At 37.0% G+C, this 924,415-nt stretch overlaps 2 protein-coding genes and 1 pseudogene across 6 annotated transcripts; all 3 read right to left on the reverse strand.

Moving 5' to 3' along the window:
* Positions 1–46,185: 46,185 nt before the first annotated feature.
* ETV1 (ETS variant transcription factor 1) lies at positions 46,186–132,910 on the reverse strand (the record flags this gene model as incomplete). Of its 4 annotated transcripts, XM_081101918.1 has the most annotated exons (13): positions 46,186–47,906; positions 53,938–54,039; positions 58,890–59,059; positions 62,308–62,376; positions 64,176–64,244; positions 80,052–80,299; positions 84,822–85,010; positions 87,575–87,704; positions 120,294–120,347; positions 129,467–129,514; positions 130,927–131,014; positions 131,814–131,945; positions 132,377–132,910. In XM_081101918.1, the coding sequence occupies 12 exons, from the start codon at positions 131,856–131,858 to the stop codon at positions 47,685–47,687; spliced, it is 1,434 nt and encodes a 477-aa protein (XP_080958044.1). In that variant the 3' UTR covers positions 46,186–47,684. The 4 variants fall into 4 exon arrangements, with proteins under 4 accessions (XP_080958044.1, XP_080958042.1, XP_080958043.1 ...); XM_081101916.1 differs by lacking the exons at positions 64,176–64,244; positions 132,377–132,910 and adding an exon at positions 132,081–132,202; XM_081101917.1 differs by lacking the exons at positions 131,814–131,945; positions 132,377–132,910 and adding an exon at positions 131,487–131,573.
* Positions 132,911–217,437: 84,527 nt separating this feature from the next.
* DGKB (diacylglycerol kinase beta) lies at positions 217,438–748,130 on the reverse strand. The gene is made up of 26 exons (XM_081101920.1): positions 747,728–748,130; positions 690,927–691,166; positions 643,517–643,593; positions 639,636–639,656; positions 627,961–628,114; positions 620,720–620,860; positions 610,501–610,550; positions 606,282–606,356; positions 602,699–602,818; positions 594,200–594,317; positions 591,632–591,720; positions 591,425–591,541; positions 583,766–583,864; positions 562,830–562,862; positions 552,724–552,840; positions 543,812–543,885; positions 540,482–540,556; positions 531,737–531,822; positions 526,629–526,718; positions 525,330–525,490; positions 462,903–462,967; positions 371,451–371,541; positions 361,894–362,089; positions 256,828–256,948; positions 256,554–256,614; positions 217,438–219,510 (listed from the first exon to the last, which is right to left on the reverse strand). The coding sequence occupies exons 2-26, from the start codon at positions 690,994–690,996 to the stop codon at positions 219,403–219,405; spliced, it is 2,409 nt and encodes an 802-aa protein (XP_080958046.1). The 5' UTR covers positions 690,997–691,166; positions 747,728–748,130; the 3' UTR covers positions 217,438–219,402.
* On the reverse strand, positions 281,872–295,843 carry LOC308527273 (NFATC2-interacting protein-like; annotated as a pseudogene). The gene is made up of 3 exons: positions 295,802–295,843; positions 292,874–292,972; positions 281,872–282,747 (listed from the first exon to the last, which is right to left on the reverse strand). The product of its transcript is annotated as an NFATC2-interacting protein-like (transcript).
* Positions 748,131–924,415: the final 176,285 nt, after the last annotated feature.

Genomic DNA, 924,415 nt, shown 5'->3' on the forward strand with positions numbered 1-924,415 from the left:
AGTACTTGCTCTGTCCTGTGGGGAACAGGAGATAGTTCGCAATAAAAAGCTTCTGGAAGAAAGGGGCACCAAAGTGAGTTTTCAGAATTAGCAAGGTCAAGGGGAGAAAAGAAGAGGGTCTTCTCAATAGTACGAGCAAAGACGCAGAGCAGAGGGACTAAATGGTATCTACACAAATGCAAGCAGTGTGGCTTTGCTAAATAAAAAAGGGCAAAACAGTGGGTAGCTAGAGGCGTGACTGGAGGTATAGGCAAGGACTAAAGGAGAGAGCTTTTGTCCTCAATTAAGAAGCTTAGGCTGTAGCTCTTAAATTATAAGAAGAAATTGAGAAAGTCTTTAAGCAGAGAGTGTTATATTTTTAATCTGCATTTCTGAAGGATCATCTAGTAGCTGGGATGAAGATAGATTTGATGGGTATAAGAATGGTGAAATGAGACCAATTAAGACTCTAATAAAGAGCCCTAGCTGGTTTGGCTCAGTGGATAGAGCATCAGCCTGCGGACTGAAAGGTCTCAGGTTTGATTCCGGTCAAGGGCATGTACCTTGGTTGCGGGCACATCCCCAGTAGGGAGTGTGCAAGAGGCAGCTGATTGATGTTTCTCTCCCATTGATGTTTCTAACTCTCTATCCCTCTCCCTTCCTCTCTGTAAAAAAAAAATCAATAAAATATATTTTAAAATAAATAAATAAATAATAAAATATGTGTGTGTGTGTGTGTGTGTGTGTGTTTTTTAAAGAATATAATAAAGAGAAATAGCCAGATTAAAGATGATGAGGGTGTGAACCCAGGGGATGGCCATAGGGATGGAATAGAGAGGACAAAAATCAGCAGTGTTCTATAATTAATTATATATAAACGGTTGGTAAAGGGAAGGAGTAAGTTACAAATTTCTATCCAAGTTACCCGAAGGATCTAGAAAGTATAGGATGAGGAGAGAGATTTGGTAGAGGGAGGCAAATTTACTTTCTGACATAGTACAGGTCAGTTTTCCATGGGGCAATCACTTCGTGGTGCCCAGTGGGCTATGGGATATGTTAATCTAGGGAGAGGTTTGAACTTCAGTTTGGGAGAGATGAAACGATGTGAGTAGATGAGATACTCCAACAAGCATGAGAAACTGAGGTGAAAGAGGAGATGAATAAGAAGGCAAAGAAGCAGCAGTTAGAAAGATAGAGAAAACCCAGGAAAATGCCGAATCACAAAAGCCAAACAAATAGGCCATCGAAGGATTATAATGGCAAAGATAACAGATAGGATCAAAACATAAACAGTAGGAAAGGCTTCAGTTAGTCAGTAGGAATAATTAGAGGTCATATCATAGTGGATCAATGATTAAACAGGATGTAAACATGGAGCACTATTATGATTGGGCAAATTCTCAAATATCACTAAAAAGAAAATAACCCCAACATCATTTTTAGTTATTTTTGTCAGAGAACATGGTCTGTGTGATACCCTGCTAACAGGTACTATGTTGTATTTTTCCCAAACCTCTGACTCTATGCTTAATGCATCGTTGGGTACAAGAAAAGGAGTTTTGAATGACAGAGAGGTAACAACATTAGGAGGGAGATAATCTTGCTACTTAGAAGAGATGGCATCTAAGACAATGGGAGTAAAAAGGAAAACTGAGCTAGGTAGATCAGGGCTTGGAGTGTGGTTAATGTCCACATTATTATTCTTGAGTCCTTTGGAAACACTCCTCCATGAGGACATTCTCACAAAGGGCCAGTTTCTGTTCATCCTCCACATTAGCAGGAAGTGCTTATTTCTAAACTAGGTCAAGGCCAGCACACTGCTTGCACTGGGGACATGTGGCATTCTGAATGAAAAGGGCAACAGTGATCAAGCCACAATATGTTCTAAACAAAAATGTCCTCTAAAATGTGACCGTAAATTATGAGTCACCATGCATTCTCCCATTTCTATATTTTATCAAAGAATAATAGAAGACAATAATAGTTTAAAATCTTATTCATAGGCAAAAATAGCTTCCTTCTAAAAGAATCAATTTCACAAAGCCACTGATGAAGTTCAGATGATTCAATCACCAACTCAAACCTTACTGTAAAACTCATACTTTTCCCCTCACTTTGCCCAGAATAGATTACTACTGCAAAGCAATTTGCACTTTGCAATTTTAAAGTGAGCCGAAAGGACTAGACTTGCCAGAAGGCACTTGGGCGATTGTCACAGGCAGATTGTTTATTCTACCTAGAAGTTTATTATTATTTTCATAGTATTCTGCAAAGATCAAGCAAAAGTGCTAACAGGCTCTGGTGGGTTTTTTAAAAGGTGGCATTTAAAGTATTAGAAAGCAATAAACCATCAAGTTGCTTGGCAGATCATACACATAGATAGTTCATGTATCAGCAGGAAATACACTTAATTGTCATTCATTCCAGAACCCTGTGGCCCAGCCCACAGAACAATCTGCAGGGATTTTCTTAAACTATTCCCCAGATTTTTGGGAGAGCTGTGCAAGTGATTCAGTGCTGAGCTGTGGTAAACCAATAACATCTGAAACAGGAATCAATATTGACACTAGAAATCATGATTCTGTCCTTTTTCAACTTCAAATAAATTGGTAAGGATAGGAAAAGTTCACTAATGAAAACAGCAGTCTCAGAACTCAAGCAAGAGAAAAAACAGGAGCTTCTTTCTTCATGACACATAATGAGACAAAATCAAGTTCATGTTTCTTACTAGAAAATAAAATTACTCAAACTAGGAACCTGAGAAACATCTATATTAGTTTCCTGCGGCTGCTGTAACAAAGTACCACAAACTGGGTTGTTTAAGCCACCCAGAAATTTATTCTGTCACAGCCCTGGAGCTAGAAGTCTAAAATCAAAGTGTTAGAAGGGCTGGCTCCTATTGAAGGCGTGTGGAAAAATCTATTCCAGGCCTCTCTGCCAGCTTTAGGTGGTTTGTTGCCAGTCTTTGGTTGTCCATTGGCTTGTGGACAAATCACCTTGCTCTCTGCCTTCATGTTCACATGGCGTTCTCCCTGCGTGCATGTGTCCAAATTTGTCCTTTTCATAAGGACACCAATCATATTGGATTAGATGTCCACCCTACTCTCGTCTGACCTCATTTTAACTATTTCCAAAGTAAGAGCACATTCTTAGGTTACTGCAGATAGGATTTCAACAAATTAATTTGGGAGAGGTACAATTCAACTCATAACAACATCCTAGATGTCTCTATCCTCCCACATATTATTGTCTCAATGTACAGTTCACACACTTTCAATCTTCCGCAGAGAAGATTCAACTCATTTTTCTCCAGCTCTGCTCTTGCCCTTGTCGTATTGTATTTCATCCTCATCGAACTGCGAATCCATTAAGGCAACCCCTGGCCACGATTCTCCTCCATAGATGCACAGTGACTCTTGTGCGCTGGCTTGCTCTTAAAATAATATATTTAATGAGTTTCAAGTGAAAGACTTGTCATTGATTTTTTAAAATTTATTTCTCATTAGAGTTCCTGTTTTTTAAACTTACTCTCCACTTCAACCTGTTCCCTTCACTGTTAACAGAAACATCTTTGAAATCGTTTTACCATGCTCCAAAATTTTCAATGGTTTCTCATGATTTACAAGATCAAAATCGAAACTCCTTAGCGGCACATAAGGAATTTAGTCCTTGCTTCAGTTTACCCCTTCAGTCTTATTTCCTCAAATTCCTCTTCTACCCCTTATCCAATAAAAGCAATAATTGTAGTTCTTTGAAAACCATATATATACTCTCTTAGGCCTCCAAGGAGAAAATTTGTAAATCATCTTTGCCTAGAATATGTTCCTGATCCCATCAGCTCAAACACAACCTCCTGTGTGAATTCTTCATCAAACCCTCTAGAATACCTATATGTACATTTATGTTAGAATGATTTATATATTGTCCACTTAAATACTTTAGTGTCTTACTTTCCACAACACTCTGAATTCCTTTTGCTTTATTGAGGACCAGACACAAGGCATTGTTTTCATCACTGTATTCTTAACATATAACACAGGGTAAGGGCAGGCACTGAATAAACATTTGCAGAAAAAATAAACACAAATGCATAGCAGAAAAACTCTATGTGTCCAGTGTTCATTTATAGAGCTTACGTGGGACCCTTTTGTTGGAAATAGGATATGAAAGTGATTGTAGCTCTTCCAAATCAGGAGCCAGAGTCAATAGAACACACGCTTCACCAATGACCTCAATGTTAGCATTCTACCTGTCATGCCCAGCCAGGCAAGCCAGCAAAGGCAGAGCAGTTTAGAAGTCCCTTTTGTTCCTAATACTTTGCAAATGTTTCCTGAGACTGAGGCAGGGAAAAAAGCTCAATATTCTTTGGCTTATAATCTAAGAATGTCAAATAGAGACCATGACTCTAAAAAATAATATGGAGATGTGGGCTATATTCGATTTTTCTTTCTTAAACCAGATTGAGTCAGTAATTACTGACTCTTGACTCGGATAATAAAACCAAATTAAAACGACTAAAATTAGCAATAGAGAGGAAAGTTTTCAGTGTGTGTGTGTGGGGGGGGGGTGGGGGGGTAGAAGTAGTCTGATCATGGGCCATAGAGGTATTTCTGTTTCGTACCAATTTTCAGATGTAGAGGTTTGAGTTTACTAAGGAATACAGTGGACTTCCTTACATGTAAAGGAAGCAATGACATTAGAAAAACATTTCAAGGGGGTTGGAAAATCTGAAGGTGTGTAGCTATGAAACACAGGAAATTGCTACCATGGACGTTTAGCCTTCTGTTTCTAGCTTGTGTCATTCAGGCATCATTTAATTATGGGAAATGGTGAATTAATTTTTCATACTTCTCTGTGGTATATACAAGATGATAGGGTAGCCATTGCAAATGAAAAGATGGCTTCCCCCCTCAGGAAGATCACAACCTATTGAGGAAGGCATATCTTCAAATAAATAATTATGACCAAGCATGAAAAACTTTTGCAGAAAGTATATTGTAATCTCAGAACAAAAAGTAAGTGATGTTATCTCCACTGCACATAAACAGATCAGAATTCCATGAACATCCCTTATTTCTGCACTGTACCACTGGCAACCTTCCCCAATGTGGGAGAGAAGGAACTGGGCAGAGTAAACAGGTGCTGCTTCTGGCTGATATTGATCCAGCTGCTTGATCAGTGAACAGTGGACAGTGGGAGACTGGAGAGCAGAAGGAAGACAAAAGCCCAGTTATCTTCAGCAGTGACTCTGTCTCCCCGTAGCTCTACACAGGCCATGCAGTCCTGCCATGTTTTCTAAATTCCACATTTCCTGGCCCTCCTGCTGGTACTGTTCTCTGGGTAAGGAAAGTATTTGGCTTCTTAGCTCATCCATCAGCTATGTAAATTATTCTGTATATTTAATTTTCTTTTTAAAAAAATACTTTGTGATTTCTATTTGTTTCTGCACTTACATCGATGTTTCTCTCTCCTTCCCCCTTCCTCTCTCTCTCTCTCAACAACAACAAAAAAAAATCAATAAAATGCATCATGATTTCTACTTTTCTGTTGGACTTTGGTTGATATACATAATACAAAACAAAACAAAATCAGAATGGAAAATGTGTGCTTCTTTCTCCAAGTCTGGGATATTCTATGTACAAAGAATTAAATAGTCAAAGAGGTTACTAATAATTATCTTATTTCACACTTATATTCTTTAGAATCAGCGTTTGAGAGCAAATTACTAATATATTTTGTGAAAAATCAATGCCGGAAAATTTGAGATATTTAAAAAATATGGGATGGCACAAGTCAGTAAAAAAATAAATGGGATTCAAAGGCTATGTGAAAAAGCTAGCAAAATATCACCACAGAAATAAACAACAGTTGTCGTAAATGTTTCCTTCCACGTCCCGCGTGGTTCAGGGTTCAGTATCTGGAAGAGGAGCCACACGCAAATGAAATAGAAAAGACAAGAGATAATCTGGAAATATTGGGGGACCTGGCGGGTAAGTCCAACTCAAGAGGAAGGACTTCCACCCGTGCTCAGTCCGCACCAACCTTTTATAGTCTGAGGTAAACAATGCAGTGGTTACCATAGTTACAGTTCTTGTGAGTTTCACCTGTTTTGATCATGTTTACACTCCCTGAACTTCCCTCAGCCCATTAGCTTCCCAGGTAAGATCTGGGGAGTGTTGTAAGGTCAAGCCTAATTATGCTAAGCGGACTGAGACCTCTAAGCTGGGACTTGTTTGTGACTTTGCCAGCAGGTCAGTCCGAGGCTCAACCCTATATCAGTTTCCCACAAACAGTTTAGTCTTCATTAATAAAAAATGCTAAAAATTTATCTTCTAATTTCAAATTTTGCTATAACTTTGATATTAATAATAATCACCAAGTTACCCTAAGAAGAGGTACTGAATTATCTTTATTATCCCAGTTTAATAATAACAGAAATAATATGCAACAAAAGTATAATACTAAGATCAATAATAAAAAATAATGATGAAAACCCACTTATGTCGTTAACAATAGCAGTACAAAACAAATATTTATGAGCTATTTTTTATGCTAACATTTACCTTTAAACAGTCAGCTAAGGCATCACTCTTTGTGCCTGAGTTTTCTCGTGGGGAAACTGAAGGATTTGGATGAGACTAGTTTGGCTCAACCATTGATGGGTTCACAGGTCTAACAGGTTGCTATCATTAAATATGATATTGATCTCTATTGCAATTCCTATTACTTTAATAAAAATACAATAATTATTTGAGAAATGTTTTCTTTAAAAATAAGTAGTTTAAGACCCTCCATGTGTCCTCAAGTGAGCATATTTGGTGCTCAGTGGAGGTCAGATGAGCTGGCTCATGATTCAGTCACTTAATTTCTTACTCAGTTGGTAATCCTAGCTGGTACATTGGTTTTAAACAGCACATTGCTTTTTAAAATTCTCAAATATTGTTTAACTTATATCCATAATTGTCTATTTGTTAAAGGTAGGAAGCACAAGGAACACTGATATGAAATGCAAGAGGAAACTAGGAGCATAGTGATATAATTCTGCAAATTTTGTTCAATTTTTTCTTCATCAGATCAAAATTTGTGTGCATGTTTGGTACTTCAAAAATCAATTGTAAAAGCATAAACTAATCTAATGATATTAAAATATGGCTTATAATTATGGGAAATAAAAGATTACACTGCATACAACATGTTATTTAGACTTTTTCAAAGAACAGCTTGAACCTCCTCTCTTATAATCCAGTTAGAAACAAAAAGTAAAAGATATTTTAAAAGTCAATTATTTTTCAAAGTAAATAATTCTACATATATGAACACAACTATATTTTTTCATATTATAACATGCATTTTAAATATATTTTTATATTTATTCACAAAACCAAATGTGATACATTATTAAATTTTTAAATTTATTTTTCAACAAATGATGTTTAAATTGAAATTTAAATTAAAAACATTTATTTTTACTAAAAAGATTAAAATTTATTTTTTAAATATTATTTCTCCTGTTAAGATTGTATTAAAATATTTTATATTGTGGGGTAATGTATGAATCCAAAACTGTGTGTGTGTGTGTGTGTGTGTGTGTGTGTGTGTGTGTAAACAGAAAAAATTAAGAACCTTATGATTTCATTCATATGTGGGATATAAAACTGAAAGCAACAATTGAACAAACAAGAAAAACAAACAAACCAAAACCTCATAGACACAGAGAACACTATGATGGTTACTAGAGGGAAGGGGGTACGAGGGTATTAAAGGGTAAGGGACCAAATATATTGTGACAGAAGATGATTTGACTTTGGGTGGTAGGCACACAATGCAATATACAGATCATGTATCATAGAAATGTACAATTGAAACCAATATAATCTTATTAACCAATGTCACCCCAATAGATTTAATAAAAAGAAAAGAACATACATTTTTCAAATTAAAAAAAAATAATAATTCATTTGTAAAGGAACCAACCCTTGAAAATCTCTGTCTTCCACTTGCATCTCCTTTTTCTCTCTCACTGTGCTGCCTTTCCGGACTGTGTGATCAAGTTTTATACAGCCTGACACAGTCTTATGAAAACATTCATGCCATCCAACTTTTTTTACAGAAACTTATTTTTTTCATATTCAGAAGAAGGATTTTTGTTTGAGATATTTGAGAATCTGGTACCTGTTATTTACGATGGCCATTTGCTCTTTTTCACTTTCATTTCTAACTGTGCAAAATGCAGAGACCAAAGGAAACTGAGTCCTAATCCTTAGTTACAATGGGACTGAACTAGAGGATGGTCTATATCAGCGGTTCTCAACCTGTGGGTCGCGACCCCTTTGGGGGTTGAATGACCCTTTCACAGGGGTCGCCTTAGACCATCGGAAAACACATATATAATTACATATTGTTTTTGTGATTAATCACTATGCTTTAATTATGTTCAATTTGTAACAATGAAATTGGGGGTCACTACAACATGAGGAACTGTATTAAAGGGTCGCGGCATTAGGAAGGTTGAGAACCACTGGTCCATATAGAAAGATGTTAAATGTTCTTGACTTGAATGTTTATACGGAATTCATTTACATGAAAAAAAGAAGATAATTCTCACAAGCAACATGCTCACTCTTTGGATTTCAATCATTGTGTGTTAATTAGAGAAAAAATATCAATGAATATATAATTGAAATTTTTCTGCTTGCTAATACCATTCATCTATGCATCCTGCAAAAAATTAAAATGAATTTTTTTTAATATTGTGCTTCTAATGCTGATGACCCTTGTACCTTGAGATCACAGTTTAAATCATGACTCTAATGTAAAATTGCCACTCTTAGAGTTGAGTGGAGATTTGCTCTGTCACCTTCTTGGAGAATGACAGGAAAACAGCTGTGTACCAGAACTATTACCCGTGTAGTTGAGACAGTAGTTTGGTTTCACATTTTTGCATTTAACATGTTTTACATGTAATAATCATTACAGCATCTAATCTGCAGCGTTTATTTTTTAGTAAATGGCAATTAGGGCAATAGTGTGCTTCAAGAGATGGCTGGAGATGTTTGTGTTATCCCCAAAATTATGTATTGAAGTCTAATCCCCAGGGTGATGATAGTTGGAGCAGGGTTGCTAGGAAGTTATTAGGTTTTGATGAGATCATAAGGGTGGAACCCCCATGATGGGATCAGTGGCTTTCTGAGAAGAGGATGAAACCAGAGCTCTCTCTCAGCCATGTGAGAACACAACCAGAAGGCATCCAACAGAATCAAGGACCAGGGTTCTTTCTAGAACCTGGCCATCTGGCACTCGGATATTGGACTTCTCAGCCTCTAAAACTGTGAAAAAAAATATATATGTTGGTTATGCCATACAATCTATGGTATTTTGTTATAGCAGCCCAAATAAAGACAGGCTACATAGAGATGAATTATTCTTTGAAAATGAGTCTCTGCTCAAAACATATTAACATTCTTCTGATGAATCTTAGTGAGATTTCAAAATGTATAAAAATAATGACACTGTATAAGGGTATAGGACCTTCTTGTTATGCAAATACCAAGAAGAGAGCATCCATTCCACTAATGAGGAAGTGACATCAAAGTATCTGGGAGAAATAAAATGCATTTAGTGCTGATGCTATATTGAACTGCTTCTAAAACTTGCAGGACCCAGAGTCATCATGAGTATATATAGTACCACTCTACTGATTTACAGAATTTATTGTATTTGTTATATCCTATATTCATCATAAAGAGGATCTTTTGTAGTAATCATTTGATTAGTTCAATACTAAGTAATCCACATATAGCTATACTTGGAAATAATAGATCAGGAAAATACTGTAATATAGGCAATATTTTTGCAGAGATATAATTCTTTGGATATTTGAAATCCCTACATTCCTTCAATCTTTATACTTTAGCTTTACCTAACATTTAATGTATACCTATTTATTCTAAAGTAGACAAAGCCATGAATTGATGTTTATATAAACATCATTTAATTTATTCTTCATAACACTCATAGAGCAGGAACCATAACATTTTTTTTTCAGAAAGCTTAATACTTAGGAGGAAAGCGATAAACGTTCTCTAAAGTTCTAGCCTTATATTGTTCTTACTGCTGGCAATTTCCTAGAAAGGAGTGTATTTTCCCAAGTGTTCCCTCTGATTTTCCAGATATAACTCGAATCACTTTGTTTGAGTACTTATATCCATTCCCGAACCATTTGCTGTTGGAGGGGATATACGCTTCCCTAGATGAGCCTAGGTCTTTTACTCCTGCTTCGAACTGGAGGAGGGGAGGGGATTGACAGTCTACATAAACTCCATGGGCTAAGAAGAGGAAAGGGGTTTTCCCCACAGAGATTCTGGGCAGCAGATCGAAATAAAAATATGTCTTCATTATGTTCTGCTCCTTGATTGTCAGTATCTATGCATGTTATTATCTTAAAATAAACACTCAAAGTTATCTGGCCCTCCCTGATACAACTACCCCATATATGACCAAGAGAGTCTCACTCTATCCCACCAGGAGAAAACTCAAAATTGTCCAGTTATTACATCCTGATATCTCATGAACAAACAATGAAAATGATTAATTTAACCACCCCAACCTAATCAATATACCATGGTGGAAGGTAAATAGGGTATCTTTGTTAACAGCCATCTTGGAAGGGGAAACAAGGAAACCATAATTACAAGTCCAAAGTGGAGGCTATAATCTTGGCATGGAGAGCAATGATTCTCTGTCCTGACAATGAATAAGTTGCTCAATTAATTGGGTTTCTCAAAATTCTCTTCCCTGGTAAAATCTCCCGTGACCTAGGTTTTTCTTGACCAAATATAAGCTGTTTATTGGAGAAAGATTTTCTTTTTGGAGGTTGGACTAGATCCTATTGAGCTTTATTTAAATGCAGAGCAATAACATGCTTTGCTTGACAGTTTTGGGATTTTTTTCACAATATAATCTCGTTAATTTCTTAACTCTTTAATTGCTTATTTTCAAATTCCTTATAAGTGCTATTTATTTAAGCTTATTCAATAGGATCAAACACACATGCTAAGTCTATATAGTGCATTACACATAAGAACACATAAATATATTCTAGCCACAAATATTTAATCTTGTTCAAATACTGTTTAGTTTTTCTATCTATAATAATATCAATATTGCCTAATCCAAGTTGCTAAATGTTACTTTTTAAAATGTGAGATCTATGAATAGAAAGTGTTACTTCTCATTCTACTTTGTATAAAATGTAAGATCTATGAATGGAAAGTATTACTTCCACTATACTTTGTACTATCAGCTGATTATTTCCATAAGTTTAGCTATTTTTATTGTCATATTATTTCTCTCCAGCCTTGTTCTTTCATTGTCACCGATAAAACATGCTCTTCAATATGTCTTAGAAAAACTGCTGTTTTTGAAATATTAACACTACTGATTATTTTTAAAGAAATAAATCAGCAAATTTGAGTTGACATCTCCTTAGTAACTGGAAGGAAGCTCCAAGGTTCCTAAAAGATGGCATTCCTCATCAAAACAAACTTCTAGAATGAGCCTGTTGAAAACAATAGTGAGAAAAGAAACAAAATGTCTAAGAACAAGAATCATCTACAGGGACTAGCTTTTTAAAAATAAGAATAAAAAGCTGTAAAGACCAGCTGGTGTGACTCAATGGTTGAGCATCGTTGACCCATGAACCAAGAGGTCACTGGTTTGATTCCTGGTCAGGGCACATGCCTGGGTTGAGGGCTTGATCCTTAGCATGGGGCGTGCATGAGGCAGCTGATCTAATTTTCTCTCTCACAAGTGTTTCTATCTCTCTATCCCTCTCCTTTCCCCTCTCTCTAATATCAATAAAAACACATTTTTAAAAAGAAAAACTTTTAAAAGTCTAATATGCCAAGAAGTTTACCCTTTAGAAGGATAATTTAAACATCTTTTCTATTAAAAGTAGGCCATGTTCATGAAGTGATTAACTTGTACTTCTAAACCCTGTTATGTCTTTCCCTGGCCTTTGTTTTTCTTTATTGTCTCAGTCTTCATCCTGGACTTGTAAACATTCTACAATGAGCTTTAAAACTTCAATTTTGGCATCAAAGCACAATGTTCTCTCCTATACCTGAAACTGTTGTCTTTGTGAGAAGGCGCTGAGGGAGAGCTCAGCCCAGGAAAAGACAGAACAACCTCAAGCTGGCCAGAGACCCTGGCTCCCACAGAGCCACTGGGGTGTACAGTCAGACAGGGGACTCCACTGTGGTTTCCCAACAGCAGGGTGTTATTTATAAGGTTTTCAACTTAATCTGTTTATCGCATATATGATTTTTCACGTATTAGTCAATGAAACGTCAGCTGTATGATCATATTGCCTCCCTTAAGCTCCCACTCCATTCTACTTGCTCTGGCTTTTCTCACTGAAATTCCCTGTTTACAGGGACACAAAGAGCTGTTTTAAATAGGAAGCCAACATTCGGGTGCCAGACAGCATGCTGGTGCCACATAGCACGCATTCCGTAGTGAAACTGCAAACCAAGACCTTTCTGTGCTAAATTGCACCGTATCTCCCATCCTACTTCATTAGAGTAGATTTCCTCACAGTGCCAGCTGCTTTTCTGGCACCAGACATGAAGACTCGGGCTAAATGATTCCACTCAAACTACTGCCGGTGCCCTTGTGCCAGACGTGCCACTCCGACCAGCCTTCCACCAGGCTATGTTGGAAGGCACATCTCCTCCAGGCCTGGATTTTTTCTAGATTTCCCTGGATTTTGTACTTTTGCATCCTTTTTGTGGGCGCCGGGTTAGATAAACGTGTTGATTGCTGTTTTGATTGCTGTTACTCACCAAAGTAGTTCACAGATTTTCATGCAGAGACTTGCTTCCTTTTCTTCCCGCCTTCCCCGTAATGAGAATACTATTGTTCAAAGAACCACAAAGAAATAGGGAATTCATAGTTTCCATTCAAGGTGAGATAAAAGTTGTTGTGTTGCAGGGAATCTAGCTCTTTGCAAGGGCGTATTTCTATGAATGATTTTGAACCAGTCTTCAGTGTAAATTACTGGTATACTGAGGTTACTTGAACTGTTTTGAGAGTATATTATAACCCATTTCCCACAGGTGGAAGTATTTCATCATGTTCACTTTTTTAAATTTCAGCATTATTGATGTATAATTGACAAATAATAATAATAATGTTTACTTCTTTACCCAACTTAAAAAATGTAATCCCTTCACTGTTCCACAATGGTAAGATAAGGGCAAAGAGTAAGAATGACCATCCATCACCAAAGTTGGACACAGGAAAGAGTACAGACTCAATGATGGCAAAAGACACACTATATCTAAAAACCAGTCCTCACCTAAAAACTCTTTATTTTGAGATAGAAAATCAAAATTAAAATGATTTAAGCAAAAAAAAGAATCTGCTGATTTATATATGTGGATGAGGCAGAGGTGGTGGACGAGGCAGAGGTAGTGGCAGAGCTCAAGGAGATCATTAAGACGCTTCCTTTTCCCTATTGCTTCCCCAACTTCCTTCGTGTCCTTATTCAAAGACCATCTAAATCACTGCCACAGTTCCCTTCCCAAATCCATAGCCACATATCATACCATCCAGAAATTCAGAAAGAGGTAGCTGCAGCCAATCCATCCTCAGTCACTAATCAACATCCATCATGTTTTGTTGGCCCAGATCACCCATTCCTAACCCAGTTTCATTGACACATGGATATCTCTGGAAGCTAGACTTAAAACAGAGCTCTCTGAAACCATCAGCATGGCAGAAGGGAGGACATTTTCATGATAGGATCAATAAGGGCACAGGTATAGGTAGGATGCAAAAGAGGGACCTCCACCCCACTCCAATTCTTTGCTCCTCTATCAATGGAGAATTATGGGAGGGGAACATGAGACAATTGCAAGCTTAATACTTCTAGCAACTACTAACAACACATCATCTTCCCTAGAATCCCTTTCCAGGGCTGCTTTGTAGGAATGTGCTTGACCTAAAGACTATGCAAATCCTACTTTTAGCAGTGAGCTCTCTCAGAACTGAGGAAACTAAGCTTCTGTTCCATACTCAGGGCATTTTTGAAATGAAATCAAAAATTACCTTTAAATATTTTGTTACCTTTAATGTACACAATATCCCCTAAACAAGTTGACAAACACAAAATTCCCTATTTGAGGAACTATCTTGAGTCAAGAAATATTTAAAAAGAAATATATCTACATATATATACACACATATATGCACTCACATATACATATATACTCATACCCACATATATGCATGTATCTACACTAATATAAAAAACAAACATGCAAATTGAGCATACCTTCTCTATGCCTTAAGCCATGCCCACCAACCAATAAGAGCAAATGTATTCAAATTAACCCAACCAAGATAGTGGCCAGCAGCCACGGAGCTAGAGCGAGCAGGAGGCTTGGGTTGCCCCTGGAGATGGAGGAAGCCAAGCTTCCCGCCTGCCCTGGCCAGCTCTGAGCTCCACTCAAGGCTACAAAGTTTCAATTATAGAAGGTAAATAAATCCCAGAATAAAAAAAAAAAATGAAAAAAGGAGAGGGTGGGAGCTTCCATTGCTGAGGGCCCTGGTCAGCCTGAAAACCGCCCTCAGCCCCTCACCTAGGCTGGCCAAACCTCCATGGGGTGAGGGTCCCCACTGCGGGTGGGGGGGCTTGACCAGCCTGCAAACAGCCATCAGCCCCTCACCCAGGCTGGCCAGGCACCCCAGTAAGACCCCCACCCTGATCCAGGACACCCTTCAGGGCAAGCCAGCTGGCCCCCACCCATGCACCAGGCCTCTATCCTATATAGTAAAAGGGTAATATGCAAATTGACCCTAACAGCAGAACGACTGGGAATGACTGGTCACTATGACACTCACTGACCATCAGGGGGCAAATGCTCAATGCAGGAGCTGTCCCCTGGTGGTCAGTGCGCTCCCACAGGGGGAGCTCTGCTCAGCCACAAGCAAAGCTGATGGCTGCCAGCACAGCGGTGGTGCAGGAGCCTCTCCTGCCTCCTCAGCAGCACTAAGGATGTCCGACTCAGCTTAGGTCTGCTCCCTGCAGGTAAGTGGATATCCCCCGAGGGCTGCCGGGCTGCCAGAGGGATGTCTGAATGCCAGCTTGGGCCCTATCCCCCAGGGAGCGGGCCTAAGCAGGCAGGTGGACTTCCTCTGAGGGGTCCCAGACTGCAAGAGGGCATAGGCCAGGCTGAGGGACTCCCGCCCCCCCTCCCCCCCCACACCAAGTGCACAAATTTTTGTGCATCCGGCCTCTAGTAAATAGATAAATGCATATATGAGCATATATGTGACAATGCATATGTAAAAGCACATATGTGTGTATATAGATATATACATGCATACCCATACACTTTAATCATTAGCTACATTTGTCTTTATAAAGAAATAAATCTTAAAAGTCTCCTTTAACTATTGTGACTCTCAATAAATTATTGTTTTAGTGCAAGTATCCATCAGAGATTATAAACTGAATGTGGCCCACAAAAATGGCCTGTTTGATGCCTATCTAGGCAAGTCAGCCTTTCTCCTCTTTGATCAAAGGCCACAACTCCCTGCCTTACACCTGGCCCAATTCACGATTCGCTGTTAATCCAGCTGCTACAGATGTTAGCCTTTATCCATTAGAGTTGGGATCAAGATGTGGTCACAGCCTGTCTTAACATGGGTATCAAAGTTAAATTAATAGTCAGGCAACTCCTTGGTAAGCAAGAAAAAAGAAATAGGATTGAGTGTTCAGGCCAAAATGAGGAAATTCAAAACTAACAGATATTTTTGTTGTCACTCTACTTTTTTAAGTGCTCTTATAATGACAGACTTTTTTATTTTTAACAGATATGGTCAAGTAAAATTGAGTACGTGATAGCTTTAGCCATGCTAAGACAGTCATCCAATAATTGAGTCATGGAAATTTGTTGTTAGGTGTTTCTTGTCACGGATTATTACTTTAGATCAGTTATTTCTATAGCTGACTGATCTCAGTTGTTTCATGATTATTGTGTCTAATTTCATTCTCAGAGGGAAACTTTAATTCCAAGAGCCCAGATTACCTAGCTGTTACCTCCAAGGTACTCACTACAATTTTCACTATGGGTGTTAAAGTCAAGATTTAAAATATTGGTTCAGTATCACGACATGTTATTAAATTGATACTGAATTCTTTTCACTCTGTTAAACATTTTCCTAGTTTTTTTCTCTCTGTAAGGTCATGTTTACTCTTCAGATGAAGTATGATAACATTTTTAGAATTTCCATGCATCATACTGTGTCTGACAGTCTTGGCATTAAAACAATCAGCATTGGGTACATGCAGCATTTGAATACTGCCTCACTTGCAATGCTACATTCAGGGGTATGACAAAGTGCAAAAATCTATACACCTTTATCAGTTAAATAATGGCATAAAGTTTTGTGGGCCAAAAAGGACTGAACTACATTTCTTCACAACACTTTCTTATTCAACTTTTTATTCTCAGTACCTAGGACAGCGTTTGGCACATACAAAGGGTTTAATAAATACTTTTGAATTAATTAATCAACCACAAAGGTTGGAAAACAAGCTCAAAGAAAATATATTTTCCTGCTAAGTTACTTAACATGCAGGGAGATTTCTTATAGAATATCTTAACCAAGATGAAGATACAGATCCCAGCAAAACAATGAAGTAACAACTGTTTCCTCTATTTGAACTGATACTTCCAAATTATTATTTAATAACTAATACTACATTTCAAAATTATAGAAATACTTGTTTTCTATAATTTGTCCTAAAACAAAGTTAAATATTTTTGTTTAAGGAATCCACATCGTTAGGAAAAGCTTTTTGTGAACTTAGCCACTAAAATATTTTTCTTCTTATAGACTATCTTCTTAAGAGAAGGGAGCTCAGTGATGAAAGTAAAACATATTTCTGAAAGTAGAGATTGACACTGAAGTGTTCCAAGATTTACCCATGCGGTTATTAAGTTCTTTAGATTTCTTTTGCTGTGGCATACATGTGGGAGAGGACATTTTACTCTACAAACTTTAAGCATACTCTTAAATACATGGGGAAATTAAAATAAAAGCTAATGATATTAGCTATTACATAATTAGATTATTTAGGATTTTGGTCCATTCACCTGTTTCAACTCAAAGAGATTATAAAAATCCAGTAAATCCAGTAAATCTTTTTTCAGGGTAATGAAAGTTAGTTGAACAATAATTGGACCAGAGCAACATGACAAAATAGATGGCAGGCCAACACCAATACCACCTGTAACTTTCCTGGGTGTAAGCAATGCAACTTTATTTTACTTCTAATAATACAACTTTATTCTACTTCTAATTCCAGCTTGAATCAAAGCATCTACTACCCCAAGCATCAATGCTCTTCAATATCTAATTTCACAGTTTTCTTAACACGTATCTCATGTTATTTATTATAGTCAGAGGAATCCCAACACCTTTGACTATCCTTGTTACCTTTTAAATGGCTTATCTGGCAAACCATCAATCACAAATCATGAAACATTTTAACTCAAGGAAGATCAGCTAAGAAAGAAAACAAGGCTTGTACAGCCTAATTGGAAACATGACTCACATCAATAAGTGATAAATGCTTGTTCTGAGGAAGAATAGCTCCCCCTCAGATCTGTCTGTAATGTACAACATGGACAAGATTCTCTAATCACCTTCTAACTTGAGGCCATAAAGATATTGATAAAAACAATCCAAAGTTTTGTAAAGATAAAAGTTTCAAAAACTCAATTTCAGGTTCAGAAGATTGCTTATGTTACCTAACAAGTGAGAATATGTATTTTGTTTATGATTCATTACCTGATTAAAATTAGAGCTCACAAACAACTTGAAAAAATTGCTCCATCAATATATGCAAATGTTTTAGTTATGTTACCAAAGCCTTGATAAATTGGCTTTATCCTGCATGTCATGGGCTAGAAATTTTCAATAATCTCTTATTTGATATCTAAACTATTCATGTAAGTTTTATTAATGATATTATAAAATGTCTAATTCAAATTTTTTAAATATTACATATAATATTTTTGTATCTTGTGGAGGAAGTATTAAATATGTCCAAGTAAACATTCTCAAAATAGAAAAAGTCATATCATTTCTTTTATAAAATTTTAATTTAAAGAACATAGATGAGCTCACTTATTCCATGATGTCAATTGCACTACCACAACCACAGTAACCAGGTGATGTTCACTTCACTTTCCAGGTAATTTATTATAACTGCAGCACTGTCACAGGGATGGTTCACACAAATGATTTAACTTAAGTAAATACCATTTTCCAGTAATGATAGGACAAAACAAACTTTGGAAGCGTTTATGAACAGTAACATCTTATTCTCAGTACACATTTGCCCACTGATCTATGTTGTTTGCAAATGAATTAACGATGGGTTGGAAAATCATTAGAGCCATCTGCTTTGAGGGTAAGGAAGAACTGCTGGGATCATTTTAATATAGGAGGAGAGGCTAGGTATTATTTTAGCATGCTTTTAGCATCATTTACTCTAAATTTCACATACAATCTAAAAAAAATTACCAGGATTATCCTTTCTCGGTGAGGCTCCTTATAAATCCATTTACTGAGAAACCACTTTTTTTTTTTTTATAAATGTTGAACATGGGAAATATCTTTTCTCCCCCTATTAAAATCAATCATTATGGTTACCAAAAGGCTTGACTTTCCATATGTTTTAATCTCTCAAGTAAGCACTGATGAAAGAAATAAAATCAGATTAACAAATTAGTTCCTCTGGTTGTTTTGAGTCAATGGATTCAAAAGGTACTTTTGTTCAATGTATTTGCTTGTGCAAACAACTTACATGAATGTTACTTTCGATGCTACCAACATTTGAATACCTTTCACTTGCTTGAAAATCATCTATCTATCTTTACTTTCCTATGGATATTTGATTCAGGAACATGTTTGTAATGTAACTTTGAGTATTTGCTTGTATTTGTCAGGTCTATAAACACAATGGGAATCACATGTCCATACACACATGCAGACATACAAATTAAACTCATTATTGTGTATGTGACTCTCAAGGAAACATGTATTTTTCAAAAGAAAGAATAAAGTAAGAACAAAGGTGGGGTTAGAGAGAGGGAAGGGAGGAGGGAAAGAGAAAAAGTTCACTGATGTTTATCCCTGATGGACATTTTGCAATAACCACCAAGTTTGAATCATGTTTGATGCATAATATTAAGATACATGCTTTATCTTAAGAATCTTTTTTTTTTCTCTTAGGGTGGTGGTGGTAGAGAGATGACTGTAAACGAGGACCTGCCCATTTTTAAATGCACTTAAATTCAGTAGACATTCAATAACTAAATATATGTTGAACAATGATGGATGGATGGATAGATGGAAAGATACATCAAATGGTATACTATCTAAAGCACAATTAAAAGTTAGAGGGAATTGTTTATTGCTTACCATAAAAAAAGTTAGAGGGAAAAATCTGCCTATGTATTACGAAGCAGTTCTCTTCAACTTAGAAGAGCATCTTTTCCCATCTGTGTCTGCATTAAGAAGGGGACAAATAAATATATGGCCATAATTCATCAGATTTGCTGATTCAAGACTGAATCTGTGGGGTGAGAAATACTCTGAATATATCTTCATCATAACTTCATTTAGAATTGTCTTTTTCAGTAGGATATAAAAACTGGTAAGCAGGTAAATTACACAAGTTTCTCATGATCCTAAAAGTAGTTAACAAAATGGCAGATATACTTGATTATGAGAGTGAATATTAAAGCATCTTAAAACTTAGGTTTATTTATTCAAATTGTAATTTCACAATCTGGTAACTGACTATTTTTTTCTCTTTTTACATTATTGAGAAAGCTAGCATTACACTACTGTGGATGTTTAAGTCAGTGAAGCCAAGAGCTGGCCATAGACTGGTAGTAACTGTCTGGTTTCTTCCTCTCACTGGACAAACAATGAGAGTGAGAGCAAGAGAGGAGGCCCAAGATGGGAGCCACTGTCTTTTCACAACCTAATTTTGGAAGTAACACCCCATTACTTCTGGGATATTCATTACAAGCTAGACACTAGGTCCTGCCCATACTCAAAGGAAGGAAATAACTCAAGGAAGTAAGTATCAGGAGATGAAGATAACTGGGGGCCATTTTAGAAGCTGACTACCCTTGCTCCTTAAATCACAGTCAGCCCCTTCTCCATTGGTTCATTCCAAGGTAACACTCATTTTAAAATTGGAACCATTTATTTTAAATCCAAACCTGATGCCAATTAACCTAACTGGAGATAAGCCATCCCTTCATCTTTTTCCTAGATCTTAGAAAAAGATCTTATCCTATCTACCCTATAGGATTATTGAAAATATGAACTATGATAATGAATAAATCATCGGCTAGAGCACCTATGATATATAGTAGCACTTACTTGGATATCTTCCCTCCCGCTACATTATTGCTCAATATTAATTTCTAAGCCTCTATTCTGGATCTTATTTCTACAAGTTCTTTCAACCCCTCTGTGAATGAATGGTGATAAAGAAACCAATGACTGCTAGTACTACTTGGTGCCAAGGACTTTAGTCGTGCTAAGACACCAGAAATTTTATCCACCATTGTTTGTCTATCATAAAGTTTTCAATGCAGTGAAAATAAGTGGATAACAGATAACCTATTACTGTTATTTAAAAATTTTTTGACTTTGCAAACTTCCTGAAAGTATCTCAGGGATTACCGCCATCACCCTAAGGACTCTACAGACAATGCTTAGCAAATAGCCAATCTAAGCATTGTGTCTGCAAACCTCATGCCCCTATTTTTACACTCACTGTCCTCTCCCTTTTGAACAGTTGTTATGGTGGAGTTGCTAGAATGGTGAGAAAAGCAATACAGAGTTGCCTAATTATAGTAGATAGAGGTAAAGGTTAGTAAAGAGAAATAAAGATCCAGAAAGATTAAACATTATTTGTTTAATCAAAGGTGTGGACAAAAAAAGGTGCTTAATAAATCTAATAAATGTTACCTCACAGGGAGATCTGTTCATAAATTCCTAACTGGGCAGGTCATGGTAGCTAATCAGGCCCCACATATATAATTTCTTTAGTAAAAGGTTTATCTTTACCGTAATCAAGCCCTGTCTATTGTTTCTGTGCATCTAGGTTAGCATGCCTATGAAACCCTATTTTTAAGAGTAATCACCTGCCCTGGCTGGTATGGCTCAGTTGGTTGGAATTTTAGCCCAAGCAAAGGGTTGCAATTTTGATCATCAGTCTGGGTACTTATGAGAGCCAACCAATTGATGTGATGTTTCTCTCTCTCCCTCTCTCATATCAACAATAAGTAAATAAGTAAGTAAATAAATAAATAAATAAATAAGTGAGTGAGTAAAACAAAGGCTATATAAGAAGAGATAAAGAAGCACGCAGAAATACCCATTTCTGGGTATTTATCTGAAGAAACCCCAAACACTAATTCAAAAAGGCATGCATCACTTATTTCATTGCAGCATTATTTACAATAGCCAAGATATGGAAGCAACCTAAGTGTCCATCAATATATAAATGGATAAAGAAAAAGTGATACATATACACAATGGAATATTACTCAGCCATAAAGAAAGAAATCTTGCCATCTGCAACAACATGGATAGACCTAGAGCAGCGGTTCTCAACCTGTGGGTTGCGACCCCTTTGGGGGTCGAATGACCCTTTCACAGGGACCGCCTAAGACCATTGGAAAACACATATATAATTACATATTGTTTTTGTGACTAATCACTATGCTTTAATTATGTTCAATTTGTAACAATGAAAATACATCCTGCATATCAGATATTTACATTACGATTCATAACAGTAGCAAAATTACAGTTATGAAGTAGCAACGAAAATAATTTTATGGTTGGGGGTCACCACAACATGAGGAACTGTGTTAAAGGGTCGCGGCATTAGGAAGGCTGAGAACCAGTGACCTAGAGGATATGCTAAGTGAAATAAGTCACACAGAGAAAAGACAAGTACAAAATGATTTCATGTATGTGTGGAATCTAAAAAATATAAAAAGAAACAAACAAAACAGAAACGAAATCAAAGATACATTTTGATGGTCCCCAAATGGGAAGGAAGTTGCGGGGATATGCAAAAATGGGAATTAATTAGTCGTGGAGATGTAAAGTACAGCATAGGAAATATAGTCAATAATATTGTAATAATGATACATGGTGTTAGAAAACTAGATTTATTGGGGTGATCACTCTGTAAGTTATAAAAATGTCTAATCATCCTATATAATAATTGCCTAATATGCTAAGTGTCCAGTCAATGGTCGACCATTCAACCAATCAAAGCACAATATGCTAATGATATGCTAAGGTTGCTCAACTGCCCCCTATGAAGTGCACTGACCGCCCAGGGGGAAGACTCTCTGACCGGTAGATAAGCTTGCTGCTGGGGTCTGCCCAATCAGGACTGAGCAAGACAGGGCAGACATGCCCTGGAGCCCTCCCGCAGTCCCTCTCCGGCTGATCAGCCTCCCATGTCCCTCCCCGGCTGGCTGGCCCTGATCAGCCCTGATTGAGACTGGGCAAGATGGGCTGGAATTCCCTGCAGCCCTCCTGTGGTCCCTCCCGCAATCCTTCCCCAGCCACCAGCCTTGATTGGCCCCAGTCAGGACTGGGCAAGATGGCGCTGACTGGCCCAGATCACCAGCCAGGAGGAGGAACCCCACCCATGCACAAATTTTGTGCACCAGGCCTCTAGTCCTATATAATAAAACCCTAATATGCAAATAGACCAAACAGTGGAATGACCAGTCACTATGATTCGCACTGACTACCAGGGGGCAGACACTCAACACAGGAGCTGCCCCTGGTAGTCAGTGTGCTCCCCCAGGGGGAGCGCCGCTCAGCCAGAAGCTGGGCTCACAGCTGGTGAGTGCAGCGGCGGTGACGGGAGCCTCTCCCACCTCCACAGCAGTGCTAAGGACCCCTCGGGGAATGTCCACCTGCTGGCTTTGTAAGAGGGTGCAGGACCCACCCCCATCCAGTACACAAATGTTGTGCACCGGGCCTCTAGTTATGTTATACACTTGAAACTAATATAAAATTGTATATCAACTATAATTGAATAATAAAATTATTCCAAGTGTATAAAAAAACTATAAAACTGTCACTCTCCAGAGCATTTGAGATCTTGCTTCCCAGCACTTGTCCTCAGTTTGGCTCAAATAAACTCATAAAAATTCTCTACAGGTTTGGGTGTTTCTTAATTGACACAGGACTGCAAAAGCAAACAAACATAAAACAAAACCTTGTGAAAAAATCAAAGTAGGGAAGTAATGTTCAGTGGGATTTGACATTGACTCTTGCCAATCTTAAATACATACAACACATATACACACACACACACACATACACTAACATACTCTCACACATATTCAAGCATCTCTAATATTCTTCAGGATATTCAACTGAGGCTTTGCGTGTCACAACCACACCTGGTCTCAACTGACATTTCCTATGGGGAATTCCTATGTGCAAGATGATCCATGGAGTATGGGTAGAAAAAGATAAAACATAGATTTATACCTGAATTTTCTCAATAATGAGAAAGGGTTAATAAAGCACCTATTGTATAGGGTTGCTTCCAAGCATATATAAGTTAATTCACAAAAAGCATGAAGAATTACTTGGGAGAAAGTCCCTTGATCAAAAAATGATAGCACTTATTGTTGTAACCATTATTGTTGTTGATTTTTTATTGAATTTACTGGGGTGACATTGATCATTAAAATTCTCTAGGTTTCAGATGCACAATTCTATAATACATCATCTGTATACTGTATTGTGTGTTCAGCACCCCAAGTCAAGTCTCCTTCCATCACCATTTATCCCTCCTTTACTCTCTTCTAATTCCCTTCAGCCCTCTTTCCCTCTGGTAACCACCATGCTGTTGTCTGTCTATGAGGGGTTTTTTGTTTGTGTTTTGCTTAATCCCTTCACCAGTTTCACATAAGCTGAGCTATACCTATATTTACAGAATGGAACAATAGTGATAACTACAAAAATACATATATTTGGATATTCATATTCCAAAATATTTACTGATGGGTTTCACAATAAAATTTTTGGAGATTATTGACATACGGAAAGAAGACCAAACAAAATCTCACCTCTATCCAAAATGTGCCTAAATTCAGCCAACTTGACAAGGTGTTACAGGAGAACAAAACATACACACACAAATCTAAAGGGCAAATCTACCTATTGTATTTGGTATGTATTTACATTATATTTTTGTCTCCTATAGTATATAGGTATGTGTATATTATATATATTTACTCTCTTTAGTTTTATTTATTTATTTAGTTAGTTAGTTAGTTATTTAGTTAGTTAGATGTTTCTCCCAGATCTTAGAATATTAAAATCTGGTCAGAGATTGATTTCCTAATATCTATCTCCCTGGAGATGAAGACCTTACTTTTCCTTCACTTCTGCCTGACTTTGATGTCTAAGCAAGATGCTCAAACTGCTAACCTGGCTAAGGATCCTAGGAAGGTCACATGGTGGTGGTGGTGGTGGTGGGGGGGTAATAGATATACTTTACAGTCATAGGAAAACCTCAGTTTGTATGTTGGCTCTACTACTTGGGAAAATTTGTCCTTCCTTTATTTCACTATTTTAAAAGGAAATTATAGCCCTGGCCAGTGTGTCTCAGTTGGTTGGAACATCATCCAATACACATGAAAGATTGTGGGTTTGATTCCCAGGCACATATCTAGGTTGCAGGTTTGATCCTCAGTTGGGCCAAGTGTGAGAGGCAACCGATTGATGTTTCTCACATCAATGGTTTTTATCTCTCTCCCCCCCCACTTCCTCTCTCTAAAGTCAATTTAAAAATATCTTTGAGTAATGGTTGAAAAAAAAAGAAAGAAACATAAAGTTTAACCCATAGCTTGCTTTAAATTTTCTTTTTTCTTTTAAGAATTTAACATCCCAGGCACACTACCTGGCATAGATTAGTTTCCTTATACACTGGAGATATCACTGACACCCTGAAATACAATCACTCTCTCCTAAAATGGAACTTTTAAATTATTTTTAATGTTAAATGATTACCTCATTTCTTTAATATAGTGATCTCCTTGATGACAGACTCAATCTCTTCCTCCTCTTTATTATTTTTCAATGCTAAACCTGGGACAGAGCTTACTGAATCAATATTTGTTCCTTGAATTGAACTGAGCTGGGTGGTAAGATTTTCCTCCCGTTTTGGTTATTTTCAATGTGTGCTAATGTAAGTTGGAGTCTGGATGATCCATTCCCTCAAATATACAGTACATGTGCCCTTGCTCAGCCTGCCAGGCTGTGATCACCAGCCAATTTTCAGCTGCAAGACCACATTTTTTTTTTTTTATTCTGGGAAGTTATAAAAATAACAATTCTGCCATCACTTTCTAATTCACAGAGTGACTTGAGTCCCTGCTTTCTAATTCTTTTCATTCTCCTTTATAGGGCTGCCAGGAGCCTTGGCCTTTGCTGGCCTCACACACTTAATCAGAGTAACCAATGCTGATGATTTTTACAGGGAATTAAGTTTGATTTGTTTTGAAACATTTATTTATTCCATATGGCATTTGAAGTGACTGAATTATTTTTGGTGTTGGAATGAGGTTGCATGAACTAGATTAGAATGTTCTAAAAAGAAAAAGAAAAGTGGGGGGGACACAACCCCAAAGCCCAGGAATTTTGTAGAAAACATCCTCTGTAAAAGAAATTAACATACTACACAGGGATCAGATCAGGGATTTGGCAAAATCACAAAGGTAATTTGGCAAAACCTAAATCCCCAACATAAAATCTCAGGCCGAAACCTGGTCCCACAGTACAGAGAGCATTGTGGACTGGCCCTGGGAGCACCCTGCGTTCCCTGCTGCTGTCCTCTGCAATGTCAGTGGCACTGGAAGTGACGCTCTCTTAGCTCTGAGGGTGAGGGGCGAGGGCCAAGCAGCCCAGTCCAGTCAGTGCAGTGCCTTCGTTCTTACGCAGCTTCAGGAGAGCCAGGGGCCCAGGCCTAAGCCCCAGCATTGTGCACAGTGACTGATGGTTGGGTCAGACTTAGGGATGTGACCTAATTTTGTCCGCTCAGCAAAGCCTAGTATTTTTATTCAATGCTTGGGGAAAGATAAACACTGTTATTACAGATCCTGAGGTTAGAAGACGGGCATCCTGACGCTCCTGCAGCCATTGTCCTACCAGGACCCGACCAACTTAGAAAAATTAAAGAAGCAGAGTCCGAGCCTGATCTTCAAGCACTGCCTAGAGTTCACTAACCTGGATGGGGACCAAAATATTGTCTTTGTTGTTCAAGCCAATGTGAGTTGACTTCTTTGTTTGCATTTCCAAAACAATAAATGATCCTGATGTCCAAGTAGAGATGCAGACTAATACATACATAGTTCGTAAGTCCTTGTGCTGGGGTTCTTCTGCTGGGGGCCAGTAAAACATGGTGTGTTATTTTACACATTCCCAACTGAGGGAGGCAAGACTGCCCTTCAGCCCGTCGCCATGCTCCAGGGGAAAAGCTGTGCTGGGAAGACCACCGTTCCTAATGTATGCTACAGGGTGATGCTAACAAGCATTTTAAACCAGTTACGTGCATCACTGCTGTTTCCCTTCGTTTGCAGTTAGAGGTGTGAGTCATGCTTCCTGTTAAACCCAAAGACAGTGCCTCTGTTTGAGGTTTTATTATTTGGTAACAAAATGGAAAGCACACTGGGGCTGTGTCAGTGAGCTGGAAGCAATCAACATTGACTGGGCTTACACACATGAAAAATGCAAATATGTTCATTTGCAGGGCTATGGGTTGGTGGCTAGACTCAAACAGTTTACACCCCCAGGAAAAAGGAAGTTAAACCACAGGCTTAATCCTTGACTAAATCTTGAGGCATTTCGAACCACAAATTAGAAAATTAAAACCAAAATGTGTCCTGCCATTCCAAAGCTGAAGAGCTAAGCTCTTACTTTAGAGGCTGGTAAACCCCACCACCTTGGCCCATTTCACTGGATTCTTACCCATGGGTTTATTTTACGGTCTACTGCCAGCCTCTGTAACACAGAGCTATGGAACCATCACTCTCAGCTACGGAACCAGAGGCTGGGTTGCAAGTAGGCCTGAGAGGTCACCAAAAGCTTCCAGTGAGACTTGCTGAATTTCTAAGGTCAGCTACAGTAGGCCTCTGGGCTATCTTGAAAAAAATACTTTAACCCGAGCAATTGGATTTCCAGAGTTGAGAATTTCCTAAAATGCATGTTAAAAACCCTCTAGAGCAGAGTTTGGGGGTCTTTTTCTGTAAAAGACCAGATAATACCTATTTTCAGCTTTAGAAGCTTAATGATCTCCATCACAACTCTGACTTTGCCATTGCAATGCAAAAGAAGCCAGGAATGATATGTATCCACAGGGGCACGGATGTGTGCCAGTAAAAGCTTATTTCCAAAAACAGGAGTCAGCTAGATTTGGCTGACAGGATGTAGTTGACTGACCCCTGACTCCTTTAACTGCTGTGGCAAATGATTTGTTCAGTCACGAAAACCTGGCATTTAAACCACACCACCTCTCTGTCCTCCTTTGCTCTTAACCCCTGTAAAACTGCTAGATGTTACTAATCAGCACTGATTTGTTTCACTTAGTGAGCTTAGTCCCATTTGCTAGAATCAGATGCTTGATGTGAATTTTCCACAATAAATTTTTGCACCTCCTCGGTTGCACCTGTTCATCGCCTGTATGCTGCTGGCCTACATTTCCCCTCATCTTTTCCTCCACCTGCACTAGCCATCTCCTTTTTCCCTTTACTTCTAAGCTAACTTCTACTTATGTTTCTGCACTTGACAGTTTTTCTTTAAATCCATGACTTTATTTTTCCATTTATGTCTCTACTCCCTATATAAAGACACCATGTAAATTCCATAAAGACGAAATGATTAGAGAATTAGCACTGAGTGGGGGCAGCTTAAGAGTTCAATGTTATTCAAAAGTTTGTGTTAATATAGCCTAAAGGCTGAGAAAGAAATACAAGATGTAACAAACAGAAAATAATCTAATGTGAAAATAAAGTCATCACATTCCTTAAAGAGACTCTACTACAGCTGAAAGGGACATGACTGTCTCCACCACTTTCTAAAACAAAAACACTGAAATCAAGAAATTTAGAGAAATTTATTGAGCTGGTAACAGAGTTTATCGAGGAGCTGACTCTTAAACCCAAGTCTTCTAATTCACCATTTAGGCTTCGTTCTAGTTACATAAGACCTGAAGAGGTGAAGAGAGAAAAAGCACTTCTGAAATGTTCCTCCTTGCACTGATCTAACATATTGCATCATTATTCCTGGTTCCAGTTCCTCGGGGAGAATGACTGAGGCTCCTTCCCTCCCCTACAAAGATAAAGGTCAAAGTTGGTTACATCTTTTTTTTTCTTAAGACTTGCCACTTTCTATTTATTTTCTTTTTGTCAACCCTCAGTTGAGGATATTTTTCCATTGATTTTTAGAGAGAGTAGAAGGAATAGAGTCAGAAAGAGAGAGAAACATCATTTGGCTGCCTCCTGCAAACACCCCGACCAGGGTCAGCATCAAGTCTGCAACCGAGGTTCATGCCCCTGCCCGGAATTGAACCTGGGACCTTTCTGTCTGTGGGCTGACACTCTATCTACTGAGCCAAACTGGCTAGACCAGAGTTGGTTATATCTTTAAAGAAAGTTCAGTTTGAAATCCTCATTGCAAATCAAGCATCCATCTCTCCTTTCTTGATGACTTCCACCTGCAAAAAATTCCAGGCTGTGGGAGATCTGTCCTTCTTTCCTACTTCCGGGCTGAGTCCCTTAGTGACAATTCCGTCCCCCTACTTTATGGCAAATTTCTTGATTTCTTGAAATCAGGGATTTTTTTTTCTCAACTTGCTACTTTATCCCCAAAATCTGTCATGCTGCGTGACCTAAAATAGAACTGCCCCTCCCCCCCGAAATGTTTGCTGAACTGAGGAGATGGTTTGTACCCATAGGGTGACAGGAATGTGTGTGTAGTTGGGACCCTACTACACATTTACCCCGGTGCTGAGACAGCACAGCATTGTGGGTAAGAAGATGGACTCAGTTCAAATACCGACTTTGTCACCTAGGTTTGTATGTAACCTAATGGTGTTACCCTTTTGCAAATTTCCCTCAGATTTCCACATTTCGAAAACATGACCTGTATTCCATACCTTGAAAGATTTGACTGAAAGTCAAGAGCATACGTGCAGCCTCCTAAATAGTGGCAGCTAATAATACTGCTGGGTAGGCCGGCCGCAAGCTTCAAGTGCTGACACATTTTAAAGACTGCAAGCAGTTTTTAAAGAATTTAAAGAATGTAGCATGGCTATAGTTCACATACAGTCATAGGAACACTTTTTGAGCCAGATTCGTGAAGAGGAAAACAAAAAAAGAGCCACTTTGTACAATATTAAGGAAATAGTAGTCACTACTAGTCAAGGAGAACAGACAGTAACTGTGCCGAATAAAGCTATAGATCCTACCTTTGACTTTTCTTCACACCACACAACCAGAGGAGCCATTTTCAAATATCAAGGGCAATACAAACAGAGTTATTCTCATCACTCACTCTTCAAAGCAGTGACCTTTACTTTGGGCTAGTTTCTTTGGCAAGGAGGTCTGGCACGAAGCTGCTACAGTAACCTTAAACAGCAGAAATCTATTCTTGTAACTACGCTCCTTAATGGCAATTTAACAAAAAACACCTAACGTCAGTCTCCGTGGTCAAAATACTTAAGATAACTCACCTGAGGCCCTCAGGCAGCCTATTTATCAAAACAAGTTAAAGTCACCTTCTGAGTAATTGCTCTGGAGGTCTTTGAACACAGCACACAGGCACATTTTCTGAGGGTTGAGCAATTGATCAGTAAGTTCTAGGAACAGGTGCATCTTGCTTCTAGGGCCCTGAAACATGACAGCCTGGAGAAAGGCTATAAAAATCACTTTGCTAACAAAGAAAAATCAATTGTTCTCCACAAGGCGGTGCCTGTCGGCACAATCAATGTACAATCGCACAGTGCTGGGCGGTAAAGAATGTGAACAGATTTAAGCTTTTGATTAGGTGAAAGGTATAAAGGGTCGCTGTTTTTCGTCTCCCCGATGGACTGAGACAGATAAATGCTGCAAGTGGCATTCAGGTTTTCTTCAGTTGATCCACTTGGTAAGAAGGCATTTTTTTGGATTTTTTTTTCTGTCTTTTTAGTGCATTTTTTTAAAAATTTTTTACTTGTTTTTAGTACAAAGTTTTTGGGAGAGCGTCAGAGTCAATAAGAGATATACCCAAGTCTGAGACGAATCCAAGAGTAAAGATGGAGAGACAAATGGGAACAGTGACACTATCAATTCCATTGCTAAGACCTCTAGTTAGAAAAGGACATATTTGTGATTTTTTTTTCTGCTAAATGTAAGAAATATATGAGTTGAGGTGTCAGTAAGGTTTTGGTACTTTTTGTGCATTTTTTTTTTTTACCAACAAATTAAAAATCATTTATCAAGAATAGAAAATGGCATTTTCAAGCTCCGTGTATTTTCATAAAGCTTTACCCGGGTGCCAACAATCTTTGAAGCAGGTACAAAACTCAAAATAAAACTCAATTCAGGCTTTTCAGATGGGGGAAGCATATTCACAATAACAAAAGAACTTTATTCTGAGAACATGAAGTGCTTTTTACTCAAAGGGATGCGACAGTTGAATAGTGCAGACAAAAACCATGGAACGATTGTCAGGAACTTTTTATACTTAGAGTGTGTATATGTTAACAGATTTGAAATTTAACGTCAAAAATGTTAAATGGTCTTGATTTTACAAAATCAGTAACATAATTCAGTATTTTCATAGAAAATTATATGCACTGATTGAGCCTAAAACAGAAATGTTGTCATTTAGCTAGTGTTGGGAATTATGCATTATATAGAGGGTAATTTTGTTCAACATATATCAGCTAATAAGTATCGTACACTAAAACTTCCAACCTCATGAGTTTGAGTTTAACCAGGTTAATCTCTTATTTATCTCTCTGGGAAGCTGTTTAGCCCTAGAGAAGTCAAATAGATGGCCAGACAGAAAACCATGTGGTTCTCGGTCTATGAATCCAAAGTCAAGACCTGGAAGTGTGAAGGGGAGTGTTAGGAAGTGAGACCAAAATGGAAAGACAGCAGAGAGCTGTGGCGTCAAACACCAGGAGCGGCCTGTGGAAGTATTTGCTCTAACAGCCACATGGATCACTGCTGCCAACTTTCAGCTGGAATGAACTAGACAGAGCTATGAAGTATCCCTGATCTGCATCTCCAGAGGAAAGCTGGATTCATCCCGGAGCAGATACTCCCATTGTTCACATTCAAACGTCCTCAGTTGTTTCAATGTCTTTAACCAGGTTTCCACACTTGGATATTTAGGTTCCTCTTTCTTTCCATACCCATTTCGGTCCTCTACTTACTGTGCCAGTGTACCATAACAGACTACCTTCTGTCTCCTGTGTCTTGTTGCCCGCTGTTATTTTCTCCTCCTTCCTTCTCTGTGTTGCCTCCATGAGATCCAAAGGAGGGTGTCCCCTCCTTTCTCCTGCTGCCCAATAGCCATGCCACTGTGTTTATCCCTTCTGATACCAACAGTTATGCCCAGCAAGTACTTTGGAATTCTATGATTCTATGGACATGAGATGTTATTCATCCTAAGAATTTTTTTTCTTTATAAGTAGAAAGAAGACAATGCCCTCGAATCTTTATCAATATTCCTAAGTCCAGAGTATATTCACATCTTCTTATAGCTAGAAAGAAGTCAACTATGCTAATATTTAATAAACCACCCTGAACTTCCAGTCACTTACCTTAACTGAAAAAGTTCATTGATTTCTTTTTGCATGGTTACCTTTTGCTCAGGAATATGGCTTTGTTATTTTCTCTAAAATGACCTTGGTATGATTTTTCTGCCGGTTGATTAAACTTCAGCAAAAGTTAAAACAGTGGCACAAAAGCATACCCTGTGACCCAGCACTTTCACTTCTAAACAGGTAGCAATAATAAGACAAATCCTGTAAGATCAAACTACAAAGATAAATCTAGCTGAAATTTATAATAATGCAAAACAAACAAACAACTAGAAGCAACTAAATGTCTAAATTGGGAAAGTAAGTGTTGCCTGAGGTTGTTTGTTTTACCACTGTCCTTTGGTTGGATAGCTAGAGCTGAAGTGATGGGTTAAAGAAGAGGAATATAAACTGTATACACTACTGAGACAGTCTGGTCCTCCCGCTGAGCGTGGTAAGGTCCTGAGTGGAATCTCTGTGGCAAGCACAGAAGCTCAATTAGGGAAGCTCTGAATCTGACAGTCAAGTGGTCATGAGGAAGCTAGCCTTAAAAATGTATAGTTTTATGGAAGGGTCTTAATATATAAGACACTGTATCAAGACTGACAATATTCTCTCTTCCTCTCGCCTGCCCGTCCTTATTATTGGCCTCAAATTGTCTTCCAAATTTATATGCAAGGGTCATCTATTATTTTATCTATAAAGATGTCTCCATATCCACATTCAAACATGATTGACTGCTCTTATAACTGTACTCAGCTATGTGTCAGATATTCATAATACAAAATTTCACAAACTGAATTACAGTCAGGGATCTGTGTCTTTCTTGCATACTAGCCTAAGCTCCTCAAGATCAGGGGCGGTGTCTTCCTTATTTCTGTCATCTCCAGAGCTAGTTCAATAAATATTGAAGTAATCAAGAATCACACATTTTATAAACACAAAATCACAAAGATCTCAGTAACAGTAATAGGGAAGTCAGTGAGACAAGCTCTCGTGCTGTCTGTCATTTTGACCCTCTCTTCTCCAGACAACTCTACATGGCCAGATGCAAAGCAGTTATGTTCCGTGTTTTCCTAATGTTTTTATTCTGAATGTCAGCGTAGTGATCATAATTTCCATTAAGTGGTACCATTTCCACTTTGGGAAACTTTGTGATGAAGTTCAATATGCTGTTCCTTGAAATTCAAAAAGACTATTAAATGACAAAGTGAGTTTATTTATTCATATTAAATGCCCCTCCCCGCAGAAAGGTTACACATGCCCACTCTCTGGAACTTGAGCTGCCGATTGCATTCTGGGCCAGTGGCAATGAGCAGAAGCAACAGAAGCAGCTCCAAGAGCCAGCAGACAGATACCATGTCCTTTTTCCCTATGTCATTATGACCATCAGCGTTCTGGCTTGAGAGTGTACCATCAGAACAGAATCTGAAGCAGGAGTATAGCTGACTCATGGCGAATATGTAGAGAGATAAAGAAATAAACTTTTTTGTAAGCCCCTTAGTATAATCTTGTCTATCCTGATACAAGGCTCTCGTGACATGGGACTGTTAAACAAGCATAGGTGTCTTAGAATTCCCAAGCTGGTGTGACAATTAGCCTGACTATGGAAACCTTAACTATTGAGCTGACTTTGGTGAGTATGTTTACAATTTCTCCGCCCCCCGTGCCCCAAGCTTATCGAGATAGGGGATGCCTTGAGGAGCACTTAGAAAAGTGTGTATGGTATTATACATCCTGGAAGATGTGCTGGCATGTAGTGTCTGGGGGCTACAGATGCTATACAAGCACAGAGAGTCTTGTTCAAAAATCATCTGGCCTACATGCCCGCTGCTCTGGTGAAGAGACACTGGACCACACCAACCACTTGAAAACAGGTGGGTTAATTATATCTAAAAAAAAAAAAAAAGAAAAAGAAAAAGAGGGAGAGAAAAAGAGAGATAGAGAACATGCAGATTCAATAGTTATATTTATAATGAACATATGAAAAGTGTATATTGGGATTTGAATTTTTATTCAAATAAGTTATTGAATCCGTTAGTTTGTTAAGATTATTCTTGGAAAATAAAGGCTGTCCCAAAATTCACACAAGAAGTAATTTTGATAGAAAACACAGGTTTATTTTTTTTTAATTTTTATAATTAAAAATTGTAAATTGTTTATTGATTCATAAAGCATACAGGATAGGGTTATGTTTGGAATAGTATATAGGGTAAATTGCCTCCACGGCTTTGCTGGCACACACACACTCTTTTGTTGAAATTTTCCATGACCGTTTTGCATAAATGTGGCTGAATTTCGATGAGGCTCATTTTCATCTTGATGGCTTGGTTAATCGACAAAATTGTCGCATGTGGGGTTCAGAAAATCCACAAGTGATTGTTGATAAACAAATGCATCCACAACGTGTCACTGTTTGGTGCGGATTTTGGGCTGGAGGCATCATCGGACCATTCTTCTTCGAAAATGCGGCTGCTCAGGCAATAACAAAAGAGAATGTGCCAGCAAAGCTGTGGAGGCCATTTACCCAAAATGCTATTTCATACATAACCCTATACTGTATATTTTATGAATCAATAAAAAATTTTACAACTTTTAATTATAAACCTGTGTTTTCTATCAAAATTACTTCTTGCGTGAATTTTGGGACAGCCTTTACTTGTTCAGAAAGCCATCACATTTCTAATTTTAAGGCATATTTTTGAGTCAATTCTTTAATCAAAGGGTGAAATTTGAAGACTCATTCTCAGATGTATACTCTACCCCTCCCAGGATGTTAATGTTTACTGTGAGTATAAATTCATTCATTCTCAGTTTTTCCAGTTAAGTGTTTTTCCTGCACTTTAGAAAATATTTTCTGTTGCTTCTTACCTTAACAGGTGTTACACACCTACCTGCAGACTAACTTTATTGTCTCTTTCCCGTTTATTTTTATTTTTATTTTTTTGCTTTTTTTTTATTGCTTAAAGTATTACAAAGGGTATTACATATGTGTCCATTTATCCCCCCGCCCTAGACAGTCCCCCAGCCTCCCCTATCCCCCAGTGTCTTATGTCCATTGGTTATGCTTATATGCATGCATACAAGTCCTTAGGTTCATCTCTTACCCCCCTACCTCCTGCCCCCCAACCCTCCCCGGCCTTCCCGCTGCAGTTTGACAATCTGTTTGAGGCAGCTCTGCCTCTGTATCTATTATTGTTCAAAAGTTTATAATGGTCTCTATTATCCATGAATGAGTGAGATCATGTGGTATTTTTCCTTCATTGACTGGCTTATTTCACTTAGCATAATGCTCTCCAGTTCCATCCATGACGTTGCAAATGGTAAGAGTTCCTTCCTTTTTAGAGCAGCATAGTATTCCATCGTGTAGATGTACCACAGTTTTCTAATCCATTCATCTACTGATGGGCACTTAGGCTGTTTCCAGATCTTAGCTATGGTGAATTGTGCTGCTATGAACATAGGGGTGCATATATCCTTTCTGATTGGTGTTTCTGGTTTCTTGGGATATATTCCTAGAAGTGGGATCACAGGGTCAAATGGGAGTTCCATTTTCAGTTTTTTAAGGAAACTCCATACTGTCTTCCATAGTGGCTGCACCAGTCTGCATTCCCACCAGCAGTGCACAAGTGTTCCTTTTTCTCCACATCCTCTCCAGCACTTGTCGTTTGTTGATTTGTTGATGATAGCCAGTCTGACAGGTGTGAGATGGTACCTCATTGTTGTTTTGATTTGCATCTCTCGGATGATTAGTGACTTTGAGCATGTTTTCATATGTCTCTTGGCTTTCTGAATGTCCTCTTTTGAAAGGTGTCTATTTAGGTCCTTTGCCCATTTTTTGATTGGATTGTTTATCTTCCTTTTGTTAAGTTGTATGAGTTCCCTATAAATTTTGGAGATTAGGCCCTTATCAGATATGACATTGGCAAATATGTTTTCCCACACAGTGGGTTTTCTCGTTGTTTTGTTGATGGTTTCTTTTGCTGTGCAGAAGCTTTTTTTTTAAATATATATTATTAATTTTTTACAGAGAGGAAGGGAGAGGGATAGAGAGTTAGAAACATAGATGACAGAGAAACATCGATCAGCTGCCTCCTGCACACTCCCTACTGGGGATGTGCCCACAACCAAGGTACATGCCCTTGGCCGGAATTGAACCTGGGACCTTTCAGTCCCCAGGCCAATGCTCTACCCACTGAGCCAAACCGATTAGGGCTCTTTCCCTTTTAATAATACTTTGATCTTTCTTCATGAGTCGAACCTGCCACTTCATAATCATTCCTTGTTGCTTCCAGAAGGGACATGAGCAGTATATTCTGAAATTAATAAATCGTTTTCAACTCATCTAATAGATTAAACATCCTGTTACATCTCTTGGGTGATAGCTGACATTGCAAACTCATATACGAGTTGTGGTTTTCTGCCACTGTCACCTTGTTGCATCCTCTGGCGTGACTGCTGAAGGCTTTTCTCCTTTCCAAGTTACTCTTGTGCTTTTCATTCCATATATGCATTTCTCAGTTGTGCCAGGGTTCTATCATTTTACTGGCCTCCTTACTTTTAGTAGAATCTCACAATTTAGTTTTAACTGTGAAATTTGTCGGAATGCTTCTACCTTTCCTATTTATTGAATTAGGTATATTTAACTTGCCCCTTGAGGACAGTGTCTAACATGAAGTCCACACACTGTAGTGGAATTCAAGTTTCCTGAACATGAAAAAGTCAGGCCACCAAGAGAGCTTGTGCTACTTTCTTCATGAATCATTAGCATAAGGCCAGGTAGATTGGGGGACTTAAAGAATTGGCTTGTCATCTGACACAGAAAAAGATGAAATAACAGCAGCATGACAGACTCTTAGAGCATTAAATGAATTAAATGATTCAGTGGTAGAAGTAACTATTTGCAAAATCATTAAAAATGTTTGAGGCCAAATCTATTTTCTTCTTCCTCTAAATCTGAATGGACTGTATAGAATGTCTGAAATCATGGGGTGCATTCTGAATCCTTTATTACGTTTCTTTTATCAAGTCTGAGAAAGCTGTGTGAATGTTAATACGTGCTGAATAAATCCTGTGATCACTGTAGCACCTTATAATGATGTGTTTCCAAGCTGCCATATCACGGTTGATTATTACTTCTTTTTCTTTGCAATCCTTCATTTAATTTCCATTCCTCACCCTGGTGTTAATATTCCTGACGATTTGAATTCATTTTAGAGTTCATGAGATGCTGTATCAAATGTTTTGCTAAAATCCAAATGTATTACATTTTCCACATTGCAATTCATCCACTAATCTTGTAATTCAATAAAAAAAGCAATCAGATTTGTTTGGCATGATTTGTTCTGTGTAAACCCATGCTGCTTATTGCTCAATGGTGCTTAAATGATAAGTAGTGCTCAATGCAAATTTCCTCATCTAACTTCTCATTTAAGCTCAGAAAAGTCTATAATGTTTTTGTTCATAGATTTTCTTCTGGCTTATAGCTAGCTTCTGGTCCTAAAAACCAGAGAACAGAAAGAACACACTAGTTGTTTTTTTTTTTTTTTATGATAACATTTTTCTCTTTATGCTTTTGTATTACTTGTTTTTCCCATTTATTACCCATACATTTTTAAATTTAGATTTTCATTAAGTTTATGATGGGTTTAATCCCTCTATTCCTATTTTCCTAGTTAATTGATGGAGGGACAAGAAGACTATGAGAATAAAATTTATTTCAAACATCACTATTGAGAATATAGGGCAATGCCTTGGTTATATTTATACAAAATATATATATATATATATATATATATATATATATATATATATATATCTCAAATATACAAAGTGTCCCCTTGGGACTTCGACCAACCAACCAGGAGTTTGATCACTTGCTATGACATGAGCTGACCACCAGGGGGTGGCATGCGCTGACCACCAGGGGCAGCCGGCAGCCGGCAGCCACTAGGACTCCACCCGTACACGAATTTCCTGCACTGGGCCTCTAGTATAATATAATAAAGAAGTAGTTATAATTTACCTCTTACATCTGAATCTCTCATGTAACAGATGAGACATTTCATTTTAATAGATTCTTTCACTCTCATATGATCATAATATAAACTCCTATTTTGGGTTGAGTTGTGTCCTCACCCCATGTAGAGTCTTAACTGCAGCACCTCAGAATGAGACCTTATTTGGAGAAAGGATCTTTACCGAGGTAAGTTAACACGAGGTCATGAGAGTGAGCCCTAATCCAATGAGACTGGTGTTATCCTGAAAAGAGAAATTGGATACAGAGGCAGATGCAGTGGGAAGAGGATGTAAAAACATAAGCGGAAAAGAAGGCCAACAGTAAACTAAGGAGAGAGGGCTGGAATCAATCCAGCTCTCAGAAGGTACAAGCCCTGTCAACACCTTGATTTTGGACTTCTAGTCTCCAAATTTGAGATAATAAATTCTGCTGTTCAACCGCCATGTTCAACTTCATGAGGACATATCTAAAGTTCATAAACCTTAAAGTCTAGCCACTTCAGCCTCATAAAAACTCAGATAGATGCCCATGTCCCTTATAACTGTCCACCATTCGTTGAGTGATAAAATATGATACAGGAATATATAAAATAAAATTTACGAAAAATATTGTGGACCACCACAGATGCAGAGGAGGCGGGAACGGCGAATTGTATGAGGTCTAGGCAATTTTCCCTCTCAAGGATATCTGTCCTGAAGGGAAGTTTTGATGTTTCCATTTGGGAAAGCTACCATTCGAGGCAAACTGAGGAGAGCATTTTAACCAGGCTTTCTTATCGAGGGTGCAGGTAAAGAATGAATTTATTTTCCAAACATTGAGAGTAAAATTGGGCACAATTAATAATATGCAGAGACAAAATAGGTGAATTGGCCAAGGCCACCAGGGACTCTCCCATGCAAACTGGGATACTTAGGCAAGTATAAACGTATGAGCTTCCTGCTGTGAGAGTCACAACAATAGACTATTGAGTGGGATGGGTCAAGAACTGGAATAACTCAGAAGTATCCTATAACACCTATTGCCCTTTTTGAACACCATTAGGAGGTTTGCAACAGAGGTGCAGCTGTTAGGGTGTGTACCAAGGGTAGCTATAGTGTCTACAAAATGGGGCCCCTTTGGCTCTGAAAGCCTTCTAACCAGTTGGTTATTGTTGCTTGGAACCATCAAACACTAATACAATGTTCCTTTCATAATACAGTGAGGAATCCCACTATGTATACTAGTACATACATAGCAAGTGGGTGTTTGATAAATGTTTTCACTCACGATGCTCAGAATCAAGGCAGTCTAGAAGTTACTGACTGGGTAGTCTGCCCTGCCTTGATTTTTAGCTACATTTTTAACATCCTCCTGTATTATGGGCCACGTAGACAAATGCTTCACTTTATAGTACATGGTTGAAGTGAAACAATCATCATAGTTGAATAAAAGTATCCCTGCTTCCCACTGTCACTAGCATTCTTAAGGCTACATGTTTACCATATTTCTTTTGCATAGAGTCTATGTACTATATGATAAAATATTGCAGCTTAATAAGTATACCACATTATATAGTTCTCTAAGTATGTGTTAAATTCACAATGGCTAGTCTACCTATTGGGAGGGAGAATAATTTAGATGCAGAACATATATAATCAACTGATTTTAAAGCAATATTTAATAACAAATTGTAGAAGACTCATATATGGAGATGTTAAAAGATTAAATCAATGAATTTCCCAACATAAAACAAATGAATAATCCAAAGTCTGTCTACTACGAGTGACTTAATAAATCTATGTGGAGCCGAAACCGGTTTGGCTCAGTGGATAGAGCGTCGGCCTGCGGACTGAGAGGTCCCAGGTTCGATTCTGGTCAAGGGCATGTACCTGGGTTGCGGGCATATCCCCAGTAGGAGATGTGCAGGAGGCAACTGATCGATGTTTCTCTCTCATCGATGTTTCTGGCTCTCTACTTCTCTCCCTTCCTCTCTGTAAAAAATCAATAAAATATATTTAAAAAAAAATAAATAAATCTCTGTGGAGTGTATTTCTTCTTTGGGAATCTAAATTATCATAATATTTATTTTCATATTTTTCCTTGTTTTAGTTTTAGAAACACTGCCTCAGGGTTTCTACATAATCACAATTTTTTTGGTGAAAATAAACAGTAAATTCTGGTGAAGTCTTTTTTTCAATTGATTCTATTTCTTAATATTCTTGATACTGAATTTCAGAGGTAAGCATGTGAAATAATTAAAATGACAATTTTATGGGTTATTTGTAACAATTCCTATTTACACCTGCAAAACCAGCTCCTCATGTGGCAAACACGTAAAAAGCCAACAAATAAATTTGGAATGTATGACATTTGGGCCTGGTATTTCTATCTGAAAAAAATTAAATAATAGAAACTTACTTCTTCAGATGCTGCCTTTTCAATAACAAATCATAATTTACTCAGTAAAATGATTCTTACAAAAGGCACCTTAATCTATATGTGATTAAGTACCATCTTTCAAGGAACAAACTTTGAAAGGAACCTATAAGAGACTTGAAAAGTCACAAAAAATATTTGGTTTATTTTAATCTAGCAAGTTCTTAGACTAAACATATGGGCAGGGGGTGGTGGAGAGTTGCCCGATTTATCTTGATAGACTAATTTCACATTGATTAAATACTGTTATTAAAACTAGCATGTTTCTGTTTGGGAATTTTTGCCATAAACTATATCTGAAATTACCACCGTGTTAAAGAATTTAAGCATAGCTTCAGTATGCTTGTGTCTTTATGACACATTAACCAAATTCTTCAATTCAAACTAAAGAAACAGGAGTGCAAAAGATCAGTTCACTTTCATGAAGCTTGTTTTAAGGGGCTATTTTTATTTTTTAATACATTTAAATAACTGAGTTATTTTAAAAACATCCAATAAGGTGGTTACCTAAATGAACTTTTTCCCCTGCAACAATCATTGGGGCTTTGCAGAAATAGTGCTTATACATAATGTTTATTTTTCTTAAATAAAACTATTAAACTCCACTATAAAATTAAGGCCAACCATTAATAAAGAAACCACAAGTAATGTAAATTATTAGAAAGTATAGTTACCTTTTTTACATTTCTAATTCTAATATACTTCAGTATCTCCTGTAGTATTTTTAATAACACTTTAAGAATAAAAGAATCTAAATGTGTTAGAAGTAGTAGCCATAGTTGTACAACATTTTGAATATAATTAACTAGAGGCCTGGTGCACAAATTCATGCACAGGTGGGGTCCGCTGGCCTGCCCCAATCGAGGCTGATCAGACTGGGCCAGCCAGGTGGGGGGCTGAGGGTGGTTGGCAGGGGTGGGGGGAACCAATCAGGGGTGGGGCCGGACAGGGGAAGGGTCTGCAGGCAGTTGGCTGGCAGGTCCCACTCCCTGGTTGAACTCTCGGTGGAATTCCCAGTTGAGGGGACAATTTGCATATGTATTAGCCTTTTATTATATAGGATGCCACTGAACTATACACTTAAAATGACTTAAATGGCAAATTTTAAGTTATAAATATTTTACTATATTTTAAAGTAGAAAACATGTAAACAATTTTATTAGGAGTATTTTTAAGTATAAAGTAAAATATTTCTGTAGTGTTAAAAGGACAGAATTTTTCAGTTTCAAAAGTAGTGCCACATGCATTATCATTTTTCTTCTGCCAATTAAATTTACATTAAACTTTCTATAGGGCAATATAGAAAGTTTTACTGGCTATACAGGAAATTAAAAAGGTGTGTAAGATGTCACAGTCCCCTTTGCAGCAATGTGACAAGTTTTAAAAATTAAAATTTCATTATAAAATAGTTCCTATGCTTTCAGTTCTACTTTCTACTTTGAAAATCTATCTGTTACTCCTTCCGAATCACATGACTTTGAATCTACTATGCTTTAAACGTTTTCTTGGAAATCTATTCCAAGGGCAGTGTTTACAACTTTCCAAAGAATTTGATCAGGACATCTGTCTTTTGGGAAACCACTAAGTTATTTCCCTCCCCAAGAGGAAAACAAAGTGGACTTCAATCCTTTTCACTTCTAGATTCTGAAATGCTCAAAGTAAGTAACTACATACACAGATACTTACTATGGTTTGACTTTGGTGTTAAGTAGCACTTCAGTTCTTTTTCAGATTTTTCTATAGACTATTCAAAAATGGTCAAAAAATAAATTTTAAGTAAGACTTTGTTTAAGCAAAATGTGAGTCATTGTTACATACATTTTTAAGTCGTTAAAAACCTACAATAAGAACGTAGCAAGGTCCAGGTTACACGAAAGAGTAAGGTTTATGAGTTTGCCGGTGATCACATGACATCAACACAATGACATTTTGGTGTTGCCATTTGCCTCAGCTCCTCAGACTAAGCCAATTCAAGTGATGGGGTTGGAAGCATATGTCATGTTGGCTGGCACATGGGAGTCAGTGACATAATTTAGATAGTTCCTTCAACAAATTTCTTCCTGACACAGTTACCGAAGAGATTCATTTTCTCAGAAAAGTTTAAATGATTAGATCATAGAACTAAAATAAGTTTTATCAGGTGTCTTGGGACCTGTTACCAGAAAGAGAATAATACCTGGGAATTGATAGGAGTAAAGACATTACTTAAGTGCCTTGATCGTAAATTAAATGATTAAGATCTTTTAGATAATTAGAAGCAAGTCAAAATTAGACTACATTTACCAGTTTTAAAATGCGCCACATTCCAGAGTGATCACGATAGTCCAATATTTTCCATTTCTGGGCTTTTATTTTAGATTTAAGTTTTGAGCATATTTATTTTGCTATAATTACATAAATTTCATAGCATGTTTCTCAAACCATAAGTATAATTTTAATACATCCAAGTGAACTAAAAATCTTTCCCATGAAAACATAAATATAATTTTAGAATGGAAGTAAATAAGAATATTAGAGCCTATCTGCCAAAAAGCCTACCTTACATGTACATTCATAAACCATAGCTATTGTAGATATCTTTTTTAATTGAACACTCTAAAATTATCAATATTTCTATAAAGGCATCACTACTCTCATCAAATTCTCTCTTCTTAAACTATATTCTTCCATAAACTGATGTTTTTTGTAAATAAATCTTTATTTTTAAAAAAAAACGTTAAAAAAAAGTCAAGTCCTAAATGTACCAGTTGCATTGAGTAAACTGGGCCACATTCTTCAGTATTATGCCCCACACTGATACCTCATGGAAACTTAGCTATTATGCAATTCTTATCACAATTGCTCAGTGTGTCCATTTGCCTTAACTTCCTTCTATTATTTTTATCCAAATTCTATTTTTTTTACACCTCCATTTTTACCCTCCTTCATATCAAACTGCAACTGGAAAATGGCTCACACTCACTTCTTATTTTTAAATTTTAGTTTTTCTCTTTTAAGATACCAGGTCAGAAACATTCAAATGGTCTTCTCTGTGATGTTTTGTCATTATAAGCTCTGAAAATGCAAATAGACAATGACTCATTCTTGTAACTACTATGATCTAGCCAAATGGTATATTATTGAGTAATATATTTCTTCCTTATCATATAATGATAAGTTGACTCATATTTCAGAATTGTTATCTTAGTATCAGAGATATTCTATACTAGAGGCCTGGTGCATGGATTCATGCACCGTGGGGTCCCTCAGCATGGCCTGCAGGGATTGGACCAAAACTGGCAGTTCAACGCTGCCTGCCGGTCCCACTCACCCAGGCCCGGCTGCGCCTGCTGCGAGCTCGTGCTGTCAGTTCCGACTGGGAAAGGCTGACGCAGCCTGTGTCTGGCGCCTGTTGGTCAGCTGAGCAGTGCTCCTGCTGTGGCAGCACAATGACCACCAGGGGGCAGCTTTTGTGTTGAGCATCTGCCTGTCACTGGTGGTCAGTGTGCATCATAGTGACTGGTCATTTGTTTTTTTTAGGTTTTTATATATATAGATATCAGTCAGACCTAATAGTTAGTTGCAGATATTATGATTGCATAGTAACAACTCAACCTAGCACCAAAATAAGTTTATTTTTAAAAATACCTGGCTTGGACAACAGAATTGTGCTACTATGCTGTAATTATCATGAAAGGGAATTAAATAATCTAAAAGCTTGCTTCAATTATCATTTACTTTGACAGAACAGGTGAATTTTAATAAAGAAGGCTTTCAGTACCATTTATGCAGAGTAAAGTGAGACTATCTCAATGATGATCAAAAATGTTCTTTAATAATTTCTAATCATAGCTCATTCAGTAAAACGTATTTGTCCATCACTAAGTCAATAAGTATTTTTACTATACAGTGTCTTCATCTGTGTGGTAAACAACCTCCCTCCCCTCCATTTCCATGTTCTAATCCCAGGAACCTGTGACTGATAACTGATCTGGCAGAAGGGACTTTGAAGAGGTGATTAAAGATTTTGAGATGGGGAGATGACCCAGGTTTGTCTGGGTGGACCCTAAATGTAATCATAAGTGTCCTTATAAGAGGGAGGCAGAGCAAGATTTGTCTGTAGTAAAGGAGAAAGGAATATGGCCACAGAAGTAGAGATTGAAGTGATGGAGCCAGAAGCCAGGCAGGTCAGCAATCTCTAAAAGTGGAAGATGCTAAAATGGGGTTCACCCCAGGAGCCTCCGGAAGAAACAAGCCAGGTGGACATCTTAATTTTAGCCCCTTTAGACTTATTTTTGACTTCTGATCTCCAGAATGATCATAGGATAAATCTGTCTTGCAGCCAATGAATTTGTGGTAATATGTTACAGCATCTATAGGAAACTAATACTGGCATACCTCAGAGATATTGCAGGTTCCATTCCAGACCACCGTAATAAAGCCAGTATCTCAATAAAGCGAGGTGTAATCTTTTTGCTGGTGGAGGGTCCTGCCTTCAGTTTGTAAGAAATGCAACACCTGTGAAGCACAATAAAGCGAAGCCCAATAAAACGAGGTATGCCTGCACAATCTATAAAAAGGTTTAATTAAATAATCTCTGAGATCCTCTATGACTTGAGAAAACTGCTCTGCACTGTCAGACTTATGAATTTTTATTTTAAGCTTTTTTAATAGGCATAACAAGAAAAAATATTTTTCATTAACTATTTGGGACGTAACGTTCTTTGCTATTATTAGTCTGTTGGGTATCAGCATGTCATCAACAAGAGGCAGCAAACACTAGGGGAGATTTTTTTTTTATTTACTCTTACTAAGTTGAAGGAAAATGTTATATGACTGATTTTTATGTTTGAGTAGCCAATTCCGTTAGAAATTCAGAACACAAAATCTTACAGAAATCAGCTGCCAGATTTATTAATCTATCTGAAAATAAAAATACAACCAAACAAAATTAGAATAAGAACAGAACTTAAAAATAAAACTTTAGATTCATTTCCCAAAAGTTCATAATGCAATGTTTTAAATCCTTCTGTCTTAGAAATATCCTTAATGTTGGCCAATTACTTATTTCATTCAGTGAGTCACTACCTTAAACAGCAAAATATATAGTTTGTCCTTAAATAGTATATAATTAAAACCAATTCTTCCATTGATTCCTTAAGATAACTCATAGCCCAATCCTCCCCACTGGCAAACTATAGAATTTTACAAAGAAAATAAATGAAAAATGAAAAGAGAAATTAAAAAAAAAACAATCCTTAATACAATTTTCATTTACATCATATTTTAAAGATCCATTTTCAATTTCTCCAAATATGTCAATTCTCTTTCCAATAAAACTTTAGCTGAGTATTTTAAAATCTGTTTTTATTAAATGGCGGGGGGGAGGGAGGTTTCTGATTTTTAAGGCATATTTATTAGCCCACAACGGGTCTAACGATATATAATGTATGTGTAGAACAATCACTGAAATCACAGGTTACATACATATGTTGAATTAGAATTTTTTGTAGGATTAAATGTAAATAATATCGATTCAGAGATGTGTGGGAAAATGGGTAGCCAGGAGATTATCTTTCCCAATCTTTCCTGTGCTCGGCAAAATGCTTTCAGAGGTTGATTTTGGATTTTGTGTAAGAATTTTTTTTAACATTTTGATATAGACTCTAAAATGGTTGTTCCTCTGGGATATGGATGGATTGAACAAAATTTATGTTTCTTGCTTGAATTGTTTAGCAAGCTATTCAGAGATGATATAAAACCACTTACTTATGGTTTTTTCAAGGCGAATGGTACAACACAACCTGCTTTAAATGTTTTCCCCAAATGCAAAAACAAAAACAAAACAAAAACCTTTGGAACTTTAAATCTTTAAATCTTCTTTCAAATAATCCAATCACATTTACACAAGTGTCCAAAACAAGAGGAGGGACAGATATCAGTGCCAGCACTATGTCATACAGCAACTTCCTCAGATACTTTTTGACAGTTTGTAAATCATATTCCATTTCACCAAAGTTACAAAAGTTTCCACAGTTTCCCTTAGCAAGCTGAAGCTTACTCTTCATTTGTCAATGTGCATAAAAGCTGCTTATAGCATAGCATGGCGTAAGCTATTTTTTAAGCAATAAATGGTTTGAGTCATCTATTTTGTCCTGAAATGCTATCTGTAGTTAACTGCATTGCTTATAAATGGTCATAGTAAATTCAGCATGAAAGAGAATATTACAGAAAAGACAGCAGCAGAAGCATTAGCATTATCTAATATTTATATATGTTATCAACATAACACAGCAGTAAAAGGTTTAAATGCATATCAATGGGTACCATCTCTAAAAATTACTATAGTACCTATTTAGTGTACTGGATATTTTTCTTAAGGAGTGCCTGCCTTATCTAGAACAGCATAATAAGTGATTTAGTACAGTTAATTCTTACTGATTAAATAATGTTTTCATGTACTAAAATAAGTGAAAAGACAGATTTTTTTTTTTTTTTGCTTCATTGTGATCCCAGATTTAATATTTAAATGCAAGTCCCAAGGCCCGCGATGGATCATTATTTAACTGAAGTGGGCTTCAACGTATTGGGACAACAGTATGATTTGTATCTAAATAGCAAGGTGGCACCAGATACATGTAATGCTACTGGCCTGGGACTCGGTTTGGAGCCAGAGTCCAAAATCGTGCCCCTCACTTACAGTCATGGTGATTGCTCAACTGCAGAGAGAATTACCCATATTATGGTCACCCTCTGGGTGTCCTCTATAAAGCAAAACAAAGCAAAACAACAGCGAACGCAATCTCTACACACCTTTCTATAAGAGGTGCAAATACAGTCATTTCTAACATGAAACTGCCATGTACAGTAGATTTCTTTGTACACCTTGCAGAGACTCCGAAACGATAGGGGAAGATGCCCAAGGCAAATAGACTCCAAGTGGATATTTACACAATGTGAACTAACTGTACCATAGATACCCAGAGGAAATGAACATCCTCTTATGCTGTTATCAAAGGAACATGATGTAGTTTCATCAAACTTAAAACCTGTAGGACCCCCTCCCGAGCCTAAGTAAAAAGTAATTCCCCGCTCCCCCCGCCCATTCACCCTCTATCTTCCTGTTACACAGAACAAGTGTTTAGATTACTCCCACCCACCCACAAATAAAGTGCGCAGTCCATGACAGACCATAGAATAATGCAACAGGAAAAGCCCCTTTTGTGTATTATTATTTAAAAATAAAATACAAACAACAAAAATCGAACAAAGACTGGAGAGAATGCAGAGATTCTCTGCATCTTCCAAAGAGAGGGCCAGTGCGAGAAGGCCCTGCTGGACTGTCCCGAGTGCTAGTTAGTACACATAGCCTTCGTTGTAGGGGTGGGGGTTGCAGCAGCCCCCTTCGGGCATGTAGGCCATGCTCTCGTCAAAGTGGGACAGGGGCACCGTGTCCTCCTCGTTGATGTGACGTTCCATGTCCGTCTTCAGCAGCGGGCGCTGGTTATCTGGGAAGGCCATGGAGAAGAGGGCTTCTGGATCACACACAAATTTGTAGACATATCTCTCGCCGGCCACCTGATGAGAACATGGAAGAGAAACACCCAACCTTATGTATGTGGTACCGAATATTAACCAGATTTACTTTGGTGACTGCACAATATTTACCAATATCGAATCTTTGTGTTGTATGCCTGAGACTAATATAATATTAAATGTCAATCATATCTCAATAAACACACACACACACACACACACACACACACACACCTTCACTATCCCAGATGGAGGACAGGGAAGGAAAAAAAAGAAACATGGTTTCATACATCAGAATGGATGTATAACAAAAGAAAAAGCCACCAAGTATACGTAGATACACATAAAAGACCAAAAAAAGTTTTTACTTGGTGGGATAAATTATAGTTCGATCGGAAGAAATGCAAAGTGTTGACCCTGAATAATATTTGCATTCATTCCAGATATAGCTAGAAAGCTGAGCTGGTTTTAATATAAAGGTAAGCTTATATTGTCATTTAGAGGTTTGAAAAAAATCAGTGATTGCATGCAGGCATCTCACATGAAGGGTGTTTTTTTTTTCTGTTTTAAAAAGTAATATCTCTAATTGTAACTTAACTGGACCTTTAAGGTGCTATGTCTCCCTCTTAATACTACATTTGTGAAACTGCAGAGAAAGTAAACTTCCAAACGTAAGAAAAATGTGTTGTGTTCCTAATAAGATGAGACTAGTGATTCACTGATTCATAGGGTGAAATGTGGTGGTTTTTTTGTTTGTTTGTTTTCTCCCTGCTGTGTATTCTCATTGAAAAAGAAAAAAAAAAAAGACACATAGCCTTATTTAAATGAAAGATGGATCAGGAGGACAGCATTATCCTGGGTACATCACTTTAAAAAATGAAGGCGAGATGCATTAGACAGAAGTTAAGGATGTGTGTAAAGTGTCAGATTGAAGCAGGAGGTGTAAAAAAGTGAAAGGAATTTAAAATACACAATGCATAAGGAGGAAATGAGAGCAAAAAATGTGACAGCTGTTCGAAATAAAGGAGCAGCATAATTTGTAGGGAATGAAATGTCCCAAACTTAAATTCTGAAGAGTGATGCTTCTCTAGGAAATTATAAACAATTGAGTGAAACAAATATGGCCCTCCACCCCCTTCCGCTATTAATAAAGAATGCCAAGGTTCTCAAAACCGGGGTGATGAGTGGTGTAGAGATCAATACAATTCATTACATGAACTTTGGTAGTAACTTTCTGTGTGTGTATCCAGAGTTCAGTAATTTTCAAAAGGTGAAAATTAATCACCTCTGAGTTTCTATGCATCGGAAAGGCACTGCTGGTTGCTTTGTGATCTGGGGAACGGTGAGTTCATGGTTTGTGAACTATCTATATGTTTGGAAATAAAGAACTAACTAAGCAAAGAGAAATGCTGTTCTGGACCCAGATTTAGAATAATTTTACCCTGATTTTTTGTCTTGCAAGGAAAAACACTTTGCAGTGGTTCTCAACCTTCTGGCCCTTTAAATACAGTTCCTCATGTTGTGACCCAACCATAAAATTATTTTCGTTGCTACTTCATAACTGTAATGTTGCTACCGTTATGTGCCGGGAGCTGGTCCATGCTTGCTGTTTCAAGGGACCTGGCATATATGGCATACTGTTCTTAATATGTTTGCTCACCTTCTTGGCACTATGTGTTTTAACCAAGGTCACCTCTCTGAGAAAGGTTGTTTCCCCAGGTAGGGATTTTCCCCTGAAGTTAGGGAGGGAATAAAACCTGTTAACTAAGTGCCAGGCGGGTAATTAATCACTTTAACTATGAACAATCATGCTTAAGCTACATAATCTTTACTCCCTGGAATAGAGATAAGAAATGCCCTAACCTTTGTAATAGAGATTGATAGGATTGAATCAACTGGTATAAATACAGATGTAACAAGACAGCAAGAGACACAGAGAGAGAGACAGAAATTGGCACAGAACCTACACAGAGGTTCTCTAGAGACAGAAGAACTTCGCTGGAGAGAACATGGCAAAAGATCCTGGACAGAAACTGGCCTCAGAACCTAGAGACAGAACCTAGCGAGAGAACATGGCAAAAGATCCTGGACTGAACCTGACTACAGAAATTGGCAAGAGAACCTGACTAGAACCTGGTGACTGAACCTGGCTGGAGAACCTGGACAGAACCTGGCTGGAGAACCTAGCGAGGGAACATGGCTACAGAACCTGACTGGAGAACCTGGAGAACCTAGCAAGACAACTGGACACAGAACCTGGCTGGAGATCCTAAGCAGAACCCCTCTGGAGATCCAGACCAGAACTTGGCTGGAGATCCTGGCTAGAGGTCCTGGCTAGGCTGCTGATCAACTGAACGCTGTCTCCGTGTCATTCCTTCTTCGCCGACTCCGTCTACGCCTTTGGGAACCCCTGGACCTGCTGGGGTTGGACCCCGGCAGTTATGAATCATAATGTAAATATCTGATATGCAGGATGGTGTTAGGCAACCCCTCTGAAAGGGTGGTTCGACCGCCAAAGCGGTCGCGACCCACAGGTTGAGAACCGCTGCTTTAGAGAATTCTAATAATCTGAATATTCTTAGGTTTGAAAAGGGTCAATGCTCAATTCGTATGAATTTGGATACATTTCTTAAATGGCTCTCAGCTCCCCCTTTTTGGGAGTAAATGGAGGAAGTCGGTTGTATGTAAGAGTGAGATGGAGGTCTATGGTACCCAGCAAGGCAAACTGAGGAGCCTGCATAAATGCATTCACTCTAGTCCTTCAGGAAAAGGAAATTACGTTCATAAAGGTGAAACTGTAGAAATAAAAATAGGCAATATCAGAAACAAAGCTAAGATACTAGGTCCTTTTGTTGTTGTTGTCATTTTTGTTCAAAGAATTTTGAGTAAAAAAAAAAAAAAAAGTAAAATAAATGGCTTTCATATCTCCGAGCGTTTTATCACCTGCTTTGTTTTGTTTGGGGCCGTGGAGAAAAAGGTCTCTGCTTTTGGCTACTAGAGCTTTTTTGTCCAACCTGTTGCTATTGGTTATAATTAGAAATAACGTAAATCAGTGTGGGGAATTAAACTGTATACCATGCAATCAAGATTATAAAATCTGTTAAGGACTTTGCCTTGATTCACTACTCCTTCTAGTTTTCTTTTGAATAAACATTTCTAGAGCTCGTACTATATTTATTAGACGACGTTAAGTGCGCAGAGCTTACAATAAGGGCTGATAACCAATGTAAGGAAATTATACTTTCCATTATTAGTAATACAATTACAATATGGAAATTGCTATACTTTAAGTGTACTCAAATTGTAATGCTGAGATAAATAAAACATGAATTTTGCAGGAGAGATCAATCAGAATTAAATAGAAAGTTCCTTTGGAACTATGCTTTTTTTTGGAAGAGTAGATATTTAAATTATGTGTTAACTTAAAATTTCAGAAGTAACACAGGGATCCTGGAGGAAAATTAAAAAGTATAGATTAAGCCAAAAGAAATAATGATCTATCATTTATATCATCCAGAAGTAACCACTATTAAAACATTTGTATATACTTTTCTAGGCATTTCTAAATGTTGAAATAGAAGTATATGCATATACTCTCTGGGGTATAATCATCATTACTCCACTGTTTCTTATTTCTTTCATAACTACTGAAATAATCAGTTAATTTTTACCTGTTTACATCCACTTGGTTATTTTTATTTTCAAATCTTTCCAAACTTGTTTAAACTTAAAACTGTATGTCTATATTTCCCATATACACATATAGTTTTAAGTTTAAACAAGTTTGGTCATATAAGAATTTTCCTACACATCGAAATACACAATTCTACATCATAGTGTTTTTTTTAAAGACCAGCATAATTTTCCTCTGAATAACTGTACTAAAATGTGCTTACCCATTAGAATGGTACATATTTTAATAGATCAAGAGGAGAAGGCAGGACATTCTAAAAAGTGGGAACAAAAGTAGAGCAGTGAGGGAGTCACAGGGGTGAGAAGAATGTCAAGTAGGATGGCTCAACACGTGTGAGGAAGAGTAAATTCAGAAGAACTGTACAAAGCCTCGAATGTGCTGATTACAAGTACACATTGACTTTTGCATGCTTCATCATTAAATGCCCTACCCTTCCTTACATTATACAATGACACCCCAAAAGGCCTGTCATACTTGCCACTTGCTATCTCATATTAGCTGATGATGAATAAAGAGTTGCAAATAATTTTCTCTGACAACTACAGCCTAAAAGGAGGAAATGTGAGGAGCAACATTTTTATCTGTATTTCAGCACCTATGCCATTATTTGATTACTTGATAGCATATCGCCCTTATTAATTTATTAAAATAAAATACGGGATATGGATAACTGGATGAATAAATATGAACATGGAAGTGCTTATAACAGCAATAAGTTTAAGTTTGAACACCGTTGAGAATATTTAAGACCAGGCATGACAGCCTGCCAAATACTGTGTCTAAAAGCTGAGGTCTGATGAGAGATCTTACAATACGTTTTGGCTCTCTGTGAATGCTCCCTTTAACAAGGGGCACAGGGATCAAGACACAAAACCCAGATATGCCCTGGATCACACTGGCTTCCGGGTGTGAGATGCATTCAGAGCTCCATGTGTTGACAACTTTTATTGTGCCAGGTACAATGCCAGTGTCTCAGATCATTAATTTTCATTTAAAAACTGCGCTGAGTCTATGAGGTCAGAGTGCACCATTTAGTAGGAGAACCTAGCAAACCTAGATCATGACTGCATTTTCTTTTACTGCTGATCAACACTGCCCAGGGGAACTGCTGAGCACCTCTGTGCAGCCCACCACATGTGCAGGAACTGGGGAGACGGTGATGAAAATGAAAGGAATGCAATGTATCTGAAAGGATGTGGCTGTCAATGGGAGTGGTGAGTAAAAGGCAGGAATTAAAAATGAACTGAGGGTTGTGATCAAATAAAAGGAACAGGTAGTAAACGGTTATACATTCTGAAGGTGAGGTTCAGGGACCGAGGAAGCAATGGAGAATCTAATCCAGCCTTATCTTTTAAGGATCTTGGAAGTTTAACTTCTAAGCTGGCAAACTCTGGAGCCCTGACTTGCTTTTGTCCAGCAAACTCCATAATGCTGTTCCCCTCTCTTCTAGTAAGTTTCATGCAGCAGCTGGCCTCGCTTTACTTGGCATAACTACGGGGACAAACATATGCCACAATCTGTAATAAATAACTATGTTCACGTCCTCCCAAAGCATGCATAATAAAACTGCAATGTTCACAATGGGTAAATTGTGAACTTAGTTCAGTAAAGACAATTGAATTGAATACACATGTGAGGCTGAAAATGTAATAATAGCAAATATCCAAATATTTTATCTTTATTTGCTCATGTATTCATTTCCTTCTTCAAAAATTATATATCATGTTCTAAATGTAATTTATTTGTTTTATCTCATTCTTTTTTTTTTTTTTTAAAAAAGCTACTTTCAAATATTAAGGGAAACTCATTTGAAAGAAAATAAATTTAACTTCATTCTACCAATAAGTAAGATCAAATACTTATTTTTAATAAATGGTTTAGGATGCTAAGCTGTCTGATAATGAAAGCCGGCGAGGTTTCAGGCAATAAAAGAATGTTTTCCAGAATGAGAACAAGAAATATCCTGAATGCTTTAAGAATCCGAATAAGGAATAAAAGTAAGAATTGGGTTAGTATTAGAATCTAAAAGCAAGGGGATTCAAATTTATATAATTCTTGAGACTATAGTTGAATATCAACAACTTTTTTGGGATGTATACATGCAATATTAGTGTACGGAAACAACATTTTTACCAAACACAGTGAAATAGGAACTTCCAGAAAGTCTACTATTTTCTACATGATATTATTATATATTTGTCTATGATGCCCATAAATTTATACATAGAAAGTCTTATAATACCCAAACCAAGAACTACGCATATGTTAAAGTGAGTGAAAACCCTACTTCAGTAATGCAATGTGTGGCTTTTAAAGTATGACAATGCACATTTTATGGGCAACATTTCAATGAATCTTAATGTTCTATTAACTACTCACCTTTTGCATGATACCTTTCTCATAATAATAGCGGAGTGAACGGCTAAGTTTATCATAGTTCATAGCTGGCCTGTTTTTCTGAATGCCCCAACGCCGGGCCACCTGCCACCAAAACAGAATTACATTGTAGTGTTTAGGTATTAACTTATCAAAATATTTCACTAAAAACATAGCTAATTGATTAATTACTTCCAACCCCTCCAAAACACATACAAATGAAAGAGGCAAAAGCCACTGTCATCTGCATTTCCTGTGTCCTGGTTTGGTTTTTAAACCAGGCGTGCAGTAAGCCTGAGCCATCACAATAGAATTCTTTGTCACCATTGTTTTGGATACAAAATTAAATGGAAATATGGGGATGTGTTTACAACTGGAATGAACAGGCTGCAATTCACTAAAATGAGGCAAGTTTCCCATTCTGAGAGACACTGCGGTTTTTTCCTTCTCCGTTTCCAGATAAACACTATAGATTAGGAGCAGCTTAGTGATCTCTCTGTGAAGGTGTCTTCTGAGGTTATGATACACCAAAGGAAAAAAGATACCCTATGATCAAAAGATATCCTACTCTTTTAAAGAAAAAAGACTGAACAGTGGCACTGTGTGTGTGTAGCAGAGGAAACAGTATACAAATTAGTAATCTGGACTGCAAATAATTTTTATTGCCTGAAGCAGCATCACAATAAAATTGTAGCCAGTACTAACTGGGGAATTAAACATTCATTTAGAGAACAGTAATTGGATGCTCAAAATAAAAAGGAAGTGGAAAAGGTCAGCATGTATATCAGTTCACAAACAAAAATCTCTAAAGCAGAATGTCCACTTTGTTGTTCAGTGAAAAATCATCACAGCTCTTTATAATGTGGCCTTGGAGGAGCAACTTCTCCGGCAAAGACAGTCTCCAGTGGAGCTTTAAGAAAACCCCCTTCCTCAATGTGTAGGTATCCCCCACCGCACCCCCACACTGGGCTAGCTAAAGCATTATACGGAACAGTGCCGCCAAAGTCACGTTCTCATTAATTTCCACTTTTTAACTAGTCTGAGCAGAAACTACAGCTGCCATTCATACTTCGCCAACCCCAAGAGAGTATTATGTAATGGGGACGGTGTTTTCTTTCGTGGCCATGAAATTCCAAGTTGTTGCCATGTCACATATACTAAAATGCAATACTTTCTGGAGAGATCGTTCTGTCTCTGCACTTCATTAGATTAACCGTTCTCCAGGGTGTTCTGTTTTTTTCTTTTCTTTTCTTTTTAAAATACTGATCCTTGCTAATTTCCCTCTCACCAATTTGTATTCCCTGAGGAAGATATGATGTAATCTAGTTGCATGCATCAGTATACTTTTTTTAAGGCACAGGACTGTGGTGTAACAGGAACAGGACTATATATCCAAGCAGACAGTCACAGTGGCAGGTACATCTTAATTTTCCAAAGAGAAACTGCATATTGATGTAAATGTTCTGAGCAATAGTGGAATGGGAAGGTGGCAATAAGAAAGTAAAGCAATACTTTCTAAACAGAATGTGTTTTAAGAACCTAACAATGGGCATCTGTACATTCTTAATAGGCAAGGCAACTCAACTGCATGCAAACCTGGATGAGACGTGGAAATAAAGTACTAATATCTCGTTAAATTAAACTAAAACTTCTGGATATTTATTCATTTATAAATGATTCCTTTCTAGAACTCAGCAGGATGCACCTGGAAAGTAAAATATTTGCAGCAACAAACTTTAAGATGATATTGTGGGAGAGAAAGATAATTTTGTTGTTGTTAATCCTCACCTGAGGTTATTTTTCCTCCCATTGGTTTTCAGAGAGTGGAAGGGAGGGGGAAACACACAGACAGAGAGAAACATCGATGTGAGAGAGACCCATCAATTGGTTGCCTGACTGGGTGGGGATCCAGGCAGGTATTCAGCCTGCAACTGAGGTATGGGTCCCTGACTGGAATCAAACCCAAGAGCCTTCATTCCAAGTGCTGACACTCTAACCACTGAGCAAAACCAGCTAGGGCAAAGATGACTTTTTTTTTTTATGCTATAATCAGAGTTTAATTTTTAGGATACCAATGAAGTCTCAGCACTGTGGGTATTAGTAAAGCACATTCATCATAGAGTTGAGGGAAATGGGACATATCAATATGCCTCTGTGATACAGACAAGTTCTAGAAGCCAACTGTACAACACAGTGACCAGAATCGAACCTGGGACCCTTCCGTCTGCAGGCTGATGCTCTACCCACTGAGCCACACCAGCTAGGGCCAATATCATTTTAAACTGCAAGAAGAAATATAAAGAAATGGAACCCCTGAGTACTTCCAACAAGGATGGCTTCACAGCCATCTTTCATAAGTGTGCTAACACAGACTGCCCAAGATCTGCTGTGTAACAGAGGGAGGAGCGTGATCACAGGCCACACAAGCTGAATAAATTTCACTAACACTTTCCAAAGAAATTTGAACATAAACAGTAAAGTCATGGCCTGATGGAAGCAATTGCAAAAGTGAACAATACAGCAATCAGAAATGGGATGTTTCATTCTGAACAAAGGCCTTAGGACACATTTAGTGCTTATTGCACAACTGCCATTCAGTTGCTTACTATTTGGACATGGCCTGCTGGCTCTGAATTACCCAGCCCCTTTTGACTTTATGTGTCTGCTACAGACAAGGAGTCTAAATGTCGGTTTGCTGTATGGAACACATGTAACTGTATTGCTTCCTTGTGTTTAAAAAAACACACACAGAAATTCAGAATTTAATGGATCTTAATGCTCCTCTGGTCAAGTCTTCTACTTAATTTAAAGCTGATTATCATAAAAGTCAACAGCTGCTATATAAAGAAAGTAACACTTGCCTATGAATTTTTACTTTCCTGAAAGGATCAATAATTACTGACATAATTCAACAATTCTCCTAACTTAACAAATATATAGAAAGAAATTTAATAAGCTGTTTCTCCTCAACTTTGTTTTAATTTCACATGGAGGGGAATAACTGATATAAATTCCGGTTGAACATATTCAGTTGTAACATGAACCAACTCTTGCAATTATTATTAACATCTTTCATGAGGTGGAGAACACATATTCCCATCAAGTTAATGGGCTTTCAGATTACTTTAGGTTAAGTGTTCTCAGTCTCGGTTTATTTCACATTTTTATAATTCTTATTATAATTTAAGCATATCTACATAAAAACTAATTTCCTTTGACAAATTTAGCTTTAGACACATTACAAACTTCAAACACCCAATCATCTAGCCCATTCTACATAATGGGCACTTTCACATGGTGATGCTGAGCCCTCTGTCTGCGTGTGTAGGGCGTGGGCAAAGATAATGTTGCCAGGCTCACACTCTAGTGTCACTACTTTTGACTTGGAGTAGACTTAGTTGTGCTAACCAACTCCTCTCTTTCATACTTCTCTTAATACATATTTGAATCAGATAATCTCCTAAATCTTAATGTGTGAACTAATCTCCTGGCTAACAAGTTAGAGCATGTTATCTTATTATGACTGAGTACATGATATCCTAGCGTAGAAATTTTAAGATATATAGATGCATTAGCCTAGATTATAGATGTCCAGTCTATATGAAACTAATCACTGTAGGTGTAAAACCAGCTGGATATCTTACTGAATTTTTTGACCTTTCTGAGGTGTTTAACATGCTATAGTCAAATGATCAGTCACAGATAGGTATGCTAGCTACAAGTCTTCTATTGCTTTCTTGGCTAATGTAAACCAAAGTCAGTTTTTTTTTAATATATTTTTATTTATTTCAGAGAGGAAGGGAGAGAGAGATGGAAACATCAATGATGAGAGAGAATCACTGATCAGCCGCCTCCTGCACGCCCTCTACTGGGGAGACCGTGCAACCCGGGAATGTGCCCTTGACTGGAATCAAACCCCCGGGACCCTTCAGTCTGCAGGCCGATGCTCTATCCACCGAGCAAAACTGGCTAGGGCCCAAAGTCAGTTTTAATGGTAGCAGAGCAAGCAACTTTAATAAGACAAACATTTCATAGAACAGTCACCTTTCCATACCGGGTCCAAAATGCTATTCCTGAGTTACACTGTAGTAACAACAGTAAACTTCAGCCTAAATCTAGAGCTGGGAAGGAGGCGGGGGAGGGGTGTGTGTGTGTGTGGAATTAACTGAGAAGTTCTTCAAGAAAATACTCCATTTGTATAGGGGTGGGGACCAGTGGGGAACAGCGACAGCTGAACAGTTAGTTGAATGTGTTTTGCATTTATGCATATTATCTCTATCCAGAGTCCCCTCATTTTGTTAATTTCTATGCATTATGGTGAGTTTTAAACTTCATCCCTACCTTCCAACGGAGTGTGCCAGGGCCCAGCTGACTTGAAACAAATATCACCAACAATCAAAGGGAAATAATGTTCCTACAGGCCTGTGTCTCCTAAGAAACATTTAAGAAGTGACAATGCCCCACTGCGGCTCTTGCATGTGGCTATCTCCCACTGCTGTTTTTCCTCCATCCCCTATTGCAGACACTTTGGTCTATAAATATTCCTCTCCAACTCGCTCCATAACATCAAGATTGTACAAATAATAATTGCCAATTAGCAACAACAACTCCTCCTACTTCAAACCAGTTGAGCCTCACAGATATCCCCTTTCTGCCCTAAAGACCATCCAACACCCACACACTTAGATGCTCCCTTAGAGATTCCTAAAACCCTGCGTCCTCGAATAAACACGTCTGCTTATGATGCTCTGGTTGATTTTCTTCACTATCCACGTGGTAGGATGGTATTCACCAGGAACCATCATGCAACATGTTTTATCTTAAATGTACACCTGCTTCCCCCCAACACTTTATAATTTGGAAGGATTCCCTAAATTTTAAAAGTTAAAAAAATCCTCATATCTGGCATATTGATCACATATGTTTCTTTATATGATAAGATCGACTAAACCCACCTCTTCAGGCTCAATCAGTTTGAATTCCATGCCGCGCCCAGTCCAGGCAATGAAATGGGAATTGGAGGGGTCATCCAGGAGAGCTACCAAAAACTGCCAGAGCTGAAGGGATCCCCGCCGCTGGTATGTGGGTCCTTCCCTATACATTCCTGGTTCTTGCTTGATGTCCCCTAAATTAAAAGGAAATTAGGTGTCTATTATTAGCAACATGATATTTGCATACATTTACATTAAACCAGTGTTCCATGGCTAAACCACAGACACTTTATGGGTTTCTACGACATGTGTTACCATTAAGTAGGGCTTTAAAATACTTAGGGGATTGAATGTAAACCACAAAATCTATCCAAACTCACAGAAAAATGTATACAACACATAAGGGTCAAAATAACTGCATATAGGTGTGGAATAACCGTATGGCTGTCATTTACTTATAAAAAGTGTGTATTGCTATTTTTTTCATTGATTTCTTTAAAAACCGTAGCATATAATCACACTTCTTTGCTGTTATTGTTAATATCATTACTCACTGCTCTAAGCAACGCTGAAGATGGAGGAATCAATTTTCAGCTTTTGGGCTTTTTATTTGTAGAAATTAAATCCTGCAAACTACAATTTATAAATATCTCATTGACCTGGACATGACGAACTTGCATATTTTAATGCAAACATGTCAAAGCAAATTTAATAGCATCTTAAACTCTGAGTTAAGTAATCTGCACTTTATACAATTAGGCAAATCTCAGGGGCAATTAAGGGCAAGCTGGTTACCATCATAGCATCTTTCGTCCACCTCTTCAAACAGGCACTAACACTTTTGCAACTGGCAACAAATGAAAATTCTTTCTCATTTTTCTTTTACTTGCGTTTCACTCACTTAAATTTAGCTTGCTTCTCTTTTCGTAAAAGTCCAACTTAAAAATGTATATACCAGAGCTTTCAGTAAATTTATATTTTTAAGCAAGAAAGGTTTGTTACATTTATTTGGCAGTCATACATAGTGCAATAACCACTGAAGCAGATTACAGCAATAACAATGTTATTATTGAAATGCTTCTGGTATAAGATCAGATGTCTTGGTTTTTGCAAAAACACAAAAACAAAGTAAAAACAAATAAAAAACTACTGATTATTTACTTCTTTTTCCAACCAACTGTCTTTAAAATATATAGAATAGAAGAGAATAGAATGCCTAATGCCCCACGAGTATATCATTGTTAATGGATGAATTTCTCTTCTCCACTAAAGGAACAATTTAGACAGAATATATTCCAGCTGATCTACTCACACTAAATGTGAATTATAAAACAGACCAAATCACAAGCTTTTAAAAAACTTTCCTTTGATCAGTAAACAGAGATACACCTCTTAAAATAATTACAGCAAGAACACCACTTTAAAAACCTAAACCAAAGTCAAATGATTGTCAGTAGCTGCTAAAAATCATTATGTTGTCTTGGTCTAAGCTAGGTAATATAGGAGTGCCACTCTCTTCATATTGATTCCATGACAGTTTTATTTATCGTTTTTTTTCCTTCTGATATTTACAAATTGTTCATGGGGGCAACTGAGTAATTATGCAGACAGAGTGAAAAACTGTCAAATTTTATAATCTTTAGATTGCTTCTGCCTATAAATGTTACTGACTGTACTGGCCTGGTACAGTGAAAAATAAACAACCTTTTGTTATTCTTTCTTCTTGTTCTCTACTTCCTATAAAATGTAAGACTCTTACTATCTTCCAGAAAATATTTTCTACTATAAAACTGACTAATATTTAAAAGTCAAAGGGAATAATCAAGACAGACAGCTGCCCTGAACATTAGTCTGATATTGGCCTGTTGGATTATATCATAATCCTGTCCATAGTTTTGAGCTATTTTTCTTCCTTATATGCCCACACTGACTACCAATATTTCTTAAAATGTTAAGCTTGCTAATACTGAACAAAACTGTAAAGGTCATTCCAAGAAGTAAAGGACTCTCAGGGGAAAAAGTTGTATTTTAAGAATGGTGATGCTCTACTAAATGGTTAAAAATAACACAGATCATGCCTCTGAGACTCAATGCTTAAAACAAACATCTATTGTAAAATAAAGCCAAAAAAGTGACCCCATTAGAGTTTTAACCCTGTGACCTTGAATGAACTTAACAATTTAAAGGAAGGCAAAGGAAACAGACCTTCTCAAGACTTGGCATCCCATCCCTTCTGAGAGGCGTAAGAGTAGCAGAAACCTTGAGAACAGAGGAGTCTAAGGCAACTAATTAGAGATTGAGAAGCAATCTGAGCATGACTTTGCTGTTTAAATAATGACAATTAAAAACTTCTGAGAGCTACCAAGTCATTATGGCCACGATCCCCAAAGTTTGTGCAATCAGCTAATCAGAGGGCCCCTGCTCGTTTCCTGTTAAACAATCCAAGCAGGAAACATGGAGACCACTCTGAAGGGCCACTAAGTCAATTAAGTGTTCAATTTTTACCCAAGCTTCCTCTGTCTGGACCAGTGGTTCTCAACCTTGGCTGCACATGAGAATCACCTGGGAATCTTTTTAAACTCCTGATTTCTGGGCCTCATCCTCTGGAAATTCTGTTTCTTTGTTACTAATGTTGTGGCCCCACCCCATAACAAAGAAACAGAATTTCCGGAGGATGAGGCCCAGAAATCAGGGTTTTAAAAAGATTCCCAGGCGATTCTAATGTGCAGCCAAGGTTGAGAACCACTGCTCTAGATGCTGACTTCTGCCACCCTTGTCAAGAAAAGAAGATTCTATCTAACTGGCACTCCTTTCTAACACCTGGAACCTTCTCCCGGGAGCAGTGAATGATGTTAAAAAGGTAATGCTTTCCCAACTCCTTTTCAAGCAATTACAAAGTAATGCCTCTAGTAATGAACATCTTCCCAGAAAAAAAAAAAAAAAAAAAAAACACCAAAAAGGAAGGACTAGCAATCACTAACCAAATGGGCAGCTATGCTGGTCCCATGTTCCATAATGCATCTTTTCATGAACAATAAAAGGAAAGAGGCCGCATTAGTCATCTGTGCATCCACAGTAGCATGCTTTCTGTTCTGCTTTGTTAATTACGGGATCAGCTTTCAATAAATCTCCAACAACAAGCTGCATGAGCTCAGCAGGGCAATGGAAAGCCCCTCTTACTCTACGCAGAGCTTAGCAAGAAAGGCACTCTGGCTATAGCTCTAAGAATGAGATCTCTTATGGGACAAAAGAAAAAAAGCCTCTTAATGGAGACAGGAAAGAGAATTTATAAAAGGTAAAAGTTTAGCAAGAATTGAGTGCATCATAAATGACGCGTTCAGAAATGTTTACATAGGGATGTTGACTGTTTTCAAGAGAAGCTAGAGTGATCTCTAGACTCCCACTACAAAAAGCAAAACTTGAAGCACAATGAGAAACCTACCATCGAATTTCTCAGGGACAACACAGGTGTCATCATAAAACTGCCTGGGGCCCTTTTCAAACATACAGCCTGTGGGAGAAAATGAGACACATTTAATCATGATAGAAACGAAGCTCACAAGCAATTTAAAATAGAACCATGAACACAGAAACTGAGGTAGAACATAACTGCCATTTTTCAGCGCTGTGACCCTGGGCACATGATTTAAGTCACGAGCCTTAGTGTCCTCGTCTATAAAATGAGAACAATAAACCATCTATCTTTTAGGTATTTTGGGAAGATTAAATGATTTAAAATATACAAGTTTAGACTAGTGTTTAATACACGGTGATATATGAGAATTAGCTATTGATGTTATTACTAACCAAGCATAGCGTTCCCATAAACACTGGGGAACCTAGGGTTTATAACAGCCGTGGGCAAACTACGGCCCGCGGGCCGGATCTGGCCGGTTTGAAATGAATAAAACTAAAAAAAAAAAAAAAGAGACCGTACCCTTTTATGTAATGATGTTTACTTTGAATTTATATTAGTTCACACAAACACTCCATCCATGCTTTTGTTCCGGCCCTCCGGTCCAGTTTAAGAACCCATTGTGGCCCTTGAGTCAAAAAGTTTGCCCACCCCTGGTTTATAACCTATCATCTCCTTTCCCATTTTCTTCCGAATTTTGTTACTCAATGAGACGACAGGGAAATCAAAATAAGTTACTGATATTTGCTTTGCATTACTGCCCTAATGAACTAGTCCGAGAGTCTAGCCTAGATATTTCCTTCCGTGGAGAAATATCTAGGCCAGTCTCTTCATGTTTTCATCTTTAATAGCCAAGGTAGTTAAATAAAAATTTTTAAACTTTCCTTTTTTTGCTGTAAGGCCACACACACACACACACAGTGCAAACTAAAGTGACAGCTTTTCACAATCATTTTGTCCTCCAAATAGTCTTAACTGTGGACCTTTATTTAATTGTTATATTTAATCACCAGGAAGAGATTTCACATAGTCATGGTTTTATTTCCAAAATGTATTAGTCTCTATTGTGGATACATAAGATTAACAACAGTAGCAACAATAATTTCATTGCATTTGTGCGGACTTTTGTTCTCAAATATTTTGGACATACTAGCTCATTAAACTATCTTCTAAACACAGGAATTTACGTCTACTAATATAATTTATATTAAACAACCAATATTAGCCCAAACCTAGCAGGATACACCTGCATCATGTCACTGAAAATACATATACTGTCACATCAAGAACCATGTGACATAAATATTTTAATGTGAATGATATCCAGATAAAATCATTTTTATTCTTTCTTTCAATATCAAAGTCCTTTAGATCAACGCTTTTCCACCATGGTTACCATAAACATATCCACAATAAAAACTCTACCTCTAGTCCTCTTGTGCGAATTTCTATTCTTAATAACTTGTCCAAAAATGTAAAATCCCAGATTTTTAAAAGTAAATACCGTGTTTTATTTTTAAGAGATTAACTTAGGTCTGTAAAGCAAAACTGAAAATTCCTCGAAGATACATTTCAGTAGAGAGCAGCAAGGCGGGGTAATCTATAAAGCACATGTTCTGTTTAAAAAGGATGTGGTTGTTGGCAAAAAAAGAACACAGAAATCCACGTTTCAGCTGCTTATGTGCACATGACTCATGTTAACAACCAAATGCAGGATAGCATGACCTGAAAAATCATTCTTTTACTTTAAAAAGATAAAGTTGAAAAGTAATGGTTTAGGGAACATCAGTTCTTTTCCCCGTAAAACATCGTGATTAATTAAGTGACTGCATCCTTGGGATGTCTGATGATTGTGACAGGTATTTGCCAGGAATTTCAGTAAATGGAAAACTTAACTTCTGTTCTGCTGGGATGAGCCAGGAAGCCTTCTTGCCTCATATAAATGGAGTGGCAGCTAGGCACTTCTGAAAGAGGAAACAACATCGGTCAGGGAGCAGCCTGGAGCTGAAACCTGCTGTTATCAGTGGACACAGTGCAGATAAGAAAGTAACAGGAATGGACACGAGTCTCCATGAGGGGAGCTTGTCAGCACAGTTAACATTTCAGGCGGCCACACACAAGAAATGGGAGAAGCATGTTGAACCAATTCCCTTGAACACATATGGGAATTCCGAGTTTTATCCACATTAATCTTGCTAAAGGCTGGCTCTACCTGCAAGTCCCCACGTGAATGTGATGGTGTCCCTGAATCAGTGCTATGAATGAAAATAAGTGTCAGGCTCTTTATGGAATAAATGTATATATCCCATGGCAGTCACAGCAAAAATCAACAAAAACTAATTCATAGCTTATTTCATGAACACTGGATAGAACTTCCTATGACAAGATGAAATTGCTACATCTCCTAAAGTTACTCCATCCCTTTAAGGTAACTGCTATTTTTTCTCCCCAGATAAAAGCATGACTGGCTTTTCATTTTGTTAAGCGCACAGATCACATTCAAGACCAATGAGGCTATAAAACAGACATCCAAAAATTTCATAGCAAACACTATTATTACCCAAAGAGTGAAGCCTTTACTGTGCGCCCAAATTAACTCATCACCAAACTTGGTTAATGGTTAAACTTGAATCATACTGTGTATTTAATATGTTAAGTAGCTTAGACAGGGAGAAAAGGAAAGAAATGTGGATTATGAGACAGATTAAAATTCCAAGTCCTTCATTTACTACTAATTAAGCTACATACTTTAGACACACCATTTTGTGCTTGTATTTCTGTAAAATAAAGGGTTGAGTCAGATGTCATCTAAACCCTATTATAGTCCCAAGTTCTCTGATTCTGAATATAGAAGTTCACTTACATAACCAGAGGGGGATTCAGATGAAACCAGTGAAGTTTAAACTGTAGAACCCTGTACTTTCAAATGTCTTCTGAGCCCTGAACCTAATGTTTGTCTATGCAGTTTCATTTTCTTTTCCTTTAAGAAGATTCACCAAATTTTTTAAGTTTTAGTTCCCACAAACCTGAGCCCAATGCTGCACTATATATATATATATATATATATATATATATATATATATATATTATAAGAAGGTATAAATATAAGTGATTAAATTAATTCTATCTTCTGTATGCATTACTAAAGTGTTTTGAAACAACATATACAAAAGTAAATTTAGAAAATGCACGCAAGTGTGCTATTTAATATAATAATATGTCCTCTTTTCTACCACTTGCAGTAGGCCCATCACCTAACAAGTAATAAAGAACATTTAAATGAATTGGAATCTAAGGGCCACGTCTCCTTTTAATGACCCATCTATAGACTTTCATGTGATAAATAAGTAGCACTCGGTGGCCCAAATGTCATCATTGGCCTGGAATGTTCCATTTTTAAAGTCTATCTGATTTATTTTTAAATCGTTGTAGTGATGAATGGCAACCAAAATATGAGGATTTTTTTTTCACAGAAAAAAGGTTTATTGTATATGGTCTCGGTAAAATATATTTTAATGGCAACCCATCATAGCAATCTATAATAATAAAAGTGTAATATGCTAATTAGACTGGACAGCCTTCCGAAGTTGTGGTGGCGGGGGCCGAGGCAGAGGCAGCCGCATGGCGGTCGGAGGCTGAGCCCCTTGCATGAATTTCGTGCACTGGGCCTCTAGTAACATATATAAGTATGTAGGAGTCAATAGCTTACAAGTTGAAAACAGCAAGAAACTCCTCATCAAACATCTTATTACACCATGCCTTCTTTATATAAAGTATTACATGGTAGACAATTCTGATCCTACAAAAGAGAGTTAACCTTGTTCCCTGCTATCAGATTTATAACAGGGTGGCGATGTAGTTGATCTTTTGGGTTGCCAAATTCAGCAATACATTTTATTCCAACTTTTTAACCAATGGAGCCTGAACATACTAGTAATTTTTAACGTTATTTTGATTTATTGCCAGGTATAAAGTCCCTCCAAGCAGCTGGGCCTGGAGGGGATGGTGTTAGAGACTCTGCCGTCAGCTCAGCAGCTGCTTGGAGGCAAGCATTTTGTCCTACCAATGTTGACACCCGGCCACAAAATACTTTTACTGACGCTGCCCAGCTGGAGTGTGGCTGCTAAAACAGCTGGCTGGCTCTGGAGGCAGCGAGAGGAAAACATATAGGCAAACTCTATTACATATAAGTGTGTGACTAAATGCAGGTTTTCCTCCCCAGCAGAGGAAAAAAGAGTGAGAGAGGAAAAACACAAGCATTTCTAAGAAAACTACTATTCAAAGTTGAAGGAACATCTTATGAAAGTGCTCTTAAATAATACAAAATAAGCATAATCCTTGAAAACTAGACACTTAACAACATCAAAGATAGTATTTGATAGAAAATTTCATAATACTCATGTATCTACTGAATTGGCTGCTTTCATTTTTTTAAAAAAATTCTTTATTGTTTAAAGTATTACATATGTCTTCTTTTTCGCCCATTGACCTGTTCCCACTCCCCAGCACATGCCCTCACCCCTCTACTGTCTGTGTTATGGGTATACATGGGTTATGCTCATATGTATGCATACAAGTCCTTTGGTTGATCTCTTACTCCCTCCTCCCTGCCTTTCCTCTGAGGTTGGACATCTATTCCATGCTTCTTTCTTGATTCTGTTGTTATTATTCTGTAATATTTATTAATCTTTGATATTTAAAATATTCTGATTTAAAATGTAATAAATTAATGACATAATAAAGGCAATGCCAGGCCCTCTGTTACATTTCAAAAGACCCAACTTGTGACGTAATTTCTAAGGGGGAAAGAAAACAGCACTGAATGGCAATTTAGAAAAAAATTTTCATATGATAATATAATTGTGTTTTTGTCAGCCCTTAATACTATTTATTATACCCTAGAGTGAATAAAATTAGCATCTAGCTCTTAGAATTCAGACACTTGGCTAGCACTGTTTAAATCCAATCTATCTTTAAAATCGGTGTTCTTTATAAGGTCCAGGGAAGCCTAAAAAAGCTAAGAGGAGTTTATTCCCCTAAAGTAACTAAAGTCATGTTATCCTAAAGTGATATCAGTTAATTTATGACTGTCAGAGTAGGTCAGACTCTAATCAAATTGTAGAAACATTTCCAAAGTGATTATTCAATCAAATGACTAACATGGTTAATTAGGAGCCATAAACATTGCTCTGAAGTTCATCAAAGTAATGACTTGCCCAGAAAAATTACTGCTAATTAAATTGCCTGCTGCTTTCATTTCTACCTTATCTAATAAAAAATCCAGCCAATGAAGTTTGGCATTACATTTTAACTTCTGCTAAATGCTCATCTAAGATCTCAACTAGCTATGCGGTGACTTCAAAGGCAAATGTTTCGTGGCAGGGAAGAGAGGCATTGCATATACATTCACTTGTGTTTTTCTATGAAATAAAAGTTACAAAATTCAGCAATAATAATGAGCTGTCGTTTAAGCTATGTACAAATGTTAAGGTGACAGCATTTTTACACTGTCCTTGTCCATGATTATACTTTTAAGATTAGTACAGCACAGTGATTACAAATATGTACCTTGTCATCTAATAGAACTGGTTCTGAATCTTAGTTCTGACATTTCAGGGTAGTATGACATTTTATTAGTCCTTTAGTATGTCTAACTCTCAACCTCTACATCTGTAAAATGAGAATAATAGTGATATCACCAAAGGGTTGTTGGGAAGATCATATGGGATAAGTTTGGGGCAACATTTCACCCAATATCTGCAAAAGGTGACGATTCAATATATAGTACTTATTACTAATAAAATAACCAATTTTTAAGTGAACTTCACAAGTATGTAAACTGAGTGAACTACAGTACCTGAAACTAGAATTATGTATCAAAACAGTTTATATCTTAATTTGCTATGCTTAAATCATATATCTATTGAAATAGTTGGTTTGTTGCTTATTACTGTACTTATTCGGTAATAGTCTTCACAAATCTATCTAGTAACCTATGATATTTAAAATATATTGATTATAAATTCACTATAAATTTATTATTTATAAGGTTTAGGTGAGAATTCCCAATACATTTGAAAACTATTTGGAGGAACCTCATTTGAACTTCTTTTTACAGTAATACCTCTTGATATTGGGTACTAAATAACTTTGGTATTCAAGTTTTCAATTCAATATGTAAACTGAATTATGCAAATTTAACTTAAGACAAAGGATTTTTTTTATTACTTAGAAACTTATGTATCAAAGAGCTCTACAACATGGCATTAGTACTGGGCCAAATCAGCTTGCAGAAACTAAATTGCCTGTAATTTGTCACTGATGAGTTCATGGTGATGAAAGCTGATCTAACAGGCTGCAAACATTCAAAGCAGAAAAATACTGCTGTCATTTGAATGTACTCGTCAGTAGAGGGGAAATCAAGAAGAATAGTAAACTAACACTACAAATGGCCCGTTTTGATTATTCTTCATCTGCAGTGACTTTGTTAAAATTCTCTTTAAATTAAGATGTGCAGGTATGAAACGAAAAAGTGGTTTTCTCTGTCTCTTGACCTGCATTGTAAGGCTGTTTTGTGAACCATAATACTGCTTTGGGAAGCTGCCCCAAGTGTTTGACCACAATGTGTAGTTTTGAGTTTGCACACGTATTATTGTTAGGTGCTGTTCTGATTTGCTTATTTGCTATCCAGTAGTTCAGAATGAAGGATTCCCTTCAGGGCATGGTTTGCTTAAAGTTTCTAGGAGCAAATCAGGCCAGGTCAGAGAGAAAATATTTGTCACAACCACCTGAGATATGCCTGTAATCTGTTGAAATTTCTTATTATAGAAACCTGGAAATACTCCAGATTGTAAACTCAGAACAAGGGGGGAAAACACCTCTTTCATTTGATATTTCTGCTTACATTCTTGTAGCAATAATCAGTGTGATAACTTAAGAGTAAGTCTGTTGTAAACTGTAACTGAAAAATAAAATTTTAAATAAGTAAGTAAGTAAATAAATAAATAAATATGCTATTTTTTTTTAAAGAGTAAGTCTGTGAAAGTGAATGAGAACCCCCAGCAAAACAGAAAGAACTGTAACGTATTTTAATGAGATTTTGCTTTCATATGTGTGTGAAAAGCAAAGATAGAGGAAGTATACACTTGACTAACTCTTTGAGGTGACAAAATCAATACCTAAACTTGTGTTTTGTACATTGGTGGTGGAGGAAAACTTCGCACATTAAATGCCCAGAGGCAAAAATGTGTGTGTTGACATATACCTAAATTATCGGGTACTTGGTGAAAAATGAGTGTATGTGCATGTGGGCATGTGTGTGTGTATTTTGATGTATATATAGGAGCTTTAACAAGTTTTTCAAAAACGTATCTATTATCTAAAGAAATATTAAGTTGCATCTAGAACTAATTAATGACACCAATCTCATTCAAGATGGGCATTATGGCATAATGTGCCAAAGTTTTATTTGTTAAACTTTATACTTCACAGTTTTGTTTTTCTCATTTCCTGGTAATCTCACAGCTTACTATTCAAAATCCAAAGGTTTTCTAGAGTACATAAATAAAATGAGCTTTATGAAGATAAGTTTCAATGAAATGCATTCATAGACATTCTGGTATAGCAAGCATCCTTTCACTCTGCATTTCTACTTGCCACGGGAGTAGATTTCATGTAGCTAATCGAGAGGACTTTATTTTATTATGTTTCCTGAAAAGGATGCTAATGGGAGGTAATTTTCTATACCATATGATCCCTCTATTATAAAAATCCAACTAAAAGGAAATAACCCTACAAATAAGGCCCAGTATTATATGTCTGGATTTGCTTGAGAAATAAAACAAGTGTGACACCAAAAAAGTCAAATTTTATGAGGCCTATGTGTTGTCAGTCACAAATGCATTAAGTGAATATAATAGTTTATCTCACGGGCAGAAGCCAAAAGGTTGGAGTGGGCTGAAATCTCCAGAGAGTGATGACTATAGTATTACCTCATTCACACTTAGATGAGATGGTTCTCATTAGGATTTTCAGTAAACTGTGAATATAGATATGTAAAATCTGGAGAGATATCACTTCCACCACAGCTCACATGTACTGCCTCTACCATTGATTGATAGCCCAGAGGACAGAGAGAGAACTACAATAGTCTGTGTATGCTTAGCATAGCTTTTGCAAAATCTAAAAAAAAGAAAAAGGAACGCATCTGCAATTCAGATGCTTTTAAAACTTCAAGACTACCTAACGTGAAATAAGTGTAGAATTTTATTTACAAAACCGCAAGTTTTTGTAAGGATCTGGGTTCCTATCCAAATAATGACCAGATTCAAGTAAGATTAGTTTATATGATCTAATAGGCTCACAGTTTTACAAGTTTGACATGCTTGTGAAGGTTTTATTAAGTTAGAGTTAAAAATAAAGTTGAAGTGGTAGGAAACATAAGCACAACCGTTATGCTGACTATTTATTAGATAGTGGTGTACTCTGAGAATTAACATGAGTTTCAAATAAAATATGAGGAAAGATGCTATGAGCTGCCAAAATAGGCCACACAAAAAATTAAAGAGAAGGAAGTTTTAATGTTGAGCTTTAATACTAAATTGTTCACCTTCTAGAATCTACATGATTTGAAACAACTATATCATGGATTGCTCTGTCTTCTCACTCTCATCTCTCCTTGGATCATCACAATATTCTACTTGCTTCCTACATGAATAATACCAGCAAGAAGTTCAGTAGTAGTACAAGATCTTGTTTGCCTTGCACAATGATTGTTCTTACTTTAAGAATATGTCTCTCATTTTGCCTTATCTCCTTTAGTCCCCCACCCCCAAACGTGTTTGTAAATATTAAATGTAAGAATGGCATGTTATTTAAGGACTAGCAGTCTGAGGATATCTCTAGAAATTGAAATAAATCATAACAGAAATCCTTTATTATTGCCTCTATCCCTAACACTATATTAGTAACTTTCCAAACATATTTAATCATATTTAAGTCATAGTTAATCCTTACAGAAACAGAAAAGTAGGAGAATTACTTGGTCCTTTTCATAAATAAGGACACTGAGGACAAAAGAGGTAACAAAACATGCCCACTATGACCCAGTAAACAGACGGCAGGCCCAGTCTGTTATTACCCTGTATAATATTGCTAGTGTCATTCAAAGTGGGTGGTTTTATTTTTTAATGCTAAGAATAACAAAAACATGTGGATAAGGCAGTATAATGGTGCCAGCCCGCTGAATGGAGCATTCAGAGATACTTTCCCAAATTTGAGAGAATGAGAATAGTAAATAAATCACAATAATACATGCTTGTCAGTCTTCCGGTTTTGTTTTGTTTGTTTTTCACATGTGTGAGATATTAGAATTAGAAACATTTAACTGGAAAATTCACATACACTCAAACAACACATGATAAAAATAATATCATCTAATTAACAAAAATTTCTTGAAAAAGGTTTAAGTTTTTCATATGTAAGGTTAAAGTATGTTATTAAATAAAGTCTCCCTTTTTCTCTAAACTATTAAGTAGTTAACTCAAGTAGAGAAATAGTTTAAGTGTAGAAAATTCTCTAACAATTTTCTAAATCTGAAATATATCCTTTTAAAAATAAATAATATTTATCTCTCCACTCCTGTTCACATTCAAAACACACACACAGACACACACACACACACACACACGGAGGAAAAGATCCAAATATGCACCCTTAAACTGTTTTATTTTATTTCAAATCTTACTTGCACGTATAAAAACAGTTGTATGCTCATTGGATCCATGAGCAATAAACAGTTCTGGGCCTAAGCATCCTAGTCGTTTTCTTTAAAAAGAAACTAAAATTCTCACACTATAAAGTACACTCCCTTCCCCCTTCTAATCCCCTTTTTTTCAAGCCAGTACAACTCACAAGCAGATTAGCTCCCCCTTCCCCCTTTCCTGCCTGTAAAATCCAAGTTAGACAAACACTGGGCGGCTGAAATGACATATTTGAATGGAATTCAGACCCACCAGTTCCTGTTTATGTTTCTGATTTGAGAATGTTGTCTTCTCATTCACTATACATTAGGAACCCTGCAAGGCCATAAATAGTGTCGGGTTACATGCAGGCAGGGCCAATGAGCATTAATCATTACTTCCAGTCAACTGGCAAAAGCAGCAGCTGATGGAACACTACACCCTTCAGCTCTGTATAAATGAACATTCCAGAGAAAGAGAGTGAGTGAGTGTGTGTTTCCTTTCAGTCTCCATTTTATGAATGAAACTCCAGGCTCTATAGAGTCCATTCATGTAAGAGAAATGCTTACAGGGCTCTGCCCCTAGGGATCAATCCGTCATGGGTAAAACTGATGTGATTGGTTTAAGACAGCCCTCAGCCTTCCATTACTGACTTAAATGCAGTCCCTGTCCATTTGACCTGTGTTAATGCATAAAGAGTAAATCCAGACCGTAGTCTCAATTCTCAAATCAAATCACTAGCCAATGCCACTTACTGTAACTGTAGATTTAGAGCATATTTAAGTATTTCTTAGAAAAAAACTGATATACTAGACCAGAGTACTGTTTGGGGATATTTGCTATTTTAACTCAAAAAAAGAATAAGGAAAACCCGTCTGAGATAGGCTAAGCAATAAAAAAACAAAAGTTAAATTGTAAGGCCAATCCATGGCCTCTATTACCATAATAAAATCAATTACAAAGACATCACTATCACTTTTTACAATTGAAGCACCTAAAAATCAGAGATTAAGTGATCTGCTAGTCCACAAATCACTGGCTGAGTAAAAGAAAATTATCTTTAGATGTTAGAGAAATAGATAAGATGTTAACATTTTCTGAAGGATCAATTCCTTTAAATTCCCAAGTGATCTTCCACTTGACTTTCTTGAAGCAACAGTTGTAAAGTTAGAAGAGAGAAAAATGAGCTGCCATGTTTCAGGAGAAAATGTGTCCATAAGCAAATGACGCTTAGTAATTTCATGAGACGGGGCCAGGGCTCAGCACTTGGGAATGCTATATACCAGGCACAAAGAGCCACAGTTCACGGAAACATAAACATCACTGTCTTAGAAATTACTAATATCTAGAGTTTTGGGGAGGGAAAAATGCTATTTCTGAGCAATTATGGGAATGATTTGTGGACAGTGATATAATAAGTGTTATCAGCCATCTGTAACTTGATCCTTGACTACAGAGGAAAGAAAACACTTCTCTTCCAGTGACCTGAAGCCTTACGGGAAAACAGATGCAGTAAAAATCCCAGTGTATATCTCTGTCTACACTGCTTCTCATGGGATCTTTACCATGCCCATAGCAAAAGGAATAAATAGAAACATGAAAAATGTCTGGGCTTTTGGTTTTAAACCTGTGAAGGACTGTCTACAATGGTGTTATGGCAATTTAAACTTTTCTTCCAATTTCTAATATCTGGTAAATAAAATGGCAGAGCATAAAGTTACCATCATATTTTGCTTTTGTTCAAAATTAAAACGTTTGGCCCAGCCAGGTGGGGAGATGGTAAGGAATCCGAGACTCTAGTATCCAGAGACGATATGGAACTGAGCAAGACCACTGAAGAGTGAACATATATTGGATTACTGATTCCCAAATGCCATTCTTTTCTCAAGGCTTAAGAAAAACTTCAGTATTCTATTAGGGGTTCCTTTCGTAAGGCGGTTTGAAGACAGGTAGTAAAAAATGATAAGGCAGAATGTTTTCAAATATAATATTTCATATTTTTAAAATTATAATGATCAATTATTGGGGCCTTCCATTTTGAAATGTATAAGCTGTTAGTTATTACAGACCTCACATTCAAAATAAATATCAGTAGCGTCTCCTTCTACTCCCTTTGTTCCATCTGGGTTTAATTAGCATTTTTTAACAGTTGCCTTTTGTAATCACTGCATTCCTTGTGCTTCTTGAACAACATTTTTGGTTGATTATGCACGTATAACTCAATTGTTCAGAAAGGATGTAAGAAAATATATTAGAAAAAATATATAATTTACCTACAATATATCTCTTCATAAATTAATAAGTAGAAATCATTTTTAAACATAATATACCCCGATGACAGAATTTCTGAGCTATTACATAGTAATAGTAACTAACTATCATAATCGTTTAGAGATTAACTACTGGGTGATTTCAGCCTTCTGAATTTTGTTGTATGTTTTAATTTTGTGCAAGCTGAGCCAGCTGCATGAGACCCTAATAAATCATCCCCAAACACATAAAGCACTGCTTATTCATATTCCTGTGTGGCTAATTCCTATGTGAATAATCATGTTCTTCCTGATCTGTCATCCACTGATCACATCCTAAAACTTTCACTTTAAAACCATATTATAAACCCTATAAGGAGAATCCCAGGCAATGCTTACTAGAAGCAACATTAGAAATTACTTCCCGGCTCTCCCCACTATATGCCTAAGTTGAGTACCCACCAACACAGCAAAACACAGAGTGGCATTTACAAAAAGTTCCCCTCTTGCCTTTTAGAAAGCCACAACTATGTAACTCTCCTGACTGAAGTGCCAGCTTGGGCCTATGTGAGTACCGGATACAGTAGTGAAGAATACATTAATTTAAAAATGGAGGATAGGAAAGGCCCATCTTATTCTTCCAAGTGTAAAAATTCCTTCCTTTTCTTTTATATACTGCAGTCCCTCTTAAGCTTTCTGGTGAAAAAAAAATGGATTTGCTGACACATGTTTGAAAATGACTGCTCTAGTTTAAATTTTAAGCCATCAAACTTAAAGACTGAAGTCCCATAGAAGGCTCAGACAAACTCAAAGCTCATTTCATCACGGAATTTTAGAGCTGGATGCCATTAATTTGCCACTTTTCCTTCCAATTATTAATTCAGACTTTTCCAGAAGAACTATTGGTAAAAGTTACTTCCTTAACAATCTCACCTCTTGTGCAGATTTATAAAAAAAAGAAATAGAATGTATTCTAAGCCTAAATATCACCTGAGGTCCTCTATTTTCTTATCTCACATCAGTGAACACCTAACAGGATAAATTTGAGGACTACTAATGTGAAATGTACACCTCCAGATTAGAAAAAGCTTAGCTCTGGTAATAATACAAACACGTGTATTTCCCTGAATAATGTAGAGCTTTTAAACCTCATAGAAACGTATTTAGTCCAAAAATTAGAGAAAAGGATCAATGATATATGTAGCTAATTATGGATTAAAGTGTTTATTTTGCACAATTACCTAGAAAGATACACTGTTGAACGTGCACTGAACTAAGAAGAAGAAAACCTTGGTTCTAATTTTGGCTGCTTCAGAAATCATCTGTGTAACTGACCAGTGACCTCGGATGAGCCTTGGACAGATGACACGTTCAACTGGGACGTGGCGAAGGAATCTGAATGAGGTGATCTCCAAGAGCTCTTGAGTGTAAATATTTATAATTCTATGAAACAGCCACTTGTGTCAATTTCCCAGTCTAAAATCGTGCTGACAACATTTGCGATCACATAAATGTTACAGGCCTTCAAATTGAAAGAAGACCTCATCAGTACCAGCAGGAGTGGCTCAGAAAGCACACTTTAAAAAAATACAAAAAACATTTTCTTCTGGAAACATATGTCAACTTTTCCCCCACACCCTCCACTTTATCCTCCTCCCCTAGAGCTCAAGCTACGTCCTTTCCTGTACCTTCTCATTTCAGCCAACTTCTTCATGTCCCTGAAAGTTCTCCTTCCTTGTCTTCAACCCCAGCGCTTATGTTATAACTCTAATCAGTTAGAAAGATGCCACCCCGTCATGAAACTTTAGTTTCATCTGCCTATCACCCCTTAAAAGTACTACCCTAGGCTAATAAAAGAATAAGAAATGAAACAAAATGCCAAACAACGAAAACAACTCTAACAAAATTTTGTGATGAAATATCTAAAATATCTGTTTCAGTGAGTATTCGAACCAGCAAAGCCTCATAGATAAGCATGAAAATGGGAAAATAACTCTGATTCTATGAAAATGGGTACTGCATAAGCCACGCCAAACGAGGCACTCAGTGTATATTCCACTATTTGGCCATAGAGGAAGAAAGAGAAAATCATGTAAAATTCAGAAAAAACCAACCAACCAACCAACCATAAGCTTGTATATTGCTTTGTGCAGCGCCATTCAAATAGAGATTAAGAGAAGGAAAACAATAATAGATGTAATCGGACTATTTAGAATTTAATATAATATAATCATGATCACATTGTACTGGTTCACCAAATTGGCCCTAAATATCAATTGCTTATCCCCTCAGTGTCTTCTGCTCCAAGCTTTTCTCTTTTCTCCTGAATAAAAATTTCTACTCTACTATTGTGCATTTTTTAGCTTAAATACTCTGCCGTTGAAATTGCACTCCTGTAATTACAATTATAACTAATAGACCTTCCATTTCCCATGTCATAATTAATGTCAGGTTTTATTAGAAGTATAATCATGCAGCCTTTTCACTTGTAAAGCTTACTTTATATTCACAACATTTACGTTATTTTGAATTAAGCAATAAAGAGTTCTAGAGGCCTTCTGAAAAGATATCCTTTGAGCACAGACCCTGAGTAAACTGACTATGAAACATTTTTTACATTGTTTGTAAATCACATAAGATATTTTCTAATGTGTATGTGTTCACCATTAGTAAGTGGACCAAGAAATCAATGGTTCAGGGATAAATACGTTAGATTTCCTATAAAGGTTATTTAATGTGTTCTCTGCAAGGACGGAAGAACTACTGACAACAAAACAAATATCTGGACATCATACTTATTGACTGTAATGTATGAAATATACAGATGTGTCAACTTACTTTCAGCAATTCCATAGCCAGTGGAATACTTTGATTCCCACTGATTAATTTTTCATCGGCTCCGGTTACACTGCTGCTACAGTTCTTTTTAGAGCATATCCAGAAGATAAACCCTTGCTAGTCAATGCTTCAAGCCAAACACAACTGTATCCTATTGGCAATGTTGCAATTAGAATTCAAAGGTGGTGTTGTTTAGCAATTGGAAATGTAACTTAGAGGGGAGAAAGTAACATAAATTAACTGCTTCTCAAATATTAAACAGATATTTTACCTGTACTTTACAAGGTGTATGGTCTACTTATAAGAGATACCCTAGGTATCTTTAAAATAGGATACTGTTATGGACTGAATCATTGTGTCCTCCACAATCCATTGCAAAAGACATAGTGCCCCATGGGTAGTATTTTGAGGTGTGGCCAATGAAAGGCCATTAGTTACATTAGCTCTTCAGGTAGGTGCCCATGGTGGGACTGGGGTTCTCACGAGAAGAGGAAGAGAGACCAGAGCTCACCCACTGACTCTCCTCGCCATGTGAGGACACAGTGGGAAAGCAGCCATCTGCAAGCCAGGAAGAGGGCCCTCACCGGGAACCAAACCTGCTGGCATCTTGACCTTGCACTTCCCAGCCTGCAGAACTGTGAGAAATAGATGTCTGTTGTTTAAGCTTCCCAATGGATGGTATTTTATTTAGTATAACAATCTGAGCTAAGGCATGGACTACGCTTTTTAGATTATAAGTGACTAAATCTGTGCTTTGAGAGTCAGACAGTGACTAACTCTGAAGTTCATATCATGTATGGCCCATAAGTAATGCAATTAAATCTTATAGCACCGGCTCCTATTTTTGCCCTCTTTGGATTATTTAAATTGTTTCCTTGTTTGGTTCACATCTTCTCAACACTATGTTACATATACTATAATATACAAAATCAATATACAAAATCAATAAAATTGTTTCAGTGTTAACCTTGCTAGGATTAGACAAAAAAACAACACCACCACAATCTATAACACACAAAGGAACTTTTCAATGTTATGCTCTACAGTGCTTTTGAACCATTTATTTGAGCTATTTTATATGATTTCCACGTAAAATTTCTGGAAACCATGGTGAATTCAAAAACTATGCAGCAAATTAAAATGTCATTTGGAATAAAGATAACATCAGTTAACAGGATTTGAAATTTACAGAGAAAAATGAATCCTATCTGTAATAAAGTCCATTGTATTGCAGAGTTCTTAATTATGGATGTAAAGCATGGACAAATAAGAAAGATTCTAAACTGAACACATTATGGTACATTTTGGGATATTCTCCAAATTATAAGGTCTGGGCAAGAATTCAAATAAAAGCCTTCCCACCATATGTTTAATTTTTTTTAAATAACTGAACCAAATAAACTGATAAGTAATTAAGCGTATTTATCTCCTCTCATTCCTTGAAAATATACGACCATTACAACCTGGAAAGCTAGGTTTAACCTGAAACTTGGGAAAATGTCTAAGATTAGCCCTAGAATAGTATGATTGGGAGCCATCTTCCAGTCTTCAGACCCCCAACTCACCCCACTTCTTGCTTCTCTTCCTATTCCTCAAGCCCACATTTTGCAACAAACACCATGGGGCCTCACATGTAAACATAAGGGCTAACCCAAGCTCCATCTTCATCCCCCTACAAACAGCTGCCTTTTGGCCACCTCCTTAGACTTAGGGGTACACACAGGAGCACTGTGCTCTGCCTTCAGAGAACTAGGCCTGGGAGGGCTGATGGGCAGAGAATTCATGGGTCTTGGGTAGCTGGTGCACTGCCTGGAAATGGAGGCATGGCCTCTGAGTGGGCAGTTCCTCTTGTTAAGTTTCTTTTTGAGTTTCCTGCTCAATGAGGAAGGGTGGCCAGAGGCCAGGGGGAGATCCTCAGTTATAGGGCTCCCTCTTGCCAAGCTTTTAGGGTAGTTTATAACAAAGCAAGTGGTTTTATGCAAGTTGGAAACTCAAGACTCAGACACAATGTTCTTTCCTTGAACAGAACTGAAAAAACTCAGCAATTATTCCTAGAGAAGCAATCGTTCCTTCACAAAGAACTTCCATAATTTAGCACCCTAACAAAAGAAAATCATTTTGTTTTCAAACATTTCCAAGCCCACAACCATCTAATGACCACGTTTCAATGTTAATAATAAATATCTTGCAAATTCATATAAGCAATGGCCTTTATTTTATGCTTTTTTAAAAAAAGTTCCTGAGATGTCTGAAAAGCAGATGTCCTGATTTCGAGGAGAAACTACACACAAATGAGTTAAGTAATTCTTCTAAAGTCTCAAGGTCAAATTTAGTGGTTAACATCTGCAAAAGATTCAAAAGCTCCTTATTTTTAGGAAAACCCCTTCTCTATCTTGATATACTACTTTGTAAGGTCTTTCTGCTTCAGGAAGACTAAAGCTAAGCTCTATGAATAACTCAGAAATCTGTATTTCTGTATTCCTCTCCTAGCATGTAAGAATCTTTCATTCTGGGCCCTTGGAATCTTGCCACCAATAAAGGAAAAAACAAACAAAAAGCTATAAGCAATAAGTGACCCAGTGCAGAACATTACTCTCTGTAAACACTGTTAACTAGATAGTGCTTGAGTAGCAAACAGAAAAGAAGCCCAGAATCCAGAAAAGAATTACAAGGTTACTTACTCTCTTGGGCTGAGAATGTGTCTAATTTTACAAATTGTATTCTTCTTCGTACTGGTTTCACATCTAGACACTATTTCAACCATCAGTTCATGACAAAATGGTTTGATTGCCCCATCCTTCACATATAAAGATTCAAAGAAGTGGTAAAATCAGAAAGATCCCACCCAGAAATGGTCAGGAGCCGCCCAGTCTAATGCCAACACTACTCCAAGGAGCAAGCCAGTGAAAATGTGTCTTAAATGTAACGTAAAACATGGGCCTACCTGAATCATATGCAAAATCTCTGGGTTCCTGTTTAATCATCAGAGGTGGGGGGAAGCTTTGGCTGGGCGCACCACCAACCATGGTGTTGTGTTCATACACTGGGTCGTGGTACTCCTGCTTAAAGCCTTGAGGTGGGAAGGGGATGTTGGGCTCAGACATCTGCCGTTGGTACATAGGACGTCCTTCCCTTGGCATTGTTGGCAAAGGAGGAAAGGAATTACAGGGTTCAGAAAGCTGGCGGCGAAACCTGGGAAATCAGAGAGCATGTTTCAAATAAAACAATAAGAAGAAATACTCTTTAAAATACTGCACAATTTTTAACTGTATAATGAACATGATACCAACTGATCTAAGACATAAATGTTTAATAATTACTTCATTTCTCCCTCCTGGGTCAGTGGCACTGTGCGTTTTAATCTTAATATGACAGGTGCTCCCCTTCTAATTAGTCACTAGCAGCATCATTTTGGTCCAATACAATACGTTAAAGGTGTGCTCTGAGTAGGCCTAGGAGAACAGTTTATTACTTTGAGAACATACATACCCTTAGAGTAAAAATACCCAATCCTAAATCAATTGGATCATTTACCAGATTTTTATATTAAGAGGGCCTCAAATAATTATATACTAGGGAAAAAACAGGAAAATTTTAAAGAATCTGATCTCAAACTACATCCTCTACCTTTTAATTCTGTTACCTAACTAATCCACAAACAAATAAAAGTAACCAAATAAAAAGCTACCTACTGGTTTTCCTTCCTCCTCCATCAGTTACTGAGGAAGCAAAAAAGGAATGACTGTCTTCTCAAGTGGGCAGCGCTCTTAAATCTTCAACTATGTCCTAAAGAATACTATATCTACTGGTAAATAAAACTAGACCATGTAGAGACTAAACCAAGCTTATTTTTAAAAGACCATCTCTTTACTATCAAACAGTAACACAACACATTGGCTTCTAATAACTTCTAATGAAATCTCAAGTTGATCAAGATAAGCATACAATATACAGCAGAGCTCCAAAGATGGAAATAGCGTGGTGCATTGCATAGGTTGAGGATTGGTTGTGCTGTTAGACCCTGAAGAAGTTTGGAGGTCTTAGAAGGAGGCTGAGAGTGAGTCTCTGCTCCTTCCTGCTTGGTAAACTCTATAATGATTGGCTAATCTTGTGCTCGGTCAGTTCCGTGTATCTCATCCATAATATCATTGACCCACCACAAAGATGTGGATTAATTAAAGTTTTAAAAGTGCTCTAAAAATGCCCAGGAGTGCTTAAAAATAACCTACCCAACATTACTATGAGCAAATAGAAGCCTATTAAATAACTCCCTTCTTCCCCCTCACTCCACTAAAAGCATTTTAGAGACTTTAATTTGGAAAGTTAACATTTAATTTTGGTAACGTTAAATGAAAATAAGGTAAAAGCTAAAGAATTACAAAGCAGTTGCTTTAGCATTTCTAAGAAGCCTGAACCCTGGTAAGTACCAGAATCCCACCTACACCTACAGAAAATAAACTTAGAATCCCCGATATTGCAAAAACCATGAGGCTGACTGGCAATGCACTCATTTCCCTTTCCTTGCTTATTTCATTAGTCAAAAAAAAGAAAGAAAGAAAGAAACAGAAATTATCATTAAGAATTGTCAAGGAGTGAATCAGAAAATTGTAACTTGAAGTTAAAATAAGAACCCAGCTCACCCGGGAAGCCTTGAAAGGAAGTTAATAACACTTGTGCTAAAAGCTTTGTAAGGAATCAAGCCATTTATTTTTAGGAATGAACCTGATTCCAGTTGGTACATTCCGAGGACCACGTCTTCTATCACACACATGCTTCATAGGGAGCTAGCTACCAGTTAGTGGTGCCTGGGGATGAAAAGGGGACACATGCTAACTGACTAGCTCAGGGAAGGTCTGCATGGAGGTCTGGCAAACTCAGAGCCGAAAGGGTGGCCCGGAAATAAAACTTTTTAAACTAAAAGCAGTTTATGGTGGGTAGTCATATCATAAGTCGGTATCTTCCCTGACAAAGGTCAATCTTTACCTTAACTAAGCCTGTCTATTGTCTTTTGCATATATGATAACATTCCTTGGGAATGTCAGGGTAACTCTCCTTTTCCAGACCCCTCAGGGCACAACCAATATACCAGGGCCAAGACCATAAATTATCTTTGTTTTATCATGTTCATTGTTGACGTAACTATCCTGAACCCATCTAGGTAAAAGATGTATTGTCTATCGTTTGACTTTTCATCCAATTCCACTCTCCCCTTCTGCTTTGCTTCCTCCCACCTCCCTAGTCTATCACCAGTGGATTTCACGTAACTCACTTGTGTCATCTCTTTTGATTGCAATGTATAAAATAAGATGTAAAACTGCCACTCTCCAAGCATGATCTCAGAGATTTCACTTCCTGGCAATTGTGAACAGTTTGGCTCAAACTCACAAAAATTCTTCATAGGTTCGAATGTTTCTTACGTTGACATGGCATTCTTATGAGCAGCTGACCTACTATAAAGAGAAGGTGACTCAAGAAGCTTCTGGAAGAGTGTGAATAGGTAAGGGCAACATGGTGAGGAACTCTTGGATAAAGGAAAACAGTCTATAACGGGTGGGAAAGAGTGAGAAGAGAGACCAGGCTCCTTCGCAGCGGGTTCAGAAAAAAGAGCCAAAGGGCTGACCTGAAGAGCCGAATGAGCCATGCAAAGAACGCAGGGGGCAGCCCAGAGTGAGGCGAGGTGCCCAGGCTGGAGGGGGCTATTTGGGGAAAGGATCTGTTCCCAGAGAAAAGTTGCCATTTATAACTGAGGGACTGTCATTTGTTGGCTCGAGCCCTCCAAGAAATCCTCCTCAGAAACATACGGCTTCAGAGATTTTCCTGGGATTGGCCAGCTGGTACTGTCCTCAGAACACGATGGGGGGCAGTGGGAAAAGACCCTGAGCTTCCCTCTGGTAGTTCCGGACCGGCTGTTCTCAGTCTCAGGTATTTGACTTCAAGTAGAGAAACTCAAATGGATTTGGCTAAAGCATTTCAAGTTAGGTCACCTGAAAACAGGCACAGTACTTGTTCACGACTCACCTTCCATAGAAATAGCTTTTCTGCACAAAGAGCCAACTCTACAACCTAGAATTCTGGCACGCGTTTGGAGAGCGAGAGACTCAGGTACGAAGAATTCTGGGAAGTCATCAGAAGTGGACAAAATACAACTGGCTTCTTTTTCCCTCTTAGCCCTGCACAATGTGCATCTGTTTAATGGCCCACCCTGCAGTGGGATTTCTTTCATCTGTATTTACGAAACTGTTTACACAGATGCACATACCACTGCGCTCTGACAAGGTCTCAAGTCTATCGGGTGAGAAGGCAAAGATCACTGGGAGCATTTGGTAACGAAAGCAAGAGAGGGCTGCGTGATGGAAACAAAGGTAGAAACGATGCGTTTCGCATTGGAAAGAATGCTTTCATCGTAGCCCTTCACACCAACAGAGTTTGACTGAATGTGAGACTGAGTTGGTTTAAATAACCTAGAAAAAGCAGATCTGAGTAGTCCCTTCTTTTCAGCGCGTTGCACATCTGCTGATACAGAGGATGACTTTGGCTGAGTTATTTTCCTAATGGTGTCAGAGCCAGTTTGTCCTGGCTTATTATTACATTTTCAGAAATTCTGTAAGTCAATTGTTAAAGACAGCCATTATGAAGAAACTTATGTAAATTTATATTTTTTTAAAAAATTACATTACAAAGGCTATTCATATTCAAACCTCATCACTCCCTAATTAATAGTGTTACTATTAATTTTGTTCTTGAGGTTATGACTAGAGTATCTATATGGTAGAAATACTATAAAATGGAGTGCTACTGCGCCTCTCTTTCCAATTCTACAGCCAAGGTTGTCATATTGATAGCTTGCAGTCAGCCATGGGGGGATATTTGTATCAAATGCCTACAGATCAGGTCTTTTGGGTTTTCTCCCATAGAGCCTGTTGTTCAATATTTACCAGCATACCACTGGCTCTATACAAGTACAAGGTAGAAGGGGAAGGAAAAATGAAGTACATAATCAACCTGTGTTTTAAGTTGTATTAAGACCTTTAAAAGTCTCCTAACGTTTTATTCAAATGTAAATTTCCTCATCTCTAGGAGTCAGGAATAATCTACCACAACATTCTTCCTAGTTCCATGCTCTGGTCCTTGCTTTCTCCTTTCTAAGTAATAATAATTTGACCTCTATCTCTTTAACTTTACATTCTCAGTGTCCAGGGTCATGTGTCTGCTGGCATTAAATATTCATAATATGGAAAGTATGGAAAATGATTTAATCAAATAAGTTCTGCTCTGCAAAACTGTGTACAGCTACGCTATCCAAACTAAGGTAAAGAACCTAATTCCATAAGCCACCTACTAAAATTAGTCTCCCAACTTTATAGAACAAGTACACACATATGCTCATAAAAAAAATGCCATGATCTGATTTAAAGTGTAAGTGAAGCAATTTAATTCAGGCAAAGCAAAGGGGAGGTGTTCAAATGTCAGTACATAGATTAATTTCCCATCTTAGCAACAAATTTAAATATTTATAAAAGGACTCTTTATAAGTGACCTTCTTCACAAATTATTTATAACTATAGAGAGGCAAGCTCTTTCTAAAAATATTTTGCCCAGATGCGCAAAATTTATATGTTCACCCTAAATCTACTATAGGTCTTAGGAATTGGTAACAGAGGCTCTTCCACGAATACTAAAAACAATTTTGACAAAAACAGTATTTGCAATATACCTGTGATCCATGGGGTATCTGCTGTCTTGCATGGACTGTGATGGAGGGAGGTGAGCTGGGAAGGCGTGGTCAGGTTTTGGAGTGTGAGTTGAGTTTGGAGATGCATGATGTAGTGGGGACACTGGAGTGCTGGATGGGGTCGGGGGGTTGGAGGGCCTCATTCCCACTTGTGGCTTCTGATCATAGGCACTATCCAAGGCATAAGAAAAAAAAGAGAAAATATTTGTTTCTTTGGAGAACTTTAAAAAAAATTCTAACCTAAGGAAACAACAAAACATTTTAGGTGTAAGTCATAAAGGAGTTAGAATTTCATGTCTTTTGGTGTTTGTAATTCTAGAACATGTAATCTTCAAAACTGGAACACACTTTAACAGAAAACAGAATAAGTAATAAATTGGTAACAGCATACATATAAAATGTATATGTTTAATATATATAAAAACAACTTAATATGAGGAAAAGCACTATCTATGAAAGCAGTGGCATAATTTCCATCTATTTTTGATATGTCTCTTGGAGCAAGTTTCATAGATCTTTTCAACTTCATTAAATTACCCTGATATTATAATTCTTCTATATTACATTAGATTTCAGAACAAGAACATCAGTTTAATAAGATGGAGACCATACCTGGCTTGACTTTATTTGTGGTAGAATTTTAAGAAGGCAATGCTTTGGCTTATTTTCATTTTTTATATAAAATAAATGATGCTTGCTATTAACTTCCTCATATGGGATAATAAAGATTAATGGAGCAAATTAAAATCTCTCTGATATATTTAAACTTTCTTAGAGTATAAGAACAAAAGGATGTTCTTAGGAATAACATTCTATTGTCATAATCTAAATTCTAAACACTTGCAAAGGAATAAAATGAGTAAGCTTGTTTATGAATTTCAGTTGCTTTTCCTAGGTATGCCTTTCAAGGATGTGATCTAACTAATTTTTGTGATCTAAAAATATTTTACTAAAAACAAATTTTACTTATATTTCCAAATTAAGAAGATATTTCCAGGTTAAAATACTGTATTTCCTTGTAACAAAAAGAATTCATCAATACATATTTTTATTTTAAAACAAAAACATTTCTTTTAGCATTGATTTATGAAATAATTTATTCTGTTGCTTCATCTATACAAGAGAATTACAACCAAATGTAAAAATACTTTTCAGAAGCGAAGTTGTATATGCTGTTTAAGTCTGTACTTGCCTAAAAGTACAGCTAATGGTACTCACCATGTTCGGTTCTGCTTGTTTTCTTTACCAATATTTCTAAATGAGAATCTACTTTTATAAAATCACCTAACTCTTTCCCATGTAAAAAGAAAAAAATGATATCTCCTTTGTTCTAGGATATTACTTTTCCCCCATGAAATGTTATATTTACAGTTTGTATATAGAAGGAAGTACCAGAATTTAATCCATAGATCCCTGTGGGAATTATTGGTCCCCAGGAAGAACCTCAAAATAGTCAGGCAGTTCCTCTACTGTTGATTTAAGGATATTAAGCAGTGGTTATTTCATAGGCACACTTTTGATCAATGCTGAAATTCAATGACAATTCTGTATCTTTTGGGCTCATTAATTAAACATTCTTCAATATGTTAAATAATTATTCTGTGAATACATAACACTCTTGAAAAAATGTAAACATGAGAAACACTATAAAATGAAACTCGGATCAATACTGTTTTATCTAAACTGAGTATGCTTCAATAGTTAGCTTCAACGGGACATCTTTTTTATAACAGCTTTGTAGTTTTAATTGAACTGGTTCATTATTTCAGGCTCTGGTAACTCCTAGAAAAGCATATATAAAAGACAAGTTTGAGTGTGCAAGCATAAATAGTAATAGAATATGTAAGCATTGGTCAGCTGCTGAGCGATTACACAAATCTAAGTTTCTTGAATCTTACATACCCTGGTATAGAGTATAAGTAGTAAACATATAAGAAAATGTAAGATCCACTTAGATCATAACGTATTATGAACTTGAATCAACCTAACTTATAAAACTGCAAATATTTATAATTATTTTTTAAGTCTCCAGCCTAACTCCTTTTAAGAACCAAGTTTCTACTATAATTGAGAGTAATAATACTCCATACACAGAGCCAAACTTCTTCCTTATGCAATTAGAGGCCAATGTGAAAAGTAGCAGAATGCAATTTACTGTGAAGGGTTTTTAATGAACATGTATGTTATCAAATTTTCTAACAAATGAACAATGTACTTTTATTGCTCCACCCTTTATTATCATCAGAAGGAACAACTGGCTTTTTAATAGATAATAGCCTCTGCGAGGCCTTATAAAATTCTAACTTTATTACAATTGTCCATAAACACATCTTATAGATCATCTGCAAAGCCTGTCAGATAACTAATGTACTGCGGAGACATGCCAAATGTTTCTTTTCTTTCTACAAACTCTAAAGTGCATAATGCACTCATTCTAATAAGAACTTTCAATAGCTGCTTAGGCCAAGTAAGACCCTCTTTTCCCACCCAGGATACATCACTGAGTAGGAAAAGCAACCAATAATGTGGATGAAAATTATTGCTAAAAAATTATTCTAAAAGTGTGTGACTGGATGGTAAATGGTTTTTTGGTGTTCTTCTAAACACATTACTTAATTAGCTTGTTATATGCTGACGAGATGACTCATAAAAGTTGACTTGAGATTTTATATTAGGTTCTGGACTTTTTGTTTTGATAAGAACCACCATCCTATATATACACCTGATTGCTTTACCTGACATTGTACAGGCACTTTTCTCCATAGCTGAATTTAAAGGGGTGTTCTTGACTGCAGGCTGAGCCGAGTTCTGAACATGGACTGTGGGGTTCTTTCTTGATTTTCAGTGGTAGGCCATGAAAAGCCACTAGAAAACAAAACAAAACAAAAATACAAAAATGAAATGCAGTTAAGAATTAAGTGTATTAACCTGCTCTACTTCTCTTGGTTAAAATGTCACTAACATTACATATTAACTGCCCTAGAAAAGAAAAATCACATTTCATTAATTTCACCGAAGAAGATTCTGGAGAATCTCTGTATCCTCCTTTTCTATTTATTGTCTAACAAAATTCATGCTTGAACTCTCCTCACTTTAAGGGAATCACTTGTAATTTGCTTAGCTGATATTAATTTAAAAAGCTCTGCTTTCAGAAAGTATGTTTTGAAAACAGTTCAGGAAGGTTTCCAAGGATTAAAACAGAAAAAAAAAAATAGGAAGGAATTAACTGAAGACTGGAACATAAAAAAATACGAAAGAATTAACGGAAGACTGAAACATAATTTTAAGCATTATTGAAAGGAAAATAGCTCAAATCCATCATTAGTAATGGGTTAGTAGAATGGCAACTATGAGAAAGAAAATTTAGGTGCAGGTCCACTGGAAACTGGTGATAATTGGAGCAAAAATCTCCACATCTTTGAAGGGAATGCTCATCTGTAAAATAGAGATAAAGTGTCTGCCTATCTACTTACCAGAATTGTGAGGATGACATATGAAAGATATGTGACAGTTATTTGGCATTTGTAATCCACCATAAAACAATTATTCTCTATCACGTTTTCTCTTTCTTCATACGACAACATATGGCGATGCTTATATTCATTGTTTTATACAAATACAAAGATCACATAAAATATGAAGGCTAGCAGACATGTATATTTGAAGGAAACCATAGCTTTAAAAACAATTCTTAACACTACATATTTTTTATTCTTTTATATGAAATATTAAAATTACCTATGAGAGATCCTGTCAGACAACTGAAGTTTTAGTATACGTGGAAAATTGGTAAAAAGAGAAAACATAGACATGAGAATGGAAAGGGCACCTGTTGCAGTGCTGGAAATATTTTATATCTTGCTCTGTATGGTGCTTATTTGATAATATACATCTGCAAAATCACAATAAATGCATATCTCAACAAAAAGCTTAAAAATGTGAGGGACATCAAGCAATGCTATACAAATGAAGCTATTTCAATGCGCCTGGCTTCCTGTTTCAGCAGACACCTGAGAATGTGCTTCAATGCACAAGATAAATAATTCCTGATGAGGAAAGGGAGGAATGACAAGTTTGGGGCACCATCAGGAGTGGTTGCTAGCATGCCAGTAGCCTCCTATCAAAATGCCCAATAGTATCAAACTAGAAGCGTCTTGGTGGTGATCATCCCACTGTCTGTCTTGAGCTCTAGGGCTTTCAGAAGCTTTCAGGCACCTCCTGAATTGACTTTAGAAGAAAGGATATAAAGATTCCCCGCTTGCTGCACCCCCCTCCCCGCCACCACCAAGTGCTATCAGAGGCAAGTTGATACATACACTCAGAATTCCAAATCAGGCCAACAATCTAATTACCCAGGTAACACATAAAAAAAAAAACCCAAATAACGCAAAACAGAGATTTCCAGCCTCCATATTATAGGTTGAATTGTATTCCCCTAAAAATTCATATACTGAAGTCCTAACCCTAGTACCGCACCTGTGCCCTTATTAGGTAGATAAATGAAGATGAGGTCATTAGGGTGAGATCTAATCCAATACGATCAATGTCCTTACAAAAAGGGGGAATTAGGATACAGACACACTCACAGGAGGACACCATATGAAGATGAAGGCGGAGTTCAGAGACTGATGCTTCTCCAAGCCAAGGCCAAGAGATTGCCAGCAAACCACCACGAGCTAGGAGAAAGGTCCAGAATAGACTCTCCCACAGCACCCAGAACCCTGCCCACACCTCCACCTCAGACTTCTCGCCTCTAGAACTCTGAAACAATACACGGGTGTTGTTTAAGCCACCCAGTTGGTGGTAGTTTGTTATGGCAGCCCTAGCAAACTAATGTACCATTCCCAGAAATTCTGATTCACCGAAGCTAGGATATATATCAGGCTTCTGTATGTTATAAAATTTCTAGGCGATCGTCATAACTGGGTTAACTTCAAACCCATTGTGATACTCGACACCACCTGGATCCAGTGTGAGCGGCACTGAAATGGGTCCAGTACTTGAAAAGACTTAAACAAAAACAAAAACAATGTCTTCCTTTTCGTTAGATGCCAACACTCAAGAATTCTCACAGGTTCTCTACTTCCGGAACTTGAGGGTTTCCCTACCCTCTGGATAACACATTCAACGTGTGTGGGCCTCTTAATCATTGTGGGCTCTTGGAACTGTGATTCTATTTTTCTAATCGTAAGCCAAAGAAGTAATCCAATGAATCTGAGTTGGCTAGGATTTTTTTTTTAATTGCTGCGTGTGAGAAAAACAAAGAGAAGCTACCCTAAAGAACTTCAACATTTTACACAAGGACCACATGCTGCTTTACTGTCCTCATTGTCACTTTCCTGCTCCCTGGAGAGTCTATATCACAAAAGTGACTTATTTATTCTTAAATCAGGGTAGTATAGAGACTCCCACGAAAGGGGGCCGAGCTGAGTGTGTGTTGGGTATTTCATCACGGGCCTGAGAGCCTGAGCGTCTGCTAACAGGCAGTTTTCCAGCTCACTGGCACGGGCACAGGCAAAGCAGCATATTCATTTTGTGCAATTTGCTTTACCTTGCCACATGGAGTTGGTGCATGTAAAAGGCTGTTAAGTACTAAATTATTCCTTATCAAATCACCATCATCTGGAGTCATGATCAACACTAATTAAATTAACTTGCGCTGAACACGGCTCCAGCCTGCTGCCGAGGCTGCTAGACATTTCATTTCGCTTACTGTGCCGTCCGTGCTGGGTCTGGAACACAGAGCCCCCGGCATCTGCATTGTTTGTAGTCTTAATTAAAGTGAATCATTCCTCCTTCAAGTGTATCAAATCAAGGGAGTTAACTCCTTCATTTCATTGACAAAGAAGTGACGGTTCAAAGGGATGTTCCATTACGTCTGGATCCCTGACTTCAGACTGTTCAGAATCATTTCGGCAGCTTTCCTCAGGCATCCCTCAAACATGTTTCCAAGCAAACTTGAATGACCCACAACTCCTCTGGCCGGCGAGATCTTTACGAGAAAGAAGCAGAAAGAGCACTGGAGAGCTAGCTGCCTCTTGCATTTCCCTTTGATGGCTGCTGGACCTTTAAAACCACATCTTAAGGCTGACTAGTGATGACTGTGTTCTCCTAATGGTTAAATCTAAGAACTCCAGAATACCAGGGCTTTTAAAAATGCACTTCCAAAATAAACTTAACCACTTCTTAATTCAAAACGTTTACTTGGGGTTATGGTATTCATCGCAAACTATTTGTTAAATCAGTAAATGTTTCGGTTTTAGATTTATGAACTATGAGGCATCATCTTGCTCCCATTTATTTCCGCTGACATTTTAGGACGCAGGCACAAGCCTGTCCTCATTCCCCCGGAGCAGAGACATGCCCTGCGCTTTCCAAGTGCAACAGTGCTGGTATAGGACCACATCCTTGGTTGCGGCTAGACAGATATTAAATCACATTTAAACACCTAAAAAGACAGATGAAGATCATGTATTTTTAAATTTGCACATAGCAAAATAATTTCCTAAACAAACATGGCGCAAGAGCATTTTTTCGTACCATTACCATTAGAATGAAAACAGACCATGTTTGTTATAGCTGACTGGTTCATGTTTAGCCCAAAGACTAAACAATGAAATCTATGAATCAAATTTTGGTTTATATTTCTTACTGTATTTTTTTTTTTATTTTTTTTTTAGAGAGAGAGGAAGGGAGAGGGACAGAGAGAGAAACATCAATGATAGAGAAACATCATCGATTGGCTGCCTCCTACACGCCCCCTACTGGGAATCGAACCTGCAACCTGGGCATGTGCCCTGACATAGAGTCAAACCCATGACCTCTTGGTTCCTGGGTCTATGCTCAACCACTAGGCAACACCGGCTCAGCTCAGTTTATATTTCTATAGTGAAGTTGATGGATGCCTTGTAAATTTAAGAAAGATAGTATGTCTAACTATGGGTGTTGACTTAATGAACTGTGGTTGAGTTTGGAACTGTGATAGAAAGCAGTGGCTATGATGCTTTAAAAGGAAAAAAAAAAACCCTCAAATTTACATAGTATAACATTTTCAATCATCTTTACCTATTGCATTTTATTCTCATCATTTAAAACAAGGATATTTATTTTCATCTCCCCATTTTGCAAATATCATTAAAGCATTAAGAAACTAAGCTTCATGTCAAACCAAAGACCTAGAACTTACAATGGGTTAAGAATTAAGAACTCTGAGCTTTTGGCTGCAACTCTTGAACCCTTAGCATATAATTCAAATAAACATCCTTATGATTTATTTCTTACATGAACACCACTATAACATTATATCAGATGTTTCTTTATCCCATCCTTTTCTTCATTAATCCATTCATTTGCTATTGGCCCAGATACTGTGCCAGGTACTAGAGGGGGCGGGCAGTGAATATGGAACTACAGAGAGAACACGTAAAGATACAGTCTTACCATCAAGAGCTCACAGAAGTTCAGAGTTTTACTTAGGTTTTTCAAAAAAGAGGTTTTCTCTAAAAAGCATAGAGGCAAGTCTTCTTTAAGTTTGATTAATTTGTATGTATGAATGCATAGTTCTGTATACATGACCTTAATAATACATCCTTGGCACCTGTATCTAAATGCAAACAACTTTGCAGCGCATTTGTTCTTGCTTTTAGGCATTCTGCCTTCTTTCAATTTGTCACTGTGACCAACACCATTTAAAATTTCACACCAGTCAGATTCCACTGAAGGAAATTTGTGGCTATCTAACATCTACAGCCTCCCCTGGACTCCAGTACCTAAATGTCACAAGTGATGGTCCCCTTTTCCATGTGGACAGTGAACGTAAATACAATGATAAGTTTTCTTGGGGCTGACCTTTCACTCTGCTTTCAACTCATCATAAAATTGAAATAGAGTAGCAATTTCTGTGAGTATAAAACAATTATCAAGGGATGAGAAACATACCACATTTTTAATTGCCTCTCTAAATAGAACCAGGTCTCTGAATCAAATCTGTAGGTTTTCTTTGTTTGTTTTTTTAAATCAAATCTAGCTAGGAATACAGAACCTTGCTGGCAGTCTCCTGATTTTGACTTTGAGATGTCTGGTCTGCTTAAAAATTCTGTTTTAGAATAGTCTACTGTACAAGCTTCTAGAACAGAGGTTTGCAAATTACAGCTCAGGGCCAAATCCGGCTTCCCACCTCTCTTGGTAAATGAAGTTTTATTGGAACACTGCCCACCCATTTGTTTAAGGATAGTCTTGGGGCTCTTTGAGTATCAATGGAGTACAGGCAGTCCTCGGGTTCTGTCGGATTCGACATACGTCATTTCATGGTTATGTTACCATCTCCCTTTTATTTATTAAAAAAAAAAAAGTTCCGTCATTTCGACGTACGTACATATGTGCTGTTTTTTATTATTTATTTACCACAAGTAAAGGTCAGGAACTGTTATCTTTCTTTTAAATGTTTTTTACTGTTTCACTTCATTACTGCTGTGTATGTGCGCCATGTGAGTGATGTAGGTGCTTATGTAGGTGGGTTCCCTCTTAGGGCAAGAATCGCGTTACGTCGCCGTAGGAACGGATCTCCCACGTAACCTGAGGACCTACTGTATATGTGACAGAAATTCTGTGCCAGTAAAGCCTAAAATACTTATTATCTGACCCTTTGCAGAAGAAACTTTGCTGATCCTTGTAGGTTGTGGTCTAGAATGAAAAAGGAGAAAGAAAACACTGAAGTGGAGGAATGGTAGAGTGACATCTGCTAGTGACAGGGCACAGCTACATTCACTAGCAAAGGACATTTAACTGTGTTTTATTAACTCTTTACTCTGACTCTCAAAAGCTAGTGTGTGGACTTGTGTAGCCAGTCTATGAGGATAGACACAAAAAGATGATGAGAAACATACACAATATTGAGGCTCTAAAACATTACAAATGTATGTGCTTTGAGGAATTTCAAGGCATGTACTTAGAACATGGTTATGTATAATGTGGAGAATTTTTTACACTTGTCTGCAAACTATAACTAAGAAAGTCAAAACAAATCATTCTGTGGACACTGAAGTGCTTATAAAAAATTTTTCACTTGGCTAAAGCAGTGCATTTTTTAAAAAAAATCTCTGTAAAAAGATATAAAAGTAAATGGTATACATAAATTAGATTATTTAAGACCAGATACAAGCATGGCCTGAAAAATGCATGCAGCCTTCCATGTAAATATATGTTGTCAGGAATACACTCTCTAGATGAAAGGCATTCACTTTACGTTAATATCACTTCAATTTCAGGTGATAAATGGAGAGCCGTGACCTCAATTAGTACTCAGTTAAATTCCGGAAGCAAAGGGGAAGGCTTGTTTACAAATAAGAACAATCGTGTCACATCCTCTTCCAAGACACAAAAAAAGGAGCACGCACGGCTGCTGCCTCTATCAGAGCCGCTCACAGGTCCTTTTCCAGTACATTTACCTCTTCTAAGCCTCCCCACCCCCACTGCACACACACCACTCACACATGCACACACCCAACATCCATTACTAAAGGGCCTAATCTCAGCCATCAGCAGAGTGCCTTTATGGGGCCATTAAACCATTTCTCTTGTTTACAGTGCCTGAAGAAAGATGTGAATTATGTCTGTGACAAAACAAGCGATAACATTTCTAAACTGCTATCAAAATGCAAACTGAAACACATGCAAGGCCAGAGACCCTGATTCAAGTTTTCGCGATTTCCCATTATTTAAGCATCTGGAAATACATTCGCCAATACTATTTCTGAGACAAATGTAGACCCTAGCACCGCAAGTTGATATTTATTTTTTCCTTAAATAATATTATGCAAGTAGGGCATTTAGAATATAATCATGTTTTTAAAGGACTGTTATCAGTTGGGATAAATACCATGCCTGGTTTGCCCTTTGATGTTATGCTGGCAACACATTATAGGCAGTCATCGCAAAGGCAGACTAAGGGAGGCTCTCCCCTTGTAGTGAACCTCTGAATTTTTGTATTGAAGAGGACATTAGAAATGAACAAGTTTTAGGGGCTGAGTTAGGTACACAGGAGCCTTTGTACTAAAGGAGTCAAAAGTGAAAGCCTGAAGGCTAAAAAGATAGAAAGGAAAAGCTACTTTTATCAGAAGGGAGTCATCCACCCACCCCTACACCTTGCTTCTGAAAGTAAACACTCAGCATCTGTAAGGAACTTCCTGGGCTGTTGAGAAACCAAAACCGAGTGTCGGAGAAATCATGCATTTCTCAGAAGAGGATATCAATTTTTTTTTTTCTGATGCCAAATTCCTATCAGTAATAGCAGATGCACACTCTATGCGGGGACTCCTGAACAGTCTTGCCAGGGGCATGCCTGAATGAAGGTGGGGGCGGGGAGAGCTTGAAAAAGTCTGAGGTCAGCCCACGCGGCACAGCCCCATTCAGGACCAGGTGTCCACAGACTGGGATGCCAGGGCGGAGGACACACTGAAATCAGAAGCCAGGACTCCTTACAGTCCAGAGTCAAGCCTCCTGGTTACGTTACAGCCTCACCAGACAGTTATTTCTTAAAAGTACACGTAATAATTCAACTTTCTCTACACTGCAAAGGACCATGATGCCCCCTTAATAGGCAGAATGGACCAGGAAGACAAAGGTTGGGCCTTTCTTCTCTTTAAAAATAGTGGTGCTTTAAAATACCAACGGCATACTTCAGAGATCTAGAACGAACTCTCCAAAAATTCATCTGGAATAAAAAAAGACCCCGAATAGCTGCAGCAATCCTGAAAAAGAACAAAGTAGGTGGGATCTCAATACCAGATATCAAGTTGTATTACAAAGCCACTGTTCTCAAAACTGCCTGGTACTGGCACAAGAATAGGCATATAGATCAATGGAATAGAATAGAGAGCCCAGAAATCGGCCCGAACCAATATGCTCAATTAATATTTGACAAAGGAGGCAAGAACATACAATGGAGCCAAGATAGTCTCTTCAATAAATGGTGTTGGGAAAATTGGACAGATATATGCAAGAAAATGAAACTAGACCACCAACTTACACCATACACAAAAATAAACTCAAAATGGATAAAGGACTTAAATGTACGACAGGAAACCATAAAAATTCTAGAAGAATCCAAAGGCAACAAAATCTCAGACATATGCCGAAGCAATTTCTTCACTGACACAGCTCCTAGGGCACTTGAAACTAAAGAGAAAATAAACAAATGGGACTTCATCAAAATAAAAAGCTTCTGCACAGCAAAAGAAACCATCAACAAAACAACAAGAAAACCCACTGTGTGGGAAAACATATTTGCCAATGTCATATCTGATAAGGGCCTAATCTCCAAAATTTATAGGGAACTCATACAACTCAACAAAAGGAAGATAAACAATCCAATCAAAAAGTGGGCAAAGGACCTAAATAGACACCTTTCAAAAGAGGACATTCAGAAAGCCAAGAGACACATGAAAACATGCTCAAAGTCACTAATCATCCGAGAGATGCAAATCAAAACAACAATGAGGTATCATCTCACACCTGTCAGACTGGCTATCATCAACAAATCAACAAACGACAAGTGCTGGAGAGGATGTGGAGAAAAAGGATCACTTGTGCACTGCTGGTGGGAATGCAGACTGGTGCAGCCACTATGGAAGACAGTATGGAGTTTCCTTAAAAAACTGAAAATGGAACTCCCATTTGACCCTGTGATCCCACTTCTAGGAATATATCCCAAGAAACCAGAAACACCAATCAGAAAGGATATATGCACCCCTATGTTCATAGCAGCACAATTCAGCATAGCTAAGATCTGGAAACAGCCTACGTGCCCATCAGTAGATGAATGGATTAGAAAACTGTGGTACATCTACACGATGGAATACTATGCTGCTCTAAAAAGGAAGGAACTCTTACCATTTGCAACGGCATGGATGGAACTGGAGAGCATTATGCTAAGTGAAATAAGCCAGTCAATGAAGGAAAAATACCACATGATCTCACTCATTCATGGATAATAGAGACCATTATAAACTTTTGAACAATAATAGATACAGAGGCAGAGCAGCCTCAAACAGATTGTCAAACTGCAGCAGGAAGGCAGGGGAGGGTTGGGGGGCAGGAGGTAGGGGGGTAAGAGATCAACTAAAGGACTTGTATGCATGCATATAAGCATAACCAATGGACATAAGACACTGGGGGATAGGGGAGGCTAGGGGACTGTCTAGGGCGGGGTGATAAAATGGACACATATGTAATACCCTTTGTAATACTTTAAGCAATAAAAAAAAAAAATAGTGGTGCTAACAACAGTTTGCCAATGTCTCTGATTGGTTCACAGTGTGGTTTGAAATTACTGGTTCAAATAGTTTTAATTAGTTATGATGATTTAAAAATCAGCTCTGAAACACTTTTCTGGTTTTAAAAATCTAAACTTCTGGTTTCTCTAGAAAAATGCAGCAGCACTGAGTCCATTTTCCAGACTGAAGAGCAAGGCAGCAGTTGGCCGAGCCCAGTCCATGATCAGCTACCCCTTTGGTCAGGGCCTGTGTTTTCCTGTTTGCCATAGTCTCCACCATCCCCAGTTCACGCCTCATTATCTCCTGCAATAAATTCACTTCTCTCGTGTATATGCTTGGAATGAGTGTTGACCCCTCATCTAACACAGCTAAGAAATCATTAGGAGTGTGTTTCCACATGTGAACATGTATGTCTACAGTAGGGAGTATGTACACACACACACACACACACACACACACACAATCTCTAGTCAGAAAAAATAAATGTTACCAAACTCACATTACACTGTGGTACAGATACTCGAGTACTCATTCTTGGGCAACAAGGCATAGTGGCAAAGCTGGCAGCCACTTAGATCGGCCTGGTTTCTCATCTTTCTACTGCCACTCACCAGCTGTAAGACTGGGGGAGCCACTCAGCCTCTCTCTGCGTTTCAGTTTCATCTATAAACTGAGGTTGATAATAGCTCCTGCCTCCTGATAGGATTAAATGAGACACTATTGTGTGGTATGTAGTAAGTGCTCAAAAATCTAGCTCTTGGTTACCACTCAAACCCAAAATCTTCAGGCTTTACAGCTAAAGAGAGCAGGTAGATCATCCAGAAAAGAGAGTAGACAAGAGCATGGATACCGAATCTTGACTCTGCTACTTGCTAGCTAAAGGACTTCTGGTAAATTAGGTCACTGGTGTGATTTAGTTTTTCCCACGTAATATGAGGCTTATCACCCAGATCTTCCTCATGGGGTTTGTGTGAGAATTAAATAAGGTAATTCACATCAGAACTTAGAATAGTCCCTGGCACATGGTAAGTACTCAGTAAATGTTAGTTATTACCATTATTCATCCAACCACATCCTTTCACAAAAGGTAAACTGAGGCTCAAGGAAGTAAAGTGACTTATGATAGTAGCAGGACTTCCAGTCATCAGACTGTTAGTTCACGTCTGTTTATTTCATCTTGCTCTCAATATATCTTTATGTCTGTCAACTACACATTAAGAGCAAAAAATTTACCCTAGCCTGTTTGGCTCAGGGATAGAGTGTCAGCCTGCGGACTGAAGAGCCCCGGGTTCAACACTGGTCAAGGGCATATACGTTGGTTGCAGACTCCTCCTCGGCCCAGACCTTGGTCAGGGTTCGTGTAGGAGGCAACCAATCGATGTATTTCTCTCACATCAATATTTCTGTCTTTCCCTTTCTCTTCCACTCACTCTAAAAATCAGTAGAAAAATATCCTTGGGTGAAGATTAAAAAAAAAAAATTACACAAGAAGAAGAATCTGTAGGTAAACAGGTCTGGTAGAATGACCACTGGATTGGGAGTAAATTAACCTTTACCTAGTTCCTACCCCAACCCTAACTAGCTGTGTGATCATGGGCAAGCAGTGCAACCTCTCTGGGCTACCATCCCTAAACTATAAAATGAAGGCATTAGACTAAGCAATCTTTCCTTATAGCTCTAAAATTTAATGTCTGGATCTAAGTACCAGCCAACTTACTAGTATGTCAGAGAGGAGAAAAGTGGAAAGAGCTAATATAAGAATGTAGAGGGCATAACATTCTGAGGCCATACTGAGCTCTATGCCTCTCAATAACAGCGGAGGGCATTACTGCATTTTAGCAAACAGTGGTCGCTGAAATTTACAATAATGAGCCTTAATCATCATGAAAAAGCAAAATTGGGTATAAGCTACTGTATTCAAGAAGGGAGGGTACCTAATGCACATTAGAAAGGTGTACATGCAATATGGTGAACATTTAAACACATTTGGTGCAATAAAGGTGTTCCAGGGACCACCTACTTCCCAGCTGAGGGCAGAAAGTAATGTTCTAGCAATAAAACAAAAAGCAGAATGAAAGAGAGTTATTTCCTCATTTTAAAAGCATCGCACAAACCATTAATTGAAAAATAAAGAAACCAAGGACAGAATGCGTTGATTCATTCCTCTAAATTTTAAAGCCCAATCCTACTATCATAGTACTTCAGCATTTGTGGTACTAAACGATCCTCGTCTTCACAGTCTAATTGCTAGAAGAAAGTGCTCTGGGAGGAAACTGGTTCTTCCATCTGGAAAAGGTTAAGAACAGGGAAAGAAAGGCCTAATGTATGAACAATCCAAATCTAATCAGTTTTGCATTTTGCATTGGCTTCAAATCAGATCTTCCTACCCCTACTGGTCCAGTAGATGGAAAGCAGCACGACACTGTTTTTTTGGAAACGAATTCTGTACAGTGAGCCCAAACATACAGTACTTCATATCCAACTGGCAGGAATAAGCCCTGAACAAGCTGCAGCTATGTGGGAAACAGACCTAGTAAATCGAAATGAAGTCTGAGTCAAGATGCCCACCCAAACCTACACCTTTCAAAAACTGCTCTACTTAATAAATTACCTACTTGTGACTTTTATGAATATGGAAAACACCTTTCCTGCAGAAGTTATTCCACTTCGCTTTAATATAAATAGACTTTGTAGCTCTATAAAATTACAAAAATAAATATTGCTTCTCTGCCTAGTGATTCTGTTAATTTCTTTCAAATAATGGACAACACTTTTTGGAAAAGACATCAAAGTAACTATTATTATTCCCAGCTGAGGAGGGGCTGGAAGATCCCATCACTATCTGGTGTTTCTCAGTCTAACTCGAAGAAGTTCTGAGGAATGCTATGATGGGGGGCAGGGAGGAAGGACAGGGGCGCAGAATACTGAGACACCAAGGTGCTCAGTCGACATACTGTGTCATCATGTAGACAGTCCTTTCCATAGTTAGAACATGCTAAAAGTGGGCTTCCCCTGCCTCCTCCAACTGTCTAGCTAGAACAAACCCCAGAGCTCTATCCTCTCTACACATCTGTATGGATCGCTAACAAATGGTTCAGAAAAATAAGTGGTAAAAATATTATTTGAAATCCCCTGACATAAGAAAAGAAGGCAGATAATAGACCATAGAGAAGAGTCAATGATATTTTGGTTACAAGCAGTAAACAATAAATGTGACCTTTAATTTTCCTTCTTTCTTGAATCTCAAACACAGGAGCTCCAACCTAAAGTTTTACATTAGTTACTCTATAGGCCATAGTAAGATTAAAAACTAAATAAATAAAACATGAAACGAAGATAATATTTCATTGTCAAAGAAGAATGCCAATTCTGCCATCACTTTGGAAAAATAATTACTAAAAGGACCAGCAGTTCCTATGATGTATAAATTTAGTCACCAAGAGCAAGTAGGCAAATACATAAGATTTTATGAAATAAAGTATAACCATTTTCTCCAGTATTGTTTTTAAAGCAATGAGCTTTAAAATAAGTAATGTAGATATTTAAGTTTATTTATTCTTGTGAACTTCAGAATTAGAGCAGTATAATTTGAAATTGAGACTGCAGCTCAATGCATTAGCATGATTTTGAAAAGTCTTTAAATAAGCCCAGAAATAAGAGAAATGATTGATACATGGCCTACAGAGTCAATACCACTTTCAGAACAACTGAAACTCCAAACCTACCTACCACACTCACAATTCTAATAAAACCTTATTGTTCCATTTCTTCAAATGTTTATGCTTTGCTTATTTTAATATTTACCCCTGAATAGGATTGTTCAGTGCTGATTTAGTGAATCTGTACTGCTTGAAAAATTCTATTTTCTTCAAATTAGTGAATCCTGACTTTTGATTCAACATGTCAACATACCTTTTTTTCTAGCCTGTATATGAAAAGAGCCTATAATTTGCATGGTCTTAAATTGACCACTTTAGCACCAAAATGACACCTAGCATCAATAGGAAGCAACACCTGCAGGGCTAAAGTCACCTGTAGCATTCCAAGTCATTCTACTGAAGACACCATTGAGCCAATTCAGACTTTATTAGCCTCTTGGCTCCTTGTTCAAAAAGAAGCCATTGGTAGACAATCAAAGTTGAAAATATGTTCTTAATACCAGAGCTAGAAAAGTTTGCCCCAAAAAAGAAAGCCAGCTGGCTAGGCAAAAAAAAAAAAAAAAAATAGTGCCTTTCAGTAAATGCCAATAAAACTTTACATGCTGCCAAAATAACAAAGACAGAGTAATTACAAAGGAAACTTTGAAATTTTCCTGACAATAAACACCTTCTTAAAAAGAAATTATCTGTCACCTGGCCTCAATTGTTATAGCTGTTAAAACTAGCTAGGGTAAATGCTGCAGACACATTTTATTGAAACCAACTACTAATCTGACATAACATTTTTATAATTTCTTCCCCAAAATAAATGTATAGATTTTTCTTTAAAAATGGCTTGTAATCTTTAATATAATGTACTTTAGAGCAGTTTCCACAAGGAATTACTGCTCTAACAGAAAAACTTTTAGCGAAAGTATTTTGCTTGTCTTGAAAAATAGTCATCTAACTCTATTAGATTAAAAATTCCTTCAAAGGAAAAGGGACATGCATGAGATATAAAAGTAAAACAAAACAAAACAAAAAAACCCACTATGACTTGAGAGCCACATTTTTAATCCCAAAATAGCCTTTGTGGAGAAAAAAAAAAGCCATCGTTATTATGTGGAAACATTTTTAAAAGTGCACTATTCTTCATACAGCAGACAATATTGATGTTGGCCAAAATCTCTTATGAAAATCCATGAGCCTTTCTTAAAAAGTAAGACTCATAGCTAAGTAACAGTGTTTGCGTCCTAAACTGTTACAATACCACCAACACACTGCCAGATACAAGCCAACCGTTCTGTCATTTCTTAACAATAAACACTGACTTAAAAACATCGATAGCACAAGAATATCAGAATGATGAAGCATAAAACATCTCTTCTGACACAAGCCCCGCCTTCACCAATAAAACAAGAAGCAAACGAGCTGAACACTGACAACGAAAACCAGCCAAGAAAGCCCTGGACAAGCTTAACCAAGGCCATGAAATAAACAGTCAAGAGATACCATGTCAGATACATTACAGAAGGAACTGATTTTCCTGTGTGTGTCCTAGGAAGCCAATGTAAATGATCGGTGTGTACATATCACATTTCCATAGCTAAAAGACACAATCCCAAGGATTATGTCTAGAATTATATTAGCATTTTTAAAGTAATTGTATGATTTCTTAACATACTCATGTTTAATAAATTATTTCCTTTATAAACCTTTTTTTTTTTAAATGTGTACTCTGTACAGGAACACATCTTCAATTTTTCATTGGCATAACAGTGGGAATTATGAATAGCAAATAAACCAAGTCAGATTGCAGCATTTCATAAGGAGTTGAAGAGATTATTCTTGTCTACCGTTAACATCCTTTTACAACGAGCAGCTATTGAGAAGGACTTTAATCATGGAAGTACATACAACCTGTTAAATCTGACTTCTAGACCCTGCAGCCCAAATTGTTTTAAGACATTCAAACGAAGTTGCAATTCTATCTGACCTAGTTGATATGATATAGGGATATATAATTGTTAGAATATCTGAAAAGAAAGAAAAATCAAGTATGATGCAAGTATTCATTAGTTATATACACTTGTAAACTCTTTCTCCATTTTCATCCTATTTACAATATTCCAGAAGGGTTTCTTAAATGTGTAGAAAATTATCCTTAAATTTTAATTACGCATTACAGTTTTGATAAAACATCATAGCTGCTAGTTCAAAGGATGTCTGTTTGTTCTGTTTTTTGTTTTGTTTTGTCTTTTCCTACTCCATAGCCTTCCTACTGCACTGTCCCACCAGGGCATCCTTGAAACTACATTCCAGGGAAAAGCTCCATAGTAAGATCATTCAGCTCCTCCAGGAACCAGGCGGGCCCTGCCTGCGAGGAACCAAGACACTCACCAGTTACTAAATTTGGCTCCACAGCAATAGTATCATGGCAACATTCCAATGTATATTTTTTTACTTCAACTTGCTAACTGCAAATAAGGGGAAATTAGATTACCACATTAAACATAAAATGTAGAGCACAACTAGATAGCAGTGCTGTACAGGTGTTATTGGAAATAGAAAATTGCAGCACGGAGGCAATAATATTTGAAGTTATAATTTTTTTTTTATATCTATCTTAGAGCATTTCGTGGTAACATCAAAATACAAATCAAATCATAGTAACTAATCATAACTAACCAATAAAAGTGTTTAATGAATTCTTTCCTTCCCCTCCCCAGGCCTTCCCAGCACTATTGTCTTTCCAGGGGCTATGCATTTATGCATACAAGTCCATTGATTAATCTCTTCCTGCAAACCCCCACCTCCTTTCCTCTGAAATATGGCAGTCTGTTGCATGTTTCGATATCTCTAGATCTTTTTTGTTCTTCAGTTTATTTTGTTTATTAGATTCACATATAAGTGAGATCATGTGATACATTTACTTCTTTCTCAATCTAAAGTACATATTTAAATTTAATCTCTTGAGACTCTTGGATGTTAACAGCATGTCCATATAAATGCACAGATATTACAATGGCTGTTATAAATTACAGATTATACAGGAATAATCATTTATCAATAACTTCGTGACCAAAGAGGATGATACACAATGATGGCAAACAGCATTGTTTCAAGCCCCTTAATGGTTTACCAACACAACACACTGTAGGAAACTCGGCTGTAAAATGGATTTCTTTTTTCTATTTCCATTTTATTTTATAGTCTAAAATATAATCTAATTCTTTAGAACACAGAGCCCTGACAATGCATTACCTATAACTCCAGGTGTAAGGTGACTACTAGGTGTGTCAAATACTGTAGCTAGCTGATATATTCAGCAGCTTAGATTAGCACTTCAACAGACAAAGAAGATTTATACAGACCTCCTTTGTAACTGATAGTTCCAAGAAACTAGAAAACTATGAAGATAAAAGAGTACTTTGCTCTCCTTCCATGTGTGCAAATAGAAAAGATAAGCTTTGCAGAAACACATGGATACCACCTGCAAAACAACTGTATGAGCACAAACATAATAGATCTGGTGTGATGATCCTCCTTGCCCCTTTGAAGTTAATAGGAGCTTTGTAAATTGAGGGTGTGCATAGGGATAAACATTAAGTCAGATAAAGCTTGATTCTCCTCCCCTTACAATGCATTCGCAAGTTCTTAGCCAGTGTACATTTCTTTGAATTGCCACATTAGATTCCACTGGCATAATTATAATGCCTGATATATATGCATTATTTAATGTCTGTTCTAAATATGGTTTAGTACAGTTTGCCTATATGCTAAAATACCTTTACAAAAAAAATGCTATGCCCTTTTGTTTTTTTCTCTCTACTGTCTCTTCTTCAATAACGTGCGATCTAATTTTTCACACTGAGAAATTTCTAGGCTGGGGCATTTATTCTTGGAAATAAACCCCAAATATATCTGTTTGACTTTTGCAGAGTCACAAAATTTGACTGATTTTAACCTTTCAAACTTCATCTCTAGCACTATCCAATGCACACCTCTATCTCCAAACACTGTCTCTACCTGTGGACAGGAAATAAATCCTCATGCTCTCTTCAGAGCAATTAACACCTGGTCTTCATCTCAAACCATACTAATCTTAAAGAGACAAATGAGTGTAGTTAACAGAGGTACTGACCATTAGGTACCAAGAAAGATTAAGTTCCACTTCTGTCATTACAGTACCTGTCACGTTGGCAAACCTGTTTTGCCCCGACCACCTTTCTTAGCACATAGCTCTACCTAAAACAGTGTAGAATCGTGGTTAAAGTGTAAAATCCAGATTCAGATCTGCAACTTGGTCACTGCATGACTAGAAACAATCCATTTAGCTACTCCGTGTCTCACTTTTCTCATCTGACAAAGGGAGATAACAGTACCCACTACACAAGTTTGTTGCGAAGACTGGATACATAAAGGCATAAAGTGCTTAAAGGAGTGCTTAGCACCCTGTGAAACTATGCAAGTATCAGTTATTACTGTCCATTAATGGTAGATCATCTCTAGGTTCATTTCATTTCTAATTATTTCATGAGCCTGGGTTTCTAGTTTCAGGTTAGATTTCATTTTCTTCATGAGGCCATTCTCAACTATTCCAATCTATATTGACCTCTTAATTAAAAAAACAAAACACAAAACCAACAACTATAAACTTTACTGTCTGTAACATTCATCTAAGTTGTAGTCATATAATATTTTTATTGTCAATATTATGAAAGTAATGGTGTTAATAATTACGACCCTCGCTTATTTTATCCTTGTTCCACACCTATGACATCCTCATTATCGGGAGCCCCTTGTAAGCTGAAAAAAATGGAAGTATTGGAAGATTAAGTGACTTACCAAGGTCACCCCCTAAAAAGCAGTAGACAGGGGCATGTGCCTAACTTGTGGAAGCTGTTCTCTGGGCTGCTATGCTAACTCCTCACTCTACTGTAGCTTAACTGTCCTCGGCATGGTTTTCCCTTCTCTTCCAAACTTCACAGTGTGCTTTGTGAAAACAGGGACAGTGGGTCTTTTTTTAAAAAAAACAAAACAAAAACACACACATATTTTATGCATGCAAACTTTATCCTATATAAATACTTAAATATTTGTCTGTATTTATCTTGACATTATAACTATGCAAGTAATACAATTCCTAAAATAAAATGACTCTGAGCCATGTGTTTCCCCCCCAGCCGGCTGCCTCCCCTCCCCAGCCCCATAGGCCTTGATCGCCGGCCAGCTGACGCCACCTGTGCACGAATTCGTGCACCAGGCCTCTAGTATTAAACAGATATTGACATTTTCTTACTTCCATAGAGCTACTGAGTTATTAAATACTAAACTGTGTGACAAAATCTTGACATAAAATATCTTATTCAATCGTTACATCAACCCATTTACTCTCTCCCTTTACTTGCAAGTATTAAAGACATTAGAGAATTAGTTCAAGATCACAAATATGGCAATGGAGGAACTAAGATTTGAACTTACACATATTGGGATCTAAAGCTGACATGTTGCCTTGAAGGTTATAGCTACTTTAAGATCTTTACTTCGGTGCTGAACAAGCCTCTGATGTTAGTAATTCTAGCTTTATGGTGTTGTTGTTGTTGTTTTAGGGACAGTTAGAATCTACTTTTCTTAAATGTAGCATGCAGAGTCCAATTGTTGGGTCAAACATACCTGGTGTGGTAGAAGCTCAGGCACTGTCTAATAATTCATTCATTGGAGTAGTAGCTATTTTATAAGGATGATCTTAGGTCATTCACAATATAAGTAGCCAATTACTTTTAAATGAGCTTCCAGAGTCCATCTCTAAAGCGGAATACAATTTCATTGCAAGTAGTGTTACAGCAAAGGTCCCATCAATTAATTTTTATTATTTAAATAAGAGATGAACATAAAATTAGCACCCTTCTACTCTAGTTCTCATCTTGATTATTGCTATTTAGTGAAAATTTTTCTTCAGGCTGAGTGAACACTGTAATCATTATTGCTTTCCATTGTAAAATTGCATCTTAGTTAAAAAAATCAACATGTTTAGCCTTTCAATGAATACATCAGCTTCAAAATCAACAAAAACATTGAAGATGCAGGCAATTTTGCTAGAACCACAAATTCAGGTGTCCTTGATCAACCAGAATTCATAACCCGTAATCTTAAACATAAGATGTTAACTGATTCTGTAACCAAACCTATACTTCAACTTCCAAATATTTTCAGCTCAACTTTCTGTTCATGAATCCTTCTTGTCAAAAATGACAGTTGGTTTGAACAAATAACACTTCGGAGTGTCTTCTGACAGTATTACTAAGGACGTGCACCAAAATGCTTAGTGTTGTCAACAGTAAAAGGTCAAATTAGTCAAACCATTTTACAGTATGTGCAGAAACAGCCTATAAGTTGATACCAACACATATAATTTCTGAGCATGGAAAAAAAATACACCACAGTAAGTTAAGGTGATCGAAATGAATGCATTTATGATACATTGTATAAATTATTTATTTTATACATATTTCATGCATATTTGTGTACACATAGAATAAAAGTTTATATATAGTGCTTTCTATGTGCCAGACATATATGTATATTTCATATAAATATACACGTTACCTTAATTCTTAAATTGCTCTAGAGCAGCGATTTTCAACCTTTTTCATCTCATGGCACATATAAACTAATTACTAAAATTCTTTGGCACACCAAAAAAATTTATATTTTGCCAATCTGACAAAAAATAGGTATAATTTTGATTGATTTACAAAAAATAATAATAGTAATTACCTACCCTTCTTGCTCCAAATTGACTTAAAAAAAATCATATGCCTATACTTGTATATAAGGATTTCTGGTACCAAGAATTAACCAATCAAACATAACCTTATTATGTGACATGACCAATAAGATGCAACTCTATTATATGACCCATATATTTCTGGTTCAAGACAGGGCATTCATACCAGAAAGCTATTGTTATGTTGGCTGTTGTCATTTTTTTTATTTGACAATCTAAGGGAAAAGCAGTCAGTGCCCCTGACTAAATAAACACCAGCTGAAAATCACTGCCCTAGAGGAAGGTAGCATTATTATTCCTGTCTTAAGCAGGAGGGAACTGAGGCACAATGACCTTAACTTGCTTAAACACGGTCACACACCTAGTAAACAACAGAAATTTGAATTCAGCTGTCCTAGTCCAATGCTTTGCTCTTATGTACTACACTGACTATTCAGTCCCCTGAAAGAATCACATCATGTTTATATGATATGGCTTTCGTTTTTGCAGCATTAATACTACAAAATACCATGGATAGATATTTAAAAAGTAGCATCAGACAAAATGCCAAAGGCGATGTTCAATCAATCTCAGTATAATCTTAGCAAATGTTTCTGGTCAAATTATACAATGCCCAAAGCTAAAGTGTCCTAAACCAAAATTTAAAAATCTTCTCTTGAGAGCATTATTTTTTTTTTACATAAACATTCAGGATTCCTGAAGCTCAAAGCATGAAGATTTTCATAGACTAATAGCGAACTTACCAGGCTGTCTACTCCAACCTTACTTTATATGTGTGTTATTTTGAACAATATATTATAAATTAGAAAAACTTTAATAATAAATATTATTAAATAATAAATATTTTGAAGTTTTCCATTTTTCCTTGATTTATTATCTATCTATACAAAAGCCTAGCAACCAGAACGGCAGAATGACCAGAACAACCAGAACAACCAGTGGCTATGATGTGCACTGCAGCAGCCAACCAGCCTGATCTGGGCCCTGATCAGCCCTCTGCCCCCAGCTGACCGGGCCCCCAATGGACCCCCCTGCCTCCACTGGGGGAGAGGCCCACCGGCCAACTGCCCATGGCCCTCCCCACTGCCAGCCCAGTCCAATGGGCCCCCATCGGGGCGGGCCGGATGGACCCCACCAGTGCACAAACTCATGCACCAGGCCTCTAATATTCTATAAACATACAAACTTATGTATGTGTATAGGCAGGTGGCCAAAATACTTAAATGTTAGCCTTAACATGACTGATTAGCACATTTTGTTGGGATGCAAACAAGAGGAAATGTTACATGCTGAATCTCGATTCTGCCATTCACTACGTACCTGTGAAACTTTGAGAGTCTCAATAAACCTATATGAGCCTTGTTTGCCCTGCCTACATCCCAGGGTCACTATGAGAAGTAAATGAGATGTGGGACGTGAAAATGAACCCCAAATTCCAAATTGCTAAACAAATATAAGGGATTAGTATTATCACGAATATTGTTTTTATCATCTAGCATAATGCCTGGCACTATGCATGCTTGGTAACTAAACTTATTTTTTGTTATGGAAAAAAAAATCACTGTAGGCATTTAACCAAAAGAGCAAACTACGTTTTTCCAAAATAAAAATGTCCATCTTCCGAGTCTAAAACTATTATGCATTTTACTATAAAGTTAATATGAAAATAAAAGCAGGTTTTTTTCCTGATTTCATAATCACAGCATTTGTGTTTATTTTTCACTAAGTTTACAATAATTGAAATTTTATATTAGGCATTTAGGAGGCATTTAATACCAGTCCTAACAAAAAAAGGTTTTAAGTATTTAGAGAGAAAGGGGTTTGCTGATGATTAGAAACTGACAAAAATGTTAAATGAGAAAACATTATTTTATATAAAATAGAGACGAAGCCACTTGTATATATGGATCTGCTTCCATATACACCGTACACATAAATTCCTATGACTCCCTCTAAATGTACATTAGAGGCTAGGTCTATACAGTCCATAAGCACATTATCCAAACCTTCAGAAAATGCCATGTAAAAGCTAAGGGCCTAAATTCCCACTTTGATCAATGGTACAGCTTTATCACAAGAGGGGATGACTGAAGTTTATTGATTAGCTGATAACCTTCTAATGCACCAGCCTTTAATCTACAATAAAACGGTGAGTGGAAGGAGAGCTTTCAGAAAGGCCAATGGGGCTTGATTATCCTAGAAGAAAACAAAAACGTGGAGAGGCTCAGGAAGGCAAAAACATCCAGAAAACCAGAGCAATGGCATCCAGTTACTGGGCTCCCCCCGCAGCCCCGTGAGTGGTGATAACTGTCACCTGACATTCTCGCCCCAGTGCCAAGGCCTAGGCTAGAGAGTCACATCAAATCAGCATAATGAGGCCGTTGTGTCCAGGAGGACGAAGAAAAACAACCTGGAACAGCAGTACAAGTTCATTTCGCAGCATGACTGCCATTTCAAAGGCAAAGCTAATGCTATTGAAGGGTTTATGTCAACATTATCCATACATCTTGATAGGAATGAGTGGCTTTTAACCACGGCCAGTGGCCTTGATAGCATCTGACAGAACTTTTGCTGACAACTCTGTGGCTGGAAGAAAATCTAAGAGCATCTTATGGTTAAGGACTAAAGTCAGTGTTGAAAAGTTCAGGGGGAAAAGCAGCCAAAGGGGGTATACATTTCTCTCTGGTCAAAATGTATCCAGAATTTTGTACTGACTTACAAAACTGGATCATACTTAATCTGAAAAAATGAAATCACGGTACACTAAGAATTACGTAGAGACACACTGAAATTGGTAAAGTAGATAAAAGCCTGGCATAAAGATGTGTCAAACTGAACTCATTCCTTCACCCAGCAAATATGCATTTATGCTAGTGAGGCGGCAAAGTTTAAAAGCACTTCTTTAATGAGAATATGGTTGGAAAATTATTTCTTATTCTGGTATTACAAATAGAGATTAGATAAAAGGTCACTAGTAAGTGCAATTATCTTGGTTCATATCATTCTTATTTGCTAGTTTCCCAACACACAAGTAAGAACATACAATCTTTCTTTGAAAATCAGAGAGCCCAGTAACCACTATGAATTTAACTTTTTCATCTTAAAAATAAAAGTTTTGGTGTTATTAATCTACAATGTCTCTTCAAACTGCAGCTTTGGAATTTCCGTGAATACTTACTACTATTGAGGAATTCCATGATACTACTGCTTTAAATAGCAACTAGTACTCAACTAACTTCTGCTGCTACAACTATTACTGTCTTTATCACCCAAACAGATCTTCCCCCAGTGAGGAAAATGTGCCATGCCTGAAACATTTCTGAGGTCAAAGACTGCACATAAACAACATGCAAATATACAGTGTAGTCATAAATCTCTCAATCCCTGGATAAGATAAAATAGTTGAGACAATGTAGCCTAGATGAGAGTTGGCGTAGTTCCCAAGTTCTCCCCTTTTGCTTTTCTACAACTACTATCTTGAACAAGTCCACAAAACATCGCTTTTCAGACAAACACTTAGTCATCTGATTATTTTATGTCCTAGATTTCTCTCTATATAAATGGAAACAATACCAAGTTATCTCAGAGTAGTTGTATTAAATAGAGATTACTGAGACATGTACTGTGAATCTCAAATAATATTTAATAGAGAACCCTAATCTGATAACTGATACTAAGCTCTAATGTTACATAAATGCAAACAGTTTTCCATTACCCTTCAAAAAAAAAAAAAGGAAACATGGGAAAATAAAAGCAGATATGTGAATTAGATTTCAGACAACTTAAACCATGTGTACATGAATAAGTGTTGTTATTTTTTAAAAAGATTCTAAAAACCCAATAAACTATTCATTCAATTCAATTCAATTCAATTCAATTCAATTCAATTCAATATTCACTGAATACCTACAACATGTGAATTATACAAGCATGAGTAGGACATGATCCATCCCCTACAAGCCAATTGGAATAGAATTAAAATTGAGATGTATATAAAGCACTTATGGGCACACTAAGAATTATGTAAAATTAATTCTGACCAAAATAATCTAGGAGTAATAACATGGCTCACAAGCATTCCAGGTTTTATTTGTTTGTTTGATTTGAATCCTCACCTGAGGATAGGTTTATTGATGAGAGAGAGAGAGAGAGAGAGAGAGAGAGAGAGAGAGAGAGAGAGAGAGAAAGGGAGAAAGGGAGGGAGGAAGGAAGGAAGGGAGAGAGAGGGGAGAGAGAGAGAGACATCAATGTGAGAGAGAAACATGGATCAGTTGCCTCCCCTATGTGCCCTGACCAGGGATTGAACCTGCAACCTTTTAGTGTATGGATGACACTCCAACCAGCTGAGCTACCTAGCCAAGGCATTCCAGTTTTGCAAACAGAAATATAAATATAAGATTTCTCTACAATAAGACATAAATAAAGGAACAATCACAAGTTAAGCCTCTCTTCCTGGATCTAAAAATCACTCCTAAGAGGACTGTAAAGCCAAAACTAGGAGTAATTGTGAAACCTCTGAATGAGTTAACAATGTGGCATCTATAGCAAAATGGACTTCTTTGCTAAGCCTTAGATTTAAATAACATTCAAATAAGATCGCATACAAAATGATTACGCAAACTTATTTTTAAAGTTTAATCAGACGTTAAACTCAATTATTGACAATTTATCCATGATAAATTGAGAAAATGGTTAAGAAGGTAACATCGCTCTCAGCTAATGTCAAATGCTAGTAATTGTTGAGGAATAATTTATTAGATTTAAAAAAACAACCACATTAAACTGACCATTTTTACTTAATAAGACACAGCATAAGCTCTCATTAGGAGAAAATTCAATAACAGACAGAAGCAAATATGTCCTGTCCATATTAAGTACATGTTCAATGTTATAAAAGAAAAAATGGGAAAAGACTTATCTAAAAACTCCTAAAAACACTAAACATACAATCATGACATAAAGATTCAGTTTAGCTCAGATTTTTTCTTCTTTACATTTGATTTCATGAAATTTACATATTCTATGAAATGGTGTCCCCAAAAGGTACTTATTTTCATGACTGCTGTGGCTTTATTTGCAAAAACTAACAAATGTGTTTGCTTTTTTTATTCATCACTATACGTAAGCGTATATATTAAAAATACTTGGTTCTGCAAATAATGTTCTACCTTCATCCCTTAGCAAATTTTCCAACAAACACTGTTTGGCTATTAGGCTAATGAGTCCAGTTACTGCATAACAACATGCTTATTTAATATTGAGTAAAGTTCAACCAAAGATGGCACAGATCGCTTTTCTCAAAATAATTTGTTACTAATTATAGGCAGGGTGAGTGGAAAGTATTTGTTGACTTACTTCCTTTGAGCATGTTTCTGGAGTCAATTTGTAGGATTATTTGTTTTGCTAACGGCAACATTAAAGAGGGTACAAAAAAATAGGAAAGAATAAACTAAAAACTTAGGTGAGATATATATCACTTTAGTTTTCAGCTTTAAATGGACCAACAAAGCCCAGCTTTGCAGAAAGGTTTTGTTTTGCTGTTGTTGTTTTGTTTTGGTGTTTACTTGGCAATTACATCTGAACTATCTATCTGAGGAAGAATGAGCTAGTAAAACCAAAAAAAAAAATTGACAGGATCTACTAAAGCAGACTTCCTTAAAATTGATGTAATTTTCTAGCTGTAAGTATCTTGTCATTTATAATGATTTCTATTTCCCCATTCTGTTTTTTTCTAAAGTCCACTTTTAAATTAGAGCAAGAATTCACCATAATTAGAGGTTATCCTTTTTGTGTGTGTTTTGTCAGAGTGTTGAAAAAGTGTCCTGGGAAATCATAATGAGTCTTGAGCCTAGAGATAGTTTCCTTGTCATCAATAAATGAAGGATAGCTGACATGCCCAAGGTATCGGCATCAGACTTGGTTTCTTCTCTTTAAGCGATCGATTTCAGAGAGGTGGCCTAAAACAAAATTCCTTGCAAGATGTAGCTTTTTCCCCCTCTGAGTTTCTATTTTGATTTGAAAAATATGTCGCTTGTGAAACAAGCAAGCGCAACCTAAAATGTCTGTTTTGTTGAAAAGGTGGCCGCTGGACTCGGCGACAGGCCCAAGGCAGATGTGTACCAACCGCAGAAGAGCCAACTATCTGATGACAAGACTCCCTGCTGGATGCCCCTGGAACAGGGTGGGGCACCCAGGGCTTGAGTCTAACCCACAATGACAAGAGTCACAGTTTCCCAGGTGTCCTCCTAAACTAGAATCGATTCTGGCTGGGCAGAATCAACAGGCTGCAGTGACCTTCTCACAGCTGCTTGTCAGAGAACACAAGCAGGAAAATAGTCTGTGCAAGTGGAAAATACACATAACTCTAGCAGAGGCGCCCAAAACAAAGAAACTATTTTTATATGAACTTCATTTTTAATTCTCTGGTATATTTAAGTAGTAAAATGACAACATATTACTTATAGAAAAAATTTCAGAAAATCTATTGCATAATGAATTGTAAATAACAGTGTCCATCATACCAATTCATTGCAAAAGAGTGACAGCGCCATCTTTATTCTACAAATGAGCACAATGCCTAACCCTGTGCTCCATGGAAGGCCAGCAGCAGAACCACCTCCCAGCGCCTTAGACATCCCGAGGCCAATTCCAGACCCGAAAAGTTAAACTCTCACAGGATCGGGAACGTGAAGCTGCATCCGAACAAACCCCCCAAATGCTCTTCATTCATTCTCAAGTGTGAGTAGGAGTATAATGACACAGCTGATTACTTTCAGAAAAATCATTAAAACGTATCCAAAATGCATCCTTCTCTGAAAAGAGCAACAGACAACATCTAAAACTGACAAATCAAGATGTTGTAGCTCAAACATATTGTTTAGTATAAGAGATAAAAGGGAGAAAAAGTGGCTGTATCTAGAGAACCAGGCTGTATGGATTGGAAATGATCTGTGTGTTTTCTGACTCTATGAATGTATTGCTTTAATAAATTATTTAAACTGCAGAAAAGAAAAAAAACACACACAAAGCATCAAACAAACCAAAAACCACCAAAACGATAATAAAAAGCATATAAAAAGACACAGAACCTTCAAGAGCTAACTATTGCTTGAATCTCAGGTGTACTACCTCAGATGATGAAGGCGGCAGACAGTTCATCCTTGAATAAATTTGTGTCTGACCACATTGACATGTTTAAATACGCCTCAATTTTTTAAAAAAATAAAGGAATCAAAACACAGTAACAAATTTATGTTCTCAAATCCCAGAAATGGACTTCCTCTTTCAATGTGTGCTCCACTTCTGGTAAATACAATCAGAGAAATAAAAGACCAAGTCTTTCTAGCCAGTCCTGTCTACAAATTTAATCAGGCAAGAAAGGTTTCCAAATCAGTATTGAAAAGTAAACTTTTGTAAAGTACTTAGATGTGCAGAAAGGAGCAGAGGGCAGGAAGGTGGGTTAGTAGAAAGTCAGAAAACTAAGAAACACATCAGAAATGGAACTTTTCTCTCTCGGGCAAGTACATGTTCCTATAACAGAAATCGTTCAGTCAGGGTCCACATAGACCTGTCTGATTTTCAGCTTTTTAAGGAGATTTGTAACAGTAACCTCACATATTTTCCCCCACTTCACTGCTAAAAAAAGACCCCAAATGCGATTCTTTTGTAAAACTTAATGCCTAATAAAATAAAGCATAGAAATAACATATATTTACTTGGACAAAGTATCACTGGGTAATAGTGGCTTTAAACATCTGAGTCCCCACACACCAATTTGTCTTGATTATTTTCAGATGGGTCACTAGGATTGCATTACAAAGTTCAGTTCAAGTACAGAAATTTGCAAACTTTAAATATTTAATTTCATAAACATATCAGAGCCAAGGTTATTATTCCTTTAATGACATTCTCATTGACTTGCATTCCCGTGTTCTATCTTGATGTTAAGAGAAAGGAGAAAAGTTACAAGGATCTATCCTGCTGGGCATTTTGCAAAACCCTGGCTCTACCTCTGGGATGCACTGTGTGAATCACGGTAAACATCGAAAAGTATAAATGGGAATAAACTAGTTAGAAAAATCATAACACATAACTTTGTAATGAAGAAATGAGAAGTGGGAGATTGAAAAACAGTAGTGATATAATTAAATTTAAAGCATATCATTTAAAATATGCACTTATTGGTGTATTAAATTTAAAACAAGATTTAGAAAAAATCAGTTTGTATATAAATCTGTATCGACCTAGGAAAAACAATGCTCATGTTATGTTCCAAATACTTTTAAAATTCTCTTTTCTGAAGATATGTAACTTTACTTTCTCTGGACTAAAGCATATCCTGAAGTAATTCTTTATTTTTCTGCAGAGTGTCTGATTTCTGAAAAGATTTGTTTGTCAAGAAACTATTTACCAGAGCCACTTAATTGTCTCTCTTAACCTTCACTCATATCCTAGGAGACACTTATAGGGAGTTTTTTTGTTTGCTTGTTTTCAATTCTCTGTATGTGCTTTAAAAGTCCACATCTTTCAAAGGTTAGCAAGCTACAGTATACATCCTTAAATTCTAGATTTCCAGTTGATATATTTTTTTCAATAAAAATAATGAATGCTTGGGAATGTTTTTAGAGGGTACCCAACTCTTGTGGCTTAGTCTCACTTTCACAATTTCTGAATGCTCTATTCTCTACTTTGCTACGCATACTTATCCATGTTAAAGTCAAATGGATGTTCTATAATCCAGTATTGAGCAGAATCTTGCAGTTCATTCTCCTAACCTACATTTTACCAAAGGGCTAAAGCAATAAAAGCCAAAACAGAAGCATTTTATTTGATTGAGGTATGTAAGGAAATCTGATTATTCAGGTTTGAAAAGATAGCCCCATAGAATTTATAGACAGGCCACACAGGGGGGATGGAGTTTCTTTCTATTCCTAGAGATAGGATCCCTCTGCCCCACTAAGCATTCCCAGACGAGAATCAAACATTTGTAAAGGGTATTTAGGAGACAATATAAGCTTTCAGTTCCAATATTTGATAACCTTCTCCATCCAGAAATCCTCCTTAGAATCTAATCCATATACCCTATTCCTCTTTTTAAACCATTTCCCTCTTGTTCCGTCCGGAATGAAGACTGAAACTGCTGGTCACCATCATCAGAACAACAGTCCTTTATGTCAGCAAAAACTTGAAATAAAACCTCCCCTTTCTTTTCATTAAACTATTTCATATTTCTTTTTACCTTTGTTTATAAGTTGCCGTTAAATTGAGGTGTTTATTCACAGTCCCAGAGCCACATTTGTTAAACTGTAAATATCCACTAATTGAAGTAAAATAAAATTTCAGCATTCTGAAAATGTTTAGCTAAACATTCATGGTTTCAGCATATTTTTTCCAGAACGAGACCATATATATCTATATATCTCTATATATATCTATATATATCTATATATCTCTCTATATAAATATATAAATATATAGAGAGATATATAGAGATATAGATATATATTGCTTTAAAGCATGGTAATATGTTTCTACCTTAAGAAGGGAATTAGGACTTAGAAAATACCTCAGAGAAGCTGATCGTGATTGTGATGACAATTTTACTTATTGTGCTTTTAGAACAAGCAAGGCATGACTACGACACACTATTGATCCTTAAGAGTTCACAGTCTTATTGAAGAAAGACAAGTATCTAAAATATTATAATATAACAAACACAAGAGACAAGATGTTAGAGTCTAAGTCAGCAGGGTAAGGATGGCAAAGAAGAGGTCAAGAAAGATTTCAATGAGATGAAGTCTAAACTGAGTCGGGAGTAGGAGTAGGCGGCTCACCAGACTGCAAAGAAAAAGTAAAAACTGCTAAAGCAAAATGAGCATGTGCAAAGGCAAAGAGGCATAAAAGAACTCACTGTGGGGAACTGAAAGATTGGAAGGGCTCAAGCTCAGAGAATGGGGAGGGACAGGGTGCTGGGATGGCAGGAGTTAAACTGAAACAGTCAGTAGTCCAGGGCTCAGGTTATAGAAGGATGCTCTGGACAGCTAAAGCATTAGGACTTTGCACTGAAGGAAGTTGCAGCGTTGGAAGTAACAAGGTCAGGTGGCTGTGCTTTGATGCCTCTGCAGAGAGTGGACTGAAGGGAGGGGAAACTAAAGGCAAGGATGCCAATCAAATGGCTGGTTCACCAGTTCCTTTGAGGCAGAATGTGAGTGTGAACTAAGGAAGTAAATAGGGATGAACAAAGCCACGAAATCAAGATAATTTTAAAAGGTAGAATTGGCAACTTGGTAAGCAATTTGAAGTTAATGGTAAAGAACTGGGAGGACTGAAGATAAATCAAACGTTTTTTCCACTTGGGTGATGATGCCATCAACTTAGAAAGGCAAGAGGAGTGGGAGAGAAAGGCAAGAGAAGCAGGAGAGAAAAACAATGATGTCAACACTGGTCTTACTGAAAGTCAACTGTCTGTGGGCCACCACACTGCAGACCGGGGTTGCTGTGTAAATGCTATTTAATGCCGACAATCAGCTGAGGGCTGAGGGGGTGAGTCCAGAGGGGCCGCATTTTTCTAATTGCATAAGGACCCAGCGGTGTATGAGGGAAGAAGCCCAGCAGACAGGGCAGAGGGGAGACCCCGGCTAGAAATCACAACGTTGGAGACCTCGCTATACAGAACTGCGCTGGCCACCACAGTAGCCAATAGCTACATGTCTATATAAAGTCACAATAATTAAATTTAAAAATCCATTTCGTTAGCCACAGTTATGTGCTCAGTGACCAATGTGATCAGCGGCTCCTACATCAAATGTACATACAGATTTTCCCTTCATCACGGAATGTTCTATGGGATTGTGTTGCCTTAACACATGGAAGATAAGAGGAAAGGTTTGGGGACAGAACCTCAGGAAAGAGAAAGTGAGGAAGATGAGTAGAGTGAGAGGGAGGATTCAAAGGCATATGAAGACAAAGGGAAAATCATACCACTGTGACCAAGAGAGGATACTTCAAGGAGACAAATAGTGAAGAATAAGAAAAACTAAAAAGAGATCAATTAAGAAAAGGAGCAAAAAAAATGACGTTAGGGTAGTTATTTTACCCTGGCATTTGGCATAGTGTGTTGGAATCATTACCAATTTTTCAGATGTGAAATGACTCAATGAGAGGAATTCTCCCACTCAGATGACACGTTTAGCTTTTAGAAAAAAAACTCAGAAGCCCAGAGGAAGGGAAATGTTGGAAATATGACCATTCTCTTCCCACACTTTAATGAAGGGGAGGCTTTCCTTGCTTAGCCATCATCCAGCTATCATCCTTCTGGGAGTTTCTAAGAGTCTCTAATTAAGGTCTACAACATTGCCATATAGGTTTCTTGAAATAGAATATCTAATAATTATACTCAGACATCAAGCAACACAATTCTCTTTTCATATCAAAAAACCAAGCTGATAGAACAGCAGTTACCAGGGGCTGTGGGCAGACTTTTCTTTGTGAAGCTATTTTTTTAGTAAGTACGGAGCTTCCCTCTGGGATGGTGAGAAAGTTCTGGAGATGGGCAGTGTTGATGTTTGCACAGCAATGGGAGTGCCGCTGAACTGCACACTTAACGATGGTTAAAAGGCAAATTTTCTGTTACATAGATTTTACCGCAATAGGAAAGAGATTTTTAGTGAAGCTGAACTAAAACGCAATATGGGAGAGAATCTGGAAGAAACCTCTTACAACTCTTGACCCATGGGACAGTGAAGATACCAAACATAAAAGCTGAAAACAATGCTGGCAAACACCTGTTACTTGAAGCAACATGGGGATCTGCGTTAGATTTATGATATTAGGTGGGAAAACATGGGTTTGTAGGCTGTAAGGTATTAAGCATACTTGGTTGCTGCGGATGATACAGCCTCCTGTGGAAATGTCAATGGTCTGGAAAAATGGAAGTTGGAGTTTTAAAGGGTGCTAACAAAATAACAATGTATTGGGTCAGTTTCATCAGCAAGATGGCATTTATACCCCTTTCTTTACTATTTGCACCTCAGGTCAAGGCAAAGCATAAATATCAGAGGTAAATCCCAAGGCAACCATGTTTGCACAGGCGAAATGCTCACTCTGCAGTCATAGGAGGGAGAAGGAGGGAGAAGAACCGAGAATCACTCGCCACGCAGCCTCTGACAGTCCGGCCTTGCAGCAAGACTCGCGGAAAGAAACACTGAAGGGATCCTAAGACAAACTATCAGGTGCTCCCATTTCTGTTACTGCAACCAGGAACAGACTGTGAGGCTAAAAACTCAATCCAAGCAGGTCAAAGTTCATCAGGGCAAAAACTACAATAAGCCAATGAATGTTTGGCCCAGAATTTTTATAAGCTATATAATAATCGTCTCATGGATTTTCACTACTGACTGTCTTCCATCAGCATCCAGACTTGTCTTGGTGAAGATATTGAAAGACTGGAAGTAAACACTTGCATGCCCTGGGCCTCCCCATTCCTTCATCCAGGATATTGACCAAACATAGAGAACAGGACCATCTTTTAATCCAATCAGTTTTCCTGAGCTACTATTCAGAGCTCTGCACAAATCACACGGGGATTCTGCTGATGCCACAATGTGACAAATCACATCACCTCGGGACTGCAAGCTAAAAAGGCATTAACACAATGCAAGAACAGACACTGGAAGTGGAAACAAACCAAAGAGAAAGAATGGAAGAAGGAAGGAAGACAGAGAAAAATTTAAGAGATGAGTCAAACTATACTTACAACTTTCAGCCTGATAGTCTGGCACAAACTGCTCATCATTGTCAGGTACCTGAGCTGAAGGGAAAAAAGAAAATTAAAAAAAATAATTAAGAGAAAAACTGCCAAGACTTAAGGAATGTCAAGTAAGATCTTCCATGCCAGATATTTTTAGGCTGGGATAAAATTTATGATTATTTGCCAATTAGCTTCTATTTAAAGTGGCATTGGCAGCAATACTTGAGAGGGGAAATTTCAGCAGCATCATTGTTGTCAACTAGAAAACATGTATGTCAGAAATATAATGGTGGCAGTCCCTCTGAATTTCACCTGCCAGATGGAAATAAAAGAGACATGCAAAGTAAAAGAAGCCATAGGATTTCTGTTAGCTGCAGTGTTTCTTTATGCAAGTAAAATATATGCTTTTGGAGTAGAGGGTATTCCATTTACCCACTGCCAGTGCTTAAGGGGCCCGTTTGAAGTAACCACATAATTCTTTCAAATAATATGCAGTTATTACATCTCTCAGGGATTCTGCTTTCTAGAAATCATCTGATTTTGGTAAGTTCCATCTATTGCAAATTAGACTACCATAATTAAAAATGTTTGCCCTAAATTTGGCCAGAATATGCAACTAAGTTTCTTAAATTATTGTCATCTATCTTGGCCCTATATTATAAAATGTTACAATTCAATGACTATGGTCATATTAATGCAAATAAACTCCATCTTTTCATGCAAAATATTTTCCTGGTTACTAGTGAGAATTAACAAAAAGAACATCATTATTTCATCAGTCTTAATGTCAAACAACTTCCCTATTTTTAGTAAGGGAAAAATTACCGAATAGCAAGGACTTTATGCATTCAGCAGCAATTAAAACACAAGTAAACTTTTTCAGTTCTATAATATTTTCATCATGGTTGATTGAGACATCAAAATAGGCTGCTCCAAATTGACAGAATATTACAAAAACAAGTTTTCACATGCACACTAATGTGCACACTCACACATATATAACTACCTAAAATAGAAGTTAGGTTACTTTTAATTTGGTAAAAATGTAATGAACTATCATCCTAATTAACATTAGTTGTGATCTGATTAGCTAGTATTACTTTACTAATATTATGTAATACTGAACCTTTTTATCCAATCAAGTCATATTTAAACAGATGTCAACTGATTTTTTTTTAAAGAGCCTATTCTGTATGGGGGAATGCTTACTAAAATAATCAGTCTGTTGAAAAAGTTTTGTGTTGGTAATTCAATTGAGTTAAGACAAATTAAACATAAAAAATAAATTCTATATTTTAAAAGTTTAATAAAAAGAGGTTTACAACATACATATAATTAAAGGTTTTTTTTATCAGCTTATTTAGTAATATTTTTAAAAACAGAATTATTTGGTTAAATAAAATGTATATTATTAAGAACAGAACCAATGGTAATTTTGCCTATTATCAAAATATATGGAGCCTGACACCCATTTTATAACAACTTTCTTCTGGACACCAATATTTAAACTTATTAAATACAAACCCCATTCTCTGCCACAAAATGAAACCAAACAAATTAAGGGCATTTTCCAGATTATAACTGATGCCTATTTCTTCAGCCTATATTTGAAGAATGGTATTCTCTTCATATTCCACTAATATCTGATACCTAACTAACAAAAGTCGTACAAACTTCAAATCACAGTTTTGTAACTTGCTAGCAATGTAAACTGTGTAACATTATTTAACCTGAGTGAACTCCATTTTACTCACCGGTTTCATAGCGATAATAGAGATTTCTGGTGCGGATTAAATGAAATAGTCTAAATAAAATGCCAGACAATGCCAGATACTCAAGAAATGTTGTTTTCGTCTTTCCACCACCCACTCATTTTTTTTTTCATTTCACTCACAATAAAACTGCTTCAATCATTACAATGCAGGTTTAATATCTTGATTTCTAATGAATTATATTAGACATGGAAAAAATTAACAGCTGAAATTTGTACATTGGCATTCTCTTAGCTACAAACATTTTTCTTGCATTGTAGGCAGCTTGGGTTTTCTTATAGACTCACAAATTATAACTAGAAGAGTACCCTTTAAAATAAGTCTCTACACCAAAAAAATTACAAGAATGTTTTTGATATCTATTTAATAACTAACAGCAGGTAGACAGAATCAAATCCTACATATTTTTCCAATCATATCCACATGTTTTGGTTTTCCTTCTAAATTAACAGCTAAATAGACATAACTATTGAGACGCAAAAATTATCAACCACAACAATTATTATGCTTTTAAAAAGCCTATACTTACAAGAATTTAATAAAAATGTAATATCGCTTTACAGGAATACTAGTTAAAAAAGTATATTTGCAACTGAAAATGCTGGTATGAATGTCCTAAAGGCCAGACTTTTTTTTTTTTTGTTTTACTACGATAAGACAAAGTTGCAACTCCATAATATGTATCACTTCAAGAAAGGCACAAAAATCTCTGATGAATGTGAGTTGTGTGATGGGAAATGTATGCAAAGAAAAAGGCAAAACTTTAGGAGCAGAAGGAACTAGAAGTATACAGAAAATAGCTGCATACTAGTAATTTGTAAAAAGAATAAAACTTGCTATTTCTGTTCTAACTCTTTAACATACTGAATAAATACTTCACACTTACGCTTGAACATATTACAGAATTTTAACAAAAAACATATGACTCACATATTTCACAGAAGCTAATCTTCAGAAACTGAATGGACCCAATGAAATAGCAGGCTACTTAAATAGACAAAGGCTTAAGTCTACCTCTAATATGAAGTTAGAGTAAAAGGAAAGCAGTTAACGAAAAACACAAGTTGGATCTGGACAAGGAAAATATGACAAAGTATTGCCACACTCGTAGAATACATTTCATTTCTTCCTCTCAATTCATGGGAATTCTGGGAAGCAGCACACTATAGCTGCTAAAAATTCGTGACAAGTCATACTAACTCCAAAGTGGAAAGTTAACAACAGAGGCCAACCTAAAAAAAATTTTTAAGAAGGGTTATTTTTTCCCAACTATCTATTATAACTACGCTTGGAATAATCACCTTCGAGGAATGAAAATGTTTCCACACACTCCGTAATTAAAGAGGAAGGGGCAGAGTAGGACATAAGGGGAAAGTAGATACTCAAAGACCAATAAAAGGCTTTCAAGAAGATTGAGCATGTGGATTTTATTGGTAATAGCTGCAGCGGCTCTATCAGATCATTGCACGTTAATAGACAAGTTGCCATCAAGTCTCAGGACTTCTGCTTTCAAAGGAGAGTATCTGCACCCTCAGCTATTTGCTTTACCTCGATTATTATCCAAAGGTGCGTTTCTCTCTCTCTCTCTCTCTCTCTCTCTCTCTCTCTCTCTCTCTCTCTCTCTCTCTCCTACATAGCAACACAACACATATCATGCTAAAGAAACTGATGAAAACAGTCATGATGCCACAGAATCACTAACCCTAATGCTTAATTTTAATGTATTTTCTTAACATTTCACGGGGAGGATGGGGGGCAGGGCAGTTTTTAGTTTGCCTTTATTTTATGCATATTTTAACCTTGCAAATGGAATAATAATCATTACTTAAGAAAAGGTGAGCATTTACATATTTTCCAAGGTTGGCTGCAGGCAAGGAAAAAAAAAGCCACACCTTTTACTTACAAACTAGGAGCCTGTAGGGTTTCTCTTAAAGCAAGAGAGAAAAGTGGAAACATTACAAATGAAACAAATGTCAAGTATCAAAGGGGTTAATATTTAATTAAAACCAGTTCTATCCACTGTAACAATGACCTGGAGCCAAACAAGGCGGAAGATGTATGAGTCATTCTTTCTGCCCGTGAATGAGACAGCTGATCTCCTCAGCAATTCCTCCAGACAAGCAGGCAGAGCTGGAGTTCTGCCTCCATTCACAAAAACACAGTCCAGCATGAGCCATGCGGCCCAACCACAATCTTTTCATGTCACACCCTTCTGTGGGCCGAAAGCTAGTCAACTTGAACTTACAGTATAAACACTGTTTTCCAGCTCTATCTCCAATACAGTGCAGATCCAGGAAGGTACACGTTTAAAGAAATGACAAGTTTAAAACATGAATCCCATAGATATATTCTCCCTACTTCATAGGGAACTTGCCACAGATACGTAAATGTACAAAACTAAAAAGCAAGGAAGGAAAGAGGCAAAGGAAAAAAAGGACGAAAGGAGGGAAGGAGAGAGAAAAACCATTTTGAAAAATGCTCTTTTTTTTTTTTTTGCCTGTTATTCAAAGTTTCTCTATCCTAAGATTTTAACAGAGTGCTGCTGACTTTGTAGCGTTTCACTTTGAACAAAGGGTTAAAAACAACTTTCTTCAAAGAAAGTGAAATTCTAAGTAAAAGCAAAACAACAAGAAAATCAACCTTCGCACAGTGGTATTCTGTTAAATGCTAAAATGAAGCTGCAGGCCATGGAATAAAATAATCATGAGGCCACTAAGCCTGGCTTTATACCACATCCGCTTTTAACATTAAAATGATTGCACCAGTGTGTAAGCATTAATTAATGCAGAAGTATAAACATATTCAAACAGATAAATAAAGGGGCTATTTCCCCAGGATAGAAACATCATTCATCCTTGCTAAAGACATTCTGTATGTTCTAAAAGAAAGAAAACAGTAAGTTTTAGTTGTCTTTAGTCTAAAATTAGCTTCAATTTCTAACTCTAAATTGACCTGTAGTGACTTAAAAACTTAAGGATAGCTCAGAGCTGTTTCTTGCCAAATATTTTCTCTACAGAGGTCTGATGGTGATGATGATGATGGTGATGGTGATGATGATGGTGATGATTTTCTTAACTACAAGTTTATACACAGGTCAAATGGAATCAAGTCATATTACAAACTCTAAGAAATTACACATTTTCAGTAACTGAACTGGAAAAGCTTAGCTATATTTCAAAAACATTTACTACAGCCCTCTGGAAAACTATATTATGCTACAACATAACCAAATTCTACTCTTGAAAAACATTATTTTGCAAGTAGACCTTAGATGAAAGGTATTTATTTAATTCCAAAGAATACTTAAAAATATAATCCATTACTCTACCTGCTCTACCTGCTCTCTTTTAATCAAGTACAAAAGATAAATCTTTCTTTCACATTTTAGAGAATTTCCTGGTACAATGCAAAGAGGAGTGGTAGCCCTCCTAAAAACAAAAAAAAACACTCTTGTTCAATTATAATAAATAATATAGACTTCCATGCTTTAATGCTTAAATTCTCAATTCCTTTTTTTTTTGTAAACCTCATAAAAAAATAATGCCATTTTAAAGCTTTTACTTCTTACTGCCTCACCTGAAAACAAAAAACATTCAAGAGCACCTCCAATTTGTTCCATTTTAAAAAGTTACAGTATAATTTTTTAAAAATGAAAATGAGTACATTATGATGGAATATTATTGCATGACAATATGTATAACATATTATTTAAGAAACTTCATAATAAATGTCTCTACTTTTAAGTCAACCTGATTATTTGAAGGTCAAGTAGTAATCAAAAGAAAAGAAAGAAAAAGAAAAACAGCCTTATCTGCATGATGTAAGGACCTCTGGTGTAGAAAGGTTGTTCTTGAAGATAAAACTCTGACTCAAGTGTGGTGGCAGCATGAAACCTGACTTACTACAATACCACTGGAAAACATTTTACCCTGATGGCAGCGAATCACTGTTGGCTTTTTTCCTTAATATTACTGATGAAAGGGAATCTCAAGAGCATCTAACAGCAAAAATAACATTCAAAAGTTGCTATGTATTTACATTTAATATGCGTGAAGTGTATGAGGTCTTTCTGGTGTGTTAGTAGGTAAGCTTTAATAACAAACTTTAGAGGAATGCAATCCTTTTAAAACTTAGTTTTACATCCTTCTCTTTCTGTCAACCCCGCCCCCCGCTCCCCCCCCACCCCCCTACACACAAAAGGGTCCATTTAACTATGAATTTCTAGGACACCATTCGCTGAGGCACCACTTAAAGCAGGTTGTGAAGAATAAGACATGACCATGATGTTGACAGGATTGATACTTGAACTCATTATTTCATGGGATCAAATAATTGAAATTGCCTTTCTGTCAGTAGCAATCTAATTCAAAAGACAAAGGATCAATAAATAATTGTACATAGTTACAATTACAATAGAAAGTAGCTATAGCAAAATTTAAAAGTAGGCACATTCTTTTTTTAACTGTTACTGTGTCACTGGAAACATTGCCTTTTCAGTTTTTTTCAGAATGAAATGTGATTATTTTAAATCGTGGGATATATGTTAAAAATCTTTCAACTGTAGTGTTAACGGCAGTGTTAGTACTTTGAAAGTGATACTAATATAAAGTTATAGTCTCCACAAAAATATTTTTGATCTCTGGAAATGAATTTATTTGAGAATGGAATTCTATTTTTAGAGATAACTAGTGAATTGAAAACAACTGGTTCCAACCCCACCCTCAAATAGTCCTGCCTTATCCCAATTTCTCCTTCGACATAAAACACATTTCTTACTCCATAATAATTTACCTATGACTAAGCCATATATTGCTCTTTGAGTCTAATTTAGAAAATTCTTACAGGGAAAAACAAACATGCTAGGATATATCATCTTCCAAGTATTTAAGGGCTTTGATAATTTCTTAAAATGATTTTCACATGACAACTAACTCGACTCTCAGGTCCAATAAGATTTTTGGACCTGTTTAACTTCCCAGTGGAATTCTAACTCATGGAAGAAACTGGTTAATTGCCAATGATCTTTTTTAAAAGGGTCAAGATGCTTTAAAATTCCATGGTCAGTTTCTTGGCTACAAAGCATTATAAAAAGAAATATGTAAATGGTTCATGTCAGCCAATTTGGCAATGTTTTATTTTCTGGATGTCCAGAGGGACATAAATGGACAAATCCAGCTACGAAAAAACTAGTGTAATTTTGAGAATCTCTTCTTAGCTAATATTTTTCAAGATGACAATAAATCAAGTTAAAATGCTAATGCAAATGTAAATTTATATATATAATTTTATATATATATTTGTTAAAAATAAAAATATGCAGTCTACTAACAAATAGTGTTAAAAAAGATATATCTCCTCACTCTTCTATTCAATAAATCAGATTAACCACTTTTTTGCTTATATCATGATAGGGTAAATTAATGTGAACTACTTTGAAAAAACTGTATCCATAGTTTGTTAATAGAAGCCCACCCTGGTATTCAGTACAACAGTCTGAGGACTAATTCCTGAACTTACTTAACCTTATGAATTCTTTTCTAAGTAAAAGTCCATGTACCTCCAAATACATGAGTCATTTTCTAGGTTTATTTTATATAAATAACTGAGTAAGAATAGTCAGTGAAAAGATAAACTCAGATAAATTATGCAAATTACTTATCGAGTGACAAACAAAACAAGTTGAAAGGAAAAAACTGTACTAAAACTGATTATAAAATGGTAGGAGTCTGTCACAGATTCCACATTTTAAAATTCCAGGAACAGAGTTGCTATGCACATTCAAAATCAGCCAGCAAGTGCACTGACTTGGAATCAATGAGACTTAAACATCTTAAAGAACAAACCTACCTTCCCGGACAATTTAAATAGATATTTTTAATTATTTTGGATAAGTGAATAAATTCCTTCATAAATATAATGGTCTTGCAAGCTTCAACTTTGCAAACTAACAGTAAAAAGTTAATACAAGAACCTCTGTGCAATATTTTCTTTAAAAAGTTACATTGAAATATATGGCTTATGTTGCAATAATAAGTAGTCTATTGCAATAAGTTTCATTTACAGAGACAAGCAGAATGACCTTTAAATATAACTAAAACTTTTATTAATACTTACCTTTCATTAATATACAAATACAATCACCCTTTTGGATGGGCTACCAGGAAAGCTATTTAACTTAAAAGGTTAAAAATATAGCAAAAAGCTCTTTGGAGAACTAGAATATCAGCAAAACAAAGAAACTTATTTTACATGCTAACAGCAACTTGATCAACTGAAAGCAAGACTACTGATAAAACACAGCAGTCAGCCCCAAATAGCAACAGAAAGACTCGGCTTCCACTTAAAGAGACCCTCTCTCTTCTTTTAACCATCTTAAAAATCTGTTCCAAAAAGTGCATGTATCCCATATAATGTAAAGACAGAACAAAAGAAAAAAAAAACACAATTATACACAATACTTAAGTACCTATAATTGTCTTTGTTTCCCACCAAGTAGATCACAGGATAAACTTAGTATTTCACAAAGCCAAAAGAAAAATTTCAAATTATGAATACCAGCAAAAAATCCCTCAACATTAGGCATTTCTCAAGTTGTATCAAGCTGTACTGAAGCACTATCTCACTGTTCCTATAAAGTTTACACAATAAAAGGTACAACAGATTGCAACACAGATTTTTAGCAAAAAGTAATAAAAAATAAAAGTCATGCCTTTAAAGGGCCCCTTGCTATCTTAAATAAATCCTCATAAAAGTAACAGAACAACAAAGGTCAATTTCAACAAACATCACATAACAGTAACAAATAGAAAACAGTTTAAAATTCCTCAAAGCCACAAAGATTTATTTTAAAGCCATAGATTTCCTCAGTATTGGATACACACCTATCGTTCTGTGTTGCGAACAAGGTGGGAAGAAGACACTTGCACTTAAATCCTGAAGCATCCCGTCCTGATGAACCCAGAGAAACTAATTTCTGCCATCAGAAAAGTCCTCCACCAGAACACCAAATAATGACATGCGCTGCTCTAAAGGAAACAGCTAGCCGGGTTCTGGCTCTAGGAGGTCTCTGGAGGTACAAGAATATAAACCTGATCAATTGCAATTAAAATCTGAACAGAGGCTGAGAACTTGAAGTCTTGGTGCATTAGTTCTTGCCAAAAGCAGATGTGATTGTGAGCTGGAAGCAATTTCTCCTGGTAATTTGTGATGACACTGGGTAGTGCAGCCCCAGATTCCCCAAAGACAAACTCATCAGAGGCTCTAATGTATGCATGACACATGAGGTGGCTCTTTTAGAGCTCAATTAATTGGGCTGAACATTAAGACAGCAAGTTCAGGTCTCTCCCCCCCCCCCCCTTCTAGAGGTGCGTTCCCCTCCTTTTAAAGCATTTTTTTTTTTTTACTTACCTTCTGCAAGCCATGTTTCCTGTAATTGACTTAGGTCTTGAAAGAGTTCTAAAAAAAAAAAAAGTCAAAGAAATAAACAAAAGATTTGCAAACCTTTAGGTTTCATTAAATGGAAATGTTTGTCATAAAACTTTCATATATCAACTTAATTTGGGGAAGGGGTCAATAAAAAAAGAAAATATAATTCATAACTAACAGATCTCAATAATCCTGCTCATTTTGGTGGTTATTAAGCAATACTTCTTTTAAAAATTCTTCTGGTCAACTACATAATAAAGTCAGTATCTACCCCCCCCCCCCCACACACACACACTTTTTTTTTTTTTTTTAACAAATAGCTTAAAAAGCTCAGGAACACCAAATAGCATATATACAATAGGATTCCAAAAAAAGCTTAGGTAAAGGTATGTCCACAGAAACCTTTTCTAAACATATTCAACTTTTGTAAAATAGGGATAAGTTTAGAAAGACTGAAAACTATTGTATTTATATCTTCTGAATTTTATATCAGAGCTATAACAACACATGGTATAAATCTCAAAGTACTATATGTTTTCAGGTTCAATGCCTCAAAGAAAAAAGGAACAACTTATAAATGCAAGTGTTTAGAGGAAAGTTTCTCTATTAACAGGTTTACAAAAGTCAAAGAAAGATAATTCCCTCGCACCTATTTATTATCAAGTCCAAAATTTTGTATTCTGTCACAGTGGGGCGAGAGGTGTCCTACAATTATGAGGATTTGAGGAAGTTTCAGAATTCACTATACTTTATCTAAATGGCCAACTGAATTTTTTAAATTAAATCTAAGTATATTAAGTCTATTATTAATGCTCCCATATGGCTGGAATAATTTATAACCGATTGACTTCCTATGAACAGTTCATAAAAAGAATCTGGAACCTAATTTTCCAAACAAGTATTATAATTATTAATTAGGCCTTAATTATAATTCAGTGAACACTTTAAGACCTATAGAACAAGATATAGGACCTCACCATGGAGTCATCAAAATCATCCATGAAAAGTTTTATAACTTTATATGGTTTTCATCTAAAGGGGATGGAAAAATTAAATAATCATCTACATTGTTTAACTTCTAATGAAGAAAGTGGAAATTAAGCACTTTGCATAGTTGCTTAATTTGTCCCACTGGGTTGGATTTTTAAAATTGTTGCCCTAGTGTGTGGGTTACTTATATGCCATATGCACAAGAGTTTTTAAACATAAAAGGATGCCTCTGTTAACTTTTTATTTTCTTCTTTCATTAGTTTGTGACGGGGCCATAAAATATCCTCCAGTGCAAACTGTCACACTATGTTAAATGCTCAAAGTAAAAGTCTTAGTTAAATACAGTCATTTGAATTTGTATTATTTTTAAGGTAAGATTGAACTGCTGCTCTTCTTTATGAGGGCAGGGAATACAGGTAAAGAGAGGGATTCACCCCCAAATCAAACCTCACCTTCTGAATCATGAGCCAGATCTCTGTTAATGAATTTTCTTTTCCTGACATTTGTTGGTTTCTCGTTACAATTTCTCCCACGCTGATTCTACAAAGGGAAAGACAAAATCCTTTAAAAGAAGGTAAACCTCAAAAGTCACACACAAAAATACACATGCATACATACATTTGTGAGGACCCTCTCTCTACATAAAAAAATTAAAGTCTATGGCATCAATTCTAATATTCATTTTCTATATTCATTTCACAGTGAAAGGTTATGCTGAAAATTCGACAGCCGGGAAGAGTAGCTTCCCAGCGCCGATCCTAGCATACTATTTGCTAGTCATATATTCATGGTATCTCAGCATCAAAACAACATGAAGCAGTTATATTTAAAGTCGATTTTAGGCTGGATCAAAGCTAGATTAAAATACAATGGATTTTATTCTGATACTCCCCACTGGAAACCAAAGAAGAAGAAGAAGAGTGGAGAAATAAAAGATATAAGAGAAAATGAGAGGGGGGAGGAGAAACAAAAACACCCCATGTAAACAAAAAGTGTCAGCATTTGTCTCAACTTCATTCTTTTCAATGTGGCAGACAAACCCAGCCAAAAACTTTGAGTGCAGCAGCTGCTGCTGCCCTCCATCTCCTCTTCCACTCATCTTGGGCCCTTTAATCAGAAAAGGAGGTCTTAAAAACAAAACTATGCCTTATCCAAATCACTGAAAGGTAAGCTCATTTTGAAGACTGGGCTTCTAGAAGCAGAGTCGCCCTACAGTGGCAACAAAGCAGATAAAGTATCTGCAATCCCAACCTCCTTGCCCCCTCCTTCTCCACCGCCCCCCCCCCCCCCCCCCCCGCCATCAAGTTTATAAACAGCAACTCTCGAACTGATCACTCACGTTGGTGACCATGTAAGGCACTTGCTGGTCATAAAATCCATCCATTCCGCTGCTCTTCGCAAATCTCAGCCCAGTGTTTTATATTTTGAGCATTTAGCTGCAGATTTCCTCGGGATCTGGACGTCTATCAACCTAGAGGGGAACAAGATGGCTTTTAGGCTAAAAGGAAAAAAAAAACCATGAATGAAGCTCTTGAATTTGCATAGCTAATTACCCTCCGACTGTCCCATTCACAAAAATAACCCTCGGTACACCAGCCTCCTTCACCTGGATCAAAAAAGAGCCTAGAGAGTTCACGATTTACATATTTTCGGCTGTAGCAAAAATCCGAACTAGAGGAGATGTATTTATTTACACTCTCGCTGTTTCCCTTCGCGGTCGGTTGCACCCCGGGCAGCTCTGATTCGCAAACGTGTGCAAAACTAGCAATGGCGATCAGCGAGACTAGCTTTGCACCTAACGGGACTAAGGAGACGGAGACACCTCTTTCATAAGGGTAGTTTTTGCAACCCACAACCATGCAATTATCTGGAGAGAGAGAAAAAGTTGCTGGAAAGACCCACCTGAAGGCCACGCTGGGCGAACTGCGGCAAAAAATTCCCTCCAAATTTAATAAAAACATTAATTATTGCCCAGCACTTCCCCTTGGAAGCCGAAAGCGCCTCTGACAGAGCTCAATTCGGTGGTTTTTCCTCTACTTCTCCTCCAGGGGCCTCCAAGCCAAACTGATGGATCGCTGCCTCCCATTGGCTCCGCGTCTCTTTCACAAGATCAGATTTCGGGCTGTCAATCAGGCGGCTGGCTGCCCCTTCTCGGGGATCTCCCGCGCCCCTCTGCCCAGGCGGGTGCTCGGAGGGCTGGCGCAGGGTCCACAGCCTGGAAACGCCACACAGGAAACCCGACCGCCTTCCTAACCCGCTGCTTATTGTTCAGGCTCCCGGGGAATGAATCCATGTGTACCCAGTCGCCGGTTCTCCTGACTGATGTGTTAGGTCCATTCTTGGGCTGATTTCCTAAAGCACGTTTTATTCGGTTCAGGTAGATACCTTGAAGCGTGATCCACTAAACCCTTGCCTCCTTAAACTCCCCTTCCCCCCAAGATCGCCAGCCTCCTACCCCCCACTTTTAACCTGATAGGGAGCCCACTAGCTCTATAGCTTCGTCCCCGCTAAGTTTTTGGCCCAAACTCTTTTGCCGTGTTTTTTTTTTTTTTTTGTGTGTGTGTGTGTGTGTGTTTTTAACACCCACCACCGTAATTATGGTTTATCAAAAACATTTTTTAACGGCCTTGCTCAAGTAAGACAAGATCCAACTCCTTCGTGGGACAGTAAAATAAAGAATCTATGGGGTCAGTGCCTGAGAAAAGCAGAGAAATTGCTTGTTAGGAGGGGAATTGGGAAGGCGACGGGACAATCTAGGTGAGAAAGAGTATAAAAGTCAAATTTATCCCAAGTGCACACTGGGACAAGGTGCTTCCAGTCCACCTTGCAGGTGGGGCGGAGCAGGGAGGGGTGTGGGGGCTCAGATATCCTAGGGACCCGCACATTTCCTGAGCTTTTGTTATGTATACACGGAGACAGAGGGTGTCACTTACTGTACTTGATGCTTCCACTTCCTCTTCTGCTTTTACACAGCCACAGCCCAGAGTTGGGGAGCGAGCGGAGAGGATGCTCGAGTTTCAAGGACAATGACTGAGGCTTTAAAAAGTGAGGGCTTCAGCTCTGAAATCACTTGCCCTGACCCTCCTGTGGGGCTTGGAGCTGTAGGGTCACTTAAGAAGCCTCGGCCCAACAGGATATGGGAGGCCGCGGGGATGGGACCAAGGACTCCGAAGTGCTGAAACTCACTGGTGATCCGTATGGCGACCAGAGCTAGAGACCAAAGGATCCGAGCTAGAGACCAAAGGACGCTTCCGGCAGCTGTTGCTTCAGTTCTCAATTTCTATTTGGAAGTTTCCTTCCTTAAATGGAACGGTATGGCGACGCATTAAACTGGAGTGTGAGCACACAAGACTCCACAGGAACTAGGAGAAAGATCAATGTTTACATTTTTTTTTCTTAAATAAGTTTTAGAAAAACGTATTACTAGAGAAATCATTGTAGACAGCAAGGACCTAAGTGCAGTCTCTGAAACTCGTAAATCAGAGTAGCTGGTGCTAACGCGCACCTACAAGCATTTTGAGCGGGAACTGCACTTTAACCCCAGCCAGGGAGGCTGCAGGTCGCAGCCCGGACCCGGAGGCTGGGATAGTGAGGCTCCTGGGGACTTTCTGGGGGTGCAATCAGGCAGAGAGCCAATAGCAAGGGTGTCCGGCCGCCCAGCACTCCGGGGATAACCCAGCCTCTGTAATCTGAGCAACAGTTTCCAAAGACCTTCTCTGCAGCTGGAGCCTGACAGGTATCCAGGGTAACCGGGAAGGGGCGGAGCTTAGGCTCAGCCGGCGCTCCCCCCAACCCTGGGGTCCTCGCCTCAGCCAATTACACGCCGTTTGTTCCCAACCCATTGTTGTTTATTGCTGACCCCGCAGCGCTCCGCTAAGAGATTGGCCACTTTAAGGAAGGAGGCGGAGCCTCCCCCGCCCCTGCAGCCCCCTTTCAGCTCCATTCACAAAATTCCGGCCTCTCCTGGTCACGTGGTTGGGGGAGTGGCGGGCAAGGGAAATGACACAACAAAGGCCCAAGTTTCCCAAACCACAAAACTTTTTTTCTGACTTGCAACCTTTTCTCCGTCCTGTCCCAGGACAAATTCTAGGAGATGAGAAAAAGGAGCCTGAGGTCTGGGAGCAACAAGAAAGGGAAGAAAAATCGAAATTAAAGGAAGGCTCACAAAAGGGGGATGATTCCAGGGGGCACTGCACACGAGAAAAGCTGCGAAAGGAGAAAGGAAGAGAATTAAGGAGAGCTGGGCGAAAGCCTTAAGAACAAACTAGTTAACTTCTGATTCATGCTTTTGGACGCGCAAACAATAGATTGGATTTCTATTTTTCTCATTTAATGTTTTCCAGTTTTCAGTTCTACCTTTGCTTTATCCCACAGGCCCTTGTTAACTTTTCAAAGCTTTTAGGAATAGTGCAGGTTCGCGGGCTGACAGTTTTAGTTTCCATTTCCCAAACCCACACACACACAGGCCTCAGAGCACTCCTCCTCCCCACCAACTGGCAAACCGCAGCAGTGCACCAAGCCTCCGATTTACTACATATTGCAGCGGCTCCATATTCCCCTTTGGATCCACGCAGCCTTTAACTATTTGATCTTAACAGTAATAGAAAAGTCTGTTATAGGAATTACCAGACAGCCAGTCTCACTGCAGCTCAGCTTTGTTCAAACAGCGTGAAATTTTGAGACAAATGAGCCCTTCTAGCAAATACACTATTGGACTAAGCCCTCCTTTCTCTCCCACTTTCTCTTCTGTCTTCTATTTTTGTCTTGTTTGTACCGTGATACTTAATGAGACACTAACTTTTAGTTTGGTTGTCGCTTATCTTCTATGCTTGGCACTGGGAAAACCAATAGATCTCGAGAGGATGGGCTGAAAATTCATTTTTCAGAAAACGTTGCCATTGTGAAAAAAATCTCTACAGAAGAGGCTGTCCGTCCCCTCAGAGGGACATCAAAAGTTGTACAAAGTTTCCACTACTTTTGAAAGTGAGTCCCTAAAAAAGCAGCTTAGTAAATGCCAGTTCCATCTTGAATGGAAAATTTCTTTTTGGCAGGATTTCAGGCCTAGAATGGCAGAGCAGAGGCCAGGAGGCTTTGACATTTATTTACTTGTATTTTGAAATCCCATTTGGGTTTTGAAATAAGAGCTCTTGAGAGAAAGCCTCCCCCCACCGTCCAAAAAAAATCATTTCTGAGTTTGGAAAGTTTTAACCTTGCATATAAAGCTATTTAACTCTTTATAGTTCCTTTGCTGTTATGTAATAAGGTAAAATAAAATTCATTAGTGGCTTTTCTGCAGTTAATTTGTATTGAAACATTATATTAAAAATGCATGTGTTAAACCACTCAAATTTCTAAAAGCTGCAAAAAAGGGGAAGAAACCTAAAGTTAAAATAGTATTATTTGTTTAAATGGTTAATATGATTAAAATTTAATAAAATTCATTCAGATTGGATTAATTATTAAGTAAAGTAGTAACTTTTATAACCTATATTTTTTTAAAAATACTATGGAAAGCAAATTGCTAATGGCCTAATTTGCACTGAACTACATCAAATAGAGAAGGAAAAGGTAGACTATTAAATAGCCAAATGGGTAAAGGAAATGAACAGGTGAATATAACTCCAAAGGAGAAGTTAGAGGCCTGCCAGAATGGTAAGGAATAATTAATGGTTTCAGGGAGTTCCCTTTGGGAAGAGAAGCAGAGACTTGAGAGGAGGATAGAGCTTAAGAAAGAGGTAAGGATAACAAGGAAACTGACACTATGCGGGTATTGGCTCCCACTTTCAAGCCTGCCATTGTCAGCTGGGGAACACCCACAAATTCCCAAGGAGAGGAAATGCAAACATGTGATAAAAAAAGAAAAAAATTCTTAACTGCACTAGAAGTCAAGATATACATTAAAAAATATAAAGAACATTTTTATAGCATCAGGTTGGAAAAACATTTTTAATACCCAGGATTGCCAGTGCTGTGATAAGGGCACTCAGAAACTGCTGGTTAGAATGTGACTTTCTGCTACCTTTTAAAGTAAGTTTACAATATCAGCTTGATTTCTTGACCATGATTAAAACAATTTCCTAACATTCCAACTATATGGGAGTCAATTCCTGGTCCCCAGTACCTATCCTGCTCAGGCAGGGGACTGACACTGGTGGTCAGCTGGCTTGATGCCTGACACAACCAGCCAATTTATCTTGCAGTTCAGATCTCCCTACTGAGTTCAAAAAGTTACCAGAGGGGATGGGGTGGGAGGCAGTAAAGGGTAAAGAGAGCCAAATATATGGTGACAGAGGATGATTTGACTTTGGGTAGTAGGCACACAATGTGACAGACCGACCACGCATCATATACATCTACATAAACTTATATAATCTTATTAACCAATGTCACCCCAATAAATTTAATTTAAAAAATTTCTAAAAATAAGTAAATAAAGGTAAAAAGAAAAAATAGTCTAGCATAGCCATTCAAGGAGCAGAGAAAATGGTGTTTGAGGAGAATGCCCAACAGATGAATTAGTCTCAAGAAAGTGAAGCAGAATAATGGTCCAAAACAGCAGTTTCTGAAAAGGGGGCAAAAAAAATGGCCTCACATCCATCACTTCCGTAAGAGCCAGAGCGTCCTCCCTGAATGAGGGTCACCAAAGCTACTTAAGTCAGTTTCTTGGTATTTGAAGAAAAATATGTCTTTGAACTTTGTAATAATGATTTCACTTCTTTGTGATCTTCCTGAGGTCCCTTTTATATTTAAAATGTTCCTTTTGTCCCGAATTTCTTCTCAACTTTAAAAATAACCATTTGACTACAAGCATTTCATGTGAGCACATCAAAGAAAGCTACAAATCTTTGTATCTGCATGACACATCCTAAATAAAACTCAGGTTTTCATTCTTGATTCCCTTTTGTATTCTAAATTAAAATTACTCCCTGTTTCTATTGTATTAAATAATATTAATGATCATTGGTTTGTCAAATATATTTGGGAGCAACATAGTCTGACCAGAAAATAAATTATTTATGAATGAGTTTTAACCTTTGTTATGAAAGCATTGTATCTCACACTCCTGACTAGAAAGCCATTCCGGAAGAACTCCATTGTTTCAGATATGTGTAGGGTTGAAACCTAAAATAATCTTTGCATTTAGAGTTAAAGATATCCTTTCCTATTTATACATCTATATTCTCACACCCACTCCTACTGAAATCTACTCAGAATTCTTAAAATAATAAGCATTATCGTTAAAATCGAGGAAAAGGCCATGACATTCATTATAAATAGCTTGTTATTTGAATCATTTATGAAGTAATGGGAGCTATCAGTGCTTAGATTCTGGATAACTTCATCTTACAGCAGGAAGAGGCATCAATAGTTCATCTATTTTGTTATCAATGCCTTAACCACTCTTCTTATTTTCTACCACATGGAGCCATACTTAATAAGACTTGTCAATTCTTAATTAAGCCTTCAATATCTGACCATTGATCAAGAATACTCTAGATCATTGTTTCTCAAACTATCTGCAGTCAACAATGCAATGGAACAGCTTAAATCATTCCACATTTATTATCTCACTGCTTCAGTCAATCAAGCATCTAGGAGCACCCTGGCCGGTTTCTCTCAGTGGTTAGTGTGTTGACCTGCAGACCAAAGGATCATGGTTAGATTCCAGGTCAAAGGCATATACCTCAGTTGGGGGTTCCATCTCCCTCCGGAGATGCAGGAGGCAACCAAGTGATGTGTCTCTCATTTGGTGATGTTGCTCTTTCCCTCTCTCTCTCTCTTTCCTCCCTTCCACTCTCTCTCTAAAAACCAATGGAAAAGTAAAGATTTAAAAGGAGAGAGAGAGAGAGAATCTAGGAGCAAGGTAGGTATTTCTAACTCAGGGTCTCTAGAGCAAGCGTGTCAAACTTGCAGCCCACACCAAATATTTTTGCAGCCCAGCCAATATAATGACATGTCAGAAACATTTTAGTAAAATTTCGTAACTGAATTTTTACAATATCCTGTTATACATAATTATTAATAACGAGCTACAATGTTCGCTAATGACTGATGACTATAATCGTGTTGCATTCATTTCCCTACGCTCCATACATGCAGGCGCACCATTTCTCTCCACTAATACCAGCAGTGAATATTTCAGCAGCCGATTGCCACGTCATTCATCTTGTACTGACTTGTTTGGGGTGCGCAACAAGAAATATTTCGCTTTCAGAAAACAGGAAAAATAGGTTTATTTGTGTTACGCTTATTAATCTGTGCAATTATTCAGTGTCTGGTAAGTTAATGTTCAAGAAAAAAATAGTAATTTTTATTAAAATGTTCTACTCTTTTATGTTAACTATTACTCATTTATTTCAGCCCTTTGTATTCAACATGTCTCTATCTAAATAAACCTACGTTTCTATCAAAATTGGAGCTTTTGTTTTTTTGCGGCCCACATGAACTTAAAGCTTGTGTATTTGGCCGTGTTAGCCTTTGAGTTTGACATGCTTGCTCGCCATGGTCAGCAAACTACAGCTCACGAGCCACATGAGGCTCTTTGGCCCTTTGAGTGTGGCTCTTCCTAAGCCTTAGGAGTACCCTAATTAAGTTAATAACAATGTACCTACCTATATAGTTTAAGTTTAAAAAATTTGGCTCTCAAAAGAAATTTCAATCGTTGTACTTGATATTTGGCTCTGTTGACTAATGAGTTTGCCGACCACTGCTAGAGCAGTGGTTCTCAACCTTCCTAATGCTGCGACCCTTTAATACAGTTCCTCATGTTGTGGTGACCCCCAACCATAAAATTATTTTTGTTGCTACTTCATACCTGTAATTTTGCTACTGTTATGAATTGTAATGTAAATATCTGATATGCAGGATGCATTTTCATTGTTACAAATTGAACATAATTAAAGCATAGTGATTAACTACAAAAACAATATGTAATTATATATTCAATATGTGTTTTCCAATGGTCTTAGGCAACCCCTGTGAAAGGGTCGTTTGACCCCCAAAGGGGTCGCGACCCACAGGTTAAGAACTGCTGCTCTAGAGGTTTTACTCAAGCTGCAAGCGAGAGCTGCAGTCATCCAGAGCTGGAAAATCTGCCTCGGGCTCACTCATGTGGTGGTTGGCTATCTCAGTTCCTTGTGGCCACTGGTCATAGTGCTTTATTTTTTACCATATGGTTTCTCCAAGGGCTTTCCGGTGCATATAATCCAAAAGGGACAGAGCCCAAGATGGAGGCCACAGTCTCTTATAATCTAATCCCAGAAGTGGCAAACCATCAATTCCACCATACATTGTTCCCAAAGACCATTATAATGTGATCGAAAAAGATGTGAATACAAGGAGGCTGGGATCAGTAAGTCCATTTTAGAGACTGAATATAAGAATTTTTTAAATGTCCATCACAGATTGCACAGATTTGCCTTTCTAATTTATGCAAAATGGCTCCCACAATTCAACCTAAGGCTTCAGGAGAACAGAGACTATATCAATGGTTGTATCCCCATCGCCTAGCTGAGTGATAACCATTGAAGGAATTAGTTAACGTACCCTATATTTAAAGCTGCTATAAAGAAAGTGTTATGAACTGATTGTGCTCTCCCTGCCCCCAACCCCACCAAATTCATATGTTGAAGCCCTACTCCCCAATATGATGGTATTGAGAGATGACACCTTTGGGAAGTCATTAGGGTTAAATTTGGGGCTCTCATGATAGGTTTTGTGGCCTTACAAGAAGAAGAAGGAGGAGGAGGAAGAGGAGGAGGAGGAGAAGGGATCTTCCCCCCACCCACCTTTCCTCTGTCTCTCTGTCTCCTTCTCCTCTCTCTCTCCATCATGAATGCCATGTGAACACACAATGAAAAGCCAGGGTGGGAAGAGAGCTCTCACCAGAACATGGCCTTGCTGGCACCCCGATCTTGAATTTCCAATCTTCCAAACCAATACATTTCAGTTGTATAAGTTGCCCAGTCTGTGATATTTTGTTATGGCAGCCAAAGCAGACTAAGACACAAAGAAACTCCAGAACTTTAAGTTAAAATACCATTTAGGGATTTAACACTTCAGGATTGCTATGTGTTTAGTAATAACTAAACTAAATTCCTTATGTTGCAGTTTAAATTATTTTCTCATATTAAATTATTAATTCCTCATTCATCATCACAGTGTACCAGGCATTGTGTTATGTTAGGGGCACACAAATAGTACAGTACCCCCCACAAAATGAAAAGCATAAACTACAAGTAGAGATATAATCACAGCAAAACACCCCGTTAGAAAGGCCTTCTGTGACCATCCCTAACTCTCTCTCTCTAGCATATTAACTGGTTTTATTTTCATCATAGTGTTAACATAAAAACATTCAAACCTGTAAAGAATTTTTGTGAGTTTATTTGAGCCAGTCTGTCGACAATTGCTGGGAAATAGAATCTCAACGGATTGGGATATTGCTCAGGAGAATGGCGGTTACATCTATATTCATACATTGCAATCAAAGGAAGGGACATCTGTGGATTACATGAAATCCATTGGTGATATACCAGAGGGGCGGGGGGGGGGGGGAGAGGGAGGGGGGGAAAGCAAAGCGGGAGGAGGGGCGGGGAATGACCCCTGGGAGTGGATAAGAAGCAAAATGATAGACACATTCTTAGGTGGTGCAGGAACAATTAACATGATAACAATGAAGGAATTTGTGGTATCTGTCCTGGCACCCAGGCATATTAAGGTGTGCCCCAAGGAGTCCAGAAAAAGGGAAGTTACAAGTTACTCAGACATTTCAAGGGTATGTTATTATAGATGCAAAAAGACAGATAGGCTCAGTTAAGGTAAAGGTTGACATTGTCAGTGAAGATACCAGCCTAGGATATAACTACCCACCATAACTGTGTCTAGTTAAAGCTTAATTACAGACCATTCTTTGTGGTTACTTTAAGTCTCGGAGTTTGCAAGACCGTCATGCAGGCCTTCCCTGAGCTTTTCAGGTCAGCCTGTGGCCCCTTTCCTCCACAATAGGTTTTAACTTGTTTAAACTTTTCTTGTTTACATATATGCTCCTGGTTTTTTATCATTTCCTGACCCTTTCTTCCTCCTCTTACCCCACTATAAAACATAAGCTCTAGGGATGTAGAGTTGATCCTGGTGGTCTTATTCATTATTTAATTTACAAGCCTACATAGAACTGAAATTGGCTCCAACTAAGCATTCACCAATCACACATAGAATGAATACAGTTAACTAGAGGTATGTTCATGGCAAGATGGAACCTATTGTCCTAACCAGTTTGGCTCAGTGGATAGAACGCTGGCCTTCAGACTAAAAGGTCCCAGGTTTGATTCCGGTCAATGGTATGTACTGTGGTTGCGGGCACATCCCCTGTAGGAGGTGGGCAGGAAGCAGTTGATCGATGTGTCTCTCTCATCAATGTTTCTAACTCTCTCTTCCTCTCTGTAAAAAAAATCAATAAAATATATTTTTTTAAAAAAAGATGGAACCTATTACTCTTTTCAGTAAATCCTGTCTCAGACTATCCTGAAGTTCTCCTTTTTCATTTATGCTTTCATTTAAGGATCTTGCCTTTCAACTGTTTTGATCAAATTTTTTTTTTGTTCCTCCACTGAATTCTCTTCTCCCAGCTTTATAAGCCGTGGAGCTACAACATGAGCACAGTATTCTTGTGCCTGTTCAGTGGCCCTGCTTTTATCCTTTATATTACCTAATTTAGTTTGGAACTAAGTGATGTCGATGGGAGTTTTGCATGAATGAGGACTGCAAACACATCTGTTCAAGTTAAATGAAAATTAAAGAGACACTTTCAAGGACATTTGCTCTAAAAATTGATCTGCTTTGCAATTAGACTCATGTAAAGTTATTTTTCAGTAGCCATGGAAATCGCAGGTAGCCCACAATCTCAAGATGAGTAAAACAGATAATTTCTTCAGAATTTATTAAAAACTTGAATGGAAAAAAAAATTTTAATTAGATTTTTAAAAATATTTAACTATTTACTTGCAAAATGTAGAGGGGAGAAACGGCTGAGAAAAAAAAAAATCATTTATTGAGTTTTCTGTGCCAAGCTGTGCACTGGGCCCTTAAGCAGCATGGATGCTCTGATTTGGATCTTTAGAACATTGCACCAGCAGTCCTGGTGTGAGGGAAACGGATACTCAAGAAAGGGGACGGATTCTCCTTTACCCAAAGTCAGAGAGACAGTGAGTGGAGGAACAGCCAAGAACCTCACTGCATTTGACTCCACTTCTCCCGCAACACCGTGAATAATTGCTAATCGCTCAAGTCTGATTTTAAGCACTTTCCGATGTGTAGTCTGAACAACTGTGGTTGCAAAATAATAAACAACAGCAACAATAGTTTCCCAAAGTTAGTCTTGATGGAAGGACATGAATACTAAGAGGTGTCATCCTGGAAAAGAAATGGAAACAGTTACCAGGGTAGGCTTGAAAGTTTGAGAAATGCTGAGTTGAACTGAACACAATAAAATCAATGTAAAACAAAACAAAAAGAATAACTGCTGGCCGTTATCAGAGGCTCCCATGTGCTAATGTTCCCTAACAATTAAATTGAGGTGGGGGTGGGTTAGTGCCTCCTACAGATGGGGATAATGAGAGGGTTACTGAGAGAGTACACTAAACTTTCCAATAATATTTGACCATCTAACATTTTTCCCCCCAGGTAGAGTATTTTGTAGTAGTAAAACTCTATGGATTATAGGTTGTGAAATACTTTTGAAAATTATTAGAGCAAAATCAAAACAGCAATTTGAAGCAGTTTATTACTAGGGCTGCTAATTATGCTGATTCAATATTACCATGTGGACATAAAAGGTGTTCTTCCCTAAGAAAAGGTTGTAATAAGGACAGTAGAAAATGCTATCAATTAATGTTATCTGAAGTCGTAGTTGGAGGGGCCCACCCCCTGCCTTTTCCCCATCTCCATTTCTGTTTTTCTTCTGTGCTGCCCTAAGTCTATCAGGCAACTATCTATAGCCTTGATGAGCTCACCTAGGAAAATGGGGAAATTGTTTCATTGTTTCTCACTTAAACATGGCAGATGGACCACAAGAATTCCCGTGTTTTTATATTACACAGTGTTTTACAAAGTATCATACTTTAAAAAGATATGAGCTTGTAAAAACATGTAATAAATAACTTCAAAAATGCAATGGGTATTTAATTTTAAGGCATGCCTTTAACATTTATGTAAAATGTTTTTTGTACTCATTCAATAGAAACTCATCTGGCCACTGGGTAAAGCTAGCAATAAAACTACTGGTCCACAATGTGTTAAAATACCAGGGAATGTCCTTTATAGAGATTTGATGTGTGTTTTCTTTTATTTATTGACTTTTAGAGAGAAAGGAAAGGAAAGGAGAGAAGGAGAGAGTAAAACATTGATTGTTACACTTACTTATTCATGCATTGGTTGATTCTTGCTTGTGCCTGACCAGAGATTGACCCACAACCTTGATGAATTAGGACAACACTGTAATCAACTGCCACCTTCCCTCCCCAAGATTTGATAGTTCTTGAGTATCTCCTCAGATTTTGAAATGATAAAATTTAAAATAAAAAAACCACCTATTTAAGCTAATAGCTCTTTATTTTGCCAGATAAGAACACAAAAACAACAACAAAGGCAAGGTGCACTAGGTGTGGTTGTCAGGGGAGATGTAATGGGAACACCACATATAGGGGAGTCATATGCCTATGAATTGCCTACCTCCCCTTCTTGATTGAGGAAGACAAATGTACCTCATTTTGCCTCACTGTCTTTGGAATGTTCATGCTTATGTTAATTCCCTGTGCTTACCTATTAAAATTTGATTTTCTCCTATAAGTGTGCTGTATGTTGTTTGAATAATTCGACCCTAAGAACTAAAGTCATAGGGAAAAATTTCTTAGCCCCCCAAAAGTTTTTCACCTTCGCATATTCCCTTCTATTCCCCCACACTTTGGAGAAAAAGAAAAAAAAGAGGTGGAATGTATACCTATACTTGGTATTTGTAATCTCATTCTAATGGTTGGTTTTGTTCACAAAAAGTTCCTACTTTAATGAAGCAGCCCATCTCTCATGGAAGAATAACAAAAAAGGGGGACTTGCATGTTCTGTTTGGTAAAGTGAATACAGCATATGGGATTTAGTAAGTGGCTGCTAATATTATCAGCAGGTGGGTTATATAATGTTACAAAATATTTGCTTTCCAACTGAAGTTCTATAAATGGTCTTAATTTGGGGGTCTCTAAAGGAAAGAGTTGAGAATTTAAAAACATGGTTACTTTAGGGTGTGTGCATACACATAAATATAAAAACATTTTTAAATATAGAGGGGGAGAGAAAAATATGTATGACATTATTTGTTCATATAAGATTTTCCTACAGTTTGACTGCTTAGCTTATTTTATACTAGGGGCTCGGTGCATGAAATTCGTGCACTGGGGGTGGGTCCCTCAGCCCGACCTGCACCCTCTCCAATCTGGGAGCCCTCAGGGGAGCCCTCTCCAATCTGGGAGTTTCTGTCTGTCTTAGCAATCATATGAGCGAATTGTCTGAGACCCCCAACCCAGTTTGGTTTGGTGCTCACAGAATAATAGAGGTCTTTTTTTCTTCTTTGCTCCATTGGTGGAGATTTCCTAGAAGATACAGGATATCTTCCTTTTAATTTTCTTTGACACTCTGACTTTCCTTATGTCTCTCACCTTTGCTTTTCCCCCTCCCCCACCTGCAACAGTAACTTGCTCCAGGCTCACTTTGCTCTAATGTCTAGGAGATCCCACAATGCATCTGCCACCAGAACTATGATTCCCAGCATTCCTGCTGTTCCCTGTGCTCTGGGCTTCCACTTCCAGTCCAGGGGCTGCCACCAGAACTACGATTCCCAGAATTCCTGGTGTTCCCCGTGCTCTTGGTTTCTGCTTCTGGCACAGGGGCTACAGAAACCAAAAGGACTGGGAACTTCAGCTGCCCTAGGCTGGGCTGATAGGACCTGACACTCCACTGGCCACAGAGAGCTGTCTGACCAATGGCTGATTCTGTGGGGGTGGGACTTCCTCCTCCCTGCTGTCAGTCTCCACAGCAGCAATGAGGAAGCTGGGGCAACTGAGGGAGCCAAGCCCCTCAAGCTGCCCGCTCTCTGCCCGCTCTCCTACTCTGCTCTCCATCTGGCAGCTTGGGGGGCTTGGCTCACTCGGTTGCTGGGAGCAGCCAAGGGAGCCAAGACTCCCAAGCCACCTGCTCTCTGTCCGCCCCATCCCACCCCATCCCTGGCTGTTTGGCACCTGCATGCATGCGTGCTGCCCACAGGCCCACCATCTTTGTTGGGTTAATTTGCATACTCACTCCTGATTGGCTGTGGGTATCACAGAGGGACAGTCAATTTACATATTTGTCTATTATTTGTCTAGATCAGGGGTGGGCAAACTTTTTGACTCGAGGCCCACAGTGGGTTCTTAAACTGGACCGGAGGGCCGGAACAAAAGCATGGATGGAGTGTTTGTGTGAACTAATATAAATTCAAGTATACATCATTACATAAAAGGGTACGGTCTTTTTTTTCAATAGTTTTATTCATTTCAAATGGGCCGGATCCGGCCCGCAGGCTGTAGTTTGCCCACAGCTGGTGTAGATGGTTAAGAAAACCAAAGATATAATTTCTTTGGTGATTAGATGGAAAAATTTCATAGATATTTCATAAGACAGGCTATATTCCCACCTCTATGGTATTATCTATTTTGTGTCTATTGTTTTGTATTATTTCTTTAGAAGTGGGCATGAACTTGCTTTATTGGTTAAATATTCTTGCCCCTAAGTAAGTACAAAATACAGAGAGACATTTTACTGAGATAATGAATTTATCTGATTTTACCTATTTTCATCGAATGAAAGATAATTGGCTTCAGATTCTTCATGTTCTAGACTTAACATTACTACTTCATGACTTTGTGGAAGTCAGTTAATGATATTCCTGCTTCAGTTTTCTTAAATATAAAATGGAATTACTACCTTTCTCTTTCATTCCTGCCCTTAAATCCTGAGACAAAGTCCAAGTATTCCAACTTCAAATGAATGCCTTTATTTAGTCCCATTAAAATATTGCAAACAATTCCTAATGATGAAGGCTATTGTGCAAAACATTTCTATGCATGCTGAAATTGTACAGTTACTGAGCTGATTTCCAGCAAACATTCCAGATCTTTAAATTCAAAAGCATGCTGGCACTTTGATATTCTGGGTCTTTGGTTAGCAGTGAGCACATGTCTAACAGATGTCTCTAAAAAAGGGATCTTCTTTAAGAAAATCATAAATAAGACAAACATTCCCTGTGTTTAGTGAATGAATATAATATATAGACTAAAGGATGATGCTTATTTCAAAGACACTGCCATTGTGTGAAACACTTTCAGATCTCATCCTTTGTAGCTGGCATCAATGCTGGCAGCATATTCTTATTGAATAATTTTAATATAAGGGAGTCTTTGTGGATTTTCTTTGAAACAAACCATTTGGAGAGAATCCTGTGAATAAAACAAGGTAGTTAATGTTGCCTTTGTTCAAATATTGGTGTAAGTTTAATGTAGTAGTACTGAACTTACTTTGTTGTGTAATTTAAATGGACTCTGAAGATGATAAGAACAGGAAACCATTATAGTAACTTCTCCGTCATCTAAGTACATGAATGACAATCAAGATGGCAGTTCATAGGATATTTGACTGGAGCCCAGGGAAATAAAGTATTTTCAAAATCCTATATAATAAAACCCTAATATGCAAATAGACTAAACAGAACAAACGGTCGCTATCATGCGCACTGACCACCAGGGGGCAGACACTCAATTCAGGAGCTTCCCCTGGTTGGGGGCAGCTTCTGTGTTGAGCATCTGCCCCCTGCCAAGGGGAGGTGACTGGCAGTGGCAGCAGGGGGAGGGGGAAAAGGAGTCAAGGCTGACCAGTGGGAGGCACCAGGCCACCAGCCAAGGCAGGTTCCAGAGGGGACCCCCTAATCACCCTGCCCACTGGTCACCCCACAGATGGCCCTGATCGCCAGCCAGGCCTAGGGACCCTACCCTATATATTGGGAAACAGTCTCTTTGATTTAAAAATTAAAACCTGGCAAGGCTACTCTAACACTGAAAAAACAGGATGATTCAGCAATGACATGCATGGACTCCGGTTTGCACATTTTGTGGTCAGCCCTGATTCTGACACTTATAACTGTGTGACAAAGCCAATTACTTAACTTCTCTCTGCTTCAGTTTTTCCACCCATAAGATGGGGAAAACAGTACTACTGCCTCAGAAGGATCATGTTATGTACTACTTTTTATAATCAGGGCAAAAAAATGTAGCTGCCCATACAACAGCAAGATGCCACCTGTATGAAAAGTATGGTGACTGGTGCATGCAGTGTCCCAGATTGCGAGAGGGATGTCCAACTGCCAGTTTAGGCCCAACATTCCCCAAGGAGTCCTGGATGGTGAGAGGACGCAGGCTGGGCTGAGGGACACCTCCACCCCCGGGTGCATGAATTTTGTGCACCGGGACTCTAGTTATGAATTCAAGTTGGCTGAAACTTTGGAATCTCTTATTACAACCTTTTAAATTTATAAATGATACCATTGAGTTAAGCAATTTAACCCAGTGCACAGAATGGAGATCAGAAATTGGGACTTGAGTCAGGATACTTAACACACAGTACAATGTTTTCCCATCACTATATCATAAATGGTGACAAGTTCACCGGGCTGTCTTTTGAAATAACTAAGCTTCATAGAGGCAAATCTCTGGAATGTGTAGTGATGTACAGAAATAAGTGGTAAAGAATGCTGTACTTTGTTTTAAATTTAGGTTTTATCCCTTGTGTTTATAAAAGCAAATTTGAGAGCTTTAAATTTTTTTGTGCATTGAAAAATTCTGAGAATTTGTATCTACAATGATGCATTCTAACACACTACACACTATTTTCACTGTATTGCAACATATACGTACATTTGACATACATAATTTAAACTACAAAAACATGTTTATAGAAGGAAATAATTCTAACTTAATTGTTCAAAATTCTGTTCATAGTTCATCTGCAGAAGAATTTTTATTGCTCAATACTTGCTGCCATTATAATTGTCTGTTCCTAAACACACAAGCAAGAAATGTCACATTATCTCTCTTGTCATCAAATTCAACTGAACCTAATTCCCAGCCTCTTCTTGCTTGGCTGATTAAGAAATTCAGCTTCGGTCATTTTGGCACCATTCATCTGCCTCTCTAGGACCACACAGGAAGCCAGAAGTTTTACAGGATGACTGGAAAACGGGGGAAGCCTCACTTCTTCAGCCAAGAATGATGCTGATGTTATGCCCAATAAACCTAAGCCAATCTTCTTGAAGATAGGTAGTGCCAGTCAAAGGGATCTTTGTCAAGTCTTTCTAGATCAGCCTTCCTAGAAGAGCCAGGGACTTAACCATCCTCCCCCAGGTTCTTTCTTACTCTTGGGGGTTCAGTGAAGACTAAGGCATGGATTCCTGTTAATCATGGGTCTAGCCAGCCCTTCATCCCCTCCCTACTTAAGACAATCTCCTCTCTTTACTTCAAGGCTTCTGCATCCCTGCATCTTCCCGCACTCCTCTGCCTTTCTCTTCAGCCTCCAGCATAACCCCTCAATAAATGGGGGCTTTAATAAAAACAAAATCTAGGGAGAGATTTTATCTGTGGGTAAAAAAGGAATACAAATTCTGACTACTTTTTGTACTGAGAAAGGGAGTAAGATAGAGATGGCAAAAGTAAGTAGCTCTTGTTTTTCTAATTCTTTCATAGCAGTGAAAATGAAACAGAAATTAACATCTCAATAAATATCCTGACCCATGCTCTATACTTAAGACTGCCATGAATATACTCTGTATTTTCATCATTATGAATACTGGTATATAAAAATAATGACTTAGTACAATCCTTTATTACTATAATATCCTATTATCAGAGGGGACCTGGAAACTGATCTAGTACCATTCCTCATTCTGTAGGATGTTAAATTTAAATACTTTTCCTTGTAATTAGGAATGAATAATTCTAAGAAAAGCCAATGATTTTTTTAAAAGCACTAATATCACCAAAGTTGACAACAGTTTCAGAGTAATTTGCACATAGCTCTTGCATGATACAGACCTGAACCCTAGTTAAAATCAATCAATAAAACATTGGGTAATTATATGAACAACTTATATTCATTGCAAATTTTTATAAATTAGAACATTCTTCCCACCTCTCCACCTCACCTACGAGAGACAGCCGAAAATCAAAATGTTAAGACAGGAATAAATGACTATTGGTGTTTCTTCTTAAATGACACAATGATAGTTTTGGTGGCCCATTTCCCAATGGGATCTCTCTTACCTCTGCTCCAGCCATGGCAACTGCAGGCAGATAACACACTTCATGGGTCACCCGCTTCAGAACTTCTGGAAAAAAGAGAGAGAACCAGCAGTTATTAGGCTGTATGTGGTAAAAGAAAAACAAAGTCACAAAGTAGGCTACGGATTTTGATAGCCAGGACAAACAGATATAAAATAGCAGAGATCATTCAAGAGTAAGTCATTCAATTTACTACAATAATACACTTTAACATACTCTTCATTTTGAGTTTTCAGACCTGAGTTCTTATATGACCTTTTTACAACAGTTACTAGTTACATATTCATTTTCAAGAAAGAAAGAAAAAACAAAGAAATAGTTAAGCTCTAAATTTTGCTTTTTATTTTGAACTTCCTAAAATGGTTCCATCTTGTGTATAAGGGGATTGAAAGGATTTTAAGGATTTGACCCTTCTAGTATTATTAACAATAAGTAGAGCTAAATGTATAGTTATAGATTTTATTAAGTATCATGGTGAGTAGTCAAACCGGCTAGGATAGTAGTGAACTTTTTGAAATAAGGTTGGATAATGTAGCCTAACACAGTGTTCTTATATAATATTTTGCACAGACTATGACAGTTCCTGGCAAACACTGAGAGAGGCAAAGATTTGGTAAATTAATAAACCTTGAATATTCTACTTAATAATGCCATTTTTTTACATGGAAGTCAATTTACATACATATGTTCCAGGAAGTTTTTATTAAGGAGCTTTTTTCAGAAACTGATTTTGGGCAACAGGCATCAGAGTCAACCACTGATATTCTTCAAAGTTCAGATCTTATGCAATTTTCTTACGAATTTTATTACAGCAGATTAAATGTTATACATTTTCATTCTTCTGTGTCGCTCAAATAGAAAAAAAAATCAAAATCCTTTAATAGTTTTAAACATAGTTTTACTCATTTAAATTACTAGCATGGGTGAAATCATTATAATTTCTTACACTAGTAGAAAATGAGTATTAAAGAATAGCATAGATCACTCATAAACATTTTGTTAAATCTGAAGATAAAATTGAATATATATTTTTCCAGTTTTATAATGACAATATAGAAACTAAAATTCTACATTGGTTAAGTTGCACCTGTTATAAGAAATATCTATAATTATATCTTTATACATTATTCTGACATATGTTCATATTTCAAATATCAAATATAAATATACACATAATAAAAACTAATTATAAAGTCACATATTGTAGGCAGATCATTGTTCTCAATTCTTTACATTCTTTTTACACATTTATGCACTTCCCCATGTGCCTTTGAAGTCCCCCTATTAGAAACATTGATATTGGGCCTGGCCAATAGAATGTGAGCAGAAATGATAGTGTGACAGTCAGTCTATTTCTTGAGGTCCAGTGACATACCAAGAGGAAATAAAACAACAACAAACAACTCCCCAGTTAGCTGCTGCCCCTATTAGTTTGGCCCCAGAAAGGAAACACACCAAGACAACCTGAATCCAACTGTGTTGCTAAGCCCAGATGGCCCAAAGCAGTACTGAACATAGTTCAGCTGAAGCACAAAGACAGTCTCCTAAGCCTGAAGATCAATGCTTCTTGTTTATACAATATGCTTATCCAAATGTGAGAAATAAACACACTTAATTCATAATGAAATAAATGTATAAATCATTTGGACAGAGAATTAGTCCAGCATACTTCTGGACCTATGTCATCCTTAACAGTATGATTTGGGCAAGTCATTGTGATTCTCAGATTGCCCAACTGTAATGCTAATGTTGGATGGGGTGGTTTCTAAGATCCAAATACATTCCATAAAGTAAGAACACCTCTGCATTCCAAGAACAATTACAAGGGCCAAAAGAGAAATAGTTCATAAGTTGAGTGTCTCTAAAAACCATTATTGCAACTTATGTGTTACTATCATTTATTCATATAGGGGTTACTATAAAATAATAATATTGAGTCCAGATTTTATGCCAGGCACTATAAGGGATGAAGATGAGATGGTATTTTGTAGGAAATGAAAAATCTAGTAGGGGTCATAACACAAAAAGAAAAATTTAAGTGTTGTAAAAATGTGACTAAGGGCTTTAAGAAGGTAATCTCTTCCAGCTGGCGAGATTAGGGAAAAGCTCTTTGGAGGAAGTGGCCTTCAAACTGGATCATGGAAGAAATGTAAAGTCATTTGTTGACTAAAGGAAGGACATTGAAGCAGGGCAGAACTTGTTATTTGAAATGGTGAATTTTGCTCTCTCAGTGGAGTTTACTCTGTCAGGGACAGAATGGAGATAGGCTAGAAAGAGTTAGGGGCCTATTTTTGAACATAGGTTTCTATGTTCAGGAACTTAGAATTTATTATTATGTAGAGAATGATTAAAAACTAAAAAAAAAAAAAAAAAAAAAAAGAATGAAAACAAGAGTGTCTAATGAGCTTTAGAAAGATCCAACTGGTAATCCTCAAGGGAGAAAAGAGATAGAGAAGATTCAAAGAAAGCTGGAGGCAGTTTTGAAGGGGCCTGAGCTAAGTTGGGTGGGAGAGGGCATTAGCACTTTAAATACAAACCCCAGCAGAGTGCATTCATTTTGAGCACACTGATAAGATAAAATGATGGAGTGAAGACTGATTTAACTGCTAGATGATAAGAAAGTAGCTTTTTTAAAAAATAAAATTTAATTATTTAAGGAATGTTCTGAAATTTTCAATGTGTATAAACATCATCTAAAGTTCTTGTGAGATATACAGATTTCTCAGCTTCAACCCTAGAGAACATGGAACAGTTGGTGCTGAGAGAGACCCAGAATTTGTGTTTTGGTAAGTGCCTCAATGATCTTGATACGGGTGGCTTGCAAATCATTCTTTGACACTGGTTGGAAAATATTTTTTAGATTAGAATTATTGTTAGCTTTAGTTTAGGATAAGGGTTAGGATGAGCTTTAGTTTCAGGGATAGGGTTTGGGTTGAAGTTACAGTTAGGGTTAGGGTTGGAAAACAGCAACAATAGAAGGAAATATTTATTGCCCACTTCCCATGTGAGATATTTGGCTAAAGGCATGCATACAGTATCCTTTTTCAAACTCATCGTAAGCTTAAAATATTGCTATTAATATTATCTTCCAACTTACAGAAAACCAAGAATTAGAGGGGTTCCACAGCACTTTGAAAATCATAGAGCCAGTAAGTGATGAATTCAGAGTATAAATCAAAGACTGTCTTATTTTAGAACTCATATTGGAGAAATTCATGATATTAAAGGCTGTTGCTTTTGTCTTTATTCCTTTACTTTCCCTTTTCAAAACTTTCATCGAATTGGGACCAGTGCCACATTTAACAAGATTGTCTGATTAAATTTACGCCAGTAAAAAATTTCATTCCTAAGTAGAGAAAGACCAGCTGGAACATAATCAGTCATCACAGTGGGATGCCCTAGATATGAAGATGCCCATCCTACCAAGAATAATACATATGCACATAGCAGTAATTTTAAAATAAATATAGAAAATTTCTACAGCATGTGTTATTATAACCATTTAAGTAGACTCACAAGAACTTTAAATTGGGACAATATCATTGCCTTGAACATGTTTCCCCGTCTTAAATTGACATTTCAAAATAAATTTATGATCCTAAAGGCTAAGCATTAATTGTCTAATGGAAGACATCATATTTAACTTTATTCTTCTTAACTATCTTTTAGTTCAAGCTATTTTATTTTTTTAGATTGAAGGACTAGTCACTTATTTACATTTCCTATGACAATGGAAGCAGTGGTAGCTTATGTTGCTTCCAGGAAAGGAAATGAGTTAAATATGTTATGGGCCATATTCAAAGTCCAATTATCCCAGCACAGATATTAATCCTCCCCACTTCGAGAAACAGGACTAAAGAGGGAACAATTAATAGTTTTTTCCCCTCCTAAAACTTAAGAACAAATGCACAAAAACAACTTCTAGAGTTGGAGTAGCAATTCATATGTCATCAGTTGTAATTTTCCAATTTTAAACTCTGTTCATTGTTACTTTTTCTTGAAGATGTTGACTGAGCAAGAGGTAATGGTATTATGCTGTCACTTTAAACTGATAGCAGAGTTTTTTGTTTTTTTTTTAAATATATTTTATTGATTTTTTACAGAGAGGAAGGGAGAGAGATAGAGAGTTAGAAACATCGATGAGAGAGAAACATCGATCAGCTGCCTCCTGCACATCTCCCACTGGGAATGTGCCTGCAACCCAGGTACATGCCCTTGGCCGGAATCAAACCTGGGACCCTTCAGTCCGCAGGCCGACGCTCCATCCACTGAGCCAAACCGGTTTCGGCGATAGCAGAGTTTTTATTTGCTTTTTTTTTTTTTAATCAGTGACATTCTTTCACATAGTGCCTTTTCTCTTTTGCTCCTAGAAGATGATAATGTTAGAAAAAGTTCCTTTTAATTTAAGAGTTCATAGTCAAAGTCAATTTACAAAGCTTTAATTATTATTTTCTAGGCCTTTATGAAGTGGCTTTTATTTCAAGTTTATTCTGAACTGACTGCATCCCAGACACTATGCTAAACTATATGCAGGGCACCAGTAGGTACTGATTTCTCTGCTTTTCTTTCCTTATGAATACACCTTGCTGTATATCTTATGTCCTCAAGGAACTTATTACCCTTTAAAAAATAAGGAAAAAATAAAAACCTACGCAGTACCATTAGCAGAAAGTTGGATGTATGATAAAGAATATATACTTCAAATGAGAGTTGCATAATTCCTATAATTCCCTTGAAAGAATCATTTATCACAGATGCTAGGCATTTGGTCCTGAGAGGAGGTACATTAGATAACCCTCTTAGGTCACATTTCACATATGTCCTCTGGTCTCCACTCCAGTATAAACTTTTTGATTGCTTGATAGAGTGGAGAGAGCCAGGTAGTTGTCTATAGAAATGGGAGACCAAAGAGTGTGCAAAAATTATTTATTTAGGATATGGTTATTTATTGGAACACCAAAGAGAATCAACTGAAACTATTTAAAGCCAATGTATAAATACAAAATGTATAAACAAAATAAATCCACCTAAATCAATAATAATCTTGCATTTAATAAAAATACTTTGAGAATATCCCACTCCTAATAAAAATAAAATATGCAGTAATAAACTTTAAAAAATGGACAGAACTTGTATAAAAAATCTATAGAAAATTAGTGTCTTTTTATATAACTAGTTTGCATAAATGGAGAGATAACAGATGTGAATACTCAATATTGCAAGGATGTCGATCCATTCCAAGTAAATCTATAAATTTAGCACAATTCCACTCAATATCCCAATTAGATTTTTCTTATAAGAATATGTCCAATTTTTCTGTGTGAAGAAGAGCATTTGAGGTAAAATTTAAAACACATTTTATATTATTAATTAATACATCACCATATGAACACACATAACCTAACATATATAGTAACTCAGTTTATTGAAGTATTACTTGAAGTAGAAGAAAATATAATCAAATATTTGGTATTGAGATAATTGACTAATCATTTAGAAAAGCATACATCAATAGTTCCCAATCTCATGCCTTATACCAAAATAAATATAGATTAAATAAAATAAAATCAATATATAACAACTATTTTTTTCTATTAATGAAATTTGACAAAAAAATAGAAGAGATGGCAAATATAAATTTGTTGAAAATTTTGAGTAAGGACTTTAGTGACATATATCAAAAACTTTAAATCACACACAGAAACTAATAATTAAATTTTTAAGAATTTATGTCAAGGTAAGAATGATAGGTGTTATATATGTAAATGGATGCCCAGTGTGGGTGCCATTAGGAGGTGAGGTCTTTGTGAGGTGCTTAGGTGATGAGGGTGGAGCCCTCATAAATGGGATTAATGCTTTTATAAAAGAGAGCCTAAGAGTCCCAAAGCCCCTTCTACCGGATGAGGATACAAGAAGAAGCAAATCTGCAACCCTAAACCAGTCACAGGAACCTGACTATGCTGGCACCCTGACTTAGACTTCCAGATTCCAGAACTCTGAGCAATACATTTTTTCTGTTTATAACCAGTCTATGCTATTTTTAAAAAACAATTTCTTTTGGGGAAAGAGACGGAGAGGGATAGGGAGAGGGAGAGGGAGATATAGAAATGTATTGTTCCACTTATTCATTGGTTGGTTCTTGCATGTGCCCTGACCGGGGATTGAACCCAAAACCTTGATGTATCAGGGTGATGCTCTAACCAACTAAGTGACTCAGCCAGGACCCAGTCTCTGCTATTTTGTTAGAGCAGCCTGAAAGGATTAAAACTCTTCTTGCTTATGTCGTGATTCCCCTACAACCATTCCCCATGCGGCACGAGTAATCCTTTTAAAATGTTAAGTCATAACTCCTCTCCCTGAAACTTTCTAATAGCCTTCCATCTCATCTAGAAAGAAGAACCGTAATCATAATGACCTAGAAGATCTCAAATGTTTTCATATCAACTTCCCAGGAATCCCTTAGCTTAAATTCAGTAGCATGTTTAGTCTTGTTGCTGAGAGTGGGGTATGTAACATATTACCATTAATTTATAGGATTGTGCATGATGAAGAATGTCTGAGGAGTCGGATAGAGTTGACTTTGTGAACAAAAGGATTCTAGTTTCAATTTCATCAGTAAGTAGAAGTGCATCTCAACTATCCTAGATCTTGTTCATTACTTAAGATAAGAATGTTGTGGTGGCTGCAATGGACAGAATGATCAGAAGAGAAATGCTATGTAAAGAGTCAAAGTAGAAATTCAGATAGAAAACAAAACACTTTTAAGGCTAGACATAAAAAGAAAACAACAACAAGAAAAAAACTACTGTAAAAGTTAACTAAATTGAGCTTCACCTGAACTTAAAGGGAAAGCTATAGACAACTAAGAAAATGTTTATAAATGAAGGGAAAGCTTGGTATGAGAGGATATGGGTAAAATGTGCCATTAATATAAAAGCAAGGCCAGAAATATGGCCCTAAATTGTGACTGTAAATCAATATACACAATCAATCTGTTTTGATGGAACAGTGATACAAGTAAAGAAATTCTAAAGGACAAAAATAGTATAAAAAGATGTCCATTTTAATAAAATAGTTGCTTTTGCACTCCCAGATCTTTCACTTTCATTAGACATTTCTTCCTAAGGTTGGCTATGTTAGCATGCACTCCTTCAGACAAAGAGCAGTTCACTTCATAGACGCCTTGTAACAAATGATTAATTTCAGCTCAGGGAACAATGATAGGGTCGTCAAGAACAGCACTAATTTTTCTGACCATCATACAGGCGTTGGCAAAGGTATGTTTACAGTTGTTCATATGGAAAAATATAAAATACAAGAATAAATAGTGATGCAAGAATAAACTCTGTTTTTTTAACTCACAACTGCAAACCTACTTTTGCCAACCCCTGTATCATACACAGATAAGTGGATTTCTAAAAAAAAAACTACTGACTACTATGTTTATTTAGAGTATTTTTCATTAATATACTGTCTCCCACATTTAAGCTCATTTAATGTAAAAATCATCTTTTCTACTTAAATATCAAGATAAAATTTGAGTATTATAATTACTAATATAAGTCATCAAACACTAAGAAAGAATATTTAAAAAGAAGTAATTTTACCATATTATTGAAAGGTCCAGACCTTTTAAAATTCTTATTATGTAAAACTTTTACTCTAAGTTAGATTACTAAGGCAAACATTCCCAATTGCTATATAGTGCATAAATAGTAAGGTTTTTAATATTATATATTAATAGGAAGGAAATCATGGCTTTGATTAAATGTATTTAATACTTACTAATCATATCTGGAGTTCTCTTTACCTAACATTGTTTACCTGACATTTAAAAATTAAATAGGAAGAAATGCATCTAAACCTATGCTACACATTCGAAATGGTTAGTTTATATTTGGTATAAAAGGGATAAAATTTATAGTCCTGAGTGACAATTTTATGTAACAAGGCATGAGAATGTAAAATTCCATTCAAATTCCTTTCTTATCACTATTCATGAAAACGGCATTTCTCAGCTGGGAAAGCTAACAGTGATATTACATGGTGACATTATTTCAGAAGAGTTGTCTACGATGCAGAATATCTAATTTTTTCACACATGAGCAAGGACTATGCAAAATTTAGCATTTAATTTGCATTCTATATGCAATATTTTAAAGGGCAAGATTAGGTATTTTTTTGAAATATTATAAAAACCTCAACTTAATCTAAAACCGAAAATTTTGTATTTATATACCTCTTTGATCCCAAGTGTTTCCAAATAGTGCAACCCCTCCCCCCCAAAAAGAGTATATTTTGATATACTAAGATACAAATGCTATTATTGCTGCTTTAGTAAAAAGGAAACTGGAGCATGGAATTGCATAAATGATTTTCCTAAGGCAACCCAAATAAAGTAGAGAAGCAGAGAAATCATAACATAGCCACAGATTCAGTATTCCTCATTTTAGTGCTTGACACTGTTCTTTTAAATATTAAAACTAGCGGAACAGCCTAATAATAGTATGTGCAAGGGGCCAAACTGTTAACTGCACTGTTTTCACAACCTTATAGAATCACAGTCCATGCAAGACCACGCAATTTAATCACCTGTCTTTATGGACAAGGAAACTTACATCTAGAGAGATTGTGACTTGCCCAAGGCCATAGAGTATATTAATAGCAAGATGACTCAAATTGAGGTATCCTTTATTCCCTGCAGAGTGTTGTGTCCACAATGATTAAAGCGAATGAAGATAATCAGGTAGCCAGATACTTTGATTCTTTATGTAACTAGATTAATGATATAACAAGTTTAGCCCATGTATGAATTTTGACTTTAATATGTTTCAAATATGACCTGTAAATAAGGCATTGTTTTTTTTTTAATTGATTAAGATATTACATATGTGTACCCTCTACCCCCCCCCCCCCGCTCATCCCCTCCTGCCCCCCCCCCCCCCCCCCGTTGTCCGTGTCCATTGGTTAGTCCTATATGCTTGCATATAAGTCCTTTGGTTGATTCTTCCCCCTTGCCCCCACCCTCCCCTACCTTCCCTCCAAGGCCCGCCAGTCCAATCAAAGCCTCTCCGTCTCTGGATCAGTCCTTGTTCATCAGTTTATGTTGTTCATTATATTCCACAAATAAGTGAGATCTTGTGGTATTTATCCGCTCTCCAGTTCCATCGATGCTGTGGCAAATGGTAAGAGTTCCTTTTTCTTCTTCCTCTTCTTAAAGAATACCTTTCAGCATTCCATATAATGCTGGTTTGGTGGTGATGAACTCCTTTAGCTTTTCCTTATCTGTGAAGCTCTTTATCTGACCTTCAATTCTGAATGATAACTTTGCTGGATAAAGTAATCTTGGTTGTAGGTTCTTGGTATTCATCACTTTGAATATTTCTTGCCACTCTCTTCTGGCCTGCATGGTTTCTGTTGAGAAATCAGCTGACAGTCAGATGGGTACTCCCTTGTAGGTAACTGACTGTCTTTCTCTTGCTGCTTTTAAGATTCTCACCTTATCTTTTGCTCTTGGCATTTTAATTATGATGTGTCTTGGTGTGGTCCTCTTTGGATTCCTTTTGTTTGGGGTTCTCTGTGCTTCCTGGACTTGTAAGTCCATTTCTTTCACCAGGTGGGGGAAGTTTTCTGTCATTATTTCTTCAAAAAGGTTTTCAATATCTTGCCCTCTCTCTCCTTCTGGTACCCCTATAATTCTGATGTTGGTACGCTTGAAGTTGTCCCAGAGGTTCCTTACACTATCTTCATACTTTTTGAATCTCTTTTCTTTTTTCTTTTTCGGTTGGGTATTTTTTGTTTCTTTGTATTGCAAATCTTTGACTTGATTCTTGGGATCCTCTTGTCTGCTGTTGGATCTCTGTAAATTATTCTTTATTTCAGTCAGTGTATGCTTAATTTCTAGTTGGTCCTTTTTCATGTCCTCCATGGTCTCACTATACTCCTTGAGGGATTCATTAAATTTATCGGCGGTTTCCATAAAATTCTTGAAAAACCTTATAAACGTGGCCTTGAACTCTATATCCAGTCGTCTGTCCTCCGTTTCTGCCAATTGTGACCTGTTTCTCTGTCTCCGCATTTTGGCTGCTTCCCTGTGTTGATAGAGTGGCCCTGCGCGCCAGGTGTCCTGTAGGGCCCAGTAGCTCAGCCTCCCCAGTTACCTGGGGTGGACACTCTTGGTGCACTCTTGGTGCCTTGGTTGATGTAGGATCACTGGGAGGAATTGACCTCCAGGCCAATTGGCTGTGGGAAGCAGCTGTGTCTGAAGTGGGAGAATGGTCCCCCTCTGACCACTGGGTACAGTGGCTCCTGGATCTAAGGAGGTGCTAATTCAGCCCCTGCCTGAGGCCTCACAGCCAGGCCATGAAGAGGCTCAGCTGTGAAGCAATGCAAGCCGCTGCGGGGCCTTGGGCCTTCTCTTGGAAGTTCCGGGTCTGGCTGGCCCGGCTGCAGTTAGGTAATTATCAGGTTGCAAAGGGCCGGGGCATTCACATGCAAAAGCCTCTGCCGCAGCCCGGGTGGGGCGGGGTCTCAGGGAGGCAAAAGGCCGGAGAAAGAAGCAATGGCTGATTCTCCACGCCCGGAGTTGCGCGTCTCAGTGTCCCGGTAATGGCTGCAAGCACCTCTGAGGGAAATCCGCCCTCAAGTTCGCCCGCTGCCGCCTGAGAGAGCAGCCTCTCCCCGTATGTGTCCTGAGTCCCCAGAGACTTCCCAGAACCCAAGATCAGAGCAGTCGGGAGCTTGTGATTCAAAAAGACAGCCGCGTCCTCAGGTGCCACCCCCTTTCCGCGTGCGCGAGCCGCCGCCGTACCTCTGCACTCAGCCTCCGAGGCTCCTCTGGCTCTCAGCGTGCTTTTCTTGTCTTCTAGTTGTAGAAATTACACTCAGCCAGCCTTCCTGTTTTTCTGGACGATGTTTGCTCCGTCCTTTGGGATAATTTTCAATTGCTGTGGGAGGCGACTATTTCCCGGTGTTTATCTATGCCGCCATCTTAGTTTCTCCCTAAGGCATTGTTTTTACTTGCCTTTTATACGTAAGAGGCAACATAATTTAATAATCTCTTTTACTTAATTCAGAAATAAAGATAAAATGTTTGCTACTCTTCACATATGATTCTCCACTTATTTATTTTTAACAAAATAGCCATTAACTCTTATATCTCTGCAGCTTAGCCATCTAAAGCAGATGTCAGTAAACATTTTATGTAAAAGACCAGGTAGTACATGTATATTAATAGGAAGGAAATCTGGCTTTGATTAAATGTACATGTAACTCCACAATTCCAGTGTAACTAACAGTGTTTGTAGCACCCAAGCAGCCACAGACAATAAGTGAGGGGATGGAAGTATCTGTGTTCCAATAAAACTTTGTTTACAAAAACAGGCAATTGACACATGGTCTCTCATTTGTTGATCTTGATCTAAATCACAGTGACTGCACATGAAGGCCCAAGATAATGACATACTGTGGCATTTCAGTTCATGAATATTTCAGTTCTGTAATAAAAATCAAAGTTTTAGTTTTTCTAAGTGATATCTATAGACCTGCTGAGTTGCCATATCTCTTTAAAAATAAAACTTATCTCAACCTTTCTCAGACTTCTTTCTTGCTTTTTAAAAAATGTTGTTTTGCCCTAAATGGTTTGGCTCAGTGGATAGAGGGTCGGCCTGCGGACTCAAGGGTCCCAGGTTTTATTCCGGTCAAGGGCGTGTGCCTTGGTTGCGGGCACATACCCAGTGGGGAGTGTGCAGGAGGCAGCTGATCGATATTTCTCTCTCATCGATGTTTCTAACTCTTTGTCCTTCTCCCTTCCTCTCTGTAAAAAATCAAGAAAATATATTTAAAAAAAATGTTGTCTTAGTGTTATCATTGACATCATTATTTTTAGGAAAGAAAATTGAAGAATTAGACAATATATCGAGTTTAAAGAGCATGCACGTTATAAGCTTTCTTAATGTAAACACAAATATTTCCATAACTTTGACCCCCGCATCCATTTTTCTCATTACTCATTTTTGTCTCTTGAGAATCCTGCTGATATGCCAATAAAGGAATTTAAAAAGGTATAAACCCACAAGGTTGAGAGAAAACTGGAGAAGAGAAATCGATGGGCTAGAATTCTTAGCCCATGTTTGGAGGATAGGAAGCAGGAGTGGAGGTAACTTACTAGATTAGTGGAGGAGGCTAAGTGTTTACGTATCTGCTGAAGATAGCACAGATAAGAAATCGACCAATCCAAACTCCAAACTGAAAATCTGGGGGAGACTCAGCGCTTGAAGTTAATAGGAAGTTAAGATGTGAGGCATGGCAGTGAAGATAGGGATATTGGTTTAAAGTCTGCACAAAAAATGTGTAGCTGCCTCCTCCCCATCCCGGATTTCCAACTCTCTAACAGCCCTGCATCCCTTCAATGCCTCCATAATCAGTAGTACCGGAAGTTTACTCTAAAGAAACTGTGCTAGGGAAGTTCAGGGCTTGGGGTCACCAGTCCGATGGGGAGCTGGAGTGAGGAATGAATGAAAAGCAAGATCAAGTTTCAGTCAGCACTCGAGGCTTTGTCTCCTACCTTGCTCCCAGAACACCAGCCATAAAGCCCTAAGAGATTTCTCTTTGAGAATCCAACAGTCCTGGAGAAAAAATAGGAAACACAGAAACACTATGTAATGATGGATGAGGCTCCCAATTAGCCAACTTAAGCACTCAGACTTCTTTCTTCCTGCCTCTACTCTCCAAACTACCATTTGCTTGGGATGTGGCAGAAGGGATCTGTGTACAGAATGACTGAAGGCTACATGGCCTTTTCTGCTTCTTCCAGTGCTGGACCTCCAGGAATCTTTACAATTTGTAGGAAGTGTAAGAGAGTGATTGGGACTAGATGTTGTATTTGAGAGTAGCCTGTGAAGAAATGACTTAACTCAGTAAGTTTATGAACAGGGAGAAGAGTAAAAGAGAGGAGCAACAGAACCTTGGGAGACACTGAAACCCCAGGGGGGGGGGGGGGGGGGGGAAGAAGCAGTGCCAAGGAAAGAAGACAAGTATCAGAATCATTGATTTGCGTAGTATGTCACCTCCGCATTTATCTCCACATGTACAATTTTGTATTGTATTCGGAATATCTATTTCATCTTCTGCCCCTCTGATGCATGTCTTTTTCATCTGAAATTCCTATTTGTAAAGTTATTACTTGGTTTCAGAGTTATTCCGGCTCAGATGGTTCCCATCCCTCAGAGTTTTCAATTTATCACAGCAACCTAACTAGTATATCTTTCCTGGGAGAATAAATTACTGTAGCTGTGGGTTTAAAATCTATGGTTACCTTCCAACCTCCTGCATTTTTAACTGAGTTTATATATCTGACTCTTCAGAGAGAAATATGAGTAAACAACCAGGAGAAGTTTGCATTACCTAATTCAATTGCACATTAGTGGCAGGATAAAGATGAACTCTAGGCCCCATAAGCAAGGTAGACAATTTCCTGGAGACTATTGTGTCTCCTGCTTTTCTATTTAGTTTTTATCTGGGACCAACTCGAGTATAATAATGGTGACAGTTACTAATAGAGAGATATCCCATTTTTATAAAATGTGAAGACCCTACTAATATAGTAACAATGTTTGTATTATAAATTTAGTAGATGGAAGACCACAAAAAGAATAAAAAAACTATCAATAGAAGATGAATTGTAAGGAAGCATTTTTCAAATGGAATCATGAAGCCTGCAGGTAAATCAGGTTAATGCAAAAAAGATGACTTTAGTATAAGAAACATTATGAGCAAACAACTTCTGAATGGGGTTCCTACTAAATCAGATTATTCCTTGGATATCGTGTCACTTAACTGGGGTGGGTTGAGCAAGGAGGAGGGAACTGCTGGGGCTTGGGAAGAGTGCTTGGCTTAGTCCCATGTATCCCTCTAGCTTTACTGGAGACGAGGCCATGATGTAACAGTGTGCCTGCCTGCCTGCCGGCCTGCCGGCCTGCCTTGGTTTCCCTACATAGAAATCACCTACTTGACACAATTGGCAATTATTTCCTTGAGAAAGTTCTAATAATGCAGAAATATGTCATAATATACCCAATACTAATATTTTTCTATATTCTCCAACCTGGACACTCTGTCTAAAGTATTTACAGTCTTCTGAATTCTTAGAGGAATCTTTTGTGACAAGGTAACCCATTCAGTGCTCTTTTCCATTAACTTTTTAAGTGAATCTGTAAGATAAGAATTTATATATAGATTAATCAAATTTTATTTGTATATTACATATTATTTTTGTATAAAAAGTGATGTAGACGTGTAAGCATTTGGCTATATAATCACACACACACACACACACACACACACACACACACATTCACACATGCACACATTTCTAATTTATTTTTATACTTTAGGAGGTTTTGGAAAATCATTTCTCTCCTGGCTGCTTTTGCCTTTGGCATTTGCCTCAGTGGTCAATAGTCAAAATGCCCAGCAATTTTTTCATGTTAACAATACAGACAAAATATTAGAATTAAAGAAAGATGATGATATTTCAATAACTCCCCCCGCCGATGTATGCAATTTTTTAAACACTTGAGTAAGCCATGCTTGAATACTTATGCATATTTTTCAGAATCAGCAAGCATACTTCTCACTTATTTGAGAAGCCACTAATTATTATTTTTGTTTGCCCATGTTTTAATGTATCATTACTTAAGGTGAACAACTATTCACCTTCCAAATTTTAGAAAAATATATCAAGTGAAAAGTAAAAATTCCCTACATTCTTCTTCTAACTCCGAGCATTAAAGACAATCACAGTTAACTATCTCATGTCTACCATAATTTCCAACCCCCACCACTGTTTTCTATCCCTCTCACTAACTGGCATTATTCAATATATTTTGAGTTTGATAACTATATCACTGACATTATTCCAGATCAACATAAATAAATGATTCTATCTCCTTATTTTTAATATTTAATAGCTTACAAAATATTCCCCTATTTAATTTATTTATTGATAGAATTGTATATTTTTAATATTATTAATAGAACTTCCTTGTGTTTATTACTTTCATCCTTTATGATATCCCTGGTTATGTCCTGTTTCCAAATTGTTTTTTTTTCTTTTTTATTCATCTTTTATACTTTATTCTTTTTTAATCTTCCTTATTGGAAGATTATATATTTCATTAGTTTTTTCCCACAGGATAAAACTAATGAAATATATAAAAGAAATATTGTTTTTTGTTGAGCCTCCTTTGCACTTCTGTTTTTATTTCAATAAGTTCTGTTTGTATCTTAGTATGGTATTTCTCCTACGTTACTTAGTTTTTATCTGCTTTTAAATAAATTTATTCCTGGTTTATTTTATAATAAAGTTTTAAAAAAAATTTATCAATAAATTTTATGATTTCTGAATTGTGTGTTATTTAAAGGAAGCTGTTTCACACACACGGTAATAAAAGTTTCATCAAATATTTTCTTCTACTACTTTTATCATTTATCTGTTGTTGCTACTCATGTATTAAATCACTTGGCATTTACTTTTGTTATGGTGTGTATTATTTTTTTTTCCAAACTGATAGTGAATTGTCCCAACATGTGATAGTAAATGTTTTCAATCCTCTTTTGGAAACCATATATTAAATTCCCACCTCTATCTGGATTTATTTCTGGATCCTTTTCCCATTCCACCTAGCTAGTTATCAATTTGTCTTATGATAATACACTGTCTTAATTACAGTAGCTTTATAGATTTTAATATTTTATAACACAAGTTTCTTCCCATTATTCTTGTCATTTTACTAAAATTTTCTTAGCTATATTCACACACTTACTTTTTGATGAATTTTATTTCTTTTAAGATTTGATAATATGTGCATATATTCAACATTTACAAAAGGAAAAACAAAGAAAAGTAAGTTTCTTTGTAAACTGCTCCCCTAGCTCCTTAAACATCAGACAACTCCTTTTATCAGAGACATTCTATGCCATAACAAAACAAATATATTTTCCTTTTGTTCTCATGAAATAATATCATTTATAATGTGCTTTGCCTTATTTCACTTGCTATCTTGGGCATTTTGTCAACATCAGACATAAGGAGTTATACCTGATGAACTTCAGAAATAAAATGGCAAATTTTCAACAAAGTTTATATCATTGAAAATTCAAACATATGACCAAATGCCATTTTCAAATGCTGTTTCTAGCAACTTAAGTCATCACATTGTATTGAGGATATGGTCACTTAAAATACCTTTTCCCCCATAAATTTGGGCAAAGTTCTTATTTCCTCTCCGCTTCAGTTCCTCCCCTTTAAAGGCAGTTTTGAATGAAATAACTGAGATCACTGTTAGTTCTTTAAAAAGTCTACTATTTTATTATATTCTCAAAGTAATTATAGTTTTTGAATTGATTTTTAGTGAGAGAGGAAAATGAAAAGAAAGGGAGAGAGAGAGATGGGGGAGAAAGAAAGAGAAACATATACTTGATAGAGAAACACGTCAATTGCCTCCCGCAAATACTCTCAGTAGTGATCAAACCCACAACCTGGGTATGTGCCCTGACCGGGAATCAAACCTGCCCCCTTTTGGTGTGCAGGATTTTGCTCCAACCAACTGAGCCACCCGGCCAGGGCCCAGAGTAATTCTTTCTTGTTAACCCAAACATGAAAGGCAATGTATTGGAAGGATCAGGTAATATATCTTTGACTTCCTAGAAGAAGTGAGTAATTGATACTTAAAAAATTTTGTGATTATGGAAGCTTCAGTGGCCTCAGCCATAGCCAGCCATGAGTGCTCTACAAAGTATTGCCATTATTATGATTCAAGCCTCTAAACCCCCCTTTCCACGTTTCGGGGTTCAAATTCCTATGTTTTGGACTGACTTGACTTGAATCTCCAGCCACCTCTGGAACAAGGTAGCAAGATATATAGAATAGCTCCCATTGCTGAAGTACTTCACTGTGAAGTAGGACACCATTGTCATGACCTTAGCAGCTATACCAAGAGGTGTTTATTCATCCAACATGAAGGGTACTCTGAGTATAATTCAGCATACTGAGCATATTCCAACTTGTATTACATTAGGGCACTGTTATTAAGAAAACATGTCGATTTCACAAAGGGAATTTGGTAAACTAAATTTGCAGATATATATAATATATATATGTTATATATATATTATATATACAAAATTCTTGATTTTTCTTTTGAATTTATCTCTTTCTTGTTTTGGTGTGGGATTATTGCCAAATGTACATTTGATTCCTTAAAAGGATATTGGAGTAAGTAGTATTGATTCCACTAGGAACTCAAAACTTATAATTTCTAAGATAACGCACTTATGTTTGTTATACAACTATTTGTGTAATGGATATGGCTTTGGGATTGAAAATCATGGCAATGTTATTTATGTATGAATGACGACTAGTAATGTTGACCTATGAAAAGAGAGACTGTGAGGATTTAAGTAATGTATTTAGAGGAATTTAGGAATAAAAAAATGTTAAAAACCTGACATAGTTTTACCAGATAATTACTAGGCTGTGAGCTCCCTATGTACATGCATCGAATGCTTATCACTTGTTATCCATAAGAAATTGTGGCAAATGATCAACGCCTGTGTATTTGACAGAAGGAAAGAGTCTTAGGGCCGAGGGCGGGGGGGGGGGGGGGGGGGGAAGGAAGAGAAATGGAATTACAATACAAAATATACTTACAACGAGACTAATAAAACCATAATTGTAAAGGTGACCTGGCAAAGAACCCGAACAGGAATGCACACACAGAGGAACCGGAGTTGGGAATATGAATGTCAGAGCCGGGCTGACCCAGATAACAGGCACTTGGAGAAAGACTTGACTAGCCCTCAAACTCCACAATCCCAGGCACACTCTATCTTTCTCTTGTTCTTGTGCCAGCCTGTCACTCTCCTCTGATTCTTTGAGACCATATAGATCCTACAACAGCCCAAAGAATATTTCTTTTTCATGGCCTTGAATCTTTAAATCATATTCGGTTGATATTTGACATACTTGTCGACAGCCTAAATGGATTTTTTAATAGTGTAGCTTAGATAAATCTTTCTTCTGTTGTAGGGCAGCCAAAAATGTTTTTATGGCTAACTCTAGCTTAATAAGCAGCCAGAGTTTTAAAAAACTGCAACCATTTAATTTTTAATATGGATTGGTTCCTTTTGGTAATTAAAAACAAACATTTTGTAAAACTGCCAACACGTTAATCAAAATTATATAGGGTTATGTGCGTCAGGCACTTAAACATGTTTTAAACCTTTCTGAGACAGAATCATGAAGTAAAATTAAAACAGATTGAAACAATGTTCTTTATGGCTTATGTCTGGTATAGACCAAAGGTCATAAATAAAGTTTAGCTAGGGCCATATTAAATTTCAGTAGATTCTAAGGTTTACTTGGTAATACATTATCTAAATGTGTGTGTGTGTGTGTGTGTGTGTGTGTGTGTCACTATACTAACACGTAGTACCAAGAACTAAAAGGCGTATGTATCACCTTGGTTATGTAGGCCTCAAAGTTTTTGCCACTGGTCAAGTTTGGTCAATAATGATCAAAATCTCTTGTGCTTTTCACATTAATAACAATGCTAATATGCTGCTCTTCAGTCAGGATAATAATGTAGCTAGACCTTTCTTGGCAACATAGAGAAAAAATGTCTCTATTTTATCCAGAGAGCAAATAAAAGAGCCCGAAAGGTGAAATTTCTTTCTTTTATGCCTAGATGGATATGTTGTTAGTAAGCCCCCAGACAAAGGGTTATCTCTCATTTCAAGGCCCTTGAAGTGGTTATACTTTGCACAGTTCTCTATAGTATACTGGCATTTCATTCAGTTCTATTATTTTTGTAAAGCCTGGGATATTCCAGAATTTCTTTTGCCATCATAGCCATTATATTAGTAAAACAAAAATTAAATACTAGTTATCTTATATTGGTTTGTAATAAAAAATCAATATATTGACATTTAATATTAAATATTATATATTTTACTCTTTTAATAATAACTTACTAATTTTCCAACATCAACTTCTAATACATAAATGTACAGGATGTCGCAAGAAATGTATACACACCTTAACAGGTGATAGCTCAGTTTTGAAAATCAAATGTATTTTATTAAATACTGTCTTTATAATTATCCTAAGTGTGTATACTTTTGGACACCATGTGTTTGTGTGTGTGTTATTATGCTACCCTGGCAGCTCTTTGTTTAATTAAAATCTTAGAGTATAAGGACATTAAGAATGATCAGACATTGTACAGAACCACTGAAGATTCCAAACAGCCAAAGCAATCTTGAGAAAGAAGTAAAAGCAGGAGGCATCACACTTTCTGATTTCAAAGTATATTTAAAGATATAGTAATCAAAATAGGATGCTCTTATCATAAAACAGACAGGTAATCAATAGAACAGAATATAGGGCCTAGAAATAAATCCACACTTATATGGCCAGTTGATTTTCCACAAAAGAATCCAGGATATACAATGGGGAAAGAATAGTCTCTTCAGTAAATAGTGTTTGGAAAACTAGATAGCTAAATGGAAAAGAATAAAACTGGATCCTCATCTTACTCCAAAGCAAAAATAAACTCAAAATGTTTGACTAAAGACTTGAACATAAAGCCTAAAACTGTAAAACTCCTAGAAGAAAACTGTAGATAAGCTCCTTGATGTTGGTCTGGGAATGATTTTCTGAATTTGACACCTAAACCAAAGGCAACCAAAAGGAAAAATAAACAAGTGGTACTATATCAAATTAAAAACTTCTGTACAGCAAAGGAAACTGTGATAGTCATTGCCAGAAAAAAAAGATAGTCAATGTCAAAAAAACCAAACAACTCAATTACAAAAATGGACAAAGGGCCTGAATAGATCTTTGTCTGAAGAAGATATGAAAAGGGTCAACAGGTACAGGAAAAGGTGGTCTACATCACTGATCATCAGGGAAATGCCAATCAAAACCATGAGATATCACCTCACACCTGTCATAATGGCTTCATCCATAAATTAACAAACATGTTAGAGAAGATATGGAAAAAAAAGGAACCCTGGTACACTGTTGGTGGGAATGTAAACTAGTACAGCCACTATAGAAAACAGTGTAGAGGTTCCTCAAGATATTAAAAATAAGAACTATCATATGATCCAGCAATCCCACTTCTGGATATATATCCACAGAAATTGCAATCACTATCTTAAAGAAATGTTTCTACTCCCATGTTTATTTCAGGCAAGATATGGAAACACCCCAACTGTCTGTCCACAGATGAATGGGTAAAGAAAATGTGATATATTATTCAGCCTTTAAAAAACAAGGAAAGAAAAATAAAATAAATAACAAAGAAGGAAAGCCTACCATTTGCAACAACATGAATGAAACCGAGGTTATTATGCTAAGTCAAAAAGCCAGCCAGAGAAAGACAATACTATATGGTATCACTTATATGTGGAATCTTTAAAAAAAAAAAAAGTCACACTTATAGAAACAGAGAGTAGAATGATGATTGCCAGGGGATGGGGTGTAGGGAAATAAGGAGAGGCTCGTAAAAACTTTTAAGATGAATTAGACAAGAGGATCTAATATATAATATGGGGATTATAGTTGATAACACTGTATTGTATAACTGAAATTTGCTAAAAGCTTAAGGTTTCTCCTACATTAAAAGGAAAGTTAACTATGTCAGGTGATGTGCTAATTTGTTAGTGGAAATCCTTTCACAATGTATATAAATAGCAAATCACCATGTTGTGCGTGAAATATACAATGATTTTGTCAATTATACCCGCATAAAGCTGAAAAAAAAAAGAACGAGACAATTCTGACGACGTCAATCTCATGCTTTCAAAAGCTTAAGCGGAGAATGTGATAAAGTTCTTGATTCTGAACTTAATTTTCCTCAGTAAGTAAAACCAGTTTAATACTATTACATGATGACCACCCAGGAAATAATGAACTCAGTGAAGTTAGTTTAACAAACTGAACTGGAAAGGACATTCCCTCCGCTCAAAGACAATGCAGTATCATTCATTTTGAGAGAAGAAATCCGTTCCAAGTGTTAATAGTTTGGCCCACATAACACTTAGAAGTTTAAAGCACTTTGCAATGTGAAAGTGTATGTGGAGATGGACTTGGTCTGAAACTTGAACTACCGTATAGATCTGTCTGCTTCCTCTGATTGTTAGTTTTCCCGTGTGTTTTTGCAGGGGTATGAAGGTGAAGATCACTAGACTCTCATTTTCTTTATGTTGACGGAGCCACGGAAAGCCCCAAACTGCCGCAAAGCCAGGAAATGCAGAGTGTGGTCACTCTCCACAACCTATTAGGAGACAGAATTGCTTAGCATTCTTGCGTTATGAGAGGTTTCAGTTATCGACCCAGAGCATAGATCATCAACAGTGAATGTGGCTGTCTTTCCCCCCTTTATTCTCTAGAAAGAACCAGCCTGATATTGTAGCCAACCACAAACCTCTCGGCCCCCTAAAAGATTAGTGTACATGCATTATGAAAAGCAACAATTAATGCTTTTTTTATTATTGTGTATTATTAATGTGTAGTTTATTTTGGTGATGAGAGTCTAAAATTACTTCTGAAAGAATGGTTTCCTGTAGTTCTGTGTTTGGAAAATAAAAGTAGCAACATTAAGAAATACTTCAGCTAAAATAGAATGTACTGAGTTTTTGGCCTTTAGAGTAGAAGGCTAAGATGACTTACATTTTGCCTATTAATGCAGCTTTCCAAGTAAAAAATATGTCCTGTATCAACGACTAGATGATAAACCTGTTGAAGTCAGGATCTATGTTTCTTAGCTCCCCACAGCCCAGCACAGTGAATAAATTCAACCCCATCATGTTGTGTTCATTGTCATCATCATCATCATCATCATCATCATCATCATCATCATCATCACCATGTCAATAGCATTTATACAGCTACCATTTATTGATCACCTACTATCTTGCCAGTAACTGAGAATGGTACATGCCATATATTATCTCATTTAATATTCTCAAGACCTGTGCCAAATAGATATTCACCTATTTAAAGAAGATAAAATGGCTGCTGAAAGAGAAGAGCAGATTATTAAAGTTCCCACAGTTGGTGGGAGAGGGGAATTAAACACATTTCTTTGTCTCTGCAGTTAGGGCCTCGGTGATAATGTAAATGTGCTTTTGTAAAGCTTTTCTAATTTGTAGCTGCTATACATTCCAGGATCTCATCTATCTTCGGAGTTATCCAAAATGCCCTTACACTTTTCTGTGGGAACTGTGTTATCCTATTATATGTTTAGTGATTAGATTAGTAATACTGATAGCTCTCTCTTTTCCTCTCTTTCTCCTTTCACCTCTTCATACCCTCTCCCCTTCTCCACTCCTCTCTCTTAAGGTTAGGTGAAATGAAGTTACTACTTTTTCAATACTATGTAAAATTAAACTTTCAAAAATAAATGTTCATGAATTGGATGATTTAGGCATTAGCCATTTTTATAATTTCCAGAACAAAATAAGGGCTCCCTTAGAAACCATCGGGGCAACCTTGACTTCCTTTCAGTCTCAACTATGAACTAAAGCTGCTCTGTCATTGTTTCCTCAGAAAATGCTCCTTTTATTTCCCACACTAAATCAATGTTCACTTTACATATTGGAGTAGTACCATGCCCTTAAATCTTTTGTAGCAGTTATTATTAATTTTTTGAAAACTAGTTTGTATGACTCTCCATTACTCTGTAAATGTCATGAGGGTATTACAACTTCAACTTTTATGTTCACTACTGTGTCCCCGGTGACTAGTTCAATGCCTGGTAGGTAAGTATTATTCTGAAAATCGAATAAATGGATGAACAAATGACCCTATGCGCACAGTCCCTCACTTCTTTCAACCTTCCTTCTCTTTAGACTCTGTATAATTTGAGCAATTGAAATCACATTGAACAATCTCATAGATTTCAAAGTCTGTATGAACTTGTAGGAGAAAAAAAATCTTTATTTTCATCAGCCTCCAACTGAAATTAAGTATTTCCTCCTTTTAAAAGCTATCTTTATTGTCGAAAGTATTACAGATTCCCCCTCCTCCCTTCCTTTTGACCTGTCCACCTTGCACCCTTCCCTCCAGCATTTTCTTTAATTAGGAATATAGGCAACTACCAATAATTTAATCACAAGAAGAAATCAGAGACATTTTAAAATCACATTACAGTTGTTGGTAACATCACAGACTATTGTTAACACTCATTGCTGCTTTGATAGTTATTTTACATAGTGCTAGGTCCTGTTATGTAATGTGTTACTAGAATCACACCATTAAATAACTGCATTTCGACATAATTGGTTATATTTATAAGACTATATGTTTTGTTTTGTGAATTTAAAATATCATTCTGAAAACTTAATCAACTACCAAAAAGGACCGTGGCAAAAAAAAAGATTAAGAATATCTCATAGGTTGATATTTTGTATTAAATTAATATTATATGCTAAGATCTGTCTATTAAACCACTTACAGGGCAAAATAAAAATAACTATTAGAATAACCATTTTCTTAAAATCATAAAAATGTGTAATGCAGTCAATATAAAAAAAGCAATATTGCTAAGGATATAAATTAAACCTAGAAATTGATATATTATAAAATGGTGAAAGGGTCACTCTCTCTCAATAAGGTATACCAATATAATCCGGAAAACTGAACCTGCACCAAAAAGGAAAACTTTATGACTTCTCTTAAGCAATTTCTGTATGAATATTTCCCTTCCAGAGAACATAAGCATTCTATTCACTTGACATAGGCCTTAAAGTTACATGTGTAAAAATTACCTAATGGATGATTAGATATTTTTATATGTTTAACATCAATGCCTATAAGATTTGTACATGTTTGTTAAAACATTTCTTGGACAATATTGCCCTTGTGACAGGTTTTCTTTTATAAATTAAAAAAGTTTTAATTTTAACACTGGATGTGGAGCACCATAAATATGACTTCTATCAATCTCTATTTTTAGGGCCATCTCTACTTCTAGAAAGAGATAATTTAGATTTTTTTCATTTACCTTTTTAATTTCTGAGGAATTATTATGTTATTGTTTCTTTCCCTGAGTTTTGCTTTTTAAAGTGGAGGTAAAATGTGTTTTATGTTACCATTGCATTTTATTTATTTATTTATTTATTTATTTATTTATTTTAACCTTGCATTTTAAAAAGCTCTCTAGGCAGTGAGAAATCACCAGATTGGTTCTGAAGATGAAAAGAAAGCACATTGACAAGCAAATATAAGCCCCAACATCAATAACAGAAGTGACTGAATAGGTCAAATAGTTACGAAGCTAATTAAAAATAACCCCACACTGGCTTAAAAATAGGGTTAATAAATATTATTTATTTTAGAAAAGTCATACTGTGTTACTAAGTGATTTGCTTATTAGTTGTTATTTGTACATGAATGTGACCCCAAGGTCCTCATTTCTTGTTTTCTACATTGATCTTTCTTGAACTTGTGGGGTGGAATGAGGGCTGAGGAGGACTGATGACGAGATATTTTAAAAGGTCTCTTGGCTCTTACTTGAAAAGTTTAGGAAACAGTGGACAGCATCTCTTTTAACCTTAATTGATATACCAAAATAGATATTATGATAACCTTTAATCTCTCCCTAGGGATTTTTAAGAAGTACCTTTTATGGGAGGTCAAACTTGAAATAAATATTCCCTTTTAAATAATAGGGTAAATATATTTAGAAATTATACAATGAAAGTCACATGTTTTAAACAACCATCTTCTAGCCTATATTTATTTCTCCACTTTGGTAAACAACACATGAACCATAATATGATAAAATTCATAGAATTCACCAATATGGGTTACTATCTATGCAAAGTGAAAAAAGATGTCACTTTTTGAAGTGTTAGTAGTTAACTCTTTTTCACCATATCTCTTATTACCAAATAGAAAGAAGTCTTAATGTTAAATGCTACCCAATATTCCAAAAATAACTGATTTACAACTTAAAGGATTCTTTTAGAACTTTTTTAGTTGGTCCTTCAATCTAAGAGAAAAGCATATTTAAACAGTAAAGTTACAAAACAGAAAGATTAGACCTTGACTGCAAAAATAGTTAGTCTTTCTCCATTTTTTATGATCACAAAGTCTTTTCTCTATCTCATCTAAGTGGAAATTTAACTTCTTGTTCATTAACTTGTTAATCATTCTCTGTTTGAGGACACCTGGCAAATTCCAACACAAATAAGTCTGGAACTGTACCTTTTGCTTTTCTTACTTCCTCTTAAACACCTCAAGGTAATAATACTTGGCATCTGTATAGATCTTTAGCAAATTTAAGCTCTGCCTCCTACACATTTTTATTCAACCCTTACTAAAGTGTAGGATTAGATACAGTGCTATCTTAGAGCTAGCTTGCTTCAGCTTCTATTACATTTTCAGAAATAAGTTGAATAAAATGAAATATTAAGTAATATAAATGTATCAATACATAAATTGTATTAGATACAAAGGTACTCAAGACTCATCCTTTTCTAATTACTTTACCATAAATTCTATCACTCTTTCTCTCTCCACTAAGTAGCTAATATTACCCTAAATTTACTAAGGAGAAATGAAACCTTAAAGAATGGAGGAAATAAATGACTTAGTTATCATGGTAGGGACTAGAATGGGGCCTCTGACTCATAGCTACTCTCTCTTTTTTTATCAGATACATAGTCAACACCCACTGAGTACCTACAACGGGAAAGCCATCATAACTGGAATTTTATAGTCAAAACCTAACACCTTCATCTCCATCCTCACTCTCAGCTGATGACTTTGCTCTCTATTCCACAAAGAAAACAGAAACTCTCAGAACTTTCTCAAGCTCCCTCAACTATATTGGATCATCTTTTCAACATCTGCCCCTCATCTTAGGTGATTTATTAGCATCTGTTAGTATAGATTGTTCTTCTTTGAAACCCTTTCTTCTCTGAGATTCCAGGATATCACCGTGGGCTAGTTTTCCTCACCAACTTTCTGATGCCTCAACTCATTTACTTTCCTTCTCATCTCACTGGCCTCTAAATAGAGGATCTCGTCATGTCTCATGGCTTTATAATCTTTCCATCTGTCTATTTATTTGTCTTTCTGACAATCTCTCAGATGTATATATCACCATCCCAGAAATTTCTAGATCTCAGTCTCTCTTACTCTGACTTGTTTGAAATTTCTGCTTAGAATTCTAATAAGCATCTCAAATTCAACATGTCCTAAGCTTAAAACTGAGCCCCTGGGGTACCTGCCCTTGCCTAATCCCACATCAGCTCCTCCCACAGTCTTCCTGTTTCATGCCCCAAATATGAATTCCTGACTTTTTCTCACTCCCCAAATTCATCTAAAAGCAAATTTTTTCACGGAAACTTATTTTAATAATTTTTAAAATTTATTATTTTAAAAATGCATAATTTGATTGTTTCTCCACACCACCAGTGCCACCACCCTAGTCTAAAGCAATCATTCACTTTCTACTTCCAATATAGTAATAGCCTCTTAACTCATCTTCCTTCTCTTCCTTTAGGCACTTGTAGTCTGTTACCAACATTGTCACCAGAGTGATCCTATTAAAACTTGTTGGAATCTGACACTTCTCTGTTCAGAACCTCTCAGTGGCAACCCATCTCATTTAGAAAAGAAGCCACAGTCTGTGCTCTGCCTGAGAAGGCTCATCCTGCTCTGTACCTCCTCATCTCACCTTGGCCTCTGACCTCCTGTCCCAATCCTTCACCTTTTCTTTAAACGGACCTGTTCTTTCCCAGCAGTGGGCCTCTGTGTTTGTTTTCCCCTCTACCTAGAATTTTCCACGTATGCTTATCGGAATGCTCTCGTTTTCCTAAAGCCTTAATTCAAAAGCAGCCGTGTCCCTGTGACCTTCCCTGGCCATCTTACAAAAAATTCAACCCTCCTTTTCCCCTTCATTATTTCATATCGCTTTAATTTTTTCAGTGCCCTTTTCTTTTTAGTATTACTATTGTGTAGGTATGTTTAATGTATTCATCTTCTTTATGGCATCTCCATTTCTTTTTTTTTTCTTTTTTTTAATTTATTTTATTGCTTAAAGTATTACAAAGGGTATTACATATGTGTCCATTTTTTCCCCCCGCCCTAGACAGTCTCCATTTCTATTAGATAAGTTTCAGGAGACCAGAAACTTGTTTTTGTTCAGCATCTTATCCTAAAACACAGAAGGGTGCCTAATGCATAGCCATTGCTAAATAAGTATTTGCTGAATAAAAGATTAAATGACAAGGTAAAATATGGAAATTGGAAGACTGAACCATCTAGTTAGTCTGATATTGGTATAAAGAAAGGAAATCTAGCCACGCTTCTGCAAGTTATGAGGACGTGATTATGAATACATACACCTAGGAAAGCAGGAATTTTGAGGTTTATTACCAGGTAATTCCAGGTCAGTTAATTATAATTTTGTTTGGAAAGAAATTGCTTTTTTTCTAACCAAGAACATAAATTCCAAACTTATACCAAAGTAAAGAGTAATATCATAAATCATTGTGTTTCTAATATTCACTTCAACAATGATCAACACATGTCCCAACTTGTTTCACCATAGTCCCACTTACATTCCCTTCAGCATCCAGGTTATACTGAAGCAAATCCCAATCAATATATCTTTTAACCTGTAAATATTTTAGCAAGTATCCCCGATTCTGGGGTGCTGCATTTTATCTTGTGTTTTATATTTTGCTTCTGTTGTACTTTCAGTGTTGGGTGTGTAGGGTCATCCATTGGCTCTCTGTCCCACTTGTGCCCCAGAACATACAGCCCCTCAGTCACCTTGTAACCATGGTCCTCTCTCCTAGAATACCACCTCCACACTCCGTGTGCCTGCCCACCAACCTGTGCTCTGGACAGTTGTCACCTACAGCCAACCCCATAAACACTGAGCATTCCAGAACTTGCAGTAGTACTCTGACCCTCTGTACACCTGCCCGGTTGTTTGCACACCTGTAAGGTTTGTTTCCATGGGCCCTCTTTACATGTACACCATAAGCCCCAGTTCTCCAGTGAAAGCCCCGGCCCTGTACATACTCTCTTAGGAACTTGGCTAGCTGTAACCTTAATTCCTGCTTAGGTAGCCACTGTAGACTAGCTCTGACCTAAGTAACCAAGCAAAGTTATTGGGGGATGCAACCACACCTTTCCTAACAAGGTCTAAAGCTCACCTTGGAATCCCCCTTCCAGTCATGTCTTTCATTGCATACTTTTCCTCAGCCTTGAGTAATCTGTAGAGTTCTCTTCACATCCTTATGATTGATCTCTTGTCATAATTTAATAATTTTATACTAAAATTTTCCTGTTCAAATTGATGTCACTTATTGTCCTAATAGAACTTGGATGGATATAAATTATTTATAATAAATTCCATTTCTCTTGGACTAACTTGAGTAAATTTCTTCTTGTGATCACAAGATCTGGATTCAAACAGCGAGGACACACCAAGTGATTTTTCTCTCCATTTGAGATTTAGATATTTCTGCCCTTGTCCTTTGACTTCCACGAATTTTCATGAAACTGACCTCAAGGTTTAGATCTGACTGCCCATGCCAAGGTGCAGTACACTTAGGTCAGTTTTGATGGACACAAGGTTTGACATATTTGTCAATAGCACCAGGAATAGTTTCCATACTATAATATTTAATAACCACAGGAGAAGGGCAAACCAATATAATTAAGGTTAAGGGTATATGGAATAACCAACTCAGAAAAGCTTAATGTGTCCCTATTTCTATTTTAACTCTATTCAAGCTCATGAATCAATGAGCCAGAGCAAAGATATATAAAAAGAGTAAATATCCTGAGTTTCCCCAAATGGATTGTTAGTCATTCAGGTTAATTTTTCCTTTGAGAAAGCATGTCATTTTCCTGATATACCCATATGCTTTGGGGCTGCTAGTCAATACTCTCCTTTAAGAAAAAAAATCACAAAATATCTTCAATGGTTATTTAATGATTGCTTTCATTAAGATATGTGCCCAACAAATTTCTGGAAGATTAGATTTATCGATGTTGGTCCACTTTGGCACAGAAAACTAAAAAAAAATAAAGGACAATAGAAATGAAGCTACTATAATATCTCAACCCATTCTGTATTTAAATGTTTTGGCCATTAATTACATCACTATTAGGCTACAAATTGGCTATACAATCTCCATGTGCTTTTTTTTTTTATGAGCATTGATATAAAAATATTGAGTAGAATTAGAAAAAAAGGTAATGAATAGAACGCAATAAATTTCTGGAATTTTAATATAAGTATTTTTTTAAATTGTCTATATTAACGAGAGAGAATTAAAAGTAGTCTGACAATCAATAATTATGCTTAATGCTGGAGAAAGCAAAGTACAATGATTTTCAGTATAGCTGACTCTTTAATTACAGATACACCATCTTATAGAAAATGAAAAGAAGCATTCTGCTTAGGAAAGCTGATTAAACATTAGTGTGCAATCAATATGGTATTTTCAGATCATCAAAAATTAGTAACTAAATATTAACCACTCAAAGAAAATTATGGCTAGGTAATGGCACATTAGAGAGTGTCACTGAAAGAGGGCATAAAAAATATCCTCCTGAATTATTTACTGTTGTAGTTGAAAATTATAAGATTAAAAAATAAATTCCACATTGAAAACAAAAGAAAATCAAATTTAATCTTGTGCACACAAGAACCCCACATACATGAGAGGCTCAGAGAAAGAAAAGGGGCTTTAGGTACATAAGACATCCTGAGCTAGGGATGAGCACGGTGCCTTGGAAGTGGGAAGCATCGAGCAGATATTTAGTGAATAGACTGAAAGAATTTCTCTCTGATAATCTCTTATGGGCAAGGCCCCTGATTGAAGTTCTTCCAGGTAGTTTAAAAGGAGGGGCAGAAGTTTCTCTTGAGCCTGAAGCTAAATTGCCTTTAGCTCAAAGTAATCCGCAGACCACTGAGGCACATCTTGGGGTGGCTCATTTCCACAGGGGAAAGGGAAACCAGCAAAGTGTTTAACAACCGTAGTCTTAAGTTATGGATTGATACTTGAAGGATTCCAAATGCCTGGCCAGTTTACAGTTTGGGATATTTGCTGACGTGGGTGGGGTGGGCACCTGGGACTGGGCTGGCAGCATTATCAAGGTAGAGTGAAACAGTCTGGCTTTGTGGTACTTAAAGTTCTGCTAGGGACTGCTTCAAAGTCATGGTCATCTCTGAACCATTCATATGCCATATTTTAGATCTCAAGGATTTGAAGGTTAAAAACCTAAGCTGAAAACCTATTAATGGTGGAAATTAATCCCCACAGTGTTCAGGGCCAAAAAAGCAGAGTTCTGCCAGGCTCTCAATCAAAACCCAGATGAAGGTGTGGCTGAAACACAAGCTCACCCAGACTCACTTTAAAAAAAAATTTATATATATATATATATATATATATATATATATATATATATATATTGAATTCAGAGAAGAAGGGAGAGGGAGATAGAAAGATCAATGATGAAAACAATTGAATGGCTGCCTCTTGCATGCCCCACACGGAGACCGAGCCCACAACCCAGGCGGGTGCCCTCGACTAGAATTGAACCTGGGACCCTTCAGTCCACAGGCTGATACTCTATCTACTGAGCCAAACCAGCTAGGGCCAGATTCACTTTTTTAAAATACTTTTTTAAAAAAATCCTTACCAGAGAATATTTTTCCATTGATCTTTAGAGAGAGTGAAAGGGAGGATGGGGGGGGGGGGCGGGGTTGAAGAGAAAGGGAAGCGGGGGGGGGGGGAGAGGGGGAGAGAGAGAGAGAAACATCAATGTGTCTGACACATGGACTGGTTGCCTCCTGCATGTGTCCCCACTGAGGATGGGGAGCGAACTCACAACCGATGTACATGCCCGTAATTGGGAATCGAACCTCAACCCTATGGTCCACCGGCTGATGCTCTAACCACTGAACAACCAGCCAGGGCTCAACATTCTTTTCTTACTAGAATGGTTTCTGAATTGAAATCTAAGGTAAATCATGTCATGTACCTATATAGGTAAGCAATATTTTCCCTTCTGTCTTCTTTCAAGATTTTCTTTCCCCCCCCTCTTTATTAAGGTATTACATGTGTGTCCTTATCCTCCCATTGCCCCCCCCCCCCCCCACTCATGCCCTCACCCCCCTTGTGTCTGTGTCCATTGGCTAGGCTTATATGCATGCATGCAAGTCCTTTGGTTGACCTCTCCCCCTTACCCCAATTCTTTCAAGATTTTCTGTTTGTCCTTGGTTTCCACAGTGTGAATATGATATGCTTAAATTTTCTTTTTCATTTTCACTTGACTTCTCAGTTGTAATAAGAAGGCTGATGTCAATTTTATTTTCATTTTTTTAAGGTAGTACATGCTATTTATTTTTAAAAAGACTTTAGAACTTCCTTCTTATCTTTATACTTTTTTAACCTTAACACTAAGTATGTATATAAATACATAAATATATTTTTCCTATATTCAAATTTTGTCTTTGATATTTCCATTTTATGTTGAGACTTAAGTCTTTCTTCAGCCCACGAAATGTTATTTAGTCTTTCACTCTCAGTCCTTTCTTTCTTCTGTTAAAAAATTTCTTCCTTTTATTCTTCCTCTTGGCATCCTCTGGGGATAAGATGCTGGAGTTTCTGAAAAGATTAGGTCTTTCAACTTGACATTATATATATATATATATATATATATATATATATATATATATATATATATATATATATATTTGCCCTTTACTCTAAAAATGTCTTTGCCTTTACTTTCAATAGTAATGATTTGTTCTTCATCTACTTATTCTATGATTTCACTCGAGTAAATTTTTACATTGGCAATGATATTGTAACTCTCTTTTATTTATACATTGATTCTTTTCTTTATCCCATCTTTGCTTTTTAATTTTATAGTTCCAGTAACTTCTCAAATGACTATGAAAATATAATCCTTGAATTTTTATTTCTCAAATTAGATCTGAATTATGAGCTTAATTGTTTTATTTTGGCATCTTGTTCCTTCTCTTTCCTGTTGCTGATATTTCATAAAAATAATCTTAATCATCTATGTATTTTTGCATAAGCAACACATGGAATACCTTGACTTTCAAAAAAGGAAAGTCTAGGAGTGATTAAGCATGCTAAAACAAGAACTCTCCCTACCATTTCTAAACTCCATTTTCTTATAGTTTTTTTAATTTTCAAGCAACAATCATTTACTAGAGAGATACCACAACAATTCCAGGCTAATATAATACCACCTGCAAAACTCCAGCTTGACTTTTGAAAACTTCAGCAAATGCCCCAGAAAATAATCTGCTTAGCCTAATTTAGATCACATGCCATTTTTGAAGACTTACCAAAGAAATACATGTTAATTATAACACATTTCAATCTTAAATCAAACATACTTTTTAAAAATAGACCTCACACTCTTATTCCAAACTATAAGACATATTTTTTTCACAGTTTTGGGTTATATGATGTCAATCATTTCTTTCCAATGAGATTTAAAAACAATTCTTTTAAAATTGCTGTCACTCTTTCTCATGTAACTAAAGATTTTAGAATTCTGCCTTTTGAGATATTATAAAGTTATAAGGAAGCTTTTAATCTTATTAGAATAAACATCAAGAGGTGACACAGCTATCTTGGTGAACACAGACAAAAGGGCACCACCCTGTGAAAATACGGGGTGATACTGTTTATTTACATCTTCTAAATCTGAGTTTATTTTTGAACATAGATGAAACATTAGAGCAAATATAGAATGAATGAAATTGTAAGATATAATTATTTTTTTTACTACAATTGGTGTGTAAGCTCACATTTATCATAGGGATTAGTTTGAGATCTATACATTCAAAAAGATTACATATAACTTATGACCACAAAGAAAAGCTATTTTGCATGATCTAATCCACATACTACCAAATTTGTAAATTACCCAAAGTTCTAAAAACCAATACAGTTATAGATTAAATTGTATTGATAGAGCATGGGAGGACTAGCCTACTGGCAAGAGAAATATTTTCAGTACAAAGACATCACTACTAACCAGTGAGAAGGAGAGGAAAGAACCTTGAAGATCAGCATGAATCTGGGACAATTGTGTAAGAATTTGGAGAGAAGACCTGTAACTTAGAGATAAAAAAAGAGCCTGTTTTAGAAAAGGATCAAAACCCGAACAACAGAGAGAAAAATTGCAAAAGAAAAATTTTTGGAGGTGATCATAGGAATAAGCTCTCTTTTTTGGGGAATGAATTTAGCTGAAATTTTGTTGCGTCATTTAAAAAAAGACTTTGAATACATCACTGAAGTGTTTCTTCAGAGACTCTCACAGCTAAAAGTTCCTTAGTTGCAAGAGGCAGAAGTAAGGGTTTTGTTATGTAATATGCTACGCTTGATTTAGAACACTTCGCAGGCCTTGAGATGTCTATTGTGCATATATACAGGCTAGAAAAGGTCCACAGAAACACACCCTGTCATCAAATAATACTAAGTCAGTTTCCACCTGTGAGATTCTGAGGTGCAGGATAGAAGATGGAAATAGTAAGGTTACAGGATACTCTTAATATGGCCGATTTAACACACAGCCTTCGATGATTTCTGAGACATGTTGACCACCTACATTACACAGCAATAGGGAGTTTTGCTAGTTGTGATACGAAGCAACTCACAGCACAGAGCTTGAGGGTAGGAATGGGCATTAGTGAGTGAGATGACCACCGAGCGTTCACATTTCATTGTGGCTTTGTGTTCTGTCTCACATTTATAGCAGATAAAATCCCAGCAAAGTGCTGCAAAACTATGTTTCTTTCTAAAAAATGACTTTGGAAAGAAACCCAGCTGCTAGTGGTAGAGAGTCATTAAAAGTATTAACGTTTTTATCCAGAAATTACACTTTGGATAAATTAAAAATGGATTGTCAAATTATATGTTGGCTTGGAAATTTGAAGTTGTCAAGCCCACCATGAGTTCTATGTGAAGACAAGAAAAAGTGATTTGTGAATCTGATTCAGCAAATGTTCTAAATAGTCCAAAATTTGTTCTTATTGTGAAAGATAAAACTTTAGTAAAATCTGCAAAAGCAATTAACTTGTAGAATGAAACATGTAACGTTAGAAGGAAATGTGCTTTTGGAGGCATTTATCGTAATGGCTGCATAAATAAACCAAAGTCCCATATTATAGATGCATTAAAAGACTGAAGGTGTCATTGGCATTTTTCAGTTATACTTTATTGCATTTGAAAGAACAAAATATGTGCTCAGAGCTGTATTCTTGAATTTGAGAAGTTCTCAGAAAATACTTTACTACAATATAAAGGCTCTACTGTAGTTCACTTAGAATTCTCAGGAAGGTTTCCTGATATAATACAAATAAAAAAATGATTAGAATCCAACAAATCTGGAATCTAGCCTTGATTTTAGTACCAGATAGATGTGTGATTTTGTTCAGGGCATTTGATCTTTCCAATGTTTGGGTCCTTTCTCTTTTAACTCACAAGGGTGAGGGGTAGATTAATAAATCCAGGTGTGCCCCTTCTAACTCTAAGCTGCCCTGTTTCCTCTGATGTTCTTTGGGATATTGATATTTTGTGGACAAAGTGCCTGCAGATAATTATACATCACTTCAGCTGCTCCTACTTTATATGTTGGCAGCACTACAATTCAAAAGACTTTCTGCCATGAGATGAGTATGAGATTGGGATCCATCTACTCTTTGAGCAGACTGGCTTCTCTCCACCACATGTCCTCGGAGTGAGTGAGATGTCACTGCCAAGCCAAACCTGATGACACTGTGGATTTGCACATTAGGCTAAAATATAGAAAAAGTTAAATGCTATTACAACTGTCTATGGTTTCAGGTACCCTTCAATTAAATATTCACTGATCTGGCTGTGCCATTTATATACATTTTCGTATTCAAGTATTTCTGTAGCTTTTCCTCCTCATTGTTTTACCTGTGAAAATAATGCTTGTGGCATTTTATCTGTGAAGAAATGTAAGAAGGGGGAAATGACGGGTTTGTTCATACAAAAATCACTTATGTGCTGTATCGCCTGTGACTTTTGTTAGAATTAAAGAAGAGTAAGGCATCCAAAGCTGGTGTGAACTCCATGTCTCCAGCTAAAATCATGACAGAGAGGTTAAGATGAAGTGCCATTATAAATTTCATTTTAAAAGGCAGACATGTTTATCATACTTCTTGATAGATGAGATGTTAATTACTGAAATAGGCTGGGGTTTTCAGTCGGGCTTCAAGGCGTATTCAGTTCTGCCCCACTCTATGAGCTTGGCCTGCCTCCATTGAGTGGACCCTTCCGCTCTTCGCCCTCTTCTCTCTCTCTGTAGTCCATGTGGCACATATGCATCCTAGCACCCACCCGTCACTTTTTAATGCAATCTACCTTTTTTACATGTCTGCAAATATGATAGACCAGTCTTTGAGGACAGACTTGTTCACTTTTTCTACATGAGATACTAGGAGCTACCAAACACATAATAGGTAACTTAATAAATGCTTGTTGAATAAATGTGTGAGTTATGCTCCCCAGATTCTACTTGTATGCTCTGAAATTTCTTTGCCAGAAGTTTTGCAATAGGCCATGGTGGAGCTTTTCTCAATAAATTGCCACATTTTAAAAGTTGTCATTTCAAAAATTAGAGAAAAAGATTTTCTTCTAGCTAATGTTTATTCCAGTTAATATTTAGACAGAGCTTAATTCATGCCAGGCTCTGTCCTAAATTCTTTACAGACTAATTTAATCCTTACTCAACAATAAGTAAAAGATATTTTACAGGTGAAGCAACAGAGGCACAGAGATGCTAAGTAAGTCCACCAAAGTCCTACAGACATTGGCAGAGCCAGGATTCAAAGCCAAGCAGGATCGAGGCAATGTTCATCTTAACTAGTATATTATTGTTCCTTGGAACCATAATTTAAAAACACACACAAAAAATCTGATTTAATTAATTAGGATTGCACGATATCATCCAGAGGAATCTTTAATCAGCTTTACTAGTAAAAATATCCCCTTTGGTCTTATTTTTATAATTTTTTAAAAGTAATTAGCTCTGTAAGATAAATGTAAAGGATTGCCCCATTTAAAAAGGTAATGGGTTTAAAATATTTTTTTTGACATTGACTTTGGTTACTAAGTCTGAGGAAGTGTGCTACTCAGCTCTCCAACACAGATCTATTGCAGCTAAATTTGTTGAGACAATAAGCAACTCAAGGAAACTTTACAAATTCTCATATGGCTGACCAGTGTAAATTTTGATTTTTATATTTCCTTACTGACCTCCCAATACTGTTTGATGATGTATGTATGTATGTATGTATGTATGTAAAGTATAATGATGCAGATTTTTGTGGTACTGGAATTGAAAATAACCTGGAGTCTGATTATCTTTTCTTTTATTTTTAAGAGAGAGGAAAGAAGAGGGAGAGAAACCTCAGCTTCCTCCTGCATGCCCCCCACTGGATATTGAGCCCAAAACCCTGGCATGTGCCCTGACTGGGAATCAAACTTGCAACCTCTCAGTGCATGGGATGATGCTAAATTAACTGAGCCACACTGGCAAGGGATGGATGGTCTTAATTGAGAGCTAGTATCTGGGCTTCCCTGTGACACACACAAGCAGATTGCCGCACTGCGTCTCAGCAGTGGGATAAATATATTATAGGGAGAAAGGCAAAAAGCAGATGTACTTGGCATCAGGTTCTTCATTGTAAAACACATTTTGAATGTGCTGTGTCCAGAAGTCTTACGGTACTGAACAAATAATGAATATGCATTTGTGCTGTAATTTTTGTTTGAAAAAGAAAAGTAGTGTTAATAAAGCTGTCAGACTTGAGAGAGACATTTCCTAAATTGTCAGAGGATTTCCTATTGCTTCAGCTTCTCTTTGGTAAATTCTGATTATTGTTAACCAGTACATGAGGGTCTGACTGAATCAATAGTAGTTTAAAGCCAAATTCCTTCTGGTTAATAAGTTCTACTTTCTTTACTTTAGTGGCACTTTTGTTGTAGTTTTTGAAAAAATATAATCACTTAAGATGTGTTTACTATATTATAATAATTGTGTTTTATTAGGAAATGAAAATTTATATTACTAACCCAGAAAGTTTTATACTCATTTTTCAAAGATTCTACATTTTACATAGAAGCTGCATGAGGACCTTCTGTGGTATATTATTGTAGTTTATAAATGATTGGTGAGTATTTAGAATATACTTCAAATATTTGAACTAATATCTGTACTACAAATGCCATTTGCAGAGGTTAATATATTAGTTTTTAAGCTAGTATAATTAAATACTATCTAATAGTACTGTTATTTAATTTACTATACTGATACAAACAATACGCACCCCTATGTTCAGAGCAGCACAATTTACCATTGCTAAGATTTGGAAACAGCCTAAGTGCCCATCAGCAGATGAGTGGATTAAAAAACTGTGGTACATCTACACAATGGAATACTACGCTGCTATAAAAAAGAAGGAATTCTTACCATTTGCAACAGCATGGATGGAACTGGAGAGCATTATGCTAAACGAAATAAGCCAGTCAGAGAAAGATAAATATCACATGATATCACTCATTTGTGGAATATAATGAACAACATAAACTGATGAACAAAAACAGATCCAGAGACAGAGAAGCATCGATCAGACCATCAAACCTCAGAGGGAAGTTAGGTGAGGGTGGGGGTAAAGGAGAGAGATCAACAAAGGACTTGTAAGCATGCATATAAGCCTAACCAATGGACACAGACACCAAGGGGGTGAGGGCATGATCGGGGGTGGGGTGGGGTGGGGAGGGCAATGGGGGGATAAGGACACATATGTAATATCTTAATCAATAAAGAAAAAACTGGGCAAAAGAAGATAAAAAACCAATATTTTAAAAATAGGTTATGCACTCAGTAGTGAGATTAAGGTATACCTGAGTATAATAGAACAACTTAAAGAAAAAAAAATCTAGTAGGGTTTTAGTCCAGAAATTTCTATGTAATTACCGAAGTAGGAAATACTTGTGTCTCAAATCATACAAACTAACTGACACTTTTGAATCTTCTTTCCTATTTAGCTGTCATCTTTTCACCCTACTGATTTCTCTCTCTTTCTTGCAGTATGACTCTTATAACACAAATCTATTTCTCTGGCTGCTTCTTCTGTCACTTTTGCCTTCCCCTTCAACCTAAATCATAAGTGATGATGTTCCTCTATAGCTATAGCCCACACATCTCTCCCAAACTTCTTTGCAGATATTTAACTCCACATCTCCACCCACATTGGAGTGACTAATTTATCCTTTCCTCCTTCAAAAACAAAAACAGACCATAATATCTATGCTCCTTAGGCAATGTTCCCTGTATTTGATGATTATACCAATAGCCATTCCATTGCTTAAATCAGAAATAAGAAAGTCATACTTTTTGTTCTTCTTGCCTCTTACAACCAATCACCAATAATTCTATATTCTATCCTTTAAATATTCTCAAATCTGTCTTATTTTAAAAACTTTCCTCCGTGTTCTCTACTCATGCTAGAAGCAGCTTAGAAGAATCCAGAAGAATGCTAAGAGTATTACTTCCGTACAATCCCATAATTGTACCATACTTTCTATCTCTAATAACCCCATTCAAACAAGATGTTGGATCTTCCAGGTTATGCATTATAATTCTAGCCCCATATCCATATGACTGTAGACGTCTACTAATCTGACCATAGCACCCATACACCCTCCTCACAAATCCTCCCACAGCAACTGCTAGATAACATACTCTATTATCAGAAAAATCCCCAGTATTTTACCTGTTCTTGGAATATTCTCTCATCCTTCCCCTAAATGAAACCCAGATATCTAAAGGAGTAACTTTTTTTCTTTTCTTAATGTAAGGTTGTTTCATTTCTCACTCATCACTGTGTATAGATATATTGCTTAGAATTTCTTACTTAACATGATTTCTTACAACCCACTTACTTCAAACCACATTTTTCAGATTCATTTCTGTGGATAAATTACCTTATTCTTCTCATTCATGCTGTCATCTAACAATCTCTGTTTTCAGGCAGCTCATTCACTGATGGCTAGAATTTACAGCTAATATTTTTGTTCCCTAGTCATGTCATTTTCTTTATTACTTTGATATGTACAAATTCTGCCCCCTGGCCTTTCAGATTTCTCCTTTTTAATGACCTTTTTATCATTCTATTACTGCCATTCTTATGATAATATATATAAGACCTGTTATCACCAAAATCTTTTAAAATAGAGATTTAAAGCAATTCTCCCTGAGATAAACAACTTTATTTTTATATCTTTTCTATCAAATATTTTTATGGCTGCATATACCTGACTTTACTGAGATCCCTATGTGCTAACTCCAATACCCATCTCAATATTCATCTGCTTCCTAGATCATTCCCCAGATCAGCCTTGTTTCTCTGGACCATAAATAATTCTGGACCATTTCTCTTTTGAAAATATTTTCAGTTAGTTGTTTAACTCTCCCTCTATTTTACTCACTTAGGAAAATAGTAGGGCTGGGTGAACCCTACCATCTCTCTTTTCTGTGTCTAAACTAAGCTGCAGAGTAACTATGGAGGAAATAACCCAACTGAGTCAAAGAGTTTTTGCTATAGATTTTTGATTAGTACATTGACATTATTAATTTTAAATTTTTTGACTTGCACTCAGTGTGGCCCAACAATCATATTACATTTCCAATAGGCCAATTTCCACACTACCTCAAATTATTTTATGCAGTTGTCTTGAATGCAGAAACTGCTTAGCTTCTCTCCTAATAGTTTCTTGTTTCAGCTGGACTTACAAAAGCTGATTGTATTTCCCAGCTTCTTTTGCAATTAGATCCAGCCAAATTCCTGAGTTCTGCCCAATCAAATGTAGGCAAAAGTTATATCTGTCACTTTCATACCTATCCCATAAAAAAAATCTACACACAATCCTTCTCTTCCTTGGTCTTCTGGTTGAATAGAAAACCACTAGGAGGACCCAGAAAATGGTAAAGCCACCAGTTGGAAAGACCGTGGCTCATGAGTGACTATAAGAAGGTAACTTTCTCCTCCTCTGCCTTTTAGTTCTGTTCTCAATGGTTGGATGACGCCCATCCACATTGGTGAAGGCAGATCTTACTTACTGAATCTATTGATTCAAGTGCACTCTCACAGATGCACACAGACATAATGTTTTACCAGAACCTGGATATACCTTAGCCTAGTCAAGTTGACAGCTAAAATTAATCATCGGGGGGGGTGATGAGATCCATGCTTTTTCCCTTTACTCTGCTATACAGTCCTATACTTTTACTGTTTCCAGTTTACTGATCTAGGTTATGATTGCCTGTTTGACTACTACTTGTAAGTTTTATTGTGGGTTTTACTATCTGAAGAGACAACAGATAGGTTTTATAAGGAATTTCTCAGATGCATGTCCTTCCTACCTTCTCCATGTAATCACAATCCTGAATTCTTTTGATTTTCATTATGGTTATTGCATATACTATTACATATGTATCTGAATATAATTGTATAATTACATGCGTACTCTTTCTTTCTCTCTCATATATAGGTATATATATGCATATATGTATATATATATACACATACATACATACATATGCATACATATATACACACTTTTTTTTTAATCCTTAGAAGAAAAAACTTAGTTGGTTTCTCTACTTGAAGTCTCCAAAGTTTTGAGGTTGTTTTCAAGTACAAATAAAACCCATGCCTTCCTCAGGAAGTTTTTTTACAGTTTATTAAGCATCATGTATATATATATATATATACTTTTTTAATTTCTTTTTTTTTTGTTAATCCTCACCTGAGGATACTTTTCCATTCATCTTTTTAGAGAGAGTAGAAGAGGGAGGGAAAGAAAAAACATTCATGTGAGAGAGAAACACATTGATTGGTTGCCTCCTGCACATACCCTGACCAGAACCTAGGCAGAGAAGGGGCCTGCAACCAAGATACATGCCCTTGACCAGAATCAAACCCGGGACCCTTTGGTATGCAGGCTGATGCTCTATCCACTGAGCCAAACTAGCCAAGGCCATATATTTAATGGGTATTTGGTCCTCAACACTCAGGAGCATGAAGTACCATATTATTAAGATTTAACTTCAAGTTAAGGTTGACTGATATTCCCAACCATGAGAGGTTTGGATCTCGCTGTTGCTCTAACACAGACTCTTTGAAGTTTACAAGGTGCGTGAACACAGGAGGGTTTGCTCCTTAAACCATGGTAAATCCCATCATGCTGTCTCTCCTTGCAATACGCAAGCCCTGAACATATTGCTCTCATGCTATGGTGCCTCTGAGAGGCTCAGACTAAACCTCTCTCAGAGCAGGCATCGCCATAGAGAAACATTTCTGTTCTTGTCAAGGGCGCCCGTTTAGGAGCTAGGGTCCATGGGCATCACGCCTCCACCTCCCCTCAGGCCTGCTGAGAACAAACAGGAGCTGTATGTCACCAATGAAGGAACTACACTATCCCACAAACCCCTCATCCCTTCTAGGCTCAGGTAAGAATAAGAGTGCTGCCTTTCAAGCCTGCCACCTATGTGAGTCTAGTAGCATCTGTATAATGTCTCTCCACTTTCTGCATACACATAAGTTATATATATTTAACCTAAATGAAGGAGAATTGCTGTCTCAGAAGTTAAATATCTTCTCAATGGGTCCTAGAAAAACAAAACTATTGACCTTCCTCAAAAAACGGCATAAAATAAAGACAAAAACACACCTTTCATTCCTTCCATCTCTTTCTGTGGTGAAATCAACAGCTGAAGGAGGCGTCTATGTAAACATGATAGTCTTACCAGAATCCCTCTTGTATTTCTCCCTAGTTTTGTGCTATTGACCAGTCCAACTTTGTGTCTCTCCGTGCCAGTGTTCCATGGCAGCATATTTCTGCAAGTGCTGAGACCGGTCACCTGTATTTCTATCGTTCCAGCTGCTCTGGACACTATTGGATTAGTGACACCATCCACTCCTTCAGCGTGTACTCTGCTAAAAATTCTCCTGGCTTTTACCCTTGGGAAGTATAAGGTCCTTTCTCCTTGTCTGCCTGTGTCTTTTCTTTGAATTTTTTTCTTTGCTCTCTTCTATCCTCTTCTCCTACTCAGAAGAAAAAAAAAAAAAAGGGAGGAATAGTATGGTCTGGCCTGCCTTTTAGATGAAAGAAAGTAGCTTTCAGGTTGACTTTGACCCTAAGTCTCCTTTCACACTTCTTGAATTGCCATATCAAAAAGCATCTCTGTTCTCCACTCTACTTTAAATGGTACAAAACTTTCCAGCATAACTATTTTCTGCTCACTTTGCTGTCGGCTACATCAGTAGGTCCTAGCGTCCTTCCATACGCTTCCAAATCTTGAAAAAATTTTAATTAGAAACTTACACTCATCAAGAAAAGCTTCCATTTTTATTATCTGGCCCTGTTCTCTTTGTGAAAAACAAATGAAAAGCAATGTTTTCGGTTAGCGATGGACTCAGCTCTCAGTCTGACAAAACTCAGGTAGGGCTTCTCTGGTCTTTATTGTATCATCTATTCTTAGGTTTTTCATTGTTCTATGTTAGAAAAAGGACTGAGGAGGAAAAAAGCAATGGCATTTAGATCCTGGTGTTTTAGAAATTATCTAAAAATTGAAAATTGTTTTTATGCTAGAATAATTTTCTGGGTGCCTAAATTATCATTTAATTCCAGTATTATTTTCTCCCGAAGAATTTTTACACTATCTAAAATCTGCCTTCTGGCAAATGCTTAAAATTAAACTCAGTGATACCTTCCTATCAATAGTTTGTTCTAGCCCTCTGCTCCAAGAGACTACAATTCTTTTATTCTTTAGAAACATTTGAGTGAACCTCTGCAATTTCTTCACAACCTTCTTAAAATCTAGATCCCTAAAAAGGAGGATGAGTCTAAAAATCAATTATCTGTGGTAATTTACTTTGCATAAATCACAAAATTATTACATTAAAACATTTAATATGAGGATGTACTATGCTGTAACACAAAGTTTGTGCTGCTTTCATGCTTACAGGCCATTCTTATTTTTTATAAATTGCATAGAATAAATACAATCATGTTGCTTTTCAGCAATTGGAATTCTTAAACATTAATGTTTAAGAATTAAATGTTTCCTGCCGAAACCGGTTTGGCTCAGTGGATAGAGCGTCGGCCTGCGGACTGAAAGGTCCCAGGTTCGATTCCGGTCAAGGGCATGTACCTGGGTTGCGGGCACATCCCCAGTGGGAGATGTGCAGGAGGCAGCTGATCGATGTTTCTCTCTCATCGATGTTTCTAACTCTCTATCTCTCTCCCTTCCTCTCTGTAAAAAATCAATAAAATATATTAAAAAAAAGAATTAAATGTTTCCCAATGTAAATTGGGATGATAATATCTACTTTATAATTAAACTATGATTAAACTATGGGGAAATGACTCAGCTGTCTGGATGTATACTATACGTAGACATTCCTGGATAACACCTTTCTGTTATTTCTTATTCTATTAGCATTATTTTTGAAGTTTCTGATTTTTACTCTCAAAAAAAGTTCTCTTGAAACCAGTCTTTGATCCATGTGCACTAAAATTCAGGAGGAAAGTGCAGCTGATCTTGGCTAAACATTTAAGCTTTCTAATCACATTTACAAGAATTCAAGTATAAAATATGTTAATAACAGATATTGTAATTATAAAGGATGACTGTATTATATACTTCGCTAGGCTATGATATTCTCTGAGCTTCTGAAGTAATATTTTTTCTTTGCTCTGTTTGGTTACATAAAGAGAATGACTCTCAATATCTGCTTCTGCCCACTATATAATTTTACCCCCTTATCTCAAAAAATATGACATGACATCATCTCTTTGCATAAGATAAAAATGTGTTCTATTGTTACAGAGAGGTTCAAGAAGCTAGCCACACTGTATACGATTTTGGTTTTTATTGCATAACAAATGCCACAACCTGTATTGACAGCATAGTCCCATCTCTGCCCTGCAGAAGGAAAATGAGAGAACTGGAACTCGCTGTGCTAACTGCTGAGATCACCATCATACATTATTAATTAAAATAAATAAGAAATAAAAGAAAAAAATGACTTTTGCTCCTGCTGTTTGAAAGGTCTATAGTGCATTATCTAGTTACCAATTCAATTTCTTTTACCACATCATGCATCCAGGCTTAAACTATGTGGGTGAGAAAGTTCTCTCGATGACCTTGTCACTTGATGTTTTCATAAATCCCCCCCCTCATTACCCTTCTTGTATTCACTGGAAACTCACTTCCCTGAACCTTATGGGCATGATCACAACACTTGGAATAAAAGTAAAGCTGCGGTCATGGATGGGTTATTTCAAAAGAACTGAAAATATTGTGAGTGGATCTGTCACTTGGAAAACTTAAACTGAGTTCCACATTTTGGTAGGTGACCTAGGCAGAAATATCTGGGCTGTATGAAATATTAAGACTGTATCTACTAGATTTCAAAGCAGATAACTCAGAGGGTCTATTGATCAAAAGAGCAGATTTTTTTAAGGAAGAGGAGGAGGATTAAGAGGAGGAGACAGAAGGAAGGAAGGAGGGAAGGAAGGAAGGAAGGAAGGAAGGAAGGAAGGAAGGAAGGAAGGAAGGAAGGAAAGCTAATTATGTTTTAGTGAATTTACCAGCTAGTATACTAAAATAAATAGTCTTTTAAGTAAAAAAAAAATAGGAAAATCATAATCTCCTATGTATATTTGGTGATTTAAAAATATTTCTGCAAACTCACTGACATTCTTTTCTTTAAAAGGAGGAGCCTAATTTCCTGCCATTCACTGTTAGCTGGACTTGTGAACCATTTTTAATAAACAAAATGTGGTGAAAATCAAGGATAGGCCAGACAAAGGACACCTGGCCCTTCCTCTTTTATATCACTTCTAGGAGAAGCCAGTTGCCATAATATGATTACACTCAAGGAGCCCTGTGAAAGGTTCATGTGGGGAGCTGAGGCCTTTTGACAACAGGCGTCATCATCATGCCTGCCACGTGAGCGAGCCACCTTGGAATGAAACAATTCAGCTCCAGCCCGGAATTCAGATGACCATGTTTGACCAATATCTGACTGTAACATCATGAGAAACCTCAAGCCAGAATTGCTCATTCAAGCTGTTCCTGCATTTATGACCCATCATAGAAACTCGAAGAAATTAAAAATATGTATTGACCTTTTGAGACAAAGTTTTGGAGTAACCAGAAATGGACACTACAAGAAAAGAAAACTACAGGATAATATAGTTGATGAACATAGATGCAAAAATCCTCAACAAAGTTTTAAACTGAATTCAACAATACATCAAAAGGATCATTCATACACCACAACCAAGTGGGATTTATTCCAGGGATGCCAGCGTGGGTCAACATCCACAAATCAATCAGTGTGATACACCATATTGATAAAATGAAGGCTAAAAAGCATATATAATGATCTAAATAGATAAAGAAAAAGCACTTTACAAAATATGGCATTATTTCATGATAAAAACTCTTAACAAATAGGGAGGGAATAGAGGGAACGTACCTCCCCATATTAAAGGCTATATATGACAAGGCTGCGGCTAACATCATACTCAATGGTAAAAAGCTGAAACCTTTTCCTCTAAGAAACAAGGCAATGACCACTCTCAACATGTTTATTCAACATAGCACTGAAAGTCCTAGCAACAGCAATAGACCATTAATGCCTAGTCATGATAACATTTTTATTCTTGAGCATCTACACTTTGAGTTAACAATAGAGATAAATTTCTATTTTATATGTATTCTTTACAAACTTGGTTCTTCTCTTTCTCTGCTTAAATTGCAAAAGAAAAACTGTAATTGAATCAAATAGGAGTTCATATGAAAGATGGCTTTTGTATATGGTGGAGTAAGCAGTCTCAAGAATAGTGCTTATTTCTTTTTTTTTTAAACAAAATTATTCATTCAACAGACATTAATTAAAGGACATCTCTGTGCCAGGTATGGGGGATCTAGCAGTGAATACAATGGACATTATGGAGTTTACAGAGAAGTTAATCTATATTAGTAGTTAATTTATGAAGAACTTGGAGTGATGAAGCATGTTCACATTGTAGCAAGTAGAGAGGCCCTCTGCACTTAATTTCTTAGCCTGTGCTATTCAAAGTTCTTGTCCACGAGGAGGTCCATGAGCGTGCCTGAATGCGAATAAACACACTGCTGCCTTCTTTGAAAAAACTCAGCTTCAATTCTTCAGGAAGCTTGGCCAGATCAGTGTAAGAGTAGAATAGAGAGAAGACAGAATCTCTCAACTCACATAATAATAAAACATCTATTTCTGGCACTCCAAGAGTAGTAATGGTTGCATCATTCTCGTTAATTTAACATTAAATATTCAGCAAGCATTACCTCATCATATAGGTTCAGTTGCTATAGAATTATCAGCTCAACTGTGTTCTAATCTATTTAAATGTATTTTTTTTGAGCAGAAACAATGGTGAAACCCAAGTAATTTGTAGATATATAATGTTATTTTAAGGTTGGAGAAAAAAAGCCACATGATTAATTTAATGTAATTGATTAGGCTAAATTTCATTACTCTCAGGGAGTAAATTTTGTTCTTGTTAACAAATATGAATAAAATTAGTAAAACAATTTGATCAACATTGAACAATAAAAATACAAAATCACATAAAGTTAAAAATAACCTAGCCCAGCATTTAACACAATAATGTCCCCTTCAATTTGAATAGCAGGTGGCCATCGATCAGCACTCAACAAACTTTTTTTTCTGTAAGGAGCCCAATAGTAAATGTTTTAGATCTGAGGGCCACACACTCTTCCACAAGTACTTAAATTTGCTTTTGTAGTGTGAAGACAGCCATACACAATACCTAAATTAATGAGCATGTCTTTGTTCCAACATAACTTTATTTATAAAAACAGGCAGCTACCTGGTGTTTACCCATGAGCCATAATAAGTGTTCTGACCTCCGATTTAGACTATGGCTCAGATACAGCAATCCAGACCTTGTTCACAGGACAATAGTTTTCTTTGATTAGTACTGAAGCCATGTTTTCAAAGGATGAAATGCATTAAACAGGTTCTTGGAAATACAACCACCTTAGACTTTGTTTCAAAATCAGTCTGCTTTGAAACAATAGTGTTTGCTATACACGTCCAAATGTACTTGAGTCTAACTCATATTTGGCTCGAATGCCTTCTGTGCTTGGTATCTCAGTATTTCTCCAGGTAAGTCATTAACTGATTGACTATATTTAAAGTAGAGGCCTGGTGCATGAAATTGGTGCACAGGGTGGCGGGGGAGGGGGTGTGTCCCTCAGCCCGGCCTGCACCCTCTTTAATCCAGGACATCCCTCTCGAAATCCAGGACCACTGGTTCCTAACCACTCAATGCCTGCCTGCCTAATGCCCTCAACTGCCCTCCCCTGCCGGCCTGGTCACCCGCAACAGCCCTCCCTTGCAGTCCTGGTTGCCCCCAACTGCCCTCCCCTGCAGGCCTGGTCACGCCCAACTACCCTCCCCTGTCAGCCCAATTGCCCCTAATTGCCTCTGCCTCAGCCCCAACCACTATGGTTTTGCCTGGAAGGAAGTTGGACATCCGGAAGATGGCCGGTCGAGCCTGTCTAATTAGCATATTACCCTTTTATTAGTATAGATGAATTAATCACCACAGTCTCTGTTTGTATTACTTTATCACATGTTAATTTTATAGGTATTAAAGTACATAATACAGTATTGTTCATTATAATCACCATTCTGTACATTAGATCCCCAAAATTTACTGATCTTATAACTAGAAGTTTGTACCCTTTGGCCAACAAGAGCTAAAACTAGTTAAAACAGCCAGTGCCCTCTTTTAGGGTCCTCATCTATTTTTGACTTAAATTCAGGCTGGCAAATGAGTTTGTCAGATGCTACTGGGACTCCTCTGGAATACAAATGAAGTAAGATTCATTCATCTGTAACACATATAACTGACAGAAGATTACTTTTCAGGATATGTAAAAATAATGTCTACAGATCCATAAAAAAGAACTAACAATCAGATTGACTATAAGATTTTAATGACGATGACTATAAAATTCACAGAAGAGGAAATCTGCATGGTCAATAAACCTTAGTGAGAAGGGAAGCCCTGTGACACTGATGTGGGCATACATAGTCACTTACGGTAACATTTCACGTTCATCTTATTTCTCACTTCCTAGGTATTTGTGTGTAAGAACCTCATACTAACATTTGTGTTTCTGACAATCTTTTGAGTTATTTCCATAATAGTTACTCTGTGTTTTTCTTTCTTCTGTGTCTTTTTTTTCCTGTGAATTTTTACTCCAGCCATCAACTTTTAATTTTTTTCTAATTATATATACAATTTCTAATTTCTCATTTCTGTATTTTCCTTCTAACCCCCCATTTTTCCCCAACAAAAAAGTTTGAAAGCATCAACAGTGCCCACATCTCAATTTTTAATCATTAAGAGATGTAAGATGTTCTCTTCTGAAAACATTCCAGCCTTCAGGATTGTGGAAATACAATAAATATTTGTCAAAATCAATTGAGATACACTATAAACATTTTATCTTCACATGATATCACAAAAGGAGATGGCAGCAAGTGTACACAGGGATAGAGAACACTTTCCTACTACCTATCCTTGGCCTCTTGAGGACCCTTCATCCGTGGGTATTTTACAGAGTTCTCTAATTAATGAGAATCTTTCACCTCTACCATAACCTAAGAGTCAAGCTTCTCATTTGGATTCCCCTTCTTCCCAAGGTTGAGATGGCTGTTTTCACAAATTACTAGTTGGATCTTACTCTGTGCCAGGTATTGTCCTCAGCTCTTTACATTAATATTTTATTTCTTATAATGTATGAACTATTATGATTCTCATTTCATAGATTTAACAAAACCAAGGGTACTAAGAACTTAGAAGTCCAGTGTCAAACTGTTAGTAAGTGGAGGAGCTGGGGTTCAGAAGAGAAGTAAGTGTGAGGAAGTACCAAAGAAATGAAATCCTTTATTCACCTTACTCTTCCCACGCAAAGCCCTCTAGCCACGAGTCCCATCATGTGGACTTCAGAGCCGTCCTCTGGAGGGCATGGTGTGGACAATCAGAGAATTTGGCCACAGAGGACAAGTCCTTAAATGTTATCACTTATTTTTTTTTTAACTTTTTGGTTCTATTATTACATTTACATTCTCTTCAATTACAGAGTCTTCAGATTTCCAAGGAGGGAAAGTCTTAGGTTTCTTGAGAATGGAATCTGTTGGATTCTGTATATTTACTGAGGTGTTTCTACAAACAGCGAGCTTCTGTTTGATACCAGTGTGAAAACATTCATGTATGCTCCCAGAATCATGCGCACCTAATCATCTCAAACATTACTCAGAGCCCGTGCCAGGGAGGTGGTCCTATGAGACTGCCTCACTTAGGATGCCCTTTTGAAGGGGAGAGGTATTTTACCAACTTTGTTTTTTCATTTTGTTCACTCTCCTGACGAACTTGCTTTTCCGAATATTCTCTAAGGACAGGAGAAATTAATAGTAATGAGCTCATTGGGAAAGAAATGGGCTCCTGATCATTCTGGCTGTGTTCGCTCTGCTGCAACGGCTCCCGCTTGTTTTATTTTAAGGGATTCTGCTTAGGCAAGGATGCTGAGTGCAGTAAGGAGGTGTTCACTAAATAAAACTTATTGAATTTTGGTGAGTCTCTGGGACAAAAAAGGAAAGACAATTGACTATAAAACTCGGAACTGTTATCTCTTGGCAAAGATCAGTAGGTGTAGGCAGCCTCTAAGTAATAAACGTGTGCGCTTCTAACTTCACTTGTACACCTGCCAAGTCTCCCCAGCAGCTGTCTTCCTTACAGCCATCTGAGTGCTAACAGAACAAGTCCCAATTTCCCAAACAACATGCATCATAAGTAAAATTTTAAAAGGTTTTTATGTCATCAGCTGGAAGGTTTCTGACGGTATGTATAGTAAATTTGAGGGTGTAAAGTTTGTGGAGATTTTTATTTCTTTTGTTTTACATAAACACTATGGTTTCAAAGGAGAGCAGGTTTAATCAATGAGAATAAAAATGGCAACAGCTTTTCTCATGTAATGGAGTATCTGTTATTGGTAACACTATCTTGACCTAACAGTCTAAGAAAATGACCCAATCATATCACATATCACACAAAAATAGGATCCTATTTTTGATGCACACAGCTCTGAGTACCTGCTTCCTTGTTTTCTTGTAGGGAAAAGTTGAGGAACATGGAAGGCAGAAAATATTCCGTTTCTTGGGATTCTTCAAGGTGATGATCCTAGGCTCACATTGGACTAGCTCAGGGGTATGCTTAGCCAATGGAAGCATTATAAGGTAGAACGTGGAAAGATCCTTACTGGGGAGGCAATCCTACTGGTTGTCATCCTGGATCTTATCCTAACTCCATTTCTTTGTGTATTTCTCTTTGCCTCTGAGTTTGCCCATTTGAAATATGGATGACGGCCAGCATCTATTGCATACAGTTAGTAGAACTGTTAATATAGTTAATACAGTTAGATAATACAGTCTGTGCAAAGTGCTTAGCATATCACCTGACACATATTGCTAAATGAAGGAATTAATCAGCTCACTCATGTGAAAACTGAAGAAATTTTTTTCTTAAATTGATTCTCAGTGTTTGAACATTAGGACTCATATGAGTAGGTCTTAACAAAAGGACTGAGAAAGTGTCCTTAAAAGGGACTTGGTAGAAGATCTGGCCATGTTGCATAGTGAGGTGTGATTCTTACTTATCATAGAAGGAAAGCTCTAGCCTCTCGAGAAGGAAATGAGGTAGATGGATCTGTGTGTGTGTGTGTGTGTGTGTGTGTTTGTGTGTGTATGTGGTATAATGTAGTGTAGTGTAGTGCAGTGTAGTGTAGTGTTTGAATCTGGCATTTGATTGGGGGAAAGGGAATACAAAATCATGCAAAGGTATAACAGCCAGAAACTCTAAAGCCCTAAGTCCTACTTCATAATGTATAGTCCAGCAAAGTTGGGAACAATGGTTAGAAAATGATTCTCAGTCTGTTGTTCACTGATGTTACATGACATATTGGGGTTAAGTTGTATGTGAATTAAACAAAACTTGTTTTTCTACCAGAAGAGTAAGTAAAACAGTCCCTTTTATTTTTTATTTTTTTAAATATATTTTATTAATTTTTTACAGAGAGGAAGGGAGAGGGATAGAGAGTTAGAAACATCGATGAGAAAGAAACAATCAGCTGCCTCCTGCACGCCCCCTACTGGGTATGTGCCCGCAACATAGGTACATGCCCTTGACCGGAATCGAACCTGGGACCCTTCAGTCTGCAGGCCGACGCTCTATCCACTGAGCCAAAATGGTTAGGGCTATTTTTTTATTTTTAAAGTTGCATGATCTTTTGGATTTTGAAGTTACCTGATAGACTAGAAAATGTATGGACTTCTAATGCAGCCAAGTTCAAATTTAGCTCTCATATTGCTAAGGAGTTTTAGTCAAGTCACTGGCTTTGAATTGAGTTTCCAAGCTTAGACAATGGGGTGGGGGGTTGGGGGTTAATATATCCCTGAGAGGATTCTTATGAGAATCAAAGTGAAAAATATATGAAATACCTATGACAGTGCTTGCCTTATTCCAGGTGTTTGAGATATGTCTTTCTCCCTTTAATAACAGTGTTAGTTATCAATGTTAACTAGGGAGATGTGGCAGCCAAAACATTTATGGAACTGAACAAGACATTTCATGTAGCCCTGACCAGTGTAGCTTAGTGGTCAGAGCGTCTACCTAAGCACCTGAGGATTGCAGGTTCAATTCCAGATCAAAGGCACCGTTCTGGGTTGCAGGTTCCACCCCTGGTAGGGGTGACTGCGGGAGGCAACCAACCAATGTATCACTCTTACATCAATGTTTCTCTCTGTCTCTTCCCCTCCCTCCCTTTCACTCTCTCTAAATATACTTTAGATTCATTTATCTAATTAAATTATTCAGATTACCTATAATTTCCTTTTAAGATTTCTCTCCACGATTCTTCTATATTTTTCACAAATCTTATTCATTTAGCTTTGGAACAACTTACTTTCCTTTTCCCTTAAAAAATGCATCTCCATACCTCATGCCTTCTATTACCAAAACCATATACTTTTTTTTCCAATTAGTTAGAATTTTTAACTTTTTAGAAACCTTAAATTTTAGGTGGCAAGTAAGTACTTAATATTTTTTTCAAATTAGCAATACACTCACATTTTAAGAAATGTATTTCAGATAAAATACAAGACATATTCATTAACAGATTCAAATATATTCTCTAGATTCTCTGTATTAGGAAGCCCAAAGTAGACAAACTCAGATTAATATTTCAGTATCCTGTTACTTCAAAATACCTAGATATTAAATATTTTTACTATTTAAACCAGCAAACTCCAAAGTTTTAAATGACCAAAGACTTTGGAAAACTATGTTTAGGCATATATAATTATCACTGAAAAGCTTTATCAGAAATCCTTCATTTTAGTTATATTTATTTTGCCTAAACAATTTCGAGATTTTAAAGCCCATTATCATTACCCAAGGCATTTTCTTGGCAAATCTGTAACAGATATAACTCAACGACTTTCAGTGGCTTTAATGTGAAAGTACTATTTTCTTTTCTTTTTCCTTACAAAAATGGGAGTGGCCCCCACTGCTATTTCCGCAGCCTGCTAGAGGGCACTTATGCAGATCGGGTCCTCCAGGATAAAGATTTGGGGACTTAGAAAGTTTTATTTCCCATATTTTTCTTTCTGCGTAGACTGTAACAATATGAAATCTTGGATATAAGAGATCTTAAAAACAGAAACGACAACAACAAATCCTACAGTATATAAATGAGTATTCTCAAAAGGAGGGACTGGGAAGTTATCCTTAGACTCTTACCTCACACTAACCCAGCACAGCAAATGACCTTTGGCTCTGAGTGGCACAAAACTCACATAGCAGAGACAGAGGATTCTCTGTGTTCATGAATCGGTGAAGAGCAAACTAAGTCTCCAAAAGATAGAAAGCAAGCAAAGAACACCAGTGACCAAAGGTACATTACAGGCAGACAAGAGCTTCACTAGCTAAGAGTTTCCAGTGGCTGATGCCTTGACAGGAAGAGCAGGAAGGGTCCCCAAGATTAAGAAAGTTTGGCAGCTGCTGGGAAGTTGCTGCAATCTCTGCCACAGGTTCAGCCTGCCACAAGCAGCTAGGCCCCCAGCAAAGTGGGATGTGCCCCATCTTTAAATAAATTAAACCAAACAACAAAGAGACACAAGACAACGATCAACAGAGACACCCTTACATACAATATTTACAGCTGCACACCAACTCCAGACAAGAACTTCACACCAAGCTCCTTGTCTGTCCAGCCACAGATACCACAGAATGCCCTGCATAGAAACACCCACCGAAGCAGGGCAAGGCCTCACATCCCAGAGTGGATCAGACTAAGGGCTTGGAGACCAGGCTAAGGACCACTGGAGGTCTCTTGTCACCCGGAGCTGATCAGGCTTGCCCAGAGGAGAGGCAGTAAAATGCCTCCCATGCCATACACAGTACATGGTTCCTTATAAAGAAGCCCAGACAGAAAGCAGCACATGCTTCTCGTGCCATACAAATATTCTTGGTTCCTCCTCCTGGCATACAAAAATGCTTGATTCAACTTAGGTCTCAGGTGAGACGACGGGGATTGATGAGGCTGCAGCTGGGACTCAAAAAAGGAAAATTCCTGGCAGTGCTGCAAATAAGAATCCAGGCCTCAGTTCCGGGAACCCCCAGTGCAGGCAGCAAGTGGAATCCCTGGTACTCACCCCAGAAGAGTCCCTCACTTACTTATTGGTGGCCAGAATATGTAACTGAACAATCAGTGGGTCCATGCTGCCTGTCACGACTTGAGCCAGTTAAGCAGAGACAAGGGTTGAATAATATCTGAGTATTTATTCCAATACTCCACAATCAATTCATATATATATATATATATATATATATATATATATATATATATGTAATTGATTTTTTACAGAGAGGAAGAGAGAGGGATAGAGAGTTAGAAACATTGATGAGAGAGAAACATCGATCAGCTGCCTCCTGCACACCCCCTACTGGGGATGTGCCTGCAACCAAGGCACATGCCCTTGACCAGAATTGAACCTGGGACCTTTCTGTCCACAGGCCGACGCTCTATCCACTGAGCCAAACCGGTCAGGGCTCCACAATCAATTCTTACTAGAATTTGATTTACTCTTCTACCACCTGACAAAAGAAGGCTTAGACTTGGCATACCCATTATAAGAAGACTTTTGTTTAAAATTAGAGGGCACGTGGACTGGTCTCAGATTTTGGTTGTATGAGGGAAACATGAACAAATGAAATAAATGTGATTTGGAGCTTTCTAGCACCTAATGGCCTAGTTCACTCTAAGTTATGGCCCAAAAACAGACACTTGGTAAATAACAGGAAAGGGATAGAAATCAAATGCAGATTGTGGTATTTGCTCACTTTAATATTGAATTAGCAAAACTCACACCTGATGGCTATTTGTTCTGAATTACTTCCCAAAGAATAGTTATATTTCTGATGGAAAAAGTAAATCAGGTCATTAACAAATGTCTAAAAAAATTTCACAAGGAAAACAAAAATAATCTTTCTGATCTGATGTTAAACCGAATTGTAGAACACTGCCAAGAATCTGAAAATCTTTTTTCTTAGAACTGATGAATGTTTGATAAATAGCCAGTCTTATTTCAGTGTAAGTTAATATGTGTTTGTAGATGAAATATACTACTACCAGATCAGTAAATAAGTAAATACAGGAAATTTGGAAATCTATGTGTGTATATAAATTATTAAATATCTAAGTAAATAAATATATATGTATGTATAAAACATAAATTTGAGAAAGCTACTGACACACACAAAAAAGAGAAGAGAATCAAACACTGTGTAAACTACCATGAATTACAGTCCATCTATTCCAAACCAAATTGGAGTTACAGAAAATTTGAACTCCTGAATTATCTCTTTCATTTAATGCATGTCAATCTCCTTTATGATATGCAAATATTCTTGTTTTTAGGCATTTTCTTGTAGTATTCAAGAGATTCTCTTTTTATTTACATTGATTTCTACTCCTGGATTGAACCTCAGACACCATGAGCTTGAATCCCAAGGATCTGGGCAGCCTCCTTTTTCATGGAAGGAAACGGTCATAGGTGATGATTCATTCTATTGCATTCAGCAGTGAACCCTTTCATTGAGATCCACTCCATTTGCTTTATTTGCTATGTAACTGACATATTTACTTTGTAAAAAGGATGAAGTCATAATAATTTTTTCCCTAGAATTTTCCTTAATGTTTTACTATGCATACTTTCCTAAAAATTTAGTATTCACTATTTATACATCTCAAGTTCATGGCAAACTCCTTTTAAATATAAATACCACATCATTCGTTTCAGTTTCCAAGTGGTAGAATCCAAAAATAATAGTAACTAGAGCATAAGTTCACCTTTTACTTCTTTTCTCATTCATCATAGCACATTTATTGTTACCGCTTTTCCTTCTCTCATTATTTTCTTTTTCTCAGGATTTTGGAATTGGGTCAGGTTGACCAGAAACCCACTGAGTTTTCTGCTACCTAAGTGCTCAAAGAAAGCACTTGGTAAAAACGAAATCTATAACTATATAAAAAAATCTAGTTACAAATATTTAGTTTAATCATTATCAATTTCTTGATCCCAAGACAATAAGATCTGTTTCAATGGAAGACATTAGGCATTTTTGATAGAATGCAACCATTTATAATTGGCATTGGCAAGGAAACCCTGGAAGAAGATGAGAAACACTGAAGGAAGCTAAGCTTTGCTGATTTTTCACTTTGGCCAAGGTCAGAGCAGTATATATCTACTGATTTAAAAGGTACTTGATCAGGCAGGCCGTATGTACATGTGCATTCTCCAAGAAAGGCTGCAGCAAGTAGACACATACATTATGGAATGTATAGAGGAGATGCCGAGAAGGGCAGAAAACTTTCAAAAGTACCTGTGACTTCCTCATGACTTATTTTCTGAGGTTGTTGCTCTTCCTCACTGGTCACAGGTAATAAGAATAATGCAACTGGCATAAGAGTGGGAGATTGCACAGAAATCTCAACCCCTTCAGATTTAAAGGTAAAGGGACCAGGGTAGAAGAGATGTTTTTATGAAGATCTACTGACAGGGCAAGGAAACCTGGCTCCTAAAAATAAATATCATTGAGAGAAAGTAGAGTCTAAGCTGGTGTTTAAACTTAAGAGATAGGTCTAAGCAGTAACGAAGGAAGGTTGTTGTGAGCACAGCATTCACCTGAAGGAGAAAACCCATCCCAAATACAGTATACTGTTATTTTTTTTTTTTTGGGGGGGGGGAATGACAAAACACTGTGTATGAAGAAAGAGAAATATAACTTTAGAACCTATGTTTGGGGTGCGGTTAACACTACAGCATCCACAAGAGTCTAGACCAGCATAGGCATCACCACCAGCTTGTTGACAACTTTTAATGATGTCATCACGTGGCCACATCATACAATGGCACAGCTGTATGTGTCAAGATTAATTTTGCTGCCAGGTGGGTTCTGGAAATATCAGAGAGGATGTTTGTAAAGTCTATGAATGTCTAACCACTGTGCTGTGAACCTAAAACTAATACAAAATATTGAATGCAAACTATAATTACAATTTTTTTTAAAGATGTATATACTTCAAAACACACAAAAAAGATTAATTTTGGTCTCTTTCTGCACCTTCCCCCTACATCCCACTTCTTCTCATACTACAGTGTCCTGGTGATTGATTCCTGCATCAGAAGATATCAGTTAGTTTCTGTGCCAACAGGAACTGTGAAATCATGAGCAATCAATTGTAAAAATAAATATGTGACTATATTTGAATCATGAGTTGATGGAGAAGGTCAAAGATTAAACACATACCCATTTTCTTCCCCATCTGCCATAAGACTCTGCTAGTCCACTGAGAGCACACTAGCAAGTCGTCCAGACACTGTGAGCAGAAGAAAAGAGTAGGACCATATAGAGCATAGGCAATGATGTAATAGAATCTTTCTGTCATTTCCATGCAAAACTAAAGGTTGAAAAAGAGTCTTGTGATGGATTTTTACTACAATTTAAATTTCATGTGAAGTTGGTAGAAAAAAAGCTAGAAGTGAGTGAACATATTCAAAACATATGAGATATTTTACTCTTTAAGTGAACTAAGGAGCTCTGTATTATTGCTAAAATTGCTCAAATCCATCTATATATATAAAAGCCAAGCAACACAAATGCTGGAATGCTGGAACAACCAATTGGGGTTGGGTCCAGCCAACCTCCCATGGCCCCTACCCCTGGCTGGTCTAGCCCTGATCGGCCCCCATTGAGGCGGCTGGCTGGACCCCACCTGTGCACAAATTTGTGCACTAGGCCTCTAGTTTTTAAATAAGTAAACTTGTTTTTCTATTAAAATAAAGAAAAATATCATCCTTTTTATCTAAAATTAAATTGTAATACAACTTTAGCCACTTTTTCAGATCACTGTGGCTAGATAACATTATACCTGGCTATACTGTTGCTTAACCAAGGTTTCTAAACCAAGACCTTGAAGGAATCTGAGAGCCTTAACTTTTAAAATACTATTTCAATAGTGAATATGTGTGTACATGATCAGGTTTCTTGTTATTTTTAAATATTTCGATTTGAACTTTCAATTACCTACATGATTTGCAGTTTCACATTTTACTCAAGGCATGTATTATTATAATTCTATAAAACTTGCTAACTCCTGTCAATCCCACTCTTCAATTATCTCTATTATCATCAGGCATTGTTTCTTTAGGAGAAGCAAAGTAATTTTAATATTTGCCTAATAAAACACAATTATGGAAATTGCCTCTAAAATTAAATGTTCTCTAAAACCAAATATTGTGGAAATAAATATTCTATCATACATATGCTTTTTATTGGATAATTCAGATTTGATGATAATTTTTTTATTTTAATCTCACAGTATTATTTTTATTTATTTATTTATTTTTTACCATTTTGAACTACTTATGGAGCAGGCGTGGTGCTGGAGTATATGGGTGGTCTAATTCTAGTTGACTGTGAGAATGTGGACAAAGAGCTTAAGCTACGCAGGCATAATTTTTCAAAATATATATTTAATGAGGAGTTCTTTAAAGTTCTAATAAATATTTATTCAAAGTGTTACTGAACTAATTTAGAGAAATTAAAAATATGATAGAAAATAAATAATACTTTTGTTCAGATATAAAGATACCAGAGAATGAGGATCATCTTCAGATATTTGAAATATACATTTCCAAGATATAGAAAAGGAATACATAATTTAAAAATTAAAATGGGATATTGTTCACATTTGAAAAAGTCAAATTTGTAATAGCTCTAAAATGAAGGGGACATTCCAATATTTTAAAAATAGTTACAAAATCAGAGGTTATTATGCTTTTCAAGAAAAATAAATTAAAAACCACATGAATGAGAAACAAATGAAAGATTGAGCTCTAGGAAGGAGCATTGCTATTATTTTCTATTTTCAAATTTCATTGGTCCTTTTCTAAATTTGACAGAGAGGGTTAGTTAAGCACTTATAAACTAGGAGAATAAAATCAACATATGATCAAAGACCTAAGAATTCACAAATTTGAACTTATAATTTCACTCTTATAAAAAGCTAATGTTATGTGGTTGGCAGCAAATATAAAAGGTATTTGAAATCAAAGGATCAATTAAAAACTGTAATTGGTGCATTATTAAGCAGGAAAATATTTTTAACTAAGGGTCACCATCCTTCTGCAACATGAATAAATAGGAACCTCTACTTTGCTTTTGTGTTTTCTTAAATGAAAATAAAATAATATATAAATTAACAATCAAATGAGCAGTTTAAATAATATTTTAAATTCCTTTCCATAATATATATTGTAATGCCTTAAAATTAATATAGGCTATATGTTACTCTTCTATCCTTCAAAAAGTTTATTTTGCCAAGTTGTATGTGATGTGTCATGTGTGATGTGAATAAATGAGAGACAAAAATTGTATTTTTCTCTAAAACATGTCTAAGATAGAATACACATGCTAAGAACAAGAAGAAAACATATCTATGATGTAAAAAACTTTAAAAGAAATGTCAGATATTAGAACTACATATGTTAAAGTAATATAAAATATCACAAGCCAAAATCCAACTAATTCTTCATGGATGTGAAAATAGTACTTGCAGTCTGTAATTACTAGAGAGCACAGACAAAATTACAAATATGTACACATATTTTGAAAATATTTCTTAGCCCATCTGCAGAGCTTTATAGATGCTAAGAACTTCAATGCCTATTTTATCCCTTATTCTTTACATCAAAATTTAATGACTGGATAAAGTGAAACAACCTTTGAATGAACAAGTTCTCCACTAAACAATGTGATATTAAAAGCCATGTATTTTTGAAGATTGCAAAGATATTAGAGGGTAAAGGAAATAGGAGGGCTGTGGCCTTAGAATTCCTTGAAGTGCTCTGAGTTGTTCTGTAAGTCTTCAAGGTCAATATCATTCAATACCTTTCTCTATTGATGTGGTGGATATGGCCCAGGCAGCATCATCACACAGCTAACTTGATGCTAGACTGTGGTTTGGATAAAATATTGTTGGTGTGTGTTTCTATTATTCTTGTCCTTTCTTCTCTCACTCAAAATAGCTCCATTTTAATGCAAGAGAGTAAAGGCATTATCACAAAAGTTTTGAAGCCATTCACATTTACACAAAAATTAATATTTTACCTTATTCAGTCTTTGATCATTTTTAGAATATATTAATAGTAAATTAGTAATATATTTGCATTTTAGAAAAATTTCTTACATCATGTGTTAGGATCAACCGAAATCAGTACAAACTGAGAGCAGATAGATCATTTAGGTTATTATTGAAAAAGTTCAAATGAGAGAGAAAAAAACAAATATTAGAGAATAGCAGTGGGGACAGAAGTAGAAGATGAATGAAAAATACAGTGGGGCCTTGACTTACGAGTGTTCTGACTAACGAGTTTTTCGAGATACGAGCCGTCTCTTGGCCAATTTTTTGCTTTGAGTTGCAAGCTAAAATTCGGGTTACGAGCCAGCTTCAGATACCCCACCACTAGTTGGTGCAGCGAATGTCACAGTGATTTGACATATGAGTAATTTGAGTTACGAGCTCCGTCACAGAACGAATTAAACTTGTAAGTCAAGGCCCCACTGTATATGAAATAAATTGAATGGAAAAGAGGTGTGACCCATCTATATATATAATAGCTTAAGCGACCGGAACGACTGGTCGTTATGATGCACACTGACCACCAGGGGGCAGACACTGAACACAGGAGCTGCCCCCTGGTGGTCAGTGTGCTCCCACAGCCAACCTCTCCCCGCTGGCCAATCTCCTGGGACAGGCCTCCTGTCCATGGCCTGGGACAGGGAACTGGGGGTGGTGGCAGATGTTGCCCCTTTCCCAGGGGGGCCAAGGGCCGGCTCCCTCATCAGGGCTGGTGGCCAACCTCTTGCGCCCCATTCCTCTGCCCAGCTGGCAGGCCCTGATTGGCCCTGATCGCCGGCCAGGCCTAGGGATATCACCTGTGCACAAATTTCATGCATCGGGCCTCTAGGTTTCTATAAAAGACTGGGTCATGCCTCATTACATGAAAAGCAGATAACAGACAGGAGAGCAGTTTGTCATGTGAGAATGTGAATGAGTGGAGTTTCAGGCACATCGAACCCATGATGCAAATAGATACCAGTGGGCAGTTAGACACAGGTCTGCAGCTTAGAAATGAGATCCAGGCTGTTGGTAAAGATTGGAGTATGGGGCAGTGCTTTCTCCAAAGCACCTTCCAATGTTCCAATTGCATAAACCTGGGAGCTTGGGCAAACATTTTGTGAGTTATGGCAAATCTGAGGTTTCACTTTAATGTTTGAGTCCTTTTACGTAGACATATATATGGATTTGTGTTGGATTTTACATAAAATGTATTTTTTCCAAATTGTAGATAAATATGGGGATCCAAGAAGATATTCTGACTGTTACCTAACCCAACCCCCCATGCCGGGAGCCGGTCCATCCTTGCTGTTTCAAGGGACCTGGCATATATGGCATACTGTTCTTAATATGTTTGCTCACCTTCTTGGCACTATGTGTTTTAACCAAGGTCACCTCTCTGAGAAAGGTTGTTTCCCCAGGTAGGGATTTTCCCCTGAAGTTAGGGAGGGAATAAAACCTCTTAACTAAGTGCCAAGTGGGTAATTAATCACTTTAACTATGAACAATCATGCTTAAGCTACATAATCTTTACTCCCTGGGATGGAGATAAGAAACGCCCTAACCTTTGTAATAGAGATTGATAGGACTGAGTCAACTGGTATAAATACAGATATAACAAGACAGCAACACACAGAACCTAGAAGACAGAACCTACACAGAACCTAGAGACAGAAGAACTTCGCTGGAGAGAACATGGCAAAAGATCCTGGACAGAAACTGGCAACAGAACCTAGAGAACCTGGCTACAGAACCTGGATAGAACATGGCAAGAGAACCTGACTAGAACCTGGTGACTGAACCTGGCTGGAGAACCTGGACAGAACCTGGCTGGAGAACCTAGTGAGGGAACATGGCTACAGAACCTGGCTGGAGAATCTAGCAAGAGAACATGGACACAGAACCTGGCTGGAGATCCTAACCAGAACTTCGCTGGAGATTGTGGCTAGAGATCCTGGCAAGGCTGCTGATCAACTGAACGCTGTCTCCATGTCATTCCTTCTTCGCCGACTCCGTCCACACCTTTGGGGACCCCTGGACCCGCTGGGGTTGGACCCCAGCACCCCCATTAAGAGGCACACATGCAGTGGGTAGCAAAAAGTACTTTGTAGAAGGTAAGCCTCTATGCAATCCCTAGTATTTAGCTCTGTGACCCTGAGATTATTGTCAGCTCCACTATTAACGAAGGCATCAACATATAATATAAATAAGCCACCTACCACTTTTTATCCATTTCCTTTTAGTACATGGTAGTAAAAGTTCTGAGTAAGTCAATGAAATTTGATAAAGAAAATTAAGTAGAAAGCAAAGAATAAAAAAAATTCCAGACCTCATACTATATGAAAGTGATTTCTTCTGCTGTAAAAAGACTTGACTGTAAGCTTCCCAAGTATAGAATAGCCTCATGAATGTCTTGAATTGTAAGTTTGAGATATTTCCCTTTTAAATGGCTTACAGAGATGGTTTAATGATGACATCAGCTAGAATAATACCCACCTGAGGACAATGGACTTTGTTTTATTCATGGATGTTTTCTGAGCTCCTAAGCATTTAACAAACACGTACTAAATTTGTTAAAGGAATCAATAAGAGATAAACAACATTTTTGTCCCTTCAGTGTTCTGGCACATTCAATCTTATTGAAATAATTCACAATAACTATTATTTCTAACCAGGGAAATGGAGGATGATAAGGCAGTAGTGCACTTTATCATTGTCAGACTGTCTTTTACAGAGGAAAAAGTTTCTCAATTAAAGATGGTGAGAACTTCAGGCCCACTGGCTGGGTGATATTTACAGAAGTGTTCTTGCTTGCTTGTTAGACACAGTACTTTAAAGTTAAAAGACTTCATATAAAAATCTTAGTTTGCCACTTCTCTTGAAGAGTGGAAGAAATGACATATCAGTAACTTTCTCATGTAGCAGCACGTGGTTTGCTCTGGGTGGTCACAGACCTCTATACACCAGGTAGGTGTGAGTTGGCTAGTCCAAACATAGTTCTCACCATCATCTAATCGTACCCGTGTTAAAAAAAACAAAACAACACACACACACACACCACCACCACCAAAAACTAACATTAAATAAAAAGTAGTAAATGACATCATAAGGAAAACTTTATTCAAGGAGGGACTATTGTGATAAATTATAGGGACCACTAGAGTGGAATTTTGCAGTAGGGGAGTAAGGTTGGGATCAACTTAAATACAGCTAAAGAGCAGGAGAGGGGTCAGTGGATGAAAAATTACTAAGAGGAAACCATAGGGGCAAGAGGGGATTCTTGCTAAAGGCAGATCGGGGGGAATCAGACATCACCTGGGAGGTGGTGGAAGGTGAGAAGTCAGATTAGATCCTGAGGGTGATCAGATATGCAGAGTGGGGGGTTCTGGCTAACCTGATTGAGCAGGATTCTTGCTAAAAATGTAACAATGCAGAGAGAAACACGAAGTCCAAAATGAAGGCTTATTTGATAAACAGTTCAGAGGAGACTGAGTAGAGCGTAGTTGAGGAGAGAATCTTTGTCACTAAACTGTACCAAACAAACCACTGAATCGATTAATTTCTCCCGTGTGTGTGAAAGACAATGGAGTCTCTGGTAGCAACATAAACTCGGTTACAAGAGTGAAGGCTCTAGAACAGGAAAAGGACTCAAGTTATAGACAGACATGCTCAGTTTTCATGTGACTGACAACCTTCCTTGGACTCGGGAAATTCTGATCTAAAAACCAAAAAGTCTTTACACTCTAAAGTATCTCCGAAGTACTTTGATTTTCCCTTTCAAGCACCTAGTAATTGAAACATAAACCAGTTTAAATCCATTAGCATTTGCAAAGCACACTCTGGTTCAAGAACTTCAAATTGGGATAGTGAACCAAAGGCAGGCAGGGCTTTGACCCAGCAGGTAGGGGCCTCTTCATTAGCTTCCTCTGCTCAGCTAAACTTAAATCAAATTAACTTAAGAGGCGTATTCCAAACCTCCCCTGCACTGTCACCTTTTGTTATTCTCTTATCCCTACAGACCAAAATAGAAAGTGTTCCAAGAAAGGAAAACAAGCATTATTATTCTGCAAATTTCCAAATAACTAAAACCGGGATTAAATATATCACTGAAAAATGTTATTGAGATCATTGTCTCCCACGAAATAGATTTTATCATGACAAACGCTTTTATTTTTTTCCTTTTTAAAGTGATATCAAAAATGAATGAACTAGGAAATAACCTCTTCCCCTCCCCCCATCAATTTATCAACATTAGGGTGAGAATATGTACACTGGATTTGAGGAATCCACATGCTGTTTAAAGAAGATTAAGCAATTCAAATGCATTAAGGTTTAAAGAGAGGACTTTTGCTCTATGTTTTAATCCTCACCCAAGGATATTTTCCATTGATTTTTAGAGAGAGTAGAAGAGAGAGGAAAAGACAGATAGTGATGTGAGAGAAACACATTGGTTAGTTGCCTCCCGGGAGCCCAACCAGGGCCTGGGCCTGGGAGGAGCCTGCAACCCTTTGGTCTGCAGGCTAATGCTCTATTCACTGAGCCAAACTGGCTAGGGCCTTTTGCTCTATTTGAAAAGGCATCTAAATGCAGCCACAGGTCCAAATGTGGATAGTCCACCTTCCTACCCACCTATATTTGCTTCCTATTCCTGCCTGAACAAATTACCACTCATGTAGTCACTTAAAACAACAGAAATTTCTTATAGTGCCATGGGTCAGGAGTCCACAATGGGTCTCAGGGGGCTAAAACAAAAATGGTGTGATCCTACTGGAGACAATGTTCCCTTACCTTTCGCAATACCCAGAGGCACCGAGTCTGTGGCCTGTGGCCTCCCTTCCGCCATCTTCAGAGGCAGCAGCAAAGCACTTCCACACTCCCTCCGATTCTGACCACCTGTTCCACCTCCCGCCTTCATTTTAAAGACCCTTGAGATGACATTGGGCCCAGCTGGATAATCCAGGCTACTCACTTAAAGCCCGCTGATTAGCATCCTTTATCTATCAGTAGTCTTAATTCCCTGCTGCCAGGTAACACAAACTACTTACAGGTATCAAAGTTTAGTGTGTACAGTTTTGCGGGGGCAGGAGTTATTCTACCTACCAACCTACCAGCATTCCTTAGAGAATAGAAGACACGTGACCACGTATCCACTACCCCCAGTCCCTTCGGAAATGTAGACCCTGTGCTGGACTAACCATAGCCTTGAGTTGAGTTTTAAACATTTCTGTGCCTCAGTTTTATCGTGAGTCAATTGAGCATGGCCTTGATAATTATAGGACTCAAATGAGTTATTCATTTATGTATAGAACTAGAGGCCTGGTGCATGAAATTTGTGCATAGTGTGTGTATGTGTCCCTCAGCCCAGCCTGCACCCTCTCCAATCTGGGATGCCTCAAGGGATGTCTGACTGCCCATTTAGGCCTGATCCTACTAATTGCTGCAGCTTCTTCATAAAATATCTTGTACCTATCAGTGCCCATGAGATATGTGTTTAAGTCTGTTATACAAAATAAAATTAGAAATTGGTTTAATCCAGAAAATTTTGCTTAAGTCCTCACAGACCCCCTGACGTAGTCATTCAATCCCCATCCTGGAATCTCTGAAATTGCTAGAATAATGTTCATAGCAGCAACTTGGGCCAAAGTACCACAAAGTAGAATGATCTGGCTCTTAACAACACAGACTTCAGTCCCCAAATACTCATACTCCTTCCTCCCCAACAAAAAGAAGGGTTTCTGGCTGGCCTGGTGGATATTCTTTATATGCTTGAAAAGTTCATATATGGACAGAATATGACCAAAATGGCAGTAAAGAATGACACTTATCTGAGCAGTTAACATTTTTATTTCAAAAACAGAATACTATATATAACACTTTCTGAGAAAATAAGATATTATAATTAAATGAATAGCACATTCTTAAACACAATAAGGATGTACAGAATCCTTCCAATGTGGGTTTATCCAAAGTTTATTTAAATAGAATGCAATTTAACTGGGGGATTTAAGAAGTGATTGCTGCCTTTCACAAAATAAAAGCTCTTTTGAAGATTTCTGTTTGCTTTATTTATTTAAACTTTACATTTCAATATATAAGGGCTCAATCTTTTTAAATTTAGAATATATGTACTGGATTTGAATAACTATTTGGGGCTATATGTACCATGAAAATTACATTTTTCTTTTTGTAAGTAATAAGCAGCGGAACTAACTTTGACACAAAAAATGAATGGAGCCATTTAAAAGTTTTGTCTCATTCAAGTACAATATAGTCCAAGATTAAAAACAGATTCTTTCTTGAAAATTGCAATTGCTTCCCATCCCACTAAATAAAGGGGAAAATAACAAGATACAAAACCATAAACATGATTTATTAATTCTCATTGGATTTCAATTTCTGCCTATGGTAGGGTCGCTAAACATCTGAGCCTTTTGCTTTATTCTGGTTATATTCACGATAACCTGTTTAAAAAATAAAATTTTTAAATGTTATTTTTTCTCTTCCTACCATATATCTTCTTCCTCCATAATAAGCTGACATGCACTTTTTGAATCAAATATACATGATATATATATCTAAGTAGAAAAATACATCCTTTAAAATTTCTGGCTCTACATAGAGACCTCATTCCCATTAGAAGCATGGCCATTCAGGTTTATTTTGGAATGTCTTTCTCTGTTTATCAGCTAACTGTATGACAATGCTTCGCAAAGTGCATGTCTCTTTTTCCCTTTTCCTTCAACCCTTATAAACTCAGGGCTTACTTAAGAGCTTCATCCACTTAAAACTTTATATCACTATGTCTAGCCAACAACTCAAACAGTCACCCACACACATAAGAAAAAATTGTATCTTGTAAAGCTAACATTCATTATTCAATATTTTAATATACCATAGAACTTTCTGTTTTGAAATTTTTTTTAAGTAAACATTCTTCCCTTGAAGCTATCATAAAAATGGGAAGAATATTTTAAAACCATCAAAGTGGGCTTTTATAAACTGCTTCCGAAAGCCCAGGAGTAGTGTACTTGAGGGGCAAGCAAATGAGTATCTTTAGAAAATGAGTTTTGAAATGTAAAATTTGATCACTATTTGAATATCTATTATTGATACCAGTGCTTCCCATTGACTGAAAATGTAACTACTAGTAACAGTAATTATAGTTGTGTAGCTACATTGAAGTAAATCTGCATCCCATTATTTCAATTATTGAAGTCTTATGGGCCGGTTGTTTGATTTGTCTCATCCCACTGTCTTTTCAACAGCTTTCCACTGCACAGATTGTTAAGAATGATTCACAAAGTGTTGCTGCCTTCAAACTATATACTCTAAAACGTGGCCAGGAAATAATTGCATGTTGTACTGAACATAAAATAATTTGTGGCTTCAGAATACGTATTTGACACAAAGCTTGCCTGACCATTGTACACAATTTTCTCAGTTTATGTGAAAATATTTATTACCTGCAACCGTACATACCACACACAAAATGTGTGTGTTATGTAACATTGTATCAGTACTGCATTTTTTACTGTTTTGAAATTTCTTTTGGTGTAATTTACTGTTCTGCCAAATACCATTTAAAAATATATGTACTAGCGAAAGGGATTTCTGTGCTATATTTGCAACTGTAATAATAATTTTCCTGGGAATGCTAAATTATGTATTAATTTTATTCAAAAGCTTTTATTTTCAAAGCAATTAAAGTTATTGTTGATTGATATTTACCACCTAATGTTCCTGGAACACAAAAAAGAATATGTTTTATACATAATCTTCCATCACAACACAGTGCTTGAGACTAGCTATTTCATACAACAGCTATTTCATTCACATGAGTTTTCAAACCAAAGAACGAAAATTATAGCAATTTTACTTGAAATCCATAAATCCATGCACAGGATTGTGTTCAACAGAATCACTAAATGCTATTTGTTATGCAAAGATGAATGAATCAATAAAAAAAACAGAACTGATAAATCATTAGTACTTTAATGCCGAGCGTTGAGAGAAACTAATAAATCATGCATTTCAAACACTTGTTTTTCTTATGGCATGTTTGAAAACATAACACATGCAAAGATGAGACGCAGGTCAATGTGAATGAACAACACTGAACTGCTCAGAATAGCATTTCACTTATATCATAGGTTAAATGAAACACTAAGAAAGTACTATTCCAGAATTTCCTTAGACACTCAGAAAATCCAACAATGCCATGAGTATATTAAACAACAATCTAGACCATTATTTCCAAACACACATTTAAAACATCATAGAGATGGGTGTGGAGTAGGTGAGGAGGCTAATTGCATGCATGTTTTTCTTCAGTGAGCTCAATATTATTACAGGTATCAATTTATATTAGAAAGAAACTGATACAACCATATACTTTCTCAAATGGACTTAACTGATCCATGAAAAATTACAGACACTTATACTTACAAAGGACCCACAAAAGCAAGAAATCAGCTTTTTGTATATAACTTCTGTTAAGTTAATAATATTGAGCTTTGATTATGTTGTATTGTCCCACTGTCTCTGAACGGTGAGAATTTTAATTATAATTAATGGGTAATTCACTCTCTTCCACAGTTTTAGTCATCACAAAATTAATCATAAGAACCATAAATTTTCTCCACAATTAATTATTAAAACATTTCTCTCAGGCATCGCTTTGTGAATCTTTGGTGGGAAACACAGCTTGTTAGGCACATAGTTTAAAACACCTATTTGGTTACTGATGTGGTTATGAATAATCTCCTAGATTCACATGCAGAAAGGAATAAGGCTTGTCATATTACCACACTTCACTGCCAAGTAACATGTTTTCACTTATTTCTGGAATAAAAAACAAAATTAAAACAAAATAAAAAACCACTTTCTCTTTTCAGCACAAGAAAATTTTATGCCTGACATTTTGAATTCCATTCAGAAGCATTAAAAGTTAAAGAAAAAAATAGATACAGCAGGTATCATATACCACTATTTAATAAAATCCTTCAATGAAAAGTTTCTTCTCAAGTCATAGGTCAAAGACTATTGATACACTGATTCTAAAAGGGAAAAACTAGAGCAATCTGCAACTTTGATCAGTGTAGCATTACTGATCAGTGCTTATTGATGACTGAAATCACACTGAGAGTCACATTTTCTGTGATATTTCCTTTTTTATGTTTAAACTTGTTTTTGTTGTTGTTGTTTTAATCACAGATTAGGAAACAGAACTTGAGGAGGAATGGATGTAGTCATAAAAACCTATGGGAATGCATGCAACAAAAATATGCAGTATCACTTCACGTAAACTTCTGCTTTCTTCATGCAATGATGCCCATAAAAACTGAGACAAATTTTCTAATAGATGAATTTTACATGAACTCAGTAACAGAAACCGTTAAACCAATTCCATGAGTTTGCATGAGTAGGAGACTTGAAAGGATTCAAAGATTTCCAGCATAAGTTTTCCATGGCCCAATTATGATAATTAGATCTCTAAGAATGAAACGACACAGGGATTATTCCTTGCTTCGGTTTCTTGTTCTTTGGACGAGGGAGCAGAACAACCCAGTTTTTGGAGGAGGGCCCATCAGCATTGGGGCTTGGTTCTTGTGTGTAATTTTTATCTAGGAAAAAAGAAAGAAAGAAAGAGTAATCTCTAGATATCATATCATAGTATTCTCAGTTTCTGAGAATCTGAAATGAATTACTAAAACACCACAAGTATAACAATGTAGTTTCTGAGTTTCTATTATTTTTTAAAAAAATATTTCTAAGAGAGATAAAGCTATGCATTTGAACCATATTCCAATGTTCAAGGTATAAACAAAACATTAAAGTTAACTGAGATTTCCTTTTAATTATCACATTACTTCTAACCTCGCTTGTAATGATAATCCCAAATCCCTTGTTTAGGTTACACAATTATCTAGTATAATTTATTAACCACTAGTTATGTATCATTTATTTAAGGCAGGAAAGGATGCATGATTATAGTGTTCGGAGTCCCAACTATAGCCAAACATCAAGATGCACTTGGTATCAAGGCAAGCTTTATTTATCTTACTAATCAGATTGTTTCTCTCTTTCAACACGAACTGCAAGGCTTAATTTCCAAACAATCATTAGAACTGCAAGTCGCAAGCTAACATGCATAAAAGGTCAGGAATGATGAACTACTTTTCTAATTTGTTAATTAATTGGTAATAGAATAAAATCAAATATTGAAAAGCCTGCTTAAAACACTTCGAGGAACTGTTCTAAAGCTGCTCATTTTGATTTCTTTGATATAAAACTACGAATCACCTTAAATGAGACAAGCTTAAAGTAGATTATGTCTGCAATTTTCTCTAATTCAAGTCTAAATTAGAGAAGACATTTTGTGACTATACGCTATGCTCAAAGCTAATTGAAAGCAATTATCAAAGTGGCATTTTGTCTGTGACTTTAAGATACATTGGGAGATAATAAATGATTATCATTATGTAATAAAAAGGTCACATCTTGCTTTGGGCTAGTGATGCTAAGAGTTTTTCAAAAGCAATCTGAGACATTTTCTTTAGAGAACTGTGACTAATACAAGAGCCATCGCTTATTAAATATCAGTTGTCACACCTGCATAGCACCTACATCAGAGATGAGTATTTCTTTCAAAAAGAAACACCACCTCATTAAAAGCTGCAAAAATATATCTCTTAAAGTGCATACCTGACATTTTCAAGTTAAAATGAATATCCTTCACTTGTCATTCACTAATAGCAATGAAATAAAAAAAAAATGTATGTCACGTGGACAGGATCATTAAAATCAGTACAGGGGCTTTTGGGAAATAGAGATTTACTTCACAGTCTCCAAAGACAGAAATATGTCAAAACCCTGGAAAAATGAACAACTTTATTTAACTCTGTTGGAATCAGGTTATTCTGGGAAGATTCAGTGTTCTTCTCTTCACTGTAAAAATAAATTGCACCTGTTAAAGGCCACCAGGCTAACCCAGCCCCTAACTCTCTGGATATACAATTTTACTTTATTTTTATCTTATGAACTGGGAAGTTGATAACCATGTAGTAAAAATATAAGAGTGCACTTATATATGTAGGTTCTAAGATATCTCTATCAGATTTTCTCTTAATAATTCAGCTTTGGATTACCATATGCTATTGATTTTATTTTATTTAAAATGTTTTTATTTGTTTGTTTATATATTTTTTTTTTTGAGCAAGAGGAAGGGAGAGGGAGAGAGAGATAGAAACAGTGATAGAGGGAAACATCAATCGGCTGCCTCCTGCACACCCGCTACTGGGGATCAAGCTCGCAACCCGGGCATGTGCCCTGATTGGGAATTGAACCAGGGACCTCTTGGTTCATGGGTCGATGCTCAACCACTGAGCAACATTGGCTGGGAATGCTACTGATTTTAAACTCCTCTGAATCTTAGCTTTATACATCATAGCTAATACTACATCATTCATTCATTTACTCATTTCACAAAGTTGTTTGAGTCCCTACTATGCTTCAGGGACTTAAAAAAATACACAATACACATTCTCTGCCTCCAAAAAGTTACAGTCAAGTAGGAAAGAGAAATTTAACAAGCACAGCAATAATGATTTAGATGCTGAAATAGGAAGCTAAGCAATTTCTTAATGTTGAACTTGAACATGAATCTTTTTACACAAAAATGTCATGTTTTAGATAAGTTCCTTGGGAAGAAGTTGTCACATATTACTTCTATAATAACCTTCGCTTCCAATAGAACATTAGCAGTTAAAGTAAGAAGGTATACCTTCTGATTCACAGTTGCTGTTCTAAATCCTTTGGAGGGTACAATGGTATTAGGACATGTTGGAAACAAGATCATTATTATCAATGGAAGAAATATACCATCGTAGTCAAAGCATAGCCAAAATACCACAAATGATTGTGTGCGAGGTTTTGTTTGGTTTTTAGGTACTTGAATTTTGTTTGATTATGGCTATCTTTACATTGGCAATCCTTTTTTTTTTAAAGGGATCACAGGGTGTTCTGCCTTCAAAAATAGCACAGTATCTCATTCAGTGCTCTTGGCACAATGGGACACTTAGTCCATGTTACTGATGAATAGGGAGTTCTAGTTTTTAGTTTCTAAGCAGGAGAGCACCAGTCCTATTTTTAAAATTATCCATAACCTGTCCTCTTTGTTGTTGAATCAATCCTATGGTCAAAGTGCACAACCCTTTCTCTTTATTTCTGTAAAAAATTAAATTTCCACCTTTTATGTCTGTTATTTATGGAAATGAGAAACAATTGGTTGTTACTTAGGGGAGTAACATGGAGGAAACTAGCATCCATGAAATGTCTATTATGTATCTGGGCTCTTTGCATATGATATTACATTGTAAAATTACATGTCTTTTCTATTTGGGCAGAAGGAAAAACCATCCCATTAAGGTGACAATCATTCCAGTCCAGATGAACTGTTGCTGTAGTAATCACAGAAAGTCCAGGTGTAGCCTTCAGAAAACTGTAATGACTTAAGTGTAGCTTCAGGTTGGGGGTAAACCTGGTTAAGGGAGCCTCAGCAGGCTGGAAGAATGACTCAGATGCCTGTTTTGTATATATTCCATTCTTTCCATACTCTTACTTTTTTTTTTTTTTTTAGAACGTGCTATCTACTAGAAAAGCAATGGGTAAGGAGCAGATTCCAAAGACTTCAGAATGTATTGTTTCAGCAATCTGAAGACTTGAACCGATCATCAGGCTACCTTTGAGCACTTCCTTCTTTTAAGATGCAGGTAGTTATTTCTTAGTTGTTCCTCAATACATCAGATATTTATTGGGCACCAGCTATGGGCAAGGCATTTTGCAACTTGATTTTGATTATTGAGTTTGGAAGAGAATCTGAGATGATAAATGAGAGAGAACTGCAGGCAAACATAAGCAACGGTGATGGGGCGCCTAGAAGCTGAGTGGCTGCATGGAGGTAGAAAAGCACTGCTGAAGAGAGCCAAGGCAAATATTGTCAGTAACAGAATGGTGTCCTCATATAAAACAACTCTCCATTTCTACATGTCACCCACTCCCTTGGAAAGCTACAGAGGCAGAAGAGAGTCACTTCTGTCCCACGACTCTTTCTAATTCCATCTTCTTATGTCTAATTAAGATGAGCACATCAAAAACTGTAAACATGCAAACATTTGATTTCAGTTTTATAATTAGTCAATATGAAATAAAGGCGTACCAGTATAAATCAGATCAAGAAGCAGTTTTCCTGTTTCTATGACATTGTCAGGGTTGTATACTTTTATAGTTCCATCTCATAATTATAATGTTAATAATAATGACATGAATAAAAAGTAACAAGTTTTGGCTCTGGCTGTGGGCTGACCATTATGCTACTAGTGTTTTACACATGTTATCCAGATGCTACCTGTTTCAGCCATTTCTTTGAGTGGCTCTCAGCAAAGTATACTCCCATAAAAGTATTTTTATCAGAGTGTAGAATTGAAGTATTATTTCATAAAATAGATTGAAGAGAGAGGATTTATGTCTGGCACCAGACAGTGTCTATTCCCATTAGGCATTTAGGTGATCTCCAAAGACCTTCTTTAGCTCAAATAAAATCGAGGGAAGAGAAGTGGGTCTTCCCTGATTCACACTCCAGGCAGGTTTGGCTCACCTCATTTTCTTTTTTAAAAATTTATCTTTATTGCTGAAAGTATTACAGATGTCTTCTTTTTTTGGGTGTTTTTTTCCTCATTGACCCCCTCTATCTTGCACCCACCCCTCCCAAGCCTTTACCACACTATTTATTGTCTGTGTCCAAGGGCTATGCATATATGCATAGAAGTTCCCCAGTTAATCACTGGTATTTTCTTTCCTAGCCCCCTGTTTCCCAGCATTGAATATTCCCATCACCCTTTATTGTTAAGGGCAGAATGTCTCTCCCTCAGGTTATCAGAGGGAAAGACACAGCTCAATTTCCAGTCCCTAGAGACCACCTCTACCCACCTAAGGGCCTAGCAAAGCATTCTGATAAGATTAAAATAGAGGGTGGAGCTATTCTCTCTTCAGGGAGTTCTACCAGCTTCCAAAAGAATAATTTTCCCATTTTTAAATTTTTATTTCATCTAATTTTATTATCTCAACAACTCTGGGAGGTAGGTGTCAACATCCTTAATTTTCAATATAAGACAGAATGTATACAGGTTCTGTAACCTGCCATTACACAGCACAAGTTGGTAAGTTCTAGAAGAGGCCTGATAGCTGACTCAGATCTCCTTATTTCCCACCCCTGTGCCAGTTATTGCCCTGGAGAACAGTCCCCCTCTTTTCTGCCAATCAAACTTCTGTCTAGCCCAGCTCAAATCACACATTACTGTGAAATTTCAAAGTACGAGGATACAAAGAAGATTCTAAATGCCCTCGGAAAGGAAAAACAGGTCATTTACAGAAAAAATAAAAATCAGCATGGCACCAGGCTTCTCAAAAACATTAGAGCTAAAAGAATATGGAGAAACACCTTCAAACCCCAGAGGCAAAGTTAATTTTATCCCAGACTTCTATACTTAGCCAGTGTATTGATTAGATGCAAGGGTACAATGAAGGCATTTTCAGTCAGAAAAGGATCTAGAGAGTGTACCTTTTCTATGCCCTTTAAAACACGTCTGGGGGTGTTCTCCAGCAAAACAAATGAGTGAGCTAAGAAAGAGATTCAAAAGCCACAGGGCCACACTGGCAACACCAAAGGCTGGTGAGGCTGTAGAGCAACAGTCCCGCACACTGCTGCTAGAAACGCCAAAGGACACACACAGCCACTTTGGAAGACAGTTTGGACCAATGGCGATAACACGTGCAATGAACGCTACAATGTGCTACAGAGATTTTCCCAGGGTGCAATGGGAGCACAAAGCATGACATTCAGATCACGGTGGAAGGACAGGGCAGAATTAAACCTGATTTTAGCGACATCACTCTGGAAGCATAGATTAGGGGCTGGGTGCCATGCCAGAGACAGGAGAGCAGATGGAAAGTTAATAAAACCCAGAAAAGCCTGCAGTGGACTTCAGTTATGGCAGTGGCAGAGTGGAGAGTTCCCAGGGAGGCATAATTACAGGATATGGTCCTAGTTGATGGGCTCTGTGGAGTATGGGAAAAGGAAACAGTTCTAGTATGCTTTACATGCTTTCAGCTTTATTTGTTGCTGGGAGCCGGTCCATCCTTGCTGATTCAAGGGACCTGGCATATATGGCATACTGTTCTTAATATGTTTGCTCCCCTTAGCGCTATGTGTTTTAACCAAGGTCACCTCTCTGAGAAAGGTTGTTTCCCCAGGTAGGGATTTTCCCCTGAAGTTAGGGAGGGAATAAAACCCCTTAACTAGGTGCCAGGCGGGTAATTAATCACTTTAACTATGAACAATCATGCTTAAGCTACATAATCTTTACTCCCTGGAATGAAGATAAGAAACCCCCTAATCTTTGGAATAGAGATTGATAGGATTGGAATCAACTGGTATAAATACGGATGTAACAAGACAACAATACACAGAACCTACACACAGGAACCTACACAGAACCTAGACACAGAACCTAGACACAGAACCTACACAGAACCTAGAGACAGAAGAACTTCGCTGGAGAGAACATGGCAAAAGATCCTGGACAGAAACTGGCCACAGAACCTAGAGACAGAACCTAGCGAGAGAACATGGCAAAAGATCCTGGACAGAAACTGGCCACAGAACCTTGAGACAGAACCTAGCGAGAGAACCTGGCTGAAGAACCTAGAGACAGAACCTGGCTACCGAACCTGGATAGAACATGGCAAGAGAACCTGACTAGAACCTGGTGACTGAACCTGGCTGGAGAACCTGGACAGAACCTGGCTGGAGAACCTAGCGAGGGAACATGGCTACAGAATCTGGTAACCAAACCAGGCTGGGGAACCTGGAGAACCTAGCAAGAGAACATGGACACAGAACCTGGCTGGAGATCCTAACCAGAACTTCGCTGGAGATCCTGGCTAGGCTGCTGATCAACTGAACTCTGTCTCCGTGTTATTCCTTCTTCGCCGACTCCGTCCACACCTTTGGGGACCCCTGGACCCGCTGGGGTTGGACCCCAGCAATTTGTGATGTGTGTGTTAATAATCTTACTAGAAAGAGATGCACTTTTGGCAGGGGTAGGAGCCAGGAAGGTGGTGAACGCAGTTTGAGAGTGACTCAGTGCTGGTGAAGGAGCTGTTCAGTCTAGGTCTGGTGTTCGTTCAGAAGGGAGAACAAGTCTTGAGGCAGGTTTAGGTGTGTGATGAGCTTATAATGATATCCACTGAGAAGAGGCTACCCGGCAGTGTGACAAATCCACCTCCCAGCGGTTAGACTATGAAACTGAGGAAACAGACATTTTAGGGGGAAGTGGGGAATGATGTCCTGTGAAGGAATCTAAGCACCAGGAGCCCGAGAAGTGGGAGAAAAGCTAGAAGGAAGCACCAGCATATAAACCTTGCAAATCAGTCCTCACTGGGGCTATGCCTCTTCTATTAATGAGGTTGAAACCATCAAATTGCATGTGTACAAGCTAGATGTGACTCAATTTGCCACAATGTTTTGCATAAAAGTGATTAAGTTACTGGTGTAAGTTCTTACACCATTTCTAATTTCTTACTGGTATAAGTTCTTACTGGTGTAAGTTCTTACACCATTTCTAAATATAGGAATCATTATATCTGAGAGACATATATTACAGGATGGTTAAGTAGTTGCTCATGTAATTCAGAGGTTGCCAAGCATTTTCTGTAAAGGGCTAAATGGTAGATATTTGGGCTTTCTGGGCTAGAGGGTCTCTGTAACTACTCCACTTGGCCACTGTGCCAGGAAGTATCCACAGACTATACATAAGTGACTGGGAGTGGCTGTGCTCTAGTTCAACTATGGATGGCATCTAAAATTTGAATTTTAGCATTCTTATTTTGACATTTTCAGCCACTTAAAATGTAAAAATAAATTCTTAACTCTTTGGTTATACACAAACAGGCAGCTGTTCCGATTTGGCCCAAAGAACATAACTTGCTGATCCCTGATGTAATTACAGTCAAATATTGAAAATTACATCTAAGATTATTAGGCATATGGTGGAAGCAATACATTTTAATTTAAAATTACAACCTAGTAGGTCAGTAGTTAAAAAATGGGTGAAAGTGCAAGTAATTTAATTTGCTACGCTGAGTGCCACCATTCAGAATTCATTTGGTGAAAATTCTGAATTGGAATATATACTAGCTTTCCCAGTTTTGATAATGAATGCATCAACTGATCAAATTTGGCTTAAATGCATAATCTCTTTATTGCTTTGCACCAGGGTGGGCTTAATAATATTGTAATTCTTAGAAAGCACCTCAGCAGGTAGCATTTTTCTTTTTAAATATTCTCCCTGAATCTAGCCAATATTTTTCCCTTGCTTCATCTCTCTTTAAGAGTTCATTATCACTGGATTTATTCAGCTACCTTAAAAATGAATGGGGTTTTCAGAGCAAAATAAATGCCATAAAATATCTGTGGGAGAGCTTAATTTAGCAATTATCTGGAACATTAACGGTTACCTCGCTTGATTCTGGAATAAGATTATCTCCTTCCAATAATGGAAACCATTTTGAATTCATGCATGTAGCTGAGCCATATGACAGTAGGAATAAAGAGCATGCTAAATTTTTCAGGTCCATAACTGCCAAAAAGCAAAGCAATGAAACATAACAATTTTCAAAAACTTCGGTGCCAGCTTCTTTATGATTCCAGCCATTATTTTCTGAAATGATAGTACTTTCCAAGTTTAATGTTATAGACTTTGATCTAACATCAAATCCAGAGAAATCATTGAGAAGAATTTACGATAAATCTTTAAAATATGGGTTTGAGAGGTTTACTTGCTGATGAAATTCACAGGAATTTTAAATATGAATCATAATGAGAAAAGAGAAACTTTTCCCTAAAAGTGGAGGGCTATTTGGCCACACTGCAGGGGAAATACTAGTACTCATACCTGGATCTGAAATCTCTTTAAAGATAAAAATTTGGTTCTCCCTTCCAAAATATTTTATGTTGTAAGTTGGTTGCCAGGGAAGGTCAACATTTTTTAAAAACTACTTTTTTATAATGCCCATGTCTCTGCAGAAAAATTTAACCCACAACTTTAACCCAGTCGTTGTTTTTCTTTTCCCAGGGCCTTCCCAAAAAACAAAACAAACAAAAACACAAAAAAACAAAACAAAAACAAAACACATACACACACAAAAACAAACAAAAAAACAAACTCAAAATACCACAAAGAAATTCTCATCCTTGACTATAACTGGAGAATATTCACAATATTTACTACTTACTGAATGACATTACAGACATCTTTTGCTTTACGGGGTTAAGATCATGAACTTGAGAAATGAAGCAAGGGTTTGAGTGCCAGCTTGGCCATCGGACAAAGTAGCTCGCATTTTTGAGCCTCACTCTCTATTTACTAACGGAAGATAACAATGCACCTACTTTACAGGACTACTGCAAGTACCAAATGAGACTATGCATGTTACCTACTATTTTTAGTGGAATTATGTTTAGTCCAGTGGAGAGCACATTTTGCTCACCCCTCTCCTAGCTGAGACAACCAGGCTTTCAGGATTCCTTGGGTGACATTGGGAGATGGCTTATTACGGCCATCTGCCTTCTCTCTGAGGAGGCCAGAAGCACCTGGTAGCATTCCAGCCACAGGCCTGGTTCCACCTCTACCCAAATAAAAGAGTAGAAAATAGACCCATATGCGACATTTATTAACTCACAGAAAGAATGGGTTTTTAAAAGCAATGGAGACCAATAAGCACATACTGACATATTATGAAAAGAAAGTTCCTTAATGAGCCAGTTGCTAGACTCAGCTATACCCTTGGCTGTTTGGAACAGCATATCACTGATCTTAAAGATATTCTATCAATGTTAAAGTATTTAATGGTAATCCAGTAAACATTTTACATGCTATCCATAAAAAATTGCCGTCACAGAGTGTAGTAATGATTGACTTTCGTAACAATATGCCTAGGACATTGATCAGGGAACATAATTTAGTTGGGTTAAATTAGAATGGAGAAAAAAAATAACCTACATATTATCCAGATTCTCCTCTTCCAAAGAATTGTTCCATCACTTATTCAATTGTTCAAGTCAGAAATCTGGATCATCCTTGGCACCTCCTCCTTACCTCACATAAACAATCTAGCAATTTTATCCTTCAAAAATTTTCCGTATCTCTTGGGTTTTTTTTTTTTTTTTTTTTTTTTTTTTTTTTTTTTTTTTTTTTTTTTGTCTTTCTACTACTACCGTTCTCAAGCCTCAATAAATTTACAAAAATCCTAAACCTTCAACTCATTTGAATTTAAGATCATTCTTGCCAGCTAGGGAAATGTAATCTACTTCACATCAAATCATTGACTGTGCATTGTATTTATTCATTAAAGTGATCATTCAGTGGAAATACATTTTAAAAATATATTAAATAGTAAAAGTGATGGGTTCTAAAAGAAAAAAAGGAGTCTCCTAAATGGTTTAATCCATTCCCCACCAGGAATGATTTTATCATCATGCAAATCTGATCACATCACCCTCCCTCCTTCTTAAACTCTCTTTAGTCCCATATACCTCTTAAACTAAAGCTAAAAATCCTTCCGTGAGCTTCCAGACCCTGCAGCTCTGATACCCACTAAATCACCTGCCTTACCCCACACCACCTGTCCTTCTGGTCCATATCTATCACATCAGCTTTCAGGTCCTTGTGCACACCATGCCCCTCCCCTCCACATGCTGTTCCCTTTGCATAGGACAGTCTTCCCTCCCTTGGGTTCTCAGGTCTGTTTTGAGTTCCTTTGAAAGTCTTCTTAGACTTCCTTTGAGGTGGTCAAATTCCTGTATTACACCCTTTCATGATACCACAGCACCATATTACCACAGTGCCACAGTGTCTCAGTACCATGAACATATGTTCACAGAACTTATATCATTACTGGAATTTTATATTTGTGTGACTCTGGGGAATGTATATCTTCACCGAGTTCAGAGGTCATGTCTGTTTTTGCTTTGTTTCCATCTAGCACTGTAAGGCAAAATGTCAGCACCTTTGTCGAGCAGGAATTCAGTAAGTATTTGTTGAAGGAATGACAAAATGAATCTGGCATTCCTGACTAAACTTGGATAACACAGTTGTATTCTATTCTAATTTTAACCTATGGACTTGAAAATCATGTCAAATGATATCTATTTTGTTCACTCCATGGGACTATCATATGGATAAAACAATGTGATATGTAAAATTCTTCAAACTTTTTGTCTCCTCAAATAAAATATGTGCAAATATGTTCTGGATATTCCAGGAAATAAAAACAATGAATGACTAAATTCTATTCAGTGTTTTTTTATTAATAGTTTTTTTAATTCAAATTTTTATTTGAAGTTGGTAACTCACCCTGGGAATCTCTCTATGAAAACATGGAACCCCGTTCTCTGCTGGTGGATAAGAATGCTTATTCTTTTTTTTTTAATATATTTTATTGATTTTTTTACAGAGAGGAAGGGAGAGAGATAGAGAGTTAGAAACATCGATGAGAGAGAAACATTGATCAGCTGCCTCCTGCACATCTCCCACAGGGGATGTGCCCGCAACCCAGGTACATGCCCTTGACCAGAATCGAACCTGGGACCTTTCAGTCCGCAGGCCGATGCTCTATCCACTGAGCCAAACCGGTTTCGGCAAGAACGCTTATTCTTTACAACTTACAACAACTCAGGTTGTTGCTCTTAGAGAAAAAGCTTAGAATGTGTTGGCCATAGTTTCTTATTTTAATCCACAAAATCAGATGAAATGACAAACTAGATAAAGTATGACCACAAGGCAAATGTGGGAAGAAAGTCGGGCTCAGGTCTTGTGATTCTATAGTTTTCATCCCAGGAGAGAGACTTCTAACCGCTCTGGAAGAAAAGACATCAAACCTACTGCTATTAGTCTGACGGTGCCCATAGACTAGGAGACCACCCATTCTAGAGCAATATATTCCTCTTGAACTAGGTATAAATATTTTTAAAATTGCTCTTTTTGAAAGCTAATGACACAATTCTGTTAAGCGCATACAATTTTACCACATTTAGACTGTGTGACAGTCCTGGATCAAATCAATATAAATGCATAAAATATTACATACTTGGTACACTTTTCATTTCAATTTTTGCCCTTTTGTATTTTTGGACATTGTGTTCAGTTTGGGTTAGGAGCGCCTATCAACGAATACTAAGATGAGACACACTATTATATATTTTAGCTGACATGAGACAAATTTTTCTAAATTAAAACTAATGACTAAATTCTTTTGATTTTCAAAATGGATAAAAGAACAATTTAGATTGAATTTGCAGTATTTAATTAGAATGTATTAAAGAAAAGAATGGTACAAAGGTAAGTCTATCTGCAAACATAACAAGTTTGGATTAACTCTTTTCAATATAGTATATTAAAAAGATTTTAAAAACATTTTTTTGTGTGTGCAAAATGCAATCAAATTTAATCAGTTTGGCATTAATTATGCTCTAATAATGTACTTCAGTGTTTTTCCTAAGTAGTGTGATCCGTTTCCCCATCATCCAGGTCGATTTGTGCACATTATGGTGTCATCATAATTTTAAAACATACTGAGAAAATGACAGAGCTGCAGAATTAAAATAAATGATTAATGGTATTTTTTTTCATGTTTTGTACTAATAGGTATTACTGAGCCTTTAAATTAATAGAGCTGTCAAGCTCACGGGTGATACAGATCCAGCAATGAACCAAAATGGAAATTATATATTCCACAGACACCTAAAGATGACACTTCGGAATATTTTAAATTTTAATTAGTAGGTGCAATTGTTTTGTTCCCCACAACCAGTGCAAATTAATTGGAAATTAGTCACAACCAATCCCTTTTTTAACAGTCTGAAATGAAAGAGTTTGGTGCTTTATACCTTAACATACTTGTTTGGGGTCCAGAAAGCACACAGGCAGTAAATTGCATTGTCAATTACAAAACAACAACTGTTGTGAAATTAGGAAAAATTATGCACAGGTAAACAAAACTAATTAATGCATAAGTAACTGGGGAACACACAAGATAACGTCCAACTAAACACTAAAGTGCCAGTCTTTGAAAAAAAAAATGATGGCTTTAGAAATGCAAATTTATGCACAGCATTTACCAATAAAGTCTTAGGTAAAAGGATGTTTTTAGTTTATGTTTTATTTAATTGCTTTTGGAGTCTCACTACCACTCACACTTTAAAAAATATACCCATCAGAACAGCAGTCTGCTTATTCAAATATGTGTCAAGATGGCAAAAGACTGTTAATTTTCTATTCCTCAAATATCAAGATAAGACTCATTGAATAACAAATGATGGTATTTCCTTCCTTAAGATGTATCCTTATTCTTTATTTAAATAGTAGGCAAAATGCAATTTCTACGCACATCAGGAAAATATTTATTATCTACACAAAGCATTTTCCAACTGATAATTTTTTGGTTACTCTTTGTCTTTCATCACTAAAAATACAAATGTTCCTTTGCTGGAACATTGGTACGGCTTAGGATTACTTGAAAATGGTATGTCTACAAAGATAGCAAGTGCCAAGTTAAAATAGCTGTGTAACTTCTAATGAGAAAATAATAGTCGCATCAAACTTTCAAAACAAGACCAATTTCCAGGAAATCAGCCAAGTGTATTCAATATTATTTCATACTATTTAAAGGTAATCGATTTAATGAAAGGACCTTGGGAAATTCAAGAGATAGATAAACCTGCAGGTAACTTTCACAGCACGGCTATTTCCTTTGCATAGTAATTTTCCTTAAGCTGTTTTTCCCTCCCTCTTTATGAAAATGCCATAAAACATGGCTTTTATGGAGTGAAAAATATTTTAACTTCAGACTTTATTGAATGTTTACAAAAGTGCTAAAAATGTTGACTATTTCACAAAAAGCTGATATATGAAAGTTGTAATAAATTGGTTGAGATTTTATAATAAAACAGTTGTAAGGCTGTATAATTTCTAATCTGTCTTCAATTCCCCAGTCTGTGATCAGTTAATTTAGGTAATAAGTATAGAAATGCCCACCTATCATATAGATAAGCAAATTCCAACTATTTTCTTACTTCTCAAATTCCCCCTATTCTCCCCATAAATCTTCCCATGTACTATTTATGTTTAGGTTTTGGTAGCTTCTTGTCAGGAAACATAGTTCTCTTCACAATTTCCCTTTAAAATTGTCTCATATCTTTAGTAATCAAGAGAGATATAAACATATATACTATGAAAAAAAAATCCATCTGACACCTTTGCAGTTTCCAACACAATATTATGTGAAATGTTCATTTAAATGATATACCTGAGTAGAAAGGATTTTCATGGTAGTTAACTCTAGAAGTGTGTTGAAAGGGGCATTAAAACAATCTCAGTTTATTTTGATTCTCAACTGTAAGTGCCCTATACTGCGTGTGCTCTAGTTAGATCTGCTAAAGTGCCAAGAAGTCTCATTGGCCTGGCAACTTGTTTTACATTTTTGCTCTTGTACTTAATACTGTGCATCACAGAAAGTTTCAGTCATTGTATTTTGCCCTCTGAACTTTTATCTGTAAGAAAACAAGCTTAATGGAGAGATGGCATGTTTGGGAGTAGAAAAACAAGTTAGGAACAGCTAAAGTCTAATAACTTCTTTGCCTAATGACCTTGGACATTCATTTAAAGTCACTGCCACAGTCTAAAAGCCTCCCCTATGATTATGTAACTCACTTGCAAAGTCTTAAAATATGTTTGCTTATAGACAAAGTAATCCAAAAAACAAACTCATGCAATCATCTGTGTCATTACCAGTCTAGAGAAATATCTGAAACTTAACATTATCCTCATAGGTGAGCAGAAAAACTATGCCTTTTTGGTTAATTATTTTCATTCAAACTGAAAGGTAAATGTTGTCTCAACTGCTTAAATGAAGGACACAAGAATGGGGAAAACATTTAAAGAAGTTATCTCAAAATGTATAAGATGCAAGATTCAAGGTTTAGGGCAGTGCTTGGCAAACTGTGACTCATGAGACACATGTGGCTCTTTGGCCCCTTGAGTGTGGCCACGAAGTTTCAATCGCACTGTACATGCGTGCCCGCACGTGGTATTTTGTGGAAGAGCCACTCTCAAGGGGCCTCAGTTTGCCAACTACTGGTTTAGGACATTTCTAAGACTTATTTAGTACTAGAGGCCCAGTGTACGAAAATTTGTGCACTCGGGTGGGGAGGGTCCCTCAGTCCTACCTGCACCCCCTCTCAGTCTGCGACCCCTCAGAGGATGTCCACCTGCTGGCTTAGGCCCGCTCCCCAGGGGATTGGGCCTAAGCTGGCAGTCAGACATCCCTCTGGCAGCCCCGGATCCTTCGGGGGATGTCTGACTGTGGGGAGTTGGCCTAAGCCATTAGCCAGACATCCTTAGTGCTGCTGAGCAGGTGGGAGAGGCTCCCACCACCACTGCTGCGCTAGCAGCTGTCAGCCTGGCTTGTGGCTGAGCAGAGCTCCCCCTGTGGGAGCGCACTTACCACTAGGGGGCAGCCCCTGCATTGAGCATCTGTCCCCTGGTGGTCAGTTTGCATCATAGCAACCCGTCATTCCGGTTGTTCCACCCTTAGGGTCAATTTGCATATTACCCTTTTATTATATAGGTTTTTAAAAATATATTTTATTGATTTTTTTACAGAGAGGAAGGGAGAGGGATAGAGAGTTAGAAACATCAATGAGAGAGGAACATCGATCAGCTGCTTCCTGCATGCCTCCCACTGGGGATGTGCTTGCAACCAAGGTAGATGCCCTTGACCGGAATCGAACCTGGGACCCTTCAGTCCTCAGGCTGACACTCTATTCACTGAGCCAAACCAGCCAGGGCTACTATATAAGATTTTTGTAAGAGATATGAAAATGCGGACTATACAGTGAAGTCTCAAAGTTGGCAGATAAGCAATTTGCCTAATAACATGCCAACTCAATGGGGACAATTCAGGCAGATCTCAAAGTAGCCACACACAACAAAACTAAGGAGAGTGGTGATGTTTTCAGTTCTGGTTAAAAAGAAGTAAGCGCACTCCACCTGGTCCTTCACACTGAAAGCCACCACAAACCCTGCACATGGAGCAGCTACTAGAGGATGCTGAAAAGAGATGCAGGCAGACTGGGGAAGGAAACCAGTGCAAGAAGTACCACTGAACCAGTGATGCATTTCATAGGTTTCTCCCATCTCGTATTTCCTAGCCTGACTTAAATGCAGCCCCAAACCTGAAACTGCACACCAAGTACAGAGTTCTATGAAAAGCCTGGTCTTTCTGTTTTGAGGGGTAGAAAATTATAGCCCCAAAAGTCAGAGAGAGTGGGAAAATATTTTGTCCTATTTAGCCTACCAATCTCTTCCATCAGAGTCCCCTGCAATTTCTTAGTAGTAGGTGCCTCCAACTACAATGAAGGAAAGCCTTTCTCCCTGATCAGTGCAACTGTGGTCCCAAAAGCATGGGTGAATGCCTGATAATTTTTCTTTCTCTATCCGCTTTCTAGATGGCCCTGGAGGCAGGTACTATATCAGGAAGTACAGGGAAACTAAGGCCTTAGATTTCTAGCCAACAGAGCAATATGAAAGCCTTGGGAGGCAAGCAAATAAACAAACAAACAAAACAACAACAACAACAAAATACACACACAAATACTTCCAGGAGATTCTGGAGTGAAGGGAGACATAAGAAAGCTATCTCTAAAGTTGTATATGATCTCCTCAGTATATCTCTGAGCCTGATATGCATAGGTTTGACCTTGAGAAGCATACTAAAAATTTAGAGAACTGAATTAGGGGGTAGCCCACAACCCAGGTTCCAGACAGGTCTATGGATTGTGTATATGTAAGATAAATCTGATAAACATTGCAAAGACTTTGAAAACTGAACTGATATCAGAACCACAACTCACAGGAAGCAGATCAGAATTTGTGATCTGAACCCAACTGGGTCAATTACCTACTGAAAGAACAACAACAAGAAGAAATCAACATTCCCTACAAGAATTAAAAAGCACCCAGAGTAAATGTGATATTTAATATATTCAGGATATAATCTAAAATGTCTCAGCATGTGCTGATCCAGGAAAATCTCAAATACTTCTAAGAGGAAAGATAGCCAATGATGTGACCCCTGAGATGATACAAGTGTTGAAATTATCAGACAAGGATTTTGCAACAGCAATGATAACCAAGCTCCAATAAGTAATGGCAGAACCTCTTGAAAGAAAAGATAGAGACTATTGGCTGAGAAATAGAGGATTTAAAAATGGAACCAATTAAATATTTTACAACTAAAAAATACAATGAAAATTTTAAAAAAGGACTGGCCCAGCCTATGTGGCTCAGTGGTTGAGCATCGATCTGTGAACCAGGAGGTCATGGTTCATTTCCCGGTCAGGGCACATGCCCGGGTTGTGAGCTCAATCCCCCATGTGGAGCATGCATGAGGCAGCCAATGAATGATTCTCTCTCATCACTGATGTTTCTATCTCTCTCTCTCTCTCCCTTCCTCTCTAAAGTCAATTATATATATATAATTATATATATATATAATTTGGCTCAGTGGACCTTTATTTTTTAAAGGACTGGATGAGCTCAAGAACAGAATGGAAATGACAGAGGAAAAAGTCAGTGAACTTGAATATAGATGAAGATATTATCCAATTTGAACAATAGAAAGATAAAAAGAGGGAAAATTAATAAAGACTCAGAGATCTATGAGATAATACTCAAAATATCTAAAATATCATCAGAGCTTTAAAAGGAATGGAGAATGAGTGTAATGCTAAAATAAATAGTTGAAGAAATAATGTATGAAAACTTCACAATTTGGCAAAACATAAACCAACATATTCATGAAGCTCAGAGAAACTAAAACAAAATAAGCTCAAGGAAATTCATGCCAAGACTCATCAAAATCAAATGACTGAACACTAAAGACAAAGAAAAAATCTTGAAAGCAGCCTGAAGTGATGCATTACATATTGTGGAGCAAAGATTCAAATGACTGGATTTCTCATCAGAAACCACATTATGTAAGACAGTATGCGAGGTATGAAGGGGAATTAAGGATGACTCTTAAGATGCTTAAAATGAAGTCAGAAGAGCTGGATGCATATATGCATAGCCAAAACACAGGGCCCTGCATTGGGATGCCATTAAGACAATACCAACAGAAAGTCACAGGAGTACAAAGGACCAGGCAAATATTTCAGACAGATGGAGAGTTAAAAAGACTTCATGAGGAAATTGCTGCTAAGCTTAGCATTGAGGGAAGGGATTTCATTTTATTTTTAGTATATATGTATTTATATCCCATAGTCTTTCAGAAAGATTTTGAAGTCACTTACAACATATATATATATATATATATATATATATATATATATATATATATATATATAGTGTGAAATGAGTTTTGAGTCCTAGCCAGTTTGGCTCAGTGGATAGAGAGTCATCTGAAGGGTCCCAGGTTCAATTCTAGTCAAGGGCACTTACTTCAGTTACAGGCTCCTCACTGGCCCAGTCCCTGGTTGGGGCTCGTGCAGGAGGCAACCAATTGATGTGTTTTTCTCACATCAATATTTCTCTCTGTCTTTCCCTCTCTCTTCCACTCTCTCTAAAAACCAATGGACGATTTGGCTCAGTGGATAGAGCATTGGCCTGCGGACTGAAGGGTCCCAGTTTCGATTTCAGGCAAGGGCATGTACCTTGGTTGCGGGCACATCCCCAGTAGGGGGTGTGCAAGAGGCAGCTGATTGATGTTTCTCTCTAATCAATGTTTCTAACTCTCTATCCCTCTCCCTTCCTCTTTGTAAAAAAATCAATAAACTATATTTAGAAAAATGGAAAAATATCTTATGGTGAGGATTTAAAAGAAATGAATTTTGACATCAGGGAGAAAGGTAATCATAGTAGTGTTATTCATAAATAATTCTGGCAGTAGTGTGATGGATGGCTTTGACTACTGGGAAGCAAAAAATAATGTATTAAAGAGGAAAATATATGTCTTTTGGCCACCTGTATATCTTTTTTGGAGAAGTGTCTATTCATATCTTCTGATCATCACTAATCATCAGAGAAACCACAATGATATACTATTTCACACTTGTCAGAATTACTATCATCAATAAATCAATAAATAACAAATGTTGGCAAGGATGAGGAGGAAAGGGAACCCTTGTGCACTGTTGGTGGAAATGCAGATTGGTGCAGCCACTATGGAAAACAGTGAGGAGGTTCCTCAAAAAATTAAAGAATGGAAGTGCCTTATGACCCAGCATTTCCTCTTCCGGAATATATCTAATGAAACCTAAAACACTAATTCAAAAAAGTATATGCATTCCCAAGATATGGAAGCAACCCAAGTGCTCATCAATAGATGAGTGGGTAAAAAAGCTGTACTAAAAGGAGCACTACTTGGCCATTAAAAAGAATGAAACCTTACCTTTTGTGACAGCATGGATGGACCTAGAGGGTATTATGCTAAGTGAAATATGTCAGGCAGACAAAGACAAATACCATATGATTCTACTTAGTATGGAATCTAAAACACAAATCAAAACAAACAAAAAAAGAAACAGACTTATAAATAACAGACTGACAGTTGACAGAAGGGAGGGGGGTTCGGAGACTGGATGAAAATGGTGAAGAGATTAATAAGTATAAATTGGTAGTTAACAGAATTGTCACAGAGATGTAAGTTATAGCATAGACAATATAATTAATAATATTGTAATAATTATCTATGGGGCCAGGTGGGTACTGGAGAGTATATGATTTTCTAACCACTACACTGTACATCTGAAACTAATGCAGAATAATATTTAATGTAAACTGTAGTTAAAAATAAAAACTAAAAAAGTTGCTCCCTTATAATACCTTGCTACAGAAATCAATCAATCTTTCCCTTTTTGACATGTCTATACCTCCAAAAAAAGAGAAATATATAAATACACTTAAAAATGAATTATGTTATAAAAGTTGTAATTAATCACTAACATTAGAGGTACAATAGAAGCCCTGAGGAGTGACTGAATGAGGCAGTAAAGCATTATAATTAAGAGAAGTGCATTAGAGTCCCTGGTCTGCTCTACCTCTGAGTGGCCTTGCCAAGTTGCTACATTTACCTGGCTTCAGTTTTTATTTATTTATTTTTAAAAATGTATGATATGTGGATTATAATAATGTCACTGACCTCTCAGGGCTGGTTGTTGTAAGGATTACATAAAGAGTGAATATGAATACACAGTACAGAAACTGGCACATGGTAAACCCTCAATAAACAATAGGCATTATTACTATGGTTTCCTCCAAACATCTCCAGGACATACAAATGTCTTGAAAATTCAATCAGCCTTCATTTAGATAACATTAAATATCTGGGACTGAAAATATTTAAATTTATAATTTTTTTCATTTTCTGTGTCAATGGCATGAGATTAATTTGTAATTAGCAAATGATTGAATAGTAACTTACACTTTAAATTTATGATTACTTAAAATACAATAACAACAAACACACAAATCAACATTTAATAGGACTCAGAACACTATTCCTCTTCATAAAGAATTTGCATTTCAAAGTTGTGCTGGAAATCCTCTCTTTGCAAAAACAGTTGACAAAATGAAGTTAACTCTAGATAACGGCAGTGTCTTTGGGCAATGAGAAAAAGATCTGGTCTTCACAGGAGAGGGTACAAGCAAAGGTGAGGCAAGTAGCCAGTGTCTGAGTCCAGAGGATGCTAGTGCCAAGGAATTAACCTGGCATTCAAGTCAGAAAATAACACGTTAGAGAATGGCCCACCCAGTGGAAATGGGGATAGCAGGAGACAGGTACTCTCAGGGCACGAAATGATCAAGTATCTGCCATTGAAATACCAGGGATCAAGCATAAGGCAGCAAGACAGCCAGTACCAGGGATTGGCTCGGTACCAGGTCAGACCACAGTTGCATGTTGAAGGTATTTAATGTTCGAAGCTAAGAATGGGCAAATGGATTCAGGGTTCTGAAAGGTATTGTACCAAGGAAGGTATAAAAAAGGCAAAGCTCATGTATATGCTTTCCAGAAGTTGCCTTGACATAAGTTATATGTAATATAGTTAGCTATTTGATAGCTATTTGATATGGCTATGAAGTACCCAGGCTGAACTATTGGATTAATTGAGGTCAGGAAGGAGGTGGAAGAGTGGAGAAAATGATGTTCAGTTATGGAGGGAGGGCAGCATGAAATAAGTCTCAAAAGATAAGTTGTGTTACTCAACTAAAGAATAAAGTTTATTTTGAGAAGAGGAAAGTGCATGACGAAATGCAAAAGAAGTAAGAGGAGGAGAGAGGAAGAAAATGGCGGAGGTTTAGACAGACGTGTCGGTGCCTTGTCCCAGAGCAGATAAGGGCGGGCAGCTGAAACGGGTAGCATACAGCCCGAATAAGCAGAGGAGATTCAGCTGAGACAGTCTGCAGCCAGGAAAGACAGAGAAATCCTAGATAAAGGGAACGGTTAGAGGCTGAGGCTGAAACCTCTCCAGGTGCGCCGGCACAGCCGCGGAGACCGTGCCATCTTGGGTGACTGTCACCTGCATCCAGAGACCAGCTACTAACCCGGCAACAACGGCTCTCAAGCAGCGCGACTATGTGAACTCAGAGGAACCCTGCTTCTCCCCACAGAAAGGTTAGACTTTCCCCAAAGGTGCGGTTTGCAGTTTAGGTTGGAGAGTGGAACGCGCGCAGGGGGGTGGGGGCTCTGTGCCCCACAAAGACCGCGGCCGTTGGAGCCAGCGTGACCCACGAGTGTGGAAGGGCACCCCCAGGGCTGCTGGCAGAAGGGAACGCTATAAATAAGCCCACAGTTGGACGGGACACAAACGGGCAGCCTCAGATTACGCCAGTTTGCCGGCTACTCGGTGCCAGGAGCCAGAGCGTGCGCAGAGACTTCGCGCAGATTTGGAAGGTGAAGCGTTGCGAGTTCGCACAACTTCCCAGGCTCTTAAATCTGTGCGTTTGATTGTTGAACCCAGTGCAAGGGACTACCCAGTTGGGGTCAGTCACAGAGCTTGTAAGGGAAGGCTGTTTTGGGGGAGCCTGGGAAACAGAGCGGAGAGTGACTACTGGAAAACCAGCTCTGGGCAGAGGACATTCCAAACCAGCTTCCAGTACAATAGAGAACACCTGGTCAGAGAGGTCCTATACCCTCAGAGGTCAATCCCGATGCACTGCCACCCAGAGGCAGAGCCATGAACTGACTCTTCTGTAAATACAGATAAGGGCTGTCTGGGAAACCAATGTAGCCTGCCTTAAAATCAGGACTGTGGCTTACAACACGGAGGAACAGTGTATCAGAGGGAAATTCAACATTCTCCTGAATACCTGGGGTGCCAAAAAGAGGAGCAGAAGATCTGAAGCACCTTCATTACAGCCCATTTTTTTAAATTATTTTTTTTAATTATTGTTTCACCTTTTAACTAAGAAACCATTTATTTTCTTTTTTCATCACCTGATTTTACCCTTTTAATTACTACATTTTTATTTTTAACCAGTATTATTACTGCTGCCATTTTACCATTTTTTTTTAAAGTGTCATTTTATTTTCTCTTTATTTTATTTTGAGACTAAGGTTCTCCATTCTATTTTCATCGTTCCTTTAGCATCATTTTCCTCTACCTCAATTGTGCTGCCGTGCTAAAACTCTCTTCCCCACTTTTCCCCTTTTGCTGTCCTGTTTCTCTTACCCTATTCCTGCTTTAGATTTTCCCTATTCTTCATACGCCCTGTCTAAATTTCACCCCACTTATATATCCCTTTTCCAATCACCTGCTCTAAATCCTTATCCACCTTTCCCTTATCTTTCTTCACTATCCAAATTTTTTATTCTCTCCTTTTCTCTATTGTTCTGTTGTTGCTTGCTCGATTGTTGAGTATATTGGGGTTTTTTTTCTTTTCTTTTCTTTAAGGATTGTATGTGAGGTTGTTCTGCTTTTTCTTTTTCTGTCTCCCATTCCCCCCCCCCCCCCCCCGGCCAGTTATTTTTGTGCTTCTGCTTTCCCTTGCCTCACTTGATATTATTGGCTGTTTGTAGTTTGTATTCACTCCAGGGATCCGTTGCTGGAATTTGTTCGGATTAGTGGCGGTTTTATCGGAGTTTTCTCCTCATATGAACAGTCTCCTCCCCTCTTCTACTTCATTCTATTTTTCTTTTTTTTCTTTTTCTTCTTTTTTTTTCTTCTCTTTTTTCTGTTTTTCTCTCTATCTTTTTCTCTTCTTTCTTCCTTACCCCCCAACTCTCTTAGCTCGGGTGGCCATCTTTATTTGGGGTTATTAATACCGTAATTCATTTGTGTTCAGTACCTGGTACGTTGTGCCTTGTTGTGTTGTATTTTGTGCCTTTAAATCAACGCAGCAGATCCAAGCAACAGCGGCCTCCTGATCTCCACACGCTCTGTCTGAGGAACAGCTGCTGTGGGTGAAGCCTCCCTCCACCAGCCAGAAGAGCCACAACAGCTGTGAACAGCACCCATCAGAAGACCCGCTAACAACAGAGGAGCAGCTGCTACCACAACCGCCCAAGGAGCAACCACAGCCCGAGGAGCCACTGCCACCTAGGGAGCAGCCACTGAACGACTCAATATCTATATACGTCAGTGAGATCAAACATGGGTAGACAAAGAAATCCCCAAAGGAAAGAAAAGGAGAACTCACCAGAAAAGCAGCTAAGTGATACAGAGGCATACAACATGACAGAAAAAGAATTCAGAATAAGGGTCCTAGAGTGCATACACCGGATGGAGGAAAAAATCGACAACTTATCCAAGGAGCAAGAAGAAACAGATGAAAAAATCGACAACTTAAGTAAGACCCAAGAAGAAATGAAGTGCGATATAGCTGCAATAAAGAACACCATCGAAAGTATCAACAGTAGACTAGGAGAAGCGGAAGACCGAATTAGTGAATTAGAAGACAGGGAAGCAAAACACACCCAAACTGTACTTCAGTTGGAGAAAAAAATTAAGAGACAGGAGGAGAGCCTAAGGGAGCTTTGGGACAACATGGAACGAAACAACATACGAATAATAGGGGTGCCAGAACAACAGAAAGAGGAACAAGGATTAAAAAACCTATTGGAAGAAATAATATCAGAAAACTTCCCTGAGGTGGGGAAGAAAAAAGTCACACAAGCCCAGAGAGTCCCAAACAAGGTGAACCCGAAAAGACCCACACCAAGACACATCATAATTACCATGGCAAATATTCAGGACAAAGAGAGAATCTTACAGGCTGCAAGAGAGAGACGGAAAGTTACATACAAGGGATCTCCCATTAGATTATCAAATGATTTCTCAACAGAAACACATCAGGCCAGAAAAGAATGGACGGAAATTTACAAAGTGATGCAAAGCAAAGGACTGAATCCAAGAATACTCTATCCAGCAAGGCTATCATTCAAAATTGAAGGGGAAATAAGAAGCTTCACAGACAAAAAAAGGCTAAGGGAGTTTATCACCACCAAGCCAGCAATGCAAGAAATGCTAAAGGGACTGGTGTAAAAAGAAGAAATAAAAATCCCAGAAAGAAAACAGCCACACAAAAAAAAGAAATGGCTACAAACAAGTACCTTTCAATAATAACTTTAAATGTAAACGGGCTAAATGCTCCAACCAAAAGATATCGAGTGGCTGAATGGATAAAAAATCATGACCCATACATTTGCTGTCTACAAGAGACCCACCTCATTAGAAAGGACTCACACAGACTGAAAGTGAAGGGATGGAAAAATATCTTTCAGGCTAATGGAAAAGAAAAGAAAGCTGGGGTAGCAATACTTATATCGGACAAAATAGACCTCAAAGTGAAGGCCATAACAAGAGATACGGAAGGCCACTTCATAATACTAAAAGGATCAATACAACAAGAAGATATAACCCTGATAAACATATATGCACCCAATGCAGGAGCACCCAAATACATAAAAAATCTTCTGGAAGATATCAAAGGAGAGATCAACAACAATACAATCATAGTAGGGGACTTTAATACACCACTGTCATCACTGGATAAGTCCTCTAGACAAACAATCAGCAAAGATACAGCAATACTAAATGACTCACTAGATCAGATGGACTTAATAGACATCTTCAGAACACTTCACCCCAGTGCCACGGAATATACATTCTACTCAAGTGCTCATGACACATATTCAAAAATAGACCATATATTGGGTCACAAGCAAAGTATCCCCAAATTCAAGAAGATTGAAATCATAAAAAGCGTCTTCGCAGACCACGATGGCATAATATTAGAAATAAACTACAATAAAAACAACCCAAAATACTCAAACACCTGGAAGATGAATAGCATGCTATTAAATATTGATTGGGTTACCAATGAAATCAAAGAAGAAATTAAAAACATCCTGGAAACTAATGACAATGAAAACACAACAATCCAAAACCTATGGGACACAATGGAAGCAGTCCTGAGAGGGAAGTTTATAGCTCTACAGGCCTATCTCAAAAAACAAGAAAAAATGGTAGTAAATCAGCTAACTCTACAACTCAAAAAATTAGAAAGAGAGCAACAAGAAAACCCCAGAGTGAGCAGAAGGAAGGAGATAATAAAGATTAGAGCAGAAATAAATAACATAGAGACCAAAAAAATAATACAGAAAATCAATGAAACCAAGAGCTGGTTCTTCGAAAGGATAAACAAGATTGACAAACCTCTAGCCAGACTCACCAAGAAGCAAAGAGAGAGGACCCAAATAAACAAAATCAGAAACGATAGAGGCGAAATAACAACAGACCCCACAGAAATACAAATGATTGTTAAAAAATACTATGGACAGCTCTACTCCAGCAAACTAGACAACCTGGAGGAAATGGACAAATTCCTAGAAAAATACAACATTCCAAAACTCAATCAGGAAGAATCTAAAAATCTCAACAGGCCAATGACTATGGAAGAAATTGAAGCAGTCATCAAAAAGCTTCCAGCAAACAAAAGCCCAGGACCAGACGGCTTCACAGGGGAGTTTTACCAAACATTCAAGGAAGAACTAAAACCTATCCTCCTCAGACTACTACAAAAAATTCAAGAGGAAGGAACACTTCCAAGCTCATTCTATGAAGCCAGCATCACCCTAATACCAAAACCAGGTAAAGACAACACAATGAAAGAGAATTATAGGCCAATATCCCTCATGAACATAGATGCCAAAATCCTCAACAAAATCTTAGCAAATCGGATTCAGCAGTACATCAGAAAGATCATACACCATGACCAAGTAGGATTTATCCCAGGGATGCAAGGATGGTACAATATCCGCAAATCAATAAACGTGATACATCACATAAACAAATTGAAAGAAAAAAACCACATGGTCATATCAATTGATGCAGAAAAAGCATTTGACAAAATTCAACACCCATTTTTGATAAAAACTCTCAGCAAGGTGGGAGTAGAAGGATCATACCTCAACATAATAAAAGCCATATATGACAGGCCCACAGCCAACATCATACTCAATGGACAAAAACTTACACCATTTCCCCTAAGAACAGGAACAAGACAGGGATGCCCCCTCTCACCACTCCTGTTCAACATAGTACTGGAAGTGTTAGCCATTGCAATTCGGCAAGAAGAAGAAATGAAAGGCATCCAAATTGGAAAAGAGGAAGTAAAACTGTCCTTATTTGCAGATGACATGATATTATACATACAAAACCCTAGAGACTCCATCAAAAAGCTACTAGACTTAATACATGAATTTGGCAATGTAGCAGGATACAAAATTAACCCGAAGAAATCTGAGGCATTTCTATACACCAATAGTGAACTTTCAGAAAGAGAGATTATAAAAACAATCCCGTTTACCATTGCACCAAAAAAACTAAGCTACCTAGGAATAATCTTAACTAAAGAGGTAAAAGACCTCTACTCAGAAAACTACAGGACGTTGAAAAAAGATATAGAGGAAGACATAAACAGATGGAAGAACATACCGTGTTCATGGATTGGTAGAATCAACATCATTAAAATGTCCATACTACCCAAAGCAATCTATAAATTCAACGCACTTCCCATTAAAATACCAACAGCATACTTCACAGATCTAGAACGAACTCTCCAACAATTCATCTGGAATAAAAAAAGACCCCGAATAGCTGCAGCAATCCTGAAAAAGAACAAAGTAGGTGGGATCTCAATACCAGATATCAAGTTGTATTACAAAGCCACTGTTCTCAAAACTGCCTGGTACTGGCACAAGAATAGGCATATAGATCAATGGAATAGAATAGAGAGCCCAGAAATCGGCCCGAACCAATATGGTCAATTAATATTTGACAAAGGAGGCAAGAACATACAATGGAGCCAAGATAGTCTCTTCAATAAATGGTGTTGGGAAAATTGGACAGATATATGCAAGAAAATGAAACTAGACCACCAACTTACACCATACACAAAAATAAACTCAAAATGGATAAAGGACTTAAATGTACGACAGGAAACCATAAAAATTCTAGAAGAATCCAAAGGCAACAAAATCTCAGACATATGCCGAAGCAATTTCTTCACTGATACAGCTCCTAGGGCACTTGAAACTAAAGAGAAAATGAACAAATGGGACTACATCAAAATAAAAAGCTTCTTCACAGCAAAAGAAACCATCAACAAAACAATGAGAAAACCCACTGTGTGGGAAAACATATTTGCCAATGTCATATCTGATAAGGGCCTAATCTCCAAAATCTATAGGGAACTCATACAACTTAACAAAAGGAAGATAAACAATCCAATCAAAAAATGGGCAAAGGACTTAAATAGACACCTTTCAAAAGAGGACATTCAGAAAGCCAAGAGACATATGAAAACATGCTCAAAGTCACTAATCATCCGAGAGATGCAAATCAAAACAACAATGAGGTACCATCTCACACCTGTCAGACTGGCTATCATCAACAAATCAACAAACGACAAGTGCTGGAGAGGATGTGGAGAAAAAGGAACACTTGTGCACTGCTGGTGGGAATGCAGACTGGTGCAGCCACTATGGAAGACAGTATGGAGTTTCCTTAAAAAACTGACAATGGAACTCCCATTTGACCCTGTGATCCCACTTCTAGGAATATATCCCAAGAAACCAGAAACACCAATCAGAAAAGATATATGCACCCCTATGTTCATAGCAGCACAATTCACCATAGCTAAGATCTGGAAACAGCCTAAGTGTCCATCAGTAGATGAATGGATTAGAAAACTGTGGTACATCTACACGATGGAATACTATGCTGCTCTAAAAAGGAAGGAACTCTTACCATTTGCAACGTCATGGATGGAACTGGAGAGCATTATGCTAAGTGAAAGAAGCCAGTCAATGAAGGAAACATACCACATGATCTCACTCATTCATGGATAATAGAGACCATTATAAACTTTTGAACAATAATAGATACAGAGGCAGAGCTGCCTCAAACAGATTGTCAAACTGCAGCGGGAAGGCCGGGGAGGGTTGGGGGGCAGGAGGTAGGGGGGTAAGAGATCAACTAAAGGACTTATATGCATGCATATAAGCATAACCAATGGACATAAGACACTGGGGGATAGGGGAGGCTGGGGGACTGTCTAGGGCGGGGGGATAAAATGGACACATATGTAATACCCTTTGTAATACTTTAAGCAATAAAAAAAAAGAAGTAAGAGGAGATATTGAAGAAACAGGAATTATATTGGTGTTTCGAGTTACATTTTATCAGATTGAAAAAGTAAATGATTTTCAGTAGAAAAGTGTCATGGTGCAATTAGTATTTTATGTGATCATTCTGGCAGAAAAGTGAAAGATGAATTTAGATTAAAAATCAAGATAGGGAAGATTGATGTGGTTATTGTTAGGAATGAGAAAGAAGTAAAATGGGAGTGAGAGAAAAATAAAATCTAGAATAGTGGTATTTGGGATGAAAAAAAGGAAAGGATTTCAGAAATATGTCATATCACTAGGTAGGCATGGTCATTGAATGTGAGGCTATGGAGAAGAATAATGACTCAGATTTTTAGCTTAGGGAACATTATATACCTAAAGGTAGCTAATTCAATATGGTAAAGGGAGGAGCAGGAGTTTGGGGGGAGGAGGTATAGGGGGTTAGGTGATGAGCCCAGTTTGGTTATACTGAACTTAAGGTTTAGTGTGGTCATTCTCACTTAACAAAACTTTACCAGGCACCCATCACTTGTAATATTGGGGTGAAAGGGCCGCATATGCATTTGCTAAATATAACCTGACCTTGTTTATGACCTCTTATATCTTACTGTCACCTGCTCCTCCCAAAGCTGCTCTTTCCACCTCCAGCCATGAAAGAAACATATTGACAACAGAGTCAGTATGTTGATGTGCTCAGGAGGAAGGATTGTGAAGGAAGAAGAGAGAGAGGGGAAAATAGTTAGGCTCTGGAGTCCAGCCTAAAGAAAGGCTCTTGAATTATTTCAGTATGAAGTCTTCTAGAATTACATGGCCAAAATTTATTCTCTGTTAACTCAGTGACTACTAGAAAACAATAAACACCAGAATACTTAACACATTTCTTGGCTACTTTAATGTAAAATAATTTAAAAGATCATAAAAATTATGCTAAGCAAAATAAACCAGTCAGATAAAGACAACTATCACATGATCTCACTCATTTGTGGAATCTAATGAACAAAATAGATCAAGAGACATAGACACATGGAACAGACTATTAAATCTCAGAGAGAGAGGGAGGTGGGTGGGTGGGTGGGTAGAAAGAGACCAACCAAAGAACTTGTATGCATAACCCATCGTCATAGACAACAGTGTGGTGAAGGTCTGGGGTGGGGGCTGGGGCAGGCTAAAAGGGGTCAATGGGGAAAAGGAGGGGACATATATAATACTTTCAACAATAAAGATTAAAAAACACAAAGTATCTATTTGAAGAGTTAATTTTAAGTTCTTTGATTTTTGTTTTTCATGATATTTGAACTCAGGATTTATGAAATTTGTAAGTAAATATTACTTCAAATTTTTTAAGTTACTTTTTTTTAAAATACATTTTATTGATTTTTTACAGAGAGGAAGGGAGAGAGACAGAGAGCCAGAAACATCGATGAGAGAGAAACATCGATCAGCTGCCTCCTGCACATCTTCCACTGGGGATGTGTCCGCAACCCAGGTACATGCTCTTGACCGGAATCGAACCTGGGACCCTTCAGTCCGCAAGCCGACGCTCTATCCACTGAGCCAAACCGGTTTCGGCAAGTTACTTTTTTATTGTGATAAAATATAAGTAACATTGTACGATTTTCTATTTTAACTATAATCACACAGATCAATGGCATAAAGTAATTCACATTGCTGGACAAACATCACTGCCATCAATTTCCAAAACTTAGGATACTTTGATTTTTTAAGGTATTACTTTTTATAAAAATCAAGACCCATTTTATCACCTGTCTTTCCATTTTACATACTCCACTTAAAAAATGGAATTTCTGCTGTGCTCTAAAATTATATCTAGAGCAATTCCTGCATAAATTGAAGATCAGCTTACGGATATTTAAATTCGGCAAAGAATTTTAACATTCTACCAATTCTTATGTTCTATAAGAAAAATACTGTCTTATTGAATCGAGGCAAAGAACACTTTCTATTTAAACCATGCCAATGTTATGAATGCTAAACATTTTCACCAGTTGAAGTGAAATTTAAAGTTCAGAACTCCATGTGGTTCTAGGAAAAGTAGAGTATGCCAGAATGTGAAATAACAATAATAAGCCATAGTCTAGTATACTTCTTGGCCTTCTGTAGACTGTAATAAATGTTTTATATGAATAAAAGTATTTACAAGGAGAGAAAATTAAATATGTTATTTAAAATGTATTATTAATTCAACAATTGTATAGATTATGATAATTAATAGGTGAAATGAATGTCCAATTACTAATTGAAAGGAAACAACAAATGTATTACAAGTACTCGTGTGAAATAAGCTAAAGTTATTCTAAAACATTAATTAGATTTTAATAGACATAGACTTTTAAAAGCTGGAGCAAAGCAGTAGGTGGTTTCCAAAGGTCACCCTGGAGGGACTGTGTCCTGAGGATGGACTGGACCTTTCCAGGTTGAGAGCCACAGCGGGGAGTAGCTGCAGCGAGTGCAGACAGTGGGGCCAGGCCACCTGTGTTTCAGCCTGTACTTTGCCATTTATTATCTGCGTGGAACAAGGCGAACTATTTAACCTTTGTCTGCCTCAATTGCTTTATCCATAAAATGAAACCAATCATAAGTTTTGTGAGCATTAAGCGTGTCAGTACAGGCCAAGTGTCTAAAACTGTACATGGAACAAATTAAAAACTTAATAATTGTTATATATTATTATTGCCATTCATCCTGCATGATTTAAAACAGCACGAAAGCTAAATTCCCCTTTTCCCTGAGAAGAGTCCAAAGTCATACAGAGTACTAATGAAAGGTGCTTGTTTTCATGGTCTTTTATTTATTCTCTTATTACTCAGGCTGATGAAAAGTGACCTTTTATGCAAGACAAGAACAATGCTATTACCACCACCACTACCATCCTATATTACAAACACCATCACCACGAGCATTGCAACCACCATCACCATTGTCACTGACAGCATCTTCTTAGCTTTTCATGACCACCCTCGTTGCCGCCACCACCATCATGATTGTCACAACTGTCATCATCACCATAACCAAAGTTTCTCCACAATTTCCATCATCACAGTCATCAGCACTGTTACTCCAACGCCATAATCCTAACCATCACCACCAGCACTGCCACCACCACCGCCACCACCATTGCCACTACCACCACCATCGCCACCACAACCACCACGGCCACCATCACCACCACCACCACTCTACCACTCGCAACAGCAACAACACCTTTAACCTCCATATGAGTATAAATGTAAACTTAAAAATGTCATTGGGAAATGAACAATAACAGACAAGATCTAAGTGTATATATGCTGGTAAAGGGAGAGGAACAGGAAATTCAGAGGGAGGGAGGGGGGGAGAGAGAGAGAGAGAGAGAGAGAGAGAGAGAGAGAGAGAGAGAGAGAGAGAGAGAGAGAGAACATTAATGTGAGAGTTACATAGATTGGTTGCCTCCCATACGCCCAGACCAGGGATGGAACCTACAACCTAGGCATGTGCCCTGACTGGGAATTGACCCTGTTACCTTCTGGCATATGGGACTATGCTCCAACCAACTGAGCCACACCAGCCAGGGCAGGAACAGGAAAATTTTAAAAGGGTGTTTGGTCCCATGTACAGAGATAGTAAAAGGCATAAGAAGTAGCCAGTCTAGAGTAACTTTTCATATGTTTGTTTTACACCATTATTACAGAACTAATGTATTTCACAAACTTGGGGTTCAAGTAGCTAAAAGGACTATCTTAGGAATAAACAAAGAGTTATATGGATGTGCTGTGAACAACGACTGAGCCAATAATTTCCGAGTAAAACCCCTAGAGAGGTATGATTAAAACTTCCCTCCTTTATGCTAAGTTATACTGTTTGGAATCTGTAGCTAAAATTGTTCAAACTAGTGGTTAATCAAAAAGAAACCTGGATTTGAGTTCCATATCTGCTTCATATCTGACCTTGAGTAGATTATTTAACCTTCCAAAGCATCAGTTTTCTCCATCTGAAAAGTGGTGATAACCATTACTTAGAGTTTGTGTAAATATTTATTAAATACTAATATAATGTACTATGTCAATTATTCCTCAATTAAAAAAAAAACATGCACTGCCAGCACTTAGCAAAATGCTAATACTAACCTAATATTAAAACCTCCCCAATAACTCTCTAAACAGTGTTGCACCCAATCTTAAGGCAAGAGTGAACATCGATTCATTTCTTTTGCTCATCCCTTATCCCTCACCCCAAGGGAACTCATTAGCAAATTCTTTCTGCTTCAGTTCCAGAAGGTAGCTCAAATCCATCCACTTCCCTGCCACTATCCTTGCCCGGCCCCAGACTACTTTGATAGATCCTGTCTCCCAGCTGCAAGTCAGAACAATCTATTCTCCACGTAGCAGCCAAGGTGAACTTTAAACATATCAATCAGATGATGCTCAAAGCCTCAAGAGTTTCCTATTATACTTACAATCAGATGCTAACACTTTACCATCATTTTTCTACCTGACCTGACCCCTGTCCATCTTTTACTTTATCTCTCACCACTTGCCCCCTACTTCTAGAAACTTTGGTCATACCACCCTTCTTACTGTTTCTTTAACACCCTGAGCTTCGACTCTTCTTTCAAAGAAGCCTCCCAGATCCACCCATACAGTAGTATTCTCCATACTTTACCCAGTTCCTCTTCATTTTTTGCCTTGTTTTTTCATAACTCTTGTAATCTGAGGTTATGTTATATTTCTATTTATATTTATTCAATCTCATATTATCAGAAGTAAGTTCCTTGAAGACAATTAAATTATTGATCATGGTCTATTCTGTTTCATTATTTCAATGTTCTATAATTGATCATGATTATGTTTCCATTCTTAGGGCCAACAGCAGTGCCTAGCATGTTTTTGAAATGTAACAAAATGTTCACTATTCAGATGAAAATAGAAATTTTGGGGGGTATAAATGTCTGACTTAACTAATATCTCATTATGGAGAAAAGCATAGGGGGAGTTTTTCTAGAGAGAAGGGAGCCCTCAAATCCCCAAATGGAGGCAAAAGAACAGATGGGAGACTTTCGTCTGAAGGTCTCATATATAATTTCCTCAAAGCTAGTCTGAAGCACGTTTAAGAAAGGTACAAGAAAGTTTATCGATTTTGTTTAGTTTCAGAGTATATAATTGATCTGTGGGGTTTAAAGTTTACACCTAGGCTAACACAAACATTCCAAAGCTAAATCACTGTAAAGGGAATATAATGCTTAAAACCGGAATGCAATTGCTTTACCACATAACTAAGAAAATAAATGGTACATCTTAGATATTATGATTATTTAGTTGTAGATATATGTGATTAGTTAGTTATAGGAGGATATAATACCTAGTAAGCAGAAATGAAAGTGACTAGAATTTCAACTACTCTACTCACAGTGCATGGGGTCTGCATCCATGGTTCCCCATCGATCTGCATTGGCAAAGACTTGCTAGTCCTGGAAGAAAATATTTCCTTTTAAGTATATCACTGAAATACTTTACCCAACAGACTACATATGTAAGACATAAGCTAATGAGACCAGAAAATGCAAATATGATAACTTGAGATACAAATAAGACAAATGTCGTTATCAGAGTCCTGCGTACTTTTAATTAGTTTGTAGTGATGCCAGGTCAACCCCCATTTTCAATTAGAGAGCTAGAACTACCTGATGACCACGGAGGAGCACTGAGCCAGCCGCCGCCCAGCACTTTTCAGTCCTGTGTATATTTGCCCCATCTCCATGGCTCCTTCCAAGCCAACCACCTCCAGCAGCTGATCACTCAGATCTGAAAGGAAACAGAAGCCTTGTAAGTTACAGTGCACAGGCATGTGTGTACAATGTAATGACATTAGATATGGAGCTGGAAAATCAAAGCTACTTCACAAAGAAAGCTTCCCTGTCTTGGATACTGTCAGTAATGAAATGATGGCCTATTTAAGACATTCTCAGTTTAACTAAACCTTGAGGTGCTGTGGGAAAAGATTTGCTGTCAGCTTATTCTAAAACAAAATGGGAAGAAGGGATTGCGAGCCAAATAATGCCAAAAAATATACCAGTCGTTTTTAACATCAACAAACTTAATGTTATTCCACATGTATATGTGGAACATTATACATCCCACATCAGACATTTGGCAGCAAACACACATTTCAGCACTATAAATAAAGTATGAGGCTATGCTGTCAAATATGATTTTGTTAACTTACTCCAACAAAAGACCTAAGAGATCATGCAATTACAGTTCTCATTTTAGACAAAAGAAGACTGAGTCTCTAAATCACTGAGAGACTTGTCCAGAGTCATAGGTAACTCTGTGCAGAAGTTCAAGAAACAACATTAATTTCTTGCAATGCTTTCCTGATAATAGGAATATGCTGCAGAAGTAGAATAGATAATTAGCACAGTGCAATCATTTTTTTTTAACAGGAAGACAGCAGAGAGAGTCCAATTGTAATAGGCATTGCTTGTTGAGTGTTTACAAAGTGCCTGCCACTGGACTAATCTCTTTCTATATATTATCTCATTTATTCTGCCTGAAAACCACTTTAAGGCAAATATGATTATCCTCATTTTTAGACAAAGAAACTGAAAATTAGAGAATTTATTCATATCCACATACCTAGGAAGTGACAAAGCCAAAGTTTAAACCCAACTACATTTTGTTTCATAACCACTATGTTATATTTGATAAATCAGCCATATCAGAAATGTTTCTTACATAGGAAGAGAGGTTTTTTCTTACATAGGAAGAGAGGTTGGGAGGGACTTTAAAAATATGTATATTTTTATTGTTTTCAGAGAGGAAGGGAGAGGGAGAGAGAGAGAGAGAGAGAGAGAGAGAGAGAGAGAGAGAGAGAGAGAAACATTAATGTGAGAGTTACATAGATTGGTTGCCTCCCATACGCCCAGACCAGGGATGGAACCTACAACCTAGGCATGTGCCCTGACTGGGAATTGACCCTGTTACCTTCTGGCATATGGGACTATGCTCCAACCAACTGAGCCACACCAGCCAGGGCAGGAACAGGAAAATTTTAAAAGGGTGTTTGGTCCCATGTACAGAGATAGTAAAAGGCATAAGAAGTAGCCAGTCTAGAGTAACTTTTCATATGTTTGTTTTACACCATTATTACAGAACTAATGTATTTCACAAACTTGGGGTTCAAGTAGCTAAAAGGACTATCTTAGGAATAAACAAAGAGTTATATGGATGTGCTGTGAACAACGACTGAGCCAATAATTTCCGAGTAAAACCCCTAGAGAGGTATGATTAAAACTTCCCTCCTTTATGCTAAGTTATACTGTTTGGAATCTGTAGCTAAAATTGTTCAAACTAGTGGTTAATCAAAAAGAAACCTGGATTTGAGTTCCATATCTGCTTCATATCTGACCTTGAGTAGATTATTTAACCTTCCAAAGCATCAGTTTTCTCCATCTGAAAAGTGGTGATAACCATTACTTAGAGTTTGTGTAAATATTTATTAAATACTAATATAATGTACTATGTCAATTATTCCTCAATTAAAAAAAAAACATGCACTGCCAGCACTTAGCAAAATGCTAATACTAACCTAATATTAAAACCTCCCCAATAACTCTCTAAACAGTGTTGCACCCAATCTTAAGGCAAGAGTGAACATCGATTCATTTCTTTTGCTCATCCCTTATCCCTCACCCCAAGGGAACTCATTAGCAAATTCTTTCTGCTTCAGTTCCAGAAGGTAGCTCAAATCCATCCACTTCCCTGCCACTATCCTTGCCCGGCCCCAGACTACTTTGATAGATCCTGTCTCCCAGCTGCAAGTCAGAACAATCTATTCTCCACGTAGCAGCCAAGGTGAACTTTAAACATATCAATCAGATGATGCTCAAAGCCTCAAGAGTTTCCTATTATACTTACAATCAGATGCTAACACTTTACCATCATTTTTCTACCTGACCTGACCCCTGTCCATCTTTTACTTTATCTCTCACCACTTGCCCCCTACTTCTAGAAACTTTGGTCATACCACCCTTCTTACTGTTTCTTTAACACCCTGAGCTTCGACTCTTCTTTCAAAGAAGCCTCCCAGATCCACCCATACAGTAGTATTCTCCATACTTTACCCAGTTCCTCTTCATTTTTTGCCTTGTTTTTTCATAACTCTTGTAATCTGAGGTTATGTTATATTTCTATTTATATTTATTCAATCTCATATTATCAGAAGTAAGTTCCTTGAAGACAATTAAATTATTGATCATGGTCTATTCTGTTTCATTATTTCAATGTTCTATAATTGATCATGATTATGTTTCCATTCTTAGGGCCAACAGCAGTGCCTAGCATGTTTTTGAAATGTAACAAAATGTTCACTATTCAGATGAAAATAGAAATTTTGGGGGGTATAAATGTCTGACTTAACTAATATCTCATTATGGAGAAAAGCATAGGGGGAGTTTTTCTAGAGAGAAGGGAGCCCTCAAATCCCCAAATGGAGGCAAAAGAACAGATGGGAGACTTTCGTCTGAAGGTCTCATATATAATTTCCTCAAAGCTAGTCTGAAGCACGTTTAAGAAAGGTACAAGAAAGTTTATCGATTTTGTTTAGTTTCAGAGTATATAATTGATCTGTGGGGTTTAAAGTTTACACCTAGGCTAACACAAACATTCCAAAGCTAAATCACTGTAAAGGGAATATAATGCTTAAAACCGGAATGCAATTGCTTTACCACATAACTAAGAAAATAAATGGTACATCTTAGATATTATGATTATTTAGTTGTAGATATATGTGATTAGTTAGTTATAGGAGGATATAATACCTAGTAAGCAGAAATGAAAGTGACTAGAATTTCAACTACTCTACTCACAGTGCATGGGGTCTGCATCCATGGTTCCCCATCGATCTGCATTGGCAAAGACTTGCTAGTCCTGGAAGAAAATATTTCCTTTTAAGTATATCACTGAAATACTTTACCCAACAGACTACATATGTAAGACATAAGCTAATGAGACCAGAAAATGCAAATATGATAACTTGAGATACAAATAAGACAAATGTCGTTATCAGAGTCCTGCGTACTTTTAATTAGTTTGTAGTGATGCCAGGTCAACCCCCATTTTCAATTAGAGAGCTAGAACTACCTGATGACCACGGAGGAGCACTGAGCCAGCCGCCGCCCAGCACTTTTCAGTCCTGTGTATATTTGCCCCATCTCCATGGCTCCTTCCAAGCCAACCACCTCCAGCAGCTGATCACTCAGATCTGAAAGGAAACAGAAGCCTTGTAAGTTACAGTGCACAGGCATGTGTGTACAATGTAATGACATTAGATATGGAGCTGGAAAATCAAAGCTACTTCACAAAGAAAGCTTCCCTGTCTTGGATACTGTCAGTAATGAAATGATGGCCTATTTAAGACATTCTCAGTTTAACTAAACCTTGAGGTGCTGTGGGAAAAGATTTGCTGTCAGCTTATTCTAAAACAAAATGGGAAGAAGGGATTGCGAGCCAAATAATGCCAAAAAATATACCAGTCGTTTTTAACATCAACAAACTTAATGTTATTCCACATGTATATGTGGAACATTATACATCCCACATCAGACATTTGGCAGCAAACACACATTTCAGCACTATAAATAAAGTATGAGGCTATGCTGTCAAATATGATTTTGTTAACTTACTCCAACAAAAGACCTAAGAGATCATGCAATTACAGTTCTCATTTTAGACAAAAGAAGACTGAGTCTCTAAATCACTGAGAGACTTGTCCAGAGTCATAGGTAACTCTGTGCAGAAGTTCAAGAAACAACATTAATTTCTTGCAATGCTTTCCTGATAATAGGAATATGCTGCAGAAGTAGAATAGATAATTAGCACAGTGCAATCATTTTTTTTTAACAGGAAGACAGCAGAGAGAGTCCAATTGTAATAGGCATTGCTTGTTGAGTGTTTACAAAGTGCCTGCCACTGGACTAATCTCTTTCTATATATTATCTCATTTATTCTGCCTGAAAACCACTTTAAGGCAAATATGATTATCCTCATTTTTAGACAAAGAAACTGAAAATTAGAGAATTTATTCATATCCACATACCTAGGAAGTGACAAAGCCAAAGTTTAAACCCAACTACATTTTGTTTCATAACCACTATGTTATATTTGATAAATCAGCCATATCAGAAATGTTTCTTACATAGGAAGAGAGGTTTTTTCTTACATAGGAAGAGAGGTTGGGAGGGACTTTAAAAATATGTATATTTTTATTGTTTTCAGAGAGGAAGGGAGAGGGAGAGAGAGATAGAAACATCAACGATGACAGAGAATCATTGATTGCCTGCCTCCTACATGCCCTCAACTGGGGATCGAGCCCACAGCCAGGGCATGTGCCCTGACCAGGAATCGAACTGTGACTTCCTGGTTCATAGGTCCATGCTCAACCACTGAGCCACACTGGCCAGGTGGGAGGCACTTTTTACTCAGCTAGAAAACAAAAAGTGCACTCACTTCAGTAGAATCCTGCAGAACTAGCTCTGACATATAACCTATCAGCTTTCTTATTGAGCAAAGAATGCTTGAACCTTTGATTTGGAGGTGAAACTCTAGGTGCATATATAGGGTCCTTTTATTTTAATACTAGAGGCCCAGTGCACGGATTCGCAATCTGATCCCCTCGGGGGATGTTGGAGAGCCGGTTTTGGCCTGATCCCTGCAGGCCAGGCCGAGAGACCCCACTGGTGCACAAATCTGGGCACTGGGCCTCTAGTATGCTTTTAAGATCTTTGGTTAATCTCTTCCCACCCTTCCCCCTTCCCTTTGAGATTCATTAGTCTGTTCCATGTTTCCATGCCTGTGCATTGAGCGTCTGCCCCCTGGTGGTCAGTCTGTGTCATAGCTACCGGCCGGTTGGCCCATTGCTTAGGCTTTTATAGATATAGGTTCTCATGAGTTTTCAAATGTAAATAGTTTAATATTGTTTTAGTAGCAGAATGCTGGACGTTGTGTCAGATTGGGAGGTATGATGATTATATAAGGTAATCATGTAATAGCTGGTCATAGCTAAAGTTCTATTTGAAGGAAAACAAGCAAATGTGTTTCATATGGACTTCATTTTGTATGGAAAACCTTTATTCTCTGCTAAGAAATCAATTTGAGCATGCAGTTCAGAGATGTAGATGATACATTTCCAGTATAGTTCAAGTGTGTGGCAAATAACACTTTGAAATCCCCAAGTTTGTTAGGCTCATGATCACTGGCAAATTTAATAACCTTTGAAACAGAAAGTGTGACAAAGTATTTCTTAAGCGAACTGATAAAAAAATCTGTATTTTCAAACTTTAAGCTATAGCTGCAGCATGTTTTTATTCTCTAAATAAAAACAACCTTCCAGCCACAAAGTCAAATGTTAACAAGTCATAATAATTTAGAGCATTCACCTTGCTGTTCTAAACCCTAGTTAGACTTATTTTTCATGAAACTTACTGTTTCTAGTTTAAATTTATGTCGCCAAGAACAGATGGACAAGGAATGGAAACATATTCTTTCAGCTGTAGCCTGCACTAAAATGTGCTTGGCTCTATCGCCTGGGTGTTATACACATTTCTTAGATATGTCAACCAGAAAACTACATTGTGGCAAGCACTAAAACCCCAGATGTGTGTCTGGTGGTATTTATAAAACAACCACTACCACAACAAGATTGAAGTTCATATTTAGTATTATACACTTTGCACTGCCTGGTTCGTAAACAGGTGAAATTTTATACCAATTTCTGTAAAGATCTGGTTAATAGGAACTATACTACAAGAATTGAAACACTTTCTCACAAGAGTTAATCTGTGAGCCCTAACTTTTCCATGAATCACGGGGACTTTCTACACCCACGCCATATTGCTACTGTCTACCACTCTCCTCATTTTTCCCTTCTTTTAATTTGTCTTCATTTTTCTCCCAGAAAAAAATGCCCTGATACTCAATTTTACCATTAATCATCATTAATGAAGCTTTCTTATAGATTTAGATTGGGAGGGTATGATGATTATATAAGTTAATAATGGAATAGCTGGTCATAGCTAAAGTTCTATTTGAAGAAAACAAGCAAATGTGTTTCATATGGACACTTTCAAACTTTCACGTTCTTGCTAACACAAAAAACTGAGTAGAAATACTGGAAACTTTACAAACTCTGGTAAAGGTAAATTAATACATATTCCTTTTAATTAGGTGTACACAAAAATAAAAAAGAAACGCTAAATTTGTGCTGCACAAATTTGCTTCTATAACACACTCACATTATTTGATGCAATAGTCTGCAATGTCTGTGTACAACTGATGCCTCTTACACATTGTCTTTGAGATCAGGGTCCTGATTGATTTCAGACTAAGATAGTTTCTGTCTTATAAAACTCTGAACTGTTCCTATATGTGGTAACATCTAAAAATATAAAAGACTTGTCGCTTCACAGTCTAGTTAAAATTTCTTTTAAGTGAAAGACCCCTTGGGATGTCATAACCAACCAGATGAACCTACTTAATTGGTTTGCTACCTGGCTGTTGATTTCATACTTAACCGTAGGAGTAGCAAACTACAGCCTATGAATAAAATCTGGCTCAACGCCTATTTCTATATGGCTTGTGAGCTAAAAATGGTTTTTACATGTTTACAAAGTGGAAAAAATTTTAAAAGATTAATATATTGTGACATCTGAGGATTACATCAAATTCCAAGTTCAGTGTTCATAAGTTAGTTTTTATTGGAACACAGCTACACTCATCCACTTAGGTGTTGTCTATGTTTGCTTTCACACTACAATAGCAGGGTAGTTGCAACAGAGACCAGTAGGCCCTGCAAAGCCTGAAACACTGATTACCTGGATCTTTAGAGAAAAAGTGCCCAACTCTGCTTAAGAGAAACATGAACTCTTCCAGGTCAATGAGGTTTTCACTTTAGTACTGCCACTACAACTATTAAGTGGCATTAAGGTGGCCTGGAAGTCCAAATTCCTCAGTGTATGTCTTTCTGCATAGAATAGCTGTTCTCAACCATGGAGTCTTCTCACCACACGCATGTGCTGTGAGATTTCTCACTATCAGTTTGTTATTAATCACGAAATACCCCAGTTTCCATAAACTTTGTGACAAAAGAAATTAGAGCAGCTTCACATTTAATATTCAACTCGGCCATTGCATCCTGGTTAGCTCTCTTGAGTGTGAGAAAAAGTAGAGTCATAGGTAGGAAGGCAGAAGTTGCATCCAGACTGAACATCAAGGTGAGAGTTGGCTGCATCTGTGCGTTACCTACCAAATATTGAGAAATCCAACATCTTGATAGCTGAAGTATTTGTCTACCCCATGGAAGACACTGCTTTTGTTCAGGGAAAATAGTGCATTTCTGAAAGAGTTAACATGTCTTTCCCAATGGCTCCATAGGGATAACAGAGGCAAGAGAATCTGCCAAATTTGATATTTTCATGTTTAAAATATGAATGTCTAGAATAAGTGCTTCTGAAGGAAGAAACTTAAGGAAATAACCCAAGTTAGATTATATTAGAGCAAGAGTCTCAACACAGTATCAGTGACTCTGAATGCAGGAAAACACAATTTTTTTAAATATAGTTTTATTGATTTCAGAGAGGAAGGGAGAGGGAGGGAGAAATAGAAACATCAATGATGAGAGAAAATTATTGATTGGCTGCCTCCTGCCCGCACCACATTGGGGATTGAGCTCGCAACCTGGGCATGTGCCTTGACCAGTAATCTAACATTGACCTCCTGGTCCATAAGTCCATGCTCAACCACTGAGCCATGCTGCCAGGAAAACAAAATTTTATTCATACCAACATGTAATTGAAGATAAGCATTTCTTTCAAGTACAAATTTAGGGAAGAAACCATCATTGTAGTAAAAACACCCATGTTTTTCTCACTGACAGATTTTCAACCTTTTTCATCTCATGGCACATATAAACTAATTACTAAAATTCTGCAGCACACAAAAATATATATTTGCTGATTTAACAAAAAATAGGTATTATTTATATTGACTTACGAAAAAGAAAAATAGTAATTACCTACCTTTTTATTTTTTTTTCTCCAAAGTGACTTTAAAAAAACAACAACACACAAACAAACTCAGGTGCCTATACTAGTATACAAGGATTTCTGGTACCAAGAATTAACCAATCAGGCACAACCTTATTGTGTGACGTGACCAATAAGAAGCAACTCTATTATATGACCTACATATTTATAGTTCAAGACAGGGCATCCACACAGAAAGGCTATTGTTGTGTTGGCTACAGTCATTTCCTTCATTTGACAATCTAAGGGGAAAGAGTAAGTGCCTCTGACTAAAGAGTCAGGTATTGCATGCTTTGAAAGTTCTTACTGTAGTTGTGATAGTGTTTCCAAATGCTATTTATACTAATTATTACTTTTAAACCTTAACACTTATTGATGCTCTGTTAATATTTTTTTTGCCTTATATTTCAGAAGTTTATTTTATCTTATTTTTGCAATTTGCAAATGGTCCTCTCAAGGCCACATGGACCACCAACATCTCTTTTTTTAAAAAATTTTGTTTTATTGCTTAAAATATTACAAAGAGTAGTACATAAGTCTCCTTCCCCCCCCCCCCCTTGACCTTCCCCCGGCCTCCCCTACCCTCCAGTGTCTTGTGTCCATTGGTTATGCTTATATGCATGCACACAAGTCCTTTGGTTGATCTCTTACCCACCCCCCCAACCCTCCCCGGCCTGTTAAATTTTTAAGTTTATTTATTAATAAAGAAGCTCATATATTACTAAATCAAAATTTTAACAGCATTTCAACACAATTGGTTTTTTAACCAGTAAAACTGTTAGTCTGTGTATATTTTTATGAATTTTAAAATATTGCTCCCAGAAGTGTCTGTAGATTTTGCCAGATTTGCAAAAGAGGACTTTAGCACAAAAATGCTAAGAAACCTTACCTTAGAGTTGAATTTGCCTTTGACATTGTAAATCTTTCTTGAATGTTGTTAGTGCCGCATTACTTTGTATACACAGGTACTCGGAGATATGAATGTAAAAATCTGAAAGTCAGGCGTAAGGGATAGATTCAAGAGCATAGGAGCAGCATAGCTAATAAGCGGGTAGTATTTATTCAGAGCTTAATCTCATTGTTTTGACAGTTATGCCCTGTTAATATGTCTCATTATGTAATTGGTTCAGACTGCCATATGTGAGGGAACGGAAGAGGATGCTTCACAAACACAGCCCGACTGTGGGCTGAAGCATTTCAGCATTTCATGGAATAGAGTGTGCACTGAAGTGAGAGGTAGGGGGCAGGGCAGGACATGCTCCTTTGTGCCTGGTGTCCAGCAACATGCCACGCCACTGTGGGAGGCCGTGTCCTGGAGTCCACTCTTTGACTCAGGGGGGACACTTTGTAATAACTATAAATTGCTAATTACCTAGCAATTCGTTTAGTGAGTCCTTAGTTGGCAGCATGAGACCAAGCTAGCTATGGAGCTGTACCTTCAAGTGTGGGTAGACTGTCTGCCTTCCAGTGCTGTTTCACTTGTCTAGCAACCTTGGAAACATGCTTAAGGATCTAGAATAAACTTTTAAGAAGCCAAGGTATATATGAAATCCACCCACCAAAGTGAATGCTTCTAGGATTCTTCCTTAACATGTCCATTTATTGCCCTTGATTTAGAGGATTTCCCACAAACATCAATAGCTGTTTCCCTGGACTTCCATAAACTAGAAAAGGGAGTGAGTGGAGAGAGCTAAAGCAAAATTGTATTAATATGGAATCTGTGTTTCACAGTACATGTATGCAAACATTAATACAGACATATTATGCAATTATAGGTATCTCAAGAAAATGGGAAGGGTATATATATATATATATATATATATATATATATATATACCTTGCAAATGCCTGTTACATATATATATATATATATATATATATATATATATATATATGGACTTACAGGCATTTTTCCATTTAAGACTCATTACAATCATTTAAGCCTGGTATTAATCTCCTCTTTTTATTAACGAGAAGACTATGTTACTTATCCAAGTCTTCACATATAGTTGAAAATCTGGTTTTCCAACTACGTATGCTTGACTCCAAATTCTGTGCCACTATATATACAGACAATAACAAGAACTAACCAATTAAATGTTATCAATGATGAAAGAGAAAAGAACACTACAAAGAAATGTATATATAACACCTTGAAATGATATCCTACCACCAAATAGTTTCAGATGTCACCAAATTAAAATATAGTATAAAACACTCTTTTACAGTGTCTACTGAGATCATGTATGAATTATACTCTGAAGAATCTCTATAAGACGGCTATGAAAAGCAAAATACTTTTTGGAAAAATTTCCATCCCAAATGGTCTGGAACAAAAATGGATTAACTAGAGTTATTTGGAAAATGTAGCAGTGCGAAATATCCCACTTCCTGTTGAAATCTAAAAGATAAGGGGTTAAGGTACATACACAGAAAAAAAAAAAAATATATATATATATATATATATATATATATATATATATATATATATATATGTCAGAATCACATGCCTGCCTTTAAAAATAACTTTTAAAGAATGGATTTGATCATCTCTTTTAAAGCCATCTGGTTTATGAAAACAACTAGCTAGTTCATTCTAAAAATTCTGAACTTCCCCAAATGAATCCAAAAAAACATAAAGACCAGAAATCACAGTATGGCATATTGTCAACAACCTCCCTCATTGTGAGCAAAGGGATTCAGGGCCTTCAAGTCACTTCGTTACCGTGTGCTTGCAGAGTGACCGTCACCCTGGGAACACACAGCCCCAGGAGCACGAGCATTTCATTCACAAGGCTCAGCAAGAACCAGCTTAAAGACCCCCGCAGCCACGACTGCTGCAACTGGCAGTGCCTGTGGAGGTAAATGCAGGCAGAGTTTACGAGCACACGCTAGCAGTGAATCTGAGCACTGCCACTTCTGGATGCTTGAGTCCGTTTGTTCTTGTTAGCTTTGTGGAGGGACTGAAGGCTGTGGCTTGTTTTTGTGTGAATGAGCTATTAGTGTGTGTAGGGATGTTTTCACAAATCAAGCCATTCCTGTCCTCTTCCAAAAACCAAACTATTTCCCTCGTCTCCTCATATCAGCACAGTTAGTAAAAACAAGTGCCCATGAACGATGGCCATGTCAGCAAATCCTGAAGAGCTCCTGAAAGGGCTCCCTGCACCCCAACACTGATGCCTGTTAAGAGGGTGAAGTGCCCAGGGAGATCAGCTACCCTTATTCTTCAAAGAATTAAGTAGTTTCAACAATATAATACAACAACACCTAAATTAAACTAGGCAGTTTATTAGGGAGCAGTGCCATATTACTTTATGTATGACTGTGTAGTCTTTACATTCCATTTTCAGAAACACTGTGACAGTTTAAAATACAGTATAAAACTATATTTTGTTATATAATGACACATTTTACTATCCCCTTATTTTGGTTTCAATGAAATATGAAACACACTTGAGGAAAAAACAGTAACATTGTTTTTGGTAATGGATTTAAACTCATGGTGATGGATTTAAACCCACTTATAAACATAATGCTAAAAATTAAAGGACAACATAATGATAAAAAATAGTGATTTACACTAAAAATTTCCTTGTATAACAGATCTGGTTTTTATATCCCGTTTGTCCCGGTAACATAAATATTGTGTTCCTAGCAAGAGATGGAGCAATTCTATATTGGGGTCACTGTGCTTTCTCAGACCTCTTGCATAAAAGCACACTGCTGGTGAGAAGTCGGTCTCTCTCTCCCAGCAGTATGTCTTCAGAACAGAGGCTACATGACTAAATCGAGTTAAATTCCCAGTAACCTTCATTTAGAACTTTTTGGTATCAGTAAAATCTAGAGTTATATCCCGAAACCTGGTGTCTTGCCAGAGAACCCTTGAAAACCTGCTGAGTTCAAGGCTTTTGCACAGCAGGAATGCTAACTTCCGGTTAGAACAGTGTGTGGGTTTAAGGAGTTTGCCATAACGAAGGACTGAGGACCTCCATGAACAGAAAACAGGACACGAGAACAGAACGGAGACAGGAATGATTATTGTCTCAAGCACCAAGGACACAATATCATTATTGCTTCATCGTTAAAAGATGAGCGGTTTGTGAATGAATCATCAATGCCTCTAGGAAAAAATTATTCAAGTTGGAGAAGACTCTGCTTAATGTGTTTTTCCTTTTTTTTTTCCCAGCTAATAATACATTGTAGACGGATGGACCGTCATACCTAATAGGCTAATGCTAACAAGTTAGTACAGCTTAACATACACCTGGATGCTTCTATTTTGTGTGTCCCCTTCCTTTTTTGCCTTTCTTTTGAGGTAAGATAATTTTATTTTATGACTTTATGGCCACAGAAAAAGAATCATATTACATTTTGGATTACTAAATTGAATTAATGTTGACATAAGTAGTTTTATTTGGATGGGATTTTAAATTAATCCCATTTGTAAATACTTATAAGAAATACAATATCCTTTGTCATGCCAATTACAAAGTTAGCAGACAAACCCATTCAACACATGAAATCACTTAGAGGAGAGAACTTGCAACCTACGGCTGTAGAGGAGATTTTCAGTATCTATTCACCTCATGATGCTTATTAATCATGTACTGACAAGTTTCCAAAGAGCTTGGATTTTTTTTTTTAAATAAAGAATAAGCCCTTGTATATAGACATGTTGAGGGATTCAGATAAGCACAAAAGGTCTCTGTGAAAGTTTTCCTTTACATTTTAAAAAGCATGTCATTTTATCTTTATAAAAGAACTGCCCTGATATTAATCCAGCTTTTAGAAAATACAGAAACATTCATGAATGACAGTAATGTGAAAAGTAGGAATGGGACATTCAAAGCGCCTTCGTCCCTAACAACCCTGGTGAACACGTGAAGTTCAATGCAAACTTTCAGATTTCCAACACTGAGAAACCAAGCATTTATCTTCCCTTTCAAGAAGTTGCTTTGGGGGTTGGGGAAGCCAAAACCTCTGTTATAGCACAAACTTTACTAATATAGCTCATTCTTCTCCTACCTCCTCTTAGAAGAGATCTATCCTTTTCAAAGCTAGTTTATAATACTTCCACATTGATACTCTTGGTACAAAGAAAAATTATTCTATTTAGCCGTATTCTTTTAAAATTTATTTGTTTAAAAGGGCTTCACTGTATTGGTCTTGTAGCCCTTCATACAACAGAACAAAAGCAGTTCTATGAAAGAAGTCTAAACTTGGACAAACCGTAAAAAAAAAAAAAAAAAAAAAAAAAAAAGCAAAGTTCCTCTCTGTTTTTATCAAATTTGATTGCTGCAGCTGTTCCCAGTTTCCGTATTTTAAAAATAGCCTTATTCAGGGCCTTGTTGGCTAAAGGCCAGAGTGCCATTAGAACATGCTGTACGGAAAACCTCTATTCAGTTACAGATACAGAAATATACTTAAGATCAGTGGGGGTCATCTGCAGCAAACAGTTGTAAAGGAAAATAGAATTTTAATGTGTTTGGACCGATCGCCACTTGTACCAGACGGTTTAAAGTTCCTGGGCAGAAACTTCCTATTAACTTTTCTCTCTTAGGTGAAAATGCAGAATGGCTATCAATTTCTTTGGAAAAATATTGTTAGAAAGGTTTGTTTCTCCAATAGCAGTGGTTTAACAGAGATAACACATTTCAAAGAATACCTACCAGTGGTTTCTGTTAGACAAGTTCACAGGTATACATCCATCCACTGAGCAAATGAAATCACATATTCTCTCTGATATAGGACACCTAACTAAGGTCATCATATGTGAAATAGACCAATGTGCCCAAGGAAAATGAGTTGCAGGACTCATTTTGGTCCCTATATAGACTTTGAAATGTCCAACTCAACTATACAACTGCTATTTGAGAAACACTGATAAATTCATACCTTTGGACTTGACATGTGTGGGTATAGGTCAAATAATTAAATTTTTTTAGTACAGTCTCAGAGTTGTACTCGACATCAGTTCTTCCCTTTTTCCTTGACACAGGGTTATAATGAGCATTTGGGACTAAACAGATTTATAAAGAAATGCTAATTTGAGTTGCAAGTTGAAAAAAGCCTGTTTTGCATGGATCATCAATAAAAAGAAAAGGAATCTGAAGCCAGGAAATGTGAACAGTGAGAAAGAACCAGAAAGCAGGGGCCTAGGGAAACCCTAGGTGAGAAGAGTTTGGCTTTATGGACACTTGCATTGTTGTTAAGAAGTGAAGCATCTGAAATTCTACCTTTTTTGAAAGCTAACAAGTTAGCCTCCACAGTTTTGGGGAGGTTGGCAGAAGACATGAATCTCTGGAGTTGGAGATCCGAGATTTTATTACCCACAGCATTTATGTCAGTCCGACAAACCCCAGTTTCCATAGGGTGAAGCAAAGAGCATTTCTACAATGGAATTCAAGGGGACTAGTAGGTCAGGACTCTGTAGGCTTCTTGAGACAGGATTTGGCTCCTTGTGAAGCTAAAGATAGAAATAAGGCCCTGATAGGTTTTCTTTCTACAAGGAAATGGGATGAAGAGAAGATGTCCAGGTGTCCTAGGCCCAAGGTGTCGTAGAACCAAAAGCTCAGTGGGACTGAATTGGCAAGAGAAACAAAACTGCACTAGAACCAGGGCTGGTGGCAGCACACTGCAAGGAGGTTTCTTTTTTAAAAATACAATTAGTTTACTAGGTTATTACTTAATGGTTTTGGAAATAATAGTGAAAATCTCTCTCTCTCTCTCTCTCTCTCTCTCTCTCTCTCTCTCTCTCTCTCCCTTCCTCTTTTCTAAGCATTTTCTGGTGAGGATTCAGAAAAAGTGATGTAGTATAATTAGTGCTACAATAGACATATATTCAAAATATATATTGCCAAAAATGGAAAGTGTTTAATTCTATGAATGATAGTTGGGGGGTGGGGACTTGGGGTGGGAAGAATTTTGGGAAAGTCTTTCTGTAACTGATGATATTGAAGGCAAATTAGGCAATGAGGACTCAGTCATAAAGGGCCTTATAAACCTTGTTTAGGAGTTTGGATTTTCCCTGTAGTTGACAAGATGGGGCAGGGAGGTTGTGGTGGGAGAGGCAGTTAAGATTTCTAAGCTTAAGTAGAGAAGTGATTAGATTGCATTTTAAAAAGAACATTTATCGAGTAGTGTGGAAGATGGATTGTAAGGAAATGAGTTTAGAAGGAGGGTGATCAATTAGAGAAGCACAGAAATAATCTAGTGAGAAATGACAAGGAGTTAAAGTAATGCGGTGACCATGTGCATAAAAGGAAGAGTTGTTTAAGAGGTAGAACTGATGGGATCATGACCTGGGGGATGGGGAGTGTTAGAAGGCACAATGATGCCCAGAGTCAGACTTGGGAAAAAGCTGATGGCAATGTCACCAAGATAAGGAAAATAGAGGGAAAAACAAGTGAAGAGGCAGAGAACATGGGGAATTTGGTGTAGGATATACTGATATGTGCTCATTCACAGAGCATGTTGAAAGTCCACATAGTGAATAACTTGGAGAAACCTTACCTATGGATACGAATATTACTTTCAAATTAATGTACAATGTTTGTGGGTAAGAAACTTATGTCATGTTGCTTTGATGTTTGTTGTTTTGTTTTTAGATTCCCAAATGCACTACCTGGCACAGAACAGATAATCAATAAGTATATGTTGAATTAGTAATAATGCACTATATTAAGTACACTTGAAATATTCCTGATAGCCTTATATAATTGTCACAGAAAGAAAGACAGACTCACCTTTGAATTTGTTTTACAATGAGTAATAGCTGTGGGGGCGGGGGGGGGGGAGGGGGAGGTGGTGTGCCGAGAAGAGGAAAGGCTCATTATTTCAGAAGAAACTTCTTGAAGTGACAAAGGTATTCCTTTCATTAAAAGTAAGCATTGGCCCTTGCCAGGTTTGCTCAGTGGTTAGAAGGTTGGCCCTTGGACTGAAGGGTCACAGGTTTGATTCCAGTCAAGGGCATAGTCCTTGGTTGCAGGCTTGATACCCGGCCATGGTCCCGTCATGGTCAGGGTGCATGTGGGAGGCAACCAATCAATGTGTCTCTCTCACATGGATGTTCCTTTCTCTCTATTTTCTCCCATCCCTTCTACTTTCTCTAAAAATCAATGAGGAAAAATATATTTGTGTGAGGACTAACAATAACTAAGTAAACATTAATAGATTATCTTTTATATAAGAATTATCCTATATAGTAAAGAGCTAATATGCTAATTAGACTGAACAGCAGAACGACCATCCAGACAACCTTCCAGACGAAGCTGGGGCTGCAAGGGGCTGTGAGAGCCGAGCCCCTTGCATGAATTTCGTGCATCAGGCCTCTAGTTTTTTATATGTTTCTGGCACTACTTACTCGTAGTACTTAAAAACTATGCTTAATCCATTGTTAGATGGCTTTTTAAAAAAAATTTGCATCTCAAAGCATTCTTTCCTGATACAATTTTACAGATGGGGATAAGAAGACAGACAAGATGAATTTTGTGTCCACAGTTATACAGCGAGTGTCTAGAGTTTTATTCTCACAATAGTACCATTCCTCCCTGCATTACAAGGACACTGATAGAAAGATTCGTAGATAATTGTCATTAAACAATAATATCTCACCAAGGTGGTTTTCAAAGGCAAATGCTGTTGTTTAGTCATTTTGTTTGTTGGAAACTCCTTTGTCATAATTAATTCTGCTTAATCTCATAATAATTTAAGAATATTGATAACTTCATTGTTTTTACTGAGTGATCTAAAGATTGAACTCAATTCACCACATTCATTTATATCTTTTAAATAGCATACACAAGTTTGAAGTGTGTAGCAATATAATATAGCTGTCTGCTAAGTGCTTTGTTTTCAAATGTTTCCAAAGGTGATTAAAATCTGATAGCATTTTTAAAATTTAAAAGTTTTTTTCTTTAAATCAGAAATAGCCAGGTGCTCTGTGTCATTGTAAAATGCTAATTGTATTATAACATTGTTAGTTGTTAGAAGTATTTTATGAATTTTAAATCCTATTAAATGATGATTTACTTTTCCCAGATAAGTCACCATGCAAGAGACACTTACTTATTACACATGTTTTTCAGCATATGTTGCAAGTTTATTTTAATGCTGAAGAGGCATATTATGATCAAAGCCGAATTCTGCCCAATTTAAACTGTTCCAAGCTATTTTCATACATTCACTTGTGTAATACTGTAAGATTTACATTAAAATGAACACTCCTCTACAATTAAGTGATTCAGTCAACATTAAAAAAAAAAGGTGCAAATGTGTGCACCATGAAAAAAAATCAACAGATGTGCGAATAATCTCTGCGTGGGTGCCAGTATCAGAAAGAATAGTAGCCGGGGTGGGGGGTAGGGGGGGTGGGGAAATCAACTTTTATTCTTCCTATACTCTAACGTTTTTCTGTACCCATGTCAAAGAATACATACAAGACAATCATAAGATTTTCCCTGGTGATGATAATGGATTAGCCAATAATAAATTAGAGTAAGAAACAAAAAAGTAAACTATAAAATCAACAAGCACCCTTAGAGATGGATGGATATATATCTTGATTTTGCCTCATTCTTGTACTTCTCTATTTGAATAATGAATATATTCCAAGGGCAGCAAATTTTCACCCATGTTATAGAAGGTTTCTATTTACAAACCAGAATATTTAGCATAAAAGCACTGACATGGAAGTTAGTCAACTAGGATCCAACAATGACAAGAAAAGCTTCTTTTCCTCACGGTCCCTGAGCCTGCAGGCCAAAGCATGATGTGACACAGGTGGTATGTATAACACGTAACTGTTGGGTCACTATTCACGTCTAAGTGAAGCGAATGGCATCTCCTCCAATTTTACACAGCACATACTGTACAATCATATACATGGGGGCCTAGAGAACACCACTAGGTTTATTTAGTTGAAAAACATGAGATCTAAACGCTTCACACACCATCATTTCTATTTCTATGAGGCATATATTATGACTATGGTGGTGGGCCAAAGAAAAACTTAATGTATCACTGGGCAATCAGAAATCTATACTAATAAAAGGGTAATATGCTAAGTAGATGGGGAGACCTTCCGGACAAAGCCATGGTGGTGAGGCCAAGGCAGAGGCAGTTAGGGGTGATCAGGCCAGTGGGGGGGGGGCATTTGGGGGCAAACAGGCCAGCAGGGGTCAGTTAAGGATGATCAGGCTGGCAGGGGGGGAAGTTGGGGGCAAGCTGGCTGGCAGGGGGTGGCAGTTGTGGGTGATCAGGCTGGCAGGGGGGCAGTTAGGGGTGATTAGGCCAGAAGGGGGGGCAGTTGGGGGCAATCAGGCTGGTAGGCAAAGTGGTTGGGGACAATCAGGCAGGCAGACAGGTGAGCGGTTAGGAGCCAGCAATCACGAATTGTGAGAGGGATCAGGCCTAAAATGGCAGTCAGACACCCCCCCAAGGTGTCCCAGTTTGGAGAGGGTGCAGGCCAGGCTGAGGGACAACCCCCCCCCATGCATGAATTTCATGCACCAGGCCACTAGTATTTAGATAATCGGTAACTTCTGATAAAATAACACCAACAACAGGCATTTCAGTGTTGTTCCTATTCCCTCCTTCCCAGGGATCAGCAGGATATTTATGATCCTGTCATTTTACCTGAGCTTCCCTGTGCCATCACATGAGTGGGGAAATGGTACTCATTGACATGCATACTTCTAAATAGGAGGAAAATGAGTTAATGTCATTGTACTTAAATATTAACATTAATGTTTTTTTTAAATAATGAACATTTCTAGAAGTTGTTGACATATATTAAGCCACATACTTTAAAATGAGGACAGTACTTTGTTTAGAAAAGCCAACATGCTCTGCAATAGTAGATGGAATTTTAACACATGGACACTTGTATACTGTGGTCTAATATACGCATTCATGTTAAATCCTGAGATGACCCAAAGCTTTAGTTGTTCTGATATAGTCTATGTCTTCTACACATTTGTATAAGTATCCTTGGTGAACCCAACCTTCTAAGTGTGTTTATATATGTGTCTATCTAGATAAATATGAGTGAGAAAATGATTAGCCTAAGCTTTCTGGTTAAGTCACTGACCATCCTTCAATCCATTACATGAGATCACTGCTCCCTCCTCCTCTTTAAATTGAGAAATAGAAAACTTCTGAGAAAACATAGGGTTTATGATTTGGTGAGGAGTTTATATTACCAACATTATCTCACAAAAAATCTTCATCAGCTCTTTGCCCATGAGAACTAAAAGATTCAAGTTTTTAGTCAACTGGCTGAAAAGAAGTTAGAGTGTTTGGGAACACTGTGAAACAGCCAACACTCCTATTGTAACAACACAACAGTAATTATTTTCCACACAAGAAAGAATATTGACTGCAGGGTCATGGGTATGGGATTGAAACATATGCTCAAGTGGATTAACTCAAGGAGAGGAAGAACTATTACTATGGATATTTTCTGTTCTTTATATCAGTTATTTTCATGCAATTCTTTAAAATAAGGGGTTATGCTTTTATTTAGAGAAACTTCAAACATTTGAATAAGCTGTGTGTGTGTGTGCATGTGGTGTGTACCAGCCAAATCATTAGGTGTTCAAAAATACTTTTATCTCCTGTTAATCAACTTTATTCTGCCTCCATGTTCCCAATAATCCAGCTTATCAGCAAATTAGATCTCAGCTATGTTACAGGCTGACTTCCTTTCTAAAGATTGTATAAGACCCAGGAAAATTTGAAAACAGCCTCTCATTCTTAGTGTGCCATTGCTACTGTTATTCTTGTTATATAAGCTTGCATTCTGATACTCTGCACTTGTGGGACTGAGGAAACTTGTCAAGATTTGACCTATGACCTGGCCAATGTGGCTCAGTGGTTGAGCATCAACCTATGAAGCAGGAGGTCATGGTTCAATTCCAGGTCAGGGCACATGCTGGGGTTGCACACTCAATCTCCACTGGGGAGCTTGTAGGAAGCAGCCAATCAATGATAATCTCTCATCATTGATGTTTCTGTGTCTCTCTCTGAAATCAATAAAAATATATTTTAAAAAAAGATTTGCCCTGGGGCTGCTACCAGCTCTTCTTCCATCTGAGGGTCTTCCCAAGAAGACTCTTCCATGGAGACAGTTGTGGTTGCCCGCTGTTCTGGGAACCCAGCCATAGCAGACCTTTCCCTTGCCACCCCAGCAGAAACTCTTCTTTTTCTGACCTTACCCCTATATAAGCTTCATTTCCTTTGGGAACAATTTGACTCACACCATATTTTATTATAGAGATACAGACAGATCGATGGATGGATAAATGTAAGCAAGAAAATCTATAGACTTTGAATAGATCATTTCTGATATGTAATACTAACCAGGTGATAATTTCCTAATGCACATGTTCAAAAGAAAAAAAAATGTATCCTAACTATAAGCTCTCAAGTTCTTAGAGAGTTCCTGTTACTGAGATAAGTTAGAAAGACGTGTCCTCAGAGAAATTCCCATCTAATAAAGAGAGGAGGTGGTGTGTGGAATCAACAGAGGCCAATATTAACTCACCAACTGAAAAAAGGGGGTAGCAGTCATAACTGAGGTAAATAAAAGGTGCTAGGTCATTTGTAGGAAGGGAAATTAAACCAACTTTATGGAAAATTTTCTCAGAGTATGTCATGTGTCAGCAACAACCTGAGGAATCTGTCAGGCAGCCATGGTGGTTTCAGGCAGAGAAACAGCATGTGCAAAGGCACAACAAAAAACGGGATAAATCCTGATGCTTACACTGACTTAGGAGTTGTTCGAAATGGCTGTAGTATGGATTTTCAGGGGGTAAGGAAAGGGCAGAGTAGGCTCAAAAAAGTAATCAAGTGCATGAATATATAATTTTATAAAACATGAAAGAGTTTAGACTTACCTGACGGACTGTTTCCCCTCCCCCCACCATTGAAATCTTTTATTGTGGACAACATAATCAGATTTTTGGTGTTGAGAAATCACATGATCCTTATGAAATCTAGTTTCTTTATCTATAAAGCAGAAACAATGTAACATTTCGCTTTTTTTCTTTGGATTATTGTGAAGATCAAGTAATAAATAGATATTAAAGTTAAGCAAACTCTAAGACACAAGGAAACTTTATATTAAAATTCATTTAATGTTTCAACTACTCTCATAGGTGAGTGATCAGGATCTCTGATAAATAAATTTTATTATATAAGGCAATAGTAGTAAAATACAACATATGTCAGTTACTAGCAAATATTCGATTAAGAGAAAGATAAATATGATATAGAAAACAAGTGTTAGTGTAAAAATATGAAATGGAGGCTATAGGTGTTGAAAATAACTTTCAGTTAACCTCTTTTTAAAAATTGTATTATTTATCTTTTTGGGTGTTAAAGACACATGCCATGTTTTCTTGCGGCCCAGTACGTTTGAAGCTACCTCCCTATGGTTCAGGAATATAAATTCTGCCTTTAGCAGAAGGCAGCGCTCACTCCCCCTGCCCGCCTTGGGGTCAGCATGTGATCTACCAGAATATGATCCATCAGAGTGTGATCTGTCAGAGGGTGGTCCACCAGCATGGGACTAGGCTGCACCAATCAGGTGCACCAACGTGAGACTTCAGTTTGGAAAGCAGTGGCTTGAAAAAGAAGGTGACAGAGACAATTCTTGCCAGGACAGCATGAAGACATTCTATTCTCTAGAGATGTAGTGTCAGGGGTCCTAGGGGTAGCATCCTGTGTCCAGTTTCTCTACAGTAGGTTCTATACTCATGCACAGAAGCAATGGTGGTCAAGTTCCCTGTGGAAAAGTCAGGTGATGGACTTTGCATGACTCCTGCCTTCATGGATTTTAAGCCTGATTCTTTATCCTTTGGAGAGCCGCTAAGGCTGCTAATATCATTAAACAAACTACTTTTTTCTTATACCAGGAGGCTGGATCCTGTTGTTTGCAACTAAAATTCCTGACTGATTCTTGTGTCAAAGTAAAACTATGCTTTTTATCCTGAGAGGGCAACCTCTTTAGTTCCATTCTTTACTGTACTTGGGAAGTAGGGCATGAAAACAGTGATGGTGAGAGAGTAAATGTAGAACAAAAGAGGAGAAATAAAAGGCTCCAATACTATATCTTCAAAGAAAAGTAAAATAGACTTTTAAAAATTAACAACCCCAAAACAAAAATATGACTTAACGTAATCGATCCTTAAGTTTTGTTTGTAAATTTCTGTTTTACTCCACGATACTCTCAGCAAATTTTTGTTGCAATAAAATATATAGGCTTATGATAGGAGTCTGGGTCCAGATAGTTGCTCCTTAAGTTATCAATTGTGTGACCTTGAAAAAAATAATCTTTGTGAGCACCTGTCCCTTCCTCTATACAATGAAATACAAATGCCTACTGAGAGAATATATTCAACACATCATAGTACTTAGCACAGGGAAGGAACTCAATAGTTGCTGCTAATATAATAAACAGTAAAAAAATTCTGCCTGGTTGGTGTGGTGTGGGGGTTGAGCATGGACCCATGAACCAGGAGGTCACAGTTAGGCTACTAGTCAGGGCACATGCCCAGGTTGCGGGCTTGATCCCCAGTAGGGGACGTGCAGGAGGCAGCAATCAATGATTTTCTCATATGATTGATGTTTCTATCCTTCTTCCCCTCTTTTTTCCTGTCTCTGAAATCGATAAAAAACAGAAAACAAAATAAAACAAACAAAGAAGCATTCTGTTGAACTAGAAATAGAAAGTATTCTAAGGATGAGAAGCGGAATAGTGGGTACCACTATGCTGGATTCTTGAGCTGTGGCAGGAGTACAGTATTAGAAGGCCTTAAAAACTCAAAAAGAACAAAGACTAGTCTAGGATAAAATATATTCTATTTAATCCTCACATTTGAAGTAGGAGGCAGGAAGGGTTAATTAGGGTTCAAGTTCTACTTCAATAGCCCCCTGGATGCCAGCGATTGTACATGTTCTTCCTCTCTCTTTCTTCAAAGTTATGGAATAATGTTTCTTTGTGTCTGTGTATATACCTATACTTGTATTTGTTTATTTATTGAGCAACAGAGTCAAAAATGAAAATAGTTGCATTAATTTTAGGTCATTTAAAGAAACTGCCTTTTCTTGGCTTCTTTATTTTTCTGTGTTCTTGCTTTATGTCTTTACTTTCAGAATATAGGAGTACATACTAGGTAGCCTCTGCCGTTAGCTTTCCTCTCTAACTATTCACTGAACACACTGCTAGTGTTTGTTCAGCCCTATCCTAGTGCTGGAAGAGTGGTCAGAAATCAACAAAAGGACATTCACAGCCTCCTGGATATTTCTTCATTTATCCTCTTTTCTTGTTCATTCTTCCTTTTGGATTCTATTCTTCCCCTAATTAGCTGGCTTCATGGTAGTCTCTAATTCTACACAATGAATTACTAAATTTCTGGAGTAATATTGATATAATGGCACACACTGTTTCTCTTTTCTCTATGGGATGCATGTATAAATCTCCAACATAATACAATTGTGGGTATATGCAGAGTGGAAAATGAGCAGGACATTGAGTTTAAACCTGGGAAACTATTACTACTGATGAGAAAAAAGAACTTTACAAACCATCACCACTCATCAATTTTTAAAATGTAGCTCATGTTTAAACATTTATTTGTTTCAAATGAATAATGAAAGGCAGTTCTATCTCCCCCAAACCAAAATTAAGTAGCACTGAAATTCCTTTTCATAGAGAGATGTATTTCAAAATTAGTATTTGGAAAGATACAGGCACTGCTTGCAACTATAAAAACAAGATGGAAACATTTTGATGCCCTTTCCCCACTTCAGTAGGACAGCACTACACAAGGCTATTCTCTAGAGTAATGATCTTGCCTCCCTCCCAAGGCTTTTTCATCCCAGATGCAGGAGGTCATACCCAGTCTACAGCTGCACAGAGCTCCACTCCTATTAATTTAAAATGGGGTTTCAGAGGTTCACACACAGGAAAATCTGCTCCTTAAGAGGTAAGCTCTACCAAAATCCTATTTCGAGAATATAGCTTTGCGAAAAATAATCTACTTATATAACCCATCTTCTTCACTAATAAAAAATAAATAAAGAAAAGCTCAGAACACAAGTTAATAAAACATATTTTGCTCAACATAGTTCAGGTTATCTCCATGTATCAGTAACAGTATTTTTTAAATCTGGTATTGTTATTTTTATCATCAGTATCATCATCATTTTGTTAAGCTATCTGGCAGACACAAAAGGTTATTCACCCTGTAGCTGTGCCGTTTTTTAGAAAAACGTTGAGCATTCATTGAAGAGAATGAAAGAAATCTGGTTGAAGATGCAGGTGCACTAATAAATGGGTGATCTTTGGATTACAGTATTTATGTGTACGATGGCAAAGCTAAACAGAAACCTAAATGTTATACAGACGAAGTGGTACAACAAGAACATCTGTGTTGGGGGGATTGAACTGGCATGGCTAACACCTCCAGTGCCAGGTGCAAAGGAAATTTCAATACAGCTTGAGTAATCTTGACTGCTAGCATCTGCCTGCATCAGATTATCTCCTATGTTGCTAGTCCACCACTATCCATTAGAATATTTATATGATACATCTGGTGATGCAATGGCCAAACAAGAGACAGCAATGCCTCGATTACTGGGGGCAAATGCCTGGCTCTTTTACTCAATACAAAGGCAAAAAGGAATTCTTTTCAAGCCCAGGGCAGCCAGCCAACTCGATGAGACCAAGTAGCAGATAGCACTCTAGCAAGATGGCTGCTTTGTCCTTTCCAATTAGATCCATACCCATGTGCACAATCTGGAGAAAGCGAACTCTTCAGCTTAAATTCTGTCTATAAATTTCATTGCCAGGAAAATCACTAATTTTTAATGTGTGTCAAGAATCGTCACAAAGTTCCAATGTGAATTGGCTTGATCCAAAGTCTCAACATACATCTGATTTTCAGAATCAATTAGTGCAGTAGGTGAGGATGGTGGAGATCTCCATCCTAATTCTATGCGATGGATGACTAAATCACTGGACTAATATTGATATAATTAATATATTTAATCCTCACATTCGAAGTAGAAGGCAGGAAGGGTTACTCTCCATAACATGAAGCTTCACAGATCACTTCCCTTTCTTCTCATCTCCCTTGCCCTCCACAAATGACAATGCCACCTGGAGCAGAGAAACTAGAAGTCACCCACTTCAACATCCCACCATCTGGGAAGCTACACAAACCAGCACCCGTCCTTTTCCCTTTGCTTCTGCTTCCTGGTACAATAGATCGGAGGGCTCTTTATCTTTATAAAGCAAGCCCATCTCCTCCTGCTTTACTCGTATAGCCTCACATTTTCTTGAGGTTTCATGCCCTCTTCCTCTCCATTGGATTCTTGCCATCTAAATTTCACTAATAAAAAATAAAGATTTTTTTTTAATTAAAGAGAATCAGGATTCTCTCCTTAAAAGAAAGCCTCGACAGATGCTGTGTTCTCTTACAATGGACACCTTCACCATTGTCCTCTTTCAACAAAACATCTTTTGTTCATCTCTGATACCACTGTCAGTCCAACAGAACTGGAAATAGCTTCCTAACGGTCATCCCACACCTTCTCAGGCTCTCTCAAATGCAGATCTGATCACATCCTTCCCTGTTTAAACGCATGCAGTATTTCTGATTATCCCTGGGAGAAAACGCCAAATCCTTCACAGGGTCTACATGGCTGCATTATCTCATCTCTGCTCACCTCTCCATCTCTATCTGTTGCTGTTCTTTTCTTCATTCTCTACAGTGAACATAGCCTTTCACTTTTTTGACTATGTCATACTCTTCTTTTGGGGATGTTCATTCATTTTATAAACTCAAATTCCATGTGTCATTTCAAATTCTTGTTTTCAAGAAATTCATTATGATTTAATGTTTTGAAAATAATTTTTTAAAAACCCGTATGTTTTGCTTGTACATTTCAGCACAAATAAAAGAAAAAGCATAGCAAGAAAATATATGGCAATGTTACATGGCAGTTATTTCAGGGTCATGGGATGCATACATATTTCTCATTACAGTTACTTTAATTTTCCCCTTTTCTGCAACAAACATTTTATGTTTTTAGGTAGAATTGTTTTTCTAAGAAAGTTCCTTTTTGTTTCTACTATGTTCTCCTCTATCACATAATTATAACAAAACATAAATAAAGTTTCAAATGTAGGGCCTGATACTACCTACAGGAAGGTAGACAATTTTGAAAACATCAAGAGAAGATTAAGTACATGAACTGCTTCCTTGTCCTCACCTAAAACAACTTCAAATCAGTAAAAACGAAGGAAATATGTCGCTGAGCTGAGAGGAAATTTTGTTGACTGTTTCACAGGTTTTAGTCACACAGTGCTGTCTAGACTTCCATTTGTCTCCCTCCTTCTCCCCACCCTTTGCTCCTCCGCACACTCTACACTTAATTAGCACTAGCTGTGTGCCAGGATGTCGCTGGGAGAATTGAAGGAGTTCATGGTGACATGGAGGAGTTGATCTACCCTCATCCCAAATGCAAATGATAAGACAAACCATGAGGCAATGGTAGCATTTGAGTGGAGTCTTGAAAATGTGAACATTTGCTTGGTGATTGAGGGAACAGTGAGTTGAATTTTTTGAATCAGGGAAAACAAGAAGAATATTGAAAGTTAGGGCAAATATAAACAATGCCAAAAGAAAGGAATCTACTGTAGCTATGCATGTGTGACAAGATGGTTAATGACAACCTGGGAGAAAATTAGTTTTTCAGCCTCATTTTTCTCAAGGGTAATACAATGAAACTATATTAAAAGCACCTCACAAAGTGCAGGGCCCCACGATAAGCACAGATATTAGTCCTTCTCCCTCTCCCACCTCTTATATGCACATACCCTTTCTCTCAAATTTCAGAACAGTCTATGCATGCAGATGAGTGCAGAATAAAAATAAAAATAAAGACAGTAAAAACAAAGTAATAATCACTAATACTTTCAATTTTCAATAAGTGCAGTTGGTATACAGGTGTTTTATCTCTAATCCTCAACAGTCCCATATGATGGCTACTAGTATTATTTCCATTTTATTTATTTATTTATTCATTTATTTATTTCATAAGAAGGATAGTCACATGTACAGCACTGCGTTTTACAAGGATACACTCATATTCAGACTTGTAATCCCATCCCAGAGTGGATGCGTATGGGAGTGGCTGGCGTGGAGGGGAGAGAAGCCATGAAACTGGGGCCTTGCATGAGATCCTTGCATGGACTAGGACCTGAGATCCAAAAGGCCTCCTGTGCTCAGTTGTGCCCTCAACAATGTGCGCCTCAGGATGGGGCTCTACAGATCCTGAGTGAGCTGGACTCCAAGGCAGAGAGCCTTCGAGATCCTTCAATGAGCGGCCCCGGCGTCTGCCTGCGCGTAAGCTCCGGCCTGCGTGATGCCTCCGTGCCTCAAGCAAACCTCACCACCTATCCCCAAAAAGGCCACGGCTGTCCTAGCACATTGTTTGCGGGTAGTTTTTATCGCGCGCTAACAGGTGGCGCGGGCCATTTTTGCTAATTTTTTGCGTAGACGGCAACGTTCAGTAAAATTACGATAACTTTAGTTTACGTATTTATACGTTACCGGCATTCTACTGCTAGTCTATAAAAAAAACATATTAATACGTGTCCCGCGCTCTACTACACTGGTAGAACGTATAAATTCGTTTCCTGCATACAATGTGCTAGATGTGGCGTCAATCCCAGGGCTGGAATCCCATTCTCAGCCCCCATTTATTCCCACTCCCTCTTCAAAGTGAAGGCCACGGTGGTGGTGGAAGTGAAAAGGAGGGGGTGGGGAATGGCCCAGGGTGCCGCAGAGCTCAGCACACCATGGGAATGGAGCCACAGTCCACCCCGGGCAGCAATGACAAACACAACTAACCAGGGCACTAACAGTCTGAAACTAAAGTGAGCGGGAGAGGGTCAGATACCAAGCCTTGGTTTGGCTTCAGCTTGACGATAAGTTCCACCTCAGCTTCGGCTAGCCCTTCGGGGCCAAAGGGGACAGCTGGTCTCCAAGTCCGGTAGTGCGGGTCCCATGAGGGCCTTCCAACAGGGAGTGGGGTTTCAGCCCCAGACCTCAATGAGGTCCCCGGAGTCCATGCCCAGATCAGCCGGCAGCTCCTTGCCCGAAAGCTGTGTCCCATAAAGAAGGAGAGCTTGCGGCCGGAGGGTTCCAGGGCCTCCGCAGAGTGGGACATGAGGGTCTTGAGGGGAGAATCCCGGGACAGCGAGCCTTGCAGCGCCTGGTGCTTCTCCTTCCCCTGCAGGCGCAGCTGGAGCCGGTGGGAGGCCTGTGCCGCCCCGGGGGGTGCTAGCCCGCACCACACAGCCAAAGATGCAGCCGCTCCAAGCTGCAGGATCCTGGGGGTGGCGGTAGGGGACAGCCCTGTCTCTCCAAAGAGCAAGAGGATCCTGCCTGGGGACACCCCGAGAAGGGTGGCCATGGGGCCCACCACACCCTGTAGGGCTCCGACATTGGGACGGGCAATCTGATCGGGCCAGCCCGGCGGGCTGGGAGCTGGAAGAGCCGAGGGCTCCTGGGGGGAATGGGCCTCTCCGCAAGGGCCGCCTCCTCATCTCGGCTCAGGTGGCCGGGCGGAAACCAAGGTGCTGGAGGCGCGTGCTCACCTCCCTGACCTTCTGCATGGAGAGCGCCCGCGTGTTTTCTGCTCTTGGTCCCCGGCAGAGGCGAGGGCAAAGGAGAGGTGTCCTGAGACAGAGACGCCGCCTTGCTCCTCAGCTGCTGCTTCCAGGGAGGGTCTGGGCCGGGAGGTCCCCAGCGTGGGGACTGCCAGAGTCCCCATGTCCCCTCTGCCCCAGCCCTGGGGGGCAGAGTGTCAGGAGGGGAAGGTGATCTGGGATGAGCTGGCGGCTGCTCTTGACCTTCTCGGGGTGCACCGCCGGTGCGGTGCCTTCCCCGGTTCCAGCAGCCGCCGCCACCTGGCAAGGGTCGGAGGGGCTCAGCCGCCCTGCGTCCGCCTGTCGCTGTCACTGTCACTGTCATCCTGGTTGGGGGTGGGGGTGGAGGGCGCGACCCGCACGGGGGACTCCGTGAGCTGGACTTGGACCACTCATCGCTGTCGCTGACCAAGTCCACAAGCACCGACGCCACGGAGCGCCGGGCTGGACACCGCTGGGCGCCAGGTCGCCGGCGCCGTTTCCTCACCAGCTCCTCCTGCCATGGCACTGACCCCACCACTGAAGTCCGGTTATTTCCACCTTAAAGATGAAGACACTGAGACACAGAGTTAACTGGCCTAATTCACTGTGAAGCTGGAATTTGCAAGCAACCATTATGGTTTAGGAATTGAGTTCTCATCTAATAAGATTATGTAAGACTATGACAAAGTTACTTCTTTTTAAAAAAATGATTTGTATTGATTTCAGAGAGGAAGAGGAGAGAGGGAGGGAGGGAGGGAGAGAGGGAGGGAGGGAGAGGAGAGGAGAGAGAGAGAGAGAGAGAGAGAGAGAGAGAGAGAGAGAGAGAGAGAGAGAGAATGATACTCCTGGACTGGCTGCCTCCTGCACACCCCCTACTGGGATGGAGCCCGCAACCCAGGCATGTGCCCTTGGCCTGGAATCAAACCTGGGACCCTTCAGACCCAGGCCGGTGCTCTATCCACTGAGCCAAACGGGCTAGGCAAGGGCGACAATGTTACTTCTTTGTTCACTGAAATCATATGTATGTGAAAAGACTCAAAAGGCACGCACCTTATTCACAAAAGCCACGCATTTTCACATGTATTTGTTTATATGATGTAAAGCTTGTGTCCTTTTATCCGTGCCCCACTGTGTACATCTGGTCTGTATACTATTTCTTTAAGCAGATTGATTTGCAGATTCACTGACAAATAGTTACCAAGCTCTTACAATGTGTCACTAGGACGTTAAAGGGTTGAGCAAGTAGATACCATTCTCAGCTTCTTGGGGTTTACTGGCTAATGAGGAAAACCAGTTTAAAACAAAAATTAAGATACAAAATTGCAAATTATAATGAAATCTATGAAAGAAAATAAAATATGCTATGATGAAAAAGAATAAAAAGAGCTAATATATATATATATATCTCCCACGTTCAAAGGCTGTTAAATCGCGTTGTTTACCCATATCTTCAGAAAAAAATCACTTCTGTCGTGGTAAACAACCTATTTATAATGGTCTGGCCATCTAGCAACTTCAGCACGAAATTATAGCTAATTTGCCTACAAACGTTAGATGGTCATAATAATCTGGAGAATATATATATATATATATATATATATATATATATATATAATCTTTTAAAATTCGTCAGAAACTAGAAGTAAGGAATGTGCTTTTTAAAATATAAATTTAATGGGTAACCCTACCCAGTTTGGCTCAGTGGACAGTGTCAGCCTGCGAACCAAAGGGTCCTGGGTTTGATTCTGGTCACGGTCACGTAACTCAGTTGCAGGCTCCTCCCTGGCCCGGGCTCTGGTTGGGGCTCCTGCAGGAGGCAACCAATCAATATGTTTTCTCACATTGATATCTCTCTATGTCTGTCCCTCTTCCACTCTCTCTAAAAACCAATGGGAAAGTATCCCCAGGTGAGGATTTAAAAAAAAAAAAAGAAAACGGTAAAATATGGGTGAATATTATTTAAATATCAGCCATGCCTAAATTTTGTTTTGGTTTTCTTTCTTCTTTCTTTCTTTCTTTCTTTCTTTCTTTCTTTCTTTCTTTCTTTCTTTATTTTTACTTATCAAAGCCACACTAGTGTATTGTTGTCATGAGTAATAAATTTGGTGTAAAATATTATTACAGACCCAAACTATAGAATAAAAAATGGGTATGGCCTTTGACAGCAAGTTATGCTCCTCTGAAGGCAGCTGGATCTCCGCCTCTCTCCCTTTATTCCACTTCCTTTTTCCTTCCTTCATTCATGAGATCCAGGTGTGACAAGTCCATTGTATAGCCCCCCTCCACCCCATCCTGCCCCTACTTTTGTAATAAGTCCCTTTGTAAATAAAGGCTTCTCAAGTTACCCTAACTTGAGGGTTTAATCTGTTTCCTATTAGGACTTTTATTTAAATGTTAAATTTCTTTTGGCTTTGAAATAAACTAAATTTTTTTTTAGTAGGATAGATTCATGTAAACACAGATACACCCACCAGACATAGCTTTGTGTTCATGATACTGCAGTCTTCAAAAAGAATTTGAGCAAAAAAATTATTTGCTCAATAATATGAAGTATTCTAATATTAATCTGTTCAAAATAGAGAACAGAAAAAGAAATGTACTGGTTTACTCAGAGGAAATGGAGAAGGAATTTGAAATCTTTTCCAAATAGATAATAAATTTGAGCTGTAGCCTAACTTGGCCATGACACTTGAAGTTATATTTACAAGGGCATGGTTTAAAACAGAGTTATCAATCTTGATCAAGATTACTCTATGTGGCTCAACATAAAAACATCTTGCAAAGGCACTTAATAGTTAAATAAAAATATCACTCTAATAAAAAAAATAATAAAAACCACAATTGTATTTGCTCAACTTCATAGGTGAATTTGTTGGTGGTCTGAAGACCTTGCCAACAAAAGCTCTTTTTTTAATGCTGTGAATTGACCAAAGGCCAAATGCTAATGGGAATTAAGACCTCATCTGCTTTGGAAGTGGCTCTTGCCCATAATGAATAAGAGATGGCTGGAAGGAAGAGAAGGGAAAGCTAATCATACTTTTGTCCATTTATGGACTTTCAAGACTAAAATATTATATTATAATGTATGAGGAAGAAGCTAACCCACCATTCCTGGGACAAAGATTTTTTTTTACAGCTTTATAAAAATATGATTCATATGCCATATAATTCACCCATTTAAAGTGTACAACTCAAGGTTTTTCAGTATATTCATAGACATGTGCACCATCACCACAGTAAATTTCAGAAGATTTTCTTTCCCTCCATAAGATACTTGATATCCTTTAGATATTGTGCTCTCATTAGTGCTCAATCCTCTAATCCCCCAGTCCTACTGTCTTCATAGCAACTACTCATCTACTTCTCATACCTATAAGTTTACCTATTCTGGATATTTCATATGAATAGAATTATATAATACTAGAGGCCTGGTGTATGAAAATCATGCACTCAAGCGGGGGCATCCCTCAGCCCAGCCTGCGCCCTCACGCAGTCCGGGAGCCCTTGGGGGATGTCCAACTGATGGCTCCAGCCACCACCACTGCACTCGCCAGCTGTGAGCCCAGATGCACTCCCCCTGTGGGAGCTCACTGATCACCAGGGGGCAGCTCCTGGGTTGAGCATCTGCCCCCTGGTGGTCAATGCGCATCATAGTGACCGATCATTCTGCTGTTCAGTTGATTTGCATATTAGCCTTTTATTACATAGGATGTGGCCTTTTGTGATTTGCTTCTTTCACCTAAGGTAATGCTTTTAGGGTTCATCCATGTTGTAGCATGTTATTAATACTTTATTCTTTTTGATGGCTTAATCATATTCCATTGTATAAACATACTATATTTTATCTATTCACCCATTTATGGAAATTTTGTTTCACACCATTTGACTATTATAAATGATGTTTCTATAAACGTTAATGTACAAGTCTTCGTGTGGACATGTGTTTCCATTTCCCTTGGACATTTACCTAGGTGTGGAATTGCTGGGTCATATGCAAACTCTATGCTTAACCATTTGAGAAACTGCCAGACTGTTTTCCAAAGACACAGTGCCATTTTCCAGTCCAACCAGAAGGGTGTAAGGGTTAGGATTTTTCTATATTCTCATCAACACTTACCTGACTTTTTGATTCTAGCTATCCTAGTGGGTGTGGAGTGGCATTTGCATTTTCTTGATGAGTAATGATTGCAAGTACCTCTGCATGTGCTTAATGGCTATTTGTATTTTTTCTTTGGAGAAATATCCTTTTAGAAATTTGCCCATTGTTGAATTGAGTTATTTATCTTTCTGTTATTGAGATGTAAGAGTTCTTTATATATTGTAGATATGAGTCCCTTATCAGATATATGATTCACAATTATTTCCTCTCATCTGTGTGCTGTTTCTTCATTTTCTTGATAGTGTCTGCTGAAGCACATTTTTAACTTTGATGAAGTCCAATTTACACACACACACACACACACACACACACACACACACACACACACTAGAGGCCTAGTGCATGAAATTTGTGCATGGGGGTGGGAGGGGGTGTCCTTCAGCCAGCCTGCACCCTCTTGCAATCCAGGACTGCTGGCTCCTAAATGCTTACCTGCCTGCCTGATTGCCCCTAACCCCTCTGCCTGACTTCCTGATTGCCCCTAACCACCTCTGCCTGCCTGCCTGATGCCCCTAACTGCTCCCTTGCTGGCCCGACTGTTCCTAACTGCTCTCCCCTGCCTACCTGATCTCCTATAACCTCTTTCCCCTGCTGGCCTGATCGCCCCTAACTGCCTCTTCCTTGACCCCCGCCACCATGGCGTGGTCCAGAAGGACGTCCGGTCTATCCAGTCTAATTAGCATACTACCCTTTTATTAGTATAGATACTTGTGTCTCATGTTATTGATGCCATATATAAAAATCCAGCACTGAATTGAGTAATCAAGATTCACTTCTAGCCTGAGCTGGTTTGGCTCAGTAGATAGAGTGTTAGCCTGCGGACCCAGGCCAAAGAGTCCTGAGTTTGATTCTGGTCAAGGGCATGTACCTCAGTTGGTTGGGGTACGTGCAGGAGGCAACCAATCAATGTGGTTATATAATTAATTTTTATGTTAATCTTTCATTTGATAAGCATGATGAATGCATTGATCAGTTCTAATACTAATTTAAGGGATTCCTTAAGATTTCTATATACAAGATTATGCTATATGAGAATAGAGAGATTTTTACCTCCTTTCCAATTTGAGTGACTTTTATTTATTTTTGTTTTTTTAATTGTCCTAGCAGAAACATCCAGTACAATATTGAATAACACCTATATTACTTAAAGGGTTATACTCTATTTTATAGATTAGATGCAGTCAAGGCCACAGAACCCAACAAATATTTTATACAGACATTAAAAAGACAGTGAGCCTGGCTGGCATCACTCAGTGGTTGAGCATTGCCTTATGTGCCAGGAGGTCAAGGTTCAATTCCTTGTCAGGGCATATGCAGTGAGGGACATGCAGGAAGCAGTCAATCAATGATTCTCTCTCATCACTGATGTATCTCTCTCTCCTTTCTCTTTAAAATCAATAAAAACATATTTTTAAAAACGTAAAAAAAACAGTGAACAGTATATTGTGATGAATTAGCTTGAATCAGATTAGCTAATGACATGTAATCTAAAAGGAGGGATGGATAGAAATGAAGACAATAAAAACGAGTGGACTAACTAAGAGTATAATTTTTTGCATTTCTAAAATACAAAGGCCGAAATTTATTCTATAAAGTCAGCCAGGTTTATGCATATGCAATGTACTATTGGTATATAAAGAGAATTTATGTTTTATATTAGCAGACGAATTCAGGCTATTCAATCTTATAATTAGTGTCTGTAAAATGAATTTAAAAAAGATTATTCTTTTTCATAGTTAATTGAATTTTAATTTATTTTTCCCTCCCTATAAGTCATTGATTTTTTAGTTCCTAGACTCGTTACTAAGTTTCAGTTTGAAATATCTGAATGTCAAATTATTACCTGGCTATAGGGTTCCAAAGATTGAGAAAATATCTAATCACATCATAAATAAGCTTTCAGAATTCCAATAAGGTATAAGAGAAATGAAATAAGAAAAATAAATCCACATCCACAGACAGAAACATATCAAAATTATTACAAATGGTTGCATTTCAGAGAAAAATACTATTACAAATATGTAACCCCTAGTTACTCATTTTTCCCCAGATTCTTAGATTGAAAGCCAGATTCCTTCATCATTTCTGACCTGATATGAAACACCATCTGGCATGTACATGTTAAGAGGATTACATAGCAAAATAGATATTTTCTCTCTTTCTAACTTTAAGACTTTTCAAAGCATGCACGTTATTTATGTTTAAAATGTGGATTATAACCAAACTGAGAAAGACAAAGGATGGTTTTTAGTATCTATTTTTTAAATTAAGGAAATTATACATTTAACTATTTTTACTGGCATTCTGTAGTTTCTGTGTTAAATTTTAGTCTCATGACTAGTCCTTGAAGAAAGATTTTAAAGAGACTTTATAAAGGAAATGTTTTCATAATTATGATATATGCACATGTCAACCTGAATCGCATAGTTCACCAAATCTATGTTGTCCAAATTTTCCAGATAACTAGCAAATATTTATCAATATTCAGTATAAGTTGTTTTACTACATGAAATACTACATGAAATGAATCATATATGAAAAATATAATATGGTATTGGTATCAAAGTCTATGATCGCTTTTTCCCACATTTACTGGTTTATTATGAAGGATACAGCTGAAGAAGTACATAGGAGGAGGTCTGGAGGGGTCTCCCATCCTGTGGAGTTGGGGGACAGCACCCTCCTACTACATGGATCTGTTCACCAACCAGAAACTCTCTGAATCTTATTGTTTTGAGGTTTTTATGAAAGTTTCATTACATATACACAGTTGTTTAATTGGCCATTGGTGATTAGACTCAAGTCCCTGGTTCCTCTCCCTCACCAAAGATTTGGAGGATGGGGCTGAAAGTTCCAAGCTTTTAATCAGACACTGGTCTTTATGGAGATCAGCCCCCTGAAGGGATTTAGGGGCACCCAGCCATCAGTCCTCTCATTACCATACAAAAGACACTCATCCCTCCAGAGATTCCAAGGGTTATTATAGGAGCAATGTGCCAAGAACTGGGGACAAAGACCAAATACTTTTTATCATATCACAACCACCATCAGGAAATTACAAGGAAAGTGTTACATGATTAGGAGAAAAGAAAGATCAGATGCATTTTTTCAGATCTCCTATTGTGATATCACAGCATCACTTAATGTGGAAGAACATGGATTCTGGAATCCAGATTTGACTTTTGGGGAAAGTCTCATAGCCATTCCCCTGCCTCTTTATTGGTATTTTCAATCACAAAATAGAACAATGTCAATCCCCCTGGAAAGAGTGTGAATTACCTCAGATCTCTCACAGGACAGGGACTTCTTGCTATACAGTGTTGTTTTGTTTGCTTGTCTGTTTAGTACTTTATAGAACTTAATTATGTTGCCTTTCTACTCCCCTGCACCCCAGAAAGCACAATAAAATAAGGAGATTACTGCTTGAAACCTGCAATCCCATTATCTGTCAGCCTATAAAAGATAGAAAGTGCCACCAGCGTATACAGAATGTCAGTTTTCAGTAGCCATAGGTGACAATAATTACATTTCTTAACCAGGACATCTTTTTTTAAAAAATTGTTTTATTGCTTAAAGTATTACAAAGAGTATTATATATGTCTCCTTTTTTTATTTTCTTCCCTTGACCTTCCTCTAGACTCCCATACCCCCCAGTGTCTTGTGTCCATTGGTTATGCTTATATGCATGCATACAAGTCCTTCGGTTGATCTCTTACCCACCCCCCCAACCCTCCCCGACCTTCCCGCAATAGTTTGACAGTCTGTTCGATGTTGCTCTGTATCTATTTTTGTTCATCAGTTTATAATGGTCTTAATTATCCATAAATGAGTAAGATCATGTGGTATTTTTCTTTCATTGACTGGCTTATTTCACTTAGCATAATGCTCTCCAGTTCCATCCATGCTGTTATAAATGGTAAGAATTCCTTCTTTTTTACAGCAGCATATTATTCCATCATGTAGATGTACCACAGTTTTCTAATCCATTCATCTGCTGATGGGCACTTAGGCTGTTTCCAGATCTTAGCTATGGTGAATTGTGCTGCTATGAGCATAGGGGTGCATATATCATTTCTGATTGGTGTTTCTGTTTTCTTGGAATATATTCCTAGAAGTGGGATCACTGGGTCAAATGGGAGTTCCATTTTTAACTTTTTGAGGAAACTCCATACTGTCTTCCATAGTGGCTGCACCAGTCTGCATTCCCACCAGCAGTGCACGAGTGTTCCTTTTTCTTCACATCCTCTCCAACACTTGTCATTTGTTGATGTGTTGATGATAGCCATTCTGACAAGTGTGAGATGGTACCTCATTGTTGTTTTGATTTGCATCTCTCGGATGATTAGTGACTTTGAGCATGTTTTTATATGTCTCTTGGCTTTCTGAATGTCCTCTTTTGAAAAGTGCCTATTTAGGTCCTTTGCCTATTTTTTGATTGGATTGTTTATCTTCCTTTCGTTAAGTTGTATGAGTTCCCTATAAATGTTGGAGATTAAACCCTTATTGGTGATAACAATGGCAAATATGTTCTCCCATGCAGAGGGCTTTCTTGTTGTTTTGTTGATGGTTTCTTTTTCTGTGCAGAAGCTTTTTATTTTGATGTAGTCCCATTTGTTTATTTTCTCTTTAGTTTCCAATGCCCTAGGAGCTGTGTAGGTGAAGAAATTGCTTCGGCATATGTCTGAGATTTTGTTGCCTTTGGATTCCTCTAGTATTTTTATGGTTTCCCATCTTACATTTAAGTCCTTTATCCATTTTGAGTTTATTTTTGTGTATGGTGTTAGTTGTTGGTCTAGTTTCATTTTTTTGCATGTATCTGTCCAATTTTCCCAACACCATTTATTGAAGAGACTGTCTTGACTCCATTGTATGTTCTTGCCTCCTTTGTTAAATATTAATTGAGCATATTGGTATGATCACTTTTTTAGATAAGGAGTTTCTACTGTTTTTAATACTTATTTAGAATCATAGCTAATAGGCCATGTGGTTAAATTTTTTTCATTTTATATATAAGAAAGTTGAGGTAAAAAAAGGTTATATAACATATCTATGGGCCTATAGCTAGTTATTGAGAAGTCCAGGGTTAGACTGAAGGTTGCCAAAGTCTTGATCCATCCTACTTTGGAACCTACTGTGCTTCTTTCATAATCCGATGAACTTCTCTCTAGAAAAATCTTACTTTGGAGAGTCTGTCCACTACACTGGACACTGAAACTAGATTAACATTTTGGAAAGTTCCTTTTTGTTAAATTTTTACTCAAACAATCATAGTGGCTAAGTGTTTGAGTTTCAAAGCACTCCCAAATGTGCAAGTTATAGAGAAATCTGTGAGAAAATTGCCCGACAAAATTAGCCAATGCAATTAAAAAGAATAAACCATCATAAATAAAACCAATAAGCATTGTCTAAGGTCAATTACCAGGAAATAAGAACCAACTAAATTTCCATTTCCAATATGGAATTACTAAGGCTCATTGGGTTCTATCTTGACAAAATTATACAAGAAGGGAGGGAGAGAAAGAAGGAGGTACAGAAGAGGAAAAGAATAAGTGATCTTGTTTATTGATCTAATCCTTTACACTGAAATATATGAAAAAAGAAAATGTGCAAATACTAAAAGTATGGGACAAAGGTATATAATTATATATACATTTCACATATATCTATGTTACATTTACCTATCATTCCATTAAAACAAAAAAAAAAACACAGCAGGAAAAATAATAAAACACTTAAAACTTGAAGTTCTATTAAAGTTTGATCTGCTCTCTTTCATCTCTTGCACACAAAGTCACATCTGTCTTCAGAATTCTGGATGACTATGTGTGCCACTGGAAAATATGAAATAAAACCGTTTAGCAAAGGTCATTTGTTGTTGTTAGGTTGTGCCTGCCAAAAATATGATCAATTAAGCATTTATTAAGCCAGTGTTTATATTGAACTAGCTACTGAACAGAGTGGTTTAACCCCTCTTATTCTTTAGGCTCAGAGAACTCGATTTCAGCATCATAGAGAATTTCTGGCTTTGAAGACAAAGGTTATTATGTCATTAGCGTCTGTGGCTCATTAATTCCAGTGAAGACAGAATTATTTGTAATTTATTTTAATTTTACAACTGATGCTATTTGCCTTATAGACCACAGAATAGAAACAGCTGCAATACATGCTACTGATTATTTACTCAATTTGAAGGAAATAGAAGTTGATAACACTGAAGGACAAAGACTAAGTCGCTGCTGGACGTACTCTCACATAGAGGCCACTTCCCGTTGTAATCTTCTGAAGTGGACGGTCTGTTGTGATAGGGGGTTCTACCTCATTATTGTTTTTGTAAAAACAAAGACTCTGTTTGGAAAAGACACTGAGTAGTCCAAAAACATCTACAGGGTCACGTTGATAGGACAAGAAAGAAAGGAACAGATGAAATATTTAAAATAATGACTGAGAATTTTCCTAAGTTAATAGTAGACACCAAACCACAAATCCAGGAACCTCAGAGGACATCGAGAAGAATAAGTGCCACAAACAATATACCCAGGTATTTTCATATTACAGAAAATCAAAGACAAAGAAAAAATGTGAAAGAAGGTAGAAGAAAAGAACATCTTACCTATGGAGTAACTAAGGTTTAAGTATTACATCCAACTTTTTTCTCAGAAGCCATGCTAGCAAAAAGATACCGGATACAACATTTAAAGTGTTGAGAGAAGAAACCCACTAACCTAGAATTTTGTACCCTGCAAAGTTACCATTCAAAAGTGAAGGGGAACTAAGGACTTATTTGGACAAATAAAAATGTAAAGAATTTGTTGCCAATACAACTGCCTTGCAAGAAATGTCTTTAAAAAAGTATTTATAGGGAAGGAAAATAATATGTCAGAAACTCAGAACTACATAAAGAAAAACCACTGAAGAAGGAATAAGGGAAAGTGACAGCAAACTTTTAGTTTTCTAATTTTTACTTGGTCTAACAGATAATAGTTTATTCAAAATAATAATAGGCATTCTGTACTTAATTATGTATGCTTAAGAATATATCATATACACACAGTTACACTACCTGTGAGTCATTTGACAGTGGACTTTTAGCAACCACTAAATATTACATTTAAAAAGAAGTCTAACTAATACGCTAAGAAAGGAGAGAAAATGAAAAAAATGTAAAATGCTCAATTAAAACCACAAAAGGCAGAAAGAGTAGAAGACAAAAATAGGAACACAGATCAAACAAAGAGCTTATAAGCATGTATGTATAACCTATGGAGACAGACAATAGTGTGGTGACAGCCTGGGGTGGGTTAGGAGGGAAAATGGGATGTGGGGGAGTGGGCAGTTGGGGATATATGCAATACTTTCAACAATAAAGATTAAAAAAATAGGAACAAAGAATAAGAGCAAGTAGAAAACAGTAATGACTATGGTAGATGTTAACCTAATATCATTAATCACTTTAAATGTCAAGGATCTAAATGCACGAATTAAAACACAAAGAACACTAGCTGGCTTGGCTCAGTGGATAGAGTGTCGACCTGCGAAAGGCCCCGGGTTCAATTCCTGGTCAAGGGCATGTACCTCATTGCAGACTCCTCCCTGGCCCAGGGTCTGGTCGGGCCACATGCACGAGGCAACCAATAGATGTGTTTCTCTCACATCGACATTTCTCTCTGTCTTCCACTCTCTCTATAAATCATTGGAAATATCCTCAGATGAGAATTAAACAAAAAATAAAACAGATTGACAGAGTGAATAAAAAAACCACAATGCAACTATATGTTGTCTACAAGAAATCCACTTTAAATATGAAGACACATTTAGATTACTAGTAAATGGATAGAGAAAAATACACTATGCAAACATTAATCAAAAGAGTAGCTAGATTGATATCAGAGTAGACTTCAAAACAAGAAAAGTTTTCAGGGATAAAGTGCATCACACAATGATAAAGGGATCAATTTCCCATGAAGACATAACGAATTGTAATGTGTGTGCATGTAACAACAGAGCATCAAACTACACGAGGCAAAAACTGATGGAAACTGCATGCAGAAATAGATGAATCCACTATCATAGTTGAAAACTTTAATCTCTCTCTTTCAGAAGTGAGCAGATCTAGCGAGCAGACATTCAGCAAGAATATAGTTAAACTGAACAATTCCATTAATCAACTGGATATAATTGGCATCTCTAGAGGGCTTCATTGAACAATAGGATAATCCATATTTTCCTCAAGCTTACATGCAATATTCACTAAGATGAAAATTTGGTGCAATAAAACACAGCTTAAAAAAATCTTAATAATATAATTTCTGCTCTCAGGTCCCAATGAAATTAAACCAAAAATCAATAACAGAAAGACAAGTGATATGTTCCAAAATACATGAAAATTAAACACTACACTTCTAAATAACACGTGGGACTAAGAAAAACTAAACTGAAAGGAAATCACAACTTATAATTTGTGGAATTCAGCAAAAGTTATGTTTAGATAGAGATTTATAGCATCAAAAGCATGAATTACAAAAGAAAGATGTAAAAATCAATAATATGAGTTTCCACCTTAACCAACTAGGAAAAAAAGAGCAAGTTAAATCAAAGTAAGTCAAAGAAAATAAATAATAAGAATTAGAGCAGAAATCAATGAAATTAAAAATAGCAAATCAAATAGGGAAAAATTAATGAAACCAAAAGCTGGTTCTTTGAAAAGATCAATAAAATCAATAAACCTCTAGTCAGGCTAACAAAGGGAAAAAGAGAGAGGTTACACATTACTAATATGAGTAAATGAAAGAGTGTACATCACTGCAGGTGGCATATAAATGGAAAGAATACTATCAACAACTCTGTGCCCACACATTTGATGAAATAAACCAATTCTTGAAAAACAGAAGACTAAATTCTGCCAAACATTTAAGAGAGAAGTTATACCAATTTTCTACAATTTCTTTCAAAGGATAGAAGCAGAGGGAATACTTCCTAACTCATTTGATGAGAACAAGATTACTCTAATACCCATACTAGACAAAGACATTAAAAGAAAACTATGGACCACTATCTCTCATAAACTCTGGTGAACAAATGCTCAACAAAGTATAAGCAAATTGAATAAAACAAAAAACAAAAAACACCTATGGAAAAAATTATACATCATGACCAAATGGGATTTATCTAACTTACGCAATACTGGTTTAACATCCGAAAATCAATAATATACTCCATCACATCAACATACAAATAAATATGTCACATGATCATATTAACAGATGCAGAAAAATAATATGATAACACTCAACACCTATTCTTGATAAAAATTTTTAGTAAACTAGGAATAGAGGAAAATTTTCACACCTTGATGAAGACAATGTACAAAAACCTATAGCTAATATCATCCTATATAATAAAAGGGTAATATGCAAATTGACCCTAACAGCAGAACGACTGAGAATGACTGGTCACTATGATGCACACTGACCACCAGGGGGCAGATGCTCAATGCAGGAGCTGCCCCCTGGTGGTCAGTGCGCTCCCACAGGGGGAGCTCTGCTCAGCCACAAGCCAGGCCAACGGCTGCCATCACAGCAGTGATGGTGGGAGCCTCTCCTGCCTCCTCAGCAGCACTAAGGATGTCCGACTGCAGCTTAGGCCTGGTCCCTGCTGGCAAGTGGACATCCCCCGAAGGCTCCTTGGCTGCCAGAGGAATGTCTGATTGCCAGCTTAGGCACAATCCCCCGGGGAGTGGGCCTAAGCCAGCAGGTGGTCATCCCCTGAGGGTTCCCAGACTGCGAGAGGGCATAGGCTAGGCTGAGGGGCCCCCCCCAAGTGCACACATTTTTGTGCACCAGGCCTCTAGTACTTAATGGTGAGAAATCCACAACTTTCCCACTAAGATTAGGTACAAGGCAAGGATGTCTTTTCACCACTCCTTATCAACATCATACTGAAAGTGGAGACAATAGTTTTATTAGAGAAGAAGGGTTAGAGGGGAGCGGGGGATGAATAGGTGGAGCACAGCGTATTTTGGGGGCCATGAAAATACTTTGTATGGTGCTATAAAGGAGGACACATGTCACTATACATTTGTTGAAACACATAGAATACACAATACCAAGACAAAACTTAATGTAGCCCTAGCTGGTTTGGCGCAGTGGATAGAGCGTTTCCTGTGGACTGAAGGGTCCCAGGTTCGATTCTGGTCAAGGACACATGCCCAGGTTGCGGGCTCGATCCCCAGTGGGGGGCATGCAGGAGGCAGCTGATCAATGATTCTCTCTCATCATTGATGTTTCTATCTCTCCTTTTCTCTCTGAAATCAATAAGAATATATTTTAAAAATACTTAATGTAAACTATGGACTTTGGGTAATTATGCTGTATCAGTGTAAGTTCATCACTTATATGAGATGTACCAATCTGGTGGGGGATATTGATAATGGGAGAGGTTCTGCATGTGTGTTAGCCTCAGGGGACATGGAAAATTTCTGTATCTTCTCCTCACTTTTGTTGTAAACATAAAACTGCACTAATAATATTTTAAAAAAATAAAGTAATAGACCAAGAGCCAGGACAAAACAAATGTTTAACACAAGACTGCTTAGAAACAGGAGGATTAGATTAAAGTGCTATAAAAAAAAAGTAGTCCTCTTTAATCCCTCACTTGGCAAATTCACACTATTCAAATTTATTTCATATGACTTATTTTATTAGAAAATGTGACTTCCCATAAATTGGTGAATGCATTTTTGCTTAAAACAGTAATGTCAATATAATACTTCTTATGGTCTAGACACTGAGAGTATTTTTGGGGAAAAAGTCATTTCACTGGGAGAAAAAGAAATCTTATCTGAAAAAGAAGTATGTATTTTCAAAAGCTGTTCTGATGAAAAGTCATTACAGGAGAATTATTATGTGAGGTAATCTGTAAAGTCAAAAATCCTTCATAAAAGAAAAAGGATTGTAAATTAATGACATCAAGATAAGATGGGGCAATAAGTAAACTATGCCCAGTGAAAAAATGGCATAACCAGAGAATTAATGTAACATTAACAACTTTGCCACAATTTATTAAAGCAATACAGGTTCAAAAGTATTTAAATATGTTACATTTCAGACTAAACTTGCTAGATCAGCAGATTACCCACATGAGTTTTATCTCTTTTTATTCTCTTTGCTGTTCACTTTCCTATTCTCACACATGCTATTTTATCTGTCTGGAAAACTACCCTCTTCCTATATTCTTCTAAGATCAAATACCTGAGTGCAGTCTTTCTTCCTCTACTACCAGATGAGTTATGTCCCTGACATCTACGTCTGTTATACATTTCTTCACAACAGTTAACTAATTGCTATAAAATTATTTGTATCGTCATCTATAATAATGAAAGTATAATATGCTAATTAGACCAGATGTCCTTCTGGATGTCCTTCTGGGATGAAGCCGGGGCTGCAGCCGTGGGATTGAGGCAGCCTTGAGGTAGCCGCTGCGTTGCAGGGAGGGATCCAGGCAGCTGTGGCTGCGAAGGCCTACTCTTGCACGAATTTCATGCATCAGGCCTCTAGTTATTACTATAATCCTTCTGGAGGTTAAGTGTGGAGTTTGTTGGTCATTTTTAGTTGACAAACTGGATAAAGCAAGAATCTACTTTTAAATGACTATTCAGATGCTGCTGTATTTTTTCATAATATTCTTTAAAGCTATTCAATATTAATCTATTAACACATTGAGGAACTGACTATATCAGCAATTCATGAAAGATCTGTAAAATATAGGCTATTGTAAAATTAAATTTTAGGTGTTTGTGTGTAGATTTCTGTAAATATGTATGTTGGTATGGAATAGAAGGTAATTTTCTTCTATCCAGGGAAAACATTGCTTAGAACAAATTACTGTCTTATATTCCCTACTAATGCCTGAAGTTTCACTACACTGTGATTGTAATTAAAGATAATTATGTTCATAATTTTCAAAGAGAAAAAAGAAAAGTCTAGTGATGTCCAATTTTGACATTTCTAAGAAAAAATAGTGTTGGCAGCATATCAACAATATTATTCAAATATCCCAAACTTATCAAGTATGTCTAACAATGTTCAATTTGGCCTATGCCCCAACCTAAGGATTTGAGAGAAGTTTTATTGAAATTTTTTGCTAGGACTTCTGAAAATTCCGAGGGCTGCTTTCATGGCACACAATTCTGCCTGGTGCTTATCACCTGCAGACCAGATTCTTCTACTGGTCCACCCCAGCCAGCTCAGGATCACTTCAGATTGTGTACTCCTGCATCCTTCTGCTTTTCTGTTAATTCCCCTCCCATATGACGAAATTAAATATTTAAGAGCATGGAAATAAATGAAGAAAAATAAAAGGTTAAAGTGGATATAAGGTGTCCCTCCTCTAGAAGCCATAGCCAACACTCTTTATCCTCAGTCCTTCAATGCTTTGGTGTTTCCGAAACCACGTGTCTTATGTAGACAAATGACCTCTCAAAATTCCCTCCCTTCAAGGTGCAGAGAAAGTTTGAGAGAAAGAGAAAACAACAACAATTTAATCCTCCTTGGGTATCCAGGGTTGACTTATTTTTACTTGAACTTAGATGATTGGCAGTGAGATCATGCATTTTCTTCCAGAGAAAACTCCTATCCCATTATATAGAGTGATCCAGACCCTGGAGACAAAGGCAAGGGCATCTTTAAAGCAGACCAAATGCTTCTTCTCAATATCTGTGTGAGTCAGTCTTACCCTACCTGGCATAACACGCACCAAGAGAGAACCTCCTCAAAACTCTAATTTGAAAAGCAAGAAACTAACTGCTTCAAGGGCATAGTCCAGCCAAGGAAGCACTCAAAATACATAACTAAATAGAACAGTTAATATTTAGGGTACATTGTCTGATTATTTTATGAGTTCAAGGTTTATCTCAAAGCCAGGAAGAGGTACTTGTAAGACTAAAAAGTGCTCACTAAAGAACAACTCCCAGAATGATGGGTGTGCCTGCTTTAAGGACAAATTCCAGGCTCCACCTTAGAAGCAAACATTCTTTACAAGCCCTAGGGTGTCAGTTTCCAAGCTCCAACATTTTTAAGATCTAGACCACATCCAGAGCAACAGGACTAATCTGCTGGCCACTTTAAAATAGCATTTTGTCTTTGTTGCACAAAGACCACTCACGCTGGTTATCCATGCTTGATATTTTGCCTGTATGGTTGCAAAAAGGAGAAATCATTTCTTGAGGTGTCTTGGCTACAGTGGAAGACAGAGGGGAACACATGAAGCCCTTGGGACAATGCAAACTTATGTATCAAAAGAGGCTTGCCTTCAGCTATGTGCAGGAAAGAGAAAAGAAAAGGCACATGGGAAGGAAGTGGTGGGGACATGATTTTTTCCAGACAATTCTCCACACTAGTCTGGTTGGCTAAGGACAAGTGGGACCATCGGAAGGGGCTGAGTGGAAAGAAGTGTAAAAGTCTCTCTGTCTGTCTTTTTCTTTGTAATTCCTAGCTTAGCCAAGGGAGGATGTGCCTATTTTTTAAAGCCAGAATTTATGCCAATGCCCTTTTTTCTTTCCCCTTGAGTCTCAGAATTTTCTTTTTGATGTCCCTTTGAGCCGCAGGCCTAATTTTTCATTGCTCCGAGTGGAAAACTTAGTGAGATAAAAGCTCTTCCTAGCTCCTTTTGTTTTCTTAGCTGTGAGAGGGTGTGATTAGAGAAAGTCCTCCCCCATCAAAGGTCCCTACAGCTCAGTAATGACTAGTCTCTTAGTCAGAGGTGCTGTGATTAATTTCCTGCTGTAATAAAGTAGGAATGCATTTGTATCTATTGAAATGAATACTCTATACACCTGTATAAATCACTTAAAGATGATGATGATCTAAGAATATGAAATATAAGCTATACAGAGGTGAGGGGGAAGGGCAGATAGTTCCGAGGCAAATGATCTAAATGTCAAGAATTTGGAACTAGAGTAGGGAGAGTGAGTAGGGCACATCCACAGGTAGATGGAAAGTGCCTACCCCTCTCCATGTTCTGCCCACTCATACCCCCAGGAAGGGAAAGAAAACCAAAAAGAAGGCTCTTTCAACTCCCGAGATCACAACTGAACTCAACTGTGATCCTTTGGTTGAGAAGTGCACCTATTTTGGGTTCAACACAAGAAACTAAAAATGCTAGAAAGCATGGCATCTTCATGATACTCCTTGCTAAGCAAGTAGCAATCATTTTACTAAGAGTTTGTCCTTCTGTCTCTCCTTGGGATGAAACTGTCCAGTGTGAAGAAAAAGTCAATTAAAGAAAATAAGGACCCCCACCTCACCTCACAAACACCTTTACTTACGCCTTTGTCATGCTAACTGATTGGCTAATGAAGGATTAGGCATTAACTACAAATTTAAAAGGAAAAAGCATGGCTGGTGTGGCTCAGTGGTTGAGCATGGACCTATGAACCAGGAAGTCATGGTTCGATTACCGGTCTGGGCACATGCCCAGGTTGAGGGCTGGATCCCCAATGAGGGTCGTGCAGGAGGCAACAGATCAATGCAGGAGGCAGCTGTTCAATGATTCTCTCTCATCATTGATGTTTCTATGTCTCTCTAAATTTCCTCTCTAAAATCAATAAAAAATATATTAAAAATAAAAATAAAAGGAAAAAGAAATTTTATATACTAGTCACCAAAAGTAAGTGGGATTTATGAATATTGCAAATACACATATACATTGTTTTGGTTCTTAAAGTTCTTGTCCCTACCTTAGCAATATCTCCTCAATACAATATCCCTCTTCTGAAAAACATGAACCACACAATATTAAGTGAAATGCTTATTACAAATATTGTTTTCAGTGACTTAAGTGCTCCAAATGCCAAATTAATTGTTAGGAATAAAGATGATCTTTTTGAAAATGGTGTCATGTGAATGGGTTGTTTATGCAAACATAGATTTAATCATCTGAATTCAAACAATAAAAATAAGTCCAAAGAATACTCATAATATATCATCCTAAACAGTTTTTATCCAATCTATGCCCTTGAAGAGTTGCTTCTTATTAATACTTTTCCATTAACAACAGTAAAATCCCAAGGGATTTAGAAAAGGTGATAGAGCGTGTATATTACCAATCGTATATCATTGCAGTATTCACTTTAAAGCAAAGTAATCCTTTTCTGTTTCTGCCCCAACATTTCATAATTATGTCATTTTACAAGAATTGTGTAATTTACATAACCACCTAAATTGTCATAATTACTAGAAAGTGCTGAAAAAGCATACGTTAGGCGTTTCAGATTCATTTCTGCTCTGTTTTAAACTCATTTGAAATGCTTTTTGCATAAAAATTCTTTTGGTCAACAAAAAAGTAACTTTGATTTTGAAGGAAACCTCTTTCCTCCGCTCAGACTGACTTTTCCTCCAGGAAGCTTCTCCCAGGTGGATGCTGAGGTTCTACTGGGTACCAGTGGGCCACCAGGTAAACAAGCCCCTCCTCTTCACTTTACAGAAGAGGAAAATGAGACCCACAGAGGTCAACGACTGGATCTGAGGCCATCTCCACAGAGTCAAGGGGAGAACTCACTTTTTTGACTTGCATGTTTTGTTCATTGTCCCATACCTTTATTTACTGCATTTGGAAAGAGGAAACAGGAAAGAAAAAAGAATGGAATGGTCTCTCCACAGTTTTCTCAGCATGCCATTTCCATTATAATTATCTTAACCATCTGTTTTACTTGGAACAGCCAAAAGAATTTGATATTAAGAAACTAAACTGTTATTCTGTACAACGGAGAAGGGCTTCAGAAATCAGCATTGGAACCTTATTTTATATCAATTTTATCAGGATTTCATCAGCATCAGTGAATTTGAATGCCAATATATGGTCATTATTTTGGAAAATAATACTGGCTCATGTAATTTTACAACCATAAATCATTGCAGCATGGTATATATGGTAATTGTTAAAAGTGTAATCAGAAAACATGCGAATTAAAGAATAACTAAAGAGTTAAGTGTATTTGAAAATGCCAACTAATTTTCTTTAACTCTACTTCCATTTCTCCTCTAAAAAGCTAATCTACCCTGCATACTTAAAAGACGATATATTAATGTTTAGCTTCCTGTAGCTAATTTGGCTGTTATGTGAAGCTATAAAATTTTGTGGCAATGTAAATGATATGTATGAATAGCAAACCCCATTTCTGCAGTATTTACCTCTCCATGTGCACCCATATACTATATGGTCACACACTGCAGACAATACACACACAATTTATGATACTACTAATTCAGGCTAGATTTTGAAATGACATTTAAAAACGAGTTTATTCACTTATTTGGTAATTTTTATAAAAAATTTTAATCCTAATTTAAATATATAATTTAAAGAGTGGTGTATGTATTTTGCAGCTGTAGACTTTTCAAATTATAATTATAATTTGAAAGAACAAATAATACTTCATATTCATCATTTAAAATGAATTATAATTGTTTAACTTGAACCAAGCACTAGAAGAAGTAATTATCAACAGAAAAATCAAATTATCACTTCTCAAATAAGCCTGAACAATTTTCCTAGGAAAACTGAAGAGAGTATCCAACTCAATTAAAGAAAAGGAGAAATAATATAATTATTATTTCTGCCAAAAGTTTTGGAAAATATTAGCAAAGCCAAGAGGAACCAGCGATCCTTTCAATAAATAATTTCTTCCAAAACTTATAATTTATCATAATGACACTGAAAAAAAAGGGAAAAAGAAATAATATACATATTCAGAATTTAATATTAAGTCCTTTTTTCCCCTTTTGGCCTCTTTTAATTTTTTTCTTTCTTAAGTCTTGTTGTAATATTTACTCAAAATTTTTCTTAAATTTTTGGCAGTGTGGTAGAAGACCAATAAACCAATCTGGAGCACTTACTAAACCCAGTAATAAGTTTAGAGTATGAGAAACATCTTTCAGAGATTTTTTTCCTGTTTATACTTTTCTTGTAAACAAGATTCATTTTAAAGTCACAGGTAATACCTTGCAGCTCAGCATTACATTTGCCTAATGCTTTTCTATATTAATCACTCATAATAACCAGTCACTCTGTTAAACATATATATACCTATACAGTATATTCACATATATTACTTATGTATAAATATAAAATAAAACTGAAATGGACTTCACAGAAATGAACAGAACAACATAGTTATGAATGGTATGCTCAGTTTATTCATAGATTACTTCTCCCTCCTTCTTCCCTCCCTCCCTTTCTAAAATTATTTTATTACTTTCTGGTTTATGTATTGCCTCCCCCACACCCTTCAAGAAGCTGGCTGTGAAATTGCTAATAAATGAGGCATTTATTCTTTAATGTAGTATGTTCAACCTATTAATGTGACAGTGTACCACCAAATAGCCAATAGTATGAGAAAATATTGATTTTAGTAAGTGTAATAAATATATATACTTTATTTTTTCCTAATACTTGACAATTTATTCAAGATAATTTAATGCTATTTGAATATTAATTCATAGAACATTTATGCAACTTATCCAAGCCCTAGCCAGTTTGGCTCAGTGGATAGAGCATTGGCCCACGGACTAAAGGGTCCTAGGTTCGATTCCCATCAAGGACACGTACCTGGGTTGCAGTCTCAATCCCCTGCCCTGGTATGGGTGCATGTGGGAGGCAACCAATTGATATGTCGCATTCATATCAATATTTTTCTGTCTCTGTGTCTCTCCCCCTCCTTTCCACTCTCTCTAAAAATCAATGGGAAAATATCCTCAGCTGAGGATTAAAAAAATAATAACAAAGCCAAGGTGTTTTCAATAAGAATCGGAAATGAGTCTGATAGCAACAAAATTGTTTCTGTGGAGGAATAAATCATGTAATAATCTGAGATATGAAAATATGCATTACTAACTAATTTGGCAACAAATATTAAAAATTATCATTTTAAGTTTACCTACTTAAGATGATATAAACAGTAAGTTTTTTTCTTTTCACCTGTATATTATAATCTTTGCAGTGCTCAGTGAATGTTATTCATTCAATACTAATTTGAACATAAAACATAACTCTGTAGTCTCAATACAATTTATAATTATTGAAAGCACTTTTATTACTATATATATCACTGAAACCTGAGTCATTTTCATGTTAACACATTAAAAAAAAATTTTTTTAGCAGTTTCCATGTTAGGCCCTATTCTTTTTTTTTCCCCTCTAAAAAAATTGATTTCAGAGAGGGAGGAATAGGGGGGAGGAGAGAGAGAGAGAGAGAGAGAGAGAGAGAGAGAGAGAGAGAGAGAGAGAGAGAAAGAGAGAGAAAGAGAGAGGGAGAGGAGAAGGGAGGAGAGGAGAGGAGAGGAGGGGAGGGGAGGGGAGGGGAGGGGAGGGGAGGGGAGGGGAGGGGAGGGAAGGGAAGGAAATATTGACCAAGAATCGAACCTGAGACCCTCTGGTGCAGATAACGCTCCAACTAACTGAGCCACACTGGCCAGGGCAATGTTAACACATTTTGAACATGTCTATTAAGTTGGTTGTAGTCTCTCTATATAGAACCATACAATAAAGATCTGTCAGAAGTTGGTGAAAGTAACATGTTTTTCTTAAACCCATGAACTTCCTTTTATAAAAAGTAAGAAGTAATGAAAAGTTATTTTTTTTGCCTTGCTTTCCACTAATCCCAGGGCTAAATATTTGACTCTACTAAAATATTCTTTTTTTTAAAGTATATTTTCTGAATTAATAAGAATGAAACTCATTAATGCCTATAGCAAATACTCATTCTCAAAATAGTACAGGACAGAGGGTTAAAGCTTTTATCTTCTGTGGGGAACAGAGAAGTAGAGATGAAATTTCTAGGCAGGGAAGTTTCAGGCAGTATTCTCTATGTTGGATGTCTGTGGGGTAGTGGGTCCTCCCCTAGCTTCTCAGCCCAATTTCCCTGGATCAGGCTGGCGGGCGGGAATATTCTTGGCATCTTTGCTACTGGCCCAGAAGTGCCAGTGCATCACAAGACCTGTGCCAACCCTACTGATTTTAAACCGGACTAGACCACTGTCTCCACCTGCCAAACCCAACTGAGTTATAAGAAGACAAGGATGGTGTACCCACACCTGTGAATCTCCCATATGTGTGGCTATACCGAAGCACCCAAAGTCATTTAACTTCACAATAATATCACTCTAAATTTTTGAAATTAGATTCACCACATTATGGTGCAAGCTTACAGAATTTTTCCTTATTCTCAACTCTACCGTTTTAACTGTTCACTTTGATCTCTTTATTCCTACTTAAAAGATTTTAAATTGTATTGCACCTGTATCTTTTATTGTAAAGCTTGAAAATCTTATATTAACAATTATAATCTAAATTCAGGTATTATGAGGACTCTAAAACTCAAACTATTAAACTAGTCAAAGATCTTATAGTAGATGAAAAGAGAAAAATCTATGTTAACTGCACATGATATTCAGTAAATGATAAACATATCTATTACTCAGAATAAAATCAGAATTTTACAGATTTTTGAAAAATTAAAGAATAGGTGAATTCAGTTAACCAATTCAGGTAATTCATAGTAAGAACATAATCCAAGTAGCAGTTTTGCACTATTTGAAGAAAGTATTAGTTGATATGCTACATATTTTATGTATGTACACATGGTAATCAATTTCCAGATGCCTGTTGAAGTATCATAGGAGTTCAGCTTATAAAAGTTAGCATGCTTTGCTTAAGGTCTTAACATTTTTTAATTTCTTTCTTTTTAACTGTCAAAAGGAGATAGAGACATAAAGCAATGATTATATTACAGTGAAGAGAGATTTTGTAATGTCAGCAATAGAGCATCTTCCCAGGGAGATGAATGCCCACTCCCAATGCCTAACTTTGTAACTGCTTTTGCTGTTTGATTCCTCTCATTCATTTTGCATCCGTGTTAGGCTTGCATCTGTTTATGTACTTGTCTATTATTCATCTACAGGATAACTGCTCAGCAGTCGTTACTTCCTTTCATATCTTTTCTGCATCTTTTGTTTCCGTGCGTTGTTTTGGCAATAAAACCAAGAAAAGGGTACAAAGCTTATAAAAAAGTGCAGTTGGAACATGGTGCTTTTATAGCTCTAGGAACATTAGTGCTGATTTTGAAAAGTTTTAAAAAATGTTAAAATGTATTCGGCAAAGTTTAAAGCTCAAAGGTATGATAAATTTGAAAATTTGAGAAAGTGGAATTTAAAAAGTGTTTCCTAAAACAGCTCACTACTGTTTGACTGCCTTGTGCAATTTTCTGTAGACTGTACCTTTTAATAGCAAAATCTCAAGCAACACAGTCACAGTAATTCCTTACATTTATATAGCATTTCATAATTTTATTATGTGTTTACTCATTCATTATGTCCTATGATCTTTGTAGGTAGATAATTAGCATCATCATTTTATGAATTTTAAAAAAAGAGTAACTATGTTAAATGATGCGCTAAGGTCAAAAGGTCAATGAGTCTGTGAGCCTAGACTAGAATCTACATTTACCTGACACCCACCCTGCTTGGTGTGGGCCAGAAGAATCTTCATAATATATAGCTGCCTCAGACATCCTGTGTGAGGAAAGGGTAAAATAGAATTTGGACTCCTGGATTATATAAGCACTAGTGACCTGGCGCATGGATTCGTGCACATTGAAATTAAATTAATTAGAAGGTGGCTGGCAGGGCAGGACTGGGTGAGACAGGCTGGACATGCCCTGGAGCCAACCTCCCGCTGTCCCTCCCTAGCTGGCTGCACCTGGGGTGGAGCCATGGCTCGAAAGGTATCTGTGGAATGAGCAGGGTCCCTCCGGCAGGTGGGATCCCTTGGCCTGGCCTGTGGGGATTGGGCTGAAACCAGTTCTCTGACATCCCCCGAGGGGTCCCGGAGTGCGAGAGGGCGCTCTGCAAAGTTGCTGTCATAAAGGGTGTGGAACACAAATGCAAGGGTGCAGTAAAGCAGCTTCAGGGCCGACAGTGCCCCTGCAACAAGACAGCCCATGGCCAAGGTGGAATCGTGCAGCCCTGTGAGGAGTCTGGCTCCCTCCTCTCTGTTTTCTGCCAAGTCACTGCAGCTCGGCAGCTACTGCATTGAGCATCTTCCCCCTGGTGGTCAGTGTGTGTCATAGCAACTGGACGGAAGGAGGGACACTTAGCATATTAGCCTTTTATATATATAGATTGTCCCAAGTGTGATTTTAAATTATTTTTGTGTTTTCAAATCCATTAAGTCTCTACTTGTAATTAAGGTCCATTACCATAGAACACAAAAAAATCTGTCTTCTATACAATAGTGCTCATGGGTTCTCTGAAGTCCTTCCATTCACTCCAGAATGAAAACTTCTATTCTGTATGATTAATTTGGTTTCCTCAAGCTATATTGTTTCTAAATATGTGATTCAACATGCTAGGTTGGGCTCCAAGTCTAATTCTTAGGTTATTTTTGGCAAAAAACAAAAACAAACCCTAAATGTACATATAACAAATTCTAAGAATAAAAAGCAGGACACTTGTATAAGCTTATGTATTCAGAATATGCTTATACTTGTTTCTTTGTGAAATCTTCATATATTTACATAAGATACTTTGTACATTATTAGGAATAATTGCTACTTTCCTTAGACATTTGTTAAGTTTTGCAATGTCTTCATAACTATGAAAAATATAAACCAAAGGCAACTGCAATGTAATTCATTAAAATGTAAGGCCCATTAATCATGAAAAAGTAAAATTCCTTAAATTTTGATAAGCACAATAAAAGAAGCAATCAAAATCATGATGAAGTCCTGTACTATTTAGGCTTGGTTAAGTTGAAATTGACATGTAAGGCAGGGATTTTTATCTGAATAACAAAACTATTCCAGAGTTTTGGAAGCCTAAGGAACTTCTCAGATTTAAAGCTGCACTAATTCTGTCATTAAATGTACTTGAGCCTATTAAGATAGGTTATGATTCCCTAAATAAGGAAGAGTTGGGGTCATTGGTGATGAGACCATCCCTCTAGCTGGTCTGATTTTTTTGGGATTGAAGCTTAGTTGGTATAGGGCAGGGGTGGGCAAACTTTTTGACTCGAGGGCCACAATGGGTTCTTAAACTAGACCGGAGGGCTGGAACAAAAGCATGGATGGAGTGTTTGTGTGAACGAATATAAATTCAAAGTAAACATCATTACATAAAAGGGTACGGTCTTTTTTTTTTTTTTTTTAGTTTTATTCATTTCAAACTGGCCGAATCCGGCCCGCGGGCCATAGTTTGCCCACGGCTGGTATAGGGGATTAATATGGGACTGTATTTTGTCATAGCAATATTTACAGACACTAGGGAAATCATTTTGGGTGTAAATGTAGACAAGTAGATATAATTAAAAAATAGTTTGATCCTGTAACCTTACCAGCCACCATACATAAGTTTCGTTTAAAACATTAATAGAAAGGAAAAAGTAGAGAAATGTAGAAGATACTACAGCAGAGGTCACCTTTGTCCTATATCCTCTCTCTCTAACTACATATTGACAATACAGTGCCATTAACCAGAATAAAAAAAAGAAAAGAAAAAAAGGAGCAGTTGGGAGCTTCAGTCACCCTCAGCCTGAAAACAGCCCTCAGCTCCTCACCCAGACTGGCCAGGAACCCCAGTGGGGACCCCCATCCTGAAGGGTGTGTGACCAGCTGCAAACAGCCATCATCCCCTCACCCAGGCTGGCCAGGCACCCCAGTGGGGACCCCCACCCTGATCCAGGACAGCCTTCAGGGCAAACCAGCCAGCCCCACCCATGCACCAGGCCTCTACCCTATATAGTAAAAGGGTAATATGCCTCCCAGCACCAGGATCAGCAGAGTCGAGAGGCCTCCCGGCACCAGGATCAGCGTGACAGGGGGTAGCTCCCCAACCCCCTGATCGCCCTGCGGCTCTGTGTGTGACAGGGGGCGTGGCCACAACCTCCCTATCCGCCCTGCTCTGTTCCTGACAGGGGAAGGTGCCCCAATCTCCTGATCAGCCCTGTTCTGTGCCTGATAGGGGGGAGCTCCCCAACCCCATGATCGCCCTGCGGCTCTGTGCGTGACAGGGTGCAGTGCCCCAACCCCCTGATCGGCCCTGCTCTGTGTGTGACAGGGTAGAGCCATAACCTCCACATTGGCCCTGCCCTGAGTGTGAGAGTGGCAGCGCCCCAACCCCCTGATTGGCCCTGCTCTGTGGGTGATAGAGGGCAGCGCCCCAACCCTCCCCCCCCCCCCGGGCCCTGCTCTGTGTGTGATGGGGTAGAGCCATAACCTCCCATCGGCCCTGCCCTGAGTGTGACAGTGGCGGTGCCCCAACCCCCTGATAGACCCTGCTCTGTGTGTGACAGGGGGCGGTGCCCCAACTCCCCTATCAGCCCTACTCTGTGAGTGACAGGGTGGAGCTCCCCAACCCCCTGATCGACCCTGCTCTGTGCATGACAGGGTATGGAGCCCCAACCCCCCTGATGGGCCCTGCTCTGTGTGTGACAGGGGGCAGCGCCCCAACCCCCTGATTGGCCCTTCTCTGTGCATGACAGGGTATGGAGCCCCAACCCCCCTGATGGGCCCTGCTCTGTGTGTGACAGGGGACAGTGCCCCAAACCCCTGATTGGCCCTGCTCTGTGCGTGACAGGGGGTGGTGCCGCAACCTCCCCATCAACCCTGCCTTCAGTGTGACAGGGGGCGGTGCCCCAACCCCCTGATTGGCCCTACCCTGAGCATGACTGAGGGTGGCATCGCAACCTCCCAATCCGCCCTGCTCTGTGCATGACAGGGGGTGGAGCCCCAACTCCCCAATCGGCCCTGCTCTGAGCCCGACCAGGGGCTGCACCTAGGGATTGGGCCTGCCCTCTGCCACCAGGGAGCAGGCCTAAGCCAGCAGGGCGTTATCTCTCAAGGGGTCCCAGACTGCAAGAGGGCACAGGCCGGGCTGAGGGAACCCCCCTTCCCTCCCGAGTGCACAAATTTTTGTGCACCGGGCCTCTAGTGTAAATATAATATAATAAAAACAATTGGTAGCTTTTCATTTAGTAGTTCAAACACATGATTTCTCCTATCTAATATTTTTACTTTAGCATTTTCTTCTATGGAGATTCATAATTCTATAAAGGTTATCAAAATTCTGCATACATTGATCATGTGAAGAAGGATCCAACATAATACTAATGTAATAAAATTAAATATGTGGTTGTTGTTACTAAACCCAACTCACATGGCTTTCGAAAAATGATGTAAGTAATATCCTATAGCACTTAATACATGTCTTAAATTTGTTATTAAGAAATAGCTGACAAAAGACTTTTAAAATTTTAATTAAATCTGAAAATGTTTTGTTTTAACTAATTGCCTTTTACCTAAGAGTAGGAAAGCAAATTAAAATGAATGAATAAAAGTGATTTGCCTGAATTCCAGGGAATGTTTAAATACATCATGGGAACATGTATGTACACCTAAGAAGAGAAAAGAGAAGAATGCTAGAGATATAATCTGCCAAGTGCAGTGGAAAATATTATAAACAAGTGAACAATTTTACACTTATAAAATCACTGCAAATTAAAGGTTAAATAATAAAGCATAAACAAAACTCCTTGCAATAAATTATTTTTAGAAGCAATGAAATAAAATAACTACTTAGGATAATTGGGTAAACTGCATTAGGTTACTGACCTGCAGTAATTCATATATTTCAACACACCTATATAACCAGGCTAATGGGAAGCAAATCAACATTTTTTAATCCATATTTATTACACAGATGATGACCCTAAATTCAAAAACCTAAGCCGATTTCATTTGATGCCCTCAGTCCCTGACCTGCCTGTGGCTGACATAATTTCCTTCACAGGAACCAGTCTCCGGTGGCTCCCAGTCTTGATCTCATCCAGTGTCGGATGAGTTGTCTTTGAATTACGGGAGCAGGGCATATGCTCGGACGGATAAATCAGCCAACAGAAAGGCCTACCAGGGCAAAGAAGCAGGAGGGCACCTGTCCTCGCATTGTCCTGAAAGTGACCTCTGGAGTGACTTTCCTTGAGGTAAGAGGTAATTCTGTCTGCTTTGGCTCAGCTTCTATCACTCACAGTGAAGGTCACAAATCGTGACAGCTTTCTGTGCTTAAGGATCAGATTTCTGTTTGTCTGAGAGGGAGCGGCGAGCAGTGGTCCTGCTTGTCTTAGGAATCTAGGTCAGGACTCATCCAAGTAATGCTACCCAGGCCTTTCAAAGCAACTTCTTACATTGTGGAAATACCTTGAGAAAATCCTGACGGTTGTTCATGAATTATATTACAACCTGAAGGGAGAAAAAGTTATGCTGTCCTTTGTGTGACTCCAGTTTTTCATAAGGTAAGTCATAACATTTGATTAGTGACCTCAGAGAAAGGTCAGAGTTCTTCAATTCAACTATATCCTTTATAACTTCCAAGTCAATCATCACTGAAGATGATGTTAGTGCTTCTAAATTCAATAGAAGTGTCAGCAGCAGTAAATATACAAGAAGAAAATCCAAATATATGGGAGTTTAACACATGAAGCTTTCTGGGTATCACTGAGATACTGCAAATAATTTGGAGTTCACGCAAATCGGAAGCTTTTGCACATTTCTTAAGAGAGGTGGGCAACATGAAGATTAGAGATTGGAAGAGGGTATGACAATGGGAGAGAATTACAGCGACAGAATAATCTTTTATTTTATTTACTTTTTAAAATATATTTTTATTTATTTCAGAGAAATAGAAACACCAATGATGAGAGAGATCACTAATTGGCTGCCTCCTACTGGGGATTGAGCCTGCGACCTGGGTGTGTGCCCTGACCGGGAATTGAATCATGACCTCCTGGTTCATAGGTCGATGCTCAACCACTGAGCCATGCTGGCCAGGCAAATAATCTATTCTTTTAAAAAATTTTTATAGACATGCAATGTAAATAAATGAGAAGGGCCATAAGCAAGAGCATTAAGCCTATTTTTAGAAGATTTACATTTTATGAGACAAAAAAAGAAAGAAAAAATAAAATGGAAAAGGAAAGACAAAGAAAAATGTGCTTGTTGCTCTGAGTTTATATAATAATGTTTCTGAAATTATACCCAGCACTGACGCTTAAAGTGTTGAGGAAATGTGACTCCCAAGTCTGGAAGCCTGTTGCCAGTGTGAATGGCACTGAACTTCTAGTTTCCTTAAGAGGCAGGCAAATCAAAGGTGAATAAGTGATAAAAATTGGTAGTGAGAAAAAAGCAGTGCTGAGACATTTTAAAATTCCTAGAACCAGATGGATGCTAATATATTAGTTTTCAATATTAACTAACTCAAATATCCTAATTTTTTTTATATTTCTTATTTTTTGTATTAAGATATTACATATGTGTCCTTATCCCCACGTTATCCCCTACCCTCCCCCGCCCCGCCCTGCTCATGCCCTCAACCACCCCCACCTCTTGTCCATGTCCATTGGTTAGGCCTATATGCTTGCATATAAGTCCTTTGGTTGAACTCTTCCCCATACCCCCACCCTCCCCTACCTTCCCTCCAAGGTCCGACAGTCCAATCAATGCCTGTCTGTCTCTGGATCAGTCCTTGTTCATGAGTTTATGCTGTTCATTATATTCCACAAATGAGTGAGATCATGTGGTATTTATCCCTTAAAGAATATCCTTCAGCATTTCATATAATCCTGGTTTGGTGGTGATGAACTCCTTTAGCTTTTTCTTGTCTGTGAAGCTCTTTATCTGACCTTCAATTCTACATGATAGCTTTGCTGGGTAGAGTAGTCTTGGTTGTAGGTTCTTGCTATTCATCACTTTGAATATTTCTTGCCACTCCCTTCTGGCCTGCATGGTTTCTGTTGAGAAATCAGCTGACAATCGTATGGTTACTCCCTTGTAAGTAACTAACTGTTTTTCTCTTGCTGCTTTTAAGATTCTCTCTTTGTCTTTAGCCCTTGGCATTTTAATTATGATGTGTCTTGGTGTGGTCCTCTTTGGATTCCTTTTGTTTGGGGTTCTCTGTGCTTCCTGGACTTGTAAGTCTATTTCTTTCATCAGGTAGGGGAAGTTTTCTGTCATGATTTCTTCAAATAGGCTTTCAGTATCTTGCTCTCTCTCTTCTTCTGGCACCCTGATAATTCGGATGTTGGTACGCTTGAAATTGTCCCAGAGGCTCCTTACACTATCTTCATATTTTTGGATTATTTTTTCGTTTTGCTTTTCTGGATGGGTGTTTTTTGCTTCTTCATATTTCAGATCTTTGACCTGATTCTTGGGATCCTCTCATCTGCTGTTGGATATCTGTATATTATTCTTTATTTCAGCCAGTGTATGTTTAATTTCTGACTGGTCCTTTTCCATTTGTTTGGCATTCTCATTAAGGTCCTTGAAGGTCTCACTAAGTTCTTCAGAGGTCTCACTAAGTTCCTCGGAGGTTCGTAGAAGATTCTTGAGTAATCTTATAACTGTGGTTCTGAACTCTATGTCCTCCATTCGTTCGCTTTCCTCCATTTCTTTCATTTGTGACATGTTTCTTTGTCTTCACATTTTTGGCTGACTGCGAGGACCCACTGTGTCTATAAGAAGAACTGCTACAGTGATATCAACAGATTTCTCTGCTTTGTTTATAGTTTGGAAGTTTTGGAGCTCTCTGATCCAGCTGCAGTTTGTTCAGTTGCAGAAACGCAGGTGCCTCCTTTGTGCCACCGAATACAGCTTGGGAGGGGATGTGAATTGAATGGGGCGGGGTCTCAGGGAGACACCAGGGCAGAGCAAACAATGGTGTTGTCATGTCTCTGCGACTTGGACTCCGCGTTTCCTTGATTCCCCGAGTGCCGCGTGCCCCCACCGCCACAATGATCCCTGAGAGCAGCTCTGTGAGGAAGTCACCCTCACTTTCTGACTTGCTGCAGGACAGTCCCGTTTCTCCCCATAGGAGCCTGGGACCCCAGCGTCTCGCCGTAAATGAGTTCAGTGCACTCGAGAGCTTGTATCCCCTTCAGATACTGCGCACCCAGGTGCAGCTGCCTCACGCACCTCTATACCTCTGTTCTTGGCGCCTCTCCCCTCCTATTCAGTCTCAATGCGCTTTTTTATTTCCTTCTAGTTGTAGAACTTCCACTCGGTCAGCTTTCCCGTGGTTCTGGATGATAGCTGTTTTGTCTTATAGTTGTGGTTTTAATGTTGTTGTGGGGGGCAGCACGTACAGGTTTGTACCTTATGCCACCATTTTGGTTCTCCAAATATCCTAATTTTTATCTTTAAAAGTCAAGGTCATATGCTGAAACCACCAATGTTTGGTCCATCTGAGACACTATTGGAAATAGAGGAAATGCACTTTTAGATCCCAGTAAGACATTTCCTTTTCCAAAACAAATGTATCAAGAAATGTCTTTTGAAGCTTTGGGATATCAAAGCACACTGCTTTTCAAATATTTTATTCACAGACAAAATGTTCAAGTTGGATTATTTCCCTAGCATGCTTTATCTGATAAGTAAAACCTCTCTTCTTAATATGACCACTATTCTCTCAATAAAGTTGATTCTACAGTCACTTTTGACTGTAGCCTCTTCCTCAAATTAGTCTACGATATTGATAATTCTTCCTTCAAAATGATTCTCACTCTTCTTTTTATTTTTATAGCCCTTGCTATAATTTGAAACTAAACATGGACCCATGATACCCGAATTTCATAAGGTAATATGAGAGTTGTTTTTTTTTTTTTTTTGTGTGTGTGTGTGTGTGTGAGAGAGAGAGAGAGAGAGAGAGAGAGAGAGAGAGAGAGAGAGAATGTGTGTTGTGTGTGTGTGGGGAAGGTTTATCTACAAAAGAGAGTTATGTTTGGGGAAATGAGAAAGATCAGGGGAGACATAAAGAGAAGCTAGAACTTGACTCCGGCTTTGAATTATAAGAAGAATGTTTAAAAGTTAGAGGAGAGGGGAGTAAAAATGAATTTTCCCACCATCATTGTTTTTGTTAACAGTTTTAAAAAAATTCATTATTTTTATAATTCCTTCCAGCACAAATTCATTAAATAGCAGCCACTCTGTTTTTTTTGTTTTTTTTTTTTTTTTAAATACATATTTTTATTGATTTCAGAGAGGAAGGGAGAGGGAGAGAGCGAAACATCAATGATAAGAATCATTGATTGGCTGCCTCCTGCCCGCCGTCTAATGGGGATCAAGCCTGAAACCTGGGCATGTGCCCTTGACCAGAATTGAACCTTGGACCCTTTAGTCTGCAGGCTGAGGCTCTATACACTGAGCCAGACCAGCCAGGACAATATCACACTCTTATCATACCACAACTCTTATTGCTTTTACTTTCTGTATCTCGTTTGTGGAGAGGGAGACATATAGAGAGTGATTTTTGAATGGAAGGAGGAATAAGAGTCATGGAGACCTCATAGAGGACTGAGTAAGCAGAAACATAGAAATCCTGGCATGCTTAATGACATCACACTCTGTGGGAGAAAGACCCAGGGACTGAAAAACAAGAGAGTTGAATTAGCCAGGTAAGAAAAGGAAAAGGGACATCCTCGAGGTAGGTGCTGGCCAAGGGGTGAGGAGCCTGCCCATATGGCTTCTAACATTCAAACACTGTGATTTTCATGGCAAGACTAATGCTATCACAGAAACAAGCACCTCCAGCTATTTTGACTAAGGGACAAGTTTACCAACAAAAATGATAATAATTTTACCCCCCATTTAACATGTCTTCATGAAGAAAATGTGCTGGCTAGATCAACGTGGAAGCAGATTTACTTGACAATTATATCTCATGGCAAGTAAGAACTGACATTCTGGCATAAGTTGGCTTTCTACAGAGAGAGACTTCTTAAGGGTAATTAGCTGGTTTGTCTGCAATGTTTATGAAGGTTACAATCGAGCCCAGGGCTCTATAGATCACACTGCTTAAATTTTTGTATATCAGTGTATGATTAAAAATGAAACCTAAGTTAATGGCTAATATTTACTGGGTGGTGATTATTTGAAAGCTGCTGCTCTAAGTGCTTCACATGTAATCTCGACAATCACTTTATGTTATGCATTTAAAAATTAATCCCCTCTTATGGGTGAGGAGACTGAGGAATGGAAATATCAAGTACCTTGTTTAATATCACACAGTTAGAAAAGGGAGTGGCCCAGATTCATCTAGGCCAGGGGCCCTCAAACTACGGCCCGCGGGCCACATGCAAATACAAATATTGTATTTGTTCCCGTTTTGTTTTTTTCACTTCAAAATAAGATACGTGCAGTGTGCATAGGAATTTGTTCATAGTTTTTTTTTTTTAAACTATAGTCTGGCCCTCCAACGGTCTGAGGGACAGTGAACTGGCCCCATGTTTAAAAAGTTTGAGGACCCCTGATCTAAGCTCTGCAGCCACATTCTTAACCAATGTGTCATAGTGCCTGTCAGATTGTGTTGAAAATGCCTACATCCATCCGCATGGTAAGAATGGCATATGATTCTCTAAAACCCGTACAACAAATTATAATTCTAAAGAGTGCACCCAGTAGCTTTTGAAATCAAGTTCTGGTTTTATTATTTTTTAGCTTAGTCCCTGGGAATAGCACAGAGATTAGTTCCTTGAGCTGAGTTCTGGGTCTGTTTCCTCCTCTGGGTCCCCAGCTGTGCAGCCCCAAGCATCCAGCACTGGATTTTTCTAACATTTCCTTGAGGGCTCTTACTACCACCTATTCTTAATAATTGATTATTAACCACTGAAATAGCTCCAGCTCCCTGTTTCTCTGTCCTTAATGTTCTTATGTCTGAAGTCTCTCTGGCAACCAATTTTTTTTTTTTTGTCTCCTGTGGGATTAGAGTTTTGAATACTGTTATGAGGATGAAATTTTTAAATACGTCAATAAAACATTTTTCTGCTTGAAGTTGGAAATTTAAATGACTCCCCTCTCCTTTGTTCTCCCAGAAATATGTACCTATTCTGTGGATGCAATCTCACTCTGGTACTCATGACTCAACTTCTCTCACTCTCTTCTTTCTGCCTTTCCTTCTTCTCTTCCCTCCCTCTCAAAGAAAAGATCCACTTGGGTAAATTAGCTTCTGAAGTGGACACCTCCTTGTGTTCGGCTGCTTCCACAGCCCACTGGTCTTTCAAACATACAGTGTACAGATATGTGCCTTGGGTTTAAATGCTAATGCTCATCCCATATAAATTATGATCAATTTAATAGGATCACATAAAAAAAAGGTATTTTATACTCAGAAAACAAAGTGTGGCTGCTAAACTCATGAGGATTATGGGTAAAAAGTTCTTGAATTATGGACTAGCCAGTATAACTATTAAACACTTCTCTAACAATAAGCTATTTAGACTCAATAACTTGTGAGTTTCACTTTCATTTATGTAAACTCCTGAAGAAGGAGAAGGAGGAGGAGGAGGAGGAAATGAACAATCTCAACTACAACTGCATTTTATAGATGCAATATTTGAAGTACAGAGAGAAGGAATAACTTTTCTGAGGCTACGGAACTAACAAGGAGCAGAACTATGATATGAACTAAAAACATGATGCTTGCCTTGTACTATCATGCTGAGTCCCAGATGAGATCCCAGGTTCTTTTCAATAGGACTTCTTAACACTCTTGTGCTTCTCTATATTCTCTCTCTCAATAGTACATATATTTCAATTATTAGTATTTTAAGCTACTTTTAGATATTTAAAAACTTTTTCTAAATGTCAAAATTTGTGTCTCTTTCTTTGCTTCCATGGCTTTTTTCCAGGGCAAATACAACAGCATGTTATCAAGTTTATCCTAAAAATAAATAAGAAATTAAAACTAAAACTCAACCGAGTCCTCCCCTTTTTTTAACCCTATCTCAAACCCGTTAGACCTCTTGAAGAATTCTTCCTTCCCTGGGTATTCAGAGATACTGATGATCTCCCTAACGTGATCAATGTTCCTTAGCACTGAGCATGGTGAATGATAGGGCTTCTCTCTTCTACTTGGTAAGGCAGCCAATAGAAGCTGGAGGAAGTCTCACATTCAATTTTATTACATTAACCTAACATGAAAAATTCTCAGGTTTTTTAAAGCAAAGAATGAGTTATGGCAGGAAAGAGTATTACAACAAAACAACAATAGACAAATATGGAGGTCAATGTGATGAAGTCTAAGTGTGGTATCAACCCTATTAAGTTAAGCCTTCTCTTAAAACTATTCCCCCCTTGCCTGGCCAAGAATTATTTGCAATCAACAAACTTGAAAAGCCTTATTGAGAGATAGACGTAAATGTAGCAAGAAAAATGAGAACATTCCCATATTAAGCTTTGGAAAAAAAGAAAATAAATTAATTAGAAGTGTTTTAATGATTAAAATATTTTAATATTAATCACCCACCTATTGCTACTACACATAATGCAATCAGCAGAGCCAATATGTGGATACTTTTATGATGATAAAGACCAAGCCACAGAATTCAATTAAAGACATTTCACTCTACTCAAAGTGTCTCCCTTGGACCCTAATTAAGTGGGAAGTAGGAAAAAAGTATAAAGACTTCTTGAAAAATTTTTAAAGAACTCTAAACAGAAAGTGCATATAGAGGTTACTAGATCTTTATGCTGTTGCAGGTAAGAGTGCAAAGCAAGACTCACATAATGAAAGCTCTTGCCAAAGACTTGCACACACACAAAGAAAGACTATGGGTACCTATTCCCATCAATTACCTCTCTCCCCATGATTCCTGTAGTTTGTGAAAAAAGCCTTTCATCTTTATTGTACCGTCCTTCCAGTTTTTTTGTCTTCTTTTCCTTTCACATCTAAGCTTTTCTGTCACATCGATGTTTCTCTCTGTCTTTCCCTCTCTCTTCCACTCTCTCTAAAAAAAAAAAATCAATGGAAAAATATTGTCAGGTGAGGATTAATTTTTTTTTTTAAGTGGGAGAGTGTAGTGATCGGCTGTATGTATTTTAAAAGATTACTCTATTTTTTTGTGGTGATATTGGCTGGAATATGGTCAAAGTGGATGTTGGGAGACAAATTGCAGGTTATTACAGTAGGTCATTTGGGAGAGAATGATGGTCTCATTAGGATATTCATAGTAGAGGTAAAGAAAGGGTAAACTAATATAAAATATACCTTGAAGGTAACATGTGTTTTCATGACAAACATTAATAAAAAAGAGTGAGTGAAGGGTGACCAACGGTCAGGAGCACACAGCTTCTATCTGATTTCTCTATGTGTGCCTCTCCTAATTAAATAATGAGAACGACTCATTCGGTCTAGGCTTTAAGGTATCTGAGCCCTAACAGTACTCAGGATTTCCACATTTAACAAAAACATAGATATGATATTTTCAGTTAACTTAGTACTCAGATTTTCAAATGAGGTCAATACACAATAATGAAATTCTTTATTTGGAAGTGTCTCTGAGGAGGATAAACAAATGAACCAAAGGGCTATGCTGAGTAGAAGTAGACAAACATAATTGTAAAAATCTTTCTTTTAAGTGTGAAAGGCTTAATATAAATCCCATTCACCATTCACTTTTTTTGGTAAACCAATAGGATTTTGTGATACCATTTGTCCAATATATTAGCCTTTAATGGGCCAGGCACTTAGTTTTTAATGGGCACACAGAATAAGAAGACCTTGTGTGTGTTAGGAGCAGGAAGAACTGTGCTTGGGGAAAGTACTTTGGATGAGAAATGAAATACAGATTCTTTCTGTTGGTGCATTAAGATTTTTTTGCATAGTCAAGAATGAATAATAGTCTGACTATTACAAATACATTTTGGATTCGCTGCCTGGAGGAATAACTAAAGATACATTTTCAAAGACTACAGATAAAATTTGCAGACAGCTGAAATTAGGGTGAAATACAACAGGACCTTCTCTGTCGCTTTGTCCTATAGCCTCCTTGCATCACCCAAGAACATTTAATCAGTTCAAATTTGCCTGAATGGAAGAGAACAAAAATTGCTGGAGGGTGAAAGGGATGGGAGGGAACAACCCAGGGATGGCAACTGCAGCTGTAGCTCTCCAGTGGCAACAAGTGTTATGGAAATACCCGCACACACAATCAAGTCTATGTACAGCGGGGACTTGGTCTTTGGTGCAAAGAGGAACAAACTTTTCACAGTTGATTTAATTTGCCCATGTTACAAAATGGAATAATGACTTTGTAAGGAAATAAAAAAATCCATAGCTCTAGGTTAAGTGTGTTGCCTCAAATAGGGCCTGCTCCTTGAAAAAAAAAAAAAAAAGTCTCATGAAAATCTGCAGTTTTAAAATTACTAAGTTACTATTGGGAGACATTTATTTTAAACCAATGTAATTTAGATTCTTAAAGCCTGGTTCATGTCCTGCTCTAATTTGTAATGCACATGTCTGATGTATTTGTCTATGAAACATGTTCAATAGGTTTAATGCAACTAACCTATCGCACAACATTTTTTTTTAAAAAAAAACTCTACACAATTCCCTATTGAATGTGGTTTTAAAAAGTCCCCCTGATACCTCTTTTTTTACCTGGATTCACTAATATGCATCGACTGTTTCTGTCCTACATAATGATTTTATTTTTTTTAGAAAGACAGGAGTTAAACACAAACAAAAGAGAAAAGTATAACTATGTCCAATAATATTTGACATCTAAGGCCATTTTATGTATTTACCCATAAGGATTATTCTTTAAAAAAATGCAACACTGGCAATGTAACAAGGTCTATTAAATTAACTTCAATGAGAATTTTTGCATTTCAAAATATAGTAGATGTTTCTCTAGTGAAGTGAGTATATTTAAAATGTTCACTGTCATTGGAGTTGTCTTATAATTATGGGCTATAAGGGATTGCCAGTGGCTAGATATGGATTCCTCTTTTTTTCCTAAGTAACAGGAAAATGTCTCATATTGTCATTGAAATTAAATTACAGAAATTTTTCATTGCATTTCCTCTCATTTCTCTTTTCACCTTTGATTTAATGTTAAATGGCATTTCTTAATTTTACAAGCATCTTATTATGTAAAATAAACACACTTCAAATTGTTAAGCTCTCCTGTCTTCTAGGTTTTTAATTATGCACATCCTGACTTCAAAACTTTATTGCAGATTAAAAACATATTAAAACGTGTGTGCACACGTGTGTGTGCATGCGCGCGCATGCACATACACCCACACACACACCTTAAATTTGCTTAGGAAATAAATCCATCAAAATAAATAATTCATGTTGGGATGGACTGAAATCTAGTCTTTTAGGAGGTGCCAACAGATGGTTTACAATTATAGAATGCACACTTGCTGACTTCCAAACAGAAATTAAAATTCATAAAGTGTATCATTAGTACTCCTATAAGCAGCATTATGTTTATGATATGAATTTGGATTTTCCCAGGTGAACAGTTTTCTATCATAATTTGACTAAGAAAACAAGTGAGACAAATTGCTCTCCAGTTACTATTCTGTGTTAGCAAGTTTAAAATTAAACCCTGCTGATGGTCACCCAGAAACAAAAGCCAATGGGCTCAGTGCTAGATGAGGCTTTGTGTTAATGTTCAAGCTTTTATAAGATTTCTTAGACATTTGTCAGCATTAATCCAATAGGCATTGTCATAATGAATAAAATAAGGCAGCTTGCCTACCTTATAGTTCTCATGACATCAGTGAGGTTAGGAATACTCAACCAATATAATTAAGAGTGAGACTTCAGCTTATTAAAGGTCAGCTAACTAAGCCATTTTTAGTTAATTTTAGCAAATCTTTGGCTGAAGCGTGGCTACTTAATACCATGAAATTACAGTAACATTTCATTTTTAGTGAACCTTGCTACTAACTAAAATGTTAACATTCAACTCGGGTAAGGTTATAATTAAAACTTGCTTTAAGCCCACAAAAAGAGATAAGTTATTGCTCATTAAGATTTTGTCTACACAGTAGAAAGGGTAATATTGTCAATTAGATCCTTAATGCAATCAGAAAGTCAAGAAAACCATTTTCAAAAATAAGCCCAGGACCTTACTCACTGAATGTTGGTAGTGGCTTACTTGATTAAATTAGCCAATAAATGGCAAAACCTCTTCAGAATGGCTGTATTTATAAATGTAGGCTTTAAGATGATTAACTAAATGAACTGGTCAATTGCTTGATGCCCTTAATCATGTTTTAACTGCCTTAAATTATACAGGGAATTGTTTTCCTTGTCTTCCATGTTTGCTAAAATAATGTAGACAAACATTACAATGGCAGAAATTTGTCATTTCAGCAAAAAAGTCAAATATAAATATTTTGGTATCATAAAAATAAAACAACCAGTGCTTAGGTTGGATTTGTTGCTTTTCAAGCAATAGTTTTAATAACATGTGGATAGTTCTTCCACATTTGTATGCATAAATACTAAGTGCTGGCATGAATCATTCCAGGGCAAACATAACATTCTGCGTCTGTAAACTTTAAATACCATACACCCTGTGGTGAAGGATGAGGGATAAAAGTTTTATACATATCTGTTCAAGAATATATAGAGTTAAGTGGATACTTTTGCCTTTTCAGTGATTAACTTGATGTGCTAAATTAGGGGTGAAAATAAACATTATATTTTGATTCAACAACTCAAAATTTCCCTTCCCATCATGAGATGGTTTAGGCCATACTCCTCTCACCACACAAGAACTCCGAGGAGTTCTTGCACGAATTATGTTAGAATGACTGAGCATTACGGCAAGAGATTCATTAACTGTCTTAACAAGCACATTTTAAAATAGATAAGACTATACTTTGTTTTTCTCCCCTGCTATTCAGCAGATGGTGGTAAATTAGACTCAATTAATTATTGATAAAATAAACTTAAATGTTTTCTACATACCTGAGTAAACTGTGAGTGAATTTGCAACCCTACAAAACAGATAGTGTTATGACTATTATGTTCTTTATTGTGTGATATCCTATATTACATCCAGGTGAAGGAGGAAAAACAACTTTTTAGTTAATACACATTTTGTAAGAAATTTCTCTGAAATAGCCAATACCACACACTCTCGAGCTGGCCTTGATTTCTACGTTAAGTAAACCCAAAGATAGCCCTAGCTGGTTTGGCTCGGTGGATAGGGCATTGGCCTGCGCACCAAAGCGTCCCGGGTTCCATTCTGGTCAAGGGCACGTACCTTGGTTTCAGGCCCTGGCCGGGGCTCCTGCAGGAAGCAACCAATCGATGTGTGTTTTCTCTCACATCGATGTTTCTCTCTCTGTCTTTCCCTCTCTCTTCCACTCTCCCTAAAAACCAATGGAAAAATATCCTAAGAGTGAGGATTAACAATAAATAAATACATAAATACATACATACAAACATACATACATACATACATACATACAAAAGAAACCCAAAGGTAAAGGAAAACACCTGCTTCTAGGGACCTCAGTCACCTGATTGAGGGGCATCTAGAAATGCCCCGTTGCTTTGTTTCTAGGCAGGGATCCTAAAGGGATGCTCCTAAGTCCTGATCATAATTAAGGATCTCACTCAGAGTATAAGCTCAACTTTCATGAGTGACAGAGGACATCAATGAGTAGCACTTAAACCTTAAGAAGGCCAAGTAGCTACTGCTTTGGCACTTTTTGGAACCCTGAGTCACCAAGAATTATGGCTATTCTCCTGGAGTGATGTTTAGAGAGGTCATGCGGAGTACCAGAGTCTGAGACTACATGGAAAGATAGGCCACACTGTCCACATGTCCCTGTGAGTGAACCATCTTGGGTGTGTCAGTCCGTTTGGGCACCCAGATGCTCACAGCCCCAGCTAACATCGCTGGGAGCAGAAAACTGCCATGCTGAGCCCAGTACATTCACAGAATCATGAGAGAGAATGGTCATTGTTGTTTTAAGCCAGTAAAGTTTGGAATGGTTTTTTTTTTTTCATTCAGCAATAAGTAACTTAACACCAAAACTTGACCAGAAGTAAGGTTTGGCTGTAACATAAACCAACAACACGTGGCGTTAGCATCGTGAGGGAGGCTGGGCAGGATCTAGACTTTGAGGCGACAGTGAAAACTGGGAAAGGCTTCCTTTTTCAGTTTTTACCCTCTGCTTGGATTTTTGCAAGAGCCTATTGATCTTCCTGTTTCCAATTCATTTTTTCTAAGTCAGACAGAGATCATTTTAAAATTGAATTTGATCAAGTCAGATTTTTTTAAAAAACCTTCAAAGACACTCTACTAAGCATTGATTTTTTTTTTTTTAACTTTTCATACTGGGGGCTTTGTGATCTGGTTTGTGCTTAGTTATCTGGTCCTAATAATTAGCATACACTTTTGGCTTCAGGGGTATTTCTCTATGTTTAGAATGCTAACCTTTCTGCTGCATTCTCTTTTCAACTTTTTTAAGATCAGTTCAGATGATCACTTCAACCTCCATACTCTTCTACTACCCTCCACAATACCATGCTAATTGCTCCAACTAATGTATTTTTTCTAATCTCCTGACATTTTCATATTTTTTTTTTTTTTATTATTATGCCTTCTACATCCTTTTTGGGCCAAGCTAATTCCCAAATGTCCTTTTTTTTAAAAAAAAATTATTTTATTGTTTAAAGTATTAAAATAGTAGTACATATGTCTCCTTTTTTCCCTCCCCGTAGACCTTCCCCCGGCCTCCCCTACCCCACAGTGTCTTGTGTCCATTGGTTATGCTTATACGCATGCATACAAGTCTTACTATTGATCTCTGCACTTCTTTTAAAAAAATCTCTCCCCAATTTTTCAAGAGTGAGGTACCCCTTCCTTGTACCAGAAACTTTATTTTTCCAATTGTGTTTATGTCTATTTTTCCCCTTAAATTCTCAGTATGTTAAAGACAGGAGCTATAGCTATTTCTCTTTATTGTCAGGGTTGAGAATAGCGCCTTGCACACAGTAGGCTCTTTATAATTTTATTCTGAATTAATAAATTACTAAAAAATAAATAAATAAATGATTGGGCCAAGAACTTTTGTACTTTTCCCCAAATACAATTTTCATCCAGGCAAAGTAAAATTACATAGAACCATCTCCCAGTGTGTGGTATGTATGTGAATTTCAGTTTGCTTCTTGCTTTTATTGTAAGAATACATAGAAATGGTGGTAAAATAGAGCAGATTGGGTTGTTGTTGAAGTACCCTCTTGCCCTTAGTCCAGACTAAATAGATAAATGCTATTAAGTATATGTTAGTGCTACATAAAAGACAACCTTTTCTATGGTGGTCTATTCTCTGTGCTCAGTAAATTGTTATTTTTAAAAGGCAAGTAGCTACTAGTGTACAGAGAGGCCATCAAGCTCTTAGAGACAGTTTTAAAGTACTGTTTTTAGTTTGTATGCCTTCAAATTGCGCCTAAATAACACAGTTATTTTTGACTGATTGATTCTAAGAATTTTGCTATTACAGCCAAACTATGGCATTTTGCATCATATATTTTTAGCATTTTTAAAGAATGAAATGCTTTTCTATTTTTTAAAATGATTTTTCATTTTGAATTTCAGCCAAATATCTCAAAAATCCATAGCTCCTAGAACTCAGAGAAAATTAGCAAGGCCCAATAAAATATATGTGGCTCACTGCTGCAGCTGTATATTTTGAAGAAAGCTTATATATCGACTAATTCTTAGAAGAGCATCCATAAATTGCCGTCTTTGAAAAATGTTTGTAGCTATAAAGGCTAGAGATGATGTCATTTGCTGCTACAGGTAAAGAAGCTTTTGTGTGTATGACCTTTTAAGTATTTCTATTGAGATTCTAAATACCAATGTACCAAAATATATCCACCATTATTTACCCAACAAAGCTCAACATAAAATGACAATGTTTCACTGTATCAATTTATATCCTTATATATTTTTACCCTCTGAGTATTTTAATGGTTCAGTTGCTTTTCAATACACAAAGAAATATATATTGGTTTAACTAAATGAACAATGTTGCTTATTTTAAAAAAACCTGGTATTTTAAATTATCATTGTCTAATCAATTTCCTTAATCTTGATCATTACTGGCATTAAAATACATTAATACCAAGCAAGATGATGGGCTTCAGTATAACCAAATTTCTTTTTGTTTTAATTTACTTGTCATATGAACATTACCTTATATTTTGAAACAAATTTCAGTTGAAATATAGATGATAAATAACTTCGTTTCCCTCTAGAGATGCCTGTGATATAAAAGACATATTTGTGTATAAGTGTGTGTCTCTGTGTGTCTTCCAGGGTGGCAAATTAAAGATTCCACAAATTCTTTGATGCTTTTCCTATCAAATCTTAGGAAGTTCTATCTTAACCAGAAGACAATGGCAGTGATAATGTGCCAATTTCTGAGCCAGCCCTTAGGAGAGACTAGCAGCTTCCACTTCCTGGCTCATGGATCTACATGGAGAAGTGGATGGATCCAGACCAAGCCAGCATGCCAGGCCTCCATGCGAAGGTGTCAAGCTGAACGCCACAACGTGACCCCAGTCCTGCCACATGGAGCAGAAGAACTACTCACCAAATACTGACCCACAGAACCATGAGTTGCAATCATTGTTTGCGGTTTTAAGCCACTATGTTTTGTGTGATTTGTTATATAACAGATAACCAGAATATAGGATAAATAGACTCTCTGGGCTGACACTCTTGTGATTCGCTTTCATCAAACTATTTCAGAGCCATTCTAGTAACTAGGCTACAACAGGACAAGTATCTAAATAGCAGAAAGTGACTCACAAGGTATATGGAAATATTGATACTACTCAGTCTGAGGGGAAACTAATCAGGGTTGCCAGCCACATATCACCTGATTTTTATATTTGTTTTGGAGATAAGGCAAGTAAGTCTGTTAGCTTCTAGACCACTGATCTAACCACTTAACAGAATTGACTTTTCGATTTTAAACATCTATCTTAAACATTAAAGTAACTCTCTCTCTCTCTCTCTCTCTCTCTCTCTCTCTCTCTCTCTCTCTCTCCTCTCTCCAAATACTTACCTTGCATCACCAGATTATAAAATGCTTTAAAGACATTTTATAAAGATTCTGGGAAACAAGCAGTAAATTCACCCACCACCCACAGGCAGCTGCTTTTGGGTAGAAATTAAACTACAACAGCAATAAATAAATAAAACAAAAATGGAATGAAAAACAACATATGCACTTCAGTATCCATATATATGTACATAAATACTCAGATACTTCAAACATATTCTTTTAGAATTCAGCACAAAAAATTCTCAGAATAACAATGTAAAACACATAAGAAATTCTTCTACTTCATTTCTTATAAAATTTAAAATTGAAACTAGTACAATTTCCAAAATGAATTAAATATATTAGAGGATGCAGTACATTTGGGGATCCCTAGGATTATTAATCAGTTTTGAAAAAAGTTAATTTTGCTTCTTCTTTAAGAAAAGTATGTTAATCTTTTGTTAGTTATATAATTTAATCCATTTAACCCCTACAAAGCATTCATATATGGAACATTTTGAGAATATGATTTCATGTTTCATTTCTGGTAAGAAAGGGGTTATTGAAAAATAATTTGAATATTAGAACATTGGGAAATAACTTTCACTTTGACAGTGTCACTGTAGGAGTAAGGGCAGTGCATTAGTGATCTATTATGGGTTAGAAACTACCTTCAAACTCAGCAGCTTGAAACAGCAAACATATGTGATATCACAGTTTCAGTAGGTGAGGAATTTGGGAGCGGCTTAACAGGATGAATCTGGCCTAGAGTCTCTCAGGAGGCTGCAGCTAAGTTGTCACTATGCATCTGAAGGCTTACATGGGCCTCTAGGGCTTTTGTGATGGCTCACTCACATGGCTATTGGCTGGACGCCTCAGCTTCTCACTGGTGTTAGCAAAGGCCTTAGTTTCTTGCTCTGCAGATTTCAACATAGGGCTTACTTGAGTGCCCTCAAGAGAGTGAGGGATCAGAGAGAAAAGAGGATATTGCAAGGCCTTTTATGACCTACTAGAGGCCCGGTACACGAATTCGTACACAGGTGGGGGGTCTCTGGGTGGCCTGCAGGGATCGGGCCGAAACCTGAAGTCCAATGCCATCTGCAGCTCCTACCTGCTGCTCTCGCTCATCACAGCCCCGCTGTGCCTGCCCAGGGCTCGAGCCCAATCAGTTCCGAATGGGAGAGGCTCGTGCTGTCACAGCTGTGCTCACCAGCCACGAGCCCTGCATCTGGTGCTCTCCCAAGGGGAGTGGTCTGCTGGCTGAAACTGGCTCTCTGACATCCCTTGAGAGGTCCCAGATTGCAAGAGGGTACAGGCCAGGCTGAGGGACCCCACGGGTGCATGATTGGGCTGGGGAGGGACCACAGGCTCCAGGGCGTGTCGGCCTATCTCACTGAGTCCCAATCAGTCAGACCTCAGCAGCAAGCTAACCTACCAGTCAGAGCATCTGCCCCCTGGTGGTCAGTGCATGTCATAGCGAGCAGTTGAGCTGCCTTAGCATATCATTAGCATATTATGCTTTGATTGGTTGTTCAGTTGTTCTGCCATTTGGTTTATTTGCATATTACCCTTTTATTATATAGAATTCTCTGCAATCACATTCCATCATTTTCACTTTATTTTATCCATTAAAAGTGAGTCCATCACACACTCTACAGGAGGGAAATTGGGCTCCACCTCTAAATGAAAGCAATATCAAAGAATTCCTGGACATGTTTTAAAATGACCAATGGCTGGCTCACTCACCAACAATCCACTTCACTGGTTTATTTGGTCCTGAATTAAAGATGATAATCTAACTAGCACACATTTCGACCTGTGGGCCATAGAGTATATCTCTGAAGACTATATTTTTTTAGGGCTTTCTTTGAATTCACCATTTCTCCAACACCACCTCTGAGTCTCACAAAAATCAAAGATATCCTTTCAGAAATGCAACGTCATTTTCTGGCAGTATACGAGCATCCAGGTAAAGTACTAGCCACAGTAGGTTGGAGGAAACAGTACAAGGCTGCCAACAACCAGCTCTGGATTGAAGTCCCTGGATTTAGAAAGCTCCTGTTTTGATGCACTCCACTTGTCTTCTTTATTTGTGAGGGGAATTTTGTTTTCACTCCTGAGAAATAACATGATTTGAATCCAAAATAAATCTTAAAATCAACTACATAGATAGTACTTTACAGCATTTCTTTAAATAGGTGGCAACTATTGAATTATCTGTACTAAAAACATAACACTGCATAAGATGGAGAATTAATAGGCAGGCATTGTGTAAAGGTGGAAATATACTGACTGGCCTCTCTGAATCAGGGGTCATAGGTTCCCATGCCTTTCACTACGTTTATTATAAAGCTTCTATTGTTGTTACAAGAGAAGGCTATTCCCCTCTTTACCTCCTGGGAAGGGGGTTTCATTTTCAAGATGCCTGCAGATAGTAGTGGAAACAGAAAAGTAAAGTTGTCAATAGCAGCCTGGCTCCAGTTTCAGAATATGTACTGCTTCTTTCTCACAGACTGCATACTCTGTCATGTGTTTCCACTTTTTACTGCATCGATGCTACATATGTCCCCCCTAACCAGGTTCCTCTGCCCATTCACAGTGTCTACTCATCACAACTTTTGCTGGCATTGACTTATTGGAGCTTCTCCCACCCTCTGTACAACAGCCTTTTCAGCCTATGTTCTATCACATGTAATCCCTTCAACCGAGCAGCTCTGGCTGAGGCAAACAGGGGCACAGAGATTACAAAACACTGCCAGTTCAGGAAGGGCTGTGGCACATTTGTTCCTCTCTGAAGGGGGTTGTTGGGAGCAGAGGAATTCTGAGTCCTTGCCCGAGTAGTACAATGTTAAATAAACAGGTGACTAAAATGAACACAGTATTTTAGTCCTATGTCTTCTACTGATTTCCTATATGACCCAGAGAAAATATTTTTATATGTACAATTTCTTACCTGTCTGTCAAAGAGAAATTCATTTTGTTAATTTGCTAAATAGGCATATTAAAAGCCTGTTTCTGGGAAACCATGTGTTAGAACTTGTGGGCTCTTGAAAGATGCTTAAGAAGTTTCTTTACTTTCAAAAGCTTTTAGTGATTAACAGGAGGTATGAAGCATATGGGCAAGTAAGTAAAATATGAGTGATTTTAAAAAGCAGAGAGAGTTTAAGCATATAGATATTGGGGTTCAGATTAGAATTAAGCATATCAGAGATAATATCTTCCTTAATTACCTTATAGAAATGATAATATGTTAACTGATATACTCTGGGTACAAACTTTAAAGGGAAAAGCTTATAGAAACAAGTTTTGAAAAGAATAGAGTCCTGTAGGAACACAGGCTCTCTTACAAGTAAGCAATAACTTAGGAATTGATGACTGATCAATTTCTTTTAAAGCTGCCACAAATTATTTAAAAATATTTTATGAGACTCAGACCTTTGTTCAAAAAAGTCTGTGGCCAAGTTTAAATTCATTTTCTTTAATATTTAATAGACATCAAAAGGTTGATTCAAAGAGAGATAATATGTGAAACAGAATATGCTACAGTCTAAGATATGTTGCTTTCTGTTTTTCTGTTCTTGTGCAAGACTTTTAATTTCTAAAACTTTAGTCTTCTTTGAAAAAGGAAGTCATCACAAGATGACTAAACCAAAGAATTTGAAGATCCTTGTAGCTCTGTGATTCTATTGAGTCTGGTCCAATTAGTCACACAGTTACCTGCCATTACAGAGGCTGTGGTATATACACATTTTAGCACCAAACCACAATTTAATAACAGGGTGCAGAAGCCGCAAGCCTCCTATTCTGTTCCATTACTAATTTATCAGGGGCTAAAAGCAACCGAATTGAGGATCCCAGGCAGACAATGGTGCCTTTGATGGGCAAGGGGAGCATCATTTAAAGGGAAAACATTACCGTCCTAAAATAATGGCAGAGCACAGGGCTTGCATGCTTTGAAAGAGAGCACTGCAGACAAGATATTTGTGGCTCAAAGGCCCCAAACATAAATGCTTTAGTTGGGAATTTTAAGGGAAAAAAGAAAATAGCTCCCAATAAATTGGTTCCACCAGATCCTTTTGGGTGTGTGCTGGTGCTTAGGGAATTTGAGGGTGGTGATGTTGTTGTTGTTGTTGTTGGTGGTGGTGGTGGTGGTAGTGCTGGTGGAGGTGATGGTAGGCATGGTGGGGGTGTGTGGTAGTGGTGGTGGTGGTGGAGGTGGTAGTGGTGGTGGTAGTGCAGGTAATGGTGGGCATGGTGGTGGTGGTGGAGGTGATGGTAGGCATGGTGGGGGGGTGGTAGTGGTGGTGGTGGTGGAGGTGGTAGTGGTGGTAGTGCTGGTGGAGGTGATGGTGGGCATGGTGGGGGGGTGGTAGTGGTGGTGGTGGTGATGGTGGGCATGGTGGAGGTGGTGGTGGTGGTAGTGCTGATGGAGTTGATGGCGTGCATGGTGGTGATGGTAGTGGTGGTGGTGGAGGTGGTGGTGAAGGCAAACTATGATTTTCCAGAATCTAACCATATTATGCTTTTTATTTAGAACAAAATCCCAACATTTTGCTAATATATAAGAAAGCAAAAGAGACATTCTTATGCTCTTGCCAATTTTAGTTATTGAAAGATCATGATACCACCATCTTTGTTCAGGGTGTTAGCAATATAGTTACATATATTTTTTGCCCTCTATTTTCCTTGATATTCAGATTTAAAACAAGTAAATACGCATACAGTACATATGTGATTTAATTTAATCTAACTTGAAGGGCAACAATGAGACTAAAAACCAAATAACTTGCTAATTAATCATGTCATCTACATATTATCTCTCATATGACACATGATATTACGTTTTATTTGGAGAATTAAATAAATTAATGGTTACTAACTCAAAGAAATAGGGAAGACAGAGGTGAAAGCAATGTCTCAGTGTCCCAATCAGGTTGACAAGGCATTTGTGCGCAGGTTCTCAGTACTAAAGATGTTTAATTGTGAAAAAATTCTATTTAAATGCCAGGGATAACTATTACCATGCACTTACACATAAATTATAAGTTGGAAGAAAAATCTCATATGATAAAAAATGAGTGTGTTCCTAATTAACTTTAGATGACCATAACTATGAAAGAACTTAAAAGATTTAGATCAGAAAAACATATTTCCCCATCATTTTTCTATTGAGACCTATGTCTTTGAAGAAGCTTTGCACACAGTTATTTGATGATTGCATTATACAATGGTTACCTTTATCTGCCATATCAATAGAACCTCCTTAACTTTGTTGTCATTCTATTTTTGTTGTTTAAGCCAGATGTCATCCATGACTGAAAACATTTTCTCTCTGCCCATATTGTCTCCAAAAACAAAATAAATTCTAGAAGGACCAGGAAATGTTTGTAGTACTCATTGTGGAGTTCTAACTATTTAACTGTTTTACTTATCTTGCAGGAATGGCTATTGCTCTAGCATCCTTAAATGAAAGACATACTAGTCCAACTGCAAATCCCTTCTGAAAAATCTAAGTTTTAAAAGGCAAAGAAGGACATAAAGTTTGTAGTTATAATATTGAGAATAAGGAGCCTATTTTGGGAGGCAGATGGAACAGTTGAATAAAAGGAGGTTTCTGATAATAGTGAGGCTACTTGGCACAGCAGAACCAGAATATGCAATAATGTAACCCAATATGATTGTCTTAGTATTAGTTTTAAATTCACAGAAAGGATCATGGTTTTTCTCAATAAAACATGTGATGATTTGTTTGGCAATCTCATTATTTTTTTTTTTAAATTTCACCCAAGGATATTTTTTCCATTGATTTTTAGAGAGAGTGGGAGGGAGAGGGAGAGACAGAGAGAAACACAACTGTGAGAGAAACACATTGATTGGTTGCCTCCCACATGGCCCTGACCAGTTTTGGGAGCCTGCAACTGAGGTATATGCCCTTGACTGGAATCGAGCCCAGGACCCTTCAGTCCACAGGCCAATGCTCTATCCACTGAGCCAAACCAGCTAGGGCTGGCAATCTCATTATGGATGTGACAATAGAGTAAGGACATGAAACTGATGTCACATGTAGTTTATGGATTTGGGTTGATTGCTTTATACTCATAGCCAATATATTCGTATCAAGCACTGTGGGTTCTCTGGTTTATCATATTATTGCAATGAAAACAAGGCTGGAGTGCTGGGTTATGGATGATTTAGGATCTTAATGTTCAGGTTAGCATAGCTTAATGGTGTATCTTCATGCGGTATGGTTTGGAGAACAGATTTGAATTGAATGCAACTCTGCATACAAATGCTGAGGATAGCTCCACTGGCTAAGAGCATTTCTCATGGTTTGAAAAGACATGCTGTAAAACAGACATGCTATCACTCAGTAGTTACTAGTAAGTGGTTTTAATTTAATTTTCTTCCTCTCTCTCATCTATTTATATTGAGGAAAGTATATGCATGTACAAAAATATAGCTGCATATTATCAATATCTCATTGCACCTACAGATAGTCAGTGTTAGCATCTAGAATTAATTACTTTAAAATGTTACTGCCCAGTGATGTGGCTCAGTGGTTGAGCATTGACCCTAAGAACCAGGAGGTCACTGTTCAATTCCCGGTCAGGGCACATGTGCAGGTTACAGGCACAAGTCCCAGTGTGGGGTGTGGAGGAGGCAGCCAATCAATGATTCTTTCTCATCACTGATGTTTCTCTCTCTCCCTCTCCCTTCCTCTCTGAAATTAATAAAAATATATTTAAAAATTTTTTACTTAAGAATGATTTTCAAAGAGATTCAAATTATTGGATGCATAGTTGTACTTTAATGTTTTATGGAAGAATGCCCTAGACTTGAGTAGCCATACCCTTTTTGATGGGCTTGAGCAATGTACTTTGGAGGTGGGCTTAGGTTAATATGAGAGTAGCGAGACTTTTATCTTCACTCCAGGAGTTGAGGTAGAAGGTAACCAACTACCTATGTGGTCACTGACTGCTGCTTGCTCAGTAGCTCCCCAAACAATGTCATAGTCCCTTGCTTTACACTCTTTCTTTGGATTTGGGCACCATACTCAGGAGGTTCCTACATAAAGTTCATATTGTCACCATGCTAACATGTGAAGCTTTATTGTTTCTTAAGTTTGCCCAGTTTCTTAAAAATATATATATATTTTTTATTTCAGAGCAGAAGGGAGAGGGAGAAAGAGATAGAAACATCAATGATGAGAGAGAATCATTGATCAGCTGCCTCCTGCACACCCCACAAAAGGGATTGAGCCCACAACCTGGGCATGTGCCCTGACCAGGAATCGAACCATGACCTCCTGGTTCATTGGTCTATGCTCAACCACTGAGCCACTCCAGCCAGGCCTGCCTTTTTTTCTTTAAACAACTTTTATTGATTTGAGAGAGGAAGGTGGGGAGGACGGGGGTGGGGTGGGGGGAGGAGTAGTGGGGGGGAAGAGAGAGAGAGAGAGAGAAAGAGAGAGAGAGAGAGAGAGAGAGAGAGAGAGAGAGAGAGAGAGAGAAAGAAATCTAGATTTTGAAAAGTGAAATAATAATGAGAAAGTATTATGTGAGCACTAATGTCTTGCATAAGAGGATATGAGAGCAACCAAAATTTAGAATCGAATTTCAGAATCTCTTATAGTCTTCAAAAATAGGGGGAAGATATCTGATTTGGAAACTGGGTAAATGTTCATATAATGAAAAGCTTGCTTACAATGGACTTAGTCACTGATATGTTTCATTGCCCTAAATTCTCATTTTTGTAGTCCTTTAAGTATGTTTTAAAACACTTTGTTTTTTTTTTTCAGATCTTTCTGGATAAGAAATATTTATGATTTAACTGAACATTAAATGTCAGAGATTCCAGACTGTGTTTCAATAGCTGCAGTTATAAATACATAAGTATATGATATCATAACATTTTAGTTATTATTCTAAGTATAAAATATGTACCAAGAACCGAAGACAATGTCTGAAAAATGCTTCAATAATCAAAATGGCATCAACGGCATAAAATTTTCTTTACCTGCAACCAACATATTAGACAGTTATAGATATATATTAGTTTCCCCACAGGTCAATCTTCACATATAAAGTGATACATACACATATGGACATTAACAAAAATGTGGTTTTGGTTTATTTTTTTTTGTATATGTGTGGAGGTGGGGAAAAGTAGGACCATGTGATCTCTACCATCTCTTACAACATGAAAATTATGAGGTAACTATGATTTAAAATATATTACATTTGTCCATTAAAAAACAGATTTGTTATTTTTTTACTATGGTGGGATGTATTACCCAGAACCTACAGAGTCTAAAATTCCAATGTGGCTTAGAATACTAATTAGCTTTTGAGTGTGCTGAATATGTGACAAAATAAAAAAGGAATCTATCAGTTTTAAGGTTATATCGGCTTCTCTCTCATGTGTCATTCTCAGATGTTTTACAGGTTTATTGAGTTCTACATTTTAGCATTTATCTTCCGTTAAGGTCAGTTGTAACTCAAAGAAGTAGGGTTTGTAATGTCACTTTTTTCTATACCCTGAATTTTTAATGGAAACTTACAGAAACTTCAGTCATTCTAAATCCCTGCCACCATGGTTGGAATTCACTACATACGTAATTAAAATGTGCTGAATTCATACTCATTCATTTACCTACCTCTATTGCATGCCTTACATAATGGGAAAAGAAATGGATTCACTGTTAACACGTGGTGAGTGTCCATGGTTAATGTGGTATAAATGTTCAACAGGAATGGATTGACAACTGACTTCATTTAAAGTTTTTAAGTGAAGCATCTTTTAAAGCTACAAGGTGTAGTAGTGAGATTGGCTTAGATAAATGGGAATGTACAGATTTCTGAACACATGGGCCCTGATATCGAACCTTCTAGAACAGTGATGGCGAACCTTTTGAGCTCGGTGTGTCAGCATTTTGAAAAACCGTAACTTAACTCTGGTGCCATGTCATATATAGAAATTTTTTGATATTTGCAACCATAGTAACACAAAGATTTATATTTTTTATATTTATTTTATATATTTAAATGCTATTTAACAAAGAAAAATCAACCAAAAAAGTGAGTTTGTGTGTCACCTCTGACACGCGTGTCATAGGTTCGCCATCACTGTTCTAGAAGTTGGGGTCAAAATGTTGTTTAATATTTCACTAATATACTTAGGTCTGAAGGCACCTTACTAATTTTAATTTAACAGAAGCTGCTGTGTAGTATATAATTTTACACATAGTTTTATCCCGTGGCATTGCCCCATATCCACATTGGTCCATTTAGGATACACTGCAGCATGCAATGGGAAGGAAATGGCCGAGACAGCTTGGGCTATGCTACTTCAGGGATAATAGGTTTCTTTACAAGAAGTTTTCTTAAGATTCTTATATTTCTTATATTATTAGGATAAGAAATAGAAGACATAGAGCCATGAAGACCATGTTTGTTGGAGCTAAAAAAAATGTTTGAGAGCATATAAAAATCTTACCTTGAACTTCCTGAACTGGCTGGGGAGAAATTGAGGGTGTTGGAATTCTGGACATTTGTAAATGAGGCCTATCTTTGAGTTTTTACTGTTTTGGCCCTAGACTGCTATGACCTGAGAGGAAAAGATGATGATCTATTTATTTTGTAGTCATTTTTAGTGCCATGCCTATAGTTCATTTTGTGCACTGAGTTCATATACTGAATTCAAATTCCTAATTTGAAAAGTAAATACCAGCAATTCCTAATTAGGCCTAACTACTAAAATAATATCCTTGCACTGATTGCAAGGATATATTTTAGTAGTTAGGCTTAATTGATAATTGCTGCTATTTACTTCTGACCAATTAGATATTCTCAGGAATAAAGCACCCCTTGCACTTTTTTAAAAAAAAATATACATTTTATTGATTTTTTACAGAGAGGAAGGGAAAGGGATCGAGAGTTAGAAACATTGATGAGAGAGAAACATCAATCAGCTGCCTCCTGAATACCTCCTAGTGGGGATGTGCCTGCAACCAAGGTACATGGTCTTGACCGGAATCAAACTTGGGACCCCTCAGTCCACAGGCTGACGCTTTATCCACTGAGCCAATCCAGCTAGGGCACCCCTTGCACTTTTAGCTGTTACCCAACTCCTGTTTTCTCCCTTGCAACTTCTTTCCTGCTGTCCTGATTCCCTTGCAGCCGCCCACCTTATTCACACCCTTCTTCCTACTCTCTTTTGCCTTCATCCTTTTGTCCTTGTAGAGTAGCCAAGGAAGCCATTGCTTGCTAGTCAGACTCCATGGGCACTTCCCTCAATGTTTTCATTGTTTACATGAGACCAGGCAATGTATAGCAAATAGACCAGCTGGAATCTCCCCACAGACAGACGCATCCAGACAGGAGGCTTCTCGATGTGTTGTGGGGGGTCAGTCTGGTTCTGCTACCAGAAAGAACAGCCCACACCCATATGCACTGTTGCTCCTGAATGCAAGGCTTGCGATAGCACCCACATGGGCTGGGCCTCAGCCAACACGGAGGCCTTAGTACATACACTGATACAGAAGGATGTGGCAGCAGCAGAGTTTTGGAATATTGTTTGTAGCATGCTGTTCTTTGGCATAGTTTTTTCAGAATCTAAGAACAGATTTATCCTAATTTTCCCAAGACACATTGTTTATTATAGAATCTGGCTTTTTACATGATGATAGATTTGAAGGCAACTGATACATTTAATAGGAAACTCAATATTTATTGCAGATATTTTGGAAATTGTTTTGAAATGTTGCAACCAAGACTCATACTTTAAAAAAAGCACCTAATTTTTAGAGATGTTTTTAGTGGTGGAAGAGGAACATTAGGAATGAGACAAATACAATGATCCTTGACTAACTGAAGAAATGCATTGAAGATTTGCAACAAAGGTAAAATGCTTAAAATCTGAAGCAAGTATATTTGAAAAACATTCACAAACATAGGAAGTTTGTGAACAAAAATAACATATCTGTGTAAATATGCATTTATATTACACACCACACTAAAATCCTGTTGCAATTTGATAGGACAATGTAGTCAGAGCAACATATCTTTAGTGTCTTCTAAGCAAGTGCCTTGATGAAAGACAAGTAGGAACTAGCAACTCTAATACAATTGTTATCAAGAAAAGTACAGCTGTTTTTTTCTCTCCTTTATGTTTGTTACTCTAAGTTGGTCAACCTGAAATATAAACTCATTAATGGACACTAAAGAAATGTACAAAATCAAATGGTATATCCCAGTGGTCGGCAAACTGCGGCTCGCGATCCACATGCGGCTCTTCGGCCCCTTGAGTGTGGCTCTTCCACAAGATACCGACTCCTGCACATGGGCCACGAAGTTTCAATCGCACTGTACATGCGCGCCTGCACATGGTATTTTGTGGAAGAGCTACACTCAAGGGGCCAAAGAGCCACATGTGGCTCGCGAGCCGCAGTTTGCCGACCACTGGTATATCCCCATTTAAGCATATGTAGCACTTTCATAAATTTGGCATACATCTCCACCAATGTGGAACCATCAGCACAGAAGTTTCAGAACTACCTCTTCCTGTGTCATGCTCACAGGCAGAAAATGGAGGGAGGCCCTAGCCTGACCTCAAAGCCCAGCATTGGCTCTGGATGCAAAACTGATGCCTTATTCCAAGCACCTCTGATTTTCAAAGCATCACATTCCAAGAGTTTTGGAAAACAGAAGAGTAAAAATTACATCTCTTATCCCGCTCTGTGAAAAACATAAACTTGAATTCTGGAGACTGACTGATTGAAAGTTAATTCGTTAGTCTTTTGTAATTTGAACAGCTAATATAAAGGTGACTTCTTAGACTTTACTCCTTTTTATAAACTATGGTTAAGAATGGCTAGGTTATCTTATTTCACAAGGAAGGCAACATTTAGGTGGCTTACAAACGTAAAGTTTCATTCTTTATTCATGCTACATGTCCAGAATAAGTTGTAAGTTGGCTACCTGTTTCCTTCCATCTATCTGAAACATTGCTAGTTGCTGTGAAAGGGGGAAAAAGGAACACACCAACTACAGACTGGCTTAAAGGAGATGCCAACTATTTCTGCTCACATGCTATTGGGCAAAGAGAGCCTCATGCCATACTGCAGGTTAGCAGGTTAAAAGAGAAAATGTAACCCTTTCTCCTATCTTCGAAAGTCTTCGTGAAGAACAGTAGAGTTTGCTACAGAGAGTATCAGCCGACATAATTTTCAGGAGTAAGGTAGAGTAACTGCCTGCTACTGTGGACTAAAGTAGTATTAGACTAATAGGCACTTGGATGGACCGTGACTTTATGGTCAAGCACAACAACCACAAATAATAGGCCCACTGGTGTATGTCTTATCTATTAAGTAGAAAGTACCAAAATATTACGCTACCTAAAAGCAGACAAATGCTGTTCATTATTAAGCATAGAGTTTATAAACATTAAGCAATTTCTTAACTTGTAAACTTAAGAAAGTGCTCTATTACTGTCCCAGATAGAGAAAACATTTCATTTATGTTTCAAGTAACCACAACCTTAAAGTGAAATGGGTCCTAAAATGTCTTCTCAGATTATGTCCCTTTCCTCTGTATTTCTAAATTTGGTTTTGTTCAGGAATCTTCAATCCTCCCCAGAATGAATTCTCCAATCAGTCTTATAAGGAATCTGTAGTTTTAAGGACCTGAAGATCTAGGCCTAATTGTATTGATAAGAAAAATTTTCAGTGCAATCACTTTCATGGGACTCAGCAAAAACCCCAATTTCAAAATTTTATTCTCAGAAATTTTATATAGATTTTTAAATAGGAAATATCAGGAATATATCCTGGCAAGCTATTCAATGTGAACTAAACATCTTGCCATTACTAGAGAAAACCACAAACCCAATAAGAGGACAACAACTGACTTGTCACCCTAAACATTTTGCTTCTCCAAGCAGTAGACCATAATGTCATTGAGACAACAATACAAACATTAGTATAGAGAGTCAAGAGCTTATCTCAGGAGTTTCAGATACAGTAACTTCTAGAAACTGTTAGCATATACTATCTACCTCCTTTTCAATTTCTTCGCAAATGAGCAGCCTCTCTGAGGGACAAATGCTCTCTTTTGAAGTTCGAATGTTACACATATCCATGCCATGGAAAGCAGTGGGAATTACAACTTATTTGTTCTGTTTGTGGAAAGTCATTTTATGCTAATATTTTTGGTTTTAAAGACATAATTGTAAATGTGTTTTGGAAAGATACTAATGATAAAGTTTAAGTCAAGAGTCCTTATCTATGGTGGATATGACATGATTCATTTACATGGTCTTTTCTCCTGGATGTGGTGGGGCTGTCTTTCTTCCAGTATTTTCAGGGCATTCAAGCTGCGAGAAGAGTCACAGCAATACTCCCGTTCTGTATCAGCTGAAGTCTATTTGTTCATATTCTAATATCTGGGTTGACTAGAGGTCAAACTTGGTTATTTTTTAAAAATAAGTTGCCACAAAATAAAAGGGATATTGCAGCAGAGGATCTACACTATTCCCTCTTGGGGAGTATCAGTCTTTAAGCCAGCAGGTGAGAGTGCATTTTATTAAATGGCTCATTCTAATTCAGACCCTGGGTGGACTGACTTAAGGCTGGATTGTGCTGCCATCCCAGGAAGAACATGGAAACCCTCTGCACTCAGAGAGTGCCTCTGTGTACCTGCTATCCGAATCATGCAATGAGAGGCTTCTGGTTGTGAAATCACGTCTGTCTGAGGTTCTGGTTTGACAGTGGCTACCACTTTATTAAAGAAAGAACACCATAAACACACAGAGCTTTGGTTGCTACTGGTTTCACCTTAAGCCATCTTTACATGATGCAAAATGCCTGACCAAAATGAGTCATCCAACGTTCTGGACTTTTTCTTTATGGCCAAATCAAAGTCTGGGAAAACTCCAGTGACTGAGTGTAAAATAATCTTAGGATGAGAGAAAGAAACAAAACAAAACTTCTGGAGACATTTATTGAAATGTCCTCTGAGTATATGTTTAAAATAATTGTTTTTAAACTTTGATGAGATATTTCCATTTTACTGAATACACACAATATTGGTTTAATAATACATTATGCTTAGCAAACTAGCAATTATTGAATAATCTGGAAGTAAAGCTTCTTTTATAAATTCTCTTACATAAAAAACCTCAGAAATTATGTCAAGAAAAAAACAGTTTATCTGAGTTGCAGGTGCACGCTATAAATATCTTAGTGCCTAACTTATATTTGTACCTGCCAAGATGAAGGCAAAACTGTGTGATCTTCCCATGGTTTCTGTGTTTCTTTACATTTTGAGTCACTCATTGTTTCCTTTCTTTCTAGGATAGGAAATAATATTTTATATCTGTAGTTGATTTATTCTCCATAAGTATGTCATTTATTGGTATTTTTTTTAAATTGCCATGTAAAATGTGCCCAGCAAGGAAACTTATAAAACAGAACAGAAAAAAGAAAACAGATAAATCATCTGTCATGTTACCACCCAAAATAGCTAATGGTAACATATGGCTTGGCCTTCCGGTATTTTGTTCTATATCGATTCCTCATCTCTTCCTGGGCTCCCTTCTTTTTTCTATCTGCATACTTGTACTAGGTGATATCCTCCGGGCATGCCTACAAGCCATCCTCCACAGAGCAGACGGAGTTTACTTTAGCAAACTCTTCCGTTTGAAACCACCCGTGCCTTCCTACTGCACTCAGAATGCATTTCAAAGTCCTTATGCGGTTCTTGCTGCATCTTTACAACGTGCCTGTCTGACTCTGTATAGTCTGGGTTTCCTACTCTCTTCCCCTTTACTTGCTTCCTATTGCTGAAACAAATTAGTGCAACCTAGTGACTTACAACACAATTTTTTTTTAAATCATGCAGTTCTAGAGGGCGAAAGTCCAAGATGGGTCTCATTGAGCTAAAATCAAAGCGTTGGCAGGCTGTGCTTCTCTTGGGAGGCTCTGGGGGAGAACCCACTCCCTTGCCTTTTCCAGTTTCTAGACACCATCTGCATTGTTTGGCTCATGGCCCCCTTCAGAGCCAGCAATGTTGGGTTGAGTCTTTTTCAGGCTATCATCTCTCTGGTTTTTCCTCTCCTACCTCCCTCTTCCAATTTCAAGGACCCTTGGGATTACACTGGGCCCACCCAGGTAACAGAGGTTAATCTCTAAGTCAGTTGATCAGCAACCTTAATGTTACTTCCAAGCTTAATTCTCCCTTGCTACCTCATAACATATTCACAGATTCCAAAGATTAGGATGTGGACATCCTAGGTAGAGAAGGCATTATTCTGTTTATTACACTTCCAAGCTTCCAATCCTTAATATCTCCTCTTCTTTTTACCTGAGTTCTGGGCTAGGAGACCTGCACTTTCAGTTAATTTTTTTTCTGGATGAGGTTTTCTGGGATATTTTATTTTCAATACACTCTTAAAGCTAGACTATTCTAACTTCTCAGTAAAGAAGTATTGCAATCTTCAATGCTCCCTCTATCTTTATGTTATTTTTCTATAATACTAACTAATTTTCCTAACTCTATTTCATATCTATGCAATGATAGTGGAGGGTTGGCTGTGAAAGTAGAGTACTGGAGGAAAGGTAGGTAGCAGCGGATAGAAAAAATAAAGGCTTGTTTTATGATAGTTCTAGGCTGGCCACAATATACAGTTTCGAGGGAGAAAAGTAACCCTAACCCTAACCCTTGACAGGGACTCAAACCTGCAACCCTTCAGGTCCTTGGTCACACTCTAACCACTGGGAAATACCAGCCAGGGCTGTTTCCTTATTCTTGAACCTCAAATTAATTTTAGCTTTCTCAGAAACCCATTCCTTGGCCATTCATTCTAAACTGAAAATCACCCACCAATTGTTCTACATCACCTTGTTTATTTTCTTCATATTAGAATGCACTATATGATGAAATTATAAGTTTTCTTATATATCTTTTTTTTTTATCTTTTACTTAATGTAAAATCTTTGGTATAATTTTAGGTATAGCTTTGGCCTTTATTCTCTGCACTGAATGAATCACTGGCCAAGAAAAATTATTTCAGAAGGAACTTTGTACAAATTCTAAAGATTATATACCGTGGATGGTAGAAGCCCAAGATCTAATTATGTAAAGTGGTTATTATAACTATGCCACTAGGCAAGAAGAATGTTTATTTACTCCAGCTTTCTGGAATTATCTCTGATCGATTTTTATATACATCCAGTGCCATTTTAAAAAGATTGTTTTCTTAAACACCTAAGGAAAGTACTTCTTCAGGAGACATTAGTAAAAAAGAAAAGGAAATGCCCTCCTTTAGGTAGTGACGGCAAAGCTGTAGGTTTTTCTTTTAATTACAAAGTTTATTTGCAATTTAAAATAATGTAATGACAAACATTACTGCATTTTTTTTTTAATTCCCTATGTTCTTTAAGAAAATTTGCTTTGGTCATTATGACTATTTTTTTCCCTCTAAGTTAAGCCTTTTACTTTAGGAAGAATGTTTTACATAAAAACCTATTCACCCTTCTAGAATAATACATGAATATTAGCCCTGAATTGAGAAACTATGTTTTCTTACTGATTAATGATTTTTCTGACAGTGTGTCTATTTCTACTTCATTACATAAAATAACTTACCTGCCATACCTACTATATGAACACTGGTTTACTTTCACACTTAATTTTTCCTTCTTTGCTCTTTGATGTTTCTTTGCTCAGACCAAACCTGGTCTTTCTCCAGCTGCACTGTGCTTGTGTTAAGTTCAAATACAGCCATGGCATCAGGGAGGCACTCTCCATTAACTCACAAGCATCAAAGAAAGTCAGCCAGAACAGGGACCAAAATTCCAAAGGTCAATTACCACTTACACTGGAGCACTAGCTGCAGGTAAACACTCAGCCATTTCTGTAGTTGTCAAGTGCAGTGTGGCCCAGGAGCCTTCACTGTGCAGGTGACCTCGGGCTTGCTGCTGAATGTTCATGCACCTGCCTGAGATTTTCATGTACCTTTTTGCCACTATGAAAGTCACTGAGGATGGAAGCATCTATCATGATTAGAGGGGGGAAGCTATCACATACTCAGATAATCTAATGCTTTAATGAAACCCTGGATTATCAATTAGAAAATGGGCTTCTTCAGTCTATTTTTTTAAATATATTTTTATTGATTTAAGAGAAGAAGGGAGTGGAGAGAGATGGGAACATCAATGATGAGAGAGAATCACTGATTGGCTGCCTTCTCCATGCCCCACAATGGGGATTGAGCCCAAAACCTGATCATGTGCTTTGACCGGGAATCAAACCATGACCTCCTGGTTCATAGGTCGATGTTCAACCACTGACTCACACCGGCCGGGCTCTTTTCTATTTTTTTAATGTTATCTACCTGCTGGTCTACACAGCTTCCTCTTGTAGAACTAACATCAACAACACAACACTTCATAAACACATACACTGCAAGCAAAGAAGGAGATTATAATTTTTTTTTTTGAGAAATAACAAATTAACCTGCAATTCTCCATGTTAAAGGTAAGGTTTATGTATTTCCTTTCAGATGAATTATCTTTTTATTTTTTTTTGAGACCTGTCTAGGCTGTCAGTGTTCTACATTTAGCATCATTACACTCAGTTACTGTAAGACAGCTTACCTTTGTATTGCGATGTTTATAGATTATTTTATTGTACCACTAAGAGCATTTTGATTTCTGCCATATTCCCAGATTTTCTTGTTATAATACACAACATTCCACAGTTCCACTTTGTGCTAAGCCTCATAGCATTCACTTACATCCACTTTTCTGCCTCAGAAGGCCAGGTAATGAAATGAGCTTCAGAAAAAGAAATTGTTTGTTTAGTTAGTTTTTTGTTTTATTTCCTTTCCCATTTTTTAAAAAAATTACACTAGAACCCAACCAATTAGATTGCTTGCTCTTCAATTGCTAGCTAAACTAGCTAAAACTCAGTTCCCAGACATCTGCCCTGGCAAATATTCATCGTCAGTTCAGTGTGTAGTAGTGGGGCTTACAGTGCATAAATGTCATTTTTTAAAAAATTTTTAAGCTGAAAAATAAAATACATTTTTAGTCTTATATGAATTTTTATGAAAATTTTTTTAGAATTTCCAACTTCTTGATAAAGCAGATATTTGTCCATTTATGACATAGTAGTCCTACTTAAAGCTTATGATATTTACTACGGAATTTACATTGTTAATGTTTATTAGTTTTGGTAATTAGGGTAAAAACAGAAGATTTAAAGGAGGAATTAATGATGTTACATTTAATTTATAAGAAATAGATGTTAATGTTGCAAGAATTAGGCTGGGGTTTTAAACACTGATTGTTTTATTTGTTTGTATGTGTGTGGTGGTGGTGGTGGTATTTTTTATCCTCAACCAAGGATATGTTTATTGATTTTTAGAGAGAGAGGTAGGGGGAGAGAGAGGGAGAGAATATCTATGTGAAAGATAAATATCAATCCATTGCCTCCTGTACACGCCCTGACTGGAGGTTAAATCAGCAACCTGGGTATGTTTCCAGACGTGGGAATCGCACCTGGAAGGTTTTGGTGTATGGGATTATGTTCCAACCAATTGAGCACCCGGCCAGGGTAAACACTAATTGTTCTTTATTCCTGTAACTCCACATCATAAACATGCTCAGATACTAATATCAATAAAATTGAGACAGGTAGGATATTAGCTACTAAATGACTATTTCATCTTCATTTCAGGGTTTCAGCAAGTGATGTGAACGTTTTTCAGAATTTGGGGATAGCTCGGTTGATAGAGTAGAAAACTGAAGGGAAATGTTCCCTGATCTTTTGGCTCCATGCATCAGAACTAGGCCTATGCTGTTCCTTTCTATAGTCAACATGTATTTTGGAAGCTACATTGGCTTTGAATAGAAGCGAATTGTTACTCTCATTTTCCTATATACCCGCTTTTTGAGTTTTAGCACTGTTTTAAAAGCTGAGTCAGTTTCATCAACTATAAAATGTCGATTTTTATGAAGATCAGCATTCAGATATCTCTGTGATGGGCACAAAGTTTCTCTTCAGCCTCATGTCTTTCCAGTCCTCCCCCATTTTTTTCACAAATAATCATTTGGCTACTACTGTGTGCCAACACCCCAGTTTAATCTTGGGAATATAGGAGGAAGCAAAATAGATATGTTTCCTGACCTCATGGTGTTTACAGTTCGGTAGAAGATAAAAAAAAAAACAAAAAACAAAACAAAAGCCAAGTAATGAGGCATTGAGTCAATTTCCACTGTGATCTTATACCGAGATGCCTTTGACTCTTCAAATGTGCCCTGTTATTCTACCAGAAACCTGGAATAATATGACTACTTCTCTCCCTCTTTGCATACTTTACTCACTCTCATTCTTTGAGCCTTAGCTTAATATCATGTGTTTTTTTAACTTCCCTAATATCTTCAACAAGATTTGGTACTCTTAGTATGTATTTCTGTATCAATAGTACTTTCCCATCATAGCACTGTCCAGATTTTATTGTAACTACTGGATTAACTTATTTTTCACTTTCTATTAAATCTATAACATTGCCTGGTCCATAGTGTTAGTACAATAATATTGTGGAAAATGGATAAACTGAGTAATATGCTTAATTCTATATTAGGGTTATAGTAAAATCCAATACTTAAAAACTATTAACATTATTTCAAACTATACCTCTCTCTAATATATAAAACAGGAGAATTTTAATAATATAAAAGTGCTTATTGTCATTTAATATTTTCAGACTTTAGTTAATTAAAGTCTTCCATAGAAAGGATGTGGTGTTATAAGTTTTCATCCAAGAAATTTAATTCTAGTTTTAACATATTTCTAATGTGTGACTGGGCATATTGATTGAATAGTGAAATACCAATAAAAGGTTAAAGACTAGAAGATGTTCTAAATGAATGAGGAGCAGTTGGCTGCTATATATACATATAAGAAAAGAACAGCTGGAACTTTCTTGGAATTAAAGAAATGTACCCATATGTGCACAAATAAAATACAAATATTTACTATGTACAGTACCGAATGCCAACTTACTAGTATAAATCAGCTAATCTGTGGAGGAAAATTCACTATCAGTAGTTACATAACAGTAATGTTAAAAGATGTAAAGCAAGTAATTGTTTCACTAATACATTGGTAACAAACTATAGCCACTGTGCCCTTCTCTGAAGGTCATATTGCATTAATGACTTTGGTTTTCTTTTTTTTTTAATCATAATATCTTACTCAAAATTTTATGTAAGATGATATCTTTGTTCCAAATCACTCAAATATCTCCATGTTGACATCCATAAATTATATGGAAATTTTCTTAATTTCAGCTCATATGCATCAATAAATTTATCTAATGAATCTACTGGCTTAGGCATTCAGGAAAAATATCAGAAAGAATTTCTTTAAATAAAATGATTTGAAATAGCACATTTTCCTGATTTGAAGTGTAATATAAACTAATTTTGACAAATTTTAGTTAAAAAGATGTAAAGCATGATCTATTATCTAATTTTTTGAAATAATCACTTTTTAAATATCTCATATACATGTATATACAAAAATATAATAATAATTCTACTTAAGTAATGTTATCCCAGGAATTCTTCCTGTTTATTCCACATCATAAACATTCTCAGATATTATTAAAATTCAATTATATTGCTATATATAAACATATTAAAAATATGTTGTACACTTCAAACTTATACAGTGTTATATATTAATTATTTCTCAATACATAAATAAAATAAAATCATAAATGTAAATAAAGCAAAACAATACTTCAACCCATAATTTTTAATGGCTATGTCATGATTAACCCACTAATTCCCCTAAATTTGGACATTTACATAATTTCTCATTATGCAATAAATACAGTGTGCAGAAAAAGTTGGTTTACAGTTGTTTGTATAGAAAATAATATAATTATTAATAAATAATAATACAAGTTGACTCTGTGTTTCATGTACTCACAACTGTAAGTCTACTTTTGTCCCAACCTGTATGTTTAGATATAAATCATTTCTATACTTATGAACTTATAATAGATTTATTTAACAATGATTACTAAATTAAGACAAACTTTTTTCTTATATAATATTTCTAATATTATTATACTATTTAATTGTATAAAATATATATTCAAAAGGAGAGTCAAATTTTCTTTTAGTCACATGTATCTTTGCCAAATCTTATATCTTATAGCCACAGAAAAAGTAATATTGAAGTATAAACATACTTATGATGTTGAATGATGAGGTTAGGATATAAAATTAGTTACAAGACCACATAGATTAAACAACAGTTAAAAAGCTAATAGGTAGCCCTAGCCAGTTTTATTCAGTGGCTAGAGTATTGGCCCATAGACTGAAGGGTTGCAGGTTCGATTTTGGTCAAAGGCAAGTATCTCAGCTGCAGGCTCAATCCCTGGCCCGGTAGGGGCAAGAAGCAAACAACGATATGTCTCTTGTCTGTCTCACTTTGATCTCTCTCTCTCTCTCTTTCTCTCTCTCTCTCTCTCTCTCTCTCTCTCTCTCTCTCTCTCTCTCCCCCTCTCTCATCCTCCCCCTCCTTCTCCTCCTCCTCCTCCTCCTCTGCCTCCTCCTCTCCCCCTTCCACTCTGTCTAAACATCAATGGAAAATATATCAGCTAATGTGGCAGGTTCTTCTCATCTGGAGGAGGAAGAGTGAGGAAATTTGAAGAATGCAGTATTCTCAAAGGATGGCATGTAGTAAAGGGAAAGAAAGGAAGACAGAAAGGGAGGAGTTTCATTCTTCCTTTACCTATTTCCATCTTTTTCCCTTGGGATAATGGGATAATGATTTTTAGTTTAGAGAAAAACTTTTTTTTTCCCTTACACTCTCTGCTGCTATTAAAAATACCCTTCCTTCCTGCTAAAGCAATGCTTTGCTTTCCTGGTACTCTGACTGGGAATTTCAGAATAATATGTGTTCAAGGGATGCTTTTCTTCCATACAGTATTCTGCCACCTGCATGCCCATTATCCTTTTCCCCTGAATGAAGTCAATATATATGCACACAGACTCAGACACAAACTGCCCCTACATATACATGGCCAAGGTGTTTGTCTTACATACTAGAAATACCCTGACTTATTAAAGTCTTCTAGAGAGGTTTCAAATGTCAGACTTTTTTTTTTTTAGTTGAAATCAACTTAATGGCTAGACTAATGCATTCATTTCCTTTTTTGTTTGTTTATAATTTTTGGAGAACTGAATATTTTCCTTGACTAGCAAAGGAAGCTCAATTCCATTATCTGCTGTAACCAGCACATTCATTCCCTCAAGGATAAAAACACTGTTACAGTTTCTTGTTAATTACTAACTTCTGCATGAAATTTGAATAAAAAGTAATATTTGCAATGGTAACATAAAAAATATTCAGAAATCAAACAGCAAAATGAAAGCAAAAGAAGAAGCAATGGAAATCCAAAATAGCCCATCTTAAAACAATTAAAACAAATACTGTAAAGAATCCCTTTAAAGAAATACATTTCATTAATAATAGAACAGACGATATATTCACAAAGAATTTAAAAATAATGCCTAACTACAAAAATGTACAAAACCTCCAACTCAGAATAGCACAGTTAGATCTTTTAAAATGAGACATGCAGATTAATTCTCTTTTTATCTCAGAGTTCTTCAAATCCTAGACACATTTAAAATTCCTATTTAAATTTGATGTAATTACTGCCTTTTAAAAATCAAATAGCATCCATAATTTGTTTTGTTAATCCTCAACAAAGGACATGCTTATGAGAGAGAGAGAGAGAGAGAGAGAGAGAGAGAGAGAGAGAGAGAGAGAGAGATTAGAGATATTATTTGGTTGCCTTCCTGTACATGTCCCCACCAGGGATCAAATCTGCAACATAGGCATGTGCCCTGATCAGGAATCGAACCCACAACATTTTGTTGTATAGAATGACACTCCAACCAACTGAGGCACTCTGGCCAGGGCATCTGTCATAATTTCATACCGGGTAAAAGATGTGTAGACTTCTTGCTTTCCACTAGGTTCACTAGATATCCTGTTACTTCAGTCTTAGCTGGCCAGGGTGATGTAAGAAAAGACTACAATATAAGGACTCTTAGGGGAGAAACTTCTTATCGTCAAGTATAGAAAGCTTGGCAAAAGCATCAGTGATTAGTCCATTATTTCATTATTGCTCAATTACTCACAAGAGAGATATAAGGCATAAGGTATTACTTGCATGTGACCTTGGATAGCTTATTACACAGTACCAACTGTTCAAACATACAGTGACGTGTCTTGGACCTGTTTTCTTCAAAGTCACGTTTTCATGCACATTACTTTTTAAATGTTGAAAATACATTTACTCACAAACTCCATGAACCTTCCTTACAGTAAATATAAAACTGAAATGTTCTTTGATATTGGTTGATTTTCTCTTATTTTTCTAACAAGATACTCTGAAAATGTGAATGCCACACTCAGTGAGAAAATATACTTTATATAATTTTTTGGATAGAGAAGTACATTTTCTCAAGCATCAATAGGGAAAGATGTCAATATGCTAATGGCATTAACTATCAGAAGAGACATGAATTTAAATCATTATGCATAAAAAATTCTTACTTGGTTATTCAATATATTTTGAAAATATTGTTATGTTTGTTTCATTCACTAAAATTAAATTCTACAAATAGCAGCTGATTCTTTCATTTAATTAGAATCAAATGACTAGTTTCAGTATTAATGGTTAGATTTGACATGTTTAAAAAGTGTAGAAGGTACTTAATAGACCTGTCTTCCACCCTAAAATGAACAACTCTTCAGGGAAATGAAATTGTTCAAAGACACATTTTCTTTCTGCGAATCTGTGAAATATAATATAATTATTCTCTTTTAATGAATTTCTCCAGGAGGAACAATCTTTCAGAGCTTGAACAGGTAAAATATAATGATAATTGGAGCAGCTTTGTAAATAAAAGGATGAAGGAGATTGCTATTTTATCCCATATTATGGGATAATTAGAATAACAGTGTGGCATTCATCAGGCATTTAAACTTTCTCAAAAAAGCTCCCTAGGGCTTAAATTAGTCATATTTATCCATGGAGATTTTCAGTCTTATTTCAAATGACTGTCACCTTATAACATTCAGGTCTCGATCTTTAGCTTATTCCGATTAACAGTTGTACTTTACAACAGCCAATAGACACTACCTAAAACAAAACAAAAATCCCTGAGTTTGTAAATCCACTGTTTATCAAAGGAAGAGCAATAAAAATGTTTTTATTAAGCCAGGAAAATAATTATTCAATGTGGAGGAAATGATGAACTTTAAAAACAGAGTTGGCTGGACACTGTCCTAGAAGCTACGACTTATTTGTTAACTAGCTCTCTCTCTCTCTCTCTCTCTCTCTCTCTCTCTCTCTCTCTCTCTCTCTCTCTCTCTCATATATATATATACACAGTGGGGCCTTGACTTATGAGTTTAATTCATTCCGAGACTGAGCTCATTAAGGAGCTCGTTAACTCAAATTACTCTATCAACTCAATGCAAAAAATCCGCGGAGAAACAGCTGGTATCTCAAAAAAACTCCTTAGTCGGGACACTCGTAAGTCAAGGCCCCACTGTATGTAACATTCATGGCAATGGAACTACAGTCTTTAGGTGCCTTGGTTAACTCAAATTCATACAGCTCAACGATAATTTAGTAGATCATGGGATTTGACTCTTTCAATAAACAGGTCTCTTTGCTCTCTACCGGACCCCCTGTCACTCTCTGATAGTTAGACAAATGTGTGCAAAAAGAACCAGATACCAGTTTGTAGTGTTTCTTTGCATGCATTAAGGTAACCAGCAGAAAACAAAAACAAAAAACACCTACAAAATAGAGATAGAATAAAAGTTTAATGTTTCTCCTGGTAGGACTTGAAATCTCTAAATGCCATTCCACAAGATGGTACAATTGAAGTTTAATTCTCAGCGAAATTATAGTGTTTCTTTTGTATTATTTCCTATCTTGAGGAGAGGAAAACAGCTTTTAATAACAACAGAAAAATAAAAAAATAAAACCATGACCTATGTTTAACAACTTATGTAGTTGATTTCATGTCTTTTTAAAAATATATATATTTTATTGATTTTAGAGAGGAAGGAAGAGGGAGAGAGAGATAGAAACATTAATGATAAGAGAGAATCATTGATCAGCTGCCTCCTGTATGCTCCACACTGGGGATTGAGCCCGAAACCTGGGCATGTGCCTTGGACCAGAATTGAACCTGGGACTCTTTAGTCCGTAGGCCAATGCTCTATCCACTGGGCCAAACCAGCTAGGGCGATTTCAAATCTTCTTAATAGTTCTTTAATGTTTACTATTTTTTTAAAATCCTCCCTAATTTTTTGCCATATGTTCTGATTATAGTGAGGAGACAGAAGAAAACTGGGTAGAAAAGGGAGGGACCATAAGAAGAGGAAGTAGAACCTGGCAACCCAGGTAGGCAGAAGCTACTAAGGCAATCCATAAAATATATGGAAGTTGCTAAGACAGGAAACTTGCAAATAACCGATCAAAGACAAGGAGGCATATAAATCAATCCCAAGAATGTGGATGAGGCAAAATTCTTTGAAAGGACCAATCATGAACTAGCAAGGCTGGACCTCCCCCGACCTCCCCCCAGACAAAAAGAGTGTGCTCCCTCTCCTTATTCTCTTCTCTCTCTAGTGTGCAGTGGGTTCCTGATGCTCCTGTGGCAGGGAAACACAACCCTGAGCTCACATGGCTTATGGCCATGGACTAACAGACTTGGATTAGCTTGGATGCTAAACACCCGGCCGTAACATGGACACCGTCTTGCTCCTGGAACCTCAGTTGCACCCTTTATTCTCAATAAACTTTGCTCCTGCTAGTCATTTTTTGTCTGCAGATCCATTCTTTGGTTTTTCGAGACAATGAACTTGGACTCAATACCACCACACTTTGGTTAGGACAAATTATTGTAAGTTCCCTGGGACACATCTCTTATATGAGCTTCAAAACATTACCCTCAAATGGCAAGGTTATGATAGGGTTTTATATTTAGGAAACTTCTATGCATAGTCTCATATTTGGAAACTTTATGTGACAACTATTTGAAAGCATGCTTTATGGGTGTTATTTAATTAGTTGAAGCTTATATAATCAGCCAATATTTATTTAACTTAAAAATACATTTTATATTTTCACCACTGCATAAGTTAAATTTACTTAAAATTATAATGCAGCCTTGGTCTGGGTAAATGATCTACCATTATTTTCAACAGACTCAGGATTGAATACTATGTCACAGAAACAAATTATAAGATGGTTATTTTATCACTGATAGTGGACATCAACATTGTAGAGAAAATGACCTGTTAAAGCATTTATATTTTTCATCCTTCCCTGATGTTACAACTAAAATCAATAGTAGAAATATAGAAGTTCTCAAAACAGCCTTGTGAAAATAAGAGGGTATTTGCCTCAGATGTCAGAGAAGATAATAGCTGAGCCTTAATTTAAAACCTCAAGTAAACAAATTTCTTTTCTTCTTCCCTTGCAACTATTAAATTGATTGCCAGATCATATATTTTTCAATCTGTGACTGCTACTAAAAACTCATTTTTCTCAATCTTTCCCACATTCACTGGGTGAAAGCAAGTTGCTCCTTGTTCTGCCATTCCTACCTACCTGTTCTTCAGATTTTCCCTGCTTTTCTAATTTCAATTTGTTTTCAAGAATAAGCCCTTAGCTCTCTGTGCTTTTTCTCAGTGGTTAGAGCATCAGCCCACAGACTGAAGAGTCACAGGTTCAGTTACTGGTCAAGGGCATGTACCTAGGTTGCAGGCTCAATCCCTGGTACCGCTCAGGGTGCATGTGTGAGGCAATCAATTGATGTGTTTTTCTCCCATCAATGGTTCTCTCTCCTTCTCCTCCCTCCCTTCCATTCTCTCTCTCTCTCTAAAAATCATATGGAAAAATATTCTTGGGTGAGGATAAAAAAAAGTATAAGCCCTTAATAGCAACAATCTCATTTATGGTATTAGAGAATACTATTTTCTTGTTTAAAAGAATACTTATATGCTATATTACATCCAAAATAATTTTGTGGCCTTACCAATTTTACTATAAGTTTTCTACCATTATTCTGCATGTCAGATTTTGAAAATTTGACTGCTGACCATGGGAACAAGGAAAAATAATGCTAGTTACAAAAATGTATTTTATATAGTTCCAGAAGGAATATAAAATTATTCCAAAGATCATTTAGTGTTTTAATTGATCCTAAAATATTAATTTATTCAATTTATGCTTTCTCCTTTCCAAATTTCTAGGAGGCTAGCAGTTTCTATGAAGTTTTTATAGTGTCATGACAAATAAATTTCATAAATGCTTCTTCATAATATACATGCTTTTATAGGATAGCTAGGCCAAAGATAAGAATACATGGTCTTATATTTTGAAATATAGTTATAATGTTAGATACAGGAAATATGTCTTATATTCTCTAATTTTGTTTTATTACTATTTATAAACTTTAGAAGCATGACTTTTATTTTTAAAAAGTCACAACATTAAAACATCCAGGGTAATGATACAATCTTTAATTGGGAACACATTTTTATATTTTGATAGCTTTTATTAAGTTTGTGCTACTGTATGTGTTACCTACTGCCGGAAAACTTCAAGGGAGGTGGTTTAAAAACATACAATTAGGAACTCAGTTTGAGACATCTCCTTAAAGGCTACAAATGTTTGGATCTATCTCTTTTCAACCAATTATCATGATATTAGTATGTCCATATATTTTTGTGAAATGCAACATCTCAAGTGCCATGATCTTTTTCCAACAATTTTAATATCCAGGCAAAATAATGCAGCATGAAATCCTTTTCTTGTTTCTAAACTTAATTGATTTAATCACTGACTTTAAATGCTTGGAAATTATTCTGCTTGCCAGGGTTTGAATGCCAAACACATCATCTACAGTTCTAAAATGTTGCAGTTATATTTAGATAACTTAAAACACTGCCATCTAAATTACCCTAAATAATCCATAGAAATGTGTAGAAAAATTGATAATGGATGACAAATGCTCATTACCATCAAATTTCAAAAAAAGTGTAACTTTTACAAGGTATAGAAAGTGTTGGGGGTCTAGCTATTCAAATGCTCCTGTGCAATTGTCCAGGCAATATGACATACAGCACCCATACGTTCATCTCAGCTCCTTCAGAACTCATCATCCCCATTTTAAAGATGAAGACATCAGAGCCAATAACCTTATTTATCTTCAGAGGCAAAAAAAAAAATCAAGTTTTGCCAAGCATTCATTGACATCAACTCATTTATTCTCTTTGATCAATTTGTCTGAAACTGACCTCTTTCTCCCTACTTCTTCAGAGGTTTCAAAATAATATATTAATAAAGTCATTTGATGTAAAGAGATTCCTTGACAGCCAATCAGATACACAGACTCTCCTCTCTGGGTCCTAGGAAGAATCAGGGTTTTAGTCTTCTTAGCACCGTGCACAGACAGCAAATAAGGCAGGGTGGGGGCGTGTACAGTGTAAAGTACATGGAAGAGGTTATTCTTGGGAAACTGGTACATAGTACATTTTACACAAGATGACGAAGAATAGAAATATTGTTTATACTAAGTATTCAAAACTGGGGCTGTGCAAATTATACAAAGTGGTGGGAGCTGAAGTATTTGCCTGGTGCAATTTGCCACACTTTAGTATTTTTTGTTCTACCTTTAATATTTGCCATGCCCATGTACTGCCAGTATTATTGCTTAGTTTTGGTTTTTACTTAAGTAAATTTATTTTAAAAATTAAATTTATATTACAATTATGCTTTTAAAATATCCCTTACTATAAAGAGAAAACACCTGTAATAGTACACTATTAAATTTTAAAATATTCATCTGTAACTGCTTAAACCATCTCCAATTTCCATCAGTTGAATGCCTGCTACACTTTGGGAAATTCTGTCCAAATAAGAGAATTAACATTGGTAAATGGGAATTAAGTTATTGAAAGTTTCATAGAGACTTCGTATGTTAATTAGTTTTAATAATATAGCTGGCTGACTGCATCCATAGGTGGGGTAGATAGTCACCCAGTTAATGAGGATTTAAGCAGGGAATCCAGCTGCTCCCGAAAGTACCTCCCGTTAGCTTCTGGCAAATGTTTGAAACTATGGCTTAAATATAATTACTTTTGCTCAGTGGTTTTTAAGTTTTTTAAAGCAATCAACCTCTTTTTTTTAAAGGAGCAATTTTTTAGAAACCAGTAAATAAAAGAGAAACTCAGAATGTTATTTGTAAAAATACATTCTAAATGTTTAAATTGCTACCACTTTAATGCAGCAAATCTATGAAAATAATGAAGTTATTTCATGAAGACAGTTGCAGTGTCACAGGCATCCTATTTTTCATTGATTTCTGTATTTTGTTTTGGGTACGTCGTATTGGGAATATCCTGACACTGACAGATAAGTACTTGTAAATGGTACACATTTTTTAATCTCACTTGGCTATTTTGTATCATTCTGATTTCAGAGCTGGAGAGTGGAATAGTTGGGCTTATCATCTTCAGAATTGAAACCATTTGAATAACTAAAAACCGATCACATTACCTGAGAGATCCTCACTGTCTGGTTAAAAAATACTTCCAAAGGTGTCTTTTTAATATCGTATTTTTCTCTTTAACTTTTTCAGTACAAGTGTATGATATGATGTTACTTGCTCTCTAGTTCAGATGTTCACTTGAAATTTCAATTAGTCAAATTTATTTCATTCTGCATACTTAGCTGAAATGTATTTCAATTTCATTGCTGGCTCTTTATTGGCAGTGGTGAACATGTTTATATCACAAATCTGTGATAAAATGCACTTAATATACAAACTAGTAAAGGACTATTATTTTGGGGAGTGAGCTTACTAGTGCAATTTCTTTATAAGCAAAAATTTTCCAAACAGTGGTGACCATTTACTTTTAAAGTATTAGCATGGTCACCTGTTTTCATGTCCATTGATTGTTATGCTGTTTGTTGACTATGTCAAACAAAAGTACCTGAGCTTTTGGGCCTTTTAATTATATTTAATTAACATGTGCTATGGTGGTAATGTACCCATTTGTATAATTATCCTCCTTCAATATGCAAAGATATATTTTTATTTATTTATTTATTTATTTATTAACTATATTTTATTGATTTTTTACAGAGAGGAAGGGAGAGAGATAGAGAGTTAGAAACATTGATGAGAGAGAAACATCGATCAGCTGCCTCCTGCACATCTCCTACTGGGGATGTGCCCGCAACCAAGGTACATGCCCCTGACCTGAATCGAATCTGGGACCTTTCAGTGCGCAGGCAGACGCTCTATCCACTGAGCCAAACCGGTTTCGGCTATATATTTTTAGATGACCATTGCAGAGCTACAGATTCTCCAGATAATGTGACTTTTATTATTAATTTACATCTGTATATATACACACACATATGAACATCTATACATATACATACATGTATACATGTATACATACATGTAACATGTGGATATGTAAATCTATCTACTGTTATTGATCAATTGAGAAGAAGAGGAGGAAGAGATGCAGGAGAAGAGGAAGTTGTTTTTTGTCTGATAACACAATTTAAAGGTTTGAAAGTCAATATGAAAAAATTATTTTATAGAAACACTTTAGGGTGTTTTTATTATAGTTTTTATTGTTTCAAAATATGGTGATAATGAATTTGAACCACTGAAGAATTTTAGAGCACCTCTGAAGAATTGGAGTTATAACTCAGTTTGAAAAATAATGGTTTAGCTGAAGGCCTTTATTTCTTTTAAAATGCAAATATCTCTACTTTCATGCAATCAGTCATTTATACATTAATGTGCATAAATTTATTAGACATCTTGCTGATGCTTAGAATTAATTCAGAAGAGGGGGCTGCTAAGATGAACTCAGTAACTGATACAAATGGGAATGATTGACTCTTAAGGCTCAGAGCACTGGAGATGTACCCGGCCTACCTCACAGCTTTGCTTGAAGACCTGCTGTCTATATATTATACACTCATTTATATTTCAAAAAAGAAAGAAAAGAGAGAGAATAAAACAATAAAAGAAAAACCCACTAAGGAAATGTTCACTGAATTAGATGAGTGTGAGTGTGAATCTGATTCAGAATTGCATCCAACTGTTACAGAATATTTTTCTGGAACAACAATGTAATTAAATGAATTACTTATAATTTTCATCAACTTGAATGAAATCAACCCCAAAATTTCCAACCAGTGAATTTCTTAACTGAAGATACTCTAATCTTATACTGTGAGTGCCCTCAAATATTGCAAGCAAATGTTGTGCAGGGCTTCCAGATCATGTACAGCACAATATAAATGAGAATTTAATGCTCAAAACCCAATCCTGTACCTTTGGTCTATGACTTTTTTTAAATTTAATCTTTATTTTTGAAAGTATTACAAATGTTTCTTTACTCCCCCCCCCCATGGACCCCTTCTAGTCTGCACCCTCTTCCCCAGGCCTTCACCTCACTATTGTCTGTGTCCATGGGTTATGCATATTCATATAAATTCATTGTTTCATCTCTTTCCACCCACCCAACCACCCACCCCCACCTTTTCTCTGAGATTGGACAGTCTGTTCCATGTTTCTATGTCTCTGGATCTATTTTGTTCACCAGTTTATTTTGTTCTTTAGTTTCCACATATGAGTGAGATCATGTGATGCTTCTCTTAAACTGACTGGTTTATTTTGCCTACCATAATATTCTCTGGGTCCCTCTATGGTATCTCAAAGGGTAACAGATAATTCTTTTTTTATAGCTATATAGTATTCCATAGTGTAAATGTACCACAGCTTTTTTATCCACTCATCTACTGGTGGGCATTTGGGTTGTTTCCAGTTCTTAGCTATCATAAATAGAGGTGCTATATACATAGGGGTGCATGTATTCTTTCTGATTGGTGTTTTGGGCTTCTTAGGATATATTCCTAGAAGTGGGATCACTGGTTATGAGACATTTTGTAATTAAAAAGAAAACTTGTAAACTTTTTTCTTAATATATTACTATATCCTTCTACTAAATAAAATAATTTACCTTTATTACCAAAAATCTAGTTCTGCATGATTTCCCAACTCCACCACCTACATCAGCAAAAGCTTTCTAAGATTTATGGAAACAAGGATCCATTACAATATAGTAAACATTTATTTTAAACTTTAGTCTTTTATGGAAGCATATCAGGAAAATTGTTAGTTAATATTTTCAGAAAATTCTCCTGATAAAGAAGTTACACTATTCAATATTTCACTTTCTTACTAATATAGTAAAATACATTAATTTGAATCTGGGTTAAAGAAATATGTTGAACTAGAATTTTATTTTCCACATTTCATTTTAAAGTCTATATCTGCATTCATTTTGTATCTATTTAAAAACATATTTAGATTTCAAATGCTCATTGACCCTCACATTAATATCATTGTTGTTTTTGTGAAACTGAAAACACAATGAAATGATTGAATGATATACCATTTAGGAAAGGGATTCATACAGATATTTTAAGTATTAAATTTCCCTCCTCACTATCAAGCATAACATTTAATAATTAATAAAATAAATTTGAAATTAAAACATCAAAGCTTGAAGATACTTAAAAACAAGAGATATTTTCCACTACTCTGTTGCAAAATATGGAAAAATAAAACATTTTCTTGGAAAATTTAATTAAAAGGAAAAAGTAATTAATATATACTAGTCTACTTTTTACATTTAGCTGATAAAGTCATTTTTATCAGTGAAATTATACTTATCTTGAAATAAAACTAAACCCTGTAAACATAGTTTAGTAAGAAGGGGAACAAAAAAATTGAGCCAATTTAGTTACAAACATCCTTCTGTTATTGTTCACCCAATGGGCTTTAAAAACTCTAATTTCTACTGTTTTTCTCAATTTTGTACTGAGAATTAGTATCCCTAAATCATAAATCCTATAGATTTTCATTTTCTCCTTTCCCAAGTTTATGAAAGTTAGGTCCTGATTGTTTTATACAGCAAGAAGGTAAAATGGGAAGAGATTCCTATAGTTATGAGCACTGATAGTCCATGAGAACAGTTCTTGCTGATATCTCTGTGCTTTATTCCAAATGTGTATTATTGAGAAAAGCATACAGAGAAGAAGAGTGAGGCCAGTAAACAGTATGTCTGCGGTAGCTCCATAGAGGGTGTACACATTTGCCTTGGTAAAAAATACCTATGAGTCTTAAGAGTTTTAGCAGCTCAGTGGGTGAACATAGTTGGCAGTTGAGCATTAAGAATCAATTCAGATATATAACTATAATATCTACAGGCAAAGGACATGGTAAGTATTGGTATGTAGTGACCAACTATAAAAATAGCCCTGAAAACTATATATATATATATATATATATATAACATAAAACTCTTTTTGATTGCTTGGACTATATTACTATGTAATGTATATCTACTCATTGCTTCCCTAGGGAGGAGAACAGAGCTTTTTATGTTTGATCTTAGTATAGTCCTTGAACTAATTTTAATATTTAGAAAATTTTTGTTAACTTTCTTACAAATTTACTAAAGTACTATTTAACTATAAATGCAATATTAACCACATTAAATCTTAGAAGTTTATGATCTTGTCTAATAAAGACATAATATGCTAATTGACCATCACTTTGCAACAAAGATGATGGCGCCCACAGCCAATAAGGAGGGAATATGCAAATTGACATGACAAAGATGGCAGCGGCCAGGTCAGGATGCTTGTGTTGTCACCATGGCCGCTCAGGGCCTCTGGGTAGCGTGCAAAGGCGGAAGGCAGCTCTGGGCCGGAACGAAGGCAGTGCCAGCAGCCAGGGGAAGGAAGGCCTATTCTTGCATGAATCTTCATGCATTGGGCCTCTAGTTATAAAAGAAAGGCTTTAACCAATCCTTGTTAGAACAACTGGAACACCTTGAGCAAGACCATCACATTCCAGAATTTAATGTACAATAAACGCTATATTATTATATTCTGAATATCCAGATGTATTTGTTGTCTATAGGATGTTATATACCCAAAGGAGAATAAAGGAGTAAAAAAGAAAAATACAGTCAGTATACACATAATTGTAGAATCAATTATGATATAATGTAATTACACATGCATATCTGATTATGAAAAAAACAACTTATTAAATCTATAGACGATAGTGATGAGACATTCTTTAATTTTAATGTAGCCTCAAAAAGAAGATTAAAATAAATTTAACAAATAATGTGAGAAAACTTACCTTGACTTGCAAACTTCAACTCTTTGGCATCTGTGAGTGTGGTCCTTTTGTCAGATCCTTTCTTCTCTATCCGACGATGGCTTCTTCTTTTCTTAGACTCTCCCCAAAGATTGGATCCTCCATGCATGCTTGGTATATTCAAGATAGCAATTCCTTCCAGAGAGATGTTTATTAAATCTATCTGAACTCCATCACACTGATCAGTAAAAAGAAAAGAACAGAAAGATACTTTGTCTTTCTTTCCTTGATTTCTCCTTTTGTTATTTCTTTATCTTTTAATAAGAACTTTAAAATCCATAATCTTGTCATTTCTAAATAAGCTTTACAAGAACTCTTCAATAGTTACCCTAAATGACAATATAAAATATAAAACAGATGATAACATTAACCTGTTATTCAGACTCTTTAAAAATGATCAAATTGAATCATCAGTTTCTTTTTGTTTATAGAAAACCTTTGGGAAAGAGATGCGTTAGTATCTGCATGTATAACAAGTTATAAATTTCCAATGCGTTACAAAAAGCTTGATTCTGGGAAGTTTGGTCAAATTTTAGGTGGAAATTTTAATGATTGCCCCCTTCTTAGAACACACTTCATGCCACTATTAAGAGAAAGTGAATAAGAAGAGACTTTTGAAAAAAGGAAAGTACAAAATAGAATTTGCAAGAACTCTGAATTACATTCGAGTGGCCAATGATGGTTTTTTGTTTTTCATTCTAGATTGAGTTCCAAATACAGTCTTAAAGGCAATGAGACACATAATTGTCTAAATGAATATGGAGGACTAGGCAGGCTGAGTGAGGGAAGTGCCAAGAGTAGCAGTAAATATAATCACTAACCCATCATTACTTTATAGCTGCTGTAACAATGAATTAAAAAATAAAAACCATTAATTAGGCAGGTTTTTTTCTGTTTGTCTGAAAAATACAAAACTTCCTAACAGACACAGTGGTAAATTTTAATATATTTTGAATTTTCTCTTCATTTCCACCAATGGACATGTGTAGAGAGTGACAGGCTACACTGTATTTTTGGAGTCACTCATTTCTTTTGAGTTTTCTAAAATGGTAATAATCCTATATAATAAAAGGCTAATATGCAAATCGATCAAACTGTGGAACGACAGGTAGCTATAATGAGCACTGACCACCAGTACAATGCAGGAGCTGCCCCCTGGTGGTCAGTGTGCTCCCACAGTGGGAGGGCTGCTCAGCTATATGCCTGGCTCTTGGCTGGCAAGAGCGGAGGTAGTGGCAGGAGCCTCTCCTGCCTTCGAGGCAGCACTAAGGATGTCTGACTGCCAACTTAGGCTCGATCCCCATGAAAAGCGGGCCTAAGCTGTCAGTCAGACATGCCCTGAGGGCTCCCAGACTGCGAGAGGGTGCAGGCTAGGCTGAGGGACACCCTCCTCAAGGGCATGAATTTTGTGCACCAGGCCTCTAGTCACAAATAAAACCCAGACATTGTTCTCCCATGTTCAATTATAAGTCAATATGGGAAGAGAGATATAAATACATAAGTTTAGTTTAGTTTATAAAAAACTTCGTTGGGAATATGTATTTCAGAGCTTGAAGGATCTCCGCAGTGGGGGTGTTTTATGTATCATGTCATAGTCTAAGAAACAGGCATTGAGAGTAATCATCATTTTCTTCTCATGGCAATCATGATTTCTGAACCTAAAAGAGCTAATGCTATGTCAACACGATAAAAACAAAATTAAACAAATAGAAAATCTTCATCTTTTTCCACTTCTGCTTCATCATACTGAACCTCATACTGCATCTTAGTCACTAAAATGTAAACACTGTGAAATAAAGCATCACATCTTGAGCCTACTTGGCAGGGCTAGAAACAAATTCTAGAGAAGGTGCCAAGTTTTCATTCAAATTGCTTCAATGAGGGTGAAACCAAGGTCTGGATAATGTCTTCTCCTCTCCCCCAACCCTCCACCCCAAGAAACAACTGATTTTTTTTCTTCCTTTTTATGTATTAAATTAAGATGATTTCTTTTTACTAAAGAATTCTACTCATGTGTATACTCACTTACCGCTATATATTCTAGATAAACAGATATTAATTTCATAATTAAAAGTAATCTTGTGTAAATACCCTGCAGGCCTCAATGAATCAAACACATACTGTGTGTCAGGCCTCCCACTGTCTTCAAGTGGAATGTACTGGCTGGATAATTAGATAGTACATATTTTTTAACCTTATTTGCATGCATATTATATCTTTTGCACACTGACAAGCAGCAGTAACAACAAAAGTCAGATTACCACAGGGAATTCCCACAAAGAAGTCTTCATTCCTTATAATTTGCAGCCTAAATTAAAATAATTTGATCTTTGACAAGGATGAAATGTCAAGCAGAAGGGGGTCCCCTACAAGCCATGGCCTGTGGCTTCTGAAATCTGCCTAATTTATGTCAGTCACTTCTTAATACATATTTAAGTATTACACGAAAAAGATGATAAATATGCAATCTGACACCTTTGGTATTTCCCTGCTGTTAATTTATAAAGGTCTGGTTTCCCCCAAACCAGCTAAAATCACTTAAATAACAGAAGAATTGAGAAATAAACTGAAGTTGGGGCCTGGCTTCCATTTTCACTCAATATTGAACACAGCAGGTAGGACGCTAAGACAATTATGTGACTAGGCCTTAGAACCCCACTGTGACAAGTTACTTTCAGAATTAGTGAAGAAGTCTTCCTTTGTTCTTATGCCTAAAAGGAAAGCACATTGGCAAATAGGCTTAAAATAATGAACTGGGGAAGCTACATGTGACAATTGAAAAATATCGGTAGATACCATTATTCATGTTTTCAATCTTCAGCGTCTGGTCACATGTAGTTTTAAGGAAACAGAGTAAGTAGCTCTTTAACAAAGTTAAAAAAAAAATCACTGAGTCCCAATAAAGGACTTACGAAGGACACTGAGGTTCCCATGAGAAGAGGACAGTGCACTTACATAAATTGCTATTTATTAGTGATTTGTTTCCACAAGTTCTTGACCCCAGACTACCTTCCTCTGTTTGCTTTAACGTTATGTTCGTTAGTCAGGAAACTTTCAGTGCTCGTCCTGATGGAGACCAGGAATTGCCTGGTGCGCACCAGCGGAGTGCATGGAAATAAAAGCTGAGGTGAGAGCTATGAAATATAAACAAGTTATAATACTGTGTCAGATAATATTTTCATCCGTTTCAAAGATTTATGATTTTCAAAAAGGTAGCTACAGAGGAAAAGAATGTAAAAGCTTAAAAGCTAACAGCCTCGGTTAGTCAATAAATCCTGAATATTTTTATTATGTAGAGAAAAGGTCGTTAGCATATAGTACTGTATAGCACAATGGGAGCTATTTGCAAAGTGCAAAGCTGGGATGCCACTGTATACTCTTTTCGGTTTTAAAGGGAAGCTCTTATTCCATAGAAATTTACCTAAAAGAAAAGAAGATGTTTAAAAAAAATTTTTTTCCAATGCATTTGAATCCTGGTTTACTAATATACCCTGCACCATACTATACAAAGGTGTTAAGGGAAAGCTTTTATATGTGAATTTAGTGTTTTAGATTCAATTAATTTGACAGGAAAATTCAAAACATGTGAGAAACACTGGAGAGCTGTAAATGTGGATAATAAATTTGATAAGATAAAGTTAATGATAAACTGCAAATAATTTTTTTCATACTGAGTCTAATTTTATGCTGAGGTCAGATAAAAATCATTCATATCTTGCTCAATAAAACATAAGACCCTTTGGTGCCTTTCAAAAATAATGTAATACAAACTTTGCTTTTAATATATTAAAATTTTAAAACTTTTAATTTTTCATTTATCTTTGGTAACCAAATTAGAAGAAAACTGATATCCTGAAAATTAAAAATTTCAACTTTGTTAATCTCTCTCTCACCATATACATTATACGTCATCAGTTTATACACATATCCACACATATTAATATGTATAAAATCCACAATTTATTTGTTTCCTTAGATTTAAAATCTTTGGCAGCAATACAATTCTTATTTCTCTTAAATTATTAAAGAAAATGTTCATCTGTTCAATTCTGCAATGGAAACATAAAATCTCTTTAACTCATAGGATTTTGAGGCAGACTAAATCAAATAATGTATTTGCATTGCTTAGCACCAAGCGTGAGGTTTAATTAATAATAGATAAAACTTAGCTACCTATAATAATAAAAGCCTAATATGCTAATAAGACCGGACAGCCAAATGACCTCAAGGACGTCATTCCAGACATCCTTCTGGACGAAACCACAGTGGCAGGGGCCAAGGCAGAGGTGGTTAGGGACGATTGGGCAGGCAGGCGAGCAGTTAGGGGTGATTGGGCAGGCAGGCGAGCGGTTAGGGGCAATCAGGCAGGCAGGCAGAGTGGTTAGGGGCAATCAGGCAGGCAGGCGAGTGGTTAGGGGTGATTAGGCAGGCAGGCAAGTGGTTAGGGGTCATCAGGCAGGCAGACAGAGGTGGTTAGGGGCGATCAGGCAGGCAGGCAAGCAGTTAGGGGAAATCAGGCAGGCAGGCAGGTGAGGGGTTAGGGGAGATGAGGCATGCAAGCAGAGTGGTTAGGAGTGATCAGGCAGACAGGCAGGCAGGTGAACAGTTAGGAGCCAGTATCCCGGATTGCGAGAGGGATGTCTGACTGCCAGTTTAGGCCTGATCCCTGAGGGATCCCTGCGGGATCGGGCCTAAATTGGCAGTCCAACATCCCCCAAGAGTTCCTGAATGCGAGAGGGTGCAGGCCGGGCTGAGGGGAACCCCGCCCCCCCATACATGAATTTCATGCACCAGGCCTCTAGTCTACACTAATAAAAGAGAAAAATGGTAATTGGCATACGGCGATACCTTTTTCATTGGCTAATCAGGGCTATATGCAAATTAACTGCCAACTAAGATTGGCAGTTAACTGCCAACTAAGATTGGCAGTTAACTGCCAACAAGATGGCAGCTAATTTGCATATGTAGGCACAATGCAGGGAGGTGAAAGGGAAAGCAGGAAGAAGCCCCCTGCCACTGACAGTGATCTGAAACCCAGGGGGGAGCTAAGAGCTGGGGGGCAGGGCAAAGGCGGCCTTGGGGCTGCCTTTGCCCTGCCCCCCAGCCATGATCGGAGAATCAGGTGCCTTTGCCGCCCTGGCCAGTGATAGCAGGAAGTAGGGGTGGAGCCAGCGATGGGAGCTGGGCAAGGTCGAAGCTGGCAGTCCCGGGAGCTAGGGGTCCCTTGCCTGGCCCTAAAGCGAAGCCCACGATTGTGGCGCCCCCCGCTGCCACTGCAGGTCCCCACTGCCTGGGCCGGACGCCTAGGCCAGAGGCGTTAGGCCTGGGCAGGGGCGGAGCCTGCAACCGCGGGGAGCTGGGGGTCCCTTGCCCAGGCCTGACACCTCTGCCGGAGGCCTCAGGCCTGGTAAAGGGGCCGATCCGGTGATTGGTGATCGGAGGGTGATGAGGGTCAACTCCTCTGGCTGAGGCATCAGGCCTGGGTGGGGGGCGGAGCCTGGGATTTGGGGGGATATGATGGTCCCCTTGCCCAGGCCTGAAGCCTGGGTCAGAGGCGTCAGGCTTGGGCGGGGGGTGGAGCAAGCGATCAGAGGGAGATGGGGGTCCCCTGCCCAGGCATGATTCCTGGGCCAGAGGCCTCAGGCCTGGGCGGGGGCCAGAGCCAGTGATCGGGGGGAGATGGGGGTCCCCTGTCCAAGCCTGACACCTCTGGCGGAGGCGTCAGGCCTGGGCAAGGGGCCGATCAGGCAATCGGAGGGTGATGGGGGTCAACGCCTGAGGGCTCCCAGTATGTGAGAGGGGGCAGGCTGGGCTGAGGGACACTCCCCCCCCCCCACACCCAGTGCACGAATTTCGTGCACTGGGCCCCTAGTATCATTATAAACTAGTATCTCATGATATTCATATTATTATAAATATTCAATCCTTTTGGAAAAAGCTTCCTGTATGAAAGATAAATGTGAAATGAAGGGTCATGCAGTAAATGTGTTTTGAAGAGGATGCTTATAAAATATATATACCCATTACATGAGGCACTCTTGTACTGGAGTGGTTTTAGTCTCTGGTATATATTTTCAAACCATAGTTGGTATATAATTTTAGGCCAAATAGGAAGCAACAGCAAACAGAATCGAATTTCCAAATTGCTGTTTTTGTTATATTTAATTATGAAGTAACCTTCAGGGTAGAAAGGAATATTCTACTAATATGACAAACTGGATTCATTAAAAAGTAGAGAAGCAGATTTAATATTACCATCCATATACACACTCACACACACACACACACACACAAACCCCACATTTTAGAATTAAGATGAATACATAAAATTATAACAGTATTTTAAGATTTGCAAAAATAGAATGGAAAGTGCATGGCTCTGGTTCTGATTTAAATATGTTACTGTAGTGGTTTCCACAACAAGCCAGTCAATGCAGAGATGGTAAGTCAGATGTGGAGGGCATGTAGAAACACAGCCTAAGATAAATAATTTAGTTCCATTGCCCATATTTTTTGGGGGAACATTCTAAATAGTTATTCTATAAGATGTCAATGTTTTCCACATTGATTTTCATTCAAATATCTTTGCTATATGATACAACCTTTTTCCTGAACATTTTCTATTCTGTGACACATAAATGCATAATTGTGTGAATATATGCATCCATTCAGCTACTGAAGAACCCCTTGTTTGTTTCCAACTTTTGGTAATTATTAATTAAGCTTTTATAAATATCCATGTACAGGTTTTTGCATGGACATAAGTTTTCAATTCTTTTTGGTTTTCAACTCTAATGAGTATAATTGATGGATCATATGGTAAGAGTATATTTAGTTTTGTAAGAAAGTGCCAAACTGTTTTCCAAAGTAGCTCTGTCATTTTGCATTCCCACCTTCAATGAATGAGACTTCCTCTTTCTCCACATCCACACCTGCATTTGATGTTTTCAGGCTTCTAATAGGCGGGTAGCGGTAGGTCATTGTTTTAATTTTCATTGGAGTATCATTTTTTTGCCTTCTGTGTATAATTTTTGGTGAAATGTCTGTTAAAATCTCCATCCTATTTTTCAATGGGATTGTTTACTTTCTTAATGTTGCGTTTTAAGAGTTCTTTGTATATTTTGGCTCAGAGTCCTTTATCAGATATGTCCTTTGCAAATATTTTCTCTCCATTAGTGGCTTGCTTCCTCATTTTCTTGACATTGTCTTTCACAGAGAAGTTTTTAATTTCAACAAAGTCCAGTTCATCAATTGTTTCCTTGTATCTTTGGAGTGTATCTAAAAAGGCATCACCATATCCAAGGCCATCTAGGTTTTTTTCCTACATTATCTTCTAAAAGTCTTATAAGTTTGGATTTTACATTTAGGACTTTTGATCCATTTTGAGTTAATTTTTGTTAAGAGTGAAGGTCAGAGGGAAGGTAGGGGATGGTGGGGGTAAGGGGGAAAGATCAACCAAAGGACTTATATGGATGCATATAAGCCTAACCAATGGACACAAACAACAGGAGGTGAGAGCATGAGTGGGGGGAGGTAGGGGGGCAATGGGGTGATAGGACACATATGTAATACCCGAATCAATAAAGAAAAAAATTTTAAAAAATAGAAATCAGTATCCCATTTTTTTTTAAAAAAAAAAAAAGAGTGAAGATCTATGTCCGGATTTTTTTTTTTTTTTTTTTTTTTTTGCTTGTAGATGCCCAGTTGTTTTAGAACCATTTGTTTAAAAGCCCCTTTGTCAAAGATCAGTATTTATGGAGGTCTGTCTCTGGGATCTCTAGCCTGTTCCATTGATTTATTGGTCTATTTGGTCTATTCCTTCACCAATATCATGCTGTTTTAAGTACTGTAGCTTTACACTAAGTCTTGAAGTTAGGTAGTGTCAGTCTCCATTTCTGTTCTTTTTCAATTTGTTCTGGGTCTTTAACTCTCTATATAAACTTTAAAATCAGTTGTCAATATTACAAAATAATGCTGGGGTGTTGATTGGGATTGTAGTGAATATATAAATTAAATTGGAAAGACTGACAACTTCAGTTTTCCTATACATAAACAAGGAGTATCTCTCCTAGATCATTTTTTTTTTCAATCTGTGTTCAGTAGTAAGATAAGGCAAGGAAAGGTAGAGCATGTACCCTACATTCAATAAGAAGCCATACTTATAATTTTTTTTCATTTTTGCCTTCTTCTACAGATTTTATTTGAACATTCTGAGGGCAAGACATGTTCAATATCCACTAAATAATGGATTTTTAAAAATAACATTTCAGGAGGGGAAGGGAGATTTAGGTATTTCTAATAAATATATGTGCATATGCACATATACAACAGTATAAATATATAACACTATAAATATATAAATTACATATACTTTATGAACAGTAATCACAGAAGGTTGATGTTGGGCCCAAACCCTTCACCTCTTTGTGATTATATTCCTTTCATGGTTATCATTTAATTCAGTAATGAAGGTCATTTTCCATTTTGTGACCACCAATTCTCCTAATACTTCACTTTACCCATCAACATAATGAAATTAAAGGCCAAAAAAGTTACATTCTGAAATAATACCTGAAATTTGCTGTTCTTTCCTTTAACAGTAAATTAGAAAGGTAGGATAATAAGGAACCAAGCTGGCCATTATGATATGTGGTCCATAACTACGTTTGTTTACCAAACTTTTTACTGAGTCTATGCCACTAATGATTTAGGCCTTAGAAGACAAGTTATGCATTTATTTTTTTATTCACATTTCTCAATTCATATCAGCTAATCATTAAATGTTCTTGCTTCATAGTTCTGTTCCTATGGTTTGTCTTCAACACTTATCAAAAGTTAGCTATTCCTTTTTCTTTAAACCCCTAAAATCTCTCAATAAAACTAAGTCAATTTCTACTGTAACCCATTACCAGAACTTTTATTTCTAGTGTCTATATATTTTGGTAGACCTATTTGTTACAAATCTTTTTCAAATATATCTTTCCTTGCTATCTTTGCTCTCTGTCTTGGCTTTTCCACTTGCTATAAATGTAACGGGGAAACGGCAACCCCAGGAACAGAGAAAATCTAGCTAATGAATGGAATGGAATGGAAAAGTAGACTTTTTAACCTGCATTCATGAAAGTAAGTACAATTTTCGTGAACTGTGTTTTAAAGGTTATAAGATACTGAGACCTGAAAATAATAAGTTTTTTTTTAATGTATCTTGCAACTTTTCTCTTCTCTTCAAGTACTTTCTTTCATCTTACTTTTTTTTGGTATCCACACTATGTTCAGTAACTTCTCCATTGTTTTCTAAAGTTGTGTTCCAACTCTCCTTTTATACTGTATTAAAATAACTCATACTCAAACTTAACTTTATACTAATATTTCAGATAGTACTAGATTACCAATGACTGAGAGAAATTAAGTTTTAGAATCATGGATAAAGCTATATGGATTGCTCAAAACATAACTCCTTCCATGGACTACCAAAAACATATTAATAACCAAACTCAGGCCATTTCATAGTATTATAAAAGAGAATTCATTTTTCTTACTTCTATTTCTACAGATTCATGTAGCTTCTTGCAGGTTGCTGAGAAAGTTTCAGATGTTCCAAACTCAAAATACCAAAATTTGTTCTTCATTCTGAAAAAGAAAAGAACAAGCCATTTGGGCAATTATGAATAACAGAAAGGAATTTTTATATGAGGTAGCCCTGTTTTGTATTATAATATAAGTGTTAGAAAGGGTTTGAGGACATGTATCATCCATACTGTAATAGATGGCCACATAATTTTCAAAGCTTAAATGTTGGTGTCAAATTGTATGATTGTCCCTGAGGGAATTACAAGAATGTATTGATCTGACAGATTCAAGTATATCTTTGACTTTTCTATATATTAGTTGCTCAGATTTTAATATATTATTTTAGTGCTTATTATTCTTAGCTTGTTCGTGGATGACTTCATTTTAGACCAGCCACTCATAAAGAGAAAAATGTCTTGGCTTTTCATGGGGAAAAAAAGAAACTAAGTAAAAATGTTAAGATTTTTCTAGATGGATATGCATTCAAAAATTGACATAATTGGATAGCATATTAAAATGGTAGTTATCTATAATGATAACATTTAGTATTAGAAGAATAACCATTTATTATTTCATTAAGATAGTGTCCTCTTTTATACGAACAATAGTGGGAAATTATGATACAGCATAGAAGAGCTAAAGATACAACATTTTATCAATATAACAAAGTTTCAAAGAAAATATAGTTTAAAACATTTCAGTAATTAATATGGAAATAAGATATTCAAAATGTATTTTCTCCCATGAACCATTGAGCATATCTTTATTTCTTTGTGACAGTTAATTCAATTTATGATCATTTAATATAATTTTACAAAAGTTGACTAGATTTTTATGTTACCAAGTATTGGATTAAAAAATTTAATCTCATGACAAAATGCAGTTTTTAATCATACATATCCTAATGAGGTATGGATAGTAGAAGAAAATAGGTAAAATGAGATAATGCTTTCACACATAGAAACCAACAGAAAGAAATTATGTTATAATATTTGAGTATGCCCCTCCCATTAAATTATTCTTTTGGGCATAAATATTGCTATGTACCTTTCACATTACCATGTAAAACATTTCAACAATTAAAAATACCTTTGGCAAGGACCTTACTACTTAATTAAATCCTATTTTATTTATGGAAAATGACATAAAACCTAATACAGTGCTTATTATTATGCTATATTGAATATAGTTCTCTGATATGACATTACAAATTATGAAAGTAATCTCATCCATATAGATGTAGTACTCAATATTTAGCCTCATACAAAGTGCTATTAATTTAATAAAACATTTCATTAGCTCTTGTATTAATCACATATTCAGACCAATAATGAAGACCAATATAGGTTTCAGTGGATCTTAACACTAGGAATCCTTATTCTTTTCTAGAGAATATTTTTTTTGGGGGGGAGGTGGTGTTATGGCCTGATTTCATATATCTGAGTTACATAAAAATAGATGTTGGTAGTTGGATAGAACGGGAATAAACATTTAACACCAAGATCTGTGTACCTGAACCCACATGCAAATTTATATGAAAATTAATGCAAATGCCTACTTTATAGTTGCACTTCTACAAATTTGTACAATGGCTAAAGTTATGTAAAACCAAAAATATTTTCCTAATAAGCCATCATTCTGATGAAAATTATATCACTCAGTATATTGAGAGGAAAAGAATGGTCTGTATGAGGTGGTCTCATTACAACCTTAGAATAATAATTAGTAGACGTTTCATGACTGTTTAGAACTGTTTTCTACATTCAGTAAGTTTTCTAACAACATTTTTTATATGGCAGTTTTACCCAGACCTTTCTGGATTCATTTATTCATACATTCATTCATTTAACAAATGTTTAGTGAGAACATTCACCTCCATATGCTACTGTGTCTAGTGTTATAGATACAAATATAAATGCAATTATCTTAGTCTACAAGGATTTCAGAATGTTGTAAGATTACGGGCATATAAGATAATTTAAAATTTAATCTCCATGTGAAATATGAGCAACATACTGTGAGAAAACACTTCAATAAATCAGCTACTTTTACGTCAGGGAGTCCAGAGTTTTAGAAAAGAAGGTGACATTTTAATAGCTAAGTAAAAGAAGGCCAATAGGGAGAAGATGCGACAAGTTCTGAGCATTTTTAGGAGTGCAATGTAACTTCAGAGCATGCGGACTGCAAGCTAACAAGGGTGTGCTTCAGAAACATGTAGGCCAAGTTAAGGTGTTTGGGCTTGAAATTTTTAAGACTATATTTTGATTGATTTCAGAAAGGAAGGGAGAGGGAGAGAAAGAGAGAGAAATATCAATGATGAGAGAGAATCACTGATAGGCTGTCTCCTGCATGCCCCCTTCCCCCACTGGGGATCGATCCCGCAACCCGGGAATGTGCCCTTGACCGGAATCGAACCTGGGACCTTTCAGTCCGCAGGCGGATGCTCTATCCACTGAGCCAAACCGGCTAGGGCTGGACTTGAAATTATTGATTAACAGACTGCTCACAGAAGTTTATTGGCAGAGGAGTCACATGGCTAGCTTTGTTATATGGGCAAATAAGTCTAGCAGAAATGAATAGGTGGGCTGGAATGTTGGAATGCTGGCATTGCAGACAGAAACATGGTTGCTGGAATAGTACACATATACTATAATTAAAGGCCTAAACCAAGTTGCAAGGGAAATAGAGAAGAGGGGATCATACCAAGAGAAATAAATGAAACGGAATCGATAGGAACTGGTGATTTTAGGTTAGACTGATTTCTGCCAGACCTAGGTTATCTCTGGAAGCACGTGGAACTGCAGACCATCACCCAACAAAAGGGCTGTGAGCTTATATTTCAACATGTCCTATGGCCTAATGTATATTGTATTGCAGTTTGAAAATTAAATATAAATACATGAAGCTTCTGATAGCAGATAAATGATCACTCCTTATTTGCTTTCCATTCTATTCATCAACGTTCCTTATAGCTTAATTGGGATGATGAGGAGCTTATATCAGCTAACCAACATACACCTTCGTAAACACAAGAAACAACATTCTGGGAATTTACATTCAGTTTTTATTCACCATATGAGTTAGCATTACTGCTCATGTGCAAAAGCTGCTTTAAATTCTCCATTATTACAACCATTTTATGCTTCACTTAGATAAATATATGGAGGTAATAAAAAGCACATAGAATCAGATTCCACATGACAAATTAAAAGCTGTTAAATTTTATTTTTTTTTCAGCCCAACTAGTCTTTGGGTTGTAGAAATGCAACAAAACCCCACCACATTTAAGCATGTATGCTATTTATTTTTACAGCTCACATTAGAAAATGATAGAAATAATTCAAACTCAAATCTGTTAGAGAAAACATATAGCTTTGGACTTTAAAAATAAGAAAACTGGACATTTAACCCACTGTGAAATGTTCAAACCAACGTCTTATTTACTGCATTCACAGACAGAATTTGTATTTGCAAGATGATGAGAAACAGCCTACAAAAAGAGTTATTTATACTATAATTTAAGTCATCAATATATTAAAACCTATTTCAGTTCATTTAATTGTAAATCTATAGGTTTCAGGCTAATATTTAAAGTGCTTGCCTACCAGAAGTTCAGGTAAAAATGAATAAATTAACTCAAATTTGCCAGGCATTTTCTTAAACAGGGGGATAAAGGAACTATTGGAACTTCTTGCTCAAGTAAAAAAGCATTCTTGTCATAATGAAAGTTAACTAATATTTAGTTCTCCAAGTTCTAAACTTTCAAAGAAGTAATTTAATTTCTAGCAAAGTATTTTTCTTGGAATTTTTCTTCCTGGTTTGCATGGGGTTTTGCTGGTTTTTTTGTTTTGTTTTGGCTTTTGTCTGGTAGGTAATTTTAACGCAGCAAACATAAAACAAAACAAACAAAAGGTGAACAGGTAAAGCATTTCCCAAAAAGAACCTAATTAGTTATGAAGCTCATTTCTAACAAACAGGGGTGAAATTGCCTCATTTATCTTATACTACAAAGCTCAAAAGTCATAAACACAGAAATCTTTATTTCAGTGAAATTACTCTTAAATGGTCAATTTTTTCATAGGTGTGTTTCTTCTATTATTTTATGTATATAGTGACAATATAGGAAGGCCATTTAATATGGATAGTAAAAAATCTTCTATTAGGTTCCTAAATCCATTTTCAAGAATTCTTAACTAAGAGATTCTATCTACATTGTATGGATAACATGCTCATTAAATAAAGTCCTTTTCAATCTTTGCTTTTGAAACAAAAGCAAAAAAAAAAAAAATAATGTCCTAAGTAGATTAGTTACAATGGACTTAAATGATTTTTTTTTTTTTTACTCATTAAGGATGTTTCAAAAACCTCATCTTTAATATATATATATATATATATATATATATATATATATATATATATATTCTTTTTGGTTTCAGAGATGAAGGGAGAGAGAGAGAGAAACATCAATGATGAGAGAAACTCATTGGTCAGCTGCCTCCTGCACGCCCCACACTGGGGATCGAGCCTGCAACCCAGATATGTGCCCTTGACAGGAATCAAACCCATGACCCTAAAGTTGGCAGGCTGACGCTCTATCCACTGAACAAAACTGGCTATGGTCCTTATCTTTTTTCATTAGCTTTCTTTCATGTCTGCCCTATTATGAAAGCATTTCAACAGCCATTTCAAATTGGTATTAAAAATAATTTTCTCATGGAGAATAATGTTTCTAACAATTCAAGAACTTAATTTTAATAATAAAATTCAGTTTGAAAATTTGATGGAATACCCTTGAAACATAGCCAGAGTTTTAAACTTAGCTAATAATATTGGTGATGAGAGAAATGGCACTGTTGGGGTAAGTCGGAGATTTTTAACGGGTGTGCCACAAGAATTTTTAAAATATGCAATACCTGTCTATTTAGTTGGAAGCATTAAACTCTTTTACTTAGACTATCAAATAAAAAAAAGGACAATAGCCAACACAACAATAGCTGTCCAGCATAAATGAGTCAAAATTATATCTATTTTTTGTCAGATCGGCAAAAAATATACTTTTGGTATGCCGCAGATTTTTAGTAATTAGTATACGTGTGCAATGACACGAAAAAAGGTTGAAAGTCACTGGGGTGTTTAAAGTGGTACATTTATGTCATAGGATCCATTCAGTTTTATTTGCTTTTCATTGCCAAGAGACATTACACTAAACCTAATTGCAGGTTTACTCATGTATTCCTAAACATAGTGAGGCATTACTTTTAAAAACACACCACAAATCAAATGGAAGGCCTGGTGGGACCTGATTCCACCAGTGGATGAGCTGAGCCTGAAATCTGTAGCTCAACGCAGCAGCATCCCGGGGTCTCAGCATGTTGGCAGGGCCTTGGGGCCTTGGCATCGCCACACCCAGAGGTTAGTACAGGAGTGAAGGTGGGGGCACTTGTGCTTTACATTTTGGTCGCCTCTTGAAGTCTCCTATAAACTAAAGGCCATGTGTATGGACTACAGGAATAGGCATTTTTTAAAAATATATTTTTATTGTTTTCAGAGAGGAAGGGAAAGGGAGAGAGAGAAACATCAATGATGAGAGAGAATCATTGATCGGCTGCCTCCTGCACACCCCACACTCGGGATCGAGCACACAACCTGAGCATGTGTCCTGACTGGGAATTGATTCACTACCTCCTGGTTCATAGGTCAATGCTCAACCACTGAGCAACGCCGGCTGGGCAGAACAGGCATTGTTAAAGAACTAAGCCCCACACCTAACTCGAATGCAATCAGCAATTCAATATTGATTGGTAACTATAAATTGTCCAATAAATGGTTATGAAAAAGATTGTTCAAGTTTGAGTATCAGAATAAATGGGAAGTTTTACTACAATTTATAAAAATTATAGCATAAAGCATTTAAGTATACAAAAATTATGTATTTGCTTGCAGAAAACAGAAACTACAATTTCATGACAATTACTATCCCTACGAACATTCTAGATGCAGAAGTAACCCAAATTCTATATCATATTTTTAAAAAGAACTACATTTTACTGAAACCCTCAAAACCATGTTTTATTTTAAAATAGCTATTTATACTTCTCTCATAGCAGGAGAATTATGTTAATATTATTTCATAAGAAAGAAACATGGCTGTAATTACTATAGTGGGGACATTTTATATTCATACCAAAAAGAACACACATTTTTCATGTCTCCAAACAATAAAATATAATTTTTTAATGACATATAAAAATGTCTGTATCTAATGCTCATTCATAAGATATGCTTGTTAAGTCCCAGGAGGCAATGAAACAAGTCATAGAAAGTTCAGACAGAATCACATAATACTATGTCTTAGTTTGTGAAAAAAGATGGATATTCTAAAAATATAATTTTTAACCTGAATTACTTTTACAAGAGCAAAGAAAGTTTCTCCTATGTAAGTATATGAAAAGATGCTCCCGAAGTCAAATATTTTAGTACATTTTTTTCAAATATTTTCCATTTCTCTTTTAAAAAGTAAATGAATATGTGGCTCTATGAGTAATTTCTTTTGCCTATAAAAACTTTGTAGCATAATACTAATGAATTATTTTTTTTCTAAATATTTCTTTCTCTGCTAGTTATTGCACACTAGGAATAATTAGGAGAGTTAAAGTGGAAAGTATAAAAGCAGTAGTGATACCACATTGCAGTGTCCATGCTAAAGAAGAATATGCATACTAAGCACCCAAAGAGGAATAATAAATTACTAATGACAGCAAATGCAAAACTAAACCTACAAAATAGCTAAACAATGTCCAAGCATGTTTAGAACTCAATAGCTTTCAATAATAATTAGATGTTTACTATTTAAATAACTTATAATAATTAAAGTTTCCCTAAGAAAACTATCAGGAAGATTAATTCAAGTTTGTGATAGCAACCATTGCTATTGTTACTGAGCATGGCCACAGGTAAACTCAATGAGGTTTAGTTTACAAGTCACACTCCCAATATCACATGGTCTAAGACTGTACATAATGAACTGAGTAGCAGGATTTCCTAAAGCAGAAACTTGGTCATGGTTTCCAAAGACTCTACGTAACAGTTTCTCAACCTATCCTCATTCCTTTTCTCTAATTGCATAGTTACCAAGCAATGTGGGGGTTAATTTGACTTTCCATGGATTTTGAGATTATGAATATGATGTTTTGAATTCTGAAATTGTTTTCATCCCTGAAAAGGAAACACCACCACCTTCCCTCTATTTTTTTTAATTTATCTGTATTGTTGACAGTATTACAGTTTGTTTGTTTTTTCCCATTGACCCCACACCCACCCCTCCCAAGGCTTCACCACTCTATAGTCTGTGTCTAGGGCCTATGCATATATGCATACAAGTTCCCTGTTAATCACACCCCCCCTCCCCTTCCCTCTGAAATAAGTGGTATATAATTCTTATTATTTGGTAAACTTAAGCAAGTGAATTAAGAGCTTGATCATTTGGGTGCCATAATACAATTATGTTTTTGCATTTACCAAAATGAGGATAGATTGGACTATGGCTATATACTCAAGATACTGCCCACTAGGAGGCCTGCTGGAAAGCCAAAATAGGCTTTGTAGACAGCAGGGACAACTAGCTGAATAACACAGATTTAATATGTTGAGCTAGACAGTAAAAGAATTGCTTGCCATATTCCCTCTCTATTACTTACCAATTGAATTTCTTTATCTTCCTTCCTTCCCTTCCCCTCCCCTTCCTTCCTCCCTCCCTTCCTTCCTTCCTTCCTTCCTTCCTTCCTTCCTTCCTTCCTTCCTTCCTTCCTTCCTTCCTTCCTATCCTATCCTATTTATTTGCTTTTACTGAATGTACTATGCTAATCAACTATTTAAACACCAAATATAAGACTATAAAGTTGTTTTTTAATGTTAATATAGTTCAATAGGTATATAAGGAACACCTATTTAATTTCAGGGAAGTTAAATAAATGCAGGAGTTTCACTAAATTTAATGCTAAAGAAAAATCCTGATTTTCTGTCCTGACTCATGGACAACTGCTTACAACTAAAATATAAATTGACTGGTAACTCTGTCCAGTGAATATGAGGAGTCAACAAATAAATAACATCTGAAATCATTAAACAAAGCAGTTTCAAAATACAACCTAAGTTCAACATATTAAAAAAAAAAAAGATTACACAAGTATTTTTGAAAAACATTTACTTTTAGCACTAAAAGTGTCAATTAATTTTTCAGTTACTATCTTTAGTGCCATAGAATAATTTTAAATCAATAATTATGTACCATTAGAACAAATTATACCTTGCTATGTCTCTTAACCAATTTTAGATGCTATACTTTATAAAACTTGTAAAAATAAAGGAAAAACTGACATCTCTCTAGTTCCTTCACACATCATTTCCCTTACCTATATTCTCTGAAGACAATCATGCTTCACAACGTAAAAAAAAAGAAAAGGTTTTACTAAAACTTGCTTCTATTCTCTGAAAATTAGTTAGGTGTTTTACCTTTTGTTTTTCTTCACACATCAGCAATCCTTTTCTGCTTCTGTAACAAGAAGCAGAACTTTGCATTTTCAAAATGCTATTCACCTTAAAACTTCTCTTACACTAGAACTAAAAAATGGGGCAATTCTGCTTTTTCCAATGCCATAGGGGAGAGGCTTTACTAACACATTCATTATCTTGTATAAAAATGATACGGATGGGAATCAGACTACTTGAGTTATATTGAAAATATTGATATTTTAATCAAATTGAAGAATTATATAGTCTAACACATGAATCAGTAAATCCATTATTATTTAGATTGCATTTTTTGGCACTGATATATATCTTGAGGGACGCAGATGACTCCCTGGAATATCATGATCTGTTTTTGTTTCCAGCCAAGATGCTGTAATTTATATAAAATATTCAGGCTGACTTGTGTATAAGCTAATTGACAGATGCAGGCATTATCATTTGGGGTTATTCATTGTGCTGGTGCATTCAAGTACATGGAAGATAATTCAAAGATGGATGGTAAAAGAAATATTTCTTCTCCAGTATTATTACTGCTTTATTTTTACAATACGCCTAGCTCATATGCTATTTTCTCATGTTTGAAATTATGCCCATATAAGCAGATAATACATGGAGATGAATTCCAGTTGAAAGACTTTTATAAGATAAAACTACTTTCAATTTGCATCACCATCAACAAACCACCACTTTTTTTCTATGTTAAAATAGTTAGCAACATGTTTCATTGGTTTCCAGAATTTAAATAAGTCATCTGTATTTTTCATTGTGAAAGAACAAAGTGATCTGCTTGTCCACAAAATAATACTACAATCTCAACCTAGCTACAGTATCAAAGTCACCACATCCTGAATATTATTAAAAGTTTATAGTCACTTATTTAGGTTAATGACTTACAGATTTTTCCTATTCTGAACAGATTATAGAGATTGGAGAGAATAAATCATTCTCATTTTGTATCTATCAATACAAAAACAAAATCTCCCAGGAGCTCTTTTTCAGTGAGTGGTCAAATTTTCATAAAATACTCATAAGATTATTTCTACTTACATAATATGCTATTGTGTCATTTAATCTTGCCAGAGTTCATTACTATGGATTCATGGAATCACATATGTGAGCAAGAACTCTACTTCCCATTCAGCTATTTCCCTAGCCATTTAGAACTTAATCATTTGAGACTGATGAAAACAAAAAGCAATATGAAAGAGAAAGACCAAAGAAAGAAATGTCTTTCTTTCTCCTATTCATTCACAAATATTTATTGAACCCTCTTATGTGTCAGGCTGTGTTCTAGTTGCTGAAAATTCATCAGTTTCTGCTCTCATGTTGCAGAGTCATTATTTCTCTAAATATAAGATTAGGGCATCTATTCTCTACAATTAAGAATAATCTATATATATAAGAGCCTAAGTTACCGTTAAGACCAGTCGACCGAGTGACTGGTCGACTGGTCACTATGACGTGCACTGACCACCTGGGGGAGATGCTCAATGCAGGAGCTGCCCCCTGGTGGTCAGTGAACTCCCACAGCCAACCTCCTGTGGCCAGCCAACCTGCAACAGTCCCTCCCCCGTCCATCCCCAATTGGCCCTGATCAGGAGTGGGAGAGACAGCCCAATCAGCCCCAATTGCTAGCCAGGCCAAGGAACCCCACCCATGCATGAATTCGTGCACCGGGCCTCTAGTTTTATTGATAATTAATTAAAGTTATTGATTACAAGGGTAGACTGTTTAATGGGCACAGATTTTTCCCACTCCTATATGCATGGCCCTGTGTAGTGGGACTATGGCAATTCTCCTTTCCAGAGGTAAATTCCTATCTCCACCCCATAAATCTGGACTAGCCTTGGTGACCCGGTTTGGTGACCCTGCATGTGGCAGAGGTGATGTTGTACAAGTTCCAGAGTTAGGTCTCAAGGGGCTTGTAAATGCCACTTTCCCACTTTTGGAGCACTGTCCTGGACCTCCATATTGTAATGAAGCCCAGAATGGAGATGACATGAAGAGGAAGATCCAGTATCCTAGCTGAGCCCAGCCCTCACCTCATCCACCAGCTTCCTGTAGCTGAAGAGCTGTCCGGCCAGTACACAAAAATATGAGAAATAATAAATTGAGGTTATTTTAAGCTATTAACCTTTGGTTTTGATGTACTATGGGTAAATGGGTAAAACACACAGAATATTTATGATATTTGTCACACTGTGCTAAGCACAACATATACAAAAGTTAGCAAAAATTCTATAAGCTCTGCCTATAATCTCTGCCCTACAGTATAGTAGGAAAGGTAATAATTCCTCAAATGCTCACACTAACATTGTGAAAGTGCTATGTTAATAAGGGAAGGAAGGAAAATAAAAATATTTCATGAGAGGTTATAATTACTAGACAGGAAGACCTTTATGTATGGCGCAGGTGACTGTAAGCACAAAGACCTCTGTTATTCAAAACAACTGAGAATAGGCCAAAGACCCAGAGTAGAGAAATGGTTAGCTCATTGCAAGATTGTGTTGGTAGATTAGGGCCAGCTATTTAGCTGCATAGCAAATCTGTCCTGTGATGAATGCTATTAGTAGCAGTGCTGATAAAGAATTTGTATTTCTTTCTCTGTGTGTTTTTGATGCAATGATTTGGTGCACCCGCATCAGGAAATGACAGCAATAGACGTTCCTAAAGATCAGCAGAGCAGGGTTTGAATTTCATTGTTAAAACTCCTTGCGTATTCAAACCCTCAGAGTTGAAACTAAGTAACCTAAATAAACTTAATAGCGGAAATGAATTAGAGAGAAAAGAACTCTGGTAATTGTGGTGGTATTTGTCTTTCAATTGAACAATTAGACTTTGACATAGAAGAAAAGGAATATGATAGGGAAATTAACTATAGTAATAACCAAACAAATCAACAAGTTTCTATTGTACACAGGCTGACTCTACTGTGTGGGCAACTTTATTAGTCAGTATAATATAAAGAAAGAGCATACAAAAATCTGAACGGGCTATGACATTTCTCATTCTCTTTTGTTGTTCGAGTAAAAGAAAAGATCAAGTAAAAGAATAAGTCAATTATTTTCAATCAGATAAAACTAGTGAAATATTTCTGTTGAAAACCAAGTCTTGCTTTCCTCTGAGCTCAAAATATCTAGACACAGCAACGAACAATCCTAGAGTTCCCTTGTCTACTAGACTCACATAATATTGCCCAGAAGTACTGGAAAGGGACCAGAATGAGGAGGTATTTGGGGTGGGGGGGGATTATTGTTTTAAACATTAACCTCTTAAAGCAAGGCAAGAAAAAAAGAAAAATTCGGAATTTTTTTTTGTTATATTCAATCACCACAATAGAGTAATTTTCTCTCATCATCTATAAATCTATCATCTTGCTAATACTTTGGTAAAATCATTTCATTGTAGCACATAATATATATTAATAAGCTACTAGACTTTTTCTAATAATCTACTTTCCTTTCCACTTTAGATTTAACAATCACATAATAATCACTGTTCTGCTTGGGAATGAATCATATGCAATAGTAAGGAAATAGCTAAGAGGGAGATGCAGCCCGTGAGAGATTTAATCATAGGAAATGGCTGACTTTTTATTTCCAATAACCATCTGCCCTTGTGGTAAATCAGGTGCTAATGAAGCTCAGACCCAGCCTGCACAGGAGCATAAATCTCAAGAACCAAAAGTTGTGGAGCAACAGACTTCAGAAAAACAGAGTTTTCTAAGGAAATGCACCAAGATTATCATATAGAAGGTCACCATCTGCACATGTGTCACAAAAATGAATACATTTGGTAGTCCTAATGCCACTGGCTATAACCTTTCTTTGGAAATTCAGCACTTGAAATATTCTGATCTTCTCTGATTTCCTCCTAGACAGTCAACATCTTGAGGGCAGGGGCTCTTCATGCCATTTTAATCACCTACATTGTGCCTTCGATTTATAAGTACTGAATATTTAGAGAATAACTGATGGGAATAAAATTGTAATTGTGGCCCTAGCTTATTTGGCTCACTGGGTAGAGTATTGGCCCGCAGACTGAAGGGTGCTGGGTTCAATTCCAGTCAAGGGCACATATCTAGGTTGCAGGCTCTATCCCTGGCCCTGGTTGGGGTACATGCAGGAGGAAACCAATCGATGTCTCTCTCTCATATCGATATTTCTCTCTGTCTTTCCCTCTCTTCCACTCTCTCTAACAAATCAATGGAAAAATATCCTCAGGTGAGGATTAACAATAATTTAAAAAATTAATTGTGGAACCCCACTTTTCAAGCAGGAAAGTACTGCAGAAATTTTTCTTACTCTTTATTTCCAGCGGAAAAGGCAGCCGAGTCTAAATGGTGTAGGATTTGTGCCAGACATGAAATTAGACTCAAGTTTTCTGAGAGTCAATCAGTATGACTATCTTCTATGACTTTTGTATCTATCATCACATCATCCTAATACTTAACTTCGTATTTCACCGAATCATTATTGGGATGTTATCCAGAGTATGAATCAGGACAAAAGTAGAAGGACAAGGGACCACCCAGAACCTACGGTATAATTAAATTCTGCATCGCAAAAAAAGGATGAGGACTTGACAAAATATTGATTCTTTTCTACATGGTCGTGTAAAACATAGACCCTATCTCCATAATAATTAATTATTATATTTTTAACCATTTGCAAATAATATGGTACAAAAACAAGGTCCTCAAATCACAGGTAAAGATGACATGAGGGATTTCTATTAATACTTGACTCAACCTGAATTCCGCAGCACCCAGCTTAACTTGGCTTCATCATTCTCCACATGCTACAATATATGCAGAAATCTTATTGCAGCACAAAAAGTCTTCTCTCTAGTTCTTATAAAAATAAATTTAGAAAGCAGACTAAAAAGAAATCTATATGCTAGAGGCAATTAGTCTGTAAACAGATTTGTGAATTACATAAGGCGATACTTAGAGCAGAGGTTCTTAATTTTCTGTGTGCCAGGGATACATTGAGAATGTTATGAGAGTCATGAAACATCTTTCCTGAAATATACACATAATGCACATGTAAAGGATGATGCCTAAAATTTTGGGAGTTTTACACTTTTCTTGAAAACTATTCATAGTGCCCAGAACTATGGTTAACAAAAATCCTAGGTGGTATGCATCATAAAGGACAGATTTTGAAAGTAAATTATTTTTTATTCAAAGCTATTTGGTACCAGCATTTATTATATTAAATTAAAAATATTATTTTCAAACTCTTTTCCTATATTTACATGAAACCCATGTGAAATAGTTTTCACCTAAAATAGATAAGACAGACATGTGTTACTACTTAATATATATTTGAGAAGATGGTATGTCAAGGTGTAGTTGTGTACCCTTATGCCATTCTAATAAGAATTCACAAAATTAGAGTTGATTACATTTTATAAGTGGATTTTTAATCCTCAGTCCATACTCTGCCTCTGGCAAATTTACATTGCTATATCCTAAACACAGTAGCATTTGACTTATTAGCACCTAATTTACTGTTAGAGGGAGAAGGATGTGTGTGGAGATATGGATATATATGTATGTATATCCTACAATATATTTTCACCTTTACTATTGTTTCTTTCATTTATCTTAATACAGAGCAAAAAACTGACTGATGTTTGTTCCATAATGTAAATTATTATTCCTGAAGCCAACCCCTTATCTATTCACAATTCCACAAGCAATATGGATTTCAAAGATATTTTATAATATCTAATATTGTTATTAGGTATATTTTAAAATAAAGAATTATTATTAAAGATAGGTACTAGTAAAAGCTAAATAGGAGATTTGAACTTAAATTTTTCTTCAAAGATTTCCTCTAGAACAGTGGTTCTCAACCTTCTGGCCCTTTAAATACAGTTCCTCATGTTGTGACCCAACCATAAAATTATTTTTGTTGCTACTTCATAACTGTAATGTTGCTACTGTTATGAATTGTAATGTAAACATCTGATATACAGGATGGTCTTAGGTGACCCCTGTGAAAGGGTTGTTCGACCGCCAAAGGGGTCGTGACCCACAGGTTGAGAACCGCTGTTCTAGAAAGAAATGCACTTTCATAATGGTATCCCTTATTATGTTAAAAACAAAATGTATGGGGGACTGTCCTGTGCATCGTCGGATGATCAGAAGCATCTCTGGTCTCTCCTTTCCATATGCCAATAGCACTGTACGGTGCGGCAACCAAAATGTCTCCAGACATTGCCAAGTGTCCTCTCAAGAGGGGACAAATGGCCCCCGTGTTGCCTTAGAAACTTGACGTGATACACTCCCTCTGCCTAAAAGTTTCTTTTTCTCGTTCTCCGCCTAGAAAATCCTTATTCACCTTTAGCCCCAGATGACCAAAACTAAGTCAGTTCTTCTAGTTATAAAGCCTCTCATACTTTCCTTTCCTTTGTGACTAAACAGGTTTTTAAAAATTTCCTTCTCCTCTTGCCACACACCAAGGCAAGAAGAACAAAATCAGACCATTGGTAATAAAAGGGAAGGCTGAGGAAGAGTCTTCCATGCAGTGTAACAGTGTTAATTTTCATCTAAATAGGCACTATGCTGAATCCAAAACCTTCCCTGACATTTCCTTTGAGAGTAGAATACATGAAACTGAGTGATAACAATGAGCTAACACTTAATGAAGATATGCTAGGCGCCTTGCATAAATGACACATTCAATCCTCACAATGAATTTGCTACTGATATTACCTTCATTTACAAAAGACAAAAATGAGACAGAGAGAATTATGAGCTCAACTTCCTTTCATTGTTGAGTTTTCAGTCAGGCCAAGCACAGGCCTCTCTCCACTCTTTATACTTGCCATTTTTTCTGCCTAGAATTTTTGGGTCTCTGTTCAAACGCCACTTTTGTCTGACCTTCCATGCCTTCCATTTCTTTTGTACAACTTCCTGCCTTCTGCTAAACTGATGTTTTACTTGCCAATTGTCTCCCCCCAAGACTATAAGTTCCTCGAGGACAATGATTTTGTTTCATGGCTATATCCCCAGTGCCAATAACAGGCCTCACATTTTGTAAGTTCTCTTTAAACATTTGTTATATAAATGACTATATTTACAACTTCACAGAAGGGTCTTAGTATTTGAACCAGACCACACAGAGACCTGGTTTGATATCTTGACTCAACGGTGTTTCAAGGATTATTTCATTTTAATTTTCTACAAATAAGGATACCAGCTGTACACATGTTATACAGAGATCCAACATACAAGAGACTACAAGAGCAAGGCTCCATTGCAGGTAGCTGGTGAACCCCCAGCTGGCACGTGCAGAAAGCTGGTCTAAGTGGGCACAGAACATCCACGGTAACTGTGGCTGAAATCAAAGGCAGATGAAAGGCTTCTTCCAAGACAACGGCTGTAAGCTGCCATAGTAACCTTTTATATTTCCCAAAGCTCTCCTTAATTTCATGAGTAACCTAATCCATCATGTAATATTTTCAATCATTCCTGTCACAAAGATTATGAAAACATGCATGCTCTCATCACACAAATAACCTTACATGAGATGAAAATTTTACCAAACCCCATTCAAAAAAATTTAACAAAGTTACTAACTATGCCATTTTTCATTTGAAATTAAATCATAGAATAATTTTCTCTCTCTCCCTAAACCCATTAAAAGTCCGGTACTTTATAGCAGAGATGACATTGAATGATTCACACATTAATGAAACCGTGGTTATAATGTTCTAAACTTTAGGGGAGAGAATTATAAAAGCCTTATAAAACATGGGCCCCCACCCCCTTGCCCTGTTACTTCAGAAGCACCTGTGTTGCTTACATTTAAACACTAAACCTATATAAAGCCATTTTATGAACACTTTTGTGATAAATAATTTTCTAAGGTGAGTAAGAAGTACTCCGATATTTCCAGGCAATCAGATTGGTGGAAGAATGACAAAACATTCAAATTGTCATGTTCCTTGAAGCACAAGTGGTGCTCTCTGTAAATGAACAAACTGGAAGAGACATTTTGCAGATGGTGAGTCTTTGGGGCTCCTTCCTGGCCTTTGGAACTTAAGCTGATATTTAGGAAGCATAAGTTTTGCAGATTCAAGTAGTGATATTACAGCACCCGGGTTACAGGATAGGGGATCTAAACCATGGGAATCCTACTTTATTGTGTCATGATAGTCTGAGGTCTGTCCCAGTGGATTTATCTTCTGACCCATTGTGAAGAATTGTTTCCAGACTGGGCTGTTTCAAAACTAAAAGAGATAAAAGTAGAGCCGAGTAGCCAGCCAGCCAAATGTACCTTTTATAAATCTATCTCTACACTGGTAGAGAACTCTAACAATGGTTTCATTAATTTGGCAATCACTCAATGCCATATCTATTATAATGTACTAAGCTCTTAATATTGAAAGAAAAAAGAAAATTGTTTTATTCTCATGATTTAATTTAAAATGAAAAATTGCACTGATGGTAGTTTTGTTAAACTTTTTGATTTGCTTTATGAGTTAAAATATAGACTTTCATTTCTCGAAGGCCATGCTTTTGTCTTCTATTTTAAACTTCCAAGTGAACATTGTTATTTTTCTAGGACAGGTATGAAAGCACTTGGTTCATTTTAGTAAAAACCGGCAATATGTACTTAAAACTTGGTAACAAATGCAGCCCCAGAAGATGTGTATTAAAAGAGTGTATAGCAAAAGGATACACTAGCCAGGACTCCAAGTTACTTATCCAACAAAGCCTCCTGTCTCCCATCATTAACCCTGTATCTTTTAAAAAAATATTTTTATTGATTTCAGAGGGGAAGGGAGAGGGAGAGAGAGATAGAAACTTCAATGATGAGAGAGAATCATTGATCGGCTGCCTCCAGCACACCCCACACTGGGGAATGAGCCCATAACCAGGGCATATGGCCTGACAGGAAATCAAATCATGACCTCCTGGTTCATAGGTCAATGCTAAACCACTGAGCCACGCTGGCTGGCCCAGTAACCATGCATCTTGCATTGGCTGGGTCTTTCTCCTGGATCCCTGCAACCTTCCAGGGATTCTTGCCAGTTACAGTTCCCAGCTCCCCGGGGAGCAGGGTTGGGGCTGACATGGTACTGTGCTCCCCATGGCTATGTGCAGAACTGTCCACGGCCAGGGGCTGCGATTTTCCCTCTGAAGTGGCTTTCTAGGCCCCTTCCTCAGAGTGCCCCTAAAGCATTTGTGTAATTCACAAAGGGTTTTTGTAGAATGGGAATTTCTTGGATCTGCCAGCCTTCTCAGTGTTTCCTATGATTCTGCAGTGTAGTTGAAGAATCCCACAGGTACTCAGTTAGACATTCTTTAGATAGTTGAGACTTTACCCGGGATGGCCCATCCAACATTGTGCATCTTACATGGCTGCACAGAGAAAGGCTTCCACCGAGAGCAGAAACTAACAGAAGACAAAGGAATTTGATTCTAGGCTCATGAGGGCCCTTCTGCGACCTACTAATTTTGAAGCTGGCCTCTTTATGCACACTGATTCTCTTTGGGAATTCAGTCATTTCTAGGGGCAGAGAAGATGGCATTCTAAGCCATTTGTCCATACAAACAGTCAAAAATATAGTACTGTTAATTTCTTAGTTTTGAAAGTTCACTTCTCAGCATCATGTATCATGATTTGTAAGATGCTCACTTTAGGGGAAAGTGTGCAAAAGGTATGTAGAAATTCTCTATACCATTTATGCAACCTTTGTGTAAATTTAAAATTAATCCAAACTATACATTTTATTTAAAAATTAGTAGTAGAGGGGAATCTCTAGTAATTCAAAGAGTCAAATATACCCTAGAGAATGATATAATCAGTCTTTATAAAGAACAGAAATTTATCTAGTAACTATCCTGGATACATTGACTATTTTCACTAGAGACTACCATCAAATGCCTCAACCAATTTTTAAAATTTTTATTGAATTTATTGAGGTGGCATTGGTAATAAAATTATAAAGGTTTCAATTGTATAATTTTATAATACATTATCTGTATATTGTAAGGTGTGTTCATCACCCCAAGTCAAGTCTCCTTCCATCACCATTTATCACTCACTTCTACCTTCCCCCAGGCTCAACTCATGTTTTCTGTATAAAACACTCACAGATTTAAGTCAATTCATGTGATAAGATATATAACAAAAATTTAATAACTCAAAGGGACCAAAAATATGCATTATTTTAAATAAATTATATTCTTGAAACCATCTAACTATTTTCTTATGAACCCTCCCCCCGCCCTTTTACTAGGTGATTAAGCAAACAGAATTAAGAAGGGAAGAAAACAATCTATGTTTGCTCTTATTTTTTCAAAATACTTACACATTTTGGTGAAGTAGGAAAGTGGTTATTAGCAAAGCTGACTTGGAAGGATAGAACATTTTGATTAAAAATCATGTAAGTCATAATGACATGGGAAAATGTCAGCTGAGGAAAAAATTAATATATTTTTTTTAGTTTTTATAAACATTCTTTTTTGAGAGTACTGTATACCATTATGCCACATACACATTTTAAGATTTTTCCCATTACACTAGATCTCTTAATTTTCTAAATTTTTTATTTGTAAATAGAATTCATTTATCTGGGTTGATTTTCTTATCTCATTATGCTGAAGTCAGCAAGCGTTTGTTTTGAAACCCTCCTTAAATAAGAGCACCCATGTCTTTCATCATCTGTAACTATGTACAAAATCAGTTCTGTTGAACCAACTTTCCAGTTCATACACTCCTGCTACGAGAAATTCTATGATGAAATCCATCTTAAGGTGCCCCAAAGATATCATGGAGTTATCACCTTCCACTCCCGCCACACACACTTTCTGTTTCTTGCCTGTACTTGAGAAATTGGATGATTCAAAAAAAGAGGAAAGAGGGTGGTGGGAGTCAGGATTGATGTCAAGTGTCTGGCTACTTGAGGACTTCAGTTGGCTTTCAACAACTGCTTTTAAAACAATAATTCCCTTTTTATTCTTTGCTCAAATAGACCCATGCTGACTTCTAGAGCCTGAGCAGTCCTCCTTCCTGATGGCAGGATGTGCTCCAGGCCCAAGGGCTGGCCAAGGGGCTGCCATGTGCAGGAGTGATGTGCAGACTGGTGGTTCCTGTAGGTGACAGTGGAACTCCCCACAGAGCATGATGGAGCTGAGGTGGGAAAAATCAATTGCTGAGGAAAGTCCATTGCTGAGAGCTGGGCCAGAGGCTAACTTCTTCTGTGCTGTCACCCAGGATGAGAAATTCTAGAGTTAGAACTTGGCCTTCTATGGTGTTGTGCCAGAGCGATCATATTTAACATCAATAAGCAAGTTGGATAGATTGATCTAAAACTTTTAAATATTTATCTATATGGTTGTGGACCTCCATTTCTACTTTTGCTCCAGGAACTGAAAACCTCACATGCAACCCTGTGGATAATAACTTCAGTGGCTAGACTTTACTGGGTGGCTTCTATGTCAGATTCTATTTTAAAAGCTTTGCATGTGCCTGGCCAGAGGGGCTCAGTTGGCTGAATGTCATCCTGTGCATGGAAAGGTTGCCAGTTCGATCCCCAGCCAGGACACATATAGAAGGCAACTGATCTCTCTTTCTCTCTCTCTCTCTCTCTCTCTCTCTCTCTCTCTCTCTCTCTCTCTCTCTCTATATATATATATATATATATATATATATATATATGGTGAGGATTAAAATACTTTAATAAAATAATAAAATAAATAAAAAGCTTTGCATGTACTATTTTATTTAATTCAGATAATAACCCTTTGAAGTAGGAAACATTCATATAAACATTTTAGACACGAGAACATGGAAATGAAAGGGCTAGAAAGAGTGATCTTACTAACAGATTCCCTCCAGTCACATGCAGTCTTCAGGAATGCTTCTTTGGCATCCAGGAAGTAGGCATCCTCCCCTTCCTAGCTTTAGCAATGGCCTAGTCACAAACCTTTTCCTAAACTGCAATGGTTTCAGCAAAATGGTGATGATGTTTGCCACAGTTTCCATTTTCATCTGTGCTAAAGTGAAATAGCACCCAAACTTTGCAATCCTTTGGCTTTGGTTATTAATATTACCAACTCTTTGAATTCCTGAGGTATGCATTTACATGGGTTCAAATTCAACTATCTTTTTCTCCATCTTAGTTTTACAAGACAACTTAGTCTTAAGACTGCAAATAGTTTTCATCTCCGATTTCACCACCCACAGGCTGGCAGCAGCTGCCTTGATGGTTCTGCTAAGAACATAGGTTACATGTGGGTGAAGTAGGAAAGAGCAGCTTAGAAAAGGGAATGGGAGCATGACTTCTATTAATGTTTTTATCCACAATTAATAGAGCACTTGCACAAATACTCAAAAAATAGCATTATTGTCGACTGCATTGTTATTCAATGAGGCACGTACAATGTCTAGAGAGGAACATGCCTCTGTTGATTCAAATATTACTTTCCTTTTGCATTTCTCCTCATCTATTCCCAGTGAACCTTTTAGTACATGCACTCATGTACACACATATACATATATCCAAGTTTATGAAACTTAAAGTATATGTGGCCTTATAAAAAGGAAAGGCTTGATTCTACTCTCAAGAGTAATCTCTATACATCCCACTGACAGGAATGGCAAGTTAAGAAAACTTACTAAGGTAGTATTAAAAGGAGAATAGTACCTCTCAGGAAAACAAACATTTCAGTAGAGTGTTTACAATATGACACACCAAAAAGCTTATGAGTTTTTTATTGCTAGGAACTTCCCCCTGCAGCTATAGATCAAGAAGGAATAACAGAAGGTGCTGGGCATTAACATGAAGACTTGGCTGGGACATCTCTGAGTCTGTGAACGGCCAGCGGTGGTGACTCTCAGCTGGGTGGACTCTGCAGTAGCCACATGGGCAGTGACAGTGGAAAACAGGGTGAGGAGGAGCCAAGAGGGATTCTTTAGGACAATGTGCTGGTCTGGCAAGAAACTGAATAATCTCCTTCCTGTTCTGATTGCCATTTTGGTAATATTTTCATAGTTCTGAGCAAGAACTTCCTTCCCCTCTTCTTTTGGAGTGGACTGAAAAGCAAGATCTGTGGTACAAACAAGATTCAACAGGACGTTTCCCCCAGTAATAGTTTCTACTTCTATTGGCTTCACTCACTCTCAGGGAACAGCTGAGGAGAACACAGGGTCTCACTGCTTGTCTCCCACTTTGTTCCTTTGGGGACTGATGTCTTGGTTATTTATCTGAGGTATGCCAGTTGCTGAAGCAGTACTTAGGAAGTCAGGGTTTCATATGATCATCAAATGAGTATTATAATTATTATCTTTTTCAAACATATGACTAATCTAATCAATTGTCATTCAATTTTACAGCACATACCATGAGATCCAAAACCACCTTAGCCAAAAGAAGATAGGAGTTTATTCGTGTGTCATTGAGAAGCCTCCAGGAGGTATGCAGTCCTGTGTGTTGGTTTCTCAGTGTCACCGGGATCCATGTTCTGCTCTGCCTACCTCACTGGGTGGTTTCTACGCTCATAGCTCAAAGGAGCTCTTGTTGTCCCAGCCCTCATATCAATGTCAAGGCCAACAGAATGAAGAAGCAAAGGTGAGCAAAGGGGGCTCTTTCTGCATCAACATTTTAAAGCATTTTTTTCTGAATGTCTCACACGCCACTTCTGTATCTGTTTCATAGGCCATAACTTACTCACACAGCCACATTGGAATGGAAATCGTAAGAATCTGGGATAGGTGGTCTTTTAGCTGAATCCATTATCACCCTAAATTAAACCTGGAATTCAAAATCTAAGAAAGAAGGGGACCCTGGCTATGGAATGGTGTCATTAACCATAGTCTGTTGGTACAGGACATTTTAATTGGTATTCATACTGGTGTTTTAATAAAGCATATAGTTTGTTTAGAAGAACCAAGATTGACTACACTTTGTGGCTGTCTTTGGCCCTCATTAATCAAGGGCTGAGAGGCTTTTAAAGATGAGGCATGCACTGCCTACCATTTCTGTAACAACCCACTTAGTCATTTCCACTTTAATTTCAGGCAAAAGATACCGAAATGTTAACAAATCTGTGATGAATAGGCCAAGCTGATTCATTCATCTATGTAAACAAACGTTTAGATAAGAGACAATGCCAATTCTGAATATTAATATGGTTTAAGGATTACTTAAATGTACATCAAATACATGAAAAAAACTTCTTAGAGAGTACCTCTCCTTTTTTCTAGACCTAAAATTAACAGTCTGTAAGACAAGTGCTGACAAAAATCATGCACGGGACAGCTGCGCATTATAAAGAACTATCTGGCCTGAAATGTCAATAGTACTAACCTTGAGAAAACCTCTGGCAAGTGAGAACTCCTCAGGCCTGAAGAGGTGGTTGGCGACAACCAATCACTTTTCTCAAAAGGAAGGTGTCTTCTATCTCAGCAGTAGAAGCTTTGCGATATTCCCTGATTACTTTTTTCTCTCTCAATGAAACTATGATTTTACCGGCACTATGCAGTAGCTCAAAGTTTCCCACTAACCATTTAACGTGGACTGACACAATATTTCACGCATATGTGTCCATGCTCAATGCAAGCTCCTAAGTTCTGTTCTGAAAGAGAAAAGGATCCCATGGCCAAAGGAACTGGGGGAAGGGCACATCATATCACCAGCCTTGAAGTTCATTGTGGACAAGGGTATGAACGGATCTGAGAAGTCTGGGGTGAAGAAGCCTGTGAACTCTGGGCATGGGGATCCTTCCCGTGGAGGCCGCTGGTTTTAAACAGAGTAATAGGGACAATGCAGCAGAGCAGAGAAGCGAAGCTGAAGCCAGAATATTCTACACAGATGACTTATTCCTTGCATGATCATCAGTGGGAAAAAGGAAAGGATTCCTAAGTAAAGAAGTGTGGAGATCGTTGGAAGGAGTTAAATTAGCTTATTCATAGCAACGGTTTTTGAACCAATATTGTGTGACAGTCATAGATATCTTCTCAGAATAATGTTATTTTAATAGGTAAACATAAATGGATAGGGTTTCAAGGGGAAATGAATTTTATTGAAGTATAATTATCAAAATATAAAAATAAATATCTGCCATATTAATGCAAGTATTAAATAATAAGATCTAGTAGTATGTCTAATAACTACCCTAATTTTTAAATACAGGTATCCTCCCTAAAATGTATACACACTTTAACAGCTGATAGCTCAACTTTGAAAATGAAATGTATTTTAATAAATATTGCCTTTACAATTATTCAGTGTGTGTGTATACATTTTTGATACACCCTATAGCAATGAATATAAACAATATTTCATAACATGAAGCACGACTTTTGTTGAGTACAAAGTTTCAGTTATTGCTAATATTATTGGAGCTTGCCTTCACTCAAACTGAAGGAAGTAAGTTCAGAGAGCCTTTAACATGTTATGTTGAATGTGAATTTCCAAGAGGGTTGTAGGGCTGAATCTGAACTTGTTTGAATATGGGAACTATTAATTTATTTCAGAACCACAGTTCCACAAGGCATGTGGGAAATTCTGCTCTGAACTCACTCTTCGGGCCTGGGAGCTTCGAATGCCATGGCGCGGTACGGCACTTGTAGTCACTGTTTTGAGCTAGCATTTTCAAATCCAGTTCAGCACCATGATAACAGCTGTTGTTTTCTTCACTGATCTATTTCACTCAGAAATGATTTAAAAAAAAAAAAAAAGAACTTCTTTGAGCTTCATACTTGTTCTGAACAAGTATCTCCTTTTAAATTCCCAGGATGAAAGGAAAAATGAGTTGTCTCACACCTCTATACTTAGGGAATATAGGCTGATTGTGACTTTTGCTCAAACACATGACTTTGTATCAAGTAGTACCCCCTTATAATTAAGTAACCTCATTCATCAAGGTAGAGCTGTGGTGATAAGTAATTTTTTTTTCCCCCACAAGAACTATGACATAGCCATGTACCAGTAGCTGAAATAGTTGCACATTTTTACTGAAAAGCAAGAGATAAGTGAGAAACAAAGTGGAAATTGTCAGCCCATAAATTATCGCTGCCCTTGGTCTACAGTAATTACAGCAAAGTTGGAGCTCGCTGTCCCTCTGGTGAGCTCCAGCGAACATGGTCCCTCAAGCTTATCACACATATGTGTGCGGCTTCTCTCCCAGGAGGCGTGGCCTCTTCTACATGGGCAAATATTTTGATGGGAAAAGTAAAGGACAAAAGAGGGGGGAAGTAACAAAAAAGATGATTAACATTAATTTTTCATGTATTATTTTTAAAAGGCCTATCTAATTGGACCCTTTATTCGTTGGTTCCTCTAAGGATAATAGATATAACAGAAGCAGCTAAATTTTATAGCGTGAAAGTAAACTACTTGAAAGACCCGTGCAAATGCTTCTCAGCTACAGACTCATCATTGCTATTTTTTCCTTCTTTACATTTTGTCCTCTCAAAAAATAAATCCCATGAGCGAGGTGCTTTAAAGCATTATTTCCATTTTACAGGTTAGTATTACCAGTTGGAGAAGTGTCATGTTTAAGTTCCTTCTACTAGGAACCAGTGGTACCACAATATGAAGGAAGATTCTTTCGAGGATTATGTAAAATGCTCCTGGAATGTTAAGGGAAGTGATATGCAGTTCTGATTTTTAAAAAAATATTAAACACACTTACATAAATACCTGAGCAAAAATAAAATAAAAAAACTAAAAGAAAAAATACTACAAAGAAAACAGTGCTTATTGTAGCCTGAAGCCTTTATGGGTTATCATTGTATTATTTAAAATTTGATATATTATTGAAATTTTCTGCAATACTTAACTGTGGTGTTACCATCAGGAAGAAACATACTAGAAAAGAAATATGACTGTATATCTTTCAAAATTTTAAGAATAAGGAAGTTTGATGAATGCAATGGTTAAACATTGATTATAATTGATATTATACTTTAAAAATTCTTTTAGTAAAGTGAAGAAAATAAAAAGAGTATTGACCACTTTCTTAAACAACACCATTTCAGAAACTTTACAAGACGTGGATGTAGTGATGACAACTGAGAAAAGAGCACAGAGATGAAATCAGAAGCTTCTTGAGCTTCCTTCTCCCTCTCCTGCCAACACAGAATAGAGAGCTTTTATACAGAATTTCAAGTGCTATCCTTTACCCCTTTGTTAACTTACTCTGAACATGAAGCGAGCACTCTTGGAAAGATCACTAAAACACTAACTGCCCTTTCATTACAGCCTCCTCACACCTTATCTGCTTGCACACTAAATCACAAGTCATTTTTGTTGTTGTGATTATTGAAGCATATCATTCAATATTATCACTATTTTAAGAGTTGATGTCTTTTTAAAAGTCAGACTAATGTGGTAGCAAAGGGGGTGAGCCCTCCTTTTTGTGTCTGTTTCATTCCTTTGTTGGAGTTCCACAATTTCTCTGTATGGGATTGAGGATTCATGGAAAATTGCCACTTGTGTGATAAATTACTGTTTTCATCCATCAAACATCGAAAATGCGCCATATGAGCCTTGCACACCATTATGTTGTCCCATATAAGACCCTTCGAAAGTCAGCAGGGTGCATCTGGCTGAAGTTCAGTGAGGCAACTAAATTTATTCAAGCTTGGTGAACTTGAGAGCTTTCAAAAGGAGAGGAGCTGAAGGGGTGAGATTATAGTCCTGACGGGGCCCTGGAAAGGTGTCTGACATCTGACTGCTCAAGTGAGGCATGATACTTATTCCCATTGATTTGCAACAAAGTCTTTCTCAATAAGTATTTCCACTTAACATTTCCTCTCAGGGAACCTGTGCAGTTGAAGATATTTACGAGTTGCTTTCAGCTTAAAAATAAATCACCTCTAATTCCTCTAAGCGAAATCAATCAAAAACCTGTAAAAAATGGACTGGTTGTTTGGTCGATTCTGGCAGAAAAGTAAACAGCACTTCAGCTTCTCTCTGCCATTAAGGCCTAAATGGCCTAGAAAGTAAATCAATAGCTCCAGTCAGCCTTCTGGCTATTGTTTAGCCAGTAGATATGGATTTGCTCTGGCTTACTGCGCTCCTTCGGGACCAACCTGCAATCCTCTGAGAGGAATAATAAGTTCGTTATCTAGTTCAGCTCTCTGTTGTACATTTAAATGGACCACATCCATCAGCGGCCCTTGTTAAAGTTAAAGGATGAGGGCATCCCATTCAAGCCCCTTCATAGTGAAACACTTCCAAACACGGTGAGGGGGCCATTCTAACTCAACGTTGTGCTGATTGGCAAGTGGCCTACAGACCCTACATGGGGGTACAAGCTGTAATTTAAGTGTGAGGAGGCATACATCACCGCTCTCTCAAGAGAGGAAATGCTATTATCCATTTATGAATAAAGTGTGATCTTCATAAAGCTACATGCTACCGAATCTTTCTTTATTCCTACTAATCCTTCTCTGATATTTCTATTTAAATACAGGTGTGAGTCCAAGCAGTAAAAGTCAGCCTCCTCTGCTGCCACAAACCAAAGTGCCTCCCTGTCTCCTTGTCAGCAAGTGGAAATCTCTCATACTCTTATTAATTTTACTATAATAATTTGCTATCATAACTTGATGATGAAGTTCTTGAGAATATGGAAGAGAATCTTGGGAAAAAGATAATTCCTTGAAGGAATTAGTTTTCACTTGCCTTTTCAACTGATGAACAGATATTCTCTTTTAAGCGCCATGTTTCCAGGCTTAATATGAGGAGATTATAATGAAGGAATTATTTACCTTTGAACTATTTTATACACTTAATTCCTATGTCATTTTATTGATTTTCTGATAAAATCCACAGAGAGATGAATTGTGATCATGTGAAACATCAAAATTTAGATAGTTATAGTGCACAAGACATTCAGATATTTTAAAAAAATATATTTTAACTGATTTCAGAGAGAAAGGGAGACGAAGAGATAGAAACATCAATGATGCCTCCTGTATGCCTCATACTGGGAAAAGAGCCCTCAGTGTGGGTATGTGCCCTGACTGGGAATTGAACTGTGACATCCTGGCTCATAGGTCGACACTCAACCACTGAGCTAACACCAGCCAGGCTCATTCAGAGATTATTTTTTCACACTTTTATTTAAGTAAAATTATCACATCAGACTTGAAAAGGATGAATAGAATTGAGTAAAATACCACAACAGAATTTAGAAGATGGAATCCGTATGCAAAATATATTAATAAGAAAGAACGTGATTTAATTGACTGATATTGATTTAGAGTAGGTGAAATGACTTGTTCTGTGGAGAGGTTTTTGCTGTGTCCTACGTTAATGACTTAACTCTTCAATTTCTGGAAAGTTTATTTTAGCTTCAAAAAATTAGATATTCAGTTAGAGAACATTTAAATTCTTTAGAAATTTTTCACAGGGAAAAATTAAAGAAAAATCAACATAAATCCAGTACTCATTTTGACAATGTATTATCTCTACTTGCTCATTAAAGGTATTTTTGATTAAAATAATATATTTAGTAAAAATAGCACATTAATTCATTTTTTTAAGAATTCAATTAAAATTAATTATGTGTAAATGCATAATTTTATATATGTTTTTGCTGCATTTGGAGTAAGTCTATGAGTCAGACATTGGCATTTGCAAGCCAAGCCAACTATCTCTGCCCTAGAGTTTTCATATTCTTCATCCTACCTGAGGGGTGAGGTTCTAGTAGAATAGGAGGAGGTAACTTAAAAGGTATTATGACAGACCGGCATGCATGGCTCTGTGGTTGAGCATCTACCGATGAACCAGGAGGTCACTGTTCTGGTTCATAGGTAGATAAATTAATGAGTATATGAATGTATACAACTATAAATGAACACTATTTCTTTTTTTCTGTAGAAGCTTAAACCATTATCAATGGCTCCCTCAGGTCTCACCAGGGCATTGAGAAGCATTGTCAGAGTGAAGTTGTGAATAAAGCAGATTTGGTGCTGTTGTCTACACTCGAGGAGTGGAGAGTGGTGGCAAATAAATGATTTTGGTCAAATCCTAGTGAAAGTTCCAAATCCTTTTGGCAAAATGGATCTGATACACAATTACAATGAATAAAACAAGCATTCAAGGGGATTTGATCAGTCACATTTAATGGACTAGAGAAACTATTCTATACAACCAAATAACTATCCTAATATTCTCCCACACTGGAGATAAAACTTCTACAAAAATAGCTCTGGCCAGGCCAGTGTGGCTCAGTGGTTGAGCGTCGACCTATTAACCAGGAGGTCACAGTGTGATTCCTGGTCAGGGAAAATGCCTAGATTGCGGTCTCGCCTTCTGCTTGTGTGCAGGAGGCAGCCAAGCAATTATTCTCTCTCATCTTTGATGTTTCTATCTCTCTCTCTTCTTCTCTGAAATTAATAAAAATGTATTTTAAAAAAAGAAGCTAGCTCAATCCTAGGTCAAAGTATGTTAGGAAAATGATAGGCAAACAATGGCTTACAGGGCCAAACATGCCTGTTTATGTAGACGCTGTACATTTACAACTCATTTCATGATGAGGAACACCAACTGGGAACCCAATTCAGCAAAATGACAACTCTCTCAAAACAGAAATCCATTCTTCTTATTAGTAAACTTTTATTACAAAACTAAACACTTAATTAATATTATATATTTAATGTAATCAATAACATGTATGCAAATGTGTTTTCTTATTATATAATAATTTATATAATATCCTTAATTTTGCATCTTGGTCTGCAAATCTAAATATTTACTATTTGGTCTCTCTAGATAGTTTGCTCCTCCCTCCCCCCCCAACCCCCACTACCCTTTCATAGGAGATTGCATTAATTTCTAAAGATTATAAAAATACAAAAGCTCTACATTGCTTATTTAGCTGATGCAACATTTTTGGGCCTTTATCTTCTTCCCTTTACCATTTATTCCACTATCTTATTGGCCCACCAGTTGCTTATGGTGCAGCCAAGGATAATGTTTTTATAGTTTCCAATGAAATACTTGTTTTTAAGTCAGGACAAGAAACTCTGTGTCTACTATTTCGTTTAGAACTGATTTTTAATACAAAGATGATGAACAATATGAGTCAGATGACAGGCAAAAAGAGAAAAGAGACTGTAGACACAGATGTATGCTAAATAAATAAAAAAAGTAAGTACTTATAAGTTCAGTTCTTTTTATCTTAAATAGAAAAAAATTGACCTTTTTTTAATTTAATTCATAGTAGTATCTAGAAATCAGTGATGGCAAAGAAGATCAATTAGGTCATTTAGTCCCTTTCCAAGGTTCCAATTTTCTCATTCAGCATAATAACTTTGCCCTGTCCAAATTTAAGTGACTGAAGAGATGGGTTTCCACAACTTAACTTGGGAGATATTTCTAAATCAAATTCATCTGTACCAAAGCATCATTAAAGACTTTGCTATTAGAATTATACTAAATTGTTCCGTGCTTAATTGCACCTCATTTGTCCTTTATTCCCCTTGGCTAGCCAAAGCAAACTTTTTTTTTCTTTGACTAGATTTATCTTAGACCAGCTAGTCCACATATATTATTGATAAAGAATATATCATTAATGGCTTCTGTTTATTGGCTGCACTGCTGCTTAAACATTTGTTTTCCTTTGCCAAGACTACTGTAGAAAGAAGACTCATTTGTAATAAATATGACCACATTTATAGAAAATTTCCTTATATTCTGCAAGGATTCCAGGGGCTTATGTACAACCCTCTCTAGCTTCATTTATCAAGACATTGAACCATTAACAGCCATATAACTTGCTGTCATATGTATACTTTCTCACTGCTGACCATTTCCCCATCAGTGCTCATATTTTGATTGTCTGAAACCTCAATCACATTAAGCTTTTCTTTTTCTGCAATAAAGCATGGCTCCCATGCCCCTCATTGATTAAATCTAGCTCCAGAAATTCGGAGGATGCTAGTTTCAACAGCATATTGTTCTCTTCTTCCTGCCCAATTGATGGATATCCTGTAACACAATCTTGAATCCCAAAATGAGCTGATTAAAGAAGTATTAAGAAAAATCCATATATATGACTAAGTCAATCCATCAGTGTTTTGCTCAGTAGAGTCAACTTTTTCTGCGTGTAGAAAATACCACTGCCAGGAGATAGTAATGAACTACGACCTCTGAAAGTGTTGCCACAGGAACTAACAAGGAGGAAACGTTTGCTATTAGAGCAAATAGACTCCTAATCAACATATTATCGATCCTTCATTTTTGTCAAGGTCATTTTGCGCTTTAAAAAATGATCCTACAGTAAGGCTTTAATAGGAAAAGTGGACTAATTTGATTTAAAGAGTAAATGCTATTAATTATGAAAGACAGTCAATAAAATGCTTGTTCTCTCCAAACATAAAGGCAAATTTTACAGTGTCTTTGATTTATGGTAATGACTACAATGATAAAATATTTTCACTATTATCTCTTACTATCATCCCAACTTTTACTCTTTCCTTGCTCACACATCAGAAAAACTCTTAAAATAATCTTTGTCATTTAAAGTAAATTTTGGCACAAAATATTTCTTTTTAGTTTTACTATGCTTTTTATTTTCAGTAGGTAAAAATATCTTTACATTATTTTGGTAAAAAATGTAAGAAAACAAAAAATCCATTTGATACAGAAAGATCTAGGTAAAAATATTAAAATAGCTTATTAGAAATTATTCCCGTTCAAATAATATATAGTAATGAGATTTAAAAATAATTTTAGCATTCTGAAATCCAGATAAGTGAAAACATTTTAGAGAATCACCATGTCTAAATAATATCCTACCATATGTACAAATATGTACCTTACCATATGTACAAATATACACAAAAAAACAAATATTTCCAATTCTGGAATCTACTAAAGTTATTTTTATATTCAATTAATTTATCATTTACATTAATTTAAAAGAAACAAAAACATACATTATTTAATTTATAATAAAATATTTTTAAATGATTGCCTGTTTTTATTTTAAAATCTGTATTGTTGAAAATATTATATATGTTCCCTTGTTTTCCCCATTGACCCCTTCTAGACTGCCCTCATAATAAAATAGCAGTTAACATAAGTAAAATCCTTGAACTCATATGCATAACCTATTGAATTCCTAGTTTCTCTAAGAAATAAAGGTATTTTCCCCTTATAAAATGACTTCAGCATAAGCAATGCAGGCTACTCTATATATCACTTTAATAACATAAAATTTCTTGGTTATAAAATATGCATTTGAAGAACTGCCTTCAATATAAGTTTTCCCAGTGTGAGTCATCAATATGTGAACTAAAGTTTGCTCTTCTGGACTTCAATTATGTGACCATGTCACTGGGGAATGGCAGAGCAGGTCAACCTTACATGTCTGGGAAAATGCTATTTTCTTATTTTTATGAAAGAGTAAGTTAGGAAATAATATATTTTAAATATAGTAAGTAACTGTATATAAATGCCGTCTCAAAGTCTAGTTTGTTGACAAATTGTTAACTGAGAATTCCCAAATATTATTTTAAATTTTACTGGAGATTTATTTATTTTGAAAACAATAACAATTAGTGGCAAGGTGAAAACACAGTATATCTTATGGGAAACAAAGGACAGTATAGCTTCACTGGTAGAAGGATTAAATGATCAAAACTTTACATGAAATTGACATTTTAGGCCACGGATCTAAATTATGAAATGATTATTTTCTAGAAAAATAAAGCATGGTGGCTTATCATAAGAATCCCATCAATTATGGATTTGTAGGCATTATTAGTTAAAACTGACATATTGGAATTTAATGCCAAGATGATAACCAAGCTCAAACCAAAGCAGGAGGAACCCCAGCTCTTTGTGGCTATGGACCAAAGGCTATTATGAACTTTTGTTTCTTTTTTTTAAATATATTTTTATTGATTTCAGAGAGGAAGGAAGAGGGAGAGAAAGAAACATCAATGCTAAGAAAGAATCATTGATCAGCTGCCTCCTGCCCACCCTACATTTGGGATCGAGCTTGCAACCGGGGCATATCCCCTGACTGGGAATCTAACCGTGACATCCTGGTTCATAGGTGGACGCTCAACCACAGAGCCACACCGGCCAGGCAATGAACTTTTATTTCTTGATGGGGCTTCCTCATATAGCATAATAGTCAACAACCTTGGATGACATGTAGCTCAAAGCAGATAGCATATTTAAAAAGAATCAGTATTTTATTTAAAAAATGCAATAAGCACTGTGTTTCGGAGTGCTTCTGGTTGTATTTCATACTACAGGGTGACGATATGCTCCAATCCACACCCAGTTCTCCCATAGCTAAAGCTGCCTTGCTATGCAAATATCTACTAAGTGGCATGAGTAATGAAACTCTAAAGACCAGGGCCAGAAGGAAAACATACAGATTTTTTACTGAATAAAAGATTCAGAATATGTCATCCTATTCTTCACATCTGACTGATTCAGAGGAGAGAGAATTCCCAACTCTAAAATGGGTTGAAAGGTCACCTACTAATGAACTTACATGCCTTATTTCAAAAATTATGTCATGTGGAAATATTGAGGGGATAAAATGCAGGGTGGGAGAAAGGTAGGGTTACAGTTGTGAGTACATGAAACACAGAGTTTACTCTTGTATTATTTATTGATTATTGTATTATTTTCCATATGAACAAATGTATAACCCTGCTTTTGCTCCACCTTGTATTCTGGAAATGGAAGTTTTCAAATTTTCTGAGATAGTTCTTTAGCTTACTCATACACACTGAGACATGGAAATCTCTATAAGAGATACGTTATCTTGCAATCTTTACATAGGTAGACATTACATGATGATAAGAAGACTGTGTTGTTACCATTAACAGTTGTGCTGCAGTATACAAAGATCTGGCGTTATAAATGTTGTTTTTATTGGTACAGAACTAAATAGTGGCTAGGAACTGTCAGGGCACTGAGCTGTGGATATTTGCTGCCCTTAAACTATTTAATCATAGTGGTTGGCCTACTTTTAACATGCAAACTCTTTGTGGGTCTAGTTATCAGTGCATATCTATCTTTCCCCTTTCCATTAGCCAGTCATCAGAACTATTCTATGAGTGTACCTTCAGTTTCTATAGTGTGGTTAGTTGGCTCCTTGCTTCTTTTCTCCTTTTAAGGTAGTAACGATCACCTCTGTTTACATTCACACAGGTTTTGGAGACCAGAACCCCTGTGTCCTTCTACCAGCAAAGCTGCTGTTCCTATTGTGCCTCTTCATTATTCACTGTCTTTAGCTCTGCAGTCTCATTCACTACCTCTGTCACTACTGTTGACCTGCATCATCACCATGGTCCAATGGGCCTTTCTTTGCTGTGTAGCTCTTTTCATTATATACTTTCACATTTCTTTGGCTATGTTTTGTATTTTTTTTTGTTTTTTTTTGTTACATGTTAATTACATCTTTTTTTTTAATTAAATCTTTATTGTTCAGATTATTACATTTGTTCCTCTTTTTCCCCCGCATAACTCCCCTCCTCCCAGTTCCCACCCCACCCTCCGCCCTCACTCCCCACCCACTGTCCTCATCCATAGGTGCACGATTTTTGTCCAGTCTCTTCCCACATCTCCCACACCCCTTTCCCCCGCAAGAATAGTCAGTCCATTCCCTTTCTATGTCCCTGATTCTATTATAATCAACAGTTCATTCTGTTCATCAGATTATTTATTCACTTGATTCTTAGATTCACTTGTTGATAGATGCATATTTGTTGTTCATAATTTGTATCTTTACCTTTTTCTTCCTCTCCCTCTTCTTAAAGGATACCTTTCAGCATTTCATATAATCCTGGTTTGGTGGTGATGAACTCCTTTAGCTTTTCCTTATCTGTGAAGCTCTTTATCTGACCTTCAATTCTGAATGATAACTTTGCTGGATAAAGTAATCTTGGTTGTAGGTTCTTGGTATTCATCACTTTGAATATTTCTTGCCACTCCCTTCTGGCCTGCAAAGTTTCTGTTGAGAAATCAGCTGACAGTCGTATGGGTATTCCCTTGTAGGTAACTGAGTTTCTTTCTCTTGCTGTTTTTAAGATTCTCTCTTTATCTTTTGCTCTTGGCATTTTAATTATGATGTGTCTTGGTGTAGTCCTCTTTGGATTCCTTTTGTTTGGGGTTCTCCGCGCTTCTTGGACCTGTAAGTCCATTTCTTTCACCAGGTGAGGGAAGTTTTCTGTCATTATTTCTTCAAATAGGTTTTCAATATCTTGCTCTCTCTCATCTTCTGGCACCCCTATAATTCTGATGTTGGTACACTTGAAGCTGTCCCAGAGGCTCCTTACACTATCCTCGCATTTTTGGATTCTTTTTTCATTTTGCTTTTCCGGTTGGGTGTTTTTTGCTTCCTCGCATTTCAAATCATTGACTTGATTCTTGCGCTCCTCTGTTCTGCTGTCGGGAGTCTGTATAATAATCTTTATTTCAGTCAGTGTATGCTTAATTTCTAGTTGGTTCCCCAATATAACATCGAGGGTCTCATTAGTTTTCTTGTAGATCTCATTAAGTTTATCGGCGGCTTCTAAACAGTTCTTGAGAGACCTTAAAAGTGTGGTTCTGAACTCTATATCTTCCATTGACAATTTTGTCCTGTTTCTTTGTCTCTGCATTTTGTTATGCTTCCTTGGTGCACCCCCTAGTGGTCTTTGTTCGTGGTCTTATATTTAAACCTTGATTGCTGTAGCTAATTCCAGGGAGGGTTTGACCTCCAGGCCAAGTGGCTATGAGAATCAGCTGTGTCTGCAGTGAGAGAACTTCTGTCCTCTAGGGAGGTGCTAATCTGGCGTTTGCCTGAGGCTATCCGGCAAATGCCTCTGTGCAGGGCTTGGACGGGGCGGGTCTCACAGGATCAACAGGGTGGGCCCGAGAGAGCAGTTATGGCGGCTCTCAGTCCTGTCCCCAGGGGCTCTGCCTCTCTGAGTCCCAGCAATGGCTGCAAAGCTCGGAGAGAAAGCTGCACTTGCTCTGACCGAAGCCAGACAGTCCCGCTTCTCCCGTTTGAGTCTGGGTCCCTAAAGACTCGCCCGTATCTGGAGCTCAGAGTCTGCGACTCCCTCCCGATTGAAAATGCCAACCGCACCCTCCGCCGCCAGCCCGCTCCCTGCACTCCGCACCTCAGAATTTGACTTCAGCACTGCGCCTCCTCTGCGTGTCCGTATGCGTTTCTCTTTCCTCCTAGTTGTAGGACTTCCACTCAGCCAGCGTTCCAGTGGTTCTGGGTGATGTCCGTTCCGTCTTTTAGTTTCACCTTTGAAGTAGTTGTTCAAAGCAGCAAACTCCGGCGTTAACCTATGCCGCCATCTTGGTTCTCGATGTTAATTACATCTTATCTGGCTATGTTTTGTTAACTGTAGATTCTTGTATGTATCTTAGCTTTCATGTGATAAAAGGGGCCAGTGTTGCTCAGTGTTTGAGCATCAACCCATGAACTAGGAGGTCACCATTCAATTCCCTGTCAGGGCACATGCCAGGGTTGCGGGCTTGATCTCCAGTAGGGGGCATGCAGGAGGCAGCCCAATCAATGATTCTTGCTCATCACTGGTGTTTCTATCTCTCTCCCCCTCCCCTCCCCTCCCCTCCCCTCCCCCCCTCTCCTCCCCTCCCCTCTCCTCTCCTCTCCTCACCTCCCCTCCCCTCCCCTCCCCTCCCCTCCTCTCCCCTCCCCTCTCCTCTCCTCTCCTCTCCTCACCCCTCTTTTCTCCTCTCCTCTCTGTGAAACCAATAAACATAGATTTTTTCTTAAAGGGGGATTGTTCTTATCAGCTAAACAGAATTTATTATTTGGCTGATTCCTTAAATAAAATGTAATCTTTGGGTCTTCCCTTCTCTTAGATACATTATTGTTCCTGGGTGCCCTAAAATTAGACTTTGTGTTCCAGAAATTGTGACCCTTTTGTGTCTATATTCTTTCAAGATGATTAGGGGGCCAAGAAGTCTGATTTCAGATAGCCAGAATTTTATTGCAATGGCTGAACACAGTACTGATATAAACACTGGATCCACTTCAAAGAATGCTTTATGCATTGGAGAAAATGTGACATAAGCACCATAAACGCTCACCTACTGCAGCTACCTAAATATCTACTTTGATCTCATTCTCTTGAATGATTGTGATCAATGATAATGACCGGTTGAAAAGATTAAAGATGGGAAAAATAAAGAAGTGCCAAGTTCTACAGTACCCATTGTAAAACATTATGCTAAACCACATTTACCAATAAATAAATAGTCTCCTATGTTTCCTATGACCCGAGGCCTTTAAGAATGTCCTTGTGAATACAGAATGAGTAATTAGGAAAATAGAAAGAAATACCTTATCATGGGCATCAGCAAAATTGCTGTAAGGTACTAAAGGCATAATTCATTCAGGTGGCTGAGCAGCTGACAGTCAATGCTTTGCACACAAATTCCTATGATGACTTCAAAAAATTCACACTGTCATTTTGAAAATAAATAGTGAGGCAAAGCTACAAACACTTTTATGGGGGCAAAAACCAACTGGCATGTGTGAAGGCAAAATCTTAAACTCTGTTTTTATTATCGTTTTGTTCTTTGCAAATGAGAAAATCATCCAGGGCAGGAAAGGACTTAGCAGTAATTTCTCTCTGGTGGGTTAGAATGAGGGTGTAGCCAGAATAGTGGTTAGAAACACATCATGGGGATGGAACCAGAGTGAACAGTGGCTGACATTTATTACCTGGAGTCATCTATGAAGTAATGTGAGCTCAGCTTCTAACTCTTACTCTATGATAGAAAAAACGGAGGAACAAAAGTGAAGCAAAGTATTGGTCTGCGGAAGACCATGATTTTGAAAGTCATTAGGTTTTCAAGTTGGTTGTCAGTGGTGGGCCCAGTCTGGTGGCAGAGAAGAAGGCCAAAGGGCTACCTGAGCACAACTTGAGCAGGTCATCTTGAGATGAAATACGCCTACAAATCCTACACATTGGGAATGCTACTCAGATTTACACCTGGTGAGCACGAGGAAAGGTATGGTGAAACAAAAAAGAAATTTAGAATCAAGAGATACAAGTCTATGAGTTTTCTCTGAAACTTATAAAACATCGAATTTGAATGAACTGTTTAACTTCCTTATACGTCATTTTCTCACTGGCAAAATGGGTGTTCTACTATTATTATTACCGTTACTACTCCTTAAATACTAGTGGTCTCAAACTTTTGAGAATATATTGAAACTATATTTTAAAACACTTTAGTACATAATATAATATACTAGTACCTATTATTATATAAAAAAGAATACTTTAATATCAACAAGCTTTTTGGATATGGAACTAATTTTGAAAAAATAAAATTACCATCTAAACCTGAGTATTCAGTTCTTCAGTTATTATCGATACCTCTATTGAGTGCCATAAACTTAAATACTATGAGGCAAAAGTATTTAATTTATCTGATATTAAATTCAGAATAATTATATTTTATTATCAATATAAGATTGCCTTAAATTCTGAAAGAATTCCATAATAGAAACAAAGATGACATTCTGAATCCATATCGAAGCACCTTACAATATTTAACTAATTTTATAACTAGTACTAAGGTTTGAAAGAAAAAGTAAATTGATTACCATGTATAGTGATTATCCTATATATTTACTTCCATAAAAAAAGTGAGGTTTAATTTCGGCCCAGGAAAAGAAAACTTAGAGTTGATCATGCTTTAATTGAGTCAGACTATGGGATGAAATCCAAATTATGTTTCTAGAATGGCAAAAAAAGTGTGCTTCAACAGGGTTTTCTTTGAAAAGGCCTTTCTCTTGAAGTTCTAATAAAGAGACAGAACAGGGAACAGACTATTTTGAAGCCTTTGAATCTAAAAAAATGAATTTTTTAAAAACTGCCAGATTTTTTCCCTTTTGATAAGAGAGATACATTAAAGACAATATTAACAAAAAATTTGGGTTATAATGAAAACCAACATGAATTCTGGCAAGAAAAATAGAATTTACTTTCAAAGTATTTTAAGGGGGATTTTACATAAGTATTTAACAGACTATCAAAAAACATTTATACACTAAAGTATGTGTAAAAATAGTTTTCTAAGAATCCGTTTTGAGGTGCCATATAAATCTCTTCAATTAAATTGCAAATTCTAAGATGAAAATACCCTTTATGGTCTCCCTTATAGTCGGGACCATGATTTTATTTTTTCTGACTGGAAGGAATACCAAACAATTCATATTTAGTAAATAATCAAAATAACCCACACATTTACTTGCATTATGTCTAACAATTTGTAACTCTTAGAGAGGTTAAGCAGTGATTCCTTAGAGAAATCACCCAAATAATTCAATCAAAATTAGAATATGTCAGGCATCTTCTGCTATTTCTACACTGGCCAAGTACAAGCATATACTCTGGCATTTGGACAAATCCTGGTGCCTGTACAGAAAGCACCATATTCTCTGGAGATCTGGCAAGTAACAGACTTCATCTTGCCAGTGTAGAAATAGCATGAGAGCAAGACTAATTGCTGGAAAGCCTGTTCAGAAAGATTTGTCATTCAGGAGGGTAAAAATAATCTCACTTTTCAGAGTACATTCAAACTTTTTTTTAAATTTCCAGTATTTAATAGAGATCAAAACATTTCCATTTCCACAAGTGAATGCATTTTATGTAATACAGCTATTTCCTTTGATTGGAGTTCAAGCAGGGAAGCTAAAATGAAAAAAAAAATCTGTCTAGACGTACCATGCTTGTCCCTTGTGTAAGATGAAATTTATTAAACTGAAATGTGACTTAAGGAAGTATTCATGTGTTCCATAAATATCTTATTGAAAAGTAGCAATGCCAAGAGGGAAAGACCTCTTAGATATGCACTTGACAATGCAGTAGAGAAGGAGCGTTTATACTCTAATGATGAGTCTAGAGATTTGGAGCAGAGGGAGAGTTTCAGGGAAGCTATGTGCCAAGCTATGCTATCAGTTTCCTAGCTCAATTCACTGCCCTATGGTAGATGTGATGCCTTTTACATGCAAAAATTATCATCAAAATGGCTGCTTATAGCAGTAGCAGCCAGCAAATCTCATGACTTCATAACCTGATTCTGCCAGTGACAACATCTCTAATAAAATCCATTACCTCTGATTATTTTAATTTGGGGCTCAAAGAATGTTCTTGCCTACAGTTATTATCACAATAAAAAAATGTCTCCCACATGGCCACAGTCTTATCTAACCAAAGTCCAGATTAAGCCAGTATCTTCACTGTCAATTATTAACGGTAATGTGAACATAGTTGTGGGATTTCCAGCTTCTAGTTTCCTTATCTACCATCCCACGAGCCTCCAAAAGCATATCTGTCATTTTTAACACAAGACAGCCAACAAAACCACAGTAAATAAAAGAGAAACATGTGATGATGTTAAGCCATGTGCACTGTTTGGCTTTCATTCAGTTCACTGTAGCTGAAAGAATAGCTGTGAGGTTCCATATCCCATTAGCACAGTGTTAATTATTGTCATTGTCTCATCAGTGGTTTGTTTATGACAGCTCTGGCTGACAGGAGTAGTGGGATGTTCTGTCAAGGCCATCACCTGATGAGATTTTTATTGGCAAAGATCTTTCTTTCCTTTACTCAACGGTGTTAGGGGAATCAGTGCTTCATTAACTCCAAACATAATCACTTTTATTAGGTTGGTTTTTAAATGTTTCACATGATAGATATAACAGTCCCTTTCTAGCAGTATAGCTAACTAAATCACTCTCTAAAAATGAGACTCTTCAATGTGTTTTAGCTCAAACGAATTCCTCTCAATGACAGTGAAAGGGAAATAATGCCTTACCAGGGGGGACCTTTTAAAACTGAGAGGATTTTTAATTCCCTTTGGTATGTCACCTGTGAATTAACAGTTATTCCATGTGGGAAAATTCTATGTCGAGAAAAAAAGACACAACACAAAAATGTGTATATACGTACACACACACTGACATACTATTTAACTAATATGAACCGCTGCCCTTCTAAGTTATGGGGAAAAGACTTCTAAGTTATGGGGGAAAGTATCTCAGTGGAAGGAGCACTTCAGATTTTTTGGCAAGAACTGATAACAATGGCTATCTCTTTAATTCTCTCATTTTCTATCTAGATATAGATTACATAAGAGAAGTAGTTCTATTTCATTCCTTGCATGGTTTTAATGTTTATTTTTCAAAAAAGAAAAAGAAAAGACATTATCATTCTTACCATCAAAATTGGTATACTTTACCTACTTCTATGAAGTGAAAATATTTCAAGTTGAAGTTACTTAAAATTTCAAATTCATAGGGTAACTGTAATTTAATGATAAAGATGACATGACATGACACTGCTACCATCCTCAAATAACTGCTAATTTTAACTCTAACAGTTTTTTCTTACTGACCACTAATAAAATTCTTTTTTTATATATATATTTTATTAATTTTTTTACAGAGAGGAAGGGAGAGGGATAGAGAGTTAGAAACATCGATGAGAGAGAAACATCAATCAGCTGCCTCCTGCACACCTCCCACTGGGGATGCGCCCGCAACCAAGGTACATGCCCTTGACCAGAATCGAACCTGGGACCTTTCAGTCCGCAGGCCGATGCTCAATCCACTGAGCCAAACCGGTTAGGGCCTAATAAAATTCTTTATGATACTTGATGTGGACTTCATCTAAAATTTAAGATTTATATGTTTTTAATCATTCTGTCTCCTCATTTGTGTTATTGGAGTTAAATTTGATACCTGCTTGACTTGCAATACAGTTGTGAGAATATGAAATTTCTGACTATGACAGTGTGTGATACAGTTATTATCCATAGCACAGACCTAGGCCATAAGTAAGTAAGGTAAATGTGATGGTTAATTTTATGTGTCAAGTTGGCTATAGTGCCTACTCAAACATCATCCTACATGCTGCTCTGATGTAATTTTTAGATGTGATTAACATTTAAATCAGTAAACTCTGAATAAAGCAGATAGCCCTCCATAAAGTGGATGGGCCTCATCCAATCAGTTGAAGGTCTTTAAAAAAGAGATGCAAGTCCCTGTAGAGGAAGGAATTCTGCTCTCCAGGTTGAAACACAGAAATCATGCCTTGAGTTTCCAGCCCTTGGACTCATAACTGCAACAATAACTGTAGTTCCAGCTTGCCCTGTGGATATCAGTTGTGCTGGCCCTCGGTTCCTTAAAATAAATCTCTTATCTCTCCAAACAAACAAATATATGTGTACATATGTGTGTCTATATATATGTATTATACACACACATATATACATATATATGTATGTATATTTATTTATATCACATATAGTGGATATATATATATAATGTTTTACATATATTTATATAATATGTATTTTGTGATACTTATCTTTTTACATATATATTATATACATCTATTCTATTGGTTCTTTTTCTCTGAAGCACACTAAATACAGTAAATGATTTTAGGAAGAAATTATATAAATTCACATACCCTTCTCATAAACTGAATTCAGAATCTCTCCCTTCATAACAACATGCCTGACATTCTGGAATAAGGTCTCTCATTGTGTCATAATTATTTGCAGCTCCTAGAGAGCAGTAAGTTTCTGCCAATTGATACCACCTCCTCCTTCCTCTAGCCTCATGCAAGCATGAAAGTAATTAATTCTCATGCTTACTTCAGTTTGGTTTGGCTTTGGCACAGCATGCATTCCCTAGCAAACCATAATTGATTCTGAATAATTGATCAGTGACGAACATTCAATTTTCTTTATCTTCTCTTCCTCTCATTCTCTTATGATATATGTTTTCATTGGGGAACCATTTTCCACTTTAAAAAAAAAAGCCCCAAATGCAAGGCCTTTTAGTGATCAAATCAATGTATGCTGCTTTCTGCCAATTCACATAAACTCCAATGACACTCCTTTTGGAGAACTCTTAGAGAATGCTAATTAGTGTCCCATAGTATCCATTAGGTTTCAATAAGGAAGTAAACTTCTCATGTAAAGACCTCGGAAACTATTTACATATGACTGCTTTGCCATCTATCTAACCACCACGCTAACTTGCTCTTTTCAAATATCCTTTGATAAGGATTGTTATTGAACCTACTAAATCCTATATGAATCATGGAATCTGGCGGAATAAAGACACTTCAAATCAGGACTTGCGATAGTCACCTAACCTTTGTAATTTGTCTAATAGCTCACAAGTCCCAGGAACTACATCCTCTACTTAAGAAGTCAGAACACACTTTAGCAAATACAGTTGTGAAGAAAAACTATGGTGCTTCTTGACAAAGTAAGCATATCCTTCTCCCAGAGTCTAGTCGTCAGTTACTCAGATGAAGTTTTGGAATCTGAAGGCATAACAGTCAAAGTAACCATGATTGGGACGTCCTAGAGCTTGGCATTAAATACGCTCCGGGTGTCAGAAGCATTCAGGGACAGGTTTATCATCACGGTTTTTTATCTTGGGTTGAGTAGGTACAGCAACAAAGAAAATTTTAAAATCAACAAGCAAACAATTATATATTTATTTACTACTATGTACCCAGTATGACTTACTTACAATGGGGAATATGAAGGACTATAGGACAAAGCATTTATTTTCACAGGGTATATTAGAGTGAAATTGACCACATTATTTATGTTACTAAGCTTGTTGGTAACAGGAAATGTTTGAATAATTTATTATATTGAGGTGAGGGCAAAATACCTTTGGGAGATGCATCCAATAACCTTCCAGATTCATGAAACAATTGCCATTTCTAACATTTATAATCCTATTTTTCTAGTTCACTGATTTTGTTTTTTAATCCTCACCCAAGGATATTTTTTCATTGATTTTTACAGAGAGTAGAAGAGAGAGGAAAAGACAGAGAGAAATATCCATGTGAGAAAAACACATCGGTAGGTTGCCTCCTGCATGCGCCCTGACCAGGGTCCAGGCTGGGGAGGATCCTGAAATCGAGGTATATGCCCTTGACCAGAATCAAACCCATAGGTTCACAGGCCAATGCTCTATCCACTAAGCAAACTGGCTAGGGCTCACTGATGTTTTTTATTTCTTTATTTTTGACCATTATAACAATAACTGTTAGATATTTTTTTAAAATATATTTTATTGATTTTCCACAGAGAGGAAGGAAGAGGGACAGAGAGTTAGAAACATCGATGAGAGAGAAACATTGATCAGCTGCCTCCTGCACACTCCCCACTGGGGGTGTGCCCGCAACCAAGGTACATGACCTTGACCGGAATCAAACCTGGGACCCCTGAGTCCGCAGGCTGACGGTCTATCCACCGAGCCAAACCGGTCAGGGCAATAATTGTTAGATTTTAACAAAGCACAGTGATACCACAATTAACAACATCACTATCCTATTGCAAATCTCTTATTCTTCCATCCATTTTTCTGACCTATTTATCACACCAAGCTTGTTTACAATAATATATATATATATATATGTATGTATATATATATATATATATATATACATATATATATATATATATATTTATATATATATCCTTTAAAAAATAACCTTTCAGCAGAAGCTTTTAACATAGTTTAAAATTTATAATATAGCTATATATTTTTATAAAGTCTGGTTTGGGTAACTTTCTATTCATTTTGCTCCAAATTCATATCATGTATACATTCATTCTATTTCCAAACCTTTTGCTATTCCTATCTCTAAGACATTTTTATTCAGCAAGACACATTTAAAATAGATCTCATCGGCATTTACTTATATAATAAACCATATTTATAATTTATATTTCCAAGCACATTTCTTTCAAGAATTATTTAACCTTTACTCATCATTAAAATGTTGTCAAAATTCAAATCTCAAATATGTAAAAGCTTAAAGCCCTGAATTATTTGTTTATACAAAAGTAAAAACGACTACATCATGAAAAGTATACACAGAAGTGCACAAACATGCCCCATTAAATATTAAAACAGAACTGACAAAAATTGGAAAAATGTTCAATATATAATGTTCACAGTTAATGTCCTTAACAGGGAAAGAGCTCTAATGACTAAATTATATTAAAAATTATGCAAATAAAAATGATAAAATGATTAAAACTAGACAACTTACAGAAAAATACAAATCTACTATAACCTATGTTCAAACATATAGGAACATATTAATATGCGTTTCTATATCTTTAGTTGGCAAAACGTTTTTCTTACTAACAATAATAGTGATAGTGAAGATATTGGCATAGATATGGAAGTACAGAAGTATAGATTAATATAAAATCCCAAGAGGGCATTTGACAATAAACATTAATAAATTTAAAACAAGTATAGTCTATTATTAATAAGTTTTATTATAGTCAGTCTAGCACTAAAATTGTTGGCCTTGCCCGGCAGGCATGACTGTGGTTGAGCATCAACCTATGAACCGGGAAGTCCTGGTTGGATTCCAGGTTGGGGCATATCCCCAGGTTGCAGGCTCAATCCCCAGTGTGGGGTTTGCAGGAGGCAGCCAGTCGATATTTCTCTCTCATAATTGATGTTTTTATCTTTTTCTTCCTCTCCCTTCCTCTCTGAAATCAATAAAAAATAAATATTAAAAAAGGTAAATAAATGAAATTGTTGGTCTACTACTTGCTTGTTATATAATCTCAGTAATTTATTTTGTGCTGTGAATCTTAGCTTACCTTTCTGTATAATGAGGATCATAATAACCATTTTACAGAGTGATTGTATACTTGTAGATTTAGCACATTTTCTGGCAAATGATAATTGCTCTTCAAATAAAAACTACTAGTATCTCATCATTCTCCTCTACCTCCTTATTTGCCTCTGGCATGAATTATATATAAGCAAAGCTTAATATAAAAAAATGTTAACCAAGGTATATCTCTAACAGGAAAGAGGGCACTGATTTAACTCATCTTGTCACATTAAATATAGTGGAATAATATGTAGCCATTTAAGCACTGGTATAGAAAAAAATAATAAAATTACTTAGTAAAAATAGTCAGGTCATACTGATATAAAAAGAAAATCAGATGGTAAAAATATATGTGTTTTATTATCACAAACAGTTTATATGTATGTATGGGGAGTATGTGCAAGAGCAGGTATTCATGTGTATAAGTCATGAGTGAGAATGATATGATGTGCATGTGTAATGATGTTTACGCATGAGTAAACAGAAAGACCAGAAGTCTATAAACATTGATTTATTCCAAAATATATGATGAATTTCTCCTATCAAGCAGATACCATTCTAACTTCTGGTGACAAAACTCTCAGAAAAGACAAACACAAAACTTCTATAGCGAACAGTATTTGGGGAAAGAGATATTATTAGAATAATCTCGCAAATAGATTTGAAATTGCAACTAGAATAATGCTACACAGGGAAGATGCATGGGAAAGCATGCAATAGAGGCATTGACTTCTAAAAGGAAGTTTGGTCAGGCCTTCCTACTAAAGCACAATTGAATTGAAATCTGCAGGAAGAGTAGAAGATACATGGCAAAAAAAAAAAAAAAAAAATAGAGGGAAGATAGCTCAGTGAGGCTGGAGAGTCAGGTGGGTGACAGATCCCACAGGGTTTGTAAGGCATTCTTAAGGAGATTTAAGGAGGTAGTCATATAGGTGAAATGATAAGAGCTCTGTTTGAAAAACATCACTCTGGCCACAAACTGAAGGTGAGCAAAAGTCGGTGAAGAGACCTGTGAAGCTTTTTGAGACAAGCAAGTTGAGAGATTCCAGGAGCATAGATCAGGAAGGAGTTGGGAGAAATGGAATGAGGTGATGATTCTAGGACAGCCATGGGCAAACTACGGCCCGCGGGCTGGATCCGGCCCGTTTGAAATGAATGAAACTAATAAAAAGAAAAGACCGTACCCTTTTATGTAATGATGTTTACTTTGAATTTATATTAGTCACACAAACACTCCATCCATGCTTTAGTTCCGGCCCTCCGGTCCAGTTTAAGAACCCATTGTGGCCCTCGAGTTAGAAAGTTTGCCCACCCCTGTTCTAGGAGCTACTTAAGAGACAAAACTGAAATGACATAGTAATTGGTTGGATATAGAGAGTACAATGTGGGATAATACCTAACTCATGTGATTATGAGAATTAAAAAACAACAAGTTCATGACACAGACAATAGGGTGGTGAAGGCCTGAGGCAGGGGTGGGGAGGGGGGCAGGATAGAAGAGGTCAATACTTTCAACAATAAAGATTTTAAAAATAAAAAATAAAATAACAACAACAATAAGTCATTTAAATACTCGGTACAGGACTAGACACAGGAGGGAAATGACAGAAGGAAAGCGCCATTGAGGTGGTTTAAAGACAGTATCTTGCACAATGAGATGGGTAATGTTGCCATTCATGAGATGGGAAATGTTGGAACAGCATCAAGTTTGAAAAGGAAAATAATAAATCCAGTTTTGCATGTCCTGACCTTGTAATAGCTTCAAAATATGAAAGAGGGGATGTCAATGAGGTAGTTGGAAAAATTAGCCTGGATTTGAGAAGAGTTATGAAAATTTAGGATTTGCATAGGGAATCAAAAAAAGTTTACAGTAAAAGGCCTTTTAATAAATCTTAAGCTATTCCAGATAAAGAAGAATAATGCTGAAGGGGAGGATAGAGAAAGAGTGGCCAGATATATGGTATTATAGAAGCTACGTGATAAAAAAAAAAAACAACAAAACATTTTAAGAAGTATCCAACTATTAAGGAATTCTGCAGGGCATTTATGTAAGATGTGGTTAAAAGAAGTGAGATGAAGATTACTGATACCCACATCAAGAATCATTGATGTGTAGACAAGATTGTATCAGACTTGATTAGTGAAAATAGAAGAAATTTAAAAAAAAAAAACTTCAGTAGTTTGTCTATAAAGAAGAAGGTCAATGAAGGGTATTAACTAAAAGGGTATGAGTGAAGCAAATGAAAGTAAAATTTGTTTGGAGAGATTTGAGCACATTAATAGTACAGATTTACTCCTAGAACTTAATGGCTAATTCTACATTAAACCTTTGTATTCAATATTTTAAAAAATTCTACTGCTTATTTTCAAAAATATTCATAATCTTTTTCATAGATTGTACATATTTTATGTTTATAGGGTAACAATCTTTCACAGACAATTCAAGAAAAATAAAGTAAATAGATTCTAGTAAAGGTTGGGAAGTTCCAATATGTAGCAATAACATCATGAGATACATTTAGATGAAGAGGGGCTGTCATAAATCTAACTGAAAGTAACATCACAGGGTAATTTGATCATACATTCCTAACTGCCAGGCTAAAGTGGATAGTCAAGCTCCAGGCATATCACTTCTTTAGTCACTCTTTGCCTTAAGCAAATCATGTCTATTCTTTCTGTGCACCTACCTTAAGATACCTTGGAATATGTTTTATTGATTTTTTTACAGAGAGGAAGGGAGAGGGATAGAGCGTTAGAAACATCGATGAGAGAGAAACATCGATCAGCTGCCTCCTGCACACCGCCTACTGGGGATGTGCCCGCAACCAAGGTACATGCCCTTGACCGGAATAGAACCTGGGACCTTTCAGTCCACAGGCTGACGCTCTATCCACTGAGCCAAACCGGTTAGTGCCTTAAGACACCTTTGAAATGCCCTTTTTTCAGACCCCCCAGAAGCAGAACCACCTCCAAGAGAGCACTTAATCTTGATAAGTCATCTATCTAATCCAATCCCGACCTCCCCACCTTGTTGCTTTCTCCTACCTTCAAGTAATATTCCTTACCTTATCTCCTTAATTCCCAAATGCATGAAACAGACACACACACACACACACATACACACACACACACACCACCACCACCGAAACTGTCATTCTGGGAAACAATATTTTTTCCAGACTGTTGAGATCTTGCTTTCAGGTGGATCCTCTGGCTTAAATAAACTCAAACTCATAAAAGTTATCTACAGGTTTGGGCATTTCTTACATCACTAAGATGAATTAGTGACTAATGTGTAGAGCTTGGAAAGTGAAAATTTATTGGAAGAGAATGGGAGAGGACAGGTCAGAGATCATAATTAAAAATAAGAGAGATGAAAAGAATCCCATGATATGAAAGAGGGCATTGAATGACTATGTGAGACAAAAATTGTTCTGGCGACAGGAAGGTTGAAAACCTCTTCTCTAGAAGTCAGGTACAGGGTTTGCCCTTGTCTTTGCCAGTAACAAAGAGGAATAACTTAAATAAGTAATTTAATGAATCCAGACTTTACTTTCTTGTATAATTAAATAATTTCTTTATATTATTTATAAGTGTCTTTCAACACTAATTTTCTTATTTCTATTAACAATATACACTGAGTGGCCAGATTATTTGACCACCTGATGTTTGTAGGCAAATTAGCTATAATTTCGAGGTGAGGTTGCTAGAGGGCCAGACCATTATAAATAGGGAAGCAGGTTGTTTACCACGACAGTAGAAGTGATTTTTTCCTGAACATATGGGTAAACAAAGCGATTTAACAGCCTTTCAATGTGGGATATATATTATTATGAGTGGCCAGATTATTATGACCACCTGACATCTGTAGGCAGATTAGCCATACACTGCATCATATGGGATATGGAAGCCGAAGGCCTGTTCAAACACCTTTGCTGTCTGCAGTTACCAAGATAAAACATCTCCAATTCGCACAGGAACACAAGGATTGGACAGTCAAGCATTGGAAAAAAGTCATGTGGTTCGATGAATCACGTTTCCAGTTGCATCATACAGATGGCAGAGGGAGAATTTGGAGGAAACAGCATGAAAGCATGCACCCCACATGCATGAGTACAACCCCTCTAGCTGGTGGGGGCAGTGTTATGGTTTTGGGCATGTTTTCCTGGCATGATTTGGGCCCTTTAATTCATGTGGAACAACATCTGAATAGCACAACATACTTAAGTATCGTTGAAGATCAAATTCATCCTTTCATGTTGATGGCGTATCCCAATGGAGATGGCTTCTTCCAACGAGACAATGCACTATGCCACGGAGCTTATATTGTGCAGGAGTGGTTTCAAGAACATGAGGGAGACTTTACCTTGCTCAGGAGGCCTCCACAATCACCAGATCTCAATCCAATTGAGCATTTGTGGGATGAAGTTAAAAGACCCATCAGGCAGCTGGTTCCACAACCATCAAATCTCACAGAACTGGACAGTTCTATTCATCAGGCATGGTGTCATATTCCTCACATCACCTTTCAACATCTGTGGAGTCAACGCCAAGAAGAATCGCCACAGTACTGAAGGCAAAAGGTGGCCCAACGAAGTTCTGATAGAGTGGTCATAATAATCTGGCCACTCAGTATATAGGCATTCTAAGGCTGTTAAATCGCGTTGATTATCCATATCTTCAGAAAAAAAATCACTTCTACTGATATATATATATATATATACACACACTAATAAAAGACAAAGATGCTAATTGACCGTTGCTTTGCTACACCCATCAGCCAATCAGAAGAGTATGCAAATTAACCCAACAAAGATGGCTGTTAAATTTGCATACTGCAGGTGGGGCAGGCAGTGTCAGACACCGCCCACAGGTCCAGGCCCCAGATTGGGACGGGGGAGGCGGGGCAGGCAGCACCAGACGCTGTCTGTGGGATCTGGGCCTCTGATCCGTGACCTGGGGAGGCGGGGCAGGCAGCACCAGACACTGCCCGCAGGATCTGGGCCCCTGATCTGTGACCCTGGGAGGCTGTGAAAGGGCACAGGCCAGGCTGAGGGTCACCCCCCCCCCCGAGTGCACAAATTTTTGTGCACCGGGCCTCTAGTATATATATGTATGTATGTATATACATACATTTAAATATACACACACATATATGTACATATAGATATGTATATGTATATATCTATACATACATATATATGTGTATACATATATACACATATATGTATATATAGATATATACATATATATCTGTGTATGCGTATATATATATGCATATATATGTGTATGCATATATATATATATACATATATATATATATAAAATTTGATGTAACCTTAAGCATCTGTATAGTATAATATTACCAGAATGTTTCTGTAAGTCCTGATGTAAATGGGGCTAAAAGCTCTGCACATTCCTTGACTTAATTCTAAATAGATTGGCAGTGGTGTGAAATGACATTCTCCAGCCTGAGGGATGTGTGAAGGGCACTTAACATTCTGACAAGCTGAGTCATTTGACATTATTCCCTGTGTAACTTATCCATTAAAATCCTAATACCTTGTGCACATAATTTTTTAACAACTACATAAAATTTAAATACACTGAATAAGGCAGCTAGCTAGTCATTTCGAGATTTTTTGATGTGAATTATGTTTAAACCAAAAAATACCTATAATAGAGTATCAGTAAAGAATAAATGTAAAAGTTAAAATGTTTGTCTAGAAGTAAACATTTACAATAAGCATTTAAATTAATGAATATATAACATGTTTTATATATATATACACATATATACATACATACATATATATATATATAAAGTGGTTACATGTAAACATATATATTCCTTTTTGGAATTTGCATTTTCTATTGAATACTAAAACTGGTTTGTCTTTATGCATCAAATCAATGATTAACTAAGTCAATTGATACTCAGGTGGCTTACAAATGTGGCTTTGCTTTGATTTGATGCATAAAGCTACTAAATGAAAATAAAGCCTCTAAAAATGATTTCATGGGGGAAATTAAATATTATTAATCTATATTAAAGATACATTTAGCTAGCAATATTTTCATTGTGCTATTGCTGAAAACTATATTTTGGATTGTGTGAGAAATCCTTTTCTCACTGATCTTCATTCTTTAAAGAAAATCTGCAGGAGGTTTTCAGATTTGTTTCAATTCACTTGCCAATAAAAGTTCTAGAAAATTATAGAAAGTCTGGGTAAAAGGTCACTCTGGTTACTATAAAATCATGAACTAACTTTTGGGGTTGCTATCCTGCAGCTGAAAAAAGGGTTCTATGGAAAGTAACCTCACACAGTGATCTTATCATAAATTCATAAATGGACAGGTCATGGTGGGTTGTCATGGCCCATGCATATAACTTCTATAGCAAAATGTTTATCTTTGTCCATTGGTCTTGTTCCTCTAGGTTCACATACCTTGGAAATGCAGGGTAATCCTCTTCATCAGACCTCTGGGAGGAATAACCTCATTCCAGAGAGCACATAATCTTGTTAACTGTCCTCTAATCCATTCCCCGCCTTTCTCCCACCTTCATTTAGTCATCTTCCTTCACCTCCTTAATTCCCAAAATGCATAAAATAAACTGCAAACTGTCATTCTAGGAAGCATTTTCATGCAAGAGAGATCTTGTTTCCAGGAGTACCCTTTGTCTGGCTCAAAGAAGTTTTTTGTGAAAATTTTCTACAGGTTTGGATGTTCTTATAAATGGGATTGATATTGATACAAATCCCATTTATCTCAATATAGCTTTCAGAATCTGTTCTTCGCCCCCGCCCCCCTACTTCTGAACTGGAAATGAATCATCACCATAGATTTGAATGTGAAAGTGACTGCACTGTCCTTAATCTTCTACCCTATTCATGACATAAACTCAAAAGCCTCAGTTTACCCATAAATTATTGAAAGCATTGACTCTGCATTCAGTTTCACTTACCTTAAACTTCAAATTTAAGTTATAATTATACATGGCTAAAATGCTATTTTAACTCAAATATTAACTAAATTTTTATCTAGCTGATGAGAAATAAACAAATTGCTCATATGTTACAAATATATGCTCATTTAATTTTCGACATAAATTCTTAGAATTTATTTGTTCAGTCATTGAAAAGTTCGAGAGAATTTTGGAAAAATTCATGCAACTCTAAAGAATAAAGACTTTGATGCTCAAAAGATTTTAAATAGTAAAGTCTTGTATCTGTTATTTACCAAAGGATGTCAGGTAGATAAAAAGATGGATCGTGATAATGATAAAGGGAACATATCTCACAGAATTGTGCTCAGGCTTAAACAAAATTATTTTCAAAGTACTTGGTAAACTGCATAGTACATTACCAGTTGTTATTATTCATTTTTTCCAGTCAAGGTAGAAAGTAGATAATATTTATTCTAAAATAAACTATTGAAATGTCTTGAGTCAAAAAAGGGAACATTTTGCCTCTCAACCTTTATCAATGGAAAACACTGCACTCAATCTAAAAAGATAATTTCCACAGATATTTTATTGGTAGAATACATTTTACAAGCTCTAAAATAAGAATATGGTAGTAATGGAAAACAATATTTAGTATCAACATTGAATAGGCACAAAGAACAATCCTGTAATTAGACATATTTAGACATGTAGCTAAAGAAAATACACCTCTGGGAGAAACTCTAACTGCTGTTACTATTTTCAAACAAATATGGAACTCAAAAGTACCTAATTCAGTGCTGATATTTAACGTCTCACCATGTTTCCATTATAAACTCTTCCTTTAGGAGTTTATAACTGGACCATAAAATTCACTTCAAGTACTCCTTAGCATCCAAAAAAAAAGCTATTACAGCCTCCTGGGAAAATAATAGGCATATTTATAGAATGCATATATAAAAATATTGATAAATTGCATTTAACTATTTTTAAAAATGCACTTGTGAAAACTGACCTCCTTTATCAATTTGCTGAATCATATTATATTCTTCAGTTCCATTAACGTAAAAGGAAAAAATAAAATTAAATTCAGTGTCCTTTCAATTGTTTCTAAATATGATTAATCTAGTGTCAACTAAAGTATCACTATATTTCAGAATTTGTTTACTGGCATCCAAAGAAATTGAGAAGGGCCAATTCTTTTAATGGGAATGAACTCATCTTTATATTTCTGAAGTTTGTCCCCTGTTGTGTGTGAGTGTGTTGTTATTGCTGAAAATTGCTGTTGCGAAAATTGGGTGCAATATGCTATTATATTAAAGAAAGTAAGAGACTTAAGAAATACATGAGTTGTTTGGGTGATATCTTTAGAATCAGAAAGGCATGAAATCCATGAAAATTTATTTTATTCAGGTAAAAGATCATCCAATTTTTCCAGTTCTGTACATACAGTATGCCGAGGAAACACAAAGAACTCCCAGAGTATATTTATTTCAAATATCAAAGAACCCTCTGAAAAAGAAAATGCCCTTGTTGTATTTTATTTGATGGTTTAATCTTAAGATTCTATTTCTCTCACAGGATATTTTAAATTGTAACTGCTAAAAAGTTCTCCCCATTAAGATATTTTAGGTGCTTAATCATGTGGTTTTGTGAGTAAGTGTTGATCATTAAAAGCGTTATAGATATGCCCTGGCTGGTTTGACTCAGTGGTAAAAGCCAACCAATCCATGTGTGTGAGGCAACCAATCAATGTGTCTCTCTCATATTGATGTTTCTCTCTCTTTCTTACTCCCCTCCACAGTCCCTTATACTCTATTTGAAAATCATTGGAAAAAATATCCTTGGGTGAGGATTTAAAAAAATCTATATGTTATATAAATATAACATATTCTATAAGATATAATAATAATAATTTAGTAATAACAATACAAGAAGTACTAATAGCAAGTGCCGTTTATAGACTACTTATTTAACTACTTTCTATATCTCTGGTATGGTGTATTTATTTGTATTATCTCATTAAGTTCCCCAAATAACTATGAGATCGATGCTTACTTTGATGGAAAAATTAGGCCCTAAAAAAAAAATGGCCCTAGCCAGTTTGGCTCAGTGGATATAGTGTCAGCCTGCAGATCAAAGGGTCCTGGGTTTAATTCTGGTCAAGGGCATATACCTCAGTTGCAGGCTCCTCTCCAGCCTGGAACTTGGTCGGGGCTTGTGCAGGAGGCAACCAATGGATGTTTTTCTCTCTGTCTTTTCTTCTCTCTAAAAAAATCAATGGAAAAATACCCTCAGGTGAGCATTAAAAAAGAAAAGACTTATGAAATATTATATAGCTACTCAATTGGCAGTGCTGGGACTCAAATTTTATTCCCAGGATAAAGCTATGCTTCATAATCATGTCCTACCTAACTTCCTACTCTAGAAGAACACCATTATGATTTGGTAACTAAATGTTCTTACAAAAGGAACAGTGAAGCTGACCCAATTAATAGATGGCAAGATAGCTAGATAACTAGACATTAAATAAAATAATAGAATAATTCCAGGTGTGTGTGTGTTTTAAGTAAGACTATATTTTCCATGATAGAAACTAGACTTAAACCTACTACATACCTTGCTATTCTAGGCAGAAATGTAAGAAAAAAAATTGCTTATCTTTAAAATAATTGTCAAAAAGAATAATGATGTTTACCTTTTGAAATAAGCAATGGAATATTAATTACACAAAAACTAATAAAATTATCTGACATTTAGTAAGTTTTAAAAGGCTTCATAACTCTTACCAATATACTTTTAGTCTTTAACAAATTGGTGTTCAAATATCATCTTGTCCATAATTAGTATATAAAAGCTAATGAACCTAGTTATGCATAAATTTTTTATATAACTGTGTAATTGCTCCTTAGTAGTTCATAAAATTGATTTGGAAATATTTTGAAAGGCTTAGCAATTGCTTTGCTTCTTTAAATTCATGAGACTGTGATTCCATATAAAGTTTGACTAAAATTCAGAAAGAAGAATTAAAAAAAAAGAAGTTAAGTGAAATCATTGACATTTCACACAATGATGATTATATTAAAACTTCTGACATCCATTTAACATTTATAACTGTTTCAATCTTGGATTTTGGTACATGGAAATGAGTAGAAAATAAAACTCGTGATCTCCTCTTCATTAATGTGCCTCTGCGATAATAGTCTCCTCTTTAAAAATGGTATCTCTGCCCTTTTAGTTGCTCGGGCCCAAATTTTAAATTTATTGCTCATTTCACTTCCATATCCCATCCCCTTCACTCAGCACCGTCCCCTTAGTCCGACCAATGTCACGCCCTGCCTGAACTTAGGCAACAGTCTCCTGACCAGTCTTGCACTTAAATCCTTATTTGCAAGCCAGCCTTCCACACAGAAATCAGTTGTCCCTATACAACTTGCCAAACCCCAACATTCAGTAAAACCTAATCCTCATCACTGGCTGGTTATGAGGCCACACGCGGCCTGGGCCTCTGTCTGATCTTTTCTCCTCACTCCCTATCCTTATTTTTCCTTCTGCTCATTCTGCGCCTACCATCTTGTCTCCTTGTCTCGAATAAACCAAGCCTGGATTTGTTCCATGCCAGCCGTCCTCCCTCCTCAAATACACTCTTCCTCCAGGCTTCTGCAAGTCACACCCTGTCCTTTCCTAAATCTCTGCTCAACTGTCATTTAGCAAAAAGCCTTCTCTGACCACCCGTCAATGCACTCTGTTAATGTATAACATATGCTATCTCATAGTCTGCAAAACAATTCTAAGAAATAGGTTTTATTTTTCTTGTTTGTACTGAAGGATGGAGAACTTAAATAACTTATTAAAACTCACAATGGACGAAAGACTTAAATATAAGACCCAAAACTCCAAGAAGAAAACATAGGCAGCAAATTTTGGCATTGATCTTAGTAATTAATCAGAGAAATGCAAATTAAAACCACAATGAGATTTAACCTGTGAGAATGGCTATCATAAATAAATCAACAAAAAACAAGCACTGGCAAGGATGTGGAGAAAAGGGAACCCTCATTTACTTGTTAGTGGGATTACAAATTGGTGCAACTACTATAGAAAACTGTACAGATATTCCTCAAAAAATTAAAAATGGACCTGCCTTATGACCCAGTGATCTCTCTTCTGGGAATTTATCTGAAGAAAACCAAAACACTAAATCAAAAAGATATATGCATCTCCATGTTCATTTCAGCATTATTTATAATAGCTGAGATATTGAAGCAACCTAAATATCCACCAACAGATGACTGGATAAAAAAAAAAAATGGTACATACATACATACATACAATGGACTATTAGACATAAAAAAGAATGAAATCTTACGGAGAAAGACAAATACCACATGCTTTTACTTACATGTGGAATCCTAAAAAAAATACACACAAAATAAATGAACAAACAAAATTGATTCATAGATACAGAGAACAAACTGGTAGTTGACCAATGGGAGTAGGTTAGGGGGCGGTTGTGAAAATGGTGAAGGGATTAAGAAGTACAAACGACCAGTTACAAAATAGCTACAGGGATATGGAGTACAGCAAAGGGGATATCTTCTATAATAATAAAAGCATAATATGCTAATTAACCGGACAGATGAACAACCTTCCGGACGTCCTTCCAGACAAAGCTGGGACTGTGAGGGCCTAGGCAAGCCACCGCGGCTGTGAGGGCCAAGTCCCTTGCACAAATTTCATGCATCAGGCCTCCAGTAGTCAATAATATTGTAGTAACTACATATGGTGCTAGATGGGTACTAGATTTATCAGGGGGATCACTTTATAAGTTACTAGTATATGAATGTATAACCACTATGCTATATACCTGAAACTAACAAAATTGAATGTCAATTGTAATGAAACAATAAAAGAAAAAAAGCCTTGCATCATAATAGTTAACAGAGCTGAGAGGGAAATAATGTCTTTGCAAAGTCACTGAACTAAAACATCTTTAACCTTACCCCATGATCTCTCAGCCCTAACTCAGATGTAAATGATTCCTTTTTTTTTAATCCTCACTGGAGGATATTTTTCCCTTGATTTTTAGAGAGAGTGGAAGAGAGAGAGACAGAGAGAAACATGGATGTGAGAGAAACACATCGATTGGTTGCCTCCTGTACACCCCAGACAGGGGCCTGGGCAAGGGAGGAGCCTGCAGCCAAGGCACATGCCCTTGACCGGAACAGAACCTGGGACCCTTCAGTATGGAGGCCAACGCTCTATACACTGAATCAAACTGGCTAGGGCTTAAATGATTTCTTGATAATGAAGTATTCTACTTATCTTGCTAAAATTATGAGTAAAGATAAACTATTAAACCGGTTATAGATTCTCATGAAAGCTACTGTAGAGCCTTGAGATTAACTTCATTTACATTTACTAAGGACAGTCATAACCCTATATCCATGTACTTCATCATTGGTGTATTAATAAGTGAAAATGTAACTGTTAATTTTTAAGTGATTTAAAATAAGTCTACCTACAGGTGCAAGAATACAAACCCTGAAATATTGTTTTTTTACATCACTAAAATGTATCACTTAAGAGTTTTTCCAACTTAAAGGATTTAAGCCATTTCCTTGTTTTCTTTATTTTTACTTTATTTTTCTAAATTAATATGTTCAAGTTTCAATTAACTTGTATTTGTTTCCTCTTTGATGCAATTGTACAATATTTTATTTCTATTTGATTGTTCAGTTTGAATAACTCACATTTCTCCAATTTGAAAATTAAAATTGACCATAATGTTCATACAAATGGTAAACCAATGGTAATATAAATGGATGACCACTTTGTTGTTTCTAATGATAAAGATGTCATTGTAAATTATGCTATTATGCATATTTATGTGAATCTTGATGTCCTAGATCCAATTCTTCTCAAATAAAGATTAAGTGCATCTACATAAGACAAAGGGGTTTAGTGTTCTGGTTTCTCAAAAGCATTTTATCTGAATGTTCTTGAAGTCTCTCTATGAAAACTTTACTGATTTTCTTATGATTTCAAGTAAAATTTTAAGATAAACTAAAATAAGTAATTATAGTAATTGCATTTTATATATTAAATATATTTTACCTTATTGCTTTATACTCTATTTTTTATACACTTCAAATCCACATAATGTAGCAAGAAATGTTTTTCTGTTGGTCATTTCATTGCAGTCTGTCTTTGAACATATTTGACTTTATAAAGCTATAAATTCAAGTCTAATTCATTTCTGGAAAGATTTCTTGAAATATATATGTATATTATTATTATTACTATTTTGTATTTGTGCAATTGTCTTCTTCCAAAACATCAATTTGTATAGGATGATTCATTTGTTCAACTGGACATCATCAATAATAGTCAATACTTAATACTTAATGCTGTTATGCACTATTCTAAGCTCTATGCTTTATAACTTGTTCACACAAATAATTTGTCTCTGTAAGCTTATTGTTCCACTTATATTTCATTTCAATTGCTTTGCTTACTTTATCAGTTCTGTTGTCTGCATGCTTTACTCTTTCCCAGTGCCTTTTGTACTGCTCTCATTTTGACTGTTACCCTAGATAACAAAAGGCTAATATGCAAATAGACCGAATGGCAGAACAACTGAACACCCGAACAACCGGTTGCTATGACATGTGCTGACCACCAGGGTAGCGCGTGCAGGACATGGTGGGCATCGGCAACAGGTGGCAGAGTGCGGAACATGGCAGGTGTCGGCCATGGTGATGGGATGGTGCAGCAGGTGAGCAGAGGCACCAGTCGCTGTCATCGGGGCGAGCCTCTGGTGCTTACTGAAAATTCTTTGCTCCCAAACACCACAGTCTCACCTGACACTCACACCTGCTGCAGGTGCTGGAGCTGCTGCTCAAACCTGCTGCCAGCACCCAGTGCCGGCCCCAATCGCTCAGAGCCGCCAGTGAGAGCAGGAGGTGGCTGCCAGCCCCGATTGCCCCTCACTGCTTCTCCAACCCCCCCTGCTCCTGAGGGGCTGGCAGCCACCTCTCACACCTGCTGCCAGCATCAAAGCCCCCGCTCGCACCCACTGCCAGTGCCGGCTCCACTCGCACCCACAGTCAGTGCCAGAGTCACCAATCACATCCGCTGCCACCGCCTGGTGCCAGTCCTGATCGTGCGAGCGGGACCTGCACAGTCAGCGTGTGGGAGTTCAGCGGAGGGGGGAGTGGGGCTGCCAGCAGACAGGGGACCAGGGCTGTAGTGGGAGGGGCCAGGCAGGGGCCTGGAGGATGGGTCAAGTCCCACATCTGTGCCCACCGCAGCCTCGAGGCACACAGTTTCTTTGAAGGTGAACAAATTTGTGCACTGGGCCCCTAGTTTTATATTTATCCTCTACATCTTTTTTAATCTCTCTCTCTCTCTCTCTCTCTCTCTCTCTCTCTCTCTCTCTCTCTCTCTCTCGTTATTAATCCTTACAGGAGGATATTTTTCCATTGATTTTTTAGGGAGAGTGGAAGAGAGAGGGAAAGACAGAGAGAAACATCGATGTGAGAGAAACACATCAATTAGTTGCCTCCTGTGTGCATCCTGATCAGGGCCTGGACCAGAGGAGCCTGCAACCAAGGTACATGCCCTTGACTGGAATGGAACCTGGGACCTTAGGTCTGCAGGCCAATGCTCTACTATCCACTGAGCAAAACCAGCTAATCTCTCTCTTTTGGTTCAGGTTGTATCTTTGTCTCCTACATTCTGAGGTATTGGACTTTTGCTTTAATCTCTTGCACTTAGGTTTTGGGAGGCACCTGGGGGAGAAGGTGGTTCATGATAAGACAGTTGTGATTACTTTCTGCTCATGGAAATGTTTTTCTGGTGGTTTTCTAAGCCTCCTGCTTTTTTTGCTTTTTTCTTTTTTCTACCTTTTGTCTCCCTGTATCACTTTACAGAGTCGCACTCATTAATTTTCTTCATTATTCCTCTTAAATGAAATTAAGTACATTTTAGACCATGTTGGTGAGTTGGGAATGCTAGGGCAGGAGAGTTGAGAATTTTCCTGATTTAGAGAATGCTTGTTATGGCAGAATTAGATGTTTGTGTGAATGTGTGCACCTACTTAGTATTTGTTTATTACACTATTAACTCCTCCTCTAATCTTCACAGTTACTGATTCAACTTAAGAAAAGATCTGAGAGAAAAGGAAATTGAACCCTGTAGTCAGAAGTTTTCATTGAGTTTCCACCAGGGCAGTTATCTTGAGAAGAAAAAATTCCATTTTGAGGGAGGAAACAAAAAATTTTGTATTATTGGTAATACAATACTCAATTATAAATGTTTTGGGATGTCTTTGGGCCTTGTAGTCACCTGAAAGATATATCTTAAAGAGTCTGGTCTTCATTTCACCCATTATACTTTCTGATGGGTTCTAGAGTATACATATAAAAGTTTATTTGTGGGAAATTCCCACAAGCCTACCAGGTATGGTGCATGGGACCACAACCAATCAACTGAGCCACACCTGCCAGGGGTATACTTATTTCTATCATGAAATTCATTCAAGATAGTCTTAGCCTTAGGTCAAATTCCAGGAGCCTGGGGTCTTTGCTTTAATGAAAGAGCTTGCAGTGTTATACAGTATTATATTATTAAAAATACTGAAACCCCCCAAAAGCTAGACTCATACTTGAAAATAGTTTAATGAACCTCAATAAAATTATATAAGTGAACTGTTAAAAACTATGTCATTGTGAAAAAGTATTTACTAATTAAGACAACTATTTTCACATTCTTAATGAACTTGACTCAATTGGCATTTGGGCTCTCCTTTCTCTTTTTTTGGTTTCCTTTTTGCTTATTTATATATTTTTGCAGTAAAGAGTTGCAACCTCAGCAAACCATAAATTTTATTTTTAATACACAAAACATTATTCTGGGAACCAAGACTTAATGATTTATGGAGATGCATTTCATTTGCAAATATATATAAAAAAGCTGGAACAATGACAATGACAACAGAAAAAAAACACATACACCTTTATTACAGACCCAGAAAAAGTGATTGTAATTAAAAATTAAGCCAGAGTTGACTAACTCAGTGACCAATTCCATTAGAATAGAGATTGAATTTTTACATTATTCAGTAAGGCAGAATTTTCATAAAATGACTTTAATAATTATAAAACTACTAGGGGCCTGGTGCATGAAATTTGTGCATGGAGTGGGAGGGTGGGTCTCTCAGCCCAACCTGCACCCTCTCCAATCTGGGAGCCCTCAGGGGATGTCCTACTGACAGCTTAGGCCTGCTCCCTGTGGTTCTCTGCTCTCTGAGGACCTGCCTGCTTGACGCCACTGCAGGCCCTCATGTTTGCTCTCTGTGGGGGCCTGCTGGCCCTTGCCGCCAGGGCCAGGGGCAAGCAGGGCCCTGCTGTCTGATCTCTGGCTCGCTACCACAGGGGCAAGCAGGGCCCTGGTGTCTGCTCTCTGTGGGGTCCCTGTGGGGGACTTCTTGCCCCTCGCTGCCATGGCCAGGGGCAAGCAGGGTTCTGCTGTCTGCTCACTCACTGTGGGGCACTGCTTGCCCCTTGCTGCCATGGCCAGGGGCAAGCAGGGCCCTGCTGTCTGCTTGCTTGCTGTGGGGCCCTGCTTGCCCCTCACCACCTTGGTGAGGGGCAAGCAATCCCCTGCAGTCTGCTGTCTGCTCGCTCACTGTGGGGGACGTTCCCACCCCAGTCCTGGTCGCTTGCGCATGCCGGCTCAAAATGCCTGGGTCCCAGGGATGTTCCCGCACCACCCCCAGATGCTTGGAACCTGCGAGCTTAGGCCCGGAGTGGCTGGGGCGTTCTGAGACCCCGGCCGCTCTGGGCCTACGCGTAGGCCTACAGGCTCAGAGAGGCCTGGGTCCCGAGGACTCCCGTCCCCTGGATCCAGGCTGCTTGGTGCCAGCACGCACACAAGCGGCCACCCTGCCCCCAGCCAATCAGCACCTGCATATGCAAATCAACCCACCATCTTTGTCAGGTTACTTTGCATACTCACTCCTGATTGGCTGGTGGGCATCACGGAGGGACGGTCAATTTGCATCTTTCTCTTTTATTAGTGTAGATTCATGCCTTCATATTTATTTTGAGTTTCCTACTCATTTATTGATTAGTTTATTGGCTACTGGGTTGGAAAAATAAAATTAGTCTAAGCTGAAGAGCAGTACTGATTCTATGGAAAATATTTTCCACTTTTAAAAATATGCTAAACATATTTTTTAAAGTTTCTCATTACAAATTATTAACTTAGCAAATGCTATTGCATGGGCCAGCTTTATTTTTCTGATTTACTGCTTTGATTTCATTCCTCCTAAATGTTTTCAACTAAGATAATTGTATTAATTTTCATCTTTAAAGAGAACCTTGGAAGACAGAAAACTGTCTTTAAGGTAATTTCCAGAGAGTTCAGAAAATATTTTCAATATTGCCATGAGATTTTTAAAAATTAATTCCCCACTGAATCTATAATACCCCAAATTAGTATTTCCCCCTCAGTATAGGAAAGATGAAATTATTTTAAAAATTTGTTGAAAGATTACAAAATGACAAAAACTAGTAATACAACATAGTACGTGAGTTAAAAGCCTTTTTATCAAGCCTAAAGTTTAGGAAGTTTCAAGGTTTCCACACAAGATTTTCCCACCCTACAAGGATCTACCTAAATCAAAGAGAAACTCGGGGATATTAATACCAGGGCAAATTAATACCAGCTTGACAAAGTGCTGATCCAATGTCGGTGTAACAGGAGAATAGCCAGGATTAAGGAAACGGAGCTCAGCCCTCAGCCTTGTTAGCAGGTTGTGTCCTGTCACTGCTTCTTAGTGAGGCTGATGGAGTCATATTAGTAGGTCAAGAGAGCAAGACCAGTCATTAAAAAAACAACAGTCAGAATAGAAAACACGTGACATTTGAAGGAGGACTTGGTAAAGAAAACATGAAAAAACATTTGTTATTTTTATATACTCATGTTCTAAAAAGAAAGGAAATGCAGACTCTCTTATTAAAGGGGTATTGTCAAGCCAGACTTTCATTATGTGTTTCAGAACAATTTACTGCCCAAACCCTCTATATAGTTAACATAGTAATTTAGGTAAAAACAGAGAAAAGTGCAATGAATCTTGCTTCCTGGAGTGACGGAGGTTGGAGCATGTGTGAGATTTCAATGAACTACGCTTATGAGTGGCCATGAATTATAGATGACAGTATAGTTAGATGCATTATTTTGTCTCAAATTAGAGCTGACATTGTGAAGCAAAATGTCCTTCTCACAATGTTAGTAAGTGTTGGCAGCAAGAAAAGGTTCCCATTCAGCAATATATTTCTTAAAGAAACAGACGATTACATACCACCTAATTATCTTCTCCATACCTTTTGAAAGGTTAACACTTCCATATTTTAAAATTCAAGGAATAAGAAAAACATATATAGTGACTGAATATACTCTCTAACCTTTAGCAATTTCTAAGATTTCTTTAACATTTCAAGTACTATAATAATGGGGAAAGCCTTATTATTATTAAATTTTAAGCCATGCTCATTCCAAGGCAAGAGTGCCTTATATTCCATTGGAAATAGCCAGATAAAACATCTCTAATTAAAGTGTGTTTAAGGAAAACAAACAAGCATGAAAGGGTTGTAGTTTTCTTCAAGAAGGTTTGCCTTTATTAAAAATACTTATATCCAAACTGCCTCTTTATGTTTTTTCTTCACATTCATTCCTTATATAAGCCAATGTATTGTCAATATTCTATTTCAGTAGAGAAGAAAATGAGATTTTTTTATGACATTTGTGAATGTTTGTCTAAGAATTTCAATATGAAAGAAATACAATATTTTCATTTCTTTTTTGTTGTTGCTTTTTGTTAATCCTCACCCAAGGATAGTTTTTCTATTGATTTTTAGAGAGTGTAAAGGAGGGAGGGATGGGGAGTGAGAAGTAAACATTGATGTTGAGAAAAACATCAACTGGTTGCCTCCCGCACACACCCCGACTGGGGCTGAGAAGAACCTGCAACCCAGGTATGTGCCCTTGACCAGAAATTGAACCCAAGACACTTGGTGCCCCAGCTGATGTTTTAACCACTGAGCAAAAACTACCGGGGCTTATTCCTTTTTAAATAATATTAAAAGATTTTACTTTTAAAAAATATATTTTTATTGATTTGAGAGAGAGAGGAAGGGAGGAGAGAAAGAGAGAGAGAGAAACATCACTGTGAGAGAGAAAAGTCAATGGGTTGCTTCCATAGGTGTACTGACCAGGATCAAACCCACAACCCAGTATGTGCCTTAAACAGGAATTGAACCTAAACCGCCAATGCCTCGGTGCACAGGATGATGCTCAACCAGCTGAGCCACTCCAGCCAGGCACGAAAAGGATTTTAGATATGCAAAGATGAATTAAAAAATACAAGAAAAGACCTCAGTTCCAGTCTGGCTGGTGTGGCTCAATGGTTGAGCATGGATTCATGCACCAAGAGGTTACTGGTTCGATTCCCGGTCAGGGCACATGCCTGGGTTGTGGGCTCAGACCTCAGTAGGGTTCATGCAGAAGGCAGCCAATCAATGTTTCTCTTTCATGAATGTTTCTATCTCTCTCTCCCTCTTGCTTCCTCTCTCTAAAAATCAATAAAATAAAATAAATATTAAATGACCTCTATTCCATTCACATATTGAAGAAATACAATTTAAGTGCATTTCCCATGACATCCTCTTCATTCACTATGCAATCATCACATAGAAAACTACTTTCTTCAGTTTGATATTTACCATTTCTTTTTATTTATGCTTTCTATATAAATGTATATATCTCTAAAACAAAAAATTTTGCAAGTTTTAACTTCATAAAATAGAGACATGTATTCTGTACTTTGCTCTTTTAAAATATAACATTTAGATTTGTGAGTTATATTCAGGTTAACAGAGTTAACTCAAATTCCTTCATTATTGCTGCTGAGTGAAATTCCATTGATTGAATTTGCTGCTACAGCTTATTTATTGATCCATTGTTGATGGCATTGTAGGTCGATTCCAATTTATTTTGTAAGTATAAACAATGCAAAGAGTTTATACATGTATCATGATACACATATGTGACAATTCCTCTAAAATACATACCTAGGAATAAAAGTGCTGGGCCTTAGCATATGGAAATTATTAAATTTAGACCATTGTTAAGTTACTTTCAAAATGTTTCTATTATGATATACATGACTGGCTCAATGCATGTCAACACTTGGCATTGTCAAACTTTTAATTTTTCTGATAAATTTGAAATAATAGCTTTTTAAAATTTGCTTTTTCCTATTTAAAACCAGTTGACTAGCTTTTCTTGTGTTTTTTGAGCATCCCTTTTTTCCTCTTTATATCATAGAAGACCTTTTCATATTTTAAATAATAATTCTTTCTCAATTATAAACATTACACTTTTCTTCTCCCTGGAGGCACTTTATCTTTTGTTTTGCTGTTTGGTGTACAGAAAATTCCAATTTTTATAAAATCATACTTTTAAAACTTAAAAAAAAGTTTCTAAATGGTATTACATTTACATCTTCAATGCAGTAGCAGTAAGAATTATTCTGTGTATGTGTATAGTATAAAATAGAAATCCAATTTAAATGTTTTTTTCCAAATAGATAACTAATCTCACAATACAAGGTTTTTGTGTTGTTAAGTCTCACCTGAAGGTTTTTTCCATTGCATTTCAGAAAGAGAGTAGCAAGGAGGGAGGGAGGGGAGGAGGGAAGAAGAGACAAAGAGAGACAGACATCAAAGGAAAAAAGGAGAGATATGTACTACTCTTTGTAATACTTTAAGCAACAAAAAAAATTTTTAAAAAAAGGGTCCAAGGGATGCCTCTCGCATGTGCTCCGACCTGGGGTGGGGGAGAACAAGCAATCCCGTTATGTGCCCTTGATGGGGAATCAAACCCACGACCCTCGGTGCGCTCTAACCACCAAGTCCCACCAGCCAGGGCTCACAGTACAATTTTAATAATGGTATTTTCCTGTACTTGCATTCATACCGCGTTCCACATTATCACGCCGTTATAATATTGATATTTTTTAAGGTATACTCTCATACTTTCTTTTGATTATGACTAAACATTTGCCATCCCAGACCAGACATTTTAAAGATAAGCTTCTCTCCTTCCTTTAAAAAAGTACTATTTTAAAATTATGAATGGAATTAAAAATTGAGGAGAACTGATACATTTATGATACTTAGTCTTCTTATAAATAGGATTTTGCTCTCCACTTATTTAATTTTACTTTAATGTTTTCTGTAAATGCATTACTTTTGTCCTTGAAGGTCCTGTACAACTTTGTTAGATACATTCCAATGTAATTTGTATTTTCTGACATATTTGTAAATAGGACCAACTTTGTCTTTTCAATTACGTTTTATAACTACATATTAAATATCAGATGGCTCATATTATTTCTAATAACTTCAATGTAGACTATTTAGTGTTTTCCATGTAATCATGGTAATGACATATAAATGCAATCTGGTTACTTCCTTCCCAATCATTATGAATTTTAATTTAGTTTATTTCATTACATTTCATGTTTTTGAATTACTAATTTGGTGATAACTTCCAGTACAGTATTCTACAAAAATGATGATTGTGAGCATTGTAATATCATTCCCGAATAAAACAAAACAAAACAAAACAAAACCTTCCCATTTTCATCATTACGTATCAGGTTTGTTAGAGTTGGTTTTGTTTGTGTGTTTGTTTGTTTGCTTAATAGTCAAACTTTGTCTTTCATTCCTAGAACACTGGGACCTTCTTTATTGTCTTCTCTTCTCTTTCTGATACGTTGTAGTTTTACTAAGATGAATTTGGAAGTTTTGTTGGTTTACTTATTTTTGTGTTGTTATCCAGCATAGGATTTATTACAATTCCTGAATTCAGAATTTATGTTCTTTTTTAATTCATAAAATAATTTTATGTACTGTCATTTGCATTATTAGCTCTTGCACCTTCTTTTTATTATTATTTACTTATGTAATGTAATCACTGCTTCTCACCTTAACATTTCTTTTCCCCTCATTTTAAAATCTCCTTTCCTCATGTGTTGCTCCATCTTCCACTCACTAACAGTTTTCAGCTGTGTACTAACATGGTTCAGTGGTTGAGTGCCAACCTATGAACCAGGAGGTCCGAGTTCAATTCCCAGTCAGGGAAACATGCCCAGGTTGCTGGCTTGGCTCCCAGTAGGAGGCATAAAGGAGGCAGCCTATCAACGATTCTCTCTCATCATTGATGTTTGTGTCTCCCTCTGCCTCTTCCTTACTCTCTGAAATCAATAAAAATATATTTAATTTTTTTATTTGAAAGGTTGATATACAGAACCACATATCCTAAGAATTTAAATAGTAAAACGTAATATTGTTTTAGGCACTTGGTCAGACATGAGTAGAGCAAGGGTGTTGGGCCAGGTACAGAAGGTCACCAGGGCGGAACACCTGGACACCTAATAACAAGAAAGAACTGGTGGAGCAGATATTGAGATATTCAATCCAAGGCCTTGCCTTAGGGCCTCTCTCCACCCTAGAAAGCCTCTGGTTATGCAGGTGGGATTCTCCTGGCTTTGCTCCTCTGGCATGTGGTTAGTCACGTGGTAGAGCCCCACTCACAGAGGAGAACAAGGAGGGGGTGCTGGAAGAAAGCCCCATCTAACTTCCATGCAAGGACAGAAGGCGACAGGACAGGCCCCGACAGGCCAGCCTGACGAAGAAGGCAGTTCCTCCTCCTCCGAGGGTTTAAAAGGAATCCTAGCCCACTCCCCAGGGCTGCTATTTGAGCGGCAGCTGGACATTTTTTTGAGTGTACTTTCTCTTTGCTCGCTCAAATCTTCTCTAGCGAGTTTGGGTCTTGGCTCGGAATACTTTTCTCAGCCAGAACTCAAGTACCAAGGTTGCTGAACCCAGGTTTGGTCTGATCCCACCAGACAGATACCTGGTGCCATTTCCACCACCTACAATAATATCATAAAAAATAAAATCAACTACCAACAGCTGTTCAAAACGTCAATCCCTGAATGATTCCTTCAGTTCATAGCATTATACAAGGTACATTGAATTTTCACAAGAGGGTTATTTGTACGGAATTGTTCAAAGATAAATGAGCATTTCAATGTATTATGACCAAATTAACAACAAAAATTGATTAAACGTTCACATGAAAAATTTCTGAGGGCAAATTTTAGCGGATGACTATTGTGCAGAGACATTTAATGGAAAAGTAACTTGGGTAAAAGGCCCACTTTTACTCACAACTCTGTTTAAAGTCAAAACAACTCTATAAATAATTTTAAAACATTTCAGAGAAAACAGCTGTAAAAATTTGAACTAACCTTTTCCCTAGCTTGTTTTTTTTTTGTTGTTGTTTGTTGTGTGTGTTTTTTTGAATTCTCACTCCTTCTTTTCATCGTGGTTCCTTATCATGTGTACCTTCAAGTACATGACACACATCTTCTAAAATGACAAACACTGAAGGGAAGTAAAGTAATAGAGACTCGGGTCTTCTTATTTTCTTCATTTCCACTATTTTGGATCTATCTTTTAGATTGCCCAATTTCCTTTGCATTACTATGTGAAAAGTAAACCCAGCAATCATTATCAAGCATAATTTGACCAATGCTGAGAAAAAATCCAAACAGAAGAAATATACCACAAAGTTTGTACAAGTCTTTAGTCTTAATTTGTCTACTATATGTCTTTTCATTTTTCCAAATGATTTTTAAATGTTTGGCTAGGACACAGAAAATTTAGAAATGTAGTTAAGTAAGTAGAACTAACAAAAAGAAGATAATCGAGAAAAAGTATTAACAATGGAGCCCAAAATGAAGCTAAAATGCATAACATGAGCTTTGGTTTTAATGATCGGTAATTATAAGATTAATTGAACCATTTCTAATCTTAACAGGTAGAAACTGTTTACTAGGATCATAAAGAAAAAAAATGTTATATACTAAAGTGTCCCTATTATCATACATATATTAACACTGCCACACTTTTCATGTTTCTTATAAACAGGGCATCTATTGGAATGTTCTTTATTTTTTCTACAACTATGATGTTTCCCAAAACAAGTCCTTTAGTGCTGCGTTCTGTGAAACAACTATTTTTTGCTTCAGGATTTTCCTAGATTCAAAGTCCTACTAGAAAAGGATGTCTATACTGCATTTTTCCGGGGCACTTTTTTTACTTCTAAGTTAAATTTCAATCACTGTAATTTGTAACACTACGAAAAGCCATGTTACATTGACTTCCTCAGCATTTTATTCGCTCTTTCTTACATATAACAATCCAAATGTTCTTCAAACACTTCTTACAATCGCCTCTTTAGTCAGTGTATAGGGTCTCTCCATACTTCATGAAAGAATTCCCTTTGAAGTCAATTTGCACTCTAAAAGGCATGGAGAAAATCCTGTTATTAGTAGACCCAAGAGCCATGCAAACTTTTTGTGCTTTGAAAAGCAGCTACTTAACTGATGGATTTTTCAAACACAATGTGTTCTTTTCTAGGATAGTTATTTGCACATCCTTAAATCCTCTTCTAAGATCCTTATTAAACCTTCCTGAGAACTTCAGTAAATTGGTTTACTTAATATTTTTTTATCTATTACTCCATTAACACCTACAGAGTGGCAGAATAGGATAAACAAGTTTAGCTTTCTTTAACAGAAACTTACCTTGTTAGCTTTTACATACTCTACACTGTACTTTGTACATGGCATACAGCCAGAAACAGAGTGTTATTATGAATAACAATTTAAAAAAAATAGTTCATGATCAAATCTTGAATAATATATATTCAACAAATATAATAAAACATCCATTCTATGCTATATGTTCTGAGAGCTCTCTAAATTTTTTTTTTTTTCATATACAGCTCACCATTTGCTCAGTTTGTATCTAAAGACATGTTTAAAGTACCTAGTCCAGGGTTCTGGGTAAGTGTTTTGTCCATGAAAACATAGAAGCTCATTAAAACCAGCTCATAAATTTGGCCTCATTAATGTCATGCTCTATTCCAATAACTTCCAAAATGTGGATCGTGAATAGGATAATCCATATATTATGATGGATCTATAAATTCACATATGTAGGAAAATAACAAAATATTTTTTTTGTATTTACATACCATGATAATTTTTAAAGGCATTGGTTTTTGAAATACATCATAAAATTATCTTAATTGTTTTAAAGCATTGGTATATTTATGTTATTTTGTATCATTTTATATTTTTTCAGTCACTGGGTACTAAAGGTACAACTACCAACCCGTCCAGATCTCAGACTTGAACAATTGAGAACCCTCCTTTTATATACCAAGAGACCTATGCTAATAGCCACACAATGGCTAGCTTCCACACCAGCCACCTTTGTCATAGAACATCTGGTTACCGGGCAATTATAACTCATCAGCTGTTTATAAGCTCCTATGCATATTAGAACATATCTTTAATTTTGGCCATCTCAGGAAGCATCAATTCTATGCTTCTGTTCAGAATTATAGACTAGTTATCTGATTTTCAGAGGGCTCTTGGCTACTGTGAAACTATCTAAATCCTGACAGAGTGACAATGAAATGTCAAGAACTGTAGACCCTTCAATCTCTTTAAATAAATTCCTTTGTTGAATACACAGTTTATGCATGCATTCATTTATCTGCTCATGAACCATATACTTATTAAGCTCCTTTTGTGTGTAAAGACATATGCGGACTGCTGGTAACATGCTCTCTAAGAATTGAGCAATTTAGTTGGAGAGATTTTATGAAGGTTACAGAATTTTAAAAACATAATGTTGTTATGCAAGTGGCTTAGGCTATTAGTGTTGGAGGAATTTAAAAGGGAAGATATGTAGGAGGAGGGTGAAAAAAAAAAGAAAAGATTGTGCAGAAGGTGGAATTAAAGGAGTTGTGCATGATCGAATATATAACTTGGCAGTGGAGATGAGTGTGGTAGTGAAATGTTGATCAGCATCCGAGTTTGAGGGAAACTACAGGTTAAAAGATGAAAGCAAGAAAGGACAAAAGAGATGGAAAACTGATTGAGTAGAATGCTTGCCTCTGGAAACAAGGTTGGGTAAAACTTGAACGTGGGAGGCAGATGGTAGAGAAGACCTTGAATACCTGACCAAGAATTCTGACCTTTCTGTTATGCAATGAGGAGATGTAACGTTTCTGCAGCATGATCATGACCTTTATCCAACACTATTGTATACCGGCAATGTACCCAGTATTGTTGAAATATTTTGGAAATAATAACAAATTTACTTTTCATCACAGGTTTCTAACACAGGTAGAAACCATAATAGTATAATTTCTCATAACCCAGGTAATTTTATTTTCCAAGTATTTTATATTTGGGGAGCTAAGCAACTTAGAAGATAAGTTGCCCAAGGTCACAACTAGAAAGTAGCAGGACTGGGATTCCAATGTGTGAAGTCTGTTTCCGGATTCTGTGTTCTTACACATGACACTATAAAGTGAATTAACAAAACTAATTTTTAAGAAAAATAAATCTGAAAGCAACATATAGATGTGCTTAAAGAACTGGGGAGACTGAGAAAGGAATTCAATTAGGAGAATTTTCATCAGTATGAGCATGAGGTAATGTTATCTATAGCTCTAAGAAATGGATGGATGGGGATAGATTCAAGAGTCCTTATGAATTAAAAACTGAATATAATGATCACATAAGTTAAACCATGTCATTTCTCACAGAATCTATGCCTGCCAAATATATATATATGTATATATACATACATACATATATATATAAAATATTAGAGGCTAATATCTTTAAATGCTTGATAAAATCAGTTCTTTCAAAAACACAGATTCAAAAGTAGTTTTAGTAAGACTTCTAATTAGGAAATTATTATTTTTTGTTGACGAGCAAGAGCAAAGTGTTAAAAGTGAAAATATTAACCATGTTGGCTCTGTTCTATTTTGTACAGTGTTAACTTTCTATTTGTATAACTTTGCATTTTACTGATTCCTTACAGACGAAATTGTGCCTTTGTGAATCGTCTGGAAGCTTTCTGAGATATAAATTCCAGGTTATTTTGAAGTTATGACTGTTTGTATCATTCGCCCACTCAAGACATCACACATTCTTCCAACCACCCCCTCCACTTGGAACAGGCACTCAATTAATATACGCCAGGCAGGCCACCTTGCTCTTCTCCTTCAAAAACTCCTAAAAAACCATCTGCTCTGGGAGGCGTTCCAGCTACAATAACCACCTACTACTTTCAATTGCCTGTAATATCTATATCCACTTTCTTGAGCCTTGATGACATATTTTACCATTAAAAAAACCCTAAGACAAGATATCTTCTAAATATCTTCCACTGGCATTTAACCTCTCCTCAAACATCGACATTCCCTTAAGGTAACAACATATTTTTGCAAGCTTTTCTTTCATGACAGATTAGGGAAATACCAGCTTCAAAAGAGTCAGAGAATTAACATTTAATTTGTGCATGACTCTTGGATCAAAATGTTTAGCCAACCCAGTTAGTTATTCTGATTTGGGTTTTGTGCCAAACTCACATGGGAGAATGTTCAATGAAACTATCTAATTGGATAGTTTATGAACTTACTATAGTATGCAAAGCAAACAATGTAGTGAATTGCTTTCAAATTAGTGGAGTTGTGATTTTTAAAGTTCATTATAGATTATTTTCTACATAACAACTAATTCCGATCTTGTGATATTTCTGACAAACGGTTCCAGGGAGTAAAAAAAAATTAAAAATGATAAGAACACATTGTATCATTATGTAAAATAGATATAACAGAAATTTTTTTTGAAATATTAAATCCATGCATTGTATGCTGGTTAATACCGAAATACTGAATGCTTCTGACTCCTCTACTAATTTTGTCAACAACATGCATATCTTCTTTGGGATGGCTTTATCCAGGTAATAAGCTGAAGACACACATGTTTAACTTTTGCAAACGTCAGGCCATGCTGAAAGATAAAGGCCGTTCTTTATTTCCACACAGGAATTTATAGATCCAGTGACAGGTACCAGAAGACTAAGAAGTAGAAGAACTAATACCCAGAAGCTAAGGATGTTCAGAGGGGCTTTACGTCAAATTAGAAGGGCATGGCCCTGCAGTTGGTGGGTGGCAAGATGAGGACCAAAATGTTGGAAATAAAAAGACAAGAGGTTATATATGTGTTGGCCCCTTATTCTTTAGGCCAACCAACCCCTTTGAGTGGAAAAGAAAAATATCCACGTAGGGCAGGGCAAAGAATCCCAGGAGTAGCCTTAGGAGACCCAACCTGTGACTGGGAAGAACAACGGTGTTTTCACAATTCTGCGCCCTATCTGGCATGGGGGCAGCACAGCAGCAATGGCTGAAGAAGGTGTTCAGTCAAGTGGAGTTTGTAGGGTCACACAGATTTTATTACAGTGAAATAAAAAGAACCTTAAGATTGTGAGATTCTCTCCACAATGTGGACTCAAAAGTGCTAAGAAGATGAAATCGAGGAGGTACAAGTTCAGGAAAAGTAGACGGTGAGTGTGCGACATGGTGAATGTAGGTAACTACACTGTCCACATTCATCAAAACCAGGTATTGGTCACATGCCGGGAGTGGTGGACACCAGTGGAAGATGCCCAGTGACCTCCTGCCTTCTGCTACACTTGATAGAGACACAGGCTGCCTGAGGGACAGCAGAGACAGTCTTCTTATGTCCACAGGAAATGTAACATGCCCTTTATGCTCAAAATTGCTCTGTGAAGGGGGAAGTAAGGGCGAAACCAGTGCCTAGAGAAAGACAGGGGAGGAAAAACTGGGTAGTTACAGGATAGAGAAAAAGTGTTAACTCAGAAAAGTGAAGTATTTTGATAAAACCAAGTGCTTATTACATCAGGGAGAAGGGTGACTCAAAACAAGATGAGATCAATCAGAGAAATTAAAGAAAGGCATTCTTTTGCACAGTTAGTATTAATGTGGTTATTGACGAGATTAGTAACTTTTAGATAATAATGGAAGATTAACTTAGCTACCCTTAGCATTAACCCTATCCCACAAACTTCTAGATACAAAAAGAAAGGCCTCCATTAAAAAGAACAAAATTAGTCAAAAATATAGATAATTTAAAGTATATAAAATGCCCTAGTGTTTGGTAGGCACTTGATAAGCAATGAAGATACAAAGGTGAATAGAGCAAGATTCTTATCTTTAAAAATATAATACTATGATGTTATTTCTAACAATATTCTTAATCTAAAACCTTTCAAGACAATTCCTACTTTATTTTTTGAATGCTTTTTGTAGTCACTGAACAAGTTTGTTTTGAAATTTTTATTTGGCTTTATTTGGAAAGGTACACCTGTTTTTCAACTGTTTAGAAAATATTAATTATCACCATCAATATGCTTGCAATATTTCCTGCCAAAAATAAAAGAGCACGCATGGCATACATCTCTGAGCTTAAACATCTCAAGATCAAATAAAATACAGAAATGCATATGAAAGCAAATTTTAAAGTGTAAGTCGCTATGCACATGTATTTTATTATTTAAGCAATGAGGGTAAAAAATCTTAGAACACAAAAACAACAAGGTAATTACCGATGAACTGTTAACAAATTTATTCTCATATGGTACCAAACTATTCAACTATATATTTTAAAACAATATTTATTTTGAAATTAAGCAAAAAACCTATGACCTTAGAATTCAAAGTTTGTCCTCTAGGACGAAAGCACTTATGTTTCATTTCATCTGTCAAGGCCCCAAATAAATACTCATATAGCATCTTACATTTGGATAACTATTGTTTGCAAGACATTTTATAATACAATTTCTTGCCTGAAATTATCAGATATGATTCCATTAGTCTAAACAGATATATTTACATGAAGGTAAATTTAAATCAGTGCCCTATAAGGACAAAAAAATGGGGGATTAAATGAGACTGACCAAATTCACACTATGCATTGAAAAACATTGACAATATATCTAAATGAAATAGCTAATCTATGCATGAGCATGGAAATGGCAGTAGCAAGGACTTACTTAGTAGTAGTGATTACTACTCAGGCCACGTTGAGTTTTACGTGTATTAACTCTAAAGGGTAGGAACTATTGCTGTACTTTTTTACAGAGGAGGCAACTCAGGAACAGAGGAGATTGATCTGCTGGCCGCGGGTCACCCAGTTGGTAATCAAAAGAGCCTGGAATTGGATTTAGGCTGTGAGGTTCCAGAATGTGTGCTTGTCACCACTCCAGCCATTTCAAAGATCAAATAATATGGTTCTGCCAGGTCTTGCTTTTCCCACCAACCAGATAAGGAGAGCTGACGTAGATAGAGCACAGTCTACTCCGAAGTCTCACATATTGGCTTAGTTCACTCTCTGGGCAGCGCATACGAATTTGAACTAGAATGAACGACATTTTGCAGAGAATCTGCTTCTCCACAATTGCTTAAAATTCACACACTACTGAAGATTAGGAGTCCACTTAAATTCCTCCTCCTCTGTATTTCTCCAGTGTCTCTCTTGCATAGGACCTTCTATTTCAGAATTTGAGGTTTCCACCCATTTCATGTGCTCTGAAATCTATCCACACTTTTTTGAACACTCTTTCTCAGTTTTTCATCTGTTGTGGGGGAAGAGGGGTAAACTTTTCCTGTAAAGGCCAGATAGTAAATACTTTAGGCAAAGCAGATCCCATGGGCTAGCTCACAATTCCACTCTGCCCTGGTGATTAAAAAGCAGCCATGAACATCAGCAAAACCACTGAACTTGGCTGGGTTCCAACAAAACTTGTTTTTTTTCACAAAGCAGGCAGAGGGCTGGAGTTGCCATGGGTGCCATAGTTTTCCGAGCCCCAGACTATATTGTTATGTCACATTGGGAAACATTCAGATCTTGCTCTGCCTGTTGGGAGGTAAGTATAATGTGAAAATGCTCTTCCTTTTAAAGAGGCCACTTAATTCAATGGCATCTCTGTGAGTCTCTATCAAGCCTGTATTTTCTTCCAGACCACAACTTTGACTGGAAAACCATTGTGAACTAATTTTTGTGTATTCTGTGTTTTTACAAAATATTATTGCATTTGATAGCCACAATAACTTTGTGAGTTGTCTTACCCAAATCATTTCAATTTACAGAAGAGGTCATTTCCACAAAAGGAATTATATATAATATGGCTTTTAAATATATGTATATATTCATTTCAGAGAGGAAGGGAGAGAGAGATTGAAACATCAATGATGAGAGAGAATCATTGATCGGCTGTCTCCTGCACACCCCAGACTGGGGATCGATCCCACAACCAGGGCATGTGCCCTGACCTGGAATTGAACCATGACCTCTGGTTCATAGGTCAATGCTCAACCACTAATCCACACGGGCCAGGCTATAATACGGTTTTTAATCCAAAGTCTGTGCTCTTTTTACTCTATAACACAATTTTTCCATTACATATACAGTTATTAGATGCACACTGCCTCTTAAATAGTAAATTTTTCAAAAACTTCCAAGTGCATTTTCCATTTTCCACAAATCACTTAATATTTTTGACCTGCCTTCCGAAATTCCACAGAATTATTGGATCCCCACATTATGACATTAATATTCCTCATGCACTTGAGTCAGATGACAGTTTTAATAGTAAATTCTGATGGGGATGAAGGAAATGAAATGGTATTACGTTAGCTACATTATGTGCATCATTCAGCTGAACTCAACCTGATAACAATCATGAGAATGAGGACTTGCTAGTCTGTTGTCACAGTTAATGCAATGAAGGATCCTAAATTCTAAATAATTTACCCAAGATTTCAGAGCTGGTAAAAAGCAGAAGCAGAATTAGAATTTTGTCATAGACATAAAGGAAGGTTCATTCACTTTGTATGACATCATGACATTTCTCATGTCTGGGTTATCTACATACCCTAATATCAGGTCCAAACTTCCAATCATCAGTGTATTTTGTTGTTGCTAATCCTCACCTGAGGATATTTTTGCATTGATTTTTCAGAGAGTGGAACTGAGGGAGGGATGGGGAGGGGCAGAGTGAGAGAGATAGAGAGAGACACATCAATTGGTTGCCTCCTGCCCATGCCCTAATTGGAGCCAAAGATCTAACCTGCAACCCAGGTACATGCCCTTGATTGGGAATGGGACCCATGACCTTTCAGTGCTCAGGCCAATACTCTAAATGCTAAGCAATAATTTAAAAATATAAATTCTATTTAGAATTTTTGATATCCTATATAATAAAATCCTAATATGCAAATCGACTGAATGGTGGAATGACCAGCAGAACGATCAGTCACTATGATGTGAACTGACCACCGGGGGGCAGATGCTCAATGCAGGAGCTGCTCCCTTGTGGTCAGTGCACTCCCACAGGGGGAGCACCGCTTAGCCAGAAGCAGGGTTCATGGCTGACAAGTGCAGTGGTGGTGGTGGGAGCCTCTACCACCTCTGCTGCAGGCGGGTGGTAAGGAGCAAGGGGTCCCGGGCTGTGAGAGCCCCAGACTGTGAGAGCCCCGAACTGCTAGGGGGATGTCTGAGTGTTGGCTTAGGTCCGATCCCCAGGAGGATCGGGCCTAAGCTGGCAGGTGGACATCCCCCAAGGGGTCCTGGACTGCAAGAGGGCACAGGCAAGTCTGAGGGATGCCTCCCCCTCCAGTACACAAATTTTGTGCACCAGGCATCTAGTTTCTTAATAAGGACCAGGAAAACTTGCTTGCATCATCTGATAGTGAACTTAAAAACCACACACAAAAACTTTAATGTGAGTTTTACTACTTGTTTAAGTGGAACATTCTGAATGACATTAAAATGCATTTTACTGGTATGGAATTATGAACATTTGTCAAAATTGTTTTGTACAAAACTCCCTAGGTTTTCACAGCTATATAAAAGCTCCTCAAAGAAATAACTGCAGAATGAATAACAACTGATGTAGCATTTTTGCATATTATCAACAAAAATCTTTTTTAATTTATTTTGCCCGTGTCCTGCCATTACTTCATTTATGTCATAACTCAGTGTTTAACATGTGCAAAGAAAGTACATGACATTCGCAGTACATTTAATGGTCTTCAATAAGGTTTTCTGGTTTCTATATTTCTCTAGAGATTACCTTTCCACAGGAATGAATTTTATGTTTTCCAACTAAAACCCACCCTTTCATGCTGTGCACTCAAAGCTACACCAAACATTCTCCACTCTATTAAAAGTAATTGAGTCTGAACATAAAGGTATTTTAAATGAATGTGCACTGAACACTCTCCCACTTGGTTCAGGAAATAGATTCAGGGAAGTGTTTAATACTCTGCAGACTTTGAGAAGAGGAAATTACCTCTGGTTATTTAAAACTAGAGAGGATTGGGCTCTAGAACTTTAAGACAACATGTTACTGTCAACTCCAAGGCAGGGAAAGAGTCTGTTTTTTTTTGATATTTTTTTTGCTTTTTTTTTTTTAAAGTCTCGGAGTGTCTTGTTTTAATAAATTGTGTTTTCACTGTTGAAAATTCAAACATCATATAGTATTTAAGCACTTAGGATGTGATATCTAGTTAATTTCTGTGTAATATAATGCTAAAATTGAAATATAATCACTTGTAGTATCTAATAATTTGAGCTCTCAACAACATTCGAAATTGAGAGCATTAATATACATGCACAAAATGATTCTATGTGACTTTTCAAAGATTGAATTGTACAGAGAAAAAATTAAATCAGGATATGAATGAGTTCTATTTTATTAGGTAGATGTTCTACAAAGCCTAATACCATTGCTTTACTTGAAAAGTTAATCACTTCTTATATGATTTTTCCAATTGGTAACCTTCCAGAGAGTCATGCGAGCTAAAAATTAACATCATATATTAGCTGTATTTGCCTAAAAGTTCACAGTGAAAAATATTTTACAACTTTTAATTGTTCCAATTTTATATAAGGGATTACATTTATTTTAAGTATCTACAAAAGTGACATAATTATTTTATTATAATCTATTCTAATCTGAAACCTAATTATCACCTTCTTATGTATGAGAAGGGGCAACTTTAGAGGCAAAATTAATGTATCCCACCAGTGGGGCAGTTTGTCACTCTATTAAATAATCATCTTGGCAAACAAGATTGTTATAAGCTTCATAGAATGAAGAAAAGAAACGGGGCCCTCTCACACCATAACCCATTAAAATGAACTTCCCACAGGTTTTAAGCTGTTTACTACACTTCCACTGTGTTAGGTCATAAAGTAGGAAGGACAGCATTAACTTCTCTTTAAAACATAAGAAGTAAATATGTTTCAGATCATCTTTTAAATGTAAACAGATTTTAGATACTACACAGATATGTATTTCATTGTACACAAGCTTTAAAAAAAAAGTATGTTGCATGTGATAGTAACAAGAAATCCTGGTATACTAGTAAAGAGTGTATGTAAAAGATCTTACATTATTAAAAAAAACTACCTAAAATATGCAGTTGCCAATAATTTCTACACACTGAAGAGCTTAAATGTGCTTTAACAATCAATGTTTTTCTTATTTGCTTATCTACAGAAGAAATACAAGAAAAATTATAAAAATATTATAAAATATAAGATTTTCTAGAATGCTTTTAAAAGAAATACAGTATTACTTGCATATAAAATTATATTTTTGCAATATCATTAAATATTTCTAAACCAAAGAGGTATGTGGAAAAAAATTCTCATAAACAAAATAATCTATGTATTAAGCTGGACTAATGCTATTCCTAAATTTAATTACCTAAGGTTTTTTAAATAAGAATTTCTTTTTAGAACGCCCTCAGTTCCAATTAGAAAATTGTTTAAGGAATTTTGGCATTTATTTAGCTAGTAATGCTATAATTAAGAAAGAGTATCAACACTTTGACTTTCAGTTTGACTGAAGTAAAGTCCCTTGCATATCAGTTTAAAACTGGTCTTGTTCATTAAATATAATCAGATTAGCAGGACTCAGGTACACAGATGGCCTTTGACCTCTACCACAGATAGATCAGATTTTGACATTTTCTAACAGATTCTCAAGTCTGCCGGCTGGCATTTAAATACAACTCAAATTATACTTCACTAAAAGAGATGCATACTTCCACAAGAGAAGGACAGGCTACTGGTATAAATATTTAAGTTTGGCTTTAACACAACACTCAGCAAAAATATTACTTTGCCAGCGAGCTTATTAAGAAAGGACTGTTTCTTGTTCCTAAGGTTTGCTGCAATGATTGAGTGAATGCGGGCCAGCGCCCTCTGCTGGCTGGTTCTTTTTCTTTCTTTTCTTTTCTTTTTTTCTTTTTTTTAAGTACAGTACTTAAGAGAATTTTTTTAAAGCTTTGCTTAGAAGGATGCATGCCCTGGCTTCTTTCTTTTCTTATATAAGAATTTGGATTTTAAACTGAATTCTAGGCATTCAACAAAATGCGATTTTCTGTGAGAATAATGATAAAGTTATATTTTTAATTTGCTTATCCTAAAAACTAAAGAAACAATTTAATGTTATGCCTAAATTATAAATAAATGCTTCTGATAAAATAGCCTAAATAAATAAAATAATTTACATACATAACTGACAAAACTAGTAATTAATAATTACATAATTACATGTTAGTATAATTCTAAAAATATAATTCACCAGCGATTTTAAGTCAGTCTCCTCAAAAGTCATAACTACAATTTACTATATCAAGCATATTTTAAATAACCAAATGCAGTCAAAGTACTCAGTTATCATGGCTTTGGATTTACCAGTTAAAAGATGATGGAGCAAGAATGGTGTCTTTATTGTAATGACTCCTCATCTCTATCCAAGACATCCCACCTAATTCCAGGCCAGTAAATAACTTATTGCCTGTGAAATTGACCTGGATATCCCACAGATGCCTCACATTCAACAAGCAAAGAACCAACTAATACCCACCACCTCTTCTTCCTACATAAACCTCTTGGTTAGTACAGTCAACATTCTGCCTTCATCCACACATTCACTCATCATTTCCTTTACATCCATATTCATACTCATATGAGTTATCAAGTTTGGTAACAGTAAACCAATTTTTCCTTCTAAAAATCCATTTCCTTAGTCTTATGACTTTGTTTAAAGCCCTATAATTGTTTCATATTACCTTAAGGATAAAATAAAGTCCAAGTTTCCAATGGGACTACCAATTTTTTTGTGATCTGAGTAAAATGAACAAATCCCCTTAAATCTTATATTTCAAACTTTTATCTATCTACCTATATGGAACTATTTATCCTCCCATCACAGGACAATAAGTTTTATGTTACTTTACCCCAGCACATGATATTAAAGCCCTTATTCATATAGAACCATGTCCAAATATTGTTTTCTACAAAGCCTTCCAAACACCACTACTCCATCACCACCACAGAATTATTTTCTCATTTTCATTCAGATGTATACTTTGATTCCTGCATTCATCTCACAGAACTGTATGTTTGCATGTATCTTTTCCCAAATAAGCCATAAACTCGGTATCAAACTCACCTTCCACTCTCAACAAAAAAATATTTTCTGGCTAGTAAATATGAACACTGGACATAGGTATGAGAAGAATATCATTGGAGGACAATGCTGTGAGCAGTGGATATGGGTATGAGAATAATATCTTTGGGGGACGATGCTGTGAGCAGTGGATATGGGTATGAGAATAATATCTTTGGGGGACGGTGCTGTGAGCAGTGGACATGAGTATAAGAATATCTTTGAGGGATGATGCTGTGAGCAGTACACTTGGGTATGAGAAGAATACCATTGGAGGGGATGTCTTCTCTCCTTCTTAACTCAGTCAAATATAGACACATCCTCCTGGCAGCACTTTGCACTCAATTTTGCACTTAACTTCAGTGATAGTCTTTACCACATTTAATTTTGGTTTTTCTTTCCCACTCACCTGCAGGCGTTTCAAGGGCAGGGAGGATATTTAATTATTAACTTTATTTATTTTGCAAGCACTTTCATATTATAGACGTGTAATAAATATTTCTTGTGTCACACATTAAAAAAATAGAATGAAATAATGTTAAGGGCATTTGTGCTAAAGTTGTGGAATGTTTTTGTTTTGTTTTTTTGGCTTATTTTAGTAAAATTAATAAAAATATGTAAATATTTAATTCTTTACTGAATAAATGGTGTGCGAGTATTCTTGTAATATGAGGGCATTGTAAGAATGACTGATGATTAATAGAATTAGAACATATCGTAAGGCATAAAAATGTCAAATCACTGTATTGTATATCTGAAACTAATTTATTATCATATGCCAACTATACTTAAATTAAAAATTTTAAAAGATTATGAATAAAAACAGAGGGGCAGAACATAGAGCAGTATTTTCTGGAGAATATTTCCTGGAAAATATCTCTTTAAAAGGAGATTTTAAAGGCACAGTTTATTTCTGACTATACACACTAGAGACATGCACACATGTCTTAAAAGAATGAGCTTTGGTTCTGCTACTATGAGTTCTGATGTGGATGGTATCCAACTCTGTACAATGGAAATAGCAATAGTTACAGAGTAGACTTGCTTTGAAGATGAAAAATAAACACACACATCGTGTGATAAAAACAACTTAATGGCTTGGAAGAGTCGTCCTAAATAAATAGTAGCCTTTCTTATCATTGTATGTTGTGATATCCTTCCCATTAAACTTGGTATTATTCATTGTTGAAACTCCTGTTGAAAATCCTCCCTTTGAAAAGTGGAGTCTATGGCCTCTGCATCTGAATCTGAGGGAGCGTCTGAGCACTTCAATCACAAAGACACAGTGAACGTGAAACCATGCGCTGCCACAACTAAGCCAAGTAACGGCCAAACAGTTCCTGTTTCCTTGGGGTGCTCTTGTTTGGAGGACTCAGCTACCACGCTACCATTTCAGAAGCCTGGCAATCCCAGGCCACCACAGTGGTCAAGCCCAGGCCACCTGGAGAAATCGTGTGCACGTGCTTGCGATGGTTAGTTTTATGTGTCAACTAGAGTAGCCACGGGGTGCCCAGATTAACATTATTTCTGGGATTGTCTTTGAGCGTGTTTTTGGATGATAACAGCACTTGACTTGGTGGGCTCAGTAAAGCAGATTACCCCTCCCAATGTGAACCTAACTGGTTCAGTTCCTCTAATGAATCTTGACCAATACAGAGCTCCAAGGAAGGTCTCAACCAACAACCAGCATCAGACAGCAGGTCACCATGCCTCCAGCTGATCCCATGCCCTAGCTGTCAAATCTCTCCCAACCATTGAGTCTTCCCAGTTGAAAGCCCAGACATGTGAAAGCAGTGACTAGCCGTCCTGCTCTGCCCTGTTGGAGTCACTGGCCCACAGAAGCTATGCACATAATAAAATGGCTGTTTTATACCGCAACACTTTTGAGTAGTTTGCTGTAGTAATAGCATACAGAAGAGGTTTTGATATGTGGAATGGAGTTGTTGTGATACTGAAAACTAGAAAATATGTGACGTTTGCTTTGGAACTGAAGGGACAGGAGGGCACTGGCAAACCTATGGAAACTGTTAGTGGGGTCTTAGACAATATGGGGACAATGTTACTGGAAAGGGGAGGAAACTGAACCCTTATCCTTTTGATGGCTAACAGTTTATAACTGGGATACTTGGCAAATCTTAGCAAATTGTGATGTTTTATAAGTGCTTGCCTAATCAAATCTTTTTAAAAAGCCATAAAGTACCCTGACTGGTTTGGCTCAGTGGATAGAGCATCGGCCTGTGGACTGAAGGGTCCCAGGTTCAATTCTGATCAAGGGCATGTACCTTGGTTGTGGGCACATCCCCAGTAGGGGGTGTGCAGGAGGCAGCTGATCAATGTTTCTCTCTCACTGATGTTTCTAACTGTCTATCCCTCTCCCTTCCTCTCTGTAAAAAAAAATCAATACAATATATATTTTTAAAAGCCATAAAGTTATGGCATTTCTGGCATTTATTTATTTATTTATTTATTTATTTATCTATTTATTTATTTATTTATTCATTCATTCATTCATTTATTTATTTAGCTAAACCTTAAGTCGCAAGGGAAGATTTCTGAGAAATTAGAATAAAAATTTCATATAAATCAAGATTTTTGTAATGTCTAACTCTCCTGAGACTCTTTACCTAATAAGGAACTGTTTTCTTCATATTTTAGAGCTGGTTCATATTAGCACACATATATAGAGGATGAGGGTTGCTTAAGTCAAATTTTCTATGTTGTGAAAACACTGCATATGGAGAAACATAAAACATAAAATACTATCTTAAAAATGTTACCTATGAGAGAATACCATTTTTTCTCTTAAAAATTATTTGTGAGGAAACCCATTCTTAAAAAAAAAGCAAATCAGCCATTCAAGATTAATATTTTAGAATTACTTATATTCAGTAAGAAAAGAATGCTCAACATAGCCTTATATGAACATGTATTCCAAAAGGAAAGGCATTAGCTACTAATGCTGGGGTGGAGCAAGAAACAATGGAGAGCATCTAATTAGTTCCAATTAGCCATGCCAGGGGATTACCTCCTAGGTAAAATTACCTTATAATGATGTGATTAACCCCTTTGGAAAAAATTCAAGATAGAGTCAATTGGTACTTGATATGTCCTATAAAGAAAAGGTATTAACAGGGTCCTCAAAATTATTCCCAGGGATAATTTCTACCAAGAATCAATTGATTTTATTCTAGAAGAACAAAAAAAAAAACCAACACTTTTATTAGTTTACTGACAGTGTGAAGTCTTAAAGCATCTGGCTATTATACATTAGGTATTTAAACTTCATATGAAATTAACTAACTTATATGGCACTAACTTTATCCGAAAAAAATATAGCAACCAAAAGCTGATCAATTCCAAATTCTAGCCTATAGATTATCTCAGAACATCAAAGGGGGAAAAATGTTTGTCATTGACATTGATCAATGTCACAGACTCAGTCCCCAAAGTCAGCTGTCCATTGTCTAATTAGTTTAGTGGATCCCTTCAGTCCCCAGAACACAACTGGTTCTTGTTACAGTGAGAGAGACTAATGCTGCTCAAGGGAGAGGCCTGAACACAAAGGAAACAAGAGCTTCAATGTTTTTCACAGAAAATGCTTGGCAAATTAGGGGGAGGGCGTTTAGAAACGGTAGTTTTTCCTGCTGGCTAAGTTCATCTCTGGTTTTTCCTTTAAAATTGATTCTTTATATAAATTAGTCAAAGTTACATGAATTTATATGTAACATAATATATACTATACATATGTATTTGCTCTCAAATATTTCCTGAAAGTCTTCAAGTAGGTATAGAATCTGTAGTAAAAAAAAAAATAGCATTCTTTTTTCTTAAGATGTTTTGTTAGTGTATTACTCTTCCCCGTGGTAAAATACTCTATCTTGGATTCTTCGGGTGTGATTCTGTGGAAATCTCTGATTAACTAATGTTACCTCATAAATCGTGCTTCTTAATCTGCTATCCTAGGAAGTGAGTGTGTGCATGTGTGTGTATGTGTTTCTATGTGTATAAAGTCTTTGCATAAAACACAGGCAAATTCATGTAAAGCAAAAACACAAATCCTAGGAATAGAAAGGCAAAAGCAAGGAGGAAAATAGTATTGAGAAGATTTGCATAGAATGATCCTAATAAAATATAAGTATCTTGCAAACCGAAACTAGAAATAAAAGTTTCTTCTTCGGCTACCTCAGAGAATATGTAAGCAACCCTTCCTTCGACATACACCTTTAAGAGCTCACTGGTCACTTTACCTTGGGAGCCCAGGACATGTCCTTCTCTATGTATTGCTGCAACTTAGCCTTTTCTTCTAGTTTATATTTTTCTACAGAAACTATTACTATCTAAGCTTCAATTAATTTTATTCATATGCCTTAGGTTTCAAAAGATTCTATTCTAGCTAGATGCCCATTATATAAAAGGGGCTCTTATTAAATGTCTATAGAATAAATAGTCAACCAAATGAATAGCAGATAATCAATATTTTACCCAAACTTTAGGACCTTGATTAGAAGACAAAGAAATCACTCGATAATAAATAATTTAGGAGATAAACTTAGCAAATATACATTGAGTGTTAAATATGTTCCGTGTGCTATGTAGATACTAAAACCCCAGAAAGAGCCCCATTCCATGATCTCATAAGGCCTACTGTCAGAAAATCAAGAATCATTTCACAGAACCAGTACAATTTTAAAGCATATCACACTTTCTGAATTCATGTTTGCTATTTATTCCTTGGGTAATTTGGAAAGCACTGGTTCTTTTAAAAATTAAAGTTTATTAATATAATAGTATCAAATGATCAGTCTACTATATTAGTCAGTTATATTTCTTCTCTTCACACATTTGGGAGGCAATACCCTCTGACATATCTGATACCAAACCACTATACCACTATGTTGATTGAGTTGCATTGCCTTACTTAAATTCACACACATATTTAAGCTTTTCAGTTGTGTACTTCTTAATAAAAAGCAGCAATTAGTACAGAAGGGAAGTACATACCTCTGAACCATGGTGGGGGTGGGTGGCAGTGGGGCTAGGAAAATGAGTCTTGTCTCATTCAGGGAGTTAGAGAGCATATATTTTAAAATAAACTGTGGAATTAATGAAACAGCGTCTTTGTGGAGTATTGCAGGCCATTAGTGTTTACTAGCAAATGTTATTAAGAATTTGGTAGAGGACTGAATAAAGAAGTGGTACATACACACAATGGATTACCACTCAGCCATATGAAAGGATGAAATGCTACCATTTACGACAATATGGATGAACCTTGAGAATATTATGCTAAGTGAAATAAATCAGGCAGACAAAGCTAAGAACCATATGATTTCACGCATATGTGGGATATAAAATTGGAACTTGTGAACACAAGTATCAGTGTGGTGGCTGCCAGAGGGAAGGGGGTGGGGAGGGTGGGTGAAGGGGGCCTAATATATTGTGACAGAGATGATTTGAGTTTGGGTGGTGGGCACCCAGTGCGATATACAGATGCTGTAACATAGAAGTCCACACCTGAAACCTCTATGATCCTATTAACCAATGTCACCCCAATAAATTTAATTTAAAAAGAATTTGAACTGGTTCCTTGACAACAAGCTATGCCCACAATATTAAAACTTTTTTGTTAGACCACCAATACTTTTTCTATAGCTAGTTCCATTGTGTGTCTTACTTGCAAGTCTTTGTCAAGGTGTCATGTTTTACTTATGAAATATCCCCCAAAATATTATAAGCCTTTATACTTATCATTTTAATAGATACATATTTTAATTGGTAAACAACTGTTAATATCAATATTTATCTAAAGCAGGAATTAAATTGCTCTACCTAAATAGAACCAGGAGAGATGTAATGTATGTGAATTATAAGAATGTAAGTTTAATGGTACATAGTATTAGTCAAATTATATAAATAATTTAAATGCCAGTATTATGTACTAAATGGTTTTAAATTGACGCATAAATTCTTTAATGTTTGTTTTGTTTTGAGTCTAAGAGAATGTAAACATTTATTTAAATTTAGTTTGATTGAAGAATATCTTAAAGTTTAGAAAGTTACACAGCATACTTCCTTTTAACAATACCTTAGATTTACACAGAACTTTTTAAAAGAATACGAGATAAAGCTCTCAACCAGAACTCTCTTAAGCACCGGAAAAATCATTATCTTTCCCAGTTCTTTCCATTTCTGTCATAAGAAGCATAGAGAGCAGAACTATATATTTTGGTAATTAATTTCCTTAAGATAATGTTAGAAACATCATGTTCTTTGAAATATAAATGAATTTCAAGGTGAGCATGCTAGAGGATAATATTAATGGCACATGATTTATTGTAACAAGAGATCTGATCTGAAACGCCATTATTAGGAGTACTTAAAAGAGTCCATTTGCAAATTCCTGAAAATATGAAAGAGTGCTATGGCTGAACCTTTCTCAATGTTGAAATCTGAAAATCTGTCCTTGTAAGAAAGAAACTGCTCTGTTCTATAACTGGCATGCCTTCATCATAGAAATTTAGAAAATTTTCATATCCAAAATATGCTGCATTACAGTTTAGGAATTATCTAATGCTTCTAATTCTAAATGAAGACAACTTACAAAAGTGGGGATCAAAATGCATATGCCTAACTAACTTGGTAATATATGTAATTTTAGAGCTGATTGTAATTTTAAAATATTGTTAGCCAATAGTACATTGAGCACCTCCTATATCCCTGGCATTCTTTGAACACACATTAGACACATGTGAGCTACATCAATCTAGAAGGCATTTTCTATGTTACTATTGTTCCAAATGAAATATTCTCTTTAAATTATATAAGCAAGATTTTCCCATATGCCAAATTTACAAATAAGTTGCAACAAGATGTAGTTTTACATTTTATAAGCACATCACATCAGAGTGTACAAATATATGGTTGGAAATGACATCTAACCACATATTGGGCAGTGAGAATGTCATAAAGTAGTATTGCAATTGATAATAAAAATTAAGTGAATACATGTGAATAATATGTTTTTATCATTAGAAGAATGAAAATTATTATAGGGAACAAAATTCATTAGCCTCTGACATGAGGGAAGATCATAAATATTGGCATTCTTATATATGTGCTGTCAAAATTGTAGGTATCACATAAATATATTGATACACATCTCTATACTTTTAATTCTACTTTCTCCCTCCTCCCTACGCATTTCTCTCTGTTTTTCGTCTCTATCTCTGCTGAATAACTTTTATGCAAAATTGCCTTAAACATCATTAAACTTTTATTCCCATGTGCATTCCTTAAAGCTGTTAATGGGCTATTAAATTGTGAAAATTCTGAAGATGTACACTGCATGCTGCATTTTCCAAACAGCATTTATTTTGCTTGAAACCTATTTTAATGTATGTATATTGACACATGAACACTTTATAGGATGGCATTGGATAAGCATAGGCAAGTTGATTTGATCATATGGTTTTATGTACATTAATAAATATGTTCATTTTGAGGACATCCAAGGTTTATTACTAAATGCTAATATCTACTATATTTTCATCTCTTTTATGAAATAAAATTAAATCTTATAAAGTAAAAATGTTCTAGAAATGAAACCATAGGTACAAATGTGCAATTAGATTACTTTCTACTTAAACTTATATGCATGGCACAAATTCAAACGGTACACAAAAACAGAATAAAATATCAATCTCCACCCAATGACTTGGTTCCCTTTTCCAGAAATAACCGGTGTTAAACGTTTTCTATTAATTCCTCTAAAGGAATTATGTAAACATGCACACATATACACTTTTTACATTTTCTTAGAAACAAAACTTATAGCTATCTGAGCTAGGAGAGAAAAAGCAAACCCTAACTCCATGATTTATGATTTGTAGTGTAAGAAAGAACTCAAGGCAAAACATAAAATAACTAGTAGAAATAAGTTGTTGCTTTTTTTTAATCCTCACCTGAGGACATGCTTTTACTGAGAGAGAGAGAGAGAGAGAGAGAGAGAGAGAGAGAGAGAGAGAGAGAGAGAGAGAGAGAGAGAGCATCCATTGGTTGCCTTCCCCACACACCCTAACCATGAACAGAAGCTGAAACCTACGCATGTGCCCTGACCATGAATAGTACCGCAAATTTTGGTATACAGCACAATGCTCTAACCAACTGGGCTCCAGCAGCCAGGGCAGAAATAAGTTTCTATATGTTTTGCTAAAACATTTAAATAGATAAATTTAATAAAAAATCAAAAAGGATCTCACTAATCATGAAACTAATTACTATGATGGTTCTCATATACAGTAGTACACTAAAGTCTAGAGTTAAAAAAATCTAAACTAATTTAACATTTTAACAATATTTTTATGAACTTACATGTAAGAAAATTATGTCAATATACTGGTGACATTATTAAAATAAATATAAGGATTTTCAGAGGCAGTTGTGTAATAAGTGGTCTTGTATGCATGCATATAAGCATAAGTGATGGATGTGGACAACAGGTGGTGAGGTTAAGGGCAGGATTGGGAGGATGAGGGGACATTGGGGGGATAAGGACATATTTGTAATATCTTAATCAATGAAAGGGAAAAAATATCTGAAGGGATACTATATGAAAGAAAGAACAAACTTATCCTGAACTCTTCCAGGGACCAAAGCTAGGAATAATGAGTAGAAATTTTAGAAAAAAGTTTCTTTGGACTTAATAAAACAAAAAAATATTATAGCAGTTTAAAATTTTAATTCGTTGCCTCATGAAATAAAAAGCTTTCCATAAAAAAAACACAAATAAAAAATAAAATTCATGACACAATATCAACCAAACCAAATACAGAGACCATAGAGTCCTTGGCTCTGACCATTAATATATGTGATTCTGATTATGAATTTGTAACTTCATGAAATGAACTGTAGAAATGGGTATAACTGAAGCCAAAGATAATTCACTTCCTCTGCCCCATTTTTCCGGGAGAGTAGCGATAGCCATATTTCCTTCTAGAAATGGGAGGATGTGAAGCCAAAGCTTTTCCTATTTCCTTGAATAACAGAAAAAGTGTCAACGTCTACATGTTAGAGGAAAATATCACATATAATATAGTGGCTAGACTAATTTTGGTCATCAAAGCTTTTCTCCTTGAAGGAAAAGTTTTTAAAGGCCTGGGGTAGCGGCGGGAGGGGGGAGTGGACTGGAAAGGGTCAATGGGGGAAAATAGGGGACATGTTTTCAACAATAAAGATTTAAAAAAGAATAAGGTACTTCATTAGCATTGATATTTCTCTGGTTCACTTTCCACTTAGTTGAAGCCAATATTGGACACACGATATAAGGATTAGAGTCCCACCATGATATCTATGTAATATACAGTTACTCAGCAGCATCAAATCAGAGGCCCATGTTTTTCCTTTGGAATTTGGGAGGATCAAACCTTCCTATTAGCCATGTAAAAACTTCAGTACATCTTAAGAAAATATTATCTTCACCTTATACTCAGAATCTTTCTTTTCAGCTCATGACAATGGACTATAGATGAACACGTTTCATTTCCCATTATGACCACATTAAAACCTAAGGAGAAAGTTTGAATTCATTTACACATTTGTCTTTATGCTTACACACCAAGCCTTATTCAGTTATCATATGTGAAATATTTTACACCATATGGTGATCCATTTTATGACATAATTTATTAACAGCAACCATAACTATAAATTTTATCATTTGTATCTTACCTACTGTTGAATTTCTCTGGGTGTTTTTCTCTCATGATGTGGAATCTGTGTGCAATGGAGGCATCCTAAGGAGAGAAACAGAAAAGAAGAGCAGGACATTTTAGGATCCTATTGTCTTATGGAAATAAAGATAAAAACGTTCATGAATAATATTTTGTTTTGGATTTTTTTGTTTGTTAATCCTCCCCGGAAGATATTTTCCCATTGATTTTTAGAGAGAGTGGAAGGGAGGGGGAGAGACACAGAGAGAGAAACATCGATGTGACAGAGACACATGGTTTGGTTGCCTCCCGCGTGCACCTGGCCCTGGAGCCTGCAACCAAGGTGCATGCCCTTGACTGGAATCAAACCTAGGATTCTTCAGTCCATGGGCCAATGTTCTATCCATGGAGTCCATCCGCAGTGATGGCGAACCTTTTGAGCTCGGCGTGTCAGCATTTTGAAAAACCCTAACTTAACTCTGGTGCCGTGTCACATATAGAAATTTTTTGATAGTTGCAACCATAGTAAAACAAAGACATATTTTTGATATTTATTTTATATATTTAAATGCCATTTAACAAAGAAAAATCAACCAAAAAAATGAGTTCATGTGCCACCTCTGACACGCATGTCATAGGTTCACCATCACTGGGCTAGGGAATGAATAACATTTTTAAGTTAGCTGCTTCTTAACAATAGCATTGCCAAGAAGATGCTGTGAAATTAGGCAAAAATATGTAATTTACATTTTTGTGCAAGACTGATTTATGTCACCATTTCACCATTGGTCACTTGTCATATTTACTTTTAGGAATTGATTTCTACTTCACTTATATATCCCCTTTAATAACTGGCTCTGGCCTCATGCTCCAAGTATGTTTAAGATAGAGCATATGAACATAAATGTTAAAAATTAGTTAAAAATATTGTTATTCCAGAGCTGGAAGGAAGGCCTAAGTGAAGAAATGATGAGGTAGAGAAGCTCTTAGTCCTTTGAAAGTAATTATGATAAAGAGATAGTATGAGGATGCCTATCTAGTCAAGGCAAATATACCACATGACTTCAAAGTTTGCTAAGAGTATTTTGGATGTGTCATTATTAGCTTTTTGTTCCACAAGCAACTTTCTGACATATATATCTTACCTTGCTCAAGAAAAATCAACAAATAGAAAAATTTCTTTTTGGAGAATTGGTGACAAGTGTAACTAGGCTCTAAGACCCCAAATTCATGAGTTCTGAATTCTAATAGATGTTTCTTCCTTTTAGCAAATCCATTCAGAGTTTCTTTATTTTTTTAATTTTGAAAAATCAGAGTTTCTATGAGACAGGATTGAACTGAGTGTGAGAGATTGGTGGAGTACTGTGATTCAAGCTTTTCAAGTACAAACCATTCTTGCTGACTTTTAACAGTAGTCCCTCTTATTCCAAAGGAGATATTTTCCCATTCTTCATCTACACATGATTAATCACTTCAATGAGAACTAATATATTTAGCAGCCATCTCAATAGAAACGGGGCTATTGTTGTGATTAACTGTTAATTCTGTTTCATAGTGGAGATAAAAAAGAAAAACCAAACACAAAGGCAGTAAAGAAGTTATGTATTTGAGAGAATTTTGAAAACACTAATCAAGGACTAAAAGTCTAATGAATGAAATGAAAAGGCTAATGTGCTTATTCATGCATAACAAAGCATGAGGCACAACAAGAGAGGGACCAATGCCCACTGCAGATGGCAGAGCATTGCTTTTCCCTACGAGATAGAGCCATGACAAAAATGCAATCTTTTATGTACACTTTAGCCTCTAAAAGTTGTTGAGTAATTGAATTAATCCACAAGTGAAAAGAATACAAAAGTATGGATGAGTACAAATAAAAGTTACCAAAATAACACTCTATTTTTTGATGTTCTAAGATATAACTTTGTTATGTATACATAGTCAACTTCCTGGTTTGCTACGAAGCAGGAAAATCAAGATGGTTCACTTTTATTGGTCCAATAGTATGAAATTATGGAAAAAATCTTGGCTTGGCTATTTATGATATATTATGCAGCATTATCATTCATTGATTTAAAAAAATAATTTAATTTGACTTTAACACTAACCTGGTCCAAAATCAATTTAGAATACCTCATAATTAAAAGGATACATCCAGCAGAACAATAAAACAAAAGCAAAGGAATATGAATCAAGTACCAAGAATGAATGATCAATATTGGTTATCCATAGGGAGACTATCATTGAATTTACTTCTGTTTGAATTATTTGTTTCTGTAAATTTAGAGAACTCAGACTTTTAAAAATAGATTGTATAGTATAATTTGCTTCATAAGCATATATTTTTTTTTCAATAACAAAGCTCTTCCTTTCCAAAGGAAGATAAACAGGGATGGAGGGTGGGGATTGGGGGAGAGAAGAGTATCAAAAGAAGACCATTTAAGTAGACTGGACGATAACTGAGCAAACTCCTAAATAGCCAAGATAAACTTAATGTTAGCTCTACCTCCAACATACTTAGGCAAGGGATCATGCAGTAAATAGAGGAAAAATGAAAGACAACTGAGGAACACTGGCATGCCTTTTCCTTGTATTGAATGGGTTCCACCACAAAAAGAGAGCTGGCATGGCTGACTCCAGAATTGATAATGAACAATGACAGCAGGTGTTCATTTGGATAAGAATTCAGACCAAATTCTCATGGGGGCCTGTCCCTTTGGCATAATCCCAAAGGGCTTGAAAGAGAACTGCAAAATGCTATAAACTTATCCAGCAGCCATATTTTGGATTCTCCAAAAAGAGAACAAATAAGAAAGAGCTAAAATAGTGTTGTTGCTTTCTTTCATATAAAGTTTGCTCATTCTGTCTCCATGTACTGCAATTCTTAGGAAACAAATTAATTAGCATCTCTTACACACCCTAAAATGGACAAACTGTGAATTCAGACAGAGTTCACTTCCCAGACTGGTGACTTTGAGCAAATTGTGAGTCACAGCTTTGTTATCTTTACAAGGGAATACTGGTACGCTTTATAGTATTATAGTGAAGATATTTGGATATTATTCTGTATAGCAAATGGAATAGTGTTCCTAAAGTGATGGAAACTTTAGATCCTACTAAGAACCGTATGAGAAAATATAATTAAGTAGGAAAATACATCTTTTTAAAAGGTAGGACATGCTATTAAAAATATTCCAACACTTCCAAAATTTATGTATCAAGTCATATGTAATCCAAATACCAAAAGATTTGGCCAGGTACTTAAAGCAACTTGAATAAAAAATGATATTGAAAAAATATACAAAAAACAAAAATGATATTGATTTTATCTAAAACTATTAAACTTCTAAATAACCATCAATTTTTTTTAAAAAAGAGTAAAATAATTAAGGCAGGTATCCCCAGTTCAATGAGATATGAAAATGTGTTCTAAAACTGGAATAATTAAAATAGTTTGTCTTTATGTCTTTCATCAAAGAGGGAATGTAAATGACATATGCCAATAGTATTTTCTGTGATCTATTTAGGTTTTCTGTCTGTACATAAAATAAGATAGTAATTTTCATTTATTAATCTGTAATGGGCTCAAGCCCTCTATTTTAGTTGGCCAACAGTGGGGCATATTAGACATTATCATTCTTTCACACATATGTAGGTGGCCTCATATGCCAGACACACACACGAAGCTAATCAAAGGAACTTCCCAGCATCCTGCTGTCATCAAACCTAACATGCTACTGTTTCCAAACACACCATCTCTTCTGTTATAATAGAAGTTTCCTTCCTCCATCCTAACCCAATTCCCTGGGCTTGTGCTGGGATCCTATCCCTTTTCAATCTCTTAGAAACCACAATTCATCAAGAATTTATATCCTTCGTCTTCTGTACTTCATCCTCTTCCTCTCTACGGGCTCTTTTCCCTTAACATTCAAATTGCTTAGGTATTAATAATGTAAACAAAAATCCCTTAACCTCCTGTGCCTGCAAATTCTGGCACTTCCTACCTTTCACCCAGACTTCGTAAAGATCCTGACTAGTATGTCTGATTTCACTTCCTTTGTCTTCCTAACACACTGCAGTGGGCCTTTCTACTTCACTACTTAAAATTACTGACTGTGACTTCTAACTTTGCCTCCACTACTATCATAATGCTGTGTGTAGTGTAACTCATCACTCTAGTATAAATTATATCCTTGACCTCATGGCAATTTTTACCCAATTTCTTTTCATTTCTTCCTTCTTTCCTTCCTCCCTTTTCTCCTTCCTCCCTCTTTCTCAATGTTCTCTTGCCTTGACTCGAATCAGAACAATTCCTGGTTTTCCACCTACTTTCCAGTTCAGTCTATCTCACTTTACTTGGCCATCTACTCCTCTTCTACCTGTCTCTTCAGTAACGGTCTTCCTTGAGATTCTGCTCTCACATACTTTTTTTTTTCTAACTCTACACAACAGAGAGAAAAGGCCAGTAATCATGTTAGGGAGTTGATACTAGATTCTAAAAATAAGAAATCATGGAAATGGTTTAAACAGGGCATCATATTTGCATTTTGGAGCAGTCACTTGGATGCTGTATAGATGATTTATTTGGTGGGCTCAATATTGAGAAAACATAAAATAACTGCTGAATTAGACCAGGAGTAATATGTATTTATGGAGAAGAAGGTACTTATTCATGAAATAGTTAATAGATAAATACTGGCCTTAATGATTGATTGAGCATTGATTGAGTGCTAAGAGGAAAGGAATGGATCAGAAATGACTTGCTGGTGTGTTTGGTTTGGGTAAATGGATTGATATTGTGCCTCCTGCAGTGATAGAAAAATGAATAGGAAGTTCAGCAGATATGACAACGTCTTCTTTGGCCACATTGAAGCTTTTTGCCTAACTTTTTGTTGAAATTTAAAATCTAGTTTTAAAAAGTGCACACAAAGATTAAATGGATACAACTGTGTTACCCACATTCAGATTTAAAAATTAGCACATTTGATGGTCTGTTAAATACAGTCTGTATAATGAGAAACTGAGTTTTAGTCCTTTAACATTTCCTATGGAGTCTTGACTTTGACTCAAAAATCACTATGAAAAGTATACACATCCTGGTTGGCATGGCTCAATGGTTTAGCGTCGACCTATGAACAAGGAGATCATGGCACATGCTAAGGTTTCGGGCTCAATCTCCAGCGTGGGGCGTGCAGGAGGCAGCCAATCAATGATTTGTTCTCATCACTGGCATTTCTATCTCTCTCTCCCTCTCCCTTCCTCTCTGAAATCAATAAAACATATATATTTAAAAAAAAGTAGAAAGACACATACACAGAGAATAATAGCTGCTCTCAAATAATATGGTAAAATATGTCTGTTGACTACAGTTATTGCCGATGTCTTTGAAAGACTGAATGGCTAAAAGCCTGCTTAAAATTATTTATGGAATCCATGAACTTACGTGATTATAATTATGTGATGTTGTGTGTCAATAGCTTTCAAATAAGTAAGCCAGTAGTTGAATAGATTGATAGTTAAAGAGAATATTAGGGAACACTGTGTTAACCAGAAAATATTAAGAAGAATATTAGAATCTCAAATAAAAACTTATATGATATGTTACTATATGAACAAAGTAATTTCTCTCCAGAACTTACCTTCCCTTTCAAAATAGCCAATAATGATCAATATTTAGATACAAATGTTAAATTAAATATATGAACACATTTATGTAATGTTTATTTATGATGATGAGTAATTCTCATTTTTGTACTTCAATAGTCCAATGTTAGTTTTTATTTTATTTGCTATAGGTTAAGCAACCAGTTAATTTTTCATAGGGAAAAATATCAAAGAAACTAGAAATATGGAATAAAATAGTCCTTATTAGAATCCTTTCTCTGTCACTTGCTAGCAGTAGGAGCCTATGAAAACTGTTTCCCCTGTCTGAGGTTATGGTAAGAAATAAGGAAGTAAATAGTTTCATAAATAAGTCAAACTAATACCTACAATATAGAGGATATTCAACATCAGTGATGATTATTTCCTTTTTATTATATTTGGATATGCTAACGTAAAACTTGTCTCTGGAAATTTATTATAAGTGTCAGATTTCTGATTTCATAAGTTATGAGATTTTTAAAATACTTACATGTAGTATCTTTTAAACATAACAGTGAAAAACAGTCTTCACTAGCAAGTTGCATATAAGCTTAAAAAAAAACACTTTCTAGTTTTTCTTCAGTAATTTCATTCATGAAAATTTGATACAATTGTTTTTATCCCTGGATTTTCCTTAACTTTCCAGCAATTTTTAAAGTAAGTATTTAAAAATATGCTATGTATTTATTTGAAGACCTTTGTTGAGTGATATTGGGGACTACTTTATTGACAGTTTTGACGAGAAACCAAAGTTATTAAAAATTTCACAGCATGAGCCCAGCTGGTATGGCTCAAGCACTTGAACACTGACGTAGGAACCAAGTGGTCACTGGTTCAATTCCTAGTCAGGGCACATGCCTGGGTTACAGGCTCAATTCCTAATAGGGGACATGCAGGAGGCAGCCATAGATGTTGACACTTCTCTCTCATGGATGTTTCTATCTATCTCTCCCTTCCTCTCTCTCTAAAAAGTCAATAAAAACATATTTTAAAAATACATAAAAATTTTTTACAGCATGAGAAAATGATCTCAAATCACTAAACACCAAAGCCTTTCACAGGACTCTTCTCTTGATCCCTGGAACATTCAGCACTGCCCACCATTTTCTCCAAACTCAGTCTTAAATTTGCCCTATCTTTGCTTACACTCTCCCTTTAAAAGAAAAATGATTTGAGAGAGACAGATGGTAGGGAGACATTGACCAGCCACCTCCCACACATCCCCTACTGGGGATCCAGCCCAAAACCTTGGCATGTGCCCTGATCAGGAATGGATCCTTTGACCCTTAGGTACACAGGATGATGCTCAACCAACTGAGCCACATAGGCCAGGGCTGATTACATTCTCTTTTAAAGTTTTCAACTATTCTGATAAAATCTAATTCAATATCTGCAGCCATTCAGTTTGATGTGTCCAAACCCATGTTTTATATTGCCATGAATGCAATATGATGAAAATTCAAATTCAACATTATCTTTTCCCCCAAAGTGGATCCTTTTCTCAAAACCGTTATTTGCATCAGTGATGCCATCGTCCAACTCCAAGCTCCTCACAATTCAGGTTATTTATGATTTTTCCCTTTTTTCCTACATTTAATCAATAACCACACTGTCAATCTACTTTTTATCCATTTCTATTGTCCTTGTCTTAGTCCAGAATTGATCACATCTCACCTAAACTACTACAGGGATGCACCAAATGGTTTTTCCTTAGAATAATACAACACAATAATAAAATCCATCCTAAGTACTATTATTTATTTAAATGTAATAATTACTGGTGCCATCAAAGTTCCAAATTTGAGCTTAGCTTTTAAGCCCTTCCATCTCTGACCACTCTACCATTCAAAACCTATTTATCTATGGGACTCTATTTAGATATTTGAAAATATTTAGATCTACTTGATATATATCTACTCCCACAATTCATCTGTTTCTAATTAATATTTTAATCCCCTATGCCATTATAAAGTAATTTCACAAACACAAAACTGTTGTGAATACCTCATGTTATTGATTCTGTACACTTAAGACATGTGTCACCTCAGAAAGTAACACTTCAAGAAATTTAAGTCATTTTGGTATTTCACATTCAATAGTAAGAAAAATCACAATAATATTACATATTTATGATACCTGGAAATAAGATAGCTAAACTTGAAGAGTTAAAATAATAAAAATATTTTGATTATACTATTTGTATATTGCAACAAATAATAATAACCACAGTCAAATTCTGCAAAAGGTAAAACTATTCAATGTTATATAGACTTAACCATTGCCAATACATCTATTTTGAATGTTAATCAATGCACACTCTGATAGAGACATAATTGCCTATGTTGCTATTTCTGATAAAGTAGTTTTATATAAATGTTTTTAGCAAACTGGTTCTATGTTTAGGAAAATAGAAATTTTCAATTATGTTTATTTAAATAAATTATGGGTAAAAAATGGAGTTTCATGTTCCCATTGCTATTTGAAACTTTAAAAGAAGAGACAGTAACTCTTGCTAATCCATGGGTATGAATAGTATAATGTCTTCTAGGATTTAGTACTTACCATCAAAAATTCTCCCCTATAAAATTATTACTATTCACTCTAAGAAGAGAAAAAATAATCATCACATAAATACATGTCATGGCTATGTACACATCAGAGCAATTAAAGAGTACTGTGATCTTAATCAAATGCCAAATCCAACATAACACCTAATATAGGTACATAGCTGCTCAAAAATTCTATATTATTTTGGCACCAACATATTGGTTTCAAGCTTTTAAGGGCTGTGAAGATTTAAAATGTAGGAAAATGTTACTTTATAATGTAAAATTATAAGGTCCCTTTGCTTAGAGCAGCTGTATAACTAAGGTTTGTTGTCTTATGGAAGTTTTCCTTAAAAGAGTATATTTTTATATTACATTAATTTAGAGTTTTAGCCCATTTACCACTTTATATATTAACTAGAGGCCCAGTGCATGAATTTGTGCACAGGTGGGGTCCCTTGGCCTTGGGCAGCAATCGGGGCCAATTGGAGCTGTCTCACCCAGTCCCGATCGGGGCTGATAGGGGCCGGCCAGCTGGGGAGGGACCGTGGGAAGGCTCCAGAGTGTGTCCGGCCCATCTCATCCAGACCCAATCAGCCAGACGCCAGCAGCAAGCTAACCTACCAGTCAGAGTGTCTGCCCCCTGGTGGTCAGTGCGCGTCATAGTGACTGGTCGAGCAGTCAACCAAAGGTCGAGAGATCGATCAGACACTTAGCAAGCATATTAGGCTTTTATATATACTGATATAATATTTTCATTTATTTAGTGTTTTATAAAATGACCAAATTTTATTTTATAAATATATTTTTACTGATTTCAGAGAGGAAAGGAGAAGGAGAGAGAGATAGAAACATGATTGATGATAGAGAATCATTGATCAGCTGCCTCCTGCATGCCCACAACCCAGATGTATGCCCTGACTTGGAATTGAACCATGATCTCCTGGTTCAAAAGTCAATGCTCAACCACTGAGCTATGCTGGCTGGGATAAAATGACCAAATTTTAGATGCCTAACTCCTATATGTCAACAGCTTGAGATGATCTATATTTAATACTTTTAATGGATTTTTTTGGTTTTAATTGAGGAGCCCACTACCCAAAGAAGATTTTTTAAAAAAGTATTCAGTTTTGCAAATCTAAGAGTATAAATTTAATCTAAACTCTAGTTCATGTCTCTTTTCAAATAAGTGACATTTATAAAAATGGTTTCACTTACGAATTACAAGCACATAAATTATTCTCACAAACAAAATATTATGTGCTGCCTTGGAGAGACATGTTTTGCTAGGCAAAACATCACTGACTGTCTGACATCAAATATGCAAAGTGAATAAAAGGATGAAAGCGCCCATGATATTCAAAATTATACATTTGTAAAGTACTACTTTGCTTCCATGGTTTAGTTAAATCATTTTATGTATGTCAAATTATATGCCACTCTTTTGCTCTCATGTGAAATGAAAATACAGACACTAAATCACTAGGTAGTGCTACCAGTGTTTGCAAGCATAGTGGGTGTGGGTGATAGGGCTTCAGGATAAAGCTATCCTACTGGTTAAAAAAAAAGCTCTTGAGAAAGGAAAAGGTATTAAGGGGTCCTTTAAGTCAGATTTGATAGTATTATTGATTTCTATCACAATCAAATTATTTAATTTTGTCGTTTAAATGAAAAGACCAGATATATATTTTTTTATATTTTAGGTTGATGCATGAGTCTTTAAAAGTAGTTGTCACTAATTAGTGACACCATACAATCAGAGACAAATCCTTTCTGATACACACAATGGAAAAGAATTTAATAAGAGAATACCTAAGAATCTATAATATCTTTACACAAAGAGAACTATAATAATGGTCAACAAATGGCTTTTTAAAACTGCACCATTTGTCACTAAATACACTGCCATTACAATAAGAAACCTTTTGTGCTTTAAAAGGGTATGTTTCTCTCAGTAAAATATTTATGCTTTTAGCAATTACCAGACTATATAGCTCATGCACAACAATTTCACTGTTATTGCATAAAATTGTAAATTATTTCTTTTAAATTATTAATGCAATAGAAAAGAAAGAATTTTTTTCAGGCTAAAGACTTTTGAAAGGACAGCAAAATAGATGAAACAAAACCAAGATGACAATTTCAGCATTTAAAACCTACACATGATAATTCAAACAAATGTTATGACATTTAAGATAATGAAACCCTTCATTTATTCTACTATCTGGTATGAGTTTTATTTCACATATAAGGAGTCAGAACAGATGTCCAAATATTATAATGCCAAAAGAAAGTTAGGACATATCTTGATTAATACCCTAGGAGCAGCCTGTAGTGTCTCTTTAAAACTGGCATACAGTACCTTAAAACAACTATTCAAAATCTGTTCTAGGAAATATAGCTAAATAAAGCATCCCCAAGACAAAAAGAAAACAATAAAACTCAGTATAACCCTTTTAGCAATGTAAGTTGCATATTATTGACAGACCATTCATTGCAATCAGCAAATGATTAATTGCAAATTTGTTGCTAAGTTGACAAAAAGAAAAAAAAGGCAAGCTTCAGGCTACTGTTAAAGATGTTAAAAATGACTGGAGACTTTTTGTAGGGAATTAATGCTAATCAATATGCTTGTTGACTACACATTGGAATAATGACTTCCTTAAATAGCAGAGGTCCCCATTATTGTAGACATTCAAATTAATATTTAACCTACTGACTTGCACTTTAAAAATTTATGGAAGCAGGATTTTCCCCCTTACCTTAAGGAAAAAAATAGTCCATGTTTTATCAAACATGAGCATGAGATTTGGTTTTCAATTTCAAATGTAGATTGCAAAATAATGCCCATATGGTCAAACTTATAGTCACTGCCTGAAGCAATTTGCTCTTGGACTTTTAAAGATAAACCTCAGTGACATATTAAAAATATAAAAGGTGATAAGACAGTAAGATGGATGGGAATTGGTTTCTTAATTACAAGTGGCTATTTCTTTGCAAACAGCAACTTTTCAGATTCTTTTACTCTGATCAGAGCAATTTGAGTAAAAAAAAAAAAGTGCCATGGTATGTATTACAATGCTTTGTTCAAAATGAACATTTTTATCAAAGTAGCTTTCAAAGTCATTTTTAAAATATTTTTAAAATGTATTTCAAAAAGGGAGAAGGAGAGAGAGATAGAAACATCAATGATGAGAAAGAATAATTGATTGGCCGCCTCCTGCATGCCCTACACTGGAGATGGAGTCCACAACCCGGGTGTGTACCCTGACCAGGAATTGAACTGTGACCTCCTGGTTCATAGGTCATCGCTTAACCACTGAGCAACACTGGCCAGGCTTCAGTCATTTCTTGAATATATTTTTATTGAGCACCTACTATGTGCCAAACATTGTGCTAGATTCCAAGTTGTCAAAATTAAATCTTAGTTCTGTGCTTAGGAAAATCAAATATTTATAAATCTTTTCTGCCCTGTCTTATTTTCTTTAAAGCTTACTGTGGATGCATCAGTGGTGAAGAAGCAGGAACCATACTCTGAAGTTCTTGAAAACAGCAGAAACAATATCTTTGCAGAAAAGAGATTATCCTTCAGCTATTATAGTAACTTAATTACTACAAAAATTATGTCAGTAATTATGTTGTCCCATTTTTGGCAACATATCAAAAAATCAATATACCTAATAGGAATATATCTCTAAAAATATGTGAGGGTACTTCAAAGTGTAGATTGTATAAGGCGGGAGAGTGGTAAGAAGAGTGAGCATGTTTAGTTTTCAACACAAACCCTCCAAACTGACACTGCATTATACTTATGGGAAAACTACACCAAATTCTGCAGTCTATTCTCCACATCACAGTGAACATCTTCCATGGTCAAATCTATGCTCCCGGGTTCTTCCACAGGGCATGGAACGGAATGTGTCACAGTCCTCAGTACACATCCGGTCAAATGACCCAGTGCTAGAAGGCAAGAATTGAAACTTGGCTGGATCACCCGGAAGAACAGTAACTTACTGAAGTTACTGAAAGACTGGATATTACTCTACATATAGTTGAGCAAACTGAGGTGCAACAATGTTAGGTAGATTGTACAATACTGCAAAGCCAATGTATGGTTTCAGCTTATATTCAAATCCAGTTCAATTGCCTGTCTCTGCTCCAGGGGATGGCTGTGTATCTTATATATGCAATATCACCAACATGAGAAGAAATGCCATCTATCACCGGTGCCACTTAAGTAAGGACAACAGATATCCTAATACTACTAAAACCCACAATAAGAGTTTTGTTGTTCATTTAAATTTATTAATAAAACCATACATTTAATATGTCTTAGATTTTTATGCCCCACTTGCATTGATTACATTCTTATACGTTTAAAATATATGAAGAAGTGATCATGATTTATTCTCTCTGAAGGCTTTAAATCCAGTTTAGGACTATGTTCCATTACAAAAGGTATATAATTTAGATCCCCTCCTCCTTAATTTGTTAAAAATATATTTTAAAGCAAATAAACGTTGCCTTAGTGAAGCAAATTTGCCACCTTACATATTCTCCTTAATCACTTTTGTTGAAGATGCTTACCTTGCTTAATTTAAATCTCTCATTAAAATATATTCACAAACTTAAGTGCTCCGTTTTCAAAAATTGCTCCCCTAAGGATATATGGATATAACCAACTTAATTAGCACACAGTATTATAAACTCATAGCAATAAAAATTTAAAAGAAACAGTATATGTAACAAGCCATGGAATTTTTAAAAAAATGGAACTTTTTTAGGAGAGTCGAGCTCAGAGATTCAGACTTAAATAACTTGTCTTTTAAATGTTTGACCAGGAGTCAAAGTCTTCCCAATGAAAATGCAGGCATCATTCTTATTTTAAGATAAATCATATAAATATAGGTCTATAGGAAGTATTCTCAGGGAATCGCCATTTTTGCCTCAAAATGTGTACTCTTCTGTCAGTGAGACCTAGAATTTATTAATAAGCACTTGTCAGCTTTTTGCCAGAAAGGACGAATAGGACTCAACTAATTCAGACTGCATAATGAGAAAATATTCATTAAAACAGTATGAAAATGTCAGAACTGCTAACTACTTCATACAGTAATATGCTAGTTTACTTACCTTAAATTTACTAATTGTTGCAATGTGGGAAATAAATAATAATTGCTAGGAAAAGGGAGGGCTCACTTAGAAATGGAGCTAGAAGAGGAAGAAAAGACATTGGGTTTAAACATGAGGATAAAGGTTTTAATTTGATTTGATTGACACTGGAGTACTCATCCCAAGTTCTTGAAGGGAGGGAGGAAAATGGAATTTCTTAGATAGGCCTCATTGTAAAAAGAGCTTACATTATTACTACATAAATACAAAGCTTTTATATGGATTTCTGAAATGGTAACATGTAGCAAATAATGCCTCAATCTAGTTATACTTAAACTTATTTGCTGTTCTTTTTACTGGTTTTTGAGCAGAATTATAACTTACTTTATTCTGGGATGGCCTATAGAAATTGTTTGAGGCAGAGACTTAGCTTTGGTGGGAAGCAAGTTTTTATTTCATTAAAAAATATATATGGTTTCATTTTTCAGTATGTTTTACACATTTGAAACTTTCAAAAGAAGGTTTGAAGTTACCGTAATCTATATAGAAATCATTTTTATTGACTCTCAATATCACTTCCAAAGGACCCATTTTGGTGTGACTCTTCTATCTTATGATTCAAGTCTTTTTGAATATCAAAAGTGAAAATGAAGGCATCCTTGAATTAGGGATAGACAAACGTAATCAACAAAACATAAATTTAGACTCTCATAGATCATCTTGTTTGAAAAATCCTTTTACAAGCAAGCAAATGAGAGAAACACCATGTATGGAATTATTTGTAAGGAGTTAATGAGTGGGGGAAGAGCTGTGTCTCTTAATTCTTGGTGTACGCTCTTTACACCACATAATATAACTTTAATACCAAGCAATAAAGAAATACCAAGCAATAAAGTGAATGGCAGCAGTTGGCCTAGTGTAGTAAGATATAGGCTGGAATAATTATATATTTTTCCACCTACTGAACACAAAAAGCTTAAGAACAGTTAGACCATGGCTCACCCACGGTAAAAAAAATCAAAGTAGCTTTCTGCGCATGGGCCACGAAGTTTCAATCGCACTGTACGTGCGCACCCGCACGTGGTATTTTGTGGAAGAGCCACACTCAAGGGGCCACAGAGCCGCATGTGGCTCGCGAGCCGCAGTTTGCCGACCACTGGCTAGACTATATTTTACTTTAAGTTTTATTTTTAAAATAAAAATGTTCGTAAAGCCCTAGCCAGTTTGGCTCAGTGGATAGAGTGTTGGCCTGCAGACCGAAGGATCCAAGGTTCAATTCTGGTCGAGGGCATGTACCTTGGTTGCAGGCTCCTCCCTGGCCTGGGCCCTGGTCAGGACTCGTGCAGGAGGCAACCAAGTGATGTGTTTCTCTCACATTGATATTTCTCTCTGTCTTTACCTCGTTCTTCCCCTCTCCCTGAAAACCAATGGAAAAATATCCTCGATGAGGATTAAAAAAATGTTCACAAATGTTTCATATTTTTATTGACCAGTCTTTCTAGTGAAATTATTTGATCTTTCTCTGCACTTAACAAGTGCTCATTGTTTTTTACTATTAATTAATTTATCATTAAATCCATAATATATGTTTGGTACTTAAATTAGGGCTTGGGATAAAATAATAGACATTACTAAAAGTTCCTCGCTTTCCAATTGATATCAAAACCTTCCTAAATTGAAATTATAAAAGTATAAGTAGTAACTCTAATAGCATTTGTAATGCATTTTACACTTTGTAAAAATCTCACTTCCACCCTTTTAATTTCACTATCATTATTAAAAATAATAAAAATGAAGTGTAAATGATATATACTACTCCTAAACTTAAGCTACCTGGTGGTATTGCAAGCATGGTGACCAGAAGAGTTGTTTTGGGGACGACATTGTTCCATCTTGTTACATGAAAGATATAAATGGTACCTAATGAACTCATGATACCATCCTATATTTTTCAAAAATTCCTAGGCAAAATGTTGAAAAGTATCACTTATATCTTCTAGCTGCTCATTAAAAAAAAAGACAGAGAGAATTAAGGAAGGAACTTAAGTTTTCAAGCAAAACTTAGAATATTAATGAGCTAGGACTTGATGTGTTTGAAAATAAAACTGTTTCTCATCCTCAGTCCATCCTATTAAAATTCTCAAGAAATGACTTCAAGGAGTAGATAAAATCCAGGCACCACCAATGGCTTAAGACCACGAGGTTGTAACTAAGATTCTTTATTAAAAACTCAAAAATGCTCCACGTCCCACCTAGTAGGACTTCTAAGGCTCTTAACTATATGTTTTATAGACTCTTTCAGTTAATAGAGTATTTAACGATCTTAAGGACATCAGCTTCTAAGGCAACCCAAGTTCGAGAAAGTCTATCCAAAGAGATATACAGGTATGGCTTTCGACCAATTAAGTGGATTTGTAATTTGGCACATAGCAAGCACACCGTTTTTAAAGAAACTCTTCAAGTTGGGCTGAAAGGGACAGAAACAATACAAAATGACAAGATGTTGTTGAAGCCACAGCCTACTTTGGGAAGGTAGGAGTCTGAGAAAACTGCTTAACAGAAAACATGCACTATCTTTTTTTCCTGGAAAATAAATAGGGACTCAGATAGCAGAACTAAGAACTCAGAGAATCATCTCCATAGATGAACCGGGTACCTCTAGACAAGAAACTGGCAATATGTGCTCTGCTGGATTTCAGAATCGCCATGAAACCCTGACTGCTATGTATTTTGGATTTCTCAGCTTTTTGAAAGGGAGTGTCTATGCTGTTATCCTATGCCTTTTTATGTTTGGTGTGTGCTTGGGAGGTAGATAACTTGTCTCATTAGTTGTCAAGTCTCTATCTCAAGATGAATCATGCTCAAGGAGCTGTACCTGAGTAAGTACACATATAAACCTCATCTACTAGGTGTACCTGGACCTGATTTAAATAAGGTTCTGGACGTTGAGCTGATGGGATAAGACTCTTGGTAGTCTTGATAGATTGTGAGGATATTTTGCATATGGGATGGCCATAAATCTGGGAGAGGAGCAGCAGGTTGGATCCTGTAGGTTGTCTCAGCAGTGGCTGTCATTGACGCTATCCTTATCTGATTATGCATGTCATGCCCCAGGGGAAGACAGTCTATTTCAATCTCCTTGAATCTGGATTTCACTAAAAGACTGCAATCAAAATGGCATTCAAGGCCTGAAAAATTCCACCTGGGTCTCTTGGAAAGTATTTGAAATGTTTGCTTTGGGGGGACCCAGCCTCCATATAAGAATCCCAACTAACTTGAGACCTTCATGCTGTGAGAATAGAGAGAGCTTCTTTCCCATCCTGGAGAGAAAAAGAAAAGACAAGCAGAACTAAGGTACCAGACATGTGAGTGAAGAAACTATTTTGGAATTAGATCCTTCAGGCCCAGCTGCCAGAGCGAATGTCACTGAATCAGAGATAAATCACCCACTGATCACTCTCCAAATTCCTGCCCTTCAAAACCATGAACAAAATAAAATGGTTGTTTTAAGTCATTACATTTTGAAGTACTTTGTTATACGGCAACAGATAACTCTTTTTTATGAACAATATATATTTATTGATTGACTTTAGAGAGAGAGGAAGGGAGAGAAAAAGAAACACTCATTTGTTGTTCTATTTATTTCTGCGTTCATTTGTGTATGTGCTCTAACCAACTGAGCCATCTGACCAGGGTCAAGAGATAACTCTTAAGTAAGTCAAAAACACCTATACTCTCATTTCAGTATTCATTTTTAATTCTCAAATACTTTTGATAATAGTTATTTTTCTGGTACTAAAATGTAATTTATAAAAATGAGGCCTTAAGTAGAGTTGACAGAATTGTAAGGATCACAAATTTTGATATTAAATTGATAAATTAGATTTAGGTTATCTGGGTTTTATAATTCCAGTTAAAATGTCCCATCACAGTGCATCCCAACTGCAAAATCCCTCTTACCACTTGCACTAACCATTCAACACTCAGCACAAGTCCTACCACCTTTGAAAAACCTCACGCAGTATTCTGACTCTCAGACTCCCTTTCTCCTTCACCTAAGAGTACTACCCTCAGCGTGAACTCTTTCCAATTTTCCCTTCAAGAATATTTTACTTACAGAAAACGTTTGAGAAGCCTCGCTCTGCCCTTCTTTGACTTTTTACTTTCACTCCAGTAATTATGTTTTTGTCTTTTCCCCCTCCTGTGATCATATGCCTCTCCAGGACCTAATTTATGTAAGTGACTATACAAGGTGGGACAAAGGTAGGCTTACAGTTGTTGTATGGAAAGTAATATAATAATTAATAAATAATAATACAAAAATAAACTGTTTCATGCACTCACAACTGTAAACCTAATTTTACCTAGTCTGTGTTGTAGTTGTGAGTCTTTGCTTTAGAAACGTCTGCATGCCTGTACCTCTACCTTTTTTATTACTCAATTTCTCAAAAACAAAACAAAACTTCTTATGTATTTCAATATCTGTATAAGACCTATTGTTGAGGCTACCTAATATTAATTGTTCTAATAAAGGGATATGTTTGGTAAGACACGCTTCTTAAAATTCTTTCCCAAAATTCACTCCATATTTGTGTGACTATCTTCTACAGTAACTGATCAATCCTTCTCTATTACACCATCCTGAAAGGGAGATTGGGGTTTTTAACTGCTTTCTCTCTCCTATAACAATGCATGAATGATGTACATAATCTGAATTTCCACAATTTGAAACTTATATCATAAACTGTATTTGACTCATCTTTTTAAAAAATGTTTTTATAGATTTCAGAGAGAGATAGAAATATCGATGAGAGAGAACCATCAATCAGCCTCCTTCTACACACCACCTACTGGGGATCAAGCCTGCAATCCAGGCATGCGCCCTGACTGGGAATCGAATCGTCATTACCTCCTGGTTCATGGGACGATGCTCAACCAACTGAGCCACACCAGCAGGCTTGACTCATCTTTACATAAAAAAGTGTTAATCATTTTATTAGATTGCAAATACACTCAAGGCAAAAATTAGATTCCAACCTAATGGTAAAGCTGCCCAGTGCTCTTGTTATAGGAAAGTGGTTTTCAAAGGTTAGTATTAATAAGATTAACTCAGACTTATTCAGTGGGTCTGGAATAGGGCAAAAATCTCTATTCCAGTTGCTTCTGGGGCAGATGGCGAGAAACTATACTATAAAATATTACTTTATGCAACAAGGATGAGATTCAAGACAATTTTCTACTGGTAATACAAGGTGGTGAGAGAGTAGAGGGCCAACTCCAGTTAGAAACCTTTATAAAAGTGCAGAGGTGAGCCAACACAGGCCTGACCTCCACAGGCACTGGGGAAAAAAGGAGGGGACAGATGGAAGGTTAGCTCTTAAGTTCTGAAAACTGTTTTCTATTAAAGCTGCCTTAAAAAAATGAAAATGCACTGTTGTAAGCACTAAAACAAACACAACCAAAAAGATGTTTTCTTAACTGGGAAATTATGATGCGCAGTTATGTTTGGTATCTAAATGCAAATTTTGTATGTAGGCTGCATTTATGGAAGAACCGAAAACAACCATAATATACTATATCATAGTAGAAACACAACAAACTAGCTGTACTTGGCATAGTAATGATAAGCCCTTTAAATTAAATCTTTATGCAGATTCTATTTTATACTCCAAACTTTTCATGGAGCCTTGTGTAATTCTGATGTGTAAACCAACAAATAGATATGCTCTGTGTATTGAGTAGCCTGTTTGGGTACCAGCTGGCTTGGCTGCATGCCTTTCTAATGGTAATGAAGTCACACAGCTGCTAGGACAATCAGCTGGAGTTCAGATTATCACTTGCTAAATGGATATCCATTGACTAGCTTCTTATCCGGACTCATTAAAGTTCAGTATTGACAAATGAAGAGTGCTAGAGGTTTACAGCTAAGAGGCATCTAGAAATGAACTTGTTGCCTTTTTCCCCCCTCATAGCTTTTCCTTGTGATTCACAGACCATCATTCATCTATTTGAGATGTGTGATTACTAATGCACTGTAAAATTTTAAGCACTCTTCCATTTACCGTTTTTAAAGTGAGTGAATGTTCTAAAGCAAGCAATCACATACATCAATTAAGTTGCAGTATATAAAACCAAAAAATATTGTGTGTTGTTTTTTTTTTTGAAATATATTCTTATTGATTTCAGAGAGGAAAGAAGAGGGAGAGAGAGATATAAACATCAATGATGAGAGAGAATCACTAATTGGCTGCTTCCTGCATGCCCAGCACTGGGGATCAAGCCTGCAACCCAGGCATGTGCCCTGACCTGAATCAAACTGCCTGTTTCAGAGGTTGACCCTCAACCACTGAACCACACCAGCCAGGCTGTTGTTTTTCTTTAAACCAAATAGAAAAAGACATAGTTCCCACAAAAATGTACAGTTGATTTGAGATTTTTACATTGCAGACTCTTACTGCAGGTATTTAGTGTATAATTTTTAAGATTTGACTACCCAAAACAAAGATGTCACTGCAAACTAAATTATTTCTCTCAGCCTAACAAATTAGGTAAAGTGTGATCAAGGTAACTTAGTTAATTCTATCATCAACACTGACATGTTAAAACTTTTTCAATTCCTCACGGTAACAGAGAGTGAATCAACATGTTACTCTCCAGAGGTGAGAAGCAGAGAACAAAACTTCACGTTATGGTAAAGCTGCCCCATTGCTCCTCCTCTACCCCATGCTGCAGTGATGGCACAGAGCTCAGACAAAAGGCCCCATTTTCTTCCATTCATATCCTACTCATTCCATGTAATTAATTAATTATTTTTTTTTCATTTTGTTTCAAGTTCGCCTAGCCTTATTTCCCAAACTCATCCAAATCTTCCCTCATCTCAAAAACTACCTTCTACTTGTCCCAAGTTCACTGCCTTGTGGAGATTTTTAAAATGTTTAGTCCACGTTATCCAATTTTGCCTCCAAAAATCCATTTAAAATTGCCTCCTAACCATATGTGTGTGTAATTATTTGCCTTAGACTTTGATGAAAGTAGACTCACCTCTAGAAACAAAAAAACACACTTTGGCAGACTTTCCTCAACGTGCAGAAGTAGAAAGTGCTGTGGCAGAATGAATGTGAATGACTCTCAAATACCCAGGTTATTTGCTTCTTCACAATGTCCGTGTGTAAAGTCTCTGTCCTCTCTCTCGATCTTCGGTGTGCATATTTAATTTCCAGGTCTCTGTACTGCAGATTCTAAAGACAGACCCCTATTGCTTCCCTACTAGATATGCCCAGATATTTCTGTAGGTCATTCCTAATATTTTCAAGTGTAAATGCTACAAAGCAGAACTTATGGCATTATTAAATGTATGTTCTCTAGCTCACAGTGTATGCTACACTATGACTAACCACATTTCCTGGTAACTCCAAATAAAGCTTTTGGCAGAATCTTCTTATTAGAAAAGAACAAAATTCCAGGCCTCCTACAAACCAATAAATGTAAACTCACCCACATGAAGGATACTGTTCTGACTCCAGAGAGCATGCTCAGAGCAAGTCCAGACTTCCGCGTAAAGTACATTTTGCGGGGAGGCAAAATGGTACACTCCTACAGTCAAAAACCACTTCTTAATCATTACTTCAACGTCTTAAATGGAATAATTGAATTGTTTAGCTTCAAATCATTTATACAAAAATAAAGGTAGACAGTATACCCTCAAATTGCACAGAATTGCACCAGGAGTCAGAAGATCTAGCTAACTCTGGGAGTTTTTGAGAGTCATTTAATCTCTTTTTTGATCTGATAATTAAAATAGGAGATTTGTTTTCATTCATTCATTTATCCATTCACAAAATGAAGGTGCACTGTACATGGTGTAGGTACTGGGACTCAAAATTAGAAAGCCATATGCATACTTCTGAAGTGATCATACCTAGATTCCCTAGGGTCCCCGGCAATCCAAGACTCATTGGTAAATAGGATATCATTACCCCCTTGAATTTTCCATACAAAACAAAAAAATTTACTGTGGACTTTCTCTGCTATAGCAGAGGCTGTTGCTAATCCCTGATACTCTGTTCAATGCTCTATTTCCCAGCAGGTGGGTCACTGACTACCTCTGGCCAGTAGATTGGAAGTGGAGGTATAGGAGATAGGAGTAATAGGTGTCACTAGCTGCAAGTGCCTGGTGCCTGGGTTACTTAAAAGACATCTATCTATGTGACCCATGGACAAGATATAACTTCTGTGGTAAGCCACACCGTTCTGGAGGCTTGTTTGTTGTTGCAGGATAACCTAGCATAGTGTGCTTAATTCAACAACTATGTAAATCTCACTCACTGGCATAAAAAAATTAAGATCAAGATATTTTTCAGTGCTTTTCATAACAACTACAAATCATAATTCCATTTTTCTTGAAAGATATTAAAATGCTAAGAAATAGGCTTACTCTTAAAGTTTAACTTAAGCATTCCCTGGTCCTCAAAATTTAAGAGTAGCATTTAAGCTCTGATATTTTCTCCAAGGAATATCGCCAACTTTAATGAACTACTTAACTCCCTGGAGCATACTATCAGGAATGCTCCTGAAATATTAAATATGTCCTGTAAAAACCTTGGTCTCTCACTAATCAAAATTTTGTTGAGTAATCCACATATGATTTAATGTTAAGTATGTGAAGCCATTTGGTATGTGAGGATGTTTTCATTTTGTACTTTGCAGAGGTTTCACAGTATTCTAATTTTTCTTGCCATTTGGGAGTGTCTGTAGATTCCATGTCTTTCTTCACCCTTTCTCCTCAGGTATCCACAGAAGGTTTTATGATGAACCAAAGTGGCGTCCCCTGAAGCAGGTCTCTTCTTTAAAATGCTACATTTTGCAGCATCCTATGTTCCATCCATCGGCATTCCATTATGTTGGCACAGGTCTGACCAACTTGCAAGCAGGCATAATGCCAAACACACAGATGGCATGAGGGAAAGAGCCAAAAAAAACATGTGAATCAACTGTGTGTATTGATGGCAGAGTTCCCAGACATGGAGGTCCAAACACTTGTCCATCCTGAGCTTATAGTACATACTTATAGATACACAGGTTTGTCAACAACAATCTAGCACTGACAGATTAATTAAAAAAAACCCTCAAAGCCACCTTTGGAGGATAACTACAGCGTAATGACTCTACAAAACCTGGTGTTCAGTCTTTAGTCTTTACCTAGGTGACTCTTCAAAAGAAAAGAAGGCAGCACATCTAAAAAAATTATTTCTAATAAAATAGTTGTGAATAAAGGAGAAAAGTGTTTCTTGGGTTTATTCATATATACTGTACGATAAAAACGGAAGACAAATGTCAATAAAGTATGCACTAGGATCAAAGGTTGTTTTGCACATGAGACTTGAAATTGTGGCTCTATTAAGTATTCATCTTTGACTCTTCTGCTTGTGTGATAAATAATATATATATTTTTTTATAAACTAATAAAATTTAGTATCAGGATTAGACCTGTGAGCACATAAAATGGACAGTACAAGATTTGAGGATATTGATTTTACTTTTTAAAAACATCTTTTTATTGATTTCAGAAAGAGGAAGGAAGAGGAAGAGAGAGATAGAAACATCAATGATAAGAGAAAATTATTGATCCGTAGCCTCCTGCCCCTCCCCCCACTGGGGATAGGGCCATCAACCCTAGCATGTGCCCTTACTGGGAGTCGAGCTATGACCTTCTGGTTCATAGGTCCATGCTCAACCATTGAGCCAAACCAGCCAGACAGATTGGAGGATTTTTAAATGGAACATCCAATTAAAGAACCCCTTACCTGCTATTTTGTCAGTTTGCCTAAAATGTCTTAAATCATTGCCACTTAATTAGATTAAGCTATTGTATCTCCTGAAGCTTCCTATTAAAAGTAAAGCATTTCATTAGGGATAGAACAAGAAGTAGATTTTGAATTATTGGGAAGTATGAGGTGGAATTACTGCAGCAAATGCCCTGTGGCTCTATTGGGAAAGACACCCCAGAATCTTTTGCCATACCCATAAGTTGACTAAGGACAATTCCTATTAAATTGGTTTTAGAAAGAGTATCTATTAGAAAAGTTGACCGTAAACTTTTCAAGGATGAAAATATTTAGAGGGTTAATTTGGGACCTAGATAATCTATTTAATATGTTCAAAGTGACTTAGTGAGTCATACATTTAACCCAGGTTTCCTGACCCCAAATCCAGCGCTATTGTTATTATCTGAGCTTCTGCCACTTCAGAGTTGAACTAGTTCATTTACATAACTTTCATAGTTTAAGATGTGAGTAGCAATATCCCATGCCGTTTTTTCAAGGCATCATTTAGTATAGAATTACTGATTTGTAAACTTGGGATTTCAATCTAGCATGGAGAAAATAACTAGCCCTTTGTAAGTGGGTAGTTAAATCCTGTTACATTTCCTTAATTTACTTAAAGTCCATATGTGTATCTTGTTTACTGAAGGCTGAATGAGTACTTCCTAAACAACATATTCATGTTTGCAGAAAATCAAACACAGTCACAGAAACTGGTGTTTCAGAAGTTCATTGTATCCCCATTTTCTTGCAATGTTTGGCTTTATTTGATAATCAAGGAGGATTTTAATAAGTAACATATATTCAAAGATTACTCAGAGAGTAAAGTTTTCTCTATCATAACTGTTTTCCTTGAAAGATACTAAAATGTTAAAAAAAAATAAGCTTCCTCTTACAGTTTAACTTGAACATGAGATAGGATTAGAATTGCCTTGGCTAGCTTGAAACTTCTTTCTAAAATCTCATCCTGAAAACCCAATCTACCCTTTATTTTTAATTTTCCTTAAACTATTCATATATTTAGCTTAGGTATTAGTGGCTGGCTTCAAGCCATTCCCAAAACAAAGAAGCTAGTATAGGACAATATGGTTTTCTCAAAATATAATTAACGTAAAAACTCAGTTTCATCATTTTTCCCTACCAAATGAAATTAAGAAGCTGTTTGTTAATATACTATAGAACTAAATGATAACATCATCAATTTTGAAACACCATAATACAAGTTTCCCTGACAGCAAAAGTACACACACCGAAACCTGAACAACTTATTTGAACTAAACAAAGAAATTCTGCTTTGTGGCAATGCACATATTCTCTTTTCCATTCCCTCCTTCATTCAATCATATGGCCGTTATTCATTCGCCAAGTAACTGTTGAGCTTTTACTACAATTCAAGAACCAGGATAGATGCAAATATGAAATGACATGTAGTCAAAAGAAAATTCCTTTGGTACAAGATTCCAAATTTAAAAGACTATATCACTTCGGCAATGAATACATGAAAAGAGACGGGGTTTTCATTCAAGGTAGAAAATGACATCTATTATAAAAGTGCTATTATTAATAATAGCCCTTTAATATTTAATAGAGCAAAGTGATTAAGACAGAATCCATACTTTATTATTCTATCTTCTACATGTATTAAGTAGGTTTGACCACATTTGGGGGTATTACATATAATTAAAAATAAAACTAAAAAAGTTTTGTTTTAAAAAAGTCCATATGGAACATAATATATGGTTGTGTCTATTTAAAGCAATTATATTTATGTCAACAGCTTGTTCTGCTTTTGTCAAATGCAAACTTGTTGTGTAATTACCACTTTCTTACCAAAATTTTTTTAAATGAATTAGATATGTTAACACAATGAGGGGAGGATATTTGAGAGTTTATTCACTTGACTTAAAGACAGTTGAACTTGGTCCAGTTCTGGAAGCTATCAAGACTCAGCAAATTACTACTTATATTCATAGTATGCAAATAATTTTATTAAAATAATATTTTTCATTGCATATACTGAAGTTTAAGCACTATGATTGAGAGCCAATGTTATATTTTTAGTGTTTTCAAAATTTTTATATTGAAATTTAATTAAATAACAGTGACTCTTGAATAACATGGGTTTGAATTGTGTAGGTCCACTTATACACGGATTTTTTCCCATAAGCAATGTAAATTTATTTTCTCTTGCTAATGATTTTCTTAACAACGTTCTGTTTTCTTCAGCTCACTTTATTGTAAGAACACAGTGTCTAATACATATAATATACAAAAGTTGTTACACAACTGTCTAAGTTATCAGTAAGGCTTCTAGTCAACATAGGTTATTAGTAGTTACATTTTTCAGGAGTCAAAAGTTACACATGGGTTTTTGACTGCAGAGAAGGGTTTGCCTCCCCTAACTTTTGGATTGTTCAAGAGTAAACTGTATATTTTACTAGACTGTACATGATTTATAGGTAGAACTATTTGTTACTCATCTTTATATATTCCAAGGATCTAGCATAATGTTTTATTAAGTGAAAGGGTAATAGAATGCAATTAAAATGATGAGCATTTGGATGGTATTCAAAATATAAAAATGTTCTATGTAGATAATATGTTATCCTGGTTGTTAGTGGTTAAAATGTTCTACCTGCTATTTTGTACCTAAATTTACTAGTGTTGCTTTTGGTCTTCAGATATTTCTAGGCAGTTAATTACCAGAAAAGTAATCTGAATCTCTTTTTAAAGATCTTCCTTTTCAATGCAAATTAAAAATTTTAAATCCATGAGACATATGATAAATGTTAAACATGTATAAAATGCCAATGAAATTTCTACTAATTAACTTGAGAACTAATTATATTTGCAGTACTGTTTAAAACACAAGGCTCTCATAGTTCTGGCCAATGAAATTCTTTCTATATCTTTCTAAATTATAATGTAAATAACAAATCAAACTTCAATGTTTTTGATTCCAGTGAGGAAGGTAGAGGGAGAGAGAGATACAAACATCACTAATGAGAAAGAATCATTGATTGGCTGCCTCCTGCATGCCCCTTACTGGGGATTGACCCCAAAACCCGGGCATGTGTCCTTGACCAGAATCAAACCTGGGACCCTTCAGTCTGCAGGTCGACTCTCTATCCACTGAGCAAAACTGGCTAGAGCAAATTTCAATTTTCTTATGAATAATGCAGGTAATTGCCCCTTCATGTACAAAAAAATGAATAAAAGTTGTATTCCAAAATTTTAAAATTTTAATTCACAACCAACAAATGAAAACATATATATGTGGGCCATACTCTCACCTAGAGTAAATTTTAAGAAGCAGAATATTAACTTAATTTTCTTAAAAGCTACATAAAAGTAGAACACTGCACTTATTTAAAAAAAATATATGGGTACTTCCAACTATTATTTGCACTACATAACATTTGATTATAACTTTATTTTTTTTAATATATTTTATTGATTTTTTACAGAGAGAAAGGGAGAGAGATAGAGAGTTAGAAACATCGATGAGAGAGAAGCATTGATTGGCTGCCTCCTGCACATCCCCCACTGGGAAGTGCCCGCAACCCAGGTACATGCCCTTGACCGGAATCGAACCTGGGACCTTTCAGTCCGCAGGCCGACGCTCTATCCACAGAGCCAAACCGATTTCGGCTTGATTATAACTTTAAAAATATTTTATTTAATTATGTGAATATAAAATATATTATGGATTGGTAATCTAATAATAAAACAATTGATTAAATATTTCTGTTATTAGTCAAGCAGATGCTCATCAGAATCACAGGTATAATCTAACATGTATTTTGAATCTTACCCTCTATCAAATATAGAAAAGAAATTAATGCTCTCAATTTTTATCAAACTTTACAAGAAAGGTACTATTAGTTTCCCATTTTAAAGATAAATAACCTGTGGTTAGTGATTTCACGATTCCCCAGTCAGCACTGGGACATTCCCTCGACAACGAATATTTACTATCTAACAATTCGCATGTTTGGAGCACTAGAAAAGTCAGTTAACAAATATTAAAATGAAATAAAAATAAAATTGGAAACATTTATCGTGACATAAATGTATGGTTTTATTTTTTCTATTCCCTTAGCAATTGCAGAAACATTACTCAAGATCTTTGAGTAAATTGATGAGAGCAGATTCTGTGATTATTTGCCAGAAAAAGAGTGTAATCAGTGATGGCAATGTCCAGGGTCCCATAGTAAGGAAAGAAGTTGTTTGTTGTGAGATGGATTGTTTCTTGGGTGTTCCTGACAAGCAGTCTAAACACTTTCCCCCTTGTAATTATGAACAAATAAGAAACTGATTCAAACAATCTAACATGTTTAATAATTAAAATTTAGTAAACGATCTTTTCATTAACTATTAACTTGCACAGCAACTGGTTTCAAAAAGAATTTAAACTTTTCATCCAAAACACAAGAATCAAAAAGAGAAAAGTAAATCAATAAATTTCCCATTTCAAGTGTCTACTATCAAAGAATCCACACAGCATTGCTACAATATGGTCAATATATTCAACCCTATGCCTTTTATTCTAGAAATAAAAACATTATCATTAAATTACTTGAATCCCCTTGGCTATTTTTCCTAAAGCTACTTGGATTTTAAATAAATGACACTTTTACTACAGAGATGTAAGACTACTCATTCCAAATTGCTAGCTGAGAAGTTAAGATTTTTTATAAAAAGAAAACAATTGTTTCACAACACAAGTAAGCACAATAATCTATCACTCCAGGAATGACTAAACTATCATTGGAATTCCAAGCACATGAAAAAGAAAAGTAAATTAAAAATAAATACACAATTTGAACAAAGTCATTGAACTAATTAAAATATGGCTATAAAAATCAAACTGTGCACACTCTTTCACAGAACTATTATATAACTAGAGGCCCAGTGCACAAAATTTTGTGCACTGGGAGGGGGTGGGGGGGAGAAATCCCTCAGCCTGGCCTGTGCCCTCTCGCAGTCTGGGACCCCTCAGGGGATGTCCACTTGTTTGCTTAGGCCTGCTCCCCAGGGGGATTGGGCCTAAGCTGGCACTCAGACATCCCTCAGCAGCCTGGGAGCCTTTGGGGGATGTCCACTTGCCAGTGGGGAGCAGACCTAAGCTGCCGTCAGACATCCTTAGCACTGCTGAGGAGGTGAGAGAGGTTCCTGCCACCACCGCTATGCTGGCAGCCTTCAGCCTGGCTTGTGGCTGAGCAGAGCTCCCCCTGTGGGAGTGCACTGACCACCAGGGGGCAGTTCCTGCATTGAGCATCTGCCCCCAGTGGTCAATGTGTGCCATAGTGACCAGTCAATCCCAGTCGTTTTGCTGTTATGGTCAATTTGCATGTTACCCTTTTATTATATAGGATACTATTTTAAACATACTTTCTTGCATATTTGAAGAATTCAATGTACTTTCCAAAACCTGCAATTTACATTCAAATAGTTTGGGGTTACATTGAAGATTAAGAATAAGCAAATCATTAGATTCCACATATGAGTGAGATCATGTGTTACTTGTCTTTCTCTGACTGGCTTATTTTGCTTAGCATAAAGCTGATGAGTAAAATAGATCCAGAGACATATAAGCAAGGAAAAGACTGATGAATCTCAGACGGAAAGCAGGGGTGGGTGGGTAGGTGGGTGGGGAGAGATAAAACAAATAACTTATATGCATATATGCATAACCCATGGACAGACAATATTGTGGTGAAGGCCTGGGGGTGGGGTGGGAAGGTTAATGAGGGGACAAAAGGAGCATCTGTAATACTTTTAACAATAAAGATAAAATTTTTTAAAAAGAGTAAGCAAATCAGATCCAGAGGACCAGTGAGATGAATGAAGAAATCTATGTGGGACAGAGACACACTGAAGAGCCTCAGGCTGCTCCAGCTCAGTACAGTCATATAAAGAAGACAAGAAGAATATTATCTCATTTTGTGATTTTTCAAGACAAATGTGAACTTTAGAATTTAAATGTAATACTTCTATTTATATATTTGCCTATTTGCTATTTAAAAATATTTTTAAGTATTTGGCTTGTGGGAACTTAATAGAAATGAGCTTTTGCTCAAAATGAAAACCATGCCACTATAGACATTTGAAGGTGTTTGTCTCACAAATCTTAGCATGTACCAGAATCCACTAGAAGCCTCATTGCCGGGAGCCAGTCCATCCTTGCTGTTTCAAAGGACCTGGCATATATGGCATACTGTTCTTAAAATGTTTGCTCACCTTCTTGGCACTATGTGTTTTAACCAAGGTCTCCTCTCTGAGAAAGATTGTTTCCCCAGGTAGGGATTTTCCCCTGAAGTTAGGGAGGGAATAAAACCCCTCAACTAAGTGCCAGGCGGGTAATTAATCACTTTAACTACAAACAATCATGCTTAAGCTACATAATCTTTACTCCCTGGAATGGAGATAAGAAACGCCCTAACCTTTGTAATAGAGATTGATAGGATTGAATCAACTGGTATAAATACAGATGTAACAAGACAGCAAGAGACAGAACTTAGAAGACAGAACCAAGAGGAACAGAACCTAGACACAGAACCTAGAGAAGAACCTAGAGACAGAACATGGCAAAAGATCCTGGACAGAAACTGGCCTCAGAACCTAGAGACAGAACCTAGCGAGAGAACATAGCAAAAGATCCTGGACTGAACCTGCTATAGAAATTGGCAAGAGAACCTGACTAGAACCTGGTGACTGAACCTGGCTGGAGAACCTAGCGAGGGAACATGGCTACAGAACCTGGTTGGAGAACCTAGCGAGGGAACATGACTACAGAACCTGGCTGGAGAACCTGGAGAACCTAGCAAGAGAACATGGACACAGAACCTGGCTGGATATGCTAACCAGAACTTCGCTGGAGATCCAGACCAGAACTTGGCTGGAGATCCTGGCTAGGCTGCTGATCAACTGAACGCTGTCTCCCTGTCATTCCTTCTTCGCAGACTCCGTCCACACCTTTGGGGACCCCTGGACCTGCTGGGGTTGGACCCCAGCACCTCATTAAAATACAGATTGCTATTTTGAACTACTTGCCCAGCATTTCTTTCCTTTTTTAAAAAAAATATATTTTTTATTAGTTTCAGAGAGGTAGGGAGAGGAAGAGTGAGAGCAAGATAGAAACATCAATGATGAGAGTCATCGATCAGTTGCCTCCTGCATGCCCCACATTGGGGATCAAGCCCGCAACCCAGGCATGTGCCCTGATCAGGAATTGAACTGTGACCTCCTGGTTCATAGGTCAAAACTCAACCACTGAGCCATGCCGCGCTGGCCGGGCCCAGTATTTCTGATATAGTAGATCTGGGGTGAGGTCTTAGAATTTGCATTTCCAACAAATTCCCAGGTAAAGCTGCTGCTTATGCTCCAGTGACCTACATATGGGGTCTTGTTTTAATGAAAAGGATCAAATCATGAGCCTCTATTAGCTTCTTAAACATTACTGAAGTATAATATACGTACAAATATTTGCATGCACACAAATTTTTTATTTCTCTTGAGTCTATTTCCAGGTGTGGAATTAGCTTTTTAAGAAACTACCAAACTGTTATCTACAGTGACTGTTTCACTTTACCTCCTGGAAATTAATGAGGTTTCTAGGTTTTTCACATCCTCTCCATCACTTAGTGTTATCTGGCTTGTGATAATAGCATTCCTAGCGGGAACACAGTGCTATCTCATAATTTAATTTACATTTCCCTAGTGATTAATAATGTTGTTCTTCATGTTTTTATTAACATTTTACAAGTATTTTCTTTGGTGAACTTTGGTTCCAGTCATTTGCCCATTTTTAAAATTCAGCTGTTTTTTAGTATTCTTGATTAATAAGAATTCTTTATGTAATCTAAAAAAAGTCATTTACCAGATATATGATTTGCAAATATTTTCTCCACTCTAGCTTATTTTTTCATTTCCTAATGGCATCTTCTAAATGATAGACATTTTAAATGTTATTGGATTCAAATTTATCAATTTTTAATTTATGAGTCATGCATTCACTATTATGTCTAACTAAGCATATTTTCATCTTATCACAGAGCAAATCCTTGGTTGATTTTCTCTATTACTTTTCTATTTTATATTTCATTGATTTCTGCTCTAATATTTAGGATTTGATTCCTTCTGTTTGCTTTAAATTTAGTTTGCTGGTCTCTTTCTGGTTAAAAGTTAAGCTGCCAGCCAATGTGGCTCAGTTGGTTGAGTGCCTTCCTGTGCACCAAAAGGTTGTTGGTTCGGTTGTTCGATTCCCCACCAGTGCACGTGCCTGGGTTTTGGGGTCATTTCCCAGTGGGGTTGCATATGACAGGTAACCAATTGATGTTCGCTCTTTCTCTCTTCCCATTCTTCTTTCTAAGCAAGTCCGCAGCTGAGGATTAAGGAAAAAACAACTTGTTGCCCTAGCCGGTTTGGCTCACTGGATAGAACGTCGGCCTGGGGACTGAAGAGTCCCGGGTTGGATTCCGGTCAAAGGCATGTACCTTGGTTGCAGGCACATCCTCCGTAGGGGGTGTGCAGGAGGCAGCTGATCGATGCTTCTCTCTCATTGATGTTTCTAACTCTCTATCCCTCTCCCTTCCTCTCTGTAAAAAATCAATAAAAATATATTTAAAAACAAAACAAACAAAAAAAAACAACTTATTTTTTTCTTCTTTTTCTAATACAGGCATTCAGATACAATTGTTACATACAAAAAGCTATGCAAATAATTACATCATATATGATAGAAAATTGCTGTTGAATTGTAGTAGGAAGAGCTTAAGTCTTGGAGTTAGACACTTCAGTGTTGCAATCCCAGTTCAACTACTTGTTAGCTGTGTGACTTAGCCTCTCTCTGTTTTAGATTCCTCATCTTACTAATGAGGACTCCAATATCTTCTATACTGCGTTGCTGTAATAAGTAAATGACATACTATTCTATTACAGTATGTGAAATAGACTAATATTATTAACTACTCATCCTTCTGCTTTCCCTAGTTCTGGATGAAGGCATGCAGGCATACAGACGAAAACGATTTTTCTGTACCTCCTCAAATGGCTACTTTCGACATGTTTGTTTAATATCAATTTAATGAGAGCTGATATACTGATTGTCAAATAAATTTCTGTATTTTATATTTATTGTGTTATATATCCAAAACATAATATTTCATATTCTAAAAGTTTCTCAGAAGTTACTATAACAGTTTAAATTTAAATTTCAAAAAATTCAATATTCCTGGAAAATAGCATTTATTGCCAGTGAATTGGTTATAGTTCCTTTCTCTGAGTTTAAGTAGCTGCTCCCAGTCTTGATTGAATTCAGGAAGCGGGAGCAGCAAAAGCAACACTTTCCCCAGATCTGAGCCAGGCTACTGAACTATCTACCCCTTGTCACTTATGGTATCCCCAAACCCTATCTATCTACTTTTTCCAAAATAAAATTCATTTATTAAACTCTATTTTATTTATTATATTTTAATCCTCACCCGAGGATATTTTTCCATTGACTTTTTTAGAGAGAGAGCGAAAGAGAAAGGAAAGACTGAAATATAAATGTGAGAGAAATACATTCATTGGTTGCCTCCTGCACACACCCCTACCAGTTGCTTCCTGCACACACCCCTACCAGTTGCTTCCTGCACATACCCCTACCAGTGCCAGGCTGGGAAGGAGCCTGCAACTGAGGCTTGTGCCCTTGATCAGAATCAAACCCGGGACCCTCCATTCCACAGGCCGATGCTCTATCAACTGAACTAAACAATCTAGGACTGTTAAACTCTAAATGATCCCAATTTAAATGTGCTGTTTCTTACTGAAATTGTGAAAATATTAATGAATTGTTGTTAATTTTGTTGATATGATCAAAGCATGGTAGCTGTATCCATAAATAAAAACCTAAGCAACCGAATGACTGGTTGACCAGTTGCTATGACACACACTAACCACCAGGGGGCAGATGTTCAATGCAAGGGCTGCACCCTGGTGGTCAGTGCACTCCCACAGCCAACCTCCCGCAGCCAGCCAACCTCTTGCGGTCCCTCCCCCTGGCTGGCCACCCTGATCGTGGGCAAGCTGAGGGACCCCAACCATGCACGAATTCATGCACAGGGCCTTTAGTAATAAATAAAAAGTATTTAGCAGTTAGAGATACATACTATAATATTTTTGGTAAAATGAATATTGGCAAGATGTTAGTAAGTATTCAAGCTGCTTGATAATTAAGTCACCTTCATTATACCCTTCTCTCCATTTCATGGTATGGTTGAAGGTTTCCATAGTAAAAAGTTATTTTTTTTACTATTGCTATTTTGTATTACTAAGTTATTTTTAATTATAATATCTGGCTTGGTGGCTCTGCCATGAATACAAATAGAACAACCATTTCTTAGACAAATAGGTAAGTATTTTCTCTGTTGTCCATTCTGTAGCCCTAATCTTGGTAACATTCTCCCATTCCAGTTAAAAACTTATTTATGTATAATCTAACATTCATCTGCATTTGCTCCAGGGTAGCTCTAAGGTGCCTATGTGACCATAGTCCCAGATGAAAAAGAAGACATTCTGAATGGTATAAGTTAGATTCTTTTGGAAACAAGAAAGAGTGTTCTGGAAATTATACTCTTTTGCTACATTTATACCATGTCCTGAAAAGTGTTATCAAGTTGTCTCCATTAAGCAGCAGAGGAAAACTCATTCTGCCCAACAAGGAATCCTCTCTCATTCAGCTAATGATTGGGTACGTGTCCTTGGTAGGTCACAAAATGACTTGGTCTAGTGACCTTTAAATTAGAGTCATAACATTGCCGGTAGTAGGCAAGATGTAAAGATCCAATTGCTGTTAAGGATGTAGAGAAACTGACAATTCAAAAGGAAATAATCAGTAGGCAGAGTAAAATTGTTATTATATGTACAATAGAAAAATATTTTATATTATCTATAATCTAACTATTATCTCAACATATTTTCTAGGGCTCATTAACCTGTATTAATAGCATCACAACAATTAGGCCCACAGTTAAGTTATGAAATAAAGGAATGATATTTGAAGAAAAAATAGTATTAAAAAGGAAAAATTTTAAAAGTGTTAAGTCATTAAGAATAATGACCTAATGTGGATTTTTATTTATGCTGAAAATTATGTGTCCACTCCCAAAATGTTAGGCAGCCTAAATTTTATTTTATGTCTTATGTAATACTAGAGGCCTGGTGCATAAATTCATGCACGGGTGGGGTCCCTTGGCCTGGCTGGCAGTTGGGGCCAATCAGGGATTGGGGGGGTGGGGGGGGGGGCGGCTGGCCAGGGGCAGGGATCACAGGAGGTTGGCCGGCCATGGGAGGTTGGCCGGCCATGGGAGGTTGGCTGTGGGAGCGAACAGACCACCAGGGGGCAGCTCCAGTGTTGAGCATATGCCCCTCAGTGGTCAGTGCACATCACAGCACCTGGTCAACCAGTCATTCAGTCATTTGGTCTCTTAGACTTTTATATATATAGATAGATAATTTTCAAACACAATTACTTGTAAATTTTTTTGCTTCATTTGTGTATGTTTTAAATAAATTTGAGGCAAAACAAACATTCTGTTAAAATTCCATATTATTTTCTTATAAACTATTAAAGTCAGTGTATGCTCATTCCTTTAAAGCAGGGTATTCCAACCTCATTACTATGGAATTTGGGATGGGCAATTTGGTGGAGGGCTGTACTGTGTAGTATAAGATATTTACCAGATCTCTGGTCTCTACTTAATGGAAGTCAGTAGTACCATTCCTCCCATGTTGTGACAATCAAACCTGTCCCCAAACATTGCCAGATGTCACTCACTGGAGAGGCAGACTTACCCCTTTTGTGAACCAGAGCTGTAAAGTAAGTTTTCCTTTTGACCCCCAAATCACTCCCAAAGCACTATAACTTAAACAATGGGAGGAGTCAAACAAAAAGAAATTAGGAACTTGAGGGAAGCATTGTTATAAGAAATAGCTTTTACATTAAAAACATTTCTAAACTGAATAACTTCAAGTCATGTGTGATGAATGTGAGGATTTTCAAGAGAACCACAATGAGCTGCTGTTTAAAGACTCAAGTTGCAAATAAAGGTCAGGCAAATGGTAGGATGGTAAGCAATGTATTTTTCATCAAAGTGCTTTGAGCTTTTTCCATGTGGACTAATTCATTATAGAAAAGAATATTAAACCTTCGTACATATGAACCCAAATTGGGCAGATTAAATGCACACAAACACGCACTTTGAGTAAATACTATTTTTTACTTAATTAACAGTTTACCTATTTTTCCCAACCTCCTTTTATTTTTAGATCATAGGATAAAGTTAAGAATGGCTGCTTAAAGAGCTCTAGACCTTACAAAGCCTATCTAATAATACACAGAGTGGGGCAAAAGTAGGTTTACGGTTGTTCAAGAAACAGATTCGCATACTCACAACTGTAAACCTACGTTTGCTCTGCCCTGTATTTAATTGATTTATTTAGTTTTCAAGGACCTTTATCTTGTTCCAAATGTTGTCAGCTTTTATGTGGCAAGATGGTCTTGAACTACCTTGAACTTGCTAGCATATCTTAGCATTGATGGCTGGGTTGATTTATTTCATCTCTACAACTGCATAGGAAGTTCATTTGCTTTGCATTGTCCACTGTATACAGAAAAGCATTGGGGATAGAATAAAACCTGAATAAATATTTGAAGGCTTAAATGGAGGGAATTTTTTCTGCTGTTTTGTGGTTATCTTATATTTTAGCATCTCCATCACAGATAAGCCAAAATTTAAAAATTAGAAAAAGTAAACAGGTAAATTGCAAGTAGACTAGTGACTATGCAAATTTTGGCACTAAAGAAGGTACTGAGAGAATTAAAGTTTAAATCAATTTCAACTCAAAATTTTTCCAAATATTCTTTTATATGTTTAACTATATCTAAATCATTTATAAGTGTCAAAGGAAGTGTAGGACAATATTACCATAAGGTGTTATACAGTTCATTGTTAAGATATGTATTTTCCCTGTTAACACAGATAATGCTACCTTCTTTTAATAAAATTTGATTGTAGTAGAAAATAAGACATTATAGAATTAAATGAATTACATACTTTGGTAGGAAAATACAACTATGTACTAGTAAAACTATTTTTAAAGAAACATTTCTTTAAACTCTCAGTGGAAAATTATCAATTCCTGCCATGCAGCAACTCAATAAAAAGAAAATGTGCTAAGTATGATCTTTTGCTGAGATGCCAGGTGCTGGCACTTAAAACTTCTTGCTATATGGAAGTGAGATGGAAATTTTTAGTTTGTGAACCTTGCACTATGTAATTTAAAGTGGTTTCTTATTTGCCAGAGAGAGAGAGAGAGAGAGAGAGAGAGAGAGAGAGAGAGAGAGAGGCATCTTTGGATAAAGTGAAAAGAAATATGTTGGTGAAAATGACTTGCCTTGACGAACTTCAAAAAACTTCAAAAATCAGCATAAACTCTGCATTTTCGCTTTCTGTACATATTTTGTATTAGCCATGCCAAAAAACGTCCAAAGCAGTCACCACCACTTTCCCGTGCCAGGCCTCTGCACTGCATTGCTCTCACCTTTACAAAATGCTCTCCTCTCAGGCAGATTTTCGCCAATCCAGCCTACGGTGACCTTTCTGTGCCTGAGTCATAAATCCCTAAACATAGGGGATGGAATCACTGACAGGGTCTTACATACGGTGGTGTGAATGCACCATGATAATTGCTCTGTAATTACATGGTAATCACTGGCCATTTGAGTACATTTAAGAACAGGGTGAGCACTATGCAATCAAAGACTAATTATCTGATTATTTCTGTCTTTTAAACGGCAGGCTTACAACATACATGGTGATTAGTCACTGAACTGCATGGTAACTTGGAGGATAATTATGAAGTATAAGCTAGAAATTGTATTTGTACTGTGATTCTCCTGAACAGTAATTGCAGAGTAGTATGTTGTAATACACATTTTATAAAGGGATAACAGAAAAAAAATCACCAATATATATTAATAGAGCCTAAATACATTAACCAAAATATTAGACAACTCAAAATAATTAATGGGGATATATATTTTGCAAGACATGTAATCAGCATTTGCTATGGTTCACCTAGAAAACACGTAAGTGCTACTGTATCTCTTCATAGTCTTGTGTAATTTTCCCTGTATACTTTTTTTAAAAATGTGATAGGGTGAGTAACCGAGGCAGAGTAACTGAGAAATAGAATTAATACTCAAAGGTCAAAAGCGGTGGAGTTCAGAAATTGATCAACTGCACTAGAATTTAGTGGCTGAATCCAGACCAAGAGTATAGCTTACCTCCATTGCTAACTAGCGCATACCAAGTTGGAGCCATTCACACAACTTCACTATCTTTCTCCTGAAATTACTAAGTGATGTGAGAACTGCCCAAGTAACTATTTACAATGATACTGAAACACACTAACGACATTTACTTAAATTATTTTCAAAGTTTCTACTACTTTAAGTTTGAAAAGGGGACAATTAAATATCCTCCCCTAAAAATTTATCTGATATAGTGTGAGTGTAGAAACAAATACAGAAATTGTAGATTGGTCAGGATGGGAACCAGGAGGAAATGGAGGAATTACGGTTTATACATGTTTGTTATAAAAGGTGAAGATCAACTATTTTGTTGATCAGTGGTGCTGAAAATTAATAATCTGTGAAGTCTACTTAGGTAACTATTTTTCCTTTGGTAACGCGAGTGAAAACACCAATAACATGAGCACTGAAATAAAGATAATATTGATCCCATCACAAAATAATTATAGTAAGAGTTTATATGTAATGTTGGCATGGAGCTCTGAAGTGTTAATATTATCACTCTCCCTGAAAGATAACCTTGAGCGAAAACATTCCTTACCTACGGGAAAAGGGTGATTTGACAGCACTTAAAGAAATTATGAAACTATCATAGTTGAATTTGGTTACTTTCAAAATCTTTGTTATATTTTTCAACATAACCTTAATGTCGGCGTTTTTAGTCTTTGTCTACTTTCTCCCACAGTTCCATGAAACACAGTATACCTTTAAGTATCTTTGCCTGGTTTATTTTGATTAAGCATTGATTTATATGGTCTTGCCTTCTATGTTCCTTCTCCAAGGAATTCCACACAACAATAAATTGCAATCTGAAGTACTTTCAAATATTGTCTTGTACAATTAGCTAGATACAAAAGCATACTCAAGTGAAATGCTATTAGTAGTCACTTACGAACTTGTTAATCTTTTGACCTGAGCCGCTACTCATAAAGTAAAATCCAAAATGCACTGGAGTAGATTTATTTGATCAGCATTGACTAATTCATGTATCATTACTGAACTATTTGCTTTGATTGAGATCTCATTAAAGGTTTCTTCCTTATATAAAAATGTCAATATTCCTTCTAAGACAGGAATGCCATTTTATTAAGGTTATATTTTCTATCATAGTAACTAAAAATTATTTACAATTGCTTTTCCAAAAGTGAACCTTTACATTTTTATTTTTTAAGATAAATGATTATACACTGTTTATATGAAGCATTAAAAATTGGAAGTAATAAGCAAAGATCATGTGTTGAATAATGCCTTTGGTCAACCCAAGGAAACGAGTTAGCAAGTAATTAACATTGCTTGCCATTTGGTATATACAATAACTCATCTCAAGTTGCTTCCTCCATTGATCACTTCTCAGCTGATATAGCTTACAGTTTGAATTCCTTTATAGAGGGGTGAAAGTTGAAAAGTAGATGGCATATATAAAACATGAAAAGATGCTTTAAGTGAGTTTAGCATCCAATATTGGGTGCTCCAAGGAAACATAGATGAGATCAAGCTATCCATTATATTAAGTTCTTAAGGATAAATACGCCTTCATACAAGATATAGCAAGGTGATTCAAAATGACTTCTTAACAATCTCACCATGAATCATTAATGTAATTTACCATTAGACTAAATCTCGCCTTTGTCTTCCCTTGCCCATACTAGTTCACTGTTCTTGCAAAGCATGATATTTCTCATAAAATAAAGAAGTGAGCAGAACATTTCCCAAGTGGGTACAAACCAAGTTTCTTAGTTCATTTTATCTGGGTTGTTTTCTCTATAAAATAACTTAAGAAAATATATAGTATAGTTAAATTATCTAAATCCAAAGCAAAATATATAAAAAGCTGTTGGACAATATGGAATAAAAAAGAAAGTGATTTTAGTCTGTTTAATCACATTACTAAATATTGGCACAAATATTTTACAATTATCTCTACATGTCTATATAGGCAAATGCATAGAAAGGCTTGTCCCCGAAAGACTAAATGCTTTTTTCCCTAAGACTGTGAACAAGGAACGTACACCTGCTCCCTGGTAACTAACTAGGGCCATCAGGCAAGGACATGAAAATGATGGAAAAGAGATTTGGTGGCTGCCTGATGTTGGAAATAGGAGCAGGGACTGACTGTAAAGAGCATGAGGGAAATTTTGAGATGACAGAAAGGGTTTAAAACTGTTCTAGTGCAATGGTGCCGGGGCTGACCAGCAGACCCTGAGCGACAGATGAATGATTAACACACATTTCTGTGAAAGAGAGGGCTAAGGCACCACTTGACTATCACTGAGAAGTAGCCCTGTTCACCTGCCTCCTTTGGCTTTTATTGTCATAACATCTTGAACTAAAATTAACCTCTAGATACAATCAGCAAGGTAAGCATCCTTGAGAAAGTATATGCTTCTACAAGGTCGGGTCTTTAAACACTAAACACAGAGATTCTAGCAAAACACCCGGGGGATTGGACTTGTTTGGAAAAGTCAAGGCAGGGGCTGCCGTCTTCCGCAAGGTCCCCTGAGAGGCCCCCTGACCTTTCAGAGAATCCTCCTTACAGACATTCCAACCAAGTCCCGTGCTTCCCCACACAATGGGTGCATAATTTCTAAATTTACTAAATAGTGAACGGTATCCTCATAATGGGAAAATTCTCTGGTATGTAAATTCTGTATCCTAAAACAGGTTTAAAAAGATTGCTAAGATATGAACCACCAGCAAGTTACTTACAACTTTTCTCTGCAAGAATTTTTAAATGTTTCATTTCAAATACTCATGCCATGCATATTTTTCTTGACAGCCATGGTAATTCAGTAATAAAAAACATAATCCTAGAGTTACTATCCAGCTCCTCAAGCAGCACATTAAGAAGGGTTATACTTAGTACATGCCCTTTGCTCTCCTTCAGATTATTGATTTGTTTCAATACTCAGTTTAGTTAGATGCAGAGTGAATATCTGACCACTAACCAAATGGTCAGTGTGTGGACTGTCTTTCAGAGGTAACCACTTCCGGGTGTGATACTTGGGCTTTTTCTTTACTGATTCAACATACCTTTCTAATTTTCCATAATAAATTGCAAAATAATTTTGACAATCTCCTATAGCAGGAATTTTTATGTGGTAAGCAAAGCAAAAGCATTAAGCCAGTTTTCCTCATTTATGGGCCACCCATTTGTGGACTTATATCACATCAGTGATTTTACTTAAGCGAAATGTCTGTTAGCATGCACAGACCTTGTATTTGCTCCCCCAAGATATAAGCTAATGATATTATGCCAGAATCAACAGTATCCTATATAATAAAAGTGTAATATGCAATCAACTGAATGGTGGAACTCCTGGTCGGCAGGGGGCGGGGCTGGTGAGCAGGAGGCACCAGGCGAGCCAAGGCACATGCCAGCGGGCAGAGGGACGGGATGGCGATCAGGGGGTGGTGGTGACCAGTGGTGGCCGAGGGGTGATGGGGGGCAGGGACAGCTACTTGCCGGGCAGCGCCGGCCCCTGATCAGCCCACCTGGTCACCTCCGGCCCTGTCACCTCCCAGAGAGGGAGGCCACCAGCAGCAGCTGGCAGCCAGTGAGGGGGCAGGGCTGGCCACTCACCAGCAGGCGCCATCCCCTGATTGACCTGCCTGGTTGCCACTGGCAGAGGGAGGCCAGTCTGCAGCTTAGGCTGGTCAGTCCAACATCCCCTGAGGCTCCTGGACTGCGAGAGGGCAGAGGCTGGGCTGAGGGATCCACGCCCCCCCCCACCCCCCACCAAGTGCACGAATTTCATGCACTGGGCCTCTAGTCATTTGATAAAGGAATATTCTCATAGATCATTTTGGGGGTATAATATTTATTATAACTTTGCAGTTGTTATAACACTCTCAGAGACCATGTGACATATTTACTATGAAAATGTAACTTTAATGTTGCCTTTGAAGTGCTGGCCTCTTTCCTGCCCTTGGCAAAAATAATAGTAATCAATTTTATTAACAGCACAGTTCTGAAATAACTCAATTGGCTTACCAGGGAGGTTGTTGTACTTTGTTTGAAAATTAAGTGAAAGTTCATGTCCTAAATTGGCAGAGATATCTAACCTAAAAAGCTCTAGGGTAAAGTAAAAAAAAATCATCAATCCAATAAAATCTAATTTTAAAAGATTGTTATCTTCATAATTCCTTTCATATCATTTTGTTTTTCCTGCTTGAACAGTCATCATACTTATTTATCCACTACTGTGAGAATATATAGTTTAACCTTCTGCACTTATAGCATGATTCACGAATTGGATTACAAGTTCATGATTTTATTATTCTATTCACATTCTAATAGTTTATTTCAAGGTCTTGGTTCACTTCTAATAAATTGTGGATAAAATTCAACATAATATTAACAATAGCTAATGCATATTTAAAACACACAAGCAATAAATGGAAAAATGTGAACATATTGAGAGGAAATTTATCCTGTTTCTGTATATGTTTTGAGACAAATGATAAGCATTGTCTTTTTAGCATGGATGTAATCTTTAAAAGGCAAGGATTATTAATAATATAATAGAGTATCTATGAAAATACTAATTAATCTTATTTTAAAATTTGTGCAATATATGGGAACAAAACTACTTCATTGTAGTTTCATCTAAAGTCACCAGTTTGTTGACATTTGACAAACTATAAAGATCCACCTGTGATCAATTGTTTACATCTTGAGAAATACTGTATTGAAAGTGTTATTCCCTTTTTTACAAAGAAAATTTTCCCTGACGTCCTCATATGAAAAGTGATGTCCTGTCCCAAGACTTGTGGAATTCCATCACCCCTGGGAGCAGAGAATAACTCAATTAATGATGGTAATTTTCAAAATGAAAATGATTCACAAACGTAGGTGAGTTTTGCTGCCACTTCACCTGTGAGAACACCTAAGTGCTACTAGCCTGGATGAAAAGATCTGGCAATGCATTAGAGCTCAAATGGAAAAGCAGTACTATCAGCAATATAGCCTGCTACTTCAGCGGTTCTCAACCTGTGGGTCGCAATCCCTTTGGGGGTCGAACGACCCTTTCACAGGTGTCGCCTAAGACCATCGGAAAACACATATATAATTACATACTGTTTTTGTGATTAATCACTATGCTTTAATTATGTTCAATTTGTAACAATGAAAATACATCCTGCATATCGGATATTTACATTACGATTCATAACAGTAGCAAAATTACAGTTATGAAGTAGCAACAAAAATCATTTTATGGTTGGGGGTCACCACAACATGAGGAACTGTATTAAAGGGTCACAGCATTAGGAAGGTTGAGAACCACTGTGCTACTTGTTAGCCACAACAAATTCAGGAATGAACTGACCCCACTGAGGATAAACAAGTAAAAAAGATAAAATATCACAGAGATGCCCCCACAAATATATGTACAGAATAACACATTTAAAGTAATTACTTGTGTTTTAGAAGTCTTTTAAGAAACAATAAACTGATATCTGTAGAGAGCTGGACAGAAGCAATGTCATCCAAACATTTTCAAATTCCCCAAAGATCGTAAATACTTATTCTCTAACTCAGTCATAGACTACTTTCATTACATTCTAAAGGATTTCCCTAGCAATTACATCAACATCAATCTACTCTCAATTTTCATCACCACACCCTCTCTTCTGAGCTGCAGACCTCAATTTCCAACTTGACATCAGGAAGTCGGAGAAATTTTCTGAAGTCGTAACCTTTTTAGTAGACATGTCAACCTCAGCACAAGTCTATTACCAAATTATCTTGATTGTTCTGTCCCTAGCAAAGTTCGATTTCTAATATTACCATCCTAACAATCCTGCCCCATTTCATTACATCTACCTTATACCCTGGAACCATGCTACCCTTTGAGGCTGTTGTCACCCTCCCTGCCTTCATTTTGAAATACCTTTTCTTGGCTGCAGTCAGATTATTCTTACTAAAACACCATTCCTTTCAAAGGATCAACTGTTTCTCCAAAATCTCCCAGTGGTTCCTTGGAGACTACATCTTAACCTCCAAACTTCTTAAACTTTTCAAGGTGCACCATACTGGTGTTCTCAATCTCTCTCAGGGTCATCTGCTTCTCCCGGACAAGAACCTCTGTGGAGTCACAGTGCTCACTCTTCTCCAGCATAGTTTGTCCTACCTGGATTCTCCATTTCAGAACTTTGTTCACATCATTCTTCATCCTTTCTTAACCAGAAAACACTTGCATACGCTATTTTCCTACTTAGTTCCTTTGCTTCTTAAATGACGCTGGAGGAAAAGATTTTCTGTATAATTTTACCAGTCTTCCATTTCGCTTTCCACTATTTTGCCTGGTCATCTGAACCAACTTGTAGCTGCCTCTCTCTTGAAGAGGCAAATGATCCAGACATTCAAATGTGGATATAACACGCCTGCCTGCCAGTGGTCCAAGTACACAATGTGAGGGTTCTCGGTTGGGAATATTCCACACAGGAATATCTTCCAAAGACGTTAACCATGCCTCCCTTCTCACAGCCAAACACCAGCTCAATTATTGTTGTGGCAAGAGGACTTCTGGGTACTTTGGTGCACAAAGAAAATACCTTATCTCTACTGCCATCTGCTCCCAAATCTATGTTTATGGAGACCCTGGAGAGTTGTGTTTATAGCTGAATTTGCTAAATGGCTGTTAAAAGAGTAAATAAATCCATTGGGACTACTTAAGAATTTTGAGATATAAAGTTATTGGTACAGTTTCATACTATGGGCTGAAACACATTACTAGTCTATGTCATGTCTTATTGTCTTAAAAATGTGAGAAATTAAAATAATTTTCTATATACACAAAGCTGGACAAATTTCCATTTTATCAATGGCAAAGTGTGTAAAAATATACTTATGTTATAACTAATTATAATGCATTTGGATGACCTGCTCAAAGTATGAAATAAAACCCTGCATTTTGATATCGCCCTTCCCCTCATCAGTTAAATGAACATGGGAAAATTAACCCCCAGGAACCTGTTTCTCATCAGTGGAATGAGACAAGAATAGTAATGACCAGTTCACAATGTAAGATAATAAGATGAAATAATATTTTTAAAGCAGCCAGAACAAAGTAGCTCTCACATGTAGTAGAATCTCAATCAATAATAGCTCATTGCATGGCCATGAAATTAAATTCAAGACACTACTAGCTCAGAAGGTTCTGATTGGTTATAAAAAATTGAGAAGAAGACCCACAAATCCTTTCTGGACTTCTGCATATTCCTCAGGGATTTCAAGGGAACAGAAAGGAAAATTTTAAATTATAGGCTATCATGTACATTAAAAATAATTTTATTTTGACAAAGATAAATATATTAGCTAAAGCTTTTTTGTGTATCATTAAAGATATTACACTGCTTTGGGGGTATATTTTATTTATTTATAATCCAGTGTTTAATAAAAACATTTCAAATTATCTCGAAATAATTAAACTATTCCTTTATTTACAGTTATAACACACCATCATGTATGTGAAAATCACATATGTTTAGGGAGTTTCAGCAGAACATCAGAAGAAAGCCTTGCGATGGTGCAGTTTATACTAATAAAAGAAAGATTTCTCACTAGTTAGTTCCTTAAAACTGAATTAGATGCAATCACTGAGAACACTAATTGACTAAAGTCATATAAAAATTACACAATATAATGATTTTGTCTTTGTAAATGTTTAGTTGGTGGGAATATAAATTATTATATTTATATTCCAGACACCATGGAAAATAAAATGGAGATTCCTAAATAAATTAAAAATAGAACTACTATAGGATTAAGCAATCTCACTTTTGAGTATATATTCAAAATCTGGATCTTGAAGAGATATCTGCACTCCCATAATCATTGCAGCTTTAAAAGGCAAGATAAGAAATAACCTAAATATTCATCTATGGATGAGTGGACAAAGACGATAAGGCATATATGTATACCATGGGATATTACCAAACCATGAGAAATAAGGACACCCTGCTGTTGGTAACAACATAGATGGACCTTGGTGGTATAATGCTAACTGAAACATGTAAAAGGAAGACGAAGTATTATATGATATTAGAGGCCCGGTGCACGAATTTATGCACCAGTGGGGTCCCTTGGCCTGGCCTGCAGATTGGGCTGAAATCAGCTCTCTGACATCCCTGAGGGGTCCCAGATTGTGAGAGGGTGCAGGGCAGCCCGAGGGACCCCACTGTTGCACCATCAGGGTCTGGGAGGAACACAGGAGGTTGGCCAGCCAGGGAGGGATGTGGGAGGGCTCCAGGGAGTGTCGGGCCCATCTCGCTCAGTCTCGATCAGTTGGACCCCAGCAGCAAGCTAACCTACTGGTCGGAGCGTCTGCCCCCTGGTGGTCAGTGCATGTCATAGTGACTGGTTGACTGCCCCCTGGTGTTCAGTGCATGTCATAGCGAGCAGTTGAGCGGCCTTAGCCTATCATTAACATATTATGCTTTGATTGGTTGAATAGATGACCAGACGATTGGACACTTAGCATATTAGGCTTTTATTATATAGGATCACAAAAATGTAGAATCTAAAAGTGTTCAACTTATAGAAATAGAGACTAGAACGGTCATTACCAGGGGCTGGTGTGAAAATGGGGAGACATTTGTCAAAGAGAGAAAACTTCCAGTGATAAGATAAATAAATTGGGATCTAATATGGCACATAATGTTTATTGTTAATGCTGCATTATATACTTGAAAGTGGCTTAAGGTGTAGATCTCAAATTATATCACCACAATAAAGAAATAGTAATTATATGACATGTGCAGATATTAGCTAATGCTATGGTGATTGTTTTTTACAATATATGAGTATCAAATCAAAGTGTATCCAAGTGTATAACTTATAAAGTGTTATATGTCAACTGTACCTTAATAAAACTGGAAACATTTCTGTGATTTTTTTATTTGTAAATGTTTTGTAGGATAGCAGTGGATTATCATAGCAGGTATTTACCATATAGAACAAAGTGAATAATTCTAAAATACAGAATCATCAAAATAATGGAAAACCTGAATAACAGGAATTTTAAAATTGTTAACATATTTAGAGATTCACTCATTTTTGTATAGGTAAATGTCAATAACATGTTTATTCTCATGGGTCTCTAACATTAATAACATGTTTGTCAAAATTTGGTGTCTAAAGGAAAAGAATTCAGGTTATTATATTTCAAAGAGTATATAAATTAAAAAAGGGGATTTATTATATCGATTACATGGAGAGTCAAAAATACTGGAGCCTGAATAGTAATGATTAAAACTTCACATTCTGTTTTTTGACAGGAAAATGCTTCCTGTACAGGGTGTTAAATTCCTTAGTAGTGTTGTTTTCTTTTACAGAAATTCATTTTTGCTTTTCAGGCCCATCACACTGTTTTCCCCTGTAAGTCAGTTCTTTCTCTTTCTCCGTTTCTAGGCTTGCTACCAAATGTCAATTTTCTCCCTCATTCACTCCCACTTGTATTTCTACAATCAGATGCTTCTTCATGTCAATGCCAAAATATATTTTTTAAACTCAGCTTTTGAAAATTCTCCCATTTCCTTTATACATGCTACTATTTCATCCTTTCTAAAACCATCATTTCCACCTGAAACTACTGCTAAAAGTTTTATCTGTCAGCTTTAAAAAAAAAAATTGTTGTTTACTTTTTCTACTTCTCTCTATGCTCAAGACTAAGATAGTCATTAAGGCTGTTTCACTATTTTTCAATTCTCCACTTTTTGGGACTGGCAGAAATTAGGGCTGGCCATGTGATTTGCTTTATTAAAGAAAAAAAGTGAAACAAATTGATATATGTCACTATCAGTCCAATGCCTTGAAGAGTCAGTGGGTGAGTCACTCTCTTTTCTGCTGCCAAAGCAGCCATCAACTTTCTAAGTTGAGATAACAACCTCCAGCTGGTTCTATGAATGAGGATGACATGGATCAGAGAATTCTGGCAACACATGCTGGACACAGAGCTTGAATGAAACATAAAACTGTTTCTAAAGAGACTTGTGGTGTTTTTATCACATTGTAACAGAAATTGCTACTCTCCAGAAAGTGTTGTTATTATTTAAAAAACAAGAAAATATAGGACATTGGCTTAGCAGTTAGGCACAGGATGGTGCACAGTGAAGAAACTCTTATCAGAAGTAATAGGAAAACCCTAGCTGGTTTGGCTCAGTGGATAGAGCATTAGCCTGTGGACTGAATGGTCCCAGGTTCGATTCTGGTCAAGGGCACATGCCTGGGTTGCGGGCTCAATCCCCAGTTGGGGATGTGCAGGAGGCAGCCAATCAATGATTCTCTCTCATCGTTGATATTTCTATCTCTCTCTCCCTCTCCCTTCCTCTCTGAAATCAATACAAAATATAACTTAAAAAAAAAAGAAGTAATAGGAAAGAAGGTAATGAGCCATGGCTTACCATGGCAAAACAAGGGGATTGATCATGTGCTTAAATATCTTAAGCTCCAAGAGAACATAGACTTTAAATGTAAGCAATGTTCACTGGCTGCCAACGGTGGTATTACAAGAAAGAGGTGAGCCCAGAAAAGAATTAGAGACTTTGCAATAAGGAATAAAAGAATAGAGAGAGAATTCATTAGGGCCGGAAGAGGAAATGTCTCCTCATCCCATACGGTACAAGATAAAACCGAGACAGCTGAAGAGAACATATGTAGATTAAAAACTCAACTTTTGTAAGGAACAAAAGTGAAGTCATACCTATTTGTAAAAACTTTGAAGTTATTAAACTGCCTCTGGGCAAGGATGTGATTCAAGGTATGGCCTTCGGTCTCACTGCTGGAACCTCTGAAAGATTAAGATGCGCTGAGAAAGAGTTAGGCTAATGTGTGCGGCACAGAGAAATTCTTTTCAATTGCAAAAGATGGCTCAGGGGGAAAAATTAAGGGTCTCCCAGTGAGTATATATAATTAAACTATTCTAGAGTAAAAGGAATTACAGATGTAGGTATTGGACCATGTCGCTGACTGGAATACAATGTTGGGTTTTGGCCAGGTGAATTCCAGACAGTTCTAACCAAAGCACATTTTATTTTTGTGCTGAGTCTCATTTGATTTCCTACTTCCCTAGAATACTCTTGAATCTTATAGAAAAGCACCAGAGTTAGAATATAATAAGTTCTTTACTGGTTAACTAATATCTATATTGATCACTGAATGTCTGAACTTATTACAGATTCAGTGTTCAATATGGAATGATCTGGTTAAGGGTTTGAAAGGTAAAAGAATCCCTTACTCTATTTCCTTCAGTTTTTCTTACTAACAGACACTCAATGTAGGTTGAATGGTTTGCATTAATATTTATTATATACACCTCCACAATCATAGCAATTGAAAATAAACCCGCTGCAACCAGTGCCAGCAAGAACTAATCTAATCACAATAAAATAAGACTTTATATTTGATTATTCCTTTCTGTACATTCAGTGTAAAGAATACACATACATTTCTGCCTTTCAAACAGAAACGTTGAGTGTAATACAATAAAATGTATGACAATTATATTATGATAATATGACTAAAATATTAACATGAATTGTTAATCATTACTTAGCAAATTACAACTTTACTATGGAGAAAATAATACCTTACATATATAATGATCATATTACACTTGGACTAATACGGTGGTAAGTTAATTACACACTACACAGCTAATTCAGTTTCATTTACCTAAGGAGCTGTTCTGACCCCATTGCAGATTAATTACATCTTCAGGAATACACTCTCATTTATCACTGTCACTTGCGGTGTTAGAGCTCTTAGCAAAAGTATAGGGCTTTTCTTTAATGTTAAAAAAATTCCTTAGCTGTGATATATTTTACAAGTTTAGTCATTAAGAATGCATGACAGCTAAGCCCAGGTAAGATTAAATTAGCTATGGAACATTAGGAAAGTTCATGTCCCAAAAATTAAATGACTGTAAGGAAATCAAAATTCTGTTAAAATCATTCAAATCAGACAAAAGCCTCTCTCCTATGTTATATAGCATTTTTAGAAGATCCCATGTTTTGAAATACATGTATAGAAAATGTGTTGCATGTTATGAATTCCTTTGTGCACGTTAGGCAGTTTTTTAATAATCCGATAAACTAAAACTGTAAGAAATACTCAAAAGAATAACATACTGAACTACACATACAGATTTGTTTAAATTATGACGGGGATTTTATCCTATTTGCTTTCCTCTAACAATGAGAATGGCCTTAAATATGAGCAAGATAAAGAAACAAAGAGTTCTGCTGTAGCTTGGAATAGAGTGGAACATGTATTCATTCATAGCTAACTGATCATTTAATATCGACCCAGAACGGCTGTGTGCTAATGCATGTGCAAAAAGTAAGGATACTTGAATAACTTACATTCCTGATCTCAAGGAGCTCAGATTCCATGAGAAGAAACAGATGATTACAAAAACAACATTGGAATGTGATTAATGTTAACTAAAGATGTGTGGAAAAGGAGTGGAAAACCCAATCTGGTAGCTCAGGAAAGACATGTTGATATAAGGAGGGCTTGACATGATGACCCAAATATAGTCAGGAGCTAATCTAATTGCTTGAAAATAAAGAAAGTGTGGGCACATTAGGGGATATTAAAAGAGGGGGACAAAGGTAGTCAGTTCCATCCAGACAGAGTTGATGGCATCAGCAAAGCCAACAGAATCAACAAAGACATTTTGAAAACTACAGGCACTGCCCAAAAGGGAATAGAGGCTGAAGAGGAGAGAGGACCAGTACAAGATAAGGGAGAGTGGAATTCATCTGTTTGCAATAGCAGCCACTAGAAGCATGGTGGGCTAGGTGGAGCATTGGTCCCAGCAACAGAGAGAGCAATGGGCAGACATTGTAACAGAGGTGGTGAGAGTCTAAATTAGTTAAGGGCTAGAAAAATATTTAGAGATTAAAATCAACAGAATTCATTGGTTAGTTGTGTTGGTTTATAAAAATCCAGGAAGAAACCTGGATGTGTGAAGTAGAAAATGCTATCATCTGCATAGAAAACAATTGAAACCATGAGAAGAAATGAAACAACCCTGGAAGTTGTGCTGAGAAAAGAGCAAAACAGAAACACAATTCTGATGATCATCAGTGATCAAAGGGCAGAGGAACTTAGAGGCCATGAAAGCTGACACAGGTCCTGCAACACAATCAGAGAAGCATCAGATCGAGAAGGTGTGGGGCTGAGGTGGCCCAAGAAAGTAAGAAAAGAATTTCAAGGAAAAAAGTATGTGAAGGTTAAGTGCAGAAAATACTGAGAAAGCTATTGCTACTGGACTTGTAAGTTTTGACATCAAAGGTGAAAATAGCCAGAAAAGTTTTATAAAAGCTTCTGCACAGCAAAAGAAACCACCAACAAAACAACAAGAGAGCCCACTGCATGGGAGAACAGATTTGCCAATGTTATATCTGATAAGCGTTTAATCTCCAAAATTTAGAGGGAACTCATACAACTTAACAAAAGGAAGATAAACAATCCAATTTAAAAAAAATGGGCAAAGGGCCTAAATAGGCACTTTTCTAAAGAGGACATACAGAAAGCCAAGAAACATGAAAATATGCTCAAAGTCACTAATCATCCAAGAGATGCAAATCAAAACAACAATGAGGTACCCTCTCACACCTGTCAGACTGGCTATCATCAACAAATCAACAAACGACAAGTGCTGGCGAGGATGCGGAGAAAAAGGAACACTTGTGCACTGCTGGTGGGAATGCAGACTGGTACAGCCACTGTGGAAAACAGTATGGAGTTTCCTGAAAAAACTAAAAATGGAACTCCCATTTGACCCTGTGATCCCACTTCTAGGAATATATCCCAAGAAATCAGAAACACCAATCAGAAAGGATCTATGCACCCCTATGTTAATAGCAGCACAATTTATAATAGCTAAGATTTGGAAACAACCTAAGTGCCCATCAGCATATGAGTGGATTAAAAATACTGTGGCACATCTACACAATGGAATACTACGCTGCTGTGAAAAGGAAGGAATTCTTACCATTTGCAACAGCATGGATGGAACTGGATAGCATTATGCTAGGCAAAATAAGCCAGTTGGAAAAGATACATATAACATGATCTCACTCATTTATGGAATATTCTGAACAACATAAACTGATAATGGCCGGGGTGAGGGGAGGGGTAAGAGATTAACCAAAGGACTTGTATGCATGCATATGGGCATAACCCATGGTCACAGACAGTAGGGGGCTGAGGGCATGTGGTGGGGTGGGGGCGAAGGGGGGGCGGAATGGCCAGAGAGAAGTCAATAGGGGGAAAAGGAGACATATGTAATAGTTAGTGGTATGGGAGAGAGTAAATAGCAGAACCAATTTGTATTGATTCTGGTATTGGATGAAGTGGTGGCAACAAAAATAATTGTTTTAGACTTCTAAATTACCTAGGAGTAAAGATTTCCTTTATTATAATTGATGTTTTATACATTTTCTTCTTTCCCCAAGTATTTTGTAGACTTACTTTAAATATCATGACTCACTGCATTTTATCTTCTTTAGAGCACAGAACTGTTTGTCAATAATCAAAATGCATTGTTTCTTGGGTGATGAAGAAAGTGCAGAAAAATAACTTGTAAAAATATTTAAGTTTGAATATTTTTTAAAAACTAAGCATTTATCTGGCTGAGAAAAAACAATTAAAAATATAGCAATCAGTTTCTTAGTGAAAGAGCAATTTTTGCAATCTTACTAATAAAATATAAATAAAATTTTGTTTTAACCTTCTGATACACTGTTCTAGTTAGGATTTCAGTTTTGGCACTGAAATAAAATTATAATATGCATTATTGGTTTTTATATGTTGGGTGTATGTTGAAATTTTTCAGTTCTATTTGATGCTTAATGAATATATTTTTCATAATTCATTACAAAATATGTTACTCATTTTTCAAAAGAGTATAATTTGACTTAGTTATTAAAAGAGAAATATTATATAATTGTAAGAAAATGATTTGAATTAAATTTCTAATAGAATTTTGTAAGTAAAATAAACTGATTTGAGATAATTGTCAAGTATATGAGATTAGTGGTCTTTTTATGATTGACAATTTACTCAAATTATGTAAATCTTTCTTGAGATAAATAATCATTTCAGGAGCATATGTCCTATAAAAGAGTATCCTCCAACAAAAAATATGAAGTTGACTTTCCAACATTTTATACCCGTATTGCATTAATGTACTATAAATTTCTTCTTGTCATAAAATAAGAAAAAATATGTTTTAAAACAATGTTTTTCTATGATGAAAATTATAGTTTTCATTTGATTAACTGCTTTAGTTTCTCAAATATATAATCACAGATCCTCATTTAGAATCGCATAAAAAGTATTGTCAATGTAACAACAGAATTGCCTTTAGACCAATAGAATTTGGCCAAAATAAACGTAAGTAAAAAACGGTGATCATTTAAAATTATATTTATAATAAATAGTTAGATGCGGTAATTAAACCAATTAATGAAAATGAGATTTTGATCATGTTGAGAGCCCAATTTTGTTGACTTCAAGGTCAAGGGGATGGGTGGGGGGCCCTCTATATTCTTAATCAGTCTGAGATCCAAAAGGAACATTTGTAGAACTTTCAACAATAGAGATAATTTTTTTTAAAAAAAGATATCTCCTTTGTATTTTCAGTAAAGGTATAGAAGAATATGTAAGGAAAGGCTGATGACCAAAGGAATTCTTATTGGTAACTATTCCACTAACTTGAAATTTATGGTTATGAGAATTAAGTAGTCATATTTTTCCTACACTGGCGGAATAAGAGGCTCTTAGTGACTGACTAAGGCTGAAGGCTATTAAATCATAACCATGCAAATATCTATTTGATAGGACATTTGGGCGGTAATATATATGGTGCACTAAAAGTCCACTTGTCTTTGTCAGATTTCTTCCTTCTCGGAGAGTAATGCTACAGTGAGCAAAGACTTATGTCCAATTTCAGAAGTACTCATGTGGATAAGGTTTTCATTTTCATATTGGCTTTCGCTTTTTACACAGTGTGTGATGCTAATTTGTTTCTGGATATGTTCTACAAAAACTGGAGGACCTTTCCAGAAGCCTTTGAAATTCTTATTGCCTTACTTGTTTCTGCTCACAGTGCTGACTTCTGTGTTGAAGAGTGTCCAAATTGGAACTTACTGGGATGATTAACAGCTGCTACAAAATCAATACTCTATAGAGAGAAAACAGAATTGGGCTAAGATGGTCTTACATGAGCACTATTCTGTGGCTGAATAGCTTTCGATGTCAGCAAGCCAAATATAATTTATGTTGGTGGGAGCATTTCCATGAATATAATCCATGGGATTTTCAGATTGGGCCTCAAAGATCTAGGGGGTGGAGAAGATAATTCATAGGTGTTAATTATGCATAGTTATGCATATTCTCAGTTGTAAGGATAACTGTTCCACTTGGTGAGAAATGGGTTTGCTTAAATCTTTCATTATTTTAACATTTTTTATGTTTGAAACACTAAATCATACTATTATTGTTACTGCAATCTGCCTCAAAAAGAGTTTTAAAAATTTTTCTCCACAAATTAAATTGAAAGGTAATATAGATGTTTTTGTGTTTGGTTTTTATACCCTAATGCCCAATTATAGAACACTAAGGTAGTTGCTGACATATGACCTAAAAATCCATTATATCTATTTTTATAGGGCTACATACTCTTTACAATAACATGCTTTACAATAACGTGTTATAACAACTTTACAATAACGAGATAAATATGCTAACAGTTTAAAAGGAAATAAATTAATTCCCTGAATCACTACTTATTTGTACCTCTTCCAACTACATTCAAGAGAAGATGCATGTAGTAATGTTTTATCTCCTATATATTGGAATTCACATTTCTTTTTGGCACAGTGTTCATCGTTGTATCTACTATAATGCTTATCCCAGGAATTAGAGGAGGCACTCAATAAGTATTTGTGGAATCAACTAATAAGCAACTCCTTTGTAGCTAAAATACTAATCAGCATGGGGGCACCAAATGACCATAGTAACTCAGTATTTTAGAATTTTTTACTAATATAACTACAGCATAAACCATAAGGAAAAGTTAAGAGACCTTAGTCAACAACACCATTTATAAATCCCAGGAAATGGCCCACAGAAGGACTATTTTGCTGAACCTGCTCAACTGAATCCTCCACTAGGAATATCTCTGGGTAGCAACAGTCCTCCCTCCCTGAAACTACATATGATACACTTATGATAGTAATATGGCACATGTTGCTTCAATGAATATATCACAGGAAAGGAAAAAAATAATGTTTATAGGGACTTAAATAATTTTTCCTAGTGTGTGAGCAGCTGCCATTAATTTGAACTACACCCTTTCATACTGAGTATGTAAACACTCATCCTTTCTGTGCTGTTGGAAAGAGTGAATGCTTTTGAACAGGGAGTTATCATAGAGTATGGAGTCTAATATAGTCCCCAGATGTATGCGCTTCCTATCAGCATTTTATCCAGATATTGACTCTCCAGCTCAAAGCCACAAGGACAAAAACAGGACCAGGTAGGATCAGTATTGGAATGGATTAGGGAAATCACTGCTATCAACAAATCCAGAAATCTGGAAAATAATACTGAGGGCCTTTAGAATACAGAAAGTCTAATCCCCAAAGGGGAGATAGCTGAAGAGAATGTGGAGTTTTTTGTTGTTTTTTTTAAAAATATATTTTATTGATTTTTTACAGAGAGGAAGGGAGAGAGATAGAGAGTTAGAAACATCGATGAGAGAGAAACATCGATCAGCTGCCTCCTGCACATCTCCTACTGGGGATATGCCCACAACCCAGGTACATGCCCTTGACCGGAATCGAACCTGGGACCTTTCAGTCCGCAGGCCGACGCTCTATCCACTGAGCCAAACCGGTTTCGGTGAGAATGTGGAGTTTTAAGAAGCAAATGGAAAAACAACATGTGAAATAGAGGATATACCGTGGTCTTTAATTGGCAGCTCAGCACAGCTGAATTCATTATGCAAAATGTATCAAATACCATAGGGGGGAAAAATATTTCTCATCCAGCAGTGAAATAAAGACTCTATGCAACATGCATAGTCATTTCACAGTACAGTAGTCCCCCCCTTATCCATGAGGGACATGTTCCAAGACCCCCAGTGGATGCTTGAAGCCATGTATAATACCAAACTCTACACCCACACACTATGCTTTTTTCTATACATATATACATTTATGACTTCGTCACTGCCCTTTTACTTTGGGGCCATGATTAAGTGAAATAAGGGTGACTTGTGCTCAAGCAATGCAGTGGCAGTCGGTCCGATAACCCAGGCAGCCTCTACGTGGCCACCTGGTAGGATGTCTATCTAATAGTTGGCACTAGAGGTTGATTTAAGTTTTATTTTAGTTGATGCCATGTTTACCTTATATGTGATCATATCACATTCAAATAGTAATCATAGATCTTTTCAATATTTATATGGCTTATTAAACTTTTTTTTAATTACCTCACTTTGTAAAAGTACTAACTGAAGTTGGTGACATAAAAATCCCTGTATTCTTCCTCATTTTATTTGGAATGTCTCTCATATGCCAGTATTATTCTGATATTAACTACTGATTTGTTTTTTAAATGGTGTACATATGTTTATTACATTTTAATCATAAAAAACAGAAAACCTGGTTTTCATTTAAATTAAACAATTATGCTAACATTGCCCCATTTTGATGTTCTTGAAATAAACTCTACTTGGTCAATAGGTTTTAGTACTTAAGTATATTATTTTAACTTATTGGCTAATTTTGTTGTTTGCAGCAGTTCATTTATATTCATGTGCGTATTTTCTTTTTTGGGTTATGTTTATGAGGCATTCATATTGATGTTTACTGGCGATGTAAAGTGAATGGGATTTTGCATTTTAATTTATATTCTGGGATTTTTTTTTTGTAAATATAAGAATTACTTGTGCTGAGAAAGATAATTTGAAATGGCAACAGTTTTAGTAGTTCTTTTACTACAGTTTTATTTTTTCTCTTTTGTTATATGCTTAGAACAGTGGTTCTAAAACTATGAACCCAGAAAAGCAATATTGGTATCACCTGAGAGTTCTTTAGAACATTAAACAGCTGGATCCCGTCTCAGACGACGGAAATAGAAAACCTGGGGATGAGAATCATGAATCTGCATCGTAACAAGCCCCCAGGTGATTGTGATATAGGCTTACGTTTGAGAAATGCTAGCTTAGATCGGCTACTCCTTCCTCTTGAACAAATTTTAGCTATATATTCAAACAAAAAATATTCCATTTCATCTACAAGATAAAGCTTATTGGCATAAAGATGCAAGTGATATACATATTTAATCATTTAAATATTTTCCGTAGCTGTGGTTATATCTTCAAACTTATTGCCTGTGTATTTATTTCCATCAAAAATATTCTTGGAAAGTGATGTCAGCAAGATAATGAAATAGTTTTCAGCCATAATCCCCATCCAGACAACATGAATTCTGACAGCCCCTCATCCACGAGAGTACCTTTGTGGTAGTCGGAGTCCAGTAGAAAGTCCCAACATATGGCTGGAGCAACAAAAAATATCCGAGCATAGATGCATTGAAGAGAGTAAGAGAGCACTTTCACTTTGCATGGGGCACCCCTTCCCCAAGGTGGCACAGCTCAGTGCCCAGAGACACCCCCTCAGCCAGAGATTTCTGCAACCTGAGAGGGTGAGAGTATCCTGAGTGAGCGATCACGTTCCCAAACCTTGCAGGACTGGCCTAAGAGGCGGCTATTTCTAGCCTTGGCCAGAATGCTGCAGGTGGGGTTCATATAGCTCAATGGTTAGGAGAGACTGGGAGCTGGTTGGAGAGGCCAGGACTCTCAGCCCTAAAGGCCTGGAACTCTCTAAAGGGAAGTGCATTGTTCAGATCCCTCCACAGACCCATCAGGAGGCCCATCCACAAGCTGCTTGCTTGGCATACCTCAACTAGGACCCTGCCTCCACTGACCCAAGAGGACCCCAATGATGTGAGCGCCTCACCCAACTCCCACAGCAGGGTAGGCTCCCGGTGCCTGCCCCACGCGCGTCCTCCTGAGTGGGCGAGCATGTGCAGCCAGCTGGCTCAACTCGGGGGGATTGTAGGGAGGCCCCCAAATTTAAGCATTTCAGGCACCGCCTTAGGCAAAACACACAGGAGACAATCAGCATCCAGTCAGGTTTTGCAGGATCTAGAGAAGGAATACGGATGATTCCTTTTATTTCATTGTTTTTTTGGATTTACTGATTGGGGTAGAGCAGTGGTTCTCAACCTTGGCTGCACATTAGAATCACCTGGGAATCTTTTTAAAATCCTGATTTCTGGGCCTCATCCTCTGGAAATTCTGTTTCTTTGTTACTAATGTTGTGGCCCCACCCCATGACAAAGAACCAGAATTTCTGGAGGATGAGGCCCAGAAATCAGGATTTTAAAAAGATTCCCAAGTGATTCTAATGTGCAGCCAAGGGTGAGAACCACTGGGGTAGAGGAATACAAGTTGCTGAGTAGAAGGTGGCCTTGCTGAGTAGAGACAAAGCTTGAAATCTCTGTAAGGTTTATTGCAATGGCTGTGACCTTGAGTGTTGAGCCTGTGTCCTACTGAGGCACAGGCAACAATTTCAGAGAAATATGCTCTTCACATGTTACTGAGTGAAGGAGGCTCCAAGATAAATGAAATAGGACCCCAAATCTGCCTTGTTTCATTAGTTTTGTTCTACCTCAAAGCCATAAATATATTCTACTACACATTATTTTATTAGATCCTAAACTTTGCATTTCAAATTTAGTACTTAAATATATCTAGTAATTGCCTATGTAATGTAGAGAGAATTCTAACACCATTTTCTCCTCGTAAGAAGCTAGTTTCTAAACACTATCAGTGAGCAATTTGTCATTTCTCTAATGAGTTTTCTGCCACTCCTATACTGAGTTTCAATATGTGTCTCTCTACTTTTCCACTAACTCTTTCATTTATCCTTTCATAGTACCTTCTATAATAATAAAAGGGTAATATGCTAATTAGACTGGACATCTTCTGGATGTCATTCCGGAAGTCTTTCCTGACTAAGCCAGGGCCCAAGGGAAGCCAGCCCTGGGCCCAAGGGAAGCAGCCTGAGTCCTGGGTGCCGGAGGGAAGCCGGTGCTCGTAGCTGGGGGAAGGAAGACCTACTCTTGCAAGAATTTTTGTGCATTGAGCCTCTAGTTCTATTATAATAATTCAATCTACTGGTAGCATGTCTAATTTGGTAAAACAATTCTTATTTTTCTTTATTAAAATCAGTGTACCTATTTTGTCATATATCTTTTGGAATAAGTTTTTCATAAAATATCTAATCTTGATTAATTATAGATTGCATGTATACATTAATTTCCATATTTAGCTAGCCCACTATAAAATAAAGAGGCTCAATGTATTCTGATATTTTATGTCTTTCTAGAAATTTTTAACATTTTCTATATGTAAGTCTTATATATTCTTTATTAATTCCTATATACTTTTAACTTTTGTTGTTTTTTCAATTCATTGTTGATATAATGGAATAGCATTGAATATTTAAGCTGATATTACATTTCTCAACTTTGGTACACTCCCATATTTAGTCCTCATATACTTTCAGTTGAGATATTACTTTTTTATGTTTATGGGTTTGTTTGTTTTTGTTTTTGATTTTCACTCTTTATTGTTTCATTGCAATTCTCTGTGCAATATTTTTATAAAATTAATTTTGCAAAACATCTGATTAACTCTTTTCAATAATCCAGTTTTGAGTTTTACTAAGATTCTCATTTTTTTTTGTTGTTATTGTTATTCTCTGCTATATTTCCTGTTTTATTTTTATTATAGCTTTGCTTTACACTTTGGGTTTTTCACTGTTTCTCCTTGAGTATTTCGTTTAATTTTTCTCTTTATTGATGTCAGGGTATCTTAACCTCAGCACTTTTGACAATTTGAGCTGTAATATTCTCTCTTGTGTATTTTTGGGACTTTTCCTATGAACCTGAATTATATAGCAGCTCCCCTAGTTTCTATCCATTAATTGTCAGAAGCAATCCCTTCTCAGTCATGACAATCAAATGTGTGTCCAAATATTGCCAAATGTCTCTTGTGGTGGTGGAGAAATTATCCTATTTTGAGCACCACAACAGAAATTCCTAAATTAACCAAAGGCATATCACAAATTACTCAGTGAAGCTCACTTCATTTGGAGTGCAAGCAAAAAATATTCCATGGCCCAAAGAGTGATCTAGAACAGTAAAGACTTCGGTATCAAATGAACAAGAAGACCAGTGTCAGAGCTCAACTATGTTTGAAAAACTAATTAGGGCAAGCAACTAACCAGCCAACTAGCCAGAAATTCAGCAGGAGATCTTAGAATGAGACAGCCCTAAGGGCCTTGATAAATTTCCACAAATCCCTGGCTGTCTGAAAGACCATATGCAGGGGTGGCTGCATTAATGTTCATGAAAGATCAAAGAGGGCCCTTGTTATTTACATTTATTTGGCTAAATGAGAGACGTTGTATATTAACAGAGGAGACAAAAGAAGGGCGAGGAGATATTAAAAGCTGAATCAAATTAATAAGTGCCTGGAGATTTTATGTGCTTCCCAATGAACACACAGATCCAATGGCAAAGGGATAAACACTCACTGGCTCTACGTTTTTCAATACAAACTCTGGTTAATCATGCTGACGCAGGAGTGATTTCTAGGAAGCCAGAATTAAAATAAGAACAAAAATTAAACAACGATAACAACAACACACAAAACACTGAGCATCCATATCCATACACCATAGGAAGAAAGTTGCTACATAATTAGTGCAGGCAAGTCACTAAATAAACTCAGGAACAACTAGAACCTCTATGGAAGGACCAGTTCCAGAGTTGCACAATATCTTATATAAAATAAAATCTCTAGTTTCCAGCAAAACCTGTCAGACACGCAGAGGAATAGCAGCATGACATGTACTTTGGAAAAAATAAAACAATGTCACTGACGGGGCCAAAATGTTATCAAATTCTCTAATAGTGTCCATATATTGGGCTTACCAGACAAAGACTTCAAAACAGCTATTATAAACATGTCATAAGAACTAAAGTAAACCGCATTTAAAAAACAAAGGAAAACATCACAAAGATGACCTCAAATATAACATATTTCCTGAAGATATAAAAATTATAAAAAGAGAATCCAATGGAATTTCTGGAGTTAAAAAGTACTGTAGCAAAAACAAAAAACAAAATTCACTAAAAGGACTCAAAAGAATGGCATTATTCATAATATACAAAGACTGGAAACACTTTACATGTTCATCAGCTGGTAAATGGATAAGCCATATGTGAAATACCCATACGGTGCGATACTGCCCAGCAACAGAAAGGAAAACAGTATTCATACAGTTCATACCGGCAAACCTCAAAAATGTGACATGGAAGGTGCCAGATGCAAAAGGCTATATTGTATAATTTCTTCTATATAACATATCCATGTAAGGCAAATCTTAGAGGCAGAAGGAATATTTATTGCTTGGAGCTGGGGAAAGGAACAAGAATTGAACGCAAATAAGCATAGAAATTCTTGTTTTAATGATAAAAATGCTCTGAAAACTGATAGACTTATTAAAATAATTAAATGGTTTACTTAAAGTGAGTAAACCTTATTACTTTCAATAAGTTAAAAATTTTTATATTGGTATCAAATATAAAGCTGTTTAAATATTTTTATATCAACTATAAGTAGGAGGACTTTTATGGATCAAGATGCATTACATTTTTTCTCACAAGTATGAAGAATCATTTATAATATTAGTAATGCTTGCATATTTAGCCTTTATTAATCATCATTTGAGGCTTTTAGATACATAATCATTATTTATAACTAGTTGAAACGGAAAAAAACATTATGATACAGATAAATGAATGATACACAGAATATAAATATTTGCTAAAGCCCTGGGTGGTGTTGCTCAGTGGTTAAGTGTCATCCTATGAACCAGGAGGTCTCGGTTCAATTCCTGGTCAGTTCACATACCCAGATTACTGGCTGGATCCCCAGTAGGGGATTTTCTCTCATCTTTGATGTTTCTATCTCTCCCTCTCCCTTCTTCTCTGAAATCTATAAAAATATTAAATATACATTTAATATATATTTGCTAAAGAACTCTTACCCAAATGACTTTACTCTTAATTCCATAGACTCAACCAATGCTTTGTATAGTCTACTAGTCGAGTGTGTGTGTGCATGTGCTCATGCACATGCCTATGTCATAAGATAATATTGCATAACATATTAAATGAAATGGAATGCTGTAGACAATATACATTTTAGATTTCATAATTATTTGAAATCACTGTTATATTCCTTAAGAATTAAAATTTTAATAACTCAAATGCCAAATGATATTTTACTTTCAGTCTAAGGTTTTCAAGTAATTAAATAAAAAGTTAATCTCTTAACTTATTTCACACTTGACAATAGTAGAAACATTTTTTTTTAGATTTCAGACCTAACCATAAATGAAACATAATGTCTTTAGTAGGTTATGGCATTATAATGCAGACCTGAAAATAAGATGCAACTTGATGAATTGTTTTCATATTTTCACTAAATATATTCTAAAACAGAACTAAAACTTATATCTAAACCCTTATCATAAACCACTCTAACCTACAGTTTACTAACACAAATGGTCAAACCAATTACAAAATAATAGTTTCTTTCCTTTAGCACATGAAACATTTATCTATTGCTATACTCTAACTTTAAATAAACTCATAATCTTTATTATAGCCCATTAGAAGAGGTGTTTTGCTGACACTAAGATGAAATAAATTCTTTATAATCAGTAAAACCTTCATAATGTAAGCTTTACATACAGTGATTATCCAGGATTGGTAAAAAAAAAATAGCATTTAGTGGAAAACTTACCACGCCGATGGAAAAGTAGTTATTGATGATACTGTAAGGCACTGGGTCTCCTTTTTCATCTTTGTCATTAGGTATGACCTCAAACATCCACCTGTCTAACAAGATTTCTGTGCTGTTTTCAATGTCTTTTAGGATTTTCATCAGATTTTCACCTTCATAACCTATTTGAAAACATTATATTGAGAAAAAAATTCAAAAGCTGTATTTATGCGTTTGAGTGTGTATCGTTCATAGGCTAAATACAATTCTTCTCAAATTTTGCTGTAAATCAGAGTTACTTCGGGAGTTTGTTTAAAAAGAAAATCATCTGCCTAGGTCCCACCCTCAGAGATTTCTATTCAGCATATTCGGGGTGAGGATAGGTCACTATATTTTTAACAGGATCCCCATGGGTTTCTGATTCCTGCTGTCTTAGTAGACACTTTTCAAACATCTCTGAGTTTAAGATGCTAAACTTAGTATTCAATTCTTGCTGCTTTAGCAAAATCTGGTTTACTTTGGTATCATCAGTTAATTATAGCCTATTAATGACACTTGAAAACATTTTAAGACTTCACCTTGAAATATTCTCCCATTATTCACACTGTTCCACACATATTATTTCACTTACAGTTCCAGAAATATGTCAAGTGGCTTCCTATCTCTCTGGTCCTTTGAACTTGATGTTCCTTTGCCTAAAAGGTCCATTCCCAGGTCTATATGGTTCTGTCATTATCCCTCCATTACAATTCTCCCTATGTCATCTTGTCATTGCAGGGATGAGTCCTTTCATTATGTTGGTTATCTGTTTACATATGACATGATGTGCCACTAGAATTTAAGACCCTTTTGAATACAGCCTTTATTTTCTATTCTTGATCCTGTATCCCAGTACAGAACCCACTGCCTGCTGTAAAGTGGGTTTCAAAATATATGTTCCTTCCTGGACTAGCCATTCATTAGCCTTTAGATGTTTTTCTTAGTTTGTCCTTTTAGCACACAACTCAGAAATAAAAATCTGTATATTACTTTAGAGTTAATTCATGCCTATCTTGTTTCTTACATTAGAAACCCCTACACCACAGAGGTCAGGAAGTCTGCATGCCCACTGAAGTCTATAAATAGTATCACATTAAAGCCCAACACTTACAGTCTAACTCTTGGTCCACTATTTGTTTTTCTATTCCAGACTATTGTTCAAAATCATATACTACATATCTGACAGCAATTATATTTGGTAAAATCACATGGCAGTTGTCATGCAATAAAGAAATGCTGGCTATTTTACTAAGATTGTCATTGTTGTTAAGGCTGTTTTACCTCCTCCCCATCGCAGGCATCTTGCTAGATCATTACCGGTCCCGAGGGGCAGAATGGCAACTGGAGGATGCTTGGCTACGTTAGCTTTTTCTGTGGAATGGAAAAAGTAAAACAAATTAAAATTTTGATCACAGATAGAACAACAGTAAAAAAGATAGGTTGGCATGAAATGAAAGCATTTCACTAGGTACTTATAAGCAGAGAAAGTTATGTTTTATAGACTTATACAGTTATAAATTATGATTAATCTCTATGAATTTGTAGCAATTTATAAAACACACACAAAAAAAACATTATTCACAAAGTGACAGGAATTTTCAAGTCTAATGCATGAAGAAAGCTTTGTAAATATCCTAATCCAGTTAAAAATTGTGGTTTAAGTTGAATTTAACTCCATTGACATAAGTTAGATAAAAACAAATGCCATATGATTTCACTTAAATATGGAATATAAAGAACAAAATAAATAAACAAATTAAACAGAAACAGATTCATAGATACAGAGAACAAACTGATAGTTGCCAAATAGGAAGAGATTGGGGGAATAGGTGGAAAAGGTTAAGTGATTAAAAAGTACAAATTGGTAGTTATAAATAAACTCGGGAATGTAAAATACAGCTTAGGAAACATAGTCAATAATATTGTAATATATATGTATTGTGCCAGGAGGGTACTAGACTTACTAGGGTGATCACTTCATAAATTATATGAATGTGTAACCACTATGCTGTACACCTAAAACAAATGTGAAATAGTATTGAAAGTTAACTATAATTGAAAAATGTAATAAAATATTTCAATTTTTTAAAAAAATTCTCAGGTATGCATATATAGTGTAGGAATATACATACAAGGTGCCACCAGAGTAGAGGGATAGGGTCCTATATAAAGTCCTTTTGCAACATCAATTCAAGGTACATTTTACTTTAAGGAATAAAATATTTTGAAAACAGTTGAATTATAAAAGCTATTAAAGTGCCAACAATGCCCATGTGGTGCCCACCCATGGGGCTGCTTTGTGGCAGAGTAAATAACATAGGAGCTTCATAAACCTTGAGATCTCTGCCAGTGAAAGTCCATATGTATTGTCTGAGTCATCATATGCTTTGAATGAATCTCACAATCACATATTACTTTACTTTTTCTCTCTTCTCAGCCACTCAAAGTCAGCACACAGTGTGTAAGAAGAGGGAGGAAATAGATTATTTAGAGATGCACCACAGTTTATAAAGCTTAGATTTTGAGGGTTAAAACAAACCAATAATATCCTACTCTTTTCACTCTACAATTCTTACAAGTTCTCAAAAACTAATCGAGCACCTCTTTAATTTTTACAATGACTGAATCCTGGCTTTCTCCATAAATACTAGTGTTAATACTAGTTACTGCTTTTTTAAAACTGTTACTAGATTAAAGTTGTTAGATGCTTACCAAATGTGTACTGACAACTTGTATTCATTTTTAATTTAAGTATTTCCACATGTATAAAAAGGTAGAATAGTCTCATCTGCACTGATTTATAAAAGTTTGCTTCGATTCATACATATAGTTACATTCATTTGAATCAATTCTTTTCTTTTTGTGAAAGGACCTATCTACACTAATAAAAGAAAAGATGCTAATTGACTATACTTCGCTATGCCCTAAGCCACGCCCACCAGCCAATCAGAGTGACTATATGCAAATTAATGCAACCACGATGACAGCTGGCAGCCACGGAGCTGGAGGCTTGGTTGCCCAGGCGATGGAGGAAGCCAAGCTTCCCGCCTGCCCACAGCCGGCTGTGGCCTCTGCTCATGGCAACAAAGTTTCAATTATAAAAGATAAATAAATCCCAGATACCTGCTTCCAGCCAGCCTCCACTGGGAGCTTGGGTGGCTGGGGTTGTGGCCAGCCTGCAAACAGCCATCAGCCCCTCAGCCAGGCTGACCAGGCACCCCAGTGGGGACCCCCACCCTGAAGGGGCTGTGGCCAGCCTGCAAACAGCCATCAACCCCTCACCCAGGCTGGCCACACCCTCATGGGGTGAGGGTCCCTGCTGGGAGGCTTGGCCAGCCTGCAAACAGCCATCAGCCCCTCAGCCAGGCTGGCCAGGCACTCCTATATAATAAAAGGGTAATATGGAAATTGACCCCAACAGCAGAACAACTGGGAATGACTGGTCACTATGACACACACTGACCACCAGGGGGCAGATGCTCAATGCAGGAGCTGCCCCCTGGAGGTCAGTGCGCTCTCACAGGGGGAGCTCTGCTCAGCCACAAGCCAGGCTGATGGCTGCCAGTACAGCGGTGGTGGTGGGAGCCTCTCTCGCCTCCTCAGCAGTGCTAAGGATATCTGACTACAGCTTAGGCCTGCTCCCCGCTGGCAAGTGGACATCCCCCGAGGGTTCCTGGGCTGCCAGAGAGATGTCTGACTGACAGCTTAGGCCCAATCCCTCAGGGAGCGGGCCTAAGCCACCAGGTGTTCATCCCCTGAGGGGCCCCAGACTAGGAGAGGGCACAGGTGGGGCTGAGAGAATCCCCACCCTGAGTGCACAAATTTTTGTGCACCGGGCCTCTAGTTTTTAATAAAAGAATTGGTCATGCAGTAACTGAAATGCAAAATATGAAGTGAATATTTGTATTAAATTTATCTTCCCATAAAGGCCAGTTCATGATCTATTTTACTGAGCAGTAATCAATTCTGACAGCTGACTGTCTATCCGAAATACATATTTTTTCTGAATATAGCAAGCTTTTCTCAATCATGTATCTCATTTGTTTGCTTATGAAAATCAAGCTTTTTAAATGTGAAGAGGGATGCAATCTATAATAATAAAAGTGTAATATGCTAATTATACCAAAAGTCCTTCCAGAAGTCTTTCCTTCCAGACAAAGCTGCAGCGTGGGGGGGCTGAGGCAAAGGCGGCAGAGGCCCCAGGATACAGAGGCAGCAGGCGGGGGCCGGGGCCAATGCCCTTGCATGAATTTTGTGCCTTGGGCCTCTAGAATAAAATGTTTGAAGTGTGGGTTCTATCCCACTTCTGTCAGTTCACAGTTAAAAGACTTTGCTCAATGTTTTAACTTTATTGCTTATTAGATAGTACATGATAAATAAAAAGTAGCTATTTTTTAGATAATAACTAGTGGACTGGTGCATGGATTTGTGCACATTGAAAAAAATTAATTAGAAGAAATATTTTAATATCGATATTCGTCATTTCTCTATAATAGAAGTGTCAGAGATGAAAGAAAATTAGTAAAATGTATATGAAAATAATATATAAATTGATTAATAAATAAACAATAGAAACATAATATAAGAACAACAGATATTATATAAAAACAACAAAAAGATGATATAAAAACAACATTGACAAAAACAAAGACTGATAAATTGATTAAACTTATTCTAATATTGGTCTGTACACCACATTAAGAGTAAAAACACTTTCAGAGTGCTTGTCTAATTTCCCTTGTGATAAAGTATTTACAACTTTAACTTTAACGTCATACCCTCTTCGAACTCAAGAGAAAGCAACATATAATTGACCATGTCCGAAAATGGGTTCAGGTAGGAGTATGCCTACTCTGTCTAGAGTTTTTCCTGGTGATTTATTAATAGTCATCGCAAATGCTGACATCATGGGAAACTGTCTTCAAATTAATTTAAATGGGAGGCATAAAAACAATCAAATTCACGATCAACAATGACAGATGGAAACATACGCGTGCAATTGGCTCCAGCGAGTTTCATATGTATCATGCATGCGCTAGTCTACGTTTATTTTTAAATTGCCAGTGTGCGCCATCTATACCAGCTGGTCAGTCAGTCAGGCAGTTGGACAGACATACGATCAGTCACTTAGCCTTTTATTTAGATAGACTAGGGGCTCAGTGCACGAATTTGTGCACCTTGAAAGAAACTGTGGGCTACAAGGCTGTGTTGGGCACAGGGGTGGGTCTCGGCCCATGCTCCGCGCCTCTTCCTGCCCCTCCCACTATGGCCCCTGGTCCCCTGTCTGCCGGCAGCCCCACTCCGCCGCTGCCACTCCCACATGCTGACAGCACCGGCCCTGCTTGCACCCGCTGACAGTGCAGAGCAATTAGGGCCTGATGACATGGAGCGATTGGGGCCGGTGCCAGCAGTGGGTGCGAGCGGGTTCGGCACTGTCAGCAGGTGTGAGCGGCAGCCACTGGCTCCAAGTGATTGGTACTGGTGCTGGGCACCGGCAGTGGGTGCAAGCGCTGGTTCCAGCGCCAGCAGTACATGTAAGCAGGGCCATCACCAGCAGCGGTTACAAGAGGCAGCTGCCAGCTCCAATCGCCCCTCAGGAGTAGGGGGAGGTGGAGAAACCCTGAGGGGCGATCGGGGCTGGCAGCATCCACTTGCACCTGCTGATGGCACCAAACGATCGGGGCCAGCGCTCGGCACTGGCAGTGGGTGCAAGCAGGACCAGTGCTGGCAGCAGGTGCAAGCGCCGGGTGGACCAAACCATGGGAGCAAAGAATTTTCATCAACTACCAGAGGCTGGCCCCAATGACAGCAACCAGCGATCCGCCTTGGTCTGGCGCCCCCACTCACCTGCTTCACCATCCCACCATGACTGACACCTGCCATGTTCTGCGCGCGCCCCCTGGTGGTTAGCTTACGTCATAGTGACCAGTTGTTTGGTTGTTCTTCCATTCAGTTTATTTGCATATTAGGGTTTTATATAGAGAGATGATGGATGATGAATGTGTACAGAGGGTAAGGCTTGAGTTTTCATGTTTTTACCAAATGAGTACATCTATTTGACATAGACTTGATAACAAATGCTAAAATCCTCTTTGGCTCCCTCTCTAGGACAAAGGAACAAATGGAGCCTCATTTAAAAAATAACTCTGAAGATTTAGTCAATTCCATGAGAAATGGATTAGAAAGGGAGTATTTCCATATACTTGTAAGTTATTCTGTCAATTAAAATTTTATAATATAGTATAATAAATTAAACCAGTAAATAGTATGCAATTATATCTCTGCAGCATCCAAACATATCAATGCATTGATAAAATAAATCAATAAAATACACAGAACTTAAGGTTACCACTCTCACCCCAGCCACATTAAATATGGGTCTTCATTACCTATGCAGTCCAAAATCCACCCCACGGTTCCATCTCCGCCGCAGGCTAACACTCTGAAGTCAGAAACATCACGGAAAAAGTTCAACCTGAAAAATAAGCATGTCATTGCACATGATTGATATTTGAAAACTAGGACTCTTGTGTCCTTAGAATTTCATCTAATAAAAGTATTTTTATTTTTTGAAAACTGTAAAATCTCAATTATTTTATTGAAAAATATTAAATTATTATCTAGAATACAATTCTAAAAGTATTAACAGATCTTAATTTAAATATAATTTAATTACATATACTAGATCTATAATATATATTCTTTTCAAATTAACTCTAAAGTTTAAAAAATTAGAAATGACAATTTTTATTAAGATACCTCCCAGATGTGATCTGCAGTTTACATAATCCAAAATAACATATACTACAGTATTTCATGTCATAATATTTATTAACCAAAAATTCTCTTGAATAATTACATAAATGTGACTAATTTGTCAGTGAATATGTCTTTGAGAAGATCCTGTCTTCTCCATTACTGGGAGAAACTGAACAGGCTGCTTTTGAGGTTCTAGCCAACTATTCCAGTGTTTCCTTCTAACTTACAATCTGCAAATAGGAGGCAAGTTTCTTCTTTTCTTTTTTTTTTATTGTTTTACAGATGCCTCCCATTCCACCCGCCCCAACTTTTGCCACCCTCCCTCCTGCCCCTGTGTAAGCATTCACCACATTATTGTCTGTGTCTTTGGGCTATGCATATATGAATGCATATATATTCTTTGGATGATCTTAACCTGGCCTACCATGTTTGGTTTCCAGAAACACTCTAGCCTAATTGCTGGGTCAGCTGTAATAAATGCCACTGCTTCTGCTGCTACTGCATGAAGCATGCCATTAACACAACCTGCTTTTGGGGAGTTAACTAGGGCAAGTACGGCAGCCAGTTATTTAATCATATATGCCATTTTCTTGCAATAAGAGAATTGAAACAGGACATAAATATTTGGAATGTGTCTCTGTACTTCCCTTGTCCCAGAGATAACCACTGGTTAGAATAGAATAGAATAGAATAGAATAGAATAGAATAGAATAGAATAGAATAGAATAGAATAGAATGGAATATTTATGTGTATTTATTTACATATAAATGCACATATAAATCATATTATATGCATATTTTAACATGAATGGGATTATGCTATGTCTTGTTAATTTATTTGTGTGCATTTTTTTTTACTTAAAAAATTCCAAAACATCTTTCTGTGTCAGTACACAGTGTTGCCTCATGATTAATAATAAGAGAATATATTATGTAGTACATTCGTGACTTAAATCATCTTTCTTTATGTACTTTAAAACTACCTCTTTCTACTGTTTCACTATTACAAAAAAAGTAAGTATTGTAGCTAACATTTTAAGCACATTTATATGAAAATGTGAATGTTTTGAAGGCTATTCTTCTAGAAAGGGAAAGTTCATATGAACCTCTAAATGGCTCCCATTATAGATGTAAGTGTCCATTTCTTGTAACTCAGAAACATGACATATAAACAAGTTTGTGACATTTCTGTAATAACAGCAGAAGAGAAGATCATTCTAATGACTGTAAAATCACACATCCCTTTTTACTGATGGGTTGAGTATATTTTCATAGGTTTAATAGATGTGACATATTCAGTGAACTTCATCTTCAAAGTCTTGTGCCTTTTCCATTGAGTTCTCATTCATTATCCTATAAACTATTTACACTTAAATTAGCATCAATAAAAACATTTTTTACAGTAAAACAAAAAATGCATTAAAAGAAATGTATAAAAATTAAATATTTGATAAGAACCATGAATATTTAGGACATAAAATTTTCATGTATTTCCTTATTTATTATACTGTAAACATTTACCTTTTGTTAGATATGTTGCAGTATTTTCTTCCAGTCTATTACCAATTGGGTTTCTTGTATCACATAATATGTATTATGTGTAATATAAACACCTATATTATGTATAATATAAATATCTATATTATAATATAAACAGCAATTGCCCACCCCAAAGGGGGAATATTTTGGTAATTTACATATAGCTCTATGCTCATTTCCTATAGCACCCCACCTTCTCATTCACAAATATGAGCACTATTCATAAGTACGGCTTATCATGTGCATGCCATAAACAACATATTGTTTGCATTTTGATTTATCTACTAAGCAATGTTAATAAAATTTATTTAGGTGGAAGATCTCTCCATATGCAGTTCAAGTTATTTGATTTCTACTGCTAAATGCAGTTTCTGTGAATATGCTTTTTTAAAAGTGGTTAGTTTTATGTTCTTATAAAAAACTGCATTATTGGACATGCCTTCTACTGGTCATGGGCAATGGCTACTTTCAAATAAAATTAACATATATGCAACTTTTGTTTCCAAAAGAAGTTGCACCAGTGCATATGTTCATTAGCAACATAAAGATTAGACAGAGCCTATATTCTCTAACAGTTATATTACTAGAGGCCCAGTGCACAAAATTTGTGTATGGGGTGGGGGAGAGGACCTCAGCCCAGCCTGCACCCTCTCGCAATCTGGGACCCCTTGGGGGATGTCCAATGGCCAGTTTAGACCACTGGCTCCTAACCACTCTCTTTACTGCCTACCTGATCCCCCCTAACCACTCTGCATGCCTGCCTGATCATTCCTAACCACCTCACCTCTGCCTGCCTGCCTGCCTGATCACCCCTAACGCCTCTGCCTGCCTGATGCCTCTAACTGCTCCCCTGAGGCCTGAACGTTTCTAACTGCTCTCCCCTGCTGGCCTGATTGCCCCTATCTGCTCTCCCCTGTCAGCCCGATTGCTTGTAACTGCCTCTGCCTGCCTGCCTGCCTGATGCTCCTAACTGCTCTCCCCTGCTGGCCTGATCACCCCTAACACCTCTGCCTTGGCCCCCACCACCATGGCTTTGTCCAGAAGGATGTCCAGAAGGAAATGAGGTCTATCTGGTCTAATTAGCATATTACCCTTTTATTAGTATAGATAGTATTCCATAGTATATATGTAGCACAGCTTTTTAATCCATTCATTGGCTGAATGGCTATCAACAAATCAACAAACAACAAGTGTTGGTGAGAATGTGGAGAAAAGGGAATGCAAACTAGTGTAGCCTCTGTGGAAAACAGTTTGGAGGTTCCTCAAAAAATTAAAAATAGAACTAAAATTTGACCTAGTGATCCCATTTCTAGGAATATATCCCAAGAAACCAGAAACACCCATCAGAAAGAATATATATACCCCTATGTTTATAGCAGTGCAATTTATAATAGCTAAAATTTGGAAACAGCCTAAGTGTCAATGATGGTATTTTAAAATTAATTTTAATGTTTTTGTTGCTGGTGTATACAAATATATTTGACTTTTATTTTTTTTAATCTTTTTTTAATCTTTATTTAATCTTTTAAACAGACACATTACTGTTTTGTATATTGTCTGTACTCTGTTTATAAATTCATTTGGATTTCTATGTAAACAACGGTTTCATATGCTAATAACAATGGTCCTATTAGTGATCTCTAATTGTTATAATTTTTATTTCTATCCTTGTATTGTGTTGTCTGGAGCACCGATATATTATTGAATTGGTGTATTCATAGGTAACCACCATATCTTGTTCCTGAACTTAACTGGGATACTTTTAGGATTGCCCTGTTCAGGGTGATATTTGCTGTAGGGATTTTTTTTTTCATCTCTGAATGACTCATTTTATAAGGTTAATAAAGCTTTCTTCTATTCTTGCTTTGGAACTTTTATTATGAATTACTGTGGATTTTTTCTGCATATTTTGAGATGGATGATCCCATTTAATCAGTAAAATTATATATTTTTGCATTCTCATTATTCTTTCATGTACTAAATTGGGTATTGTTTATTAATAATTTTATAGGGAATTGGAGCTGGTTTTGATAATTTGCTTAGAAGTTTTGCATCTAATTTTATGAATACAATAGACCATTTTTGTTCTTGATACCGTCTCTAATTTTTATCACAATTATATCTCATGAACTAAATTGCAGCATATGCCTTCATTTTCTACTTTTGGAAGCATTTTTAGAATTTTGAAAGTTTCATAAAATAAGTAGCACTTGTATATAGACTATTCTGGTGAGTCTTTCATTTCCTTTTTTATTTTTTTTTAAATATAAAGATCTTAATTGTATAATGTCTTTAACAATTATTGACCAAAATTGTGTTTCTAATTTTCCTAAATCATTTTTGCAAGTTAAATTTCAGTATGAATTTATCAGTCTCCTTTAATAATTACTGAAAAAAATCATATTTTCTAATTCTTCCTAAACCAGTCATATTTCTGCATCACTTTGTCTATCTCCTAAGTTTTCAAATATTTTGTCATTAAAGCCTACAAAAGCTTTCAAAATATGCCAGTGACTGAGAAGTTTACCATAGAGCTCATTGTTTCTGGTGAAAGCCTAACTGTCCATTTCACTCACCATTGTTCTTCTATTCCATGATGATGTGTCATCTCTTATTCATTCTTGTTTTCTTTAAAAATTGTCATCATTGGTTCTTCAGCAGCATCCTACCCCCAAACATAAATCCCATGTGACTGTCAGACCAGCTTACTCTTGGTAAATTGATTGCTAAATGGGTTGGAAAATTGATCTCTCTATCTCACCCTCTTAATCCACTCAATGTTTTCTCTACATTCATTCATTCCTTAGGTTTTTTTTTAATTCATTAAATAGTAGCCTTGGAGAATTATTTAATCATTCTGAGCATGTTTTTAGCTTTAAAGTGAAATTAACATCTCCATTCAACTGTTTTAAGATATAAACAAAATGTATATGCAAATAAGTTACACTGTACTATTTACAGATAAAAGGATGGGGCAAAAGTAGGTTTACGGTGGTGAGTACATGCAACAGTTTATTTTTGTATCATTTATTAAGTATTATATTATTTTCCATATTAACTATAAACCTTCTTTCAGCCTACTCTTTATTACTAATGTAATTATTTTTTTCCTTTATTGAAGAAGTATATATGTTTGCTACTCCTCCATTTTCCTATCTCCCCCACATTAAAAATTATATCTAATATTTTTTTGGCATGTCTACACTCAGGGAGTTCTTCCCGGCTTGGCCTATTAAAAAAATACACAGAATACTCACTGCCAGTGCTCACTAAGTTCACCTTCTCTACTGACATAACATATATTTTATTAGTTTAATTTGCCTTCCTCTACTAAAACATGAGCTCAGGAAGGCAGAAAGTGTCACTTTTGCTCAATGTGCTTTGAGAATGCTAAAACTTGTTAGGGGCATCTGGTAGGCGTTTGAATAAATATACACTGAATATACATTACCCTTGCTGTTATTGTTAAAAAGCTATCTTTACCCATTTTACTTAGTTGTTGCATAAATATTCTATTTTAGTGTGGACTACACTGTAAACTATCATTCCTTCTAATTAAATTATAGGAATGGGTTACTACATCATCATTCTTAAAGGATTCTGAAATAATAATCTACTATCAGTTTACCTATTTTGGCTCATTGTCATTGAACTGCCTATTACATTGGACAAAGATAGAAATTGCTAAAGATCACCAATTTAAAGGAGGTTGTGGAAAATCAGGATTTTCCTGCTGCTAGGATTGTAATTTAGTACATACTTTTTGTATAGCACTTTGGAAGAACTTTATATAATTAAAAATTTGTCAAATTTGAAAATATTGTCAAACAATTCTACCTATATCAACCTATTCAATGAATATATTTGAATATGCTTTTTAAAAAACATACCTAATTTGATAGATATTAACTTAACATGGTTTACAGTAATTTAAAAGTATAGGCATTCTAAATGTTTATCAATAATACAATGCTTAGCCTGGCCAGCATGGCTCAATGGTTGAGTGTACACCTATGAACCAGGAGTTCACGTTTCAATTCCTGGTGGGGGCACATGCACGATGAACCGGTTGCAACTCGATCCCCAGTAATGGAGGCAGCCAATCGGTGACTCTCTTTCATCATTGGTGTTTCTATGTCTCTCTCTCTCTCCCTTTCTCACTAAAATCAATAAAAATATACTTAAAAAGTAATAATAGAATGCCCAACAAAAATATAGAATATTGTGTAGCTTTAAAAAATAATGTAACTGGTATTTATCATAAGCTTTTGAATAAAATAAAAGAACTATTCCACCTGGGCTCAGTGATTGAGCATCAACCTATGAACCGGGAGGTTGTGGTTTGATTCCTAGTCAAGGCACATGCCTAGGTTGTGGGCTTCATCCCCAGTGAAAGAGTGTGCAGGAGGCAGCTGATCAATGATCCTCTCTCATCACTGATGTTTCTCTTTCTTCCCCTCCCTTCCTCTATGAAAACAATAAAACTATGTAAAGAGAAGAACTACTCCAAGTAATATTAAAAAATCTATCTTTACAACATATATGTCTAATATGAATGTATTATATATATGAATATATTATATGTGAATACATTACATACATACATTATATTTTATAAAAACGTTCTGGGAGTATACATACAAACAATTCACAGTGGTAATCCCTAAGGAGTGGTAGTGCCTCTAGGTTACTTTCTAAATAATATTTATTGTAGTATGGGCTTTTACAAGTACATATATTACTTTATTTTTTTTTTCAATCTGTAATAATAACAGCATAATATGCTAATTAGACCAGACGTCCTTCTGAACGACCGTCCAGATGAAGCCAGGACTGTGAGGGAAGCCCGGGTCCCAGGTGTCTGCCAGCGGCCAGAGGGAAGCCTGGGTCCCGGGTGCCAGAGGCAAGCTGGTGCTGGCAGCCAGGGGAAGGAAGGCTTACTCTTGCACAAATTTCGTGCATCGGGACTCTAATATTAAAATAAAGTGGAGGATAATAGGATGCCTAAAATTAAAAGAGTGAAAGGGAACATGTAGTATATATTTAGAGTAAGGAAAAAATAAAATGAGTAATCAAAGCTAAAAGCAATGTTATGGCAATATATTTACATAGAGCTAAAAAGTGGTCATGTTGCCTGGCCAGTGTTGCTCAGTGTTTGAGTGCCAACCTATAAACCAGGAGGTCACGGTTCGATTCCCAGTCAGGGCACATCCATGGGTTGTGGGCTCAATCTGTAGTAGGGGGCCTGCAGGAGGCAGCTGATCAATGATTCTCTCTCATTATTGATGTTTCTATCTCTACCTTCCTCTCAGAAATCAATATATACATACATATACTTAAAAAAAGTGGTCATGTTAATTCCTATAAGTAGTATTGATAATAAATAACATGAATTGAGGACATATTATGTGATACTCACATTTTATAGGCATCATCCAATTTAACTTCAGAACTATCCTATAAGGCAGCTACTATTTTTCTCTTACAACCAAGATAATAAAGACATGGAGAGTTTAAGTTATAAGGCTCGTGATTAGCAGAGTCAGTAGGCATTGCATTCAACTATGAAACACAGGGCAAATCCTGGATGTATGCAGTCTACGTGAAGTGACAGAGATCTTGGAATGACTACATTTTTGATTGCACAATTTCTTAATTCTGCAGAATAAGACCTACTTCTTTTAAGTTCAGAGACTATTGATAAAGGAGAAAAATAGCCATCCTACCTGAGCTTATTTGTTAATATCAAGACTTTAACTTTTGTTTGTCATTATCTAGATAAGGACTTCCTGTGTGTGGCTCACCTACCCAATCATCTGATCATGATCTTTGGACTCTGGAGTCTGGATCTTGACAATGGCATTTTTCTGAACTAAATGCTCATGGTGAACCTGTCTTTAAAGCAAGTCCCTTCCTCAGATCACTGCTCTGCATTTGAAAAGAGGCCCTGGTCCATAGCAGGGAGTGCAAGAAAGAGATAAGTGTAATTTTGGGAACCTGTGCTAATGATCGCATTGCACCGATATTTATTTAACATACACACATTAGTATACATTTTACTCTGAGCACTTAAAATACTACAATTTCAATATTTGATTTCTAGTTTGTGAGAATAATGGAGGAGACGTATTTTTACAAACTACCTGTTTGTAAAAAAGAAGCTTGTGTAAGGTTATACAGAGCTTCTCTCACCTCATCGGGTCTAATGTTTACTTTCAGGGTGAAAGAGAGAAAGCAGGTCAGTGGAAGATGATGGCATTAATTAGTAATGAGGCCAAATTAAGGACAATTTATTTCAGTGCATATTTGTGACATCAAAAGTATATGATTTCTGTTGTGAAAATGATTTTATTTTTCTATATCTTACCTATTAACAACAAAGTATCTAGTAAGAGATGATACTCATTAGATTTTGAAAGTGCTAAGTTAATAAAATCATATTATGATTTTGTTTCTTTGTTAACTAGCCTTTTCTTTACTCTTTAGATTTATATGCTAGATTTTCAAGGGGAGTAGTTTTGCAAACAGATGGTTTAGAAGTTGAAGCACCCAGCTAGTGTGTGTGTATGCATTTGTATGTTAAATTATTATTATTAGCACTAATATTAATATTACCTTAAAATATTTAGAAGGGAGGAAAATATATTTGAAGCAGGTTATTTTAAAAACCAGCATCCGCATTGCTTTTTTTTATGTAGTTGATATTCTATGTTGTTGTTATTTTTGATATAGTGATCTAGCTGCTGTATTCAAATAACATTATTTTTAGGTATGTCAGGCTTATTTAATTTATTTATTAAATGAGTCAATGGTTATGACATTATCCTTGAACTTACCCTGGCATTGGTCCATTTCCAGCAAGACTGTAAACCTGACGAGGATTTAGTAGATATTGGAATTTTCTGTAAATTCTATACAGATGAAATATGGAAGAAAAAAATTAGTGGTACATCAACATTTTAAATAAATAGCACCTCTCAATGTTATAATTACATATATGGGTATAATTGTATACATTTGATAAATTTTGTATTAATACTATTAAAAATATAAAAGCTTAATAGAAACTAGTGGTTCTTTTCAGAAAAGCAGCTTAGTAGTCATTTATAAAGCAATCTATATATATAAAAAGCTAGCGACTGGAACACCATAAAGATCACAACGGCCGGTCAGCCCACTGCAGCCAGTGAACGTGCCCCATCAGGTGGTGGGGATGGCGGTCCAACCTCCCATGGCCCCTCCCTCCAGCCGTCCCCGCCCCTAATTGGCCACTCCCACCCCACGGGGGTCATTGTGGCTGGCCAACCACCCTGCTGCCCTTCCCTCTCCCCCACCTCCCCACCCCGGCTGGCCCCGCCCCCAATCGGCCTGCCCCACCCTGATCAGCCCGCAGCCCCTCCCCCTGGCTGGCCCAACCCTTGATAGCCCCCGCCTATCCCAATTAGGCTGCAGGGCCAACCACCTACAGCCCCACCCCAGCCAGCTCCACCCCCGATCAGCACCCACACCCCATTCGGGGACAGGGCCGACCAAAACACAGCCCATACCCCCTCCCAACAGTGGACCCACCACCAGTCGGCCCCCCCACCCCAATCAGGGGTGGAGCCCGCTGGCCAATTGCCCACGGCCCCTCCCCCCAGCCTGCCCGGCCCTGATGGGCTCCAATCAGGGTGGGCCAGCCAGCCAACCTCCTGCCATCTCCTCCGCCCAATAGACCCTGCCCAATATGCCTTGATTGTGCCTCTAGTATAGTTTATAAATAGAAATAATGATATTTGTATTCTATATAGGCATTTAGAACATTATTCTGCGTTTAAATATTATTTAGCTAATTAAATTTTAAATAAATATTTTGAAATTATCAGTAGACAATTACTTAAATAGCTTCTCTTAACAGATCCCTGTGAAAGTTATAGGATACTGAGCCAACTTAACAGAGTTGAACACTATTTATTCCATTTATAAAATCAGATTATGCAAGTGTACGTATGCAAGCAAAGAAAGTGACCACAACTGCCTAATTATTTTACATAAACAACCATTCAAGTCTTAAAATTGATAAACATTTCAATAGCACATATTAAAAAATTCATTTTTTTCTGAAAGAAATCAACCTTTTTACAACAAATGCAACAGAAATGTTTCTAAGCACATATATTGCCCATATGCTTGGAAGTCTTAGACAAAAAAAAAAAAAAAAAAAGAGAGAAAATTTAGTGTTTTTACATTAATTTGATATTCATGTACAATATTACTATATACAAGGGTGGGAAAAAGTGGGTTTACAGTTGTTCATATGGAGAATAAGAAATAATAATAATAATATAAGAAAAAACGCTGATTTGCATACTCACACCATAAACCTACTTTTGCCAACCCATGTATTTTTACAAACACATTCCTATAATGTTTGCTAGCAGAAACTCTCTAAATTCACTATGTAATGTCTGCTTTATCCCCACTCCCCAACTCACAAATCTGCTAGAACCCTAACATTCTAAATATTGATTAATCAGATCATCTAGTTTCTCAAGAAAGATCTTAGAGTCATTCTCCTTTTGCCCAGCACCTGAACCTGGTTGTGGATAATCCTGTACCTAAGTAATATCTATAATAATAAAACTGTAATATGCTAATTAGACTGGACATCCTTCCAGGTGACCTTCCAGACAAAGCTGGGGCTGCAAGGGAAGCCCGGGTCCCCGGTGTCTGCCGGCAGCTGGAGGGAAGCCTGGGTCCTGGGTGCCAGGGGGAAGCCAATGCCAGCAGCTGGGGGAAGGAAGGCCTAATCTTGCACAAATTTTGTGCATCGGGCCTCTAGTCTATCAGACTTGGCTAGGCCATCTCATGCTTTAATTCAGGCTTTCATGTTCTCTCACCTGTTCTACAAAAGTCATGCCTCACTAGCCCTCTTCTATATTGCTATTTAAGTACAGTTATGTTATGTCTAAGATGAAAGGTTAGAGTAAATTTATTCACAATGTAAAATGTTTTATTATATTTGGAATAGTTTACATCTCATCTTGTCCCTCCTCCCCCTTAATTTTTAACCTCACTGACTATCTCCTGGTTCCTTGAAAAATGCCACGCCATTTCACAAATCTTTCTTCTTTTACTGGCAAACATTTACTTATAACAAAACCAATTCAAAAGCTAGTTCTTTTCCAAAAACTTATCAGTCTTAAGAATAGTCATTTCACCTCTGAACTTTCCTAGCACCTTTATCAGAAACCTTTTCAGTTTAGCATTTATCATGTGGCATTGAAATGTATCTGAGTATTGATAAAGGAAAAAAACTTCTAAATAGAAATAGTATCTTGTTGATTGAAAAGTGAAACACATTCTTCCTTTCATTGAAATACAGCTGGAAGTTAAATAGTAGGAAAGAAACTGCTTTACAAAATTTTGGTTTGTGGAAATATTTCAACTTCATTATTTGGTAACCTCAAAGGTAATTTCTGTTTTATTATCATAATGTTTGTGTTAATGTTTTTAATATTATTGCTCCTTTTTTGGTGGAGAGTAGTAAAAACTTCTAGAAATTATTAAGGCAGATACAAGCACATATTTGTTTATAACTATCCTCTTAAGAAGGATATAAGATTTGTTCCCCAATGTGGTGATTTTCAAATTTTTATTAAATATTATGAATTAATTATTAATTCCATTCAAAATGACATTTTTGTATTGTTGGCCCAAATATTGAGATATCTGATATGCAGCTCATCATTACTCATATTAAATGTGTTTCCCGTATGTGTTTCTTTGGGAAATATGGCATCATGTTCTACTAAATGCACACACGGGAAATCTTTATACTCTTTGTCTAGAAGCTGGATATCAATTGTGTTCCTCAGTACTGGGTAATGGCTTACTGAAATCACCTATTGACCATCAAGGGCTAGGGGTGATAGGTATGGTAGAGAAAATTCAGATATCTGAGCTATGATAAAAATGTTTATAAAAGGACATTATTATTTTCAAATTCCAATTGTAAAAATAAGGAGAGGTCATACCAATATACTACAGATAGGTGCTAACATTACTTGTTTCACATCAACATTAGTAAGCCATGAGAAATAATGTTTTTAAATATTGTACACCACAATTTTAATTAATCTATTTACATAAATATGACATAGAAATATGACTTGAAAAAAACATACCGTTCTCCTTGCTTCCCACCACTTTTGGGGTTTACAAAAACTAAAAGCGGATGAGTGCCAGGAACAGGAGTAATCTAGGAGAAAAATTTTTTATATAGACAAATTACTGTTGGTTCTACATCATGGAATACCACTTAGCAAATTCAAAAATGTAGCTCTTTCATTCTTAAATGTGGATACCTAGATACACCGATCTATTTAGTTATTCAGTTAATCACTGTGCTTTCAATACATACATATCAATAGGAATGCTCACTCCACAAAGAGTGGTAGGATCTAACTAGGTAGGTAGAGGTCAGAGAGAAAGACAGCTCTGAGAATGGAATAAGTGTGAAAAACTATAAGATGAAAACAAAAGGTGCAATTTGTGAGACAATGAGTAAACCAGAAAGAATACAGTAGAGTATACTGGGGAAAATCTATATATATAAAAGCATAAGCAACTGGCCAACCGTTCCACTGGTAGCTATGACATACACTGACCACCAGGGGGCAATTCACAGTCATGGAAACATGGAACAGACTGGTGAACCTCAGAGGGAAGGGGTGGGGGGAGGGAAGGAAGAAATTAACTAAAGATCTTACAGGCATCATATAGGCTGGGTGCACCGATCCCTCGGCCTGGCCTGCAGGTATCAGGCTGAAATAGCAGTCTGATATCCCCCAAGGAGTCCTCAATTGTGAGAGGGTGCAGGCCAGGCCAAGGGACCCTGCCAGTGCATGAATCCGTGCACTGGGCCTCTAGTATTAGAATAAAAATAATCATATTATAGCGGGCCCTACTTTTATGGCAGAACTGCCCTTGGTGGCATGCGTGGAATCCATCTTCCCAACCATTTGTGAATAAGATGGTGTGAGGCCCCTGTCAGCCTGAAAGTCCCATTTTACATAATGTTCCCACAGAGGTTTGTTTTCCTGCTTGGAGGCTACAGGTGCAGGTATCCTGGACTATTTGGTAATCTGGAGTTCATTACATTGGCCATGTCCCTACACTATGCCCTGCACTGCTTTCTTCACTTCTCATTTCTCAGGGGAACAGAAAAGGGCCTGTCCTACTGGATTTTATGTTCTAGTGGAAAAACAGACAATAAACAAACAGACAGACAAGCATATTTAGGAGTGAAATATCCCACGAAGAGAAATAACGCAGGTAAGGTGATAGCACTTTATTGGTGGGGGGTAACATGATTTTTGATACTATGGTAAAGGAGAACTCTTGTATTTTACATGACTTCAATGTTAAGAAGTAAAATATTAAAAATATTTTGCCCCTACCAATATAGCTCATTTAAATACAGTTTGACAAAACAGTATTTTAATAAGAAACATTTACAACTAATGGAATCCTCTCGATATTAAGATGAAAAGTTTTAGGTCATTTACATTTTCAAAATAGATACAAAGTATCCTTTGTTTTTATTTCTACCCTAGAAAGTATCCTTAAATATTTAATATGACAAAAACAACCATGGCATGTCCTTCCTTCCTCTTGGATTAAACAATCAATCTAAGATGAAAAATTCTGCCCACACATTTCTCTCCCATTCTTAAGTGAAATGGAGTTTTTTCTAATGACCACGGGCAAGGTAAAAATGTTAAAATCTTCACATTGTTGTATGAGAAGTTTGTGTAAGATATTCATAGTTGTTCTACTGTTATCAAACTAATTTTCATTACAATTTATTCTGTTTCTGTTTTATTTTACTTTGAAAAGAGGACAAGACTTTTTGTTCCTGAGTTGTTTCTAATTCAGTAGGAAGATGAGATGAATGAGCTGGATCTGTAGTAACTTTCCAGTTTGTCTCCCTGAGCTACTAGTAAATGCGCTTATTCAATTAACATATAGAAGTTCCTGCAGGTCAGGCCATGGTGCTACTAGAATGTCACACATACCTTTCTTCTCTGACTAAAAGCCAAAATAACGAAAAACTGAACACCTTTATTTCTCCTCCTATTATAAAATCAGATACCACTCCTAAATTTTTCACAGGCAAAATAGCAATGCTACCAGATGTGAGTTTTAGTTGATTTCTGCATGTAATCTGAATTCTCACTCCTTATTTTTAATTAGAGGTGAGAATCTCAAGGTAAAGAAACTAATTTTGAGAAAATCACTAAATCTAAACCCAAATACACATTGTGATGATCCTCCACAAACTCCACATTCAGCTTACCATTATAAGAGACTACTAGAGGCCTGGTGCATGACATTCCTGTACTGGGGAGGAGGGTTGGGGGGGGGGGTGCTCAGCCCAGCCTGTGCCCTCTCACAATCCTGGACCTCTCAGGCCTAAACCATCAGGCGGACATCCCCCAAGGTGTCCTTAGTGCTGCTGTGGAGGTGGGAGAGGCTCCTGCCACCGCTGCTGCGCTCATCAGTCGTGAGTCCGGCTTCTGGCTGAGCAGCACCCCCTGTGTGGGAGTGCACTTTACACCAGGGGGCAGCTCTGCCCCCTGGTAGTCAGTGGGTGTCATAGCGACCAGTCATTCCACTATTCGGTTGATTTGCATATTAGGGTTTTATTATATAAGGATATTAAATTCACACTGGGTTGAATATTTGGAATGTATTTGAAAATACGTTTTAAAATTTCAAAAATATTTATTTATTGAAATATGTAAATGAAATACGTAAATCATTATTTTTTATCAAATAAGTATCACACTAGAATAAATTACAATATGTACATAACCTCAAAATACAAAAAAATAATGATCTCATTTTTATGAGTGGATAAATGGATAAATAGATCAAGTAGTTCATAATTTAGATAAAGAAAACATTTGAAAGAATGGTGCTACTCTACAAGATACAATAGTCAAATACCCAAAATGGAAATATAGGATAATAAAACCAATAACAACCTTTTCCTTATATATCCCCTTATAAGAAATTAGGTTTCAAAATAAAACTATATTAAGATAAAACATCACAAACTTAAGATATTTATTTGTAAGTTCTCAGGCACTGTGGAATACTCCCCTCTTGATAATGATGTAAACAGATAAAACACCTGATCTAATGTAACCTGTATTTAAGAAGTGATAGGTGATTAAATATCAGCACCATTAAGACTGGTATTAAGGGATAATTTAATGGTGTTATACTAGAAATGTCAAGGTTCCAGGCAGATAAGGCATCTCTTTCAATGCTCACTCAGAAAGCTTTAAAATTCTGTAAACTTTGTGACAATTAAAAAAAATGCCAATCCAGCAGAGTGAATTTAGGTACCAGTAGACCAAAGCTAGAGTTCTTAGTTTGGAGACCCAAAGAGCTCCAGTATTATAGAGCCATTTTCAATTCTGACAAGTTAAAAACAAACAACTACTGTGTTCATTAATAATTCTATATAATAAGAGGCTAATATGCAAATGAACCAGATAGCGGAACAACTGAACAACCGAACAACCAAGCAACTGGTTCCTATGACATGCGCTGACCACCAGGGGGCGTGCACAGAACATGATGAGCATTGGCCATGGCATGATGGTAGAGCAGGTGAGCAGGGGTGCCAGACCAAGGTGGGGCATCGGTCGCTGTCTTCGGGGTGAGCCTCTGGTGGTTAATGAAAATTCTTTGCTCCTGCATGCCATGGTCCCACACGACACTCACACCTGCTGCCAGTGCCAGCCCTGCTCGCACCTGCAACCTGCCCTGGAGCCGCCACTCACACCCACTGCTGGCACCGGATGCCAGTCCTGATAGCCCCTGAGGGCTTCTCCACCTTCCCCTGCTCCTGAGGGTTGATCTGGGCAGCAGCCACTGCTCACACCCGCTGCTGGCACCAACCCCAATCTCTCTGTACCATCAGCAGGTGCGAGCAGGGCCAGTGACATCAGCCTGTGGGAGCAGTGGTGATGGGAGCAGGGCTGCTGGCAGACAGGGCCAGGGGGCCAGGGCTGGAGGGGCCGGGCGGGGCCGAGACCCGCCCTTGTGCCTACCTCAGCCTCTCGGCCCACAGTTCCTTTCAAGGTGCACAAATTTGTGTACTCGGCCCCTAGTCCTAAAATAAGAATTAGTATCTTAGTAGCAGAGTATCTGCTATTGCTATTTAGTTCTCATATTCCTCTTCATCCTTAATAAAAGAATGCTGGGCAAAGGGTAATTTTGTAAGGTCACCCCCTCTAATCACAGCTTTCATCTATAAACCGAGAGAAGAGGCCTCAGAATGTACATGCCAGCACCTTGACCTTTAACTTTCCAGCCTCTAGAACTGTGAGAAGTAAATGCCTGTTGTTTAAGCCACCCAGTCTATGGCATTCTGTTACAGCAGCCCGAGCTGACCAGTACAGAAGTGTCCCATGGAAACTCATTATATGCTCTTTATAAAGGAAGAGTGAGAGCTTCTAGCCACCTTTCTCAGGATGCCAGTATGGAATTTGATGTCATGAGGACCAGCAGCCATCACTGAGAAGGAGGGGACCTTGAAGATATCATAGGTGGAGGTTGGAAATGATAGAACCAGACCTGATGAAAATGTGGAGCTGCCTTATTAGCCCTGCTTCTAAAGGTCCTACTTCTGGGCTTCATTTATGTAAGAGAGAGAAAAAAAATTATTTTGTCTGAACCACTGTTATATTTTGTTTATTCCTTCTCTACTCCCCACCCCCTTAATTTCTGCAGAATCTCACTGTAATTGATGTGAAAAAAACAAGATCCAAAGGAGAAAAGACCTGCATACAGATGAAATCAGGCAGAGAAACTTTATCCTTCATCAAATTTGTAATTATTTCTAGTCCCTGAGTGAATAACCAAAGAAACTTGATTTCAGAGTGTATGGATAGCCTCTATATTTCATGTTATCTTATTCTCATTATTTTATGTTCTCATTATTAAATGTTGGCACTTTTCAGTGCATCCTTTTGCAATGTAAAATAATAGTCTGAGAGTTAAGGGGAAACGTAGGTATTATTAGATGTGATATTTCAATTAGTATAATCAATATATTTCATTCCAGATCTTGTTTTCCAGAGCTGTCTAAATCAGATAAGAACTAACTTCTAGAATTCAGTCTATGGGAGGTCATTTGTATTGTGATGCAAATCTTATATACTTAAAGGAATTTAAGCAGACTAAAGAAATACAGTTTTCTTAGTTTCTGAAAGTGAGTATATCTGATTTCCATGAATTATGTTTTATGGAACTATCTGAAAATAATCTTTTTAATATTTTATATTTTGAAACAATTTCAAATTTACAGAAAATTTTCAAACATGGTAGAAACTTTTTTTCATGAACAATTACAGAGTATGTTGCCAAAATGATTTTTCATCACTTTTGCTTACTTTAGGATTGCCAACAAACAAGAACATTTTCTTACATAAATATAACACAACTTCAAAATCAAGATAATAACTTGATTCTAGACTAGCTTCTTTTGTTATAAAAGCCATTACTGAGACAATTGGTGAAACTTGAATGGAATTAGGATTAGATAACACTAAAATGTCAAGTTCATATTTAACTTTACCATTCTTTTTTGAACTAACTACATTTTATATATGTTTTAACATAAAAAGTTGATTTTTTATATTTGAACAATAATTCATTTTCCTTTCAAAAAATTATGTTAAATGTGTTTAACTTTTTTTCTCTGTATTGAATTTTTTTGGGTGACACTGGTTAACGAAATTATACAAGTTTCAGGAGCACAATTTTACAACACATTATTTGTGGTCTATGTCCATGAGTGTTTTCTTTTTTTTGCTCAATAATTGTGAAATAAGATGTACAACTCAGTTATTTTGAAAACTGATTTATTGCCATCCTAAAAATATCACATTTGTTTTGTTAAATATTTTGATAGACTGAGAGGTTGAAGGCAAAAATATGAATATATTAAAAATTGGTTATCCTAAAACTATTTGATCTTGGAAGTAAATATTTATATAGCATTTGAAATAATTTTAAGTAGGAGATTATATAAAACATATGAAAGGTGAGTTACTCTGTCTAAAGTGTAAAAAAATACCCTGAACTCTCAGTCTCACATTACCTACCACTGGACTTGAGGCATCTCTAAAGAATCTGATGCTTCTCAAAACAGTTTTTAAGAAACATTAGGATTGGGCAATGCAGAGTAATCTAGAAAATACTAATAACTGGAAAAAGTATTCAAGGAATGTTTTTGAGCATGTGTGGTACTTAAAATCTTGAAGAATAATTATAAATTAGGTGTGAAAAGAATTCACAAGGAAACATTTTATACTAGATTATTCTCTATTGAGAATAGAGCTAATCAGATAAAGTCATATTCACTCACATAGAGAGGCAAAGTAAATGTTAAAGGACTTGGCTTTGGGAGCAGGCTGATTTGGAATCCCAGGTCAACCACTGCTCTCTATATAATCTCCTTCCCTTACTGATATCATTTTAAATGATTGCTTTAAGTTCCATCAAAATGCCTTTCACTGCCAAATTCATATCTGTCTTCTGTTCTAAATTGTAGATTCACATATCTGTCTGCCTACTTGACACCTCCATTTAGATGTCTAACAGGATCAGAAATTTCTCTCCAAACCTTACTCACGGAGATCCTTCTCCATCTTTTCAATTGCATGAGTCAATCATTTTTGAGGTATCCCTGAAGTCTCACTTCTAATCTAGCCATCTTACATAAAATTATAGACAACCCCAACCCTCTGCCTGGCACTCCTTACCTTTTTTCTCTCCATTGTCCCATATCACTTATAAACTAGTGCATTATATGTATAGAGACAGGGACTCACTTTAAAAGTCGTTGTAATGCTCAAAGTTGTTGTAATACTCAAATTGTCTTGGAAAGAGAGGGAGTTAAAATGACAATGAGGAACTGATTACAAAATAATCAACAGGCTTGAGCCCAAAGTGGGAAAAAGACAATGGACAGACACACACACAAACACACACACACACACACCAATCAAAGAAAGGGAATTAATTGTTATACATACACCATATAGTTGTGTATAGTGCATAGGTGTTGTACAGTTTAGTCTTGTGCTGATTATAAGAAGGAGATACTGCAAATAAGAAAGAGTAGGAAGAGGGAGAAGCAATTGTGGTAGGTTCAACATTGGTTTACTTTTAGGTATCTCAGTATCAAGTTCCCCTCTTTGTCTTGTGTTCAGAATATTACAAACTACATTTTTTTTGATCTTCAAGTGATCCTTTTTTTGAAAAGTTTCCTCAAAGAACAATTAGGGACAAGGTACCTTTTGTTTAATACACTTTAAACAATTGTTCTGTTTTTCTACTTACTGGTTCACATGGGGACAGTCACCTGTATCTTCACAGCTCCTGCATGCTAAGAAGTTGCAGTTTCTCTTAAAGTTGATCATATGCACTAAAAGTAAACCTATGGTGTGGGTGATGACAAAGACAGAGTGCCTAACCACCTCTATTTGAAGTCCCCTAGGACTCGGGTTAATTAATGAGACTCATCCTAAGGTTATACATGATCTATTACTTCCTCTAATTAGAAATAATAATCCTGATCATTATGCTGGTTAGCTGGAAAGAAGTAAGATGAATGTGCTTAACTATGATTAATAGTCTTCTTTAAGCAGTGTAGATCTCTTCTGTCACTGAGTTATATGCAAACTGGAGAGCAACTCAATATTTTTAATGATATAATTTTTTTAAACTCACAAAAAGTAATTTTCTTGTACATCTATTTACCTTTTCTGATAAACAAATATTTTATTATTTTAAAATTGATTACCACATGAAAATGAATTATTTTTACCATTTTGTATGAAATAGCTATCCAAGATTTAAGTATTTTACCTTTTTAAATGTTATCCCCAAAATTCTGTTAATACCTATCTGTATCATGTTTTACTACATTCTACTGATGTGAAACAGTCTATTTTACCTAATTATGAACTAATACTCTTAAATTCAAAATATTAATGATGATTGCAATAAGTTATATTTATTTGCCACTGTTTTGTAAGGGCCGATGTCTATACTTTGCTTCTTGACAACTTTCCCTGATATTTTTATATGCCACAGAAAGTGTGAAAAGTTATTGTCTGGCTAGTGGGATGAAACTCATAGACATAAAGCGTTAATCGCCTACTGTTTTTAATGTGACTTATTTAGTTGGAATAAGATTGAATATTTACAATTATTTTTGAATAAAAAATGCAACTTATACTGACATGTCAGTGTAAAGCTTCTAAAATACTGCACACACATTTAATTTTAGTTTAAAGTCTGGGTAAAGTATGGTCTGATTATTCAAATCTTAGGAAACTGAGGAAAAAAGGTATCATTCTAGTACATGCATGATTTTTATTTAAATCTGCAAAAGTAAATGGAAGAAAAAGGTGGTCAGGAATTTAGCATTTATATGCCTGTTAAAATGCTGTAGCCAACGAGATGGGGTACGTTAGAGTTAAAACACATAATAAATTCAGATGATCCTCATTCAAAACTCAGCTTTACCAATGACTAACTGTGAGTCTCTGAACATAATTTGACTTCTGAACACCAATATGCTCATTTCAAAAGTATTAAATAATTATATTTATCATATTATTATTGAGGAAAATTAAGAATAATATTTATCTCATATGTTATAAAACAAATTCACTTACTACACCTAAAATATTACTATAGTGCCTAGCATAAACTGTTTAAAAAACAATGTATATTTTCCTTTCCTGTTGAGACATGCCTAGCCAAGTGTGAAACATACTTAAATGAACATAACATCATAAATGATTAATCTGACCAGAATGTCACTCTGTTAATCAGCTATAAAACTGATGTGTTGATAAATTAATAAAGATTTTTCGGAAGACATCTTCAGAGCTATTCTGCACATTAAATAAATGCGTTGATACCTTGACATATGCCACTCTAAGAAGAGCACAGCAGTAACAAATATGAAAGATACTAAAATTTATACTTTAAAAAATCATACCTGCAGGCCTTGTCCATCCACAGTGACTGAATTGGCTCTTTGCATTTTGTTCTTGTCAGTCACTTTGTTTGGCTGCTGGGAACCAACTTTTTCCTTTTTCACTGTTGCTTGTCTTTCCTGTAATAAAACAAAAAACTATTTAAAAAATGCTGAATCATTTTACTAGAAGGGGCAACATATAGATTTTCATGGCTACAAATATGGGCCCAAATTACTAGTGACTGATACAAAAGCAGTTACTTTCAACTGGCTCAAACTACTAGTAAATGAGAGATGCATGATCAAAATATCAGTTAAAGAAAGAATGTGAAAGAAAACCAAATTGTATTATCTCTATGGGCCCACTTATGACTCTATCAATAGTTATTTAGAAACACTAAAGCTGATTTTTTCATAAACAATACTAAAGATATAAATAATATAGGGTTATGAATTAAATATTCAGTAACAAGCTCTAAACATAATGCTTATAAATAAAAGCAACATTGAAAATGAATTCATGATAGACTTTTAAGCTACTATGAAGTTACTATCAAGAATGGCTGCCGAAACCGGTTTGGCTCAGTGGATGGAGCGTCGGCTTGCGGACTGAAGGGTCCCAGGTTCGATTCCGGTCAAGGGCATGTGCCTGGGTTGCGGGCACATCCCCAGTGGGAGATGTGCAGGAGGCAGCTGATCGATGTTTCTCTCTCATCGATGTTTCTGACTCTCTGTCTCTCTCCCTTCCTCTCTGTGGAAAATCAATAAAATATATTAAAAAAAAAAAAAAAAGAATGGCATAAACCTTAAAACTCATATTCCATCCCATTGAATCTGTTTGTTCACCATAATAAAAAAAGTTTGTTGTAGTTATCCGCTTCTCTTTCTATTTCCTCTCCTCTTATTCTCTCTTCAGCTCACCTCAATAAGCACTATCATCAATTTACAAATCAGCTTATAGCAAAATTATCAATGACCTTCTCATCGCCACACCTGTTTATCAATCTTCATCTTCTCAACCTTTAAGCAGCAATGGACAGAACTAACATTATCTTTCCTATTGAAAGCTTGTCTCACTGGGCTTCCAGGTCATCTCTCTCTTAGCTATCTTCGTACTTCACCCACTGTGCCCTCATAGACTCTTTTGCTGGTTCCTCCTTCAGCGTGGCAGTCCTTAACAGTTAACCTCATCTACACTCACTCCCTAGGTTAGCCTCATTTAATCCAAGGCTTTCGATTTCAATTCTATCGGGAAGACTTCCAAATTTGTTTTTCCTGTTCATATTTCTCTCTTGAACCTTAATACCTACACACAAATGCCCTTTCTATCTGTCCACATGGGTGTCGAATATCCATATCAATCCCCAAAGGGTACAAAAGTATATATTTTTAAAAAATTTCTGTCTAGCCCCCTGAAAATAAGTCACCACCTCTATCATTATAGGAGTTAAGCCATCATTGTGCTATTTGCTTATTGTATACATAACCAAATAGATCAATTCAATTTCAACTTTGCCTCCATACAATCAATTCTCTATACAAAGCCACACTCATCCCTTCCACTCCAGCTACACTCACTCCAGTGTGCCTTGGCCACAAGATCATGCTCGTAATTCAGGGCTCTTGCAATCACTTTGCACTGTACTAGAAAGCTCTTATTTGTTGAACTTGCTCCTCAATTACTTTGGGTTTCTGGTCAAATGTCAGATATGGTTCTCTATTCCCTTTAGCCTCCTTGTGAGTGTCATTTAATACAACCTGAAATGTTATCAATTTCATTCATTTAATTCCGGTCTTCCCCTGCTTGATAAAAGCTTCATGAGAGAAAGGACTTTGTGTGTTTCATTTTTCTACAATAAAACCTAGATCAGTACCTGCCAAAAGTCAGGATAAATGGGGAAATACATGAATTTTAACATCAAAACAAAAATAAATTAAGTGCTTTAAGCATGATATTGAGAAAGATTCTTCGCCATGTCTAGGCTCAGGGAAAAAAAAAAATTGTCCTGATCAATTAGTAATGTTTTCCATGTGTGCCTAAATGATTGAATGCCACTTTCTTATCACTTATTCAGATATATATTTCCTAGTTTCTGTATTTATTTTTAGAGTACTATTTCAGTTCTGTAATTTAGGAAAATGTTTGTAAGTGGACTTAAAGGTAAAACTTTTAAAATATACCCAGGACAGATGACTTAGAAAACGTTTTGAACCAAAATAAGTGTTAATCAGGGTAGATAATTTACTTTGCAATTTCATGGTGCACAGACACTACATATATATATATATATTTGTGTGTGGTTGAACATGTATGTTACAACAGGATGCCTGAAATTCAAATTCTTTGGAAAATAATGTACTTATATATAAGCATAATTTCTGGCAAAAATATTGACATTATAAAGATTGATAATGCTTTATAAGATTATAAATTATAATTTTGACCATAAATAGTTAAGAGTATAATGCATAGAAAAGAGTTAATTATAGGATGAGGTTTGGACTAAAAAAGCCTGAGATGAATCCCATTAATGCTACTTAAATATTATGCAACCTTAGAGAACTTATGCTTCCTATTTCTCAGAGTGTGTAAGGATTAGTAGAGAATGTATAATGTCCTAATGCTCTGCCTGTTTTATGAATAATGTAAAATGAACATGGTTCTGCCTTTAACGTGTTCATCAATATTACCATTATGCAAAGTGTTTGTTATATTTCCAAATGTGTGTGTATACGTGTGCGCGCGCACACACACACACACACACATACACACATATATATGGAAATAGTAATATTAGCATCAGTTTAGGTAAGTTAAGCTCAATGTTTATATTTGAAAATCTACAGGTTGTGCTAAAAGTTCAAAAATGGAATACTATGAGTAAATATGGGAATAGCTTCTTCCCAGGTCCTTACATACAGGTTAATAAAACACAATAACAAATACTATATAAATATCTATAATGCGAAAGATATACTTAAGTATCTTATATTCTAGCATTCCTTTATAACTTATATATTGCCATATAACCCAGCAATTGTCATTTAATTTCTAAATACTTAGGTTATGGGAATTAAATATAATTTGAGTTGGCTTGTCTCATTTTAAGAAGATATTTGTGACCTTGCTATTTATAGATGTAGTTCTGGAAAGTTAAGACATGTATGTCTGTAAAGAGCTACCGTACCACCTATTAGCATTATTTTATCCTTGGCTGTGCATAGAGTTAGGGGAATTTCTTCGTGGTAAGAATCTCCAACTAGCATATAGCAGTTGATTAAGTGGCTTGATGTCTCTCCAGGGCATCATCCCTCTGAGTAAACTGTGGCTAAGACTAAGCAAATGCTTTGTTGTAACAATTATAAAATACAGGGTGGGGCAAAAGCAGGTTTATAGTTGTTTGCATAGAAATTAATGCAAAAATAAATAATACCAGAATAAACTCTGTTTCGAATACTCACAACTGTAAACCTACTTTTGCTCCCACAATGTATATGAACAAATTTTAAAAAACCTAAATTAAATTTTCAATCAATAAAATTTCATTTTTGCGATCTACAATTACAATAAAGAGGAATATAACAAATTTAAAAATTTTCAGTATGTCATCTAGAGCAGTGGTCGGCAAACTCATTAGTCAACAGAGCCAAATATCAACAGTACAATTGAAATTTCTTTTGAGAGCCAAATTTTTTAAACTTAAACTATATAGGTAGGTACATTGTTATTAACTTAATTAGGGTACTCCTAAGGCTTAGGAAGAGCCACACTCAAGGGGCCAAAGAGCCGCATGGGTCTCGCGAGCCGCAGTTTGCCAACCACGGATCTAGACAATACTAAAATGGTAAACATTTGTTTACACACATACATACTCAGAAGACCAAGTGGTTTCTTTGTTTGGGGAAAAATTACTGCATTGAATTTGTGGAATTAATCAAGCTGAAAATTTTACAACAGAAGAGACTCAGGACCATTTAATTTTCTCCAGGGCTTTCTTTTTATTATACTTATTTGTTTTATGTTTATTTCCAAATTTTGTAGAACTCTCTCTGAGATACTCAGTATATTTTATTTAAGCAGCGTAAACTAACAGGAGGGTAGTTGGATACTTTTCATATTTCCACTGAGAAAATATTTACTTCTGTCCTATTTTATATGAGGGGCAGGAAAGGGTGGGGAAAGGCATGTTTCAAAATCTGCTGTCCACAAACATCTCACTGGTCTGTTTTGAGGGTTAGTTAACCCTGACTATCAGAGCTCTATTGGGATATCTGAGTTACTCCCACTGTTGCAGTTATTAAAAACTGTCAGGAAGAGCTCACGGACATTATTGTGCATCACTGTTCAGAATAAAATAGCTCTCTGATAATAGGGGGCAGTGCTCATCACTCCACCTTCGGGATTTTGTTTTCAGTTTTGGGGCCCTAAATAACAAAATAAATTGGTCATAATTAAGACAAATTTTGTTGTGCCAGATAAATTATCCCAGATACAAAAAGAGCTGGACAATTATTGCTATAATCGATAGAAGTTATTCAAACACTGAAAAGAGCCACTCTAACCCCCAAAATATGAAAGAATATAGAACGTATAACTACATATAAAACACAGCTATTGATATTTCAGCATTTTAGAATATCAATCATTTGTGTTTGCTATGTAGACATTTTAAATACAAAATTCAATGTTTTGTGATCCTTGGACTCTACAAGTAGCACAAGAGATCTTAACTGGGGAATTTATTGTATTAGAACTCCAAAGAATAATCACCATAATGCACGCAGAAGAAAAGCTACAAAGACCATTCACAGAGAACAGAACGATGAAACAAATGAGATTAAAAAAAATAAAAAGACCTCACTTTAAATATGTGCGCTAAAAAAATCTTTGCCCGTATCATGCTGATTCTCAGATGTTTTTCGTATTTGTTCATGGCTGAAAACTGCTTTCACAAAAGGGATGTTTACCACTATCAGCCTGCTGGGATCGATCACTCACAAGCTGCAAGCAGCAAAGGATGATTCCCTGGAGCACAGTGTTTTCTTCTTTTTGTCCAATCTCAGCATGAGCGACAGGCAGCAGCAAAGCACCTCCATTGATACAAAGCCACAGAGAAGGGGAGGGGCTGCTTGGCTGCCAACAGCCTCCTTCAAAGAAATCCTGCAACTCACCTTCTCTGCTGTTGCACCACTTGACTGAATGGAGACTCAGCCCTTTCTGCCACTAGAGCTGGGCCGCAAGAATTTCCCAGAAACTCTCGAATTTTCACCCAAGGTGACCCTTGGATAGTCATAATATAAAAAACTCCCCGAAACAGAAGTGTCACCATGTCATTGGGTCTTATAAGGGTTATGATCTCCAAGAAACCAGCTTACTGACAGTGGCCAAGCTATACCTTTGATTACTGTGATCCTTCTATGGGATTTGAACATTTCTCTGCCCAGAGAAACGATTTCATTTCAAAAACGGCAAATTCTCTGAATCCTGGGGCAAGTTATTTACTTTCTCTAATTCACCATTTAACACATCTATAAAATGAAAAGTTTCATGTGATGATAAACTGAGAAAATGTGAAGTACTGGCATAACATTGGCAGTCAATACATGGCAGTCATTTTTCAAATATAAAGCATAGTGTTACGTGTCATCAGTAAGTTTAAAACAGGTATGCTGCTTGGGTCGTAATAGATAAAAGTGGGCTCTGTGAAGGCCGATGCCAAAATCATGTAATTTGGGCTGCTTACTGGCAAATGGTAGTGCCATTATAAAACGAAGTGTGTGTATGTGCCTGAAATTCACTCACACTCATTCCCTTTGTAAACCATACTAATTGAAGCCACAGTAAACCGAAGGTTAAAAGAGGGGGCAGGACTCTTCTCTCTGCACATTCATCATCTCTTTCTATCAGTTGAGTTAAATGGTCAACATAGTCATTCCTGAGTATTAGCCAATCTGTTTATTCCAGTTCCAAGTAGATTTTATCTTGTCATTGTAACTGTAAACTTAATTATTACTCAAGCCATTGAATTGTGTGTATAAAATGGGTTGGTCTATGAAAATAACTTGTATGCTTTAAACAGACAGACTAACGAGGGGTGTGTGTGTGTGTGTATTAGTCAAGTTGGGTTTGGGCACAATAACTGTAAAAGCATGAAGAATTACTAATCAACATTAAGATTGTTATTTACTACAAATTGATCCACAGATATCCTTGACTTTTTGTTATACTCTAAAACAAGTGAAAGAAATTGAAAACAATTGCTTTCATTAATATTTGAATATCTTTAAACAAAATAGGAGCACTTTTGTTTTACTTTAGAAAAGAAAGACTCATGACACAGACAATAGTACAGTGATGGCTGATGGCTAGAGGAAGAGCGAGAACAAGGAGATAGAAAAGGGTAAAGGGGGGATGAATGGTGACGGAAGGAGACTTGACTTAGAGTGATAAACACACAACACAATATACAGATGATGTATTATAGAAGTGTACACCTGAAATCTAAATAATTTTATTAACTAACTAGAGGCCGGGTGCACAAAAATGTGTGCACTCGGGGTGTGGGTCCCTCAACCCGGCCTGTGCCCTCTCACAGTCTGGAACCCCTCAGGGGATGAACACCTGCTGACTTAGGCCCACTCCCTGGGGGATCGGGCCCAAGCTGGCAATCAGACATCCCTCTGGCAGCCCAGCAGCCCTTGGGGGATGTCCACTTACCAGCAGGGAGCAGACCTAAGCTGCAGTTGGACATCCTTAGTGCTGCTGAGGAGGCGGGAGAGGATCCTGCCACCACTGCTGTGCTGGCATCCATCAGCCTGGCTTGTGGCTGAGCAGAGCTCCCCCTGTGGGAGCACACTGACCACCAGGGGACAGCTCCTGCATTGAGTATCTGCCCCCTGGTGGTCAGTGTGTGTCATAGTGACCAGTCATTCCCAGTTGTTCTGCTGTTAGGGTCAATTTGCATATTACCCTCTTATTCTATAGGATAGAGGCCTGGTGCATGGGTGGGAGCCGGCTGGTTTGTCCTGAAGGGTGTTCCAGATCAGGGTGGGGGTCCCGCTTGAGTGCCTGGCCAGCCTGGGTGAGGGGCTGATGGGTGTTTTCAGGCTGGTCACACCCCCTTTAGGTTGGGGTTCCCCACTGGGGTGCCTGGCCAGCCTGGGTGAGGGGCTGATGGCAGTTTGCAGGCTAGTCAAGGCCCCCCGAGTGGATACCCTCACCCCATGGAGGCTGGGCCAGCCTGGGTGAGGGGCTGATGGGTGTTTTCAGGCTGGTCACACCCCCTTCAGGTTGGGGTTCCCCACTGGGGTGCCTGGACAGTCTGGGTGAGGGGCTGAGGGCCGTTTTCAGGCTGGCCAAGCACCCCAGCAACGGAAGCTCCCAGCCTCTCCTTTTTCTCTTTTTTTCTTTTTTATTCTGGGATTTATTTACCTTCTATAATTGAAACTTTGTAGCCTTGAGTGGATCTCAGAGCCCATCAGGGTGGGTGGGAAGCTTGGCTTCCTCCATCACCAGGGGAACCAATCCTCCTGCTCGCTCCAGCTCCATGGCCATGGCCGGCTGAAAGCAGGTATCTGGGGTTTATTTATCTTCTATAATTGAAACTCTGTTGCTTTGAGTGGAGCTCAGAGCTGGCCGCAGCAGGCGGGAAGCTTGGCTTCCTCCATCACTGGAGCAACCAAGCCTCCTGCTTGCTCCAGCTCCGTGGCTGCTGGCCGCCATCTTGGTAGGGTTAATTTGCATATAGTTTCTCTGATTGGCTGGTGAGCATGGCTTAATGCATAGCAAAAGTCTGGTCAATTTGCATGTTTGTCTTTTATTAGTGTAGATAAATTCAATAAAAATTTTTAATTGATAATTGAAACTTATGGGTGTGAAGACTGATAAATTCAAGAAAAACCATGCCATTTTCCAAATAGTGACTATGCCCTCATAACTTATCAAAAGTGTAGCCAATGAATATTTATTTGCATATTATAAGTAAAATGTTAAAGGTATGTATATATCTTTCTGTATAAACTTTAAACAAATTTTCAGTTAACCAATAAGCAATCGTTCCTGATAGTACAACATTAGGTTCTCTCTCTCTCTCTCTCTCTCTCTCTCTCTCTCTCTCTCTCTCTCTGAAAATATGTTAAAAGAAAAAGAAAGCCATATGTGAAGATTTTTTAAAACTTTTTAAACAAAATTTTTAAGTGCCTCTTATGAAAACAACAATTCTGGTTCATTTATTCAAACTATATTAGATACATTATATGGTTGAATGAGAGGCTTTGGAAATTAACAAATCTAAAGAAAAAACTTTAAATTTTAAATACAGTGCCTATGTTCACTTGGTAGGCTACAATATGGGCAAAAGCAAACTCTAGGACAGTGATGGCGAACCTATGACATGCATATCAGAGTTGACGCACGAACTCATTTTTTTGGTTGATTTTTCTGTGTTAATGGCATTTAAATATATAAAATAAATATCAAAAATATAAATCTTTTTTATACTATGGTTTCAAATATCAAAAAATTTCCATATGTGGCATGGCACCAGAGATAAGTTAGGGTTTTTCAAAATGCTGACATGCCGAGCTCAAAAGGTTCGCCATCACTGCTCTAGGACCTAAACAGATAAAATTAATTCTTTTATGCTTAAATAATTAGACCAGCCAAAACCGGTTTGGCTCAGTGGATAGAGCGTTGGCTTGTGGACTGAAAGGTCCCAGGTTCGATTCCGGTCAAGGGCATGTACCTGGGTTGCGGGCACATCCCCAGTAGGAGATGTTCAGGAGGCAGCTGATCGATGTTACTCTCTCATCGATGTTTCTAACTCTCTATCTCTCTCCCTTCCTCTCTGTAAAAAATCAATAAAATATATTAAAAAAAAATAATTAGACCACAAGTTTCATTTTTCTAATACCTTTGTTACTTGAGTATGTAGTTTAACATATCTCTTTTATAACAATTATCATAATGGTATCAACTAACTTAAACAACTTAAAGCAGTTTCATATTTCCTGTAGATCAGAAACATTTTTCAAGCATATCTCCAAGTATATTTTCAGGTAATATCTCTAGTTAGAAAATGAAATTTTTTAAAGTCTCCATGAGGACATCTCCACCTTTTAGAATACTTTTTAGGGAGGAGTAGAAAGAGCTTATTACATTTTTTTTTGTACAATTATGTTATCTTCTAAAAAAATTCATACTCTAATATGTTATACTCACATGCGATAACTAATATTTTCCTAAGAAGTGGATGGAAACTGTAATTGTATGGAAACAATACCATTCGAGCATATCCTGCAGAGATGGTAACAACTGAACAGGATTTTGTCACAGAACACGTGGCGGCTTTGCTGCATTAATGCACAGGCAAAGCTAGCACTTCACTGAAAATAAATGTGGCAACACCTGCACTTATTTTCAAAACAAGTCATTTATTCTGTAACTATATTTTATTAGCATGGTTTTCCATGTGATGTCACATGCTAAATAATTCATGCAGGTGTACTGTTTTAAAGGGATGAGCACATCTCCCCCCCCCCCTTTTCTTTTGCTCAATCCCTCCACCCTAACCCCCCCACCCCCCAAAAAAGGAGAGAGAACTCAAAGATATAGACAACAGTGTAGTGGAGGGGGCAGGGAGAAGAAGGAATTGGGGGATAAATGGTGTTGCAAAAAACTAAATAAAATAATTTTACAAAATAAAGGGATGGGCACTGCAAATGAACAAGTTTCTCAACACGTTATCATTGAAAGCTGTGTTTCAATGGCTCGGAGGATTTGCATTAGGTTTTCTGTAAGGTATTTATATTTTAACTGGACAAATAAGAATCCCGCTACGTTTATAATTTGGTCAAAATTCTTTGCAACATGACCTTTCTTTTTCTCTGTATACTATACTTTGTTTCACATAACTACTTGCTTATCTAATGTTTGTCACAAATGTTGATTGAAAATGCTTCCTGTCTATCCCATCATGAAAATCTAAAGATCCCCGAGGATACGAGAAAAAATAAAATATATAAATTAATATTAATAGGTCACTGACACAAGCCACAATCCCTTTAACAATACAAGGTGTATAAAAGACCTCTAGCTGCAAGTGTGAAAACCTTTTTTGCTTACTCACCTCAGGGACTGAAACTCCTGACGTGGGCAGATTCTGTTGAAAAAGAGAAATTCGTATTAAAGCTAGAACAAAAGTCAAACTGAAAACAAATATCAATGAAGGTTCTTATACAACTATTCTCCTGTGGGGAAAAAAAAATTAATAAACTTGAAATACATTTGTTGTCATAATCTGTCTGATTACATTCATTCACTAAATAAATATCTTTTCACAAAATAAGGAATGCTCTAATACAGAGTCAGATTGTAGAATCACTTATCCCAAATAGAATTTCATCCACTCAAAGCAGACTGACCAACATCATTGGCCAGCTTCACCAACTTCTCTGCAACAACACTGATGTATTTTAGAGTGAGAACTCATCTCCAGGTTCCATTATCTTTTATAAACAATCCCAACTCATTTTGAAGTTGCCTGTTTACCCAGCCCCCTTTTCCATTTTCCACTCCAACTCTCATTCCTTCCTAAAAATACTCAGTGTCTTTTTTATGTAGATATAGTTTATGCTGTTGTTTTGATTATGTGATTCTCTGGAAGTAAGAAAAAAAATTATTAATCAGTAAAAACAAAAAATATAATCAGTAAAATAAGAAGCAAGATTTTTCTTGAGAGTAATTTTTTTCAATGAGGTTGAATACACTGAAGCTAGTTTTCATGAGAGTGTATCCTCAATGACCACCTCTCCCCCTCCTTTTCTGAATCACATTGGAAAGGTTTGCTTCTGGGAAGAAACAGATCAAAGGTTACTGAATTCCAAAAGCATGTGTCCTGTGGGACTTAGAACACAATTGGAAGAATAGACACTCATAATATGAGATGAAGGTTTCCAATAGCGTGTGTGGTGGGGGTGGGAGAGTAGGAAACTTGGATTAGAAGTAAGGAGTTCTGCCCGGCTCTGATGGCTCAGTGGTTGAGCATCAATCTATGAACCAGAAGGTCACGGTTTGATTCCTGGTCAGGACACAAGCCCAGGTTGCTGCCTCGATCCCCACCCAGTGTGGGGCATTCAGGAGGCAGCTGCTCGATTCTTTCTCATCATTGATGTTTCTATTCTCTCTCTCCCTCTCCCTTTCTCTCTGAAATCAATAATATATATATTTTATTTTTTTTTAAAAAAAGCCAAGGGTCCCTAAAAAAGAGGGAGTGGGGAGTATATTCCATTTTCCTCCCCAGGACCAACAAGCTATGTGAGGAGGACTTTGAATAGATCCCAAAAATAGGTCTGAAAAATCTCAGTACACAGTTATTAGTTGATATTCTTACCAGATAGAACTTCAGAGCAACAGCAAGAACCAAAAGAATAAATAGGTATTTCTGATTTAAATGAGGCCTTACAGGGCTTCACAGCTGCTCAGTGTACGGATGGATTAGAAGGATCCAATGCACCCAAAAGGATCCAATGCACCCAACAGAAGGAGAAAGGGTCTAGGACCGTCCTAGAGAAAATTAAGGTGTCCAGGAATACAAAAGAAGGATCAATTGGAGGATAAACTTGGTTTAACTATTCCATTAACAAGAGAACCCTGTGGAAGTGACTGTTGTTATTTCTCAAAAGGTTTGAAAGAACTTTCATTGAAAGCTTTCTGATTTGAGTAATATTCTTGACTTAAGGAGTCCAAGTCCATCTACATACACATTGGGCAATGGGTGGTGGGGGAAATATTTGTCCTAGTTTCAACTTGTCAGCCTGCTACTCTCCTTTCTCAGCTTTTGGTTGAAGCTTAGATCTGAATAAACACTTTTAAGACATGAATGCATACTCCCATCTCTATTATAATATATAAATGTTTGTTGTCCCTCAAATCCATATTAATTGCCTTAGCCTATGAGTCCTTACCTATCCAATGCCATGGACCAGGAAGAGTCCTGGAGACCCTCAAGCAACCAAACTAAGACACCCATCAAGTGACCTTCAGGGCATAAGTCACAGATGCATGCCACCTTGGGAAGAGTTTATATTAACTATACATATGTCTGCACAGAACAAGGCAAGGAAAAGGCACGGGGAAAGATTATAGTTGCTAGAATAACAACCAAGTGCAATGCAAGAATTTCAAATAGACCCTATCCACCCACCTCTACCACCAACCCTCCCCCCAAAAAAAACTATGAAAGGCATTTTAAAGATAAAGCAAAGACTATGCCATGTTGGATGATAAAAATTTCATTTTAAGGCATCACCACCCTCCCAAAATACACCAAGGGATGAAATTGAGCCCTAGTTGCCACTTTCCCAGCACTTGTGTAGAGAATTGGTAATTTACAGATATTCATGTGAGCAGGCCTCTTCCTTCTAGAGCAGTGGGAATGTGGGTTATTTACTGAGAGCAAATGAGGCTGGCAGAGAGAGAGAGCGAGGAGAGAGAGGAGAGAGAAGAAGAAAGTAGTGAAATAGTAAAGAGTTTGTCACTACTTCTCTGAAAATGGGAAAGCAGTTGGCTAAGGATGAGTAACAGGATCAAGCAAAACTGAGGGCTCAGCCTGGCTAGAAGTCAAAAATAAGTCAGACAGAAAGCCACCAGCTTTGAGAAGTTTCTTTAGCAACACTCAGACTCTGTTTGACAGCAACACTAGAAATGCACTCCAAGAATAAGGATGATGAAACTCAATTTGAGCTCACTTGCAATTAAGATCTATGAGCAATGGGTATATAATAAATTACACGCCCACCACTCTCTTCTCCCTGAGTTACAGTAAGAAAACCATGATATCTAGGTAAATTGAAAAAGAAGCAACTGGTTAGAAAACTAATTCAGCTATTATATTACTTCATTTTTATTCTTCTGTATATGATTTTTAAATATCAAGGATGAGCAGAGTAAATGTTTTGGTTTTTTTAAAAATTACCGTGAGTGTATAATTCTAAATGTAATATATTTTTAATCAGAATTAATACAGGAACTGTATGTTTGTATTTAATCAAATGTGAGGTGTGACTGGAGAGGAATGTGATTGATTTTATTTAATCAGTATCATTTTAATATTAAATAGAATACACAGTACAGATAATTAGTTTAAAAGATGCATTTGCCTTCAGGGCACTTGTTAAGTTCAACCTAATATCCAAGAATTTTTAAAAATCCTATTATTCTAAAGTATTGAGATATCTCTTGTCTTCATATTTTCTAACATGTAATCATTTTAAATTGACAATTTAATCCAAATTGTCACAGGACAAAGAAAAATCTTTGCTGGAGAGATTATTAAGCTTTGACTTAGTTAAAAATATAATAAGAGAATAGTACTCACATTAAAAGGGTCATCAGTTATTTCAAGACTAAAGTAAAATTAAGAGAATTATATCTCATACCTATATAAGAACGTTCCTATTTTTAACAAATTTGCTTTCAGGTTTTTTATTTCATTTCATTCTTCCACTAAACTGATATTTAATCCATTTCTCAGAGCAGGAAACGAAGAATCAGAAAGATTTGATGACTAACCTAAAAAGATAAAGTTAGTGACAGAATCCAAACAGAGTGCTTTTTATGTCCCAGGTTTTATTGAATTCAAACAACAGCAGGTTCAACAACAATAAAAATGTTTAAGTCTGTTTGTGAGGCTCCCTCCTGAACAGGCCCATCATTTCCCTTGTATTCCTGTGTCTCTATTTTTTTAAGTGATTTGGAAAGTAAATATTTAAAAAGGTGTAGAACACAGCAAAGCATGCAGTAACCACAATGTCTCTCTGTTATGCCTGAAAGAATTAGCTTGATATCAATATGGATTAATTGAACAGAATAACTTCAGTACACTGGTAAGTTAAATAGGCCAAAAAAAAAAAAAAAACAACAAAAAACAAAAAACAAAAAAACAACAACACCACCCTATTTTCAATAGTTTCTTTTTCTTACATACAATCAGATACCTCTGGCATCAAAGAAGAGAGAGACAGGGAGAATAACAGGTTCCAGCAAAGAACAACCGCCTTCCTACAATGGGATACTGCCTCAGCCTCAGGCCAACTTGTTCATGCTCACAGATGATAATAAAATGTATCAATGACAATGCTGAGGTATAGAAACCAAACACGTTTTTTATTTCCATGAACTTTACTTCCACATCCCAGCTTCGCAAGTTGTTTAACCTTTTCTGATTTTGCAGATCCGGAAGTGTGTACACTCACATATATGCACACAATACAAATTTTAAAAACAAGTGAAATCAAAATAATTGTACTACCACTGTCACTGTCTTTATTAACATCTTTAATCAATGATTATTTCAGTGTACGGCATACAGCTCACTTATAAAAATTACGAAATGTTTTACTTTTCCAGTGGCACTTTGACATATCTAATCAAGTACAACCAACGAAAATAAAATATTTTAGAAAATACACATGTTATAATCTTATCGAGGAGCCCTTGCCTAACCACTTCTCACTGGAGCCCGTTTTTAAGCTCGCACCCACTTAAATTGAATGGTAAAAAGATTTGTGCCTGCGATGACTTTACTCCCCTTGTAATCGCTCAGAAAAATATTCTATTCTTACTTCTGTAAATGTGGTGATTTATGCGTGTTTGCAGAGTTTTGGTCAGGGGATGTGGAAGAGGAGGGAGAGCGAGGCTCCCTCCTGAACGGCTCCCTCAGGACGTGTGCACGGCTGTGTCCAGAAGGGAGCACACAGAGCCTTCAGGGAGGTGTGCCTAGGGCGACGGACATTGGGAAACTTTAGGGGCAGCAAATGTTTTCAGTGAAAATGTTAAAACTGTCTTTTTATGGAGATATCCAAATGATTTCAAACATAGATTTCTACATATAAAAGCCATCAGCCAGAATCACTAAAATCCTCTCTAATGTTTCTATTTATTGTTCTACCTACTGAATAGCTAGTGAAATTAAGCCATTAGAAATATTATCCTAAAATCATCAGAAGCCAATATGATTGAAAACAGCTTCTTCAATTTGTGTTTTGTTTTTTTTTTTAGCTCTGCTCCATGATAGGAATGTGTATGTATTTACATGGTTCTAAATAATTTCACAGAGAAGACTTACCCTGTGTGCTCCACTTTCTGATATATTCTATTCTCCTCTCTCTTCACTTCTAATCTACTTTTACTCCATTGTTTTTCTTCCCATTTTTTTTGAAATATGGTCTAGATCCCCTAAATGTATTTTACCCAATTGTTGGGGACTGCGGCGTAAATATTAGAAATAGGTTTAGAACACAGGATTTGGGGTAAGGCAGATATCGCTTCAGCCACTTGCATGTTGTGTGACTTTAGGTAAATTTCTTAATTTCTCTAAACGTCACTTTCCTCAAGTGTTCAGTGAGCATCACAACTATACCAACCTTGGGATTAAAAGGATGCCTGGCATATTTAAATTCTTAATAACATGGTAACTTACTAACTTTAGAACCAAAATGATCCCCTTAGTTTCACTGCCTGCTTAGAGCTCAGCCAGCAAACACTGATTGCACTTTCTTCATCTGGAACTATTTTTATTGCTAAGGAGACGATGGGAACTAACAGACTTATATTTTCAAATGAACTATCTGTGCTACGGCGATTAGAATAGAGTGGGATAAGGGAAGATGCAGGAGGGGAGAGAGGAGACAGAAGAGAGAAAGCAATGGAGAAGAAGGGAGAGGGAGGCTTAGAAGAAAAAAAGGAATAGAAAATCCTCCGTTGTTCTCCATCCTGAAGACTCTTTCCAAGATTCGAACAAAGAGAATGATCGCATTGAGCAAGGGAAGGATGGAGCTGATGTTTAGTACGCGGCTTCAGTTTGATGTTTGCTAATTTCTTAAACATCAGATTCAAACTTTTTCAAAGCACATTTCAAAGTGAAATGTACATGCTTACTGGCTTATTCTTTTTTAATTAGTCTTTAGCATTCACAGTTTACATATAGATGATTAATAGATGTCTATTTATGAGTTATGCATATGTACATTTGAATGTATTTGTGAATGTTTGAGACAGAGGTCTGAGTGGAGTCAGTGATTTGAAATTTTTTTTTTAAATCACCCTGAGGGAAAAAAACCTAGTATGATAGATTAATACCTCCTGAATTTTAATTTTATAAAATTAATCAACAATACTTCCTGGTATGGGTATTCTAGCACTCAAGAAGTCCATGAACCCATTCTAGAAATGTATTGCTGTATCCTTGGTGTGCTGCTGCTTTCCAAAATCACTGTAGGTAATGAGATAATATTGATACTAATATTTAGAATTAAATCATTAGGCTGCTAAATTTTCATTTTCATCAATCTTGGAAAAGACCTTAAATTAAAAAAGAAAACAAATAAGTGAAAATGAAATTTGTTCTCATCCTTTGTCCCTCTAAATATCCACTGATCTCACACCAAAGCGCTTTCTAACCAGGTTAAAGTCCAATTCTGTACTCACATTAGGCTAAGATTCAATTGACTTAAAATTTTACACTAACCGCCAGTCAACCTTATCATGAACTTTCATTATGTGCATGTAATTAATTGGGTCCAACAAACAATATCAGGACTGTGTTATAGACTCTTTTCCCCTGACCATATAATTAGAATATAATTACCCACAGGATATCAGAATGATGCAAAACCTTTCCTCTAAATGCGCCCTCATTAGGAAACAAGTCTCAATGTACATTTATTCAATCATGTGAATTAATTAAAATGTTACTGAAATAAAGGAGGGCAGCAATAAAAAGTATCTGATGTTTATTAAGAGACTACCACTTGAGATCGCCATGCACAGTTTATATTTAAACCCATTTGACCCATGTAAGAATTTGACCATGTAATGTTACGCACATCCAATATACTTGAAAATCTGGGTGAATGAATTATTGTGTGTCACTGTGTTTTAAAGGAACATAGTACACAACGCATGCAAAATGTAAAGAATCTGCAGAGGATTTTAGAGGCCCCATTATTTCCTGGTGAATCCAAAAGGATGTTTTCATGACACAGCAGTGGGCAGAAATCACTTTTAACTCAAAGCACCCAGGGAAATACTTGTTCATCCCAAACATTCCTATTGCAAATTTGACATATGTATTTTGCCATGAGTCCGGAGACAATGGTCTGAAAAGCCTAGACTTACCAAAGCTCTAATCATTTTTGTTGTTGTTGTTGTTGTTTAAATAAAGAAAAAGAGTCTCAATTACTTAAGGAAGGTCAAGTTATTTCAATAGCATATTTTCTTTAAGCAGACATTCATATGTACCTAATAATATGTTCTTTTAAGAGGATGAATAATATACCATACATTCTTATTATCTAAAACGTGAAAGAATAAATGTAGAAAGAAGCTGAGGAACATATGATGTATATCCCACAAGAAGCTGCTGATTCATACAGAAACATTCTTCCTTAAAACTATTTTATCTTGATTTCTCTAGTGCCTGCAATATTGTCATATGCAGTGAAATTTATATATTAAATTAATCAACAAATAACGCTAATACAAAGGAATACACAGCTTTTTTAAGAATATCATAAATAGTAAAAAAACTTAAAAAGGTGTATGTAATATTTCAAATAAGATACGCAGACATTTTCTATATTATCAGATAATGCTTTAGACAATTTAGGTTTGTGTATAGGTTTTATAAAACTTATTTCTGGTAATTACAATTTGACCTTAATCTTACAAATATACATGTGCCACTTTAAAATGGAAATTTCAAATGAGCACCAAGATAAATGAGACTATGTACAAATTGCAACTTTTAATATGCTACTTAAGAGCAAACTAACCAATTTTTAAACTGTTGCTTTTTTTAAATAAATTTTTTACTCCATAATATATTTTTATATGTTTGGAATATGTTTTATATTTACAAAATAGTATAAAGTTTCATTCAGATATTGGACTGCTCTTGATAGAAACCAAAAATGAAAGAAATAATGGACGCACTCTTGCTAAGTAATAAGGGAGATGTTCTCACACAGGCTGGCTTAATTTTCAGCATAAATGCTTCAGTCGAATTTTGTAACAAAGACGTGCAGTTACAGTCGCTTACTAAAAAAGCTGTGACTTAGGTAACATTAACTAAAGTAATATTAACTTAAGTAACATTAACTAAAGTAACATAAACTAAGTGTAATCACCACACAAAAAAACAAACAAACCCTACAATAAACTCCTACTAATAGAATATGAACAATGTGAAGGTTCCATTTAATAATGAACACTGATGTTCATGTTCTGAACTACACTAGCAGTGAATCTGATGATATTTTGACATGGGCTGCTGTACCATTTAAGCTATACTTTTAAAAAATAACATTTAAATATAATTTGATAACCAGAGGAAAATTCCTTGATCCTACTCAGAATTCTGAAATGTTTCCTGTAAGGTCTCTACTACTTTATTTAGAATATTAGGCATTTCACAGTACCATCTATTGGATATTTTATATAACTACAACAGTGTAACCATCACTAGTTTTTTAAATTTTAGTAATGACTACAAAATACTTCAAGTGCCACTTCAGAAACTAGGCACAATGCTAACTGGACACCCACTAATGCTACCTCATCATCATCTACTTTAAATCTGAAGTTTATTAGCTTATAACAATAAAATTCCATTATCATAGGATATTGATGACTTTTTTAAAATAAGCTTCTGTCACTTGTTCATTGTAATTTTTATTTGATGTTTGTTACTGTCTGATGTATTTCTTTTCAACAGGAAAAAGTGATAATGGATGAGATTCAAAAGAGCTGACTGAATGTTATTCATTAATTCAGTAAACATTGCTGAGCATCTATTCTGTGTCCAATTGAATTAGATACTAGAGATAAAGATTAAATGATTTTAGTGTGAGTGTCAGGAATGATGATGGTGCTATGGACTGAGCTTAGGGAACTGTTGCGCAAGAAACGATGTCTCATATATAGACCACAGAGGCTTCCGTGGGACATCTAAGGGGAAATTGACCACATGAAGCGGAATATTTGGGTTTAGAGGGGCGAGGGAGAACACACAGAATGGACATATTTCAAAGTGTTAGTTGTAGTCACAGAACTGGATGAGACCTCTTACAGAGAGCATAACATTAAGAGGCAGAGAAAGATCACATCCATATACAAATACAGAAAATAACATTACACCGGAGAACAAACAGCTCCTTCGCTGGTATGGGTTCTAGGGCACACACACAACTAAGGATGAAAAATGAGAAGTTCAAGTGCTGGACTCGAATCATGAGTTCTACCAAATATAAGCATGTTGGATTACGCTGTGTTTGAGTTTTTCCTTTGTAAATCAGCATGTCACCAGTGTATTATTACAGGTCATGAGAAATGCCATGGGAAGACAAAAATGAGTTCTGAGAGAAGCAGAAAATGCTAGAAAGAAAGATATTAAGAGAAATATAGGCATTAGAAGACTCAAGAATATTGGAGAAATGGTAACCAAATAAAAATATTTGATCATTCATTTTGTGGTTGGGATGAAATCAAAGTAATGTAATCATGAATAGAACACTAGGTGGTATGCTGTATTCCTCCAGGATTTGGGTTTCCTTTGACAAATAAAGCTGAATTGATTAAAGCTCCCATAAATATTAGCAACCAAATTTGAAATGATAAATTATATCATCAAATTGGATAGCAAAGGGTAGGCAGGGAGGTCTCAACAGAACTAAACTATCCTATTCCACATGAAGGGGACATACAGGTTTAACTAAGGAACAAAGTGAGTCAACAATCATTGCGTATGTTGTATACGTGAAGTTGATGTATAGGCAGACCTCAATTTATTGTGCTTTGCTTAATTATGCCTCACAGGTGTTATGTTTTTCACACATGGAAGATAAGACCCTCCGCCAGCAAAAAAATTATGCTTTATTGTGATACTTGCTTTATTACAATAATATGGAACCGAGACCACAATAACTCCAAGATATACCAGTAACTCACTTTATTTCAGAGTTCTGGAACCAAACCTGCAATATCTCTGAGATATGACTGTATGGACCAAAAGTTATACGTGAATCTATGTTGCTTTGGTTCCAAGTGAAGTTGAGACTAGACAAGTTATCTATATATATAAGCCTAAGTGACTGTCTCACCATCCAACCGGTAGCTATGACGCGCACTGATCACCAGGGAGCAGGCGCTCAATGTACTGGCATGGAGACATGGAACAGGCTAATGAATCTTAGAGGGAAGTGGGGAGGGGGGAGGGTGGGAAGAGAGTAACCAAAGATCTTATATGCATACTAGAGGCCTGTTTTGGGTCCCTTGGCCTGGCCTGTGGGGAATCAGGTCAAAACCGGCAGTCCAACATCCCCCAAGGGGTCCTGGATTGCGAGAGGGCACAGGCCAGGCCAAGGGACCCCACTGGTGCACAAATCCGTGCACCAGGCCTCTAGTATCTAATAAAACTAAGGAAGCATGTATATGAATATTTTATGATCACCACCATTTCATTAAAACCAACATGTTACCTTTGCAAGGTGACTATTAACCTTAAATATCTAGTGATGAAAAGATTCAAATTTTTATTGCACTTAAAATTTAAAAGTTAGAAGATGGAAATGATATAAAGCATTTATTTCCACAGAAATTCAATTAGACCTGGATATCTGACCTGCCCTAACCTTGATCTTCCTACAGAGGGCATAAGTAGAAACACCAACCCAGAGGTTCAAATATTTGGGATCTTTTATGTCAGTTTGTGGTAATTTAATCTAACTAATATTTAATGAGAATGGCCAATTTTTCATATCTTTGACAACAATATTTTCTAAAAAGGATAGAAAAAGTGTATCTAGTTCTTTTAATTTGCATTTCTTGATTATTCATAAGATTTACATTTTTTAAATGTTTTTTAATTTTTTGTATTACATTTACAAAATGGTTTTCTTTATTATGCCTATGTTTACCTTGATTTATATATTTTGATATTTACAATTTTTTAAAGAAATTTTGATTTTTCAAATCTGTCAACATTTTCTTTTATCTTTCCCATTTCAGGAAAAGGTAAAAGGGCCTTCCACAAGGCAAAAATTAAATCCTTAACCCATGAATGATTTGTTTTGGATAGGTATAAAGTAGAAGTTATATTACTTTAGTTTCCATCTGATTATACTGTAATCTCAACACCACTGATCCCTACCATTCCCTGCCAGATTGGATACGCAACCTTTATCAAATACATTATTACATAGACTTCAATATGGTTTGACCTTCTATCAGTTCTGTATATCTTCTAGAGACACTATTGCATTATTTTGATCACTGTATCTTGAATAAACATATGCTTGAGATTTGTTAAAACAGGTCTTTCCTTATTACTCTTCTATCTCAGAATTATAATGTATTTGTGTAACATTTATTCTTCCTAGAAAACTTTGGAATCATGTTGACAAGCACAAAATATTGCATGGAAATTACATTAAGTAATTTGTAAATTTGAAGAAATGTACGTTCTTTGTAGTTAAATTTGTTTTTCTTCAGTATAATTAGACCTCATAACTTAGTTTTAATTTTTTGTTTAAGGATAATATGATCTCTTTCCACTTTGGTCTGATTCTTTCTTGTACTATGGATTTTTTTCATCCTCTCCTGAAAATTACTGATTCAGTTGGCATCAATGTTGATTTTCCCCCCTATGCAGATACTGAGATATTTTAGTTTCTGCAAGGCATTATTTTTTCTCAACACATTTTTTGACCTTTGGGTTTTCCCTTTTAAGTCAGTATATTATAAAATAGGTGCTTTCCTCAGTATTCTTGATTATGTAAAACAATTGCTAGTAACGTGTGCCTCTGCTCAATGCAATAAATCTTTATTCATGACGCCCCCCTAACTTTTAACTACTATGCTTGTTTCTTGTCCTGTTGCAAAATTATTACTATTTTACTTTGGCAGCAGGCAGACTTATTTTTACTAATATGCACTTTAGCCAGAAGCCATCAGTCTGCATTGATAGTTGTTGCCAAAAGGCAAAACCAAGGGAAACAAACACTACTGCGTCGATTTCAGCATTATTGTTGAGGTGTAGTTCCCTACCAACACAATTTCACATGGAAGAAATTAATGTCTGAGCTCAATTACAGCAGTAACAACAAAAGTGTTTTCTCTAAGTGAATGGTTTATTTTTATGCCTATATTTCCTCCTTTTTCTAAGGTTCCTAAGAAACTCAGGGACAAATTTGCAAACCACCTCTATCAACTTTGTAGATTACTGTGACATGAATTTCTAAGTCTAACTTAATTTTGTCAAAGCAGTATGTTTCCTATTATTGCTTACTGCATATTTACATAAACTGCCTTGAATATTGTTGGTAATAAGTTGTAGGATAATTTAATTCATTAAAACGTGAACCCATATCCTCACTTTTGAATCAGGCGCATTATATTCTTTGTTTTGTTTGAATCTATCTCATCGATTTTACATTTTGAATATTTTAGTCCTTCTTAAGGCGATGTTCATTCTTTGGCTACAGATTTTAGATTTTCATGAGATTTTAAAGTAATTGAACTTCCCATTATGTCATATCAGCTTTTGGTTTCTGGTATTCTATAAATCAGAACAAAACCAAAGAAGTAAAAGTTGGTTTCCCTAAAATATATTATAACTTGCTATAGATACAACTATATTTTAGGCATACAATATCATAGAAATGTATAGCAATGTTTTATAAAATTAACTAAAAATAATATTTTAGTCCTAAAAATAGAAATCTACCATATTCATTTAGGTAAAAACAAATAGAATTAGCCATAATAGATTAACTTTTTCTCTAGAATAGACTGTTTACTAGTATATGCATTCTACATAATAGGTGAACATAAAGATGGGTTCTTCAGAAACCAATAAAAGGAATCTAACTAAAACAATGCAACATAAATGGTTCATCTCACAATGTATGATAGAATCAACACTTAGTTTTGATGGATCATTTTCCCATTTCTTGTACTATGTCCCTTTAAAGCAGGGGCCCTCAAACTACGGCCCGCGGGCCACATGCAAATACAAATATTGTATTTGCTCCCGTTTTGTTTTTTTTTACTTCAAAATAAGATATGTGCAGTGTGCATAGGAATTTGTTCATAGTATTTTTTTAAACCATAGTCCGGCCCTCCAACGGTCTGAGAAACGGTGAACTGGACCCCTGTTTAAAACTTTTGAGTACCCATGCTTTAAAGTATATGTGCATTAATGCTGTGTGCAACCAAACTAAGTATACACATTTTATAAACATTAAAGCTCTCCAGTGCTTAAGGTGTTCCTTATTAGAATTTAAAGCAGAAAATGACTGGCCAAAAAAAGGAACATACAGAATTTAATTTTACACATTAAAAAAAAAATTAAAAAATACTTAAAAGCTGCTATCCTTTACAAACAATGCCATGAAGTTGAGTCTGAGTTAGATTTCCAAAATATAAAAAAATGAGATTCCTTTTTGCCTATCATTACTGTGATGACAATTATGAATTGATCTATAATGAATATTAATTAAATGAATATTAAGAAATGACATTGATGAAACATTTATTGAGCACTGCCAATGTGCTGTGTCCCACTCTTTAGACAAAAAAGAAAATTGCAAAGGCACAAACCCATGGTACATTACATAAAGAATCTCAAGAAAATTGATGACTTCAGTAACTGTGGTTAAAGGTTAAAGAGGTAAATGGAAAAGAATGGGGAAGCAGCTGAAAGGGTGTTAATGAAAACTAAAGTTCAGTGCAGCAAGTCTCCTAATCCAACTGTTCACACCTTCCCATCAGACTCAACACTTCTAAATATGTAACTAGGAGAGGAAATAAGGTTACAGAGAATCCAAAACCCAAACTTCAGAGGCACAGGGATTTCAAATATCTCCTTCCCTCCTTTAATTGGATGATGCTTAGTTTTGAATTAGTCACTTGTTGCTGTTTGGAGATAAATGGCCAAACAGAAAGAACCTATAATACTTGGACTATTAGAAAAAAACACACACTAAACATTGCTGAGTTGCAATGACTTGGTGAAACACATGTTCTAAGGAAAGATTGAACAAACTCTATGCTATTTAAGACCCAACCACCATACCTACAACGCATACTTCTGTAGAATTCTTATCACCGGGGAAGTGCAAGCGAGATCGGAAGAAGGGAATATAGACATATGGTTCTCTGAGGGTGTTATACGTAGAGACAAGGAGACTGCTGCTTCAGCAACACAAGTTGGCCAAGTTTACAGTCACAATGAAGAAAGAAGAGAAGTAGAACTGGAACCATTTGAATCAAAGCTAAAGAATATGTTTAAAATGTATATTTTCCAAATAGTTTTGTTTTCCTTTGTCTGAGCTAATGAGCTTTGTTATTTACCTTGTTGGCAATCTTAAAGGTTAATTATAAGTAAATTTGGATATTATAACAGAAGAAAATATTGCAGGAAGTGCACACCACTATCTGTCCAAAGGACATGATGACAAACATATTCTTTGTTTTATGTCATATCGCTTCCTGTCAATGAATATTACTTTTACTATATATTCTGATATTATGTGTCTAAAAGTAAGATAAAATAATTACCTAAAGTTAATTTTTAAATGTTTAAAGAATCAATAGTTTATTCTAATATGAATTTTTGGTTTTAGAAAGCAATCCACTCACTATGTTTCTGATTTGAAAATGTGTTTGCAGTTCTGGAAGAACTAAACTGACATCTGATTCACCTGTAGAACAATATAATACATTTTAGGAAAAATGATACTTTGCAATATTAATTAGAGAATAACCAGAAGTAGCCATCTTCATAAAGATGTTCACAAAAATGTTATTTACAATAACAAAATAAATAAGTAAAGCATGCTAGATATACTGTTTCAACTAAATTATGATATTTTCACATGAGACAATAAACAGCCAATAATAGTGATGTTCTGTAGTATACAGAAATAAATATTCAATGATATAAGTTTAAATATAAAAATAGGAAGCCACATGACATATTAAGTTTAATGACAAAAATGTCAAAAATGTACACCTAAAAATCAAGAGGAAAAATTTAATAGTTGTTCTATTTATATATAATCATTCTTATATAACTGGTTACATATTTTTAAAAGTTTTCTCATTTTATATTGTATTTATAACTTTTACTTATAATAATAATAATACTTAACAGTAATTATAAAAAATGACTAAGTAATTAACCCTTAAAGTACAGAATAGGGAATATTGTAATAATTTTGTATGGTGCCAGGTGGATACTAGATTTATTGGGGTGATCATTACATAAATTATATAAATGTCTAACTACTATACAGTACACATAAATCTAATATAACAATGAATGTCAACTGTAATTGAAAAAAACCTAAAATAAGTAATTAACACATTATTTAAAGAATAAGAACTTAAGTTTTAAATAAGAATGTACACTAATCCTTTTGTGTCTAGAGAAAACTAAGCTAAAAAATAAGGTAAATATAATAAATATTATATTTAGCCCCGGATGGTGTGTCTAAGTGGTTAGAGCATCAGCCCGTGAACTGAAGTGTCCTGGGTTTGACTCCCGGTCAAGGGTATGTACCTGAGTTACAGGTTTAATCCCTGACCCCGTCAGGACGTGTGCAAGAGGCAACCAATAAATGTGACTCTCTCCCATTGATGTTTCTCTATCTCTTCTTCCCTCTTATTGTCCCTGCATCATTCCTTTTCAGTCTCTCTATAAATAAATAGAAAAAAAAAATCCTTGGGTGAGGATTAAGAAAACAACAAACAAAAAGACATTTATGATAATTTTCTTCATATTACTGTTCAAACATAAAGTTTAAAATGCTACTCCTCATGAGACATCTCAAATCCTCTTTTGTTAATAGAGACACAAGAAATTGACTGCTTTCTTCAAACTGAAGGATCATTATAAAAACGTGTATACTCCTAAATACCCTGTTTGCCTGATCGTAAAATATATATAACTTGGCAAGAATGTAAGATAAAAACCACCATTCTATAGAAGTCTAAGAATCAAGGGGACTTTATATAGCCTTTTCACTGATTTTTGTGACCTAACAAATTTATATGCTATCAAAAATAATTGTATGTTACTAAATGAGGCCATTATAGTGAAGGAAGATTTATGGATAGGATAGTAATAAAGTTATTGGTTAACACATAGAAGTAAAGAATATTTTTACCAACACCATAGTCTACTGTGGGTATAAATTTCACTCTATGCATTCTACAGATAGAGGATAAAATATGACAGTAATAAGAGTCATAGGTCCTTGCCAAACCGGTTTGGCTCAGTGGATAGAGCGTCAGCCTGCGGACTGAAGGATCCCAGGTTCAATTCTGGTCAAGGGCATGTACCTTGGTTGTGGGCACATCCCCAGTGGGGGGTGTGCAGGAGGCAGCTGATCGATGTTTCTCTCTCATCGATGTTTCTAACTCTCTAGCCCTCTCCCTTCTTCCCTGTAAAAAGTGAATAAAATATATTTAAAAAAACCACCGTTTAATGCAGGTCAATAACATAAAGGTGAGTACAAATTTAATGAAAGCAAATGTGTAAGGGACCAAAACAAATGGAGACGAATCTGTCTTGTGTTGGGGTAAAATTTAGAACATAACGACTGAGTGGATTGCATGCTAGTCGGGCCATGTTCCCAATGGAATTATTGCAGTTTTTTGTATTGATCTTCGATTGGGATTAGACAGCAGAGGTTTCGGAATGTGATCTAGGAAAAAGAATTAAGAATGCCTTTTTTAATGAAGTCCATGAAACAAAGAACATCTGTTTTGACAATCGGTTGGTAAGGATTCATGGCCTTTTATGGAAATTAAGTGGCTTATTAAGAACCTAACTGAATACATTGAAGTCACTTTTTATTTGTTTGGAGGAGGGATGAGGGAAGACCTTCAGGAAATCTACCTTTGTACACAGTGCTGAATGCGCTTTCACAGAGCAGTAATCCGACTGTTGTAATCAATTTTGCTGAAAGTTTTTTCAAAGAAAGCATTATAAGTACCTGCACACATAAAAAAAAAAAACTCATAAAAGTATTGATAAAATTCCTACACTACATAAATTTTAAGCAATGTAGTTTTATGACAGTATCCTCAAAATATGCTGTGTGCCAAGTGCAACCCAAAAAAACAGTGATTATATCTGATGTATGGAATCACTGAAGATTACATTTTTATTTCCATTTCAGAGTAGTTGGTTTTAGTCCATTTTTATGGCAATAGGCACCATCAAGAGCAATTGTCTGTGGAAGCCATTTGTAGTGCATGCTTATAAAAGCATGTCATCGGTGCAGAAAAGATGCTTACCTTAATAATTTCAATAACAGGAGAATGCACATATATGGTTAATAACAAGTATTAAAGTTAATAACAAGTATTAGGGAGAAATTGAAAGGCTGAGAAGGGTATTACAGAAATGTTGAAAATATGATGTCCTAAAATCTGAAAAGATGTCCTAAAATATCACAAGACAGCTTGACCTGGTAATATATCATTTAGATGCCTCAATTATGAGTTAGGGGTATATAGTGAGTTTATATCACTCATTCAATAACCAATTCTTGACCACAGAGCCAAAGCAAAGGAAAAAACAAACAAACAAACAAACAAACACCGCAACAAACTAGATAGCTTAAGTCTTCATTTTATATTTTCTAGAATGTGACAGATATATTTATTGCCATTAGCAATAACTGAGTCTGAACCTCACTTGCTTTTCTTAGAGAACATTAGCAGGACAAACTAATAATTTTTAAGAAATAAATTTTTACTAAAGAATAAAAAAAAACAAGATATATTATTTGTGAGTACTAATAATGTTCTTTAAACAAAAGATTAAAAATTTACAGCAGTGATGGGGTATGAATCATTCCTGGAATATTAATGAGAGTTTACAAATTGAAAAGCCTCAGAGGCCATCAGTCAAGAGCAGATTAAGCAATTTTGTGGACAGAACAACATTATTAATTTGTCTAATTTATTAGTATTTAAACTGTTAATGGGTTTAATAGTTAATGTAATTATTCCATGATAAGAAAGAAAACTTTGATTTCTACTTTACCAGGTGGGGAAATTTTAAAGCAACGTTTAGGCTGATTAATTAACATATACAAAAAAAAATCCCAAAGGTTTTATAGAGCAGGTGTACTTAGAGAATTACAAGTAGTTCAAACTATTCTTAATATCTAGTATGTAAGGTGATATGTAAGGATTGGGTGGGTTGCTCTAGTTCGAGCCTTGTTTACCATTCTGGAGAGTTTGGATTTCAAACAAGGAATCACTGAAAATGTTTACTTTAATACAGCTAAGCAGAAAAATATTTTGTTGCATTTTTGAAAGTGGGTACAGGAAGCAGAATGGAGGGTCCATGGAAAGGAGACAATTAGGAATGATGCTACTAGGACAAGCCAGGGGAGCAATTTGTGAGGGTGACCTTTCAGGTGTCACGGTTGAGCTGAAGGAAAGAAAAGGATTAAGAGCATCACTATGGGCCTCCTAATGATGAATTTGATATTCAGGACGAGGCAGCATTAATGATGAGCCTTAGGTTTCTGGCTTGGGAAAGTAGGGGTTTTAAGATTCTATTCACAGAGATGAGACATATAGGAGAAAGTCCCTTTAGGAATTTAGAGAAAGGGGGGAATGATCAGCTCAGTGCACAAGTTCTGGAGTGGCACTTCCTGGGTTCCAATCCTGAATTGCTACTGCATAGCCATGTGACACGGGAAATTCATTTAACCTGTGTCTCAGTTTCCTCATATGTAAAATGAGAATAGTCATAATATTAATCTTAGCCCCAGCATTTCTTCTCTCCTTCTCCTGCTTTAATTTTCTTCTTTACATTTAAAATCCAATCAGTATTTTAATATAACTAGGTACTAAATAATTTACTTATTGCATTGTTTATTTTCAATTTCACCCCATTGGAATGAAAACTCTATGAAGGTAAATATTTTATTTAACATTTTACTATTTCCCCCATCTATAATATTTTTGGCATATAATAGACACTCAATAAATACATGTTTAATGAATGAATAAAAGTTTGGTACAGTAGCTGGTATAGTACATGTGCTTAGTAAATAAGTTATTTTAATTACATTAAGTAAAAATAATACATTTGGCACATAAAACATCATGGGCCCTACAGGTTGCAGTTTTGAGATTCAGAAAAGGAGGATGAACTAAATATAAATTAAGTGGGTAATGAAACAAATAAACAGGATCCCACTGGGAAGAAGTTAAGGGTGGAAAGCTTGTGACATGCAAGGGCAGAGCACAGAAATGCATCAATAGAGGGCAGGTTGGAGTCATGAAAGCCAGAAAAGATACTAAAATGCAGCATCCAGAGAAACACAAGAAGGGGCAGGAGAGTGTTGTATAAATGAAAGTCAGTGAAAGGTAGAAGTTGAACGATGAAACCGTCAATAGTGCCTAATACTTCAGAGGAGAGAGTACCAAGAAAATGATAAAACAGCAAATAATGAGATACATATCATGATTAAAACTGCAGTAGGATTCTGTGCCTAAAAATAAATCTTCAGAATCCAGTGAACAAAAAGCAATAGAAGGGTTTGCAAGATTAATAGAAGAATATTCACAGGACACACATTCTTTACCTTTAATTCTCTCAAAGAAAGAAAGGACAGTAACAGAAAGAGTCTATCTCATGTTTGACTTTATGTGACCAGAAGTTGGTGTTAAATGGGCCAAAGAAGTAGTCCTCCTCTGGCTCACACAATAGAACTCACAAAGGCAGCTGGATGACAGGATGACATAATATATTAGTTCTCAGAGATAAATTCTGAGACCAAGAATGCATCTAAACTAGCAAATTACTCCACTTTTTAAAGAGCAAAAATGTATGAAAACTCTACAAGTCTTTTCTCTTTAAGAAAATACTATAAAAGTATACAAACAACACCCACATTCATCTAAAATAAAAACTATTTTTACACGGCTCTCATTAATTTTAATTAATCTTTTTTACTACAGGATGTCTAATAAATTTTACATGAAGAAAGGAAAGTTAGAATTAGTTATTGCTAGTCTCAGCAAGGTGGAGGTATTTTCCTTTGCTTTATATTTGCAGTTGGAGAAAATGACGAGTTTTTTTAAAGGACATTTAAAATACAACCAGTATTTTACAGATAATTACAAAATGAATCATAAGTGGGTACAAATTGAGTAATTTGATTAATTTCTAAGTTGACCTTTAGAAAAGTATTTGTCTAACGTTTCTTAGTTGTATTTTTATCATATCCAACTGAAGTTGCAGCTACTTAATTTTCACGTGATTTTTAAAAATGAAAACTGCATTGTGGATATAAAATCATTTGTTCTGTAAAATAACTGTTTCGCTTCAGAAACAGGTTGGGTTTTGAAATGTGTCATGAACATTCTCATTGACCATTTGCTTCTCTTTCTATCAAGGCTTGCTCTCTTCAGAGTTACTTTGTCTTCCTTATCCATTTTTCACTTGTAAATTTAACGCATTAAGTAGTTACTTTTCTGGTAGTTCAATGTATTGTTCACTAACATAAAATAAAATACTCCTGATGGCAATGCATAGCTTTCTTCAAGGTGTGTGTCCTCATGCTAGGTAGCCTCTGACCCAGATGAGAGACCTTCACATTGCAGATATATAATGTGCATCCCCAGCAAAATTGTCCATAAGAATAAATTCATTATTCTGGGAAGCTGGATCTATAAACCATGTAAAATGTAGAGGGGTTCTGCCTATACAATTTCTGGTAAGTATAGCATGACTCAGTGTTAAAAGCTGAGTCAGCTTCAGGTAGACACACCTCACTAAAATGTTTATTGCGCCATGAAGGAGAAAGAAAATACAATGGGAAAAGGTATCTTCTCTGATGCAATAAAGTGTTTTATATCTGTACAGTTCTGCCTTGATCAATGGACAATTAACTCTGGAAGCGTTTAGCGGTAAGGTCTCCGAGTCAATCATAGGAACCCCAAGTTATAGTAACATGATGAGAAGGGACTCACCAGTACCACGGGACAGATTGTTGTGGGTGGTAGAATATGGTCCTTCAAAGGTCCGCAGTCACATTCAGGTTTTAGATGAGAAGCACATTTATTATGCAGCTGGGAAAGGAGAAAGAGGACACTCTCACATTTTGCATGACAACAGCAAACATAGGACTGATTGTATTTCAACTCAGAAACAGTAAATACTTTAAAGGTACCTTAAAAGAATTATAAGAACAAACAAGCAGGATCATAATCAGATGCATATTGCATTTGCCCTTATATATCTACCGTAAATAAACCAGGCAGCAACTGGTTTCATGACACAGCCTATATTTCCTAATTCTCAGAAATGTTTATATTAAAAATGGGCTTTAGGTTTTATACCAAAAGAAACCTGATTTCTTTGACAAACACACATTATTGTCCATTAAAGTTCTTCCTTAGCATAATCTTGCAACCACTGTGCGCTCACTGTAGATGTTTTTTTTTTTTTTGACCCTCCTGTTTTCTCAAAGTCATTCCAAAGTGCACAGCTCAGTATGGGGCATAATTGATCCCATCATTAGTTTTAACTTTGTAATTCAATATGTAAATGTAACCAGAGATTCATCTCAGTAGGAGCAGGATATAAATATAAGAAGATGATTATCATTATAAAAATGTACCTTTATACTGAATTTATCAGCTCTACATCAATCTAGTGCATAATCATACAATGTATTACTTACTTTTCAACATATATAAACCTAAACAGATACTTGAATCGATGTTGGCCATACATTTAAATTGAGATGTTATAACATAGTACATTAAATAGTGATTATGTTAAAAAATTGAGGTGGTAGGTTTTATTGGAATCATACAGATTTGCTAAAGTAACAGTTGTTTACTTAAATGCTTCTAGGGACTTCTCCTGCCCCATTCCATATCAATTTAATGTGAAATATAATTTTTAAAATTATACATGTTAAAAATGATTTAAAAATAAATAACATCTCTTATTTAAAACAAAAAAAGGAACTATGTACAGTTTATTACAGTTTTGACTCAAAAGCTCCCCCTTTTAAGTCACAGTTAAATTAAATTTCACAATAAACTTACCTCTGTAACAGTTACTTGGCAACCAAGGATAGGAGTATAAAGAGTGCTGACTTACTGTGGCTGATGACACTCTATGGGAGGGGGTATTTCTATTGTCCTTCACCCTAGAAAGTCTTCTATGCTAACTCCCTGCCTTGGATTTGGAGTTAAGGCTACTTGTGCTGTAGCCATGCACATGTGGCTGCATTATCTGAAATAAAAGCACCTTTACACATTCATCCATAATTAGCAGCTCTGCTTGTCAGCAGCATGTTAACTTCTTATAAAAAAAAGTGGCTTAATCTAATCAGGAACTGCTGATCTTTGTCAAGAGGCAAGAGATGTTGAAAATAAAGAAGCAGTTGAAGCCACAGGGAAAAAAAAAACAGAGCTAATTAAATGAACACTGATTTGGGAAATGCATATTTTCTTCAAAATAAAATTAGTGACTAGCTTAAATGTATTATTAACTTATTGTACTTAATCAATTTTCTTAGACTAAATCGTAGCCCTAGAATTTGGGATTTAGAGATAATGGATTACCAAGTGTTATGGGTTGAAATAGATCCCCCAGATTAGATATGTTGAAATCCTCACTCCTGGTAGCTATGAATGTGTTCAAGTTCAGATGAAGTTACACTGGAATAGTTTGAGCCCTAATCCAATGACTGGTATCCTTATAGAAAAAGAGAAACCTGGACGCAGAGAAACAGACATGGAGGGAAGAAGGACATGTGTGACAACAGAGTTCGGGATTTGGTGATGAAGCTGCAAGTTGAGGAATAACAAGGATTGCCATCAACCACCAAAACAAGGAAGAGAGAGGCAAGGAAGAGTTCTACCCTACAGCCTCAGAGGGAGCATGGTCCAGTTGACATCTGATTTGGATTTCTAGCCTCCAGAACAATGAGAGAATGAGGCTACATCACGCATTTTGTAATATTTTGGTGTGGTAGTCTTAGGAAACAAGCATGCCAATCAGTGTGAAAACTGAACCAAAACCAAGGACAGACGATGTGTCTTCAGGCTCTTAAGTACCAGGGTTTCCCAGAGAAAAAGCTTCAGCTTTCTGAACCTATACAACCTCTCTAAAATGAGAATGCAGATTCTAAGAAGCCCTTATAAATAGCAGGATCCAAGATAAAAATTCTTGTGTGTACAGGGTGAGAAAGTACTGATTTTTAATCTTGGCTGCAGTTTCCAGGGACTCTGAAGGACAGAGGGGCAGGGCCCTTTGAAAATCTTGCCAGCATTGACCACACATGACCTGTTATAACAGGATTTTTCTGTTTTTAATTTCCTTAACTGGTTAGATTTACTGAAGATAGAATTCAGTTCAAAGAGCCTATCTTTATAACTACAAATGGCAAAATAGAATAACATCAAGAAATCAGAGGTACGTACTTACAGAAGGTGTTAAAATGGGTTTATAACTTTAAAAATTTATCTGAACTTACTTGCATAGCTGATGTATATTTGAATATTGCAAGATTTCTTTAAAAACTGAATTTAAGTCACATATGTAAAATACACATTTATAGTAAGAAGAGTAGTATATCAGTCATTAAATTTAACTTAGAGAGGGCCTTCTCTAAATTAAGCATTCCATCAAGGAATTAGGGAAATAATGTGTATATTGGACCAGAGCTGGATCAGATGGTAGTCTAGCAGTATAGACAATGTAAGCATGCAGACATACAACCACTGGAGAGCATCCAGACTTTCCTTTTGGTGTGGATTAAAAGTACAGAAAGTATTCAGAAAAAAAGAAATAGTATGTCAAGGAAATGTTCAAGAAAGTTATAGAATTTAATATGTTCTTGAGATGTAGTAAAAATGTAAAGTGGGTCTACTGAAGGGATTAGAGTAAGCACAATATCAGGTAGCAGGGTAGCATGGCCTTCCCAAGGGACTGTCAACCAATATGGGGAGCTCCATAAGGGGCACCATAGAAGGGAACAGTATATACGCCATGTGCCTTAGCTTAGGGTCTGATATTTGAGGAACTGAAAGGCAGGTCAGGATAGGAGGTGAGGGTTGCATTTATTATCAAAGAACTATTAGAGGTTGCTGAAGGTGGCATATGATAATAAACTAGTATTTTCAGAAAATGATTCTGGAGGTGATAAGCAGCCTGCATTATAGGAAAAGTACCTTCTGTTAAGGAGATAAGCCAAGAGATTCAGATCTAATCTAGTTAAGAGGTGCTAAGAGCTTGCACTTGGGCTGTGAACAATGGAGACAAAAACTGAAATCGAGAGAGAGAGAGAGAGAGAGAGAGAGAGAGAGAGAGAGAGAGGGATTTTAAGGAGAAAATTTCAAGTCTCAGTGATGGGTTTGCTATAGGAGATAAGGATGAAAGACAAGAATAAAATAAGTAGACTTCTAACTCTATTTCCAATTACTAGAAGTATGATGATACCAAGTCTCATACAGTTAGAATAGTTGCTATCAGCTTCACCTAAGATTTTGTGAGAATCAGTATCACATGGTCCTGGATGTTTTCAGAACTGGAACTACTGTTCCAACTTTGACTGGGCAACCACCGATCCCTCCAGAGGGGAGAGAGAAATGGCATGAGTAATATTCATGGCGTGTCTTCTGAGAGCCAGGAGTTGGGTTTTGTGACCCTACATAATATGTTACCTAGGTTTCACTATGATAATAATTGTAAATTACTGAGCACCTAGTATGTATGAGGTTCTGTCCTAAACACATCTACTTATTGAATTATTATTAACAATCCTACAATACAGACATCATTAACTCTATTTTACAAATTAGGACATGACCCAATACGTGGCCCAAGATTACACAGCTACTATCTTATTAGTTGGAGAATGACCATCTTAATAATCTAATCAATCTGACTTCTAAGACTCGAGCCATCTCCAAAGGTAATATATAAAAGGAAGTAATAGCATTTGGAGAACCCTGAAATGAAGTCAACTTCTAGTCTCTGTTTCTCTCTGCACTCTATTCCTCCTGGACTTCATTCAGATAGGCTTTCTAAAAGCTCCACATCGATGGTGCCATATTCCATCAATGTCACAACTTCTGCTAGCTCTTTGCTACATGAATAGCACTTTCTGGGATGTATGAAGACATAAGAAAGAAGATTCTGTTTGTTTAAAGGCAATCAGTAGTCATTGGTGAGCATCGGTCAAGAGCAAATCAACGACACTAAAATTTGCAGACCATAGTTAAAGAAGAAAGTATGAATTATACCAAATATATAAATGGTCTTAGTAAATTATTCTGTTTAACCGAGGCACAAAATCAATATATTAATTAGTTCTTATAATTGCTTAAAATAAAAAATCCAAACGTACTCAGAGGCTAGAGTTACTTTTGATAAGGTTATATATTTTTCTGAATATATGAGAAGTCTCTTATTTTTTGTGTGATTCCTGTTTCACAACCCAAATACCCATGGGGCCCTGGAGACCATGGTTTACAGCAAATAAGTTTGAGGTGGGCCGGAAGCCTCAGGATGGAAACGACTTCGTAAGAGGACAGCCATTTTTTCTGACTCTGCCTTAAACCACGGTGCCTTAAACCATGGTTGGCTTATTTTCTGAGTAGAACTGAGGGATATAAAGACATTTACAGTTTAGACCAAGCATGTCAAACTCACGGCCCACGGGCGCATGTGGCCCACAATGAATATTTTTGCGGCCCAGCCAATATAACAGTATGTAAGAAATGTTTTAATAGAAATTTCATAACTTAATTTTTACAATATCCTGTTATACATAATTGTTAATAACGAGCTACAATGTTTGCTAATGACTGATTACTATCATCGTGTTGTATTCATTTCCCTTATGCACAGATGCACCATTTCTCTACACTAATACCAGCAGCGAATATTTTCGCAGCCGATTGCCACATCATTAGTCTTGGACTGACTTGTTGGGGTGCACAACAGGAAATATTTCACTTTCGGAGAACGAGGAAAATTGGTTTATTTGCATTACGCTTATTAATCTGTGCAGTTATTCAGTGTCTGGTAAGTTAATGTTCAAGAAAAAATATTAATTTTTATTAAAATGTTCTATTATTTTATGTTAACAATTACTCATTTATTTCAGCCCTTTGTATTCAGCATGTCTCCATCAAAATAAATCTACATTTCTATGAAAATTGAAGCTTTTGTTTTTTGCAGCCCCCATAGACTTAAACCTTGTTTATTTGGCCCCTGTTAGCCTTTGAGTTTCACATGCTTGGTTTAGACTGTGTTCTGCCATAGTGAGCAAATAGAATTATCTTCATGTACACATTGATCTTTAGTTAAAATGTTAGGGCCTGTTGTCTGAACTGATTTAAACATAAAGATCCATAGATATTTAAAAAGTAAAGCTTATTCGGAAGTGAAACTCTTCCGTCTTGTAAAAAAGAAGGACCTAATTTCTTGCAAGGTTGGGGCCAGGATCAAGACCAAATATAAATGTCTAATTGGTAAATGGTTGAGCTAGAAATGTAGATTTTGGAGTCATAGATGAAAGAAATTATTAACACAAAAGAAATAAAATGAGAAAAACAAAATGGAATACAAAACGAAAATAATTTCAAAATGCCGTATCAGTAGGGAACACTAGTAATGGGAACTTTGTGAAGAGTGATTCCCATAGAATGGAAAGGGTGGTAGACATACTTCATAAAGATTAAAAACAGATGGGAGGAGAGGCGTCAAATAAAGAAAATTCTGAAACCTCTAAAGCTTTGCTATTAGGAGAGGTAGCAATGCATATTTTTAGTGTTCAAGCTGAGTACACATTTAAAACACTTTTTTTTTTTCGGGAAAAGAAAAAGAATGAACTTAAGACAATACATTTGAAATTTATGAAGAATGAGAAAATAACTTGAAATAAAAAGAAGAAATAAATTCTAATATTCTCTAGTTTCAGTTTCTGTTAAAAATGTAACTAGGAAAAAAGTAACTAATGAAAGATGCAGTATATAGAAAAAATAAGAAGAGCAGCCTCCTACAAAATCTATATATTTCATAGAGGTACAAGAAAAAAATAACCATTTTTAATATGCATAAATTTTTAATAAAATAAAATCCTGGTTTTCTTAAAACTGAGGACTCAGCATATTTGAGTAATTCTTTTTAAAAAATATATATTTTATTGATTTTTTACAGAGAGGAAGGGAGAGGGATAAAGAGTTAGAAACATCGATGAGAGAGAAACATTGATCATCTGCCTCTTGCACACCTCCCACTGTGGATGTGCCCGCAACCAAGGTACATGCCCTTGGCCGGAATCGAACCTGGGACCCTTCAGTCCGCAGGCTGATGCTCTATCCACTGAGCCAAACCGGTTAGGGCTGAGTAATTCTCATGTGTAATTTAAATCATTGTTGGACACCCTATTATAATAACTAAACACTTCAAAAAATAAAACTGTTTTTCATAATCGAGGAAGTTTCAAATGTAAATACAATTTAATATCTGAAAACCATTGAAGAAAATATGTTCGCTTTAAAAAATATTTAATTTTATTTTTGAAAAGCAAGTCACAGTTTGTCTCATTATCCTATGTGTATGTGTGTGTGCTTAAGAAAAAATTTTTAAATAGGGTGGAGGGAGTGAAGGACACTACAAAGAAACTCATTTGCTTAACTGAGAGCTCCTACCTGTTTCATTCCCACAAAAGCAAGAACAATTTGTCCTACAACAAGAGAACTCAAATACTAGCTAGAAGCAAAACAAAACAAAACCAATTGGCAAAAAAAAAACCCAAACACACCCAGTCCTATAAATAATTTTTTATTATGTTGTCAAAAATGGCTATTCTTGAAAATGTCCATTCTAATTAATCCCCAGAAAATAAAGATGAAACATCAGTGGTACCATCTAACAAATGCATTTATTCCAGAGGTTATTTGAAGTGGGCTTCAACAATTATGCAAACCAGGTGAAGTCCTAAAGTTTTCCAGGAAAGACCAATTTGCCTCTTCTTTTCCTATTGTCAGTACCATAAATGAAGTTACCTCTACACCTCTTATCTTTCATTTTATGATTGAACTAACGTAACAGCATGTTGTAAAGAAGGGATAAGTGAATTCTTAGAAGCATCAATACCTAAATATGAACCCACTTGCCTCTCTACTTAGCCTTGTGGTCAAGGTCAATTGGCTTAGCTTTCCTTGACCTTAGTATCTTTACTATATAATTAAGCTTTGCACCACATTGTTCACTCTTCTACCCTTTTCAAGTCCAGAGATTATGAGATTAAAATGAATTTACATATGTAAAACAGAAAACTCTACCAAAATAGGGTTGTGGAGGGGAGGGGAGATGAACTCTATCCAATCAGGATCCCATGCTCATTGCCCACACCTGGCTGTGGCTCCACCGAGCACAAGCTGCAAAGTGTGTGACAGTATTGCCTCTGAGGTTGTCACTAGCTCTAAAATTCTGGATTCTATGAGGACAAATCTGACTCCAACCTTCTCCCTTTGGGAGCCAGATGACATAATGCTTAGTCTGAATTCAGAGTGCTCTTCCAGGGTCGGACTGGGAGAGTTTGGATACAGTCTTCAAAGTGAGTGGATTCTAGAGATTTGTTTTCCAATGTTACTCACTGTGATATGACACCAAACACAATGCAGTCCCGTCAGGCCCTGGTAACATTTGACAGTTTTATGGCACTTATCACACTTGGTTGGGCAGTTGCCTTCAACCCAATAATGGTGCATGACCTAGAACAGAACAAGAATGTGACGGTAAGAGGAGACTTCTATGAGCCATTAAAGACCGCCCTCAGGAAGCCAGCCCGGCCACACACTTACATCAGTGTTCTTCTTGGACTTCACATAGGTCTTGATGCAGGAAGGAGGCGCTCTAGCCACGCAGCGCTCGTGCACTGTGTACTTACAAACTGCAAGGAAATATGGACACACATTCAGAGCTCATCCTGGCCCTGGCTGCCATTTTACAGGGAAAGAATGACATTAACTGAATCTCATTTCATATCCACTGCTCCCTAATCAATCCAATCAGCCACATCAAGGAAAAGTCCAAGTCGACTGTTTTTACCATGGAATACAAAAGACCAATTAGCACAGGAAATATTATGCATGTGAAAACCCAAGACTCCTCTATCATGGCATAGCAGGAAATGCTTAATGAAATCAGAACTCCCTCAAATTTTTCACAATAACTTCCAGATGACAAAAAAACAAATATATTAAAGGCAAATTGATGACTGCCAAATGTCTTGGTGTCATTTGCTAGAAAAAGAGATCTATATTTTACGAAGTATAGGCATGAGAGCAGCTGGCAGTCATGGGAATAAAAGTCCGTGAGTTTATGCTATTTGGTCTATTGATTTATCTAAACCTTAAATGGCTGATTAGTCTATTTCCAGACAATAGATTTCGTCATACAAGCCAGGCCTTTAGAGACAGTCCATCCCTCCTCGTTTGTCCTCATGGCATTGTTTGTCCAAAAGGAACAGCCTTCGTGAGGCAGCTTGTCATAAAAACACACAAGTGCAAAGAAAATTTATATTTATAAGCAAATATGCATCTATATAATTAAAACATATCTACATATCTATGTAAATTGTGACATAAGACCAAGATATATATTTCATTGACATCTTCAAACTATTTCATGGCTTGGTTATGAAAATAACTTAGGATTATATACAGATATTCTTTTAATAACAGAACAATTTAGAGTTTTAAATGTATTAATGTATGGAATAAAGATTAAATAGAAAACAACCATGTAGCCCTCTTAACAAAACAAACAAAAACTAACCACTGCATAAAATTTAAACAAAAAACGTCTAATCCACATAATATTTATAAAGTAAAACTTTTCCATTTTATCCACATTTGCACCACTGAGGAAGAAAACACACGTTCTCTCTTTCTTTTTGGAGGGCTACTTTGTTGTCTTTTATTTAATTTTTATTCCATACATTTATTCCATACAACTAGTTGCAGTAGGCAGGCTTGTCCATTTGTCTTCTATATGGACAATTATATGAAGAGAACTGCATTTACCACACTAATCACTTAAAATTTGTGAGCAAAAATTCTCACCTTAACATCTCTCACCTTACTTGAAAGTTATTGTGTTTCCTATTCTCCCATCAATGAAAGCTACCATGAGAAATAATTTTCCTCACAAATACTAGAACTTTAAAACAAAGTACTTCCCCTGTGCATGGAGAATGTTCTAGTGAAACGAGCCTTTCAAGTGGAACCACCATTTAGAAGCTGAAGTCAACACCTGACAATTTCATGTAACTTATTAAAATCCTTAAACAAGAAAACCCTTAAATGTGGCCCTGAGACATGTTTTTTAATGAGCTAACACATCTGAGAGAAAGTCAGTTCTCAAATATACTACCAAAGAAACCGCTTGCTAAAAATAATACCTGCAAATGACATATTGTATGAAAGCCAAGTAAGAGATTAGATTTAATATAAATACACAAAAACGGCATGTGTTTAATAAACTTGACAGTTCCATAACTGACAAGGGTGTAGATGGACAAATCACCTGACCAAGACAACTTCACACTTAGGTGAGGAGGACACAATATACCCTCTGTTTTAAAAGAGGTATCAGGGGATGCAAAAGTTTCTCAGACATACATGGTGCAGATTTAAAAACTCTTAGGTGACTTATAAATTAATTTAAAAGTAAATTATTAGAAAATTCTATTGGGCATGACTCACTTAATAGAATACAATGAAAATTGCAGAAATAAATGTACTGAACTGAAAATAACACCCACAACTCATGAACTGGCAAGGCTTTGGGTTCCAATATACATTAATCACATAGGAATTTTCCTCACAATAGCTTTAAAAATAATGCGCCCATGTTGTAAGATTAGTGTATATTTCTTGTGATTTCTTAATTTGAATGCAAGTGAGTCAATTAATTTACCTGTTTTTTTAAAGACCTGAAGGAGGTGACTCATGAGAAATCAATGTAAATAAGGTGGCTAACTTAGAAAGAAAGAAAAGGAAAGAAACAAAAAGAAGAGAAAAGGATACATCTGAAATAGATATAAATAGGAGAAACTCTTGGAAAGTTTTATAATAATCTCAGTGGAAATGGAAACAATGAATAAATTAAACTACAGTGAAAAGAAAATGGCTAATGAACTGGAAAATCTCCTTAGCTTTTTTCTAAGAGAGGGTTTTCCAAAACTGAAGAAAGTTAAAAGGAGAGTGGCCTCCACATTCAGAAGTATACCACAGGGAAGTATACATCATAGTCACAGGCAGGGTCAGGATCGTTCCCTAGGTCTCCATCTACAAGTGGGACATTTCCATAAATCTCCACCTTTCCTGGCTGGAGGTGCTGACGTGCAGGCGGAACGGCATACTCACAGGAGCAGCAGAGGCCCTGCTTGCCCACCCCGATCAGCATGTTCAGGCAGAGGTTGCAGTAGGCAGGTTTGTTAAAGTGCTTGAGCCTCCACACATGCTGGCCATCATCTTTCACGTTCTGCACGGGACGTAAGAGAAACAGATTGCACTTAATGAAATAAACAGTGGAATATGCAACTGCCAATAACATTCAGAGCTGGACTGAAGCACTTGAAGACAATCTGTTATTTCATCCCTGACTTTCTCCAAGGTCGCCACAGAGTCTAGAAAACCACATGTGAGCTTGTGGAATGAGGCCCTGCTAACAAATCTCGGATGCTATAGCAACCCACACGTCTTTGTCTAATGTCAGCGGTTCAACAGCATGTCCCAAACTGTCATGATGACCTACCAAACGGAGGGACCTGTCTGCCCCAACTTTGAATACCTTCTCCTTAGTACAATCCCATAAACAGATACATGCATAAGCAAAGAGAGATGCGTGAAAGCGCCTCACAGCTGAAAGCCTGGAAAGAGAATGTTAACCCTTGCTTAGTAGTCGGAATAGGCAAATTTTATGTCGGTGGTTAGATCCTGTCAGAAGGCTGAAGGATGGGGTAAGGAATAACACTTAAAGGTCAGTTATTTGTGCAGGTCTAAGGCTATTCTAAGGAATTCCCTATATGTTATAGTTTATATTAATATATTTTTGTATGTCTCCAAGAATAAATTTTTTAAAATTAACTTTTTAAAGACCTAAATTACATAATCATGGTTTCCTCTTTTTTAAAATGAAATATGAATAATTGTAATCTCATAGGAAGGTAGTAAAATATTAAAACTGTATTACTGTATTTACTTACAATAATCACTATAGTTTTTGCCACAATAAAACCTTAAATTTATATTAATTCACATTTTAGCAAAACAACTGCAATTATTATTTATTCTTCTAAGTAAAACACTATATAATATCATAATAGCCACCTCACTTAATAGGTATTTAATCACATCTGCATTGTTCAAGATTAAAGTAAAATGAAATGATTGAATGCTTATGAATGTCCTGAACTCCTTATGAGAAGTTTACATGTATTAAGTAAAGTTATTACATATCATTACTTTTGTTAACATTACTTTCTCATTAATATCTAGTCTTTATGTATCACCCACCCAATTGTATCAAATTCCATTAATTTCAGATATCATGTATTGGTATTATATCAAAACCTTTATAGGTCATAAATGGCCAAGTTGTAGCAAATGAATATTAAGAACTACATTAACCTAACAAATTTTTGAGCACTTACATGTTCTGGGGCACATACTCTCTAACAGAGAGTGGAATAATATAAGCCTGCCCAGACCATCTTGCTTCTCTTGATTAAAATATATTAATTATGTTTCCTAGCCACTTTTTTTATTTCCAGTGAAGAGATACACCACCAAATTTATTGAACCAGATTAGATCCATAATAATTAGTTCTTACATTAGAACCAGAAATGTCAAATTAGCATCAGAATATGAAACATTAGAGGAACTGCTTCCTGGGAAGTGGTGCTCCATGGGTCTCTGAAATGTCTGTATATTTTGTAAGCACAAGAACTGTCCTTTTTCCCCAGACTATCTTTTCAAAGGTGTTTGAGTGACAAACAGCTTTAAACAATGGAGTTGTATGTCACCTCCAGAGCAGAGGGTGGGTTAAAATAAAATTCAAAGCTCATCCATCCCAGCAAAGTTTAAGCAGGTTTATTTCCTGCACAATATAAAAAACTTAGTTTCCCTAAGACGTGGTTCCACGCTCTGATGGTCTGCACAGGAATTACTTGGGCTGGACTCTATCACCCTTCTGAGACTTCTTGGATCCAGAGGGCAGGCTCAGGCATGAAACTCCTGCTTGCTTCACTGTGAGCTAAAACGTCCTTAGTCTCTGACTCAGGAGTTTCATGTCCTCTGTTAGCGTCCAGAATGACACTGGCAAGCCTACTTGTTCACTGGTAAGGAGGCTAACATTTCAGACCCCTCCCAGTTCTTGACAATGCTGATTCACGGTTCCAACAAAGAAGAAGCGAGCTCTCCACAAAAGCACTTATATAGAAGGTGTCACGGAGGAGGCTTCAGAAAACATAAGTGTTTTAATTTTCTTCCAAAACATATGAAATAGGCTTTGTAGCAATTTTTGGACCCAGCTCTGGTTTGCTTGAGTCATAAGATTTCTAGTATGTTTATCATATGAACAGAATGCTTTATGTAACTGTTCAACTTTGCTATATTTTTAAATTTCTGTTTATATTTTTAAATTTCTGTTCCTTCTAATGAGAATAAAACACCCTGATGTGAAAAGTTTAAGTATGAGGTTGTTAATTTTTCAAAAACATATTGATAAAGCTAATGGTTTAATGTTTAAAAATCATTTTAAGTGAAAAGAAGAAAGGAAAAATCCAATTTTCATATGTACTGCTGTTCTTATCATCCTTGTCTTTTTATTTTTAAATGATTGTCCATTACATGGGAATTAGCCTCATCCTGTTAAGAGCACATATGGACTAAGTTAGCTGGCATTTTCCTTATCAAAAATAAACAAGTCTGAGCGTGGGTGTTCTGTCAATCAGAACACTTAGCCATGTTACAGGCTGCACGTGATGTACAAATCCATTACCCAGACATAAAATGCTTTACCAAAAAACAAATTAAATAGCTTTATAGCTCTTAGCCGGATATATTGCCAAAATATGCAAAAGATGAAATATGTATGTGACTTCAAGAGGAGAAATTGAAACTAGGAGCCAACTGCTTCTCAGCAGTGCAAATTACACTCCAACTCTGTATTTTCATGTCTTGTCTTGTTTGTCTGATTAAGATTATAAACTTGTGTGTGTGTGGGGAGGGGGAGAGAATCTATCCCTTGCTATATTCTATCAGCCAGTTGAGCATGTTCCTATTAGTACCTCTGTTGCAAATAAATATTTATTGTCATAGAAAGGAATTACTTTTGTAAGAAAGGAAAGGGGAGGAAATGTGGAAGGCTTGATGCCTGGCTTCCTCTGAAAATGTGGATAAGCCATTTCACCCTTCTTGCCTTCCTCTCTACTAAAAGGAAAGAACCCACTCTCCTCTCCCGGGCCATGGCGTGGGCTTTCATTATACAATACCTGTAAAGGCAGTTTAGCTCCTCAGAAGCCTGGTGTTATATCAACAGCAAATATGATCAATGCTATTGGGTTGAGCTTTGTAACATTCAAATGTTTCAGCCAAAAGTTTTCAGAAGGATGCCTGTAGGTTTACCATACTTTATTTCATAAAAGTCTTGTTCTTATAGAAATGCCTTTCTAATATTTATAAAACACTGTGCTTTATAAGGAAGCAGCTCAGTGATGTGGTTGTGACAGAGACATGCTCGATGAAACCGAGGCGAGTTCACAAGAAGCATCAGGTCTCCCTCTCCCTTTCATCCCCTGGAAGTCAAACGGAGGCTTCAAAGGAAAAACGCCCTCTGAACATTTGAAATGTTTTTCATTATCAACAGTAATGTCTAAAGTTTTTGTTATTTTCCCTGAATACATACATTCAAGATCACATATAGTGTTCAACTGTACCAGGACTACTATAAATAATACCAGGTTTGCAAAAGACCTCCAGGAGAAATCCCACCCATGTTCCCGCAGAAATGCCCCTTCTCCCACACCCAGCCAGGGACCGCTTTGACTGACTTCAGGTATAACATAGAGAAGAGCTAACGTTGCAAATTAATTCCAACTCATTAAAAAAAATAATAATAATAATTCCAACTCATTAAATAATAAGCGCTATTAAATTACCTCACTTTTCTAGAAATACGAAAGAAACTTCTGTTTCAGATTAAACGATAAGCTCTATCAGGCCTGAAAAAGGGAATGCAGGGAAAGGTTTGAAAATTCTGCCTGGCGTTGCAATCAGCTCCTTATCTCCAGATCACACTTCCTGAAGACGGGCTCAGACCCTGCCATTCTTGGGGTTCCAATGCGAACTCAACAGTGAGAACACCATGGTCATTCTCCTTGAATAACCTAATCTGGAATCTCAAGAACTGTTGGATTTATCCAGTCTCACAGCTTTCTAGATTGAGCCATGTAGGAACAAAACAACTCAAACAAATTAAATTTTACCAAATAAAGCAGGGGTTCTCAACCTTCTGGCCCTTTAAATACAGTTCCTCATGTTGTGACCCCAACCATAAAATTATTTTCGTTGCTACTTCATAACTGTATATTTGCTACTGTTATGAATCGTAATGTAAATATCTGATATGCAGGATGGTCTTAGGCAACCCCTGTGAAAGGGTCGTTCGACCTCCAAAGGGGTTGTGACCCACAGGTTGAGAACCGCTGAAATAAAGTGTGGAAGGTTAGTTCTCTGAACACAGCTTAATCTATGAATACACCCTCTCTTCCTCTCCATTGTACTCAAAACTTTTCTCAGGGATCTCACTTCATCAGCAATCAGGAGGCAAACCAAAGGATTCCTTTTACTTTATTGAGTCAGGCCAAGAAAAAAAGTGTCCTAAAGCAGTCCAATCAATGGCAAAGTATTAACTACCTATAGGGATTAAAGAGCAGGATTTTGTGAGCACATATAGTGAAATCATATATAATATATATATATATATATATATATATATATATATATATATATATAATATATAATTTTAAAATCATACAGGTCAGATGTGAGTACAAAAATTCAAGATTAAGAACTCAAGGTAGCCCTAACCGGTTTGGCTCAGTGGATAGAGCGTCGGCCTGTAGACTGAAGGGTCCCAGGTTCGATTGTGGTCAAGGGCATGTACCTTGGTTGCAAGCACATCCTCAGTAGGGGGCGTGCAGGAGGCAGTTGATCGATGTTTCTCTCTCATCGATGTTTCTAACTCTCTATCCCTCTCCCTTCCTCTCTTTAAAAAAAACAATAAAATATATTAACAAAAAAATAAAGAACTCAAGGTAGCTGTGTTACAAGCAAAGCTCCAATTTAAATGTGTATTTCTATGTATATAATAATATAAATTTAGGAATTTTCCTTGAAAAAACTAGTAAAGATCTAAGATTGCAGATTTCAGGAATTTATGCATTATTTATTATCTTGTTTTTCCATGAAAAGGAATGTCTGTACTGAAAGAATATTAGAAGGAAAGGGATATCCTTGACTAACTTCTTTGTATGTCCAGAAAGGATGACAGGCAGGCAAAAAAAAAAAAAAAATGACCTAGTTAATAACAGAGCCAGGGTGGAGACCGATCCGATGATGTTCACTGTTTCTGTGCACTTTCTTCATTAGTTCTCATGGCTTGCTGGGGTTTTCTAATTGAGATAAATAAAAAGTACTAGATTTCTTTCTCCTAAGTGACTAAAAACAAAATTTAAAATATTTATGTTTGCAGACTGGTACAACGATTATGCAAAACAGTGTAGAGTTTCCTCCAAAAATTAAAAATGGAACTGCCATATGACTCAGTGATCCCACTCCTAGGAATATATTCTAAGACGCCCAAAACACAAAGCAGAAAGACTATATGCACCCCTATCTTCATAGCAGTGTTATTTACAATAGCTAAGCTCTGGAAACAGCCCAAGTGCCCATCAGTAGATGAGTTGATAAAAAAAGCTGTGGTACATTTACACTATGGAATAGTATGCAGCTTTAAAAAACGAGCTCTTATACTTTAAGACAACATGAAGGGACCTGGAGAGTATTATGCTAAGCGAAATGAGCCAGTCAGAGAAAGACAAGTATCACATGATCTCACTCATATGTGGAATTTAATGAACAAAATAAACTGACAAACAAAATAGATCCAGAGGCATAGAAGCATGAGACAGACTGACGATTCCCAGAGGGAAAGTGGGTGGTGGAGTGGAAAGAGATTAACCAAATAACTTATATGCCTATATGCATAACCCATGGACACAGACAATAATGCAATGAAGACCTGGGGAGGGGGTGGGAGGAAGGAGGAGAGGGATGGAGGGAAAGACGGGCATTTATAATACTTTCAACAATAAAGATAAATTTTTAAAATTTAAAAGAAAAGAAAATCTTTATGTTTATAACATGACAGATTAACGATAGAATAAATCAAGGGTTAGCAAACTATGGCCCTTGGGTCAAAACTAGCCAACAACCTTTTTTTGAAAGTAGTTCACTAAAACAGTCATGCGGTTTCATTTATGGAGTGTCTGTGCTTGCTTTTGCTCTGAACTGTACAGTTGAGTAGATGCAACCTATGTCCCACAAAGCCTAAATTATGAACTAACTCCCCCTTTATAATGTTTGCCAAACACTGGAGCAGAGTTTCTTACAAAATACTGTGTTGTTGTTTTTTTAAATTAATTCAAAATTGAGATATTTTTGAACAAGACAATACTAGAGAAAGAATAAGTCTCAGGTATAAATGTTTAATGTAATCAAAATCACATAAATCATGCAAACTCTCTATTTTCCATCAGATCTAAGAGACTGTACCATTTCCTATGGAATATCATAAAGTTTGAGGAACTTCTTCTAAGAGAAAAGAAATGGCTCTTACTCTCAATCATTTGATATAGACATGTTCTGATAAACTACATCTTTGGCACAGCTATGATTTAAAATAGAGTAGCTTTTAAAATTTGGTTAATGGAGAAAAATAAATGACAAAAAAAAATCGCAGCTGCTCTGCCTTATATTAGAAGTGAGGATTGCTCTCCCAGGGCAATATTCTTGTCTGTGTAATTTGGCTAGGACACCACAGTCACTTTCAAATACACTGTGGGACTTCACATGCAATGTCAATTAGAATCTACTCCCTGAACTCATAATTGACAACAGACACGGGTATATAGGACAACATAACAAGACTGGCCCCACACTAAATGGCTGAGTTCAACCCAAAGCTTTAGAGTTCCAATTTGATAAGCAAAAGTATACGGGGCGGGGGAGGGAGAGGGATGGCCTAGAGGGAAATGACACCATGAATCAAATTCTCTACAGGTAATAACATAACACATTAACTGCCTGCAGAAAAGGAAATAAATCTCAATTACAAAAAAAAAAAAAAAAAAAAGCCCTCCTTACTGCGCCATTCCTGCTTTGTAAAAACACCATGCCTTGGGATTAAAAAGCAGTCCCTAACAAATAGATGCTCTGTGTTGCAATCATAATTACATAGCTTATGAATTTTCGTTGAGTAAAAATTTAAAGGATTGCTGGCTTACTGCTTTTTTAAAAACTAGAGGAGAAAGGATGTTCTTAGAATTGTTCAGTACAGGGGAAAATCTAATCTCGGTGGTTGAACATAAATTTTAAACAATGTAGCCCTGCCACCCAGTGGCCACCACTGGGATTACAGCTTTGAGCACATTTGGTTAGTAAATTGCTTTCTCCTATTAAGCTCCCAAAACAGGTCTTTTGACTAAAAATAAAAAAATATCAATTTAATAAGATGATTATAAAGTAAATTATGTATCACCACTATCCTGACGAACATTTATTGCAAATAAATTTACTGCTATACTAGAAACTGATGAGGTATTGTATACTTATTTAAAACATTTTGAGGTAAATCCATATAGATTGTGGACTATATTTAACCACGCTATTTTCATAACTTCACAAATACCTATATTTATGAATCAAATTATAAAGAGTGGTTTTCAAAGAAAAACATCATTTCAAAATCTTTCTTGATAATTAAAATATAGATGATTTAGTCTTCATTTATGCACTTTCTTATCCAACCCCCCAACTACCAAATGGTTTACGTACACATTCCTTCATCTTCTCTCATTCACTCATACTAAGCACAACTTTAGCTTTAAAAATATAAAAATTCCCTCCAGGGAACCATTACCATTAGCACTTCATGACTAGTTACTTGACAACTATACACTAAAACTTAAACTGTTAACTTTTTTTGTTTTCTCCCAATAGTCTTATTTCATATTTATTGATCATTTTTATTCCCCTAAACCAGTGTTTAATTACTACTGGAGGCACTGATATGAGAAAACTTTTGACAGACTTGGAACAAAAACCTGGCTGATCTGCTCATATGTAAGAAAAAAAGTGTGTGTGTGTGCATGTGTGCACGCGCATATGCACGAGCATGTATCCTCTTGATCACCTTGACATATAATTATCTCCTCCAAGTATTATTTATTAACTAAGTAGATTATCCTCCTGGGGAGGGGAAGGGGCTATATGGTGTGGGATGAAGAATCACAGAATGCAGTAATATCAGGGTTTCTTGTGAGATAGTCAATAACATTTGTAAACTAGATTACACGTTAAACAGAGGAAAAAGAGAGAAGTTAAGCATTATGACAAGTATTCTACACAGGAGTTACTGTTCAATTGCACTGGGGCATATGTATTGAAAGGTCCAGGCACCTACTACATGCTCAGTGGTAAAAAAATAAAAAGTAAAAAATAGCCAGATCACTTCATTACCAAATTATGTAAGAACTCCAGACTTAGCACCAAGGCACCCGCTCGGAGGAAATGCTTACGTTTTCCAAGCCTAGGAGCACAAGGAGTGGGATTGTGGTCATTCCCCCTTGGATCCATTCCTCCAAAGAAACGGTCCCATCATGATCGTAGTCAATTTCTTCCATCATTTCATGAAGGATCTGAAGCAGAGTAGAGGAAAACCATGCAATAAATCGATACAATACATTTCAGATGATACAACAAACCACGACATCGGACTGCTTTTAACTGGGACTAGCAGCTAGGCGGAGAGTTGAGATACGGTAGCTACCCAGCCAATGTTCTACAATATTAATCCTATCGCTGAGAATAGAGTGGCTTTGCTATGATTTCCAGAACCCGACTACTTTCACTGGTCAACTTTTAAAAAGAACTGCTCAACTTTTTAATGTGCCATCACTGAATGGTACAGCTAAAACAAGACGGTATCTTTAATTTAAAAGTAAAAATGAAATTGCTTTCTCTCAATTATTTTTTAAATTCAAATATATGCTAGATAATGTCTGAACAAATTAACTTCATGGCAAAGAGCTGAAAGGATTCTTTGCTAAGTGATAAAAGGTGGGGAAATGAAGTTGCATTTAATTGCCTATCAGATCTGAATAGAGCCAAGAAGTTAAACAATCAAATCATTTTTTATTAGATTTTTTCTAAAGATGACTGGTACAAAGTGTCCCAAAATGCTCTCCGCAGTCTGTATCAGTAATACCCTTGGTTGTGTAACAGTAATAACCAAGTTTGTTATAAGGATTAAATACAAGTATCTTCAAAGAGCATCTAGCATAAATATTAAGTGTGATGTAGGCATGATTAGTGTTATATTTGCAGAAATTATATGTGAGCACCAAATACTACCACTGGCTCTGGGTACTCAAAGTATTTCTCATCTAAGTTATCTTCCTGCAGAAAGAACATGGAAATCAGATTCCTTTCCTTCAGAACAAACTAATCGGTATTGGAAAAAAACTTTTTTGGAATAAAATGATGGTGAACTAATTATTTCATTATTCTCAAAATGAAACTCAGCAGAAAGTATTTAGCATTTGGCAAATGGCATAAGATCTTGTTAAAATGCCCTGTCCCGCCCTGGACGGTGTTGCTCAGTGGGGAGAAAGTCCACCTGAGCTTGATTCCCTGTCAAGGGCATTACCTGGGTTGCAGGTTCAATCCCCAGGCCACATTCAGGAGGCAAATAATCATTGTGTCTCTCACATCAATGTTTCTCTCTGTCTCTCTGTCTTCCCTCCCCCCATCCCCCACACTGTCTCTCTAAAAATCAATGGGGAAAAAATATCCTTGGGTTAGAATTAAATATATATATATATATATATATATATATATATATATATATATATATATATATATATCCTGCCCCTGGAAGGCACTCTGGTGAACTAGGGGAAATGAATAAATGAGAAGAGAACTAAAATACAGAGCATTTGATTCACATGCCTAATGCTTTCATTTTCTACCTATACATGGAATGTTAAATTCGGGGTTAAGTTTTGTTTTTTCCATTCCTTCCAAAGACATCGCAGTCTTCCCTACGACCAGCCATAGACCTCAGAGGTTTAGTTTTCTTTATTCATATACACACACTTATCAGGGGCCTGACAATGTGCACAGGAGCACACACACACACCTGTAAAACGGGGAGAGCAGAAAAAATACAATAAAAATAAAATGGGAAGAGCTGTTAAGTCATCAGGGAGGATGAGGCAGTACCTTGACTTTCTACTATTTGTACCAGCCAGAGAAATGACAGATTATCTAGGTGTGCCACAATAGACAAATAATGCTATATAGCTTATTAACTGTATTTTCCTGTAGGTATTTATCACGTTAGAGTGGCTAGGCACCAACTGTTTCCTTCCTTAGAGCATCCAGGTCCCCCTTTTCTCAAATCCATGCCTCTTTCCAGAAATATTTTGTTTGGAAGTGGTGGAGCCCACTTCTGCTTTGAAAACTGATAGAAAACGACCCCCCTTCCCTCTACCACTCCAGCGACGACAAGAGGCTTGACTGATAGATAAATCATGTTCACAGGTATGAAGGCAAGTGGGATGGCGAAAGTTGTGTTAGATTAACATAACCAAAAAGGACAACAGAACGCCCAAGTCCCAGGTGTCAGTGCAAGTAGTATTAAGATGAATCAAGCAGAATTCTTAGAGTTAGATACATGTTACTGTAAACTTCAGTCTTCCACATACAAACTACAACATTGTTATGTCTCCTAATTCACTGTGCAGGGAATGTGCATTTCCACATCCCCAAAGAGAAAAACATCAATTGAGTTAAAACTTGAGAAGCCATGTGCAGCAAGAATGGTGCCCTCCTCTGTACATGACATTGCACATGGCCTTGGTGTACTTTACTGGCAGGAGTTTGCAAAGCAAGGAAATGCTATCTCGGCTCTCACATCCTATCCTCATGCCATTAACTGCATAAATGTGAATAGAGTTTGAAGAATAGTCCTTTTGAATTCAAATAAACTGTAAGTCATTTAAACACAATTGATTTGTATTTGCTTAAATAGTGTACATGTTGCTTAACTTAGTTGGTTTCAAAAATAAATGAAAAATCAGTAACACTTAACCCTCCCCAAAATATTACTTTTGGCTAAAGGCAGTTTCTAATTAAGTATGTTTTAATAAACATTTGAATTATGTTGTAACTTTGGTATAAACCTATTAAAAATAATAAGTTTTTTATATGCTATAAGCATTGATAATATTTCTTTAAATGATTTTATTAAAATCCTAGCTCTGACTGAAGAGCTTTGTACAAGTAACTTTAACATTTTGGGATCTCAATTTCTTCATCAGTGCAATGAATAAAATATTAGTATCTACTTCAGAGGGTTGCAAGCATTAAATAACACATATACAAAAGATAGTGCAATATGCTGTGCACAGTAAGCTATGACCACCATCATCTTCTTTTTTAATTTTTAAAAGATTTTTAATTGATTTTTACAGAGAGAGGAAGGGAGAGGAGAGATAGAGGGCGAAACTTCCACATGGGAGTGAAACAACGATAGGCTGCCTCCTGCATGCCTCCTATTGGGGACAGAGCCTGCAACCCGGGCACGTGCCCTGCCTGGGAATCGAACCAGGAATCAAACCAGCAACCCCCTGGTGCACAGGATGATGCCTATCAACTGAGCCACACCAGCCAGGGCCATCATCTTAATCACCTTCATCCTCTTCATCCTCTTTTATAACAACTACTTTACCAATTTCCACATATCAATTCTGGCTGTTTGGTGGCATGGCATGACAGTGGCAGTGTCTGCGAGCATCTTCTATTTACCTACACATTTGTAAGACCACCATTCACATTAATTTCCACAAGGAAAAAAAGTTAAGAGGTTCAGAACATATACCCTCCTTGTTCAGGATCCATTTTGACTACTAATTAGAAATTATATCTTAGATTGATCAAGAAAAATCAAATGACAGTAATGTATTAGGGTTCCAAAGAGAGAGAGAGAGAGAGAGAGAGAGAGAGAGAGAGAGAGAGAGAGAGAGAGGGAGAGAGAGAGAGAGAGAGAGAAAGGCACCTTCTAGAATTTAGCCAACAGTAAATCATTTGTATACCTACTGGATTAAGTTCAGTGACGTCCCATTCAAGGTACTCTGCCACATGCATCATCTGGCTGATGATGTTTTCTAGTTCCTGGAGCAGAGAGAGAGGGACAAAGAGAAAGGGAGTAAGAATGCAAAGACTTACTAAATTCTTTAACTTTGACTTAGGGCCGTGGTCAGCAAACTGCGGGTGGCGAGCCACATGTGGCTCTTTGGCCCTTTGAGTGTGGCCACGAAGTTTCAATCGCACTGCACGTGCGCGCCCGCACGTGGTATTTTGTGGAAGAGCCACACTCAAGGGGCCGCAGTTTGCCGAACACTGACTTAGGGGGATTATTGGTTCAACCTGTTCCTCAAAAACTAAGAGTCATATAGTTAATTATATAAATATTTTAAAGGTCTGATTATACATAAAAGAAGAGCTTAAATATAAACTCATTTTGTACTTTGTCTAGAAATCTTCACCAGGAGAGGGCACAATTATACAAAGAAAGAGTTTCTGCCAGTAAAAAAAAAAAAAATTAACAGGAACACTCTTTGGGCAGGAGCATCTGATGAAAGTAGGAGCGTGCATATTTCCACAAGATGTGACTTTTAAATCAGTGAGTAACCTGATCTTTTGGCTTGGAAGCAGGTGTGGAAGGAAGTGTCTGAGGCAAAGGAGAGGTTTATTTTTATTCGGAGACACTGAGAATGCATACTGGCTGCTCTAGCCATTTATTAGAATAATTTGCTCTATTAGAAGAGTCTTCAGGGTCAAGATTGGGAGGCTAAGTATGTGTAGAGTTTATTTTATGAGGGGATAGAATTATTTTAGTTTGAATTTCCACATTATTCTTCTCAAATGTCCACTCTTTGAAGAACTGCTAGTAAATACATATGGCTTTGCTAAATAAATTAAAACATTTTATACCCATTTATTTAATGTTTTAATTTATTCCCATCTCCAGAAAATATTAAAGGTATATTATAATGCTAGTAATTCTGAATGTGTTCAATGACATAATTAAAAGTGGTGTTATATAGTCTGACAATGTAAACTATAAGTATAAAAGAATAATACTTAAAGTATATTAATCAAAGATCGTTCTACTGAAATTTCTGATCTAATGTATGCAGTTAATATTCATAGAATCAGGACAGAAATATGGTAGAGAGGTTTTCTTTTGGAGGGCCATGAATCCCTCTGATAAAAGCTATACTCTCACCAGAAAAGATGTAATCATGAAAATGCTATTTATGTAGCAAAGGTCACCCCAGAAACAATACAAATATGCATGTGTTTATTTACTACAGATAAAAATATTTAAAACACACATCCCTTGGAATTAGAGGCTAGGATTTTGGGTGTGTTACTGTCTTTCACTTACAACATTTTTTTGTTTATGTATGCCTGAATGGTTTGGAATGGTTAAAATCGCTGGGTATGTTTTTAAGAATGGAAACTGTTTGTGGTGGACTATTATGTAGGTTTGTGGCATTAGCTAAGTCATTTAACCTCTCTTAGACTCAGTTTCTTTCTTTTTTTAAATCTTCAACCGAGGATATTTTCCCATTGCTTTTTAGAGAGAGCGGGAGAGAGCGGGAACGACAGAGAGAAACATCCATGTGATAGAATCACATGGAGTGTTTGTCTCTTGCATGAGCCCCAACCAGGGCCCGGGCTGGGGAGGGGCCTGAAACCAAGGGACTTGCCCTTGACGGAATCGAACCCAGGACCCTTTGATCCTCAGGCTGATGCTCCATCTACTGAGCCAAACCAGCTAGGGCTAGCCTCAGTTTCCTAATCAGTAAAAACATTACTGCTGTAATTCTAATCTTACCTAGTTTATAGAATTGCTACAAAAATTAAACATGCTATTACATAAAATGTACTTGTCTGACATATTGCAAGTGATCAATAAACATTAACTAGTATTATTTAGACATAGTAGTCATTTTTCAAAGTGTCAATTTTCCTCTGTTTTGCCTTCAATATGCAAACTGCTACACCTTTAAATTTCTAAGGAAAATTTCATCAGAAGATGCAATTTCATGCTAATATTGAAGGAAATATACTGGGACAGTAAATGTTGTGGAGGAAACCATAGAAATTAAAACCATATTTTAATTACAAAAGAAACAAACAAACAAAAAACACTAGTTTTATCATAAATAAATTAAACAACTCATTGTTTAATATTGTAAATATAGCCACAATTATTGCTAGTAATTTGCTATATGTTAAAGAAAATGGCAGAGATCAAAAAAAGTATTTGATTAATTTTTTAAATCAGCTGCCAACCCATGGCTAAAAGCCTACTGAAGAAACATTCTTATAACTTAATTAAAAAGAAACATTAAATAAAACAAAGCAGCAGTAAAAATGTAATTTGCATTAGTGTAATTAGAAGTGCTACAATAAGCATATTGAAATATCTATAAAAAATACCTAATCTCTTAGCTGTGAAATGCCACCAGAAAATGAGCAAATGTATCATGTAGTTTAATATTCCCAAATAGAAAATGAACACCACTAGGCACATAACAGTAGGAGCATTTGAAACTATAGAGACACTTAAACATAAGATATCCTGCAGTCATAACATCAATTCAGATTGGAGTTCATTTCCTAGAGTAGAACTGGATATTTTTATCGCTCTCAGGAGAAACTAATGGACCATTGTCCTACTGAGTGTTACAGAAGTATGTTTCCAACGTCACTGCTTTGGGTGAAAAAAAGCCTGTTTGAACCCTGGCATAGGGAGGACCCCAGATGATGAGAGATACTCATTATCTGAAATATTGTCTATTTTCATTGGTATTAATTATATCAAATCTTTGTTTTTCAAAGTGCCTGTGCACCCATGGAAGGACCTAGAGAATATTATGCTAAACAAAATAAGCCAGTCAGAGAAAGATAACTATCACATGCTCTCACTTATCTGTGGAAGCTAATGAACAAAATTAATTGACAAAATAGGTCCAGAGACATGGAAGGATGAAACACTAATGAATCTCAGAGGGAAAGAGAGAATGGGGGTGGGGGATAGGGGAAAGATGGCAGGAAGAGATTAACCAAAGAACTTATATGCATATTTGCATAACCCATGTTCACAGACAATAGTGTGGTGAAGGCTAGGGGAGGGGACAAAAGGGGCAGTGATGGGAGGAGGGGTCAATGGGGGTAGGGGACATATATAATACTTTCAACAATAAAGATAATTTTTTAAAGGTCCCATAGTCTGACATTCTTTTATTAATATTCTTATATTTCTTTATATAACAGGAAATAATGCAATATACAAAATGTTACTAGCAAATATAAAATATATTATTGGATGGAACCTGAGCTAGATAAACAGATGAGTCCCTGACTTGAGCGGTAGAACTGAGCCCAACTTCTCTCTTGGAAACTATTAATAATTTGCATGTATTAAGTGTAAAATAAACATTTAATTATTTCTTTCAGTTAAATCATACATAGATGGTATTTTTCTTCTATTGCTTTTTATATCTAAACTATAGAGTATGCAAGTTTCATTTAAAATTGAATGAGACATTTAAAAAACAGAAGTTGGTCAAAGCAATTTGTAAATACATTTAGCTATTTCAAAAGCATAAATGATTAAGAATACTTTTAAAAAGTAGGAAAATAGCCCGGCCAGCGTGGTTCATTGCTTGAGCACTGACCTATGAACTAGGAGGTCACAGTTCCATTCCCAGCCTGGGTTGTGGGCTCCATACCCAGTAGGGGGCATGCATGAGGCAGCTGATCAATGATTCTCTCTTATCATTGATGTTTCTATCTCTCTCCTTCTCCCTTCCTCTCTGAAATCAATAAAAACACATTTTAAATAAAATAAAAAGTAGAAAAATAATAAAGTGATTAAATTTTTATAATTCCTTTAAATTCTACTTGTATTCTCAATACTTTCACTAGTGTCAAATCTCACTTTTTTCTTTCTAGATCAATGGGCCATAACTTTCTCATGTTTTATTCAAATAAGTTAGTCTTTTTTAAATCTTTTGGTGCATAACATTTATGTAGTAAAATTATTTAATAGATAAATTGTGATCCTAAGTTTTCTCAGACCACTCTCTTTCAAAAAGTCACATGATAAAAATACTGTGCAAGTGCATGAAAATTATATTAAGCATGTCTTCTGTGGTAATAGCTATAAATTCATTCATTGTATTTTTTTCTGAACCAACTACTTTAAAATTTTCACAGAATATTTGAAGAAAAACGTTACCGAGCTGTCCAGGAAGCCATTCCCATCCGTGTCATAGAGGCGGAACATAACTAGAAATAAAAGAGATGTTGAAAAATGAAATTATAGGTGAGTAAGATCAATGTTATTATAAGGCATATTCTTCAAAACTTTATTTTCTGTTGAACACACATACTAAATCCCTCCCTTATTCAAAGCAATTAATCAGTGAGATCATTTCTCAACTGAAATTAAAAATGAATTAGTTAATTAAAAATACTGTCTATCAGATATAAATTCTATCAATGTTTGTTATATATTTAGAAAATACTATTGTTTGTTCAAATTCTTTATTACAAGGTCACTAACTGGAAACTCAAAAGTAACAAAAGAGAAGGAATTTAGACATTCAGAGTCTGGATATTAAGATATAACTGACTCAGAGGACTGGAAATCAATTATAATTTGGGATCTACCATCCACTATTATGTGAACTCATATGGGCTTCTCAAACACTGTTTTCCTCTCTGCAAAAAAGAATACTCACCCGGTCATAAGACACACATTTGCTGTGAAATGATGCACACAAATGACTATCAAAACCCAGAGGTCACTATACAAATATAAGCCATTATTTTGATTGATCCCCAAGCAATACGGGAAAGGAAGGAATGTGGCAAAATCAGAAAATTTTTCTGATGGAGGATGGCAACAGATAAAATGCATTATTATCATGGCTATACCATTGTGTTTAAGTCTGAGATATAGTTTTTAGAGTAGCCACTCTTTGAACTGGTCAAGTAAAGAGATGGCATGTTGCTTTGAGGTAGTGAACTCAGGAAAGCAGGAGGCAGAGTCCGTGACTGGCCTCCGGATTCCCGTGTATAATTCACACGCCACCAGGAGACCACGGAAGTGGCTGCAGGTGCCGTAATGAGATCAACAAAGAAAATGACACAGCTGAAAAAATAGACAAGTGGAAGTGAAGCTTTGTGTTGGGTTTGCATAATTTCCTGTAGAATCTTGATGTCTGAGGTCTATAGTATCAAATGAAGACATTGATCACTAGGAAGCAGAGTTACACAATGATCTTGATCATATATTTGTAACTAATTTTCATTTTTGTATTTAAAGTCATTATTATGTCTCACAAATTCTAAGATATGAGTATTTGTCAGATGCAAACTAGTCTGCATATCACTAAAAGGAAAAAATGCTGCCAATCTATCATATTTTATTTATGGGCAAATGCAAACAGTCTTTAAAGATGTTAAAATGCAAGAGAAACACGTGTACCTATTGAATTACGGAAAATAGTGGGCTGGCTAAGAGACGTAAATGTCTTTTAGCCATTTGTGCAAACCATGATGATTATTCTCTCTCATCTATACTAATAAAAGGGTAATATGCTAATTAGACCAGGAGACCTTCCGGGAGACCGAACATCCTTACAACAAAGCCATAGTGGCGGGGCTGAGGCAGAGGCAGTTAGGAGCGAGCAGGCCAGCAGGGGGGGACAGTGGAGGCGAATAGGCTGGCAGGTGGGGGAGGCAGTTGGGGGCAATCAGGCCAGCAGACAGAGTGGTTAGGGGCAATCAGGCAGGCAAGCAGGTGAGCGGTTAGGAGCCAGTAGTCCCGGATTGCGAGAGGGATGTCCGACTGCCGGTTTAGGCCCGATTCCTAAACTGGCAGTCGGACATCCCCCGAGGGGTCCCAGATTGGAGAGTGTGCAGGCTGGGCTGAGGGGACTCCCCTCCTTGTGCACAAATTTCATGCACCAGGCCACTAGTATATTCAATAAGTGAGAATAAAATTCAGGAGGGAAAAAACACCTATCACCACAAGGCTACTAAGCATTTCAAGATTTTCTAGTACAGCAGAAAATGGTAAAAATATATCTTTGTAAATGGCAAGATTTCACACACCTCTCAGAGAATGGGTTAACTACCAGGACCAAGTCCAGGACTTGGAAAAGCCTGACTATATTTTAGAATGAAAGACACTTGAAACTCTACTAAACTGTTGATAAATGACTGTTAAACCAGTGCATACAGTTCAGATATATGGAAACCCTATACCTGTTGACAAACCTTGTTGGAAACATGAGCTCAAAAGCATACACACAAATGGGAGAAATGTGCTGGTCACCATCATTCATTTCCAGCAGCATCTGAAACTTCTTGCTGTGTCCTGAGAGCCACATCTTACAAAGCACCATCACAGCTGAAGTGCCAGGCACTTTTTCTTTGCTAGCTTGATTTGAAGGTAGACTTTACACATGACCCAGGCTCTACCAATCAAAGCACAAGCCAAAATGATCAATTAGATGCTAGTAACCCAAGAAAAAAGGAGCTGCTCAGAATCGATTCTAGTTTTGGGGTCAGCAGCAGCAGTAGCAGACACTGAGGAGAGAGCATCAGGGTCCTGGATGGGTCAGAGGTGCTGGCCTTGAAATGTGCACTGTCTGAGCTCAGAGAGGCAGCAATGGATTTCCCTCCAGTCCAGTTTATACTCCATATGGTCATTGTTCCTAAAGAAGTTGCACCCTAATCTAGTTTTCTGCCTCTCCTAATGATTCAGCGTGTTCCTCAGTATCATTTAAAAAATGAGAACCTGCTTTATTAAACATAAACTTAATTAAAAACTAATCCGTTTCTCTAGCTCCTTCTGTGATACTGTGAACTAAAAATTGGTTTTTAAAATAAACACATTATTATTGCCCAGCTGATGTGGCTCATTGGTTGAGTGCTGGCCTATGAACCAGGAGGTCAAGGTTCAATTCCTGGTCAGGGCACATTCCCGGGTTGGGGGCTAAATCCCCAATAGGGAGCATGCAGGAGGCGGCCAGTCAATGAATCGCTCATTGATGTTTCTTTCTTTCTATCCCTTCCCCTTCTTCTCTATAAAATAAATAAAAATATTTTTTTAAAAATAGACACATTATTGAAGTATAGATAAATACAACATTTAATAAATAATCTAAGTGAATACACCAATGTAACTAATTATTCAAGTCAAGGAATAGAATTATTATTAACACAGCAGAAATCCTCTCATGCTCCCCCATCTTTATTTCTTCTCTCCTTTACAAAGTTAACCACTATCTTGGACTTTTATGTGCATTCTTTTGATTTCAGCATCACTTACTGAATATCATGCCACTGACGTTCATCTGTATCGCTATGTAGAGCATTAACTCGTTCACTTTCTTTTCTACCTATTTATCTAATGTATAAAAGCATCACCATTTTTTCATTCTAAACTTAAGATATATTTAAGTTGTCCCAGTTTGCTATTTCTAGTAAGGCTACTTCAAAAAACTCTGCTAGAAATTTTCTCTTAAATGGTGCTTGTGCTTAGATGAATATTTGCCAGTTAGTTACAAACCAGTAAAAGATTTGCCTGGGTCTTAGGATTTGCAAATATTTACTTTTAGTAACATTGCCACACATTTCAAAAGTGATCTGACAAAACTAGATTTTAAACAGCAGTCAATAAGGGTTTGAGTTGCTCCATATCTTCACAGCACTGGGTGTTGCCACTCTAACCTAAGCCATTCTGATGAAGGTATACTGCGTGGTATGCACTGAGGTTTCAATTTCCATTTCCCTGATTACTAGTGATATTGGGCTAATTTTCATTCATTTAGTTCCAGAAAGGCTGGAACTTTCTCAGGATATGCCAGACTCGCATCATTCCAGTTCTAGCCTGCCTGTTGGCAATTACATGAGAGATTTATAGTGAGAACTGCCCAATTAAGCTTTTTCCAGACACAAAAAATGAGAGATAATAAACTGAATTCTGTTGTCTTAAATCACTAAACTTTGGTGGTAATATGATGCAGTAGAAAAAGGAAGAGTATGGAAATTCAATTATGCAAGTACTCTTACTGGAAATCTAATCTTTACTTGTGCTGCAGTGCCAACATTGTCATAATCAATGTATCCCTGTAAGTTTGGGTCAACTTCCAAATTCCCTATTTTGTTCCATTGACTTGTCTATCATTACATCAATATCGCACTGTCTTAGTTACTGAAGCTTTTAAAAAATACCTTGATGTGCAATCAAACATATCCTCTAACTTTGTTCAACTTCAGCTTTGTTTCAGAAATTCAATGCTAATTTTAAACTTTATATCAACTAAAAAAAGACTAAGAATGCCCAAAACAACCTTAAAAGGAGAAAATGAATTTGGAAGATTTACATTACCTGACTTAAGAGTTACTAAAAACCAAGGATAATCAAGAGTGTGAAGTCTAGCTACAGGAGAGATAAATAAAATAATGGGAGAGTCAGTGGAAGAGGATATAGTGGGGATAAATGGTGATTAAAAAAAATTAAATAATGGAAGAAAATAGAGTCCAGCTATAGAACCAAACACATATGGTGAACAAAATACCAAAACAGTTCAATGAGATAAAAAAAAAGGGTGTTTTTTTAAAAAGAAAATAGCAATGGAACAACTAGACAGATATCTGTATATTTAAAAAAGAACCTTACACTTGAAAAAATTGAACTCTAATTTTAACATTAAAGCTAAACTATAAAGCTTCTAGAAAATACCTTCACAACCTTGATCATCCATCATGAACCATCAATGACAAATAAAAATAATAGGTAAATTATTTAAACTTCATGAAAATTAGAACTCTGTTCATCAAAAAAAAAAGGAAAGAAAATAAATAAGCCAGCCACCAACTTGAAAAGTTTACAGAGCACATACGTATACTGACATGAGAAAAGAAGTTGGAAAATAGGGAAATATAGGAAAAATAATAATTCAAGGTTCTGTCATGGAGTTTAAACATCCAAAAATAGTGGTTCCAAAGGACTGAATAAGTAAAATAAAGGAGGAGGTAACTAGCAAAGAAAAGATTAAAGAACAGATGAACAACTTCCAAATCAAATATTTATGGTAAAGGATTGGGGAATTAATTAGCTATACAGAAACTCATTAGATAAGGGAAAAGTCAATTATTAAAACTATGGAAAATAAAAATTGGTTTGATAATCATATAGAGCCTTTCCCTTTTAAAATAATATTGATAAAATTAACACCTACCATCAAATATTATAATATTATTCCTTAGTACTATTTAAAAGTAAATTTAGGCCCAGAGTCAAGTGAATCATTGAACGAATATATCTTATTTTTAAAACTAACATAATAAGGATATAGATTTTTAGGTGCAAAAATGATTTAAGCCCAGTATTAAAATTATTCTATCAACGCGATAGCTTTCAAAGGTGGGCACCTATTACAAAGTTACAAGCTACTTTTTAACCCACTTTTTTTCTATTTTTATGCTCATGTAATTGTACTTTATATAGAAACAATTATGTGCTCACACATGAATTTGGTTTAAAGATCAGAGCAAAGACATATTATGCCATATAAGGGCAATTCTTTAGCTCTAGAATTTTCCTTCTTCCAGGAAAGAAAGCAGGGTTTTATCTAGCTTTTCCTTGAATATCATTTCAGTATACTCTGCTTTTTGTACTTTGCATTGTTATTGATATGAAAATACAAACATCTAATTTGTTATTAAATATTAGAAAGTATGTATTTTTAAAAGGATTTAAACTTGAATTTCTTTAATCCACTTACTTTTTTTTTTTTTTTTTTTTTACCATTTTATATATTTCAAGACCTGTTTTCTAAACCTTAAGGGCAGAGGTGAAAAAATTAGCTGTTTGGAGTATCTGAAGTAATGGAGTAATATCTTTTTTCTACAAGAGAAACAATAATAAAAACAATGAAACAAATCTTTTCAGGATAAAAAGAGCACTTACAACTACGTCAGAAATCATGAGTTTTAGTCGCAACTAGATAAACTGTTGGTACAATGAAAGCCCAGGCTCTAGGCTTTGTTCATTGACACGCTAGAAAAGTTGGCTGCAAGATCATAACAGTCTCCTCAATGTTAAATTTCAGTGATTCTGAGATTAATATACACATAGTGCATATTAACATGCAGGTTAGTCTTCATCATCTGTATATCAATTATTGAATTTCTGGTTATTTTCCTATTAGTTTCTCTTTAGTGATATCTTTTCAGTAAATGTAAGCTAACTTACATTCTAGTTAAGTAATGAATATATATATATTCTAATTAAGTAATGAATATATATATATATATATATATATATATATATATTTATATATCCATATATATAAAAGGCTAATATGCAAAGAGTCCCCTCAGGAGTTCGATCACTTGCTATGACATGCGCTGACCACCAAGGGGAGGCGCGGAATGAAGAAAGGCCCTGGCCTCAGCTAGTAGCCAGGGGAGGGAGACCCCGGCCAGCAGCCAGAAGGCCCCAATCGGTCCTGATTGTCGGCCAGGCCTAGGGACCCTACCCATGCACGAATTTTATGCCCTGGGCCTCTAGTAATGTATAAACACTAACCAAAAATGAATACCATGTATTCAAAAGTTACAGTATAAATGAATTTAGTATTATTTCATGCCTTAAATATTTACATTACCTTTCTCAAGTACCCATTAACTTAGGTACAATTTCATTAAACTATTATTTTCTGAGCACTGATCTGTTGAAACATATGCATGCACATGCAAACATACACATGCAAGTGGTAGGTACTAAGGTGGGAAGTTCCACAAAGTGCAAGGGCACAAAGAAAGAGCACAATAAATCCAATTAGAAAATGGAAAGAGGACTCATGAGATGAGCAAGGCCTAGATCTGATATACATTGGGAATGAACACCCCCAACAAATGCACATTATAAGGTGGAAAAGTTCAGGTTTTGTCTGATGACTGAAAAGTAAGTCCACGTGACTGGGATATCATTTGTGGAAGTGCAGGCAAGTCAAAGCCAAATGCAAGACTAGCAAAGTAGGTTGTGGTCAAATTGTGCAGCCCAATCAGTTTATGGAGCTATAAAAGGACATTTATAAATCCTGAGTCAGAACAGAAAGAGGAAAGACTAGGTCTAGATGCTGACAGATTTTAGGTAACATGAGAGGAAGTTATAAGAATTTAAATATTTTATGTGGGAAGATGATTAAATAGGTGGGTCGTAATAAAACAAAGCTCCGGGTTAACCTTTAACTAAAAGAAATTGATGAACAGAGGAACACTGGAGACCAGTTGAGGTGAATCCAATTTAGATAATGTGACAACTCTGCCACCCCAATATGTGAGCAAATATATTGGGTGCCAGAAACTAAGTATGAAACAATGATTGACATCATGGGTTATGACGTCAGTCTATATGGGAGGGGAGGCCAAAAATCCACAAGTAAATTTAGGAGAAAGTGAAATAGTTTAGGAAAAAAAAATGTGAAGTTACTTTTACTTTACTTCACAAAAAATTATGTAAACTAAAAAGTATGGAGGAATTTATGTGAGCAATTTCATTTAAAGATGATTTTTACTATTGATTTTTTAGAGAAAGAAGGAGAAACATCAACGTGAGAGTGAAACATCAATTGACTGCCCCCTGCACACACTCTACCAGGAATTGAGCTGGAAATCTAGATATTAGCCTTAACTGGGAACAGAACTGGCAACCTTTTGGTGCTGGAGATGATGCCCAACCAAATAAACCACACGGGCTAGGGCAATGTTAGTTCATTTAATCCTTATAGCAAACATGAGAGACATTATTATGATCCAAATTCTTTGGAAAAAGGTTTGGAAAAAGGAGGCATAAAGAGGTTTTTTAAAATGTGTCCAGGTCACAGACAGTAAGTTTTGAATGCATTTAGATTAGGAACATCAAAATCCAAAATAAGCATGCAGCTGCAAAATTATTTTAGGTGCTTCATCATGTCTATGTATGTGATAATTTTAAGTATTTTTTTTCTTTTCTTTTCTCTATCTTACCTTGTGTTTAATAAGTCATAACTATTTGGGGAATAAGTATCTATTAAATTAATAACCATTACATTTCTCTAAAGTCTTCCTGAAATTTTTTTTCAAAATTCTATAACTATAAAAAGAATAAGTGATTATTAGAAAATTATAAATTTGCAATTGTAGAAGGATAAAAATGTATGATACTGCACAGTGCTAAGAAAGTGGGTGAGAAGAATGAATTCTGCTTTAATTGAGGTAGGAAAGGGCCAAGCATTGGTCCTTAAAAACAAATGCAAGCTCCAGGAGATGAAGGACCAGGTTAAGGTCTTCCAAATTAGAGGGAAGTAGAGAAGAGATCTAGAGCATCGGTGTACCTTAATGTGCTTCTGAGGCTGCAATTCTTTAACTTTGAAGGTTCTGACGAAAATCACAATAATAGTGCCAGGCCATACCAACTCTGCCTATGAGTCTGAAAAATGTTTAAGAAAAAAGGCCAATACAACTAAGTCTGGTGTAAACTTAAAAAAGGGGCTGGAAAATACAAAGAACAGAGAGAAGGGGGTGGATAGCACTGAAGAGAGGTAAGTGGAAGGTCAGGTTTGACGTGATTCATCAAGTGTTTTTGAATGATTTGTGGGTCAACTTCTGTCTGTAATTGTGGACAAAGACTGTTGACTCATAGACTCAAATTGAGAACTTAAAAGCATGCCTCAGAGGAATTCTATCTAAGTCTTTTTTTAAAAAAAGACTTCCAGTTGACCTAAAAATAATTAAACTGCAGCACAAAGACCATATTTGGGGAGGCATGATGGTGCCTTTATTCAGTCTCGAAAGTGGGGTTAAATGTCTTTGTATTTTTAAAACCATCATTAACATGGTCCTGATAACACCTGCGCAAACTTTTTCTCTGGCTGTAACTTCAATAGAAACCCACTGAACATTAATATTTATTTTGGAAGAAGAGAGATTTCTATAAGTTCTTAAGAATACAAATAAATCTTGAAATGCAAATGTTAAACATTTAGAAATAAGAAATATTTATTTAAAGAATAATGTTAATATAGCTTATTCATAAGCAGATGTGACTCAAATAATCATATTATAGTAAATTAATTACTAGTAAGAGAAATAACATCAATAACTTACTATTAAATTTAATTAAACATACTGTACTTCTTAATCATAATTCTGAGACATCACAATGTTCTATATTTTATTAGCTTTGGAAATGTCAAAATTAGGATTCATTATCTTCACTCTCATTTCAGTAGCAAAAGTTTTTAATTCCTTTTCATAATATCCAATATAATCAAGTGAATTAGATTATTGAACAAACCACCAGCTCTATATTTAGCAAGGACTTTGGGGACATAATAGATTTACTAAATAAATGATTGCCTAGGCTTAGAGTTAATGTTTAAAAAAATGTGTTCTTGCATTGCAATGAGTAGAATTTGCCACCAGAGAGAGCTCAAACACTATCTTTTATTAGAGAGCAATTATTTCCTTTCAATTAGAGAGAAATCCTCTATCTCAGTGGTTCTCAAGCTTCCTAATGCCACGACCCTTTAATACAGTTCCTCATGTTGTGGTGACCCCAACCATAAAATTTGTTGCTACTTCATAACTGTATTTTTGCTACTGTTATGAATCATAATGTAAATATCTGATATGCAGGATGTATTTTCATTGTTACAAATTGAACATAATTAAAGCACAGTGATTAATCACAAAAACAATATGTAATTATATATGTGTTTTCCGATGGTCTAAGGCGACCCCTGTGAAAGGGTCGTTCGACCCCCAAAGGGGTCGCGACCCACAGGTTGAGAACCGCTGCTCTATCTGCATTACCAGCTACTTTGTAGATAAAATAAACAGTCGCTATTGTTTAATTATCAATAATATACAGAGTCAGCTTCCATGAATGAAGCTCTCATGTATTGCACTTGAGAAATAATTGTTCCTAGCAAAGAAAGCGTTAGGGCTAAAGCTTTTAAGAGAGATTTCTCAGGGAGAAAGCTCTAGCTGCATGTCTGCTGTGAATGACGCCTCATACTGACCAATAGGAAGATCTCTTCATATACTAGGAATAAATGCGGTTTTTTTTCTTTTTCAAAACAACCTCAATAGACACTTTCCAATATCATCTTGGTATCAAAATGAGCAGCATTCATAATAAAAATGTCATTTGATAGATAAACAAGATCAAGAAATACTCGGTAATAAATGAAACTTGATAAATAACCTGACATTGATCAATTATCACTATACTTTGATTTTCAATTAAAGGGATTTTTATTATTCATCAACATCACTGTACTTAAGCAAACTTTATATAACCACAGTCTCTGCAATTTGTAGTTGATCAGTATTTAGCCCCTTTCCCTATACCCCAACGGCGACAAGTAAACTAATGAAGAAACACATACACTCGAGTTTATCCTCAGGTCTTCCTCTTTCCAGGAGAGACAGGTAACAGACAATGTCCTTCAGATGGATTACTTCTGGGGAACACGTGTTTGCAGGTGAAGTGCGAGGAGGGGTGATGGCACCTTTATTCATTCTCAGGCCTGAAAAAAATATGTATTTGTCTTTATATTCTTTTTTTTTAACATAATCATTAGCATCTTTAATCAGATTAGAGAGAAATTACAGGATGTCTTTATATTCTTAAAAATATTTACAGCGCTCTGAAACAAAAAAGCAACCAAGAAGAGATGGAGTTAGAGCATGGACCATGTAGAGAGCTATACATTTCCACGCATAGGGTAACCATTCTCTCTGGAACTCCAGACATATTCTGTGACTGCTGTAAACAATGGAGTTGCTTGGGATTTGGGGACGTAGTGACCATACTAGCTGCCTAGTGGAAGGTTTTAAAGACAGGACCCTATTTTCTAGGGGGAGATGGTGGACAGATTTGAATGTACCAGGAAAAATGTTCCTATTCCATATCTCTGCTTTAGACAGTGACAACTATAAATCATCTCGGAAGATACATAAAATTTGTTATTTGTTTTTAAAAAAAGAAAAAAATGTCGTTCTGTCACAATATGATTTATTATCATCAGGAATCATTCATTCATATAAGTATTTATGGCAAATATTTGTCAGCACCACGAAGAAGGCATCCTTTTTGCCACTGAGGAATCTGCCCATAAGAGAGAAAAGGGACATAAAAATGTGGATAAACCTGACAAATACTCCATTAGAGAGGCAATATCATGACTGTAGTTTGATTTGTAAAGGCCCATACTTAATTTCCAAAACCCATTCACCATGCCTATTTCAAGACCAGTGTGGAGAACTGTAATGCCTGTTCACAATAGATGATGATTGCAGATCACCTAGTTGGTGATCATCAAACTGAAACTCATTCACAATAAATGGTTAGTTCCATCCTACACAGAAGTCTCTGAAACCAGATCACATGTATGGAAGGAAACCTGAAGGTAAACCCCAATTATCCTTTGAGGTACATTTGGCAACATAATAGGTGTTTGGGTGAAATGACTAATGGACTAAAGAGCTACTGTGCTCCTAGTCAACCAGGAGTTATTGGAATAGAGGGAATAATCCCAACCAAAGATAGTTCTACAAGTCAGCCCTCCCTTAGTGCAGGTCCACCTGATCATATCTCTCTATGTTCTATTTCCTTTGATGTGTGACTTTGACTCAATACCTAGCATCTCCTCCAGCCATCTCAAGATGGCCAGAATATAATTTAATGCATAATTAAAACTTATAAATTAGTTTTATCATCTGCAATGCTATTACTAATAAAAGGTACCATTTACTGAGTGATTAATATATAGCAGGAACCATGCTGAGGGCTTTACCATGTATCATCTCACTTAATTCTCACATTAACCCTGTGAGGTTGATTGTATTACTCCCATTTTACAGATTAGAAACAAGTTTACAGTGACTATTTTCCCAGAGTTACATAGCTAGCAAATCCATCCTCTTTTCTACATGAATGGTTTACCGACTATTGTTGGTTCAATACCAATAGTAAGAAGAAGAAGAAAAAATTACATCTTAATCCAGGATGATCCTTTATACACACACACACACTTCATTAATTAGTAGGTTTCACAACTGGCCTAATATTTTCCTTTCTGTATTATCCTATTCTCCTTTCTCCTATTCCATTTCATACTTAAAATTTTATCAAAAGACCCTCTAAGTTGAAGTCATTATCCACTAATGTGCCCCCGACCCACAGTTTGAAAAATACTGCTTTATCTTTCCTTCATTTTCTTTACCAAAGCCTTACTTATGTCAGAAACATATCTATGCTCCACATCAATTCTACTTGTTTATAGTTACTGAAATATATATGTACACTTAATAAATTGATTTTCCTCCCTGACAGAAGTATCGCTGTATACCTAATGCAAACGAACTCAGATATTTTATAAGCCAAAAAAGGCAAAGAATTGAAGACAATATTAAGTTTTAAAAATATTACCTTACTTACTATTTCTAATTGACTAACTAAAACTTCTCCAGCTGCAGGAATAAGCAATTTCAAACTAGTATAAAAGACATTTTGGCGCTGACAGTTGACAGGACCATAACTTCCAGCCTCGGAGAACAGAGTCCTTGAATTATGGTCGGCTAAATCATGACCTAACTCATCCTGCCTGATGAGCTAATCCTCTCTTCTTAGCTTCCCCTCATGGTACTGAAATGATTTAATCAGCCTGATCTAAACCTTTTATACAAAAACTCAGAACAAAACAAGAAAGCATAAAAAGAATATGTGACATTCATTTGAAAGAATGCCAAACTTATACATTTCACTTATGTAGAGCACCTTATGATCATTGGTTTGAACTTATAAAACTAAGGTACATCACATTCCATTATCAGCTTTCATAATACTGAATATAAACAATTAGAGAATGTGAAACATTCAGAAAGAATAATAAAAGCAACCTGAATAATCCAGTCCAATATATTCAAAACAATTTAATAATTAAAGGGGAAATTATGGGGTAATTTTTCCTTTACTGACAGCAATTTTATCATAAATGGGTACTTGAAGTTGTGGGGGTTTTCTCTGGTTATGTAAAGGGTTTTCAGGGTTTCACAATGGAAGACATATTGCAGTAAAATAATTTGTGAATAAATACTACTACTAATAATAATTTGTTACTATAGGAGCATAAGAAATGCACTGGTCAATATTAATAAATGCTAATTAGTTAATAGAAATTCTTTTCTATTTCTACAGCATTTTTATGTAGGTATGTAAGCTATATAGACTATGTAGAATCATTATTATCAACAGTAAAAGTACATCAACATTAATAAATGTATAAATCCATTTTAAGTGCCAGCTGTGTGCTAAGAACCTCCCTACCTCATAGTCACATAACCTTGACTCTGTCCACTCTGTATTTCTCAGGTCTTTGCCCTTTTTAGCATAAGAAGTAGCTTATTATACACAATAGACCTATAAAGCCACCCACAGTAAAAAAAAAATGTACATACAGAAATACATACACAATTTTTAATATCCTCAAGACAGTCCTGATAAGACTAATAGTTTCTTCTCAGCACAACTAATGAAGTGAATCTTTTGGCAAGAACATTCACTAAAGTCATTTGACAAAAGAATTTTCCCAAAGGTTCAAGTACCTCATTTTCTTTGGGCAATTTTCTGTTCTTAATTTGATTAACTTTCTTATGGACAAAAAGAAATTGGTTTTACTTTTCTCCACAAAAGAAGTTCTTGGTGTTGCCATGCTCTGGTTTTATGGCTAAACTCCACTATTGATAATGTAGCTTAACAGCACAAATCCAGTGTCCTTTGCCACCTGGAATGGACAATGAGAGGGGACCAAAGAAAAAGTACCTTTACTTTTGATTATTGGTATTATTCTCAACCCTAAATATCTTCTGGATATAGTACAGTTCTGGGTTGAGTAGGGAATAATTGAGCCTATTTTTTTTTTGTATGACTTAAAAAAAAATGTCATCGGTTGAGAATGAGAAGAAATATTTGAGTAAAACTAAAAAGGTTAGAAAACTTTAACCTAATTGATCTAGCAAAAAATATCATGAATAGATCCATTTTACAACTGATGTTTTTAAAAACTGAAGAGGTGTTAAGGCCATGTTAATGGGGGAGGTAAGAATCAGTAGTGGCAACAATCAGAAAAATTATGAGATTTCCCTCTGGTGATTGTCAAGGTTCAAGTTGTAGGAATTGAAATATGAGATTATCATATTGATTCCTAGTTAAGGGTTTAGAAGCCAATTTTAGAAAAACAAAGGGTCCAAACACTTGAAAAATTCTGTAAAGAGAATAGTTCAAGTGATAGATTTTAGGGATGGCATGGAGATCTGAAGTTGGTCATTGGTGAGGGATGAGGGACCTGGCATTTACAATGAAATAGAAGAGACTATGACCAAGTTGGAAAGTGAGTGCACCAAGAACGCCTTCAAAAATGAAAAGTCCAACATGGGGACAGTGGAAATAATCATCTTATATTTAAATAGGTGATTAAAAGCAGTCACATTGCAATAAGATGTTCCCTAAGAAAATAAATCATTCACTCACAAAATGCCAGATGAATCATTAGGTGTTAAAGTTCAATTAAAACAAAATTGCACACACAACCTCTATACCCATTTGCAATTAAGTAAAGATATGTCGTTATATAATAACTATTTTTTATTTTTACCCTATCTTCTATACTTCATTACTGTTCATTAACCAGAACAACATTGTTTTCCTTTTTTAATTTTTTTCTTTTCATTGAGAAGTCCTTATTGCTCAGTTGACATATAGTCAAGAATAGCTATCATATTCCTGATGGTATTGTGGTAATAAAATGTGGAGAATTCTAAGCAGGGATACACAAAGTAGATTATAGCACCTCTCATCTCAAAAATAATTTGTGATGTCTTTAACCACAAATACATCTTGGGTAGATAACATATTATTGCAAAACAAAGTTCTAGAAATAAAAATATATTTATTTTTCAGTTTTAGATTCAAGGATAACCAGGCCTTGAAAATTTTAATATCTTGTGTTCTTTATTCCCCAGAAAAAAAGTATCAAAGTCTGACAATTATATAGGGTTTAAAACAGTCCCACAAAGAACACTGCACTCTTATGTTTCAAAAGGGCGAGGCCTGCTTTGAAAAGGAACCACCGTTTACTTTATTTTTGCTGCATGAGGGGTACACAGTCTCTCTTTTAATTCCTTTCAAGCAGGTCCTTACAGAATATGTGAATGCCCCAGATGAAGTACCAGCTATTATTCCTTTGTTTCCATTTTGAGACCTGACTTGATTTCTATTCCTTGTAAATTTGTCATCTTCTATGTAGTACTTATTGCATGATTTTTTTTTAAAAGAGGTTTTGAGATTTGAATGTCTGCAACATGACCTCAGTAATTTATGTCCTCTATCCTATCTGACAGTTACTTAGACAGAAAACATTAAACATGTTCCCGCTCCTCCTTTCTCAAAACCAAGGACAGTGTTGCTTCGTGTAAGTTAAATAAGGAAAACGTTATTATTGTACTGTGCCTAAGGTAGGTGAAATCCATATAAAGCAGGGAATGGAGAAATGGGAAGTATTAATTTTGAGATCACAGTAAGCAATTGTCCCATTTTAAAATGTTCAACCTGGAACACGCGTAAGCTCCGGCTCCATACCTTAAGGACAGACGAAATGAACTGATTCATAGAAAAACAGCATTGTGAGTCCTCTCAACTCGTAATAGGAGGGGAATTATTTTAGGGACTAAAAAATATTTGATGGGTAGTTGAAGGTTAGGATATTACATTAATGTTTATATATGTTAAGAGGATCATAATATATCACTTGGAAGGTATATACTTGTTTTTACAGAGCTTGGACCAAAAATGCTCTAGGAAAAATATATTACCTCGTTAACAGAAGGGGACACAGCACAACATAAGGCTTAATAGTGTGGACTCTTTGTCAAGTTGCCCAAGTTTTCGTTATGGCTGAATCACCTATTTCCTAATTATAGGTGTGTGTTTTGTTGTGTTGTTTTTTTGTTGTTTTTTTTTTTTTTTTTATCTGAGTGTCAATTATTAAACGTCTCCTCTTTACTCACATGTCCATATGCTACTCTGTGGTGCTTGGGCTGGAACTCTCTGGGCCAGTGGCTCCCTTGGGATTCCCTGGGCCCCTTTCAGGGGATGTGTGAGGTCAAAACAATTTCAATAGTGATTCTGAGATAGCATTTGCTGTTTTCACTCTCATTCTCTCATGAGGATACTGTGGTATTTCCAAGAGGCTACATAAGATAGATATGACAACAGAGATGCAAGTATGGTTACCGGTATTTAGCTTCCTGCTGGGAAGCCAAATGTTAAAGGCAATATACCCATGGAAAACAATGCCACTTCTCCGTATTTTTAAGTCTTTTTATAGCAATAAGTAATTTTTATTAGCATGTGATGGGCTACCCATAGTTATTTTTAAAGTGTCTCGCCTTTAATGTAGTAACAGCAAAAGATGTCACCCACATAACACAGGTCCTTTGGAGTCCTCAATAATTTTTAAGGACCCAAAAGAGACATAAAATCAAAGAGCGTGAGAAAAGCAGCAGTAGACCGCATTTCTCCATTGCCAGCCAGAAACCAGTTGGGTTCACAGGGCGCACTACAGGGATTAGGAAGCAGGAAGGAGAAGGGGCAGCACTTCCTGTGAGATGGCTCCATCATGTCACTGGTACAGCGTGCGGTTCCAGTAGCCATGGGCTCTAGTCTCTGCTTATTCCCACTCCACCAAAGGCACAGTGAGCTCTCTCTACAGACCTGCACAGACCATCATGACGCTCCTAAGGGGTCTGACACCCAGGGCTCCAGCTCCTCCTTGAACTCCTGAGCCAGCGAGGACATATCCTCTCCACAGAAGTGCATCCCAGCTCAGAGGGCCTTTCTTCCAGCTCCTAGGATGTGATTACTCCAACCTCGGGGCAGCGTGTGGTTCTCCCACTGCCTCACCCCAGTGTTTCTCTTTGCTTTCTCAACCCTTCAACATTGTTTGGCCAGTTTCCTACTTCACATTCTCTAAGTTACACAGTGAGATTTGGTTTTCCCGACTGGATGGAGAATGAGATAATTAGCAAATGGTATTATTGTATTAGACATCTTTAAAAAGCTATACATAATGAAAGAATTAATCATCTCTATGGTGACAAAAATTTAAGTAAGTATCTAAGAGAAAAATCAACTCCTCTGAAATTATAAATGTAACATTGTAAAAATATACTGGTAATTTGCACACTTTTATATTAATATTATTCTTTCTATACAACTGGCTTGTGGCTTCATTTATGTGTAAAACATTTAAAAGAGAACTTTTCCACATTCGATGAAAGTATCTCTTAAAATTACTACCTAGACATACACTGTTACAACATTGAATGATAAGTGATGGATAATGATAAAGTATATTTTCTCTAATGGTCAGTTATTATCATTTTGGAAACATTTTAAATATTGTGCATAATATCAGCATGAGAGTATAAACACTACAATGAAGGTAATTTTTAAGCAAATCATCTCTTCTGTTATAGAGAACTTTGATACTCATTTTTCTCTTCAATTTTTATTGTTTTTTTTTTTTTTTACTGTATATACATTTTTCAAGTAAAGAATTACACTTACCACCTGAAAGGAGAGCAGGCTTACTTTTGACCATGGGGCTGGCATGAGGAAACCTGTTGCTAAATGACATGAAAAGGTGTGCTGTGAAGTCATCGGGAAGCTCAGCCTCCAGGAATGTCTTCATAAATAGCTTGAAACCTTCAAAATCTATTGTCTGAAAAAAATTAAATATATATTTTCACTCAGCCAATGTCAAGATTTTATGCTTTGTTCAAGATCATTAATAATAGAAATGACCTTATTTCAGAACTATGTCGGGCAGTCCTGGCTAACATGGGGATTAAGCGGATATGTCTTACCTGCAGCAGTGTAGCAGGAAAAGGGGGAGCTGTCCAGCAGACATATTCACAGTTTCTGTATGACCTTAAAAATTGACTTTGAATCTTAGTTTCCTGCTCTGTAAATTGGGATTAATAGTCCCAGTTCCACAGAGCTGTTGCAATGATTAAATCAGGTGGCCACATAAGTGAACGTGCCAATGCAGATTCATGAGTACTTTAAAGGAATGTCTCATCTCCTAGTCATGCCTTTAATGGCGAATATTGTTTTCAACAATTAGAAAAAGTGGTTAACGTTATAATTGCACCCTAACACCAAAACCACTAGATACAAAATTCCAAAGAGAAATTCTAAAACTCCCTCTGCAGACTTTCAAAGTAACCTATTTCAAGGTCCTTGCCCACCCTTACTCACTGCAGGGCTATCAAAAAGTACACATTTTTTAGAGACAATCATTACTGCATTGAGAGGCTCTGGGTCCACTTCGGGAAACAGTGATGGAATCCACCTTCCACGATCAAATTAATAAGAGAACTTTACAGGAACTACCCAGAGAGCTGGCTTTCTCCAAGCAGAGGGCAGTGGGCCAAGGTCTGACTCCTGCCTGGGAAATTGAGGGCAAAGGCAAGTAAATGGTACACTATTAGGCTCAGCCAACAATCCCGTGACTGCGGGCACAGGGATGAATAACTGTCTCCTCTGAAAGAGCGGTAGCCAACATGGAACAGAAGAGCAGTGAAGCTGTGCTGGGTCCTGTCCAGTCGGCCATTTGGAAAGACGAGGAGACCTACAAAGAACCTGGACTCAAGCCATGTCTATCAGATCAAGAGAGTGCAAGGACTGTATTTTTTCATGACTCAGTTTAATGTGACTGAAATGAATCTAAGAATAGGGGCAAAAATAAAATTTGGCAGACTGATGCTCATAATTTTACTCCAAATCCTGGAAGATGAGAATAAAAGTAATTCCTTAAACTGATATTTTGGACAGAAAAAAAGGCTATTTTCCCCATATAATAATATTAAGGTAAGGTCATAGAGAATGGCCAATTTTATTATTATACTAGAGGCCCAGTGCACAAAATTTGTGCATGAGGGGTGGAGGGAATGTGTTTCTCAGCCCAGCCTGCACCCACCCCAATATGGGACCCCTTGAGGGATGTCCAACTACCCTCTCACAATCCAGGACTGCTGGCTCCCTACCACTTGCCTGCCTGATTGCCCCTAACTGCTTCTGCCTGCCAGCCTGATCACCCTCTAACTGTTCTCCTGCCAGCCTGATTGCCCCTAACTGCCCTCCCCTAACTGCACTCCCCTACGGGCCTGGTTGCCCCTAACTGCCCTCCCCTGCAGGCCTGGTTGTCCCCAACTGCCCTCCCCTGCAGGCCTGGTCGTCCCCAACTGCCTTCCCCTGATGGCCTGGTTGCCCCCAACTGCCCTCTCTTGCTGGCCTGGTTGCCCCTAACTGCCCTCCCCTGCAGGCCTAATCGCCCCTAACTGCCCTCCCCTGCCAGCCATCTTTGACCACATGGGGGCAGCCATCTTGTGTGTTGGAGTGATGGTCAATTTGCATATTACATCTTTATTATATAGGGTTCATTTGAATAAGTCTAAAATGGAATATGGCATGCAGGGATATCATTAGAGGAAGGTAATTTTTTGTTGATTAGATCATGTGCAAATGTAGTATATATACTATGTATGTTTTTGTCCCTAATATAATCTCAAACCAGTAAAAAACAAAAAAACAAACAAACAAAAAAAAACAAAGTCCAAAACTTCACTTTGTTTACTAATGGTTCTAAGACATTAATGTGAACTTGTAGTTTAGTTTAGTCTATTTTGCTTATTCAATCTCAAAAGGGCACTTCAGACATGTATATTTGCGGCAGTAAAAAGACTTGATTTTTCTCCATTTTTAATAAATCACCCCTACCACAAATTTGTGTAAATTCCACTAGTAGACTGACCACATAACTAAAAACTATGAATCATATAGCATGCTCAAGTAACAGAAGGATTTTTTAAAAAGCAATCTGCCATAATGAATGAGGCCAACATTTTAACATACACAGATGAAGCCAATGGCCAGACCACTGTGTATAAATACATTCTCTTGGGTGGGGGCCCCTATTTCTACTAACAGGGATTCTGAGAGGTGGCCTATGGAAAGAGAATTAATCCACTTCCCATTGGATGAGAGGCAACCCTCACCATGTATGAAGACATACGGAAAACCAAGAGTTCATTTTATTGCAAAATTAAAGGAAGTTTGTGTGAGCAACATATCCCTAGGCATGGTGGTTAGCAGTAACGATGTTTACAGTTGCTCTTCCTTCTGCATCCTAAGCCTTTTGTGGCCAGTAATGTGTTGAAGTCAGACTACCTGTATCAGCTCTGATGATGGTGGGTCATGGACGGCGCCTCTCATAGTAAGCAAAACATTACTTCTCAGGCCTTTTATTTTTTCAGGTATTAGGAAAGCTTTCTGAACTCTCTCAAGTGTTGCAGCTCCGCCTTGCTCAGCGAGCAAAAAATAGCTCCTTAATTTTATTCTCTGACAGCTATGAGCCTTAATTTTCTGCATATAATATCAACCATTCAAGGTTGTTGCCTAAATGTAATAAATCAATATAAATTCATGTAAAGGGTATGTATTCACCCTAGGGCACATGGTATGTAAAAAAAATTAAATAAAAAAAATAAAAGGAAGCATTGGTTTATAGTAAGATGGATTTTTTTATTGTCTTAATTTGCCCTCCTCTTTATTTTTCAAAAAAAGAAACTGGAAAATTTACTATATCTATCTTCCCACATCACACCTGCAAGTATTTATATCTTAGACATTTTACCGAAACTATTCCATATCAGATAGTGTTGGCAAATTACTGCTTTCACAAAGCAATCATTTAAAAACAGATTATCGTACTTTAAAAAGTAAAAGCCTATTACAGACATAATAATGGAACATACATTTCCTCATTTCTTAAATGATTTCTATGAGACAATGCCATCCTGTTTATTTCTCAAGTTTTACTCCTAATGTAAATTTCTTTCTTCAAAATCTTTACAGTGTCGGAGGGGGCAAATTTCCTTCTTACATTTCCTGTCATTACATATAACTACCAATGCTGCAAAGCCAAAACTTCTTCAAAGCAAAAAAAAAATATTAACTGCTTCGGTATGTCCTGGTACACCCATCTTCTTTTTACTTTATTAGTAAAAGATTTTCAAATCTCTCCTAAAATTTTATGTCATCCAAGATGTCAAACATTTCTGTATGTGGATAGATACTCCTCAATCTATACATTTTCTTTACCTTACGATTTAGCAGAACATTCCCAAAATTAGGTATTGTGTATTTTAAGGCTGACAGATAGCGGGATTAGAATTTGTTTTTGAAGACTGTGACCTTTACACAGAACGAGATCATTTAAGTGCATATCAATGGAAACACTAATAAAAAAAAAAGTTGGGACACACTTAATTGAATTGGCTGTTAAGCTCAGAAACACACACATCAAACAATGTTTAACATTTTGAACGGCTTTTTTAGTTTTTCCCCTATGGAGCATCCACAGACTATTCAGGGAGATGATATAGAGAATCTGTAAAGAATGCAAACTGAGGAGGCAGCTCAGATGTTGCTGCCAAATTGGCACGCATTTAAAACACGTTTCTATCTGCCTTTCGTTATTATATCTGACCATCTGGGTCCTTTGTTTTTAAATCCCTGTTAATACAAAAGAAATAACACTACTACTCATCCAAGCAGATTCCAAGTGGATGAAAACAAATGTTGTCATTCTATCGTTACTTTAATTTATCCTGGCAGTTTCAGGATGGAGAGTCTGTCATATTCAGCCAGTGTTCACTGTGCACCCACTTTGCACTGGGTTCTGCTCTAGGTGTTGGGTTAATGATGTTACTAGAATATGTAAAACCCTTCCATCAAGGGCTTATCTTCTAATGAATGGAATAAGGAAATAACAAAACAAATCAGCTAAAGGTACAATGTCTGATGGTACTGCATTCCGTTTGTTATAAAAAAAAATATAGATGACAAAGGTTTCTATATTTGGGAAGGGAGTACTTACAGTTTTAAATCTGATGATCAGAAAATGAGAACTTGTTCTTTGAATAAAGATTTAAAGGTGATAAGGGAGAGAGCTTTGCACGTATTTGAAGAAAGAACATTCCAGATAGACAAAACAGACAGTGCAAATGCCCTAAGGTATAAAAGTGCTCCTGGTGAGAGGAATTTCTATAGGAACCAGTGAAGAGGAGCAGGAGACTGGATAAGGGGTGGGGGAGCACTAGAATAGTAGGAGATAAGGTTAAAGTAGGATCTTTGGTGGTGAGTGAACTGGCCTAATCAAGCAAGATCTCAGACCACCATGCCCAGCCAGCATGGCTCATGGTCTATCTATGAACCAGAAGATCATGGTTCAATTCCTCAGCAGGACACATGCCTGGGTTGCAGGAGGCAGCCGATCAATGTCTTTCTCTCTCTCTCTCTCTCTCTCTCTCTCTCTCTCTCTCTCTCTCTCTTTCTCTCTCTCCCTCCCTCTCTCTCTCCCCCCCCCCGAAGCCAATAAAAATATATTAATAAAAAAAGATATCAACCTTATGGCTTCAAGGTAGAGGGAGAGGCATAGTTATTAGAGCATTTGTAGCAGGAAATCACATGATCTGACATACTTATTAATTAGTTGTGCATACACACGTTTGCTAGGAAATGTGAAAATTGAATGTGGACTAATTTTTGTCTGGAATAAAGGAGTGTTATTATAGTCATATGATCCTGTTAATTAATAAATGATCTTTAAAAGATAAAAATGAACCATTTAACTATTTCTTTAACTCATTTTTCAACATGTATTGCATACCATCCTATGTTAGCAACTGGAAAAAAGATCTCTAATCAAACAAGCTAGACAAAAACTTAACTTAGCTAGAGGTTTTCTTTCACCATTTCCACATCAATATAATTAACTAATTATGTTAAATAAATTAAAATAATGTAGTCCTGGCCAGTGAGGTTTAGTTGGTTGGGCATACTCCCATGTACAGAAAGGTTGCTGGTTCAATTCCAGGTCAGGGCACATGCCTGGGTTGCTGCCAAGATTCTCTTGTAGGGGGCAGTCAATCAATGTTTTGCTTTCACATCAATGTTTCTCTCTCTCTCCCTCTCCCTTCCCTCTCTAAAAGTCAATTTTAAAAAATTATGTAAAGGCCACTGAGCCAAAGTGTATATATAAATTAACATATAGCATGGCTAACTTCCCGAGATTTCAAATTCACATTTTTAATATTAAAATACTTTCAGGAAAAAAGTGCATATTAAATGTCTCACTTCTTATGCTTATCTGTACTATAGTGGGTTATTCATTACTTGAAATATCAGAGAGCTGCTTAAGAGTCCTCTGAAACTGCCATGAAGGAACTTCCTTTATAAAGAAAGAGTGAAAAGTGTGGACACCTGGAATTTTTTAAAATTAGTTTTGGCAAATGAAAACTTTTTTATCACCTCCAAGGCACAGAATCAATGAATTGTAGCTTTACCTAAGACTAACAATTATTAAAACTCAGTAGAAAGAAAATTAGAAATTTATTTTATTGTAAAGGATTACAAGTAGCAATAAAAACAAACAACGCTATTCCAAGTTGTTTTCGTGGGTAATTACAAAATGCAATTAATGAATTAGACGAATTTCAGCAGAATGTTTTTAATCATGCTTTTTGTATAACTTGTAATCATGGGTCTGTATCCAACTAAGTTGTATTCAACTAAGTTTTGTGCTTCAGTTGGAATCCATTTTAACCCAGTATGACACTCTCTTATCTACTGTTCAGGGTTGTCAATAGGACGGGTGTGAGCTGTTAGCGGAGCACACACACGCTCTCAATGTGTTTTCTCCTCAAAAAATAAAGCCCAGTAAGAATGTCTTGAATAGCTATGAATGTATAACGTTAGTTGGTAACGATTGCTTACTTGTATATTCACCTTTAAAGAAAATGTCAAGATGGGAGTGCTCTGAATGCAGATACGTGTGCGGGCACATTGACAAGTTTATCTTCTTTCCTGCTGGACTACAAGATCTGACAACTTTGTATCACATAATGTCTTTTATATTGTAGAGCCCCGTAATATATATAGTTGAGGTATGGACACTGCAATTGCAAAAATAACACAATTTCATTCACCTGTCTCTTTTGAGGCAGTCTAGCAAGGAAAAAATTTGATTTAGATGGGAAAAGATTTTATAAGATAGAGTAAATACAAAAAATGTTTCACAGCAGGAATATATTCTTTTACTTAATAAATCTCAAATAAGATGATTTTTAAAGTGTAATCATGTATAGATCTATATTTAATATTGAAGCAGATTAAAACAAAATCAATAAAACTAATGATAAAATTATCAAGACTTTGATGAAATGATTTAAAATATATGCTATCCCATGGATTCTATTCTTTTTAATCTATCAAGGCCCAAATGTCCCAAGGTTAGCAATGTGAGAAACATCAGGTTGAGAAGGATTAGAAGACCAGGGAATAGCCAATGTGTAAGAGTGAGAGACTGAGATTTTACAAAGAGGACGGGAAACCCACTCATTATTTTAAAGCCTTACAAATTCCCTGAACTGAAACATTCTGTCAGCAATCTGTAAAGTAGATTTATTAGTTTTACCCTCTCTGCTAGCAAAGATCATCTTGACCATGTGTGTTTCTCCCAAAGGACCAAACACAACATCTAGTGTATATTATACATGCATTTGGGATGCAATCCACACTAGCTTCTTTTTGTCCCAAATGCTTTGCTCACTTTCTGTACTTTTATCTCTCATAGGCAATTGTTCTATGCCAAACTCCTCCTTAGAGCTTCATCTCTCCTTATAATCTTTATAGTCGGGGATACACTCCACTATCCATAATAAGAAGACGATATTAGACATTTGATTAAAATGTCTGTTGCATGTAATGGAAACAATATCTGTCACTGTTCTAGGAACTATGCTACATTTGTTATGTGTATACTATACTTTACTCCTCACAGTAACCCAGTAGGTAGATGCTATTATCACTCCTGTATAACTGAGGCTGAGAAAGTTAAATAAATCGCCAAGGTCTAAAAACTATTAGTACCAAGGACATAAATATTTCTAATTTCAAAATCCACTATGTGATAGTTGACCAAAGGACAATTTTATGGACAGATTTTCCAATATTCACACATAATACAAGATACTTTGCCACTTGTTTATCTCTATCAAATGCATTGACCAAACTATCACCACTTCGGAATAAAAAATTATATAAAATAAAAGTAATGATCACTTCATAAGGTATATAAATATCTAATCACTATTTTGAACACCTGATATAGTATGTCAACAATAATTGGGAGATAAATAAAAGCTTTAGACAAAATAATAAATAAAAATAATGATATTATTATCTACTTGTTTACACAATCTTGAGCTGACTATAACTCTTTTCCTATCCCTTGACATTCTAAGCATAACCTATTACTTTTGACCACATATCAGGAATGTGTTCTAAACCTGCTCCAGCCTCCATTATAATCCTACTGCTATCCCAGTTTTCACCACTGAGTTATACTGCTTCAATAACGCATACCTCGTCTACTCTCCTACTCACATCTACCGTTCACATTGTTTTTTTTGTTTTTTGTTTGTTTTTTTTTTAATATATTTTATTGATTTTTTACAGAGAGGAAGGGAGAGAGATAGACAGTCAGAAACATCGATGAGAGAGAAACATCGATCAGCTGCCTCCTGCACATCTCCTACTGGGGATGTGCCCGCAACCCAGGTACATGCCCTTGACCGGAATCGAACCTGGGACCCTTCAGTCCGCAGGCCGACGCTCTATCCACTGAGCCAAACCGGTTTCGGCTCACATTGTTTTTGTGCGTATTTTTCTAAATGGGAATGGTAGCATGATCTTAAATATTTTAATTTTCTTTACCTATTAAAAACCTGAAGACTTCTTTCTACCCAAATCTCTACTTTTATTTTCCCTAGTATATTTTATATTTCTACTCAAAAGAGCTATTTGTGATAATGAAAATGCACACACAAAAACAATAGACAAACCTAAAAATAAACTTTAGGTGTGACACATACCTAAAGTGGTTGTTGTACTTCTCCGTGGAAAAATGCAAAAAAAAGATCACCTGAAAATCCCAGTATCACTTTTGTTCTCTAAACTGGATTTTAACTCCTATATGAATTATTTAATAAATGTTATAAAATAACAATATGCATAGTGTGTTTAAATTCCACAATTCTAGGTAGGCTGTTATTAAAACTATAGAGTTATCAATTTATTTTCCAAATTATTTAAGCTTGTTTTTAGAACTCATTTTTTAGAGAAAACAATTGAAAGCAATTAGTAGTATCTTAAATACTTATTTTTAAATTTCTGCATATTTAGTATAGAAGTTTAAGGGAGAAATAGATTAATTGTAATTAGGTTTTCATTATCTAGCCACAGTCAAATTCAGCTAAGCTTTCAATTTAGCACAAAATGTAGCAGAGGATCCATTCTCAAAAATCTAAATGTTCCCATGGATAAAAGATAGTGCATTTTTTATAAATGTTGAGATTTGATTCTCAGTGCAATTATTAGAAACCTGTAATAAACTATTCAAATTAATTTGTTTATTTATAACATAAGAAATTATTCTCATGGTTTTATGTAAATATCTTTTCAAATTATTGGGCATAATTTCATTCTAAACTACCATTATATTCTGAATATCAAGATATAAAATTAAGGTCACATATTGAAAAAAAAGATACTATATATTTCAACAATGATTAGTGCATAGTTAAAATCAGATCAATACAGAACTCTAGTAGGTATTTTATTATTGAATTTGTTGGCGTGTTTTCAAAACTGGCTGTAATTTTGATAAGAAGAGGAAGATGACTGAAATTGTGTTGATAGCAATAGAAAAGAAAAACAGAAACATTCCTTAACATGTTACTGCCATTCCTTGCTAACTGTCCTGGCATTTCTGCAGTTGTACGTAGAGCAAACACAACAGACACAATAGCTCTCCTACAAGGACATCATTCTGGATTGTGGTCTGGCTTGGCAGGCAAAGCACATCACATGTCATGTATTCCTCTCAACCCTCACAGTAGAAAGACATTAGAGTTGGAAAAGGCATCGAGTTATATTTTTTCACTTTATAGATGAGAAAAATGAAACTGAGAAAAATCAAGGTTACAGGATTAGTTGGGGGTGTATCTCAAATATTCTTACTTTCACCTTTCATACATACTCTTGAACTTTTGTTATGAAATCCTATTGATCACTAAAATGTGACCAAGAGCCACTGCCTCTAAATATCAATGGAACAGCTGTATGTCAGACATGAAGCTAATTATTTCACATAGAATTTAACCCTTTTAACAAATCAATAAGGCAGACACTCTTCTTTTTATAAGTAAACACACTGAAGCTAGGAAATATTAAATAGCTTGTTCAAGACCTGCTAATATGTGGCAGATGTGGAATTTGAACTCAGTTCAGTTGAACTCCTAAAACCACAATTTCTGTTATACTTTCCAGATGCTTTCTTTAATGGGAAAGGTTGCTTTGGTCCTGGAAGGACAATTATAGCTTACAATAAAAGGGTGTTTATATCACTACTAATAATTGTATCAGTGTCAATATCCTTGTTAAAGACATTTAAAATATCACAGTAGGCGGCAGCAGTACAAAATGTAGGTTCTGAATTCCCAGATTACTTATTAAGGGATTGAAGCAACTTACTTGTCTGAATGTAAAGGGTATATATAGTAACAAAACTATAGTACACAATAGCAAGTGCAAAGATAAGGGAAGCTCAGGGAGATATGAAAACATAACTCAGCCTTGGGCCGAGGATCATCTACTGACAGGAAATATAAAGAGAAAACCCTACACCAGAATACTGACAAAGAACACATACAGAGCAACAAATACACATGCCCTCATTCTATATTTCTCTTTGGCTAGCCCGAGTTTCTCCTATTATTTCTATTCTGCAACTGGAATTACCTGCCTAAGTAACTGTACACAGAACAAAGCCTGAACAAGGCGGGTCGGGGGAGAAACTCACTCCGCTAACGCCAATAAGAGGCAGAACTAACTTTGACACCAGTTTTCATGCAGCTTCTAGTGGGCGTGCAAGTTGTGCAGAAAGGTGTGTTTGTTGACCGGGTGCTCAACAAATGCCCTATAATAGCTAAAGCCTGCTTCAGAAAGCAGCTATAAGGAGTTGCCTCCGACTACCTTAAAGCCCATAGAGCCCGTCTTTGGAGGAACTAGTAGGTTTGCACAAAGTTCAGGAATGAGTTCAGGGAAGGCCCTCTGAGAGAGGCTAGTAAAAGGCATCACAATCAATGAGTTGCCATTTCAGTTGTGCCTTATTCTAGGACAGTGGTTGGCAAACTGCAGCTCGCGAGCCACATGTGGCTCTTTGGCCCCTTGAGTGTGGCCACAAAGTTTCAATCGCACCCGCACGTGGTATTTTGTGGAAGAGCCACACTCAAGGGGCCGCAGTTTGCCGACCACTGTTCTAGGAGACTGTAACATGTGAGACCTCTATCTAAGTCAGGCAAGAGCATTCTGATGTAATCAATTGGGCTGTAATATGTTCGGGATGAAATTATAGTGTCATTTAAACCATAGGGAACCTTGTGAATAAGAAGCTGCCAGTACATTTCTAATACTGTCCAAGGAGACAATATTATGGTTTTAGACAACACCATATATTCCTAGTATGATAGAAAAATCCATTTCGAGAACCTAAAAATTGTGTTGTGATTCTCTATACCCAACTAAACTATGGACCTAAAACTTGTTTTCAAAATGGATTTTACTTGGAGAGAATGGTGAGAGTAACAGGTAGGTTACTCTTTTCCCCAACAGAGCAAAATTCAATATTTTAATTATATTTCCCTCTCAGATTCTAACAGTACTAGCGACCAAATTTGAAAAATCCTTATTGTATTTAAATACAATTTTAAACCTCCCATTGATAAATTAATTAAGGCTTTCATAAGTAAGTAAATTATTCTACCAGAGCCTGATTATGTTAAGAGAAATTAGAAAATTAAATTCAAATATTGTAAAATTAAAGCCCACACACAGGACTTTCAGATTCCATAATTAATGTATCAGTCCCTCCATGACTTTGATTTGAACAAATATCAGTAAATTATAACATCCCAAGTATTATAGGTAAACTTGTATATCCTATAAGTATTATTGGTTAGAGAAGTATAGCTCAGTGGTAAGGATCTGAGCTCCTTATTCATAGCTCACACCAGAGTTAAGAAAGACAGATTTGAATAGAAAAGAAAATGTCTTACTTGGTTAAGAATGTCTTGTTTCTGTGCATGCAGGGAAAGAAAGAATACATGTATTAATGTAAGATCATTTATATTCATTATTTCGTTATCACTGATCATTTAAAAGAAAGATAGATTTTAAAACATACCCTAGATCCATGGGTCACAAAATGTGCTTTCAAAGCAGCAGCATCAGAGTCAACTGGGAAACTGATAGAAATACCAATTTTTAAACCCCACCCCAGGGACACAGAAACTAAGGGAAGGACTGAGGGAACTGGCAAAAATCTGTGTCTTATAAGACACCTCCAGGTGATTCTGATGCAAGTGAAAGTTTGAGAATCAAGAACTGGATCTAGCTTTGATGTAATAAGCAAGCAGTTCTAATTGGCATGCGATAAATACAATGAATAACACACACAGTATAATTAAAATTTTCTGGAGAAGTTTATGAAAATAACAGCATGTGTAAAGATATATTAATGAGTACTTAATTCCCTACTCTTAATGTTTCTTTCTATTAGAATAACATGCCTAGCCTCTTTCCATGTTTTTAAAGATAAATGACTTTTCATTCGTATGCCACTACTTCATGTCTTCCCATCATTTTATTTTTTAATATATTTTTATTAATTTCTGAGAGAAAGGGAAAGTGGGGAGAGAGAGAAAGAAACAGAGAAACATAATGATGAGAGAGAATCCTTGATTGGCTGCCTCCTGCATGCTTCCTATTGGGGATCGAGCCCACAACCTGGTCATGTTCCCTTGACTGGAATCAAGCCTAGGACAGTTCAGTCCACAGGCCAATGCTCCATCCACTGAGCCAAACTGGCTAGGGCTCTTTCCATCATTTTAGATGTCAATGGAACAATTTGGAATGGAATTTGAAATCCAGGCCAAATTTAGATAGATGATAGATACAGATCAGTGATGGCAAACCTACGACACTCGTGTCAGAGGTGACACGCGAACTCATTTTTTTGGTTGATTTTTCTTTGTTAAATTGCATTTAAATATATAAAATAAATATCAAAATATAAATCTTTGTGTTACTATAGTTGCAAATATCAAAAAATTTCTATATGTGACACGGCACCAGAGATAAGTTAGGGTTTTTCAAAATGCTGGCATGCCAAGCTCAAAAGGTTCGCCATCACTGATTAGATAGATAGATGATAGATAGATGCAACCCACCTCTGGAACACAGATCTCTCAAGTTTTATGGCCTAATTAATGTAGTGAAGAGTAAAGAGCACCATTCTTAAATTGAGTTTCTAGATAATTAGGTTTTATTATGATTAATGTCACGAACTTAGCTAGTTAACTTTGGGGAATTAATTTTACTTTTCTTAAAACAAGTTTCTTTATTTAAAAATTCTAAAATCATATTTTGAAATCTCAAAACCTTTTAAACTTCTTATACTTACAGAATCTTTAAAGCAATTGTTTAGACTTTATGTTTTATGATTCTTTTGTTTATTTTATCAAAGAATGATCATCAAATGATCTTTAAAAAATTAGAATTAAAAATAAATCAATCATCCATATATTATACTTACTATATCTTCTACATTAAAATAGATTTAAACAGGTCATATTTTCATTGGATTATTAAGTTTTTAGATACAGTGCTTTTTATTCATTCAGTAATATAAGTGAACCATAATAAACATAAAAACTCTAACATAAGTAGCTTTACTTTTAAGGGAAGAAGTAATTTTAGAAATACTTATGTAGTTCTCTCTTTGTAAATACATTTTATGTAGATGATGTAACTATGTTCATGTTAGAAAACGAAAGATTAGTTATTTATACTAATGGTAGACTAATAACTTTTATAATTTTTCTTCTATAATTGACCATTAAGTATCATCTATGCCAAGCAATTCTGTGTTCAACTTGTCCAGTCAATATGTGAACTGATAGTATGCATTCTTCATGAATTCTTTCATATGGTTAGAATGACCTTTTATAAACTGGACTGAGTCATGTTCTGAAGAGAACCTAAGGCCTTAAATATTTTTTATGCAACATTGAATATTCCCAATTATTTCTTATTGGCTTTTGTGAAATACATATAAGTGTTTCAAAATCATATAAACTTAAGAGAAATTTTCTCCTGAAGGGAAAATGCATACTAGCATTAACATTAGAAAGTGATTCTACTCTTAAATTAGAATTACTTTTGGATCATAATGAGATCTAATTTTTTTATTTTTCAAATGTTCATTATTTTAATAACACATTTTAAGAACAGATCAATGCATTATGGAGAGGTGTTGCATTATTGAAAAGGCTGACATCACATGTGTGTCTAATACTGAACCTAGCAATTACCTCAATAAATCCAGTGTACAGTGACTGATAATCCTCATTTAATATATATTATCAGTAAGACTAAGTCTTGAGAATCCTTTAAATAAGAAATCACTGAAGTAAAAAAGCTACTATGTGAACATCACATTTCAGTTGAATTTAGAGCCAGCAGCTATGTTTAGCGATAAAAAGCAGTTTCATATCTGTATATAGATTAGACAACATGCATGTTTTTAAGTATAGTTGGTAATGTCAATATTAAGGACATTTTTGGGTCTTATAGTTTTGCAGTAAAGCTGACATGTTTAACTTTCCCACTTTGCATTCTTGGTCTTTGGGATCTTCAATTCGACAAATTTATCTGCCAACACTTTTCTCTCTATAGCATCTTGGAAAATAAAATGTGAGGAAATGTAGGTCAGATGTCTACTTCTTTTCTGTTAATAGGAAAGTGGGAATAGCTTTCAATTACCTAATTTTCCCCATACTTTGTAGATACTAAATATTGACTTTATTTTTTCAAAAAAAAAAAACTCATAAATTAAAGATTTTTAAAAGATTTAGACAGCATAAAATATGGCATGAAAATAGCTAATTACTAGAAGTCAATAGAAAATTATAAAACAATATGAAAGCTTTAAGGTTGGAATTTAGACATTGGGTTTTGACTAAAATTAAGTTCTATAAAAATCCCAGAGAAGTACAATGTTGAAAGACAGCCAGGAGCTCTGCTCCTCTAAACATTCAAAACCACAATGACAATAACAAAAGACAAACCACATTTTAATCAGCAAAATAAATCCATCTAGATGGCTAGGTAACACATTCAGGCAAAAGGGTCCTTTGCAAAGGGCAGTGTGTTTTAACTGCCATAAACCCTACTATGACTTGATGAAGCTGTAAAAGCACTCACAGTCCTGATGATCAAATATTTAAAACGTAACACCTCTCAGCTGGCATTAAATGGAAGGTTATCTAACCATTAATTAGGAAGGGAAAGGAATTCATTCAACCATGGTGTTCAAAAGCAATCAACAGGACATTAAGTTTTTATAAGGAAAGAATTTCAGGGACTGATAATAGGTAAAAGCAAGAGAGGGGGAAGGAAGTCCCCTCTTTTTGTCCCAGCTGGCTCTTTAAAGTATTAGATTAGTTATATCAATCACAAAATCTTTCTCCAGTTAAGGGAATAATTCCCTGAAAATAGTAACCCCCTGCCCTACATTGGTGTTCATCTGGGGTTTAAATGTCTAGGTCATAGCGAGTCAGACACCCTTTCTGTCCCCTTCTATCTAATACTGTTTCCTGACTTCCAGAAAAAGGACCTAAAAACTATATTGTAGATTACCTATATCTTTCATGGACAGACTATAAAAATGTTATTTACACTTGCAAAATATTTTTGTATTAAAAGGATAGTAAGTACAACATTTAATGTATCTCCCAGGGTACATTTCATTATAAATTTCACTTTCTTTATGTTATGGTATATGGTATACAGCATATATATTTTTAAGAACTATTCATTAAGATATTCCTCCTCCATGCGCTTAAATGAAACCAAAAAAAGAAAAAAGAAGTTTTACCCCTTCCGGATTATACTTTGCAAGTACACCATTACCATGGAATTCTTCAAGAACATCTTTTAATTTCTTTGTAGAATCTATAAGAAACAGAAAATACAAACATTGTTTATACATGCCTACTCTGGTTATGAAACCCCATCCAGAAACAAAGACCTCTTAAAATATAAGCACCGGCAGATTAAAACTTAAAGTGAACATGTAAAATGTTCTTTACCATTTTTGAAAGACTATTTAATTGAAAAAGGAAATCACAAATAAAGGAAGGAACAAAAAAAGGATGTTTTGCCCAAGTGCAATACCCAAGAATGGTACCACTGCCTATGTAGTATATAAATTGATGAGCAAATAAATAAGTAGGCAGTATGTTTTCTCCTTTATCTTGGCAATATAACATCTAAATGAATGAAATTAGTTTTAAAAAAAGAAAACATAAGTACTTGTTAAACTTTATAATTTACACAGTGCATTTTTCATATATTACTACATTAACTAAATAATAACCCTGGTGAATAAACAAGAAAAATAAAATGTGTAGCTAAGCCTCAGTGGTGAATCCATTCAGAGGCAAGCTACAGATTTTAGCATTTTGCAGGTCTTTTTGGAGAGAACTTTCTAAATATAAATAAAGCTCAACATTAAAGCTCATTTTAATTCAATTATTAAACAAAGTTTAGATACATTACCACAAGTATTTTAAATAACTTTTTCATATTTTTAAAATAAACCTTAGGACTTTAATCATATTTATAAATATTTCATTTTGTGGACATAGCACTTTTTGTTTATCCATTCATTAGCTGCTATAAATGAGTTATTTCCAAAATTTGGCTATTATGAATAGTGCTGCTCTGAACATTCCAGCATACATATTTCCATGCCAATGTTTCAATTCTCTAGGGTATATACCTAAGAGGAAATTGCTGTGTCATATGGTTAACTCAATGTTTAACATTTTGAGGAATTGCCAACAAATTTTCACAGGACTATACTATTTTACATTCCTACTGGCAGTGCATGAGGATTTCAATTTCTCAATAATTTTGTGGACACATTATTTTCTACTTTTTTATTATGGCCACCCTAATGGATATAATGGTTTTGATTTATGTTCGATTAGTGCTTGAAGCCTATAAAGCTTCCTGTATGTTTTTGCAGTGTATATTTTGCTAGCACTTCCAATACTGTGCTCATAGTTGATACAATATAGCAAGTTCCTTACTAGATTATAGGTTGCCCTTGAGAAGAATACACACATTTTAATTTCTGTACTTGTATTCAGACTTATTACACAGCTGAAGCAATAGAATTGTAATAAATATTGGGGTTGATCAGAGCTACTCCTACACTACAACAAATTACAGATATAGCTTCAACATATACTTTATCAGAAACTTACACTACTTCAGAGACTAAGTGGTATATTAAAAAGAAACAAGAAGCTGATTCCCAAATTGTTCTTTGTGGATACTTTTAAGTTAGCAAAATACCTTTTGCTTCCTCTTATTTATAGATGTAGACCATTCTGTAGATACCTACAGAGATATACACAAATACGGATGAATAAATTCTGGGATAACATATCCCAAGAGACTATGCTTATTTTAACCATCCCTTAGCCCCATAATAAAATAAAAGGGGGAGAAAAAATTTTGGCACAGTATTGGAAGTGCCTTCCTGTACTGCCTGAAAATGGGCTTTTCAGATTTCTATAGAAGTAAAAAAAAAAAAAAAAAAAAACCACATCCACTAATCATTTTTAAATGCCTAGAGAAGACAACAACTCTTAAAATTATTCATGTCATTTTTTTAGTTTTTTATTGGTTATTTACATTGGAATATTCTTAGTGAGGTAACTACCTGGAATAAAATAATAAATTAAGAGCCAACATCTGTGACTGCTGTTTCCAGGAACTAAGGCTCAAGTCTGATCTTGGTCTGAGACAATTTAAAGAGCTCTAATTCATATTCAGATGAACCGCCATCAACTCACCTTGCTCCTTTTCCAATCTCAAGTTCCATTTTTAATATTTTGACATCTGTAATGTACCCACAATCCAATACCTACCTCACAATATAGTTCAGAAATTGGAACACGATCTTGTTCTTCTATTTCTGTTACAGTAAATTTTCTGGGGCCTAATCTCTCTAAGACTGAGGTCTTGACTTGCCCAACCAATATTCTATCGATGGCGATTTGGGTATAGAACACCAGGAAGTCTCACAAAACCTCTCTGGGCCCAATAACCTTTAAACAGAACCCCGTACATGAACTGTCTACATATCTGCTTAGATTTCCAAATTCCCCTTGACTGTGAAAATCTTTTTGCTATGTTCTACTGACCTTCACAGGAGAGTATACATTTACTTTGTAATTCAGCTGCTTTTCTGGATTCTTCCTATTAGCTATCACCATACACATTCCTATCTATTTACTATGTCAATTCTAAATCATGTCTGTTTAAAACAACAATGGTGCAATGGAGAGAAGAAAAGATGCAAGACTAAATCTGGCCTACCCTCTGGAACAAAATAGATACTAAGGAAATGACGCCTAGATGGATAGATAATAGGTGAGTTAAAAGATAAAGTCTCAGTCATATTTCAGCTAGTATTGGAGCCTCAAGTACAAGAGCACAGTGACAGATTCTGGGCTGAGCAAGGCTGAGAAATCCGGGCAAACAGCCAGGCAGGCAGCTGTAAGCTGGGAGATCAATTCACACTTAATACGTATCTGCAAGAGACCAAAGGTTTGGCATCCAAGAAGATTGACAACTGAAGTGCAGGGCAGCCAGGTTCAAACAGCTAATTTAATCCTTGGGACAAAGGATCAGTACAGATGCTCAGCGCAAAATATTTGATCTCCTAGAAAGCAAAGAAGGGTCGCAACTTTAGGCAATTAATTCTGAAACACGGGGTTAATTCCAGAGGCACTGATGTTTGGCTTGGCTAATAAGGCAGAGGACTCAGAGAATACTGGATGCCAATATTTGCCCTTTGACTAGTATATTAGTTCTACCAGGAAGTAGTTTAATATTGACAACCACAACAGAGAGAATGGGGTCATTTTAGATGGTCTTTTCCATTACCATCAGTATCATCTAAGTACTAAGGTGGAACAGAGCCTAACAGTGGGAGTAATTTTGTTCAGGAAACACCTTTTTATATGCTGGGACTTATGAAATGTATACGGGACACATAGGAGTAGTATAAATTTTCTTATGGCTTGTCTTCCTAGCACCTGCTCTAGTGCAGGAGTTGCTCCTCTGTGAATCCTCTCATGTTTGGCTGACTCACATAATATACAATAGCAGAAGAGTGAAATTGGTACATTGTAGGAATTCACAATTGGAAATGTTCTGATTTTTTAACATGGTTTTCAAAGAAAATTTAATTCCCTTTACATAATTCTAAGATAAAAATAAATCAATAAGTGCATTTGGCACTGTTTAGAAATTAGAAGCATCAAACTAATGGGTCCTAAAAAAAGCTACATGAAAAATGAGGCACATTTAGTTTACCTCATGCCCTTTTAGGTGTCTGATGCATCTTGAATGAGCTGCCTTTGTGATTTGAATGCCTCTCTGCATGCACTTGTCAGATTAATCACAAACGCCCCGTGGAGCAATAAAAAGATTTAAAGCCAGATAGATTTGGATTTGAATCCTGGCTCTAGAGTTTTTGGCCCAGTGTCCTTGGGCATATTTTTAACTTCTTTGTGGCTCAGTTTTCTAATACTTAAAAATGGAATAATGATAGGGACCATGCAACTGTGTCTTGCAAAGTGCCTGGTGACCAACAAATTCCTGTTCAGCTGTTCCATCCTACACATGACTTCAAACATCTGATCATCATTCAAGTTTCTTGCTGTTTTGGATGAAGGCATAAGCCCTTCCTCTTGGTATCATAGGTGTACCAGATTCTGATCCAAACCCACCTACCAGTAATTATTTTATATGCCTTCCTTATTTTTCTAAATTCACTTATTGTTGCGATGATTACAGATGTTTCACATATTCCCAGTTTTTGCCCCACTGCTCTGATCCTTAAAAGGACGCACAAAGAAACTGAGAGTGAATAAGCAATTTATTCCCTGCTACATTTTCCTATGTGTGTTTTTGTGTGTATATATATTTATATTCTTGGTTGTTGCTAAGGGGGCATTTTGGGAAAAGTACTGATTAGAGCATTTTATTCAAAAATTTACTTACCCTGACTTCATGTCACAAGTATAAAAAATAGTAATTTGGAAATCCAGAAGATCTGAAAATTGATATTGTTATTAATGCAATTCCCCAGGTGATATAACAGATGTTCTACTTAAATTGTAGTCAGCAGCCAAAAAGAAACACCTACAGAACTACTGAATAAGATATTTGGAGAACTAGTCACCAAGAGACAGAAGTTCATATCTACTTGTGGGAGAATTACAATAGAAGTAGGGAGAGATTGAAAACAAAATATAAATATGTTGTTAAAAATATCAAGAGTTGCTTTGTAGCAGTTTATGTGCTAATTAAAATTAGACACCTGGACTTTTAAACATTCTAAAAAAAAAAAAAACATTCCAAAACATTCCAATGTTAAAGGTTCGATTCCAGATCAGGGCACATGCCAAGGTTGCTGGCTCAATCCTCAGTGTGGGGTGTGTAGGAGGCAGCTGATTCTGTTTCATCATTGATATTTCTCTCTCTCCCTCTCCCTTCCTCTCTCTCAAATAAAAACATATTGAAGAAATAATAATAATAAAAGAAAGCAATTATACATAAGAGTAGAATTCAGGAGAGGATCTGGGTTAAAGAACAAAATTTGAGTGTTATTTATAACTTCACTCTCCATGTGATATCATAGAACTGTGTGATAGAAATATGTGATATCACACAGAACTATATGATATCACATGGAGAGTGATCTTAGAAAAGATACCGAGGACTGAGACCTGGAGCACTCAGAGGTTCAGATGCCAGGAAGAGAAGAGGGATCTGCAAGGAGACAAGGAATGCATATTGAGTAAAATAGCAAGGAAACCAGCACAAGCAATGTGTCATGGAAACCAAGTGTCATATAATATCAAGTAAGATGAGGAGCAGAACCTCATCATTGGATTTAGCAAAAAGAACGTCATTCACGTCCCTGTTTAGAACCATTTCAATTTAGAAGTTAAGGCAAAATCCCAAGCAGTGTGCATTAAGAGGAAAATAAGATAGAAGAAATGAATGCAGCAAATATAGGCAACTCATTTTAAAAGACTGGCTCCGAGAGAAGCAAAAAATTGAGCAGTAGCTGCATGGCAAGAAAGGAACTTAAGTTGTTTTTGTTTTGTTTTTTAAGAGAAGAGAAAAGGAAACAGCATGCTGATAGAAATGATCCAGTGGAAAAGGAAAATTAAAAATGCGGGGAAAACTATAGAATGGTTAACATTTAGTGGGTAAGAAAAAGGCAATCTGATTCACAGAAGAAGGCCTGGCTTCGCATGGGGGCATGGGCAGTTCACCTAAATGGGAAGGCAGAGTAGTATGTGGGTTCCTATGCTGGAGGGAGGTAGATGTCCAGTTTGTGCATATCAAGTTCTGTTGTTGTGATGACGTTTGTTTTAGTAGGTGAAGGAGGAGTTAAACCACCAGCTGAGAAAAGACATGAGGGGATGATTTGAGGAGATTTGAGGAAAAGTACTAAGAGGTGTTGAAAATTCTCCAGGAGCTAACAAAGGTGAATGGACAATGGAAAAAGTTAAAATTCACCTGGATTATGGTTTCTCCACCCACGTGTGAGAGAGTGAGAGGGCAAGAAAGTGAAGGAAGAAAGCAAGAAGATGGTTTAATGACTTCTAGGGGATTGCATTTGAGTTGCCCATGATTACCTCTATTCAGGAAGACGGTGTGCTCTGCCAGTCATCCTCTTCAGCGTGAGAGAGAACAATTGCTGGCAGCTATTGTGACTTTTAGAGCTTTATGCCTTCTACTCAAACACCCACCTTCTCTGTACCTGCCACAAATGGATGTGGCAAGGAGAGGCTTTTAATTCAGTTTGCTTTTTATGTGTGTTTCCCATGAGTTAACAGTACTTCTATGAGTATTATCTTCTTTTTTTGTCCTTCTCCTTCATTTTTCTCTTTATTCTGTTAAGTGGCTAATTATGCTTGGACATATTTAATTCTGGCTAATAACCATCTTTTCAGCCTTCTTTCTTGTCCAGGGACTGAAAAAAATAGAGAGCCTGAGTAGTTCAGCTCTATATGGAGCCATCATTATTAGTGGTGTAAAAAGGGTGTTTCTCTGGCAAAATAATGGAAGTCCCATGTCCCCACTTCACCTCCTCTGCTCCGCCCTTGCCGTCTGATGAGGCTGTAACATCCCCAGCAGGCACTCACTTGATTCATTTTGGAGAGGTTGAAAAATCACAGTGAGATAATTCTGGAGACTTTCTGAGCCTTGATGACACGCTCTAACTTTTATGGTTGTAGTTACATAATTTTTCCTGTTCCTTTGGCTTTAAGACTGCTCATTTATCCTTTGTATTTTTCTATCTTTTAAAAAGTAATTTTAGGACATCTACTAGATTTTAACAATTTATGTTTATTCTATTTCCCCAGAAAGACAAGCTAGAATTTAAAATATATATAATTTCAAGAAATGATTATTTCATGCAGTCCTGTTCAAATAGTTTCTTCACAAGTCCCAGGTGGAATCTCCAAATGAATGAACCCATTTTTAACTCAATATTCAGATTTTTGAGTTGGTGAGTGCTGCTTAACTACTATTCACTATTTGTGGTTACCTTATTGCTATCGGTAAATGGGGTTAATAAAAATATCTTCTTGCTTCTGCTGGGATTAGTATCTGGCATATATATTTTAATTATCAATTTTAATTTTTTGTTATGGGAAATGTACTTTCATAGCTAATAGAATTAAGTGCAATCATATGCATTTCAATCAAAATATTTAATGAAATGCAACTCTGAGTTATAATTTTGAATCTGTACCTTATTAAAAATTTTTAAACCCACACTAGTTCAGCAAATGAAAGCTTCATTTCATTTATTTTTAAAGTTCTTATGTGGGTTGCAAAACACTTACTGAAAAACTAGACATTCTGACAACAATAGTGTATTCTCTAGTCGCATTGCTTAAAACATCCTATTTTAAGACAATACAAAATACCTGAACTTTACTATTAGTCACTGACCATAAAATTCTCACCTCTGTACATTGAGCAAGAAACATAATATTTGGCAATCTGGGAAAACAAAATTCTATGTATTTTTTTGGCATACATATTCTTACATGTAACATGCTCATATATGAATTTTAAAGAACATAAAACCCCAAAATATTGTCCCCTGAGTTTTTAATTCAAAACAGAGCTCAGAGAAATGTGCCATATTTATTTTGTGGTTTGATGTATCTGCTCATCTTTTTTGTTTTTGTTGTTAATCCTCACTAAGGATATTTTTCCATTGATTTTTACAGAGAATGGAAGGGACGGGGGGAGTCAGAGACAGAGAGAAACATCAGTGTGAGAGAGACTGCAACCGAGGTACATGCCTTTGACTGGAATCAAACCCAGGATCCTTTAGTCTATGGGCTGATGCTCTACTCACTGAGCCAAACAGGGTAGGGCTCTACTCACCTTTACCATGCCTCTGGAGATTGAAAAAGCTTCAATGTGAAAAGAAGAGATACCACTGTATATGGAATTAGAAGTAGTTGAGAGATTTGCTTCCAGATCTGGCTCTTAGGTGATCTATAGGATAGTTCTGTCATACTATCGATAGTATTATAAATACTATGAATAGTAGCAGAAGTCCCCTCCATTTTCTTCCTCTAATACTGGGGAGATTAGAAGAGACAATATCTAAGGACTCTTCCAGCCACACCATTCTATGATTCAATGTTAAGCATACCCTAGAACAGGGGTGGGCAACCCCTGGCACGCGTGCCAAACAGGGAACACCAGTAACTTTTGCTGGCACGCGAAACCCTCTCTTATAATCTTCCATTTACAATTTTTTTCTTAATATCGACTTTTTTATTTTTCAGATAAATTCAGTGTAGGTGCATCTTAGATAAATAAATAATTTTACATAACAAGTTATCTTAAAGACCATAGACATGGCTGACTTTGAAATGCAGTTGATTGAATTTCAGAGTACCTCAATTTGGAAGCAGAAATTTATTGACCTTACAGTTGACTTGGAAAACATTGAAAAAAAGCGATTAGGAGTACCAGAGAGAAGTGTCAAGAGATATCAAGTAGGTGTAACATGTTCTCAAAAAATTAGGGTTGGCACGCAGAAGAATTTTGAGTCAGAGATTTTGCTGGTTTTGGCATGCACTCACAAAAAGGTTGCCCACCCCTGCCCTAAAAGGATATTCAGTCCCACACCCCGAAAATAGTTACCTTCATTGATGTTTCTAGCTCTCTCTCACTCTCCCTTCCTCTCTGAAATCAATAAAAATATATATATTTTTTAAAACTGCCTTGTCTCTCTTTTGTTTTTATTTTGTTTAAGGGTCTTTAACATATTCACACTTCAAGTTTCTGCTTAGAAAGAAAGGTGATTTGTATCTAATATTTTACACAGCAGTATCATTGAGTACTGCACACATGTGCACTAATAAGCTCATAAAGTGCTAGATAGTTAGGTGTTAAATGATTAAATAATTGGCGCTTTAGTGCTTTGTATTATGTAAAAGTCTCTGTTGAGTTTTCTATAGGTGTTTTAGTATTTATTATTACTTGGGAAAATTTGGATGGGTGTTTTTATTGGCTGGAAATTCATTATTATTTTCCCTGTTAAAGGATCATTTAGTATTTAAAAAATCAATAGTCAACACATTTCCAATAATGGGTTAGATTCAGGTAAGGAGAGATGGCTATGTTACACTTATTAAGCAGAAATAGAATGTATATAGGCAGTGAATTCAGTCAAAGTAACTGAAGAACAGAGGAGGTAACACAAGAGATCACAAGAGTGAGAAAAAACAACAGCAATGAAATTTAACCAAGCAGATCAGAGGGTCCAAATAACCCTGCACAATACAGTCCCCAACAGCAGCTGCTCAGAATAAGGGGCCTCATCCTCAGGTTTACAATTTTTTAAATGTAAAGTAATCCATAAGGAGGAGCACAGAAACATATAACCAAACTACCCCCCTCCCCCCCCCCCCCCCCCCCCCGTTCTAGAGAGGATTATGGGAGGCTTTAGCAGTGGACAAAAATGAGATCACCAGGAATGGAAAGAAACCATAAATAGAAATGATCATATCGGTCTACCTCTGCAAGAAATTTTTTATATTGCAACCTGTCAAAAATCATGATAAAAAACATGTCTAATATTAGACAGTTACATTTTTATGAACGCATATTGCCTCACAAGTTTTTTTTGTGGTGTCTACTGCAAAGGGGGAGGGGGAAACAGACAATAAGCTCATTATTCTGATGGTGTGACATTTGTAAATTGGCTTGAATTACTGGAATGTGTGACAGCCAGCTGCCTTGTTTGTTTTTTGGCTCTTACTTGCATTAGTGTTATTTGCTCTCACCTACAGAACTGGGAGGAGTACAAGGACGCATTAAAATTCTGTCTGAATAATTGGGCAGAAAAGTTTTAATAGCCGTGGAGAAATCACCTGGAGGTTGTTTTGTGATAGAAAGACCGGAAAAAGACTGGGGAAAGTTTATTCTCCAAAGTTAAAGCTGGTCTGGAGAAAAGCCATTTAAATGAAGAGAATTCCAAGAAATTAAACTTCTGATTAATACCTAGCAAAAGCTTTGCCTAAAGCAAATTATTCAAACACATGCAAAATTATAGATGACTGTGAGTTGTTCCACTTAAAAGCTGAAATTACAGAAAATCTGGGAAGAGGCAGGGTAAATGAAAATATCAAAGACCATTATTATCATCACTGTATTTTGTTAAAGGTTTTGCTTAAATGTTACTCTGAATGAGGTTATCGATTGAAGACATTTTAACAACTGGCCCTTTGCAAATGTTATTTAAGTCTTAATCAGATTATAATTGGAAATCAATCATCCTTTTCTTCAATTAAAAAATCTATATAGTCATATGCAATAGTCTTCTTCAAATTATATGATTTTTAATTAAATTCCCAATTAATTAAAGACAGATGGCCAGCTAAGTAAAATTGACATTAAATTTATCCAAATTTATGAGATTTTCCAAAAGTAATTTGTTATTGTCTTAGAATTCTCTAATTTCTCTCTTCCTTTTCCCAGGCTTTCTTTCCATCACAGATTGCTTTACAGGCCTGGGAATCACACTATCTACAGTGACATCATGTTAAGTGGCATGTATCCATTGGCTGTTAAGATGGATATAATTTTAATATTTAAAGGCAAGATCACTGTATTCTTTATGATTATATAGTTAATAATGCCTATTTTAAAAAGGAAACCAGAAAACACTTACAATAAAAGGATACAATAATCGATAATTTCTCTACCTGGAAATGACTACTATTATTATTATAGGGATATCCTTCTGGAATATTTTCAGTATGTGTCTAGAAATACATATTTACAAAACTAGGATTAAAATTATAAAAATGGGATTAAAGATTGCATAGCACTTTAAAGCTGCTTTTACATTTAATACACTTTAATTCTCTTTACATTAATAAAGATATATCCTACCATCACTAATATTGGTCCAATCGTGTGTTCTTGTGTGGCTGAACCATAATTTCATTTACCAGTCTCTTATATTTGACTTAAACTACTGTTAAATTTATAGTAATATTAAATGTATAATAATCTACACTAATAAAAGACAAACATGCAAATTGACCATATCTTCACTACACTGTAAGCCACGCCCACCAGCAAATCAGAGCAACTATATGCAAATTAACCCAACCAAGATGGTGGCCGGCAGCCACACAGCTGGAGCAAGCAGGAGGCTTGGTTGCCCCAATGATGGAGGAAGTCAAGCTTTCCTGCCTGCCACACCAGCTCTGAGCTCCACTTAAAGCAACAAAGTTTCAATTATAGAAGGTAAATAAACTCCAGATACCATAGAGCTGGAGCAAGCAGGAGGCTTGAGTTGACCCTGGCAATGGAGGAAGCCAAGTTTCCCTCCTACCTGCCCTGGTTGGCTCTGAGCTCCTCTCAAGGCTACAAAGTTTCAATTATAGAAGGTAAATGAATCCCAGAATAAAAAAAAAGAAAAAAGGAGAGGCTAGGAGCTTCCGTCACCAGGGGTGCTTGGCCAGCCTGAAAACGGCCCTCAGCCCCTCACCCAGGCTGGCCAGGCACTCCAGTGGGGACCCCCCCACCCTAAAGGGGGTGTGGCCAGCTGCAAACAGCAATCAGCCCCTCACCCAGGCTGGACAGGCACCCCAGGAGGACCCCCACCCTGATCCGGGACACCCTTCAGGGCAAACCAGCCGGCCCCCACCTATGCACCAGGCCTCTAATCTATATAATAAAAGGGTAATATGCAAATTGACCCTAACAGCAGAATGACTGGGAATGACTGGTCACTATGACACACACTGACCACCAGGGGGCAGACGCTCAATGCAGGAGCTGCCCCCTGGGGGTCAGTGCGCTCCCACAGGGGGAGCTCTGTTCAGCCACAAGCCAGGCTGATGGCTATCATTACAGCTGTGGTGGTGGGAGTCTCTCCTGCTTCCTCAGCAGTGCTAAGGATGTCCGACTACAGCTTAGGCTTGCTCCCCGCTGACAAGTGGACATCCCCCGAGGGCTCCCGGCTGCTAGAGGAATGTCTGACTGCCAGCTTAGGCCCAATCCCCAGGGAGCGGGCCTAAGCCAGCAGGTGGACATCCTCCAAGGGGTCCCAGACTGTGAGAGGGCACAGGCCAGGCTGAGGGACATCCCCCCTGAGAGCACAAGTTTTTTTGCACCAGGCCTCTAGTTATATATTTGATTCTGTTATTAGGATAAACTCCTAAAGGCAGCATAAATGGGTTCAAAATTTTATACTTTTTAAAGGTTTTTTTGCATCATGCTAAATTTTTCTTCATCAATTTTGAACTAATTTAGTTTGTCATAACAGCCTGTAAGTGGGAAGTGTCTATTATTGTGTATAGGATCTGAACTTAATTCAAATGTAATGTAAATCAACTTACAGTCTAGCCACAATAATCATATGCCAAAGTAAAATGCCACACTAATCCAGATTTCATATCCCTATGAATAAATTAGTAGGATAGGTATTACTTGTAAATTCTGTCTTTCTAGCACTGTAATAATTACTGAACACCATGCTCTTAAAGATTATCAATATAAAGTGACTGAAGTAGAAATGTGCTCTGAAATGTAAAGAGCACAGGATTCAGAGGGCAAAAGTGTTCCTTGGATGCTTATCTGTAGATACAGATAATAGCTTTGTCAATTTCTCAGCCTTTCCCAGTTGTAAAACTTTCTATTTATGCTATCCTGCAAGCTCCATTAAGCTAATAACCATGTCTTCTTTTCTTAGTTGTTTTCTGTAGCACCTAGCATAAAATACTTGGCATAAAATTGACATTTTTATGTCATATGAAGATCATATTACAATCTATTTTTAAATGTATGCCAGCTGCTTATTAATTACATTTCATTGCATTGTATAAAAATAATCCATTTTCAGTATTAATAACTCTATAACTTTTGGCAGATGGAACCATTCTTCAAGTTGCCTGTTGTGTTTAGAAAGTAATGAGAAAAAAAGTTGATGTCGCCTGCAACATTCACAAGCACAAAATATTCAGTCAACTAAGAGAGCTGTGGTTTCCTATTGCTTGCCTTCAGCTAAGAGAGGTGAAGGAGCTGACTTTTACCATTCATTCATATACAGATGACTGCATTTTAAATGTATATGTGAGTTCATCTTTGTAACTTTTAAATAAAATATTAGTTACTTACTAGAAAGAAGAAAATGTGGTTTTGTTTTTATTCCAGGTGCTTAAATTAACAAAGAAAAATTTTGAAAGACTTGTCATCTTTAAGAGAAATAGCTGCACTCTGCTAACGTTATTTATTTTTTAATCATAAAAGTACTGCAATTATAATCATCATTTATGAGTAATATGGTTAGCCCTGGACGGTTTGTGTGGATCCGTGGTCAGAGCATTGGCATGCGCACCAAAAGGTCTTGGGTTTGATTCCTAGCATATATGGGGGGTGCATGAGGCAACCAATGGATGTCTCTCACAGAGATGATACTCTCTCCACCTCTCCTTTCTTCCTTTCACTATATATATATCCATGGGAAAAATATCCTCGGGTGAGGATTACTAACAACAAAAAAGAGTAATATGGTTAAAATAACTATTAAAATATCCAATCAATACCAAAGGAAATTAATTTTTTTAAAAAAAGTAAAGCCTTTCACAAACCTCAGAATTAACAATTTTAGCCATTTCTGTTGTGTGTAGCCATTTATTTCTCATAAACATAACTATTTATATTACCTGACATAGAAGAAAAAAATGTTACATATATACCTTCCACCAAATGCACATACATATTAAAAGTTATACTGGTTATATTGCTAGTTTTAGTTCTTTTGATTGACATTTTAGAACTAAATATTTCATTAAAAACTTTATTTACTGATCCTTTGATTTTAGAGTGTTGGTTATCTATTCTCTATGGAGATGGGAATATTGTTTAACTACATTCACTTCGCTATCCTTTTCCTAACTTTTCTTGACTATACCTTTAACTTGTACATTTTTACTCTGCAACGGAGATTCTGCTTCTATCAATAATATTACAGCTGGGTATATGACCAACTTAGATGTAAATAAGGACCGTGGAATGAAAGGAAGTTAATTCCATATTGTAATACTGTTTTGAATTTCAGTTTCCATGTGCTCACTACTAATGGATAGAAATACAATTGACATTGAGATGTTTATTTATATATCCTGACAACATTATATACTCCATTAATAATTCAAAGAGGGTTTTTAGTTTTGTAGATTCCTGGGGATTTTTAATATAGACAATTATGTTATCTGCAAATAGTGACATTTCTGATATCTATTCTTTTTATTTCATTTTCTTCCCCTATTGCACAGTCTAGAAATTCAAACTACTGAAACATGCAACAATGATGCATTCAAAAGCAGTATGCTAAGTAAAAGGAGCTAGAAAATAGAAAATAGCCATATAAAAAACTTTTTTAAAAAAATCACTTATTCATTCCATTTTTATATCATTCTTGAAGACATAAAACATTATATAATAACAAAAACCAACAGTGGTTGCCAGCTGCTGATTATATAGGAATGAATTGACTTAAAAGAGGCTAAAGGGCCCTTTGGTATGATGAAACTTAAAAATGTTTAAACATTTAAAATAATGCTTTGTTATGTGTCTAAAGCATTTGCAGGTGACTTCATACATTATCTCATTTAATTACCATATGTGTTCTTCTATGTAGCTTATCCTTTCCTTGTGATTTTAACTTAATGAGACTGAGTGAGAACCCATTTTTCCCAAAGCCTCATGGGAAAATTAGTAAAGGCAGTAAAGTAGCAATTGAGCTGACTAATCTAGATGATTTTTGTATATCACTTGCTATAGTCCTTATACTGCTATGCTATGCTATGCTAATGTATGCTTTTTAAAACTTTACACCTCAGTAGGGTAGGCATTAATATAAGTAAAAGAAATCCAACAGTGTGTTTTAAAACAATACCTTTACTAGTGTGGTTATGAGAATAAGAGGGAGACAGCATAACACTGTGGGGTCGAATAAGTGCAAACCAGTCCTGAAGAGAGACAACGGAAGTACAGTTAAGGAAGCATATTCAGTGTTGTTTTGTAATACAGTGGGGCCTTGACTTACGAATGTCCCAACTAACGAGTTTTTTGAGATACGAGCCGTCTTTTTGCTTTGAGTTGCAAGCTAAAATTCGGGTTACGAGCCAGCTTCAGATACCCCACCGCTAGTTGGCACAGCGAACGTCACAGTGAACACAACATCAGCCCAGCATCACGTGTCTCACTCGTTCACTGTTGATTTGACATACGAGTAATTTGAGTTACGAGCTCCGTCAAGGAATGAATTAAACTCGTAAGTCAAGGCCCCACTGTATTCATAAATATATTGGAAATAAATAGAAAAACTATTTGTTGCATCTTGAAAATTAAGTCTTTGATGTGCTTTTCTAAAAGGTTCACTAGAAGTTATTTTCAGCTTTAACATAAAACATCTAATTGTTACCATCAGAAATGAAATATGAGCACATCTGTCTTCTTATTGGCAATTCCTTTGCCAAATGTTCCAAAGCAATAAAAAATGGACAGTAAAATGAATCACAGATCAGAGGGCAGTTTGCCAGATGGAACTGTCTAAAGAATATTCTGACAGTTTTCAATACTGCATTACTTAAAATAGCCAGCTAGGTGGGTGGGGTTGTTATTACTGTTCCAAGAAGGAATAGGTTTGATTACAAAGGCAGGAAGCCTTGACAGAATCCTGGCTGATAGTTGTACTGTCATTTACCTTGTTTCAGACCTATCATTTGCTTTGCCTTCCCACAGCAAAATGTCTTAACAGTCACCAAATATGAGAAATGAGGAAGTACTGTGGCTTATTCACTCCACTCTAATCCCCAAATCCAATTAGCATTCAGCCTTGTCATGTAGAGACCCATCTAATGCTTTTTCAGCTACATGCAGTTCTGTGGCTCTGATTAAAAACAGTGGGTGGCCTTGATCACTTAAAACGCTTCTTATAAAATCATTGGGAACCTAGCAGTGAAAGAGAATGAGACCCAACAGGAAGATAGAAACTATATAATAGTCCCAAAAAAAAACAAATTGACAAATGCCAAGATAGGCATTTTCATCTTAAAGCATCCATTCACAAGATTAGGTGAAGAAGATGGAAGTCGGGTCATACTTACATTCTTCCAATATTAATTTGAGCAATACAATATAGAGAAGAAAGGAAACATAGTTATTGTGCCTACTCTATGTCACATACTCTTCATATTTATATTAATCCTGTAATTCATCCTAATAATGATCTTCTGAAGTACATGTTAATTTCCCCACTTTACAAAGGAGGTAAATGAAGTTCAGTGATGCTAAACAACTTACCCATGTTTGTGGATCCAGTAAGTATCAAAGAAAACTTCAAATCCACGTCTCTTTGATCCTAATGGCCAACCTATATTTGGAATTTTTATTTTTTGCCTCTAAAATCTATCATTACATAATTCTATTTTCTAATCAACTAACCTTCTAGATTCTCAATAACCCCCGTTTCTTTTAATCACCCTACTATGCCTTTGAAATTATCTATTTTAAATGAATTTATCTACATAAATGTATGTAAATATGAGACAAATTTGATAACTGCCTGCATTGAAAGAAAGGGACTGCCCAATTAATAAAATAAATAAATTTAGCTTTGGGAGTGGATGACAAAGGGCTATTAGGGAAGAAGTTGCATTAGGTAATAAAGAATACAATATAGCTGTTAAGAAAGAATGAGAAAGGTCTCTAGTTACTACTATGAAAATAAGTTCCAGGATTTAAGTAAAAAAGCAGAGTATAAGAGAATATATTTAGAGATATTTTATTTAATAAGAAAGAATAATAATATATATTAAATTTTGCTTGCATTTGCAAAGAGACACTGAAAAATTAAATAAGAAACTAATAAAAATAAATACCAATAGAGAACCAGAGATAAGGAAAGAGTCCCTCATTGTTACAGATCTGAGATGTTACAGATCATTGCCATTACTTGGGGATTTAACTTAACCTAATCAAAATAATCAAAAAGAAAATGTTAAAGACATGTTTGGATACTTAGAAGAGTTGGGTCAGTAGTTGAGAAGGGGTATCTAGAGAGGTTTCTAGCATGGGGTCTCAATAATTTACTGTTCCATTCAACTAATGGAGTCAGTCAGGAGGATTAGGTGAAATCTCAGATGGGATAAATTTGGACCGAGGTCAAACAATGCTGAATTTAAACATTAGTTCTCTTGTTCACTAGCTATTTATCTCTGCAGGTTATTTAACATCTCTGAGTTTCTATTGAGTTATTTGCAATAATTATGGTATCAATATCAAAAGATGTAATGAAAATTAAATAAAGCAATGAATGTAAGGATGTTGGCACATAGAAAGTATTTCATTAGAGGTATGAATTGTACTTCTTGGAACCATCCAAAGGACTTGTCCTAGGAAAGTCTCAATTCAAGCAGTTGGACAATAATAGGCAGAACTAAATGAAGGGTTTTATATGTTTTAGGCAAAATCAACCTTTTTTTCTGATGTTTCTATAAATAAAAACACTGGTAGCTTGAGAAATCTTAGTACTTACAATAAAAATAGGCTGGTGAACTCAAGCCAAAGATAAATACTCACCCAAACAAACAAACAAACAAAATCTGTTGAGCAAATTTTAAAAATTACTTTTTAAGTATAACTTTAGAAGACCTTTGGTTTCTTTTCTCTTTCTTTTTTTTATTTTTTTTAATTAAATCTTTATTGTTCAGATTATTACATTTGTTCCTCTTTTTTCCCCCCATAACTCTCCTCCTCCCAGTTCCCGCCCCACCCTCCGCCCTCACTCCCCACCCACTGTCCTCATCCATAGGTGCATGATTTTTGTCCAGTCTCTTCCCGCATCTCCCACACCCCTTTCTGCCGGGGTCCAACCCCAGCAGGTCCAGGGGTTCCCAAAGGCGTAGACGGAGTCGGCGAAGAAGGAATGACACGGAGACAGCATTCAGTTGATCAGCAGCCAAGCCAGGATCTCCAGCCAAGTTCTGGTCTCGATCTCCAGAGAGGTTCTGCTTAGGATCTCCAGCCAGGTTCTGTGTCCATGTTCTCTTGCTAGGTTCTCCAGGTTCTCCAGCCAGGTTCTGTAGCCATGTTCCCTCGTTAGGTTTCTCCAGCCAGGTTCAGTCACCAGGTTCTAGTCAGGTTCTCTTGCCAATTTCTGTAGTCAGGTTCAGTCCAGGATCTTTTGCCATGTTCTCTCCAGCGAAGTTCTTCTGTCTCTAGGTTCTGTGTAGGTTCTGTCTTCTAAGTTCTGTGTTGTTACATCTGTATTTATACCAGTTGATTCCAATCCTATCAATCTCTATTCCAAAGGTTAGGGCGTTTCTTATCTCCATTCCAGGGAGTAAAGATTATGTAGCTTAAGCATGATTGTTCGTAGTTAAAGTGATTAATTACCTGCCTGGCACTTAGTTAAGAGGTTTTATTCCCTAACTTCAGGGGAAAACGCCTACCTGGGGAACCAACCTTTCTCAGAGACCTTGGTTAAAACACATAGTGCCAAGAAGGTGAGCAAACATATTAAGAACAGTATGCCATATATGCCAGGTCCCTTGAAACAGCAAGGATGGACCGGCTCCCAGCACCTTTCCCCCCCAAGAATAGTCAGTCCATTCCCTTTCTATGTCCCTGATTCTATTATGATCACCAGATTATTTATTCACTTGATTCTTAGATTCACTTGTTGATAGATGCATGTTTGTTGTTCATAATTTGTATCTTTACCTTTTTCTTCTTCTTCTTCTTCTTCTTCTTCTTCTTCTTCTTCTTCTTCTTCTTCTTCTTCTTCTTCTTCTTAAAGGATACCTTTCAGCATTTCATATAATACTGGTTTGGTGGTGATGAACTTTAGCTTTTCCTTATCTGTGAAGCTCTTTATCTGACCTTCAGTTCTGAATGATAGCTTTGCTGGATAAAGTAATCTTGGTTGTAGGTTCTTGGTATTCATCACTTTGAATATTTCTTGCCATTCACTTCTGGCCTGCAAAGTTTCTGTTGAGAAATCAGCTGACAGTCGTATGGGTATTCCCTTGTAGGTAACTGAGTTTCTTTCTCTTGCTGCTTTTAAGATTCTCTCTTTGTCTTTTGCTCTTGGCATTTTAATTATGATGTGTCTTGGTGTGGTCCTCTTTGGGTTCCTTTTGTTTGGGGTTCTCTGCGCTTCCTGGACCTGTAAGTCTATTTCTTTCACCAGGTGGGGGAAGTTTTCTGTCTTTATTTCTTCAAATAGGTTTTCAATATCTTGCTCTCTCTCATCTTCTGGCACCCCTATAATTCTGATGTTGGTACGCTTGAAGCTGTCCCAGAGGCTCCTTACACTATCTTCGTATTTTCGGATTCTTTTTTCATTTTGCTTTTCTGGTTCGGTGTTTTTTGCTTCTTCGCATTTCAAATCTTTGCCTTGATTCTTGCGCTCCTCTGGTCTGCTGTTGGGAGTTGGTATAGTATTCGTTATTTCAGTCCATGTATGCTTAATTTCTAGTTGGTTCTTTATCATAACATCGAGGGTCTCATTAGATTTCTTGAGGATCTCACTACATTTATCGACGGCTTCTAGACTGTTCTTAAGAGACCTTAAAAGTGTGGTTCTGAACTCAATATCCTCCATTGACAGTTTTGTCCTGTTTCTTTGTCTCCGCCTTTTTTATGCTTTCTTGGTGCACCCCCTAGTGGTCTTTGTGTGCAGTCTTGTTGTAGTTAAGCCTTGACTGTTGTCGGCAATACCGGGGGTGATTTGACCTCCAGGCTAACTGGCTATGAGAGTCCGCTGTGTCTGCAGTGGGAGAGCTTCTGTGCTGGATCTCTAGGGTGGTACTAATCTAGCCTTTGCCTGAGGCTATCCGGCAAATGCCTCTGTGCAGGGCTTGGGCAGGGCAGGTCCCCAGGGATCTACAGGGCAGGCCGGAGTGAGCAGTTCTGGCTGCTCTCAGTTCCGTCCCTAGGGGCTCTGCCTCACAGAGTCCCAGCAACCTCTGCAAACCTCAGAGAGAAATCTGCCTTCGAGTTCCGACCGAAGCCAGACAGTCCCGCTTCTCCCGTTTGAGTCTGAGTCCCTAGAAACCTGCCCGGATCTGGAGCTCAGAGTCTGAAACTCCCTCCCGATTGAAAACAACAACCGCGCCCTCCGCCTCCAGCCCGCTCCACGTGCACTCCGCACCTTCGTATTTCACTTCAGCACTGTGCCTCCTCTGAGTCTGAGTATGATATTCTCTTTCCTCCTAGTTGTAGAATTTCCACTCAGCCAGCCTTCCTGTGGTTCTGGATGATGTCCGTTCCGTCTTTTAGTTGTTTTTTGAAGTGGTTGTTCGAGGCAGCAATCTCCGGTGTTAACCTATGCCACCATCTTGGTTTCTCCCTTGACCTTTGGTTTCTTTAATACAGTTATACCCCGACTTTTTGCAAATGGCTTTAAGGAAAAGGCACAATATCTACAATATTAGCATTAATCACTTCTTACCTTTGCTAGTTAAATACTTTCAATTCAATCCACTAGAGAAATTTTCCCCAAGGGAATATAATACTGATCTTTCAAAAAGAAATCCTATAAGAAATAAGTTCCACAGTAAGCTAAATTTCTTTATCAATTAAGAAGAAACAAGTTATTTTTTTGATGCAATTGTCAATGGGATTATTTTCTTTGATTCCCTGTCTGATAATTCATTAATTGTGTATAAAAATATTCCCAGTTTCTGGATATTTATTTTGCATTCTGCTACTTTACTGAATTTAACTTCAATTGAAAAATTTTTTTTTCTTTTAAAAAACAGAAAATATGTCCAGTCATCAGCCTTTGAATTTGTAAGTAGAGGATTCAATTAACATCAACATCCAGTCAAAATGGAAGTTCTCACCTATCATAAATATAATCAATAATAACTTTTATAACATTCAAATGTACTCTTCATTATCTTTATTTTTATGCAAACTTTGAAAAATGGAAATATATCAGAATTTCTGTGTTATAGGACATGACCACCTAGCAGTAGTATTACAAATGGTGATTATGTCTATGTTGATGTTTCATGTTTTATTTTTTATGCATCTCACTATTATTAATTAAAAACAAATTAAATGAATAAAAATAATATACAAATTAAATCTAAAGAAAAAAGTTATTTCAGCAGTAGCACTAACATTCTAATAAAGGAGAAATGAAAAAGCAGGTTTGTGAAAAAAAAAACAGTCATAAAAAGTCATGTGATACAAAATCACCAATTGAAATTCTTAAAAAAAAAAGACTGCACATACCAACCGTACTTGATATAATATACATTTTAGAGGCCAGAGGAAAGTTAAAACATAGATAACAAGACTTAACAAAGCTTTCTTGAATATGTACAGGAAAAAGATACATTAGTTATTCTACATAAATATTATGGCTAATAACTAATAAAAATTTATTAGTTATTGTACATAAATGGTATTAAGAAAAGTAATGATAGTCATTTGGAAATGGCTATTGGAAACATATTCTATACGAAATGTGACATGAAACTTCTTAGATTCAGAAGAGAGAACTCTTAGAATGGGATTCTCCTCCTCATCTTGCCTAATTGGGACCGGGCATTCCACCACTACCAACCCAAGGAAACATTCTTATCTTTTCTGCCAACACCTCTCACTTGTGATGCTCAAATGCGACATTTTCCTCTTTCTGTTTCCTAGAACCATTGACCTACTTTGCCTTCTCTGTCTGGGTTTCTGAACCTCATTGGGATATTCAGCTTTCAGAAATCAGGGAAGATTAAATGCTTTTTAAATCACTCAAATATTGTGTGTACCTAGTGCTTAAGAGTTTTTAGGAAAATGATTCATACTACTTGCCAAGAAGCAGAGAGATGTACAGTTTTTACAAAAAGTGTATGTATAATCTGATCTTAAATGAAAAAAATCTATAATATTAACTGTCTCCATGAGAAATTCGTGTGTTATATCTAATGTTACAATTACAGTCAAAGTCTGGGATCTCGCCACTAAATCATTGTCCTTTTAAATCACGAGTGTGTTATTGTATTACAAATTAATGATGATTAAGATCATTTTAATCATTTCTAGACTTGGTTTAATTTTCAATTTACAAAGTCACTGCACCACAGTCACTGCGATCATTTTGAAAGAGCAATCAATTCTATAATACTTTTTTGCCTTCCTCTATTGTCATTAATTTTACAAATGCAACTATTTTTCTGCAAATGTTCCCTCCAATAAGTCGAAAAATGGGGGCTATAGTATTTGCATTGGTAGACCCATTAAAATCTAGCCAGGTCTATGTTAATACAGTTAATACTATATATTTGGCTTTTCTTTGCCTATTTGTGAAGGTTTTGCAAAATATTATTTTTAGTTTCTATGAATTCCCCTGAATATTTAAAAATCTTCACTTAACAGTCTTAATATATTTTTTATAAAACATTGTTGAAATTTTACCAAATTATGATGTGTGAGATTATCATTCTATTAGAATAATCCTGCTATGAACCTGGGAATATAAATATCTATTTGAGTCATGGGTTTTCACTTTTATTTACTGTCCTGAGTTTCAGGACCACTTATCTTTCCTATTTTTAATTTCCATTAAAATAGCAGCAGAATATTCTTTTACTTTAAAGTGAAATGAAATAAAATATGTCCTTTTTGTCCTCATATATGCAGTCTTGATTCCTACAATAGAAGAGAACAATTTACTCCCTAAACACTTGGAATTTTTTTTCCCACCCCTTATTTCCTGGTTTTTATTCCACTATATTCCTCTAAGGTCATCATTCTCTAAAACTAAATTATTTCACAAGTGGAAATATGAACATACTAAATTCTGAAAACTAAAATTATCTGTAGAACAGTCTTAGCTACAGGTCTCTAGGTTCCAGATAAATGATCCCAGTTTCACATTCTTATTAGAATTTATCTTGTCACATATTTCAACCTTTCAATCCTTGACACTGTATTAGTTCTTCTCTCAGCTCCCACATGTGAACTATTCTTGGTATTAAAAACTCATTTTTAAAGCAATATGATTTCAACAACTAAAATACCATGTATGCTCGCTCAGGTTAAATTTAGCCTAGTGAAATTGCACCTTAGCAATTTTGTAGCATCAGTAAGTGCTTCCCCTATCTTCAGTTCCTTTTCCTTCCCAAGCCACAATCACATTCAACTGTCATTTTTCCCCTCTGGTAAGTATGGTTCTGAGGACACCTGATCCAAACCAAAGAGAATAATCAACACAGTGATGTACCAAATATGATCTAAAAAAAAATAAACCTCATGAAATCTTGAGAACTGATACTCCCAGCAAAAGTCAATTGATCTCTAACTTTTTCAATCCATGTTTAGTGTTCAAAGACTCGAGAAGCATATGATGATTTTATTAATAACCAGAACTAGTCCAAGGACCTTCACTGTCTGAATTTCTAAAACATCCTGCATTCCTTATTTCCAACTATTTCCTTTAGCAAGTCTCAGTAGGAAAGGAAGGGAAATGCAGGTGAGTAATGGTACATAATAGAGCATTTAATGTTAGCTGCAAAGGCAACAGAGGAACTACTATCATTTTAGTATACCCATTAGACATATCCCCCCAACTTTCCCCAACTAGGATTGCTTTTGGGAATATCAAGCTATCACAGAAATAAACAATAATGAGAGAGAGACGACATAGGGAAAATATAGATATTTATGCACTGTAGTCACTTTGAGTCAGGATTTCTGTTATTGTGACTGAAATTACTAGCTACAGTAAGAATTTCTTCAAGTAGTATTTCTTTATTAATACAAAGCTAAGTGGTTTTTGAGATCACAAAATCTCATATAAGTACTTGGGTCCTGGTCTCTATTATACTCATTTATTAATGGGAAAGCGGATGGATTTGACATTTTAGAGTTATTTTCCACTACCTATTTAACTAACCTAACTTCACTTTCTTCTGAAAATTGGTTTGGAACAGCTAAATTCTGAAACTAGAACAAATTTTATTTTTTAAATTTTATTAATTGATTTTATTTATTTATTTTTTTTTTTTAGAGAGACAGGCAAGGAAAGGGAGAAAAATATTGATGAGCCACCTCCTGCACATGCTCCACAGGCAAAGAACCCACAACGTGGGCATGTGCCTTGACCAGGAATCTGACTGTAGACCGCTTGGTGCACTGGACTATACCCAACTAATTGAGCCACACCAGCCAAGGCTAAAACAAATTTTCTTAACTTTAAAGATTACCTACTTAAGTGCCTGTTCTCTTCATCACTCAAATTTAAAAATATTATGAAAGTGTTCTAGATGTTTTTTTTTAATTATTATTAATTCTATTTAATTAACCTATTTGGTCAGTAGACTTAGTTCTACTTTGCTCAGACGGGCTTATTCTAATTATCCTACCTAAAAAAAAAGGGAGTATGCCAATTGACCCTCATGCTGTCACACAGATGGTGGCGCCCACAGCCAATAAGGAGGGAATATGCTAATTGACTGCCCTGCCCTCAAATATGGGGGCACCCACAGCCAATAAGGAGAGAATATGCTAATTGACTGCCTCACCCTCAAAGATGGTGGTACCCACAGCCACAAGACGGCAGCACCCAGTGCCCTCAGCCCTGCCGGGGCGGCAGGCTCCGCACACCTGCCTCCGTAGTCCCCAGTCCCTTCAGCCCCCAAGCCTCCCAGGGCTGGCCCAAGGCACAGGCAGGCCTCAGATAGCAGCTGCCCAGCCAATGCCCGAGGCGCAGGCAAGCCTCAGATGTTGGCTGCCCGGCCACCCAGGGCTGCCCGAGGCTCAGGTAACCAGAGCCGGCCGAGGCTTGCACTGCCGGCAGTGGCAGCAGCAGAGGTGTGATGGGGGTCTCGCCTTCCCTTGAGCGCTGGGTCGCCTCCCGCCGCTGAGGGCTCCTGGACTGTGAGAGGGGGCTGGCCAGGCTGAGGGACCCCCCTCCAGTGCATGAAGTTTCATGCACTGGGCCTCTAGTAATTAATGTTTATGATCGATTCCTTCTGCTCTCTTTTTCTGTCATTTCAATTACAGTATTTTATATCTTTTCTAATCTTCATATTTTTATATCTTCTTTCATATTTGATTATTTTCCTGTTTTATACATTATTATAACTACAACAGTATGAATGAAATATGGACTGCAAATGAATACAGAGGGGTATAAACAGAAAATGAAAGAATTAGGAAAGGAGGTAAAATTTTTGTTTTATTTTCCTTGATTGCTGCTCTGTTGTTTCCTTGTTTCCTCTTGATTGTAGCTGCCTGGCTGACTAGGGCTTCTGGTTGTCACTATTCACCATGTTATAGGCATTGAATGCCAGCAGTCTCATGTGCAAGTATGCAATCTACACTCAGGGCCTCATTGCACATTCCTCTGACACTAGAAATGTGCCTCTTGCTCATCCTCTCTTCCTCACCTTAAGCTAGTTTTGTTCTTGCTGCAAGGTCCCCAACCAGCAGGGCCTCCCTCTGGGGTATATCACTGGCAGAAATACCTCAAGCCTGGCCACCTTTCATTGAATCCATTTTAATGTAGGAAATTCACATGTCTTTACTGTGCCAAAAGAAGAGGTATAGGTTGCCCATGTTGGCCACTCATTTTCCAGCTGCTCATTTCTCAAGATCCTTTTTCTTTTGCTTAGGTAGGTTTATCACACATTACCAAGCCCACTGCCTAAGCTGAGATCCCAACAGAGAGAGTCATGTCTTGTTTTCTTCTACCAGTCATCCTAACCTCTAGGATTGGTTCTGTTGAAGACCCAATATCCTGGAGTTAGTGTTTGGGGATGAAGAACTTCAACCAAAAGAACGACTCACCAGGCAGGCTCACGCTGCCCCTTCCTCTCCTTTGTAATTTCCCTATATGATGGATAGCACAGAAAGAGGTGATGAGATCCAGACTATGCACAATCATGAAAAGAAAGGAAATTGTTGAGAACATATTGTGAAAGAAAATCTCCTGGACCTGACTAGTTGCACATCAGGGAATGAATAAAAATATAATCTCAAGTTAAAATTATGGAGGAAGATGCAGATTTTAAGTATCAGAGGCCTATGTTGCCGGCTTTTATAATATATTTTTATTGTAAATAGAGAGAGAATAGCCATAAAGTCCCTCTGCATGCATATTAGGAGTTATCTTTACATTCCTTGTCATTGTTCATCAGAATGTCATCTTGCCCCTGTTTTCTTATGAGTCCTTACCCATGTTGATAGTTGCAGGTTACTGAAACAATCATTGATTATTGTTTTCAGTCTCTAGTTGTTGTTAGGCAGAGGAATAGAATAGCAAGTGAATAAAGAACATGGACTATAGAATCAGACCCAAGCAGGTTCCATTTCTGACTGCACCTCTCTAAGTCTTGATTTTATTGGTCTAAAATATATAAAATAATACTATCTATCTCATAAGTTATGCAAAAATTAATTGGGACAATTTAAACAAAGGACATAACACAGTGCTTTGCATATGGATAAATACTCATTATTATTTTTAGGAGGATAACTACATTTTCTAACATTGCTTTTACTGTAATAGCAAAAACAAACAAACAAGCACACAAAACAACAACAGAAACACTGAACCAACATATGCAGATATTACCAATGACTTCCTTTAGGTTCCCAACATATTTATACAAATGTCATTCGGGGATGAACTTCTGGTAAGAAGTTTGACCTTATGGTCTATGATGCTGATGGGACACACAAAACACAGCTCACAGATTATTGATAGTTTTCTTTGGGTAGATGTTCCCTTTGATAATATGTTTGTCTTTTTATCTTCCTCATTTCAAATCCCTGCTAAAGTTCAGAGCCAGCTCCAGTTTTTGAGATTTCAGGAAATAACTTAGGGCTAAGAGTATCTTAGAAGTTCATCTTCAATTCACTTTAATTTGATTATAATCTCTCGCAGGGATCTTGACCTTCACTTCTGATGATATTGATTTATGGCTGCATCTGCCACACACAAATGTGACTAAATGCCATTTGGGTATTTAAAGTTATTTGTCCCACTGAGAATGCATCTCATGATCCAATAAATGCTGCACGATTTAATTTGTCAATCATAATAGATGTCTAGTTATACCAGAATAAGAGCTAAATTACAAAAGCCCTGGTTCAAAAAGTGGCTTTAGTTTGAAAAGAATAAAATCTTGTCAGGTATTATAATGAGAAAGAAAAATTAAACAACCAAATAGAAATAAAAAGTACAAAAGCTTCTAAGGATTTAACCACAATAAAAATGATTAAGGAGAGGATAAATAGTAATAAAAAGAAATTGAGTACACATGGATTTTGATTTGTAGAGTTTTTTATTATTTTTTTCTTTTTTGAGGTAGCTAATTTCTGTTTCTGCAGTAATTTAGCCATTTTTAGAATTTGAATCAGTTACACATTTTAATTAACATACATTTTTCCTTCTTACCAAGAAAATGTATGTTTTCACTTAAAATAAGTACAAATGACACCATGTTTAGATTACATTGTCAAAACCAATGGTCTACTTAGTGTCTACTCCCGTATCCCTGCCATAGATATTGATAATAATGATATAGTGCAAAGTAAGGTCTATTTTTAATCACTTTCCAGTGAAATATAATAATATATATTTGTACATGTGCATGTAGCAGCACACAAATTATGGCATGATGCTGATAGCAAGAATCATTTCTGGTAACAACAACAAAAATCAGTAGGCATCTCATGTATCTGCCAAGTGTAATTATGAATTTCTACTATGTGCTAATATAAGAGGGAGCAACTCAGAAATCACCTGGGAAAAACTCCAGGTATTCTCATGGGTATACAAATCGTGACTTCTGCTAGGGAACTGTGATAATACCAATGTTCCTGAAGATTAGAACATGAATTCTTAAGAGCCTTAAACCTCCGTAGGCACATTGAAGGGGGGCCCTTAACGACTAAACACATTTGTCTCAAAAATATCAAGGGTAATTAGGCCATTGTCACAATCCTCCTACAAGGGACTATTGAAAGTAGTTGAAAGGTATTTTCCAGAAATATAAATAAGATGGCTAAGTCATAGGTGGTCCGATTTCAATTCTTTATTAATTCAAACACTTAATTCTTCCCCCTCTAATGCATGCTGTTCTAGAATCTTGAACCAGCAGGCTATGATGAGAATTCCAACCTGCCCACACAAAGGAAGAGTAATAAAAAGGAAGGCAGGGTGGCCTGCTATGTTCCCCAGCCTCACGGAGAAACCACCCATTAGACTCCTGCCGGTTCCTCTTTTCCTCTGCCTGATGTCATCTTGCCGATATCACAAAGCTGGGTGAGGCTCTATGTCAGTGATGGCGAACCTATGACACGCATGTTAGAGGTAACACGCGAACTCATTTTTTTGGTTGATTTTTCTTTGTTAAATGGCATTTAAATATATAAAATAAATATCAAAAATATAAATATTTGTTTGACTATGATTGCAAATATCAAAAAATTTCTATATGTAACACGGCACCAGAGTTAAGTTAGGGTTTTTCAAAATGCTGACACGCCGAGTTCAAAAGGTTCGCCATCACTGCTCTATGTAGAGGACATGTAGAAAGGAATTATAAAATAGCTGTCACATAAGGGAAACAGATCCAGAGGCAATGGCTCTTTAGAGAAGAGAAAGAACTAAGGGAGACAAATGCCTCTGGTCAATTTTTTCTTTTAAATATATTTTATTGACTTTTTACAGAGGAAGGGAGAAGGGATAAAGAGTTAGAAACATCGATGAGAGAGAAACATTGATCAGCTGCCTCCTGCACACCCCCTACTGGGGATGTATCTGCAACCAAGGTACATGCCCTTGACCAGAATCGAACCTGGGACCTGTCAGTCCATAGGCCAACGCTCTATCCTCTGAGCCAAACTGGTTAGGGCAGGTCTAATTATTTTATGAATCAAGAACTTTTAGTTGTCAAATGGAAGTTCCCATTTTGCAAGTGAGAAGGGAATAATGACAAAGACAATGACATCAATTTTGCTGAAATGATATTTGGACTACTGTATGATCAAAATGTATGCATTAGAGATGTTTGAGTGAAAGAGAAAATAACTAGAGAGGGTAGTATTTTAAGGAAAGGCAAGAGACAAAAGATTAGATAAGTGCCTACTACAAAAATAGGCATAGGTCTGCAATTTGAAAATGAATATAAATTAGCAAATATTTAATTATTCATTAAAAGAACTGATTACATCTAACTATTAAAATATTTGCTCTTTCCCTTGTGCTACAACTCTGTCCACCTTTCTCTTTTTCTTGGTTTCCATTAACCTGTGCCCCATCATTTCCAGATGCCAAGGATTCATTCACTTTCCATATTCAACTTATTTTCCCCAATGCCTTTCATTTTTATAACACATACAGAGTATCTCTAAGTATCTTATTGGAGGATAAATGGACATAGAGGCCCTGCCTTTAAGTCATATGCATTCCATTTATATAAATCAATTGTATTATTGACCAGTAATAATAAGTGGACATAATAACAATTACTAGCATTTTGTTCCTATGACATATATCCTGTAATTGCAGATGAGAAAACTGAGGACCAGGAATGAAGTAAGTTGCACAAAGTTGCATTAATTTGGTAGAGTTGAAATTCGGACCTAGGCATTTTAATTCTAAGTCCATGTTCTTAGCCACAAGAGTTTTATAACTTTCAAGAGTTATAGAAGTACATGAACTAAACACAACAGGTTAAGTCATAAAAGTAAATGAAGAGTCAAATGAATTGTATAACCAATAAATGTAATAAATTCTGAAAAGTTGGAGATAAGTCAAAATATACAGAGAGGTCTTTATAACATCCTTCCTTCTCACCCCATATTATGTTTTGGGATCTGATGCATAACAGAGACTCATGAAGAAAGAGAAGGTAGAAAAAATAAAGGTAGATATTATCAAAGGGTTTTTTTTTTAACTCTTTCAATACAATACCTAATGCCAGCTCATTGTAGAAATTACCTAGTAATGTTCAATCATCAATCATCCAATGATTCTCTATGCTTAAGGCATTCTTGGTCACCTTTTATATAAATCATAAAGAATAGATCAATAAAAAAAAACCCTTCTAAACCCATTTCTATTTATATTTTTCAAAACACCATCTAGAAAATCCTACTCCTTTACTATAATAATTTGTAGGCAATCTTATTTTATTTGACACTGGGAGATAGTAGTATTTTGCGGGGGAGCAGGGTTTTGTCACCCTAAAGTATGTCTTTGGCATGAGGATTATACCTAAAAAATAAGACTCAGAATGAACTTTTTACATCCCTCTTAACTGCCTAAAAGAATTTACACAAAAAGCCTGCTCCAGAAAAAGCACTATTACCAGAGATATATACAAGGAATATGTGCCAGATGTGGTAGGAGGGATTCGGCCGGGCTTGGGGATCAAAGTCCTGTGTCCCCTTGTCACCGCATGGCATAGCAACCATTGTTTATCAAACACTTGTTTTTCCATTTTCATGTGAATTACCTTCCTCCCCTTTAAAGTCCCAGACTCCTATCCCTTCTTAATTCAGAATGGCATGTAAGACCCAATTGCCTGATTGCATGTGGACCCCATATTCTTATTGAGCCCTTGTACATACAAAGTTAAATTTGTTTTATCGCTTGTTAATCTGCTTTATGTTCATTTGATTATTAGACAGAAGAACCTAAAAGGGTAGAGAAAAGTCTTCCTCCCTGATGCTAATTGCTTTTCAAACTGCTTATGCCATACTTCATTTCAACTTATAGTTAACTATTTCTATAATCTAGTTCAGTAAGTGCTAAAATCCTGAAAAAACACAACCTTGGCAATGGTGTTCTATAGTGCCTCATATTTTAACACTTGCAAAGATTCCCATGGGTTGGGCATTTCAAATCATTTAAAAAATGTTTTTTAACTTTACATATAATCAAAAAATGGTGTTTTATCATTTATGGATTCCAATTAACTAAAATCTTATATTAAATAAGCTTTGAAAATTCAAATTATTTCAATTTACCAAAGATAAGTACAAAAAAGAAGTAAATGTTCTTTTTTTTTTTTTTTTTTTTTTTGTCTGAAGATAACACTATTTTCTTCATATGATAGTTCAGTTGAGTCTAAAATTTTGGGTTGAAGATTATATTCTTTTTTTTTAATTATTATTAGTTAAGGTATTACAAATGTGTCCTCATCCCCCCCATTAACCCCTAACATCCCCCCCCCCCTGCCCCGCACACTCATGCTCCCATCCCCCTGTTGTCCATGTCCATTGGTTTGGCTTATATACATGTATACAAGTCCTTCGGTTGATCTTAATAAACTTACAGTTGGTCATTGGATGGATAGTTGGAAATTTATTGTATATGAAATGCTATGCATAATAGTGTTCCTTTATCTGAATTTTCTATTGGGTTTAATTCAAGAAACTATAACAAAGTTAATTAAAAATTATCAGAAATTTATATCAGAACTAGAACTTGGTAAAGTCTGAAGCAAAGTTTGGCTCTGTAGTTGAATCAACCTAGAACTGGAGTTCTACAGTAGGTCCACTGCATATTTTTTGACCCAACTTCCATACTTACAATCTCAGACCAGACGTTTTAGAAACATCTCAAGATTTATAGTAAGTTTGCTAAGCTATCTATCCTCTCTGTGAACCTGTTCAACTGGATCCCAGAAAGGTTTATACCTCTGCCATATAGTTACTTATTTAGAGATTTTTTAAAAAGTCTTTTCACATCTAAGTCCATACCAATGACTAGGAAGAATGAAATCTTGAAGTCAGAAACGTTTATTTTCCTATCAAAACCTCTTTGAACATCCTACTGTGACCCTTTCTCTAATAGATTAAAGCTATTTTCCCTATTTATCATCAATTCCATTGATTCATTAGATCCATATTTCCTGAGTGCCCATTTTGTGTTAAATGCTATGTTTACAAGTTGAATATGTATCTGTAAAGAAAGTAAATACCTTCAGGAACTAGAAATTATCTATACTAATAAAAGGGTAATATGCTAATAAGAGCAGGATACCAGACATCTTCCAACTGACTTCCTTCCAGATAAAGCCACGGTGGTGGGGGCCAAGTCAGAGGCAGTCAGGGGCCATGAACTGGCCAGGGAGGGTAGTTGGGGGCTATCAGGCCAGCTGGGGAGCAGTTAGGTAGCAATCAAGCCGGTAGGCAGGCAAGCAGTTAGGAGCCAGCAGTCCCGGATATGATAGGGATATCCGACTGCTGGGGTCTCGGGTTGGAGAGGGTGCATGCCGGGCTGAGGGACCCCCGCCCCATGTATGAATTACATGCACTAGGACTCTAGTAAATATAATGAATAACAAAGACATAAATCCAAACCATGTTCATTGTGATACAGGACATGCCAAGGGGATAGAGGTAGATAATATCAGGAAGGAAGAACTCAAGTGACCAGAAGATGCCTCAGATTGGTTAGCATTCGGACTGAAATCTAAAAAGATGAAAAGGAAGCTTCCTGTGGGAAAAATCTAAAGCAAAATATATCCAGAAAAAGGTAACAGAATATGATAATACTACTGTGGCTAAATATAGTGTGCAAAAGAAAGTACTACCAGATAATTTAGTATAGTTCATCAAAGCCTACCCACACATGTCTTAGAAAGAATGATAGGCAATATGGATCCCACTTTACAATTAGATATCATTTCATGGTTTAATGCAGGTTAGTGACATAGTTGCATTAATGTTTTCCAAAATTTCCTCCAGCTTCTCTGTGGAGACTATATTGAAGAGGAACTCTGTGTGTGTGTGTGTGTGTGTGTGTGTTGGGGGGGGGGGGGGGAGTTGCAGGAAGACCAAGAAGAAGGATAGTCTGGTAATCCAGGAGAGAAACATTGGTGACAGGGTTCATGGTGGAAGCAGCATAAATTAAGGAAAATGGAGAAATAATTTTGGAGAACTGGCTTGCTAACAATATGTTGAGAGGAAAAGTTGAGCATCAAGTATAAGTCTTAACCTTTCTTCTAAAGTTATGAAATGGTAATAACACAAATTTAAAATGCAATAACCTAAGGGAGGAACAGAATTATGTTTTATTTCTTGTTTTATTTTGATGGAGAAGGGAGTCAAGAATTCAGAAGTGAAATGTCAATGTGACATCCAATTGAAGATGTCAACTAGACAGCTGCATATTTAGAGCTGAAGTGGAGAAGATTGGGTTAGAAATATACCTTTGAAAGGCACTGGAAGGCATTTAAAGCCTTGGAACAGTGAAAGTTGGGTTTTAGAAGGGAACATAATCCAGAATCCAGACAACGTTTAGAGGACAGTTTTAGAAGAAGAATCTACAAAGGAGGATGAGACAAATAGTCCAGAAATTGGCTAAGAGAGAGGAAATTATGGATCTGCAAAGAAGAGACATGAGTGTTTTATGAAGGAATAATTGGTTATCTAATTCAATTAATTTAAAGAGTTCACATAAAATAAATAATTAATATTGATCATGAAAACCATTAATGGCTTTCCCAAATTGCTGAGAGCAGAAGCCAGGCAGATATATGGAACAATATGGAGGAGATGTTTAGTCAACTTTTTATAGAATAAGTAATTCTAGCCTTAACTGGTTTGGCTCAGTGGATAGAGCATCAGCCTGCGGACTCAAGGGTTCCAGGTTCGATTCTGGTCAAGAGCATGTACCTTGGTTGTGGGCACATCCCCAGTAGGGAGTGTGCAGGAGGCAGCTGATCAATGTTTCTCTCTCATCAATGTTTATAACTCTCTATCCCTCTACCTTCCTCTCTGTAAAAAATCAATAAAATATATTTTTTAAAAAGAATAAATAATTCTAAAGAACATTTGTAGTTGAGAGAGATTTGTAGAAGAGGAAAAACTATTTTCCCTCTACTTTTCTAGGTTTTTTGGCTGTGACTCCTTATAATAAAAAACAGATTATCACAGAAAAACAAACAGAAATTCAGTAATATGTACAGGGTGGGGCAAAAGTAGGATTACAGTGTTCATATGGAACATAATACAATAATTAATAAATAATACAAAAACAAACTCTGGCCCAGCCGGTGTGGCTCAGTGGTTGAACTAATAGGTCACTAATTTGATTCCCAGTCAGGGCAAATTTCCAGGTTTGGGGCTCACTTTAAATAAAAATGGTGAGTTGAACACTATTGAAATATCACTAAAATAACAGGAAAACAATGTTAGATTTTTAAGGAACAAAATCTCAACTAAATAATATTTTAAAAAAGAGAATAAACTCGCCCCAACTGGTTTGGTTCATTGGATAGAGCATCAACCTGTGGACTGAAGAGTCTGAGGTTCAATTCTGGTCAAGTACACATGCCTCAGTTTCAGGCTCGATCCCCAGTAGGGGCATGCAGGAGGCAACCGAACAATGATTCTCTTTCATTACTGATGTTTCTTTCTCTCCCTTTCCCTTTCTCTCTGAAATCAATAAAAATATATCTAAATAAATAAATAAACACTGTGTTTCACGTACTCACAACTGTCAATCTACTTTCACCCCAACTGGTATACTTCCTGTATACATGAGAGGTGCTCAGGAGAACTGAGTAACTGCCAAATGACCAAGCCACCGCCTTAAATACCATTTCCAGATAAAGACAAAGGAAAGATGCTGGGGGCTGGGGAAGCCTAGTTCTGGGGGTTTACCAGGAAAGGGTCTGGTTATTACACAGACGTCCTTATTAGAGGCCTTTCCCATGGCTAAGAGATTCTAGAGATTTGGTCATCCTTCTCTTTCTGGGACAGGGATGGAGACACCCTTACATGGAGATTTTCCTTAAAAATGTGTTTCCTACAAAAGGCAACCTTTAGTGTGTTTTCAGAGCTTCTCCTGTGTCTGCACAGTTTTTTAAAAATAAATAGCTCAAGATGACCCTTATGCCAAAAGGCATATTTTGCGGTGGCAAATTCTGCTCCCCTTGGGAGTAACGAAGAATTACGAAGGTGAAGGGCTACAGAATGGGGGCAGTCCTTGAGAGCAATGAACAAGGGAGCTAGTGGCTTATGAAGCCGAGGGTCTTTATGACTTCTATTAAATTTAGCTTTGAATCCTAGATCTAGAAATCATATTCCTCTCTCTCTCTCTCTCTCTCTCTCTCTCTCTCTCTCTCTCTCCCTCTCCCTCTCCCTCTCCCTCTCCCTCTCCCTCTCCCTCTCCCTCTCCCTCTCCCTCTCCCTCTCTCTCTCTCCCCTTCACAGACCTAGCCTCACCCCTGGATAATCAGCAATCCCCAAGGCAGCAGAAGCAGAAGACATTACCCCAGACCTGACTAATGGTCACAGATCTGGACCTCTGGCAGGCGCAAGGTAACATCTTGACCTAAATTATATTTCAGCTCCTGAGCCCTAAGGTAGAACGATCCTCTAGCTACTTTTCCAGACAGAGGGATGCTAGAGCAGACCTCAGAGCTGTTGTCAAGACTTAAAAATATGATCTATTAGCCTTACCTCACCTCTAACCAATCAGCTCCGAACACAACCCTAAACCCCTAACCCACAGTGGCTTGTGATTTTGCTCTATATAATCTGTAACCTCCATACCATCAGAGAGTCAGGTCTTCAGATCACTAGCTCCCTGCACTCTGGTTAGGCAATTCAATATTAAACTTTGTTTTTTCTAAACTGCAAACTTCTGTTGGTGCACTTCCTTTGGCAAGTTAGCACAGGCACACGGACCCAAATATTAGGGCCTGGTAACACTTATGAAGGGATAAGTATAAACTCCGAAGTAACAGATAAAAGTGTTAGATTCTTCCACAGCTGTTCTAACAAGCACAAAACTACAAAATAAAGCCTAGAAGTTTTCATTATGAACATAGCTCTATTTCTAGAAAGATTTTTGTTTTATCTCATAAATTAGAATTTTTTCAAATATAATGTTAAGTACAGTTGGTTAATGTAATCTAGTTTTCAGCTGAATTCACCAAGGATTTTAGTAAGTTTATATATTTGTGCAAATTTCCTCTATGCATGTATTAAATTAGATTTTTTTCCTGTTAAGGGCTTTTGTTATTTTAATTATTTGACCAGCCAAAGGAACTAAGGGGGAAAAATTTTCCCTCCCAGACTATAAAGGAAATGGAGGGCTGGAGGGAGAAAAATTGGAGAGAAGTAGAATGAAGAGGGGAAAAAAGATGAAGAAATAGAGAAAGGAGATGAATAAAACTTATTTATTTTGGAGAAGGAAACTAGTAGCAAAATATTGTTATTACTTAAGTTTATTTATAGTTTCCATTTTTAAAGTTACTAAATTGACCTAGTCCTCGTCAGTCAAGATCATAATACAAAGCATCTATTTGTGGTCTATGTCAATATAGATAAAGCATAGGTACCTAGAAAAATCTGACTTATGATAAACTCTTAAGCTGTTTATACGTGTTAGATATTATATTTTCCATCCCAGGTATGTTCTGAGTGATAATAAGTATCAGAATGCAAACATTTGGCTTGCTTTAAAAGTCTACTACTTTGCATACTCTAAAATAGAGCCATATTTTGCCCTCATGGGATGAAGCCATGAATAATAGCTGAATCTGACTACCCAGGACTCCAAAATAATGGTCTTGCCAGCTGTGACCTTGCTGAATTCAGACAGGATACAGCCAAGACACTGCAAAGAGCTACAAAAAGCAAACAAAAGGGAAACAGGAGAAGAAAGGGCATAGGAAAAATGAATAAATGTTTTGCTCCATTCTTTGTATCCTAGGTATGTCTTTGATCAGGGACTCATAGTATTAGTTCTTTGTAAAACATGGACTGCACTTGGGCACACTTTGAAAGACTATATGGAGAAATTGCATGGGGACAGTTAGAGAAGCATTACCTAGGATTTTCGACCTGTGGAATGGCCACACCTAAATGCAAACATACCATAGGAAGTTCAAGAAGCTCCCACACTGGCATTCAAAGTGACAGTAGAGAGGTGTAGAGCATTTTGAGAGTCCGTGACAACACGGGGACATCTTGGACTCTGCAGTAGACCTGCTAAAGGAACATAAGCTTTGAGAATGCTGTTTCTATTCTGATGCTATTTCTACAGGACCAAGCTGTATTATGTGTGATTTTCAAGGTGATCCCTCAGAGAAATTCCGTGCAGATAATACTGGGTAAAGAAACATGCCATTTAATGACTTATTCCTATTTATTATACAGCGTTTATAAAGAAAATTGGGGATCGTTTATGGAGAAAAAGACACATGAAGGATATTGTATAAGTTCCAAAGAAAGATAATTTGAACTATTTATTGAAGAAGTGATAGTTATACAACAGAAATGGAGCTCTAAAATACAAATGAAATATGAGATTAGAAAGCCATCTTATAGAAGAGAATCTGGAAAAGTGGCAGTGTCTCTGTGCCACTAGTAGTTTAGAAAGCAAATCTCCATTAGGCTAGAAAACGCCAAGATAGAGATGATAAGACCTAGACCACGTAGATAAGAGAAGTTAAAATAGATGCAATTTTCTGATATACTAGAAAGTTTGGAGAAGGGACACCACAAAGGAAGTGTCCTTTTCTTGTCATTAGGAAAAGAAAGCCAGTTGAGACTCTAACAAGATTTGCTGGGAGCAATATAGGCCCAGTGCCAAGCTTTGCCAGCCATCAGTCTCCCCAAGAGAGCTGAGTATCCATGAGGTTTTTTTAATTCAGGGAGGATCAGTCAGAATTTATGGAGAACCAGAAAAAAAAGTAGAAATGGTTAAAGAGGTAGGGATCATATATCAACTGAGAAGACACATCTGATTGAAAGATGAGATGGTGGCCACTTTAGATGGTTGGAATGAGAACTTCCAATCTTCACTTTCATGAGTAAAGGTGGTGTCATGGGCAAGATATGGGATACCCAGAGTCTGCAGCAAAAGCTGGATAATAATGAAAGCAATAATTCACTTTTGTATGGTGGTTTGCAGTTTACAAAGCATTTCCACACATATTATTTTATTTGAGTCTTACAACAATCTTGTGAGATAGGCCTTATTATTTTCTTAATTACACAGTTGATAAAATTAAAGTTTAGAAGGTTATATGACTTGCTAAAGTCAAAACTAATATACTAAGAAGATAAACATTAGAGATCAATTTAAGACAATTGAATAAAAGCAAAACAAAAATCAATATTTGGCCGTAAGCTCAGAATCTTTTATCACAAGTTATTTCCCCATATGAACCATAATAAACATGAATTTCTTTACCATGTGAAAAAACAAAATCCCTCTTTTTAGCCAATATATATATGGTGAATATATATATAATTATTGTTTATATATGTATTATATAAATTATATATACATATATAATTTAGCCATGGGAAAGAAGGACATCCTGCTATTTGTAACAACCTGATTAGACCTTGAATACATTAGACTAAGGCAGAAAAGAGAAACAAATATTGTAAAATCTCACCTCTATGTAGAAACTACAAGAAAAATCTTACAGACACAGAGAACAGATTGGTGGTTGCCCAAGGTTCAAGAGGGAGCAGATAGGAAGAGGGGTGAAATGGATAAAGGTGGTTGAAAGGTACGACCTCCAGTTATAAGATAAATAAGTTTTGGGGATGTAAAGTACAGCATGGTGACTATAGTTAACAATACTATAGTATATATTTGAAATTTCCTAAGAGCTTATACCATAAAAGTTCTTATCACAAAATTATGTATATAATAACTATGTGGTAATGGATAGTAACTAAATTTATTCTGCTAATCATTTCACAAAACATCAAATTGTTGGACACCTAAAAATAATACAGTGTGATGTCAATTATACCTTAATGTAAATATAGTCTTGCATATATTACATTCAGAGAATGTATTTCACTGCTTTATCATTTACCACCTTATTTGTCTCTCTCATTAGACTAAGTTCTTTGATTAAAAGCATTACGATATTCATTTTCGTATTACCCAGGGCCAATCAATACCTAAGAGTAAAAGATACTAAATATTGTTAGCAAAGTAACTATCAATGAGTCAAATTAAGGTCCTTTAGTATGCATACTTGTGGTGGTGATGGGGAACTTCCAGCTAAAATAGGGGGAAGGGAGGGCAACTGAAGGAACATCCACTGAATAACAACCTTTAACCTATAACTGAGTTAAGAAAATAATTTAATATGTATGAATACAGTGGGGACTTTCGTTATAACTTGTCATACCAATATTAGTGATGGAAACAAGAGTTATTATTTATAAACAAGGAGGGAGTATTTTCCTCATTTTATAGCTGAAGAAACAGAAGCTTAAAGAGGCTGTGTTGACTTGCCTAATGTTCCAAGGTAACTCACAGGTTATATTTTACTTATGTGATACTGGCCACATTAGTAGTTTTCACCAAATATTTTATTTCTCCCCTGACACTGAGCTGACAGAAGGAATGCATTTCTCGACTCCATTGAAGTTAGATGTGGTCATGTGGCTCGCTAAGGCCAAAGAAATGTAAGCATATCATTCATTGCCGGGAGAAGCCTTAAGAGCCAACACCCAATTCTCACTGCCACAGCATCTGCCAATTTTTAAAGTTGATGACTGTTCCATTTGACTGGGACTTGATGGAGGACGAAGTGAAATAAAGCCTTTACCGACTCAGATTTGGAAACGTAACATGATCAAGAAATACACGTCTGTTTTGTTAAGCCACTGAGACTTTATGAGTGTTTCAGCCATAGCCTTAATTTGGCTCACCTTAACTAATACTTCACAGAAGGCCTAACTTAAAGTTAGTTTGACCATAAATCTTAATGAAACTGTTTTTTGTCAAGTTTCAAGAGTTGAAAAAAATAGATGTTTAAAAACATTGAAAATTGGGTCTTTTGCCCTAGCCAGTTTGGCTCAGTGGATAGAGTGCCAGCCTACGGTCTGAAGAATCTTGGATTTGATTCTGGTCAAGGGCACATACCTTGATACCTGGTTGCAGGCTCAATACCTGGCCCTAGTCTGAGTGCGTGTGGGAGGCAACCAATCAACAATGATGTTTCTCTCTCTGTCTCTCCCTCTACCTTCCATTCTTTTTATAAAATAAAATAAAAAAGAAAGAAAAGAAAGAAAAAAAAAGGAAAAAAAAATCCTTGGGTGAGGATTAATATAAAAAGAAAAAGAAAATTGGGTCTTTGTAAGATGAAAAAAATAATGAAAATTTAGACATCCATAATTATTATTTTACTATTGTAAAATTTAGATATTGAAAAATTCAAGACATATGGTTCCAGAGAAACCACCAATGGGATATTCAGTCCTAAAGCAGTACAACAAATAGGAACCAGAGCCAGAGATGAGGCAAAAGAGATTATGCAGCCAACATACATTCCAGAAATAAAATCTGGGTCAGAGCCAGGAACTGCTTAGTTAATCAGTGTGAATCAGAAGAATCAGGGTCAGAAATGAGAGACACATATTACCTAAAATAGAGTCGCAGATCCCAATTTCAGACCAAGTGTCAGGGCAAAGTCAACACATTTCGAATAAGTATTATAAATGGTAGGCCTAAATCAAAGGGAAAAAGTCCTCTTTTGCTATTAAACTACCTCAGTCACCACCATTCATGAGCCTTATCATAGCAATAACATATTGAGTCCTGGGCACTTTACCTGCATCTTCACATTTAATCATCATTGCATCCTAGGACATAGTTGAGGAAACTAAGGTGGACACCACAACACTAGCACTCAAACCCAGTTTTCTCTGACCAAATAATGTGCTCCCAGCTACCTTGCCAAATAACCCCAGGCCATTTATTTTTATAAGTTGTACAAAGAGAGTACTTTTCAGTAAGTGGCCTGGCCTCCCAAAATAGAGCCAATGAATCACAGGATAAGGGTCACAAATAAAAGCTAATCCCGGCAAGACAAATGAGAAAGAGGGCTAGCAAGTGATCTAACTATGCTTAACAAGAAAGGGAAGACCCGTACATGGGAGGTGGTCAGGTCTCTCACCTTCCACTGTCCTTATCCCATCTGGTTTGAATCAAGCACAAAACATATCTCAAAAGACACCATAGATCATCATGCTGGAAGGTGGAATTTGTCGGGAGAATAAGGCTACTTAAAAAGGAAAAGAACTTAACTATATTTTTTATTACAACTGCTTCATGATTTTTTTTTCCTCATCTCTCTTTCCCCTCCCATGTTTTCATAAAGGAAGAGTGAGGGAAGTTCCAAGTGCCGAAGGAATGAGTGTGGGTGGAATGCAGGAATATGCTTCTACTGTAGGCAGAGCATCACTGAGGTTAAACAGAATCAAGTTCAATCTTCCAGGATAAGAGACCAGAAAGACATTTTGGGGCCAAAACCATAACTAACAGCTTTGCTTCTTTGTTTTGCCTTATATGCAAAAAACCCTTGGAGTGATGGCTGTGGCTGATGGAGAGGGAAGGACCTGATTCCCAAATTACAGATTTCACTATTTTGGAAGAATGATTAATAATAACTTATTTCTTAATATATTGATGTTCATTAAGAAACATAAATGAGTTACTACTGTTTTGATCTTTGTTATAACTTACCTTGCCATGGCAATGGGCTAGGCGACCTGCCTGGAGGAGGTTTGCTTCCCTCTAAGGTTTATTGTGAGTAATAAATAAATAAATAAACTGGTGGATATTGTTTACAGTATGGTGCTACAACTCCAGGATTTATTAGGAGGAGGATTACTGTCTCATTAAACCTTACAACCACACGTTGAGGTGGGATTCTACTCTTCCCAGTGCAAAAGCTGAGGCACAGGCAGCTCATGTCACATTTTCAAGGTCATACCACGAATAGGTAGAAGACGGGGCTGCTGTACAACACTGTCAAATAGTGGTTTTCTCACAAAGCCTGTGCTCTTTCCAGTAAGCCAGGCTGCGTGCTTCTTTTCAGTGGGGAAAAAAAATTATACAATAGGTCCAAAATTAGGCACATCATCAGTCCTTATTGAAAAGAACAAGTTCATCATAATTTTGCAACTCTCTACATAATACCAGCTGCTATAAACAGTATGCAATGTATGAACATTTGAAAGTATTCCCTCCATAATAACACAGTATTTTTTTTAAAAAAAATTTACAAGCTATGCAACACGCTTTATATATAGCAAATAAAAAGCATATCCTAAATGGCAATATGTGGGCAGATAATGGATCATTTGAAAATACCGTGTAGATTTCACATAGAAAATAGTGTTATCCATGAAGAGATTTGGAGTTTCTTTACCCTTCCCTGTGCCATGAAACCACAGCAGGAAGCACTGACAAACTAATAATGTGCAAAGCTCAATTCTCTGCATGGCAGGAGTGAGAGCTATCTTATAACTACAGTTTGGATGACTTTATATACAGAGTGGAGATGAAAATTATACTCTTCTCCCACATATCAATGGAAATCTTTCCCATGGAGTGACTCAGCTTGAAGCCCTAAACAGGAGCATGCTCTCAGCATGCTGTAGGCAGCAACAGCGGGCTTCACATTAGCTGCCTTCAGCATTTGTGGGGACAACACAGAAATGAGGCTGCCAATAGCACCAGAAGCTTCTACCTTGTGGGAAGAATCTAGTCTTATAACAGAAAATAAGACACTGACTCAATGCTCCAAAACACGACACTTTTCTACATGATCATCAGCAGTGTGTTCAAACTCACTCCCTCTCTATTAAAATAATAACGCTATATCATTAACAACGTGCCAGGCAATGTTCTTATTACTTGGCATATATTAACTCCTTCAATTTAATACATACAATACTTGATAATTATTTATTGTTTTCCCCATTTCACAAATGCAAAAAATGGGACACACAGATGTTAAGAAACTTTCCCAAAGACAGAAATCTAAATTATGGTAGGACCAGGATTTGAACCCAAGCTGTCTGTTGTGCTAGCGTCCTAACCAGGAATGCTGTGCCTATATCAATCACTCTATTTACCCCAATTAATCATGAGAAAAGCCTAGAAGTTGAGAAATCAGTTATAGTTTCAGAGTATAATAGGCTATGTTAATTATATGTTAAATAAATATGGTAAAACCCTACCCTCAACGTGAAGGGTCTGTGGGAGATAATTGGGAATAGAGAGGTCATGAGGGTAGAGTTCTGATGAATTAATTGGGTTAGTGCCCTTTAAGAGTTCCTGGAGAGCTTGCTGCACCTCTCTTGCTCCTTCCACCATGTAAGGTTACAATGGGAAGTTGACATTCTGCAACCCAAAAGAGGGCCCTTGTTAGTACCCAACCATGCTGGCACCCTGATCTCGAACGTCCAGCCTCCAGAACTGTGAGATATAAATTTTTGTTGTTTATAAGTCACCCAGCCTATAGTGCTTTGTTATAGCAGCCCAGATGGGGTATATTGTGCCAATTATAGAGAATCCAAAATCAGATAACTTGAGAAAATGTCTAAGTTAAACTTAAATAATTTGGTTTTGCTGGGGTAGGTATTCCATGAACTTACGCAACGTGACCTAGATTTCCTCAGCCCAACCCCATTCCCCAAAAGCATATACAATACTTGTTTGATACATACCACATATAATCCTAGTATTTTGCAAGTTAAAACTGAAATCAATAACCTGTTTTTTAATTTAATCATCTAATACATCTAAATTGTTTCTTATTGAAAGGTACAAAAATTAACATCCAGAAAGCATATCCAACATACCACTTCCATATATATATAATTACATTGCCAGAATTGTATTGCAACATGAAAAATATGATTCTTAAATGCTGCTGCTGAACAGATCACATGCACTGAATAGCATGGAAAATATACTACTTTTATAATATTCAGGATAAATGTGTGTCCTATTATATTTTGACACTGGAAATTTATGACATGAGGACACATTCTAATCATGATAGTCTTTGCTTCTTAATTATATAGGAAAATTCATGGAGCAGCAATCTTCAACCCTTTCCATCTCTTGGTGCACATAAACTAATAACTAAAATTCTGTGGCATATCAAAAAATATATTTGTTGCCAATCTGACAAAATTAGGTATACTTTTGAGTCATTTACACCAGACAGCTATTGTTATGTTGGCTGTTATCATTTTTTAAAATTTGACAACGTAAGGGAAAAGAGGTCAGTGACCCAGACTGAATAATCAGGTATTGCAAGTTTTAAAAATTCTTGCAGCACGTCAGTGTGCCTGCCAGGACACACCAATTGAAAATCACTGTCATGAGGATTAAATCTAACATTTCTCATGTTGTCTTCGTTATTTCAAAAAGAATAGCAAGTCTAATAATCATGGAATCAGCACTATTTGTTTCATTCAGTTAGCCCATTAATTTATCTTCTCATACAATCCATTTTAATGATGTCCTCACATTTACCATGTTACTTTTTAACTACCAATTTATTTGCTCATTAATCTTTGTCTCCACATGTTACTTTTACATTTCTGACAATTTTTATTACTTGTCTTAGACACTGACAAAATCGATTACTAAATCAAGCATTCTTATATAATTAAATCTACCTCCACATTTCCTAGCCACTAAAAGTAGCAGTCTGTGATATATTTGAGGCTTTGTTAAATTCTGCTTAACAATCCTAATGGAATTTGAAATATCTGATTAGTAGTTATTATAAATGATATTTTAGCTGTATGGCAATTATTTACCTATTTTATATTAAAGCTTCCTATAAAGCCTTTTTCCTGTAAGTACCCAAACACTGGAAAATATATTTTAATAATCAAGCCAAATTCAACAAACCTAAATCAAATTAATTGTTTTCTTTACTTGGGGGATTATGTTACCCAAATCCCCCATCCATCTCTAGCTCTCACTTCTCATATTTTATTGTTTCCTAAGCTTCCTCTGTTAGTTCCCATCTGACTCTCAACTTTTCTGGCCATCATTCATCATTCATTCACATTATTTAGTCTATTCCAATAGCCTACTGGCCTGATTCTAGTCTCTTTCCGTTACCACATACCATTCTCATAATTGCCCAATTTAACTTTCTGAAGCACAGTATTGTTCGTGTGACCTATCCTCAAAAGTCCGCAGTTAATTCTTACTGCCCAACTCGAGTTTAGCATTGTGTGTGGTGATTCTGTGTCATTTTTCCAACCTTAATTCCACTTACTCCCTTAATCTGTGGTTTGGCTAAATGTGGCCACCATCACTCGTCCTCAAATATACGCTGAATATCCCTTTATATCATTTCCTTCTTCATTTAACTGAAACCTATAGTTCAAGATTCATCTCAAATCCTACTTCTTCCATGAAGATTTCCCTTTCCCAATTTAAATTGAACACTTAAGTCCTACAGAACCCCAAGCTTGGTTCGTGGCACTTACAATGTTCTGCCTAGAAATAAGCACCCATTAGTTTTTAGCCTTCAATCCTCCATTAGTTAGCATTCCTTGAAAGAAGGGTCCATATCACTTCGTATTTGCATTTCCTGCAACTGCAACATCAAACAGAATACTACCCCTAAGGAAGACACGTGGAAATACAGGGTGTCCCCCAAAAATGCATACACACTGTGAATGATTATAAAGTAAATGTTTATTAATATAGTTCATTTTCAAAATGTAAAAGAATCTACAGAAATGAATAATTGTTTTTGTAAATGCCAGTTTTCAAATGGATGAACTTTCTAGTCCAGGCGCTGCTGATAACACAAAGCAATGGAATTGCAAACATCAAGAATCATTTTGTACCATAAATTTATATTTTATGTATCCCCATTTTAAAGGCCTAGTAGCACTTTAGGATAAAGTTGCTTTGTTCAAAGCTTAGTCTGGTTTCACCCATTATTTAAAATCAGTTAAACCTGAAAAAGAGTGAAAACTGAGTTATCAGCTGTTAAAGTGTGTATACATTTTTGGGGATACCCTACCATTATTTGATATTTGGATATAGTGCAAACAGCATATAGAAATTGGAAACGATAGGTAAATCATTGTAGTTGATTCACTAATTATTACGTATAAGGATATAAGCAATAATGTAGCCATCCTGGACCAACTATTCTTTATGGGATCAATGAATGAACTGTGCTTTCAGCAGCTAGAAACAGTTTTTGAGTATGAGGACCATATACTGATGTCAACATTTTATGACACTGCCCCCTTCCATGTGATAGTTTCATTTTTATTATTATTGATGAAAAAATGCACATGTTCTTATGGATTTCTGACTTCCTGGCAAATACCCAGCAACACTCTTTCACCCTCACCCAGAATACTACAACCCTCAAGTTAGGAAAGCTCTAGAAAACCTGTGAGGTTGGGCTTTTCAGAAAGGATGCATGAAGTGTTTATCAATGTTCCTGACTTATAATATGTACCTTATACATGTTATTATTCACTGTTATCATCACATTTATTTATTCCTAGAGGCCTGGTGCACACAATTCATGCACATGGGGGTGGGGGGAGTTCCTTCAGCCTGGTCTACACCCTCTCCAATCTGATACTGCTGGCTCCTAACCGCACACCTGACTCCTTGCCGGATCGCTCCTCACCACCTCTGCTTCGGCCCCTGACACTGTGGCTTTGTCAGGAAGGACATCCAGAAGATGTCTGGTCTAATTAGCATATTACCCTTTTATTAGTATAGATTCTAAATCCCTCTTCTGTATTTAAACATTTTCTCTGCCTCTCCTTCATAATATTCAAGTTGGTCCTGAAACTTATCTCCTACATGCCATACCTTATCTCTGCTTTTGCCTCACCAGCTGCATCACTTTTTGCCTTTCTCACTATTATGTGCTATGGATTCTTTTTCCCTTTCCATTTCTTGCATTTTGTTCTCTCAGTACCTTGTTATTTCCTTCACTCTCACCATTTTTATTATATTCTCCATGGATTATTTTTTCTCTACTCATCATCTTCCAAACCTTTTAGTGCCTCCTATGTATTATTTGCTTCCTTTTTTTTTCCTTCAATACCTTGACCCAGTTGCTATGCGTATATATAGCTGACACTCGTTTCATGAAAGAGACATATTCCTGAAACTCTATGGTAAAAACAAACTTCTTGTAAACAAAATCTTTGTGTATGTATGAATAAACTTAATATTTAGCAATACCCCATTATGAAGCAAATTACCATGGCCTATCTCTTCTATAATTACACACACTAAACAAGTTATCCTAAGGTCCTGACAGCTCTTCTTTTTTACAACCTCTAAAGCCAACTCCATAAAGTATCTCTGACTCCAAATTTCCAGTACTTTTTGAAATATTAGGCTGAAAAATAGGGGGGGGGCGGAAATCCTGCATTTCCCCTTCCTCCTGATCTCTGACTCAGATCCTATTGACTCAAGTATGCACCATTTTTCCCCCTTTTACTTTATTATTACTGTCTTTCTCCTCTTCCTGTTGTCATTCTTCTTGGTTCCAGCCTTGCCAGTCTCCACTCTCCCAGGCTGTCTCATCCTTTGCTTTACTTCTATTACAGATGGAGTGTTTCTAAGTTTAGCTCTATATCTAGCACCCTAGCTCCTTTTCTCCCAGAGCTGATGTTTGATTCAAGCTTACCTTTTCCTCATGCTTAAAAGGTAGCTTCCAGTTGACCTACTTGCAAACACAGAACACATACCTATGTCTATCCTGATGCTGATTATAATCTGTAATCTATTCCTATAAATCGATCATATCTTCTTTAGCACAAATGCCAAATAACATGATATTGCCAATATGAATACTTACACTCAGCATATTTCTGAAGTTGAGAAAATTCTGAGGGGCTCAGGTGGGCCCACTTCTCCTGGTTGGTCATGGTGGTGGTGAGGTGAGAAATTCTTTATTCGGGTGTTTGGCAGAATCCTATGCTTCAAATTTTCCACCAGGCATGTTTCATGATAAAATACCTCAAGCTTTCAAAATATGGGATATGTCAACAGGAAACCACTGTAGGTGTGTTTGTCGTTTCAATAATGCATTAAAACACTGCAAAAAGAGAAACAGAAAGATCAAGAGATTAGCAATACAGCACAAAGGAAAACATTCACAAGCTATACAATGTTAAGGATTTTTACTTCCTAAATAATGTATTTTAAAGTTATCTATTTTGCATAATATTCCATCTTTAATTGCTTACTCATTCTTTTTTAAAAATATATTTTTCTTTATTTCAGAAGGAGAGGAGCGAGAGATGGAAACATCAATGATGAGAGAGAATCATTGATCGGTTGCTTCCTGCACACCCCCTACTGGGATCAAGCCCAAAATATGGGCATAGGCCCTGACCAGTAATGGAACTGTGACCTCCTGGTTCATAGGTCGATGCTCAACCACTGAGCCACTGCAGCCGGGTTCAGTCACTATTTAATGGCATTTACTTACATTTCCCAATGCAACTTCATAGAAATAAATATGATTAAGACTACAAGATGTAAAAAAAAATTAAGTCTAGATTCAGAAAAGGTTTTTTGGGTTAACTTTATAAACTCTACATTTGAAGAGTTGACAAGGATGTCATTTTTATCAATCTGAATTTATCAATTTTTAATATCTAAACAAACAGTGTAAAACAATTCTGGACCTAAGTTCTTAAAAGAGGCTACATAGCCTTATAGTTCCCTGCACATACATACACTTTACTGGTGCACAAAATTTCCAACAATGGTTTGGAATGACGCTCAGTAGCAGCACAAATATTCACAATCATGCAAATCACTTTAGGTGAATCATGTAAATTAGTCTTTTTCTAGCAGTAAAATAAAGAGAAGAATTTTGTCCTGGCCAATTGGTTGCTCAGTTGGTTGAGCATAGCCCCATGCACCACAAAACCACTGGTCCAATTCCTAGACAATGCACATGCCCAGGTGGTGGGAGAGAAGGAGGTAGCTGATAGATGTTTTTCTCTCCCTCGCCCTTCCTCTCTTTTTAAAAATCACTAAAAAACAATAATTTTAATTTTATAAATATTTTAATCCCAATGAAATTTACCAAATTAAAGCAAATTCCAAATGTCTCACAGACTTGATAGTGACAGTAGATGATATTACTGGGAATCATGCTTAAAAATAAATCCCTAGATTGTCACAGACCTATATGCAGTGCTACATCAATAAAAACAAAGTGAAAAAACCATGAGGTTTCAACATTTTATCAGAGACAATAATCAACTGCTCAGCAATCAACCAGACTGGCAGTATGATTGAGATAGAAAACTAGAGACCCAGTGCATGAAAATTCATTCATTGGGGGTGGAGGGAGGTCCCTCAGCCTGGCCTGTGCCCTCTTGCAGTCCAGGACTCCTCGGGGGATGTCCACCTGATGGCTTAGGCCCACTCCCTGGGGAATCTGGCCTAAGCTGGCAGTCAGACATCCCTCTGGCAGCCCGGGAGCCCTCAGGGGATGTCCGACTAAGCCACATCAGACATCCTTAGCACTGTCAAGGAGGCAGGAGAGGCTCCCACCACCACCTCTGTGCTCGCAGCCATCAGCCCAGCTTGTGACGGAGCAGAGCTCCCCCTGTGGGAGCACACTGACCACCAAGGGGCAGCTCCTGTGTTGAGTGTCTGCCCCCTGGTGGTCAGTGCATGTCACAGTGACTGGTTGTTCTGCCGTAAGGGTCAATTTGCACATTACCCTTTTATTATATAGGATGAAGTCTTTAAAAACAATTACTTAGGAGTTGATGCAATTTTATGATTAGAAGCAAGTTTATACAGATGGCATTCCTTAAAGCCATGGCACCTTTATTTGGCCTTAGTCCCTAACCTTTTTCTATATCTCTTTACTGTTTTCCATTATCAACCCCAGAACCGCACCGTCATATCCTGTCATCTTTGCCTTAGAAAACTGGTCTCGTAGGTCTCATCTGTTCAGGGTTTCTGCACTCAGTTTTACAAGGCGATGGTTTCCTATTTAATTGGAAAGAAATGAAGATACAGCTGTGTTCACAGAAGCCAAAGTGCTAGATCTCTTTTTCCTCCCAGGGGATGCTCGTGCATCACAAGCATGACTCCGGGAAGCCACGCAAACTCACAGGAATGGAAACGTGTGATGGGCATTTCTTTGTGTCTTCTGCCTAGTTTCTTCCTGCTGATTTCATCCTGCACATTGATTTCATCCTAATTATTTGCTTCTGTCTAGTTACATGCAGTTTGTGGGACTATAAAACAAGGTGTCCTGTTCTCTCCATCCACAGGGAGAGAGATGATTCAGTCACACTTGGCACATTAGACTTTGCCTCATGGGGCTTTCAATGTTGAGTGGATGACTCAAGGACAGAGTGAAAATAGTTGGGCCTACATAATCACAGCAATAATCGGATACTTGTCCCTGTCTGAGACTAACTCACCCGCTATCTTGTCACTTCTGGAAGCAAGCAGTATTATTTTAATACGTGATTAAATGGCCCAAAAAACAGTTTCTGCTTCCGACAACACAAACAACTAATGCTAATGACTCTTCATTTCTTTATTCAAAATGTTTAGTCAGCTCCTCGGTATGCCTGAAAACATTCTAGGCATTAGGAATACAACAAAGATCAAAATGCATAAAAGATAAAAAATAATGCTAACGTCAACAATGTCAGCTTTATTAAGATTTTACAGTGTACACAGCACAATCCTAACAGAATTTGCATGTTAGGTCACTGAATCTTCACGAAATGACTCTGTGAGGCACTAATTCTCCCGTTCTGACAAATGAGGACACTGATGGGAATCTGTGATCGGAATCCGGTAGTTATTACAGAAACTTCTACAAGCCCATCCAATATTCAGTCTTTCTTGCTTCCTTGGTAACAGAGCCCTAATTTTATTGAGTGAAAATATATCCATTCATACAACTACATTCCTCTGGTTCATTGCATGGAAAAGTGGCTACTAAGATGTAAGCAGATATTGGGTGAGGCTCTATTTGAGATAACAGCTGGTAAGTGCCCTTTTAAGCATTTCCTCTTCTGCCAACTTCCTACCTGGAATGTGGACATGTTGGCAGCAAAATGAGCAGTTTATTGTACTACTGAGGTAACTTTTAGAAAGAACGCCATTTACTAAGAATGGTCACATTCCATAAAGTAGACCAGGGGAAGGCACACAGCTGACTGCAGAAATTTGGCCAACAACCAATTTTGTAAATAAAGTTTTATTGGACACAGATGCACCTATTAGAGAATCCAGCAAGAGGCCAGTTTTTGAAGGGAGATTAATGTAACATAAAAAGGTATGGGCTTTACCATGAAGGTAGTAAGGAACACTGAAAAGTACTATAAAAAAGGCCAGATGGTTGATCACTTTGGAAAAATGTCAATGTCTTCATTTACTTTCTTGCCTTCTTTCTCACTTATATTGTTGTGATAGCTTCCTAACTGCCCCCCTCAACTCCCTCTGTTCCTTTATAAGGCCTAGTCCTTGAAGTCCAGGAGCAGTCATAATAAACTAAGTCTGAAAAAACACCAACAATAAGTTAATTAAATGACTAATTAGTTAATTATAGTTTTCCACTGACTCTAGAATTTATTACATTTTTTCAGTTAATTAAGTATAAGAAACTCAAATTTAAAATGACTAGTTATGTAAATAATTCATATTTTTACAGGAATGCTGTTTCTCAGCAGTCTCACCTGGTCAGTCAATTTAAAATTGAACACTTAATTATACCATCTTTCCATTTTGCTTTTACTTGTTTGAATATGACACCTTATCATTAAATATTTAACTTATTTATAGCATTTAACATTTGTCTCCTCATTCAGGAATTATGGGCAGCATGAGTGATTTTGAGTCCTGATCCACTAAAAGGACAAAGCAACTAAAAATATTTATTGGTTTTTCCCTTGATAATCATCTAAATGTATTTAGTATATTCTGTATCACCATCCTCTTCTGTGTGCTAAGATGTAAGTCTGAAGAGGGCAGATTTTTGTCTGTAATCTTCATTGCTATTTCCTAAGTGCTTAGAAAAGTAGCTGGTATATAGTAGTTGGTCAATAACTATTTGTAGAATAAATTCACTTATATGCTTTTTTCATAAACAAAAACTTGGGTAGGAGAGTTAGAAGGAGCCTCTGAAATTGAGAATGAGAAAATGGCATATAAAAAAGGGGTACAGGGACAGAAGTCCCTATGGGTTTTACTTTCCTTAGAGGCCATACCCCTTTTCTTAAACTAAATGGACATAAACAAAAGAAGATGTACTTGGGGATAAAAACTTCCATAGCTGCAAACAAAAAGGCTTTATTTCACATGGTTTGTAAGGTATTTTCTTTGTTGTCAGATATTACTAACTTCATATAAACAAACATCATTCCCAAGGAATGCCATAATTAAGATGTAAGTTAACCAACTTATAAAAAGAACAAATTACACATGATCATCAGAGCTATATTTTTATATTTTAAATATATTTTTTATTGATTTCAGAGAGGGAGTGGGAGAGATAGAACCATCAATGATGAGAGAGAATCAGCTGCCTCCTTCACCTCCCACCCCCTTACTGGGGATTAAGCCCAAACCTGGGCATGTGCCCTTACAGGGAACAGAACTGTGACCTCTCAGTTCATAGGTCGGAGCTCAACCACTGACCCACACTGGCCAGGCAGAACTATCTTTTTATATATGAAAATATTTTTCAATATCTAACAAAATTACTTAGTTTTCTTTTCTCTAGCATGATCTTTTCAACTTAGGTCTTCATTTTCACTATCAAGAACAGCTTCTCTGAATTGATCTAATCATCCAGTTTGCATCTTAACAAAAGGCTGTTTTTTTTAAAAAAATATATTTTATTGATTTTTTTTTTTTTACAGAGAGGAAGGGAGAGGGATAGAGAGTTAAAAACATTATGAGAGAGAAACATCAATCAGCTGCCTCCTGCACACTCTCTACTGGGGATGTGCCCGTAATCAAGGTACATACCCTTGACCGGAATCGAACCTGGGACCCTTTGGTCTGCAGGCTGATGCTCTCCACTGAGCCAAACCGGTTAGGGCTATTTTATTGATTTTTTACAGAGAAGAAGGGAGAGAGATAGAGAGTTAGAAACATCGATGAGAGAAACATTGATCAGCTGTCTTCTGCACACCGTCTACTGGGGATGTGCCCACAACCAAGGTACATGCCCTTGACCAGAATTGAACCTGGGACCTTTCAGTCAGCAGGCTAATGCTCTATCCACTGAGCCAAACCAGTTAGGGCTTAACAAAATGTTTTAAGATAGTAAAAGGCACCCCTGAAGGACTCTTTGGATTTTAATTTGGCTTATTTTTAAGACCAACAAGCTTAGAATACAACCTGTCTTTCTCATCCTACTCCTAGTGAAAGTCTTTAGCTTCTCACAATTCTGGGAGTTCCAACTCTCATTATGTGATGCAACATGTAGCAGATGATACATAGATAGATAGATAGATAGATAGATAGATAGATAGATGATAGATAGATAGATAGATAGATAGATAGATAGATAGATAGATAATAGAGAGATGATAGAGAGATGATAGATGATAGATAGATGATAGATAGATAGATAGATAGATGTATAGATTATATATATATATATATGTATATATATATATATATATATATATATATAGAGAGAGAGAGAGAGAGAGAGAGAGAGAGAGAGAGAGAGAGAGAGAGAGATAATGAGTAGGGAAGAAGGTTTTCCCAGACAAATCTTTTAAACTAGTTGAACTGGCATATCAGAAGTCTGGGTATAGAGAAATGTGGCATGTGTAATATTAAATCAAGAGGTATAGCTATTCTTTATGACTCAGAAAGAGATGGGAACAATGATAGCATTTCTATAGCCTCTGCCCCTTCGTAAATGTCTAGAAAGAGAATGGCAATGTTCAGCTTGGATTCCCTTTGGTGCATTCACAGACCCCCATTGCTCCCAAAGGGGCTTTCGTTAGGCACATAAATGAATAGCAGAAAGGATCCACTGCTGGAAAGCAGTCTGATTCTGGCATTCTCATCTAATCACTGGATGTGCTACTTATGTTGGTGCAGTTGGAGAAGGCTGTTTGCCCTATTTTACCTTGGCTAAAGCACATTCACCTTAATTAGGGAAGGAAACCAATCTCCTCATGAAGAAGCCACAGGCGATGTCTAAATAAACAAATCTGATGGATTGAAAGCATGTTTGTTAGTCACATTAAGTGTAGATTTCTAAAAAATCATTAAAAGTAAGCATTGTTATAGCTGAAAATCACTGAATAAAGCTAATACACATTAAGGTACACTGAAGACACTGTGCCTATTAATTTAAGGTAGTTTGAGGACTGAAAATATTTACTGAGTCTCAAGGGTAATGAACCTCAACATATAAAGTTAAGTAATGAAAAAATCTTAGGAGTGAAAAAGGATGAGGGCCAAAATATCAATCATAGAACTTCTGAAAGAAAAGTAGGATAAACTTAAATGAGATATTGATGCTATCACTTGATTTATAATTTCTTGTTCATTTATCCATGAAAAGAAGTCTAAATTAAAACCCAATGGCACTCTGCCAGATGCTAGGGATATAGTTATAAGTAAAACAGATATGGTCTTCGAGCTCTTACATCTTGTTTAAGCAGCTCTTACACTAAGCAAACCACCTACACAAATAAATAAGTGGGAACTCTGATAAGTTACATGGGACAAAAAGGCAATGGAATCCTATGAGAGAGAATAATAGGAACACTGATATATATTAAGAGATTCAGAGCATAAACCATCGAGAACATTTTATTTAAACTAAATGATGAAAGTTGAGTAACAGCTGTAAACGAGAGGGAGAAGAAAAACATTCTGAGCAGAAGCTTATAAGTGAGAGAGAAAAGAAAAAAGAAGAAACTAGAAATAGAAGATCTGCAAAGAAGGCAAATGTGACTGGAATCTGGTGAGCAAGAGGGAAAGTGCCACAAGACCAAACCGGAAAAACAGGTAAAAGCTACATCATGAAGGACATGTGAGAATTTATCATAAGTAAGTTATGAAGCCATGGAAGTATTCTGAGCAGCAGATATACACGATCCATACTTCTGTTTTAGAAGTCTGTTCTGATCAATGGATTAGAGGACAAGAATGAAAATGGGAGGACAAAGAGGAGGCTGTTTCCGTATTGGATGATAGCTGGCAGTAACTTAACTGGGAAATGGTAGTAATAATAAAGGTTAAGATGCCAAACTCAAGATATATTTTTGAGGCAGGATTTGATAATAAATAGGATATATGGTATGCAGGATGAAATGACCAAGAATGACTCCTGGATGCTAAGCAAAATAAGCCAGTCAGAGAAAGACAAGTATCACATGATCTCACTCATAAGTGGAATCTAATATACAAAATAGATCCAAAAATATAGAAGCATGAAACAGATTGCTGAATCTCAGAGGCGGGGGCAGGAGGGGGCAGGAAGAGATTAACGGAAGAACTTATTTGCATATATGCATAACCCATGGATACAGACAATAGTGCAGTTAAGGCCTGGCAAGAGGTGAGGGGCGGGTATAAGAGGTCAATGGGGGGAAAATGGGGACATCTGTTGAATAAGTTCAACAATAAAGATTAAAATTAAAAGAATGACTCCTATAGTTTTGGCTTGAGCACAGGGTACAGAAAGGTGGAGTTTCGAGAATTCTAAATCCTGAATTAGTGCCATGTTTGAGAATAAGACAAAAAACAACAGTTTTGTTTTGGGATGTGTTAAATCTGAGAAGACACCTAAACTGGAAGGACTAGTAGCTAATGAGACAAGCCAAGGGCTAAAAAGAAGAGAGCAAGAGGTATGATATTGTGAGTTGTCTGATATAGATGATATGTGAAGATGCAGGAAGGCATAAATGTCCCTCGTGTGGCAGCTATGTAGCTGTATTGTTAACCTCTGCCTTCCAGAAAGAACTTGTATTTAGCAGCAAACAGTGCAGTTATAGACCATAGTCTCCTCTTATAGCCTTCAGAATCCAATCAGCTTTTAAACCAAGGTCACAGTCAGGGGGCAATGACTAACGATGATGAATGTACTAAAGCCATGACATTTTGGTACAATGGAGGGACTCCTTTAATAACCCAAATTTGCTTCAGAACTCCCCATTGCATGGGCTGAGACTTTGTCAGCTCTGTATTCTGATCTGAAGCTATTCACGACCAATCCTGCATCCCCCACCTTCTTTCTTTTCTTGGATATCATGTTTGAAGACTCTTTCTGCCCAAAGGGCTTTACTTCCTTTTAATTTTTCACAGGAATAATTTCCTTATAAGCCTTTGTATCCCTAACTCCATCTCAGTGTTTGTTTCCTGGTGAAGAATCCACTTAAAATGGGTAATGTGAATTTAATAAAATTATCATTTAGGAAGTGTACACAGGGCTTAGGAAAGCTAATAGCAGCTGATGCAGTACTCTGCTCTAGCAAAACCTGGGATTTTATTGACCCTAAGCCTGAAAGGAATAGGGCTATTGCAGCGAAGAAAGCCCAGAGTAGCTATATATACAGGATCATCTGATAGAGCCACAGACGGAGATAGCAGGGCACACCCCTCTTTCAATTGACTTAGCTGGTAGTGGGTGGGGAAATGACTTCCCTGACCTTCCTTCCCTCCAACTTTCTAGTCTCCTCCAGTGCCTCACATTGATCAAACCCTGTCAGAAGCCAGAGGTCAAAGAAACCATTGGTACAGAGTCTGTAAAATAGCCTCATGAGGCACAGAACAAAATGGGAAGAAGATGGAATCTGAAAGGGCTGGGGAGTATGGTGTTGACGCCCCTGTTTAATAACCTGGTTATTATTTAACAGGAAAGGCGTGAAAGGAGAGACCAAATAATAAAGGCATGCCATTCACACAGCTTGGCCCAAAAGCTGCTTTTAACATTCTCCAAATCATTCCCGCAGATTGATGGGAGAAGGGACTGGAAAGAGGCAGCTTTAGAGGCATGCCCAGTGAGGTCTGAGAGACCTGGAAAGGTGCCTTCCTATCTACCCCTCAATCACACCTGAAAGCCAGGCAGTGGCCAAGATGGGTGTGGTCTCTGCAAGCTCCCTAAACCTGAATAGTTAAACTTCCAAACAACAGAAGTTCCAGCTGCACCTTTTCCAGGACAGGCTTAGGGAGCAGGGGGCTGTGGAACCCAAGAAATGTAACTCGACACAAATAATTTCCTATCCCATCCTCCCAGGGGGGGCTTCTGAAAATGTCCCAAGAACTTCTACCTCTCCTCCCGCTGCCAAATGACAGGGGAGTTTCACCCTCCAGCATCAGCGTGAGAAAGTGGGCCCAGGACAAAGCTCCACGGGGTTCCCATATTTAGGGATTCAAAGTAGAAAAATAACCCCCCAAAGCAACAAGCAACCAAACAAAAAATCCTAAAATATTGTATCAAAAAGACAACAGAAGAGGAAGAAAAAAACCCTTCAAGGAGATGTTAGAAAAGCACTTTTCAAGAGTTGCTGAGCACTTAAATAAGATGAAGACGGAAACATGCAATATCAACATGATGGGCACTGGCGACCTTAGCATAACAATTTCTCTGAGTCAGAGCAAGTGAAATTGGAGTGGGTTGCATAATAGAATTGAGTTTGGAAAGACTGTGAATGTTATCAACTCTTTGAGAAGTGTGATTTTGAAGAGCAGTTAACAGCCAAAAGTAACTACATGGAGATGAATATGGAATCAAGAAATTTTTGTTGTTGTTTGTAGGAATCACTGAAACACATTTTAAAATTGAAGAGAAGGGTTTATAGTGAGAATGGTTCAAGTGTCTGAAGAGAAAAAATCTGATCGCTGTTTCAAAGTCCTTAAAAAGGACTTCAAAAAGTTTCCAAGAGCAGGATAAGGTAAGTTCCAGAAAATATGTGAGGGCCAAAATTGATCTTAACAATGAGTACAGATGCAAGCAGTTTTGTAGATTTGATGCTCAGAAAATGTAAGCTTTCTGGTTGATGACTTCTGGTTTCTCAATGATACATAAGTCTCAGTGATTAGTTGAGAGTGTACTTCCGCAATGATGGGGGAAGAGGAACATAATGGGGAAGATATGAAAAAAATATATACAGATGTGGTAAAGTGAACTCGCTAAAAGCAGGTAGTAAGAACAGCAGAGTTAAAAGCCAACGGGATAGTACTATTTATTCATTTAGAACTCTAACAACCTAATTTTAAATTATTGATTTATAGACTAAGGCATCAAATGGGCATTATTCATTTTCTTATCCTACCACTTTTGAATCAGATAGACCTGTACTCTCACTCAAGTTCCAAACTGTCTCTCTTCCCTATGTAAAGTGAATCACTTAACCTGTCTGAGTTTTAATTCCTCTCTCATGACAAGTGGCTAATACCACCTACCTCCTGTAGGTATTTCAGCATTTAATAAAATAACATGTGCATAGTACATAAGATTCTCAATAAAGGCTATTTTCTCCTTACTTTTGTAAGCAAGGTTTTAGGATTAAATGTGAACATATATACATGATACATATGTGGGAAATAGATTGGAAGTCAACAAACCTTTCAGAAGATTTATATGGGTGGCTTAATATAAGATTCATAACTGTTATCTTTGGACTCCACTGACACATTAAAAATCTAAAATAATAAATTGAAGGGAAATCTTTGGTGACACAAAACAGGGATGTATATCAAGTTTTATATTGTCTACATTTTGGAGTCATAGTTTTGAACTTGAATTATTTTATTCTTAAGTAAATTTTCAATTTTCTTTCTTTTCACATAGATTTAAGGAGAACAACTTTTTTATTTTTTTACTGATTTTGAGAGGAAGGGAGAGGGAGAGCTAGAAACATCAATGATAAAAGAGAATCATTGATTGGCTGCCTTCTGCATGCCCCACACTGGGGATCAAACCCGCAACCCGGGCATGTGCCCTGACTGGGAATCAAACCGTGACCTCCTGGTTCATAGGTCAACTCTAACAACTGAACCATGCTGGCTGGGCAGGAGAACAACTCTTAGAATAGAGATTGGAGAGTTGGGTGAAATTGGTGATCAGGTATGGGGTAGAACCTTTATCAATATGAAATAATGAATGTAAAAGTACTCTGGTAGCTTTTACTTTTCAAGAATGATCACAATAACTCACATCTCATATACCCTTCTAGAAGACTGCTAACCCCATTTATAACAGATGGTATCTCCTCCCCTTGTACTTGTGAATAGCTTTATGATGGCCTTAACCAAAAGATTATCGCAGAAGTGATACTATGTGACTTCTGTCATTAGATTCCCAAAATATCACACTTTAGTTTTGCTTTCTTTCTTGGGACATTTGCTCTAATTAGCACATTCTAAAAAAGCCCAGTCTAGCCCATGTAAAGAGCCCACTCAGAGACACCATGCACAGGTACACCAGCCAACAGCTCAGATGAAGTCCCAGTCAACAGCTAGTGTCAACACCTAAATATGTGACTAAAGAAGCCTTCAAATGATTCCAGCCCAAGGTGTCTTCCCAGGTGAGACACCAGATAGAGTGAAACAGAGACAAGCCAATTCATTACGTCCATTGTAAAGCCTGACCCACTGAATCCATAAGCACAACAAAATGGTTGTTTAACAGAACTAAGAATTTGGTGGTTTGTTATGAAATAGTAACTACAACAATTGACTTAGGACAATATTGAACACATAAAAAGTACCAAAAATATTATTACTTTAATATTATTATTACTAGAGGCCTGATGCACGAAAATTCATGCAAGAGTAGGCCTTCCTTCCCCCGGCTGCAGGCACCAGCTTCCCTCCAGCACCTGGGACCCAGGCTTCCCTCCTCCAGCCGCCTGCAAGCACCCAGGACCCGGGCTGGCTTCCCTCCAGCCCTAGCTTTGTCAGGAAGGACTCCCAGAATGATGTCTGATCTAATTTGCATATTACCCTTTTATTATTATAGATATTTTTGCATATGCTGAATATAGTGGTGTGTGTGTGTGTGTGTGTGTATTTAACTCTTCAATTACCATTCTTACATTTTATGGTCAAGTTAATATTGTTATCAATTTTCCATTTCCCTCCCAAGTGAGGAATGAAGTCTTTGGTGGGAGTTGAGTATAAATATTTAACCTAAGTTTTCATCTAACTTTGAACTTTAAAGCACTGTTTTGCTAAAAGACTAAGAATCATGGAATAAAAAATAAGAACCTAGCAGAATGAAATAGAAAAAGGAAAAGATCTTGAACCTAAAAAAAAAAAATTCATTTTGCAAGTCTTTTTTTTTTTTCTTTTTTGGTTGTTGTATTGACAGAAAACAAGGCCTATTTCCATTTATGTCTTTTAGAAATATTTTCCAAATACAAATATAAGCCCAACTAAAGAGGAGAAAACAAAACAAAAAAAAAAGAATAAAGGTTAACCACTTACTTCTACCCTCAAGAAGGAATACTGATTAAGGAAGAAGCAACTAGATGATTTTTTCCAATCTATCTGACCTGGGACTTTTTCAATAGAAACAGGTATTTCCTAGAATGTTGACTATTCTATATTGATAAATTTCTCTTTGCTTTTTTCCATGCCCAGCTTAAGAAAGCAAAAATTCACTAAAAATAATTATCAAACCATCAACCACTCTCCAGAACAGTCTCTGATAAAATACATGCAGGCTTTGTATTGAATTAAGAACACATGTGCTTATACTTTTCTTCTATTAATTAAAAAATAATAAATCCAGCCCCATGTACTTCCTGGAAATTGATGATTGCTGGGGAGGAACTAATATCGTCCAAACCTTTAATCCCCAGAAAATAATCAACTCTAATGCTGTTATTCAACTTCAAGTTGGAGTACAAAACAGCCGAAGGGGAATCATTATTGAAGTACGCTGGGGACCTTTTCACCAAATCAAATTTGATGTCTGTTCTGAGAAACAACTATTGCTTGCAGTAAATCTGCAGTAGAAAAACAGAGAGCTGTATTTAATTTACAGACACAGAGGATAGATGTCAGCAATAAAACAATACATATTTTGGCCATATCTAGTTTTGTTTTCCTCTAAGAAAACTCTTTCTTAAACTTTCCATGTACACCATGGTTCAGCAAAAGCAGTGTTAAAAAACAATTATTTTCTCTTTCATTGCTCTTTTGTTGTTAATATTTGTATATAAAATGTTGTTAATATTTGTATATAAAATGTTACCCTTCCCTGCTTGATAAAACATTAAACTTTTAATTACAAAGGGTTTAGATTAGTAATGTTTTAACCATAAACTGTAGAAGTAAACAGGTGGAACTTCTGGAATATAACCAGTTTTTTTTCAAATGTATCTTACAAATGATGATTATTTTAAATTTCCCTTGATATTCTGCAATCGAAATATACATTGGCTCCATCCCTCAGGTCACTGTATAACTGTAACACCTTTATGATAATCTCCCCACCCTCTTTATTCAATTTTGCAACTTTAATCAAGGTACTCTCTCCAAAAGCCCATCCACATAGTGACTCCCACATTGGACATCCTTTAATAGTTCTCTTCATTACCTATGGATAATGCCCAATTTTCATAAACCTAGGTTATTCAACCACAAACTTTAAATTAGCTAAAAGGGTGCCATTTTAGTAAGGTAACTTGGGAGCCATATCCTAAAACTGTCACTTTGAATAATGTTTAACTTCTTCATATCCTATTCATACCTTGGGCAAAATGACAGTACAAATGGTCTCAGGAAGACTGTTTTTTATGTAAGGCTCCTAGTGCTCATCATATCCTCCATGCTTATTACCGACAATAACTGAACTGAAAGGATGGTGTCATATGTTTTTTGTTCATTTGTTTGTTTATTCTTAACCTGTAGAACTATCTACATATATAAAAGGCTAATATGCTAAGTGTCCAACCTTCCAGGTATTGACATCAAGTAGCAACGCCCAGCTTCCTCTCCCTAGCAACTAGCCTCCTTGCACTTTCTTCAGCCCAGGAACGCGACTTGCTTTATAGCCAGGTGCAATCATTTCACACTGTAACCAAATGTCTGTAAAGCATTTTCATGTGCCTCATTTGATCCTCACAGAAGTTCTGGAGTAGGTAGATAAGAGACTCATTGGAATCCTATTTTCTTTTCATTAGCCTGAAAAAGGAGATTTAGAAAGCTTAGAAACTTGACCCAACTGAAAAGAAGTAAGAAATGGTGGACCTTGAAAAATACTTCAGATTTTCTCACTGTGCTGAATATAGCCAAACACTGCTGCAGTTAAATATTTTACCTTTTGTTCTCCCTTTCATGATCTAATTGTAGATCATGCTTTGTGTTGACATTTACTGCTGTGTTGCTGACAATTACCTGAAAGAGAAGTGGGGGTGCTTCACTGGGCTGGAAAAAGTTTAGCTAAATCAGAAAGCAGGTCTAATTAATCAAGTTTATTCTATATCTATAAAAGGCTAAGTTGACTCGCACATGCATTATACATAGAAAGCTCTCACTGGTGCCAATTACACACGTGTGTTTCCATATGTCATTGTCAATCGTGAATTTGGTTGACACGTCTATTATGAAGGGCATACAGTGATATTAAAATATTTCTTATAATTAATTTCCTTTCAATGTGCACAACTTCATGCACCAGGTCACTATATCAATATAATTACAAAAGAACAAATTAACTAATGAAATTAGTCTACTGTGCATGTTATTTGGCCTAAAGAAAAAAATACATTAAAAGTTTTTATAACAAAAGACAGATCTTAAAATATTGAGTAAAATTCAATGAATAATTGCTGGGTGGAAGCATGATAAGGTACAATACATTGAAGAGAGCCTGCAGAACATCCTTCAAAAACCAGAAATACTGACAAACTGAACCATATGACAAAGGTTTTAATGTAGGTTCCTAAAAATAAAAAAAGTATTGAAATTAAATTACTCTTTTTGAAAAAGATCCAGCGGGTGAGATGTGGTTGTAGTATTATAAATCAGGTCTATCTCAAAAAAGATTGGCAAGCAGCAGTAGCTGTTTGGAGTAACACCTCTGACACCCCTGGTTAGAGTGGCCTAAATTTAGCAGCCCTTGGAAATCCAGGGAGAACCTGCATCACCAGTGAGATCTGCTTTCAACTAACAGATTCTTCCTTCAAGCTTCTTTCAGAGAGAGTGTAACCAGACAATCAATGGGTCCATGTTGCCTGTCACTACTTAAGCAGAGATAGGGTTGAATCATAGGAGTGTTTATTCCAATACTGCCTGCACTACGGGAGAGCAGCAGGTCATCAACAAAAATCTGCTCTGCCCCTCCCCATAAGCCAGCTGCTTATATTGGGTAGAAGGACAAAGAGTACATGGGGAAGTAGACAAAAGGATATGCCAAATGGGAAGTTAACAGGTAATGCAGGCTGGAGATTTGCAAAGGCCTGTGGGTATGCAAAGGCTGGGGGTCTTCAAAGGGCTGTAGGCTCTGGTTTCTGCAACTAGGTTGCTAATCCTTCCATGATAATAGGCAGCTCCCTGATGGGGAGGGTGGGCTGCATTTCCAGGTGAGCTCCCAGGTTCCATACAACTCTCAGCCAGGTTAGAATGCGCCTTCTTTAATCATAACAAAACAATCACAGTTAATAGAGCACAATTAATACTTCTTACAATTATAGCTGGTCCCCAAAATTCTATTTCTGCCCCTATCAAGAGGATACATATTTCCTTCCACTTAGGTATTTAACTTTACTTTAGAGATTTTTGTTACAAATATGTGTCTATGACATATTGGAAAAAGAACAGGAACTAGAAATTTGATTATGTAAATCTGTATTTCCATTGACCAAAATACCCGACTCCCAACACAAACACATGTACATGCCCACACACATATATACACAGACTCATATCCACACAAACACATACATGTCCACATTTGCCTTCTTAGTCTATAAGTTGTTATACTCCTTAACTAAAGCCTCAGATATTTAACTAGAATTTTTAAAAAATACAATATTTATGGAATGCTCAGATTCTTTCCATATTTAATTTGTTGTTCTCTTTTTTGTTTCTAAATATTAACACCCTATTGCATATTAAGTATGACTTTTGATGTAACTTCCTTTCTTTTTATTGAAAAGCAGCTCATATGTACTTCAAAAAAAATATTTGTATCCTAAAAATAAGGCATAAATAATAAAAACATAAAATTTAATGTAAAATATGCTTAAGATAATATATAAAATATAACTTTCATAGTAATACTAATAGTATTTGCTGTCAATATACTAACTTTGATAACATATTTGAATATTAGCAATTAACATTTTCCTAAACTTATAATGCACTTGACTCTTTGTGAGGTTTTTTGTTTTTGGATGGTGGGGTTTTATATAGATACTAGAGGCCTGTTGCACAAAAAGATTCATGCAGTAGGCCTTCCCTTCCCCTGGCTGCCAGGACCCAGGCCTTCGCTCCAGCCGGAGCTGCCTTCAAAGCCTTCCCTGCTCCGGCCAGAGCTACCTTCAGTCTTCGCTTCGCGCTTTGCACCATATGCAAATTAACCGCCATCTTTGTTGGTGGTTAATTTGCATATTGCGCTGATTAGCCAATGGAAGGCATAGCGAAGGTAAGATCAATTACCCTGTTTGTCTATTATTAGATAGGATATATATATTATTGATTTTAGAGAGGAAGGGGGAGGGAGAGGGAGAGATAGAAACATCAATGATGAGAAAGAATCATTGATCAGTTGCCTCCTCACACTGCCCATTGGGGATTGAACCCACAACCTGGACATGTGCCCTGACCACAAACTGAATGGTGACCTCTGGGTTCATGAGTGATGCTCAACCACTGAGCCACGGTGGCCAGGCACACTTGACTCTTTGAAGCACTTATTTCTATCAGTTGTAATGATACAAATAATGCCTTAATCAAATATAAAATCTGATAGCATTCAAGGTACTTATTATAAGAGGACTCATAAGTGAACAACTTTCAATTTATAAACTTTTCCCTACTAGCCTGCAGAAGCTTATTTCTGAGAGCTGAAAAATCCCAGATTAAAAATTCCAGATTTGAAAACTAATCAGTGGAACATAAAGATCCCAAACTATCCTTTAAAAAAGATTCTCATAGAAATACAAATATAAAGTTTATGTTAATTGATCTTTTTCCAATTGGTAAACACATTGTTTTCATTCACACAAACTCATGTCTTTTAAATTCCAGATGTTAACATCATGTTTATTATTTCTATGCTCCTTTTATTCTTTTACTGCATGTCATGTACACATATCTATATATATAAAAGCCAAGCAACCGAAATGACCAGAATGCCTGGAACAACTGGTCGCTATGATGTGCACTGTGGCTGGCCAACCGGCCGGATTGGAGCTGGGGTCAGCCAGCCAACCTCCTGCGGCCCATCCCCGAAGCTGGCCCTGCCCCAATCGGCCTCGAACAGGGTGGGCCAGCAGGACCCCACCCATGCACGAATTCATGCACCAGATCCTCTAGTGTGTATATATAATGAACACTTTATAGCATCTTTTCATATTTTTTTAAAACTCTATGTAAGTTGTCTTAGACTGCCTATCTTTTTCTGCAGCTTGCATTTTTCACCCAGTTTTTTCAGACGTATAAATATTAGCATATGTGGCTCTGATTCATTCATTATTAGTGCTAAGGAGTAAAAGTATTCATCTTATAAAATACCAAATTTTTTCATGTCTATTCATAGGTTTTACATAATTTTTCATTATTAAAAATAATAATGCAATAAACATTTCTGCATATGTCTGCTGGGCACAGATCTATCTATACATGGAATTGCTGGATTTGAAAATACATATGTTTTACTATATGCTGCCAAATTCTTTTTCACAGTGGACTTATTTTAGTCAGCTTCTCAAATTTTTGCCCATAAGAAGAGTGTGGGAGACATATTCTAGGGTGCAATTCAATGAGTCACACACCTTGAATTCCTATAGAGTCTATGACTACCATCTAATCAATAGACTACACTCATGATCACTTCCGTGATTAGGTTAAATTAGATTACAGGGCAAAGATAAAGGGATTTGCCGATAATGAGAGTCCCTAATCAGTTCACTTTAATTTCATCAAAAGGAAGATCACCCTGAATGAACTTGATCTAGTCTGGTGATCTAGCCTTTTAGAAATAAGTTTAGTAATGTTGAGCATTTTTTCATATCTCTTGGTCATTTGTGTATCCTCTTTGGAGAAGTAACTACTCAGGTCCTCTGCCCATTTTTTTTTAATTGGATTGTTTGTCTTGCTTTTGTTGAATTGTATGAGTACTTTATATATTTTGGAAATTGACCCGTCATCAGATGTATCACTGGCAAATATGTTCTCCATACAGTGCATTCCCTTAGAGACAGTGTGGAGGGACCTGAACAGTGTGCTAAGTGAAATAAACCAGTCAGAGAAAGACAAGTATCACATGATCTCACTTATATGTGTAATCTAATGAATGAAATAAACAGACAAACAAAATAGATCCAGAGACATGGAAACATGCAACAGACTAACTATTCTCAGAAGGAAAGGGGGGGAGGGAGCACAGGAAGAGATTAACCAAAGAACTTATATGCTTTACCCATGGACATAGGTAATAGTGTAGTGCAAACTTTGGGGTGGGGATGTTGGGTACAGGGTGGAGAAGTTCAATGTGGGGGGGGGACATCTGTAATACTTTCAACAATAAAGATAATTTTTTAAAGTTAGAAATCAGAGACTTAAAACCCCTCTTTCAATTTCTTTCTCTCTCTCACTCTCTTTCCCCTCTGAAAAGCAAGCGTGCATTAATTATATAGCCTCAGGGAAATGAATTCTGCCAACAACTTGAGAGAGCTCAAAATTAAATAGATCCTTCCCCAGTCAATCCCTAGTCAAACCTCCACATGAGAACACAGCCCAACAGACACCTTGATTTCAGCCTTGTGAAAGTTTGAGCAGAGAATTCAGCTACGCTGAGCAAGATTCCTGATCTACAGAAACTAAGAGATAATGTATGAATGCTCTTTGAAGCTACAAAATTTGTGGTTTTGTTAAAAATTTATTAAACTGGTATTGAAAACTATTTCAATAGTTATAGCACATTATTTTTGTTTAAATTTGCATATTTCATATTCTATGTCACTGAGCTCCTTTTCATGTGTCCTTTGGGCATTCAAATATCCTTTTCAATTATACTGTCCATTTATTTCCTTTTATCATGTTCCTAGGATTGCTTTTCTTTCACATATGTAAGCCTTTTCATATATAAATCTATTGTTTTAAGCATATTTCAGTTGATGATGGTATTTTTTTCAGGATTTTAAATTTTACCATGTTTAAATGTACCAATTTTTATTTTATAGCTTATTATACATTTATAAGAGTACATATAATTCTAAATATCTCAAAAGAGAGAAAGTCTAAAAAACATGAATATCCAAAATAAAAGAATCTTCTGCTATATGGATAATTTCTTAGTTGACCTGTGACCTTTTAGAATTCATACTCAAAGGATACTAGTTCTAAGTTATAATTACAGTTCATATGTACTCAGTCACCTCTCACCATATTTTTCAATGTAATGAAAAGGAATATTCATGATTCTGGTGAATAATGATATCTGAAAGTAAAGCTGGTTTCCAATATTAGCCTACAGCATTTTAAAAATATACCCAGGATTCATGCTTTAAAATGTATCTTTTGTTTTCAAATGCTGCTTCACGGGAAATAGCCAGCAATTCAGTATGCTTATGGTCTTGAGTCTCATTGCCACCACCAGATTGTTCACAGCAGATCTCTGTTTAAAAATGACTACAGTTAAAACAATTTTGAAGACCAACAGTAATATACATCCAAGAACTGGCATATGATTATATTCTCCTCATAGTCATTTTAGAATCTGAATGCACTTCTTCTGAGAAAAATAAAAATATGTATAGAGACAGGGAAAATGTAAAAGCAATGGAAGACAGATATAAAACGAAACAATAAAGTCTACATTATATTAAGATTCTTCCATGTAGAGCAAAATCTGTTCAATGAGGTGACACCTTCCAAGGGAGCATAATTACTTGGCCAGCAAAACGTGCATTACCGTTAGGTGGCAGAACACCTTGAGGAATATTAAGTTGTCACGGTTGCCGGGAGCTGGTCCATCCTTGCTGTTTCAAGGGACCCGGCATATATGGCATACTGTTCTTAATATGTTTGCTCACCTTCTAGGCACTATGTGTTTTAACCAAGGTCTCTGAGAAAGGTTGTTTCCCCAGGTAGGGATTTTCCCCTGAAGTTAGGGAGGGAATAAAACCTCTTAACTAAGTGCCAGGTGGGTAATTAATCACTTTAACTACGAATAATCATGCTTAAGCTACATAATCCTTACTCCCTGGAATGGAGATAAGAAACGCCCTAACCTTTGAAATAGAGATTGATAGGATTGGAATCAACTGGTATAAATACAGATGTAAGAAGACAGGACAGAGAGAGACAGAAATTGGCACAGAACCTACACAGAACGTTCTCTAGAGACAGAAGAACTTCGCTGGAGAGAACATGGCAAAAGATCCTGGACAGAAACTGGCCTCAGAACCTAGAGACAGAACCTAGCGAGAGAACATGGCAAAAGATCCTGGACTGAACCTGACTACAGAAATTGGCAAGAGAACCTGACTAGAACCTGGTCACTGAACCTGGCTGGAGAACCTGGACAGAACCTGGCTGGAGAACCTGGAGAACCTGGCTGGAGAATCTAGCAAGAGAACATGGACACAGAACCTGGCTGGAGATCCTAACCAGAACTTCGCTGGAGATCCAAAGCAGAACTTCTCTGGAGAGCCAGACCAGAACTTGGCTGGAGATCCTGGCTAGGCTGCTGATCAACTGAACGCTGTCTCCGTGTCATTCCTTCTTGGCCGACTCCGTCCACACCTTTGGGGACCCCTGGACCTGCTGGGGTTGGACCCCAGCACACGGTGTCAAATGGTAACAGATAGAGGAAGAATGGGAAAGAGAAAAAAGCACTGTAATGACAGAAAGCCAAGAGATATGGATAGGAATCTTAGTAATTGACCAAGATATAGAGAAAGAGTAGATGAGCAAGGCAATTGATAAAAACTAGCCAAGGTAGTTAAGGTACCGATATTCAAATCAAACAGTCATCAATGACTGGGAATGTCACTGTCATAGGTTCTGGGAGAAAAAAAAAGAGACATGATTAGTCAGTGGCCCAGGATCTTAAAGATCTCAGAGCCTATTTAAGCGCAGAGGTGGAAGTGTGATTCTGACTGAGAAGATAAGGGAAAACTAAACAGGGAAGGTGTACATATCATTCAAAGGTTTTGTTGTGTGTGTTTTTCAGCAATCAAGAAATGATTCAGGCAGAAAGTATGGGTTGTGGGTGGATGTCAGGAACAGAAACAACATTCTGGGCAAAAAGAGGATGGTATCTGGACAAGAGATCCAAATGTCAGGGGAAGAGGAAGAAAAGGGCAGACAGGGTCAGAGTCCTGTCTCCTCTGAGTCTTGGTAATGAAATTTGAATCCTTGATCACATGTGAAAATATAACATATTGTTACTGACTTCATTAAATATATACTGACTTAGAATCAGAAACAGGCTAAAGAAGTGAGCCAGAAAGGAGACAGGAAAGCTTGACCTCAACAGGTGATCCAAGAGAGCTGAAATACAGGGGACTACTTCTTTTAATTGTGCAAGAATGGAGAGTTACCTAGTAGAATAGAATGGTAGAAAAGACATGTTTAGGGTCTTCTTGTCTTTATGTTTTTGTTTTAAATTGTTTTAAAAGTTCAAAAATGTCCTCCATTTTTCTCCATTGAAGATTGCTGCTATATTCTCTTAAAAAAATGTTTCTATTGATTTCAGAGAGTGGGGGAGGGAGAGAGAGAAACATCAGATGAGAGAGAATCATTGATCAGCTGTCTCCTGCATGCCCCCTACTGGGGGTGGACCCCAAAACCCAGGCAAGTGCCCTGACAGGGAATGGGACCATGAATTCCTGGTTCATGGGTCGATGCTCAATCACTGAGCCACACCAGCTGGGCATTGATACATTCTCTTGAAGCAAGAATTACTTTGGTCCTTTAACTATATAGAATTTCCATGACGTTTAATAAATATTTTCTTTTCTTGCCTCACTTCCTTTTCTGACTAAATGCAATCACCTGGAATGCATAAATGCATATTTCACAATAGTTACATTAGACTAACCCCACCTATGTTATACACTATATATAATTAAAAGGAATAAGCCCTAGCCAGTTTGGCTCAGTGGATAGAGCATCGGTCTGCAGATTGAAGTGTCTCAGGTTTGATTGCAGACAAGGGCTGTACCTTGGTTGCAGGTATAATCCCAGGCCCTGGTTGGGGCTTGTGCAGGAGGCAACCAATCCATGTGTCTCTCTCACAAGGATGTTTCTCGCTCTGTCCTTGTCCCTTCTACTCTCTCTAAAAATCAATGGGAAAATACCCTCAAGTGAGGATTAAAAAAAAAAAAAGGGAATAACACAGGATGGAATCCAGGGCAGAGTTCTAGGTTGAATTCAAAGGCATGAAGGCATAATATATACAGATATGGATGACATAACTACACAAAGAGAGGTGCTCGGTGAAAAGAGAGTCAAGGATTGAGCTAAACTGGAATGAGGTGGAAGAGATTGGGAGGAGGCATAGTATGGCTCAGAATAATTTGAAATGAAGTCATAGAATGTGAAATCTAAAGAGAGCACTGAAAATAACTATAATTTTCATGAGCTGCAGTAGAAAACTAAGGCATTCCTGGTGACATAAATTGCAAAAGCAAAAGCAAAGAGACGAATACAATTATACAGACAGTGACGGAAGGGGTTGAGAGGTGGTGCTGGACACAGGTTATTTCCCAGACTGAAGAGTCCTATCTTAGAGGGGCATAGACTTTGAAATGTTTTATTAGGATCAATATTTAGCAATTAGTTTTGGGTAATCTGTTATCAAGATGCAGGCTGACACTTTTTAGATATTGACATGCATAAAATTAGGTGGATTATATTTTTATAATGCTGGTGACTATTTCATAGGTCATTTAATTATCTGAATATTGTAGTCCTGTTTCTTAATACATTCACATATATTTCAGACAATACTCATTTTCTAATTAAAATGTTTTTCTGGAATGTCATACATTTTGTGTTTCAAGTGCTTTAAGAACTAATTTCTTAATGCATAATATATTAAATCCTACATTTTTATTTATTTACATGTTTTAAAATAATAAATTGTTAAAATGTTTAATTTCCTTTTCCTGAGATGACAATTGTTAAATTACCCTTTAAATTTAAAAACTGACTTTGGTATTTATTAAAATTGAAAAACTCATTTTTTAAACTCATTTGCTTAACAGTGTTTGTGAAATACACAAATAAAGCTTGAAATATGTATAAATTATTAAAAGCAAATTTAATTTATTTCTATATATATTAAATTAATCATGTTTCTCCTTTCCTTCTAAAAGAAATGAAACTAACTTAGGCTGTTTACTCCTTGGAGAACTGTCTTTATAAATATTACTACCAGAGTGAAAGAAATGGTACCTTGGGATGCATGAAAGACAACTAGCATTGATTCCTTGACTGAGATCTAATTCTGAGATGTCTGCCAAACAATCAAAACAGTTGTCCACTCAGACATCCTTAACAGGATACGACGGTATATCAATAAAGAATACAGCACCCTAACCGGTTTGGCTCAGTGAATAGAGCATCAGCCTGTGAACTGCAGGGTCCCAGGTTTGATTCCGGGTAAGGGCATGTACCTTGGTTGTGGCCACATCCCCAGTAGGAGGTGTGCAGGAGGTAGCTGATCGATGTTTCTCTCTCATTGATTTTTCTAACTCTCTATCCCTCTCCCTTCCACTCAGTAAAAAATCAATAAAATATATTTTTTAAAAGATAAAGGAAGAATGCAGCAATGTTCTTGAGGTGTTTCCTTTTGGGTTTATAGCTGATTTCAAATTGTGTGCAAAGTAATATAGTAACAAAAATATGAGATCTGGAATCAGACAGACCTGGATTGAATTCCACCTTTAATCATAATTAACATCTTTGTTTCTCCCATTCATCATTAACATGTAACCTCTATGTAACTGGGCTTTGTTGTGGTTCTGATCAGACCAAGACCGTCCCTGGAGTCAGTCTTTTATTAACAATAATGTGAGTTATAGCCCTGACTGGTGTGGCTCAGGTGGTTGAGAGTTGTCCTATGCACCAAAGGATTCCTGGTTTGATTCCTGGTCAGGGCACATGTCTGGTTGCTGTCTCAATCACTGATAGGGGGCATGCAGGAGGCAGCAGATGGATGCTCCACTCTCACGTAAACGTTTCTCTCTCCCTCTCACTTCCTCCTCCCTAAAAATCAATGCAAGTATATAGTATATTTTTAAATAATGTGGCTTACATGGAGGTGGTGTGGTAAAAACATAAAGAGATATTGCACACATTTTTCAAAGCAAAACGTCTCCTTAATCATTCCCATGACTGCTCCCCTCTCCAACTGTCCCTCACACTCACCTTTCTCCCCTATTCTAGGAGTCTTATTTCAGAAACCTCAGTTCAGGCTCTGCTCCCCATCTCATGCCTTCTCACCGTTTCCCCTTTGACCTCCTCACTATTTTACCTTTAATGAACAATTTATCTTCCAACTTCTCTAATTTTCCATTTTCTAGTCTCCCTCTTTAGAAGTGAGAAAATTGTGAATGTTCTCTCACAAATATAAAAAAAAGCAGTACCGACTTCAAGGGACTGTCGTGAAGTTAAGTGCCTAAGCATCTAGCATTGTCTCTGTTATATATTTAAGCACTCACTTAATATTAGTAAATTGTTAGCTCCTTGCTTCCTTGCATAAATGCAAATTCCAAATCCCTCAGGGAAGAAGACATAAAACATGAAGACTTTTGGGGGGAAAAAATCCTCACTGTTGTCTTAGAGGTAAAGATAGAACATTTCTATCAAACTGCAAAGACAGTCCCTCTAGATATTGTAGTCTAAACACTGTCAGGATCCTTCTTAACCACATTATAAATTCTATGCTGGGATGATGATCTCTAAGATAACCAAGCCCATAGGCATGGGCAACGGGCATTTTGCCAAGGAGATTATTATATACAGAGAAAAAAGTCATGTTACTCATCAAAATGAGTAATGAGTAACTAAAAACAACCTACTAGTATGTAAATCTTGGGAAATGAAATTCAATTAAGAATTGAGCACTGCCGGGCCAGCATGGCTCAGTGATTGAGTGTCGACCTATGAACTAGGAAGTCACAGTTCGAATTCTGGTCATGCACATTCCTGGGTTGGGGGCTTGATCCCCAGTGTGGAGCATCCAGGAGGCAGCTGATCAATTACTCTTTCTCATCATTGATGTTTCTTTCTCTTTCTTTCTCTCTCTCTCTCTCCCTCTCTCTCTCTCTCTCTCTCTCTCTCTCTCTCTCTCTCTCTCTCTCTCCCTCCCTCCCTCCCTCCCTCCCTCCCTCTCTGAAATCAATAAAAAAATATTTTAAAAAGAATATAGCACTGGCTTGGCCAGTGTGGCTCAGTTGGTCCGGCGCTGTCCCATGCACTGAAAGATTGCAGGTTCGATTCCCCGTCAGGGCACATGCCTGGGTTGCAGGCTCTATTCCTGGAAGGGGGTTTGCAGGATTCAGCCAATTGATTTTTTTTCTCTCTCTCCCTCCCGCTTCATCTCCCGCTTTAAAAAAATCAATAAAAATATTTTTTAGAATAAAACAAATTAGCACTGGTGTCTACTTCACATTGGGGTCCACCATGGAAATTTTGAGACTATCATGTTTTGACAGGATTAAACATTTAAGATTAACTGGGTCCATAATTTGCTATGCATTTGAAAGCTTAACGGTTTCCTTGTCTTCCTTTTCTCTCTTTTTTTTTTTTACTAACGCATTTTCTTACAACTTTGTAATTGAGCACACACTCCGCCAAAGAGGGAATATTCTTTCTATTTTTAGAAAACTGTTCAAGCTGCCAGGCTGCATTATTAATGCATTTCCTTAAATAAATAAATTCGTGTCCAACAATTAAACACATTGTTTTCCAAAAAAGTATGATCTATCTTAACCTAAAGCTTTTCCAAAAGTTTATTCTTATTGAATTATATAAAAGTAGTTTATTAACAGAGAAGAATAGATTGTAAGCATTTACTGTGCATGGGCATTTTTCTGTTCTAAACCTAATCTCTTGAAACAATTCTATGCACTATATACTCATATTTTTAATTAATTCTCATAATTAAAATATACTCATAATTTTTAATTATACTCATAATTTAATTAATTAATGTGTATTAACAAATATTTGCTCATTATCTAGTTGGCCTGAACAGATCATGACACAGTAATAAACAAACAAGAGTTACCCACTTGGGTTAATGCTATACCAGAAGATAATTTATGATTTGAAAGATATTGAACAATGTTTAATATTCTAACACAATTTTTAATTGCACTGTTTCTTGATTATGTTTCTACCTCTCTCATTATTATATAATTTTCTTTAGCAATAATTTTCTTTTATTTAACACCTTGACCCAGAGTTATGTTTTGGGTATGTTTTTCCTGAGTTATTTCACTCACATCTTCAGATTCCACTGCTACTCATGTGAAAAAGCCCTAAACCTTCTCTCAGCCCATAATTTTCACCTGACATCTAATCTCACAGAGTCATATTAACTAGGGATTTTCATTTAGGTGCCCTACTGATTGATACCGTAAATGAAGTATTCTCTCTACATCTTTGTTTAACCTACCTTGTAGCTTCCAATAACCTGCATCATAGGTGTAAAAGCAATTCTGTCTTGACATTAAATAAACAAGTAAAATGAAATAGACACAGGAACTAATGAGTTAATTCTTTAAAAAATAACTTGACCTTCTGATCAGGATATTTTCCATACTATCTCTGAAAAACTGTTTCCCATTTTCTCTAATTGTGGAAAGTCTGGCAAAGACCAGTTTAAGTCTGGCTTTCTTGAGATAATGTGTCTGTAGCTACCATGGTTCACCCTACCCTGACTTACTATCACTATGGTCAGTCCTATATAGCTTATCACTTATTTATAAAATGTTTGTTGTTATCTGCTTTTGGTAATGTTAATATGTCTAGGTGTTTGGTATGCTAACATTACCTAGACTGAAAAGGAGTAGGACTCTTGCTTTTTATAAAACATGCGTACCACAGTCCTGAAAAAAATTCTTAGAACATACAGATCACTCTCCCATGATATCATTAACAAGCATTTAGTGAGACTTGACTAAATGACACTGTTTAGATTTTATAAAAATGTTAGCATATTCATCATGATGTTGTCGTTATAGGTGGTCATAAAGATGGATGGCATGAGACAAGCATTAGCTGATCATTATCCAATGAATTTTACTGTCTACCCATTTAGTTTTTGGACTTTTAACAACCTTTAGAAGTTTGACATGTAAGCATTCTCTGAGTCTAATGCTTTTTGCTGAAACTTCAATCATCGATATGGCACTTTGCCCAAAACAAAGCTATGGTCCAGAAGGACTGGGATTCTCAAGAACATTAACCTCTCTACGTTTTTTGTGTTTTTTTTTTGTGAAGAAAAGGGCAAAATGGTGATTCATTGGTTCTAAAAATAAAGATGAGTTTATAAACGAAGAGAAATGGCACATCATAAGTCACTTCTGCAGTTTCATATAAGAACCTATGATATACCAATCTGCTCATATTATTCATTATATTAATATGCTGCCTGTAAAGTGCACCTATTATTTGCCAATGAACTGCTGGTTCTAAGTTAGAAAATGATAGAACAAGGATCACAATATATGACATATACATGTCAAATGTATACTTGAACTACAAGCCCTCCCCTCCCCAATACTCAAGCAGCCAGTCTTAAATCAATGATTAAAATAGAATCCATCTCTACCCAACATTAGAGGCAAATACTACCAGTGGGGTAATGTTGGTATATATAATGAAACCTACTTTCACCTTCTCTAGATTCACGGAATTTATAGAAAGTAGCTGGACATAGTGTTTCTCTTATACTGTATTGCACTCCAAATGCCTAGCATAGTTCCCGATTTAAGATACTAGCTACATTGCACCAATTAACTTCTTATGTATCATATATATGTGTGTGTGTGTATATATATACATATATATGTATATATATATATATATATATATATATATATATATAAAATGTATGAACATGCTTTTCAATTACATGTACATGCATATGAACAACTTAGAGTTAATTTTGAGCTCTATTTCTAGGCAAAGTTACCCTTACAGTCCAAAATTATAATTTCACTATTACTAAATATTTCTGAATTGAGTGAAAATGATATAAAAGTCATTTAGTTTCTTAAAAGAAATGTAATCAGTAGAATTCAGTAATGGTATTATATATGTGTTCTATAAGTAATTTGTTTTTAAATTACTACATAGATAGTAAAAATATAGAATAGTTTTATTAATCAACATATTTAAAAAATAGAATGTAGTTACTAAGAATGAGATGAAAATATACAGTAGTATAGAAGACACTTTTAAAAAAATCTGTATTGTTGCCCTGCTCGGAAAAGCAGGACCGGAGTTCTTCTATCTCACACTATTTAGTTGCTTCACCCACTTCTCATTAATCACAATTTTTTAAATCACAATCATGATCGTTTCAGGAGACTTGCCTGTAATAGAATGTAATGTTTGTGGAGACAAGTGAGCTGATATTGCTACACTGGGAAGAGCATATATTTCCACATATACAATTAAATGCATTAAGGTAAAGAATATAAACATATTATTTTCATTTATTTATATTAATAGATCAGATAAGCTTAATGTATGAGAATCTTAAGGTTTTAACTACAAACTCTCACTATAAGGCGATAATGAGAAAAATAATATACTATTTTATAGTACTACTAATAACATAATACTATTGAGACAACCAAGATGGTGGCATAGGTAAACACCTGAAGTTGCTGCCGTGCACAACCACATTAAAAATACAACTAAACAACAAAACGAATATCATACAGAACCACGGGAAGGCTGGCTGAGTGGAAATTCTACAACTAGAAGGAAAGAGAAAAGTGCATTGAGTCCGGTAAAGGTGCAGAGGTGTGGAAGTGCAGAGGTACAGAGGCAAGCGCGAAAGGGGCTGGCAGCTGGGTACGCTGTTGTCTTTTTCAATCGAGAGGGAGATACAAGCTCCTGACTGCTCTGAACTCCAGTTCCAGGTGAGTCTCTGAGGACCCAGACTCATTCGGGGAGAAACTGGACTGTCTGGCACTGGCTGGAACATGAGGGTGGCTTTCTCTCAAAGGTGCTTGCAGCGGTCACTGTTCCTGCATGGGGCTGTGAGACACAGATCCCAGGACCACTCTGAGGCAGAGCAGACTGGCAGCCATTGTGGTTTGCTCCACCCTGGTGATTCCCTGAGACTCTGCCCCACCCAATTCACAACCCCACCCAAGCTGTGCTCAGAGGATTTTGCATATGAATGGCCTGGCCTTTCTCCACCTAAAAACCTGGGCAGTCTCAGTGAGCAACAAAGCCCCACTGAAGCAAGTCCTGCCCCATAAGAGTGTCTCCAGCACAGAAGTTCTCCCATTGTAGACACAACTGCTCCTCACAGCCAATTGGCCTGAAGATCAATTCCTCCCAGTGATACCAACAACAACCAAGGCTTAACTACAACATGACTGTGCACAAAGCCCACAAAGGGGTACACCAAGAGTGTCTACCTCAGGTACTTAGGGAGGCTGAGCCACTGGTCCCTACAGGACACCTAGCACACAAAGCCACTCTATCAACACAGAGACGCAGCCAAAATGCAGAGACAAAGAAATAGGTCACAAATGAAAGAAATGGAGGAAAGCAAACTAATGGACATAGAGTTCAAAACCACGGTTATAAGATTACTCAAGAATCTTCTAGAAACCTCGAGAAATATAGTGAGGCTCTCAAGGATATGAAAAAGGGCCAATTAGAAATTAAGCATACACTGACTGAAATAAAGAATATTATACAGAAATCCAACAGCAGACTAGAGGATCCCAAGAATCAAGTCAAAGATTTGAAATACTAAGAAGCAAAAAACACCCAACTGGAAAAGGAAAAGGAAAAAAAAAATCCAAAAATATGAAGACAGTGCAAGGAGCCTCTGGGACAACTTCAAGCATACCAACATCCGAATTATAGGGGTGCCAGAAGAAGAGAGAGAGCAAGATATTGAAAACCTATTTGAAGACATAATGACAGAAAACTTCCCCTACCTCGTGAAAGAAATAAACTTACAAGTCCAGGAAGTGCAGAAAACCCCAAACAAAAGGAATCCAAAGAGGACCACACCAAGACACATCGTAATTAAAATGTCAAGGACAAAAGACAAAGAGAAAATATTAAAAGCAGCAAGAGAAAAATAGTTAGTTACCTACAAGGGAGTACCCATACGACTGTCGGCTGATTTCTCAACCGAAACTATGAAGGCCAGAAGGGAGTGGCAAGAAGTATTCAAAGTGATGAATAGCAAGAACCTACAACCAAGATTACTCTACCCAGCAAAGCTATCATTTAGAATTAAAGGTCAGATAAAGAGCTTCACAGACAAGAAAAAACTAAAGGAGTTCATCACCGCCAAACCAGTATTATATGAAATGCTGAAGGGTATTCTTTAAGAAGAAGAAGAAGAAGAAAAAGGTAAAGATAAAAATGATGAACAACAAATACATATCTATCAACAAGTGAATCTAAAAATCAAGTGAATAAAACATCTGACAAACAGAATAAACTGGTGAATAGAATAGAATCAGGGGCATAGAAAGGAAGTGGACTGACAATTCTCAGGAGAAAGGTGATGTGGGGGATGCAGTAAGAGACTGGACAAAAATTGTACAGCTATGGACGAGGACAGTGGGGGGGGTAAGGCTAGAGGGTGGGGTGGGAACTGGGTGGAGAGGAGCTATGAGGGGAAAAAAGAGGAACAACTGTAATAATCTGAACAATAAAGATTTTATTTTAAAAAAATATTATTAATATGGAATACTAAATTTTAATATATAGTATTGTCTACAAACATGATAAAAATGGGGGAGTACTGCCACACACAAAAAACTATTAAAATTACCTGAAATATTGCTTTTTTTGTTTTACTGTAACAACTGAAAAAAAAGTAAAAATTGCAACAAAATCCATTATACCCTGAACTTCAAGGCATTATTCAAAAATCAATCCCCCCACATAGATTTATTATTAGATACAATATAAAGTGTTTAGAACACACAGTCTCCTGCATGTAAATTTTCAAGTTGTTTCGCCAAAATAAGTAGGAGGGAAAATAGCTTTGCAATATCTTCCCTTTCCAAACCCTTTTTCATCTTGTTAGATTAAGGAAAAAACAGATTTTTCTTCTGTGTTAGCAAATACCAATTTTCCAAAAAGGAGTTTGGTGTGCAATTAAGAAGTTAAGCAGATGTGATATAGAGTTAAGATGACTTCCTCTGAAAGTTATAGACAGCATGGAAAGAATACGATAATTTCACAACAGTTTGATCAACATTATATAAAAGAAGTGTTTATGAAGAAATGAAGCTGTTCTCTACAAGCCTGGGATAAAATAAGTTTCATTCTTCTAAAGTTATTTGCCATCTAAGACTTCCTATTCTTTTAAACCGTCCTCATTTAATATTTTTATTATGTTAAAAAAAAATCATTTCAATATAACCTAATTGCCTTTCTGGACTTATTTTTTTCTGTACAACTAATAGTTGAACTGAATTATATAATTTTCTATATTGTCAGTTAATAATTTATATCTGTCTTCTCAACCAGCTTATATACTTTGTACATTTTTAGTCTCTGTGCCTAGCACTATTGTAATTCATTCAGTATAAGTATTTGTAATCAACTGAATCAAATCATAAATAAAAATTTAACTCACATTTTAAACTCATGCACCAAATTTTATTTTGAGGAAAGAAAAACTAACCAATGTCTGAGATTTCAGTATCTCCATGCTTTTTATGTGCTAAGCACTGTGCTTAGTGTCGGACAGATAATTATGAAGACATTAATATTTTTAGTCTTGCATGTAAAAAAGAAAAAATGACTTATATGACCATGGTTAATTAAGAGGTGTGTTTTTTTTCCCCTCACCAATGCTGGGATGCTAGGGGAAGTTTCATAAATATATACACACTTTGCCACTGCAGTCTCTGAAAACTCACATATGTGATTTACCCGCTACAGTATTATTGCTGAAATTCTGCCAAATTTTTTAGCTCATTCTTAACTGAAATAATTTTTTGGAAAATTCCGCTCTGGGCATTTGCTGACATTGCATTTCTAGCACCTTTGTGCACAGCCCGTGCTGGTTCGCATCTGTCACTGGTTCATAACTTATGTAGAACTTCTTTTGTTTTGAAATGTTCTCCAGAAAACCAAGCTAGTGATAGATGTTTCATAAATGTTTTACTGAGGTAACTTTCAATTTTAAACTTTTCCCAGAACATAATTAACTCTCCATAGTGCAGAGTTTTACAAACTATAGGGCGCCCTTGAAGCTTTTGATATGGCTTAAAAATCATATATAGGGGAATTAAATAAAACCCCTTGCTTTGAGGGACTGATTATCATTCTATGACTTTTTGTACCTCTAGACCAGCGGTTCTCAACCTTGGCTGCACATTAGAATCGCCTGGGAATCTTTTTAAAATCCTGATTTCTGGGCCTCATCCTCTGGAAATTCTGTTTCTTTGTTATGGGGTGGGGCCACAACATTAGTAACAAAGAAACAGAATTTCCGGAGGATGAGGCCCAGAAATCAGGATTTTCAAAAGATTCCCAGGTGATTCTAATGTGCAGCCAAGGTTGAGAACCACTGCTCTAGACCCATGGATATGTGTTCAAAAAAGAGAATTCCTATTTGTGGTGATTCTTACAGAAGAGTAAAAATAGCTTTTCCGTTTCGTCTAACTTGGTGATTTTGAGCTTGCCCACTAAAGGGGGGGTGGGGGTGGGGGTTAGCAAAGGCCAATAATATTTTATCAGTGAATTATGCACACATATAGTGTCAACAAAAGTATTTTGTCTGACCTGTACACATACAAATCTATAAATTAAGCTAAACAGAAATAAGTCAGGCCAATAACTCAGAAGTTAACACGCCCACCTGTTCCAATCTGCATTCATAAATGGTAATGTAGAGTAAAAATGTTACCAATGGCTTTCTTTCTTTTTCAATTGCTCTAATGTACCTGTACTGAAGCTTTAAGACTGTCAGCAACTAGGGTCGGTATATGACTATACACTTTACTGTTTAATTTTTAAGTTGGTGAAAAACCTATATAAACTACATTTTATTAGGTATAAAAAATCAAATAGATATTTATTACTAATATCGTGATCAATTAAAATATCTTACAAACTAACTGCTTTTCGCCTATAGAATTATGTATCTTGCATACTATTTAAAAACCACCACCAAAATAAATGCTATAGTATTATTTCATTTATTTTAGTGCTCAAAAACCCATGCTTTTATTTTATAATAATAAATTATATACTCATGGCCTCATATTACCAGACAGAGCTAAATGTCATACTGATTTCTATTTAGTTTATTAAAGAAATAAAGCAAGGGTTCAAGGTTCAAAGTAATGTAACTCTTTCTAAATAATGACATACAAAAGTGATCTATATTAATGTATTTCAAGATATTCATGGCCTGAGGTAAAGGACATCCTATGTAGACACCTGATTTGTCTATGTTAGCTAACCAAGTGTATCTAATTAAACAATTTAACATGGTAAACTTGCACTGTTTGCATTCAGTAACTGCAGTCAGAGCGTGTGAAAAAGATAAACTGTTTCTATCATTTCAGATGAGTTTGTTCCCTAAATATAAGACATTTTAACTCTTCTTCCAAGTTATTTGGATATTTCATACTTTGTCTTGTGAGAACTCTTAAATTAATACTTGTATTCTATCCAAATATTTATGTCTTTAGAAGATTCTAATCCAAGTGGCCAAAACTTTCTTTTTTTCTATCTGAAATGACATAGGGCTATAAGGTCCAAAGAATATGCCTATGACCCTAAATATTTATGTTAGTAAACAAACTTGTAAAACTCCTTTTATCCAACAAAAATGTCCATAGTTACAGCTCCTGTAGCTGGACAGAAAAATAAACAAGGGCACTCATCCATCTCCATGGTAAATTAAACCTATGTTGAAATAACCCTGCCATATAAAATTTTTGTATGACAAGCTGAAATTCTTTTTAAGTGAAATAACGCAGAAACTCTCAATGTAAGTAATAAATGACCATTGTATGTGCGACCCTTGTTTCTTTTCATAATAAGATTGTAGATTTTTAAAAATACATTTGATAAATAGTTGTTTAGTTCATCTTGTCCAACATACTCAAACATCCTCATATTAGAAATTCTGAGTCTCATAAGATGGCACCGAAAGGTTGTCGTTCCATCACCAGCCAGGGTGAATGTGGGAGGCAACCAATCGATGTTTCTCTCTCACAATGATGTTTCTCTTTCTATCTAAAATCAATAAAAATGTATTTTAAAAAATAAAAGTCCTCACACAATTGATACAAATAAACTACATTCCTCAGAATCCTTATAAGAATTTATAATGGAGAACATAATTGCTAATGAAGGATCAAAGTGACACTTCAACTGAATCAGCCAAACAGAGTATAGGAAAGCTGGTTCCAGCCAGAGGGTATGGGAGGGAATGGGGACATTTTAAGGTAAGAAAGAACTGCATTTTTTTTTCAAAATAAACAAAAAAATTGGATATTATTTCTAGATGCAGCTAAGAAATGCTGGAATTGCTCAAAATCACATTGGGGAAAAGTGAATCACAAGAGACTTATGGATTGGGGTAAAAGGTTTGGATTGTATTCTATATTTGGATTTGGAGTATGGGGGTAGAATTATAACATGAAATAACAATTTAAATTTATCTGTATAGTAATAAAAATTCATGTTCTTTTAAACAAAATGTTAGTGTCCAAATTAACAATGTCTTTGCCCTAGCTGGTTTGGCTCAGTGGATAGAGCATCAGCCTGTGGACTGAAGGGTCCCAGGTTTGATTCCAAACAAGGGCACATAACCTGTGCGGGTTGCAGGCTCGATCCCCAGTAGGGGGCATGCAGGAGACAGCTGATCAATGATTCTCTCTCATCACTGATGTTTCTATTTCTTTCTCCCTCTCCCTTTCTCTCTGAAATCAATAAAACTATATTTTAAAAAGGCAAATGTCCTTAGGAGCCTCATACTAATCTCATAACCTTAATCTAACCACTGATAAAGCTTTGTGTAAAACTTTGCTTATATAAGCCATCATAAATAGAGAATACTGCTTTGCCATTAGTTTTTATTTCTTTAAAGGTATGATCATATGTTACACATTCTATAACATACTATTCTTATTGTAAAAACAGAATGAACAGACAGGCAACTATTACTCATTCTTTATGATAGCCAAAGAGCATTACACAGTAGGGAAGTATAATTTACTCAGCCTCATGCGTACTGATGTTTATTTGATCTTATTTCCAATTTTATACTAAAATAAATAATGCTCCAATGAAAAATCTAGCCATATGTTTTTATATTCTAGTATCTTTACTGTATTGAATAAATAACTAATCATGGAGCTATTAGGTCCAAAATGATGGGAAATTTGAATTTTCATAGGTTATAGCAAAATGCTTTCCAAATATTCCACAGCACTTACAGAATTGCTGATTGTTTAGAAGAGAATTTTTTTAAACCCTTGTCAGCCTGGGTATTATTAAATGTTCTCAAATGCTTCCTATCTGGTGGGTGAAATCTGGATTATATTGGTAGTGGTGGTGGTGCTGTGGTCATCATTTCATTTCTATGACAACTGTTGAGATTTGGCATATTTTCACAGGCTTGGCCACTAGGATCACTTCTCATTGTTCTTATCCTGTTGAGCTATTTCTATGGCTCTGTCACTCTCTTTTATTTATTTTTTTAATACATCTTGAACATCAGAGAAATTAACCCTATGTGTATTATAAGAATAAAGAATATTTTCTCCCAACAAATGACTCATTCTTGGTTTTAATTAAGATACTTTTTCCATAAAGGTGTTTTAAATTTCGATATAATAAAACTGTCCTGAGAATATTCTTGCAATTTTCTAGAGATTACACAAGGAGGTCGGAGCATATGCAGAAAAATTCATGTCAAATCATGTGGCTGCAATTTGCGAACAGGCAGAAGGATTACTTGGTGTCATTTTTTAGTCCCATTGCTGGGTGTTGCTTTTTTAGGGTTATGTACCTTTGTTTCACTTCCTGTCTACTACTGATCAGGATATACTGCAACTAAGAGTAAAGGTGAACTTGTAGAACTGATGAAAATGACAATGCTGTTCTGGGAGAAACTTCTAAATAATTTTTTGTCCAAAATAAACTCAAAGACTTGCTCTACTATCACCCAAATATTCTGTTGTGTGACTTGAACCACTGTTGTGTGTTTTGGTCAATTGATGTCTTCCTTCCTTTAACACCCTCCTGGAGGCACAGCTGCTCCTGCTTCCGCAAGGCCCTGCCTAGAGAGAGTGCACACACCCAGGTTTGCCAGATCTGGTTTCTCAAAGGATGGCCGAAATGCAGACCTGCTGCTTTGCAAACGTCAGAAACTCCATGTTTTTAGAAGCTTCAGGTTTGGATCTCGGAGGTTAGAAGTCAGGCTGCGGTTTTACCTGAAGGATGAGCACAACCAAGAGAGGACTCGAGGGGGCTGCCAGAAATATTCGCCTGGGCCGGCTGCGTGGGTGTATGCAGCTCCTGAGCATTTCCTGGAGCCAGAGACGCATGATTTGTGCGTTTCCTCTCAGATACCAGGGTAAGAAGAGAAATAGACATACAGCGTATTTACAGCGTGCTCAGTATCCGCTCTCCCCAAATAGGAAGGCCTTTTGCTCCCCTCTAGCAGCTGGCACATTGCTAATCTTTAGTTATATGAATATTAATGGGTGCTAGTGAACAGCAAACTAGAACACAAAACATGCAGATATATGCAATATTTAATTAATTCAAATTTTCTAGTTTCTATAAAAAGTATTTAAGATGGAAGAATACATAAACACATATACAAAGAGAAAGAAATGTTGAGTAGGGACAGGGATAAACAGAGATGGACATAGACACACACATAATCTACCAGGTTTTTACTGGGACTCCACACTCAAAGCCCTATGGTTTTATATTAACCACTGTGGCCATTCATATTTTTTGAAGAAATTGTGAAGAGAGTCACTTTTTGGAAAGCTCTTAGACCAGTGGTTCTCAACCTTGGCTGCACATTAGAATCACCTGGGAATCTTTTGAAAATCCTGATTTCTAGGCCTCATCCTCTGGAGATTCTGTTCTTTGTTATGGGGTGGGGCCACAACATTAGTAACAAAGAAACAGAATTTCCGGAGGATGAGGCCCAGAAATCAGGATTTTGAAAAGATTCCCAGGTGATTCTAATGTGCAGTCAAGGTTGAGAACCACTGTCTTAGACGGAAAGGAAACCTGAACCTACAGGTTTAATTAACATTTGGCTCACACGGGTAGATTCAGTAGCTCTGCAATCAATACCTAATTGTGATAGCTAAGTAGCCATTCATGCAAGCTTTACTTGCATGAAGAAGATATAAATGTATTTTCTTTTCACTATTCTAAACCCACATATACGGAACAAACAAATGAATCAGTACAATAACACTACCAACTAATAAACAGACACTCCCATCATGATTTTGCATCCACCACAATTAGAGCAAGCTTATTGATGTCATTATAGAAAACAACATGGAAACTTCCATTTATGACAACATTTCCTTCTTGGCCAGAAAACAACAAATGTTTTCTTAAAGGACCAAATTACAATTTTAAACTCTGTGGACCAAAGGTCTCTGTTGGAACAACTGTTGTTGTTGTGCAAAAGCAGCCGTAAGCAGCATGTAAACAAATAAATTCGGCCACATTCCATTAACAGTTGCTTTACAAAAGCAGATAGACCTCTACTTTAGACACACCTAGGAGAATATTTCTAATGTAATTATTTCTCTGATATCATGACATCTATTTCAGAAACAGAATGAAATAGACCATTTAACAATCACGTTTTCCTAAGTACTATATTACCACAGGGGGGAAATGTTCACCTTCGAATGGTCATAGATTTCAGATTATTGTCTATGCCTAAGCAGCCCATAAGCTATAAATAATATGGACAGAAAGCCATGTCATATTGACCTTCTCCCTTACCTTAGAAAGTTTTCACACGGGTTTTGTGAAGATTTGTGCTTTTCCTGCTCTGCCTCCCAAATGTGGAGATAAATATGTTCTCTGACAGCCGGCGTTTTCTGAGTCAGCACTCGCTTTATCACTGCCCCTCAAGCACATTTTCCAAAACCTGACAAAAACATCTCTGAAACCTTCAGAGGGGAAAAGTAAATCCTCATCTCAGGCTGCGTAAATTGCCACCAAGTACAGCCATGAATAGAAGGATCCATCCTGATTCATGCTTTGGAACATCCTAAAACACGGCAGCTCGTGCTCTGGAGGCCATTGCTCGGCAGAACTCGGACCACAGGAAATTAGACAGGAAACAGAAAAGATATTAAGCACTCTTTTTTATGCCAGTTTTTAAAAAGAAGCCAATTATTGAAGATTGCTAAGTGAAATAGTATTAGACTGGTACTTGGCTTCCTCTCCTAAAACTGCTTCCTTCAAATTATATGCACCTGGGGAAGGGAGGCATGATGACTTTGGAACATAAAGGCAGGGCCTCATTGCCAAAGGACTTAGTCCTACGCACTTAGAGATCCTGAGAGGGCGGGAAAACGCATTAGCCCTGATTAGTTTAGATTCCTGGCTTCTAAGCTCCTGTCTTTAAGGAAAAGGGTCTGGTACAGGTAACTTGATGGGGAGTAGAGCCCAAACTAGTCTGTGTGGGAAGGAAAATATCTACAGGTAACTAAAGGGATTGCCTACTTGATTGCAATCATTTGTTCACAAATATTGGAGCTGTGGATGTTACACAAATAATTTCCCATCCTCAAGGACCACCATGTAGTAAACTTAAGAAAGCGACAAACGCATCTTATATAAACAGCTGACAAGATATGTTAAAAACTATACAAATGTATGTATGTCATCAAGACATAATGTTGTTCACATATCCCCATCTCCCTTAAAATTAAATCAAATCATATCCAATGTTCTAAGGCTAAAGACAATACAGACTTGTGACAACTGACTTCTCTTTAAACTCATACGCACCCACTTCAAACATTCAGTCCTCAAATTCGCCTTACTATGAAGTCTTTATGAGCTGTTCAACCTTTGCTTCTTTATTATCTCCTTAAACCAATTCATCCATCAGACCTCAGTTCCTGATCACTTTCTCATAAAGCCTTTCTTGACTAAGTCAACTAATACTGATTTGAAGCATTCATTTCAGGTGCAATTTCCAATTTATTTGTATTGTTATTTGAATTGTTTTCTCTCCACTTCAACACCAACAAGTCATAATTTAATCTGCTCCAGTCTGACGTTTGCTCCACCACTTCACTGAAACTGCCCTTTTCAAGCTCAACAAAGACTTATCTTTCCCAATCCTATAGGCAATCTGAAGTCATCCTGCTGGTCCTTCTCAGTTGCAATTCACAAAACTGAACAGCCTGTTCTTCTTGAAGCGCTTTGTACTTGGCATCCAGGGAAATACATTCTCCTGCTGCTCCTTCTCACTTAACTTTGCTGATTCCTGCACCTTCTCTCCATCCCGTGAACTACTGGTTTACCCCAACACTCAGCACTGAACCTTCTTTATCTGCACCTAACCCTTAGGTGGTCTCTCCTGCTTCAGTGTATACACAACTCCCCCATCTTTGTTTCCAACTACTTTCCTTAAATTTGGCCTCATGTAATCAATGGCCTACTTAACAGCTCCTCTTGGATATGTTAAAGACATTTAAAATGTGGAGGGGGGGAAGAGATCAATCAATGAACTCATATGTGTATCTGCATAACCCAAGGGTACAGTGTCCTTGGTAGTGATGGTTTGTGGGGGTGGGAGTGGAGAAGGCAATGAGGGGAAAAAGGGGACATGTGTAATACTTTTAACAATAAAAAATTATTAAAAAATAATAAATAAATCTAAAATCATACATTATTTAAAATAGCACCCACTCTCTATTACTCTTCTCTTACCCTGGCTTACTTTTCTTAATTGCACTCAAATGTAAAATTATATATTTAATTGTTACTTTGTATCTGCTCCAAAATACTGTAACTTTTCAATGTACTATTTTTACATTGTATTTCTGATGTTTAGAACAGAACCTGGCATCAAGGAGGTGCTCAAAATATATTTATTAATTAAACAATAGAATCTTAATACCAATCACTCTCATGAAACTGTAAACTCACTGAGGACAGAAGCTACTTATGTGCTTGATTAGCATTGTTTTTTGAGTGTCTGTCATATGGTAGTCATTGAATGCTTTTTAACTGCTTGAATAAAAATAATATTGTAACAGCACAGTTTTACCGATGGTAGAATTTCAACAATGAGTGAAGCTATCAAAAGGAAAATGCTCATAAGAAGCTGATGATGACAAAAGGTAAATGCATTTGATAATTTGGACACTGATATAGCTTTTTAAGGCCAATTTAAGTTTAGGTGCATAATGACGGCAAATTATAATTGACTAAAGAATCAGTGGGCGACACAGTGACAGAGGTCTAAAGCATAAGCATGATTTCGTAGATATTATTCCCAACACCTGGTTTCCCTTCATTCTCTATGCCTTGTTGAAGTTTCCTGCACCATCATGTCAACTAGGACTCCCATGCCTCTCTGCCCTGCACTAAAAGACTCCTCTTCACTATCGGTGCCCTAGATCGGAAAGCACTGGCCTTCTTCTTGTTCATCTTTGTGTGCATGAAGCGCTAGAAATCTGAAAGTTATGAGGACAGGTCCTTGCTTAGAGTGCAGATCGTTGCTCTGAAGTTTCAAAGTTGTCTACATGGTGGTAATGTTTGGGTCTTCTTATTTACATATTGAAATTGGGAAGTATAAGTAAATTAGGGCTGGTACCTGTGATGTTTCCTTACCTGTCAGAATTTTTCTAAGCTTAATGATTTTTAAAACATTAATAAGACAATATAGCTTGTGCCCTAGTGGGTCTGATAAGGATAAAAAGGAACACCATGCCACAGAAAGTGTGATTCAGTGGTTGAGCGTTGAGCTATGATTTAGGAGGTCGCCATTTGATTCCCTGTCAGGACACATGCCCAGGTTGCAGGCTTGATCCCAGTAGGGATGTGCAGGAGGCTTCCAATCCATGATCAATGCTTCTCTCTCACCAAGGTTTCTATCTCTCTCTCCCTCTCTCTCTAAATATCAATTTTTTTAAAAAAAACAACACTTTTTTTTATTTTTTTAAAAAGGAACACCATGGAATTGCAAAAGCCAGGAAGTGCTGATGTTATTCAGGAAGTGGCAAGAAATCTATGAGCCAGCCCAAGAAAGATCTTTTTCTAAACTGGTCAGAACAACAACAACAACAACAAAAACTACTTTGGGTTCTAGCACTGGCAAGAATTGGGACTGTGACTCAGCTATGGTTGGCTTTCTCTTTGATTTACAATTATACTAGCAAATAATCCTTGCAAAGAATAAACACAGAATTAAGAATGCAATTGAGTAGATGCTCCCTGAGGCTTTGTTTTATTCCACACAAGGGCTGAGCCAAAATTCAGAAATACCCGAGTCCCATGCGGAGGGAGAAATCCTCCCAATCAGCACACAGGGAAGGACATGGAATTTTAGTCCTTAATAACCATCTGGGTGGGGCCATGCCAGCACTAAAGGGCCAGCCCTCTTGTTTTAGTGACATTCTTGCTCCTCCAAAGACATATAATTCTATATTTCTTGTGCTTCATCAGGCCAATCAAATTTCCGGTGCAGCCGGCTTGACAATGGTCTACCACACACATCATTTGGAAAATTGCCCCCAGCAGATGGGATAGGAAGCTCATCTCACAAGTACTCAGTTTAAGAAAAACAACTGAATATCAGCTAACAGAGAATAAACAGTCCTTAGGTATTAAAAAAAAAGGGGGGGATCAATATTTTGCTCATCGTATACGAAAGAGCAAGTCCACAGAAATCAATTAATTGTTTGTACTTAAGCTCTTGGCAATCTAAAGTAGATATTGAATGAAAAAGGTTCCTAAAAAAGTAACATAAAATTCCACCCCCAACCTACAAAAGCAAAAACTATATAAAACAGAGGGAACCTTGACCTCTTTCTCAAAACTGAAAATTCGTTTTTTAATATATTTTATTGCTTGACCTGGAATAAATATCATATAGAAATACAGCAATTTCTTTCAGTGCAGTCTAAAAACAATAACATTGCAATGTATGTAATCAAACATGCATGCATTAAAAATATATCTGCTTATCAAAATTTAACCATAAAATCTAATAGTGTCCTAGCCTGAAAGTTTTCTCTCTCCATGATTTTCATTTCTTTGTGGAGCTATACTTTTAAAATCTGACAAATAAAATTTATGAGGCCAGAGATTATACTGTGTTGTAAGCAAAATGACAGAGTATCCGTTTTATTTTCAGGTCACAGTTAACCTTATTTATATTGCTTACATGAAATCACATAGAAACAAATCACAGAAATTAAAAAGCTATTCCAGGGGAAACCTCCCTCTGAGATTTCTGAAGCTACTCATAAGTTTAAAAAGCACACTTGCCAAGTAGACTACTGTACCACCATGGATGAATCCACTTGAAGGTAATGTTTTATATGTCATGTTTTCCCTCTAAGAAATGACTTCATTTATCTTATTAGTTGATTTGTGCTTATATGGTAAGAATGGAGGAAGGATAAGGTTATGGGAAAGCAAAAATCTAAACGCCTGACCAACTACTGTTGAATTGCACCTGGAAATCATGAGTAAAACACCTTCTATAATCATTTTTTCACATCTCTTTTGATAAGTACTTGATGTGGTTAAGAAAAACATTTCTGTTGTCACTGGCACATCATCATTTAAATGAGGCTGAGAAGGTGACACAGCACTGGGAAAAGAGACTAGGTTATTTTCTATTCTCTCCACTGTGTTACCTCTTGGCCTTCTGTTTACCTCCTATAAGCCCTCAAAGTCTACAGGCTTGTTCTTGTCCAATACAAACCATAACCCTGATCCTTCTACTTCTTTATATCCAGCTTTAAAACTGAATGCCAATAATCAATTCATGGAATGGGTCAGAAATAAAACAAATACCTAAATCTAACTTAAGCTGCTAATATTGGAGAAATAAAGTTCCAATTATTACACTTGGTCAAACCAAGAATAATCTCATTCTCTAAAAACAGAATAACATGATTGAGTATTATCTCCAGAATAAGCACATACAGTTATTACTGTTATACACCAAGGGGAAAACATATACTAAAAGAAAGGAGCTTGTTCAGAATCAGTATAAACTATATTGAAAGTGGACAGAGAGGAGGGAAGAATAATGTATTAGAATGAAGGAGGTGTTCACTTACCTCTCTAACAGAGTAGATTTAAAAATTAAAAAAAAAATTTTTTTGACCCAGGAAGACATTTGATGAGACAATTCATCACCTCCCAATCACAAAAAGAGCCATTTTCAAATTTCACTTATTTATGTAGTATTGTTTAGATACTTGTTTGTACACTGAGAAAATAAAAACTGGAGACACAATGAAGTGCAAGTAAGATGAGAAAGAAATGCTGACAGAAAGGGAATTTGAAGCAGCTTCATGTCAGAGAAACATTATATTGGAAGAGAAAAGTGACAATAGACATTCTTGAAGAGATAGAGGGGGGCCGTGTTATGAAGCATTGTCTAGAAGCATAGGTACACAAAAGGTGGGGAGTGATGGAGAATAGGGTTGAGGCAATTTTGGATATTAATAATTTTTTTAATCCTTACCCAAGGATATGTCTAGAGAAAGGAAGGGAGAAATGGAGGGAGGGAAGGAAAGGAAGAGAGGGAGAGAGAGAAGGGAAGAGAGAGAGAGGGAGAGAGCACCTAGGATCAGACCAGAAACCTAGGCATGGGCTTACAAGGAATCAAACCTGTAACCGTCTGGTGTATGGAACAACAAAGGGCACTCTAACCAACTGAGCTATCTGGCTGGTGCTGATATTAATAATTTTTAAATTAAAACCCAAATTTAATTTAAATTATTATGCCAATACCAAAAATAAAAATAAATGATACAAACAGGAAGAGGTTAAATATACCAAGTTTTTCTTTTCTTCAGGAAATATGAAGCATAGGTGGCAGGGTTTTATAAGGAAGCTACTGTGGAGAATGGAAAGGAGAAGAAAACACAGGCACTTAGAATCATCAGGGTATGAGACAGGAGATCACAAATGTACTATGACACCCGTTTTCATGGTTTTGTGATTTTCAATAGCATTTAGTACTCCAAGCAAAAGAGCAAAGCCAGATTGCTCAATTGAGAAAGGGTAAGGATTTTCTTAGATGTAAAATGGGAGAAAAAGAGTACAGAGAAATGAAGATTTGGGCAAAAGAGGTATTTAAGTTTCATCCTAGTTCTTCTTGCCTGGATAGTAAAGAGAGAGGGTGAATGAAAAAAATCATGGAAGAAAACAAGGTGTGTCAAGGTACTGGAGACTAATGGGAGGTAGAGAGAACAAGGTGATTGATTGTTGATTGGTAATTCGTGATTTTAAAGATAAGATGTTCTAGGAAATAACAAGATTCAGAATGGAATTTATTGCCTAACATGGAAGTGGAATTTCTGTAGGGTATTAATTGACTTGTCAACTTATACCAGTGATGGCGAACCTTTTGAGCTCGGCGTGTCAGCATTTTGAAAAACCCTAACTTAACTCTGGTGCCGTGTCACATATAGAAATTTTTTGATATTTGCAACCATAGTAAAACAAAGACTTATATTTTTGATACTTATTTTATATATTTAAATGCCATTTAACAAAGAAAAATCAACCAAAAAAATGAGTTCGTGTGTCACCTCTGACACGAGTGTCATAGGTTCGCCATCACTGACCTATACACTTAACCAATAATAATGATGACAGCATATATTGATAAAGGAAAATTGTCATCCAAATTTCTAAATCTGAAGGAGTAATAAGATGGCAGATGATACTGAGGGGATAGGTAATGATATTATAAAATTCAAAGAAAATTAAAGCAATAACTCTTGAATGAACTCTATGTTTTCTTTGTCACATCCCAAGCAGCTGAATGGAGTCACACATTGAGGTAAATTGTTTTCACTGTAAATTCGTAATAGTCTACCTAAATGCCCCCAATAATGCTCAAATCCTAGCAGATACATATGGCTCATAACCTCTCCAAGCTTGTCCAAACTTTAAACTTTCTTCACTTTATTCAAATTCTACCAAAAAAAAAAAATTAAATTCCAGAAATATCCTCAATTTAGCACTAACTACAAAACCCACAGAGCTATCTAGATTGCTCCTTTCTCTCTTCCTCCTCTTTTTTTAGAGAGGATGTTACTTCTGGTCAAAATCAACCCATACCTCATATGTCTTTGATCCTATTCAATTGAATGTTCTGAAGTATCTGTTAAGTGTCTCTTTTCTGTATTTTTAATCACATCAACTACTCAGGTAATTTAAACACATTAAAAAACTTCCATCTCAGTAAAGTAAAAGCTCCTTCAAACTTCTATCATTCTCCAGAAACAGATGTATAGTCTTTTAAACCTTCTGTCTTCATTTCTCCTCCACACATTTTCATCTAGGTTTCACCCCAATCACTACAGCAGAGCATTCTTAGCTCAGATCACCAATGATCTCCTTGTGTTGAAATCCAATGGATATTTTTCATTCCTCATCTCAATCTCTCAGCGTAATCCAGCAGTGAGGATTACTTTGTTTTTCTTATGTTTTCCCTCCTGGTCTTCGGAATACCACACATTTCTGTTATTGTTTTCCTCCTCTGAGACAATTTATTTTCATTCTTTACAATCCATATACTCCAATATACTCTAAAAATATTAGATTTCACCAAGATGTTTTCCTAAAATTACAGTCTCTCTCACTTTATATTCTTTTCCTACTTCAAAGGAATCAAGTATTATCTGCACCACCAAGGATTTATCTCTTTCCCATTTGCTGCTCTCATCTTTTTATTCATGTAGTCATTTGTTTATTCAAGAGTTATGCTTGTATGAATGAAAGGAGTACTGGCTTTTATAATAGGGTAAAAAAATAATTACCTCTACACATCTTTGTAAGTTAGTTTATTGTCTTTGTTTTTTTATATTCCTTTCCCTCAAGATCCAGCTCAAATTCTAAATTATCTGTAATTAATTTCTTAATCTCTTACTCTCCTATAGCATCCTACGATGTACCTACTTCTATTGCTGCATGTAGCCCATGGTGTTACATTTCTACATCCATGTATTTCCTCCAACCCCTTAATTTAGGACTAGAACCTGTCAATGCCACACATTCTAGTCAACATTTTCTTCCCAGAACCTACTATTCAGATATACCATAGGTGCTCAAAAAATTTTAAATGTATTAACTGAATGCTGATAGGCCCCCAAATTGTATTGTAGGGTTTTCAAAGAAAAAGTACTATTCGTTCCCAGGAGGAGGAATTCTGTGATTAAATAAGATCAGGGAAGTTCGTGCTAAATCCCACTCCTGGAGATTCCAACATACACTTGCATCTGAGGAACTATAAGAAGTCCTTAAAATAGAAAACTATTTAACTTTGTTTAATGTTTAGATAAGAAAAGCTTTCCTTCCCTTGTCTTTTTTTAACACGGATATTAGCATTCCTCAAACAATGTTTCCATATGTCTTAACACAGTTTGGATTTTAACTCATTGGGATCAGCAAAACAGATGTTAAAGAACCAGAGAGCATGCACATTCTCTCCATCCCGATGTTCCCAGTGGTAGGTTATAGCTGCTAATTCCTTCAACATGGCTTTCTATATTATTGATATACTAGAGACCTGGTGCACAAATTGGTGCACAGGTGGGTTCCACCTGGCCCGCCCCGATCGGCCGCGATTGGGGCCCAGCTGGCCAGGGGAAGGGTCCGTGGGAGGTTGGCTGGCTGGGGTAGGGGCCGTGGGAGGTTGGCTGGCCAGCCCCACCCCCAATCGGGCCAGTTGGCAGGCTGCAGTGAGTGTCATAGCAACCAGTCGTTTTGGCCATCCCGGCTACTTGGCTTTTATATATAGAGAGAGATACATCAAACAATACCCTTATTAATTCTTTTTTTACTATTATTGTTTCTTTTTTACTAATTTCAAGAATTAAAGAACATTGCCTAACCATAAAGAACAGCAATATTATCACAGCTACATTGAAACCATTGGTCTCATTTTTTTTTAAAGTGCTCTTAGAAAGATCATGTAGTTACAAAAACACCAAATGCACCACCAAGCTGTTGTGCAGGTGGCCTGAATGAAACTCAAAAACCTCACCGCTTCACTTTCACACTGTTTTACAGTAGCATTTAGAGTGCATTCAAAACCAGGGACCCAAAACAGAACAATAGTCCTCCCCTGAATGGCTTTCATGCTATGCTTTCTTCCATGTGTGACAGCAAGAGGACCTCTATTTGGCAAACAGAAATTTCTGACATGTGGCGTGGCAAGTAACATTATGGAACAATAAAGCACCCACCCTGGTAATCAGAGCTCTTATTAAGAACAACAGGATAGCAAAGTGACTCATCAGCCTCTGTGCTCTTTCTGGAGTCTAGTAATTTGGGGCAAGTGTGGGGAAGTTACAAGTTGTTTATGCGCTGCCCAAAATGACAGGCAAGAGAAGTTACTAAGCAACATTAAGTACTTGCATTTTTCTAATCTTTAAAGCTGCCACAAGCTGAATAATCTTATAATATAAAGGTAAAGGAAAAAAGAATGTGGGAGTCATGTTTTTGACTGAATGAAAATGTTTTGCTCAGTAATTCTAAAATTCTGATTCACTCTGAGTTCAATTGTCTTGATTTTAAGGATTAGTTCTCATGTATAATCCTCTTCTCACCATCAACATCAGAAACTTTAATATAGATAATAATAATAATAATAATGCATAACAGGAGGGTGGTAGGGTTCCACAGTGACTTCAGCTTTTTCTTTCATAGCACTTATTATAACCAAATAAATCAGGTACTTGCCTTTTTTTTTTTTTTGGAGAATTTGCTTCTCTATTTCTCTTTCATTGAAGTCCCTTCAGTACTGTGGGTACTTGTCTGTTATTTTACCTTCTTTCCCTGATCCTGGCACAGAGTAACCCCTCAATGTCTGAAGGATGGAATAGGATATGAGGTCATGGTGTTCACAATTCTGTTTCTTAAGGTGATAGTGTTTAATAACTCTGTCTACTTATATAAACCTCAGACTCCCCAGAAGTAGCTGAGTGTTGCTTACAATCTCTAAAATACTTGCTGTGAAAGGCAGGCATGCCAGAATTCCCTAGCCCTAACTTCTTCTCATTAAGGACCCAGCAAAGGGATTCCTTGGTCAAAAGCCCAGAAAGAAACATTTCCTAACATTCTGTCTCAGCAAAACAAGTTGCTGAATAAAGTACAAACTCATCTTTTCAGCCTGAAGTTCTGTTTTCAGGTCAAGGATCCTGCAATGCTTTTCCACAGCACCTCTATTTCTCCCTCCTTTCCAGTTCAGTTATTTCAAAAGGAGTCGATTGAAGTAGTCATAGAGTTCCTCCCATAAGAGGTCACATTTCCGCGGTGTGCTCAGGTACAAATAGCAGAGTAGTCAATATAGATAAAAACAGAATATCATTTTGTACTATTAAGTGGATAATAACTGTGACTGTTTTAAAAATGTCAGAGGAAGAAAATGAAAGAACTTTCTTCATGGTTTTAGGGAAGGGGAAGGGAATGAATTTCTGAGGGCTCCTTGGGCTCCAGCAACTCTCTGGAGGGTGTTTACATGTGTTATCTAATTTATCTTCATTAAAAGTTATCATTTTTTGTAGTTCAATAAAAACCTTTTGGAAAAAATAAAGAAGACCCTATATAAGTAGGGTGTTTATTACAACATTTAATAGGTTTTATGAGTCTCATAAATATTTATTAATTATAAAACTAAAATTAAATCTGCTTTTAGATTTAGATTCTATTTAGAATATCTTCTTTGCTATTGATACTTTACTTTTTACTTGAGACAAAACCCCAAGTAAATAGAAAATAATAAATTGAAAGTATTTACCAGCAACCTTTTGGTGCATGGGACAATGCTCAACCAACTGAACCACACTGGCCAAGGCAAACTGTAAATATTTTTGAGTATTCATGTGCTTTCTGTTCAAAGTCAATTATATGCTATTAAATCATGTAATTCTGCAAATTGGATATCATTTTCATTATCCCTGTTTTACAAAGAGAAATGTAAAGCATTAAATTTAAGTTACTTGTTCAAGGTCATCCAAGTAGTAAATATGTAAGGTCAGGCAATTTGAATGCAAAGAATAAGTTTTAACCCTTTACAGTGCCTAAGAAGGGAATGATGAAATTCAAATGAGCATCTCTGCATATTGAAAAATTATACATCGAGTCACTATCTCCACATCTTAATCCACAATTCCATCATCATGAGTAATCAAACATTATATAAGCCAAGACCTTTTAAAATAAAATAAATTCTATTTTAAAAGAAGGCCCAGTTACCTCATTCTGAGATTACCATGTTTAAAGAACTCCAAGGAGATTTTAAATAGTTATAACACTTCTAATCCCATCTGTTATTCCATTGGTTTAAAATTGAATACTTGATACTTGTGGATTAGAAAGAGAATAGAGTTGATTGATCCAAGATGAAACTTTTAATAAAAAAAGTGGAAAACCAAATATATGTGATGTCCGTTCAGTTAACATGGTTATAATAATCAAATATTAAATGAAAGAAATTTACACAACCATTAATAAGTAAAATCCAAATTATCCCATAAACTGAAAATGCTTCTTTGGGGGAAGGGAAGTAAGGATTGATTTTCCTACCACTACCCATTTATACATTTTTCTTTAGTGGTATCCAGTTTCTAATGTCTGCTCTCAGCTATGACTCAATATTTGTCAGCTACTTCTGAATCAAAATCTTCTCAAGATTCTTCCTCAAAGGAAACAAGGGCTTAAAAAACAATTTTCAAAAAGCACCATTTTACAGCTTCACTCTATTGTCCCACAAGAGGGAAACATCTTTTAGGAACTGCTTATTCTAATATTTGTTCCTCCCACCAAAGATACGTTAGTGCCAGAAATTAGTTATCATTAAAATTTTCAATAATGTGACCTAGAAATGAATATGCCAACTGTCATATTCCCAAATACTGTGCCCTATATTTTAAATATTCAATACTATCCAGCAGGGATGGGGAACATCCAGCCCATGGGCAGTATAAGGCCAGCGAAACCATTTGGCCTGGCCCTGCCAGGCATTATCAGGGAGTTAATTAAATGTTTGAACAAATATAGCAGGCTAATTTTTAAGTTAATAATTACGTAATTATATATGGCCTGTGAATGATGTTATAAATATCCAAATGGCCCTTGGCAGAATAAAAAAAACAAAACACAAAAAACGTTCCCCACCCCTATTATAGAGGATGGTAACTGTCTTTTGAGTAATTTTATACTAATTATAAGTTCAACCAATTAAAATCTACTATCTGCCTCAGACCTTGGAAATGCATTTAAAAGACCATTCTATAACATTTGGGGGCTAAAGATTGTGGTAGTGGAACTACCTATCTCTTCAGGGAACTGAACTAGAGCTTTGAATTCAGTTTATAAAACAAGTGTTTACTGTCCAGCCTGTGTGGCTCAATGGTTCAGTGTCCACGCATACACCAAGAGGTATGCCATTCAATTCCCAGTCAGGGCATATGCCTGGGTGGTGGGCTCAATCCCCATTATAGGGCATACAAGAGGCAGCCAACTGATGTTTCTATCTCTCCCTCTCCCTTCTTCTCTCTCTAAAATCAATAAAAACATACTTAAAAGAAATAAAAAGAAGTGTTTACTGATCTCCAATATTGTATTAGAAACTATGCTCAGCACTAATGTTCCAAAGATAAAGTTTGGTTTCCTTCCCCAAGGGTAGAAACTGGAGTATCCCATCCCTCTGCGGCACACTCATAATTAAAGCCTGCACACGTTTCAGTGGAACCACAGAGGGCAGTTGGGCCAGTGGTAGATCCCAAATAGGATCTCAGAAGGTCAGGAAGCTTAAGGGATAAAGACACATCAGGCAAAACACTAATGAAGTGAGGGCAGAGGAATTTGGGAGTCAAGAAAGAAAATAAAGAGATAGCTGTAAGCAGAGACAAAAGAGGTGACCAAACTGGAGTGACTGGGTAGTTGAGTGTCAATCTAGGCACCAGGAGGCGATGGGTTCAATTCCCAGTCAGGGCATATGCCTGGGCTTATCATTCAATCTCACAGCAGGGGGCATAAAGGAGGCAGGCAAACAATAAAATAGTGGTTGATGTTGATGTTTCTCTCTCATCAATGATTCTATCTCTCTTTCTCTCTAAAAATCAATAAAACTTTTTTTAAAGGTGAACAAACAACATGAACTGTACAGGATTATAACAAACCAGTGATAGTTAACAGTGAGTAGACTTTGAACCTTTTGGTTAAAAGCATGGGTTCTAGAGCCAGACTGTCTGATTCATGCCCCTACTTTATTCCTACTCAGTTCTAACTGAAAGTCATTTAACCCTGTTTCCTCTTTTGTAAAACAGGAATGAGGATGATAAGTGTATTTTCAAGATTAAATGTACAAGATGCTTATACAAGCAATGTACTAAGTACTTAATAAAAGTTCCTGTCATTATTTTTAAACAACGAGAAGAAGAGCGCTCTGGCCAGTGAGGCTCAGTTGGCTGGGAGTTGTCCTGTGCACCTCAAGGTTGCCAGTTCAATTCTAGGTCAGGGCACATGCCGGGGTTGCAGGCTCCATCCCCAGTAGGGGGTGTGCAGGAGGAAGGCAATAGATATTTTACTCTCACATCAATGTTTCTCTCTCTCCCTCTCCCTCTCTCTAAAAAAATCAATAAAAAATATTTTTTTAAAAAGAAGAGAGCTGAAGACCCACATTCAAAAATCATCTCTATTCCTAACTTTAACCTGTAGTGTCATAACAATGTGATTGTATTTTCAATATATATATATATATATATATATATATATATATATATATATATATATTTGTGTGTGTGTGTGTATGTGTGTGTGTATGGCAATAGTTCAGTAGCACCAACTTTCCTTATGGAGCATATATATACATTCATACTCTGATTTGGGATGTAACAGCTTTTGTGCTCTTTGGTCTGTACTGATTGGCATATTGCCAATACCAAACAACTGAGTCAAAGAAATCTTGTTTCAAACTTACAATATAGATTCTCTGTGAAAAAGTAAATCCTTCATTTCAAATTGTTGACTCAGATAACACTTTAAAAAGAATTGCAGCTGTTTAAATTTAGTGTGCTGAGAAAGACCAATCTTAAAATATTATTTGGCTTTACGCCCATTACTTTTTTTTTAATCTTATTCCTTGTTAGTGCCTGTCTTCTATGATAAAAAGACAAGTGACAGTAATCATGTTATTGTTCTTAACACTTCAAATTTTTACCTAAATGAACCATTTTGGTTTTATCCCCATCAGTTAAAGATGTCTTTTTTTTAACTGGCAAATTTTCTAAAGTGATTATGCAAGAACCAGTGATATTTTCATGCACTGTTTTACCTCTTCAGTCATCATCTGGCCTTTCTCCCCTACTTTCCTTTGAATCATTTTTACTCTTAAAAAAAATACGTAAAGATCATCTGAAGACAAGACTAATCTAATTTCCATAATCAGACCTTACAACTATTTAAAGAGATGTTTTAAGTCTATGCTACATCTGTTACATTAAAAATCACACACAGCCCAAAGAGTTTGTTTTTAGGACTCCCACAGGACACAGAATCTAGACAAGATCTCACACCAGCCTCCCACCCTGTGATCCCTTTTTTCCCTTTATCCCTCTTGGTGTTCAGAACTTCCAACTCCTCTTCTCCCATCATCTTTCTTGGCAAAGATGTCCCAGCTTTATTACCACAGTTCATGAAGCCAGAGCAAAGCACTAAAATTGGAATGGTTGAGTATGCCAAGTTTTCGGGTCAATTTAGGTTCTAATTTAGGTAGATCTAATCTTGGGTATCAATAGAGCAGGGAATTCTGCCCAGACTGGTATGATTTCTCAAGCACTCTCAACAATAAACTCCCTGAACTTGATCTATAACAAAATGAGGTGGCAAAGTGTTAGCCTAGTCACACGTAGGGGCTAATCCCAGCCCACCATTGACTAGACATCTTGCTTTAGGCCAGTGATGGTGAACCTATGACACGCGTGTCAGAGGTGACACGCGAACTCATTTTTTCGGTTGATTTTTCTTTGTTAAATGGCATTTAAATATATAAAATAAATATCAAAAATATGTCTTTGTTTTACTATGGTTGCAAATATCAAAAAATTTCTATATGTGACACAGCACCAGAGTTAAGTTAGGGTTTTTCAAAATGCTGACACGCCGAGCTCAAAAGGTTCGCCATCACTGCTTTTGGCAGTTTGCTTATTCCTCTGGGGTTGAGTTTCTTATGAATGAGAGAGAAAGGCATCTCCGTTATCCCATACAGACAAGACATTCAAAGTGTTTAACCCAGTTCCAGCCAAGAGTGCACTCGCAATAACTGGGCACTAGTCATGCATTGAGTGGCAAATCATACATGCAAATAACCCCAGGAGCTATCAAGGAGTTGAATTTACTTCATAGTTAATACCCAAGAGTGAGCAGGTGCAGAGGATTCTCACTTGAGGTAAGATTTTGTGTTGGTGCTTGGCAAGAGAGAGAGAAAGGGGCAACTGGAAGTGGCTTCTTTAAAATTTTTGCCTGGAGCTTACTCCAGGCAAGTGCTCCTAGGCTAAGAGGTATTATTTTAAAAGGATACTGCAAAGTAGCATGCCTACATAAGTGCAGTTCTGTTTCTGAAGTCAGCCAGGAGGAGAAGCATTTAGGTAGGATATTCTTACAATGTCATTCCAAGTGTCTATGTCAGCATCACCGTCATTCTTAGTAGGCAGAATTAGATTGAGGGACCAGAAATGATCTCAGTCTGGCTGGTCTGGCTACAAGTACATATTCCTTCTTTCAGTGGTGTACAAGGAAAACCAGGAGTCATAAAATACTTGTCCAATTCAGACACTACCCCAGCAAACCATACCAGTGGTTTAAACCTTAAAATAATTGTTCCATTTCCAAAATGGGTTTGAAAATCTTCTCAGACATAACATGAGGTTTGCCTACCATTAAAACAACCAAAAGGCCGGAACCAGTTTGGCTCAGTGGACAGAGCGTCGGCCTGCGGACTGAAAGGTCCCAGGTTCGATTCCGGTCAAGGGCATGTGCCTGGGTTGCGGGCACATCCCCGGTAGGGGATGTGCAGGAGGCAGCTGACCGATGTTTCTCTCTCATTGATGTTTCTAACTCTCTATCTCTCTCCCTTCCTCTCTGTAAAAAATCAATAAAATATATTTAAAATAAAAATAAAAAACAACCAAAAGTATGAAGCAATGTAAGTCCCAAAACTCAAACTCCACCTACCTAAGTCTCTATCTTAAAGAAGTTCTGATAAATTCCTATTCAAACCAAATTCCTGTCAATTCCAATCATGCTCTCAACATGATTTTTCTTCTCTTTAGCTAAATACTCAAGGTGCAGGTAAATGACCTGCTCTAGGGTATCAAGGGACTGCCTACAACTTGCTCCAACTATATTCTTTGAGTTTTTATGTAGATATTTCCTTTTCTTTTTTATTGCTGTCTAAAAGTTTTAGCTGTCCTCATACATGAACTATCATAACAAATATATTCCCTGAAATATATATTTACTCAGTGACTTGCAAATTCATATGTCGAGAAATTATGTGTTTATGTGGGATGAATTGCCTCTAACAAATTGGATATTTCAACAATGGCGGAAATATTATATTTGGAGATACCCGACATGAGTAGGCAAAGTAACGCATTACATTCAGGATATATTATTTTTATGAAAATAATGAAAATTAGGTAGGTTAGAGAAAAAGGTAACATAATTTAAAACAAAAATAATAGGATAAGATTCTTAGTTTCCTCTTTTCTATTGACGGAGAATTTCAGAAGCACATACTTTGCATTTCACAATAGTTATTTCATATGTTTTGATACCCCTTTATCCCATAGAAGTTTTGGTAGCATGTTTAAGTATCCAGCTTAAAACTCTGCCTACTAGTTTGGATAACCTGTTTTTCTTTTTTTCATAATCTTTCTTGGAGAAGACTATAATAATACAGTAATTTCTTCAATGATCCTACAACTCACTCTAACAGTTTTCCATAATATAGCCTTTCTGCTTGAGGAATTCATTTAATTTTTCTTCATTATTAAAATCTGGTCAGTGTAAAAGAGGACTGACTAGATACTCCAAGTTTTTTAAATTCATTATTTATGGTTTTCCTGATAGAAAAGACCCTTGGTGTTTTGCTGGCATTCACATTTGCTTTACAATGGGCTGGCCCTGGCTGACCTATTTTTACCTTCTTTTAGAAGAGTTGGTTATCTGCAGCTGGAGCAACCAGTTGAGGTTGTTTTTTTAAAAGTTTTTAAAACCTTCGTTTCTTTCTTTTCTTTTTTCTTTTTTTTTTTTTTTTTGCCCGTGCACACAATGCTTCTTAGTTCTAAGAATAAAGTCATCAGTTAAAACCACCACTTTGAAGTCACAAGGAAGGGACCCTTTAGCAAGGAGAGGAAATCAGTGCAGTGCTGAGAAATCAGGGGAGCCCTGCACGGCCCACCCACCCAGGAGTATTTGAATGTTTATCATATCATCAGTGTCGCCCAGGCTGTTGCCTAGCAGTTATCTAGAGACCTACTTCACGTTTCATTCTGATTCAGTAAAGTAAATCTAAGACTTTGGGGTTTTGTTTGCAGGCTTCTTTCTTTTACAGATGAGGAATCAGTCCGCAAGGAAACTTCTCACAATTAGCACAGCCATTTGAGAGTCAAGGCCGGCCGGCCTCTTCGCCAATTTCCTTTGGAAAAGCAACTTGCACCCATTCGTAACTTTCCCGAGACCACTCTCGCCAGGCCATCCACAGCGCAGCGCCCGTTTTGTGGCCTCAGATCACAAGGGACAGGGGGCTCTCTGCCTGACGCACCAACCAGAGCATCGGTCCGCAAATACCTGAGTACCCGATGGCAGCACAACGAGGGCCAGCGTCAGCGTCGGGCAGGCAAACCCAGGTACCATCTCCCGGGGAAGCCAAAGCCCTGCTTTTCTAACTTTCCTGGCCATTTCTTCTCGGCTTCCCTTCCCCCACCCGCCTACCCAGAAGCCACTCCAACTGCTACCCTACCCACGTCGAGTGGAACTTACTGCAGCGCGATGCAGGCGAAGGCTGGGCGCATCTCGGCGGCGGGAGCAGCGGCTGCTCCGGGAGGAGCGGGGACTAGCCAGCTCCCGGGATCCTTCCCATTGACACGCCCGCCCGGCTCAGCACCAGCTCCCTCACCGCTCCGCGTCTCCGGAGAAGTGGCGCTTCAGGAACTCCGCTCCCAGCATCTCCTCCTCCCTCCCACCCCTTCCCAGATCACAGGGCCGGTGCTAACTAGTGCCGGAGGAGATGGAAATCCAGTCCCAGCCCACCGCAGCGCAGGCTGCCCGAGGCTGCCAGCCCCCGAAAATTTGCAACTCAAAAGCAGCGGAGCCTGAAAGTCATCTTGGACATCCCCCTCACCCCCGCCTCCTTCCCCACCTCTCACTCCTCCCACTTCCCTCTGCTCCCGCGGCCACCTCCAGTCTCCCACTCGAGCTAGTTACCCGGAGGATGGCTGTCTGATCCACACCAACAGCATCGCAGGGAAACGGCATTTGTCAGGGATGAAATACCTGTTGTCCGTGACTCATGCTGTTCTCGCGTCGCTTTGAGTCCTCGATTTACATCCAGACGCTCTGATATTGGAAATCTGGGGAGTGTGTGTGTGTGTGTGTGTGTGTGTGTGTGTGTGTGGAGGGGGAGGCGATCTGCGTGGCTGCCACAGCCCTGCCTCGCTCTGGCTGCCGCTGCTACTCTTGCCGGTGCAGCTCAGAGAATAATGAGACAGGGAGGTATGCTTTATAGCTCTTGAACTGCGGGACCCCTTGCAAGATGAGGCAGGAGACTGTGCAGGTAGGAGTGGCTACTGTTGGGACTTGAAGCTTCATTCAGTGCAATTACTGCCATTCAGGATACATTTCCCCTCGGACGGGAAACCTGAGACCCGTCTCCTCTCTCTAACTCGAGTCCTTGATGGCTCATTGTTCATCAATCACCTGCTTCACCCACTTCCAGTGACTGTAGTAGCGGCGCACTCTATTTCCACAGTCGAACTTGGTAACCTGAGAGCAGGTGACTAGAGGATCTGTGAAAAGAAAAAAGTAAAGAAAGGGGAAGCACTGGATATTAAAAGGGAAATTGTATGTATGTGTAACCAATCAGGGTATAGGTAAAATGATCATTTTGAGTCCTGTGTGTAAAATAATGCATTGGGTTAATAAAATTAGAAAGGTAAACTATTATGCCTATTTTATAGGATGTGTACAAAACTAGTTATTAAAAAGTGCATTTACCAGCTTAAATATAGGGTATCTTCATATATATATAACACCACTGTGATATATTTCAGTGCAATCATCTTTCTGTAAATTCTAGTGAAAATAAATTCTAGTGAAAACCACTGGTCACTGTTGTCCATGACTTGCTTTCTCTCCTTATTGGTTGCTCAGTCTCTGCCCTGATTTATCTCCAGTATATTCTCACATAAGATGATATTCAGTAGAACCTAAAAGTTAAAGTAGTTCTCAAAACCCCCAAAGACTAGAATACTTCTTAATGACGAATTTAATTTGCTCTAGCAATAGTTTTATTCATGTTATTTTCTTATTCTGTAACAGATTGGATAACCATGAATAATTCCTCCTAAACACACACACACACACACACACACACACACACACGCTTCTTAATTGAATAGAACTATTATTTCACTTTCAGCATTCAGTTGTCTGAGCTAAAAAGAAACTTAATTCCTTTTGACTTTATTTGCAATGCATGACTTTCATTATTTCTGTCTTGCTCTGAGCAATTTTCATTTGTGCCATATATTTTCCCAGGTGTTAGGGTTTGTGTAATCGGGGTTAAATTGGACAGATGTTAATGCAGAGAGACCACAGCCCCTGGAAAGATAACAGGGAACCCAGAAGAAAGAAAAGAACTCAGAAGGATTGATGCATCTTCCCCTGACCTGTTTACATTAGAAAACCACTGCCTTTAGCTAAACAAAGGCCAGTTAATGTGCAAAGCATTTATCAGTTATCCAATAAATATCAATTTACCAAAATCAACCTAATGATAATTATGACAGAAAACACACAAGCTAATATTTTGCTTTAAAAATTGTACAATAGCCCTAGCCAGTTTGGCTCAGTGGATAGAGCGTCGGTCTGCGGACTGAAAGGTCCCAGGTTTGATTCTGGTCAAGGGCACGTACTTTGGTTGCAGGCACCTCTACAGTGGGAGGTGTGCAGGAGGCAGCTGATCGATGTTTCTCTCTCATCGATGTTTCTAACACTCTATCCCTCTCCCTTCCTTTCTGTGGAAAATCAATAAAATATATATTTTTAAAAGTAAAAATCATACAATATATAATACAGTTCAAAAATTATCCAGACATTTTTAAATGTCAAAATCCTAATAAAACATGATGCCAAATAGCCACATATGTTTACCTCTTCATTTTTTTGGTCTGTTAAATAGCTATTATACAACACACTATTAATATCACTAAAAATCTGAAAAGTAAGCCCCACCAGTGTTGCTCAGTGGTTGAGCAATGACCCATTAACCAAGAGGTCACTGGTCTGATTCCCAGTCAGGGCACATGCACAGGGTTGCGAGCTTGATCCCCAGTAGGGAATGTGCCGATCAATTATGTTTTATAAATGTTTCTATCTCTCCCTCCCTCTCCCCTCCTCTCTCTCTAAAAATCAATTAAAACATATTTTTTAAAAAAATCTGGAGTAACTGCACATTTTCATACTTATGTACAATACAATGTAAGGAAATAGGTAAAAGTAATCTTGACTACTTAGAAATACATTCGATATAGAAGGTCAATTTAATCCATAGGTGATGTGATTTGAAGCTTATCGTGCCCCTCAAACTCATCCATTACTAAAATTACCAAAACCTGAAAATGCCATAGTTTAGCATTTTTGTTGTTTGTTTTGCCTTTACTTTTATTTTAAAATTCAAATATATTTAGAAAGAGCATTTCTAATTTAAACATTCTTGAGAGAGGTTATTATATATCTTTATTACATATGAAAAAAGACACTAATCTACCAGTCTACTTTAAAAAGGAAGAAACAGGAAGTACTGAAGGAGTTGGCAATGGACATTAAATATAAATTTACTTGGCTTTTGAAAATTGCTTATAGCATTACTGAGATTTAAGAACACACATCCTTTTTAAACAAAATCACCACACAATTCCCATTTGGTAATGGAGGAAGAAAATTTTTAGTCAGGGACTGACCCTTAATCTCTGACTCTTCTAATTCAAGATTTTCCATTTTGTGGGAAAGTTTACAAATTGTTGCTTTATAGTCCTGTGTTCATTTCTCTAAGATGCCTCTCTGCCACATCACTGGATTTTCAAAACCTATGGGGATCTTTGTATAATTAGTCCATGTCAAACAAAAGTAAAAAAAAAAAAAAAAAGAACTTACTCTATAAATTCCCATTGATCAACAAAATCAATTTATGGGACTATAGAAAGAAATGACATCTTAATTTTCAATTAATACTTTTTTTTCATTAAAGCATTCATTCCCTGCCCTGATCAGTGTGGCCCAGTTGGTTGGAGCATTGTAACCTGCACCAAAGGGTCATGGGTTCCATTCCCAGCCAGGGCACATATCTTGGATGCAGGTTTGGTCTCCATTTGGAGTGTGTGTGAAAGGCAGCGGATTGATATTTCGCCCTCACATTGATGTCTCTCTCTCTCTCTCTCTCTCTCTCTCTCTCTCTCTCTCTCTCTCTCTCTTTCCTTCCCTCCCTCCCTCCCTTCCTTCTTCTTTCTCTAAAAACAATCGGTAAACATAAAAAATTAAATTTGCATTCTCTAACTAAATTATGTTTTTTAATGACACTTGTTCACTGAGAAAGAACCAAAAGAGTGTAAGCTTTGTGATGGTAAAAGCCATGTTCGTTTAGTTCGCTCGTGTAATTTTAGCATCCATCAAAGTTTATAGATTGTGGTAGGTGCACAGTCAGTAGTTTTTAAATAAAAGAGTGAATGAGTAAATGAATTAATCTCCGAATGCAGAACATAGGAAAGATAAGTGAGCTGGAAATAAGGATGTTTAAATTCCTCCAGTCCACTTTGCTAGTAAATAACTCTGGCACTTCAGAGAAATGACTCACTTCTTGTGGTCTCAAAGTATCCTTTCAGAACTATCAGATACTCCACAAAACTTTGTAATAAATGTCTGTCCCAATACTCCAAAATGGTTTTCTACTATAAAAACCCAATCAATAAAATTCCTTAGAATCTCATTTCCTGAGCATTTTGCAAACCAATACCATCAGCATGTATTAATCACTAAGAAATGAACGGTTGACGCCACTTATTTCCAAATCTACACCTAGTTCAGTGGGTACTGGACTAGATACTTAAAGAAACTTGTTACACAGTTATTTATGTGTATACTAGAGACACGGTGCACGAAATTCATGCACAGGTGTGGTTCGTAGGTCTGGCCAGTGATAGAAGCGTGAGCATCTGGCATGGAAGGGCAGATTCCAGCTGACCTCTGGGCCCCTGGGCCCCTGCACAGCCCCCCTCCACCTGAGTCATCGGGCCCCACCCAGCTCACCCAGACATTATGAAAATCTTCACCAACTTCGACTAAGTAATGAGAGGAAAGCACTTCCCAACTTAAGCAGACTGTTATATGAGAGCTTATTCACTAATTCCCCATTGATGACTCTGTAGATATAGACTGGGAGGTTAGGAGAGATCCAGAGAAGACATGACTTTATGTCGCCACCTTTAAAAAGAGTAGTAATTATAAAATCCTGAATTTGAATAGGCTGGTCAATGATTCTCTCTCATCATTGATGTTTCTCTCTCACTCTCACTCTCTCTTCCTCTCTGAAATCAATGAAAATATTTTTAAATGTCTTCAATAAATTTTTAGATAATTAAGTAAAGGAGGCTCTGCCATTTGTAACAACATGAATAAAGCTGGAGGGTATTATGCTAAGGGAAATAAGTCAGACAGAGAAAGACAAATACAGCATGTTATCACTTATATGTGGAATTTAAAACAAAAAGAGAGTAGAAAAGAGGCTGATAAAGAGTACAAAATTTCAGGTATAAGATACATACTTCTGAGGATCTAATGTTAACATGGTAGTACAGTTGATAATACTCTATTGTATAATTTCATTATGAAAAAGCATAAAACTTAAATATTATAAATAAACAAATAAATAAAAGTGATGGATGTGTTAACTAGATGATAGAATCATGTGTGTTTATATATATATATATATATATATATATATATATATATATACACATATATATAATATATTATATATAAAGTTACCACAATGTATACTTTAAATATCTCACAATTTTACATGTTAAGTATACCTCAATGAAGATTAAATTTACAAAATTAAAGTAACTTTTCTGCTATCGTCCTGGTGGAGTTGAGAATGCAAGCCCCATTGCTATCAGAGTCAGATGATCTGGGTTTATGTCCCCCAGGTGGCAGCTCTAAAAGCTGGGGCACCATTTGTGTGCACAAGCTCCTTCCAGAGAAATGCTGGTGACCTGGTTTTACCATGGCTGAGGGCTGTAGGGAGAAGGTGGCAGAAGTGCCCTCTGGCTCCCCCTGGACTGTGGAAGACAACAGCCAGTTCCTAGATATATGAAAATTAGAAGCCCGACTCTCAAGCAGCAGCTTGTAAAGTATGTAATCAAATCCCTTCTGAGGAAAGGCAGGGAGATGGGCATTTTGCCTGCTTCCTCTGTGCTGAGTCCGGGGGCGGGGAGAGGAAGGGAGGGAGGGATATTTGTGGCTGGTGCCCCTGTGCTCATTAAGAACTGCTTGTTTTCTATACTCCTGTAGGTCCTGTGGACACCCGCCCCTTTGGCTCTCAGAGCTAAGTGTTTGGGGAGCCCATCCTTGACTGGGCACTAGACACGTGTGTCAAACCTTTCTCTGTGCCAAGGTGGGGTTTATGAGAAAGGCATGTCCGAGCTTTCCTAAATGCTTAGATGTGGATACTAGTATTTTCTCATCTGCCCAATATGTAGAATTCACTCGGCTGGTTCCTGGATTTCTCTCAGCTCTGTATGCAGCTGAACATTTGGTATATCCATGAGAGGAGGGAAGTTCAAAAACCTGCTCTGTCACCATTTGGTCTCTCTCAAAGTGAGAATAATAATAGCGCCTAGGCCCTAGCCCATAGAGTGATTTAGAGAATTAAAAAATTGGCACATTAAAGCACACAGTAGAAGAGTTCTGCATGTGTGTGTACACATGGATGCCTATGCTCACACATGTATGCATATACGTGTCCATGCACGCACACACACATGTGGATGAGCAGTTTTTATGACTATTACCTCTCTTCTTCATTGGAGTAAAAATTTCTAAGGTTAATGTTTAAGTACATGACTTTCCATTTTCTTTTTAAAACCGAATGATGTTGGCAGATGCTGCATGATTCACTTAAGGGCAGCAAGCATATTGCTGACCTAAGAGATGATTTTTAAAATCAGGGAGAATTAGCCTGCTACTGCAGGGAAGGTCACTGGAATTGAAAAGAGGTCTGACTACACAGTGAGTGATAAATAACATGAATTACAGGAAAAGCCATTCAGTCAAACTTTCTTAAGCACCCATAATTGAAGTCCTAAGCTGCACACATACTTAAGGAAGCATAGAAAATGCAGCAGAACACAATTTTAAGCACAAAATAGGAAGCCTATAAAAAAGCAGCAGTAGTTTTGAAATGCAATTTTTATGTGGGAAATTAGCAACCCTAATATAGCCTAGTAATTTATTTGGCTGTCTCCATGATGAATGAGGATCACAGCATAATTGATTTAGCAATGGCCATCCACACAGTGTTCCTGAAAATGGCCGTATTTTATATTGTATGACTTCACTTTCTTAGACCACCAGTGTTTTTTTTTAAATATAAAACATACATATTCTGCCATGGTATTTTCTTATTTTTTTCCCTAAGGAATCAGACAGGTAAATTTAACTAATTATTTTTCTGTGCCTTCCCTAACCCTAGAATAACATCCAATCACTCTCTCTAATACCCTGAAAACCATTTATTCATTTATCTCTTTATTGGACTTAGTGGCAAATTGTAACTATATTTGCAAAGATCCTTGCAAAACAAAAGGCACTAAAATTTTGTCCAATTGATTGATATGGAGTTGTGACAAATAATCATATTAAATGCTATGTTTTGAAAGAGAGCAGATAGTCTTTATCTAACAACTAAATATTTAAAACAACATGGAATGAATTTCAAGCCAATAGAGACTTTAGCTTTAAGCTATCCAACTGGTTAAAAATGGTTTACATTGACCTAACTGCTTTGGCTCAGTGAATAGAGCGTCAGCCTGCGGACTCAAGGGTCCCAGGTTCGATTCCAGTCAAGGGCATGTACCTTGGTTGCAGGCACATCCCCAGTAAGGAGTGTGCAGGAGGCAGCTGATTGATGTTTCTCTCTCATAATGTTTCTAACTCTCTATCCCTCTCCCTTCCTCTCCGTAAAAAAATCAATAAAATATACTTTTTAAAAAATGGTTTATGTTGTCTACAGTTTAGAAAATACTGTCAAAAATGCAGGGTTTCTTATTTTATTTTTTTTATTTGTTTCTGTAAATGGAATAGCTTTCTATTGTATCTTAGTCTTAAATAAAATTTGTATTAAATTGAAACTTGGCCTGGCTGGTGTTGTGCAGTGGTTGAGCATTGACCCATTCCAAGAGGTTGTTGGTTCAATTCCCAGTCAGGGCACATGCCTGGGTTTTGGGATTGATTCCTAGAGGGGAATGTCCATCTTTCTCTCAGCATTGTTTCTGTCTCTTTCTACCTCTCTTCCTTCCTCTCTCTCTGTAAAAGCAATAAAAACGTATTGCAATATTCTTAAAAATTGAAACTTAGATTTCAATAACTTCTAGAATGACAGGTAATCTAAAGGGAAGAGTTTGTATTAAAATTTGTAACAGTAATTATAACCACCTGCACTATGGATTAAAATATATATGTACATATACATATTTTTATATTTTATAAATATAGAAATTGGTTTTGGGTAAATTTGACAAAACATTTTATTGAAATGACATGTGCTATGTGATTGTGGAAATTTGATAACAAGATTCAAGATCTTTATCTTCACTGTTCTAAAATCAGCCATCTGGGTGGTTGTACCGTGCCAGCATAGCCAAGGGTTGGGTGAGCCTGAGGAGGGGCGGTGAAGGATTAAAGAAAAGACAGACAAGAGAATACAGCTGGGGCTTGGCGGATCTCCTGTGCCTGGATAAGGACACAGAAAGACCCAGCCTGCAAGCCAAGGCTTTATTTTATAGTGAGATCAAAACAAGGGTAGAGGTCAACATGTTTATAATGTTCTTGTGAGTTTCACCTTGTTTTAGCAGCACTTGCTGCACCTCCCACAGCCCATTAGCTATAAGGTTAAGCTTAATTATGCTAAGATGGCTCTGCCCTCCAAGCTGGGACTTGTTTGTGGCTCTGCCACAGGTCAGCCCGAGGCTTAACCCAGCCATGGGCAAACTACGGCCTGCGGGCCAGATCCGGCCAGCTTGAAATGAATAAAACTAAAAAACAAAAAGACCGTACCCTTTTATGTAATGATGTTTACTTTGAATTTATATGAGTTCACACAAACACTCCATCCATGCTTTTGTTCCGGCCCTCCAGTACAGTTTAAGAAGCCATTAAGTTTGCCCACCCCTGGCTTAACCGTAGAGCCACTCCCTACAGGTGGTATTTGTCCTTGAAGTTAGTTTGAAAAACTGAGGATGCATTTCTTCAATTAACCTCCTCAGTATATACTGGCTGAGAAATAAATATAAATACAGGAGAGGACAAAAGTAGGTTTTCAGTTGTTTGTGTGGAAAGTAATACAATAATTAATGAATAATAATGCAAGAATATAGACGTTCATGTACTCACAACTGTAAGCCTACTTTTGCCCACATCTATATTACAATAAAACATGTTTGCTAAGACATTATTGACTGAAAAATACTGTGGTGAAGGCCTGGGGAGGGGCAGGAGCATGATGAAGTGGATCAATGGGGAAAAAGGGGAAATCTAAAATACTTTCAACAATAAAGATAAATTTTAAAAAGGAAGAAAACACAAATGAATGGAAAAATATTTCATGCTCAGGGATTGGAAGAATTTATATTCTTACAATGTCCATACTACTCAAGGCAATATACAGATTCAATTTAATCACTATCAGAATTCCAATGGCATTTTTTCATAGAAATAGAACAAACAATCTTAAAATTTGTCTGAAATCACAAAAGACCAAAGTAGTCTTGTGAATAAAGAACCACACTACCTGATTTCAAACTATAGTAATCCAAACAGCACGGTATTGGCACAACAACAGACACATAATCCAATGGAACAGAATAGAGTCCAGAAATACACCCACCATATGTGGTCAGTTAATTTACAACAAAGGAGCCAAGAATACACAATGAGAAAGATGGCCTCTTCAATAAGTGGTGCTGGAAAACTAAATAGCTACATGTAAAAGAATAAACTGGACCAGTATTCTATAACATACAGAAAAATCAACTCAAAATTAATTCAAGACTTATATGTAAGATCTGAAAACCTAAAACTCCAAGGAGAAAACATAGGTAGTAAGATCCTTGACATGGGTCTTGGTGATAATTTTTGGATTTAACTCCAAAAACAAAACGAAAAAAGTAAAATAAACAAGAGAAGCTATATCAAACTCAACAGCTTCTGCACAGCAAAGCAATCTATCAATAAAACTGAAAGCAAGCCCTAGCCAGTTTTGCTCAGTAGATAGAGCATCGTCCTGTTGACTGAAAGTTTCTGGGTTTGACTCTGGTCAAGGGCATGTACCTGGGTTGCAGGCTCCTTCCTAGCCCAGGCCCTGGTCGGGATGCATGTAGGAGGCAACAAATCTATGTGTTTCTCTGACACCGATGTTTCTCTCTGTCTTTCTTCTCTCTTCCACTCTCTCTAAAATATCAATGGAAAAATATCCTCAGGTGAGGATTTAAAAAAACAAAACAAAACAAAAAAAGCAGCCATCTGGGGCATGGCTGGTGTGGCCCAGTGGTTGAGCATGAACCTATGAACCAGGAGGTCCCAGGTTGATTCCCAGGCAGGGCACATGCCTAGGTTGTAGGCTTGATCCCCCGTAGGGGGTGTGCAGGAGGCATCATTGATGTTTCTATTTCTTTATCTCGTTCCCTTCTTCTTTGAAATCAATATAAAAATATTTTTAAAGAAATTGAAAGGCAACTTACAGGATGGAAGAAAATATTTGCAAGTTATATATCTGTTAATATGCAAAGTATATAAGAAACTCATACAACTCAAAAGGAAACAAACAAAAATATCCTATTACAAAAAGGGCAAAAAATGTGAATAGACATTTTTCTAAGAAAGGCATACAAAAAGCCAACACTTACATGAAAAGGTGTTCACCATCACTATTCTCAGGGAAATTCAAACCAAAATTACAATTAGATATCACCTCACACCTATTAGAATGACTATTCTAAAAGACAAGAAATAATTTTTTGCAGGATGTGGGAAAATTGAATCTTTGTGCACTGTGGGTTGGAATGTAAACTAGTTCAATCATTGTGGAAAACAGTATAGGTATCACTTAAAAATAGAACTTCCATATAATTCAGCATTTTCACTTCTGGTTATTTATCCAAAAAAAATGAAAACTCTAATTTGAAAAGATAAATGCACCCACATGTTTACTGCATCATTATTTACAATAGCCAAGACATGGAAACAACCTGTGTTCATCAATGAATAAATGAATGAAGAAAGTGTTGTGCATATATACAATGGAATATTATTCAATCATTAAAAAAAGAAAGAAATCCTGCCATTTACGGCAACATGGATGGATTGTGAGGGCATTGAGTTAAATAAATCAAACTGACAAAGACAAATGTTGCATGATCTCACTTATATGTGGAATATAAAAACAGAACAGAAAGACAAGAAAAAAATATCCAAGCATATAAGACACACAGAACAGATCGGTAAGTGCTAGAGGCAGGAGTTTCGGGATGGGTGAAATGGGTAAAGGGGAGTCAAAAGGTACAAATTTCCATCTATATATATAAAGAGCCAGGGGCCATCACATCTGAAACAACCGAACAGATGACTGAACAGGCTGCAGGGGGATTAGTGATGGACAACCAAACGACTGAGCAGCAGGCTGTGTGGGGTAACCAGCCCGGCAGGGGGCGCAGTTGGTGGCAACCAGGCTGGCGGGGGGCGGGGGGGGCGGGGAGTGAGGGGTGACCAGGCCAGCAGGGGGGCCATGAGGGGTGATTAAGCTGCAGGACGGGGCAGTTGGGGGCAACCAGGTGGGTAGAACTGGGCAGTTGGGGATGACCAGGCTAGCAGGGGGACAGGTAATGGCGATCAGGTAAGCAGGCAGAGGCAGTTAGGAGTGATCAGGAAGGCAGGTGAGCAGTTAGGAGCCAGCAGTCTTAGATTGTGAGAGGGATCCCGGATTGGAGAGGGTGCAGGCTGGGCTGAGGGGACCCCCCACCCCCGTGCATGAATTTTGTGCACTGGGCCTCTAGTTTATATATAAAATAAAGTTCTGAGGATATAATGTAAAGCATGTGACTATAGTTAATAATACAGTATTGTATATTTAACAGTTGCTAAGAGAGTAGTAGCCCTTAAAAGTTCTTATCACACAAAAAAAGCTTTTCTAATTATGTATGGTGGTAGATGTGGTGATCATGTTGCAATATATATAAATATCAATTCATTATGTTGAACACATGAAACTAATATCATGCCATATGTCAATTATGCCTTAATATATTTTTCAGTTCTTTGCATTCTTAAAAAGAAAGTTTATACCAAAAAGCTCATTCTAAGCCCCAATTAAATGTTTCTTTAAAAATACACCATTTGTGATGGTTTTCTATTGTGTGATTTCCTTGCATACAGCTTAAAGAGTTTGAGGGTGAAAAAGGAGTGGTTTTGTATGTGACCTACACAGTCCCGCAAAGCTATGTCCATTAAAACCAATTCATTTCATGTGAGAGTGAATAATTTCTTTTCTTTATATTGTAACCATATTTTTAAACGTCAGATTCTCAAAACACTCAGCACAAAGGAAAAATTCCTGAAAGAGGTGCAATGTTGCCTCCTTCTAATGCTTTCATATGCTTTTCTGTAGCCTGTTCATTTTTATCCATTCCTATATCATGTGACATCACATTATTGTGCCTCAGCTTTGTAGCTCCTTTTAGAATATCCTGAAGAGGAACTTTAATAATTTGTAAATAGAAAGAAAAATAGTTCTCATTAGAGATTTTTAAAGATACTTATAAATATACCTAGCCTAATATTTAAAACTAAGGTTTCTTGGTCAGTATGAAAAAAAAACCCACAAATTTACAAATGGACTTCATTACATACCAGCTTGCAAATTAAAAATAAATCGCATAATTAAAACAATGACTGAATATGTTTTTTAAAAAAAATCAGTGATTTTTTTTCTTCCGTTGATATGACCTGAATTCAGAAGCCATTATTGCCCTGAATGATTTATCTAAAAATGGCTTTTGAGGTTAAATAGTTCCATGAAACACTGGTGCATAAGCACTTTTACGTCAATAGAAATTGACGTCAAAACTGTTAGGGAAAAATTATCACCCATTGTGATAATCCTAAAAAGCTGTGACATCCTACAACTTTATACAAACAAAATGTGTATTATTTTTAAAAGAACAACTAATGCCTAAGTAAGCATTTTTTTTCTTGGAAAGATTCATTCCAAAATATTTTTTAAAAGCTTGGAAGAGCATATACCTTTTTTTAGTCTGCCAAAACGTGTTCATTTTTATTAAGAACAAACACTTTTATGCTAGGCATTAACCTCTAAGATATATATACCTCATTTCATTATCAAAAGTATCTTATTAAAGAAAATAGTAAAGAAATAGTTTACTATTTTCTTTACAATAAATATATTGTGGGAAAATGAAAAATACTTATTAATTAGATACTGTTATTACATCCAATTTTCTTTTTTAAAAAATATATTTTTATTGATTTTAGAGAGGAAGGGAGAGGGATAGAAACATCAATGATAAGAGAGAATCAATGATCGGCTGCCCCCTGCACGCCCCCTACTGGGGATCAAGCCCATTGAGCCCACAACCTGGGCATGTGCCCTTGACTGGAATCTAACCTGGGACCCTTCAGTCAGCAGGCTGAGGCTCTATCCACTGAGACAAACTAGCTAGGGCTCCAATTTTCTAATGAAGAGAAAGAAGTACAGAGAACTTAATTTATGCCAGGACCAAAACCTGTGATGATTGGCAAGAGCACTGGATTTTTAGAAGCTGGCTCCAGATGACATATTCATAACAACTCTGCTACATTGCCTCTCTACTTTCAACAGATAAATATCACTTAAGATCTAAAAATAGAATGCTTAAGTCAACATAGAGATAATTGATCAATCTGTGTATAGGATATAACTTAGACTTAAAATGTCAATAACTTATATTAATGGAGGTAGAATTCTTGATAATTTAATACCTTCATTAAACTACAAATTCAAGATTCCTTATATTTTTAATGTTATAATCTATTTTAACTTTAGGAATAGTTATTATAACTTATAGTTTGTATTGAATATTCCTTATGTCAAGGTAAAAATTAATTAGTAGAGCCATTAATTTATGCATCTTAATAAATTATGTTAATTTTACAATGTGTAAATGTAGTGAAACTTGCTATATTGTTATATTTAGTTTTTCTGTGGCTCTCCCTCATTACACCATAAACTCAATGAGGGAAGAGCTCTATCTTATTTGCTTTTGTAGCTTTAGTTCTTTGAAAAAACACTTGGAATAAGAAACATTACCAAAATTATCACAGCATCAATAAATGTGTTTGTGTAAGGATCTGTCCAAATGCTGAAAATACTTCAAACAGTTGATCTTGAATTATGTATACTTTATAGTCTGATGTTGAAGTATTTAAGTATATTTTCCTTTCATAGGGCTTAGAATAATTACTGATTATATAGTGTATTTATCATTTACTTGCTTAATATTAGTCAACCTCGCTAACTTGTAAATTCTATGATATGCAGGACTTTGAACTTTTCTTCACCAGTATCACTCTAACACTTAGTCCAATGCCTGGCAGATAGCCACCTAATTTTAATGACCTATTAAGAACCAACATCTAAATAAAATTAATACATTTAGGAAGATTTAGTAAATCTTTTTTTTTCCCCCTCAAGAAACATACCAGCTTTTTCAAGTCTAAGTCATCTGAGAAGGATATGTATGTTCACCTGAGGCTATCATGAGAGCCTTAAGCTTCAGGGTAAGCATTTGAGTTATGTGACCCAGTATTGGAACAACTGTGTGTTGCATTTAACCTAAGATAGAAGATTAAAAATGTAAAAATAAAAAGGAGGCTAATTAATTCAATTAATGGACTATTCTCTGCTAAGCATTTTCTGACCTTTTATATATATACACACAAAAATATGTTGAAATATTGTTTAACAATAAAACAGTATACAGAAGCCAGGGGAAAACAAGACCACCAGGCTAAGATGTTGGACTAAGTTCAAAACACATCTGAGTACTGATTGTTTTGAATCTGTTTTAGTTTCTGTTTACTCCTACTCAGTGTCCAGTTCCCAATCTTAGGGTTCAAAAAAATATATACCTGGTTTTTATTGGATACAATTTTGCTGGAATATAAATAAAGGCACCTGAACCCAGGGCCAAGTGGATTAAGTTAGGCCAACTAGACTCTTTCCCAAGAAACTTGAGCTTCCTAGACCATGTGAAGCTATTGGAATTGATAAATCTCAGTAAAACATCCTCAAATGTTTCTATCTGGATCTTCAAATTGGCCTCTTTTAACCTTTCTAAGCTTGGTCCTGCTGTGGTTTATTTTGGTCTATGAACTGCTTTATATTTATTGAATGATACTATCTCGTATCAAGAAGTCAGAATCTGTTTAACTTGCCTTCCACAGGAATATCAGCAGCTAGATCAAGCAACAATGAAACGTTCAGAGATTGCATCAGCTGAATGAGTTCATCGGGGGATTGGCTAGGTGATTTGTCTGGTGATAATGAGTAAGATGTATTAGAATAAATGAGAAGGCAGAACCGTTTTAATGGAGTTAAAATGAAAATTATTTAGAATTATGTAGATTCAACCACAAAATTCATCATTTTCTATTTCCCTAGCTGCAACTGGACTAAGTAGATGCCAAGGTCAAAGCTAAATTGGAGTGGAAAACTGATGAGTGGTCTGTTTCAGTACCACTGTCATTCCCATGATTTTAGTGGTTGCTCCAGGCTCTATTTCTCTTGTAGGGTGCTGAATGTCTCACACATATGATGGCTTCACACATATCTACTTCTTCCCTACCTACAAACCATCTCTCCTGTTGCCTTGTACAGGAAACTCTGCTCCCTTCAAGTTGCCCCTTCTTTTTTAAAAAATATTTTTTATTGATTTTTTACAGAGAGGGATAGAGAGTTAGAAACATCGATGAGAGAGAAACATCGATCAGCTGCCTCCTGCACATCTCCTACTGGGGATGTGCCTGCAACCAAGGTACATGCCCTTGAATGGAATCCAACCTGGGACCCTTCAGTCCACAGGCCAACGCTCTATCCACTGAGCCAAACCAGTCAGGGCAAGTTGCCCCTTCTTGATTTATATCACTGACGCTTATTTAGTTTGTCAAAGGTCATTACTCTAATTTCTTTAATACACTATTTCAGACTCCCTGGTGCTCTTTGAAATCCCCACTTTTCTCAACCTTCTATTTTCTGGAAGAAATTATATAAAATTTGTATTAATGCTTCTTTAAATATATGGTAACATTCTCCGGGGAAACTTCCTGGCCTAGAGTTTACTTTTTCAGAATCTTTTAAGTCACATATTCAGTCTCTTTAATAGACTACTTAGATTATCTATTTCATCTTGGCTGAATTTTAATAATTTGTATTGCTCAACGAAGTGGTCTGTTTGTTCTAGGAAATAGGTTATAAAATTTATGTGTACAAAGTAGTTAATATTATCTCTGTATACTTTGAATGGTTGCAGTACTTACAGTATTATCTCTTGTTTTGTTCCTAATATTGATGATTTGTTTGTTTTGTGTGTTTTTTTCCTTTAAAGGGTCTTGCTAAAGTTTTAATAAATGTACTATCTTTTTTTTTTTTTTTTACAAACCAGCTCTTTGTTGCATTGACTTTATTTTTATCTATATTCTTTTCATTTATTTCTGCTCTTATCCTTATCACTACTTCTGCTTGATTTGGACTATTTGCTCTTTATGATTTGTTTGTTTTGTGTGTTTTTTTCCTTTAAAGGGTCTTGCTAAAGTTTTAATAAATGTACTATCTTTTTTTTTTTTTTACAAACCAGCTCTTTGTTGCATTGACTTTATTTTTATCTATATTCTTTTCATTTATTTCTGCTCTTATCCTTATCACTACTTCTGCTTGATTTGGACTATTTGCTGTGTAAGGAACAGGCTGGGGACCGGGGGAGTTGGGGAAAGAGGAGGTGAGGGAGGGTGGCGGGAACTTTATGGGTAATTCTTGGGCCACCTTAGAAAGTGGCCTTGGAGCTGCTGCTGTCTGCTGATGCTGAAAAGATGCTGACAGATGCTGAAGGCAGAAAGAGTTCCTTCCTGAAAGAGTTCTCCTCTGATCTTTCAATCACACAGCATTGCTTCCCAGACAGTAAAGAAATTATAAAAATTAAGTTTATACACTTCTATCCCCAATATCTCAGAGCATATTACAAATTGGTAGCCTAGCACTTATCTAAACCACTTATGACAATCCTTTGCTTCCAGATTAATTGACCACTGAAGTATCACTGCTTATTCTCTATCACCTGAACACACTTAAACTTGCAGTTAAGCACATTGTATTATATTATTCTATAACAATTTTAGATCCCCAGAGTACACTTCCTCTTCTGTCTCAATTGCTGAAAATTGCATCTATCAATCCTTCAGTTTCTCTGTTAAATTTGACTTGCCTTTAAAGGTTTTTTCTTATCCCCAGAGTTAATTTTTTATTCTTAGCATCATATTTGGCATATAGTCTATGAAAACTTTGTGTGCTACATCAATGAAGTGCATTTTCCATCTACATTTGTATCTCTCTCAGGGACACTATATTCTGCCCTTTTCTTTCAGGGGTGGGGAACCTTTTTTCTGCCAAGGGCCATTTGGATATTTATAACATCATTCTTGGGCCATCAAAAGTATCACTTAAAAATTAGCCTGCTATACTAGTATTTGGTCAAACATTTAGTTAACTCACCCCTAGTCCCTTGCAGGCCAGACCAAATTATTTCGCAGGCCTTATACTGCCCTCAGGCTGGATGTTCCCCACCCCTGCTTTAAATAATGTTTGGCTTATTACATCACGTTACACATTTCTTCAAAGTAGAAATAATGTCTTACTCATATCTTCAGTTCACAGTACTCTTCAATTGATGGAATTTCCAAAACTGATGTATACAAAGATAGAAACACTATCAAGTTCTTATGAATATAGAAACTTTACTTTTAGGAAGGCGAAAGTTTAACTATCTCCTTTAGAACGCAAATTTATTTAGTTTTTCCACTTTATGCTTTGCACCTCCCTAATGATGATTAATATTTAAAATATAAAACAAACCTAATTTCCAACAGCCCCAGAAGTTTTTCTACTAGATTGATGCTTGAAAATTACAAGGCATTACTTTACTATCTTTTCCTTTATCAATTATGGCACATAAGTCCAGTCTACCTAACAATGTGACATCTCAAATGTTCTTCTATGGAACCCACCCCATGGCTCTCTAGAAAAAGGATATGCCATCTGTAGTAATTTTCATAATATAGCAAGGACACAATACCCTTTCGGAATACCATTTCATTGTTTAAATGTCCTCCGATAAAAGTGAGCATTGAACTACCTGTCAGCTCTGATTGGATAAACAAGCTTTCAGTGCTTCCATCTCATGAATAATTTCAACTTCCATTTAACCAAAAGAAAAACAATTTAAGTTATGTTTACCATTTGACATCACTTTCATTCAAAACCACTATTTTAATAAATTCCCCACAGGACAGGAAAATCACTTTTTAAATTTTAATGATAAACATTTATTTGCATGCCAATATTCAAAAGAAGTGTTTGTAATAAGAATATATAAGTTATGCTATATATAAAAGCAAGCAATTATCTGATAATCTACTAGACCAGTGGTCGGCAAACTCATTAGTCAACAGAGCCAAATATCAACAGTATAACAATTGAAATTTCTTTTGAGGGCCAAATTTTTTAAACTTAAACTATATAGGTAGGTACATTGTTATTAACTTAATTAGGGTACTCCTACGGCTTAGGAAGAGGCACACTCAAAGGGCCAAAGAGCCACATGTGGCTCGTGAGCCACAGTTTGCCAACCACGGTACTAGAGCATCAATCCTTTGAATGCAAGAGTGCTTGGCATGCTATAACCTATCAACCTATGACCCCATTGAACTAAAACTTTCTTTTCATTTATTTTTATTTTTTTTTTAAATATTTTATTGATTTTTTACAGAGAGGAAGGGAGAGAGATAGAGAGTCAGAAACATCGATGAGAGAGAAACATCGATCAGCTGCCTCCTGCACATCCCCCACCGGGGATGTGCCCGCAACCCAGGTACATGCCCTTGACCGGAATCGAACCTGGGACCCTTCAGTCCGCAGGCCGACGCTCTATCCACTGAGCCAAACCGGTTTCGGCTCTTTTCATTTATTATTTTTTCAGTCATCATTGTGAGATTAAGCTATTGTTTTTTTAATATGCCAATTCAGAACACCAAAGTAGAGAATAAATCCTATATAATAGAAGGCTAATATGCAAATTAACCAAAAGGTGGAACGACCGTCGCTATGATGTGCATTGACCACCAGGGGGCAGACGCTCAATGCAGGAGCTGCCCCCTGATGGTCGGTGTGCTCCCACAAGGGGAGCACCTTACTGCCAGAAGCCCTGAGCCAGACTCACAGCTGGCGAGTGCAGCAGCAGCAGCAGGAGCCTCTCCCACCTCTGCGGCAGCACTAAGGATGTCCAACTGCTGGATATCTGACTGCCAGCTTAGGCCCACTCCCCCAGCAGTAAGACATCCCCTGAGGGCTCCCAGACTGTGAGAGGGCACAGGCCAGGCTGAGGGAGCCCCCCACCCCAGTGCACAAGTTTTGTGCACCAGGCCTCTAGTAAGAAATAAAAAACCATTAAATGTTAAAGAACAAACAACAGTGAATATTTTTTTATATATTCCACCATAAATTACTTCTGTTTATATCTCTAAAATATATTCTGCTTAATGTAATAGATTTTATACAAAAATAATGTGCAAGGATGTGTATATTTCAGAATGAATGCTCGTTTAAGCAGATGAAAAACAGACAAAGCCAAATAATTACAATAAAGAATGTCTGCTTCAATCCATCACTCCCTTAACCTGATTTAAAACTCCATGTGGTATATTGATCGGTGCTTGACATCTATCCAACTTTTTTTAATTCAATGATTTCTTTCGGTGGTTGAAGCAACAAAAGTAAACTTATATAACTGAATTACTTTGCAGTCATAATTTTACCTACAGCCTAATGTCACACTTGAAGTCTTGTGGTTTTAGAAGTGTGTTACTAAGACTGACACAAACCTTACTGACAATTTGAGTATTGAACAAAGAAGCATCCATGTGCCTGCTTCATTCTGAGCATGTCAGTTGACAAATCAACGGTGACCAGGTCCTGTCTCTTTGTGGGTTTTAATGAGCCTGCAAATGAGATCCCAATTTAAAGTGGCTTTAGCAGCCTTATCAATCTATGAATACTCCATGTTTTCTATAGGGCATCTCCAAAAAGGAAGATGTTTATTGTGAAGATGTGTAAGAGAGGTGGGTCTGTCACACTGATTTTTTTTTATGCAGAAGAAAAATAATTTTCTCTTATAGCAACAGCAGGTTGATCTCTAGATTTTGAATAGATCATGAAAGTTTCGCCAAAACTCAATAACACACCTCTATCATCAGAATGTTTTCTAAAAACATCCCACCAGACAATTCCTGAGGAAGAAATGTTTATATAAAAATAACATAATAAAACTATTACATTTTTTAAAGTTCTCACCCGAGGATATTTTTCAATTGATTTTTAGAGAGAGAAAGACAGAAAGAAATATCAATATGAGAGGAACACATCGATTGGTTGCCTCCTGCACATGCCCTGACCAGGGCTCAGACTGGGGAGGAGCCTGCAACTGAGGTATGTACCCTTGACTGGAATCAAACCCGGGACCCTTTGATCTGCGGGCCTATGCTCTATCCACTGAGCCAAACCAGCTAGGGTGAAACTATTACATTTTTTATTAAAAGCATTCAAATAAATCTTTCCATTGGTTATTTGCAGGTAGAATATATTAATCATGAATAACAATAGTAATTCCATATGAAAATAGAAAATGAACAAATCAGTAAATATAGAATGTTGCTATTTGTATAGTGCTCATTACAAAATTTATAATGTATATTAGATGCAGAACTTTATTTCTTTACTGTAATACCTTAAACAGGCTAATGTACTGTGAATGTGTAGAAAGCATGCATTCACTCCTCTCTTCCTCTTGTTCTCCTTCCTTTCCTTTCTGCTTTCTTCTCTCCTTCTCCATTTTGCTTTTTCTGTCTGTGTGTATGTCTCTCAAAAAAATATCATGAACTCAAATTCAACAGGAAACTATTTCTCAAAACAAACCATCCCCAAACAAAGAACCTTGTTAAAATGTAGATTCAGACTCAGTAGGGTCTGAGGACTCACTTCAAAGACATCCCCTGGCAATGCCTCCATTGTTGGTCTCTGTCAACCACAGTTTGAGAAACAAGATGAACAATAGAACCTCGGTTGAGAAATGAGAACCTAAGAAAAAGTTAACTGGTAGCTAACCTGGGAATGTTGACTGGAAAACTGAGAAGAGTGATTTTTCAAAGCCATGAGCTTGAGTGATGAGGAGCATCTCCAAATATTTAACATGATCAATAAGAAGAAAGGTGCTATTATTATTAGAAGAAATAGAGATTTAAATATTATCAGTAGATTTGACCAAGAAAAAAAGTTCAATTGGGCATGATTGAGACACCAGCATGACAGTACGTGAAGACCTCTACCCAATAGTTAGAAATAAAGTTTGTAGTAGGGAAGAGAAATCAAAATTATACTTCCAAATTTAACTAGTGTCTAAACAGTGGCACACAATGAAAATACATATTTGAAGAATAGAGTTTAGAGGACACTCATATTATTGAGGTGGGCAATAAAAGAAATGTCATAGAAAAGAGAGAGCAAGGAAACCATCAGAGGTAGGAGGATAACCAGATAATGCCTGAAAAGTGAGAGAGAAAAGAGTATTAAGGCAAGGGCTTAAGAAAATACAGAGAACTCGAGAGTATAAGGAAATATATAAAAGGATTTTATTTGTTCCTTTAAAACTATTTTTTTATGGCAACTTCTGGAATGTTCAGGATCAGACCCCGAAGTGTAAATAAGAAATGGGGAAGAGTAAATGAACATAGCAGGTATAATTTTCTTGGTAAAAAGCAATAGGAAGAAAAAGATTGACTGAGCAGGTAACAAAGCTGAAAGAAAGATTCTTTTTGTTTTGCTTTGCCTTCAACAGACAAGCCTGAAGGTATTGTCTGTGGCAGGTGAGGTCACTGGATAGGGAGACACTGACTGTACAAACAAGAATGAAGAAAACGGATATAGACCAGTCCCTGTGAAGACTGGCTAAATTAGTTCAAAATTACATATGTAAGATTTACACTTGGGTGAAGAGGAACCCTTATTTCAGGAGCAGAATGGAAAGGAGGATAAGGGTAAAGACAGTCTTGGGAAACTTCTCTAAATGGTACAGTAGGAGGGACTAGCATCCTGCCTTGTTTTTAGTCCTGTGGTGTGAAAGTTCAACTTTGATTCTCATTTTCTTCTCCCGTTTTTTTTTTTGTTGTTTGTTTTTTTTCTAACTTAAGTTGGACAAAATTGATTTTTGCAACTAAAGAGCCTGAACTAATGTAGTATTAAGTACTGGACATAACAATTTGACTTATCAGTTGGAGGCTTCCTAAAGCAACCAAAGAGACATTTAATGTAGAGAAAGTTACTTTTACTCATTCTTTCTGGGAAGATAACTTCAAGCCCCCAGGTGCAGTTGAATGTTCTTCTTGCATTATCTTCTAGCATTGTGTAGGCATACCTTACATCACAGTAAATTAAGATTATACATTCACCTCCTCACCAAATTTTAAATTCTTTAAAGATAAAGAATTTAATTTCTTAAAAGATAAAGAAGTTAATGTCTTAATTATATTTCTAATTCGTGCATTTGATTCTGTGCCAATCATCAAGTAATGGCTCACTAAATATGTCTTTTTCCAAAGTGTACTAGTAAAAGGGATAGTAACAAATCAGACCTTTTTTTCTGAGTGTTGTAAAGAACCAAGTCTCAATATTAAAACCATCACTTGCACTTATTTTTGATAACATATAAATATTTAATAGCTTGTGAAACATCCAAAAATCCTGTATATTGCTTTATTCTTAACCTTGGTAGTAAGAAATTTTTCCTCCATTCAAAATCTTTTGCATGCAATGCTCAGGTTGCAGGAAAATCTAACAAAACTGAGACCCCTGGGAGAGTGGTAAAACTGACATTTCTCGGGTTGGTAAAAAGGATATGGTTATTAAAGAAAGGCAACAGACATGGTTTAAGTATTTTCTAAAATTGGGGACAAGGTTCATTAATGAGAGCAAATAGAATGGCCAGTCTCCCATGTTAGTTTGCCAAAAATGATAACCTTCTACTCAATTTTGTCGTTTAACTAGTTTTAGGCAGTTTAGTTTTAGTTTGATGAAATAGAATTTTACTTTTATGTAAGTTGACACTGGTGACAGTTAAATATCCCTTTATAATGCCTTTCTGCTTACGCATTATTAGAACAACTTTTTATCTCATTCATTTTTTTTTTCATCTCAAATCAGCTTGGCCTAACTTTTTCCTTAGATTACTGAATATCATGGTAATAATATGATTACATTTACATGATTAGGCTTACATTATTCTATGTTTACCATTATTTACATGGTAAATTTTTCTACATTTTCACATTTTTATTATACCAGGTAATACATTTTCTCTGCCTTTGTAGTGTATTTACTATCGGTGCTAGACATTTGAAGTATGCTTGAACGACAGAGCTGAGTTGAAAGAGAAAGATGTAAAACGAAAAAGCCAGCCAGCAATGAAGAGTGACTTGAGCAACTAACTTTAGTATATACATAAATATTTGGGGGAGAATTTTAAATAAGTACTTTTGCAGCAAGATTGAATAGTCATTTGCCTGGACTGATTTTTACATTTTTTAATTATTTCACCTAACTTTATCTTTTTATAGTGATTATAAAATTCTCACATATGCCAAAAATATGAATTTGAGATTTGTCTTCCCAAATAACATAAATTTTTTTTGGATAAAGGTTTTCCTTCTAGAATTTTTTTTTTTAATTTTTAAGTTACTTATTTCCAAATGAAAGTATTTAAATTCCCGAAATGCCAAAAAAGCTATTGATTTTTAATAGAATTAAAATAAAAATCTAGAGAAACTAAGATGGCAGCATAGGGAAACACCAAAATTGCTGCCTCCTACAACAACTTCAAAACACAATAAACAGACAAAATGGACATCATCCAGAACTTGCAGGAAGGCTGGCGGAGTGGAAATTCTACAACTAGAAGGAAAGAGAAAAGCACATTGAGGGTCAGGAGCTGCGGAAGTAAAGTGCAAAGGTACGGAGGCTCGAGAGTGCGCAGAAAGGGGCTGGCACCTGAGGACGCGGCTGTCTTTTTGAATCGGGAGGGAGTCACAGGCTCCCGACTGCTCTGAACTCCGGTTCTGGGAAGTCTCTGGGGACCCAGGACTCATACGGGGAGAAACTGGACTGTCTGGCAGCGGGCAGAACTCAAGGGCGGCTTTCCCTCAGAGGTGCTTGCAGCAATTGAATTGTCCGGACACTGAGACGCACGCGGCCCCATAGGGCAGGGCTGAGGATTTGCCATAGTTCCTTGCTCCGCCCTTTGATTCCCTGAGGCCCCGCCCCACCCAGGCTGCAGCAGAGGCTTTTGCATATGAATGCCCTGGCCCTTTGCAACCTGAAAATTACCTAACAAATTGCAGCTGGGCCACACACCCAGAACTTCCAAGAGAAGGCCCAAGGCCCCACAGCAGCTTGCATTGCTTCACAGCTGGGCCTCATCTGGGCACCTCCAAACTCCAAAAAAGGAAGGGGAATCTGCAGTTCTCTTCGTAGCTCCTGCTGGGTAACCTCCAAGAGCCAGTGTACCCAGTGGTCAGAGGGGGACCATCCAGATTACAACTCCTCAGATCCATAAGGGACACACCCAGGGGACAGACTCAGTGAGCACCAAAGCCCCACTGAAGCAAGTCTTGCCCCAGAAGGTTGTCTTCAGTACAGAAGTTCTCCCACTGCAGACAGGGCCCATTCTCACTGCCAATTGGCCTGGAGGTCAATTCCTCCCAGTGATCCTACAACAACCAAGGCTTAACTACAACAAGACTGTGCACAAAGCCCACAAGGGGGTGCACCAAGAGTGTCCACTTCAGGTAACTGGGGAGGCTGAGCCACTGAGCCCTACAGGACACCTAGCGCACAAAACCACTCTACCAACACAGGGAAGCATAAAAAATGCGGAGACAAAGAAACAGGTCACAAATGACAGAAATGGAGGAAAGCAAACTACTGGATATAGAGTTCAAAACCACGTTTATAAGATTTTTCAAGAATTTTATAGAAACCGCCGATAAATTTAGTGAGACCCTCAAAAAATCTAGTGAGACCCTCGAGGATATGAAAAAGGACCAACTAGAAATTAAGCATACACTGACTGAAATAAAGAATAATCTACAGAGATCCAACAGCAGACAAGAGGATCCCAAGAATCAAGTCAAAGATTTGAAATACAAAGAAAGAAAAAATGCCCAACCGAAAAAGAAAAAAGAAAAAAGATTCCAAAAGTATGAAGATAGTGTAAGGAGCCTCTGGGACAACTTCAAGCGTACCAACATCAGAATTATAGGGATACCAGAAGGAGAGAGAGGGCAAGATATTGAAAACCTATTTGAAGAAATAATGACAGAAAACTTCCCTTACCTGGTGAAAGAAATAGACTTACAAGTCCAGGAAGCGCAGAGAACCCCAAACAAAAGGAACCCAAGGACCACACCAAGACACATCATAGTAAAATGCCAAGAGCAAAAGACAAAGAGAGAATCTTAAAAGCAGCAAGAGAAAGACAGTCAGCTACCTACAAGGGAGTACCCATCCGACTGTCAGCTGATTTCTCAACAGAAACCATGCAGGCCAGAAGAGAGTGGCAAGAAATATTCAAAGTGATGAATACCAAGAACCTACAACCAAGATTACTTTATCCAGCAAAGCTATCATTCAGAATAGAAGGTCAGATAAAGAGCTTCACAGATAAGAAAAAGCTAAAGGAGTTCATTACCACCAAACCAGCATTATATGAAATGCTGAAAGGTATTCTTTAAGAAGAGGAAGAAGAAAAAGGAACTCTTACCATTTGCCACAGCATGGATGAAACTGGAGAGCGGATAAATACCACATGATCTCACTCATTTGTGGAATATAATGAACAACATAAACTGATGAACAAGGACTGATCCAGAGACGGAGAGGCATTGATTGGACTGTCGGGCCTTGGAGGGAAGGTAGGGGAGGATGGGGGTAAGGGGGAAGAATCAACCAAAGGACTTATATGCAAGCATATAGGCCTAACCAATGGACACGGACAACGGGGGGGTGAGGGCATGAGCGGGGGGGGGGGGGTTAGGGGGTAACGTGGGGATAAGGACACATATGTAATATCTTAATCAATAAAAAAGATATTAAAATAAATAAATAAATAAATAAAAATCACCTTCATGTTTACGAATATAGTGTAATATTACAAGTGAATTCAAATCCTGACTGAATGGAATGTTTATTGGAAGGAGGATCTGCTATGGAAAGATGCTCCCCTTTGAAAGGAAGGAGGCAATTATGCACATTCACACTTATAAAAATCTAACTGGATTTCATAGCCAGCATAATATTGGCAAATCAGCTACAGCAGCTGGATGATCATAATCACATGTACATTTGGATCTAATTTTATAACTCCTAATCTTTGTTGTCTCTTTTATAATAGTATTACATGCTTATGTATGAGGTGGTACAAAAGTAGGTTTACATTTGTGAGTAAGGGAAAAACAGAGTTTATGCTTGTATTATTATTTTATTATTTTCCATAAGAACAGCTGTAAATCTATGTTTGCCCCACACTGTACTAAATCTAATCTACTATTTCATTTATAAAATGGGAAGATGATTAATACCAGCTTTATATCATTGTTGCAGATATTTAATAAAAGAATGTATATAAGATGTCGGGTCAGTACTGACACACACTGAGCAATAACTAAGATATTTGTTGTTTATTTACCCTTTCCTCTATTGTTTTGGTGGCCCCTCTGCCCAGCTCAACATATATATGAAAACGTACATGCAAACACACAAGTACTCAAACAGGCACATATGTTAGTGTACAATTACATGCAAACAATGATCTAGGAAACTATGGACATTCTGCATGTTATTTTCAACTCTTCAGAAGATACAAAAATCTCAAATAGTTTAAAAATGTGCATATGCTGCCCATTTCCTAAAAGCTGTGAAGCGACTTCTAAATATATCTTTAACAATAATATTTAAGAGATAAAACAATATAGAATAAATAAGAACCCTTGGAGTAGACATACACTATTAAGCATTTGAGATGGGCTGATTACAATAAGTGAGCATATAATCAGGCTGCAATTGTAAGTAAATATTTCATTTGCATTGTTGTTATTGTCAGATAAAATAAAATGCATAAAAAATTCATGGAGACAAAGACAATGTTTTTCTGAAGTATATAAATATTTCTCTTCAAGACACATTCATCAGGGACCACATTTTGCCAAGATCACAACTTACCATTTAAAATCTAACAAAACCCATGTTATTCAATGAAGACTAGAGATGTCAATAAATTCTATTTCAGTTTAGGTCTATATCTTTAGATAGTAAGATGAGATTCCAGATATTTTATTTTATTGTAGCATATTAATTGATTTTAATAATTTCCTAGACTGTTTATTTCAAGGAACATATGTCTGAAGTAAGGCTTATAGAAGAGAATATATTTATTATTGAATTATCAAAGTGTCTCTAAGTTTCTTTGTTATGGTAAGATTCATGATTTAAATACTAGATGTAAGGATGACAGAGCTATGTATTTTCATGAAAAATTTTAAGATGAATTACTTATTCTTGCTCAAAGCAAAGGTCAGCTATCTTCAATAGGGCATGGACAGTAGGAATGATTACAAATAGAACTAATATTGTCATAAAAATTACATCTTTCAAGCTCTTGAAAAAAGTAATTGAAACAGCAGAACTCCACCTAATGAAAAATAATCTTAGTTTGAAATTGTATGGTCCTGGTCTTGAGAAGAAAATGCATTATCCATAAAGTATTCAATGTGTGATTTTAGATACAACTATATTATTATGGAATTCAGCTACTTAAAATTAGCTCAAAAAATTGAAAAAGAAATAAATGATTTAGAAAAATATTAATTTAAATCTTACCCTGAAGCCCACAGATTTATGGATTATGTAAATGGCTTTCATGGAGAGTATTCACTCTAGACATTTTTCTGTTATAGTATAACTAGAGGCCCGGTGCACAAATTTGTGCATGGGTGGGGCCCAGCTGGCCCTACCCAGATCAGGGCGGGGGGCGATTAGGAGTGGAGCCCGCCAGGAGGGAGGGGCCGGGAGGTCGGCTGGCTGGCCCCATCCCCCCAAAGTGCACATCATAGCAACCGGTCATTCTGGTCGTTCTGGTCACTTAGAGTTTTATATATATAGATGTTGTTCTTAAAAGGAAGAAAACATGTATTATTAAAGTTAATAAAATCTCAGTTTTATAAGGTAAAAATCATGTTTTTATACATCAATTAGTTTCTTTCCTGAATTCTAATACTCTATATTATATTAAAGAAAGAAGAAAAAACACACTCCACAGTCAAAGTCAGACTAAATGACTATTTCTCAATGGTTATTTTATAGACATATTTTGTGGTCAGGAAATGCTAAAGCACATTAGCTAGAAGAAACTATCTACATTGTTTTTATTATTATGAAATGAGGGAAATGAATCTCAGACTCAGGTTTATATTTATAGATATTTTGATAATACAGAGACATTTTTGGCCAGTTTTTGTTGAAAAGAAGTTGGAGTTGTAATGCATGCTTCTGAGATACGAAAGCATATGTGTATGTATTGCTAATGTATTTTCACAGTCGAGTGTTTTTCAGTGATTTGCTGAGGGCAGTTTGTACCAGTTCACAAGAGCTGGTTGTTGGAGTTTCAAGAATCTTGTGATCTAGTTGTTCAAAACAGCTATCATAAAAATTAACTTGTAGTTAAATAAGATACAATAAAAATAATGTGGATAAAAACTTGAAATTCATCATCTCTTAATTGTTTTGCTACTTTTTATTATTATTAAGTCAAATTTGCTCTTTCCTGGCCCCCACAACTCATTCTTTTCTTGATTCAGTGTCATCTGATTTCTCTTTAGCGGTGGAAGGCTGTCCCTCATCCTCCTGACAGGCAAATGTGTCCATTAAAGGTCAGTTTATTATTGCAACAGGCGTTTTCTGAGAGCTGATTAATTCAAGTTTATTACCAATGGCATCTTAATTATATTTCATGGTATTATTCAATACATTTAATAGCGTTAGGTGTTTTAATATACCAATGCTTTACGTATGTCTCACACAGAATCACATTTGGACCTCGTAAGAACTCTTCATGCTAATGCAACATCATGGTATGTTTGAGAAATACAGAGGCTAACCCACTACTATAAAATTAGTGAATAGCAGATTCAAGAATCCAGAATCATTTGGTCCCACTTAACTACAATAGCATGCATTAGAATGAGCTAATAAAAGAGAAAGTTTGTGACATTTGTGCAGAGATATGGTGGGCAATAACTACTGATAAGAGATTTTGAAATCAGGATAAACAGTTTAAATAATATTGTTTTGGAGTTGATTATTTTTGAAAATGGGAAACTCATGTTCAGATTTATTTCTTAAATATGGTTTTGTTGATTTTTTAGAGAGAGAGGAAGGGAGAAGGACTGAGAGAAATTTCCATGAGAGAGAAACATTGACTGCCTTCTGCACACCCCCTACTGGGAATTGAGCCTGCAACCGGGGCATGTGCCCTGACCAGAAATCAAACAGGTGACTTTTTGGTTCCTGGGTCAATGCTTAACCACTGTGACACACGGGCTGGGCTCAAATTTACATTTAGGAAAACATTTAAAAGCTATTGTTGATAAAATCCTCTTTTTGAGGCCAAACTCACAGAACATTTTTTTCTGTAACACACATAACCAATGGTATTGATTAATTTTTCTGGAAATTCCATTCTAGTGATTCTAAACCCAGGGTGATTCCTTCTCCTTTCCTTCCCTCTCCCCCTGAGACATTTGGAAATGTTTGGATATGGGGCGCAGTTACAATGTTTTGGCCAGGTTCAAGCCTCAGACTAATGAAAGGACAGGGTCCTCTCATTGCCACGTGCAAGTCCCAGCTGGAGGGCACGGCCCACCGAGCACAATTATAGCCAACGGCTGTGGTAGTAAGCTTGAACCTATGGTCCAAACACGTGGCCCCAGGTGCCTTGTGCTAGAGTTCAAATGCATGTAGTTGAGTAGAGATGAAACTCACAAGAATGCTGTAAACATCTTGATCACGCCCCTACTTTGCCTCTGTGGCATCTGCTATAAAATAAAGGCACGGCTTGTGGGCGCTGTCCTTGTCTCCTCATCAAGGAGGCAGCGTCCCACAAAGACCCAGCTATTATTATCTTGTCTGTCTTTCCTTAATCCTTTCACCCCCTGACTCAGTTTACCTTTGGCCGCAACATTTGGAGACGGTTTTGATTATGACTGTGTAGAGGCTGCTATTGGTGTCTCATGTGGGCAGGCCAGGACTACTGCTAAACACCCTCAAATGCATGGGATAGACCCCTATAACCAATAAATTTCCAGTTCAAAAGTGTTAATCATGCTAAGATTAGAAAACCTGAAGTAAATCTTCCTCTTACTTTGCATAGACAATACATTTATCAGAAGGTAACATTGGAAGTATAAACTTTAGGAAGGATGAGAATAATCTATTTTTTCAGATGACATGGATATGTACTAAAATTGATGTACACACATGATTAGAACAGCTTATAATCAAACCTCAAAAGTGAAAATAACCTAAAATGTTCAGAATATGAAAATGAAAAAAAATATTGTCTAATCATATAATGGATACTATCCTATCTAATAAAAGAGAAACATGGTAATTAGCATACAACCGCTACCCTTCCCATTGGCTAACCAGGGCAATATGCAAATTAACTGCCAGCCAAGATGGCGGCCGGCAGCCAGGCAGCTTAAAGCAAACATGAGGTTTCCTTGCTTCAGTGACGGAGGACTCCAACGTTCCCCGCCTGCCTTGCCGGCCTCTGAGCTGCAACTCTAAGCAACTATGTTACAAATATAGAAGCTAAACAAAACCCCAGAAACTTCCTTTAGTTGCCCGGCTTCAGCCAGCAGGATTGCAACATTGTTTCAAATACAGAAGGTAAACAAAGGCCAGAAACCTGCTTTCAGCAGCGGAGGCCTAAGAGCTGGAGCCAAGCTTCAGAGCTAAAGCTGGCCCAGAATTTTTAAAAAAAGAAAAAAAGGAGCTGTTGGGAGCTTCAGTCACCCACCAGCCTGAAAACAACCCTCAGCCCCTCACCCAGACTGGCCAGGCACCCCCGTGGGGACCCCCACCTTGAAGGGTGTGTGACCAGCTGCAAACAGCCATCATCCCCTCACCCAGGATGGCCAGGCACCGCAGTGGGGACCACCACCCTGATCCAGGACACCCTTCAGGGCAAACCAGCCGGTCCCCACCCGTGCACCAGGCTTCTATCCTATATAGTAAAAGAGTAATATGCCTCCCAGCACTGGGGTCAGCATGACAGGGGGCAGCGCCCAAACCCCCTGATTGCCCTGCAGCTCTGTGTGTGACAGGCTGCAGTGCTCCAACCCCCTGACTGGCCCTGCTCTGTGTGTGACAGGGTGCGGCATCCCAACCACTCCCCCCCACACACACAACGGGCCCTGCTCTGTGTGTGACAGGGTAGAGCCATAACCTCCCCATCGGCCCTGCCCTGAGTGTGACAGTGGTGGTGCCCCAACCCCCTGATCGGCCCTGCTCCGTGGGTGATAGAGGATGACACCCCAACCACCCCCCACGGGCCCTGCTCTGTGTGTGACGGGGTAGAGCCATAATCTCCCATCGGACCTGCCCTGAGTGTGACAGGGTGCGGCGCCCCAACCCTCTGATCCACCCTGCTCTGTGTGTGACAGGGGGCAGTGCCCCAACTCCCCTATCGGCCCTACTCTGTGAGTGACAGGGGGGAGCTCCCCAACCCCCTGATCGGCCCTGCTCTGTGCGTGACAGGGGGCGGCCCCCAACTCCCCAATTGGCCCTGCTCTAAGCCCGTCCAGGGGCTGCACCTAGGGATTGGGCCTGCCCTTTGCCACCTGGGAGCAGGCCTAAGCCAGCAGGTCGTTATCTCCCAAGGGGTCCCAGACTGCGAGAGGGCACAGGCTGGGCTGAGGGAACCCTCCTCCCCCTGAGTGCACAAATTTTTGTGCACCAGGCCTCTAGTGCATCAATAAAAATTAATGAACTATAACTAAATGAAATAATAGGGATAAATCCTCACTAATAATGTTGAAAAAGATACAATAAAGTCTGTATTAAATAATTCCATGTATAAATGATATTGAGAGTATTCTGCTAAGTGAAATAAGTCAGATGAAAAAGAACATAAACCATATGATTTCACTTATATGTGAGATATAAAACAAAAGGCAACAAAGGAATAAACAAACTCATAGACACAGACAAGAGTATGATGGTTACAAGAGAGCAGGGATGTGGGGGAGGGGAGGTTAAAGAGGGTCAAATAAATGGTGATGGAAGGAGACAACTTTGGATGGTGAGCACACAATGAAATATACACTTAATGTATGATAGAGTTGTATACTTAAAACAATATAATGTTATTAACCACTGTCACCCCAATAAATATAATTTTAAAAACAAGAAAATTTCATGTATACTGTTAGAAGTCAGGAGTCTGAAGAAGGGGAGAATAGGAAGTACTTCCAGAAAATTGGTAACATCTTAGTTCTTGAACTTGGTTCTAGTTATGTGTGTATTCAATTTGCTGCAAGAATGTTTTGATCTGTACAATTAAGAGTTGCCCAATTTTTCTTTGTATGTTATCAATTAAATAATTACTTACAAAATTAAAGATGGATCTGGCTACAAATAAATATACTATGATCAGATCTTTCATGAATACCTATGACTGTTATTAATTATAGTGGTTGTGCTCATACACTCACACACAAACACAAGTATGTACATCCCCAAAGGAACTAAATTTGAACACATTCCACTAATCCTCGTATGCAAATGACAAGCATTTTAGACATAGATGAGGATAAATGAGAAAATAAGGCAGTGTCAAATATTAGTAATCTAGTTACTAAAATTCATTGTACTTTCATCATTAAAATGAAAAAAAAATCTTAGTCTTTGATGACCTATCAGTATCATGAATTAGGCAAATTACAGTGGAATAGTTATAACTTTTTTCCTGAAGTTTTCCACATCCACAACTACCTAAAATAAAAATCTTTACTTTCAAGGGGAAACACCTTATTATTAATATTACTGTGGCACTGTGGAATTAAATACTTTTCTTTAGATATAGCAACGTGAAGACGGAAAATCATCTAATATAAGCTTGTGCTTTTAATAGATAAAATATCATTAATATATAAGTACTCTTACTCTTCTAATTTTGGTTTGTTGTGAATGTATATACTGTCTATGATTAATATTTTTCTTGCTAAGTTTTCTTTACTTTTACCCACTTGATTTTGTAATGTAATTCCATGTAGATTTTACAGTATTTGTGTTTTTGGTGTTTTTTTTTTATGATCTGCTTAATAGCTCCAGTAATTTTTTAAAATATATTTTTGTTGATTTCAGAGAGGAAGGGAGAGGAAGAGAGAGACAGAAATATCAACGATGAGAGAGAAGCATCGATCAGCTGCCTCATGAAGGCCCCCTACTGGGGATCGAACCTACAACCCAGGCATGTGCCCTTGACTGGAATCAAACCTGGGACCTTTCAGTCCCCAGGCTGATGCTCTATCCACCTAGTCAAACCAGCTAGGGCTCCAGTAATTTTTAAGCTTGATTTTTGACACAGAGTTTTAAGAAGTAAAAAAAAAAAAAAAAAAAAAAAAAAAAAAAAAAAAAAAAAAAAAAAATCATGGACCAATTATTGCAGATAGAAATCAATTAACGCTCCATTTCCTTAACCTTTATTTAGGCCACCGCCCCTTGCTCTCACTGTGGCTTCTTAATATATTTCCTTGTAACCTGATGATGGCAATCTTTGGTTCAAGCTAACCACCCTCTCCTTCCAACACATGCACATACTGCAAATCACAGCACTATGTACACAGTTCCCCAGTACCTCAATAACCGTACCCTCACCCCCACTTCAAAACTATACACATACACACAAACACAAATATCAGACCCTCATGCTTCTGAATGTTAGCACCCAAAGGGATCTATGTCATTATATAAATGGGGAAACTGAGACAGCTCAGAAGGAGACTTGAATTGCCCACAATCACATAGCCATTGAATAATCAAAAAATAAATATCACTTAGTCTTCTGAAAGTCTATCTTCCTTTTTCAATATTATTTGCTGTGGTATCTACACTACTTGGCAAGATTCTTCTAACATTTAAATCAAGTTCTTTAAAGTTAACCTATTTTTATTATACCTGATGGATAGTATAACCATCAGGCATCCATCTTCTATCATCAGATAGAAATAATTTTAAAAAATACTTCAAAATAAATAAATTGTTTATAACAACCAGGAAATAATAAGCTATAATCTAAGAAAATATTTAAGGGGCATTATATTTATAAAGAGATTAGGTCACATAGCTAGGTTGTGGTTAAGACAAGGATTAAAAGTCGGGCGTGAAACCTAAAAAAGGAATTAACATCTGTTGTATACAATGTCAAGGACTTCTAGTAGGAAAGAGAAATTCTAATTTTTCTGATGAGTCACCTTCTATTTGACTAAGCATCTTTATAATGTTTCAGTTTATGTTTAAACCTAAAAAGTATAAGGTCTGTTTACGTATCTAAGAGCCTAGCAACAAGATTGTTTTAAGTCATTTGTTAGCTTGCTTGTAAAACAAACTCCTTTATATAGAAAAGAAAAAACAAAACTGCTCTGTTATAAATCTTTTAATTTATGTTTCTGGCATTCCACTTGTTTCTGGAGATTGTTCAAATGTAAATTTTTACTTAATAGTATTTATTCTTACATCCTTAACTTTTTGAATCATATAGAAATTGTTTATATATTTAGCTGGAATTCTTACACTAAAGTAAGAAGATGATACTGAGTACACTGGAGTCAAAGCAGTGTGTACTGAATCATACCCATAGAAGAAAAACACTCTGAGGTTTATATATGTGAAGAGCTTTAAAAACAAGGAAACCTGGCCGAAACCGGTTTGGCTCAGTGGATAGAGCGTCGGCCTGCGGACTGAGAGGTCCCAGGTTCAATTCCGGTCAAGGGCATGTACCTGGGTTGCAGGCACATCCCCAGTAGGAGATGTGCAGAAGGCAGCTGATCGATGTTTCTCTCTCATCGATGTTTCTAACTCTCTATCTCTCTCCCTTCCTCTCTGTAAAAAATCAATAAAATACATTAAAAAAAACAAACAAACAAAAAAAAAAAAAACAAGGAAACCTGAAAATGTGTATATGTAAGTGTTAATTTATATCATATATATTTTTTATTGTGCATGTTCAAAGAGAAGTTTGGGAAAAACAAGTGTGGAAAGAGTTACACTAACTATTTCATACAGCAGTATGTACTCTGTAGAGACTATGTGCTCAGTTCCCCAGATTCTTTCTTTTTGTCCAAGCATGTTATTTTTTCCATATCAATGGGTTCAATAATCCCACTCAACCCATTCTCACTAATCTACTGCTTTCATTGAAGAACTTCTATTCATATTTTTTTTAATTAAATCTTTATTGTTCAGATTATTACATTTGTTCCTCTTTTTTCCCCCCCATAACTCCCCTCCTCCCAGTTCCCGCCCCACCATCCGCAATCACTCCCCACCCACTGTCCTCATCCATAGGTGCACGATTTTTGTCCAGTCTCTTCCCGCATCTCCCACACCCCTTTCCCCCCCAAGAATAGTCAGTCCATTCCCTTTCTATGTCCCTGATTCTATTATAATCACCAGTTCATTCTGTTCATCGGATTATTTATTCACTTGATTCTTAGATTCACTTGTTGATAGATGCATATTTGTTGTTCATAATTTGTATCTTTACCTTTTTCTTCCTCTTCCTCTTCTTAAAGGATACCTTTCAGCATTTCATATAATCCTGATTTGGTGGTGATGAACTCCTTTAGCTTTTCCTTATCTGTGAAGCTCTTTATCTGACCTTCAATTCTGAATGATAGCTTTGCTGGATAAAGTAATCTTGGTTGTAGGTTCTTGGTATTCATCACTTTGAATATTTCTTGCCACTCCCTTCTGGCCTGCAAAGTTTCTGTTGAGAAATCAGCTGACAGTCGTATGGGTATTCCCTTGTAGGTAACTGAGTTTCTTTCTCTTGCTGTTTTTAAGATTCTCTCTTTATCTTTTGCTCTTGGCATTTTAATTATGATGTGTCTTGGTGTGGTCCTCTTTGGATTCCTTTTGTTTGGGGTTCTCCGCGCTTCTTGGACCTGTAAGTCCATTTCTTTCACCAGGTGAGGGAAGTTTTCTGTCATTATTTCTTCAAATAGGTTTTTAATATCTTGCTCTCTCTCATCTTCTGGCACCCCTATAATTCTGATGTTGGTACGCCTGAAGCTGTCCCAGAGGCTCCTTACACTATCCTCGCATTTTTGGATTCTTTTTTCATTTTGCTTTCCCGGTTGGGTGTTTTTTGCTTCCTCGCATTTCAAATCATTGACTTGATTCTTGCGCTCCTCTGTTCTGCTGTCGGGAGTCTGTATAATATTCTTTATTTCAGTCAGTGTATGCTTAATTTCTAGTTGATTCCCCAATATAACATCGAGGGTCTCATTAGTTTTCTTGTAGATCTCATTAAGTTTATCGGCGGCTTCTAAACAGTTCTTGAGAGACCTTAAAAGTGTGGTTCTGAACTCTAGATCTTCCATTGACAATTTTGTCCTGTTTCTTTGTCTCCGCATTTTGTTATGCTTCCTTGGTGCACCCCCTAGTGGTCTTTGTTCGTGGTTTTATAGTTAAATCTTGATTGTTGTAGCTAATTCCAGGGAGAGTTTGACCTCCAGGCCAAGTGGCTATGAGAATCAGCTGTGTCAGCAGTGAGAGAACTTCTGTCCTCTAGGGAGGTGCTAATCTGGCGTTTGCCTGAGGCTATCCGGCAAATGCCTCTGTGCAGGGCTTGGGCGGGGTGGGTCGCACAGGATCAACAGGGTGGGCCGGAGAGAGCAGTGATGGCGGCTCTCAGTCCTGTCCCCAGGGGCTCTGCCTCTCTGAGTCCCAGCAACGGCTGCAAAGCTCGGAGAGAAAGCTGCACTCGCTCTGACCGAAGCCAGGCAGTCCCGCTTCTCCCGTTTGAGTCTGGGTCCCTAAAGACTCGCCCGGATCTGGAGCTCAGAGTCTGCGACTCCCTCCCGATTGAAAACGCCAACCGCGCCCTCCGCCGCCAGCCCGCTCCGCGCGCGCACTCCGCACCTCAGAATTTGACTTCAGCACTGCGCCTCCTCTGAGTGTCCGTATGCGTTTCTCTTTCCTCCTAGTTGTAGGACTTCCATTCAGCCAGCGTTCCAGTGGTTTTGGGTGATGTCCGTTCTGTCTTTTAGTTTCACTTTTGAAGTAGTTGTTCAAAGCAGCAAACTCCGGCGTTAACCTATGCCGCCATCTTGGTTCCTCAACTTCTATTCATATTAATTCTTACTTTTTCCCATTCAGTGGTTCTACATACAACCAATGTGTTATAAGGATTCAAAGGCAAAAAATACCACATCACACAGAACCACTCAAGTCAAAATAATAAAGGGTGAAAAGCCATCTGCTCAACCAACACACCTGGAGAAAGACTTTAAATAGGCAGCTCATTCCTGGCCAGCGTGGCTCAGTGGGTGAGCATCGACCTATGAACCAGGAGGGCACGGTTTAGTTCCTGGTCAGGGCACTTGCCCAGGTTACAGGCTCTATCCTCAGTGTGAGACATGCAGGAGGCAGCTGGTCAATGATGCTCTCTCATCATTGATGTTTTTATCTCTCTCTCCCTCTCCCTTCCTCTCTGAAATCAATAAAAATATATATTTAAAAAATTAAAAAAAAAAACACAAGTAGGCAACTCAATAGCAATAGCATATTATCACGAACCTAAGAATAATATATTGGCAGTTGTGTTTTTCTTACCTAAAGAACTTGTCAACAGAAGAAAAAAATTTATGGGGCCTAGAAAATTAGATAAGGAGCAAGAATGTATCAGAGCGCTTGAAATAAATCAAAACGGAGATTACAAATGCTAATCTTATCACTTCCTGTCTTCAATGCTTCCTTTTTCTAATCTGAACCAAAAGATCATTTACTTTAAATTTACTTACTATAAAAATTCTTAACAATCCCCCCCTTGTTTCTACTGAAATTTTCTTGTAAACTTTCACCAAACTAAGCAGTACGGTGTTTAAAATGGTGGTTTAGGAAACCAACCCTCTGGAGGTCTCCTCTCCCTGCTAAAATATATTAAGCCTCTGTATTACCTACCACACACAACCAAGTTTAACACTCTACTGGGTTTACTAGAATGTAAAGGAAATTTCTGGGTCGTAAAACAACAACAAATATGTAGTTCCAATTTTAGCAGAGATAAGAGGCAAGGAAAATATAAAACATAAAATGTTTTACCTTAAAGTGTCAGCAATGAGAGATCAGTATACTAATCGTAGCTCCTACAGGAATCTGAAGAAGCTGAAGATAAAACTCGCACACTGGCTTGGGGTGCGTTGCAGGGACCAGGATGTTAAAAAGCTGCTCCCGGTGAATCTGATGTGCAGTGAAGGCTGAGATCCACTGATTAGAGCCATGGTGCTGGCACCTGCAGCATCAGCAGCACCTGGAACTTGTTAGAGATGTAAATGCCAGGCCCCCACACCAGCCCTACCAAATAAGGAGCACTGTGGGAGGGGACCAGCAATGTGTGATTTACTACGCCCTCCAGATGACTTTAATTCTGCTCTTATTTGGAAAACACTTTATGAGGGGATCAATAAAAGCTTTTCTAACGTTTTATCTATTTTGGGGCCTCTGGAGTTACAAGTTCTGGGGTTGGCAGAACTTAATAAAGATGAGAACAGGTCCACCTTTTCACTGAAAGATAAAGTTAATCTTCTGAACCAAGAACAGAAAAGCCAGTCCCAAAAAATTTCACTTTGTGGAGTCATGCTCGCTTGTCTGGAAGGACACTCAAGGTCACTCAAAGAGGCATCGAAATCTCTCCAGTCCCAAGTGATTCAGTCCAAAAGCATCTTGAAGTCATCTCAGGAGAATGTAGAATGTCAGAAGAAAAGAGTTAATTACATTCCTGTAAATGTTCAGATTCAGTACCACTGCTTGTCCAAGAAGACATTAATGAAGGAACGAAGGCAGGGGCTCAAGGAACAGAAAGAAATGCTGGAAAACTTCAACAGGCAATGGAAACAGGAGAGCACTCCTAAAGAGAGCCGGTTAGAACCTCTGACTCAAACTGTGCTAAAAGGATAAACTTACAGATTATAAAATGACATACATGATCACAAATATGTAGGTAATCACCATGTAAGTGTTTATCGCTAAAATAATATACATGGGACACATATCTGAAGGGTGGGCACATCCTAATTGATTTTAGACCATCAGAGTTTGAAAGGATAAACTTACAGATTATAAAATGACACACATGATCACAAATATGTAGGTAATCACCATGTAAGTGTTTATCGCTAAAATAATAAACATGGGACACATATCTGAAGGGTGGGCACATCCTAATTGATTTTAGACCATCAGAGTTTATTTAGAAAGAACTATTAGAAGTTACATCAAGAGGCAAGTATGAGATGTTTGCGTGCTGGAGGTATAGCACCTGCAATGGACAAAAAATGATCATTTTTAAGAGAGATGTTAAAACTAGGGCTGGCAAAGCTCAAGTGATAATAAGATGTATCAAAATATGAAAAATTCAAAGTATGCTAAGACTAATCTACCCAGTTTCGTAAAGGTAACTTTTTAAAAAGCAATTTCTTTGAATAGAGACTGACAGACTACCTAAAATGCCTTTGGTGGGTGGACAAGAAGAGATAAACCAAAGAACTTATATACTTACTAGAGGCCTGGTACACAAAATTCGTGCACGGGGGTGGGGGGTGACGATGTTCCTCAGCTCAGCCTGCACCCTCTCCAATCTGGGACCCCTCGGGGGATGTCCGACTGCTGGTTTAGGCCCAATCCCTATGTAGGACACTTGACACTTTTAAAGAATTTTGAATACATTATTTTATGCTCCAAGATCTTCCTAAGACCAGAATGAGTCCTTTCCCCTACAGTTAGTCTGATGTCCACATAGTAAAGGATACACCAAATTGTTGAAAAACTGAGTACTCCTAACCAGCACACTTATATGTTATGTTTAATTAAACTTTTGCTCAATATTTGGCAAAGATTTTAGGGAGCCTTTATAAAATTCAAAGTCTTCTGTAGACTAGTAACATTATAGGGGCCATATTTTTAGGAGATGCAAATGAGCTAATTCTATTTATCTAAAAATTAATATACATTCCATCTGTTTCAAAGAGGCTACATGAATAAGTCCACTTCTCAGCCTTTAAGGAGCTCTTGGCTTGCAGCTGCATTCCTGAATCTGTACAACAAATATAATAACATCACAGAACAATGAAAATAAAAATATGTGGGCTCTTCGAGAAGAAAAAAGTAAATATACCCCTGGGCGCAACAGAACAAATGTAGAAACTCAAGAAGTATAAGCATTAAAGTGAATACTATGCTGCTATAAAAAAGAAGGAACTCTTACCATTTGCAACAGCATGGATGGAACTGGAGAGCATTATGCTAAGTGAAATAAGCCAGTCAATGAAGGAAAAATACCACATGATCTCACTCATTCATGGATAATAAAGACCATTATAAACTTATGAACAAAAATAGATACAGAGGCAGAGCTGCCTCGAACAGACTGTCAAACTACAGCAGGAAGGCCGGGGAGGGTGGGAGGGCAGGAGGGGGGGTGGGTAAGAGATCAACCAAGGGACTTGTATGCATGCATATAAGCATAACCAATGGACATAAGACACTGGGGGGTAGGGGAGGCCAGGGGATTGTCAAGGGCGGGGGAAAAAAAAAAGGAGACATATGTAATACCCTTTGTAATACTTTAAGCAATAAAAAAAAAATAAAATAAAATAAAGTGAATTTTTGGTTGTGTCTGAAGCGCGAGAATTCTCTTAGGTGGAAAAGGGAGAAAAGGCATTTCATAAAAAAAATATAAAAAGGCAAATGAGCAGCTACCATGAAGTTAAACATTCTTGTACCTTCTGTCCCCCTTCTTCTGTCTTCCACCGTCTGGCCCAGCCTCCATAATCCTTCGCGAAGGAATCACGTCTCTAACCTGAGACCTCTTCTCAGTCACATTCTAACCTTTCCAGCAGCTGCAAAAGGCCCAGATCTGAGTGTGAGTCCTTTCAGTTTTCTAGTTCCATGTTTGAAATTTTATATTTCTAACTTTACTGTCTTATTGAGTACTTTGCTTCATTTTTCTTCACAAAGAGGCACAAAAACATTTAAACAATCATCATAGCCTGGTCCAATGCCTCCAAAAAGGAATCCACAGACAGAAGTTGAAAATTCCTGAATTTTTGCTTTCTTACTATATTATTTTGGGAGTTTTCTGGAAATGTTCCAAGGAGAAAGGTTTAGAATGCTGCTTTGGTCCACTTTAGGTGTTATTTATTCTGTGCAACCCAGGGCTGGGGAAAAAATAAATAATGTTGTATAGTACTGGAGACAGTTTCTTATCCAAACAACTAGAATACAAAATAAAATATTTTAAAAATGACCTTTGGGGAATGAGAGCGCATAAGAAGAAATAAATGGGGAGATTAAATCTAATTAAGAAAAATTGAGAAAGACTCTATAGAAAAGTATCTAAGAAGATGGGAGGAGGTATGAATGTACTTCATGAAACTGGTTTTTATCCACCTAACAATGATCTTGAAATTCTTTTCTTATATTACATTTTAACATATATTGGACTTCCTTTTTTCTTCTTTTTTATTATTGTTTAACCCTCATCTGAGGATATTTTTCCACTGATTTTTAGAAAGAGTAGAAGCAAGAGGGAAAGACAGAGAGAAATATCAATGTGAGAGAAACACATAGATTGGTTGCCTCCTTGCATGACCAGGGCCCAGGCCAGGGAGGAGTCTGCAACCCAGGTACATGTCCTTGATCGGAATCGAACCCGGGACCCTTTTCGGTCCACAGGCTGTTGCTCTATCCACTGAGCCAAACTGGCTGGTCATATATATTGGACTTTCAATGCTTTTTTTTTTACAAAAGACTGTCATACTTTATTACCATGCCTATTTTCTATATATTACAAATTTTTGATACCTACACCAAAATATTATATGTAAAATGCCTGAATTATATAATTTGACAGTAAAGCAAATAGTCTCATTTATAGAGTTATAAATGAATTGTATAGGTAAATACTAGCATATAATGAAATTTCAAAATTTAGTTCTTCTGCATAGCATTGTAAAAGCAAAAACTTTATATGTATTGCTTTAAAATATTTTCATCAGAAATATAGCTTTGGTAGCAAGTAATTATTTGATAAACACTTGTGTTTGTGTAGAATCTGTCATATTGTATGTGTATAATTTAAATTCATTGATTTGAAACCCTTGTACAAATTCTAAATTGTTGTTACATTATTCAAACAATTTTGGCAGCATCAGTTCACAAGAGTTAAATCAATCAATATCCAGTCACCCCCTGGAACCTAGATCAGCATCTGCACAGGAGGTGATAGGCATGAGTTTCCCCTCCGTATGCAAAGTTCTCCATCATGTAACTAAGAAAGCCTCCAGGAGTTCTTACAGTGTCGTGAGAATGAGGACAGTTGAGGGAAGTGTACATGTGACCAGGTCGTTTAGTTTAAATACATAAAGAGAGTAAGTGGCACGTCCTGACAATGTGCAAGTAAATTAGGTGGTTTCCTAAATTGATAAGCACCCCTTGTTGAAAGGTAATAGAGGCACATGGAAGTTTCCAAGGGATTATCTGAGCATGCACCGACATGGATCGGGCACAGCCAGACCAAAGGTGGTTAGGATCTCTTCACTGACAGGAGCTAGAGGGAAGGTTTTTAGAGAAGTTGTGGAAGCAAAGCAAGAAAATTACTTGATTGGCTATAGGTTAATAAATTGCTTTCTGGCCCAGTCAGTGTAGATCAGTGGTTCATGGACAATCCATGAACCCAGAGATCACTGGTTCAATTCCCACCTGGGTTGCGGGCTCGATCCCCTAGGGGGCGTGCAGGAGGCAGCCAGATGATGTTTCCATCTCTCTAGCCCAGTGGTTCTCAACCTTCCAAATGCCGAGACCCTTTAATACAGTTCCTCATGTTGTGGTGACCCCCAACCATAAAGTTATTTTTGTTGCTACTTCATAACTGTAATTTTGCTACTGTTATGAATCGTCATGTAAATGTCTGATATGCAGGATGTATTTTCATTGTTACAAATTGAACATAATTAAAGCATAGTGATTAATTACAAAAACAATATGCAATTATATATGTGTTTTCCGATGGTCTTAGGCGACCCCTGTGAAAGGGTCGTTCGACCCCCAAAGGGGTCTCGACCCACAGGTTGAGAACCGCTGCTCTAGCCCTATCCCTTCCTCTCTCTCTAAAAATCAATAAAAACAATTTTTTAAAAAATTGCCTTCTCACCCAGCCCCCAGCACCTGTCCTTCGGACAGCTGACAGTCTGTTCTCTGTATCCATACGTCTGCCTTCACTTTGTTAGTTGGTTTTGTTTATGAGATTTCACATATAAGTGAAATCATATGGTACTAAGTCTTTCTCTGGCTTATTTCACTTAGCATAAAGGTGAAGGGATTAAGCAAAGAAAAAAAAAGACTCATGGACACAGACAACAGGATAGTGATTGCCAGAGAGAAGGGTGAAGGGAGAAAGAGGAGGATAAAGGGAGTATATATGGTGAAGGAAGACTAGACTTGGGTAGTAAACACACAATACAATTCAGGTGATGTATCGTAGAATGTAAACTGTAATTTTAAAAAATGAAATAGTAAGGAAAAGAGGGAGAGAGTATAAGCTTCAGGGACCTTAATCATTATGTTGTTCATCTGAAAAAAAATATAATATTGTATGTCAACTGTAATTGGAAAAAAATTAACTTTTTTTTTTAGAATTTTAAGCCAAAAAACCAATTTCCTTTCTATATGAAAAAGATGTCCCAAATCTATTATTTCTCTTTTTTAAAGTAACCTACATTTTTTATTACTTTAAGGTAGCAATTTTCAACTTCTGTGCCGCAAGAATTTTTAAAACATGCAATACCTGACTATTTAGTTGGAGCACTGACCTCTTTTCCCATGGATTATAAAAAACAAACAAACAAAAAAAACAATAGTCAACATAACAATAGCTGTCCAGTGTGAATGAATCAAAATTATACCTATTTTTATTGTCAGATCGGCAAAACATTTTAGTAATTATTGTGTATGCCAATGATACTGTTGTAATAACCTGGTTATAATATAACAGGAAAGGGGTGAAAGGGGTGTGTGGCTAAATAGCATAGGCATTTATACAGCTTTGCCAAAAAGCTGCCTTTCAGTCTCTAAACCAGTGGTTCTCAAACTTCTGGCCCTTTAAATACAGTTCCTCATGTTGTGACCCAACCATAAAATTCTTTTCGTTGCTACTTCATAACTGTCATGTTGCTACTGTTATGAATCGTAATTTATCTGATACGCAGGATGGTCTTAGGCGACCCCTGTGAAAGGGTCCTTCGACCACCAAAGGGGTGACCCACAGGTTGAGAACCGCTGCAAGCACACAAAACCTGAATATGTCCGTTTCTAAAGGAGCCACTCTCTCTCCCTGCCAGTGTGGCTCCCTGGCTGAACACTGACCTATGAACCCCAGTCAGAGTATATGCCAGGGTTTTGGGCTCTATCGCCAGGGCAGTGCATGAGGCAGCTGATCAGTGATTTTCTCTCATCATTGTTGTTTCTATCCTTCTCTCCCTTTCCCTTCCTTTCTCTGGAATAAAAATAAAATAAAATAAAATAAAAAACAACAACACATAAAGGAGCCACTTTCTCTTGGCTCCAGGAGGCCTGGCTCCTGTGGCTGCTGTTGCAGGGCCCTGCCCTGTGCCCACATAGCTCAGGGCCATGTGGGGCTCCAGACTCGGAAAATGCACTTAATCTGACCTGAGGGCTGAACCACCCCAGGCTGCAACACGGAGCGGAAGCTCTGGCCACTGGCTTGCTTCTGGCTCTGCTGAGCTCCCAGCTGCTCCTTTTCCAGGACTGGCTAAGGGGCCAGGGGCTTTGGAACCTGAGTAATGTAACTCCACACCAATAGAGTCGTGCACATCCCATCCACCCTTGGGAGCGTCTAAAATGCTGGTCAGCGGTGCCCCAAAACAGCAGGGGAGTTTAATCTTCTGGCATCCCCATGAGATGAATAAAGTTGAAAATTGCTACTTTAAGGGTTTCAATCTCTTCCTGTTTGTATAACATTTTCACAAGAGTTCCATGCATAGCTTTGGCCATCTTGTTATTATTCTTTTTTTAATGTGTGACTATTTTTGACAAATAACTTTTATATAAAAATTTTGACCTGAAAAGAAAAAGAAAAAAAAAAGCAGGCAAAAATAAATATTTTTGTAGAAATAGCCCAAATGTGTAGTAAGGCTCTCCCACTTAAGAAATGGGGACAAAGCTGAAGTCACAGTCTGGTTTTGCTACTGAATAATGTACAAAATAATAGTAACCCCAGTTAAGGTCAAAGGTTGTGAGCCCACTACCTGTACCTGCCTACTCCCCATCAGGGGAAAGTTGATAACCACGGTGTAGGGCAGGGCTTTCAAGGAGATTCCTGCCACCCGCTGGGCACACAGCTGGATGTTGTAGCCACAGGGCTACTGTGCTGTGGCCTCCCCCTTCACAGGAGCGTCTCTTGAGAAGTACCCTTTAGGTGGGTTAAACTTCTAGGCATAGGACATGTCCCAGGTCAGGCCTGAAAAAATAATCTACATTCTTATGTCAGAAGCCAAAAAAAGAACCTAACCACATGCTTTCAAAGTTTCATTCTGAATATTGTTTCTGGAATTCATCTCTGTCACTTGGTTGAAATATCCCTGACGTTGATTTGGGATTTTGATGGGGATTGCATTGAGTTATAGAACAATAGCAGGGATGGGGGTGAGGCTGGATAAAACCTGACATCTTTACAGATGTGTCTTGACTTTTAGGAATACTGCCCATTTCCACATGCTCAGAGTTTTATATTTTTAGTAAAATATTGTAAATTTATTTGTAGAATCACTGCATATTTATTGATAGGTTTATTCCTAGGTATTTATAATTTTTCAGTTACATTTTCTAATTGGTGATAGCTATTCTATCTAAGAGCCACTGATTTTGACAAACTGATTTTATTATACCTGGTTCATGACTCTCACTTGCCAGTTCAGTAGAGAATTTTGCTTTAAAAATAATTTTCATCCTTTCAGGGCATTTTTATGAGGGAGAGGAGTTATATTCTTTTATTCACTCAATCTGCATTCATGATCCATTTTCTTGAATTTAATATTTTTCATTTGGGGGAGGAAACTAATTTGGGTATTCATGGCTCTACAGTTCACTAAGGACAGCATAACTCATTTGTAACCTAGTAACCACGTTTGTCACTGAATTACATTTTGCCTTGCTAGCTAAGTAACTGCTCCAATGTGTCACCCTGAAAGAGGTTACTGGAAATCTCAGTAATTTAAACAGTTTAGGTCTGCAGAGGTGAATGTAATTCTTCCACAATCATTGCTCTGAGGAGAAATGAAAAACTCTATAATATAAAATTAGATTTTATTACTGAAAGTAAAAAATAAAAACATAGTACTTTCCTCTAGTAGTTTCCCTTTATATTAAATCAATTTACCCAAAAGATTTTCTCTCACTTCAATGACAATAGCTATATGCACAGGAATATCTACATCTATATCCATAACCATATCTATATCCATATGCATATCTATATATATTTACATATATTTATTATATGCCTAAAATATATCTATATTTTTCTTTAAGCAGAATGGTTTGATGTCTAATTCGGAGTGAAACTATTTTTCCTTCATGGCTTCTCCACCAAGTTGTTATGTTTTTCTGTATTTCCAAAGTGAAAACAAATTTCATCATCAGCTATTTGTGACCAGAGGGATGAGTCATACACAAGTTAGAAAACTAGTTCAGGGTGTTATTTAGAGGCTAATTTATCTTCTAAATTACAAATATGTGCTAATTAAGATTGCCTCTTAACTTTGATCTGTCATTCTTACAGATTTTGAAGATCAATTTGTGAAAGAATTTGATTCAAGTACTGAGGTGTAGTGAATACATTTGGTTCACTTGCTGGAATATTGTGCTGCCTCAAAATAGTGCTTGAAAGAATATATAACAGTTTGAAATATTGTGATATAGTAAAAGAAAATAATAAAAATCAAATTTTTATGTACTGCTTTATTACAAAAAAAAGAATATTTGTCTTTAAAAAATTATAAAACGATATGAAAAATATTAGCAGTATTTGCATTTAGATACTGAAACTACAGGTAGTCCTCTGATTGTATTTCTTTTTGTGTTTTACATGATTTACCTAATAACTGTATTATTTTAAACTAGAGGCCTGGTGCATGAAATTCATGCACTGGGGGAGGAGGCGTTTCCCTCAGCCCACCCTGCCCCCTCTCACAGTCTGGGAGCCCTCAGGGGATGTCCTACTGATGGCTTAGGCCTGCTCCCTGCAGGCCTAAGCCATCAGTAGACCTCCCTCTGCAGGAGGCAACCTGGCTGATCAGGGGAAGGCACCTCCCCCATCACCCCACTGCTGCTGCCACTGCCAGCCGCCACAGCTGCCAAGGTGTTTTCATCAACATGGACTCCAGTCCCTTCACCACAAAAAATGACACCTTTCTTTAGGCATTTTTAAGATGTCTCTTTCATAGGATATGACATTTCTTTCTTTTCTTTTTTTTTTTTTTATCCTCACCTGAGGATATTTTTCCATTGATTTTTAGAGAGCGTGGAAGAGAGAGAAAAAGACAGAGAGAAACATCAATGTGAGAGGGACACTCTGATTGGTTGCCTCCTGCATGAGCCTTGACCTGGGCCCTGGCCAGGGAGGAGCCTGCAACCTAGGTACATGCCCTTGACCAGAATCAAACCTGGACCCTGTGGTCGGCAGGCCAAGGCTCTATCCACTGAGTCAAACCAGCTAGGGCAGGATATGACATTTCTTAGCCCCTCCAGCAGCAGCCCTTCATTTTTTTTCCTCCAGGAATGAGGTGGAAAAACCCTAAATCACCTTTTTGGATTCTTATTAGGCAAGTTACCAAGAACACTGCGAGTAGCATACGGGGAGCTTAGCCAATGAGAGGACAGAAAAGGTGTTTCCTCTGCAGCTCACGCTCAGAGGCAGGACTGCTGGCAAAGGCCTGCCCTTGGCCATGGGCGGGCCCTATCTCTCTCCCTCTTCCTCTCCCTCTCCCTCTCCTTTTCCTTCTCCTTCTCCTCTCTTTCTCTCTCTCCCTCTGGTCCACTCTCTCTAAAAAGCAGTGAAAAAATATCCTCTGGTGAGTATTGAAAAACAAAACACAGAATAACAGGCCTCCTCCTTGGAGATGCTGAGTATGTAGGCCTGAAAGAAAGAATTTTTGGCTCTGTGAAGATCCCTACATGAATTTTATTAACAATATTTGGAAAATTAGCCTAAGCCACACCAATGATTCAAGTTTGTGCTTTTCTGTGTTCCAGGGAAGAATCAAATGATCTTTGTTTTATTGTGTCAAAACAAAATTTTGCATGTGTTAAATACATAATTCTTATTCAAATACATAATAGCAGATGCAAAAGTTCTGTTTAACTCAGTGAAGCAACTGGCAAAATGATAATGCTGTTCAAAGGAGATTGCCAAAGATGAAAGCCTGAAGTAAAACTGCTAAATTAGATACACTCTGGCTAATGTCCTATAGGACAATAAAACCATCACTTTTTGAATTGGCTTGTCTTCTAGACAGAAATTAGTTACATCTTTAAAAGCCTAAAAATTCTTTTCATCTTCTCACTTTGCTGGCCATTATATGTAACTTTCCAGGGCTGTAAAATGTCAAAATATATGGAACTTATTTAATTGTAAATAGTGTGTCAGAGTTATGTGTTTCATAGGAAAGGAAATGATCATTCTGTGGGCCTCTAATGGCCCAATTACACTGAAAGGATTTGCTGTCAACGTTTTACTCAGGGCCTGCGCTCGGCCGCGGAGGCTACAGGCAGGCCAGCCCTTTCCTTTCAGGGCCTGCAATGGGCCACGGAGGCTGCGGGTGGGCTTGCCTTCTCCTCTCTCAGCCTGTGCTTGGCTGCAGAGGCTGTGGGCCGGCCCCCCTGTTCCTATCCGTGTCTGCTCTGGCTCCGGGGGACCTGCCCGAGCCTCAGCGTGGCGGCTCAGGCCAGCCCCCTTGTCCCTGTCCACGTCCACTGTCCACTCCGGCCCCAATGTCTCTGTCTCCGTCTCCGCTCTGGGCCTCAACTGCGCGTGCAACCTCCTCCTGTCTGGTCATGACCCATTACAGCATCCTGGCCTAATTTGAATATTACCTCTTTATATATATAGATTAAAATATATTTCAAAAGAGATCAACCGAAGGACTTGTATGCATGCATATAAGCATAGCCAATGGACACAAGACACTGCGGGGTAGGGGAGGCCTGGGGAATGTCAAGGGGGGAAAAGAAAGGAGACATATGTAATACTCTTTGTAATACTTTAAGCAATAAAACAAAATTTTTTAAAAAATAAAATAAGAAGTATTGTCAATAAAAATATACCATGGTAAAGGAAAACAAAAATAAAAATAATGTAAATATAAACTTGTTTATATTATAATTTGAGAAAATTTATTCTACAAATATCATTTTGTATCACAAAGTTAGAGCAAATCCAGCCAAGGAGTGACAATGACAATGGTGGTTTTCCTCTCAAATTTCATTTGATATTGTCAATGTCACCTAACAGATCATCTGTTTATCCATTCTAAAGTTGATGTGAATATACTATATACATAGCTCTGTGAATTCATTTATCTTCTCCACGATTTTACAAGTTACACTACCAAGTACTTATCTTGCTGTCAAATCAAGTCAAATATAAGTCATTGGTACATTTCTCATTACCCAGAAAGGCTCAGGGCAAACACCAGAGAACACCAGAACACGATATACCATTTTAAGGATTTACTACATCTTGTGATCCCCCAAACCCCTTTGCACATTGTGGCTATCTCATTCTTGGAGGTAGTAGCTATAGGAGTTGGACAAGGCACAGCCACTTTCCAAACAGCAGTGCAGAGTGAAGGTCTCCAAAGATTGCACAGCTTATTATAATGTGTTCTAGTTAAGAAATTTTTCCTAGGTTCTTTCTTTACTTCATTCTTCTCTGACATGCATCCAGTTTTATTCTTTTCCTATTTCCCTTTATTACAATACTAGAGGCCTAATGCATGAAATTTGTGCAAGAGTAGGCCTTCCTTCCCCAGGCTGCTAGCATGGCTTCCCTCTGGCACCCGGGACCTGGGCTTCTCTCGCAGTCCCGACTTTGTCTGGAAGGACATCCAAAAGGATGTCGAGCCTATTTAGCATATTATGCTTTTATTATTATAGATTTTGAAAACGGCCTTGTGTTTGTTTGCTTTGTTTTAGAGATTGGTATGAATGAAGGTTAGCTTTTTATTCTATTCTATTTTATTTTACATAATAAAGTTTTATTGAATAGAACTTTGGCTTCATTTCCCTATCTCTCTTCCATTTTCCACTCAAGCACTCCCTTTTTCCACTTAAGCATAACCTCTCTCGTTTAAAAACACCCATTATAGAATGTTAGTCATGGTCCTCTCAATGAATTGTTTACCAAGTTAATTAAAGTAAATTAGCTTTATGAATTTCAAATGTGTCAGTCATGGTGAGGCACCATGAAGATGCAAGGATAGACTCCCTGCCAAGCTCTGAAGAACGAGGTTGGAGGACAGCTTCCAGCACTAACTCTCTCTAGTTCATCACAGTTTCTGAGCCCAGGTCACTCTTTGGATGCAGCAGGGAACTGTATAAACTGTGGTACCAACTCAGGTCATTTTTGCTTAACACAGGACTCATCTAACAAGCAAGCTGCCTTTCAGACCTCTCTGTTGGCTGGCAGATTTATCAAATCCAAAACATGGTCTGAAAGTTCCTCCTGCACAATCTTGCTTCTTCCACCCACCCACTCACTCCCACACAATTTTTTGTACAGATGTTACCCCACAGTAAACCTTTACATTCCTTCTGAACTTAAATCTCAGCATCTGCTTCTCAGAGGATCCAAATTTAATACTTCATATAAATTTCATATATACTTTCAATGCTTTCATACAAATATTATCATTGACTAAATCAAATTATTATGGGCTAAGTAATTATAATGTCTATCTACTGGTAATAAAGTATATTAGTAGGCTAATATATTTGTGAATTCTTATAACCATAATCTCACCAACCAACAGCCAGAACTGTGTTTTAAAAATTGTCAATATAAACTATATGACATAAGTCTATAATCTTCAATAGTCATCAGTTAAATTTATTATTGAGTATATGGTGGTTCTTTTTTATAAGGCACTTTCAAACCCTCAAATTTGAAAAATAAATTATACACACATTTTCTAATTTCTCCTATTTCTTTAATTTCAGAAGTATAAAAATCAGTTTTCAATTTGAGAATAACCCGTTATTGACATTCTTTATTTCAGCTGCAGAATTTTAGAGAACATTACACATTTACCTTGAAATAACAACTGAAGCAACAGCAGCAACAAAAGAATGGAATTGCTTTTTTCAAAGATGAAAATCACATTAACATTTTATGTTTTGAATAAAACTTATGCTAGAAGAGAGAGTACATGTTTATATTAAAACACACACAAGTATTTCATTATAATTCTGGCAAATCAAGATTGTGTCTGTTTTTTACTCATTTAAAATATAATAACGCATCTCTCTGTGCTTCTGCAGAACACTCAATGTTTATAGAATTCTTTATAAGTAGATGTGTGCATGTGGACACATAAAACAAGACAGTACACTCAAAACAAGGCTAACAAATGTTCCTAAAATGTTTTCAAGTGATATTTTTCATTTTTCAGCTTCCATTTTATCATTTTCATCAAACATATGAATCTCATAGCTGCTAAGTATAAGCTATTAGATAATTTAGTATTCTATTGGTTGCAAGAGATAGAAACACAATCAAGACGTTGACCTTATCTATCTATATCTATATCTATATCTATATCTATATCTATATCTATATCTATCTATCTATCTATCTATCTATCTATCTATCTACACTAATGAAAGACAAAGATGATAATTGACCGTACCTTCGTTACGCCCAAGCCATGCCCACCAGCCGATCAGAGCGACTATATGCAAATTAACCCAACCAAGATGGCAGCTGGCAGCCACAGAGCTGGAGCAAGCAGGAGGCTTGGTTGCCCAGGCGATGGAGGAAGCCAAGCTTCCCACCTGCCCTCAGCCGGCTGTGGCCTCCACTCATGGCAACAAAGTTTCAATTATAGAAGACAAATAAATCCCAGATACCTGCTTCCAGCCAGCCTCCACTGGGAGCTTGGGTGGCTGGGGGCCGTGGCAAGCCTGCAAACAGCCATTAGCCCCTCACCCAGGCTGGCCGCACCCTCATGGGGTGAGGGTCCCTGCGGGGGGCTTAGCCATCCTGCAAACAGCCATCAGCCCCTCACCAAGGCTGGCCAGGCACTCCTATATAATAAAAGGGTAATATGCAAATTGACCATAACAGCAGAAAAACTGGAAATGACTGGTCACTATGACACACACTGACCACTAGGAGGCAGATGCTCAATGCAGGAGCTGCCCCCTGGTGGTCAGTGCACTCCCACAGGGGGAGCTCTGCTCAGCCACAAGCCAGGCTGATGGCTGCCAGTACAGCAGTGGTGGTGGGAGCCTCTCCTGTCTCCTCAGCAGACCTAAGGATGTCCGACTGCAGCTTAGGCCTGCTCCCCACTGACAAATGGACATCCCCCGAGGGCTCCCGGGCTGCCAGAGGGATGTCTGACTGCCAGCTTAGGCCCAATCCCCCAGGGAGCAGGCCTAAGCCAGCAGGTGTTCATCCCCCGAGGGGTCTCAGACTGCGAGAGAGCACAGGCCGGGCTGTGGACACCTCCCCCGGGTGCACAAGTTTTTGTGCACTGAGCCTCTAGTATATATATAAGCCTAATATGCAAAGTGTCCCCTTGGGAGTTTGACCAACGGAGAGTTTGATTGCTCACTATGACGTGCACTGACCACCAGGGGGTGGCACAGAACATATACCATTTAGTTATAAATTCAAGATTAATAAACTTACATACATTCATTAGTAAATTTGTAATTTGGTTTAATACATAAAACAATGAAATAGAGCTCAGTGATAATAGCATAGTAATACACCATCTATACCCTGTTAAATTTACATAGGCCTACTATCAAAAGAATAAAACATTATGAAAAACATTCTTATCAGTTCTAAAATCATATATTTGACTTTTTACTGCTCTTCATTATTTGGCAGCACTTCTACATGCTGAAAACATTTCCAGCTCACACATATAGGGCACACTCCAAAGTGGGCATTTTTTTCTCCCTCTTTAATACTCTATTTTCTTCTTAACTCCATACTTTTAATTACATTTTCTCCCACCTTGATATGCCTTTTATTCCTTTGTCAACAAAGTATATTCTCCTACATTCTTAGGGCCAGGCTCAAGTATTTTTTGTCCATGGTGATTTTACTATAATAGCCCATTCTAATCATTCTCTTCTTTTATTTCCTATGAGTGAATGAATAAGACATAATTTAGCTTTTAAATTTCTCTCCTTAATTAGACACATAGTTCCTTGCCGGAAGGACTAAGCTCCAAAAGGCTTTTTTATATCTCACATGGCACAGCGCTAACGACATGGTAAAGGTTGGTAAATAACAGCTTTTTAGTGATTCATGCTGCTAATATCAGAATGGATAGGCATCATTTTTTTATTCAAGGAAAAGTCCTAATTAGGTAAAAATGGTAAAAGTTTTTAAGGGGATATTCAATCAATGTTGTTTACTGTCTGAGCTTGCACTGATTCTATTAGAACAGACTGACCAGATGAGAGATCTAGCTGGATTTTTTTTTCCTTGGCCCCATTCCACAATAACCTCAGGCAGTCTAATTAATATTTGATTTTCTCTTTTTGTCAACTCAAGTACAGAGATGTTGTAAAGACAAATAACAAAACTGGAAAAGGAAATACTTCCACCATTTGCATACTAAGAAAATATTGCTAAAACATTCCATATAAAATCTACATTACAGAAAGTTAAATTAAAAAGAAAATGATGGAAGATGCTTAATATAGAAAATTCTTTAAAATTTAATCTTACAAGGTAATATGCATAAATCATATGTTTATAATAGATTCTGATACATTTTATTCATTCTACCTATAATGCAAATCTTTGCAATGAGTCAGTTATTTGAAATAAACCAATTTAGTGATATGCCTGATAGCAGTTGTTAGTTTATTTAAATTACTTTATTAACATTAACATTTATTTTCAGACAGAAACAGCTGGTTAGCTGCAAAATTTTTATTTTATTTTACATGAAAAATGAAAACAACATTTTTAAAGTGAACTATTTAATAGAAAAGTGCTAGGAAAAATCTGAAAGGATTTAGACATTACTATATAATGTAAACAACTCTTTATTTCATCCACAATACACCCTAAACAAAAATGCTTTTTAACTTCAGAAACATCTGGTTGATTCTTTTAAGGATTATGCCTTTCATAATTAAAAAAAAATCTTTAAAAATTATTTGATTTGACATAATTTCAGACTTAATTTTTGGGCAAAATGTAATTTTAGACTTTAAAATATTTGAATTATCCTTGATGTTGAACATCCTTGTTTAAAAATGTTAAAAGGCAGTCAAATATATGAGATTAATACATACCACAGGAGAATTTTATTGAGAAAAATAATTAGAACAAAAGGTGTTTGAGAAAGAGAGAGAGAGAGAGAGAGGCCTAAGTTTAGTCCACAGCAATAACCTTCTGATAATTGCTGGGGATCAGTGAGTATCCCTCTTTCTAACAAAGGCATGAAGAGGAGTGGGGTGACCCACTCAGCCACATTCCATATGTTAAAGAAACTCAACTGAAATACCTTTGGCTACTTTCTCCTTAATGTTAATACTGGTAGCAGAGAAATTATAAATATTTATATATTGTTTCTTATATTTTTAAAATCTCATAGAATTTTATCTTTTTTTCTACTAAATATTAAAGTATTAAGAAAATAATAATAAAAAAAACTAGCTTCCTTTGGCTTACTCTCTCTTATTAGTCAAGAAACTATTAATGTAACAAGCCTGCTCCTAGCTGATAAGGAAAAACTAGCAACAAGTATAAAAACAAATGAGTTTCTATCTTGAGGCGTTAGAACATTTTATTTGAAATATCATTGATTTATCGTGTTTGAATGTCTGGTTAGCTGTATCAAGCTAAATGCAATATTACTGTTTTCACAGTGAAAAGTAAATATATGGTAATAAACTACCCACATGTAGCTCTCTTTAAGGAAACAGGTGAAATTAAAATCACAGGTGATCAAGAGAGGTGACCTTGCCCTAGCCGGTTTTGCTCAGTGGATAGACCATCAGCCTACTGACAGGAGGGTCCGATTTCAATTTTGGACAAGAGCACATACCTCCTACATGGGTTGCAGGATCCTCTCCAGCCCACGCCCTGGTCAGGGCGCATGCAGGAGGGAACCAATCGATGTTCTCTCACATCCATATTTCTCTCTGTCTTTTCCTCTCTTCCACTCTCTAAGAAATCAATGGACAAAATATCCTGGGGTGAGACTTAAAAAGAGAGAGAGAGAGAGAGAGAGAGAGAGAGAGAGAGAGAGAGAGAGAGGTGATCTTTTTTTTTTTTCCTTTTTCTTTTATGCCTTGAATAATTTACCCAATAATCAAATATCGGACTTGAAGGGGACTTGAGTATCATCTACTCCTTCCTACCATTCATGGCATGTATTCTTCCTATAACCTAAGTGAGAGACAGTTAATACTTAGTTACGATAACACAAAAAAGTAATTGTAATTCCTGTCAAATATAAATGTGCCTGCTGGATAATAAAGAGGAATGATTGTAGGTACCCTCTGACTGTAGGAAACTTAGAGTTATTTGGAAGTGAAACTTTAAGGGATCAATTGGTCATTGTGTGCAGTTACATGATATGGGCCTAATTAATCCCAATGAGTCCTAAGTTATGAATTCATTCATGCTTTCATTTATTAAACAAAAAATTTTAATTTCAGCAAAGATCAGCTTCTATAGATTATTATTATTATTTACTATCAACACCACCATTCCAAGATCTCAGGCAACCCCCAGGTCTAGGAACAACACAGAACTTCTATTCCTCATAAAGCTTAAACTTCATGAAAGGGAGACAGACAATGTAGTAAATAAACAATAAAAAAATCCACATTTTCAAGTATGAATGCTGTGAAGCAATAAATCAGGGTAATAGAAATATGCAAAGTCTGGAGGTAGAAACTAACTTGGCAAACAAAGTAAAAATAATGCTACAACATTCAATAAATATTACTTGAATGAATAAATGAAAAAAATGGTTGACACAAGGGAAATAGGAAATTAATGACTGAGAGACTCAAAGAAGAAAGACAAATAGGATAGAATCCTACCTACACATGTCCACCCTGTCATCAATCACAAAGAGAAAGCAGGTACAATTGCCCCTCGGGGCTCCATGCCCATTCTCCACAGTCACACAATTACCTTGTTGTGACACACCCACCCCTGATGAGCTACGCTTCCATTTTATCTTGATTTGAGAACACATGTGTTGTATTCCTTAGACTCTTTTATTCAAACGATAGTCCTGAACTCTGCGGAAACGACTTCTAGATGGAATGCCCTGGTGTGGAAATGGCTTAGACTGCAGTTTGGAGTGCAGGTCAATTGCATATACTAGGGTGGCAAGGAAAACCTAGGGCAACAGTTGGTGAGAGGAGGGAGGATAGAGGTGTCCCAGGGCTCTTAAACCATTTATTTTTAATTTTTTACTTCTTTTATTGATTTTTAGAGAGAGTTAGGGAGAGGGAGAGAGGGAGAGGGAGAGGGAGAGGGAGAGAGAGAGAGAGAGAGAGAGAGAGAGAGAGAGAGAGAGAGAGATGAGAGAGATCAATCAGCTGTCTCCAACCGGGGCAGAACCCCTAAACTGGATATGTACCCTTACTGGAATTGAACCCTCTAACCAGGGGTGTGGCTAGGGCTCTTGAACCATTTTTGCGTGAAACTCTTGAACCATTTTTGTGTGAAGCCCTAAAGTGCAATTTCAAATGCAAATCTGAATGCAAAATAATTAGCATTTTCTTCCTTGTCCAAAGGAGTTAGACAAGGCAAACGATTGTATAATGATGAAAAGATAAACACATGCTCCTAAGAAAATGATTTCGATTGTTGGCATTAATTTATCAGTTGAATAGCATCTACACGTGTGATTTTATTTATATATTTATTTATTTGGGGGGAGACCGGAGCTTCTTCATGGTCCTGGGTCAATTTGATTTTAGTGGACTTAGCCTGGAAGAGCCCAGCCAAGGACAAAGAGCCAAATCTAGTCCCATAGGGCTGACACTAGTTCTGAAGAGCCGAGACTAGCCTCTAAGACCGTAACCTAGACCCCAATAGCCAAGGCCCCAACCTAGACCCCAATAACCAAGACCAGTCCCTAAGGTTGAGGCTAGTCCAAAAGAGCTGAGCCCTGACGGAAACATCTGAAGCCAGTCCTGAAGAGGTTAGCGTAGCCCTAGCCAGGTTGTCTCAGTGGATAGAGTGTTGGCCTGGGGACTTCCCCAGCTGGGCCCTGAGGCAACCATACTATGTTCTCTCACATTGATGTTTCTCTCTGCCTTTCCTTCTCTCTTCCACTCTCTCTAAAATCAATGGAAAAATATCCTCATGTGAGGATTAAAAAGCAAAGAAACAAATAAAAAAGAAAAGAAAACAACAACAAAGAACATAGCATAGCCCGTTTTTTTCTTTTCTTCATTTTTTTCTTTTTTGCTGCTTCTATTCAATTCAAAATGTGTTCTGACAGATGGTGATAGCAAGTAAATAAGACTTGTGTATTTCAAAGGCTGCGGAATGTCTGGGCTCATGAAGAGGAAAATAATCATAAATAAACATATTTCAAGGTGTTTCTCTGTTTACTAAGCTCTGAGTTAGTAGAAGAAAAATTCCCATTTATATTACTTCCTTTGTTACTTCTGATTAATTCCAACAAAAGGCTTGTGAGAAAACTCTGGCTCTCGGATAGCTCTTTGTGGGCACTAAATATAGTACTTTTTAAATGATTATTTGGCTTAAGATTTGTAAATGAATAACAATAATTAGCATATTTTCTATAGCCTAACTCCAGAATCAACTGAATTAAAACATATATTTGTGAAAATAATTAGATTAACTCAGGAAAAAGCAAGGAAAAAATAGGTACATTAACATTAAGCTTATGGAATGCAATCCTAATTGTGGAAAAATTCCTGGCTGAATGAAAGCCTTTTTATTTTTATTTGTTAAAATCACAGCAATGCCTAAACTTGCTTATAAAAGAACACTGAATATAATTTTAAGGCAAACCAAGATGATATTGCTTTAGCAAAATAATGACAGGCTACTTTGCCTTAGAATCGCTGTGTGACAAAATATGGTGTCTGGATTCTCTGTCATTCTTTCACAAACACCATTTTTACCATGCATTGCAAATAAACTAAGGTTTGATACATATAAAAAGTTTCTGTTTTAGCTTTACTATCTGGAGTCAATCAGAGTCTGTGTATATTCTGTACATAATTTAGAAAACAAGTGATTTACTTAAAAATAGCATGATCAGAATATGTATATCTGCATTATAATACAGAAAGTGATACAACAAAATATAGAATGTGTATTAAGTTAACCCTGTCACTTCTCACAGAAACCTCAGGCTGCTTATCCATAAATAAGCTTGTGGGTTTTTGGAGTTTTTATGGAATTATTTTTCCCAATAGTCTTACATAGGTAGTTGACTGGCACAGAAAACATACTTGAGTTTTTTTTTTGTTTTTTTTTAAAATATATTTTATTGATTTTTTACAGAGAGGAAGGGAGAGAGATAGAGAGTTAGAAACATCGATGAGAGCGAAACATCGATCAGCCTCCTCCTGCACATCTCCCACTGGGGATATGCCCGCAACCCAGGTACATGCCCCTGACCGGAATCGAACCTGGGACCCTTCAGTCCGCAGGCCGACGCTCTATCCACTGAGCCAAACCGGTTTTGGCAGAAAACATACTTGAGTTTTTAATCAGATAATAAACTTGGAATGGTCACCCTTCACCAAGAATATTCCTGCTTTTTTTTTTTCCAGTATCTCTAACACTAAATGATTTAGTACAAAAAAATAGCCTTTCAATTATGTTCATCAATAATTTGGTAATTAAGACGTTATAAGGAAACACAGTATCCATCTCTATAATGACCTCCCATATTTATATATGATGTCTAAGAGTCATATTGGATCAAAATGAAAAGCAGACTTTTAAAATCAAGACTGTTTATACCTTTGTTTTTCTTAAGTCAACCAAGTCTTAGAAGGAAGCAATGCCTCTAAATAGTTTCAGATTTGGCCCAGATGAAATAAAAAGGCACACATTACTGGGAAAACTGCCATTTGTCAAATCTTCCATGTCATATCATGTGGTGATATAGTTCTCTAAACAGAAAATATCAGAATGCTGACACTCTACTGTACAAACTAAAATAAGTGCAAAATTGAGCACAAATGATCCAAAACTATTGACAGTAGTGTATTTCTGGATGAATGGCACTTGTGATGTCTAATATTTTCTTCCTAAGGTTCTAGCATTCCTTCATTTATTTCTATAGGACATCCCTGGGTGGGGGTGGGGGGGTGGGGGGGCGCGGGGGTAGCACAGGCAGGGGGGACATAGAACACCTGAGAGTCAAGTTATTTTTAAAGTTAACAAAAATTTTGAATTCTTGTTTAATTAAAAATGGAACAGTAAAAGAGAGTGACTCACTTCTCTCATAATAAGCTGAAATTTAAAAATTATATAATCTTAAAAATATAAAGACATTCAAATATTGCTTCACATGAAAACCTTCAAATAGATTCCAAAGCTCACCAATTTAGACTGTTTACTGATATCACTGCATTGTGCTGTTTTAAATGCAAATATAAACAAATAGGTAAAGAGTTCATTTATTACATCAAATCATTCATGTTCTAATAAAACAATTGCTTCCTTTCTGACTGAAAGTTAAAGTACACATTCTTCAAATTTTCAAATCTTACCTTTAGAGAAACATTAGCATGAATTGTTTCTTCATCCAACTGTGATTCAACCCTAACCATTAATGTACTATTTTATGTAAGAAAGGAGAGGTCTTATATGTGCTACATTTTATTCAGAAATATAGATGACAATTCCTTATACTAGGTACCTTGGAGTGACTAGTTCTTGTCATAATGTTGTCATAGTGATAGTGACATCAATGTACTTCATCGTAATCAGTGCAGAGATGAGAAAAATATCAGTGCTTATTCCTAGTGCATTTTACATCTCAAAATGCTGTGAAACATACTATTTAATATATTACAACTAAATAGGTTTTACTTAAGTTAAATACTCAAACTGTAATGGATGGATATACATCTGTGAAATATAGATAAAGACACAAGTGTCTGAATAGATGATGGGGGATATTGATGAACATTGCCAGGAGATCATGATTAACCGGTTGCTAAGGAAAATTCTGCTCTCAAGTGCCTTTGCCAAATGCAAAAGCTCCTCAAATCATGAGCTCAGTTTAATTATTTTGTTAAATCCTTTTTAATTTTTTTTTGGATCCCAAGGGCGATGTGGCAGTGATAGTCCTGAATTCTGGATTCCATCCCTCACAATCTTGGCAAAACACTTCCAGTCATCACCTTTCATGCCAACTGATGCTCACTTAGTGGTTGAGTTACCTCTTACCCCAATGCCGGGCAGGTTGCCATCACAATAAACAAATAGAACAACCTTGGTTGAACCTCTCAGAGATGGAGTGGAGCCCCATTTTTTAGGTCACCAACATATTAAAAATAAAAATAATATCTACAAAAAAGGGTTACGTTTTGTATATTTAAAATGTATTTTGAACTGAGGCAGGAAGAAGTTAAGTAACTTGCTGAAGGTCTCATTATCTAGAGAGAATGATCTGGTTTCAGAATCTGTGCCTTTAGCCACTAGCAAATACAACAAATGATAGCAATCAATCTAAAGTGGTTTATAATTTGATGTTTTGTCCTTTTTTGGTGGTAGTGGCCTCAACAAATGTCACATAAATAAACCTAAACCAAAAGTGACAGTGGAAAATAAATATTTTCATATAAATAGAGTATTTTAGCTCCAAACTATTACACAATATAATTGAGATTTTCACACAAAAATTACTGGATTTATTTTTAAAATAGTAATCTGTAATGAATATTGACGAGTAAGGTATTCCATGAAAAAATCTAGGAAAAAATTTCTCCCTCCTTGAAAATGGAAACCTCATGCACTGTTGGTCAGAATGCATTTGTTGCAGCCACTATGGAAAACAGTTTGGAGGTTCCTAAAAAAATTATGCACCCTTATTTTCATTGCAGTATTATTTACAATAGCCAAGCTATGGAAGTAACCAAAATGTCCATCAACAGATGTGGATAAAAAAAGATGTGTACATTTATACAATGGACTAGGGGCCTGGTACACGAATTCGTGCAGGGGAGGGAGGGGTGAGGAACCAAGGGAGGTTGGCCTCGAGGAGGGAGCCGGTCTTTAGCCCACCCTGGGAAAGGGGTCGCGTCTGCTGCCACCCACCCTTGGTTCTCCATCCCAGCTCGGGCCCAAAGACCCCAGCGGGGTCAGGAGAGAAGGCAATGGTTGCCAGGCCAGGTGCAGAAGGAACGAACACCGGCTGCTGCCGCCACCACCATTAGCGCTCCACCATCACGAGGTTCCTTGCCTACCCCCTCCTTCTTTCCTCGCGCTGCACTGCCACCCGGTGGGTGGGTGGCCTCTGGGGAAGGGAGAGGACAGGAGTGAGACAAACCCTTGTGTTAAGAGCTGACTTTCAATAGATCACAGAGAGGGAGCTGCTCTGCTATGTGGGAAACCCTGACCCAGAAGCAGGTCTCTACAAATGGTTTAGCTGGCTGGCCAGGGGGAGGGTCCATGGGAGGTTTGCTATAGGAGCACACTGACCCCCAGGGGGTAGACACTCAATGCAGGAGCTGCCCCCTGGTGTTCAGTGCACTCCCACAGCCAACCTCCCATGACTGGTCAACCAGTTGTTCTGGTCATTCAGTTGTAACGGTCACTTAGGCTTTTATATATATACTAGAGGCCCAATGCAGGAAAATTCATGCAAGAGTAGGCCTTCCTTCCCTCAGCTGCCCGCACCAGCTTCCCTCTGGCATCTGGGACTCAGTCTGCCCTCCTCCTGCTGTTGTAGGCACCCAAGACTCCGGCCCTGGCTTCGTCAGGAAGGATGTCCAGAATGACATCCAGAAGACGTCTGGTCTAATTAGCATATTACCCTTTTATTAATATAGATAGATTATTATGCGGCCACACAAAAATGAAATATTACCATTTGCAACAACATGGATGGACCTAGGGGGTATTATACTAAATGAAATAAATCAGACAAAGATAAACACCATATGATTTTGCTTACAAGTGAAATCTAAAGAGCAACATAAACAAAAACAAAATAGAAACAGACTCATAGATACAGAGATCAGACTAATGGTTACAGAGCAGAGGGGGTTTGGGGAATGGGGTGAAAAAGGTGAAGGGATTGAGAAGTACATAATAGTCATGGTGATATAAAGTACAGCATAGGGAATTTAGTCGATCTATATGATGCAAGTGGGTACTAGAAATATTGGGGAAATACTCTGTAACATATATGGTTCTCTAACCATATGTTGTACACTTGAAACTAATACAAAAAAATATGAATGTAAACTCTAATTGAAAAAAAGAAAATTACTCCCTCTTCCAATCTGTGAGGCACGTCTCCGTGACAGATTGTACAACCCCATTTAGAGACAGCCTTAATGCCCTCATGAGTGCTAATTCCAAGAGCCTAGCATTGGGTATTCTAAGTGAAATGTGTGTCTAGGTTATTGTTACTAAGGTCTGGAACTTCAAAGGGGACAAGCAGTGTCCTGATGAGGCCTTATATGATGACCTTAGTATATGTAGACCTTGGTTAATATTTTAGGTATCTGTGAGATAAGAGGTTCACAGAGTTCGTTACCCTGAATAGAGAGGACAACACTTAGGCATTGACTCAAGAATTTGTAAAAAATGTATACATGTATACAAATGTATACAAATGTATACAAATGTAACTTGCAGCCTGGGGCATCTAGTGCTAAGATGGCTGTCTGAAGATCTCCTGACACTTGGGCCCTGTCCTTTATAGGGACATGCCAGTGAGGGGATAGAGAGCAGCGCCACTCCACTGAGCTCCATCACTTATGATAGCAGCAATGCCATTCATTTAGTCAACCATTTTCCACTGCTTGTTCATTCAGTTAATTCCAGGGGACTCCCCAGATAGCTAGGTTGTCTGGGAGAAGGGCAAACTTACCCAACATTTGGCATCTGGCAAAAAACTAAGACAAGAGAGGCCATACTATTCTCTGGGTGAAATAGGCCAGATGTCCCAGGTTTGGCTCCATCTTGTATCAGAAAGGTCTCAGTACCTAACCAGTTTGGCTCAATGGATAGAACGTCAGCCTGCGGACTGAAAGGTCCCAGTTTGATTTCAGTCAAGGCATGTACCTTGGTTGCAGGCACATCCTCAGTAGGGAGTGTGCAGGAGGCAGCTAATCGATGTTTCTCTCTCATCGATGTTTCTAACTCTCTATCCCTCTCCCTTCCTCTCTGTAAAAAAATCAATAAAATATATTAAAAAAGAAAGAAAGAAAGGTCTCAGTAGAGGTGCTGAGCTTGGGGGCACTGCATTTACTAGTATGAGCCAAGGCCGAATGGGCAACGAGGTATAGGGGGCCATGGGTCCAGGGGCCTGTGAGAGCTACTATTCATAGGCAAGGCCCGGGCCAGTAATTTTTGCTCTGATGGTGTGCAACCCATATCCAAGACCAGTTCCTAACATCAGAAACCCAAGGGCAATGTAAGGCCGACTTAGGTGTCCAGAGGCTCCCGGAGGCATGGACGAGGCTATAAAGCCTATACAGTGAAGGAGTCTCTGTGGAAATGGGAATGCCTGTCAATGTCTTCCCCCTTAAATCAGTGATTTTAATAAAGAGAAATGTGCTTCTGAGAGAAAATAACCAAGCTTGTCATTCTGTAGTCCTTTAAACAGTACAAACTGACAGTCAGTTGAGAGTAAATATTGCAACTGTTGAGATGACTAGCACTCAGTAACTCTGTTTTTAGGCAAAGAGAAGTTGGTATTTCCTTTTAGAAGGAATGTATCTGCTAAGATGAGAGGACAAACTCTATTTTTTTTTTTTTTTCATGAGATGGTCTTATTTTCTTCCTGTCAGGATCACAAAGAACCACATGACTCGTGACAGCTTTCATTGCAAACCTTTGCCACAGCCAGCACATTGACATATAAATGGGCGATTTTCCTCCTGAAAAGAGAGAATATGGCTCTGAAAACTAAGCACATTTGTGTAGCTTATCAGTCTTCTCTTGAACATTGAGACAGACCTCTTCCGGGGGCAAGAGTTTTCATATATTGCTTCCTTTCATTTTTGCCTTTGAATGTTTCCCAGGATACTTCACATATTTCCTTTTTATGGGATTTTCTCACAAGGTTTTGCTACCGGGGTACATCTCTTTTGATACAGACAGCCCTCATGGACCCTCCTAGAACTTTCAGGCTGCTGGGTGAAGTGAAGTGCCTTCCCCATCATTCCAGGCTTCACTGTAATTCATTTTCTTTTTTGCTGGCACTGATGGATTTTCAGCTGCTGATGTTTCTCACAGGTCCTCTTACAACCTTCAAAACTGCATCCACATTGTGTTCGCTATCATGTTTTCATTCAAAGTGTTTCTTTAAGTTTGGTTTTGTGTTGAGTTTTTAAAAAGGATTTTAAATGGACTTTTAGAGAAAGAGGAAGGGAGAGGGAGAAACATGGATGCGAGAGCAAAACATTGATCAGCTGCTTCCTGTACACAACCCATGGAAGATCAAGCGCACAAACCAGGTATGTGCCCTGACGGGGAATCCAACTGGTAACCTTTTGGTGCACAAGATGCCACCCACCAACTAAGCCACACTGGCCTGGGCTTTGCGTTGAATTTGTGATCACAGCCACTAGCTGCACAATCGAACATCATTTTTCTAGTGTGGATCAGGTTCTACCTGGTTTCTCAGGTACTAGTAGTACTCTCTGATAAAGAAGACTTTGTCACACTCTTCTCCATGACAAACAAATGATCTCTCCTCCATGTGCTTGTACAGGTGCATATCAGCCCTCCAGGCCTTGTTGTAATTGGCGCTGCAGTCTTGTAAGGGCCACTTGTGGTGACCGGGTATTAGCAACCATGGTTCTGCCATTGCAGACCATTCTGGACTACCCTCATGCACGATCTAGGTGTACTTTCTGCCCATTTCAATTTGGATAGACTTTAGAGCCTTCTGTTGGAGGGGACTTTCATGTAAGGTGGGGTTTTTAAAAATAGATATGCTTTCTGATTGATTTTTTTTTTTTTTTAGAGAAAGAGGAAGGGAGAGGGATAGAGAGATAAAAACGTTGATGAAGTGGGCTCTGATTATATGCTCCCTATTGGGGATTGAGCCTGCAACAGGGCATGTGCCCTGACTGGGAATTGAATCATGACCTCCTGGTTCATAGGTTGATGCTCACCCAATGAGCCACACCACTTTTAAGTAGCAGCAACAGGGAGGTTAAGTTGAATCTGGAAATGAGAAGTATGTTCCCTCCTGAATGCAAAAAGACTTAAAAGAATTTAGACTTTAATCCCCTAAAGGTGTGTTAAACAAAAGTCCTGGGAGGAGGAGGCCATCACTGTAATGTCACATATCTGTGCTAATGGAGAAAGGTCAACTCCGTTAAGATAGGGCGGGGAGATTAGCCAAAGCATTTATATGCATATATGCATAATCCATGGACACAGGCAATAATGCGGCAGGCCTGAGGTGGGCTGCAGGTTGGAGGGGCAGGGTAGAGACACAAAAGGCAATGAGCACGCTTTTAATCTTTTTCCAATAAAAATTACGGTTGTTATAAAAATTATTTTAGTACATTCGTATTTTCAACTGGATTAAATTAGAAACCTTTTAAAAATATATAATACATAATTTATCTTTAATTTTCTACCCCATATCTAGTTATTTTTCCCTTTCCTCACATTACCCCCTACCCCTCCGACCCCTACTGGTTTTGGGCTTCAGCCACCTAAAGCTGGATTTTAGTTTTTGTCTTTGTAACTCCTTGCAAACCTTCTAGGTGGTTACAGGAAAGGAGGGTAAAAGGGGCCCGGTAGCCTGCCTGGCAGGCAGCCAGTTCTACAGGATTCCAGGTCACCTCTAAAGGGTTGGGGTTTGCACCTGAGAGCTATAACAGTCTCTCCCTGGCCCAGTGCAGTGAGCCCATTGTCAGAAGTATCAATATCTTCACGTTATGTTGGGGCACTTCCTAAGGCTCAAGCACACTGGCTAGGGAGCTAGCATTATTTAAGTAATTGAGTGACTGGCAGGTGTTCTGAAGGGGGTTGCTGGGATGAGATATTAGTTTCCTTGCTCCAGAGGCTCCCTTTGGATTATACATTAGGTATGTGATCTCCAAGGGTATACACACCCATGAAGTTCCTGAGGGCCTAGGGAATATAAAGTTCCCTGGCAACAGCAACAGGTATGCAGCAAAGACAGGTAGCTGGTATCCCATCAGAGCCCAAGCAACTTCCTGCACAGCAGTCTCCTGACACACATAGATAAACTTGAGTTCTGTACCAAATAATATTAAAGAAATGCCAACGTCCAAGAAGTGACAAGCCCCAGAACAAGAAGCACACCAGAACCCTTGACTCCGGAAACACAGCTCAGGCAGCCTACCATTCCATCTGGCCTGATATCTGGCCCCCTGATTTGGGCCACTTTGCACTGTTTGTTTAGAATATTCTGAGAAATGTGGCAACCACAAGCAGATACAGCAGCAGGCTGCAGGACTAAAGCACCAGCTCCAGTTTCCTTCCCAAACCACCCTAGCAATGGTCTGGAACCAATTAGTAAACCAAGAGCAGTCTCCCAAGAAGTTATCCAAGAGTCAGTAGTTATGGTCACAGCACCAATCTATCTATATAAAAGCCTAATATGCTAAGTACCTGACCATTTGAACAGTTGCTATGACACGCACTGACCACCAGGAGACAGATGCTCAGACTGGTAGGTTAGCTTGCTGCTGGGTTCTGGCCGATCCGGACTGGGCAAGACGGGTTGGACACACCCTGAAGCCCTCCCCCTGTCCCTCCCTGGCCCCAATCATGCACCAGTTGGGTCCCTCAGCCTGGCCTGTGCCCTTTCATAATCTGGGGCCCCTTGGGAGATCTTGGAGAGCCGGTTTCAGCCTGATCCCCGCAGGCTAGGCTGAGGGACCCCACTGGTGCACGAATCCATGCACCAGACCTCTAGTTGTTTTATAAGACTTTAAGAAATTTTTTGAGGGTAAAATGCAACACGCATTCATGAAGATGAAAGGTTGACTTTTCTGTTGCTTACAGCTATGATGGAGAGATGGGGGATAGGAAGGGCCACACAGGAAATTGCACTCAGGAACCAGTGGGTAAGAACAAACCAGCTTAGCTGTAGGGGGCAGCCATGTAGGGTGGTTATGGCCAGCAGTGTTGGTGAGTTAAGTTTTGCAGCTTTCTGAGGATTAATTTGAATAATTAGCATAGGGGTTATACCTAGTTCTTTGGTACTTGAACCTTTAGGTTGGTGCATAGTAGCTTGGGTGTGAGAGCCTGATAGGGAAGGTAACTTTTCAGAGCAAATTGGCTGGGTTTAGCAAGGTGGGTACAATCCTCATGGCAAAGCAGCCAGACGATAAGGGTGAACGCACAGCATTGGATAAACACCAGGTCACTTCACAATTTATAGGCACCTAGAGATCTCATTAAAAAATAACGGTTAATGATGTAGAAATGCCTACTTTTTTTTCACCCCTTGGCACATAAACTGAGTGTTAATTTATGCACTCAATTTTCTTAATGACTTTTTTTATAAACATGAGGCATTCATTCGCTTCAAGAGTTTTTTTTTTCCGGAGTTTTCTAAAATTCCAATGAAATACAGACAAATGATGTCAACTTTTTTAACCCCCCCATATGAATGTTCTTTTTGAAGTCTTGAGAGAGTAACTGAATTTCACCAAGTTCTATATTTGTTATAGACCTATTGACCAGGGAATTTCTAACACAGGTTAATTAAGCAGGGTTAGGCAAAAATCAAATCTCGAGTTTTCCTACTCTTTGCCAATATTAAAACAATTAAGAGAAACACTAATAAATGTAACTTTTAGGACTTATTAGCACCCAAATTAAGATAGCGACCCCATGTAACATTAACATGCTGTTGCAATGATTTTATGTAAATTTATGCAAAGTGACTTCAAATAGGTCTTCAATACTGCTCAGCAATCCATCTGTGTTACTCCAGAAATATCCTCTCTGTTTTCCCATTGGTTACTTCAATTTCCCCCTCTTTTCCTATATGGTACTATCTTTGCTGTTACATTAGAGGCTGTTTTTTTTCATTTCCTATCCATGGTCGCTGCTCCAGTCTGTGTGATTGGACCCCATGATACTTTCTCAGGAACACCACCCACTTCATATTCCTCAAAATTCAACCACACTTCCTCAGCTAGATCTTTTTCATCAACATGTAATCGTGCCTAGGACTTTATCCCATGTTATCCTTCACTTAGGGCCTTATCTTTTCACCATGCCACAATCAATCTTTCTTAGAAACTATATTTTGCTGTCTTCATTCTCTCACCTCGTGTGCACTTACTAATATACTCTATGCCAACACAACTTATGTACCATTATTTTATGGAACGATCCTTTCTAACAAAATGGCCTCCATTTTGCCAAATCTATGGGACAATTTTAGCACTCATTTCAGTGATTTGATAGTATCTAAAACTTAACTGTTTACTCTTTCTTGAATTACCCTCTTACCGCATCTTCCATGATGTAATCCTTTGTATAATACCAGAAATTAAAGTACCTGACTGAAAGCAACATCAATGGGAATGAGAGAGAAGAGAAAAAGAGAGAGGAGCGAGAACACATCACCAATAAACGAGACTGTGGGAAGATAATTATGCAATTGTTTCAGAGACTAGCATTCGTCCGCCAAAATCCCTTCTCCTTTCTTTTGTAGTAACTGGGCATATTATGATTCAGCTGCATTACATTTTTCAGCCTTCCTTGTGATTGGCTGGGGCCACATGTTGAAATCTCCTCAAAAGGTATGTGAGAAGCACTATAATCTTCTAATGAAACTTCCCACATGCCCTGTTGTGTGCTCTTTCCCCTTCCATGTTGGGCACATTGAGGTTGGCAGGGATACAGTCACCTTGGGTCTTTGAATGACACACATCTCACTGGCATACACACACACATCTCCCTGGATTGTTAAATTGTCCCATAGTCTTCAAACTTTCGGGTGCATTAGAAATATCTGGAAGGTTTATTTAAACGCAGACTTCTGGCCCTAAGTACCAAAGTTTCTGATTCAGTAGATCTAGAATGCAGCTCAAGAATCTGATTTTCTCATGGCTCCCGTGCTTAGGAAGAGTTCCCCTAGATAACTACATAGAAAGAAATAAACACCTTTTTTTTTATTTTTCAGCCATTATGTTTTGAATCTATTACTGAAGCACTCTACCCTCCCCTACCTAATTCAGAAATGATGTGAAAACTTGGTCAAAATTACGTTATTTTCATGCTAGAATGACCAACTAATTTGACACAAAATTCAACAAAACCTTGTAAGTATATTGAATGATTGCAAAATGAGTTAAACTGTTTAAATTCTTTAGTTTGTCATCTTCCTGTAGATTGTCCTATTTTCCCTACAAGTGACCTCAAGCTCCCAGGCCCCAGTATGCTGTCCAAAGATATTCAAATGTGTGAATAATTAGAGAATTAAGGCTTAGAGTAGATGAAATAGGAGACAAAAATGGAGGGGAGGGAGAGGCGGGGAAGCACTTCATGAAGAAACATGATTATGGATTTTGAAAATAAAAAATAGAAAAATAAAATTTTGCTGCATAGTTTATCTTGTATTTTGGGGTGGGGGTGGGGATGGAGTGAAGAAAGGAAGGAAAGGGGAGGAATGTGTGCTGGTTGGAACCAGAGTACAAATTACAAATGCTCTTCAGTGTATGAATTCGTTGGAGAGGAGTCAGAAGAGCTAGTCCCTGATTCAAATTCTGTAACTCATTAGATGAGAAACCTTGGACAACTGACTTGAACCATGAACAGGGTGACCTAAATGCCATCCAGGATCCCAGCCAGATTTGACAATCTGTGACTCTGGTCCTGACCTGCTTATTTTCTAACAGAGCAAAGGAAAAAATCTTTATTGCCTTGTAATGGCACATGCACAGGAGACTCAAAACATTTTTTATGAACATATACTAGTATGCATTTTTATGAAGTTTAACTAGCGTAGAGACTTCCAGCTTTAAGCTTGACATATTTTAGTTTATACGCCTTGAATATTTTATTGAATACAATTTAAGGCATAAAATGGGAAATGGAAAAATGCTATTCCTTAGCAATTTCCAAGTAGTACAGGATAAAAAGAGTTTTCACTCTTTTAAAGCCAATTTTGTGTGACAGCTTTACTAATATTTAGTGTTTCATGGGTCTCGGGTTTAAGAGATGCTTTTATTTAATTGTCTTCTAAATGTCCTTGGGCCATTTAATGACTGAACACAGGTTTTACTTTTCCCATTACTATTCTTCATCCATTTCCTATAACCAGGATTGAGTTATCTAAATTGATAGTCTCTTTATTGGTTGACATTTAAGATACCTTGAATTTTTCAAGAGACAATTTAGACAAAGTAATTATCTCCAGCATTTCTCCTCTCCTTTGGTTTGAAACATAAACCTTAAAGGCCACACAAATATTGTCTCTAGGCTATCAGAGACACCCTAAATTTGCTCCTGTCACTGTATTTTTAAAATATCTTATCTTCTGAATTACCTATTCCAAGAGAACAAAAAGGAAAGATTTCCATGTAAGAACAAACTGTGGCAAGTTAGGCAAACCAGAAATTAAAAGAATACATTGAAAAACACCCACCAAAAACATCTAAAGATAATCTGTTTTTGTAAGGCAGGGAAAGAATTGATGGATGACTAGTAAAATGAATGCATTATAAAAAGTATAACAAAGGCACATTCACTGAAAATAAAAGACACGAGAGACCAAGTTCTAATGTTAGGGTGATGTCTAAGGAAATTGGGAGCTGAAATGCTGTATATGTAGACTACTTGACAGTAATGGGGGAGATCTGATTGCAAGTCCCAGCTGTTCCATCCACAGCTCACGAGGTCAACTGGTTTGTTGAGTGAAGTTTGACAAAGATGTTTTCTGAAAGTCCCTTAGTTTTTCACCAACTATTTCTTTTAAACTTCCTTTTGGATCAACCTTCCCTGAACCCCTGATAGCACATTATGCAAATCTCATAATTTCTAAGTCACTTCTGTTTCCTTTTTAGTCATTATGACTCACTGTCAGTTATTCAAAAGTTCACTCCAGTCTAAATCAGAGCTTCAGTCTCTCATTCCATTCGAAACTTCTTTCTTCTCTATAACTCAAGGCTGACCCATAGCTCTTGTGAGAAAGGGCATTTTGACTCTTTTTTCCCCCCACTTTCCCTCAACCTTCTCTTCTTTCTTTTCCTGCTTCCTCTTAGAGTCAGGAGAGAAAGGTGGAAGAGGAACAAAAGCATCTCTTCCCTCCTATTTTTGCCACCTGGCCTTTGCTGTCTTTGCACAACAGCATTTATATTCATAACCGACAGCTCTCTTAGAGCGGATGTGTAAATTTTTTCAGCAGGCTAGTGGAAAGCTTCATAATGTAAATACTGAAACATGGGTGTTAGGCTCTGGGAACTCTCCTCTAGGTCAGCTTCCCTGTTTATGGGGCACAATCAAGAAGGCTTAGGCTGGGCTACTCTATTCTGCCTCTATTGGCCCATGAATCCAATGATGGGAGGACAAGCCACATCCCCACCTTGGGTCTCTCCACAGCAGCAGATGGTTTGAGCCATATATGCTCCCACCATAGAAGACTCCAGGCTAAGCCTTCCTGGACATGAATACCTCAATCCTGTAGGGACTCTGTTAAGCACTGTGCTGTGCTCTGCTCCACGGGAAGCTGCAAAATGGCACTGGAAGTTCTGCAGCTCATCGGGTTCAGGCACAGTGTGAGACAGAGTCTGCCTCTCTACTGCCAGGCTCTCCTAATGCTTTCCTTGGACCACTTTCCTTGGGAGGGAAAGAGCTTCCATAGCCCAGTACTCTCTTCTGGACTCACAGTGCAACCACCCAGGGGAATCCTCTATTTCCATTCACTTCTCTAGACCTTGTCTAGGCCGAATGGGGTGTGATTGTAGCAGGTAAAAAGACCTTCCCTACCATCTCTTATTAAGTACTATAATAGTTACTGACAATGACTGGACACTCTTTAGAATATGGGAACCATTTCTGCCATGATCAGCTCTGGGGCATTGGCTGAGAGTATAGGACAAGAACATTTAACTTTCTGTTACAGCGGTGTTGTCACATTGAACAAGATGCCTCCGCTCCCCGCCTGGGCTGCTGTACTGACTTCCTATTGGTGCTATAGCAAATGACCACAAACTTGGTGGCTTCAAACAATGCAAATGCATTCCCACAGCTCTGGTGCCTCAAATCAGTTTCACATGGCTGAAGTCACGGTGCTGACAGGACAGGTTCCTTCTAGAGCAGTGGTTCTCAACCTGTGGGTTGCGACCCCTTTGGGGGTCAAATGACCTTTTCACAGGGGTCGCCTAAGACCATCGGAAAACACATATATAATTACATATTGTTTTTGTGATGAATCACTATGCTTTAATTATGTTCAATTTGTAACAATGAAAATACATCCTGCATATCAGATATTTACATTACGATTCATAACAGTAGCAACATTACAGTTATGAAGTAGCAACAAAAATAACTTTATGGTTGGGGGTCACCACAACATGAGGAACTGTATGAAAGGATCGTGGCATTAGGAAGGTTGAGAGGCTCCAGGGGATTATCCATTTCCTTGACTTTTCTAGCTTCCAGAGGCCACTGGCAAGCATGGGCTCAGACCTCTTGCTCACATCACTTCAAACTCTTGTTTCCAACCTCACATCTGCTTCCTGTCTGATCTTCTGCCCCCCGCTTATAAGATCCCATGTGATTAAAATACCAAGAAAATTCCTCTAGATAGTCAGGTTCTGATCCAGCAACGCAACTCCGAGCAGCATATTTGCCCACGGTTCACAGCCTTGTATGGTGGTTGCAGCTGCCTGCTTTAGTTCTGCTGTTTTACTTGTTGGGGTTAGTTCTCCTGTTTTCCATAAAAGATCTGAAACAGGCCTTCAACTGCTCTGGTGACCAAGGTAAGCTTGAGATAGCAGTTGATTTAAGCCCTTTGCTTTAATTATTAGTTGGCTAAGATTACCTGCTTTTTCCCATACAGACACTTCCAGTGAAAGGCTAGCTTCTGCTAAGACAAGCATTCTTGGCCAGTAGTCATATATTAAACATGAAAAAACAGCATCTTATAATTATAAATTGTGATTTTAAATAAAAAGTGCAGTTTTTGGTTTTTATTTCCCAACAGAAAAGAAACCCTGTGATTACACAGGCCCACATGGACAATTCAGGATAGTCCCAACATCTCAAAACCCTCAGCGAGATCATATCGAGTCTCTTTTTATTATCAGGTGACATTCACAATCTAGAGATAAAAATGTGAATATCTGGGGGGCCAACCAATATTTAGTGTAATATTAAACTAGATAATATACATAAAAAACCCTACCACAATGTCTGGCACATATTAACCATCAGCATATGTTCCTTTTCTTCCTCCTGCTTCCTCATTCTATTTACAAGGTTGTGTAACTTTGGTTAAGGTACTGATCACTAAAGGGACTTTGTTGCCTCATCTGTTCAACTACATATACTTACAAAACTCCCTCTAGAAATATAATGATAAACAAGGCTGACTTAATCCTTAAATTCACATTCTATTCAAGGGAGCATACAATAAAATAGATACATCTCTCAATATATCTATCTATCTATTAAGATCTCTATCTATATACCTATGAATGATATTAATTAGTGCCATAAAACAATTTAGTCAGAGAAGAAGAGCGAATGATCGGGGAGGGCAGAATCGCACATGGTTCCCTGTCTCTGTGTAAGTGCCGCGCGCTAACCGATTGCGTCACTGGAGCTCCTGGCTCACTGTCTCTGTTTAGCACCTGTCAAATGTCACGTCCACAGAAAAAACTTGATTAGTCACATGATCTAAAAGAGTGGCCTTGCATCATTTTCTCTTTTTTCTTGAATTAAAATTTTATGGCATTAATTATGAACTCATAATTATTTATTTTACTTACTATTTTATTGTCTGCTCCCTCTAATACAATGTAAACTTCAGGGAAATATGCCTAGAAGAGTCTGACCAGAGTAAGAGCTCAATTAATGTTTATTGAGTGAATTAAGGAGCTATACAAATTTCATTAAATACTACTAATAAAATGTTCTATATCTATTTTAAGAAACAGTGGTAGATACATAACTATTGTATATCTAACTGGTAAAATATATATAAATAAATTATTGAATCTATGCAGGGTGGAGCAAAAGTAGGTTACAGTTATGAATACATGAAAAAATTTATTTTTTATTATTCTTTGTTAATTATTGTATTATTTTCTATATAACCAACTGTAAATCTACTTTCCCCCACCTTGTATGTAATCTTCCCAAGTGTTGTAATGAAACTCTATGCATTTATGTGACTATTTATCAGAAATAATTGTTTTACAATATCTATGCCAAAAGGTAAACTGAAGTAGACTTCAATCTATAAAATGTGAGTAGATAATCTGTATATATATAATTTCTTTAAAAGACCTAATACACATAACTTGGAAAAATGTTGAAGATGTTTCTCTCATAATTATTTTCTGAAAATTAAATAACGATAGAATGTATGCAGGAGAGAGAGTAATTTACCATAGATAGGATTGGAAGTATATGGTATTACAGACATGTATGTAGATGTATAAGAATTATGAAAATATGAAAGCATATTCATTTTAGTTAGACTGCATATTTTAATCTCTGGCATTTTTATATGCAATTAATATAGATCATTCATAAAACATGTTTATTCAAATGGAAGCAAATAACAGCCTTTACATTTTAAAAGTATTCTAATTGTGATTCAACTCTATTTATACTGGTTTTAATTGACACTTTAACTTGGCATCATGTTTACAAACCAGCAACTCTTAATTTATGGTTTTCAATATGTTGGCATTTAAACTGATGTCCTTGTTAATGAATTGTTGATTGAAAATAAAAACACATGGTACTTATCTGTTAGTTCAATTAGTCACCATAGATATAATATTTTTTGCTCAGTAGTGGGATTCTAGATTTGGAAATATCTTTTCTTTAAAATTTTTTTTATTGATTAAGGTATTACATATGTGTCCTTATCTCTCCCTTGGCCCAAACCCCCTCCCCCCCCCCCGGCCCCGCTCATGCACTGACCCCTCTGGTGTCTGTGTCCATTGGTTATGCTTATATGCATGCATACAAGTCCTTTGGTTGACCTCTTACCCCTCCCCCACTCCCCTCTGAGGTTGGATGGTCTGTTCGATGCTTCTCTGTCTCTGGATCTACTTTTGTTCATCAGTTTATGTTGTTCATTATATTCCACAAATGAGTGAGATCATGTGATATTTATCTTTCTCTGGCTGACATAATTCGTTTTGCATAATGCTCTCCAGGCCCATCCATGATGTTGCAAATGGGAGGAGTTCCTTCCTTTTTATAGCAGCGTAGGATTCCACTGTGTAGATATACCACAGTTTTTTAATCCACTCATCAGCTGATGGGCACTTAGGCTGTTTCTGAATCTTAACTATGGTGAGTTGTGCTGCTATGAACATAGGGGTGCATATATCCTTTCTGATTGGTGTTTTTGATTTCTTGGGATATAGTCCTAGAAATGGGATTACTGGGTCAAATTGGAGTTCCATTTTTAATTTTTTGAGGAAATTCCATACTGTTCTCCACAGTGCCTGCACCAGTCTGCATTCCCACCAGCAGTGAACGAGGGTTCCTTTTTCTCTATATCCTCGCCAGCACTTGTCATTTGTTGATCTGTTGATGATAGCCATTCTGACACGTGTGAGATGGTTGGAAATATCTTTAGGTAAATAATATTCAACAGAAAAAATACTGCTTGTTTTAAAAATTATCTCATTCAAGTATCCAATTTATTATCAAAACTGAAGTTGGTATACATTATCTAAGTAAAATTCAAATATTTTTTCTAAAATAAATATTGCCAGACCTACAAAAACTAAAACAGAGTTCATGTATTATTTAAATTATCTCAGGTAGTACCATTTGTTTCAACTTTTTATGTTATAACTCAACTTGACTGTTTTGGGAGAATTGGTGAATTTGAGCACTTCAAATTGTTTATAAACTATATTTTTCCATGATAAGAACTGGTGGATGTGAGTACTCCAAATTGTTCACAAACTACATTTTCTTATGTTCAGCAAAAAAATAAAGAGGGCATCAGGATTGGTGATCCTCAGTGAGTATAGCCTTGCAGGCATCCTAACTCCTTACGGTCGATGTGCTCAGAAGGTGGTGAGCAGACTGCAGATGCAGGGAGATGCCCTGTCCAGTTGTGACAAGCAGTGAGTGGAGGCTCACCTAACTGCTCACTCTCCTATGGCAAATTAAATATGACCACAAATGCTTTTGTACTCTTCACATCAAGAGCTGGGAACGCCTGCCCTCCCCTTTAAGTTGGGTTGGCCTATGACAACTTTGACCAACAGAGTCTGGAACAAGTGAGCCTATTCCAGTTTTGTGCTTAGTTTTATGAGTTCAGACAGCTTCTATGTTGGTCTTTGGGAGCCCTGAGCTTCCTCATAAGTAGTCCTACTATCTTGCTAGACATATCATATGGTGAGGCCTTGAGACTACATATGTATATGAAAGTATCTCTACTAAAAATCCATAACCAATCAGCATAGTACCATTTGCTCAGCTCCTCTCAGCCTACTGATCTAAAGTGATACTCTTTTTGTATAACCCATTTTATAACAACTACATGAAGTAGCCTATAAAATTCTGTCATAATCTCCTATAACACACTAAAAAACCTTGACATTATATTACTACAGGTGTACTCCTGGAAGCCTTTAGTCTATAGGCTTCAAAACTACCTAAAAATGTAATCTTGGACTAGTTATTTAATAGTCATGATTATCATTTCTCTTTTCTTGCATAAACCTGTATATATCCATATATATATATATATATATATATATATATATATACATATATATGTATATATATGTATATATATACATATATATGTAAGTATTAGTAAATAGTGAATATTTATTTTATTAATATTTTAAGCTATTTTAAATATATATATATATATATATATCCTCTTAGAATTGGCAGTGCTCCTGATATAACTGCTAGTTTACTTCTTTTAAACTTAATATTTTTAGTAGACTATGTCTGGAAATATAAATCTAAATGAATAGTCAGACATGGATATCTTGAATAAGAATGACTAATGCTAATTTGGATTACAAAATCTATTTTGATTAGAACATTTTATGAATGTTCAGAGTCCGGTGGCTTTTGAAAACTATAAGTAAAAACTGGATTCAATGACCTTTAAATTTTTTCTGTCCTTATTAAATCATGTGTCTAGAAATGAAAAAGTCAGTGCCTTGTATTCTTGCTGTGGTCAGAATTTGATCAAGAATGTGAGACAGGAAGAAGAGGAAAGCATTAGAAGGCTTTTGAGACAGTAAGCAAAATATTTCAATAAAATTATGGTAAAGTAATGAGAAAATGCAGAGCTTTCCTAATTTCCTGTGACAGTACATGCCGTTTCAGGTTATAATTAATTAAGGAGGAGGTGGATGCCAAGGTCAGGTTCCCTAGGAGGCAGATTCTGAGACTGACATTTGAGGGCACAAGGCTTGTTGGCGTAAAGCTCTCTAGAGCAACACCTGAGGAGGTGATTTAAGGAAGCAAGAATGGGCAGTGGGAGAAGACTGAACTGCAATGGGGTTAACACTAAGGACTGAGCTTACCCGTTGGGGAGCTCTGGAGTTGGGGTTGCCCTTCAGAGGTTTCACAACTTGAGTCAAGGGGCCTTGGCCTCTGTACCCTTTCACGCTTCAACCAGTTTGTGGAAAAAGAGCTCCCTTTGGTAAAAGGTAATTCTTGGGTCGGCCTTGGCTGTGAGCCAGGCAACACTACCAGCCTCTGTGGAACTCGTGCCTTGGTCCTAAAGGGGGATCTGGGATCTGGGCAGTGGGTCACAGCATCCACTACAGTGAGTTCAGAATATTATCCACATTTGTGTGCTAAGGACAAACTATGTCCCATTTAACCTTTGAAGAAATAAACCAAGTAAATACTATTTAAGATTTATTTAGGAAAGGGAGTCTATATCATTAAACCCAATGTTAAGACTGTCTTAAAATAATTACCTCCTCCCCTTTTGTGCATATAGATTTTTGTACTGTGGTTTGATGGCTATTTTTACCTCATTTCTGGCTGCATTGACTCTTTGAAATGTTAAACCAGGCTTATGTGTGGTGGAGATGAATGTCTTCAGTACTAAATTGCCCATCCTTTTGTTCCGGCACCATATTTTATTTTTTGGTTCCTACTAATTGTTTTGTCAATGACATAACAGTTTAGTTCTAATTTTGCTCTTTTTCTTACTCAGAATTGGTGGGAAGCTGCATGAGATAAATGGTACACCAAGTGCAGCATAGCTATTAAATTATTTGCATGGAATGTTCAACTGCTTTTGCATGGAAGATAGGAATAGCTTTAGAGGTGTTTGTGTGAGACACACATCACTTACCAATTTATGAGCTCGAACGTATCCAAATGCATCTGGTTTATATAGGAGACTGCTACCACTTGATTGCTTTATTTAAATGGTATTTGCTATAACATAATGTGAAACAACTATTTATGATATTTGTATCTGTTTTTGTTTTTCCCTCAGTCAATTTCTGAATGCCACTAAGTGCTGATCTACATTGGCCTATTTCCTACTGCAGTTCCCAGATCAAGTCTAGTACTTTGTAAAGCAAACATGGGGCTTAATAAATTATTTTTTGATGTGGATCATATGAGCAGGTACCAAATTCTTTTCTAATAAGAAATGCTAGTTAATAATGTACTCCATCATATTTAGGTATTTTTTCATATTTTAGCATTAGTTTTTGTAAAATCACCTGGAAGTTTTGGGACCTTGTATGGGAAATACTAAGTAGGTAAAGATAAAATGCTACCCTACAAATATTTCAAGTATATATTTTTAAATAAAACACTTTTCTCAGCAAGGCACTTGAACTAGGATGTTCTTGGAGACAGAGAGAGTAAAATATGAGGCTAATGTTCAGCCAAAAATGATGGCTTTTTCTGCCCGAGATGAGTGATGGGCACTTAGTATATAACCTATGCTTCACTCCACACTGAGCACTGCCATTATTTATTCTGCCCAATGGAGTCTTTAAATTGACTGTGGAAGGTTAAAAGACCGTTTTAACTTATCTGTGAGGATAGAATTTGGGTTAACACTGTTCATTTTCCATTCTCTATTAAGACTCTAAAATCTCAGTGGGCATTTTATTTCATTATCTCATTGAGCCTAACAAATCCTGAGGAGTCAGTCGATGGCACCTGTGGACCACCTCCGTCACACCTTTAGGAAAGCTCTGAAGGTAATACAATGCTAGAAATAGGGAGAATGTGCTCATAAGTTATTTGTGCTGTTGCGGATGTGTAAAACTCTCCCTCTAAAATGCACTATTCCTTGCTTACCCTAATTTAGCTAAGCAGAGGTAAACACTTTTTCTTTTCTGTCTCTGCTTTGAGTGTGTTAATCTGATTTGCCAGTACCAAAGTAAAAAAAAAAAAAAGAAAAGAAATGAACTGACAGATTTTTAGGACTTTTCTCACCTGATATATTTGATGAATAAAATGAGGTGATGATTAAAATTTTAAAGTTAATTTAAAGCTATTTATCTTTCTATTCTTTTAAATGTGTATATATAAGTCTACAACAAATATGACTGCTATTGTTAAGACTAAGAATTAGTGTTTTAGACTTCAGTATGATAGAACACACTTTTAGAATTTAGAATGATAGTAAGATGCACAATTTCACAAGAGCCTTAATATTAGTTCAAGAGAGAGCCATTCATAGGCTCCATTTTACATGTGAGGCCTCAACTCTGACAACTAAACAAATTACTTGAATCCACAATACATGACAGGGCCAGAGCTTAAGCTTTTTTTTTTTTTTAAATATATTTTTTTATTGATTTCAGAGAGGAAGGGAGAAGGAGAGAGAGATAGAAACATCAATGATGAGAGAGAATCATTGATTGGCTGCCTCCTGCACACCCCCTACTGGGGATCGAGCCCGCAACCCAGACATGTGCCCTTGGCCAGAATGGAACCTGGGACCCTTCAGTACTTAGGCTGATGCTCTATCCACTGAGCCAAGCTGGCCAGGGCTAGAGCTTAAGCTTTGGATTCCAAATCAAATTACTCTTAACCATGACACCTCTTTTTATTGAAACGCACAAGTCCGCTGATCTAGTTGAAAAATCCTTTGTCTACACAAAACTAATTCACAATTGCAGCGCCAGACAAGGCTACTAACAGTTAAAGAAGGAAAATGGCAAGTAGTGCTCAATAACTGGTTTTAAACAGGTGAGGCGTGACGTTTGCTTTGGAATTGCGCTTCTAAACATTCTTAGGCAATTCCACACCCTAGTTTCTTCTGAGTTAGTACATCCGATACATAGGGAGCAGATACGGAACAGACCATGAGCAAAGCTCGTAGGCCTGGGGCTGCATTTCTACCCCAACGCCTAAAGCAGTGCCTGGCAGATAGGAGGCCTCTTACATGTCTACTGGGCACATGAGAGTTAATAGCATTTAAATGGCCCACCTATAGAATGATTTTTACAGAATCTCAGTTCCTTACCAAGTGAAATACACTATTTGGAAATGACTCAATGAGAGCTAATTTGGACCACACAATACATCCTTTATGTGAACAATAAATAAGTAAATATTTGATTGATTTAAAAAGACATGAATTGAATTAATGTATGACGCAAACTGGGGAATCTGCCAGTTATCTACTTATTTGGTGTGATACTTTCTTTAACTCTTACTCAGACATACTGAGGAAAACTAGTACTTTAGATTTTAATTCATGTTTCTTCTAGATGGTTAATATAAGGCTAAAAAAAGGCAACAAAAGAATCTTACCTTGGGGGAAGCAAAAATTGCAATTCATTCAAACTTATGAAAACACAGTATTGATATTTCCTTATTTTAAACACATATCTCTGTGGTTCTTCACTTAGCGCTTTATAAATTTCTACAATTTAATGGAAAGGTAATGCTTTAAAATAATCCTGCTTTGTTTCTGAAATAAAATGATTTTTGAGTTCATTTTGACAGAAAGCCATTTGATAATCTTATGTGTGACATTTTTATAATTATTCTCAATTATATATGAAAAGTGAGCTATTTGCCTTATGAGAGAGGAACTTTTCCTCCACCCTCTAAGTTCTTCTGGCTGGTCTAATAATTAAGTCGACATGAGACAGGTTAGCAAGAGAAGATAACCAAATTTAATTACATATGTATGTATGGGAAACCCACATACATGAGAGATTCAGAGACACCCCCCCCCCCCCCAATACATAAGAGGTTCTGTGACAGAAAGAGAAAAGCAGGTATATATGGCATACCAAGTGGAGGTTTCAGGTGTCATTCACAAGACAATAATAAGAGCAAATATTCAGTAATTAGAAGTTTGCCCTGTCCTATAGATAGGTCATACAAGGTTATCTCGGGTAATAACTCTTACTATAGGCAAGTCCAACAATTTAGGTTCTTCTAGGTAGTTAAGGGAGAGGCAGACATTTCTCCTGAACCCTGAGGTTCTTGATTGTCTTCAACCCACATCTTGGTGAGCTCTGTTCTGAACCCCTTCAGCCTCATCAGATAATAGACAAAAAGAATTATAGAACTTTGAGTCTGAAATGGACCTCAGATAATCTGGTAAAGCCACTTTCTTATACATAAGAAAGAGAATGAGATCCAGAAAGGTGATAGGACTTGCCCAAGGTAACCAAGTTAGATACTAACAGAGCCAAAATTAGAAGGCAGAAGTCTGCCCCCTATTTCAGTAGATGACTCAATCACTATAGAAATATGGCCCTTACAAATTATACCTTTTCTCTATATTTTCTCTATATTTAACCTATTTCCACTTCAGTGTACTTGGAGGATTTGTTAATTCAACAAATGTTACACGAATCTCTAGCAAGTATCAGGCATTATTCTAGGTCAGTGATGGTGAACTTATGACACGTGTGTCAGAGGTGACACTCAAACTCATTTTTTTGGCTGATTTTTCTTTGTTAAATGGCATTTAAATATATAAAATAAATATCAAAAATATAAATCTTTGTTTTACTATGGTTGCAAATATCAAAAAATTTCTATATGTGAGAACGCACCAGAGTTAAGGTAGGGTTTTTCAAAATGCTGACATGCCGAGCTCAAAAGATTCGCCATCACTGTTCTAGATACTAAGGATACATCAGAGAACAAAATGACAAAAATCCATGACCATAGCACTACCTATCTTACAACAAACGAGCTCTAAGGACAGGTTTAAATGTGCAAAAGGCATACTTAGAGCACATAGTGAATTGCCTTGGTTCCATCTCTCCATCTGTGAACACTCATGTCAAGGTGAAAAGAAAGGCATTTTTCTTGCCAGCTGATGGTCACAAATAGGAATAAAATATCCCCAAACAGGCACAGGCTAAATCCTGTATAGAGTGCGAACCTACAACAAGAAAATCTTCACTGCAAAACCTAGGTCCTCCTCACCCTTCTGGTCCGTTTTTGCCTTTCTCCACTCCAGACACCTGTGAATCAGGTGCTTAAAATCAACTCCAAGGGCAGAGACAGTAAGAGAGAAGGAGCTGAGGGTGGTTGGAGAGGAGGAGGCAGGAGAGGAGGAGGCAGCCCGTGTTACCTTGGCAATACAAAGGATAAAGTCAAGGGGGAGGGATTGATATGCTGATGATAATTGCATTTGCTAATTACATCTATTGTGCTGACCTGCCTGCTTCCCCAGTTCATCATGCTGAGTCTTTCTCCCTGTTCCTGGAGCTCCCCTCAGCACTGTGTCCCCTCCTGGTCTAATTTTATCCCCTGTTCCAGTCCCCAGGCTCAGTTGCAGAGTGCTACTTTGCCAAGGCACTGGGGAAGGTTCTGTTGTAACTGACTGTGTAAGGACTTAGAAATCCCATAGGAAAATCGTTCCCTGCTGGAGATTGCTGGAATATTGGTTTGCTGCTCAACCATAGCATAGATTTACAACTAAAAATAAGCAGCTGAAAAGCCAGAGAAAATAAATCTGAAAGAAACTTCCCACAGTAAAAATGCAGGCTGCAAATGATTCACAGAGGGGAAAAAATAAAAATACTGAGCAGTTCCCTCTGGAATCTAATGTTCCTTCCATTGGAAATGTGCCTGGACTTAGGGCTTTGAGATTTGTTTCCTTGCTCCCCCTGGTGGGAGTTTGATTTAATTACAACAAGAGTCTGAGAGGTTAAGCACATCTGAATGCAAAGGTACCAATGTGAGTAATGCTTCCCTATATCCCCCCATCACTGACATGAAGTATTAGCTTCCATCACTTCTTGCATGTGGAAAAAATTTAACAAAGACATTACACAGCATGTAGTTTCAAAAGCTATGTGGACACATTCATAAATCATGCAACATATTTAAATATTTCAGAGGTAATACAAATGAGATCTATGCTCGTTAGGTTGCTCACATAATGCCTTTTGTTTCTAGTCATATTCATCTTTCCCTTTTATCTCTTTACAAGCAGGGCGTAAGAAATGGAAAAGTCTGTCTTCAGTCTAATTTTATCTTATTTTATGCCCCTTGCTTTTTAAAAAATATATTTTTTATTGATTTCAGAGATGAAGGGAGAGAGAGAGAGGTAGAGACATAAACATCAATGATGAGAGAGAATCATTGACCGGCTGCCTCCTGCACACCCCCACTGGCAATTAAGCCTACAACCCAAGCATTGCCCTGACCAGGAATCGAACTGTAACCTCCTGGGATATAGTTCAAGGCTCAACCATTGAGCCACACCTGACGAACTATAGCCAGCCGTGGGCAAACTACGGCTCGCGGGCCGGATCCAGCACATTTGAAATGAATAAAACTAAAAAAAAAAAAAGACCGTACCCTTTTATGTAATGATGCTTACTTTGAATTTATATTAGTTCACACAAACACTCCATCCATGCTTTTGTTCCGGCCCTCCGGTCCAGTTTAAGAACCCACTGTGGCCCTCGAGTCAAAAAGTTTGCCCACCCCTGAACTATACCCTTGATTAAAATATTTGTTCCCTAGTTTGCTCCATAGCTACTAATTTTCTAAGAGTAAGATTTCTATTTTGTTCCAACTCTTGCATTTTAACAACAGACCTCTTCTGAATTCTCGCCTGGTATTTCTGTATTTCTCAAGCACTGATGCACTTCACTGCTCAGAGCTCAAATTGGATCCTGAAAAGCAGTAAAAGGCAGGTCAGGCTGTCTCTTGCATGCTCAGTGTCGGTCATTCTGTTTTGCATTTTGGTCATAAAGCAGGGCCGATTTATCCGAGTGGGAAATTTTTTCTATGGAAGAGGTTAGTCACTGTACACATCAAATAAACATTCCTTGCCAAAGAGCAGGCCCTGCAACATCCCCAGTCTTGGGCCTCCCCTCCGTGGTTTTGGTTTTTTGTTTTTCCCTTTAGAAGCATTTGAAATTCCTTGCAATCACCATGGCTGATAATGGGAAAGGGAGAAAGAGGAAGGCTTTGGCTGGAATCCCTCATGATCATGATGGATTAGTTATAAATATATCTGAAACCTATAATGGCTCTGCAATGCTGACACAATATTAATTATTTTGTCTTTGTGTAGTGTCACAAACACACCAATTCAGGGTGATTCATCGTGCTAGAGCTGTGAAGGGAAGCAGAATTTCTCACCCCAAAATACCCCCCCTTCAGCATAAGGATCATTTTAGATTGATTATTTTTAAGAAGTGCGGACCTTGAGAAAGCTCTGGGAACTGAGTAAAGGTCATCCTTCTCTAAGAGACGTTCACGCTTACAAGGCAAGTCTCCATTTGTCAGGGTGTCGCCCTCTTTGTTCCGGGAAGAGAAAGACGGCTAAGTTTCTAGAAACTTATCTACGGAGAAGGCAAGGGTTTGAATCTGTATCATAACTTCACTTTCCTTTGCTGTGCTCTTCCTGGTAACCTCCCAAACTGGCCTCTCTCCCCTACAGCACCCTTTGTGTTTATCTGAAGATGGCAGTTAAGGTGGCAGCTTGGGGCATTTGGGGGAGTTGCGCAGTTTTCCTGGTTCTCTCCCACGTGTATAATAACATGTATTAATATATGTTATTAAATTTCCCTTTGCTTTTCTCCCGCTAGTCTGTCTTTTATTACCGGGGATAGGGAGGGTGGGTGGGGTGGGGGTGTATCTCAGCCAAGAATCTAGAAGGGTAGAGGGAAAATTAATTTTCCTCCCCTATAATTGCAAAGCATTTTTCATTCCATCTCAACACAGGACTGAAAATGCCTGGCTGCCATGTTTGTTAGTTTTCTTACTGAAACAGAATTGGAGGGGGATGTGAGGGCCCTTCATCGTATTCGTGTCTGGGAAGTGGATGAAATGTCTTCCAGGCATCTCTGTGTGTGAGTGATGCAAGAACAGCCTCCTGGGAGAGAGATGTGTTTGAACCACATCAAAGTGTCACTTATCAGAAGAGGAAAGTAATTCGGAGGAAAACGTGGAAGAGTCACTGCATTTGCGTCTCACTCAGACTCTCGTGGATTGCCGCCTGAATCCCAAGAGAGGGAGCTATGCATTTTGAAAGTATAAAGCACTGAATAATCAAACAAACTCTTCTCTCAAATATCTAAGAGCACTGGAGTCTACGATGGCATTATTGTTAGGAGGTGTAATTCAGAGGAGAGCAAGGTGCCTTTCCCCCTTTTCTGGAGATAACTCAGCAGAGAAGATCCACACAGAACATTGTATGGCCCTCAGCACTTCCCGAGCCCCAGGAGCTCATGGTGGCAGAGACCGGCAGTGGCACCTACAGGTAACAAATGTTTGCCAATGAACATTTATTTAGTCTCAACTCTGCTCCAGGAAGTTTGTAAGAAGCTGTAACGTTGAAGTAAATGAAGGCTGGTCCTTATAGACCAGGGGTGGGCAAACTTTTTGACTCGAGGGCCACAATGGGTTCTTAAACTGGACCAGAGGGCCGGAACAAAAGCATGGATGGAGTGTTTGTGTGAACTAATATAAATTCAAAGTAAACATCATCACATAAAAGGATACGGTCTTTTTCTTTTTTTAGTTTTATTCATTTCAAACCGGCCGTAGTTTGCCCACGGCTGTTATAGACAGTAAACAAATAATAAAAAGGAAACAGGTTAATTACAATTGGCATAAGGGATATAAATTTCACATGTCTGAACCAAATAGGGAGAAAATAGGTAGTTCAAAGCCCCTGTTTTATTTGTTCCCAGCCTGCAGCATTCATTTTATTTATCTGTTCCCTGTGAGACACTTACAGGCATTCAAGGTTACATCCCCCTCATATAAATCAGACTTCATAGCATAGAAGAGAATGGGAATGGAGACCCAGGGAAGCAGAGAGCCCCATACAGAGTTCAAAGTCCTAACACAAATGATGTGCGTTTTCCCGAGGTGTATTTCATTGTGCTGAATGGTCAGATCCTATCAAGAGGGGAGCCAGCAGAAGATGAGAAGGGGGGGGCGGGGGGGGGGGGGAGGGTAGAGAAACAGACTTCAGGACAACAAGGCAAAGAAGAGTAGAGAAATATTAATGTTGGAATTTCCCCAGAATGGATGGAAAAGGATGGGATTACACACACATACACACACACACACACAATTGTGTCTCAATATCTACTTCAGAATATTGAAGGACAGCCACAGTAAGGTTTTTGTCATGGTAACAAGGTTCATTGTAGAACTCTTGCTATTATAGTTGTGATCACTAATAAGAAAACCCATGACAGTTTTAGAAAAATGAATTCTCCTTTTTTCTGACATAATGAAGAATTGTGGTGTTCTGATTAGTCAACTATTCGATGGAATACAGTGGCCCGATTACACACATTAATATCTCATATATACCACAAATGTATTTCCATATTTTAAACTTATGAAAAAGCTGCCTAGTCTTTTGCAGAGGAGGGAGCTGCCTCCACTGTACCCATGTTTTAAAATATTTTTATCACCAGGGTGCCTTAGGCATTAAACTTCTATTATTCCTCAGACTAAGAGTAGCACAGCCAAGATAAAGTATAAATATTCTATCTTGACATTCCCACACTTTCAACATCTGAGGGTGGTTATACAACTATCAATTTTCAATGTAACAGAAGCTGAACGGTCAGATCCTATCAAGAAGGGAGCCAGCAGGAGATGAGAAGCAAGTGCAAATGTCAAATAAATGGATATTTCTAGATGATAAAATAGCAGGTATTAGCTGCCTTTGCATGTAATGTTTTGTGTATATTTGTGCATCATGTAAGAAGCTGTAAATGTTCACTTATTAAGTGCATTTCAGAAAAATAAACATAAAGTAGTAAAAGATCATGGGTCAGATATGGTTCTAAACCCTGCTGACCTATCCACTACCATATTGTGAGGGAGGAAGAAATTTTCCTCTACCCTTCTAGGTTCTTCATTGGTCTAATGATCAAATGGACATGAAACAACATAACAAGAGAGAATAGCCACATTTAGTTACATGTGTATGTATGGAAACCCCACATACATGAAAGAGTCAGAAACCCCACATGCATGAGCAAAGTATACTGTAAGGTACCTTGGGGCTTCAAAGGGAATGAAGATCATTTACAGCACAATAAGAAGAGAAGTTCAATAATTAGACATTTGCCTTACCCTATAGATAGGTCAGAAAAAGGTATCTTTTGTAATGACCCTTGTTATGGGTTAGGCATCAAGTTTAAATTCTTCAAGAATAAGGTAAACATTTCTTGTGAGTCTTTTTTGCCTTTGGCTCAAAATAATTCACCTGCCAGAGTGGCACATCCTGGGAGGCCTGTTCCGAATTCACTACCAACGATAGAATCTATTTTTCCTCCCCTTTGCCCCTGTGGAGACCTTATGAGTACTTTGACCAATAGAATACAAAGGAGATGGTGCTGTGCCAATTCTGCTGATTCGGCTTGATGGCTCCTCCTCTCTTGGTAGCCAGGCACCATTTAAGAAGAGTGACTACCCTGAGGTCGTCATGATGTGTGTGCGAAGTCAATGGCACATGCAGAGGTCCTAAAGGATGTGATGCCACATGGAGAGAGAGAGAGAGAGAGAGAGAGAGAGAGAGAGAGAGAGAGAGAGAGAGAGAGAGAGAGAGAGAGAATCAAACACCAGACCTGTGAGAGAAGAGCCATATTGGAAGTGAATCCTCTGGTCCCAGCTGCCCAGCTGACACCATGGTGGATCAGAGACACATCTCCCAGCTGAGAAATTTCAAATTCCTGATGCACAAAACTGTGTGCGAAGGTTTTAGCACTAATTTGGGATTGTTTGCTATGCATCAATTTTGATCATGAAAATACTATTTAATAGAGTTGCTTGAAAAAGAAAGCAAAATGAGATATGTGAATTTATTGGGGCGAGATTATTTAATAGTTATATAGATTTCAGGTATACAATTCTACAGTACCTCATCTGTGTATTGTACTGTGTGTTCACCACGCCAAGCCAGGTATCCTTCCATCATCATTTACCTCCCCTTTTATCCTTTCTCCCTGCCCCCTACCACGTCCTGCCCCTCTGTCAATCACCACACTGTTGTCTGTGTGCATGAGTCCTTTTTTTTTCTCTTTGCTTAACCCCGTCACCCTTCTCACCCATCCCCAACCCCTATAAATTCAACGAAAAAATTATTTTTAAAAAAAGAAATACAAAGTGTTCTTGTTAACACTGACTGCACTATTTCTGGATAAATGTAGTATTCTGTTAGAATACCATACAAAAGACTGTATTTAAAACAAACTTCTTCTTCCAAAAAAAGATATGCTATATAATTAATACCTCATGCACTCTGGATAAATTGTAATAAAAATAGTAGTGTAAAAGTTGAAACAAGTAGAGTCATTTCAAAACGGATTCAGAGTCACCATACCAGAGGAACTACCTTGCACGTCTTGCTCCTTGAATCTTTGGACTGTTTGAATTAAGCAAAACAACCTTTGGACTGGGCCAAACCAATAATGTTTTATAAACATTATTTACAAAGCCAGCAGTATGGGAGATATCCTGACCACAAGGACTGATGATTGTGGATTCCATCTGAAGACAGTAACCAATCATTTATAGCTAAAGAGTAATTCGGTTTTACAACATCAATTGAAATTCTTTCATCTTGGCTGGTGTGGCTCAGTTGGTTGGGGCATTGTGCAGTACACCAAAGGTCTGCGGGTTCTATTCCCAGTTAGGGAACATACCCAGCTTGCAGGTTCAGTTCTGGTTGGGGCCTGTGCAGGAGGTAACCCACCTGTTTCATCCTCACATTGATGTTTCTCTCTCTCTCTCTCAAATCAATGAAGGCATGTCCTCAGGTGAGGATTTTTTTAAAAAAAGAAATTCTTTCTTTTTATGTAATTACTAGAGGTCTGACACATGAAATTCGTGTGCGAGTATGGTCCCTAGGCCTGGCCTGCAATCAGGGCCATCTTCCCTGGCTGCCCGCAGCCGGTCCCACCCACACCCTGGTTCCCTGTTCACCATCGGGAGATTGGAGCCTGATAGCTGGGGAAAGGGTCCAAGAGGTTGGCCATTCCCACCTGCTCGCTGGCCCCGTCCCCACCGTGGGTTGCCCTCTGTGTGTGGGGTGACTGGCAAGGCAGGGCCTTGGCCTGGCGCCACCTGCGTCCCCTGCCACCATTTGGTTCCCCATTTGCCATCGGGCAATCGGAGCCTGCCAGCTGGGGAAAGAGACCCAGAGGTGGTCAGTGAGCCTCATTGTGACTGCTCAAGCAGTCGTTCTGGTTGTTCTGCTGTTAGGGTCAACTTGCATATTACCCTTTTATTATATAGGATAGGATAGAGGCCTGGTGCACAGGTGGGGGCCAGCCAACCTGCCCTGATGGGAGCCCTGGATTGGGGTGGGGGGTCCCCACTGGGGGGCGGGGCCAGCTGGGGTGAGGGACCACAGGCAGTTTGCAGGCCAGCCATGCCCCCCATCTGGGTGGGGAATCCCTGCTGGGGGGTGGGGCTGGCCGGGGTGAGGGGCCCTGGCCATCTTGGTCTCTGGTTGTTGCGCCGTTTTGGTTGCTGAGCTTTTATTATATAGGATTCTTTCCCTATTATCATAAAAGCCTGAATCTGTGCTCTCTGAGTTGCAGTTCTTTGACCCCACATAAATGCTTATTTCTTCATTTCAGCTTTTTAATTTTAGGTTAACAGTAGCAAACAATCATTTGCAGAGTTCACAACAGTTTACAAAGAATTAAAACATTTAATCCTTAAAATTTCTCTATGAAGCAAAATTATTACCTTCATTTAAAAAATATGTATACTTTTTCAGAGAGGAAGGGAGAGGGAGAGTGAGATAGAAACATTAAAGATGAGAGAGAATCATTAATTGGCTGCCTCCTGCACACCCCACACTGGGGATCGAACCCACAACCTGGGCATGTGCCCTGACCAGGAAGGGAACTGTGAACTTCTGGTTAATTGGTTGACACTTAACTGCTGAGCCATGCCAGTCAGGCATTACCTTCATTTTATAAGTGAGAGTTTAGAGAACCTGAAAAGATAAATGATGGGCCCAAGATACCATGTGATTGTGCTAGAAATAACACCTATTCTTCCAATTCTAAGCCAGATACCCACCCACAGCTGTTCTCTAGAAAAACAATTTTCCAGGCAGTGAGTGGACTACAGGATTGTCATCATTAAGTGAAAAGCAGCTAATCATCTTAGTTTTTGTCCCTTTTTTTCAATTGAATTTATTGGAGTGATGTTGGTTAGTAAAAGTATATAGGTTTCAGCTGTACAATTCTATAATACATCATCTGTATATAGTACTGTGTGTTCACCACACCATATCTCTCTTCTTTTATACAGTATCTAATTTTACAATGAAGGAAAGGATTTCTAAGGAACATCCCTATGATTAATTTGTAAATCCCATGAACCAGCATCTATTTCCATAATAAAGAGAGGGTAAATCAAGGACAATTTCTTCTTTGGAGTAAAGCACTTTTTGTACAAGAAATGTGATTTAAACCCAGTCAAGTTTCCAACTAGGACAAATGATGCCTACATTAAAGTAAGAGTAAATGGATTTATAAACATGTACGTGTTAACATGTACATCTATATCCATTAAAGTTTTTTAGGAACAAATTACCATTTTTCACATTGTGACTTTATTAAACTGTGGCATTCAATCTGATTCTATAATTTCTTGAAAATTTGCTCAACCATCATTTGACTTAAATAAAATGGGGGTGGGCAGAGGCACTCCTCCACTGCTGAGTATACTGTGCATACTCATCAGTGGCATCTTTCAGGCTTTACTATAGCTATGACTTATGTCATTACTGAATAATAGCAACCACTTCCCAGCTTCCCTCTAGTTCAGCGGCTCTCAACCTGTGGGTTTTGACCCCTTTGGCGGTCGAACGACCCTTTCACAGGGGTCGCCTAAGACCATCCTGCATATCAGATATTTACATTACAATTCATAACAGTAGCAACATTACAGGTATGAAGTAGCAACAAAAATAATTTTATGGTTGGGGTCACAACATGAGGAACTGTATTTAAAAGGCCAGAAGGTTGAGAACCACTGCTGTAGTTGCACACTTCACCTCAGATGCCAGATGACAGCAGCATCCACCTGCGATAGCTCATACTCTTTGTCAACGCATTTGCTCTCATTCCTGGGGAGGGTGGCACCGAGAGAGAATCATGTAGAAATATATGTACACATTTATAAATTATGTATATTAAGATTTCTAGTTCATGTATAAGGACTGTACACCTACTAGCCAAACTTCTCTAAAATAATATTTCAGGAAAGAATGGGTATAGCAAATCATCACACGAGTTTTATTTTTTTAAATCATCTTTATGTGACTGAAATAAGTAGGTATTGTTGCTTTCAATTGCCAAAAGGAAGTGTCACCATTTCTTGGCATGAAATATCATGCAATTAGGGAAAGGAGATAAAAGGAGGAGAAATTTAGTGTTAGTGTCCCCTAAAATAATCTTAATTTGAAAAGACTGCAATGTTTTTTTCCACATAAGTTATAGTTACTTGATCATTTTATTTAACTAAACAAAATTAAAATTTTACAGCCTTATTTAATCTAAAAAGGGCTAATATAACTCATATGCTGTTTTTGAAATTATTATATTTCACCCAATACTTATAAAATTATATTACCTTTTTTAACAATATATTTTTCTTCTCTGAGAAAGCTTTCTTTTTCTCCCCCCTTCCCCACCCACCATTCTCCCTTTTCAAACCATGCACATGCACATCTGAATGGGAACGGAGATATTTCAGCATACCTTGACTCTCTGACTCCTTTCTTATCTTTTTTTTGTTAATCCTCACCTGAGGATATTTTTCCATTGCTTTTTAGAGAGCGTGGGAGAGGGAAAGATAGACAAACACATCAATGTGAGAGAAACACATCCTTTGGTTGCCTCTGCAACCAAGGCCTATGACCTTGACCGGAATCGAACCTGGGACCGTTCGGTCTGTAGGCCAACACTCTATCCACTGAGCCAAACTGGCTAGGCTCCTTTCTTATCCTTTGATGCCTTTTCTGTTCTTCCAGTTTCTAGTTCTTTAAATCTCAAATCCCAAGGTTTGATGCTGCTTGTGAGCTCAGTCTCTAGAGATCTAATGGGAATACAGGCATATCTTGTTTCATTGTGCTTTGCTTACCTGCACTTCGCAGATATTGTGTTTTTTACAAATTGAAGGTTTGTGGCAACTCTGTCTCAAGAGAGTCTATTGGCGCTATTTTCCCAACAGCATTTGCTCATTCTGTTATGGTGGCCTGTGATGGGTAGTTTTTGATGTTACTATTGTAATTGTTTTGAGACACCACAAACCACACCCATACAAGGCTGCAAATGTAATCGATTAATGTTGTGTGTGTCCTGACTGCTCCACCTACTGGTGTAATTCCCATCATTCTCCTTCTGGAGTCTTCCTATTCCCTGAGACACAACAATATTGCAATTAGGCCAATTAATAAACCTATAATACCCTCTAAATGTCCAAGTGAAAGGAAGAATCTCATGTCTCTCACTTTATTTATTTATTTGTATTTTCTTTCTTTTTTAAAAATTCTAACTCAATGATATTTTTCCATTGATTTTCAGAGAGAGTGGAAGAGAAACAAAAAGACAGACAGAAACATTTATGTGAGAGAAACACATCTATTGGTTGCCTCCTGCATGCGCCCTGGCCATGGCCTGGGCTGGGGAGGATCCTATAACCGAGGTACATGCCCTTGACCAGAATCATACCCGGGACCCTTCAGTCAGCAGGCTGGCGCTCTATCCACTGAGACAAACTGGCTAGGGCCTCATGACTCTCACTTTAAATCAAAAGGCAGAAATGATTAAGCTTATTGAGGAAGGCATGTATAAAGCCAAGATAGGCCAAAAGCTAGGCCTCTTGCACCAGTTAGCCAAGTAGTGAATGCCAAGGGAAAGCTCTTGAGGGAAATTAAAGGTGCCACTCCATGAACACATAAATAATAAGAAAGGTGAAATAGCCTTGTTGCTGATATGGAGAAAGTTTTAGTGGTCTGGATAGAAGATCAAAAACAGTCATACCATTTCCTTAAGCCAGAGCCTAGTCTAGAGCTAGGCTCTCATTCTCTTCAATTCAATGAAGGCTCAGAGAGGCAAGGGAGCTGCAGAAGTTAAATTTGATGCTAGCAGACATTGGTTCATGATGTTTAAGGAAAAAGCCATCTCCACAATAAAAGTTCATGGTGAAGCAGCAAGTGCTGATGTAGAAACTGCAACAAATTGTCAGGAAGATATAGCTAAGATAACTAAGGAAGGTGGCTACACTAAACAACAGACTTTTGATGTAGACAAACATCCTTCTACTGGAAGAAGATGTCACCTAGGATGTTCATAACTACCTGGGAGAAGTCAATACTTAGCTTCAAAGCTTTGTAGGACAGGCTGGCTCTCTAGTTAAGGGTTAATGCAGCTGGTGTCTTTAAGTTGAAGTCAATGCTCATTTTATTACTTCCAAAACCTAGTGAGTGCCCTTAAGAATGATGCTACAGCTATTCTTCCTGTATTCTATAAATGGAACAACAAAGCCTGGATGCCAGCATATCTATTTATAAGCCCACAATTGAGACCCACTGTTCATAAAAAAATTATTTAAAGAATATTACTATTCATTGACAATTTACCTAGCCACACAGGGCTCCTGAGATGTAAATGAGATTAATGTTGCTTTCATGCTTCCTAAATTCACATCCATTCTACAGACCATGGATCAAGGAGTAATTTCAAATTTCAAGTCTCATTATTTAGGAAATCCATCTTTGAAGGTGATGGCTGCCAGAGATAGTGATTACTCTATTGGATCTGGGCCAAGCAAGTGGAATATGTTCTGGAAAGGTTCCCCCATTCTAGATGCCATTAAGAACATTTGTGATTCATGGGAAGAGGACAAATATTAACATTAAAAAGGAGTTTGTAAGAAGCTGATTTCAACCCTCATGGATGACTTTAAGGGTTCACGACTTCAGTAACTGTAGATATGATAGAAATAGAGAGATAATTAGAATCAGAAGTAGAACCTGAAGATGGGTAAAATGATATCACACAGCATTGTACACTATAGAGGAATCATGTGTAAAAGCATCGATTGATGCAGCAAACGTAATTGTTGTTTTTCTTTTAAGAAATTGACACAGTCAACACAAGCTCCAGCAACCACCACCCTGGTCAGTTGTCAGTCATCAAAAATCAAGGCAAGACCTTCCACCAGCAAAAAGACTATGACTTACTGAAGCTCAGATGATGGTTAGCAATAAAGTACTATCTAGCAATAAAGTATTTTAAAATTGAGATATGTACATTTTCATATAATGCTATCGTACACTTAATAAGCTACAGTGTAGCATAAACATAACTTGTATATGCACTGGGGAACCAAAAAAATTTCATGTGACTAGTTTTATTGAGATATTCGCTTACTTGTGGCAGTCTGAACTGAACCTGCAATATCTCCAAGGTATGCATGCATAGGTGCTTTTTAAAATAGCCTGTGTGAAAGGCATGTTTTTGTCTCTCTATCTCTATCTCTATCTCTATCTCTATCTCTATCTCTATCTCTATCTCTATCTCTCTATCTCTATCTCTCTATATCTATCTCTATCTCTATCTCTATCTCTATCTCTATCTCTATCTCTATCTCTATCTCTCTAAACTAAGTTTCTTATGCCCAAAATGCCCAACCTCACATTAGCAGCACTTTCTTTAAAACAGATGAGGACTGAAAGAGTGAAAATGATTATGTTTGTATTCCTATTCCTCTCATTGGTATAGCAGTGGTCGGCAAACTCATTAGTCAACAGAGCCAAATATCAACAATACAATGATTGAAATTTCTTCTGAGGGCCAAGTTTTTTAAACGTAAACTATATAGGTAGGTACATTGTTATTAACTTAATTAGGGTACTCCTAAGGCTTAGGAAGGGCCACACTCAAGGGGCCAACAAGCCGCATGTGGCTCGCGAGCCGCAGTTTGCCGACCACGGGTCTAGTGGAACACTAGAGAACAAAGCCCCTAAACCCAACTTATTTACCCACAGAAAAAGCAAGGAAAAGCCTGGTTATAGGAATGGAGTAAATACATTTTCTATTTGGGGATTAAAAAAGCCTGGTTATAGGAATGGAGTAAATACATTTTCTATTTGGGGATTAAAACATAAAAAAGAGATGTAATTCTAAGTCAAATAAAAGTGAAATTATTTTTCTATTGTTTGTAGATATACTGGTTATGAGAGTTACCTTTTCTTGTGTGTACTTTGCTATGATTTTGTTCAAAAGACTTTGTACAAGTGCGTCCATAGCTATGGAGAAGCATCAATACCTGGCGTCTAATGGAAACCATATATATTACATTAGACCATCACTTGGCATCCTGTCTCTTGCTCAACTAAGGACCACCTATGATCACTGAGGCTGTATCAGTAGGCAGCAAGCCTGGCTGGGCACGAGAGTCCCCTCAGGATCATTTAACATTTACTGATGCCTGAGGCCCTAGAACAGTTAAAGCAGAAATGTCCGTGGTGAGATCTGAACTTCAGTCTAGTGGACAAGCTTCCCGGATCATTCTGGGCTAGATCTGCTGAAACATTCTGATTTCATTGTTAGAAAATAATTATTGCCATGGCTACACATTCAATATATAAAACTCAGTATTTGCCCTTTGGCTGCTGTAGTGAATAGTCTCTAGTTTTCTAAGAATTATAAACCTGAAACAAAACCATGATGCAAAGATAGTCCTTTGGAGTTTATTAAGCTATGAAACCTAAGTCTAGATTGCAGCTGACAGTCTGTTTCAAACCCCGTATGGAGATGCCAGAGGTGAAGCAGCCGTGAGGAACAGCCCTAACCTCATATTGGTGAACACAGCAATCACAATGAATAGAATGCAATAGAAACAGGAAGCTTTGTCAATAAATAGATCCTATTTTCAGATAAATCACCATCACATTTGAGGATGAAAAGTTGGCCTTATTGAATTATGAAGTGCAGCCAGACCATGGCTATAGAGGCCTTGGAATGTGTAAAGAGCTAGGCAAGGGAACAGGGAGAGGTAGACTGGGGTTCCATTATAATGATTTCCCCGCTGAACAATTACCTAGGCCTATTTTTATATCCTGAATAATAAGTCTTTAATCACCAGGAGTTAGGACTAAGGATCTATGATTTACCAGGTTATGGATACTTAAACTGTTCACCTTTTGACCTGATTATGTCTCTAAAATTAGTGTCTCAGCTCAGGAAGAAAAATATAGCCTTATATAAAAATGTCGTCAAACTTAAGATACTTAATTTGCCAATCTCAAATTTTCTAGCAAGTATATTATTGGTTCCATTAAGAATCAACCACAAAAAATATTTTTTGCACCTTGTTAAAAATGTTCTAAATGCCATGGAACAATTTATTCTTCTATTTTTGGTTCAGTTAATGAACTTTCTCAAAGGAAATGACTACAATGAATTAAAATAAATCAAGTAAAATGTCTTTTCTAAGTCAAATTAACCATAATCTGTTAGTTTGAATAAATTTGTGCGAACTTTAATAGTTCATATAAACTAAAATGCAAAAACCAATTCTCCCTGTAATTTCCTATGAATTTATTACTACTTGCAGTCCCAATTGCTACAGTGGTGGAAAAAAATATATATATATATATTGAGATGTAGTCAAGAATATTTTTCTTTAGAAACCAGGACAGTTGGTGCCTCGTTTTGGTTGGGCTATAATCCATTCTATGACTTCTGGTAAATCAAGAAACTGCCACCCTTTAAATTTCTCCATCTTTTTTAAAAGTTGTCCTTCTGAGGAGTTTTGTGAGACTAGTAAACTCTAATGAAATAAAAACACAGAGCACTGTAAAATGTATAAAGCAATGTGTGTTCAGCAGCTGCCTCCTTTTGGTACAGGGTAGACATACACTTTGTGAAAGTTAACATGTAGGGAAAAAGATGTATAAATCCCTTCATGTGTGAATTGTCAGTGTTAGATAAATACACAATATTAATCAAAAGCGAATTGTTATGGCTGTGACTAGAGAAGAAAGTTAAGGGAGGTGTGTGACTCTTGTAAAGTGGTAGCATCCTGGCTTCACAATGAGGAAACAGATGAAAAATAATGATGATGTCCCTGTTGTCCAGCAGTAAACACAGTAGTAGACAGAATGAGAAAGACCCACCAGCAAGGTCAGGGGCATAGTGATTCTAGAGAGGGCATGGAGATGGTTACTGAAATGGAACAGCAATTAAGGTTGTTTCCAAGGACAAGATTTTCCTTCTTCCCAGTTGTGGAGGATCAACCCTATGCTATTGTTTTCTACCCTAACTGGTGTAACTAATGGATTATAAACAATATGTAACGATGCCAAATAAGCAATTAGAACAGATTTTCTTCACTCATTTGGGAAATTATGTTTAGACTCTGGACTAGGTTTTCTCCATTTATTTGAGAAAGACTTAAGAAATTAAACTTCACTAAGAGAGGAAAAATGCATTTCTTATTTAAAAACTATTTATTGATACCATGCATTAAATTGGTATGTACAATCTAATTTTTATTTAACATTTTTCATCTATATATTTCTAGCTATATACCTATTTATTCTTCGATTAGGGCATATGATAGGGATGTCTGAAATTGTGCTAACCTGATTTTTAACAGTGTTTACATGCATATGTGATAAGAAGTGATTTTTTTTTTTATTTTTCTCTTGTGGTATATTTTTAAAAATCAATAAGCATGCATTATTTTTAGAAAGTTAAATTCATTTTGAAAATGCTATTTAAGTATAGACACAACAGTTATAGTGGGAATTATTAAAGACCTACTAATGTGTGGTAACTTTGCTCACTTTAGCCATAGTGAGAAAAAATTGGAAACTCAGATGTTATCACTGGCAATAATACACGGTCTCTGTCATGACAGTCCACATATGTGTAAGCAAATTACTTTCTGTGACAGTGTTAGAAATTTTGAATGGAACATTCACAAAGAAGAACGTGGTTGGGGAACAAATTCAAGATAGCAGAACGAATTCAGTAACTGCTTTTTAAAAGCTAAACTTTTTTTTTTCCATTATTTCAGTTGGTACTAATGATAACCGGCATTATTATCATTACAGTATCCAATTGTTAAAGCTATGTTTTTTCCTAGTTTTTGCAAATCACTCTGCCTGAAGATGTTTAAGTTGCACAAAGATCAAACTATAAGGTACCTGAGAATAGGTATCATGTCACTTTCAACTTTATGTTCTCTCTTAATAAAGAACTGGGTGTGGTACTTTAAAGCATAGTAGTAGGACAATAAACATTTGAAGAACGAAAAAAGAAATGAATGAATGAGTGAATGAATGAATGAATGAATGAGAGAAGCATGGCTCCTGCTTCTTTGAGTTTCTAGTAGGAAGGGAAAAATCAACCATGGACTCTATTGACCTCTCATGTGATAAAGAGTGATCTTTGAATCAGAGAAACCTGGACAGAAGTCTTAATTTTGTTATTAAATAATACACAGTTTCTATATTCCAGTGTTTGCCAGCTAACTAAGGGCTTGAAGCTCTTTTGTGCTTGTGTAGGATTGTTGTGAAGATAAAATGAAATTGAGGCTTAAGTCCCAAAAATGTCCTGGCACAAAAATGAGCAGATGGAATCTTTTTCCCCCCAACATATTTTATTGATATCAGAGAGGAAGGGAAATCGAGAGAGAGATAGAAACATCAGTGATGATAGGGAATCATTGATTGGCTTCCTCCTGTATGTCCCACACTGGGGATGGAGCCCCAACCCAGGTATGTGCCCTGACTGGGAATCAAACTGTGACCTCCTGGTTCATAGGTTGATGCTCAACCACTGAGCCATGCCAACCCGGCAGCAGATGGAATCTTTTGTGTTTTGTATTTTTGTGAAGACAGAGGAATAAAGAATGACTACATGATCTGGTTTGTGAAACAAGATGCATGTGAACAGCATGGCAATACATGGGCTATAGAAAGATTCATGTTTGAATATAGAGATGGGAAAGGGAAGAAATGACAGACAGACAGTGAATCCAGATGAGTTAAATTTAACATGCCTGTGAGATTTCTGAATGGTCTCCTCAGGAGATAACGTTTTAAATGTATATATATGTTTTTTTTTTGATCTTTTAGAGAGAGAGGAAGGGAGAGGGAGAAAGAGAAAGAAATATCTACCAGCTGCCTCCTGCATGCTTCCTACTGGGGATTGAGCCTGCACCTCTCAGTGCATGGAACAATACTCAACCAGCCGAGCCACATGGGCCAGGGCCAGGAGGTAACTCTTTATTAAGGATGAAGATTCATGGATCATTTGCTTGATTATTACTGTAATCTTAAAATTGATATGCTCAGCTAAGAAAAGATTCAACTTTATTAACTTTTTCTGTTATTCATCCATTTGATAGACAGGGAAAGTATCTATCCCTTGAATATTTTCACCTTTGTCTGACATAGCCAGGGAAACATAACAATAAGAAAATGCAAAATGGCAAATGAATTAAGATCTTACAGAATATGATGCGGTGTTCAACAATACATGCTTAGAGAAAAGTAGGATATTACAGTTGACTGTTAAGAAAGGTTGACATGTCCACATATTTCAGTAATTCTTTGCTAATTTAGTAGATTGCTTTGCATGTGTTGGTGAGGTAACTCAATTAAACCTTAGAAGGAAAGCTATAGTGTTTAAAATAAATGGAGATAGGAGTGTCAAATATGTGTCCAAAATACAAAATGTGAGGGGAAATATTAGGAAGAGTAGAGAAAATATTAAGAAGATTAAGTTTGATATGAAGATTCCAGGGATAGTTTGAATATATCAACTAATATTTCATTGAAGTATTTTAGAACTATATTTTAAAACTGATATATAATTATATGCAGAAATCTCAATACATCTTAATTTACCTTCTCAATTTTTACTTTAAGAGGATAAAATCTAAATGATGTAAAAATCTAACCTACATCTCCTCTTTCCCTTATGTCATCTCTTTTCAGTCTGAATATTCTACACATTTTTTATATCTTCAAATTTTTCTCATCAGTTTCTGAAACTCTACCAGATAAAGCACTGAGGTTTCCCAAAAATTTTCTAGGCAAAATAAAAAAAGAAAAGAAAAGAAAACAATATACCCAATATAAAATAACACTCTCATTTTTCCTGCTAGCCACTCTAAGACTGCTCAGTCATTTTCCTTCCTAAGTATGATTGAATTTCAAATGTAACTATTAAATTTTTTAATTGAAATTTTTTTAATAAAAAATTATTTCTTTTTTTAAATTAAATCTTTATTGTTCAGATTATTACAGTCGTTCCTCTTTTTTCCACCCATAGTTCCCCTCCACCCGGTTCCCACCCCACCCTCTGCCTTTACCCCCACCCCTCACTGTCCTCATCCATAGGTGTACGATTTTTGTCCAGTCTCTTCCCACACCCCCTACTCTCCCCCCTGAGAATAGTCAGTCCACTCCCTTTCTATGCCCCTGATTCTATTATATTCACCAGTTTATTCTGTTCATCAGATTATTTATTCACTTAATTTTTAGATTCACTTCTTGATAGATGAATAGCAAGAACCTACAACCAAGATTACTTTACCCAGCAAGGCTATCATTCATAATTGAAGATCAGATAAAGAGCTTCACAGATAAGAAAAAGCTAAAGGAGTTCATCACCACCAAACCAGTACTATATGAAATGCTGAAAGGGATCCTTTAAGAAGAGGAAGAAGAAGAAAAAGGTAAAGATATAAATTATGAACAACAAATACACATCTATCAACAAGTGAAATTAAATTTTTTAATATGTTTGGAGAGAGAGGAAGGAAGAGGGAGAAAAAAAAAATCTATGATAAAGCAAAACACTGATCAGCTGCCACCTGCATCCCCCCTACTGGGAATCAAGCTGGGAATCCAGGCATGTGTCCTGATTAAGAATTGAACTGACAACCTCTTCTTGATGCAAGGGAAGATGCTCAACCAATTGGGCCACACCAGTCAGAGCTTAACTATTGAATTTTAAACTGTATATAAGCTCATTAGAGAAAATTCAATAAACTAAGAAAAATTGATAAAAATATAAGTACATTTTAAGACAGATGAAAATAGAGAAACTTTAAAAAACTCAATTCACAATTTTATCTAGTTACCAACTCAGGAAAGTTATTCTGACTTTAAATATATATAACAGTGAAGACAGAAGAATAAAATATATATATTTTCCAATCAACTAAAAATTATTTTTAAACTATATCAGCCTTTACTGAGCAGTCATTTTTCAAAGGACAGCACTTACTTCTGGTAATACTATAAGTAGTTTTAGAAATAGAGCACTAGGTGTCATAAACCTGACTGGAAAAACAAACCTATTAAAGGACGGCTCATAGGGAGGAATAGAGAACGAAGTATATAGTTAGGAAAATTACGAGTTAGTCCTATGGTGAACAGGATAGAAGTAGAGGGAGGGACAGAGCGAAGGAAGGAGTCCTGTGTACCTTTTAGTCAGATTCTAGAACATCATCGTCTACCAAAGTGAGCATGGAATTATTTTTAGTTTTATCATAACTCACCTACTAATATATGTCTTCTTGGAAAATGTGTACATATATTCCTATTATTGTCAGCAATATTCTGGAGATTTTTAAGGTATCTACAAGAGTAGGTACAGAAAATAGTATCAATGAATCATCAAAACTCTAAAGATCTTTGTATGTGAAAAGAACTTGTGTGTGTGTGTGTGTGTGTGTGTGTGTGTGTGTAGCAACAATGATTTCACTATTAAGGGAGGATGTTGTGGATAAATCCATGACATACCAATTACCAAAGATCACTTCAGGTTTATCTTCTAGGCCATGCCATGAAGACTTTGGTCAATGATGAGTAATGGATCTCTTAATGTTAATTTGAGAAGCCTGGCTTATGCTATGAGCCACAGCCATTTCAGAGAGATCCATCCATTAGTATCAAGCATACCATTGATTGTGTTGTATAAGAATTATTCTTATGTAATTCCATATTACAAATGATTTTCCAACATTGAAGGTTATTGAAAGCACCACCTTTTGCAAAAATGTTGTCTTTTGTGGGGAGTATTTATGTTATGTATAAAAACCAGACTCACTTCAACTCCTCCTAGACTAGAGCCATAGGACACAGTAATTGGGGAGATTACTAAAGAAGATAATGAACTCATATATAAAGAATTCACTGGGAACATGTAAGAAGAACAGTTTTAAAGTTGACATTGAGCACACTGTTCAGAGTTTTATAAAACAAAAAAAAAAAACTTGTGGTAGGTGGAGGAAAAGTAAGAGAAATCATTAAAACTAAACAAAATTCACTTTCAGAGAGTAAACCCAGAAGTACAGAAAGTGTCACAGATTGGAAGCTTACCATTTAGAAGAAAATCAATTACATATTAGAGGTTATTAATAGGATATTTAGAGAAACAAAAGCAAGTTCCAGATTGAAACCCTGAATTACATTTGTTCAGGCAGGTCAACTGGAAAGTAATGAAGATCATGCAATTAACTAAAGCAGAGACAAGCATGATTTCTGTATCCTTTTTCTTTCCTTTTCCAAGAATGATAGAATTTGGGGAAGAGAAATTTGAATACTGAGATATAATGTTCCTAATTAGACAATCAGAATACTCTTTTTAGAATCAGCCACAGAGAAGTAAGCATGTTTGTTTATCTGTGTGTATATTTCACAGTGATAGCAGAGAAGGCAAAATAATTGCACAAAATATTTGGAGCTAAACACCTCACAGATAGTTATTAGCAGAATTTTTTTACCTGATATTGCAAACATTTGAAACCTGTCTTAAAGTCCCATGTTATAATTTTATGCTTTGTAAACAATAATTTGATTATAGTTTGGCTTTTCTAGATTTTTTCAGTGAAGGAATGCATGTAGGTGCATAGTCCCTGAATAGCAGCCTTTCAAATGTTTAATGGAAACAACTAAATCGGTATTTTTCTTATAAACATCGGAGTCTGTGAACTTAGTTAAGTGAATTCCATCTGTGAGAGGCGCAGCACAGCTTGGCGCCCAGTGTCAGCTCCTGCAGCTGTGTGGCTGAAGGCTGGACTGTGAAATGAGCTGATGTCCCCAAGGTGAAGGCCAATTTGTAGGAGCCGGTCATGTCATGCCAAGTCGCCCATTGTGAGACATCTTTGAAATGTTCACATAACTATGAATGTAAATAATTATTAGAATCTTCTAGAACATAAGTTCTATGAATGCAGGCAACATTGCTTTATTCAGTGATATATCTCAACTACCTAGAACAGTGCCAAACACAGAGTAAGCACTCAATAAATGTGATGTAAAAATGTACTCTCTTTAAATGAAATCTGCTGGGGTCCAACCCCAGCAGGTCCAGGCATTCCCCATAGGTGTGGACGGAGTCGGCGAAGAAGGAATGACACAGAGACAGCGTTCAGTTGATCAATAGCCTAGCCAGGATCTCTAGCCAAGTTCTGGTCAGGATCTCCAGCCAGGTTCTGTGTCCATGTTCTCTTGCTAGGTTCTCCAGCCAGGTTCTGTAGCCATGTTCCCTCTCTAGGTTCTGTCCAGGTTCTCCAGCCAGGTTCGGTCACCAGGTTCTAGTCAGGTTCTCTTGCCATGTTCTATCCAGGTTCTGTTGCCAGGTTCTGTCTCTAGGTTCTTCAGCCAGGTTCTCTCGCTAGGTTCTGTCTCTAGGTTCTGTGGCCAGTTTCTGTCCGGGATCTTTTGCCATCTTCTCTCCAGCGAAGTTCTTCTGTCTCTAGGTTCTGTGTAGGTTCTGTGTCTAGGTTCTGTGTCTAGGTTCTGTGTCTAGGTTCTGTGTCTAGGTTCTGTGTCTGTTGTCTTGTTACATCTGTATTTATACCAGTTGATTCCAATCTTATCAATCTCTATTCCAAAGGTTAGGGCGTTTCTTATCTCCATTCCAGGGAGTAAAGATTATGTAGCTTAAGCATGATTGTTCATAGTTAAAGTGATTAATTACCCGCCTGGCACTTAGTTAAGGGGTTTTATTCCCTCCCTAACTTCAGGGGAAAATCCCTACCTGGGGAAACAACCTTTCTCAGAGAGGTGACCTTGGTTAAAACACATAGTGCCAAGAAGGTGAGCAAACATATTAAGAACAGTATGCCATATATGCCAGGTCCCTTGAAACAGCAAGGATGGACCGGCTCCCGGCAGAAATTGTTGCTATATGTAGCTTAGCATACATTTTTAGATAAATTTATATTACTGTAGGTCATTTGGGATTATGGATTTATTTTCTTTGTACCTTGAATAAGTCCTAAGGATTCTGAAGGGTAAAGCAAAACACCAGTTCCTCTACTCTAGCACTTATGATAAGTAACATAGATTGACTGCTGTTAAAATAACTCAGAAACATTTCAATTTGCCTAAAATTATCTAGTTTACTATGAACTGTTTAGGTTTTTCATTGGTAATTTTATCCATACTAGATTTTGTTAAAGAAACTGAAATATTCACATGTTTAATATACAATTTTCTCTAGGGAGGAATTTGGCAAGTGTTGAGAGATTTCATGGGTGAAATTATAATTTTCAATATAAATGGAAAAGTTAGTACAACCAATTCTATACTTATGTGTGCATGCAGAAAAAGGCTTAGCTCTTATAAAGTTGGAAAAGCTGGCTTACAGTTTTCTGTTTTTCTTACAGTTATCTAATGTTTTTTTAATTCTACCATGTAATAATATGATTTCAGGTATTCCACTCTAACGTACTTGAGATTAAGTAAAAAAATGTTTATATTAGTCACATTCTAAATGGATTCTTAGGGTGTCTTTAAGTGTGATTTTTTTTTTAATTTAAAGAAGACTGAGCCACTTTCAATGTGAAATGCTCCAAAAATAAGTGAGTAAGAGATAGAGTCAAAAGTGGTGGAGGTGCCTGGCCAGTGTGCCTCAGTCACTGAACATCGACCTATGATCCAAGAGGCCAGGGTTCAATTTCTGGTCAGGGCACATGCCTGGGTTCCATGCTTAATCCCCAGTAGGAAGCATGAAGGAGGCTGCCAATCAATATTCTCTCTCATCATTGATGTTTCTATCTCTCTCTCTTCTCTCTTCTTCTCTGAAATCAATAAAACACACTTTTTTAAAAAGTGGTGGAGATTGTTAAAGGATAGGGGTAGGTTGACACAGTGATGGCTTCTGATAGGCCAGCATGCTTCCCCCGCCCCCCCCCCCCCCCCCCCCGCCATACTTCTTCCGGTAACAGACCTTGGCCTTGAACACAGAGGGAGCAGGGCACACAGGCATAGTCCACAATAACGCCCAGGCCGTGACGCCACCTGGCCAGCCAGTCCCCTTCTCTGGAATATTTACATGGGTACTGGAGGAGTAGAGGGGAATTTATTCCTGCTTTGGATGTTAATCTACATAAAATAAACTTGGAACTTGCAGCAGCCATTATCCCAAGCCATAAGGTAGAAGTGTATCAATGGCAGGAAGCAACACAAGAAGAAAAACTGTGCTGAGAAATACAGAAAATCAAGAACAGGGCAGGTTTCAGTGGAACTGGTTAAAGGGACACATTAACATAGTCTGCAGTGTCGAGGAGGCCTCTCCTCGGTTGATTAGTGGGCTTCGGCTGCCATAACAAAATACCATCGAGGTGGCTTACACAACAGAAGTTTTTATCTCACAGTTCTGGAAGCTGGGAAATCCGAGCTCAGGGTGCTGGCAGGTTCAGTGTCTGATGAAAGCCCTCTGCCAGGCCTGCAGACAGCTATGTCTGGCTATGCTCTCCTCTGACCTTCCTAATCCTCTTTGTATAAGGCCACCGATCCTATAAATTAAGACGCCATGTATATGAGATCTTTTAACTTTAATTACCTCCAAGCAGCCCCATCTCAAATACTATCGCACTGGGGGTTAGGGTTTTGACACATGTATTTCAGGGGACACAGGTCAGTCTATACTAGTAGCAATCAGGAAGTGAAATCATTTCTTCACTCTGGCTTCCTCTCTTCCACATTAGTGCCATTATGCTGCTCCACTCTACTTAATTGACTCTTACTCATTCCCAGCTCAGCTAATCATCATTTCATGGGAACTTTCCCCGACCTTTAGGATAAGGTGAAAACTCTTATATACTTCACAGTGTCATGTGCTTTTCCTTCAGAGAACTTTCATAATTGTTGGGTTATTTGTACAAGTATTTGCTCCATGTCTGTGTTCCTATTTTGACTCTAATATCCTTGGGGCCAATGATATCTGCAGTATTATCATAGTGCCAGGTGCCTTGTAGGTAGTATATAGAAATTTCTTGAATGAATGAAAGGATAAATATAAATATGAGAGTAATCTGATTATTAAAAAAGACCAAGTATTTTTCAAACAGAGGTAACAGCATAAATAAAGACTCTGACTATGCTAGAATCCTCTCTCAATAAAGGGGCAACTTAAAAGAAAAGTGATGAGCAGAAGAGGGAGTGTGAGAAGGGTGAGAAGCTTGGAAAAGATCTGATTCTGTAGATGCTTATGCTTGATGTTAAGGAATTTTAGCTTTTTTCCCCTTTCTTTATTGATTAAGGTATTACATATGAGTCCTTATCCCCTCAGTGCCCCGCCCCCTGCTCATGCCCTCAACCCCCCAGGTGTCTGTGTCCATTGGTTAGGCTTATATGCTGCATACAAGTCCTTTGGTTGATCTCTCTCCCTTACCCCCAACCTTCCCTTCCTTCCTTCTGAGGTTTGAGCATCTGATCGATGCTTCTCTGTCTCTGGATCTGTTTTTGTTCTTTTTTCCTAAGATAAATAAACAAATATTAAATTTTGTCTGTTTTTTTTTTTCCTACAAGAAGTGAGCAAATATCAGAGAATTGCAAACAGGAAAACATGTGATTGTTTTGCACATTATGAGAATTTCTCTGGCTCCTCTATGTAAAATGATTGTTCGAGAGCAATGTGGATATATAGAACAAATGGAGGCCTTATGAGAATCTAGCAAGGAGATGAGTGGAGATGAACTCAAGTAGTGAAATGGAGAAGGAGAAACAACAATATTAAAAGGTGTTTGAAGGAGGACATGTACCATAGTTTAAGCTTATCTATAGTAATACAGTCCAATATTTTTATTATAACTGGCTAATGTTCCCTTTTTGCAAACAATATATAAATGTTTCATGTATGTCAAAACTCTTAATATATGCTGTTATGGTTAAGATTATTTAGAGCCAAAAAAATAGAAATGAGGAATAGTGGTAATAAATGACTTGGAAGTCAATGATTTGCTATTAATGATTTGCAGGAATTCAACTTTATGGAGGCTTTGCAACCAGCTAAGAAAGAAACCAATTCATAAAAATGCATAAATGCATTTCATAATGTTCAGGATATACTCACTCATATTTGGCTGTTTTAATAATAAAGTACATAGATTAAATCTCTAGGTACACAAATTTGAGGTACTTTATTGAATACTTTGTTTTATATAAGCTTTTTGTAAAGTATGAGATTTAAGTCTATTAAACATGAAAAGGAAATTCAGTGTAAAGCTTATAAAAGCTCTCATAGTCAGAACATTGGTAAAGTTTTGAAGAACATGGGCTATTTTTCTTTCTTTTTTTCTTCCATTGACTTTTAGTCAACAGTTGGGTGTCAAGTATTTTTTACTCATTATTCTAAAATTAATTTGAGCAGTATAAAAACACTGGTAGAAACCACTGCATAGTATTGAAATATGTAGGTCAAAATGGTAGTTGACTACTCAGGTTTTTCTCTCCTCCTTTTGAAAAACTTACCAAAATACCAAAAACAATAAATAAATAATATATTCCCTGGGCTAATGACCTCAAAAGATTGAAAGGACTTAGCAAACAAGAAGCCTAAGGAGTTCATGGAATTGAGTAAACTAAACTGGTCCAATACAATTGTGAAGATTAAGATAGTTGAAGGTAGTTTCAGAATATACAAAAGTTAAGCAAAGGAAAAAACTTGAGTGTGTATAAAAAATTTTAGAAGGTTTGACAGAAGTAAATTTTATTGACCTTGGAAAGAATCTGACTGTAAATAATGAATCTGAAAAGAAGCAAAGAAATATGTTAAAAAGTTGGCATAATTTTAGTGTTGATGCATTTCTCAATACTACATTTTAAAGTGAACTTATAATATTTATTGACACATATTACATTAATATAAAACTGAATTTGGTTATCCATTAAAGGGATAATAGAATTAAAAAGGGGTATTAAGATGGTATGCCCAAAAAGCCAAGTTTTTATAACACATCAGAATAACTGAACAATATTCTGTGCTTTGTATTGACTTCATTATGTCCTTGAGTTTTAAACATCAAAAAGATATTACATATCTGAAGGATCTGAGGTTGCATCTTTCATATATATTTAAAATATTATATTGACACCTTGATTAATTGTTCTTAGGCACTCAGGATCCTGTTTTAATCAAATGAACAAACCTTCCAACCTAATCATTTTTATTTTGCTCTCCCCCAAATCTGATGCTAAATTTTGTGCGGGGGGGGGGGGAATTTGCATGTCTTTGACCTCTAAAATGAAAACTTTGAGATCTTAGAGGGTTTGTGAAAAATCACTAAGGCTTGTTCTTTCACCTTATCAAATGGGGAATATGAGAAAAAAATCAGATTCACTTGATCTGCTCCATATTTCTTGACTGCTAACAATATTATGAAAGATTCATGGAGAGATATTTCAAACCAGAGAATGATTGTATACAAGTAAATTGTGGATAATATAAATATGTTGAGATTCTACAATCTACAAAATGGATTTGTTGGCCCTGATGATTTGTCAGTGCCCTGGCTGTTCTTAAGATGTCCTCAGAGGCAACATTGATAAAATTATTGTGAGAGAGTTATTCATTATACCCCAATGAAGAACTTTACTCCTCTACAAACTAATATCATTGGTTCTGTAATAAATTACAGAGCCATCCAGTCTCATCTACAGATGTTTTCTGCTTTTACCACAGGCTTGCCTCAAGGATCTGTAACAAGCTACAGAGTAAATTTCTGTCTTCAACAAAGAAAGGTGTGCCCACAGCCTGATGGAAATTAACACACCAGGTACTTTTAATTATTTTTATGTCAAGAAGTAGACTCTCAGTCATAAGCTTTGGGGCTTAAAGCTGACATCATTTAGACAACTGTCAGACTATACAGGAAGACTCAATCAGGACATTTAGGTTTTTGCTTGTTATTTAATCTAGAAGCAGAAAACTTCATAAATGTAGACAGTTGACATAAGACTCAGTAAAATAATTAATCCCATTTTTAAACACAAATAATATATCTGAGTTATTTTGCCTAGAAAATTAAAAAATGATTTGAAAAATTATAAAAATTAATGATTAATTTCAGTAGAGTGGATCAAGATCAGGGTTGACAAACTACTGCCTGTAGAACAAATCAGCCTATATTTGTAAATGAAGTTTTATTGGAAGCCCGCCGTACCCATTCCCTTAGGTATTATCTGACTGCTAGGTGGGCAGAGCTGAGTAGTTGTGCCAGAGACTCTCTGAAATGCTAAAGCCTAAAATATTTAATACTTAGCCATTTGCAGAAATGTTTGATAACTCTTGATCAAGATATTTAATAATCAATGTTTTTTATCCAGCAGTTAAAAGTCCCAGAAAGAGATAACAAAGATATATATGAAGAGACAAATTTATCAGACCTTAAGGGTATGGATTTTCAGAATGTAAGGGCTCACTCACTGATTATTTACATAACATGAGAAAACAAACAACAACGACAAAAACACATAAAAAAAGAACCCAAAACACCAAAGCAAGCCAGGCATGATTACACCTACAATAAGACCCTAAAAACTGCCAAAGAAGATTATATTCAACATTTGCTTCATACTTCTCCAGAGCGACCTAGGAAACTAAAAGCTATAAAATAATTCCAGCTTACAATTCTATCTACTCACTGTGAAGTTAAGTCATGCTTAGGCATAGATGGTCTTTAAGTGTTTTACTCCTGATCTCTTAGGGAATACACTCCACAAAAATTAGGGAATAAACACCAAAAAGAAATACATCATGTCAAGATAAAGAGGATCCAACAGAGAAGAGAGAGGAAGAAAATTCCCAGGATAATGAGAAAAAAAAAAAGGTAATTTTCCAATGCCATAACATGCAGTAGGCTTTGTAAATAACTGGGTCAGAAGGAGCAGGGGGCAGAAAGGTCTAGGAGGAACTTACCAAGAGAAAAATAATGAAAATTATAGGTGTGTATAAAGTAATGGACCATATTGAAAATAATTTTACATTTCTATTGGAGTGTTTGGGTGCTGAGTTAGCAATAAGTATATAGAAAAAAAGAATTGAAGAGAATGAGGTAACTCCAGAATAAAGAAAAACTCATATGAGAAATGAAGTGTTAGTGTCTTTGGTTTAGAAATGAAGTGTTAGAGTTCTGACAATGGCTCAACTGAGAGCAATATTTGAAAAGTCATATTAATGTCAACATCAAAATTTGACTTATCCAGGAAGTTGGATATTATCATTTTAGGAAAATGGCTATGAAGTGGAGTCCCAAAGGAAAGAAGAACTTTATGACCTAAATCTTCCTCTTCTGTAATGAAAGTTGATAACTTAAAAAGTTAATGTCTAACAGTGAAAAGGAAAAATTACCTCTATGAAATACCTTAGTTAGAAATGTGGAGACATTTAGAATAAGAGAAAAATGGAGGGTATAAGGAAAGTAGTAAATGGTGTGTCAAATAAAGGGCATTTTAATTACCAGCTATGTAGTACTAGTAGATATTTAAAAACAAAATACCATTTGTCTCTTATATCTCAATAAAACTAAAGGAAAATTAAAATAAAATAAAAACAAAGTATTGCTTGAAATGCAGGTTTTATATTTAAAAGGCCTATGTATTAACCATTCTTGGCAGCTTACTAATTGTAACTATAGGTGAGTAAATAAATATTCCTCTATGTTTCTCAGTTGTGTGTTTTGTTTTGTTTTTTTTTCCCTTCTTGATATAGAGATAATGAAAGTAACTGCATAAGAGAGGCATAATAGAAGGTCAGTAAACTAATACACTTAAGGCATTTATTTTAAAAGCATATTACTTTGATAAAATAGCAATTGCCATTTTAAAAAGTAATATGGACTATAAATGAGAAAATGGCCTTTCTGCAGCAATACATTTACAAAAGAATAATCTGTATTAGTGATATATGTATACAAAGTGTCAGTAAACTGAGAGAAGTTTTGAAAAATCCTGTAGATGAAATCAGTCCATATAAAATTGTCATTAATTATAATAATAAAATACATGTTTTCATGCTGCTGAATCAGACTCTTTTATTGCAGATAAATGCATACAGCTATTTATGAAGATAAAATAATTTTCATTAAATTTAATAGACATTTAGAAGACCACTGGCTCTTAGATATTCTCCTTTAGGGAGAAAATATTAAACTTGTAAAAGGTTGAGGTGCTGTAAACATCAGTATTTTGGATAACCTTTAGAAATCTTTCTGAGCACATAGTTTTTCCAATTTAGCCTCTTAAATAGACATTAAAATTTATTTCTTCATTGTATCATTATATTTGCCATTGTCTATAGCCTTTTGAAGCTATCAAATTGCAATTTCCATTAGTATTTATGAATACTTATTGGTTATTCAAACACTAATATTTTTTTATGAAATGGGGAGGGAGGCTCTCTGATAATTGCTTTAAAAATGTGTATATTTGCCCAAAATTGGTCCAGAGATACACACTAAAAATGTATGAAATAGTCCTGAACTCTAAGGAAAGAGAAATAGTTCATAGACCTCCCCCTTCTCCTGCCAAATGAAATAATTACTATGAATGGAGACTGACCTCATGGTAACCATTAACTTCCATTGTAAACGGAGGAACTTAACTACCCAGTGCGTGACATCAGTGGAATTTATAGTCTCAAAGTAATTTGCCTAAATACAGCCACAAGAAAGCCAGTTATACTTATGAAAACACCCTGACATAATGGATAAAATGTCTGGAACAACATGTAATCTGCTTTGCTGTTTCAACCTCACCCTCATCACTACTATATGCACACTTGGTTAGTTAATAACTCCACCCTAGCTCAACTACAAAAGCTTCTCACTTTTCTGAAAGATCGGATTATTTTAAGATTTTCTAGAAAAAGCAACAAGAGTGATATAAAATTTACCACATTTTCTATACAGGTGACCCATTAAGAGGGACACAGTATGCATCTACTTACATGATATCTTAAAAGAATTTCCAAAGGTTTCTCTTTTAAAATACTTCAGTAAAGAAAGGCACATTGTAGGAATAATTTAGTAGTTCCCTACTAGAAAAAAAAAAAAGACAGTGAATAACCAGCTTTGTTGGGGACACGTGGCAGAGGTGTACATTACCGGAAATTGCTAGAGTGGACAAGGTAAGGTGGATGGTCATGATTGGTGGGGCAAAGATGGGGCAACAGAGGCACCACAAGGGTGGAGAGTTGCATATCATAGTGGTTTCAAGCCCAGTGTGAACAGATTTGAATCCCAACTCTGTCAGTGACTAGCTGTGTACTGGACAATTGATTTGCCCATGTGTACCTTGGCTTCATCATCTGTGTCAGAAACAATGACAGTACTCCTCTGTAGGATTATAGTGAAGATTAACTGGTCTCCAGTTTTGTGTTTAGGATAGTTTCTGATAATATAATGAGCAATAGTGGTGCTTTTATTAGGCAAAGCACTGAGAGAGAGCTTTCAGGTGGGCAACTAAAGATATAAATTTCTTGCCCCTCAGTTTGGCCCACGTCTGTCTGATTATTTTCTTTATCCCAGATTTGCAGCACTATGGCCTTTTAGAGATGATTTCACATCTGCGGGAAATACTTCATGTGAAAATTCAAGCAGAGGGCTGACCTCCCTCAAAGGAGGATTAGCTGGTAAATGATTGCCAAGCACTTGGAACACATGAAGACGTCCAAAACCGTTGCTTGCTAATTCTCCTCATCCTGAGAAGGGCCAGCTGATGACAATTCTCGGCTGAAGTGTCTCCTGTCATATAAATACTCAATTCCAAAGTTGTTGTGAAATTTCCAATTTGTAAGTGGCCAGAGGACACCCTAAGAGACATTCATTGAAGAGCCGCACGCTCTGCAACTGGCATAGGATCAGTGGCTGCTCAAGGAAATGTTATTTCCGGCAGGCGGTTTTCAGTTTGGTTTATTTTTCCACATTTTCACATCTGAGTAGTTAAGGGAGCTTCACATAGCAATCTTCCTGTCATATATAAGAAGATCATATGCTGAAAGACAATATTATCTGAGAAAATCTGCTAGATTGAGTCTAGGGACATAAAACAGATATTTTGTGTGTTGTGTAAGGTCTGCAGATGACATTACATTCACAATTTTTATTGCGTAGTAATCCTCTAGGAAAGATACTTAATGGTCCCAAAGGCATCCTTAGCAAAGTACACCATGAAATCTAAAAGGAAACAGTTTCTGTGGAATTATGAATTGCACAGGAGTACCATCTAGAGATAAATATTCATAAGTCATTAACAAATTCCAGATCAGTTCATGATTATTCATCACTTGAGCACATGTACTCGATTTTATATAAATTATTCATCAGCTTTGTTTATGAACATCTTTAACTGATTAATGGCAAATCTTGATGAATATTCCTGAATTGCTCAACCTGAAGCATAGATCATAATGAATGAAGTCATGTATTGCTTTTCAGGAGTGTGAGATGAATAGCTGATACAGGAAGAAAAATAAGAAATTGCAATGGTTTTTGCAAATATGTCTGGCTTAGAAATCGGAGGGTTTAACTTTTATTAGTAACACATTGACAATCAACATCCACTCTTTAAGCTATGAGTCTTGGCTTCAGAGTCAGAAAAGGTGATGCAAGACGATGCCAGGAAACACGCCTCAAGCAATTCAGACAGTTTCTCTGGCCAAACTTTCTGAAACCAGACCTCTTGAATAGGCTGATCATACAGTTAAGTAGCTTCTTAAAATATGGTACTTAATTCTAATTTACCCAATAATATGCTTTTCATTTTATTTTATTGTGGTACCATTTAATATGAGATCTATCCTCGACATATTTTTAAGTGTATAAAACAGTATTGCTAACTCTAGGCAATAGTGTACAGTAGATCTCTGGAATTTGTTCATCTTGTATTTTAAAATGCTATACCTTGATAAGCAGCTCCCAATTTCCTCTTCCTTTCTGCACCTAGCAACCGCCATCTCTACTTTTCTGAGTTTCACTACAGTAGGTACCACTTTGCATACGATATACAGAATTACTCAAAAGTTGCCATGTTGCCATGAATTTTTTCTTAGATTCTCTGAGGTCATATCCAGACAGGATCTTCAGGGCTTACTTAATTTCTTTTTCTGGATTGCAAGACATCATTGCAGCCTAATCTCTTTTAAATAACTGTTTTGCTCAAATCCTTTACAAAAATAGAGCTATATCTAAAACTGAGTTGGAGTCTAGGATTATGGTGAGAACTTTAATGTTTGTGGGACTCAAGAATGCTGCCTTAAATTCTACAGATTTTTATAGATCTGGATGATAATAAAATTCTACATTTTAATGGAAAGTTATTATTTATTGAATTTGAATATGACTGAATAAAGATTCTTCCATCTTGAAAATAGTTTGAGGGGAAAAAAAGATTTTTAGCAAAAAAGGTAACCTATTTTTTGAAAAGCTATAGAAAATTCTTACCAAAACAAACAAACAAACTTAGTTTGCTGAAGAGAAGGAAAGTTCAGTTATTACTTTTATGAGTTCTTTAAATAATTATTACTTTTTTAATATATTTGCAAAATGTATTATTTAAAACCATGATCGTCTCAGTTTTATGACTCACAAGCTAGGTCCGTGGTTCTCAACCTTGGCTGCACATTAGAATCACCTGGGAATCTTTTTAAAATCCTGATTTCAGGATGAAGCCCAGAAATCAGGATTTTAAAAAGATTCCCAGGTGATTCTAATGTGCAGCCAAGGTTGAGAACCACTGACCTAGGTGCTATTAGGGTAAAACACACACACACACAAAACAAACAAACAAACAAACAAACAAACAAAAAAACAAAACAAAAAAAACACACACACAAAAACCCAAACTTATGGTGGATCATGTGAACACAATTTGGGAGGTGTATGAACATTATTGATTGGTGGTCTTATTATATGACTTATGTTGTCAACATTTTACCAATTTTGTCTTTTAAATTTTTTTGATCATCCATTCAGAGAAAGTGACATTTTAACCAATACTGGAAGATAGTGAGTGAGTCTATGCAGATCTTGGAAAAGAGCTACTTAGGGAGAAGCAAAAGTAAAGCTAAGATTGTATAGTGGAGCATGCTGGGTATATTCTAGGAACAGCAAGAAGGCAATTGTTGCTGGACAAATGAAGGCAGTTAGGAAGGACCAGATCATGTAGTGCCTCAAGGTCTTGGTAAGGATATAGCTATAGTTTGAGGCAAATATCTCTTCATTATAATTTAATTTGATTAATGGTGACTTCCAGCACTATGAGATGCATAAATATATATATGAGATGCATATATAAATCACCAGTTCCAAGAAAAATCAATCATGTACAGTTATTATATTATCATGTTATATTTTCAAACCATTCTTCTATATACCATATAGAATCTAGTAGATTAAAAAGATACTTATATAAATTATTACCAGAATAATAACAAAATAAAAATTTCAGAATCTTAATTTTAAAACAAATGTAGTTAATATTATTTTTAATGGGCAGTATTTAGTAGATACATCTTATTTAAATGACACTATGTAATATAACTACCTGCTATCAAAAAGTAAGGGTATGCCAAAACCGGTTTGGCTCAGTGGATAGAGCGTCGGCTTGCGGACTGAAAGGTCCCAGGTTCGATTTCGGTCAAGGGCATGTACCTGGGTTGCAGGCACATCCCCAGTAGGAGATGTGCAGGAGGCAGCTGATCGATGTTTCTCTCTCATCGATGTTTCTAACTCTCTATCTCTCTCCCTTTCTCTCTGTAAAAAAATCAATAAAATATACTAAAAAAAAGATTCCTTCTTTAAAAAAGTAAGGGTAAAACAATAATTACACATTTATTTTCTTCTTTCTACTACTATAGCACCATGGACAGTGACTCACCAACACCAATAGATAAACGCAGTCTGCAGGTTAATCTGGAAAATGCTTAAATACTACAGGTTTTATCAAGAAGGGTCAACTACATAACAAGGATTTGAGACATTGATTAAAATTATATGTTCGATTCAGTTTCTATGCTTCTATAAAAAGCATAGTACAATGGAAAGAAAATTGGGCTAGGAATAAAGGGAAGTGTTAAAGGCCACCTTCAGTAAACCAATTAACATTGCAGTCTTTGTAAAATGGTGAGTTGGAAAGAAACTGGGGGAAAGTTATCTAAGGTCCTTTCTTGCTCAAAATTATGAATAATGTTACCTAAAAGTTGTCCTATGTACTTAAATGAATGCAATCCTAATTCACATACCTGTGCTATTGATATGGTTTCAATACTCTCAAAAACCTCTCAGATATAATGTCTGACATAAATGTTTCAATTTTTTTAATCCCAAGTACCAATTATGATGCTAGTAAGAGAAAAACTCAACAAAAATAACTAGGAAATAGAAATTTAAGATTGTATATAAGAAGAAACTCAGAGGCAGAATGATTAATTTAGTGAATAAGTTATATCATGCTGATTCATTCTTATTATAATTTTTCTCTGCTTACATGTATGTTGAATAATTCTCTTATGCCAAATTTTCAGGTGTTAGAAAATAATCCAACAAAGAGAAGACCTTGATTTTGCCTCTACTTTTCTGTGTTATCAGTGAGAAAGTGGCCTTTTCCAGAGTCCCCCGGACAGGTTTTCTTTTATGTTTGTTGGGCCAGAATTCAATTACATGTTTATACTTGTACCATCTATTATTGTGAAATTTGAATTACAATCATAAATGGCTTAGCTGATTGAACTTCTCTTTAGTATATCCAATGGCTGAGCAGAACTGGGGTTCTGTTAACAACAAAGCGGGAGAAGGAGAGAGAGAGAGGAAGAGAGGGAGGAATAGTTGTCAGGTCTACCTTATCTGTCTTAAAAAGAAACATCATTTCTACCCCATTCTGCATTCTTCTCTCTATGCAAGTTGACAATGACAGACACGTGTATCTGTCACTTGGGAAAATTACCACCTCATAATAGGAAGATTCATAGCTGGCTTTTAAAACTCTTTGGAGTTTTATCAGTTATGATCATCACTATTATATGACTTTAAATTGATAAATATTATCATCTTATGAATACATCTTATTATAACTTTATTTCAAATGATAGTTTGTTGACAGCAAGTATCTGATCCCCCTGTTTTATACATTCATTCCATCAAATTTACCCCATAAGCTTATAATAAAGCCTAACATTTCCAGTCATTATCATTTCCAATTAGATGCTAAATTGTATCCAAATATATTTACTAAATTATCTTTTACCAGTTGTGATATAAAATTTCCTTACCTAAAATGAGATTCTCTCTTTAAAATTCCATATTATTATTTCTCTCCAATCCTAATACCCCTGATATCTACATTTGAATTTTTAAAGCTAATAACCCTAAATCCTATGATATAAGAATGATATGCAATTTACTTATAATATTAATATAATTATTCACTTAAAATCTTCTTCAAATCATCCTATGATAGTATGCCATAGTTTTCTTTGCCAGGTAAACCATTAGCACCTGGGTCATTTAAAAATTTTCAAGTAACACACAAAATGTGAAATCACTTTCCCAAGCCCTAAGTCAATGAGAAGATATTATGCATTATTATCCTTACTTTACCAATGACACATTATGCAGACAGGTCAACCGGTTTGCCACACCAAACCTGGAGACTGGGAACAAGGTCATTATGAGTCTAATAAGCAACTCTATTCTTAATTCTCTTAGTCACAAAAATATGATTAATGAAACAAATGTAGGCTGGTTACCTGATTATTATCCCCTCTGGGGATGACATAATTCTGTCTGTCTCTTTACAAATATATTCCATGTGTGAAGTTGATCCCGTGCTCTGAAAAACACACCAGGAAGGCATTAAAGTCTCTTTGCTCCAGAGAAAAAAAATCATAGGATTTGTGCAAGCACTGAAAATGGAAATTTATGTTTTTAAATGCCACATGACATTTCAGAGAGGGCTCTGATTTTTCCATGGCAACATCTTAATTGTCCTGTGAGGGAGATGAGGAATGGGAAAAGTGGTTAGTAACTGATTCTTCAAAAGACAATGCCTCTTGGAACTGAAAATGGTTTACTCCAATATTACTTTTCTGACCATACATTTTGGGTTTATTTAGTTAAACATAAATGATATAAAAGGTGGTATTTAGTCCCACAAGCATTGAGTTGAGTTTCATCCTTGGTGTCAAAGCCTAAAGTAATGAATAATTGCTATGAGAATGGTGCTCAAAATATCTTCACATAATGCATTTAATATGTTAGTTACAGTTACAGAAAATGTGGCAGAAGATAGACAAGAGTAATGAAAAGTGTCTGAAGACCCTCTAGATCAGTAGGTCTGCATTATCTTTTCATTTATGCTGCTTAATGCATATCGTGATTGAATTTTTGAGAAGCTCAACTGCCTCATGAGAGGTAAACTTGCCACAGACAGCAGCATCCTTAGTAGAACTTAGTGCTGGGAAACTGTGATATGCACTGCTGGAATAATATGCCTGGTGGATTATTCTCACTTGCAACCATTTCTGAGGCTCAAGGACAATTTGTCTTGCTTTATGAACTCTGTGCTTATAAAAGAACTGCCCATAAAACTTTCAGTATGTAAACAATGATTTATTAAAATTCTGAAAAATAAATTCCTCACTAAAACAATGAATAAAGCACTTTACAATGAACAAAGTATTATGATTATATAAGTAAGCAGAAATAAATTATTTTCTAGAAAATATTTACAGAAAAATTTTAATGTGGATTTAAGTGAATAGGTAGGTTTCCACGATGGATTAAATGCCGCCAGTCCACAGATTCAAAGCCATACTAAACGGCAACTTAAGTTCAACAAAATCTATCAAAATTTCACAGCAGTTGTTCTTCTGAATTTGATTTAGAAAATCACTGGGTGGATACTGTCAGAATATCACATGGGTTTATTGATGTATAAAAGTGGGGAGAGAAAATCTAAAAGAAAAGTAACAATTCAAAATGGGAAAATAAATAAATAATGTAACATAACCCCTATGAATGAAATATAAAAAATAAGTGTAATATGAAACATAATGTAACCTTTTTAAACATTACTATTTTTCTTTAGGCACATTACTGATCTGTCTTTTTCTCTATCAATATTTTCTTTAGTAGATGTAGGATTTTGAAGAGTTCAATAATTAATATACTCAGTTGATTAAATTTGCATTAATCAATTTATGTACTTCACTTCCAGATCTATTAAATTGCAATCTGAGTTTTCTCTCACCAAAAGATACATGAGAGAATAGGTTACCAAACAAAAGCTGAGACACATATACCTTCAAAATACACATCTTGTTAATATTTTGGTTTCTAAATTAAAATGTATATAAATTTGTCATGAGATTTTTAGTTGAAATAACTATTACAAATGGAAAAGAAAACACAATAAATGAGAATCAATTGGTATAAATGTTCAAAATAATGAAAATTTAAGAATTGTTGACTCTAATGTGAAATGAGAAATACTTGAACTATTTCAGATTTATTGTTCTAAGAAAGTATAGGAAAAAACTTTTACACATTTTGTTTTCAGATCTTTGGAATTTTCAAAATTTATTTTTCATATCATACTGTGAAGATATAATTACAACATAAATAAATATCTGTGAGCATTTTTACATTTATGACAAAATCACAGTGTAGTTTTTACTTTACAATTTTATTATAATTGAATACAACTAGAATATTAACTAGAAATAATAAATACTATTTTGAGGACACTCTATGACAGACTATATCAGGTACTTCACCTACAGTGGAAGTCACAACACCCCAAAGATGTAAATTGACGCTCAACCACTGAACCACACTGGCCAGGCATTCATAACAATCTCTAACATCCTGCATAAAGTGGCTGACAATGAATTTCCTATCTTAAAAATGAACAAATTGAATTAATGAGGGTATTTGGGTTGTGTATTTTCTAGAAACTAACTGACCCTTATGCATTAGGGAAAAGTTCAAAGCTTAAGAATATTTCAAACAAAGATAGATTATATCCGAACCAGATTTGGTGACAGAACTACTGACCAATTACCAGTTCCTAAACTAAAACATAGTTCTGACTTAGCACTTTTGATGCTAACATGCTCCTACTTCCACACCAACATAAATACAAGCATATGCCCAGTATCTGAGAAGATTAGAAAGAATACATAATTCATACCTCTCAGGTAATATCTTAGATGTGGAGACAAGTCTTAGATAACAGGAAAAGAGTTAAGGAGAAATTAACCACACTGTATCAGAGAAACAAAAATATTAATAAAATTATTTGTGTTAGAAATGAGTAAAATAAAGAGTCAGAATGGCATATAGCTACAATATTATAAGAAGGTAAAATAACGATGTAAAAAATCACAATTCTGAGGGGAAATAAAACCCAAGAAAAAAATAAAAATAACCCTACCAAAGCTTCGGTTATTTTCATAGAAGAATTTAGGAGGAGCATACTTCTAATGAAATGAATTACTCAGATGACAGAAGTGCAAAATTACATAAATAGGGATATTGTACACTTAGAAGAACAAAATCATGAACCAATCAACAATGTTATAAAAACAATGAGTCTCAAACAAGAAAGAGAATACAATAATGAAATAAATAAATTGGGTAGAAAAAGGATTTAAAAACTACTGATAATACCAAATACTGGGAAAAGAACTGATTAAGACAACTAAATATATCAAACATCAGGATAAATTTTGTCTCCTAAGTAGACCACACAACACCTGGAATAGAAAAAAATATTAAAGGATGTAATAATATACCATTTTATTCCAATGAAGGAAGAATTAAATTAGTATATTGATAAGGCATACCTGTTACTAAAAAACTTGATTGAATTATTCTAGAAAAAAATCCACTCTGAGATATACCCCGGTTAAGAAGTTATATTTTCAAGATAAGGAAATAATTGTTCAGGGTACCATGTGCAAAAGTAAGAGGGAGAGAGGCTTGGGAGAAGGAGAACAAAATCACACTGACCTCAGATTTCTTCACATCAATATCCAATATAATGAAAAATTTCTATGAGAAGAACTATTAAGACAACTAAAAAGAATATTGTTGATAAGGAGAATAATAAGTATTATTCTCTTCTAGAAATACCCTCACAGAGGTACAATTCTACTATTGAAAATAGCTAAGATAAAGGGTAAACTATTTTAAAAATCACATTTTTTTCAATTACTTTGTTTAACTGGTCCAATAGTAAGAAGAATTCAAATACCCTAAAAATGAAATGAGAATAGCATAATTGGTATGGGCATACTGTCATTCTTTCAATAATTAATTTTAAGTGGCCTAATTTCTTCATAAATATACAGTGATTGAATCTGCAGTAGAGATTATAATCTATAGATATATCTTAATTTCTATAGTATTCTCTGTAATTTTCAGCTTTAAATTGAATGGCATTAAAATTTTTAGGCTGCTGACCTAAGGTATAGCACTGTGACAGTTAGATAAGAAGGTGGTATTTCAAAGGAAATTTGAAATCATTGACATTTTTATCTATTATGTCATTAATAAATTCCTGCTGCATTGGAATATGTATAAGGTATTGAATACAGATGTTCTTTTTTACTAATTAGTAAGAACTGTAGTGTACTTAAATGTGTTTATAATTGTAATAGCTTTCCTACTGATTTTTATATTTTTTTCATTTTAGAGTTGCTTTTACAGCCTCTATAATTAACACAGGTTTATCTTCAATGCTTTTGTATGATTCTGGTAAATATTCATTGTAGTACTTATGTGAAATATTGTGTTGAATGTATGTTTAAGTGTCAGTTTTTCTCAATTGACTATAAACTCTTCCAGGACCGGGGAGTGTTATTTTTCTCACCGTTATACCAGTCGGTTTTTTGTCACAGGTCCCCATTTAAAAGACATGTACTAGTTAAGCACTGATCCCTAGGAGTGTTGATGTCATTGTCTACTCTATCTTAATCAGCTCTCTGCTAAAACACAAGATTACACATTGTATAAACTTTCACTTTAATTTGCATTTTTACTTATATTCATAGGAAATGGGAGTGGAGAATCAATGCTATTATTTTTAAAAGTTGACAACAATATTGTGATCTAACTTTTGTCAACTTTTAAAAACTAATTCCCTCAATTACCTGATTCTTCCTTTACTTGCTTTGTTTAGACACAGCTAAATTACACATAAATGAGATGGACAGTCATGGAAATATTTAGAACATGTGGTTTTGTTTGCTTTTTCAAAGAAATTACTGACATTCAGAATTGGTTGTAATATAAACAAAATTAGAGAAGCTATTACTATTTAATTATTATTTTTTCAGTCAAACAGGAGATCCTCAAATATTAATGATGGAGGCTGCTATTTCTGATACTCCCTCTGGGAACTCTCACCAAATAAGATGTGCTCAGTATGCCTTTAATCTATGCACAACAACAGCAGTGAAAGATATACGAATCTAAGACATCTCCATAAACAAATCAATGAGCTGGAGGCCTCAAACAAATTTGTATAGATCTTGTTCTAGCAACACATTTCCCTGGCTGTGCTTTTAAGTACTTCATTAGCTGTCCATTTAGAATAAGACTTTCTCTTTTCCGCCTCCAGGGGGTTGACCTTGTGTGCTCTCTGGTGACAGAATGTCATTATCAAGTTTGCAGGGATGAACAGATCTTTATCCACACTGCCAAAAAGACACAATTCCTGAGAGAACAAGAAGCCATCCAAGTAAAACTTCAGAATTAGTGGTTTTCCTGTGGAAGCTTTTAATCTTAAACTAGAGGCCTGGTGCACAAAAATTTGTGCACTCAGGGGAGGTCCCTCAGCCCAGCCTGCACCCTCTCGCAGTCTGGGACTCCTTGGGGGATGTCCACCAGTCAGGTTAGGCCCACTCCACGGGGGATAAGCTGGTTAGGGAGCCCTTGGGGGATGTCTGACTGATGGCAGACTCCCCTCCGGAGAGTGGGCCTAAGCTGCAGTCGGACATCCTTAGCACTGCTGAGGAGGCGGGAGAAGCTCCCGCCACCACCACTGCACTTGCAACCCAGCTTGTGGCTGAGCGGAGGTCCCCCTGTGGGAGCACACTGACCACCAGGGGGCAGCTCCTGCATTGAGTGTCTGCCCCTTGGTGGTTAGTGTGTGTCATAGCAACCAGTTGTTACTGGTCATTCTGCCATTAGGGTCAATTTGCATATTATCCTTTTATTATATAAGATGATCAATTTTCCTAAATTTTAATATATATATATATTTTAAGTGATTTTTTGAGAGAGAGGAAGGGAGAGGGAAAGAGAAACATCAATGTGAGAGTGAAACATTCATTGACTGTATCCTGCATGCCCCCTACCAAGGGATCAAGACTGCAACCTGGGTATGTGCCCTAACCTGGAATTGAATCAGCAATCTTTTGGTGCAGAGATGACACCCAACTAACTTAGTCACACTGGCCAGGGGAGTCTCCCTAAATTTTTAACATGCAGGAAAGAATGACAGATAAAGTATTGACTTTATTCTTTTATAGCTTAATCATCATAAATTTTAATAAGATAATTTTAAATAATTTATAAATAATCTGTTAATTTATGATAAAGTAACATGTATTACAAGGAACATTGTATGTTTTTCAAAGGTTGTTCTCAGTGTTTTTCTTCTTTAACATGAAAAGTTATGCCATGAAAAAAGCAATAGAACAGTAATTACCAGACCAGATAGATGCTCTCAGATAAAAGTTAGTAAAGGTGTAAAAATTGCAGATGGCAGAATTATTACAATGCATCAGTATAAGAGTAGAGATGAGCATCCAAATTAATGGAGAAGAGACAGGGATTTTATTGCAGTTTGAATTGTGGAACAAATAGACATTATTGTCATTATACTGAAAAAAGTTTTCTTCAGAATATGTATTCTTCAAAGACATGTCTTTATGATTTGGATTAAATTTATTTTCTTAACTTAGCAGGTACTCAAAAAGCAATGTTAAGTTTCGTCAGTTTATTTTTAAAATAATTCAAGTCACCAATAGAATAAGACAAAATCATGAGGCATTGAAGAAAAGGAAGAATAGAAAACCCCCAAACTATGTTGTCTCATTAAGCATATCTGCAAAATACTTTTCTTTGCTATACAGTCTCTCTTGAGAAAATGTGTAGTGTGGTTCTCTCTCTAGGCCAGGTATGGGGAACCTTTTTCTGCCAACGGCCGTTTGGATCTATGTAAAATAATTTGTGGACCATACCAAATTATTAACTTAAACATTAGCCTGCTATATTTGGTCAAACATTTAATTAACTCATCCCTAATGCCTCGGCAGGGCCAGACCAAATGATTTCTCGGGCCTTATAGGGTCCTCGGGCCAGACATTCCCCACCCCTGCTCTAGGCCGATAACTCCAAATATATTTTAGCTTAAATCTTATTAGACTGTCCTTCCCCAAACCAATATTGTTTTAGAAAATCTGGTATCTTTAATAAATGGGACTGTCATTGTCCTATTTACCTAAGATAGAATGTTGGGTCCTTGAGCACAAGCATTGCAGTACGGAGACAGTTGATCTAAGTAACTAATGAGCAGGCAGCATATAGAGCGTGGGATGATTCATACCCTGGGTGACACAGAGCAGGATAGTGTGAGGTCCAATCATCTCAGAATGGGGTGCAATTTAGAACGTCTGAATTATTCATTTCTGTAATTTTCCATTTAATATTTTTGGACCTCAAGTGACCATGGGTAACTGAAATCTCAGAAAGTAAAATCATGGATAAGGGGTGGGGGCGACAGCTGTATCTCTATAATTTTGAACAAGTTACTCAAACATTTTAAGGATTAATTTCCTCTCTTTTTCAAATAAAGATAAAAATAGGTCTAACCTTATAGGGCTATCATAAGAGTAATGTGATATAATTTATGTAATAAACTTTCCACAGTACATGTCAAATAGTAAAGTGCTCAAAAGTGTTACCTGTAATCATCATCACCATCCTCATCAGCTTCACTATCATCAAGACCATCATCATCATCATCATAATCATAGTTTTGAATCTATTCCTACCTCTCTATGCACAGTTTCCCAGTCTTAATTTGGATTTTCAGCTCATGACCCTTGGCTGATATGATATATTCATAACTGTCATCCTATTTTCAAAATTACCAGTCTTTCAAAGAAGTGTTTTAAAATAAAAAAACTGATTATGTCTCTCTCCTACTTAAAATATATCTATTGCAAATCCCATATATACCTGAATATAAAAATTTTGATGATTTGATCATTTACCTCACCTGGTTCATCTCACAGGATCCATCTATTAAGAAACCATTTTCCAGGTGTTTCAGAAGTACAAGAATTGCCTGACACAACATTCCATCCAGCCACAACCCTGTCTTCACCCGGAGATTATCTGCTGTCCTTTCCTCTGCAGTGTGTGTGTGTGTGTGTGTGTGTGTGTGTGTGTGCGCGCGCGCGGGGGGCGGGGGGGGGGGGCTCTCCAGGATCCCATGTCTACCAGGATCCCACGTCTAGATGTGTGTGTCCATGCTTCCAAAGCACTTTATTTTTATTTTTTTTATTTTTTTTTATTTTTTTTATTATTAGTTAAGGTATTACAAATGTGTCCTCATCCCCCCCCTTTAACCCCCAACCTCCCCCCCCCCCCACACAAACTCATGCTCCCATCCCCCCGTTGTCCATGTCCATTGGTTTGGCTTATATACATGTATACAAGTCCTTCGGTTGATCTCTTCCCCTTACCCCCGCCCTCCCCTACTTTCCTTCTGGGGATTGATAGCCTGATCACTGTTTCTCAGTCTTTGGGTCTGTCCTTTTTCATCAGTCTATGTTGTTCTCTATAATCCACAAATGAGTGAGATCATGTGGTATTTATCTTTCTCTGACTGGCTTATTTCACTTAGCATAATGCACTCCAGTTCCATCCATGCTGTTGCAAAAGGCAAGAGTTCCTTTTTTTTTACCGCAGCATAGTATTCCATTGTGTATATGTACCACAGTTTTCTAATCCACTCATCTGCTGATGGGCACTTAGGCTGTTTCCAAATCTTAGCTATGGTGAATTGTGCTTCTATGAACATAGGGGTGCATATATCCTTTCTAATTGGCGTTTCTGGTTTCTTGGGATATATTCCTAGGAGTGGGATCACAGGGTCAAATGGGAGTTCCATTTTTAGTCTTCTGAGGTAGCTCCATACTGTTCTCCACAGTGGCTGCACCAGTCTGCATTCCCACCAGCAGTGCAGAAGGGTTCCTTTTTCTCCACATCCTCTCCAACACTTATTGTTTGTTGATTTGTTGATGATAGCCATTCTGACAGGTGTGAGATGATAACGCATTGTCGTTTTGATTTGCATCTCTCGTATAATTAGTGACTTTGAGCAGGTTTTCATATGTCTTTCTGCCTTCTGTATGTCCTCTTTCGAAAAGCGTCTATCTAGGTCCGTTGCCCATTTTTTTATTGGATTGTTTATCTTCCTTTTGTTAAGTTTCATGAGATCCCTGTATATGTTGGAAATTAAACCCTTATCGGTGGTATCATTGGTAAATATGTTCTCCCATGTAGTGGGTCTTCTTGTTGTTTTTTTGATGGTTTCCTTTGCTGTGCAAAAGCTTTTTATTTTGATGTAGTCCCATTTGTTTATTTTCTCTTTAGTTTCCATTGCCCTAGGAGCATTATCAGAGAAGAAATTTCTTCGGCATATGTTTGCGATTTCGCTGCCTGTGGATTCCTCTAGTATTTTTATGGTTTCCCGTCTTACGTTTAAATCTTTTATCCATTTTGAGTTTATTTTTGTGTATGGTGTGAGTTGGTGATCTAGTTTCATCCTTTTGCATGTATCTGTCCAATTTTCCCAACACCATTTATTGAAAAGACTGTCTTGACTCCATTGTATGTTCTTGCCTCCTTTGTCGAATATTAATTGGGCATAGTGGTTTGGGTCGATTTCTGGGGTCTCTATTCTATTCCATTGATCTATATGTCTGTTCTTGTGCCAGTACCAAGCTGTTTTAAGAACAGTGGCTTTGTAATACAATTTGATATCTGGTATTGAGATCCCACCTACTTTGTGTTTTCTCAGGATTGCTGCAGCTATTCGGGGTCTTTTTTTATTCCAGATGAATTTTTGGAACGTTTGTTCTAGATTTGTGAAATATGCTGTTGGTAATTTAATGGGGATTGCATTGAATCTATAAATTGCTTTGGGTAGTATGGACATTTTGATGATGTTGATTCTACCAATCCATGAACACGGTATATTCTTCCATCTGTTTATTTCTTCCTCTATCTCTTTTTTCAGTGTCCTGTAGTTTTCAGCATATAAGTCTTTTACCTCCTTAGTTAAGTTTATTCCTAGGTATTTTAATTTTTTTGGTGCAATGGTAAATGGGATTGCTTCTGTAGTTTCACTTTCTGTAAGTTCACTATTAGTGTAAAGAAATGCCATGGATTTCTTAGCATTAATTTTGTATCCTGCTACATTGCCGAATTCATTTATTAAGTCTAATAATTTTTTGATGGAGTCTTTAGGGTTCTGTATGTACAGTATCATGTCATCTGCAAATAAGGACAGTTTTACTTCTTCTTTTCCAATCTGGATGCCTTTTATTTCTTCTTCGTGTCTGATCGCAATGGCTAGTACTTCCAGTACTATGTTGAACAGGAGTGGTGAGAGGGGGCATCCCTGTCTTGTTCCTGTTTTTAGGGGGAATGGTTTTAGTTTTTGCCCATTGATTATGATGTTGGCTGTGGGTTTGTCATATATGGCTTTTATTATGTTGAGGTATGATCCCTCAATTCCTATCTTGCTGAGAGTTTTTATCAAGAAAGGGTGTTGGATTTTGTCAAATGCTTTTTCCGCATCAATTGATATGACTATGTGGTTTTTTTCTCTCAATTTGTTTATGTGATGTATCACGTTTATTGATTTGCGGATATTGTACCATCCTTGCATCCCTGGGATAAATCCTACTTGGTCATGGTGTATGATCTTTTTGATGTACTGCTGGATCCGATTTGCTAGGATTTTGTTGAGGATTTTGGCATCTATGTTCATGAGGGATATTGGCCTATAATTCTCTTTCATTGTATTTATCTGGTTTTGGGATTAGGGTGATGTTGGCTTCATAGAATGAGCTGGGAAGTGTTCCTTCCTCTTGGATCTTTCGACATAGTCTGAGGAGGATAGGTTTTAGGTCTTCCTTGAATGTTTGGTAAAACTCCCCTGTGAAGCCATCTGGCCCCGGGCTTTTGTTTGCTGGAAGCTTTTTGATTACTGCTTCGATTTCCTCCATAGTTATTGGCCTATTGAGATTTTTAGATTCTTCCTGGTTAAGTTTTGGAAGGTTGTATTTATCTAGGAATATGTCCATTTCCTCCAGGTTGTCTAGTGTGTTGGAGTAGAGTTGTTCATAGTATTTTCTAACAATCCTTTGTATTTCTATGGGGTCTGTTGTTATTTCTCCTCTTTCATTTCTGATTTTGTTTATTTGGGTCCTCTCTCTTTGTTTCTTGGTGAGCCTGGCTAGAGGTGTATCAATTTTGTTTATCCTTTCAAAGAACCAGCTCTTGGTTTTGTTGATCTTTTGTATTGTTTTTTTGGTCTCTATGTCGTTTATCTCCGCTCTGATCTTTGTTATTTCCTTCCTTCTGCTTACAGTGGGCTTTTTTTGTTGCTCTCTTTCTAATTCTTCGAGTTGTAGAGTTAGGTCATTTATTCTCATTGTTTCTTGTTTCTTGCAGTAGGCTTGTAGAGCTATGAACTTCCCTCTCAAGACTGCTTTTGCTGTGTCCCATAGGTTTTGGATTGTTGTGTTTTCATTGTCATTCGTTGCCATTATGTTTTTTATTTCTTCTTTGATCTCACTGGTGACCCAGTCGTTGTTTAATAGCATGCTATTTAGTCTCCATGTGTTTGATTTTTTTGGATTGTTTTTGTTGTAGTTGATTTCCAGTTTTATGCCTTTGTGGTCTGAGAAGATACTTGATATGATTTCAATTTTCTTGAATTTGAAGAGACTTTGTCTGTGACCCAATATATGGTCTATCTTTGAAGATGACAAATGTGCACCTGAGGAGAATGTATATTCTGTGGCTTTGGGGTGAAATGTTCTGAAGATGTCAATTAATTCCATCTGATCTAGTGAGTCATTTAGGATTGATGTTTCTTTGCTGAGTTTCTGGTTTAGAGGATTTGTCCAGTGGCGATAATGGGGTGTTAAGGTCCCCTACTATGATTGTATTGCTGTCAATCTCTCCCTTGATCTTCTCCAGAAGCTTTCTTACGTATTTGGGTGCTCCTATATTGGGTGCATATATATTTACCAGAGTTATTTCTTCTTGTTGGACTGCTCCCTTTAGTATTATGAAGTGGCCTTCTTGATCTCTTTTTATGTCCTTCACTTTGAGATCTAATTTGTCAGATATAAGTATTGCTACCCCGGCTTTTTTTTCACTTCCATTGGCCTGAAAAACCTTTTTCCATCCCTTCACCATCAGTCTGTGTGCGTCTTTTTTTCTGAGGTGGGTTTCCTGTAGACAGCAGATATATGGGTCATGTTTTCTTATCCACTCATTTACCCTATGCCTTTTGACTGGGGAATTTAATCCATTTACATTTAAAATTATTATTGATAGAAACTTGTTAGTCGCCATTTTTGTTCTTTACCGCTGCGTTCCTTCTTTGTTTCCTGTTTTTTCTATTTACAGCAGACCCTTTAGCATTTCTTGCATTGCTGGTTTGGTTGTAATAAACTCCCGTAGACCATTTTTGTCTGTGAAGCTCCTGATTTGACCCTCAATTTTGATTGATAGCCTCGCTGGGTATAGTATTCTTGGATTCAGACCCTTCCTTTGCATGACTTTGTATATTTCATTCCATTCCCTTCTTGCCTGATGTGTTTCTGTTGAGAAATTGGTCGCTAGTCTGATGGGGGATCCTTTGTAGGTAACTTTCTGTCTCTCTCTGGCTGCTTTTAAGATTCTTGCTTTGTCGTTGGTGTTTGCCAATTTAATTATTATGTGCCTTGGTGTCGGTCTTTTCGGGTTCATTTTGTTTGGGACTCTGTGAGCTTCTTGGATTTGTGTGAGTTTTTTCCTCCCTATATCAGGGAAATTTTCTGTTACTATTTTTTCAAACAGGTTTTCTATTCCTTGCTCCGTTTCCTCTCCTTCTGGCACCCCTATTATTCGGATGTTGTTTCGTTTAGCATTGTCCCAGAGTTCTCTTAGGCTCTCTTCCTGCTTTTTAATTTTTTTTTTCTAGAAGCTGTTCTGTTTGGGTATTTTTTTCTACCTTGTCTTCTAGCTCGCTGATACGGTCCTCTGCTTCTTCTAGTCTACTGTTGATGCTTTCTATTGAGTTCTTTATGGCAGTGATGTCGTTTTTCATTTCTTCTTGGTTTCTCTTCATTTCCTCTTGGTTCTTCTTCATTTCCTCTTGGTTCCTACACATATTGTTGAATTGGTCTTCCATTCTTTTCATCCACCTTATGACCATTACTCTGAATTCTTTCTCTGACAGGTTGCTTGCCTCCATTGCCTCTATTTCATTTACTTCCTTTTCTGATGATGCCTGTTTTTCTTTCATATTTGGGTTGGTTCTTTGTTTCACCATGATTTCTCTTCTCAAGGTGTTTGGTTATGTAGATCTCTCTCTGTTGTGCTGATTCAAAGGCACAAAATACAACACAACAAGGCACAACGTACAAGGCACCGAACTAAATGCATTCACAATATTAATAACCCCAAATAAAGGTGACCCCCCCCGAGCGAAGAGAATTAGGGGATAAAGAAGAAAAAAGAGAAAAATATTAGAGAGAAAAATAAAAAACAAAAAGGAGTGCTGAAATGAGATTGGGAGAAGGGAGAGAAAAAAAAAACACAAAAAGACCAAAAAAACAAAACAAAACAAAAATAAACAACAACAACAAAAAAAAAATTAAGAGAATGAAATAGAGGTGGGGAAGAGGCTATTTGTATGGGGAGAGCGAGGGATTGGAAATTAGATATATAAGTAGGGTGAAATTTAGACAGTGGGTAGAAAGAAGGAATAGGTAAAATCCAAAGCAGGAATAGGGTAAGAGAAACAGGACAACAAAAGGGGAAAAGTGAGGAAGAGAGTTTTTGCTTAAGGGTAAATGTGAGATAGAGAGAAATGATGCTAAAGGAACGATGAAAATAGAGTGTAGAACACTAATCCCAAAATAAAATAAAGAAAAATAAAAAAATAATAAAAAATAAAATGACACTTGAAAAAATGGTAAAAGGATAGCAATAATACTGGTTAAAAAAATGTAGTAATTAAAAAGGTAAAATCAGGTGATGAAAAAAATAAAAAATAAAAAAAAATAAAATAGGTTCTTAATGAAATGGTGAAAAAAGAATTAAAAAAAATATATATATATAAAAATATTTGGAAGTGAAGGTGCTTCAGATCTTCCACTCTTCTTTTTGGCACGCCTCAGTCCTGCCAGGCATTCAGGGGAGTGTTGAACTTCCCTGCGATACACTGTCCCTCCGTGCAGTAAACCACAGACCTGATTTTAAGGCAGGTTGTATTTTTTTACCAGACTGCCTTTATTTGTGATCGCAAAAGAGACAGTTCGTGGTTCTGCCTCTGGGTGGCAGTGTGTCTGGATTTACCACCGAGGCTCTAAGTCCTCTCTATCAGTAGGGTTTTGTCCTCTATGGTATTTGGAACTGATTCGGGAAAGACCACTGCCCAGAGCTGGTTCCTTGCCACTGTCCGCTGTTTCCCAGGCTCCCCAAAAAGAACTTTCCCCTACAGGCTCTGCGAATGACCCCAACTGGGGAATCCCATGCGCTGGGTTTAATAATCAAATGCACGGATCTAAGGGGAACTGTAACAAGAGCCTGATAGTTGTGCGAATTCGCAAGCCTCCACCTTCCAGGTCTGCGCACAGTCTCCGCGCGCAGTCTCCGCGCGCCCACTCGCCCCTGGCACCAAGCAGCCGGCAGATTGGCAAAGTCCAAGGCTGCTCCTTTACATCCAGTCCAGCTATGGGCTCATTTTTCGCGTTCCCTTCTGCCAGCAGCCCTGTGGGGCCCCTTCCCCACTCGCGGGTCACGCTGGTCCCAGCGGCTGCGGACTCTGTGGGGCGCAGATTCCGCCCCGCGCGCGCGAGCTCGGTCCTCCCTCCAACCCGAACTGCAAACCGCACCTTTAGGGGATGTCCAACCTTTCCGTGAGAAGAAGCAGTGCTCGTCTGAGTTCACAGAGTCACGCTGCTTGAGATCCCTTGTTTCCAGGTTAGTAGCTGGTCTCTGGATGCCGGCAACAACCACCCAAGATGGCGCAGTCTCCGCTGCTTAGCTGGCGCACCAGGAGGGGCTTCAGCCGCAGTCTCCAACCGTCCTTTTTTTCCTGGGGGTTCTTGGTCTTTCCTAGCTGCAGACAGTCTCTCAGCGGAAAATCCTCTGCCTATTAGGGCTGCATGTTACCCGTTTCAGCTGCTCACCCTTATCTGCTCCAGGACAAGGCACAGGACACGTCCGCTTATACCTCCGCCATTTTCAGAGCTCCCCCAAAGCACTTTTTTCATACCCCTCTCATTCACCCTATTGTCTGTCCTGTAGCTATTTGTCCATCTTCCTAAGTGCACCTTCATAGATGCAGAAACTATACCTTATACATGTGCTTGTATACCAGTCCCTGCACAGCTGAAACATACATAGATGGAAAATAAATGCCACTTGTTTTTCAGCCTTCCTTTTGTAGACTATCCTTGCTGTACTGAATCTTATCATCTCAAACAAACTAGGCCAACTTGTTACAAAAATCTACAGATACAACTTTCTCAGTGATTTACACACCCAATCCCAATTCCTTCTCACTGCTACTAACTAAAATGCAACAGCTTCCATTTATTTATTTCTATTTCCTCCATCTCCTAGTGTACCTCTACATTACTTTGGAATTGATTTTCCAAAGGTAGAGGGGGAACTCATTTATCCTCTCAAATTCAGATTCACCTATCAGTGTGTTTTCCTTGCTTTCTTAATACACATTTCTATTTAATTTTACAGTGTGCTTGCATACACATTCTTCCAAACTCCCTCCTCTCTTTTTTGAACCTCTCTCTTCCTCTCTTAAATATATGCCATTTTTTATTACTTCGGCAATTTGCAATGCTCTCATCCAATTGAAGGGGAGCAGGGTTTGCCACCCCAAAATATGCCTCTTTGGAATGATGATTATTTAAGCTGTTTTTTAAAAATGTTTTTATTGATTTCAGAAAGAGGAAAGGAGAGGGAGAGACGGATAGAAACATCAATGATGAGAGAGCATAACTGGTAGCTGCCTTCTGCATACCCCTTACTGGGGTTCTAGCCCGCAACCTAAGCATGCGCCCTGACCAAGAATCTAACTGTGACCTCCTGGTTCATGAGTTGATGCTCAATCACTGAGCCCCATTGGCGGGGCTATCCACATTTTTATGTAAAGAAGAAATTCTTCAGGAGGAATTACAATCTTAGTTATGTAAATTACTTACTATTCAATTCTCACTCTAATAGAGAAGCTATATTCTCCAGAGAGCAATTTCTGATTTGATTGAGAGTTTCCACTACTGATTACATAAAACTAATCATGTTTGCTAACATAACATAACCTGGTCTGCTATAGTATTCATTCCTAACAAAAAAATATGTTATAAATCATTGCTTTTGGCTTGTTTAAAAGATCATTTGAATAATATATTTTGATGTCTTTGGTGTAGGTACTTCACTAATGACATTTTTTTTTTTTTGTAGTCATGAGACCAGAGAGATAATAAGTGGATTTTTCTTTTGTTAGCCATTGATTATCTCTGCTAAAGGAAGCACAGCTCAACATTACTAGATACATAAACATTTTCTTAAGCTATTGGCTTTCAACTATGGCTGCCCATGAAAGCTTTAAAAACCATATACAGAAGCCTACACCACCACCACCATCCACCCCTCATGTTGTTGTTTAGTGGTCTAAGAAAGAGCCTAGGTGTGAATATTTTTAAAAAACTTACAAGTGATTCTGTTACAGATCCAACATTGGAAAACACTGAGTTAAAGAACTGGATATGAGCAGAAAAATTAATGATATGAATGTCTCTAAGAATGATTCTTCTCACTTATTCTTAGAGAAAAGAATAGTGAAAAAGCCATCCAAGATACAGGGATGAAATATATAAATAAGATAGCTATAGCTATCATATAGATATGGATGTAGATATAGATATATAGATATAGATATAGATAAATATAGATATAGATATAGATCTATTTACACTTAGATATATTGCACTTTGTGAATTGAATGTTTCCCCTTTGGGGAGCAATATGTATCCCTGACTTGTATGGACATCAATAAGTATAGAGATGTTTACATTCACATATTTTAATTGCAAATGATTAAAATATAAGAATATAACCTGTAAATTGGTTTGTGATTAGTTATTAAATTAAGATATATTAGGCCATCTGCCCATTTAAATGTGCCATCTGCCCATTTAAATATGTGGGTATAAGTAAAATTTAAATTTTTTTATAATAAGTTATTCCTGGGATTGAGATGCATTAGTAGTTAAGTTCCCTCTACCATATACAGTAGAATTCAACCCAGTGAGCTAATATAAAAGATTACATTAGAAATGGATACTCTGATTCATATAGGCAAAATAACTTTCTCAAATTTAATACTTCTAATTTCTACAATTAACCTTACCATCTTTTTACTACCCTTCACTCTCTGATGTCAATTTCCTTTCCTTACCCAGAAACACTTTCTTGCATACACCCTTGCTTCCTTGAACCTCTCTTTATCAAACTTGCTTGGCTGATTATAAACAATTTCTTTACCCCTGAACCCTTACAGCTGAGTGTGGTTGCAGGAAGACACAACATATTGACTAGCGCCACTTCTAACATAAGACCGTGAACCTCAAATGGGCTCTTCATGCTTCCCTGCAATCATACTTTACTTCCAAAGACAAATAGTCCATCATTTCTTTCCTTAGTTTCCAACACTATTTTCTCCCAGCCTTAATCTCAGATAACTATTTTGTGTCCTACAGAGAAAATGGAAACAATCAGAAAAGCACTTCCACACGTTCCCATCACCACATCTACGAATACACCAGCATCTGCTCCCACATTCTCTGCCTTACTGCCTGTTACCATAGATGAATAATAATGAGACAAGGCTGAATGTTGACATAATGCTTAAAAGAACATCCCAGACACTATTTCAGTCCTGTTGAACTGGAGAAATAAGTCAATTGACCCATCTTTTAAATAGATCTTTGATGAGTTCATTTAGGTCACATAAAACCTGTGACATGAATAGCAGTAAAATCAAGTAATTTGTCACAGTAAAGAGAATGTACCCTTTGCTAGGACACTTTTCTTACTAAGAATATCAATTTAAATTTTTCAATAGCTTTTCTATTAAATGTGCACCTGAGTCCATCTCAAATATCCTTGCCTCAAATCAGTGATTTATACTATAATCTGGATGTTTTATAAAGCTCAGAGTTTTCACTATATTTGTGATGAAGACAGTTAGTAGAGCTGGTTAGCCACCAGCAAGCAAAGGAAAATACTGGTAGCTGTTTTTTGGTTTGTTGGTTGGTTTGTTATGGTTTGCCTATTATTGCCTGTAAGTGTATGTGTGACTTCAGACATGGTCTTTAACCTTCGAATCTCATTTTTCCTATCGAAAAGTGGAGATAATATAATAACTACCTTTTAAAATTATTTTATTTATTTTTTTAAAAATATATTTTATTGATTTTTTACAGAGAGGAAGGGAGAGAGATAGTTAGAAACATCGATGAGAGAGAAACATCGACCAGCTGCCTCCTGCACATCCCCCACTGGGGATATGCCCGCAACCCAGGTACATGCCCATAACCGGAATCGAACCCGGGACCCCTCAGTCCGCAGGCCGATGCTCTATCCACTGAGCCAAACCAGTCTCGGCAACCTTTTAAAATTATTTTAAACATTAAAGAAAATATCTATAAATCACCAAATATACTGCCTGGTATTTAATAGGCATTATCTATATATATAAAAGCCTAAGCAACCAAACAACTGGTCCACCAGTTGCTATGACACACACTGAATACCTAGGGGCAGATGCTCAATGCAGGAGCTGCCCCCTGGTGGTCAGTGTGCTTCCACAGCCAACCTCCTGCAGTCCCTCTCCCCAGCTGGCTAACCACCCCCCCCCCCCACCATTGGCCCTGATGGGAGGGGCCTGCTGGCCAACCTTCCACAGTCCCTCCCCCCAGCTGGCTGACCCCCAACCCCCAATTGGCCCTGATCGCCAGCCAGGACAAGGAACCCCACCCATGCACAAATTCATGCACCTGGCCTCTAGTAATAGTATATTAGTAATGAACCTATGCTTGTAACTAGGTTTAGGCATTCAGTGAAGGTATATATTCTGTACTAATGAAAACCTGGGAACCGGCACGCATAGTCTCCTTCTGCTGAGACACAAACAGAGTAATGGGAATTACACTTAGTTTGAAATGAGAAGACTTGGGTTCTGATTTAGGCATTATCACTTACAGCATATTTCTATAAAAAATGTTTAAATTCTTAGAGTCGGTTTCCCATATGAAGCCAATAGTAATATGCCTTAGTAACACTGTAAATATAAGAGATGTCTGTAAACCACATACCTGTGAAGAAGAAATTTATATGAATCATAGAGCAAGCCTATTGGCTAAGTATAAATATAAAGTCTATTCAGTTCTTGTAATAGCCTCTTATTGTGATCCATTGCTGCTTGTAATCATAAGAAATGAAAGAATGTAGGCCTGCTTGGTACCATATAAAAATAAAATTCAAGTGATCAAATCTAAAAAAGACAAAACATAATTATGATTCTAAGTCTCATATTTTCCCAAGACATTTTTTTTCATAATGTGGCACTGTTATGGCCCTTTGTGCTGAAATAACAAACATTTTCTCAACTTTATTATGACTAAAATGTAAATAAATACCCTCAAAACTCTACCTCCAGCATATGCAACAGGGTCTCCAGGATCTTTTCACACTGAGACAAAGTTTATTGGAAGAAACTGAAAGAACTATGTTGTAAATAAGTTACTGAATGGAAACTAAATCTCTCAAGACTGAATGGTAATCCACTTGTGCTGGTCTAGAGACAGAAATCCAGTCACTCCAAAATAAAATCACTAAAGTAAAACTGAAGGCTCAATCTAGAATTATTCATGAGAATGGTTTGTTTTAATACCCATAATTTGATTTGATATTTGTATTTCTTTTCTTCTATTTTAGTCAATATTAATATTAAAGTCAATATTAATGAAATACAACTTATTTTTCCTATAGAATTCTTTTTTTTAAAAAATCTGATGTTCTGTGGTTATAAATTTGTCTACTCATTATCTTAATTTTTTATTCTTAAAAATGCAGTGAAGAGTGTATTTGGCTTCCTCAGCTTGGAGGCTTTCAAGGGACAGGGACAGATCAGGGAAGCTGGCAGACTTTGGCCAAGTTAGCCATTTTACCATGATTGCTACTGGGGTATTGTTTGACTTCCTGGACTGGATGTTTGGTTTCCCAAGATGGCTGTTACAGAAATACGGGTTTGAGTTCTGTTCTGTTTTTTAAAATATTGTCTGGCCATTGTTCAGTTGTATAACTGGCCTCTCAGTTTACACGTAAATCCATTTTATTTCTACTATGTACTTTATCATATAATTTTATACATGATATGAAGAAATGAGCAAAATATCAGAAGATATGTGTTTGCCATCACTTAAATAAAGTAATCCCTTGTTGTGAAGAATGGGGAAAAGCAATCCTTTCCGACCAATTGAAGATTTCCTACTGAGGTGACTTATAATCACTGATGTGCTATTAGTGTTTTAAAGGAAAAGTCTATACGATAAAAAGAAAAGTCCTTTTAAAGTGTATTATTTGAGAAGACCACTCCTCAGAGGAATATGAACAGACTATGAGTGGCTCACCACCTGGGGCAGGATGAAGTGTTTTCCCTCAGGGGTATAGAATTGCATGTCCACCCAATTGCATTATGGGTGGTTTTGCCCTTCTTTGGAAGCATCTGGTAGAAGCTGCTTCCCAGACAGGATATTGAACAAGAATTCTGTACTGTTCTGACAATAACCACAGGCAGGTCCTGCAAATATTCATTTAGTGATAGTGTCTGAGCTTAACTCAATACAGCCTTGTTGTCGCTTGTCAGATAAATCAAAGGCACATAGTGTGTATTGAACGCCTGATAGTATCTAAGTGTATCAGTCATGCTTGAGTAATCCCAAAGGTTTAATTTAAAGAGAGAATTGAAAAACCTGCATTGTATAAATGTTGGGGGTATGAGACACATGTTCTAGAAGTAGGAAGTCATAAAATGCTACATACAATTCCCCCCTTTTTTAATTTTAATATGTTATTTTATTTGGTATATGAATTAAACTAGAAATATAGTTTTATTTTAAATAGCATAACAATATGTTTAATTTGGTCTCTGATCATTGGAGTTTGTTTAGGGCACTGGTTCCCATATTTATAATAATTATACTTCAGAAACTGTTAATATTTCTTTTCTTTTTTTTTCCCTCATGTTTAAAATCAGATTGCTTTTATACTCATGAGTACATTGCTTTTATTTTTTTTCTTTGTATGGTCAAATCTTTTTTTTTTTTTAAATTGTTGTTTTGTTTTCCTCTCCTACAACTAAAAATAATATTCTAGAATAATGAAACATTTTCATGAATGCTGATATATTTTCCATGTCCTTTCTCTACTCTTTTCTTCCCACCCTTCAAAAAAATGCCTAGGTCTGGAAATCATTAAAAAATGTTCTAATATGAAAAAAAATGAATACTTTAATTGCTGTGAGGTGTGATCAAGGAGACTATTGAACAAGGACTGAACACAAAAAGGAATACCTGAGAACAAGGGAACAGATTAGAATACTAATATTCCACTTATGTAATCTATGTAATTATTAGAATAAATATATTTGGCCATTGGTTTTATGGTAAAGGAAATTTGGTGTCTGAAATATTGCTTAAAGAATAGAGATATAAAAAATACAGTGTTAAAATGATGAAATCACTTTAATATCAATGAAATGATATCTGGCATATGTGTGTGTTATAACTTCATACATATATTTCTCAGGTGTGAGCAATGAGTGAGCTATTCTTTTTAATTCTTATCTTGAGTATCATATCTGTTGTATTGTTTAAAATAATTAACATCCTTGAACATAGATGGCTTATGGAAAATAATTTTAAAACATTCAAATAATTTATTAAGCTTTTAAAAGCTCTTAAACTACTTAATGCCAATAGTTAAAACATTGTTTCAATTTTTTTTCTTATAATTTTATGTAGATGGATGAAACCACTTTGTCAAAAAGGAGGCAACTTCTGAAAGTCATATTGAAGGAAAAGATTCCCACAGTCTATTGAGAGTCTTGGCTTAAACATTAATTCCATCAATAAATGGAGACTCATTTTTCTGTAGACTGTATCTATTATTGATGAATAAAACTGTATGTGCCCTTGACCAGAATCAAACCTTGGACCCTTCAGTCCCGGGGCCGATGCTCTATCCACTGAGCCAAACTGGCTAGGGCAAAACAGTAGATATATTTTATATGAAAACTTACATTCTTTAGCCCTAAAGATTACTCTTATATTTTGATTTGTGATCTTTCCCTTTCCCTATCCTCTGTTTTCTGTTATTTAAATGGTTAATATTTGGTATTGTACTTTTTGTACTAAAGAGAATTTTGACAAGAAAATAATTTATGTGGGATTTTGGGAGTGTTTTGAAGGAAGCAGACTTGATATGTGTCTTGAAACAGGTAGTATAAGGAGTGAACAAGAAAAGGAACACTTTATTATCCATAAATGAACATTATAAACTGATGAACAAAAATAGATAAGAGGCAGAGAAGCATTGAACAGACTGTCAAACGACAGCGGGAAGGCCGGGAGGGTTGCGGGGGCGGGTGGGGAAGTAAGAGATCAACTGAAGGACTTGTATGCATGTATATAAGCATAGCCAATGGATGCAAGACACTAGGAGGGGGGTGGGGGCATGTGCCGGGGGTAGGGGAGGCTGGGGGAAGGTCAATTGGGGTGGGGAGGAGACATATGTACTACTATTTGTAATACTTTGAACAATAATAATTTAAAAAAGGAACACTTGAGAACAAGGGAACAGATTATATAAAATGTAGCGGTGAGGGTAGACATGTAAAGTGAAATGCAGACCAGCATGCAAACCAGAGAAGATTAAAGATAGTGGACAGATTAATTTAAAAAAAAAAATACGTATTTTTTTTTATTGATTTCGGAGAAGAAGGGAGAGGGAGAGAGCTATAGAAACAGCAAGGATGAGAGAGAATCATTGACCAGCTGCCTCCTGCATGCCCCCTACTGGAGATCCAGCCTGCAACCCTGGGCATGTGCCCTGACCGGGAATGGAACCGTGACCTTCTGGTTCATAGGTCAGTTCTCAACCACTGAGTCACACTGGCCGGGCAACAGATACATTTTTGATGGAATGGTTCTATAGGAGGCAATTAATAAGAAAAATCGTTCAAAAGAACCATTATGATAATACTGAGGAGCTCTTTGAGTCTAATACCCAGAAAACGTTTTAAGATTTGGAAGGGGAGGCCAGTGAATATTTTTACTGGGAAATGACATGATTGAAAGTATTTTTAAAAGAACAATCTGATTGTACTGAGAAAGAGAGATAGCAGAGAGAGGAATTAAGAGTCAGTGAAACAATACATAAGGCTAACTTGAAAAAATGCTTTCTGAAAACCAGTCTCCTTATCACTACTTCTGATTTCTGAACCCTCTCCTGTCCTTTGCTCAAGGAGTACCCTGGTCCTCTAAGGGTCTTATCCTACCCACCAATGTTATCTTACCCCCACTTCAAATCTAGCTCAAATATCAAGTTCTCCATTTGCTACCTCTCATTATGACACTCTCAGAATGACCCTCTCTCTTCTGATCATATTTCTTTTTTTAGTATATCTGTTCTTGGTACCTTCATCTTGCATAATTGTTACTTATTTCAGATCCTGTTAATACTCTAGATAGCCCATAGAGATAGGGCAGTCTGTTTTATTCATGGGTATGCTCAGAAAAAGCCTGTGATATTCGAGTTAGATAGTAATGGCAAGGTACATGTAACCTGTTTGATGACTTTACTTACTCTTAGATGATTTAAGCAAAGAGTAAAAGACACAGCAAGTAATTAGATTCTACTGCACCATCTGGACAAGATAAATCATAATTATGACATCCTAAATATTGTGTACATTCTGTGGCAATGAGCTGTTGGTTCAGTATTCATCAAGCTTACCTGTACAAAATAAAATTCTAATTACATATGTGAGAAATATCGTCTAGGCAAAAATTCAGAGACATAAGTTAACCTGAAAGCATTGAAAACATCTGGGTGTCTGGGTGACACAATTCAGAACATACAACCAAGACTTAGTTAAGCAGAGAGGGGAAGAAAAAGTTTGTCCAAATACCAGTGTTACAATACCCGTCTTTTCACAAATAATGTACAAGCCTGAGATGGTAAAATATCAACTAATTCCAAAGAAGGTGATCAACAAAAAATGAAAACTTTTTCATAAAGATAAATGTCCATGAAGTCATAATTAATAAATTAAATGTAGTAAAAGAGCTTATTCTATAAACAAGATTCTTAAAAATCATAAATCCTCTTTTAAATTAAGTATTTACAATGTTATTAGGTTATATTTGAAACACAAATATTATATACAGAGTGTCCCCAAAATGTATACACACTTTGAATGATTATAAAGCTAATGTTTATTAACATACAGTTCATTTTCAAAATTAAGTGAGTTATCAGCTGCTAAAGTGTGTATATATTTTTGGGAACACCCTATATATCCTATATAATAAAAGCCCAGCGGCCAAAGCAGAACAAGCAATCAACCAGTCCCTATGATGTGCACTGACCACCAAGGGGCAGACGCTCAATGCAGGAGCTGCCCCCTGGCGGTCAGTGTGCTACCCCAGTGGGAGTGCTGTTTGGCTGACAGGAATGAGTGGCTGCTCCCGTTGTGAACCCTGGGCGGATGGGCAGGAACCCCTGCTGCGATTGTCACCTCCTTGACCCAGGCTCCTCCTCCTCGCTCCCTACTGCCAGGCTCGCAGAGCTGACCCTGGAGGCTTGGAGGAGGGTTCATGGCTGCTGCGGGACTGAGGCCTACTCCACTGCCTCTCAGTGCTATTGTCCCTGGGCCCAGCCCCAACCGGGTCCCCTGGAGAGGCGAGTGCTCTGGCTCCACAGAACATGTCAGACCAGGGAGCAGCTGATCAGAGGGCAGGTTCACAGCTGCTCAGCTGACTGGGATGAGCAGTGCTCCCACAGCGGGCCAATCCCCGCAGGCCACACCCCCACCAGTGCAAGAATCCCATGCACCAGGCCTCTAGTATATAAATAAAATCACATATGACAATTATCTATATATATATATAAAGCCAGCAACTGGAATGCCATAATGATCAGAATGACCGGTCACTATGACACCCACTGCAGCCAGCAAACTGGCCCAATCTGGGGGTGGGGCTGGCCTCTCCCCCCAGCCGCCCCCGCCCCTGATCGGCTCTTGCCAGGGTCCAACCCCAGCAGGTCCAGGGGTCCCCAAAGGTGTGGATGGAGTCAGCGAAGAAGGAACGACACGGAGACAGCGTTCAGTTGATCAGCAGCCTAGCCAGGATCTCTAGCCAAGTTCTGGTCTCGATCTCCAGAGAGGTTCTGCTTAGGATCTCCAGCCAGGTTCTGTGTCCATGGTCTCTTGTTAGGTTCTCCAGCCAGGTTCTCCAGGTTCTCCAGCCAGGTTCTGTAGCCATGTTCCCTCGCTAGGTTCTCCAGCCAGGTTCTGTCCAGGTCCTAGAGCCAGGTTCAGTCACCAGGTTCTAGTCAGCTTCTCTTGCCAATTTCTGTAGTCAGGTTCAGTCCAGGATCTTTTGCCATGTTCTCTCGCTAGGTTCTGTCTCTAGGTTCTGAGGCCAGTTTCTGTCCAGGATCTTTTGCCATGTTCTCTCCAGCGAAGTTCTTCTGTCTCTAGAGAACGTTCTGTGTAGGTTCTGTGCCAATTTCTGTCTCTCTTCGTTCTGTCTTCTTACATCTGTATTTATACCAGTTGATTCCTATCCTATCAATCTCTATTTCAAAGGTTAGGGCGTTTCTTATCTCCATTCCAGGGAGTAAAGATTATGTAGCTTAAGCATGATTGTTCGTAGTTAAAGTGATTAATTACCCACCTGGCACTTAGTTAAGAGGTTTTATTCCCTCCCTAACTTCAGGGGAAAATCCCTACCTGGGGAAACAACCTTTCTCAGAGACCTTGGTTAAAACACATAGTGCCTAGAAGGTGAGCAAACATATTAAGAACAGTATGCCATATATGCCAGGTCCCTTGAAACAGCAAGCATGGACCAGCTCACGGCAAATTCCCCCTTTTTTATTTTTTAAAAGCGGGCATTAAAAAGAAAAAAAAAACCCAAATGCTCTCTTGTATCCATTTTAAGAGTAGGATTGGCGCTTTCTGCTATTACCTTAGGCCTGATCTATCACCCCAGGGAGAGCTTGCCAATCCTGCACTTTCCCGGGGTGGAAAGGCTGCAGTGGGGTTAAGGATAAGGCTCCTTGGGCCTACCTCCTCCCTTACCTTTACATTTACCTTTCCTTCCTCAGAAAAGCATGGACATACTTCTTGTATAAAACGTTCTGTCTGACTAGGAGTAACCTTAATTCCTCTGCTAGCAAGCATATGTGTTAAAAGATCAATACAGAGTCTTATTTCTTTAGACTCAGTATGGCATATCTTCTTAATCTAAAGATCAATACAGAGTCTTCTTTCTTTGGACTCAGTATGGCACATCTTCTCAATCTAAGTTCTGTACTCTCCACCTTCTTACCCTACTTATCCTCTATAGGGGGTCTGCAGTACCCTGGTGGAGTCCTATCCGTCCCGAATGTGGGGGGTCTCAATGGGGGTGGGGGGCTTACCTAGGGGAATCCTGTTCCAGGGGTTCCCAAAGGTGTGGACGGAGTTGGCGAAGACTATGCACCCTCTTCCTACGGTGGAGTCCTACCCATCCCGAGAGTGGGGCTCACCTAGGGGTCCCTGTTCGGGCGCCATATGCTGGGGTCCAACCCCAGCGGGTCCAGGGGCCCCCAAAGGTGTGGACGGAGTTGGCGAAGAAGGAATGACACGGAGACAGCGTTCAGTTGATCAGCAGCCTAGCCAGGATCTCTAGCCAGGACCTCCAGCCAAGTTCTGGTCTGGATCTCCAGCGAAGTTCTGGCTAGGATCTCCAGCCAGGTTCTGTGTCCATGTTCTCTTGCTAGGTTCTCCAGGTTCTCCAGCCAGGCTCTGTAGCCATGTTCCCTCGCTAGGTTCTCCAGCCAGGTTCTGTCCAGGTCCTAGAGCCAGGTTCAGTCACCAGGTTCTAGTCAGGTTCTCTTGCCAATTTCTGTAGTCAGGTTCAGTCCAGGATCTTTTGCCATGTTCTCTCGCTAGGTTCTGTCTCTAGGTTCTGAGGCCAGTTTCTGTCCAGGATCTTTTGCCATGTTTTCTCCAGCGAAGTTCTTCTGTCTCTAGAGAATGTTCTGTGTAGGTTCGGTGCCTCCTGGTTCTGTCTTCTTAGTTCTGTATGTAGGTTCTGTCTTCTTTCTGTCTCCTCAGTTCTGACTTGTTACATCTGTATTTATACCAGTTGATTCCAATCCTATCAATCTCTATTCCAAAGGTTAGGGCGTTTCTTATCTCCATTCCAGGAAGTAAAGATTATGTAGCTTAAGCATGATTGTTCATAGTTAAAGTGATTAATTACCCGCCTGGCACTTAGTTAAGAGGTTTTATTCCCTCCCTAACTTCAGGGGAAAATCCCTACCTGGAGAAACCACCTTTCTCAGAGACCTTGGTTAAAACACATAGTGCCAAGAAGGTGAGCAAACATATTAAGAACAGTATGCCATATATGCCAGGTCCCTTGAAACAGCAAGCATGGACCGGCTCCCGGCAGGCTCTCCCACCCCAATCGAGGGCAGAGCGTCCAGCCAACCACCCTGTAGCCCTTCCCCCCCCAGTGGGTCCTGCCCCTGATCTCCCCCCACCCCAATAGGGGTGTGGGGCTGGCTGACCAACCCCCTGCAGCCCCTCCCCTGGCCGGCCCCACCTCCAATGGCCCCCCACACTCCGATCAGGGGTAGGGCTGGCTGGCCAACCACCCATGGCCCCTCCCCCAGGCCACTGGCCCCTGATCATCCCCCCAACCCCATTCTGGGGTGGAGCTGGCTGGCCCACCACACAAAGTCCCTAATCATAGCCGGCCTTGCCCCCAGTCACCCCACCCACCCCAATGAGGGGTGGGGCCGCTGGCCAATCGCCCATGTCCCCTCCCCCCAGCCAGCCCAGGCCTCATCGGGCCTCAATGGGGGTGGGCCAGCTGGCCAACCTCCCGCCATCTCCTCCTCCCAATAGGCCCAGCGACGATCCACCCCGATTGGGGTTAGACCGGCTGAACCCCACCCATGCATGAATTCGTGCACTGGGCCTCTAGTAAAGGTTAATATAAAATAGACACACCTCCAAAATTCACCACCCAAATTAAAATCTAGCGCACTTCTAAGCCCCCTTACTTATATCTGTGTCTTTCTATCTGCTACAACTGAAGAACCACTATCTGCAATGTTATATTTATCATTCCCTTGCCATATTTTTATCTTTATCATATATAATATGCAACTCTAGGTAACATGTACTTTTTCACTTTGTTTCTGAGTTCTCTAAAATGGTATGATAGTGTATGTTGTCATCACAACTTACTTTTTCAACTCACAATTGTTTCTAAATTTCATACAAAATGGTATCTGTTGTTCATTTATTCTCACTGCTTATAATATTTATTCTTCTGAAAATTGCTTCCAACTTTTTATTCTTGATAGCACTGTTATGAATATTCTCGTCCACTGGTGCTCATGAATAAGAATCTTTTGGGGTGAGGGAATGGGTGCAGATTATATATGGACTTTTAGGATCCTTTGGTATATGGATATTTAATCTCACAAGATTGTGCCAAATTGATTCCAAAATTCTCATTTAATCCACACAATACCTCATAAAATGGGTACTATTCGTATCTCCATTTTACAAACAGCTAAGGAGTTTAAATAGGTAGGATTGAAACCTCAATCCCACTGTAAATCGTGTTGCCTCTAGTCATTGATTAGGCTCCCAAAATCTTGTTTCCTAGTTCCTCTAAGTTGCCAAGCTAGATATACCAATTAGCATTAGATATCTTTATTTCTTCTGACAGTCTTCTTCAAGGTTTTAGAATTCTCCTATTATTGAACCTCAAATTGTTGAATGAAATCTCACTATCTCTTGAGAGACTTCTCTAAAGCCAATTTCTAATCACAGTCAGCCATTCCATAGAATGCCTTAAAGTCATGCTCTGTAATTCGGCTTCAATGACTTGTTGCTATTGCACTAAACTTGAATGTGACATGCTGAGGGGTAGCATATGCTACTCGGTTTGTCTGCCCCATTGGTTTGCCTATGTTTTATTTCTGTCTTGTCTCCATTCCTTCCCTTTATGGTACATAGGGCATGACCCACTGGATGTCAAGGTATGACTAACTTAGCATGTAAACTATAGTAAACTGAGTGGTACTTAAAGAGTAAAAGGCATTTTGGTCAATTAGTCAATATTTATACTATACCATAGGCCCGGTGCATGAAATTCATGCACGGGGGGGGGGGTGGTGATCCCTCAGTCCGGCCTGCACCCTCTCCAATCCAGGACCCCTCAGGGGCCTAAACCAGCAGTCGGACATCCCTCTAGCAATCCGGGACCACTGGCTCCTAACCGCTTGCCTGTCTGCCTGCCTGATCACCCCTAACCACCTCTGCCTGCTGGCCTGATGCCCCTAACTGCCCTCTCCTGCCGGCCTGATCATCACTAACCGCCACTGCCCTGCTGTGTCGGTCCTGGGTGTGGATATCTGGCTCCCTCCTCCCTCCTGTCAGAGTCTGGGGTGCGGCGTGTGACCCAGAGTCAAGTCCCCACCCACCCACATGCACCTCGAAATCGCGCAAGACCCAGACCTGGCCAGCCTCACCCCCATTGGGCGAGACCCAGACCTGGCCGGCCCCACCCCCATCAAGCCCCACTGGTGCATCACATCCCTGGCCAGTGCTGGGTGGGAACGCAGCATCAGTCACGTCCCTGGCTGGCACCAGGCGGGGATGCAGCCTCCTGCTGATCGGTTGTTACTGCATGAGGGCATGGTGACCATTTGCCTATTAGCCTTTTATTATTATAGATAAGTACTTGGTCTGTGGTGCCAAATGTACAATCAGAAGTAATTGAAAAGTATCCTTCCACTTACTAGTACTCAAGTAAGGCATACAGAAGAAGTTGGCATGGAAATTTTTACCTAAAAGTTTTGTGAATCATATACAGAAAGAGTTCTTGACAGTGTACAATAGCTTGCTCATTAAAACTTTATGCTTTCTTAGAATGGAAGGAATTATGGGACAATTTTGATGGAGAACACTATCCCAGGACAATTCATTTTGCAAATGATCAAACAGGGTAGAATATACAGGAGTTAAAAAGCAAGAACATTCCACATTTTTAAAACTGATAAGTATGAATTATAAATTAGCCATTATAGTAATAAATTTTATAATATAAACAAATTATAATAAAATATACATTGAAATCACTAACCTATTGAATAATCTTACATTTTTATTACTTAGCCTGTATAAAAAGATAAGTATCAGTGTTCAATTTTAATATCTTATTTACAAATATTTCTCTTTCACATGCTTAACCTGTTGTCAGACTCAGAAAAAGGTAACTCTGTATACTGCATTTTTAAAAGTTGGGAAACTTTAGCTAAAATTTGTGTTACTAGGCAGATGAGTTTGTTACAAATATAAAGTCAAACATTTTGTTAAGATAATCCAAAGGAACTAGAATCTGTTTGACTTTCTAAATAGTATTCTACACTATATCTGTGATTTATAAGGAACAATTATTTTTAATTACTTAAATGACATTAGAAAATAGTACTTTATCCCAGTTAATTCTGATACATTTTATAATTTTTGAAGTATATGCATAGCCTTGTCAAGTTAGAGCCACAAAAAAAAAAAAATACTTTCAGATTTTTTAGCAACTGATTCTTTAAATCTGTAAGGTTAGCATTTTCTTATTGTAATTCTAACACTCACTTGTTTCCAAACAGAAGAAAGAATGTAAATAATTTATACATAAAACAGGAAACTTAACATAAGGCTCTAATATTGCAATCCCAAATGAATTACTAAAAGAAAGAAAGATGTAATAGGTTATTTAGTGTTTAAATATCATGTATCTCTTTGGCCATAATTTAATCTCAGAGCTACAGCTAGCTACCAGGGAGACTGGAAAATGTAGACTTGATTCTGGTTGGCTATGCGACCAGTTAAAAAAAAGGAACTCTGTCTTCACCACAGAATGGAAAAATATCTACTGGGAGAAACCTACTAGCTTCTGCTACAGTCAGATTTGCATAAGCTTTAAAAGTCTAGCCCCTGAAAATTATAATGGTTAAAAGAATACAAACATAAAATATTTTCTTGATTTAGACTTGTACTAGACTGAGCATTATTATTTTGAATTTTAAGCAATACGTAATTTGCTTGTCATAGCATCAAATTCAGGTGTCAATTTGGGAATCTTTTCCTACCATGTAAAAGGGAGGCCCCAGTTAAAGCAAGACAGCTAACTTTTGTTTGTTTGCTACAGCAAAGTCTCAAAAAAGTCACAAAACCCTCATGGCGTCTTGTTCAGTGGTAAAGTGTGTGAGGACTCAGTTACTAAAAGTGTTAGTATTAATATTACTTTTATTAGCATTCATATTTTAGATTTAATTACATTTTACAACTTTGCTCATTATTCATTCTTACATTTCAGTCCCTTTTCTAGAATGATTTTTCTTTCACCTAAAATGCATGCTTTTAGAATTTCCACTAAGAAATGTTTCTTAGTGGTAAATATCACATGTGAAATGTATCTTGCCTTTGTTTTTGATAGAAAGTTTTGTAGTTATAGAGTTCTCGGCTGACAGTTATTTTCTCACAGCACATTGCAAAGATTATTCCCCATGATTTCCACTGGCTTTCAAATACCAGAGAGAAGATTCAGACCTCCTGAAAGTAACAATCATCTAATGTAACAGCCATCTAATGATTGATACTTTCAGGAGGTCTGAATCTTCTCTCCGGTATTCAATTCTTTTTCTTTTTGTATTAAATTCTTAAGACTGCAAATAACAATATTATGTAACGCAAAATTAGAACTATTTTCATAGTTATATTATGCCACTGTTTTGAATTGTGGTCTGCAGTATCAAGAATAATAGTAATGAACATTGACTTAATACTTACCGTGAGCTTGATGCTGTGGTAAAAACACCACACCTAGATGATCTCATTAGGGTTTCACAATAATCTTAGGAGGTAGATATTCTTTTTATCTCTGTTTTCCAAGGCTCCTGAAGGTTAGCTAACCTCCGCTGCATTGTAGAGCTAGTGAGTGGAGGATAGGAGAGAAAAGATGGGAGTTACGGAAAGCAGCATAAAGCTGGTTCAGGTGAAAATGATGGAGCATTAAAGGTAGAAGGTGAGGCCACTTGTAGCCTCCTCAGCACACCTGGAACTACATTTCCCAGAATCCTTTTGCTCCCAGGTTAGTGTCAGGGAAGGCAAGACTAGCAGGAGGTGTGGGTGGTGGGAGTGAGGAAACAGTGTTTACTTTTCAAAGGTCATCCAGTTAGTTCTGGAGAGAATCTGAAGCAGAGGATACTTTAAAAGGCTGTGGGTGCATTCAAGCTTGCCCCAGTAGATGTAGAGGCAAAGGCCCCGCTGAGACCTCTCCTGGCTTGCCTGTCTCCCCTGTCCTGCTCTATCAGCTGGACAAGCCTGCCTTCCCCAATTGCTCTGCCAGCTGACATCTTTCCATCCACACCCAGACCCCTTCCAGGCCTTATTTCTTAGGGCCATTCACAATTGTGTACATCTAACCCTCTAATACAGCAAGTCCTCACTTGACATCTTCCACAGGTCCTAGGAAATTGCGACTTTAAGCAAACCGACATATAACAAAACCAATTTTACTCTAGGCTAATTGGTATAAACAAGAGATAGGTTCCTTCAGCATATTTCTGGTCACACACACACACACACACACACACACACACACATCACCAAACTTCTAAATAAAGACCTGAGTCCTAGCTGGTTTGGCTCAGTGGATAGAGCATCTGCCTGCGGACTGAGGGGTCCACTGGTCAAGGGCTCGATCCCCAGGGGTCATGCAGGAGGCAGCCAATCAATGATTTTCTCATCATTGATGTTTTTATCTCTCTCTCCCTCTGCCTTCATCTCTGAAATAATTATGTTTTAAAAAAAGAAACCCAAAACACTTCTAATACTAAACACTGAAATAAATGTGATCTATACATACATTTAAGAAATATATATAAAAAAAACTAAGAATGATTTTTCAACAAGCTGATTCCACTTCAGGTTGGGGGTGGAGGTAGCTCAGGGTACAGGGTGAGAACTCACCCCAGACTGGACAACCTTCCCTTGTAGAACTCACTCACTCAGACTGGGACCATTTAGATGCATTAATTCCCATCATGAGCAGGTTTGTGATGTGGGAGGAAATTGGGAGTCCCTGGAGAAAACCCACACAGACATGGGGAGAATGTGCAATGAATTGATTTTCTTTATCATCCTTGATACAAGGCAAATACATTGAACTGAAGGATGTTATTCAAGGATCAGTTGCACAGAGGTGGGCAAAAGAAGGTTTACAGTAGTTCGTATGGAATATAATAATCTATACTAATAAAAGGGTAATATGCAAACTGGTCACAACACCCTCACAGTCACAACTAGACATGCTAATTAGTCATGACCAGCATGCAAATTGACCATCACTCCAACACATGAGATGGCCGCCCCCATGTGGCCACAAGATGGCCTGCAGGGGAGGACAGTTGTGGGCGATCAGGCCTGCAGGGGAGGGCAGTTGGGGGTGACCAGGCCAGCAGGGGAGGACAGTTAGAGATGACCGGGCCAGCAGGGGAGGGCAGTTGGGGGTGACCAGGCCTGCAGGGGAGGGCAGTTGGGGGCGATCAGGCTGGCAGGGGAGTGGTTAGGGGGTGATCAGGCTGGCAGGCAGAAGCAGTTAGGGGTAATCAGGCAGTCAGGCAGGCGAGTGGTTAGGAGCCAGCAGTCCTGGATTGTGAAAGGGATGTCCAACTGCCTGTTTAGGCCCGAATGGCCAGTCGGACATCCCTCAAGGGGTCCCAGACTGGAGAGGGTACAGGTTGGGCTGAGGGACACCCCCCACCCAGGGCATGAATTTCGTGCACCAGGCCTCTAGTAGAAGAATAAACTCACAACTGTAAACCTACATTTGCCCACTCCTGTATTTCATAATGCTCATCACAATCCCATATCTCTAATCAATTCCTGACTGAATCCAGAGAGGGTATAGCATTTAAAAATTGCTCAAGAGCAATATTTCAAAAACTTTCTTGTGTGTGCTCATTGGAATACAGATTCTGGCCCCTGTCTTAGAGATTCTGGTTTAATAAACCCTCCTTAATAATCATTCTCATTAGAGAAGTTTGAAAAGCACTGCTAGAGCATATGCACATGTCAGGACTTCAAGGAAGCTCTGTGATCACATCATTAGAGGATAAACAACAGAAAATAACCTTCAGATGGAAGACAACACATTTATGGGCAAGACACTTTTAAAACATAACATCAACAAAACCTACCCCTAAAAAATACAACAGATATTTCACCCTATGCCTTTACGCTTATAACACATATGATATTTCAAGTTTTGAAATATTATTCTTACAATAGCAATAATGCTGTAGGAAGTAGTTCTATATCAATGAAATGTCTTATAAAAACAAAGAAAACTTACGATAAACTGCATCCACTCATAGGCAGAATGTCCCAGGCTGCCGGGCTCATAGAGCTCTAGCATAAAATTGATTTGCCTTTATTTGTTTCCTGTCTCTGAATTAAATTTTAATTTCCTCTATGGAGAGAATAAATTGTATAACGTATTCCAGGACTTAGGACTTTATCAATGGGACTCCTTAGAAACAATAAAGATGAAAATCAAGAATAGAAGTAAATACCTATTATTTGTCCCTGAAAACTAAAACAAATTCTGAGCAAAGGCAACTATTCAAGTCTATTGTTGCCATTTTTTGTGTGTAAAGCTATATTAAGCAATTTATATGTATATGTATATGTATATATGTCATCTCTATTGTTACATGGCTTCTAGATTATATTTCCTTTGTATTTGATTGCCAATAACACCTATGTATTACCCTAAAACAGAAGTCCCTCAAAAATAGCTAACATGCTGTACTTAATGAAAGGGAAAAATTTGAGATAGATTATAAAAATATATTTCTTATTATTTGTTGTGGAGGCGGGGAAATGGGATAAAACTTTATGATGAGTTAAAGTTTGCAAACTTGGTTGAAACAAACTTTTCAAAACATCTTAAGGCTTAACTTTGAAAAAAAATCTTTATGCTTTAAAGAAGGCCTAGGAGACACAGTAGGGATTGATTGCTTTGTTTCCAGTTCTTCTGTTGAGATTCCCCTTCTTCTGTTTCTTCTCACATGCACTCCCACGGCACATTTCCAGGACCTGAACAGAGCAGATGGTTAGCACATTTTCCTACGCTCATTATCAGCGAGAATACATGTTAAAGAGAAAAAAAAAATCTTCTTTTTGCTTTTCCTATAGAAAATAGGAACCAGATAGGAAGCAAAAATGCTTTAAAGGAGTGAACACAACACAAATAAAACTAGAACCTGACATCAACCTGAGAGGTGTCTCTATCTCTCTGTCCTAAGAGGCAGAGAATGTTGTATTACTGCACAATGGGGCCGGTTTTCTTTTCGGAAGTTTTCCAGTTTCCCCCAACTTTAGGTTTTTCATGGTACAAACTGTATTACTTTTTTAACTTGTAAATTCTCAGAAAAAAAGGTTGCAAAGTGTACTATAAATTAAACGTTCTACATGATGTTCAGAATACATAAAAAAGAAAGCAATAGAGGCAAAAGAGTGTATGTCCAACTACCGTTTAGTTGGTTATCCTGGTGTGAACTTTGTAGATGTAAGAAACTTAACCTTTCAGTGCAGGTTGAGGGGGCCATGTTCAACCCACTGAGCCACCGTGGCCACGGTACAGAGTTGAGAACATTTTTCATAGGATGCTTAAGTGTTAGGACAGAGGCCACTTGGATTCTTTCCTGATTCCTGGGGGGAAATGACAAGAAAGCTTTCCTAGTATTTGAATTCGACCTGCTTTTATCCCTCATGTCTTCCTCATCATTATTTCCCAAGATGTTCCTAATAAGGAAGATAAGAAAATAAATGAAGTCAGTTAATTAAAATGTAGAGCACAAGTTGACAATTGTATGTAAGTGCGATTTCAACATGTATTTTATAAGGAATATGAATTACCAGTTATTGCCTTCAAAGTTCTTAATCACTTCAAAGTGACAAAAAATGGAATGCCTTTTTACTTTCCTTTAAAAGGTTGCTCTTATTGTATATAGAAAACAATTTGGGACATAGTTCCCAACATCACAACAACAATCTTCCTGAGATTTCCATTTTTTACACCAAGAACCTCATGAGGAAGGGTTCTAGGAAGGTGTTTTTATACATGTTCTGCACTCTCTGTGACAATTGGTTATGCCAGGGGGTGGATATTTGATTCAATTTTAGCTCAATTCCCTCTAATAAAATGGAAATTGAGAGCCACGAAAATTTTACACCAGTTCTGTGTAGGTTGTTGGTACTGAGTTGATAAAATATAGTAGCTATGTGTAGGAAAACAAAAGTTGAACTAGAAGAAAAACAATGTAGGGGCTATAAAAGAGCAGTTGTAATGAGCTATTTAGCCTGGGGGGTGGGGAGAAAAAGAAATCAAATAATGATTCCCTAGATTCTCTAGTTCCCTCACTTCCACCCTGAATTCTCAGTCTATTTTTTACTTTTTACTACATAAGATAGTTCTGTCCTCAAAATAAATCTCCTCCTTTTTGCATAAACCTATTCTAAACATGTTTCTATAGTTATAAAGCCAAAATATCTTTAAGATAATCATTCCAAAATTACCAATTGCAAATACTGGCCACAAAAGTATTTTAATTTCCTTAAACATTTTAATACCCATTGAGTAGCAAATATTTTTTTTCTGTTTAATTTATCCATGATACCAAATTGAGCTGTATTCACAGGTATGAATAACAAACCATATGTCCACAGATATGATTTGTGTTCATGCTGCCTGCACACATTTCTATAACAATCAATCAAATAAAAAATTAATAAGAAAAATTAAAGGAGTATGTTATCAGACATCAGAAAATATGTTATTGAACAGCCCCCTGAGTCAGAGGGAGAGGGCTATTCCCTCTTCAGTTCTTGTCAGTCTAATAAGAAATATTTCAAACCAGTGACAGACAAACAGCAACATTGTAGCAAGGCAAGCACATGTATTAAAAATACACTTGGCATAAAGCACAAGGAGGCAACTCAATTGGTCTGAGTGCCTGCCCTGTGGGAGTCCAAGGAGTTTTATACCCTCTTTCCTATAGATTTCAAAGTTCCTTTGTTAAATATCTTGGGTAGCAGATTATATTTCAAAGTCCACTTTTCATAGTTGTGGCTTATCTTGGGATGTTTGTACATATAGCTAGTCATCTTGTTAGGCAAATCCTAAGACAGTTGCCTTCTTCGTTCAGTTGGTGAGATAAAACTCTCTCTTCTTACCCCCGACCCCCTCCTCACTCCTTCTTTTCCCTTTCTGGTATTCTCTGGTTAGGGATGAGAGTTATTAACCATTTCCTCTCAAGGGTCCTTGGTTGGGGAAGATAAGGTTTTGCTGCAAGTAGGCTACAAGCTGCCCAAACTGTTTGGCCTTATTGAATTTTCTTGTCTCAGTTTCCCTATTCTACCTGCCCAGGACTTTCCCTAGCTTCATACTATCCTGCTACAGAGTACAAAATGTTTTTTAAAACACTGAATTTGGTGCTGTGGGAGATGCAAAGAGAAAATAATGCAATTTACACAAAACATCATTTCTCAATAACAAACTATCTCTGATATGTGAAAAGTAGTGATCTACTCAGTACATTTTTTAAAAGGTTCAAAGAAAGATGAGACTAAGCATACAAATTACTCTAATTTTTTTGGAAGAGTCACATCATACAATAATCATCCTTCTGAGAATTCATTATGTAGTTTTTGGACTTGGAAACAATTCCAAATGGTTTGAATAGACTTTTCACAATTATTCCTCCTTATATAAGGCCAGATAACTGCGTGGTATGTCAGTAAGTAATTTTAGTTATAAGTAACATAAACCAGAGTTGACTGAATTAAGCAGAATTTATCAGAGGGTATTAAATAATACATAGCCTCATGAGAAGCACTGAAAAACTAAGATTAGAGGTAATAGAGCAATGGATAATGCTCAAAATTGGAGAACTGATCTAGTAGGAACGCTGCCTTCACCCCCAGGCACTGCCAGCTGTAGCTCCCACAGCCCAAACAGGCTTCTGTTTTACATGCTGTCGGTACAGCCAGCACTGCAGCTCAGGAACCCAGTGCCCATGCACCTACGCCTGCCACTCATTCAGAGAGAATTCTGGAACTCCTTCTTTGCATGATTAGTCTGCAGCACTCAAAGGAGCGGGAACAAAGAGATTTAGAGATTTTGCATTCTTCCTTGGTTCCTGTTGGTGCCTAGATGTCTGAGGTCATCACCTCTTGCCTCGCCCGCCCCTTCTCCCTTTTCTGGACATTAAAGAAGCCTGAATTCTGGACTCTCTTTTTAAAAAAAAAACAACAAAAAACCACACTTTTTTTTTTATTGTTGATAGTATTACAGATATTTCCCATTCCCCCCACTTTGTCCCTCCTCCTCCCTGGCCATCCCCCTCCCCGGCCATCCCCCTCCCCGCGCCCCCCCCCCCCACCCCAGTGGATTTGACAAGATGTAGATGAGTGCCTCTGTGGCAAATGGGCATTATTTATGGACACTGACATTTGAATCTCATGTAATTTTCTTGTGCTACAAAATATTATTTTTGTTTTGACTTTCCCCCCAACCATTTAGAAAGCCCATTCTTATCTCCTCAGATGCAGCAAAACAGCAGCAGTCTGGAATGGCTTCTAGGCTGCCATCCTTTGCTGACCTCTGTGAGGTATTAGGTTCAAAGGTAGGCCAATGTGTTAAGGTGGGGGCTCTTTTTGACCTGTGATGTTTTCTTTTTTGAAGAGGGGCATCTGTCAAAGTTATATTTTTGGCCTCTTGTTCCACCCCTTATTCCTTGTTGGGGATGTAGATTTATCAGACTGGTGGATCACACTATCATTTGTATTTCTCAACTGGACAGAACTAAGCTATTTAAACTCTTAAATTGAAGGTAGATTGTGGGTAATTGGTGTGTATTGTTACTACTGCACTTAGCCAGTGGGAATCAATAACGTAGGGAGGCGTGTCCATTTGCATACTTACTTTCCCCCAGGAGGTTTATAACAGACTGCTTTAGTCTTCTCTGGGAAGCCCAGTGTCCAGGTAATTTACTCCATTTCCAGTTCCAAGTGGATCCTGATTAGACCTAACCCATCATTTCCAACTCCTCCAACAGTGACTGGTTCAAGAAACTTGGCTTGAGGCCAGTGAGCATTTGTAATATTCAATGGCTAACATTACTAGTTAGCGAAGGGCACAGTGACGTGATTTGATTCAAATCATTTTCCAAGGTCGCAGGAGGTGTTTTCCCTGGCTTCCACCGGATATGAATGAGAAAGCACGCTGCCATGTGATTAACGCTGGCATCTAGGTTGACCACGAGGGAAGCCAGCCTGAGGACAGATCTGTCATGCTGAGGGCACAGAGCCCATAGAGAAAGTGAGGTGCTTCCAGAGTTCAGATTCCTACAGGTGGAGAATCCACCTTTCCACCTCTTGCGAGAAAATACATTTCTGTATTGTGTAAGATTTCTAAAGCTTCTAGCTAAACAGAGCTACTTAAAAGAGGACATAGGGATGAATTTACATTTGTTTATTTTTTTCATTGTACCAGTAATACATGATTAACATAGAAAAATACAGATAAAATAAAAAGAAAAAAAAACCCTCACCATCAAAGGATTACCAATTTAGCATATTATAATGTCATTCCAAGTGTCTCACTAGGCATACACACACATAAATAATTTCCATTAACAAAGATACACTGCAATGTTCATTTTTATTAACATTTTAAATGCTTCAAACAGTATCAGATTTATAGAAAAGCTATACAGACTTTTATCATATACCCCATACCCAGTTTATTACATTATGGCATGTTTTTCACAATTAATAAACCAATGTTGATACGTTTGAATTCAATGAAGTCCACACTGAATTTGTATTTGTAAAAATAAAAAGTATTTTTATTTGGTTTTGTTTTTTTAAAGAGAGACGAAGGAAGAGGGAGAAAGAGATAGAAACATCAGTGAGAGAGAAACATCAATGTCCATTGGCTCCTCTTGCACACCCCCTGCTGGGGATCAAGCCCACAACCCAGGCATGTGTCCTGACCAGGAACTGAACTTTCAACTTCTTGGTGCATGAGTCCATGATCAGCCATTGAGCCATACCAGCCGCGCTTTCCTTAGTTATTTTACATAACATCCTTTCTCTGTTCCAGGGTCTCATCCAGAGTACTATATTCTTTGCAGCTGTCAAATACCCTTAGGCCCCTCTTGGCAGTCAGTGATAATTTCTGAGACTTCCCTTGTTTTTGAAGATATTGGTGGTTTTGAAGAGTGCTGGTCAGGTATTTTGTAGAATGTCACTATAGTTTGTTGGACTGATCTTGTTTCTCATGAATAGACTGGGGTTATGAATTTTGGTAGGAAGATCACCCAGGTAAAGCGCCATTTTCCTCACATCATATCAAGGCTATACACCATCAACATGACTTATCACTAATGATGTTGACCTTGTTCACCTGCTGAAATAATGTTTGTCAGGGCAAAGTATAAAAATTTTACCCCTTTCCTTACTGTACTCTTTGGAAAGATGTCACTATGCACAGCCTACACGTAAGTTAGAGGGAGTTAAGTTCCACCTCCTTGAGGGCAGAATATCTAGAAAAATTATTTAAATTCTTCTGCACAAGGGATTTGTCTATTTTCCCTATTTAGTGATGTGTAATGTATTTAACCCCCACTTTCTTTCATGAAACAATTATGTTTTTTCATGTAAATAATGAAAAGTTTTACATCATTTAATTAGCTGTCTCTATATGCATATAATAATTTATTTTAGCCAATTTCCTATTAATTAACATTTACATTTTATTCCTTTTAACTATTATAAATATGGAAAATACATTGAGAAAATTGAGACATTCATGGAAAGCATCATCTCACAGTCCTGAGCTGACTTTAAAGAAGGTCCAAAACTGTGACAAGAATGGACTATTTCAGAGGTGCAGACATACCCCGATCTGTAAATAACTATCACTATGGAAAAGGAGTAGAGGCTACATTTGGGACAAGTATTGAAGGGTGGGATAATTTCAAATTCATAACTACATCTCTACGGGCAGTGACAAGTGCACTTCCTTTGGGTTCCCACACAGAGACCGGCAGCAGAGAGCTCTATTCCTCACAGCAAGACTTGGAGGCATGGAAGCTCCAGATTCAATCTGATAGTTAATTGTTAGTCACCAAGAAATTATAAATTATAGTCTTCACTGTAACCCTTAGGATATCTCAGCCTTGGGAATGAGGAAAAAAAATGTGTTCATGGCTACACTTTGGGCCCAGCAGAGGTGGGGAGCTGTCCACAGTGGATATACCCCAGATACCAACAAGTGAACCTCAGTAAGTGAGGATCACTGGGTAGGGATGTGTGTGTTAAGCATTTCCATCCATTTCTTGCAGAGGCATCTGTTGGCTTAGGTGGAAGACAGTACTTATGTAGTTAACTCTAGTCCCACACAGAGTGCCAGAAGTGGGGATGCAAGAGTAATTCTTAGGCCTCAGAAAAGTGAGCTAAATTCATTGATTGTACCCTGCTTGACTAAAACATCTGGACCTAAAGAAAACCTGACATTTGACTTAGTTGGAATTGAGAGCAACATTTTTGACAGGTTGCACCCCTAAGACTTTCATTGGTGGTTGAACACATTTTCTTTTAAAAGTTACAGTGAGGGAGATTCAGGCGAGTTCCACAATCTTCAGTCCCGGTGAGTAGGGATGGCCTGTGAGGGCTCTGCAAGCTCAGCATTTCTGTGCCTCCAAAGACTAGAGAGAAGCATGATGCTTACCCAGAATCCAGAATGGGTAGAAAGGCACAGACAGGTGAGGTACTGGGGAAGAGGATGGTGCTTTATTGCCTTCCCCTCCTTTGCATTCAGACCCAAACAATACCAAGTAAAACTTTTATACCTGAAACATGTTAGCACCACAATTGATAGACACAAATAACTTTGCTAAGAGGCCAATCTTAAAGAGAAGGGCTTTTGAAATAATTATATTCTACTAGAGGCCCGATGCACGAAATTCGTGCAAGAGTAGGCCTTTGAAGCCATGGTGACTGCCTGGATCCCTCCCTCTCAGCCTTGGCAGCTGCCTTGATCACACGGCTGCAGCCCCGGCTTCAGTCCTGTCTCCTGTCTAATGAGCATATTACGCTTTTATTATTATAAATTATATCAGCTTAAGAGGTAAACTCTTTATAGCTTCTCTTTTCATATGTATTTTTAAACTGAATTCATTTTTCTCTTTAGTTCTATTGAATAAAGATTCTTGTTATTGCTCCAGAAAGGCTAAATGCATGCAAAGTAGCGCATTCAAAGAATAACTCTGTACAGATTTTTAAAAACAATAATAAAAAAGCATGACATATCTCATTTTATAGGAAGAAAAATGTCATCTATTTTATGTAATAAATGTTTCATCTTTTGACTTTTGTGTTGTTTTGACTCTAAAAAATTATAAAGCCATATGGATTTCCTACACCAATATGAGTATGATCTATCCGCTATAACACAGTTGAAATTACTGGTAAGCTACATCTCTGACCAGCAGATTATCACCTCAAGATTCAAAATAAAACAATGAATAGAGAAGGCAAAGAAATGTGATTATAACAATAAAAATGTATAACTGAAATATAAAATAGATAAATGTAAAAAGTAACATATTATAGTACTTATGATTACAGATCCATGACCATGAAAAACTAGTATGGCTATTTAAAAACATGGGATAAGGAATGCAAAGGGAGTTGGGAGTTTAAGTTTTCAAAATTATTTTGTCTAGCAAAGAGCCAATAGATGCAGTAAAAATTTGAAAATGCAGTTTAAGAAAAATTATACTTTATTGATACTTCTTTTATATTATCTTCATATTTTTTTCTTATATTTAGTCGTGTCTATCTTTAGCAATTAATATCTTTTGAGTAAAGAAACATTTATTTAAAGCTCAGTGATTCCTTAGGCTTTATTTCAACTTCCCTTAATTTTGTAAATTTCATGTTAATTCAAACACATTTAGAATTTTAAAATAACATGAAGAGTATGATCTCATTTTATTTTTCTTACTTATATGGTGTTTATTAGATAAGAGAAGTCTGAAATGATTTAAAATATTGAAGATAAGTGTTCCTCGATAGTAGCATTTGGGGGATTATTACTTTTTAAATTTTTGTACTTTTATGTATTTCTTGAATTTCTAAAATTAATATTTCCTCCCAAATACATAGATGCATAGGTAGGTAGGTACATATGCCACACCTTTTGTGTCCTTTAAAGTCTAGCAAAATAGTTTTTACCTAGGAGGAGTGGTGTTAGGGAGGGTAAAGAGGAATTGTCATTTTTTTCTCTATATATACTATTTATATTTGCACTATAATCATGTAATGCTTCTGTAGTTTTAAATGTCTAATTTTTAATCAAGGAAAAAGAGAAGTTAAATTTAAAAAAATACTTTTCTCCATTGTATACTTATTTCTTACATTGGTAAGAACTCAAAGTAAATGGGACATTTGGAAAGGGCTGTAACCCAGCCCAATGTAGAGAAAATGTGTACTTTACAGCCCATTTCATGAAACAAGGGCCTTACCTCGGAGCTGTGTGTTCTGTGCCTCCATGGAAATGTCCGAGAGTTCTGTATTCACAAGACACCCGTGCAGGCTTAGTACCTCCACATCTGCCGAATTTGAAGAAAGATTTAGATAGCAGTTACATTGGAAGAATACATGTTTTACTGGGCATATATATCTTGCCCAAAATATTGTTAAAAGAATATTTACAGATAGAATTAAAGTATTTCAGAAAACATTCTTTTCTTTATGTAATGGATTCATAATTATAGAAAAATTTTCAGAGAGCCTGTAAAAGGACATTTGAACTAAAATCAAACTTCACTCTTCTATTTCACTATTTAATGTTCAATTATTAATTTGAATCACAAGCACATAAGAGTGCATGAGTTTTAAAGGGCTTATAGTCATATTTTCAATTATAACTACTAGTTTTAAAAGATCTGTGATATTGAAAACCCACATAAGTGTGTTTTCAGGCCAACAGAGGATGATATCATTAGGATGATTAATCTATTATACTCTCTTCACTTTTAATTTTAATTAGTGTTTTAAATTAATTAGTTATTATTTTACTTAAAAAAAGCAAACACACGTATTCTTCTGTTTTCCAATAGATGTCAGTATTAAAAAAGAAAAGAGCTAGTAGTTTAATGTAACTCTCAACCACACGGAAAATATTCTTTCCCTTATTTCTGGCTTCATGTACTCAGAATTGCTAAGGCTGGTCTAAGCAGTCAATCCAACAAGGGACAGTCATTTTAAAAAACATAATGGTTATTATTTTCTGGCCGATAATTCATGTTATTAGTATACATAGGGATTATTGTGCTTGGAGTTGAAAAATAAAGAAACTATTGTTTTTTACATAATCCCTGCTTCTTCTATCTCTTTGAGGCTCTTTATTCTCTGTGTCTTCTCTATATAAAATCTAATCCAGCCGTGGGCAAACTACAGCCCGTGGGCCAGATCCGGCCCATTTGAAATGAAAAAAACTAAAAAAAAAAGACTGTACCCTTTTATGTAATGATGTTTACTTTGAATTTATATTAGTTCACACAAACACTCCATCCATGCTTTTGTTCCGGCCCTCCGGTCCAGTTTAAGAATCCATTGTGGCCCTCGAGTCAAAAAGTTTGCCCACCCCTGATCTAATCTCTTCTCTTTGGTTGTCATTTCCCAATGTTAATTCACAAATGATTTTATATTTAAAAGAGTTTACATATTTTCACATAACATTTTAATCATTGAAACATAATTTAAAAATAATGACATGACTAGTCCTTATCAACCATTCCATTTTCACTATCAAAGAACTTTAATTTACCTTAAATAAAACATCTACACTAATAAAAGACAAACATGCAAATTGACTGTACCTTCACTATGCCTTAACCCACGGCCACCAGCCAATCAGAGCGACTATATGCAGATTAACCCAACCAAGATGGTGGCCGGCAGCCACAGAGCTGAAGCGAGCAGGGGGCTTGGTTGCTCTAGTGATGGAGGAAGCTAAGCTTCCTGGCTGGCTCTGAGCACCACTCAAAGCAACAAAGTTTCAATTATAGAAGGTAAATAAATTCCAGAATAAAAAAAAATAAAGAAAAAAAAGGAGAGGCTGGGAGCTTCTGTCTCCTGGGGGCTTGGCCAGCCTGAAAATGGCCATCAGCCCCTCACCCAGACTGGCCAGGCACCCTAGTGGGGACTCTTCACCCTAAAGGGGGTGTGGCCAGCCTGAAAACAGCCATCAGCCCCTCACTCAGGCTGGCCAAACCTCCATGGGGTGAGGGTACCCACTGGGGGGGGGGGCTTGACCAGCCTGCAAACACCCATCAGCCCCTCACCCAGGCTAGCCAGGCACCCCAGCAGGACTCCCACCCTGATCTGGTACACCCTTCAGAGCAAACCAGCCGGCCCCCACCCATGCACCAGGCCTCTATCCTATATAATAAAAGGGTAATATACAAACTGACCCTAACAGCAGAAAGATTGGAATGACTGGTCACTATGATACACACTGACCACCAGTGGGCAGACGCTCAATGCAGGAGCTGACCCCTGGTGGTCAGTGTGCTCCCACAGGTGAGGCTCTGCTCAGCCACAAGCAAGGCTGATGGCTGCCAGTACAGTGGTGGTGGTAGGAGCCTCTCCTGCCTCCTCAGCAGCGCTAAAAATGTCTGACTGCAGCTTAGGCCTGTTCCTCGCTGGCAAGTCCACATCCCCCAAGGGCTCCCGGGCTGCCAGAGGGATGTCTGCTGCCAGCTTAGGCCCAATCCCCCAGGGAGCAGGCCTAAACCAGCAGGTGGTCATCCCCCAAGGGGTCCCAGACTGCAAGAGGGCATAGGCCAGGCTGAGTGACCCCCTCGAGTGCACAAATTTTTGTGCACCAGGCCTCTACTTATATTTAGAATAAGTGTTATTTATCAGAGTTTTTAAATTAATTCATAACAACTTACAGAATTCAAGACTGGAGATAATTGAGTATTTAGTAACAAATGGGAAGGATATCTACTCTGAAATTTGTATTTTCGTATGTTGTCAGCATGAATTGAGTCCTAGCAAATTTTAGCATAAAAGTATAGAGGTCACAGAGCAGATCCATTAGTGTTTTATAGATCTTCCGAACTAAGATCACAAGGAAGCAATAATGTCATCATATACAAAGTGATGACATTGGGAGGAATGGCTCACAACATCATGCTATGCCTGCCATTTTCTTTCATTATACCACATTAATCTAAATTGACCATCATTTACTTTTATACTTCAGTATTCATACCTACTTAATTTGTCCAGAGAGAAATGAAAAAATAAAAGTTATACATTTTCTTAATCCTCAGCTAAGGATATGTTTTTATTTATTTTTAGAGAGAGAAACATCAATTGCTTGTCTCTCACACACAGCCCAACTGGGGATTGAACCCGCAACCTAGGTATGTGCCCTGACTGGGAATGGAACCTGCAAGCTTTTTGTGTATGGGAGGACATTCCAACCACTGAGCAATCTGGCCAGGGCTCATACATTCTTATATACATTTCCTTTTTATGTTAAAGCATCAAAAAGAAGTCCATTGTTTTGTTTCTTGGGTTTTGTGCTTCTTCCTTTCTCTGGCTTTGTGCTTCTTCCTTTTTCTGCATGATGATGACTAAAAAGCAGATGGACTAAGAGACAAACCACATGCAAGTTTCTGATCAGCACCAGACTCAGTTTTGCCCTTCAGCAAGTAGCCATTCCAATTTTTCAGGACTAGCACTGAATATGTGAAACGTTTCTTATTAGTGATCAGAAAAAGATATTTTCAGACTATGGGAGTGTAGACAACACGTGTTGCTATTCACATTCTTCTGTAATAAGAGAAAACAGAATATGAGAGCAGTTTTAATGTTACTGAAATTATAGGCTCTGATAAAATCTGCAGGATGCTATGCATTCATAAAAATGTAGGCATTTTTATTTGACCTTTTCACTAAGAGTCAAAAGGATATGTTCTTATTATTTGTCACTCATTAACAACATGACCAAGACAAGTCACTTAATCTTTTGCAACTGGATATCTCATATTTGCCTGGCCAGTTAGCTATATTGTTAAGGTATTAATAAAAACATTTCATATACACCAACATATAATTTAAATCTAATGTTCTTAAAATTAGAGGAGAAAAACAATGATGTAAAACCAGTTTTGTTGTCTATAGATTACTTTTGCCAATTAAGAAATCCATCTACTCACAAAAACCTTAGAGAATAAGGGTATAATGCTATTAATGAGGTGAGGTCTACATATCTGAAACATGTCAAATATAAACAAATTTTAAAAGTTATTATCTCAGTAATGAAAGAAAGAAGGTGTTCTTTGTATTTTGTTTGAAAAAACCTCTTCACCAGGTCTTTATTTTTCTTTAAATTAAGTGCATTAATTTTTATGGAAAATATTCACATTGTTGTTGTTTTTAAATCAAAGAGCATGGAAGAACTTATACAATTTAACAAAAGGAAGATAAACAACCTACTAAAAAAATGGGCAACGGACCTAAATAGATAGTTTCAAAAGAGGACATACAGAAAGCCAAGAGACATATGAAAACATGCTCAAAGTCACTAATCATCCGAGAGATGCAAATCAAAACAACAATGACAATGTCGTACCATCTCACACCTGTCAGAATGGCTATCATCAACCAATCAACAAATGACAAGTGCTGGTGCGAATGTGGGGAAAAAGGAATCCTTGTGCACTGCTGGTTGGAATGCAGACTGATGCAGCCACTGTGGAGAACAGTCTGGAGTTTCCTCAAAAACTTAGAAATGGAACTCCCACTTGACCCAGTGATCCCACTTCTAGGAATATATCCCAAGAAACTAGAAACACCAATCAGAAAGGATATATACACCCCCATGTTCATAGCAGTACAATTTACAATAGCTAAGATTTGGAAACAGCGTAAGTGCCCATCAACAGATGAGTGGATTAGAAAACTGTGGTACATCTACACAATAGAATACTATGGTGAGGTAAAAAAGAAGGAATTCTTACTATTTGCAACAGCATGGATGGAACTGGAGAGCATTATGTTAAGTGAAATAAGTCAGTCAGAGAAAGATAAATATCACATGATCTCATTCATTTGTGGAATATAATGAACAACATAAACTGATGAACAAAAACACATCCAGAGACAGAGAAGCATCGATCAGATGCTCAAACCTCAGAGAGAAGGTAGGGGAGGGTGGTGGTAAGGGGGAGAGATCAATCAAAGGACTTGTATGCATGCATATAAGCCTAACCAATAGACACAGACACCAGGGGGGGTGAGGGCATGAGCAGGGGTGAGGGGGCAATGGGGGGATAAGGACACATATGTAATACCTTAATCAATAAAGAAAAAAATATTTTTAAAAAAGAAAATGTCTTGCCAGGACCGGTTTGGCTCAGTGGATAGAGCGTTGGCCTGCGGACTGAGGGTTCCCAGGTTCGATTCCAGTCAAGGGCATGTACCTGGGCTGCGGGCACATCCCCAGTGGGAGATGTGCAGGAGGCGGCTGATCGATGTTTCTCTCCCATCGATGTTTCTAACTCTCTGTCTCTCTCCCTTCCTCTCTGTAAAAAATCAATAAAATATATTAAAAAAAAGAAAAGAAAATGTCAACAATTGAATTGATATTCCTGCTCCTAGAGATGGAAGCCATATGCAGGTTTTGCTTGCCTGGGTCCTTGGATGAGCTCAATGAAAAGTATCTACTTACTTGTAACCATCCAGAATGTCACATGAGAATGAAATAAATTTCTATGTTGACACTTAAAAAAACGCATGGAATAATAATGGATAAAATTATAAATTTTATGTGTATTTTAGCACAATAAAAATTAATCATATTTGAAAATAGATGTCTTTAGTCTACTTTTTTATTAATCATGATGGCATATGTTAGCAATTGAACAGAGTTTCTCCTTTGTCTGCATACTCTATCCCTTTTATATATGTTCCTGTTCCTTCCTGACTTCAGAGAACATACAATTTCTCATATAAAAAACCCACACAGTTGAACAAAGATCCAAGTGAGTGCATCTTGTGGTGCCATTCATTCTTCAAGGTGTAAGAGAACAACAGACCAAGGGTTTGAAGTTTGCAAGTGTTTAGTTTTTTATTACTTGTCATGATATTTAATGCCTCAATTTCTAATATGTAAAATGTTAATTTCATGCACAGATGCATCAATATCCTTGAAAATTAGACTGCTTTATCAATACCATTCTCACTTTTATTTATCTAGATTTTTGTTCTTGGCTTTCAGCTCAGTGAGAGATGAGGTAAGCTTGGCTCTCTATCAGTGTCTCCCATTTTAACCAACATATAACATTTGGCAAGCTGCCTACCCTCTCAGAGACTGTTTCCTCAACTACAAATGAAATAATAACTACTTGATAGGGTCAGTGTCAAGATTCAATGAGTTAATGCACCAACACAATACATTGATAATCTATATCGCATCTATGAGATATTTGGGGACCAAGTGGCAGTTAGATCAGAGTGAATTAGGCCTTTTGGCATCAAATAGTTGCAGTTAAATGAAAAACTGCATAAAACCAATTCTCTTTAATGCCATGATGGGCTCAAAAAAGACAATATAGGGATGTTAATAATTTTATTAAGCTCATTAAATTGGATAACTGTCCCTTTGCAAGTATAGTTTTCTATAATGTAATTGTTACTGTTAAGCACATTTTAATTAGACAGAAAAGGGTGTTATAATACCTTCCAGGGAAAGTCTTCAGCTTAATCTCCCCATCTTTGCCTTATCTTATACTTCATCTGTATCTCAAATACCAGGATGCTCATTTAAATTCAAATTTCTAAAAATCTTTAAAAGAAATAAAATGTTCTCTCACTTTGGAGGAAAACAAAGAGAGAGGGAGAGGGAGAGGGAGAGGGAGAGGGGGAGAGGGAGAGGGGGAGGGGGAGAGGAAGAGGGAGAGAGAGAGGGAGAGGGAGAGGGGGAGGGGGAGGGGAAGAGGGAGAGGGAGAGGGGGAGGAGGGAGGGGGAGGGGGGGAGAGAGAGGGAGAGGAGAGGGAAAGGGGGAGGGGGAGGGGGGAGGGGGAGAGAGAGAGGGAGAGGGGGAGGTGAGGGGGTGGGGGGAGGGGGAGGGGGAAGGGGGAAGGGGAGAAGGAGAGAGGGAGAGGGAGAGAGGGAGAGGGGGAGGGAGAGGGGGAGAGGGGGAGGGAGAGGGGGAGGGGGGGGGGAAAGGGAGGGAAAAGGGAGGGAAAAGGAGGGAAGTAAGATTAAGGGAATCCTGAGAGCTACAAATGAACTGTTTTATTGTGTGAGTGCATTTTCTATTATGTAATATTGGCATTAATAATAAAAGAAAACTATTCTCTTAAACTTCCTCTAGAATATAAATAAAAAATATTTCTATAAGATTAAAAGTCATGGAAGTATTTCTTTTATATTCATATTACAACCTACTTTATCATCTTTCAAAATGCTTCAAAGAGGTCGTGGACTTATTTACTGTTATTTTTCAGTGAACCATTTTGGTTGAATATTGGTTTTCTCTTCTAGAACAATAAATAGAAATGAAAAGGCATGAATATTTAAATTAGAAAATCTGAGCTCTTCAGTTTGTCTTCTAGTTTTATGGTATTTTGTAGTTCTATTAAGTAAGTAGTTCTTTCATGCAAGACAGCGGAGCTTCTGCCTTCTGACTGCCAGTCTATGTCCCAAGGAGGCTGCCCTTCTCTTGTGTCCAGGTATGAACCATGAGGGTGGAAGCAGACTTGCCTGAAACATCATCTGAGTCAGGCCTAGCACTTTTTTTCTTTTTAAAAAAAAGATTAGAGCCCCAAAGGCTAGCTTACTAAGGCTCTGAACCAAAGGCGAACAGCAAAACCCTCCATCTATAAAGAATTTGTGTTTTGTTTTCTATGAGAATAAGGTTAATAGAATTTTAGTAACACTGCACTGGAGACATTAAGTTGACCCAGAATTAACATTAATTACGCAGCTTCCAACAGTATGTTGTATGGCTTTTTCCTGTCCAACCTTCTAAGGACAGCCCCGTCCAACATGATTTTCCAAACGCTGTATACTGGATTCCATCGTCTCGGACATAATCTCTGTGGTGGGCAGGATGGCCAGTCGTGTGCTGTTTACTAAAACCAACCAACCCCTTAAGCTCATCTGTGAGCATTTACAGGTGTATCGATAGTCTTGTCATTCTCAATACCTTGGCCATGATAGCTGGAGAGTCTTCCTTTTATTGGAAAAGTCAATTCTAAGGCTGGTATTATTTTCCTAATATTCTGTTGGTACTGTGCCACTTGGTAAAATTTGCTTCATGAGTTCCAGAAAGCATTTGGCTCCCAACAACACAAAGGACCATTGCAAGCAGTTTTGGTCAGTTTTGATTGAATGCAGATTGCAGGATTGTTTTGCTAGACCACATTATCCTTTCAAATGTTCCTTCAGTAGTTGCGTATTACTTTCTAATGGTAATAATTTTCATTTAAGAGCCCTTTTTGTCCCTGATGTTTTACAATGAATCCACTCAGAGTTCACCTCTATCTTCACTGTGCTTCTCTTTGGTTTGAGAGGGCGCCTGTGGTTCCTGGGCTCTTGCACGGCCACCTTAATAAGCTGCAAACGACAAGAAAGAAGAATCCTAGGAAAACCATCCCGCATAGGTTCTATAGAGGGTGATGTGCAAAGCAGACGCTAACGTTCTCCATGCTCACAGAAAATAAAACATTGAAGGGTATGCTCTGAGCTCTATTTTGTCACCATTTTTAAAAATCGTTTCTCCCAAGTGCACTATGGCTCTTAGACTTCTTATATAACGTTAAAGGTAACCTGAAGGTTAAGACAATTCAGTTGGATGCTTGGGACTAACTAGCTCCCAGTTTTTCTTTTATTGTCTGCCGCCTCCGCCCCCACATGCTTCTTTCTCACTCCACGTCTGGTGGTCCACGGAGTACTCTGCAGATGTTTCTCCCACACAGTGGAAACATTCCCTAATGTGTCTGTACACTTCCAGGCTCTGCTCATATGGGAAAAGAAAAAATTGGAGAGAAATAATGATTTCTGGATTGGTCTTATTTCCTTTTGTGCCTTTCAAAAATGCTGAAACAAAAAAGAAAACAACTCTAGACCTATTCACCTTTCCCACACTACTAGCTATAGAAGATGGCTCATAAAGTGATATTTTACTTTAAGAAAAGTCAGTAAATAAATAATATTCTCATGCCATCTTCCAGAAGTCTCAAGATAGCTATTCTATATTAGAAAACTATATAATTTTGTTTAAATTTTATTGTTTTCAAAATAAGAGTTATTGATTACTGCATACTTGGAAAATTAGAGTATCTGTGGTTTATTCTACATAAAGCATATAGATTATAGATTGCTTCCTGTAATTTTAAAATAATTTTCATAAAGAGATATTCTTCCTTGTTTGCACAGTGAAATGTAGGGCCAGTATGCTGAAAACTCAGGACTCAAAGATACCTGAAGAAAACCTGCTTTCATTTCATCTACTCTCCCTCCATTCTCTGCACGGCCAAATTTTTTTTTTTTTTTTTTTTTTTGCCCTTGAATAACATCTTGGGCAACATGCATAATTTACCTGAGTACTCTTTGACAATATAATTACTGTAGTCACCTTAGTCATAACAATATTCTCAGTTCAAAAATTTATATGACAATGTCAATGTTTAACAAACAACTCTGCATTTCATTAGAGTTCCTCCCTGTCCAGTGCCTCCCTCCCAATTTGGCTAGCTATAGAGGAGAAGCGTGCAGTGAATATGTGAGCGTGCATGTTGTATAAAAGGGGCTCAGTGTTGGTTTCTCTTTACTTTGTCACATCATCTCTCAATCCTGAAGCCCAGAGCTTAGTCATGGTTGAAGCAGAGAAGAAACAGGAGAGAGCATTCCTGGCCACTATTGATTTCATCTTGCTTTCCTTATGCCATGGAGATGTTTAAGGCTAACTACCCACTAGAATCTTTCAGGCAATTTCCTGACAAAGTTGATGCCATCACCTCTGCTGCTTCCGGATCCACCTTCACCCAGCATCTGGCTGTACACCTCCAGGACCTCTCAACTGATACGTTGTCTCCCCTGGGGTCTTATGTTGGTTCTCACACTCACCCACCTCCTCCTAGTCCATGAGAAACCTTGCAGATGAAATCCACTGCTATGAATGTGGTTTCTTCCCCAGTGCAGCCACTTGACCAGACAGGTGTGGGTCAGACAGAAGTCCACTGGGGCATGCCATACACTTTAGAGGAAGACCACTAAGCTCTTTATCAGACTCTTTGAGGCTCTACTTACCAAGTTGGAGGGAAATGGAAGGAAGCACACGGGTTGTTCTCTTATGAAAGGAAGGGCAGGTGGAATCTTCACATCAACAAGCTCTCTCCAGAAATTATCTCTCCTAACCTCATCTTCTAACTCAAGTCTTCTTCTAATATTGTATGAGGAATCAAGAGTCTTAGCATTAAATTTCAACAATGTAGGTCCTTCATGCTTTTCTATAATCTTACTTTAGAATTTAGGATTAGTTGGTAACTATTGCCTGGGGGTTCAGTCAAAACTGACACCAAAAGAATGTTGGTTCTTCCTTGAGTTACATATATGGTCTTAAAAACCTAGGGAGTTCATTAATTCTTTCACTTAACTAATATTTATTGAGTACTTCCTGTATGTCAGTCATTATTTGAGAAGCTGGGGAAATAGCACTATAATATAACAATTCATTCCAGTTCTTATAGACAGTTAGTAGAGAAAACAAAATAAAAAAGAAAAATAATTAAAAATACTAGGTCTTCATGTCATTCTCTGTCTGTGTGTGTTTGCCCAAACTTTCTCATTTTATAAGGACACCAGTCATATTGGGTTAGGGTCTATGCTACTTCAATATAAACTCACATCTGTAGTGACCCTGTTTCCAAATAAGGTTACACTCTTAGGTATGGGGCAGGGGGAGTAGGACTTGAATGTATCAATTTTGGGAGGACACAATTCAACCAGTAATCAAACATCTGAAGAAAAACATTCCAGTCAGAGGAACCAGTGAGTACAAGATGAGAAATCCAATGTGTCCAGAGAGAAGTGGATGAGGGGTGGGGGCTGGAGATGAATGCAGAGAGGAAAATGAACAGGCAAGATTATGTAGGAACTTAGATGGCATAGTGAGGGGGTTCGTTTTTACTCTGAGTGAGGTGAATAACCACTAAAGGATCTTAAGAAGAGGAACGATGAAGTTTGGCATATTTTTACAGAATTATTCTGGTTGCATACTGAATATAGACTAAAGAGTTACAAGTTAGAAACAGTGAGACATATGTTGAGGTATACTATTAAGAAGAAACCAAAGTAGTTTAGGTGGAAGAGATGTCATAAGCAACTAAGTTCTGAATAAATTTTGAGGGTCATTCAGTACATATCGCTGCAGGTATATTTGGTGAAGTATGAAAGACAAAGAGGATCCCCTGATAATTCTGAGGTTTCTAGTCTGAGCAGCTAGACGTGCTCTCAATCAAGATGCAAATGATGGGAAAGAAGCAGGATTGGGGCACAGAAGCACAGTTTTCAACACCTGAAGGATGCCATTTCACTGTCTAATTTGAGGTATAGTATAGCATAGTTACAGGGGATAACTATGTAAATCTGGAACCGGAATGCTCAGGTTCAAATCCCAGTAGTGCCATTACTGGTTGTATAACCTTGTGTAAATTGTTTAATTACTCTCATTCAGTTTTCCTAGCTGAAAAGTGAGAATAATAATATCCACTTTATAAGTTGTTGTGAAGATTAAATATACCAATACATGTAAAATACAAAGAATACTGCCTGGCACACAGTAAGTGCTATTTTATTGCTACAACTGAAGAGGCAAGGTCAATAAAATAGAAGTCTGTAATTAAGGGGAGAATTGTGGTCCAAAGATATACTAGTACATTTGGAGATTCCAGCCTAAAGATGGTATTAGTACTATGGGATTAAATAATGTCATGTAGAGTGTGAGTGTAGACAATTAAGAATGTTCAAAGATTGAGTTATAACTCTGAGTACTGATAGGATTAGGGATTGGGGAGATGAAAAAACCCAACAAGAGAGTTCCATGAGTTCAGAGGAAAACTAGGTAAGTGAGTTGCTCTATAAACTGAGGAAAGAAAGTATTTTAAGGAGGACAGTGTGATAAGTGTCAAATGCTTCTGAGAAGTTAAGTGAGGTAATGGTCATGAGCATGGTCATTAGACTTAACAACATTGTGATAACTTTGGTAAGAGCAATTTCAGCAGAGCAGTGAGTGGTAAAAACCCAACTAAAGTGTGCCCAGTGGAGAATGGAAGGAGATAGAATAGAAAGAATGATTAGAGATGAATCTTTGAAGGAAATTTAAGATAGAGCAATAGAGATAAATAGGGCAGCTGGAAGTAAAGGAGAAATGAAATAAAAGCTTTTTTATATTTGGGGGAAAATAGCAGCAATTTTGTATGTCAACAGGAATGATCCAGCAGATTGAGGAAAACTGAGAATTACTGAAGCTATATCTCAGTAGGCTAGGGGGATGGGAACTGGGAAACAAGCACAGAGGTTAGCCCTATTTAGGAGCAGGAACAGCTCATTAATAGGGACAGGTTTGGGTGATAGTATTAGGTGAAGTGCTCTTCAATGTTTTTATTTATTTGTTTGCAATGAAATGAGGACTATATCAAGACTAAAGACATATTGAAAATTTGAGGAGCTTGAAACAGTTATTGAGGAGTGTGAAAGAGTGAACAGGACTGGGAAGTATCATATGATTGCTGGACAGAATTAAGAGCTCACTTGAGGTGAGTAATCATGAGTCTGTGAGCACAGCTTCATGGTTGTCTGCTTTTCCCCACTCACATTCGGCTACAGAAAGGAGTGCACACATAGAGGAAACCAAAAGTTGGGTTTAATCCCTTTTCTGACTTAATAAAAGCAAATGATTTTCCATGAAGTTCAAACATCTAAAAAAATGAATACATGAGGAAGAGAAATACAATGGGAAGGTGGTGGGAAAGTGTCAGTGGGACAAATGGTGGTGGTGGAGAACCACAGATCCTGAGCTGAAACAGGATGCATGGTAGGACAGTAGGATGTTTGAAGCTGAGACTACAGCCGAATTGCAGTCATTAGTATTCACAACATAACTTATGTAAAGTGGATAACACAAACACTGGGGCAAGAAAACCAAGGAACTGAGATGCCAGGATACTAGAAGATCATTTATGTGGATATTGAATTACTGAGTATTATGGCAGAGAAGTACTGGAGAAAACTGTAGTGAGCCACCAGCAAGTCTCCAAGGAATTCGGAGTGGGAAGAACTACCATGGAGAATGTGACCTGTATTATTTTGCAAATAGGGGTTTACAAGATCTCCTAAAAGAGAAAAGAAGTCAATTAATTTTGACATTTCTTTAGGATTCATTTTTCTATTTCTAATGATGTATGAAAATGAGTTCTCATTTTACAAAATTTTCAAAGCCTCTATTCCATTAGATAGCTAAATGGAAACTCAACTTTGTGCTCAATCAGTGCTTGCTGAATTTTTCAGTCAATAAGATGTTACGTGGCAACCTCTCTATCAGCAGCATCTATTACACCTCCATGCCTTCACACCACTCTGGGGTCTCTTGTGGAGACAGAATTGTGGCTGGGTATTTCAATGATCAAAATACTCAAATAAAGCTAATTTTTATATTTGATCTTTGCCTCTCATATATTTCAGTACAGAGAGGTAAGGATAGAGAAAACTATTTTCATTAAATTTTTTAAGTTGCTATGCTGGGGTCCAGCACCAAAAGGTCCAGGGGTTCCCAAAGGCGTAGACGGAGTCAGCGAAGAAGGAAGGACACGGAGACAGTGTTCAGTTGATCAGCAGCCTAGCCAGGATCTCCAGCCAGGATCTCCAGCCAAGTTCTGGTCTGGATCTCCAGCGAAGTTCTGGTTGGGATCTCCAGCCAGGTTCTGTGTCCATGTTCTCTTGTTAGGTTCTCCAGCCAGGTTCTCCAGGTTCTCCAGCCAGGTTCTGTAGCCAAGTTCCCTCGCTAGGTTCTCCAGCCAGGTTCTGTCCAGGTTCTCCAGCCAGGTTCAGTCACCAGGTTCTAGTCAGGTTCTCTTGCCAATTTCTGTAGTCAGGTTCAGTCCAGGATCTTTTGCCATGTTCTCTCGCTAGGTTCT

This window comes from Myotis nattereri (genome assembly GCF_964212035.1).
Source record: "Myotis nattereri genome assembly, chromosome: 11".
Taxonomy (NCBI): Eukaryota; Metazoa; Chordata; class Mammalia; order Chiroptera; family Vespertilionidae; genus Myotis; species Myotis nattereri.

Excerpts from the sequence above, each read along its gene's own strand:
- DGKB (XM_081101920.1), bottom strand. The coding sequence starts at position 690,996 with ATGACCAACCAGGAGAAGTGGGCCCACCTGAGCCCCTCAGAATTTTCT. Across the intron at positions 591,721-594,199 it reads GCAGGGCCTCTGCTGCTCCT|TTTGTAAGTACACAGTGCAC; the intron begins GTGAGTATGCCG and ends ATTTCCTTGCAG. Across the intron at positions 256,949-361,893 it reads GTTGAAGTTTGCAAGTCAAG|ATCTGAGTGATCAGCTGCTG; the intron begins GTAAGTTTTCTC and ends GTTTCCTTTCAG.